Genomic DNA, 1,153,433 nt, shown 5'->3' on the forward strand with positions numbered 1-1,153,433 from the left:
ACTTTTCTACCGCACCTATGGCTTTCATTAATGGGCTGAAACATGACCCAAGGAAGGATCTCAGTTCGTCAGAAACCCCAGTCCAAGTTCAAGTTCCGAGTGGATGCCCCATTGGCACTTGGATAATTTCTCACTAATGACTGGGTAAGCATTCATAAGATGGAAAACACCACATTACAGCTTAAATTCCTCTTGCCTCACTTTCTTCTGCCTCTTGACTGGTGGCCACATTTCTGAAGTTAGATTATGCTTAACTGGCATATTGGATTTATGTCATTACAAGAATTCACCACTGTGAGGTAATGTCAGTACAAGAATTCACCGCAAATCCAGAAGGGCCTACTGGTGACTGATGATGAAGGTGACTAATGGGAACCCTTGGGCCTAAACCGCGTGGGTGGGCTGCTGATGAATAAGCTGTGTCCGATGACAATCGCCTCTCTGCCAGGTCAGTTTCATTGATGATAACCCCTTACAGCTCTGAAAAGAAAAGAATTCAGCATGCTGCTGTGTGTGTCCAAGGACTTGTTAGAGCAGGTACCTTTCTTTTTACCAAAATTAAGTTCAATAGGGCGATGAGTCAGTCCGAGGCAAGACCTCTATTCCAATGAATACTCCCAGACTTAAAAACTTGAAGAGTAAGTTGGGAACTCATTCAAGGAGAATACACACACACTCTCAAAGGCAGCATGGCATGTACCCTAATCTCAAACCAACACACCACAAAGCAAACTTTTAACACAATAGATAAATACATTTGCATCCTGGTGCCTTGAGGGTGGCTCAGCGAGGCCTCAATCATCCAAGGACGGGTGCAGACAGGTCTGCTCTTGGCCTGGATTTGAACCGGCGTGCACCAGGATGCTTGCCACAGTACACTGGGGCTTGCTTTATGCACCAGATGGCACTGAGGCAACAAGCTCTGCCCCCAAAACAACAGAGGCTCCTGGGGCCTGCTCTTTAGCCCTCCAGCTAACAGTCACTAGCGCGTCCTAAAATATGTCTTTAAAATGCATATGGGTTGGCAAATTGGTCTGCTGTGATGTCACCATCATTGTTGGAAATTACAATCTTTGTATAGCACTCCCCTAGAGTTCTGCCTGAGCTGTTTTTACTGGGTTTAGGACTATGCAGACCTTACTCCTGATAACCAGGAGTAAAGTAATGTGCTTTCCTTGAAAATGAGCTGCAATTGGCATATACCTTATTTGCACATTGCATTCACTTAAAAGTCTGTAGTATAGGGCAAAGTTCTCATGGGCTGAAAATGAAATGCAACTAGTGGGCTGCAACACTCATTAGGTCACCCACTACTGTAGCACTGTAAAGCAGATAAACCTGGCACAAAACCTGCCTCCTTCCTTTGTCCCCTTAATCAGCTTGCCTCCAAACATAGTGGAAAGGATTTTCCCCCAGAACTGGTTTAGAGTGACAACAATGGAGGTTTTGGACATTATCAAAGCCAGATCTCTGGGTTTGCCTGTGGAGCTCTTGCTAAAGAATACGGGCCCGATTCACAGAACTAACTTAAGACAAAATCCTAAACTTACTACCATTTTCGTATTCACAGAAGGCACTTACTCATTTTGGTATTCACAGAAGACACTTACTCACTTCGGTATTCACAGAAGTTAGGAGTCCTAACTTTAGGACTCCTAAATGCATTCTGTGAATACCGAAAGCCTTAAAATTAGGATTTTTCTCAGTTTAGGAGTCCTAAAGTTAGGACTCCTAACTTTACTACTACTAAACTGAGAAAAATCCTACTTTTAACCCCTTGAGTGCCCCGCCCTTTCCCCCTCCTGTGCCGGCCCTTTCGTTAGCGGGCGGGGTCCATGACTAGATAGTCTCGTCATGGGCACAGCGCAACTGCGCTCCATGACGAGACTATCTCGTCATGGGCACATGTTGTAATGTCTGTTTGAGCAGTACAGACCAATCATTGAATATGTCATGAAAAGAGGGAATGCGACTGTGAAAGGCATGATCATTGAGATGGACCAATTAAGCAGGTCAAATGCCTGACCTGACAGACAGATGCAGCTTTCTTTTCAGGTATTCACACGGGAAGTCAGCAATAAGGACAGTACCATGGGCCAAGCTATCCCGTTGTTGCCCATGCTACAGGAACGGCTAAAGGAGGTGTCTGTAATGTACACAAGTTTAGAGGGAAAAGAAGATGACTTTGAGTTGGTGAAGAGCCTAATTGTTTGCTTGTCTATTAATACAAGGGTGCAAAGAGACATTGTGTCATCCAAACATTACATCTGTGTCACAATTCTTGATCCACCGTATAAACCATTACTGTCCACTGACATTCCTTTTTTAGATGGGGATGTTCCAAACTACAAAACGAGGATTACAGAGCAAGCCAGTGAGCTTGAAAAAGAACAGCCGGGAATTAGAGACCCCCTTCTCCAGGGCACAAGTTCTGTGGTGCTATTTTCAACTTTAGAGCCTGAGAGCAGTGCTGTTGGTTCAAAGCAGCCAAAACCAATAACAAGAACACTAGAAGCTACAGGAACAGCCGCATCAGCCCCAAAGTCTGCTTATGGTTGGTTTCTACTGCCAGGGCTTATGTCTAGTACATAGGCGAAGGCAAGAAAGGCTGAGCAAGGTGGAGGACTAATGACTACTGAGTGGATGATCCAGGCCTATCTAGATCACACAATGGAGGTATTTCCTGTTCAAAAACCATTTCTGTATTGGTATGGAAAGCAACGCAAATGGCCAATGCTTATCAGGCTAGCAATAAACTATCTGGCTTGCCTGGTGTCCAGTGTCTCCACTGAGCATGTTTTCAGTGCTGCTGGTGCCATTGTTACATTGAGACGGACCAGTCTCTTGCCCCAAAGCATGGAGAGATTAATCATAATCAAAATGAATCAGTACTTTATACCACCGGATTACTCCATACCTGAAGTATGACAGGAGGAAGATGAAGGAAACTCAGGACATGGAAGTAGTGTGTTAGCTGACCTGCTTCTGTTCAAACCATCTGAACCATCTGAGTTTGAGGATGAGCTCTACTTACCTGACTACTAGGCCTGGGCCAACAATCATAGAACTTTCTCTCTCTATCGCTGATCTGCTTTGATGTCCCAAAACAAAAAAATATATATAGCTAGGGGAACATTATTTAATTATATTTCTTGGTGTATTGTTGACTAAATCTGATAGAGACAAACAATGGTCTGATCGGAAAAAGCAAAAAGAGGCATAGGAGAACTGAATATCTCAAAATATCTCCTACCACTATATGGAAAAAAAGGACAATCTCATAGATTCACTCCACAATTACGAGGTTAGGGCAGAAGACAATATTTCAAAAACAGAGGATAAAGAAACATACACATGACTGCATTTCTGATAGTTTAGTTGCATCACTTATAAGTCAGTCTCAATCATTTTTATGTACACATTGCATCAAAAACTCTTTGCTCCACAAATGGATAAAGTGATAAAGATGAGTTCTCAGAGAAGGTGCTCATGTGGATAAGGAGTATAAAAAGGAAAACAAAAAAGGGGGGTCCTTTAGAACTTTTCACAATTATATTATTGTACATGGAAGCCTGTCTGGTGTACAATTTCTATATAACATATATTGCATCTAGAAGTGGTCAAGTTACTATTGCCACTCTGCACAGATATCCAAACTATCCAGGTTTAATGAAAGAGCGTTGATGTTTCAACACAACACCTTGGGAGAGAATGGAGCCACTGAATACCTCAAACGCGGCTCTCCATCAGGATTATGAGGGTGAAGGAGCGACCTGGATGCCATAGTCATCCAACTGAGATAATAGACGTGGATCTGAGTGCCCAAAGGCTCCACTCAGATGGGTGAACAATCTCCACTTTAATATATGGTCGAAAGAGTGACCATACTGGGGAGAACACAAGCCTTCAAATTCAGCTTAGCCACATGGCCCAGACTTGCTTCCACTTTTCCTAGCCATGGCTAGGAAAATAATCCACATTTGGAGTCTGGTGCACACAAAATGTAGTTAATCTTATGTGCCCTGCAGCCACCTGCTGCTACTAATACAACCTCTCTCAAACGAAATCAGAAAGAGACTTGTTGACTAACTCAGCCCCACCATCTTAAACACATATTATTGCCGGATTGGAGTTACACCAGTGTGCATTGCGGAAGCCCCCCCTCAACCCATTTACGTCAAGGACATTAGAGATACAAATGTGTGCCTGCCTCCATCCTTGGGCTGTGACTATCTATCATTTCCTAGTTTATACCCCTAGCCGGTCTGCCCCACATTATTTGATTTATTACAAGACAAGCCAATGAACAGGTGAATGGCATGCATTGCACGCTTAGTGATTGTTGTTTGTGAGTGTGTTGAGATGATTTATTTGGTGGCAGGCAGTGAAACTAGGTGTTTGTTTATCTGTAACTATTATGCTTAAATGGGTTTGTGATGATTTACAATGTTTGTGACCTACCGTCGGCTGATGGTTATTTCCCTGCAGGTGATTTTTTCCTTCCCCTTTGAGAGTTAGCAAGATTTCTTCACTGAGTCCACTCCACACAGCTTTAATTCCTGCTTTATACTCCTCAAAGAGTCAGACCCTACCAGTCCCTTTAAATAACACAAACACAATTCTAGTCTACACAAAAAATGACTCAATGTTTCTCTTGTTGTGCATCAACAGCATTGTATTACAGGTCGTTGAATTGCATTTGAGTCAGGTCACACTTGGTATGGAGTTGGACACCTTACTCAAAGTCAGAATGATCAGGATGTTGGAAACACTCATGGTGCGAGCATTACTACTTCGAGAATTTCCAACAGAAGAAAGAAGTTTTCAATTTAATCCAACCAATTAGTTAATGACTTTAAAGTGGCCTACCCAACTCTGTGGACTGGTGGTGAGTGGTGGCAGTGGTGCGTTGATTTTACTTGTTTTGGAAAATGCAATGTTGCTGATTGTGTGTGCCTCGCTCAAATTAGTAGCTAAGTGGTGGTTGGCTGGGGTGCCTGTTGTTGTAGGTAACTGGATACAGACATGTGGTGATGAATGATCATCACATTATTCATGTGTTTTTTTTAGGATACATTTTATTGTTATGATTTATGGTGATGAATTGATGATCATGACAGTTGTGAGTTTGATCAACCCGATACGGAGAGTTACATGCGACAACTTTTGTGTGAATTTTGGTTGTTGTAAAATTGCTGTCACCTAATTGTTCACACAGCAGCCATAAAATGAAAGAGTGCAAAACGGACTCTTCTTCACTTCTCTCTTGTGCTGCCTCTGAGACTTCTCTGTGCACGCCTTATGAAGTTTATCTTCTTTCTTTCTCCTTGATTCTACAATATAATTTTTGTTTTACAATCCACAGAATCCTCTTATCCGGCGCCAAACTGGGAAAACAATATGACATTCACACTTACCTTACAGGACCACATCGGTCAGGCACCTAAGATTGATAAACAGTCCAACAAGAATGCTGATGCAACTCCCAATTTGGCAATACGGTATCATTTTTTCTTTTAATAATCATTAGAACTGTGTGTGTGGTTCACTTGATTCCTACATAATTTGTAATGTATTTGCTAACTTTCAAAGCTAGGGAACACAGATATACATTCAGTTGTAATTTAATTTGGGTCTATCTGGGGGCCGACGGATAGTTTGGTGTGCATTGCATTAAGTTACCTGTACTCATTCCTTTGATTCCTTTTCCTCCCAAAACATATTTATGATGGTTGGCTTCTCATTGCCCAGATAAATGATGTCCTTATTAAGTGTTTGTCTTTGTGAAACCTTTCCCCAAATCCCCTTTCCCATCCATTAATCAAATCTCCAACCCTCTTACCCTGGGCATTAATTGATCAGACACTTGGGGTGGATGTGGTGAAAGCAACACCAACTCAGTGCAAGATCTGCAGCTCTAAGTATAGCCCACACTGGCCACATTTCCCACCTACGCATAAAACAGTGTTCAATGTAAAAACTTCATTGCTAGCATCATCATTCAGGCACTGTGTTACATCAAAGCTTACCCATGTCCACTTCGGAGTTCGAGTCCACTTCATTTCATACTTTTTACTCGCTCACTGTTGTCCTGAATATTTTAATTTAGCATTGCTTAGTATATTTTCTCTATTGCCTCTCCTTATGTACTAGTAGTCTAGTCTGGTGACTATCGCAATTGTTTGTAAAGCTTTCATATTGTAATATAAAACCCATGAACTCAGTTTTTATTTCAATTTAGATAGTTTCCTGTGAGTTTGAGTTCTCCTAGGAGAGAGTGGGAACTCACTTCTGATGTCTTCACTGTTAGTGTGCTTGCATGCTACTATTACCACCACCGTGTCACCTTAGAAAACCATGCAGCCCTCTCTTCATCTATTCAGGTAAGAGAACTGTTGAGCATTGTTGTACTAAAATATATAAAAAGGACTGTCCCCCCATTCCTTAAGAGTCAATATAATTGCAGACTGGAGAGACTAGGAGGAGAGTAGTAAGACAAGGGTACCACATAACTAATTTGTTATTCACTATCAGCAGATTTTAAAAACATGCTGCAGCAAAGGCAGCAGTGCGAAGAAAAACACCCCCAAAAAGATTTAAATTGTATTGTAAAATTGTGAAATATTTATTCCCCATACAATATAAACTAAACCCACAGCTGGCCCACCAATCTCACCTCCCCAAACAAATCTCCCCTTACCCAACTAATGTCCCAAAAGAAAGTTCTGTCCAAAGTGAAGTAAGTCCCAAAATTCAATTGTCTCTAAAAAAAACCAAATGTCACAACTCCCACATTTCCACCCTCTCCCCACAACAAGTCCCACCCACCATTTAAAAAAAGGCAGAAGAGGGCTAAGAGCTTCTTCAGGTACCTATCCATCTGTTCCTGAGTGGCTTTCATGTGCACCAGCCTCTGCTTGAAATAGTGCTCAAATGCGCGTAAATGAGTGGGGTAGCAGTGATGGAAGGGTAGCAGGTGGCTGCCATTGGACTGCGGCGCCAGTGGACTGGAGACTGGCATCTGGCTGGGACCCTGAGCACCTGCAGCTTCTGCCACCTTCCACTCCTCCTCAACCACCAGCTGCTGGTATTGTGCCCTGATGGCCTCCGGTTTCCTCTGCTGCATCCTGGCTGCTATCTCCTGCATGTTTGGACCAGCTGGATTAGCTATATCAAAAAAGAAATAAGGCAAATTGTAAACAATGCTGTTGGCAAACACATAGGGCCCAATTCACAAAGGCAATCTGAGACAAATATCTAACATTATGACTTTTGGTATTCACAGAGGTCATTCACGAGTCATACCTTTTCATCCATAGTTGGGCCGGAATCTCCAGCTCAAGACGTACTCTCCAGCTCAAGCAATACTCTCTACCTCGGGCCGTACCCTCCAGCTCGGGACAGATGAAGTATAATCAATGGGCTGGAATGCAATTTTCACATAAAAGAACATTAGGAACGTGAGATAAATGGTAAAGCAGGTCATGAAAATCAGTTTGGGCAGGGAAACGGGTGCGGCTAGACACTGCATCACATCCCGTAAATGTTAGCTCCTTTGCATCATGGTACAAGCAGTCTGCATTTTGTAATCCCCTCAGTATTGACTGAGGTGTTACACCACACTCATTTTTGACAGTAGTCTTACACCAAACTTTGATTAGAGTGCAAATATTCTTCTCTCTCTTGTTATGCTAAACTAATGGAGGCATACTAGCTCAGCTGGTGCCAGGCACTATAAAATCAATCATGCAGACATCGTCCTGTCTGCCATAAGTAGACAGTGGGAAAAGCGATGCACTACCATGCAGGGAAAGGATTAAGGAACAGTATTTTGTATTTGCCACATTCATCACAAACTATTCACTCTGCAAAAATCAAGGCACTTACTCTTAGTCCTACTTTACGCGCTGGCCTCTACCTCCATCACCACACTTTTAAATTACTTTTTCCAACAAAATAGATTTGCTTGGCAGTAAGGAAAGGAATTATTTACTTACTCTACTGAGTGTAAGTTAGAGGCATAAGGTCAGGTAGGTAGACGTTTGACTGATCATCATCATGTGCCCTAGCTTTGGCTAGTAGAGAGTCACTGGTTGGCAAATGTTGAAAGGGAAACATTTGAACAGACATAATACGTTATGGTAGCCACAATAAAATATATGACTTGGCAAGAAGAATTTGGCGCATGCAAAGAATGTTTTTTTATTTTTCAGAAGGCTGGGATAGAACTTAGGAAAGGAGTTATGTACAAGGAAGTGACTGAGTGGGTGCTGGGAGGGTAGGGAAGCACACCTTGTTTTTGCATTGCCATGAACTTTATAAATGGCACACTGACTGAAGCAGACGCACATTGTACAGCCAACAATGCAGTGCTGCTGAATTAAACCATGCAGCCGTTAGGTCACCCTGGTGTCACTGGCGAAATGCCATGGGTAGGGAGGGACGTAGGTGATAGATGATAGACAGGTAGAATACATCAGATATGTCATGCTTAAAACTACTGTGAGTTAAGGGAGTATTCCGAAATACCACATCAACCCTTTGAATCAATGCCTTGATAAAACCATTCGAAACTAGTAAAGTTGGTGAGAACATCCCTCCAGAGGTGCTCCCTAGACCCTTGTTTTTTCTTCATTCCAAGCATTTATCCATTCATCATTCCATTGTTTTGCTAGTATTATTATTCTTCACACTTAGCTTTTACATTCTCTCATCCAGTCTGCACACTTGAAAACCATCTATCCATATATCCATCAACCCAAACATGTCTCTCAGTCTCAATGAACCTTTAACCGACATACATTTACCCACCCATGCATCATTTCACCCATCGAACCGACCCAGGCAGGCATCCTTTCACCCATACCCTTTCACCCACCCAGTCAGGTATCCTTTCATCCATATACCCTTTCATCCATTCTTCACCCACTCATGCATCCTATCACCCATCTTTATGCATCCTTTCGCACATGCATCCTTCTCTTTCACTCATATTACATTTCACCCATCCTTTTGCCTTCCATCCTTCTTTCCCTTTTCCATCAGCCCATCATAGTTAAATTTCATTATGAATCTTTGTCTGCTGAGTTGCAGATAGAAAAGGCCATTAAATACTCAACTCCCGCTGTATCTGCTAAAGAGGTGTGTTCACAAGTGAACAATACACCCTTGCAGTGAGCATATTATTAATTGTCAATAATCAATCAATATGACTTACCACCCCCCACCACTGCTGCTGGCTCACCCTCTTGGACTGCTGCCGCATCTGCCTGGCTGGGGCCATCGCTGCTGGCTCCAGCACTGGAGCTTGGTACAGAGAGAAACAACATTTAACATTTTTTAGAAGCCACATTCGCCTACCTGTATTCATTTTTTATAGCAAAATGCAACCCCAATACATCACTACAATTTGGTTACAGTATCTTCTATCAAAAATATCAGTGTGGGTGTTTTGTTGGTGGCAATGTTTGAAATGCCAGGTAGACAAGACAAACAATAACTTTTTTTTAATGGAGTGGCAGAGGTATTGATGGATCTGAGTTTTTGAAATTAAATAAAAGGGAGGACAACTGGACATATGGTCTTTGATGGCAAAAGCATCCTCTCCATACGTCCTTGCAACTATTGTGCACGGTCATTATCAACTGCTGGTATACTATACTAAATAATACATACACAGCATTGAGGTGTCCAACATGACCATGGGTACTCTCTCATTTTACTGATTGAGCATGAGCAAGTAAAAGAAAGCATTCTCATCTCAACAAACATGCAAAGAATAATGTTTCAGGGATTCTGTGGAGTCACAGAACCATGCTTGAGACCATAGAACCTTAGTAGGCAGGGACTGAGTCATCCTACCACCTAAGTGCCCATGTGCCCGGGAAGGACTCGCTATAGTTTTTCACTCGCCCTCCTACTCACTCTCAGAGGAACATGTGATTAGACACCCCAGAACACAACACTCCCAACACTCTCAAGGATTTGCAGTTACAGGACACACCCCCTTACTATCACACTTGTACTAGTCCACAATAAGAATAGACATGAAAAGTTTAAAATGTTTATTTTTAACTATCGTGCTCTAGTATGCAATATATGTGCCACAATAAGTAAGAAAAGGTATAACACAAATGCGACCAGAATAGTAAGTAGCCCATAATTCATAAAAGGATCTGTCATTATTTAAGGCAGGGTAGCCTACCCCCCCTCCCCTTCTACATGAGCAAAATGATTATATATCAGAAGATCTCTGGGTGTTGCCAGCAGGCCCCGTACCTTAGTATGCACAGATGAAAGTTCTACCTCTCAGGCGCCATCGCGATCTCTTCCCTGGAAAGATTCCTCTGTAACAGGCACATGCATGAAAGCCAAAACCGGTCGCAAACGGGCAGATTCTCAGAATCTGCCCCTTTGCGACCGGTATTTTTGCATTTGGGATGCATCATCCCAAATGCAAAAATCGCAATTTAAGGAATCTCAAAATAGCGATTCCTTAAATTGTGATTGCATTTAAGGAATCTCAAATTGAGTTTCCTTAAATGCAATGCATTAAAGTGTAAAAAATTGCGATTTCGCTATTAGCGGGAACAAATTACCATGAAGCTGGACTTCATGGTAATTTGCTAAAACTTAGAAAAAAGCAATTTTTTGTTTTTTTCTAAGTTTCATATTGCACACACACATGCCCTTAGAGCATGTGTGTATGCAACATTTGTGCAGAGTTCACATACATGGGTGCAATAGGGTGTCATTTTGACACCCTTGCACCATAGAAATTGCGGAAGCAATTTGCGAGTACCTACTGGTACTCGCAAATTGCTCCAGCAATCTCCAATTCATTCCTATGGGCCTGGAGGCCCATAGGAATGAATGGGAAGACATTCCTTAATTGCGACTCGCAATTTGCGAGTCGCAATTAAGGAATTTGTGGGAATCGCTATTTCTTTAGCGATTCCTACATGCATAGGGTTTTGCTATTCCTTAATTGCGATTCCTTAATAATCGCAATTAAGGAATCGCAAAATCCTATGTTGATGCATGTGCCAGTAAGTTTGTTAGTACCTATTCTGTGCATAGCTAGATGACAAAACTATGTGTTCCCAAACAACAGTTTCATTTGCCCGTTTAGTCTAGATGCTAGAGCCTGACCAGAACAAAATAACAAGCGGCATTGTTGTCTGACCTTGTCTATGGTGTGCAGACTAAATCCCAGGAAAGAACAGAATGCGAAAACAATAGCAGGTTCTGTTTGAATGTACAGTGTGACACAAACCAAAATTCATTTGTATAGTAATGTGCACAAAGCAGAGGACAATATGCAATGTCCTCATGCTAACATAGGGGTAACGGCTTCAGGCCTGCACAAGACATATGACAATACTTAACTTGGGCATGCAATCTTCATGGCAGAATAATAGTACGTGACCAATGGGTTCTCTGAGTCTTACAGTTCCACCACTAGGCAGTCCACAAGATACATAAGGGGATAGGGAAAGCTGAGTGACAAAGCAGAAGAAAGAAAGCTACATACACACTAGTACAGAGACAGTTTGAAGTGAAGTACAGAAACTTGAAATATAGAAAAAAATTAAATAGGATAATGCAGGGATAACAAGAATTTAGAAATGGATAGATCGGTGAAGATTTGGAAAGAATTAGGAGACGAGCGCAAATAATTCAAACTAAGGAGCAGTAAAAGTTAGTGGAATAAATATTAATGTTAATAACAGGAGGACTTACTAGGGCCAGCAAAGCCATTGGCCGCAGACCTTCAGGAGGCACCTCCGGCTTCCTCACCAGCCTCATCAGCTCTCTTCTTGCCCCTGGATGCTGATATAAGACAATATTATTTGGCAGGAAAAAGGTAATAACATTGAGCTTTTCCAAATCCGATTGACTAGTAGTATCGCGGACCATAATATTCCAAATTTCCTAAACCTACCTCACCCTACTCCAAATTTACAGACCAGATTTTGAAATTACTAATAATTTGCTACAAATTATATGTGCTTCTCATCTTATTTGCAATCTCTCAACCCTCTTTGACGGGCCAATTCACTAAGTCTGCATTTTTCAAAGCATAGATGGATGCATGCTTAGGCATCAGTGGGAAATTGCTTGACACTGTAATAGCTAAAAAACAAATAAAGGCTCTAAGAAGTGAGAGAATGCATTAATTCACTAATACTAACTATGACTACCCTAGTGACAGGACAAAAGACTGGAGTCTCTGCGTTACTTCTTAAATAATCAGCCCAATTTGGGGAAATACATTAGCATCAAACACAAGTAATAATAATAATAATTACTAACCGAGCAACGCGATCCAAACACCTAGCAGGTCATGCAGGTCCTCGTCTTGATCTTTGATGTCGAACCACCGGTGTGTCAACTGTTACAGAGTGTGCCAGACCCCAGAGCAGTGGCGCACAGACCGGCGCACCCTTTCTTAAAACAAGATTCATTCAGTTCAGTTTAGTTTATTTATGATTCGGAACTCCAATACGTTCCACATAAAAATATACAAAAAAGAAGAAAGAAATTTACAATGTATCATATCAATAAATAATCATAATAATAGAATAAAATACAATCCGGGACATAACAATTATAGTAGCACCATGCAAATGAGGGTTAAAAGCAGAATTAACTCCATATAATCACACAACCTAATGTATAAAGGGCAGGTGAGCATATATTGAAACCTTTCCACAACCGATTTTGAAAATGTGCAAAACCTACAAAATACTTTGTCCCTTTTAATATTCAAACATCCACCTTTAGACAATTCAAGTGCCCAAAAAATCAATTTACAATGATAACATTTTTTGCTGCACAGCAGGGACCATCTTTGCCTCTCAGAACTAAACTTATTGTGGAGGTCGGCCAAATAACACTTGATTTTAAATCCTTCCCTAGGTTCCAGTTTATAGTGTGCAAAGTAAGCTACCCATCAAGGATCGTATTTGGCAAACTGAATCTAAACACAGCATTATACACCTCTCTAAAAATGTTTACAAAAAAGCAAAATATTTTAGCATATACTAATTCAGAGGGGGGCTAATAGACAATTCTGAGCTCCCTCTGTGGTAGTGATGTTTTATTTTAAAAATAAAAGTCTTAATAAGCAACGTAGTAGAGGTTGTAATAAGGGACAAACAAATAACACATGATTTAAATCCTGCACTCAATTTCCGCACAGATCACAAAATCTATTCTCTCTAGGTAATCCATCCAAAGCCCCTGTGAAAATTCGCAAAGGGAGTAAATTCATCCTTAACAGCAAAATGGTTCTACGCACTCCATAGGGCAGGTTCCATACAACGTACGGTTGAGATGTTTTATAAATACGACACCCCACTTTTATATCGTTTCTAGAGTCCAGTGAAAACAAAGATACAGCTCTCTTGTAACTGACTTCATAAATGTTTTTTTTATTTAAATTTTCAATACAGATTTTGGTTGAGAACATATACCACTACAACCAATTTCAAATAAATCTAAAGCTTTCCCATAATTTCTAAAAACAACGCTTTTCCCTTTCAAGCTGACAAATTGGGGTCTAAGCGCAGCCTGAATAGAACTTGCATCATTTTCCAGTAAAACATTTCCCCACCTTAAACATGTTGCCATGTTTACCTCAATGCACAACAAAGAGCGTTAAATAAACTGTAGATTCTGCAGAATGCGGCAGTTAGACTGCTCACAGGCTCTTCAAGATTTTCCTCAATCTCTAATGAGAGGAAAGCTCTACATTGGCTTCCAGTCAAAAGCCGAGTACGTTTCAAGGCTCTTTGCCTGACATTTAAGGCTTTACACGGCATGGGCCCAGATTTTCTAAAGCTTAGACTACGATGGTATGTGTGCCACATATAAAGAAAGCCCGATGGGGGGGCAAAAGCTTTATTTACGGTGCAGCAAAAGCATGGAACGAGTTGCCTCTCTTTCTCAGGACCATGACGGATCTTTGGTTATTTCGTAAAGAACTAAAGAAGTGGCTCTTTTCTCAATGAGTAAGCGCCCTTGTCACTCTTCATCGGCCCAGTAGTCTCAGAGGAATTAGATAGCGCCAGGACACCCCCGGGTATTTGTCGCGCTCTATAAATGTCATTACCATAACATAACATAACATAACATAACGTAACATAAGTAGTGAGATGCACTTAGCCGAGAAAATTCATCCCAGATACGGGTACTGCTTCACAACCTCTTGTTTGTTCTTACCTCGAAGCCAATTAATGTTCTTTCTGACCCTGCATCCCTGAGACCTAAAAACCATGATTTTGATTTGTAAAACATTTATTTTTTAAACATTATCATCAGAGTAATTACCTAGCTCATTAAGTCACTATGCAAACCTATTGGAATTAAATCCAATAGGATAGCGTCATCCGCAAAAAGGAGACAGCTCAATTCCATGGGGCCTAATTTTTGCGAGTCACCCAACCCAACCCGGCTTGGCAGATCATTCAATCAATCAATCAATCAATTAATCAAGGGTTTATAAAAGCGTGCTACTCACCTGTGAGGGTCTCAAGTCGCTGGGGGGAGGTGGGTGTAGCTCGGGATCAGTCGAAGAGCCAGGTCTTGAGGCTCTTCCTGAAGGTGTGCAGAGTTGGGGAGTGTCTGATGTTGACTGGAAGCTCGTTCCAGGTCTTTGCTGCGATGTAGGAGAAGGCTCTTCTGCCTGCTCTGGTTCTGCAGATGTGTGGGGTCTCTGCCAGGGTGAGGTCGATGGAGCTGAGGTTCCTTTTGGGTATATGGAAGGAGACTCTTTCATTTAGGTATTTGGGTCCGATGTTGTAGATGGATTTGTAGGCGTGGGTGAGTAGCTTGTGGATGGCTCTCTTCTTGATGGGGAGAAGCCAGTGGAGGTCTCGTAGGTGCTGGGTCATGTGCTTATATTGTGGGGTTCCAAGGACGAGTCTGGCTGAGGTGTTCTGGTTGGTTTGGAGCTTGTGTAGCAGGGTTTTGTTGATTCTGGCATAGAGGGTGTTGCCATAGTCCAGTCTGCTGGTTATGAGTGCATGGGTGTGGAGGGAGTTGAAGCAGGTGGAGGCGACAGAGTTGATCTGGTGGGTCAAGGTGAGAGAGGAGTCTAGAATGATGCTGAGGTTCCAGGCGTGGTACGTCGGGGTGGGTGGATTTCTGAGGGCAGGGGGCCACCAGGAACCTTCCCACACAGTGGGGGAGGGTCTGAGGATGAGGACCTCTGTCTTCTCTGAGTTTAGTTTTAGGCAGCTGTCGCTCATCCAGGCTGTGACGTCTTTCATTCCTTCTTAGAAGCTGAGTCTGGTGTCTTCTGGGTTCTTCGTGAGAGAGAGGATGAGCAGGGTGTCATTGGCATAAGATACTATACTGAGGCCATGTTGTCTGACGATGTCGGCTATGGGGGCCATGTAGATGTTGAAGAGCGTGGAGCTGAGCTAGGATCCTTGAGGTACTCCACAGTTGATTTCTGTACCTTCAGGGAGGAAGGAAGGGAGGGAGTCTGATTCTTTGATATACAAGGAAAAGAGGAGAGGGGCTAATAGGCACCCTAGCTTCAGCCCACTGTGAGTTACCACTTTACTTGACAGGACCTTGTTACCTCACATTAGCACTTGTGTCTATGTAGAGAAATGTAATGCAATGATCAATCTCAGCAAATGCCCTGGGATCCCCATTGTGACAAGTTTCTTCCACAGCATCCCCCAGTCAACCCAGTCGAAGGCCGTGGATAAATCTATAAAGGCAACATATAAGGCCATTCCCCTACCTATTGGACATTTTTCAGTCAAGGTTTGTAAGACAAAGATGTTATCCATAGTGCCACTATGCTCACAGAATTCGACTTGTTCTTCGGGTACAATCCTGAATGTGTAGGAATATGCTTTTTGCAAACAGTTTTCTGGTTGCATCCAGTAAGCAAATCTGCCTCAAGCTGGGAGGAGAAGACTAGGGGCCCTTTTTATATAGTGGAACCACTTTGCTTCCTCTCCAAAAGGTTGGAAAAATTCATTAAGCATAGTAGTAAGAAAACACTGGGTAAAGGAAATGAGCTGATGCCGGGCTATCTTGTTTAATGATAGCTATTGTGAGATTTTCCGGGCCCATCGCACCAGAGTTCCTTGCCCTTTTGATAAAACTCTCTAGAGGGCTTAGGCATTGGCTCCAAATCAAAACTGTTCCTAGTATTTAGTGTGTATAGCTGTGAAATATATTGGGACCAATCTGCATCAGATATGAAAATGGCTTCAGCCTTAGTTCTCCTGTCACAGATTTTTGCAATAAGGGCCCAATATTTCCGTGAGTCACCAGACTGTACAACCGCTCTCAATTTGATCCATATGGAATCCTCCACCCTCCTACGTTCAGAATCTTTAAGTCTGGTTCTTACCTGCCTTAACCTATCAATTACCCTTTGCCTGGACAGTGATACCTGCTTAAATTGGTCCCTTATTAAAGTTATCAATTCCTGATTTAGCTTATTTTACCTTCCACAAAGTAACCACCGGATGGTCAATGCCATTGGGTAGTTTTTTACTTCCACAAAATCTAAATTGATCCATGCACTTCTTATACCAACTAATGGGATTTTCCTGACCGGGACCAGAGCTCGCATTTTTAACATATCTCCCTAAGCATGTCTGATTTTTATTCAACCAAAATGAACGTCCATTTGTTCTATTGTAAGAAATAGTTTCATTTCTCGGATCAACAATCAAGCAACTTAACTTCCAGATTAACATCCACTGATTAAATACTGTGGTCACTCAGTTCCATCCTTAGTGTCTTAAATTGTGTACATGCTTCAAAGAATTGATATGATACCATCATATAGTCAATTAGTCACTGCTTCTGAGCAGCATGGAAAGTAAGGGAGGCAGGGGAGTTTCTGGAAATCTTCCATTTAATATAACTAAGTAATTGATTCTCAAACAGTTCAAAAGACTCAACCCTCTCCTCTCCGGTATGAGCAGACAATATTATTTCAGGAATAAACTATACATGTTCCAATTCTCGGTTACTAAAGACCACGAAGAACAATTTGAGATTTTGACATTAAAACCACCTACCACAATTATCAGTGTGCACCCTTCAGAGTTACTGATTCTATGCACACAAAAAAAGATGGAGTCAACAAGAGAATTGGATGGCCTCCCTGGAGGAATGTATATGTTTACCAATAAAAGCGTTGAGTACTGACGTTGTATCGTATTACCCAAGCTCAGTTTTAAACACATACAAAGTTGAGATGGTTGAATAAAAACCAATGGTTTCCAATTTATACTGTTACTAAGAAGGATAGCTAAACCCCCACTTGTGTGACCTTTTACTGAGGATTTTACTGCACAACCGAAGACAAAGAAATTCCGAAAACTAAAGTCTACACAGCTCTATGTTTCCTGAAGGCAGATCAACCATGGATTATAAGTCATTAGCAAACTCAATTTAAAACTTGGGTTTCCTACACTTGCCATGTTCGAGGACAGGATCTTTCCCCAGGAGCTACCCCTGCAACATAGGGGGGTTTTGTATTTCCTTTAGGAGCATTCAATGATCCAGCTACCCAACTCCACTGTGCCACCAATTCAGCTTCCCTACTAGATTTAGTAGCCTTTTGATCCTCTTGTCCTGCAATATTAATCATTCTTCTCCCTGTGTTAGTACCAACCGAGATTTCAGAAAGTAACTGCAGTAGGCAACTTCTGTTAAGTGACCCAGTTCTCTGTTAAACAGGGAAACAAAGATCAGGGTATTAGCTACTTGTCCTGGCTTACACCTTACTAGTGCATAATCACAGTGCTTTTTTTCTACCCCTAACTCCACTATCTTTCCAGAGTGTGAAAAAGAAGAGGAAAAAGGTAAAAAAGAGGACGAACCCACCCCCCCCTTCATGCAACCTTCCTTGATTATACACTATCCATTCATGGAGGATCTCTGTGCGGGAAAGATTTGAGGGATAACTATCAACCATCCGCCCTGCCTCTAACGGTGTATTATTTGGTTTTTTTCCCATGTTTACTTTAACATCCTGGTCCGACCCTGACTTTTGTATCTCCCTTTCAGCTCCCACTCCTCCCCCTGCATTATAACCTGCTATCCTCAAGTCCTTACACCCCTCTACTGTCCTACCCCCCCCAATAGGGGTGCGTCTCTAATAGTTGAGGAGGAAGGAAGAGGATTTTCTTCCAGACACTCAGATTCCTGACCACCATCGGACCCGACAGCCTGGAACTCTTTAATTTTTTAGGACAGAATAACATTATCAAGTTCTTCCAGGCCCTCAATAACCTCAATTCTTTCAGTTTATGTTTTGTTGTACGCTGATATTTTTTCTTCTTTACCCTCTTTGCTTTTACCCCATTACACTCAGCTTGAGAGGCACCCTTCCCCAGGAGTTTAGGGACAGTTTCAACCTTAGAGTGTTTAATAAAAGAGGGAAAAGTTATACAGACTGCATCCCCCGAAGTACTAGAGTCTTCTTTTTTAAAGTTTGGATAGATAGAAGAGAAATTCTTAGGTGCCGAACCCTTTATATTTTCACTTAGAGCACCGGGTGGGAAATTATCCACAGATGACTTTCTTTGGGGGGCAGTGCAGCACATATTGTTTATTGCTTTAATATCCCCAACATGCCCATTTGAGGTAGCTTCCAAGTCGCTGGAGTCGCCAAAAAATAACACTTGGGCTCCCATTTCCACAAACGACTGACTTTGCGGGGCAGTACACACACATAATGTTTATTGCTTTAGCATCCCCAACTCGCCCATGTTGAGGGAGCTCCCGAGTCACCAGAAAATCCCACTTGGGCTCCTCATTCCCTTACTACTAAATTAGTCTGAATAGCCTGGGTATTCAGATTAATACCCTTTCTGCATGTCCATGGGGGTACCAGCAAAAGTGAGAAGCTGAACACCCACCAAGATTGGGGACAATGCATCTAACATATGATCAGAGTTTACAGTACATTTTTCTAACAAAGTTAAAATTGAGGAGAGAATCCTCTCTAAGCCACTCAATATATCAATATTGTCCCTCCCTACCCTGTTCACATTTACATCCTCATTCTCATGCACACCCTCATTCATTAGTTGCCATATATCATGGGCCCCTTTACTTAAGGACGCCTCAGAATTCAATAGCCCCAATGAGCGAGAGAGAACACACCTGAGGGAGTATTGCTATACAAAGCTGGCATTCAGGGCCAACTAGTAGGACAGTCCATTGATAGTCTCACTGCTGATTCTTGAGTGGTTGGTGATTTTAAGTTGGCCTTCATTACTTGATTTTCCTCATGGGTATAGAAATATCCAGTAGTGTGATGTCTTCTAAATCCCCTGTGTCAGAACTATATTCAACCCCACAGTGTTTGTTCTGGAGCGTCTCATACAACTCTCTGAGGGAAGGCAATCCCGTTTTTGACTGCCACATTTACAGAGTCAGATATAGCCATCGAGCTCAATGACTTCAGTGAGACCGCAGATTCAAATCACAGCTTTTTACCAGCGTCTTTCCTTTAAAAAATAACCTTAGCATCTTCCATGTCCGTTTCCATGTCTTCAACTAATGTGTTTTGACGGGCGTTGTTCATTAGGCTCGATAAGTTGAGTTAAAACAGAGGGATCCACCAGGTTATGCGCAATAAGCTTACTCTGGTATGGAACAAACTATTGTGAGAAGACCGTATCCGTGCCCAACTCATTCACATTAACCTCTTCAGGTGATACTTTCCCTTTGTTAGTCTATAATGTTTTGCTCCTCAAACCCTTGGTGAATATAGCAGATATCGTTGGATAAGATTTCAAAGGAGATGGTTCTTTCGCTTGATGGTTTTAAATAAGTTAGATGAAATAGAATGATCAGATGTATTTCCAATCAAACCAGAGATGGGCTCTGATCCTGGCCCTGCAGACGAAATTAGCTGACCAGATCGTAAGCATGTGGCGGGCATCTTCAGTCAATACAAACTATTCTTAATCCTAGTCTCACTCCACTGAGGCCCGACCAGATTGCAAAGCATCTGGCGAGCATCTTCCATCTATACAAACTATTCTTAATCCTAGTCTCACTCCACTAAGGCTATTGTTGTGATTCTATGAGTGTGGATGTAGGCTGTGGCTGTAACTATAAAAAGGTATTACAAATTACTGGGTCCAGGCCTGACATAATGGAGTACTAAGGTTCTGAGGCAGTGTGACAGTGGACCGAGTGGGAGCAGGCTACCCACAAGCCGCACCGTGCCCTAGCATGGCCAGATCCGTGGGAACCTGACCTTGCACTCTGCGTGCAGTGTCTATCACTGCTGTGCTCGGCCCCTGCCCCCTACCTCACCTCCTCCTGCTAACCCCTGCTAGAACTGAGACTAGACTCGCCTCTGCCAAATCAGGGCAAACCAGGCCAAAACAAAATGAGGCAGGGGTCCCCGACGGAATTGTAAAAAACAGTTTAACCAGTAGCCGATGCTCTAGTACTCCGGTTCCGAGTACTCATGGGTGCTCACAGGTGCCCACAGCACTCTCCTGTTTGTTAACGATAGCTCGCCAATGCCAGTCATATGCCCACTACCATCACTTCAGTTCCAGCCAACAGCCATATAATGAGGACTCCAGACCACTGGATCCTTCTGCCATCTCCGTGGCCTCTGCGGCCTGGTCCTGGCCTGGGCTCAGAATGACAGCAATGATCTCCAGCTGCGCTGGGGCTCCTGGGCTCCTAGGTCATGACGTGACTGCCACACTCACCCCCTCTTGGCAAACGGAGTAGTGTTGCCGTGTTCATCGTTTCCCACACCAAGGCAGGAAGGACAAGGCTTCAGAGTAGGGACAATAATGACTGGAGCAGTGGACTTGAAAAGAATCCCAGCAGTAAAACATAATGAATTGTGATGCATACAGGTCATTAGCAGGACAGAAGAACAAAATCAAAAAGCAAGAAAGGAAAAGACAACAGCCTGCATCACCTTCGTGGTGTCTCTACCTCCGTGTCAGGTTTGGTGCAAGGTGTCCTCTTCTGTCTCCTCTGGCTGCCTGGATAAATGCTGCAAAAAGGAGTTGCTGTGAACATATGCAGCAGAGAGGCTTAAGCAATGCTTAGGTAGTGCTTAGGCAGAGGGCAGCTTGGAGAGGGGGAGACCGTGTGCCTCCAGTAGGTGTGAGCAGGGCACACTAGAAACACCCACAGCCCGCAAAATGCACAAGCTCCAGCCTGAATGCCTCCGCAGGGCCTTCCAGGGCACACGCTCTGCAGTGGCCCCCCTAAGCATTTCAGAGTTGCTGCCCCTTCTCCGACGTAAGCACAATTTCAGTTGCGCCTGCCTTTCTGGTGACCGCGCCAACCTTTCCGGGAATTTGCCTGGGGCTGCAACTGTGGATGCAACTGCGGCAGCTCAGTGAGGCTCCTCCACTGCCCGAAAGCTCAGCGTAGTTCCTCTGTGGTGAGGCACGACATGTTCCTTCACGGCCCCTTCTCTTCTGGGTCTGCTTCCACTGCACCCTCTCTCACCGCTGCTGATGTTCTTAGAGTCCATAACCACTGCCAGGCCTGTCGCCTGCTGCCAGAGTGGAGGGAAGGCAGCTGCTTTTTGCCTTACTTTTGGTAGCTGCTCTGACATGGCACTGGGGGGAGAGAGAAAGGAAGGAAGGAAGGTAAAAAGAGGAAGTAAAGTAACACAAAAAAAAACAAATTTAGAAAAATAAATACATAGACAAAAGGTAAGATAATAAATAAAAATGCAGGGAAAATAAGTTTTAGAAGGGAAGGATTAAACAGATTCAGAAGGAATTGAAAAAGTGGGCCCAAGCACCATAAACAGACTGAAAACAAGATGGTCGTGCCCATGCAAACGTGTTGTACAGTTTACGTAAGATTTCCACCCAAGAACACACTTCGCGTTGACATATAATGCTAATGGGCACAAGAATGGAACTCCACACATACGCAGAACTCCGCATAGCGCAACAGAGTTTTTTTCCCACTTCAATAGTTCCACATGGCACAGCTACACTAACTCCACCCAGGCAAGGGTCAGTTGACTGACCTCCTGTTCGAACTACAGGGCTACAACAACTTTCGGAGGTCTTTATCTGCTTTTCACCTGACTAGTCCCCAGATGGACATGTCCTGAAGGTAACAGGAGGGGTACTTCACCCTGAAGTACCTCAGCATCCAAGGGGACTTCATCACCCAACCAGTAGTGTGCCAGGAGGCATGTTTGCCGAGTGGTGGAGAAAAGAGCTGTGACATCTAAAGACCTCTCAGCAATCCCACTGTCTGGAAATTGCTGGATAACAGGAGGGGTATTTGGCCCCCAAGGACCCTCATCAGTCATGGAGACTTCATCCCCCAACTAGTAGTGCACCACAAAGTGCGTTTGCAGTGCACTGGAGAAAGGGTGTGTGGACTCTGACAACCTCTCAGAAATCCCACTGCATGGGACTTACTGAGTCCCTGCCAGCTCCCTGCCTCCTGCTGGAACCAGTATTGCTTTTATATTCCCTGTGTCTAAAAGCAATTCTTCTCCACTTCCAACAAACAAGAGGATTCAATGCTCTCACTTGTTGGAAGTAGGTCATATGCTGTGGCTTGGTGAGAGCGGTAAAGCTCCCACCAAGCCACAACAAACAGCTATGTCCTGGGGGTGGGCACCCCAGGACATAACAGGAGTTGGCCCAGTCCCCCCTCCTTTCTTGATTTTGGGCTTGCCCTGGGGAGGCGGCGGTCACTGTGTATGAAAACAGCCTCCTTCCCATCTTTACAAAACACAAGTTGGCCCTGGAGAGGTGATGGTCCCCAGGGCCTGGGGGGGTCCCTATGGACCCCCTCTACAAATTGATAAAGGCCCCGGGGAGGTAGTGGTCCCTGGGGCCAATGGGGTCAGAGAATCCCCCCATAACAGGGAATTAGCCCTGGGGACGTGCTGGTCCCTGGGGCATGTGAGGGTCCATGAGTCCCCTCATGTTGTTTTTCATATGTTTACCACATGTGGCCCTGGGGAGGTGGTGGTCACTGTGGCCGGGGGGTCTGGGAGGACCCCCGTTTTTTTTAAAAAGCCCCGGGGAGGTGGTGGCACTTAGGGCATTAATAAGCCCTAGGAGGGAGAGCCTGTGCACCCCCCCATACTATGCAAATGCCCTGGGGACCTACCCCACCCGGGGGGCAATTATTTATGAATCCCAGGCAGCCCACGCTTCATTTCAAAAACAATTTGGCTGGATACTCGGATCCAGCACGCCTCTTGCCGAAAAAAATGTTTAAATGCTTTTTTGAAATCCGAATGAAACTCCTAACTCTTAGAATACCCTGTATTAGTGATGAAATGTATGAAGCATAATATGCTTCAAAGACAAAACCTGTCACGAAGATTTACAAGTATCATCCCAGTTCTATTACACATCCACACATAACAAAAGGAATTTTGAGCATCTAGCCATTATCAAATCAGTCTCTTGATGATCGTAGTCATGACAGAGGGTTGATGGGGAAAGGCTTGCTAAATGCAATCATTATCAAAAGCAGAACACACAAGAGGCAAACCACAAATAAGTCACTCAATATCACTAACATCATCCAGTCTCTAAGAGAGGAAGCCCAGACATGCCATTCTATTGTCCAACGTATCTTCTATTTACCTTTCCCAACTGCTACGTCAGCATTTGGGAGACCTCCTTAAGGAGAAAGAAGAAGTAGGCTTTATCATGACATTGGACACATAGTTAAACAGGTAGACAATTGCTTAGAGGCTATCTAGTACACTTAGGGCCATATTCACAAGGAACTATCGCCGACTTAACAGCACTTTATCGCAGCCAAAGTTGCGATAAAATTATCGTCCCAATCACAAGCTGGTGTTAACAGCCCACAGCACCAGTTTACCCACGATAGCAGCCGCAAAAAACATCGCCACGGATGACCCCCGCAACTATCGCTAATGAGATGCAGAGTAGGCGTTCCTGTGCCAAAAGCAGCGACATCACCATTCCACAACATTCACAACGAACAGCCAGAACTGTGATAAGAACACAAAACAGGGGATAAGGCGCGTTAGCAGCAGGAAAATAGCACCTGCTCTGACCTGGTGCTACGTCAGACCACAGCCTGCACCACAAAAGGGAGACCAGCCCACAGCCACATCGGAAGGGCAAAAGATGCCATGGAGCCACCGGTCATGAGGGCCGGACACCCAAGAGGGCCACAACACCCACCACCCCAGAACCCCAACCCCCACCCGGAACCCCCCCTCCGGACCACCACAGAGACAGTGCAGACAAAGACAGTGGACCCCCAGGAAACATACCAGCCACACAGACGCAACAGCTGACAATGTCATTGTCCACTACAGGCTCAAAAGGACAACCATCCTATGCATCCTGACCAACAACGCCCAACAGGCCAATAGCACTAACACAGCGGACAACCAACATCCCACCCCTCACAAAGCTGCTGGCTATGCTGCACCTGTTGGCCCCTGGTACCTCCTAACCAACACCTGCCACAGTTGGAGGAGTCACACAGCCAGCCACATCCCAGTCCCTCACACCTGTCCTGGGCATCACCATCAGCCTGGTACCCCAGTCCCCATACATCCAACATAATGCGCAGGATCCGCTGGACAACAAGCAAGGACCATACGCCATAGCTGGATGCACGCACATGTCGGGGGCAATCCACAGCACACATGTCATACCTGTGCCCCCTTCCGACACAGCACACAATCACCACAACAGAAAGCACACATCTCACATCAATGTGCAGGCAGCAACCGAACACTGGAACCTCCACCAATCTCGCCTCTAAATACAGAGCCACTGTGCATGATTCCTCCTTCCTCCGACAGTCCATCAGCAAGCAGCGTCCCCAGGATGGCACCAAGAGAAAAGCACAGCCCCTTGGCAAGTTCCAAATGAACACCCCACTCACCTAAACTCCACAACCATGCACCTCACAACTCTGGCCATGCACACATCACAAAATCAAAACCAACATGCCAAACAACATGCCCACCCACCATACACGACAGAAGAACTCACAAGGGTAACCTGGGCAAGCCGTGAACATAAGCCATTAGCGTCATGGCACCTCAGCCACACACTAGCCCAATGTGGGTAGAGGTAGCAACCAGGCATGAGAAGCATGACTGGGAAAGCACACAATGCCAAGAGTTGCAGAGATGTGCTGGACAGACCACAGTATGCAGAACACACCCATATCCATGGCGACATACACCTCTGGTGTATGGAGTGTAGTGGACATTGGACGCAACCATGTCACCCCGGCCAGTGGGGGAGTTCACGCAAATGTTGCCTGTTACGTCCCCTCCGTAAGCGTGAGCGGAGTGGGATGGACCGGCGTAAGCCAGGCCAGCGTAGGGGTGTGAATAAAAAGCATGTAGCGCAGGGCGTGGTCCACTTCCGGAAAGCCCAACGTCTCTGCCAGGGCGGCGCCTCTCACCACGCCACGAGGCCAATGCCATCCTCGTGAGCAGAGTTGCCTGCAATCCTGTGCACCTGACATACCTGGCCTGCTGGACCAGAGCCCGCCAGGCCTGCACCTGTGCAGCCAGGCCACACTGATCACCTGCCGACGCCGGCGTGTGTCAAGGAGGGTCCACCACGTGCCAGAGCAAGCTCCAAGCACCAGTTCAGTGACCTCTGCAGCCTCCGCAGACCAGCACTGGCCCCCTGACGCTAGCCCACATTACTGCTTCCACTTTCGCATACTACACTGGCGTCCTCTTCAGCCCAGTAGGTCCCATATGTGAAACTGTGTCCTGAGTCCTGAATGGCAGTGACCCTAAAGCCGGGGCAGAGGCCACAGCACCAGACCCCCCCGATCAGTGAGGCATAGTTCCATATGGGCAGCTTGTGAAACATGGTGCCATTAACCCTGTTCAACGCCAGCCGGCGCCACGTGGTTCCACTAACCCTGTTCAACGCCAGCCGGCGACACGTGGATGAGGGACCAGGATCACCATGCAGACCAGTAGGTCCCACATCCAGCACCTAGTCACGAATCACGAACGGCAGAGTCCACACCAGTGGTCCCACTGAGAGGAATAAAAGGAAGATGCGGCTTAGTCCGGACGAAAGCCGAGTCACAGTCACGGAGGTGACCAAACACTATCACCAACTGACCTGGTTCCATCAACCCTGTTCATTGCACAAAATAGTAAATAGTAAAAGAAGATTTTTTTTTTTTTTTAATATTATCTTCAAGTATCATTTCAGCTCTACTCCCTTATAACTGTATACCTGTATACCTGGAGCCCTTGAGTCACCTTATATTAAATATAAGAATTTAAACGGCATGTCACTTAAATGTCACCCTATTAGTAGGTTGCTTGCTCTCTTTTTTATTTATTTTTTGTTTTTTTTGTTTTTGGGTTCCCTTTCTCATTGTGCTGGGCTCACAAACTCCCAAACAGGCGACATGATCGCCAAAGTTCATAAGGGGGGGGTTTCTCACGGGGGGGGAGGGGAGGTGAGGGAGAGGGAGAGTAAAAGGGGTAAAAAAGAAAAAATTGTTCCTCATATAATTCTTAAAAAGAGAGAAGGAGACAAAACTTGGGCCGGCCTAGATATGGGGGGAAGAATAGATCATCCAAGGAGGAGATCAGATAGGAAAACTACCTGATGAATATTACACACAATAGGATAAAAATTATCAGCTGGAATGTTAACGGTTTGAGAAATAGCAGGAAAGCGGCTAGAGTTAGTGAATTTTTAAATAGAACAGAGGCACATATCTGTCTGTTACAAGAGACACATCTAGAGTCCCAAGAATGTGAGGCAGTATTCGGTAAGTTAAGGTGGGTCCAAGAGATTTGTTGTTCAAAACAGATTGGAAACACAAGGGGAGTGGCTATAATAATCAGATCTAATAAAGGAATTAGAGTAGACAAGTTCGAGACCGATCAGTCAGGGAGATGGGTGGTTGCATCTCTGCTAATTGAAAGTTCCCCATTAACATGTGCAGTATATTATGGGCCTAACCAGGATATGCCGGGAGCGTTATTAGGTTTAAAAACTAGTCTTTCAGCTCTGACAACACCAGTTTTGCTGGGGGGGGACTTTAATTTGGTCTTAAATGAAAAATTAGATCGTACCTCTAGAGCCAAGTATTCCCCCCCTCGTAAGTCACTAGCAGAGCTGAAGAATATCACTAAGGATTTCAATCTTATAGATATATGGAGGGTGAAAAACGGCAATAGGAGAGATTTTTCGTTCTATAGCCGTAAGTATAGACACCACTCAAGGATAGATTATTTTTTGTTAGATCAAGCCCTTTACCCTAACGTAGATTCTATTGAGTACATCCCAGCTATACTCTCCGATCACTCTATTGTGGAATTAACCATAAATTTGAAGAGTACAAACCAACAGAGGAGGTGGACATTGGATAGATCCATATTGTTACAGGATGAGGTAATCAGCAATTTGAAATTAACTATAGAGGAATATTTTCGATTTAACTCTGGGACAGTAAGTGATCAGAATATTTGGGAGGCATTTAAGGCCTATATTAGAGGGATGTTAAGTATGGTAATGCTTAAAAGAAACAAGATCAGAAGACAGACTGAAAAGGAGAGCCTCGCTAAGATCAAGCAAAAATAGAACAACTACAGAAGGCCTCTGCCGACCTTCAAACTACTAATATAATAAATATCCAAAACGAATTAGACCATTTGCGTGCAGAATTCCAAGCAAATCTTGATAAAATAGTAAAAGACAAGTGGGATTCAAGTAGGCTCCAGAATTTCTCCTATGGGGAAAAATGCGGTCGACTTCTTGCTTGGAAGGTCAGATCAGACAGACTCCGAAATCAGATTAGTCGTATATGCCTCCAGAATACAGGTTCAATTACCCATGACGACACCCTGATTCGGGAGGAGGCAAGGTTGTATATGCAAAATTTATATAAAGACGATCTGTGCCCCTCCACTCAGAACATCGAATATTGGTTAAATCAGATAGAGATTCCACAATTAACTGAAACGGATAGAACTGTCCTGGCCGCAGGCATCAGGGAAGAAGAGGTTCTAGTACAGATAAAAAAGATGGCCAGAGGTAAGGCAGCTGGTCCAGACGGGCTCCCAATTGAAATATACCAGATAGAATCAGGGGAAGCTGTCTCTGCCTTGACGGTCCTATTTAATAAAATTTACTTACATGGGGATATTATACCAGAATCCTGGTCTGAAGCCACTGTAGCTCTGATTTTGAAGCCCAACAAAGACCCCCTTAATATTGAGTCATATAGACCTATTTCATTGTTGAATTCTGACTACAAAATCTTTGCAGGGGTTCTGGCAGCAAGACTGGCTAAAGTAATAAAAACAATTGTACATCAGGACCAAAAGGGTTTTATCCCTGGTAGACAGTTAAACGAGTTAACCTTTAAAGCCATAGTGGCAATAGATGTAGCTATTTCTAAGAAACTCCCGCTGACCCTTACGGCAATTGATGCCGCTAAGGCTTTTGATCAAGTACACTGGCCATATTTATGGTCGGTGCTCTCTAGGTTTGGATTTCCCATGAATTTTGTTGTAGCCGTCCGGTCCCTATATAAGAGTCCACGGGCAAAAGTATTGGTAAATGGTTTACTTTCAGACTGGTTTACAATTACACGTGGAACAAGGCAGGGGTGTCCTATGTCGCCCCTGCTATTTAATCTTTATATTGAACCTTTTGTTTGTTTGCTGAGGGCGGACCCAGTGATTCACCCTTTTAGAATTGCAGATCTCGAGTTAAAATTCGCCTTGTATGCGGATGACCTTTTAATGTTCTCCTCTAATCCTGAGGAGGCTATTCCGAGATTGCTTGAACAAGCAGAATTGTTTGGAGTAATCTCGGGATATAAGGTAAACAGAGAAAAAACAGAGATTATGCATTGGAATCAGGTCGGCGGAACTGTTGTAGCTAAGACGCGTATGAGGTACTTGGGCATAATCTTGTCTCATAATATTCTTGAAATAGCCAAAGTAAATATGACGAGAATTTATAAGGATATTTGTGATCTATTACAAAGATGGTCTGGGCTTTCTCTGAGCATTTATGGTAGAGTAAATTTAGTAAAGATGATTATCCTCCCAAAGATCACATTTTTGTTTAATTCCATCCCGTTGACATTTCCTGTATCTGACATCGCCAAAATGCAGGGGAGAATTGGTTCCTTTATTTGGAACGCTAAGACACCAAGGATCTCCTGGAAAAAATTAAGAAGAAACTTAAAAATGGGAGGTTTAGCTCTCCCGGATATATCTATTTACTGCCATTCATTTCACTTTAAGAACTTTAGAATGTTAGCTGGAAAGACAGATGCTTCTCCTCAGGGTCTCTTGTTTCAAGCTCTACTATATGGCATACCTAAGGGGCAAGAATATTTTTTATTTAAGTACGGCGATCCTAGGTTCTTCAAGAGGGTACGACTAAAGGTATTGGAAACAGCCCTTAAGAACTGGGTATATCTTAGGAAAAGCCTAAAAATCCCGTATTATACACCCCAAGCTCCGATCTGGGACTCCCCGGGTACCCCAGAATGCCTTAATGATCAATTATCTCGCCCTCTTAAAATGGCTGGCTTGTTTTATTGGCAGGATTTAGAGAAAGACTCCCAGTTGTTGAATTGGGAGACGCTCTCTGGCCTGACAGACGGTACCCTATCTAGATATAAGTACTATCAGCTGGCAGGGTGGTGGACAACTAAATCTTGGGATTTTGAGGCACTGAATTCTAAGTTCGATTTTGTATCCAGAAGAGGTGTGTTGAATCAGGAGGTGTCTTTCTGGTATTCGGCTATTCTTGAGCCAGAAGGGATATCAGAATCGGAACTTCATACTCTCTGCGGTAATGTTATTAGTATTGATTTAAATAACTTGATGAAATTATGGGGAGACTCTTACGTTATGTTACATGCTGTGTAAAATCGGCTCTTCTTAAAAGAAACCATTTATACACTACCTATAGAGTATATATATCCCCAAAAAAGTTAACTAAGATTACAGGTTTACATTATCAGTGTCCAAGATGTAAATTACCATCGGCAGATGACTATCATATGTTCATGAGTTGCCCTGAAATAGTAGCTTTTTGGGCAAAGGTGCAAACCTTTCTAGCTGAGGTACTGGATAAACAGATCGAAATTACCACAGGATTGATTATGTTTGGATTACATATTGATTACCATCTTAACGATCCGGGATCTAAATTTATTTTTTATGTTATTATTCTGGCAAGACGTGAGCTATGTAGAGTATGGAAAAATATAAATGCCCCTACTTTTTTAGATTGCTTGAAACATATAATTTATACTTGTGAATCTGATATGGCATGTGACAGTAATAGTTATGGTAATGTTTGGGCACCCTTGGTTGCATGGCGGAACAGATAGGGAATATTCCAATGATTTCTCCTGGGCACTACATGGCTGGTCCCTTCAATCCGATGTTGGTTTATATCACATTGCGAAGAGAAGTGGATTGTAGAAGTAGTGATGGCTTGAGGGATGGAGCCTTTCCTTTTCTCCACACCGGTCTTAAACACCAGGGTCGACCATGGAGGAGAGGTTATGGCCGCCCATCAAGATCGCCCTTATTTCTTGGTATATGAGGAATAAATGAAAAAAAAGAAGAAAAAAAAGAAAAAAACCCTGTTCATTGCAAGTCCGCGTCCCGTGGTGCCACTGAACCTGAACTACGCCAGCCGGTGGGGCCATCTAACCCATGCAGGTGAAACTCAGTGAATGGCCAGTGCTGACCGCTGCCTCAAGCCTACACTGCGGTCCATTAGGTCACACATGTGGAACTGTGTTTTGGGTAAGATGTGGAGGAATCCACACCATTGGACATGCCTTATCGCAGGTGGCATCCCCTAACTGCACTGGTGCCACTAACTCTGTGCTGAATGAGTCATGGGCACCATCTGGTTGTACCCTGGTGGCGTCAGAGCCCATGGCCTGGTGGTTTTCTGCCTCTTCTTGTGGCTGGACTGGACTTGGTGTCCGACATGTGTCTGTTCCATTCATCTCCACCATAGTGACTGTATCAGCGTGGGCCTGCCCTCTGCATCCTGCCCTGGGGGTACACCTTACACTATCCATAGAGACACTCTGCGACAAGGCCCCATGTCATCCCGTGAACCTGCTCTGCACCCGTGACCCTGCCCCAGTGCACCGCAAGTCAGCGGCCTGTGGTGGCAGGCCCGTGCAGGACGATGTGCATCCGGGCCACTAACTCTGTGCAGCACAAATCAAGGGACCTTTATGGTTGTATGGTTGTGTCCTTTACGATGTACACTGTTGTCGATTTCTGACTGCACCAGGCAGCCCTTGCCGGCTGGTGTGCACACACCCCACACACATCCAACACAGGTGTCACTCGGTAAGTGTGCCTGATAATAAATGTGGCTGTGTGCACGTGCCCGTAGCCATTCACACCATCTGAGCAAGTGTGTCCATGTGTTCATTGTGTCAACTTGATGGGCACGGGCCCTGCAGCATCACAGTGTGCTGTCTTCTGCGGATGTTGCCATGTCACCTTAGCATTGGCAGTGACCCTGGACATGTAGCCCAGCACCTGCCCCCCTGCAATCACAGGCTGCGTGTGCTGGTTTGGCAGGGGGGGGTAGGGCATGGTCCGGACCTGCCCCGATGCAGGAAGTGCAGTAAGTGTGTCTCTGTTTTGGGGTGTTGTCGCCACCAGGGCCACAGTACATGATGTCGCAAGTGGCATGTACCAGGAGGGCGGGCCCGTACGTACGGGGACGTGTAGGAGTGCTAGGACGCTCGGGGTCTTGGCACATGCATGCCAGGTGTGATGTGTATCAGTCTTGCGGATGCATGAGTCTGTTGCCTGGCCTCATTCGCAGTGTGATCCTAGCCAGCCATGGGCTAAACACCTGTGTTTGCCCTGTCTGGACCATTGGCCTACACCCAAATGGGCGCACACCTTCGAAGGCCAGTGTCGCGGTGTTGTTGGCATGGCGCTGGACATGCTAGGACAGGCATTAGAATGGTGTCCCGTAGGAGTGCACATGATGCAACCGTGCAGCACACACAAGTGTGGGTGCCCATGGCAGGGAGGAGCAGCTGTGTGGCAATGTGGCACACAGTGAGTCCGCTCGTGCTGGAAGTATCATCCATGATTCCCAGGGTCGCAGACGTCCCACCACACCCACGACCGGCCTCTGTACATCTCCTGTATGCATGCAGCTGGTGAAGTTACTGTAGGGATGAAAGGTCATTTTTCTTTACTGTCAGGCAGTAGCACATCTGCAGCTCCGAGCAGGAACTTGCATGTGCCCAGCACCCCCTGACAGGTACAATAGCATTTGCTTGCGACTCCCACACTACGCACTGCCCGCATGAGATTAACATGTACACATCCCACACACAGTAGTCCTTGGTCATAGTTGACGTGCATGATATGGCCTTCACACGTACTTCCAGCCCACCCAAGACCTTCACCCGTTGCACACAGACACTGCAGTTTTTGCACCGAGCTGTTCCATTTCATCAACAGGACTGTCTCAGGGCAAGCTAGTGCCACTTCAAGCAGAGCCACTGACGCAATGGCAGACCATGCCGGACACATGGTCTACTCCAGTCACGTGGAGCTGTACCGTGCACGTCTGCTGCATGTACTGGGAGCACTGCTGTTGGCAGTGCTGCAGATCAGTTACCGCGTGGGCTTCCGCCTTGAGCACGTCACCTGCATGCATCCTGTGTTGCATTGTTGCTCGTGCATATTCGAGTGGTCCATGGATGTCTGCCTCTCCAACGTAACGGTAGCTGACCTGGATTTCGACGTGTGTGTGCACCCCCTGTTGGACCACGACCAGGAGTGTCACCAGGATAACCGCTTATGGCATGCATGGATGTTTGGCATACAGGCTGGAAACTGGACCTGGGAGATTGCGCGAGTCGTCGTGTGCAGTGAGCACATTGAGCCACTACCCGATTGGGCTATGGTGCACATTGGGTCCACTGGTTGGAGTTAGCACATCTGTCCTGGTCAGCTGATGGATTACATCGACAACATATCAGATGTGGTAGATGATAATCGCTCATTGGAGATGTTGGCCTACGCAGCTGCACTCGCGTTCATGGACGAGTGACAAGGTACCTGCAGCCACAACTGGATGTGAGACATTGCACTTGTCGCGACACATGGTTGCATGTTGTGGATATGGTTACAAGTCCCAAGACAACAGTGGACATGGCTGCATTGGCCAGGACTCATGTTCCAGGCGCGGACAACAAACACGGGTTGGCACTGACTTGTGTTGGTGGGGGACATCCCCGAGGTGGACATGGGCGCTTTCCTACGTTCCTCATTCAGTCATGCTGCTGCATTGCTCTGCATATCGTGGCACTTCTCTTGGCCGTACTAACTTGCACTTGTTGATAATGTTTCCGCAGTTTCACTTGTCTTCAACTGTGTTTTGTCTTGATTTGTATGCCAATGTGTGTCAGAGACTCTCTGGCTCCCTGCCACCCGTGCATTGCTACCCCATCAGGACTGTGAGTTTGTACTTGTGCATTATCATGTCCCTGTTTCGTGCTTTGCCAGATGCGTGTGGCCATTTACCGGCCACAGGCAGGTGCACTTATGTTCTGTGTTTGGTTGTGCACAAGTTGGTGTTTGTACCACATTGTCTTGGATGTTGGGGTGCTCTGCTTCCTATATGTGTGTGCTGCATTGTGTGTGAGATGTCCCTTCAGCTCTGATTTGGCTCACCCTTCTCCCTTTCAGGCGGTGTTGTGTTCACTTCTGTGCCTGTTCAGTGGTGTGACATTTCCAGGTTGTGTGACTTGTGCACCTGGTTGGTGTTGTTACTCTTGGGCATGGTTTGTCTGAAGTTGTGCTATGCTTAGTTGTGCATGTGTGCCATTGTGCCATCTCCCCCATCCTCCAGTCCCTGCTGGTTCCTCTCCCTGTTGCTGTTGTTTGGTGCAGTTTACGGTCCCTGAATCCTGCCACCAACTTCAGACTGATGTGGTGAAGACCATATCCTCCATGTCATCCAGCTCCTGGTGTGGCGCTGGACTCCCACCTCCGGTGTGCAGTGCTGCCTTCTTGTTGTTGGCGTGTTTCTGCTTGTTTGTGCCTTTCGCATCATTGCTGGAGTTCTGATTTTCTGCCATTGTCCTCCTCTGCTCTCAGGCTGTATTCATCTTGTCCAAGTTGTCCTGCCATCTACAATGTTTTGTTGCCAATGGGTTTGATAGGGTTGTGTGCTGGCTCCGGTTGCCTCCATTGTGGTTGGCTGTTGTTTTCTGTTTGGTATTTCTTACTTTTTCAGGTTTTTGTTGTGCTTATTCCCGCCTGCCATGTGTTATGCGTTCCTGGCGGTGCTTATCCCTGCTTTCCTCATCACGGATGGGCTCATTGCAAGTTTTCTGGTGTTGTGGTTTGTGTTTTTATCTCCGTCAGGGTGGTTGTATCGCAGACATTGGCTGTGTTTTCGCCAGACTATTGCATGGTACCGCCGTGTTGTAAACTCCACGTTAACACGGGGTTAATTTCCCGCAATGGGCTGCGATGTCTAAAGTTGCGTTAGCATTTTTTGGTGATGTCTAGCACACGTTCTTGTGAATATACCCCTTAGTTTCTTCGTGAGTCATTAAACATCCTCCAAATGTCCTGCACAGCGACAGTGAAAACTGAGTTAAAGGGTAACATTGTTAATTGATGCTGTATCACACCCTTGACACTAATTAGATGCGGTGCAGCTGTGTGGGCTTGGTAATTAAGCATTCATGCTATTAGCATGGGGACACGTGGGCCTCTGTTGGTTTCTACAGCAAACATGGTGGAGACGTTATTTCTTCCAAACAGGTCACTTAAGAGCGACTCTGGGCATAAATCAGGCTAGCCCATGTCTGTCCTCCTGACTAAACTCACAATCCATGTGTTATTATGGCAGGATCTTGCTTTCAAATCTTAATGGTTGAACCCTTTTTTTCAATCATTTTCTCCATCTTGAGACGTTTTTCAGTAGAGGTCTGCACCTCATCCTCAGTGGATGATATCATCCCTTAGTCATATTCAGGAGTGAACCTTGTTGATTGAGACATTACAACATATGGTTTATTCTCGGTGTCAGTCAATCTTCCCATCAACTTGATTGCATGCTGCTCTCCCACTCTAGCTCTAAAGACTGTGTGTCCTCCTCTGCCATGATCAGTGCAAGGCACACAGCTTTCTCTGGTAAATAGGGAGCTTACTGTCTATTGTATCCATTACTCATGTATGCACCAAGCTATGACCTCTATCAGGGCCTCAAGAATGAGTGTATCGATGTGTAGAGTATGACATCTCACACAGGCCTCAGATCTGTTCCTGAATTAATCAGTGTTACTGGGGCAGGTCCCTGCTGGAGTACTGCATGGTTCATACTCACACACACATTGCCTCAGACGTCCTCTTCCCCTGCCATTTAAGATCACTGGTGTGTCCCACAGGTATTGCACACATCTAGCTCAGATGAGGAGACTAGAACGAACTTTCACCTTGTGTTCTCTATGTCCTTCAGTTGGTAAATTGGTCACTGCCTATGACACAGGGGTATCCTCGTTGGTAGATCTGATGCATGGAATTCGCCAACATGGGACATCAGGTCTCTTTCATTTGCGCCTTCTCCCTACTGGTGTCTGAAAAGGAAATAAAGTCCCCAAAGCACAGAGATTGGGTGCGGCCTCAAGCTCACCAGCGACCCCTGTCCCAGCCAGGCCTTCAAGGCCCGCATCATGAGACACAACTTGCCACCAGACAACAACAATGGCCACATCCAGCTCAGCGTCATCTCCTAGAGCTTCTCCTGCAGCTGTTGCTTAGTCCAGCAGAAGGTGCACAGCTTCATCAGGGGTGCCACGCTAGGCGGCCATCTTGGATGGCTCTGGTAACAGTCCAAGGAGGTAGGCCAGGGTCTCTAACTAGTCAGCCTGACATACATAGGCAGTTGTCATTTGGTAAAAAGTGCTAAGAAACCCTTGGGAGTCGGATGAACTCCATACATATGTAATATAATACATGTAAATGCAATTGATAGAGTAGAACAACTATCTCATTTAATTAGTTGCCAATCAACATCATCCTGGAGCTTAAATTTCGGTTACACTTGAGCAATGTCACATAGTTTTGGTAATTTCCCATCATGCGTTTCACATCAAATTCCTGGTATCACTGCCGTTTTGCATTTCTCGTATTTTTTCCGGGAAAAGCAAATCACGTGAAATGCGCACACCCCTAAATATGTGCTGAAAATTCAAGGAAATGATGAGTTTCAATATTCCAACGTTGCAGTATGTGTGATGCTGTGATGGTGGTTTGGTTGCTGTCCATCTGTTCCTGTACAGTCTGTTCTGCATTTCAATGCAGTGTGTTTGTGTCGCAGAGAGAGCTAACAATCCATCACGGAACATGGGCTCAGACACACATATGGAAAGGTACTCATCATTAGGAGAAGAAAACATTTCGCTTGAGATAGTTCTTTTCTCCTAAATTAAGTGAATGATCTGTGCTTTTTTCCGGGTGTTTAAAACGAGAATTGTTTCATTTAAGGCCTGCATATGCGCGGCATATGTCCTGCTATTTCTCTCTGTTGAATGACTTCGACAGGAGGTGCGATGCAGATGGTGAGCGTTGCTGTGCTGTCGAAGTGTATTTAGACATGCAAGACACCCCCTCCCTCTAAGCCTTTTACAAGAAGCTGATCTCTTAAGCCATTTTTGGTGCCTAGTTTTACAGCTACATATAAGAGTTGATGGCATTGCAGATAGGGGGTCACGTGGTGTCTTTGAGATAAAGGATGTGTTTAAAGATCTGATTACAACAGTTCCTAATCTCTGAACAAGCAGTAAGGAATCAAATTAATAACACTCGACTGGCTGATGTGAAAATAAAGAGAATGTTCAACTTCGAGAATTCAAATAGAAAGTGCCTGAGATCTTTCCCCGTGTTAAAAAACACACAATTTCAGAAAATTTCTATGGGCTCTGCTTAAAAACCAAAAACGGTGCAGAAGGTATTAGAAATCTGACAAAGGTGCATGATGGAGCACTAGATTGTAATCTCGCCGCTCTGGGCCGGGGGCTGCAGCTATTCGGAAGTATGCCTCTCACGTTCAGCAGCAGAGATTGGAAAAACAGCCCCAGATTGTGTCATTTGTTGAGCTGAGCGAGTCCCGGCGCTTCCTGAAAGTCTGCTCAAAAGCTCATGTAATTGATAGTCTCGTCTCCCGAGAGTATTATCAAGGCAGGAATAAAGATGTTAGCAAGATTCTGGTGACCTGAAGAAAGGCTACCGAAGGGGGGAAAGAATTCTAATGAAATCCCAATATGATGCCGACTGCTCTGTCCCTCACAGGATAACTGAGCCAGAGTATGAATGAACACCGTGCTCACCTTTAGTAAGATGCAACCAGGGCACTGATTATGAGTGCGCCGGGAAACCCCTGTAAGCGCGGGGGTCAGAATTGTGGCGTGTGGATTTTATCATGGCCAGTAACTACCTCATCCAATCGAGTCCGAAAGCCTTTTGCATTCTGGGCAGTCAAACATTGCAAATTTAAAAAGGAAACAAGTTCCTAAAACCCCAACTTATGCACATGTTGGTGTGGCAAGCAGCCACTTTGAAGGGTAACTCTTAGAATAGATTATAATTATCACACTCAATTCAATTTAATTCAAACCACTTTATTCCGCTAACCAAAGCCATAAAAGTACACCACAGTGAACAATACATAAAAATAAAAAAACTGGTTAAAAAAACATATTTTTACATTGGAACTCTTTAAAATATACCACGTACAAACAATAAAATAATAACAATAAAAACATATGACTTATAGTTCATTAATCATGCAATAAAAGCAATTATATCTATGTATAAAATCAAACAGCACTTTAAAATATCTAGCCCCCTTTCTTCCTATATCTGACTGCCGCCGCCAAGAACTTCCCAACATTAAAACTCTCCCGTGGGTCGTTTAACATCTGCAGATATAGTAGGGCTGGTCTGACTTGCACAAATCCCTTCCCCTTTAAAATGGGTCTTAAAAACGTTCTCCTCATAGGGCTAAAGTACACACAAAACATTGTAAAGTGCATGGTGTCCTGCAAAGAAAAATTATCACCTGTACAGGGACCTAGGTCTTTTACCCTGCTCCAACCCTGTACATCTGCTAGAAGACAATGGATAAGATTAAAATGGATCTTAATTAGAAGAAATCGATTAAAAGGTTTTGTAACAATTGACAAATATGGTTCAATTCGTGGGACTGTCTTTAATAGCAAATGTGCTCTCACCATGGGTTTAACAATCTCCAATGCCTCTCTCTCGACAGACAACATATTTAAGAATTGGGCTTTAACCCATGCCACATCCCCATGCCACATCCTCTTTCACTATCTTTTCCGGAGTAGCAAAGAGTTCCGGTCGCCCCAATTTTCCAAGCATTGACTTAACGTATTGTAACCATTGGATTTTACCCACTTTGTCCAATGCTAAGCAGTCCCTAAGGATTTCTCTGTTCAGTCCCAGTTCGATATTAACCCATGTCTTTAGGCAACAAATCACAGGACCCATGCCAATTTGATCCTTAACAAAGCCACTGCCCAGCTCTTGGTGAATAGCAAAAGTAGAGGTAGATTTGGGGACCACCAGGAGATATCTCATAAATTTATTTTCAACTTGCTGAAGCACTATTGTGGGTTTATATTAGGCCTGGGTGAAAATTCTGTTCCGCTCGCGGAAATTGCGTTAATTCGACATTTTCGCGTTCCGCGGAGAGCGCGAAAATGTCAAAATTTCCGCAATCCGCATCTTACCGGAATTTTTTTTTGCTCGCGCTGTAAAAAAGTACATTTTCGCGTGCGCACGATCGCCTTACCTGAATCCCCTTGTTCGCCGACAATTTTTCCCGATCCGGTCACGTTCTCCACGAGATGTTGGATTGTTGGTAGCCATTTGCGCTGTCTCACGACAGTTCGCGCCCGCAGTAACGTCATTCATCGCGAGAACACGCCATTCATCGCACGATCACGTCTTTCTTCTCGCGATCATGCACCGCGAGACAAGTGAAAACAAGATGTCCGCACCCGTGAGCAACCGCATGGGTAAGTTGGCGAGCCGCGATCAAGCAGAAAATACCGCGAACGGGAGGGAAAAAAACTTCTGCGTCTTCACGATATTTCCGCGTGTTTGTGGAGATTTTCAACATTTTCGCGATAGTTTGCGAAAGTGAATTTCGCAAATTCCGCCCACCCCTAGTTTATATCCCCAAATTGCAGACCCATATGATGCTAGTGCAATGCTTTTAAAGCCATATATTTTAAGCAAGGCTTCCAAAGGCTTCTCTCCCAATCAGTAAGCAAAACCTTGAAGGGCAGCAATGGACCTTGACATAACATGTTTTTTTGCCCTTAACTGGGGAATCCAGGAGCCTCTTTCATCCAATAAAACTCCCAAATAGGGGAAAGAGGAGACCCTTGACAGCTCGACTCCTTCACAATAAAATGTTTTACATTTTTTTGGCCTCGGCCCCATTGTCATCGTATGTGGTTTGGTTTTATTGACAATAAGGTCCAGGGATTGCATAAAAGATCCAAAGGAATCCATAAATTTCTGCAGACCAACTGCAGTGCGGGCCAAAAGAACTGCATCATTCGCGTACAGGAGAGCAGGAATAACCCTGTCCCTTATACGTAGAATGTCTAAAGTGGCGGTACTAAGGGAGGTATTTAAGTTATTTATATATAATAAAAAAAGCAAAGGGGCTAAAATACAACCCTTATGAACCCCTTTGTCAATTTTAAAGTGCTTTGTGCATTTACCATCTTGCTTGACTCTGACCCAGGCATAAAGATCCTTATGGAGATCTGCTAAAAAATAGACTAGACAGCGGTCCATCCCCATTTCAATCAATACTGACCATAACTTTTTTCTATTTCCTAGGTCAAAAGCCAAAGACAGGTCCATAAAGGCCAGCTGCAGCGTACCTTGTTTCGCCACTGTATATTTCTCTACCAAAAGGTGCAGGTTTAAACATTGATCTGTTGTACTTCTACCTTTTCTAAAACCATATTGACAATCTAATAAAATTCCAGAGTCGTCCAACCAATCAGAAAGTTTATTTAAAATAACTCTACCTAAAATCTTCACCATTGAATCAATCAAGGAGATTGGTCTGTAGCAACCTGGGTCACCTCTCTGCCCCTTTTTAAATACTGAGATAATGGGTGAGAAAGACCAAGAAGGTGGAAATCTGTGCTTACTAGCCGCGCTTAGAAGATTAGTTATAATTTTTGCCCAGAGCTGAGGCCTTATTGCTAATCATTTGCAAAATAGCTGCCTCCACTTCAGCTTCTATAAAAATCAAGGATGTATTGCCCTGGACTAAAACAGGAGTAGCTGGGGAGACCATTTCAGCTTGTGATGCTCCATAAACAGTATTAAAATGGGAGTACCATTGATCCTCAGTAATATTACATTCTAAGGGAGTGTTATTTAGTCCTGTGAAAAGGGTTTATTGACTATTGCCCAAAATCTTGCACTATCCCTATTGACCTCAACCGACAGCAGGTCCTTCCACTCCTCTTCTTTCATTTCCTGCTTGCTGCAATTAATCGTTCATTTATAGGACAGTCTCAATTGGGCTACAAGGGTACAATCTCTAGGGACCTGCTTCAGGGCAGAAATAAGCTTTTGGTGGGCTTTCAAACACTCTTTATCAAACCATTTCTCCCCCAAATTAATATGACTTCTGGTCGGGATTGTTAGGCCCAATGCCACCTGTGCACAGATCCCTTCAAATGCCAATGAAGCCTCTGGGCCCTTATCTCCAGGATTAAGACATATATTAAAACACTCACCCGCTTAGAGCAATAAGTCTTTAAGGAAAAACTCCGGAATTATACTAGTTCATTTTAGCCTCCATCCCTGGGCTGTGGTCCTTACATGTATATTTGTCTCTAATTGTCCCTCTTTCTCTTTAAGACCAATTGACTCACATTACTCAAGTGTAACAGGATTATGGTCACTATAATCAGACCAAATTGCACCATACTTATTAGCTTGGGGTGATAATACCTTAGAAATAAAAATATAATCAATTATAGAATCCTGCCCCCTTGCCTTAAAAGTAGGGATACTCCTCCCCGCAGTGTTTGTGTTTGGCTGGCACAAATCAACTGCCGCCAGGAGATTCTCCAGGCATTCTCCTTGTGGACTATGCTCAAAGTGGCAACTAAGGGGATCCTCTGGGCCTACATAGTCTCCCACGAAACAATCAGAAACGAGTGAACAATAAAATCTCCCAAGATAAAAATAGAGTAAGAAGTGGTTTGTTTGAGTCTATAATCAATTAAAAACCTTTGAGGCTACTTAAATGCTCATTTAAAAATCCAACCTCCGGTGAGTTGTAGAAATTTACTATAATTATCACACTCAAAATAATATGAACCCTCGACACCAGCCTGGGCACAATCAGGGTCAATATGGTGCCCTGTGGGGTGTGTACAGTCCTGCTGTTCTGTCCCATTGTTTATCTTTTCCTTCTTATGGTGCACAGAATACATTAATATATTGTCAAGCTGACTTCTGCTGTCAGAGCTTTGCTTAAGTACAGTTGGGCACAATTATTCTTTCTCTATGAGATAACCAGTAATATTTCTTCTTATGGGTAAGCGTTGAGTGGTGGACATGACCATTAACATGAAATTTGAATAGCCCCACAGTAAGATGATACATAAGCAGCAGCACTTAAAACACTTTCAATAGTTTACCTCCATGATTTATTATTTTCAGCGTGGCCACTCTTCTTTATTATTATCCTATGGAAAGTTGAATAATGAGTTGCCCCCGTGTGGGACCAAGAATTAGGAGGGAAGAAGGCCCAGCATAGGAATAGCACTGGAAGAGGGCAAGGTAAATTGCGGGCTCTTATTCAATGCCAAAGGACCGTTAAGAGACGCGTTTGAGAAAACATAGACATACAGAAAGTATACAACATGCCTAAACTTCAAAAATACATTTGGATTACTCTAGGTATGATGACGAACGAGATGTATACCTATGTTATAATATAATAATTCCAGAAGTAGAGCTCTAGCCCCTGAGGAAAAGAAGGATGCCTCGAACGGCTTTGAGCACATGAAGTTTTTATAAAAAATTGAGGAATGCAAAAGAAAAGTTTAAAGATGACTTACTGAAATTCTAAAATAGTCAGATTGATGGACTGTATTTTTTATTACACACACCAACTGCAACCCGGATTAAAGGCAAGAGGCTGACTGCTAGTCAAATACCTCCCATGATGGGCCATGGCCCCATCTTTCCAGCTCTACCTAGTGGTACCCAGAACCGTAACTCTAACACAATGATGCTGTTCATGTCTAAAGGGCAGTCACGTCTGCTGATGATAGACTATATTTTCCACCTTTTAAATTCAGTTTTCAGAGTTTTTAGAAACTTCACCTCAGAGCAAACAGACTCACAGGCTGCGCCAATGAGATCAGCAGCATATTTTTCAGTGGCTATGACATTAATAATACAGCCTCGGATTCTTCAAGTGTGTCGTTTAAGTGCTCTACAATATATGTTCTATATTCAATTACCGTCCAGACTTGGCACTCATGTTCTCGAGATTGGAAAGATGATAGGCTGAGTAGGGTTCGTTTCTATTAAGGTTGCACCGATTAATCCGCTGTTGCATTATTCAACTAAACTGTTTCCCTGGTCCTAATGAAAGACAACATGTGTGGCCCTCTTCCAGGCTGCAACTACCCTCATGCATAAGCCATCCTATTCAGGAGGACAAATCCTGAGGACAAAAGAAGTCATGGGGACAAAATTAAGGTCTCAATTAACTGGGGTCATAGCACAATTTATGTGCTAAACTGCCTGCTTCTGCTGGTGGGACCTGACAGCTAGCAAGGTCTCTATTTAAGCATTTCATAGAATTCGTCGGTGTTTCATATGCCGTAAGGTCTCTGTAGCACGTAGCTTCACTTATAATAACAACAACTCATGCATGTTCTTATTCTTGTTATCAAATAACTTCGAATGCGAAAAAGTCTCAGGGGCTTGTAACTTTGTTGATTGCATGGTTACTTTTTAGGAAATTATTTCTCTTCGGTATATATTTATTCTTTCAGCTTGGGTTATAAGCACCTTTATTTTAGCGACTACCATTTCCACTGAACTTTTCTAATACATTGTTTTTATAATATTAGCCATGCATGCTTAAGTAAGCTCAGACCAGTATTTTACAATTGAATTTATCTACCCGGCTAGAAAGCTAATTGCATGTATGCGTTTAAGATTCACGTGCAAATAGCATTTGTTAGGACGTGTAAGCCACCATCTGACATTCAAAAAATTTGGTTTTACACCCATATAAAGATTTAATTACTTGAACATTTTCCTATTAGTAAATTTACTCTCAAATCCAGAGAGTGGTCCTTTCACCATTGTTTTTATTTATGAGTATTACAATGTTTTTACTTACTAATTCTCACCCTTGAAACGGTCGATTTACCCTTGCGTCGAAAACAAATGCTGGGGCCCAATTCACAAAGCTATTGGGTGTTGTATTTTTTATAATGGCAAATCCACTTTTGAAATCACAAAAGTGTGATTTTACACTCACAAAAAATGTTCTCATTCAAAGTTTTTTTTTTTTGTGTGAGTAAATTTTCCACTGTAGGAATGTCGTGAAAGTTTGTCTCTTTCACAATTGCCTCTATTTATGAGAATTGCAATGCTTTTACTAACCAATTCACCCCTTGAAACAGTCGTTGTACTTGTGTGTAGAGTGAGAGAAAATGCGTTTCCAAGTTGCAGATGTCCAGGGACCCCAAGTAAATTTGCCGCCACATAGGAAAAAGGGTCCTTTCATGCAGAAAAATATATCCCTAGCGGAGAAAAAAGCAAGTGTTAGGGCCTAATTGACAAAGCACTTTTATGTTGAATTGTTTGCGGCTGTAAATCCATCAGCATCAGAAGTCGAGCATCTGCTCATCTACATATTGCCTCAGAGAAATCTCCCAACATACTCTCAAGGTACTCTGTGCAGCGACGCCCAGTGCAGGTAAGAATGGTGGGGTGGGGCAGGGGCAGGGGAAGGGGAAGAGGGCGTTGACAGACGACGAAGAGGGAAAATACATAAAAAGAAAAACACTTACCTTAACACAGGCCGCATCACCTCCCCACCGTGCTTCCCTGCACTGGCCGCCGCTTACTCTGTGGCATATGAATCCAGAGGTTATGGAATTAGGAAAACAGAGTCTGGATTCCATGTTTTCCTTTGAGACATTGGTGCTATCCCCTCGGTTTAAAGTCTGTTAGAAATTGAGGTTTCTCATTGGCAGAGTATACACCCTATCCAAGCAGGAGCCACAATCATAGTCAGGTTAAGATACTTAGACCTCGTTTAGATACAGGTAGGAGCTGGAAATTGAATCTTCCTTCAGCATTCAATTCCCCAAAGGGTTGAAAAAAGTCTGACTTGATCACAAAGTTTGAGGCTTATTATTCTGGCTTAATTTTGTTCATCTTGAACAGATAATGTTGTCAAGAATCGGTACCTGAATTTAGCGATTCCACAGGAGTTGAATGGCTGAAGTCCAACTATGGTGAAAGCTTCCCAACTCCCCAATGCCTCTGAACCAGAAAACTCTCTGGGGCATATTATCAGGGACGGAGTTAAAAATTATTGCCGGTTTAGAGGCAGAAAACTGCTGCTAAAGCGGCGATAATGGGCTTGATAATATGCCCTTGAGAATCCCAATAGACGTCCATGTTCTGGTGTGAACATGGGCTTCTATTGGAATTCTCCAGGGCATATTATCAAGCCTATTATCGCAGCTTTCGCGGCAGTTTTCTGCCGCTAAACCGGCGATAATTTTAACGTCGTCTTTGATAATATGCCCCTCTGACCTCAGAAATGAGGGGGAAAGGAGAATGGGAAAAACAAGAGAGACTGTCACACCGGTGCCTTCACTGCTATTACTCCAGGAGAAATAACCTGCACCTGCAACAACAAGCAAAGGATTACTAAATTCAGAGATTCTATGGGAACCCAATAGTTATTCTTACGTTTAACATCTCAATTACTTGACTTGTGGAATTTGCCTCTCTCTTATACTGTTGGATTATTTTGACTCTGTACATTCGATCCAAAATTTGAAATAAAGTAAGTTCAATAATTAACATCCAAAGTGTATATTCATGCAGTCTTTCTTCTTCTTTTCAGAGATTCCTGCAGTAGCGGAAAATAGCAGCTATCGTTGGTAAGTATGAATATATATATATATATATATATATATATATATTCAGTGAAAAAACCATAGGTTTCACACATGTTATAGTTAGCTGGACATTTTACTCGTAAAAAACCAATGAAATTGCCCCGTTATAGTTAGTTCAGCTAACTATAACTCGCGCGCCCGCAATGCACTGCTGATGACGTCACATATTACATCACTCATGACATGGTCAGTGACATCACTCATGACATCACTGATGACATCTCAAATGACATCACTGATGACATCACTGATGACATCATCCTTGTGATAGAGTGGCAGACCTCCTCTCACCCTAATATAACCTTTGATACACACATTCAAACATAGAGACTACATTTTTCAAAACAATGGACATACCAATACCAGTTACAACAACCTCTTCAGTAATTCTAAGATCCACATACACATCCACTCATTCACCAACAGTCCTATACAGTCACTCATACATGTACTCACTCATCATATGTACTCATACACCTATACATCCTGTTACACAATGCCACTCATCCATAGAGTTACTCACACACATAGTCACTCATGCTAATAAAGAATCAAACATACATTTACTTACATATACAGTTATACACACACCACCACACTTACTTCTACGGAAACTTACACATACTTAGGTGCCGATCACGATCCGGTAAAAAATTCCCCCGTGCGACTCGTATCGGGTCTTTTTACCGTACGAATCGTACAAGTGCCGTACGAACTGGCAATCACGATTCGCATGGTAAAAAGTCCATACGAACCGCACCGGGAATCATTCCCCACACGTCCTCGGGTCGGAAAATGTGTCCGACACGTCCTCGGACGATTTACCTTACAAACGTAAAAATCCAAGTCCGACCGAGGAATCACGATCCATCCCGTGCGTCCGAGCCTACAACCGTATGGAAAAAACACCGTCCGCACCGAACACCTATAGCAACCATGGAGACATGTGCCCGCATACGCGCCCAACACTCCCCCCAGCCCCCGTACGTCCGACACGTACCCCCGTATATGTATACCCCCACCCGTCTATGTACACCCCAGTACGTTCCAGTCGTACCCCCACCCCAGTACGTGTCGTACCACCGTCAATGTACACCCCCCTACCCCTGTACGTGTCGTACCACCGTCTATGTACACCCCAGTACGTTCCAGTCGCACCCCCACCCCAGTACGTGTCGTACCCCCCGTGTACCTACACCCCAGTACGTTCGAGCCACACCCCCACCCCAGTACGTGTCATAGCCCCGTCTACCTACACCCCAGTACGTTCCAGTCGTACCCCCACCCCAGTACGTGTCGTACCCCCCGTGTACCTACACCCCAGTACGTTCGAGCCACACCCCCACCCCAGTACGTGTCATGGCCCCGTCTACCTACACCCCAGTACGTTCCAGTCGTACCCCCACCCCAGTACGTGTCGTACCCCCCGTGTACCTACACCCCAGTACGTTCGAGCCACACCCCCACCCCAGTACGTGTCATGGCCCCGTCTACCTACACCCCAGTATGTTCCAGTCGTACCCCCACCCCAGTACGTGTCGTACCCCCCGTGTACCTACACCCCAGTACGTTCGAGCCACACCCGCACCCCAGTACGTGTCATGGCCCCGTCTACCTACACCCCAGTACGTTCCAGTCGTACCCCCACCCCAGTACGTGTCGTACCCCCCGTGTACCTACACCCCAGTACGTTCGAGCCACACCCCCACCCCAGTACGTGTCATGGCCCCGTCTACCTACACCCCAGTACGTTCCAGTCGTACCCCCACCCCAGTACGTGTCGTACCCCCCGTGTACCTACACCCCAGTACGTTCGAGCCACACCCCCACCCCAGTACGTGTCATGGCCCCGTCTACCTACACCCCAGTACGTTCCAGTCGTACCCCCACCCCAGTACGTGTCGTACCCCCCGTGTACCTACACCCCAGTACGTTCGAGCCACACCCCCACCCCAGTACGTGTCATGGCCCCGTCTACCTACACCCCAGTACGTTCCAGTCGTACCCCCACCCCAGTACGTGTCGTACCCCCCGTGTACCTACACCCCAGTACGTTCGAGCCACACCCCCACCCCAGTACATGTCATGGCCCCGTCTACCTACACCCCAGTACGTTCCAGTCGTACCCCCACCCCAGTACGTGTCGTACCACCGTCAATGTACACCCCCCCACCCCAGTACGTGTCGTACCACCGTCAATGTACACCCCCCCACCCCTGTACGTGTCGTACCACCGTCAATGTACACCCCCCCACCCCTGTACGTGTCGTACCACCGTCTATGTACACCCCAGTACGTTCCAGTCGTACCCCCACCCCAGTACGTGTCGTACCACCGTCAATGTACACCCCCCCACCCCTGTACGTGTCGTACCACCGTCAATGTACACCCCCCCACCCCTGTACGTGTCGTACCACCGTCAATGTACACCCCCCCACCCCTGTACGTGTCGTACCACCGTCTATGTACACCCCAGTACGTTCCAGTCGTACCCCCACCCCAGTACGTGTCGTACCACCGTCAATGTACACCCCCCCACCCCTGTACGTGTCGTACCACCGTCAATGTACACCCCCCCACCCCTGTACGTGTCGTACCACCGTCAATGTACACCCCCCCACCCCTGTACGTGTCGTACCACCGTCAATGTACACCCCCCCACCCCTGTACGTGTCGTACCACCGTCAATGTACACCCCCCCACCCCTGTACGTGTCGTACCACCATCTATGTACACCCCAGTACGTTCCAGTCGTACCCCCACCCCAGTACGTGTCGTACCACCGTCAATGTACACCCCCCCACCCCTGTACGTGTCGTACCACCGTCAATGTACACCCCCCCACCCCTGTACGTGTCGTACCACCGTCAATGTACACCCCCCCACCCCTGTACGTGTCGTACCACCGTCTATGTACACCCCCCCACCCCTGTACGTGTCGTACCACCGTCTATGTACACCCCAGTACGTTCCAGTCGTACCCCCACCCCAGTACGTTCCTGGCGCACCCCCAACACAACCTCCTAAGTACGGAGCGCACCCCATGCCCCAACATCACAACCACATGTACGAGTCGTACAAAGCCACACACAAGGACCAAATCGTACAACCAAATGGCCCATGTACACACCGTACACACGCTCAAAACGCACGTACACAACAAGGACAAAACAAAACAACCCAACAATACACCATTCGAAAGGCACACAGCCACTAAACATGGCCAACAACCACTAAAATAACACAATCACTGACCTGCAACTGTCAAAAACAAACAGAGGCCCAATACACCACCACTCCTTATAACACACCCACCCAAAATTCAAACACTGCCACACCCACCCATGGACCAATAAAAAGGGCCCACACACACAAACCATGAGCCTTTGCAACAGACCCACTGCTGCCAGACACCACAGAACCAGACTACAAGCGACACCACATCTTACACTTGCACACCTTCACACGACCACCCTCACAAACACCCTCTCATCACATTCACACACACACACAACCATCCACACCCCCCCCAACATCCACACACCCCCCACACCCACACCATCCCCACCCACACCCCTCACCATGCCCACTACCAAGAATCCAAAGTTCAGTCACCGAGAGTTGGAGGTCCTTGTTGATCAAATCCTCAGAGTCGAGCCACAGATCTTTGGAACATTGGTCAGAAGCACCAGCCAGGCAGCCAAAACAGCCATGTGGCAGACCATCGTCGATGCTGTGAATGCTGTTGCGGACACCAGGAGGACCAAGCAGGATTGCCAGAACAGGTGGTACGATCTGCGGAGGAGGGTCAGAGCCAAGAGACAGGAGGAACACGACCAGGCCAACGCCACCGGAGGAGGGCCCTCCCGCAGACCCGTACAGTACCATCCCTGGGAGGAGAGGGTGATGGCCATACTGCCGGTGGAGGCAGTTGAAGGAGTAGAAGGACTCCGAGACCCGGGTGAGTACACAAACAACGCACCTCACATGGGGGGAACTGCAACCACAACCAAAATTAATAACAGGCACGCAACCACCACAAGCCATCGCATTACTCAACCACACTCCATGAGCAGGCACATGCCACTGCTGCCACCATGCCCCATGCACCCAGCTGGACAATGTCAAGTCACAGGCCACAGAAGACAACAACACATGACACGGTAACCCGGATGGCGGGAGGCTGGGCACCAAGAATCACATAGTGCGACTCCAAAGCAGACAACAATGCCCTCTGCCCATATGGCCTAGGTCACAGCCAGACAGACACTGTGTCCCAACACAGGAATGACTTGCCAGCAAATGGCGGATGGCTTGCATCAACACATGGGGGTGAAGGCACTGTTTTGCACATGCCAGCAGCTAATGAACAGCCAACAGTGTGAAAGAGTGGCAGCACACACCACCACAGCAGCAGCGCACAGACACACAGCAGACAAAATGGGTGCCTGGAGATCAGAAACAAACTCACATCAACAGGCCAAGGGCCACTCAAAGATCTGCTAACAGTGTGTGCCCAGGAAGCTGGGCCAAGGTGACAGAGGGTGACACACGGAGGGAGGGAGAGGGGGACACAGAGGGAGGGAGAGGGGGACTGAGAGGGAGGGAGACGGACAGAGGGAGGAGGCTGACACACAGAGGGAGGGAGAGGGGGACAGAGAGGGAGGGAGAGGGGGACACAGAGGGAGGGAGAGGGGGACTGAGAGGGAGGGAGACGGACAGAGGGAGGAGGCTGACACACAGAGGGAGGGAGAGGGGGACAGAGAGGGAGGGAGAGGGGGACACAGAGGGAGGGAGAGGGGGACACAGAGGGAAGGAGAGGGGGACAGAGAGGGAGGGAGAGGGGGACAGAGAAGGAGGGAGACACAGGGAGAGCAAATCAGTCCTGTGGTGTGTGGGAATGTCTGCTCGTCAGCAGGTGGACTGCGTGCATGTAGACAAGGGTGGCCAGTGCCAGAACCCCCCCTCTTCATCATGGCAAAACGCAGGGCCATGTCACAACCTGTACACGAGCACAAGGACAGCCACCTGCATCATATGAGTGTGTGGATCCACTCCATGTGCACATGTACAGTGCTACAAGGAAGGCGCAAATGCATAGCTCGGCACACATGCACACTCCACTGCTGATTGCAGTCACACTTGACGCAGCAAGTAAGACTGTGCCACACATAGTTAAAGGGGCCAAATTGGTGCCCAAGGGACACACACATGCACAAGTGCACTGTGAGTGGAATGCAAGACAGATCCTAATTCCAAGAGGAAATGTGCCAACTTTGTAACGGATGAAACATGGATGTTGCATGGATCAAAATTAACATTTTCTCTCTCACACACAGGTCAACGTCGTGCTGCACCCCCCAACACTGGGGGGGAACACTCACAGGACCCGGATCTGCAGGAGACCGATCCCACCGGCAGCGACCACTCTCACCACTCTGCGGACGACCCCGACCGACCTGGCCCCTCTGGTGTCCAACCACCTGCAGCACCTGCGTCAGGTACAACCGTGCCAACCAACACCCCCACTCCTGCCACATCCCAGGAGACACCCAGGATCCCTGCCCCAACACCACAATGCAGCCAGGCTCGCCAGGAGGGACACGGTGTCCCGGGCACCCAGGAGGAGGCAGGCGACAACGCCAATGCCACCCCTCAGGGGTCCCGGAGACCCGATGTGCCCACAAGTGCAGGCCAGACGCAAGTGGGCAGGGGTGGTGGGAGTGGAGGACGGCGGAGGCGCGAGCCTGACCAGTTGGCTGGGGATCCGGTATTTTCACATGTCCGTAACATCCTGGACTCATACCGGCAGGACACCACGGGCATGGCCCAGCTTGTGTCCGTCCTCGAGGGGATCAAGGTCCAGCAGGCCCAGCAACATGCGGAGCTAATAGCCTGTCTACAGCTACACCAACGGAGGATGGAGGACAGACAGGCTGAGCAAGTGACGGCGTCCCAGGGGATTCAGGCTGAACTCCGTCGGATGGCCGACACCATGGCCGACCCTCCCTGTGCCAGAAGGCGGAGAACATCACCACCCACAGGGAGGGATCATGAGGAGGAGGAGGAAACATCCGACGGAGCATCCCAGACGTCGTCACGGCCTGCTGCTGAGGTTCCCCGCAGGAAGCCGGGTCGTCCACGGAAAGGACCGTGAGGGTGGCTGCTACATCACCATCTCCCAGGACACCTGGCCTGGCACCTGGCCCACTGGAGCAACAGCATCACAGCATCAAGAGACATTCTCTGCCACATGGCCCTGCTGGTCACTGGCTGACCAATGTTGACAAAGACTGTGGCATGGACTCTGAGGATTTCCAATGGCAAGGACACCAACTCCCCTACTGAACTTTGGATTCCCTAATCCCGGAAAGCCCCCCACTTTGTCCCCCCCCCCCCCTAATAAATCACACTATTAAGAGTAGATGCCTGCTGGTAGCATTATTACCTAACATGTGTCTTGTACAGTCTAAACATGCCTGAGTCATCTGTTCACTTCAACCATCCACACCCTGGGGCCTGAGTCTGGCACAGGACACATGGGTCACAGTTTATTAGGCAAGACAGACATGGAGCACCATACACACCCGTGATGGTCAGAACCAGCTGAGGGGGTGGCCGAACAACCGTGCTGACAGACACATTGAGTACAGCAACAGTCATGCGCAGAGGTCAGGGAACCTGGCCCGTGTCCTGGGGGGCACCCAGGTACGTGTAGACAGGTGGCAGAACCATGTCCTGCAAGCTTGAGTCCGGTGGATGCAGAGAATGGGGGCCTGGACAACGTTGGATGCATGGGGATGGCACATGTCACACTACCCACACAGTCATGGACATCATGCCCAATACACAGTCTCAGCACACACACACAGCTTGCATCTTGCCACTCGACACATTGACACATAGCCACAATCTGGGAATACCATGCCAGACATGCAGGATGCACCGTGCCAACACACCAGCATTGACTGAGCAGAGGCACCTTGGAGGCATAGGGACACCTTTAATAGTCATGTTTTTGGGATTGCAGAGGCAACTTGAAGTACACATGAACACATCATGTGGAGTAACATGTGGCTCAAACACTGGCACCCCCCTTCTGCAGCACAAATGCGTGATAGCCATGGTACTGGCACACAAGCGTCGGCTAACAGCTAAATACCCACAGCTGCACACGGAGAGCCTGCCATACACCATAGATCCGCTGATGTGGAAGTCCCACGCCATGTCAAGCCAATGTCAACCATATGTGTCCGAGGGCAGTGTCACACACATTGATGCCATCATCACAATCCACCATCCCATCACTGATGACTGACAACCAGGCAGCCCATCTATTCTGGTGTACCCAGCTGCATGTCGTGTCCCATGGGGATGCCACATGACTGCAGAGGAACCAAACCCCGACCTGGGCAGTGTGCACACATCGTGAACAACTGCCACACCCAATACACCCCAGATGCATCCCTTACCCCATGGAGACTTCCAAACGTGTCCGTGCCTGTAACGCTGAGTCAGCCCACGATGCCATGTCCATGAGGAATAGCAGTGCCACAACAATGCAACCAGCAGATGGCATGCGCAGGTACCTGGGGAAGAGAGACACACAAGAAGTCAGCCACAAAAAGCACAGCCACTTGCATGTGCATTGACTCGACACATGTATGGATGACAACATGCTAGGTCACAATTATGACTGGGGAAATACTACCATCACTGCCACCATCACTCCAGTGACACACCCACACACACCTCTGACTCACGTGCCATACATGCAGGTGGACACACACATCACAACACATGCCACACGGGGACCAAGGCGTGCACACTCAGACACTGGTACTCACCACTAAGCAAAGAAGTCGCGTATGAGCCGAGTCCGGATGTCCTCTTGCGGCTCCACATCCTCCACATCACTAGCCCCATTGCCAAGGCCTTCGTCCTCCACGGGTGGATGGTCCTCGTCATGTTGATTCAGGATGAGTGGCACAGCTCTTTCAACTGCCATGTTGTGCAGCATGCAGCAGACCATGAAGATCTTGCAAACCTTCGCCGGGGCATATGGGAGTGCGTCGCCGGTCTTGTGGAGGCACCGGAATCGGCTCTTCAGCATGCCAAACGTCCTCTCTATCACACGCCTTGTCCGGCCATGGGCGGTGTTGTAGCGGAGCTGGGCCGGCGTGATGGGGTTGCGGAGAGGTGTCAGCAGCCAAGGCATGTTGGGATAGCCAGCGTCCCCTACATGGAAAGCACATGGATATCGTTAGAACTGGCGAAGCGGTCGTGCTGCTCGGCTATACAGAATACAGGACAGACAGACTGTACCCACCAACAACACATGCCCGTTCGTTGCGCAGCTGCATCATCATATCAGGCATCCCGCTACGCCTCATGATGTAGGCATCGTGTGCTGATCCTGGAAAACGAGCACAGACATGTGAAATCACCATGTTGGACAGACACACCACAAGGGCATTGATGGAGTGGTAGTGCTTTCGATTTCGGTACGCCACCTCCCGTGCGTGTGGTGGTACCAAACCTACATGTGTCCCATCTATGGACCCAATGACATGGGGCATCCCTCCCAGGGCATAGAAACCACGCTTGACCTCTGTCATCTGTTCAGGGGTTGGGAACTTGATGAAGTCATCCAGGTGAATCAACATGGCCTCCAAGAAATCATGCAGCACACCGCTGAACATGCTCTGGGACATGCCACCAACATGAGCTATGGTATTTTGGAAGGTACCCGTGGCAAGAAAATGTAGGGCAGCCATTACCTTCAGCTGGGGTGTCAGTGCCGTAGGATACCTGTGCTGCGGTTGCAGGTGTGGTGCCAGTCTCGCCGTCAGCTCCAGAATCAACGGTTGGGTGAAGCGGTAGAGCCGGATCCCGTCATTCTCCTGCATGGCAGCCAAGTCTGGAATTATTCGGGCAACAGGCGGCGCTCTGCAGTAATTTGGAAGTGACAAGGAAGAGTGAGTGCACTACGACAACAACTCATGTCTACTGAGCACATGTAAATCTGGCAATACACACATGCCACATAGGGAGTCAGATACGTGCTACATGCCCAGGACACGTATGGATGCAAGGTGACACTCCTTCCAAGACCCAGCTACACACGGAGATTGAGAACCTCCCCATGCCACGCCATGGGAATAGCTGTGTCCCAGTGCAAGTGAACAGCCAGACGCAACACAGGAGTGACATACACCCACACATCAGCAGAAGTAGGATGCCGATTGCAGAGACTGGTAGCGGAACACCGGAGCCACAGGTCACATGACATTACACTAGGCCTGCCCACACACCTTGCCATGAAGGTGCACATGTCATGACTCACCACACATTCCTTGTGAGGATGCTGACATGGCCTTGTCACGCTACTCCGTGTCCCATGCATACATGTGCACCTCACATCCGATAACACATGTGTCATGGTGTGCGGAACAGTGTGCAATGACAATCTACACACAGACACATGTTGGTTGCTGCAACGGCTGCAGCTTTTGAGGGTGCTACTACATCAACCTGATGTAAATCCCGGACACATAAATGACATGGTCACATTGTGCACTGTGGCTAGTGACAAGTCATGTGTCATGACCCCTGTACCGGGCATCATGGGACACTTCCGTGTGTTGGTGTCCGTGCCATGCCAGTGACGCTCACCCCAAGTGCGCAGTACGACATGCACACATGTCATAGGAGTCAAGGGCATGCCTGGCACACATTGCACCCTCACACAGTACACCTGTACACATCTCATCATACATCTGGTGCCTCCTCCACTCAGGAGGCATGTTCCACATCACAGCCTGTGACACCTGTGCCCCACACATGTAGTAATGCACAGGCGATGCATTGATGTCCATTCCTGGACAAGTATGTCCATCGATGGACATGTATGTCCGCCCTATTCCTACCTGTGTGTTGCCTATCACCACAGTGATGTGTACAAACCGCCGTACTGCTGCTAAGAGGGCCTGTGTATGTTTCCAAATCACTGTGGGAGTGCTGCCGTATGTGTACCCATCGTGATGGCGAACATACAGGCATTTGTACGGTCCGTACCACTACGAGTACGCATACGCGTGCTGAACCATAGTGAGAGGGCCGTACACTCGCATGTACGCTCACTATCACTATGGGTCTGCACGCGTATGCGTACTCGTAGTGGTACGGACCGTACACACGCATGTACGCTCACTATCACTATGGGTCTCCTCGCGTATGCGTACTCGTAGTGGTACGGACCGTACACACGCATGTACGCTCACTATCACTATGGGTCTCCTCGCGTATGCGTACTCGTAGTGGTACGGACCGTACCCACGCATGTACGCTCACTATCAATATGGGTCTCCTCGCGTATGCGTACTCGTAGTGGTACGGACCGTACACACGCATGTACGCTCACTATCACTATGGGTCTCCTCGCGTATGCGTACTCGTAGTGGTACGGACCGTACACACGCATGTACGCTCACTATCACTATGGGTCTCCTCGCGTATGCGTACTCGTAGTGGTACGGACCGTACACACGCATGTACGCTCACTATCACTATGGGTCTCCTCGCGTATGCGTACTCGTAGTGGTACGGACCGTACACACGCATGTACGCTCACTATCACTATGGGTCTGCACGCGTATGCGTACACGTAGTGATATTGAGCGTACATGCATGTGTACGGTCCGTACCACTACGTGTACGCATACGCGTGCAGACCCGTAGTGATAGTGAGCGTACATGCGTGTGTACGGTCCGTACCACTACGTGTACGCATACGCGTGCAGACCCGTAGTGATAGTGAGCGTACATGCGTGTGTACGGTCCGTACCACTACGTGTACGCATACGCGTGCAGACCCGTAGTGATAGTGAGCGTACATGCGTGTGTACGGTCCGTACCACTACGTGTACGCATACGCGTGCAGACCCGTAGTGATAGTGAGCGTAGGATGCATGTACGGGCCGTTGCCATGCATTTGGGGTGCCCTAGGGCCCCGAAACGCACCGTACCTGTGTGTGATTCTCCAAATTACATAGGGGACAAGTATTAAAGCCTACATGCATGCTGGTTGTCATGGAGACAAAGTTCAAATTTCGAAATTATTCTGGAAGGTGCACAGCAGAAGTCAGTTGGAATTGTTCTACTTTGTTGCAATGTGTTTGTGGGGGTTACATCATGCAGGAGAATGAAACTGATAGGGAACCCACAGACTGCTAGGTTTGAAGGGATTGGTGGAAACATAGGATGCAAATGTGAGTGACCAATCACTCTGTACTCCTGTGCATGAGACTGGGCAGAAGGGCACATATAAGGCAGCCAGGTCCCATGAGGGAGTACTTGCCTGCACATATTTGCATTTGTCGACCAAGCTGCTGCTACTGATTCCCTGGAACCATGTCAAGGGCTGTGGAGAGGTCACAGCCATTCACCCTGGAGGAGAACATGGCTCTGCTGGATGTGATCCTCCCACAGTACCCCATGCTGTATGGGCGACCAGGGTATCAGGTGAGTGCATAGGCCACTGCCACAGACTGTCCCTGTGTTCTGACTGTGACTTCCGGCATTGTGTCCTGGTGTGACACACATGCCATGTACTGTCGGGGGGGTACCAGGGGGGGGTGGGTGCGAAGTCCTCCCAGCAGTGCCCTGAGACAGGAGGGGTGGGTACAGAGTGCTCCCAGCAGTGCCCTGAGACAGGAGGGGTGGGTGCAGAGTGCTCCCAGCAGTGCCCTGAGACAGGAGGGGTGGGTACAGAGTGCTCCCAGCAGTGCCCTGAGACAGGAGGGGTGGGTGTGATGCACAGTGTGAGCCTTGATCATTGATTGTGACATTGCCATCATTCCACCTGTGTACCCACTATGGCACGTACTGCCTTTTCCCTCACCAGAGGATGATGTCCCTATGACAGAGGTGCAATGCGTTGGCTGCATGACATGCCTTGTTGTAACCAGCCAATTTGTTCTCATATGTCTCTATGTGACATGTGGCTGGTGTATTGATGTGGTGTCACTTGTTCTTCCTCACAGGTAGGCGCCACTGCCAAGGAGCAGATCTGGCTGACCGCCGTCAGTGCCGTGAGGCGTGTGGATGGTCGGAGGCGGAGCCTGTCCCAGGTGAGGAAACGCTGGCAGGATATCCGGTGCTGGACGCGGAGGATTGCACGGCTCCTGCTGGGGGACTCACCTGAGAGCCACAAGAACCGCGGCCGCCGCCGTCTGAGCCACCTCCACAGGCGTGTGCTGCCGGTGGTCTTTCCAGACCTGGAGAGGCGCTTACAGGCGATGCAGCAGGCGGAAGGGGGTAGGTACATGTGCGTTTGTTGTGTGTCACCGGCATTTGTAAGGGCACTGTAGCATGAATTCACTGGCAGGGTTTAAAGGTGCTGTGCAGATCCTGTTTGCCCCAGTATAGCGCTGCGCCCCTGCCACCCTTCCCCTCCTTGCAATGTGTTCCCTGGTCTGTGTGTAGTCACTCCTTCACAAGGTAATGTAGGCTGGCGCTTTGTCCACGAGAACAATGACTGTAGCATCATGTGTGGTGGTGGTGTGTAACAGGTTGTGGGACCTTGCCTGTGAACTGTCAAGTGCACTGCATGTGGGTTCCATGTCAGTTGGCACTGATGCTGACTCCAGACATGGGAGTTGGTCTCTCATGTGTCATGCCTCATAGCGCATGTCCTATGTTGTGGCCTGTGACATGATGTGCATGAGTGTGCGATACGCATAGTGCAGGGATGGTGACGTGTGTAGCAGTCATGACCATTCTGTAGCATGTAGTTGCGTGCCCACTACTGTCCCCTGGGGCACCTTATCCTCAGTATTGTATGTGTCATCATCAACGTGGACACTCTCACTGTCTACAGCGTAGGTTGTGCTCTGTGCCATTGTCCCCTGTCACCATGTATATAGACGTGCTATTATGTACAGGTGTCCACTGTGCAGCCTGACCTGATTGTCCTTCTTCATACTCACAGTTGCCAGTGCCTGTGTGTCTTGTTATACTCATCTGAGGATGGGCACTGGTGCCTCATTATTTGTACAGGCGCACCTTGGCTGTTTGGCGTCCAATCTTGCTTTTTGCCTGCCCCTGTGTTTATCACCCAGACTATGAGATGTTGGTGCCACCTGTGTCTCAACAATTTGCATCGTGTGGGGGTTGTTTGGGGCGGGCAATGCCTATGTGTCAAATCCTGATTTCTACTTGCTGGGTCTGGCCAGTGTGTGATGTTACTGGACACACACGCAAGGTGCAGTGACCGAGTAATGTTGGGCATGTTTGCAGCATTACCTATGCAGCATGTGTCTCAAGTTCATGGTTATTGTCCCTGGTCATCGGTATTTTCACCAACGCTGTGTGGTGCAGATGCTGGGCAGGATTGTCCCCAGGGCCTGGGTGCTATGTCAGACTCCGTTTCCTGTCTTTAGCTATTGTCTCATACTCTCCATGGTATTTCAGTGGCATGGTGGCTCAACCAACTGTGTGTTTCATGCCCTACATCGGTACCTTGTTTAGCAGATGTTAGGGATCTTCCTCTTCAGGCTATGCAATGTTGACTATGTAGATTGGACTCATGTGACAGATGTGTACAGGTGTCTGATTAATTTCTGTCTCTCCACCCTGCCCACAGCATCGTCGGGGGACACAGAGGGAGACATGGACACAGACCAGGCGGAGGGACCGAGCACCAGTGCCAGCCGTGACATCGGGGCTGGCACATCGAGTGGGACAGAGGCGGAGGATAGTGCGGCCGAGGACCTGTCGACTGGCACATCAGAATACGAGGCTGACAGGTCCGAGGAGGATGTCTCCGAGTTGGCGGAGGCTGCACCAGCAGCTGACAGTGGAACAACACCTGGCACCGCCCCCTCAGTTCCCATCAGCCGCCTCCCACTTGCTCGTGTCCCTTCCCAGCGTGCCCGGTCACCGCATGTCTCCTTCCTGCCAGGCACCGCACCCCCTGCCCCTGTCTCCACAGCTGCCGCCAATGCTGAGTCTATGGACATCCAGCGGCAAATGCAGGTTGGTCAGGCTGCGATCCTTAATGTCCTCCATTCCCACGGGAAAACCCTCACCAACATCGAGGCATTCTTGGAGGGCATTCATTCTTCGCAGGCTGACCAACGCAACTTGCTGAGGTCCATAGACTCCACACTGACTGCAGCAGTGGGTCTCCTGCAGCGCGACCTCCCCCCACCTACCCCTGCCCCATCCACACTTCCCACTTCCATGCCTGTCCCACGTACACCCAGACGTCGGCATGCACCCACCACAACAGACACAGGCACCACACCAGCAGGGAAGGTCCACCTCACTCCTCCTGACACGCACACACAGGGTGAGATAGGCACACCCACTGGGTCGGGGGGCAAACGTGTGACACGCAGCCAGAGTGGGAGTCCGCATTCCACACAATCCACTCCCTCCAAATCCCCTCCCCTCAGCTCTCCTGGCCACATCTCCCCCAAGGACTCCTTCATGGCCGCTCTGTCCCTGAGCCCCACAGTTCCGCCACCACGCAAGCGGTCAAGGAAGTCCTCGGTCAGGGTGGTTGAGTCTCCCCCCCTGTCTCCACCCTCCCCCGGTGGCGCTGCAACCCATCCCTCTGACCCCCCCCCCTCCTTGGGGCCTGAGGTCACTTCGGGTGCAGGGGACTCCCTGGAGGACCTTGCTAAGGTGTGTAGTGCCATCCTGGCCTCCGCCTTTGGCCATGACACACCCCCTGTGGTTGAGTCCTCCATCCCTGCACCCACAACGCCGCCCCTTTGCCCTGATGTCCCTGCGGTGCCTGTTGCTTCCCCCCCCCCTGATGCCCTCACCAGTATGGAAGACGATGGCATTTGACTGTGCAGGCAAGGTAGGGGACACACATCCCACTGTGTCCCCCATCCAGCTGGGAATCATTGACTGCCCTATGGCCTTTGTTGAATTTGAACTGCCTGCGATCCACGGACATTGTGCTCATGCTGAATAAAGCTTATTTTTGTTGTCATTCTCACACTCCTGCTATGGTGGTATTGGTGTTGGTGGGGCTGCTACAATGTTTTGGGTGGTGTTTAACGCTTTGGGTGTGTGGGATTTGTAGTAGTGTTCTGCTCTTTGGGGCGACCCTGGGATCTGTGTGCCATCACAAGGTGTTGGCTAACTTCCTTAGGTCATGTCAGCAGTTACTGCATGGTTCAAATGTCCCAGGGTGTATTCCTTCCTCTGTGTACCCAGTTTCTTCCCTGCAGGGTGTTCACAATGTTTAGCGCAGAACTGTGTCTACATGAGCTGTGTGTGTGACGGAGCCCTTCTACTTTGGCCATGCATGCATGGGCATGTCTCCACCTGCAACAATCGTGGCATCCTTGGTGATCACTGTACTTGTGTGTGGAGTCAGTTGACATGAGTTCATGGGGACATGTTCCCTTGTAGGTAGTATGGATGTGGGTAATTCTGGCATCACACACATGTGTTACACCCCTCCTGTGTCTGGGCACTGCTGGGAGGACTCTGCACACACCCTCCTGTCTCTGGGCACTGCTGGGAGGACTCTGCACACACCCCTCCTGGGTCTGGACACTGCTGGGAGGACTCTGCACACCCCTCCTGGGTCTGGACACTGCTGGGAGGACTCTGCACACACCCTCCTGTCTCTGGGCACTGCTGGGAGGACTCTGCACACACCCCTCCTGGGTCTGGACACTGCTGGGAGGACTCTGCACACACCCCTCCTGGGTCTGGACACTGCTGGGGGGACTCTGCACACACCCCTCCTGGGTCTGGACACTGCTGGGAGGACTCTGCACCCACCCCTCCTGTCTCAGGGCACTGCTGGGAGGACTCTGCACCCACCCCTCCTGTCTCAGGGCACTGCTGGGAGGACTCTGCACCCACCCCTCCTGTCTCAGGGCACTGCTGGGAGGACTCCACACCCACCCCTCCTGTCTCAGGGCACTGCTGGGAGGACTCCACACCCACCCCTCCTGTCTCAGGGCACTGCTGGGAGGACTCTGCACACACCCTCCTGTCTCTGGGCACTGCTGGGAGGACTCTGCACACACACCTCCAATTTCTGGATATGTACGCATGGGACATACACGGTGTGGGTGCGCTCCATGCATTCGAGGTGAGGGTACGGGTCGTACTTACACTGTTGGGGTGGGGGGTACGCTCCATGCATACGCGGGTGAGGGTTCGTGTCGTACTTACACTGTTGGCATGGGGGGTACGCTCCATGCATACGCGGGTGGGGGTACGGGTCGTACTTACACTGGTGGGGGTGGGGGTACGGTCCGTACGTCCGCGGGTGAGGGTTCGAGTCGTACTTACACTGTTGGGGTGGGGGGTACGCTCCTTGCATACGCGGGTGGGGGTACGGCTCGTACTTACACTGGTGGGGGTGGGGGTATGGTCCGTACGTCCGCGGGTGAGGGTTCGAGTCGTACTTACACTGTTGGGGTGGGGGGTACGCTCCTTGCATACGCGGGTGGGGGTACGGCTCGTACTTACACTGGTGGGGGTGGGGGTACGGTCCGTACGTCCGCGGGTGAGGGTTCGAGTCGTACTTACACTGTTGGGGTGGGGGGTACGCTCCTTGCATACGCGGGTGGGGGTACGGCTCGTACTTACACTGGTGGGGGTGGGGGTATGGTCCGTACGTCCGCGGGTGAGGGTTCGAGTCGTACTTACACTGTTGGGGTGGGGGGCACGCTCCATGCATACGCGGGTGGGGGTACGGGTCGTACTTACACTGTTGGCATGGGGGGTACGCTCCATGCATACGCGGGTGGGGGTACGGGTCGTACTTACACTGTTGGCATGGGGGGTACGCTCCATGCATACGCGGGTGGGGGTACGGGTCGTACTTACACTGTTGGCATGGGGGGTACGGTCCGTACGTCCACGGGTGAGGGTTCGAGTCGTACTTACACTGTTGGGGTGGGGGTACGCTCCATGCATACGCGGGTGGGGGTAGGGTCCGTACATATCCGTCCCCACGCTATGTGATGCTTGTGCGGGCCGTACCCAGGCCTTTGCCACGTGGGTACGATCCGTCCCGCCATTGTTGGGGTGACGTGTGTGTGGGCGTGGTACGACTCGTACCCACGCTCTTCAGACGTGGGTACGGGACGTACCTGTCTGGTTGTGTTGCCGGTTCGCGTGGTGACGGACTTCCGTTGTGGCGGTCGCTGGCTTATCAGGACACACCCCCACCCCCTCGTGGTGACCAGGGCATGGGAGTCAGGTATGTCCAGGCCATGTGTGACTTATGTGGTTGTTTTGTGGCCTGCCCTGGTCGTGCCACCCCCACCCCACCCCACTTTCCCCCCTCCCTTAGTTATTCTGACCTTCTGCGGCGTCTGCGTCGGTGCCTGTAGAGCAGGTGGACTGCTATGAGGGCAGGGATGACTCGTAGGTTCGGGTCCATGTCTGTCCGTCGCGTACTGGTACTCCAATCGCGTCGTCCTGTCGCGTACGGGTCCTCCTTGGTGGCGTCGTCCTGTGTGTCCGTCACGTACTGGTCCTCCTTGTTCGCGTCGTCGTCTCTCCGTCGCGTACTGGTGGTCCTTGTTCGCGTCGTCCTGATTTCCCGGCAGTTTTTGGCTGCCGCAAAATATTCACCGTGCGGGGTGACGTCGGTGCGAATCGTGATTCCTGGGTCGTGAATGGCTGGCTGCAAGCGTCCCGACGTCAGGTCGGCACTTTCCCGGATCGCATTGGTAGGTGTTTTTTTGTTCGGTCGGACTTTTTTACGAATCGTACGGTCATGGTGTACCCGTGCGATTCGTAATTCCTTGTTTGTAGAAATTGACGACCGGGTACGCGTCGGACGGAGAATATGCTCCGTCCGACGGTTCGTACCCGGTTTTTACCGGATCGTGATCGGCACCTTAGTCTTTTAAACAATCACTTATAGAAACACATACTTATTCATACAGGAACTCTTTCAATCTCTCACTCTCACATATACTCACTTATATACACCAATAGTCACATATACTAGTTTAAAACATATGTAGTTACTCATAAAGACACCATTGAGACAGTCATTCACTCACTAACACACCCATACACACACTCATCCACCCATACAGTCCTGCACACATGCTGTCTTCAACACATACAAACAGTGAGTCACTCATTCATGCACCTATGCCCTATGTAACACCCCCCACCAAACCATGCAGACACTCAGACTGTTACTCAAAATACCAACTAATAACCTATATAGACACCCATGTAGCTACTCACCAACCTATGCAGCCACTTATACACAAAGTGAGAGACTGATACAGATATTTACATATTTAAACATTACTCACTAAGCCATGTATTCACTATGATACACTTAATCAGTCAGTTACACAATCAATTTTTCAAAAACAAATCATCCATTTAGACACTTATATACCCATTTATTCTTCCATCGACCTTGAGATATACATATATAAAACATATTTAATTTTCAGAAAAACACACATTCACTGGATGATGTCATGAGTGATGTCATCAGTGATGTCATTTGAGATGTCATCAGTGATGTCATGAGTGATGTCACTGACCATGTCATGAGTGATGTAATATGTGACGTCATCAGCAGTGCATTGCGGGCGCGCGAGTTATAGTTAGCTGAACTAACTATAACGGGGCAATTTCATTGGTTTTTTACGAGTAAAATGTCCAGCTAACTATAACATGTGTGAAACCTATGGTTTTTTCACTGAATTTCTAAGGTTTTTTAAATGCTAATTCCTAACTATAACGTGTGTGAAACCTATGGTTTTTTCACTGAATTTCTAAGGTTTTTTAAATGCTAATTCCTAACTATAACGTGTGTGAAACCTATGGTTTTTTCACTGAATTTCTAAGGTTTTTTATATGCTAATTCCTAACTATAACGTGTGTGAAACCTATGGTTTTTTCACTGAATTTCTAAGGTTTTTTAAATGCTAATTCCTAACTATAACGTGTGTGAAACCCATGGTTTTTTCAGTGAATTTGCAAGGTTTTTTAAATGCTAATTTTTTTTTTTCTTCTATTTTTTCTAACATATTTTTATTTTAATTTTCTTACCTTTTATAAAGACTATGATTAAATTTTTAAAATTCTTAAATATGTTTTTTTAATATATTTTTTAAAATAAACATGTAAAATTTATTTGCAGTACTTTTTTTCTATTTTTTTTTAAATTTTTTTAGTACGCGTACCGTAAGCTCACGGTAAGCGTACGGTTTACGCAACGTCCGTAATTTTCCTACGCTGCTTGCGTATAGTTACGCAATTTGCGTAGCCGCGCGTACTCCGCGTGGGACGCGTACGCGTGTACGCTACACGCGCACGTTACGCGGAAGTGCCGGGAGTCACTGTTATGCGCATGCGCGCAAGCGCGTGTCTTTTTTACGCGCATGCGCACTTTTGCCGTAAGCGTACCGTAAGCGTACCGTAAGCGTACGGTAGGTCATGTGATCATGAAACACAACTTTTGATTGGTTGAAACTACTTTCAGTTCTAGAACTCTCCTACACCACACCCATTCCCCTCATTTCTGCTTGTGATCCCTTGGGAGAAGGAGCTGGTTTGTCTTTGGGATACGATGGCAGAACAGCAGAGCTCTTCTGAGAGTGAGGCTAGCACTAGCAGCACTGTCTTGAGGCAGAGATCGAGGAAACAAAAGCCCTCTTATGTATGGGATTATTTTACTTTTCCTGAAGGCCAGCAAAAGGTAAATGCACCCTTAGTGACTTGTAAGCTGTGTAAGAGTGTACTTTCTAGAGGTAATCCTAACAGGAAGTATTCCTTTGGGAATCACACCATGAAGAGACACCTCCAGGATGTACACAGAAGGACACATGGTCATCTTTTTGGAGGTAACTCTTCAGAAAGACAAGCCAGTACATCCACAGCAGCTCAGCCTGAACCATCATCTGCAGGGCTGACTCCTTCTTCTGCAGGTCAGGTGAGCCCTTCATCTGTGGGGGGAGAATCTCCTTTTGCTGGCCCTCTGGAAATCAACCCTCGATTTCGGAAGGTTGATATTCGATGCACATTTTGTCAAGATCTAATTTGCTATAGGGAGACCAGTGTTTCCCTAGTGAACAACAAAATAGATCAACACATTTGTCGCTTTGAATAATTTTCCCATGCTTCCTTTCCTCTGTCCCTGCATGAACACAACGGTTCTTTTAAGAGCCAACCTTATCTTTCATCTTTTTTTTACATATGTTTTTAAAAACTTTTTTTTATTTTTTTTTACCGTACGCGTACGGTGCGCATACTTTTTTTTTTTTTTTTTAAAAAACACTAAAAATCAATAAACACATTACAAGGTCCTTGAGAGACTACAATTATTATTATTGACTTACCATACTCACTGAAAAAATATTTATTCATTTGTTTTTTTTAAAAATAGTTTTAAAAATGTTTGTACTTTTCGAAAATTTGCTATATCTATCTGGAAAAAAAGAAAAAAGTATTAATATTTTTAAAACATTTTATAATACAGTACACATATTTACATGGGTGTGTGCTAAGAGTCTGTTTCTTCCCCCAAAAATTCGCTCCCCCTTTCCATCTAATGCAACTGTGAAATCACCAGAGCAATACGCAATAAATCTCTGCCTATAATTCCTCTCTGCACACAGAGTCATGTTTTCACATTAGTCCCAAAACGAAATTTCTTTGCCAATTTGAAAGCACACTTACTGCTCTTTTTTTTTTCGGGGCAAGTGAAAATCACTTTTACAGACTGACACATTATGAAACCACTTTTTTTGATTTTTTTAAATGCACATGTCCAAACTGTTTTTTCAGACCACCACCATGTGTATTCTCGGTGACTGCCTACACTCCAGCAAGGGCAACCAGCCTTAGTGATGCTGAATGTATTTGCATTACAGACTGAAACCTGAAAACCCCACTCGCTTGTAAATACTGTGCATGACTATACATGGCAAGCACATGGGTGTGTGCTAAGACTCTGCTTCTTCCCCCAAAAATTCGCTCCCCCTTTCCATCTAATGCAACTGTGAAATCACCAGAGCAATACGCAATAAATCTCTGCCTATAATTCCTCTCTGCACACAGAGTCATGTTTTCACATTAGTCCCAAAACGAAATTTCTTTGCCAATTTGAAAGCACACTTACTGCTCTTTTTTTTTTCGGGGCAAGTGAAAATCACTTTTACAGACTGACACATTATGAAACCATTTTTTTTGATTTATTTAAATGCACATGTCCAAACTGTTTTTTCAGACCACCACCATGTGTATTCTCGGTGACTGCCTACACTCCAGCAAGGGCAACCAGCCTTAGTGATGCTGAATGTATTTGCATTACAGACTGAAACCTGAAAACCCCACTCGCTTGTAAATACTGTGCATGACTATACATGGCAAGCACATGGGTGTGTGCTAAGACTCTGCTTCTTCCCCCAAAAATTCGCTCCCCCTTTCCATCTAATGCAACTGTGAAATCACCAGAGCAAGACGCAATAAATCTCTGCCTATAATTCCTCTCTGCACACAGAGTCATGTTTTCACATTAGTCCCAAAACGAAATTTCTTTGCCAATTTGAAAGCACACTTACTGCTCTTTTTTTTTTCGGGGCAAGTGAAAATCACTTTTACAGACTGACACATTATGAAACCATTTTTTTTGATTTATTTAAATGCACATGTCCAAACTGTTTTTTCAGACCACCACCATGTGTATTCTCGGTGACTGCCTACACTCCAGCAAGGGCAACCAGCCTTAGTGATGCTGAATGTATTTGCATTACAGACTGAAACCTGAAAACCCCACTCGCTTGTAAATACTGTGCATGACTATACATGGCAAGCACATGGGTGTGTGCTAAGACTCTGCTTCTTCCCCCAAAAATTCGCTCCCCCTTTCCATCTAATGCAACTGTGAAATCACCAGAGCAAGACGCAATAAATCTCTGCCTATAATTCCTCTCTGCACACAGAGTCATGTTTTCACATTAGTCCCAAAACGAAATTTCTTTGCCAATTTGAAAGCACACTTACTGCTCTTTTTTTTTTCGGGGCAAGTGAAAATCACTTTTACAGACTGACACATTATGAAACCACCATGTGTAACTACAACAAAAACAATTTCCATTTCTATTATTCATTTCTTAAGTTACCACATACATCCCCTCTCAAACTGTAAACTCACCTTTAAAATTAGTTAGTTGTGAAAGAAATGTGACACTCAAACAGCAGATTATCAGAGCCAGGATCTCTGTTGTGTTCACCTCTCTCCTCTCAGCAGAACCAGATAATGGCAAACTTTCCCTCTATTTTTCCACACATATACTTGTAAGTTTCAAATCTCAGTGCTTCCCCCTTTTTTTCAAATGTAATCACACATTTCTATTGGTTGAAAACCAACCCTTTTCCAAAAGTACCCTTCCCCCAACTTGACTTCTGCCTAGTACCCTTCCCCCAACTTGACTTCTGCCTGCTACCATAGCAACAGCTCATGGAACACTGCTGTGTTGAGTTAGGTCAGAAGTTCGCCAAACAATGTTTCAATTCCACAGAGCAAGAGTGCTTGACTTTTCAAACCTAACAGCAAATCCATAGTACTGTTCTTTGGTTACACATTTTTTTTTACCAATACAAAACATGCTTCTATTAATTTACACATACAGCCTAGTTTTTATTCTAGAATGGTATGAAACAGCCAATCAGTTCTTTTTGTTTTGTAAAAAATATGTATGCCTCCATTTCCAAACTGTCTTTCTTTTCATATTGCCATTCTACTGAAAGACACCTCCTGAGTGCATCCAGTTCTCCTTTGAAGATGTTCACAGTGTGGATTGTAGGGCACAGCTATGTCTTCTGGAGTGAAAAGTTTGCAGAGAAAACAGGTATGGTGAGAGACCTTGCTTTGCCAAATGTAGACATTAAATGGATTGGTCAGAGAGGGTTAAAGTGGCACCAATTGATGCCATTGGTGAAATCCTTCATTCAAATCCAACACCCTGACCTCATAATAGTGCACTGTGGTGGCAATGACCTAGGCACTTTGACTGGGGTAGGTCTGGAAATGCTTATGAAGGACACCTTTGCACAACTGTTTACACTTTTCCCTAAAACTGCCTTTGTGTTTTCCAACATATGCCAAAGGCAAAAATGGAACTGGTCCAATCATTTCTGTCCACAGATTGACAAAGCAAGAAAGCACGTCAACAAATCTGTTTCTGCTTTCCTCCGTGACTATGGTATGGGTGCCATTTACCACAACAACTTGCGTTATGACATGCAAGACATTTATAGAGGAGATGGTGTGCACTTCAATGATGAAGGGACAGAGTCTTCCTCTTGAACCTTAGACTCTGCATCGGTACTTACTTGTAGGTACCACTTAAAAAATGACTTCATAAACACAACAGCTCTTTTTAGAGCTCCCTAATATCTAAACTCTTAAATCTGCTTTTCATTTATTTTTTTTTAATTTTTTTTACCGTACGCTTACCGTAAGCTTACCGTACGCGTACCCCGTGATTTTTTTTAAAATCAATAAATGTTTTTTTTGTACTTTTCTGTCCTTCTTTGACCCCCTTACAAATGTTAGGGGGTCTGTAACTCTCCTCATTGCGCCCTTTCCTTGTTTTCACTCTTTTTTTTCAGAGTGAAATACACAAAATGGCGGCCGCCGCTTCCTGGTTTCGACCGATTCGAATGTTTACTAAGATCTAAGAGCCAATCAGAATCGCGCTCGCGCACGCCACCGTACGCTTACCGTAAGCGTACGGTAAGCGTACCGTAAGCGGGCTCAGATATATATATTGATTTAAAGGCTATTTTCTCAGAATCTACTGAACAGATTTACACCAAACCTACAAAAGGCACTTCCTTGACCTAGGGACTACCTCTCTGCCAAATTTTGAGTAATTCTGTTCAGCCGTTCGGGCTGTAGCTCGTTCTAAAGGTCCTATGGAAAAATGCATGGGAAAAACGCGTTTTGGGACCCCCCTTTTATCTCAGCCCCCGCTTGACGGATCCCCCCGAGACTTTCAGGGTAGGAGCGGAGCGTAGCGCCCCACCTATTTTGTGAAATTCGCGAGGATTCGTCAACCGGCGCCAAAGTTATTCAAAATAGAATGTTGAGGTTTTCCTATGGAAACGTGGTCCTAACTATAACTACCTACTGGCGACCGCCAGTAGGTAATATATATATATATATATCAACTTTTTGAGGCTGAGAATAGTTTTGGCAAATAGGAAGAATATCAGTCTCTAGCAACCTTTGTAGTAAGTCTCTGCATAAGTTGCACAATTGGGGACTGCACTGTTTTAAAAGAAAAAATGAGCAACCAAAAGAGTCTTTTATTCTGACTGCAATACCTAGGCTGATACTCCAAAAATGTAGTATTTAGTTTTTTTTTACGTAGAACTCAGGAAGCTGGCATGCTGACTAAAGGACTGTGCCAAATCTTGAAAGGATTATGCACCAAGCGCCTTTTAAATCAGGAGGTAAAAGATAGCGCTTTAAGAAAACAAAGAAAAAATACCTGTCAGTTCCTTCGTCCTAAGGAACGAGAATTAGTAATTTATTCAGCATCCAAAAACGATACCTGATGGATGCCAAACCCAGGAATCAGTTCACCATACTGAATTCACCCAAAAATGCAAGTGAAAACTCTCCTCGCAGACGAAAATCCAGAAGTCTCTGTGGAGCTATGAGAAGAAGCATCTCCTCACCTGAAGAACGACAGTTGAAGTGCACAGAGTCTAAGGAGCGTGCACACAATGCAGCTGTGGCTGCTGACAGGAGAAAAGGAAAAACACTAAAGCACTGACCCACAGTGCATGTCCTCCATGATGGGTGTCCCTTGCCTAGAGAAACTCCTCGCAACCAATTCACACCATTTAATGGGTGAAGGCAACAGCGTGTAACCCTGCCTAAGCTTTAAGACAGGACCCACGTGTCGCAACCTAGAGGAAACCTGATAAGTCCTGACAAATGTAGAAGAAAAGAAAAACCAACACGTGTTTCACCCCCTATGACACACAGGCCTGGGACTTTCTCAAGGCTAATTATGTATTGTCAGAAATGGGAGTCTCTAGTTGGCAGCGGCTTGCACCCTGTCCAAGTTGAACCCTTATTCTAGACAGGGTAAAGATATTACACAGCTAAGATAACCCCTGCTCACCCTCTTCGTAGCTTGGCACAAACAGTCAGGCTTATCTCAGAGGCAATGTGTAAAGCATTAGTACATACACACACATACACACATGAGGTGAAAACTCTACAAAATGACACCACACTAGTTAAAAAGAAATAACCAATATTTATCTGAACAAAACAAGAACAAAACAACAAAAATTCAACGTACACAAATCAAGCTATATCTTTTAAAATGTTTAAAATAGTTCATTTCATAGGAAACTATGGATGTGTAACTTCTATCACAAGGTACCTGGAATGCATCAAAATTAAAGACGAAAGCAGACCCAGGGGAGGTGATGCAACGAAAAAAACCAAAGTGATGCCTTGGTTCCTTCCTCCCAGGGAGGTGATGAGTTGGTTCCCTACTACAGTGCAAGGACACTGATGCATCAGTTCCTTACTGTCAGGGGAGGTGATATGTCAGTTCCTTACTGTGAGAGGAGGTGATGCGTCGGTTTCCGAACATACGATCTCAGTTCCTAACTGCTGGGCAACGTCGATGAAGAATTTGGTGCACATGTGCGATGCTTCAAAAATCTGGGTCTGCTGAATCAATGTCAATTTCTTTAGCCGCACATCAGGGCCTGCATCGTACTCCGAGCGGGTGCCACGGACATCAGTGACACAGTGCTTGGAACCCGAGCTGCGTTGCTCTGTCAACAGCAGAGCAGGCACTGTGTCGATTCTTCGGCTGCACTGCGGTGATGCATTGCTTTTTTAGCAGCAAAGTGGTGCTGCTTCAGGAAAAACAGGTGCTGGAGGTCGATGCATGGAATATCTTCAGTCCTTTGCAGCAAAATCTCTTCCAAGGGCCCAGAACTGGAATTGGCACAACTTGGCAGGTCAGAACATCCCAGCAAAGGAATTCAGTGGCTGCAGATTAAGTGTTTGATGGCGCTGACACTTCTTAACAGGAGGCAAGCACACACAAGCCCTTGGAGAACCTTAGCATGCAGTATGTAGAAAGTAAAATTCTGTCCTTTTACTGCCCAAAACAGAAGCAGCAAGCAGCAGGCCAGCACAGCAAAGTGGAAGTCCATCCCGACAGCTTCTTCAACACTTCTTCTTGGCAAAATGTCCTCTTGGTCCAGAAGTGTTCTGAAGTTATGGTGTCACAGCTCCAGTACTTACATCAATTTCCGTCTTTGAAGTAGAAAACTTCAAAAGAAAGTCTTTGTTTTTCACAAAACCCTTCCTTTCCCTGAACTGGCTCCAGACATACTACAGGGGGCGGAGACAGCTTTGAGTGATGACAGGCATAGTCCTATTCAGGTGTTTGTAACAACTACTCCCACCACTCTATCTCAGGAAGACCCATCAGCCTGGGGATGGTCCATCAGAATATGCGGGGCACACCTCAGCTCCCTTTGCGTGACTGTCTAGAGTGAATGCACAAACAACCCAACTGTCATCCTCCCTCAGATGTGGATTCCGCAGGCAGGCAGCGGCACAGAATGGTAAAGCAATAAAATGCCCACTTTTTAAAAGTGGAACTAACAAGAGTGCCAATGCTGACAGATGATTAAGCTCTTTGACTGTAGAAGAAAAGTGAAACAACTACGTACGTACTAATTAATAGTGTTTTATTCACAAATGATCAATTTTTTTACAAAATGAATTAATTTATCACGAGAATCTGATCTGGACACACAAACATGATGCAAACTAATATACACATGAGAAAAAAGAGGAAAATGTATTAAGGGCAACAATTAGTACATTCAAAACGAGGATAAGAAGAGAATATAAACACTGGGACTCTACTGCCCTAATGGCAGAGATGCAAATCTGACAAACATTCTTACACCACTCCTCATTCACACACACCACTCACACAAACAGTTGAATTTGATAAACCTTTGGTTCTAATTGAAAACACCAAAGGTGTCTCCGTACACATCAACTTTAGAGTAAGTCCCGCTAACTAAGGTGTACACAAAAGTGTATTCAATTTGTTAAATTTATCATCAATTTGAAACTGCAAAGAATCAACACACCAAAAGCAGACTCGAAGTACACATGACTGGAGAACACAAAAAAGAAGAAGGTCTACGCGTTTCGAACCCCGTTGATTTTAGAATGGGGTTCTCATCAGGACCATAGCACTGAAAAGAGAAGAAAGGCAAGAGTAAATTAATATCTAGAGAATGAGAGTGCAAGTAACCCCAAAACGCCTGGTCTATGTGACTGGACTTACCCAACGAGAAGTATTTGGCAAGTGCCCTTTCAGACTTTCAAAAGAAGGATGCACTGAAAGGAAGGAACATCGAAAGTCTTATATTAAAAAAGTGCTTATGGCAAAAGTTGATCAGCTGGGGCAGACATTACCTAGCTGTTCAATGAGACCCAGGAGAAGGAATAGATGAGAAAAGGGTGGAATCAATCCTTCGAGGTGGAATCCACAGGGTGCGGTCCAACCCGCGCTAGAACAAAGGAGAATTAATTGTAAATTAGTGTCGGAATCAGAAAGGACAGGGACGATTTTATCAAAAAGGGCGCAAGGTGTGTTTTACAAAATAATGCAGTCCATATTTGTGGACTAGAGGTGGAGCATACCTGGATCCAAAGTTGGGTGATTAATCACCCACAGTGTGCCAGATGGGCGTGCAGCTATTTCTGTCACGAGTCACAAGCGGCGAAACTGGAATGAAATGGGAGTCCGCATTAGTCAAGATAGTAAAATGCTTTGCTTGGTCTGACTCTACGAGGGGAAGCGCCGAGCAACGTTAGGGGGGAAAGCAATTACCTAATTCGTAGCTGTAAACTGGCGTCTTAGAAGTCCGTCGGGAAAAGGAAGCTTCAGGATGCGCTCTTCCTGTTTGGCGTTAAATCGCCGTTTCGATCTGCTGCTGGAATTCTGGGAAATGTGGTCCCTTGTTTACATACTGGTTTGAGAGCTTAAAAAGCTTGAACAATGTGCGGGGAAAAAACAGCACTGATTGAGACATTCCCTGAGTCATAAAAAAGTCAGTTGCTGAGGTTAATAAGTTCCCAAATAAATGGCTGGAGTTAAGCATTTTTTATTTGGCGCTGGATACTTGGACTTTTTAAAAGTGGCCTTTTCAAACACGCAATTTAAAAACCAACTTTACCAAAAGATGCCTCTTTCCAATTGGAAGTTACACTTGTGAAAGGTTACAAGGCAGCTCAAACGATACCCTATGGGAGAGATAGTCCTTGCAATAGTGAAAAATGAACTTAGCAGTATTTCAACCATCAGGACATATAAAACACATGTCCTACCTTTTAAATTCTCACAAAGAACAAGAGAATCTCCCTTGTATAACAGGAAAAAAGTGAACGATTACCCTTTCTTCTTTTTTTGTATGTATGCAATTATCAATAGTTGGGCACTACAGTTGAAAATGTGTTTAAAAATAAAATGAACATGATCTCAGACATATTCTACGAACAACCAATGATTAAAACGTCCTTCAGTCAGTGTCATAAAACACAAATCTTATATGAATAATTTTTCATTTCATTTTATTTAAAAGAATATTTTCTTTTCCTTTATAATAAATGTGCAATACATTAGATTAAAAATTAAAATCCAGACATATGCAATTGTCAAAGTATATTATAACTAAAATTCTTTAATCTAAAACCAGCATCACATATTACACATGACTACATGATCACCCAATATACATTCATGTCAACAATTACAAATACACAAAAGTTTTTGAAAATCAGTGATTAAAAATATACAGATTTGTCCAAATTAATAAAAAAAATACACAGGTGTTGACGCACCATTTCAGTGAACAGTGAAATGTTATTTTCATCCACCTTCTTCAGGACAAACAATTAAAACGCTTTTCTCTATACAAACAAAGAAGTACACAAAATACATACCAATCACTACATCGCATACTATAGGCATCAATTACATAAATATTCTGAAATGTATTCATGTCTCTGTAGGGAGATTGACCACCTCAACTGTTTGGGATTCTCACCGCTCATCTGCATTACCCATCTGAGGGGCCTGTGGTCTGTCTGAACCCGGAAGTGAGTGCCAAACAGGCATGTCCTTAGATTCGTTAGTGCCCGGATCACAGCAAAGACTTCCCTTTCAATTACACTCTACCTCTTTTCCCTGGGAAGTATCCTCCTATTGATGATGGCTACAGGTTGATCCAGGCCTTCTTCATTTGGCTGTGAGAGCATTCCCCGTATACCGTGCACTGAGGTGTCTGCACAACAAACTCATGTAAGAAAACAGGGGCCTTGAGCAAGGGTGCTGTGAACATGGCGTCCTTCAGGGCATCAAAAGCTTTCTGGAATGTCTTTGTCAAGATAACCTGACGTGGCTGCTTCTAGGAAGTCGACTATGTCAAGGCAGCAATTATGGTGCCATATCCCTTGATGAATGTCCTTTAATATCTAGTGAGGCCTAAGAAGGGTCTCACTTCTGCCCGTGTTTTGGGGGGTTCACAAGCCACAATGGTGTAAATTTTGGGTTACACCTTGCCGCCTCCTACATGGTTTCCTAAGTAGACCACAGAACCCTGCCCTATTTGGCACTTACTGGTCTTGATAGTCAGGCCTGCACTCTGCAGGGCCTGAATCATATTCTGGAGGTCGTTCAAGTGGTCCTCTTAGCGAGAGCTGAAGACCACAATTTCACCTAGGTAGGTGCCACTGAAGGTCTCCAAACCACCCAGAACCCAATTGACCAGTCTCTGGAAGGTGGCAGGGACGTCCGTCAACACAAAAGACATGACCTAGAACTGGAAGGTCCCGTCTGGTGTTGAGAATGCTGACCTATCTTTAGCTCCCTCAGTCAAGGCAATCTGCCAGCACACAGAAGTTAATATAAACTTGCTGAGGAACCTGGCAGCTCCTAGCCCATCAATGAGCTCATCAGCTCTGGACTTGGCATGTGTCACAGTCCGGGTGACTGTACTGAGCCTACAATAGTCAACCCAGAACCAAAGTTCAGGTGTGACACCTGGAGAGGCAGTCTTGGGAACCAACACCACTGGACCTGAACAAGGGCTGTTTGAGGGCACAATAACCCCTAATGCCAGCATATTGTAGACCTCCTCCTTGATCCTAGCCCTCACTTAATCAGACAACCTGCAGATTCTGTTCTTTACAAGTGTACTGTCCTCAGTATAAATATCATGGGTAAACCATGTAGAGCGTACTGGGGTAAGAGAGAACAAAGAGGCAAACTGCCCCAGCAATTGGCGGCAGTCTATCTGTTGATCTAGGGTCAGTCTCGAGGAGAGACTGACACCTTCCACTGACCCATCCTACTCCTTGGAAGATAGGAGGCTGGGGAGAAGTTCACTCTCCTCTTCCACCCCACCATCAGTAAGCAGAAGCATGGTAATCTCAGACCTCTCAAAGTGGGGCTTTAAATGGTTCACATGCAGGACCCTCAAAAGGCTCCTATGAGTCTTGAGGTCCACCAAGTAGATGACATCACTCTTGCACTACTTTACCTCATGAGGCCAAGATCAACGGTCTTGCAGGGCTCGGGCTCCATAATTTTAGACAAGGCTGAAACTCAACCAGAGTGGTATTCTGGTTGTACCATCAATTCATGTTCTCCTGGCTAGCTTTCAGATTCTCTTGTGCGAGCTTCTAGAAGTGGGGTGTCTGGTTACGGAATGCCAGCATGTAGCTAACTATATCCTGGAGTGGCTTCTTGGGTGCTTGCTCCCAGCCTTCCTTAACCAAACTGAGAGGTCCCATCACAGGGTGTTTATACAGAATTTCGTAAAGGGCTGCAGTCAACTCCCTTGTGTGGAACATCTCTTTAAGCGTACAAAAGGCATGGCAAGGACATACCACATCTGCTCGTGGGTTTAGGTAGACCAATAATCATGCTTTTGAGAATATGGTTGAACCTTTCAACCAACCCATTAGTTTGGGAGTGGTAAGGAGTGGTGAACTTATAGATAAAAATACACTGCTTACACATGGCCTTCATGCAATCGGACATTAAGTTGTTACACCAGTTAGATACGACCTCCTTGGGGAAACTCACATGGGTAAAGATCCCTTTCATTGCCCTGGTCATGACATGAACAGTCACTATCCTCAGAGGGATAGCTTCCAGGTACCATATGGCGTGGTCCACCAAGACCAGAATGAATCTGTTACCCGTGGCTGTCTAGGGATCCAGAGACCCCACAATGTCAATACCAACCTGCTTAAAAGGGGTGTTAATGCCAGGAAACAGTTGCAGAGGAGCCTTGCACCTACCCCCTGACTTGCCACTGGCCTGGCAGGTAGGACAGAACCTACAGAATGCATTTGAACCCTTCCTCATTTGAGGTCAACGCAAGTGGGTGACAAGAGTGTCAAAGGTCTTGTTTTGTCCCAAATGACCTGCCAGTGGCACATCATGACACAGACCCAGTAGTAAGTTCCTAAATCAATGGGGTACCACCAACACAGCAGGCTCAGGAACCTCAGGCTCAATATATAGGAGATCATTCTGCCAGTAGATCAGGTGCTGCCCAGAGTCGTCACCAGGTGCCTGTGTTTCACTCTTACCTTGATGGACCTCCTTCTTCCTGCTAGTTAGTCAGCTCAGGCAGGTTCCCCATTTAAGCCACATCTTCACCCATAGGTCACAGGGCATCCCATCAGGTTTGCCTCCTCCTGGACCATGGAAATATCATGAGCCCCTTGTCCTTCCTCTTTTTGGAAGGTACCTTGGCCATTCTTCCAGGCTTCAGTGCCTTCTGGCTACCCTCACGGGCTGCCATTGACCATCTGGTCAGGCACACCCACACAGCCAACCCCATCATCTCTAAGTGTGATCTGAGCTCCACCTCCTTCTAGATGGTGTGCTCCAGGTTGTTGCCCAGCAGACAATCCACAGGCATGGACGGACTCACACTTACCTTCAGCAGACGTGAGACCACCCCCCCACTAAAAGGTAACCAGAGCCACAGGGTAGTGTCTTTCACTGTTGTCAGCAGTAACAGCTTGGTGGAACATGCTGGGGACTACCTGTTCTGAAAACACTAGATGACTCCTGATGGTAGTCATTCTTGTTCATGTGTCTCTCAAAACCTCCACTCTCTGGCCATTGATGGATACTCACTGGCTGTACTTCCTAGTTTTGTCAGGCGTGGTGGGTTTTCTGTACCATCTCTCCATTACCAAGGGTCACTAGTGTTAACTGAATACTCTGCCAAGGACTATCTCGGTCTATCTCCTCCCCAAGTGCTACACTAGCCAACCCCAGTGAATGTCCATCAGTGGGGGCTGTGCCTGCTTGAGACACTTGGCATCCACTTTGCAGGGTCCTTACTGCTGGCACTTGTAGCACTTCCCTGCAGGGTTACTGGCAAAGAATAATTTCTTTTTTTCAGCAGTGGGCTGGGAACCCTGACCCACAGAACTCTTTTGGACGACTTTGGACAACTCCTTGCTGTTTTTGCCCCCCCCCCCTTCTGTTAAGGACCTTGCCCACCCTTGTTGTGGTCCCCCAAGATACTTTCCTGTGGACCCTGGTGCTGACTCCATGGACAACCTCATTTGCAAGCTCTCTGGGGTCAGTGAACTTACTATCAACAAGGTGCTGGTGCGGATCGGGAAAGCAAAGACTGAAAATGTGCTCTGTTGCAAACAAATGATACACCCCTTAGTAATCTTTTACCTCACTTCCCTTCACCCAATGATCCAGTGCCTTGCAAAAAGAATCCCCATAATCCACCCAGGGTTGTTGGGAAATCTTTTGACTATCCTTGAATTTCTGTCTATATTTCCCTGGGGTCAGAACAAACCTTCTGATTAGGGCCTCGTTCTCTGTCGATCCCTTTTAGGGCCAATAGAGTTTCCCTCCCTTCACTAGGGATATGTCTCCAAAGACTAGCCCCAGTGCTTCAAGGACGTTGTGCATTTGGAGTGCAATTTCATAGGTCTCTAATCATCTGTCTATGTCATCTCCCACCACAAACTCCTTGGGTATGTGGACCCTTCTTTAAGAGGGCAAGGAAGAATTGCAGCCACCATCACTGCTGGTACCACCTGACTGGCCTTACTGGCCTTAATGTCCAGCTCTCTCAGGTTCAACTCCCGAGTCCTGACCCAATATCATCTTCTATTCCTCAATGGCCAATTTTCTCTCCTACAACACCTGTTTCTTTTCCTCTAAGGCCTTCTCCTTCTCCAATTTGAGCTTAGCTAGCTCCAATTTTAATTTCCTCTTCTCCTTCCTGCCCACCAGCTCCTCCGGGGACAGACCTTTAGAGGACACACTGCTCCTTGGTCCAAGGGGAACCACTGTGTATGGTATTCTCCACTTAATCCTGGTCCTCCTCCCTGGATTATCATCCTCTTCTCTCCTCATCATCCTACACAGGGATCTAATGTGCTGCATCCCTAGCTTCTATTCAAGCCCTTAGCACCTATTGCAGCTCCACCTTCTTGGTGAAGCCTTTGGTAGACGCCTCAAACTCCTTGCAAAAAACCTTGAGCTTCTGTATGGTGTGCCTCTCCAGCTTGGACACCTCAAAATGCATGTGCAGTTATGGGACCTCCAATCAAAGACATGATGTAGAATAAAAAACAAAATTCCAATCAGAGACAATTGAAAAATTAAAAATGCCAATTAGATAGAGCAGGGAAAAAAATGCCAGTGGGGATCAGAGACAATTAATTCGAATTGGACTAGACGTGGATAGTAGTGTACAACCAATTACTGTAAGGTACACACAAACGGTAAACAGACATCATATTGAATACAAAATATCGACTGGACAGAATATCGAGTTTTTAATAGAATGGACAGAAGATCGAATTGCCAAAATATAGTGGTGAAGAATATCGAAAATCAGGTAAGATATATCGATTTAAATAATATAAGTAAGTAATATCGACAGTCATAATATAGGGGCCGATTCTGATTCTGAAGAAACCGGGTACGAATCGTCGGACGGAGCGTTTTCTCCGTCCGACTCGTACCCGGTAAAAACACCATACAAACGTGCAAGTACGATTCGTACGGAAACACCATTTCCGTACGAATCGTACAAAACACCGACCGACACAAAAATACATCCGAATGTGATCCGGGACAGCGCATAAACGACATGCGGACGGAGTTAGGCAGCCTTTTACGTACCAGCAAGTACGATTCGTACCGACAGCACTCCGGACGGCAATATTTTTACGGCACCCTAAAAGTGCCGGAAAAGCCAAGTACGCCGCGAAGCGTGAGGAAAAGGGGGCCGGTATGCGCCGAACACCCCCCCAGCCCCCCGTATGTACGCGCCGGACCCCCAGCCCCCCCGCGGATGGACACGCCAGACCCCCAGCCCCCCCCCATGGACGGACGCGCCGGACCCCCAGCCCCCCTGCGGATGTACGCGCCGGACCCCAGCCCCCTGCAGACGGGGGGGCTGGGGGATCCGCACCGTACATCCGCGGGGGGGGCTGGGGGTCCGGCGCGCCCGTCCGCGGGGGGCTGGGGGTCCACACCGTACATCCGTGGGGGGGCTGGGGGTCCGGCGCATATGTCCGCGGGTGGCTGGGGGTCCGGCGTGTACATCCGCGGGGGGCTGGGGGGGTGTTCGGCACGTATGCGGGCACATGTTTGGACGTCTACATGGTTGCTATAGAGGTTCACTCCGTACGGTGTTTTTACCATACAGTTGTGCATTCGGACGGACGGGACTGATCGTACTTGCGCGTTCGGACTTCGGTTTCCCGATTCGTCGGTAAAACTGTCCGGGGACGTGTCGGACACTTTTTCCGACCTGGGGACGTGTCGGGGAATTTTCCCAATGCGATTCGTATGGAGTTTCTTACATACGAATCGTACTTGCCAGTTTGTACGGGACTTGTACGATTCGTACGTAAAAAAATCCGGATACGATTCATACGGGCAATATTTTACACGGATCGGAATCGGCCCCATAGTTGTTAAAAATATCGAATTTTTTTATAGTGTTTTAATTGTTAGTATATGTGTTAAAAGTATCTATTAATTTTGGAATGTATGTTTGAATATTTTTAAAGTAATGAATTTTATGTTATATAGTTTTTGTGTAATTTAATTCCGTAGCGGGTTGTGGGTTTATAGGGGATTAGGGTGGGAAGTAATTTAATTATAGTACATTAAATAATAATTTTTAGGAATTATTAATTATTTTTAATTTAATTTTGCGTTTTACTTCTGTAGCGGGTTGTGGGTTTATAGGGGAATTGGGTGGGAAGTAATTTAATTGTTATTAGGTAATTATTAATTGGTATTGAAAATTAATTGGTTGTTGATTAATTATTAATTGGTAAATAATTTGTATTAATTGGTAATTCATTTGTATTAATTGTTTAATTGATAATTATGTTAATTGTATTAATTTATTATTTGTAGCGGGTTGTGGGTTTACAGTGGATTATGGTGGGAACTAATCTAATTGTAAATTATTAATTATTGAAATATTTTTTGTATATTGCTAATTAATTTAGTAATAATTAATTATTAATTGGGATTATTTATTATTTTTTGGTATTGGAAATTAATTGGTTGTTAATTAATTATTAATAGGTGATTAATAAGAAAAATATTGGTATTTATATTTAATTTATTGTTAAATATTGTGTGATTGGTAATTCATTTTAATATTTTTTTTGTATTAATAATTTATGTATTTTGAATAAAATATTAAATTATAATTTTCCCTACAATTGCACTCCCTGGAGTGGGAATAGTAAATTTTACCCTCCCGCTATCCAACGCTTTCCCTACTATTGCACTGACTGGAGTGGGAATAATAATTTTTACCCCTACGCTATCCAACGCTTTCCCTACTGCTTCACTCTTTGGAGTGGGAATAGTAATTTTTACCCCTATGCTATCCAACGCTTTCCCTACAGTTGAACTCACTGGAGTGGGAATAGTAAATTTTACCCTCCCGCTATCCAACGCTTTCCCTACTGTTGCACTCTCTGGAGTGGGAATAGTAATTTTTACCCCTACGCTATCCAACGCTTTCCCTCCTGTTGCACTCTTTGGAGTGGGAATAGTAATTTTTACCCCTACGCCATCTGATGTTTTCCCTACTGTTGCACTCACTGGAGCGGGAATAGTACATTTTGCCCTCCCGCTATCCAAAGCTTTCCCTACTGTTGCACTCTCTGGAGTGGGAATAGTAATTTTTACCCCTACGCTATTCAACGCTTTCCCTACTGTTGCACTCTCTGGAGTGGGAATAGTAATTTTTACTCCTATGCTATCCAACGCTTTCCCTACTGTTGCACTCTCTGGAGTCGGAATAGTAATTTTTAGCCCTACTCTATCCAATGCTTTCCCTACTGTTGCACTCTTTGGAGTGGGAATAGTAATTTTTACCCCTACGCTATCCAACGCTTTCCCTACTGTTGCACTCTCTGGAGTGGGAATAGTCATTTTTACCCCTACGCTATCCAATGCTTTCCCTATTTTTGCACTCTCTGGAGTGGGAATAGTGATTTTTACCCTCCCGCTATCCAACGCTTTCTCTACTGTTGCACTCTCTGGAGTGGGAATAGTAATTTTTACCCTCCCGCTATCCAACGCTTTCCCTACTATTGCACTTACTGGAGAGGTAATAGTAAATTTTACCCGCCCGCTATCCTACGCAAAAAATATTGAATATTTGTAATTAATATTACGTTAATATATATGTATTAATTTTATTTTTTTTACTTACATTAATATTTATTAATTTTAAAGTTATTTAAGTATTTTTAAGTATGTTTCAGTTAATTTGACTAACTATATTTTTTACAACGATATTTTGGATTCTATATTTTTGTACTTACCTGTTTGGAGATAGGGCTTCGATATTTTGGCATTCTATATTTTTTCCTCGATTTTTTTGTAGGTCGATATTCTCCTTCTCGATATTTTGTCAGTGATCCCACACAAACACAAATCCTATCCTCATTGCTAATCATCAGTGTTAAAAATTTAAGATCTCATTTATGAAAAGTGACACATCGCTGCGAGAAAACAGCGGTGCGTCACTTTTCATTGCACTCTCCTTGCGACACCATGAGTCATATTTACAGTATGACGCATCATGTCGCAAGGAGCTACAGATACGTCAGTATATTTCTGACGTATCTGTAGGCGCAAAAATGACGCATTGCTTGAGTGTGTCACAAACGTGACGCAACTCCAGCAATGGGTCATTACACATGGGCAAGTCCCATGTGAAATGTGCCTGCGTCAGTCTTACAACTGCCATGAGGCAAGCGTAAGGTATTGACGCATTTTCAGCCCAGAAGTGGCGCAGTGAATTCGTATAGATTTCACTGCGTCACTTCTACGACCCTTTCTTGCGTCGGAACACCCCCCTGCATACATTATACCTGGCGCAGGTATAATGTGACCCAGGAGTTTACAAAGTGCCGCAGCTATGTAGATGCGTCACTTTGTAAATATGGTGCAACAAGGCTCACCCTCTACGCCACTGGTGCGTCACAAAAAGTGACGCACCAGCGGCGCAAAAGTGACGCAAGGGCTCATAAATAAACCCCTCAGGTTTCTGGTTGTCAGAGTATACATCATGTCCAAGCAAGAGCCACATCCTTGTCAGGGTAAGTCAGATACAGAATCTAAATTAATCCTTTGCTCACCCTCTGGTAGCTTGGCACAGAGCAGTCAGGCTTAACTTAAGAGGCAACGAGTAAAGTATTTGTGCGCACTTCAATTAGAGTAACACAGTGAAAAAACCTCAAAGACTCTACCCAAGTTTAGAAAAATAAAGAACATTTATCCGAGTAACACAAGAGCCAAACAACACAAATCCAATAAGTAGAAGTCAAAATGTGGATTTTTAGAGATTATATCAGAAAACAGTGCTTAGAAGTCAATAGCTCTGAAAGGTTACTTGAGGCCTTGATAATATAAAAAGTGCCGTGGCTCTCCTCAGGTGGCAGCACTAACAGGAGAAATGTGCTGCTGCAAACTGCCTCCTGACTAGAGCCCTGGCACTTATTATTCTGGAGAGGACTTGGCCTGATGACTAGAGCTGCCGATTTCGGAGCTGGGGAACCAGGTTCGAGTCTCGGCGTGGCACAACAATCTGTGATTATGGGGAAAATCACCTACCTTCCAAATGGGGGTGCCCTTAATTAGTGCTATAGACCTAGGTAAATCCAAAGTTCAGACTTACCTCAATGGAGTGCAGGCCGGCTACGGAACCCACGCAGGGCCCGCTAATAAAGTGTCTTATACAGAACAAGCGTTGGCATCCAAGGCTTCACTGCGTTGGTTCTGATCCATGCAGTAGGGTCGATGTATCGGAATCGAGCCTCCCAGTCAGTGTTGAAGAATTGGCGCTGCATCAAGATCAAGCCTCTCAGTCTGTGTCGAAAGGATCAGTGCTGCATTGTTGTTGAATCTTGCAGAAGGGACTCACATCGTTGTCGAATCTGTACTGCGTTGGAGGACACTGTGACGGTTCCTATCGGCGCAAAGGTGTCACTGCATCGATTTTTTGGGGAACATTTTTATTGATTTTATATTTCCATCACAGCGAGGTCAACACCAATACAAAGAGTCCCACACACATTGCATTTCTACATTCAAGCACAAAAAGAAATAAGGGCATCTCAGTACATGACTCTTCAGGCTACTGGTCCACCAATACCTTTCCCAATGTTGAAATGCCTATACAATTCCAGGCTGTAAACCCCTTCAGCGCCACCACTGGCAGAAGTCTAGTGCACCACCATCATGGAGTTTCCAAAGTAATGCAGTCCGCCTATTCCTTCGCCTTCATAGCCACATTCCATACTTCCAACACTACCTGTGTTGTCGGTGGTAGAACTGGGGGCTCTCCCTCCATAAAGCAAGTGGAGGAGGTCTCAGCCTTCCTATAAACAGTCCTCTGCCGCATAAGCAGGACCCTCAAAACTTCTAAACCACCACTCATTTACAACCAATAAATGTGATGCCCAATAATATAACAAAATGTCTGGAGTAGCCAACCCACCATTCACCACCGGTTGGTAGCATTTTGCCAGAGCAATATGTGGGGTGCCCCCCAAAAGCTGTAAATTAATTAGCACATTAACCTTACCAAAGATTGTTTATCGATTGGGAATAGATAGTTTTGCAGATAATAAAGCAAATGTGGGAGGATCACAATTTTGTGGATAGCTGTACTGCACAGGAGTGAAAGCAGCACAGTAGAACAACATTTCATGTCACGGCTGAGCACAGCCAGCTGGGGTGTCAGGTTTTTCTCAAAGGAGTGAGTTGCATCACCAGTGACAAATACTCTCAAGTATTTAAATCAGAGGGGAAGAACCGGTATTCCCTCCACCCATAACATTTGCACTGAACTGGGCAAAGGGATATATTGAAGATTTTAGATCATTCACCCGAAGACCAGAGTAGGATCCAAATAAGTCCAAGTGCCCTAGGGCCTGTGACCTCCGGGTTGTCAAAAAATAAAGCATTATTCTATCGCGCCCCTCTCCAGTCCATTGAAACTCTCTCAAGAGTGCATCCAGTAGCACCCAAGCAGCCAAGGGCTCAATTGCTAATGTGAACAGAAGAGGAGATAAGGGGCAACCCTGTTAAATGCCTCTTTCCACCCGGAACCACGTGAGGTCGCCCCCCCTATTCATACTCTAGTCATCAAATCGGTGTAGACAAGGTGCAGGTAGCTCACAAACCTGGGACCGAATCCCACCTAGACGAGAAGGGCAAACATGTACTCCCTATTCATGAAGTCGAATGCACGATGGAGAGGAGGGATGTATTCCCACAGAAGTCCCCATTCATGGCTATAGCATTGTGAACCCAACACAAATTATACCGGGCAGCCCATTGAAGGATAAACCCCGATTGGTCCGGCCCATCTCCCTGCTCCCGTTCCCGGCGAAGGTCATCAAGAAGACTGTCAACAAACAACTGACCCGCTACCTTGAGGAGAACAGCATTCTGGACCCATCCCAGTCTGGGTTCCGCAGCAACCAGAGCACCGAAACTGCCCTCATTGCCGTCATCGATGACATCAGGGCCCTGCTAGACAACAGAGAAACTACAGCCCTCATCCTCCTGGACTTGTCAGCCGCCTTCAACACGGTCTGCCACCGGACACTACGCACACGCCTCCACGACGCCGGGATGAGAAGGACCACCTCCTTCCTCTCCGGAAGAACACAGAGAGTCCACCTCCCCCCCTTCTGCTCTGAAGCCACCGAGATCATCTGCAGTGTACCCCAGGGCTCATCCCTCAGCCCAACACTGTTTAACATCATCTCTTACACTGATGACACCCAGTTGATCCTCTCCCTCACCGAGGACCCCCACACCGCCAAAACCAACCTCCATGAAGGAATGAAAGCCATCCCTGAGTGGATGAAGATCAGCCGACTGAAGCTCAACTCGGACAAGACGGAAGTCCTCATCCTCGAATCCACTCCCTCGGCCTGGGACGGCTCCTGGTGGGCGACTGCACTGGGAACAGCACCAACACCCACCAACCACGCACGCAACCTAGGGGTCATCCTCGATTCCACCCTCTCCATGACAAAGCAGGTCAACGCCGTCTCCTCTTCCTGCTTCAACACCCTCCGCATGCTCCGCAAGATCTACAAGTGGATCTCCAATGAAACGAGAAGAATCGTCACCCAGGCCCTCGTCAGCAGCAGGTTGGACTACGGAAACGCCCTCTTTTCAGGAGCCACGGCCAAACTCCTGAAATGACTTCAGTGCATTCAGAATGCCTCTGCACGCTGGATCCTCGACATCCCTCGCCCCAGCCACATCACACCCCACCTGAGAGACCTGCACTGGCTCCCCGTCAACAAGAGTATAAACTTCAAGCTCCTCTCCCACGCACACAAGGCACTCCACAACACTGGACCAGCTTACCTCAACAGACGACTCAGCTTCTACACCCCCACCCGTCAGCTTTGCTCCGCCGACCTCACCCTTGCCACAGTCCCCGGCATCCGAAGAGTGACCTCCAGTGGCAGATCATTCTCCCACCTCACCCCCAAGACCTGGAACACCCTCCCCATCCACCTACGGCAGACCCAAGACCTGCTGACCTTCAGAAGACTCCACAAGACCTGGCTTTTTGAGCAGTAGCAGCATCCCCCCCCACCAGTGCCTTGAGACCCTCACGGGTAAGTAGTGCGCTTTACAAATGCTATGATTGATTGATTGATTGATTGATTGATTGATTGATTGATTGATTGATTGATTGATCGTGGTGGCCAAGGCGTGGGATCATTCTCCCCATGTTTTAACTTCTGTATATCCGATAATCTCCGCAATGCGTGCACTCCATGCCCGGCTTTGATATTACCACTATCACCGCCATCATCATGTCCGGTAGCAGCTCACCATCTCTCACTGCCTGTTAGAAGACCTCTAAGAGTAGCCGACCCATTTGCAGCCACTCTAGGTACCAAAAAAAATCCACCAGGAACCCATTGGGGCCCAGTGACTTCCCTGGTTGTTACTTGTCAAGAGCCATTCCCAGCTCGTCGCTCATGATGTCTTCCTCCAACAATATCCACTCCTCCGGGTTAAGCCTCGGCATCGGCATATCCAAGACGAATTGAGGCAGATCCGACTGTGGGATGTGCTCGTCCATGCTATAAGATTGCCCATAGTATGCTGCAAACTTCTTTGCAATAGGTGCACTCCCAGTCACCTGGGAACCATCCCTGGTCTCCAGAAAAGCTATCAAAGCCCCTGCCCTCTCGGGGGTACACAGACAATGCAACCTCCTACTAGTCTTATCGCCCAATTATAACACCATGCTGTGAGTGGCTAACCATGCCAGTTTTGCCTCCTGCGTGATCTACTACCAGACCAGTATTTGGGCATGTAAAGAGTCCTGCAGAAGGAATTCCCAGTGCGTTGACACATACCTGTCCTCCAGATCGAGTATGCGCTTCTTCGAGTGCCTAACCCTCCACCAGTTTCTATCTCTCTGGTACTTCGAGTAACTGATTATCTGCCCCCTCACCATGACATTCTGAGTTTCCCACAGCGTGGCTTGAGGGGTTACTAAACCCTTGTTAACTGTTAAAAGTTGCTGGCATGCATTTTGACTCATCTCCCAAAAGTCCTCTTTTTGAAGACACCAACGGTCTAGGCGCCACCTCTCTCCTCCCCTCCCGGGCCCCACAGCAGATCCACAGCTATTGGCAAATGGTCATAAAGACCCCTGGCCATCAGCCATGCATCAGTAATCCTGTGGCCATCCCGTCCCTTCATTAACACATAGTCAAGGAGGAAGATTGTGCCCCCAAATAAAACGTGTGACCCCACTCGCCGGTGTGATGCACCCTACACAAATCTATCAAATTTCAATTGCTTGCGAAAGCTGTGAGGGGGTGGGGCTATGCCCTGTACCTGCCAAAATCGATGAACGATCAAGACCCATGTCGTATACCCCATTGAAATATCCCCTATTACTCAAGGGGCTTCTGGCAACTCTTGCAGAAGCTTCTCCTGTCTGACCAAGAATTCCAAAGAAAGAGGGGGCGCAGCATAGCAACTGATCAGGGATATTGGGCGACGATGAAGAATTCCCATCACTGCAACATAGTGCTACAGGCCCTTGACACCGCCAAGGGTGTGCACCCTCTAACCAATATAGCAGTGCCCTAGGAACCCCAATAGGACCCAGAATTGAATACTTGAGTGAAACCTTTCAGGCCAAAAATGGGCAGTTATTGCCCATAAGGTGGGTCTCCTGAAACAGCACCACATCTGCATTGGACCACAACGCTGCCCAGACCACAGATCCCCATTCAATCTTATCCAGTAACCCTTTGACATTCCACAACAGGATGGAGAGTATGCACCCGCTCTCTATAACCTCTGTTCTACCCCCCTGAGAACCATATTCTGCTATAGCTCACAAATGTACTGTGCATGCTTTGCTCATCCTTATGCTCACTCTCGGTACCTGTGAAGGAAAACATACAGAAAGAACAACACCGCCTTCCTCTCCCATCTCTTCCCACAACACATCCATCCTTCAAAAACTGGAAGTACCTGTCATGGTGCGACTGAGGACCTAAGTCAACAGGGCTGTATCGTACCAACATCCCAGCTTCCCAAATTCATTCCCCAAAAGGAAAAAATCCAAACTCAAACATGTTTGTGAGTGTCTCAGCCTAAGATGATGTCTTATTGTGGGAGCCGGCCTCGTGGCGTGGTCCTGTTTCCCCGCGCTAAGCCGCACGAGGTCCCATGCACCTCGGGGCTCCTCCATTTTGGACTATATGTCACTCCACGTGACCACCTGCGTGACCCTGCTTCACCCGGCCTCTGTCCCAGCGAGGCCCGACATCGAGGCGCCAACCACTGGCCCGGGGGATACCACGTGAACCCTTCCCACTCCCGGCGGAGGGCAGTATCGATGGGACCCCCAACCGTCCTTCCACACCTAGGTGCCATCGCTCCACAGCTCTCTGGGGCCTGGCGCCTCTCCTGCTGGGCGTCTGGCCGCTCCCTACCCGGCTTCTGGAATGGAATGGAATGGAAATGGTATTTATAAAGCGCGACTGTTGCTCCGGAAGAAGCATCCTGGCGCTGACTGGAAGGGGTATAGAAAGATGGAATAGAGCAGGGTTAGATGGCTTCTCCGCCCCTCCGGGCGCAAGGGTCCGGACATCAAAGGGCTCCAGTCCTATATCTGGGGCGACCCGACAACAGGACAGTAGTTGTATCCTGGAGTCAAGAGCCCTGCTGATCGGATCGCGGCTGACCCTACGGAAGAAGACTCTGCCTGAAATTACCTGCTGAGCCCTGCTGACGACGTCGCGGCTCCATTGTACTTACAAGACCTGCACGAACCTTTGGGGCCCTGCTGACGCCGTCGCGGCCCGACCTTGTGAACTTGCCATCAGAGCCCAGCTGACCTCGTCGCGGCTCGACCGAAGCGGACCTACCACCGGAGCCCTGCTGACTGTGTCGCGGCTCGACCCAAGCGGAACTACCACCCGAGCCCTGCTGACGCCGTCGCAGCTCTCCTCGTCCAAGCCGCTCTGAGACAGCATCCAAGGTCTGGCACAGAGCCCCCTCCCCCGTACCTGGTTGGTACTGAGACTGTCCCGCTACCCTATTCCTTTCGAGACATTGAGACTCTTACTGGATCCCTCGATCCCACTGTAAATATTGAACGTACTACTTTTTTAATAAAGAACCAAGTCAAGCAACCGATATTGAGTCCTGTGTGGTGGTGTTACTGGGCCTAGTACGATCATAGGAGAAGGACCTCCCTGCAGGGGCTTCTCAGCGGCGCTCGGCTATACTTGTGCGGTAGGAAGGTACCCCGGAATAGTCTCCCTGACTCCCCGGTGGTCCTCCCTCCAACACTTATGTTATGTTCTGGTAAGATATTTGTAAAGCTCATAGCTGCCCGGCAACAGGGCACCCCAGCACTAATTTTAAAGAGGAGGACCACACAGAAACAGAGGGCTGGACTTAAAATAGCCAGGTCTTCACGGCCCTTCTAAAGGCCTAATGATTCTGAATACTCCTAATGGAAAGAGGTAGTGCATTCCAAAGGACGGGGGCTTTGGCAGAAAAGGATCGCCCTCCTGCACTCGCTCTCTTGACACTAGGGACACAGGCTAGATAGAGTTTAGCTGAGCGCAAGGCCCACAAAGGGATATAAGGATGGAGCAGATTGGTTAAAATGGTAGTCCTTTGAGAGGTAAGAATTTTGTGAGTAATGAATAGCGCCTTGAAGAGAATTCTCCTATCCACATGGACCTAGTGCAGCCTATTGATAAAGCTGGAAGTAGAGCAGAACTTTGGAAGGGCAGATAAAAGCCATGCTGCAGCATTTTGGGCTATTTGGAGTCTACTTGTTACTGCCATTTTGGATCCCAGATACAACGCATTGCAGTAGTCCAACCTAGATACTATAATGGACTGAACAACTATCTGGTGGGTATGAGGGTCAAAATATCCCAGAATGGGTTTTAAGCCTCAAAGGAGTACAAAACTGACGCCTTCTACCAAATTCGCATGAGTGGCTAAAGTCATGGTGCTGTCGACCCAGACTACTAGGGTTTTAACTGCTGTTTTGGGCTGGGGAGGTGGTCCTAGAGAGGGGGGCCATGGAGATCATCCCATAAGTGGATATCTCTCCCTAAAAGAAGAATTTCAGATTTGCTAGAGTTTAGCTGTGGGCAATCGGCCACCATCCACTCTGCAATGGCCACCATGTCGTCTTGGAATTTAACTAGGTTCTGAGTAGAATTGTTGGAAAAGGAGGTCACAAGCTCAGTGCCATCGGCGTAGGATACCAGTGTGATCCCCCAAGTTTTAGCCATCTGATAATAGCCAAACCAGCACAGTCAGGCAATACAAATAAGAATGCATCACTTCAGAGTCAGAAAGAATGAATTGCCCCCTCCAGAAAGAATCACGGCGGGTCTGTAGACTCCAGACCATCCAGAATGCCACAGCCAGACTGATCCTCTACATCCTCCACCACAGCCACATCACCCACCATCTCCACTATCTCCACTGGCTCCCAGCCGAAACAAGAATAACCTTTAAACTCTTCACCCATGCATACAAGCCCCTTCACAACACCAGACCAACATACCTGAACAACCGCCTCTCCTTCCACTTACCCAGAAGACACCTCTGATCAGCTGACTTCTCTCTGGCCACTTTCCCATGCATCTACAAGGCCAGAATGGGAGGAAAATCCTTTTCCTACCTCTCACCCAAGGCCTGGAACACCCACACTGCACCAGTTCAGGAAGGAGCTCTAGACCTGGCTCTTCGGATGACCCCAGCACTCAATGAAGCCACACCAACAGCACCTTGAGACCCTCACGGGTGAGTAGCTGCACTTTGCCAACCCTGATTGATTGATTGATTGATTGACCCTTACGGGCTGATCAGCAACGGGCTCCAATGAAAGAGTTTCTTCCTTTGCCGGTGAGCCTCCTCCGGGGAACTCTGGCCAAGGACTCAATGACTGAGCCCTACATCCCCTTCTCTTGGATCGTTTCCACAAGGTTGACTTCCATTCTCATATGGAGCCTCCAACTGTACCATTTTTACTCTTCCCTCTCTTTGAAGAGGGATAGACTCCTCAATGTCACGGTGACCTTTCCACCACCCACTACCGCACTGCTTCTAGAGAATCAAAGAAGAGGCTCTTCTCTCGATACAGGACCTTCAGACAGGCTGGGCAAAGCAGCATATATTTGTGACCCATATCTCTCAGTTTCTGCTTAGCATCCTGGAAGGATCGTTGCTACTGCTGTACCTTCATAGTATAGTCTGGAAAAATCATCACTAGTGAAGATCAAAAGGTTAGCTGGCTGGCCTTTCGCACTGCCCGCAGGACTGCATCCCTGTTGGCGTACTCAAGTATTTGCATAATAAATTGCCTGGGGCGGGCGTGACCGGTGTTTTGGTAATTAAAGACGTGTGGGCCCGTTCTGTAATAAATCAGTTTGAAACCACCTCCTTGGGCACCGAGCTGACCAGCCAGTCCCACATGAATTTTGTTGGAATTGAGCTCTCTGCCCCCTCCGGTATGCCCACCACATGAAAGCTACTCCTACAGAACCTTACCTCCGCGTCTTCAGCTCGTGCCTCCAGCTAAGTCACCAGATGATGGAGGGTTGCAAGATTTTCCCCTTGAGCTTTTATGGATTCTTTAGCCGCCAAAACACTTCCCTTTACTTCTGTGTGTGGTGTTTGAGGGATCTTGAACAATTAGAGCCAGGCCTACCTTTAGTTCTCCCATTTTCCCCTCCTAAAACTGAGAATGGAAGAGGTCTGGGGGTCGCCCTCCAGCAGGGCCGGCTATCCTGCTCCAACTCTGTGCACTGGGCCCAGCATCAAAGTATCACTGTGGCAGGAGGGATTGTTCCTTCCAACAATTCCCTCTCATACCACTCGTAGTGTAGCCCCCTCACCATACACCTCTCCAATGCCACCTTATGTGGCCCAATGCACTCACAAGCGAGGCACTGGCTGAACTCTCAGATGCCTCCCCTCAGCTCTGTCTCCTGGCACCAGCCCTGGACTGTAGAGCACCACCACTGCGTCTCGATCCCCTTGAGGTAAATGCTTCTGTGCCCTCCCAAGCCAAGAGGGCAGGTAGTGGGTTCAGCCAGCAGGATTAATTAGGTCAACTGATCCGTGGTGTGGGCTGAGCTTTTGGCGTTCATCTTTCCCAGCCCTGCACAGTAGGCCACCACCACTGTGGCTTGATCCGCTAAAGATGAAGGTTTCTGTGTCATGCTAGGCCCAGCAAGCAAGTAACCAGTGCAGCAAGGGGGCTGAGTATGATCCGTTGTCCCCTTGCATCCTCTCTATGTGAACGGTGGCCCCCTTACCACGCACCTCTCCAACACTAACATGGAGGGCCGCCTGACAGTCACTGCCGCAGAGTGGGCCTGGGCACTTGGTATCTGTCTTTCTTGGTTCTTCCTTCAGGCTCTGGTCATTGGAGCCACTGCCCAGTGGCCCAGCTCAATTTTCTGCAGGAGCCTCTAGCCACTGTTCTTCCTTCATACTGGAGTTTGAGCCGACCGCCACTGATGGCAGAAGGCCCTGCCCCTCACCCCCTCAGGCTGCAGCTGTCCTCCTCGGCCGCTCGGGACCTGCTAAGATCACTGTCCTTTGGGCAATTCCACCTCAATCAGGGGAGTGGGGCCATCTGAGCACCGGTCTTGTCCTTGTGCTTCTCAGTGCCGCACCTCGGCCACTGCCCGACACTATTAATTTCCACAAGATGCCTCCGATACTGCCCCCTCCAGAGGGCTATGTGCGCCGGATTCAGATGGCTGTGATGGCACTACAGGGTACACTGCCTACCTGCTCTACTCAGATCAATTATTCCCGGGGAATGGCGGTATTTTGACAGATATGCTGCTCCTTGCGTGGAGCTCTTCTCAGAGTGACCGCCGTACTTTCACGTTAACCCACGCCTCATCACTGCATCCTTTTTGAAAGACAACAGATGCAGAACCTACTTCTGAGTCTCAGGACTGAAGGGGCATCTCAGGCAAGGGTAGGGCTCACAGATGGCAGAGTCCATCAGCACCAGCAAAGTTGCACAAAGTCTTTTGTGTCCCTTAGACTACAGAAAACAAGAGGCAAGCCAGTAAGCCCTTGGAGAAACTTGGGTTCAAGAATGTAGAGAGCAGGTCCAGTCCCTCTCACTCCCAGGCAAGAAGCAGCAGGCAGCAGGCCAACACAGCAGAAGCAAATAGCAAAGTGGCAGCCCCTCCTACAGTACATCAATCAGCAGGCAGGAGGCCAACACAGCAATGCAGTAAGCAAAGTGGCTGTCCATCCTACAGCACAGCATCTCTTCTTCCAGGCAGAATGTCCTTGTCTCCAGCAATTTGGTGGTGTCAGGGGTCCAGTACCTATAACCAAGTAGACCTTTGAAATGGGGGAAGAGATCAAAGAGGCATTTAAAGACCACAAGGTCCCTGCTTTTCCTGCCTTGGATCCAGATTCACTACAGGGTCCTATGCTCTTTGTGTGGGACCAGGTACAGCTCTATTCATGTGCAAGTGTCAGCTACCTTCTCTCAATCTACCTCAGGAAGTCCCATCAACCTGATGATGAGCCATCAGGATGCAAATGTCACACCCCTTCTCCCTTTTTGAGACTGTATAGAGACAATTCATAAAGCCCAGCTGTCACCCAACACAGGCATGTATTCGAAGACAGGCAGAGGCACAGACTGGTAAAAGTTCAAAGATGTCAACTTCACCATAAGTTGTGATTTTAAATTGTGAGTCCAGTGACAACAAACTATAAATTTCAATCTGCTTTCATTTGGAAATCACAGTTAAAAAGTGTTTAAGGCAATCCCAATGTTAACCTATGGGAGAAATAGGTCTTGCAGTAGTGAAAAAAGGAATTTAGTAGTTTTTCACTACCATGACAAGTAAAACTCAAAGGTGCATGTCCTACCTTTTAAATACACTGCACCCTGCCTATAGGACTGCTTTGGGCCTACCTTAGGGGTGACTTATATGTAATAAAAGGGAAGGTTTGGGCCTGGCAAGTAGGTGAGCTTGCAAGGTCAAAATGGCAGTTTAAAACTGCACACACACTGTTAGATTTGGGGGTCTCTAGTAGGCAGAGGCAGGTACCACTGTCCAAATAGAGACCCTTACTTCTAGTCAGGGTAAGGGGGATACACTCTTTAGATAACCCCTACTCCCCCTTGGTAGCTTGGCACAAGCAGACAGGCTTATCAAAGGCAATGTGTAAAGTATTTGTACCAACACTCACAGTAACACAGTGAAAACACAACAAATGGACTCCACACCAGTGTAGATAAATAAAGTACTTTTATATAAACTACACAAGACCAAAACGACAAAAATCCAACATACACAGTTCAAGAATATGGTTTCAAAAGAGTTCTTAGCTTAGTGACAAAATAGTCAACATTAGCATCGATTTTAGCCAACAGTACCTGGTGATGCGATAAAAGTTCCTAGCAGCGCTCAGGCATCGAAAAACAAGCAACAACGTCAGTCCTGAGACCCTGGGGAGGCGATGCGACCACCCTGCTGCACACAGCGGGCGTGTGCGACGAATCCGGTCTGTATGGGGAGTGAGGTGATACTTGTATGGATTCCAAGGCGTAGCTTCTCCGGTAGAAATTTACTCGCAAAGGCACAATGCGGCGAAATTCGATGTTTCTGCGACGATGTTCGCAGCGATGAAATACGGCCTACTAACGAGCGGTGCGACGATCTTCGATGGCTCTGTGACGATGTTTGCAGCGACGAAATGCGGCCCGCTAACGAGCGGTGCGTCGATCTCACTCAGCGGCGACAGGCTCTGCGACGATACTCGCAGCGAGGGGAATCTTCCCGCTCCGGGGCGATGCGCTCTGAAGATGAACGCGACATTGACGTTGCAGCGGCGAGAGGCGCTGCGACGATCTTCGCGGCGACGGAAATTTTCTCGCTAAGCCGGCGGTGCATGAAAAAGTTGCAGATCTTTTACTTCTTTCCTCTTGGTCAGCTTCCCAACAGCAGGCACCACTTCCAGAGGCCCCACAATTGGATCAAGCACTCTAGGAAGGGCAGAACTCACACAGCAGAGTTCAAGGGGAATCTGGAGGTGAAGTCCTTGTGTTCCTGAGACTTCTTAACAGGAGGCCAGCTCTACTACAGCCCTTGGAGATTCCTTCAAGCCAGGGGACACAGCATACAGCAAAGTCATTCACCTCTCCTTGGCAGCAAAGCAACTGCAGGTCAGCCTTACAGCAGGTCAGTCCTTCTTCTTCAGTCTTCCAGCTTTCTCCTTGGCAGAGGTTCCTTCTTGATTCCAGGATGATCTAATTTCTTGGGATCAGGGTCCCAATATTCATACCCTCAAATCCTTTGTCCTCTGAGGGCAGAGCGGCCTTTGCCCAGTCCAAACCAGTTCTGGAGCACTCTGCCATGACTCCTTCTTTCCTTTCACAGTGCTGGGCAGAAACATCAGACACCCCACAGGAGGTGGAGCCAACATTGTGGAGGTAAATCACAGCCCTGGAGCACTTGACATGATTCCTTCTCTCCTTGCGCAGGGCAGAGACATCAGACGCACTACAGGGGGTGGAGCCTGCACTGTGGGGGGCAGGCACTGTCCTATTCAGGTCCCAGGTGCAACTCCTCCCACCGATCTACATGGAGATCTCTCTATTCAGGCCTGTGCTGACTCACCCTGTCTCCGGGAATTCCCCAGCCCCCTGGAATTCCCCAGCCCCTGTCACTCAAACTCCAGACAAGAAATACACAACCTAGCAGAGGCAGGTTTGAATGGTTAGACAAGAAAATACATACTTTCTAAAAGTGTTTTTTTCAAACACAGAATGTTAAAAAAGCAACTTCACTAAAATATATATTTTATCATTCTGAGTTCAGGCGTACTAAACTTTAATTTTCTATCTTGCTCCTCTGGGAAGATATGCAGGTAAACATTATACTCAGCATTCCCTATTATAGCCTATGGGCAAGATAGCCTTTCAATAGCGAAAAACTAAAATGGCTGTAATTCACTACCAGAGCATGTCACCTACACCAGTACATGCACTACCTTTCACATGCACTGCACCCTGCCCAGGGGGGTACCTAGGGCCTTCCATAGGGGTGTCCAATGTGTACAGAAAGGGAATGGTTAGGCTTGGCCAGTGTGGACACTGGTCAGGTCAGCATGGCAGTTAGCAACTGCACCCAGGCACTGGAGTGGCAGGCCTGTGACACCATTTTAGGGCTACTCCTGTGGGTGGCACAATCAGTGCTGCAGGCCCACTAGTAGCATTTGAATCACCAGCCCTGGCACACTCAGTGCACTTTACTAGGGGCTGACAGGTGAAGCAAATATACCAATCAGGGATAACCAATCAATATAACAATTTACACAGGGAGCACTTGCACTTTGACACAGATCAGCAGTGGCAAAGTGCCCAAAGCATCTAAACCAGCAAAAACGAAATCCAGCACAGCGTCAAAAATACAGGAGGTAGAGGCAAAAAGTCGGGGAAACCACGCCAAAGATGCCAGGTCTAACACACACACTCTGCAATGGCAGGCCTGAGCCATGTTTAAAAGGCTTCTGAAGTGAGTGGCACTCCGATGGATTTCCTTACCAGCACATTCCAGAAGTGTCCCTCATCTCTCCATAGCCCCTGTCTCATATGCATTTCATTTGTTTTATAGTGTTACTCATACCAGTGTAGGGGGTCAGAGCACTTTACATGACACACATCATAGAGATACAATGAATCCTTCATGTTTAAATCACTGTATAGGGAATGCGAAATTAAACAATGAGCATTACAAGGAATAGGAGTCACTTGTCATCAACATTACTAGGCAAAATATCTTAGGAGTGTTTAGTCAGAAGATGTGCAGGCTCAGTATTTAAAACAACACAGTGGTTGGCTTTACCAATAAGAATATATATCTATCCAAATAAACCCTTTTTAGCAATATTAGGATAATTAAAGACAGGGAAAAAATATAACATTCTAACCTACCCTTGCAGTTTGCATGAAGCTCTTTGATGACAGTTTATAAGTCCCTGTGCTTTATTAGGTTTGTAACTTATGAACTTCAAGCAACAAAAACGATTTCGGGGACAGTACCCACTGAGCTATCCACATAATATACAGTTTTGTTATCTGTTTGAAACACATTCTTTGCAGCAGGCATATTAACCCTCTGTGCTGAGTTATGACGTGTCAAAGTTGGCACTAGACAAAACTCCGATCTCTGCCCACCAGGAACGTTAATCACCAGAGTTATCTCGATCATTTTAATGTTTACTAAAAACTGCTGGACACACAAGGAACTCTGCAGCAGGTGCTTTTAAACATATACTTTTTTTCTAAAAACAGTGCCCTCAGAGCTCAGCACCAGGTGTTGCTGCTTTGGTCGCACTACCCTAAAGTCAGTCATGTCGTGATTTCCTCTTGGATATATGATACTTTAAAGTACTTTTTTAAAGTGACAAGTGTATCTAAAATAATTAAATGAAATATACTCCGTGACTTTAGGAATATCATTGCTTCCTACATAGGACGGAAATGGCCACAAATTTGAATTGTGTTTGCAAACTGTTAAATGCTGAATACTGCATGCTGTTTTCTATATAGGTCAGACCCTGGTTTGAAGAAATAAAAGAAGGTTAGGCAGATGACTATCAGCTAGCAAAAACATAGTTTACTTAAATAACTTAATTGAAATGAAAAAACAAAATCAGAAAATTCTCCAGCTAATGCCTTCCATTTACAAGGCATAGTTCTGGGGTGTCACAAGTAGGAGTGGGTGGAAAACTGTCCTCTGGTAGAGTTCATGGAGTCTGCCCACTCCACGCTCCACTTGCACCACAGAGTTTCAGAAAAACTCCATCAACTGCTACGTGGTGGAGTTTAGGCTTGTGCGAATCTCACAAGCATTAGGTTGGTAAAGTGTGAGAGAGAAAATGGAGCGGTAGGCCGCCTCTCGGTGAGATTTCTCAACACAGGTGATCGTGGCAAGTCACTACCCCTCGCGTTGAGAAACCTGATGCTCTCGTTGAGAAACCTGCTGCTCTCGTTGAGAAGCCTGCTGCTTGTATCGAAAATGGACTTGAGCGGCAGAAAGAAGCAGCATCCTCTGGCACGCGGCGTGGTGCCATTCACGCTGTTTCTGCAGTGCAGGACAAGATCCCAGCACAAAACATCGGCACGAGCAGGGCGATGTACCAAACTTCAAGGTTCGCTACACTCCTTGTAATCTCGCAGAGTTTTTAGGTAACTCTGTTGAATTTCGCGGAGTGAAACTCCATGAGGTCTGCCCACCTCTAGTCACATCCTCTATGGAATCTCATTATCCATGTCTTAGCCCACAGGCAGACTCCTGGGGGTAAGTGCAGGTAGTATTCCTGTATATTGCAGATGCTAGTTTGGACAAATAAATCAGGTTAGCCAGCTGAATATGGAACTCACAAGGTACACAAAATGTATGTAAAACAAACGGTTGCCATAACTTTCTGTGGTTTTAACTGATTTTACCAGGATAGTAGAATTGTGTATCATGTATATTCAAAAGACATTCAAGCCTGAAACAGTCCTGAGTCAGACATGGATGAAGCAACGTTTAAAGGCAAAGGGTTACTTGGAATTCATATATTCGCAGGCTCTTCAAATGGAATGTGTCTGCTATGTAAGAAGTGATTACCATCTTGACCCTCGTGCTACATTAGAACCAAACCGCCTGAAATGCACATTCTAATACCCATCACATGTGCAATAGCAAAATGTTATTTTTATTTAAAAGTGAAATTGAAAGCAAATGTTATTACATGGGATACAAATATATATATGTCCTCATTTCCAGTGGCACACGTTTGTATGTCAGAAAAGTAGGGGTGTTTCATAAATTTGCATAATTTCCTTTTGTATATTTATGTGAAATTACTAAACAATTGCAAAAAATTATGCAAAATTAAGTTTAATGCAAGTGGGGCATTTAGAATCACATTTTAGGGCAAAATCAATTATCGTGTCCATTTTGGACGTCAGGACGAATTTCGCTCTAAACAATTATCACCAAAAACAGAACTGCCACAAACATTTGACTCACTCGTGTTCATTTAAGTTGTTACCATGCTCCTGCAATAGGATGTTTAACCGAATAGATTTAAAACTATGCAACATGGCAAACGGTGTAATTTTAAGGATATCACATAAGAAGCATAAAGCATAATGCTGGATATTAATTTACCCCGGGTCCTGTCAGAATTTTATTACCAATATAGGACACAATATTTCTGACAGTGTCAGAAATAAAGGGGCATATGTATGAAAATCGGAGTTTGCGATTCTTAAAATGCAATTTTTTGCGAATCGCATTTTGAGAATCACAAAATGCGATGTAAATAAAAAGTTGCTATTAATATGCGATTTACCAAAAATCACAGAATTTTTCTGCGACCCCACTAATAGCGATTCCTTAATTGTGAATTTGCAATTAAGGAATCTCAAAAATAGAGAATCTGCAATTCCGGTGCAGCTTGATGACATCACACCTAGGAGGTGTGAGTGCCCATGCTGTTCCTGATTGCCTGAGGCTGTGTCAGAGGCTGGGAGGAGAGGCAAGCATCTGTGCACTGCAACTCCAACTTTTCCAAATGGATCCCCAGGAGACAGAGAAGGACAATGAGGAGGCTCGGAGGAAAACAAAGCAAAAGTTCAGTGAGAGGGAGCCGGAGGTGCTCATAGAGGAAATGGTACATAGCCATGAGTTGCTCTTTGCAAAAAATCACTCCGTGTAAAAAATATGGCTGGTCAATGCCATCGGTGTGACCCAGTTCTCTGTGGAAGACCTGCACGAGCGATGGTATGATATGCACTCCAGGTCCAAGGAGAAGGTGGCAACATAGCTGGCAGAGGCAAAGAAGACTGGTGGGGGACTTTTCACAGAAACAGAGCCTACGCCCCTCGAAGAGTTGGTGGAGACCACCCTTCAGCCAGAGAGCCTCAGTGGTGTGGCTGACATCGACAGCTCCGACCCTCCCAATACCAGACAAGGTAAGATGCATGCCAAATAATCCCTCACACATTACTATCTCAATCACACACTCAGGAATGCACCAACTGCAAAGTAAAAATGCTACTCCAGTACACGTTTCCCAGCACACCCAGCAATGCATCATGGGAGATGTAGTCACATGCATCATACAGTGGAGCAATGAGACACAGCAATGTAGAATCAGTATATGTAAATCAGTAAAGGCAAAATACGCTAGACAGTACTTAGCTAATGCAAAATCAGAAAACTTTATTCAGTGAACAATGTGGAGCAGAAGACATAGTTAAAATATGCCTTTTCATTTACAGTACCACTTGAAACAGGGGATGACAGTTCAGGAGCTGAGGAGGAAGCACATACAGAGGAGCAGGCAGGGCAAGAGGACACCGAGGAAATCCCACTGACAATACCTGTCCCACGGAGAAAGCGTAATATTGTGCATCCACTCCCACGGTTAGAGGCAAAACCACAGTCCATAGGGGATGATGACCAGGGCCAGCGTGCATCACCGGTCCAAGAACAGCCCACTCTGCACCGTAGGGAGGAAACATGTGTGAGATGCAGGCCAAGGGCGAGCAACAGGGCTGCTGCTGATGAGGAACACACAGTGTTTGCCAGACTGGAAGGCAGCATGGTCAAGATACAGCATCTGCAAACAAAATTAATGCGGTCAATACACCGGCAGCTGGTCTCTGTCAATCACAACCTGAGTGACATGAGGAAGGGCATCAGGGAAATGACGGGTGCAATCAAAGGACTGTGTGCCACGATGAAGAGAGACTAGGCAGTCAGACGCATGGGGAGACAATGTCTCTACAGCCGTCTGGACACCTACCGCAAGGCGGTCAACCGCCTGTGTACTGCCACGTCCCTGCTGTCACGCCGCTCAGTAAGCATGCAGGTTGAAATGGCCCACTGCAGCCAGTATGTGGCCAAAGGCCTGGTGTCAGTGACGACCGCCGTGGAACAGCTGCAGACAGCTACCACAGGTGGCACAGGTCTCTTGGGCTCAGGGGATAGTGAGGAGCTGTCAAGTAGGAACAGCATCACCCCACCAGTTCCCGAAACCAGACGGCACAATGGGAGGCAGGGTAAAACACCTAATGAGTCAAGGGAGAGCAGTCAGCACCCTGAACATGCGCCAGCAGGCCGTTCCCGTAAAAAATAAACTGCCACCACTGAGGAATGCCAATGGGTGAAGCAATCCATTGGATGTGGACTTGTGTTTGGCCATCATGCATGCACTTTTGCCATAACATGTGAAACATCTTGTGACACACATATAGGTGCCGATTAGGATCCTGGAAAAAATTTCCCCGTACGACTCGTATCCGGTCTTTTTACCGTACGAATCGTACAAGTGCCGTACAAACTGCCAAGTACGATTCGCATGGGAAAAACTCCATACGAATCGCATTGGGAATAATTCCCCACACGTCCTCGGCTCGGAAAATGTGTCCGACACGTCCCCGGACGATTTACCGTACAAATGTGAAAAGTGAAGTCCGACCGCGCAAGTACGATCCATCCCGTGCGTCCGATGTTACAACCGTATGGAAAAAACACCGTCCGCACCGAACTCCCATAGCAACCATGGAGACATGTGCCCACATACGTGCCGAACACCCCCCCCAGCCCCCGTATGTACGCGCCGAACCATCCCCCCAAGCCCCCGTATGTACGCGCCGAGCCCCCTAATCTGGTCGTTTCGCGGCGTACTTCGCTTTTCCGGCATTTTTTGGGTGCCGTAAAAATATTGCCGTCTGGACTGCTGTCGGTTCGATTCGTACTTCCTGGGTCGTGAAACGCTGCCTGAAAGCGTCCTGACGTCACGTCGGAGCATTCCCGGATCACATTCGTATGTATATTTTCGTCGGTCGGTGTTTTGTACTACTCGTACGGAAATGGTGTTTCCGTGCGAATCGTACTTGCATGTTTGTAAAGTTTTACAACGGGGTACGAGTTGGACGGAGAAAAGCCTCCGTCCGACGGTTCATACCCGGTTTCTCCAGGATCCTAATCGGCACCAAAGTGTCTGTCAGGCTGTGTGACTGATATCTTCCTGCTTCTAAAGGAATAATAAAACACAGTCATCATTACTCACCTAGAAATAGTTTTGTGTTATCTCATCACTTCTCTGTCATCCATCAGCTGCCCTAACACCACCTGCTGGTCTGCAACACGGACCTGGGCCCTTATCCTCTGATGCATCTGTATCAGTAAGTTTAACTGGAATGCCTTTTTTCATAGCTATGTTGTGGAGCATGGCACAAGTAGCCACAATCTTGCACCAGGTCTCTGGGCTGTATTCTAGTGCTCATCTGCTTTTGTGTAGGCAGCGGAACCGGCTCTTCAGTATCCCAAATGTCCACTCAATTACAAAGAACATAGATTTGTGTGCGCGCGTATATCTTCGCTCCTTTGCTTTGGCTGGATTGAGGTATGGTGTTAGGATGAAGTCTCGCACAGCGTATGCACTGTCTCTTACAGGATGAAAGACATGAGGTCAATCACTGTCCTCCCACTTCAGACCTTAACTGTATGTTAGCATGTTAGACATGCATTTACCTAGCAGGTAGCCCTCAACAAAATCGCCACCAGTGAGACGTCTGTATATCCCACTGTGTCTAAATATAAGTGAGTCATGTGTACTGCCGGGATATTTTGCAACAATATCATTGATGATACATTTGGCATTGCATATGACCAGTATGCTTAGTGAATGATACGATTTGCGGTTCCGGAATACATACTCATTGTTTGAAGGGGGTGAGAGGGCTACCTGGGTTCCATCTATGCAGCCAATGATGTGTGGAAATTGGGCAATCTGGTAGAAGTCCTGTTTTGTTTGCTGTAATGCCTTTTGTGTGCTGGGGAATTGGATGTGATGATGTTGCAGTTCATTATCATGCCCCATGGTCACACCTGCAGTGTAGTTCATGTAATAGTGGCCCAAACACCACTGTAAACAGGGGTTACAGTGATAAAATGAATTATCACTTTTATTATTAAAAAGGCTGATAGAGGGGTCGAAAGGAAGTCATGACAGCACATTCCAAGCAAACTGTAATGATAACTGTGATATCAGTAATTAGTTAGCACTATAGCTCGGTAGATATTTTTTATGTTCATCATTACATTCTAGATTTGTATGGATCCTTTATGAAAACAATGATGATCCCTCAAGCATGAACATTCTTATTACCTAACTAATTTCCTAACCTTAATCACATTTCTAACATGTGCTACCCAGTTAATATTCCTGAACATTGTACTAGCCATGGAATATTTTTATATTTATAATCTAATTGGGAATTCTGGTATTTTGAAAGATCAGGTTACATGCTCATCATTCTTATTCAAGCCTCCGCTGACATTACAATAGGCATTATTCTGAGATCTGCAAAACTACTAATGTGCTACCTTTGCACCTGAAACTCCCTAGGCTGCAATAATTCTGGGATGCAAAAAAACTACAGTATTCTGAATTTTCACCTAATTAATGGTTTATCACTGAACTCATTTACACAGATAACTCATGATTCCCAGGCCACTTTGCAGGTCTAATTTCTATATATTTTCTTTGGCAAACACGTCCTGTGAAAAATCGGATGCAATTTATAACATGTGAAAATATTACACCTCGTTGGGTTGTGGTGAAAAGGGCAGAAACTCCTATTTCCACAGTATTTGCGATTTCAGTGTAAATCAGGATGAGTAAAACGTGTATTTAAAAACAACCCAGAAGATGCAGAATAAAAATCAACAACATCTAATCTGAACTTGTTTTGGGATTAAACTGTACCTTTAGGAAAATCCTTACTGCAAAAAAGCAACGGCCTATTTTATTGCACCCTGGTTACTTCATTCTGAGAAAGTTTATAGCCTAACAGTCTAAGTTACACATTTAGAGTTCGATGGAAGGGTAGTACTGCTATAAATATGTGCTGCTTTCACACAGCAACACTGTTGGGTATCCTCTTTCGGGAGTCTAAGGACTCACCAAGATGGTTCAGTTTCTATACACCCACTTATAATATCGCCTTGGAAAATCCTTGTGGCTCGGGAACAATCAATGGAAATTTTCCACCGTGGACTGTTCCAATAACTTCAAAATATCATCAACATCATCGACATTAGAAATTAGATGGATAGTAAATAATGAGAGGTTGGGAATGTTTCAAAAGCTTTTATTCAATTTAAAAGGTTGGTAGCTCTAATTATCTTTAATCAGTTTAGGAAGTTTTACAGAAATATAAAAATATTTTGGTTAGAAATTAGCATTAAAAAAATACAAAGTGTTCCATAAAGAAACTCAATACACTAACTAAGGACCCAATCTAAATAGAATCCATAAAGATTTCTTTGGAAAAGAGCAAAAGAAGATGAACTTCTCATAAGAGCAGTTCTGGAAACTCCGCCTAGTTCCCTACAGATGCAATACCAACTGTATGTAATGGAACAATCTCTGAGAAGCATTGATCTCAAAATCCAATAAATCAGAAATAAGTCAGAAATAATCTCCTCTGGAAATAGCTAAGAAAATCAATCCTTCATACATCTTGGGTCAGGAAAATATCCAGCAGCACAACCACCAAAATAAGGTAAGGTGGGGATGGAAAAGGATTGCTAATTAGCTAGGATCACTCATTAATATAGGTTCATACTGTCATAACAATTTTGAAGGCATCTTCACGTAGTGTCCAAGAAGAATCGTCCATTCAGTTGTGTCATCGGTCGTGTGATGGCTCTTCCGATTCCCACAGCCTGCACTCATGTCGTTACATTTGATACAGTTTTGCAACGGCACTTGTGACGTAAGGGAAGGTTCTCAAGAGAACCTTCTCACCTAAGTTGAAAGATGCACCATGAGCTCGATGTGTAGACCAAGGCTAGTCAGTAATACGAAAGCATATATTGATATCATTTGCAAGTAGAATCCATGAAGTCTCTGTATCAACATTTATCATATACAGTTTTTAATAAGCTCATTGTATTCTGGTGAGTGATCTAACATGGGTGAGGAGCTAAATGGACGTGAGCTTGGAGTCAGCACATTTCTAAACAGATCACTAATGCCAAGCAGTTGCTTATGAAGCACTGAGCAAGAGACAAGAGAAAGGCTCTGAGCCTTATTAAAATACACGTTAATGGCATTCTTAAGTCTACATGTGATTACTAATGGGTTATACACAGTTTATTTACTAAGGTTTAACATGTTATTCATGTACATTTTGCCTGTGAGTTATTTCCTAGTGTAAATATTTCTGCAGCATTTAAACTTATTCTAAAGTGCAATTCTAACACAGTTCACATGTAGGATTTGACTTTCGCACTATTTCTCTCAAACTCCCTCCCTTTTAATGATATTAATCATCACAATAATTTGGTTTCACATTCAAATTTGATTCTAAAGAGCTGTTTCATCATGAAATGTATCCTGTCTCTTTCTTTTTACCCCCCAGTGTGTTGCAGTGTTTTCATATAGTCGTAATTTATTATTCCTACAAAACCCTTGTCCTTTTTCAAACGTTTCAGTTGATAGGCATCATGTCTTTTGCGCAAGAGATATTTACAGGTCAGATATAGGACATACAGAAATATTAAACATAGTCCCATTATTAGTATAGGCATTACTATAGCTTTTATTATTCCCTTTCCCGGCTGTTGAGAACCAGTTGCCTATCGTATTTAAACCCTTGTAAAAAAATTCATACAAACTTGGTGTTTCCAATTCATGCAATTCGGGTTTCAAATTTGATGGTTGACCTGCAAACTCTTCTATCTCCTACTCTCATCCGGTATGTTCGAACAGCAGTGAGTTAGATTTAGCAGGTAACATCCTTCTTGCCTTTCTCGGCAAGAAGGATGTCTAAAGAAAGATGGTCTTGTAAAGCAATAGACATTATAGCAACTATTTCAGTGTCAATTAGGAGCAAAGCTTGTGCTTGTCACGATTTTGTCCACTGTGGTAACCAGCTTTCTGATCTGTTCATCATTCAGTATTATCCGCACATGGTGGTATCACTGCTCCAAATATATTTCCCACTAGGGAAACCTCATTTCTTGTATTGCGCTTGTGTCTGCATGATGGTACTAGTGCCAAATCATCAATGAAAGTAACATGATACATTTTCGCAATTAAGTATGCCCAAATTATATATTCCTTTCATTCAGCAGGTAAAAGGAAGTAAGCACTTTGTCTACATAAGTAGTAAACTTCAGGAATCGCATTTTCGCCTCCTTGTAACATTTGCCAAGTTCCCCCAATAATTCAAAACCGTGTTCACAGCTTTTAGTCCCTACATGCCTCATTCTGTTCTGTGTCCTTGTTTTATAGAAACAAACTTTCCCTTTGTGTCGACTGTCTAGCCTGAGATTTGGCAAAATAATTTTCTTTCTCAAAGTGTTCTCCTCTTTTTCCATGCATTCTCTAACATGTCTTCCTTTCGGTCTGTAGTCTTTGTCATGTTCATGCACCTTTTCTCTAGGGCCATAATGTAAGCTTTTTCTTCAGGATGCATTAGACATTAATTATTTTTATGAGCTTCTACACTATTTATAGGTAAATGCTGAAATAATTAATAACAAGCAGTGTCCATCATTTTCCTTTGCGGTGTAGATTCATGCTCACTATCAGAGGCACTTGTGACAGCCCAAAATCATAGTGTGAATAGAAATACTCAAAAATGTTCTTGTCTGTATACTAGTGAAAGCAAAATACTGCAAGAGATCGCATAGGACATAGGAATGTGTTAGGAGGTGACTTCTTCTGAAACTGAAGATGGCAAATGTGCAAAAACATAGCAAGCCTTAACATCTAAAGCATTTGTGTATTTTTGCACTAATCTAGAATATGCATTTATAGAATAATCCTCTTTCCTAAAATGTGTAAAGGTTTTAGTGAAAGTGTTATCCCTAAAATTCTGAGCATATTCGTTTGTGGCATTAGTTCACTGAGATTCTGGATCTGGAGTTAAATAAAATCCTATCAATACTGTGGAGATAAAGATAAGTGGTGTCATAAAAATCACACATATAATACATTTACAATGTCTTCTAATGCAACACATATTTCTGAGTCAGTAATTAGCTTTTGAGGTTTATGTTTCCTTTTTTTTCTCTCTTCCTTGGCAGTTCCCTAATAGACAATCCTTAACCTTACTCCATGTTCGTCTAAAATGTTATCCCTATTAATCTGTAACTTTCTTCTTGGGCCTAAGTTAGTCTTCTGTAAAACAATTAACAATATAACAACCAACGAATAGCTGTAGCTCACAACTGTCCTTCTTTAGTGTTGGAGTGTACTTTTAATTTTCCAATGATTTGATAGACAAATAATGACTTCTTTATTTATTTTTTCAGGGAGGTTTTAACAATTCAGGCTTTGCATTGCACAAATCTTCCAAAGTAAAATTCAGTGCTGTGTTCACTAGAAGGACTATTGAACTGCACTAATGTCCTTCTGGATCTCCTCAGACCTTGTTGATTTGGATTAAGTGAGTTCTCTAACTCTGTCTCACTTTCTTCAAGCACTACTTCTGGGATTCTTTCTATAGATAGAGTCCTTTTTGGCCGTTCCTTGCTGGAACGTTTTCCCACTCAGCTTGTTGACACAGTCTCTTTGTTCTGAAGCTTGTTCCTTCGACAGAGTCTTGTTCGTCTCCTGGTTCTGCTGATTCAGTCTCCTTTTCTTCACCACTGGAGACTTCAATCCCTCTTTGCATTATTTCAGGCACTTGTACTTGTCTTTCATCTTCACCTTTTTCTTCTTCTTGCACTTCTGCTTGCGCTCCTGCTTGCACAACTGCAGATGCTACAAGTTGCACTGGTCTCCCCTCCAGAGGTGGGGCCACTAGTGCTCTTCTCTCTGGATGATAGACCAGTGATGCTTCTTCTGGACTGCTCACTTTTCTGTTGTGTGTGGCATGAATCTTGTTTAGAACTCCAGCACATTTAACAGCAGTGTTTGTTGTCAGCACAGTTTAGTAGGGTTTAAGACAAGTCTTCCAAACGTGCTTCTTGACGATGACCTAATCCATGGAATTGAGGTCATGGCACTGTTCTTTATGAGGGTCTGGTGTTACTCTAGTGCTGGGATGCCCCATTACTGGGGCAGCCATGCATTTTACAAACATTCTAACAAAATATAATAGCTGACATCTGATGAGAAACAGAACAAACCACATCAGTGAGAGCTTCTCAGTAGTCCATAATCATATAATCTGTGATATTCAATAAGGCATAGGGCAGACAGTAGGAAACCTCATGGCTCTCCCCATGAGTATTTCATGTGGGGATAGTCCTGTTTTCCTATCTGGAATGCATAAAACACTCATCAGTACCAATGGTAACACATCTGGCCATTTCAGTGATGTTGAAGTACTTACCTTTGCCAATCTGAATTTTATTGTTTCATTTATCTGTTCACCTATGCCTGATGCTTCTGGTCTTTAACTGCATGGAAACTTCTGTTCAGTCTGTAATGCAGTGCACAACATGTTCATTACTTTGTTATTGAAGCATGTTCCTCTATGTGACGCAAGAAGGACATGCATTCCAAATTTTGGTGGCATTTCACATAATAAGAGTTTGGCTACAGTGAGATTGTCATTTCTCCTCATTGGGTAGGCTTCCACCCATCTACAGAATACACAGATGTTCACATCATCTATATTAGCTCATTATGAACAGGCATCTCAACAAAATCCATCTGTAATCGGTTAAAAGGATCACATAATTGTCCTGGGTGTGTGCATCTAACTGGTGTCTTTTTCCCTATATTTAGTTGTTGAAATGTGACACATCTGCAATTTCCATCAGCAATCATTTGAAATCTAGGATTAAACCATCTTTGTCTAAAAAGTCTCACCATCGCATCTCTCCCCAAATGTATGTATCCATGACAGTGCCTAGTCATCGGAAACAACAAGGTATCTGGCAACACTTGTCGCCCATCTTCTAACATCCAAATGTCATTTTCATTTTTTGTACAGCCTGCTGTGATCCCCCCAATCAGTTCAGCTCTGTCACCATCTCCAGAACTCTCTTTAATTCTTCTCAGGTATCAGTAATTTCCATCATCATTGCAAAAGCACTTTCTTCCTCAGTTCTGCATGTGAAACCATAATTTCCTGTGAATACTCCATTAATTGTACATGCCAATGAAGCACAATACCTAGCTATCGAGTCAGCGTATCTGTTGCTTATGGCAACGTATCCGCTGCCTGTTTGATGCCCTGGCCCTTTCACCGCAGAAATTTCGTTAGGCAGCTACAATGCACTAAGCAAATCCTTCATATTCTATTTATTTCTGGTTGGTGAACTTCAAAAACCGTCTCTGCATTCATAATTGCCCAAAATTATGCACCACACCAAAACCATATTGGCTACCTTTAAAGATGGTGACTCTCAATTGAGCAGTCAGACTGCAAGATCTAGTAAGAGTGATTAATTCAGCAACTTGTGCAGAGAAAACAGATTGGATCCAGGAGGCTTGGATTACATCATTTATGTTGCATTCGGCAAATGTTGTTCTCAGTGTGCCTTCACTAATTCGCATTACAACAAACAAATGATGGACGGAATGCTGACAATGCAGACATTCTCCCCCAGTCAAGAGATCTGGGTTAAATCCATTGTTCTTTTGCTCACTACACCACCCCAGTTTAGACATGGCCATATGCAAATCAGTCTTGACCCTGTGCCTCATGGGAACAGTCCAGCCCGAACTGCCAAGCCATGTCTTCCCTGCACCGGAATCAAGCATCCTAGGACCGGTTTCTGGCTATCAGCCGTCATCAGCCAGGATAGCTTGACTCCAGTGGCGTAGTGAGCACGGGTCCCACGTCTGGGAATACCCATCCCACTTAGGGCGAAAAGCGTTACAACAAACAAATGATGGACGGAATGCTGACAATGCAGACATTCTCCCCCAGTCAAGAGATCTGGGTTAAATCCATCGTTCTTTTGCCCACTACACCACCCCAGTTTAGACATGGCCATATGCAAATCAGTCTTGACCCTGTGCCTCATGGGAACAGTCCAGCCCGAACTGTCAAGCCATGTCTTCCCTGGACCGGAATCAAGCATCCTAGGACTGGTTTCTGGCTATCAGCCGTCATCAGCCAGGATAGCTTGACTCCAGTGGCGTAGTGAGCACGGGTCCCACGTCTGGGAATACCCATCCCACTTAGGGCGAAAAATGTTACAACAAACAAATGATGGACGGAATGCTGACAATGCAGACATTCTCCCCCAGTCAAGAGATCTGGGTTAAATCCATCGTTCTTTTGCCCACTACACCACCCCAGTTTAGACATGGCCATATGCAAATCGGTCTTGACCCTGTGCCTCATGGGAACAGTCCAGCCCGAACTGCCAAGCCATGTCTTCCCTGGACCGGAATCAAGCATCCTAGGACCGGTTTCTGGCTATCAGCCGTCATCAGCCAGGATAGCTTGACTCCAGTGGCGTAGTGAGCACGGGTCCCACGTCTGGGAATACCCATCCCACTTAGGGCGAAAAGCGTTACAACAAACAAATGATGGACGGAATGCTGACAATGCAGACATTCTCCCCCAGTCAAGAGATCTGGGTTAAATCCATCGTTCTTTTGCCCACTACACCACCCCAGTTTAGACATGGCCATATGCAAATCAGTCTTGACCCTGTGCATCATGGGAACAGTCCAGCCCGAACTGCCAAGCCATGTCTTTCCTGGACCGGAATCAAGCATCCTAGGACCGGTTTCTGGCTATCAGCCGTCATCAACCAGGATAGCTTGACTCCAGTCGCGTAGTGAGCACGGGTCCCACGTCTGGGAATACCCATCCCACTTAGGGCGAAAAGCGTTACAACAAACAAATGATGGACGGAATGCTGACAATGCAGACATTCTCCCCCAGTCAAGAGATCTGGGTTAAATCCATCGTTCTTTTGCCCACTACACCACCCCAGTTTAGACATGGCCATATGCAAATCAGTCTTGACCCTGTGCCTCATGGGAACAGTCCAGCCCGAACTGCCAAGCCATGTCTTCCCTGGACCGGAATCAAGCATCCTAGGACCGGTTTCTGGCTATCAGCCGTCATCAGCCAGGATAGCTTGACTCCAGTGGCGTAGTGAGCACGGGTCCCACGTCTGGGAATACCCATCCCACTTAGGGCGAAAAGCGTTACAACAAACAAATGATGGACGGAATGCTGACAATGCAGACATTCTCCCTCAGTCAAGAGATCTGGGTTAAATCCATCGTTCTTTTGCCCACTACACCACCCCAGTTTAGACATGGCCATATGCAAATCAGTCTTGACCCTGTGCCTCATGGGAACAGTCCAGCCCGAACTGCCAAGCCAAGCTGATAGCCAGAAACCGGTCCTAGGATGCTTGATTCCGGTCCAGGGAAGACATGGCTTGGCAGTTCGGGCTGGACTGTTCCCATGAGGCACAGGGTCAAGACTGATTTGCATATGGCCATGTCTGAACTGGGGTGGCGTAGTGGGCAAAAGAACGATGGATTTAACCCAGATCTCTTGACTGGGGGAGAATGTCTGCATTGTCAGCATTCCGTCCATCATTTGTTTGTTGTAACGCTTTTCGCCCTAAGTGGGATGGGTATGCCCAGACGTGGGTCCCGTGCTCATTACGCCACTGGAGTCAAGCTATCCTGGCTGATGACGGCTGATAGCCAGAAACCGGTCCTAGGATGCTTGATTCCGGTCCAGGGAAGACATGGCTTGGCAGTTCGGGCTGGACTATTCCCATGAGGCAAAGGGTGAAGACTGATTTGCATATGGCATGTCTGAACTGGGGTGGCGTAGTGGGCAAAAGAACGATGGATTTAACCCAGATCTCTTGACTGGGGGAGAATGTCTGCATTGTCAGCATTCCGTCCATCATTTGTTTGTTGTAACGCTTTTCGCCCTAAGTGGGATGGGTATGCCCAGACGTGGGTCCCGTGCTCACTACGCCACTGGAGTCAAGCTATCCTGGCTGATGACGGCTGATAGCCAGAAACCGGTCCTAGGATGCTTGATTCCGGTCCAGGGAAGACATGGCTTGGCAGTTCGGGCTGGACTGTTCCCATGAGGCACAGGGTCAAGACTGATTTGCATATGGCCATGTCTGAACTGGGGTGGCGTAGTGGGCAAAAGAACGATGGATTTAACCCAGATCTCTTGACTGGGGGAGAATGTCTGCATTGTCAGTATTCCGTCCATCATTTGTTTGTTGTAACGCTTTTCGCCCTAAGTGGGATGGGTATGCCCAGACGTGGGTCCCGTGCTCACTACGCCACTGGAGTCAAGCTATCCTGGCTGATGACGGCTGATAGCCAGAAACCGGTCCTAGGATGCTTGATTCCGGTCCAGGGAAGACATGGCTTGGCAGTTCGGGCTGGACTATTCCCATGAGGCACAGGGTCAAGACTGATTTGCATATGGCCATGTCTGAACTGGGGTGGCGTAGTGGGCAAAAGAACGATGGATTTAACCCAGATCTCTTGACTGGGGGAGAATGTCTGCATTGTCAGCATTCCGTCCATCATTTGTTTGTTGTAACACTTTTCGCCCTAAGTGGGATGGGTATGCCCAGACGTGGGTCCCGTGCTCACTACGCCACTGGAGTCAAGCTATCCTGACTGATGACTGCTGATAGCCAGAAACCGGTCCTTGGATGCTTGATTCCGGTCCAGGGAAGACATGGCGTGGCAGTTCGGGCTGGACTATTCCCATGAGGCACAGGGTCAAGACTGATTTGTATATGGCCATGTCTGAACTGGGGTGGCGTAGTGGGCAAAAGAACGATGGATTTAACCAAGATCTCTTGACTGGGGGAGAATGTCTGCATTGTCAGCATTCCGTCCATCATTTGTTTGTTGTAACGCTTTTCGCCCTAAGTGGGATGGGTATGCCCAGAAGTGGGTCCCGTGCTCACTATGCCACTGGAGTCAAGCTATCCTGGCTGATGACGGCTGATAGCCAGAAACCGGTCCTAGGATGCTTGATTCCGGTCCAGGGAAGACATGGCTTGGCAGTTCGGGCTGGACTGTTCCCATGAGGCACAGGGTCAAGACTGATTTGCATATGGCCATGTCTGAACTGGGGTGGCGTAGTGGGCAAAAGAACGATAGATTTATCCCAGATCTCTTGACTGGGGGAGAATGTCTGCATTGTCAGCATTCCATCCATCATTTGTTTGTTGTAACGCTTTTCGCCCTAAGTGGGATGGGTATGCCCAGACGTGGGTCCCGTGCTCACTACGCCACTGGAGTCAAGCTATCCTGGCTGATGACGGCTGATAGCCAGAAACCAGTCCTAGGATGCTTGATTCCGGTCCAGGGAAGACATGGCTTGGCAGTTCGGGCTGGACTATTCCCATGAGGCACAGGGTCAAGACTGATTTGCATATGGCCATATCTGAACTGGGGTGGCGTAGTGGGCAAAAGAACGATGGATTTAACCCAGATCTCTTGACTGGGGGAGAATGTCTGCATTGTCAGCATTCCGTCCATCATTTGTTTGTTGTAATGCTTTTCGCCCTAAGTGGGATGGGTATGCCAGACGTGGGTCCCGTGCTCACTACGCCACTGGAGTCAAGCTATCCTGGCTGATGACGGCTGATAGCCAGAAACCAGTCCTAGGATGCTTGATTCCGGTCCAGGGAAGACATGGCTTGGCAGTTCGGGCTGGACTGTTCCCATGAGGCACAGGGTCAAGACTGTTTTGCATATGGCCATGTCTGAACTGGGGTGGCGTAGTGGGCAAAAGAACGATGGATTTAACCCAGATCTCTTGACTGGGGGAGAATGTCTGCATTGTCAGCATTCCGTCCATCATTTGTTTGTTGTAACGCTTTTCGCCCTAAGTGGGATGGATATGCCCAGACGTGGGTCCCGTGCTCACTACGCCACTGGAGTCAAGCTATCCTGGCTGATGACGGCTGATAGCCAGAAACCGGTCCTAGGATGCTTGATTCCGGTCCAGGGAAGACATGGCTTGGCAGTTCGGGCTGGACTGTTCCCATGAGGCACAGGGTCAAGACTGATTTGCATATGGCCATGTCTGAACTGGGGTGGCGTAGTGGGCAAAAGAACGATGGATTTAACCCAGATATCTTGACTGGGGGAGAATGTCTGCATTGTCAGCATTCCGTCCATCATTTGTTTGTTGTAACGCTTTTCGCCCTAAGTGGGATAGGTATGCCCAGACGTGGGTCCTGTGCTCACTACGCCACTGGAGTCAAGCTATCCTGGCTGATGACGGCTGATAGCCAGAAACCGGTCCTAGGATGCTTGATTCCGGTCCAGGGAAGACATAGCTTGGCAGTTCGGGCTGGACTGTTCCCATGAGGCACAGGGTCAAGACTGATTTGCATATGGCCATGTCTGAACTGGGGTGGCGTAGTGGGCAAAAGAACGATGGATTTAACCCAGATCTCTTGACTGGGGGAGAATGTCTGCATTGTCAGCATTCCGTCCATCATTTGTTTGTTGTAACGCTTTTCGCCCTAAGTGGGATGGGTATGCCCAGACGTGGGTCCCGTGCTCACTACGCAACTGGAGTCAAGCTATCCTGGCTGATGACGGCTGATAGCCAGAAACCGGTCCTAGGATGCTTGATTCCGGTCCAGGGAAGACATGGCTTTGCAGTTCGGGCTGGATTGTTCCCATGAGGCACAGGGTCAAGACTGATTTGCATATGGCCATGTCTGAACTGGGGTGGCGTAGTGGTCAAAAGAACGATGGATTTAACCCAGATCTCTTGACTGGGGGAGAATGTCTGCATTGTCAGTATTCCGTCCATCATTTGTTTGTTGTAACACTTTTCGCCCTAAGTGGGATGGGTATGCCCAGACGTGGGTCCCGTGCTCACTACGCCACTGGAGTCAAGCTATCCTGGCTGATGACGGCTGATAGCCAGAAACCGGTCCTAGGATGCTTGATTCCGGTCCAGGGAAGACATGGCTTGGCAGTTCGGGCTGGACTATTCCCATGAGGCACAGGGTCAAGACTGATTTGCATATGGCCATGTCTGAACTGGGGTGGCGTAGTGGGCAAAAGAACGATGGATTTAACCCAGATCTCTTGACTGGGGGAGAATGTCTGCATTGTCAGCATTCCGTCCATCATTTGTTTGTTGTAACGCTTTTCGCCCTAAGTGGGATGGGTATGCCCAGACGTGGGTCCCGTGCTCACTATGCCACTGGAGTCAAGCTATCCTGGCTGATGACGGCTGATAGCCAGAAACCGGTCCTAGGATGCTTGATTCCGGTCCAGGGAAGACATGGCTTGGCAGTTCGGGCTGGACTGTTCCCATAAGGCACAGGGTCAAGACTGATTTGCATATGGCCATGTCTGAACTGGGGTGGCGTAGTGGGCAAAAGAACGATAGATTAATCCCAGATCTCTTGACTGGGGGAGAATGTCTGCATTGTCAGCATTCCGTCCATCATTTGTTTGTTGTAATGCTTTTCGCCCTAAGTAGGATGGGTATGCCAGACGTGGGTCCCGTGCTCACTACGCCACTGGAGTCAAGCTATCCTGGCTGATGACGGCTGATAGCCAGAAACCGGTCCTAGGATGCTTGATTCCGGTCCAGGGAAGACATGGCTTGGCAGTTCGGGCTGGACTGTTCCCATGAGGCACAGGGTCAAGACTGATTTGCATATGGCCATGTCTGAACTGGGGTGGCGTAGTGGGCAAAAGAACGATGGATTTAACCCAGATCTCTTGACTGGGGGAGAATGTCTGCATTGTCAGCATTCCGTCCATCATTTGTTTGTTGTAACGCTTTTCGCCCTAAGTGGGATGGATATGCCCAGACGTGGGTCCCGTGCTCACTACGCCACTGGAGTCAAGCTATCCTGGCTGATGACGGCTGATAGCCAGAAACCGGTCCTAGGATGCTTGATTCCGGTCCAGGGAAGACATGGCTTGGCAGTTCGGGCTGGACTGTTCCCATGAGGCACAGAGTCAAGACTGATTTGCATATGGCCATGTCTGAACTGGGGTGGCGTAGTGGGCAAAAGAACGATGGATTTAACCCAGATCTCTTGACTGGGGGAGAATGTCTGCATTGTCAGCATTCCGTCCATCATTTGTTTGTTGTAACGCTTTTCGCCCTAAGTGGGATAGGTATGCCCAGACGTGGGTCCCGTGCTTACTACGCCACTGGAGTCAAGCTATCCTGGCTGATGACGGCTGATAGCCAGAAACCGGTCCTAGGATGCTTGATTCCGGTCCAGGGAAGACATGGCTTGGCAGTTCGGGCTGGACTGTTCCCATGAGGCACAGGGTCAAGACTGATTTGCATATGGCCATGTCTGAACTGGGGTGGCGTAGTGGGCAAAAGAACGATGGATTTAACCCAGATCTCTTGACTGGGGGAGAATGTCTGCATTGTCAGCATTCCGTCCATCATTTGTTTGTTGTAACGCTTTTCGCCCTAAGTGGGATGGGTATGCCCAGACGTGGGTCCCGTGCTCACTAAGCCACTGGAGTCAAGCTATCCTGGCTGATGACGGCTGATAGCCAGAAACCGGTCCTAGGATGCTTGATTCCGGTCCAGGGAAGACAAGGCTTGGCAGTTCGGGCTGGACTGTTCCCATGAGGCACAGGGTCAAGACTGATTTGCATATGGCCATGTATGAACTGGGGTGGCGTAGTGGGCAAAAGAACGATGGATTTAACCCAGATCTCTTGACTGGGGGAGAATGTCTGCATTGTCAGCATTCCGTCCATCATTTGTTTGTTGTAACGCTTTTCGCCCTAAGTGGGATGGGTATGCCCAGACGTGGGTCCCGTGCTCACTAAGCCACTGGAGTCAAGCTATCCTGGCTGACGACGGCTGATAGCCAGAAACCGGTCCTAGGATGCTTGATTCCGGTCCAGGGAAGACATGGCTTGGCAGTTCGGGCTGGACTGTTCCCATGAGGCACAGGGTCAAGACTGATTTGCATATGGCCATGTCTGAACTGGGGTGGCGTAGTGGGCAAAAGAACGATGGATTTAACCCAGATCTCTTGACTGGGGGAGAATGTCTGCATTGTCAGCATTCCGTCCATCATTTGTTTGTTGTAACGCTTTTCGCCCTAAGTGGGATGGATATGCCCAGACGTGGGTCCCGTGCTCACTACACCACTGGAGTCAAGCTATCCTGGCTGATGACGGCTGATAGCCAGAAACCGGTCCTAGGATGCTTGATTCCGGTCCAGGGAAGACATGGCTTGGCAGTTCGGGCTGGACTGTTCCCATGAGGCACAGAGTCAAGACTGATTTGCATATGGCCATGTCTGAACTGGGGTGGCGTAGTGGGCAAAAGAACGATGGATTTAACCCAGATCTCTTGACTGGGGGAGAATGTCTGCATTGTCAGCATTCCGTCCATCATTTGTTTGTTGTAACGCTTTTCGCCCTAAGTGGGATAGGTATGCCCAGACGTGGGTCCCGTGCTCACTACGCCACTGGAGTCAAGCTATCCTGGCTGATGACGGCTGATAGCCAGAAACCGGTCCGAGGATGCTTGATTCCGGTCCAGGGAAGACATGGCTTGGCAGTTCGGGCTGGACTGTTCCCATGAGGCACAGGGTCAAGACTGATTTGCATATGGCCATGTCTGAACTGGGGTGGCGTAGTGGGCAAAAGAACGATGGATTTAACCCAGATCTCTTGACTGGGGGAGAATGTCTGCATTGTCAGCATTCCGTCCATCATTTGTTTGTTGTAACGCTTTTCGCCCTAAGTGGGATGGGTATGCCCAGACGTGGGTCCCGTGCTCACTAAGCCACTGGAGTCAAGCTATCCTGGCTGATGACGGCTGATAGCCAGAAACCGGTCCTAGGATGCTTGATTCCGGTCCAGGGAAGACAAGGCTTGGCAGTTCGGGCAGGACTGTTCCCATGAGGCACAGGGTCAAGACTGATTTGCATATGGCCATGTCTGAACTGGGGTGGCGTAGTGGGCAAAAGAACGATGGATTTAACCCAGATCTCTTGACTGGGGGAGAATGTCTGCATTGTCAGCATTCCGTCCATCATTTGTTTGTTGTAACGCTTTTCGCCCTAAGTGGGATGGGTATGCCCAGACGTGGGTCCCGTGCTCACTACGCCACTGGAGTCAAGCTATCCTGGCTGATGATGGCTGATAGCCAGAAACCGGTCCTAGGATGCTTGATTCCGGTCCAGGGAAGACATGGCTTTGCAGTTCGGGCTGGATTGTTCCCATGAGGCACAGGGTCAAGACTGATTTGCATATGGCCATGTCTGAACTGGGGTGGCGTAGTGGTCAAAAGAACGATGGATTTAACCCAGATCTCTTGACTGGGGGAGAATGTCTGCATTGTCAGTGTTCCGTCCATCATTTGTTTGTTGTAACACTTTTCGCCCTAAGTGGGATGGGTATGCCCAGACGTGGGTCCCGTGCTCACTACGCCACTGGAGTCAAGCTATCCTGGCTGATGACAGCTGATAGCCAGAAACCGGTCCTAGGATGCTTGATTCCGGTCCAGGGAAGACATGGCTTGGCAGTTCGGGCTGGACTATTCCCATGAGGCACAGGGTCAAGACTGATTTGCATATGGCCATGTCTGAACTGGGGTGGCGTAGTGGGCAAAAGAACGATGGATTTAACCCAGATCTCTTGACTGGGGGAGAATGTCTGCATTGTCAGCATTCCGTCCATCATTTGTTTGTTGTAACGCTTTTCGCCCTAAGTGGGATGGGTATGCCCAGACGTGGGTCCCGTGCTCACTATGCCACTGGAGTCAAGCTATCCTGGCTGATGACCGCTGATAGCCAGAAACCGGTCCTAGGATGCTTGATTCCGGTCCAGGGAAGACATGGCTTGGCAGTTCGGGCTGGACTGTTCCCATAAGGCACAGGGTCAAGACTGATTTGCATATGGCCATGTCTGAACTGGGGTGGCATAGTGGGCAAAAGAACGATAGATTAATCCCAGATCTCTTGACTGGGGGAGAATGTCTGCATTGTCAGCATTCCGTCCATCATTTGTTTGTTGTAACGCTTTTCGCCCTAAGTGGGATGGGTATGCCCAGACGTGGGTCCCGTGCTCACTACGCCACTGGAGTCAAGCTATCCTGGCTGATGACGGCTGATAGCCAGAAACCAGTCCTAGGATGCTTGATTCCGGTCCAGGGAAGACATGGCTTGGCAGTTCGGGCTGGACTATTCCCATGAGGCACAGGGTCAAGACTGATTTGCATATGGCCATATCTGAACTGGGGTGGCGTAGTGGGCAAAAGAACGATGGATTTAACCCAGATCTCTTGACTGGGGGAGAATGTCTGCATTGTCAGCATTCCGTCCATCATTTGTTTGTTGTAATGCTTTTCGCCCTAAGTAGGATGGGTATGCCAGACGTGGGTCCCGTGCTCACTACGCCACTGGAGTCAAGCTATCCTGGCTGATGACGGCTGATAGCCAGAAACCGGTCCTAGGATGCTTGATTCCGGTCCAGGGAAGACATGGCTTGGCAGTTCGGGCTGGACTGTTCCCATGAGGCACAGGGTCAAGACTGATTTGCATATGGCCATGTCTGAACTGGGGTGGCGTAGTGGGCAAAAGAACGATGGATTTAACCCAGATCTCTTGACTGGGGGAGAATGTCTGCATTGTCAGCATTCCGTCCATCATTTGTTTGTTGTAACGCTTTTCGCCCTAAGTGGGATGGATATGCCCAGACGTGGGTCCCGTGCTCACTACGCCACTGGAGTCAAGCTATCCTGGCTGATGACGGCTGATAGCCAGAAACCGGTCCTAGGATGCTTGATTCCGGTCCAGGGAAGACATGGCTTGGCAGTTCGGGCTGGACTGTTCCCATGAGGCACAGAGTCAAGACTGATTTGCATATGGCCATGTCTGAACTGGGGTGGCGTAGTGGGCAAAAGAACGATGGATTTAACCCAGATCTCTTGACTGGGGGAGAATGTCTGCATTGTCAGCATTCCGTCCATCATTTGTTTGTTGTAACGCTTTTTGCCCTAAGTGGGATAGGTATGCCCAGACGTGGGTCCCGTGCTCACTACGCCACTGGAGTCAAGCTATCCTGGCTGATGACGGCTGATAGCCAGAAACCGGTCCTAGGATGCTTGATTCCGGTCCAGGGAAGACATGGCTTGGCAGTTCGGGCTGGACTGTTCCCATGAGGCACAGAGTCAAGACTGATTTGCATATGGCCATGTCTGAACTGGGGTGGCGTAGTGGGCAAAAGAACGATGGATTTAACCCAGATCTCTTGACTGGGGGAGAATGTCTGCATTGTCAGCATTCCGTCCATCATTTGTTTGTTGTAACGCTTTTCGCCCTAAGTGGGATAGGTATGCCCAGACGTGGGTCCCGTGCTCACTACGCCACTGGAGTCAAGCTATCCTGGCTGATGACGGCTGATAGCCAGAAACCGGTCCTAGGATGCTTGATTCCGGTCCAGGGAAGACATGGCTTGGCAGTTCGGGCTGGACTGTTCCCATGAGGCACAGGGTCAAGACTGATTTGCATATGGCCATGTCTGAACTGGGGTGGCGTAGTGGGCAAAAGAACGATGGATTTAACCCAGATCTCTTGACTGGGGGAGAATGTCTGCATTGTCAGCATTCCGTCCATCATTTGTTTGTTGTAACGCTTTTCGCCCTAAGTGGGATGGGTATGCCCAGACGTGGGTCCCGTGCTCACTAAGCCACTGGAGTCAAGCTATCCTGGCTGATGACGGCTGATAGCCAGAAACCGGTCCTAGGATGCTTGATTCCGGTCCAGGGAAGACAAGGCTTGGCAGTTCGGGCTGGACTGTTCCCATGAGGCACAGGGTCAAGACTGATTTGCATATGGCCATGTCTGAACTGGGGTGGCGTAGTGGGCAAAAGAACGATGGATTTAACCCAGATCTCTTGACTGGGGGAGAATGTCTGCATTGTCAGCATTCCGTCCATCATTTGTTTGTTGTAACGCTTTTCGCCCTAAGTGGGATGGGTATGCCCAGACGTGGGTCCCGTGCTCACTAAGCCACTGGAGTCAAGCTATCCTGGCTGACGACGGCTGATAGCCAGAAACCGGTCCTAGGATGCTTGATTCCGGTCCAGGGAAGACATGGCTTGGCAGTTCGGGCTGGACTGTTCCCATGAGGCACAGGGTCAAGACTGATTTGCATATGGCCATGTCTATACTGGGGTGGCGTAGTGGGCAAAAGAACGATGGATTTAACCCAGATCTCTTGACTGGGGGAGAATGTCTGCATTGTCAGCATTCTGTCCATCATTTGTTTGTTGTAACGCTTTTCGCCCTAAGTGGGATGGATATGCCCAGACGTGGGTCCCGTGCTCACTACGCCACTGGAGTCAAGCTATCCTGGCTGATGACGGCTGATAGCCAGAAACCGGTCCTAGGATGCTTGATTCCGGTCCAGGGAAGACATGGCTTGGCAGTTCGGGCTGGACTGTTCCCATGAGGCACAGAGTCAAGACTGATTTGCATATGGCCATGTCTGAACTGGGGTGGCGTAGTGGGCAAAAGAACGATGGATTTAACCCAGATCTCTTGACTGGGGGAGAATGTCTGCATTGTCAGCATTCCGTCCATCATTTGTTTGTTGTAACGCTTTTCGCCCTAAGTGGGATAGGTATGCCCAGACGTGGGTCCCGTGCTCACTACGCCACTGGAGTCAAGCTATCCTGGCTGATGACGGCTGATAGCCAGAAACCGGTCCTAGGATGCTTGATTCCGGTCCAGGGAAGACATGGCTTGGCAGTTCGGGCTGGACTGTTCCCATGAGGCACAGGGTCAAGACTGATTTGCATATGGCCATGTCTGAACTGGGGTGGCGTAGTGGGCAAAAGAACGATGGATTTAACCCAGATCTCTTGACTGGGGGAGAATGTCTGCATTGTCAGCATTCCGTCCATCATTTGTTTGTTGTAACGCTTTTCGCCCTAAGTGGGATGGGTATGCCCAGACGTGGGTCCCGTGCTCACTAAGCCACTGGAGTCAAGCTATCCTGGCTGATGACGGCTGATAGCCAGAAACCGGTCCTAGGATGCTTGATTCCGGTCCAGGGAAGACAAGGCTTGGCAGTTCGGGCTGGACTGTTCCCATGAGGCACAGGGTCAAGACTGATTTGCATATGGCCATGTCTGAACTGGGGTGGCGTAGTGGGCAAAAGAACGATGGATTTAACCCAGATCTCTTGACTGGGGGAGAATGTCTGCATTGTCAGCATTCCGTCCATCATTTGTTTGTTGTAACGCTTTTCGCCCTAAGTGGGATGGGTATGCCCAGACGTGGGTCCCGTGCTCACTAAGCCACTGGAGTCAAGCTATCCTGGCTGATGACGGCTGATAGCCAGAAACCGGTCCTAGGATGCTTGATTCCGGTCCAGGGAAGACAAGGCTTGGCAGTTCGGGCTGGACTGTTCCCATGAGGCACAGAGTCAAGACTGATTTGCATATGGCCATGTCTGAACTGGGGTGGCGTAGTGGGCAAAAGAACGATGGATTTAACCCAGATCTCTTGACTGGGGGAGAATGTCTGCATTGTCAGCATTCAGTCCATCATTTGTTTGTTGTAACGCTTTTCGCCCTAAGTGGGATGGGTATGCCCAGACGTGGGTCCCGTGCTCACTACGCCACTAGAGTCAAGCTATCCTGGCTGATGACAGCTGATAGCCAGAAACCGATCCTAGGATGCTTGATTCCGGTCCAGGGAAGACATGGCTTGGCAGTTCGGGCTGGACTGTTCCCATGAGGCACAGGGTCAAGACTGATTTGCATATGGCCATGTCTGAACTGGGGTGGCGTAGTGGGCAAAAGAACGATGGATTTAACCCAGATCTCTTGACTGGGGGAGAATGTCTGCATTATCAGTATTCCGTCCATCATTTGTTTGTTGTAACACTTTTCGCCCTAAGTGGGATGGGTATGCCCAGACGTGGGTCCCGTGCTCACTACGCCACTGGAGTCAAGCTATCCTGGCTGATGACGGCTGATAGCCAGAAACCGGTCCTAGGATGCTTGATTCCGGTCCAGGGACGACATGGCTTGGCAGTTCGGGCTGGACTGTTCCCATGAGGCACAGGGTCAAGACTGATTTGCATATGGCCATGTCTGAACTGGGGTGGCATAGTGGGCAAAAGAACGATGGATTTAACCCAGATCTCTTGACTGGGGGAGAATGTCTGCATTGTCAGTATTCCGTCCATCATTTGTTTGTTGTAACGCTTTTTGCCCTAAGTGGGATGGGTATGCCCAGACGTGGGTCCCGTGCTCACTACGCCACTGGAGTCAAGCTATCCTGGCTGATGACGGCTGATAGCCAGAAACCGGTCCTAGGATGCTTGATTCCGGTCCAGGGAAGACATGGCTTGGCAGTTCGGGCTGGACTGTTCCCATGAGGCACAGGGTCAAGACTGATTTGCATATGGCCATGTCTGAACTGGGGTGGCGTAGTGGGCAAAAGAACGATGGATTTAACCCAGATCTCTTGACTGGGGGAGAATGTCTGCATTGTCAGCATTCCGTCCATCATTTGTTTGTTGTAACGCTTTTTCGCCCTAAGTGGGATGGGTATGCCCAGACGTGGGTCCCGTGCTCACTAAGCCACTGGAGTCAAGCTATCCTGGCTGATGACGGCTGATAGCCAGAAACTGGTCCTAGGATGCTTGATTCCGGTCCAGGGAAGACAAGGCTTGGCAGTTCGGGCTGGACTGTTCCCATGAGGCACAGGGTCAAGACTGATTTGCATATGGCCATGTCTGAACTGGGGTGGCGTAGTGGGCAAAAGAACGATGGATTTAACCCAGATCTCTTGACTGGGGGAGAATGTCTGCATTGTCAGCATTCCGTCCATCATTTGTTTGTTGTAACGCTTTCCGCCCTAAGTGGGATGGGTATGCCCAGACGTGGGTCCCGTGCTCACTACACCACTGGAGTCAAGCTTTCCTGGCTGATGACGGCTAATAGCCAGAAACCGGTCCTAGGATGCTTGATTCTGGTCCAGGGAAGACATGGCTTGGCAGTTCGGGCTGGACTGTTCCCATGAGGCACAGGGTCAAGACTCATTTGCATATGGCCATGTCTGAACTGGGGTGGTGTAGTGGGCAAAAGAACGATGGATTTAACCCAGATGTCTTGACTGGGGGAGAATGTCTGCATTGTCAGCATTCCGTCCATCATTTGTTTGTTGTAACGCTTTTCGCCCTAAGTGGGATGGGTATGCCCAGACGTGGGTCCCGTGCTCACTACGCCACTGGAGTCAAGCTATCCTGGCTGATGGCGGCTGATAGCCAGAAACCGGTCCTAGGATTCTTGATTCCGGTCCAGGGAAGACATGGCTTGGCAGTTCGGGCTGGACTGTTCCCATGAGGCACAGGGTCAAGACTGATTTGCATATGGCCATGTCTGAACTGGGGTGGCGTAGTGGGCAAAAGAACGATGGATTTAACCCAGATCTCTTGACTGGGGGAGAATGTCTGCATTGTCAGCATTCCGTCCATCATTTGTTTGTTGTAACGCTTTTCGCCCTAAGTGGGATGGGTATGCCCTGACGTGGGTCCCGTGCTCACTATGCCACTGGAGTCAAGCTATCCTGGCTGATGATGGCTGATAGCCAGAAACCGGTCCTAGGATGCTTGATTCCGGTCCAGGGAAGACATGGCTTGGCAGTTCGGGCTGGACTGTTCCCATGAGGCACAGGGTCAAGACTGATTTGCATATGGCCATGTCTGAACTGGGGTGGCGTAGTGGGCAAAAGAACGATGGATTTAACCCAGATCTCTTGACTGGGGGAGAATGTCTGCATTGTCAGCATTCCGTCCATCATTTGTTTGTTGTAACGCTTTTCGCCCTAAGTGGGATGGGTATGCCCAGACGTGGGTCCCGTGCTCACTACGCCACTAGAGTCAAGCTATCCTGGCTGATGACGGCTGATAGCCAGAAACCGATCCTAGGATGCTTGATTCCGGTCCAGGGAAGACATGGCTTGGCAGTTCGGGCTGGACTGTTCCCATGAGGCACAGGGTCAAGACTGATTTGCATATGGCCATGTCTGAACTGGGGTGGCGTAGTGGGCAAAAGAACGATGGATTTAACCCAGATCTCTTGACTGGGGGAGAATGTCTGCATTGTCAGCATTCCGTCCATCATTTGTTTGTTGTAACGCTTTTCGCCCTAAGTGGGATGGGTATGCCCAGACGTGGGTCCCGTGCTCACTACGCCACTGGAGTCAAGCTATCCTGGCTGATGACGGCTGATAGCCAGAAACCGGTCCTAGGATGCTTGATTCCGGTTCAGGGAAGACATGGCTTGGCAGTTCGGGCTGGACTCTTCCCATGAGGCACAGGGTCAAGACTGATTTGCATATGGCCATGTCTGAACTGGGGTGGCGTAGTGGGCAAAAGAACGATGGATTTAACCCAGATCTCTTGACTGGGGGAGAATGTCTGCATTGTCAGCATTCCGTCCATCATTTGTTTGTTGTAACGCTTTTCGCCCTAAGTGGGATGGGTATGCCCAGACGTGGGTCCCGTGCTCACTATGCCACTGGAGTCAAGCTATCCTGGCTGATGACGGCTGATAGCCAGAAACCGGTCCTAGGATGCTTGATTCCGGTCCAGGGAAGACATGGCTTGGCAGTTCGGGCTGGACTGTTCCCATGAGGCACAGGGTCAAGACTGATTTGCATATGGCCATGTCTGAACTGGGGTGGCGTAGTGGGCAAAAGAACGATGGATTTAACCCAGATCTCTTGACTGGGGGAGAATGTCTGCATTGTCAGCATTCAGTCCATCATTTGTTTGTTGTAACGCTTTTCGCCCTAAGTGGGATGGGTATGCCCAGACGTGGGTCCCGTGCTCACTACGCCACTAGAGTCAAGCTATCCTGGCTGATGACGGCTGATAGCCAGAAACCGATCCTAGGATGCTTGATTCCGGTCCAGGGAAGACATGGCTTGGCAGTTCGGGCTGGACTGTTCCCATGAGGCACAGGGTCAAGACTGATTTGCATATGGCCATGTCTGAACTGGGGTGGCGTAGTGGGCAAAAGAACGATGGATTTAACCCAGATCTCTTGACTGGGGGAGAATGTCTGCATTGTCAGCATTCCGTCCATCATTTGTTTGTTGTAACGCTTTTCGCCCTAAGTGGGATGGGTATGCCCAGACGTGGGTCCCGTGCTCACTACGCCACTGGAGTCAAGCTATCCTGGCTGATGACGGCTGATAGCCAGAAACCGGTCCTAGGATGCTTGATTCCGGTCCAGGGAAGACATGGCTTGGCAGTTCGGGCTGGACTGTTTCCATGAGGCACAGGGTCAAGACTGATTTGCATATGGCCATGTCTGAACTGGGGTGGCGTAGTGGGCAAAAGAAAGATGGATTTAACCCAGATCTCTTGACTGGGAGAGAATGTCTGCATTGTCAGTATTCCGTCCATCATTTGTTTGTTGTAACACTTTTCGCCCTAAGTGGGATGGGTATGCCCAGACGTGGGTCCCGTGCTCACTACGCCACTGGAGTCAAGCTATCCTGGCTGATGACGGCTGATAGCCAGAAACCGGTCCTAGGATGCTTGATTCCGGTCCAGGGAAGACATGGCTTGGCAGTTCGGGCTGGACTGTTCCCATGAGGCACAGGGTCAAGACTGATTTGCATATGGCCATGTCTGAACTGGGTTGGCGTAGTGGGCAAAAGAACGATGGATTTAACCCAGATCTCTTGACTGGGGGAGAATGTCTGCATTGTCAGCATTCCGTCCATCATTTGTTTGTTGTAACGCTTTTCGCCCTAAGTGGGATGGGTATGCCCAGACGTGGGTCCCGTGCTCACTAAGCCACTGGAGTCAAGCTATCCTGGCTGATGACGGCTGATAGCCAGAAACCGGTCCTAGGATGCTTGAATCCGGTCCAGAGAAGACAAGGCTTGGCAGTTCGGGCTGGACTGTTCCCATGAGGCACAGGGTCAAGACTGATTTGCATATGGCCATGTCTGAACTGGGGTGGCGTAGTGGGCAAAAGAACGATGGATTTAACCCAGATCTCTTGACTGGGGGAGAATGTCTGCATTGTCAGCATTCCGTCCATCATTTGTTTGTTGTAACGCTTTTCGCCCTAAGTGGGATGGGTATGCCCAGACGTGGGTCCCGTGCTCACTACACCACTGGAGTCAAGCTTTCCTGGCTGATGACGGCTGATAGCCAGAAACCGGTCCTAGGATGCTTGATTCTGGTCCAGGGAAGACATGGCTTGGCAGTTCGGGCTGGACTGTTCCCATGAGGCACAGGGTCAAGACTCATTTGCATATGGCCATGTCTGAACTGGGGTGGTGTAGTGGGCAAAAGAACGATGGACTTAACCCAGATGTCTTGACTGGGGGAGAATGTCTGCATTGTCAGCATTCCGTCCATAATTTGTTTGTTGTAACGCTTTTCGCCCTAAGTGGGATGGGTATGCCCAGACGTGGGTCCCGTGCTCACTACACCACTAGAGTCAAGCTATCCTGGCTGATGACGGCTGATAGCCAGAAACCGATCCTAGGATGCTTGATTCCGGTCCAGGGAAGACATGGCTTGGCAGTTCGGGCTGGACTGTTCCCATGAGGCACAGGGTCAAGACTGATTTGCATATGGCCATGTCTGAACTGGGGTGGCGTAGTGGGCAAAAGAACGATGGATTTAACCCAGATCTCTTGACTGGGGGAGAATGTCTGCATTGTCAGCATTCCGTCCATCATTTGTTTGTTGTAACGCTTTTCGCCCTAAGTGGGATGGGTATGCCCAGACGTGGGTCCCGTGCTCACTACGCCACTGGAGTCAAGCTATCCTGGCTGATGACGGCTGATAGCCAGAAACCGGTCCTAGGATGCTTGATTCTGGTCCAGGGAAGACATGGCTTGGCAGTTCGGGCTGGACTGTTCCCATGAGGCACAGGGTCAAGACTGATTTGCATATGGCCATGTCTGAACTGGGGTGGCGTAGTGGGCAAAAGAACGATGGATTTTCCCAGATCTCTTGACTGGGGGAGAATGTCTGCATTGTCAGTATTCCGTCCATCATTTGTTTGTTGTAACACTTTTCGCCCTAAGTGGGATGGGTATGCCCAGACGTGGGTCCCGTGCTCACTACGCCACTGGAGTCAAGCTATCCTGGCTGATGACGGCTGATAGCCAGAAACCGGTCCTAGGATGCTTGATTCCGGTCCAGGGAAGACATGGCTTGGCAGTTCGGGCTGGACTGTTCCCATGAGGCACAGGGTCAAGACTGATTTGCATATGGCCATGTCTGAACTGGGGTGGCATAGTGGGCAAAAGAACGATGGATTTAACCCAGATCTCTTGACTGGGGGAGAATGTCTGCATTGTCAGTATTCCGTCCATCATTTGTTTGTTGTAACGCTTTTCGCCCTAAGTGGGATGGGTATGCCCAGACGTGGGTCCCGTGCTCACTACGCCACTGGAGTCAAGCTATCCTTGCTGATGACGGCTGATAGCCAGAAACCGGTCCTAGGATGCTTGATTCCGGTCCAGGGAAGACATGGCTTGGCAGTTCGGGCTGGACTGTTCCCATGAGGCACAGGGTCAAGACTGATTTGCATATGGCCATGTCTGAACTGGGGTGGCGTAGTGGGCAAAAGAACGATGGATTTAACCCAGATCTCTTGACTGGGGGAGAATGTCTGCATTGTCAGCATTCCGTCCATCATTTGTTTGTTGTAACGCTTTTCGCCCTAAGTGGGATGGGTATGCCCAGACGTGGGTCCCGTGCTCACTACGCCACTGGAGTCAAGCTATCCTGGCTGATGACGGCTGATAGCCAGAAACCGGTCCTAGGATGCTTGATTCCGGTTCAGGGAAGACATGGCTTGGCAGTTCGGGCTGGACTCTTCCCATGAGGCACAGGGTCAAGACTGATTTGCATATGGCCATGTCTGAACTGGGGTGGCGTAGTGGGCAAAAGAACGATGGATTTAACCCAGATCTCTTGACTGGGGGAGAATGTCTGCATTGTCAGCATTCCGTCCATCATTTGTTTGTTGTAACGCTTTTCGCCCTAAGTGGGATGGGTATGCCCAGACGTGGGTCCCGTGCTCACTATGCCACTGGAGTCAAGCTATCCTGGCTGATGACGGCTGATAGCCAGAAACCGGTCCTAGGATGCTTGATTCCGGTCCAGGGAAGACATGGCTTGGCAGTTCGGGCTGGACTGTTCCCATGAGGCACAGGGTCAAGACTGATTTGCATATGGCCATGTCTGAACTGGGGTGGCGTAGTGGGCAAAAGAACGATGGATTTAACCCAGATCTCTTGACTGGGGGAGAATGTCTGCATTGTCAGCATTCAGTCCATCATTTGTTTGTTGTAACGCTTTTCGCCCTAAGTGGGATGGGTATGCCCAGACGTGGGTCCCGTGCTCACTACGCCACTAGAGTCAAGCTATCCTGGCTGATGACGGCTGATAGCCAGAAACCGATCCTAGGATGCTTGATTCCGGTCCAGGGAAGACATGGCTTGGCAGTTCGGGCTGGACTGTTCCCATGAGGCACAGGGTCAAGACTGATTTGCATATGGCCATGTCTGAACTGGGGTGGCGTAGTGGGCAAAAGAACGATGGATTTAACCCAGATCTCTTGACTGGGGGAGAATGTCTGCATTGTCAGCATTCCGTCCATCATTTGTTTGTTGTAACGCTTTTCGCCCTAAGTGGGATGGGTATGCCCAGACGTGGGTCCCGTGCTCACTACGCCACTGGAGTCAAGCTATCCTGGCTGATGACGGCTGATAGCCAGAAACCGGTCCTAGGATGCTTGATTCCGGTCCAGGGAAGACATGGCTTGGCAGTTCGGGCTGGACTGTTTCCATGAGGCACAGGGTCAAGACTGATTTGCATATGGCCATGTCTGAACTGGGGTGGCGTAGTGGGCAAAAGAAAGATGGATTTAACCCAGATCTCTTGACTGGGAGAGAATGTCTGCATTGTCAGTATTCCGTCCATCATTTGTTTGTTGTAACACTTTTCGCCCTAAGTGGGATGGGTATGCCCAGACGTGGGTCCCGTGCTCACTACGCCACTGGAGTCAAGCTATCCTGGCTGATGACGGCTGATAGCCAGAAACCGGTCCTAGGATGCTTGATTCCGGTCCAGGGAAGACATGGCTTGGCAGTTCGGGCTGGACTGTTCCCATGAGGCACAGGGTCAAGACTGATTTGCATATGGCCATGTCTGAACTGGGTTGGCGTAGTGGGCAAAAGAACGATGGATTTAACCCAGATCTCTTGACTGGGGGAGAATGTCTGCATTGTCAGCATTCCGTCCATCATTTGTTTGTTGTAACGCTTTTCGCCCTAAGTGGGATGGGTATGCCCAGACGTGGGTCCCGTGCTCACTAAGCCACTGGAGTCAAGCTATCCTGGCTGATGACGGCTGATAGCCAGAAACCGGTCCTAGGATGCTTGAATCCGGTCCAGAGAAGACAAGGCTTGGCAGTTCGGGCTGGACTGTTCCCATGAGGCACAGGGTCAAGACTGATTTGCATATGGCCATGTCTGAACTGGGGTGGCGTAGTGGGCAAAAGAACGATGGATTTAACCCAGATCTCTTGACTGGGGGAGAATGTCTGCATTGTCAGCATTCCGTCCATCATTTGTTTGTTGTAACGCTTTTCGCCCTAAGTGGGATGGGTATGCCCAGACGTGGGTCCCGTGCTCACTACACCACTGGAGTCAAGCTTTCCTGGCTGATGACGGCTGATAGCCAGAAACCGGTCCTAGGATGCTTGATTCTGGTCCAGGGAAGACATGGCTTGGCAGTTCGGGCTGGACTGTTCCCATGAGGCACAGGGTCAAGACTCATTTGCATATGGCCATGTCTGAACTGGGGTGGTGTAGTGGGCAAAAGAACGATGGACTTAACCCAGATGTCTTGACTGGGGGAGAATGTCTGCATTGTCAGCATTCCGTCCATAATTTGTTTGTTGTAACGCTTTTCGCCCTAAGTGGGATGGGTATGCCCAGACGTGGGTCCCGTGCTCACTACACCACTAGAGTCAAGCTATCCTGGCTGATGACGGCTGATAGCCAGAAACCGATCCTAGGATGCTTGATTCCGGTCCAGGGAAGACATGGCTTGGCAGTTCGGGCTGGACTGTTCCCATGAGGCACAGGGTCAAGACTGATTTGCATATGGCCATGTCTGAACTGGGGTGGCGTAGTGGGCAAAAGAACGATGGATTTAACCCAGATCTCTTGACTGGGGGAGAATGTCTGCATTGTCAGCATTCCGTCCATCATTTGTTTGTTGTAACGCTTTTCGCCCTAAGTGGGATGGGTATGCCCAGACGTGGGTCCCGTGCTCACTACGCCACTGGAGTCAAGCTATCCTGGCTGATGACGGCTGATAGCCAGAAACCGGTCCTAGGATGCTTGATTCTGGTCCAGGGAAGACATGGCTTGGCAGTTCGGGCTGGACTGTTCCCATGAGGCACAGGGTCAAGACTGATTTGCATATGGCCATGTCTGAACTGGGGTGGCGTAGTGGGCAAAAGAACGATGGATTTTCCCAGATCTCTTGACTGGGGGAGAATGTCTGCATTGTCAGTATTCCGTCCATCATTTGTTTGTTGTAACACTTTTCGCCCTAAGTGGGATGGGTATGCCCAGACGTGGGTCCCGTGCTCACTACGCCACTGGAGTCAAGCTATCCTGGCTGATGACGGCTGATAGCCAGAAACCGGTCCTAGGATGCTTGATTCCGGTCCAGGGAAGACATGGCTTGGCAGTTCGGGCTGGACTGTTCCCATGAGGCACAGGGTCAAGACTGATTTGCATATGGCCATGTCTGAACTGGGGTGGCATAGTGGGCAAAAGAACGATGGATTTAACCCAGATCTCTTGACTGGGGGAGAATGTCTGCATTGTCAGTATTCCGTCCATCATTTGTTTGTTGTAACGCTTTTCGCCCTAAGTGGGATGGGTATGCCCAGACGTGGGTCCCGTGCTCACTACGCCACTGGAGTCAAGCTATCCTTGCTGATGACGGCTGATAGCCAGAAACCGGTCCTAGGATGCTTGATTCCGGTCCAGGGAAGACATGGCTTGGCAGTTCGGGCTGGACTGTTCCCATGAGGCACAGGGTCAAGACTGATTTGCATATGGCCATGTCTGAACTGGGGTGGCGTAGTGGGCAAAAGAACGATGGATTTAACCCAGATCTCTTGACTGGGGGAGAATGTCTGCATTGTCAGCATTCCGTCCATCATTTGTTTGTTGTAACGCTTTTTCGCCCTAAGTGGGATGGGTATGCCCAGACGTGGGTCCCGTGCTCACTACGCCACTGGAGTCAAGCTATCCTGGCTGATGACGGCTGATAGCTAGAAACCGGTCCTAGGATGCTTGATTCCGGTCCAGGGAAGACATGGCTTGGCAGTTCGGGCTGGACTGTTCCCATGAGGCACAGGGTCAAGACTGATTTGCATATGGCCATGTCTGAACTGGGGTGGCGTAGTGGGCAAAAGAACGATGGATTTAACCCAGATCTCTTGACTGGGGGAGAATGTCTGCATTGTCAGCATTCCGTCCATCATTTGTTTGTTGTAACGCTTTTCGCCCTAAGTGGGATGGGTATGCCCAGACGTGGGTCCCGTGCTCACTACGCCACTGGAGTCAAGCTATCCTGGCTGATGACGGCTGATAGCCAGAAACCGGTCCTAGGATGCTTGATCCCGGTCCAGGGAAGACATGGCTTGGCAGTTCGGGCTGGACTGTTCCCATGAGGCACAGGGTCAAGACTGATTTGCATATGGCCATGTCTGAACTGGGGTGGCGTAGTGGGCAAAAGAACGATGGATTTAACCCAGATCTCTTGACTGGGGGAGAATGTCTGCATTGTCAGCATTCCGTCCATCATTTGTTTGTTGTTTCACTAATTCGCAAGCATGAACCATCAACAAACAGGACATAATCAGGCTCAATTAAAGGTTCGTCCTTGATATCAGGCCTTGGTTTTATTCATAGATCAGTGACACTTAGGCAATCATGATCAAAATCATAATTTCTGTCTTCTGGTTCATTTCAGGCAACAGGGTAGAAACATTCAATATATTACAATGCCTGATTGAAACATTATCTGGCACAAGCAGAACTCTGTTCACAATCATATTTACTGAGTGTCAGATACTGTGTTTTTGATCTGGTAAGCAAGAGTACAACCAAATGTGGTACCATGACAATCAAGGGATGTCCCATCACTATGTTTTCCTTCTTTCCAGACTTACACTCACCGCGGTCACTGTCTTCAAGCAGCCAGGGTGTCCTGATGCTATGGGGTCAAGGGTGGTGGAAAAGTATTCTACATGGTCCTCCATGCATTTATGTTAACACCAATCTCTTTCATTTCAAACTGTGTATGCACCCATCTCTTTCACTGCAAAATAAAGTAAATTCATTAGTATAATATGGCATTCCTAGAGCTAGGGTGCAACATAACTTATCTTTCAGCTCTAGGAAAGCTTTGCTGCATTCAATGTCCCAAGGAATCGGATCAGACACATCTTGACGTGTTATTCTCAGAAGGGGATTTGCTGTCAATGAAAAAATTGGTATCCACTGTCTACAGTAACCAATCATTCCCAAAAGGATCCTGAGCTCTTGTTATGTTCATGTTTTTTTTTTCCTACTGCGAAATCGATGTTTACAGATCTGTCCGGTTACCATGCTGTTTTTTAGATATTAGGACAACTGTGGAGTGCTAATTTGAATACATGCTTGAAAATCTACTTTGTCTATCCAGCGTCACACTACGCTGGGCCGATGGTCCAAAGACCAATGCTGATTTCTGCACCGTCTTTCTGTCCTACTCCCAATATAAGAATGGAGTCTTGATCATTTTCTAGTTATCTCACCAAATATCAGGACAAACAGTTTTTACTACTACTGGACATGTGTCTATATTGCCGAGTTATTATCGTGCCCTGAAAAAGTCTCTGTGGGAGACGAAACGCGTTGGCTATGGCTTTGTGGACTTTAATGGAAATGCAATAAAGAACAGTCTAAAACAAGAACAGATCACGCTGAAATCTGGAATTTTCTTTATGTGCACATTGTATAAATACGTGGATATATAAGCAACTACAGGGTGCTGAACCAAGTGTGTTATGTTCTAAAGGGAACTTTGTTCCCTATTTAGGAGTACTGTCAGGTTCTTTGCACACAATGATAATAAATACAAATTGCTTTACTCAAAACTTGAATTGTCAGGTGTGGTTTGCTATAGTCTCTTCCCTTGTTCTGGTGTGTTACAACTTAGCTTTCAGCTCTAGGAAAGCTTTGCTGCATTCAATGTCCCAAGGAATTGGATCAGACACATCTTGATGTGTTAGCCTCAGTAGGGGATTTGCTGTCAACGAAAAAATTGGTATCCACTGTCTACAGTAGCCAATCATTCCCAAAAGCATCCTGAGCTCCTGTTATGTTCATGGTGTACTCATTTGCAAAATGGCTTCCAATCTTTCTGGAGACACCTTCCTAACTCCTTTCATGATAATGTGTCCTAGATAATGAACTTCTTTTTGACAGTACTGCAGTTTACATGGAGACACTTTGGGCCCGATTACATGTTTTGGTGGTGCGGGGACAGGTAGCCTGGTAGTCCCAGGTGCCTATTTTAAAGGATGCAGTGCCTTTGAAAAAGGCACCGCAGTGAGAACGCCTCAAAAGGTTCCTGCATGGCATGGACTTGAAAGTCCATGCCATGCAGGAACTGCTGCGCATGCACACAGAGGGGCACATGTTATGCCCCCCTGTGTGAATCGACAAGGGTAAAAGGCACAGGGCGCCCTGTAGGGCCCCATTTGTTTCCTCTTCTCCATAGTGTACATGTAGGAGCAATCTACATGAAAACGCCGGAGTAGAGGAAACTCATAATATTCTCGGCGGGGAGGCGGAGGTCCCATCAAACATATTGCAGCCTCCTGACCACCATGTCACACCACCTCAGGAAACAGCAGTTCCCTGGTGGCAGCGGTGGTCCCAGGGCTTGTCCAACTGCCCAACTACTAATGAGGCATTCGGACTGCCCATGTGGCAGTGCCTAGACTGCTACGCCTGCTTGAGTCTGGTGGTCCTCGGACTGCCAGACTTGTAATTTTAATTAGGACCTTTGTCTCCATTTTCTGTCAGGTGATTCAATTATGCAATGGCGTCGTTTTTGCAAGATTCTCATGTATCTGAAGCTACCAGCAAGTAATCAATATACTGGATTGAAGCAGAGTCACATGGCATTTCCAGATATCTGAGATTTTCTTTGAGATCTGATTGAATATAGAAGGGCTCTCTGTATACCCTTGAGGGACACAACACCGCATGATTGTCGTCTGCTTTAACATAAATGAAAACAAAAACTGTCTCTCTTTGTGCAGGAACACTGAGAAGCAAGCCTGACATGTCAATGACCGTAGATCATTCAGCAGTGAAGGGAATTTGGAAAAGCACAGTAGCAGGATTTGGCACTGTGGAACAATAAGGCACCACTATTTGTTGATCCATCTCATATACTGCACTGTCCTATATTTTCTGTTTGCCTTTTGGATACCCATAATCAGTGAATGAAATAGACGGCCAATTCATTCTCTCAGTATGCCCCTCTGGAGCATGTCTTCAATTACGGGTTGTATTCCGGGCAATTGTTTCAACAGACAATGGGTAAGGTGGCGTTCTTGGGGAAAATAGAATTTTGTTTTATCTGCACTAAGACTGGTTGTATACCTTTTTTACGTCCAATATCTTTTCCTGTAAAATCCCAAACTTCATTAATTACAGTAGCTCTGACGTCTCCTGGCAATTCAGCAACAGTCAGTAAGGTGAACACTCCTATCTCAGCATTTTGCTTAATCAATCTGGTGCAGTTCACGATCTCAGACGGAGTGGTCGAGCAGTTTTTCTGCTGGAGATGCAGCTGAGAGGCTTTTGGAGTGGATTTTCTTCTCAAACTGACAGTTGGAGTTGTTTTTTTGTTTGTGCTAGAAGTCTTTTTTTAAACTTTTTTTTCAAACTGGACGGAAGTTCCCCAGAGACTCCAACTTCCTGTTCCTGCCCAGCAGGTTCCTCCCAGTCCTTTGTCCCTCTCCTGGTTACTTTTAATTGGGATTTGGAGCTGGAAAGATCACTCTCTTTGTATGCTGCATATAGATATCATTGGATTTAAGGACTTCGTATTTGAGATTTCACAAGTAAGTTAAAACACTGGTGTATAAGGGTGTTGTCAGTTTGATTTGGGGCATGCACCTGTATTTATTTGTACCTTTATTATTTTTTTTAAATGTATTGTGGTTGGTGGCCTGCAGTTTTATTAGGGGGCTCGTTATTTTTTTGCATGTAATTTTTCTTCTTTTTTAAAGGCAAAAATGTTTCACAGTTCACTACATTTGCAAACTTGATTTTGATTTAATTCACTGTGTGGTTAGACTGCCAATCGGCCTTCCAATCAGTATGCCCAGTACTAGTCATGGGTATATGAAACAACTGTTTCTGTGGTGTCTGTTGAATTGAGACATCATTTAGGCCACGGATAGCATTGAATTAAATTGCAAAATGTGTTTTTAGGGGGAATTTCAAGTTTTTTTTCAGCAAACAGTGTATAGGTGGGGTAATTATATTTGATGCCTTTGGAGGATGTGTGTTGTTGTGAAATGTTTTAGTCCAGTTAATTTTTGTTTTTTGGAATTGCTGCATTAATGCTTTTTTTCTGTGTTACCAATCTAAGCCTCATTTGTCTGGCCAGTGAGTGAGTGTGTTTCCCATAGGCCTTAATTTGTCTTTGTTCCCAATGCCATGTATTCAGAGGCCATTTTGTGTAATCAGTGTCCATAGGCCTGCATGTGTTCTTTGTTTTCCAGGCCTGCTGCTTGTTGTTGTGACCATGTGGATGGCAGCCATTTTGTATAGGCAGCCAGTGTGCTTTTGCCATAGGCCTGTATGTCTTCTCTTTTTTCCCCATGCCTTCTTGCTTGTTGCTGTGACCATGTGGCCATCAGCCATTTTGTGTAGGCAGTCAGTGTGCTTTTGCCAGAGGCCTGCATGTCTTCTTTGTTGTGGCCATGCCTCCTTGCTTGCTGTTTGAACATTTGGTCTGTGGTCATTTTGTGTAGGCAGCCCGTGTGCTTTTGCCATAGGCCTGCATGTGTTCTTTGTGGCAATGCCTCAATGCTGGTTATTGATGTTGTTTTTTTGCATGCAATTTTTCCTATTTTGTAAATGAAACGTGTTGAATAGTTTAGTACATTTTCTCCATATTTTTAATACATGCGCAACAGTCTTTAAATTCCCTATGTGGCCTAGTCTGCCAATGTGCCTTCCATCCCTTAGATCCAGTACCAGTCCTGGGCGATAATTCTGTGGTGGCTGTTGAACTGAAACATCATTTAGGCCATGGATGGCATTGGGATAAAATGAAAAAATGTGTTTTTTGTGTGTTATTTAACTTTTTTCCCCCTGCAAACAGTATTTAGGTGGGGTAATGTCTTAGGAGGATGTGTGTTGTAAACATTTGTAGCCCTGTTAATTTAAATTTTTGACATTGCTGAATTAATGCTGTGTTCACTGTGTTACCATACCTCCTTTGTCTAGCCAGTGTGTGAGTGTGTTTGCTATAGGCCACTATCTATCTTTGTTCCCCATTCCATGTGACCAGGGGTCATTTTATATAGTCAGTATCCATAGGCTTGCATGTGTTCTTTGTTTTTCAGGCCTCCTGCTTGTTGTTGTGTCCATGTAGCTGGCGCCCATTTTGTGTAGGCAGCCAGTGTGCTTTTGCCATAGGCCTGCATGTCTTCTCTGTGTTCCCCATGACTTCTAGGTTGTTGTTGTGACCATGTGGCTTGCGATCATTTTGTGTTGGTAGCCAGTGTACTTTTGCTATGGGCCTGCATGTCTTCTCTTTGTTCACCATGACTTCTTGGTTATTGTTGTGGCCACGTGGCTGGCCGACATTTTGTGTAGGCAACCAGTGTGCTTTTGCCATTGGCCTGCATGTCTTCTTTGTTGTGGGTATGCCTCCTTGCTTGCTGTTTGACCATGTGGTTTATGGCCATTTAGTGTAGGCAGGCAGTGTGCTTTTACCGTAGGCCTGCATGTCTTCTTTGTTGTGTCCATGCCTCCTTGCTCAGTGTTGTTGATGACCATATGTCACTGGTTGGCAGCCATTTTATGCATCCAGCCAGTGTGGTCGTTTCACATAATCTTGCGTGGATGATTGAGACAGCAGTTTAATCAATTATATAATTGAGGAGAATTGTATTTATTTATTTTAAATAAATCTCAATGTTATTAATTTTAGTTTTTATAAGTGACATTTTTTAATCTTAATTCTTTTTAATTTTTTTATTTTAAATTATGATTTTTTTTTAATTTACATTAAAAAAATATTTTTACATTCTTTAGTTACTTTTTTTTAAAAATAAAATGTTTTCCCCCAGTTTCCTAACATCTGGCATCAACCCCATGTCTGCTATAGGTGCACAACATCATTCATTTCTTGTTTAAGGAATATTGCATTGTCAGCTTCACCTCCCTGAGTGCCACATCCCAATAATGATTTTATGATTTTACTTCCGCACATATTATTTCCTTACCCTTAATTTACTAGCAGGCACTGATCGTAGGGGAGCCTGCGATGACTGCAGGGGTTGCTGTACCCTAGTTTAAAGTTCCTTTGGTTTCTCCACTTGTTTTTGCCTCGTGCCGACTGGGCCATGCCCCTTACCCAGGAGGGCTATTTAAGGAACATCTCAGTGCATCTGTGCAGCTCCTCCTGAGCACAGACGCTTGCCTGTAACGTTTTGATTTCCTTGTATGAAGTTTGGGAGGTGCCTGGCTCCCGTCACAGGCGCAATATTGTAGGAGTTTGATCCCTCCATTTTTAATGCTTTTACAATTTTACTTCCACACTTATTATTTACTTACCTTCAATTTACCAGTATGCACTGATCATAGGGAAGCTTGCGATCACTGCAGGGGTTGCTGCACCCCAGTTTAAAGTCTCTTTTGGTTTCTCCACTCATTTTTCCCTCGCGGTCTAGCGCTGAATTGGGCCACATCCCCTACCCTGGAGGGCTACTTAAGGAACATCTCAGTGCATCCGAGCCAGTGGCGTGTTGATGGCGTACCAAAGGCAAGTCTGTCTGCGCCCATCCATGTCCGGATCGTGCCCAGCGCCATAACCCCTGCCCTACTTGCCTCAGGTAAAACACCATCACAGGTGACCTTCTCCAGTACTGAGCTGCATGCGCTTAGTAGTTCAGATAAAATGCTGCTGTCTGTTTGCACCTGCTTTGAACTAAGGGAGCTGCATAAATATCCTAAACTTACCTGCACCGCCTGCAGCCTTTCTTTGATAGTTGGTCCTATATCATCACAGGAACTCTCTTTTCCCATTGAGAGAGCTACCCCCAAAGCCAGGAATAATGGCCGTACCATAATTAAGGCTGCCATGATAAACGCACACTCTCTTCCGAAACATAAACATGAAATAGCCAAATTAATATCTAGCCACTATCTCGATCTTTTATTTATTACCGAAACGTGGGCAGAACCCTTGTCAGGCCCAGATTCTTGCACAGCTACCCCTGCAGGTTTCTCTGTTCTAAGACAAGCTAGGACCATTAAAGAGGTGGTGGTCAAGCACTTATTTATCATGATACTATTGTAGCTAAAGTAGGGCTGATGCCCTCCATGGCTCGTGAAGCTTTGAGCTTCAATATCTTAATCCAGAGCACCAATCTTTTAAAGGGCTGCTCCTTTATCTTCCTCCAGGTCCCAGTGGAGACTTTTCAGCGACCCTGGGTAGCCTATTGGAAGCTGTTGCCTTTGAGTCGAGTTTCACTATAATGGTAGACGTTATTTTTCATTTGGAGGCAAATACTGACCAAGTTTTGGAGTTGGGATCCATAGGCCTTTTGCAGAAAGTAGGCCTACCCTCCCTCTCTGTGGACTCACCCTAGACGGCTTCTTTGCGAACAATGATACTATAATTTTCAAGGAAGTTATTCTGTTAGTTTGGTCGGACTACCATGCGGTCCTATTCGACATCTGTCTGCTAAAAATGAACTCCCCCCACTCTAGGCAGCTGCCCCCCAAATGTTTTAGAGGATGGATGAATATAGACCATGGGCTTCTTAGACAAAACTTATTAGATACTAAGCCAGTTTACGCTCATGACCCAGAGCAGGCAGTTCTGAGCTATACAGACTGACATGATGCATATAAAGCAAAGTGTTGTTGTTGTTGCTCTTTCTTATCTTTTCTGAGTGTACATCATGAAAGTTTATGTTGGTGTGGTTTTACGAATGCATAGACTGTATTGTTAATTATTTAAAAAACTTAAGTAACCACAGTAAATTATATTGTTTGTTTGTACTATTAATTGAACTGCGACAATGCCATGTGTGACTGATGTTCTTCTTGCTTGTTTGCTTTTAGGTGCACAGGAGAAGAGACAACACCCACAGTACTGCTAGACAGAAGGCATGTGCACGACGTTCCCCCTGACTGACTATGCAACAAGCAGATCTCTTCAGCTTGCAAAGCTAAGTACCACTTCCAACTGACAGCTTCAAGAAAGGAGCTGCCAAGAAAGTGGCCAGTGGGGAGGAGAAGAAGCAGATTTCCACCACTGGCGTGCCAACCACAACCTTTTTCAGAAAACTTGTGCCTGCCGCACCAGCCTCCGGTGAGCAAACTGAGAACAGCACTCCTGCATCAACGGCACCACCTCTCCAGCATAAGCCCAGGACTATGTTTGTCAGTGAGTCAGCCAGTGCAATCGTGTTGATGCCAATGAGTTGAATTGGATTTGTCCCTTTCACAAAATAGAACACAATTATTTCAGGAAACAGAGCAAGGTGGACAGCAGCCGCAGCCAGTAATAGTACATTTGCCTGATGTTGGAGCAAAACAGGAGGTTGCCCTTCCTTCCGAGCTAGAAATTGAACCTCCTCTTTAAGAATCATTGGCTCACAGATCTCCAGCAAGGAAAAGGAAGGGTACTATTGCACCATCTTTCCGAATACCACTTCTGATGATGATAGGATGAACAGGAGAGGCAAGGGAAAAGAAAAGTTCCCGAAAGACTTAGACTTATGGAAGGAGTCTGACATTGCTATTCAACCTGCTACAAGGGATGTTGCATAGGTAGCACCACCACCAGATACCATATTCGCAAAGCCCAACCTGAGACCTGCATCAACCCCTACCTCATGAGCAGCAGAGAGGCAATTGATGACACGCCCACCTACCTCAAGTACTTCTTCAGGCATTGGCAGTAGCACAGTAAAAAAGTACTTGTTAGTCCTGGCATCATTGGCGTAGGTTTTGGTCTTTAACTCCTGCTGTGTGTTGGACTTCGTTTTGCTGGTCTAGATGCTTTGAGCACTTTGCCACTGCTGCTCAGTGCCAAAGTGCAAGTGCTCCCATTGTCAATTATTGTTGTGGATTGATGTTTCCATGATTGGTTTATTTGGTTTACTGTTAAGTCCCTAGTACAGTGTACTGTGTGTTCCCAGGACCTGTAAACCAAATGCTGCTGGTAGGGTTGCAGTACTGATTGTGCCACCTACACAATCAACCTTGCAACTAGATCTCAGGCCTGCTATTGCAGTGCCTGTGTGCAGTCTAGTACTGCGATGTTGACCTGGCAAGTGCACCCACTTGCCAGGCCCTAACCTTCCATTTTCTTACATATTAGTCATCCCAAAGATAGGTCAAGGTACCCCTGTTCGCAGGGTGCAATGTATACGGAAGGTAAGACATGTCCTGATGTGTGTGGCATGTCCTAATAGTGAAATACTGCCAATTTCGTTTTTCACTAATGTAAGGCTATCTGTCCCCATGGGATAGAATCAGGAGTTTGCTCATAACATCTTATTAGCATTACCGCCCATGGGAGCAAGATAGGGAAAAAAAGTTCGATATGCCTGAACTCAGAATGTTAAGATGCATCTTTTAGTGAGGGTGATTTTTACATTCTGTGTTTGAAAATACCACTTTTACAAAGTAGGTATTTTCTAGCCTAACCATCCAGTGTGCCTCTGCAGGGTGTGTATTGACTACCTGGCTGTGGAGTGACAGGGGATGGAGATGTGCATTCTGTTCAGATAGCCTTTGGGGGAGTTGAGGTGTGTCCTGTCTTTCGAGGGTGAGTCAGGGCTGGGCTGAATAGACCTCGACTGCATTTAGAGTAGGGGAGGAGATTTCTTTCACACCTGATTAAGCTTGGTCTGCCATGGACAATGCTATCTCCAGCTTCTCTGCCACAGAGAACAAAAGATTTTTGGATTATATAAAGAGGGGCCCAGACGCCAGACTTCTATCTCGCTTCTGGGAATCAAGAATAACCTTTGCCAAGGAGAAGAGCTGGAGAAACTGAGGAGGAATACTGCCCCTGTGCTGGTTGCTGTCTGGGGTTGGCCTGCAGTGGCTACTTTCTGCCAAGGAAATGGGAAAGGACTTTGTTGTTTGCTGTGTCCCCTGGTTGAGGAAGGGTTCAAAGAAAAGCTTGCCTCCTGTTCTAAAGTCTCAGAGACACAAAGACTGCACCCCCTGCTCCCCTGAACTTCCTTGCTTAGAGTTCTGACCCACCTAGAGCTGCCTATAGCTGTTCTGGGCCTCTAGAGGTTGTTATGGCTGTGGGAACTTGAAAAACAATGCAACAACGAAAAGCATGATGCATCCCTACTGTTTCCAATGCATTGCGGAAGAAACCAATGTAGCGCCTGCCCGCGGCTTAAGGAATCGCTGCACGTCACATTGGGTGCACTGATCTCCGAAGTCCGAGATCACCGCACCGAATCCGAAGCAAGTCCTGTTGTGCGGCTGGATCGTCATCGAGGCACCAAGTCTGTAGCAACGTTGGGGGATGCAGTAAGAAATCGACGCATCACATCCCCACGCAGTAAGAAACCGATGCATCACCTCCTCTCCAGTAAAGAACTGACGCATCACATCCCATGTGCAGTAGTAACAAAACCATGCATCACCTCCCCCGATGCATGGAACTGACACATCACCTTTCCTGCATGTAAGAAACCAATGCATCACCCTCCCTGCAGAACTTTTTGATTGTGTCCAGGACGCATCCAAGGTACTTTGTGTGAAAAGCGTTGTATTTGCAATTTGCTTTGAACTGAACTATTTCTACCATTTGAAAGTCATATTTTTATTATTGTATACTGGATTTTTTTCGTGTTAGCCTTGTTTTGGTTTAGATAAAGATTACTCATTTTTCTAAACTGGTGTGGTGTCCATTTGTAGTGTTTTCACTGTATTACTGTATGTGTTCACAAATGCTTACACACTGCCTTTGAGATAATCCTGTCTGCTCCTGCCAAGCTACCAAGGGGGTGAGCAGGAGTTATTTTAGAAGTTTATCCTCCTTACCCTGACTAAGAAAAAGGGTCCCTACTTGGACAACGGTGGAAAACATTGCCAACGAGAGACCCCCATTTCTAACAGTACTTCTCCCCAGTTTGGGACTTTTTACGGTTAGCAAAGAGGAGAAGCATAGTGCAGTATGCAGCAATTGCAGCACTAATGTACGTCAAGGTAAGCCTGGTACAAATTATGAAACTAGAGGCCAAATTACCTATATGAAAAAGCACCACACAATCAACTGGGAGGAGCACCTTAAGAAAATAGCTGAATGTGGTAGCGTTGGTGGGGAGAGCTGGTGATCATCAGCTACAAGTCCAATCATGATAGAAGGTGATTATGAGGAAGAAGAGGCTGATCTCTTCAAGCAATCAGCCCTGTTCCTAGCAGTGTGCCAGCAGATTCACCCACCACAGAGACTTCACAATGGCACAAGAAGACTCAGAGTGAAATGGAGACACCACGGTATATAGTGACTTTCCCACTGCTAGGACACACATTGAGTCCACCACTAGCATATACTTCTCAAAAGACACCTGTGTCAGTTCCCCAAGTAAAAAAGAAAATCCAGGCCACTTTTACATGCATGTTTAGGCAGTAGGGGCCCCCACAAGCAAAACCAACCAACCCCATGTTTGTACAGTGGAAGCTGGCAAAAATGTTAGCGCTGGACCTTCTTAGAATTGCCGCGATTCTTAGAATTTGCGGCAACCATCTGCCCCAAATGGAAGGCACCAAGTAAGACCTATTTTGCCACAGTGATGTGCTGCATTTGGCTGGACAAGCTTTGCAGCAAAGTGCTGTTCACACCATCCACCTTACGACAGACATGTAGACCAGTTGTCAGGCGGCTGATTACATGTGCATCACTGCACACTGGATCTCTTTTGCAGGGTAAAGCAAAACATATCTTCAGGTCTTGACCCTGAAAAAAGTTTTAAGAGTGTTTCGGCGGCATGCAACAGAGGCAATGTTCGCAATGGAGAAATTTAATGCAGCTGTAAACATCTTGGATGAATTTAACAGCAAGGTGTATGAATGGCTATGAGCCAGAGGTCTTAGAATCGGATTTGTTGCTAGGGACAATAGCAGTAACATACTCAAGGTTAGGCCTGGGTGGTAAATTCCGTTTCGCTCGCGGAATTTGCGGAATTCAGGTAATTTCGCTTTCCGTGGAGAACGCGGAATTGCCCAAAATTCTGCGTTCCGTGGCTTCGCGGACTTTTTTGCTTGTTCGCGTTCTCAAAATGCATGTTTGCGAGATATTTTCCCCTGAGCATGCAAACAGCATCCGCGAACAGGAAAAAAGCATTGCGTGTTGGCGGAATTTCTGCGTGCTCGCGGAGATTTTTTACCGTTTCGCGGAGCTTTGCGTAGCGCAACTACGCAAATTCCACCAACCCCTACTCAAGGCCATGTCAAACTGAGGCTATTTCAGGGTCCTGAGTATGGCCCATTGCATCAACCTGGGGGTGCAAGACTTCCTCAAAAAGGAAGACATGGTCAGCACCATACCGACCACCTGCAGAAGAATCTGCACTAATTTCAGCCATTCTTTTAAAGCCCAGAAGCAGTTGTTTATTAGTCAGCATAATATTAGAGCACCAGTTAAAGCTCTGATACAGGAGGAGCGAACACGTTGGAACTTCACCTTTTACATGTTGCAATGTCTGTTTGAGCAATACAAACAAATCAATGACTATGTCATTCAAAGAGGAGAAAGCTAAAACCATGTTTGCGGACAAATGGGGCTCAGTCAAATGCCTGACACAGATGGTTCTCCCTTTTGAGGTTTTCATACTGGAATTTAGCATGGAGGACACTATGATGGGCCAAGCTATCCCATTGTTGCATCTCCTACAGGATCAGGTAAAGAAGGTTTCTGAAAGGTTCGCCCCCGCAGGTGTGAATGAAAACACAGAAGTGCAAGCCTTGGTTGAGATCTTACTTCTTCTCTTTGTTTGCAATACAAAGTGACAACATGACATCATCGCATCCAAAGAGTACATTTCTGGCACAACACTTGATCCACGGTACAAAACAATTCTGTCCACTTTCAGTCCTTTTTCTGAAGGGGATGTTTTAAAAGATAACAGGCGGGTTGTAGAGAAAGCAGGAGACTTGGAAGAAGAACAGCTGGAACTTTGAGTCCCACCCTGTAGCTCTGGGGTGATGAATTCAACTTACAGAGAGGACAGTCTTGTCTCACAGCAGCCAACACCATCAACCAGAACACCAGCAACAACAGCAACGAAAGGACCAGATCCAACATCTGAATTGTATTGGTTTTAATTGACAGGGCTCAAGTCTAATGCAGAGGCGATGGCAGAACAGGTTGAGCAACTGGCAGCACCAATAACCATTCACAGAATTTTCCAGTAGTATTTGGTTGATCCAAAAGAGGTCTATGTGGATCAAAAGCCATTGATGTATTGGTATGGGAAGATGCACCAATGGCCAGAGCTCATCATCAGGCTGGCAATATAGTATCTGGCTTGTCCTGTCGCCAATGTGTCTGCTGAACTTGTGAGCAGTGCAATTGGTACCACTGTTACAGTGAGAAGGGCCAGTCTCTTGCCTCAAAACATGGAAAGCTTGACTACGATCAAAATGAACAGAAAATTTAAACTACACACTTATACCATTCCTTATACAGCAGCACAGGAGGAGGGTGATTGTTCCGAAATTGAATCAAATGTGTTAGCTGACCAACTTCTGGATGAACCACCTGGGTTTGAGGTCGAACTCTACTTCCCGGACAATGCATGCCAGTGCTCCTAAAGAACTTTTTAATTATTTCTCGTTGAACTTAGTTCTCTCTTTCCAAAAGAAAAAGCTGGGGGTCATTAATATTTTTGTGTCAGATTTATGCTGCTGCATCTTTTTTTTTGTCACATATATCGCCAGATTGCATTTTGACCAGTGTGCATTGAAGAAGCCTCCACAAAATTCCTTCATGACATTGGGTACAATGCCTGACCCCCTTGCATGCTAATGTCTATCACTTTTTACATCACTTAGGACTAGAATGTCTGCCTCAAAAGATCATTTTTTATCTACAAGACTGCCTGACAATACCAAATTTGAATGTATTCCCTGCATTAATAATGAGTACCTAATACCTAAACTACCGGTGCTAGGATTGGAAGAGGTAACTACAACTATAGCAATGTTGAGTGACTGATTGTGTGAGTAATGATGATGATTCATGATTTATTGGGTGGCAGACAGTGAGGGAGGATGTTGAACTGTAATGTAGGAACTTGACTGAGATGATTGATTTGCAATGTTTGAGGCCTGAGTGATGGGCAATCATTTTTTCCCTAGAGGTGATTTACCTTCACAAACTTCCTTAGTGAAAATGTATTAACTTGTATAGTCCACTCATATGATCCTTCATTTTTTTCATCTAGGATTACTGCCCAGACAATTGCTTGAATTACAAGACGACCAAATTCCAATCTGTTGCTTGCATTAAAGGGGAGATAGTGTACCTACCACCGTGCTTGGATTGAAACAGGGAAGCATTGCACCAATATTTGATCCGATTATCGAGTGACTGTGAGTGATGATTGATGTGGAGGCTGACAGTGAGAGTGTGTATGTTGAACTTTAATACGGGAAAAATGTTCTTGAGATGGTTATGGATTTGCAATGTTTGGGGCCTGAGTCATGAGTGATGATTTATTTACCTGGAGGACATCAGCCATTTCACACTTAGTAAGATTTAATTGCAGGGTCCTCTCCATTTTTCTGGTTTTTCAGAGACCAGAACAGTCACTTTAGTTAACAAAATACTACAATTCTGTTTCTCTACTTGTTCTTCAACAGCAGAGTACTGCACATCTATCTTGCTTTGGTCGTGATGATGACTGGTCTGGGACGGAGAATGGAAGAACTCAGGGCAGGAGCTGCAGGACTACCTCATCAAAAGCTATAAGCAAGACGTTATCAACGTCAGTTCAAAGATAAACCAAGATTCTGAGGCCTAGTAATCAGCTATGTGGAATAGAAAGAGGTGCATTTTTTAATTGCTGCTGTGTGTGTGTGTGTTGGTCATTTGGCACAACTGAAGCTCTGAGTACCCCTCTTGATCTTTTTGCTCTGCCTCTGAGTCTCCTTGATACACTCCTCATGTAGCTTAATTCTTTCTGTCCTTCTCCTTGACTCTAAAATACAGTTTTTCTCTTTTCCAACCAACAGGCCTTCTTCTAGTGTCCGGCACAAACGAAAGGCAAAAGCTAAACTCGACAACACTCCTGCTTACCTACCAAACCAGTCCAGGCAGGCACCAAAGACTGGACATTTCTGAGGAGAATGCAGATGCACCACCAAAGTGTGCAATACAATATCATTTTTCTTTTAACAATCTAATTTAGAGAACTGGGTGGTTGGGTTCACCACAACCTAGAAGACAGAAGATTTAGATGCCTGATAACCTGGGTCTCGGGGCAGAAGGACTGTTTGCAATGCATTTTTATGTGCTCTGTCAAACTCTTACCTTTGTTTCCTTCTACATCAGATTGATGGTGACTTATGTGTTGCTGCTCATTGCCCAGGTGAATGTTGTCCTTGTGTAGTGTTTGTGTTTGTCAAATCTTTCCCCAAATCCCCCTCACCATCCATCAATCAAACCCATAACGCTCTTTCCGCGGGCTGTGTGATTTATTGCGATGTGGCTTAATTCAATGGAGAACACATTTAGTGGAGCGGATGTGGTAAAAGCAATACCAATTTACTGCACCAGCCCCATTTACCCACACGCACATGAAACGTGATCTGTATTTTAGATTTAGAATGAAGAACATCAGTTATCAGCATCATCATTCATGCCTTGTGTTGTGTAACTATAAATGTCTAACTTAAGCGTGTCCACACCATACTTTGAGTCCATTTTTTATAACTCGAGGATTTCATGAATAATACTACAAGCTCCTCATTAGCCAATTAGTATTGCTATTTTTTGTATTTTAGCACTATCAGGCATTCTTTTCGTGTCATAATGTAGTACATAAATGTCAATTCTTTGTAGAGCTTTGATAAAATATAACCCATTAACTCAGTCTTTTTATTTCCATTTACTTGCCTACGATGGATAATCAATCATTCAGATTAATCCTACAGTTAGAGCTCACCTAGGTGGAACCTCGCTTAGGAAGTTGTGATGCCCTCCCCGCTATTGCTTCATCTATATTCAGGTATGACAACTAGTATGAATGAAACTGAATTAGTTAACTTAGTAAGTAAGTAACTAACTTGACTGCTACTATTGTTTATCTAGATTGTTGTAGACAATATAGATCATCATTGCAGTATTTCCCCTAATGGTCAAGATAGTTAGAGAAGTATAATTCTATAACTAAGCACTACATTCTCTCAAGTTACAAGCACATAAACAGGCTGTGTAACACTAGCTGAAGGCAGCAGTGCAAATGTAAACTAAAACAAACTACTTCAGGCATAAATTTAGATTAAATAATATAGCTCCCCCTTTACAAAAAAAACACCCTTTCTATCCAAACATGTCCACCCCTTTCCCCAATCAAAACTCACCAAAGTTCCAAAACTCAAAATGTCCAAGGAAAAAGTCACTCCATTCCCAACTCCCTTCCCACCCTCTCCACCCAGCCCCAACTAACAAGTCCTTCCCACCAAGCCAAAAAATTTAAAAAAGAGCTATAAGAGGGCATTTTGAATGTTGTTCCGGAGCTGGTCAAGGGTCTGCTCCATCGTGGTAAGCAGGCCCTCAACAGTGTCCATCCACTGCAGGGTGTGGCACATCGATGGCCTGTTGTCAGTGTAGCAGTGTACTGCCGTGGCACCAGTGATAGGATGGCCGGGAGGCTAGAGGCTAAGGGGGACCGGCTGCACTGGAACCCTGGCTGAGGTAAGTTTGTTTGGTTCTCCTCCACTTCCAAAACCACCAGCTGCTGGTACTCTTGCTGGATACGCTCCACCCTCTGCCTCCGTTAATGAGCTGCTGTCTCCTGCCTGTTGAGTGAGTTGTTTTAAATTACTGAAAGTCACAGAAGCAGTAAATTGCTGGTTCCCTAGGGCCATTCAAATGTGATGTGATTATGATTAGGAGAATCACAAGGTTAATTTTATGTTTTACTCACACATGCCTTGCAGAAAAAAGCACTTAACTTCTCATTAATGAGTATGGCATTATGCATTATATGTAATAAAAGTTGTGTGTAGTGCTAAAATAATGAAGCCCTGCTCATTGATAGCCAGCACATTGGGTAGTTGGCTACTGTCTGCAGCTGGGGCAGATGTAGTTGACAATTATCTATTTTTAATTTCAATAGCCTAGCTCTTCTCCAAATGCATTTCTCTTTCCACCCTGATTCTAAAGAGGAAGATGAATAATAAATAAGATACTACATCACACACGTCACTTATATATTGTAGATATTATTATTATCCTAACTGTCATAATTAGACATTGGGGAAAATAAATCTGAAGGACTGCACTACAGGGAATGGGACAGGCTATATAGATTGCACTTGCCACATTTGTCACTGTGTATTACATATGCCAAACTTGACATCAAATCATGCAATTACTCCCACTTTAGTCTTTGACCTCACCCACCACCACATATTTCCAACAATTTCATTCACTGGGCAGTAAGCAAGGAAAGGAAAGGAAACAACAGAAGAGTACATATTCGGGACGGAAAATTCGAAAATGAACCGGAACCCATTCTTTAATACAGGAAATTACATACAGGAAGTGGTAGACAGGAAATATATCACAGGAAGTTGTTGACAGCCATTTTGTGTTCATTATGAGTCATCCCCTCTCACAGATCAGATCCTCTGCCATCCTGCTGCTCAGTTCAACCTTATTATCCCAAAATGACTAAGGGTTATGAGGGCACCCCCTTTCACTGAAAAGGAATTAGACATTTTAGCTAAGGGGGTGCATAACAAATATCCTTGGCTATATAGGGTGGCCAGAGGATCAGTTGAGTAATGCAGTGTGGGCCACACTATAGGCCAACATTGGGGAGCGCTGCAGTGCAGTGGGTGTATACACAAGGAAGGCCAAGGCATGCTGCAAGCGCTGGGAGGACCTAAAACATTGGGCCCAGCACAAGGACAAGGAGCTATTTAGCCAATCTTCCCAGCACCATGTGCATTTTCCCCGCCTCTCGCCACTGTACAGGAGGGTCCTCCGTGTAGCTTGGCCGACCCTCCATGCTCAGCTGGAGGACCATGAGCAGCAGAGACCTGGTAAGTGCCATATATGCAATATGTGTCTTAATGTATGATGTGAGTGAAGACAGAGTTGTACAATCATGTATACCATGTATTCATTTACCTATTCTGTGTCTATGCAACAGTCATCATGAACCAAAAGGCTCACTGTAGCACATTGACTGTACGGGGCAGAGGGTATTCTGGGAGTGGTAGTTTTATTATGAAAACTGGGAAATTGAGCCACACACGTGCAATTGTACAGCAATTTGCACTGCCAACACCACTAACATTGAACCAAGGGCATCATAACTGGAGTGAGCATTGGATGAGGAATGGTCCAGACACTGTCCAGTGTGTGTATGAGAGGCCAATGGGTATTGGATGCTGTGGCTTGCATTGTATTCGGTGAGTTTGGGTTCTGATAAAGACAGATCATCATCTGCCATGAAGTCAAGACAGACTTTGAGATCTTTGCCTCACTCTATTGTTTCTAATTTCTCCAAGTGTGTCCACAAACACATGTCTTACCGTCAGTGGCTTGTATGTCATTTTTCAAGTCCAGATAGCTGTAACACCTAGCCACTAGTGTTCACCAATGTCCAGCACTATCTGATCAGTCTTCAAAGCCAATATGTGGCAGTGGATTGTCAGCTTTTGTGAGGGAATATCAAAATGTCAAACTCACAACTTATCAAACCTCATAGCCCAGACCCCATATGGATGTTGGACCCCCAATTGGCATTTGTGTTGTCTTAAACAATGCTACGCAGCAGATAACATTAGTCCAGAAGTAAAAGTGCAGAGACTCCATATCACAGGCCCATTCCAATACCATCTGGACTCTCTCTGATCTCCTTTTGTAGACTGGGTTTGGAAGCTGCCTTTGTAGCAGTGACAGGACACATCACAAGAATGCCAAAGTTGAGTGTTGGTCAGTACGGATGTGTAAGCTACCAAAATTCAAGTGAGATGTCCATGTCCAACTCCAATCAGGAGATGATAGTGAACATACACGTGATTTAAGCTCCTAATCACTGACAAATATATAGTGTGATCAGAGGAGAACAAAGTCTGCCCTTGGCTCATCTAGGCATGTGTCTTGTTCAGACGTGTACAACCACTACATCACCATTTTTCTTACTTTTCAATGTGTCCAGCTGGCCAAAAGGACCAACAGCAGGACACGGTTTGGACCAGGACATCTTTGGTACGCCGGCGGCCATGACCTCTATCCACAAGTGAGGAAGAAGAAGATGAGGTGGACCTTCTACATCAAGAAGCAGGGGGATTGCACCCACCTGGACTGACCAAGAAGACAACTCTGGTGCTATGGAGCAGGTGGAGGCTGAGGACATTGAAGGGGGGAGAACTGAACACCTCTGGCCGGTGGGGAGGAGATCGACTCTCCCCCGAACCATTCACTACTTTTTTTGGCACGGTGTCCCCGGGGCAGGCCACTACAAAACCTGGGCCTGTCGTCAGCCCCTCCTTAACGCTAGAGGCCCCATTCCATCTAGGCCTCCAGCTGCATCCCCTGCAAACAGCCCCCTCCTCGTGGCTGCTAGGTAGACACCAACATCGGCTCCGAACCCGAGACACCACACCCCTCATGTTCCAACCAAACCCCTCCCTGTGTTGTTACTCTTGTGGCTGTACCACCAGACTTGATGTGGGCATGTGAGGGTCACCCAGACATGTCCTCTCTCATCATGCTGCAGTACTGCAGATGTGTACAGAGCTGCGTATGATGCAAGAGGAAAATGCTCGAGCTATGGCCACCCCCAATACCAGTGTCAATTCCCTGACTGCAGCCATGTTATCTGTCCATTTGCAACCTCCCTTCCACACCACCTTCAATGTCTCCCCCTGTCCATTGCCCCACATTGTTTCCCCCGGTATTCCTCATGTGTCCCAACCCCATGTGGTGCCTGGTCCTGCACCGGCCAGCTAGGAGCCCACCTCGGACTCAGATGATCTGGAGATTTTGCAAATCGAGGATGACCAGAATGACACTTGACCTGTTGGACAAAATTGTCTTTTTGGACAATTATTTACTGAGCCCCTTGTATATAGACTGATTCTCCAGACGCTCCCTGCTGTGTGATACTTATGTTGCCGGACCTTTCTCCAAGTTCCCTTCTCCTTCTGCATCAAGAATATAATTTGTTTTTCTTGCTCCCTTCCAAACCGACTGTTGTTGCATTTCTTATCCCAAACTTTTTTTACGTATTTTTTTTAATCATACTTTCTCTATCTTTTTTGACTTCATTGTGAATGTCTTGTACAAAATATGTCTCTGAAAATATCCTGAAGCACACCCATGCTCGATTCAAGATTCCTTTTCCACTGCCATTTTTTCTCAAGTTTGGCGAGCATACACTCTTTGTGCCCCGTCCCGGGCGCACATGTGTGAATACTCAGGAAAGGTGTGACGCGCACTGTGCACATTACCTAAGAGTTGCACAGCCTTTTGTACATTTGTGATCAACATTATACACGTACTCAGAAGTATTCAAAAGTTCAACCAGTTTATTCATTTTTCAATAGTAATCTATCACGTCAAAGGTACGAGGTTCCATAATTTCATGCATTCTTGCTTGCTCTGGAATTGCCCATCCGGGCCTAATCACAGGCACGTTTAAGAAACTCGAATCCTACATTTACATTTCAGTTCACCCACTGCATTTCGATCATAATTGATCTTCGTCAGGGGTATCTGCAATAGTTAATAAATAAATATCAGCCCCACAAAAATAGTTCTTATATGGCAGCAATAAATTAACACACCCTCCTATTAGAACTTCTTGCCTTCAAACAAAACATTTCAGTGTCGCCAAAAATTCCCTACTGTGTATGTGTTTTGTACCAATCACCTTCTACCCTTCATTTATCAACCACCATCCATTCACCAATGCCCCATAGCCAAAAACATAAATATAAATATAAACTGCAACATTACCATCATTTCACTAATACAACAAAATATAAATCATGAATCAGAAATGCTACTTCTAAACATCCTCCCCAATTTACCACTGACCGAATTTACGAAGGTTTTTGTCCCCATTTACCACCTGCAGTGCTCCTGCCAAAATGTAACTTCCTCCTTTCTACATGAACATCGTCAAATCCGAGTTCGTCTCGCCCCACGCAACTGCTTCTAACATCACACGTAACATTCCCCAGCTGTAAACAATCCTTATAACTCCATCCTACGCTCCACCCTCAAACCCTCCCAAGTGCCCAACTACAACACCCACAATCCCTCTACCGTGAGATACGCATTATGGTCCAACCTGTGTCTGATTCAAACATCTATGGTAAAAAACTTAGAATACATTGCCCATTCCCCCTTTTTAGTGTCAATACATCAATCAACCTAAAAATAAAACGTGAAATTAAAAATAAAACGTGTTCTTAAAACACCAACTTGTGAATACTGCCCAATCAAAGGAATCATAAAAAGCAACTTTTTTCACGTCAAAAGCCGTTGAGATCAGTTTCCGTTCGGAACAACATTTAGAATGAGAAGTATTCGCATGTCAGCATATCACTTTGGGCAGTATTCACAAGTTGGTGTTTTGAGAACACGTTTTATTTTTATTTCTACGTTTTAGTTTTAGGTTGATTGATGTATTGACACAAAAAAGGGGGAATGGGCAATGTATTCTAAGTTTTTTATCATAGATGTTTGATTCAGACACAGGTTGGACCATAATGCGTATCTCACGGTAGAGGGATTGTGGGTGTTGTAGTTGGGCAGTTGGGAGGGTTTGAGGGTGGAACGTAGGATGGAGTTAAAAGGATTGTTTACAGCTGGGGAATGTTACGTGTGATGTTAGAAGCAGTTGCGTGGGGCGAGTCGAACTCGGATTTGACGATGTTCGTGTAGAAAGGAGGAAGTTACATTTTCTCAGGAGCACTGCAGGTGGGAACTGGGGACAAAAACCTTCGTAAATTCGGTCAGTTGTAAATTGGGGAGGATGTTTAGAAGTAGCATTTGTGATTCATGATTTATATTTCGTTGTATTAGTGAAATGATGGTAATGTTGCAATTTATATATATTTATATTTATGTTTTTGGCTATGGGGCATTGGTGAATGGGTGGTGGTTGATAAATGAAGGGTAGAAGGTGATTGGTACAAAACACATAAACAGAAGGGAATTTTTGGCGACACTGAAATGTTTTGTTTGAAGGCAAGAAGTTCTAATAGGAGGGTGTGTTAATTTATTGCAGCCATATAAGAACTATTTTTGTGGGGCTGATATTTATTTATTAACTATTGCAGATACCCCTGACGAAGATCAATTATGATCGAAATGCATTGGGTGAACTGAAATGTAAATGGAGGATTCGAGGTTCTTAAACGTGCCTGTGATTAGGCCCGGATGGGCAATTCCAGAGCAAGCAAGAATGCATGAAATTATGGAACCTCGTACCTTTGACGTGATAGATTACTATTGAAAAAGGAATAAACTGGTTGAACTTTTGAATACTTCTGATTACGTGTATAATGTTGATCACAAATGTACAAAAGGTTGTACAAAATATGGACATATATTTTGGGAGTTATCTGCTCTGCACATGAGAGCTTGTTGCAATGATGGGGTTCCACTTGTACATGTGTCACGCACACATATACATCCTCACATCTCTAGGCCACCACAATTGGTAAACATTTGCTTATAAGGACATAATACACAACATAGTCTTGACTTGTGATGAGATTTTCTTTTAATTTACACATATTCACACTGGTCAAAAATGTATGCATGTGATCAATGGGAATCGTGCTTGCGACTTCGCAAATTTTGAGGTGAGGATCACTGTGAGGGATTATGTCTGGGTTATCGCCGAGGTGCAGGTTGGTGTGGGGCATGTGCCTGTACAGGGTGGAAGTTCATGTGCGGGGGTGGATGATGTCTGTACATTTGGTGTTTGTGCGTGGACAGGAGGTGGTTGTGCAGGTGGTGGTAGTGCCTGTTCAAGGGCTGGGGGTGGATGTACATGTGGGGGAGTGCTTGTTCAGGGGGTGGTGGTGCATGTGCAGGTTGGGGGAGTGCCTGTTCAGAGGTGGTGGTAGATATGCAGGTGGGGAGGTGCCTGGATAGGGGGGAAGTAATAGGTGTATACACTTGCTGTGGTCCTGAACAGTTTGTGGTACAGGTGTGTGGGTGTAATGTGCTACAGGTTGATGTGATGGCTCCCCTCCCTGCGTTGACCATGAACAGAGACTATGCATAACTTTCAGCATGCCCTCCATCATCTTCATGGCCAAGGCATGGTGTCTTGCACTCTCTTCCCTTTGAATGGATATCATGTCTCTGACATTATTGGTCATGTCTTGCCAAGATCTATCGTCCCTGTCTAAAACATGGGCCACCACAATTGGTAAACATTTGCTTATAAGGACATAATACACAACATAGTCTTGACTTGTGATGAGATTTTCTTTTATTTTACACATATTCACACTGGTCAAAAATGTCTGAATGTGATCAATGGGGATCGTGCTTGCGACTTCGCACATTTTGAGGTGAGGATCACTGTGAGGGATTATGTCTGGGTTATCGCCGAGGTGCAGGTTGGTGTGGTGCATGTGCCTGTACAGGGTGGAAGTTCATGTGCGGGGTGGATGTTGTCTGTACATTTGGTGTTTGTGCGTGGACAGGAGGTGGTTGTGCAGGTGGTGGTAGTGCCTGTTCAAGGGCTGGGGGTGGATGTACATGTGGGGGAGTGCCTGTTCAGGGGGTGGTGGTGCATGTGCAGGTTGGGGGAGTGCCTGTTCAGAGGTGGTGGTAGATATGCAGGTGGGGAGGTGCCTGGATAGGGGGAAGTAATGGGTGTATACACTTGCTGTGGTCCTGTACAGTTTGTGGTACAGGTGTGTGGGTGTAATGTGCTACAGGTTGATGTGATGGCTCCCCTCCCTGCGTTGACCATGAACAGAGACTATGCATAACTTTCAGCATGCCCTCCATCATCTTCATGGCCAAGGCATGGTGTCTTGCACTCTCTTCCCTTTGAATGGATATCATGTCTCTGACATTATTGGTCATGTCTTGCCAAGATCTATCCTCCCTGTCTAAAACATGGGTCAGTCTGTCCACCACCTGAGGGATTTGGTGCATGTCCTGCAGGGCCTGAGAGATGTCTGACACGGTAGCCCTATGGCACGATTGTCCTGCCTCTCATCTGCCTGCTGTTGGAAGAAGTCTTGCTCCCACTGGCCACCATAGCCAGGTGCAGGCCCTCTCTGCAGGGGTTGGGCATGGATGAGACCGCCAGGTCCAGCACCAGGTGGAGGGTGGCAGGTGGAAGCCTGTGAACCAGAGAATGGTACCCAGGGGATACCTGCATCACAACAGTGTTGGTACTTCCCTCAGATGGTTTCAGCAAATGCCTGGGATGCACTGTATAGGGAGGGTTTTGTAGGGGAAACACCACGTCTGTACTGGATGTGAGGGCTGTGAGGGAGTGATGTATGTGTTAGGGTGCATGTGAGCTGTGGCTGGTTAGCTCAATGCCGAGGATAGACAAGCTTTCTTTGTTGAGGCTGAGGCACTTTGCTGGGCGGAGGGTGTGAGGCCTTGCCAAATTTGGCAGATGTGGGACATTTTCTGGCCATGGAATCTGAATCTTCATCCTCTGAGAGGATGAACAGATAGTCTTCATCATCCTCAAATTCGTTAGCCTCTTCCGTTACTTCATCCTCCTCATCCTGCACAGTACTTGCAGCTGACATTACTACCTGCAGGAGCAGTAGATTTTCCCCTTTGATTGCCCGTTGCCCAACACTGGTTGAAGGCCCATCCTCCTCATGATCATCATCACCTGGAACACAGAAGTTGCAATAGGATAGCTATTGACCTAGTATAAGATGTGGTACAACACAAGGGTTGGTTCTACTGTACTTTGCATCAACAGAAGAAACACATGTGACCTGGTTTGGGTACCCCTACATGTGACAGCTCACACCATGACACTGATGTGTTGAACAGAGTTATACAATGCACCAGCAAACTCACCATCTCCAGCCACAGCTTAGTGGCCCTTTGCGATCCACTTTGATGTTAGCTGCTGAACCTGGCTCCTCATAGGTGTAGTTGATGAAGCGGTCCCCAATCCATCAGCTGGAGAAGGAAGTGACACCATACTCAATGATCTGCATTACTAATTCACAAACAGGCACATGGGACACTTATAAAATTGAAATGGTGCGGGTGTAACTTTGGAAACACTCAATACAGATTCTATGCAAAAGGGGATTTGGATCTTTGTCATTGTTTTGGAATCTATGATAGGAAAACATTTCACGCCACACTTACCTGATGGACAGGAACGAGAGGGTTTCACTGTTGCGGCCACAATGTCTTGCATTCCCCGGGATTGTGTTGTACACTGCACTGGTGCCATCTTTACAGCAGCTGTGATGAGACATACATATCCATATTTTAGTACACCAGATAGTAGCTATGAGCTAACATGTATGTGTCATTCTCAATGACCATGGATATGACATTCCTGGCCAATGTGCAGCATGTTTACCTCATGGACTTTACATGTGGGACCCTGCTCACCTGCAGCAGTTGCGAGCTGTTTTACCTCCACACAGCATTGACATCAATGAGATGACACATCAACATACAAACGTCTAAGAGAAGGTTACTGATATTTGAAGGAAGGGGATAAATAATCAGGACACCTCCGCATTAAATTGATTACACCTTCACTGTTAAGACCATCATACCGTATGATGTTGTCTGTTGACATGTCGAAAGGAGTGTACATCACCAGGCTGACCAGTTTCACATTTGCACATCAGATCAAACATTGCATTACAGGGTTCATATGTGAGATGTGCAATATTCAGGTACATTTTGGGGCTCATTTGTGCTTACCTACACATGAAGTCACAAAGCTCATTTTGGAATAAGAGATCACAAATTTGCTATATCCATCCTTTGAGTGTCCGATGTTCCCATAATCAATTTACAACATCATGGTAGTAATTAGCTGATCAAAACACACAAAGAACAGAGGGGTGAGCAGAAAAACCCTCTTCGACCTCCCGCTGGTTAACTCAATATCACAAAAAGAAGAGGGTTAAAATGAAATTGCATGAAGAACCCTGAGTGTGTGAAAGGAAAGGGAGGGGAAATCCATCAATTTAGTAAAACTGCCCTCATACACAGCAAGCTGTGTCATGCTTCATCATAGGGGTGCTACTACACCTCTGCGCCAGCCAAACGCTGGAGGTGGAGCAATAAGGGAGGGGAAGACAATACAACACACAATATAAGTGGAACCAAGGGTGAGATGAAGGTGCAGAACCAGTGATAGTCAGTGATATAAAACCGATCCCAGGAAATCCTTGTTTCAAATTTAATAATAGGTGCCCAGAACGGATTAAAAACCAAAAAACGTGGGTGGTAGGTTGGAGGGTTATAATGAGGTTCCAACCCCCCCACTCTACATAAATGTCGACATGTTTCAGCCAGCTCTAAATAATCACCCGGCTTTCCTCAGGACTTCTCACCACTAGGTGTAGAACCTTCTTCCTCCCAAATTGGAAAAGAAGAAAACACCTCAAGTGAGGTCTCTCGCCTTTGGAGAGGAACCGAGTTTTTTAAATTAGTAAACTCGAAATGGCAGGGGAGTGAGGACAGCCATCCACATGCACTCTTGCTTTCTAGGCCAGCTGTCCACCACAGAGTCTGTTTCTCCTTTTTCACCGCCACGTAGAAACATTCTACACGTTTTCTGTTTTTTAATCCGTTCTGGGCACCTATTATTAACCAATTATATTGTGTGTTGTATTGTCTTCCCCTCCCTTATTGCTCCATCTCCAGCGTTTGGCTGGCACGGAGGTGTAGTAGCAGCCCTATGATGAAGCATGACACAGCTTGCTGTGTGTGAGGGCAGTTTTACTAAATTGATGGATTTTCCCCTCCCTTCCCTTTCACACACTCATGGTTCTTCACGCAATTTCGTTTTAACCCTCTTCTTTTTGTGATATTGAGTAATTAGCTGATAACAGATGATGTCTTGTACAGCAGACATCTTAACCTCATATGTTATACACTAATTTTTATAGTTGAATACAGTAGAAGAGGAGGCAAGCAGAATGCAACATTTTATTAGGATCCCACATTGTGGGTAAATTGAGAAGCTTTGATGGTTGCCACCTACACTGGATTTGCGCTGTGCTTTTCAGCCAAGCGATTTGACAATTTCTCTTCATCAAGATTCACCTTAGCAGCCCATACATCCATCACAAAAGTACACAACTGGCATCAGTGTGACCCTAATCCACACCAATTTCAATAGGATTTGTCCATTGATATTTTGCAAGTTAGATTTCATATCATTGAATTACAATCCAGTTGTGTCTAGTACACTGCATATGACTCTATATACTATTTTATGTCCATTCTGCACTCTATTGGCATACATTTTCTGGCATCCTTTCACTACCCACCTTGGTGTGATCTGGTATGTGGTTAAATGCCATATGTAGGCATGTTGTGAGATCAGTGATGTAGAACACATACATCATACAGTGGAGATTAAAGGCTCAATTCATGAGCATGAGCATTCAGGTACATTATTCTTGGGTTTACTTACCATGGCCCCGCACCTGCCCAGTGTGTGGTCCCTGACCAGATGTCACAGGCAAGCTTGTTATAGACGTCACTGGGGGTACTGGAATCTGCGACAACATCATTGGTCCTACAATGATAAGTGTGTTTGCAACTTTCAATTTCAGCTGCCACATGTGATGCACACTATTTCAGGCACAAAGGATGAGCACAAGCAGTGTGGGCACTATTGTTGCAGAAGTGTGTGGCAATAAATTTCATAAGTGATCCCACATTCAACTTATAACGGCCCCACTGCCTAGAAACAACATCTATCAAATTGACACCACAACAATTCCTAAAGTGAGGTCCATTATCGGGTTTTGTTTATGGCCAAAAAAAATGCCATCTGATGTTAACAAATATAACGAGCTGGGTTGACTGAACAATTTCATGTATTGAAAAAACATTATAATTAGAACACTGACCACATTCTCAATACTCCTGCCAATTGAATCTCACTTCTTGTTCATCATTGTTATTTTTTCTAGATTTAGTCTACAAAAACAATTACAATCTAGTGGAGACTCCTTTTTGACTTGTTATGTTGTACTCAATTCCAGGACTGAATTCAAAGTTCTGGAACTGTTGATGGAATACATGTTATGTTCCCAAATCACAAAGGTATGATGAGCCTAGATATCTTATTTTTTGTCTTTCGCTATTCATAAATGTCATTTGCTAAAGGTAAATGTCCTTTAAGTAATCCAATAGTTGTAAAGTTAGGTTTTAATTTGCAGTTACCTTTGAGATTCGGAGTAGCTGGAGAAGGAAGTGACACCATACTCAATGATCTGTATTACTAATTTACAAACAGTCACATGTGACACTTATAAAAATGAAATGGTATGTATGTAACTTTGTAAACACTGATTGCTTCTAAGCAAAAGGGGATTTGGATCTTTGTAATGGTTTTGGAATCTATGATAGGGAAACACTTCACACCACACTTACCTGATAGACAGGTGCAAGAGATTTTCACTGCTGCAGCCAGGAGGTCTTGCATTCCCTGGGATGGTGTTGTACGGTGCACTGGTGTCATCCTGTCAGCAGCTGTGTTAAGACATAAATATCCATATTTCAGTACACCAGATGGTAGCTATGAGTTAACATGTATGTGTCATTCACAATGACCATTGATATGATATTCCTGGCTAATGTGCAGCATGTTTACCTCATGGATTTTAGATATGGGCTCCTGCTCACATGCAGCAGTTGTCAGCTGTTACCTCCACACCGGACTGACATCAATGAGATGACACATCAACAGACAAATGAGTATGAGAAGTTTACTGATATTTGAGGAAGGGGATACATAATCAGGACGCCTCTGCATTACATTGATTACACCTTCACCGTTAAGACCATCATTGCTCATGAATATTGTGTTGTCTGTGGACAAGTCGAAAGGAGTGTACATCACCAGGCTGACCAATTTCACAATTGCACATCATATCAAAAATTGTATTGCAGAATTCATATGTGAGATGTTCATACTCATGTGTGCTTCCCTACACATGAAGTCACAAAGCTCATTTTAGACTGAGAGAATTTGTTATGTCCATCCTTTGAGTGTCCTCTGTTCCCATAACCCGTTAACCATATCATGGTAGTACTTAGCTGACAACATATGATGTCTTGTACAGCAGACATCCTAACCTCATATATTATACACTCACTTGTGTAGGTAAATAGTAAATACAGTAGAAGAGGAGGCAAGCAGATTGCAACATTTGAGTAGGATCCCACATTGTGGGTAAGTTGAGAAGCTTTGATGGTTGCCACCTACACTGGATTTGAGTTGAGCTTTTCAGCCAAGAGATTTGAAAATGTCACTTCCTCAAGTTTCACCTTAGCAGCCCATACATCCATTACAAATGTATACAACTGACATCAGTGTGACCTTCATCCAAACCAATTTCAATAGGATTTGTCCATTTATATTTTGCAAGGGAGTTTTCATATCACTGAATTACAATCTAGCTGTGTCTAGTACACTTGCTATATCACAACATACTATTTTATGTCCATTCTGTACTCACATAGCATACATTTTGTGTCATACTTCCACTAGCCACCATGGTGCGATCTGGTATGTGGTTAAATGCCATATGAAGGCATGTTGTGATGCAGGACAACAATGATGTAGAACACATACAACATACAGCAGAGATTAAATGAACATTTTATGAGCATGAGCATTCATTCGCATTATTGTTGTGTTTTCTTACCACAGCCCACCACCTGCCGAGTGTGTGGTCCGTGACCAGATGTCACAGCCAACCTTGTAGCAGAATTCAAAAGGGGTACTGGAATCTGGGACAACATCATTGGACCTACAATGATAAGTGTGTTTGCAACTTTACATTTCAGCTGCCACATGTGATGCACTCAATTTCAGGCACAAAGGATAAGCACAAGCAGTTGGGCACTACCGTTGCAGAAGTGTGTGGCACAAAATATCATGATTGATCCCACATTCAGCTTATAATGGACGAACTGCCTTGAAGCAACTTCTATCAAATTGACGCCACAACATTTCCTAAAGTAAGGTCCATTATCGTGTTTTAATTATGGCCAAAAAACAGGCCATTCGATGTTAACAAATATATCCAGCTGGGTTGACTGGACAATTTCATGTTTTGAAAAACATTATGATTTGGACACTGGACACATTCTCAATACTCCTGACCATTGAATCTCACTTCTTGTTCATCATTGTTATATTTGTTAACATTGGATTTTTAGATTTTGTCTACAAAAACAATTACAATATAGTGGAGACTCCTTTTTGACTTGTTGTGGCACTCAGTTCAGGATTGAATTCACAGTTCTGGAACTGTTGATGGAATACATGTAATGTTCCCAAATCACAAAGGTATGATGAGCATAGATATCTTATTTTTTGTCTTTTGCTCTTCACAAATGTAATTTGCTTTAAGAATTCTAATAGTTAGATTTTCATCTCCGGTCACCTTTGAGATTCTGGCCATTCTGTTGTCTGCTGACAATGTATGCATTTGACCATCTCCTGACCAGTTTGACTTACCAGTTAGTGAGGGTGGTATGCCTTGCTCTGGATGATGTTGTTTCCTCCCAAAAGATGTAAAGACCTCTGCTACTGTGGTTGTCTGTACTCTGGCTCAAAGTGTCAGTAGGTGAGAAGAGAGAAAAGTAACCAAATCGAATATGTGCATGTGTAAATTTTCTGACATTTCCTCATATCTTCTGCATGCTAACAGTATTGTGAAGTACTGCAGTGTCTGGTTCAGGTATGAGCAGTGGGGCCTTGGGGGAGTAATGGCAGGGCAGAATGGGAAATAGACAATGGAATAGTGGAAAGAAATGTCTCAGAATAAGGATTCTCTCACCTTGTGCTGGGTGATGCAGCAAGCACAAGATGAGTTATTTTTGGATGATTGTTTTTTAATTTCCCTATTCCGTTGTCTGTAGATTTTCCTTTGCATCGCACCCCCCACCCCCTCATGTTCTTGACTGATCCGACTGTGTCTGGATAAGTGGAAAGGGCACTTTGTCTATTGCATCCCAACAGTGTTAGGTATATACGTCAACAATACTGGGCCCATGTTTTCAATAGTGGAAATGGGATTTGTCATTTCAAATCCAAAGCATTCTGGGACTTGTGGTGCAACATATACAGGGATAGGGTAGAAAAGGAGAACTCCTGTTTTGGCCTAGGCTGAATTGTTTGTTTTGAAATAAAGCTTTTTTTTACAAGGGTGCTGAGGTACTGTATCCGCTGTCACTGCGGATATACGAACATGAAGAGATAAAGTGGGAGAACCCACTTAGTACCTCGCACTATTCACTAGTTGAGGAAATTCCCCAACCGTAACGTCTCGAAATTAGCAACATATAGAGGGACACACATGACCTTCTGACTGACTATATATATATATATATAATCTTTGGACAACTTCCTTAATCACAATGGGGGTGCAACACCGACAGTCATTTTATATACTTGTTCTAGTTATCACATTTACCCGGTACCACGTTGCGGACATCACTCAGAGGAAGCCCATCTAGTATGTGGGGTGGATTGTAGTGAAGACATCCTCCTCAAGTGTGGTGAGATGGATGTGGGTTCCAGATTGTGGGACAGGGAGAATTCTGGCCAACTCAATCCTGGCGTACTTCTCCTTCACCCGCCTCTTTGCACACATCCTTCCCCAGTGCTGTGACAGCAGTGTCTAAATGCTGCCATAGAGCTACCTTCTCTGTGCCACTGATGCAGTAAGGGGGAGACCATGTAGCCGCTTGTTTTGCCTCACAATGAACTCAATAATCATGGTGGTCTCCTCATCTGTGAATTTTCTTTTCCTCCTCAGTTGGCACATTTTCCAGTAGTGATGCGCAGAGAAGCAAAACAGGAACTCTCTATGGACAAACCTGTTCCCTGAATGTGTGCTGCTTTTATATGGTTTGTGATGCTGGTCTTGCTGCTGGTGTTAATTGATTTCCTCTGATGCAGGTGGGGGATGGTAAGCACCTGGACAGGTATTTAGCATTCAAGTAAATGATCATCCGGCCTGAATGCGGGTATTCTGGCCCAAAGGCATAGAGTCTGCACCGGGCCGGAAATCCCGCACCCTAGTGCGGCCGTAAAGATAGGAGTTGTAAGTGATTTCTGTGAATACCAAAAATCGTAAGTGCTTTCTGTGATTACCAAAAGTCGTAAATTTAGACTTTTGTCTCAGATTACTTTTGTGAATCGGTCCCATTGTGTGTTTTCAGTTTTCAATGCATTGAAAACATTGTAAATGTTGCCTTAACAGAAGCAGACGCACATTGCACAGTCAACACTACAGTCACGAAGTGACCCATACTGCACTTCAGTCATAGGTGGCACAAATGGCATGGGTTGGGAGGGGAATGATGAATGATGGGTGGGATACATCTGGCTCACTTAACAAATACAGCAAATCAATGTAGTAGAAGAAAGACTTAAAAATACCCCCCACTTAGAACCATAGCTTTGAATGATAACCCTACATAAATCAAGTTCGAAAAGTAGGTAAGCAGCATGCTCCTCATGAGAAGAGCTGCCTTACTTATTCATCCAAACAATCCAAATATTCATTCAACCTTTCATTCTAATTCACCCATAGCTTTTCCTCATCTAGTCTTTCACCTAAATTTCCAATTTTTTATCCAGCCATTCAATAGCGACCCTTTCTTCTAACCATCCTTTTGCCCATCCAACCCTATTCAAAATTTTCTTAACAAAAACTACATTTGGAACTAATGCATTGCAGTGAATGATCTTTTATTCTATTCCCATTTATCAACCCCCATCATGGACCAACTCAGTCTACCTTTTTTGCAATGCATAGATGCATACTACACATCGCTGTGAATAAATAACTTGGAACTGCAAGAGCTACATAAACAAAGTCACAGAGAGAATGTGCTACTCACTGATTCACTATAGTGACAGGAGAACAGTCTGCAATGGCTTTTTAATGAATCAGTCAATTCAAGCGCCAATGATGAGTACGATTAATCAATCAATCAATAATAATAAATAATAAATTATTAGGTAGCGCTTAGCACCTGCCTAGCAGAAGCTAGAAACTGGATCACACAATAATATACCAGCGTAATCTAAACTTACCTCTGAGTGTGAGCAGCACGCTATTCGGAAAATAAATGTTAGCATTGTAGAACACAAACACAACACAAAATGAATACTCACCAAGCCCTGGAATCTTGACGACTAGCAGGTCGAGCAGGTCCTATTACTGGTCCAGAATGTCCACCCAGAGGTGTGTCAGCAGCTGGTCAGTATGCCGAACCTGACTGGTGCCCCGCACGCATGGGCGCACCATCCCCCAGCACTGCCAACTCTCACACAGGGGGTATCCACTGCCGGGCATGCCGCCTGCTGCCATCATGGAGGGGAGGCGGTGCTGTACAAAAAAACCAAGTGCTACCCCCTCCTCCTCTGCAAAGATCACCCAGGGCTGCACACCTGGGCAGTGGCACCACCCGTAAGGAAGCCGGCCCTCTGCCATGGCGCTGGGTGGAATAGACAAAACGAAGGAAAAGTAACGGAAAGGAAAGAAGAAATAAGGAAGTAGGAGAAAAAAATAAACAAAATACAAAAAGTCACGACAAATACCAACAAATGTAAAATACACAGACACAAAGAATAAAATGAGGGGTACATAAGTTTAAAGTAGGAGGATTACAGAGATTAATGGGAGAATAAGATTTCAGCCCTGTACCACAACAGAGAGCAGAAAAAGAAGATGGCTGCACCCATGCAGACTGAGTGGTGCAGTCCACAAAAGATTTATATTTAGATTTAGATTTGAGAACCACATGGTGCTGTTCATGCATGATTTAGAGTGCGAGGATGTACACCGCATTCCGATCCCAACATGAACTCTGCGTAGCACAGCAGAGTATTTTTTTGCAACTCTGCAGAGTTCCACGTATTAGAACTTTGCAAACTCCGCCCAGGCATAGACAACGTCTCTTGTAATATCTCCTCTCCCGAATCAGTGTCTGAGTCCTCTCCTTCATGTTTAACGGCATCTCTATCCTTTTCCTTAATTACTGAAATAAGTGGGTACAATCTGGTTCCCCCAATAATTCCTTTCCTCCACCTATGCTGTTCTTCACCACATTCAGCATTTTCATAATGTATCATTGCTCTCCCTGCTCTTCTCTGATACTTCTCCCTTTCCTTTACTCTCTCAACCTTTGTCCAAGTCTGTAAAGCTTCAGATTGCATGGGTCATGGTGGTGGATTAATCTCATGTAATTTTCCCCTGAAATGATCTAGAACCCTTGTGTTAACGGTTCCATACCTAGAAAAATGTATTGCACCCTCATGCTCCTCCTTTATTTTAACCATAAACATGGATTTAACCCATGCTCAGCCCCGGACCCAACGCCTAATATAGAGGATGCCTCTGCTGCCTATCCTGACTGGATTAAATCAGCTTGCTGCCATCTCGCACCGGTCAAATGGCGCATCCCCAAACGTAGAACCCCATCTGCCCCTTGGTTCTCACAGAGTCTTCAAAAGCTGAAAACAGAATGTAAACGTTTGGAGCGATTATGGAGGAACGGTTATAACTCCATCAACAAAGACAGGTACAGATCCCGCCTCCTAGACTATACAAACTCGCTGCTTACTGAGAAAAAGGCCTTCTTTTCCAAGAAAATCATTGAAGCCAAATCTTCTGCTAAAGAACTCTTTAAAACTGTTACTGCCCTTCTTGCTCCCCCCAAACCCACCCCGGACAGTAGTTATGACTTCTGCAATACTCTTGCACAATTTTTCCTGGCTAAGGTTGATGCCATCTTTTCCTCTTTCAACATGCCCTCAGGACCCCCCGCTGATATTAGCACCAACGTGATACTGTCTAATAACCTCCCCACCTTTGATAATTTCACGCCCCTGTCTAATCAGGTGGTGGTCAATCTGTTGCTGGGCTGTAATTCTGGTTCCCCGAAAGACCCTTGCCCTGCCTCTATAATCAAAATGGCCCCAAATACTATCGCCAACACTCTCACTCCACTTCTCAATCAGATTTTGGCTTCTGGGCAATACCCCTTGTCCTGGAAAAACGCCTCGATCCTATCTCTCTTAAAAAAACCAATCTTGATCCGAAAGACCCCAACAGCTACAGACCTATTTCCCGTCTCCCCTTACTGGTCAAAATACTGGAGAAGGCGATGAATTCGCAACTCAGTCTTTTTCTGGACACCAACACTCTGTTGTACCACTCCCAATATGGGTTCCGGGCCGGGCACAGCACGGAATCGGCCCTGTTGAAAGCCACGGAAGAGATTAGGGAAGCCGTCGACCAGGGAGGTTCAGCTATCTTGATCTTACTGGACCTGTCGGCGGCTTTCGATACGGTTCACCATGTTGTCTTAACAGATCGACTCTCCCAGTTCGGCATTCAGGGCACTGCCCTTGCCCTCCTTAAGTCCTTCTTGTCCAACAGAACCCAAAACGTGGACATGGGCACTTTCTCCTCCAAATCCTTTGTTCTTCCCTGTGGAGTGCCTCAGGGGTCCTCGTTGAGCCCGACGCTTTTTAATGTTTAAGTTAAACCTCTTGGATCTCTCATACGATCCTATGGCCTCAGGTTAACCTCTTATGCCGATGACACCCAGATCGTGATCTCCCTTAACAAAGGACGGATGTAACCAAAGCCTCTACCTGTCAAGACTGTATGTCCGCCATCACCAGCTGGATGGCTGCCAACTGTTTAAAGCTTAACGCGGGCAAAACAGAGGTCACCATGTTCGGGAACAATCCCTGCCTCTGGTCCCCAGCTTGGTGGCCCAGTGATCTGGGCCCTCCCCCCCTCCCGCCCTGAAAGTAAAAGATTTGGGGGTGATTGTTGACAATAAACTCTCCTTTGAGAAGCAGGTTAATAAAGTTACATCCACGTGCCTTCTAACCATTAGGACGTTGAGGAAAATAAAGCCTTTTTTGACCACCGACAGCTTTAGATCTGTTGTGTCCACCCTAGCTCTGTCCCATCTCGACTACTGCAACAGCCTTTTTCTTACGGTTCACAATAAACATCTTAACAGACTCCAGATGGCACAGAACGCGGCAGCCAGGCTGCTAACGAATAGTCCTAAATTTGTGTCCGTTAGCAAAGGCCTACGAGATTTGCACTGGCTACCCATGAAACATCGGGTTCTTTTTAAGTCCCTCTGTATAGCTCATAAATCACTTCACGGAACCGGACCTCTGGACCTTAGAAACCGTTTCAAGTGGTACATTCCTGTGAGAACTCTTCGCTCCAGCGATGTCAAACTGGCGGTAGTAACTAGGGCCAAAAAGGCAAACTGGGGCGGGAGGAGCTTTGTTCGCAAAGCCGCCCACGCCTGGAACGAACTCCCTTTATTTCTCAGGTCCACTACTGATCTACTCTCTTTTAGAAAAGGTCTAAAGACCTGGCTGTTCTCATTCTAGACTTTCTCTCAACCTCTGGTTTTAGTTGTTTATTGCCTCTCCAGACTTTCTGCTACAGCGCCAGGACACCTTCGGGTATTAGAGCGCTCTATAAGTTGTTATAACATAACATAACATAACATGCTTGGTTGTCATTATGTAAGCTGGGGTACGCACAGGATGTGATTTCTCACCTTTCTGAAGAGAAATAGTAATATCTCCCCCCACTAATTTCTTAAAATACGTAAAATATTTCATTTTGACAACCCAATATATTGAAACATTTTGCGAAAGCAAGTGTTTGATTTTATTCAGTATTCGTAAGAATTTTAATTGCCACTCAAATACCAGCTTACATTTTCAGCGACACCTTTATCCAATCCACAGGCTTAGCTCAAATCAACAATGTCCAATAAACGGCACGCAACACCAACCAGCCAATAACTGTGCAAAACACACAAACCAACCAATCTCAGCGCAAAACAAACCGACGTTGACTTTTTACACCTCGTAGCATTCACCATCCTTCAAATTTCTTAGCTATTTTTCAAAACAACTTTTCTGACCAATCTTGTTTACTTAATTCTTTTTTCTCTAAAGAAATTTAGATTCTACAGTAACTCAAGAAGCACTACAATCGCAAGCGAATTCTAGACCAGCGAAAATTCCCACCAATTAATGCAGCCTTACCCTTGTGCGCAATAAGATTCCACCGGCACAAACACAGTTAATAAATCACCAACACTTGTCCCAAAAGTTACTGAAGGAAGTGATGGTACCTTACACTCTGCATCAAGCAACCTCTTTGCAAAACAAGATTAATATCCCATAACCTTTTGACTTTTATGAGCCTGAAATTAACTTCTTAACCGCATCAATTTCTTAAAATTGTTCTCATATTATTCAATTCATCTGCAAAGAAAACACACTCAATCTACTCTCACAACCAGGATATGTTCTCCCTATTGATACTCACACCCCCAAACCGCAACTGCCTTGACTGCAATCTCTCATCACTCCACCTGAGTTTGGCCACTGGAAACTGGAATTGGGGATTTTTGTAAAGTGTTTTGAGTACTAATTTAAGCTCTACTTTGGGTGTGAACCATCAGTCTGGTACAAGAAACTATGGGAGCCTAAGGACACACCAAAATGGTTTAATTTCCATACAACCACTTACAATCTCACCATGGAGAATTGTTGTGGCTCCAGAGAGGTCAATGGAACTTTTCCACCATAGGTGAATTAGAGCTGTTCCAATAACTTCAAAATATCATCAGCATTTAGAATTTAGAGGGATAGTTAGTGATGAGAGGTTGGGAAAGTTTAAAAAAACATTATTCATTTTATTAGGTTAGTATCCGTGAGCCTAAGGACTCACCAAGATGGTTCAATTTCTATATACCTGTAAGAAATTGCCCTCTTTTTGCATGGTTGCCCCAACCTTTTGCTAAACTGCTGATGTACTTTGACTGCGGGTGCCCATGGTTCCAGCCAAACAGGTACCCAGAGTCTATGTTCTTTCACTAAACTGCAAAAAAAAACAAAACCCAATTGTCACTCTTTGGCCACAGGTCAGTCCCTTGTAAATGGTACCACAGGTACCAAGGGCACTGTGGCCAGGGAAAGCCGCTAAGGGCTGCAGCACTTATTGTGCCACTCTTAGAGGCCCTGTACCTTTACACACACACACTGCCATTGCAGGCTGCGTGTTTTGGTGAAAAACAAAGTGAAGAGTCAACATGACACACATCCCTGTGTGCCATGCATACAACCCATTTTATTATGTAATTGACAACGATTAAATTTTTTTGTATCTTAGAAACCCCCGAAGAAGGGATTCATTCCCGAAATGCATTGGGTGATTTTAATAAAAGCGTGACATGTGGAAACAGTCATTCTCCTGCGTTTTTATGAACAGCAAGAAAAAGCGAATGGGTACAATGGATTGAAGAAATTGAAAGAGAAAAAAGGATTATTATTAATGGACAAAATAGTTGAAGAAAAATATAGTGGATTATGAATTTAATTCATTGAATTCATTCTAATAGGCTGTGCAGCTTAATGGGAATCGCAATGAGGTTCCCTCGTGTTCTCAATAATTTGCAGCGCAAGTGGGCAGAGCGCGGAGTGAGCGAGCACGCCGACAAAGTAGAAACAGTGGAGTACATTACAATACGAATAAACATTTCAAAGGAACAGAGTACAACGGTGTGCATCTCAACACCATGTCAGTGACACATCCCTGTGTGCCATGCATACAACCCACTGCCCTAGCATAGGTCAGCCACCCCTCTAGATGAGTGCACTATACCAGTGGTGAGGGTCAGGTGCATGAGCCCTATACCCCTACAGTGTCTAAGCCGAGCCTTAGACATTGTAAGTGCAGTAATGCCAATAAGAGTATATGATGCTGGGAGTTTATCATTACGAACTCCCCAGCATCATAATTGCTTTACTGAAAAACTGAACATTAAACCAACAATGATGCCAGTGTGGGATTTAATGAAAAATACACTCAGAGGGCATCTTAGGGATGCCCCCTGAAAAACGACCTAACACTAGTGTCCAGGCTGAGTGGCTGCTCGCCAGCTGCCACCACCAAACATGTTTCTGGCCACCTGGGTCAAGATCCTGCTGCTCTCGGGGGACTGAAACAATGCACATCCTGGGATGAGGTGCCAAGCCTCCTCCCCCAGGAAGGGCAGGGTCCATGAAGGGGACGTTTTAATGGCTTGCCTCCTTTGTTAGCTATCCCAGGCCTTTTTTTGCTTTCAGCAGCTGGCCCCACTGGTTCTGACCCCCACTTGGGGTGGGAGAATCGGCAGGAAAACCAAGTGAGGAAGGGAGATGTGCCCACCTTGGCGAAGCACAACTCTCAGTCCCAGCCATCTTGCAGATGGGGAAGCCAGCCAACCAGAGCGAGGCCTATGCCCTCTCCCACTGGAGGGTGGCATAATAGAGGGTGTATCACACCCCAAGAAAGGGACCCATTAGTCCCAACCTTTACCTACCTATAATTCTTCTAAATCCAGTATTTAGGGCCAACCCTGAACCTGGCCTCCTCAGACAAGAATCGACAAGAAGAGAAAAGAAGGACTGAAGAACCCGTGCTGAAACTAAGAAGAGGAGGAAGTCCACTGACTTGGCCCCAGCCCTACCGGCCTATCCCCACCTCGAACCTGCTCCAACCAAATCCCGGTGTGTCCTGCAGCCAGCAACCTCACGAACCCTGAGGACCTGCCCTGCCACCCAAGACTTTGTTTCCTGTGAGCACCGGATTTGCTCACCCACAGACTCTGGCCAAATCTGCTCCACTCTGCACCCGATGCCTACGGCCCGAGTATGAGCGGCCCAACACCATGAGGAGGTTTCCCCAGCAATCTTGACCTGAGATCAAGTGATCTCTGACCTGCCTCGAATCGTCAAGCGAAGCCTGCAGCCTCTTTGTGGAGTATCCCCTGACAGCGACCGGAGCTGATAAGAAAACCCGATGCCTAAAGACAGGCCTGCCACCGACGTCCCTCGGCCTTGGGGGGCCCAACCAACAGTGGCCCAGCATCCGCAGCATCCAAACTTACCTCTCCAAATGGTGGTCACCTCCAGAAAATCTTCGTACCCGAGCCTGCAGTCTTTGTTGCAACCAGAGAATCCCCACTGAAAACAACTGGGCACCCAACACCAAAACAGCACCCCGCCGCCCCTGCACGTCTGCGGGTGTTCTTTGGGGGCTAATTTGGATCCCCCTTTGCCCTGAGCCTAACACCAGGAGCTTTTTCTCCCACAACCTTGTGGCCTGCTCATTGGCAGCCATAACCGGAGGCCCACTATCCCCATTGGATAATCTGCCGCTGAGGGTGCTTTAAGAGTGTATCCTTGACTCTGGGGGAACCCTGGTTGTTACCCCAGAATGTCAACTCCCACAACCAAGTACTTAACTGTTAACCGATAACCCCTTTTCTCCATAGGATACATTGACTATTTCTCCTTGAAAAAGTGTGGATTTGGTTTTGTATGAGAACTTGAAAAATTGCTAATAATTTAAAACTGCTTTACTTACCTTTTCTTTAGGAAATGTCCCAGTGTGATATCTAGGCATATCACACTGAGTAGAAAAAGTAATCCATAAAGTAATCTGAAAAGTAATCAAAAGTAATCTAACAGTAATTTCCACTGTATTGAAAAGATTTACATACATTTTCATTCAGCTTGTGTATAGTGTTCAACGTGCCTTGAAAAACATTATTTACACTTACCTGTACCAGGATTACTTGGTTCTAGACAATAAATATAACAAAATAATATTTTTGATACAAACAAATTGGTCTGATTCAGTCTTTGAGTTTGTGACAACATTTACTGCCCGAGTGTGTACAACCAATGCTTAACACTACCCTCTGATAAATCCTTACTGCCTGCCCACACTACCACAAATAGAGAGCATGGTACTATCTACTTTTACCTCTGCCTACCTTCAGGGTTCCATTGTACTCTGTGCATACTATACCCCATTTTGGTATAATATATACAGAGCCAGCTTCCAACATTGTTGGATCAGCAGTGGGATATAAAACTTTGCACTTGTTAGACTGACTTGGTCAACACCTGATCACATGACAGAAGTCTTACATTGTCTTAAGACTTCTGATTTTTGAATTTGACAAATTTTACCAAATTACTATGGGCCAGATGTACGACGCACAATATAGGACCTCACAAATTACGAGTTTTTGGCGACTCACAATTTGCGAGGCGCTATTATGGATGTACACACTGTTTGCGATTCCCAATGGGGTCGCAAATTGAGAGGCTCATGAATATTAATGAGCCTATCGCAATTTGTGACCTTATGACCACCATGTCTGGGACTGTTTTTAAATAAAGCAGTTTTTTATTTTTAATACAAAACGGGATGCATTGAAAAAAAAATATTTCCCCTGCAGTTGCAAAGGGGAAGGGGTCCCCTCTGAAGAGGGTGGTAATGTGCGAGTGTTTTGCAACCGCAATTGTGGGTGCAAAACATTCATACATGGACTTGCACTCACTATTATGAAGGGAATAACCCCCCTTCAAATAGCAAGTCGCAAAACCTATTTATTGAGTCACAAATAATTTATGACTCACTAAATAGGCTTTGTACATGGCCCATGCTGTTTTTGCATGCGGGTTCGCAAACGGTCGTACATCTGGCCCTAAAAGCTTTGTTAGGGCCTTGGTCAAGTACCTTTAGAATTTTTAAAACATAAAAGCTCACATTAGTTAGGGGTAAGATGGGTTGGACCCTTTTGTTAGGATGTCTCTTAAGAAGAACCCAGCTGTTAGTGAAGATAACCATGGCATAGAGAACCATTTTGAGTAGCTCGACCTCACCCCTTATCTCCACTTAAAATTTAGTTAGTTAAGTCTCTATGCAAGCTTAAAAATATTACCACGGGGTCCCATCTCTCCAAACAAAAGCTCCAGGAGCTGTTGGCAGGGTATGCTAAGGACCATCCTTCTAAGAATGGTGAAGACCTCTCAGATGAGGAAGTGGAGTTACGGGATGAGGATATCTACCAACTCCCCCCACTTAATAGGGAAAGAAGGGCCCCAGTGCCCCTCAATCCAAGAATGCAACACACAGTACCTAGATCCCACACAGGTGGGTCAGGCACTACTGAGGACATTGAGGAAAGCCTCAATGAGGAGGCTAACCAAGTAAGGTTGACAAAAAGATTGGATTTGGAGACCAGACTCCTGGCTCTAGAGAAAGAAAGAGCAAAGATGGGCTTAGCTCCCATCAATGGTGGCAGCTATTTACTAATTAAGGATAAAGAGCAATCTTATTATCCTAAAATCCCCAAAGGGATTATCCCAAGATATGAAGAGGGTGATATCACAAAATGGTTCACAGCCTTTGAGAGGGCCTGTGAAATGAGAAAAGTGAAGAAGTCACACCAGGGGGCACACCTTTGGGAACTGTTCCCTGGTAACTGCAGGGACAGACTCCTGACCCTTACAAGGGCAGATGCTGGGTCTTATGACCTTATGAAGAATACTCTGATTCAGGTCTTTGGACTCACAACTAGGCCTGGGCATAGTTCGCGGAGTTTTGCTATGCGGAACTCCGCAAAGTTACAAAAAATCTCTGTGAAGTTCCGCGAGTGGTGGAGTGCAGTGCACACTGCAGTTGTGCTGGAATTACAGCTGCTTGGGTAGAAATTATATCTTACCGTTTGCGATCGTGAGTGGGGAAAAAACTTCGCTGTACATTGCGAAGCGGAGTTTTCTGCACTCCGGAAGCTCCGTGGAGTGCAGAAAGCTCGTCAAACGGAACGAAGTTCACCGTCCAGGCCTACTCACAACTGAGGAATATAGAATTCGATTCAGGGGGCTCACAAAACCCAAAATCAGTCCTTGATTGACTTTGTTGACTACTCAGTTAAGACACTAGATGGTTGGTTAAATGGAAATAATGTGCATGATTTCAATGGACTTTACAATTTGTTTGTGAAAGAACATATTTTAAGTAATTGCACTAATGAAAAGTTTCATCAGCATTTGGTAGACCTAGATCTAATTTCTCCCCAAGAATTGGGAAAGAAGGCAGACCACTGGGTCAAGACAAGGGTAACAATAACAGCCACTGGGGTTGACCAACAGAAAGGGGTTACAAAACCTCCCCAGGGGAAAGGAGATGAGAACCCCAAAGATAAAAAGCCTGAGACTTCAAAAGGGCCCCAAAAACCTGTACAGGGGGGTGGGTGCCAAATCTCTTCACAGTGCAATAATAGATACAAAGGGATGAACTTTGATCCCCTAAAGGCCTGGTGTCACAATTGTTGGGACACTTAACTGGAGATGCTACTTGTCCCCTTAGTATCCCTACAGCTACTACTGGTGTAGTCAGTCTCCAGATGGGATCAACAATGTGCCCAGACCAAATCAGAGTTCACACTGAAGCTCTTCTAGTCACTGCGGGTGAAGCTGAGTTTGCCACTTTAGCTGTGTGGCCACCCAACTTAAAGAAGTATTTGCAATACCCCTGGATCAATGGGGCTAGAATAAAAGCCCTGAGGGATACAGGTGCCAGTGTCACTATGGTGAAAGACACACTGGTTTTCCAGACCAATACCTGATTGGGAAAATGTACCCAGTCACCAACGCTGACAGTGTTATTACTAACCATGCAATGGCTATGGCCACATTAGACTTGGGGGTGGGGGTTATTGGCCTGAAACAGGTAGTGGTCTCTCCAAGCTTCCAGCTGCCTGTCTGCTTGGTAATGACCTGGAAACCTCAGCATGGGTGAGATAGAGTTGAAAACCCATGCAGCTATACTGGACATCCCTGAGATTGTGTGTTTCAAGGTTAGAGCACAGAGCAGAAAGCAGGGAGAAAAAGAAATGTTGGAGCCTGAAAGAATGCCCCAACTTCCCAAGAGGAAAAGTAAGAAGGCTGGGAAACCAGCTTCTGAACAGCAAAAGAATCAGGACCCTTCACTTCAGGGAGAGGACTTGGGAGCCCCAGAGGGAACTCCGCCTATGGAACTTGACCCTTATCAGGTTGAGCTCTTAGGCCCAGTGTGACCCACTAGGGAAGAGCTGTGCCTTGGACAGCATTCCTGTCCAACTCTTGAAAGCCTGAGGTAGCAAGGTGCTACACAGGAAAAGGGAGATGTCAGTGGCACCCACGAAGTCCATTAGGAGGAGGGACTACTATACACTGAAGCCAAAGACCCCAACCCTGGAGCCACTAGGAGAATGGTAGTGCCTCAGAAGTAAAGGGAGTTCTTACTAACTTTAGCTCATGACATCCCCTAGCTGGACATCTGGGCCAAACCAAAACCTGGGAAAGTCTAGTTAGCCACTTTTACTGGCCTCAGATGTCTCAGAAGGTAAATGAGTTTGTCAGCTCCTGTGTCATCTGTCAAGCCAGTGTTCAGTGTCCAGGCTGAGTGGTTTCTCACCAGCTGCCACCACCAGACATGTTTCTGGACTCCTGGGTCAAGAGCCTGTTGCTCTTGGGAAGTCTAAAACAATGCAATTCTCTATTATTGTGTGATTGCATTTAAGGAATTGCAAATTGCGATTCCTTAAATGCAATGTATGAAGCACAGAAAAAGTGCGATTTGGCATTAAGGAATCGCAAATACCACCAACTTATAGTTGGTGGTAATGTGCGATTTCTTTGAAAAATGCACTTTTTGGCATTTTTCAAAGTGCCATGTGGCGCACATACATATCCTTAGGGCATGTATGTGTGCCACATGTGCACACATACATATTTCAGGGGTGCAACAGGGTGTCCTTTTGACACCCTGGCACCCTTGAAATTGCATTCTCATTTTGCGATTCTCTAATTGCAAATCACAAATTGAGAATATCTTCCCATTCATTCCTTTGGGCCTCCTAGCTCATAAGAATGCATGGAAAGGTATTCCTTAATTGTGATTCACAATTTGCTAATCGCAATTAAGGAATGTCAAGGAATCGCAAAAAATGTGCAAATGTTTTATTACATCCCGTTTTACGATTCTCAAATAGCGATTCCCCAAAAATCGCCATTTGAGAATGGCGAATAATGGTATTTGACACATATGCCCCTAAGTGATTTGCCCAGAATCACAGGATGTAGAATCGACCAAGTGGCTTGAACCTTGGTTTCCCAGCTCCAAAGTCAGCAGACTAACCGTGGGACCACATCCTCTCCCCTCATCATCTTCTTCTGATTCCTACAGTCTGCACTCACGTCATCACATTTGATACACTTTTGCTATGACACTTGTTTCATCAGGGAAGGTTCTCATGAGAACCCTCTTACCCACGCTAAAAGATGCCCTATGAGCTTGATGTGCAAACAAAGAGTAGTCAGTACTACAAAAGCAACTATCTATATTATTTGGAAGCAGCATCCATGAAGTTTCTAAATCATCATTCATCATAAACAGTTTATAATAAGCTCATTGTATTCTATTGAATGATCTAATATGAGCTGAGGAGCTGAATGTATGTGAGGTTGGAGTCAGCACATTTCTAAACAGATCCCTTATGCTAAGCAGTTGCACAAATTTTTTACTTATAAAGTTGTGAGCAAGATTAGAAAGAAAGCCTTTGGGCCTTATTAAAACACACGTTAAGGAATGGTTGTCTTGTGCAAAAAATTTCAAAAACACACATTTATTAGTAAGTATTCTAGTGCCATTCTTAATTCTACATGTGATTACTAATGCATATACACAGTTTATTTAATAAGGTTTCACACATTATGCATTTACATTTTGCCTGCGAGGTATTTCCAATTGTAAACATTTCTGCAGTATTTAAACGCATTTTAAAGTGCAATTCTAACACAGTTGACAAGTCAGTTTTCTAATTTCGCACTATTTCTCTCACCTTCTTAGAGATTCAAGGAGCTCTGCTGGTAGAAACCATTTACCTGGCAGTCTACTTCCCTACTTAGTGTGGGTCTTTTATCACTCATGGCATGAAGAATCCAGGAAGGAAAATGTAAACATGTCCCAGATGCACCGGGAGAAACCCCTCCAATGTCTCACAGAATATTTTCTATTGTTGTTTAGCAACAAGTCTTTCCACGGCTGTTTGCTGCTGAGAAACAAAAGAAAATGCTAAGTGGTCCAAGTAAATCTGGTGAGTCGCTCAACATTCCCCACACTGAAAGTAATCGGCTGTACAATGCACTTTTGCAGCAACCCCACCAGACAAGCAGTAGTCCAGTAGAGTGCAAGAGCTAGGAGGGTTGATGGGCCACTCACCTAACATTAAATATGCCCCTAAATACAATAAAACAATTTACCACGCTGGTCTTTCACATTTATTCTAGATCAGAAAATAGGGTGTATCTGTAACTTGAGGATATTCATCTAAAAAGTTCACAGCAAGTACAAAGAAGTGTGACTGGGGGTGGCTGGCGTAAGGGATTGCTCATTAATAACAACTGAATTGTAGCCCATTTCATAGTTTGTCTTATCATTGTAAATCATACAATGAAAAATTATATCCGTAATATATGGATAATATTTTTTTTAATAAAGCTAGGATGTAAGAGATAAATGAGTAAGAGATGAAAGGTAAAGCATTATGAATAGGTGCAGTGCTAAAGTGCTATAGGTAAGGTGCTAGGGGTTAAGGGTAAGGTTAATGGACTGAGGTTAAGGGATTAGGGAATAGTGCTAGGGGAAATATAAGAGGTTACCCTTAAGATAAAGGGGTTAAAGGAAAGGGTAAGCGATTAAGTTAAGGACAAGTGTAGGGATCAGAATTTTGGGGTAATGGTAGGTATTTAGGATAAAGGGAAGGTAAGGGGATAAGGGTGGAGGAAGATTAAAGGGTAAGGGGAGTAAGGGCATAAGGGTAAACTGTAGTAGTAGGATTATATGGTTTTAGGGTAAGGGGTGAGGTTGAGGGGCAAAGGGTTAAGAGTAGATGGTAAGGATTGGGGTAAAATTTAATGGAAAAGCGGAAAAGGGGTAGGGCTTAAAGACAAAGGGCTAAAGATAGGAGGTTAAGTGTATAAGGGGGTAACAGATTAAAGGATAAGATTAGTGGTTAAGGATAAGGGGTTATGGGTAGGGGGTAAGGGTAATAGTAATGTTTTAAGTGGCTATGAAGAGAGGGTAAGGGGTAATTGGTAAGGGATTAAGGGTAAGGGGTTAAGACTAATGTAACGAATCAAGGACAAGGGGTTAAGGGTAAGGTAGGGCTATGTGTAGGGGATAAGGATTTAAGGGGTTTAGGGTAGCAGTGTATAGCTATTTGGATATCCCCCAAATACACTTGTCATTAACACTTTAGCCTAACTCCAACGCTTTTTTACATTATTAAAATAATACTAAAGAGGAATTACCAATTATTTATATAGAAAGGGTAATTCAAAAGTCACAAGGTAAATGTACAAACAACTGCAAGTAGATGATAGGCAAACAAACAGCAGACGAAGCAATCTGATACAGTGTGCACGTGATCTTCAGTGTGAAAGAAATAGGAGCCCAGCTACTGTGGAAATTCAAAGAGACAAGAAAAATGTATTCGAAAACATCAAATATACTGTTGGGGAATGAGCGTGCATAAACCAGTTGTATTCTTAAGGATGAATAGACTACGCACATAAATATTTTAAAGGGCACAGCGAACGTCTCCATATTTTAATCCAACAAACTGTATGATGTAGCACGCTTTTTCTAAAATTGTTAGCATAAATGTTTTTGTTTCTTTCAATTTTAGTGTGCTTTCTTCTCTCATCTATTATTTAGACTACTTAATATTTAACTCTCCCTTTGACTTAAGTTGCTTTCCATTTAGATTGTCATTTTCTCTCTTGGGCATTGCATCATCCTGCAACCGAGGGACAGTGACATCATTGATCAAAAGCTGGAACTAATAGCATTAACGAAATTATGTGAGGTTAAATAACAAATCGGAAAAAAGAAACCATAATAAGAACAGAAATTCAAATTAAAGAGAACATAATCGACATTTACAGGAGAGAAGTATGGCACACAAAATCTTAAGAAGAGTGGAAAGAACAGGGTAAAGCAAAAAAAAAAAGGCCTTTAAACAAAGTAAGACTTTCTGCAGCATTAGTCATGGACGACACTACTGCCGCTTAGCCTTGCTCAAAGCACATTAGCTGTTTGTGGGAAATATACACGATAGTTGAAAACCGCTCTGCAGTATAGTTCCTCTTGAAAGCAGGCACTTTATCCTCTGTTAAAAGATTACATCGAAACCAGTGATGGTGACATCAAAGGCTACAGCCCAGACTGCAACTCAATGTTATTGATGCTCTGGTTCAGAATTTAACCATTACTGTCAAGCTGTGTTGAATCAGCAAAAAAGGAATTTACAGTTTCATCAGCTTTTTTTTGTGCTTCTGCAACATCCTTACAGAGAAGAAATTACTTCAGCGAAATGGGATAGCGGCAGCGTTTACAGCCTTAACAGCACGTGTTTTATTGAAATAGGTCTTAAGCAACACGCTAAGATAGTTGTTTGGAGTTAGTATATTGATAATAAACATGCAGCTATTCTTTAAGGAAATGTGTAATTGTAAATGTGTTCAATATAAGAATGAATGCAGTTTACAACATATTCTTCAAGGCAAAGTCGTTTTCTGTTGCAGAACAAAATTTAAGGACTTTTTTGCTTATTCTTGGTATCCCTCTCTCTCGACTGGGTGCTTCTCTCCCCTATTCTCCGTCTGCTTTCCCCTATGTACTTCTCCTTTTGACTAATGATGTGCACTCCCTCTTGTATGCCTCCACCAGCCCTCCTTGTTTCTCCCTTCATCAAATGCTTCTTTTCCCTTACTCTCTCCCACCCGCTTAACCCCCTGTTACCCCCCTCCAACTCACTAGAGTCTGATTTTTTGGGGGGGCACTCATGCAGCAAATTGCTGGCGGCTTTTCTGCTTTAGAAATGAAAGTGCTATTGTGCTACTTCAGTTTCATAATTTTTTTTGTTTATCAATCCATTTTGAATTGGTAAAAAAATAAATGGCACCCACATCATACACATCGATCATGATGCATGGGCACCCCTGTGTCATGATGTAACCGCATGCCTACAAAATGATGCAGCTACACCTACAAAATGCCCCGTCCACCAATTTTAGGTCTCGCCTGGCCCAGTGCATGCGCTGGTCTGGCGAGACTTTTTGTGAGGGCTCAAAAAATGCTACCATGGCCAGCCTAGAGCTACAGTGCAGGTGCGCGGGCGCGCGCTTAGGAGCAGAGGCTGGCAAACCTCGTCATGCTCATTAAGTGCCCGCAATCACTTTCATTTTCGCCTGCGATCACTTTCGCGGCGCCCCTTTTATGTTCTCGCTCAAAGAACATCAAACATCAAAGAACATGTTGTTGTGTTAATGCTTTGCTGCACCCGTTTGACTTACAATGCGCTTCCTCTTGCCACAAACTCGCTGTTTGTGTTCCTTTACTTTGAGATGCTTTTAGTATTACTGTTTTGTGACTTAAAGAACATTAAGGAAATGTTACTGTGAAACAGTGTTTATTTCTGATCGCAGCGGCTGCTTCATGTCCGTTGCACCATATAGAGAGTCCTTTCATTGGCGCTTTCATGAGGACATGATGAGGAAGCTGGAAACTTTTGGCATATTCTCTTTAAAAGCACAGCATGTTTGCGACTGCTTAATCGATTAGACCTATGTAGCGCTTTAGATCTCAAAGCGCTATGGTGGGTGCAGCAGTTACAACTCATGAAATATGGGGTGCAACTCACAATGAGGGGGCAGGTTTGAGTGCACATTGGCTGCAATCGAACTCTTAAGATGATGGGCTGTGTGTATCCATTATCAGCACTCAGTCTTCGCTGAGTGATCTTGTTTGTTTTGTTGTTATGTTAATGCTTTGCGTTTGACTTACAATGTGCTTTCTCTTTCCACAAACTCAATGTTTGTGTTCCTTTATTTTGAGATGCTTTTACTATTACTGTCACACAGACAACCACACACACAACCACACACACAACCACACACACAACCACACACACAACCACACACATGCAACCCCACACAACCACATATTCAACCACACACACATACAGCCACACACATACACACAACCACAACCACACACACAACCACACCCACAACCACACACACACAGCCACAAACAACCACACACACACAACCACACACAACCACACACACAACCACAAAGACACAACCACACACACACAACCACAAACACACACACAAACACTCACCACCCAACCACACACACAACCACAACCACACACACACACAACCACACAACCACACACAACTACACACAACCACACACATAACCACACATACACACACAAAACCACACACACAACAACCACACACACAACCTCACAAACAATCACACACACAACCACACCCACAACCACACCCACAACAACACACAACCACACACATAACCACACATACACACACACAACAACCACACACACACACACAACAACCACACTCACAACCACACACACACAACCACACCCACAACCACACCCACAAACACACAACCACAACCACACTCAACCACACCCACAACCACACACCGAACCACACCCACACACACAACCACAATCCCACACACAACCACACACACAACCACACACACAACACACAACCACACACACAACCACGCACAACCACACACACACACAAAACCACAACCACATGCACAACCACACAACCAAACACACACACACAACCACACACATGCAACCCCACACAACCACACATTCAACCACACACACATACAGCCACACAAATACCCACAACCACACCCACACACCCACACACCCACACCCACAACCACACACACACAACCACACACACACAACCACACACACACAACCACACATACAATCCCACACAGACAACCCCACACAACTATACACACACACAACCACAACCACAACCACACACACAAACACCCAACCACACAACCACACACACAACCACAACCACACACACAACCACACCCACCCACACACATAACCACACATACACACACAAAACCATATACACACATAACCACACACAACCACACAAACAACCACACACACAACCACACCCACAACCACCCCACAACCATACACACACAACCACAACCACAGCCAACCACACCCACAACCACACACATAACCAAACCCACACCCACAAACACAACCACAATCACACACACACAACCACACACACAACCACGCACACAACACACGCAACCACACACACACACAACCACACACACAACCACACACAACCACACACACAACCACACACACAACCACACACACAACCACACACACAACCACACACCCAACCACACACAACCACACACACAACCACACACACACAACCACACACAACCAGACACACAACCACACACACAACCACAACCACACACACACAACCACAACCACACACAACCACACAAAAACACACACAACCACACACACAAGCATACACAACCACAACCACACACACAACCACACACACAACCACAACCACACACACAACCACAACCGCACCCATACCCACACACACGCAACCACACACACAACCACACATACAACCGCACACACCACACATACAACCACACACACACACACACACACAACCACACAACCAGTAGCACACACAACCACACACACACACAACTACACACAACCAGATACACAACCACACACACAACCACACCCACAACCACACACACACAACCACAACGACACACAACTACACAACACCCACAACCACACACACACAACCACAACCACACACAAAAACACACACAACGACACACACAAGCACACACACAGGCACACACAACCACACACAACTACAACCACACACACAACCACAACCACACACACAACCACAACCGCACACACACAACCACACACACCCAACCACACACACAACCACACATACAACCACACACACACACACAACCACACACATAACCACTCACACACACACAACCACACTCACACACCCACAACCACACACACAACGACACACAACCACACCCAACCACACCCACACCAACACACAGCCACACACACAACCACACACACAACCACACACACACAACCACACACACAGCAACACCCAACCACACACAACCACACACAACCATACACACAACCACACACACACAACCACACACAACCACACAACCACACACACAACCACAAACAACCACACACACAACCACACCCAACCACACACACAACCACACACAAAACCACACCCACAGCCACACACACACAACCACAACCACACACAACCACAAAACAACACCCACAACCACACACATACAACCACAACCACACACAAAAACACACACAACCACACACACAAGCATACACACAACCACACACACAACCACACACAAACACAACCATACACACAACCACACATACAACCACACACACACACACAACCACACACACAACCACACACAACCACACACACAACCACACACACACAACCACACATAACCACACACACAACCACTACCACACCCAACCACACACACACACAACCACACACAACCACACTCACAACCACTCACACAACCACACCCACAACCACACGCACACAACCACAACCACACACAACCACACAACAACACCCACAACTACACACACAACCACAACCACACACAAAAACACACGCAACCACACACACAAGCACACACACAACCACACACACAACCACAATCATATACACAACCACACACACAACCACACACAAAACCACAACCGCACACACTACCACACACACACAACCGCACACACAACCACACATACAACCACACACACACACAACCACACACACATCCACAACCACACCCAACCATACACAACCACACCCACACACAACCACAACCACACACACAAAACCACACACACAACACACACAACCACACACAACCACACACACACACACAACCACACACAACACACACACAACCACACACAACCACACACACAACCACACACACAACCACACACACAACCACGCACAACCACACACACAACCTCACCCACAACCACAACCACAACCACATACACAACCACACACACAACCACACACAACCACACACAACCATACACAACCACACCCACACACAACCACAACCACACATACACAACCACACACATGACACACACAACCACACACACACACAACCACACACACAACAACACACACACAACCACACACACAACCACACACACACAACCACACACATACACACAACCATACACACAACAATACACAACCACACACAGCCACACACAACCACACACACAACCACACACAGAAACCCAACCACACACAACCACACAACCACCCACACAACCACAACCACACACAACCACACACACACAACCACACCCAACCACACCCACAACTACACACACAACCACACCCACAACCACACACACATAACCACAATCACACACAACCACACAACAACACCCACAACCGCACACACACAACCATAACCTCACACAAAAACACACATAAGCACACACACAAGCACACACACAATCACAACCATACACACAACCACACACACAACCACACACACAACCACAACCACACACACAACCACAATTGCACACAACCACACACGTACCACCACACACACACACACACAACCACACACATACACACAACCACACACACACCCACAACCACACACACACAACCACACACACAACCCCACACACAACCCCACACACAACCACACACACAACCACACACAACCACACACACAACCACACGCACAACCACACAACTACACCTACAACCACACACACACAACCACACACACATCCACAACCACACCCAACCATACACAACCACACCCACACACAACCACAACCACACACACAAAACCACACACACAACACACACAACCACACACAACCACACACACACACACAACCACACACAACACACACACAACCACACACAACCACACACACAACCACACACACAACCACGCACAACCACACACACAACCTCACCCACAACCACAACCACAACCATACACACAACCACACACACAACCACACACAACCACACACAACCATACACAACCACACCCACACACAACCACAACCACACATACACAACCACACACATGACACACACAACCACACACACACACAACCACACACACAACAACACACACACAACCACACACACAACCACACACACAACCACACACATACACACAACCATACACACAACAATACACAACCACACACAGCCACACACAACCACACACACAACCACACACAGAAACCCAACCACACACAACCACACAACCACCCACACAACCACCCACACAACCACAACCACACACAACCACACACACACAACCACACCCAACCACACCCACAACTACACACACAACCACCCCCACAACCACACACACATAACCACAATCACACAAAACCACACAACAACACCCACAACCACACACACACAACCATAACCTCACACAAAAACACACATAAGCACACACACAAGCACACACACAATCACAACCATACACACAACCACACACACAACCACACACACAACCACAACCACACACACAACCACAATTGCACACAACCACACACGTACAACCACACACACAACCACACACACACACACACACAACCACACACATACACACAACCACACACACACCCACAACCACACCCACACACCCACAACCACACACACACAACCACACACACAACCCCACACACAACCCCACACACAACCACACACACAACCACACACACAACCACACACACAACCACATGCACAACCACACAACTACACCTACAACCACACACACACAACCACACCCAACTACACAACCACACCCAACCACACACACAAACACACACACACAAACACACACAACCACAACCACACACACACAACCACACACACACAACCACACACACAACCACACACACAACCACACACACAACCACACACAACCACACCCACAACCACACACACACACGACACCCCTACACACAACCACAACTACACACACACACAATCACACACACAACCGCAACCACACACACAACCACACACACAACCACAACAACAGACACAATGCACACAACCACACACAGACAACCACACACACAACCACACACACACACACAACCACATACAACCACACACACAACCACACACTCAACCACACACACAACCACAACCACACCCACAACCATAACCACACACACAACCACACACACACACACACAACCACATACAAAACCACACACAACCACACACAACCACACACACACACACACAAAACCACACACAACCACACAACCACACACACAACCACAACCACACACACACAACCACACACACAACCACACACAACCATACACACAACCACACACACAATCACACCCATACCCACAACCACACCCACAACCACACACACACACAACCACACTCAACCACACAACCACACCCACAACCAAACCCAGACAACCACAATCACATACACACAACCACACACACAAGCACACACACAACCACACACACAAGCACACACAAGCACACACACATACACAACCACACCCAACCGCACACACACAACCACACACACAACCACAAACACAACACACACAACCACACACACACTCACACAACCACACACACAACCACACACACAACCACACACAACCACAATCACACCCACAACCACACACACAACCACACACACACACACAACCACATACACAACCACACACAACCACACACAACCATACACACAACCACACACAACCACACACACAACCACACACACACACAACCACACACAACCACATAACCATACACACAACCACACATACAACCACACACAACCACACTCACACAACCACACCCACAACCACAACCATACAACCACACCCACAACCACAACCACACACACAACCACACCCACAACCACAACCACACACACACAACCACACACACAAACAACCACATACACAACCACACAAAATAACACCCAACCACACACACAACTACACACAACCACACACAACCACACATACACACACAACCACACACAATCACACAACCACACACACAACCAAACACACAACCACACACACCAACACACACACAACCACACACACAACCACACACGCAGCCACACCCACACAACCACAGCCACACACACACAACCACACCCACATCCACACACACACACAACCACACATAACCACACAACCACAACCACACACACACAACCACCACACACACACACCACACACACAAGCAAACACACAAGCACACACACAACCACACACACATCCACACACACACATACACAACCACACCCAACCGTACACACACAACCACTCACATAACACACACAACCACACACACACACTCACACAACCAACCACACACACACACAACCACAACCATACACACAACCACACACAACCACATACAACCACACACAACCACACACAACCCCAACCACACACACAACTACACATACAACCACACATACAACCACACATACAACCACACACACAACCAAACAGACAACCACACACACAACCACACATACAACCACATACACAACCACACAGACACAAACACACACACACACAACTGCACACCACCGCACACACACAGCCACACACACAACCACACACACAACCACACACAACACACACAACCACAACCACACACACAACCACGCATACAACCACACATACAACCACGCATACAACCACACACACAACCAAACAGACAACCACACACACAACCACACATACAACCACACACACAACCACACACACACAACCACACACACACACAACTACACACAACTGCACACACACAGCCACATACACAACCACACACACAACCACACACAACACACACAACCACAACACACACACAACCACACACACAACACACACAACCACAACCACACACAACTACACACACACAACCACACACACAGCCACACCCATCCACACATTCGCACCCACACCCACAACTGCACCTGCACCCAAAACCGTACCCACAACCGCACCCACAACCACACACACACAACCACACACAACCACACACACACAACCACACACCCAACAACACACACACACAACCACACACACAACCATACACACACACAAAACCACACACACAACCACACACACAACCACACCAAGCATTGGCAGAGCCAATAGGTCTCGCCTTTGGGACCTTATAAGTGTTTAGCCACGCAACAGTTGATGTGGTTGCACCAAGGATATGGTGCTGCAGAACTAAATACTTAGAAGGTCCCAAAAGCGAGACCTATTGGCTATGCCAATGCTTGTTTCCTTTTGTTCATGATGTACAGTATCTCTATTATTGGCAGTGTTGTACAGCATGAACAAAAGGCATCGGCAAAGTCAATAGGTCTTAAAGGCGAGATCTGTTGGCTTTGCCATTGCTTGCACGTTCACTTGCTTGGACATCATCTTCCATCAGTAGCCTTAACCTTTGCTTCCTGCAGAGTACTGCAATTGATGTCAGTTTGAGAATCCATTAAAAGGTCCTGAAAATCGTTACAATCTGATATTCTGGCCATTATTGATTTTGTTAGAGAAGTTTGTAGTGCGTGTGCATAGTCAGGCACACATGTTTTCTCAAGTGAGAAAACATATATATATATATATATATAATCTACTGGTGGTCGCCAGTAGATAGTTATAGTTACAACCTAGTTTCCATAGGAAATCTCAAAATTCTATTTTGAATAACTTTGGCGCCGGTTGACGAATCCTCGCGAAATTTTCAAAACTAATGGGGCGCTCCATACAGCTCCTACCCTGAAAGTCTCGGGGTGATTCGTCAAGCGGAGGCCGAGAAAAAAGGGGGGTCCCAAAACGCGTTTTCCCCATGCATTTTTCCATAGGACCTTTAGACACAGCTACAGCCAGAACGGCTGAACAGAATTACTTGAAATTTGGCAAAGAGGTAGTCCTCAGGTCAGGCATGTGCCTTTTGCATATATGGTGTAAATCCGTTCAGTAGTTCCTGAGAAAATCAAACGTAAAATCATATACATATCTGGGTGGAGCCTAACCACACATCTCATTGTGAGATCTGATTGGCTGTCAGCACTTCATCCAAGAAGTGTTGGCAGCCATTTTGGGACCAATATACATGAGAGCACCTCATTAAAAAGCATTGCAATTAATAGAAGGTTTTAAGACTTTAGTTACATTATAAATCATTTGTTGATGGTACCATACTCATTTTAGGAATTGTAGTATGTTCTAAGGTGATTTTACCATGTGAAACGCCTTCTGCTGGGATATCATGAATCATGTTTGAGAGAAAACTATTTTCACATGCTTTTCCCACAGAGGTTTGGAAGGTGATCTATAAGCTAAACTGAGAGCATATTTTCTGTAAATTGGCATTATCTTTCTCAGTCATGTGAGAATGAAGTCTGACATTCTCAGTAAAACATGTACATCCAACAAGGGCAGAGACTGTCAGTTGATTCCTTTGTGTTCCCCAGAGTGTTCCAAAGAACAACTAGAGCGCTAACAGTCTTACTTATGACAAAGGTATGGCACACCTGAAGCCATCTTGATTGGAATAAAGTGGTAACATTTAAAACATTTAATTTAAAAAGGAACAAAATGAGAGGGTTCATTTTGCCATAGAATGTATGATTAGTGCTGCAGAAAGAAAAATTAGGGCACATTTTGAGTGACTTCTCAAATCCTCTTCTATTTCATTAAAGAATTCTGACATGCAGACTGAAACATGCACTTTCAATACCAGCAGCAGACTTCCCTGGTGGGCAGTAGCTTTACTACAGTGATCTAATGAGCAACTAGAGTGCTAACATTCTGAATTTATGGCAAATGTGTGACACATCTGAATGCCTTCTTCATTGAATCAAAGTAAAAAAACTGACAGTATGCCTACTGAGGAGACTGCAGTAAATGAGGAAATTAGGAAACTTCATAACAAGTCTCCCAAGATGGCCACCAGAGACAAAAGAGCCCAAATGTAGCACAAATATCACCGAGATGTAGCCCAAGTATCGCCCAATGACAGAAATCCCAGAGTGTTTTAAAGAACAACTAGGGCGCTAACAGTCTTACTTATGACAAAGGTATGGCACACCTGCAGCCATCTTGATTGGAATAAAGTGGTAACATTTAAAACATTTAATTTGCAAAGGAACAAAATGAGGGGGTTCATTTTGCCATAGAAATTATGACTAGTGCTGCAGAAAGAAAACTTAGGGCACATTTTGACTTCTCAAATCCTCTTCTATTTCATTAAAAAGTTCTGACATGCAGACTGAAACATGCACTTTGAATACCAGCAGCAGACTTCCCTGGTGAGCAGTAGCTTTACTACAGTGATCTAGAGGAACTAGAGTGCTACCATTCAGAATTTATGGCAAATGTGTCACATCTGAATGCCTTCTTGATGGAACCAAAGTAAACAAGCATTGAAAATGCAATAGGTTCGCCCTCGTTTAAGTTAAAGCAATTCTGTTTGTAATTAGGTGGCTTTTTAGCTTTGCTTTTATTAGTGTTTTTCAAAATTTCATGTAAATAACATGCATATCTGTATATGTATGCATGCATTTATATTTGTATTTATATAGATATGCAGATTATATATATATGTTTATATATGTATGTATATACATATATATACACATACATATATATAAATGCATATATGTGCATATGTGTGCAGGTAGAGAGAGGTAGAGAGGTAGAGATGTAGAGGTAGAGACATAGAGGTAGAGAGGTAGAGGTAGAGAGGTAGAGGTAGAGAGGTAGAGAGTAGTAGAGAGAGGTAGAGAAAGGTAGAGAGGTAGAGAGTAGAGGATGAGTAATAGAGAGTAGAGAGTAGAGAGAGAGTAGTAGAGAGTAGTAGAGAGAGTAGCAGAGAGTGAGTAGGAGAGAGTAGTAGTGAGTAGTAGAGAGTGAGTAGTAGAGAGTAGTAGCGAGTGAGAAGTAGAGAGTAGTAGAGAGTGAGTAGTAGAGGGTGTAGTAGAGAGTAGTAGAGAGTGAGTAGTAGAGGGAGTAGTAGAGAGTGAGTATTAGTGAGTGAGTAGTAGAGAGTAGTAGAGAGTGAGTAGTGGAGACTGAGTAGCAGAGAGAGAGTAGTAGAGAATGAGTAGTAGAGAATGAGTAGTAGAGTGAGTAGTAGAGAGTAGTAGAGAGTGAGTAGTAGAGAGTAGTAGAGAGTGAGTAGTAGAGAGTAGTAGAGAGTAGTAGAGAGAGTAGTAGAGAGTGAGTAGTAGAGAGTGAGTAGTAGAGAGTGAGTAGTAGAGAGAGAGTAGTAGAGAGAGTGAGTAGTAGAGAGTAGTAGAGAGAGTAGTAGAGAGTAGTACAGAGTGAGTAGTAGAGAGTGATTAGTAGAGAGTAGTGGAGAAGTAGAGAGTGAGTAATAGAGAGTAGTAGAGAGTGAGTAGTAGAGTGAGTAGTAGGGAGTAGTAGGGAGTAGTAGAGAGTGAGTAGTAGAGTGAGTAGTAGAGTGAGTAGTAGAGAGCAAGTAGTAGAGAGTGAGTAGTAGAGAGAGAGTAGCAGAGAGTAGTAGAGGGTGAGTAGTAGAGAGTGAGTAGTAGAGAGAGTAGTAGAGAGTAGTAGAGTAGTAGAGAGTGAGTAGTAGAGAGTGAGTAGTAGAGAGTGAGTAGTAGATAGTAGTAGAAAGTTAGTAGCAGAGAGAGTAGTAGAGAGTAGTGGAGAGTAGTAGAGTGAGTAGTAGAGAGTGAGTAGTAGAGAGAGAGAGTAGTAGAGAGTGAGTGGTAGAGAGTAGTAGAGTGAGTAGTAGAGTGAGTAGTAGAGAGAGTAGTAGAGTGAGTAGTTGAGAGTGAGTAGTAGAGAGTAGTAGAGAGTAGTAGAGAGTAGTAGAGAGTGAGTAGTAGAGAGAGTAGTAGAGAGGGAGTAGTAGAGAGAGAGTAGTAGAGAGAGAGTAGTAGAGAGTAGTAGAGAGTGAGTAGTAGAGTAGTAGAGAGTGAGTGGTAGAGAGTAGTAGAGAGTAGTAGAGAGTGAGTAGTAGAGAGTGAGTAGTAGAGAGTAGTAGAGTAGTAGAGAGTAGTAGAAAGTGAGTAGTAGAGAGTGAGTAGTATAAAGTAGTAGCGAGTGAGTAGTAGAGAGTGAGTAGTTTAATTTAAAAGGAACACAATGAAGAGCTTCATTTTGCCATAGAAATTATGATTAGTGAGGAAAAAAGAAAAATTAGGGCACATTTTGAGTGACTTATCAAATCCTCTTCTATTTCATTAAAAAATTCTGACATGCAGACTGAAACATGCACTTTCAATACCAGCAGCAGACTTTCCTGGTGAGCAGTAGCTTTACTACAGTGATCTAATGAGCAACTAGAGTGCTACCATTCAGAATTTATGGAAAATGTGGGACACATCTGAATGCCTTCTTGATGGAATCAAAGTAAACAAGCATTGAAAATGCAATAGGTCTCGCCCTCGTTTAAGTTAAAGCAATTCTGTTTGTAATTAGGTGGCTTTTTAGCTTTGCTTGTATTAGAGTTTTTCAAACTTTCATGTACATACCATGCATATGTATGCATATATGTATATGTTTGCATGAATTTATATTTATATAGATATGCATATTATATTTATATGTTTATATATTCACTGAAAAAAACATAGGTTTCACACACGTTATAGTTACGAATTAGCATTTAAAAAACCTTGCAAATTCACTTAAAAAACCATAGGTTTCACACCTGTTATAGTTAGCTGGACATTTCACTCGTAAAAAACCAATGAAATTCCCCCGTTATAGTTGGTGCAGGCAACTATAACTCACGCGACCGCAATCCTCTGCTGATGACTTCAGATATTACATCACTGTATTTAGACACTTATTTACCCATGTCTTCTTCCATTAATCTTTAGCTATACATATATTACAAATATTTATTTTTCATAAAGACACATATGTCATCAGTGATGTAATATCTGACGTCATTAGCAGAGGATTGCGGTCGCGTGAGTTATAGTTGCCTGCACTAACTATAACGGGGGAATTTCATTGTTTTTTTACGAGTGAAATGTCCAGCTAATTATAACATGTGTGAAACCTATGGTTTTTTAAGTGAATATATATATATATATAGATATATTACCTACTGGCGGTCGCCATTAGGTAGATATAGTTAGGACCTATTTTCCATAGGAAATCCGCAACATTCTGATCCCAATAAGTCTGGCGCCGGTTGACGAATCTTCGTGACATTTTCCAAACTTTTGGCCAGCTCCGGTCCGCTCCTATCCTGAAAGTTTCGTGGTGATTCGTCAAGCGGGGGCCCAGAAAAAAGGGGGTCCCAAAACGCGTTTTCAACATGCAATTTCCCATAGGACCTGTTGACGCAGCTACAGCCCGAACTGCTGAATGGAATTACACCAAATTTGGCAAAGAGGTAATCCTCAGTTCAGACTCATGCCTTTTGCATAAATGGTGTAAATCCGTTCAGTAGTTCCTGAGAAAATTAGACTAAAAAAGATAGATATATCTATGGCCTCTGAGGATCCGCGCACCCACCCCACACCCTAAGCGCACCCTCTGCGAACTGAGCGCGCACCCTCCCGATCACGCACTGAATGCTAATTGGCTGTCAAGTGTCTGTCTACATTCGAAACCAGGAACTGTTGGCAGCCATTTTGTACCTCGGTAGAAGCGAGGCTGATTAAGTAAGGGAAATAAGTGTGTGAAAGATGTAAAGGGGGCAGGGTAGAAATACTCTGACCCTCTAGTGTTGCTTAGCGGGTCCCAGAAGAACCCCCTGTGGTCCCCTTTAAAAAAAAAGAAAAAATGACGAAATGCGCGCAGGGTGCGCGGATCCGGCTGAAAAAAAAACCCCGAAGCGCGGGCTTCTGCACTTCGTTAAGAATTAGCCCCCGGGTGAGCCAAAATCTTTATATATTAATGGGGGAAGGGGGCTGTGTGGCCCCCCTCCTGGAGCACTCGAGGGCCCTGGGGACCGCCACCCCCCAGGGCCGGCTCCTACAGTGTCCTGGCGTGCCCATCCCAGGACACTGTTGTTTGCTATGAGAGGGCTGGAGTCTCCCGCCCTCCCATAGCAAACTTTCTTAGGATTTTGAAAGAGAGAGCAGGGAAACCTGCTGTCTCTTTCAAAATCCAAACGATATTGCTTTTCCACACGGGGAGCTGCATGTCAGCAGCTCCCCATGTGGAAAAGCAATGCTGGCTCCCGAAGGACACGGGGAGCTGGCTGGGACCGTGGGGGTGTTGGGGCTCCCCCCAAGGTCTCCAACGTTTTTTTATAAGCCCCAGGGGATGGGGTCCCCGGTGTTAATAAAAATTAGTGATAGGGGCTTTTTTCTTTTTACTGTCAAATTAGGAGTGGCGCATCCTAACGCGTTGGGTGCGCGATTCCTAACGCGTTGGGTGCGCAGATCCAAGGGAAAAAAACTTACATTTTTGGGAGATAAACATCAAGCTTAAGTGTTTTGTTCTTGAGTGGCTCTAAAAAGAGACATTGTGTTCATTGAGAGTTTTTGGTACTTATAAGTAAGTACCTATACAGATTCTAAAGTTGTTGAGGAAGACTCTGTTTCGTTCATCAGTAAAGTGTACTCCATCTCTCGTATACATCTCTTGCATATGAAAGCGCGGATTGTTATTGTAAATGGACCCCATTCTATAGTCTCGGAGAAAAGCAGAAACAGATTTATTCACATGTTTCCTAGCCTTCTCAATTTGTGGACAAAAATGATTGGACCAGTTCCAATTCTGCCTTTTCTGCAAAGGTGTCCTTCATAAGCATTTCCAGACCTACCCCAGTCAAAGCGCCTAGGTCATTGCCACCACAGTGCACTATTATGAGGTCAGGATGTTGGATATGCATAAATGATTTTACCAATGGCATCAATTGGTGCCACTTTAACCCTCTTTGTCCAATCCATTGAATGTCTACATTTGGCAAACCTAGGTCTTTGAGAATGCCTTTGTTTTCTGCATACCTTTCGCTCCAGAAAATATAGCTCTGTCCCACAATCCACACTCTAAGCATCTTGAAGGGAGGTCTGGATGCACTCAGATGGTTTCTGTAAATGAAATGGCAGTTTGAAAAGTAAGATTTTTCTAAAATGGTGGCTAAGATGCAGTTTTGAAAAAAGACAAGAAATCATTGGTTGTTTGACAACCTTCTACACTGAAAGGTAGGGTACATGTTTCTGTTTTTTAAACGCATGATTCTTATTGGTTAACAAAAACTGATTGAAAGGAACATTATATATGATAAGATGATATGTTGAAAAGTCAAGCACATTTGCTGTTATGATTAGCAACATTGTGTGCTGAACTTGTGACCTGTGTGCTCAGTTCAGTGTTCCATGACCTGTTTCTATGGTAACAGGCAGAAGGCAGATTGGGGGTAGGGTTCACATTTATGTCATTTGGAAAGTGTTGAAATGTTTAACCAATAGAAATGTGTGTTAGCTTTTGAATTTATGTGGGAAGGAATGTGATTTGATGTTTACATGTATATGTGTGGAAAATGAGAGGGAAACTTTGCCATGCTTTGATTTTGCTGACAAGTGCACATTGCAGAGATTCTGTATAAGAAAATCTGGTGTGTGACTGATATACTTCTTAACCTACAAAACAACTTGAAAGGTGAGTTATTTAATTGTGAGGGGATGTATGTGGTCTATTTTGATTTTAATCAAACTAATGTGTTTCTCCTGCTAAAGTGCAGGGAGTACTTTTTTTTGTCTACTATCTTATTGTCAGTGTGTGTGCATGTAGAAACTATTCTGTGATAAGCATTAGTGTTTTTCATGTGTTTGCAGACAGATAACTGTGGTGTTTTTATATTTTGGTACAATTAAAAAGCAGTAATTGTTTCTGAATTTGCAAAATGAGTCATGTATCTACACTAAAATGTAGTATTTGTAGATTAAGGAATTGGTTTTGGTATAGTGCAAGGGATAGTGTTTGTCTAGAATCACACAGTGAGTCTGTGTGCATTTAGGAATCATTTTAAGAGAAGCATTTTGGTACTAATGTGTAGTAGAAAACTTTCTGTAATGTGTGCAGTCACCTTAGATCTTGTAGACTAGTAAATGTATTTTGTACAAGGGATAGTAAGCTGTCTACAATCACATTGTGAGTCTGTGTGTATTTGGGTAACCATTGTGAGAGAAGCATTTGGTAACATCATGTATTTGCTTGCAGATAACTGTTTTAAACCCCATCAAGTTGTCAAGTTTTAGTAGCATTAAAAGCCAGTCTTTGCTTATGCATTGATAAAATGACTCAGGCTTTGACACTAAAGTGCAGTACTTAAATATGTAGATTGTGTGCAGTACCCTTACCCTTTTCAGACTAGTGAATGAGTTTTGGTAAACTCTTAGGATAGTGTTGCTTGTCTAAATTCACACTGTGAGTCTGTCTGCATTTGGGTAAGGATTGTGATTGAAGTATTTGGTAACATAGTGTATTTGCTGACAGATAACTGTTTTAAAACCGGTCATGTTGTCAAGTTTTAGTAGCATTATAAACCAGTCTTTGCTTATGCATTGATAAAATGAGTCAGGCTTTGACATTAAAGGGCAGTACTGAAATATGTAGATTGTCTGCAGTATCCTTACCATTTTCAGAGTAGTGAATGAGTTTTGGTTAACTCCTAGGATAGTGTTGCTTGTCTAAAATCACACTGTGAGTCTGTGTGTATTTGGGTAAGGATTGTGAGAGAAGTATTTGGTAACATCGTGTATTTGCTGACAGATAACTGTTTTAAAACTGGTCATGATGTCAAGTTTTAGTAGCATTAAAAGACAGTCTTTGCTTATGCATTGATAAAATGAGTTAGGCTTTGACACTAAAGTGCAGTACTTAAATATGTAGCTTGTGTGCAGTCCCCTTACCCCTTCCACAGTAGTGAATCCGTTTTGGTAAACTTCTAGTGATAGTGTTGCTTGTCTAAAATCACACTGTGAGTCTGTGTGCATTTGGGAACCACTGTGAGAGAAGCATTTTGTAACATCATGTATTTGCTGACAGATAACTGTTTTAAAACCTGTCATGTTGTCAAGTTTTAGTAGCATTAAAAGCCAATCTTTGCTTATGCATTGATAAAATGAGTCAGGCTTTGACACTAAAGTGCAGTACTTAAATATGTAGATTGTGTGAGTACGCTTACCCCTTCCAGACTAGTGAATGAGTTTTGGTAAACTCCTAGGATAGTGTTGCTTGTCTAAAATCACACTGTGAGTCTGTGTGCATTTGGGTAAAGATTGTGAGAGAAGCATTTGGTAACATTGTGTATTTGCTGACAGATCATTGTTTTAAAACCGGTCATGTTGTCAAGTTTTAGTAGCATTAGAAGCCAGTCTTTGCTTATGCATTGGTAAAATGAGTCAGGGTTTGACACTAAAGTACAGTACTGAAATATATAGATCGTGTGCAGTCCTCTTACCTCTTCCACAGTAGTGAATAAGTTTTGATGAACTCCTAAGGATAATGTTGCTTGTCTAGAATCACACTGTGAGTCTGTGTGCATTTGGGAACCACTGTGAGAGAAGCATTTGAGTACTTGACATCTTTGCATACGCATAACTGCTTAAAAACCTTTCCTGTTCTCAAGTTTTGTTAGAATTAGAAGGCAGTCATTGCTTATGTATTCACCCAGGAACTGTCCTTGCAATACTGTAAAGATTCAGTTAATATCCAAGTAGTAACGGAGTGAGGCAGGCCTTAGCACATGCATTGATTCAAATGCTTATCCACTATGCATGCAGTCCTCTATTCATCTACACAGTTCTCTTTCACACCTTTAATTCCACAGTCAGTATCCGTACACTTCCAGCAAGCACCCTGTCACTCAACTTGTACTCCTCTAGTGACACATTCAGCACCATGTACTAATCCATTCACTGTGCCAAAACCCGAACACTTATAAATTCACAGAGGCACTCTCCTTGTATTACTCTAATGATTCAGTTAGTACCCAGGTACTTATGTAGTGAACCCGGACTTAGCACATGGAGTACTTGAAACGTCTATCCACTAATCATGCTTGCATCAAATCACCTGTACAATTGTCTTTCACATCTTCAATTGCCCAGTCAGTATTTGTATACTCTAATAAACATCCTGTCACTCCCCTTGCACACCTCCAGTGTTTCATTCAGCACCATGTACTAATCTATTCACTGCGCCAAAATCCAGAAACTTAAAAGATTGATGCAGGCACTCTCCTTGCAGTACTCTAATGATTCAGTCAGTACCTAGGTACTCATGCAATTACCCAAGCCTTAGATAGTGGACTGCTTCAAATGTCTGTCTAGTATGCATGCAGGTCTCTAACTAACCTACACACTTGTCTTTCACACCTTCAATATCCCAGTCAGTATTTATATGGTTTCCGCAAACACCCTGTTACTCCCCTTACACTTCTCCAGTGACCCATTCAGTACCATGTACTAATCCATTTGTTGTGCCAAAACCCAAACACTTATAAATTTGCTGAGGCACTCTCCTTGTACTTCTCTAATGATTCAGTCAGTACCCAGGTACTTATGTAGTGAACCCGGTTTTAGCACATGGACTACTTCAAATGACTATCCATTAACCACCTATAGAATTATCTTTCACACCTTCATTTGCCCAGTCATTATCTATATACTCCAATAAACACCCTGTCACTCCCCTTGCACACCTCCAGTGACTCATTCAGCAGCATGTACTAATCTATTCACTGCGCCAAAACCCCAAAACTTAAAAGATTTATCCAGGCACTCTCCTTGCAGTACTCCAATGATTCAGTCAGTACCTAGGTACTCATGCAGTGGCCCATGCCTTAGCCCATGGACTGCTTCAAATGTCTATCCAGTATGCGTGCAGGCCTCTAGTCACCTACTTATTTGTCTTTCGCTTTTTAAGTTAACTAGTCAGTATCTAGAAACTCCAGTAAACACTCTTTCAGTCCACTTCCACATCTCTACTGACTCATCTGGCACTATGTAATAATCTATTCACTGCACCAAAACACAAAAGCGTAAAAAGATTAACCCAGGCATTCTCCTTGCAGTAGTGTAATGATTCAGTCAGTACCCAGGTAATCATGCAGTGTCTGAGGTCTTAGCTCATGGACTGTTTAAACGTCTGTCCACTTTGCATGCAGGCCTCTAGTGACCTACACACTTGTCTTTGACTTCTTTAATTAACTAGTCTGTATCTATATACTTCAATAAACACCCTGTCACTCATCTTGCACACCTCCAGAGACTGATCCAGTACCATTTACTAATCTATTCACTGCGCCAAAACCGAAAAACTAAAGGTTTCATCCTGGCAGTCTCCTAGCAGTAGTTTAATGATTCAGTCAGTACGTAGGTACTCATGCAGTGAACTGTGCATTACCACATGGACTGCTTCAACGGTCTATCCAGTATGCATGCAGGCTTCTAACCTACTATATACTTGTCTTTAAGAGCTTGAATTCTCCAGTCAGTATACATGCACTTCCAGCAAACACCCTGTCACTCTTCTAGCACTCTTCCAGTGACTTATTCAGCACCATGTAGTAATGCATTCACTGCGCCAAAACTGAAACACTTATAAATTCTCCCAGGCACTCTTCTTGCAATAGTCTAATCATTTAGTCAGTACCTAAGTGTAATGGACTGAGATAGGCCTTAGCACATGGATTGATTCAAACGTCTGTCCAGTATGCATGCAGGCCTGTAGTCACCTACACACTTGTCTTTCACTTGTTCAATTAACTACTCAGTATCTATAAACTCCAGTAAACACTCTTTCAATCCACTTGCACACCTCTAGTGACTCATCTGGCACTATGTAGTAATCTATTCACTGCACCAAAACACAAAAACTTGAAAAGGTTAACCCAGGCACTCTCCTTGCAGTAGTGTAATGATTCAGTCAGTACAGAAGTAATCATGCAGTGTCTGAGGTTTTAGATCATGGACTGTTTAAACGTCTATCCAGTATGCATACAGGCTTCTAGTCACCTACACACTTGTCTTTAACTTCTTTAATTAACTAGTCAGTATCTATATACTTCAATTAACACCCTGTCACTCATCTTGCTCTCATCCAGTGACTGATCCAGTACCATGTACTAATCTCTTCACTGCACCAAAACTGAAAAACTTAAACGTTTTACCCAAGCACTCTCTTAGCAGTAGTCTAATGATTCAGTCAGTTTCCAGGTACTCATGTAGTGAATCAAGCATTACCACATGGACTGCTTCAAATGTCTATGCAGTAGGCATGTAGTCTTCTAACATACTATACACTTGTCTTTAACAGCTTCAATTCCCAGTCAGTATCCATGTACTTCCAGCAAACACCCTGTCACTCCCCTTGTACTGTTCCAGTGACTTATTCAGCACCATGTACTAATCCATTCACTGCGCCAAAACCCAAACACTTATAAATTCACCCAGGCACTCGCCTTGCAGTACTCTAATCATTCAGTCAGTACCCAAGTACTCATCCAGCGAGCCAGGCCTTAGCACATGGACTGCTTCAAACCCCTATCCACTATGCATGCAGTCTTCTAACCACCAACACACTTGTCTTTCACACCTTCAATTCCCCAGTCAGTATACATACACTCCAGTAAACACCCTGTCACTCTCCTTGCACTCCTCCAGTGATCCATTCAGCACCATGTACTAATCCATTCACTGCACCAAAAGCCAACCACTTATAAATTCACCCAGGCACTCGCCTTGCAGTACTCTAATCATTCACTCAGTACCCAAGTATTCATGCAGTGAGCCAGGCCTTAACACATGGACTACTTCAAACCCCTATCCACTATGCATGCAGTCCTCTAACCACCTACACACTTGTCTTTCACACCTTTAAATCCCCAATCAGTATCCATACACTTCCAGCAAACACCCTGTCACTCCCCTTGCACTCCTGTAGTGACCCATTTAGTACCATGTACTAATCCATTCACTGCGCGAAAACCCAAACACTTATAAATTCACCCAGGCACTCTCCTTGCAGTACTCTAATCATTCAGTCAGTACCCAAGTACTTATCTAGTGACCCAGGCCTTAGCACATGGATTGCTTCAAACACCTATCCACTATGCATGCAGTCCTCTAACCACCACCACACTTGTCTTTCACACCTTCAATTCCCCAGTCAGTATCCATACACTCCAACAAACACCCTATCACTCCCCTTGCACTCCTCTACTGATCCATTCAGTACCATGTACTAATCCATTCACTGCACCAAAAACCAAGCACTTATAAATTCACACAGGCACTCTCCTTGCTGTACTCTAATCATTCAGTCAGTACCCAAGTACTCATGCAGTGAGTCATGCCTTAGGACATGGACTGCTTCCAACCCCTATCCACTATGCATGCAGTCCTCTAAACACCTACACACTTGTCTTTCACACCTTCAATTCCCTAGTCAGTATCCATACACTTCCAGAAAACACCCTGTCACTCCCCTTGCACTCCTTCAGTGACCCATTCAGCACCATGTACTAATCCATTCACTGCGCCAAAAGCCAACCACTTATAAGTTCACCCAGGCACTCTCCTTGCAGTACTCTAATCATTCAGTCAGTACCCAAGTACTCATGCAGTGAGCCAGGCCTTAGCACATGGAATGCTTCAAACGCCTATCCACTATGCATGCAGTCCTCTAACCAACTACACACTTGTCTTTCACACCTTCAATTCCCCAGTCAGTATTCATACACATCCAGGTAGTTTTGCAGTGATCCAAGTGTTACTCTATGGACTATTTCAAACGTATATCCAGTATGCATGTAGGTCTCTAGCCACCTACACACCTGTCTTTCACACCTTCAATATCCCAGACCGTATTCATACAGTTCCCGCAAACACTATGTCACTCCCCTTATACTTCTCCAGTGGCTTATTCAGTACCATGTACTAATCCATTTGTTGTGCCAAAACCCAAACACTTATAAATTCATCCTGGCACTCTCCTTGCAATATTCAAAACATTCAGTCAGTATCCAAATAGTATTGGACTGAGACAGGCCTTAACATATGGATGGATTCAAACACGTGTCCACTATGCATGTAGGTCTCTAATCACCTACACACTTGTCTTTCACACCATCAATATCCATGTCAGTATTCATACATTTCTAGCAAACACCCTGTCATTCGCCCAGTGTGTTTCCTTATAGTACTGTTATCATTCAGTCAGTTAGCATGTAGTCTTTTAGTGAGGTAGGCTTTTGGGCATGAACTGCTTCAATGTAGTATGCACTATGCATGTAGTGTTTTAACCATCGTCACACTTGTGCTTCAGGGCTATAGTTTCTTAGTCAGAATTTATATAAAATGTGTTTCTACAGTAATAGAATAGTATAAATTTGAAAGTTATTAATAAACATTTATTTGTGATTCTTTCTTACAGATACTGCTTTTCAACATTAAAATAGAGAAATCATGCCAGAAAAAAAAGAAAAAGAAAAGAACAGAGACAGGCGAATTACTTGAAGAAACATCAACCACAAGTATTGAATGAACAAGATAATGTGGCTAAAAAGAAAACATCTTCTGGTAAGATCACAAAGCAATTTATCAAACATGTTTGTATGACCTAACAGAATGTACAGAATGCTGAAACCTCTGAGAATGCTTCAACTAGAAAAAAATTCAAAATAAGAGTAAAAGCATAAAAGCAAATGGACAGTCAAAGGAGACAAAGTATGGTAAAAGAAGGCAAAATCACTAAAAGGAATTACGCAAAAAATTATTTTACAAGAGAGCAGTACATAATTTGATAAGTTCTATACCAAATGTCGTTTTGGATTTCCATGTCCTGTATTATCCAAAGGAAAAGTGAACAGTTATATGTCAGCTATGTGACATACCATCAAAGGAAAGTCTCCGAAAAATACCTACAACTTAAGAAGAAGCGAAGAATCAAAATACATAAATGACTACAATACAGTTATTTTATCCATGTGGAACGCTATATTCAGTATGTTGCGAACAATTCTATTGCTGTTGCTGTATATGTAACGTCTAGGCCTGGGCAAAAATTTCGGTCCGATCGCGGAAATTGCGATAATTTGACATTTTCGCGTTCCGCGGAGAGCGCGAAAATGTCAAAATTTCCGGTTTCCGCAGCTTGGCGATAATTTGTTTCTTGCTCGCGCTGTAAAATAATACATTCTCGCGCGTGCGCGATCGCCTTACCTGAATCCCTGCGTTCGCCGACAAGTTTTCTTGATCCGGTCGCGTTCTCCATGAGATGTTGTATTGTTTTTAGCCATTTGCGCTGTCTCGCGACAGTTCGCGCCCGCAGTGACGTCATGCGTCGCGCGATCACGTCTTTCTTCTCGCGATCATGCACCGCGAGACAACTCAAAACAAGATGGCCGCGCCCGCAAGCAACCACATGGGTAAGTTGGCGACCCGCAACCATGCAGAAAATCTCACGAACATGCGGGAAAAAAACTTCCGAATCTTCGCGATATTTCCGCTTGTTTGCGATAATTTTAAACATTTTCGCGATAATTTGCTAAAGTTAATTTCACCAATTCCGCCCACCCCTAGTAATGTCCTACATTACTAAATCAGAAAAGACCATATTGAAAGAAATGTGGGAAGAGATTTCTCACGAGAAGACTCTAAGTAAGAAATTATACAGTTTCAGTTTGAAGATGTTATCGCATAGTGAAATTGGATCATATGAATGTTCAGATCAGTTATCATCTGCAAGTCTATATTCCAAAAGTAGAAGAATCATTTGGGTGAGTCTAGGTCTTGTAGGAATGCGAAATCGGGTACTGAAATCTGTTCAAGAAATTGAATATTTAGCAGAAAAAGAACCAGAAAGTACAGATATTTTGAAAACGAATATGTTGGATGCATATTACCCAAACAGAAGTCATCATCTTGAGAACATGTGTCTCTATGAAGTGCTGCAAAACTACACTTTTAAACGGAATACTACAGAGAACATCAATGATGGAAAATATGCAGTGATTGGTTCCGAAGGATGTCTGGTGAAACAAAGGAAATGAAATTTAATTAATCACAAGAAACTGAGTTGCGACACTGCTGACAAAAGGGAATTTTACTATTTAGCCCTTTTGCAAATGTTCAAACCGTGGCGTTCAGAACAGGAATTACTTGGAGATTTTCAGAGCTATGAAGATTCATGTAATGCTTGTAAAGATAGCATACGATGCAGTGCTTTTGCAAATTATGTGAAAATGTTGAATGATGAAATTGATCAAGAAGCTACAATTGCAGCTGAGATTGCTAGAGACAGTTCTCAAGACAGTCAAAGTTCTGCTGCACTGAGTCAAGATCCACTTGGACAACCAATTGTTGAAAATGAAGCAGCAACTGCCATGAATGAGGTGGAAACAGCAATGTATCAAGCTCAAGAAGATGTAATACAGTTAGGAAACTTGGAAGAACAGATAAATGTTGAACAGAAACAAATATATCAACAAGTGAAAGAGCAGATTGACCATGGATTACTTCATGAAAAGAAAGGGTGCTCATGTACATCATTTCAACCTATCCGAATGTGTGTGAGTGGTCAAGCTGGAACAGGAAAAAGTTTCCTAATTAAAGTAATTACAAGTTATCCTCAGAAAACAACTGAGTCGCATTTGTCTTGTGTTGTCACTGCTCCAACTGGGTTGGCAGCACATAACATTAAAGGAATTACTTTACATTGTTTACTAATGCTACCAGTAGAGCATGAGAACAAATTGGAATACCATAAGCTATCTGGAGAAGCTTGTTGTGAAGTTTCAAGAGTCCTGAAGAAAATGAAACTTCTCATTATTGATGAGGTAAGCATGGTCTCAAACTTGATGCTTGCCTTTGTGCATTTAAGAATGCAGCAAATTCTTAAAACAGAGTATGACGTGTTATTTGGAGGAAAACACATCATAGTTTTTGGAGATCTACTGCAACTGACTCCGGTAAAAGGACAACCGGTATTTAAAACACTTGCACATGAAGATACCAGAAAGTCTCTTGGTAGTGTTGGTAATGTGAACATTTGGACTTATTTTGAATACAAAGAACTGGCAACAAATATGCGACAGGCAAATGATGCTGAATATGGAAGTATTCTTCAAGATATAAGAATTGGAATTCTTACAGAACATGGCAAACAAGCATTGGAGAGTCGATTACTTTGCAATGTGTTTCCAAATGAAAATTTAGTTCCTGCAAAAGTGTACATGAAAATTGCAGAAAATAAATCAGTGATCTGCTTAATGCCAACACTGCTCGAGTTTTCTATATTCAATGAAGAACTATTGAAACTGGAAAATGAAGAAATTATAAAAATGGAAGCCATCGATAAAATAGAGCATGAAGGAATCACTATTATTTTGACGGGAATGTTGAAAACAAAACTGGATTCTTTAGAAAAAAAAAAATCTAAAACAGCTGGTTTAGAAAAGACACTATATGCATGTGTAAACTGTCGGGTAATTTTAAGGCGTAATTTGGATGTAGAAAAAGGTTTAGTTAGTGGCGCAGTGGGTAAAGTGGTGGATTTTGTTAATTATCAGAAAAAAGAAGGAATTGAATTTTTAAAAATTAAATTTGATCAGATTGAAGAAGTTAAAGAAATTGGTCATTGTTCAGTTCGTCTTTTGCTTGTTAAAGATTTATATGTCCGTAGGAAACAATTTCCATTTTCTCTGGCATATGCAGTGACTATTCATAAATCTCAAGGATTAAGTGTAGACAGTGCATTGGTGAACATTGGATCTACCGTATTTAAAGAGTGTATGGCATATGTTGCTTTGTCGCGAGTCAGAACATTATCTGGTTTGTTTTTGATTGATTTTGATGAGACAAAGGTTACTGCAGATGCAAACTGTGTAAAAGAATATAATAGGTTAAGAAGGGTGTATGCTCCAAATTTAGGTCAATATCCTGTATTTGAAAAGCATGTGGTTGGTCGAAAAAGAAGGTTTGAGAATATCTGTTCTGAAGGTGTCGAGAAGGGAAAAGAACAAGATAATGTTGTGATTGCAAGTAAAAAGAAATCGGACACTGTTGAAGAGATTGTTGGTTATCAGTTTGAAAATAGTTCAGGTGTCAATTGCTATGCTAATGTAGTGGTCAATGTTGTTTTTTATCTTGAAGGTTTGCAAGAACAAATAATGCAGAATCGTCAAAAAAGATTTTGTTCTCTGTTGCATTCTGTTTATGAAAAATTGACAACAGATACAAGTAAAATACAATCTGTTTCAGATGTTCGTAATCTTTTGGATGTGTGTTCTGGTTCTACACAATTTACACAAAATATCCAACAAGATGCTCAGGAATTTTTAATGTATATGCTTACCATTTTTGAAAATGAAGGTGTAGAAATAGAAAATATTTTTGGCCTTTCTTACAAATGGGAACATCATTGTGAAAATTGCATGTATACATGTACCACTAATGTAGACACTGAAAGATTTCTGTATTTAACAGGTGATGTGTGCAGAAAACGTATATAGCTTTCACCTTATATACCCATCCTTGGATATTCCAAGAGTCCAAGAAAAGAAGAAAGAGAACTAAGTAAAAAAGAAGAAAATAACACTGTCATGCAATGCCACAGGGTGTCTCTGTGTGCATGCTAATAATAAGCTTTTAGTGTCGTGCGAGCTGGTGTCCTCTAGGTCTAAAAAGAACCCACTTAAAGCCTTATGTCTCAGAATGGGCATAGTTTCAATTAGGCCTGGGCTAAATTTCCGTTCCGCTCGTGGAAATTGCGATAATTTGAGATTTCCGCGTTCCGCAGAGAGCGCGAAAATGTCAAAATTTCCGCATTCCGCAGCTTAGCGATAATTTGTTTCTTGCTCGCGCTGTAAAATAATACATTCTCACGCGCGCGCGATCGCCTTACCTGAATCCCCGCGTTCGCCGACAAGTTTTCCCGATCCAGTCGCGTTCTCCATGAGATGTTGGATTGTTTTTAGCAATTTGCGCTGTCTCGCGACAGTTCGCGCCCGCAGTAACGTCATACGTCGCGCGATCACGTCTTTCTTCTCATGATCATGCACCACGAGAAGAGTGAAAACAAGATGGCCGCGCCCGCGAGCAACTGCATGGGTAAGTTGGCGAGCGGCGACCACGCAGAAAATACCGCGAACGGGCGGGAAAAAAACTTCCGCATCTTCGCGATATTTCCGTGTGTTTGCGGAGATTTTTAACATTTTCGCGATAATTTGCGAAAGTCGCTTTCGCAAATTCCGCCCACCCCTAGTTTCAATAGCCTTAGAAGGTAGTCAGGCACAGCTTTCAAACAGGACAAAGCCTGTATCTGGTTTCTGCATCCTAATAGTAAGGGCAGAGACTCACTTAGTTCAATAGGAAGAGGGAGGACTTGAAGACATTAAGGCTGTTCACTGCGCAAGCTTTTGTCCTGATGGGATTTAGACACATACCAAGTGGGTTAGTATTCTGTCATGACCACATCTCATTTAGGGATATATCTAAGTAAGTAAAAACTGAATAATGAATAATTCTTAAATAGAACATTAACCCCATATGGTTGCTGGTCCTATTAGAGCGGCAATACTGTTTCAAGCGAGCCACATAAATATTGAGTGAGAATTAATCTAAATGTCCCCAGGGAGGCGATGGAATCGATTACCATCTAACAAGACAAATACACAAGAATAAACATGATAAGTAAATACAAAAACGAGAAATATGTAGTACTCTGGAACCAGAAACATTCCTGTAGTTCAGCAGAGATCCAAACATAAGGGTCGACTTGGGAAAAAAGATCCCTACCAGAGAATGGACTAGGAGAAGACTAGATCAGAAACTAAAAATAAATATAAAAAGATCAACCGAGTTGTACTCTAAAAGCCATCCGCCCGGGTCGGTGATATCGTATGTTTGTCCACTGGAACCACACGTATGCAGTCAAAGAGACTCGCCGCATTACAACTCACGGCTACGTTTCTTACCTGCTTGTGTGTTTGAAAAAAACAGTGCAAAGATGTGTTCCTGTGGTATAGTATTGTGGCAGCTGCCGCAACCAGATAGAGACTGCTGAACATCATCAGCAGCGGAAATACGCGGTACATATATCCCAGCATTCCGGTGGGAAGATAACAAGCCCACACTCTGACACTCTCCTATATGTAATGGAATGATTAAATGGGGGCTATATAAAGAGGGGAAAACAATCAAGTAGCATGAACATACAGACCAAAAGGCAGGAGAAGATAAAAAGAAAATAGATTAAAAGAAAAAATATAATAGAAAAAAAGTATGAAAAACCCAAATAACAGAAATAAGAAAATGGAAATTAAATAGGATGTCAGATAAGGTGAAAACGATATACTCCAAAGGTGACAGAGTGTCTCGCCTATATTGTCCCACCAGAGTTTGGGACCCAAGAATAGGACAAAAAGGGTGGGGACCATATTAAGAAAAAGTTCAAGTGGTGGGTGTCTTGTGGGATGGGTAAACAGAACCCCTATGCTCAACACCTGGGAACAGCCAAAAGAATAGAAGGGAACCTAGCCAAGAACCCACATTGAGAACATATTAGAATGGGCAAGGCTGGTCCGTATGGCAACCGAGTCTCAAATAGCATTTTTCCCAGCCGCGGTCCATGCAGGAAACAGCGATGGGGCCGGGTGAGGGGGGATTTTAAGGGACGATGCCAAAGGAAAATTAATTATTTATTTAAATTTCTCTCAGCATTGTCCTTTGAAATCCCCTCTTGCCTGACCTCACCACCCCACTGCTGTTTCCTGCACGGACCGCGGCTGATATTCCCATTTCTCAGGGAACTCAATAGTAAAATCCGACCCAGAAGACCATAAAAGAAACACACAAACAAACAAAAAGCATGCCCACTCACTAACCTATCAGACCAGCCCATCGAGCAGTGCCTGTTTGCCCTATAGTAAGGTAAACAGTGGTTCCGTTGGGTGAAAAAATGTCTTCATACATTAGGCATAGTCAAGCGTTATTCAGATGATATGCAATATTCCAACGTAAGCAACACAAAGAACAGTTCGTGTATAAATCAAATTCTTTATATATAAATTACGTCATTCATATATATATATGCATCACTTTTTTCTGAAAGGCCGTCAAGCAATAGTGAAATAATAAACGTGACACAGTGAATAATAATAAGTGCTCAGTGACAATGTGCGTGATATGTACAATATTTAAAATTCTCAAGTATTTGGAAATGGCCAGCAGATTAAATATTTATAGTAACGCTGCGTGATGGGAAAGTTCCTTTTGGCGCAGATTCTATGTACTGGTCCACATAAAAGTCGACGTTTCAACCCTTGTGCTGCGCTAATGTAAGGTCAGTACGGGTCTTCCTCAGGACAAAAAGCAAACAGTGACGGCCTGTGGGTAAGGAGAAGACTTAATCAGGAGTGTTGCTAAAATAATGGGCTAAGGTGGCAGGCAACTCACCTTATTGCGAATGAAATTTGTATTCAAAAGGGGGCCCTTTGTGAAGAAGCCAATCCGGTGAGATCAGGACTGCAAACGGATGATTACGTTGTGGGGGCCTACAAATAATTCACGTGGCAGATTAATTTCTATCTGCGATACTTAAAAATGTAGTTATAATGTAATTATAATGAAGAAGCGACAGAGGTGCTCACCTCAGAGGTATATCCGATGAGACACAATTCGGGTATCAGTCGGTGCTTTGGCAAAAATCTAAAAGTAATACAGTCTTTTAGAATCAATGTGAAATTTGATAGATGCTATGGAATTAAAATTAAATTATCCACTGGGACAAGCTCACTTCTTTCAATGAGAGTTGCCGTCTCTAATCACGGCGCTGTAAATTGGCGCGGCAGGCAATATTTCTAGCTCAGCTGGAGCGACGAAAACTGTTGAGAATTATATGTGAATTAGAAGAGTAGTGCGTTGGGTGCATTAAGTCATAGATCAAGGACGCTGATTAGGTGTTCGGTAGTTACCTCACTAAGATGGCAGGCAAGAAGTCCGAGCTCGTCTGTGGTATGCGGCAGCAGAATTTGGTATGAATCAGCGCGGGTAGATAAGACAGCGTCCGCGTGTACGTAGCACGTTGCTGGTAACCTAGCAACAAATGATCATGACGCCAGGGGGCTCGGGGTGCCGTCACGCGTTGCCCTGGTAACAGTGTGAAACCACGGGGAGTGACGCGGTGCGAGTCACGTACTGCTGTCAAAGTCAATGTTGGGTGAATGTAAGACGTGTCGAATTGGTTCAAGAACGAGTCTTACAGGGAGACTGCTACATTCAAGTGAGGAATTATAGGTTTTCTTGAATAAAGTTTCGCGTGTAATACATAAACATAGTACTGATCGACATACATGTAACAGTCTGAATTACAATGTTAGGTGAATGTAGAACGTGTCGAATTAGTTTAAAAACGAATCTTATAGGGAGACTGCTATATTCAAGTGAGGACTCGTGTAATACATGAGGATAGTACTGATCGGCATACATGTAACAGACTGAATTACAATAAACATTTGTTTTGAAAATAGCATAATCCGTTTTTCAAATATTAACAAAATAAAGTCAAACATTTGAGTCTCAAGAACAGTTAAAATTGCTCCAAATGTGCCACTAAATAGGGCTTACCTTATGAGCATTTACCAAGCATACAATTTGGAAACCTATGTGCGAGAGGTGTGTTGAACTCGTAAGGCAACATGGTGCACGTGTAAGGATTTAAGATGCAAACAGATGCGATTGCTCCAAGCGTGCCAGTACAAAATAAGGCCCAACTTTTGGACATTTTCCAAGAATACATTTTGGAAACAATGTGCGGGAGGTCACAAGGCAACAAAGTGCACATGTAAGGACTTAAGATGCATAAGGAGCAGATTAAAGCAAGCCCATTTGTTTAGAGATCTCCTCCATCTCGTTCAACCCCTGGTGGACAGAATTAAGCAGATGAATCCATCTACACTCTTTATAGTTCAAGTTTTTTGCAATTGAGCCTCCTCTAGTGTTAGGAGTAATCTTTTCTAGAATCCACCAAGTCAGGTTGGTGGGGGAATGTTGGTGTGATATGTAGTGTTCAACCATGGGGGCCCCCTGTACATTGCATCTAATTCTACTCATGTGTTGTAGAATTCTGACCTTTGCTTTTTGTGTCGTTTGTCCAACATATATGAGGCCGCAGGGACATTGGATGGCATATATAACATTCATGCTGTTGCAGTTGGTAAACTGTGAAAGTTTGTATGTTCTACCAGTATACATGAATGTAGTTCCTTCATAGCATAAATCGCATGCCTTACATTGCCCACATTTGTGGTGTCCAGATACAGGTGCAAGCCCCAAGAAACTCCTCAGGTCTGGTTGTTTAGGTGTATCCAAGTATGCATTCACAACCGAATCTTTAATGTTTTTGCCTCTTTTGAAGGCAAATATGGGGTCCTGTGATGTCTGTAGTTCACTAGCGACTAAGTTCCAGTATTTCTTCACCACTTTCTTTATTTGATTACTTTTGGTGTTGAATGTTGTTACACAGACTATTTTATCTGTCTCCAAATGTTTATGGGTAATCTCAAGCAGTTGTTCCCGAGGGCAATACCATGCCCGTTTCTTTGCCCGTTTGAGTAGGCCTGTAGGGTAACCTCTCTCTCTGAGTCTGGTCACTAGTATTTCAGATTCCCTGAAGTAGTCTGTCCTTCTTGTACAGTTCCTCCTCAGTCTGAGGAATTGGCCATACGGGAGATTGTCTCGCAGGCTGCGTGGATGATGGGACTGATATTTAAGTAATGAGTTTCTTTCCATGGGTTTACGATACAGATCACAGTATAGTAAGTTATCTTGTGAATGGAATGTTAAGTCCAAAAAATCAATTGCTTCATTGTTATATGTCATTGTAAACTGGATGTCGATTGATCTCATATTCAGCCAGTTAAAGAAATTGCTGAGTTCGATGTTGTTCCCAGACCAGATCATTATCACGTCATCAATATAACGTTTCCATACTGAAATGGCATTCAAGTATGGGTTGTCCAGACTATACAAATGTTCCTCTTCGAAGTGGTCCATGTATAGATTCGCTAGACTAGGGGCATATGTAGCACCCATGGATACGCCTTTACACTGGAAATAGAATTGTTTTTTGAAAATGAAATAATTCTTTTTCATAGCAATATCCAGTAAGGAGATCAGAAATTCGGTAGGAATCCAATGTGGTCTTGGTCTGGAATCTAATGTGCTTCTGTAAGGCATGCGATTTATGCTATGAAGGAACTACATTCATGTATACTGGTAGAACATACAAACTTTCACAGTTTACCAACTGCAACAGCATGAATGTTATATATGCCATCCAATGTCCCTGCGGCCTCATATATGTTCGACAAACGACACAAAAAGCAAAGGTCAGAATTCTACAACACATGAGTAGAATTAGATGCAATGTACAGGGGGCCCCCATGGTTGAACACTACATATCACACCAACATTCCCCCAACAACCTGACTTGGTGGATTCTAGAAAAGATTACTCCTAACACTAGAGGAGGCTCAATTGCAAAAAACTTGAACTATAAAGAGTGTAGATGGATTCATCTGCTTAATTCTGTCCACCAGGGGTTGAACGAGATGGAGGAGATCTCTAAACAAATGGGCTTGCTTTAATCTGCTCCTTATGCATCTTAAGTCCTTACATGTGCACTTTGTTGCCTTGTGACCTCCCGCACATTGTTTCCAAAATGTATTCTTGGAAAATGTCCAAAAGTTAGGCCTTATTTTGTACTGGCACGTTTGGAGCAATCGCATCTGTTTGCATCTTAAATCCTTACACGTGCACCATGTTGCCTTACGAGTTCAACACACCTCTCGCACATAGGTTTCCAAATTGTATGCTTGGTAAATGCTCATAAGGTAAGCCCTATTTAGTGGCACATTTGGAGCAATTTTAACTGTTCTTGAGACTCAAATGTTTGACTCTATTTTGTTAATATTTGAAAAACGGATTATGCTATTTTCAAAACAAATGTTTATTGTAATTCAGTCTGTTACATGTATGCCGATCAGTACTATCCTCATGTATTACACGATTCCTCACTTGAATATAGAAGTCTCCCTATAAGATTCGTTTTTAAACTAATTCGACACGTTCTACATTCACCTAACATTGTAATTCAGACTGTTACATGTATGTCGATCAGTACTATGTTTATGTATTACACGCGAAACTTTGTTCAAGAAAACCTATAATTCCTCACTTGAATGTAGCAGTCTCCCTGTAAGACTCGTTCTTGAACCAATTCGACACGTCTTACATTCACCCAACATTGACTTTGACAGCAGTACGTGACTCGCACCGCGTCACTCCCCGTGGTTTCACACTGTTACCAGGGCAACGCGTGACGGCACCCCGAGCACCCTGGCGTCATGATCATTTGTTGCTATGTTACCAGCAACGTGCTACGTACACGCGGACGCTGTCTTATCTACCCGCGCTGACTCATACCAAATTCTGCTGCCGCATACCACAGACGAGCTCGGACTTCTTGCCTGCCGTCTTAGTGAGGTAACTACCGAACACCTAATCAGCGTCCTTGATCTATGACTTAATGCACCCGACGCACTACTCTTCTAATTCACATATAATTCTCAACAGTTTTCGCCGCTCCAGCTGAGCTAGAAATATTGCCTGCCGCGCCAATTTACAGCGCCGTGATTAGAGACGGCAACTCTCATTGAAAGAGGTGAGCTTGTCCCAGTGGATAATTTAATTTTAATTCCATAGCATCTATCAAATTTCACATTGATTCTAAAAGACTGTATTACTTTTAGATTTTTGCCAAAGCACCAACTGATACCCGAATTGTGTCTCATCGGATATACCTCTGAGGTGAGCACCTCTGTCGCTTCTTCATTATAATTACATTATAACTACATTTTTAAGTATCGCAGATAGAAATTAATCTGCCATGTGAATTATTTGTAGGCCCCCACAACGTAATCATCCGTTTGCAGTCCTGATCTCACCGGATTGGCTTCTTCACAAAGGGCCCCCTTTTGAATACAAATTTCATTCGCAATAAGGTGAGTTGCCTGCCACCTTAGCCCATAGTTCCAATTTATTTTAGCAACACTCCTGATTAAGTCTTCTCCTTACCCACAGGCCGTCACTGTTTGCTTTTTGTCCTGAGGAAGACCCGTACTGACCTTACATTAGCGCAGCACAAGGGTTGAAACGTCGACTTTTATGTGGACCAGTACATAGAATCTGCGCCAAAAGGAACTTTCCCATCACGCAGCATTACTATAAATATTTAATCTGCTGGCCATTTCCAAATACTTGAGAATTTTAAATATTGTACATATCACGCACATTGTCACTGAGCACTTATTATTATTCACTGTGTCACGTTTATTATTTCACTATTGCTTGACGGCCTTTCAGAAAAAAGTGATGCATATATATATATGAACGATGTAATTTATATATAAAGAATTTGATTTATACACGAACTGTTCTTTGTGTTGCTTACGTTGGAATATTGCATATCATCTGAATAACGCTTGACTATGCCTAATGTATGAAGAAATTTTTTCACCCAACGGAACCACTGTTTACCTTACAATTTACTGCCCAGGTTCTGAGGGATACTGGGTTACCCCATTGTTTGTATAACTGTTTGCCCTATAGGCCAGTCAGACCCAGGCCTTGTTCCACTGAAGGAGAATGACTACCAGAAAAATGACTAAGGACCAGATTATGATCTTGGTGGGTGGATTACTCTGTCAAAAACATGACGGATATTCCATTCGCGTATTACAAGTTCTATAGGATATAATGGAATTGTTATTTGGTGGATGAGATATCCATCACATTTGTAACAGACTAGCCCTATTCGCCAAGATCGTATCAGGACCTAAGTCCCATTGTAAAACTCCCAACCGAGTGGAAGCAGGTTGATATATCCTGTCTGTATTCCATTGTGGTAGGTCTGAAATTGCACCTTGGTCCCAGTCTACCATGACCATTGACTACCATTGACACTATGGTGCCGATTCCGATCCTGTAAAACCCACCATACAAACCAGCAAGTACGATTCGTACAGAAATACCATTTACGTACAAATTGTACAAAACACCGTACGGCTAAAAAATACATACAATTCCGATCCTGGACAGCGCGTACGCGACGTCCGCACGGAATCAGGCAGCGTTTTATGGACCAGCAAGTACGATTCGTACCTACAGCACTCAGCACGGCTATATTTTTACAGGAGCCAAAAAGCGCCGGAAAAGCTAAGTACGCTGCGATGCACTGGGAAAAGGGGGCCCGCTACGCGACGTACATGCCATCACCCACATCGTACATGTCATCATGTACGGTGCGTACCCCAACATTGCATATGTATGGCCCTTACCCCCCACCCCCTGTATGTACGGCACGTACCCCCCACCCCCGTATGTATGGCGCACACCCCCCACTCCCCTGTATGTACGGCGTGTACCCCCCACCCCGTATGTATGGTGCGTACCCCCACCCGCGTATGTTCGCACCGTACCCCCACCCGCGTATGTTCGCACAGTACCCCAGGCGTACCCCAATCGCCGTGTATGTACGGTCCGTACATATGTGGGGATTGGGGTATGCCTGGGGTACGGCGTGAACATACGGGGGTGGGGGTACGCCTGGGGTATGGTGCGAACATACGCGTGTGGGGGTACGCCTGGGGTACGGTGTGAACATACGCGGGTGGGGGGTACGGTGCGGACATACGCGGGTGGGGATACGGTGCGGACATACGCGGGTGGGGGTACGCGCCGTACATTCTGGGGGTGGGGGTACGCGCCGTACATATGTGGGTGGGGGTACGCGCCGTACATACAGGGGGTGGGGGGCACGTGCCGTACATATGCGGGTGGGGGGTACGCACTGTACATACGGGGGTGGGGGGTACACGCCGTACATACGTGGGTGGGGGGTATGCGCCGTACATACGGGTGTGGGGGTATGCGCTGTACATACACAGGTGGGGGGTACGTGCCATACATACGCGGGTGGGGGGTACGTGCCATACATATGGGGTGGGGGGTACACGCCATACATACGGGGTGGGGGGTACGGTGCAGACGTACGCAGGAGGGGTGGGAGGCTGGGGGGGGCCGTACGACTCGTACCCCGGGCACAAGTGTACTCGGGGTAGGGCTCGTACAAAGTTCGCTCCGTACGGAGCCTTTTCGATGCGCTTGTGTTTCCGGACGGGCGCTCGGACTTCAGTTTTACGATTTGTATGTAAAACTGTCCGGGGACGTCTCGTAGACTTTTCCTGAGGCGATTCGTATATATTTTTCACGTACGAATCGTACTTCGCCGTTTGTATGGGACTTGTACGATTCGTACGTAAAAAAATACGGATACGAGTCATACGGGAAAAAAAAAACAGGATCGGAATTGACCCCTTTGTGTTTTTTAGTAATAGTTTTTCTTAAATCTTTAAAAAAATCAAATCTCCGGCTCTACCTATTGTATTTTAGTACCATTTCCTTTTTTTATTTCATTATGCTCTATATTTATAAATTGGAGTTGTGTATTTCTGAAATGTAAACTATTTTGGTATTGCTAAATGTTTTATACATTTTCTTTCATCAAAACCTGTCTGCTCTGTGCCATAGCTACAAGGGGTTGAGCTTCAGTTTAAATTACTGAAACCTTTAACTGAACTTAAAAAGATAGCACTGTTAGTACTAGTGGCCTACATCAATCCACCCAAGTAACCAGCCACGTTCTCACGTTGCGGTCGCCATTAGACAACGTGGTGCACTTAACCAAATAATAGCTAACTGACTCAATGTGTTCATGCCATTTCTACTATTAGCTGAACAATTGGGATTTATCCCAGAATGCACACCCACTAATAATCTCAGAATGGTTTATTGAGCAGTAGCACTGCTTGACCCTGATGTGCAGACTGCAGCAGGTACTGGAAAGGCTTTTGATTTGCTTGAATGTGAAATTATGTTTGCAGTCTTTGAAAACTAGGAGTTGGTGATCAATTTTTTCAATTAATGAAACTTTTATATACATACCCCACCATTCCTATTCGCATAAACCATCCGTTAACAGAGCCCGTAGTAATTAGAAGAGGGGCTGGCAGGGTTGCCCAGTTTCCCCCCTAATACATGCCTTGGTGGCACAGCCCCTGATGTGTGTGATGAGAGAGAGACATGCCCAAAAATGTTTACGTTTTCCAAGATACTGGTTGATCATATGTGTATATGTGAATGGTCTGCTTTCATAAATCAGAGAACTAGCTACAAAACTTTCCTCAGTTCTACAGGAAACCATTCACTATGGCAACCTGTCAGGCTTAAATATAAACTTGGTCACATCCTTACTATTCCTACTAACTGAGCTACCACACCCTGCCAGTTGGAGGGTCCGATGAAATGGACATTGTGTCCACTTTGATACCTTGGGACTCAAAATACTTGGAGATCCAAAGGACTGTCATTACAAGTAACTATGCTATAGCTCTGGCTTGACTGTTTAAGATCATAAATATATAGATGGACAAAGCTCCCTTTATCACTAATGAGACAAACTACCATCATGACAATGGTGATATTGACACAGTTACTATATTACTTGTTAAACATTCCTATATCCCTATTCCCTACTTTTTTCAATAGATTACAATTATTGATGGCCAATCTGGCATTGGAGGATAAACAAACTGAGTTCGCTGGATCACTCTCACACTACCATAAACGGAGGACAGCCAAGCAGCCTCAGACTTTGGGAGATACTGGGCCAGATTTACAACCCTTACAATTTTCGAATCGCAAATTGTGTTGTTTTGCAATTCACAATTTGCTAATCGTAAAATGTAATTTACAACAGTATCTTAGACACTGTTTGCGATTCCAGTGGGGTCGCAAATTGTCTGCCTCATTAATATTCATGCAAACCCATTGGGAATGGCTAGCACTCCCAGAGATGGTGGCCTGCTGGAGTCAGCAGACCACCATGTCTGTGACTGATTTTTTTTTTAATTAAGCAGTTGTTTTAAATAAATGCAGTGTGTTTTCCTTAAAGGAAAATGGGTTGCATTTAAAAAAGAAAAATGAAACATTTCTGTTTCACTTTTTAAGGGCACCACTGCCTGCTCTTAAAAAATATTTTCACATACATTCACAAAGGGGAAGGGGCCACGTGGGGATCCCTTCCCGTTTGTGAATGGCTTACCATATACTTGAAGTAGGTGGTAAACTGCAAGTGTTTTGCGACTGCAATTGCGGTCACAAAACAATTGTACATTGAAGTACGACTAGCTATTAGAAAGGGATGCCCTTGGCATGCCCCTTCCTAATAGCAAGTTGCAAACCCTATTTTGCAAGTCACTGATAGGTTACTGAGTCTTAAAATAAGGTTTATACATGTGGCAGATCTATTTTGCAGTCACAAACTGGCCGATTTCCCATTTGCAACCACAAAAAATGCTCGTACATCTGGCCTACTGTCTGTTAGAAATGGGCGTTTCTAATTGGCAGAGGTATGCACCTTCTAGTCAGAGTAAGGGGATTACACACTTTAGGTGACCTCTGCTCACCCCCTTGGTAGCTTGGCACAAGGAGACAGGCTTGTCTCAAAGGCAATGTGTAAAGAATTTGTACTCCAAACAGCCAGTAACACAGTGAAAACACCACAAATGGACACCACACCAGACCAGTTTAGAAAGATAAAGTATTTTTATCTAAACCACACAGGTCCAAAATGACAAACATTCAACGTACTAGTATCAAGATATCACTTTAAAAACCGTTACTCCAAAAATAGCACTTGTAGAAACAAATAGCTCCACCTGGGGCTATTATGATGTTGTAACTGGCATAAATCCAATATACAGTGTTGAGGTGAGGTCATTGGCATGGGGTAGGCGATGAGTGGAGTCCTATGGAGGCGAGGCATCAAATCCAGGACAGGGGTAGTTAGGCAGCATCAGGGGTGAGGCGTCGGTTCCGGTGAGGCACTGTGACGTCTAAGAGTCCGTGAAGTCACCCTCATCGGTTATTGGTTCCACGATAACGGTATGTAGGCAATGGGAGTGATGGCATCAGTGTGAGCGCTGGCATAGGGAAGGACGATAACTGCAGGCATCAGCAGGCATCGAAGTGGTGCAGGTGGAGCGATGCGTTGGACACTTCACGAGTGGTGCCCCTGAGCTCGGTGCAGGTCGCGGCATTACTGGCAGCGGCGCTGGCAGTTTCAGACTTGTTTTCTTGCTTTGCAGCACAACCACACAATTCTCAGGGCCCAGGAACTGAAATTGGCACCCTTTTGAATACAGGAGTTCACAGAGGAGTCCAGGTGCTGATTAATGGGTGCAGGTGAAGTCTTTGTGGCCATGAGACTTCAGAACAGGAGGCAAGCACACACACACCCTTGGAGATTCTTTTCAAGCATGTTCACAGCAAAATTCCAGCCTTTTTCTCTCTCCTTGGCAGAAGCAGCAACTGTAGGCCAACCCAGCAAAGCACACAGACCAAAGGGGAAATACTCCTCCTTACAGCTCTTCAGCTCTTCTCCTTAGCAGAGGTTACTCTTGAGTCCAGAAGTGATCTAATTCTCTGGGGTTTAAGGTCCAATACTTACCCCTCATTTTCTCTCTATTCTTTTTGCGGCCATGGTCTCTGAGTCCAGTGCAAATCTGTTCTGTCCCCTCTGGTGCAGCATGACCACAGGAGGTGAAGACAGCATTGTGTAAAGGAGACACAGCCTATTCAGGTGCAAGTAAAAATTCCTCCCAACACTCTAAATGCAGCCAAGGTTTATTCAGCCTAGCTATGAGTCACACAGGAAAGTCAGAACACATCTCGACCCCCACTTCTGGTTGTCTACAGTGAATGCCCATCCCCAGCTCCTGTCACTCCAAAACCAGAAAGTCAATTCTCACACAATGAGGGCACACAGGATGGCTAAAGAAAAAAACGCCTATTTTTAAAAACCATCTCCCTACAATTATGTGTTATTAAATTCTGATTTCAGAGAGCCTAAACCCCATTCCTCTATCTTGTCTCAATGGAAAGCTATACTTGTAAGATGTTACAAAGCCACTCCCATGTTAGTTTATGGGACAAATAGGATTTCAATAATAAAAAACAAAATTGGCAGTATTTCACTATCAGGACATGTAAACCACACCAGCACATGTCCCATCTTTCACACACACTGCACGCTGACCATGGGGGTTCCTTGGGCCTATTTGAGTGGTGCCTTACATGTAAGAAAGGGGAAGCTTGGGGGCCTGGCAATTGGGTGCACTTTCCAGGTCAACATGGTAGTTACAAACTGTGTGCACCAACACTACAGTGATAGATAGATTTACAGGTCTGCTCATGTGGGTAGCTCAAGCAGTGCTGCAGGCCCACTAGTAGCACTTGATTTACAGGCCCTGGCATGCTCAGTGCACTTTACTAGAGTTCTTACCAGTAAATAAAATATGACAATTATGGATAGCCAATCATATTCATAATTTAGACAGAGAGCATATGCACTTTAGCACTGATAAGCAGTGGTAAAGTGCCCAGAGTCTTAAAGCCAACAAAAACAGGTCAGGAAACATAGGAGGAAAAAGGAAAATGTTTGGGGATAACCCTGCAAAAATGGGCCATTTCCAACACTGTCATATCTTGCAAAGCTACTTTACCTATAATTGGACATAAACCTCATAAAGACTTCCATATTTATGGTTGGAGAAAGATGCAGCAGAACAAACCACTCTATCATGAAAGTTTTTTCTGCCCAATCAAGAAAGTTCAGTTGCATAGACATAGTTGGCAACACTGTCTATGCTTTGCATTGACTACTGAAATGTGACAGTGCAACAGATTAATATTGGAAGGAGTGCCTATACCAATACACGAAAATGCAATTGAATAAATTCCAACTAAAGAAATAGGAGACTTCTTCCTTGATAACATATCTTTCTATACCATAGAATTTGTGTGACATTTCATACACTGTACCCAATTAACCAGACTCTTTTCGATTGTTAACTTACTTGATACTCTGCATCAACCCCGAAACATAATGTCGCAGCTCTATGCATTGTCCTGGAGTGCCACTTCCCGGCAGCCGACTAGATCCCAACTACACTGGCAGAATGATATATGCATGGAATTCACAGAAGAGCAATAGTCATATTGCTGCTCCACCACCAGACAAATCAACTCAAAACATTGCCTCATACACTTCACTACTTGCAAATACTTTATTGTACCCCACTAAAACTATTCAGGTTTGGACTACATGGCACATCCCTCTGCTTGTGTTGCCGCGAAGAGGACACTAATATTTGTTTCAATAAACAACAGCACCTGAAAGTAGAATGTAAATAAATACCAATACATACTCAAACCGATAAATAATTCTACATTCAGAGTCAACACTTTCAAAGATGTGATATGCAATCTCATCCGTACATTTACAACAATGGTTGTATTAGGGGTGAGGTCATGACCATTGCATATGAAATGTGAATTTCAGTAGTTTTTCTGTTTGCACTTTAGCTGTATTTTTAGGACTCACATAGGCAGCACATGAGCTGCCTCTACGAGGCATCAAGTTATCTCCATGTGTTGGCAAGCAGCCAGTAGTTTCTCCCGCCGCTTGCCATTTGCTGAATGTTGGCATAGCTCCTGTTAGCTGTATTTTTAGTGGCTGTTAATGTCAAACTGACTTCCGTGTAGTCCGGAAGCAGCGGCCTCTAACTACAGTTTTTGTCCGCCAGATCGCACTTTTTTTTTGTCGCGCATCTGTGCCTAACGTAAATATGGCAGCGGCGCATGCGCTTTGAAGTTCTTTCTCGCCCCCACTTTGCATTAAGAGTGCCCCCATTGATATTTCGTTTTCACGCCATGCGTACTCCTTGAAGCTCTTTTTCTTCCTCCCTCCCACTTCACATTAAGAGCCGAACCCCCCCATGCTTGCATTCACTTTTGCAAATGGCAGCTTGCAACAAAGGCAGGAAGGCACGGAACCCTTGCCCCTGGGCACGGTCATCGCAGGTAAACTGTCTCGGAAGTGGTACACATTTCCCTCCCCTGCACATGTGTGGAGGGAAGGGAAATGAACTATTGCAAGGCACGCACCCAGGCTAGAAGGCATTACACATCAGTGTGTGCTTTGCCTGTACGTTTTCAAGACCAACATCTGCAGCTGCGTGTTTTTTCTTTTTGCTGACGGCTCGGCCGCCTGACCTTCCCTGGTGCTGTGTACAGAGTAAACACTGCCCTCTCTCAGCACAACCTCGGACTCCTAGGGGCTAGAGCTTCGCGTCCGACCATTTCTGCTGCCAGTGCTTAATTTGTAAACCTCTTAATGCCAGGGCCAAAGGAATTTCACACAAGGCAGCTGCACGGTGCACCACCCCGAGCTCCAGACAGATCTGCTAAATACCAGTGCCATTGATGCCCGGACACTGACAAATGTCACAATTTCGACTGTGTCATCTTACCCAATAAAATACCAGGTCGCCTAGGCTGCGAGAACAGCCAGTACGACCTGGTATACCTATGTTATTTTTTTAGACAGTGCTACCGTCTGGTGGACTGTCAAAAATAAGTGTGGGTGTTAAGGAATAAATGCCGGTGCCTAGCGCCAGAAAAAACGGCACAAATTAAGCACTGTCTGCTGCTTATCCCAGCCTGCACCAGGCTGGATCTGGCCGTTTGTCTTTCGGCACCAAATGAGAGACAGCTGCTCTCTCCCTGAGCTCAGGTCACAAGGGACACCCTTTGCTGCTTGGTGACTCGTCTCCTACTGCTACATGTTTGCATCCTACTGCCCCACCATACCGGCAACACCGCACTCAGCTCTACCACCCACACTGAACATAGCGTGACCCCACAAACTTGGATTGCAGCGTTATCACATTCCTATCAGCCAACGTGCCATCAGTGTATTTCTCTGATCGTTCCTACGCGAATGTATGTTTCTCATTCAATTAACAGAAACACAGCTACCCATCTATCCCCACTCATCTGAAAACAGACTGACCAGCGCGAACTCGCAGGGACGCCTACATTTAAACACGGACGCACACAATTACACACAGACAGGGACGCGCACACGTATACGTATACACATGCCCCTATTCACAGGCACACAGAATAGCTCCCAACCTCACATACACAAACACATGCATGCATACATATATACAACACACAGACGCACACACTTTAATGTGTACACATGCCCACACTCAATAGGCACACTGAATATCTCCCACTCTCACAAACACATGCATGCATACACATACACACGGACTCGCACACTTTCATGTATACACATGCGTGTTGTCAGTCTACCAGTGCTAAGGTCCCGAGGTGTCAGCGAGGCACCTGCCTTTGAATCTCCTGTGGAATTCTGTGTGAATGTCAGATGCTAAGAGAGCTTCATCGGAGAATCCCTTTACATTTAAATTGCTTTTATTTACACCACCCCATTTATTTCCTACCGGCCTCGGGAACACTGAAGTAAAACCCCAGCACTGCACAACGGGCCCTCAACTAATGTGCCGATGTTTCCAGCAGAAAACCTAGTTTCTCTGGTACAGCCCGTTATTCTGGCTGTAATAAGAGAGAGTTGCACATGCATGCACTATGCTGCCGGCAGCAGGGCTCTTGCAATGCACGCTCCTACAAGAAGTAGAGTGTTATTTCTGTATTGTGCTACATGAAAGTCCAGCAGAGAAGGTGTGTACGCGTGTGAGTGTGAGGCTGTGTGTGGCAGTGGACAATAGCGGAAAGACTCGCAAATGCAAGACCGATTGCATTGCAAATGCTTGTTTTATTTGGATGTCAGAGCTATTGAAACATACTTTGTTGTGTCATAACCTACGTTGACCATAACTTCACTTTAAACATTGTGTAGTTTCGAGAAGATAGATAGATAGATAGATAGATAGATAGATAGATAGATAGATAGATAGATAGATAGATAGATAAATAGATAGATAGATAGATAGATAGATAGATAGATAGATAGATAGATAGATAGATCGATCACGTTGATTAAAGTGCGTGGCTCTTCTTTTTTAAGGGAAATTTGGAAATGCGTACCAAGTATACATTTGGAGCAAGTTTATTATTAATACTAATCATCACCAATTCACTTGTTTATTATAGTGCAAAGTTCAAATTTCATCCTATGACCATTATGCAGTGTAAGTGATTAGAGAAGTCACTACTGGTGTGTCACAAAAAGAATGCTTCTATGTCTTCACAAAGAAAAAAACCTCGGCTATCAGGCAAATCTGCGTAGTTGCAGCTCAATATGTGGAGGTGGCCAAAATGTTTCCTATCAGTCAATCAATCAAATACTTTACTGATTAAGTCCTCTTCGAGAGACAGCAAAAAATATTTATAACACCCATCCGATAAACAAATTATTTGTGTGAATATAATAAAGTGCAACTGTACTGTAAGATCCTAACCTAAAATATCTCTAAGAAATATTTTCAAACTTGTAAATAAGAAACATAATGTTTCACTCGTAGAATATAATATTTCAATTTCTGTGGACACACTGAATAGCCGAAAGTAGGAATCTAAATATGTAGCATGGATCTGCCAAAGATATGTACATATTAAAATAATGGTGCTTATTTACAAGCCCCTAGTGCCGCCGGTGTGTCACTTTTTATGACGCACCAGCGGCGCTTTTGCTGCCCCACATGCACAAGGACAAGAAAAGCCACCCTACGTGGCTTTTCCCGGTAGGGTGGCTTTTCCTGTCCTTGTAAGCAGCGCGGTGCAGCCAAATGGCTTGCGGCACCAAATGAGACCCAATATATTTAACTCATTTATTCCACAATTGCATAGTGGACATATAGGTCGATCTATCTCTAGGAGTGCCGCTGTGGTCTGTCTGCTCTCAGCAAATACATAGGGCCAGATGTGCTAAGATAGGAATAGCGATTTCCTAATTGCGATTTCGTGCAAATAGAAATGAGGAAATCTCTATTTCTAATCTATGAAACTATTTTGAGTTTCATTAGAGATTCCTAGAGGATCTCAAATAGACCTACCTCATGCATGTTAATGAAGTAGGTCGTAATCTGTGACCCATTAGGAATTGCTGTCATCATAAGGATCAGATCACCATGTCTGTGATTGCATTTAAATAAAGCATCTTTTTTCTTTTTTAATGCAGCCCATTTTCTTTAATGGAAACTGTGATGCATTTAAAAAGAATCAAATGAAACTTTGAAATTTCATTTTTTAAGTGTTGGCAGTGAACCGTGGGACCACTACCTCCTCTTAAAAATATTTTTTACAACATACTTAAAGGGGATGGGTTCCCAAAGTGACCCCTTACTATTTGCGAATGGGTTAACACCACTTTTAAAATGGTGGTATGGTATTACTGTTGTGGAACTGGAATTTAGTTGCAAAACAGTAATACATACTATACCGCTCCGACATTTGGAAGGATCGCCCAATACACGCCCTTTTCAAATACCGTATCACAAATGCTAACTGCGATTTGGTAAAAAGTTACTGAATCACATTTTGCATTGTGTACATCTAAAAAAAGCATGTTCCCGGTCACAAATTTGAGACCGAAAAATGCGTTGTACATCTGGCCCATAGATCTTTTAATGCAATTTTCTGAAGATAACAAGTATGGTTGCGTCTTTCCTGATATGGCTGTATTTAAAATAAATCTACAACTTTTAAGACTGGTGCGCTACATATTTTCCATTTTAAAAGGAATCATGAGAATTAATCTTTTTAAAACAGGCTTCAAGTAATTATATTGCCAGGTCTTTTCATATTCAAAGAGAACTTCCAATGTGGCTAGTGCTTCAATGAAATTAACTCAAAAATACTTGTTATTTCTATCCATAGTCAATTTTTCCCTTAAAATCCATCTTAAAGAACCTTCTCTAGAGCGTAAAATATTGAACGCCACCGTACTACAGCAGCACAGAACAAGGCATAAACACTGGGAATCCCAAGTTATAATTGTAGTGCTTGGACTCATATATTGGAACCAACATTAAAAACTGAGCATAGCATTTTCCCCACCATTTTCTAATCTAATTACCAATTTTTGAAGGGGACACATTGCATCTCATAGGACAAAGGATTATCAAATATTTAAGGTGACTTTCAACAACAAATTTGTACAAAGTATTTATAGATCCACTATGTGCAAGGGCGTTTGGAACATTGTGTCCCATATGTAACTTTGTATCCATGTTCTGTGCAAAAATTCTCCCTAATAAGGGTAATCTTGGGGGGCGTGGCTTGGCTGCGAAGCAGAATGGCTGCCTGAAACCGCAGCTCCGCCGATCGAGCAAATTAATCCGATATTTATCGGCCAAACTCGGACCTCTCGACCCCACCACGGCGCAAAGAGAAGGGGCTCTGCCTGAGGGAATCTCTGCTCCCGTGGATGGAGCTGAATCGGAGATCGGCTTGGCGAGCGGTGAGCGGCGTGGCGGCCTGGGGCGCTCACTGACGCCGGGGACTCACGTAGGGCTGGGCCCGAGAGAGTGTTGTGCTTCGCGGCAGCGGAAGATTGGCTGGCTCGGACCTGGGGTCCCGATCTGCACCGGGCCTCACCCCTGCGGGTGGAATCCTAGACCGGGTGGCTTGACCTGCGCCGAGGTCCGCTGCTGGTTGTATCGCAGTGGAGAGAAGAGAGAGCTCTCTGCTCCCCCGAGAACCGAGGGCTTGGAGGACACCCGTGAGGAGTGGAGCGTGGGCCTGCGCTGGGGATCGGAGAGCGCTGCGGGGCCAAGTCGGCTGAGTTTGATGAGCCAGACCTCGAGGAGGGGGGCACTGCATCACACCTGCGGGGCGCCCGAGCTCCTTGTGTAGCGGTGGGATCCGAATCAGGTCTCGGGATACGACGGAGTGCGGCCAATATATCCGGAGCAGAGTCGCTGCCGCAGACTGCAAGACGGAGCCTCACGGAAACGGACTGTGAGAGGATATCGGCTGGTGCGATTGTCCATTGCCTTGTGCCAGAAACGCCGCGCTGGGGCGATTTGGCCCCTTGAGGTACGGTGAGACTGCCCGAGCAGGAGGGGGATGTCCGGCGCTGGCGCCTGAAAAGCGAAGCGCGTGCCGCCATATTGTCTAGCGCCCGGCCTGAGGGGCGAGCGGGTTGGGGCCTGGAGCAAAGCTGTGGCCGAACGGTGGTGCTTCTCGGCCCTGACTTGAGAGACTTCAGTGGAACTGTTGCACAGAGGTTGGCTGGCGGTCTGCTCCACGGTGGACCTGCCCCGGCGCCGAAGAGAGTGCTCCTCCGGGCTGCTGGCGACGACTGCCCGCCTACTGACTGCCGCTAGAGCCCGGTGACCGGTGGCTGGCACCGAGGGGGGCGACTGGGACACGGCTGCTCTGGTCAACGGATTGCGTGGGGTGGCAGAATTGGGTAAACCGGACACCCGACAGCCGCGGCTTACATTCGACAAATCCAAGCAGAAAACGCCGGACCAAGATCCTCGTGACGCTGAAGCTCCGAAGGACGGACAGAGTGGCTCTCACGACGCGGACATCAAATCGATGTTCCAGGAATTAAAGGCGAGCCTGCAGGGCATTGACAACAAAATGGATGCGCTGGCGGAACGCATGGATGGCATCACGACGAGAATGGATAAACAAGAAGGCAGGGTGGAAGTACTAGAAACACGCGTGGCTGAAACAGAGGAGAGCCAGACTGATCTCGTTAAGAAACTGCGGGGCATGGATAAAGTTTTGGCGCTCATACAACAAAAGAACGAGGACTTGGATGCGCGCTCGAGGCGCAACAACATCCGCGTCACGGGGGTGGCAGAAACAACGGACATTGCTAACATGGAACAATATGTCGAACAGATGTTGAAAGATTTATTTGGGTCGGGTCTCTCATCGATGTTCCTCGTCGAAAGGGCACATAGGACATTGGGACCTAAACCTAAGCCGGGAGCACCGGCTAGGCCCATTATTGCACGCGTTTTAAATTACAGGGACCGGGACTCGATATTGCGTATGGCACGCGACATGAAAGATGTGCAATACAAAGGCAACCACATCGCAATATACCCGGACTACGCTATGCAGGTCCAGGCCGCTCGCAGAGAATTCATGCCGGCGAAAAAGATTTTCCAGCAACTGGGCACGAAATATTCTCTGATTTACCCTGCGAAGCTCCGGGTACAGGGCCCGGGGAAACCATCTTTCTTCTTGGATGCGAAAGCGGCCATGCAGTATGCGAAACAACTGGTCAGAGACCAAAAGAACCAACCACTTGCAGAGGGACCGGACCAGCAGGACAGGCTAAGTGATGTGGAGTGAATGAATATGTCAGGTCTATGGCATGCCGGCTTGGTCTACCTGCCTCGGCTTGGATCGGGGCCGGGTGTATGTTGTGTGCATCGGTGGTTATTTTCACGCGCTGGGGAGGCTGTGTCTGTGACTGTGGATTTGGGGGGGGAGGTCCTCGAGCCGACATGCTGGGCCAGCGCTCGATCGCCCTGTCACAAGTACCGGGTTAGTAGATGGCCAACCTGCGCGTCTCAGGGGATGATTCCCACTCACAGGTTAATACCAATGGGCTTAGTTAAAGTTTCTAGGGTAGGGAGGGGGACCTGGGGGGATTTTGCACAACCTAATTGGGGGGTTGGAGCGGGAGGGGACTCTGTTCACTTGAATTTGAGGGTTGATGATGCTGTTTGTTTGTTTCGTGGCGTGGGGTCGGAGGAAGCGAGCAGTTGTGGAGGAATGAATAATGTAACATGTCCACTGCCTTGTTGTCCATCAATTTGTTCAGTGTGCAATGCCCACTCCCGTGCTTGGTGGCCTGCTGGGCCGTTGGGTCTTGACACGCACTTCGGAAGGGGGTGGGAGTGTGGTGAGCTGAATGGATATGGGCTGCTGTTTAAAAACGCTCTTTTCATGTCTCAGTTGCCGTGCAAAACATAAAGTGTCTTACTTGGAATGTGCGAGGCATGAATGACATCCGCAAAGCCAGGTTGGTGCAGGCCTATCTACTGAGAAAAGACATAGACATCTGCCTCCTACAGGAGACCCATTTGACCGATAATGCTGCATGGCTGCTCAAGCGAGATAGATGGGGAGAGATAATACACGCAGCTTACTCTAACTACTCCAGAGGGGTGGCGATACTGATCAGAAGAGGTCTTCATTGGGCCACGCACGAGGAAATCAGGGACGTTGAGGGTAGATACATACTACTTGTGGGGTCGCTGTGCGGCATGAGAATGGTGCTGGTGAATGTGTATGGCCCGAATGATGATAATCCGGATTTCTATGGGGAATTATGGCAGAAGGTGCAGACCTGTGGGCCGGCAGCGTTAATGTGGGGGGGGGGACTACAATGTTGTACTATCGGATACTATGGATCGGCAAGGCATAGCGAGGGAACATCATCCTAGAGCGTCGGAGGCACTCGGCTGTATTATACAGGATGCGGAGCTGGTGGATTCCTGGAGGTTTCTACACCCCGGGGACCGCGTGGGCACATGCATGTCAACACATAGAGCTGCTTGGTCCAGGCTGGACTACTGGTTGCTCTCCAGAGATTTACACACTTCAGTACTAGAGGTGGAACACCAACCGAGGTCACTGTCCGACCATGCCCCGGTGTACTTGTCTATGTCCACCCCATCCCAATACATCCAACCATTTAGCTGGAGGTTTCCCTCCCGGGCGCTGCGTGACCAAGTCTTTCAGCAGGAACTCCGCGAAAAGCTAGAGGAGTACTTTGAGATTAACGAGGGCACGGTAGGCTCGGCGGGCACGTTATGGGAGGCATGTAAGGTGGTGATGAGAGGGTACTGCATGTCGCTAAAAACAGGTGTTCTGAGATCCATACGAGACACGTTGCGCACATTAGAAACTGAACTGGCGCGCCTTGAGTCTATTCTGATAGACGCGCCGTCGGATAGTGTACGTGCAGAATTTCGATCAAAACTTACTAGGTTTCAAGAGGCGGCGGACAGAGAAGTCGCGTATTTGTCTAAAGAATGTCAGGCCAGACGGTATGGCGAGGGGGACCGCGCCAGCCGCACGCTAGCTAGCCTGTTGCGAGCGCCCCGAGGGTCGGACCATATCCTGGAACTACAGAGTGCAGGGGGCGGAGTGATAAGGGAGCCACCGGCTATACTAGCCACCATGACGGACTACTATAGGGATTTGTACACCTCCAGGGTGTCACCGGATGACAAGGTGCTCTACGATTACCTAGACACCATAGCTTTGGCATGGTTCAACAACAGTGCCAGACAATACATGGATCTACCGTTTACGCCAGACGACATACGAGCCACAATAGCTAGCATGCCACCTTGCAAGGCACCGGGCAAGGACGGGCTGACGGCGGCCTTCTATAAAGAATACGCAGACATCCTGGTTCCGAGGTTGCACAAGGTATATGAGGAGGCGGTGGAAACAGGCATCCTCCCCCAATCGTTGCGTGAAGCATTGATTATCACGCTACTTAAACCTGGTAAGGATCCCGTAAGCCCGGATTCCTATCGTCCACTTTCATTAATCAACCTTGATGCCAAAATTTATGCGAAACTGCTCTCTGACCGCCTAAAATTCATGATGCCGCAGATAGCGCTGACTGATCAGTCGGGCTTTGTAATGGGGAGGTCCACCTCACATAACCTAAGGGTGCTATTTGGGCTCCTACACTATCTGGATCCCAAAGTGCAGACCGCGGCGGCGTTGCTGGATGCGACCAAAGCATTTAACTCCCTGGAGTGGAAGTTCTTGCGGACGCTATTCACCCGAATGGGGTTCAGCCCACAATTTGCCAGGCGAATTGGCATACTTTATAATGACCCGACGGCCAGGGTGCGGGTGAATGGTCAGACGTCTGCACCCATATCCATAACTAGAGGTACTCGGCAGGGTTGCCCACTGTCGCCGCTACTTTTTGCTATCGCGACAGAACCACTGGCAGCTCGCATGAGACAACACCATACTCAGCGTAGCATTGGATTCACATCGCGCGGGCTGCTCATATCGATGTATGCGGACGACATCACTATATACATGATGAACCCGTCGGAAAACTTTGATCCGTTGATGAGAGAGGTGGTGCGCTATAGTGGCCTCACCGGCATCGATATAAATTGGTCAAAGTCGGTGATGCTGCCGCTGACGGATGGCACGGCCGTGTGTCACATGGAATTTCCGATTGTTTTGGTCACTGACGAGGTCAAATGTCTCGGTATAAAGATGAGCCGCTCAGTTCAGGACATATGGCTGTCCAATTTTGGGGTGGCCATGGAGTGGCTGGAGAGCAAAGTGAAGAGATGGAAAACGCTGCCGCTGTCTTTGTTGGGCCGCATTGCTATCGCAAAAATGGTCGTTGTGCCTAAATTTCTTTATCTATTCGTAAACGTCCCCTTGCCACTAACAAAGGCATTCTTTCGCCGACTCCGCTCGGCCATGATCGAACTGGTTTGGGCGGGCAAACAGCCTAGAGTAACTTGGAACCTCCTTACACTTCTCTTCCGTCAGGGGGGCCTAGCAGCCCCGGACATTGAACTGTATGCATACAGCGCACAGGCACAGTATTTGCACTACTGGCATCACCCGATTCCTTACCAGCCGCATGTGGCGATAGAGACGGACGTGGCTGCACCCTGCCCATTACGGACAGCGGTGTACCAGAGATACAAGAGGTCTCGGGAAGACATCGACACTGTGGAGATGGTACGTTGGGCTTGGTCGAGCATTGCGAAGCGCGCGGGCGTACCGGAACTATATGCCCCGAGCATGCCGTTGGACGGTAACCCCCTGCTGGGTCCACTGACGGATACGGCGGTGGCGCGACGGGCGCATAATTGCGGCCTGAAGGTGGCGGGTGACTTGTATCCGGATGATACTTTCCTTGAAGGGCAGCAAATGGCTGCAGCGCCTGAACCGACGGCATCGGAGCTGCTACTGTACTATCAACTGCGGTCGGCCTGTAAGCATAGGTACCCAACGTTCCCAGAGGCCCCGCCGACGCTGGCGGCTTTGGAAGACGTGCTGTCGAACTCCTCCTCGCGTAAACTGATAACACGCATCTATAGGGTTACACAGAACGCAACACCTGTTGCGCACGTGGATTCCAGGGCACTGTGGGAGGGTGAAACAGGCATGCGTATCACAGAGAAACAATGGGAATTTTGTTGCGCCCAACTTGAACAACTGTCGCCTAATTATAGACTGCGGCTGATACACTTTAATTACTTGCACAGGACGTACCGTACACCTATACAACTTTTTTAAATGGGACTACAGGCTGACACGCAGTGTTGGAGATGTGGCGAGAGTGAGGCTACGTTCTATCACCTTGTGTGGTTGTGCGGATCAATACATAGATTTTGGGTTGCAGTCTTTAATACCGTAGGAGAGATAATGGGCACAGCTCTTGACCCGGACCCACTGGTGGCCCTTCTGGGATTTGTCAAGAATGTACCTAGTGTATCACGAAAGCTTGTGGCCCTTCTTTTATTGCTCGCCAAGCGACAATTGGCGATACACTGGAAGAGGAAGGCTCCGCCGAAAGTCTCGAGCTGGGTGGAGTCAGCGTTGTACTGCAAGGAGCAACTCACTGCCTACTGGGACCAGATGCCGCAGAGATCGCGGCCGGTAGATATATGGCAGCCGTTAGTGGACTGGCTGGCGGGGGCAGAGGTGACTGGCGATGACTGAGGAAGTGTGCGGGATGACTGGTGTTGTGGCACATTGGGACGGGGGGCTGCGTCGGGGGGCAACCGAGTGGGGAAAGCGATACATTTGTCACAGGTGCTCTGGCGGCCGGACTGAGTTATACCTGGAGGGGATGTTGGGTGTTTACGTGGACATGTTACCACATGGACACAGGGCGGTAACTGCAAAGATGTCTGTCCTTCACGTATGTTGTTACTTCTCGACTCTCGCCTACAGTTGTTGTTGTTGTGACTTACGAAACGCAAAGCTTTGGGTACTTTGATTAGATGTGCAACATTGATCTGCTCTAGCGGTTTACCGCTGCGTAACCAAGCTGCCTGCCTCCGGGTTGTTGGCTGAATAGCAGTGTACATTGTAAAGGAACAATAAAGGTTTTTAAAATTAAAAAAAGGGTAATCTTTCTCATCAGAGGTACAGCTTACTCCCAGTTTCCAACTAAATACTAGTGATGTCTAATACTAGTGATGTCTTTCGTTTGGAGAAAACAAGGACTTTACTTTTCTGCAAATTAATTTCATGTAGAGTTTCTTTGAGTATTGATGAAGTGCATTTAGATTCATCCGAGAAGGGTGAGATCTAATAAAATTAAATCATCAGTGAAAAGGAGTGAGTGGCAGCTAAGATTTCCTAACTCAGGAGGAAAATTGTTAATAGCACAAAAAAGGTTTGGTAAATCATTTAAATACAAAGAAAAAACACAATCAAGCTAATATACAACCATGTTCAAAGCCATTTTCAGTATCAATGGGCTCTGAGAGTTCTCTGTCTCCTCCTTTCCCCCCCAAAATGCTTACACCGCATTGATGACTGTAAGGTGACTACAAATCTTAATAGTGTAGCCTGTAAAACCACCCAAGATAATTTTACCCAGAGAACGGGCTGATAAACTGGTTCAAAGGCCGTGGAGAAATCAATGAAAGCAACATAAATTGGATGATTTCTTAACTTTATGTATTTATCCAGAATGGTTTGGAGAACCAATGTATTGTTTAATGTTGAGCGGTTCTTTCAGAAGCCAGATTGTTCATGAAACAGAAGATTTTCTTTTCAGCCCTATCAGAGATATCTTTTGAAAAGATCTTCCCCATGGCATCTAGAAGAGATCAATCTATAATGTGAGGGTTGTTTTTGGCCTCTTTTTGGTACAATGGGAGGATTATACTTCAAATCCATGATGTGGGGATGATGTCTGATCAACATCAATAGGCAGATAGAGGTTTTAAAAAATGTCACTATGAATATGGGAATTCTATCCGTACTGATTGCACCACAATGCCTTGCAGAGGAAATTTGTATTTTTGCAGCCTGACATTCAAAGGGAGTGTAGTCAGATGGTGGATGTATACTTCATGAAAGATCCTTCATTGACAATGTGTAGTAGGGATTTTATGGTCTGTTGAATTGCCCTTATGTAATTTGCTGAGAAACTGCACCCATTCTTAATGTGGAATGTGTAAAGAAAGCAGTTTATTATATGGTGTGGTTAAGAGACCTCACAATGTGATACACAAACTGCCTTCATTGGGTTCAGTCAGATTTGTTTGAAAAACCTTAGTTCATCCTTGGGTGACTGTGGCTCTGAGCAGTCAGGCTTTATCAAAGGAACCAGTGTAAAGCATTGAGAAGTACCAAAATAGCTGAATAAGGAACAAAGAAGACTCTTGGAGTCACATCTTTTGTTTGAGGCTCCAGGATGACTTTTCCTTGAGCAGGGTGACAGAGGCACGGCCCTCTCTTTGATATCACAAGGAGAAGCACGTGCAGTCCAGTTTTGGTGCAGGCTCTCTTTGCTGGGTCCAGGGAACAGCGGGGCAGTCCTTCGTCTATCCGCTCTTCAATACAGACATGATCTGAGGTATTTGTGCCAGATGTGCCATTTTTGTGACCAGATAATGCCCTCCGGAGGGGTCATGAATAACTAGCTAATGGGCTACCAGGTCCCCTGCTGTCTAGTGATAAATTTTTAGTTCTAAAATCAAAAGAGAGTAAGCCCCTACATACAGAATTGCACCATCGGCACAAAAGCCAAAGGCACATCTTTTACTTAAAAGTATACTCACTCACCAAACATTTGCTTGGTGACATGCTTCATCATAGAGCCTCCCTTATACTCAGGTATCAGGGAGGTGCTTCAAAGCTTAAATATAAGGAAGCATGATTACAGGAGTGAGGGACAGTGAGGGAGGGGATTACCAAGGAAAGGTTACTCATTTTAAAAATGCCTTCACAGTACCCTGGAATTCCCTTTATACTTGGCCCTGTTTTGGGAAGGTTAAAAACTGGCGTGGCATTGAATGGGTTGGGCTGGGTCACTATGATCCCTGAATCCACTTTTTTTCTGTCTGTCTACATGTGTTAGCCAGACCCCACTGGCTTCGCCAGGTCTTTGGATTCCTGATCCTCCCTAGGTACAGTAGTTACCTGTGAAAGATGTATGCACACTCTATTGTATCATTCAGTCAACAGAGAGAAGTCATACTCACTCCCTCCAGTAATTCCTGTAGGCCCTATAGCCTTGAGTGACCCTTCACCCCCTGGACTAGGGAGGAGGGACGAGCCTCCTAATCAAACTATCATCAGTGGTCCCTGCCTCCTTGGGCACCTATTCTCTACTCCACATGCCGGCCCTGTGCGTACCAGGAGTGAGTATGACTCATGTAAACAGACAGAACATTGATACCTTTAAGTATCCTATATTATATTCATTCAGAAGTTACCACGGCTGGGTTGTCAACACGTAACACTGTACTCGCCAATAATGGCTACTGGTCTTTCTACAGTTAAAACGACAATCTTTTATCATTTTCTCTCAGGACATGTTCAACTACATGTTCAACTTAGTAATATAATGCACCCTGCCTTTAAGGTTATGTAGTCCTGCCTTAGGGGTGACGTATAAATATTAAAAAGAAAGATTTGGGATTTGACATTTCTTTAAATAGAAAAGTCAAGTCAGCAGTTGAAAATTGCTTACCCAGCCAGCAGTGGCAGACTTGGAGTCACACTTAGATTTGTCACATTCGTGGAAGTAAAAAAGTGCTGCAGGCCACAAGAAACACACTTTATCTTACAGACCCCGAGTTCCCCTGATACCATATACTAGGGTATTATTAGCTAACTTATGTCAATTGTGGGTGAATCAATCTGACATACAGAGCACTGGCACTGAGGTCTGTTTAGCAGGCCTCAGTGCACCTTTAGAGTTGAAAAACTAGCAGCATCAGTCCAAACAATTGGGGTGATCATGCAGAAAGAGACATTTTTTTTACATGATTCCCCTCCAGGTGAAAGGAAATAAGCAATTAACATTTACCCTGGTAGTTTTCATCATGTAAGAGGAAGAACCTGGAAAGGCCATCTGCATTGGCAAGGTCAGTCCCAGATCTTTGTTCCACTGTAAAGTTCCACTGTAACACCATAAGGTGTTGGGAAATGGGCCACCTCAACAGTTTGGGGTTCTCTCATTTCCTCTGCATAAGCCACCTGTGAGGTCTGTGACAAGTTTGAACTCTGAAGTGAGGTAGGGTCACAGCTTCTTAAGGGACCAAATCACTGCAAAGGCTTCCCTCTCAATGGCATACCAACACTGCTCTCTGGGGAGGAATCTCCTACTAATAAAGACACTGCCTCAATTCTATGTTAAGAAGCATCCTTCTAGACAATAAACTCTTTACAGAAATCAGGTGCCTTTATGAAAGCGCTGAGCACAAAACCTTCTTTAGGGTGTCAACACCCCAGGTGATAATTCTGGGCTGTTTCTATGAAGTGAATTCTGTCAATGGTGCCACAATGGTAGCATACCTCTTCACAAACCTTCTCTTATTACTTGTCAGGCCAAGAAAATATATGACCTAGGTCTGAGTCTGAGTCTTAGGAGCTTCCCAAGCAAGGATGGTGTGGATCCTGGGCTGGAGAACTTGTACATGGCCTCAGTCCACTTGGTGGCCGAGGAACGCCACTGAGCCTTGCCCTGTTTGGCACTTACTTGCCTTGATAGTCAGGCCTGTCTATTGCAGGGCCTGAAGCCTGAAGCACTTTCTTAAGATAGACTAGGTGTTCATCCCAGGTGGAACTGAAAACAGCAATATCATCAAGATAAGTGGCACTGAACCTTTCCATGTTTGACAGCATTATCTTCACAAATATTTGGAAATAACAGGTGCATTTAGCAACCAAAGGTCATCAATTTAAATTGAAAGTGGTCTACAGTAGTGGAAAATACAAGCATCTCCTTAGTTCCTCATCTTAGGGATATCTGTCAGTAGCCTGAAGACAAGTCAAATATACTTACGTACTTGGCAGCCCCAACTTATCTATGAGCACATCAGCTCTAGGTATGCGGTGAACATCAGTCTTGATGGCTACATTTAGACCCCTGTAGTCCACAAAGAACCTCACCCAAGGTTTCCCACATTTTGGTTTTGGTTTAGGTACAGCGCCTCTGGACTCACCCAAGGACTATTAGGGGGCTCAATCACTCCAAGCTCTAGCATCTTCACAACCTCATCTTTGATGCTAGCTTTGACTTGTTCTGACAGACTATAAATATAACTTTTGAGAGGAAAGCTGTCACCTGTTTTCACATCATAAACACATGCTGTCAAACCTGGGGTCAAGGACAACATATATGCAAACTGTTTCAGTAAGTTGTCACAGTCCCTTTGCTATTGTTCTGTCAAAGTGGAAGAGAGGGCTACTCCATCCACTGACACATCTTTGACACTGCTTATTAGTAAGTCACGGAGAGGTTTTCTCTTCTTTCCTTCTATCTGTCACCATGAGCAATGTCATGCCTGCTCTGTCATGGTGTGGTTTTAACCTCTTGACATGAATTTCCTTGTAAGGGTTCCTAGGAGTACATAAGTCTTCTTTGTTTATACAGTACATAAGTCCATCAGGCAGGTGACTTCCCCTTCTTTTCAAAATTGGATAGGGCCCAGTCCACTTGTTTTGAAGGGTCCAAGGAGCCACAGGTTCCAAAACCCACACCAATTGTTCTGAATTTTAATCTACTAAGGAGGACTTCTGGTCATACCAGTGCTTGACAAGCTCCTGGCTGGCCTCCAGATTCCTGTTGGCCCTCTTCATGCGTTCTGCAACCCTGGAGTGAAGGCCTAGTACATATTCCACTATGGTCTCTTTTGACTATTATATGGTCTTCTCCCACCCTGTTTTTTCCAGACTCAGTGGGCCTCTTACAGAGTGACCAAAGTGAAATTCAAAGGGACTGAAGTTCCCTTCTTTTTGGGGTGCCTCCCTGTAGGCAATCAGTAGGCACAGAAGGAGAACCTCTCATCTTCTCCTCAGCTTCTCTGGTCAACCCATTATCATGTCCTTCACTGCCTTGTTGAACGTCTCAACCAGACCATTACCATGGGGTGGTGGGGAGTAGCGAACTTACAGACAACACCAAACTCATCCCACATTGCTTTCAGACAGCCAGACATAAAGCAGGTGTCTCTGTCTTAATTGATTTCTCTATTGAAACCTTCTCTGTGGAAGATGCTAAATAGGGTACTAGACACTTCATGAGCTGTGGTTCTCCAGAGTGGAATTGCAAATGGACTCCTGTTGGCATGGTTCACTACCAATAGATTAAAACCGTTCCCAGATGTAGGTTGAGGGCCAACAATGTCTATGTAGTGGTGTTAGAGAAGCCTTTGGCTTGCCCCTTGTCTTGCCACTGGTCTGACAGGTGGCATCTGGCACAAATAAAAGTGATTGATCTGCCTCACCCAGGTTTTGGTCTACCGTGATGGCCAGCTAAGGGGATGTCATGGGATAGGTTAAAGTGGAATTCCCTGTATTGTTGTTGAACCACCACTCTCCCAGTTGCCCTAATTTTGGGGTCCCTCTGTCTCACTCTACAGAACCCCTTCCTCCCACTACACCTTAATGGTTACCAATGTAATTCCTTTTCTTGCCTTTCAACCCATTGTCTCAGTCCTTCAAGATTAGGACAATTGCTGTGCCCCCTTTACAAGTCCTCTCTGGAGGGACCGCCTTTCCCATGAAGCTATGCCAGCTTCGGCAGGTCTCTCAAAGGGTCAGTATCCTCTTCAGGCACTAGGCCCTTTCACTCAGGGTAATGCTCCCTCTGATCAGAAGACTCTGGGAAGCTGGCTGACCAGACTTCCTGCCCTTTCTCTTGTTTCTAGGGATTTAGATAACTCTCCCTGATTCCATAGTGCCTTCCCTTCCTTGTAAGGCTGCCTGTGCTCTAGTTGTCACACATCTACTCATGGAGGCTCAGCATTACAGTGACCAGAATGGGTTTGTGCCTAAGCGGAGTACGTCCCTGAACCTGCGGAGATTCTTTAGAGTTGCGGCGGAAGGTGTAAAGATTGGCCAAAAGCAGGTTGCCTAATGCTAGACCTAGAAAAGGCCTTCGATTGTCTGGAAAGGAGGTACTTATCGATGCTGCTGTGGCGCTATGATCTGGGGGAGGAATTTTTGCAAATGATAGGCCTCTTATATAGAAACCCCATGGTCCGGGTCAGGCTGGGTCCGTACATATCAGAAGCGGTACCGGTGTGCAGGGGCACCAGGCAGGGGTGTCTGCTGTTGCCATTACTGTTTGCGTTGGCAATTGAGCCTCTGGCGGTGGCACTTCGCACACTGGAGGGGGAGGGTATACCGCTGGGAGACGCAACACATCAGGTGTCACTATATGCAGATGACCTGCTGGTGTACGTGAGGGATATAGAGAATATCCCGGTCCAGCTGGCCCTTATATTGCGAGACTTCGCAGCTGTCTCGGGGCTTCAGGTAAATGCTAGCAAATCCTGCCTGTATGCATTTGAAGGGGGAAGGCACGATCCGGGATACACTCTCAATGGAACACGAGTGGTGTGGAAATAGGATACCTTCAGATACTTAGGTATACAGATATACCGTCAACCGCAGGATATTTTGGACGAGAATGTGGGTCGAGCGGTCACAGCTCTCAAGTCGCAGATGCGCTTCTGGAGAAATGCTGCCGCTGACACTCATGGGCAGGGTGGCATTGGCCAAAATGGTGATCCTTCCCAGGCTACTGTACTACTTTGCCAACCTGCCAATATACATACCAGCGGCCTTTTTTTCTGCGTTCTCTAAGCTGCTCCGCGATTTCATCTGGGGGAGTAGCCGTCACAGGCTGTCACTGGCGAAATTATACCTACCCACGGAACAAGGGGGGCTAGCGGAGCCCTGCTTCGAACATTACCACTTGGCAGCGCAGCTGCAGTGGATAGCCCGCTGGTTTGCAGACAGAGGCCAGAGCGACACGGTGACTGTGCAGCCCCCCTACTCTCAGGAGCAGCTCCTCGCGCTCTTCCACCCAGCGGTCAAGCACGTGACACCGACACCACTCCTCCTAAAGGTGGCATACAAATGTTATCGCAGACGTTTATTTATTACTAGAACCCTGATACCATATGCAACTTCGTTGCCATTAGAGGGCTCCCCCAGCGGGGTGCGGACACTTACTCCTTCGGCCTTGGAGTGTTGGAGGGATGCGGACATACAGACTCTAGGAGATCTGTACCGGGAAGGCTCGTTAGCACCGTATGACTCGTTGGTGGAGGAGGGGGGCTGCCGCCAGGACAATTCCTTGTGCACCGCTCTTTAGTTGCAACGCTGACGGCTATATGGGGGGACATGTCCACAGAACCAAAGCAACATCTCACCATACAGTACCTCCATGTTATGGGACGAGGCAGGCACCTGGTACGTTGGTTTGCAGGGTCTTTGCGCACGCATGCAGTGGTCACATTAGAACCACTCCGACACTAGTGGGAGACAGAACTAGGGAGGCCATTAGAAGATAAGGAGTGGGAAAAGGTATTGAAGGGCCCAGTGCGCATCCCTAGGAATATGAGGCTCCAACAAATCCAGTTGTTCATAATACACAGGGCATACCTTACACCGGAGGCCATCAACAGGTACTTTCACCGTATAGACACAGTGTGCCCCAGATGTATGGAACCCGGGGTGGGGCTGATTCACATGCTATGGAGCTGCCAGAGGATATATACCTATTGGGGCAGGATAAGCAAGCTGCTACATATAAGTACTGGCCGTAGCTTGCCATTTGAATGGGAGGTATACCTACTACATCAATTTCGTAGAACACCGGCCATGAAGGTGACATCCCGGTTCTTAGACCTGGGAATAGCGGTTGTCAAACGGTTGCTCACCAAAAAGTGTAAAGTGTAGGAGCTCCCCCATGTACAGGCGTGGAGACACTCGATCTATGCCTGGGCGAGGGCAGAAGGGACGGCCATCTGAAGGGAGGAAACGCTGGGCCTAAGGAAGGAGCCAATAGCAGCTCGATGGGATGGTCTGCTCCAGGCACTCCAGGGGGTAGAGGAGGAGCATATGCAGGGACAATCTGAGGGGAGAGGCATGGGTCCAGGGTAAGCACTGGAGTTTACAATTGGGTGTGCCTGTGCGGTTTCGTGTGTTTCATATTTTACGTTGCAAGTCCCCTGCATGTATTGATTTGCATCAATAGCAATGGGGGCAGGGGAAGATGTGTATCGCTATAAGGGGATAACAAGCTATCTATTATGCTAGACGAGGTTAATGGAAAAGGCAAAATGAGGGGGGAAGGGGACGCCACCACTAGCGCCGGGCTGAGTTGGGATCGTTGGGAATGTTGGGGATTAACTGTCTTTTTTTACTATGTCTGTTGGGCAGTCCATATGGCACCAACGGGAGGACTACACCACTGAACTTTCGGCACTAAGCAGTTCCTGAACAGGGACATATTCTAGACGCAACCAGAACTAAAAGCTATTTTTATGTTTAATCAGACGCTGCGGCTGTGTCTAGGACGGGCGCAGGATCCAGCATGCACGTGGCAAGAACTTGTGTTTAATGTGTCTAGTCAACGTGTATGGAAAGTGCGCAAGCAATGATGTCTTTCAAGTAAATGTAATTCTTTGAATGTTAAATAAAAATAAAAAGAGATAAAAAAAAATGGAGGCTCAGCATTTCTGTATGAGCCCTCCTTTCAAATCAATTCTCTACAGACACTCCACTGGGACAACAGGAGGCATAATCACCTTCTGCAGGGCAGCAAACCCTCCACACTCAAAGTACAATATAGCTACGGGATGGGACTTTATATCATTGCCAGAGCTCACTCTCTGATGTACCCCATTTAGAATTATTTGCTCTGGGGAAAATAGGTTAGCTATGACCATGGTTAAGTTAGCACCTGTATCCCTTAGAGCCGTGACTTCAACCCAATTGATTCTTGGCCACTGCCTGTACTTTCCCATACTGAAAGCTAGATAGCCAAGGATTCAATTTCTACCTCACCCACTTATACTAGGGTGACCTAAGTATACTTCCTGAAATCCCCAAGGACAACTTCCACCCCCATCCTTACACTGGCAGTGCCCGTGGGAGAGCAACCAATTGGTGGTTTCTTGGTGCACTCAGAATCTCCCCTCTTATGTCTTGGCTGCTGATAGTCATAACTCACCCTAGCTTTTAATGGGTCATAATGTTTTCCCAGGTATCACCCCCACTTGGACTGGGATGGGCCTCAGGACTCCTCCCCCTAATCATTCTTTTGGGGCTTTTAGGGTTGATTTCTTTTTATCTTTGATCACTTCTTTCACCTGAAGGGGTGCCAGTCCACCTTTCTTAAATCACCTCCATGGGACGTCTTGAATAGCCTAGTGCGCACACACTCATCTGCCTTCTTGCCAAGCTGTCTGGAACCAGTTAGCTTTGAGTCTACGAGATGGAGGTGCATTTTCTCTGTTAAGCAACATGTAAGTATATGCTCTTTGACCATCAGAATAGAAAGCCCTTTATAAGTATCCACCTTGTTGCGTTTAATCTAGCCATTCAGTACCTTTACTGAAGCACCCACAAAGTCCACCCATGTCTGTGCTGCCCCTGATGTGTGTTCCTGAATCTTTGTCAATACTGCTCTGGGGTAAAACCAAGTGCTACCTTGTGTGAGTGTAAGGTTCTGCCACCTCATTCTCTAGTGTCAGAAACCTGTCTCTCACGACCACTGGAAGCAGTTACCACAATAAGGACCTATAGTGCTGGACACCCACCCTTCTCATCCTGAGAGCTCTCTCATAAGATGCCAACCTTGCTCACTTTGCCACTGGATTCAAGCTAGCCTGGCTGATGAATGGTGTTACCCAGAAACCAGTCCCAAGATGCTTGTTTCTGTTTCAGGGAAGACCTGGCTTGCCAGTACGGGCTGGACTGTTCCCATGAGGCACAGGGTCAAGACTGATTTGCAAATAGCTGGGTCTGAACTGAGGTGGGGAAGTGAGCTAAAGAATGGTGATGATTCAACCCAGATCTGTGACTGGGGGTGAGTATCTGAAAAGTTTCAACACTCCAACCATCAGCTCCTTGTATAAGCTACTTATCTATGTCACCCCCTCGATGTACATAGGCATAACACCTTTGGGCAACGGGGTATCATAGGCATCCCCTGCAGTTACCACAGATTCTTTGCCACCATTCAATTGGTACTTCCGGCCCAGCTTGACCATTCTCTCCTCAAGGTCCAGTCTCTTTTCCTCCTGGGCCACTCTCCTCGCCTGTTCTAGAAGGCTAACTTGTGCCTTGAGGTCTCTTAGCCCCCTTTCTGACATTGTGCCTCTTTTACTGCCATATATTGCTGTGAACCTGTGGTGGATACTAGGGGTCTGTGTGTCATTATCCCCCTCAGCGTCATAATTGATAACCCTTTTGTCATCATCTTCTTCATGACTGTCTGGAGTTCTGCGTGGGTTCTGCAATTCTCTTCGTAGACCCTGAAGGCTCTCTCAAGATCCCATTGGTATGCTGAAACATCCAAGCTGATCTTCAAGCCCTTTTCTAGGACTCTCAAATGATTGATCCTGAATAAAGACAGGGTGTCACAGTTGATCTCCATGTTTCCTAGCCCTTTTTGTGACTTCCACAAACGTGGAAAAGAAATTGCAAACACTTTCACAAACTTTTCCAAAACGTAAAAAAAAGTTTGCAAGCTCTCTGGTAAAGTGCTTAGGAGACTTCAGAACTTGGAATTCACAATAAATTCCTTCTACGTGTTAGCTTGGCATATTTTTAATGATTCATACTTAACCAAATGCTATTGTAATACACAAGGTCTGGATCCCACTGCTAGCCACCAATGTAACGAAAACAGTTTATTATATGGTATGGTTGTGAGACCTAACTGTGTAATAAACTTACTACCTATACTGGGTCCAGTCAGATTCATTTAAAAACTTTAGCTCAACCCAGAGTAGAAGTGGCTCTGAGAAGTGAGACCTAATCAAAAGAACAAGTGTAACAAGGTAAGCATTACTTACAATAACATCCACACTGCAACACCAGTAACTGCATCTATTTAATCCAATGTCCATGCTACTTAGTCTATGTTGGTATGACCATCAGACAAGTGAAAAACAGGATAAATGAACACTGTAGCACAATCAGATGTAGAAGGACATCAACAAAACTGACAAAGCATTACATTTTGAAACATCATACTCTAAATTTCAACTGGGTCGTCTTAGAGAAATTAAGCAATGGTCCAGACATACAAAACAACTGCTTCAACAAAGAACAGCATTGGATTTCTAAACTCCAAACAGATACTCTCTGGCTTAATTATGAAATACCTTGGAAAACAAATACAAGAAATGTGTTTATGATTACTTGGCTCTATGAGCAAAATAACATTATGTCCTGTTATAATTCTTTCACAAGGAATTTCACAAGATATGTCAGTGGCCACTTTTACCTCATTGAGAACTCTGGTGATAACCATATCAGGCAGCTGACACACAATTGGGATACAAATACAACAAATTCAACAACCTGAGCCACTCCTAAACAACAAAATGTTTTGAAGTGGCACTTGTGTATTCCTTTTTAAGAAAGGAATACAGAATTCCCCTAGAATGTTGCCTTCTGATAGTGTAGAAGTACATCTTGTGTATTGCTTACAGAGTCAGTATATTTTGTCTTTTAGATCTATATAATTTTTTTCTATTTTTAAGAACACAAATATTGTTCTAATTAATTTTTCTTAACATTTTTCATTCAGTATATTTTGGGTCACCAACCTCATTTTGAAACTAAAAATAGTTCAAACGCTTTCTGGGCATTAACAAGATTTTGTAAGTAATAATGTGGTTACGTTCAGGCTGTGCCAATCACACTAGAAATCCCCTCTACCCACCCAACATGGCAGACGCATTTAACTTTCATTCCAGTTCAAAACTTGCGTCACTTGTAAAATGCCAGCTCCAGAAGCCAATCAGTGACATTCTAAGGGGCCCGTTTACGTGTGTTAACCGGTAAGTGTAATATTACCACCATTGCGAGACCACTTTTAGTTTGCAGTGTGCTATGCTCACTTTACCACATGAAAGGGGCATTATGGAGATTTCACAAATCTGCCTTACTATATGTATACATCAGCCATGCTTTTATGTGTTTTTCTATTGTTTAGTTTTAATTTACAGGTCATACAGAGCACATCTCTAATACTAAACCCTCGGGTGCTTTTGGATCACAAAGTCATGTCCATGTTTAGTGATCCACCCATTTTCGAAACCCTTGTTCACAAGAAAGGAAATCTCTTCCCATATTTCGCTTGAAGGATCTCTTGCTAGTTGCTTATAGTGACATGTGTCACACAGCAGTTGATACACTCCTGTCTGTACATCTCTTTTGAGAGAATAACAGTGGCTTCCCCTTTTTCTGCATGTTTTATCACAATTAACCCTTCCTCTGACAGTACTTTTCAGGCCTCCAACTCAGCTCTGCTAGTGTTCCCTGTCTGGTGTTACCCCCCTCTTTCATCCATTCCTAAATAAGCTTCCTTCTCAAGTGCCAACACTTCCGGTGGCATGGTAGAATTGGGAGGAACAAAAATAGATTTATGTTGTAAGCCTATGTTTTTCTCTCGGTTGGACAGAGGTTGATCTTGAAAAAAGAGTTTAAGCCTTATCTTCCATAGAAAGTCATCTCCTTCCTGTTTCAGTCTGATAGGTGTCTTTATTAGGAGTGGGTACATACTCTACCCCATTATTAAGGATAATTTTCTCTGTCTCATTCAGTGTTTGCTTGCTAAGGTTAATGAAGATGTCTTCATTGAGTTCTATAACTTTTGCTTGACATGTCATCTCACGGTGTACATTACAGATATTAAAACCTTTTGTACAGCACTCTCTTTTAACTAAACCAAAAGACAAAATAGTCCTAAGTGTGATCACAATGTGGATTTAGTCGTCCATACTAATCCTTTTGAAATACAAAGATCCCAAGTTAATATTTTCTTTTCTCGTGAACAGAAATAATTCTTTAGGAGTCCAGAAAATGTGTTGGTTCCATTGTTGATTTATTTGTTGTGTAATTCATCAAAAATTAGCCGACAAGTGTTTCGTCTTAATCAAAAGACTTTTTCAAGGCTGAAATAAGAATAATATTCAAAATGTCTAGATGTATGTACCATAATAAACAAATGGTGACAAGTAAAGTACATTTGCAACATTAGCTTATTCACTGACAGAAACACCCGAATATCTCTTAGGATGTAAGAAAAAAGAGAAAAACGGAGTTCTTGAAAGATCACGTACCGTGAATTTATTTAAAACCAAACGTGATGAGCCAAACCAAAAGATTGCATGTGCAAAGAAAATTTCACCCATATTCCAAAGGACTGCTCCAAGAAATGGTGCATCAGTCAAAGAAAGAGCACAGAGATATAATGAAGCCAAGAAAAGAACCATTCTCATATTGGCAGTATTGTGAAAAAGAAACCCAAATCACAGATCTCTAGTTTTGGCACAGAAAGGTGAAAATGTAAACCCACCGATTCAAACATCTTGTGTTCAAAACATCCCTGGCTTTTTGGTACAGCTATCCCGATGCATCAAATTCCATATCGGCATGTCTTTTCAGATATAAAGAACTCCAAGTCTGTACCAAGGAACAGGCGAGATATTAAAGTCTCTATTCAATGTCTATTAAGGTAAAACACAAACTACCTAATTAAAAACCCCATGTATTTGCTAAAAGTCCAAATATCGTCCGCCACAGCGAGTTCTCTCCTCAATTATGGCACAAACTCAATGGCTTAGTGCTGTTTATTCCATCGTAACTATACTTTAGTATTTTAGAATGCATGTCATGCTATTTGTTATATTTTAAATCCACCCTACATTCTTCATTGACTCAACTAGAAGACTGCATTGTTGATAAACTTAATTAGCAAAGAAATCCCAAAACTGTATTATTCACACAGTAAATATCAAAGAATCTTGATTACCGTAGTTCCTAGATAAATAGTAAGTTTATTATTGAGTCCTTCAACGCATTGTGATAAGTCCATACACACACGTGAACTGTAGTTATAGGCACAGAGTAACAAAATGATAAAAGATATTCAGGATTTGCAATTGTTACTGTCATTAGATGAGAGAATGGGACCTGCACCAACCATAAGTGAACTAATGCTGGAGCTAGACATACACACACAACTTAATGTTGACAGTGGACTTAGAGACAAGTCTACATTTATACCTATATTACCAACAGAGAACCTGATAGATTCTTTCTTTAAGGCTGTAACAAATGACTTGTATGCATTTGAGGATACATTTCACCACAAACACACTAGATTCTAAGACAATCTAAGTAAAGAAGAACGTATAGTTCTGCAACAACTATCTAGCTATACAGATTTGGTCATCATAGAGGCTGACAAGGGGGCACATCATTGTCGTAATGGACACTGAGTACTACATAAAAGAGATAGACAATCAGTTAATGGATACAAATGCTTACTGTAGGGTGCCATGTAATCCTCTGAAGGAAGTGACAGATCTGATAGAGAGGAAATTGAGGTTTAACTTAAATTCATCTCTCCTTACAGACTTAGAATACAAGTATCTTTTTAATCCGACACCACGAGCTGCGTGTATCTACTCTTTACCAAAGATACACAAGAATAGCAATTCACCGCCCGGTAGGCCTATCATATCGGGAATAGGGTCACCATCAGAGTTTCTATCAGAGTACATTGACATATACCTTCAACCTATAGTTCAAAATTTAACATCATTTATTTAGATACAAAGGACTTACTAAATAAATTAGAGGACCTAACATGGTTAGAGGAATGTAACCTTTTTTCTTTGGATGTCAATGCATTATACACATGTATACCTTTAGAATGGAGGCTCTCACATATTTTCTATCTAAACGTGATGCAACCTTATACGAACACACACAAATGGTTTTAGATTTGTCACGTGTAACCCTAGAGAAGATCTATTTTCTACATAATGGAATATGGTTTAGACAATCATCTAGGGTTGCTATGAGTTCCAAATTTTCCCCTTCATTTGCAAACATCTACATGGGCTTTTTTGAACAACATCACATATGGGGAAATTGCCAATTGGACATAACAGGATGTATTATGTATTGGAGACGTTTCATAGATGACATCCTTATGATATAGAGTAGTGATGGAGAAACCCTTACAGAATTTCTACTATATCTTAACAACAATAGCTACAATTTGACGTTTACCAATCAAATTAGCAAGAAGGAGATCAACTTCCTGGACATTAGACTTTATGTGGAGAATGATAAGATTGCATCAAAGCTTTATCGTAAAGCCACTGCGTGCAATTCAACTTTGAACACAGAGAGTGCACATCTTAGTGTACAAATTAAGAGGGTTCCCTTTGGGGAGATGACATGACTTAGGAGGAATTGCAGTAACAACGCAACATTTGAGCAAGAACTAGAATGTCTGAAACTCCGCCTTTTAAATAGGGGCTACAATAGAAGTACTTTGGACAGAGCACAAAATAAAATAATAAGGTGTCGCACTAAGCTCTTGGGAACAACCAAGGGAAACAAATCGCAGAGAAAGAACATTGTGTTTATCACACAATACAATTTGTGTAGTCATAATATATTCAAAATACTACACAAGCATTGGCATCTATTAAAACTTGATCCCAGCCTGGATCAGTATCTATCTAGGAAGCCTCAAATGACATATACAAGAGGCAGGACAATCAGGAATAGAGTATGTCCATCATACCTGCCCCCAAGAAAGGCTGAGGGGCCAACGGCATGGTTACCAAAGAAACCCAAATGGTTCTATAAATGTACTACATGCAGCGGGTGTCAATATGCTGCCAATAAACCACTGCATTTTAGATACAACACTGGACAGGTACATACCATCAATCAATTCATTAACTGCAACACAACATTTGTAGTGTATTGCATCATATGTCACTGTGGTCTAATTTATGCGGGAAGCACAACTAGGCCACTAAAGGAACGAATCCAGAAACACATAAGAGCTTTCCGAAATGGTAACACAAACTATCCATTAGCAGTACACTTCAACACGTTGCATGCTGCCTCGGAAATTTTAAAACTTAGCTTCCATGGTATTGCAGTGGTTGAAGTGAATGCACGGGGGGTGACAGGGTCCTAGCATTGCGGAAACTTGAAACAAAATGGCTGATCAAACTTAGATCTGTTGATCTATGACTTAATGATGACAGAGAACTACACGTATTCCTTCGGGATTAAAGTTGGACTTAGAAAATTAGATATTTCAATGTATTTTTTCTATTCTGTGATATTTGTAGTTATGAACTGACAACTAACCCTTAAATGTAAACATAATACACTTGATGGATATATTTGGACTAAGTGCAATTTAACTTGTGGGACCATTATAAGCATATATTTGTTGGGCTTCCTATTCAAATTCATGTACATGTATGAATTATGATCCTATTAAAATAGATCTAGCCATAATGTGACTGTACTTCATGATATGTTCTATGTTTGATTACCTGCTTTTCATCAATTTCTTTAGACTTTATACTCACTTTCTTAGTTATGCTGTCACGTATCCCATCACTCACCTGACCTGATGGTTCTTTTACCACCATACTCGCAGGGTATCTTTTCCCTTGTATTATGATCGAATTGACTAACGATTAATTTGAGGACATATTCTATGGGAGTGCTCAGAGCTAGCGGTTATTCGCTGGATAGTTTACGAAATGTAATCACTCCAAACCAACAATTTGGGGTATAAGACTCGGCACTATTTACCAGATTGGTATATATTTTTTTGCAATTTTAAACATGTGATTTGGATTATTGCTCGTCAAATAGCGACAATTTAAACTGCAATATGCACAGATTTACATATAAGGGGTATAAGACTCAGCACTTTTTGCCAGATTGGTATAAACGCTGCAATTTTAAACATTGGGATATGGATTATCGCTCGTCGAATAGCGACAATATTAACTGCAATGTGCACGGATTTACGAAAATCACTTGGAAAATCAAACACAAATCCACAATGTAAAGACGTTGGCTTTATAAAACAAAGTACACTTGACCACGCTAAGATGGCGCTCCCATTTGGCGTACTATGGGCTCGACGTGCGGGGACTATCCCGGATGGGGAAGTGACATGACTGTATTAGGGCTTCAAAGATGGAGCTCACACAGGGTTGAGCAAGTAGATTTGCATCGTGGCATGATCGTACAAGCTCCGGTCTGGTGAGTCATTGCCATAGTTTTGTTTTCAAAGTACATTACAAATGTTTTATTGGCTAGTAGTGGGCCATTTTCTAATAAAATTGCATGTTATGTTTACTATTTCCTGTGTAGAGAGGAGGCTTATCAAGGACTCTTTTTGGCACTGTGCCTATCACTACATTTCACATGTGTGTATGGACTTATCACAACGCGTTGAAGGACTCAATAATAGACTTACTATTTATCTAGAAAATACGGTAATCAAAATTCTTTAATATTTACTGTGTGAATAATACAGTTTGGGGATTTCTTTGCTAATTAAGTTTATTAGCAACACAGTATGCTAGTTGAGTTAATGAAGAGTGTAGGGTGGATTTAAAATATAACGAATAGCATGACATGCATTCTAAAATACTAAAGTATAGCTACGATGGAATAAACAGCACTAAGCCATTGAGTTTGTGCCTTAATTGAGGAGAGACCTCGCTGTGGCGGCTGATATTTGGACTTTCAATGAATACATGGGGTTTTAAATTAGGGAGATGTGTTTTGCCTTAATAGATATTGGATAGAGACTTTAATATCTCACCTGTTCCTTGGTACAGACTTGGAGTTCTTCATATCTGAAAAGACTTGCCGATATGGAATTTGATGCATCAGGATAGCTGTACCAAAAGGCCAGAGATGCCTTAGAACACAAGATGTTTGAATCGGTGGGTTTACATTTTCACCTTTCTGTGCCAAAACTAGGGATCTGTGAATTGGGGTTCTTTTTCACAATACTTCCAATATAAGAATGGTTCTTTTCTTGGCTTCTTTATATCTCTGTGTGCTTTCTTTGACTGATGCACCATTTCTTGGAGCAGTCCTTTGGAATATGGGTGAAATTTTTTTTGCACATGCAATCTTTTGGTTTCGCTCATCACGTTTGGTTTTAAATAAATTCACGGTACGTGATCTTTCAAGACATCCATTTTTCTCTTTTTCCTTACATCCTAACGCTATGAGATATTCGGCTGTTTCTTTCAGTGAATAAGCTAATGTGACAAATGTAATGTACTTGTGACCACTTGTTTATTATGGTACATACAACTAGACATTTTGTATATTATTCTTATTCCAGCTTTGAAAAAGTCTTTTGATTAAGATGAAACACGTGTCGGCTGATGTCTGCTGAATTACAAAAAAAATAAATCAACAATGGAACCAAGAAATTTTCTGGACTCCTAAATAATTATTTCTGTTCATTAGAAAAGAAAATATCAACTTGGGATCTTTGTATTTCAATAGGAATATTGTGGATAACTAAATCCACATTGTGATCATACTTAGGACTAATTTGTCTTTTGGTTTACTTAAAAGAGAGTGCTGTACAAAAGGTTCTAATATTTGTAATGTTTGTAGCACATTAATCTGTTATTGCGCAAGTAGTACCTTCTGGTAGTAAGGGGCTGAGTCTACATAGCACCTTGCTTGAGCTTCGACTATTTTCACACTGTATTGGCATTAAGAGGGATAAGTCAGTATTTGATGTGCAGTAAATTCCCTTCTGGGAACCACTACTACCAACTCTGTGAAGTTATCATCTCAAGGTGTATTCACTTCTTGGGAGCTGTCTCTGTTTTGCCAGGATACCTCTTTCTTCTTTTCCCATCCTCTCACCCAGCCTCTCTCTAAAACAATATATCAAGTATACAGGTACACATACATTTGCATTTTGATGATATCACGTTATTACCTTTGCATCTTTGGAATCAGAACCAATCACCCCTTTATAAATTTATATTAGATGTTAATAGTGTTAGCAGCACAATAGGCTTCAGGAATATTGATCCTTACAATACTTCACCTATGTTGCTCTACAGCACAGTTTACGCTTTCTTTATAGTTTTGTAAATGAAGGCTGTTAGCAATTTCACAGCTCTCGTAAGTTGAAAATTTCTTCATCCCAAATTGACTCAGTTCTTCATTTGGCACATCGATTTCAAGAATTTCAACTGGAACACAGAGTTCTCTCACGCTGGCTCATGCAAACTCGGATTGTGGTAGCGAAAGTCGCAATATGCTTTTCCGCACTAATTCAGTGCCATTAACATGCAACATATTTTTGACTTGGTGTTCCTGCTCTTTTGGGCCTCTTCCATGTTGCTTTGCACTGATTGATTAGAGGCTGATTGATTAGAGGCTTCCACAATAGTCCATGGCACTATTCCTTCTATTAGAATACATCTTAATCTGTCATGTCTTCTGGACCAACAGTCTCTGGGTGCTACTTGTGTTTCAGGTGCACTGTTTCCTTCAGTGAGATCAAAATTACACCTCTTCCCCTCTTCTTCTTGTGACCCTTCGTTGCCTACAAAAGTCGACTCTCTAAGACCTTCCTCGGAACCAGTGCACAGTGTCCAAGTAGCTGGAGTCCTCTCTACAGTTAGCGATCCTGAGATGGCTGCCTCTCTGTAACCACTGGCATATCCATAACAGGCACTGTATCATCAAGAATACATGGGACTCTGCGAGGATGGGTGGCATGCATCCAATTTTGAAGACCACCACACTTAACAACAGTTGTGGTTACCAGGATCACCTGGAATTTCCCACACCAGCGAGGTTCCGAACACGACTTGCCCATGTTTTCTCTCACCAGGACCCAGTCACTCGGACTAAGATAATGGCACTGCTCCTGTTGAGGTGAAGTAGCAGCTTCCCCAACCTGCTAAGACACAGAACGTATCACGTCAGCTAGACCTTTACAACAATCGAGCACCAAATCATCTGTAATATTAATCTGTGCATGAGCTGGAACTGCAGGCAGTCTCATAGCCCTCCCCATGATCATTTTGTGAGGGGATAGTTCTGTTCTTCTGTCTAGGGTACTTCTCAAACTCATCAACACAAGCGGTAATGCATCAGGCCATCTTAGAGAAGTCAAAACACACTCCTTTGCCAATCTGAATTTCAGTATTCCATTTATTTGCTCAACAATTCCAGAAGCTTCTGGACGATAGGCACAATAGAGCTATTGGTCAATTTATAATGCTACACATAACATCTTTCAGACCTCATTGTTAAACTGACTCCAAAGAAGTTGGAAATCCAAAACACGGTTTCAACTCCCTCAGCAGTAACTTAGCTACAGAGAGACTGTCATTTTGTCTTAGTGGGTAGGGTTCTACCCATCTTGAAAATACACAGACAATTACAAGAATGTAATTTCAAGCCATTACAGACGGCAATTTCAACAAAATCTAGCTGGATTCGATTAAAAGGGCCTCCTGACCTCCCTACGTGACTCATTGTGACTGGTATTCTTTTCTCTACATTTGGCTTCTGCCACTGGTTTGAACCTTTGGTTGAACGATGTCTGAGGAAAGAGATGCATTATAACATCCCTCCAGACATGTGCAGGACCATGATAGTATTGCTCCGTAGGAGGCAGGTAGCTATCTGGTAGTACAGGTCTCCCATCAGTGTACATCCACACCTCATTTTCTTGTCTCCTAGTACAACCTGCTCTGACTCATCCTTGTTTTTCAATTTCTGGCACCTCATCCTGTAATGCCTTCACTTCCTCCCAAGTCTCTACAGTGGATAACAACAGTATGCAACCTATGACATCAGTGTTCCCTCTCAGAGGATTTTCATTGAAGGTATAAGAATTGAGAGCGTAATAGTGCACAGTCTCATCCGTATAGCGGTTTCCGACTCTAACATAGCTATTGCCCTGTCAATGGGCATCATACTGCAACATGGCAATTTGAGCAGGCAATTGTAAAAACAGCAAGATGTTTCTCACACTCTCCTCATTGTGGAGAGGGGATCCTGATGATGTCATGAACCCTTGCTGTGACCACAATTGCCTGAAGTCAGGCACGATGTCAAATCCGCACTGACTGTCAGTGAAGATGGTAACTCGCAGCTTGTCAGAGATGTTACAGGCTTTAGTCAAAGAAACCAACTCAGCCACTTGAGTGGAAAACACACCTTGAAACCACGAAGCTTCAATCACATCCACAACTGTACATACAGCATAAGCCGCCTTCAAATTTCCTTCTGCATCACGCAAACAGGAGCCGTCAAAAACAGCACATGATTTGATTCAGGCAATATCTGGAGGTGGCTTGCACAGCTCAGTCGCATCCAGGCAATCATTATCAGTCACAACCTGATTTCCGGGAAAGATCATTAAGGCTGCAGGATTTAAACTCATGCATCACATCAAAGTCACATGCTCAGGCTCTCTGTATGATCTGCTCATACCTGGTGAGGCGACTGTTTGTAAGGTGTTGTGTTTGAGTATGAGTAAGCAAAACCTTAACTGAATGTGGCATATACACCTAAAGCAGATGTTCCATCACAATGATCTCACTCTGCTCCAAACTCACACATACTGCTAGACAGATTTCAGACACCTAGGCAATGCCGCAGCAACAGGAACAAGAGGTACCCAAAAATATGCTACAGGTCTGCATGCAGTAACATGTATCTGAGCTAGTACTGATAATGTGCATCCCTCGTGCTCAGTGCAAAACTGATTAAAGCGTTTATTATCGTCAGGCATTCCCAAAGCTGGAGCTTGACAAAGACTCTCTCGCAGTTCAGTAAAAGAGTGCATGCAATCCTCATCCCAAGGTACCGGATCTGACAAGTCTTTGTGTGTCAGCATTTGAAGAGGTTTGTCTGTCAAAGAAAAATTAGGAAGCCATTGCCAGAAGCATGCAGACTTCTTTTTCAAAACTTATAAGGGCTCATATTCATGATCACATTGATCCTGTCTTGGCACACTTTCCTTGCTCTTTTCTCAATATGGTGTCCAAGATACAGAACTTCCTGTTTCAAAATTGCAGTTTATACGGTGACACTTTATGTCCATTTATAGCCAAATGAGTCAGTAAAGCAATCATATCACATGTGCAAGCCTCCTGTGTACTCAACGCTACCAATAAGTTATCAATGTGCTGGATGAGGACAGAAAGATTCAGCATCTCAACAGATCCCAAATTCATCTTCAAAATTTGGTTGAATCCATCATCGTTCTTTAGCTCACTTCGCCACCCCAGTTCAGACCCAGCCATATGCAGATCAGTCTTCACCATGTGCCTCATGGGAACAGTTCAGCCCGAACTGCCAAACCAGGTCCTCCCTGGACCGGAAACAAGTATCCTAGAATGGCATATAGCCATCAATTACCAAAGCAACAGAAGAAGAGTTCAGGAAAAGATGTGAGCCATATCAGCTCAAAGGATCTCTCCCAATGAGGAAAATGAGTCTGGGAATAACACACATATTGTATGTGTCAGCCCAAGGCAGCCAGTAGAGTATGCAGGAAATGAAAGCTGTCACTCAGTCCGCAAGGAGCAAGATGAAAAAGTCGACAAGAGAAGACAAGACTCCTACCTCCCCGTCACACACTGTATACTATTTCTCAAGCTCCGGGGTGACACCTCCTAGGTCAACTCATCTGGTCAGACCACTTAGTCCATTGGTCACTTCGTATGGGGTGATTTTCATGCAGCATGAAGAAGGCACATTTTATGGCAAAAAGGTGGTGATCATCACGTAAGCTGTGGAATCATCCAAAATGTAAAGTTTCTGAACAATAGTCTTTTAGCAAAGGCACATGAGTGAGTTCAAGAAAACGGTTTCTCATGGCAGATGTTCCCAAGTAATGAAATAGTAGCAAGTAGCCCTAGTATGTACATGGGAACTCTTTCTATGAAACATAGTTTCCTTTCATATTGCAAATTTACAAAGCCTTTCCATGAGAACAGGATCAAGTAAATGAAATAAAGTGTGGGCCTACATTGAATTTAGTTCACGAAGTAAACAATATAAAATATTGGAAAAATACATTACATTTTAGAGTCCTTACGAACTTATATTCTTTTCCTCAACCTATTTGCACTTGTAAAGCATTCTAGTTTCATGGTAATTAGCATATGTAACTATGACATACTACTGCAATGCCAATATATAAAATCAGTTCAAAATATAAAATATGAATAGTGTGCCTAGTAATTCTTATTAGTACATCTATGAAGATCATTCTCCGAAAGTTTCAGAGCATTTGGAATTACTATAAATGTGCTGCACCATTTTCTCTTTTTCTCTGTTGGTGCACATTTCACATGAGCAAAGATAGAGTTGAAAGCAAAACTCTTCAATAAACATTCATAGTGTCCTCTAATTTACATTTAGTTTGCATAAATTCTTCACATACATCACTATTTGAAGATGAGGGTTTCTCAAATTCTTCAATATATAGTGAGCACAAATTTTGCATGTTTGTCGTACTTCTCTCAAAAGAGTCAAAATCGGTTCTATGTGTTAACTTAGGGATTGAGCAGTTTATCTGCTTCATCAGGTCTTTGCTGTTACTTAAAATGGCAAATACGAGTTAGAGGCTGAAAACTTCTCTGCCAGCCACAAATGTTGAATGTGGAGTCACACTTTGCTTTGTCACACTCATGGTTACATAATAAGTGGTGCAGTTCATAAGAGACACCTTAACTCACGGGTCCAGGGTGCACCTTCAGAGTGAAAAAAACAACAGCATCAGTCCAAACACTTGGTGGTGGTCTTTCAAAAGGAGGAATTCCTTTACAGGATGGCAAGCAATGGTTTTGATCACACTTCGGATTGAGGCGGTATAAGTTACCAGAATTTGCTGGAATTAATATCATCTGCAGCCTTGGATATATTGTGCCAAAGAAGACCTGGCTGTTTAAATCTTGCTTTAAACATACAACTTGTTTACGAATCAAGATATGTAAATACTGAACACTTTTGTGGCTTCCATCGCAATTTTGTTATCTTAAAGTAGAGGTAGCCAGCATTCAAATGTTTCAATAATGATTTTGTCTGTTGATAGAACAATCTCATTACAAAAGGTAGGGAGTCAATGTGCAATCTGAGTGAAGCTGGTGGCATTCCAATGTAACTGAACTTTACATGTGAAAAACATGTTTTGTTTTTGTTAAGATTTATACAATTGCACTGCAAACATACCACCAGTCTCTCCAGACACTGTTGATATGGCCAACAGTGCCCTGAAGGACTTACTCATGTTGCTTTTGGGGAGGCTTCAGCGATACAGAGTACGATCATATTGCCCAGACTGTGGCTGCTTATTAGCTAAATGGCAGAGGAAGTTGTTTAACACAAAATACACTTCTGCTTCTTATGCTCGTGTCTGTTTCTGGGTAGATTGTCTAGTTGTCCTATATAACGTAGAAGAGCAGCATGTTAGAGGATGGTCATGTTGGCACTCTAGGACTCCTAAAATCTCATTGCCCATGTTCCCCATATCTTACATATTCACACAGTGGTATGCATCTTGAAAAGGTAATCTCCTACTATTTTCTGCAATGTGTGGGGGGGATTTCAGTAACACACAGCACTATAAAGAGCTGACACATACAAATTATGGTGTTTCTCAACTTCATGTTAAATTCTAGTATTGATGTTACCTGGTTACTTGTATACTAAATTCTGCTTCGGTGCCAACATGATCTATGGGTTTTTCCTGGCTTATTGTTTGAAAGACTTCATCTGAACGTTCTTTAATTACCACTACAGCATATATAAAAATTCTCTACCAAAGACATTAAATCTGCATTTAGATAACTGTCCCTCTGTCATTGTACACAGGTATGATATTTGCATTTGTGAGGATTTGTTTTGTAGAAGACAATCCTTTCCGAGCCAGGCTTTGCCATATGCATCCAATCCATTGCATGCCTTGCTTTGTTGTTTAGTTCTTAGTTTCTTTCACATCAGTAGTGGAATGTTCCTCTGGTGATCACTGTTGGGGCACTTTGCAGTGAAATTACTTAACAAAATAGGTACCTTTTGCCTACTGTCCTTTTAGATACTCTGATTATCCATAACTCGGCCCAAGGCACAATACCTACTACATACGTATTCAACGGCAGCTCACGGAATCATTCTTTTGTTTCCTTTGTTCAGGACAATAGTGGTAGTTGTGGGGGCAGCAAGTGTTGGTTTGTTTGCTGTCTGTTTTCCAACAAGCCACTCATCTGTTAAAGTTTGTCGAAATAAGTTTGATGTTGTTTATAGACCGCCAATGAAATTTGCAGACGCTTTAATTGTTCAGCTCAAAATCTTCTTTTAAAATTTCATGCAGATTTCTCAGGATTGCAAACAATTTGGGAGTGTTGGTATTTCAATGTGCTGCAAATCCCATTTTAATTAGCTAAGGAACCTTTACCCTCTCCTACCACAAAACTGCCAAGCAGATTTTAAGCTACTTTAGCAAGAAAAAATAACTTTACTGAGACTATGTCCTTATTCTGGTGTGAAGTAATCAAATGTGGTAGTTATGTTATGTATATTAGGAAGGTTGATATGTTAAAATTCCACAGGTCTAGATCTACAATAAATCATTTTAAAGAACATCAATTTTAAGTGTTCTAAAGATGTTTTCTCTCTTATCACCTGTTTACAGATTAGTGGAACATACAACGCTGATTGCCCTCAACAAAAATATATTTTGCTGCCACTGCTGTATTATGTTTACAAACTTAGCTAAAGCTCAATGCTGCGAAATAATGAAATGGATAAACATGGATTACCGGAGTGTGCCTTGGCGTCAAGTGCACATGGGGTGGAAGTGACACTGGGGGCAGATCATGCCCAAATAGCTTTGTTTTAAAGACTGCGTCATATGATCTGAGAATGCAGAAGGGATTAATAGATCCAGAAGAACCTTTTGTTGTCCACAGGTTTTAAATTGCAAGCAAGATCAGAATATGGATTTGCAATTCTTAAGATCCTCAGCTTCTTAAATGGCACACATTAGGCAGTTAAACTCAGCTAGGACCAAATGTGACCTTTAACTAACTGTTCCATAGCACTTAATATTCACCACATTGATAAGACTAAAATGGTGAAAGGATCTCTAGGGTTATTTTTGTTCCCATACAGAGTGTATGATGGCTGACAGATCAGGTTGGACCACCACTTTTGGTTGAAGACTGATATCCATAGATTTTTGTCGCAGAATAGTTAGCAAAAAATGATTGCTTTATCTGTGGTTCAGAGTAATTTGCAGTGGATAAGATAAATTCAAGCATTCTAGCATGAAGCAATGTTCTATGTCCACACTAGGGATAGCACCTGAACCAAAGGGCATAAGGGTCAGAACTGTGGCAACCTTTGTCAAGGCCCTGCTCTCAATCCCCTGACATATAACTGGATACCATGTACAGTAAGTCAACATGGAAAAATAAAAGCTTTGCCCCTGGCTATCAAATGATGCTGCCATGCCCCATTGGACAGGGTTGTCAATATTCTTCAAATGGCTCTGGATGCTAACTCTTAAACTCAGTTCATAATAGCAGCATGTCTCTTCTCAAGAACCACCTTCCATAAACTTCAGCAGTGCCCATTGAGCTATAGGCCCATTCTTTGGTCTAGACGTTTGGGCTCTAAGGCCCTTTACTGTCACCCCTCCTCCTGCCAGCTGGGCTCATACTTTGGCTATTCCATGTAAATCCAGGTCCAGCGATGGGTGGCAATGTTGTGTAAACTGAGTCTTTGGCTCAGCTCTACAGGGTTTGCATTCAGAGCCACCGGTGAAACAAATGTACTTAGTTCAATACACCAATGCTTGAATGTGAAAGACAGGGTTTTGCAGACAAACAGAATCCAAGCCAATACATAATTGAAGTGGCATTAATGCTTTTGGGTTACTAAAAGTCCATAAACAGGGATCCAGGGACATCCTGATGGTTGGAAACAAACCTATTACATTCTTCTCAAAAACAAACACACAAACTGGAATAAGAAAAAAACACTTTAACTAAACATCATGTTTATTTCAACAGGTTCACCCTATATCTTAGTACAACTAAAACAACCACACAGAATATATTTAAATCAGCACAAATGCACGTTGCAAACAATGAGAATAAAATGAACATTTCCACCGTCGCTAAAATGTTATCTAATGAGCCTAACACCCTTAAACCTACTTCTGTGCACTACGCTTGGAGATCATGCAGTGGCATAACTTGCATTTAGAATTTATAAGGAAGAATCTGCACTCTGCATACCTGTTAACAGCAAAGTTCTATATTTTTCAAAATTCGAGAATGCTATTTTCCTCACGAAGGGTAAACACATGCTGCATCAGCTCCTCTCCTCCCAGACTTGGTGTTGCTGCCAGCTCTAAGTAGAAAGTGTAATGCGGCAAGTGTCAGGACTTTTATATCATATCATATCTTATCTAAGATGAGAAATGTCTGCACCACATTAGGAATGTCTAGCACAGCCAATGTGCATCAAGATGCTTGTCTAAGACGCAATCTTATAAAACAAAAAAGGTAAAAATATGATAATTCAGACAACAGTGTTTTGGCTATGGTTCTTGTATGAGAAAAAATGAAAAGAATCAAGAAAAGAATGCACTTGCTGTATCAGGTGTCTTATCAATGTCAATTTCTGAGTGACTTGCACTTTCACTAGTTCTTTGAAAAATAAGGACAGACAACTCCTGCGTCAAAGCAGACAAATTGTTGATTCTACAAAATCTGAGGGAAATTGAGTCTTCACCTGTTCAAAATGGAGTTGGACCTTATGGTCTTTACATCAGAAACAGCGAGTATAACACAAGCTCTTTACATTAGTAATAGTGAGTGTAACCCAAGTTCTCCTAAATCAGCTTGAGTGTTGTCACCTATGTCAATGGGTTGTGATGCTATTGATGATGCACTTTGGATGTGGGAATATATGTATTTATCAGGCACATGCATCAATGTAGGCTTTTGCGATCCCTTAATTGCGATTATTAAGGAATCGCAATTAGGGAATTGCAAAAGACTATGCATGTAGGAATCGCTATAATTTGCGATTCCCAAACATTCCTTAATTGTGACTGCGCATGGGAGATCTCAAGCGCAGTTTGCGAGTACCAATAGGTACTCGCAAATTGCGCATGCAATTCCAAGGGTGTAAGGGTGTCAAAAGGATACCCTGTTGTACCCCTGAAATTGATCTGTGCACACATGTTGCGCAAACACATGCCACAAGGGCATGTGTGTGTGTAACCTACAACTTTGAAAAATGCACTTTAGTGCATTTTCAAAGTTTTTGCAAATTACCATCAAGTTCAACTTCATGGTAATTTGAGCTCCCTAGTAGCTATTTGTGGTTCTTGCATTGCCTTTAGGGAATTGCAAAATGTGATTCCTTAAATGCAATCGCAATTTGAAAAATCTCAATTAATTGCAAATTCTCCAATTGCGAGTGCCTTGAACCTTGATGCATCGCATATGCCCTTTTTGCGGGCTCAAGCGGCCGATTTTTGCGAACTGCACCGTTTGCGCTCGCAAAAAGGGTTGATGCATGTGCCTGTTAGTGTGTATTGGTATTTACGTATCAATATAGCACAAATGTAGCTGTGAAGCAACAGAGCTCTGCACATTACATAAGGGTTTTGGAGCCTATCATAGATTGTGTACTTCAAGTTATGATTACACAAACACATTTTATACATATTTAGGCACAGGGAGATTGAGTGATTTTCACAGAATTACACAATGAATGTGGGTCACCTTTGCAACCATCAATAGTTACGTAAATAAATGTTTTGAGTTTGTGGGCTTACATAATACATGCCAAATGTGTCCACCAAAACAAAGGTAGTAAAAAAAAGTGAACTTTCTGGGGATCGCCTCCATCCCACTCCATTTAAGGAAATCCCTCGTCTGCCTATTAATATGTATGTCTTATCACCAGTTATAGAAAGTGACAAGGGAGCTGATTCAGAGTTTGTCAAGTGGATACTCCATCACAAACGTGGCAGCTATCCTGAATGCCTTATTGCAAGTGCATTTTAAATTAACACACTTGTATTAAGACACGAAGGATATCCGCAGCACCTGTCCTTCACACTAAACCAGGCACTAGGGCTTTCTTTGAGAACCCCTCGGAAACACTCACATCATGCCAGTTCTAACACTAACGATGTGCTTTACCTTATTAATTTCCCTTATAATTAAATCTTTGTTGCATGATTGAAAGAATAGTCAGACAGTTGCCCATGAAACACCATTTAAACTGCTAAATTAACAATAAAATATTGTTTCCTATTTCGAGACATGGTAGCCCATTAGGATGTAGGGCAGATCGCCACCGACCGCATGGCGGTGGCGATCCGCCCTACATCCTTCCCCGCCCACCATCCATTTCCCCCCGCCACCCATTTCCCCCGCCATATTAGTATGGCGGGAGGACCGTGGCGGAAGGGAAGACTGTCTGCCTCTTTTCCACCCGGTCGACTGGAAAAGGGTTTAATATGGTGGCGATGTCTACTCGACACCGCCATCCATATCAGGATGCAGGCGGGGGCAGCCTTTCCGTGGCAGCATTGCCACCATGGAAAGGCATGCAGATCTTGAAGTTGGGGCCTGTTGCGGGCCCCCAGGATGTGCAGGGGGTGAGGGGGCACAGGGGGGGTACCATGTGCATGCAGAACATGGCAGGCAAAGCACGGTGCCTGCCACATAGTGCATGCAAATGCACAACATGCATTTCTGACATTGCGGAGGGTGCTGCTGAAAGCACCGCCCGCCGCAATGTCAGTGTGGCGGGGGCATCCTAATGCCCAATGTGGGACCGCCGCATGAATAGCGGCCAGTCCCATTTCCCGGGCCTATGGCGGGCCGCCCGCCATAATAATGAGCCCTTAATTAGAGTTTAGCAGGTGGGTATTTGGTCCGTCAGGGTGACAGAGTAAAGTCCTCTCTGACACCGTGATCAGGGTGGACACACTCAGTGGCATATTGAGGAAGGTGAACATATAAATCATTGTTACATTAGCCAGTTCACTAGACACCAAACAATCATGATTACGTCTTTATCTTTGAGATCAATGGGTCTTTTGTTTTCACCAATTATATTTTTCCTGGCATCATACCAGTAACTGTCTGTTATCTGCTCTACTACCTCTGTAATTAGCTTGTTGATTTTTGAGGCGTATCGTTGATCTCATGCACCCCTGTCATGTTTACTCTTGTTCACAAACAACTTTATTCATGATTTACATGTGCATCATTTTCTATGTTCCAGCAGTGGCCCTTCAATGGCATCGTCAGTAATTGATGTGATCAGTGCTATTTAAGGAAATGGTTGGTGTGTTGGCTCCATATGAAAGACTGCTTCAGCGTTTCTCAAACTTTTGTGTTGCGAACTGCTGGTGCGTTGCAAGCTGATTTTGATGGGTTGCTAAAGGCCTAGCAATAAGTAAAGATGCCTTTAAATTCTGTATTAATATTAACACATTTTCTAGCTTCAAAGACTGTGGTCAAATATCAGATCTATGTCTTCTGATGAATTGCTTCTTATTTTTTTAACATGGGATGGTGTTTACAACTCCTCTCACTGTGTAGTCAGAGAAATAAAAGTACAGTGAATTATGTGACAATGTTGCTGGTGTACAGGGAGTGTGAAAGGAAAGGCAAATGACAAATATTCACTGAAACCCGATTTTCACACATTATCATTGTGTGCAATGTAGTTTTATCGGTAAAATTGAATGTCTGTGCAAATGTAGATGCCATTTCAATGTAAAATGTGCTGTGTGTAAATGACAGTGCACTACAACTCTATGCTGTAGTTACATTAAAAAAATCTCCTACCTCAGGTCCATCAATGCTAAGTGGGTTGCAAAGGTTTGTAATTCTGAAAATGTGGCCGAGGTTCTAGAAAGTCTGGGAAGCACTGGTCTACACCATTTCTTTACTGCTCCACATGCTCGCTCAACAGTGATAAAGGGAAGTCAACCATGAGGCCTTTAACATGATGTCCATGATACTTTTATCATGCTGCGAATCAGACAAATTATATTAAGACAATAATATTCTTGATTTTCTGCACCACTATCTGAAATCGATTCTTAATGGAAAAAGTAACCTTCTCTTAGGCTTGCTGAATGGCATTATCTATTTTTATGTAGAGCAAGTGCAATTCATTCACAGGAAAGAGGTGGGAACTAATGAAGCATGGCTAGTGTCATCAACATAAAAAAGAAGAGGATAGGTTAATAAGAGTGCAGTGCTTCCAGCTCAAGTTTGACATACTTTACCCTGAAGATTTTGAGTTCCCTTCTTGCGTACCTGGAAGGATTTCTGAACCTCCTGCATGCAATGTCCATAATAAGGTTTTCTTGCCCATCAGCTCATTCTTGTCCTTAGGCCTTGCCTATCATTGGGTGTGCTCTGCTTGGAAAATACTTTTATACTTTCACCTACAACATGAATCCTGCCTCCTCAGAGGGGTTAGTCCTCCTTTCTCCCTCAGCTCCCAGTGCATGCAACACACACCTTTTACCCATGAGACCCCAAGGTATGCAGTTCCTTCAGCAATGTCATCTGGAAATCTTCCTGGGCCTCCTCTATGAGGAAACCATTGGACACTAAAACCAGTCTTTTTCCAAGACGCTCTTGGACTTGTTGATGGTCTTCATGACTCATGTCACTCTTTGAATGTTTGGTATCACACCATACTCCTAGGCCCATGCTAATACAGAACGTGACCACATCATCATTTATTTACTGGTGTTATCTGATCACAGTCCAAAAAGGGTCTGGATAAGAAGCTTAAAGCCTGTCCAGACTGGCATCTTCTTGTGACTGGTTGTAGTTATTGTGAGGCCATTTTCCTTTGATATGTCCGACCTTGATGTGAAAGTTATTAGGGGATGGGTCTAACATTGCCTTTAAGCTATGAAAAAAAGGCCCTCTGAACCGAAGAAAGGAAGGGCTTTTTGATGAATAAATGAACAAATGACTTAATAAATAAATGCCAATTAGAAGAGCATAATAGGGACCTCACAGGGTATCCTGGTTCGTGGGAAACACTCTGAGAGAAGAAAACAAAGGGAAATGACTAACACCATGAGGAGAAGGCTAAGCCATAGAGCCTAAACTAAAGGACATCTGTCATAATATGTATGTATATAGACAATATCTACAGTTGTTTGGTTGGCTTTATTAAAAGAACAATTGTAGTTAGGTTTTTAATGTCTTACTTACTATATAAATTATTGAGTCCCAAGTCTCCCTCTTCATGAGTCTACATTCATTCTTTTAGGTTGCGAACCCATTGAAAAAATGATCTCCCCTTGTGAAAACACAGATAATTAGTAATGGGAAATAAAGATGGAAAAGGAAAGAAATAATCTGTTTTCCGGTTACTCACTATTCTGTTTGTCATTTTCTTTATAATATTTAAACTTTTTCCTTAAATAAAAGCCCAAACTTGTATAAGGCACTGAGTGTTTCTTCCAAAAAATTACAAAAGGGGGAAAAATCTTTCTACATTTTTTCTTGCCCTAGCCATCACTATTTGTGTTGCTCTCTAACTTGTCACTTCCTTCTGCTGGTTCCCCAATAAGGAATTAGATTATCAGAAAGCCTTCCTTCTTTGTCCTTCAATTCTTTCTTTTTCTCCATTTCACGTTTATCTTTTGGGAAAAATATATATTTTAAATTCTAATAAATTGAGTTATAATTTGCGATGGATTTGAGTCCTTCTCAAGTAATACGTCTTCAATTGTCATTTTGATGGGGACCTAGACCCCACTGTAGCACCTGAATGTCTCAGGGTAGTGCAGCAAAGCAGTCCAAGGAGTACTCAGGTGGGGGGCAAGTATTGCCAACCGCTGGCATGCAGCAACAACACTCAATACATTACTGTCTAGCCAGTGCTTTTAAAAAAAAGGAAATAACTTATATTACACTCACACTATTAATACTGCACATTAACTTACAAACATTTATCAGGTAGACTGATAAACCTTTGGTGGCAAACTCATATCACAATTTAATTTAAGTGGGTCCGGAACCCTTTAATCACAACCCCCTCCCCCACACACCTATACTAGAAGCAACACCACACTATAAGGGCATGCCATTTTAAATAAGGCAGGCCTACTGCCTTTTTTTAGGAGGAAACCACATCAATCAAATCAACTACATTTCATATTTAAGCCTTATAGCACCCATTAAATTAATAAATATAGACTTCCTGTCTTTGGCCCAACTTTAGCCCCATTGAACCACTTTTCTTCATCTTGGGCTTGTTTTGCCCTTGGAGGCCAAGTGCAGCCACCAGGAGTATTTGCATCATGCCTCCTGGACTCTAAAGGGGTGCTTTACGGGAGGAGCTGTATTTTTTGGCTCCCTGAACCAGCCTTCCAATCTGCTTGGCTCCTGGTGTTCCTCTCCTGCCTGTGGAGGCATCTTGTGTGACCAGCCAGCAGAACCTCCTCTTGACTGCACTCCTGGCCATCTTGGAGGGCACCTGTGAGAGCAGTAGAGTACATGTCTTTTCCACCAAGATCTTAGGGTAAACTATCATAGTTCACAGATTTTGATTTACCAATCTGCAGGAATGACACAAAGCTAATACTATTCTCTTCCACAGAGAAACTATGACTTCTAATTGTAACAGAACAACCACAGCAGCACATACAGAGGGGAAAACGGGAAGGGGAAGAGAGGGAAAACACTGATGCAAGGCTCTTCACACTTTCTCCTTGTATCATCAGCATAATATACAATCCGTGGTTGAACTCCAGTCCTTCCTGCCTGCACTGCATTCCTGGTCTCCTGTCTGGTATTTCATCTCCTGAAGTCTGGCACCTTTAACCTGTCCTGTCTGTTCCCTAGACTTTTGGGCACCAGTGACTGTGCTTTCATTTTTTCACTGAAAGCGTGAAATCCTCCTCCTGGGACTGGAATAACCCTCTTTGGTCATTGCACTATCTTCCTGTTCCAGTTATCACATTTATCTCCCCCAGTTCCTGTCTTTGACCCACCTTCTCTCTATCCTTCCCCCATTGCCTGCCCATTCTGTTCAGTACCCTCCCTTCAAGTGGCTCTTCCATGTTTAACCTGTTTCTTTCCACTTTCATGTCCTGTGAGAGGGCATCTATGGGCCCTGTAGCATCATATTGTGTCTAATCATCTTCCTAGGTAATTCAATATCACCTTACAACAAAATGATCTACACTGAGAATCACCAAAGACCCATATTTTATAATATTTCCCAAATGTGAAATGTTTCACTTCCTCTTTTAGCTATCACAGTAATTGTTTCTCAGAATTCGGCAGTATGGGAGAAAAAGACTTTGCCCCAGATTAATTTTGGGAATTTCCTAAAGTATTCCACTTGTAAATCTTAATTAGGGATTAGGAGTGTAATGTTCAATTGTTTTGAGTATGTAAATAGTGACAAAGTCACAGAAGGTGCAGTGTGCCAGGCAGCACCATTTGAAGATCATCCATTTAGAGACAAACAACCAGTGTAATTTGGCAAGAGGTTGGCTAACCAATTCTAGTAGTCTCAGAGTTAGTCTCACCACTATATTCTAGACCTTTTGAAGTCTGGCCAGTAAATATCAGATAGTCTCATATACAGAGAATTAACATAATATAGGCGCGACATAATGGTAGCTTCATCTACAGTTTTTCTCCAGATGCACATCAAGGAAAGAAGAATTGTCTTTAGTGATTTTAATTCCTGTAACCAAGCTCTAGTAAGTTTAGTAATCTTGGAAGCTAGTCTGAGTTTACAGGCAAAAATTGCTCACAGGTTTCTCACTGTTTCTGATGGAGTGAGCATTTGCCTCATGTTGTCAAGCAAGTCACCATATTTTGGCCCATATGTTGGAATTACTATCCACCATTAGTAGCTAGCTTTTCTCAGTACTCAGTTGGGGTAAATTCTGTTTCATCAATGTGCCGTAGCAATTATACATACAATCACGTTACTGGTCATTCTCTCCATCCAGCCTATTAGTAGTGAATAATCCATAAAGCCATAGAAAGTGAAACTATATAAACAAAATAGGGATTCAAATAGTCTTGTATTCATATTAAATATTGTTGAGCTGATAGACGAGCCCTGAGCAATGCAGGGCAATTTTTTGGAGGATGCTTTATAACTACCGAGCAGAATAGTGATCTGCCCAGCCAAGAATAGCAGAAACAGCTAGGACAGTGCAACCAAAACCAGCCTTACATATTGTAGTCTGCATAAAAGTTCCAGGTTGGACACAGTGTCAAAAGAAAGTGAGAGCTCCAGCAAAATTAACAGCACCAGATTGATTCATTAGAGTGCTCTGGTATAAAGCCAGATTGTGCAGAGTTGAATAAGTAGTTATTTTCCAAGAAACAAGATAATTGAGTGTTGACCAGATATTTCATAACTTTAATGGCAAAAGACAGTATTATGGTTCTATGGGTTGAGGACTGTTAGATTTGGCATCTTTTGGCATGTTTCCCATGACTTTTTGCTTTCTGACCTCCCGTTTTTGACTCTGTGTTTGCTGGTGTAATGATTCTGCGCACTCTCCTCACTGCTGTCCAGTGGTAAAGTGCAAGTGCTCCTGTATAAACTGTGTTATGGATTGGTGTTTCCATGATTGGCCTATTTGATTTATGTGTCAGTCCCTAGTAAAGTGCACTGCAAGTGCCAGGGCCTATAAATAAATTGCTGTAGGTGGGCTGCAGCACTGGATTGTGCCACCCACGCAAACAGCCCGTAAAGTGTAACTCGGACCTGCCATTGCAGAGCCTGTGCGCAGCCTGGGGCTGCCATATCGACTTGGCAAGTGCACACACTTACAAGTCCCTAAACCTTCCCTTTTCTACATGTGAGTTGCACCTCTGGTAGGCCCAAGGTGCCCCCATGGACAGGGTGCATTGTATGTGAAAGGTAGGATGTGAGGCATGTCCTGATAGTGTATTACAGCCTACTTTGTTATTCACTATTGCAAGGCTATCTATTCCCCATAGGCCAGAATGGGCAGTTCGATTATTGCATCCCACAATCCTAACTGACCAGGGAACATGGTAGAAATTCGAGTTAAGTATGCCTCAACTCAGAATGATAAAATGCATCTTTTAGTGAAGTTGGTTTTAACATTCTGTGTTTGAAAATACCACTTTTAGAAAGTAAGTATTTTCTTGTCTAACCATACAAGCCTGCCTCTGCTAGGTTGTGCATTCCTTGTCTGGAGTTTGAGTGACACGGGCTGGGGGATTCCAGGAGACAGCACAGGGCTGAATAGCTGATCTACATGTAGATGGATGGGAGGAGTTGCATCTGAGATCTGAATAGGGCTGTGCCTTACCTCCACAATGCTGGCTCCACCTCCTGTGGTGCGTCTGATGTGTCTGGCCTACACTGTGAAAGGAAAGAAGGAGTCTTGTCAACAAAGTGCTCCAGGACTGACCAGAACGGGTTTAGACTAGGCAAAGGCCTCTCTGCCTTCAGAGAACAAAGAGAAATTGAGGATAAAAGGGGGACCCAAACTCCAGAACTTTAGAACTCTTTTGGATCAAGAAGACTGCCAAGAAGAAGAGCTGGAGAAGCTGTGAGGAGGAACTACCACGTTGCTGTGTGCTTTGCTGTGTTGGCTGTTTCTGTCTTGGGCAGTGAAAGGACTGGACTGAACTTTCTGCAATCTACTTTTATGAGTTTCTCCAAGGGCTTGAGGTAGGGCTTGCCCCCTGTTCAAGAAGTCTAAGGAACAGCAAAGACTTCAAGCCCCACACAGTCTCCAACGCCGCTGCCGACTCCGTGTCCTGAAGGCACCGCAGAGGGCACCACCACAACACCGTACCGCAACCTTGGTCTCACAGACGATGCCTGTCGCCGCCGCCACCGAGCCGCTGCTTGCACTGTGACCTGTGGGCAACACCACTCCCACCGTCTCACATTACGCCGAAGATTTGGCACCGTAGAAAGAACCACCGCAACGCTGCACCACGACCCTGGTCTCATTGACGATGCGTGCTGATGCCACCACCGAGCCGCTGCTCGCACAGCGACCTGTGGGCACCGCACTCCACAGCGCCTCGCTTCACGACGATGCCTTGATATCCCCGATGACGCCGCTCCATGCCGGATTCAACGCCGCTGCTTGCACCGTGGTTTGAGGGCACCACTTGTAAAGTTACATGACGCACTGCCCTCATCCCGCACCGCAGCCTTGCCTACTGACGCCGGTGCCATCGACTCCAGTTTGTCAGCCGACGACAGTGCTTCAGCAATGACGATGCCACTGCTACACCGTGACCTGCCAGCACCATGACTAGCACCGCCTTCATCTCACACCGCGACCCTGGTCTCACCGTCAACGCCATCTGATGCCGCCACTGAGCCGCTGCCTGCACCGTGACCTGAGGGCACCGCACGCCACACCGCAGCACTTTGCACCGCAGCACCTGACGCCTTCCGACACCAGCGCTCCTGATTCCATCAGAGAGGAGATCAACCTGCAATGCCTGGGACAACGAGAGGTCATTGACGACCTGCATTACTGAAAGGTACTGTTTGCAGGTCTTCCCGACACCGTAGCTGACCCACAACGCCGTGGTCAGCCAGAACTGTTTGGATTTGGTTGTTCACGATGCCGTGATAGCCCCGGACGGAGCTTCCGACATCAAGGAACTGTTTTTCAAGGATACTGTGATAACTGAAGATTTTTAAAGTACTGTACTGTGGATTTGTATCGTATTGGTCTTGTTTTAAGTATATAAAAATATTGGCTATTTTTCTAAACTGGTGTGGTGTCCTTTTGTAGTGCTTACATTGTATTACAGTTGGTTTTGTGCAAATGCTTTACACGCTGCCTCTAAAATAAGCCTGACTGCTCATGCCAAGCTACCAAGGGGGTGAGCAGGGGTTAATTTAGGAGTGTAACTCCCTTACCCTGACTAGGAAGAAGGGTCCCTATTTGGACAAAGGTGCAAGCCCTTGTCAACTAGAGACCCCATTTCTAACAAGGACACTATTGGATCAGTTCCTTTCTTATCCAGTAATGGAATAACTATCACACTCTTCAATTCAGAAGAGTGACTGACTTAATCACGGTATTCATAAGTACTGTTAGTTTCTCCCAAATGATTTCACAGGCAAGATGAATATGCATGGTTCTACAGGTGGTTGCATGCAAATCCAGAGCTAGTCCTTCTAATCTGCTCGATCACCTGCTCTTGCATCATCGCTGCAAAAAAAGCAATTCTTTACAAGCAAGATTTAGGAAGATGGAAATTCCACCAAGGAATTATTTAAAATGGTCAAACTGCTAACAAAACCGCAGCAGGACAATGCATTTAAAGCAGATCAATCAATGTGCAACAAACTGGCCCTGTACTTTCAGAGTAAGGTACAAGTAATCTATAATGACCTCTTGAGCACTCGGGGAACTCAGGATAAGCAATGTCATCTGCCTGACAATGTTCGGTCAAGTCAGTGCAGATTATCCTGCTGTCAGAAAAACACTAATGAGGAGGTGCAAAAACTTCTCCTCTCCATAAAATCTGGATCACCCAATGATCCTTGTCCTCCCGCCATTATGCACCTGGCCGCTACGAAGATCTGTGACAAGCTTACCCCTCTTGTCAACCAAGTTTTGGAATCAGGCAACTATCCTGTAACCTGGAAAAGAGTGACTATCAGGCCACTGCTCAAAAAGCTGACCCTGGACCCCAATGAGCCGAAAAACTATCGCCCAATCGCTGGCCTGCAAATTGCAGCAAAAATCCTGGAGAATTCAGTAAACAAAGTATTGACTGACTATCTAGACGCAAACAACCTGCTGGATTCTACGCAGCATGGTTTTCAGTCTCATCATTCCACCGAATCTGCCCTGATTACTGCAACAGAGGAGATCCGGAAAATTGTAGATGGAGGGGGCAAGGTGATCCTCATACTCCTAGACCAATCGGCAACATTTGACACCGTGAATCACACGGTGTTAGTGCAGCGGCTGAAGGATGTGGGGGTTGAGGACACTGCCCTGGCCCTCCTCTCCTCCTTTTTGGAGGCAAGGGAGCAGAGTTTGTATTGGGATGGCTTGAATCAGATAGTTTCCATCTTCCATGTGGGGTCCCACAGGGATCGGCCCTATCTTCGACGTTGTTCAACATCTACGTCACTCCATTGGCTAGACTTATCAGGAAGCATGGATTTGCATAGGTCTCATATACTAATGATTCGCAGCTTGTTATCTCTATTCTCAAGCAGCCGGAGGCCATTGGCACCAGGTTTCATGCTTGTCTCACTGAGATCAGGACCTGGATGAACCATAGCTTCCTGAAAATTAACACCGACAAAATGGAGGTGATAGAGTTTGGCCATGGCCGGTCCCTGTGGAATAACTCCTGGTGGCCGATCGAGGCCAGGAAGTGCCCGAGCCCTGTCCCTAAGGTCAGAAATCTCGGGGTCATTTTTTATGACCAGTTGAATTTTTCTGCTCAAGTGACTAGTCTCACTTACTCTTGCTTCTTTTTAATAAAAACTTTGAGAAAATGTTTTCCTTTTATCTCACAGGGTTTACAAAAAAGACGGTAATAGCGGGGTTCTTTCTATCCAAATTTGATTATTGCAATGCCCTCTTTTTGGGTATTGATAAGACTCAGATGAGAAAACTTCAGTCTTTACAGAATGCGGCTGCAAAACTACTTTTAAATATCCCTAAAGGACAGCCCACTTCGGCAGGAATTAAATCACTGCATTGGCTTCCCATCCAGCAGCGGGTAGAATTCAAAGCTCTATGCCTGGTGCACAAATCTCTCTTCGGTGGTGGTGCCGAGGAAATTTCAAGAATGTTCCTACCTTACACCCCTTCATATTCTCTCAGATCTGCCAATCTAGGCTTGATTCAGACTACTAAGATTAGACGGGCAAGATGGTGGAAGGACATTATCGAATGGTGCAGCAAAACTATGGAATAAAATGCCAAAGGCCATGAGATTTCAAGCAAACCGGCAGCTCTTTAGGAAGGATCTGAAAACATGGCTGTTTACTTCTATCTAGTCCTTCTGGCAATATAGGCCGTTTTCCTCGCACATACACTAGCGCCAAAAAGCCACGGCAATCAAGCGCTTTATAAACATACAAACAGTACAATACAAATGCTTTACACATTGCCTCTGAGATAAGCCTGACTGCTCGTGACAAGCTACCAAGGGAGTGAGAAGGGTTATCTTGGGTGTGTAACTTCCTTAGGCTGACTAGATGGAAGGGTCCCTACTTGGAAAGGGTATATACCACTGCCAACTAGAGACCCCCATTTCTAACAGCTAAGTATTCCTTGTGATCATCCTGATTATTAATTAGTAAAGAAGCAGTGGAATTGGTGATTAATCATGATTTCAACTCTGTCCCCTCCACTGCTCTCAACTGATTTGGACTGATCTTCTTGACAACTGATAATGTAAATTTTGTAACCAATTTCCAATCTATAACATTTCCAATCAATGACTGCTGTCAGATGTAAAAATTATTATCTGCTTACAGACTGAGGTGTCTCGGCACATGTTGGTATACATTATAGTACTAAATTTGGGAGAGATACAGGGGAGTGGCTGCAAAAAGAGGTATACTTGTGAAGAAAGAGAAGGAGTTAAGCAAAGAGTAAGGAGGAGTTTAGGGAAGGTGAGGGTGGTCCACTGGTAGGAGACTTTAGGTTATGTCCCAGAAATCCACTGTTTGTCTTTGTAGTGTGAGGTTATGTACCAGTGTAGAGTTGGCAGCACCAGCTTGATTCAGGATAAAATAGGAAAGGGTTCTGGAAGGTGATTAAAATTTGATAGCCGTCTAGAAAACTATTTATGCAGCAAAACCATTTTGGAAATAATGATGTTCTTGCATTAATTGATGAATTCCTTTGATGAAACTGTTCAAATGTAGTCATTGAAGCCAAAGGATTGAGATTTTGCATCACTATGCTGGCCCACCTTTAACTGTATCAGTCCTGTTTTGATAAATTGACTTTCCTCAAAGAAGAAGACTTTGCTAGTTGAATGAGTTGACTTCACCAACAGACCCTTATGCTTTTGGCAGCTAAATTCATTTGTCACACTCCAAAGGCCAACAAAACTTGGTTCCAGATTCCTTTGACCAGGTGTCACCCATGCAGGTAAGAGCGGTGGGTGGTGGGGCCGGGTTGGGAGGGATTTTGACAGACGATGACAAGGGAAAATTAATAATTTCTTTAATTTTTCCTCGTCATCGTCCATCGAAATCCCGTCTCATCTGGCCCCACCACCCTACTGCTCTTAGCTCCACAGGCCGCGGCTGCCTGTGACCAAAGTGGAGAAAATTGACAACAGAAGGGGTCATTTTTAGTGTGGCAGAGTGGTAGCACTATTGTAAATTATCATTGCTCCTGCACTACCAAACTTGCAGTTCCTCTGCTCTATTGAAAGTCGGGGAAAACACTTGCGAAGACTCCACTTGCTCCACCTGCATAGTCTTTTGACCTGCATGCCTGTCTGCCACAGGGCTGTCGAGACAAAGTGATGGTTGCCTGTTCTGTTTATGAAAGGGTGACTGTCACTCACTTTTCTCTAAGACTGCCATGTGATGCATGGGAGGTCCGAGTAGGAAACAAGTAAAGGAAAAACCTCTTATCTGACCTATCTTATTTATGCAGTAGTAGTCACTTATATTTTAAGAAGTCCCCAGAGTACAATATCATTTCAAAAACAGCTTACTTTTTCATCTTTCTATTGTTTTCTTTTTTATAACAAAACATTCATATGCTTTCTTTTAGTATGTACTTTATATATAATTTGTACAGTTCCACAAAGTTGTTTCCACATTAAATTGGATTACAACAATTTGTAAAGTTAAGAGACAAAACAGTTTAAAGAGACATTAGAGAGAGACCCCCAAGGAAAACCATCACACTGTCATTCTCACCTGTCATTCTACTCTTACATACCATCAGTCATTCCACAAAAAAGGGTTTGTTTTAATTAAAAATGAGAACCACATCTGGTGTGGGATCCTGCTTGTGTTATGATCCAAAAGTTAGTAGAGTTCTTGAAAAATCATGGAGTGTTTTAGTCAGAACATTGACATATGATTCTTCTATGGATCTCCCAGATGTATGGTTATTGGTCTACGCACGTTTCGGAGACTACATACAGATTTCACGTCTCCTTCATCAGGACCAGTACATTTTTAGAAATGTCTTTATCGTCTGAGCGGCGATAAGCAGGGGTTCTCTCTAAATGTAATAACAAAGAAATTACATATAAAAAGCTGTATATACAAAAAACTGGGGAATATCAAACAAATGTTTTAATTGTAACTTTTATGTGGGTGCTCATACTAAATTAGAGCTCCTGCAGCCAAAAACAAATTTAAATAGCATCATTTTGTCATTTCCAATAGCAGTATTTCAAGCAAAAAGAGGGATAGTGCCCAAGATTTGAATAATCCGAATGTGTTCCAAGAAAAAAGAGGGAGTGCCATGTAAGAATCCAAACTTTTAACGGACTGCTCAAAGAGAGTTACCCGTAAGTTCTTGGAATAAAGCTTGCACAGAATCAAAAGAAAAAAGAGAGTATTAAAATAGAATTTGCCTACATGTGTAATATGTCTTGGGATGCCCTCTAATTTCAAAGGCACCTGATCCGTGTTTCAACTTGCGTCATATAAATAGACACTTCTAGGGATTAACTCTGTTGTTAAAAATAGAGAGATAGTTTAGTATTCTGTATGTAGTTTTTTTTAATATTATTTTTAAACTTACTTCAAAGAGAGGATTAATAATGTCTTACCCTTTATTGGATTAGCAAATACTGAGAGTTATATGTCCTGATCTGTTGGACATTTGATTATTCTTATATTCTTTTTACTATTTCAAAAGAGAAGAAAGAAGGAGGGCCACACTTTCTAGAGCACTATTCTGATTCCATCTGAAAACAAACAAATTAGACAATGTTTTTGTCAAGGGTCAAATAATACGATGATCATTGGACATTGTTTATTTTAGGTTGCCTCTAGGGTCTTACCTAGATGGTTTGAATATATGATCCCACAGAGGGATAGGCTTCGTCTTTTCCTCTACAGGAAAAACCAGTGTGGAGACGTGCAATGCTCAAATTTTCATTCTATAGTGGAGAAAACCAAAACCTAGTCATTCAAACTTGATGGATTATAGGTGGCAACCATATACATATATCAATAGACATTGTGGATGTCAATAGATTTAGTATGCACATTTTGATAATACAAGCAGTGTATTAAGTTGTCATATCTTATCACAGATGTCATAGGGCTAGTATAAAAATAATCTGAAGCATTAGACAGCTATTTCTATTGTGCATCTGTGAACACAAAGGATTTTCACGCCGAGATTGTGAATGCGAGGGGTTTATTTAGTACGTCTATTCAAAGCATTCTTCTCACAGTGTTGGACAAAATTAGTGCCAGAAGGGCTACTACCTTTAGATAGTGAAAGCGTAATTGTTCTATATGCCTTGCTGTGGCATGGGTAGTCATAGAGTCAGGCATAACGATACATGGACAATATGATGGGAGTATTTAGAATGGTTGTCATATTAGGTTGGTGCTGGGCAAAACCGCCCTAATGTTAAATATAGAAATCACTCTGCAATCTCCTTATATATATCTTGGTGCTCAAAGAGAGACCATTGCTTAACAATAATTATAGATAGGTGGATACTCCTATGTTGTCCAAATTAACAGAGGGGAAATATATTCTATGAAAGAAACAGAATTAGGAGTCTGCCTGTACGGCTGAATAAAGTCACTAGGACTGCCGATTTCCTTACCTCATGGTTTGTAAAGTGCTTGCCCCATTTTCGTTGCTGCCAATTCGAAAAGACCCGAAGGTCATGGTGTCATCGTATTTATTTTGTAAAATGGGGTCACATGCCTCTACGTCAAATTTACGGGACGGCAAAGATACGCGGCCCGGACGCCGCAAAGGAAAGAAGATTGTTTCAATGGTCGCCATCTTAGAATAGTACGTGAGATGGTTTATAAGTCTATGTAGTACCCCCAAAGACGCTGTGTATGTGGTTCACAGGTAATTACTTATTTACCAAAGTGATAACAGATAATCCTTGTGAATCGATGGAATTATTAAAGAAATAATTAAAGAAACACATGCATAATCACGCATATTGTGTTCAGGGGCATGTGTCTATATTTTATGTCAGTATCTCGATAACACGAGAAAAAAGCTGAAAAGAGAGAGGGGGATTTGATATTTAATATATATGTACTCAATCATATATATTTTTCTTTATATATACTAGTATTGTTTACTTCTGACGCGTGCAAAGACACGTAAACAGCATACAATAATGGGCTGCTGTGGTCGCCATCTTTGGGTGGTAACACATCGAGGTCAGCTCCAAGTTGTATCAGATGTCATGTCTATAAATTACGACTGTGCAAAAGCAATGGATCCAGATTATATGACAATAGGGTCATAGAAGGACCTCATGTCGATGTTAAACAGAAAAACAATATTTTTTCTTGGTTATAAAAGGTATGTACCAAGACAACAAGGAACGCTATGGTAGGGAATCCTAATGCCTTAAAACGTTCGATCTTGGTATAGATCTACCCATTTATCCAAATGCAGAGTGCCTAAAACGTTCGATCTTAGAATGGAACTACCCATGTCTTACTGAAAGACTACCAGATTTTATATGATGTTTAAATCATTGACTATCCTCTTCTGAGAAGAATTAGGAAAAGAAAAATGAGGGCATACCCTTATAAATCAAGAATAAGAATGACAGCTAAATTACAGGAGTTAGAAAGCTTGTAATCAACCTATGTAGGTCATTCGGTAACTAACCAAATGATTTCCTCATTGAGGCCTTTATGTACAGTATCCAGATTGAAGATCCAAAATGTTTCCCGTTGTTTCCTAGTCTTTGTTGGGTCCTTTCCTGGTATTGCTTTAACCGTTTCTAAGATAAGCCATTTTATTTCTGTTTCCCTATGTTGGTAATCTTGATAGTGACTGACCAGTGGTGCTTGTTGTTTGCCAGTTCATATAGCTGATTTGTGTTCTGAGAATCTCGTCCGAAATTCTCTCGAGGTTTCCCCTATGTAGCCCAGGCCACATGGGCATAAAATCAAATAGATAACATTAGAGCTCCTACAGTTCGCCATTTGTTGTAATTTGCCTGATTTTTCTCCATATGTCCAAGTTTGTGAGACTATAGCATGTTCACACGCATGGCAATTGCCACATCTGTGATTGCCTAGAGGTAAAGGTGTACCATCCAGAGTGGTTTGTCTGATCTTATTTTGTGGGTGAAACCTACTATGCACTAGTTTATCTTTTAGGTTTGGGTTCCTTCTGAATGCTACTATTGGTTTATGTATGGGATTTGTGTCTTCATTAGTATTCAAGATTTTCCAATTTTTATCCAAGATCTGTTTGATTTTATAATTAATATTGGAGTGGTCCACCACACAAACAAGTTTGTCTGTGGTTTCTTTAGGGTCATTACTGATAAGGGCATCTCTGTTATAATATTTGGCCCGTTTGAGTGACTGACGTATCAATCTCCTTGGGTAGCCTCTAAGTAGGAGTCGTTCCTGGAGTTCTTTTGCATGTGTCATGAAGTCTGCGATGTTAGTGCAGTTTCTCCTAATTCTTAAAAATTCTCCGAAGGGAATGGAGTCTTTTTGGCATAGTGGATGATAACTAGTATGTTCCAAGATGGTATTTTTGGCTGTCGGCTTAAGAGTAGAATGACAGGTGAGAATGACAGTGTGATGGTTTTCCTTGGGGGTCTCTCTCTAATGTCTCTTTAAACTGTTTTGTCTCTTAACTTTACAAATAATCCAATTTAATGTGGAAACATCTTTGTGGAACTGTACAAATTATATATAAAGTACATACTAAAAGAAAGCATATGAATGTTTTGTTATAAAAAAGAAAACAATAAAAAGATGAAAAAGTAACCTCTTTTTTTTTTTTTTTTTTTTTTTTTTTTTTTTGAAAACCTTTATTGACAGTTCAATCAAGAACAAGTATGGGCCTACAACCCCCCGGGGCCGGCCGCTAAGCAATCAGAGCAAAAAAAGGCAAGTGTAAACACAGGCAGCACTTCGGGGAGCAGAATCGTAATGCTAATACTGTGAACAAAGTAGGTAGGGCACCAGGAGAAAAAGGTTTTCATTTTATAATGAAACAAGGCAGAAGGATCAGGTGCCAGACAATTTTCAAACAGCAATTACAGGTATGCAGAGTAATAAACGTAAGCGATTTAAAGCAATCCATTAGGTCAATGGCGCAAACACAAGAACATCAGGATGGGGAAAAATGTCATAAGCAGTTGCGCCTGCAGTCCCACGCCAGAACTCCCGGAGAGCACCCCGGAAATTGTGGTACACACGGAGCGACAACGAGTCATAGCAAAGGAGGTGTATCACGCTGATCCCAGAAAAGAAAAACAAAAAGAATCAGAGAAGAAAAAGGAGGCCATGGAAAAAGAGATAAAAGACTAAAGAATCCCCTCCCCCAACCCCCCACCCTGCACCTCTGCAGATGAGTACGGCCCCCCCCCCAGCAGTGTGCCTGTCGCCCTGGAACCAGACCCGAAATATAGGAGAATAGGGAAAAAGAAGTAGGAAAAGAACCCCACCAGACGGGGGGGGTAGAGAAAGTATTAATAAACTGGAGGAGGGCCTTCAAAACATACCCCCGGCTTCTCCCTCCCGCACGGTAAGTTTCCCCCAAAGTGAACAATAAACGGCACAAAATCTATCTTCTCAAAGAAAAATGGGGGGGAGCATTATGCACCTATTATGCTGTTAGCTATGCCAGGAGAGCACGCAACCCCTGAGCCCGCCCGTCCACTAGATGACCACCCCTGAAGGATCAGCCTCATCCCTGACCACTCTTTGGGAGTCTGCCCATGCCCACCCCTCGACCCAGCACCATATCCGATGTTCCAAGGTAGAGGATTGTCCAAAAACGTCCGAGAAGCGACGCACACAGGTGGGGTGGAAGTCTCTGAGCATCAACACAGTCCGCAGCGTGGAGAAACAGGCTTCCCAGTGCTGCACAAGGATATGCACTGCACTCCAGGTCCAGGAAGGCAGAAGCAGCCAAAGCAGACAATAGTTGCTGGAGTTGTCTCTGGGTCGCAGGAGGGCACGTACGGGACGAGGCTACCACATCCCACTCAGGTCTAATGCCTCCGGGGCAGATCAGGTCCTCAGCTGGACGAACACACTGTAGCATACTGGCCGGAGCGTCCAGCCGTGCACTAACCTCAGGGGTGGCCGCCAAAGTGTCCTCCTGTGCGCAGTGTGGGTAGTCCCTGTGTACGTGCGGACAGGCGGGCCGCCACTGCCCCAACGCCGACGCCACACCGTCAAGCTTACTCCCCAAGACCCCGACACCATGAATCAAGGAGGAGTGAAGAGCACCAAGGGCCTCGAGGAGGTCGCCGTACCCCAGCACAGCTCTCTGCGATCGCGCTGCCACACTCCCGAAAGTCGCACTCTCACAATCCCGCTGCGGCCCAGCGGACAGGATGGTAGGCTTCATCGCAACAAGATGGCCGCCAAGTATGCCCGACCCTCACCGGGGCCGGGACCCCGGGACAAGCGTCTCGATGTCCACGTCGCTGGTGACCGGGTTCCGGGGGCAGGCGAAAAGTTATCCGTTGCGTGGTCACGGGCAACAGTCGTCCCCACTACGGACCAGCTCCCGTAAAAATGCGGGGGCGGCCCGCAATGATCAGGGCAGGATACGGGCGGCGGCCGGGCAGCTCACCATCAAAGGCAGGGGCAGCCACCGGAGGGTCTGAGAATTGCACCCCCGGGCATGCACTCGGTCCGCTACGCTTGACAGTAGAGACGACCACGACGAAATGTAGGCCGAGTTTGGCACCGCTCCGGTGGACCGACTCCACCCAGTCACAACAGGCCGCTGTTGTTGAACTGCCGCCCGGCCATGGCGTCCACTCGAGGACCCGGCTCCAGGGCCGCACAGGCCGCAAAGTTCAAATGCACATTTCTCCAGCGATACCGCAGCCAGAAACCTCGGAGTCACACAGTCGGGTGCCTCTCTCCTTCAGAAACACGCCCGCGTAGCACAGGTTAAGGATCTCGTGCAGGATATCCGTGCGGGATGCGGAGGTTCACGGAGCCGGGAGTCTACGCTGCCGTCCTGGTCGCCATCTTGGCTCCTCCCCAAGTAAGCTGTTTTTGAAATGATATTGTACTCTGGGGACTTCTTAAAATATAAGTGACTACTACTGCATAAATAAGATAGGTCAGATAAGAGGTTTTTCCTTTACTTGTTTTTCTCCCCTCCTCTTGGACCTAAAAGCAATTAGGGGAACCCTTTCTCATACACATAGGTCCGAGTAGGAAAAACACCCAATAGTCCGCACAATATCCATGTGTGTCAAGATTATTATTTTATCACTATTTATATATTTGTATTGTTATTATATTATTTTTGGCTCTTTCTTTGGTAGTTTGTTTTGGGCAACAAAGTACTTTGCAAGCAAGCGCATCTAAAATCTACTGCTCTGTAAATGATAAGCACTCCACCTCAGCAGCAGCTTTACTGAAGGCACAGAGATCACCCTAACCACCCCGCCTTCCTCCCATGGGGATATCCAAATAGGAGGGAAGTCCCCCCCTGGGGAGTAGAGGTCACTCACAGCCTCTGCTCTCTTAGGGACTAGGAGGCCACTCACTAAGCTCAAAATGAACCTAAGAGTCTTTTCTAACATGGTTAAATTACAGAAAGTTACTCAACATTGACTCCTCTTGACATTGCCACAGCTGTGTGATGTTGTGTTTGTTAGTTCAATTCCTCATAGTGACCTGAAAATTCTGTGGCCAAGTTAAATATATAAATAACGTAATTTAACAGGTGTGTAGAGAGAATTAAAATGGTATGAGTTGAGAGTGTGGGCCATTGTCTTCACATGTGACTAGTGTGTTCTCATGGGATTTAAGTTTAGAAGTTGTCTCTGCTGGGCACTCCAAGTTTATAACTGGAATGACAATTTCTACACCCATTTCTCTGGTCTCTATCTTTGCAAAAGATGTTGCATTTTGCGGACTACCGGTCGGGGAGGCAGCAGCCAATCAACGGAGAACCAGGAATCCATAGTGGTATTAACAGTAATTAATACTGTGCATGAGAGAATTCATGTAGATGAATATATAGCATAAAAGAGTTTCGCTTGACATCTGCATATTATACATTGGCAGTACTTAATGTTAGCTGGTGGTTGCCGATGGGGGCCACCGGCACTCGTTTATGGGAACCAGCTCTTTCCACATCAGACATTTTGGAGATCATTAGAAGGAAAGCAAACAAAACGGTAAGGCGGACGAAGAGAAAGATGGAAAGCCGTCAGAAAGTCAGAAAGCAGGGGCAAGTATGAGTGAGATATATGGGCAGGGAGCGTCTGAAAGTGGATTAAAAAGGCATGAGGTGCAATTAGCAGTAAGCAGCCTTGGTTTCTGGTACTCCAACATTACTAGCACCTGCAGTGGGCTTCTGAGCAGAGCTTTGGGCATCAGCACTCATTCTTTTACAAGGTAAGCACTGCAAATTGGCCCTATTCCTTTAGTTGTGGAGCTTTGGAAAGTTACGTCGGTGGGATTGATGTGTCTGCAAAAATATTCCAAGGAATATATCAGCTTCAAGACTCTGTTCATCGCTTGAAAGCATGCCTGTGCACAATGTTTTCACTTTTAGAGAGGCTTTGATCTCTTTCCAGGCCCAGTCTTCTCTTATGAATGTGGCAGATACGCATGGGGTTAACCTGCGAGTAGGTTCAAAGGGGATAGCACGTGAAATATTGGAGAGCCCTTTTTTAATATCTCCTTTTTTTATTTCTCTTTGAGTGTAACATTAACTGAAGGGCCAGGAGAATGTGTCTTGCCAGCTTTGACTCCCTTCAGCAGAACTTTCTGAGCCAACAACTAATCCAAAATCTCGGGATTCCAGGTGTTGCCGTCTAACAATAGTTGCGGGTGCCAACCTAGACATGGCATCACTAGGACTTTGTGATGACAAAACATGCATCTGCGCAGGTAGCACGTAAACTAACTCACACAAAGGAAGATATTCTGCTGAAACTGGCAGGTTTCTAGTGGTTATGGGTGTATATCACAATACATTTATATTTTAGGCCGCATTTTCATGCTCTTGACAAAAATCTGAAACTAGCCCTGTTGAAATGTGTCCTTCTATTGAATGCAATAAATATTCAAGATGGCTTTGAATCTCTTGCACTTATCACGAGTACAGCAGGGAGGGTCTCTTTGTGGAACCACTGACCGTATGCAGCATTAGGAATGGAAAAGGAAATTTCTATTCTCCATAATATCTGGCATTAAGCAGTAAGATTGTCTCGAGCGATGTTTAAACATGGTGCGTTTTGAGAGGCCTCAATCCCGCATTTAAATAACAAAAATGCATAATAGTAGTTCGAAAAGGCACTTTGAACGTGACTGAAATGGGGATGGATTAAAATATAATTTTTGGATTTGGTTATCTGGGTATTGTGCCTGATTGTAAATGACAACCGGTAGAAACCTTATTAATTGCGCTGGCATTCACACCATGGTTAACAATAGAAATCCCTTTTCACACAAGTTCCTCTTTCGGTGTCATTAAAGTGAAGAAAAAACATAAAAGACAATTTAAACTGAAGCAGACAAGTGGGGAATGGAGCAGAGGGGTGTTTTTGTTCTTAAACTTGTTTTGTTGAGCATGATAGTAAATTGCCAATTCATCACAACTGCTATTGTTATCTACACATTTCTGAAAATACTAAATAGCAGTTTATAGATTGTAAACCCGAGGAGCCTTCTGTGTAATTTGCAGTGATTATATTGATCCCCGAGCCTTAAATCACAGCAGAACTAATTAGGTTTCATAATGATCACACAGCAGAATATTTCGGTCCTGACTTTGAAGTGAGTCTTTTATAATTACTCGTTAACTACAACGGGGCTTCTATTTGTCTGCAGCTTATCCCTGATATCAGGCCCTTTTTCGAGAACAAGCTTATTAATATTTTATCAGCAGAGGACTCATTATTTTCTCTTTTCTGATATGAACGGCAATTAATGGGACGATAATCCGAGAGGAAGTCAAGGTTTCAATCAGCTGCTCTCTACCAGCTGAGTGCATCCGATGTCTGAGGCTCAGAGAGGGAAAGCTCCACAGTGGAAGACGGGCGATCACTCGGCGCGTGAGCTGCAGCCTCCCGGGGGTCAGGGGTCAGGCTTAGCATGTTTCCTTCGGGATGACGTACCTTAAAGCTTCGAGGACCAGCAATTATAAATAAATGCAAATGATTGTGAATCACATACATTCTCCCCTTCAGTGTTTTTTAACCAATATCGGTTCCTGCTTTTGGCGAGAGTGTGCGCACCTGAGGCTCCTAATCGCAACTGTGGGTGTGTGCAGTGTAAGCTGTAAGCACATATACAAAGAGAGAGCATTTTATTTTGGCCGCACCTGTCATCAAATTGCCAAATTGAAAAGTCCGTGGACACATCATTACGTGCTCTTAGGATACCACAGAGATATCAAATTGTAACACAATTTACCTTCAGAGTAATCTCCGAAAATAGTTCTAACCTAAACATTTAACAAACTAGCTCCTTAGCTTACACCGACACCAACAATCAACAAGTACAACAAGATCCATGTGGAACAGCGTCGATAACACATAAGATAACATAACATAAGGGCACCATTGCTGTCGGTGGCCCCTACACAAACGTTCTTTTCACAGACTGGAATCACCGGTGTAGTTGACACATAAGCACAATGCAGGTGGCTGGACACATGGGTAGCTTCAGCCGGGCACTGGAAGCCCAGATAAGCCTGAAGGGTGTGGGTCCCAGGACACATTCTACACTGGGAAACTGTTGGTGCAGATAACAAAGGACCCGCCAAGTGCCCTCCTCACTTTGGCACTGTTAGACCTGGCATCATTGGCGTGGGTCTCCCTTCCCTTCCCCTCTCCTCTTCCTATTTTAATGTTGGCTGGTGTTAGATGCTCTGTACTCCGTGCCACTGCTAATCAGTGCCACAGCGCGAATGCCCCTGTATATAAATGACTGTATGACATAGGATAACCATAATGCATAGATCTGCGTAGCATGTCCAAAGGTGAGTTACCGTCCATTTCACTGTCGCTACTGTGACACGATCCGTTCTCATAGGCCAGGCTGGGCCAGTTGAGGATTACTTTCTACCATCCTATCTGGCCGCAGGAACCTGATAGGAACTTCAAGTTTGATATGTTTGTGCTCAGGACACTGAGAGATACCTTTTAGTAAGGACTGTTTATATATTCCATGTTTAGAAATGCCTCGTCTGAAAACGCGGTAGTTTCTTGCCTAAGCTTTACTGTAGGATTTGCGAGTATATGTATTGGCCGTCTGGTTTTGGAGCAGCAGGGTCAGCTGGGTCAGACCTGGCTGGATAGAGAGATCAGTATTCAGAGCCTGGGGAGGGGTGACTCTTTGATCCGAGCAGGGCCGTGCCTGGCAAGGTGAATGATGGCTCCACCTCCCACTGGGCGCCTGATAGCAGACTCCCTCATTCTGAAAGGGCAGGATGTCACCTCATAAACCAAGTGCTCCTCAACCCCGCCGAACGGGTTCTGACTGGAGTCAGTGATCTGCAACCTTAGAGAACAAAGACTTTTTAGGAATAAAATGCTGCGCTGGAACTTTGTCCGGGTGTGTACCTTCTGGATGTCAAGACGAAACTCTGTCTATGTGAACAGAGAAAAGGACTTAGAAACTTTCACCAAGCTTGTCGAAGAAACTACCAGAGGGCTTGAATCGAGAGCGCCTCCTGCAGAAGTCTCAGGGACATTAGACTTCACCCCATCAGCCGTCGGAATTCCTGTGCGAGGAATTCTGTTTGCAGGTGAGGCCTCTGTCGAGTAATCCGGAGCCTTTAGTTCTACTGTGAGGACTGCGGACTGGGCAGCTAAGAGAGAGCTGCCGCCGCAGAGAGCCCGCCTGAATCTGAACCTTTGAACCTTTCACTTGATCCGTGTGGGCCGCAGCAGCTAAGAGAGAGCTGCCGCCGCTGAGAGCCCACCTGAATCTGAACCTTTCGCTGGATCCGTGTGGGCCGCTGCAGCTAAGAGAGAGCTGCCGCCACGGAGAGCACGCCTTAATCTGAACCCTCGACCCTTTCGCTGGATCCGTGTGGGCTGCTGCAGCTAAGAGAGAGCTGCCGGTGCTGAGTGCCCACACCCTTGCCAATGTTTGCATCATTGTGGTGCTTCCTGTGGGCTGCCGCAGCTAAAGTTAGAGCTGCTGCCGCTGAGTGCCCGCATCCTTTGCCACTGGGTATCATCATGATTCGTCCTGTGGGCTGCTGCAGCTAAGAGAGAGCTGCTGCCACTGAGTGCCCGCACCCTCTGCCACTTTACCTCATCGTGATTCGTCCTGTGGGCCGACGCATCTAAGAGAGAGCTGCTGCCGCTGAGTGCCTGCACCCTTTGCCTCTTTGCACCATCGTTATATGTACTTTGGGCCGACCCGCAGCTAAGAGTGAGCTGCTGCCGCTGAGTGCCCACACCCTTGTCAACTTTTGCATCATCGTGTTTGTCCTGTGGGCTGCCGCAACTAAGAGAGAGCTGTGGCCGATGAGTGCCCGCACCATTGTCAACTTTGCATCATTGGGATTTGTCCTGTGGGCTGCGGCAGCTAAGAGAGAGCTGCTGTCGCTGTGTGCCCGCGCCTTGTTCACCCTTGTCGAGGATTGTTGCTATCGTTTCGTGGGCGGCCGCAGCTAAGAGAGAGCTGCTGCTGCTGTGTGCCTGCACCTTTTTCACCCTTGTCGAGGATTGTTGCTATCGTCTCCTGGGCTGCCGCAGCTAAGAGAGAGCTGCTGCCGCTGTGAGCCCACCATGGAGCTGCAAGACAAGAGTCATCGCCACCACCAGCCCGGGCCGCCACAGCTGCATGCTGCTGCTGCTGAGAGCCCGCCTGTCCCAGAGTGCCTGAATCATTGTAGGTGCACGCTACGGACCTCTGCAGACCGGACATGTGGTCGCTGGGAGTCCGCCTGTCATCGTCTCTGCTTCTTCGAGAAGCTGCGTGCTGTGTCCCCTTTCACCGACAGGTATCTGGTGTGCAACGGGTCGCGTAGGCCCCGGCCTTGAACTCAGTCAGTGTCACGTTCTGGGGAATACGTTTTGCCTTTTGGAGTACCTACGGGTTGACATGAATTGTAGTTGTTGAAACGCTTTGAGAATTTAGAGTTAAACTGTTAGATAAAGATATTATTTTTCTATACCTACCTGAGTTGTGTCCTTTTGTACGTGGTCATAAATGCTTCAAACACTGCCTCTGAGATAGGCCTAACTGCTCGTGCTACGTTACCACAGGGTTGAGCAGGGGTTGTCAAAGGGGATAGCCCACTTGCTCTGACTTAGGAAGAAGGGTCCCTATTTGGACATTGGCGCCCGCCATTGCCAACTAGAGACCCCCATTTCTAACAGGCACCTTTTGGACAAATACACACTGACTTTGTTGAGAGGTTATGGTGTAGTAACTGTTCTCTGTGGTTATACAACAACGACCTGCTCAATGACTGCCTTCCTTTCCCCACTGATATAATGTCAGCCATACTGGACCTAAGCATCAGGCTCCCTGGGGTTGTTTGGTGCGTCTGAACCGTCCAAAGTGCACCCTTCCAAACATCTGCCAAAGAACATGTTTTATACACACAACTGTAACACTCAGCTTCACGTCATTCACTTGAGACATGCTTTCCGAAAGTAACAGTAGCTCACTTACATGGCCAGCTATGTCCATCGGAGCATTACTTTATCGCAGAATCTAGGTGCAACTCTTATCCTATGGCCCAATTCTATAGAATTGTCTATGCTGCTTTTTTTTGTTACCTAATTTTAGAAGTTTGACAACTTTTCAATGGTGCTGAACTACTCAGTCTACTGCAAAATTAGCTGTCTAACATTATTTTTATAGTGATGTTCTATTTATTTTCTTGGTCGAAAAGATCTAGAGACAACAAGACCATGAAAAACATGCAATGTCTGTGAATGAAATTAGAAGTTCTCTGGGTAAAATATTGAAAAGGCACATGATTCATGTATATCTATTAATCCATTTGTGGAATCTATCCTTTGAACTGAAGAGCAGAGCTGCTACTTCCTGAATAGAGAGGAAAGTGAAGTCTGAGCAGCTTAACCAGTTCCAGACATACAAGGCCGAGAAAATCTATGAGGAGTTACCCAGCACAGCCAAAAGCACAGGTCAGGTTGCAAGCAGCAGTAGATGTTAGGGTATTGAGTGTCAAGCCAAACATGAACTTATAAATTGATACATGGTCGGTACACAGCTACAAAATCATCATAAACTGTACCATGGTAGATGGTTCAACGTCTGACGTCGGCACTCTGTTCCCGTGATGCTCTGTAGACCTACAGCCTTGTTTACGTCCGAGGGTCTTAGAGCTCAAGATGGGCCGCAGCAGAGAAGAAACATCAGGTTGACCACTTGGCATCAGCAATCCAGCCCTGCAATAATATATATAACCACCACCTTGTTTAGATCAGAGGGTCCGGGACCTCGAGATGGGCCACAGCAGAGAAGAGACACCGGGGTGAAAAACATAATCAAAAACCCATCACCTTGGGCTGCCAACAAGGCAGATCTCATCATAGCGGGTATCAAATGTGTCCTAGTGGGCTGGGGTTGCGGGGTCAGTTTTCACCTCCTGCTTCTGCTATCACGGCAGGCCTGAGCAGAACGCATGACTTTCAAGCAGTATAGTTTGTATCTTATATTCTGACTGCGCTGTGACATTGTATGACATGCCTATCACATATCAGCTTTCTGGTCTAAGGTAATCTTTGAACTGAAGTTTCTATGAGAAATGTGTTGTTAGTCCTGACAGCCTTTGTGTGGTCTTCCTCCAAAATCTTTGCCTGCTCCCTGCCTGTTTTTGGAATTCATTTGTGTTGGCAATTGGACTCTCTGCACCTTTCCCACTGCTAACCAGTACTAAATTGCTTGTGCTCTCTCCTTTAAACACAGTAAAATTGGCTTACACCTAATTGAAACATTTCATTTACTTATGAGTTCCTAGTAAAGGGGTGTTGCATGTACCCTGGGCCTATAAATTAATTTCTACTAGTGGGCCTGCAGAACATATTGTGCCATCTACGTAAGTAGCCCTTTAAACATGTCTCAGGTTTGCCTTTGCAGCCTGTATGCAGTTTTAAACTGCCAATACGACCCGGAAAAATAAATATTTTGCCAGACCTAAGCCTCCCTTTTTAATATATATACGTAACACCAATGGGATGTCCTAAACAGCACATAGGGTAGGGTGCATTGTATTTAAAAGGTAGGGCATGTGTTTTTAAGTTTTACATGTCCAAATAGTGAAAAACTCCCAAATTTATTGTTGACTTCTGTGAGGGCTACCTCTCCCACAGAATGCTCTGTGACAATTTTCTTATTAGGGCTGAGGGACCAGCCCCTCGTTCCAATGTCAGTTTGCTGCCTCATTAAATATCTGTGTGCATGACTTGATATATTGTGATATGATAATTGTGTCTCATCGTCTGTCCAAGGAAAGGTAAGGACAGGCAGGCATACACACACTTTCAGCTTGAAGCTGAAAAAGTGCGCATGGAATTTAGAACAACATCAGTATGTAGGGCTTACCTTTTACAAGCCCATCAGTTCCATAGTAATGAGAGGAGTAAAGTTAAACTGTAGCTGTCATGATATAATCCAACCTTGGACATTAAAAGGGTGCAGCCCAGCATGAAAGTCATACGTCACTCACCTACAGTGAACCCACCCTGCCCCACACTGTGACAAATCTAAAAAGCTGATGTCAAATTGTGACGCCGTGTAAAGTAGCCATGCAATGCTCCTGCCAAATTATCATCACACTAATATCGACGACAAAACTATCGACATTCTATATTTATTTAATAAAATACACAAATGTAAAAAAAAATATCGTCAGTAAAACACAGATACATCTAATCTTGAAAACAGAAATATCGTAAACAGAAATATTATAATCATTAAATAAACATAGAAAACAACACAAATATTGAAATTAAAAATATAGACCACAAATATTATTGTAAACACACAAATATTGACACCTTAAAAAAATAACCAAACACATAACATTAAACATTCAGACAATAGTACAAACACAAACAATATAATTAACTAATTATAAATCACTTTAATAGTTAAGTAAAACACCCCTGCACAGTACTTAACATAACTCACATCATCCAATAAATAGTTTCTACAAACTAACTAAACATTTTTTTTTATACATTTACAACAGTATTACCTTAAAAATAAATACTAACATATTACAAAATATACACATAATATAAAAAAACATAATTTAACATTAATTAGCTTTTGCCAAATACGGTACTAATTGACAAAAAAATATAAACTCACGCTTCAAAAACCAATCAAAAATAACTACAAACCAAATAAACCAATAAAAATGGAACTACAATTAAATAATCAGAATACAAACAAACCAAAAATCAACTTAAATCTGTATTAAACCCGCAACGACCAGAAGAAGCAAAATCTCGGCTGGATGTCTTCTACAACATCACACTGCCAAATGCAAAACTTCTAATGCAACTTTATAGAGTAAGTAAAATATAACGCTTATTTCATAATGTAACAAAATAAAAACTAAAGTAATCATAAAAAAACGAAACAAATAAACTAATCTTTTTATAAATTATATCTCCTCTACAGAATATCCAAAGTGCACTCAAGTAACTACAAACAACATCCAAAGAACTCCTCCAAGGAAAGTAAGTATAAATTAAAAAAACACTAATCCAATAACTAAAATTCCCAACCCAAAAATCCTACTAACTACTCACCCCCCAAAATAAAAAAATACAATTAAAATAAACTAATACAAAATATATTTCTCTTCTACAGAAAAAAACCAAGCACTGCATTCAAAAACCAACATAAAACTTCACAAAAGACAACATTTTGTACAAATTCAAACATGTAAGTATATTTAAATGTTTACTATTTTTAATACAATAAAAACATGTATTATATAATTAACATTTTCTAAATAAATTTCTCATCACCGGTCAAATATCAAAATGACTGAAGGGGCAAAATTCATAACTTCACAAAAAGGAAAACATTTACTATGCTATACGGGATATGTCCACACCCAAGAGAAACAAACAGTGACAAGATTAATTAAAAATGTACCAAATACTATTCCAATGTATGTATGTTATGGGAAGGAAACAACAAGGGAAACTATTGTAATAAATGTCAAAGAGCGTAACCACTCCCCCAACATAGCAGAGATAGAAGTAAAAGATGTTTTAGAAACTCTTAAAGAGGCTTGTACTAGCTCTCAGAAACCCACAACAGAAATACTAAAGGATGTCCTACCCCAGTTCCTGAACATGTAACTGGACCATTACTCTCCATCTCAACTTTAAAAAGATGAATTGCTAGAACTAAGAAAACTACTACTGACATCCCTCCTGCCCCCAAAACATTCAGTGAAGTTGAAGTACAACCTGAACTTAGTCTAACTCATAACACAAAACAATTCCTTCTTTATAATAACAAATCTAATGAAAAAAGAATTTGAAACTCCCACAAATCTACAAAAACCTCAAACTTCTGAAACATGGATGATGCATGGTACATTTAAAGTATGTCTCAAACCATTTTTTCAATTATACACAATCATGGCCAGTACCACAATAGCAACATCCCCTTTATGTATGCACTATAACCTAACAAACAAACTACTACCTATGTAGAACTGCTAACAAAAATAAAGCACGGAACTAATAACTACTACCCACAAAAATTACCATTAACTTCGAACAGTCAATGATACAAGCCATCCTAAAAAATTACCCTCACACAGCAATACAAGGACGCTATTACCATTTTAAACAACGCATATGTAGACACCTTAAAAAATCTACCATTAGGGGCTGATTACCATGTCAGCTAGAAAGGCCCTAAATGGGATTTGGATTCTCTGAATCCAATTCAGAATCTGTGTTTCAGACTGAATTGGATACATTTCCAACTGACCGATTATGATGCAAGGAAACTGTTCAGGCTGTCCGATTTGGTTTTGATTGGCATTCGGACAGCCAAAGTCATTCAGAATCGTAAAGCTCTAAGGACACGGTTTCCGACCGAGCGATTACGATGGCTGATTCTGACAGTCTTTCTGAATTGGTTTGCTCGACGCGAAACGGCTGTCGGTATCTGACTTTGAGGGCCCGTAGCAGACCCCCCTTCATCTGTTGGCCTCCGTTCGGGGCCTGTGCGGTGGGGGGCTTCTTTCCAACCATGCATAGTGTGACAGGCACCATTAGATGCCCTCCACAGGGTGCAAGGTTTTCCCCAACCACCCCAATGGTTGCCTGTGTTCTTGTTCGGAACACAGTCTCCCATTAAAGTCAATGTGAGTCCGACCGAACAATGTTAGGAAGCATCGTAATCTGTCGGTCGGACACATAGAACCTGATTCGATGGTAAACCATTCCGAAACCGATTTGGTTGGAAGAGTTTCTGACCACCATTTTAATCGGACCCTTTGTGTAGAATATGCAACTAACAGCAACTTTCCATATGAAATAAAAAAACTTATTGCACTAGCCTACGTTCCAATAACAGAATTTGCTGAACACTACAATGTATTAATGGAAAGCCCCTAATACCAAACCAATGAACAAAAACTAAAGGCCCGATTACGATGGAGGGAGACAACCACCAACAGGCTGTCGGTGGCGGTCTCCCCGCTATCCTAAACAACTTTACCGCCTGCCATATTATGATAGCAGGCAGACTTGTGGAGGTCATAAAGACCGACCACCATGCATCCGATGGGCTGCTTGAGCCTGCCGGTATGGTGGAAGGGCTCATAGTCCCTACAGTGGTTGCAGTGCTTACCGGGCACAGCCATAGGGATAACAGTTAACCCACCTTGAACAGGCAGGCGGAAAGGGACTTCAGGGGCTGGTGGCGGCCCCCCTTATCTCCTGGCCCTCAGACATGGGACCTGGGGGCACCTATGGTTTCCCCCTACATATCTCTGCACCATGTGGCAGGCACAGCATGGTGCCTGCCACGTAGTGCAGGGATATGTAAATTGTCCCCTTTTTGCATTGTGGCAAGTGCTGAAGCCAGCTGCACACGCCACAATGCAAAATATGGGCAATGCAACCGCCTCAGTGGTGGTGGCATCGTAATTCATACTATGGGACTGCTGCCTTGTAGGCAGGCAGTCCCAAATACGAAAAGATGGTAGACAGACTGAAATCCATCTGCTATTGTAATCAGCCCTTGAGTCCCCTAATGTACTATTTCAAGGATACCTGGGTGGGAAGACTACATAGATCTGGACATAGAAGACAACCAACATTACACATTCTATGGTGGAATGTGTATAATAGTACCCTAAACTAGGACGCAAAAACTAAGAATGGAGTGGAAAGATGCATAATGTCTTCCAATCCACAATGGGAAGAGCCCAACCAACCCTACATAAATTACTTGAATCAATTAAAAAAGAACAAAGCTACCAATAACTAAGACTAGAGCAATGTGTAACACAGCTATGTCCTAAATTAACAAAGCAAACTAAAACAATGTATGAGCATTTACAAATCAAAGTAAGACTATACCCAAACACTAAAGGACTAGAATACTTAGAAAGCATAGAAAAACCCATACTCTATAAAATTTCCACACCTAGATAAAAAGTTTTACATTAATTTCCTATTGAAAACTTACCAATATGTTTAAGATATAAAATATAAATATAATGTCAAATAATATATTCATATATAAATAATAATTTTCCATAATAAAAATATATATCTTACAAAATATCAAACACATAGATTTCTTCTAAAAACACGACAAACCACAAAAAAGAAAATAATCCTACCTATATTGAAAACAAATATAAACATCCAATTAAAATAATTAGCATAAACAAATATATAAATAACATTTCCCACCCACTATAAATATTTTAAAATTACTTACTATTTCGTAGCTTAAGAATGTCATCCAAAAGCAAGTAAAAAATCCAGAGTAGTAGTAATTCCAATACATAAATGAAAAATAACCCCCCAAAAATTGAAAAATATAAACATACAATTAAAATAATTAGCAATAACAAATATATAAATAACATTTCCCAGTCACTATAAATAATTTAAAATTACTTACTATTTTGAAGCTGAAGAATGTCATCCACAAATCAAGTAAAAAATCCAGAGTTGTAGTAAATCCAATATTTAAATGTAAAATACCCCCCAAAAATGGATATTTCTAACATCGACATTTAATACAACTTCTAAATTCGATATTCGTAACCTTGATATTACATACCATATTTAAAAAACAATATTTATGTACCACAATATTTTACATTTGATAGTCTGTCTAAACTCAATCGGGAAGAATATTAGTGTGCTTTGCTGCCCTGCTATCTGTATAGGGGTCATACAAAATCCATTTTCTGCCTGTTTGTGATGCAGGAACTTGGATCCACAGTGTTATCAGAGGATGATAGGTACTTACAAAGCTATGGCGAACAGTTTACTAAGGCATTCAGGTTACTGTCCAAATACAAATCCACTGACACAGTCTCCATAGTATAAAACCATAAAAAACCTCCAAAATAGATTTAAAAAAATAAAACTTTGTGAAAACCCGAAAAATAAAGGGAATGTAAAATAATTATTAGTTTACTCAAAACTAATACACATTTCCTTAAAAAGTAAATTAAAACAAAACCTTCTACCAAAGCCAAGTCTAGAATGAACAGAACCTTTAAAAAAAAACACACAACTCACTCCTGCACAAACAGGAATAATACCATAAATAAAACAAAAGCATACTTACAATTCCTCAACACATGCTATTCTACATATAACACTATAAAACATAACACTAAACGTACAACGCTCTAACCGCTCTTCTTATAAAATAACCTACATAGTACACCAAACAACAACAAAAAACACAACATACAAACCCTAAGCAGCATCTAACAACCTTCCCCTACTCCTAACTTACCTTAAAAAAGTAATTAAAATAACCTTACCTTAACCGATGCGATGTAGCTTCCAACAGCGAGCTTCTCCCTTCAAAAACGACAAAAAAAGAACACCGATATATTACAAAATAAATAATAAGACTTTGCTTCTAAGTTAAGATTGACTGCTTTTGCGGTTAAGCACAGAGTTAAGCACAAGTTAATTCAGTGACTTTTGTGGTTCACCTTGACAGGAATTGTGACTGTTGCTTGAGAAGGGCCTTCACTCCCCTCAATCAAAAACTAAATTTTCTACATGTGTGCACAGTTCATTGAGAAGAATCAAAATACCTGCTTCCTGGAGTCAGAAGGAGTGGTTGTGCAGTCATAATATTCTACTGCTGAGGTCAATCAAGCCATATCATTTGGTATCGTTCTTGAAGGTGGTGGTGAATTGTTGGTGAAAATGGTAGTAGTGGGCCACAAATAGTCAGAGAAGCATGGACAGTGAGGTTTCTGATTGTGCGTATGCTGCAATCCTTGCACTTCTGGAAATCACTTCTTACACACTACATACTCCTAACCAGCCACACATGTCTATGTTGCAGACAGGTTGCAGGCGCTTACATAACATATTTCTCTGAAACAATGAGAAGTCTACAGCAGAACCATGCCCAATTGCAACCCCCAGCCTCCAGACCACTTGATATAGGGCAGCACTTTCGATCATACATGTTGCCACAAACATCTATGAGTTCCCAGACGGGACAGGACTCCTCAGCTGGAATATAACTGGCGGAAGTATATTTACCTTCCTAACACTATGCACAATATTGTCTATTATAAGATGGTAAGTTTCTTCTCAACTAGACCAGGACACACTATATTGTCTTAGATATTAGTTACTATGTATGCATATGCACCACAATTGTAATATTTGTTTTGAGCACTACTGACTCGGATTGTATCTACTTTTCATTCTGCGGAAAATGTATAAATAAAGCTTTAAAAACAAAAACTCTACAGCAGAAACCACAAACAGGAAACCCTGATGGTGCTCAGTGCATGTGCCTGCAACCAAATAGGACTTTATTGTAAAAGCGCTCACTGACTTTCTTTCTTGTGTAAATGCAATTTGCATGTGGCTTGCCATGATTTACAGCATTATAATAATAGTGAATATCAAGCATCATTTAATCCTCAAAATAGCAGTCTGTAATCTATTAGTTGTTGATGTGATTGTACATTAATCCTACTATAAAATGTACTGTACAGCAAATGTTTACTTGCATGTATCTCTAAAAAGGTTTTTCCGCAGGAATACATTTTAATTTTCATCATGTATCACAACTAGGCAGTAATGATCCTTCCCTAGCTGTAAAAATACACACTGTCTACCTTCGACAACAGTAACTTCTATTGAAATGCAGTCAATCACTGAATATGCGTATGGTACTAGGTGGCAATGTGCCATAACCCTGTGTATCCCTTTCCGCTACGTGCACTCTTATGCTTTTTTTGCAGTCTGAACACTTTTGACACTATCATAAAAATTACAGCTTTGCATGTTCGTGTGAATTTTAACATTATCACATCAAAGATCTCTACAGCCAGGATCCCTCAGCAAACAAGATTAATAAACATCAATCCGTTGTCAGGAATCCCTTTACGAAGGTCCCAGCCCACTCCATACTTTATTTGGGAGGTACAGTCTGTTGTAAAGGTTCTGTGAACATAGGACAGACAAAAACATTTTTAGAGCATGCACATTAGGGTGAATATGAAACTAACAAGCATTGGCAATGCCAATAGATCTGGCTTTGAAGGAATGGTGTATGTTAATGGGAAGCATTACCAATAAATATCATGAGAATGTAAATGTATTTGTATGGAAACAAAGAACTGTGGAATAATATTGATATAGGTTAAGGTATGGTGACAGTTGCACTGTGAAGCCACTGCAAAGCCATTGCTAAACAACCATTTAGGTTAATGATTGCCCTCCTCCCACCTGTGCATCTCTACATTAGGGACGACTATTTCACATCAGGGAGAAACCCAGGATATAACACTGACACAGATGGCTCAGGCACAGCGTCCAACAGCTCAGATTCAAGTTCAGGCATGACTGGGCACTGTAGGGGTCGGAGGAATTACTGGAGGAACATAGGGCAAGAATATGGCAGAGGCTGGACATCGTATAATGGCCCCCAAATGTACCCTATGCCATACTATTATGGCCCCCACCTCCGCCAATACACCACCAACCACCAGAGTGTCGAGAACCCCTACAGGGCCAGTACCAGAATTACACACATTAATTAGCACAGGCCTTTTTAAGGACAGGGCCTGGGACGCCAAAGGGGCAGAATGAAGAAGGGAACCCAAGTTCAGTGGGCACCCACACTAGAACAGGCAAGAATGACGACCAAGAGCATGAGCACAATTTGAGCAACCAGGCAGGACTGAGTCACCGACCAGCCTAGTGGTAAATCTATCACCTGAGGTTTTCTCAACCACCCAGATGGGGTACTCTAAAAAGGTCTAGGGTTTGTCTCAACAGCAAGTCTGGATACATTCAAACTCAGCTGTGAAGTGAATTAATTCATTAAAGAAAACCAACTGGAAGCCTTTTTCAAAGGAAAACCACAACATGGTTGAACAAACAGGGGACATAGGTCTAAGAGTGAAGGCTTATTTTAAACCACCAACTCCCACTATCCTAATAGAGATCCTTGCGTTCGAGAAGGCGTTCCTAACAGACATGGGGGACATTGACCCAAGAACCATATGAGTGTTTTACAACACCTCGGGAGAACAGACAGCAATATAAGAACTAGTCAAGGACAAGAGCATAGTTATAAAGCCAGCTGACACAGGAGGAGCAACAGTCATCCAATCCATTGATGCCTACAGGAAAGAATGTTTAATATTATTGGGAGACCATGGGAACCATGACCCTGCAGATTTTCTTCAAATCCGAATCGCAAGTATGATTGAAGAAGCCATGGCACATGACTGGATCACGAGGAAGGAAGGAGAATTTCTTAATAAGAAAAATCTGGTAATCCCCTAAACAATCCTGAAAATCTACAAAACTTTGCAGAATCCACTGGGGCGGGTCATTCCTGGAACCCCTCTCAAGATTTGCAGATGCTTTCCTGAGACCTATGGTCCAGAAGACTGATACATATCTGAAGGACACAAAGGAAGTTCTCATCCTTATAAAAGATACACAGTACAACCCGGACACTCACATTCTTTTGGGCTTGGCTATTGAAAGCCAGTACACCAGTCTACCACATGGAGATACCCTCAACATAATCGAAGAAAACCTTTTCGAGGAAGAATGGATTTTCCAGACACCCAGGCATGTGGTAATGTAATGTTGCAAGAGGGCTCTCACCCAGAATTTCTTCACATTCGAAAACACAGCTTATTTACAATGTTACGGGACTGGTATGGGAAGTACCTTTGCCCCAAGTATAGCTGGCCTCCATGTACATCACCTGGAAACATACAGAATACTAGGCCCTCTCAAACCATTTCTGAAACACAATAAAATGTGGAAAAGATACATCGACGATGTATCGGTGATTTGGAAAGGAATCTAGATTACAGCAACAAACTTCCTCACTTGGCTAAATACACAAAATGAATTCCTGAAATCTACCAATACAATTGACAAGAAAAAACTGATTTCCTGGATATAAACATAGTAGCAAACAATGGTACCCTGAGAACTATGACCAATGAAAAACCAACAGCAAAGAACTGCCTTTTACTGTATGACAGTTCCACCCTAGGCATCTGAGGTCAAACTTACCTTTCGGACAGTTTCTGAGAATAAGGAGAAACTGCTCAGAACTAGGGAACTACAAAATACAAGCCAGCTGCCTCGCACATAAGCCGGAGGCCAGAAACTACCCCAAGAAGATGGTGGCCCATGCCAAAATGAGGGCACAGATAAACAACAAGGAAGACCTCTTAGAACCCCAGGCATAGAAGGACAAGAAAGAGAGACCAATATGCATTACCACCTTCAGTATAGTGTTCAATCTAGTGACAAAAATTATCAATAAACACTGGTGCATTTGAATAGTGGATCACTCTCAATGCCACACCCAAGGTTTCTTCACAAGAAGGGGAAACGTTTAAAGTATATGCTGGTTCATACACAACCTTGTGACAACCAGAACACTTCATCAGGGTTACAAGGCACTTTGGCACCAGTTGTGGGCCATTACCTATGCAGGAACTGCAGTGTTTGCCACCTGACAAAACCGACAAAAATGGCGGTCTGTAATAAAGAAACGACTTGGCAACTGAGTAACTTTATGAATTCCAACAAACAAAGAATAGTGTACTTGATAACTTGTCCCTGTAATTTACACTACATAGGGATGACAACAAGAAGGATTAAAACAAGCACCTGCGATCACTGCAGCAACTTAAGATGCATATGCGCTACCACAAAAATGTTAAGACATTAGATAAAGAATAGAAATACAGCCCAGGATTCTCAATGGGTCATTTTAGAACACATTAATGAAATAAACAAGTCTGACTCAAGATTGTTCAAAAAGGAACAGCATTGGGTCTTTAGACTTAAATCTCATTTGGAGGGTTTGAATGACATTATCCCCTAGAACCAATTAATTTGATAAGATCATCATGACCTAGGGGCCATACATTAGGTGATGCGGCATAGGTGCATCTGTCTAGAAACCAAGGAGTAGACTTCTCATAACACAAAAACAATCTGTGAACCAAGACATCTAACACCCAAAATGTTATTGTGGGCACCTCAAACAAAAATTATTTGGGACTACCATTTGATGGGGTAAATATGAAACCACATATCAATGCCAGTTTTTCCAAATTACTCGTTTGTTCCATAAAAAGAAAATCTATCAGTGGATTTGTTGATCAGAACACTCCGCCACATCCTTTTGATAGCACCTGGGTATTAAACAAAGTTTCCCAATAATGTTGTTTTCCAATTACTGGCCTGGGTACTCAATGAAGGTTTTTCAAATTTTTCAAAGGACATCCAATGGAACCGACCGGGTGTTCTATTTCAGTCCGCCATCTTGGTTTCTCTGGAACATCGCGGTCTAGCAGTCAAGCGAGTGAAAGAACACAGTGTGTTTATCACTTTAACTTGGAGTTGTAATTCCTTCTAGAATGTTGCTTGTTACCTAGGGACAAAATAATATATTTTCATGATTTTATGTTGGCAGCAGTTTCTGGTGGAGCAGTTATGTTTGCTGGCTCCACACATATGTGGCCAAGAAATAAAGCATCTCAACCTCCTCTTGTTTCCAGCCTCATCACTACATACAGTCTCTGAGGGATTTAGGAAGTGAATTCCACAGTCTCGGACACAACACTGCAAAAGCATTGCATGTCAGTTAGTGGCACATGTGACTCGTTCCCTTTCCTGTGTACCTTGATGCCAGTTTGGTTCATGCAGTTATAAAGTTTCTTCTTAGCCCAAAGTGCTGGAAAGAAAAGTGGCTGTAAGGCTAGATGATTCCCCATGAATTCAAGTGTCTAATTTCTCAATGGGTCGGTTTCCTCTTACGCTTACGAATGCGTGCAGCCCATTAGTGGGTACACAGAGCAGCCACATTTGTCAGCTTATAATAAATTAATGCACATTTTCTCTAATCATGCGGTGGGAATCTCGCATTGGTCCTTTTAAAATAAAACCCTTTCCCCCTTTTAAAGTTCTGGTTACTGAGCCATCTCATTTTTGTCATAAACATAGACGCCAATATAGATGATATCAAAAACAACTAGAAGGTGACGGACTTAAATGGTAGCACCTCACTTTTTGTAATGCTGCTGCCTTATCTGGCTGTTAGTGCACAATAACTCCAGCACCCTTCACCTAATGGTGCCCCAGAAAGAGATCTGACAATTTATTAACAACAAATAGAGGTGCACTAGACATAAAATAGAGAGTCCAAAATATTTCTCTTTTTCTTTGTTTGACTTTTATTTCATAGCCGATAAATACATGATTCCTCGGTAAATTGGAGTGAGAGCAGGAATCGCTTATCAAGGGGATTGGTCGATATCTTGATGGCAACAAAGTGAGCACTCATCAATGCAAATTAGAAATTCTACCTTAAATCTTTGAAGCTACTTTACAGATTTTTATCACAAATTTGATAGCCATCCTGACAATTGGTCCCTTTTTTTCATCTTTTGAACCATTGATTCTTCATATATATCTAAACCTACTGCTACCGACTAAGATATTGTGGATCTCCTACATATTAAGTGGGACTCGCAGTCTATTTTCTTATTCTTCATTTCATCAATTATAAAGTTTGAACCTGACTTCCTGTCAGTCCAAGCCCTGAAGAAGTTCCGTTAAAGGAACGAAACGCGTTGGCTGTTTTTGTGTATTTATCAGCTATGAAATAAAAGTCAAACAAAGAAAAAGAGAAATATTTTGGACTCTGTATTTTATGTCTAGTGCACCTCTATTGTTGTTAATATACGCCAATATAGGCCACACTCGCTGCCTTGTTTTCCATGGAAGAGTAAACTTCCACAGATCATTGTTTCAAGTAAACAACTCGGCCATTCATGTAGTTACGGCATGAGCACTTCTAGAAGGGTTCAAGGGAAACACGTATCATCTTGATAAACTCATCGTCAGAAATAGCCATCATGACTAAAACTTCCTGCTGGTTAAGCTGCATTGTTTCCCAGTGGTATCCGATTTCCACACCTCTGAGGAATGGAAGGCTGAGTGGATTCGGAACCTTGTGTCTGGCAAAATCAAGAATGTAAGTTATACTTCAGATTACCCTGCATATTTATATTCCATTTTACCTCGAGGACACAGCGCGTTTAGAATGCTATCGCGCTCAATTGTTTAACCTCGGTTAATACTTAGGTCCTGTCCCATCGGTTAATACTTAGGTCCTGTCCCATCTCGGCTGCATTCTACCCCATGATTTAGTCTAACATATTTGTATAAAGCCTGTCTTTAATAATTTAAATCTTGCACATTATAATTTGTACTTTATATGTAGACAGTCGGGGTGCATTAGCTCTAATCGTAAATGCCAGTGCTGTTAGTCCCTGCCTCCATTGTCTATCTTGCTTCCTATCTCTATTGCGGACTAGCGTGTCGCTTTCTACTGCTCGCTCAATTTAGAGCACCTACTCAGTTTAAATTGTATAGGCAGTTTGAGACTATAAAGGTACCTCTCCAATCAGATACACAATAGCATTCCGTAGTTTAACATACGTCTCCCATAGCCTCTTCTAAACATCCCCGTTTTAGTAAAACTTTTCATCTGTTTATATATTACAGAATTGCGCCTGATGTAGCCTTGTGGTTTCCCACTATCCAAAGTGTTTTGGCTCATATCGTACATTCTAGAAACAACAGGTAACTCCATGCCTTACTGTACATCACCCTCCATTACTCCGGTATTTCAGGAGTTGGGATATATTTAATTCCACATGTGTCTTTCAGCCCCAAATGAGACAGTTGTCCGTTTCCTGTTTATTACTAGATCTACTCCAGTTCACCTATTTGCTTCGCAAATTCTCACCTCTAGACGTCTTGAGCTCAAGCGTCTATTCGCCTTGAGCATATATACAATTCATCAGATTCGACCTATGTTCAGGTACATATTTAGGATTTTTTTATTTTATGGTCTTATGTCAGTTATGTTGGCCATTCATTGCATAAGGCTTTAATACATGTACAATATCTTCTAGATTCATACAAGGGACAGCATAATACCCCCTTTTTTTGATCTTTTTGTATATCCTCGATTGGGCCACGTAAGATTTTGAACAGGTAATTTTAAGCCGTCCACTCAGACAATTTATCACTTTTTGTAGAGATGTTATAATGAACATAAAATTAAAAGCCTTTTTATTCCATCTCCTTCTTAGTTTTTTTCATCGTTTCTGTGACCGCGGTTAAAACTCCTGGTGTTCTGTACTTGATTCATAGGTAAGCGCCCTCTGTTAATTAGGCATCCATTAGAGCATGTTTCAAATCTCTTGCTCCTTCACTACCAGACACTTCTGGGTCTTTTTATCTGGGTCAGTAATCTGTCTATTCACCCGGTGGCATATCTTGGTCTCTTTTCTTGTTTTCGCTATTCTTCGGCCTTTCCGACCAGAAATAATTTGTTTCATGGTCGACTCTTGGTTTAATTGCAAATGTGGAAGACCTTAGTATGTATGTACAATGCACAACTTGTTATTTGTTACAGACTCAGTGTACTACATTGTCTTATGTGTTGTGTTATGTTACACAAATTTTTGTTTTTTATGCAGAAATTCAAGTGGCTCCTCCTGAAGAAGGTGTTTGTCACGCCGAAACGCGCGTAGAGATTAACATCTTCATCTACTTAGATTTAGCCACCTTTGAGCTATTTTACCATAAAATGCACTTTTATGTGTTTTATGTGTTTTTCATATATTTTTACATTAGAATGTATGTGAATTAAATAGGCATATATGTATGGTCATATTGATTGTCAGGTTATTGTCATGTTACTGTTTTTGGTGTTGTTACACCTGTTTTAACAAAATGTTATGTATGAACAAAATGAATTGTTCTTAACTGATTTTCGGTAGTACTCTGACTTTCTGTTTATCACTTTGTAGGTACAAAACCTGATTCTTGCCAAGTTTCTTGTTGCCTAGGAATTGTTATTATATTCGTCAGTCTCTACCTTCACATCAGCTCCAATCATTGGCCACCTTGAAGACAGATGCATCAGAAAGATCCACAACCCCCATCTGCAGCAGCCCACACTAGAAGTGCCACGCCGAACCGCTCAGCAGCTGTTCCCTCTCAGGAGCAAGCAGCATATATCTGTCAGACCATATTTCTTACTGCAATCAGGTGTCTCACAAGTCCAGGAGGACCCCACTGTGGAGCTCAGACAACGAGTTTGTTGCTCCAGAATACTAACACATGACCTCCACTATTAACTACTTCAAAGGTCCCACTTCATGGCCTCTGTTAGACCTGGCACCTTGGCGTGAGTTTCCCTTCCACTTTTTGATGGTGTGCCTCGACTGTTTTGCTGGTGTTGTCCGCTCAGGGCACTGCGCCACGGCTAATCCGTGCCGCAGTGCAAGTGCTCCCTATGTAAAGTGTACCTGTAATTGATGTCCATGATTGGTTTATTGGATTCACTGTCAGTCCCCAGTAAAGTGCACCAGGGGTGCCAGGGCTCGTGAATGCCAATGCTGCTGGTGGGCTTGCAGCGCTGGTTGCGCCACCCACGGAAGCGGCCTTGTAAAGTGTGTCTAGGGTCTGCCACCGCAGACCCTGTGCGCGGTCCCGGACCGTCGCGCTGACTGCGCAAGTGCCCCCACTTGCCAGTCCCTAAACCTTCCCTTACCTACATATTAGCCACCCCTCTGGTAGGCCCAAGGGCAGGGTGCATTGTAGGCATAAGGTAAGACATGCCCTGGTGTGTGTGGCATGTCTTAGTAGTGAATTACAGCCCTTGTCATTTTTCACTATTGAAGGCTACCTGCTCTCCATAGGCCAGAGTGGGCTGCCGGGGTCACGCCAACGCTGTGACCCCAGTGGACTCAGAGAGCATGGTAGAAGTGTCAAGTTTAGTATGCCTGAACTCAGGATGATAAAATACTTCTTGTAGTCAAGTTTATTTTAATATCCTGGGTTTGTAAATACTACTTTTAGAAAGTTAGTATTTACTGACCTGACCATCTCAGTCCGCCTCTGCTGTGTGTATGTGTTCTGCCTGGCAACAGTAAGGAGCAGGGTGGGGGGATCCCCAGAGACAGGTTGGCTGCCAGGTGGTGGGTAGAGAGATTACACCTGGATGGGTGGGAGGAGTACACCTTGACTCTTGAATAGACCTGTGCTCTGCCACCACAAAGCCGGCGCCACCCCCTGTGGGGCGGCTGATGTCTCTGCCCTGCTGCTGAAAGGAAAGAGCAGAGTCACCATAACAAAGTGCTCCAGAACTGGACTGAGCCAGGCCTAGGCCCCCTGGCGCTAAAGAACAAAAGAATTGGTGTATAAAAGTAGGAGCCTGGCTCCTAAGAAATCAGAATCCTGTTTACCACAAAGAACCTCTGCCCGACTAGAAGGAGAAGAAGACGCCGGAGGAGCTGGCCTGCTGCTTGCCTTGCTGAGAGAGGAGAGGAAGAGACTTACTGAAAAGACTTTGCTACTTTGTGCTTGAACATTCTCCAAGGGCTTGATCTGAGCTTGCCCCCTGAACTGAACCCCAGGAACAGTGGGTTCTTTGTGCTTCTTGCTCGTCCTCCAATTCGAGCCGTGTGTGCATCCCGCTGGAAAAGAGACTGCGCCCCTCATCGCCCCTCCTAGGGCCGTGACACTCAGAAGCTCGCCTGCCTCAATCCCGTGAGAGCCCCGCTCCGTCCCGAGCCGCTCTCTGTCCCCGGGCCAGGCCGCCTGCATCCCTGTCACCGCCTGCCATTGGAGTGCGCTGAACGCGCTATCACCCCTCCTGCCGGAAGCCGTCCGACGACTGTGATCTACGCCGGGTCATCCAGCTGCACTGACTGTGCCCTGTAACCCCGCTTCGCTATCCCCGGACATCTCAGGCCGCGCCGCCCCCGCTGTGGAGACCCTCCTGCACCGCCGTGCTACAGGGTCGCTGGCCGCGCCTGCCTACGTGCCCACACCTGCTGATTGAGGACCCAAGAACACTCCCAAGCTGAGAGTCGCACCGACCTGTGCCGACTCTCCACATCACGAAAGAAGTTCCAGTATCGGGCTCGGGGCCCGCAACGCCTTATTTCCCCGTTCGCAGGAACCGATCTCTGTGAGTACTGGAACTACAAGTAAAGAGACTACGAACTATCCATTTGAAACTACGAACCAAGAACATTTGCCTGCTGTATAACCTGGTGGCCTAGCGACAACGTTATTGGTCTTGTGATAAGTCTGTTGAGATATATATACCTTATTTTCACATAAAGAAACGTATTTTTATATATATCCAAGTCTGGTGTCCGTTTCTGGGGGGATTAATGTATTTACTGTGTGTACAACTGTAAGTGCTTAACCAACAACGCCTGAGGAATCGCCTTGGCTGCTCACGCCACGCACCTAGAGGGTGAGCAAGGGTCATTCGCGAGGGGTTATCCTGCGCCCTGACGTGGAGGAGAGGGTTCCTGCTTGACACAAGGGCAACCTTGCGCCAACCAGAGATCCCCGACTCTAACATTGGTGGCAGCGGTTGGGATTTCGGATTTGCACTTGTAATTTGCATACAGTGAATTATTAATCACCAGATAGTGAGAGCAGACCAAGTAACGCAGCCACAGGTTTTCATTTTCTGAACTTTGTTGAGACATCTGCCATTACTGCGACCATGCCTGGCTCACACTCCGCTGGGAGAGCACTCTCTGTGATTTCTGGAATCGATGAGGTGGATTGGGAGAGACTGGAAGGCTACACGATGGAGCAATTGAAAGGCTACAGTGTACAATTCAGAGTCCCCCATGCTGGATGCAAGAGGAAGACCCAGTACACCAAGGCGTTGAGAGCCTGGAAGGAGTCACGAGACCTACGGAATGCGGGGGACATCGTTCCACCCGACAACCTTGAGGAGCCCAGCAGAGTCCGGTCGCCAGAGGAGCTGGCAGACAGGGCAGCCGACAGGGCGCATGCAATGGAGATGGCAAAGTTGGCAGGACAAATGGAAATGGAAAAGCAGAAGTTGGCCCTGGAGGCACAACAACGCCAAATGGATCATGATATCAGATTGAAGGAGTTGGAGCTAAAGGCGAAAAGTTTGGACACCGCTCCTTCTGGTGGCAGCACTCCACCAGCGCAGGTAGAGTCCAAGGTGTACATCCCCAAAGATGTAGTAAAGGAGTATTTCAGAAAGGATGACATAGGGCAGTGGTTTAGGGCCTACGAGGTGGCCATGTCCTCACACCGGGTCCCTGAGAAAGACTGGGGAGCGGGGTTGTGGGGAAGGTTCCTTGCTGAAGGGCGGGACACACTGTTAGATCTACCCTTAGAAGTCCAGACCTCATACCCCCATATGAAGGAAGCTTTAATGAGCAGGTATGGGTTAACTCCTGAGCTATATCGACAGAGGTTCAGGGAGACCAAGAAGATCCCTGAGAGTACGTATGTGGAATATGTGACCTTTTTCTGCAGAGCGCTGGATGGTTGGGTGAAGGGTAGCAAAGTGAATGATTATCAAGGGCTGCTTGATTTAATTGCATGGGAGCACTTGTCCAGTCAATGTTTTCCTGAGCTACGCCAGCACCTGATAGATAGCAAGCTGTCCAACCCGAGGAAGCTTGCTGAGGAGGCGGACCGCTGGCTCAGCACCAGGGTCCACAAGGGTCAAGTGGGAGACTCCGCCAAAGGTGGGCAGGGTCCCCAGCAGAAGAGTGGGGGGGACAAGGGTAAACAGAAGGGGTTCCAAAAAGGCCCCCAAAGTAATTCCCAAGGGAACCAGCAGAAGGGTTCTCAGCCTCCCCCAACCCCGCAGCAGAACGGGGCCCCGACAGGTAGACCTGTTCCAAAGGGGCCCTTCAATTGTTATAAGTGTGGCGATCCGGGTCACATTGCCTCTGATCCTAAGTGTCGCCTGTTTGGTAAGACCGCACCCACTGGTGCTCCACCCCGGCAAGTAGCTAGTGTTAACTTTGGGGAGGAAGTAGCAGTCCAGGAGGGTGGGGGTCCCGGGCAGATGACCCTAGTCTCGCTAGGAGACAGTGAGATGGTCCCTGTAACCTACCTGCCCTCTAACACTAAGAAATATGGGCAGGTGGTGACCATCAATGGAAAGAAGGTGGAGGCTCTTAGAGATACAGGAGCCAGCGTGACCTCGGTGAGGCAACACCTGGTGTCTCAAGAGCAGATTGTACCCAATGCCTACTGTAGGGTTGTCAATGCTGACAACGTAGAGAGTCGTTGTCCAATGGCTCAAGTTCCCTTTGAGTGGGGGGAGGTCTCTGGTACTCTACAAGTCGCTGTGAGAACTGACATGCCTGTAGATTGTCTGCTAGGGAACGACCTGGAGAGTTCCCCTTGGGAAAAGGTGGAGAAGACCACGCATCTGAGGATGGTGGGTCTACCCGACTGGGCGTGCGTGACCACCCGGTCCATGGCAGCCAGTAGGGGTGTTGAGAGGGTCCTGGAGCCTGAGGGAGAGGTCCAGGAACCGGCCTTAGGGAGAAGGCGCAGGAGGCGCGGGAAACCGGCCCCCGAAGTTCCCACGGCCCAGGAGGAAGTAGACCCTGAGGGGGATGCTCTGGAGCCTACCGGGGAACAGATTGCCGAACTGGGAGACTTGCCTGAGCTGACCCATTGGCAGCAAGAAGGAGGTCCCTCCAGGGAGGAATTCTGCAGGGAGCAGAAAGAATGCCCTTCTCTCATGGGTATGCGGCAACAGGCTGCAGACCAGGCCAATGGTGTTCAGGCCAAAACACACTACGTGTACTGGGAGAGTGACCTCCTGTATTCCGAGCCTAAGGCTGCTGAACCTGGGTCAGCCCGTGTGCTGGTGGTACCCCAGAAGTTCAGAACCTTCCTACTGGGGCTGGCTCATGATGTGCCGTTAGCAGGACATTTGGGGATGGACAAGACCTATGACAGGCTTGTCACCCACTTTTACTGGCCCCAAATGCATAAGAATTCAGATTCCTACTGCAGAACCTGTCAGACTTGCCAGGCAAGTGGTAAGAGCGGAGGGAAGCACAAGGCTCCTCTGCAACCTTTCCCTGTGGTCGGTACGCCATTCCAACGAGTGGGTATTGACATTGTGGGGCCTCTGGACCCCAAGACAGCCCTGGGCAACAGGTTCATCCTGGTCTTGGTGGACCATGCCACCCGGTACCCTGAAGCCATCCCTCTGAGGACAGTGACGGCCCCCGTGGTGGGACGGGCACTGATGGGAATTTTCTCCCGAGTGGGATTCCCTCTAGAGGTGGTGAGCGACAGGGGGACCAATTTCATATCCACGTATATGAAATCCCTGTGGAAGGAGTGTGGGGTAACTTACAAGTTCACCACTCCTTACCATCCCCAAGGAAATGGGTTGGTTGAGAGATTCAACCGAACCCTCAAAGGCATGATCATGGGCCTGGACGGTCCGATGAGGCGTAAGTGGGACGTCCTCTTGCCATGCCTGCTCTTCGCTTACCGAGAGGTGCCACAGAAGTCTCTAGGATTCAGCCCCTTTGAGCTTCTGTATGGTCACCCGGTAAGAGGACCTCTGAGTTTGGTAAAGGAAGGCTGGGAGCAATCTCCCAGGAAACCTCCCCAGAATGTATATAGTTACATGCTGGCCTTCCGAAACCAGACTCGGCGTTTCAGGCAACTTGCTGAGGCAAATCTGGAAGCCAGCCAGGAGGAGATGAAGCGGTGGTACGACCGGAATGCCACTCTGGTAGAGCTTCAACCTGGACAAAAGGTGTGGGTCTTGGCCCCAGTGGAGCCGTGTGCACTTCAGGATAAGTGGACAGGTCCATTTGAGGTTGTGGAGCGCAAAAGTCCTATCACCTACTTGGTGGACATGCAGACTCCCAGGAACCCTTTAAGGGTCCTACATGTTAACCGCCTTAAGCCCCACTTAGAGAGGACCGAAGTGGGCATGCTGCTGGCCACTGATGATGGAATGGAAGAGGAGACCGAGCCTCTTCCTGACCTCTTAGTGGCCTCTGAGAAAGATGGGTCAGTGGATGGAGTTAACCTCTCACCCACCCTGACGCCCGAACAACAGGAAGACTGCCGCCACTTGCTGGGACAATTTTCCGACCGATTCTCCCTGGTTCCTGGTGTCACAGATTGGTGCGTCCATGATGTGGACACAGGAGACAGCTTACCTGTGAAGCACAAGGCTTACAGGGTAACTGACAGGGTCAGAGCTTGCATTAAGGAGGAGGTCTCCAAAATGCTTGCGCTAGGGGTGATTGAGTCCTCCAGCAGTCCTTGGTCCAGCCCCGTGGTCTTGGTCCCAAAGGCTGCTGCGCCGGGAGCCACACCTGAACTCCGGTTCTGTGTGGACTACAGAGGACTCAATTCAGTCACGAAGACTGACGCGCACCCCATCCCCAGAGCTGATGAGCTCATAGATCGGCTGGGGGCTGCCCGGTTCCTCAGTACGTTTGATTTAACGTCTGGGTACTGGCAGATCGCCTTGACCGATGGGGCCAAAGAGAGGTCAGCATTCTCTACACCAGATGGGCACTTCCAGTTCCGAGTCATGCCATTTGGGATGAAGAATGCCCCTGCCACCTTTCAGAGGTTGGTCAACCAGGTACTGGTTGGGCTGGATGCGTTCAGTGCCGCCTACCTGGATGACATCGCGGTGTTCAGCGCCACCTGGCCCGAACACCTGCGCCACCTCTGGGAAGTGTTGATGGCTCTGCGCCGAGCAGGCCTCACGATCAAGGCAAGCAAGTGCCAGATCGGGCAGGGTTCCGTGGTGTACTTGGGACACCAGGTGGGGAGTGGCAAGGTGGCACCCTTGCAACCCAAAATTGAAACCATCCTGGCTTGGGAACCCCCCAGGACGCAGACCGCAGTGAGGGCCTTCCTGGGGCTCACTGGGTACTACAGGAGGTTTGTCAAGGGCTATGGAACGATCGTTGCCCCCTTGACAGAGCTGACTTCGAAGAAGCAGCCCAGGAACGTGATTTGGACTGACACCTGTCAGAAAGCTTTCGACACCCTGAAGACTGCCATGTGCACGGCGCCCGTGCTCTTGGCCCCTGACTTCTCCAGGGAATTCCTAGTCCAGACAGACGCTTCAGAGCATGGTGTAGGGGCTGTTCTCTCACAGATGACTGAGGAGGGCTGGGACCAACCCGTAGCCTTCATCAGTAGGAGGTTACTTCCACGGGAAAGTAGGTGGAGTGCAATTGAGCGAGAAGCATTTGCTGTGGTCTGGGCGCTGAAGAAGCTAAGACCCTACTTGTTTGGGTCTCACTTCCGGGTTCAGACGGACCACAGGCCCCTCAGATGGTTGATGCAAATGAGGGGTGAAAACCCGAAGCTGTTGAGGTGGTCCATCTCCCTACAGGGTATGGACTTTACGGTGGAACACCGTCCTGGTACAGATCACGCCAACGCTGACGGTCTGTCCAGGTATTTCCGCCTTAGTGACGAGGAACCCCCTGGGCAAGGGTAGTTCTCCCCACATTTCAGCTGGAGGGGACACGTGTTAGACCTGGCACCTTGGCGTGAGTTTCCCTTCCACTTTTTGATGGTGTGCCTCGACTGTTTTGCTGGTGTTGTCCGCTCAGGGCACTGCGCCACGGCTAATCCGTGCCGCAGTGCAAGTGCTCCCTATGTAAAGTGTACCTGTAATTGATGTCCATGATTGGTTTATTGGATTCACTGTCAGTCCCCAGTAAAGTGCACCAGGGGTGCCAGGGCTCGTGAATGCCAATGCTGCTGGTGGGCTTGCAGCGCTGGTTGCGCCACCCACGGAAGCGGCCTTGTAAAGTGTGTCTAGGGTCTGCCACCGCAGACCCTGTGCGCGGTCCCGGACCGTCGCGCTGACTGCGCAAGTGCCCCCACTTGCCAGTCCCTAAACCTTCCCTTACCTACATATTAGCCACCCCTCTGGTAGGCCCAAGGGCAGGGTGCATTGTAGGCATAAGGTAAGACATGCCCTGGTGTGTGTGGCATGTCTTAGTAGTGAATTACAGCCCTTGTCATTTTTCACTATTGAAGGCTACCTGCTCTCCATAGGCCAGAGTGGGCTGCCGGGGTCACGCCAACGCTGTGACCCCAGTGGACTCAGAGAGCATGGTAGAAGTGTCAAGTTTAGTATGCCTGAACTCAGGATGATAAAATACTTCTTGTAGTCAAGTTTATTTTAATATCCTGGGTTTGTAAATACTACTTTTAGAAAGTTAGTATTTACTGACCTGACCATCTCAGTCCGCCTCTGCTGTGTGTATGTGTTCTGCCTGGCAACAGTAAGGAGCAGGGTGGGGGGATCCCCAGAGACAGGTTGGCTGCCAGGTGGTGGGTAGAGAGATTACACCTGGATGGGTGGGAGGAGTACACCTTGACTCTTGAATAGACCTGTGCTCTGCCACCACAAAGCCGGCGCCACCCCCTGTGGGGCGGCTGATGTCTCTGCCCTGCTGCTGAAAGGAAAGAGCAGAGTCACCATAACAAAGTGCTCCAGAACTGGACTGAGCCAGGCCTAGGCCCCCTGGCGCTAAAGAACAAAAGAATTGGTGTATAAAAGTAGGAGCCTGGCTCCTAAGAAATCAGAATCCTGTTTACCACAAAGAACCTCTGCCCGACTAGAAGGAGAAGAAGACGCCGGAGGAGCTGGCCTGCTGCTTGCCTTGCTGAGAGAGGAGAGGAAGAGACTTACTGAAAAGACTTTGCTACTTTGTGCTTGAACATTCTCCAAGGGCTTGATCTGAGCTTGCCCCCTGAACTGAACCCCAGGAACAGTGGGTTCTTTGTGCTTCTTGCTCGTCCTCCAATTCGAGCCGTGTGTGCATCCCGCTGGAAAAGAGACTGCGCCCCTCATCGCCCCTCCTAGGGCCGTGACACTCAGAAGCTCGCCTGCCTCAATCCCGTGAGAGCCCCGCTCCGTCCCGAGCCGCTCTCTGTCCCCGGGCCAGGCCGCCTGCATCCCTGTCACCGCCTGCCATTGGAGTGCGCTGAACGCGCTATCACCCCTCCTGCCGGAAGCCGTCCGACGACTGTGATCTACGCCGGGTCATCCAGCTGCACTGACTGTGCCCTGTAACCCCGCTTCGCTATCCCCGGACATCTCAGGCCGCGCCGCCCCCGCTGTGGAGACCCTCCTGCACCGCCGTGCTACAGGGTCGCTGGCCGCGCCTGCCTACGTGCCCACACCTGCTGATTGAGGACCCAAGAACACTCCCAAGCTGAGAGTCGCACCGACCTGTGCCGACTCTCCACATCACGAAAGAAGTTCCAGTATCGGGCTCGGGGCCCGCAACGCCTTATTTCCCCGTTCGCAGGAACCGATCTCTGTGAGTACTGGAACTACAAGTAAAGAGACTACGAACTATCCATTTGAAACTACGAACCAAGAACATTTGCCTGCTGTATAACCTGGTGGCCTAGCGACAACGTTATTGGTCTTGTGATAAGTCTGTTGAGATATATATACCTTATTTTCACATAAAGAAACGTATTTTTATATATATCCAAGTCTGGTGTCCGTTTCTGGGGGGATTAATGTATTTACTGTGTGTACAACTGTAAGTGCTTAACCAACAACGCCTGAGGAATCGCCTTGGCTGCTCACGCCACGCACCTAGAGGGTGAGCAAGGGTCATTCGCGAGGGGTTATCCTGCGCCCTGACGTGGAGGAGAGGGTTCCTGCTTGACACAAGGGCAACCTTGCGCCAACCAGAGATCCCCGACTCTAACAGCCTCGATTATACCTGTTATGATCGAAAAGTGCTCTTCATGGTAATGGACATGTAGCACTGTTCTAAGTGCCGAACTGAACTGATGTCTGGATCACTAATGTGGATTTTTGTTGTCATAGACAAACATGGATCATGCATGTGCGCTATGACATAGGCCGGTCCCTCGGATTGTGGTCTTGGTGGACAAAGAAGGACGCCTATATCTATATCTTCATACTGGTGGAAGGCTACTGCCTTCACCAGGAGTTAAGCAGCACGAGTGTGATGGTGGCAGCATACCGTGTAGTGATCGAGAGTAGCGAACAAGTCCTTTCTATTCTGTCTCAGTGGAGTGAGGCCTACCAGTTCACTCACCTTTTTAAAGTTCTCCTGCTGTGTGCTTAATTCACCCTTGGCCTACATAAATTAAATGTTAAGTGATATGCAAAGCAGGAGTGACTCTGCGCTGGATGTGTGTGTGCCCGGGTAGGGTACAGTACAGTGATAGGGCAGTGTTGTGCAGTTCATGCATGGTGTGGGCATGCATTGAGTGTATGTATCCCAGACAAGGAGTACATTACAAGAAATATATAGTGCTGTGCACTAAATGCATGTATTGGGTGTATGTGTACCTTGAAGAAGCACAATGCATTAAGGGTGAAGTGTTGTGCAGCACGGTCATGGAGAATGTCTGTGCTAACAGTGTGTGTGCTTGTAATGGGGCACACTATGGCACAATACAGACAGGCTACATTACTGAGCAGTGAGCTCAGAGCGAATATGTGTGCTAAATGCATGGGCGACTGAGTTGGCACAATACTTTGAGGTGACAGTAATGGTAGTGTGTTGTGTGCATACACTGAGTAGTAGTGTGCCTGTAATGCTGCATTACATGGAGGATACTGGGTTCACTTTTGGGACGCCCAGGTCTGTCTGGTGAAGACAGGAGGATTTAGAGGAATCCCCCCAGACTGATTTATCTATTGTTGCTGGGGGGGACATACTAGAGAAGGGAGAGTGAGACTCCTCCTCTACACTTCAAAGGGTGCTCTTTATTTCAGTGAGTGGCCACAGGGAAATGGGCCTACACACATCTCAGGAAGTAGATGGGACTGATAAGGGAATCATAAAGAGTAGGACTGGGAGGCCAGGATTAATCTTTTGATGTGGATAACAATGTGGCTGATATCCAGGTGTGAACTCTACTTCCTGCCATGGCCTGTGTTGTGGGACAATCAGTTTCAGAGTGTCTCCTGCTGTGGCAGACAGCCTTTCATGAGTAAGAGGGAGAGGAGAAGTGTGTACTTCAAAAGAAACAGAACCTGAACATAAAATTTCAAAGATCAAGACCCTAAATCACATTTGTTGTCAGTAAATGGACTATAAAAAGGGGAGTTTAAGAACCCAAAAACTGATCACCTGCCAAGCAGTCAGATAAGCTGTGTGAGGCGCAGAAGCTCTGCAAGATTTCTGACTGTGACCAGGACTGGAGGCCAAGGTCTGCTAACCTCCCTGCTAAGCCAGGGAACATAACCCAGGGAAAACTAGACCCCCTGTTTCAGAGATTGGAGCACCAGCGCTTGCCTGCCTGCCTGCTTGCCAAGGCAAGTGTGCCCTATGAGGAGGAGGAGAGCATTGGATGAGCAAAATTCAGTTGGGAACCCATCTGAGTGGCCTCCTGGTGTAAGGTCAAAGGAGTAGGCTTCTGTACCGCTCTGGGCATTGCCCAAGTGCAAATTCGATTTGGTGACCCCCATATGCCAGGAGAGGGCTGCATTCAAGGTAACTGTGAGCAGAGTGCCATGCAGGGCAAGTAAAGCATGTGCGGCACTGGTTGCTGTGACCCCGCATGCTAGTAGGGGCCGCTGTGGAAGTAATTGTCAGATAGTGAAGTTCAAAGCTTGTGCAGAGCCTAGAGACAACCATGTATGTAAGGAGGGGCCATTGTGGTATGGATTACCATGTAGTGAGGACTGTCTCCCTATCTGGTAGTGTTGCAACAGTCCCATTTGATAAAAGGGGCCACCAAAATCAAGATTGGTGGCACAGAACTGTGAAGTTGCATGACCTGTAGGTCACAAGGAAGTATCAAGGTTTGTGCCTGCATTGACTCCGTGAACTGAGGAGGAAGTCTATGGTTTCATCACCACATCATTGGTACCCCGAAAGGGGCATTAGAATCCAACTCCCTCCTTCCCCGTAGCGCAATGCCTACCATGCAGGAGGAGCACCAAAGCACCACCGATCGTTGCTGGAATTGGACGCGAAAGCTCAGAGGAGAGCCCATGTGCAGGGTGCTGGCGCACCATCCTAGTGCAGCTAACTCTTCAAACAGGAACTAAGCATTGGAGTGCCTGCAGATGGGGTACCACTGAGATGATGCAAGCTTCCTCGCTGGTTACTGGTCTATCGAGCCCTGGGGGACTTAGCTAACGGTGCTGTGGCCCCAATGCACTTTTGACTATTTTTCTAAAGTGTCGAAGTGGATTCTTGAGTTAAGGCCTACTAGTGAGAGTTTTCTAGACTTGACTTTCAGTGAATGGGGAATAACCCCAAACCACATTAAGAAGAGCGGGAGGGACAGGGGTTTTCCAGCTAATTACTAGAGCCCCGACTTCAAGGGGAAATGTATTATTGCTTACGTATGTCGTAACAGTGCTTTTAATGTGTAGAGTTAGAAATAAAATACTTATTATCATTATAAAAATAATAATTTGACTTGACATTGAGTTATTGAAACTATTGTACGCTCTTTAAGGTGAGTCATGATCACTAACCTGTATCTATACTTCCTCCCCAAGAGAGCCTTTGACTGCTCATCCACAGCTAACACTGAGAGTCAAGTTTAGAAGGCCTAGGTACTTGGCACAGTTGTTCAGAATCCAGTAACCCCTGCATGTCCTGTGGCCCTCTAAGAGGGGTTCTGACAGTGCCAAAAAGATCCCCCGTGAGAGTGAGCAACCAGTTACAATATAAGGATGTGATGCCTGGAGAAGGTGCTTTGAAGTTCCATCCTGCCCCTGCATCACAGACCTGACAGCATCCTGTGCTGCTGCCTAACCTTAATGATACCAAAGTACCCCAATACAGCTCGTGTCACAAACTGAAAATACTTTCTGGCCTGATTTTATGGCCTAATACTTTGTGCAACTTCAGGATACAAGTTGTATTTTTTATTCTTTTGGTTAAGGTTAAGAACAGCTGGATGATGCCACACAACAGAGGTACACAATTAAACAGCCATTTTGTTGCACAGCTCATCAGTATCCCAAAATATAAATTATGGTGTAAGCTGAGTAAGAAGTCTCTAATTGCAACTAGACAATGCAAAGTCTAATAATTTGATAAATACATTAGAAGTTATTTGCCAAATCTGGTTAATGCAGAATTGAGATGCAAATTTCGATACATGTGATTGAAGGTGCCCAAAGTGAAGGTGCCCAAAAGGCGGGGGGGGGGGGGCAGAATACAATAATGTAATGATAAACAAATTAAAAAGGAGGTGTACCTCATTGTAACAACATGTGATAGAGACCGTAAAGCATTAGATATCTTAGTGTCGGGTCTAGTGGCTTAGTGGACGAAGGCACCTAATATTTGTTCAACCTCATGGTCAAAGATTCAATTATTATTGGGTTAATTCAGCCATTCATCCTTTAGACATCAATAAATGAGTACCATTACAGTTAGTCACAATGAACGTCTTTTATTCAGTGCCTCAATACCCTGTGGAGTGAACGTACATTTTACAAAAAGTTAGGTTAAGCATACTTTAAGCATATTAGCGCATGCCAAGAGAAAAATTACACACTGTGAAAGTTAATTACAAAGTTTTATACTGAAGTAATGCTTGAGGACCTTTACCTACATGGCCTAAATGGAATGGCTTCTTACAGACTGGAAAGCATTGCACACAAATATGTAGGTCTAAATTAGAACTACCAAGAATGTATGCTAGCACATAACTGTTACATATATACTGTTGGGGAATAACACAGATTGTCTTTTTTTAGCCTCTTTGCAGTCTTCCTATCTCTCTTTTTTCTCTGTGGCCATTTCTATGTTTTTTTTGTCTGCTTTTCCAATAGATATATTCTCAACTTTTTTCTACAGAGGCAAATCATTTTTCTCAAGGGAGAACGTTGCCTATAAACTCAAATCAATGTTGGGTGTGTCGCTTTCCGTTCACATCCTGAAAAGGGTTTTACACCTGCCCTTTTCAAGGTTCATTTCTGACCCGTTTCTATGGAGGGAAGGCATCACAGAAGAGCTTTAAATACAAGCAAGTGTGAACGTTTGTGGGTGTAAAAAACTCAAGGGGCATTTCAGCTCAAGAGAGTCAGCTCCCTCCCTTATGGAGTAGGCTTACTCACATTTATGTGAACCAATCCTCGGACAAGTGCAAAACCAATCTTTGTGAATTCTATAAGCAATTTTGCTATTGTAAAGGCTATTTTTGTCTGTAAGCAAAACTCCCAGATGCAAATGGGAGAGAGCAGAAATGCTCGGTATTTACACCACTGTGTGCAGGGGTAGGATTGTTTTTGTTTTCAAAGGGATATCATCCAGCACAAAAGCAATAGGGAGGCATTTCCTCTTTCTATGCGTGATACAGAATGCATCACGCATAGAAAGAGGAAATAACAAGGAGAAAAAAAGAATGTTCTCCCCATTACGCTATCATCTGTGAGGTTTACCGATTTGGTGCCATCCCAGATTTACACATTTTTTGTAAATCTGGAATTGCATCCGATGCATGGGCGGATGCACGGGAACTCCCATGCCTCGCCCATGGAACATCTCCCAGCTCAAAATGTACTGTAACACAGCGCAAGCAGCTGCGTTGCATTCCAGGTCTTTGCAAAGCCACGCAGGACGGTGCAAATTGCTCCTTGCGTGGGTTTGTAAATCTGAAGGAATTGAGCTGCCTTTCCTAACCTGCGTGACGCAAGAACAACGCAACTGCCTCATACATCTAGCCTTTAGTATTTGTAGCTATGATGAAACGGTAGAAACCAGGGAGGGCAATCCTTTGAAGCCAGTGTGAAAGGAGAACATGAGACTCAGCAATGCAGCTCTGCAGTCAGGGAAGGGTACAATCCAGGGGATACAATACATTAGGTGGATTGGAAGTGTCAGTGGCGGCCTATCATCAAAACCGCTTTAAGTCAAGCAATGATTGTACTTACAGCACATGTATATACAGGTGATGTTACATTACCTGGAGGCCATGCCCAAGCAAACAAACAAAGGAAATATGTCCCCATTATGGGAGTTGTATACATTTGCAACCCAGAATCTTCTGCATCCAGGACATTAGGAGAAGCAAGCAAGCTCCTAATTTCCAGATTGCCAGATTGGAGGTACAACCAAGTACTGCATCCACCAGAGCGGACCCTGACTAGGACAGGGCATCCCTTTCGAAGTTCTTTGCACTGAGCCTCGCACTGGCACTGAGCATGGCACTGTACCACAAAACCACTAACAGTTGCACTGTAGGAAGTCTGATGGCTTTGACAAGAGTGCATGCAGTCAGGGACCACAGCCACCCTTCTACATGCCCTGAAGCCTCCGCCCGTTCCATGAGTTGGCACAGAGTGGACTTGCTATCGCACAGTAGAGGCCACTCTCTGCTCCTAACACTCAGGGGTTCATGCTCAGGCAGTATGCTCTTGCACCCCACTTAGGGGAGCACATCGTATTATGTCCGCTCCTTGGCTAATACATTGTACAGATTGTAGCACACACTGGCCCATAAAGAACAAGACGCATGAATGCATCATGATCACCAGATGCGGTCACAGAAGATATACGACTGGGCCGGGTCATGTTCCAGTAACATTCCGTGACAGCAAGTCTGGGCGAAGCGAGGCCTTGGAGAGTCCGCGACAGCGATAGCGCTCTCAGGATTCCGAAGGCAAACAGGAGTGTCTCCTCCATTCAGGATGTGCTCACTTGCAAGAATTTAAAGAAACAATTTGAAGAAACAGGACTACTAATGCATGGAATCGAGAAACATGAGCGCGTAGCAAAGGTCAGACTGAGAGCCTCTTCGAACAAGAGATGTCTGGAAGAGGTTAATGCATGTGGATAGAGGCGTTGGCCGATTGATGGTGCAGGGAATACTTTCCATGGGGACTTGAACACTGAGCCATAAAGGCATCCTACCTATAACATCGCATTCTGAGATTCTCACCCGTGCTGGTGAGTGGCAGAAGAAGAGCCACGTTCTATTAATATTCAGCAGATTTCATCCATCGTTTTCTATTACAAACATTCCCTCATGAAGACACAGAGCCAGCCCAGATGACAGCAGGTAATATAATTTTACGTGCTCATCAAGGAGCTGGTGCTCTGCCACTTAGATGTCCCGCGCCATTAACTTTAATTATCCTTCACATGGACGGGAGACGGAGTCTTTCATAATGAAATATTATTTCCACTTCCAAAAACTTAAGAGGGACACTGTGCTGGCTATACAACAGTCTTTAAAAAATCTTCCAGTACAGTCACTGACTTGTGCAGCTGCATCACAAATCAGCAGGTGCAAACCAAATGTTCAGAGGTCAGGCTCTGGGTGGAAGGGGAAACAGGTCACCCCATTTCGCCTCATTTGCTATTCTTAATATTGACGTCTGACCCTCTACTGCGCAGCCATCATTAGATACAATTATCCAGACCAGGCTGAATCAAGATGTGTTTGAAAGTCAGTAAAGAGTCATTTGTATTCCTGACAGAGGCGCTGAAACATGTCGATGCTAGCAGGAACTTTACCCCCAGGCGGTGTTCACTGGCTGGAGGAAGAAGGGAGGAAGATCGCAAAGCAATCATCGCATCTGCATTTCTAGAGGAGTGCAAAAGCTACATAGGATAATAGTACAGGCTCTGCCACTCTCTATGCTTCCTTCTCCCTAGCTCTCTTGCTCGACTACCACACTCTAAAACTTTATCTGTTTCTCTACCTCTCTTTCTCTTCCGACATGTTACCCTGTGCAGGGAAAACTTAAAAATTAGTAAATCCTTCACATTTTCTTCTGACTACATCACCTTTCTGTATTTACTTTACTTCTCTCTCTAACTCACATATCTTTCTACATCATCTCTATCTCTACGCCCTTCCCCCTCTACATCGCGTCTCTCACTTTATCGTTCTCTTTCTGTCTCTGTCCGTCTTTTTGATCCTACCTCATTCCATTTCTCTCACTCAATAAGGTAACAGGTAAAAGTCTAGCCAGAGAAGTGTACACACAAAAAGAGGACGAAAGTGACATGTCATGGAAGGGGAGATTAGGTGAAAAGGATTACATTTTAACAAATCAAATGGTGAAAAGGATCAGAGAAGGGCTTTGTTTTTCATTTGTTGCAACAAGCACACTAGTAGTAAAGGGAGTTATATTTTTACTTAAAAATATTCATCAACTAGAGCTCCAATTTCAAGTGCTATGTGCCTATATGTTATTCTAACATCTAACAAGACACACTTAGCATGTTTTCCTACAATGATAACACGCTGGTTAGACACTGAACTCCACATATTAAGTTGCAAGCAAAACAATCTTGATGCAAACTAAAATAAAAATAGTCTTGTCAAGTCTTGTTCAAGCTGACTTTTGGTACTATTTGGCTGGCAGACACCAGACAGCTTGAGTTTTTTGCACTTATGACGTGTACACATTTTTAAAGACAACATCTAATTCAATATTATTTGGCACCACACCGGAATGTATGTGTTGAAACGGGGTAATACATTTAAAGATGTTCCAAACAGGGATCCTCAAAATAAATATTGCCCAGGGCCCCACAAATCATTAAGATATCACTGCAAAAGATAAGTGAAAAGAACACTTGGGAGTATGAGTGTGAAATGAGAATTGTTGACTAATTTTATCAAAATACACTTGAAATGTATGGCTTCTTTCTACCTTTTAATTGTTTAACTCTGTCATCTAAATGTTAATGAAAAACAATATGAGTTTACTTCTGCATATCTTCATTTTTACTTTAAAACCACACCTTAAACATCCACAATTTAGGACTGGATGATAACATTTCTGAACTATTCAGCAAATGTTCTTTTAGTACTCAGCCTGTATTTTCTTTATTTCCTGGATGTTTAGGTACCTGGTTTTTCTGTTGTATGTGAGGCAAGTAACTCTCTCCAAGTTCACCCACGTTTTTAACAATTTGAGTGAGAGTTTAAACTAACAGTATGCTAAAAAAAATAAAAAAAACATTAAAGGAGACGCAAAATGAACGTTTATTCTGAGTATTAATTCACAAATAAGTATCGTACATGTAAAACAAAGCAAGTTGGCCCCTTTATTGCCCATTGCAGCGTACAGCTGCAGATGCTCAAAGATAGACTCACGAGAAATTCCACAGGAAAGACAGGAGTTTAAAGCTTAACAAGCATTGGTAATGCATCGATCTCACCTATGTGATGAATAAAGAGCTGTTTTTCTCAATCATCGTTCAGGAGAAGTGTTGGACTTGGCCCATTTGGCAGGTTCACCCCGAAACTTTTTGCGTTCTCATAGCCTTTTCCTGTAACCTGGTGTTGGTGATTTTAGGCCTCTGAGCACTTTAGCACTGAGGTCCAGTGTAAAGTGTGTGCGCTATCTGTGTATGTGTGGGGAGATGGGCCTGCCCTCCCATAGGAATGCATGGGGGATATGTGTGTCCCTGGTATTTCCTGGTGTGAGAAGGGCAGGGTCGAGTTTGGTATGTGCAAACTTGTGAGAATAAATGCTGCGCAATGGTGTGCACAGATTTATGGTGACTGGTGGAGAAGTGCCACTTCTAGAAATTGGCCTTTCTGTGTACTGTGTGTCTGCCTGCCTGATGTGGAGTGTATGTCTGGCTTGTGATTGACAGGAGTGGAGAGGGCTGGGGAATTCCAGGAGCCAGGGTGAGTCTGCCCAGTGGTGAATGGAGAGATCTGCATGTAGATGGGAGGGAGGAGTTGCACCTTGGACCTGAATAGGGCTGGGCCTTCCCTCCACAATGCTGGCTCCACCTCCTGTGGTGCGTCTGATGTCCCTGGCCTGTCCTGAAAATAGAGAGGGGAGCTGAGCCGGAGGCGCGCCAGAGGCAAGCCCGTCTGCGCCCGTCCGCGCCAGGATGCCGCCAGCCGCCAGACACCCTGATTGTTTGCAGTTATCTACACCTGCGTATAATCCAATGCGGATATACTCATGTGAGCATTTGCTATCTTTAAATGGGGTGTGCTGTAAGGGTCTATGTTACAATCCTTTTGAGGGCCCCTTCTCATGTTTGCTTTGTAAGTTTCAAAGCATGTATTGTCACTGCTCTATCTCACTCACCTCATCCTTACTTGATTGTATTTGCTTACCGAACTCTTTGAGGTCAGAGCCCCTTAGTTATTTGTCTCCTATTGTGCAGCACCAAGTATGGAACTGTATCCTAGCCAATGTTAGATATTTGGTTAGGCACTCTGCAAATGTATGGGATGTTTTAACCGATCAGAAGCCTGCCATAGGTTTTATAACTGAGACCTGGCTTAAACCCTCTTCCACCCCGGCTATTGCTTTAGCTATACCGGAGGGATTCTTAGGCGGGATAGAATAGGCAAAATGGGTGGGGGCATAGCCTTAATTTATAAAGAGGAACTGGTTGTTACCATCCTTGATCAGATGGGGACGGAAGCATTTGAATGCATTGTTTTTAGATTGGACCTCTCTACACGCTGCATTTGGAAAGGCGCATTAGTTTACAGACCGCTTGGGTCAATATTAAACTTCACCAATCAGCTGCTCGAATTTATCTCTCCCCATTTAATTGCTACACGTAAATTTCTCCTGCTTGGGGATTTTAACATCCATAGTGAAGATGCCTCTAATCAAGATCCCACTCTATGCCTACAAGATCTAGCTGCAGGAGGCTTAGAGATTATTAATACCGCTCCTACACACATTGCTGGGCACACCCTGGACCTTATCCTTTCCACCTCCTTGGATATTAAGGGCCTCATGTAGGAAGCCAAATACCGGTCGATAACGGCCGATTTTCGGTAATTATACCGTTACCGACCGGTATTTTGGCCATTGGTATGTAGGGGGACAAACTTTGCTTTCGGAATTTACCGAATCGGTAAAATTACCGATTCGGTAATAATACCGAATCGGTAATGTTACCGAATCGGTAACTTTTCCGAATCGGTAATTTTACCGATTCGGTAAATTCCGAAAGCAAAATCGAGATGTAGGGGGAGTGTGTGTGTGTGTTTAAGAGTCGGTATTTACCACCAACTTATAGTTGGTGGTAAATAATGAATGTATGTGTAAATGCATTTTTACGCGCGTAGCAGTGTGCAATGTGGCATACATACATGCCCTTGGGCATGTATGTGTGCCACATGTGCACACATGGCCGAATCAGGGGTGCAACAGGGTGTCAATGTGACACCCTGCCACCCTTGTATGTGTTCCCCCCATTACCGAATCGGTATTTACCGATTCGGTAATGAGGCATACCTTCCCATCAATGGGAAGGTATGCCTCATTACCGAATCGGTAAATACCGATTCGGTAATTACCGACTAGTAACGATTCGGTAAAAAATACCGACTCATTACCTACATACCAGTTACCACTTCTAAAATACCGATTCGGTATCGTTCGGTATTTTAGAAGTGGTAACTGGTATGCTACCTACATGAGGCCCTAAATGTGGTGAAACTTTACCGCTTACATGGTCCGATCATTCCATGATAAATTTCCAAGTGTTGGGTCATATGGACTCTTTTCCGGTGACAAATAATACCCCTGCCACTCGTCTGTACAGACCTTGGCATAAATTAACCGCCAATCATCTTTCCCTACTATTTGCTGAGTGGGATTGGAACAGTACGCAAGGGGATGTAGATCAACAGCTCGATCTTTTTGATCTGAGAGTTAGTAATCTACTGGATAAAGTAATTCCTCTTAAACCTCTCAGATACTCACCCAAAAGCTCTGCTACTGGCTGGTATACGTCTGACCTGCGTGCTGAGAAAATCGCTTGTAAAAAACTGGAGCGGACTTGGCGTCGCTCACATGATGAGCATGCTAAAACTATGTATAAAGCAGCTATGATAATTTATCATAAAAATTTTAAATTGGCCCGTAAATCCTATATTGCAGCGACTTTGGAGCAGGCAGGTAACAATGCAAGATTACTTTTTCAAATTGTACACGATTTTACGAACCCCAAATCTTGCCAGACTAGGGATAGTTTTTCTCAGTCACTATGTGATAATATCTCCTTCTTTTTCGTGCAAAAGATTGAGAAGATCTATCATAATATCACCTTATCCAATACTTTTGCTTCGATTCCTGCAGAGATCATGTTATAACCCACTACCGATGGACCTCGTCTGACTACATTTCCTGCTATTACCATTACTGAAGTGCAAACACTTTTGGAATGTACCAGATCTGGATCCCCTTTGGATACTATACCTGCTAAAATCTCGTCTAGATTTGCGGCCCAGCTGGCATCACCAGTTTGCTCTATAATCAATGCCTCTTTAAAATCTGCCACTCTCCCTCAAAAATGGAAACACGCTCAAATTATCCCCATTCGCAAAAATTCTAACATCTCCCCTGAGGAAGTGTCAAACTATCGTCCAATTTCATTGCTCCCGCTACAGAGCAAGATCACAGAGAAACATATCAATAAACATCTATCTGTTTTTCTCGAGTCTTCTAAGGCTCTGGATGTTTCTCAGTCAGGCTTTCGTGCTAAACATAGCACTGAAACCGCTTTGGTGGAGGTAGTGGATAATATCAGAATGTCTCTGGATCAAGGTCAAGCAGCACTTTTGGTGCTGCTTGACCTATCAGCAGCGTTTGATACTGTCTCCCATCAAGTTCTCCTACATAGACTTCTGGAGATTGGTGTGGAGGGATCTGCATTAAGCTGGTTGTCAAATTTTTTGTCTAGCCGTACTCAGGCAGTGTCAATGGGGCCTTTATCACCGGCTCCCACACAGGTCACCAGAGGCGTCCCGCAGGGCTCATGTTTGAGCCCTACTCTATTTAACATCTATGTGACGCCTCTGGCTAAACTGATGAGGGATCTGGGGTTTAACCCCATTTCCTACGCAGACGATACCCAGCTCCTCCTCACCTTCGATAAAATGAGATCCGATATACAAATCATGTTTTCTCAGGGTATGATGGCTATTGCCTCCTGGATGAAAACTAACTATCTCCAGTTAAACTCTGAGAAGTCTGAGATCCTGTTGTTCGGAGGTGCAGACATCTGCTGGTCACCAAGATGGTGGCCTGAGGCTCTGGGTAAAGCCCCTGCTCCTAAAGAGGTAGTCAAAAATCTAGGCATTAAGCTTGATAAAAAACTCACGATGCACACCCATGTTAATACCACTGTTGGGTCTTGCTATCACATCCTAAGTTTACTTAGAAGAGTTTTTCCACTGCTTCCACTTTCCACCAAGAAGACTTTAATTCAAGCATTGCTCATGAGCAAGATTGATTATTGTAATGCTCTCCTTCTCTCCGCTCATGCCACCTCATTGGATAAACTGCAGGTTATTCAGAACACGGCCGCTCGCCTGGTAACCGATTCTCCAGCTAGGACCCCCTCGCTGCCTTTACTGCATGAACTACATTGGCTGTCAATTAGGAAAAGAGTACAATTTAAAACAGGCTGCATGATTTTTAAGGCAATAAACGAACTTAGTCCTCACTATCTTACTAGGAAACTGGAAATGTACCATCTCATATCCTCTCTCAGATCAGGATCAAAAAAACTTCTCTCTGTTCCTAGAATAAATAAAGCCCGTTCAGGCGGTAAGGCATTCTCGTACTTAGCTCCTACATTCTGGAACAGTCTTCCCCTCTACCTCCGCATGGAAATGCCCCTTCTCCGTTTCAGAAAGCTCATGAAGACATATCTTTTTTAGTTTAAGACTAGCTTGCTGTTGCTAGCGCAGAGATACCCCCTGGGGTGATTCAGCGCTATATAAAATTATAAAATCAAATCAAATCAAAGTGCTCCTGAACCAGTTGTATCTGGTTCTCCCCTTGCGCTACAGTTGCAGAACAAAGGAAAATGCTGTATAAAAGAAGGGGCTTTGACCCCATGAAAATGTTCTTGTTTTTGGACTTGAAACTACCAGGGGCGTGCTGCTGCTGGGGCCCAGGGGAAGGCTTGCCTCCCTGGGCCCTGCCCCTGGATGCCTGGAGGACTTTCCCTTGCTGGGAGCTGTTTTTCTCCATCCCTGATGCCCAGGACTTCTTGGACCTTTTATTCTACTTTTCCTTTGCCAAGGCTTGATGGAGCCTTCCAGCGTCTGGGGAGCACTTTGCGATCCTGAGGAGGAGCGCTTGATGTTGCTTATAATTTGCCCAGCTGAGAAGGAGCATGAGGACTCCGCGGATCTGCAACCTTTCCCAGGGGAATCCCGACGTAGGCATTCCCCCCTGCTGGAGGGGAGAGAGGCGGGAGCCCACCCCACATGTTGCCGCTTATTTAATAATTTTTATGCGCGGGTGCCCACCCCGCTTTATACTTTGTATACCGAGGGAGCCTACCCCTCATATTGATGCCAGGAAGATATCACCGCTGCGGCCCGATCGCAGCAGGAAGTCAGGCACCCTAGGGCCTGACGGCGGGCGGGACTTCCGGTTTTGAAGGGAAGTCCTGCACACACCCCCACGAGAGGAGAAGAAGCTGCCTGGAGGGAGGAAGATGGCGCATGCCTGTGCGGGACTCCCATGGCTTAGGGAGAGCCCCGCAGGCGCCACCGAGTGAAGATGGAAGGCGGAGGGGGCTAGAGGCACATCGACGGTGCCTGCCCCCACCACGTGTGAAGAGCTGGGCTGACGGGTGAAGAGATGAGCTCTGCATCAGAGTCGGTGAGTAAAGCCGGCTGGGGGAGTGAAGTCAAGGCACCGCGCTGGTGCCTCTCTCCAGAGCAGCCCCGCTTTGCAGAGGGCTGCTCCAACGTTTGGCCTCATGATCCTTAGAGCCCAGAGGGGCCCATGATTTTCCCCTGCAATTGCTCCAACCTCGGGCATATTTCATTTTAAAAAGCGCTAGTGCGCTCCACGTTTTGGGGGCAAGTTTATTTTCTTTATTGTGGCCTAATTATTTCAGGAGCCAGTGTGCCCCATAGGACAAGATTATTGCTAGATCCTAGGTGGCTCCCACGTTGTGCTGATTGTTTTCCAGAGCCCCGTGGCTCCGATGAAGGGGGCACATTTGTTTAAAGGGCCACTGAGAGCCCCTGCCTCATTTCCCCATTTCCAGCTGCCCAGCAAGTAGTGAGCAGCTGCACCGTTTAGGTCTTTTCTTTTAGGAGACATGGTTTGAATTCAGGAGTGAAACGCACTCCCTTGCCCCCATCTTGTCTTCACAGCTGCGCAGCACTTAGTGCCAGCTGCTACGTTTAGGCCTGCGTAAAGTGCGCACCCTTGACTGTCGCTGCCTAGGCAGCAGCCCTGACTTTGTGGACATAGGGCATTTGAGCCCCTTTTTGAGATGGCCAGTTGGCCAGGGGGATTGTTAGGCTTATAGGGAGCCAGGCCCTACTGTGATTCTGGCTGCTAGGAAATGTGATTCCTGTAGAATGATTTACGCACCTGTGTTGATACTTCTCAATGTGTTCCATGATTATGAGTTTGGTTCACATATTATGGTTTATGGTAAACAGTACTGCCTACACCTGTTTCCATACTCTCCGCATCTTGCGTAAGGTCTGTCCCTTTCTCCATATTACCAATCGTTAAACCCTTGTCCAATCATTGATTATCAGCAGACTAGATTACTGCAATGCCTTATTAATTGCAGCCAAAGAAAAATCTTTAAACAAATTGCAGGTGGTCCAGAACAATGCAGCCCGCTTAGTAAACAACGCACTTCCCAGGACCCCCTCAGCCCCACTGCTCCGTGACCTCCATTGGCTCCCTATAAAAAAGAGAGTCAGGTTTAAAATCTGCTGTATGGTTTTCAAATCCTTACATAACTTAGGGCCTGTCTACCTAGCTCGTAAACTTATTAGATACACTCCCACACGACTGTTGAGATCCAGTCAACTTGCATACCTGTGTACCCCTCGCATCAAACTGGCACGGATGGGAGGGAAGGCATTCTCTCATCTGGCACCCCATTACTGGAATCTTCTCCCACTACAACTTCGTCAATGTACCAACCTACTGGTCTTCAGGAAATTATTTAAAAACAGAACTTTTCTAAATTACACCCGCCGTAGTGGTCATTCGGCTGTCCTAAGCGCAGAGATATCCCGTATGGGGTGATTCAGGCGCTATATAAAACCCATAAATAAATAAATAAATAAATATGCAAGTGAGATATATTTCCTAATGCGAGTTATACATAGGAGGTTAGGGTCTAATGCATTTAGACTTCTGAGAGAATTGCATAATGTGTTAATGCTGGTAAGGTTGGCGCAGAATGTAATTTGCGCCTAATGTGATGCTGTGCATAATGTAGTTTATGTCACAGGCTGATGCTAAGTACAGTGATTATCAGTAGTTACTGGTTGTGTTCAATGTTTATGATAAGTTCTACATTTTCTAAGTTCACTTTGTGATGGTACTGACAGTGGTCCAGTTGGCCCTGTCAGGTGTAAATAATCCTGTGTAAATATGATCTAGTGCCAGGTGGCACCATGTATAATATGTGCTTACTATTCTAATGTGTTATGATAATACAAAGGCTATTTTAATATATAACCTTGTGTGGAGTCCCTTTTGTGGTGTGCCTGGGATGTTGTTGATGTGTGCGTGCGCAGATGATTTACACATTGCCTCCGGGATAAGCCTGACTGCTCGTGCCAAGCTACCAAGGGGGTGAGCAGGGGTTATCTTTGGCGTGTAACTCCCTTGCCCTGACTATAGTGGTGGTTTCTGCCTGGCTTTGGCGCAAGCCTTAGCCAACCAGAAATCCCATTTCTAACAAGAAGGAAATCACCCGGGAGTGGAGAGACTATGGCGCAGTGACTCGATAGCTGGGGATCCTGGTTCGAGTCTCAGTGGTGCAACATCCTGTGATTCTATGCAAATCACTTAATCTCTCAGGTGATAAATTATTATGTAAATAGGATGCAAGAGTAAAAAGCTTATGATTACTTAATTCAGATGGATAAGAGCAAACAAACGTCTGAACAATTATCCACCAGTTCTAGCAGTAGCTCTCGGAGCACAATACCAACTAGTGAAAGTGACACGGAAGGAAGGCCCGGGTCACTAGTAAGACAACTACATGCTTTAGGCAACTCTTCCTTCATGCAAGAGGTAAATCGTATAAAACGAGGGAATCGAGATCAGATCAAAAGACCGGACAACACAAGAAAACAAGGCGTGGGAAGAGGGGCGGGTACAGAAGGAAACAGATTGGGGATGAAAACACGATCTTGGGACTAGAAACAATAGTTCCAGACACAGACAGCGAGGTTGAGGTGGTAAATTTGTCAGGCTATACACTTACTGAAGCAATGATATCACTACTTAAGAAAGGTTTCGAATTTTGCCCCGAGTCTACTGGTGATATTTGTTCTGTTAAGATTGATTTGTTTAAGTTCATTAGACACCTGAAATTGAAGAAATATTTCCCTATGAATCCTAGGCAAAATAAAGATATAAACCCAGTATTATTCAATACGGTGTCTAGTGATTTAACTATTGAAGATATACAGGATACTGTTAATTTACTTTCGATTACTGAGTTGGAAGAAGACCCCGTGACAATTGAGAAGGTATTAGAAAACTTGGATATTAGACCGGACCTATCTACATCAAGTGGGCTTAAGACCAAGTCTTGTTGGTCGCCTAATCTTATCAGTGGCAATAATGTGGAAGTTTTACATAAACTGGTTATTGATGACTTGAACAACAGTATGGCGAAAAGGGGACCCAAAACGAGTACCTTAAGAGATAATCTAACTCCACAAGAGAGACAGGCTTTAAAACTACTAATGGCAAATTCAGACTTGACTATTAGAAAAGCAGACAAAGGTAGAACATAGTGGTAATGAATAGTATTGATTATGAGAATGACATTTATTTACAATTGAATAACACTCAGTGTTATGAGAAGGATGCTCATAATCCTTTGTTCTCCTTAGTAGCTACTATCAATGGATATCTTAAAAAATGGCATGATAGCTGTCTGTTAGATGATGATAAATTTCTATACTTAAAGGTGACCCAGCTAAGATTTCCGTGTTTATACACATTGCCGAAAATCCATAAGGACCTCCCTTTTCCATCAGGGAGACCCATTGTATTGGGTATTGGGGGACCAACAGAACGTATATCACAGTTTGTAGATATATTCTTACAAGCAATAGTAGTCAATCTACCTTCGTATATAAAAGACACTACAGATATTCTGAAATTATTAGCAGATATTACATAGGACCCTGATATGATTCTGGTAACTCTTGACGTTGTGTCACTGTATACTAGCATACTGAATGAACTGGGACTTAACGCATTGTATCACTTCTTTTCTAAAAAAACTGCATGTCATTGGGAACATACACAAATGATTTTGGCCATGACAGAACTCATACTTACCAACAACTTTTTTCTTTTCAAAGATCAATGGTTTAGACAAACCCAAGGTGTCGCCATGGGCTCTAAATTTTCACCTGCCTATGCGAATATTTTTATGGGCTGGTTGGAAGAGACAATGATTTGGGGTACAGCAGGTAGTTGCTCGAATGAGCACATCCTGTACTGGGGACGATTCATTGATGATTGTCTCATGATATGGACAGGTTCAGTGCAATTACTCAAAGATTTAATTGAATATTTAAAAACTAACAACATGAATATTAAATTCATCACCCATTCAAGTACTAAGAGTGTGGTATTTCTGGATGTGGAACTGTATATTAAGGATGGATTAATTCAGAGTAAGATGCATCGGAAACCTACTGCTTGTAATTCATTATTGCATGCGAAAAGTGCACACCCCCATCACCAGATCAAGGCCATCCCCTATGGGGAGATGGTCAGAGGCAGACGAAATTGCAGTGATGATGCAAATTTCCTTACATGTATCAAAGATATGGAGAGACGCTTTGTTCAGAGAGGTTACCCTAACTGTGGGGCATATTATCAAGCACAGCGTTAAAATGATCGCCGCCTTATCGGCAGAAAACTGCCTCTAAAGTGGCGATAATGGGCTTGATAATATGCCGCAGAGAATTCCAATAGAAGCCCATGTTGACACCAGAACATGGGCTTCTATGGGAATTCTCAAGGGCATATTATCAAGCCCATTATCGCCGCTTTAGTGGCATAAAACTGCAGCTAAAGCGGCGATAATTTTAACGCCGTTTCTTGATAATATGCCCCCATGATATTATGGCGACAAAGGCAAGAGCCATGAAGATCAAAAGGATTACTACTTTGAGACCTAGACACATTGACAAAAAATCCACTGCGCAGATTAGATTGATAACTGACTATATACATATTAGTACTGCATTGCGAAGAAGTTTGAACAAACATTGGCACATCCTACAGGCAGACAGAATGTTGCAGGAATTCGTAACAGACAAACCCCAGATTACTTTTAGAAGGGGAAGAACATTGGGCACTTTACTGAGTCCTAGTTATCCTGTCAAAATCGTGCAGGAGCTATGGTTAACTCAAATTTCCAACGTTTTTTTAAAATGTGGTCATTATGGGATGTGTAGGTTTGCGGAATACAAGATTAAGCAATTTAAGGACAGTATGGGCAAGTCTTGCGCATTATTGACTAATATCAATTGTGGTACAAAATATGTTGTTTACATTATCACCTGCAAATGTGCCAAAATGTATGTGGGAAGCACGATAAGGGCATTAAAAGATCGTGTTGGAGAGCACATGCGAGCAATAAAACATAACGATTCAAGATATCCCATTGCTGAGCATGTTTATAATTGTGCTGCACAAGGTCCTAATAAAACATTTATGTTGTATGGCATAGAACATATCAAATTAGATCCACATGGAGGCACTAGGGAGCTGAAACTGCGGAGGCATGAGGCGCGGTGGATCATGCGTTTGCGGACCGTGGAAGACGGGCTCAATTATGATCAGGAATTACAGTACTTTCTTGGTGATTAATTGGCTGTAGTGCTCATAACAAGGATTTATGTATCCGTTCGTAGTCTGAGGGTGTCTGGTGCGAAATCCTGCTGACCTGGTGTTGCTCGTGTGAATAGCGCTGTGGAGAGTGAGCAGATCTTTGACCAAGCGGTCAGATAGCGGGAGGCTAACCCGAACGGGACTGCGAGGACCAGCAGCCCCATCACCACGCCCAGCTGTGCCCTCTTCCCACCCTTGTTGACCTCCGACCTCTGAGCCTTCATAATCGACTCACGACCCCCGCTGCGCGGGAGCCGTTCGTAGTCTGAGGGTGTCTGGTGCGAAATCCTGCTGACCTGGTGTTGCTCGTGTGAATAGCGCTGTGGAGAGTGAGCGGATCTTTGACCAAGCAGTCAGACAGCGGGAGGCTAACCCAAACGGGACGGCGAGGACCAGCAGCCCCGTCACCACACCCAGCTGTGCCCTCTTCCCGCCCTTGTTGACCTCCGACCTCTGAGCCTTCATAAACGACTCACGGCCCCCGCTGCGCGGAAGCCCTTCGTAGTCTGAGGGTGTCTGGTGCGAAATCCTGCTGACCTGGTGTTGCTCGAGTGAATAGCGCTGTGGAGAGTGAGCGGATCTTTGACCAAGCGGTCAGACAGCGGGAGGCTAACCCGAACGGGACTGCGAGGACCAGCAGCCCCGTCACCACGCCCAGCTGTGCCCTCTTCCCGCCCTTGTTGTAACCTGCATAAAAGAAACATAGTAGCCCGCTACGCGGTCGCGTGCCGGGAGAAGCCCGGGACAAGGGCGGGACCGTTTGTGGCCGTTCGTGGCCAGTAGTGGCCGGGTCGGGCCACTACACTAACATCAGCTGTCCTGGCATGAAATCCGAGTTTGTACATATATGATATTTTGTTGTGCCTTTTTAACTCATTTGATGATTAGTTGATGGTGCCTTGGTGTTTTAAGTATAGTGACAACGCAAACTGAGTGTTAGTTTCTGTAACACATTGTGTGGTTAAGGGTCTTTGACACTCTTTTGCTGTTATTGCTTTTGCTGTTATTGTTTTAGTACGCACGTCACGATAGAAGATGACATCACTAAGGTCTGGAAGGAAGATTGCCCAGGACTGTATAGGGGGCACCGTTTCAGGGACTCTTGATAATTTTATTACTAGAGCAGTTCGTGTCCTCGAACACGAAATTACCTTAACAGAAAAAAGACTGTCCTTGGATTTATCAGCCAAGAGATCGTCTCTTGGTAAAATAATGTCAGCTCTTTCCCCCGAGTGCCGGTTGCCCCAACTCGAATCTGACCTGGTGCATAGCACCGAGACTGGGGGGTTGGATACGACAAATTTTAGTATTTCGGATACAACCCCCGATAGTATATCCATCTTAGAGCCCAGACCCCCTGCTGTACAATCTAGACTTAATCTTCCATTGCCCCCCAATGTACAACCCTCTAATGCCAATTTGGATAAGGGAAGCATCCCCCAGCCTATTAAAGGGAAAAGAAAACGTGTGGGAGTGCTTTCCAAGGGTAGACGTGCTAAAGTGCCTAAAGTTCCCAAACTAGTTATTCCACCCAAAGTACCCCACCCATCGTTATCCTGTAGTATCCCCCCAATCAATGTCAGCCCCTTGCACAGTAAGACCCTACCTAGCCAGCCTGGTGATAATCCACTACCTATTAGTACTTTAGAGTCTTTTGAACAATTGCTAAAATCTCTCTTATTACCGATATATGAGAGATTTAAGCAACTTTTGGCTTCTATTGGGAAACTGGAAAGTATTGTGCTTGCCAATACGACCCTTTTGGAAAAAACTCTAGTGACCTTGCCAAATCCGAGTACTACTTCATTTTCTGGCTTGGCTGTTAAAGCAAAGACCGTTTTAAATGGCACTAATCTTTCTACCACGGTTAGCAAACCTTCTAATCTCCCCGTACATATAAATCCTGTTAACACATCTGTTTCGGACCTTGCTGGGGAAGCTGTCCATACCTCAACCGGAGCTGGTAGGACGAATCAGTTGGCTATAAATGTTCCTAACAATGAGGTTAATAATATTGTAGGGCAAACTGATTCCCAGTGTGATGGTTTGTTTCTTAAACACCCCTGTATTAACCTTCCTCCTGAGTCACTGCCCTACACTGTTATTTTGGCTGGTGTTCCAGGGATTTCCCAGGGCAAGATAGAACTCCATAGTGAGCTCAAGAATAAGGTGATTCATTGGCTCAATGGTAATAGGCCTCTGCCCCCCAGCCTTCGTGCTGCAATTTTGTTCGTACGAAGGGTGAGTTGGCTAGGTACAAACCCCAAGAATGTAGAGGGCGACTGCATAATCATCAATTTCAGGGACCCTAGAGTCGTGAGGCATATATGCTGTAATTCAAATACTATGAGCTCTAGTGGTATACTTACCTTGGATTTGAGTTATTTCCTTCCCATTGCCCCCCGTGAAACACGCTACGACCTGCCAGTTGGATGGGAAAGGGCCAATAGAGGCCATTGTTATCCATCTAGATTGGATTTCCATCTCCCATTGTTTAATCACTTTGCCCCGTTGAACAGCATGGAAGGGGTAGACTGACTGACTAACAACAACATCAACCATGGCTGTGTGAGTGGAATTGAAAATGGCCCCGGTAGTTTTGTCTGCTCGGGGAATGTAACTAGTAGCTGTTTCATGGAGGGGCCCATGGGTAATGATGGTAAGCATCCTAACACTGTATGCACTCCCCCCCCCTGTGCCCCTCGGTAATCAAGATCCCTCTTTGTTAGTTTCGGATTGCTCTGAAAACTCCCAGGGTATAAACCTTGTAAGCCCCCCGCCCATTCACCTAGAGTTAGTATCACATACCTGCATGCCCAGCAATGACAGATTAAAATCTCTGCGCATAGACCCATGCTCAGGTGAATATGAGCGATTGGCCCCTGGCAAGACTGTAATCCATCCTTTCCCCAAGGTCTCGTCCCAGGTTCAAATATCAGTTGTTAACGACAATCCCCCCCTCCTTACTTTGGTCTCGTGGAACATCGCTGGCCTAAGGAGTAAAACTACAATAGAGGAGTGGTCTACATGGGTAGACAATTATGATATTTTGGTGTTTCAGGAAACGTGGGCAGTGGATCCGGTATATTTCCCTGGTTTCATTAATTTCCACAAAGGGGCCCTAAGCGGGACAAGGGGCCGAGCCTCGTGTGGTCTCTGTACCTGGGTTAGGCAAACCCTTAAGTGTAGTCTAACTGAATTGGCCATCGACAGTCCAGACCTTTTGATAATTTTGCTACACTTTAATGATGATCCAGATATCATGATTATAAATGTTTACAACAGGGGCCAACCAGGCGGGAGAGGTTCCAATACCTTTGTAAAATTAGATGGGTTTTTGAAAACAGTTAACCCTGATATTAATGTTATAATTGTGGGGGACTTGAACTGTTGTTTCGAACCTCTGAACACAGCCTGGGATTCGCTCACTATGGAAGTGGACGCTAATTGGAATATTCCCCCCCTTGACCTTCCACCTATCAAGAAGTGGACTGAATCTGCCATTCAGTGGATGAGTTTGTGTATGGGGCACGGCTTCAGGGCAGCTAACGGACGGACCAACTCCGATAAAAATGGCTGCGACACCTTTGCCGATGGTCGTCGGCGCAGCAGAATTGATTATGCCCTCGTTAAAGTGGAGTTCTGGTCTACCCTAAATGACATGGTGATTTTAGATCGCCCTGAGAGTGACCATAATCCTCTAGTACTGAGCTTCTTGCTTTGTACAGTTAGCAGAAATGAACCTACCAAGCTAGTTACTGCAGACGCCCTCCTAACCAATAATTTACGGAGAGTGCGTTGGGAAAGGGTTGCTATTGATAGCGCTGTACTTACCGAAATTAGCTCGCAAGTCTCAGGTGCGATGGAAGCTTTTCACTCTCTCCAAAACTATGAAGCTGTCATTGGGGAGACCATGTGTATCCATGAAAATCTGTTTTTGGGTCTTAAGGCTCTCTTCTCAAAGCCGGGTAAGGCTAAGAAATCTATCCAACCCAAGCGTAACCACTGGTACAATAAAGTGTGCCGTGAATTCTATGGCAAATTAAAATCCGCAATTAAATCTAAATACCTGGCTAATATTAGATCAGCCAGGAGTAACTATAGTAAGGCCAAAGCTTTGGCTAAACAAGATTGGGACAACGAACACTGGCATGATCTCTTGGCTGCCAGTAAAGAAAAAAATTTGACCAAGTTTTGGCACATTGTGAAGTGGGGCAACTCTATGAGTTCGCAGATCCCCTCAAACCATGTCCTCCCTGAAACCTGGGTGTTGCATTTCGAGTCACAGTTCTCTGACACCAATTTGGCTGAAGAGACTATTCCCCCAACTTTCCGGTATTTGTCTATCCTCCAAAACTTTTCGTTCGATTGTAAAGAAGTCGAGATGGCTTTAAGTAAGATTCCCAGTGGAAAGGCCCCGGGTATCGACTGTGTCCCGGCGGACCTTTTTAAATCGGACCATAGCAACTGGGTGCCATATATTGCTTTCTTGGCCACTGCCCTAGCTAAGGGGGCGGCTATTCCCGAATCATGGAAAGGTGCCGATATATTACCCATCTTTAAGAAGGGTGATCGCTCGTGCCCAGGGAATTATTGCCCGATTAGCTTAATCGACTTGATTCAAAAAATCATTGCCAGGATGATTCTGGCAAGAATCCAGTCTTGGATCGAGCAGGAGGATATCATTTTGCCATTGCAGGCAGGGTTTAGATCATACATTAGTACCATCGATCAGGTTTTCAGGTTTCAACTGATCGTCTGGAAAACGGTCTACCTTTGCGGCGGCACTTTATATGCCGCTTTCGTTGATCTTCGGTCAGCCTTTGACCTAGTTCCCAGGACAAAATTATGGGGGGTGTTAGCCGGGTTAGGAATGCCCATTGACCTTTTGAACATTGTCATCAGGCTGCACGATCAAAACTTTGCTCAAGTCCGCTGGGGGAACCAAGGGCAGGTCACTGACAAATGTAAAGTAAATAGGGGTGTCAGGCAAGGGTGCGTCCTAGCGCCAACTCTCTTTTTGTTATTCATTAATAGAGTTGTGCAGTATTTTTCATCTATTTCAACTGAAGCCCCCGCCTTGGGTGGTACTAAGATCCCACTGCTCATATTTGCCGATGACACCCTATTACTGTCACAGACACGAATGGGGCTACAGGGGGCCCTGAATGAATTCGATAAATTCTGCCTTGACCACGATCTGCAAGTAAACGTTTCCAAAACCAAGTATATGGTTTTCAATAAAAGAAGAAGCTTGGCAGGTCATGTCACAATGAACAACGAAACACTTGAACGCACGAACATCATGACCTATCTGGGGGTTGCTCTTGAGAACAAACTGAGCTGGAAGCCGCAAATTGACATTCTATCTCTTAAATTTGCCCAGCTTTCCGGGTGTTTGGTAAAAGAACAGAAACAGTCCCAGATAAAAAGGATAGGTCCAGCAATTAAGATTTACAACTCCAGGATCAGTTCCGCGATTATTTATGGTGCAGAACTCTGGGGCTTTGCGGATCTATCCTCTTTGGTCAAGGCGCAAAATACATTTCTGAGGAACCTCACGGGCCTTCCTAGTTCAAGCCCAGTGAAACCACTTTTACTGGATCTTGGGTGTCGCTCTTTCGAAGTCATTGCCCGGTTTAAACATCTGGCCTTCTGGAGAAGATTATGGACCACCCCGGAATTAGCTCCATATGCTAAGGCATTTTTGGATGTTCGTTCAATTTTGGGTTCTGGCAATAGAGTTTGGTTTAAGCAAGTTAGTTTGCTACTGGAATCCATGGGATTGGGAAATTTATGGTCCGACCCCATTAATAACCCCTTTCCCCCCAAACAATTATTCAAAGGTCTCTACTGGTCCCAGGTTCACCAGAACATCAGCAGAGTCTTTGACTGGCAGGTTCCTAGAGCAAAAAAATTTCCCATTTTTAGAAGATTATTGGGACATTATTTGTAGGCCCAGTGACAGGAAACTTTATCACCAATTAAGGGTTGGTTCCCTACCCACTAGATCGTTTACCAAAAGTTGGAAGGGAGAGGTGAGTGATTCCTGTCACTGGTGTTCCGACTGTGTTGAATCCGTTGGTCACATATTTTTTGTCTGCCCGGCCTATGCAGCCCCACGGGCAAAATGGCTCAAACCCATATGTCGAAACTTGGGCACCAGAGTGGGGCTTGAGGCGTTAAGAATATTAAGATTTGATACTAGTGATTGCACTGTAATTGCCGTGGCCAAATTTCTGGGTTGGGTCTGGATCATTAGAAATAGGACATAATAGGCACTCAGCATTGTGTTTTATTTAGTTTTCTATCTAGTTTTTATCTTTGAAATGTTTTTCTTTTTTACTGTATGGAATACCCTTTTTATATTGTATTGTCTTTTATGATGAATATAATCGATAATAAAGACTATATATGATATGATATGGTATTTATATGATTCACTAAGCTATAATAGATGTACGTGAGGCATTGAGCGACTCTCTTAATTTTGGTAGACAGATGAACAAGAAGTTGGATTTCAATAGGTACCTGTTGCTGGATAACTGTTAAGTAATAGTTATTGATTGCCAGAAATTATCAGATTATGATTGGAGTAGAGGGTAGCACTCAAGATGGCGATGATAATATCAGCAATGTGGTAATACCACGTATAGGTGCCGAAACTATGAGGACTACAAACATTGTCGGACAGGAAATTTGCCTTATTATAATAAGGTGAAGATTAATGATTGATCATTTGTTCGCACGAATGTTGCGGGCATAACAGTAGCTTTTTCCTTCAATTTGGTAGCGGATAAAACCATCCAATCCCTCTATATTTTTGCTTTTATTTTTCAGCATATGATTCTGTTACTAAGAATATATTACATTGTTTGTATTATTAGTCCGTTGATATTACTGGTCATAATTTCAGCTTGGGGAAATGTAATATGCCTACTTTCTGACAATGTAAAGGCAGATTTACCTTATTTGAAATATTCCAATATGGCGCTGGTGAAATAAGTATTGTAGTCACCTCTTTGATTTCTGAGAAAGTTATTTGAATAGTAAACGGGACGAGGAGTTTGTCCTCACCTTATTGTGGTGCGGCACAAGAATATTATGCTACAGGTATGTGTACCGAGGTCGTTCTTATTGATATAGGAAGCTATGGTTCTTTAAGTTAGTCGGCACTGATTTTAGACCGTTTATTTTTTGTACTCATTTACTCACAGGATGCCCCATACTACAAGGACCTGTCGCAATTTGCGGACATATAATCTCCGTTACTGCTTTTAGCCTAAGAGACTGTAACTTGGATTCGCTTGTACTATATAAGTGGTGAGCAGGACCACTGCAATAATTTGTGTTTAGTAAAACATCATGTCTGAGTGATTAGTAATGTGGGCATTATTTTTGTACCCCATACTCCAGGGATAATTGGCAGATTTTGAGACTACTTCTTTGATGTTGGCAACAGAATTCGGAGATAGCGAATATTTATGACTTAATTTTGGGATACTCCATGGTACCGTTCGGGTAAGCATTATGTTTTGCATTGATAGTTATTGAAAATACACTTATTGGTGAGCATTTTTCTTTGAAGGATTGCATGTAATAGGCCTCAAGAAAACTTTGCGTTCCCTTACAGGTTCGAGTTTGGGTTTTTGTTCCAATAATTTATTGAAGACTGCATGTCATTTCATAAAGATTACATTTACGGAGAATCATGATAATTTAGACAGGTAAGCGTTACCTAGTGGGTTTAATATGATGCATTTGATTGACCGATGCCTCATGCTGTTTGCAGTTAAAGCTAATCTAGGTTTTTCATGTCAATTCAATTCTTGTAGAGACGATTTTGGAATACTATATAAGGTAACATCCATTTTATTCTTGAATGCATTCGTGTTGTAGTTGAGCATGTAATGCACTTGTGGTTTATTAACATAAAATGCACATTGGTTATTTCCTTGGTTCTGTGCAGACTCACTTGCACGAGGGTGTAATCTTGATATTGGTTATTTTGTACAAATGTTTTGTTGTATTTCGAATCTTATTGATGTATAAATATTATGTATGAGTATTTTCATTTTTGGAGCATATAATAGGTACACAACTCTCTCACCTTTTTAGTCCCTTGACGCACAAGAGCATATGTTTGGGCTTACATCTTGTATAAAAAATTATATTGGTATAAAATGTTACAAAAAAGTTTGTCTGTATTACTTCCAGCCCTGAGGAAGTCGTAGGGTTCATGCCCAAAGACGACGAAATGCGTTGGCTTAAGGGATTGGAAGATCGTGCATAATAAATGACCAAACTAGCCCTAAAACATTGAATCATTTGCTCCTTCATATTCAAGAATTTGTTAAGAATGTATTCCACACTACATTCCACAAGTGTACATACAAATTAAAGCAGTATGAAATAATACAATATCACGAGATATACAACACTAACCCCAACAAGATGAGGATGCTACTTCACCTCTCTTCTTATACAAACAAAACCAAGTTTTATAACACTAAAAAATAACTCAGAAAAAAGGGATTAAATTGATATAAATAAATTAACCATGTACAGCAAAAATAAAGTAAGCTAAAGCATAACCTAATCACCTAATTTGGGAGGTAACTTGATCATATGCAAGCTCCATGTGGATACAGGTTCCAGCAAACTCTCAACAGAGCCGAACACAGCCCACCATTCTCTTCTCCAGCTTTCTGGTAGCAATTTCCCTGCCACTAACCTTACCACCTTCGTTTGCTTGGGAATAATATAAAGACGTATTTTTACTGATCTCTGGAGATGGCAAACTGGAAGCCTGGGCACTGCTGGACAGATTATTATCATTAGCAATATCAGCAAACAAAATTCCTAATATTCTTATTCACAAAATCAGTGACCAACATAAAACTTCCAGTTTCTTTATTAGAGTACATACGCCTGAAAACATCCGCTTGTGAATTAGCTATATGAACCACAGTGTCTCTATTCCAACCTCCTTTCCCTTCCACCAAGAAGGAAGCTCTACTGGAACTAATAACTTTCACAGGTAAGGAATGCTTTGACTCTCCTTTGTTAACTGAATCAAAACCCAATCATTCACATCAACTATGACATCCATAACACACTTCCTGTTGTCATTATAACTCTTCTGTGCTACTTGCTTATCTAAAACTCCGTTCCTCTTAAGGGTATCTTCATTGCATGTGGATGCCTTACACCTGTCCATCAAAATTTCCGACATCCATTCTGGTGTTAGTTTAGTTCTGGGATCCCTCCACCTGAGAAGTTTAAAAGGAGTTACTTCGATCGTAGAATGTGGGGTCATAAGGTACGCATAACTTTTATCTTGAAGAAATTTAGAAACATCAGTGTTAGCTGCTAAGGCAGTTTGAATACGTTTTTCCAAAATACCATTAGCCCTCTCTACCAAACCATTGATCGAAGGACTATATAGAGCCACTAGTGAATGCATCCTGTTGTCTGTTACAACAATACTCAAGAAACCCTCCTCCCTGAATATTCTGTCCAGAAAAGAACTCACTGTGTTTGAATTGACAACCTCTACAAAATAGTAATAGACTAATTTTGAAAAATAACCTACTGTCACATTAAGGTACCTTTTGCCCCTACCCAATGAATTGAATAGTACTGAAAAATCAAAAGCTAACTTCTCCCAAGCTTTCTCTGATTGAGGGACAGGAAACAAAGGTTTTATGGAAGTCCTCCAATGTTTGTCAGAAACAATAAACTCCGAGCAGCTATAAATGTAGGTAGATACTTGTTTGTCTAAACCAGGCCAATATGTTAACCTCAATTTCTTGCAAGTGGTAGAAACACCCATGTGTCCTTTATGAGCAATGCCAATAATTCTGTTCCTACGCTCAGTTGTTTGAACAAACACTTCACCTCAAACTTAACTCCAAAATAAACAAAGTCTTCATCCTAGGCTCCACTCTCTGGCCAGCAACACTCAGAACATCCCCCACACCCACCAACTACACATTCAACCTCTGCATCATCCACAACTCCTTGCTGCCTATGAACCGCCAAATCAGCGCTGTATCATTCTCCTGCTTCCACCCACTCCACCAGCTCAGGAAGATCTTCAAGTGAATCCCCACCGAGTCCAGGAGAAAGGGTCACCCAGGCGCTTGTCAGTAGGAAGATCAACTACGGCAAAGCTCTCTATGCCGACACGACCCAAAAACTCTAAAAGAAATTGCAGTACATCCAGAACACCTCCGCCAGACTTATGCTGGACATCCCCCACCAAAGCCACATCAACAAGCACTTGAGAGACCACCACTGGCTCCTGATCAACAAAAGAATCACCTTCAAGCTCCACGCGCACACCTCCAAAGCCCTCCACAAAACCTGACCTGAATATCTCAAACACTGCCTCTCCTTGTACACACAGACCAGACATCTCCGCTCCACCCATTTGGCCCTGGTCATTATCCCATGGATCCACGAGACCTTGGCTGGAGGAAGATCCTTCTCTTACCTTGCTGCGAAGACCTGTAACTTCCTATCCTCTGCACATCAGGGAATCACTGTTACTGCCTCAATTCAGAAAGGACCTCCAAACCTACCTTTTCGAACCCGACTCCCTTCTGCGGTACCTCCCGGTAGGAGAATAACAAGCAGGGGAGGAGGACGTCCCATTTACGCCTCAAGCCCTCTGGCAGGCTCTGGATCATACCCTTCAATGTCTTATTGAAGCGCTCTACAAGTCCGTTAGTCTGGGGGTGGTAAGGAGTGGAGAACCGGTCACCCCACACTCCTTCCACATGGCCTGCATGTAGGCCGACATGAAATTGGTGCCCCTGTCCGACACCATGGCCTTGGGGAATCCCACTCGGGTAAAAATCCCCAATAGTGCCCGCGCCACCACTGGTGCAGTGATGGTCCTCAGAGGAATATCCTCTGGGTACCTTGTGGCGTGGTCCACCAAAACCAGTATGAACCGGTGTCCCGCTGCGGTCGGAGGGTCCAATGGCCCAACAATATCAATACCGACCCTCTCAAAAGGGGTCCCGACCACAGGGAGCGGTTCCAAAGGGAGCTTCAATTTGTTCCCAGTCTTGCCACTTGCCTGACAAGACCTACAGGTCTTGCAAAAGGTGTCTGAGGCAATCCTCATCCTGGGCCAATAAAAATGAGGGACCAACCGTGCAAAGGTTTTGTCCTGGCCCAGGTGTCCGGCTAAGGGAATCTCGTGCGCTAACTCCAGCAGGAAGGCCCGGTAACATTGGGGGACCACTATGGCCCTCGAAGATCCATGTACCGGCACCCTGGGCTCACTGTATAGGAGACCATCCTCCCAATACACATGATATCCTCCCCTCTCCTGACTGGCCACTTGGGCTTCGGCCTGTCGCCGCATGCCTTCAAGCGTGGGGCACGCCCTTTGTGCCTGACAAAATTCCTCCCGGGTAGGGCCTCCTCCCACATGCCAGTCAGCAAGGGTGGGCAAGTCCTCCATGGGAACGACATCCACCTCCACGGACTCCGGGGGCACCTCTGTGGCCTCCCCATCCATCTCACGTGGTGTGTCCTCTACCACCTTCTTCTTTCCTCTTCTGGTGTTGGGTTGGGCCATTATCCCAGGCTCCAACCCAGGGTGAGTTCCATGCTGGGCAGCCATGGACCGCGTGACTACGCAAGTCCACCCTGGTAATCCCAGCATCTCGGTGTGAGCTCGAAACTCGACATCTTTCCACTTGGTGTGCTCCAGGTCGTTTCCTAGCAAGCACCCCACAGGCAAGGCAGGGCTTACAGCGACTCTCAGTAGGCCTTTGACTCCTCCCCACTCAAATGGAACCCGAGCCACTGGATAGTGACTCAGACTGCCGTCAGCCAATACGGCGGGATGGAACTCCTCGGGGACTACTTGGTCTGGGGACACCAGCCGCCGCACGACAGTGGTCATGCAGGCCCCTGTGTCCCTCAGAGCATCCACCTCCTCCCCGTTAACTCTCACCCTCTGCTGATATTTAGCAGTGTTCGGGGGCAGGGACACTACGGGAACCACCTCTCTATCCCCGAGTGAAACCAGCGTCAGGCCTGTCCACTCCCCTTCCCTATCTAAGGGCAGCTCCACCCCAAGCGCTATACTACTCACCCCGGGACTTTTCCCACCCGTTGGGGCTGGGGGTCGCTTGTGACACTTGGGATCTCCCTTGTAGTGTCCAATCTCCCCACATTCGTAGCACCGCACAATCCTTGGCTGCTGATTCCTGTCAGGGTAAGTGGGTCTTGTGGAATTGGACGGGGGTGGGGTTCCTACTCCCTTCCCAAACTTATTTTGGGGGCTTTTAGAGAACTCCACCTTTTTATCTCCCCCCTCTTTCTTCTGGGGGAAACCCTGTCCGCCTTTCGAGCCATCTCCCCCGGGGCCCTTGTGAGACACCCAAATATCTGCCTCCTCCGCAAGCTCACGGGGATCCATCAACTTGCGGTCCACCAGATGTTGGCGCAGCTCCGGAAAGCACTTATCCAAGAGGTGCTCCCGTAAAAAAAGATTGTACACCCCTTGGTAGTCCTGCACCTCACTGCCACGCACCCAACCATCTAGTGCCTTTCTCGCATAATCAAAAAAATCCACCCATGTCTGTGTGGACAGCTTATGGCTGCCACGGAACTTCTGCCTGTACCTCTCGGGGTTAAAACCAAACTTTTTCAGTGAAGCCTCTTTCATGGGGGCATACCTGACCTGATCCGTCTTGGCCAAATATAGCAGGGTGTCCCGGACATTGGGAGATATATACCGATATAAACCACCTCCCCAATTACTCTCAGGTACCCCATGGGCAGTCAAGGCTACCTCGTATGCCTCCAACCATTTAGCAATGTCGTCCCCCACTGTGTAATTGGCAATGACTTCCTTAGGTAGGTAGAATTTTGATGCGTGAGACTCCTTAGGTATGCTGCCACCATTGTCCTTATTGGACGCATTCAATTGGAGGGCGCGCAGCTCCAACTCTTTCAGCTGAAGCTTGTGCGCCAGCTTCTTTTCCTCCATTGCCCATTTCTTGTTCTCTCTCTCTCTTTCTCTTTCATGTTCCAATTTGGCCAGTTCACATTTTCTTTCTTGTTCCAACTTGGCCAGCTCCCACTTTAACTGCCTTTCTTCCCTTCTGTCCTCGTACTCCTCTGGAGACGCGCTCCTCCTAGACCCTGTCCTACTACTGGCCCCAGAACGTCTCCCTGGGGGCACATTTTCAGACATATCCACATTAAGTATGTCTAGTACTTCTTGGGCGCTCTCCTCCTGAGGTGCATCTGGCGCCTCCTGTCCCTCATCCTCTCTCCCTTCCTTGTGGGCCTCTACCCATGCCCTTATGGCGGTACGGAGTTCCGGTCCTTTGGCCTTCCGCACCCCAGGCACCCCCATCCCCTGCCCGAACTCTCTCAGTTGCTTTACAGTGTACCCCTCGAGGTCAGCTAACCGGAAATCCATCGTGACAGGTGGGGACCTAGATACTAAGGAAGAAATTCCTAGGATATGGGTGACAGCAACCAGCTAACCAGGATTCTCTTACACTCTCAGCCTGGACAGTGGAATCAATAAATGCAGCAAATAATGGTTGCAGAGCTTTTTGAAAAAAACAATAGGCGTTTAACTGTGGTGCCCTCCGCTTCACGGAAGGGTGCTGTATGGTCACAGGTCCTAAAATCCCATCGCTGCCACCAATGTAGGAAACCGGGGTCTCCAGTCCCTATGGCGGTAACGTGACACGAGCGGCTGGGCACCCAAAGGCCTGTGTGTAAAGCAACCATACAACACGCACCTCTCATGGAACGGGGAACACACACAATAAGGGACGCCACACTGTATATTTTATGCAAATACTCAAGTTTATCCAACAGTTCAAGATCAATGCAGTTCAGGATTTGTACATGCAGCTCATGGGGTTCAAATGCAGTTTACGAATTGTACATGCAGTTTACGAGACATATGCAGTTTAGGAATTGTACATGCAGCTCATGAGACATCGCGCTACTCGTGGTAAGGGCGTAGGGAACTCCGGTGAGCGGAGCCTATCACCATAGCGGTACTCGTAATAAGGAAGCCTGTAACAATTCCACTCAGCGCCTGCAAGCAAAGCGTTCCTCGTAATCACCCACAGCATATATCGTTCGGAGCAGAACCTGCAATTATGGCCTTACTCGTAATCAGCAAAGCGTATAACATTTAGAGCAGAACCTGCAAGTATGGCATTACTCGTAATCGGCAAAGCATATAACATTCAGAGCAGAACCTGCAAATGCGGCATTACTCGTAATCAGCAACGCTTATAACATTCAGAGCAGAACCTGCAAAGGTGGCATTACTCGTAATCACCAAAGCATATAACATTCAGAGCAGAACCTGCAAATGTGGCATTACTCGTAATCAGCAACGCGTATAACATTCAGAGTAGAACCTGCAAATATGGCATTACTCGTAATTAGCACCGCGTATAACATTCAGAGCAGAACCTGCAAATATGGCATTACTCGTAATTAGCACAGCGTATAACATTCAGAGCAGAACCTGCAAATGCGGCATTACTCGTAATCACCAAAGCATATAACATTCAGAGCAGAGACGGTTTCAGTGCGGTTCGAGGGACCCACGCTACTCGGCGCGAGCAAGCTTCCAGTGTTCCTTCGGTGCAGTTCGTGGCGCACCAAGCTTCCGAACAGTCTGGGGAAAGGGGGCAAATCCCTCGGAGGGGTGTCCATGTCGTGGTGAACGTGGGACTCCCACGGAGAGGGAACCCAGGCCCAGGGTGCGGTGTGGCTCCCAGCCTGCAGGGGGCACACCGGGGTCAATCCCAGCCTCGGGGCTTACCTTGCTCTCGACGTCGGAAGGCGTCCGCTCTGGCGGCGACGGGGGAAATCGTCCACGGCCTCGCGCACCTTCTCCAACAGCTGCGACGGCAGCGACGGGGCCCCGGGCTTCTCCGCGGGCCTCGTGACGCTGAGGGGCACTCTTCCGGCCTCCGTGCCGCAGCGGTGAGCGCGCCGCGCCTCCACGCCACAGGGGGGGCTCAAATTAAGTTGGGGAGCTCCGCGCCGAGGGTTCCAGGCCAGGTCAGGGAGCGCAGGGGTCACAGCGCTAATACCTGGTCGATCCCCAGCGGTTCCCCAATCTGCTTTGCATAGGGTTTCAGGGTTCAGTCTGGACACGCAGTCTCAGCGCTTGGCATATGATTTCAGGGTTCAGTCTGGACACGCAGTCTCAGTGCTTGAAATATGATTTCAGGGTTCAGTCTCTGTACTCAATGGTTCTATGAAGTCTTGATGGCGCAGATGTCTCTGGCGCCCTTAAGGGGTTCTGGTACAGGGGGGTAGGGATTGAGTTGGCGACTAGGTCCTTCCTAGTCAGGCTGGGCAGAGGTTCTCTGGGTCCTCCTACTGCTGGGCAAGATCAGTGGGTTTCACAGGATCCCTCACTCACTTAAGAGGCAGCACCTAAATCCTGTCACTCTCAGAGGCATAAGTCCCTGGCTAGGCCCTACCGCCTATACTCCTGCGTGGATTCTCCAGCTCTGCTTTACCCCACTGGCCACCTAACTAAAACAAGTTCCCTCTCTCACTTAAGTAGCCCTAGGTCAGGTGACCTCTAGCCAAGGCGGCAAAAGTAAAACCACACCTCCCTTCTAGAAGGTTCCAGCACATTCCAGGAGCTTCCCCATTCTACCTATCGGACAAAAAGGCGGGCTGGTGTCGCAACATTGTTGTGGGGTCCCAGCCAGCTCCTGGCAGCTAGGGTGCTACTATGAAAGAACACTCTGCAGTAGCAGGGGTCTGTGGCAGCCATCTTGGGAGAAGGGAACACCTGCACCTTAACACTGATTGGCAATGTAAAGGTGCCCGGAGACCTAGTCCAACATAAAAATGAGGGTGGAAAAAATGAGGCACGATCAAAAATAGATGGGGAGACCACCCTAGGGCTGACAGGTCCAACAGTGGCTAACCAGAGTGTGCTTATGAGACTGCATAATCTGCTTTGTGGTTTTAAACCATGCTTAGAAAGTGTATGCAGCACTTGTTTTTTAACTTGAAAAGTTATTAAATGTGTGAAAAATAGTATTTCAGTGGCTTCAAAATTGTCACTTACCTGAAAAGTAGAATCTGGAAGCTAGGATGTGTCGATCGTGCCTGTATCTATCCAAGGAGATTCAGCATAGAGGAGCACCTCCTTGCCACAGCAGTCTGGGCTCAAGGTCACTTGGCTCTTATATATGTTTTCTATGGGTTGTTGCATCTGTTGCTCTGATGGGTTGAAAGGACCAGTACTTCTATAGGACTGCAGGCCTAGGGTTTGAGATCTGATTGGCTGTTTGGGCTAGGGTTCTGATTGGCTGTTTGGGCTAGAGTTCTAATTGGCTACTTGGGCTAGGGTTGCCTATTGGACTTAGGGATTAGGGCTTCGGCTTTGATTGGCTGTTAGGGCTAGGCCTGTGATTGGATAATAGGGCCAGGACTCTTATTGGCTCTAGGGTTTACGGTTAGGGTTCGGATTGGTTAGGGTTAAGGCTACAGTTCCATTGTTCTGTAGGGTAATTTTAAGCATTGGGCTAAGGGTGTCTCAGCCCAGGTGGCAAGGCAAAGGGCAGAGAGGACAAGAGCAGTTGCCTGTTTGGGCTGGGCAGAGAGGATAGGGGCAGTTGCCTGTCAGGGCTGGGTGGAGAGGGCAAGGGTAGTTTCCTGTTTGGGCTGTGTAGAGAGGACAAGTGCAGTTGCCTGTTTGGGCATGTTTTGGTCAGGCCTAGGGCCAGAAATGCTGCCCAATTTTCACTTATGACCTACCACCTGAAGCCCTCCACATCCGCCAGCATCCAAACACAATATCAAAAAAGTCATTCTACCCATGCACCACAAACACACCTCATACAGAGTTCAATTTGTATTAAACCACTACACAACCCCACAAACCACAATTCTACCCTAACTACAACACTATGGCATCTGCATTCTCACACAAAATACAACTCAGTCCAATACCACTAACACACCCACACATCACCAACACAACAAAAAGCCACATAATACATCCAGACACACACTCCTTGTTCAACGAAAATACCATCTCTATCCTCTACTTGCTTATAACAGATCCCCTTTTATCATGACAAAACCTATACTCAGCCTTTCATAACACCATCAACCAACTCCCTCCTTTTTGTATACCAATTACGCACAACCATACATTCCTTACAATCCACTCCACCGCACACATTACCTTTTCCAGTGATCAAATCTAACACAAACACACATACCTCTTGTCCATTCCCTCTTACACACCACATACTCTTCTCCAAAGCACATCACAACCCCTGTAATATTCAATTACCACTCACCAGCAGTACTGCACGTATAAATCTTTCACAGAAAGCCACTACATCAATATCTCCTCTCACTACTCCACAAAAACAGAATGCACAAATCTCAGTGTATTATGTTTCCTACACACATATTCCCTTATTATGTAATCATGTATCTATATATTTATTATTGTAGTCCTATTATACAAGAAGAACAACTTACTCTCTTGAAAGCTTTACTATGTCCTACCATCACCCTACACGTCTATTAATTGATCATCTAGCTTCACTCTCTCTCATCCCAAGTCTTTTCTTCCACTATGATCTCCAAAATAACCCTTCCTAGACTCCTTCCTCCTCTACACCTCCTGACTCACCCCAAACATCAGTTTACAACTATGATCTCCCAAACAACCCTGCTAAATTCTTTCTCATCCCAAACCTAATTTTTCTACTATTTCCTCCTAATCCCTTTATACAGGCTCTTCCCTCCTCCATTTCTCCTTTACTCATCCCAGACCTCAGCTTACTACTAGGATCTCCCAATCAACACTATGGTTTTCTTCCCTCTTCTATCCCTCCATTAAGCTATTCAATCAAACTAACAGACACATGTCCTCTGTTCAAATGAACTCGTACCTATCTATACTAATACTATACTTATAGTTCCCAATACTAATCCACCACTAATCCTTTTGGGTTCCAGAGTAGTGTGCTACTCGCTGCAAAGCATTTTGTTGCCTATTCAGGGGTAGTAGGCGCTATACAAATACAATTTCAATCTTAGAATGCTCGAACATGGGGCATGTCTCCAATTAGGGCATCCTTAATTTCTTTAAAAACACTCACCGCGGACGCCAGTCCAGAAACCAAGTGTAAATACTTGAATGCCACAAATGGAGTCACAAACATGGTGAGAAACTGAGAATCTTCACTCAAAGGAATTTATTTTTTGGTACGCTGCGTGAAGATCTATTGTTGAGAAACATTTTGTACGCCCCACATTTCAAATCATCTGCTGTATGTGGGGAAGAGGATGACAATCCACCAAAATATTCTGATTAAGGGATCTCAAGTCCACACACAATCTCAGGTCTCCAGCCCTTTTTTTGTACAAAAAACTGAAGAAACCTGTTCCGAGGAATCCATTAGAGCTATAATCCCTTCAGACTCTAATTTCTTCAGCAATTCTTTCACATCTCATCTAACAGCCCGTCGCACTGGCCTAACCTTGTGCACCACTGGTCCTTCACTTTTCTTTAATTTAATACCATGTTCAAACCCTTGTACTGTGCCCACTTTTTCCTTGAAAACATTGGGAACTGACACAGTCATGTGATCCATGATATCACCAGTCACTCCAACAGTCAAAACTGTTTCAGATACGTCCAAATCTGGCAAGTCACCCAAGACCACAGGCACATCATGGCAAGGACACAACGTAATACTCACTTCAGCTAGGTTCCTCCAGCCCACAATATCCCTGCCATTGAATGCAATGCAATCATTAGTAACAGTGGATCTCCCCAAACACTCTAAGTAGACCATAAAAACCCAGGAGAGCTATATCCTGATCCTTGAAAGCTTTAGGACTGATAAAAGGTTAAGACAGCACAAAGGATTTAGGCCACAATTTGTAGTAAGTATGGTCAGCTAATATCATGATTGGTGAGAATCTGCCATCACAATAAGATGTCTATCATCAACAATAGCTTCTCACAATAATGCGCCTCACTAACTTACTGCAAAGAGCTTCAGCATAGCCACAGTCAATAACGCATTCAAAAATCTGTTGACACATTCCATTGTCTCATCACACAAATCACTGATCTAAAAGTTACTAATTCTCACTTTGCTGGTACCACCCTCAACATTCAAAGCACTCCTAACCAGCCCCTGAAAATGCCCCAGTTTGCGACACCGATTACACCTCTTACCAATAGAAAAATAGTTTAGGATATGGTTCCTAGACCCACAACAATTGCATACTTGTTGGCCTTGCCCTCCTTGCCACAGTGTCCCTCTCTTTGCCTTAAAAGATATATTATACACAGCACTCACCACACCTTCCTCAAGCACACAACTAACCGGAGGTTGCCCCCAATGGTTTGAAAAAGCTTTGGAAGTGATGATGGACCTCTCTATACCTTGAGCTACATCAATTGTCTCTGCTAAAGTTGAGTTACAACAGATGTTCTTGAATTTATTTAGAGAAACAATAGAACAAAAATTGGTCACATATTTAAATGTCCACATTATTTCCCAAATCACATTTCGATGTTAACGCACGTAGCAATATACTTTTCCATAGTCTCATCACACATTAGCTTGCACATAGCAAAGCTAAACCTAAGGTGCAGAGATGGGAGGTCAATTATCAAAGGTTCACTGACCAGCAACTCCCAAATGATTGAACACAAATGCAATTTTTCTGACAGGTGGTAGCCATTAGCATCTATTGCCGTAAAATAATTCTCAAAATTACGCAGTCAGTCATACCACTTTATTTATGGCTTCCCAGCTTTTGGTAGAAATGGTCGAGGTTGAAAAACTTCTTGACTAGTAACCGAAACAACTCAAATGGATAATATAGACTGGTAAAGAATTTTCCCACACTCTGGAGAGGATAATCTGGCAAGCTGTATGTATATATATATACAAATATATATACAAATATGTATATTATCTACTGGCGGTCGCCAGTTGATAGTTATAGTTAGGACCGAGTTCCCATAGGAAATCTGAAAATTCAATTTTGAATAACTTTGGCGCCGGTTGACTTATCTTCATGAAATTTTCAAAACTAATGGGGCGCTCCGCTCAGCTCCTACCCTGAAAGTCTCGGGGTGATTCGTCAAGCGGGGGCTGAGAAAAAAATGGGGGTCCCAAAACGCGTTTTCCCCATGCATTTTCCCATAGGACCTTTAGTCGAAGGTACAGCCCGAACGGCTGAACAGAATTACTTGAAATTTGGCAAAGAGGTAGTCCTCAGGTCAGGCATGTGCCTTTTGCTTAAATGGTGTAAATCCGTTCAGTAGTTCCTGAGAAAATCAAAAGTAAAATCAGATATATATCTGGGCGGAGCCTAACCACACATCTCATCGTGAGATCTGATTGGCTGTCAGCACTTCATCCAAGAAGTGTTGGCAGCCATCTTGGGACCAATATACATGATAGCACCTCATTAAAAAGCATTGCAGTTAATAGAAGGTTTTAAGACTTTAGATACATTATAAATCATTTGTTGATGGTACCATACTCATTTTAGGAATTGTGGTGTGTTCTAAGGTGATTTTACCATGTGAAAAAGCCTTCTGCTGTGATATCATGAATCATGTTTGAGAGAAAACTATTTTCTCATGCTTTTCCCACAGAGGTTTGGAAGGTGATCTATAAGCTAACTGAGAGCGTATTTTCTGTAAATTCACATTATCATTCTCAGTCATGTGAGAATGAAGTCTGACATTGTCAGTAAAACATGTACATCCAACAAGGGCAGAGACTGTCAGTTGATTCCTTTGTGTTCTACTGCAGCTTCCCAGAGTGTTCTAAAGAACAACTAGAGCGCTAACAGTCCTACTTATGACAAACGTATTGCACACCTGAAGCCATCTTGATGAGAATAAAGTGGTAACACTTAAAACATTTAATTTACAAAGGAACAAAATGACGGGGTTCATTTTGCCATAGAAATTATGATTAGTGCTGCAGAAAGAAAAATGAGGGCACATTGTGAGTGACTTCTCAAGTCCTCTTCTATTTCATTAAAAAATTCTGACATGCAGACTGAAACATGCACTTTTAATACCAGCAGCAGACTTCCCTGGTGAGCAGCAATAGCTTTACTACAGTGATCTAATAAGCAACTAGAGTGCTAACATTCTGAATTTATGGCAAATTTGTGACACATCTGAATGCCTTCTTGATGGAATCAAAGTAAAAAACTGAAAGTATTTCCTACTGAGGAGACTGTAGTAAATGAGGAAATTAGGACATGTCATAACAAATAAGCCTCCCAAAATGGCCACCAGAGACAAAAGAGCCCAAATGTAGCCCAAATATCACCCAGATGTAGCCCAAGTATAGCCCAATGACAGAATGTCCCAGAGTGTTCTAACGAACAACTAGAGCGCTAACAGTCTTACTTATGACAAAAGTATGACACACCTGAAGCCATCTTGAATGGAATAAAGTGGTAACACTTAAAACATTTAATTTACAAAGGAACACAATGAGGGGATTCATTTTGCCATAGAAATTATGATTAGTGCTGCAGAAAGAAAAATTAGGGCACATTTTGACTTCTCAAATCCTCTTCTATGTCATAAAAAAATTCTGACATGCAGACTGAAACATGCACTTTGAATACCAGCAGCAGACTTCCCTGGTGAGCAGTAGCTTTACTACAGTGATCTAATGAGCAACTAGAGTGCTAACATTCAGAATTTATGGCAAATGTGTGACACATCTGAATGCCTTCTTGATGGAACCAAGAAAAAAACTGAAAGTATTTCCTACTGAGGAGACTGCAGTAAATGAGGAAATTAGGAAAACTTCATAACAAAGAAATCTCCCAAGATGGCCACCAGAGACAAAAGAGCCCAAATGTAGCCCAAATATCACCCAGATGTAGCCCAAGTATAGCCCAATGACAGAATGTCCCAGAGTGTTCTAATGAACAACTAGAGCGCTAACAGTCTTACTTATGACAAAAGTATGGCACACCTGAAGCCATCTTGATTGGAATAAAGTGGTAACACTTAAAACATTTAATTTACAAAGGAACAAAATGAGGGGGTTCATTTTGCCATAGAAATTATGATTAGTTCTGCAGAAAGAAAAATTAGGGCACATTTTGACTTCTCAAATCCTCTTCTATTTCATAAACAAATTCTGACATGCAGACTGAAACATACACTTTGAATACCAGCAGCAGACTTCCCTGGTGAGCAGTAGTTTTACTACAGTGATCTAATAAGCAACTAGAGTGCTAACATTCAGAATTTATGGCAAATGTGTGACTCATCTGAATGCCTTCTTGATGGAACCAAAATAAAAAACTGAAAGCATTCCCACTGAGGAGACTGCAGTAAATGAGGAAATTAGGAAACTTCATAACAAATAAATCTCCCAAGGTGGCCACCAGAGACAAAAGAGCCCAAATGTAGCCCAAATATCACCCAGATGTAGCCCAAGTGTAGCCTAATGACAGAATGTCCCAGAGTGTTCTTAAGAACAACTAGTGTGCTTACTGTCTTACTTATGACAAAAGTATGGCACACCTGAAGCCATCTTGATTGGAATCAACTGGTAACACTTAAAACATTTAATTTGAAAAGGAACACAATGAGGGGGTTCATTTTGCCATAGAAATTATGATTAGTGCTGAAGAAAGAAAAATTAGGGCACATTTTGAGTGACTTCTCAAATCCTCTTCTATTTCATTAAAAAATTCTGATATGCAGACTGAAACATGCACTTTTAATACCAGCAGCAGACTTCCGTGGTGAGCAGTAGCTTTACTACAGTGATCTAATGAGCAACTAGAGTGCTAACATTCAGAATTGATGGCAAATGTGTGACATATCTGAATACCTTCTTGATGGAATCAAAGTACTGAGGAGACTGCAGTAAATGAGGAAATTAGGAAACTTCATAACAAATAAATCTCCCAAGATGGCCACCAGACACAAAAGAGCCTAAATGCAGCACAAATATCACCCAGATGTAGCCCACATGTAGCCTAATGACAGAAGTGTGCAAAACACTTATTTTTTGTGTATTTGCAGTTTTATATAGTGCAGACTTGTCAGGTATTGGAATGCTTTACATGAGCATTGGTTACATCACACAAGATCAAATTCATTTTGGTTGTAGACATGGGGAGATTAAGTGATTTGACCACAATCACAGAATGTTGAGCTGAAGAAGAAACTCCAACTTGGTTCCCCAGTTGCAAAGTCTGCAGCTCTGGAAGTAACACCACATCCTCTCGCCAAGGTGCAACATTTAATCAAGTGGTCAACTGGATAAAAAAACATAAAGATTAAAAATAATTTAAAAGTTCTTTGTCGCTATTTGAAAACTCAGAAAATATGTCCTCATTTTAGTTTTTTAGAGCACTAACCATAATTTGATGCAAATAAGACCCTCTCATATATGTAATTTCTAAAGGAAATACTCTAGGTATTACAGTTTTGCTTACATCAAGATGACGTCAAGCGTTCCACACTTTTGTAATAAATATAGAATGTTAGCAATCTAGTTGTTCATTGGGATACTGTTGAGAGGCAGAAGCCAGGGGCATGGACTCTGAAAATTGAAGGCAGGTAGGAGCGTGCAGAGGCAACAATTTGACCACACTGGGCAGGCAGGAAGGGCAGTGGCAGCACAACAGACTATGGAGGGCAGTGGAAAGGGGGCCATGGGCAACAAACCAACAATACAGGACTGGCAAGAGAGGCTGTGGCAATATAATAGACCTTTGTGGGCAGAAGGAAGAGGCAGTGGTAAAACAACCATACATGCCAACAGACCCGTTTCAGCCAGGAAACGTCCAATGTTTTTAAGCTCAAATGGGCTTTATTTTATCTGTCTCCTGTCTACAATCTCCTCTTTTTCAATGTAACTCAAAGGGGAAAATCAATACCCCATTTTTTTTTCAAAATCTCCCTCTTACCAAGTTCAAAATGTTCGCAAGTATGGTACATTGAATCATGGTAGGCAGGAGGAATTGGGGTAGGGACATGGAGTCGGATATCAGAGGACAGGAGGGACATGGAGAGGTGCACCAAACTGACCCTACAGGGCAGGCATCAGGGTTTGCAGCAGCACAATACACCACACAGTGCATGCGGGACGGGAGTGCAGCACAACAATCCATAGAAAGCAATAGGGAGGGGACAGGACCATGCACATGGACAACAGAGAATAGATGGGAAAGAGGCAATGGTAGCTAGCTGACCATAATGGACAGACAGGAGAGAAAGCTGCAGCATAACAGACCATAAAGGGAAGGAGGGACGGATCAGGGGCATTAAAATGGAACAGACAAGCCAGGAGGGAGGGAATAGGGGGTCTGCACATGGAAACAGAGGGCTGGGGGCAAGGTGGCAGGGCAGGAGCAGCAAGATGACCATGGAGGTCAGGCAGGATGGGCACTAGAAACAAGACACACCATGGAGAGCAACAATGAGACTATGGTGGCATACACACAGACCATGGAGGGAAGGTGGGAGGGGGTCAGGGGCAGCTAGCTGACCACACAGGGAAGGTGGGAGGGGCCATGGCAGCACAGAAGACCATGCATGGCAAGCGGGAGGGTTAGTGGCAGTACAATGGCTTTGATGGACAAGAAGGAGGGTGCAGGGGCATGCACAAAGGACCATGGAGGTCTGTGGCCGTTCTGAGTTGAGAGATTAAGTCCCCTTGAATCCTAAGGGTCCCTAGGGTCAAACTAGCCCACTAGGTACCTCCAGTAAGTGCCACAGAGCTGCGTTGCATGGAGGTGTAAAAAGTGGCGTGGCCTCAGAACACCTGTCTGCAACGCAGCTCCCTGGCGCATACTGGAGATACCTGTTGGGCTAGTTGGCCCTCAGGGACCCTCAGTATTGAAGGGGAATTAATTCCTCAACTTACAACTGGCCAGGGTGCGCGTTTGCAGAGTGCTGCAAGAAGGGGGCATGGCCCCCGGCGCGATGCCGGTCTTTTATTTATTTATTTTTAAGAAGGAGGGCTGTGTGGCCCCCTTTCTTTTTCTAATTTATTAGCCCTGGGGACCCCATCCCCCAGGGCCTGCACCCTAATTTTTTTTGTTGAAAACATTAATTTGGCCCTCCCAAGGCCTTAATCGGCCCCGGGGACCCCAACCCCCGGGTCATGGCCTTTTTATTTTTTATTTTTTTTATATTCTTTAGGAGGGGGGCTGTGTTGCTGGACAAACCGTATGTACCTATCACCATGCCGATTTGCGTGATATTCATTAAAAGGCGACTATGCATACAATGAATCCACGTAGAATGTATTCACACCGCTAGTGAAGCTCTGACATGTCTGACACCCTACCGTGCCTAATCCCGGCTCCCCCGCTGGTGGGTACTCTCCAAGTAGACACCCTTGTCCACTCCTCCTGCCCTCCATTGCTCAATTCTATGGCCCATCATTGACCTCCTGCTTAGCCTCTGTGCTTAGCTTGCTGCCCCTATTCTCCTTCCCCTGCCCTCCGATGTCTTTGTGCATGCCCCTATGTTCCATGGACCTGCCACTCCTATCTACTCTAAGTGTTCTGTTGAGCTGCCACTCCCCTCCCACCTGCCTAGCATTGTCAGATGACTGTAACCTGTCCCTGCCACGTCCACCCTGCCTGTCCACATGCCATGCCCCTATCCCCTTCCTCCTGTCCTTCATGGTCCATTTTACTGCCACACCCTTCTGCCCTCCCTGGTCTGTTGTGCTACAACTGCTCCTCCTGCCTGCCCCACGCAGTCTGTTGTGAGGTCCCTTCCCCTGAACTCTCTTGTCTGTGCCCAGGTCCTGACCCTCCTTTCTATCCTCCATGGTCCTTTGTGCATGCCCCTGCACCCTCCTTCTTGTCCTTCATAGCCATTGTGCTGCCACTAACCCTCCCGCTTGCCATGCATGGTCTTCTGTGCTGCGATGGCCCCTCCCACCTTCCCTGTGTGGTCAGCTAGCTGCTCCTGACCCCCTCCCACCTTCCCTCCATGGTCTGTGTGTATGCCATCAGTCTCACTGTTGCTCTCCATGGTGTGTCTTGTTTCTAGTGCCCATCCTGCCTGACCTCCATGGTCATCTTGCTGCTCCTGCCCTGCCCCCTTGCCCCCAGCCCTCTGTTTCCATGTGCAGACCTCTATTCCCTCCTTCCTGGCTTGTCGGTTCCATTGTAATGCCCCTGATCCGTCCCTCCTGCCCTTTATGGTCTGTTATGCTGCAGCTTTCTCTCCTGTCTGTCCATTATGGTCAGCTAGCTACCATTGCCTCTTTCCCCTCTGTTGTCTGTTGTCCATGTGCATGGTCCTGTCCCCTCCCTATTGCTTTCTATGGATTGTTGTGCTGCATTCCCGTCCCGCATGCCCTGTGTGGTGTATTGTGCTGCTGCAAACCCTGATGCCTGCCCTGCAGGGTCAGTTTGGTGCACCTCTCAATGTCCCTCCTGTCCTCTGTTATCCGAGTCCATGTCCCTACCCCAATTCCTCCTGCCTACCATGATCCAATGTACCATACTTGCGAACATTTTGAACTTGGTAAGAGGGAGATTTTGAAATAAATCTTGGGTATTGATTTTCCCCTTTGAGTTACATTGAAAAAGAGAAGATTGTAGACAGGAACCAGATCAAGTAAAGCCCATTTGAGCTTAAAAACATTGGACGTTTCCTGGCTGAAACGGGTCTGTTGGCATGTATGGTTATATGACCACTGCCTCTTCCTTCTGCCCACAATGGTCTATTACATCACCACAGCCTCTCTTGCCAGTCCTGTATTGTTGATTTGTAGCCCCTGCCCCCCTTTCTACTGCCCTCCATAGTCTGTTGTGCTGCCACTGCCCTTCCTGCCTGCCTAGTGTGGTCAAATTGTTGCCTCTGCACTCTCCTACCTGCCTTCAATTTTCAGAGTCCATGCCCCTGGCCTCTGCCTCTCAACAGTATCCCAATGAACAACTAGATTGCCAACATTCTATATTTATTACAAAAGTGTGGAACGCCTGACGTCATCTTGATGTAATCAAAACTGTAATGCCTAGAGCATTTCCTTTAGAAATTACATATATGAGATGGTCTTATTTGCATAAAAATTTTTGTTAGTGCTCTAAAAAACTAAAATGAGGACATATTTTCTGAGTTTTCAAATAGCGACAAAGAACTTTTAAATTATTTGTAATCTTAGTTTTTTTATCCAGTTGACCACTTGATTAAATGTTGCATCCATGGGGAGAGTGTGTGGTGTTACTTCCAGAGCTGCAGACTTTGCAACTGGGGAACCAGGTTGGAGTTTCTTCTTCAGCTCAACATTCTGTGATTCTGGTCAAATCACTTAATCTCCCCATGTCTACAACCAAAATGAATTTGATCTTGTGTGATGTAACCAATGCTCATGTAAAGCACTCCAATACCTGACAAGTCTGCACTATATAAAACTGCAAATACACATAAAATAAGTGTTTTGCACACTTCTGTCATTGGGCTACATTTGGGCTACATTTGGGTGATATTTGGGCTACATTTGGGCTACATTTGGGCTCTTTTGTCTCTGGTGGCCATTTTAGGAGATTTATTTGTTATGAAGTTTCCTAATTTTCTTTCTTCAGCACTAATCATAATTTCTATGGCAAAATGAACCCCCTCATTGTGTTCCTTTTTAAATTAAATGTTTTAAGTGTTACCAGTTTATTCCAATCAAGATGACTTCAGGTATGCCATACTTTTGTCATAAGTAAGACAGTAAGCGCTCTAGTTGATCTTAAGAACACTCTGGGACGTTCTGTAATTGGGCTACATTTGGGCTACATCTGGGTGATATTTGGGCTACATTTGGGCTACATTTGGGCTCTTTTGTCTCTGGTGGCCATCTTGGGAGATTTATTTGTTATGAAGTTTCCTAATTTCCTCATTGACTGTAGTCTCCTCAGTAGGAAATACTTTCAGTTATTTACTTTGATTCCATCAAGAAGGCATTCAGATGTGTGACACATTTTCCATAAATTCTGAATGTTAGCACTCTAGTTCCTCATTAGATCACTGTAGTAAAGCTACTGCTCACCAGGCAAATCTGCTGCTGGTATTGAAAGTGCATGTTTCAGTCTGCATGTCAGAATTTTTTTATGAAATAAAAGAGGATTTCAGAAGTCAAAATGTGTTTTTCTTTCTGCAGCACTAATCATAATTTCTATGGCAAAATGAACCCCCTCATTGTGTTCCTTTTTAAATTAAATGTTTTAAGAGTTACCACTTTATTCCAATCAAGATGGCGTCAGGTGTGCAATCCGTTTGTCATAAGTAGGACTGTTAGCGCTCTAGTTTTTCTTTAGAACACTCTGGGAAGCTACAGTAGTTCACAAAGGAATCAACTGACAGTCTCTGCCCCTGTTAAATGTACATGTTTTACTGAGAATGTCAGACTTCATTCTCACATGACTGAGAAAGATAATGTGAATTTACAGAAAATACGCTCTCAGTTAGCTTATAGATCACCTTCCAAACCTCTGTGGGAAAAGCATGAGAAAATAGTTTTCTCTCAAACATGATTCATGATATCACAGCAGAAGGCTTTTTCACATGGTAAAATCATCTTAGAACACACCACAATTTCTAAAATGCGTATGGTACCATCAACAAATGATTTATAATGTAACTAAAGTCTTAAAACCTTCTATTAACTGCAATGCTTTTTAATGAGGTGCTATCATGTATATTGGTCCCAAGATGGCTGCCAACGCTTCTTGGATGAAGTACTGACAACCAATCAGATCTCACGATGAGATGTGTGGTTAGGCTCCGCACAGATATATCTATCTTTTGAACTCTAATTTTCTCAGGAACTGTTGAACGGATTTACACCATTTAAGCAAAAGGCACGAGTCTGAATTGAGGACTACCTCTTTGCTGAATATGGTGTCATTCCGTTCAGCAGTTCGGGCTGTAGCTGCGTCAACAGGTCCTATGGGAAAATGCATGGGGAAAATGTGTTTTGGGACCCCCCTTTTTTCTCGGCCCCCGGTTGACGAATCACCGTGAAATTTCAAGGATAGGAGCGGACCGGAGCTGGCCAAAAGTTTAGATAATTTCGCAAAGATTCGTCAATCGGTGCCAACATTATTCCTAATAGAATGTTGAGGATTTCCTATGGAAAATAGGTCCTAACTATAACTACCTACTGGCGACTGCCAGTAGGTAATATATATGTAGGTAATATATATGTATATATATATACATATATATATTCACTGAAAAAACCATAGGTTTCAGGCACATTACAGTTAGGAATTAGCATTTAAAAAACCTTAGAAATTCACTGAAAAAACCATAGGTTTCAGGGGCGTTATAGTTAGCTGGACTTTTGACTCGTACAAAACCATTGAAATTCCCCCGTTATAGTTAGTTCAGCTAACAATAACTCGCGCGCCCGCAATGCACTGCCGATGACGTCACATATTACATCACTCATGACATGGTCAGTGACATCACTCATGACATCACTCATGACATCTCAAATGACATCACTGATTACATCATCCTTGTGATAGAGTGGCAGACCTCCTCTCCCCCTAATATAACCTTTGATACACACATTCAAAAATAGAAACTAAAATTTTCAAACCAATGGACATACCAATACCAGTTACAACAACCTATTCAGTAATTCTAAGATCCACATACACATCCACTCATTCACCAGCAGTCCTATACAGTCACTCATCCATGTACTCACTAGTCATATGTACTCATACACCTATGCATCCTGTTTCACAATGCCACTCATCCATAGGGTCACTCACACACATAGTCACTCATGCTAATAAAGAATCAAACATCCATTTACTTGCATATACAGTTATACACACACCACCACACTTACTTCTACAGAAACTTACACATACTTAGTCTTTTAAACAATCACTTATAGAAACACATACTTATTCATAAAGGAACTCTTCCAATCTCTCACTCTCACATATACTCACTTATATACACCAATAGTCACATATACTAGTTTAAAACATATGTAGTTACTCATAAAGACACTATTGAGACAGTCATTCACTCACTAACACACCCATGCACACACTCATCCACCCATACAGTCGTGCACACATGCTGTCTTCAACACATACAACCAGTGAGTCATTCATGCACCTATGTAATACCCCCACTGAACCATACAGACAATCAGACACTCATACTGATACTCAAAAAACCAACTAATAACCTATATAGACACTCATGCAGCTACTCACCAACCCATGCAGCCACTTATACACAAAGTGAGAGACTGATACAGATATTTACATATTTAAACATTACTCACTAAGCCATGTTTTCACTAAGATACACTTAATCAGTCAGTTATACAATCAATTTTTCAAAAACAAATCATCCATTTAGACACTTATATACCCATTTATTCTTCCATCGACCTTGAGATATACATATATAAAACATATGTAATTTTCAGAAAAACACACATTCACTGGATGATGTCATCAGTGATGTCATCAGTGATGTCATTTGAGATGTCATGAGTGATGTCATGAGTGATGTCACTGACCATGTCATGAGTGATGTAATATGTGACATCATCAGCAGTGCATTGCGGGCGCGCAAGTTATAGTTAGCTGAACTAACTATAACGGGGGAATTTCAATGGTTTTGTACTGGTCAAAAGTCCAGCTAACTATAACGCCCCTGAAACCTATGGTTTTTTCAGTGAATATATATATATATTACCTACTGGCAGTTGTCAGTAGGTAGTTATAGTTAGGACCTATTTTCCATACGAAATCCGCAACATTCTATTTGGAATAACTTTGGCGCCCGTTGACGAATCTTTGCGAAATTTTCAAAACTTTTGGCCAGCTCCAGTTTGCTCCTATCCTGAAAGTCTCGGGATGATTCATGTAGCGGGGGCTGAGAAAAAAAGGGGGTCCCAAAACGTGTTTTCCTTTTGCAATTTCCCATAGGACCTTTAGCCGCAGCTACAGCCCGAACTGCTGAACGGAATTACACCAAATTTGGCAGAAAGGTAGACCTTGGTTCAGAGTTGTGCCTTTTGCTTAAATGGTGTAAATCCGTTCAGTAGTTCTTGAGAAAATCAAAATCAAAATCACATATATATCTGGGCAGAGCCTAACCACACATCTCATAGTGAGATCTGATTGTCTGTCAGTACTTTATCCAAGAAGTGTTGGCAGCCATCTTGGGACCAATATACATGATAGCACCTCATTAAAAAGCATTGCAGTTAATAGAAGGTTTTAAGACTTTAGTTACGGGGCGTGGCTTGTACGCCGTAAGAAATGGCGGACCTGCTGTGAGCTCCGCTACATCGCGGGACTCCAACCTCATTTCTGAGCCTTGCATGCCTCTTTTATCGATGGCGAGTGATGATTTTTTGCCTGTGAAGATGTGGTGAGTTTGGATACCGCTTTCAAGTTACTCCTCATGTAATATTTCACCAACTTCGAGCCGGCGGTTATTCTTGCCTCACAGAGACGCGAGCGCCGCCATTTTAGGCCGCTGAGCTCACGCCTGTTTCTGTGCTGGGAAGTTATTGCTGCTCAACTTTTCAATGATGTAAGTTTTGCCGTTTTTTTTGTCATGATGGCAGTTGATAGTTTAGAACCGTCCACTTCTGAGCCATGTACAATTTTTTTTTGGAGTGGGAATCCTTGGTTTTTAACTATTGATGTCCAGCAAAGCCATTTTTTTTATTAGCCCCCACTGCACTTATCTTTCTACTCACTATCCTCATACTCTACTGAATGGATGAGTGATTAATGTATTTTTGGAAGTCATGATTTGTGCGTAAGCAGAACTGAAAATACAGATATGCTCTACATTTGTGTCTTAGGGCTCCGACCTCCTTTTTGAGTCCTATATCAACAGCTTACAAGTGACAAGTGATTGTTTCAACTTACTTCAGCAAGCGGTAACTCTTTCTTCTCAGAGTCGTATTCGGCTGCCATTTTAGGTCAAGGCGCTCACGTTTTTCTGCATTGATCCGTATATCATACCTCTGTTATTTTTGTTTACTGGTGCCATTTTCATATTCTGTTCACTTTTTGGAAGACCTGCACATACGACTTGGATATCTTTGAATTATCGTAGGTAGCTGGTGGCTCTACCTCACCCTTGCTACAATTTTTTGGCGATTATTACTGCAAAGCACAATGTCTACCGACTTTCACTCTGCCAAATCTTCCACCTCTGGTACAAAACCTAAGTGGCATCAAAATGACCCACCTTCTCCTATCCACTCTTCTCAAAATCCAGTTTTGGACTCTATCCTGGATGAAGTCCGTGGTCTTCAACCTTTCATGTCCACTACTAATGAAAAACTGAAACAGATTGAGGAAAGATGGATCGTAATGGAAAGTAAGGTTTTTGATTTGGTGCAACGTGTTAGTGATCTACAAGATGCCGCTACAAAAATTCCACTGCTTGAACAAGAAATTCATAAACTTAAACTTCATACTGAGGACCTTGAAAATCGTAATCGCAGAAATAACTTACGCCTTTATGGTCTTCCGGAAAATATTGAAGGGTCTGACATGGTATCCTTCCTACAGAAATTCCTTCCAGAGCTCCTTGATCTAACATCTTTAATAGGTCCTCTTAACATACAAAGAGCACATCGCCTAGGTCGTTTAAACCCTGCCGCTAATAAACCACGTGGAATTATTATGCTCTTTCTTGAATTCACTGAACTGATGCATATTCTGAAAGCTGTTAGACTTAAAAGGCGTCTTATTTGGTCAGATCATACTCTATTCATATCGCAAGATATTTCCAATGCTACCAATGCTCGTCGCAAAGAATTTCTTGCTTTACGCCCACAGATGAGACGTCTCAACATCTAATATGGAATTCTTCATCCATGTCTTTGCAAAATTACGCATGAGGGTCGATCACGTTCATTTGATGATCCGGAAAAACTTAAACTCTACCTTCATAGTCTTCCATTACATGGAATGGATACTAATCCTTGAATTCTCTTCTTTTCAGGATTGTTACTTTGAATCCAGTAAATTTGTTTACTAAAAGTTTTTCTGATGGTTTATAGTATTAATATTCATGAGGCTCTTTTTTCTTTACTCCTCTATGTCTATTATTGTGGTCCGTGTCCTCTGGCGTCACTATGCTCCTCTTCTTTAGATTTTTCTTCGCTCTTTACAGATCTGGGTGTTATTCCTTGATCTGTTTACATATCTCTTTATCTCTCTTTTGCTTCTTTTTCCTTTTCCTTTTGTTTCTCTCTTCTACTCTTCTACTCATTCTTCTTCCTTCTTAATCCTGTTTTTCTGTACCTGTTTTATTTTTAGTATTAGGTCTTTGTCTTCACATATTGAACAATGTCTTTCCATCTTTTTTCTTGTTGATTCTGCAGTCCTGTGTTCCTATTTCCTCATGCTCCCCTGCATCCAGAGTTATGGTTAATGTGATTTTGTGGAATGTTTGTGGTCTTGGTCATCCTGTCAAGCATCTAAAGGTATTGTCTCATTTAGCTAAACTTAATACCCAGGTTGCTTTTTTACAGGAAACCCACTGTTATGACAAAGAAGCTCTTAAACTTAAATGCCATTGGGTTGATCAAGTTGTTTTTTCTCCTGCTACTGATCGTCATGGTGGTGTCGCTATATTGTTTCATAAATCTATTAATGCACAGATTATAGCATCAGATTGTGATCCCGATGTTCGATGGGTAATGGCAGAGGTTATCATAAATAAAAGACAAATAACCTTTTTCAATATCTATGGACCTGTTAAATCAGATTCGGAATTCTGGCAATCTATAAAGTTGAAATTATTGTCAGTCTCCAATCCTAATATTGTGGTTGGTGGTGATTTTATTAATTGGTTAGATCCGTTTACTGACAGGCAATCCAAGTGCAAGTTTAAACCTGACAAATCCCACAAATCATTCCAATCAGCCATTTCCTCTCGTCCCCTATTTGATACATGGAAAACGTGTAACCCAGATACCTCAGAATTTACTTTCTTTTCACCCGTACACCATACCAGATCTCGTATTGATTATATTTTAGTTTCCAAATCGTTGTTACCGTGTCTCCAGTCATCTGACATTAGGTCTATCTTTATATCTGACCATGCTCCTGTTTCCACCCTTATTGACCTATCACTCACCACATGTAATGTAAACAAGGCAGATGGCGTTTTAATAATCACCTCTTATCAGATCGTATCTTTATTCTAGAAGCGACCTCCTTTATTAAGGATTTTTTTGCTTTTAATAATTCTTTAGACACCTCCTTACACAATAATTGGGACACTTTTAAAGCATCCTTTAGAGCCTTCACTATTGCCTATTCCTCAAAGAAGAAAAAGTTACTGCACACTAAATATAAAGAGACCCTAACCCTTCTGAAAACATTAGAACATAATTATTACTCTTTTAAATCTTCATCATCACTACAAGAGTTAATCAAAGCTAAATCCACCTTGAATAAAATAGTCACTGCGGATGCCTGTAACATCCTCCTTAAGATTAAATCGAAATACCATGGAGGCCGAAGCAAAGCAGGAAAAATGTTAGCAAATTATTTAAAAATCAAATCAGAACGTAAAGTTATCGGCCCCATTCATTCAGAATCAAACAATACACTCCTTTCATCTGATTCTGATATTATTTCCACATTTCAATCATACTACTATCTCTTATATGCAGAAACTACTAAGCCCTCTGAAGAAGACTTTATTTATTTTTTCCGAGATATTCCCAATCCCAAAACTTCCCAGGATAATTTCAAACCCCTTGAAGAAGACATTTCTCTACAAGAATTAACTGATGCTCTTAAATCGTTGAAAAAAGAGAAGGCTCCTGGCCCTGATGGATTTTCAGTAGAATTATTTTCTGCTTTTTCCTCAATTTTTGCTCCTAAATTGTTAGAACTTTTTAATTATTTTATATCCAATTCCCAAGCCTGCGGTTCTTTTTTGGAAGCCCTTATTATTGTAATCCCCAAACCAGATAAAGACCCCTCCTTTTGCAAAAATGTTCGTCCTATATCACTAATCAATTATGATTGCAAAATTTTTGCAAAAATCTTAGCTTCTCGTTTAGAGAAAATTATCCCTTTTCTCATTCACCCAGATCAAGTTGGCTTTGTTAAAGGTCGTTTGGCGTGTGATAATGCCAGAATGTTTTCCAATATTCTTGCTCTTAGTAAAAAATATCCATCTCCACTAGCTGCACTATCCTTGGATGCAGAAAAAGCCTTTGACCGAGTTAATTGGGATTCCTTGATTCACACACTACAATGGTTCGGTTTTGGCCCAAAGTTTATTTCATATGTTAAATTGTTATATAATAATCCAAAAGCATGTATTTTTGTTAATGGTCATTTTTCCCCTTATTTCTCTCTTCAAAGAGGTACGCGTCAGGGCTGCCCCCTTTCACCATTGTTTTTCTTGTTATGCTTAGAGCCCTTTCTGGAACGTATTAGAAGTAACCCTCTCATTACTGGTTTTAATCTAAAGACCCAACAAATTAAAGTGTCTGCATATGCAGATGATGTTCTTATTTATATGTCCAATCCTGTGTCTTCCTTACCCCCCTTTTTACAGGAAATAGCATCTTTTGCTAAGGTTTCAGGCTACAAATTAAATTTCTCTAAAACTGAGATTTTACCCTTAAATCCTTCATGTTATAGGCATATGTTTGAGATGACCAACTTTACATGGTGTCGACAAAAAATTAAATATCTTGGCACATGGTTCTCCTCCAACATTCGTGACACATTATCCCATAATTTTTCTGCCTTAAAACTTAAAATTACTAATTTGTTAAACCTTTGGTCTCCTTTATTCCTATAGTGGTGGGGCAGACTTGATACAATTAAAATGATGATTTTCCCCCAGATTCTGTTCATATTGTCTATGTTACCAATTAAAATTCCTAAATATTATTTTTCTCAGATTAATTCGTTATGCACTAAATTTCTCTGGTATAACAAACATGCACGTATTGCTCTGTCTAAATTGATTTGTCCTAAAAATTAGGGGGGGAGGGGTAAGATTCCCTGATTTTAATTTATACCATAATGCATTTCTGATTCGTCAGTTTTATGCTCTGTCTAAAGATTATCAGGATTTGCCTAAACCTTCATGGGTCAATGTTGAATGCTCACTGTTAAATGACTTTTCAATACGAGATATTGTTCACATGATTAATTGTACTTTTATTTCCAAAAACTCTATTTTGAAACACACTCAATTTCTGTTACATACACTTTTCTTTAAGAATTTTGATAATTATCAATCTTTTCTAGCCTCATCACTTTGGTTTAATAAATACATTAAGTTTCGTCACAAATCATTTTATTACAAACAATGGAAAGAAAAGGATCTTTTTTATGTACGCCAAATGATTGTCAATAATGTGATTCTTTCTTTCCATCAGCTGCAAGAGATTTTTCACTTACCTGATTCCTGTATTCAGCAGTATGATACTTTAGCTCCAATACTACAGGGATGTGTACAGAATTTCCTTTCTCTACCAATTCCTACTTTCTTCACTCCTGATACTCCACTATATCAAGTTTCTACTGATACTATTCCTAGTGCCTCTTTTATCTATAAATCTTTATCTACCCCTGTTGGCACACGGAATAAATCTAATGTTGAACTAGAGTGGGAACAGGATTTATCTTTGACACTGTCTATATCTCAATGGGATAAGTTTTGGCAGAAACTATTCAAGACTTCCAAAGCTGCTAATATCACACAGTCCCTATACTTTATTTATAATAGAGTTGTCATTACTCCCCTTCTGTTACATAAGTTCAACCACTCTGTCACATCATCTTGTTGGTCGTGTGTTAATGCTGAAGGTTCTCTATTACATTTATTGTTCTATTGTCCTAAGGTATATGCTTTTTGGAATGCTATATGGTCAAAATGTATACTGATTTTTTCTTATAAAATCCAATTTAATATTCATAATGTATTTTTAGGTACTATGTCACCTGATTTCGCTCAAATTACCTCCAAATCAACTTTATTTGATTTATTTCTTGCTGTGGCTTTTAAAGTTATATTAACCTGCTGGAAAGACAACTCTAAATTATCCTTTTTACTTTGGTGGAATTATATATGTGATGAACATAGAATTGCTTCTATTACTCAATCTTCCATCCACCTACAAATTAAATCTGACTTACTATGGCTACCCTTTACGACTTTTCTGTCAACGTCATTCTAATCTCTTTCTACCCTTATTTATTTCTCTTTCTTTTCTTTTCTTTCTTCTCTCTTCCCTGCTCTTTTTCTTTCTTCTTTTTCTGGCTTCCTCTCTCTCTTTTCTTTTTCTCTTTTTTCTAATAAAAATTAACTTCCTTTTTATGTATTTTATTTATTCTCACATTTACACAGGTTCTTTGAATACCACTGTAGTATAATAATTCATATCTATTTTACTTAGGTATTTTTTTTTCTCTTTTTTAGGTGTCTCCATCTTAGATACATCAATATAAGTGTTAAAATATTCTGTAACCTTTTCTATATAATTCACCTATTTTGCAGTTACTATTTAACTATACTTGTATACTTATACTCTGATCGTTTTTGATTAAGTTTATATTTGTATTCCTGTGTTTTTCTTACCTTCAATAAAAAATATTTAACAAAAAAGAAAAAAAAAAGACTTTAGTTACATTATAAGTCATTTGTTGATGGTACCATACTCATTTTAGGAATTGTGGTGTGTTCTAAGGTGATTTTACCATGTGAAAAAGCCTGCTGCTGCTGAGAACTATTTTCTCATGCTTTTCCCACAGAGGTTTGGAAGGTGATCTATAAGCTAAACTGAGGGCATATTTCACGTAAATTCACATTATCTTTCTCAGTCATGTGAGAATGAAGTCTGACATGCTCAGTAAAACATGTACATCCAACAAGGGCAGAGACTGTCAGTTGATGCCTTTGTGTTCTACTGCAGCTTCCCAGAGTGTTCTAAAGAACAACTAGAGCACTAAAAGTCCTACTTATGACAAACGTATTGCACACCTGAAGCCATCTTGATTGGAATAAAGTGGTAACTCTTAAAACATTTAATTTAAAAAAGAACAACATGAGGGGGTTCATTTTGCCATAGAAAGTATGATTAGTGATGCAGAAAGAAAAATCAGGGCACATTTTGAGTGACTTCTCAAATCCTCTTTTCTATTTCATGAAAAAATTCTGACACGCAGACTGAAACATGCACTTTCAATACCAGCAACAGACTTCCCTGGTGAGCAGTAGCTTTACTACAGTGATCTAATGAGCAACTAGAGTGCTAACATTCTGAATATATGACAAATGTGTGACACATCTGAATGCCTTCTTGATGGAACCAAAGTAAAAAACTGAAAGTATTTCCTACTGAGGAGACTGCAGTAAATGAGGTAATTAGGAAACTTCAGAACAAATAAGTCTCCCAAGATGGCCACCAAAGACAAAAGAGCCCAAATGTTGCCCAAATATCACAGAGATGTAGCCCAAGTATAACCCAATGACAGAATGTCCCTGAGTGTTCTTAAGAACAACTAGAGCACTTTCTGTCTTACTTATGACAAAAGTATGGCACACCTGAAGCCATCTTGATTGGAATAAACTGGTAACACTTACAACATTTATTTGAAAAAGGAACACAATGAGGGGGTTCATTTTGCCATAGAAATTATGATTAGTGCTGAAGAATGAACAATTAGGGCACATTTTGAGTGACTTCTCAAATCCTCTTCTATTTCATTAAAAAATTCTGACATGCAGACTGAAACATGCACTTTAAATAACAGCAGCAGACTTCCGTGGTGAGCAGTAGCTTTACTACAGTGATCTAATGAGCAACTAGAGTGCTAACATTCAGAATTTATGGCAAATGTGTGACATATCTGAATACCTTCTTGATGGAATTAAAGTAAAAAACTGAAAGCATTTCCTACTGAGGAGACTGCAGTAAATGAGGAAATTAGGAAACTTCATCACAAATAAATCTCCCAAGATGGCCACCAGAGACAAAAGAGCCCAAATGCAGCACAAATATCACCCAGATGTAGCCCACATGTAGCCCAATGACAGAAGAGTGCAAAACACTTACTTTTTGTGTTTTTGAAGTTTTATATAGTGCAGACTTGTCAGGTATTGGAGTGTTTTACATGAGCATTGGTTACATCACACAAGATCAAATTCCTTTTCGTTGTAGACATGGGGAGATTAATTGATTTGACCCGAATCACAGAATGTTGAGCTGAAGCAGAAACTCCGACCTGGTTCCCTAGTTGCAAAGTCTGCAGCTCTGGAAGTAACACCACATCCACTCCCCTAAGTGCAACATTTAATCAAGTGGTCAACTGGATAAAAGAACATAAAGATTACAAATAATTTAAAAGTGCTTTGTCTATATTTGAAAACTCAGGAAATATGTCCTCATTTTAGTTTTTTAGAGCACTAACCATATTTTTGATGCAAATAAGACCCTCTCATGTATGTAATTTCTAAAGGAAATGCTCTCGGTATTACAGTTTTGATTACATCAAGATGACGTCAGGCGTTCCACACTTTTGTAATAAATATAGAATGTTAGCAATCTAGTTGTTCATTAGGATACTGTTGAGAAGCAGAGGCCAGGGGCACGGACTCTGAAAATTGAAGGCAGGTAGGAGGGTGCAGAGGCAACAATTTGACCACACTGGTCAGCAGGAAGGGCAGTGGCAGCACAACAGACTATGGAGGGCAGTGGAAAGGGGCGCTGGGGCAACAAACCAACAATACAGGACTGGCAAGAGAAGCTGTGGCAATATAATAGACCATTGTGGGCAGTAGGAAGAGGCAGTGGTAGTACAACCATACACGCCAACAGACCCGATTCAGCCAGGAAACGTCCAATGTTTTTACGCTCAAATGGGCTTTATTTGATCTGTCTCCTGTCTACAATCTCCTCTTTTTCAATGTAACTCAAAGGGGAAAATCAATCCTCCAGTTTTTTTTCAAAATCTCCCTCTTACCAAGTTCAAAATGTTCGCAAGTATGGTACATTGGATCATGGAAGGCAGGAGGAATTGGGGTAGGGACATGGACCCGGATAACAGAGTACAGGAGGGACATGGAGAGGTGCACCAAACTGACCCTACAGGGCAGGCCTCAGGGTTTGCAGCAGCATAATTCACTACACAGGGCAGGCGGGACGAGAGTGCAGCACAACAATCCATAGAAAGCAATAGGGAGGGGACAGGACCATGCACATGGACAACAGAGAACAGAGGGGAAAGAGGCAATGGTAGCTAGCTGACCATAATGGACAGACAGGAGAGAAAGCTGCAGCATAACAGACCATAAAGGGCAGGAGGGACGGATCAGGGGCATTACAATGGAACATACAAGCCAGGAGGGAGGGAATAGGGGTCTGAACATGGAAACAGATGGCTGGGGGCAAGGGGGCACGACAGGAGCGGCAAGATGACCATGGAGGTCAGGCAGGACGGGCAACAGAAACAAGACACACCATGGAGAGAAACAGTGAGACTATGATGGCATACACACAGATGATGGAGGGAAGGTGGGAGGGGGTCGGGGGCAGCTAGCTGACCACACAGGGAAGGTGGGAGGGGCTGTGACAGCACAGAAGACCATGCATGGCAAGCGGGAGGGTTAGTGGCAGCAAAATGGCTATGATGGGAAAGAAGGAGGGTGCAGGGGCATGCACAAAGGACCATGGAGGATAGAAGGGAGGGTCAGGACCTGGGCACAGACAAGAGAGTTCAGGGGAAGGGGCCTCACAACAGACTGCGTGGGGCAGGCAGGAGGAGCAGTTACAGCACAACAGACCAGGGAGGGCAGAAGGGTGTGGCAGTAAAATGGACCATGGTGGACAGGAGGAAGGGGATAGGGGGATGGCATGTAGAAAGGCAGGGTGGAGGTGGCAGGGACAGGTTACAGTCATCTGACAATGCTAGGCAGGTGAGAGGGGAGTGGCAGCTCAACAGAACACTCAGAGTAGATAGGAGTGGCAGGTCCATGGAACATGGTGGGCAAAAAGGATGGAGCAAGGGCATGCACAAAGACATCGGAGGGCAGGGGGGAAAAGAATAGGGGCAGCAAGCTAAGCACAGTGGCTAAGCAGGAGGCCAATGATGGGGCATAGAATTGGGCAATGGAGGGCAGGAGGAGTGGACTGGTACATCATGCTAAATGGAGGGCAGTGGCAACACATCAGACCATGCATGGCAAGTGGGAGGAGGCTAGTCCATGGATTCAGACAACGGAGGATAGGGAGGAGGTGGATGGGGCAGCAAGCTAACTGTTCAGAGAAGGTGGGTATTAGGAACTTTATTGTTTTTAAAATGTGTGTCTGTGCAAACTACCTAAAATATGAACAAGTATGCAGCATAATCTCACTTTTATTCAAGAAGAAGAGGACTTTTGTGACTGTGACTCTGGGCTCACTTGGCAGAAACACCCCCTGACCCTCCACCCCCATCGCAAAATGTAATGGCTGTCAAAAGGGTAGGTGAACGCAGTGTTATATAGAACATAGTCATGAGCGCACAATTGAAAATGAAAACTAGATATAGTGTATGGTATAAACTATGCACCAAAAAGTGTGATATAAGATGAACCGGGGGCGTGAAATATAATATGCAATACATTGTGCGCAATGACAGATTCATTGGAGCGTGAGATAGCACAGGCACTAGCGCGTGCTATGCAATATGTGCCTTGGAGTGTAATATGCACAGGGCAGTGTTGTGTAACCTAACTAGTCTCTAAAGTTGTAATATAAAATATATGCTGGGAAGTGTAACGTTGCATATGCACTGTGACAAAGATATGGATCCCAGATTGTAATATGTATGGCATAGCGCTGTTCGTTATAACATAGGCATCAAGGAAGGCACGTTAGAAGGGGCAAAACAACCCGTGCGAAGGCAAGTGTAACATATTCACGGGGTGGTGTTACAGTGCACATGGGCTAGAGAGTGCCATAGCATACGCACTAGCTGGTGGAATACAACACAGAGGTGTGAGGCACTCGGCGGGCACTGGAGGGTGTAACACATCATTGGGCTCAGCCAGGAGCACGCTGTGACTCTCAAGTGAGGTTTGTCTCCTTTCCAGAGAGTAAAATAAAAAGTATTACACATCCGGCGGTGGATTTGTGTTTTATTAACCGTGAGGGGGGTTTCTTGCATAGTTTTGGTCTAATTGTTGTCGAATCCCCTTTGAATGGCTTGGTGTGCATGTGTATTAAATGTGCCCCTCAATAGCTACCCATGTTTGTATAAATAAACGACAAGGGTGTCTACTTGGATAGTACCCACCGACGGGGGCGCTGGGATTAGGAACGGTAGGGCGTCAAACACGTCAGAGCTTCACTAGCGGTGTAAATACTTCCACGTGGATTCATTGTATGCATAGTCACCTTTTAATGAATATCACGCAAATCGTCATGGTGATAGGTACATACGATTTGTCCAGCATGTCCTAGGTGTTTCTATAAATATATTTTTTTAAAAATAATAAAAAACAAAGGCTGGCCCCAGGGAATGGAGTCCCTGGGGCCATAAGTGGCCTGAAGAGGGGGGCAATGCAGCCCCCCTTCTAAAGAATTTTTTTTGTAAAAAGGCCATGCCCCGGGGGTTGGGGTCCCCGGGGCCGATTAAGGCCTTGGGAGGGGAGCCCCCTTCCAATTTTTTTTTTCAACAAAAAAAATTAGGGGGCAGGCCCTGGGGGATGGGGTCCCTAGAACCAATAAATTAGAAAAATAAGGGGGGCCACACAGCCCTCCTTCTTAAAAAAATAAAATATATAAAAGACCGGCCTCACGCCGGAGGCCATGCCCCTTCCTTGCAGCATCTCTGCAAACGCGCCCCCTGTGCAGTTGTAAATTGGGGAATTAAATCCCTTTCAATACTGAGGGTCCCTGAGGGCCAACTAGCCCAACAGGTTTCTCCAGTATGCGCCAGGGATCTGCGTTGCAGATAGGTGTTCTGAGGCCTCGGCCATTTTTACACCTCTCTGCAACGCAGCTCTGTGGCACTTACTGGAGGTACCTAGTGGGCTAGTTTGACCCTAGGGGCGCTTAGGATTCAAGGGGACTTAATCTCTCAACTTAGAACGGCTACAGGGCGCGTTTACACAGTGGTGACGGCGGGGCCTGAGGTGACATGTACAAACACGCCCGGTGGTGCGTTTTAAGTTGGGGAAATAATTCCCTTTCAATCCTGAGGGACCATTGGGGCCAACTAGCCCACCAGGTGCTTCCAGTAAACGCCACTGCTCTGCGTTGCAGAGATGAGGTGCAGGCAGTGCCCCTTTTTACACCTCTCTGCAACGCAGCTCTGTGGCACTTACTGGACGTACCTAGTGGGCTATTTTGCCCCTAGGGACCCTCAGGATTCAAGGAGACTTAATCTTCCAACTTAAAACGGCCACAGGGCGTGTTTACACAGTGGGGAACGGAGGGGACAGGGCCTGAGGTGACGTGTGCAAACACGCCCTATGGAGCGTTTTAAGTTGGCGAAATAATTCCCCTTCAATCCTGAGGGCCCCTGGGGGCTAACTAGCTCACCAGGTGCTTCCAGTAAGCGCCACTGAACTGCGTTGCAGAGAGGTGGTCCAGGCCGTGCCACTTTTTACACCTCTCTGCAACGCAGCTCTATGGTGCTTACTGGAGTTACCTAGTGGGCTAATTGGACCCTAGGGACCCTCAGGATTCAAATGAACTTAATCTCCCAACTAAAAATGGCCACAGAGCGTATTTACACAGTGGTGAAGGGAGGGGACGGGGCCTGAGTTAATGTGTGCAAACACGCCCTGTGTCAAGTTTTAAGTTGGGGAAATAATTCACCTTAAATCCTGAGGGACCCTGGGGGCCAACTAGCCCACCAGGTGCTTCCAGTAAGCACCACTGCGCTGCGTTGCAGAGAGGTGGTCTAGGCCGTGCCCCTTTTTACATCTCTCTGCAACACAGCTCTGTGGCGCTTACTGGAGGTACCTAGTGGTCTAGTTGGACTCTAGGGACCCTCAGAATTTAAGGGGACTTAATCTCCCAACTTAAAACGATCACAGACCGTGTTTACACAGTGGGGAAGGGAGGGGACGGGGCCTGAGGTGATGTGTGCAAACACGCCCTGTGGCGCATTTTAAGAGGTAGTTTTAATCCCTCTGCCCTATTATATACTAGGGGCTTACAGAGGAGGTCATGCTAATCACAGGGGGACCCCAACGCATAGTGTTCCCTAGTGTATGTATGTGTTTTCACTGTATTCTGAGTGTCTTTTAACATAGCACTGGCTCTAGGACTGGTTAGTCAGACTCAGTTACCAGTGCCACCAGTATCAGTCTGAAAAAGTTGATGGTACAGGATGATTTTGCAACAAGGCTCCTTTCTGCTCTTCTGTTTGTTCTTTCTGCACGTTATCTTTCTTCCTGCACTTTTCTTTGTCTTTGAGGACTTCTGTTGCTTCTTTCTGCATTTCTTTTTTTTCTTTCTGTGCGTTTTTTCTTCTTTCTTCACATGTCCCATCTCTGTAGGCATAGTTAGAAATTAGCATTTAAAAAACCTTTGAAATTCACTGGCAAAAACATAGGTTTCAGGCACATTATAGTTAGGAATTAGCATTTAAAATACCTTAGAAATTCACTGAAAAAACCATAGGTTTCAGGGGCGTTATAGTTAGCTGGACTTTTTACTCGTACAAAACCATTGAAATTCCCCCGTTATAGTTAGTTCAGCTAACTATAACTTGTGCGCCCGCAATGCACTGCTGATGACGTCACATATTACATCAGTCATGACATGGTCAGTGACATCACTGATGACATCACTGATGACGTCTCAAATGACAGCACTGATGACATCACTGATGACATCATCCTTGTGATAGAGTGGCAGACCTCCTCTCACGCTAATATAACCTTTGATAAACACATTCAAAAATTGAAACTAAACTTTTCAAAACAATGGACATACCAATACCAGTTACAACAACCTATTCAGTAATTCTAAGATCCACATACACATCCACTCGTTCACCAACAGTCGTATACAGTGATTCATACATGTACTCACTCATCATATGTACTCATACACCTATACATCCTGTTACACAACGCCACTCATCCATAGAGTTACTCACACACATAGTCACTCATGCTTATAAAGAATCAAACATCCATTTGCTTGCATATACAGTTATACACACACCACCACACTTACTTCTACAGAAACTTACACATACTTAGTCTTTTAAACAATCACCTATAGAAACACATACTTATTCATACAGGAAATCTTCCAATCTCTCACTCTCACATATACTCACTTATATACACCAATAGTCACATATACTAGTTTAAAACATATGTAGTTACTCATAAAGACACTATTGAGACAGTCATTCACTCGCTAACACACCCATGCACACACTCATCCACCCATACAGTCCTGCACACATGCTATCTTCAACACATACAAACATTGAGTCACTCATTCATGCACCTATGCACTACGTAATACCCCCCACAAAACCATACAGACACTCTGACATTCATACTGATACTCAAAAAACCAACTAATAACCTATATAGACACTCATGCAGCTACTCACCAACCCATGCAGCCACTTATACACAAAGTGAGAGACTGATACAGATATTTACATATTTAAACATTGCTCACTAAGCCATGTATTCACTTAGATACACTTAATAAGTCAGTTATACAATCAATTTTTCAAAAGCAAATCATCCATTTAGACACTTATATACCCATTTATTCTTCCATCGACCTTGAGATATACATATATAAAACATATTTAATTTTCAGAAAAACACACATTCACTGGATGATGTCATCAGTGATGTAATTTGAGATGTCATCAGTGATGTCATGAGTGATGTCACTGACCATGTCATGAGTGATGTAATATGTGATGTCATCAGCAGTGCATTGCAGGTAACGCGAGTTATAGTTAGCTGGACTAACTATAACGGGGTAATTTCAATGGTTTTGTACGAGTAAAAAGTCCAGCTAACTATAACGCCCCTGAAACCTATGGTTTTTTCAGTGAATATATATATATATCCTTTTTAAAATACAATGCTGTAGAAAGGAGGCCAATATACTCAACCATTTCATAGCTACCTGCACTTTTCTTTTAAATGATTGCCCCAAATTGCTGCTGTATGACAATCCCCTCCAGTAAACACTTACGCTCCCAGATACTGCTGTGTTTCCAGCACTTGGGGCCATATGTATGAGCACATTTTCCCATAGACACAGAATGGGTAAAACCCTTTGATACATCTGGCCCTAAGCTCCGTAATGTCCTATTTAGAGATATGTCCCATGTTCAAGCTTTCCAAGATGATGGTTTGATTTTCCTAGAGACACGAGAGGAACATTTGGAGAGGTATTACAGTGAAGACCAACAAATGTAAACTATTGGTACAGGAGGTGGAATTATAAAGCCACACTATTTCAGAGCATGGCATAAAACCGAAATGTAGTAGTTTAGAGGCTATTAGGAATGCCCCTCCTGCTGCTGATAAGGATGCCACATGCTCATTCTTGGTGCTTTGTGAGTACTACGTCCGGGTTTGTGCCTGGTTATGCATTAATCATACAGTTTTTAAGATCTCTCCTCAAAAGAGGTAATACGTTTGAATGGGATAGTCAAGTTAATGTTGGATTTGAAAATATAAAAAGTGTATTGCTTGCAGCTCTGGCCGTGCAATCATTTGTTCCCACAGGCAAATCATACATTGCTGTTGATGCCAGTCTGAAAAGTCATGGTGCAGTATTTTGACTGTGGGTTATTGGCCATGAAAACACTGTTGTATTTGCATCCAGGACTCTTTTAGATGAAGAGAAAAATTACAGCACTATTGAGTGGGAGGCTTTGGTAGTATATGGGCTGTACAGAAATGTAAGACTTACACTTAAGGGTGCCACTTGTGATGTGTACACAGACCATAAACCCCTAGTGTATCTTTTGAGTTGTAATGGCTTGCCGAAAGTCTCTGCCCCTTACGAAACCGGTCCCAGGATGCTTGTTTCCGGTCACGGGAGGACCTGTCCTGGCAGTTCGGGCTGGACTGTTCCCATAAGGAACAGGGTCAAGACTGATTTGCTTATGGCTGGGTCCAAACTGGGTGGTGTGGTGAGCAAAAGAATGATTGATTAAACCTAGATCCTTGTGACTGGGGGTGAATGTTTGCCTTGTCTAGCATTCCGTCCATCAATTGTTTCTTTTGCATATGTCACCCTAAGTGGGAAGGGTATGTCCAGGGGTGGGTCCCGTGCTCACTAGACCACTGGATTCAAGCTAGCCTCGCTGATGAAGGCTGATGCCCTGAAACTGGTCCTAGGATGCTTGTTTCCGGTCCAGGGAGAACCTGGCTTGGCAGTTCAGGCTGGACTGTTCCCATAAGGAACAGGGTCAAGACTGATTTGCATATGGCTGGCTCCAAACTGGGGTGGTTTGGTGAGCAAAAGAATAGTGGATTAAACCCAGATCCTTGTGACTGGGGGTGAATGTTTGCATTGTCCAGCATTCTGTCCATCAATTGTTTCTTTTGCCTTTGGTTGGGGCAAACATTTTGAGCAGAATGCCAGTCTCGAATACCACTGCTGCATCAAGAAGCAATAAATGTTGATAAGAAAAGTGAGTGCGTAGTAGCTTTAGTGAATGTGCTGGCAGTTTAGAGTGGTCACATTACTAAGAATTACTTGGAATTGAGCTATAGCTAAGGATGTTGTGAAAGTAAAAACACTACCGTTCATTAAAGACAATGTGGGCTTTTGAGAATAATTTTACTGGTGAACTCAGATGCTTTAGCGAAGTAGCCTTGTGGGAACAATCTTTGTATAAGACGTAATGTGTTTTTTCCTTTGACTGAGCTTAGGAGCAGGTTCATGGAGAGAGAGGACTTGAAGATGATGACAAGGTTGCATGCGTGGTCGGTGGGTGTGGAGGGCAGTTTCTGAGTGCTGCTGGCCAGCAGGAGTCGTCCCATGTAGAGGGATTGGAGCCCAGGATGAGGACTTTGGTTTTGTCAGAGTTGAATTTGAGCTGAAGTGTTTGTTCCACCGACTGAGCTTAGGAACAGAATTATTGATATTGCTCATGAAGGAAACATGGGTGTTTCTGCCACTTGCAAGAAATTGAGGATAACGTATTGGTGGCCTTGTTTAGACAAATAAGTATCTAATTAAATTGATAAATGTTCTCAGTGTATTGTTTCTGACAAACACTGGGGGACTTCCACATAACCTTTATTTCCTTTGCCTCATTCAGAGAAAGCTTGGGAGAAATTAGCTTTGGATTTTTTCAATACCATTCAATGTATTGCCTGGGGACAAAATGTACTTTATAGTAGATGTAGACTATTTTTCAAAATGGATCTATTACTATTTTGTAGAGGTTGCCAATAGAAGCACAGTGATTTCTTTTCTGGAGAGAATATTCAGGGTAGAGTGTTCCCCTAATATTATTGTAACAGACAACGGGATGCATTTAGTTTCAAGACTGATGGTTTCTTTTATAAAATCACATGACATAAAACACTCACAAGTAGCCCTACAGAGACCTTCGTCCAATTGTTTGTGCGAGTGGGCTAATCATATTTTAAAAGAAAGTATTCAAGCCACCTTACCAGCTAACACTGATGTTTCTCAATTTCTTCAAGATGAAAGTTGTGTGTACCTTACAACCCCACATTCTATGATGAGAGTAACTCCTTTTAAACTTCTCAGGGGTAGGCATACAAGAACTAAACTAACATTAGAATAGATGTCAGAATGTTGATGTACAGGTTTAAGACATGGAGATTCAATGAAGATACCCTCATGAGGAACACAGTTTCAGATAAGCAAAAAGCACAGAAGGGTTATTATGACAACAGGAAGTGTGTTAAGGATGTCAAAGTCGATGTGAATGATTCAGTTTTGATTAAAAGAAACATTCAGAGTTAACAAAGGACAGTATAAATATTTCTTACCTGGGAAATTAATAAGATCTTGAGGAGCCTTTGTCTTGTTGGAAGCAAAAGGGAATAGAGACAGTATGGTTCCTATATCTAATTCATAAGCAGATATTTTCAGGCGTCTGTACTCTAATAAAGAAACTGGAAGTTCTATGTTGTCCACTAATGTTTTTAATAAGGATATTTGGAATTTTGAGCTGTTTGCTAATGTAGCTTATGAAAATGCTTTGTCCAGCAGTGCTCAGGCTTCCAGTTTGCCATCTTCAGAGATCAGTAAAATACGTCTTCATATTATGCCCAAGCAAACAAAGGTGGTAAGGTTGCTGCCAGAATGGCTGGAGAAGAGAATGGTGGGCCGTTTCTAGCACTGTTGAGATTTTGCTGAAACCTGTATCCACATGTAGCTTGTGCATGATCAAGTTACCTCCCAAACCACATGATTATGTTATGTTTTAGCTTCCTTTTTGTTTGCTGGTATATGGCTGCACAGCAAATTTGTGTATATTATGTTTAATACCTCTTTCTGAGTTATTTGTTTAGTGTTATAAAAACTTGCTTTTGTTTGCTTAAGAAAGGAGGGCGATGTAGCATCCTTATCTTGTTGGGATTTGTGTTCTTTATCTTGTTGTATTGCATTATTTAATACTGCTTTAATTTGTATGTACACTTGTGGAATGTAGTGTGTAATTCATTCTTTATTGGAACTGGAAACCCATTGGGCAGTGTGTGGGTTCTGGAATCTCTGGCATGACTTCACTTGCCAGATGATCCCTTTTGTACGTACATCTGGCCCATACTGATCAGTAAATTTTTAATATAATAATGCCATATCATCCTGACAATTAGCAAAACTAATTAAACAGAAGAATGCATGCCACCAAGAAAGATCTCTCTAATGTCATGGACCCCTACAATAATATTCCCCCTCCCCTGTCTTTGATGATATTTTTTACATTTTCAAGTCGTAGCACATGCTTACCAACTAAATACATAAAAAGAACTAAATCCGTAGGCAATATAGCTCCAAAAGCATTTATAAAATGAAATTCCTGATCAGCCGGATTGATGAAACTGATTTCAGGAAAGATGTTTATTTGATTCTTTTTTTATCTGGAAAAAGGCAAGTGATTTACTTTGCATGATCGCATAGACTGTTCAAATTGATGTGGGTATCGGTGTAAATGCTCTGCCACAGGACCCAGAAAGTTATCGTTCTGCTGCGGGCTTTACTAACGTCAATTTAAAAATAGAATTGCAACCAAGTAGAAAGTAACAAAAATAGTAACAATTCCATGAAATTCTGGGTTAGTCATTCAACAAGCCGTTTCTTTTGTAGTTGTCTTTACAAAAATCAAGTTATCAGAAATATTCTATTAAAACAAAGTTACACCGGACTCGTGTTTCATTATAGATGTTTTTATCTAGTCTTACAAACAATTACAATGTGTTAAAGACAGACACTTATCATTGTTGCAAAGTTTGGGAGCATAAGTGGTTGTCTTTTCTCATTTTTAAATATAGCCTTAAGACAGCAGCCTATTCACAGTACTAATTGTAAATCAATAGTCAGATCCTCCAGATTTTTGCGATTTATGAATAGCAAAATACCAGTGAAATTTGCTGAATTTCAATGATAGCGACAATTTTTGTCTCTCCAGCTGCAAAATACAGTAAAGACAGTCTTGGGGGGGCCATTGTTTTATTTTATCTTCTTGTTCTGTTTGTTTAGCGCCCTTTACATAATACATAAAAGGACAGCACAAATCTCCTCCAGTGTAGGCCCATTGTCTGAGTACACAGCGGTACCATCCCTCACACACAGAGTTGCTTAAATTGAGAATTGCTAGATACACTATGAAATAAAATGTCATTTATTAAGCGAGCTAAACCCAAAAGAATCAAGGCGATGAGTCAAAGGTGGTCCAAGAACCCAGACAGTGTGACCCAGGGAAGCTAAATAAAAAAATAAAAACTAGTGAGATGAAAGAGAAGAGCTGAAACATCTGCTAGCAAGAGTAGTAGATTTGCTGAACTATGATGAAAAAGTTGTAAAAGTTTTTTTGTAAAGCCAAGTTTTTAAATGTTTTCTAAAATAGGAAAAAGACTTGATTTCTGCAAGGTGTGCCGGAAGGGTATTCCATAGCTTATTAGCAGCGATGGAAAAGGACTAACCACTACATCTGGACTTTTGAACTTAGGAACAATGACCTCTCTGCTGCTTGCTGATCTCAGGAGCCAGCTCGGCCTGTGTCTTTGAAAGGATGGTCTAATGGCTAGCGCCCCCCTTTGATGTAGGGCAAAAAATATTGTGCTGGGCGCCTTAACTTTTACCCATTTCCTAACTAGTAACCAATGTAGAATTCAGAGGCACTCTCTGACCGAAGGATATTTCAGGGTGTTCAATATGAGACGCGCAGTTGCATTTTGTACCACCAGAAGTTTATTCAGAGAGGAGTTATTAATTTTGAGGTACAGAGCATTACAGTAGTCTAATCGCAAGGTAATTAACTCAATAGCTGCTGATTTATGGAGTTTTGTAGGAATAAATGGAAAGATTTTCCTTAAGGTTCTGAAAATAAAAAAAGCAAGTGCTAGTGACACAGTTAACCTGCAAGTTGAAATTAAGCGAGTTATCAAACAGAACCCCAAGGTTCTTGACTAACTCCACAGGAGAAGGTAGGGGGCCGCATGATTTGGGCCACCACAGCTCTGACCGAATCGATTTCTGTGCCTGGGAAATGATGACTTCGATCTTATCAGCTTTTAATTTTAGTAAATTATCCTTCATTCAACTACTGACAGCAGTCATGCATTATTTGAATTTTGAGCCCTCAGAGGTAAGTTGTCTGTGAAAGGCACAATGATTTGTGTGTCGACAGCATAGGATAGTACCTGGAACCCAAAAGATCTCACTCAGGCTGTAAGAAGGGGTATATAAAATTCAAGACAGTGGATCTGAGTGAGGAGCCCTGTTGCACACCACACTGTAAGTGGAAAGCCTTGGCCCTGACTTGACTACAGCTAACAATTTGAACCTTATCTTCAATGAAGGAATGCACCAGTTCAAGAGCTGTAGCATCCACTCCTAACTGCTGTATTTGTTGGACGATGCATCTGGGGGAGATTGTGTTGAAAGTAACTGACAAGTCCAGCAAGGGCAGGACAGCAGTCCCGCCCTGGTCAACCTGAGTTCTGATAGAATCAGCTGCTACAATTAGCAGTGATTCTGTACTGTGACCGCTCCTGAAGCCATTCTGAGTGGGGTCCAGGAGGTCATGGTTAGTAATAAATCTGAATAGTTCTTGATTCATGTATTTCTCAAGACGTTTTACTGGGGTGGGTAGTAAGGAGATCAGGCAAACGTTCTTCAGGATGTCAAGATCTGCATTTGGCTTTTTAGGCAAAGGGCTAACAATAGCTTCATTCCAGGGCCTAGAGGATTATTCAGATGCCATGACATGATTAAAAATTTTCTTCAAGAACTCTGCCTCTAGGTCCGAGGCCAGCTGAAAGATTTTAGGAGGACATGGGAGCTCGATTTAATGCTCCGCAAAAACTCTTTAATTTGATGTGCTGTGATAGGTGGAAAAGCGAGTAGCAAGGGGGCCAAGGAAATCGGATGCTGGGCTTTGTTCAGGTCATCTCTGATATTAGATGAGTCAAATTCTGAATAAATATTTAAGTTTTTTACCTTAAGAATTTATCAATCAATCTGTATTTACAAAGTCTGGGGACCATCTGTGATGGTCCCCAGGCACTGGGCAATCATGCTGCTGGATCATGCAGCCTGTACCTATTGGTTGAACATCCAGTTCTTGAGGTTCTTTCTGAACTGCTGGATCAATGGTGAGGCCCTGATGTGCATGGGGAGGGTGTTTAAAGTCTTACCTGCCAGTTGGGAGAAGGAGTGGCCTCTGCTGTTTAATAGGTGGATGCTTTGGGTGGCTGCTAGGGAGAGGGATCTGAAATGAAGCTCCCTTGTGGGTTGATCAAAGTTCAATCGTTTGTTGAGGTACACCGGTCCTTCATTGTGTAGTGCTTTGTAAATGTGGACGAGCAGCTTGAGCCAACATCTCTTTGCGATTGGTAGCCAATGGATTTTCCTGAGGTGACAAGTGATGTGCATCTGTCTTGGGAGGTCAAGGATGAGTCTGGCAGCTGTGTTCTTGATGGTCTGGAATTTCCCAGTGATTTGGGTGGTGATTTCTATGTAGAGAGACAGGCCGTAGTCAAGTCTGCTGTTAATGACAGTTTGCCTGGTGTTGGATGGGAGCCATCTGAAGACCTTCTTGAACATTCGGAGGGTGAGGAAGCAAGCGGTGGAGATGGTGCTTTACTTGCTTAGTCCTGGATAGCTGCCCGTCGAGGATGATACAGTTGTTGCAGACATGTTCAGTGGTTTTGGGGGAAGGGCTCAGATTGGGTGGCCACCTTTCATTGTTTAAAGGGTGTCCTTGCCTTTTCCAAAGATGAGTACTTCTGTCTTGCTGCGTTAAGTTGGAGACAGTTGTTATTCATCCAGACGGCCACATACCTAATGCATCTTTGGAACTTGCCTTTGATGTTGTAGGGTTGTTAGTCTGGGTGAGAAGGAGTTAGATGTCATTGACGCAGGAGATGATGTTGATGTGGCTCCTGATGATATTAGCAAGGGTGTCACGTTTGCGTATGTAGCTAGATCATTAAAAAATGTTTGCGAGACATTGACCTGTTGCTTACTGGTGGGATTCACTAGACCTTTGAACACTTTAAATTTTTCATTGGTCACATTTTTGTCTGACCTATTTTCAGAGTGTAGAAGATAGATTTTGCCTCAAAAAGCAGTTGCCTATATGTAGCTAATAAAGCTTTATGCTTGCTTTCCAAATTCAGATCTAGATTACTGCACCACTTATGTTCCTGTCTGTTCCTGTCTCTGGCATTACTGCCTCAGATCTCTGAGTTTTTTGGAGTACCAGGGAGCCGATACTTTACTCCTTGTGGGGCCTTTAACCTTCATGTGGGCTACAAAGTCTAATGCAGCCTTAAGCCAGCCAGCAAAATCTTCCGCCGGATAGTTAGAAGAGGAATAGGTATCTAATGCAGTGCAGTTTTAGTTTCAGCAGGCATGAGGCATTGTGCCTATTCTGTGCTGATTGTTAGGTGGAGAAAAGACGTCAAAAAGACCCTAATGGTCTGACCAACTAAGGGGAAGTATATCCTGCACACAGATATCCACAGAGTTGGTAGAAATACCATCCAAAGAGTGACCAGTGCTAAGGGTGGCAGAAGTAACTAATTAAGTGAAGCCAGAGTTGACCATGAGCACCAGCAGTGAGGTTGAATCTTTGTTAAAGAGCTCCTCAAGAAAAAAAAGTTAAAATAACCTAAAATGGCGAGTAATAAACGGTTGCAGCACCTGCCCCCAGGATGAAAGAAAGTTAGGGGCATATCTACAAGGAGGCGATAAAAAATTATCGCCGCTTTTGCGGCTGTTTTCGGCCAAAAAGCGGCAATAATTTTATCGCTATATGAGCAAGGTCACGCTATCGCGTGAATCCTTGCCTTAGCGCCTGTTTTCTGAACGCCCCGCTTTGCATCTCTAATGAGATGCACAGTGGGCGTTCCTCCCTGAAATAACTGGAGAAATGTCGCTAACCGACATTTCTCCAATTATCAAGGGAATCGCTAACAAGCATAGCGATAAGAAAAGTAGCGCTAACCATGGTTATCGCTACTTTCCTTACGCCTGCTTTTCAACTGACTTAGCCATGATATCCTATGGAAGGTGAATATCATGGCTAAGTCTGCCTTGCCCTATCAGCAAGCTTTCGCCAAACGTTGTGCAATTATCGCTAGATTTCCAGCGATAATCGCACAGTTGACAGCTTGCGTGTTGAATTTTATTGCTTTGGAGGTAAGCGTTGCTGATAGCACGCTATCTCCGCACTAAAATTCAGTGTTGGCCGGCGATAATTATCCTCGTGCTAAGAGCGCTGAGCGATAATTATCGCCTGACCTTGAAGCTATGCCCCAATATTTGTGATCCCAGTGGGCGGTAAACCAAAAGGCCAGAAAAGGTTGCCTTATCAGGGGGTTTTATTCTGAAATGCAGGACCTAGAAAATCTCATATGGAAGGGTAGTCACCTGCTTGAACGTGCAGTTCAAAGATTCCTTGCATGCTGTGGTTAGCAAGCCTGGGCGGTGAACTACGCTCCGCTCGCGGAGCTTGCGAATTTTAGGTAACTTCGCGATTCGCGTAGAGCACGAAGTTGTAGATTGCTATGCAATCTATCGCGTAGTGTAGTAGTTTTGCTTTCTCGCGTGCTCAATATTCATTCTCGCGTGCGCGGTAACTAGGCCTGGGCGGTAAATTCCGTTCCGCTCGCGGAATTTGCGGAATTTAGGTAATTTCGCGTTCCGCGGAGAACGCGAAATTGCCCAAAATTCTGCTTTCCGCGGCTTCGCGGAATTTTTGCTTGTTCGCGATCTCAAAATGCGTGTTCGCGAGATATTTTCCCCCGAGCACGCAAACAGAGGTCACGAACAGGAAAAAAGCATCGCGAACAAGCAATTCCGCGTGCTCGCGGAATTTCTGCGTGTTCGCGGAGATTTTAAACCATTTCGCGGAGATTTGCGTAACGCGACTTCGCAAATTCCGCCCACCCCTAGCGGTAACGTCTTACCGTGATTCTGCCTTCGCCAATTGCTTTTCTGTCCGTTCACGTGCGCCACGAGATTTGTAATATGGCCGCCCGATCCCGCGAGAGTGTGCGAACGCGAACACGACATTCGGATGTGCAAGCTGACTTCCGGCGGCTGTCTTTGTAACATCGCGATCCCGATCATGCAAAAACTACAATCTGGCAAAGAATATCTCTCGAGCTTCATGAACCCTTCTCGAAAACGATCATTTTGCTCAGAAAAACTCCTCAAATTGTGATTTGGCTGTAGTCTTTTGTGCAAGGGGTCCTTTATTTTTTTTAACTCTTTTTTTCAAGAGGAAGGAAGTGCCCCTGAGTCTCCAACTTCCTGTCCCTGTCCAGCAGGCTCCTCCCAGTGCTTTGTCCATGTGCTGTTCACTTTCATTTGGATTTAGAGCTGGAAGGATCACTTTTTGTGTCTGTCTGCTGCATCATACCATTGGATTAGATTTATTTGAGGACTTTTTGATTTGAGATTTAATTTTACAAGTAAGTTGGAGAATTGGTGCACATGTTTGTTTCATTGGGGCTTGTTTGTACCTACATTTTTCTGGGATTTTCATTGTTTGTAAAAATTATTGTTGTGGGTGGCCTGTACTTTCAACATGGGCCTAGTTGTTTTTCTTTGCAATTTCAGCCAGTAGGGTACCCATGGGTCCATGTTTCTGTAGTGTCTGTTGAATTTAAACATCATGTAGGGCATGGATGGCATAGGATTGAAATGCTAAATGTGGCTATGGTGTATTTCACTGTTTGCGTGTGTGTGTGTGTTAACTACCTTTGTTGGATGTGTGTGCTTCATTTGAAACTTCTTTCCAATCCTTTCGTAGCCCTGTTGATTTTCATTTTTGTATTAAAGCTGTGTTGTTTTTAGGCCTGCTTCAGTTAATTGTTTTCCATGACCTGTTGTGACTGGGAGTGCCCATGTGGCTTGTGGCAATTTTGTGGTGGTAGTTTAGTAGTGTGTGCTTCTTTTTCCATAAAGGCCTGCATTTCTTTTCTTTGTTCCCCTTGGCTTATGCTTGTTGTTGTTGTGTCCTGGCCATGTGTGTGGCGGCCATTTTGTGAAGGCAGGCATTGTGCTTTTGCCATAGGCTTACATTGTCTGTCTTCAATTTCTTGTTGTGGGTGGGTAGCGGCCATTTTGTGGAGCCATTCAAGCAGTGGGCTTGCTTTTGCCATTCTGTTCCAAGCTTGTGGCCTAGTCTGCCAGTAGGCCCAAATCATGGGTGCATAAAAACAGTTTGTGTTGTCTGTTGAATTTTAACACCATGGATGGCTTTGGATTGAATTGCAAAATGTGTTTTTTGGGGTGGAATTCCAGTTTTTGGGTGTGTGTTAAATAAATAGGGCTTTTCAGCCAGTAGGTAACCCTAGGAATTCAGCTCGCGTACTTTTGGCAACTCTGCACAGCGCGACAACGCGGACTTACAGTTTTTGTCATTTTCACGCTCTCAATATGCATGTTCGCGCATGCGAGAACGACTGTTTGTACAGTTCGCAATGCCGAACACGCAGAATTTGCAATCTGGCAAACAATATCTCGCAAGCAACATAAAACCTTCTCGAAAACGCTGATTTTGTGCATTTTGCTAAAAAAACTCCTCAGGTTGTCATTTTGCTGTACTTTTGGAGCACGGAGGCACTTTTATTTTAAAAGAAATATTTTTAGGAGAGGAAGTAAGTTCCACAGAGACTCCAACTTCCTGTTCCTGTCCTTTGTATTCACTTTTTTGTTATTATTGTGGTGAATGGCCTGAGCACGTGGGTGGTGGCCATTTTGTGAAGGCAGGCTTTGTGCTTTTGCCATAGGCTTACATTGTCTGTCTTCCATTTCTTGTTGTTGTGGGTGGGTAGCGGCCATTTTGTGGAGCCATCCAAGCAGTGGGCTTGCTTTTGCCATTCTATGCCCAGCTTGTGGCCTAGTCTGCCTGTAGGCACAGAGGTAGTCATCCTCAAATCATGGGTGCATAAAAACAGTTTGTGTTGTCTGTTGAATTTTTACACCATAGATGGCTTTGGATTGAATTGCAAAAGGTGTTTTTTGGGTTGGAATTGCAGCTTTTGGGTGTTTGTTAAATAAATAGGGCTTTTCAGCCAGTAGGTAACCCTAGGAATTCAGCTCGCGTACTTTTGGAAAACCTGCACAACGCGACAACGCGGACTTACAGTTTTTGACATTTTCGCGCTCTCAATATGCGTGTTCGCGCACGCGAGAACGACTTTTTTTTACAGTTTGCGGTGCCGAACTTGCAGAATTGGCAATCTGGCAAACAATATCTCGCGAGCAACATAAAACCTTCTCGAAAATGCTGTCGTTTTGGAGCACGGACTCACTTTTATTTAAAAAAAAATATTTTTAGGAGAGGAAGTAAGTTCCACAGAGACTCCAACTTCCTGTTCCTGTCCTTTGTATTCACTTTTTGTTATTATTGTGGTGGGTGGCCTGAGCATGTGGGTGGTGGCCATTTTGTGAAGGCAGGCATTGTGCTTTTGCCATAGGCTTACATTGTCTTTCTTTCATTTCTTGTTCTTGTGGGTGGGTAGCGGCCATTTTGTGGAGCCATCCAAGCAGTGGGCTTGCTTTTGCCATTCTGTTCCAAGCTTGTGGCCCAGTCTGCCAGTAGGCCCAGAGGTAGTCATCCTCAAATCATGGGTGCATAAAAACAGTTTGTGTTGTCTGTTGAATTTTTACACCATGGATGGCTTTGGATTGAATTCTAAAAGGTGTTTTTTGGTGTGGAATTGCAGTTTTTGGGTGTGTGTTAAATAAATAGGGCTTTTCAGCCAGTAGGTAACCCTAGGAATTCAGCTCGCGTACTTTTGGCAACTCTGCACAGCGCGACAACGCGGACTTACAGTTTTTTTCATTTTCGCGCTCTCAATATGTGTGTTCTGATGATCTAGATGCCACATGGAAGCCACAAACTGAGTCTGAGAGGGAGACACGTCACAAGAGCAGGCATAGGAAAAGGAAGGTTCCAGAAAGCCTTACACTTATGGAGGTTGATGTAAAAGTGCAGGATGATGATGATGATGAGCCAGTCATCACAAACTTCACTCCCGGCCCAGAGGAGATGGAGACCAACATTTTTACACTATCCAAAATGGCTGCGAGGGATGTAGCACGCCTACCTCCAACACAGGTAACACCAACATGACCTCCAGCTTCCATATTTACATTAGCAAAGGGCCGGCAGTGTCCTACATCCAGCACAAGCACCACCCCTGCAGAAGTAGGTAGTGGTACTGCACAGAGTCAAATTCAACATACACCCTCCAGTTCATCCGGCATGGGAAGTGGCACCTCCAGCAGGAGTCAAAATTTAAGCTCCCAGTGTGGGACTTCTTTACGGTTAGCGGAAAGGAGGAGAACATTGCTATATGCTCCGTTTGTCATACCGCTGTTAGTCGTGGTAAGCTTGGTCCAAACTATGGTACCGGAGGCCAAATGAACCATCTAAAAAAACACCACGCAATCCACCTTCGTCGCATAAAAACTGGAACCATTGCTGTTGGTGGGGATAAACGAGTAGAAAGTCCGGTCACGGTGGAACAGAAAGAAGAAGAAGAGGGAGACATTCTCTGTGGTAGTGGTACACAAAGTAGCCCTGCCCCCAGCACTGCAGTGGTAACGCCCACATCCTGAGCAACATCTCAGTGGCACAAGAGTAAGAGTCAGCCTGAGACACCAAGGAGTACTGCTTTTTTAAAAAGTGCGACGTTGAGCACAGGAAGGAATACCACGCAGCCCACCATTCTTAGCATGTTTACTAGGCCAGAGGGGCAGTACGAACGCAACCACCCAATAGCACGTTTGTACAGTGCAAAGCTGGCTAACATGTTAGCACTGGACCTTCTCCCTTTTTCCTTTGTTGAAGGGTGGGTTTTCTGGAATTTGTGACAACCATCTGCCCAAAATTGAAGGTTCCCAGCTGCTACTATTTTGCAAGAGTTGCTGCTCCAGCACTACATCACGACGTGCTGGAATTGCTTGGAAAAGCCTTAAAACAGAGTGCTGTTCAGAGTATCCACCTGACAACAGACATATGGACCAGTTACCAAGCCACTGATTACATGTGCATCACTGCACACTGGGTCTGTTTTTCGGGTGTTAAAGATAAGATATCTGAAGGTGTTGTTGACACCGCTGAGATTTTTAAAGACACTCGCAAACATGCAACTGTAGCCATGATTGCTATGGAGAAATCTCATACTGCTGCAAACATTTTGGATGAGTTTAACAGCAAGGTGTTTGAGTGGCTGTGACCAAGAGGGCTTAACATTGGTTTTGTTGCCACGGACAATGGCAGTAATGTAGTTCGGGCCATGAAAGATGGTGGCTTTTTCAGGGTCCCATGTTTGGCACACTGCATTAACTGACTTTCTAAAAAATGAAAGCAAAGTCAGCAACTTACTGACCACCTGCAGAAGAATATGCACACATTTCAACCATTCTTTTAAAGCACGGAAGCAGCTGAGGGTCATTCAACATGAGCATAAATTGCCAGTCAAAGCACTCATCCAGGAGGTGCCAACACATTGGAACTCAACTTATTACATGCTTGAGCGTCTGTTTGAGCAGTACATACCACTCAATGCTTATGTCATGAAAAAGTCAGGAGATCCTACTGTGAAAGGCATGACCGTTGAGATGGCCCAATGGGACCTCGTTAAATGCCTGACAGAGATGCTACTTCCTTTTGAGGTCTTCACACATGAAATCAACAGGGAGGACTGTACTAGGGGCCAAGCTATCCCATTGTTGTACATGCTAGAGCAAGAGCTGAAGGAGGTGTCAGAAATGTAACCAGGTGTGGATGACAAAGTAGACCCATTTTATTTGGCAGACACCTTAGCCGTTCGCTTATCTGACAATACAAGGATTCAAAATACCATTGTGTCACATCGACATTACATTACTGCCTCAATTTTGGATCCATGTTACAAATTATTGCTGAGCAGTAATGAAGTAATTTCTTTTTCAGAAGTGGATGTTGTCGAGTACAAAACTTTGATAGCCGAGGAAGCCACTGACTTTGAAAACGAACGGATCTTAATTAGAGGCCCACCACCCCAGGGCAGACAAAGTACTACAGGGCACCCAGAGTCAAGTTCTACTTCAGAGCCCGAGAGCAGTGTATTTGCCTCCTAGCAGTCAACAACACTGCCAGCAATAACATCAACAACAGCACCAACAGGATCATCAGCCACATTTAAAAAAACGGCAGGTGATTGGTCTCTACGGAAAGGGTTTTGTACGTCCATTACTGATGCAAAGGCAAAAGAGGCCAAGCAAATCGGAGCACCCCGAAGCATTGAGCAGATGGTTCAGGCCTATCTAGATGACACAACAGAGGTCTTCATGGAGCAAAGCCCATTGGTGTATTGGTATGGGAAAAGAAGCCAATGGCCAGTGCTCAGCAGGCTGGAGATAAAGTATGTGGCTTGCCCTGTTGCAAGTGTCTCTTCAGAGCGTGTTTTCAGTGCTGCTGGTGCCATTGTTACTGAGAAAAGGACCAGTCTCTCGCCCAAAAGCATGGAGAGGTTAACCATGATCAAAATGAATCAGCACTTTATACCAACGGAGTACAAAATACGTGAATCACAGCAGGAAGAGAGCGGCTTCGATGACATAAGTAGTGGGTTATTACATGACGTACTTCTGTCCGAACCACCAGAGTTTGAGGACGAGCTCCTCTTCCCTGACAACTAGGCTTTCAAATTGTTCTTCCTTCCTTTATTTGTGTGTGTATCTGTTTTTCTGGTTCAAATCTAATCACAACGAATCCATCAACAGTCTCTTCGTTTTATTTCCCTATTCGAGTTGCACGTCTGTGCATAACTGTCCACTCCACTCCTCAGAGTCCTGCTTCATCTTCCTCACTCTCCCTAAATACATTTCAAGCAAGCCAGACACTGGATGGAGATGGAAAATAATACAATACATGTTGCCTCTAACAGTCCCTCCATAAGAAGTGAAACGTGACTACAGCTATATTCCGTTTTGATTCCAAGCTGAAAGAAACTCATCACTGACTGTCAGAAACTGGTCCCAGGATGCTTGTTTCCGGTCCAGGGAAGACATGGCTTGGCAGTTCGGGCTGGACTGTTCCCATGAGACACAGGGTCAGACTGATTTGCATATGGCCATGTCGTAACTGGGGCGGTGGAGTGAGCTAAAGAATGATGATGAATTAACCCAGATCAGTTGACTGGGGATGAGTGTTTGATTTGCTCAAATGCTTCGGCCATTATCCCCTTTGGTTTTGCTTTGTTTGCCCTAAGATGGCAGGGTATGCCCAGACGTGGGTCCCTTGCTCACTTTGCCACTGGATTCGAGATAGCCTGGCTGATGAGGGTTATGAACCCGAAACCAGGCCCAGGATGCTTGTTTCCGGTCCAGGGAATACATGGTTTGGCAGTTCCCATGAGGCACAGGGTCAGACTGATTTGCATATGGCCATGTCTGAACTGGGGTGGTGGAGTGAGCTAAAGAATGATGATGGATTAAACCCAGATCAGTTGACTGGGTGAGTGTTTGATTTGCTCAAATGCTTCGTCCATTATCCCCTTTGGTATCGCTTTGTTTGCCCTAAGATGGCAGGGTATGCCCAGACGTGGGTCCCTTGCTCACTTTGCCACTGGATTCGAGATAGCCTGGCTGATGAGGCTTATGAACCCGAAACCAGGCCCAGGATGCTTGTTTCCGGTCCAGGGAATACATGGTTTGGCAGTTCCCATGAGGCACAGGGTCAGACTGATTTGCATATGGCCATGTCTGAACTGGGGTGGTGGAGTGAGCTAAAGATTGATGATGGATTAAACCCAGATCAGTTGACTGGGTGAGTGTTTGATTTGCTCAAATGCTCTGTCCATCATCCCCTTTGGTATCGCTTTGTTCGCCCTAGGTTGGCAGAGTATGCCCAGACTTGGGTCCCTTGCTCACTTTGCCACTGGATTCGAGAGAGCCTGGCTGACGAGGGTTATGCACCCGAAACCAGTCCCAGGATGCTTGTTTCTGGTCCAGGGAAGACATGGCTTGGCATTTTGGGCTGGACTGTTCCCAAGAGGCACAGGGTCAGACTGATTTGCATATGGCCATGTCTGAACTGGGGTGGTGGAGTGAGCTAAAGAATGATGATGGATTAAACCCGGATCAGTTGACTGGGGGTGAGTGTTTGATTTGCTCAAATGCTCCGTCCATCATCCCCTTTGGTATCGCTTTGTCAGAAGGCTAGGCATCTGATCTGACAGCCAAAGAGAAGAGCAAGACAGGTAATGATTATTTTGAATAATGGCATGCATTGCAGTGGATGCTTGCTGACTACGAGTGAATATGCATGAAGTCGAACTATACTAGTTTATCTACAAAGTAAAAGTGACTCAGGTGACAGTCAATGTTTCCTTGTTGTTTAATAACCACATTGTACTCCTACCACTGCAGGTGCCGGCCAATATCCATTGCAATTTTGTAATATGAAATATATTATAAACTTAATCAGTCACTACAGACTGAGTTGGTGTTGGAGAACACGTACCACACAGTCATGATGCTGACCATACTATCTTTGCACACAGTCAGTCAGTTGGATCGGAGATAATTGATGCAATAACTCCGTTTCATGGACTGTCTTAAAAGGTAAACAGTTTCAACAAGAACCACAGCAGACCTAGGCTACATTTCCGTGTAGTGGTGTGGACTGGAGTAGAGTGTAGTGGTATGAGGGACAGTGGCGCATTGATTTAGTCACTTCATTTGGAAAATGCTAGGTTGCTGCAGTGCATATGCCTTTTGTCTGGCTCTGTCAAAATTTAAGGTAAATGGGGGTAGGGTGCCTGGCCTGTGCCATGCTTGGCCTGTTCTGTGACGGCTCCTGTCCCGTTGTTTTTGTAGCTAATGCCGTAGAGTAGACACTATGTATCCAAGCCGCCTCAGTCTGAAAGTGTTCTCTCAAGAGTCTTGTCTTCTCTTCTTGCACTCCACTGTAATTGAGTTTATTTTTTTTTATTCAGTTATTTTTCAATACCCCTTTTCTTTTTCCATCTACACTTACAGGCCGGCCTAATCCGTGCTATAGTGGGAGAAACAACTCACACTTACCTTACCAATCCGCATCAGGCAGGCAGTGGTACCCAAGATTTGTGTGCGGAGTGTCCATGGAAGGGAGGAACAAAAGGAATGACGAGAATGATGCAACTCCACATTTGGACCAGGATAATACAGTAACTTTAGTATCCTTCATCATTCGTCTTTAAATGTATTTGATTCCTTTTTCCTCTTCAATCATTACGACTGTGTGTTGTGGTTTGTTTGGTAATTGATCCCTACAACTATTTTTTCATTTCCTTTGCTAGCTTGAAAAAGAAAAGTAAGCCCGGTACAGCATGTAATTTGGTTTGCTCTGAGGGAAGACAGGCAAGGCAAATTTCATATTAATAATTTCTGTCCTGTACAGTCTAATTGTGTTGTAGTAGTTAGTAAGTACAACTCATTATCATTAACCATCAAGTTCTCTTCATCATCATGCGTGCATTTCCCTTTTCTCACTTTATAGATTTCTTTGATAATGGGTCATGGTCGTCTTCCAAGATTGTGTTTTACTTTTGATGTGTCCATGCATACTGTCTGTTTTTCTTTGCCAAACCTTTCCCAAAACCCCCCTTCCCATCCATTCATCAATCCCTAACCCTCTTCCCCCGGGCTGTGTGATTTATATTGAGGTGTGATGTGACAACATTAAATGTACACCAACAATTGATCACACGTTTGCTGGGGCAGATATGGTGAAAGCAACACTAATTGAATTTCAACTAAGACAGGGCAAGGATCTTCTTCTGCTTGCCCACCCATGCTGTACTTTACTTTGTTCTACTACTCCTCCCACAGTCTGTCTCAGTCAAGTGACTTTCTCTTTCTTTTTTCAAATGCTATTGCCAGAGTCTACTACTCCGACCACAATAATGGCATCTTCTCCATTCATTTGGGAAACCAACCATGCAGCCATCACTGTGCTGAACTTCATCATCATCAATCACAGGTAAGATACATTTGGTGGGAGGTATAATGGACTAGGAGGAGAGACTGACAGTACTAGTATGACAGTTAAAAATAACTCAGTGAGGGGTACCGCATCTATCTGTTTGTGTGTTACAAAATTGGCAGATCTTTTAAATCAAACACTGGCTGCGGGCATGCAGCAGCAAGGAAACAAAGTAACAAACCATGTGATGTTAATTGAATTCGTAAAACAGTAACCCACCACAAAACATTAACATCGTATGTTTAAGTAAATAATATAAAATGTAATATACCCTAACAAAAATAAACTATCCCACTGTTACCTGACCCACTCCCTCCCTAACCCCAACCAATGTCCAAAACGAAAGTCAAAGTCCAAAATGTCCATAAAAAAGTTAAACCCCAATGCCCAAAACCCACCCACCAACAAAAGGAATTAAAAAAGGGGCAAATGACAGGGTCCTATAGTCGGCGGGCCTTCAGGTGTTTATCCACAAGGATTTTGACATGCTCCTCTAGGTGTTCCTCAAAGCGGGCCATCGGGTGGAGTATCTGGCAGCGAAATGCCCTGCAGTTACATGCAGGGTGGGGGGCAGCAGTGGTAGATATCGAGGCACGGTGGCGGGCGGCTGCCGGACCATGGCGCCGTAAAACTGGAGGGAGAGCCTGACTGGGGCCCGGGCATTGGAGGAGGCAGCAGCTGCAGCTGCCTCCTCCTCCTCCTCCGCCTGAGCCACCAGCCAGCGATATTCATCGCAAATAGCCTACAGTTTACGGCGCCGTGCCCTGGCTGCCAACTCCTTCCTAGTTGGTTTTGGTTGGGAAGGAGTATCTATATCAAGAAAGAAAAAGAACATGTTGTAACCAATACTCTTAGCAAAACAGAAACACTAAATTCCTTCAAAGCATAGTGGCACAGTATCACTAGCAAGCACAGTACATAACATTTGTGATTTGGTGGTAAGTATCTATACTCCTACTTCCTCGTACTCTAACATTTGTGGGAGTTTCCAACATTATACTCTTACTATGTACTCCAGTACACACCAATCATGTTGTTCTTATCTCTAGTTTAGCGCAATTACATAACCTTGTTGTAGCCGGCATGCCAGCTCAGTCAGCTAAGCTTGCACCCAAGAGAAACAGATATGAGTCACATGATGCAGACTCACGTTAATTTTATTTACTGTCTGCAGGTGGGGAAGCTCATATTTTTGTATTACGGCCGGTGGCACTGGCCATACTCTGTCTGTTACATGAGGGCACATGCTCAATTTCACTTTCACCCTGCCCTGGGTACTACAAATAGGCTGATTATTTATCGGATCCACTGATCATTGCTTATATTATAGATGGTAATACGACATGAGGTCAGTAGCGGTCGGTGGTGGGAGTGCTGCCGGGCGGTGACGTGGAAAGGTGCAGGGTGGGGGTAGAAAACTATGGAATACGGTCAATCACAGGTAATTAAACAATACTTATAAATAAATAAAACAAATTTCGTTGCACGCACTGCATCGCATTTGGCGGTGCAGTGCGCACAATGAAAATAATTTTATTTATTTTTATGTTTACTTACCTGTATTTGGTCGTAATACATAGTTTACCTCCCACCCACCCTGCCCCTCCCCATGTCACCACCTGCCAGCACTCCCACCACCAACCTCTACTGCATAGGGTACTTTGCTTTCATTGATTGTGGAACCAACAGATAAGCCACCCTTTGCAGGCTGACTGACACAATCGAAAATACATTAACATAGGTAGGGAGTGGTCCTCAGAGTCGGAGGAAGGCGCTTCGGCTTGATAATATAAATATATAAATAAGACGTGCTTGCAAACTACTGCGAGTCAACTGTATTCTGAAAATACCACTTATATTCCCCTCCGCTTTGCTACTCTGGCGCAGTTTCTTTTACATTTTCTTCAAAGTAAGACTCTCCAGTGACAGTCTCCACCTATGCTGTCTATTGATGATAGTACATCCAGGCATACATCCATTAAAGTAAACGTCTATCCTTCTTTTTTATATATCTCTTAACAAACATTAGTTGGTTTCACCAACAACCACCCATGCGTCCGCTCCTTCCTTGCTTGCCTTGGCTTTGAGTTTGAACCAAACACCGCTGATTCTTGCTATCTAGTACTATCCACCCATACTGTGTCGCCCACCCAGGCAGGCATCCTCTTTCACCTTCCACACATCCATCAACAACCCATGCATCTGATCTGATTACTATCAGCCACTTATGCATGCTTCCAACATATCCTTCTCTGCCAGTCAGCCATATTATTTATCTCGCCCGTCCTTCCACCCTTCTTTCCCTCTCCGTTCAACACATCCATCAAGGTCATCTGATCTGAGTTTGTCTTCTCCATAAAACCTTCACAGCTGAGTTGGAGTCAGATAGAAGAGGCCATTGGTTACTCAACTCACGCTGCTAATGCTAAGTAAAGGGTGTCTTCTTCAACCATTGTATAATGTTCACTACAACTTAATAAGTCGCACAGTACAGTGAGTAAAGTAATAAACACACTTCCATCTAGTAGTAATGTCAAGAAGTAATGAATATAACTTACCACCGCCGGCCAATGCTGCTGGCTCCCCTCCGTCGCTCATGCAGGTGCTGCCAGTTCTCCCGCCCCCTCCGGAATGGCCGCATCGCCATCACCGCTGGCCCCTCCAGCACTGGTGGTTGGTAGTATGCCTAGAAAAAACATTACACATTTTTAGATGCCTGGAAACCGCCACCTATTTTATTAGTGTTCACTTGGAACATTGAAAAAAAAGTTAATACAACATACATCAGCACTATAGTACAGTCAGTAGACAGACACTAGTAGTGATATGGTTCCTAGGGTCATCTAGTCCTACTCTACTCTTTTGAAAGTTAGCCTGAGCCATGTGTAACCCTTTTAGATTCATCATGTCGACTACTACTTTTTGCGCATATTTAATTATACCTCGCAGCTTATTGACATGAGCAGTAGATGCCTTTGAGGCCACATGACGGTTGTGTACAAGTGAAGAAGTCGAAAAACAAGCCACTTTGTTATTGAGTTTGGTTAGTCCGTATTGCTTAGCCATCACATGCATGTTGCACTTTTTGCCATGACCGCGATATGCTTGCATTCAGCAGTATACTATCTAACACGCAGCATTTTCTCATATAATAGGTGGAAGATTCCCTTCTACAAACCAGAGATTTGCAGAGCTTATGATGTATGATGTAACCAGTATTTCTACCTTCTACGGTGAGGGGTCTTCCAGAATTTAACAAATCTTTTGTTTTGTTGTTCTGCACTTGTAAATGTTTACTGTTTTAATCTTATGCTTTTTGCTGGCTTATTGACAATGGCTGTAGTAAAATTTCATATAACGACATACAGAGCTTGTATCAAATAAACCTTTTGAACTTACACATAGACTCTGTGGTATTTGGTGTGGTGGGGTGGACTTACCCAAGTGAGTGAGCAAAAGGATGTTATGTTCTGGGTTGTCTGTCTCAGTCATCATCATTGTGTATCTTCTTCGTGGGGGGGGGTCGGGAGTGGGACCCTAATGTGAGACACTATAGCTAGTCGGTCAGGGGATCGTGGGTTCTTCGGATTGAGGTGTGATGAGTAAGGTCAAACCTCCCATCACCAACATCCTATTTTGTTGTGCATAGTTCTGTATGTGGCTCTGCAGAATCACTACAACAGTAGTAGTATGTACTATCCGATCCAAAATACTAGTCAAATATCTGGTTGGGCATTTTGTTTGTGGGAATTGTCTAAGCGTCAACATTAAGAAGACTAGAAGAGGACAACCCAAAGGACAGGACACAGTGGCTAGAGCTATTGGTCAATCTGAGTTTTATTATTCCAAAGAAAACCTTCAATAAAGAGTGGGCAACTGTGCAAGCTTCGCTACAGACAGAATAATAGTAGTAGTAGCAGTACAGAGAGTCATAGCAGAGGCAGTTAGAAGGAACTTAGTTAGAGCAGGGATAAACAGAATTTGGAAACAGATAGTCAAGGTCAAAGAAGCTTTTGTAAAAAATAAAATAGAATTAGAAAGTGGAACCATAATTTATAGTTCGAAAGAAAAAGATGCAGTAAAAGTTAGGGAAATATAATTGTTAATATAACCACTGGAGGACTTACTGGGGCCAGCAGCAGGAGCCTCGGTAGAGGAGCGGTCCTTTGGTTGTCCCACCAACTTGGACCCCGTCCTCTTGCCCCTGGGTGGTGCTGATGATCATGTAAAGTATAATAAAGAAAGAGACAAACATTAAGGAGTACTGTGAAACAAATAAATCATTTGGAAAAATAAGTACAAAAACATTTTAGGAAACAACAGTTGCAATAAAATTGACCTATCTAATAAGATGACTTCTGGGCTGCTTGCTGGATTCACGGATCGTCTACTTATTTATGAACACTCCAGTGTTCCATAATCATTATGACTACAAATACTAACAAAGCCTAGTAAGTACCAACTGACCTACACCACCTATTCCAGATGGGCCAATTGTTCACTAAGTCTGCATTTCCATTTTTTTTAGCCATCAAATGCATAGATGAGATGGAGGACACATGCATAAATTTGTGCATACATACAACAAATTGTGGGTTGGTTGCATGATTCTGATCTAGTTCTGCTACTGACTGTCCCTGCTAAGCCTACCACTCACTAAACAAACAGCACTCAGTGACAGAGGAGGCGTCACGCAGACCACGTAAAAAAATTATTAACTAATACTAGCTAAACCTAGTATCCAATATCCATCCACCACTATTTCACAGTAGGACAATGGAAGGACTAGAGTCTCCCTAGCAAATCGCATTACCTAACTTCAGTTCTCTAAAATAAACTCTTACATTAATCAGCACAAGCTAGCACAAAATTGCAAACAAGTAAGAGTAGCACCGAGCACCTGGGTCCTACAATCACAGAAGATTTTGATTTTTGGAACGTAATTTACCAGCAATGCGTAGCACGCAGCAGTAATCTTTTTATTCGTCAAAAATTGTATTTATACACAATAAGTTACTCACCAAGCCCAACGACTTCGACACCTAGCAGGTCCAACAGGTCCTGCTCCTGGTCCAGGATGTCAGACCACTGGTGGGCCAGCTGATTATGGGTGCACCAGACCCCTGAGCACCGGAACACTGCCCGGCGCACCTTCACCCACCGACGGTGATGCTCCTGGGTAGCGTACCCGGAGCCAGGCCTGCCGCCTGCTGCCAAGGTCAAGGGGAGGTGGCGCTGAATGAAAAAAACAAGGGCGGCCACCTTCGCCTCACCAAAAAGTTGCCGGGCCTGCACCCCTACAGGATGCATTCTGCCGCAAGGCAGGCGGCTCTTGTCCGCAGGCCCCTTGCCCTTTGCGCTAGATGAAGATGTGCCCTTGGCCATGGTTCTGGGGTGGGTGGGAAACGGGAAAAAAAAGATAGAAGGGGTAAAAATAAGTTAGGGGGAAGAAGTAAGAAAGAAGTAATAAAAGAAAAAAAACAGTAAAAGTAGAAATAAAATGCAAAATATAAACTTAGGGAAAGAGAGAGATAGATGATAACTGAAAAAAGTCAGAAAAAATGTTTTAAATACTAAGGATTACAAAGATTAAGGGAGGATAGAAAAGTAGGCCCAGAACCATAGCATAGAGTGAAAAACAAGATGGCTGCGCCCATTCGCGACCCCGTGGGTAAGTTTGCGTTATATTTCTCGCGAACATGCAATAATCATCGCAAACAAGTAAAATGCGCTCCCGAACACGACATGCGCATCGCGAACACGCTATACGCGACTCGGAACAGGAAATAAGGCATCGCGAGTGGGCGGGACAATTGAAAAACAAGATGGCCACGCCCATTGGCGACCGCATGGGTAAGATCGTGAGATATTATCCCCCGAGCATGCAAACTGCTCCCCGAACACGCTCACCGCGCTCCCGAACAAGAAAAAAAGGCATCGCGAACAGGCGCCCCAAGCAACTACGCACGCTCGCGAAGCTACGCGTAGCTTGCGTAGTGCAAGAACATCTTCGCATAGCTTGGCGAAGCGCGACTACGCCAACTACGCCCGGGCTTAAATTGGTTAGGCCACCACCAGACTGCTGAGGTGGTCCAGTCTTGAGATTCCATACCCTAAAGGGACTGCTTCTGGTAATTCAGGACCTGAGTCTTCTTTCACCCAGGTCTCAGTAATAAAAAGACAGTCTAGGGCCATGGATTGGATTAGGTCTATGACTTTATGCTTGTGCTTGATCACCCAGAGAGCATAAATTAAACTGCCTGCAATGGTCATGTGGTTTTCAGATAGCTTTGTGCTAGACCCTGGAACGCCTAGCCCCAGGGGAGCAGGCTTACAATGACTATCAATCAAGTTGTGCAATTATGGCACATAAATTGAGTCACATTACCAGGTAAAATCGTGGGGTAATCTTAGGACTTACCTTTAGGGCAAAGTTCAATTAGCTGAGCTCAGGAGTATAAAATCGCGGAAGAGGCCCTTTTCTCTGGCCCAGAACTGGCAGCCTCCCTGGCGCTGTTCGGAAATCGATGGACGTAGACGGGCACAGGTGGACTTGCCTTAGATGTGCTTTCGACACAAACGTGCAGGCATGTGGACTATGAAGTGGGCCTTTTTTTCCTTTTGTTAAAGTAGAATATTAATTAAAAGAATATTAAGGTGCCATTAGGACATACCTAAGCTATAGACTTTGACATAGGGGGTTATATCATCAGATGATATTATAAGTGGCACAACAAACAATGAAGTTTTAAATTTGAAGTTGGGAATTAGTTTATATACCTTTAGTGTTGAAAATGTCATTAAAATGGAAAATTATTTTTAAATCTGAATACTCGATCCGGTGACATTACAACCCTGTACCACCATTCTAAGCGGTACTAACATGAAACTTTAAAATGGCCGCCATAAAAAAGCCGAAAAATAGAGAGGTTATATTATAAGCAATTTCGTTAGTGATCGGGACAAAATAAACAGACCCTACATATTGTCATTATTTTGTTAGTATTTATTAGGAATCAAGGCTTAATTTCGTTATTTGGTTCTCATACTAATTACAATGCTAAGCAAGACAATAGAGGTATGACACTCCAAGATGGCTGCTACAGAAATAAACTAAATGGGATCGGGCTTCCTGTAAACCACCCCAGAAGGGGTAGGGTTGCCATGACGAAGTCGCGAGGAGAGGCGGAGTTACGCTAAACCCATGCAGGACGTCAATCCTATAAATATGGTTGCTTCCCGACCACGATATACTCTGGTGCGGTGGACTGTGGACCTGTGGGGACAAATCTGATTGAGTACGGTAAGCGACTCTGCTAAGTGGAATTAGCCTTACCTCTTGAGAAGCCATGGCCCAACTTATTTGATATAACGGGTGACATTATCCATTATTCAGGCTGTGAAACATGGTATAGAGGGAGTCAAGTCATATGAATATTTGCCAGTAGCCTTTATCACAAGGCAGTACGGTCACTATGAGGGGTTATGGGGAATTATTTTTGAGATGCCAGGGCCTACTTATTTGATATAGCGGGTGATATTGTCCGTTATTCAGGATGTGAAACTTAACATAGTGGGAGTCAAGGTATATTAATACTTGTCAGTAGCCAATATCAAAAGACAGGACGGTCACTATGAGTGGGTAGGGGGAATTATTTTTTGATCATAGCAATTCCTCTACGTCTGTCCACAATGCGCTATTAATAACATTGTGGTAGGAATGAACCCATACTGTCACATGAGAGCAAGAAACCCACCATTAAAATAATTGTAATTTTACGAATCTATCAGTAAGGGTTTTGGAGGAAAAGAAAGGAAGCTGTACTCATGTGACAGAAGTATTTTCATATAGATACCAACCACTTTGTAAAGGATAAAAAATTATTTAGAAAAATTACGATAAAGCATAAGTGAGAATTGAAATGTAACATCACAAAGGTCTTCACATGTCCAGGCTTTTAAATAAACATTACCTTTTTGATACCTTGTAGATCACAAGGCCAAGAATTAATAAAAAGTGGCCTAGAAGATTGGAATTATACAAGGGTGAAATAACCAATTAGGTCCACTCTTAATCTTAATTTAAGGAGAAGACCGCAGCCAAATAAAGACTACTAACTAAGGAAAGTTTATAGCTCTCCTGAATTTTAAGGTGAGCACAAGAATATTAATTTTCATCAGAAAAAATTAACACAATAAAAAGGAAATTAGTAATAATAATGTGGTTTATATATAATCTTGCAGAAAAATAAGTGGATTAGAGTGGAAAGCACGCTTGAGTATTAAAACACAACTATAAGGAAGTGAACTACTCCTATGAGATGAACATTAAAACAATTAACAATACAAACTGTAAGTAAGCTATTTCCTAGAAAGAGAGGGGAGTGAATGCTCACTATCTAGGGTGACATGTTTTATTGTTTATAGTTATGAATGCTGCCATAACATCATGGGCACTCACTGAATTAGCTAACATGCTTTTATTGTTTATATCTATAAGAGTATTTAATTAAGATGCGAATCGAGATTAAGCTTTTATTGCTGTGTTTGTTTAGCCTTGTTGTGGATTTAGCATCTGCAAGTGCTACATTATACTATAAATATAAGATAACATTGATGATCAAATACTATAAATACCAAAGTATCTGACCATACGTTAGAGGGAAATTGCGCTCAGACTATCAATACAGAGGTCCCACCAGTGTGCAGTGGCAAACAGACAGAGGTGATTCCAGGGAACAGTCCAGAGACGTGGCTTCAGCCTAGCAGGGTATTTAATTTCCAGGCAAAGCTGTGATAGAGAATAGCTGAGTTGCAACTTTTCTAACGAAAACTGCAATGCTGTGCAATCCATCTTAAGAAACTCTTAAAACGGACTTGCTATTTACTGATTCTGCTAAAATTTTGCACAACACGTAGAAACAACTTTAGGGTGTTAGAAGGCTAAGAACTCGCTAACCATGTTAGAAATGTGATTGCTGGTTTTACTTACCATGGTATACATTGCTGCATTCCTATTAGCATTCTGTGTGGTTACCATTAATATTTTAAGTATTAGACTACGATTTTGAATTTAAGGAACCTCTTGTTTTTCTTAGAGCTATTTTGATTGTGTTATTCATTGACCAAAGAGGGATTTGGTATTCCACTCTGTCCCTGAATTATTCTTGTGGGTATTACCAGAAACACTCACCCCCAGTCAAGAGATCTTGGTTAAATCCATTGTTCTTTTTCTCACTATGCCACCCCACTTTAGACCCAGCGATCTGCAAATCAGTATTGACACCGCTCTGTATGAGATCCTGCATCTTAACATTGCGGCGGTTGCTGCTGACAGCAGCACCAGCCGCAGTGCGAAAGTACCATGTTGTGCATTTCACTGCACTATGTGGCAGGCACCACATAGTGCCTGCCATGTAGTGCTGTGACATGTAGGGAGGTACGATGGCTACCCCCCAAGTGCACCCATACCTACCCCAACACAAGAGGAGCCCGCAACTGGCCCCCAAACCCAATCCCTGCCAGCCTTTATCGTAATTTGGCGGACCGTGCCTGCTAGGCACCGATGCCGTTTTACCGGTGAAGACCTCTCTGCAAGGCAATCCAGAGGATTGCCTGTGGCGGTTCCGCGGCAGACGGTCTTTGCAACCGTCGCAGTGAGATTCCCTCGCCATCTTAATTTGGCGGGTGAAGCTCACGGTCGGCATATGGAAGGACCGCCACTGCATGGCTGGCGGTGGTGGTCCTTCCTCCATCCTAATGAGCCCCTTAGTGCGAGAAAACAAAAGACACACAATTGATTGACAGAATACATAACAAATCAAAACATTCACCCAAAGCCAAGAGAGCTGGGTTAAATCCATCACTGTTTTGCTCACCATGTCCCCCCAGTTTAGACCCAGCCATATGCAAACCAGTCTTTATCCTGACCATTATCGGAACAATCCATCCCCAACTGCCTAGTCATGTCCTCCTTGGACCAAAAACAAGCATCCTGAGACTGGTTTTGGGATTTCACTCCTCATCAGCCAGGCTAGCTTTAATTTGGTGGCACAGTGAGCTTGGAACCCACGTCTGGGCATACCCAGCGCAATTAAAGAGAGAGAAAGCAAAAGACACAAAGTTGATGGATGTAATGCAGAACAAATCAAAACATTCACCCTGAGTCAAGACATCTGGGTTAAATTCATCATTTTTTCGCTCACCATGCCAACCTAGCATTCTCGGCGCAGGCCCCCACATCCCTCATTGACAGCAGCCACAGTGACAGCACCAGACTCCGCATCACAGCCTCACATCTCATCGTACCTGCACATTGCCCTGACTTCTTGATGCATCCTTGACACTAAACTTTGCATCACAAGCTCTCGTAGATGGGATTCTTGTTGACGATGCAGGCTCTCGCACTGCAACCTTGACGTATCTTGGAACCGATGCATTGCTTCAGCTGAGCAACGCATTTCTGTTGTATGTTTAATGGACCTAACTGGGTCTCTGTAGCAGGCCCACACTCCATCCTGGTTGGCCTGAACTTGTGCCTTTGTGCCTTTGTGCCTGTCCAGAGCGACCAGATATCTACGGTTGCCTTGTTGCACTTTTTGGTGCTATTTTCTCGGATTGTATTTTTGGTGTTTTGGTCTTGTTTCATTTATTAAAAATAACTCTGTTTTTCTAACCTGGTGTGGGGTCCTTTTTGTGTGGTGTTTCCACTTTTGTACTGTTTGAAGTGTTATTCAAACACTTAACACATTGCATCTACGTTAGGACCAGACAGGCTGACAAAAAGAGCACACTCTGTATATTACAACTTCACTCTTGGCCTACTAACAATAAGATGCATGGCCAACATTGGCTATGCTTCTGCTTATAGTTCCCCCTCCTCCCTTAAGGCTTCTCACTACATGAGCCCTTCTCCATATACAACAAGTTTAGGACTGATATCTGGCAATCTAATTTTTCTGACTATGGGCCAGATTTACTAATATTTCACACACCAGAATGCAGAATTGGATGGTGTAAAAAGGTGAGAATGGAAACACACCATATCTAAAAAGATATGGGGCCCTTCTGCTTTCTCCTAGGGATGTCCCACTGTGTGCTGTCTAGCATCAACTAAGTCACCGTTGAACCATGCTGCAAAGGTGCCTGCATTACCGGCAGGAATGTTTTGTACAGGAACAAATATCTTGCTGCACAAAAGCAATCCTAAGAGGCAATTTCCACTTTCTATGCGTAAGAAAGAGGAAGTGACTAGGAGAAATAAAGATATTCCTCTTCGTGATGCACCACATTTTGGCATAATGGCAGGTCTAATGCCTTTAGTAAATCTGGAATTGAGTCCTATTCCAAGGGTGGATGCAAGGGACGCCCATACTTCATCCATGGAATGCCTACCACAACTAAATGTAATGCAACGCAGTGGAATCCACAGAATTGTATTACATTTCTTAAAAAAATCATGAAAGGCGCTGCAAATAGCACCTTGCATGGCTTTGCAAATCCCAATAAGCATGTGTTTTACACCAGGACAATGCAAGTCTTTATTAAATCTGCCTCTATAATTTTAAAACAGTAGCATGTATGACTTTCAATTCCTAAGCAAAATTATAGGTATTCTCACATATTCTGAGCACACATTTTAATCCTTTTAACATCTAGGCCAATATTATTTAGGAGCAGGTGGTGGTGTTTATAGGGGAATAGGATGGGAAGTAATTTATTTATAATTAATTCATAATAATTTGTTAATTAATGCTAATTAAGTAATTAAAATTTAAATATGCCAATTGTGTAATTCATTTAAGATGTGAGTTGTGGGGTTTATTGTGGTAAAGAGTGAGAAGCAAATTCTTTAAATTAATTAATAAGTTGTTTTTAATTGATATTCATTTATTAATGTAAACATTAGTTATGGAAATTGTGTAATGATTTTTAGGTGTGGGATGTGGTGTTTATTGGGGAAGAGGTTGGAAAGTAATTCATGTTTAATTAATTAATAATTAGTTGATCATTAATATTAATTCATCAATTCAAAAAATATTGACGGCAATTGTTTATTTTTATTTTGTGTTTGGGTTTTGGTTATATAGGGGTAATGTTTGGGGAGTAAATGAATTTGTATCTGTTTTATTTGTTTTTTAATTAATAATATTTCTTTAATTGATAATTCATTATTTTAATTATGGAGGTACATTTTTGTTAGTTTAGATGTGTGAAGTGAATTGTGTAGTGTTATAGGGTAGGAAATTTAAAAGATTACATTTATGTAATAATGTTTTTGATTACAAATAATTTCTATTAAAAATTGTTATTTGTTTGAAAATTATTTTACAATTTTTAAAACAAAATCTTTCTAGGTATTAGTTAGATCTTTTTAACATTATAATATGTTTCTATCTTTTGTAAATTTTATATACTTTTATATATGTTTTCTTTTTTTGTTTTTTAAAATCTTTTGTGTTGTAGTTGATCTTTTGTTTGTTTTTAATTTTGAACTGATTCCAATGGGAATATTGACTTTTTACCCCTCTGCTATCCAACACTTTCCCTACTGTTGCACTCACTGGAGTAGGAATAGTAATTTTTACCCCTCCGCTATCCAACACTTTGCCTATTGTTGCACTCACTGTCATGGGAATAGTAATTTTGACTCCTCCGCTATCCAACACTTTTCCTACTGTTGCACTCACTGGATTGGGAATAGTAAGTTTTACCCCTCTGCTATCCAACACTTTCCCTACTGTTGCACTCACTGGAGTGGGAATAGTAAGTTTTACCCCTCCGCTATCCAACTCTTTTCCTACTGTTGCACTCACTGGAGTGAGAATAGTAATTTTGATCTCTCCGCTATCCAACACTTTCCCTACTGTTGCACACAGTGGAGTGGGAATAGTAATTTTAACCCCTCCGCTATCCAACACTTTCCTTACTGTTGCACTCAGTGGAGTGGGAATAGTAATTTTTACCCCTCAACTATCCAACACTTTCCCTACTTGTGCACTCAGTGGAGTGGGAATAGTATTTTTTACCCCTGTGCCATCCAACATTTTCCCTACTGTTGCACTCACTGGTGTGGGAATAGTTATTTTTACCCCTTTGCTATCCAACACTTTCCCTACTGTTGCACTCAATGTACTGGAAAATGTAAGTTGAAAGACTATTAAATATTTTAATGTTTTATTTATAATTCAATGTAAATTTTATTAGACTTTATGTTATAGGTGTATGTATATATGTATATCTATTTATATGTACATTTTTATATATTTATACATTTTAAAAATACATTTTAGTTAATAGTTTATTAATTGTTTTTAAATATATATATATATATATATATCTTGCATATTATATATGTATGTTTAACCTTTTTTAAATTAGATTTATTTCTTATATTTGTTAAAATGTAAAATAAATCCACAGAATCTTTTTAAAGTTAATTGTATTATTTAATATATTTAACATTATTTTTTATATATATTAAAAAATCGATATTTTATACATCTATATTTTTAACATCGATATTTATTTTTTGATATTTTGGTACTTACCATTATAAATATAGGATGTTGATATTTTTGACATCGATATTTGTGACTCAATATTTGTGTATGGGGATATTTTGGGTGTCGATATTCTATCAGTGAAACAACACTTCTAAAGCCATGAGAACCAGACCACAAGCAAACTGCTACATGGAAGAGTTCAGGTTCACCAAATGCATTTGCAAGCAACTTGAATGCAGAAGGAATCAAAATCAGTACACCACCAACAAGAGCACCTAAAAATCTGCCCTAAGATGCTACCCTCAGCAAATATGAGCCAACAAACGCTTGCGTTCACCAACTGACTAGAAAGGAGCACCAATAGTGCCAAAGATATCTTTGCCTTGTTGAAAGACTACACTTCTCCTCCAGCAAGCTCCAGCAGCTTAACTCCATCTCCGGACCTTTGCACTCAGCTGATCCTATTATTCAGCAGCAAGATTACCAGCATCAATGACATTTTCAAGCCCCAAACGTATTCTTGCACCCTCGCAGTCCTCTTGCCCATCTCTACCAATACACAGAGAATTACCCTGACTACCTGGTCCACCGTCAACACTCAAGAAACTGCGCTGACCATGCAGTCAATATACTGGGAAGAACTCTTGAACCCCTGCCCCCACCACGTCTTCATCGAAGGAGTGGACCCCATTAGCGCAGCTCTCATACCGATCCTGAATGACTCAATCACTACACCCACCTACCCAGATGGCTGGAAACACTCCACAGTCCCACCTCTTAAAGTAATGCACAACAGACCCAAAGATGCTAGCTAATTACCAAATTATCTTCCTGCAACCCTACCCGGCAGAAGTAATAGAAAAGGTGATAGACAAATGCCTAGCTACCCACCTTACTGGCTTCCACCTCCTCAACACCACTTAATCTAGATTCAGGCGTCGTCATGGACAGAGGTGACACTGCGGCCATCATCCTACTAATTCTTTCTCTGCTGTTCAACACCGTCCCCCTTCCCATCCTTATCCAATACTGCAGAAAGCCAGCACCCAAGGTTCTGCATTTTCCTGGATTTGGTCTTTCCTGGCAGGCTGTACTGAGTCAGTCAGCCTTGCTTCTTCTGGAAGATTCTACAAGGATCCTCACTCAGTACCACTCTGTTCAATGCTTACATGACACCACTCACTCGCATCACCCATGCACACAGAATGAACATCATATGCTTTACTGACAACACCCAGCTCATACTCCCCCGGTCTGACAAAATTAAAAAAAACCTGACCGATTTTTCTGCCTGCATGACCATAGTAACCAAATGAATGAAAACCATCTGCCTCAAGTTCAACACAGAGAGGCCGGATCTAGCAATATTTTGCAAAAACACCTCTCTCTCGGACTCCAACTGGTGGCCTGCTGAACGGAGACCCACACCCCTCCTGGCAACCCAAACAAAGAAAATCGTAATAGTAATTGACAATTACCAGTCAAGTGAATGCAATCACCGTCTCCTGCTTCTACACACTAAAGATGCTCAAGAAGATCTTCAAATGGCTCTCCTCTAACACTCGCAGAACTATCACTCACGCCCTTATCACTAGCAACCTGAAATATGGCAGTGTACTCCAGGTTGAAATTAATGCTCAACTGGCCAGAACACTTCAAACCATACATAACTCAGTGGCCAGGTTCACCCTTAATCTTCCACCCCAACACTCACATTACTCCACATCTCAAAGAGCTCCACTGGCTCCCAATCCATAAATGAGCACTCATCAAACTTCTCATACACACGTACAAAACCTTGCGTAACATTGGCCCCACATACCTCAACAACCACATTAAGATCCACAAACCTACCAGACACCTCTGCTCAGTGGGACTCCTACTCGCACACACTCTGCTTACACAGAACCAGATCTGACAATCGTGCTTTCTCCTGCGACACGACTAAAGCCTAGAATGACCTGCCTCTGAACATCAAGACTCCTCTTCAATTCTTGCATTTCTGCAAAACATTGAAGACCTGCCTCTTCACATAACCCTTGCCTTTTCTTAGCCCATTCAGCCCCTGCTTTTGCTCCAGGACACCCTACCACATGAGTTGTGCTCTATACAAATACACATAACATAATATAATATAACATAATATGCCACTTACACCATAGAGGCTGGAAATGTGAGGCAGTTCAGAAAAATTCCCTTATATGAATACCTCTTTCTGGTAGTAGGTTTTTGTGGTGGAGAGTTGGAGGTACTAAAAAAGTAATTCAAAGGCCAAAAGCAGACTCAACCTTTCCACCACAGGCAGAAATTTGGGGAAGGCAGCAAGAACATTTTTGACTGTTATAGTTTAAGAGAATAGACTTTCATCAGAACAGAGCCCATTTCAATCTAAGGATTTCTAATCAGGCCCTCCATCTCACCAATCTGGTTGTAAAGAGGGTTCAAAAGAGGAATTAATAAGCCAAGTTCTCTATTGATCCTGTGACAAGTCCCCTACTCCAGTTTACATTTGCAAGGAGTGGATCTCTCTCAAATGGGTTCTGCAGTTTGTCAACCAGGGCTATGCTCTAGTTGTTTTTACCAGAGTTTCAGTACCCACAATGTAAACTAACAACTTGGCTTTCGTGGATGATAAAGAGACAACATCTCTTTACTTTAGGATGAAAGACCCATAATCAAAGTCCCACTTTAGTAGAGAGGTTTGGGTTGCTATGTAAAGGCATTCCTTATCAAGAAGATCTCTGTCAAAAACTGGAATATAATAAATATGTTTTCTGAACATGTTCAACTCAACTGTTCACTTCAAGGTGAACACCCTTTAGCAGGTCATTTCACTCATTTCTTCTGGAGATTTTCTGATAATGGTCACCCTGCAGAGGCTACCTAGATATTCCTTTAGCTGCTGTTTCACAACAAAATTTCAGGTTTGCAGTGGAGAACCACCATTGACAGTTCAGGGTGGTCTTATTCTGAATATTTCCCATAGCATCTTCATAAAAGTGCTAGCTCTGGTAGGAGGTCACCTCTATTCTTGAGGAATAATATTCATTTCTTATCTGGATGACCTGGATATTCAGACTTCCTCTCAAGAAAAGGCCATAGAGGACAGAACCTTGATGGTGCAGACTCTACAGGAATTCTGATTTTAGATCAACTAACCAAAATCACTTCTTCTACCATGTCAGAGACTTGAGAATATATGACTGGCATTCAATACAGTCCAGGGATTATTCTTTCTCCCTGGTTCAAGAAGGATCAAGTTGGGGAGTTTGGTACAGGACTTGGCTGGGAAATCAGAAGCTATGGCGAGAGAGTTGCTGTTGATCCAGGGAAATATGGTAGGAGACAGCCCTGGATTATGTCTGAATTAGCTCAAATGTTAGGGAGAAATAACCCTTTCTAATTTTCTTTCTCCCTTTTTTCTCCTTGTCAGAAACATTTAGCATGGTGACATGGTCCATCTAGGTCAACTGGTTTGCCACACTGTGGGATAATGACAACCTGCTCACAAGAATTATGGCCACTCGAATACTATGACTATGTCAGTTCGAGACTGTCTTCTTTGGTGGTTGACAACTCCATTACTTGAGAGTAGAACTCTCATTGCATATCCCAATTTGAGGGTTCTAACTGCAGATGCCAAAAGTCTCGATTGGAGTGGTCGTCGATAACCAGACAGCAGAGGGGCTCCAGAGTGTTTCAGAGCAGACCAAGTCTTCAACTGAAGGGAGTTAATTGTTGTTTGGAGGGCATTGCAGTTCTTTGAGGATCACCTAAGGGGGAGTCAGTTGTGATACCCACAGATTACTGGGTAGCAATGTCATATTTTATCTACCAGTTTGGGACTGGCCCAACTTCTCTAAATCAGTAAGCTCACTGAATTCACTTTTGGGGTGAGAACAATCTGAAGAACATCCAGCCTGTGCACATTGAAAGGGCTTTAAACTCACAAGCAGATTCTCTAAGTCAAGTTTTTCCATCCTCCCAGGACTTTTTTTCTAGCATTTTATGAAATTTGCAAAAGGTGGGGAATCTCAGTGTTAGACCTATTCGTCTCTCACCTGAACTCTGAATTACCTCAGTTTTCCTTGAGTTTCCAGGATCAGGAGGAAGTGGGCATGGAAGCCTTGACAAGCCAGCAACAGGCCGGCCTTCTGTATGCCATTCCCCTGATATCCCTAATGTCAAGGATCCTTGCAAGGCTTCAGAGAGAGCAGGAAAGATGACCATAGCACTTCCATTCTGGTTAAGGAGACTATGGTTCTCCCTGCTCAGGCTTGTAGCAGAGTCGGGAAGATTCTTCCTCTGGTGCTGTCGCCTCTGAGTTATACACTTCTTCCACTGTGTACATTAGCCAGATTCAGAAAGTCAGTTTGGAGCTTCAGAGAGAGGCTCTGTTAAATAAGAGTCACTCTGCAGCAGTCTCTCATTCGCTTTCCGCATCCAGATGGAATTCCACCAATAATTATTATGACCATCTTTAGATTTCATTTGACGCTTGGTCCAGAGCAAGATCTTTACCCTCAATTTCAGCACCCACTACTGAAAATGTTCTATTCCTCCAGAAGGGTTTGAATAACGGATTAGCTGTCTTTGCACTTAGACTTCAATGGTCCTCAATTAGGATTTCACCCTGGTATAAACTTTCTCTATTGCATCAGATGATTTCCAAGCTAATCAGAGAATTTGAACTCCTAAGCACCAGAGTCCATGTCCCATTCCCTTCTTATGACATCCCTCTAGTTCCCTCGCACCTCAAGAAACATTCATATGAGCCTTTGGAGAAGACCTTTCTGGGAAATTCCTGAACTTGAAGGTGATCTTTCTGATTGCTATAACCACTGCAAGGAGATTAGGAGAGCTAAATAGTTTGATCTGTCATCACTCTGCTTTGAAGATCTTTACTGACAAAATAGTCCTTTTTAGGATCTGTGGGGCAGATTTACAAGCCCCTTGTGCCACTTTTGCGTCACTTTTCCCATGTTAAAAGTGACACAAAAGTGGCGCAAGGGACTTTTAAATCTGCCCCTAAGTTTTTTACTAAAGGTAAATGCTAACTTTCACAGGGATCAAAGGATTAACCTCCATGCATTACAAGGTGGGAACACCACCTATCCATTATCATACCTCTTAGATGAAGTAAGAGAAATAAAAATCTTTCTAGCAAGGTCAGCAAGTTTGAAACTGATAGTCTATTCATTAATTTATGGCCCTCTAAAAAGAGAAGAGAAACCCTTGTCATCGACTCTGGTCACATGGATTAAGTAGGTTATTTTCTCAAGTTATCAAGTGGAAGGTAAGGGCAAACTAGATAGTATCAAGGTACATTCGACTAGGAGTAACCTAGTTGAATGTACTTCTACATGGTAGCCTCATGTGGCAAATGTGCAGGAATTTCCATCCGGGGCATCTGTAGAGCTGCCACTCAGTCCTCCTCTTCTGTGTCTCTTTACTGACTGAATGTTGCTCAAGGTTCTGAGGTATCATTTGGTTGTAAGCTAATTATTGGACCAATATTATCTCAGAAATCCTATATTTCCCTTTAGTTCCTGCTGACACATTACTGTATATTTTCTTTTTGTTTGTGTTGACATTCAGTCAAGGAGAGATGATAACACAAGTCTGGTTAAGATGAGTGCAGGGATTAAATGACAGTAAAATTCTTCTTTAAGATAAACAGTTTTGAAGTGGTCTGCTTGAGCTGATGAAGAGCTTATAATTTTAGCATACCTCTCCAATAATAAGGACTGTGATGAGGATGGTGGAAGAGGAGGTAATGCCTGTATTACTTACCGGTGATGTTCATTACTCTGATTCTGATTTACGCATTCCATTTCTTACGACCACACCCCCCCCCCATTCCCTCTGTTCCTTCAACAGCCCTTGTCTAGGGCTTGACATAAACAGAAAGGGATTTGGGTGAGAAGAGGATATATGGAAGGTCCTTCGACCGCTAATAAGTCCTCTGAACTCCAATTGTAAGTAATGGGATGAGTAAGGGAGACTAATCAGAATATTGACAATACTAGTAAGTAATCCGGGAATTTGATGAAGCCCAGCAAGTGTCAGCTGAGTCATGAATGGACACAATGAATACTACTATTTTGATTTGATTGTAGGTAAACATAACCAGCAAATCAATAAGAAATATATTTTGAAAAAGCACAGCAACATAGATACCCTTTTTCCAAAAATGCATTATTGCGGCGGAGTTCATTAAGATACAGGGGATATAAACTACACAGTTATTAGATTACATTATCCCAATAAATATAAAACATCGGCATTAGCCTCAATAATTTGAACTCTGGAGATCAATTGATGCTGGTCTTCACCTCAGCTCCTCCATAATAATCAATGTTCAAACTAGGCAGAGTACCCAAGGATGTGTACATATTTTAAAATAGGTACCATTTCAATTAATTTCCGGCACATTAGTACTTATTTTAAATATCATATTTAGAATGAGACTTTAGAAATGCATGACATTAATTGACAAGAATCACAAAACTCTTACATTTGTAATGAAGAGAATATATAATAGGAGTTGGCGTTATTTTTAAGATTGAATGACTGCAATAGTTTTCTCTTCCATGTTCCAAGTACTCTGCCAAATCACGTATCCAGAATCTGGTGGCTATCATATTATTGTATGCAACGTTAATCAGACTCAATCAGTGTATATTACATAATAATAAAATAGACTCTATTCTGCATCTTCTAAAGGTTTTTCTGGATTTCTAACGATCTTTATAGCTAAGGAAAGACAAATCATCATTAACCTACCAGCATCCTTTGATCTAAAATTGCAATCTTGTAAAAATGTCCATAACTAAAGAGTTCAGATTAGGAGGTTGTTCTGTTACAAATATTGGTTCCTAATGGCCTCCTAGAAATTACTGTGTATTTTACAAATGCAATCATATATATATACGTGAAAGCTTATCTGTAAAAATCCATCAGTCATGACACAATGCCAAGATTCTAACCGTAACAGTGAGAACAGTAATATTTAGGAAATATTAGCCTTCTTAATCCATTCCTGTGCCGCATGTATTTTCTATTCAGGATTTATTGGTATTGAAAATGAGTGTGTTGTAATCTTCTTGTGCAAGGCAGAGCCAGCCAGGAAGATGATGGCCACTCTGTTATCAGCCCTGGGGAACAGAGTGCTTCCTTGGAGTCCCTTATTCCACATCAAGGGGGTGTATACCACAATGTACAGCACTATAAAATGGGAGAAGTGGAGCCTCTCACAAAAGTGTTAAAAGATTAAAATGGGAGGATGACTGTATAGTTCCAGGCTCTGATCCCTCCACCGGCTGCCAATGGAGTGAAAATTCCCAGGGTAACCCTACTTGATTTTTTATCAGTTTCTGTTTGCCCTACTGCAAGCAATCACACATTGCACCTCTCTCTTAAAATCCAAAATGGGGAAACCCTTTCTCCCTAGTGCAGAGCCTGTGTGCCTGCCTAAAGGGTCCAAGAAAATAAGCAGCCCCTGTGGTCACTCCAAACTGATTCAGGGGTAGCCTTCCTCTCACTGGATTTGTGGTGAGCCTAGCAGCGATGAGAAAACTTTGCCTATCCCAGGTCTCGTCTTACATTTACTTGTGATTGGACAGGCCCTTTACAAGTATATGATGTTCCTGTGTCCACCCTAACAGGCCATCCTGCAAGGGCAAGAAAAACACCTCCCCAAACCGAGGCTATTGTTTCTACTCTGGGGTATGTTTTCCCACTTGTCTGGGCAGTTGGTGTCAAACTAATGCAAATTAGCAATCAGAAGCTTCAGGCAGGGAAGATTGACTCCCCAACAGCCCTGACGGAGTTGACAGGAGTGTATGGCAACGAAACATGTTGGCCTTTTGCAGTTCAAAGTGGCCAGTGACATGCCTGCTTTTTAAACTGAGGACGTTCACAACAACTAATAAAGGATGTGCTGCATGTGAGTCGTACCTCAATTTTAATTTGAGAATCGCTTTCTCATTGCACAGTTGGGATTCAGAGAACACTGGGAAAGCTACAGAGTCTAAGCGTTTTCTGTCACACACTTGTTTGTTGTTTGACTTTCCACCTCTAAACAGTTTTTCACACTTTCATTTCTTTGTTTGTTTTCTGTTGTGGCTAGAAAGCTACCAATGATGATAACGTGGGCACACTGGCGAGTACCATCCAGTAGCCCTGTGGGTTTGCGCACATGAGGTGTTTTCTAGCCTTTTCACATATTTTTAACTCTTTTCATATTATGAGTTATGCATACACATTAATTTTAAGTAGGGTGGATGTGTATTGAATGTGGCTATTGATGAATTATTTTAAAGGTTGAGCAGTAATGACTAATCAGTTCATGGATGTTTAACCAGAACTGTACTGGAAAGGGTTTTTGGAAAAACATTAATGACCCCCAGGAGTCTTTGAAATAGTAAGCTTTACTGCCTTTGGGGTCATGGATATACCTCAGCCAACCAGGATTCCCATTTCTTTGTTTTTTCTTTCTTTTTTTTATTTTAGTATGCAATTTACAAAAAAGAACCATCAGAAAATACAGAACATACCATCCACCCATCCCCCCAACCTAAATCTTGAAAAAATTACAGATACAATAAGTAGATGAGAGTAAGGGAAAAGGAAGAAGGAAGTGATTATCCGATTACGCAATTCCAAAGTAAGTTAATTTAAAACACCATCTTGACTACATGTATTTTAGTCCATCCAGGATATAAAGTTCAAGTATAATATTATAAGTCCACCTTTGAGTAGTTCTTGGATAAAGTGACCAGTGCTAAAAGTGCAAAATAATTTAAACAACGCGAATGGCAAGACAGAACATATTACAGAATATTAGGGTGGATACAGTGCTGGCAAGATAGGATTGTATGCAAAAGCAACAGGGCTATACAATTCAGTCCCATCCTTGTAGCTCTAAATCCAGTACGGATTATGAATTGACCTGGGAGAGCCATCTGCTAAGGGTTTCCCAAATTACAATTCCCTTTTTTTTAGCTCGTACCCCCTTTTTAGCATAAATAGCCTTCTCCAGATTCCCTATTGACAATAACCGGGCCAGCCAGTGCGAAAATAAAGGGGGAGTTTGGTCAATCCAGGCAGAGGTTATACAGAGCCTGTAAACAGCCATGGCAACAAAAATTAAGGCCATACCTTCTCTTCTGCTAACAGAGTCACAAATCCCCAGCAGGATGGTCGTGGGGGTTAGCAGAACATCCCTTGCTACTACTTTGCTTAAAAAGGCTTGAATTTGGGTAATCAAGGGCCCCAATTCTATAAACAAAGCGAACATATGCACAGAATCTGCACTATAATCAGCACAACAGGAACAGTACGTGCCTTTACCAGTACCCCACTTGGCAATTCTGCTTGGCGTATAATAAAGGAAGAAGCAGGTTTTATAAAATTGTGCTTTTAAGTTGGCCAATAGAAGGTCGCTCTGTGCGTATTGAAAGGCTAGATGAAAGGAATTACCTGAAATTTCCAGTTTCTGCTGCCATTTGTCAGAAATTGAGATCATATCATCAGGCATACGTCTATTTAAAAAAACGTGGATGGACCCTAGCCGGAGAAAACAGGGTGCAGACAATCTCTCTACCAGTTCATGTTTCTCAAATCCTCAGGGCCCCCTGGCCTTCCGTGAAAGAAAGTCCCTAATTGCATAATACTTATAAACCTCATTCTGGCTCAGATGCTCTTCAAAGGCCAAGACCCCACTGGGCGAGTACAGGGACCCTAGTGTTTTTATCCCTGAGCTATACCATTTTTGGAAGTAAGAACTCTCGAAGATTCCGGGCAAATTGGAGTTGTTGTTGGTGGGGGTATGATAATTAAGTCTACCCAACCCAAGAAGTTTACGCATGGCAGTGAATACCTTGAAAGCTCCGATAAGGGACTTAAATCTCACCCTCTTATAGTACCCAAGCTCTAATTGGTGCCACAGACAGCCTTTAGCCTCGGAACCCAACAGTAATTCAAATGGTGACGGACCATTGTGTGGGAGGTAGAAAATTGATCTTGGAGCAATATGGTGCACCCTTGCAAAGCCGCAGCCCCAATAATATAATTGCAAGTTTTGAAGAGCCCAACCCCCTCTCTCCAGAGGAAGAGAAAGAAATGTATGTGATCTTCCTGGCTGAGAATAAGCCCAAATGAATTGGGAGAACAAGCGGTCATATTTCTATAGAGCTTTATTCATAAACTCAAGAGGGATAGCTCTAAAATAGTAAAGAATTAATTTGATAACGTTACAATGGCCCACGATAGTCAGATGTAAGTTGTTGAGCCTATTCAGTGTCTTTTTGGTATCTGCAGCAAGAGGCTACAAGTTCTCGCTCACTATTGAATCAGTGTCTGCCAGGATAACATATTTACCCCTAGGTATTTGTGCTTTTTTACCACTCTATGATCAGCCCAATTAATCTGCCTGTTCATGACCATCTGGGTTTTTCCCTTATTTAGCGAATACCCTGATATCTTCCCAAAATCCTGTGGTTCATGCTGTATGGCTTTAACAGCCCTCTTGGGGTCGGGAAGGACCAAAGCTAAGTCGTCAGCATAGGCCCATAATATTAGTGGGCGAACCGTGTCTATTTACTCGTATAACTTTTCCTTAGCAGTGACCCATTTCAAGGCAACTTTTCCTGTCAAGATTGAGTCAATTTCTGCCCTATAGATGGCTAATTATAGCTGGGCGGGTTTGATGTCTGTCCCCTTCTGAACTGCGCCAATTAGTTTTTCTTCTGCTAGGCCCAGCTGGAGTTCTAAAATCTGCTCCTTTTTAAGTTTATTCTTTCTTAAGGAAAACTGCAAGGTCTCCCCTCGAATACCTGCCTTAGGGCGTCCCAAACGACCATAATTGGAGCTGAACCAGTATTGATTTCCAAAACGTCCTGGATCCAGCCCTTCATGTGGTTTAAATATTTTACATCGAGCAGTAGTGCTCTCTCGAAGCTCCAAGCTGAAACTGGCTTACGAAACGAAGTGCCCCTTAGACTTAAGATCAAAGGATTGTGATCTGACAAGATTTGTGGTAGGACATCTATCTTACTTTTATGAAGTAGGGAAGTTGATATCAGAAAATAATCCAATCTGGCAAAAGAATGATGTGGGGCTGAATAATAGGCTGGTTCAGGTTAAGGTTGGACAAAACATCCATCAGCCCGTGTGTGTTCATAACATTTTTCAAGGCTTGAAAGACTTTCGATTTCCTACCCATATATTTACAATGGTTGTTTGTTCCCAAATTGCAGGCTAAATTGATATTAAAATCTCCACAGATAATAACTGGGAGAGGTCAATGGACTAGCTCTTCGGAAATATAGTTGATTACCCCAGGATCGTCCGAGGTGCTCCCATAGATTGACCAGAGGGTGAAAGAGGATTCCATATTAAGCCGGCATTCTGCTAAAACCCACCTCCCTTGTGGATCAGATTTAATGTGTGAGGACCGCATTAGACGGTTGCGTTGAGCCAGAATGTCTACCCTTTTTATCCGGGCACCCTACCTTGTATTCAAAAGGTGTAATTGCGAGCCCTCAATGTGAGTTTCCTGGAGGCAAACTGCGTCTGCCCCCATGAGTCTAAGACCTTGGGAGACTTTATGCCTTTTGTGAGCATCGTTCAGGCCACAGACATTTGATCAAACAATTCTAAACTGTGTTGCATTGGTCAATGTGATGCACTATAAAATTTTACGTATGTATAAAGGTTACATCGAAAAAACATGCAGAAAACAAGTAATACATGCTACCCCAAAAGATCAAATTTGCACTATCAATAATCCTAGTAGCCTTGACTTTTCTACTATAAATGGTATCATACACCAAAGTGATAACCAAAATCCAACCCAAAAAAAGAACCCAGCCAAACCTCAAACTAAATGCCCTTCCCGAGAACTTCCCGAAACCCTCCCCCCGCCCGCTCTCCCACCCCCCCACAAAATGAGCAATCAGGTATGACGTGAGCCACAGAAATTCAAAACTTAGAATAGGCTAAACTATGCTGATAGTACTGAAAATAGGGAAGGAAGTACTTTTAGTAGCAAATGATTATACTTGAGATACTTGAGGATCCTCATAATGTAATAAAGAGAACAGCAGAGAGACCTGCCAACCCTACCATTTTGCCTCGATCTCAGCTTAGCAAAAACAATAGGGAGAGATTCGGCAGTGTCAGTAAAGATTAAAATGCTGATAGTAGCCTCTTAGAGTCTTTTAGAGCCTAACTCAGGGGCATATTATCAAGCACGGCGTTAACATTATCGCCGCTTTAGCGGCAGAAAACTGCCGCTAAAGCGGCGATAATGGGCTTGATAATATGCCTCAGAGAATTCCAATAGAAGCCCATGTTGACATCAGAAGATGGGCTTCTATGGGAATTCTCAAGGGCATATTATCAAGCCCATTATCGCCGCTTTAGCAGGAGTTTTCTGCCGCTAAAGCAGTGATAATTCTAACGCCGTTTCTTGATAATATGCCCCTCTGTTCTTTCTTGGAGTTTATTTCGTTAAAGTACTCTTGAGCTTTAACTTCAGAGAAAAACATTCGCGGAGTGCTGTTCAAGATGACTTTAAGTTTGGCAGGGTTCATCAAAAAACTTGGCCCCCTATCTGTTGAAAGGGAGTAATTAATTTACGGAGGCGCCGTCTCCGCTCCACTATTGTATGGCAAAAATCTGGTTTGGCGAAGAATGTCACCCCCTCGAAGCTTTTATGGGAATTTGGTCGAGCCTGGTCATAAACCAGCTGTCGCAGAAAAAGTTTCCAAAAAACACAAGGAAGGCTCTGGGCTTAGCTCTGCTACCTTTTTGTGATTTTTCCAGCGTGAGGGGGAAACGGTGAGCCCGTTGGATCTCGTGATCCCATTTCTAACAATAGAAAGTGGCCCAAAGCAAAACATTCTCAGAGTACATCAGTCATGGCGGAGAAGCACTTGATCTCTCTGTGCATGAGGTCAGCATGTCAATACAGTGAAAAAATGCTTTTTTGTGTGTTAGTTTTATATATGTAATTATTTGTTCATGTTTATATGTTTGTCTTTTCATAGGCTCATGAGACACTACTGGTATTCTCCTAAATAGGGACAATAAGCTCAGGATATATTGTAAATATTTATTACAGCACAACTGTGTCTCTCTTCATGTTCTGACTCCTAATGTAAAGTAGACACACATTTCTGTCCTGATGAATTGCCATTGACCCTTTTGGGAATGGTTTAAGGCATAGGCAATCATAAACATTAGCCGAAGGGCTAGAGCGTATGGTCTGTGGTGTGACCGAGGGCCGCACTGTGGTGGTAAGTGGTCCTGGGTGGGTCAGGGATTGTGTAAGGAGGTCAAAAAAAAAAAACTGGCAAGCATTTATTTGCAGGTTAACTAAAGTTAAGTGGTGCAGGACACCACAGTAGTTACTTTATTCGACCTGCAAATAAATGCTTGCCCATTTATTTTTAAAAAAAATCGGAATATTAGGGCCACAAGCAGTCCCCATCCGTACTTTGATTACCACTGGTGTAAGGCAAGAAAAACATTGACCTGTCCAGACCATTGAGTACATTGGCATTCCCTGTGGTTTTTGTTTGCTATTACTCTTAACAAAGTGTCCCCATAATTAAAGATTATTTTTTAGGGTGTCTTTAGTTAATTAAATCTTTTTCCACCTCCCTATCACATATTTAACCAATCTACTGTATAACAGTACTAAGACCATATTAAGCTGGCCCTTTTGGCTTCAGGGAAAAAGATCCACAGCAAAAAACCCTTTCGAGGGGCCCGTTGGCATTGAAGTGCCCACCCAAGAAGGAAAACTGCTCGATTATGAAGAATGCCACCATTAGGTGGGTGGAAGCTTTAGTCTCTGGCCTGCTCTCTCCCCAACAGCTCCACTCTACCTTCCCTGCAACTGAGACCTCCGGCCCCTCTTGCGAGGTGTTCTCGGCCGTTGTAGGCCTGTGTGTGCTGCCTCCTGCGCATTCTGCCCATTACCTGGTAATTGTGTTGTGGTGTTCCGGCAATTGTACTGTATTGGGGCATTGTATTCTGTTTTTATTTCTCTAGCATTATTGTGCTAATTTTACTGTTTTTGTGGCTCGTGTTTTCATACGCAACCTCCTGCACCGACATCGCCACCGCCATCCCCGATGGATACAAGCTCCAGAGAAGGGACCGCCTCACCCCCCCCAAGAGGAGGACTCGCCATCGCACGCACGACCTTTCTCTGACTCTCCACTTCCAGCACAAGCAACCCCCACTCCAATACAGAACACCTCTACTTCCAGATCCAAGCCAACCCCAGGACCACGCTACGCGGCGCCCTCGCCTACAGACCCCCCCGGACCTCGCACCCAGGCCGCAACCACCATTGCCAACCTCGTCACACCCCACGCCATCTCCTCTATGGACTACATCTCACTCGGAGACCTCAACTTCAATCTCAACAAGCACAGTGACCCCGACTCCATCACCCTCCTTGACAACCTTTCCAACCTCGGACTGAAGCAGCTCATCACCACCCCCACTCACAGAGCAGGACACACCCTCGACCCCGTCTTCGCAGGAGGGACAAACATCGACTTCAGCCACACCCTGCAGCCCCTCTGGATGGACCACCACTGGGTACAATTCACCTTCAACACCACCACTGCACCCAAACCCACCCCGCACCCGCCGCAAAGGAACTGGAGCAAGATCAACTGTTGTTTTTGCATTTGTCGCCCTGAGTGGGAAGGGTATGCCCAGACGTGGGTCCCGTGCTCTCCATGCCACTGGAATCAAGCTATCCTGGCTGAAGAGGGGTAAAACCCCGAAACCGGTCCTAGGATGCTTGTTTCCAGTCCAGGGAGGACCTGGCTTGGCAGTTCGGGCTGGACTGTTTCCATGAGGCACAGGGTCAAGACTGATTTGCATATGGCTGGGCTCAAACTGGAACAGCATTGTGAGCAAAAAAACAATGGATTTAGGCCCAGATCTCTGTACTGGGGAGAATGTATGACATTGTTCTGCATTCTGTCCCTCAACTGTTGTTTTTGCATTTGTCGCCCTGAGTGGGAATGGTATGCCCAGACATGGGCCTCGTGCTCTCTATGGCACTGGAATCAAACTATCCTGGCTGAAGAGGGGTAAAACCCCGAAACCGGTCCTAGGATGCTTGTTTCCAGTCCAGGGAGGACCTGGCTTGGCAGTTCGGTCTGGACTGTTTCCATGAGGCACAGGGTCAAGACTGATTTGCATATGGCTGGGTTCAAACTGGAACAGCATGGTGAGCAAAAAAATGATGGATTTAGGTCCAGATCTCTGTACTGGGGAGAATGTATGACTGTTGGACCCGGCCCTTCTGGCAGGTTCACCCCCGAAACTTTTTGCTTTTTATGGGTGACTTGGTGTAATGATTTTTGGTTTCTGTGCACTTTACTGCTGTGTCCCAGGGTAATGTGCGTGCGTGTGTTGAGGTTGGCCTGCCCTCCCATAGGAATGCATCGGGGAATGTATGTGTCCTGGTAGTTCCTGATGCGTGGGGTGTGCAGGCCCGAGTTTGGTATGTGCGGACTCGTGTGATTGAATGCTGCGCGATGATGTGCACGACGTGCATGTACCTAGTGTGGAAGTGCCACTTCTAGAAGTGGGCACTTCAGTGTGCAGTATGAAATGTGTGGCTTGTCTGGCGATTGGCTGGTGGAGGTCATGTGACGGGCTAGGGAAATCCCCAGAGTCAGGATGAGTCACCCAGTGGTGAATGGGGAGATCAGCAGCTAGATGGGTAGGAGGAGTACACCTGGGTCCTGAATAGGACAGGGCTTTCCCCACACACTGCTGGCTCCGGCCCCTGTGGTGCGTCTGATGACCCTGGCCTGCCAGTGAATACGGAGAGGGGCTGAGCAAAACAAAGTGCTCAGGAACCTGTTGTAACTGGTTCGCCCCTTCCCTGCACCTTCAGACAAAGACTTTCTCTGTATAAAAAGGGGCTGTGTCCCCTTACAATGTGTTCTCTTGCAGGATCATCTGGAGGGGGCCTGCTGCTGCTGGGCGCCAGGAGAGACCGCCACTGGGGACTGCCTCCCTGCTGGAGGGCCCTGTGAGCTGGCTCTGGGCCCAGCCTTTGCCCCCCTGCTCTTTAAGGACTCTCTGCTGGACCTTTTTGACTTGCAGCGCCTGGGAGCGCTTTATGGGCTTTAGAGCGCTGGGAGCGCTGTGTTGCTGTATAGCGCTGTGAGCGCTTTGATCCTGATAGCGGGTGCCCACCCCGCTCATTTAATTATTTAATTGGTGGGTGCCCACCCCGCATTGTGGTGTGCTTGCGGGTGCCCACCCCGCTTATGTGTGGTGGTTGCGAGGGAGCCTACCCCTCTCCTTGCCGAGAAATCACCGCCGCGGCCCCGGGGAAGACAGGAAGTCAGGCGTCCCCTGGGGGTGTGCCGCGGGACGGAAGCCTCGTTTCAAAATCAGGAAGCGGACGGGAGCCCACCCCGCGCTCCTGTGCAGTGCTAAAGAAGTGCCCGGGTGAAGCAAGGACGTCGTGGGAGGAAGCGGGCGGGAGCCTACCCCACGCTTCCCCCAGGAGAGAAGGACGAGACTGCCCCGCCGCGAGAGGAGTGCTGCCGGTCCCGTGGAGCAGACGGCGGGAAGCGGAGACAACGCGGGAGTCCCCCGAGAGCAGCCCGGTAAGTGAGAAGGGCTGGGGGACTCCGTGCGTGTGCTGTGGGTGCCGGTCCCAGACCGGCCTCCTCCTTGAGCGAACCCAGTCTGATAGGCCGGGTCGCTCCAAAACGCCGCATTGCTTACGAGCCCCGTGAGGCTCCAACGACGGGGGTAAATTGAGTTTCGAGGGTCCCAGAGAGGGGGCCCCCACCTATCCCTGCCGGTACTTGAGCGGCCCCGCCTGCCAGAGGGCCGCTCCAGCATTGGGGGCACATTGTTTGTGCAGAGCCGGTTGAGGCTCCAGCGAGGGGGCGCATTCTGGTATTCAGAGCCCCGTGGCTCCAACGACGGGGCAAAATATTTGTTCAGAGCCACGAAGGCTCTAGGGGGCATTTCGTTGTCTAGAGCCCAGGGAGGGCTCCACGAGAGAGACAGATTGCTTCTAAAGGGCACAGTGGTGCCCACGCCCCTTTCCCCAGCTGCCCAGCACTTAGTGGGCAGCTGCCACGTTTAGGTGGGGGACATTTCTCGTTTTGGTCTGCGCAGCTGGCGCAGCTTGACCGGACACAGGGCGTCTTAGCCCTGACAAGGCCAGTGGGCCTAGGGACTGCCACAGGTGGTGGCATATGAGTTCTTGCGCAATTGTTCCTTACCTGCACCTCTGAATGTAGTTTCTGCATCATGTGTTTTCTTTCAGAACACCGCTGAATGTTTTATGCATCATGTGTTTACCTGCCCGGCACCTCTGAATGAGTTTATGCGTCATGTGCCATGTTCTGCACCTCTGAATGTTTTATGCATCATGTGTAATGTGTGTTTTCCCCTACAGGTATTGTGATACTTAGGAGGTTGTTTGTTTTCTCCTAGTACAGGTGGTGCTAGTGAGGTTCTAGTTCCCTGCGTGACATTCTCCTCAGGTGGTTAGGGTTGCGTAGGTGATGCTTACATGTTACCAGTGGTTACTGGTTGTGTTATATGTTATATTCTGTGCTACAGTAATTTTATATTCTAAAAGTGCTGATTCTTTACAGTGGTCCATGTGGCCCTGTCTCCTGTACATGTAATCCCTTGTAAATTCTGCCCGTGCCTGTTGGCATATTGTAAAGTGTGTGTTTTTATCTAATGTGTTGTGTATAATACAAAGGCTATTTTTATAGAATACCTTGTGTGGAGTTTCCTTTGTGGTGGGCCTTGGGTGTTGTTGCTGGGTGCGCGCGCAAACGCTTTACACATCGCCTCAGAGATAAGCCTGACTGCTCGTGCCAAGCTACCAAGGGGGTGAGCAGGGGTTATCTTTGGTGTGTAACTTCCTTGCCCTGATTAGAGTGGTGGTTTCTGCCTGGCTTTGGCGCAAGCCCTAGCCAACCAGAAATCCCAGTTCTAACAATGACATTGTTCTGCATTCTGTCCATCAACTGTTGTTTTTACATACACTCACTCAGGCAGCTCCTACATTTCAGCATGAGTCGTCCTTTGTACTTTAGCCCAAGCAGAGGTTTTAAGGTTTTTTCCTAACAGACACTGGCAGGAACGACAGGGCTCACAGCTACCTTCTCCAGGTCTGTAACCCCTCCACATTCAAAGGAGATGGAATGCCATGGGATGAAACCTCACCAAAATTTCAGAATTGAATACCCTGTGATGAGTATCTGGAAAGCTCTATTCTGGGGAAACCAGCTGGTCCACCACTGTTGCCATGCTGAATCTTGTATCCCTGAGTCCCCCTACCTTGGTCACATTGAGGATTAGCCATTGCCTTTTAATCATCATTCTGGGAGGTAAGGTACACAGGGCTTTTGCATTATCCCCATCAGAGGAGACGGAGGTGGCTTCTGCAAACCCTTAGTTTCCCCTGGGCAAGCTTCCACCCTAATTCCTACACTTGCAATTCCTTGGAAATTCTCAACAGTGGTGGGCTTCTTAGAACTGGCTGAGTTTCCCTTCCTATGTCCTGGCTTGTGACAGTTGAGGCACACCGCTGCCTTTACATGGTCAAAAGGTTTCTTCCCCTTGTCTTGTACCCTCCCCAATTAGATATGGAAAAAGGCACGAGACTCCCCCTCTTGAGTAGACTTTTGGGGCCCTTGTGAGAATTCTTTATTTTTACCATTTTTGTTCCAGTGGGAGGGCTGACACCGCCTTTCTTGATATCACCCACTGAAACATCTTATACACCCTAGTGCATACTTATACATCAGCTTCCTTACTAAGCTCTACGTTCCCCAAGACTTTAAAAAAGGTGTCAAAAAAGCAATAAAAATGTATTTGAAAAAATTCAAAAATAACCCAATCAAAGACCTGACTCAAATTAGAAAATAATTTATGCTTTCTGGTCCATTTAAGGATTTTTATTTTCTAACTCAATGGCTGAGTGGTACTGCTAAACACAAGTTCTGGTTCCCACCACTGTCATCAATGAGGAAAGTGGATTATTAGCTGAGGTGGACAGTAGCCCACCACTGGCAATATTGTCACTATACTTGTTAGATACATAGGCTAAACTTTCAAAATTATATAAAGTATTTAGAAGTATCAAAACTGTTAAAAAGCTGCAAACATAAAACAATAAAAATCCTACTCCAAAAATCCTACTCCAATTTATAAAAATTGTAAATATTCTAAGGACCAAAACAGCAAAAATACAAACTTGGAATCTACTAGCTGCTGGCTGGTGTAACTCTCAATGACAATTACTCAAGATGTGCCCTTTCATGATCAGATTGTATAAACTATCATAAGTAGTAACTGTATTGTCTTTCACCCAGCCCTCTAGTGAGACATCTACTAAATCAACTAAGGAGTGTTTTGTGTCTTTGTGTGTGTCTTGGAAATTTTTGCAGTAGTCATACTGTGTGAGACCAAACTTCAGGGGTGAATTCCTCCCCTGTGTTGTTACTTACTCTCACACTAAGGATCCCAGTGCAGTTGGCCCATCATACACATTTTCAATGAATTTTGCTGGCAGGCAAACCACTTGTCAATGATGTCCCTCACCACAAAGCTAGGCACAATATCCTTTGGTAAGAGACGGTGCGAGGCCCCCTGTAGACACCCCACCATTGCCGCCACCATCTTTTCTTGGCATCAAAGCGAGCCTAGCCTTCCTTTCTTCCAAGACCATTTTCCTCTCCTCTAGTGCCAGTTTCTTTTTTTCCAGGGCTATGGCTGCCAGTTTGGCCGGCAACTCCCTTTCTGATTTCCTCTCACTGAGCCCGAACCGGCAGATGGCCAGTTCAGGGGGGCTAACAGAGCCTGCTTCACTTTCCACCCTAGACAGAGCACCAGAGAATCATGTTGGGAAAGGTTGCTCCACTTCATCCTCTGGAGTTTCCTCTCTTCAGAGGAGATCTGCGTTAGGCAGACTTTGTTCCAGGCCCTTTGGGCTTTCTCAAAAACAGCCTCTTAGCATTGTGCCTTCTGTTTTTTTGGATAGGGGCTTCATCTACATCACTGTGAGATTTTTCAAAGCAGCCAGATCCAGCTCTACATTCCCCAAGACTTTAAAAAAGGTGTCAAAAAAGCAATAAAATGTATTTGAAAAAATTAAAAAATAACCCAATCAGAGACCTGACTCAAATTAGAAAGTAATTTATGCTCTCTGGTCCATTTAAGGATTTTTATTGTTTATTTTTATTTTTATTTTTTAACTCAATGGCTGAGTTGTCCTGCTAAACACAAGTTCTGTTTCCCATCAATGAGGAAAGTGGACTATTAGCTGGGCTGGACAGTAGCCCACCACTGGCAATATTGTCACTATTCTTGTTAGATCCAGTATAGGTGTCAGTAGTTTGAACCAGTGCTCAACCCCTGTAGCTGTGGCGTAGAGCGCATAGGCTAAACTTTCAAAATTATATAAAGTATTTAGAAGTATCAAAACTGTTAAAAAGCTGCAAACATAAAACAATAAAAATCCTACTTCAATTTATAAAAATTTTAAATATTCCAAGGAACAAAACAGGAAAAATACAAAATGAGGATTCACAGATATGAATTTATAAAGTTTGAGTTGAATTTTAGTGCCAAGAAGTACAAAGCTTCAACCGCTGAACAGGATCGTCATAGACTGGGGCTAAACCAAAGTTAAGCCCGACCTCTGTCGTTCACCTGCAGGATACAAGGACAGGGTCATCCCAGTTAACTGTTACCTTCTTTGAAACATCTCTGGATGTCTCAGGTTTGTTTGCATTGAAGACATCATCAGGAGCCTGAAGAAGGGCTTGATGGTGCCAGGTTACAGGAGGACGAACCCCTGATGCGATCATCGACAAAGTTCAGAGTTTCTGCTCCCTGAATGTCTTATGCCTCATTTGAGTTCTAATTGATGGCAGCTTCACGGAAGCAGAGGAAAGGAATTGAAGCCGCATATACAGGTTCTGATGTTGAGAGTGGGACATGGTTGGAGCTAGAGCAAAATCAGGCCCAGGCTGAGGCCGCCTTTCTGACACACTATGGCGAGGTATAGGGTTAGACCATTTCAACTTGGTCTGGCAGAATGGTACTCCCACCATGCTCTCCCTAGTGCATAGGTATTAGTGATAGATAACAGTATTATTAGGTATAATTAACATGGCTGAATTGTTAGTGTTTTTCACCATTCTAATAATGCTTATAACAATGATGTATCTCATCCGCCCAAAAACACAGATTATCTTTTAATTACAAGGATTAGATCTTTTCAATAAACATTTGAAACTGTGTTATCGTCTCTTCTCTTTGAGAAACCTTGGGCATGCAAAAGGGATAAAGGAAACAGTGGGATACGTTTCCATTAATTCCTTGGGTATAAGAGTCTTCATGTTTGAAGTTGCGGACAGCATCTATAACTCTGGAGGTTTGGGAGTTTAGATGCAGTACTGTGATCTAGAAAAATCTACATTTACTGATGATATAAGAAGCCTCAGTCTCTGCATTATGAAGTTTTGTTGATTCAATCCACAATCTTACTAATTTTGCAGGAACTGTGTAACAGCTCGATTCCAACAACTCAAAATCACTGACATATCACTCAACACAATAAGGAAATAAATCTCCATGATCTGATCAAAGATGAATATAATTGACTTTACAATTGCTGGGTTGTCCTCTGAACTCAAATAAACATGATCAGATTTGTAATCATTTGAATAGTTGGCTGGGTAGAAGGGCAACTTTATAGACAATGATACAGAAATATGGCACTTTAAACGTAAAGTCACGGTACTTGATGATTGATTCTGGAGAGATAATATTTATTTCTAAGGCATCCCGAAGAGGGTTTAGTTCAATATCAAATCAATAATATGGGATAGCTCAAAACCAATCGTAAAAGCCAGTAAATTGAACACCTACAAGTGGCCTATATCTGACTGACATGGGGTCTTCTTATCCTGCATATCATGTACCCCAAATGGCCTACCTGGCACTAAAGATACTGCACCCACCTCTCTGTGATGATATTGAGGAAACTGTTTTATCTAGTCCTCACAGAATAAACATCCTATAAAAACATAAATCAATCGACAACATAACCATTATAACCAGCCACATTTCTTAGAAGACAGCTCAAACAAATACCAGAGTTGACCCATGACTTCATGATTCAGTTCAACTATGGAGCAATTGAGTTCTACTATTTTCTGGTAATCCTGGACCTTTGTAAGAAGAGAACGAATGGGACAATCTTTTGAGAAGGGTTAGTCAAAATTCTTTCATGCTCTAAATTTGGGCTCAGCCTATCTAGCATACCAATGGCAAGACATTCATATGGCCCATTGCCTCACAAGAGGAATAGGTAAAGATCTTATACCAATGCTAGTTTACGAGTAATGGGGTTGCGAAAAAAAGACAATATCACATCTGTATGGGGTGATAATTAAGACTTTAAAAATACCTCTGGAGTCTATGGTCATCAGCATTGCACTTCGATTACATGACCGAAAAATCAATGCCATTACTTTTCTCCCATGATAAATACCAGCAAGACTACACTAAACAATTCCTACAGCAAAATCTGGTCTCCCTTTAAACTTCATAGAGCAGGACTTTTGCCACATTGACACTCCAGGGATGTAGGCAAACTAGATGAAACCTTTTCCACACTCTCCAATACTTAACGGCTAGTGAACCACATTTGGCCTTACTCTCATATATTATGAAGAATAGGCCTGGGCAAATTTTTAAATACATTGGGGTAATTGACATCATTTTGGTAATTGTATGCAATTAAATTTATGTGAAATTATAGCATTACATAACATTGCATGATTTCAGGGAGAAATGTTAAATCAAGCTGCACCGTTCAGGAAATTTTTGAATGCAGGGTGTATTTCAGTTAGACATTTTACCTGAACAGACCTTTCAGGCAATTTTTGAGCTAAAAACTACGGGGCAGATTTATGAGCCCCTTGCGCCACTTTTGCGTCACTTTTCCCATGTTAAAAGTGACGCAAAAGTGGCGCAAGGGGCTCATAAATCTGCCCCTAAAACTCTAAATGTGAACAGAAGTGTTCTGAATGTGAGCAGCAGTACCTTTAATGTGGGGTAATTTTTCAACACAAAACTACAAATCAAACACCAGCTGCAGTGTTTTGAATGCTAGTGACCAGAAATCAATTTGAAATCACAGCTTCAAGCTGAATTGTTACCCAAACAGACCCTTTGGGTAATTTTTGGAGTGTCAGATTCATTTTGCGCTATTTTGCTTTGATTTCACATACTTACGCTACAGCAAATTATGCAATTGAAGATCTTTTGCTAATCCGGTCAGCCCGCTTGGCTGTCCTTCATGATATGGGCAATATTATAGTTATATCGAACCATAGGTGAAGGTGTTTTGTGACATCATTAGCTAATGCCAATACCTGAAAACCAGGACATGGAGGAAACACAGGCGACCAATGCTGCACGAATGGTTAACTAAATTAATGAGTCTGACTGCATGTAAACCTATTACATGCAACATAAATGTCCAAGTGCCTATATTTAACCTGATCTGGGGGCACCATTAAAATCTTCACCTAATATATTCAATATGAACCACATATCTGATTAAGTGATAATTGTTCTGTTGTTATGCATAGTTCTGTTCATAGAATAACATAACATCCTGTGACTACTCCCAAACCCTGATGATGAACCGTGATGATGCCTACCAGTCAAGGTTGGTGAAATAATTGCGAGCTTCATGGCTATCTATGAAGTGGGAGCGTTTAAATAGTTGTTAAGAATGAGAATAGCAACTATTCTTAAATTACACATATTGAGTTGCTAAGAAATTAGTGGGGCAAGGAGGGATTCATGTGTTTTTACTCTCATACCTATTGTCATGACACTGCGCAATACTGATTGTTTTGTTCTGAATCATGATGTGATTTGTCTATACCATATTACACAATGCTCATATTATTACAGTATGGATCTTCAATTATGTTCTAATCTGTGAATAATGTTAGAAGATGGAAATCTGTACTTATGTTCTTAACTGAAAAGTTGAAAATAGTGATAAGGCCATCCTTTTTACTTTTTACAGTAAATTGCAAATACAAAATTGCTGCACAAAATATTCTCTTGACTTTCCCTTGTTCCAGGGTCACACAACCACTCTCTCCAGTTAACTGCCAACACCTTGACTCTTTTGAAACTGTGCCCGCATAACCTTACCTGGACTTTGAAGGGGGTCGTTCGACTGTTGGGCGTCCGAGGCATCCCTTTTGCGCTTCCTGTGGTGGCTGCTGCGGTCCTTCGTGGCAGCGCAAGGGGGGCGGAGGTAGGAGACTACAGTCCCCAGAAGCCCCAGCAGTGGCCCCGCCCCAAACAAACACGATTCCGTGCCCGGAGGCGCTCTTAAGCGAGAGGCTCCCCCGGTGGAGCGGGAGCCTTGGCTCTTTTGAAACTGTGCCCGCATAACCTTACCTGGACCTTGAAGGGGGTCGTTCGACTGTTGGGCGTCCGAGGCATCCCTTTTGCGCTTCCTGCTGTGGTGGCTGCTGCGGTCCTTCGTGGCAGCGCAAGGGGAGCGGAGGCAGGAGACTACAGTCCCCAGAGGACCCAGCAGTGGCCCCGCCCCAAACAAACACGATTCCGCACCCGGAGGCGCTCTTAAGCGAGAGGCTCCCCCGGTGGAGCGGGAGCCTTGACTCTTTTGAAACTGTGCCCGCAAAACCTTACCTGGACCTTGAAGGGGGTCGTTCGACTGTTGGGCGTCCGAGGCATCCCTTTTGCGCTTCCTGCTGTGGTGGCTGCTGCGGTACTTTGTGGCAACGCAAGGGGAGTGGAGGCAGGAGACTACAGTCCCCAGAAGCCCCAGCAGTGGCCCCGCCCCAAACAAACACAATTCCGCGCCCGGAGGTGATCTTAAGCGAGAGGCTCTCCCCGCGTCGCGGGACGCGCGCGGGCGGCGCAGGGCTAAGCCCGGGCAAAGGGCGGGCCGTCTGTGGCCGTCCGGGGCGGGCCGTGGCAGGGCAGGGCCACACCACTGGGCTGGACTTTTTGGAACATTTGCGATCACCTTTGGTAGTAAGTGACTCCCGGGCCTGACCTGTATTGGCGTTATCGTTTGTTCCCGTGTGTTAATGATCGCATCGCTGTTATAAATTATGGGCAAGCATAGGTCTGTTCTTGTACATAATGTCCCGCAACCCTTAAACACTGTTAACACCCCCCTTCCCAGTTTGACTGCCATCGACCGGATGTTGCAAAAAACAATTGGGGTGGTTTCATCAGCCATTGAAAGTACTGAGAGGCATCTCTCTCTCCCAGCGGGTACGCTCCCCCCTCTTTCTGCCAACAATGTATCGCTTTTTACCTCTAATTTACAGGAGTCGTTAATAGTTCCATCCTTCATTGGACTTCCCGAAGTTCGTTCTTCGCAAATACCCGGGGATAATTCAATTTCCCTTCCGCTGGCACAATTAGATCATATTCCTGCGGAACCTAGGTTATCCTTGTCCCCTGTTATTTTCCCTAGTGACCATCTTTCTGAACATTCTTTACAGGAGAATCCCACAGTTGAGGTGGGAGTAGCATTACCTGTAAGCCCAATTGTAATCTCTGGATCCGAACAGACCACCAATAATGACCCACTACGTATGACAACTAGGGGGCAAAAGGCGAAGAGGAAACAAAACCATTGCACCAAGGAGGGGACACTCTCGACTAATATAAAGGGAAAGGGACCCCACAAACCACGCACCACTACCAGTAAACCTATTAAAAAAGGGAAAAAGATCATTAACAATACCTTAGTTACTCCCCCTGTTACTAATATAAGTGACCCGCTGACACGGGGGAGTGTTTCTGGGGGAAAATGGAGAAATTACTAATGACCCTTGTGGAACCCATTATGGCGAAATTATCAAATATTGAAGCCAACGTCACCCATATGGAAGGTCTAATTAAGGCGGAACTACATCCCATACGGGTAAACGACCCTGTACCACTCAATCCGTTGCCCATGGCGAAAGGTAACCCTAATACAGTACCTCAACTGGTCGAAATTCCTGTACAGCAGTCATCCGCCAGACTGGAAAATCCCGACATGATGGGGATAGTGATACCAGGGCCTTCTTTAATTCCTCCAAACAATCTTCCACTTGTTATAGGGGCAGCTGCTGATGTTAGGGAGGCTATTTCTACACCTAGGTTACCTACTATAAATTTGCCTCCGGAGGCCTTACCATACACTGTGGTGCTAGCTAATGTCCCTCCCCTTCTTCCTAATGTATGCGAACATTGGTCAACCCTGAGAAATAAATCTTTATATTTCTTATCTGTCAAATTTGGGTCAAACGGTGCTTTGTTCTCTAATTTTAAGATGGCCAGAAGAGTTGCATGGATTGGTTCATCCTCCCAATCATTGAGAGGGGACTGCGTGATACTTTCATTCCGGTCACCTCTTCTGGTTAATGATACTCTTGAGAGATGTTTTTCCGGCCAACTGCTCACAGATCACGTAAACATTGTCCCACTTGCTTATTTTTATTCATCCCCCCGGCAGGAAAGGATGCGAGGTTTTTGTCCTTTACCCCCTACCCGGGGGCAATTAGAGGGAGGGAGATTTGCAGTCCCAATTTCTAATCGATTTGACACCCTTAGTGGATTGGACAATAATGATTGACAGCAAAATAACGCCCCATTTAGCTCCTGGTTACCTGCAATGACCATTATGCTGCCTCCCGACTCACCGGTTACTACCAATGGTGAACCCAGCATGGCTAGTCTGTGTTCTGGAATTGATGGTTTTTTGGGTGGGGATGCGATGTTGGCTGAGTGCATTGAAGATACAAGAGTGAGTGGTTTATTACCATTGAGGATAGATACTTCCCTGGCTCCTATCACTTGCCCCCGACTGATATTCTAACATGTAATATGTGCTCTTGGAATATTGCTGGAATCAAATCCAAAATTGGCAACCCCTTATGGCAAAATTTTATTTACCAGCAAGAACTTCTATGTTTCCAAGAAACATGGACAGGGGACCCAGTCCATATCAACGGGTTTATAACGTTCCATACTTCAGCAGTGAACTCTACACACGGCAGAGCTAAAGGAGGTTTGACAACCTACGTATCCAACAAACTGCTTTTATTAAAGGTCCTGGAGCCAGTCAAAGATCCTTACTTTCAACTCCTGATATTGGTTTTTACCTCAGCTGCCCCGATCGCTTTGATCAATTTCTATAATAACTTTCCCCTGGAGGAGGCCGCTACTATACTTAACAAACTCACTAATTCAGTGTCCCATCAAGAAAAATCTCTCAGACACAACATGATGATCTTTCTCCTGGGAGACTTTAATTGTACCCTGTGTAACATGGTGACTGATAAGAGATGTATCATAGGGCGAGAAGATGGTGTGAGTTCCTCACACTTTAATCACTCCCACTTAGGAGAACACTATAATGAATTTCTGGGTCAATTTGATTTGGGTTTCTTAAATGACATTTGTACTAACCCCTTCCCCCTTCCACCAACTTTTAATGGCTGTGGTTGCTCTTCGACCATAGACTTTGCACTAACTACAATTCGTCATGCGGAAAGGATTGTTAACTTTAACGTCTCTGATATGGCGTTAAGCGATCATTTCCCATTATGCCTAACCATCTCTATTCCTAAGGGATCTGCTTCCAATAGTAGTGACAGGGATATATTGTGGAAAAATCTGACCATTGGTCGTACCAATGGCTACACACTTAAATGGGATAAGGTTGACCAATTTAAAGTATTAACCTCCGTATTAAATAAATGTGCTCCGGAGTTCCTGACTTGTCTCTCAGAGGATGCTATACCAGATAATATCCTTGCTTCTTTTTCCACAATCTGTGACAAAAATAAATCTTCCCTAACGAGGAAATGCAAAAGCAATATTGCACCGAGGGATGGCTGGTTTAACTCTAGTTGCACCAGAGCGTATTCACATTTAAAGAAAATGCTAGCTACCCACCCCAGGTGCACGGAAGATATTCGTAGAGCTAGGAAAGTCTATAAACTAGCATTAAAAGAGAGAAAGGACGAGTTAAGGAAAGAATCCTGGGAAGCGCTCCACCAGGCTTCGGTCACTAATGACTGTGAAAGGTTTTGGAAAATCATTAGAAACCCCTTTCTTAGAGAAGAGGTCCGCCCCTCTATCGAGATAGCCATCCCAGAGGACAAATGGATTGATCACTTCTCTAACGTGTACGAGGGTGATGGCCTGTTTTATTCTCCTTGTAAACCTTTGGATTACCCTCTCCTGGGCAATATGCAGTTTTGCTTAAAAGAGGTAGAAAAGGCCATACTAATGAGTAAGGGTGGGAAGGCCCCTGGCCCTGATGGCGTACCTATAGATGTGTTTAAGACTCTTCCGTCTCTGTGGGCCCCTCTTTTGGTTCAGGTGCTTAACGCCAGCTGCAGGACGGACTTCCTGCCCACTTGGGTGGAGTCGATAATAGTTCCAATTTATAAAAAGGGGGATAGACTCGACCCGGGTTGTTATAGACCCATTTCCCTTTTAGACTCCTATACCAAAATAACTGGACGTGTCATCCTGGACTGTCTATTTTCATGGGTTGAGAATAACTCTATTTTATCCGACCTACAATACGGATTTCGTCCTGGTCTGGGATCTGTGGAACAGGGCCTTAACTTTTTAATGTTGACCGGGAAGTATACCAGGGCTAAGAGGGAGAATCTGTTTGTGGCCTTTGTCGACCTCTCAGCCGCTTTCGACTGTGTGGTTCACTCTAAACTATGGACCCTTCTGGATCAAATTGGGGTTGAAGAAAACATTATTTATTTTCTGAAATGTTTTTATAGTGATGCATCCGCTCGGGTTCGTTATGGACGAAAGGGAGAATGCACAGGCAAAATCCCTATTAGGAGTGGTGTTAGGCAGGGCTGTGTCCTGGCACCACTCCTTTTTAATTTATACATCAATGGATTGGAGAAGGCCCTGTGCAACACAAGTTTTGACTCCCCATACGCAGCCGGTCGTCCAATAATGTCTTGCACCCAAGTGGGTCTACAACGCATGGTGGAGAACTTTGCCCTTTTCATGAAAGATCTGGGCCTACGAGTTAATATAGCAAAAACTTTCATCATGCGCTGTGGTAGAAGTGCAAAAACTAAAAAGACTATATTCATTGAGGGTCAGCAGTTATCTTGTACGAAGCAATTCTCCTACCTGGGCATTTTATTTACCGCGAAGGATGTTTGGGGCGAGGCTATATCAGCTAAAAGATTGGTAATGAATCGTGCAATTGCCGCCCTTAGATCCTTCACGAGGTAATTAGGCACCAGACCACCTACTGAATTAATTAAGATCTATAAAGCTAAATGCGTTTCTGTCGCAATGTATGGTAGTGGGATCTGGGGCCTCGCTGATACTTCTCAGCTCCAGATACTTGAAAATTCTTTCCTAAAATGTATCCTCGCAGTCCCCGGGAGTTCCTCTAATTATATTTGTCACTTGGAATTGGGACTCCCCTTTATATCTGACCTTATCAAGTTGGAACCGGTATTACTTTGGCATAGGGTATGGACAAAAGAAGAACCCAAAGTCAACAGAGTCATACTGGCAGATGTTTTAAAACTAGATGGACATTCGAGGATACCGTGGATGAATTACGTGCAAAAATTCTTAAGTGATATTGGTAAACTGGATTATTTTCTAAGACCACATACCATGCTTGCTATCTCACGGAAAGAGCTTAAAAAAGAGGGTTTGCTCTTTCTAGAATCCTTAAGAATTACTGCTGAGATCACAAAACCCACTGTTTTAAATCATCAATTAATCTTAACTTCTTTTAACATTCAACCCTATCTGATCCATGTCATGGGTAATTACGATAGATTTATATTAACCCGTTTTAGGTTGGGACTGTTTCACAGATTGGTTAGCTTCCCATCAGTTAACAATTGGTCCCATGTATTACCTCCCTGTCCCTGTGATGGAAGTTCCCCCCAAAGCACAATGCATGTTGTTTTATTTTGTAAATTCTATCATCAAATGAGGATTGTCCAATTATTACCTTTTTTAAGAGAGATCGGGCATCGGCAATGCCGCCCGGCTATGTACGAAATTCAACGGTTGGACAATTGCCTCTGTGTCGCAACAATTACATTGTACTTAAAGAAAGTGATTTCTATTAGAAATAGGATTACCGTATAAATGGTATCTTTCTCTATTTTTACCCAGGATAACGTGTTTCCCATATGATGTGACTTCTTTATTAATCCCCTTTTTGATGAACTGTAATGCTTTGTTATTTTATACTTTTATGATTGTTTTTTACTTACAATCGAATAAAGTTATTTGAATTGAATTGAACTGCCAACACTTCTTCTCCAACCTCGCCATTTTTCCTCTTTTTTGCTGTTTTATATTTTTTTAATGGTCTGGCTTGACAGCACAGTTGCTGCCAGGCAACTAAGTGAGATTCACCAAAAAAGGGGCACTGGCAATATGTTGGTGCCAGGAGTACATATTTTGATTGGACAGAAGAAGTGTGTGGTCACAAAAAAGTGCTTGCCCTCCAAACAGCTTTGATAATTTATTTTTATTTATTAAGCTGCCTGAGATGGAACATTCAGGAACCCTCACATGAAATTGAAATGCTATTAAAGTGTCTTAGATACCCAGATAATTTACAGTGTCTATCTTTCTCTGGCAGCAGCATGGATGGGAAGAGGGTGCCATGAGGAATGCACTACATCATAACTTTGAATTTCAGTGTGCAGATTTGTGTTTGAGAGCAGTAAGGGGTAGCTAGGACAACTCTAATTTACATGGATGTTTAGATCTGGCTTGACAGTGCAGCTGTTGTTTTAACTTATGTGATCAACAACAAAAAGAAAAAGAACTTCTGGAGTAATACTGAGAGGGGGGCTTAAGCTCCTGCATCATGTTGTTTTCTTTGAATGCAGAATTCGATTGAGCCAAATTTGAGTGCTTTCGCTAAATTTACTGCTTCTATGGCATTTTTTGGATTATGGTAGAGCTTATACTCAATACAGCTGAACTCAGTAGGTTCTGTTGGCAAGCCACATATCATAGCTATAGGCCTAATCTGTTTTAGTCCTGTTATCATAAAGGAACTAGGCCTGACATATGTATTGTGAAAACCATATGTTAAAGCTAACAGGCATTTAAGTGTCGATTGTTATTACTATATATTATTGCCTACCAATAGGTATGTTGTTTCATAGGATCTCACATATTATTGGCATAGGCAAGGGATTTGGTGTTGGCCTTCCACTCACATAAACCCAGGGGATTTTCACTGTGATAATTCTTGATAGGCTCTGTTGAGTGGGGCTGTATATTATTTTGCAAGCTGTATTTTTCTTCATATTTGTAATTTGATGATTGCATGCATGATTGTTGCCAGTCTATGTGACCTTGAATAGGTCAGAGGTGGGTAAGGTGTAAATCTAACAGTAAAGACTTAAGGCTACATTGGTTGATTGGGAAAAGCCATGCCAAACATGTTTGATCTGTTTATTAAGAAATGTTATAACAAAGCTAGTAGGCCAGACCTACTTATTGTGAAAAGTATGTGTTAAAGACAAAATACTTTTGAGGGTGGATTGTTATTACACTGTGCTAAAGCCTGTAGGCAGGTATTTTGTTACATGGAACATCACAGATTACTATAGTATAATAGGGGTTTGGTGTTGGTGATCCAAACGAACAAACTGGGGATAGACGATATGCACTACAATAATCCTTGCTAGGCTCTCTTTAGAGCAATAGTGTCTTTGTCAACTCTAATTGTGTTTAACATTGTACTTTTATGACTGGATGCTTGATGGTTGCCTTGTAGAATGCTTACCTTCACTACAGTAGGCTTGAGTAGGTTTGAGTGGTTACATGCCCATGATAAAGACTAAAAGCCTGGTTGTTTATTATGAAAAGCTATGATAAAGGCAATAGGACTGACATATCAATTGTGAAAGGCATATACTAAAGTCACTCGGCATTTACAGGAGGATTCTTATTGCTCTGAATTAAAACCTACATATAGGCATTTTATTACATGGGCTATCAGAATATATTAGTAGGTCTTGGCTTTGGTGTTGGTTACCCCTCTCACAAAGCATGGGTAAAGAAGATTTAGACAGTGAGAATCCTTGTTAAAGTGTGCTAGAAAAGATGATATTTTTCCATACAACTGTATTTTGTATAAAACTGCAATTTTGTGACCATATGTCCGATGGTTGCCTTGTGCGCTAAAGCTTGCGCTCAGTACAGTAGGACTGAGTTGTTTATGGTGACAATCCAATGATACCAACTATAGGCTTTATTGGTGTGCAGGGAAATGTTATGCCAGGTGCAAGATGCCGTAGGTCTGGCCTATCTATTATGAAATGTAGGGCTGGCATATTTATTATGAAAAGCATATGGTAAATCCAATAGGTCTCTAACAGTGGATTGTTGTCACATTATGTTACAGGCTACAGAAAGGTGTTTGGTTATATGTAATCTCGGAGATTACCACAGTAGGAAAATGTTTTGGTGTTATGGGTCACCTACACTGACAAACCCTGGGAGCCGAATTTCCCTTTGGTGATTCCTATTACTCCTATTAAGAAGGGTTGTATAATGTTTTGTCAACTGTAAATTTGTAAATATTTCTAAGTTTACAACTGTGTGCATAATGGTTGTCAGTTAAGGAGCTTTTCAACCGACATTCGTTTAAAACAGTGTTAAGTCATTGGTAAAGTCGAGAGGCGTTATCAATACAATGGACAAAGCTATGTCAGATTCCTTAGGTGCAATCTGTTTATAAGGAGATGTTATGACGCCTTCGGCAGTATTGGAATAACAAATGAAGGGGCATATTTACAATGAGGCGATAAAAAATTATCGCCGCTTTAGCGGCCGTTTTCGGCCGAAAAGCGGCGATAATATTATCGCTATATTAGCAAGGTCACGCTAACGCGTGAAACCTTGCTTCAGTGTGGGGATTTCTAACGCCCAGCTTTGCATCTCTAATGAGATGCAAAGTGGGCGTTCCGGGCCTGACATGATAGGAGAAATGTTGCTAAGCGACATTTCTCCTATCATCAAGCCCCACGCTATGAAGCATAGCGTCAGGAATAGTAGCGATAACACCTGTTATCGCTACTTTCCTAACACCTGCTTCAGGACTGACTTAGCCATGATATCCTATGGAAGGTGGATATCATGGCTAAGTTTGTGAGTCCCTATCAACTAGCTAACGAGAGATTATCGCTGGGTTTCCAGCGATAATCTCACGTTAGCCAGTTAGCGCTAGGATTTTTATCGCCGATGAGATAAGCGTTGCAAATAGCACGCTATCTCAGTGATACAAATCGGCGCTAGTCGGCGATAATTATCCGAGCGCTAAGTGCGCTCAGCAATAATGATCGCCAGTTGTTGTTGATATGCCCCGAAGTAGGTCTTACTTATTGTGAAAAGCATATGTAAAAAGCAATAGCTTGGTATTATTACAATATGGAACTTTAATTATGATCTAATCTGTGAATAATGTTAGAAGATGGAAATCTGTACTTATGTTCTTAACAGGAAAGTTGAAAATAGTGATAAGGCCATCCTTTTTACTTTTTACAGAAAATTCCAAATACAAAATTGCTGCAAAAATGTTCTCTTGAATTTCCCTTGTTCCAGGGTCACACAACCACTCTCTCCAGTTAACTGCCAACACTTCTTCTCCAACCTCACAATCTTTCCTCTTTTTTGCTGTCTTATATGTTTTTTAATGGTCTGGCTTAACAGCACAGCTGCCATCAGGCAACTAAGTGAGATTCACCAAAAAAGGGGCACTGGCAATATGTTGGTGCTAGGAGTACATATTTTGATGGGGCAGAAGTTGAGTGTTGTCACAAAAAAGTGCTTGCCCTGCAAACTGCTTTGATCATTGTGTTTATTTATGAAGCTGCCTGAGCTAGAACATTCAGGGCCCCTCACATGAAATTGCAATGCTATTAAAGTGTCTTAGATACCCAGATAATTTACAGTGTTTGTCTTTCTCTGGCAGCAGCATGGATGGGAAGAGGGTGTCTTGAGGAATGCACTACATCATTAACTTTGGATTTCAGGTTGCAGATTTGTGTTTGAGAGCAGTATGGGGTAGCCAGGACAACTCTAATTTACATGGATGTTTAGATCTGGCTTGACAGTGCAGCTGTTGTTTTAACTTATGTGATCAACAAAAAAGAAAAATAACTTCTGGAGTAATACTGAGAGAGGGGGGCTTAGGCTCCTGCATCATGTTGTTTTCTTTGAATAAAGAATTCGATTGAGCCAAATTTGAGTGCTTTCGCTAAATCTACTGCTTGTGTGGCACTTTTTGGATAATGGTAGAGCTTATACTCAATACTGCTGAACTCAGTAGGTTCTGTTGGCAAGCCAAATATCATGGCTATAGGCCTAATCTGTTTATGTTCTGTTATCATAAAGTAACTAGCCCTGACATATGTATTGTGAAAACCATATGTTCAAGCTAATAGGCATTTAATTGTGGATTGTTATTACGATATATTATTGCCTACCAATAGGTACGTTGTTACATAGAATCTCACATAATATTGGCATAGGCAAGGGATTTGGTGTTGGCCTTCCACTCACATAAACCCAGGGGATTTTCACTGTGATGATTTTTGATAGGCTCTGTTGAGTGGGGCTGTATATTATTTTGCAAGCTGTATTTTTCTTCAAATTTTTAATTTTATGAATGTATGCATGTTGGCTGCCAGTCTATGTGACCTTAAATAGCTCAGTGGTGGTTAAGGTGTAAATCTAACAGCAAAGAGTTAAGGCTACATTGTTTCATTGGGAAAAGCCATGCCAAACATGTTTGATCTGTTTATTAAATAATGTTATAAAAAAGCAAGTAGGCCAGACCTACTTATTGTTAAAAATATGTGTTAAAGACAGCATACTTTTAAGGGTGGATTGTTATTACACTGTGCTAAAGCCTGTAGGCAGGTATTTTGTTACATGGAACATCAAAGATTACTATAGAATGAAAGGGATTTGGTTTTGTGATCCACCCGAACAAACGGGGGATAGGAGATATTTACTACAATTATCCCTGTTACGCTCTCATTAGAGCAATAGTGTCTTTGCCAACTCTAATTGTGTTCAACATTTTACTTTTATGACTGGATGCTAGATGGTTGCCTTTTAGAATGATTACCCTCACTACAGTAGGCTTGAGTAGTTTTTGGTTACATGCCTATGATAAAGGCTAAAAGCTTGGTTGTTTATTATGAAAAGCTATAATAAAGGCAATAGGACTGACATATTAATTGTGAAAGGCATATACTAAAGTCACTAGGCATTTACAGGAGGATTCTTATTGCTCTGAATTAAAACCTACATATAGGTATTTTATAACATGGGCTATCACAGAATATATTAGTAGGCATTGGCTTTGGTGTTGTTTACGCCTCTCACAAAGCATGGGTATAGAAGATTTACACAGGGAGAATCTTTGTTAAAGCTTGTTAGAAAAGATGGTACTTTCCCAATCAACTGTATTTTGTATAAAACTGCAACTTTGTGACCATATGTCCGATGGTTGTCTTGCGCTAAAGCTTTCACTCAGTACAGTAGGACTGAGTTGTTTATGGTGACAATCCAATGATACCAACCATAGGCTTGATTGGTGTGCAGGGAAATGTTATGCCAGGTGCAAGATGCTGTCGGTCTGGCCTATCTATTATGAAAAGTAGGGCTGTCATATTTATCGTGAAAAGCATATGGTAAATCCAATAGGCATCTAACAGTGGATTGTTGTCACATTATGTTACAGGCCACAGAATGGTGTTTGGTTATATGTAATCTCAGAGATTACCACGGTAGGAAAATATGTTGGTGTTACAGGTCACCTACACTGATAAACACTGGGAGCCGTATTTCCCTATGATGATTCCTGTTAGTCATATTAACCCCTTCCATGCCCATGACGGAACGGTTCCGTCATGAGCATCGGTTGCGCTGTGCTCATGACGGAACCGTTCCGTCATGGCCCCGCCCGCGCTCGAACCCTTCAGCACCGCGGGGGAATTCCCGCCGCGCTGAAGGGGTTAAGGAAGGTTGTCTAATGTTTTGTCAACTGTAAATTTGTAAATATTTCTAAGTTTTCAACTGTGTGCATAATGGTTGCCAGTTAATGAGCTCTTTAACTGACATTAGTTTAAAAAAGTGTTAAGTCATTGGTAAAAGCTAAAATCGTTATCAATACAATGGGCAAAGCTATATCAGATTCCTTAGGTGTGATCTGTTTATAAGGAAATGCTACGACGCCTTCGGCAGTATTGGTATAACAAACCCAGTAAGTCTTACTTATTGTGAAAAGCATATGTAAAAGGCAATAGCTTGGTATTATTACAGTAGGGATCTTCAATTATGTTCTAATCTGTGAATAATGTTAGAAGATGGAAATCTGTACTCATGTTCTTAACTGTAAAGTTGAAATTAGTGATAAGGCCATCCTTTTTTACTTTTTACAGTAAATTACAAATACAAAATTGCTGCACTAAATATTCTCTTGACTTTCCCTTGCTCCAGGGTCACACAACAACTCTCTCCAGTTAACTGCCAACACTTCTTCTCCAGCCTCGGCATTTTTCCTCTTTTTTGCTGTTTTATATTTTTTTAATGGTCTGGCTTGAGAGCACATCTGCCGTCAGGCAACTAAGTGAGAATCACCAAAAAAGGGGCACTGGCAATATGTTGGTGCCAGGAGTACATATTTTGATTGGGCAGAAGTTGTGTGTTGTCACATAAAAGTGATTGCCCTCCAAACAGCTTTGATCATTGTGTTTATTTATCAAGCTGCCTTAGCTGGAACATTCAGGGACCCTCACATGAAATTGCAATGCTATTGAAGTGTCTTAGATACCCAGATGATTTACAGTGTTTGTCTTTCTCTGGCAGCAGCATGGATGGGAAGAGGGTGTCTTGAGGAATGCACTACATCATTAACTTTGGATTTCAAGGTGCAGATTTGTGTTTGAGAGCAGTATGGGCTAGCCAGGACAACTCTAATTTACATGGATGTTTAGATCTGGCTTTACAGTGCAGCTGTTGTTTTAACTTATGTGGTCAACAAAAAAGAAAAATAACTTCTGAAGTAATACTGAGAGAGGGGATTAAGCTCCTGCATCATGTTGTTTTCTTTGAATACAGAATTCGATTGAGCCAAATTTGAGTGCTTTCGCTAAATCTACTGCTTGTATGGCACTTTTTAGATTATGGTAGAACTTATACTCAATACAGCTGAACTCAGAAGGTTCTGTTGGCAAGCCAAATATCATGGCTATAGGCCTAGTCTGTTTATGTCCTTTTATCATAAAGGAACTAGGCCTGACATATGTATTGTGAAAACCATATGTTAAAGCTAATAGGCATTTAAGTGTGGATTGTTATTACGATATATTATTGCCTACCAATAGGTATGTTGTTACATAGGATCTCACATATTATTGGCATAGGCAAGGGATTTGGTGTTGGCCTTCCACTCACATAAACCCAGGGGATTTTCACTGTGATGATTTTTGATAGGCTCTGTTGAGTGGGGCTGTAAATTATTTTGCAAGCTGTAGTTTTCTTCATATTTGTAATTTCATGAATGTATGCATGATGGTTGCCAGTCTATGTGACCTTGAATAGGTCAGTGGTGGGTAAGGTGTAAATCTAACAGTAAAGAGTTAAGGCTACATTGGTTCATTGGGAAAAGCCATGCCAAATAGGTTAAATCTGTTTATTAAGAAATGTTATAACAAAGCTAGTAGGCCAGACCTACTTATTGTGAAAAGTATGTGTTGAAGACAAAATACTTTTAAGGGTGGATTGTTATTACACTGTGCTAAAGCCTGTAGGCAGGTATTTTGTTACTTGAAACATCACAGATTACTATAGTATGAAAGGGGTTTGGTTTTGTGATCCACCTGAACAAACGGGGATAGAAGATATGCACTACAACAATCCCTGTTAGGCTCTCTTTAGAGCAACTCTAATTGGGTTTAACATTGTACTTTTATGACTGGTTGATTGATGGTTTCCTTGTAGAATGCTTACCCTCACTACAGTAGGCTTGAGTAGGTTTTGGTTACATGCCTATGATAAAGGCTAAAAGCCTGGTTGTTTATTATGAAAAGCTATGATAAAGGCAATAGGACTGACATATCAATTGTGAAAGGCATATACTAAAGTCACTAGGCATTTACATGAGGATTCTAATTGCTCTGAATTAAAACTTACGTATAGGCATTTTATTACATGGGCTATCAGAATATATTAGTAGGTATTGGCTTTGGTGTTGGTTACCCCTCTCACAAAGCATGGGTATAGAAGATTTAGACAGTGAGAATCCTTGTTAAAGCTTGCTAGAAAAGATGGTAATTTTCCATGCAACTGTATTTTGTATAAACTGCAATTTTGTGACATATGTCCGATGGTTGCCTTGTGCGAAAGCTTGCGCTCAGTACAGTAGGACTGAGTAGTTTATGGTGACAATCCAATGATATCAACTATAGGCTTGATTGGTGTGTAGGGAAATATTATACCAGGTGCAAGATGCCGTAGGTCTGGCCCATCTATTATGAAATGTAGGGCTGGCATATTTATTGTGAAAAGCATATGGTAAATCCAATAGGCATCTAACAGTGGATTGTTGTCACATTATGTTACAGGCCACAGAAAGGTGTTTGGTTATATGTAATCTCGGAGATTACCACAGTAGGAAAATGTTTTGGTGTCACGGGTCACCTACACTGACAAACCCTGGGAGCCAAATTTCCCTATGATTATTCCCATTACTCCAATTAAGAAGGGTTGTATAATGTTTTGGCAACTGTAAATTTGTAAATATTTCTAAGATTACAACTGTGTGCATAACGGTTGCCAGTTAAGGAGCTCTTCAACCAACATTCGTTTAAAACAGTGTTAAGTCATTGGGAAAGGAGAGAGGCGTTATCAATGCAATGGAGTAAGCTATGTCAGATTCCTTAGGTGTGATCTGTTTATAAGGAGATGTTATGACGGCTTCGGCAGTATTGGTATAACAAACCAAGTAGGTCTTACTTATTGTGAAAAGCATATGTAAAAGGCAATAGCTTGGTAAGGGTGAACTGTTATTACATAGTGCTAAAACCTATATGCAGGCTTCTTGTTGCATGGAAACACACAGGGTTTTGATGTTGGAGACTCACCCAAACAAACCATGGGTGATAGACAATTAGAACTATTGTAATCCTTATTAGGTTGTGCTAGTAGGGATTTTAAATTGATTTGGCAACGGCATTAGGTACATATTTACATTTTATTATGCTGTACCTGATGGTTGCCTTGTGGGATGGCTTATAGCCAACATTGTAGGTCTGAGCCAATGAGGACAGTTTGAGGGCTGATTGGTTCACTAGGAAAACAGTTTTCCAATGTTATAGATCTGATCTATTTATAATGAATAATTATGGTAAACACAGTACACCTGAGTGTAGAAAACGTATGCAAAAATTATTAGGCATTTAAGGGTACATTGTTTTTCTTTGTGTTAAAGCCTAACAGGTGGGTATTTTGTTACATGAAATATCACAGATTACCTTTGTATGGCGGTATATAGTGTGGGCACCAGGCTCTGACAATCCCTCTGTGGATAAGGCTTGTACTGTAATAATTCTTACTAGAATCTCTTCTTAGCTGTCTGCCAGGATCGTGCACCAAAGAAAATCATTAACTAATACATTCATCCATATATACATAAATAAATATCCTTATAGTTATAAGGACATAGAGGTCCTTTGGTTCAGCTCTGTTCTGCGATTGTTCTGTTTGAGTGTCATCTACACTCTCCTATCCATGACAGCATACTGCATGGAGGAATGGTTAAGTCCACATAAGTCACTGGCCCACTTGGCCTATAAATAATGACATTTTCTGATCACATGTGTACATTCACCACACTTATGTGATAAGGATCCTTAGCCAGTCCTTTAGTTTTCAACTTTCTCCTTTTCAATGAGGTTTCCTATAAATGTGACTGCTCACCTGTAAAAGTTTCCAGGCACTGAGTGGGGAGGATATGAGGTTAAGTTGAAGAGCCAGGTCTTGAGGTCCTTCCTGATTTGCGGCAGCAATGGTGATTTCCCGAGGTGCAGAGGCAAGGAGTTCCAGGTCTCTGCAGTGAGGTAGGAGAAGGATCTTCTTCCAGCCATGGTCTTTTGGATCCATAGGATGGTGGGCAGTGCCAGTTGGACGGAGCAGCGATGTCTGGTGGGAGTATAGAAGGAGAGGCGGTGGTTGTAATATGCAGGCCTGGAGTTGTTGAGGGCTTTTAGGCATATGTGAGGAGCTTGATGGTAATTCTTTTGTTGATAGGTAGTCAGCGAAGGTCTCTCAGGTGGCCAGTGATGTGGCTGCGATGTGGAATGTTCAGGATAAGACTGGCGGAGGCATCCTGGTTGTTCTGCAGTTTCTTTAGGAGTTTCTGGGTGGTGCCGGTGTAGAGTGCATTGCCATAGTCGAGTCTGCTGCTGACGAACGCATAGGTGACCGTTTTCCTGGACTCGAGTTGGAACCACTTGAAGATGGCACATGAAGCAGGCAGAGTGTGTGGAAGCAGGAGGATGAAACAGTGTTGATTTAGTGGTTCATTGAGAGCAAGGAGTCTAGGATGATGCTAAGGTTTTGTGCATGGTCTGGTGGTGCGGCGATTTCCGAGCACTGCGGGCCACCATGAGTCATCCCAGGTGAGAGGGGATGGAGCCTAGGATGAGGACTTCATTTTTGTTTGAGTTAAGCTTGAGGCAGCTGTCCTTTATCCAGCTGGTGACTGCCTTCATCCAATTGTGGAATTTGCTGTTGGTGGCTGTGGGTTTGTCTGTGAAGGAGAGAATCAGCTGAGTGTCGTCGGCGTAGGAGACAATGTTGAGTCCGTGGCTTCTGACAATGGCTTCATGTGGGGCCATGTAGATGTTGAAGGGGGTGGGGCTCAGGGAGAATCCCCAGGGTATTCCGCAGCTGGTCTCTGTGGGTTCCGAGTTGAACGGTGGACGTCTGGCTATCTGTGGTTGGCCAGTGAGGAAGGAATGGATCCATTCTGGAGCTTTTTTGTGGATGTCGGAGTCGTGGAGTCTTGCGCAGCGGATTTTGTGGGAGACTGTGTTGGAGGCGGCTGAGAGGTCCAGGAGAATGAGGGCAGCAGTTTTGCTTTAGTCACGTAGGGTGCGGATGTCATCTGTAGCAGCAAGGAGAGTGGTCTCGGTGCTATGGTTGCTTCTGAAGCTCGATTGGGAAAGGTCCAGGATGTGGGTCATTTTGATGAGCTCAGAGAGTTGGGTATTGATGGCTTTGTCTATGACTTTGGCTGGGAAGGGGAGCAGAGATGGGTCTGTAGTTCGTGAGGTCCATCAGGTCAGCAGACGGTTTCTTCAGCAGGGGTTCATCTCTGTGTGCTTCCAGTCTTCAGGTAAGGTGGCAGACTCAATGGAGCAGTTGATGGTGTGGCAGACTTCGGGTGTTATGGAGGTGCCAGCTCTGTTGAAGATGTGGTGAGGCAGGGATCTGAGTAGGCTCTGGAGAGGATGCTCTTCATGATCCTGAGGATGTTGACAGATGCGAGGGTGGTCTAGTTGGGCATGGTCTGCTGGGGTCTGGAGCCTTTGGGTATGGTGGTTGCGGGTGCAGGTGGGTGGGCCATGGGTCACAAAGCTCTCATGGATCTACTTGACCTTGTGGTAGATGAAGGTAGCAAGGTTGTCACAGAGGCCTTGAGAGAGGGAAATGTCTGCTGTCTCTGTGCTGGGTTTGTTGAATTCTTTGACCATGGTGAAGAGTTCTTTGCTGTTGGGTGCGTTGGCGTTGATGCATTCCTGTATGGCTTTCTTTGTTGAGGTGGTGGTGTGCGGTGACAGTGGTTTTGAAGGCTGCATGGTCTGCTATTATCTTGCTGCTTCTCCATCTTATCTTGACACTAAGGCTGTGCCTGGACTCTTGGACGGCAAGGGAGAACTAGCTAGCTTTCTTGGAGGGCTGCTTGCCTAAAGATTTCATGAGGGGAGCCAGGTGTTGACGCATTCAGAGATCCAAAGGTGGATTTTGTGTCTCGAGGTGTTTAGCATTCGTGGATGTTAGTGGTAGGGTTTTGCTATGGATGGTGGTGAGCTGGTCTTTGGTGACCTTGCTCCAGCTTCTGCGAGGATCGTGATGGGCGTGGTGGAATCTAGTGGGTTTGGTGAAGGAGAAGTGGACGAAGTAGTGGTCGGTTCAGTGTGGCTTGGAGGTGAGGCTGAAGGAGATGTTGTTGCTTGCAGAGAAGATGGGGTAGAGCATGCGTTTTGCTGAGGGGGTTGGAAATGTGACCAGTTTTTTTAAAGTATGAATGTGGCAAGGTTCTTCAGTAGGGATGAGGTGTTGTGGTCATTGAGGTATTTCATGTAGAAATTGAGGTAGCTGAGGGGGATGTAGTCCGTTGAGGCAAGAGTGTGGTGACTAATGAAGTCAGCTATGGCTCTGCTGAAGGGGGTGGGGTCCGGGAGGTTTGTAGACAAGGGTGCTATGGAGGGAGACATTAGGGTGGGTCTGCATATGGAAGTGAATATGCTTCATGTCGAGTGACTGGTCGTCAGAGCTGGTTGTGAGGCAGAGGGTGTTTTTGTGTCCAATGGCGATGCCTCCTCTTGGTTGGTTGACGCCGTCCTTATAGCCAATTTTGTAGCCGTCAGGGATGACAGTTACGATGTCCGGGGCTGAGATGGGGTTCAGACAGGTTTCCATAAAGAAGGCGACGTCGGGGGAGATGGAGTCGATCAGGTACCTGATTTCCACGGCGTGTCTTTTGAGGGAGCGGGTGTTGAGTAGAATGCATTTGAGTTGGTAGGCTCCGGTTCTTGAGGGTTGTGCGGTGGGTGGGTCTGGTATGCGGGTGGAGGAGAAGGCACAGTTGCTGCAGGTGAATGGGCCTTGGGTGTTCTTCGGTAATATGAGGTGGCAGGCAGTGGATCGTTCAAGGTTGAGTGCGTGGAGGGTGCTGCAGTCGTAGCGGTGGATGGTCCAAGGAACAGGCTTGCCATTAAGTAGTGTTTGTGGAGGGCTGGCCAGCTGGGAGGCGAGAAGCAGGAAAACCGCGCTGGAGGGGCGCAGGCCGTGGGGGAGGAGCAGCAGCAAGAGCTCCGAAAGGGAAAAAAGGTGGAAAAAGGAGGAGAAATTAGAGAAAGTGAACAAAGCATTAATAGATAAAAGGAAGGTGAAAAAAGAGCAGAAGAGCAAAGGGGCAGAAAACAGAAAAACAGAGGGCAGATAGCAGTAGCAGGGAGAAGAGATGCTCCCCAGCAGTCCACCAGGGATAAGGCATGATGCGTGCCTGCAGGTAGAGTAGTGCCACGAACTTAGGACCTATAACGGTCGGGGGCAACAGCTACCAGGCAGAACTGTGTGAGGAGGGAAGCAATTTACAGACAAGGTCAGTAAGATGTTTTATAGACCTTTTATAGATCCTCTTTCATTTCTGTTGCTCTTGCAATGCGCAATGAGCAGCGTATGCCATTAAGTAGCATTTAGGGGGGCTGGACAGCTGGGAAGAGGTAAGTGGGAAAACGGCACCAGAAGGGGACGGGCTGCGGGGGCGAGCAGCAGCCAGGGCATGGAAAGGGAAAAAAGGCACAAAAAAGAAGGGAAATTAATAATAGATAGAAGGAAGGTGAAAAAAAGAGTAGAGGTGCAAAAGGCCACTGGACAACCAGGGTTGAGGTGCAGGTGGGTGCCTGCAGGTAGAGGACCTGAAAGGGTCAGGGGGCAACAGCTACTAGTCAGAGCTGTGCGTCGAGGGAAGCAATTTACTGACAAGGTAATTAAGATCTTTTATAAACCTTTTATAGTTCCTGTTTAATTCCTGTTGCTTTCCTCTTTGTATTTTACCATAATGTAGCTGCCGTGTAGCGGTGGTCAATAAATTCTGCTTTGCCAGCAGAGTTCACAGAGTTTTACCCACTCAGATTTCCATTAAAACTCCACCACCGGCCACATGCCAGAGTTTGTTCTCATGCATAGCTCACTAAGGTTACGTTGGCAAATGAGAATTGGTGTCCCCTACTGTGATTTTTGAGTGCTAGGATGGTACTCGGCAAGATTTTCTCAATGCTGGCATTCCCGGGCAGCCGCAATTGTTTGCGATGAGAAAGCTGCCTCTCAAGTAGAGAATCTACTCCAGCAGCTGAAAAGAAGCAGCACCCTCTGACGTGGTGCCGTTCGCGCTGATTTTGTAGTGAAGAACAAGATCCCAGAGCTAAAAGTCAGCAGGACTTGCCGATTCCGTCCGCTCGCCGAACTCCACACAATCTCACGGAGTTTTTTATGTAACTACAGAATTCCGCAGAGTGAAACGCTGCGGATTCTGCCCATCCCATTGCTTGAGGTAATGCTAACGGGTCACTTGCTTGCTTCTCATTTCATCTGCACTGTGCCGCATCCCACTTGGGCACTTCCTTTAAACCTGGAGACCACAATGGAATGCTGTTGTCCATAAGTGTACCATTGTTTTACCATTCCAAGAGGGATCAAATGTTGGTTCTAAATCTGGCAACCAGTCTGGAACTTTGAAACAACTATAGACTATTTACAATGAATCTGCAAGACGGGCACCCAGTGCTATCTTTAGTTTCATTATTGCCAGGTTATGCCCACCATGTTTAGACAGCACCAAGTTATCATTTTTCTACTTGTATTCATTTTAATGTTATGTCAGAGAGTGAATGCAAAAATAAGTCATGAATGCATGCATGAGTGCAAAGATGAGAAACAGAGTACATGTATGATAACTTATTGAGTGCCTCAAGCCATCCTTCACACAAAAGTACTTTCATTCATAAGCCAGACCTTTCGGCATTGCCAAGGCTTGTTTAGTTCAGCATCCACTTTTATTGAACTGGCAGCGCGTATAACTGGTTCATAGTGGCAGGAAGCACTAAAATCCTGAAGGATTATTTATGAAGTTTAAAGCCACAAACCGAAGTGAAACAATGAGACTCAATACTGTAAGAAGGTATTAAGAATCAACTAATTTGCATTCAAAATGAATTAGTTAGTGGGGTCAAAGGGAATAGACAGAATAGAGTAAGTTTAAATATTTTGTGTTCCTACTTCTATTTGTTACCTTAAGGATTTTCACGCATGGACAGTCCTCTGACTGAGCTAGGTAAGAGGTACAGACCAGGTGAATAGTACTGTGGGAAGAAGATGGGGAGCATGGTACAGTATTGGAGGCAGCACTAACTTAGATCCTCAGCATCTTCTCCACAAGACAGCGGGATGAGATAAAAAATGACTCTTGCTCTCTCTCTACTGTTTTTGAAAGTAGATACACGGACTGAAGGAGGATAATATGAAAATTATTGACAGGAGTGAGAAATCCCGAGGCTTCGCTGGGCATGTTAGTATGAGCATGGCTGAGCTGCGGGACGCACCCTGGTACCTGCATAAGAGAGGACTGTGAGGGCAGCAAGACACTGAGGAATGGCAGTTTAAAAAAGATACAGAGTGACAGAGGGCCCTACATACTTGATGGAATATTGACAACACACTGTCATATAATTGCAATAAACAGCAGCAGTCCTATAACAAAACTCTGATTGGCAACAGTAGGTAACCACGACGAGACAGAAGGAGACTTGTCCTGTGTTGGTTGTCGGCAATGGCAAAGACAGCACTGCCACAATACACAAGTATATAGATTATGGTGACCTGAGCACACAGATCTCTGCAGAAGAAGGAATATTGGGCCATATGTATCATTATTACAAGTAGCGATTCCCTAATTGTGATTTTCTTTGAATCGCAATCAGGTAATCACTAATCCTAATGTATGAAACTCTTTTCTGTTTCATTAGCGATTCTTAATGTGTCGCAAATTGACCTACCCCATGCATATGTATGAGGTAGGTCGCAATTTGCGAGCCATTAGGAACCTACGCCTTCGCAGGGATAGTGGCCTGCTGCGTTCAGCAGACCACCATGTCCGTGATTGGATTTAAATAAAGCAGTCTTTTTTGTTTTTACATGCAGCCCATTTTTCTTAAAGGAAAATGGGGTGCATTTCAAAAGGAAAAAATAAACTTTGCAGTTTCATGTTTTTAAGAGTAGGCAGTGGTCTGTGGGACCACTGCCCACTCTTAAAAAAATGTTTCCATTCTCAAAGGGGAAGGGACCCCCTGGGGACTCCTTCCCAATTGCGAATGGGTTACACCCTCCTTCAAGGAGTCGGTAAAATATGAATTTTTTGCGACCGGAATTTGGTTGCAAAACATTCATACATCCCTTTCGGATTCGGTATTTGGAAGGGACGCCCTAAACACGCCCCTTCCAAATGCTGAATTGCAAACACAAATTGTGATTCGGTAACATGTTACCGAATCGCAATTTGTGTTTCATACATATGTAAAAGCATATTTTTACGGTCGGAAACAGACCGATCAGCGGTTTCCAACTGCAAAAATCCTTAATACATGTGGCCCATTGATAGTTGGTAGACAAGACAGATAGCCAAAAAGGGGAATGGCAGAACTAGAAGATCCTCAATTAATAAAGCTGTTACAAGTAAGTTGCACCTTGCAGGGAGTTTGAAGAGAACTGATAACCAGCAAGTCTTAAGGACAGAGATCCGTTTCATACCAGTTCATAAGAATACTTAAAATACCTTCATGGACCCATAATAGGATAAGACACCTCTCAACCATATGTGTGCAATGAGACTGCTCTTCCAGGTGCAGAAGAAACATCAGACCATTCAGAAGGATCTTAGCTCTACAAAAACGATAAAAATGCAATGAAAGGTGTGCTCCAAGACAGGGGGTGAGCTAGCCTCGACAACTGTTGAGGGCATTTAGTAGCATCTTGTATCCAGATGTGGCTAAATATACTGAACAAGCAAGTTGCAAAAATAAACTTGGACAGCTTAGGATGCTTAGGAAGAAATTTGGATTCAGAGAATAACCCAGCTGACTAATCTGTTCAAAATCCAGAGAGTGATGTAATATGTTTAGAAAGGGGCTACAGAGCTAGAAGTTGCACTCACCAGTGGTTTAAAATTACTGGTTGCCCTAAAACAATTTTCTGTTAATAGGCTGGTGGTATCTCTTTCCTGTTACAAGACTGAGATTGAGGTTATGACTAAGCTTTCCATTACAAAACTGAGACTGAAGCTTTGACTGAGCTTTATAATGGTAATGACAACAACTAAACTGTCCTAATTCTGAGACAGGAAATACAACAGACCATAACATTTATTGAAAATACATTTGAACATGAATGACTTGAAAGTGTTATACCTAAGCATGCAAATACATTAGACCCCCTTAGAAACTAGTGATCCAGATTTTCACATTTGCATGATCTTTGTTGTAAATACAAGTGATGGTGTCCTAGTTATATCACTGAATGAGTGCCCACAGATACCAGAGGCTCCAACCAGAAATCCCAGTTGTGAGTTAGAACAATTACAGACCTTGTGTTTTACCTATAGTATAGCACTAACAAATACGACTTCGTGGGAGAAGAGGAAGATGTAGCAGAGAGCAACGAGGAAGCTGACCATTTTCAGATAACTGTACATGAGAATGATGATATATTGCATTTAATATTGAAAAGCACACAAGATACCAAACAGGAACATACTGCGCTAGGAAAAAAAGTCTGTTACATATGTGGTCAATTGGAGGGGAGATGGACAAAAAAAGGTACTTTTTAAAGCCAGATTGGAGAATCTACAAGGAATTGTAAATGAGAAAATATCCACTTTGTCAGTTGTGATGTTATGAGACTATGCTTGCTACAGGAGAACTGAAAACAAAGAAGATCTTGAGGATAGATCTCAATCATCTACTCTTTGGGACGGTGGAGATATCTGAAGGAATTGAAGAAACTAATTAATTAACTGAACTTTTAAATGCATTGATACATAAGGATGTCTTAATGAAAGAGCATAAATAAGAACTGACAAAAAATTAGAGCATATTGGGTAACATTTCAAGTGAATCCTAAGAGCAGGAAACCCTGCATTGTTCTGGCATTTTTTTCATATTATTTGATAAAATAAAATATTCTAAACATCGCTAGGACCCAATGAAGGTTTAAAGCTAAAACAGGTTTTATATTGAGTATTTATCAACATAGGATATATGAGACGGTGCAGCAGGGATGACAAATGCAAACATTTTTTCCAGAAATCAGGACACTGGGTTGACAAGCACAGATTACATAGCTAGAAAACTTAAAACTTTTATGGCAAGGGAACTATACTGTGATTCCTACTCAGATGAAACCCAACTCATCCTCTAACTCACCGACAACCCCACCACCACCAAAACCAGACTCCAAAGATGCATGACAAACATCACTGACTGGATGAAGAACAACTGCCTGCAGCTGAACACTGGTGGCCATCACACCTAGAACCCGCACCCACTCCCTCCAACCATGGCACAAGCCTCAAAATCATCATTAACAACAAGCTCTGCATGAAATCACAGATCAATGCTGTCTCCTTCGCCTGCTTCCTCACTCTGTGCATGCTATATAAGGTCTTCAAGTGGCTATCCCTACAGACAAGACACACCGTAACACAGGCCCTCATCACCAGCCGATTGGACAAAAGCAACGCCCTCTACATAATTATCGCCGCACAAATCCTACAGAGACTTCAGACCATAGAGACCACCACAGCCAGACTCATTCTTGTCCTTCCCCGAGGAACCCATATCTCACCCTATCTCAGGAAACTCCACTGGTTCCCCATACAGAAGAGATGCCAATTCAAGCTGCTGACCCATGCACACAAGTACCCACACAACCCAGGACCAGCATTCATTAACCATTACCTGAACCTCCACCAACCATTGAGAAGATTATGCTTCAATGCTTCACCTCCCTTTCACTTGCCCATACTCCCCTCATCTACTTAAGCAGAAGTGGAGGATGCTCGTTGTCCCACATCACAGCAAAGACCTGGACCAGCGCCTTCACACACCCCTGGACCATCACCACACTTCTAAAGCTCCAAATGCCCTCAAGACCTGGCTGTTTGAATAAGCCTCCGGGACGTGCAATCACCTAGATACCATATTGGGTGATTAGCTGCACTTTATGAACCCTGATTGATTGATTGACTGTGATTCAGTAGTCAGAAGAGGAGCTTGTAGTTCTGTCTGAGATGAGAAGAAGCAGTATTGTTGCAAGTGTTGCAAAGCAAGGAGCGCTATAAGGAAGGGGGTTCTTGCTGAGGATCTGACTATACTAATCTATTCTACTACGCTACACTACTACACTAGCGGAAGCTGGTCACACATCTTTAGGGGTGGGAAACAATTACCCCTCTATAGCCTACAGGGCAGGAGCCATTCTGGACTTAAGCCTCAACGGTATAAGGCCCATAGGTGGGGGTTGATTGGATTGAGGAGAAGGGTGTGGGGCAAAAGATGGGATGGGAGGGAAAAATTGAGAAAACTGAGAAAGCATCTGTTTTTCATAGGAGCGCTGTAAATGGTCAATGGGTGTTGTTCACTCTTCTTTTAAATGGAAACGTTAAAAAGTCTTAGCTTGAATGTCATTTGGTTTTATTCAAAGTATAAGAGAATAATGGTTAAGTGTGAACTGGATAGATATACAACCAATATTGTCTGACTACAAGAGACATGTATTGCTAATTCAGATCAGTCATTATTCAGGCAGCTGGGTTTTAACTTGATGGTGTGCTCTTCTTAAGCAATGCCAGTAAAAAAGACCCCAAAGTTATCTGGGCTATCAAACATTGGACAACAGCCACTTCATATGGGCTATTGGAACATTTGATATCAAGGCTCAATTATACACTGTGTGCACAGTATGTGGTACTAAAGCTGTTTGTAATGTGTGGGGACTTAATTGTTCATTAGATGGGTCATTGGATATAACTAACCCATCGAGACTGGCTTGGTTAGCCAAAGTCAGAGATTCTTTGAAAAACTTGATAAAAATGTTACTACTTTTAGTTGCCTGATTTAATAACCTTATTGCAGAAGATAAAGATGTTTTTTCATATTATGTAAACCCTGATGCCAATTACTTTTTCCCCTCTATAGAAATTAGAGAGAGTAGCAGAGTTGAGACAATTGAACAAAATTAGTTCAGATCACAGTCCGTTATTGATGTCAACAGAAATAAAGTTAATTGTCAAGAATAGGCACTGGACTTTCCCCAGAGAATTCTTACATGATGAAGGGAGAGGAGTTGGCCTAACTGCTAGGGTGGGTGACCTCGAATCTGGCGAGCTGGGTTTGAGTCTCGGCAATGAGGCTGAACATCCTGTGATTCTGGACAAATCACTTAATCTCCCCGTGCCTAACAAATATGAATGTGTGTCCTAATGCAACGTAACTGGTGCTATGTAAAGCACTCTGATACCCATTTCCGGTCAAGTTAGCGCTATATAAAACTCTTCAAAAAACAAAAAAATAAGGATTTAAAAATATATGAATGAGAAGATTGCAGACTTTTCTCTGCTTAATAGATATTCAGCTATGACTAATTTGGTCTGGGGTGCTTTTAAGGCCTCAGTACATGGGACAATAAATAGTTATGATAATGGGAAAAGGGGACGTTATGTTATGCTATGTGTATTTGTAAAGCACCTTATCACCCTTGAGGTTATCCTGACATTGAGCAGGTGTGTGTACCTAGCCGTCCCTATTGTAAGTTTGAAAAGCCTGGTCTACAGTTTCTTGAAGAATTCAAGACAAGAGGAGGAGCCTTTGATCTGGTGTGGGAGGCTGTTACATCTCACAGGAGATGGAAGAGAATGGCTGACCTCTTAATCTGGCTCTGTGTATGTGTGAGATGCATGCAAGTAACAGTCCTGCGGAGTGGAGGTGTCTGGGCTGTTGGTGAAAGAAGATTTAACCGTAGGTGGGGCCTAAGTTGTGTAGTGCCTTGAATATGTGTGGGGGTTTGAAATGAGCACATTTATGTATCAGGAGCCAGGGGAGCTCCATACATGTGGAGTGATGTGAGTTATGTGTAGGTGGTTAAAGAGGAGTCTACCTACTGAGTTCTGGATGGTTTATAGTCTTCTAATGAGTTGCTTTGTAATCCCAGCATAGAGTGTTCCCATACTACAACTTGCCGGTGAGTAGGGCATGAGTGACAGATTTTCTAGTGTTACTTGGGAGCCATTTGAAGATCATCCTCAGAATCTTTAAGGTGTGGAAGCAGTATACAGTGCATTGACTTGTGTGGTCAAGTTCAGTTTTCAGACTCTAATTATTCTGGGGGTCCTGGCATGGGTGCTGGATGTGGGTGTTGGTCCGAGTTTGGTGAGCCACTTGTTGGAGTCCCATGGTGAGGTGTTCCTGATAAAGATCACTACTTCTATCTTGTCTGTGTTGAGCTTTTGACAGCTGGCTTTCATCCGGCTAATGACTGCGGTCATGCAGACAATTAATTTGTTTTTTGTGTTGGGGTTCTTGTCCTATGAGTTGTGTGCTGGAAAATGTAGGAGAGGATAGTGATGTTATGTGTGTGGATGACGTTTGCCAGAGGGTTCATGTATGCACTGAAGAGGGAGGCACTCTGTAGATGAGTTTGTAGGATTCCCAGGAGTAAGGTGGCAGGCTGACATCTTGAATTCTACCTGTTGAGAATGAGAAGATCCAGTGGCAAGTGGGACCTTGGATATCAATTTCATCATGCAGGTGCCTGATGAAGGTGGGGTGTAAGACTGTGTCAAATGCTACGGAGAGGTCCAAAAGAATGAGGGCTGCTGTGTCTCCTCTATCAAGGATCATGTGGAATGACAAATAAACCCAATGTCTAACTCAAAAGAGTGCCTTCTTGGAATAAACACATATGCGAGCTATTTGTAAATGATTACCAGAGAGCCATAGCATATATTTGGATATTCTGAGGTTGTGACTAATGGCCTAATTTATGAGGTTTTGCCCGTTGGGCAGCACCGCAGGCCTTCCTGCTGCACTGCCCTATGACAAAAGAAAAGGGCAGGAATGCTCTGTATCTATCAGATATGGCACATTTCTGTCCTTTTCCCCTGTGCTTGTACACAATGGGCTGCGATGCGCCAACGCAGACACCTTTGTACTGGGGATGATTATTTTTGTACAGGAATGGAAACTGCTCAAAAACAATTACAAGAGGTTTTTTCCTCTTTCTATGTGTGCTGCAGGATGCAGCACACATAGCAAAAGGAAAAACAAGGAGAAATAAATATATTTTTCCTTGTTGTGCCTCCCTTACGTCTCCCCTGGGGAGGCGTATGCTTTTGGCACTGCCTCAGATTCACGATTTCTCGTAAATCTAGGGCAGTGTCAAAAGCCATGGATGTTGCTGAAAACGCCCCCAGCAACACCCATTGCACACGCCTTTAATGCAGAAAACTGCATCAAAGGGAACGATATTTACGAGGCAGCATTTAGCCAAGAAAAAGTGGCTTAGTGCTGCCTCGTAAATATGGAGCCGGCCCCTGCATCAGTGAACATCACAAAAAGTGATGCCTAAAATGAGGCTCTAAATCTTTAGAAAAATACTGACTGTGTGTCTGGGATGCTACCCTTCTGGTTTCCCCATTTTCCAGAGAGGAGTTGATGAATGCCTGTTGGACTTGGCCCTTTCTGCAGGGTTATCTTTAGACTTTTTGCCTTCTCTCATCCATTTTTTTTTCCTCATATGTCCTCCGTAACTTAAGCCACCTCTCGGTCTGATCCACCCCTGCTGCTTGTTACGTGGGGGTCCGATCTCAGCTTTTGTTCTTGCGAGAACCACCCACGCAGCACATCATGATCTGACCAAGAGGTATAATCATTGGACACTATGTAGCAATCTGATCAGAGTCTAAAGGGTCTAACAGATTCCAAAATAACCCAAGTTCAGCTCTTTCTTGGTATAAATTAACCTTCTGATCTAAATCCCTAAAGTATCTCACAGAATTCCACCAAGGTCTCCATGTGGGGGGTAACGCCTGACGCCACAACTGACAGATCTTCCTCCTTGCCAAAAGGATCAAATAAAACACCAATTTATTCTGTATTCCCGAAAGGCCTAACGACCCGTCAGGCATCAATACAGTGCCAAACAAAATAACAGAAGGGCTTACCTCCAACTCAATGCCCAGGACGTCCGACAGAGTCTTACCCACGTTGCCCCAGAACTCCTGAATGAGGGGGCAGGAGGCAAACACACAAATATCATCCGCCTTCTGGGCACCACATCTCATACACTTTGCTTCTCCATTGCCCTTAATATCGGAAAGTTTGAGTGGAGACCAGTATATCCTGTGGAGCGTGGAAAAGTGGTTTCTCTTTAGTGCAGCAGATTTAATCAATGGGTAAAGTGTGTCTAAAGATACTTGCCATAGATTTTCAGCTCCTCGTTTGGCAAGTACTTCTTCCAGACCTAATATGGGTGTTCCAGCTTCCTATCCTCTGCAGCAAAAAGATGATTATACCACTGTGCTACTGCCTTCCTTTTTGGGTTCAGTCCTTGTAACTCGTCTTTCATGGAATTGTCCTCCAGGGAAAGCCAGTGCTGGTTCTTACACTATGACAAAATGTTATAGTACTTAAACCTAGAGAGTGCACCGCTAGTAAGATTCCTCCAAATACCCCAGGGAAAACATTTGTTACCGCCACAATGTCCTTCCAGTGTGTAACACCTGCGTCTTTTAGCGGCTGAACTAAAGCATCTAAAAGGCACTCTGGTGTTCCTGGGGAGTCCCACACTGGTGCCCATCCACTGTAATAGGACAATCCCAGACAGACCCGGCAGTCCGACCACAGCTTGGCCCCCTTGTATAAAATCTTTTTTTAAAGAATTTAGGAGCATCAAACTTATACATAAAACCTTCCTCAGCCAAATCCAGCAGCTTAGCTCTAAACATGCTGCCAATCAGCGAGCTGTCTGGCCTAAGAAGTAACATCCTACAATCTTTAATTGATATGCCCAGCAGTACAGCTGAAGATCCGGTAAGCTCATACCACTGTGTAAAAGTTTATGCCTTAATTTCTTCCAGGACAACCTGGTCCCTTTGCCTGCCCAGATAAAAGAAGAAATCTTGCCCTGTATTTTAAGTAATCCACCTTTATCAAATTCTAAAGGGATGTTATTAAAGAGGTAGGCATACGTAGGAAGAACACACATTTTAATCAAATAGACCCACCCATAATGGGTTAGCGGGATGTTCTGCCACCTTTTCAATAGTACATCCACCTCCTTGGAGACTCTGTCAAAGTTTATCTTGGGAATGTCTCTAAGAATCTGGGTTATTGTTGCTCCAAGGTATTATAACTGCTTGGAGAGCTTCGCCCCTTGAGCTTCAATATTCCACGTCATGCTTTCTGTCTTATCGTTGTTAACCTCGTAGCCAGACAGATTACCAAAAGCCTGAACTTCAATAAGAAGCCCAGATAAAGTGAGATTGGCGTTGAAAGATAATAAAATCGAATTGTCAGCATTCAGGGATTGCTTCCTTGTGAACCCATTTGCAACAAAGGACATGATCTTTTCATTCTGCCTTAAACTCTGGGCCAAAGGCTCAATATACAAATCAAAAAGAATAGGAGACAGCGGGCACCCCTGCCTTGTACAGCACTCCATTGTGACCGCTGCAGTGAGGCTACCATTGACCAAAATCTGGGCCCGGGGGGCTTTACATTTTTATTAAGGACCTTCCTAAAATTTTCGCCAAAGCCAAAAGCCTTTAATAATAATAATAATAATAATAATACTGATGCTTGTATAGCGCGAACAGCTACCTCGCAAGGAGGTGTCCCGGCGCTGAAAGAGTGCTGCAGCAGTAGGCTTGAAACCATAGAGAAATTCTAGGTTTTCTGCATAAAAAGCCAGGTCTTTAGGAGCTTCCTAAAACTAGCTTCTGTCGTAGCAGATTGAATGACAGATGGCAAAGCGTTCCAAAGTTTCGCCGTGCCCACAGAGAAGGACCGGCCCCCAAGTCTGGCTTTTTTAACTCGTGGGATGCTTAGCTGTAGCAGGGAGTTAGAGCGCAGGTGTCGCTCCTGGTGATAGCGGGGAAGTCTAAGTTTTAAGTAGTTGGGGCAGGTCCCTTTCAGTGTTCTGAATGCCAGGGTGAGAACTTTGAATTTTATTCTGTTCGCCACTGGGAGCCAGTGAAGTTCGTGCAGATAAGGAGAGACATGATGTCTAAAGGGAATATGCTTTATCAGTCTCGCAGCCGCATTCTGCACGATCTGCAGTCGTTGCACCAGATATTTAGGCAGACTGAGGTAGAGGCCGTTTGAGTAGTCTAATCTAGATGTGACTGTCGCATGGACTACCGTTTTTCGGCACTCAATAGGAAGAAGAGAAAGAAATTTGCGAAGGTTTCTGAGTTTGCGAAGACAGCAGGTAGTAGTCTGCTGTATATGAGAGGCGAAGGAAAGATTCTCATCCCATCTTACTCCTAAGTTCTTTGCATGGGTGCCGGGAGATGGTGCTGGACCCATTTCAGAAGCCCTGTTCAGGTACTGTCAGTTGACTCGGTCAAAGGCTTTTACTGCGTCAATGGTCATTATTGAAAGAGGGACACCCTGAGCTGTTGCGAGATCCATCGATCCAAAGCCCTTTTGATCTTCATGGATTATCCACCCCTGATCTTACAAAGCCAGGCATTCAGTTACCCTGTAAAGGACTTATAACCCCAGTTTAATAATGATATTTGCCAGTAGGACTGGCACTGGGTTGGGTTTTTCCCGGGATTCAGAATCAGTGAAATGACACTCCACGAGTCAGGTAAAGAAGAGGTACCCCTTAGAATTTCATTAAATAATTTCAACCAGATCGGAATAATTTCATCGATCAGTAGAGCGTAGATCTCAATTGGGATAACATCTGGTCCTGCAGCTTTCCCTTTCTTAGCTTTGTTGAGGACAGCAAGTATTTCATTCCCTGTTATAGCTTGGGTAAGCATTGTTTGACTATCCAAATTCTGCTTTGGGAGCTGTTTCCAACAAGCCAATGGTCTATAACGTCTTCCTCAACCAATAAATCCTCCCGGTATAAATCTTGAAAAAATTAAATAAAAGCCTGCTTAATATCCCCTTTGTCCTCCACAACTTGGCCACCCACTTTGATCTTGCTGATATAATTACACAATCTGTCCACTCTGCTCTTCATGGCAAGGAGTTTACCTCAATTCTCTCCCTGGTCAAAGTCCTTCATTTGGCTTACTTCCCACTTCTGAAGCATGATCTCTTCAGTTTTAAGTCTAAACTTCAACTAGAGATCTTTGACCTTTCCTACTAGACTTTCTTTCTCAGTGCCAGAAGCCTACCCAACCTTTAAAGCTGCCTCAGCCACTGCTATCTGCTCCTCCAAGTCAGCCATCTCGCTTTTTTCAGATCTAGCCCAGCCCGCAGTGGCACCCTTTAAAATCCCTCGCAGCCAAGCCTTTAAGGAACCCCCACTGTATATAGGGGGACCAAATCCAAATTTTGCCGGAAAAAGATAGCGTTTTCCCTTTTTATCATATCTGGGATAGATGGTTGTAGGAGAAGTCTCCTAATCAGGGTCCATCTCCTCACAGTAATCTCTGTGGCGAGTTATTTGTTCAGGGCTATTCCCCCATGATCAGAGAGATGGATAGGTAGATATTTTATTTCCCTTACCTTTCCTAGTTCCGGAAGTTCTATAAAGATGTAATCAATCCTCCAATAATGGCCGTTTTTCTTACTGTAGAAGGAACATTCCCTGGCATCACCCTTTTTCTTCCGCCAGACATCACAAAGGTTAAGACTTTTTAATATTGCAGAAAGATGGGCTTTAACCCGTGGAAACGCGATCTAAGTTATAGGGGAAGATCTATTTAACTTATTATTTAAAAGGACATTGAAGTGTCCACCGAGTATCAAGGGAGCTTCAAAATCTGCCAGAGAAAGACAAAGATTATTTAGAGGGGTGATATCATCTTCGTTAGCGCCATAGTAATTGGCCAACGTGTAGGTGGCACCCTGACTCCTCACCTCTGCTATTACCCAATGTCCTCTCTCATCCACCTCCGTCTTGATAAGCTCTACTCTCGAATTTATTTTGAAAATTATGACCACCCCCTCCGAGCAACATTGTTGATCTGAGGCTGCAATCTTATCAACCCATCTTTGCTTATCAAACAGTGCCTTACAGTCTGAACTTAACAGGTGGGTCTCTTGGCGCATGAGAATCCTGGCTGAACTGTCCTTAAGATATTTCAAGACCAGGGGGCATATGTATGAACATCCCATTTAGCGAATCTCAAATTGCGATATTTTGCGATTTGCAGTTTGAGATTCGCAAATCAGGATGTATTTAAAAAATCGCTAATGTTTAGCGATTACTTAAAATTCGCTAAAAATTCTCAGAAACATGGTTTGCGATTCCTTAATTGCAAGCAGGAATCTGCTATACAGGTGCAGCTTGATGACATCACAACCAGGAAGTGGGAGTGATTTGCTGCACCTGATTGCCTAAGCAACAGTCAGAGGCTGTTTGGAGAGTGTGAGGAGTCATCACAGGAGAAAACAAACCCCAATGGAGTCCCAGAAGCAACATGAGGGCAAGGAGGGTGAAAAGAGGAAGAGAAAACACAAATTCTCTGACAAGGAGCAGGACGTCCTCATAGAGGAGATGGTTTGCAGCCATGAGCTCCTCTTTCGGAAAAAGGCACTGAGAGTCCCAGAATCAAGGAAAATAAAGATTTGGCTGGACATTCGAGAGAAAGTTAATGCTGTGGGTGTTACTCATCGCACTGTCGAAGAATTGCGCAAGCGATGGTATGACATGCGGCAAAGGTCTAAGGAGAGGGTGGCAGGCAGACTCAAGGAGGCAAACAAGACCGGGGGAGGACCATCCACATCAGCAGAGCCAACACCCCATGAGGACCTTGTGGAGTCCACCCTCCTGCCTGAAAGCGTCGGTGGAGTGGCTGACATTGACAGCTCCGACCATGCATCCAGCAGCCAAGGTAAGATGCATGCAAAATATATCTGCCGTGAACCCCATCCCATGCACACTTTCCCAAATGCACTAAATATACACAACACATGTCACTCCGGTCCAATTCTTACAGCACACCCAGCAATGCATCATAGGAGTTGTAGTAAGATGTATGACAGTGTATCCATGACACATAGGAAATCAAATGCAACATGTGGGTCGGTGATAAGGTAATAAGACAGTGTCAGAAGTTAGCCAAGACAAACTGTAGAAACTTTATTGAGTGCAAAATGCAGACAAAGACACAAACTCATGTATTCCCCTTTACATCCACAGCACAATCCAGGGCACTTGATGACAGTGCAGAGGGAGATGACCTTGCAAATCCTGAGGACCAGCATGATGATGGGGACTCAAGTGAGGAGACAGATCACACAACAATCATGCGCAGGAAGCGCATACATGTGCCCCCACTGCCTCCATTGGAGGATGACATACAGCCCACAGGGGAGGAGAGTGATCAAAGAGAGGAAAGGCTGGGTGTGTCACACATGCGGAGGCAGGAAACCCCACGAATGAGTATGCCAGCAATGGAAAGATGCAGGTCAAGGCCCAGGAGCAGCACTGCCACCAATGAGGAGCACGCAGTATTTGCAGGTCTGGAAAACAGCATGCTGCAGGTACAGCGCCTGCAATATAAATCATTGTGCTCCATTAATAGGCAGCTATGCACACTGAACATGAATCAGCGCTACATGGGGGAGGGCATCAAGGCCATGGCAGGTGCCATACATGACCTCTGTGACACCCTTAAGCAAAACCAAGACGCCAGTGACAGGGCTGCCGTATGTGCCAATGCACGGCTGCATAACTACACAAAGGCTGTGAACCACCTCTGCACCACCACCAGCAATCTGACACGTCACAGCATTACCATGCAGTTGGAAATGTCACACTGCTGTCAGGACATTGCAATAGGTCTGGAACAGGTCACCAGTGCAGTTGAGCAAATGCAGACGGCCAACTCTGGTGGCACCGCACTCATGGTCTCTGGGGAGAGTGAGGAGACCTTAAGTAGGAGTAGCATCACACCTACATTGCCTGAAGCAAGAAGGCGCAGTGCCAGACAGGGTGCAGTACCTAGGAACCCCACGGAGCCTGGATCCCAAACAGCACCAATCCGTCACCGGAGGAGGTGAACTGTACAGTGACAAATTTGCGTCAATGGGTGATGCAACCCAGCAATGCATATTGAACACTTTCTTGTGAACTACCTGCACTGTGTGCATAACATGTGCTGGGTACAGCAACAGTGAATGCTTTTGAAGTGTGAATAAACACAGCACATATTACAATAATTTTTTTGGCTCATGTCATCATTACTCACCTAGAAGTAGTTTTGCATGATCTCAGTCCGTCTCTGACGTCTGGCAGCTGCCCCGACTCCCGATGCTTGTCTGTCAGGGGGAGCAGGGTAATCGTCATCCGATATGTCTGTATCGGTCACATCAATTGTGGTGCCTTTCCTCATAGCCATGTTATGGAGCATTGCACAGCTAGCCACGATTTTACAGCAGGTCTCAGGAATGTATTGCAGTGCACCTCCACTTTTATGCAGGCACCGAAACCAGCTCTTTAGGATTCCAAACGTACGCTCAATAACGCAGCGTGTAGATCTGTGTGCCCTGTTGTATCTCCTCTCACTTGCATTGGCTGGATCCAGGTACGGGGTCAGGATGAAGTCCCGCACTGCATAGGCACTGTCACCTGCAGGGATAGACACAATAGGTAAGTCAATGCCCCCCCCCTCAGGAGATGTAGTGGATGTATGGATGTGTGCCATGTATTTACCTAGCATGTATCCCTCACCAAACTCTCCAGCACTCAGACGTCTGTGAATCCCACTGTGTCTAAAGATGAAAGAGTCATGTGTACTGCCAGGGTATTTGGGTACAATGTCATTGATGATATACTGAGCATTGCACACAATCTGTATATTCAGGGAATGGTAGCATTTACGGTTTCTGTAGACATATTCAGTTGCTGATGGGGGTATGGTGGCCACATGGGTCCCATCGATGCAGCCAATGACGTGGGGGAAACGGGCACGGGTAAAAGTCAAGTTTTGTTTGCTGTAATGCTTGTTGGGTGGTGGGGAAGTGTATGTGATGTGATAGCCTCTGTAGCATTGTATTTAGAAAGGCATGGAAAAAGCGCGACAGGGCACTCTGTGACACCCCGCCAACCTCCGCTATGACCCCTTGAAAACTCCCTGAGGTCAGGAGGTGCAGGGAGCACAGGACCTGCACATGGGTGGGAATTGTTTGTGTCCTGCGTGTAGGGTGTTCCAAATAGGGTTTCAGCTCCTCAATCAGGTCCAATATGGTCTGTGGGTGCAGCCTGTACTTGTCATGGATGTCCTCTTCAGTCTGCTGGAACAGAGTGATGCGCAGCCTGAAGATACGTTCCTGTCTCATTCTCCTCTGTGCAAGAGCCCGAATACGCAGCCTCCTGGCTATCACAAACAGTGCTGCCATTGTGGAAGGATCTGTTTCATTGTGGGCTGGTTTAAGTACTTTGCACCTAGTTACCACCTGCATGCACCTGGTGTTAATTGCGATTTCTTAATTTGCGAATTTAACAATTTGCAAATTTTTCATACATGTACTTGCGATTTCTTAGTTTGCGATACCCTGTTTGCGAATTTCGCAAACTGAGAAAATCGCTATTTAGGAATTTGCAAAGAAATTCTCACAATTTTGGTTTTGCAGATTTGGAAATCGCAACATTTGCGATTTCTTAGTTTGCACTGGGAATGTGTCTCATACATATCAAATAGCGATTTTTTATTCGCAAATACAGTTTTTTGCGATTCGCAGCATTTGCAAATAAAAATTAGTTTCATACATATGTCCCCAGGTTCTGTCTTCTTTTGACTTTCAGGCCATTCACATTCCAACATAGAATTTCAAGGTGACCACCTCCCCCAAGACCGGATCTACCCCCCATCATCGTCGTGTTTCCACCCCAGGCTACATCTACAGGCAGTTGTTAAATCACATGAGGTCCCTATTGCATTTTGTTTTCTCCGAAGCTCCCCACCCAGACATGTACCATGCCCCCTCACCTCCCTCCACACCCATGGGAACCCTCCCTGACTACTTATTGGCAATTAACAATTGCCACTTCAAGCCGCATTCCACTAACCCCTAAAGAAAAAGAAAAGAAAACAATGTTATCCTCACCACAAAAGCTGAACTCCCTCCAAAACATTAAATGAAAGCCTCAACTAGCTGAAGGTTTAGTGTGTACCAGAAAACTGTTCACTTCCTCAGGGAATCGAAAATTGTACATCTTGTTACTCCACATCACTTTCAAAAAGGCAGGAAACCTTAACCGCACTTGAGCGCCTAATTCTTTCAGACTATCCATCCGTTTACCCAGCTCCCACCTTCTGTCCTCAGTTACATGAGAGATGTCTGACCTTATTCTAAAAGATGTGTCTTGTACCTGAATACTCTTATGCTTAAGAGCTGCCCCAAGTAATTCTTCCTTGAGAAGAAATGAATGAATGTATACCAGGGTTTTCCTGGGCTTCTTCCGTCCAGGGTTCAGTTTAAATGGGTCCCTATGTACCGGTTGAATTTCAGTTTCCCAAACAGACACAGAAGCAACATGTGGGAAAGCTTTTGTCAGAATCTCTATGACAAAGGATTTAATATTGTCTCCTTCCATTTTTTTGATGATTTTTTTTTTGCCCTTAGAACTCTGTGCAATATACCACTGCTAACCAGCGTGAAGGTGCTTGTGCTCGCTAGTTAAAACATGTTAGATTGGCTTATACCCAATTGGCATATTTAATTTACTTCTAAGTCTCTAGTAAAGTGGCAGTACGATTGCCTAGGGTCTGTAAATTAAATGTAACTGGTTGGTCTGCTGCACTGATTGTGCTGTGCATTTAAGTAGTAATTTAACCCCTTCCCCGCTCATGACGGAACCGTTCCGTCATGAGCCACGGTTGCCGTGTGCTCATGACGGAACGGTTCCGTCATGACACGCCCGTTGGCGGCCGCTCCGCCTACGCGGCGCTGTTTCCCCGCCTGTGCAGGGGGACAACGCAAATGGGCGGAGTCATGACGGAACCGTTCCGTCATGAGCACAGCTCAACTGTGGCTCATGACGGCGCGGCTCCGTCATGAGCACAGGCCCACCGCGCTGCCCCCCTGCCCCCCTCAGCGCTGCAGCGGAATGTCCGCAGCAGCGAAGGGGTTAATCATGTCTCAGACCTGCCATTGCAGCCAGTGTGTGCAGTTTTTAAACTGCCATTTCGACCTGGCAAAGTAAACCTTTTGCAAGGCCTAAACCTACCTTTTTTAATACATATAAGTCAGCCCTCGGGAAGGCCCTCGACAGTCAAAAGGGCAGGGTGCAATGTATCTAAAAAGTAGGACATGTACATTTAAGTTTTACATGTCCTGGTAGTGAAATACTCTTACATTTATTTTTCACTACTGCAAGGCCTTCCTCTCCCATAGGATAACATTAAAGTTACCTTATATAATTTTTATAAGTGTAATTTCCAAATGTGAATAGGTAACATGTTTGGTGTCTCTGGATTTCTTATTTAACTTCTTACTCATTAAATTATAATTCTGAAAATGCAACTTCTAGTAATGTGCATATTCCTCCTAGACAGACACACACAATAAGGAGCTTATTTGTCCCTGGTTGGGCCATCACTGGGAGGATGGGAGGGAGAAACTAGGCACAGCCTCACTTAAACCTGAATAGGCTGTGCCATGTCTCCACACAAAGAACTGTCTACCCATTTTAGTTAGTCTGGAGCCAGGTGAGGGAAGGCAGGATGCCTGGGGATTTCTAAATACTGGACCCCACATACCACAATTTCAGTACACTTCTGGACCTGTGGATACTCTATCATAGAGAAGGACTATTGTGCTGCTAGAAGGACTGCCACTCTGCTGGACTGCTTCTCTAAAAGAACAGCTGCCCTGATGACCTGTTTCCTGCTGCATGCTACCTTCTTGCCTGGGGAAGAAGAATTGGACCTGCAACGTCATCTTGAACCAAGGACCCCAAAGTGACTTCAAGGGCTAGTCTTCTTGCCTCCTGATTTGAGCCTCAGGGACATAAAACATCCTGCACCAGCTCTTGGACACAGCTGCAGTGAGTTCTTGACACCTAAGTGGTGCCTATCAGGTCCTGGACCCTTGGTGTGGTTCAAGGGCTCTGAAAACACACTTTTCTTCGCGACTAAGAATGGGCCCTTTCGCACCAAGACCTCATCGCTTGCACAGCAAATTAGCACTAATCTCCATCAGCCAGACTCTTCACACTGTAGACTCCAATGCTCGCAGGGACAGCCACCATGAAGCTCTAGCAATACACACCCGTGACGCTAGTTGGCTCCTTGTGCTGCACTGACAGCCTCCCACAATGCTCTCCCTCCTCCTTGCAGCCCTCTGCAATGTGAACAGGACTCTAGGCACAAACTTTAGAATGTAAAACTTCAGTAGGTCCAATCTGGTGACTGTATCCTACCTTCTCTCCATTGAGCTTGGCCTGAAAGTGTGACTTTGACCCGGTCCAGTGCGAACAGATATCCCAAGTCGGCACTTTTTGCTTTTTGGCTCTATTTTGGCTAAATCCTTAAAATATTCATATCTCCAGTTCTACTAATTGGATTTTTGTCATTTTTGGTCTTGTTTTATTTATTACATTGTACTCTATTCTTCTAACTTGGTGTGGGATACATGTTGTGTGTGTTTTTTAACTATTTTAAAGTTTCAAATGTTGAACAAATACTTTACACATTGCCTCTAATTTAAGCTTGGCTGACCTATCCCAAGCCAAGCTACCAGGGGGATGAGCACAGGTTAATTTGGGATTTGCTTGTGCCTTACCCTGACAAGGATTGTGGTTGCTGCTTGACCAGGGATCATACCCAACTCGACCAGTAACCCAATTTCTCACATACAAACCTTGGCCAATGGCAATGCAACAGGCAAGATTCTATTTCCTCAGAGTTCTATAAAACCTTCACAGATGCAATATTTCCACTGCTTACAGAAAATGTATGCAGTATATTCAAGGGCAACCCATTTCCCTCTTCTTAGGAATGGACGATGATATCAGTATTCCCAAGGAAAAGTAAACCTGCAGAAGAGAGGATCATACTGACCAATTTCACTAATTAACTCATATGCTAAAATATATTCAAAGATCTTAGCCAAGAGCCAAGCAGGTGTAATACAAGGAATTGTCTCCAGTGATTCACACCTGGACATGATTCCACAACAACTGCTGACATGTCAATAACTGTGCTTGATTTACAAAAATGTTTTCACAGTAGGCCAGTATGATCCTTTTCGATGCTGAAAAGGGATTTGATTGGGTGCCCTGGGATATTTGTGGTTCTTAAACCCCTTAACTGCTGAGCCTCCTCCCTCCAAGTGCTGAGCCCTTTTTTGGCTATTTGAGGTAGTTCATGCTTAGGCCTCCATACCTTTTTGTCCACATAAGGTATCCATGCCAAGTTTGCATCCTTTTTTTCCAGCATCCTGTGGGTGCTATAGGTAACCAGGGTTTGTGAAGTTTCCTGGAGGGGACCGAGACAATTGGCAAAATATAGCTACATTTTAAGTTTTATTGTACAAATAGGCAAAACTGCTCCAGATAAGTGTCTTATTTTTTTTCCCTAAAAATGGTACCAATGAACTATAGGATGTGCTAAAGTCGCCATCTTCCCAGCTTTCAGGAACATGCGAATTAAAAAAAACTATTGTGTTTATCACAGTTTTGTCATTTTTCAAAGAGGTAGCCCACATTTCCTATTTTTTACAGATTTAAAATACTGTTAGTTTGTGGTAGAAACCAGTGTCAAACCAATGGTGAGCCAGGAAAGATTTGTCAAAAGTAGACAATTATCAGCAAACGGCCACATGGGTAGATCCCTCAAGGTTTTTCCAAATATTCTAACTGTTGAAAGAAAGTAATCTTGACAATAAGTAGGAAAAAACATCCATTTATGAAAAAGTTTTCATCTGTAACTTTTTGTCACGATGGCGATATACACAACAATATACCATTATTTCCGCTAGATATTTCTGGTTCTAGGGATATATAGGGTTCTCCAAGAACTGTTCAATTATTTTTCACTGTGTTCCCAGTATAGACCAATCCATATGGTGAAATATGTAGTGTGAAAAATGGGTATAAAGGAAACCTATGTACTTCTGAAATGGACACAAGAAATAGAGTTTTGGAGCAGTAGTTATTTGTGTATCTCTAAATTTGTGGGTACCCATATCAGCATGTGATTTAGAGGGTATTTTTTCAAAATGTCTTCTTTCTTACACACTGGCTTAAATTTAGGAGGCACAAATATAGCAAAATCCAAATGGTTTAATACATTTCTGACATGGGCACTAGGCCCAGCTACACAAGTGGGGCAACATTTTTATTGGTACAAATGGGGTAATGCTGGGTGGCAGAAATTTTATAAATTCCTGCGGATTCCAGAAGTTTCGATCACCAAAATGTAAGGAAAATATGTGATTTCAGGCAATGTTGGAGGTTTGCAGGACTTTGTGGGCAAGAATACCTTAGTAGACCCACACCACAGCACACCACCCTGGAATCCCCTGGAAACTCTATAAATCCTCATGGAGCAGAGAAGATATAATCAGTCCAGCATGTGTCCTCCGTTTATCCATAAAATCAAACAAAAGCATGTACTGTACCCCAAGACTGGACAACAGCCTATATTATGGGTGTGGACTTGTCCTGAGCATGAAAGGTAGCTCCTTTTTAAAGCACAAGCACTCACCGACCAAATCGGGTTCCCCTATAGATGCCCCATATCAATCTACGTGGAAGCAGAGAAATGTTTCCAATTCTCCGGGAACTTCTGACACTTCCAATCTCTACAGGTATAATCCCCAAAGAATAGAAATATGCTATGGCCTAGCCACTGTTAAAAATCTGAATTGTGACCCTGCCTGTCCTGGGAACTACAGACCTATATTTCTGCTTCCAGCCATGGGGAAAGATTTAGAAAAGCACATCAATAAACATTGGTCTGGGCATTTAGAAAATTACTCCCTCCTTGACTCCACCGAGGCCGGTTTCCATCGAAAACATGGTACAGAATCAATTACTCGCAGTAACAGAGGAAGTCAAACAGCTTCTTCGCCTTAGTGCAGCATGTGACATGTTTGATTATGAGATCCTGGTACCAAGGTTGAAGGAAATAGGAATCAGGAATGGGGCATTAGAATAGCTCGCCGCATTTTTAAAAGACATGACTCTTTAGATCTGTAAACCCCCGCTTGCAATTCAGAGGCTGTTCCCTCGAAGTGTGAGGTCTCACAGGGATCTGCTCTTAGCTCCACACTTTTTAACATTTATGCAATGACACACAATTGGTTATCTCCCTTGCCCCAGGAGCAGGATCTCAGCATCGAGTAAGTGGCCTACTGTATAGCGCACTGTTTCCTAAAACTAAATGGTGACAAAACTAAATTGTTGTTAGTGGGGAATAATCTAACTCTACGGACAATGCTAGATTGGCCTGACTGTTTGGGACCCCACACTCCCTTTCCTCTCCAATAAAAGGTCTGGCTATGTGGCTGGACAGTTCACTAAGCATGGAAGCCCAATAACAAAAAGTGACTAAATGATGTTTTACTGTGCTGAGAACGTTACACAAAATCCTAGACTTACTACATGCCCACTCACGGAGAACTGCAGTCCTGGGGCTCATACTTTCCTACCTGAACTATGGTAATTCTTTGTATTTGGGCTCACCTAAAGTCATTGTCAAGAGACTTCAAGTGGTCCAAAATACCAAGGCGAGGACCATTCTTAAGCGGCCCAAGCACTCCTCAGCTAAAATAAACTCTAACACTTATCTTTTGAATGTCTCACATATTCAAAGGACCAGATAGGGTGGAAGGTCCTGCTCTTTTTTATCCCCCAAACTATGGAATTCAATGCCAATTAATCTGAGGACTGTATCTAAGAAGAATAAATTAAGAAAGCTTCTAAAAACTTGGCTATTTTCCAGCCGAGTCAGTCTGGTATAGTTTAGACATCCAAGGTGCACGTCACTTCTCATGCAACTCTGAGATGTCTCAAGGTAGCTATGCACTTTATAAACCATCATAACATAAAATAACAATGGTTGCGTGCTTCATCATTGGGCTGTGCTCTTCATTGGGCTAGTGCTGCAATGCTCAATGGGTCCGTTAGGGGGGCACTTTGGCAAAGATCTTTTGGCAATGTCTCTATGCCAGGAATATAGGTTTTAGTGAGTTATGAGTCTTGAAGTTAGTATAGACTGGTATTTATACTGCTAAAATTAACTATAACTGTCCTTTATCCTAATTTTATTCTTGGAGTCTCTGTCAAAATTTAAAACCACACATTAGATCTCAGGAATAATTATAATTTCCTGATCATTAAAACAAAGGTCAACATGTTTAACAACTGATGTCTCCTAAGCAGATCAATGGCATTTCACCAGGACCTGCTAAGTACCTAAACTACCCCAGTAGGTACTAGAAGATCTGGGAGTGAGATTGTCCCACCTACTAAGTGAACCCTTTAGAATGTACAAACTTAAACCCACAGTATGGATGTCTTTTTTATTACACCATGTTGACCACCATAATCAAGAAGTGAAAGGACCCTATACGAATAGTGAGATTTATGACCATCAGCGGGTCATTTGACCTTCCGATAGACTACTACGTTTTGCATACCCGTTTCCACCAAATGACTACGCTTTATAGGTTTGCATGGGTGGTGCCACCGAATGTCCCCAAATACCGAAGCTACACCATTATTTTCCTCCCACCGTAGAGCTTTAGAGCCTTTTGCGTCATGGTCTCTTGGCCCACCCACACAAGTGTTGTACCATTTTTATCAGCAGATGTGTGGGAACTCAGGGTGGTAGGAAATGTCTGGCTCCCCACAAATTCCAAAACTTTCAAAATGTGAGGAAAAGCTGTGCTTCTTACCAAAGTTTGAGATTTGCAAGGGCTTCTGGGTAAAATTACCCTGTCAGAGCCACACAAGTCATGCACTCCTGGACTCCCTGGGTTGTGTAGTTTTCCAAAATCCATAGCTACCCACATTGCAAATAAAGGTCCATTTTCAGTGCAAACATGTAATTTGTCTATATTTCATTTTTGGCCCTTTCCTGTCGCAGGCACTAGGCCTCACTGAAATTTTTATTGGGAGACTTGGGGGAATGCTGGGATGTGGTTCCCTGCAGATTCCAGAACCTTCTGGCACAGAACTGTGAATAAATGTGTGTTTTAAACAAAGTTTTAGTTAAAAGTGCCTAATGAGAGTCACACAGGTCATGCATCTCTCGGCTCCCCTGGTCATCTAGGTTTCCAAAATGTGTTGATTTGGTTGGTTTCCCTGGATGGCTGCATAGAAAACCTCCAAAATCCACAACTACCCAGACTACAAAACAGGGTGCTTTCAGTGGAAGAATTTGATATGGCCATGTTGCGTTGTTAGCATTTTCCCATTGTGGATACTAGGGCCACTCACAAAAATTGGATTCCATTTTTTTGCAGAAATGTTGGAACGCTGATTGGTTCTCAATTCGTGGATCTCAACAGATTACAGAATTGTCCAAAACAAATTGGAAATAAATAAGTAATCTTAGCCATGTACTCACTTCCAGCTTTTGTAGGGTATTATGGGAAAGTGAGCAGAATGAATGTAAATTACACCACGCTGAACACCTTTGATTGTTTAGTTTGCACAAAAAAGAGAGGAGTTCTTACGAGTGGTCATATTTACATTTTGGTGGATAGAGATGTCTCGGTCGGCCTGACGAAGGACTTAGCGTCCACCATGCTGAGACTACTCCACCAACAAAATTTAGAAATGACCGCCAAGCTGGCAGTCATTTCAAAAACATTGGCAGGAGCCACCATAACAACGGCTCCTGTTGATGATTTTTTCCATTTCAAGCATTACTCCATCAACATGACAGAGCCGTACGTCCATTTATTAAAAAAAAAAATCTCAAAACCAGATTTTCTTTTTCAAAATAAAAAAAATGCCCTTCTAGCCGGTGGAGCTATCTCTCATGATGAGGGGGACATTAGACAGTTTTAACTGCCCCTTACCATCAGTGTTTTCCAGGTGGTGTATGTCTGCCCATAAAAATCAGATGGCTGGACATTGAGGTCAGCCTCAGGAGTCCCTTTATAAATTGGGACATAGGGGGTGCATAAACATGCCAGAGGCGGAGTAATCTTCACCAAGGTTATACCATGGTCCATCCGTGTATATATCTGGTGAGCAGAACATTATCTTGGCAGTAAGGATACTCTTTTGCCATTGTGACAGAATATCCTTACCACCACAGGTATAAATCTGGCATTCATTTTTTTAAGCTGATCCACCACTTACACTGGTTGGTTTTGGCACCCCCAGAAATGCTTGCTTTAAAGAATGAATACTTATCACAGTATCTTATCTGAATACTGAAACCAAAACTACTGAAGGTGAGCCACCAAGCCACATAAAAGCACCAGCTGCTTAAAGGTCCATTCACAGGCCGTTCACGCACCACACACAAGACTTTTATACCACTAGCCCAAGGCTCAATTCTACAGATCAGTACACTCCGATCAACATACCACAGCCATTGAATGGTGCATTCATATACCACAAGATGGAATCCCAATTCAAGACATCTTTCCAACCAGTCATCAACCAGCTCGCATACAAACACACAACAAACACACCTCTTTAAACACATTCACCCAGAGATTTTGACTGTTGGTGGAGTCCTAGTGGTTGAAGAGATAGGGTTACAGTTTGGCCATGTCTAGGGGTATGAACTAAATGATACCAAAGCAAAGGGGTCCTAACAAATTATGAACATATTCATACATACTAGAAATCTTAGCTGGGGGTGAAATATCTGGGAAAAAATAGTAGTGCTAGTTTTAGATATTTGAGTATAACTATAGCCTACTGTTCACAAAATTAATAGCGCAAATGCTGCAATAGGATAACCCATAACATTAATTGGCAGATATAAACTCTATAAACATATACACCCAGACATGTTGACTGTTGGTGCTTTCACAACCTTCACCTATGAATGAAAACTGAATGCATGCTTAGGGAACCTTTACCAACGGCTCCCATGACAGCCACATGAGGCTCAAGAAGACGTGTCTTTCATGCCTCTTCAGTGTTCTCACTGAGCTAACAAAACCTCTTCCAGTTTGTGGATGCAAGTAGGGGTGCCTGAGAATGCCTTCGGAGGCCCATATTCCTCACACTGAGTGAGCATATCTAGCTTTGAAACTAAAGCAAACTTGCTGAGGAAGACTGCCTCAATTCCCTAAAAGGCACATCATAAACTATGAAGATCTTTGGTTTTTGACACACGGTACTTAGTGAGAAAGTGCCATATGTCCAGTACATCATTGTGTGCAGTACTGTGACTGTAATCCACTTATCAAATGGGAAATTGAACATCTTCTAGGTTCTGATGGAGGATGAACTTGGCAAGCAGGACACATGTGTCACCCGTGCATGTAGTGTTGGGTGCAGAGTTCTTTGTAATGTGTTGTGTGTTTGAAAAGCGCTATATCACTAGGGAGGGTAACCTGTGGCCTACAAGTGAGCAGAGACAACGCAGATGTGTAGGGGCAAGTCATTCTGCCCTTTCTGTTGAAATTAGGTTAAGTAACTTCTTCCTACTCTGGTGCTGCATATGCATGGAAAGTGTGCGAGTACCAGTCAGACTGAGCAAAGGTGTCTGGAAGGTTTCTGAAATTGGAGGTGTTTTTGAGGTATGCTGGGCCAGTGCTGTGTAAGGTTTTGAATGTGCCTGTCATGAGTTTGAAAAGAGCTGTGGATTGGGAGCAAGTGAAGTTGTTTGAGGTGCAGGGTGGGTGCGTGGTAAGAGGTTGAAGGAGGAGGTTGCTTGCTGCATTTTGTATGCTTTGGATTCCTCTGCTTAGTTGAGTGAGGGAGCAATTCAGTATCAGGAGCGAGTGTGGCAATTATGGGGCTGAGTCCCTTAGTGAAGATGAAGTGATGGCATGTATGTCTGTACTACTTTGACTATCTGCCTCCTACCAATACAATATCACTTTGAAAGGACACCAAGCCTAATTCCTACCTGTTTATGTCTCTGTCCCCTTAAAAGTCCGGGCTAATCCTATATACTTGGCAAGTGAACCTTAACTAACACCTTTTCTTGCCGGCTACTTGAAGTTCAAGATAACATGTCTTTCAAGCACCTTCGGTGCACTCATTATGCTAAATCCAACTCCTTCCAATTTGTGGATGCAAGTTGGGGGTGTCCTAGACTTCCTTGATAAGCACACAGTCCTCAAACTGAGTGAGTATATCTACCTTTGAAATTAAGGCAGACATGCTGCGGAACACTGTCTAGGTTCTCTGAAGAGCACTTAAAAAACTACATTACGTTTTTGACACAGTATTCAGTGGAAACATGGCTTTTGTTCTGTCCTCTGCAATGTACAGTGTTGTGACTATAATGCACTTGTCATTCGATGAACAGAACACCTATCATATTCTGAAAGTGGATAAAGGTATTGAGCAGGTCCATGATTTCCTCAAGCAGAGAAATCATTTTCCAGGGCTGCTTGCCTAGTGATGTAGTGCACATGTATGTATCCATGCACAGCCATTGAAAAGGTATTTCTTATGGGTACTCCACCTCAGTCGATTTCCCAATACTTCACTTTTGTATGATACAACATAAAGCAAGTAGGAAAACATAGGGCTTGCTGGTATGGGCACTGGGAACAGTAACAATGTCTCTCCTGCTTCTTCAATCTCATCAATGGATATATTCTTTCCAGGAGTATAAACGTCTTGAAAACTGGCAGACAAATATTCCACGACAAGCCAAATTTTGAATACCCTATCATGGTCTGGATGGTCCCAGGGCAATGCAGCAGAATTTAAATTGAAATGCAGCATACGCTGCAGTAGCAAAAAACAATCTCTACTCACGTATGTTGGAAATATGTGTATCACCAAAGTAGTAGTAGACTATTAGGACTGCAAGCTTTGCTTATGCATTAACCCCATTTTGAACTAATTCCTGAAGTCAAGTGGTAATCCACTGGTGTGCCCTAGAATGAGGTCATAGAGTCCCTCCATGCTCCCTCGGAAATTGTTCTGCCTGCAAACTTTTTTGCAGCACAATTTGCTCAAGGCAGTCATCATGCAAAAAGAGATGGATGTTGCAAATAAAATGTGCTGTATTGACTTTATATCCAGCATCACCAGTGAATAGGGAAATTTAGGACTGCACGAAATTGGGTGGCTGCCAGAAGAGCTCTCTGTCTGTGCTTGACTTCGCATGTGTCTGCTCTCTGAGTTGGGCTATGCTGCTATGGTCACTCCAATGCACAAACTATGCTTGCGAAGGGAGATCATGACTGCTATAATCATGTACCTCAGAATCTCTAGAAGATGAGCCGTCAGATCGAATTCCACCGACTGAACAAAATCACTTCCATATTCTACTCCATTTTCCTCTCCCACAGATGCTGTCTCAGTATTTGATCCTGCTTTAGAGCTGGTCCCCATACCTTGATTTAAGGTCTGGGCAACATTAACCACCAAGATGCCATCTCTGCTGGCTGGTTAAAACTAAGGGTGGGCGTAGTTCGCGAAGTAGCACTTCGCGAAGCTACGCAAAGTGAAGTTCGCACTACGCGAGCTACGCGTAGCACTTCGCGAACTGCGTAGTAACATGTTCGCACTGTGCAAGATGTTGTTTTCAATGATTGCACAGTGCGGCCAAGCAACCGGCACTGTGCAATCATTGAAAATGGCATCTTGCACAGTGCGAGCTGTAGTTTTCTGCTGCTCGAGTAGATTTTTACTCGAGCGGCAGCTTTCTCAACGCGAACTGGTAGTTTCTCATCGCGAGCAGTCGCGAGCATACGCGACCCCTCGCAATGAGAAACCTGACCTCCTCGCGTTGGGAATCTCGCCGGGAGGTTTATTTTCCATGCTCGCGATCGCGAACAAGGAAAAAGTCTCGCCGGGATGTCATTTTGCTTGCTCGCGGTCGCCAACTTGACGTTGAGGACCGCGAGCAAGCAAAAAATGACCGCAGCACTACGCAACACTACGCTACGCGTGTTCGCACTGTGCTACGTGCAGTTCGCGTAGTGCGAAGTAGCGCGAACTTCGCAAACTACACGAGCGTAGCGTAGTGCTTCGCCCAGGCCTAGTTAAAACCTCCCTTCTGGGCCATTGTACTACGTAGAATGCAATAGTATTGTTCTAAATCAGTCAGTGGGATGTGTGTCTATGATATGTGCACAACAGTAAATAAACAAAAAAAGACTTATCTTTCTTGCTGAAGGTGCAGGTTCTCCAAATACAATGAAAAATGACAAAAAACACACATTGCCACGTACCCAACACCACAGCATACTTTTGTCATGGGGGAGCTGCTTGGCCATTCATCAATCAATCAATCGTTTGTTATGTACTACCCGTGAGGGTCTCAAGGCGTTGAGGGAGGGGGGTTTTGCACGTTCCAGTCCATCAAGGAGGGGGTCTGTCGAAGAGCCATGTTTTGAAGTTTCTTGTGAAGATGGGGAGAGATGTTGTCTGTCTGAGGTGGAGAGGGAGGGCGTTCCAGGCTCTGGCCGTGAGGAAGGAGAAGGAGAAGGAGCGGCCGCCTGATCTGGTCGTTCTGGTGCAGAGGACCACGGCGTAGGAGAGCTGGGCTGATCGTAGGGTCCTTTGGGGTGCATGGAATTTGAGTATGCTGTTCAAGTATGCTAGTCCGGTGTCATGGAGGGCCTTGTGAGCGTGGGTGAGCATTTTGAAGGTGACTCTAGCTTTGATGGGGAGTAAGTGGAGTGTGCGCAGATGCTGGAAGATGGAGCAGTGTCTAGGCAGGTTGAGGACCAGTCTTGCGGCGGCGTTCTGGATGTTCTGTAGCTTGTGTGTGAGGTTTTAGTTTATTCTGGCATAGAGTGCGTTGCCATAGTCGAGTCTGCTGCTGACCAGGGCGTGAGTGATGGTCTTTCTGTGTTCAAGGGGGATCCATTCGAAGGCCTTGCGTAGGAGGCGGAGGGTGTGGGAGCAGGAGGATGAGACTGCCTTGATCTGGTGGTCCATTTTGAGTTCGAAGTCTAGGATGATTCCCAGGTTGTGTGCATGTTCCGTGGGGGTGGGTGGATTTCCGAGGGCGGGGGGGCCACCAGGTGTCCTTCCAGGCATCAGGGTGTGGGCCCATGATGAGTATTTCTGTTTCGTTGGTGTTTAGTTGAAGGCAGCTGTTTTTCATCCATTTGGCAATGGATTCCATGGCTTCTCGAAAAATTGTGTCTGATGGTGTTGGGCTCATTGGATAGGGAGAAGATGAGTTGGGTGTCGTCTGCGTATGACACAATGTTGAGTCCGTAGGTTCTGACGATGGGGGTGAGCGGAGCCATGTAGACTTTGAAGACCATAGGGCTGAGGGATGACCCCTGGGGGACTCCGCAGGTGGTTGGTATAGGGTCTGAGTGGAAAAGGGTGGCGTCTGACCCGCTGCGTTCTGCCAGAGAGGAAGGAGAGGATCCAGTTGAGGGCCCTGTCTTGAGTCCCTGCGTTGTGGAGTTCATCGTGTTCAGTGTGTCTTCGGTGGTGAGGGCTGTCCAGTTGTCGATCGTTGGCTTCATGGTGTCGGGGTGGTTGGTGAGGGTTCAGTTTGTTGGTTGTCTTCATCTAATTTGACATAGATGCACTTGATTTTGTGGTGGTAAAATATGCTGAGTTTGTTGCAGAGGTCTTGTGAGGGTGGGATGTCGGTGGACTCCCTGGTAGGTTGGGAAAAATCCTTGATGATGTTGAAGAGTTCTTTGCTGTTGTGTGCGTGGGTGGAGATTCTGTCTTTGATCGCTTTTTTCCTTGTTTTTCTGATGAGTTGGTGGTGGACTTTGGTGGCGGCTCTGAAGTTGTTATGGGCTTCTGTGGATTTGGTTTTCCTCCAGTCCTTTTCGAGGCGGCGGCAGGTGCGTCTGGACTCTCGAAGTACAGTGGTAAACCATCGAGCTTTCTTGGCGTGGGTGTTGTTTTTCTTGAGGGGGGCTTAGGTGTCGGCGCTATCGGTGATCCATCTGTGCAGGGTTCAGGCTGCGGCGTTGGGGTCATTGTTTTCCACGACGGTATGGGTGAAGTTGCTGAGTGATGAGGTTAGCTGGTCGTCGGTGATTCTGGTCCAATTTCTTCATGGCAGCAGGTGCTGGTGTCTGTGGATGGTGGGTGTTCTGAATGTGAAGTGGACGCTTCGATGGTCGGTCCATGGGAGTTTGGTGGTGTGGCTGAAGGTGATGGAGTTTCCTGTTGTGAAGAGGGGGTTGAGGGTGTGTCCTGCTGAGTGCGTGGGTTCGGTCACGATCTGGCGGAGTCCAATGTTGTGGAGGTTGTCCAGGAGGGATGTGGTGCTGGGGTCCAGTTAGTTGTCGAGGTGGAAGTTGAGGTTTCCCAGCAGGGTGTAGTTAGTGGATGTGATGGCCTGCGGGGAGATGATATCCATGATGGATTCGGCAAATGGTCCGTGGGTCCAGGGGGTTGGTAGATGAGTGTTCCTCGGAGGGTGGTGGTGGGGCTTGCCATTATCTTGAAGTGAAGGTGTTCCATCAGGTCTGTGGGCTCATCGGGGAGTGTGCCCAGGTGGAGGGTGGATTTGTGGACAATGGCGATTCCTCCTCCCGGGCAGTTGGGGCGGTCCTTCCTGGAGATCTTGTATCCTTGGGGGATTGCGATGATGATGTCCGGTCCTATGGAGGTGTTGGTCCATGTTTCAGTGAGGAACGCTACGTCCGGGGTGGTGCTGTCGAGGAGGTCCCAAATTTCGAGTGAAAAATGGAGCGGACAGTGGAGCGAGACAAAGGAGAACAGAGGTCCAATGGACCACCAGGGAGGCTAAGGGAAATAAGGAAAAGTGGAAGAATGAAAAAAGGCAAAAAAAAGGGCAGAACAGAAAAAGACAGAAGGAGAAGCAAAAACACGAGTGGATAAAAATGGAGAGGAGAACGGAGCAAGGCAGAGGAGAACAGGGGTCCACTGGACCACCAGGGATGAGGCGCATGTGATCCTGAGGGTGGAGGAGGGCCTTGAACACCAGAACACGAGAGTGCAAGCGCAGGGACAGGCCTCACTTAATGGTGGAGCTGCGAGGGAGGGGGAGCAATTTCACTGACAATGAGTCAGTGGTCTTGCACCATTGACAGTATAAAAGTAATTTCCTGTAGCCAAAAGTATACCTTTGATCTCAAGAAGCACACATTCACATAGTAGGCCATGCAACTTTGCCCTCAGGCATGCTCCTTGTGAAAATCCACACTGCTATCAGTAGTATCACTGGAATTATACAGCAGGAGAGCACCACATTATACAGCAGGATCGACTAAAATAAGCAGCAAGAAAAGGCAGATTACGTGCATTATGGCGAACATTTTTTTTAATGTATTACTTCTTTATTTTGTGATTTGAAAACATCCTAATACCACCTTTGCAAAGATTTCAAACCCTACCCAGTGTCGGCCAATAGCGACAAAAGCACCAGGAAGGGGGTGCAGGCGTCGACCAATGGCTGGCACCCACAACAATGGGGTTAATGGCACAGATGCAGTTTCGCACTAAATTTATATATTTGGTGCAAAACTGTATGATCAGCCCGTCGCCAGCATTAGTATGATGGCCAAACGATCTGAAAATATTACAATACAAAGAAGTAATCAACAGGGGTGCTCACTGTCTCCATTATTGTGTGCTTTATATTGAAACACTATTTACTGAAGATAAAAGTAGACCAGCCAATTTCCCTTTCAAATCTTAACCCCTTCATATTGAAGGTTGCTGCTTATGTGGACACTGTACCGTTATTTTCTAAAGATGTTGTTAAAACCATCCCAGTGATTGAAGAGAGTTTGGCAGTGTCTAGGGCTATGAACTACATTGAACCAAAACAGAAATACTCACAAATTATGAACTTATTTATACATAGTAGAAAACTTAGCTGGTGGTGAAAAATCTGGGCAAAAATATTAGTGCTAGTGCATACAAGATATTTGAGGCTAATTATGGTCTACTTTTAACAAAAAATAGCATAAATGCAGTAATGAGATGGACTACCCATTACATTAATTGGTAAATATAATTTGGACAAGATGAATATTTTACTAAAATGTTCTTCTTATTCCAGTCTATTCTTGAATATATACCGATGGCATTTTTAAGTAGCAATATCTGCTTCTATTTGGAGCTATAAAGAATTCACAGGTGTAAGACACTATAGGATCTACAATTATAATTTCGGGCTGGTTTGGATAAGAGATGATCTATACTGATTAACTAACAGTCAAAGGAAACTGTAAGTAGTATGTAAGGGCCATATCTGGAAGCAGAGGGATGTTTGTGTACATCGTGGTAGGCTTTATAAAACTGAGACTGTTCGTTTGTACAAAGAATTTGTGGTGCATTACCAACTGTCCAGAGTAGACTTTTTTTTAAATATCTCCAATTAAGAAATTATTTCAGACAATCAGATATCTAGTTGACTTAAATAGATTTGTTAGAGACTCTTAGTATACCTAAAAAGCACCATTTAAACATGTAATGGAATTTTAGTACCAAGCTGCTAAATTACAACATATAGCTTGCTGAAGCTTGGGCTAAAGTATTGCATACTAAAGTTATGGTTGAGACAGTAGAACACAACTTTGAGTTAAGTAATGAAATCTCCATTCAGCCAGCCTCTTGGCTCAGCATTATGAGACTGTTCATAGGCTATATTATATGCCAAGTGGGTTATACACGTGAAGGTGCTGGGCAAAGTCAAACTGCACTAAATGTTTAATGGAGCATGCGGATGACTATGTATGTTTGCTACTTTTAATATGCTTAAGGAATTTAAGCAGGCTATAGCTCCAAGATTGTCTGAGATGCTAGTTACGGATATCAGCCTCACTGTATCCTTCATATTGTTAGCAAAAGCTAATTCAGTTACATTCTGGCAGTGGAAGGGGCCCAAATAGGTACTATAGTGATGCCAATCTCACGACGAATGTGTGACAATGGAGAAGTTGTCCTCCACACCGTGCCATGGAGCCCGTAGTCTAGTATGACAGGGTTTGACTGATCCACAAGAGAGATCAGTAGGGTAACAATACTTACTCGATTGCATGCTTACAACATACTAGTGTTGTTTATCACATTACCCTGACAAAGACCTTAGACTTTTTTAGGCTCATAGAATGGTCGAAACATGTTGGAAATTAGTATTTTGGTAATTAGGATCTTAAGGTCTAGTGATCCATTTTGAACCACTAAGAGACTTTGTAAATCAGAACTAAGGAATTACAATGTGCAATATGTTATGGTTCATGCCTGTCCTGCATTAAGGATGAGCCTGGTCTTAGAATGTGTGGAATGTGATGAGGTCGTAGAAGAGCCTCAGGGATGATAGTGACAGATGGATTGGAGAGGGCAGAAGACGCTGGGTGGATGAGGTGTTCTGTATTAATAATAAAGCTTATTTTACTATTGTACCAATATGTGAATTGATTCCTTGTTTGGAAGGCACCTTGTTACACAACGACTTATGTCAAATTGTAAAGACAAGCAACTCCTTTTTAAATCTGGCTCATAATTTTTAGCACATTGTTAGGGAAATGGCAATGGAAAAAATCATTGTTTCCCTTTCCGTTGTTTCCCTACTTTCAGCAGAGAGCAGCAGAGTGCCGCAGAAACGGCGAGCGAGCAGCAGAGAGTCGCGGAAGTGGAGAGCGAGCAGCAGTAGCATCTCCGAGCTCGGTTGAGCCGCAGACTTATCGGAGACCAGGAGCCTGACCCCCCCCGGACCCTGCCGGACACCACCAACCCCGAGGCGGCGCAGCGTCTGAACGTGAGCAGCTCCGTACGAGAGCAGCTCAATCCCTACAGAGCCCGCACTAGAAGTTACGTGCCGTAGGGGTGGAGACAGTACACGGGAGCTCAGGTCCCGGTTTAGCCGGTTCAGCCGCATTACCGGAAGGATTTCTGCAGCTACTACAGGCCCGTCCGCCTGCACCCGTACTAAACCCTGAGACTTGCAGGGTTCCGGAGTGCAAAGAAAATAGCGGGAAGGCGGCGAGGGGGAAAAAGCATTAAGGGAGCCTCGGTGGTCTGCGGAGGTGGCCTGCCAGGATCGGGCACAAGCCCACTGTTTAATAAAATGAGAGCCTAGTGAGAGGCACCTGGCCGATTCATTGACCTGTTGACTAGCGATCCGCGCACCTAGTTTTACACTCTCAGCCCTCCAGCATGGACAGCCAGCCCGCCCAGCAGCCACAAAAGCAGCAGTGAGAGGAGAGGAGAGGAGCGGAGCTGACATTCCCTCATTCACTGGTTCTGACCCAGCCATCATTCCCCGGACCTCAGCCCTCCCCGGAAAACTTAGGAGGAGCCAGTGCTGGCCGGAGACGCTGAAGACGCGACGCACGGCAGGCAGGTAATCCAGGAAAACCGGGGAGAAACCACGGAGAGACGCCAGCCGCGACCCAGCGAGCAAGCAGGAATAGCCAGAACTGCCGTGAAAGGGGCAGCAGGACAGCAGGTAAGCTGCAAACTGTGAGCCAGGTGCTGCATGGTGAGGCATCGGGGGAGTGAGGATCAGGACCCGGACCAGGACCGAGGTCCCGGGCGGAGGTTGGGTAATTCAGCCCACAAAGACCCCCACAGCGAACGGCAAGCTTTGAGACGCTAAGCAATAAGAGCGTAGGAAAGCATAAGCGGCGACTGCAGAAGGCAGGTTAACAGTGCAGTAAAAACGCGGACAGTGCACTAGCAGTAAACAATAGTAACAGCAAGCCACAGGAAAGCAAAGCCCAGAATTGAAAAGGAGCCCAACCAGGCATAAAAGCAAGGGTAAAGGACCACAGAAGCACCGATGCAGATCATCAGCCGATAGAATAGGACAACGGACATAAAAAGACAACATGAGGTCAGGAAGAGAAAGAAAACCTCCAACAAAGCAAACGGCGAAGAACAAAAGGAATAACATAACCTCAAGCGCAGGGCCATTAACAAAAAACAAACGATTATCCAACAGCTCCAACGACACAGACTTACATAGAAGTCTTAACACCGAAACTGACTCCAACATAGAAGAATACCAGTTAACAGAGACAGATCAAATCAAGACCTTAACATCTGATCTACCATTAACCAAAAAAACGAGAAAGAGACAGGACTTAATCAACTTTGCAGGTCAGCATCCAACAACTAAACATGATTTCCAACCAAAAATTTATACCAAATTCACCTTTTTAAAGAACCCGGGAAATTAGATTTATTCATCGAATTATACTGCAACAGGTTTGCAAACTCCATTGCAACCCTCCGACGTAAGCAAACCTCTGCCCCAAGCCTCCAATCAAACTGTAGTCGAAATTCATAAGCCTCAAAGTCTAAGGGAGAATAAAGAACAAATCATAGATAAAATTGGGGCCAATGAAGAACTGGAACTAGGCGACAGTGACCTAACGCCGAAAGAAGGCGTAACTAAACCAGGCGACATTAATCCAGCCCCGCTAATGGAAGGTCAAATCCAGGAACCAACTGCATCCTGCACAACGCCAAAAAATGTCAAACCAGGCAAACTCGCTTCATAGCTGGAAGACTCACCAGGACTTCCCGGCAACCACACCCCAACTAGAAAGATCTCCCCAACTCAACTTCCAACTTTAAGCCCCGTGCCTACACAGAAAACGGCTAAGATGTACGGAAAAAAAAACTCAGGAATCAACCCACTTAGTGGTCACGAAGTTTGTTTCGATTCAGAACTAAATTATCCCTACGACAACAAGGGACATACTCTAGAGGAAAAAGCAACAGGCCCAAAAAACTCCTCCCCCATCAAAGCAACAACGGACTAATTTTCCTTGGAAAAAGACATGTCTTTCCTGGTAACACAAGAATGGAACGATCTAGTGACCGCTTACAACGCAAAACAACCTGCGAACCGACCAAGAAATGAGAGCATACACCAGTCCCCAGAAGGGACAAGAGACCCCATTGAAATTTTCTGGACAACCTTACTTAATACAATTCAACTATCATCCACAGCCCTCCAGTATCAATCAGATAAATTAGACCTACAACTGATAGTTTTACATAAGCTGGCAGAGGCTACAACGGGGATTGATAGAAAACTTGCCGATCTTAATGGCCTCATCAAAAGAGGACAAGAGTCAGTAAAACTGACTCAAATTGAAAGAACTAATTGCGTATGCTCACCGATAATTGACAAATTATCTTCATTACCAAAGATGCTAAGAAACCTCTTGGAGGATATAAAATCAACAACAGCAATGCCATTAATAAACAAGGCAAGGTTGGAAAGTCCATCTCGCGATAAAAGTCTAAATGTACAAGAAAACGATATAGTCGGTGCCACACAGCAATGGCTCCAGCAGTCAAACCTAACAAATACAATAGAAGAGACCTCAGAGAACAACTCAGCAAAAGGTCAAGTAGAGCTAGTACAGGATTTAAAGAGCGCGCGCACTCAAAGAAAACAAATAAGGAAGGGCAGGTATAATAAGCCAGCTAGCCAACCGCCCACACAAGAGATTGGCCCGGCAACCCCACCGAAGGTGCAGGAACAGTCGTGAGCTACAATTCAACCTATGGAATACAAAATCCCTTCACCTCAACACATAAATCAACCAGTTAAAGAGACACCATTCAAAACAAGAACAGGAACTTTGACAACTACAAACGACGAAACCAGGGAACAATCAGGGCAGGAGTTACAGCGTCAACCAAGATCCCCAACCCACAAGACCAATAGAGGCTACAGCGTAAGTCAAGCTGAGGAACCACCAGCGGCCTCAGAAGCCGACAAATATACCCAAGAGGGATCTGAAACCTCAAGAACATCGACTACAGTAACCGCCCATCTAACAAAAAGCACACACCCCAAATTACAGACAACAACCAATGAACCGATGGGCAACCTGCAAGCAGACATTACAACGGTAGAAGATAACAGTAAAATTAAGGAATCAAAACATAGCGCAAGAACAATTCATAGTCCAACATCACCCAATACCCAGAGCATACAAGAGAACAATACAACTAATCAACAATCACACCAGGAATCACGGCCCCTAAGGGAATCTGAATCAGATATAATACTTTTCACACCCGAATTTAAATCTAGAGGAAGAGCAGATACCCTAAATAGGGGCAATATACTGAAGTTAATTAATTCAATCGACAAATTAGGAAATATAAACACGCTCGACTTGCTTGCCATCGAATTCCATCCAGCCCAATTGCCCAACGGTAATGAAATAACGAAGACCTTCTGGTCAACTAATAATGTAGCTAACCAAATCATGCAGGAAACAAGTAGATTCTCCCATTGGGGAATTAAACTCCAAGCAGAAAAAAGACCAGCGTATCCTACTCCGCTACTTGAAGAAAAATATCAGGACCGCCATCAAAATGTCAAATCGTTTTTGAAAGGTGCTCTCAGTCGATCGCCAGGAGTGGGAAACCATCAAACTAATCGTCAACGACTAAGCCCTAATCAACTAGCTCTATGCAGAACAACCATAACACGGACCGTAAATTGACATACAGTACCAGCACCAACCACTAATTTAGGAGATACTTCAAGACCAAAACTTAAAATTTGTAGTTGGAACATAAACGGCCTCATGGACAAACTAGAGGACCCCGAAATAATAAATTATTTTAAACCTTCGACTTGATACTCCTTCAGGAAACATGGGAGTCAAATGAAATATCACTACAAGGCTACACAAGTCAATCACATCCGGCAATCAGTAGCTCCCTATATGGACACAGGGCATGTGGATTGACAATATTCGCTTCAATATCAACAATAGGCAAAATAGAAACAATTACAGTAAACCTAACTCCACCAAATGCGATACAGGTACTATCATTAACACTTACATCCAATTCAACCATCAAAAAGCTATACATTGTCAATTTATATATACATCCAAAGCACAGACAGTACTAACAAAACTAATGGAAGATAGGGACATGGAAAAGACGCTTGTAGCAGGCGACTTTAACCTTCACTTCTTTGGTGACAAAACAACTGACGATATGACCAAGGAAATGGACAAAGCTTGGGATATTCCGAGTCAATCTTTCCCGACCCGAAGTAAACCTACAAAAACTGCTTGCCAACTATTGAAAGAGCTAGAGCAGCTAAATTTGAGAGTACTCAACGGTCGCCATGAAGAAGACATCCCACCGGCACCAACATTCTTTTCTTCAATAACCACCTCATACCTAGACTATATGTTGGTGTCTCTTCCACTTTACGAGAAAATAAGCGTGTTTAGGATAGGAGAAGGCTCTCAAAGTGACCATTTACCATTGGAAGCCAATCTGAGCTTGACTTGCGAAAACAAAGCAGAGGAGCAAAAAAGCCAAACTGGCACAGAGTACACAGCAAACTATAGACGAATAAGGTGTAAAACGTCAGATATCGAGAAGTTAGCAGTTAGCGCAAAAGTTATCATACATCAAACACCCAGCCCACACTCTAGTTTAACTAACATCTGGGCAAATTTCACACAGACACTGGGTGCTAAACACGGGACTGAACTAAAAACCCACAAAGGACACACCTCATGGTCTACTTTTGGTAAAATAACAACGCCAGAGATAAAAAAACATAAAACGAGGTATAACAAAGATCCTCAAGCGGCTCCGGAAATACCCCAACATCGAAACCCTACAACAGGAGCTTCGCACTCAAAAAGCTCAATTAAAAAAGAAAACTTGGCCAAGGAAAAGACAACTGAATGAGGATCTTTGGGTAAAAATCGCCTACAGTTCTAAACAAAAGAATAGCACCTATTTCTGGAATATAATTCACAATCTTCAGCACCCGGGCCACAAAGGAATAGACTCTAATATATCAGAATCCGACTGGGCCAACTATCTAGTAGCACATTTCAACACAGTTGCTCTGGAAGAGGAGACCTCCATCGGCGATGATTGGCCTGATGATACGTTTATGAACCTAGAAAAGGTCTGTACATCTAACAAAGTAGAGAACTCACCATACACGAATAAGTCGACTCACCATCAAGCACAAAAGGAGTTCAGAGAACAACTATCACCACCTAATTTAATAGAGCATAAGGAGGAAACCCATTACCAAGAAATAGCGGGCAGAATTATATCTCAAATATCTAAAGGTAAAACAGAGGGAGCCCCCGGTCCAAACGGGATACCGCCAATACTGTACAAAAACGATGCCGCATTTTGGAGCAAAATTCTAGCACCAGTCTCCTGTGAAATTAGAACAACAACTATAATTCCATCATCCTGGAAAGGATCAATCATAAGTCCGATCTACAAAAAGGGGGCCAGGAATGATCCTAGAAGCTATCGCCTCATAGCTTTAATCGACACCGAGGCGAAATACTATGCGGGCCTTATTTTGGAGGATTTAACAGCTTGGGCAACAGAAAGAAATATCATTACAGTAACCCAAACTGGGTTCCGAAGTGGCCATGGAACCACAACAAATATCATGGCGCTAACCCTTTTGATAGAAGCGGCGAAAACCACCAAAACCTCCCTATTTCTAAGCTTCATCGATTACTCCGCCGCTTCGATAATGTGGACCGGCACAAGCTTTGGCAGAAACTGGAAAAATGGGGAATTCCAGGATCACTTTTACAGCAGCTGGTAATGCTCCATACCAACACCTGGGTCAGGATCAAATTAGGATCTGGGAGGTTTCTTTCCAGAAAAATACAGACCAACAAGGGACTGAAACAAGGCTGCGTCTTGGCCCCAATGTTATTTAACCTTTTTCTAGCAGACCTTCCAAGAGAGCTCATAACAATTACATCTCATGCACCACGGCTGGGTGACACTTCATTGTCTAATCTCCTTTACGCCGATGATCTGGTCCTCATCAGCCGGTCCCCTATTGGCCTTCAACATCTTTTAGACAAAACAAACGAATTCTCCAAAGTTAATTCATTAACAATCAACCTAAACAAAACCAAAATAATGACAATAAATTATCATAAAAAAAGGAAATGTCTATAGCGTTTGGATAGTCAGAGGCTAGAGCAGGTACTTACCTACAAATATTTAGGCATTATTTTAGACTACAATGGCTCCTTTAAACAGCAATTAGAAGCCATTCGTCGGAAAGGCACAACTTTTTCCATGTCGATAAAACCACTTCAGAAAGCCCTTCCAGACCGGTCCCTGGGTCCCCTCTTGCAGGTAATAAAAACTCGCTTACAACCTATGCTTACTTATGGCTTTGAATCTATGCAAGGCAAAGACGCAACAACATTGGATAACACCATTAGTCGTGCATATAGAGCAATATTCCACCTTACCAGTTACTCGTCACCAGCTCAAATTCACCTAGAGTTTGGCTTACAAAAACAAACAGTGGAGAGAAGAGGCGCATATATAAAAGCTGGTGGAAAATCAGAAAAGCTGAACAAGGAACACTAAATGCACATCTCTGGATTGAACTGATAAAACGAGACAAATCCCCAGCAAGGACCTATTTAATGGAATCACTGGCCATCTTGGGTCTAACAGAACTGTGGGAATCTCCAACCGATGCCGGTACCTTCAAAAGAGTGGTAACAAAAGTCACCAAGGCGATCTCGTTAAAAGAGGATAAGGCAACTTTCGCCAATAGAGAGCATGGATGGGGAGTTTTGAAAGATTACACAACTCTCAAACCCCAACAGTACCTAACAATGGGCCTCACACACAAAACAAAAAACAAGTTCCTTAACCTCCGCTTAGGAAACATACCCATAATGCCACATTTAGCACCCTGGAAAAGGGATAAAACAATAAATCTTTGTAGACTATGCCTCTCCGGCAAGGAGGATCTAATACACATTATTTGTATTTGTAAAAACCTTCTGGACATAAGGCGCTCCCTGCTCCGGACCCTTTGGAATCATAGGAGGATAACCAGCTGCAGACAGGCCGTGTTGCTCTGTTTTAACCCCACGGAAACTCAACTAAATTGTAGAACAACAAAAAAATGTTATATAGTTGCGGAAAGACTCAAAGAAAAAACGGGACACTAACAGACACAAACTAAGACTTTTAAAAACCTTTTAAAGACTTCAAATAAGCTGATATTTACTTTTTAATAAGTTTGTTTTAAATCCAAATTTTTATCAATGAATTATGCTATTAAATGTTGTGAGTTTTTATTAACTGTGCAATAAACTAAAACTAAACTACTTCCTGTGTAAATTGTGCTGTAAAATTCCCAATTTCTCAGTTTTTTCCAAAACATTTTTAGGACAGCACAGTACACTAGCGGAAATTAGTCTTATGACATTGCAAATTCACTTGGAATGATTTGGAGTAGGTATTTATGTTTACTCCATTTAAAGAATACCAGCTACCACTAGTGCATTGCAAGAGTTCTCTGTAGCTGGGAAGCTCTGTCTTATGCAGGTCAGACTTGATGTACAGTATAAAAGATCTGCAAATCTGTGATGTATCCGTAATGGGATATCAGTGAATGGAGAAAATTAAAATAGAAGAGCGTTGTTAGAGCAGCTGATGTGTCTGGTGAAATACATAATGCAAATAAGTACATAGTCTTTTTTGAAAAGCATCTTTGTGCGAGCAGGCGGGGTTCATCAGATAGGCACTGTTTTTAACGAATGTACAGCGAATCCAGCATTTTTTACTGAGTTGAGAAATGAGTCTTTTGGTGGCCCTCAGGACTGGAACTACTTCAGATACCAGCTGAATGGTGGTAATTATTGGTGCTGTATGTCACACTGGGATTGATCCAGCGTCCCAGCAGATCCTGGGTGGCTTAATGTAAAAGCCTTGAGCACTCTTGTACTTATCCAGTTCCGTAGAGAGGAGTATTTATCCAATGGAGGTCACAATATTCACAGATCTATATTTCAAATTATTAGAAAGGCAGGATTACAGCTAACATGAATTTCGCTCATCAGGTATTGCATCGATATTCTTTAAGGCCTTTAAGTAATTTACAGTCTTATCAGCAATATAATAAGATGTTTTTTGGTTCACTTTGTGTCATCTCATTAGTTCCTTGTGGTCCCTTCTGTAGTCCATCATTTTGTGTAGACAGCACAGTTTTCTTACCAGCAAAAGCAGGGTTTGATGCTAATTATTCAAATGGTGTAGTGGTTCCCCTTCAGAATTTCTTGTAACAGGGTTGGCTGCTTAAAAGTTAAACTAAAACATAATACTGTAAAATGCACAACTTGACCTTAATTTGTCAAAGGTTTTCTTGGGGCTAGGACACCCCAATGCTTCCTGGAGAGCGTCAGGCACCCCCATGTACTTGGTATCCCAATCCACTGTAAAACCTCTTTGAAAACACTTCCCGGGGACACTTTGGGTTCCAAGCCCGCCCTGGCTTATAGAAATGTGGCCAAGTGGAATAACAAATTTGACTCTAGCTTTAGTATAATGCATTCTCCAGGTTTGACATTCATGTGAGCAAAAAAGTTTCATGCGTGACACACATTTTGAGACATGGACATGAGAAAGGGCACAAAAGAATTATTCTTTCAAATGTATTTTATGTAATTTAAAACTTTCATAATGCAAGAGCTTGATATTAATTTATCGCTGTAATAATGCCTATTAAGATGTTTGCATATTATGTGCCCTTTTAAATTACTATCACATACAATGCAACTTCATGGTTCTGTCAGGTTGTTTTCATTTACTAATAATATGCACTTCCGGGGTACAGAAGCACAGGGTCAGTTTCCCGCAGACGGTGGCAGGGTCAAAATGAACAGGAACATTAGTTCACAGGTGACCCTCTGGTGAGCACACCCACTTTAGCAATTGAACTGCCAATTTCATATAAAACACACAATATGGAAGATCCGCTACATCCTAAAACTCCCAAAGTTGGAAATTAAGGGAGCTAATTTTCCCAGAATTACATTTTTTTCATGCAGGAAAAGCCTGGAGAACTCTGCATCTTGGATCAATGTTGTAAAGTCATCCTGTATGCCCTCTGCACCCCTATTTTTTTGCTGACTTGTACTGGTGGTAACAGATTCTGACTCTGCCCTGTCTAACCAGGCCCAGGTTCATTGCTATGTTGAAAACACAATGAAAACATACACATGCATTAGGGTACACTATATATTAGGGTGTATTTACAAAATGGCATAACCTACTCTATAAGTCCCCAGTAGATAATTGGGCAGGGGGATGAAAACTACTGATAAGTCCGTAGTATATAATAGGGCATGGCAGTTTAGAGGCCAGCAGCCTTTACTGCGCTTGCACGTGTGCTCTGCTGAGAGTCTGAGGTCATTTTAAAAGAAGTCCTACTTTGCAGCACTGCTTTTAAAAGTAAATTAACTGCAAAATCGCCTTTGGTGGCAGGGGCACTTTAAAAGAGATAATCTAAATTATTCTTACATGTTAGGTACGTCCGGGGTCTCTCCTAGGTGTCCCAGAGGTATGGGTGTCATGTAGTTATAAGCAGGGCCCTTATAAAAGATGTTTTATATGCCCTGGGGATACAGAAATTAGACATTTCACTTTCCCCATTGTAATAAAGTTCCTCCCAAAAGCGACTTTGGGGCTATGAGCATTGTGGGGTGAGGATCTTAACTATTTTTGCATATTCTGGACCCCCAAGATCTCCCCTAAGTGTTCCAGAGGTGGTGGGGGGGGGGGGTCATAGAACTATAAGCAGGGCCCTTGTTAAAGATGTTTTATATGCCTTGGTGATGTAGTAATTGCACATTTCAGTTTCGGGAGGACCGGGAGCAGACGCATAGGACCCAGGAGGAATCCAGTACCTGTCATAAGCGGACAAACAGGATTTCTCTCCTCCCCCTCCCCCCATGGGGCAAGTAGTCCTTAGAATTAGGGCTTCACCGTTGGAAGCCATCTAGGAAGTGGAGAGTGGACTTTGCCACACCCGCGCAGTGGTAGTAACCTGCCACCAGTTGGTAAGAACGGAGCCCTCTGTTATTTTAGGTCCTGATGAATGCCTTGGACCCAATTGGGCCGACACGGCAGAAACATGTTGACCACTCACAAGACCGTTAGGGGACACTAACTACCCCATTCACCGTCCCATATATTTTTAATATCATATAGTTATCAGTCACATTAAAAAAGCACTTCTGATAACCATAATGATTTTTAAATCCACTCACAATATCACGGGCCCCCACTTAGTCATTTAGAAGTGCATCCTTGTCATCAAGTGTATGCCCGCCCTCTATCAAACGAAGGTTTTAGAGGGTGAGGACTGGTCAATGATGAAGCATGACACCAGGTGGTGTGTGAGACCAGTCCGTAACTTTTTGTGAGATGCCCATACTCACGACGTTCTCGTAACTTATTTGGGTTATCACACTAGGAGCAGCTTTTTGTGGTAAACATTTAGTATTGGAGGCTGCTAGCTCCTAGAACCCCATGCCTCTTGTTCCCTCCTCCACACATGTAGTGGAGCCCTTTTGTGATTACATTTCAGTTTCCCCATTGTAGATGCCTAGCCCCATAGGAAAACATTGCAATAGTGTATGAATGCATAACTATTGCTAGGAATTGAATAAATATCATTCAACGACTTAGGAGAATGGTTTTGAGAATCCAACAATATTTGTTGAATGTATCCTAAATTGTACAAAAAGTAATTTATAAGACTTTCTGGTCTGTGAGCCAAAATTCAGCCTTTGTGAAGTCATCCCTGATTGGTCAGAGTTAACTGGATTAGCCAGGCTGCTTTGATTTTTTTTTTTAAACAGATTTTCATTGAGTTTTAGTAAACATACAGTCAAATCTGTGGTCCTCGGGATGCACAAGAGAGCAAATCAACATACAGTACTATAGCTAATATGACAAGCAGGGCACAAGGTCATGATCAGCCCCTACCAAGTACTCGTGATGCAGCTCAGTCCATCAGCATGTTTGACCCAGTCCAATGAGGCAAAGCTAGAAGAAGAACTCCTGACCCCCACCCTCCCCTCCCATACCCAAAACACCCCCAACATCGCCCTCCATCCCAACCATCCATCCAAGCATGTCGCCAGATACTGCAGCATCCAGAAGGCAAACAAATCTCACACACCACCTATCAGTCTCCCTACCTCGGAAGTCGGGGCAGCACGGGGATCAGAGACACAGGGGGAAGCCTCTTATCATACTCGCAGGGGGCACATTGCACTCCCCAAGGTGGGCAAGGTCGTTCAAGTGGGCCGTTCCACATCCCTCCCATCAAGGGTATCCTCCTCCTCCAAAGCCGGATGCTTGACCAGTTCCAGGAGTGCTACCCTTGCCCAGGCCATTTCCAATGATTTCTCACTCCCATTGCGCTGAGCCATACAGAGCCTATAGTTCTCCTCGCTTTCTGCCCATTTCACTAGCTCTTCATTCCAGCGCACTAGACTAGGCCCCTGCCTCATTTTCCAGTGGGAAGTAAGATCTCTCTTAGCCAAGACCAACCCTAGGTCAATGAACCTGCTGGTAACCTTAGTTTTGGCAGTGTGGGGGAACCAATGTAACAAGTAGACCCCTGGAGTCACAGCTATCTCCCTCTCCGTCACAGCCAGCAGAACAGCCATCACCCCTCTCCAGAAGTCTTCCACCCACGGGCATTCCCAAAACATGTGGAGAAAACTCGCCCCAACCTGGGCGCACCGGGGACAAGTGGTCTCCACCCCAAAGTATTCAGCAATTTTACCAGGTGTGAGGTAGGCCCTATGAAAAACATAGAATTGAATGAGCTGGAAACGCACATTCCGAGAACATTTCCATGGCCGCTACACGATCATCTCCCATGGTTTGTCTGCAATGGGCTCCCCCAGATCCGCCTCCCATTTGAGGCGCAACGCCGTCAGTGGCTGTCTCAGATCGCGGGTGATCCGGCGGTAGAGACAGGTCACTGCCTTAAAGGTACCCGCGGCCATCACCACATATTGGCAAGCGAGAGACGTATCTGGCCCCAAGAGTCACCTTCCCCACTGCCGTCTGATAGCCGCTGTCAAGGCCGCGTGGAAGAGAAAATCCCCTTGAGGGAGATCATGTCACTCTCTAAGGTCATTAAAAGGGAGAAGGTTACCGTCTTCATAGAGGTCACTGATCACCGTAACCCCTGCCTCCTCCCAGGCCAGTAACTGACTCCAATCCCCCCATGGGGCAAGACCTCACACATCCGCCAGAGGATCTCGGGCACATACGGAGTCTTGACATGTGCCCTCCTGGCCAGACGTGCCCTACACTTGCTCACTGTGCGTACAATCCGCTGCAGTAAGGCACCTTGCAACGGGGTCCGTAGCAGCACACAGGACAAGTGACGCCAGCTCGGATCCGAACCATCCTGTTCCTCCAGGCGCCGAATATGGCCCGCCACCCACTTCGTGAACCATTGAATCTGCGCAGCATGATAATAGGCCTCCAAGTCTGGCAACGCGAGGCCTCCATCCTCCCCGGGCCTCTGGAGAGTGGTCAGAGCTACCCTCCGCCTCCCAGCTCCCCAAATAAATCCCATAATCAAAGTGTTAAGCTGAGCAAAAATGTTTTCACGGGATCCAAACAGGAAGCGTCCCAAAATAATAGAGGAACCGGGGCAGTATGACCATCTTCACCAATGCAATCCTGCCCACAACTGAAAGGGGAAGAGTTCCCCAAAAAGCAAAGCAGGCCCCCGCCCGCTCACCGCCCACCCCACGTTACCCTCCAAAAGATCTCCTGGATCATGATAGATTTGAGTCCCCAAGTACAGCAAACATCAGCTTTCCCACGGAACATCGCCTGCCCTCGGACGGTCTACCCTGTCAGGTCTAACAGGAAGCAAGCATGACTTTGGCCAATTCACCCGGAGTCCCGCCACCCTCCCCAAGGTCTCCAGGAGGGCCCTCGCCCCTGGTAAGGCATCTCCAGTGTCCGGCAGGAACATGAGAGATCGTCCGCATATAGTGCTATATGCTGCATTCGCCCCCCCACCAAAATTCCTGGGAAATACTGCCCCTCCCGAGCGTGGGCAGCCATGGACTCCATCGCCAGGGCAAATAATAAAGGGGACAACGGGAACCTGTGCCTCGTCCCCCAAGCAACTTTGCAGGCAGCAGAAATCAGGCTCCCCCATCCTCACTCTGGCAGTGGAAGCGCTGTAGAGCAGCTCCGTCCATTGTACAAAACAGTCACCCAAACCGAATTCCATCAGGACGTTAAAAAGATAGGGCCACTCCAGGCTATCAAAGGCCTTTTCAATATCAACCGCAAAAATGCAGGCCTCTTCCATGCCATCGGAGTCGGACCCCAAAAACGCAGATTCATCGCGGTATTCCTAGAAGGAATAATTGCAGCCTGATTCGTATGGATCAGGGCCTTCATATGGGGCATCAAACGACTAGCCAGAATTCGGCTTACAATCTTGTAGTCAAGGTCATGCATCGCTAAAGGCCTGTACGAGGAGCGATCCCAAGCAGGCTTGCCCGGCTTGAGCATGGGGACGATGAGGGCCTTACGGGTGGAGGTAGGGAGGGCACCCTCCTGCCTCGCTTATTGTAGAGCGTCACCAAACAGGGAGTCAAATTGTCTACGTAGGCCGCATAAAATTTGACGGGCAGCCCGGCATTTTGTTTCTGGCCAAATTCATTATGGCGCTGCGGACTTCAGCCACCTCAATATCCTGACCAAGAGCCTCTGCATCCTCAGCCCCAAGATAAGGCAGCTCAACCTGTGACAGAAACTCCTCGTCACCCGGAAGTCCAGGTCCCAACCCGCGCCAGTATAATTCAGCATACTATTGTAGGAAACAGTCGTTGATAACCTTTTGGGAGTACAGCACCTCATCCCCCTGGTCTCTCAATTCCATTATCATTGTCCCCCTGCGCGCCAGATTGGCCAACCAGGCCAGTAATGCCCCGGCCTTATCACGCTCCACATGCACCTTATCCATATAGACCTTAAAATCAAAGCATCGCAACCTCTCTATTTGCACTACCAGTTCTTCTCGAGCTTCAAGCAACCCCTCCTGGAAGTCCGGACGCTCCGGGCGTTCCCTCTCTGAATTGTGCACCTTCTGTTCTAGCCAGGCTGCTTTAATGAAGTGGTAACTGGCTCACCGGGGGAGAGTCTATCTGCTGGACAGAGCTTTGCTACACAGGATTTGAAGAACCGGGCTCATTAAGCCTGGCGGCACAGGGTACGCCTGAAATCTTCTGAGTTCACCTTCCAAATTACAGAGACACGGAACACTCTGTTTGGCATAGGAACTTCAATTTATTAGCTGCAGCTAGGTACAGTTGTCCTAGAAGTACATCAGTGGTAGGTTCTCAGGAGACTGCCACTTCAATCCGTGGCTCACAGTCTTTTGTAGGGCTTGAATCCCCTAAAGCAACAACCCCCTCAATGTGCAATAAAAATACAAATCATCCCCAAGAAAACATTCTTTGTACAAGTTACAGGATAATGGGTAATAGAAATTCCTTCCATAAGGTCGTGTTCTCTACCCGACCCTATAGGTCAGGTGGCATAGCCATTCCTTGGTTAAATTAATTTACGACAGGACGTGTTTGCGTGTTGAAGATGGTGATTCGTAAAACAACTGGAGAGGCCAAGAACGGTCACCAAGGGTCAATAGATGGTTATCTCGGGGATTAGTTACTTCGAGCCGGGTCTCAGAATGGACTTAGCTCAAGGAAACAGGAAAGGTCGTGTAATATGTGCAACAGTATAGAATGTGAAAGAAACGCTATAGAGGTTGAAGGTGCCTGAGTGAGGGCAACAGCGTAATGGTGTTACTAGGAAAGATGGGGCCGTATTTGAATTTTCTCAGATTGCCAGAGCAGGGGAAGGGGTCGTAAAGAATGAGGCTTCAAAGGTGGAGCAGAGCAGTCAGGGAATTCCAGGTCTGCCTACCCCATCCCCTCTGACTCAGCTCAATAGGTGCTTAAGGAAGGAATCTACAGATGTGAGAGGGTGGAGAGCTATGGAAATGAGTCATACTGAGAGATGGTTTAGTTAGCTCTTTTTGCTCTGCTGAGATTTCAGCCATGATAAATTTTGGAGGAATAGTGCTTTCTGGGAAAAGATTATGCCACACTTTGAAGGGAGTGGTCATGCTCTGGGGTGTCGCTTTTCACCTTATTGGACAGCAGTACTCTCCTGCTTGACCCCAGAGAACACAGAATAAATATGTGAGAGGTGCATAGCCTGAAACTAAGAGAAGAAGAAGAATTACCGTGCTGAAATTTGATTTGCACCACCAGGCCCTGCATTCTGACCGACTGTGCCTGCTGCATTATCTGGAACGACAGCCTTGTGCATGTACCTTGCTTCTAAAGGATTAAAGAGTGGACTCCCTGCAAGCTACAGGTTAACAGAGCTCACCTGCATCATCATCACCAATGGTCCCCTGCCTGGAATGTGTCCAGTGGACTTTTAGGGGTTTTGTCCAGGTGCATTGTAGAAATTGTGGTCCAGAACTTTCAAGGACCACCTTGGAGCTTCCAGACACTTTGATTGTGTTTTGGACCCTTTGGACTCTCAAGAGGAACTTTAGGAAGAAGTTCCAGATGTTTGGAGAACTTTGGAGCAACTCTGGAAAAAAACTCAAAAAGGTGACCGACTCAACCACGAGGACCAAGCCAGCCACCTTCAACTGCAACCCAGCCCAGGTTCATCCTGCTGAAGAACTACAGAGGTCCAACTTCCAGAGTTTGATCAGGTGCTCCCTGAAATTCAAGCTGGCAAACCCTCACTGAATCCAGACTGGTGAAGAGCAGTGAGAGACATCGGCAGAAAATGCTTCAGAAGATTTTCTATGTCCAAAGTGTATCTGAGCCGAGCTCCGTTGTGGTCAGCCTGAAAGTTTGTCCTGGTGAAGCGTAACCGGTTTCCTACCACTCACGTGAGTGAGATATCATTTTTATCAGGAGACCTGGGGGAGCGCTGGGTGGTAGGAAATTTGTGTATTCACGTAGATTACAAAACTTTCCCACACAGAAATTTGAGAAAAAAGTGTTTTTTTCATTAAAATTTGAGGTCTGTAGAGGATTCTGGGTAGAGAAACATTGGGGGATCCACGCAAGCCATACCTTCCTGGACTTCCCCAGGTCTGTAATTTTCAGATAGGTGTGAGTTTGGTAGGTTTCCCTAGATGGCCGCCAAGCCCGGAACCAAAAACTCATCTGACCCTCCTTGCAAAACCAGGTGATTTTCGGATACATATGGGGCATCTGAGTTTTTGGTCCTGGGGTTGGCAGCCATCTAGGAAAAACTACCAAACCCATACATTTCTGAAAACTACACCCCAGGGGAGTCCAGGGAGGTATGGCTTGCGTGGGTCCCCCAACGGTTTCCTTCCTAGAATCCCCTGCAAACATCACATTTTGATGAAAAAATCACTTTTTTCTCAAATTTCTGTGTGGTAAAGTTCTGGAATCCACGTGGTTCCACAAACGTCCTACCACCCAGAGTTCCCCCAGGTCTCCTGCTAAAATTTTTTTACCTCACTCACATGGGTGGGTCAAGTAACCATGACAGGCAAGGGCCCAAAACGTATTGAGGAGACATCAAAATGACCTATCACAAAACAACCTGGTTTTGCAAGGGGAGTCAACTGGATTTTTGGCACCGGGCTCGGCGGCCATCTTGGGAAACCTACCAAACCCACACATTTCGGGAGTCCAGGAAGGTATGGCTTGCGTGGGTTCCTCAACGTTTTCTTACCCAGAATCCCCTGCAAACCTCAAATTTTGATATAAAAAAACACTTTTTTCTCAAATATCTGTGTGGGAAAGTTCAGGAATCCACGTGGATCCACAAATTTCCTATCACCCAACATTCCTCCAGGTCTCCCTATAAAAATGATACCTAACTCGCGTGGGTGGATCAAGTACCCATGACAGGCAAGGGCCCAAAACTTATTGAGGAGACATCAAAATGAACTATCACAAAACAACCTGGTTTTGCAAGGGGAGTCACCTGGGTTTTTGGCCCCGGGCTCGGCGGCCTTCTTGGAAAACCCACCAAACCCACACACTTCTGAAAACTAAACACCCTGGGGAGTCCAGGGAGGTATGGCTTGCATGGGTCCCCCAACATTTTCCTACCAGAATCCCCGCAACCCTCAAATTTAGCTGAAAAAAATCACTTTGTTCTCAGACTTCTGAGTGGGAAAATTCTAGAATCTATGTGGATCCACAAATTTCCTACCACCCAGCGTTCCCTCAGGTCTCCCGATAAAAATGATACCTAACTCGTGTGGATGGGTCAAGAACCCATGACAGGCAAGGGCCGAAAACATATTGAGGAGACATCAAAATTACCTCTCAAAAAACAACCTGGTTTTGCAAGGGGTCTCACCTGGGTTTTTGGCCCCGGGCTCGGCGGCCTTCTTGGGAAACCTACCAAACCCACACATTTCTGAAACCTAAACACCCGGAGGAGTCCAGGAAGGAATTGCTTGCTTGGGTCCCAAAACATGTTCCTACCCAAAATCCCCTGCAAACCTGAAATTTAGCTGAAAAAATCACTTTTTTCTCAAATTTCTGCAAATTTAGCTGAAAAGAATCCCTTTTTTCTCAAATTTCTGTGTGCGAAAGTTCTGGAATCTACGTGGATCCACAAATTTCCTACAACCCAGCGTTCCCCCTGATCTCCCGATAAAAATTATACCTTACTCGTGTGATTGGGTCAAGTACCCGCGACAGGCAAGGGCCCAAAACGCATTGAGGAGACACCAAAATTACCTTTCAAAAAACAACTTGGTTTTGCAAGGGTGGTCACCTGGGTTTTTGGCCCCGGTCTCGGCGGCCATCTTTGAAAACTACCAAACCAACACATTTCTGAAAACTAGACACCCAGGGGAGTCCAGCGAGGTATGGCTTGCATGGATCCCCAAATATTTTCCTACCCAGAATGCCTCAGCAAGGTCAATTTTGGGACTGAGACCTTCGCTTGAAATAGAGTGTCCCAAATAAGATACGTAGCTGACTCTGAATTTACATTTCTCTCTCTCTTGAGAGTGAGCCTACGTTCTTGAAGCCTAGATAACACTTTGAACAATACCTCATCATGTTTGTCTCTATTCTGTCCAAATACCAATATGTCATCTTGGAAGAATAGGACTGAGTCAATCCCTGAAAGAACATCTTTCATTACTCTTTGGAAAAACACAGCAGCGCTCGCTGGCCCAAATGGCATCCTCACAAACCTATAGGCACCCAAAGGTGTTACAAATGAGGTCAGAGCTTTAGAATCCTCATGCAACATGACCTGATGGTAGGCCGACAACGAGTCCATAACGCTGAAGAGGCAGGCACCTCCTAACCTCGTCAGGGCTTCATTGATGTTAGGTATTGGTTGCCTGTCGACCCAAATACAGTTATTTAGGCTTCTCAAGTCCACACACATCCAAATCTTTGTGCCTTTGTCCTTTGGGGCTAAAACGATGGGGGAAAACCACTCCGAGGATTCGATCTCCTCTATGACACCGAGATGAAGCAATCTATTCAATTCCTCTTGGCATAGCTTGAACATGAGGTTTGGGATCTTCCTCACTTTATGTACAACAGGAGTTGCACTGCCCTTTAGGACTATCCTGTGCTTGAAACCCTTAAAGAGCCCTAGATTTCCACAGAAAAATTCTGGGTATTTCTCTGTAATGTTCTGATGATCACCATGGGTAGTTAGTAACATCACCTGGTTGGGAGCATTCGGATTCAAAATGATCCCAAGGTCTCGTTGGTGTCACCGGCCTAAGAGGTTGTCTCCACGCCTAGCAACATAGACCTTGACAACAGTTTCTCTGTCTTTAAATATGATGGTTTGAATGGAAAATCCAACAAGGTCGATGCTCTGTCCACCATAACCCACCGGGTTGATGTCGGGAGGAAAAGGTTTAACTTCCTTGAATGCAGGAGTGGCATCCCAAACTTTGTCAATAAATCAAGTGTATGGCAAACCAGAGTCAGCAAGAACAGGAACTAACACGTTGCCAACAGTTATGTCACATTTTGGCATGGACAGACTACTAGTGTCAACACTTTTAACATCATATACAGACTTTTCAAAACTATCTGTAATACAGTACATAGCTTGCTGTGAAAATTCTTCGTCCTCAATCATGCTTATTTTTGCATTCCTGCACATGTGGGCATAATGTCCTTTTTTCCCGCAGTTTCTGCAATTGGTACTCCTGGCAAAACAGTTTGGAAAGTTGGGGCTGTGGTTGAGACTTCCACATCTTAGACATTTTGTCTTTCCATCCCTGTTCCAAATGGAATTGAACTTTGGTTTGTCAGCTTTGCTGGATCCTTTTTCTGACTTTACAATGGGCTTGGACACAGTGGCAATTGCAACCTCTGACAAAGGATCGTCTGGGTCACTTCTTATGGAGTTGGTGCTGACATCTGTGCTTACATTATTACTACGCATTTTCTTCACCCAGTGAGAAGTGTGTTCTATACTCTCCACGATGGCGATTGCCTCTTTGAGATTGGTATTCTTGGACAGTAGTTTCTCTTGAATTTTTGGGTCATTGGTGCTTCGTACCAATTGATCTCGGATGAGAGTCAGATAGCTGTTCAAATTCGCAAGTCTGTGCCAGGGATTTTAATGTAGTGACATAGTTGCCAACACTCTCGCCCTTAGCTTGTGTGCGCATGAAAGATTTGTGCCGCTCCATTACCAGATTGAGTCGTGGCCCAAAGTGTATTTGTAAAAGTAACACACTCATTTCGTACACATCATTGGGTTCACCAGCTTCCCTGCCTATCGGTATGGGATCGAGGCTATCATAAAAATTTCTGCCTTAAATGCCAAAGTTGTGGAGTAGAACAGCTTGCTTTCTGGCTGCAGAGAATCTTTCTCCACCAATGGCTCGGAGTCGAAAGGAGGCTTCCATTTTTTCCACGGTAGAATTGGCTCCCCACGTTCAGATAAAAACTGAGGTGGCTGACTCATACCGCTGGACATTGACATTCTGAAAAGAAAAGTAACTTAACAAACTAACAAAACAGACTAATATAACAATTTAAAAGAACAGTTTAAAATAACAAGGCAAAAGAACAGGTTAACATAAATGTTTTAAGTGCTTCACTTCTTCTTTGTCAATAGAGTAAAATCGCGTAAATTAAAATAATAACTTACCTCCGTTGAAAGTTTTTCTGTGTAACAGCATAGGACTTAATCGTCTTCTCACGCAATGTGTAGGTGTCAGACGATGCAGGGACTGCTTCATCAATCCACACGATGGTGGAGAAATGCTGAAAACGAACGCTGTCTTAGTCAATTACACACTGTAAAGAAATGCAGAATGCCAATTGTACGACATCACAGGGTGTGTATTCTGACGCTACCACTGTAATCCACACTCTTCAAAAGAATGCGGAAGCGCACATTCTGCTGTTGCTGTTCTAGTCTCTCTTTGACGTCGGCACACCCACGTCAGTGTGTCAACCTTAGCAACTACTGTTCCATCACATTGTCAGCTCGAGATGACACATGCACTTCCCAGCGTGTTGGAAAGATGCTGTTTGCCTCGTGGTAAGTTGAATTCTTTCAAAACAGCCGCTCAAGTGCTCAATGGCAGCTAGGCAAATTTCTGTAGCATTACCACAATTATATCCAAGCATAAGAAAAAATAAAGTCCAATAACACAATTAAGCACAATTATTCTTTCAGTGCTTCACAAATCGCCTTACAAATTCAGTGCTCATCCAGTGGTCATAGACAATAAAGAGGCTAAGTCAGACCAACCTTGACGGGGAAGTCAGAGGGTAGCTAGAAAAGCAGGAAAACTCACGCAGGGTTCTTCGGTGGGTGTATCTTCTTCTGCTGGTCATCGCCAGTAATAAAACGAAGGAACTCCTTGTAACTTCAAGTAGGCTTTATTATGCACCCACCAGTCAGTCCATGTCAGCAGACGGACGCTACAGTTCAGGCTCTCCTACTGAGGTCAATGCGTTCCGATGCTGACATGGCTAGCATTTTTATAAAAGAAAAATGTATTAAAAGGGCAAGTTACCACAAAATCATTGCAAGACGCTGTTCAGTTATTGGCTCTTACTGAGTTCTTGGTGAACCTACAAGTCCTATATATCCTCACAGCCAGAAAGGTTCAGTGGATGCAATGGTAAATTGCTTTCAAACAGCTGTCACAATTAGAAGTTACAGGTGAAAACGTTGGCACAAATGGCTGTTTTTTCAACTAATTTTCACTTTTTCCTATATTCAACTGTTAGTTTCTATAAAGAAACCTTAAAGGATCTACACAAATGACCCCTTGCTGAATTCAGAATGTTGTCTACTTTTCTAACATGTATCGCTTTCCAGGATCCATTATAGCTTTCATACACATTTCTACCATTAGCTGGAAGAAGGTTGAAAGCACACAAAATAGCAAAAATAGGCTGTATCCCAGTGAAATGCCAATACTGTGTAAAGAATGTTGGTTTTCCGACAAAAGTCTGTCAGTACCTAAAAGCTGGGAAAAATGTGATTTTGGACCCAGAACCCCTCTGTTGATACCATTTTTACGGAAAAAAACAGAAGGTTTCATCTGCAGCACTTTTTTCCTAATTTTCCCCCAAAAACCCAAATTTAGCTGTATTTTGGCTAATTTCTGGGTCCGCTGCAGGGGAATCCACAAACCCTGGGTACCTTTAGAATCCGCATGATGTTGGAAGAAAAGGACGCACATTTGACGTGGATACCGTCGGTGGTCAAAAGGTTACAGGGGCCTAAGCGCGACCTACCCCAAATAACCAAAAAAGGCTTATCACAGGGGTGGAAAAGGCCTAGCAGCGAAGGGGTTAAATGCTTTACATACCTGTCTCCTAAATTAAGTCTGCCTGCTCACAGTCAAGCTACCAAGGGTTGAGCATGGAAATCATTTATTGAGACCTATACTGAGCCCTAGACCATGTTAGAGGACTTATTGTCAGTGGTAGATGCATACTTACCACTACTAGTAACCCACTTTCTAACAATCAACAACATAACTCTGTTATTCAAGAGCTCCTCATGGCAGCAAACTCATGGTCACCATATGACCCATGTCCAGTGGCAGTGGCCAAGCTGGCTCTGATCCCTATCGCATTGTGTCTATTACCAATTTTGAATGGCATGTATGCAATTAGGCAGATTCCCACTTGCTGGAAATTAGCCTATATCCTGCGCCCATTAAAAAAAACAGTCTGGATCCTAAGGATCCTAACAATTTCCACCCCATTTCTAGGCTTCCATTCCCAGAGAAACTGATAGAAAAAAAGATGAATACACAACTCAATGTCTTTCTTGCAGAGACACAAGCGTTGGATTCCTCCCAATATGGCTTTAGGGAAGGCCATAGTACCTAGGCTGCCCTTATCAAGGCCACAGGTGAGATCAGGGGAGCTGTGGATCGGGGGGGGGGGGGGCGGGGCAAGGCCGTTCTGGTTTTGCTGGATCTGTCCACTGCCTTTGACACAGTCCATCATGATATCTTGATGGACCGTCTAAAGGCATGCAGGGTCCTTGGGAAAGCTTGGGACCTTTTAAGATCATTTCTATCAGGTAGAAGACAAATGGTTGCTCTTGGAGATCATCAGTCAAAACCTTTTGCACTGCCCTGTGGGGTTCCACAGGGCTCTTCCCTTAGCCCAACGCTTTTGAATGTCTATGTTTCATCTCTGGCGCCTATTGTGAGGGCACTTGGATTTGGCCTAACATCATATGCGGATGACACCCAAATTGTGGTGTCTCTGCTACCTGGTGATGAGGCAGGTTTAGACAATCAATTCCAAGAGTGTGTGTTATCAGTGGGGAGTTGGATGGCAGAGAACTGCCTAAATCTCAACACTGGTAAAACCGAGGTTATGTTGTTTGGTAACAACATTAACTTCTGGGTGCCAAATTGGTGGCAAGATTTGATGGGTTCTCTCCCCTCGCCCAATAATAAGGTTAAAAACCTGGGTGTGATAATGGATGAGGGTCTTACCTTTAGTCAACAGGTCAATTTGGTGGCAACTAAAACTTTTTATGTGATCAAAACAAACAGGAAAATACTGCCATTCCTGCCCCGGAGCAGTCGGCAAACAGTGGTCGCGACTCTCGTAATGTCGAGATTGGACTACTGCAATGGTGTGTACCTTAATGCTCAACAAAGGCTCCTGAATAAACTTCAGACACTGCAGAATGCAGCAGCCAGACTACTCTGGGCACACCTCAGTTTGTGCCCATAACCAAGGAGATGTACAAATTACACTGGCTACCGGTAAGGAACTGAGATCACTTCAAAGCCCTTTTTCTAGTTTTTAAGGTGCTGCATGGCTAAGGACCTGACTATTTAAAACAGTATTTCCACTGGTACACACCGAACAGACCACTTTGTTCATTAGGGGCTAGGCTGCTCTCAGTGACACGCAGAAACAAATCGATGGTGAGGTAGAAGTTTTACCTACAGTACAGCCAAAGCCTGGAACCACCTGCCGTTTCAATTAAGATGCATCACAATCCTCTTAGCCTTAAGGAAGAGCCTGACGACCTGGCTTTTTGCCCAATAAATGTTCTTTCATTTTTGCCACGGGAGATATGACTAGTGCCAGGACACCTTCGGGTAACAGCTGCGCTGTATAAATTTCACTAACATTAACAACTATGTTTGATGACATTTGCTATAAAAGGCACATCCATGCAAGAAGCAACTATAGAGTGGCCTAAAGTGAGGAGAGAACTGGGATGTGTGAGGACAATTACCATTTGTAATCTCAATTAATGTGCACGTTTGTGTTAACATATAGGTTCTCTGCTTGCAGGAGTACTTGTTCTGTTTTCTGTGTCTACAAGTTGCCTGCATCAATGTTATCTGTCCGTGATGGCATAGTGGCGTAATGAATCCACTACATTAATCTGTGCTTTGCCCCATGGTCACTAGTGTGGATCACAGTGCGTTCACTCAACATTTCAAACTCCTGAGACCTTTAAATTGAGTACCTTTGAGTTGTATAATGGTACATATCCCCTATCTGTCCACTACAATAAAGTAGCCCTATTTCTGAATCTGCACTCTCCGAGTACACCTGTTATGCTATGTATGTCCATTTGTCTCACCAGTGTTTGCCCGTATATGCGTTTTCTATGAACATATTTGCATTTCATGTTGCTCGTGTGTGCATGTGAATGTAAGATGTTGCCTGTGGTGTATATCTACCAGTAATCTTTGTTTGGTTGCTCCCCTCTGTGTACAGACTGTCTCCTTGGCATGCATGCTCATGTAGATGTGTCTGTCAGACTGTATACGTGTGTCTGTGAGTCACTCTGTTATGTGTTGCTTTGATATTTAGCACAGCTCTTTCCTCTTATTGCAAGGTTTTGTATCTTTTCCACTCCGCTCATGTAGTATTATTTTCACGAGTACCCCTTGGTGCTAAGTGCCTGTGGGATGACATATGTAGAGAGGGGGTGCTGTGGGTGGAATGAGGGCCACAAGGAGGGTGTGTTCTGTTTTGCATAGTTCCTGAGAGTGAAGAAGGTGTCTGTTGGTTTTGGACCACCGGTATTTAAACTAAGGGGCATCTGAAGGTGCCTGGTGTATCAGTGGGTACAGCAAGTGAGTATCTGTGTTGATAGATGTTGTATTAGAGGTGCAAAATCACAGACCAAGATGTTTACAAGTCCAGGATGAAAAAAGCAGTGGCAGCCCCATATAGACTCTCTCTTGAGGTCTTCCACAAGAAATTAGCATAGAGCTCCTGTTACATGAATGCATAACTCAGATGTGAAAAAAAGCTAAGTTCCCTACAGTCAAAAATGAAAATATGGAGGTAAACAATGAGTACCTGACAGTGTGATACTTTCACTGAGGTGCCAGTCTCTAGAGAGGATGAAGCAAGTAGTCACGTACCGGGCACACACTGGAAGAGTGATTGCGGTGAGGGGAACAATCTTTACCTGTTTAAAGGTATTGCCAGCAGTCTACACAACCTCGTAAGAAGAGACGGGGTGAATGAGGTCATGGATAATGCCCTGGGTGCACAGTCAGCTAAGCTTAGTTAACTCCTGTATGACATGGTTTATTTTCGTGCAAGTAGGTGGAACTCGTAGAGACACTGGTAGACTGCTGGCTAAGCTCCATGAAAGTCTGAAATGAATAAAACAGGGCACGCAGAGGGTAAATGTATCCGTCTCCAGTTATCCTGGATGTCCTTGCCTTCAGGCGGCCTGAAAAAAGTACAAAAGCAAAGAGTCCACATTCTTATATTTAAACCAGCTGAAGATTTTCGGATATTTGGCAGAACACAGCACAGAACACATGCTGCAAGAAGCGTTGCTCCAGCACGATGTCCCCCTCTCCAATTTCCTTGAGACGAATTCAAGTAAAATAAAAACAGAATAATGAAGCACAGATTTGGCATAATAAATTGCGAACAGCGGGCAGGTATATCAGTTCTCAGCTCGCAGTAGATGTCCTTGAACTGTTTTCAGCATAGATCACTGGGTCTATTGCCTGACTGGCAGAAGTCCACCAGGAAAAACCTTGCCGAGGCATTTCCCCGCGGCACTGGGGGCTGCTATGGACACGGCGAGGAGGCAGCCAAGTCCGAGCAAGAGGAATCGTAGGGAAGGAACGGGGGGAAGGCCTTCTCGAGACAAAGACAAACAAAGATGTGCTGGGGTCCGCTGGGATATATGTGGCGGCCGCGGGGCTCTAAATTACACGCTGGCACCTCGATCGCTTAGCATTGTCTGAGAAGTTGAAGAAAAAAAACTGTCTTTAAAGTAGCTGAGTCCCACATCTGAGGGTGATGTATGGCACCAGTGGGAGGATAATTCAGGCGCCCTTTAGCAAAAATGACTAGCGTATTCCTACACGCACAGCTTCAAGGTTAAGGTTTTCCCACCATTCTAAATTTTACATTTTGTAGGCCGCCCTTCTAGAAACGTTGACAGGTAAAAAAAAAAAAAAAAAAAAGAATTACAACTGCGCACGTTGGCTCGTTTGTGTTTCATTTTGAGCACATGATCTTGCAGGGCCACAGCTATGAGATGTGAATGGTATGCTTTGCTTCTGGTCTGTGGTTTGCTGTAACAGGTGTATTACACAACACCTTTGGGGCCTTGACAGAAATAGTCCTTTTGCCGTGTCCACACGGAGACTGCCTGTCCTTAAATTATTGATACCGGCTTCTGTCTAGCAATATCCCCTGAATGTCTCTCATATGGGCAGATGCTTCACCGCAGGTCACAAGCAACAAAAAGTCTTTGAATATTCGCTTTGTACTTGAGTAACCATTCGAGGGCCCTGCGGGCAAATGTGTCTCTTGTCTTTGTCATTTGCAGCCTATTTGTTATGTCCTAAGGCATCATTTACAAAAAACATCTTGCCACAGGCTTCTCTTCCAAAGAGCTAGCTGAATATTGCGCGCATAAAATAGCCATATTTTTTAAATGACTTATAAAAGGAAATTGATATTTCTGCTTCAGCACCCCGGAAATCACCTGACCAAGGTTGCAGCGTCGCCCACCCCGTACTTTCTTTGCATCATCGCCACAGGCATCGTATGCGGGCCAAGACTCTCTCCTGTCTAGCTCTTATTTAATGGTGGATGCCCAGTTATTTGTTTGCCATAAATTGCAGCAGTTTCTCCTTCAGTTTCATATCTTGTCAGCCTGATTGCCTGTAATGTCAGATCCCTTCATGCCACAGTGCTTCGACGCATGCATCAGAGTGACACAGGGACACGGAAATAATGCAACATAGAGGTAACTTCTGATGGGTAAAATTCTGTTTTGTGATGAAATACGATAGAGCAGCGGGAGACACGTTGTCCTAGCTTGCATCGAACTTGAGGGGCACTGCGGTAATTTGCCAAGTATGTGAAATACATCTTTTGCAGTACAAAGTTCCATTTAAACCCAGACTCTAAGTAATTTTATCTTCATTTGCAGCAAATAATTGAAATAAAGGGGAGTTTTGAATTAGAAATATTAATATAAATTCATGAATCTGGCCTTAAGGAAATAAGGTAACATCTGAGGAAGTAAAAAATATATATAATTGCGGTTATCTCTTACAAGTTATTCAAAGCAGGGTTGCCCAGCATTGGTCCGGAAGGGTTGGGTGCATGCTAGATTTTCAAAACCTTCACAGAAGATAAATGTACATAAACAAACCTAAATGGAAATCATTAGCATAGACATCATTTCTACTGTAACCGATGCTTAATTTGAGCCGGTGGTTTCCAGTGCTTTGCACCAGTGCTTAATTTTCAACACCGGCACTATTGACAGTCCATAACATGGTAGTGCTGACTGTCTAATTTTGAGATGAGCACAACAGTGTTTAATACTTCAATATACATTAACATTTAATTATACTTGCCACTCATTCCATTACTTTAGGTCTGGGTGGCCTGGAATAGTCTGAATTGCCACACCTGTAGGTGTGTAATGGTTAGTGGTTGTGTTGGTACCCTTATTGGCAGCGCTGGCAGGGACAGTGGCTGGTGCTAGTAAGTAATTCCCTCCTGTGAAAGGCCCTTGCACTTGCGTTCTTACAAATTAAGCACTGCAGCTGTAACTCTGGCATTAATCCAGTCCCCCACTCTGGACTAAGTTGGACTCCCTAACACAGGGGCTTTCTGGCTCAACATCAATATTATCAAACAGGCAAAATCTTTATTTATTTATTCACATATCATTCATACATAAATAACGTATAAATTATACATAAATTAAGTGTTTTTATTTATATCACACAGTTCATATATTTCTCTAACACAGACTCCCTGCTAACAGTAGAACTACTGCCAAATTAGAAAATTCAAGTCAAAGGACTAGACCTGTTAGGAAGTAATGAAACAGATCACATGACCTCGAGGACAAATACAATGTTTCACATTCATTCAAATCCAGGAACATTGTGTTCTAGTGACAGAATATTTTTGACTACGTTTGTGGGAGTCTTACTGGAGGTGTATCTGCTATTGTTCAAGCCTTACAGACAATCAGCATCTGTGTTAGTAATAAATGCGGAGCCTGTAACAAACAAATGTAACAAACCAAAGTGTGCAGTTCTTACAACCTTGTTTTTGTGCTGTCTGTCAATGTGTGCTATGTCAAACAGGAACTGAATGAGCCGCACATTTGAACCACGCTCTCTGTGCTAATACATATTTACATTGAAAGAGCTTTGTGTCAGCAAACCCTATCCATAAATAATGCAAGAATACGCCATCCACTTTAAGGCACAGCCTTTTCTAAAATGCCATTGTGCACCGACAGTTTTCTAGGCTTCTATCGCAAACACAGTACAGTTAATGGACATATTCGTCAGCAGCTCCTCTGAAGTAGTTGTTCTCATTTGTGTGGTGAGGGAACCGAAAGCATTTGAAGGAACATGTTGTGACTACATCTTGTGCTAATGCAACCAAAGTATTAGTATTTTTCTTCAGTATTTTTGTTCGTGTTGTTTTTTCCGCTTATTTTGTGGCTTGCTCATTTTATTTTCTTGCTTTTATTATAGGTGCCTGGCGTTTAGTTTCTTTTTCTAGTTAGCTTTCGTTTTCCTGGTCGGTGCTGTAATTCAGCCAGAACAGTGACAGACCCACCTCCTGGGTCCAGACGCTCAGTCTGAGAGCATTCGTGCATATGTTTTCAACCTTCCCGGTTTCCTTACTGGTGGTGCGAGTTGACACATTCCCATGAAACAGAAGAATCCTTACAGAATACAGTTGCCACAAGAGAGGTGGTTTCTTTACAAGTCTAGCTTGGAACCAGGAATGCCTCCTGTGCACTTCTGCTATGGTTAAGTTATCCTTAATAAAGGGCAAGCAGGTGAGGAGCTGCTCTCACTTGAACATAGAAAGATTGCACGTGAGCCTGTACAGATGCAGTGCAGACACGTCAGGCCACAGCATTGAACGACTTACTGCAACATTACAGTCTGTCTAATGCACCTTGGCCAATAAGATTGGGTTTAAGAGCAAGGAGGGTATTATTTCCGCTGGAGCCTGGCTTGCCCTCACACCTGTCTTGATGGGCGCAAGGCAGCGAGTTGGTACTTCAATGCAAACTACAAGTCTAGGGACGACGGAAGTGAGCTTTTCCCCATGTAGCACACACTGTAGGACCCAAACAATAACTATTAGCTAAATGGATCAATTTACTAGTCATGTCACTGAACTGTGAACCTTGAACATCAAAGGGATGAGTTCCAGTTGTGACACTTCTGACTGTCATCAGTATCTAGATGCCCATTCATGCTATCTGCAGAAGGCTGTTATGCCTTTACGACACCCTGGAATTGTTCTGTGGTTCGATTCCACGTGGTCTCTGCCTGAGTGAGTATGCCTGAGTGAGCTAGAGCTGTTGTATTTCTATGTGTTGTGTTCATGGCAGTTCTCTTTCGTTCGGACTATTGATGTATATTATTGTTATTCTTAGTGCATTAACTACAATTATTTTAATTATTTCTTGGAAGGAACTTCAGGCCTAAGGCACGAGCAAAGTGCACGATTGCCCAGGGCCCCACCTTTCAAAACCGACCCCCCCCCCCCCCCCCCCTCCCCGGAAAGAAAACTACCTCTCTCTGGCTCATCTCTGTCTATTTCTAAATTGGATCCTTTCTTCTCTCTGCCTCATTCTACCTATGTCTTTTTTGCCCAGTGTTATCTTGGGTCCTCGGAAAGGCATATTTCATCTGTTTTTCTGTGAAACTCATTTCCAAACATTTGTTTGGCAGCAAGCGGCTAGAACTAATAGAAAACTGCAGAATTTGTTTTTAAGTTGTTATAAATAGGGGACACCAAAATATGTCTTGCTCAGGGCCTCAACATTTTTTAAGACAACACTGCTTCAAGGCATCCTGGAATGGCTGTGTGTCAAAGTTCCTTGAGTTCCCTGCCCGAGTGATGGTTCCTTAAGGGCAGCTGGAGAGCTTTTCTTCCCCTGGAAGACCACACTTGGGTTGTTTGCTAATAAGCCTCAAATGTTCTTCTTTACTAAAGACCATTTTATTCCTGTGACTCCTAACTTGAGGGTTAGACCTTCTGTAGGATTGATCACCAGGTGAATATCCACAATCAGATGAGTTGGAACATGGTCATTGGAGGTTTTAAGCAATTGAGCTACCTGCGTTCTAAAATAAACCCAGAGGACTGGTCATGTTGCAAGGCATTTTTAGTGCAGATATTTCTGGTTGCCATAGGACTGAGTTAGGATATTATCTTGAGGATGACTTATTGGGCATTCTTCAAGTAAACTTCCCAGTACCTATGACTTCTAAAGGGGGACATTCATTGGTGCTTTTATCCATTCCCAGGGCTTCAAAGTGCTAAACTGACATATTGAGATGGGTTGTACTGCACGTTATACCATCAGTGTAGGAGAAGTGTATGAGTGGTCTCTAATTGACTACGGTTGTTTACCATTGATTTGTGGTCTAGAGAGACACACAATCTGGAATTTTCTAGAACAGAAAGGAATCACAACCCCTAGTTACCTCCCTGCGAACAGCTGTTCGAAGTAAAAGACAGGGATAGAGGACCCAGGGAATTTAATTGGGATTGCAATAGACTACTAATGATAGAGTAATTAACTGCTTCACTCTGAATATTTCAGAGTTCAAGCCACCATTATTTATTATGATTATCAATCCACTTCAACCTACTCTGAACCCTGAGTCTTCATCATGTATTATGAGGCGAAGATTACAGCTGGATTTGAGCTATAGATAAGATATATTCTGACAACACTTGTAAACAAAGATTATTTAAAATTCATATTAGATTATGAATACTCCCTTTTGCTTCCCTTACTCAAAGATGGTGAAAGGACCAGATTGAGGAATTGGTTCCTATTTGCCAAATATGTCATTTGATAACCAAAACAATAGTTAACATTCTTTTCTTCTACCCAGTAAGAAGCAGAGCCAAATGTTGTTGTCTCGCCCATGTTTTAGAGGAATGGCTGTGACACACAATAATTCAATACCAAAGACCGTTTGCTTGAAAGCGTCTTCCAGGTCCAAGTGCCAGTCAGTACCACGGGAAGCCTAAAGCAAGTATTTCCAAAAAAGGAGAAAATATCACACCACTTTCAATCAGCACATGTGCTGATTGAAAGGTGCGTTTGGCAAAGTTTACCTCAAAGAGGTGAGAAAAAGTGTACATAGAAAATGAAATGAAAGGGGTACACAGATTAGATGGATTTTGGCACAATTCCAGTAGTAGTGCAATCTTTTCTCATAGCATGAGTAGTGCAATCTGAATATAGGCAGGTCAAGAACCATCACAACAATGCCATCATCAGGGCACACAGTGCAGGACATGACCACGACATGATGCAAATGCAACAATGGTGCTACATCTTTCCTCAGAAAGAACAGACCTGCCAGCCTTAGAACACTAAGGGGCATATTCTCAAGATAAAGTGTCGAGTTAACGGAACTTTATCACCACCAAAGTGCGATAAATTCATAGCACTATTCACAAGCTGGTGCAAACAGCCGATATCTCCAGTTTTCCAGGGATAGCAGCTGCAAAAAACATCGCCATAGATGACCCTGGCAACTAATGCTAATGAGCTGCAGAGTAGGCGTTCCCATGCAAAAAGCAATGACAATACCACTTCGCAACATTCTCAATGACCAGCCACATCGGCGATAAGTTCACAAAACACGCAATAAGGCGCGTTAGCAGCAGGGATTTAACACCTGCTCTGACCTGTTGTAAAGTCGGACGACACCCTGCACCATAAAGGGAGCCCAGCTCAGAGCCACACCTGAAGAACGACAGATGCCATGGAGCTACTCATCATGCAGATCGGAGCCCCAAGAGGGCCACAACACCCACCGCCACCCCCCCGAACCCCTAACACCCCCCACCCCCCTGGACCACCACAGAGGCAGTGCAGACAAAGACAGCGGACCTTTAGAAAACACACCAGCCTCACAGACTTAACACCAGAGGATGTCATTGCCCACTACTGGCTCAAAAGGACAACCATTCTATGCATCCTGACCATCATTGCCCACAGGCTGATGGTACCAACACAACGGACAACCAACATCCCTCCACAGACAAAGCTGCTGGCAGTGCTGCACATGTTGGCCTCTGGGACCTTCCAACCAACAACTGCCAGAGTTTGAGGAGTCTCACAGCCAGCCCTATCCAAGTTCCTCACACCTGTCTTGGATGCCATCATCAGCATGGTACCCCAGTACCTTTACTTCCCACACACTGCGCAGGAACAGCTGGAAACCAAGCAAGGCTTCTACGCCTTAGCTGCCTTCCTGCACGTGTTGGGTCCATAGACTGCACACATGTCCTCCTCGTGCCCCTGCCGCCACTGCACACAATTACCACAACAGGAATGATACGCATTCCATCAATGTGCAGGCAATACTGGACCACCGTGGAGTCTTCACCAATGTCATCGCCATCTACCCAGGAAGTGTGCATGATTCCTTCATCTTCCGACAGTCCATCATCAACCAGCGCTTTGTGGCTGGCGCCTATGGAAATACAGTGCTTGTTGGTAAGTACCAAATGAACACACCAAACACCTCAACTCCACAATAATGCAACTCACAACTCTGGGGATGCACACTATCCAAACTTACGCACAACTTGCCAAACAACATGCCCACCTACCAGACACGACAGCACAACTTACTGTGATGACCTGGGCAAGCCATGTACACGAGCCATCAACGGTATGGCACCTCAGCCACACAATAGCAGAGTGTGGGGAGAGGTGGGACTGGGAACCATGCATGTGCAAACGAGGCAAGTGACCCATGAATGAGAATGTACACAAGGCCAAGTGTGGAGTGGGTGCGCTGGCCAGACTGCAGTATGCAGACCACAGACATGCCCATGTCGACAAATACTGCTGGTGTTTGGAGTTTAGTGAACAGTGGACGCAATCATGTTACCCCAGGCAGAGGGGAAGAGCGCGGAAAGTAGCTCATTACATCACGCCCGTAGCTCTGGGCGTGGTTCTCTTCCAGAATGGCCAAAGTGTCTGCCAGGGCGATGCCTCCCAGCATGCCAAGAGGCTAACGCCATGAACGGCGGTGCCTGCGATCATGTGCGCCTGCTGCACCCTAGGCCGCAGGTCCCCAGACCCATCTTGGCCGTCCCTGCGCAACCAGGCCACACCGCTCACCTCCCAACACCGGCATGTGTCAAAGAGGGCCCACCACGTGCCTGTGCCATCTCCAAGCCTGAGCCCCGCGACCTTGGCAGCCTCCTCAGACCATTGCTGTCCTCCCCGAGACAGGCCCGCAGCACTCCTTTCTCGTTGATGTACTCCACCGGTCTACACAGCGGTCAAGTAGATCACTCATTTGGAACTGAGTCTTGATTATGCAATGGCAGAGTACACACTTTTTGGATGAGTACATATCACTGTACTCCCTTCGATGTGGTGCCACCAACTCTGTGTATAGCATCCGAATGACACCTGTCTGTGGTACCTTGCTGACTACTGCCTTCGGCCTATACTGCAGTCGAGTAGGTCATACACTTGGAACTGAGTCTTGATTTCTGTATGGCATAGTTCATATCATTGTACGCAAGTAGAGGAGGAAGAGGAAGACGTGGTTCAGCCCGGAGGAAAAAAGGATTCTCGCTACGGTGGTGATGGAACACTACCAACAACTGCTCTGGTGCCACTAACTCTGTGCATCGCAAGCAAATAACACGTGGCTGTGGACTCATGCTGACGGCTGCCTCCGGTCCACACAGTGGTCCAGTAGGTCAAACATTTGGATCTGAGCCTTGATTTATTTATGGCTGAGTTTATATCATTGTACAGGCCTGAGCACAGACTGCATCCCCTTTCAGCCTTGGTGCCACTGACTCTGTGCCCCGAAATTCATGGACACTCCTTGGTTGAACTTTGGTGGCATCTGAGTCTATGGCCTGGGGGTTGCCTTCCTCATCATGTAGCTGATAATGACTTGGTGGTAAAAAGGAGTCTGTAGCATTCAACTCTTCCATTTGCCTGTTTCGGCTTGCTTCTGCCCTCTGCATTATGCCCTGGAAGGACACCTTCCACTGTCCCTCGAAACATGCTGCGACATTCACCTTGGACATCGACGAGGACCCGCTCAGCTCTCGTGGCCCTATCTCAGTGCACCACAAGTCACCGTCCCATGCGGGTGTGCCTGTGCCTGCTTCACTGTATCCGGGTCCACTAACTCTATGCAGCTCAAATCATGGACCCTGGCTGTTTGAATATTGGATGGCCTCTGGGTCGACGGCCTGGGGGTCCTCAACGCCATGAGTCTGTGGCCCTCTGCTGACAGCTGCCACCGGCTCCAACTGTGGTCCACCAGGGTTCACACATCAAATTGAAACCTGACCTGCCTGGATGACGCATCACCGCAGGAGGCACACACCACCACCGCCAGGACCACCTCCAACCAACAACTGTCAGATTTGAAAGAGATGCCATCAACAGCTTGATACCCTGCTCAGCTCCTCATGTGCCACTGACTCAGTGCACCACAAATCATGGGCCCTTTCTGATTAAGTTTTGTGCTGTGGACTGATTAAGCAGCAATGTCACCTCAGGCAGTGGGGAAGACCTGGGATGATGATGGGGAAGAGGAGTCAGGTGTAACACACCCCACTGCATCTACAGCAGGAACATCCCGAAGGGACACAACCCTAGACAATCACTTAACATGAGCACATTCGGCTCAGGTGCCCCCACATCAATGCACTTCGACTAACGGACCCTTCAGGATGCATATTGGGTGACCTCTGTACTTGCTCCGGCTACCATCATGATGCTTCGCAGTTGTTTGTGTTATGTTGGTGTTTTCGGTTTCCGCCTAAATAGTGATCATTGTTCAGGTTGTTGCCAGCAGCAACCACTCCATGAGGGCTGGCTTACACTCACCCCACACCCATCCAGCACAGGTGTCACTGTACATGTGACCCTGGCAATAAAAGGGGACGGGCGCACGTGCCCGTAGTCAGTTCCGCAAACTATCTAAGTGTGTCCGAGTGGTCATTATGTATGCATGAGGGATACCGGGGCTCTGGGCGTGGGTGAGTTATGGCTTTGCCAAGGCAGTAACTAATGTGTGTGTCTCTGTTGAGGTGTCGGCACCACCCGTCACGCAATAGACAATGTTGCAATGTATCTAGCCCCCGGAGTGCGGGCTTGGCCGAAGGGGTAAATGAGGAGCGCAAGCCCGCTCAGGGTCCGGAATCAAACATGCCTACTGTAGTGTGTGTCGCCATTACCTCAGCATAAGCCAAAGGTCTACCCTCAACCGCATCGCAAATTCAGCCAGCCATGAACTCTACATCTGTTTCCGCCCTGTCCTAACCATAGGCCTACACACACGTGGCCGCCCACCTTCAACACACACCATCACAGTGTCGTAGTCAGGCTTGTGGACATGTGCAGACAGGCATGACAATGGTGTGCCATAGGAGTGCAAGTGATGCAACCGCCCTGTGCACAGTAGTAAATAGGCTCAGGGGGAGGGAGGAGAAGCAGCGAGGCTACGTAATACACATTGATGCCACTCATTTGCTACAAGCAGTACATGTCAAAAAGGAATGACTAAGACACACATATCACACACTAATGAACCAGTGAGGCTGAAAACACATCATGCATAACCAACTATTGACTCATGTCTCTCTGCACTGTCACAGGTGACCAAGGATATGCACTCTGTCCTTGGATGATGACACTCCTACGAGCCCCGAACACACAGGCCCAGAGGCAGAACAATGCAGCCCACAAACGCACCAGGGGCATCGTGGAACGCACATTTGGCGTGTTGAAGTCACGTTTCAGGTGCCTGGACATCACAGGTGGAAGGCACCTATACAGCCCTGACATCGTGTGCAAGATGATTGTTGCATGTTGTGTGTTGCACAACATATGGGTACGCACCAATGCACCATGCCTACAAGTGCCAGATGCACCAGACGATGAGGAGGAGGATGAGGCAGCTGGACCACACACCACCTTAGCTGCAGCCGGAATAGCCCGTAGGAACACCATCATTGACAATTTCTTCACATGAGCACGTCACATTGTCACAGTCCTTAGCAGACATGGGACAGTACAAAATGAGCACAGGCACAGCATGTGCAAATACATTCTTTCATACATGGATTCCCTGAGTGCATTTCACTCCTCTGTACAAGCACATCACTCTGACAAGTGTAAGTGCAATATGTAGTACTAACAATTTCTTAAATTTGGAATAGGTTTTGGGGGTGTCACCTCTGTACAGATAGGCTGTTTGGGGTGTTACGTATTCAAAATGCCATTTCTGTGTGTCACATCAGCGTCTCACATGTGTCCCACTTAATTGCATATAGGCTGTCATTTGTGACCTACAATTGACAACCCTGCTTCTTTTGGGGTCAGATATGTATATCCAGGGCATGATGCAGAGTGCAGAACCAAGCAGTGAGAAGCCATATGGCGGAGATGAATGCTACTGCTTCCTATTTAGCACTTAGGCAGATTCATCCTCATCTTCGGCCTCTGATGTTTCATGTGCCTCATATGTGGATGGTGGTGTTTGGTCTGCAGCACTGTGTGACACTGACACTTCAGGGGCCGGAGATGTGGATGTAGAAGTAGCAGCAGCATTCATCTGTGCAATGTCTTGTGGCATCAATCCCATGATGAGGATCTGCAAGGCATGGAAGATCCCATCTACAGCTTTCTTGAGTGCAGCCGTGGTAGCCATTCTTTGCGCCTGCATTCACTCCATGTCCTCCAAGACCCTCCTCATGTTTCCCAAATCACAGATGGCATCGCTGTAGCCACTCAGACTGGACAGTTGATGTCGTCTCTGAGTCATGACTCCAGCGACCCCAGCCATGGGTTGTTGGAGGGCATGGGGCTGCCTGTGGGTGACCATTAGGGAGTGTAAGTGGTCCCTGATAGAACTTAGACACCCACGTATGGCATCTACTTTGGCTGTCAAAAGTTGGAACCCCAGCCGCACCTGTTCAGCCAGCCTCCTCTGGCTGTCTAACACGTTGGAACGCCATGTGTTCTTCGGTGAGGTGCTGTGAGCCAGACTTGGTGGTGGGTGCTTCCTGCTGTGTGGTCTGTGCAGGGGGTGGGCTCATCTCCATGGTGTTGGGCTGACCTGCTACTGGAAGTAGAGTGCGGAGGGTGTTGATGAACCGTTGAAGTTCATCCATGTCGATGTCCTGGGGGTCGTCTCCATCATCACTAACGTGATGTAGGGTCTGCTCTGCAGAGGGTGTTGATTGTCCCTCTGTAATGTAAAGGGGAGATGCAGTTTCACATTGCGTTATATGTATGTTGACGCATTGGTGAAGTTTACGTACAGATTGCATGACAATGTACATTGTGACTGTGGTGACTTGCCTATTTGATGCGGGACAGTGGACATTTGTATGACATCAGGGATGTGAGGTTGTACTCGTACCTTGTCATCTCACAGTTTCCTGCTATGCCACGAGTGATTGGCCATTTTGTACTCCCATACGGCACCAGTTGTGTCCTGTGTACTGTTGTGAAAGTGTTACAGTCTGTACCACATTGTTGTCAATGTTGAGGTGCTCTTATTCTTATGTGTGTGTGCAGCATTGTGGGTGAGTCACCCACGCAGCTGTGATTTTGTGGCACCTTATCCCTTTCAGGTGGTGTGCCTTTGCCTTCTATTCCTCTACAGTGCTGATATGTACTGTGCTTGGTTGTTTAGGCTGTTGGTCGAGTTGTGACTCTTGGGCATGGTTTGTCCACAGATGTGTTGTTGACGTCAGGGGTTGGTTGTGCACGTAAATGTGTCAGAGTGTGACCTGCTCCATTCCGGATGTGGTCCACACTCAGCCACCTCAGTGTAGTGGTGTGCACAATGTCATGATGATTGGCCTGCAGCCATGCTGAAAGTCATGTAGTGTCACTTGCTTTGTCAGTGTGGCTTACAAATGGGCATCTTTGCTTGGTTTCGCATATGTGCATGTGTTGGTGGTGAGATTGGTGATGTGTGGTGTGGGACCCCTTTAGGGACATGGGGTACGAGGGCCTACTTGGTGTTTGTGTGTGTGGTACGACGGCCACGGGGATCAGGGACATGGTCCAGAGTCATTGTGGGTGTGCAGTGTGCTCTACTTACTTGTGTGAAGTGTGCTCTACTTACTTGTGCATGTGTGGCATTGTGCCCATCTCCCCCATCCCCCCAATCCCTGCTCGGTACTCCCCCTGTTGATGTGGTGTCAGGTCATGTTGAGCAGTGTCCAGATCCCCAACTGCTGGCACCGTATCTCGACTGATGACTGTGGCCACCATTTTCTCCATGTCATCCAGCTCCTGGTGTGCTGCTGGACCCCCACCTCCAATGAGCATTGCTGCTTTCATGTTGGCATCGAGGTTCTTCTTGGTTTAGGCCTTCACATCATTCCAGCTCCTCTTGACCTCTTCCATTGTCCTCCTCAACGCTGCAACTACATTAACATAGTCCAAGATGGTCTGCCATATGTGCGTCTTTGTTGCCATTGACACGTTTGCGGTGCCGAACAGTTGTTGGTAGTGTTCTATCACCTCCGTAACGATGATCCTGTTTTCCTGCGGACTGAACCGCGTCTTCCTCTTCCTCTTCTCCATGGCCTTCCCCGACCCGAGGTTCCTTGCTGGTGGTCTGTGGGGCTTGTGGGGTTCGCGTTGTCCTCTGCACTCGGTCCTGGTGCATCCAAGGTGCTACGCAGTTTATTTTTTGGGGCCTTTCTTTTGCTTTTCTTTTATAGTGTATTTTCCCGCATTACGCGTGGGAATTGCAGGCCTGTCGCTGGTTATCGCTGATTTATGTAACGCAGTTCGTTTTAACGCAGTCATTTGGCGTGTTATCGTGAGACTATCGCATGGTGCCGCCAGGTTGAGAATACAACGTTAACACAGCGTTATTTTCCCGCGATAGACTGCGATGTGCAAAGTTGCGTTAAGCAAATTTTGCGATAGTTATCACACGTTCTTGAGAATATCCCCCACAGAGTCAATAGGGCAGCAGTGCTACCTGGGCAACAACAGCATGATATCCGCTCACATCCTACACAGATATAACACTAGCAGCAGCTCATGATGCTCAGTTTGGTTGTGACTGCTCCACTATGCTCATGCTGGAGGAGGACAGAGGTATATTTTTTCTCAAAGAGAGCAAAGAGTGAGAGGAGAGAGAGAGAAGAGTGTCTATGTAGGGGAAGGAGGAGAACTAAGAGAACTTGCCTAAGCCCTTCTGACTAGAATTCCACCTGTACAACAGATAGAGGTGTGAAAGAAACAATAAAAAAGTAATAGCAACCGAGTATTATGTGCTTCTGCCTGTTTAGAATTATTCAATATTTTTATTTACTTCTTTGACAGTTTTGTATAGCATGGAATTAGTCAAGAGTGGATGGGTCTGGACTGACATCCTGTTATGAGGGAGAACCAAGAACTACCCGAAGAATATGAACAGAGTTTGGATATAACCCCTCATTACCAGTGCAGCGCAGATTCATGTGTAGGTGGCTTGGTCTGGGCTGCTTAGAGAAGTAGCTGAAGCAGTAAGGGACCTGCATGTTTTTGACATCATGCAACACACACTTTTGCGGAGCTACCAATGAACTCTAGCACTGCTTTGAATAGCCAACGATAATAGTACTTCAACTTTGCAATCACACGACCAATATAAACTACTCCAGAAGCTCTATATCATGTTCTAGATCATGGCACATTTAAAACTCAGGGTTTCACCAGGATTGTCAATATCAAAATTACAAAACATTTGAGTAACATCATGCATTGGAAAACATCTGGGAGCACGCTACATTTCTGTACCGTCCCTCATTTAATTTCTAGTGGAAGTATTACAACCTAGAAAAATAAATGTTTGCTATATTTACTACACCGAGTACATCACAAAAAATAGTATCAATTTGCCCACATAAGTAAAACATGAGTGGGCGTAGGCTTAACTAATCCACAGAAATAGGAGGCTAGTCTTCATGACAGGGAGCAATGACACAAAGAGAGAACAAAATATGAATATGGCTGGTGCTTACTATGACACGCTGAAAATCATGGTCAGGGAAGAGTGCCACATGTATACGCGGTGGAAATGTGTGAGACCACTATACACAACCAGCTTCCTATCGATTGTACTAGTATGAAAAGGAAAGACTTGCACAACTAATTTTAAAAAGAACTACTACACAACTATATTGGGTATATTGCCCAATATAGATATGCAAATAATTATTAACGCAAAGTGGCACATTTTCAAAAATGTATTGTAAAAAATTGTGGCTATCGAACATAAAGAAATGACTTCCTTAAACCAAGCAAGATGTGCCTTCTAAAAAAAGTGAAGCAGTGGCGAGATTGAAGACTACATAGCTAGAAAGAGCATTCTCACCAAACTTTGGTCACATGATATACCTAAAAATGATCATAAATATAGATGAAGTTGAGCTGAAGTTGGGCTTCTACACCAATATTTGGAAACCACTACAACTTGGAGTGAAAAGCAAAAAGTCAGTTAAGTTCCTTGAGTCACTTGAGTGCAATTTGCTACGGTCAATGGTGGTAAAGCGTGTGCTTCCTTTTGGGCTGCCTTTTTATTTGTGGCCCTTGATAAGCTTTGATTGGAACACCGCTCATGATGAACCACGTATTGCTGCATATGGATTTCAGCTAGGTTGAGGTCTTTCTCTGTCTAATTTACGGTTGAATTAATTGAGTCTGAAGATAGCTTGGCCATATTTTGGTGAAACAAATATTTTGAGCGGAATATTTCTTCATTGATTTGCTGATCATTTGACATTTAAAAGCAATGCAATCTATGAAATGAATGTGATACAAATAAGAGAAATATAATGCTGATATCATATTTTATAATTTAAACACATATCTGGTTTTGCCATTTGTGGGTGGACATTCACATTTTTATTTCTCAACACACGTCTTAAAACTACGTCCCATAAAGTTTGTCCCCAGTTACCTTTCAGCTTCACCTCATTTTTACCAGTGCATTAATGGGATCATATGAGCCACACTGTCTTAAGGGACTTCCTGCTCTGAACAGCAAGTCCAAATGGGGTCAGTCAAGGGTAGGTTCATGGTTTAGTGTGCATCATGTTGGTATGAACCTAACGTTGTCATTCTTGGTGCAGAGATTTTAGATGAGGCTTATTGCGTTATTATGGGCACTTCAATGTGAAATGTTTGCCACCTTTTCAGGTGCAGACATTTAGGTGGATCGGTAGTACCTCTTTTGTTGTGTGAGTGCAAGCAGTGTTCATTGATGTATCATTGTATTTTTTGACAAAATATTTTGCGATTGCTCATGGATGCACTTGTAGGTGAGGTAGAGAACTTTGCAAGTGATCTGAGAACTGCTGTGGAGCCAGTATTTTTTAGGACAGAAAAGGAAAAGTCTGAGCTAGTTCGTTGAGTCCATTCGGATGAACATGTGATAGATTATTACGAGATACCTGTTAACCTGTTAGCATTGGTTCAGTCTGAGGCTTAGAATGCAAGACTCATCAACAAGTAGATGATTTTGAACAGCTTGAATATGTCATATTTAGAACTATGATTTAAAGGCAATGTGGTTTTTATTTAGAGAGAACATGCATGTGTCACTATAGAGATGATCCTGTATTTTTAAGTTAGATGAATATGAGCACTGTTCAGAGCACTCTGGAATTGCTATTTGAAACTTTTAAAAAGGGAAAGCAGAAAAATGATAGAATTCGTGTATTTAAAGTCCATGCCATTGTTTTAAGCTTCGCTCTGCCATTAGAGGCAGGGACCAATCATATGCAAATCAGCCATCTAGCCGGAAGTGCAGCTTAAGTCCTATTGCACTGATAACGTGACAGGCATGTCTGGACATATCCATTAAACTTAAGGAAACTCACCTAGACAAGATAAAAATCAGGGGTGGCTCCTGCAAAATGTCCGAGGAGCACTGCCCCCTCTACTAAAAGCTGAAAAATAAAATTATAATAAGTGCATTTTATTATAATTTGTTTTTTTTCTGTCTAACAGGTGACGACGCAAGTCTTCAGCGGGGCGGGGACAGGCATGGCAGGTGGAGCAGTGGTGGGCACTTTTAAGTGCACATGTCCGTTTTGCCGGCCATCTTAGGCCAGTCAAACAGACATGTGCACTTAGGTTTCTCCAACCCAGCTGTATTGCACAGCCGGGTCAGAGAAATGTCACAGGTACCCAGGCGCGGTCTGAGAGGCAAACAGGCTACTCAGCCCAATCCGAGCTCTTCTTTCATGCTAGGAATAGTATTCCCAGCATGAGAGAAGCGCATGCATTGGCATCTAGGAGCCTGTGCAGTGTGCAGCCGGAGTTGTGTATCAGGAGAGAGGAGCAAGGCCGTTGGAGCGAGAGCTAAGTTCAATTTTAATAATTTTAATTATGTCTTCTATTTTGATTGTTTTCCTTCTCCCCACTTCACCACTGAACAATGTGAGCAGTCGCCACTGATAAAAATGATGAATGGAATGCTTAAGTCAATATCAGTTACTTGTAATTACTCTCAGTTGCTTTCCATTATATAGTTTTTTAGCTTGTATACAACAACAACATTAGAGGAGGGAATCCAATATGCAAATGCGCCACTTTAAAGGAATTTACCAACCATATACAAATACTTATTGCCCTACCTTAAAACGTATGATCCAGCTCCAACATATTAAGTGATGAATGAAATACATTATTTAACCTCTGCCACTAATAACTACTTTGGTTCCCATTCCATACCACACTTTTTTGTTTGTTTGTGCCATAAAAGGAAGCGATCAGCCATATGAAAATCAGTCCTTGCCCAAGCCCCAAACATACTCGGGCATTTCAGCTTTCTTTGGCCTCACCAGTCAAGTACAGCTTACGTCCTGTGACACAGCAAGCTGATGGCCCACATCTGAATAGCGGTTATAACCACAGGACCATCCAATCTCCCCAGTGGAAATAAGAGCTTACATCATCAATAACCTTACTACTGCTAAAATGATTGCATACACATGACACGGTTATTTTCCTTTTATTCTACATGGTAACAGCATTCTGCAGCTTAGGCAATCACTTTTGCCACAAGCATTTTCTCGGGTGAAGGCAATGGAGGTGTGGATCAGTACGTATGGTGTTTTCAGGTAACAGAAATAAATTAATTTTAATCAATTGTTCAATGATTATATTTCATACTAAATATAAACAATAATTAATAATACACTTCTACCTTACCCACATTCTAGTAATGTGTGCTATGCCAAAATACACTTTAAAATCAAGCATTCACTCTGCTAGTCATTGTCCAAATATTATTAATCTCTTTTTTGAAGAATTCTCATAGAAAGCCTTTATCATTTATTTCAGTTTCTGTACATGATACCTTCGTGCTATGTCATCTCAACACATGAAAACCAAACTGTTTTTTAAGAGTTGTGATGTCATAAAGGCCTTCCACGGCAGGGGACAAGGCTCAGGTTAAGGAAAGCAGGTAATATATTTATTTTTCACATTTGCATCAGGGGGGAGAGGGCATGTTATATACAGCTCCCCCACTGTCCTCAGCACCTGCACAGTAGTTGAAGACAGGGGCAGATGATTTTGAGGGCCATACATAAGATACATTTATAGAGGGGTGAAAAGTTAATTACGGACTGCTTTTTACCCCAGGGTTCTGAATGACATCATAAACACAGTGGCGGCTGCTACCTGGAAGCAGCGGTGTGTGGGGTGGGGGGAAAGGGGCAGGTGGGTTGGGAGGGAAAATAAAAAAATAAAACCTTAACTTCCGGCCAGCTGGCTGGCCGGCTTCCACCTCTCCTACTTCCTTTTCCTGGCTTCTTGGGGGAGACAGGAAGCACCAGGGCTCCCAGGCTTCCTGTAGTCAATCACAACACTGCAATGCAGTGGTATGATTGATCTGAGCGCCGTGACACGGAGCTCAGCCAGGGGCTGGAGGGGTGTGTGTGTTCTCCACGCAGGCTGTAATGCAGCATGCATGGAGTATACGGTATGTGCACATGATTGTTTTGGGCAGTCCGAGAGGGCCGGCCAAGCACTCATGCTCACATAGGGAGTGCAAAACACTCTTACCCCTGCTCTGGGAGCAGCACCGACCCACAAAGATGAAGCAACAGGGAAAACTAAAATGATAATAACCTCAAGTTATTATCATTTTATTTTTTCCTTTTCTTACACTGCAAAGAGCAGTGGTGCGACGCTCCTCCACCTTAGTGGAGTAGCCACCACTGCATAAACAACTCAACCTTTGCCCTTGTTGTCTATTTGACGTCACTCAGAACCCCTCTATGAAAAACATCCCCATAATTCACTGCTACAATTCTAAAATTCTGGATATTTCCATCTGCTCTATCTGACTACCAGATTCAACATGAATTAAGTTCTCATTGTGAGATTATCATTTTCATTGTGTTATTTCTGTGCTACATTTGTGTATTTTTTGTGTCAGCCAAGCCTGAACTAAGAAAGAAAAAAGGGAGTATTACACAGTTGCATTTTGTGACCTGCTTGCTTCTAGGCTGTCGGTGTTAAACACATGGCGCACATTTAGTATTATTTCATGCAACGTGGCATGTGCTGAAATGCATTGCATGAAAGGGATAGAGCAGAAATTCTCCGTATGTACAGAGCTATGGAACATTTCTGCTCTCTCATTGTGATGGTGCACTATGTGCTGCCTAGGGCCAATGCAGGCACCTTTGCGCTATTGCCAAGGGTGCCTCTGTTACTGGTAGAATTATTTTTGTGCACAAAGGCAGATCTTTCTGCACAAAAACAATCCTTTTTTCCATGTGTGCTGCAGAATTATATTTCTTCTCATTAACGCCTCTGACAGTAGGCACACCTTTTTAGTGCAAACCCAGGTTTACAAGTCTTTGTAAATCAAGGGTTTGTATCAAATTCAAGGGTGGAAACATGGGAACGCCCATGCTCCGCCCATGTAACGTGTTCATGGTGCAAAGTAATTCAAGGCAACGCCATGTGCTACTTTAAATTACCTAAACCAAGCAATCCCACACAAAGGGCCTCAATTACAAAAGAATGATGCAGCAAGGTGCCACGAGCCATTTTGCTGCAGCGAGCTGCATCATTTTAAAGTCATTGATGACATTTTCCTCTTTCTATGCATGCTAGAATGCAACATGGATAGAAAGAGGAAAAAAACAGAAGAAAAAAAGTATTTCTCCTCGTTGCACCAGTCCTTCACCTGCCCTGGGAAGGCGTAAGATTCTGATGCATTCCCAGCTTTACAAAAATGTGAAAAACTGGGAGTGTGTCAGGGTCCTTGGATGGTGCATGGGAACACTCACAGCAACACCCATGGAACGCCCCTTTGTGCAGAGTAATGCGTGAGAGGTGCCCATATTTACAAGGCCATGAAAAGTCACGCAGATTGACTTTACGTGCCCTTGTAAATATGGGTAGGTACACTGCGGTGCTGGTACAACAAAAAAAGTGATGCACCGGTGGCGCAATGGCCTTGTAAAGGAGGCCCCTGGTGTCTTTGCTTGGCTTAGTAAATGCCAAAATGATTTTACATCGGGGCTGCGCCACAAAAGTGATGCAACCCTGAGGCAAAATCATAGTAACCTGGGACATAGCTTTTGAGTACCATACACAGGGAACATACTGTTTGTTTTACTTGGACACTTTTTCGTTCTTGAAAAGCTGATACACGGCTCCTTAGAAATGATTTCATTATCAAGAACTGGGACGTTTAAACCTGATAAATAACATTGTTTGTGCCCTGGGAGGGAGGTGTATACAGACTTTAACAGCCGTCTTGTTAAACTAGTGATCACGGTTAAAAGATTGGTTTGTAATATGAAAAAGACAGAAAGACAAAATGCATCATTTCTTTCAGTGCATCAATTACTTCTAGACAGCGTCTATGCACAGCGCATTTATTATGCCGTCTCTTGCCTAATGCAAGCAGGGGAAGGGGATCACTGGGACACAGTAGGATTCATTTCAGGACAGTGAGCACTTCGCTGGGACAGAAAATTGAATGTGGTTAGACCGCTGCACTTGCAAGCGCAGAGAAAAACCCTGCATTTGCGAACAGCACATGAGCTATATTTAATTGATGAGAATGTTGCATTTGTGGAAGTTATTCCGGGGAGACCAAGAAAGTGGGTGGGAAGAACCCGGCTCGAGAAAGGATCGATTCATCAAGGCAGGAAAAGAGAAAGGATCAGGTACTTAGAAATGAACTCTCGGGCACCAGAAATTACATGGAAAAAAGAGAAACTTAACCGAACTGTGACTGAGCAGCATCACGGACAGAAGGATATTAAATCACGGAGAAGAGGAAAGGACGGGAGGAGGCAGGAGGTGGCATTAGCTCGGTCAAACGAGGCAGAGCGGGAAAGATAATTTTAGAAACAATTTGCTGCCTTGGTGACTTCAAAGCCATGCCTTGTGCCACGTAACAAATGGAGAGTCTAAAACTTCTGGCCATCGAGACCAACTGGACTGGGGATCGCGGAAAGGGCAGTAAAGAAAAAGGAGAAATAGGAAAGTTAACTTTGACAACTTTCGTCAAGAGCCTCTGCACAACTGGACCTTGCAACAGTCTCTGTTTGTGGGCGTTGTAGTGTGTCTGCTTAGCTTGGTGTGGACAGAACAAACACCCAGAACAAACACTTAGTCGGGCTCACATAATGTTTAAGTAAATTCAGAATAATTTGAAAGAAGTTTGCAATTTGAGGCTTTTGTGAAAAAGATTGTAAGCATCTTGTACAATGTCCAGCACATAGCGGCGGGGACAGGCATGGCAGGTGGAGGAGTGGTGGGCAATTTTAAATGCACATGTCCGTTTTGCCGGCCATCTTCGGCCGGCCAAACAGACATGTGCACTTAGGTTTCTCCAACCCAGCTGTATTGCACAGCCTGGTCGGAGAAATGCCACAGGTACCCAGGCGCGGTCTGAGAGGCAAACCGGCTACTCAGACCAATCCCAGCTCTTCTTTCATGCTAGGATTGGAATAGTATTCCCAGCATGAGAGAAGCGCATGCATTGGCATCTAGGAGCCTGTGCAGTGTGCAGCCGGAGTTGTGGATCAGGAGAGAGGAGCAAGGTGGCGGCCGTTGGAGCGAGAGCTAAGTTCAATTTTAATAATTTTAATTATGTCTTCTATTTTGATTGTTTTCCTTCTCCCCACTTCACCACTGAACAATGTGAGCAGTCGCCACTGAAAAATGATGAATGGAATGCTTATGTCAATATCAGTTACTTGTAATTACTCTCAGTTGCTTTCCATTATAAAGTTTTTTAGCTTTTATACAACATTAGAGGAGGGAATCCTATATGCAAATGCGTCCCTTTAAAGGAATTTACCAACCATATACAAATACTTATTGCCCTACCTTAAAACATATGGTCCAGCTCCAACATATTAAGTGATGAATGAAATACATTATTTAACCTCAGCCACTAATAACTACTTTGGTTCCCATTCCATACCACACTTTGTTGTTTGTTTGTGCCATAAAAGGAAGCGATCAGACATATGAAAATCAGTGTTTGCCCAAGCCCCAAACTTACTCGGGCATTTCAGCTTTCTTTGGCCTCATGAGTCAAGTACAGCTTACGTCCTGTGACACAGCAAGCTGATGGCCCACATCTGAATATCGGTTATAACCACAGGAACATCCAATCTTCCCAGTGGAAATAGGAGCTTACATCATCAATAACCTTACTACTGCTAAAATGATCACAAAATAAATCACAAAATAATACCTCTCCACTTCTCTGTCAAATTTTCCTCACTCTATAGAATGGAAATGAGAGGATGCGTTTGCATTTGAATGTGTATTTAATGGAAGCATATAAATAATGTATGTCTTATTTTAAAAATGTACCAGAAAAATAAAGTACAAGTATTGTACATTGATTTTTCAATGCATTTTATAGAATTTGCATTTGTTGGCAAATGAAAGAAATGCTATGCAGAAAAGTAAAGTTTTTTTTGGCATTGTTAATTATATTTAAAGATAAAGCAATGGTGGGAGGGTCCTTAAAACTGCATACTAACAATGTAGAAAAACAATAAATGAGACACCAGTTTCTATATATAAATACATGCTTTACAGCTCCTCCAATGATGAATGATTATGACTTGGGGAGTGTATGCATCTCTGTAACTTTGGGCCACATTAGTATGGCAGTGATACCTCCAACGACAGCCCGTTAGTGGCAGTCCCACTACCATTGGACCCATCACATCCGCCCGCCATATTTTAATGATGGGCAGATGTCTAGCGGTCAGAAAGACCGACCTCCACACATCCGACGGGCTCCTTGGGTCTGCTGGTGCAGCACAGGGGCTCGTAGTCACTACAATGGTAGGCACCGCTGTAGGGATTACGATGTCCCTTTCTGCCGCCATGAAGAGGCAGGCCCCCATTGCCCCCTTCATGTAAATATATATTAAATTGATTATCTTTTTGCTGGTCCTGTGTGAAGAGTTACTTTGTGACTTCTGAAAGTTCCCTGTCTTCAGGAGTAGAAGAGGTTGGAAAGGTGGGCAGAGTGTGGGCGCTGCCTAGACCAATTGCATTCTATGGGCCCAGAGGACTCTCACAAGACTTGCCAATGGCACTATTCACTTGGGATGTATGTTCCTTGTGGTTCGTAGCATCCTTTCTAGTTAATTGTGATACATAGCTGCTGGAGCTGAGCTTTACCATTGGAATCTTAAACATCTGTTCTTACATGTAGTTGACAAAAGACATCTTGAAATCAGTGTAGTAGTTCACATCACCCTGACAAAGAAAAGATAAAGCCTTGAACGCATTTTTTTAATGAAGAGTTGTCCATTAGGTTCATCACTTCTAGAGGGATTGTGAATTGCATAATGAGTTATCAATTAGGATTACAATGCATTGCACTTGTTAATTCCACAATGTTATCCACGTGGGTTGTGCACTAATTGTGGTAAACTTCAGTGGCATCACGTTGGCACATAATTATTGTAGCATAGTATGCCAATATAAATAATAGAATCAACATGATTATCAAGGGTATAAATGAAATATACAATAATAATGAATGCTTTTCATGCTACAGTGGCCTTTGAAAGTAAACTAAACAAAAAAAAATGATTTTCTAATATTGAAGGAAGCTCTCTTCAGCAAACAACATATCATCACCCTGAGTGTGACTTGCAGTCATAGATTAACAAGTTTCCCTATAATGAAAGATTGGTCCAGAGATATGGGCAGGTGCCCATGTGATGATGGGTCTCAACAATCAACATTGCATGTTCTTTTATTTTTTAAATTGTATTCCATACAGAGAAAGAGGTGGATTTTACCAATCTTAACCCCTTCCCCGCTCATGACGGAACCACTCCGTCATGAGCCACGGTTGCGCTGTGCTCATGACGGAGTGGTTCCGTCATGATGTGGCCATTGGCGGCCGCTCCGCCCACGCGGCGCTATTTCCCCGCCTGTGCGGGCGATTAGCGCAGTGGGCGGAGACGTGACGGAACCACTCCGTCATGAGCACAGCTCAACCGTGGCTCGTGACGGAGTGGTTCCGTCACGAGCACAGCGCCACCGCGCTGCCCCCAAACCCCCCCTAGCGCCGCGGCGAATTCCTGCCGCGGCGAAGGGGTTAAAGTCACTATGCCTTAGAAAATGTTGCCCTGCATTTTTAGCAATGCAATCTCTAGAGAACAAACATTTTACTAGGTCACTATCCGTATTTTTAAAAAATGTAGTCAAATGTAGGAAATCTATTTTGTTATGAATTTTTATATGTAATTTTTTGATCATGTATATAGGAAGCTACAGTAGGGCATTTTAAAATCACATTTTAGATTGTATTTTTTAAATGTTCTTAAAGCTGCACTGATTATAAACATGTGTGATATTATGTGCTTTTATAACCTTCTAGAAAGAAATCAAATAAAACTTTATTGAATTGAATTGACTCGCAGTCACTTTATCAACCTTAATTGCTATACAGCTCAAAAGAAAGAACCATTTTAATTTCATAAGAGAGAGTGGAAAATACAGGAAGTATCCGTCAGTGAATATATCTTACACAGCATGAGAAGCTGAACTCCAAGGTCTACACAATGGCCATACTGAAGATCTTTGTTTTGGTTCACCTTTGACAGACCAGCAGCCTCCCCCAACGCCTTGAGACCGATACGGGAAAGTAGTCACGCTTTACAAACCACCAAATTGATTGGTTTAGATATCAATGCTCTGAAGTGAATATGAAGCCCAGCTGTGGACCAAGACGATGTGACTAGATCTGGTTCCTCTGCGTCTCTCTCTAGTCCCATTCCCCTTTCTCAGGCCTACTGCGAACAAACACTGTAGTAATGTGAGGTGAGCTGCGAAGTGTGGAAGTTACCATCATCCCTGTGTAATCCGGAATGCAAGGTTAGTGCATCTTGACATGCACCAATGCATAAATATTCGGCCCCGGTAGCTTAAGCCTTCAGGTTCTGCAATTGCATTTAATTGGTTTGTTAAAAAAAGAGTTTCCAATATATATCTAGAAATAACACATTCATTATTGTTGTTTACATGTAAATGTATACTTGGTTAGGTTTGTAAACATAATAATGTGTGCCATATAGCCAAAAATCTTAACAAGGTACATTGTTAAGTTTTAAAAGTTTAGTTTTCCCGTTTTGTGTGTTTTTAATTATTCTATTTTTAGTTTTGTTTTTTTATTTAGTTTACCCTTGTCGTACTACATTTTGTTCCATTTAAACATACATTTATATCTTGTCCAGTGTTGCACTAGTGCATCCCAATATATTATGTTGTTCAGATTTTCTTAGCTGTTTTGACGCAATTGGTTTCACCTTCTTTACCTATTGGTATTTGCTAGTGTATTTTTTTCTCCTCCAGTATTGTGGTACAGCAGCCATTGTTTTGTAATTGCTTTTAATTGCCTTTGTTGGTACATTTGAATTCATTTGTCCAGTGTTTAAGAATCAAGGCCTTTACAAATGGCCTTTTTCCATGCATTTAAATGTACATGTCCAATATTCAAGAACCACAACCAACACAAGATTTAATCGCACAAACCAGGGCCTTTTGAAAACTTAAAGTTTAAGAGATCATAACTAGGTAGAACTGAATGTCGACCACTGTGGTTTGTATGCAGACTGGAGAATCCTTTGTTCTAGTTTGCCTAGGCTGTCCTAAAAGGCCCACTAGACCAAAGGAGGAGGGCCAAACTTCTGAAGCGAACACAGGAATGGCTTGCCTTTGACAGTTTTGGTGGAAACGGATCAGGCAGTGATGTCAGCTAGGTCGGAGCTTAGGCCCTCATAGGAGCTCTTTACAGCGAAGACTTGAATCCATTTTTTGGGGATTGTACCAGAATGCTGTGCTGGAGGGTACTTGAGGGTTGGGACAGGGGTGTAGGGATGATATGCCAGCATAGGATTAGCCAGGGTTGCCTGCCCAACTAGAATCTCCACACCCATTTAAAAATCCTGCAGAGGTGAGCGACATTTGAGAAGAGAACTAGAGCTAGGAGGCAATTACAGCAGGAAGAATGTCCATCAGGAAGGAGAAAACACTTGATACCCTGCAAAGATAGACTAAAGACTTTGTTTCCAGCTGACAACCAGGATCAGGATGTATCGCTACAGGGCCAAATGTACTGGATCCCCTTTGCTACCTTTAGATCAGTTGGGGGAGCTGCTCAAGATGCCCACACTAGCAGCAAAGAGCACCAGGAATCAAGAAATTCCACATCATGTATATTGCATACCTCTATATACTAGGAGGCCTGATGAAAATGCTCTTTTCTGGCTGGGCCATGCCACAAGGATCAAAATAAGCCCAAAGAGATCAAAAAATGGATCAACGAAGTCCGACATATGCATCCTCAAAGATTTGATCTTTAAGAAAGAAAACTTGTGTGTGGTGCTCTACTGTATTTTTAATATTCTCCCCTGTGTGGGCCAAGCATCTGCAGTCACCAAAAGCCTGAACTTTGGCCCCAGGAACTCAATCTCCCAGAGCTCGGTGCAATTGTAAGTGTCCAGGCGACCACATAGCCCTGGAACAAAGGTAGCCATCCTGTGTGCCACTGTATTCCTGTCTTTGCTACCTCCCGCTCCCAGTGCCCATGTCTGAGGGGTGATGGAGAGTCCCAGAACAGGAGCAACCCACCCGCATCCTCATGGATAGGAGAATAAGATCGCAGGCTGCTAGAGGGGCATTGGACAATGTTGACTGAAGAGGGAGATGGATGAGAAAGCTGGGAGTGACCTCCCCACACTACCCCTAGCAAAGCAAAAGGAAGCAAGGCATAAAGGTGTCCCGGCTGAGAGACACGCAGCACAAGGCCTCGATGTATGATGCAGCAGGTGAACCTGCTAATAAAACATTCAGAGCGGAAGTGGAAACTGAGCTTTATTTGCACATCCCTTTTTCTTTTGGTGCGTCGAAAAAACTGGGCATGGATACTACCAACAGATTGGTGAAGGGTGCAGGGAGTGCAGCAACACCAAGAAAGGTTTTATAAACTTACCCTAAGTTTCTGGGAGCATAAGGATAATTATTTCCAATCCTAAAGTTCCTTTTAATTCCTATAAATATAGCACATAAGTGGTTTTTGGTGGGAATTGTATGTAAAATGCTGTTCCTTTTAGCTTTTCCACTTCTAATCATGTGTTGATTACATTATTTGTTATAAATATTTCCAAGTCCAAGACATTTTTAGAGGTTTTTTTATGATACTTGTGGAGTGTGAATTTCGAAAATTTTTTCATCACCCTGTTATAAATGTAATTGCTTTGTTTTCCCCCTCAAATCAGAAACAGAATACCTATGAATTGATAACTGTATATTAAGAGATTTGCGTGTTACTACTTTTCAGCGGTTTATACATTTCATTTTTCCTATCAGCCCATCATAAAGTAGACATAGCTTTGTGCAAACTTTGTGTCCATACCTTCTACTTGCTTGTGGTAGTGATTTTGGAAAATTAAAACGTTATTATTCAACTTTATTATTCATATTCAATCACTGTTATCAACATTTTTGTAATTACTTTCCAAATAGTAGAGTGATCATGTTTTAAAGTGGTATGCACAGGCTCCTATGCGATCTGTGTGAAACATGCATTGAGGTCACATCCATCGTAATCAACCAATAGACTAGTCTCCCGCTAATATCAGCAGTTTCCATCCTTCAATTATTTTTTGCACTTGTCACCCTTAATGGGAAGGATATGCTCAGAAGTGAGCCTGTACTCGCCATGCCACTGGAGTCAAGCTATACTGGCTGATGAGCGGTGATACCCAGAAGCCGGTCCTAGGATGCTTGGTTCTGGTCCAGGAATGACCTAGTCTGGCAGTTCGGGCTGGACTGTGCCCAAGGGGAACAGGGTCAAGACTGATTTGAATATGGCTGAGTCCAAACTGGGATGGCATGGTGAGCAAAATAACGATGGATTAAACCCAGAACTGTGACTGGGGGTGAATGTTTGATTTATTCAGCATTCCATCCATCCTCTGTTCTTAAGGGAACGGTATACTCAGATGGCGAAATGGCAAATACAACGACTGCCGCGCAACACGTTGCCTTTGCAACGCAGGCGGAATAATGAATGCATCTGAACCATGTATTACAATTACAACACAAGACATTACAACAACATGCGTTAGGCCAAGCGGCGTTGGACTTTAAAGTCCAATGCTTTCCTTACTGTTACAGTGAATGGAGTTGGAACAGTAATATATACTATTCCAAAGTCAAGCACCCCTCTAAGGCAAGTCGTTGTAACAACCTGTATTGTAAATGGAATGCGGTTTCAAATATATTCACTGATCCGCCTGAGTTGTTAAGGAACACGTGGAAAATGAATGCGTGGTTGTGTCATACATCCACCCAGACGTGGGCCCCATGCTCACTGTGTCACTGGATTCAAGCTAGCCTGGCTGATGGAGCTTGGTAACCTTAAACCGGCCCCAGGATGCTTGTTTCCGGTCCAGGGAGGACGTGGTCTGGCAGTTTGGGTTGGACTGTTCCCATGGGGAGTAGGGTCACGACTGATTTGCATATGGCTGGGACCAAACAGGAATGGCATGGTTAGCAAAAGAATGAACAATTTAGTATCAAATCTCAGTACTGGGGATGAATGTTTGACATTGTTCAGCATTCTAACCATCAAGTGTTCTTCTTGCATTTGTCACACTAAGTGGGAAGGGTATGCCCAGATGTGGATCCTGTGCTTGCCATGCCACTGGAGTCAAGCTATCCTGGCTGATAAGGAATGATACCCTGAAATTGGTCCTAGGATGCTTGTTTCTGGTTCAGAAAGGACCTGGCCTGGCAGTTCGAGCTGGACTGTTGCCATAGGGAGCAGGGTCAATACTGATTTGCATATGGCTGTGTCCAAACTGGAAAGGCATGGTGAGCAATAAAATTATGGATTTATGTCCGGATCTCAGTACTGGGGTGAATGTTTGACAATGTTCAGCGTTCCGTCCATCAATTGTTGTTTTTGGATTCGATGGTATTTGGCCAGCGGATTTGGCAGATTTTACTCAGAAAGCTGTTGATAAAGGTCTAGACTTTGTTGCTGGTGGTCACTGTAGTCCTCCAAGTTTCTGATACACACAGAAGTGTGGAAATCGCAAATAATCTCTGTTAGCATAAGCTGAAATCATCTTGTTTGTGGCATCCATTTTGTCAGCTATGTATTTCTTCCATCCCCTGCTGCACGTCTTTTTCCCTGCCTGTGCTGTCTATTTTAGTTAACCTCCTGACTCCGCTTAAAGCAATATGCATGCTAAAGAGTTTTTTTTAGCTATCAGAACACCTGGTCTCAGACTCAACTGTCAATCTCTTAGTGCTGCCATTAGCACTCCTGCTCCCCCTCCCACTTTGCTGACTAAGTAATTTCCCATTTGCCCATGTTTGTCGGTAGGTATTCCTGTGTAGGCTTATACCTTCTCTTTGTAACTACATGCTTACCAGTGCAGAAAACTCAGTATAAAAGGCCCATGGTCTGTGTATTCAAGCCACTACCTCCTGGAACACTTGAGGGTGTTGTATGGACGTGGTCTCACTCATGAGTGAATAAACTTGTTATTTGATATTTCAGCTTCCGTGCCAATCTCTATTTTGTTGCTCTAAGGACCCGTGGACAGAGAAGAGTGAACCCCGGTACCGGTGGGCCCCTAAAAAGGCTCATTTCCACAGTTTTGCGCCCGACTCCTGAAGCTCATCGGAGACGCGGCCGTCCGAAGGAGTGGTCTTGATGGACGACAGGAATTTTACTGAGGAGGTACCCTGTAGGAGGAGACCCTTTGTCTTTGCAGACCGAAGTGCTTTTCCGGTTTTCCAGATCTGACCCTCCAGGTGGTGGCTGGTCCCGACTGAGATCTCCTTTGGCGTAAGTAATGCAGTGACCATTAGGTCGACCCAGAGCTTGGCAGGTGGAGGTTGGAGACTTTGGTTTGGTAAGGTCGCTGAAGCGACACTCTTGTTTTGGATTTGCTTGGCCAAGATTCTGGTTTTGTTTGTTTGTTTATTACAATAAATGAAGGCAGATAATGAGGAGATTTTTCTCTACTTTTGATATATTTGGGATAAGTACTATTGTATTATAATATTATATTTTACTATAATATTTTTGGCATGCCTGCTCCTTGCACACTTCATAGAATGTGTTGCTGTCTTGGTCGTACCAATTAGGCGTGGGCGAATTTTGCGAAGTTGCCTTTCGCAAAATTCAGCAAAACGGCAAAAAATCTCAGCGAACACGCGGAATATCGCGTGCTCGCAGAGATTTCAGGGGCGGGGCTTCTTTGCTTTATTTCTGTAAGTGCTTCCTGCTGAGATTTAATTTTTGTGACAGGAGCATCGTGCCAGAATGAATCCTGCCCTGCATATTTATCCAAGCAGATGCCACCGTTTTGTGCAATACCTCTACTCAACTGGAGTACTTTCTATTGGCTAATCAGTAAGTGCTACCTCGTTGGGTAAATGTATAGTGCTTTTCCAACACTACAGCTGCGTAAAGGGCCAGAAGTGTTGTCTCCCGTGACCATGTGTGTCTGTAACCTTGCCACCGCGCCGAAAGTCGCCGGGGTCCCTTGAGTGGGCTGTCCAATATATTGGGGAAAGGGCGGGAAGCCGTTGCATACCGCTAGTGTATGTGGGGCATGGCCAAATGGGTGGGGCTTCTGGTCCAGTTCACATGTCTCTTGTTTATAAAGGGTCAGAGCAGGATCTCAGCGGCAGATGAGGAGAAGGAACCTCCTGGTCACAGTTACTACATGAGGATTGCGCTCGAGAAAATCAAACATGCAAAGACCTCTATCAAGGATTACAGCTAACTTTTCAGGGTGGAATGGAGAAAAGGCACATCTGCTTAGCCACGCTCACGAATTCTACACGAGGATTGCGCTCGAGAAACTCAAGGATGTGAAGACCTCCAGCAAGGATTACAGCTATCTTTTCAGGGTGGAAATGGAGAGAAGGCACATCTGCTTAGCCACGCCCACGAATTCTACACGAGGATTGCGCTCGAGAAACTCAAGGATGCGAAGACCTCCAGCAAGGATTACAGCTATCTTTTCAGGGTGAAAATGGAGAGAAGGCACATCTGCTTAGCCAAAACCTCGCTCACTAATATTTTGGCTGATTAATGCGTTACAGAATTTGAGCTTCAACTTGGGCACCTGCTTTATTTATATCTGTAAGTGCTTCCTGCTGAGGTTTAATTTTTGTGACAGGAGCATCGTGCCAGAATGAATCCTGCCCTGCATATTTATCCGAGAAGATGCCACCGTTTTGTGCAATACCGCTACTCAACTGGAGTAGTTTCTACTGGCTAATTAGTAAGTGCTACGTCATTGGGTAAATGAATGTATAGTGCTTTTCCTACACGACATCTGCGTAAAGGGCCAGAAGAGTTGTCTCCTGTGACCATGTGTGTCTGTAACTTTGCCACCGCTCCGAAAGGCACCGTGGTCCCTTGAGTGAGCTGTCCATCATAGTGGGGAAAGGGCGGGAAGTCGTTGCATACCGCTAGTGTATGTGGGGTGGGGCCAGACAGGCGGGGCTTCTGTGTGAGTTCCCATGCCTCTTAAAATGGTCAGAGACCGATCAGAGCAGCAGATGAGGAGAAAGAAGCTCCTGGTCACAGGAACTAAACGGGGATTGCGCTCGAGAAAGTCATGGATACACAGAGTTCCATCAAGGATCACAGCTAATTTTTGACGGTAGATATGGGGAGAAAAGCATATCTGCCCAGCCTCGACCTAGCTCACAAATCTTTTTGGCTGATTAATGCGTTACTGAATTTGAGCTTCAACTCGGGCACCTGATTTATTTATATCTGTAAGTGCTTCCTGTTGAGGTTTAATTTTTGTGACAGGAGCATCATGCCAGAATGAATCCTGCCCTGCATATTTCCGTTCTGCCACGAATTGCGGAAGTTTCGACATTTTCGTGTTCCGCGCGGAACGCAAAAATGCCGAAATTTCGCAAGCTCCGCGAGCGGAACAGAATTTGCTGCCCACCCTTAGTACCAATATGGATCTTGAAAGTAGTCAGCTGGCTCCCCTAGAGGGATCACCTAATAGGTTTATGTATATTAAATATGGTATTTCTTCCATAATGTATAGTACACTGTGGAAAAAATATACGAAAAAGGATCCTGATCTACGATGGCCAGTAAATGGGTCATTTGATTTAAAAAAGATTCAGTATGTTGAGCAGTGCCTGTTTAAATGAAAGAGTTGACAAGATATGTTTGATTGTGTACGAATGTGGGAGAAAGAAGTGAATGAGAGAGTGAGGAGAGAAGAATCTATAGCAGAAAAAGAACAGCGCTAATCGATTTATGAAAAAGCATTGGAAATGAAAAATAAGGAGATGAAGGAAATAAAATGGAAAGAAGATAGGGAGCGTCATTTAGAGGTAACTAGCCAGTACCCTGTTTGGCGCCCCATTTATCCCATACTTAAAAAACCTCAAAATGATTCTGTTTTGTTAGACAGACATCCACCCATATAAATTCCCTAGTGCCCCTGAGAATGAAGGTTCTAATGAGGAGCATTTTTCTTCAGAAGAGAAAGATATGGATAAACCAGATGGGTGGACAACTCGCTCTACTTTAACTACTGAATGCAAGGCCACTCTCAGAACCGCTGCCCGTAAAGCAGCTCGTGGGAGTGCCTCCACCACAGACCTCATAGCAATGGTCAGATTTAGAGCAGTTATATTTTGTAGAGACGTTTACTTGGGAAGTAATACTCAGTTTTAGAAAACATTCCGGTGCTCTAGAGCTCTCTGATATAAATTTTGATTATAAACAATTAAATGATGGCACCTTTCTTTTTTCACAGGTGTCCGAACTAATTAGGTGAGTGGTTAAATTGCAAGTTGATGCTTCCGTCTACGAGAAGAGAAAAAGGCAGCTGGTAAAGCTATGGCTGAACAAACAGTTCAGACCCCAGCGTGACAAGAAGGAGCTACAGGGACAGATAAAGGTACTGGTGATATTGCAATTACTGTGAAGCCGATGCGTGAAGCTGCGCCTTTGTATATTCCTCCAAAGGGAGAGGAACAAGTGATGATAAAACTTCAGATAATGCGAAGGGATATTTTATTTATAATTGGGTCCATACCCATTGCAGTAGAGCAGACATTAGGGCTCTTAAAGCTGCTTTGCCTGATCCGTGCAAAAAATCCAGCCGCTTTTTATGAAGAAGTAGAAGGAGCTATTAGCTCCTGCACTATGACGTTGCCTTATATTGACATTTTTTGGGCCTTATTTTACTCCCTGATATGTGGAGATCAATTCGAAAGGTAGACTATAATGTAGCTTATGGTGATACTTGGGTGCATTTAGAGGAAATAAATGCTGATAGAGAGCCTGCGCAGAAACTGCAACAGGTAATATTAGATCTTCCCAAAGCCATTGTAACTAAGTTGAAAACTCTTATACCCCCTAAGAAAATAGATTGGACTACATTAGCATCTTGTAAGCAGAAAGTGGATGAGTCAGTTTCTGATTTCTTTACACGATTCGAAGAGACATTCCATGACTTTAGTGGGCAGTCATTGACAGATGACATGGGTAAGCATCTGTTCAATGACAAATTTGTAGCTAACATGTTGCCAGAAATAGCTAGTCATCTAAAGGCAAGCGAGAGTTCATGGACTATGTCTTCCCCTGTCTCTCTTTTGACAATGGCCCAGTATTATAAGCGACAGGAATTGGAAGCAAAAGGCAAGGAGGATAAAAAGGTTAAGGATTTAAAGACGAAAGTTATGTTGGCTCAAGTCTATGGTCCCTCATTTAGAAGTGGTGGTAGAGGTGGACGTGCGATGTATCGCCCTGGTGTGCCCCCTTTCTCTCGAGCAACTTTGTCTTCTGATCAGTATACGTATTGTAAAGAGATTGGACATTGGCCTTCTGAGTGCCCCCATTTTCAAGGTCAGCAGTATCAGAGGGGTAGAGGAAGTATGAGAGGCTGCCCAGGGAGCACAGGAAATAGGGGAGGCATGGATAATCGTACCAGAATTGAGGCAGTTGAACACAATCCTAATTCTTCTAATACCTTTTCTAGGTGAAACCACTACCAAATGTCTGATTATGCAACTGATGGCCCTAATGATTCTGATTATACATAGGAATGCCTAGGATGGGGTAAGGAACTGGTTGAGGTCCCTGTAGATCAGAGGGGTCCCTATGTCGATGCAGACATCTTGGGTTCTAACACGCCGGATAACATCGTGGGTATCGATATGCTTAACATTTTTGTGCCACAATATGTTGTTTCTTAGAAGGTGTGCGTGTCATTTTAGACAATAACTATCCAATGGTTGAGAGGTTTTGTCTTATTAATGAGGATATTGCTTTGGCGTTGCTACCAAGTACCTTGTAGATGTGTGTCGAACGGTTATCCCACCAGTACATATTCAAGTGAAGGAAGGTGCTTTGTTATCCCGATTGCCCCAGTATAAAATCTTTCGAGAAGGTGAAGAAGCATTGATACATATTGTTCAGGATTTGATCAGAGTGGGGGTTGTGGAAGAAGTTCCTTACAATACCTGTAATAGCCCTATTCTTCCCCTTTTGAAAAAAGACACTGATTCTAAAGTTTATAGATTTATCACTGACTTGAGAGTGGTCAACAAGATAATATTGCCCCAATATCCGGTAGTCTCTGACAACACAACACTTCTTACTATGGTTCCTCCTACTGCAACTACATTCAGTGTGATCGATTTGAAAAATGCATTTTTTTCAATACCTATTCATCCTGACAGCCGTTATTTGTTCGGCTTCACTTTGAATAATCGCTCATTCAGATTTTGTAGAGCTCCACAAGGGTATACAGGGAGTCTTAGCATTAATAGCCAGGCATTGAAAAGGCAGCTTGATTCTTTCCCTGTGCCAAAAGGGGTGGCTCTTATTCAATATGTCGATGACATCTCATTGGCTGCTGATACCCCTGGACAGTGTGAAGAAGGAACACTGTTATTGCTATCATTTCTTGCATCTCATCATCACAACGTCTCTCAAAGAAATTGCAATAGTATAACAGCAGGTTACCTTCTTAGGTCACCTCCTGTCTAAGGAGGGACGTGCACTCAAACCAGACCGCATTCAAGCTATTTTAGACACGCCTGTGCCCTGTACTCAGATGGATGTCCGTGCACTGATTGGTCTAACTTCTTTCTGTAGGCAGTGGATCCCCAGCTTTTCTTACATTGTTAAACCCTTGTTAGCCCTTTTGACTAAAGACACTCCGATGTCCCTCCCATGGACTACTGAATGCCAGAATGCTTTTCAACAGTTACGTCAAGCCCTTTGTTCTGTACCAACTCCAGACTACACTAAGGCCTTCACACTCTATGTACACAAGAGGGACGGTTGCGCTCTCTCGGTTTTAACCCAGACACACGATAATAAGCAGCGCCCTTGTGCATATTTCTCAGCTGTCCTTGATCAGTCGCTCGTGCATTGCCCAGGTGTTTTCGAGCGGTAGCGGCGACAGCTGTGTCCATACGTCAAAGTGAGGGAATAGTTTTGTCACATAGATTGCTTGTGCTAGTGCCCCATTCAGTTGACATCCTTTTAAATCAAACGAAAACACAACATTTGACTAGTGCTCGCTTGACAGGATATGAATTGACACATTTGGTTCCTCATATCACACTGAAAAGATGTTTGACTCTGAATCCTGCTACACTATTGCCATTTCCAGCTACTCAGTCCCAGCCACAAGAGTCACATGATTGTATATCCCCTACTGAAGAATAAACAAAGGCTTGTGTTGAACTACAAGATACGCCCCTTTCTAGTGTTGATGGGGAATTGTTGGTCGACGGGTCTTGCTTGAAATTGCCCGATGGCATGACATCTACTGCCTACACAATTACAACACTTCAGACAGTAGTTGAGACAGCTGGTATTCTACAGAAGTCAGCTCAGGCAGCTGAGTTGATAGCGCTAACAAGAGCATGTGAGCTTAGTACTGATCTACTTGTTAACATCTATACTGATAGCCGATATGCTTTTAGAGTGGCTCACGATTTTGGGCAACTCTGGAAGGAAAGAGGCTTTCTTACTTCACATGGGACACAAATAGTACATGGGGAATTAGTACACAATCTCCTTACTGCCTTGACATATCCTAAGAAAGTGGCAAATATCAAGTGTAGCGCACACAAGAAAGTGACTGATAAACTAGGGCAAGGCAATGCCTTTGCGGATCACACAGCTCATGAGACTGCAATGCAGCGAAGTACTACATCTATGCATGTGGTCAAGTCACAAGCTGAACGTTGGCACGATGCCAGGCAAGAAGTACTGGACAGGCAACAATCTGCTTCTGTTGATGAAATAGACCAATGGTCTAAGGAGGGAACAATGGATGATGAGGGCTGTTGGAGGAATAAAGAAATGACAAAATGGAAGCTACCCACAGCCTATTTACATCCTATGATTCAAATGGCACATGGGCCGGCACATGTTGGAGCATCCTCAATGACGAAGCAATTTATGCAAGTTTGGGATCATCCAGATATTGCCGGCACAGCTAAAAAGATGGTCCAGTCTTGTCTGATTTGTCTCCGGTATAATCCTGAGCTTGAACGCTGTAATAATCTGAAATATGTTCTAGTGGTGGTCTGTGCCTTCAGTAAGTGGATAGAGGCATACGCTAAAAAAGATAATACAGCTCTCACTGCAGCAAAGGTGCTCCTAAAAAAGTTTTTCCCTAGATTTGGCATTTGTCGAGTTTTGTTGAATGACAATGGACCCCATTTTATTGGGCAAGTTGTTGATTACCTCATGAAAGGATTGGGAATCAAGCAGAAGTTCCATGCTGCTTTTCACCCACAATCAGCAGGGCTAGTGGAACGACACAACTCTACCCTTAAGCTAAAGTTGGCCAAAATACAGGATTCCACATCTTTAAAATGGCCTGATGCACTGCCCCTAGCTTTGGTATCCATTAGATCGATACATGATCTGGCCTCACACCGTATGAGGTGGTTTTCAGGAGGCCAATGAATATTTGGCGGATTCCTAAGCCACGCCCTATACATGATGTACCCTATGTATTGATGAACGACTATTTGTCTCTGTTGACTGACAGTTTGTCTTCTATTTATCAACAGGTTCGGGAGACGCTTCCAGACAGGTTGCAGGGTGAGGGCCATAATCTACGGCCCAGGGATTTTGTTCTAACGAAGTCCTTCCAGAGAGCCAGCTCCCTAGCCTCGAGGTGGCGTGGCCCTGAGCAGGTGCTCTTGGCTACCAGGACTGCGGTGCGAGTGATCAACCGGAAGAGCTGGGTACATGCCACCCATTGTCGGAGGGTTCGGCATGACCTTGTGAGCCCAGCTGTGTTGGAGGATCATCGCGACATCCTGGACACAGAGAAAGGACAAGTCACGTCACTTGAAGAACCTGCGGAAGTCTTCCCGGACCACACGATCCCTAGTACATCGCAATATCAGCTGCGACTCCAGAAGAGAGATACGTAGTTGCTGAAAAAGACTGTTTGAGCCACTGTCCTGGGTTAGTGAAAGACTGAGTTACATAGGGGGGTATTCTCTTAGAGGCCACTCATCTCAACCTCAGCAAAGAAACCAACGTCTGCCCAGGACCTTAGGGCACCATCTGTTCTGTTGTTCAACGGCAAGATGAACATACCTGCGGAGAAGAAATCGACTGCCGCAAGACTTTGTGATCGAAAGAGTATGTTCATTATTGGACTCACTTCAATTGTTGTTCTGATTGCTGCAATCACACGGGCTGTAGAGGGAGTAACTCCTGTTCGAAATCTATTGACTGCTACTACTCCTGTCCCCATTGAGCACCACTATTTCACTCTTCCATAGCATGAGAAAAAACACAGAATGTCCTACCTGAACAGTACGTTCATTCAAATGTTGCACCACACCCATAATGCTATGAACATTACCAACTATTGGGTGTGTGAAATGATGCCAGCTCATCAGAAAAAGGGAGAAACGCGTTTCATTCCTCTGCCGTTTTCACACAATGGTTCTTGCAAAGCCTGGTCTGCGCTACTTTGGGCATCTGAAGTTGCTAACTTTACGTATGCTGATGTAGGTGGACTGAATGCCCATCTGAATAGAGCCTGTTACCCTGATGAGGAAGGAGATCCTCAAGCTAAAGGAACTGTATGGGAAATGGAGGAGTATCGCCAAGAAAATTCCTCCACAAACTATGTTTTTCAAAACACTTGAACTGTCAAGGGTAATGGACCTCCTGTTATAGCTGTTACTAGAGCTCGAGCAGACCTTTGTGTGAACAGTATTGGTAGCATCCCTGTGGGAAAAAGTGAATGCACCAGAACTCTGAACATTACTGGAATAAACAATAGCAGTTTTCTGTCATCACATAACACCTATTTCATTTGTGGAACTAATGGGTATTACCACCCGCCTATTGGGTGGTCTGGAAGCTGTTATGTGTCCATTTTGCTACCACCTGTGTTTTTGGCACCTGCATCCTACCACAAAGACTATAAACTGTACAATGACATTTCTAAGAACCAATGTAAGAGAACAATAAATCATGATGAGGTGGATCAGACTGATTCTACACTGCAGCAATATGTTGACTTTAGTTTGGGGCTGTTCTTCTTTGTTGGTGCAGCCTTAAACAGTAGGAAGATCAGGTGCTTGACACATGTTATAGAGGCTGTAACCAACCAGACAGCCATGGCATTTAGAAATATCACAGAAGAACTGCAAATTGCGAGAATTGTGGCGCATCAAAACCAGATGGTACTCGACGTAGTCCTTGCGGACCGTGATGGAGCAAGCTGCATCATGGGGAGCAGTTGCTGTGTCTATATCCCTGACCACGCCCCTTCAGTTTTTGAGGCAATTTATAAGCTGCACAAAATAGCCACTGAAATCCATTAGGATTCAGGAACATGGACTTTGACTGGATGGCTATGGACTATGTTTACTGTCTGGGGCTGGAAACTATTATCAGCCCTATGCATTTTTTTGCGATCTTTTTTACCTGCTGCTTATGTAGCTAATGTGGCCCAATGTTCGGTTCCCTTTGTGCTCAACCTGTACCTCATGTATACCAGCTATACGAAATGTTAAGCATGTAAATGCCCGACTAGTAACTGACCAAGAAATAAGAAAGTTGATGTTAATTGATATCAGTGATAACTTTCATGTTCCTTCTACTGCATAGCAATGCCTTCAGCTAATGCTAAAAGGGCCATCTGTGGAAATTGCAAATAATCTCTGTTAGCATAAGCTGAAATCATCTTGTTTGTGGCATCCATTTTGTCAGCTATGTAATTCTTCCATCCTCTGCTGCTCGTCTTTTTCCCTGCCTATGCATGCTAAAGAGGTTGTAGCTGCCAGAACACCTGGTCTCACACTCAGCTGTCAATCTCTTAGTGCTGCCATAAGCACTCCTGCTCCCCCTCCCACTTTGCTGACTAAGTGATTTCCCATTTGCCCATGTTTGTCGGTAGTTATTCCTGTGTAGGCCTGTACCTACTTTTTGTAACTCCATGCTTACCAGTGCAGAAAACTCAGTATAAAAGGTCCATGGTCTGTGTTTTCAAGCCACTACCTCCTGGAACACTTGAGGGTGTTGTGTGGACGTGGTCTCACTCATGAGTGAATAAACCTGGTATTTGATATTTCAGCTTCCGTGCCAATCTCTATTTTGTTGGTCTAAGGACCCGTGGACAGATAAGGGTGAACCCCCGCAGCGGTGGGCCCCTAAAAAGGCTCATTTCCACAGAAGGACCGATTTTTCATTAGTGTTCAAAAGTCTGATCTTGGTTTGCAGTGTTAGGTCCTTGGAACTCTGGATTTCTTTAGTTGAAGGAAAGTGGCTCTTGCTTTGCCAATTCTTGCCTTGATGTCAGTGGCTGTGCTGCCCTGTTTGTCTATGACACTGGCCAGATAGGTGAAGGCCTCAAACTCTTCCAGTGCATCTCTTATAATAGTGACTACAGATTTAGCCTTTAGGATCTTGATTTTTTCCCTATGGATGCTGAGGCCAAGTTGTGCTGATGCGGCTGCCAATTTGTCAGTCTTTTCTTGCATTAGCAAATGGGTATGAGAGACTATGGCTAGGTAATCTGCCAAGCGCAGGTCATCGAGCTGCACCCAACTTGCCCACTGGATCCCATTTCTTCTTCTTGCTGTAGATGTCATCATGATCCAGTCAATGGACAGCAGGAAGAGAAAAAGAAAGAGCAAACAACAATGCTGGACTATGGTGCTCACTTGGAAGGCTTCAGTGAGTTGTCCTCTATGGACTATCTTTCAGGTGGCCCCCTTGTAAGAGTCCCTGATGATTATTATGAGTTATCTGGCACACTGTAGTGGTGGAGGAGTTCCCTAAAGGATCTCTCTGTCCAAGCTATTGAATGCTTTCTCATAGCCGATGAACTTGACTTAGAGCGGTGAGTTCCCTTCCATTGACTGCTCAATGATGATGTGCAGCGTTGCAAGCAGGACTGTGCAGGATCCATCTTTGAGGAAGTCAGCTTTCTGGTCTTGCAACTGAGCGTTGACTTGTTTCTTTATTCTGTTCAGGATCACTCTGTTGAACACTTTGCCTGGAATTGATAGAATAGTTATCCCTCTGTAGTCAACACAGTTACTCAGGTCACCTTTCTTGGGGATCTTGATGAGATATCCCTCCTTCCAGTCTGATGGCATGTTTTCCTCTTCCCAGATCTTTTCAAAGATGGGGTAGAGCATTTCTACTGATGTTTCAATGTCTGCAGGAATGTTTTCAGGTCCTGCTGCCTTCACATTTCTCTGATATTTGATGGCTTGCTGTATTTTGTTCCTTGGTTTGTTTGCTGCAGTCAATTGGTAAGTCCTTTTCATCTGGCTATAGGTCTAGTGGAGACTGTGGCACAAGCAGGGACAGCAGTTATTTCTTTAAAGTGTTTCACCGATCTCCATTGTTGGCATCTGTTACCAATGATTGTCATCCCAGTTTTGTCTTTAACAGGTCTTTCTTGCTTGGTGTATCTGCAGGAGAGTTTCCTTTCAAGTTTCCATCACTAGCTGCTTCCTGGGCTTCTGTGACAGGACCATCAATAAATCTTTGCTTGTCTGCTCTTAGGTTTCCTTGTTGGCTTGTTTAAAAACAGTGGGCCTGGTATATTGATTGTCAAAAGAATATGTTAATGTCAATAGTGATTCAAGGGTGGATTATTATTACTCTGAAATAGAGCCTACAGAAAAGTTTTTGTAAATATTTTTTTTACCGAGTTTTATATAGCGCAAACTTGACCTGAATTGGGTATCAGAGTGCTTTACATAGCACCAGTTGCATTATATGAGGGCACATTTATTTTTGTTGGGCACGGGGAGATTAAGTGATTTACGATGCAGCGCGCGCAATGTAATTCACCATGAAGATTACTGCTGTCCCGATTGGGTCATGGCTTGTGTGTGGAGTAAAGTTGGCAAGCCAATTTGCCAGAGATGGGCTGCCATAGAAATCACTGCTGTGCCTATTGGGCAATAACCCATGTGTGGAGTAAGGGTGGCTACCTTGTATATGCTGGACTGTTGCCTAGTTCAAGCCGTCATCACAAGGAGAGAGTGCTGTGGTGACCCATGCAGGACTGTGCCCTGGCTGAGGATTGGAACAGGAGCAACCTACCCCTCACCCATGTGAAGTATCAGAGGAACTTACCATTTCACCGGAGGAAGGACAGTCCTGCCACTGCCCCTGCAGAGCCATGAGTACTACTCACCATCAGCAGCTAATGCAGCCATTTGCAACATCCAAGAGTGAAACCCTCATGGGTACTCTAGAAGGTACCAGGGCAACTTGTTCTACCAAATAGCACTTCAGAGGTAGATTGGGACTCCTAAGACTTAGAGTACTAATGTGGTCTAACTTGAATGTCGCCTAAAATGAATTGGGGAATAACCTCTGCCACTAATGGGAGGGAAGTGGGACACAGGGACCTGGCTATCGAACAATAGAACCCTACCGCCAGGGGAATGTGTATATTGCTTTTGTATGCTGTATTTCACTTTGGGGGCTTGAATATAAATGCTGCTTTTTTCATAATAGCAAGAATTTAACTGGAAAATCACTTATTGCTGCTAATGAACGTATCTCTGACTGGATTGTAGCAAGGTTTTCTGAGCAGCTGGTGTTTCCTCAGATGCCACCAGGGCCAATTGTCATGAGGTTTATGCTAGGAATATATTTATGATCATGATTATGCCAGGTCTCCAGCCTAGAAGAAGTTTTCATATGGTTGAAAAATAGATCTGCTGACATACAATTCACCATGCCACATAGTCAGGATGAGATCGATTTCCTAGATTGGAGGATCAAGATAATGGATGATACATTGTACGCCACACTCTACAGGAAGCCTATGGAGTGTAACACACTACTCAGGTATTCCAGCCATAACCCCAGGAACCTACAGTTTTTGAGGCTCCTTAGGAATTGTACACACAAGTCTAACTTCTGTAAGGAAACTGACCATTCATGACATGCCTGAGGGAACATGGCTACGCCAGGGTCCTAATGAAAAGAGCTAGAAAAAGGGTTTGATACTGCCACAGGTAAATACTACTAGAGGTAAAAAATTACCACAACGGAACAAACTACAGGGTGGTATGTGTATCCACATTTAGCAACAGAAGCAATGAGATAAAAAGATTATTAATAAACATTCGTCCCTTGTCTCTGATGATATTGATACCACAGAGCCACCTCTCTTTGCCTTTAGGAGAGGAAAAAATTATCTGGACTATGTGGTTAGCTCATACCTTAAGACCACACCAGCTCCTGACCTCAGAGTTCAGTTACTATTACCTCCCCTAGTGGGCCACTTTAAATGTGGCCACTGTAAGGCATGTGACCTGACGGTTGAGCAAAAGGAGTTTTGCCACTCAGGACAGAATTACACACTGAAACATCACACTAAATGCAATTTGAGAAATGTCATTTATGTCATTATTTGCTCATGTAACATGGTATACATAGGCCAGACCAGGTCGAAAGTAAAAACAATGATCCTACAACACTGTTCAAGGATACTTTTCAAGGTCCCGGGCACACCTTTAGTTGAACATTACAGTCACATGCAGCACCCAATGGATATCTTGAAGTGTTGGGTGCTTGAAAGAGTCATACAAAACCCAAGAGGAGGGGATTTGACATCGATAGTAAACCTTAGTAAGTGTAAATGGGTACACCTGCTGGACTCAGTCAACAAGGGGTTGAATGGACCTGAAGAGATATGTAGACAAGTCCCATTATTATGCATGTGTTAAACTCTGTAAGATAGGTTTCATCTAGTGTTATCATGATACGAATGAGTGAAAATGTTTGCCTTTTAGTTTAACGGTAAAATCCTATTTTTGACCAGCTCACCATCTGTCTCCTTGTTTCAAATACACTGTATGATGATTATCTACCAAATGTACAAGGACAATATTTAGTAGGCAGATTCTATATGGGGACCACACTATGTATGTTACATATTTCATTCATATAATCTGAACAAGGTATATGTGTACCAGTGATTTCATAGGAACATTGAAGTACTTGCCTTTAGGATTGGGCATACAGCAATGAAATACACATAACCACTGTGGAATGTATATCTGCCATGGGTAAATGTATTACAAACAGTGCAAGTTTTGTTAATTGACAATATTATATATAAATCCATCCAGGCTTCTTTTTATAGGGATAAGAATATAAAATGCTTTCAGTATTGTTAGTTGGACTGGCGCCTGGTGCATGTATATTTTCAACCATTAAGGCTTTGTTAATTGACTGTATTAGTACATCAAGGCCCCTTAACAGATGTCATTAGGCATAGATGAATGAAACACATGTAACTTTGACAGATTAATCCTTAGATACAATCAGGCCTTTTTACAACATGATTGTTGTCAATTACACTCGACCCAGAGCCCGTGTGCCTTGTATTACTCTATTCCAATTGCCTTGACAATCGTCAGACATGACGTTGACAGCCGTTACTCCATCTAGAGGCATGAGTTGACAGTTCACACAAGCAGTGTTAGATGCCACCTCTGTTGATATCACCCACGGATCAGTGGGGTTCTTTCTGATACAAAGCAATTTTGCGGCATAAGAAACACTTATTGACTGCTTATTTGAACTGGTCTTGGGCAGAATGGTCTCATTCATCCACCAAGGTATGAAATTCCTCAGCCTTAGGGCTTTCTTACTTATAATTCACATACGGGACATAACTCCCATGCCAGGTTGACACTGCTTTTTTACAACACAGGTATCTATTGACTTGAGAAGATAGTGAGTGATCCCAGTTGTCCTTCTATTTACAGAGATGTTTTGAATAACAGGTCAGATAAATACTTGTGACTCCACCTGTCAATATTATCTTCTGAATCACTTCAGGCTCCCTAATACACTGACACTTTTTAACACACAGGCTGTTCACAATTTTGGTTTATAGTCCTGAGGAAGACCCACAGTGATGTCTCTCAACCACACCCGATATTTGGGGGTCGAAACTTTGACGCAAACAGAACAGGCCTTCCATACCAGATTAGGCATTAGGTTATACCGACGCCCAATGAAGCTTTTTTTATATATATATATATATATTTTTTTTTTTTTCCACTACGTTCCTCGTCGATTTCCCGCTCTCAACACAGCGGGTGCTCCAGCCTCGAGGACGACACTCACGTATTCATACAGCCACAGTTCAAAAACGCTGCGCACTCCAGCCAATATTCAAATTTGATTGATTTTTTTATTCAAAACAAACACGATCATCTGACAAACGCGTTTCAGCCTCCTGGCCTTCGTCAATGTCAGTTATTCCCTGCTTACATTTTCTATTTAAACATTTCCTTTCTCATTGGTTAACAGGGAGCAATCACAAACACAAAAAATAATGAAAATAGAAAGCGGACTTATAGAATTCAGTCACTTGTTGGGGAAAGATGTCAGCAATTTTAGCACTATATTATATAGGTAGACAGGGCTATTGTTTTTATACTTTCATATTTTAACCTCAGGGTTCCACATAATATTCGGTAAGAAAATCTCATACAATTTCATCGAAATAAAATTAATCACAATATATAGTTAGTTCATGCCGTATACAAGCTCTCCATAAATTATTAAGCTTTAATAGCCTGCCTTTATCGATCTTAAATTGTATCATATTAATTGCCTCCAATTGGAGTGGGCTTATTCCTACCATTGTCATGTTACCCCTGTCAATATGGGTTTTAAATAAAGCTCTGTATGAGTCTATCTTTGCTATTTCAAAATTATGATTGTTTACTCTGTCTACTTATTTTAGTCTTTCCCCATTTTATTTCTGCTTTCAAGGAACAGTGCATTTTACATCCTGTTAAAATCCATTATCCAATAAAGGACCACAATTCTTCCTCCTGATTAAGTCCCCCCGGAGTCCTAGTGTGCAGATCCACTATGAGTTTAGCCTCTAGTTGCCTAAGTAATTTTACTCTGTCTCCTCCTCTTTCTACTGGCAGGACCTGGTCCATACAGTAGTACATCAATTTGTCACTTCTGGCTTCGTGCATTCCAGCAAAGTACCTCGCCACCGGGTATGTTTTATCCCTGTTGGTTATGGCTCTTTTATGCACTAATATGCGCTTCTTTGCTGGATGTGTTGTGCTTCCAATATACTGCAACCCGCAAGGGCAGGTTAAGCAGTATACTACGAAGTTGGAGTTACAGTTAAGCAATTTGTCAATAGGCCTTCTCACTTTCTTACCCGGTACTGCATAATCTTTAACTTTTTTGCAATTCTTGCACGCCTTACAGGTCGTGCATGGAAAGAAACCTGTAATTGTTGGCTTAGCCCGGGGTTTATCCTCAAAATGACTCCGCACCATGATATCTTTCAGGGAGGCACTTTTTCTGAAGGTGATGTCTGGGCTAGATGGAATTAATTTCCCAATTACACCATCTGTTTGGAGAATATTCCAATTTTTCTTAATAAGACCTCTGATTTTCTTTGCCTCTGCAGTAAAGGTCATTATCAGCCTCACTTTAGATTGTTCATCCTCTGTCTCATTGCTGCCCACTCGTTTTTTAGTTAATAGATCCTGTCTGTTTCTACTGCTGGCCTTTACCACCGCTTCCTGCAATATTTTGTTGTTATAGCCCCTGTTGGTAAATCTCCCTAGGGATTCATTTGCAGCTTTCTGAAAATCATCTGAACAGGAACAATTTCGTTTGAGTCTTAACAGCTCCCCGTACGGTCTGCTGTTTATTAAGTTACGGGGGTGTTGGCTCCAAGAGTGTAAAACACTGTTCCCTGCCGTTGGTTTGCAGTAAAGTTTAGTGCACAATTTGTTATCTACCACAAAGACTAGAAGATCTAAGAAAGCAACCTCCCTCTCACTGATGTTGCTCGTGAATTTCAAATTGAATTCATTTGCATTCAGTGATTTCACACAGCTGCTAATCCTTGTGAGTGTCTGATACTCGTGTATAGACTTGTTATGTCCAATGTTATTAGCAGCAGTTCATTGTTCCAAATGATGTTCTGAATCTGACGAATGAAATCTGTTGTGTCCAGTATAAATGAACTGAGGTCTTTTACCATAGGAAATAGAAAATAGTCTACATAAATGGAGGCCTTTTCTAATAGGCTTCCTAGTGAGGAAACTATTGGACGTCCTGGGGGTTTTTGAAGATCTTTATGAACCTTCGGAAGGTGGTAAAATGTAGGCAACACAGGACACTCAACTTTCATATATTGTAATTCATTAGTCTCCAGGATTCCCTTGAAATTCCAATCTTCTAAGAGACTATGAAAAGCCAACACACTGTTATTGTAGTCCTCTCTTTTGATTCGTGAATAACTGTGCGAATCACCTAGCAGGCACAAGGCTTCCTGTTTGTATTGTTCTTTGGACATTATCACGACATTGCCCCCTTTATCCGATTGTTTAATCACCAATCCAGGATCATCCCTGAGAGATTTGACAGCCTCCCATTGTATTCTCGTGAGATTGCATTTTCTTCTCTCACCGGGGGCAGTGCCTGCCGTTCCAAACTTATCCAAGTCCTTGATTACTGCCTCATGAAAACAGTCAATGGCGTAATGTGGGGTTTGCGGAAGGAATTTTGACCGCGGTTTAAACTTGCTTCTCCCACTACTCTGGTCAATCCTCGTCTCCAATAAAAGTTGAGAGTTGTCTTGCACATCCATAGCACATTCCATTGATTCTGATTTCTGTAAATCACATATCGCTGTCAGGATTCCCAAATCACTTCCTACAAGGTTATCCGTGTTAGGTCTTTTTGTTTTCTGTTGTGATTTCTTTGGGCCAGGATGCATTGCAAATATTTTTCGCAATTTTAGCTTACGAATGTATTGATAGAGATCGATACGCATCGTTGCGTAGTCCCACTTAGTGGTTGGACAGAAAGTCAATCCCTTCTGTAACACCGTTTTCTCTGTTTGTGTTAGTATTCTTTCAAAGAAATTTATGATAGAGAGCTCATTCACTTTTTCTTGCCACCCCGTTTGCTCCTTGTCACCCGGGGTTCGTAGTTTTGATTTGCTGCTCTGCCCTCCTCGCTTTGTTTTCCGCCTCCTTGTTCCGGTGGGCGGTTCCTCTGTGGAAACTTGCGCCACGTTTCTTTGATCAGGTGATATTCCTCGGGAAATGCTGGTCCGCGCTGGATGAGGCTCCCCGTGTATTCCCGGGTGTCTCTGATTCAGAGAATTCAGCTTCTGACTCTGATGTATCTCTCTGTATCGTGGCTGATGCGCCCTTGGACTCTTTCAATTCTTTTCTAGGTGCGTCGTATTTTGTTACATATGTCAGCACTCTACCGCTCTCATAATCTTGTTGATCTCGTGCAAACTTGTTCTGTTTGCGTCTCTTTATATCATTTTCATATGTTACTAGCCGAGTTTACATTTGTGCCCTCAAGGTTTCAATAAGTTCTTTATCAGTATCATTTGCTATATTTGCCTCAATTTCTCTGATTTCATCCAATAATTTCGCCCTGTCACTTTTGGCATATTTAACAAGGATTTCCACCATTCCTTTTGCCGAGGCTCTCGTGTAATCCGCCCATTCTCTTAGGAGATTAGGATCTGGATTTTCATAAGAGGGGACTGTATAAATCCTCAAACCCCTATGAATCCTATCCACATCCAAATAACGTTGCAAGGAAGTGGCCTTCCACCACTTCCTTATCTCCTTTTCGTAGGCTCTTTCCAATTTAATGAACCACCCTCGTAGATTACTCGGTGTTTTGTTAGGTTGCTGCTCCCCTTCTGATCTGGGGCTATGCACTATCCCTTTAAAGACTGTCTCTGCCGCTTCTAGCCATTCAGCATCGCTGAACATGATCGTGCTTGCGTTTTTATCTTCAAAGCTCACATTTATACACTCAATGTCGGGCCATACGCTGTTGCTGCCGCAATTACTATTGATTCATGCCAAGGGCAGAGAAAACTCACCGGGGCGATTTTCACGCAGTCGCTCTGACTCGTCTGCGTGTTCTTCGCGACTCAGCGAGCCTCCCTGCTTGCACTCTCCCCGAGGGCAGCGGCTGCCTCAGAGACGCTCCCACTAGTCTTCAGTCTCCAGTCCGTCCGTACCTCGGCGGGTCTCCTTGGTATCCGTTAGCGCTTCCAAGTGAGACTGCTTTCACAGATCCCCGGGATTTTTTGGCCGCGTATTTAGTAGCAGCGGCGGAGCGGGAAAATTCAATTGTTTTTCACTACGTTCCTCATCAATTTCCCACTCTCAACATAGCGGGTGCTCCAGCCGCGAGGACGACACTCGCATATTCATACAGCCACAGTTCAAAAACGCAGCGCACTCCAGCCAATATTCAAATTTGAGTTATTTTTTGGATTCAAAACAAACACCATCAACTGACAAACGCACTCCAGCCAATATCCATAGCACCTTCCATTGATTCTGATTCCTGTAAATCACATATCGCTGTCAGGATTCCCAAATCACTTCCTACAAGGTTATCCGTGTTAGGTCTTTTTGTTTCCTGTTGGGATTTCTTTAAAACCCATATTGACAGGGGTAACATGACAATGGTAGGAATAAGCCCACTCCAATTGGAGGCATTTAATATGATACAATTTAAGATCAATAAAGGCAGGCTATTAAAGCTTAATAATTTATGGAGAGCTTGTATACGGCATGAACTAACTATATATTGTGATTAATTTTATTTCGATGAAATTGTATGAGATTTCCTTACCGAATATTATGTGGAACCCTGAGGTTAAAATATAAAATTATAAAAACAATAGCCCTGTCTACCTATATAATATAGTGCTAAAATGGCTGACATCTTTCCCCAACAAGTGACTGAATTCTATAAGTCCGCTTTCTGTTTTCATTATTTTTTGTTTGTGATTGCTCCCTGTTAACCAATGAGAAAGGAAATGGTTAAATAGAAAATGTAAGCAGGGAGTAACTGACATTGACGAAGGCCAGGAGGCTGAAACGCGTTTGTCAGTTTATCGTGTTTGTTTAGAATCAAAAAATAAATCAAATTTGAATATTGGCCGGAGTGCGCAGCTTTTTTGAACTGTGGCTATATATATATATATATATATATATATATATATATATATATATATATATATATATGTGTGTGTGTTATTTCTGTCAATTGTCTTTAATGTTCTTGTAATGTATCAGGCACATATTTATGTATTTTTCTATGTTGTAAAGCAGTCCTGTGTTCTTAAATATTGATTTGTGTATTTTTGTGTACAATATATGTTTGAATAATATATCGTTCACACTTTTGCATTCACAGTGTTGGTGGTATTTGTTTTGTCATTTATGGTCATTATCTAATTCCTCTGAATCATTGATTGATAGTCCTAAAATATTGTGTACAAACTTAGTTCAAATGAAATTGTTTCTTTCATGGCAGAACCTCTTTCTATATACTGTCACAATTCCCCAGATTCTGCATGATACTGGGATACCCCATTGGTATTAAAGATCTTCAATTGGGCAGTATGGGATTACCTTTTATTTTTTTTATCTGTTTTTTCACATTTTGAGCATGTGAAGTTGTACAGTACAGATAGCAGAGGAAAAAAAACGAGCTATTAGAACATTGCCCTGAAACAAGCAAATAATCATACAAACAGTTCTGCAGTACTGTAGCACCTCGCCCCACAGGAGATTATCTCATGAGGTATGATCCATAATCTCCTAAATGGAGGAGGAAAAAAGGGCACACTTGGGGGAGGGGAAGTCACAGACAATCAAATTTATGCATGATCTGATGCTCCAATGTCAGACCACCCCTGGAGACACATCTCGAATAGGAGGAACAAGGGTCACTCCTCAGCAGCCCAGCAGGCAACTACCACATTGCAAGACACATCCATTTAAACTCCGGAAGCATCTGACTCACACCAAGGGACACAGGGGCCCCTCCGAATCCTACTCCGCTGGGGTTCAGCTAGGTCCGCAACCAATGCGCAGACAGCCACATCCCCAGATGAACTTGGGGCAGAATTGTCAACTACCACCTCACTATCCGCTCCCAGAAGGTCCAACAATTCACCCCAAATCTTGTTCCACTTTATCGTCCAACCGAACCTTCTGAAGCTGGCACTCTTCTGCCAGTGCCCACTTCAATAAATTGGCCCTACATTTCAAATGCTCCAGCTCCCTGAGAATTGTGGTACAAGGCCTTATACTTTCACATTTCGATTATGGCAACATGCTCTACCTAGGCAGCCCAGCCTACATCACCAGGGGACTGCAGATTATTCAAAATGCCTCAGCCCAAGTACTGCTGTGCCTTCCAAAATGGCAATCTACATGCCTGGCTAGCCTTAACTTTCTGCCGGTAAGAAAAATAATCAAATTTAAAGCTCTGTGCATTGCACACAAGGTAAAACCCACTTAGGGCCCACACATCCTTAGTCATCTCATTCTCCTGCATTCAATGTATGTGAGCTGATGTCGAACAACTGCTCCCTTGTGGCCACCCCCAGAAATAAAAGGGCCAGAAGTGGAGTGGGGTCATTTGCCTACTTGGTGCCCAAGCTTTGGAACTCCATCCCCGTTCACCTATGAGCCAACGGCAACCTGCTCAACTTCAGAAAGCAACTAATGACTCACCGGTTCGTATAATCAGCACATTATTTTGTATTCTTCTCATGATCCTGTTAGCGCTGAAAAGCACGTCTCTGGGTGTCGTACTTTGAAATTTGGGACCGCGTAGGAGGCAGGGCCCTACCCCTGTCTATCCCGGTATTAGCAAACTGCAAATGGTCAATGGGGTATGTACAAGTGCTTTATATAACGTTTCATTGATAAATGCACTATGTATACGATATTATACATCACTACGTGGGTTCCATCTTAGAGTGGTGGCCATCTTATGGTTGCCCTCACATAGGCTACATATTATGAAGCCAATACGGGCCTTTAGAGCACATGTGCCTTCCTTTGACTTCTCTGTGACCTGGGCAGCTTGGCTCCGCTGCCCCAGGTCAGTCCGGTCTCAGGAGCTCCCCGTCCTCTGGCCACCTGTGATTAGCGTCAGGGCTTGACACACCATAAAGCCTTTTCATCCCACACGATCCTCCAGCTAATCTCTTTCACACCTGACCGTTCCTGCTTTATGGCTTGTTTTCCAAATAGGAGATGCCCGTGTTTATTGGGGCCTGTTGATATCTGATGTGGCATCTGAGCCTCGCTGGGTAAATAATTGTGGGCTGGCCTAACTGGAATGTGGGATGGTCATCATGACTCTGCCTTTTCGTTTGTAATGTATACCTGTAAATGACCATACCGTAAAACAAGGAATGTGTGCCTGAAGCATGATATTTTGTATTTAAGGAGAAGCTCGTCTCTGTAATTTTAAGCAGTCTCCTGAGAACATACACGCTGTTGTACTTCTAGGATACCTGTAATTGGTCTGCAGCCAATAAACTGATCTTTGACTTCACCCAGAAGACTCTGTGTTTCTGTAGGTCTGAAACAGGAAGAACCCGAAGTCATAGGGTGTGTTCCCCTGCACCGCTGGGCTTAAAATTCCCAGTAATTCAGTTGGCGCCCAACTCGGGACGATTTCAGCGGTACCGGTCCAAGCCAGAGGTTCGTGAGGAGCTTCGTGTGGAAATTCTGGAGGAAGGCCGCCACTTCATCGACCCCTGCATGTCGACGTGGTCCGAAAGTCTTTTCTGCGAGGTTCTCCGCGTCCCGACGGCTACGAAGGACTGCTGCCCTAATTAATCGCCCTGTTTTGGACCCTTGACGATTTTGGTAGAGCGAAACAATCGAGAGAGTCTTCTGGTGACGCCATTGATCATCGATATTCAGTTAAGTATAAGTGGAGCGTCTCCCAGTTTGAATTTGGTATCCTTCGGGATAATTTTGATTTGGAGATTGCAAACGCCAAAGCCAGAGGACTTGTGTATTCACGAGACTATCGTAATCGATAATCCTTTGAAGTTTGGAACTAGACTAGTGAGCAAAGATGCCTGGTTCTAGTGTATTTGGAGGATTGTTTTGTTTGGGTTGTGGAAGGGATTTCCAGTTGGAGGATTCATGTCCGGTTCCTCCAATTGGAACTCCAACTTATGAGCTTTATGTAAAACATGGCGTGGGCCCCATTGCATATAATGAAGTATGGATCCGATACACCAGAAAGGACGGTGTTTTAAAATGGCCCCAAAATGGTAGTTTCGATACAGATATCTTAGATAATTTGGAAGTTAAATTGTTTAAAAAGAAAGCCCGGCCGGCGATGTTTGATTCTTTCCGCCTATGGCGAAAGGAAGCTAAACAGAAGGAAATTAAGCTAGCGAAAAGGAATAAGAGAGAAAGAGGTATGTCAGTGATGCAAGCAGCTGTGCAATTGAAAGATAATGAGGAGGAACAAATGAATGAACAGTTACATAGACAGCGCAAACTAGGGATCGATAAATGTTACCCTGTTTTGTCACCCCTTGTGCAAGTTGAGACAAAAGAGAAAGAGAAAGATTCCCTAATGTCCCATTTGCTAAGTTCGCCACCCCCGTATGCGCAAAATGCCACAGCACCTCCACAGCTTGTAAATGTGCAGCCTCCAGTGAATATGCCGCAAGCCTTCCCACAGCCGCCAGCTCCTCCTCAGCTGGCTCCTATCCCTGCAGTGCAGCCCTCTCAAGGGCCGCCAGTTTTGTTACCTGTTGCCGCCGCGCTTCCTGCGACTTTGCCTAGCACATCAGCTGCCTCCCCTAACACTCCTTCTTACACTACCCAGGTACCTGTATCTGAATCCGTTTTTCTTCCCTCTGTCTATCCCCCTGTTTTCGCCTCAACTCCTCCTTCAGCATGACAACGACTAGCTAATGTAGTTACTAGTTTAATGTCGCCTCTCTTTGGGTCATCTAGTGCGACTCCTGGTTTACAACGTAAGCAATTGCGTAGTCAGCTGCCTGGTCCTGACGAGAAAGAGGTGTTAGATCATCTGGCGCGTAGGTGGATTGGTTTCCTTTCACTCTATGATGTGGAATCAGTGGTTAACGTTTTTCACCAATGGGATGCCCCGAAACAGAGGTATGTCTTTGACAAAATGTGTGAATTCCTCTGTGAGGAATTGGAGGACCATTGTTCAAACCCCAACCCGCAGGAATTGTGTTGAGTGCGGTTTGATTTTGAAACAGGTACAATTGTGGGTCCCAATGTAGATAAAGCAGTTGCAATTTTACTGTCCTTCAGAAATGATGATTGTCAGCAATCGTTGTTTGAGCAGGGTTTCCCTGTGGGGAAGAAGGTAAAAGCACGCCAATATCCAATGCGTGAGGTTCCTCCAGTTTGGGGACCTGGTGATTTGGCTGCTAACCCACCTGTTCAGCCATATTTTCAGCGTGTTTGGGTGCATGTCCCTTGGAAACGATCTGAAGTGTTAGCACTTAAACAGACATTGCCTGACCCCCGTAAAAACCCTACAGGATATTATAAGGAGTTATCACAAACTGCAGAATCATGTGTAATGAATCTGGCTGACATAGATATGCTGTTTGGGAATGTGGTTCCACAGCCTTTATGGGGATCCATTCGTAATGTAGATCACGCTGCAGAATTGGGTAACACATGGGCTAATATCATTGCTGCAGATGCTGGACAAGTTGGTGGTGCGAAACCTGACCCTTTAGTAGCAGAACTCCCTGGTAGAATTATTACATACATGAAAACTATAATGCCCGCGATGCGCGTAAATTGGGATAAACTGTCCGCATGCAAGCAGAAGAAAGATGAGACAGTGTCCGATTTCTTTACCAGGTTTGAAGAAACGTTTATCGACCACAGTGGTCAGGACATGAGTACTGAAGGTGGCCAGCGGTTAATTGTGGATAAATTTGTGCAGAATCTACTTCCCGAGTTGTGTAAGAAATTAAAAGATTCAGAAAGTTATTGGGCTGTTTCCTCTTCAGCGCAAATACTGGCTACTGCACAGTATTATGAAAATAGAGACAAAGATGAGAAGGATAGAACAGATAAGAAAACGAAAGAACTGAAAACAAAAGTCCTCTTACAGCAGGCTTATCCGCCACGTGGAGGACAGAATAATTATAGGCAAACCTAAGGTATCTATCAGCAGCCCCAACAGTTTCAGAATAATCAGCAAATGAATGGGTATTATCAACCACGCATCCCTGTAGGTCCCAACCAATGTTCATACTGCAAAGAGGAAGGTCATTTTAAATATAGTTGCCCTAAATTAATGCAGCGTAACAGTAATGCATATGGCGCAAGAGGTAGAGGTGGTCAGCAAGCTCCTAGAGGCAGAGGGCGTGGAAATGTTCCTCAGAACGCGCGTCCTCTTCCGCCTCAAAAAACCATAAATAGCTTTGATCAGCAAGCCAACGCGACTGGTAATACAGCTCAGTACTACAATAATGATTATTATGCAGAAGACGACAATGTAGAAGATAATGATTACTAGGACAGCCGTAGACAGAGAGAGGGAGTTGTTTCAGTGCCAGTGGATGAGAGCGGACCTTGTGTTAAAGTAACTACAGCAAATGTAACGGAGCCCTTTCTGCTGGATACTGGTGCTGCAAAGAGTTCAATCATGCATTCAAAACTCCCTGGCGCGCCTTTGTCTGGCAAAATGAATGTTTCAGTAGGTTTTTCTGGCGCCCCAGTTAGGAACCCGATTTCTAGTCCTATGCCACTTTCTGTTGGACCTTGTGAGCTAAAAGCACCCCTCATCCTAACGACAGGTTGTGGTGAAAATTTGCTAGGATTAGATTTGCTAAAAAGATTGCATGCAACATTATATTGTTCTCCCTCAGGAGTACAACTTACATTAGGTAAGAAAGTGATTTCCCCAATGTATTTGTCTAAAAATGCAATGCCACCTGAATTGTCATCCCTTCCGGATGGCCTTTGGGCTACTGGTCCCAATGATGTGGGTCTTCTGGAAATACCGCCATATGTGGTAACTTTAAAAGCCAATGTCAGATTGCCACGCATTCCCCAGTACAAGATCTCCAATGAGGGTCAGAAAGCTTTGTTAGCAATTGTCAGCGATTTGGTTAAAAAGGGTGTAATTGAAGAGACAAGAGGAAACGTTTGCAATAGTCCTGTTTTACCTGTCTTAAAACGAACGGACCCTTCACAGCCACCTGTTTACAGATTTGTGATTGATCTTAGAGAGGTTAATAAGATTGTTGTGCCACAGTTTCCAGTTGTCCCTGATATAACTGCCTTGTTAACCATGATTCCAGCCTCCGCTGCATGGTTCTCAGTGATCGATTTAAAGAATGCTTTCTTTAGCATCCCAATTGCAGAGGAGAGTAGAGACATTTTTGGCTTCAGTTTAGGAGGTCGCAGCTTTCGCTTTAAATGCGCTCCCCAGGGCTACTATGAAAGTCCATCAATATACAGTCAGGCTTTAAAAGCGCAGCTTGATGCACTGGTTCTACCCAGTGGCGCTATCCTTATTCAGTATGTTGACGATTTGCTAATCGCCACGGATACTGAAAGGATTTGTAAAGACGCTACACTGTCTTTGTTGCGTCATTTGTCTGCCTTTCATCACAAGGTGTCTCTCTCAAAGCTGCAATATTGTCGACAAGAAGTGACCTACTTAGGTCATCTCTTATCGAAGGAGGGAAGGAAACTGACCCCAGAAAGAATTCAAGCCATTGCACAGTTGAGTATGCCAAGAACACAGAGAGAAGTGCGTGCTTTCTTGGGCATTACTTCATACTGTAGGCATTGGATTCCCAATTTTTCCTTGCTGGCAAAACCTTTGTTAGCATTAACTTGCAAAGACACACCGAATCCATGGTCTGAAGAGTGTCAGAAAAGTTTTTTGGAATTGCGCAATGCATTATGTTCAGCTCCTGTGTTGGGTACCCCTGACTACAGCAAGCCTTTTACATTGTATGTTCACGAAAAGAACGGTTGCGCATTATCAGTGTTAACACAGCCTTTTGGCGACAGACCACGTCCATGCGCATATTTTTCATCAACCTTGGACCCGGTAGCGAGGGCATTGCCAAGTTGTCTGAGAGCTACAGCCGCCGCAGCTATGTCTATTCGACAATCTGCTGGACTAGTAATGGATAATACATTGATTGTTATGGTTCCACATGCTGTGGACACATTGTTAAACAGGACCAAGACACAGCACTTAACTAGTGCACGATTATCCGGATATGAGTTGACACTGTTAGCAAATCATATACACATAAAGAGATGCAACACGTTGAATCCAGCTACATTATTACCAATCCCAGCAGACCTAGATGAGATTGAGCAACATGATTGTCTGTTCAGAACAGAAGAAGAGACGAAAGGGAGAGTAGATCTTAAAGATACTCCCCTGACTGAGTGTGATGGTACCTTATGGGTGGATGGTTCGTGTTTCAAGCTTCCAAATGGTGATACGACTGCTGCATATGCTATCACTACTTTGCACACGATTGTTGAAACTGCACGTGTGCCACAAAATTCGGCTCAAGCAGCAGAATTGATTGCCCTTACAAGAGCATGCGTGTTGTCTGAAGGGATGAAAGTGAACATATATACGGATAGCCAGTACGCTTTTGGCGTGGCTCATAGTTTTGGGCGATTGTGGAAAGAACGTGGGTTCCTGACTTCGCATGGAGCTAAGATTCAGAATGGCAAGTTGGTGAATGATCTTCTTGAGTCACTGACCCTACCGTTGCAAGTTGCGATTATGAAATGCAGTGCGCACAAGAAAATCACTGATGATGTTGGTCGTGGTAATGCGTTTTCTGATGAAATCGCGAAAGAAACAGCAAAAGATGTGACGACTCGAATGTATGTTGCAGGCCCTGCCAGATGGGTTGGTGATGTTGGAATGTGTGAAAACACGATAGAGAGTGTAAAGTCCCTTCAAGCTGAAGCCACAGAGAAAGAGTTGAGCAAGTGGAGAGAAAGTACGGGTAAATTGGATGAGAATGGTTGTTGGATTGATCTGTCAGAACAGAGGCGATGGTTGTTACCTGATGCATATGTGCTTCCAGTGGTTACTATGGCACATGGAATGGCACATATCAGTATGAAAGGAATCTGTAAGTTGTTGGCTCCAGTATGGCAGAATGCTGGAATTCCCAAGTGTGCAGAGAATGTGGTCAAGAATTGTATGGTATGCTTGAAATACAACCCTGGTAGGGGAACCCCAACTCCAGCTGGTCATTTTGCGCCTCCATCATATCCATTCGAAGTTTTGCAGCTAGATTTTATCCACATGGAAAGGTGCAACAACCTGAAATATGTATTGGTGGTTGTTTGCGCTTTTTCAAAATGGATAGAAGCGTATCCCCTAAAAGACAACACTGCTCTATCCACAGCCAAAGCCCTTGTGAAGGAATTTTTCCCTAGGTTTGGAATGCCAAGAACGGTGTGGAGTGATAATGGGAGTGAATTTGTGGGTCAAGTGATGAAGAATGTGTGTGAGGGATTAGGGATCAAGCAGAAGTTCCACGCTGCAAATCACCCCCAATCAGCTGGATTAGTAGAGCGCTACAATGGCGCTCTAAAACTCAAGCTGGCCAAAATCCAGGCGAGCTCCGGTCTTAAATGGCCTGACGCTCTGCCTCTAGCACTCCTGTCCACCAGAATGACCGTACACTCACGAGTGGGACTTAGCCCATACGAGGTGGTTTTTGGCCGCCCGGCCAATGTATGGGGTGTGCCAAGACCGACGAAATTCAGCGAAATCGAACATCCAGTACTGCTTGATTACTTGTATGAATTGATGACTAAATTGCATGTTTTACACCAACAGGTGCATGATACTCTCTCCCAGGCCTCTGAAGCTCCAGGACACCCTATCGACCCTGGCACATGGGTGCTCATCAAGAATTTCCAGTGCAAAAGCAACGATGAGCCCCGTTGGATTGGCCCTCATCTCGTACTCCTGTCTACAAGATCAGCTGTTCGAGTAAAGGGGAAGAAGAACTGGATCCACGGCGCCCACATCAAGAGGATCCCTTTGCCTCTACCATATGACCAGTGGGTCCAGGAGGGTATCGCTGACTCTGAAACAGACACTGTACCTCGTTTTGTGCCGTTTAGTGATGCACGCATAAGAGGCACAACTACAGCACAACAGAGTGACGATATTTTGCAAGAAGCTGTGCCACCGTCAATTCGATTGGACACTACAGAGCCTGAACTCTTGTTTCAAGATCAGACAGTACCTGGCCGTTTCCGCTATAACTTAAGACCAAGGCCTATGGACAAATAAATATTCTTTTTCCTTACCTTTTTGTTTTTGATACCATAGCTCTCCCATCTGAAGGACTTTCTTTATTTTAGTTTTTCGAACCACCATCCGGGTTCAGCCGCAGGGTCGCGGTGCCAAGACTTTGGGGTACAGGCCAAAGACGTTAGGTCAACGGTTCTGGTTGGTCTAGGGCGTTCCCTGGACCGACAGGCGTACTCCTTAGCAGAAGATACTCACCCGCCGCGAGCGGCACGATTAGAGGATGGAGTTTTTCAAGATGGAGAGACTCACTGAGGAAATGAACTTGAGAATCTGTAAAATAATGAAGAGCAAACGTTTTGTATTTTTATGTCTGTTTATGTTATGTAGTATGATAGTGTTTACTGTAGGATTTGTATTCTTCTCCTCTCAAGAGCCTATTGCACCCACTGTACAGCCTATATCTCCTCCTACTGTCTCCTCACACTCTTTTCACCCTCTGCCTGAACACGAACAAGCCAGACGATCAGAGTTTGTAAACAACTCGTTTATTCAGCTCCTGCACCAGCACCAACTAGTCATGAACACAACCAATTGTTGGGTGTGTGGTTTAATGCCACATACCATTAATAAGGGTATTCCTTATCTAGTGCTGCCGTTTAGTTACAATGGGTCGTCATGGGCATTCCAGACCATGTTTCTCTTTGCACTAGATGCCTACTCCCCGCGACAACCGCGTTCCATCAGACCTAGCACCAATAATAAGGCCTTAATGAAAGGAGTTGCCGATATGAGCAGAGATATCGACGCATACTCATCTATACCCAAGGAAGAATTGAGAGCTTATATCGGGTGGAACGCGACGGGGTATAGTATTAGTCTGGGTGAAAGACAGCGGAAAATCTCATCCCCAATTTGGGTTGTACCCCACATAGGTCGGTTCTGTTTACAAGGTAATGGTCAGAATCCTAGAGCTCAACTGGGGAGAAGTGACTGTACTGAAACGTACACTTTTCCATCGCAGTTTTCCCCTGCGTTTTTGGCTGCCAAGGGTACATATTTTGTCTGCAATGACCGAGCATATGCATGGTTGCCCCCTGATTTATCGGGCACATGTTATATTGCAAATTTGCTACCACCGACATTTACTGCTGCCTCCGACTATCACAAGACCAGAGTTGTGAGAGGCGTGATTAGTAAGGAGGATACTGCCGGTCAGGAAGCGGGAGACTTCTTTTTGGGTTTCCTGCCGTTTTGGGGACCTACGGTCAATAGTAGGAACCTGAGAAAACTGACTCGTGTGGTTGAATCCACTGTTAATGTTACGGCTGGTGCCCTTGGTAATTTGACAGCTGAGCTCCAAGCGGATCGCCTCATGACTTTGCAGAACCGCATCGTTCTAGACGTTATACTTGCAGACCGCGGTGGGGTATGTAAGGTTATCCAATCTAGTTGTTGCATTTTCATACCAGATAATGCTCCAACAGTCTATCAAGCCATCTCCAAACTGCATAGAATATCTGATTCCATACACGTGGATAAAGGAGATTGGTCACTGGTGGGGTGGTTCTGGGAACTGATATCTGCCTGGGGTTGGAAGATTCTGATGGTCATTGGAATGATCTCAGCCATCCTTTTCCTGTTCTGTCTGTGCATCCAGTGTGCTCCTGCGATATGTGGCCTCTGTGCTACATTATGTGTAAGGAAACCTGTATCGAGGGACGAGCTAAGTAATAGGATGATGCTACAGCAACATCTCCATGACTTCATGAATATTGACCTAGACTCGGATTGATGTGAATATAGTTATTGCCTATGTAAGGGCAAAAGGAGGGTCTGTCGTACTTTGAAATTTGGGACCGCGTAGGAGGCAGGGCCCTACCCCTGTCTATCCCGGTATTAGCAAACCGCGAATGGTCAATGCGGTATGTACAAGTGCTTTATATAACGTTTCATTGATAAATGCACTATGTATACGATATTATACATCACTACGTGGGTTCCATCTTAGAGCGGTGGCCATCTTATGGTTGCCCTCACATAGGCTACATATTATGAAGCCAATACGGGCCTTTAGAGCACATGTGCCTTCCTTTGACTTCTCTGTGACCTGGGAAGCTTGCCTCCGCTGCCCCAGGTCAGTCCGGTCTCACGAGCTCCCCGTCCTCTGGCCACCTGTGATTAGCATCAGGGCTTGACACACCATAAAGCCTTTTCATCCCACACGAGCCTCCAGCTAATCTCTTTCACACCTGACCGTTCCTGCTTTATGGCTGGTTTTCCAAACAGGAGATGCCCGTGTTTATTGGGGCCTGTTGATTTCTGATGTGGGATCTGAGCCTCGCTGGGTAAATAATTGTGGGCTGGCCTAACTGGAATGTGGGATGGTCATCATGACTCTGCCTTTTCGTTTGTAATGTATACCTGTAAATGACCATACCGTAAAACAAGGAATGTGTGCCTGAAGCATGATATTTTGTATTTAAGGAGAAGCTCGTCTCTGTAATTTTAAGCATTCTCCTGAGAACATACACACTGTTGTACTTCTAGGATACCTGTAATTGGTCTGCAGCCAATAAACTGATCTTTGACTTCACCCAGAAGACTCTGTATTTCTGTAGGTCTGAAACAGGAAGAACCCGAAGTCATAGGGTGTGTTCCCCTGCACCGCTGGGCTTAAAATTCCCAGTACTTCATGGGTAACTCTGCGCTCTACATGAAACTGTAACATAACATAACATTTAACCTGCGTTGGAGGGGCTGGGCAGCCCAGTCAATGGCGATACACCATCAGGCCAGTGCCAGTCCCAACTGGGCAAATCCATAGTTCATCTTACAACCTTTCTTAGGGACTGGCACCTGTCCCAAAAGTCAATCTCGTATTGTTGACTCAGCTTTCCCTGCCATCACTCTCTGCACCTCCCGCAATATCTCCTTTCAAAATGGCTTCACTATCCAGCAAGTCCACATAACATGTCCAAATGCGGCTGGGGACTCGCCTCACCACACACACCGAGCAGAGCCTGTTGGATAAACCCTATGTAGGTAGTGCAATTGTGCCAACTTAAACCTGGCATTGCTTGTCACTTCCTGCACCTGAACCCAGGGAAAGCTTCACAGATTATATTTAGAACTCATCCTTTGGCTTCACTGTCTGAACTGCCTCAGCTGCTCAGAAAGATCTTACATTAGCAGCGCCTCAGTGCGTGCTTCGTTTCCCAGTAATTAATGCTTCAGTTCAGTCTCCTAGTGGTCAGTGCACAAATGCATGTTCAGTCCGGTTCCCTTAGGTCTTCTTCATTGGTCTCAGCAGGGTCATGGAGCATCGATTAAATTCCAATAATTGAGAGAAAGTCATATGTCTCTCTTATGGGTCGATTAGGCTCAGAATCTAGGAGCCTGATACCGTGATACTGTTGTCTGTCTTGTGTTCCACGGCTCTCCCCTAGGGGTTGAGAGCGTTGATTTGGCTCCTCCAAAACGATGCTGGTACTAAATATTAGATTGTTATGTTTGCTAAAGGTGGACACGTTTCCATATACATCCACCTAACGCACGACTATTCATGTGTATCAGTTAGCATTAGTTTCCCTTGTCCATTCATTTAAAATAAAATTATACTGAGAACATTTCTGGGTTGTTTAAAAAAATCTAATTGGTATTTGTGTTTTTGTACAAGCTTGATCAATGAATGGTTTTGGGCTCTAAATTAATCTATTTGGCACTCAAGACTGGTGCTTTGCTTAAGGTTGGCTGAATAAAAAAATGCACTCTGATCAAAAGTCATTTATTATTTGATCCAGACACATATCTTGTTACATTCATGTAAACATTTCCAGAACACCATGAATAAATGGTTAGAGCCAAACTGTGCTTCATCAATGCTGAAATTGTAAATAAATGTGACATATGGTGAGGTTCAGCACATTTGACGGTGCCCAGAATGCTGTTAATCAATTCAAGACTGTCCCAGGAAATGAATGGCATCTGTTCACGCCAGGTGACACTCAAAAATAAAGAGAATTGAAGAGATCATGCTGAAATGCAATTTATTTCAGGAAGGTACTATATGAATTCGATTGCTAAATTGAATAATTCAAGGAAATGGGCACGGCATGGGCAGTGCAGTGTGTGAAACAGGAGGTGGTAGTTAGACATCAAAAGTATTTTTAGATTTAGAAAATGTATCAAAATCAAACCGGTATTCACAAGGTATGCTATGCCTAAAATACAGGCTGTCTCCATGAAAACTTTTTTAATTTGCTAAGCACTGTTACAAATAAGAGAACTATTTCAAACACAAAAATTAAAGAATAAATGCATTGTTGCATATTTCTTATATGTTCATAAAGAATTAGTTTCTCTATCAATCTTAGCTATTATACATTTTTTTTCTTGCGGAAGCTATATTAGTGGATTGTGTACAGAAATATCACAATAAAAACAAGATAAGTAGATACATAGTCAAAGTAATTCCATACCAGTTAAGGCTGCTTTCATATTATCATACACATGGTCTGGCAGCTCTACTTTCTATCGCAGAGGGCTCTCTGTTGTCACACATTTTATTCTTGTTGGTTGCATTCGGCCTTTCATCGTTCTTAGGCCGATATAATGAGCTATGTAGAGTTGTTCGATAATTAACATCTGTTATTAGCACCAGGAAACCACAACTCTGGCAGGGAACAAGCATCATTCAAAATATGTTTAATCTTATAAAGAAAAGAGGACACAAGTTAGATTGTATGGAAGGTAGGGATGCCTCCTCCTTTCTCACTATTCTTCAAAAAAAAGTAATAATTTAGTCTAACTGCAAATTTTAGTGGGATATTGTTTTCACTAACAAGACTAAGGTGCATCTCAAAATACAATGCAAAAGCAGTAACACAAGAAGAAAACAAGAAAAAATAAAATGATGTAGAACATTTGAATAAAAAGGTCTCAGAGATTGACACTCTGCTAAAATCGAGTTTCAAATTCATATTTGCAAGCCGCAGGTTAGCAGTCATGTGTACCTTGCAATCAACTTAAAAATGTTGCATTTCTACATCAGGCAAAGTAATTCACTTGATCACTGGTGATCAAACAATGCTATCACTGAAAATTAAACAGGTTCCATTAAGAAAAATAATGAATATACTTTATCAATACAACAGGCACGTGGCAACCGATCGGACATATGCGGTCAAGAGGTTCGCAGAAACTTATTATGGGGTTGTCAGATCATTTTTTGAAAATGTTAAGTTTTGTATTTTACTATTACCCGTCCCCGTAACGTCCCCATTTTTTCCCACCACTGTAAATCTGTACACATGACGACTTTAAGCCTTAATCACTCCACCCACAACCCCTGCACAATTCGCTGCTATAACAATAAATCATTGCATTGTGGCATGTTGTGTCTAACCTACACTTCCTGTAGTACATTACCTACCATTTTTGGTCATCAGCCACCCTTAGGAGCACGTTGGACAGTTTTAAAGGGAATGAGAAAAATGTGTTACACGGTTTGTCAGGGCTTGATTCACAAAAGTAAACTTACACTTCGTAGTGAGATTACTACTTTCTCGGCTTTTACAAACAACGGGTAGATTTGTACGACTCTACACTTCCTATACTTATGTGTGCTGAGTTCTGCACACTGGGAGACTCCACAATTGGGGCAGAGAAGTGGGCATCTATAAGTTTAGGTAGTGCAAAGTACAGTTTATGACTCAAGCTCTAAGTGTTACACTTCTGGCAGATGTCCTTTCATTCATTACTGTACATAAGAATTGTCTTTCTAAAGTGTGATGGACAAGAAAGCAGTGGCATAACACAAAATGATGAGGACCCCTGCAGAATGTGACTAGTGGCCACAGAGTCTTCCATGTCATCACATATATTCATTGGCCTTGGGCTATTCAGGGCTCTCCTGAAGTGTTGGGGACCTACTGGAAAGCTGGGGGTCCTCCTGTGCAGCAGGGGCTACAGGGACCTGCATTACGGCCCTGCATGGAAGCCAAACTTAGGAACAGAGGGGGAAACGGAGTTGTTAAAGGATGGGAAGAATTTCCATTAAATCTATGATGCTCCCAGTGGCCCAGCTAAACCTACTCCACGCTGAGGCAGATCCTAAGCTTGCCACCCGGTGTAGGTAAGAGTGGGGGTGGCAACCGACAGACGACTTGTTCCAGGGGGAGCCAACAGACTAGTCTGCAGGGGGATGGTGGTAGTCAACAGACATGACTTGCTCACCTTCACTGCCCCCAAAAAGAGTGCCGGCCGGGGTGGACCGCTCCCCCCATACCACCCCTATTTATGCCACTGGATGGTCCTCATTAGAAATGTGAACCATAATATGCTCTTTGCCAGGTTGGTAGCTGTACTTTGAGCTTGTCTTTCCTCTTGTGTTTCTGAAAAATATATATTTAGCTATTTAATTTTTATGCCATGCATGTTTTCTGCAATAGGAAATACTTTTGAACAGATGAAATATGGGGTTAGATGCATTCATTACTTAGTGAAATGCTGAAATCTGCTTTTAAGTTGTTATTAAATGTGATACAGATTGTTGTAAAATATGTGGGCATAATGTTAACTATCGTTTCTATGAATAAACATTTTATAAAAAAATTAAAGCAGTAGTCTGTGCTATATTACAGATATGGTGATAATGAGTTTCCACTGAAAAGCTATTTTTTTAATAGCTTTGGTGCTCTTCAACATGGCAATTTCACCCCCCCCCCCAAAAAAAATCATCATCATCTTTTGTTTCTCCATGCCAAGTTTCCTGCAGATTGGTTATGTAGAAGCCTAAAAGAGGAGAGCAGGGCCTCAAAAGTGGCACTTCCCATTTTAACTCTCATAGAAATTTTAATACTCAATACAGAAAAATCATTGTATAAAATAACTGCAGACATGGAGTGAAACTAGAACTTTACTCATGGGAGTGCCTGTGCATCATTTGGTGTAAATTCATTCAGTAGTTTTCGAGAAATTAGCATTTAAAAAGTGTTTAAATCTCGGCATGAAAAGATTACATTTTAGAGATACTGGATCATTAATTTGTGGATCCTCCACTGATTTTCAAATCCAGTGTAGAATTGTGAATCACATTATATAAAAAAATAAAGGCGCACTATCGCGCAAGTGAGCTTTTTCTCCAGTCACGCATTGTGGATTCTCTAATCCGCCTGCTGATCTGTGAAACTGCTGCTCTTTGATTTGCTAGTCGTCACAGAACATTTTCTGTTGTGGCTCCCATTACCCAAAAAGGTTTATCAATGTTGTGTTGGAAAAAAGAAATAGGAAAAATGGCACATGGTAGCAGGGTACCTTCACCCCCTGAACCATGCTGAGGAGACCCAAAGAGAAACTCACCAATAACATAATTATCAAAAATGTTTTTATTGTGGAATTCCAAATCCTATGCTGGATCCACTGATGCGGGACCCTCCTCATGGGGCCTCAGGAGATGAAAATTTGAAGCAGGATTCGCAAACCCAGATAAAAATGGAAAAAATAATTCTATGCACTAGAGCAACACCTGGCCAATGGCCACCCGAATGTGACATGTTGGAAGCCATGACATACTGTCATCTAATCCTGGCCAACAAACTGTGTATAGCTGCAGCCTTGTTTAGCTGGGACTGACTGCAAGCTGAGGGTTAGGAACAGGGGTGAGCCACTCGAGGAACACCCCTGATATGAACAGCTGTCCCTATGCATTAGAGGTAGGCCTCTATTGAGGATTATGTGCCAGGTCTTCCCAAAGACCAATTATTGTGGACCACTCCTGCTATGCATAACCAAAGCCTTGCACAGCGGGGTTTGACCTCCTGTGAAGGGCTGGCTACAGGTCAGTCCCTGTGACCAACTCACACTGTCCATGGCCAAAGGCTGAGTGCAGTAGGGGCTGTTATTGTTAAAAATGCAAATCATAACTTGCACAACAAACATGAAAATAATATCTCGCATATCAAATGAAATGCTTATGACCTCACATTATTTATACCAATTATTAACAGCTAAAATATCAACCTAATCAAACAACTATACATACTCAAAACAATAAATAATATTACTTTTTTTTTAAGTTCAAAAGGTAGCTTTATTGAAAAAAATAAAAAAAATAAGACTATATAAAGGTGTCAATACATTATTCACAATGTTAAGGTTGATTCAGTACATTGTAGTATATTACAGTAGCAAAGAACAAATGAATTGGATTGATAATTACAAGCATGGAAAACAGAACAAAATGAATGGAGCATCATAAAGAGAAAACATGTAATATTAAATAAGCTAGGAAAGAATAAGGGAATCAAGGGGGTTTAAGAACTTCTTGCTGAGACGGTTTCAAATGAGAGTGACGCCTGGCACACTCATCTAAATACAATGTAACTGGAGACCACAAGTCCAGACGTTTCGATGCCAAGTGTAAAGGGTAAACAAAGGAGGTGTCCAATCTGTGATTATGGCAAACAGCATACCTCCATGCTTTGTAAGAAATTTTTGTAAAATCTTTCCAGTTAACCGTAATTTGCTGAAAAGCAACCGCAAGCAATAAATCAATAATTTTGACATTAAGGTGCCGATTCTGATCCTGTAAAACCCGGGTACAAATGGTCGTACGGAGCATTTTCTCCGTACGACTCGTACCCGAGAATTCCACCATACAAACCAGCAAGTACGATTCATACAGAAATACAATTTCCGTACGAATCGTAAAAAACACCGTATGGCTAAAAAATACATACAATTCCGATCCTGGACAGCGCGTACGTGACGTCCGCACGGAGTCAGGCAGCATTTTATGGACCAGCAAGTACGATTCGTACCTACAGCACTCCGCATGGCTATATTTTTACGGGAGCCAAAAAGTGCCGGAAAAGCTAAGTACGCTGCGATGCAAGAGGAAAAGGGGGCCCGCTACGCGATGTACATGCCATCACCTCATCGTACATGTCATCATGTATGGTACGTACCCCAAAATTGCATATGTACGGCCCGTACCCACCACCCCCCGTATGTACGGCCCGTACCCCCCACCCCCCATATGTATGGCCCATACCCCCACCCCCTGTATGTACGGCGCGTACCACCAACCCCCCGTATGTACGGCACGTACCCCCCACCCCCGTATGTATGGCACCGTATCCCAGGCGTACCCACCACCGTGTATGTTCTCACCGTACCTCAGGCGTACCCCCCACCCGTGTATGTTCGCACCTTACCCCAGGCGTACCCCCACACGCGTATGTTCGCACCTTACCCCAGGCGTACCCCAATCGTCGTGTATGTGCGGTCCGTACATACGCGAGGATTGGGGCACGCCTGGGGTACGGTGCAAACATACGTGGGTGGGGGTATGCCTGGGGTACGGTGCGAACATACGCGGGTGGGGGTACGCCTGGAGTACGGTGCAGACATACAGGGGGGGTAAGCACTGTACATACAGGGGTGGGGGGTACGTGCCATACATATGGGGGTGGGGGGTATGTGCAATACATACGGGGGTGGGGGGTACGCGCTGTACATACAGGGGTGGGAGGTACGTGCCGTACATACGGGGGGTGGATGGTACGGTGCGGACATACGCGGGAGGGGTGGGAGGCTGGGGGGGCGGTATGACTTGTACCCCGGGCACAAGTGTACTCGGGGTAGGGCTCGTACAAAGTTTGCTCCGTACGGAGCCTTTTCCATACGCTTGTGTTTTCGGACGGGCGGTATGGATCGTACTTGCGAACTCAGACTTCAGCTTTACGATTTGTATCTAAAACTGTCCAGGGACGTCTCGTAGACTTTTCCCGAGGCGATTCATATGTATTTTTCACGTACGAATCGTACTTCGCCGTTTGTACGGGACTTGTACGATTCGTACGCAAAAAAATACGGATACGAGTCGTACGGGAAAAAAAAACAGGATCAGAATCGTCCCCTAAGTGTAACTTTCTCCCAGCAGAATGAAAGACTACCTAAAAAAACATGGATAATGGAAAAAGGAATGTCAGTTCCAAAAAGTAAATTAACTTGGGACCATACCTGCTTCCAAAAATCATATACAATTGGGCAAAAGAATAACATAGGTAATAAATCTGCATTCGAAGAAGAACATGTCCAACAAGCATCCGGTACATTCGCAAATCTTTTGCTTAAGACATTCGGTGTAAATAACAATCTATTATAAACAAAGAATAACGTTTGTACTGTGTTAGCTGCTCTAGAGGATTTACGTATCTTAACCCATATACCGTTCCATAGGGATATTGGCCAGGATGTTGCTAAATCCCTTTCCCATGCCTCCTCTATTTTGGATTTCTGTCTAGGGGTGCCTGTATTCCGTAGGTAACTATAAATAACGGAGGCTTTAGGGATAGTTTTCAACAAAGTGTGAAGATGTGAGGAGGGTCCGGAACTAGTGGAAGCAGTAGGAGTGGTAGATATCTGGGTATAGTTATCCATCACTACTTTTTTAAGTAAATTATATTTATGAATAAATGTGGGCGGTAAGCTAAATGATTGACTGAGTGAAGAGAAGGGCAGGAAATCTGAGTTGGAGAATAACTGATGAATCCATATTAAACCTTTTTGTCACCAACTTTTCCAATAGAATGGCTTATTACGGATAGTCAGAGTTTTGTTATGCCAAATTGTTGAATTGAGAAAGGAATGAACGGTAATAGGTGTAGAATCACGTGTAGTATCCAATAGTTTTGAGGTCAGCTTAATTATGGGAGTTGATACAATCTGTGGTTTACGTGAAAAAGAAAGGTACTCAGAAAAAGAGAAGGGGGATAAGAAAACACGCTCAATCGTAGTCCATAAAGGACAGTCATCTGTAGGACTAAGTAGCCAAAGTGAAGCTTGACGTAAAAGAAATGCTTTGTGATACGCCTGGAAGTTGGGAAAGTTGACCCCCCCTTCTGTTTTAGGTCTTGTCAATTTAAATAGCGACATTCGTACTTCTTTTTATTCCATAGGAAGGAAGAAAGGGTTGAATTAATTTTCTTAAAGAATTTAATGGGGATAGACACCGGGATATTAGAAATAGTATATAATATTATAGGCGACATCCTCATTTTTATAGTGTCCAGGCGACCCCACCAGGATAAATAAAGAGGATGCCATTTAGTAGTTAGATCCGAAATCTTTTGTATGCATTTATTCATATATAAAGCTACTGTATCAGAAATTGAGGGAGTAACATGTAGCCCTAAGTATTTAATGTGATTAGGGCTCCAAGTAAAGTTGGAAGCACTAAAATCCAATTTAAATGTGAACTTATTTAAGGGTAAGATGTCACATTTATCTTCGTTCAATTTGTACCCAGAAATAAGTGAGTAAGCTTGTACTTCCGCCAAAAAGGCAGGAATCAAGTCATTCGGCTTTGATATAAAAAGCAAAATGTCATCGGCATAAGCCGCAAGTTTAATATGGGAATTGGGAGTTAAAAAGCCTTGTAATTTTGGGTTCTGGCGTAATTTAGAAAGAAAAGGTTCCAATGCCAAGTTAAAAAGAAAAGGGGAAAGAGGGCAACCTTGGCGTACACCTCTCCGTAAATCAAAAAATGCGGAGACTAACCCATTAGCGCAGACCGCCGCCCGAGGGTTAGAATAGAGAAGAGAAATCAGGGATATAAATTTAGGGCCAAAGCCAAACCAATGGAGTGTGTGGAACAGATAAGTCCACTCAACTCTATCAAACGCCTTTTCGGCATCTAATGCTATCGCCGCTAAGGAATAATTTAGATGAGAAGATTTAGATAAAACATTAAAAAGGAGCCTTGTATTATCAGTAATGAATCTGCCTTTAACAAATCCAGATTGTTCCTTCCCTAACAGATCAGGTAAGTAGGAGTCTAATCGAATGGCCAGCGCTTTAGCAAAAATGTTATAGTCAATATTGACCAAGGATATGGGTCTATAGTTCTTACAGTATTTAGAGTCTCTGCCAGGCTTGGGGATGAGACAGAGATGTGCTTCTGAAAAGGAGCCTGAGGAACTATCCAACGTGATGAAAGAAGTAAGAAGGGAGTGTAGCCTAGGCATAGAAGTTTAGAAAAGTGTTGGTAAAATTCTACAGTAAAACCATCAGGTCCTGGGGCTTTGTCTTTTTTTAGATGTTGCAAAGCTGTTAGTAATTCTTGATCGGTTAGATCAAGCTCTAAGGAGGAAAAATCAGGTAAATTATGTGGAGATTTCTGGATCGTGGAAAAAAAATGAGAAAGAGAAGTATTAGAAGGTTGTGATTCGGAAGTGTATAATGATTTGTAAAAAAGGGAAAATTCATTCAAAATTTCAGCATCCTTAAAATGTAAAACTGATTGAGCGTCATAAATAGATTCGATATTTAACTTATTGTGTTTAACTTTTAAATAATTGGCTAGTATTTTCCCAGCTTTATTTTTACCCCCATAATATTTCGCACTGGATTTTAATAAAAATAATGAGGCATCTTTCGTTGACTTTTTATTAAATTGTAATTTGGCATTTATAAGGGCTGTAAGACAATCTTTCGAGGGTGAAGTGTAATAGGCATGTTCCAAACGCTTAATGTCCTGAAGGAGATCCTTGTGAACCTACGAGAGATTCTCCATTTCAAAGCAACAAAGCCTATTATGAAGTCCCTTGCCGAGGCCTTGAAGGCATCCCATATCGTGGCATGTGGCATAAAAGGGGTTTGATTTAATTCAAAGAACTCATTAGAAAATGTAATAAAGGAGGCAGTAAATTTCAGATCCAAGAGGAGGGCATTGTTACAACGCCACCTTCTAGGACCAGTGACCGGGGAAAGGATGTTGAGGCCTATTGAAACTGGAGCGTGATCTGACAGTAAAATAGGGCAGATCTCAGCACTTGTAAGAGTTTACGAGATATTGTGTGAAACAAATATATAATCAATTCTTGACTGAGTAGGATGAGAAGAGGAATAAAAAGTATACTCTCTGGTAGTCAGATTAAAAAGACGCCAGGCATCCAGGAGTTTGTGTTGGGACATAACCTGCACAAAGGACTTGTGTGATTTATTAGGAACAAAGGGGATTTTTGAATTCCTGTCAAGAAATGGATCAAAAATTTGATTACAATCACCAGCTAAAATAAAATTATCTTGTATACATTGCGTAATTTGTTTGGCCAAAGTGGGCCAAAAAGAGGGTGTACTACCTGTAGGGGCATAGATATTGAAAAGAGAGACAGGGGTCCCCTTCAAGGATAGTCTGACATTCACACATCTGCCATCCGCATCTGACTCTTGAGATATAAGTGAGAATGGAAGGGATATACGACATAGTATCATTACTCCATTTCGTCTTCCATCCCCTGGGGAAAAGAAAATCTCTCCCACCCATCCTCTTTTTAAATTTAATGACTCTGGGGCTGAGTGATGAGTTTCCTGTAAAAAAACAATGTCAGCGTCCAGTTTAGCCAAATGAGTCAAGACTCTTTGCCTCTTAATGAGAGAGTGTAGACCCTTAACGTTCCATGTAATCAATTTTAATGACATTAGTAATGTTGAATAAAATGAACCAAAGTTGTCAAATGTAAATCCAATTCATGAAAATGATTATAAAAAGTATGAAAAAAGGAGAAGAAATTGAAAAGAATAGATGCGATAGTGGAATAAGATAAGGTAAAGATATCAAGAAACCTGAAAAAAGAGCAAGATAAGAAGATATGAAGGAAGAGAAGGAGAGACCAAATAGGTAAGTAGTAAGAAGATAAGAAGATAAGAGAATTAGCAAGTGTATTGACCACAACATTAACAAGAGTGAAAATACAATAAGGGATGAACAAACCGAAGACACCATCAGAAGAGAAAATACGAAACAATATAGGAAGACAGAAAACAAAAAAAACTACAACCAACAAATCTACAATAAGACATGAAGGTAACATACCTATAGAAGAGGACTCAAACATACACAAGGGGGGGGTGAAACCACTTGGAGAGGGCCACAAATCCGGGGGCAGCCAAACGGAAAATCAAGGAGACATCACGATAAGGGATTATAAAATCTGGGAAGGCGACAAACAAAAGAATTAAAATTAAATAGGAAAGGAGGAAATTTGGACAAGCATTAAATCAAATATTGAACAATAACAGCACCGATGAATAAAAACAAATTTAGGCAGGAAACAGAACTCTGTCTAAACAACAAATATAACGAATGAAAACTCTATGTAGGATCCAAACTCAAAGATCAGGATATCGTAAGAGAAACATCGAATACTAGGTAACCTGTGAAAAGAAAATTGTTATCATGTGATAGAAGAGGTCGAGGGCTCAGAAAAATCCATGGCATTCGTTTTACAAGAATTGATGATGCTTTCTAGCCTTGCCGGGTCTTCATACGTCGTAGTTCTATTGTTATTCGTAACCTTAAAAAGACAAGGATGGAAAAGGCCATAGCGAGCTCCCGTGGAACGCAGATCAGCTCTCATGCCAAGGAAGGCTTTGCGTCTACTTGCAGTAGCTTTAGCATAGTCTGAGCTGAGATGAGCCTGACCATGTAAGTCTTAGGGAAGCTTTGACCGCAGAAAGAACCTTCAGCAAATCAGTATACTCCAAGAAATATAAAATGACTCCTCTTGGTCTTTGCGGAGAGGAAGCATGAGATGGAAGACGTCCCAGCCTGTGAGCTCTTTGGATGTTGAGTAAAGTTCCATCAGGCAAATGAAGAAGCTTAGGAAGAAAAGATTTGAAAAAGGAGATTGGGTCAGATCCTTCAAGACCTTCCCCCAGGCCATAAATGCATAGGTTGTTCCGTCTATTACGGTTTTCAAGATCCTCGACCTGCTTCTGAAGCGTGCATACCTGGGAATTAAGTTGAGAGACTGTAGTGCAGGTTTCTTTTTAGGAAGCAACAGTGTTCTCAACCACGGAGACTGCTGCTTGGAAGAGGGAGGACTAATCACTCTTATTCTGCCCATAAAACTTAACCGAGGAAGAAAAATAAATAAATAAATAAATTTCCTCCAAAAAACTTCCAAAAGATGAAGAAGGGTACTTCCTGAGGAAAGGTGCCGGAGTTCGCAAAATGGCCGCTAGTTTACAAAAACCACAAACTCTTCACCAACAGTGTCAACGACATTAAATTATCCTGAGACATTCAAAAAGCTAAACGATGCCACATTTCTGTGAAACAACCAGTGCTGGGAGTTGATAAAAAAAAAGGAGCCACTTCTCAATCAGCCATATGTGGATTAGACTGGTGAGATTGCTGATAGATTTGAATGAACATCTCAAAATGGCTGCCAAACCCCAGCACCTCACAACATGTAAAAAAAAAGAACGTTGTGCAGCATCGAACTCGGCTCCAAAGATAGAAAGTCAGCATATGACAAGGATGGGAAAGTCTTTGAAGCATCATGAGACAACTGGTGAAACAAATATGCGCATTTTGAAGTAAAACGCGATCGCGTCAAATTTCAAAATGGCGGCCGCGAGATAGTGCGACAGACGTGAAGCAAATTGATGCAAAATAAAGTTACTTGCTGGGGCATGTGAAACGCGCTATAGAGAACATCTTGGTCCGCAGGTCTTCATGAGCGCAGGTCCGCCACCATGTCGCCGCAAAAGGGGTCAGAAGCGTGACGGCTCCGAAATCTGTCGGAGAGCTTCACCCGCGGACCGCCAACTCCATTGGGCGTCAAGCCACGCCCCCCAATAATATTACATTAATAGGTGCCTCGTTCATAGTGTAAAGGGTAATATGATATGTTATCTTGAATGTAAGATTATATAAGAAATGTGTAAATGCATCTGTCACATCAAAGGTAGAGACAAGAGCATTGTATTATGTGTGTGGGTTATGGCTTGCACGTCTGTTGTGAGAGTTACAGATTGCTGAATCTGAAGTGACAGAATGACACCAATAATATGTGAAATCATAATGGCAGTTTATTCTCCACACACTACCCTAGTAACAAGCCTTACCTAGATACTTTGACTACGTCTTGAATGTTACAGAAGAAAATATATCAATGAGCAATATTCCTACGAATGTGGTGAAAGCAAACTTAGCAAAACATCATGGCAATTCAGAACAGTCTCGCAACAGAACAGTAAAGATCAGGACAGTCTTGCAACAGAACAGGACATGTCAGGACACTTTTACAATATGACAGAAATGCTGTTAGCTAACGAACAGAAGGTTCAATTGAATGCAGCAGTCATCGCAAACCAAAAGCACCAGTGGTCAGTAGCTAGAAATCCATGGGTACCAAGAAGGGTGAGGTAGTCACAGAAGACGAGTAGAGAGGAGCTCTCCATTCTTAACCTGTTGATAAGTACTAACTATTATTCTGCGTTTTTATAGGTGGACATGTCAAAGTGGCTTCTCCTCCGGGTGCAAGTAACTTCTCCCAATCATTTATGGCAGTAGGTGTATATAAATGGTTTCTAGAACCCTGTTCTATGATGGGACTCAGTTGGACTTGGTCCTTTCTGCAAGGTCATCCACAAACATTTTGCCTTCACCCTCCTACATGCTGAACCCGTTTTTGTTGGATTTTTGGACTTTGCGACCTTTGTCACTGTCTACCAGTGCTAAAGTGATGTGCTTTCTCCTTTAAACATGGTAATATTGCCTACACCCAATTGACACAATTAATTTACTTGTAAGTCCCTGGTATAGTGGTACTACATGTAACCAGGCCCTGTAAATAAAATGCTAATAATGGGCCACAACAGGATTGCTCTCCGTTATGATATACACAATTAGTTGACCTGCAACACTTGGTGTGCCACCCACTTAAGTAGCCTTTAATACATATCTCAGGCCTGCCATTGCAGAATGTGTGGGCAGTTTTAATCTGCCATTCCGATCTGCAGTGCTTTAAATGGGCCGGTACTCGCCGGTACTGAGTAAGGGCACTTCCGTTTTTTTTTCCCTCAGTACCGGCACTTCTCTGTAGCGAGGAAGAGTACCGGTCCCCTGATCCACAGAACGGCAGGCGCAGGTTAGGTTTCTCCTCCAGGACAGATTCCGCTCTGTTTCAGAGGAGCATGAAATTATGTGTAATGGGTTAATCTGTTTTAGTGCCATAAACGCATTTCTAGTGTGTTTTGACGTGCTGCAACTGCTACAGAAGTCATTAGGTAGGATCATATATTGCTCTTCGCCCCGCCCACTTGTCACGCCTCTATTCTAATGAGTACCTACACTTATTTTTTCCCATTTAAAGCACTGCCGATCTGGATAAATAAACCTTCTGCCAGGCCTAAACCTTCCTTTTGAAATACATATAAGTCACACCTAGGATAGGTCCTAAACAGTCATAGGTCAGGGTGCAGTGTATTTAAAAAGCTGGACAGGTACTTTTAACTTTTACATGCCCTTTTAGTGAAAGATTTTAACTTCGTGTTTCACTATTGGAGGCCTAGCTCTTCCATAGGATAACATTGGCTTACCTTATTACATTTAATAAGCGCTAACATTCAAGTAGGAGCAACTAGTAATGTTAAGTTTGTTGTCTAAAGAACTGTACTTTAAAACCCTCTTTAATGTAAAATTGGATTTTAAGTCACAATTCTGAAAAAGCCACTTTTAGAAGGCTGATATTTTCTTGTCCTAACCATTTTTCTTTTTACGGAGTTCTATATAGCGCGAACTTGACTCGAATAGGATATCAGAATGCTTTACATAGCACCAGTTATGTTACATGAAGACACATTCATTTTTTTTTAGGCACGTGGAGATTAAGTGATTTGCCCAGAATCACAGGATGTTCAGCGTCGTTGCCGAGACTCAAACCCAGTTCCCCAGATTCAAGGACGACTGCCCTAGCCGTTAGGCCAACTCCTCTCCCCATTTGGTGCCTGCCGCCTGTATCCTGTGCCCCATAACTAGGTATAGCTGGCAGTTGGTCTTTGAGTATTGCTCCAAGACAGGGAGACAAAGGGGGAATAGGTGTTGGCAGGATGGGCCGACCCTCACTTGATAGGGGCTGGCGGTGTCACCTACCACACTTGCATATCACAAAGTCCCTGCCAGGGAACACTCACAAAGGGCTTATCTCTAGTCTTTTTTGTCCACAGACAAGCTGGGGCAAGGGCACCGAGACAGGAAATTCCAAACACCACTGGGGTGGAACCTTCAGAAACTTCCCCTACTTCAAGGGTGGCACCAAGAATAAATATTGGACCCTCAGACTCAACTCATTAGTACACCTCTGGACCTGTGGACACTACAGAAGAAGGACTGCTGTGCTGCTTTGCAAGACCCAGAAGCTCCCTGCAACTGCCCAGCTGATCTGCTGCCTGGAACGGCAACAGGCATTGCAACTAGATCTGCCTGAGCACTGCTGGCCTCATCTGGACTTAGGTTCTGACCCCCAAGAGGTGCCACTCAAAAACAGAAACCTGGGTTTGACATCAGTTGAACTCCTTTCCAAAAAAAGGGGGAATTCCTGAAGTTTCTAGATCTTCGTGATGTGAACACTCCTGTATATACCAAGATCTTGTGACGCCAGGCAACCTGAGATTGCACTTCGTGCTACAGCATCAACAGCTCGTAATAACTGCCAATGCAAAGCTCCATCAAGTATCGTCCTACAGGATCTTCATGCTACAACGTCCGGCCAACTCTTCGCGTTACATCGACGTTACATCCTTAGCACTTTCCCTGTCTTCGCACGCCCTTCCACTGTGAACAGACTCTTCGCGCTGGACTTTTGAAGGTAACTCTTTTAGTGGGACTAACCTGGTCTATTTATTCTGCCCGCGCTTCATGACGTTCAGCCTAAACATGTAACTTTCACCCGGTCTCGCACTCCCAGATACCTACTAGTGGTGCTTTGTGCTTTTAGGCCCTTTACTTACATGAAATCTTTGAGATTGCATATCTTCAGTTCTACTTAATGGATTTTTGTTGTTTTTGGTATGAAGGAAGTTGGGGCGGGATTTTACTTCTATAATTTTTTGGTCTCGCCTACGCAGCGTGCATGCGCTGCTTAGGAAAGAGACCTTTAGCAATCGGCACAGCTTTCCCGGCAAAAAAGTGCACACGTTGCATTGCTTCCAATGGCAACACGTGCACGTCTGGTGATTCACTTGCTGGATCGAGCAGCTGGCGTCATATGTTATCAATTATCGCGTCTTGCTGTTTGCTCCCGCAAGGGAATCGCACAGGCCCGCTCCTCTCTCCCCTCCCCCTGCTGCCACGCTAGGCGGGCCCATGCACTTGTTTTCGTTTGCTTGTTCCCGAAAGCCACACTATGGCTCCCAACGCATAGGGAGCGGCTTCAGGATTCTGTGCGGGAAGGCATTAGAGCCATACTATTGGGGCCGCCCGGAGCCAGCAAAGGGACTCAGATAACTGCATAATATTGTGGTGTAAAAGTTGTGGCTCCGCTTAACTGCTAACCTAGTGTGGAGCGGAAATAATTCCTTCAACTGTAACCGTGGCGTTCAGAAAGACTTCAGTGGAAAGCAGAGTCAAGGGTGCCTATGATGACATTGACATGCTGAGTGTCCTTTATTCTGGCAGCGTATTTGCGTTCAATGTTACTTTTTATAGAGGGTAAGGTTGTGTGATTTCTAAACTTGCCCCTTCCCCTACTTCACAGACTGAATGGTTCCTACACCCCAAGACCACTGGATCATGTCATTACCCCCTTCTCCGTCTTCCTCGACCCTGACCTGCTTTCATCCTGCAAGGACTGTGACAAGAAAGACCTGAACTCGTAATAATGATGTTGACTGTTAAGTAACAGAGGCATGTACGCCGTAATTAGCAGTGCTGGAAATGGAGCAACCTTTCCCTTAGAATCCTATAAATGAGGATCAAGGTATGGAAGCAAAAAAATAAAGGTGCTGTGGAGTGGAGAAGGGGGCTTATTAGGAGCAGACATACTTTGTATTTATTTATTTTTTTAAAGCTTCCGATCAAGAGAAATTGACAATACAGTTTGTCATTGAAAACCTGTTATTGCTTACTTATTTGTTCTTTAGCAGAAGAGTGTAACACGCCCCTGTAGGTGCACCGTCCCCCTCCACCCGTCAGCACTTCAAGGGAGCCCCACACTGGGAGACTTCTGGGGGGGGAGCCTTCACATTGTACACGGGACCCCCATCATTTTGCGTTACGCCACTTTCTGACAAGTAGACTGCATTTTAAAATATCTTTCAACTTGAGGCGCCTGCTTCAAAGATCTTTGTATAACTAGCAGTTTCCAGGTTATAATAACGGTAAGGTGCCACGAGTTGCTGGAGAAATCTGTGGCCTGCCTAGTCTTACATTTAACAATTTATCATTGCATAGTTTGTGTGCTTGTTGCACAGCCTGTGCTGTGCGCAAAGCCATTGGAAGTATGTGATTTTTGCGGCTGTGGCTTTTTCTCATAGTTATATATTTGAATCCACGTAAACCATCATCTGCTGTGTAATCTGCAGATTTTAGCAATAAATATTTTGTTTCTAGCTCAAACAGATTAAAAGTTACTAAAAATGCAGTGACGTGTTTTGCCACATGGTTGAAGGCCCTTCAGAAAGGTTGACTGGTCACCTTGATGTTACTTATTTTTAGGTCTCATCTGCGCAGCGCGCATGCGCTGAATAGGAGGACCTTTAGCTGTCTCTCTGGTCATTTTCAAGCACACACTCGTGCTTGTGGCGGCATCCACCTTGCGGGAACGAGCAGGGGCGCGCCACGAGTGCAGTGCTTGAAAATGAGCAGACTGCGCACGGACACAGCACTCCCGGGCTCTCTCTCTCTCGCTCGCTCCCTCTCTCGTTCGCTCTCTCTCTCCTCTCGCTTTCTCTCTCTCCCTCTGTTTCTCTGTCTCTCATGCTCTCTTTCTCTCTCTCCCTCTCTCCCCCTCTCTCACTCTCTCTATCCCCCTCTCTCTCTTTCTCACTCTTTCCCTTTTTCTCTCTCTCTCTCTCTCTCTCTCTCTCTCTCTCTCTCTCTCTCTCTCTCCCTCCCGCCCCCTGCTGGCAACTGTACATTCATGCTGCCGCTGCTGGTTAATCAGACGTCACTGGTTGCCCTCAGAGTTCACATCTCTTGGTGAGTTCAGAGAGACGTATTTCCTTATTTTGTCATTATGAATAGATTTTTATTTTTTGATGGAAAGGTTTAATTACAGAATGTGTTTGAGCTTGGTTAGAATGTGCTTGCTTGTTTTGCGCGTCAGGTCGCTAACAAGGCATTGCAAGTTCACGTCAAATGCGGAGTCTGCATCCTATGGCATAGACCCAGTGGGTACCCGCTTGAATACCACTATCATCGTAGGGTTTACTTTGGTGTCTGTCTCTGTAGTCTGTTTATGTGCGCCATGTCTCCGGCAGGCATGTGTGTGATGGTTGGTTACTATGGCAACGATCGGCCATTTATACCATATGCGCGTGCTCTGGCCAGCCGCTACCAGTTAACAAGCATTGGCATAGCCAATAAGTCTCGCCTTTGGGACCTTATAAGTATTTAGTTATGCAGCACAATATCCTTACAGCAACAACATTAACTGTTGCATGGCTAAACATGTATAAGGTCCCAAAGGCGAGACCTATTGGCTGTGCCAATGCTTGTTTCACTTTATTACTGTTCGAAGTGCTGCATGGATTCTTTACACATAGCTTTCGAATTAAGCATGACTGCTTTTGTGCAAAAGGAACAGAGGGTTAAGCACAGGTTACTTTGGGGTTGCTGGTGACTGCATCCTAACAAACATTGTGGCTGCTGCTTGAGTAGGGTGTCACCCTCCTCAGCCAGTAACCCAATTTCCAACACACATGCATGCACGAGTCACCACATATGCTTCTTGGAACCTTAGGTGCCAATCAACATCACTACTGCTGATGGCCACCTCTCCACTCATTGACTTTGCACATGGAGCCAGAACTATGGAAGGACACAGAGTCGGTAAGGCAGCACCACTGGCCATGGATGCACTTTCCTCATATGGGTGTAATAGTATAGCTTGCAACACATGTTGTGATAGAACACTGCCCCCAATGCACATGCAATTCTGATGGCATGCTCCTGGATTATGAATGCCACAAGATCACACTCCCCAAGCCTGAGTTTCAGAACAAGCATGAGTGCTTTCCATCTCTTTGAGGATCAGAGGATTAAGGCCTCTGACCTCCTGGTCAGGGTAATTGCTCCCCCCTCGCGCAGCTCCACTGTTAGTGTTAAGGCACTGCCGCCAGTGCCTTCTGGTGAACCAGGTAAGGTGTTTGAGGCCCTCTTCCACACACAGGCTCCTGCCTGGTGGTCTAGTGGAAGAGCCTGCTCTGCTATTAATCCGCCCTGTTTGTGCCTTCCTCTTTCTGGTTTTCCTCTCACTTGTTATCTGCCTCTTTGCCTTTGCCTCTATTTCGTTGCCTTTATTATTTTTCTTTTGTTTCCCTGTTTGTTTCCCTGTTTTTGCTGCCTTTTTCCCCCGCTGCTGCTGCCCCCACGGCACCGCCCCCTGTGTATTTCCACTCCCGCTTCCCAGCTGCTGTCCCTCCACCGACCCCTACTCAATGATCGCCGTTGTGCAGCCGTGCAGCGGACACGTGAAGTGGGCATACTGCTGGTGCACCAAAAGCATGCCAAAAGCAAGCCCGTCTGCACCTGTCTGTGATCTGAGCAGTGCCTGGGACCCTGGTCCCCTGACCCCCTGCTGGTATGACCCCAGCACTCTCCACTTACTCAACCCTGGACGCAACAACAAATGCCAACTGTTAATGCCGTTACAACAAACAATTGATGGACGGAATGCTGACAATGCAGACATTCTCCCCCAGTCAAGAGATCTGGGTTAAATCCATCGTTCTTTTGCCCACTACACCACCCTAGTTTAGACATGGCCATATGCAAATCAGTCTTGACCCTGTGCCTCATGGGAACAGTCCAGCCCGAACTGCCAAGCCATGTCTTCCCTGGACCGGAATCAAGCATCCTAGGACCGGTTTCTGGCTATCAGCCGTCATCAGCCAGGATAGCTTGACTCCAGTGGCGTAGTGAGCACGGGTCCCACGTCTGGGAATACCCATCCCACTTAGGGCGAAAAGCGTTACAACAAATAATTGATGGACGGAATGCTGACAATGCAGACATTCTCCCCCAGTCAAGAGATCTGGGTTAAATCCATCGTTCTTTTGCCCACTACACCACCCTAGTTTAGACATGGCCATATGCAAATCAGTCTTGACCCTGTGCCTCATGGGAACAGTCCAGCCCAAACTGCCAAGCCATGTCTTCCCTGGAACGGAATCAAGCATCCTAGGACCGGTTTCTGGCTATCAGCCGTCATCAGCCAGGATAGCTTGACTCCAGTGGCGTAGTGAGCACGGGTCCCACGTCTGGGAATACCCATCCCACTTAGGGCGAAAAGCGTTACAACAAACAATTGATGGACGGAATGCTGACAATGCAGACATTCTCCCCCAGTCAAGAGATCTGGGTTAAATCCATCGTTCTTTTGCCCACTACACCACCCTAGTTTAGACATGGCCATATGCAAATCAGTCTTCACCCTGTGCCTCATGGGAACAGTCCAGCCCGAACTGCCAAGCCATGTCTTCCCTGGACCGGAATCAAGCATCCTAGGACCGGTTTCTGGCTATCAGCCGTCATCAGCCAGGATAGCTTGACTCCAGTGGCGTAGTGAGCACGGGTCCCACGTCTGGGAATACCCATCCCACTTAGGGCGAAAAGCGTTACAACAAACAATTGATGGACGGAATGCTGACAATGCAGACATTCTCCCCCAGTCAAGAGATCTGGGTTAAATCCATCGTTCTTTTGCCCACTACACCACCCTAGTTTAGACATGGCCATATGCAAATCAGTCTTGACCCTGTGCCTCATGGGAACAGTCCAGCCCGAACTGCCAAGCCATGTCTTCCCTGGACCGGAATCAAGCATCCTAGGACCGGTTTCTGGCTATCAGCCGTCATCAGCCAGGATAGCTTGACTCCAGTGGCGTGGTGAGCACGGGTCCCACGTCTGGGAATACCCATCCCACTTAGGGCGAAAAGCGTTACAACAAACAATTGATGGACGGAATGCTGACAATGCAGACAGATCTCTTGACTGGGGGAGAATGTCTGCATTGTCAGCATTCCGTCCATCATTTGTTTGTTGTAACGCTTTTCGCCCTAAGTGGGATGGGTATTCCCAGACGTGGGACCCGTGCTCACTACGCCACTGGAGTCAAGCTATCCTGGCTGATGACGGCTGATAGCCAGAAACCGGTCCTAGGATGCTTGATTCCGGTCCAGGGAAGACATGGCTTGGCAGTTCGGGCTGGACTGTTCCCATGAGGCACAGGGTCAAAACTGATTTGCATATGGCCATGTCTAAACTGGGGTGGTGTAGTGGGCAAAAGAACGATGGATTTAACCCAGATCTCTTGACTGGGGGAGAATGTCTGCATTGTCAGCATTCCGTCCATCATTTGTTTGTTGTAACTGTTAATGCCGAGCAACACCCAAGGCCCATTCTCCTGCCGCCACAGCCCCCTCACCTTCACCTACCTCTGGACCCAGACAGCCACCCTCAACCCACCGAACGCCAACGTATACAAACCCCTGAAGCTGCATCCTCCTCAACGTGCACTCCCTGTACAGACACGCAGTAGAAGTCTGGAGCCTCCTCCAAACCCACTCGCCCGATGTCACCTTCCTCACAGAGACCTGGACAAACACCAGCTCCACACCTGACATCCCAACCTCCATCCCTGACAGATACAAGATCCTGGGGAAAGGCTGACCAAACTGCCCCTGAGGATGCCTCGCCATAGTCCACAAAAGTTCTCTCTGACTAACTATCACCAACTCGGACAAAGCCTCACTCCAACCCATGGAACACATCCACTTCCAGATCCAGCCCAACCTCAGAAAGACGCTCCGCTGAACTCTCGCCTACAGACTGCCCGGACCCCACATCCTATTCACCAATGCCATTGCAGATTACATAGCTCTCCACGACCTCGCCTGGTAGCTCAGAGACCTGAACTTGCACCTAGACAACCTCAGTGACCCCAACACCACTGTCCTCCTAGAGAACCTCACCAACATTTGACTGAAGCAACTCGACTCCAAGCCCACTGAGACCGCAGGACACACTCTCAAACCCATCTTTGCCGGAGGAAACAACATTCTCTTCAGTCACACCACGGAACCGCTCTGGACGGACTACCACTGCATCTATTTCTCCTTCTCAAAACCCACCGCACACAAACGCACGCCACGCCTCCCACAGAGAAACTGGAACAAAATCACCTAAGAACACCTCACCTATGCCCTCAGCTGCACTCCCCCTCTTCGACAGAGGCCAACACAGCAGCTAATAACCTTCACCAGTGGATCGCCAACTGCTGCAACACTCTTGCCCCCCTCCAGAACCCCACCAGATGACACAACACAAAAGCCACGTGGTACACCACGGACCTCTGAGAATACGATCGCTCTTGTCGAAGACTAGAGAAAACTTGGAGAAAGACTGGACTACTGAAACGCTCTCTACATCGGAATCAACAAAACATTGCTCCGCAAACTCCAGACCATCCGGAACGCCACAGCCAGACTCGTCCTCAACATCCCACGACATGACCACATCACCCAACACCTCTGTGACCTCCACTGACTCCCCATCGAACAAAGAATAACCATCAAACTACTCACACACGTCTACAAAGCCCACCACAACACTACACCCCGATACTTCAATGAAAGAATCTCCTTCCAGGTTGCCAACAGAAACCTCTGCTCTGCTGAACTAGCCCTAGCCACGATCCGCCACATCCACAAGACCAGAGCGGGCACTAGATCCTTCTCCTACATCATGGCCAAGACCAGAAACTAACCCACCCCCCAGCAGACAATGCCCGACACTACACCTATTCAGAAAGTATCTCAAGACCTGGCTCTGCTTGAACCTCGCCACACATCTCTCCCCCAGCACTTTGAGACCCTCACGGGTGAGTAGCGCGCTTTAAAATCCCTGATTCATTTATTGAAGAGTGGGACAATTCGCTGCAGTTGATCTCAGGTTCCTGGATGCATGGCGCTGAAAGAGTCTGTTTAAGCAGCCCATAGCTTTGCCAACGAAGGGGAATGGTCTACTGAAAAAGTCCAGTGCTTTGTAATTGAAGGACAAATGCATAAAGCAAAACGTCTTCAAATGCAATCTTTCTAGTACTAGTAGCAAGGGAAGCGATCTGTTGGTCTGTGAGAAGGAATAATGTGATTGTTGTGAATTCTTAGACAAATGAGCCTCGACTATTTTGTAACTATAACAATCAGCTTGTGTTCTGCCCTAGTACATCACTGCAAGATATGTTACTATGTAATCAAGGAGGTTGTAGGGCTGGCCTCCAGGTTCATGCATAAAATCCCACCAGTTAACAGCCTCCCACTCAAGTCATATGGTGAGGGTTAGGATGGTTACTAGGGCATTAATCTTCAGTCTTTATGGGCGACACCACAGATTTTTTTTACTTGACCTCAATTTAGTTTTGGAGGAAGAAATCATTATCTTATTTGGTTAATTTCCCGTGTTATTTTACAAGAACGTTCTCCTCCAAAAACTGGGTTTTGGTGGAGTTGTTTTTAATAAAACTTACCCTTGAGGGATTTTCCTGCTATTGTTTTTGTTAAACATTGCAGCTTCTGTGAACTTTATTAAGTTTGCACATTTTAAGAAAAAAACAGATAGGGCCTTATTCACAATGGTAAACTTACACCTTACCTACATTTACTAGTTTTAGGTATTCACAAACCATGTGTGGAGTTTTATGACTGTGCACTCCCTATACTTATGTGTGCAGAGTTCTCTGGACCTGCAGACTGCAATAAGGAGGGGCAGCTGAATTCTTACCTAGAAACTGGATTGTTGCTACTTCTAGAATTATTTCATTGACTATAAACACTAATGTACGTTGCAATGACTGCACAAGAAAAAGCTACAAAGAACCAGGGCAATCAATAGTAGTCGAACTACCTGGCTTTTCATCAAAAAACAAAAGATTGTTTTCTGTGTATCTGGGGCTCTTTAGTTTGCAGTTTCCTGTTTTCCCCTCAGACCAGAAGTGTACTGGTAATGCCATTATTATATCAGTGACAAATAAAACCGTAATGCATGTAACACACAATTGAGCGTTGAATTTAACACCGTGTTCTGAGCCCACACCCTCGTATCCTTTTTACGTGTTTTCTTTGTTTCATGCAGTATTACTGACTTGGCTCGGGTTCTCTAGACATCTCTTGCTTGCGTTCAATTACCGTTTTCTCCTTTTCCGTAAATGTTTCGACTTTGTTTGAATACTCTCTCTTAATAAAAAAGCTCACAGCTTCCGTTCATGTCTTAATGAAAAACATTCATTGTCACCATGGGTTCATGGGCCCGGTACGGCAAACTAAGAGGCGTTTTTAGGCATGAGCTAAGTGGGCCGTTTCAAAGGGCCCCCGCCTTCCCAGTTCCCAGGGGTCCCTGAGGAAGGGGACTCTTATCTCTTGCGGCTGTCTGTTTCTCTATATCATCCCTTAATTCTATATTTACCGCATCAGGGGACCTCAATTGTCAGAAAACGGCTAAAAAAATATTTTTGTATATGGGCCTCCGATATATTTTTTGCTCAGGGCTCCCAAAATCCTTAGGACGGCAAATAGATCCACGTGAACGGTCCGTGCTGTTATTTTTGGCACCTGGCGGTCACCTCGTCGCTCTCACTGTCGCTGTCACTGGCCACATGATCTGCGCCTAAAGCGGGCTGGGATAGAATTTATAATCTAACTTTCTCCGCTTTCAGATATATACATATGGCTAGGGAACATATGTTTTCTAAGGAAATGGGAGTTTTTTTAGAGAAAGGATGTGGAAGTGTAATTTGCGTACTTGTTATTATTTTCAGCTACACACGAGAAAACATCCGCGTTAATTAACACCGAGAGGGGGTTCAAAGCATGCATTCCCTGAAGCTGCGGGTGTTTCTTTTCTGTGTTCTAAAAATGTACTGCTGAGTCTGTAATGCACCGTGAACTAGCGTTTTATTACCACGCGCTGAATATTGGTGAGGAGAATGTGTCCGTCCTATCAACAGTGTGATTTTCAGCACATATGGTGAACATTACAAATGCGGTACTTTAATATCCCTATTCATAGTCCAAGTCCCTCGGTGAATCCTCACTTGGTCAATAAACTGCCTAACACACTTCATGTGATTGCTTAGACCTATGATGGCTGTGCTCTCTGTGCCTCACGTATTTCACTCAAGTTAATTAGGAACGTCGGCCCACAGTACTCCTCAAGACGTGTTAGCAAACAGGATGTGAGGACATCATCTAATTAAGAAGAGGAAACATCAAGTGGTTTCCAAATATCATTGGTGTGATGTAAGCAGGATGTCAGGGTTACTGTCTCCTGTGTCTAGTTTTCATGGCATAGAATTGCCGACATATGTGCATCCCCTCCTGCAGGAACCAGTCGCAGCCCGAGGCCAGTCCTCCCGTGGGGCCGGGACTGAGGCGGGGAGGGGCATTCAGGAATCACCAGGGAGCGCACACGGTCACCTCGACTTCCAGCCTCGGGACACTTAAACCTGTTGGGATCTCCGTCTTAGAAGTTTTTCTAAGTCGCTTTATTTCAAAAAGGCTAAATTCTGTGTGTTGTCATTTCAGACGGTCTTCTCAGGGTCAACAGTCATGCTTCGTGCAATAGCCACACTCCCGCTGTTTATATGAAGCGTTAAAGGCCATTTATTAGGACAAGGTTGCAACACTTAAACTTTATAAAACATTACATAAATGCAACTACAACTCCTTAACATACCATACCATCTCATTCTCTTTTCGCCATTCTCAAAAACCAATTCCACTGTTTCACTTCTCCCCTTTCACTCTCCAACCTCCTTCCATATCCCAATTCTCTCCTTCACTTGTCCTCGAACATCCTCCCTTGAATTTCTTCAGTTACTTATTGCATCCCGCACACCACCATCAGTCACCTGTGCACCCTTTCCCCCCTGAGGGGTGGATCCACCTGTCTGTGACTCACTGCTCCTCCAAAGTACTACCTATACCCTACAACCTGTCCCGAACTGGCAACGCTGTAGCACTCGAAACCTATCCCCCCTTCTTTAACCTGTAGGGTCGGTGGGCGGACTAACTTTTTCCCTTCCCTACCGGTGGTGCCTGGTGTCAGGAAGAGGCCGGATCCTCCTCTGCCGACACCTTTATAGGCTACCTACACCCACTACTTCCCTTAACCATCCCTGACCCCCAACTTGTCCTTCCGACATTGCCCGAAGTGCCCCGGGAAAACTGGTTTGGGACCCTCATTTTCCCCGGGGGGCAGCAATGTCCCGTCTTCAGAATTAATTTCTAAAACTAAACCTATAATTCATACAAAGTCGCAAATGTGTGTTATTTTCTTTGTTGACCATCATGCACGAACACCCTTTAAATATATTTTTATAATGTTAGTAATTTAAAAGAAAACAGGGTTAAATGCAAAAGAAATTTATCACAATCATTTTTCTTCCTATATTACATTATATTTTCAAAAAACGTGCAAGATGTTTATAAGTGCACATGAAAGTAGAAGATGGCTACAAAGAAGAATCCAGGATGGAGTTAGCTGGAGCATTTCCAACTCGTTTCAAGGGAGTTGACCCGACTTTCATAATGCTACGTTAATAAATTCATTCTGGACGCAGAGACCCAAATGGTTTCTGTAAAGGAATGATAATTCCAATCCTGAAATATTCTGATTTGGACACTTCTATGTTTCTCATTATGAGTGGGGGGACGGTGTTTAAATTCCCATACTGGACAGTCGGTATTCATTAGATGCAATAAAAATCACCCATTACGAATTTCTCCAGAAAATAGGGAATTACAAGCTTACTGCACCAAAATCCACAGTAGGGAGCATTTTTGCCGTATCAAATTTCAGCAGGTGTGTTTGACCCGTCGAAATGTGATTGGGTTTGCGAACTGTAACAACCAGTAATTTACCAAGTGAAAAAACTTTGCCTCCGTTGTAATTCTGAACCCTCCCACATTCAAAATTCACAGGGCCACTTGTAATGAGCGCCCGCATGTGATGTTCAAACTCTCTGCAATAACTTGCAACCCGTGGCACGCATGTGTAGCACACATGGCAGTTTCCGCATACATGAACGCGCATCATAAAACATGTACGAACGCCGTCCGCACATGATAAAGCAGCCATGCTTGGCTAGTTGCTCACTTCCTATTAATCTATTCACCTTAATGCTGCTATCACTGGAGAGGTTGTTAAGCCACTGGTAATCCACTGACAAGACTGCTATATGATGCCTGCACCCGTTATTGGTCCATTTCCTATTATATCATGTGCCAGATCATTCTGTGAGCTTATAATATTTAATGGTGGCTGCTCAACTCCGACAGCATTCTTTCTGCTATCAGTTTACCTTTTCCTACAATTAAAGGGTGGAGAGGTGTGGTGTGGATATGTCAGTTGGTGGAGGGCCCCCTCGAGGAGCAGAGGACGACAATTAAATGGTAGAAAGAGAGATAGAAAAAGGACAACAAATGGGTGGTCATGTCATAAGAGCCATTCTACTGAGGTTATACTTAACAGGGCTCGGCTCAAAGGTTCACATTCTGCTAAGTGCAACACTAGCTGTATAGTACTTCTGATCTCCAGCTGGCACATTCGTAGTACAGATGTCATATAACCCAAAGTAAAGGCAAACTTGGGTTTAGAAAGAAGTGCTACTTTCTGTGTGAGATCCCTGAAGGAGCTTACTCTACTCTGCTCCTCTTTTGAATTGAAACTTTTAACCTATGCCTATGATAACAATTGTTAGATGCCTTAATCTATAGCAGGAACACCTTCAGTAAGGAATTAGCATTGGTTAATCCATCAAACGTGGAGAAGTCCTTGGGGTAGGGGGTAAACTCTGCTCCACCGGCGGAATTCACAGAGTTCTACCCACTCTGCACTCTGCTTGGAGTGTGGGGTTCAGCAAAAACGTTGCCAACGACCGCGTGGCGGAGTTTCCCAGCCACCCCTTGTTATCACATAGGAGCTGGGAAGTGTGGTGCCCATGCAATATCACATGTGAACGCATAACATATACTCAGTCCATTTCCAGTCACATGGTTCTGTCGGAATGCTTGGAGTGTCAGTCGCACCTTGTGCTTCTGTGATGCACGTGCACGTGTTCCTGTTGTTCACGACTGTCTCTCACTCTGCTCCACCCCCAGAACTGCTGAGATGGGGTGCCGCCAGCTTTGAGAGGATTGAAGGGACCTCAGGCAAGTAAGGTCCTGGCTGTGGTGGTGCTCAGCTAGCTGCCGTCACCCAGGGACTGTTACATCTGGTGTGGATGGTGATTACTTGTAGTGGGATATCAGTGTCTGCAAGAGTCACAGCAAATGTTTTGGTGGTGGGGTGCACTGGTGGAGCGTGTTCAGTGGGCTGACATCTGACCCTGGTCTAGTCAAGTGTTGCTGCAGGTACAGTGGATGACTTTCCACCCCTTCATCTTGCAATGCCTGACCCAGGGTCAGTGGATACCCCTCGCAGTCCACTGTGAGAGTGGTTATCTCCCTCTCTCTCTCTCTCTCTCGTTCATTACTGCAGTCCAATGCCTTTGACCCGGTGGACAAGTGTCTTGAGTTCCAGTGGCCTAGTTGTCAGTGTCCCCTCTTTTGTCTACAACTTGTCTTGTACGATTTTACTGTTAAAATGTTTTCCCCCTTTTATAATGCGATCAGAGCTGTTCTAGTGACCGTTTCTATTACAGGCACATTTTATTAATGGAGGTGCTTTTAGACAAATAAATGGGTTCCTAGATTCGGGTATGTATGTCTCCTGCCTTGTTTACAGACAGATCTGAGCAGTTCTAACTCCTCTGTGATGAGTCTGGAGGTGGGGGGCTGCAACAAGAGCCCTCCTTCTTGGGAGAAATCCATGAGGAACGAGGGCTGCGGCACTCACAGCGCCATCCATCATCAACAACCATCCCAAGCAGGCACCAGGCACAGCCAGGAGCCGAACGCAGCACCACTGGGCCGTCTGAGCGATGTAGCACCAGGCAGCACTAGTGCAAGCCAGCTGCGATTTCACTGGCCACTGATGAAGGCCAGGTTGAACCGGAGACCAACAGGTTAGACGCACATTTCTGTTGCAGGTGCACAAACCACAAGAGCTATCCTAGCAGCTTTACTGGCAGTCTGCCAGGTATACCAAAAAGGGACTCTAGGGGACTTCTACTCAGGTGGAGACCATTACCACTGCACCAAACCACTTTCAATGTGTTGGGTAAAGAGCAGACATTGTGAGCGCACATCAAGAGCTGGCACTTGCAAACTCACACAGATCACTGCACTCAGTTGATCTAAGAAGTGTCCTTGGTTCAGTCTGGCCAAGGTACATACGATGGACTCCTTGTGCCCAATCCATGCCTCTGCTTTTATTATCACCACAATAAGATATCAACAGGGCCGCCACCTAAAGCCCATGCTGAGAAACTCCAAATTAATTATTTCCACATTTGTAAAGCGCAAACTTATCACCGCTAAAGGTATCCAGGCGCTGGGGGGCCATCAGGGAGATTAAGTGAGCTATTGCCCAGAGTCACATGATGCTGAGCTAGGTTGGTGCCAGGGATCGAATCGTGAGACCTGCGCTCCTGTGTCAGCCGCTTTGTCCGCTGCGTCACACCTCTCCCGTTAACAAATCACCACAGCCAGATTTCACCCCAACAATAATGCACATGTTGCACGCTAAGGCACTGCCCAGGTAATATAGCAGTGTGCTTCCTACCTCGAGGAAAATGGCCCATAGTTGCACCACTTCTATCCCAAGCAAGGAATGTAGGTCAGTTCATAACTGGTTCCCATAAAACAAATCCAATGAAACCTTTTTTCTTTCTCCAGCATATATTGCTTTAATTCATTCCAACAACTATGAAATTAACTTCATTCCAAACGATTTCATTCACATGTAAATCAACAACTCAATTTCAATCTTTTAATAATCCCAATGCATTTCGGGGGAGATGCCCTTCTTCAGGGGTATCTAGCTCTTGTTAGTATATAGTGTGTCGTAATGTTGCTGTCAATCAGGTTGAGTCCCACAGTGAAGTGCCCTTCCTGCAGATCATAATTTCAGTCTTGCCAGTGTTCACCTTCAGACAGTAGGTCTTCATTCAGTCTGCGATTTTGGTAATGCAGGCAGTGAACTTGGTCCAGATGCTGGGCATCTTGTCTGCAATGGATAGAATAAGTTGAGTGTAATCAGTATAAGAAAGGATGTTGATCTCATGAGAGCAGATGATGCTGGCAAGAGGAATCATTTATGTGTTGAAGAGAGTCAGGCTCAGGGAGGATCCTTGTGGAACTGTTCAGATAAAGTTGCAGGCATCCAATGTGAGGGATGCCAGATGAACTGACGGTTCTTTCAGTCAGGATGTAGCAGATCCAGCAGAGTGCATGTCCTTGGATTCCAAAGTCATGTAGGCTTTGGATTTTGGATTTTTATTAGACCGTATTGAGTGCTGTAGAGAGATCTAGGAGTACAGGGCCACTGTGTCTCCTCCATCCAGTATCATGTCAATCAATCAATCATACAGTACTTGTAAAGCGTGACTTATTGCCCGTGAGGGTATTCGGGTACTGGGTTGCAGGGCTTAGTCAAAAGCCAAGTCTTAAGTCTCATCCTGAATTCCATCAGCGAGGGTGATGTTTTGAGGTGGAGAGGGAGGGCCAGGACTTGCCACCGATGTGGGAAAAGGAGTGGCCTTCACTGTGGCTCCGGTGGATGTGTGGTGTTCATGCAAGGGAGGCCAAGCAAAGGTTTCTGGATTGTTGGTGGAACTTCAGGCGGAAGTTCATGTATGCTGGTCCTTGATCGTGGAGGGCATTGTAGGCGTGTCTCAGTAGTTTGAATTGGCATCTTTTCTGAATGGAGAGTCAGTGGATGTTCCTCAGGTTGAGGATCATTCTGGCTGCTAAATTCTGTATCATCTGGAATCTTCTCATGTGTTTGGTGGTAGTTTCTGCGTACAGCGCGTTGCCGTAGTTGCCGACAGCTGGTGATTAGGATTTGCGTGACTGTTTTTTTTTTTTGTGTGTTTATGGGGAGCAATTTGATTATTCTTTGGAGAATGTGTTAATCCGTTATTTCATGGTGAGTTTACAGTCCAGAATGATGCCGAGGTTGTGGGCATGGGGGTTCTTAGGTGTGGGTGCGAATGTCATTAATGGCAGAGCTGAAGGCAATATCTGTGCTGCGGTTTAGTCTGAAGCCAGACTAAGTAATATCGAGGAGTATGTGGTTAATGAGGTACTAGGTGTGGTGTCTGTTGATGATTTTGGCAGGGAAATGTGGCAGGAGATAGGTCTGTAGTTGGCAAGTGCAGATGGGTCTGTGCAGGGTTTCTTCAGGGGGAGAAGTTTTGCCTATTACCAAGCATTCAGGAAGGTTGGAGAAGAGGTAAAGGAGTTCACGATGGATGAGACCATTGTGATGATGGGTAAGCCTGGGCGTAGCAGGTATAGTGCCTCTACGCGTATTTCCACGTAATTTGAAAAATCTCTGTGGAACATGCTACGCTACCTCCTCCCTACCAAAACATTACATCTTGCACAAGATGCACAATGTAGTTTTTATGTATAGGAGAAGGATGGCGAGGAGCAGGAAGGCGAGCGGCCAGGCAGAGGATGAGGCAGCCATGCAGAAAAGTGCCTTCTTTTTTTAACTTTTAATTAACTTGGGAGGGTGGAGGTGCTGGCTAACTAGCTCCACCATGGAGGGGATTTTTTGCCTAAACTCCATGTTTGGAATGGAGCGCTGAGTAGGCAATAGTCCGCAAACTCTGTTGGTGGAGCGGAGTTACCCACCCGGGGTTAAGGATGGGTTGGAGTCCTCCGTAGTAGGCATGGTGGAGGGACAGGGGTCTAATGGTGCTCCTAAGTGGATGGACTTCATGGTGATATTGGTTTTGTCTGAGGTGATGATGGACAATGTGGTTAACGTTGGGTCTTTGGATGAAATCAAGAGGTATTATACATGGTCTGTCAGGTTTGGCTGTTGGCTGAAGTTGCTATAAATGGTGGTGATTTTGTTTCTGAAGAATTGAAAGAGATATTCGCAGAGGTTCTGCGAGTAGGTGATTGCGTTGGAGGCGGCCGCTAGTGAGGTGAAATGATGGCAAAGATTTTAATGTCAAATATGATTCTTCAGAGATAGTATGAGAGGGGGAGAGAGATAGACCTTAACAAAGGAAAGGCCAAGATTGCAGAAGGACATTAATATAGGTGATTGAAAAACATGTTACACTTGCTGCACGGTTGACTACAGGGAAGTGCTTCCCATACTTTCTTATGGAGCAGCACTCGTGATGACTTCAGGGGCAATGTTTTCTGTTTACGGTACTGCGGAAAGTAGGCCTGCATTTATATACATTGCATTGTTTGATTATAGTGTACCTAACTGACCATAAGAGGATACTGAATTCTAAATAATCACTACACGGTGTATGAGCCGCAGTGTTTGTCCTAAATGAAAACCCCAAATCCTCAGTGACCATTCAAGCAAGGGCAGAAACATTTTGTCATGATATAAGATGGTGTAGGGAAGATATTTTACCCTAACATACCCCAGTAGTGTATGTTCTTAACCATATCTAGGACACCAAGAATAAAGGGAACTCAGGTGTTCATAAAGAATATTTCTATCAATGGACCCTATAGGTACTATCCGAAAATGCACCCTTGAACATGGTTGACCTCATCCGCATTTATAGTGACCAGGATGAAACCCACTGATGAAACATGTCATTAATAGATTGGGTAGGGGTCTTTACAAAAAAAATGTACAAGGATCCTGATAAAGACATCTTACACTCATGCTATTTCAGCAGAGTGTTTGATATTTAGGATTTGTGTATTTATAGTTCTAAATAGGAAGATGTATTTGCTTCTGTTGTTGCTGGCATCTATGTGCATTTGGTGGACTGGATCATTTGGTGGTATCATCGCTTAAACATGCAGTTGTATGTGTCATACTGTCTTATTCTCTATCTGTGCTCCAGTTGTTTTCCGTGGCATTTCATAAGCCTCAGTTCTTCAATGTACTAAAGGGCCTTGGATCTGGATCTCATAGTAATGATATACCTGAGAGAGACCAGGGCATCAGAGCAGGAGGTGATCGAATTATTGAAATTCTTTGATGACTTTGGGAGACTGTTGCTGTTTTTGGGTCGTGGGGTGTTAAGAGCAGTGTTCTAGTCCATATCAGTGATGTTCCAATTTCAGTGGGCTGGTGTGTTAGGGCTGTGTGTATGTTGGAATGGGACAGGGATGCTGAACTTGATGAAGGTATGGTCTGTTCAGGAGACTGGTGAGGCTTGTCGATACAGATGCTGTCGAAGGTGATGAAAGATTGGTCAGACAGGTTTCCAGTGATGTGTGTAGGTCCCTTTACACGTTGGGTGAGATCCAGGTTTCCAAGGCCTTCAATGAGTGCTTTTCAGTTTGGGGCTGCAAGGCCTTCCATGTGGAAGTTCAGGTCTCCGAGTAGGATTCATTTGCTTACCTTTAGGGTAAGTGGTGCAAAAAAGTCCGTGAAGATGTCAGTGAAGATGTACCACGATTCCGGTGATCTTTAGATGAGAATGCTTACTTAGGGTGAAATTGGCTGTAATGTGGAGTTTGAACAACACGTGTTCCATATTGGTGGGTGATGTACCCATGGAAGCTGTGCAGCTGATAGTGTTCTTGTGAGTGTTGGCAATTCCCCTTCCAGTCCTGTGAAGTCTGTCATGCCTGTGGATGTTGTAGCCGGGCTGATGACTGTGACGGTGTCAGTTGCCAGTGTAGGGTTACCCAGGTTTCCATGAGGAACAGTAGATCCAGGGTGCTGTCATGCTGAAGGTTCCAAATATCTGTGGTGTGTTTGGTGAGTGAGTGGGTGTTGAGGAGGAGCAAGCATGTGTGTGCAGAGTCTTGTGTGGGTGGTTGTAGGACTGTGAGAAGGTGAGTGCATTGGGGTCCTGTTGGTGTGGGTGAACTCAGTGTTGGGTGTGAAGCAGTGTATCAAAACCTACAAGAACCACATGGAAATGCTCCCTTTGTGTTGTGTGGTATGGCAAGGAAGCAGAGTGGGGAGCATTAGCCATGGTTGAGGGTGTGCTGGGGAACAGTTGGATAGCTGTGGGAGAGGGGGAGGACCAGACTCCTGGTGCTGGGCGTGCTTCAAGCATGGATGGGCGCAGACAGGCTTGCTTTTGATGCATGGTTGCAATTTGGCCCCCATTAAGTAGGGCCTGGGAGGTGGAAGGGGAGCAAGGAGTGAAAGGGAGCACACATAGCAGAATTTTTAACCCAATTCTAGTTTTCTGAAGAATCCTTAAATAATTAGCAAAACGTTTCTTCAAATTGCTGCAATACTTTGATCTAGACGGAGTCAAGCACAGTGATGGGGTCTAAGAAGGAGGAGAATTCTATGCTTGGTTTAGTCCTACAGGAAGACCAGAGAGGCTCATATGTAGATGGTGAGATGAATAGTCACACAGTAGCATTTTTGATTGATATAGGTGCAACCTATCTATGGTTAACCCAATGGAAATTCCCAAACTACTTCTCTGGAAAAGACGTCTAAGATGTAGATATGTCTAATAAAATGATTACTTATGAGGTGTCAGCAAATGACCCTGTAAAAATGTGCTTAATTGAAAAAGAAAAAACATTGGTTAATAATATATGACATGAGTCCTGTTACGTTTTGGGCGCATAACTTTTGTGAAATAAATGGTATAATTGTACACTGGATGGTGTAGAAATTAAAACACAGGATGGGGATTCTGATTTCAAACTAAAAGTTCATGGATTCAGAAGATCGACACCGATGTTTAAGGAGCTAAAACAAGAACTCCGATGGCAGGTAACACAATTTGTGGAAATCCCGGTGAGGCCCAACCACCCGTCTACGAAAGCATGCCATTTACATGAATGAGTAGCTATGTCATCACCTACAAAAGAGAGATATTTTCAGACTAATTTATAGGAGCTACTTATAAAGTGTAGTACATAGGAAGGCCCGAATTGTGAAGAGAGAAGCCTCCCTGCAATATGAAGCATATGAGCGAGTAGCCACAGCACTAGACAATAGGAACCTTCAAAGGCCCCCACACTCAACTTAAAGGGTAGCAGGAAGTGAGAATCCACTGCTTTAGCTGGCCCAGAGTTGTCGTATGAACTATGAAGCCCTTATGATAGGATCAGATTGAGTTTGGAGAGGAATCCTCGTAAATAGTATAATAAAAGTGAGCACCATAGAAGTTGAGGAAAGGAGGTGTCCCTGACAGAGTTCCTAATCTGTCTGAGATGATGAGTGAGAGAGCGGAGTGCCAGAGGCATTTAAAAGTTGCAGGATGGTCCAATCCTATGTGAAAATAACAGATGATAGACGTAATGCAGAAACAAAACATTCACTCCCAGTCACAGATCTGGGTTTAATCCATCATTTTTTAGATCACCACACCACCCTCAGTTTGGACCCAGCAATATCCAAACCAGTCTTGACCCTGGTCCTCATGGGAACAGTTTCGTCAGAACTGCAAGGCCAGGTCCTCCCTGGACCGCAAACAAGCATCCTTGGACTGGTTTCAGGGTTTCACCTCTCATTACCCAGGCTAGGTTAAATTCAATGCCACAGTGAGCATGGGACCCATGTCTGGGCATACCCTTCCAACTTGACAAAAGCAAAAAGAACAGATAATGGATGGAATGCTGAACAAATCAAACATTCGCCCCCCAGTCACAGATCTGGGATTAATCATAATGTGGCAGGCACCTTTCTCTCTTTTTTGTCTTTTCCCTGTCCAGCTGTCCCTGGAGGAGGCACGCCCAGGTGCTGGTATTAGAGACTGAAAATGTTGATTGGCATTTAAGCACCAATGCAAAGAGCACATGATGGGTCACTGTTTGTTTTAGCCCTGCAACACCACCTGTTATAGATGCTCTCCTTTTGATCCGAGAGTAGTTGATCAGGCAAGAGCAATTTTGTTTCACAGAAATAAATAGTCGCAAAGGAAAAACCACTTCCCCTGAATCAGCAGTCATAGAGCTAGAAAGAGGACTCACTCTCCTCTTTGAAAGGACACACCATAAAAAGTGAAAGAGGACTTGCTCCCCTATTTGAAATTCTCAGGAGAGCTAATCATTCTATAATGTTAGGACATTTGCAACAAGTATTTGTAATCCTAAACCCTTACCCCTGTGTTCAGAGCAAACAATTTATTTTATGGTACAGACCTACACAGAAGCATTTACAAATCGAAAGTTAGACATGTGATCAAGGTTGAAATAGTACCTAGGGCTAAATTTTGAAATATGCATTGAATTGGGAGAGGATGTAGCCTTACGGCTAGAGCGGTCGACCTCGAAGCTGGGGAACCGGGTTCGAGTCTCGGCAACTACGCTCAACATCCTGTGATTCTGGGCAAATCACTTCATCTCCCCGTGTCGAACAAAAATGTATGTGTCCTCATGTAACAAAATTGGTGCTCATGTAAATCGCTCTGATACCTGATGTCTTGGGTCTAGTTTGTGCTACATAAAACTAAAAAAGAAAAAAAAAAAAATGTTATGTGGGGCTTTGTATGTATTCTAAGGATCCACTCAAGGCTCTGCTATCGGACATTCCAGTATAAGCTCTGTGCATGTGTAAACACTACACACATCCACAAACTTCCCCACGAGATGCACCAACTATTTAGTGGATCAACAAATATAAACTAACTTTGAACTCCTGTCATCATTCTATTTGAAAAGCCCCACCTTAGCCTGATGATTTAATCCAATGGCAACCATATAGTGTTAATACACTCCAGACTCATGATGTAAGAGACAGTCAACCTATCAGTGAAATTGCTATGGTTATGTCTTGATCAAATAGACTGGGAGGAAGTGGAGCACAGGGCAGTTTTATAATTTGGATCCTGTCTCTTTCACAGGAGTGGAACTTTCTGATCATCCTATCAGCTCAAGACTCTCCTTAACACCAACCAGAACCAGGAGGGGACAGCTCTCTCCTAACAGTGATAAAGGGCTTTCTAAGTTGGGCTTTAATTCTTTCAAAATATTCTACTCAATGTTGGATTCGCTCGAGCACACAAGCTAAGATGACTGCCCCTCGGTGAGCTCCTCATCACATCTGCCCGTTTTTCAATGATTCCATATGTTTAAGGTGCCATTTTTACCTTAAATTGATGGTAGCAGTTGCTTCAAGCCAGTGCTTGCCAGTAAGGTGCTTGTTTCTTTCATCTGCACGATGGAAGGTGTCTATTTTCTCTCCTGCTTCCCCATTGGTCTTCAGGAGCAGCTATACAGCCTAGTTTTCCAGTCAGGGGGGCAGAGCAACATTCAGGAAAGGGCGAGGCTGTGGCCTAGTCATTCCGACTTAGATTTAGCTGCTGCTCTTCCTTATTCTGCAAGGTTTTCCTTGCTACACTTATATTCCACAAATCTAGTACATTCTACTGCAGAATTTTAATTTATGGAATTATGGAGGGCAAATGCACAAATCTTCAACATAATAAAAGGAAGTAAAATATTTCTCCTTCAGTTAAATCAAAATTGGTGAAATCTAATGAGCCTTCTTTGGCTTCACTACTGGATGAAATTCAAATTATTTGTTCCCTCACACATACTATTGCCCCTGAAATTAAAAATATACAAAAGCACATGGCTAGTCTATCAATGAAAATATCTGACAATGCAATTAAAATTCAAGATAATAAAGCCAAAATCTATAGTTTTTCACCGTTTGTGGCAAAAATACCTACTATGTCTAACCTTCTTCTTGAATTGGAAAACAGTAATAGACAGCATAATTTACGTATCTTTAATTTACCAGAAGATATAGTAAATAACGATTGTAGATTATACTTGGAGAATATGATACCTGGCCTCCTATATTTCCAGAGAAATTTGAAATTGATAAAGCTCACAGGATTCCGTCTCATCGTAATCCACACCAAAATTGACAGCGACAAATGATTTTTAAAGTTTTATGTCATCATCACTTAGTGATGATAAGAAAAGCAGCGCTTGAAATTCCTTCTTTAATGGTTAATGCACCAAAATCTTCATACATCAGGACTTCGCAAAGGAAACTGTTAAAATTTGGAAAGATTTTTCTGATCTTCGACTACGATTGTGAATTCTTGGCTTCAAATATGGTCTTTCTGTCCCTTCAAGTATGGGAATTTGGAAAAAGGGTTTCTCAGAATCCTTTCAGCACCCTGACGACCTTTGTCATTTTTTGGATCAGCAACCATGGATTCCCATGGATACACATGAAACTGCTACCTGAATATTAATTTCATTTTTCTTTTTGGCTAACCAATCTGTTAAATATTTTTGCAGGGCACTAATGGTCTGGTCATGCTTACGAAGCGTGTGTGCATTTCAACATTGTTATTCAAGTTTAAAGGTAGCCTTTTCCATGTTTGTACATATCTTTACGTTCCTTTTTTCCTTATTGATCATTATTAGGGCTACTTTTCATCCATTTATGCTTTAAAAACTATTTCCATCTCTTCTTTCTTCTCTACATTTTCTTTTCTTCAATATGGCTAATTTCAATAATATTAATATTGTATCCTTAAATGTTAAAGGTTTAAGGCATCATGTAAAACATATACAATGTTTAGATTATCTACAAGGATATAAGACGGACATTTGTTTTCTGCAAGAGACTCATATAGACGATACAGTTTTAGATTATATGAAAACAAATGGGTTGGTACTGTTTTAGCTTCTCCTGCTGTTCTTAAGAAAAATGGTGTTGCTATCTTTCTTGCCAAAAAAACAAAATTTTCAAATACAGAGTTAATCTCCGGAGTCCGAAGGACATTATATTATAGTGAAACTCAAAATATTCAAGACACAGTTATGTGTTTAATGAATGTTTCTGGTCCGGCCACTGATTACCCCAATTTTTGGTGTCTCCTTACCACAGAATTGCTCAGGTTAGGCAATATTTCAATTATTGTTGGAGGATAATTTAACCTTATATGTGAGCCTTTATTAGATAGAATATACCAAACTATATATCGACCACCTAGATCTTATTTTATGCTAAAGTCTTTTTTTTTTGCTTGATATTCGGCGGCTGCGTCATCCTACTGAACACTTTTTATTTAGTTTTGATTTATTTATTAATTTTTCTTATTTGAAGAGTTTTATATAGCGCTGGCTAGACCAGGAGGTATCAGAGCGCTTTACATGAGGAACAAAAAACTAGTTATAAAATTACATCAATAAATAGAGCATAGAAAAAAACACAGAACAAGTCCATGGAGAATAGAAGGAAGTGGGGGAGAATCAAGGGTCGGAAAACGATCAGTTCCGGCAGACCGGCAACTGAAGATAGAAATTCAGGGGGAAACATGGAAAGAAGACCGAGCTGAAGAGTCAAATAACCAGTTAGGGGTCAAAAAACACGAACATCAAGTGCTGGGCTCCCTAATTGCGTTGGATCACATAGGATATGAAGTGGATCCGAAGGTGGTTGTAAAAGAGAGCCTTGTGGAGGCTAAACACGAAGAGTGGGGTGTAGGCATGCCGGGGGGGGGGGGGTAGACTTGAGGGCAAAGGTCCGTCAGTTGACACAGGAAGAATACCAGTGGCATGCTTCAGACCGAAGATCAGTCGAAGCCGCCGAAATGGAGGACCCAGGTTACAGACACCGGTCAGTTCAGCACAAGATGGCGGGTGTGGAGATAAGACAAAGAATTTGATCCAAAAAAGCCACAAGGACACCGACTCCACGGAACAGGACTGGAAGGGGGAGGCAGCCACAGGATCGATGAGGGAGGAAAGGCTGGAGATCACCGATCTCATTTGGGTCGTCATGTCGAAGCACTTCGGGCTACAGCAGTGACTTTATTCAGCATGTAGAAATCACGTGGGAAGTCGTCTTTTGTGCCCAGGAAGCACTCCAGAAAGAGGGAGGCAATAGCTGGGTCAGGAGGGCACGCATCCTCAATTCGAAAACAAGCTTTGGGTACAGTGCAGCCGTGTCACAGCTTTCTTGATGGAATATTGTTAGGGGAATACCCAGACTTGTGTGACCAAGCCACCAATTTCGGAGGGCGAGGAAGGAGGACAAAACAACAGTTTTTAGCCAGGAAGGCAGGTGACGGCCGGAGGGTGATCCCCAGCCCATCTCCTCTACAGCTGCCGAGGCAGCTGCACCAGGTGTCATCCGAGTTTAATTTGCTCCTCTGCTCGGTGGATTTTCGGAGATTCGTCGGAAGGCGAGGGAGGTAGGATTCGGAGCAGAGAGACAAGAAACAGAGCCCAAGTCCAGAAGGTAGGTGATGGCCGAGGGGGAGATCCAAAGCCAATCTCCTCTATAGCTACCTGGGCAGCTCCTGGGGGCATCGGCCATGTTGCTGGTGCTCTGCTGTTGGTAGATTTTAATGATCCTCAGATGTTGTTGAAGCCAGCGATTTAAGATTCAATCGAGTGAATTGTAGGATTCAGAGGGCAAAGTCTGTAGATCCCCATGGGTGTGGAAGGTTCGAGGTGGGATGATTCCAGGGGATCAAGCCAAAAAGGCAATCCCTAGCCAGGAAAATGTTTACTTTTTTTCAAACCCTCATAACTCTCACTCACTATTAGATTATTTATTAGTTACTCATCAATTAATTCATTCAGTTACTACACCACATATCCATATTATTGATATTTCTAACTATGCTCTTATTTTTATGGCTTTACAACTGAAGCCAAACTCTCAAGCTCAATCCAGATGGAACACTCATACTGTCCTTTGTGAATATAATAAACCTAAAATGTTATCAGCACTTCAGGATTATTTTGATTTTAGCCTACAAGGCTCAACATCCTTGATAACTAGATGGGATGCTTTTAATGCATATATTAGAGGCACATCCATCTCTCTTATGGCTCATGAAAACAAATCTTTCAATTCTAAAATTAAAGAACTAGACAAACAAATTGCAAAATTTGAAAGTCTTTTCATAACATCTAATGATCCCCAAATTAAATCAAAATTTCAAAAGCTGCGTTATGAACTTAACTCAAGATTAAGCAAAAGTGCTGGTATACAATTTTATAAAGCTAAGTTTTGCTTTAATGCTAACAGATCTGGAAGGCTCTTAGCAAACTATTTGCAAATTAAAAAAAGATAAAACCCAAATTAATTCAATTCATGGTTCCAATGGAAAGATTGCATTATTCAAAATGGATATTGTTAATGATTTTTTTAATTACTACTCAACCCTATATAATAAACTTAGTTTGTCATGGTGGGAAAAAATTGACTCAATAAAAATGGTAACAGCCCCCAAAATCTTTTATTCCTTAGCTATGATTCCTAGTCAAATTCCTATGCAGTTTTATAAGACTATTCATCTGCATTTTTCTAAGTTTCTTTGGAATAATAAAACACCCCATATAGGCTATAAAAAAAAACTACATGCAATGAGAGCTAGGCCTGCCTTATTTTTTTTAATATCATAAAGCGTTTATATTAAAACAAAGTTCTCTTAGCTTTAATGATTCCAATCTTAATAATCCCCGTACGTGGCTTCTTATAGAAAATAATTTGATAAAGCCATTCCCTTTACCTACTTTGCTAACGATGTCTAATAAATCAATATTACTTAAGAACTCTATTATTTTGAAATCTACGAAGTTAATCTTTCAAAATTTAGACGCTCTTTTTCAATCGACTATTTCATATTCTCCTGATATGTCATTAAGATGTAATCATAAATTAAAACTCTCGATCAGTAACATTTTGGAATTCCTGGATTAAAGCTGGTATTTTCTATTTAAAGGATGTATACCATATTAATACTTTCTCATCTTTTGATGAACTCTGTCATAAATTTAGCTTATATCCTTCCGATTTTTTTAAATATGAAATTTTATGTAATTCAGTTCTTGATTCCTTTCCTAATAATCTGCCATTAAATATTAATCCAGATTCCATGACTTATATTCATGCAGTATCTTCTTCATCTCATACGGTTTCATTAATTTATAAAAAATTGAATAATTTTCAAGGAAACAATATTGACTTGATTTCATTATTTTGGTATAATGAACTTTCAATATCTTTCTCACATTATACGTGGAAGAAAATATGTTTAAACAATATTTGCGTATGGTTACCTGTATCACTATATCTTGTGGAGAAGTGTGGCTCACTGGTTAGAGTAGGCAGACCTGGAAGCAGAGGTCAGCCCAGGACCAGGGTTCAATTCCCGGCTCGGCTGGGTCTTGAGTCCATAAATTGTCCATGGACTCGATAATTCTCGCTCCAGTGCATACTCGATTCATGGGTTCACACTCTGCGACTCTGGGCAATAGCTTGCTTAATCTCCACAATGGCCCCTCGCGGCGGGATGCCTGGCTTTCACCTTGTGGATGCCCTGCTGGGTTATCTCACAGGGGAATACCAGGATGGGTTCCCTAAGCAAGCGCTTAGAGACCGGTTGGTGATTTGCGCTATATAAATATCTGTACATTTACATTTTACATTTACATAATACAAATTCCTTTTTTAAAAACTATTTATGGACTCCGTTAAAGTTATTTCAAAAGTTTTTTACATAACGGAAGGTGCACTCAAAAGAACAAAGTCCAGATTGAAATATATATTCCAAAAATTGCTTAGTCTTCCTTTATTTTTAAAGATAGCGGACAGCCAACGCGTTTCGTTCCCTTAGCACAGGAACTTCTTCAGGGCTGTAATCAATTACAGAACAACATGTATAAAAAACAACATATATACTGACAATACACTTAAAAAACGACATATAAATATAACTAATAATGACAACATTAAAAGCAAATCAATGAATAACAAGACCAACCTAACATACATATATATACACATATCATTGTGTTAAAATTTGTGTGCATAGAATATTGCACATCTGAAATATTGTAACAGAGACAAAAAATATATATATTCCATATTACCGTAAACATGGAAGGGTCTTACACTAATCTGATAATGAAAACTATAAGGTATGTATCAGAATAAAAATGCAAAGAGAAAGGGAGAACGAAACATAAGAAACAAGAGTAAATATCTGGAGATCTCAATAAAAACATAACAAGTACTGCTGCTTATATTCTGAGAATTACCACCTGATAAACGAAAAAAGAGACGGGACAATTTCCTACAAGACAAAAAACAGGCAGGAAGGGTTGACAGAAGGGAAAAGAAGAGTGAGGAAAAGCTCATCGTATAGTTAGTTGCATGAATATATACTCATTCCATATTGTACGATTCAAACTATTCACAACTCAGTGTGATGTGTCACACGTTCAATATTCAAAAAAGCGTCTGTAACATAGGGATACAAAAACCCAATGTCATCATAATTGAAAAACTGAGTGTATGGCACAAGTGCACAATTCTAAAATGTACATCAAATGTAAAATAAACTCACCTTCAAATGCGAAGGTCTAGATAATACCCCTTGAGAGAGTTTAAGGATATATTACAGAGAGTAGTCCCTCAGAATAATAAAAAGTCCTTTGTTGGATCAAAAGATCTAAAGGAGAGAGAAAAAGTATTTTCACCAAAACTATTCATCAAAGCCTTGTATTCAGAGATATTAATTCATCAGAAACGAATACATCATACCTAACATATGAATATAAGAGTACTTTCATAAATGTTTATGTACCCCATAGGCAGTTACAAAGTTGATGACAGATTGTCAATCAACGTGTCAATACCGCGTAAGTGTCGTTCGAACAATATTACAAGCTCCTCACATCCTATTCCCAGGCATTTTTATAAACATAAAGTGTCTCAGAGCCAACTATGCAATAACATGATCATTGTAAAATGAAAGCCACTTATCCATTCGAAGCCAACCGAAAAACCCCGTGTCAAGCGCCAAACCGTGCACATATGATAATCACTGCAATGTGTGAAAACGAATTCATCAAAGCAGGCTAAATAATGCACAATTAGAAAAACACCAAAGAGTCCCTATCTCTAACACAGGTGAAAAACCCATAGCATTCTATACAAAAACGTTCCTATGGCCACAGAACAAACCAGACTCGAGAACGCTTACCTCCGAATTCAGCATATAACGGACGGCATGATAACCGACAGCGAAACGACACAGCAAACGAACCACCATTTCCGGGTTGGTTTTAAATATACCGGCCAAACGTAACGCTGCGTAGCCATGGAACAATGTAAAAAGAAAGGACAATTCTAATCTGAAAAAGGAAGCGGCCATCTTGAAATGGGTATGAATACAAAGGGAATTGTATACCAAAACGATCTTTGTCAACAGACAAGTCCAAAATAATAACAGCTTACCTCCAGAATCGAGCACTTAGATTTCAAAAATGTAATCAAAGAAAAACGAGCAACATAAGAACCGCAAAACCGCCATTCCACTTCATTACACTACTATACCATACAGCGCGCGGTCGTTACTTCCAATATTTGCTCACAAATGGCGGTTTTGCGGTTATTATGTTGCTCGTTTTTCTTTGATTACATTTTTGAAATCTAAGTGCTCGATTCTGGAGGTAAGCTGTTATTATTTTGGACTTGTCTGTTGACAAAGATCGTTTTGGTATACAATTCCCTTTGTATTCATACCCATTTCAAGATGGCCGCTTCCTTTTTCAGATTAGAATTGTCCTTCCTTTTTACATTGTTCCATGGCTACGCAGCGTTACGTTTGGCCGGCATATTTAAAACCAACCCGGAAATGGTGGTTCGTTTGCTGTGTCGTTTCGCTGTCGGTTATCATGCCGTCCGTTATATGCTGAATTCGGAGGTAAGCGTTCTCGAGTCTGGTTTGTTCTGTGGCCATAGGAACGTTTTTGTATAGAAAGCTATGGGTTTTTCACCTGTGTTAGAGATAGGGACTCTTTGGTGTTTTTCTAATTGTGCATTATTTAGCCTGCTTTGATGAATTCGTTTTCACACATTGCAGTGATTATCATATGTGCACGGTTTGGCGCTTGACACGGGGTTTTTCGGTTGGCTTCAAATGGATAAGTGGCTTTCATTTTACAATGATCATGTTATTGCATAGTTGGCTCTGAGACACTTTATGTTTATAAAAATGCCTGGGAATAGGATGTGAGGAGCTTGTAATATTGTTCGAACGACACTTACGCGGTATTGTGTATGTGTTTGTGTGTGTGTGTGTATGTGTTTTGTAAAGCGCACTGCTGCCCTGAGGCGTTGTGGTGCTGTAGACCGCTGGGGAACCCGTCCTGGCTATCCCTGTGAGATGGTCCCTCCTGGGTATCTCCAAGGTGAAACCAGGCATCCCCGGCGAATGTGGGGGGCCGTTGTGGAGATGAGGCAAGCTAATGCCCAGAGTTGCCGAGTGTATTCCTGGTTAGAGTAGGTACCGAGGCGAGAATTATCGAGTCCGTTTTGACCCTGGTCCACGACCCTGCCGCGTCGGGAATTGAACCCTGGTCCCTGGCCGATTCTCTGCTTGCGGATCTGCCGCCTCTAACCAGTGAGCCACACCTCTCCACTATTGACACGTTGATTGACAATCTGTCATCAACTTTGTAACTGCCTATGGGGTACATAAACATTTATGAAAGTACTCTTATATTCATATGTTAGGTATGATGTATTCGTTTCTGATGAATTAATATCTCTGAATACAAGGCTTTGATGAATAGTTTTGGTGAAAATACTTTTTCTCTCTCCTTTAGATCTTTTGATCCAACAAAGGACTTTTTATTATTCTGAGGGACTACTCTCTGTAATATATCCTTAAACTCTCTCAATGGGTATTATCTAGACCTTCGCATTTGAAGGTGAGTTTATTTTACATTTGATGTACATTTTAGAATTGTGCACTTGTGCCATACACTCAGTTTTTCAATTATGGTGACATTGGGTTTTTGTATCCCTATGTTACAGACGCTTTTTTGAATATTGAACGTGTGACACATCACACTGAGTTGTGAATAGTTTGAATCATACAATATGGAATGAGTATATATTCATGCAACTAACTATACGGTGAGCTTTTCCTCACTCTTCTTTTCCCTTCTGTCAACCCTTCCTGCCTGTTTTTTGTCTTATACGAAATTGTCCCGTCTCTTTTTTCGTTTATCAGGTGGTAATTCTCGGAATATAAGCAGCAGTACTTGAGTTATGTTTTTATTGAGATCTCCAGATATTTACTCTTGTTTCTTATGTTTCTTTCTCCCTTCCTCTTTGCATTTTTATTCTGATACATACCTTATAGTTTTCATTATCAGATTAGTGTAAGACCCTTCCATGTTTTTGGTAATATTGAATATATATATTTTTTGTCTCTGTTAGAATATTTCAGATGTGCAATATTCTATGCACACAAATTTTAAGACAATGTTATGTGTATATATATGTATGTTAGGTTGGTCTTGTTATTCATTGATTTGTTTTTAATGTTGTCATTATTAGTTATATTTATATGTCGTTTTTTAAGTGTATTGTCAGTATATATGTTGTTCTGTAATTGATTACAGCCCTGAAGAAGTTCCTGTGCTAAGGGAACAAAACGCGTTGGCTGTCCGCTATCTTTAAAAATAAAGGAAGACTAAGCAATTTTTGGAATATATATATCAATCTGGACTTTGTTCTTTTGAGTGCACCTTCCGTTATGTAAAAATCATCTGGACTGGCTTTGCATCTAACAACAACGGATGTTGGAAGTTGTTGCACCACACATATAAACTTAGTGTACATAATTGACAAGAAAAATTCTTGGAATTTAAGTGCTTAACTGTGGTCCGTCGTTGGTGTTGCTTTGTTTATGTAAAGTTATTTCAAGCTAAGCTTTTACCTACTTCGAATTGTTGGCATTGTAAATTATTTCCAGGTGCGTTAAAACATGCTTTTTTAATGTAATTTTGTTTACACATTTTGGATGGAAGTTTGGGATGTAATTAAAAAATATTCAATGTTTCTGAAATGCTTTCATTTAATATTTTGATTTGCAAATCCATTGCTCTTTCTACAAAGCTGGCTGATTTGAACTGTAAACGTTTGAATGTTTTATTATCAGCTGCTTTAAAGTCTATTACTGCGAGTTGGAAAGAAGTGTCCATATTACCGTTTGATGTCTGATGGCCATGGATTATTTTTACTAGAAGAGGTGCTAATTTATCTTCTTTACCTTCTTTACCTTCTTATCATTCTTATCATTTGTTTTGGCAACCGATTGATGATTATATTACTTAATACCTATAATTGTTTATTTTTCTCTCTTAATTATAATTTGTATGTGGTATTCCTATGTAGCTCTGTTAATAAGAAAATTGTGTCATTTAATAATATTATTTTCTGTTTCTTCCCCGTCCTTTTTAATTTGGTATTCTTCATAGTATATTGTATCTCTTATATTTATATTTTTCTTTCTTTTAATTTATTTTACAGAGTTTTATATAGCGCGAAATTGACCCATAGGTATCAGAGCGCTTTACATAGCACCAGCTGCATTACATGAGGACACATTCATTTTTGTTAGGCACGGGGAGATTAAGTGATTTGCCCAGAATCACATGATGTTCAGCGTCATTGTCAAGCCCCGAACCCAGTTGCCAAGATTCGAGGTCGACCGCCCTGGCCGTGAGGCCAACTCCTCTCCCCTAAGAATTTTAAGAATATTTGTTGTTCTTGATAGAAAGATTCCTCAAGGTACCTGTTTCGGTACTCTTTTCTGTATTGTCCTTGTTTATTACAAAGCTAAATACATTATTTTGAACACAAAATAATCTACTCAATGAACTTGTCGAAGAGTGCAGCTAAGAACTACAAACACAAACTACTAAAAGACCTTCTTGAAAATTTCAACTGAGATACCTATTTTTGCATGAGCAAAGGAGCCCTCAAATCTGACCTCATATTTTACATGCAGCGCTCAGCTCAGTGGAGAGTTAAGGCAATTCTAGAAATCTCGTACACCAGCAAAATACCCTATGGTCTCAAACTATCCATCACACCCTCTGCCTTTTTCTGGTCAGAATCAACAATATCAGTAAACAATAATGATAATATTCAAATGCAAGCCTCCGATCCAAATCTAGAAATCTTCGACCGGCAGAACCCTCTCCACATTTTGCACCACCAACGAGCAAAGTCAGTCATACTGTCACCAAACTTCCATTTACTCTAACCTCAGAACAGACCTAGATTTAGCAATGCAACAACCAATGAACATGCACAGAGAAAGCACAGAACAGACCATCTTGCACAAATGAGTCAGTCACCCCACGGAAGAGGACATTCCCCTCATATACCAGAAAGACCATACCACACATGAACAGAACAATACATCTGAGTGAGCATAAGATAAATAAACTGGGTGAGGCTACCACCGAGTCTAGTCCAAATTTAACACTTAACTATAAAAAACTGTGGAGAAACTAAATGGATCAACTTGAACTCATTATGAATACCCTCAGGTAAGTTGAATTAAAGATCACAATGAAGGTTCGTGAATGTAAGGCATATATACTACAGGGTTGATCCCCCAGTCACAGTAAGCATTCTGTCTTACACACTATCTCTAACAAGCATGTATGGAATATCATCTCCTTCTCTGATGCTATCTGCTGAACAAGGAGATCACTGAATCAGCTTTCCAGTGAGTGTATTGAAGCCCTTTTGCAGTCTTACCAGGGTAACTCCAAGGTCCCTACTTCAACAGTTTTAAACATACAGAACGTGACAAGCAACGTAGAACACAATTCAAAGAGCAACATATAAATCTGGAAAACATGATCATGACCCCCCTCATCCAATACAATACAATTAATCCCCAGGAAACAGTGACAACAATGAAGTGCATGATACATCACTGCAGGTCAGCGGTTAAACATGGCACTGAGATAGTCAAGTCGATAAAATATTACAATCTTGACATTCTATTCCTGACAGATACATGGTTCACTGTATTATCTCCCCTATCTTGGATATTCTTACGCCCCCAAACTGTGATACGGTTCCTAATAATTAAGTAGGACCATGTATCCAGACAATGTAACCATCAGAATATGGGGACTGAGTCCACACATATCATTAGAGTATGTTGGCCCAATTCCTAGCTAGCTCACAGTGTCCCATCTGAACCCCTTACCTTCCAGGGTACCAGACGGTGTCTGGTACCTCTGAACAGGACCACTCTGATTCCTCAAGGAAATCTTGGAAACATCTGCCCTTTTGTTGTTTATATTTGAATGCCCATGCTAAGACAGGCATGAATTGACTTTTTAAATATTTATTGAAACAATTGTATTCTTGTATAGAAAGCATGAGGTGCAATTATTTTGAGGATGAAACAAAGCATTGTAACCAGCATTACAAGAATTGTAAAAAAGATAAACAGTTCAACCATTAAAACATGACTCTGTGATTGTGATTATGATTAGATTTATACTCCTTTCTAATACTGCCTAATCTATTGAGAGCATAGTGGGAGGACCCTCTGCCAGATCCCTTGACGCAGCCTAACCCCCATATCTGTGAATGATGTATCAGGAAGCAGATCTGGTATAGAGCAGGCTACATTCCTTTGCAGGATGATGGCTGGAGTCAGCAGACCTTCATCTGCATCACAGTGCACAGCGTTCCTGGAAAAAACCCAGCAGAAGGGCCCCTCTGACAAATTTGGCTCAGGGGCAGTTTATATAAAAAGCACTGTTCTAATTGTGCTGCCTCAAAATTACAGAGCTGATGCGATGGTATTCTGGAGTATTAGAGCTGTCTCCAACCGGGCAACCAAACGCAAGGGCTTCGTGTTCAATGTTCCGTAGCCTTAGACAGAGTGTACCAACAACATGATAATATGCTTACTATGAAATGTGCTCCACGCAGAATAATTTCATCTAATTGCAAAGCATGTAAAAAGTCACCATTAGAAAAATATGTCAAAGAAAATGTACAGCTAAAATGAAGACTCTAGCATGGGCCTTGTTGAAATCTACAACCTTCAACATCATATCAATAGGCCAAACATAACGACAGGGAGAGGGGATAGAGGTCATATTCTGGAACTCACTACATGTTAATCTATTCTAAGTGTATAAACTATCCACACAAGCATACATGGATGTAGAAATCCACACATCAAACAAATCTTCACCTATTCTATCATCCTACCTGGGACAACGAATTTTTCATTGAACAATTAATAGAAACAATCACAATTCACACCCTACTACACCTGAACACAATATTTCTTGACAATTTCAACATACAGTGGAATGGCACGAAGACATATGTCCTCAATCTAAAATACTTATTAATGATCAAAACCTTTTCCAAGCATACACAGAACCAACACATGACGAAGGGGCCACGTTGGATCAAATAATATCATAGATAGGAGCCGTAAGTTTAGACTTCAAAAATCCAACAGAGTGGCCAGACTATTGTTGCAGCGCGGAGTGCAAAATCCCTCCCTACTACCACGGACTAAAAGATCTCACACACGTACACTATCCATACATTCGCTGGTGGGGCCCATAACACCAACACACATTTACCATTAGTCCGTGTAAGAGGCGATTATCCTTCCAAGTGCTGAATAATGAGGGAGGAAGATACCACTTTACCTTAATGAGCAACAAACCTACAAATCCTTCTCATACTCATTAGGCCCTAGACTCCACATTTGGTATTTCCCTCATAACCGGGACGGATCTGTTAGTTGTGGTTTAAGTGAAATACTAATACTCTAATTAACCTTTACATTAACACATTTCAATGAATAAACAACCCAACTCATTTCTGTAGATGTTCAAATCCAAATTTAGATTAATATTGCAGATTAAATCATTAATTTGATCAAGTTGCCATTCATATTTACCTATTCTGGCTAAAGTCGTCCTCTATGTCAAATCTGGTAGTCTCGCAAATCTATGCCCATCAATTTAGCAGGTTAAGTTCATCAGGATTTTGGGCATTAATTCAGTCCGTCAAAGATTCAGGCTAACAGCTGTCCTGCAGTGTCACCGTCCTCTCTGTCAGCATATCATCAGGAAATCGAAGGAGCGACTCCTGACCTCTCTATTCTACCACAATTTATAGTAAATCGTCTGACAGGATTCTCATCAACTAAAGTCTCTGATGTCATTGTTCTTGAATGATCCGGTTTTTAGTAGCATTATTATTGTTCATTCAGAAAAGCTGGCTTGCATGCCAGAGCAACCTTGAAGGGTACATGCTCATCTGGGGTCAGGTCCAGGCCACTGTGTATCTGTTATCAGCGCAGGCGCACTTCACCCAAGCCCTGTTCAGCATTGGCAGTCGGGTTAGGCACCAAAGTCAGCCATCTTTTGATAGGCCAAAATGCACAACTTAAGCAAAGAAACACAAAAACGTAATTAATACATAGAAATGACTAATAAAATGTTATTCCCTCGCTAATACCCATATGTTTATGTATTTATCTAGCCAAAAGCAACACTCAATGCGGTTTATACTTACAAAATAAAGCACGAATCACAATTACATCACTAAAGCAACATATAACATGCAACATTCTATTTATCTATCATTAGTATGCGTACGGAATTTAGTTCACGTAATTAATTAGGTCATGCAGATGCAAATCCCACGTGTATTTCGGTCATTAATAAGGTTGGTTAGTTATTTCCACATCACTCCAAACCATTAGTACGATTATAATTAATTAATTAATATAATTAATAGAATGACATGCAAAATGGGGTGGGTATGCAAAAATTTGCATAACCCGCTCCAGCAATCCCCCCTTTGGTGATTTTATCACCACACCACCCAAAATTGTGTTCTGTCTTTACGGAATCTTTAAAATGTTTTCTTGCTCTTAATCATAATTCAGTTTCACCTTCGTCTTCTCTTTTTACTGATTCATACATACTTTCCTTCCACTCCTCCAATTCTATTTCTTCAATTTCTCTTTCTTGTTTCTTATCTTTTCTTTTTGAATTTTCTCTTTTTATTCTTTTCTTATTTTTCGAATTTCTACAGCACATACAACATAATCTTATCATTAAAACTATGCAGATTACACATGTTAATGGAAACAATATTTTACCTATAAGAGTACTACCTATTTTTACTAAGAAATTCTTAATAGCAGTTATTTTCTTTCCAATTCTATCCCAAACACTTTCAACCTCCAGTTGTGCAAGTTCATCATGCAATTCAGTAATATTCTTAGTATAAGTTTTTAGATCTTTGCTTTCGTCAGGAATGTAAGTACAACAATGTTGAACTTTTAGCATTCCACAGACTCCATCCTCTTTTGCCAATAAAATATCAAGGGCAAGTCGATTTTGCATTACCATAGCACGCATGGCAACTATTTCAGTATTAACCATTAAAAATCCTCCAGCGGTGCTTGTTGACAAGCGATCCACTATTGTTGACAATTTTCTAATTTTGTTTGCATTCAGAGTTATTCCCACTGCTGGTATCAATGCCTGAAAAATATCACCTACAATTTCTGACCAAGATTCTCTCTTGGTCCTAGCTAAATGATTACTTAAGCTATGTACACCATCTTCTCCTCTATCCATATGAAAGATTTTTGGAAAGACCAGGCCTACGTAACATGTGCCATACCAATGGTCTGGCAAACGATAATATGCCCTGTTCCCACAAATAAAATATAATCCAGGAAAGACTGGATCTCTTCCACCTTTGAATCCCCATCCACCCATGATTCAATATGTATCATGGCACTCACTATTACCTAGAAAATAATTATCATACGCCGTTTGATTCTTTTGAATGCAAAATTTCCCTTTCTGATGCCAATCTAAAGCTATAGTTGGACTGGCTTCTCCTTCCAAATGTTATCTTTCTCTATATCCCAGATTGTTTTCTCCACTTTCCCTTCTGCTGCTTTCTTTTGCATTTTAAATCTCCTTTCCTCAACCATGTTCCTCCTTCTTCAAACTGCATGTCAGATTGTTTCTAAAAATATACTCTAATGTTAGTTCCTTAGTTTCTAAGAAAAATTCACCTAATACCTTAGCAGGTTTTACTTTGTTCAATTTATTATAAGAAGGCACTTGCGCAAAAATGTTATCTACATCTGAAAAATAATATTCTAATTTCCCTGTCTCATAAAACAAATTAGCTATTACACTACATGTTATACCATACGTTTCTGGAAGGTGATGATATGTCACTCCCTCAGAAACAGATGCAGGTAACTGCATACATACGTAGCAGTCCCATACGTCCACTGTCTTTACATATTCATACAATAATTTTGAAAACACATTATTAGAAAAATCTGTTATTGACCTGTCTTTATGCAAATATTTTTTATCTATTCTAGTTGGAACTACTTTTGGAATCTTCCCTATATTCGTTTTGTTCTCACTATGTCCTTCTAATGTGTCTATAGTAGCCTTAAAAGAAATGACAAGAGCAAGGATGCTCCATAAAAGCATTAATAATCCTGTACAACAACAACACATTTTACACCATCTTTTCATGAATGTACATCTACCTTTACTACTTTCTATGTTAGCCATCTTGTTAAAACGGACCGTGTCTTTTGACTTAGCCTCTTTTACTTCACAACTAGTTTTTCTAACCTAAGGTTCTAACACCTATTTGGTTCTACCAGTCACTATTTTTAATTCAATATCTTGTTTTCTTCATCAATAGTTTTCTTAACTCATTCAGTTTGGCATCTCATCGTTCTTCACTCTCCTCTCGTCTTCCAAATATGGATTTTCCTGAACTTCCGTTTCTTCTTCTCCAATGTCGGAGAAGAGAACTCTCAGGATTTCCGATTCTATTTCATCCTCAACCACTTTCAGTACAGCCTCCTCTGGATTTCCTTGACTATCTGCCTCTTCTCCCTGTTCAGGCAGAGCCACGTACGTCCATTCTGGTGACTTATACTTCTGGTTAGGTTTCCTTGCTCTTCTACTCTCTTTGTCTTCAGTTAATTCGTCTTCTTTTGACTTGTCACTTCATTCACCTGTTCAGCTCTCGGTGAATTTACTCGTGTCAGTCTGTATCTCAGTTTCCTTATTTTATTGGGCCAAACATCATCTCTTGCAACTCTTTTTACTTTACTTCCTTTGTCATTCTTTTCATTCCTCCAAGCTCTCTTTCTTAGAACTCGACCTTCAGGTATTTCATTTTCACTCTCTTCAGACACTGTCTCAACTTGCTTTATCTTTTCAGCGACTTCTTCTTCCACCACTTGTTTTGGTTTCCCTACTTCTGTCCCACCTCGGGTCCCCGGCACGCAATCTTCCTGCTGTCTACTTGTCCATTCACCTAACTCGTTGTTGCAGTTCCCTACGCCTCCTCGGGGGTCTTCCGCAGAAATCTGTCCCTCTCTCTCTGTACCTGTCCCATGTTCACTTAGATTTGTTACTTCAGGTGGAATTTCTCTCAGTCTCTCATCTGGTACTTCCTTTTCACGAATTTCTTTTGTTGCGTCTTCAGTACTCTTTCCTCTTTTCTTCCTGTGTTCCTTCTTGGAACCCTGCGCTTCTTGCTCGTTTCCTCAATCACTAGATTCGGAAATCTGCAATCTTCTTCTCAGAGCGATACTTCTGGGGACTAAAGCTGATCTTTGTTCTGTTTCCCCCCTTACAGAGTTTCCTTGTGTCTTTGACCCTTCGTCATCTGATTCAGTGCTTGATTCTGATTCATCAAAGTATTCTTTTCCTGTGCTGTCCACTGGATTTGGAATTCTCAAGGTACGACTGGCATGGATCCAGTTTTTCAGTCCAGCACACTTCACAGCTATAGTCGTGGTCAAAATGACTTGTCGTGGTTTTCCCCACCTTGGAACCAGACAATTTCTTCTTCTGTGGACTTTTATCCTTACCCAATCACCTGGGCTCAGATCATGGGCTTGCTTCTTTTCAAGTGTGGTGGCATCTGGTCCAACCTGATGAAACACAGAATGAACTGCGTCAGCCAGGCCTTTACAGTATTCCAACACCATGTCATCAGAAATTGTCATCAGCTTGTTGACTGGTATAAATACATGTCTCATTGCACGTCCCATAATTATTTCATGAGGACTCAATCCCGTAGTTCTGTCTGGAATGACCCTGATTGTCATGAGTACAAGAGGCAAGACATCAGGCCATTTCATACCTGTGGCCAAACACATTTTTCCTATTCTATTTTTGATAGTACCATTCATCTGTTCAACCACACCAGAAGCCTCTGGTCGGTAGGCACAATGTAGTTTTTGTTGTACATTCAATGCTTCACAAATTAATCCTACAATCTCATTATGGAAATGTCCTCCTCGGTCTGACTCAATCGTCACCGGGAACCTGAACCTGGGGATGAATTCTCTCAGTAGTAGCTTGGCTACTGTCAACCCAATATTTCTTCTTGTTGGGAATGCTTCCACCCACCTGGAGAATAGGCAGACCACTACCAAAACATACCTCAATCTGTTACAGAGAGGCATCTCCATGAAATCTACCTGCATTCTGGTGAAAGGCCCTCCTTCTCGACCTATTGTTCCCAGACTCACTACTGTCTTCCTGCCAGGATTGTACTGCTGACATATTAAGCATCTCTGACAAAGACTTTCTGCCACAAGTCTGAATTTTGCATTGTACCAGGTCTGTTTAAATGACCTGATCATAGCATCCCGTCCAATATGTCCCTGGCCATGATACATCCGTGCCATGGTAGACATCATGCTATCAGGCATAACTGGTCTTCCATCTCTATAGACCCACACATGATCCTTTTCCCTTGGGGCACATCCTGCTTTTACCCACTGTCTCATTTCCTCATCTCCTGCCTCATCCTGCAATTGTTTTACCTCTTCCCAAGTTCCCACAATGTCAGTGAACATCAATGAGCAAGAAGACATTTCTCTTTCCTTAGCCCGATTGACCGAATTCTGATTTCGTGCACAATACTGCGCCATGTCATTGGCGTACCTGTTCCCCGTAGCAATATAATCACCACCTTGACTATGTGCAGCACATTTTACAACAGCCAATTGTTTAGGCAGCTGTATCGCCTCAAGCAACTTTCCAACCACTTCTGCATTCTTAATGGGAGTTCCACTCGAGGTCAGGAAACCTCTTTGTAGCCATAGTTGGCCAAAATCGTGGACAACTCCAAAGCCATACTGGCTGTCAGTTATCACAGTCACTCTCACACTCTTCCCAATCTTGCATCCTCTAGTCAAAGCCACAAGTTCAGCTACCTGGGCTGATTTCACTCCTTTCAAATATGAGGCTACAATTACTGCTGCAACTGTGCATACTTCATACGCTGCACTCAGCACTCCTTCATCTGTTCTCAAACATGACCCATCAACGAACATCACAAAATCACTTTCTGGCAAAGGTACATCTTTTATGTCTAGTCGTGGTTTGGTACAGAAATCAAGTACATCCAGACAATCATGATCAACTTCATCTCTTACCTCCACAATCTCATTATCAGGCAACAATGTTGCTGGATTCACATTCACACATCTTGCAAGACTCACATTAGTTGCTCCTAATATGACCTTTTCATACTTAGTCAGCCGACTGTGTGTCATATACTGAGTACGACTCCTTGTCAACAGAATTGCTACATCATGGGGTACAAACACCTTTAAAGGATATCCCATCACAATTCCCTCACTCTGCTCAAAACTTCAACATGTTGCAGCCACTGCTTTCAGACATCCAGGTAAACCTACAGCTACTGGATCTAGCATTGATGAAAAATATGCAATTGGTCTTCTCAATTTCCCATGTTTCTGGGTCAACACAGAAAGTGCACATCCATTTCTCTCACTGCAATACAACTCAAATTCTTTCTCATAGTCAGGCATGCCTAATGCAGGTGCTTCACACAAACCATCTCTCAATTGTCTAAATGCTGCCAATTCTTCTCTGCTTAGTTCAAGGGGATCTTTTACATCACTTCTCGTCAATCGCACCAAAGGCTTTGCAATCAAGGAGAAGTTCCCTATCCACTGACGGCAGTACCCTACCATTCCCAAAAACATTCTTACTTCTCTTTGAGTCATGGGAGCTCTCATTCCTTTTATTATTCTGATTCTGTCTATGGTTATTTTCCTTAGTCCTTTCTCAATGTTGTGTCCCAGATACTGCACTTCCTTTTTACAAAACTGTAGTTTTGCAGGTGACACTTTAAGTCCTCCATCTGCCAAATGATTCAGTAAGGCTATTGTATCTACCTCACGGGCTTCACGTGTTTTTGACGCCACCAAAAGGTCGTCAATATATTGTACCAGTACAGAATTGTCTGGCATTTCTAGACTTTCCAAAGACCTCTTTAACAACTGATTGAATATTGAGGGGCTCTCTGTATATCCCTTTGGGATTCGGCACCATGCCAAAATACGCTCACCAAACCGAAATGCAAAAATTTGCTGACTGTCATGGTGCAATGGGATGGAAAAGAAAGCATGACACATATCAATTACTGTGTACCATTCTGCATCATGGGGAATCTGATACAAAATCACTGATGGATTTGGTACAATTGGACAACATGATACCACAATTTTGTTCACCATTCTCAAATCTTGCACTATCCTAAATTTCCCATTAGGCTTTTTCAGTCCCATTATTGGTGAATTACATGGACTACTCATTATTTCTCTCAAGATTCCTTGTCTGATCATTTTCTCTATTATAGGAGTTACACCTTCAATTATTTCAGGAGTCAATCGGTACTGTGGAACATTTGGATACGTTACTCCTTCTTTTACAGTTATTTTAACTGGATCTACATTTCTCATTAATCCTACATCTTCTCCAGTGAAATCCCAAACCTCTGCTTTTACAGAATTTCTCAGTTCTTTTGGTAATTCATCAGGGTTGAATACAGCATATGTTTCAGTAACTTCACTTTCTCTGTTAGCTAGGGTCATCTTATACAATACATTATCATCTGGCATTTCAAAAGCTATTCCATCCGGAGTACAAAATATAGTGCAATTCATTTTGCACAATAGGTCCCTACCTAATAAATTCACAGGACTGGTGTCACACACCACAAATCGGTGCATTTCTGAAAATTTCCCTATGCTGACTTTCACTGGTTCTTTAAGATAGGTCTTAATTTGCCTTTTGGACACACCAACTACTTGGATCGTTTCATCCGAGAGAGGAAGATTCTTAACATCAGCTGATCTAACAGTTGATCGAGTAGCACCAGTATCCACTAGGAAAGTAATATTTTATCATTAACCCTCCCATCTACAAAAGGTCCTGTCTGGTCTACTTCTAGAGTTGCGCCAAGTACGCACTCTTCTTCCTCCCTTCGGCACCGTCAATAGCTCTCTTCTGCGTCACTCTCATCACGTTGCAGCCAATACTGCGAGACAGCGCTAGCGCGCGGCAGTTTATTTACCTGTTCTTCATTGTAGAATCCCGATTCACTACTATACTTCTGTGTGTTTCTGCTCTGTGGAAAAGGCGGATTTGGCACCTGATTCTGTGGGGGAACAACTTGCTGCTGTTGCTGCAGTTGACCACTCACCTCATGCTGCACCTGTGGGTTCAATGATGGATTTTCATTGTTAGTACTCGGAGGAAACTTACATTCGGATTTCCAATGCCCTATCCTGCCGCAATTATGACACGGAAATTTCTTCTTAGCTTCTTCAATGTTCCCTTTGTACTTCCCATTATTACATTTTGGCTTGGCCCCTGCTTGTTCCACCAATTGTGCTTCCTGTCTCTCCGCTACCTTTACCTGTGCCCACATTGCCTTCTCCTTTAACTTTTGCTGTTTTGCTTCAAGTTTCATCACTGAAGTATTTAGCATGTCTCAATACTTCATCTATTTTCTTGTTTTGCCAATCTACCGTATGCTGTTTAATCATATCACCAATTTCTGGTCGTAAACCATATACAAATCTGTATACAAAATGGCTCAAATGCTTTTCACTCAGATTCTCGTCTCCGCTAAACTGCTTAAAAGCTTGTATTAGCCTCTCATAATATGCATGTACTGACTCGATCAATTTTTACCCAGTCAGTTTCTTTAGGGGGCAATTTATTTTTCAAAAATACCATAACCTGCTCATATTTCTTCATTACCTCGGGGTCTGGTGCTCCTGTTTTAGGATCCCTAGGATATTCCTTGGTTGGCCAATTTATCATCAGTTTACACTCTGACCATAGGTCTGCTGGTACTATTATATCGAACAGACTATTCAAATCAATCCATAGTACTTTAGACAATTTTACAAATCTGTCTACCTGTCTGTACCACTCGACGAGATTTTCGCGTAGTCGAGGGAAGTCATTCGTAAATTACAAAATATCCTGTCTCGTCCATGGGACATGTACATATCCTCCTCCTGGAATCTCTCTCATAGGGCACTCTGTCACTACATTCACTTTTTCTCTTACAGGAAAGGCTGAAAATGTCTTATCTGAGGCATCATCACGTTTTCTATACCACCTGCTTCTCCATTTATCCACGTCTCCCCATTTTCTCAGCAAAATGATTATGTCCTTAATTTGACCTATTCGTCCTGTGGTGTTCATATTCTCTTTTTTTTATTTATTTATTTTTTTAAAATTTTTATTGAGGATTCATGTTACACTATAGCAATACAATATGAATACATTTTGACTAAATAAGAAAGCTGAATGAGGTATAAGCAAATTACAAAAATAGCCAAAAAAAAAAAAGAAAAAAAAAAGAAAAAATAGAAAAAAAAAAAATATGGATAAAGCAAGAACAAGGCATGTAGAAGTCGGTTGACGAATTACATTTCTAGTGTCTAATTGAGATTGGAGGTTGTAAATCATAGAATGATGTGGCGTCAATGTTGATATTGAAGTTAAGATACATATAGTAAAACAAAGAGCCATCTGCCACAATCAGAGGAAGAAAGAGAGCGAGAAGGAACGTATAGCTAATGAAGATATAAATATTAGAAGACAGACGTAGCTATATTCTGAAAATCAGTAAGATTATGACAATCTACTAGTGCGCCAGGCAGCCACTGGTGCCCAAATCTTCAACCCCAATTCTCTTGATTTTTTCCCCTTAAGTTGATACAGAGCCGCCTCCACATTATGTATACCTAGAAATCTGGATAACCACATTTGAAATGTTGGGGCCTGTGTATCTTTCCAAGCTGCTGAGATTAAGATTCTGAGTACAGCAGTAGAGATGAAAATTAGGGCTTCAGTCTCAATATTTAATTTCAATTGACTTTGACATCCAATAATCGTGAGTGTCGAAGACAAGGTTATCTGGGCATCCAGCAGTCCTAACCAGAATGATTCGATCTCTCTTTTAATTGATTCTAGTTTCTCACACTTATAGAACATATGAATGATGTCGGCTGGGCCTTTACAGCATCTGGGACAGTTGCTATTGTCCCTCTTGCCCCAATCATGAAGTTTAGAGGGGGTGTAATAGAGATTGAATAATGTTTTAAAATGTTGAGCTCTTAAATTGGAGGAGCGTAGGATTCTTCTATCCATTTCAAGGGCTCTATCCAGGTCAATATCCGGATCCTCCAACTTTGCAGCCCAGGCTGCCTCGGTTTTACCAATATCGTCCTGGGATTCCTGCAAAAACAGCCTGTATACACCGTTAATTCTAGGATCGCCAACCTTCAAATAATCCAATAACTTACACCTCTCCCTTAAGACGATTCGGGGCCTTATTGATCTGATAGTACTGACCACCTGAGCATATTTATAATCTTGTACACCCAGAAGGGAGTGCCTTAGTCTTAGTTCTTCCAGAGTTCTACACTCATCCCTAAGAATTACTTGCCCCAGTGTCAGGATACCTTTTCCAGCCCAGTATCTCCAGGGCCCATCATTGCTTAGATTGGGAAAAAGGCCAGAATTCCAGAGTGGGGAATGGCGGTTGTATTTGGAGATTGAAAATATTTTCTGAGTTGCTGCCCAGACCCCCCAAATTCCTTCGAGTGTCTTAAGTCTCTTCTTACTATAATATTTCCTGTCGGTTCTCCTTAGTAAAACACCAGTAGCCTCACTGCCAAGTAGTAATTCAAAGATAGATGGTGTTCATATTCTCAATGTACTTTTCAGTGAATTCTACTCAATATGGTTTCTGCAAGGCTTTTTTTTTTTAACAACAAACTTTATTGTTTTGTACAGTGCAAGGGTCAAGCAAGAAAGGCGACTTCGTAATAGTGTGAAACACATAAGCCCCTTCACTGCTATTTCCTCCCACTTCCCTGGTCTGCAAACATAAGACCCCAAACCCCCCCTCCCTTCCCAACTCATGCCCACACCCTCCTCTTCCTCATTGCACAACATGACAATTACCACCATACTGTAGGGTTTAGACACCTCCCTGACACAGCAAGCGAGTCGTGCTACGTGGTTCTCAGCAATCTTTCTATGGGGTCTCCCATATCGGGCTGTTCCAACAACGCCAGGTCTATACCTCTATATGTAGCCCATCTGGACCATATATTCCCATGTTTCGCTGGGCACCCCCGGGCCTAAAAGACCACGATTTCCGCAATCATACAGCGGTCCAACGCCTTCTTCTAAGGAGACAGTCTAGGGGGAGAATCATCCTTCCAGTGCTGGGCCACATCCTGTTTGGCCAAGGTGAGACCTAGAAACAATAAGTGCCGCTTATACCTATTCCCTCCTATGTCCTCAGTACTATGGAGTAAGATCAAACGGGGTTCTAAGGGAAGGGTTCAGGACAGTACCTCACTCAAACAATTCACTACCCCCTGCCAAAAGACCTGTAATGCCCCACATGTCCACACTGTATGCAAGAACGTTCCCTCCTCAGCACGGCAGCGCAAGCAGGCCTGGGACTGGATCACTCCCATACGCCATAGCCGAACTCGTGTATAATAGACCCGGTGCACGTATTTAAATTGGATCAAACGGTATCTGGTGGAAACCGCCGCCCCATGTGGACTCGCCAGCGCCTCAGCCCAATCATCATCGGTAAAAGTCTGGGAGACCAGCCTCCCACCGCTCTTGCGTATTGTGTAGTGTAGTCTTAGCATGTGTCGTTAGGGACTGGTATATCTGACGGATTTTATGCTAGCCGAGGTTTCCCATTAACAGTCTACCCTCCAAGGGATGAAATTCCGGGAGTGTGGTCAATGAACCAATGGCTGGGGATAGCGCGTGGCGCAACTGCAGATAGCGATGGAATTGGGATTTGTGTAGGGCGAAGTCCGTCTGGAGCTGCTGAAAGGATTTGAGTTCCGTGCCTTGCATGACATCCCCTAAGGTGGAGATGCCAATGTCGTCCCAGCGGCGGAAGCCCACCAAGGCCGCCGTCTGCCGCAGGTACGTGCCTTGCCACAAGGGGGTGCTCTCCGCAAGGCGTCCCCACCAGCCCATTAAACGCACCACTCGCCGCCACACCTGGATCACTGTACGGCAAGCCGGGGGATGCGCGTCTAGCGAGGAGGCGCTGTATAGGAGAGAATAGAGCCGCGAGTGGGACATATTCAAGCACTCCACCGCATAAGCCGGATCTCCCGGGGATTGATACCACCAGTCGTTGATTACCTGTAGCTGCGCCGCCCAATAATATGCCCTGACATCGGCCGCCGCTATACCCCCAGAATAGGTCGACTGGGTGCACGTTGCCAAGGCCACCCGCACTGTCCCGCCCTGCCACACAAATCTATTCAACAACGCGTTCAGTTGAGTAAACCAGGACTGCGGAATTGGGTGGGGATAATTCTGGACCCGATACAATAAACGGGGCAGCGACACCATTTTAAAGATGGCCGAGCGTCCGTATAAAGACAGGGGTAGCTGCGACCAGATCGTCGTCTCATCCCGCACCATCGGGAGAAGCGGCGCTATATTTTTCGTCCACGCCGTGGTCTGGTCCCTGGTGACGTACACCCCTAGATACTTGAAGCCTTCCGTGGCCATAACCAATTGGTCCGCCCAGGCCGTACGACCCTGGTCACCGCAGATCGGGTATAGGATAGATTTAGCAGGATTGGCCCGGAGCCCCGACGTCTCGCCGAAGACACGAAGAATTTGAAGGACCCTCGGCCCCGATGCCCAGGGGTCGGTCATATAAAAAAGGGCGTCATCAGCGTATAGTGCAATCTTATCTTTGTAGTCACTGGACCACTCCATTCCCCGCATCACCGCGTCCCAGCGCACCCAGGACGCCAAGGGTTCAATAGCAAGGGCGAAGAGTAGGGGGGAAAGCGGACACCCTTGACGGGTGCCACGGCGGAGCGGAAACGAGGTCGACTGGTATCCCGCGACCCGGACCGACGCCGTCAGGTCCGTGTACAAAAGTCGAACATAGGTTTGGAATCGCGGCCCCTGGTTTATGACGTTTAATAGCTTGAACAGGTACGTCCAGCTAAGTGTATCGAACGCTTTGTCAATGTCCGCCAACATCACCGCCGCCAGGCGTCCAAGTGTCGGAGCCTCAGCGACGCCTGATGTTGTGGCGCGTTGCTCGTTGCGGCATAAACCCGGATTGATATGGGTGGACCAGGTCACCAATGCAGGTGTGTAGGCTGTCCGCCAGGACCTTCCCCAACAATTTCGGCTCAAAGTTTAAGAGAGATATAGGGCGATAAGACCCAGGATCTTAGGGGGTCTACCGGGCTTCAAAAACACAACAATTTCGGCGTGTCTCCAGTCTGGGGGTAGTGCTCGGGAGTCATGGGCCTCCTGTAGCACCTCTAGGAGATGAGGGCCTTGTTCCGTCATGTGGGGTCTCAGGAAGTCCATAGGAAAGCCGTTGATGCCCGGCGCCCGACCCGGTCGCATAGCCACGAGAGCAGCCCAAAGCTCATTGAGCGTGATAGGTTTGTCCAGTTCGGTGCGCACCGCATCCGACAGCCGAGCCGGGGGAATGTCCGAGAAGAACACGTCAATGAGTTCTGGGGCAATGACTTCCCTCTCGGCGTATAATTCTGTATAGAAGGCCGCGAAGGCCTGCGTTACTGCCTCCGGGGAGGAATGCTGCGAACCCTCCGGGAAATGCAACACGGGTACCTGGGTGGGGGACGCACGCGCCTGACACAGTCTGTGCAGCATCCTACTCGACTTATCTCCCCAATGATAGATTCTGTGTTGCGTTGCCAGCCATGCCTCCTTGGCCGCCTCCGTATGGAGGGCCTGGATTTGCTGTTGGACTGCCAACATATTACACCGGACCGCGGGATTTGCTCCTTGGGTAGCCTGTACCTGCAATTGCGACTGACTCTCTTCCAATTCCCGCAGGTGTCGAAGCTGGTTCGCCTTTGACGGTGCCCGATGGCTGATATCCACCCCCCGCAGTGTTGGCTTCATGGCCTCCCATACGCCCCCGGCCGTTCGGACCGAACCCACGTTGCGTGCAAGATAATCCCCGATGGACGAGGCGAGCATTTCCTGGTACGTCGGATCCTTTAGGGACCAGGGGGACAGCCGCCAGCGGAACCGCGGTTTGCTCACCCGGAGGCAGAGGATCACCTGAAGGGGGGAATGATCCGAGATGCCCCGTGGCCAGATCTCCGCGGACCTTATGCGGGACGCATACGAGTTGGGAAGAAAGACATAATCTAATCGGGAGAATGTGGCGTGTACCTGAGATGCAAAGGTGTAACCTCCCACCTCCTTGTGCATTGCCCTCCATGCATCCACCCAGCCTAGTGTATGTGCTAGATTCTGAAGTTTCGTACGGGAGTGAGGCGCATCAGTGGGGTGCTCGCGCCACCTGTCCTGCGAAGCCATCACATCATTCCAATCCCCACCCAGTATTGTCAGGCCTAGAGGGAGCTCTGCCCAGACCGTAGTGAGAGTGTCGATCAGAGTTTGGCCAAAGGCGGGGGGGCGTACACGCTGCCGATTGTGATACGTTCCCCATGCAGTGTCCCCATGACTATCGTGTATCTACCAGACGTATCCTCCCACTTCTTAACAATTTGCAGGAGCACCCGACCATGGACCAGGACCGCCGTACCCCGGGACCCCCTAGTAAAACCAGAATGATACACCATAGAGTATCCGAACCGGGAAAGGCACAGCACTTTGTTACCTAGAAGGTGTGTCTCTTGCAATAAGAGTATATCCACCGCCTGTTGCTTCGCCAAGCGTAGCACGACACTTCATTTAATCTTGTTGAGCATCCTCCGAACATTCCATGTAACTATTTTAAGTTCAGCCAGGGGGGAACCCGCTACGCTAGAGGACGTGTGTGTCATTGAAGTGCTTGTATGGATTAGTTATATCTAAACCCAGGTTGTGGCCGATCTGCTGAGGTGTGTGGCATGTCGCAAAACAACAACAATCCCAAAACTGTAAACAACCCATCCCTACCCTCCCAACCCCCCCTCCCCCCCCATACACTCAGAGCCCCGGAGTACCTGTCGCGGCGGACGTCCTAAGCCTGCCCCAATTACATGACTTACGAACTGCCCACCAATGGATCCCACCAACCCCCACCTCCCCCAACATTCCCAACTTCAGTGGGGAGGAGCTGTAGCTGCCCCACGTTGAACATGATGACATTCGTCACCCCTGACTGGCCCATTTATTATCACAATACAATTATTAGCGCTCCCCATCAGTCCAACAAGGTACACTTAGCTGGGGCCGTTCCGTCCCGCAGCCTCCGGATGGTTCTCGCCACGCCAGTTGGATCTCGATCTGCAGCGTCTGTTCTCTCTTTGCGTGCCCTGCCGACCTCCCCTGGTCGAGTTCTGGGTGGAATCTGAGTCCAGAGGTATTGGGGAATGCGGCCGGAGGGTCCGCCGCTCGTCCGTCCAGGCCACGACCTCCTCCGGGGTTGCAAAGAAAAAGGTTTTGTCCTGGAAAATCACCTTAAGTCTGGCTGGGAAGAGCAGGGCGTAGGAGATGTTCAAGGCCCTGAGTTTCTGCTTTGCCGCAGAAAAGGATTGCCATTGCCGCTGGACTGCATTCGTGTAGTCTGGGAACACCATAATATGATGCGAGTCATAGACCATTTGGTCCCTATTGAGGCGAGCATGTCACAGGATAGCGTCCCAATCAGCGTAATTAAGCATACGGGCTATGACAGCCCTCGGTCTCTCCCCCGGAGGTGTTTTACGGGCCAGGGCGCGGTGTGAACGCTCCGCCACAAAACACGAGGACCGGGCCTCTGCAGGCAGGATTGACGTGAGCCAGGTAGTCAAGAAGGCATCCATTGAGGCCCCCTCGCATCCCTCCGGCAGGCCCACCAGGCGTATGTTGTTGCGGCGGGCCCGACCTTCCGCATCTTCAATCCGCGATGCCATGTCCCTGGTAGTCGCAGTGAGTTTTGCAACTTTAGTTTGAAGGTCCACCACTGTGTCCTCCACGGTCAATACCCTCGTCTCCGCCTCAGTTAAATGGTCGACGGCCTTACGCAGGTCTTGGCGGACAAAGGAGACCTCAGAGCCCACTGCGCCCAGCTGTGTTTCAACCGCTCCAATCTTGGTCTCTAGGGCCATGCTGGATTGTGTTATGGCCTCTAGCAAGGTTGCCATGTCCGCTGACTGGGTGCCCACAGAATCTTTACTGTGACCTGGCATGGTGAATAGGTCAATGGTGGACTGCTGCTTCGACCCTGGATTAGTTTTGCCCATGGCTGGACCCTGGCCGTACCTTCTGCCCTCGCCCGGACGATCCGGATCCCCCCTCTCCCAGGCGGACGTCACACCTCACCAGCACTCCGACAAGCCCTGGGGGTGCCACGCACACCAGGACCACCGCCGAACGGGGGCCCACCGCCCCGTCTCCTCCGGGCACGGGGACACCACACCAAGAACTCCGCCGGGCACCCCAGCAAGGGAGAGAGGGGGAGAGAAGAGAGAAAGGACACCACCGTCCAGCAATATCTACGTCAAACTGACACACCAGCCGCCGGTCCCCAGGGACAGTATCTCCTGGCGTCCCCTTATCGTGTCTTGCAGTGCTGCCTGATCGGGGCTCCAGCCTCGCGCTCCGGGCCGGCTGCCACACTCTTTGCCATGCAGAATCGACCTCCTGCCCCTTACACCGCAGCCCGCGCACCCGGGCTGCCTCCCGACGCCCGACGGGCCTCGCCTCCACACAGACAGCTACGGCGAGCCGGAGCAGGGCCGCCACCACCCCCGGGGCCTCGCAGGAGAGAGAATCCACCACCCGGTAGAAGGGGCGGGTGGGGGGTGGAAAACACCTTGGAGCCAGGCCCCCACCCGGCTCAACAGTAAATCTTCCCGGCTCCGGACAGGGGGAGCCACACCGCTCCCTCATCGAGTCCGCCCGCGGATCTTTTAGGCGGCCGCCATCTTGGGTCCCATCCACCGTGGTCCCGGTATCGGCGTTCCAGTCACACCGGGGGCCGCACCACACTCGGTCATGCTCCTGAGCTTGGCCACGGACCCCCAGGCCACTGTCGCTCCGACGGTCCGATCCCCTCACGGCCCGGGAGGCCACGCCACCCAGCGCACGGTATAGCGCTCGCTGCCGCAGTTCTCAACCGCCTCGGAAGGATAGCAGATTATTCCCCTGACACACGGCCCCGATACCACTCCAGCCGCCTCAGCCACTCTCCGCTGCCTGAGCGCCACTGTTTGGGCCATCAGGGGGGCTAGGAGTCAGGATCTTGGCTCAATGCGGAGGCCGTCCACGGACCCTAGCTACAGTGCTGCCACCATGTCTGGCTGCCAAGCCATACCCCCCTTCTGCAAGGCTTTTACCTTTTCAATATCAATGCCCATTTCATTTGCTACTTCTTCTAACCTTTCATGCAAGTTTTTCGCTCTCCAGGTCACACTTTTGCACAAGAATAATAATTCTTCATCCTGAAAGTTTTTCAATTTTTCTGTGGGGATAGTCCCTACGATTAACTCTTCCAATACCATTTGTAACTTGGCAACATCAATTGATTGGGATTCTTTGTCTTTCTTCTGCAAGCTTCTAAACCATTCACTTAACTCGTCTGTTGATGGTCCCACTGGTTTTTCTACACTTCCGTGTCCAAAATCATTTTGTGTTTCTGACACTGTCTCTATCATTGTCATACGTCTCTCTACACAATTATGATCTACAAATGGATTATTTGTAAAATTCGGTTCCATTACACTCATAGTCTGTCTCCATGGATTCTCATTCTGTCTCACTCTTCGTTGTTTTACAGGGTTACTATTTCTGTAAGGGACTGTCAAACAATGCTCACTGTCTTTCTGTTTTTCAAAAATGGGCATAACTGGACCTATTGTTACTTGAACAGTTACTGCTTCTAGATTCTTGGTCAATTTTCTTATTTTCTCAGTTAATTCCAGAGTTGTTTTTGCTAATTCTACTGAATTTTCTCCATCTGTTCTTCCTTCTGATCTCTTTTCTACTTCCCCGGTACCACTGTTTTTACTCAAACTTTGGGATTCTGGTTCCGATTTTATAATTCACATTGTTTCTCTCATTGGGGCACTTGGAGTTAACATTTCTGGTTCTGATCTATACGGTGGTGGATTTTTATAAAACATATCATCAAGAACATCATCCTCAGACTCATTCGCTCCATACCCTCTCGACTTCAAATTATGCCTCTTTTCCGCACACTTTCGATCTTCATTCTCTCCTACAGTTCTTACAGGGAACACACCCTCAGTCATACTCGCATCTCGCCATCTTTTCATTCGATCACTGTGCGTTTCGTGTCCGTATGGCCTTCCAAACCAATACCTATATCCTCTACCACTTCTTTGTCTTTCGCATTCATGCATTTTGTCTTCCCATTCCGTCAAAGCCTCAAACTGTGTCAGTCTAGGTCTTGGTTCCAAATTCATCATTCTTTCCCTTAAGTTTCTTAAAACAGCCAAATTAAATGAACCATGCTCTGGAAAAGCTAATACTCTGTCGTCCTTGGTGTATCTCACCCAGTTATCTAACCAAATACAAGTATGATACCCATATTTCGGAATCATAAAGGATGCAGGGGTTTTCGGTGGAGGAAGTAACTGTCCTTCCCTAGTCTTAACTGGTTTGTCTTTCTTAAACCACTTCTTAATTCTCCCTAACCAGATCTTCTTCTCCTTCTCTGGAGGGTCGTAATACATTTTCTTGTCTTTCGCGCAACGCTAGTCCCTCTTTACAACTGTACCTCTAATCTATCCAAACACAGCGCGACTTCACACTCACGCACCTATTCAGAGCGTCCACGTCACTGTCACAGTCCTCGAATCCTAGCGCGACTCACACTAACACACCAATAAGGAGCGTCTACGTCACCCTGTTTCTTCTCCAATCCTTGCGCGGCGTACACTAACGCACCAATCCTGGGCGTTTCACAATTCTCACCGACTGCCCAATCCCAGCGCGGTCGTTCTGAAGTCAGCAGCCGCTGCGGCAGCTCCTGCTCCTGCTTCTGTCTACCCCTCCTTCACAAAACCGCTCAGTAAGTTTTTGTTTCAATTTCTACACTTCTGTTAGTAACAACATAGAAACAGCTCCATTGTCTGCTTTGCTAACCAAAGAACAGCAAAGGACCTTTCTCACGAGAATTCTGTCTTTCCCGAGAGCAGCGCTTACCTCTGCCCTACTACGGAATCATTACTTCCGTTGATAAAGTAGCACATCCCTCTACTTCACCCTTCTAACAAGCATTGGCTAATTATTTCTCTAGTATTTAAGACACATCGTTGGAGACCTAATACTCCTGAGAAATAAACCTAGAGTTTCACAATCAACCCAAATGCCTTTACATTCACACTCCTTCACACAGAAAATGTAGTACATTCACACAGAATCCTGTCTTTCCCGAGAACAGCGAACAGTCTGTCCTACTACAGAATTATGGCATACATTAACAAAGCAGCGCTTTCCTCTCCTTTGTCCTTCTAACAAGCTCAGAGAGTACATATTACCTTTCCAGTGATAAGCGTTATCGGAATGCCAGTTGGATCCCTGGTACCTAAGACCAGAACTTCACAGGTAACCTTCGCTATCATACACACTTCTCTCACACAGAAAACGTCTCTAAGGGCAACACACGACTATGTCACCGAATCAAACCCAGACAATGCGCCGTGCAACTTCAATTGTCACACGTTTCCCCTGTGTACCTACAGGGTAATAACAATTCCGTCTTTCCCGAGAGCAGCACTTACCTCTGCTCTACTACAGAACCGTTACAAACTTCCGACTTCCTACATCCCAGAAGCCGTGCAAACAACATATAACTCAACGTAACTCAACATAGAGTGTTAGTACATAATCAATACCAATCAATAACCAAAATCAATAAGCAATGTACAAGCAATAATCACTAAACCAAACAATAACAAACTATCATTCTGATACCAGAAAAACTGTTGCAGCGCGGAGTGCAAAATCCCTCCCTACTACCACAGACTAAAAGATCTCACACACGTACACTATCCATACATTCGCTGGTGGGGCCCATAACACCAACACACATTTACCATTAGTCCGTGTAAGAGGCGATTATCCTTCCAAGCGCTGAATAATGAGGGAGGAAGATACCACTTTACCTTAATGAGCAACAAACCTACAAATCCTTCTCATACTCATTAGGCCCTAGACTCCACATTTGGTATTTCCCTCATAACCGGGACGGATCTGTTAGTTGTAGTTTAAGTGAAATACTAATAATCTAATTAACCTTTACATTAACACATTTCAATGAATAAACAACCCAACTCATTTCTGTAGATGTTCAAATCCAAATGTATATTAATATTGCAGATTAAATCATTCATTTGATCAAGTTGCCATTCATATTTACCTATTCTGGCTAAAGTCGTCCTCTATGTCAAATCTGGTAGTCTCGCAAATCTATGCCAATCAATTTAGCAGGTTAAGTTCATCAGGATTTTGGGCATTAATTCAGTCCGTCAAAGATTCAGGCTAACAGCTGTCCTGCAGTGTCAATGTCCTCTCCGTCAGCATATCATCAGGAAATCGAAGGAGCGACTCCCGACCTCTCTATTCTACCATAATTAATAGTAAAAATCATTGACAATGAAGTACTGGGTATTTTAGTCCCAGCGGTGCAGGGGCACACACCCTATGACTTCTGGGTTCACCCTGTTCCAGACCTACAGAAACACAGAGTCTTCTAGGTGAAGTCAAAGATTCATTTATTGGCTGCAGACCAATTACAGGTATCCTAGAAGTACAACAGCGTGTATGTTCTCAGGAGACTGCTGAAAATCATAGAAACGGACTTCATCTTAAATACAGTTTTCCCTGCCTCAGGCATACATTCCTAGGTTTATGATACGGCAATAAACAAGTGTACATTTCAAACGAAAGAGCAGAGTCATGATGACCATCCCACATTCCAGTTAAGCCAGCCCACCATTATTTACACAGCAAGGTTCAGATCCCACATTAGATAATCGATAGGCCCCAATAAACATGAGCATCTCCTGTTTTGGGAAACAAGCCATAAAGCAGGAACAAGCAGGTGCGAAAGTGATTAGCCGGAGGCTTGTGTGTGATGAAAGGACTTTATGGTGCACTGAGCCCTGATGCTAATCACAGGTGGCCGGAGGAAGGGGAGCTCGTAAAACCGGTTTGACCTGGGGCAGCAGAGCCAAGCTGCCCAGGTCACAGAAGAGTCAAGGAAAGGCACATGCATTGCAAGGCCCGTAGTTGCTTCATTATAGCCTATGTGAGGGCAATCACAAGATGGCCACTGCTTCCAAAATGGAACCCGCGTAGTGAAGCAGAATAACGTGTACACAGTGCATTCATAGCTAGAACGATATATAAAGCACTCGTACATACCGTATTAACCATTTGCGGTTCACTAATACCAGGATAGACAGGGGTGGGGCCCTCTCCCCTACGCGGTCACAGAGATTAAAGTACGACAGACCCTCCTTTTGCCCTTACATAGGCAATCACTATACTCATCTTAATCCGAGTCTAGGTCAATGTTCACAAAGTCATGGAGATGTTGCTGTAGCATCATCCTATTACTTAGCTCGTCCCTCGATACAGGTTTCCTTACACATAAGGTAGCACAGAGGCCACATATCGCAGGAGCACACTGTATGCACAGACAGAACAGGAAAAGAATGGCTAAGATCATTCCAATGACCATTAGAACTTTCCAACCCCAGGCAGATATCAGTTCCCAGAACCACCCCACCAGTGACCAGTCTCCCTTATCCACGTGTATGGATTCAGATATTTTATGGAGTTTGGAGATGGCTTGATAGACTGTTGGAGCGTTATCTGGTATGAAAATGCAACAACTGGATTGGATAACCTTACATACCCCACCGCGGTCTGCAAGAATAACGTCTAGAACCATGCGGTTCTGCAAAGTCATAAGGCGATCCGCTTGGAGCTCAGCGGTCAGATTACCAAGGGCACCAGCCGTTACATTGACAGTGGATTCAACCACACAAGTCAGTTGTCTCAGGTTCCTACTATTTACCATAGGTCCCCAAAACGGCAGGAAACCCAAGAAGAAGTCTCCTGCTTCCTGACCGGCAGTATCCTCCTTACTAATCACGCCCCTCACAACTCTGGTCTTGTGATAGTCAGCGGCAGCAGTAAATGTTGGCGGTAGCAAGTTCGCAATATAACATGTGCCCGAGAAATCAGGGGGCAACCATGTGTATGCTCGGTCATTGCAGATGAAATATGTACCCTTGGCAGCCAAAAACGCAGGGGAAAACTGTGACGGGAAAGTGTACGTTTCAGTACAGTCACTTCTTCCCAGTTGGGCTCTAGGATTCTGACCATTACCCTGTAAGCAGAACCGACCTATGTGGGGTACGACCCAGATTGGAGATGAGATTTTTCGCTGTCTTTCACCCAGACTAATACTATACCCCGTCGCGTTCCACCCTACATAAGCTATCAGCTCTTCTTTGGGAATGGATGAGTATGCATCAATATCCCTACTCATATCGGCAATTCCTCTCACTAAGGCTTTATTATTTGTACCAGGTCTGATGGAACGCGGTTGTCGCGGGGAGTAGGCATCTAGAGCGTAAAGGAACATGGTCTGGAATGCCCATGACAATCCATTGTAACTAAAGGGCAGCACCAAATAAGGAATACCCTTATTAATGGTATGTGGCATTAACCCACACACCCAGCAATTGGTTGTATTCATTACTAGTTGGTGTTGGTGCAAGAGCTGAATAAACGAGTTATTTACAAACTCTGATCGTCTGGTTTGTTCATGTTCAGGCAGAGGGTGAAAAGAGTGTGAGGAAGCAGTAGAAAGAGGTATAGGCTGTACAGTGGGTGCAATGGGCTCCTGGGAGAAGAAAAACACAAATCCCACAGTAAACATTATCATACTACACAGTATAAATAGGCACAGAAATACAAAACATTTACTTTTTACAATTCTACACATCCTTGCTTTAAAGTTCATTTCCTCAACGGGTCTCTCCATCTTAAAAAACTCCATCCTCTAATCGGGCCGCTCGCGGCGGATGAGTTTCTTCTGCTGAGGAGTACGCCTGTCAGTCCAGGGAAATGCCCTAGACCAACCAGAACCGTTGACCTAACGTCTTCGGCCTGTACCCCAAAGTCTTGGCACCGCGACCCTGTGGCTGAACCCGGATGGTGGTCCGAAAAACAAAAATCAAGAAAGTCCTTCAGATGGGAGAGCTAAAATGTCAAAAAGGAAATAGTAAGGAAATCTTTATTTGTCCATAGGCCTTGGTCTCAAATTATAGCGGAGACGGCCAGGTGCTGTTTGGTCTTGGAACAAAAGTTCAGGCTCTGTGGTGTCCAATCGATTTGACAGTGGCACAGCTTCTTGCAGAATATTGTCACTCTCTTGGTCTGAAACTGTGCCTTTTATGCGTGCATCACTGAATGATACAAAACGAGGTACAGTGTCTGTCTCAGAGTCGGCGATACCCTCCTGGACCCACCGGTCATATGGCAGGGGCAAGGGAACTACCTTGCAGTGGGTGCCGTGGATCCAGTGTTTCTTCCCCTTCACTCGCACAGCTGATCTTGTTGATAAAAGTACAAGGTGAGGGCCGATCCAGCGAGGCTCGTCGTTGCTCTTGCGCTGGAAGTTTCTAATCAGCACCCATGTGCCAGGGTCGATAGGGTGTCCAGGAGTTTCAGAAGCTTGAGGAAGAGTATCATGCACCTGTTGATGTAAAACACGCAGTTTAACAGTCAAATCATACAAGTAATCGAGTAGTACTGGATGCTCGATCTCACTGAATTTCGCCGGTCTTGGCACGCCCCATACATTAGCCGGGCGGCCAAAGACGACCTCATAGGGACTAAGTCCCACTTGTGAGTGTATGGTCATTCTGGTGGACAGGAGTGCTAAAGGCAGAGCATCAGTCCAATTAAGACCGGTGCTCGCCTGGATTTTGGCCAGCTTAAGTTTTAGAGCACCGTTGTAGCGCTCTACTAATCCAGCTGATTGGGGGTGATTTGCGGCGTGGAACTTTTGCTTTATACCTAGCCCTTCACACACATTCTTCATCACTTTACCCACAAACTCACTTCCATTATCACACCACACCATTCTTGGCATTCCAAACCTGGGAAAAAACTCCTTCACAAGAGCTTTGGCTGTGGACAGGGCAGTGTTATCTTTCAGAGGATAAGCCTCTACCCATTTGGAGAAAGCACAAACAACCACCAACACATATTTCAGGTTGTTGCACCTTTCCATGTGAATAAAGTCCAGCTGCAAAACTTCAAATGGGTATGATGGGGGTGCAAAATGACCAGCTGGAGTTGGGGTTCCCCTACCAGGGTTGTATTTCAAGCATACCATGCAATTCTTGACCACATTCTCTGCACACCTGGGAATCCCAGCATTCTGCCATACTGGAGCCAACAACTTACAAATTCCTTTCGTACTGATATGTGCCGTCCCATGTGCCATTGTAACTACTGGAAGCACATATGCATCGGGCAACAACCATCGCCTATGTTCTGTCAGATCAATCCAACAACCATTCTCATCTAACCCACACTTTCTCTCCACTTGCTTAATTCTTTCTCTGTAGCTTCAGCTTGAAGCGACTTCACACTCTCTATTGTGTTTTCACACATCCCAACACCATCAACCCATCTTGCGGGGCCTGCAATATACATTCTAGTCTTTACATTCTGTGCTGTTTCTTTCGCGATCTCATCAGCAAACGCATTCCCACGTCCAACATCATCTGTGATTTTCCTGTGCGCACTGCATTTCATAATCGCAACTTGTAATGATAGGGTCAGTGATTCAAGGAGATCATTCACTAACTTGCCATTCTGAATTTTAGCTCCATGCGACGTCAGGAACCCACGTTCTTTCCACAGTCGTCCAAAATTATGAGCCACGCCAAAGGCGTACTGGCTATCTGTGTATATATTCACTCTCATTCCTCTCGTGAGGCCGATTAATTCTGCTGCTTGGGCCGAATTATGTGGCACTCGTGCAGGTTCCACGACCGTGTGTAACGTCGTGATAGCATATGCAGCAGTCGTATCACCATTAGGGAGCTTGAAACACGAACCATCCACACATAAAGTACGATCACACTCAGTCAGGGGAGTATCTTTTAGATCTACTCTCCCTTTCGTCTCTTCTTCTGTTCTGAACAGACAGTCATGTTGCTCATTCTCATCTAGGTCTGCTGGATTTGGCAATAACGTAGCTGGGTTCAGCGTGTTGCATCTCTTTATGTGTATGTGATTTGCTAACAGTGTGAGCTCATAGCCTGATAATCGCGCACTAGTCAAGTGTTGTGTCTTGGTTCTGTTTAATAATGTGTCTACAGCATGTGGAACCATAACGATCAATGTGTTGTCCATTACCAAACCAGCAGATTGTCGGATAGACATAGCTGCAGCAGCTGTCGCTCTCAGACAGCTTGGCAATGCCCTCGCTACAGGGTCCAAGGTTGATGAAAAATATGCGCATGGGCGCGGTCTGTCACCAAAAGGCTGTGTTAACACTGATAATGCGCAACCATCTTTCTCGTGAACATACAATGTAAAAGGCTTGCTGTAGTCAGGAGTACCCAACACAGGTGCTGAACACAATGCATTGCGCAATTCCACAAAACTTTTCCGACCATGGGATAGGATTCGGTGTGTCTTTGCATGTTAAGGCTAACAAAGGTTTTGCCAACAAGGAAAAATTTGGGATCCAGTGCCTGCAGTATGAGGTAATGCCCAAGAAAGCACACACTTCTCTCTGTGTTCTTGGCACACTCAACTGTGCAATGGCTTGAATTCTTTCTGGGGTCAGTTTCCTTCCCTCCTTCGATAAGAGATGACCTAAGTAGGTCACTTCTTGTCGACAATATTGCAGCTTGGAGAGAGACACTTTATGATGGAAAGCAGATAAATGGCGCAACAATGACAATGTGGCTTCTTTGCAGATCTTTTCAGTATCCGCGGCGATTAGTAAATCGTCCACGTACTGAATCAGAATAGCGCCACTAGGTAAAACAAGTGCATCAAGCTGCGCTTTCAAAGCTTGACTGTATATGGATGGACTCTCACAGTAGCCCTGGGGAGCGCGTTTGAAGCGGAAGCTTCGGCCTCCCAGACTAAAGCCAAAAATGTCTCTGCTCTCTTCTGCAATTGGGATGCTAAAGAAAGCATTCTTTAAATCGATCACTGAAAACCATGCAGCAGAGGTTGGAATCATCGTTAACAAGGCAGTTATATCAGGGACAACTGGAAACTGTGGCACAACAATCTTATTAACCTCTCTAAGATCAATCACAAATCTGTAAACAGGTGGCTGTGAAGGGTCCGTTCGTTTTAAAACAGGTAAAATCGGGCTGTTGCAAACGTTGCCTCTTGTCTCTTCAATTACACCCTTATTAATCAAATCGCTGACAATGTCTAACAATGCTTTCTGGCCTTCATTAGAGATCTTGTACTGGGGAATACGTGGCAGCCTGACATTAGCCTTTAAAGTTACCACGTATGGCGGTATCTCCAAGAGGCCCACATCATTGGGACCAGTAGCCCAAAGGACATCCGGAAGGGATGACAATTCAGGCGGCATTGTATTTTTAGACAAGTACATCGGGGAAATCACTTTCCTGCCTAATGTAAGTTGTACCCCTGACGGTGAACAATACAGTGTAGCATGTAATCTTTTTAACAAATCTAACCCTAGCAAATTCTCACCACAACCTGTTGTTAGAATCAGGGGTGCTTTCAGCTCGCAAGGTCCAATAGAAAGTGACATGGGACTAGAAATCGGGTTTCTAACTGGGGCGCCAGAAAAACCTACTGAAACATTTATATCGCCAGACAAAGGTGCGCCAGAGAGTTTTGAATGCATGATTGAACTCTTTGCAGCACCAGTGTCTAGCAGAAAGGGCTCCGTTACATTTGCTGTAGTCACCTCAACATTCGGTCCGCTCTGATCCACTGGCACTGAAACAACTCCCTCTCTCTGTCTGCGGCTATCCTAGTAATCATTATTTTCTGCATCGCCGTCCTCTGCATAATAATCATTATTGTAGTACTGAGCTGTATTACTAGTCGCGTTAGCTTGCTGGTCAAAACTATTGATGGTATTTTGAGGCGGCAGAGGACGCGCGTTCTGGGGAGCATTTCCACGCCCTCTGCCTCTAGGAGCTTGCTGACCACCCCTACCTCTTGCGCCATAAGCATTACCGTTCCGCTGCATTAATTTAGGGCAACTATATTTAAAATGACCTTCCTCTTTGCAGTATGAACATTGGTTGGGACCTACAGGGACACGTGGTTGATAATACCCATTCATTTGCTGATTGTTCTGAAATTGTTGGGGTTGGTGATAGACACCTTGGGGTTGCCTATAATTATTCTGACCTCCACGTGGCGGATAGGCCTGCTGCAAAAGGACCTTTGTCTTTAGTTCCTTCGTTTTCTTATCTGTTCTATCTTTTTCATCTTTATCTCTGTTCTCGTAATACTGTGCAGTTGCCAGTATTTGCGCTGAAGAGGAAACAGCCCAATAACTTTCTGAATCTTTTAACTTTTTACACAGGTCAGGAAGTAAATTCTGCACAAATTTATCCACAAATAACCGTTGGCCACCCTCAGTACTCATATCTTGCCCACTGTGATCAATAAACGTTTCTTCAAACCTGGTAAAGAAGTCTGACACTATTTCATCTTTCTTCTGCTTGCATGCAGATAGCTTGTCCCAATTTACGCGCATCGCGGGCATTATTGTCTTCATATACGTGATGATTCTACCAGGGAGTTCTGCTATTAAAGGCTCTGGTTTCGCGCCACCAATCTGTCTAGTGTCAGCAGCGATGATGTTAGCCCATGTGTCCCCTAGTTCTGCAGCATGATCCATATTACGAATGGATCCCCACAAAGGCTGTGGAACCACATTCCCAAACAGCATATCTATATCAGCCAGATTCATTACACAGGATTCTGCAGTTTTGGACAACTCCTTATAATAACCGGTAGGGTTTTTACGGGGATCAGGCAATGTCTGCTTAAGTGCTAACACCTCAGATCTTTTCCATGGAACATGTACCCAAATACGCTGAAAATGTGCTAAGACAGGTGGATTAGCATTTGGTTCAGCAGGTCTCCAAACTGGGGGAACCTCACGCATCGGATATTGGCGTGCTTTTACCCTTTTTCCCACAGGGACATCTGGTTCAAACAACGACTGTTGACAATCATCATTCCTGAAGGATAATACAACCGCAACTGCTTTATCTACCTCGCGATCCACAATTGTACCAGTTCCAAAATCGAACCTCACTCTACACAACTCCTGCGGGCTCGGGTCTTTACCACTATCCTCCAATTCTTCACAGAGAATTTCGCACATTTTCTCAAACACATATCTCTGTTTTGGGGCATCCCATTGATGGAAAACGTTGACAACTGATTCCACATCATACAGTGAAGGGAAAACAATCCATCTACGCGCCATGCGATCTATTACCTTTTTCTCATCGGGGTTAGGCAATTGACTGCGCAATTGCTTACGCTGTAAACCAGGAGTCGCACCAGATGACTCAAAGAGAGGAGACATTAATGTAGTAACCACATTAGCTAAGCGCTGTCGCGCTGAAGGAGAAGCTGAGGCGAAAACAGGGGGATAAACAGAGGGGAGAAAAGAGGATGCAGAAACAGGTACTGGAGTGGTGCAAGGAAGAGTATCAGGGGAGGCAGTCAATATGCTAGGCAAAGTCGCAGGAAGCGCGGGGGCAGTTGGAAACACAACTGGCGGCCCTTGAGAAGGCTGCGCTATAGGGATAGGAGCCGGCTGCAAAGCAACTGGCGGTAGCGGCAAGGCTTGCAGTATATTGACTGGAGGTGGCATATTCACAAGCTGGGGAGGCGCCGTGGCATTTTGAGCATACGGGGGTGGCGAACTCAACAAATGCGACATCAGGGGATCTTTCTCCTTTTCTTCTAACTCATTCTGTTTAGAGTGCGGTAAAGCTGGGTAACATTTGTCGATCCCTAACTTACGCTGCCTGTGCAATTGCTCATTCATCTGCTCCTCCTCATTGTCTTTGAATTGTACAGCTGCTTGCATTACTGTCATACCTCTCTCCCTTTTATTCTTTTTCGCTAGCTTAATTTCCTTCTGTTTGGCTTCCTTTCGCCACAAGCGGAAAGAATCAAACATCGCCGGCCGGGCTTTCTTTTTAAACAATTTAATTTCCAAATTATCTAAAATATCGGTATCGAAACTACCATTTTGGGGCCATTTTAAAACACCGTCTTTTCTGGTGTAGTGGATCCACACTTCGTTATGTGCAATAGGGCCTACGCCATGTTTTACATAGAGCTCATAAGTTGGAGTTCCAACCGGAGGAACCGGACATGATTCCTCCAGCTGGAAATCTCTTACACAACCCAAACAAAATATTCTACCAAATATTCTAGAACCAGGCATCTTCGCTCACTAGTCTAGATCTAAACGTCAGAGGATTATCGATTACGATAGTCTCGTGAATACACGAGTCCTCTGGCTTTGGCGTTTGCAAACTCCAAATTTCCAAATCAAAACGATCCCGAGGGATACCAAACAAATGGGAGACGCTCCACTTGTACTTAACTGAATATTGCTGATCGATGGCGTCACCAGAAGACTCTCTCGATTGTTTCGCTCTCTCAAAACTCGTCAAGGGTCCAAAACAGGTCGATTAATCAGGGCAGCAGTCCTTCGTAGCCGTCGGGACGCGGAGAACCTCGCAGAAAAGACTTTCGGACCACGTCGACATGCAGGGGTCGATGAAGTGGCGGCCTTCCTCCAGAATTTCCACACGAAGCTCCTCACGAACCTCTGGCTTGGACCGGTACCGCTGAAATCGTCCCGAGTTGGGCGCCAAACTGAAGTACTGGGTATTTTAGACCCAGCGGTGCAGGGGCACACACCCTATGACTTCTGGGTTCACCCTGTTCCAGACCTACAGAAACACAGAGTCTACTAGGTGAAGTCAAAGATTCATTTATTGGCTGCAGACCAATTACAGGTATCCTAGAAGTACAACAGCGTGTATGTTCTCAGGAGACTGCTGAAAATCATAGAAACGGACTTCATCTTAAATACAGTTTTCCCTGCCTCAGGCATACATTCCTAGGTTTATGATACGGCAATAAACAAGTGTACATTTCAAACGAAAGAGCAGAGTCATAATGACCATCCCACATTCCAGTTAGGCCAGCCCACCATTATTTACACAGCAAGGTTCAGATCCCACATTAGATAATCGATAGGCCCCAATAAACATGAGCATCTCCTGTTTTGGGAAACAAGCCATAAAGCAGGAACAAGCAGGTGCGAAAGTGATTAGCCGGAGGCTTGTGTGTGATGAAAGGACTTTATGGTGCACTGAGCCCTGATGCTAATCACAGGTGGCCGGAGGAAGGGGAGCTCGTAAAACCGGTTTGACCTGGGGCAGCAGAGCCAAGCTGCCCAGGTCACAGAAGAGTCAAGGAAAGGCACATGCATTGCAAGGCCCGTAGTTGCTTCATTATAGCCTATGTGAGGGCAATCACAAGATGGCCACTGCTTCCAAAATGGAACCCGCGTAGTGAAGCAGAATAACGTGTACACAGTGCATTCATAGCTAGAACGATATATAAAGCACTCGTACATACCGCATTAACCATTTGCGGTTCGCTAATAGCAGGATAGACAGGGGTGGGGCCCTCTCCCCTACGCGGTCACAGAGATTAAAGTACGACAACAATTTGTATCAAAAACGGGTCTTCAAATGTTCTGATTGGTCCATTGGAATCGTCTGACAGGATTCTCATCAACTAAAGTCTCTGATGTCATTGTTCTTGAATGATCTGGTTTTTAGTAGCATTATTATTGTTCATTCAGAAAAGCTGGCTTGCATCCCAGAGCAACCTTGAAGGGTACATGTTCATCTGGGGTCAGGTCCAGGACACTGTGTATCTGTTATCAGCGCAGGCGCACTTCACCCAAGCCCTGTTCAGCGTTGGCAGTCGGGTTAGGCACCAAAGTCAGCCATCTTTTGATAGGCCAAAATGGACAACTTAAGCAAAGAAATACAAAAACGTAATTAATACATAGAAATGACTAATAAAATGTTATTCCCTCGCTAATACCCATATGTGTATGTATTTATCTAGCCAAAAGCAACACTCAATGCGGTTTATACTTACAAAATAAAGCACTAATCACAATTACATCACTAAAGCAACATATAACATGCAACATTCTATTTATCTATCATTAGTATGCGTACGGAATTTAGTTCACGTAATTAATTAGGCCATGCAGATGCAAATCCCACGTGTATTTCGGTCATTAATAAGGTTGGCTAGTTATTTCCACATCACTCCAAACCATTAGTACGATTATAATTAATTAATTAATCTAATTAATAGAATGAGATGCAAAATGGTGTGGGTATACAAAAATTTGCATAACCCGCTCCAGCACTATCACCAAATATTATTCCACATCACGAAAGCAACTGAGAAAGCAAGAGGCCAAGTGATCAAGCCATAAAACTGGCTAGAGACACCAGAAACAATAACAAAGATGAACTTGCTTCCCTTTCTCACCTGTCACTCTCTAGAGATATCCAGAGCATGCAAAACTTAGCTGACAACTATAACTACAACATGACTAACATAATGGAGGCAGTAGCCCCAATCCACCTTATGTGTACTCAAAAACAAAGATGCCCACCCCTGGTTCACTCAGTACCTAAACAAGGAGAGAAGAGGACGTAGTCTCACTGAGAGACTATGGAGCCACAAACCTTCCACCAGATGCCTAAAACAGTTACTGGAAATGAGAAACACATAGAAAAAAGCCATATGAAATTCCAAAGCATCTTTCATCATATTTCAGCTGGACACAGCCAAAAACTGATCAGGTAAACTCTTTGAGATTGTCACTCACTCACTCATGCATGTCACATTGGTGGAAAAGAAAAGATCTCTGGCAAAGAGCCCCCTCGTGGGGCCCATTGAGCATTGCAGCACCGGCCCAACAAGGAGCTCCCCGATTATGAAGCATCCTAAAAGGAACACTCCCCTCTCCTCCCCTCGCTAACCCTTCTCCTGACCTACATACTCACATAGGAACAGTATACTCCTTGTTCGCACAACTGTAAGGGACCTGTGTGCTGCTTCTTCAAAAAGCCCTAGTCCCTCCTCTCTTGCTTTGATTTTCAACCAACACATTCAATGATCCAATCCCCTCAACAATCATAAAGCAGATCAGTCAACCTATCTCCCCACCTTAGACTAAAATCATGAGCATATCGTTAAGACAATGCACTATCGTTGACTGTCTGAAAAACATGCAAGTGACAACTTTCTCGAAAAAACATGACGCCGACCCAGCTAATCTCAATAATTTCTGCCTGGTGTCTAACATACCCTTGTTTTTGAAACTACTAGAAAAATTTGTTCACAATCAATTATGACAACATTTAGAGTAATTCAACCTACTTGATATGTTCCAGTCAGGTTTCCAGCCTGGTCACAGCAAGAGGTGACTATCCTACACATCATGTATTACGCACTCAAAATATTGGGACACAACAGATCATACCTTCTCTTCCCACTAGACCTATCTGGTGCATTCAACACTGTAAATCATGATTCCCTCCTAGAGCTATTTGAATGCAGAATGGAATATTCAGGCAAAGTTATCAGATGGTTCATCTCTTTCCTACACAATTGTTCCCAACAAATCAAAATGGGAGGCTTACTATCAAGTGTGCAACCAATGAGTATGAGAGTTCTGCAGGTCTCATCATATCCCCATACTTTTCAACCCATCCATAGAATGGTTGATGGAAATGCTCAATCAGTCGAACACAGAGTCACACCTAAAGATCTCCTCCCAGGATTACATTAAATGTGTCAAAATAGATTCTGGTGAATAACCAAGTGTGGCTGTCATGTAACCACCTATTGGACCTTGCCCTTTTTGCATAGTTATGCCTAAACATTTTGCCTTCCTCCTGTATTTTTTTCTGACCTGTATTGTTGGCTTTAGGACTCTGGGCACTGCTAATGAGTGCTAAAGTGCATATGCTTTCTTGTCTAAATTGTATTGGTAATTGGTTTATCCATGACTGGCATATTTGAGTAATAGCTTTGCCTCTGGGCGATTTCAACGGATAGGTGAGTGGGTGTGGTAGTCCCAGTAATATGTAGCTAGGACATTTGCATATGTCTGTGTTAAACATTGTATTAATAGCTTTTAAGACCCCTGCCCAATATGATTCTATCCTGGGGCACTGCCATAAGAGGTGTGTGCCCTGCTGTCCACATTGTCACCAACTCAGCCCCCCCCAGGGTCCCATGTAGAGACTCTGGCCGGTGTGATTGAACCCATCCTGATCCGGGCTGACCAGTCCTAGCTCATAGGGTGCCAGTCTAAGGGCTAACACGCTAGTAAAGGTCTTCGCATCTAAATTCAACATGGAGATCGGACAGTAGGAAGTGCAGTTTTTGGGATCCTTGCCTGGCTTGGGAATCACTGTGATGATGGCATTGTGCATTGATTCTGGTTTCTGGTAGTGCTCCCTGGTTATCAATGGAATTGAATAGACGTGTGAGTATCAGAACCATGTGGGAGGGGAAGGTTTTGTAAAATTACCCACCATAGCCATCGGTCCCGGTGCTTTCTGAGGTTGCAGCCTATGTATAGCAGTGATGACCCCCTGTAACGTGATGTCCTTTTCTAAGGCAGTGTGAACTGGCACCTCCACGTTGGGTGGGTAGACCCAGGACAGGTAAGTCTCCATGTCTATATCCTGTAGGGATGCACCGGTGTATAGAATGCCCCAAAGGAGTTCGCAATGCCACCCGCCCCTTGGATTTCGGATAACCGCCACTCTGTAACTTGTGCCCGGAAGCGATGTGCTAAAATGTGCCCTGCCTGGTCGCCTCCAGCGTAATATTTCTGGTGCAGTAGCCCCATATCTATGGCTAATAGCTGTTTCCGTGCAGCCGCCAGCTGTCAATGAACCGTCACAGCCCCTAATTGGGCATGTGCTATCTCCACCTCCTTAATCTGGGCTTCTAGTTGGCAACGCTTATCCCGCCGCTCCCTATTATAGCCCGTAGCAATGCCAATAAAGTGGCCCGAAACCACCTTTAGTGTCTCCCACATAGTGGCAATATTCGTCTTAGCATTATCATTATGCTCCAGAAAGTAAATCAGTGTTCCTAGGATGGCTGCACATACTTTATCGTATGTGAGGAGTTTTGTGTTAAAGCGGCAGTGGTGAGGTGTTGTCGTTGCGTTTTGGGGTGGATGTGTAAACTCATGGGGGAATGATCAGAGAGGGTGGCCTCCCTAATGTCCGCAGCCGTTGTGTCCCTTGTTATCCCTGGTGTTGTAAGGAAATAGTCGATCCCTGTGTATGTTTGGTGCACCACTGAGTAGAATGTATAGTCTACTTCCGTTGGGTGTGCGTGTCGCCACTTGTCAGCTCTAGGGTGAGACCTCTATCTTGGCCTGTCCGCAGGAGGGATCTGTCCCTCTGTATGTCCATTATGACATTGAAGTCACCTCCCACCACCATCTCCCTGTCAGGGGTAGAGATCAAGCATCCCAGGGTTTTCCTGCTTATCATTGGCTGCATAGACCATGGCTATCGTGTACCGGGTACCCTGTATCTGTACATGTAGTGCCAACAAACAACCTGTGATGTCTGGGAAAACCCCCTCCTCTTTCCCTGCAAAGTGTGTGGTGAACAGGATGTCTAATCCAGCTTTCTTGGCAGGCCCAGACAAGACATACTGATGGTTAAACCAGCAAGACCATAGCCATTGCCAGTCTTGTTGGAGTAGATGGGTTTCTTGCAGCATACCAATGTCGCTTCGTGTCTTTAAGAAATGAGAGTATCTCTAGCTGTTTTGTTGGAAAATTAAGGCCTCTAGCGTTGAGAATAAGTATAGACACCATGATCTATGCCGGCGCACAGCTTCATCCACACATTCAGGTGCCCGCTGCCCCCCCCTAAGTTGGAGGATTGGGATGAGCAACATAGAAAGGAGTGAGAGAGGGAAAATGGCATTTAGAACATAGGGGATAATACAACAGGAACAATAAGTCTGACAATATCTCCTAACAGGGAGTCATTTCAGCCTCAAGTTTGGCGTCCATGTCTCTGCTGGATCTATGAGCTGGAATTGAGGTGATTGTCTTGATGAAGCGCTGCCAAGATACCCCTGTTGCTTGGGTATTGCGGCCCAGATTAAACTGGTGCCAACGGCCCCCGTCCGGGAGACCGACACGAGACCCGCAATGCCGGTGGGAACCAGTTACTCCTAGGCATTCAATGACCACCAGGGGAGGGCCCAGAGTTACCCTTGTGCTGTAGGTGTTGGAGCAGTCACTGGCGCTACTCACAGCTATCAGCTTCTGTAGGTTTGTTCAGTGTTTTCTGTCCCTGCCTAGAAGAGTGCCTTATTCTCCGTCCCTCGTCTGAGGGCCCTCGGGTCTGTGACCCCAGCGAGTAGACTGCCGCAAATCTAGTACTTCTGGCAGTTCACGAGCGTCGTCCAAGGTGCGGACTATCCTGACCTCCTCCTTCCATACAAACTGTAGGCGAAAAGGGTGTCCCCATTAGTACCGAATAACCCGGGCATGGAGAAAGTCAGTTAGTGGCTTGAGGGCCCTGCGGCGCTGAAGTGTGGTCGGGGAAAGTCCAGATAAAACCAAACATTGAAGCCCTCAAATTCAATGTTTCTCATATCTCTTTCTGCAGACATTATAACTTCCTTCTGCTATAATAATGAAGGAATGTGAGTATGTCTTGGGGCTGGCCAGGCGCTCCCGCTAGTATCATGGCCCAATGCATGCGGTCCAAAACGACCTCCTGGTTCTGCAGAGAGGCTGTCACATGCTTGAAGATTTGGATCCCAAGCCCCTCCAGGTTGTTCAGGATGGCTCTAGCCCGTACACCTTTGATACATATGTTGGAGCGCCGAGACCGATTTTCCAGATCTTCAGCCTGGTACCGCAGGTCTGAGTTCTGGTCCCACTGCGTCAGTAGCTCCCGGCGATGGCTCTCCAGCTCTTCCTCCTGGGCATCTTGTTTTTGCTCCACCGACTCCAATCTGTGGTTGATGGTGATGAAGTCTTCTCTGATTCCTTTTAATACCTGATGCAATGTCGCATTTGAGCTCTGCGAAGTCATTGTGGAGGATACTAAACAGCCGCTCCATAAATGCTTGTGTAATTGGGGCCTCTTCCCCAAGCTTTATCCAGGGGCACCCCATGGACCTCGGCCACCCATATCACGTCCGCCCTTTTCGTGTTTGATTGACGGTGAGTAGACATTCCTGTTGGAGAGTGGCTCCCCTGCTGTGTATCAGTTGGCGCACCCCCCCTGTGAGCCACTCCTCGTGTATGTCGCCTGACAGGTCAGCATGGATCGATAAGGCCCCAAAGTTTCAGTCCCTAGTAAGGAAGTGAGGTGATGCTTAAGATCGAGGTTCAGCCAGAACGAGGCAGGCCGGCCCATCAGCAGTGGGCCACAGAAGGCCGCAGTCCAGTGCCCTCACCTCCAACTTTAGTGTTATGGGCCAAGGGGGGTCGGTGCAGGCCTCAGCTGGCGCCTGTAGACAAGGGGATAAGGGAGGAGGCCCAAATGCTCCACCAAGGCACATGACCACCCACCACGTCACAACAGGCCGGTTCACTAGGCGCAGACCTCAATAGGTCAGCAATGACGACCCCACTCCCTCTCCCCCTGTGAAGGCAGAGCTCAAATACTGAAGGGACCACAGCTACTTTGCTGTGTTTTTATCGGCAGGTAGCCCAGCACGGGTCGGTGCGCCTCACAAGTTCGCAGGCCCCAGCGAGGAAGGGTGGTGATGTTATACTCAGCATTTGGTCAGTGTGAGGCAGGCCAGCCTGCCACCAGCGAGCCTCAGAAGGCCGCAGTCCAGTGCCCTTGCCTCTAATCCTGTTCTCTCGTGGGGGGAGCCGGTGCAGGCCCCTGGGACTGCTAGTAAATGAAGGGAGGCAGCACACAGACGCCAAAGGAGCAGCAACGTCGCAGTCCCCTGTGCGCCTCGAGCCTGGGACAAAAGTATCCCAATCACGGGCCGGAGGGGGAAAGCAGCAGCGCAAGCAGGTGCACTCCTGCACTGGGGCGGTCGGCGAGCCACTCCCCTGCCCCCCAGCCCCACTATCTCCACTCACTGTGATCGGTGCAGTCCTGTGGGAGTCGCCGGTCCACCACTTCGTGGCCAGAGCTTGATTGTCTGGAGAACGGGCTAAGCACGTCTCGCCCCACTCCAGACAGTCCCAAGCCGGAGGTTGCTACACACCGACAGTCAGCCCCGCTCCAGACAACCTGGATTTGCCCATCCCTGCTCCTTTGCTGCTGCCGGACCCTTTAATGTGATCCCGCCTGGGTCCCGGGGGTGAGCGGCCGCTTATGCCGGTTCTGGGCTCCCGTATCCCCTGCTATTTCGCAGCTGGGCCTAGAAGTCCGGCTGAACTCCGAAGTTTATGTCTTACACCACCGCCATCTTGTACATGCCCCCCTTAAACTGCCATTTGGACCTGCATGTGCACCCACTTGTCTGGCCTAAACCTTCCCTTTTAGTACATGTAGGCCACCCCTAGGTAGACCAAAGGCAGCCCCATGGGCAGGGTGCCGTGTAATTAAAAGGTAGGACGTGTACTGTTGTGTTTTACATGACCTAATAGTGAAATAATACTAATTTCAGTTTTCACTATTGCAAGGGCTATGTTTTCCATAGAATAACATGGGGATTGCCTTGGGATATCTTTTAAGTGCAATTCCCCATTGGGAGAATATAAAGATTTGCAGTTTGTGGTATCTGAACTCACATTTAAAAAATACATCTTTTGGTGAAGTTGGTTTTTAAATTGCCTGTTGGAAAATGCCACTTTTAGAAAGTGGGCATTTTCTTGCTTAACCATTCTGTGCCTCTGCCTGTTTGCAGAATACACATCTGAGTTGGCTGACAGTTGGGCTCTTGTGCATTCAAGCTAGATAGTCACACAAAGGATTGATGGGCCTTCCTGAGCTAAAGTGGTGGGAGAAGTTGTCACTGATACCTGAATAGGGCCTTGCCTGTCCTCACACAAAGCTGTCTCCAGGTCAGGGAGAGGCAGGGTCTTGTGCACTACAAAGACTTTCCTTTCAAGTTTGCCTACTTCTAAGGTAGAAAGGGGAATAAGTATTGGACCTATGACACCCCAAAATCAGAAAACTTCTGGACTGAGAACATTCTACCAGGAAGAAGAGCTGTATGCTGTAGGAGGGATTAGCCCCTCTGCATGTTGCTTTGTTGTTCTGGCATACTGCTTGATTCTTCACTCTTGGGAGTGAAAGCACTGGACTTGGCTTTCTACATCCTACTTCCAAGGTTCTTTAAGAGCTTGTGTGTGTTTGCCTTCTATTAAGAAGTCTCAGGACCATCCAAGACGTCACCTACCAGTGCATTGGCTTTTTTGCTGACAGCCCTAACTTACCAAGTGGTGCTAAATCCAGTTAAGGGCCCTTGAATAAATCAATCAACCAATCAATCAATCAGGGGTTTATAAAGTGCAGCTAATCACTGTTGAAGAGCCAGATCTTGAGGTCCTTCAAGAACTTGGGGAGTGATGGCATCTGTTGGAGGTGAAGTGGGAGGGGGCAAGGAGGGTAAGGAGAGAGAAGGAGGGAGAAGGAGCGTCCTCCTGCTCCGGTTTTCTTGATGCAAGGTACTGTCACAAGGGAGAGATGGGCTGAGCAGAGGGATCATTGGGGTGCGTGGAATGTGAGGCAGTGGTTCATGTTGGTGGGTCCAGTATTGTGAAAGGCCTTGTGAGCGTGGGTGAGAAGCCTCTTCTCGAAGGGGAGCCAGTGTAGAGTCCGTAGGTGTTGGCTGATGTGACAGTATCACAGTAGATTGAGGACTAGTCTGGCGGCGGCATTCTGGACGTTCTGGAGTTTGTGGGTGAGGTTCTAGTTGATCCCGGCATAGAGTGCGTTGCTGGGTTTTTTTTTTGGGAAGCTTTATATAGCGCAAACTCGACCCGATAATCGAGTATCAGAGCGCTTTACATAGGACCAGTTTTGTTACACAAGGACACATTCATTTTTTTATAGGCACGGGGAGTTTAAGTGACTCTCCCAGAATCACAGGATGTTGAGCGTCGTAGCCGAGACTCGAACCAGGTTCCCCAGCTTCGACATCGACCGCTCTAGCCACAAGGCTACATCCTCATGGCCAGGTCTAACCTGGGGTGGCATGGTGAGCAAAAGAATGATGGATTTAACACAGGTCTCTTGACTGGGGGTGAATGTTTTGATTCGTTCTCCATTCCTTCCAACAATTGTGTGTCTTTTGCTGCCTCGCCAGGTATGCCCAGATGTGGGTGCTGGGCACACTGTGCCACTGGAATCAAGCTATCCTAGCTGAACATGGGTGAAACCCCAAAACCGGTACTAGGATACTTGTTTCCGGTCCCGGGTGGACCTGGCTTGGGAGTTCAGGCTGGACTGTTTCCATGAGGCATAGGGTCAAGACTGATCTGCATATGGCCAGGTCTAAACTGGGGTGACAGGGTGAGCAAAAGAATGATGGATTTAACCCAGATCTCTTGATTGGTGGTGAATGTTTTGATTTGTTCTACATTCCATCCATCAATTGTGTGTCTTTTGATTTCTCGCCCTAAGTGTGCCAGGTATGCCCCGACGTGGGTCCTGGACTCACTGTGCCACTGGAATCAAGCTATCGTGGCTAAAGAGGGGTGAAACCCCGAAACTGGTCCTAGGATGCTTGTTTCCGGTCGAGGGAGGACCTGGCTTGGCAAGTTGGGCTGGACTGTTCCCATAAGGCACAGGGTCAAGACCGATTTGCACATGGACAGGTCTAAACTGGGGTGGCATGGTGAGCAAAAGAATGATGGATTTAACACAGATCTTTTGACTGGTGGTGAATGTTTTGATTTGTTCTGTCTTCCATCCATCAATTGTGTGTCTTTTGCTTTCTTGCCCTAAGTGCCCCAAGTATGCCAAGACGTGGGTCCTGGGCTCCCTGTGCCACTGGAATCAAGCTATCCTGGCTGAAGAAGGGTGAAACCCCAAAACCGGTCATAGGATGCTTGTGTCTGGTCCAGGGAGGGCCTGGCTTGGCAGTTCGGGCCGGACTGTTCCCTTGAGGCACAGGGTCAAGACTGATTTGCATATGGCTAGTTCTAAACTTGGGTGGCATGGTGAGCAAAATAATGATCGATTTAACCCAGATCTCCTGCCTGGGTGTGAATGTTTTGATTTGTTCTGCATTCCGTCCAGCAATTGTGTGTCTTTTGCTTCCTCGCCCTAAGTGCACCAGGTATACCCAGACGTGGGTCCTGGGCTCACTGTGCAACTGGAATCAAGCTATCCTGGCTAAAGACGGGTGAAACCCCAAAACTGGCCCTAGGATGCTTGTTTCCGGTCCAGGGAGGACCTGGCTTGGCAGTTCGGGCTGAACTGTTCCCTTGAGGCATAGGGTCCAGACTGATTTGCATATGGCCAGGTCTAAACTGGGGTGGCATGGTGAGTAACAGAATGATGGATTTAACACAGATCTCTTGACTGGGGGTGAATTTTTTATTTTGTTCTGCATTTCATCCATCAATTGTGTGTCTTTTGCTTTCTCGCCCTAAGTGTGCCAGGTGTGCCCAGACATGGGTTATGGGCTCACTGTGCCACTGGAATCAAGCTATCCTGGCTGAAGAGGGGTGAAACCCTGAAACCGGTCCTAGAATGCTTGTTTTCGGTCAAGGGAGGACCTGGCTCTGCAGTTCGGGCTGGCCTGTTCCCATGAGGCACAGGGTCAAGACTGATTTGCATATGGCAAGGTCTAAACTGGGGTGGCATGGTGAGTAACAGAATGATGGATTGAACACAGATCTCTTGACTGGGGATGAATGTTTTGATTTGTTCTGCATTCCGTCCAACAATTGTGTGTCTTTTGCTGCCTCGCCCTATGTGCGCCAGGTATGCCCAGACGTGGATCCTGGGCTCACTGTGCCACTGGAATCAAGCTATCCTGGCTGAAGAGGGGTGAAACCCCGAAACCGGTCCTAGGATGCTTGTTTCCGGTACAGGGAGGACCTGGCTTGGCAGTTCGGGCAGGACTGTTCCCATGAGGATCTGGGAGAAAAATGATTTGCATATGGCCAGGTCTAAACTGGGGTGGCATGGTGAGCAAAATAATGATGGATTTAACCCAGATCTCTTGACTGGCGGTGAATGTTTTTGTTTGTTCTGCATTCCGTCCATCAATTATGTGTCTTTTAGTTTCTCGCGCTAAGTGCACCAGGTATGCCCTGACGTGGATACTGGGCTCACTGTGCCACTGGAATCAAGCTATCCTGGCTGAAGAGGGGTGAAATCCCGAAACCGGTCTTAGGATGCTTGTTTCCGATCCAGGGAGGACTTGACTTAGTGGTTCAGGCTGGACAGTTCCCTTGAGGCACAGGGTTAAGACTGATTTGCATATGGCCAGCTCTAAACTGGGGTGGCATGGTGAGCAAAAGAATAATGGATTTAACCCAGATCTCTTGCCTGGGTGTGACTGTTTTGATTTGTTCTGCATTCTGAACATCAATTGTGTGTCTCTTCCTTTCTTGCCCTAAGTGTGCCAGGTGTGCCCAGACATGGGTCTTGGCCTCATTGTGCCACTGGAATCAAGCTATCCTGGCTGAAGAGGGGTGAGTCCCCGAAACCGGTCCTAGAATGCTTGTTTCTGGTCCAGGGAGGACCTGGCTTGGCAGTTTGGGCTGGACTGTTCCCATAAGGCATAGGGTCAAGACTGACTTGCATATGGACAGGTCTAAACTGGGGTTGCATGGTGAGCAAAAGAATGATGGATTTAACACAAATATCTTGACTTGTGGTGAATGTTTTGATTTGTTGTGCCTTCCCCTCCATCAATCGTGTGTCTTTTGCTTTCTTGCCCTAAGTGCGCCAGGTATGCCCAGACTTGGGCCCTGGGCTCACTGTGCCACTGAAATCAAGCTATCCTGGCTGAAGAGGGATTAAACCCCAAAACTGATCATAGGATGCTTGTTTCCGGTCCAGGGAGGACCTGGCTTGGCAGTTCGGGCTGGACTTTTCCCATGAGGCACAGAATCAAGACTTATTTGCATATGGACAGGTCTAAACTGGGGTGGCATGGTGAGCAAAAGAATGATGGATTTAGCCCAGATCTCTAGACAGGGGGTGAACCTTTTGATTTGTTCTGCATTCCGTCCATCAATTGTGTGTCTTTTGGTTTCTCGCCCTAAGTTCGCCAGGTATGCCCAGACGTGGGTGCTGGGCTCACTGTGCCACTGGAATCAAGCTATCCTTGCTGAAGAGGGGTGAAACCCTGAATCTGGTCCTAGGATGCTTGTTTCTGGTCCAGGGAGGACCTGGTTTGGCAGTTCGGGCTGGACTGTTCCCATGAGGCACAGGGTCAACACTGATTTGCGTATGGCCAGCTCTAAACTGGGGTGGCATGGTGAGCAAAAGAATTAAGGATTTAACCCAGACCTCTTGACTGAGGGTGAATTTTTTTATTTGTTCTGCATTCCGTCCATGAATTGTGTGTCTTTTGCTTTCTCGCCCTAAGTGTGCCAGGTATGCCCAGACGTGGGTGCTGGGCTCACTGTGCCACTGGAATCAAGCTATCCTGGCTGAAGAGGGGTGAAACCCTGAAACTGGTCCTAGGATGCTTGTTTCTGGTTCAGGGAGGGCCTGGTTTGGCAGTTTGGGCTGGACTGTTCCCATGAGGCTCAGGGTTAAGCCGGATTTGCATATGGCCAGATCTAAACTAGGGTGGCATGGTGAGCAAAAGAATTATGGATTTAACCCAGATCTGTTGACTGGGGGTGAATTATATGACTTGTTCTACATTCCATCCATCAATTGTGTGTCTTTTGCTTTCTCGCCCTAAGTGTGCCAGGTGTGCCAGACATGGTGTGAGAAGGTGGCCTGATATATGCTGTCCACTAATTCTAGTGGGCACCTTGTATCAGTCCAAACAACCCCTTATGGTGATAGGTTAAAGACAACCTTATGTGAAAGCTATCCTAGTGGTAGCTATGGAGAGCAGCCTTCAGGATAAGTCTTGAAGGAATGTAAAGCAGCTTGTTTTACCAGTCTATAATCTCTTGAATGTTCAAATGAAAAGACAACCACACCAGGTATATATTCAAAATATATGTATTTAAGATAAATCACACCCCTCTAGTCTCTTTATGAGACTGGAGTTCGAAGTACTTCAGTTACAAGTGTTTAAGCATCAGTAAAAGCACAAATACATGTTTGGGCCCTAGGGGTATACCAAACTATATACTAAAATAGTGGTATAAGAACCATGACTGAAATAGGCCAGGTGCCTATCACCTCTAGAATCACTGGGACCCCAAGGAACCACCCAAGGTAGGGACGTCGGGGACCCACGGGAGCCATATGCAGTGTGGAAACACAACCGCGGGTTCCTATTACTCTCTATGGGGAATGTCGCGGTTGGAATTTTAAAGATTAGGGACACTTCAAATCAACTTAGGACCAAACCCTTCTGGACTTAGACAGTTCTAGGGCTAGCACCCTCGAGAGTACCGGAGTACTTGAGTTACCTCACCCAGGGAAGCAGGGTGCATAGGTGTCTTTTGGTGTCGGGTCGCGTCGTCAATTCCAATGGAAGCCTGCAAAGAACTGCTGCTGCCGAGAAGAGAAGTGTCCGGAGAGATCCAAGCCTGGATCTGGGATGTAAGGAACCTGAAATCAGAGGGGACAGAGTCTGGGTCACTTGCCAGTGACTTAGGGCAGGATGGACCAATACCCACAGATGTCGGGGTGCTTCAGGTGAGTTGTTGAGTGTCTTGACTCTACAGCCACGAGGTCCAGGAGGCGTCGACAAAGTCCACAAGCCGGATTCGAGCTGTCCCATGAAGTCTGTCGAGTGCTGCGGTATCGGCGACCAGGAAGGGCCCAACAAGCCTTGGCAACGGCAAGTCTCAGGAAATCAGAGAAAGGACTGTGGTGCAGACCAGCAAGGTCTGATGGACTCACCCAGCAAGGGTAATTAAGCACAAGTTTGGCACAACAGGAAAAGCACAAGTAGAAGTGGAGTTGCCTTCGTGGGGAACTGCTAGCCAATGGGCTAGTGATCGCGAAGGAGACTCAAGTGGTCGCACTTGGAGATGGCCCACGGGTCACTCGTGGAGTGGAGGCCAACAATCTTCGGTGCAGGAGGTGCTCAAGGCTGGGGCTACTCGAAGCCCAAAGCACAACTTCGAGGATGACCAGGAAGGTGTTGTAGCTGCAAAAGTTCACGATGTCAAGGGGTCATGGTTCCATGTTACCCACAATAGCCACGGGCCTCAGTTTTGCTGTGGACTCAGGATAGTCTCGAGGAAGTCTGGAAATCCACCTCTGGTGATGCAGAGACTTTGTCGTCTGGCGGGAGCTTCAGCAATGCAGACTGGTCAGTTGCTTCTTTGGTGCCTGCCAAGCAGGGGAGTCACTACTTGACCCCAAGAGAGATTTCTTCCGTCTTCTAGTCGTGATAGAAAGTTGAAGGTCCAGGATATATGGTTCAGAGGTTCGTCCAGGGTAATCAAAAGTCCTAGGGACTGGGTTCCTATTCTTATACTAAGTTTAGGGGATGGACTACCTCCAAGGCTCCACCTATGGGTGGGCCTGGGGTGGGGGTGGTTACACCCCTTCCCCTTTGTCGGTTTCGTGCCAGAGCAGGGGCTGAGTGCCCCTGCAACCAGTTTCAACCAGGCTATGCACAGGGACACGTTGTGTGCCCCAGGCAGTGTCTCAAAAGCATTCTGTGAATGCAACCACCCTGCCCCAATACACATCAGCCTGTCTGGGGAGGTGGTTACACCTCCCTGTGACAGGAAACCTATTGTCCAGGCCTCTCAGGCTGGAGTTTCCTCCAGCAACAGGAGGCCAGACTTGTGTCTGTGGCATCCATTTTGTGATCATCAAAAATTCTCAAAAACTACAACAGTTCAAAGGAGGGGGGTTCAAGGGACAAATTTTAAAGACCACTACGAATTAAATCCCCTAACAAACTTGATCCATACCAAAAAATTCTAGGGTCTAATCACATGTCAATCGTATATGTGAAACAATTGTACTCCTTAATTAAGGATATACCAGTGAACAACAATGGAGGTGTGCTCATGGGGTCACCTAAGGGCAGATCCCTTTTAAGGACGTAATCCCTCACTCACCAAAGGTGACATGCTTCATCATGGGGACTCTCCTCCCAAAGGAAACACCTAGTTCCTTTGAGGGCTACAAGTCCCTCACTGTGAGGGAGGAGCTCAGGGATGTTTTAATGGAGTCTGTGGGTGTCCTAAACCCACTTATGACGAGTCTAATGTGTGAGTGAGAACGCAGCGCAAAGGAAAATCTACAAAGTGTAAGAAAGTGAATAAATCTTAAAACTGGCTATTAGGCTATAAAGAACAATTTTAATCAGGATATGCCTAATGTCAGGATTAAAATGGCAGTGCACCAACGGTATGGATTTAAACCGTTGTGTTATGATGACAAGTGGTCGACATGTTTCAGCCGTAATGATCCGTGGTTGGATCAGGCTTTCATCAGGACCTAAACATATGCTGCTGCTGTAAGAAAGCGTGCGAAACAACTAATTATTGTAAACAATAAAAGGATATTGTACACAGAAACCAGTCTTTGGTATTTCAGTGAATAGATTTCACCAAACCTATAAGGATGACAGAAAAACATTGCAAATGTCAACCAAGGCTAAATTGTTAGGTATGTAGAAATCTAAAAGTCAGCGGACCTGTCAAGGTGAACCCACAATGTATAAAAAAACTCTCACCCGCAATAGCTGGGTGTGAGACCTCACCTTTGCCTGGCAACCGCTCAGGAAGGGAGCACAGCTCTATAATAGGAGAAAAAAGAGCAGACTATGTTGTGTGTCCATAAGTGTGCCAACTACCAGAATGCAGAAATCCCTGTGTGTGGTAGGATGTCTGCATATGAACAAACAACACGTATAAGCTTAGAGAACAATGACCCATTAAAAACAACTCGAGATAACATAACTCCGGCAACACTGAAGTGTGACTGAAAAGGTAAATGAGAAAGGGCATGAAAGCTGCAGAGCCCCGCAGGACATCGCCTCTCTCTGTAATTACATTGGGAAGAATCTAACCCCCAATAGGTAATGGAAGGGCCGTGTAACGGTTGTTTTCATTTCATTGCCCTCACTATAATGAATCCATCACAAAGCATAATTTTAAGCTCGAAATGCACGTGAAAAAGGAAGCGCTCTCAATGACCATCATAACGGTCTTACCTATCCGTCGGTACTTCTTGGCAGAGTGAGCCTGCTGCCGGAGGTAACCGAACCGCGGGAAAGGCAGCCTTTAAATCACATGTATCCCTCGTAGTTAACAAGTCCCATCGGATAGCAATTACACGGACGGAAGTCGCTACGCGGAGACAGGTGCGCATGCTGAGATTCATGAGCCACTAGCAAAGTCTACTGCGCAAGACCAGTGATCAGAAACCGTACTCCGCGCATGCCTATGCCAAATAATGAAGCTTCCATCCCGCACATGCCCCGTTCGGCAGATCGTTATGGGGAATGGCCACGACAATGTTTTCAAAGGAAACACAGTGCAAGGAGTGTGCTCCATATAAAATCGGGCGGACATGTGACCTGTGCGTGGGGCTATGAATAGACACTTGTCATGCACAGCGAAACCCAGCAACTGTGCAATTCTATAAACACGAGCAACAAAGAAGATTGAATGCACCAGGTCGAGGATAAACGGAGCCAGTTGAGTTAAAGCAGATGAATAAAATAAATACTCAACCTCCGTGTAGTCTATCTGATAGTTGTAAAACACAACAAACTACATAACCAAGAGTCTGAAAAGAACACCAAATCGGTGGGGCCAACGTAGTCAAGAGTGAAATAATTGAACTGTCAGGGTCAAGGACATGGCACAATCCCACCAGTCCACCGCTAAAAAAATCACTCATGTGTGTATTTATATCATACAGGATGCATTCTACAGGGAAACCCACGGAATCTCATCGTTAAGCCCTGACTCAGAGCTATTGAGCTTATAAACCCAACGCTGCTCTTTCTTGAAAAGAAAAGTCGCAATATCGACAATATGTGAAGGGACAAAAGGTTGTTCAATTACCGTCCATTGTAACTCTTGCGGTGAGTGTTGTGCTGTGACAAAATGTTGAGTGAGTCGTGTAGATGTTTTTTTGCAACGAATGGTGCTTGGTAATTGAACAACCTTTTGTCCCTTCACATATTGTCGATATTGCGACTTTTCTTTTCAAGAAAGAGCAGCGTTGGGTCTATAAGCTCAATAGCTCTGAGTCAGGGCTTAACGATGAGATTCCATGGGTTTCCCTGTAGAATGCATCCTGTATGATATAAATACACACATGAGTGATTTTTTTAGCTGTGGTTTTTTCAACAGTGGACTGGTGGGATTGTGCCATGTCCTTGACCCTGACAGTTCAATTATTACACTCTTGACTACGTTGGCCCCACCGATTTGGTGTTCTTTTCAGACTCTTGGTTATGTAGTTTGTTGTGTTTTACAACTATCAGATAGACTACACGGAGGTTGAGTATTTATTTTATTCATCTGCTTTAACTCATCTGGCTCCGTTTATCCTCGACCTGGTGCATTCAATCTTCTTTGTTGCTCGTGTTTATAGAATTGCACAGTTGCTGGGTTTCGCTGTGCATGACAAGTGTCTATTCATAGCCCCACGCACAGGTCACATGTGCGCCCGATTTTATATGGAGCACACTCCTTGCACTGTGTTTCCTTTGAAAACATTGTCATGGCCATTCCCCATAACGATCTGCTGAACGGGGCATGTGCGGGATGGAAGCTTCATTATTTGGCATAGGCATGCGCGGAGTACGGTTTCTGATCACTGGTCTTGCGCAGTAGACTTTGCTAGTGGCTCATGAATCTCAGCATGCGCACCTGTCTCCGCGTAGCGACTTCCGTCCGTGTAATTGCTATCCGATGGGACTTGTTAACTACGAGGGATACATGTGATTTAAAGGCTGCCTTTCCCGCGGTTCGGTTACCTCCGGCAGCAGGCTCACTCTGCCAAGAAGTACCGACGGATAGGTAAGACCGTTATGATGGTCATTGAGAGCGCTTCCTTTTTCACGTGCATTTCGAGCTTAAAATTATGCTTTGTGATGGATTCATTATAGTGAGGGCAATGAAATGAAAACAACCGTTACACGGCCCTTCCATTACCTATTGGGGGTTAGATTCTTCCCAATGTAATTACAGAGAAAGGCGATGTCCTGCGGGGCTCTGCAGCTTTCATGCCCTTTCTCATTTACCTTTTCAGTCACGCTTCAGTGTTGCCGGAGTTATGTTATCTCGAGTTGTTTTTAATGGGTCATTGTTCTCTAAGCTTATACGTGTTGTTTGTTCACATGCAGACATCCTTGCACACACAGGGATTTTTGCATTCCGGTAGTTGGCAAACTTATGGACACACAACATAGTCTGCTCTTTTTTCTCCTATTATAGAGCGGTGCTCCCTTCCTGAGCGGTTGCAAAGGTGAGGTCTCACACCCAGCTATTGCGGGTAAGAGTTTTTTTATACATTGTGGGTTCATCTTGACAGGTCCGCTGACTTTTAGATTTCTACATACCTAACAATTTAGCCTTGGTTGACATTTACAATGTTTTTCTGTCATCCTTATAGGTTTGGTGAAATCTATTCACTGAAATACCAAAGACTGGTTTCTGTGTACAATATCCTTTTATTGTTTACAATTAATTAGTTGTTTTGCATGCTTTCTTACAGCAGCAGCATATGTTTAGGTCCTGATGAAAGCCTGATCCAACCACGGATCATTACGGCTGAAACATGTCGACCACTTGTCATCATACCACAACGGTTTAAATCCATACCGTTGGTGCACTGCCATTTTAATCCTGACATTAGGCATATCCTGATTAAAATTGTTCTTTATAGCCTAATAGCCAGTTTTAAGATTTATTCACTTTCTTACACTTTGTAGATTTTCCTTTGCGCTGCGTTCTCACTCACACATTAGACTCGTCATAAGTGGGTTTAGGACACCCGCAGACTCCATTAAAACATCCCTGAGCTCCTCCCTCACAGTGAGGGAGTTGTAGCCCTCAAAGGAACTAGGTGTTTCCTTTGGGAGGAGAGTCCCCATGATGAAGCATGTCACCTTTGGTGAGTGAGGGATTACGTCCTTAAAAGGGATCTGCCCTTAGGTGACCCCGTTAGCACACCTCCATTGTTGTTCACTGGTATATCCTTAATTAAGGAGTACAATTGTTTCACATATACGATTGACATGTGATTAGACCCTAGAATGTTTTGGTATGTATCCATTTTGTGATGCCAGGGCTTTGAAGGGATTTAACCGGGTTTAGCCAGTGTGAACATTTCTTTCCCTCTAGAAGGGTGGAATGCTACCCCCGCCGCCAGGACTGGCGGGGGGCTAGTATTTCAAAGCGTTTGACACCAAACACGACATGTTTTGATGCAGCCATCCCACAGTTGGCATTTACTGCGAGGTTATAATGCACTTAAGAGTATATGGTATGGATGTATCACAGAACAGGCATAAGGAAGTATTTTTGAATGTGGCAGAGGGGCTCAGCTCATGCTTGGGCACCCTCTCACATAAAACCAAGCACTCTGCATTCAGGACTGTCAAGGCCTGCCATAGGAGTGGCTTATAGGTTTATATGTGTCTGTATAAGGTAGTGATATAGGTAGCCTATACCACAGTAAGGGGTGCAAGTGATGAATACAGGCCCCAGCTAGGCCCGCAGGACACAAGGGTTCGCTCTCCTGTAACGGAATCTATAAGGAAGTTGGCACGGAAACTGCAGAGTACAAAGACAGCATTTATTAACCCTTAAGGGTGGTCCTACAATCCACACAACACTCTTCAGTATTGCATAGAGTAGCACAAAGAACTTGCGTACACAGTCCCCTTTTATACACAACAGAGGGGCTCATAAGTGGGTGGATACAACATGAAGCCGAAGAACATTACCATTTATGGTCATTTTCAATACTGAATCAATATGTGGGCGGAGCTAACACACTCCTTGAGCCCGCGAAAACATGGTCAAGCAAGGCTAACTGATAACAGATGTGGTCAAGTCTGGGCATGTGCCAGATGGACAAAGGAGCTATTTATAGACTGTTACTAGGCAGATTACAAGAGCAACTAACACAGAGGTTGGACTCTTCTCGTGGGGAACACGTGGAAGCATGACAATACAAAATGGAGTCCAAACTTCGGTCAACATTACAGAGAAAACATGCTCTATAAAAGGGGAATTAATGTCTTTAGTAAATGCTTAATCACATCGTTGTTTCAATTTACAACAGACGACCCTTTCAGCATTTACTGAAGACATCCGGTTTGTTAAGATAATCATCATATATGTCAATCGTCATCATTTCTTCAACTTCTTTAGCTAAACGTTTCTGGTGAGCAACATCGGCAATAGCTTTCTTATTGGGGATACAAAATGATACACATAATGAGCAGAGCAAGGGACCACATTGAACGCAGATACAGCATGAAAACAGAACCGCCACAATAATGCAGAGACCAGTTAGAACCTTCCATCCCCAGGCAGTAATTAACGCCCAAAACCATCCAGAAAAGGACCAAGTGCCGTTTTCTGTATGGATCTCAGCTGCAATTTTATGCAGTTTATTGATGGCATTATAAACTGATGGCGTATGATCAGGGATAAACACACAACAGCTACTTCCAATAATTTTACATGCTCCTCCTCTATCAGCTAGCATAACGTCTAATACCATACGATTCTGCAATGCAACAATTCTAGTAATCTGTAATTCCTCCGTAAGATTCCCAAGAGCAGCAGCAGTCTGATTTGTCACAGCTTCTACCACTCTTGTTAACCTTCGGATCTTCCTACTGTTCAGGGCAGCTCCAACAAAGAAAAACAGTCCTAAGTTAAAATCAATATACTGTTGCAGACTGGTATCGGTCTGATCTACATCATCAATTGATAAAGTACGTTTATACCTATTTACAGTCACATTATTCAATAATTTCAGATCCTTATGATAAGATGCGGGTGCTAGGAATACAGGAGGTAATAGAAATGATACATAGCATACCCCAGACCACCCAGCTGGCAGACGGTAATAACCTTTATTTCCACACACAAAATACGTATTATGGGAGGCCAAGAAGGTACTATTGTTCAACCCATCAATATTCAAAACAGTAATACAATCACTGACACCAACAGGGATAAAACCCACACTCTGGACACACAGGTCCGCTTGAGCTTGTGCTACTTGGATCACAAATTTGTCTTTTCCCACAGTGTCTCTTGTGTTCGTGAAGATGTAGGGAATGGATTCATTGTCTGGTCGGTACTCTTCCCACTCCCAAATTGTCCCATTCGCTTGCGGATACCCATTCTTATCTTGATGGCATTCTTTATTGAGTCTGTAAAGCAATCGTCCCACTGTCGGTTTCCGAGTGGCAAAAAGCAAAGTATACCATGCTCTACAAGAGCCATTATGAGAGAAAGCAAGTGGTATAAATGGCGTTCCTCCTTTCTTCTGATGAGCTGGCATCATCCCACATATCCAACAGTTCGTAGCATTCGTAGCAACGTGGGTATGATGCAGCATCTGGATGAAAGTGTTATTCAAATAAGACTGTCGATGCTTCAACTCTTGATACGGTAATGTATAAAAGTAGTGCTCCTCAGGCACCGGAGTTGTCAACACAAGAATCTTCCGAGCAGGAGTTACATCCTCCACGAACCATGTGGTTATCCCAACAATGGCTACTGTCAACATGAACCCTAATGCACAAAGGATTTTCTTTTTCTCCATGTCAAGGTAAAAATAAAACCCAATATCTTCCTGAAACTAAAAGTCTGTCAGAACTCTTCCCCTTGGGCAGCGGTTGATTTCTTCACCAGCGGGCCAAGACGGGTGTCGCTACACTAATGCAGGGCTGATCCCCCCCCCTTGCCTCATCGGCTCTCCGTTTCACTAACCCAAGGGCCGTTCTGACAGTATGTCCCGGTACTGGAGAACTCACTTCCTTGGTCGAAGATGATATCGCCTTCCTCCAGGAGTCGCGTGGTCCGGAAAGAGCTCCTCAGTGGCGTTTGGCTCCGCAGCACGGCCTGTCTCTGCAGCCAAGATTTCTCGTTGATCGGTCAGCACGGCAGGTTCCACCAATCCGGGCGGCACCTTCCTACAGTGCAGAGAGTGGATCCAATTCTTTCGGTTGGAGACTCGCACAGCCGTCCTCGTTGCAAGGAGGACCTGCTCAGGGCCCACCCATCTCGGTTCCAAGCTGTTCGTCCTGTCGAAAACTTTCACCATGACATGGTCACCAGGCCGGAGACCATGTCCTTCACCGGTAGACCGATCAGGGAGCGCCTCTCGGACCTGTTGATGAATAGAAACCAAGTTATCCGTTAACTGTGCCAGATAATCGCTCATCATTACACAAGGTACATCATACACAGCCTTAGGTCTTGGTGGACCCCAAATATTCATTGGGCGTCCGAAAACGATTTCATAAGGTGTAAGGCCAGTTCGAGAGTGTGGTACCGATCTAATTGACAATAACGTCAGTGGCAGAGCGTCTGGCCAAGTCAAAGACGTCGAAGCTTGAATCTTAGCGATCTTAAGCTTCAGTGTACCATTATACTTCTCGACTAGGCCTGCAGACTGAGGGTGAAACACGGCGTGGAACTTCTGAGTGATGCCTAGGCCCTTCAAGACATACTTTATAACATCCGCTACAAAGTGAGGGCCATTATCACTCCACAGAAGTCTACAGACGCCATATCGAGGGAAGAACTCTTTCAGCAGCAACTTCGCAGTAGTCATTGCAGTATTGTCTTTCGTAGGGTACGCTTCAACCCATTTGCTGAAAGCGCAGACCACTACTAGAACATACTTCAGATTATTACAGCGCTCAAGCTGGATGTAATCCATCTGCAAAACCTCGAAAGGCGCAGTAGGTGTCACAAATCCTCCTGCTGGAGTTCGAGTACCCTTTCCTGGGTTATACCTCAGGCAGATCATACAGGTCTGCACCACCCTCTTCGCTGTGCTAGCAATCTCTGGATGCTCCCAGACTTGGGTAAGCAATTTCACAATTGCGGAAGCTCCAACATGTGCTAGCCCATGTGCCATCTGAACCATAGGCTGTACAAAAGCCGTGGGTAATTTCCATCTATCCATCTGCTTATTTCTCCAGCAACCCTCATCATCCAATTCTCCCTCACTAGCCCATTGTTCCCGCTCTTTGTCAGAAGCGGTCCTTTGCATTTCTCGCACTTCCTCCTTCGCATCATGCCATCTTTCCACCTGTGACTTTACTACATACACGGCAGTGGTACCGGGCTGCATCGCAGTTTCCCGTGCTACTCGATCTGCCAACGCATTCCCTTCTCCAACTTTGTCAACTACTTTCCTATGGGCGCTACACTTAACGATAGCAATTTTCTTTGGGTATGTCAATGCGGTTAAAAGATTGTGAACTAACTCTCCATGCATTATCTGTACTCCATGTGACGTTAAAAACCCTCTCTCCTTCCAGAGTAGGCCGAAGTCATGCACTACTCCGAAGGCATAGCGGCTATCTGTATAAACATTCACACATAGTCCTGTACTGAGCTCACATGCTCGTGTTAATGCTATCAGTTCCGCTGCTTGAGCTGATTTCTGTGGTATGCGTGCTGTCTCCACTATCGTTTGCAATGTGGTAATCGCATACGCTGCTGAAGTCGTACCATCTGGTAGCTTCAGGCATGATCCATCCACCCACAGTTCTCCATCTACATCTGGAAAGGGCGTATCCTGGAGATCAATACGACCCTTTGTTTGTTCCTCAGTCACGAGAATACAATCATGCGCTTTCCGCGCCTCAGGCTGGGTCTCGGGGTATGGCAACAATGTTGCCGGGTTTAACGTTACACACCTTTTTAACGTAATATGAGGAGCCAAAAGCGTCAACTCATATCCCGTTAAACGGGCACTGGTCAAATGCTGCGTCTTTGTTTGATTAAGCAGGGCATCGACAGCATGGGGGACTAATACCAACAGCTTATGGGATAACACGATTCCCTCACTTTGGCGTATTGACACAGCTGTCGCCGCAACCGAGCGAAAACACCCCGGTAATGCTCGGGCGACAGGATCAAGTACAGCCGAAAAATATGCACAAGGGCGCTGCTTATCGCCGTGCATCTGCACTAAAACTGACAATGCACATCCATCTTTCTCATGCACATACAACGAAAAGGGTTTTGCATAATCAGGGGTCCCTAACACTGGTGCTGAACAAAGGGCCTGCCGTAGTTGCTGAAAAGCAGTATCACACTCATCTGACCAAGGGATTGGGGTAGGCGTGTCCTTTGTCAAAAGGGCTAACAATGGCTTAGCTATGTGTGAAAACCCCAATATCCACTGTCTACAAAAAGAAACAAGACCCAGAAATGCACGCACATCCTTCTGTGTGGACGGTGTGAGTGCACGCCCCTCCTTAGACAAAAGGTGACCCAAATAAGTCACCTTTGGTCTACAGAATTGCAATTTCTTCCTAGATACCTTATGATTGTGGGATGCTAAAAAGGAAAGTAAGGATAACGTACTTTTTTCACACAACTCCAGGGTGTCAGCCGCCAGCAAGATGTCATCGACATATTGAATAAGGGCGACCCCCTCGAGCAGTACAAAGGAATCCAATTGTCGTTTCAGAGCCTGACTGTAAATGCTAGGGCTTTCTGTATAGCCCTGGGGAATCCTACAGAAACGATAAGATCTATTATTCAATGTAAACCCAAAAAGATATCGGCTATCAGGGTGAATGGGAATGGAAAAGAAGGCATTCTTCAAATCAATCACTGAGAACATGGTCGCCGTAGGCGGGACCAAAGTAAGCAACGTCGTGATATCGGAAACCACTGGGTACTGAGGTACCACGATCTTGTTCACCTCTCTCAAATCAATTATAAACCGATAAACTTTGGCATCCGTATCCTTTTTCAGTATGGGAAGGATCGGACTGTTACAAATGTTGTAGGGGACTTCCTCCACTACCCCTACCGCCATCAAATCCTGCACTATCTGTATGAGAGCCTCCTCGCCCTCCTGGGAAATACGGTACTGTGGGAGGCGTGGTAACACCGCCCCCTCCTGGACGCTAATGTGGACCGGTGGAATCACCATTTGTCCCACATCAGTATCCGAAGTTGCCCACAAAGCACGAGGGAGGGTAGCTAACAGCGCATCCTCAGACATCGTACACATCCGTTCTGATCGGGGGTAATTGTCATTCAATATTACCCGTACACCAGCAGGGGAGCAACGGATCGTAGCCCTAAAATGCTTTAACATATCAAGGCCCATAATGTTGTCCGGTGTGTACGGGGCAAGCAGAAACGGACAGGGTGCAGAAAAAGAATCAACCTTAAACATGAGGGGCTGTGAAAGAGGGCTTCGGGAGAGCGTTCCGTCAAACCCTACCGATGTGACCATTAAGCCGGATGGGGGAGCCCCCGGAACCAATTGCTTAGACAGTGCACTACGTGTCGCTCCTGTATCCACTAGGAACTGATCAGTAGAGCCCAAAACCTCAGCCGATACATAAGGGCCCTTCTGATCGACCGGCACCTCAACTGATTCTAACCCCCATCCAACGCATTCCTATGCATGCTGAGAGTCATGGTACCCCGACCGGTCAATCCCCGACGCTTGGTACTGATGCTGGCGATCAAAAACGTTTGATCTATCGCGGTGCTGTCCGGCAGAGTCAAAACGAGCCTGTTCATTAGAATTCCCTCGAAAGTTCGAGAAACCCCCTCTACCTCGCGGGCCACCATAGGTGTGCCCCTGACGCGATGCATGCAACACCGGGCAGTCCCTAGCCCAATGACCCGATTGCTTACAATACGCACATTGGTTCCTATTTAAATCAGATCGGCCCGAGGGAGGACCATAAGATCCTCCCCTACCTCTATTACTACCCCGCCGGGGCGGGCCATAGACTTGTGCCAACATCACCTTTGTTTTCAAATCTTTCGATTTCTTTTCCTCCTGGCCCTTTGCTTCTTGCTCCTGACGCTCATAATACTGGGCGATAGTCAGGAGGGCCGTCGGTGTAGCGGAGGACCAAGAACTCTCACTCGCTTTTAAACAGGCCGCAACTGCCGGCAGCAGATTAGCCACATATTTATCCGCAAAAAGGTGGCGGCCCGTATCGTCAGTAAGCGACTGGCCACTAAAATCATGAAACGTCTCCTCAAAGCGCGTAAAGAAGTCCGCAACTGACTCGTCAGCTTTCTGTTTACATGCAGCTAACATATTCCAATCAATCTTTTTGGGGGGGATAATTGTCTTCAGCTTAGCCACAATAGCAGCGGGGAGATCTAAAATACTCTGGGGCGGTTTCTGCGCGGGCTTCCGTTCCCTATCCTCATCCTCAAGGTCAGACCACCGAGCCTTAAAGGCAACTACATCATCTACCTTTCGTACAGATCGCCACATATCCGGTGGTAGAATAAGGCCAAAGAACAAATCGATATCTGCTAAAGTCATAACGCAAGAATTCAAGGCCCCCTCGACTTCTTCGTAGAAGGCCGCTGGATTCTTGCGGGGGTCAGGCAGCGCATTCTTTAATGCCATCACATCAGCTCTATGCCACGGAGTATAAACCCAATTATACACAAAATATCCCTTAGCATCGGCGGAGGTAATGTCCGAGCTAGTCCCCGCTCCTTTAGGAGGAACATACAAAGGCGCCGCCTCGCGCATTGGCTTAGCATGCACTAGATCGCTCTTATCTGATTGAGAGGTGGATGAGTGGCCTTCTGCGGTACACGAATCCGACTGCGTATCCTCCCCTGCTCGTTGGCGCGCTTTTTCTCTATGGGCCAGCACCGCGTCCCGCAAGGCGAATAACCGCCGAGCCGTATCAGGAGCCTTAGAGGGAGAAAAAACACCATCATGCAATGCTTTAGCATCCGATGTCACTTCTTCAGGCTCAAAGACACTAGAATATTTCCGAAAAGCAGCAATCACTTCCTCAGCGAAATGACTCAAAAAATACAATCTCTCTCTATCCTGCCACGACCCCCAAGTATGAAACAATTCGTCCACGGACACCTTACCCTTAAGTGCACGGAAGGAAATTTGCCGAAGCTCAGCCATATGCTCAGCCGATAACATGGACCGCGTATCTACCTTACCCGGACCCGGGACAGAATCTTGCGGCCTCGGAGCAGATGCGCCAACATAAGGGGGCGGAGAGCGATCTAGTAAATAAAAATCATCATCAAAATTATTAAGGACAGGATAGAGTGGCTGCCGAACAGCATATTGACCCGAAACTTGTAGCCTACGCTCCTTTTCTTGCCTGTCCGTCTGCTCTCTGTCCTCCCGACGCTTCGCTTCCTGTGCTCGCACATGATCATTCTTCCGTTGTTCTTTATCAAACAGCGCTTTCTCACGCTTCTCTCGCTCACGCACCTCCTTCACCCACAACCGCACACACTCAAACATATCCTGACGAGCACGCCGCTTACACATACACTGTTCCACATACTCAATCTTACGTATATCAAACGATCCATACAAAGGCCATCGTAACTCAGGATCTTTTTTTGTATATTTCCTCCATAATGTGCTGTACATTATGGAAGAAAGACCATGCTTCCCATACATATCCCTATTAGGAGTCCCCTCTGGGGGAGCAGGAGCAGATTCCTCGAGGTTCAACCGGTTTCCGAAACAGCAACACCACTTACGGAGTGCGCTGAAAGCAGGCATGCTCAGAAATAATGCAAAATATGCAATATTATAGAAAAATGGCACTTAATCGTTGCGCCGTTCAAAGTTACACAGCTCCGGAGAAATCTCTCCACATTACCTGCCTATATGTGTTGCAACGCATATATTTTCACAAAGACAAATACAAAATATGACTAGTCATCACAAATCAAACTCAAATAGCCAGATCAGGCTTCAAAAACTCGGAGCAAGTACCGTACACCGGTTCTTACCAATCAAGAGTCCAGATTCCAACTGCCAAGCTCCACAATCGCCCAAACGGCTTTCACGGCAAGACCGACAGAAGAGGTCTCAGTCGAGGACCGGCGCCACCCAGACGGTCAGCTCGGAAGGGAAGGAAGAAAAACCTCGGGATGCCAGGGCTAAGACGCCGCTGGCAGTGATCACGTCCCCGGTCAAATTCCTCACCTACGTCGCGACCAGTCCTTCGAGCATCCGAGTCGCCGATGAGCCCCACGTGACGGGCGCCAATTGATGAATACAGGCCCCAGCTAGGCCCGCAGGACACAAGGGTTCGCTCTCCTGTAACGGAATCTATAAGGAAGTTGGCACGGAAACTGCAGAGTACAAAGACAGCATTTATTAACCCTTAAGGGTGGTCCTACAATCCACACAACACTCTTCAGTATTGCATAGAGTAGCACAAAGAACTTGCGTACACAGTCCCCTTTTATACACAACAGAGGGGCTCATAAGTGGGTGGATACAACATGAAGCCGAAGAACATTACCATTTATGGTCATTTTCGATACTGAATCAATATGTGGGCGGAGCTAACACACTCCTTGAGCCCGCGAAAACATGGTCAAGCAAGGCTAACTGATAACAGATGTGGTCAAGTCTGGGCATGTGCCAGATGGACAAAGGAGCTATTTATAGACTGTTACTAGGCAGATTACAAGAGCAACTAACACAGAGGTTGGACTCTTCTCGTGGGGAACACGTGGAAGCATGACAATACAAAATGGAGTCCAAACTTCGGTCAATATTACAGAGAAAACATGCTCTATAAAAGGGGAATTAATGTCTTTAGTAAATGCTTAATCACATCGTTGTTTCAATTTACAACACAAGCACACCCTTACCCAGGTTACAGTAGCAGACCTGTAGTGTCATTTTGGAGTGCTTCCCAGGTGTGGCATAATACATGCTGCAGCCCCATGTAGGCCTCTGAGGTACCTATGCCCTAGGTACATTGTATACCATATACTAGGGGCTTATAAGGTACTCCAGAATCCAATTAGATATGTACCTAATGTACATGGAAACCATTTCAGAGAGGAAGCAGCTAGGCTGTGGTCCTGATTAGCAGGGCCACAGCCAGGCTAAAGTCGAAAAACAGTGAAACACCAGCAAAAAGTGGGGGTACCCATGTGAAGCAGATCCTACTCTCCTACACAACACTCCCCCAAGCGCAGGGACATTAAACTAACCTTGACCAGTTGAGTCTTCATGATCTAAGTGGAAATACCTAGAGAGTCCATCTGCATTGGCATGGTTACTCCCAGGTCTATGTTCCACTGTAAAGTCCATCCCCTGTAGGGAAATGGACCACCTAAGCAGTTTGGGATTTTCACCCTTCATCTGTATTAGCCATAAGAGGGGCTTATGGTCTGTCTGAACAAGGAAGTGAGTACCAAACAAGTATGGCCTCAACTTCTTCAGAGCCCAAACCACAGCAAAGGCCTCCCTCTCAATGGCTGACCAACGTTTCTCTCTAGGGGTCAGCCTTCTGCTTATGAAAGCTACTGGCTGATCCTGACCTTCTTCATTCAATTGTGACAGTAAAGCCCCAACCCCCAATTCAGATGCATCAGTTTGAACAATTAACTTTTTGGAGTAGTCAGGACTCTGCAGAATGGGAGCAGTTTACATGGCCTGCTTCAGGTCATCAAATGCCTTTTGACAGCTAGCTGTCCAATGAACCTTTTTGGGCATTTTCTTAGAAGTTAAGTCATTCAAGGGTGTCACTATTGATCCATACCCTTTGACAAATCTCCTATAGTACCCAGTCAGGCCTAAAAAGGCTCTCACCTGAGTCTGGGCAGTTGGAGCAGTCCATTCCATTATGGTCTGGATCTTGCTCTGCAATGGTTGAACCTGGTCTCCACCTACAAGGTGGCCCAGGTACACAACCTGACTCTGCCCTATCTGGCACTTAGTAGCCTTGATAGTTAGGCCTGCTTTTTGCAGGGCCTCCAAAACATTCCTTAGGTGGACCAGGTGATCCTCCCAGGTGGAGCTAAAGACAGCAATATCATCTAGATATGCTGCACTAAAGCCTTCCAGGCCTGTGAGAACTGTATTCACCAACCTTTGGAAAGTGACAGGTGCATTCTTCAAACTAAAGGGCATTACCACAAATTGATAATGCCCACTAGGGGTAGAAAATGCAGTTTTTGGCTTTGCATCATCAGTTAGTCTGATCTGCCAGTAGCCAGCTGTCAAGTCAAATGTACTAAGGTACTTGGCTGAGGCCAAAGTATCTATTAGCTCATCTGCCCTTGGTATTGGATGGGCATCAGTCCTAGTGACTGCATTGATACCTCTGTAGTCCACACAAAACCTCATCTCTCTTTTCCACCACTGGTGTGAGGTTTTGGCACAAGGACCACTGGACTAGCCCAAGGGCTATCTGAGGGCTCAATCACACCCAGATCCATCATTATCTGGACTTCTGTCCTGATACTGTCCCTGACATGGTCAGGTTGCCTATAAATCTTATTTTTAATAGGGAGACTGTCCCCAGTGTCCACTTCATGAGTGCACCAGGTACTCTGACTTGGAGTCAGTGAAAACATATGTCTGTACTGATTGAGAACATGTCTGCAATCAGTTTGCTGCTGTGCAGTGAGGCTGCCTGCCAAGGCTACACCATCAACTGACCCATCATCAGGGTTCTGTGAGAGGAGGTCAGGGAGTGGGTCACTCTCTTTCTCCTGTCCCTCATCAGTTGCTATGAGCAAGCCCATGTCAGCCCTGTCCACATATGGCTTCAGCCTGTTGACATGGAGAACCCTATGGGGACTCCTAGGGGTTCCAAGGTCTACCAAGTAGGTAACCTCCCCTTTCTGTTCAACAATAGTGTGGGGTCCACTCCACTTGTCCTGGAGAGCTGCTGGGGCCACAGGCTCCAACACCCACACTTTCTGTCCTGCCTGATAAACAGTCAGTACAGCCTTTTGGTCATGCCAGGCTTTTTGCAGTTCCTGGCTAGCCTCAAGGTTTTTGTTTGCCTTTTTCATGTACTCATCCATCCTGGAGCGGAGACCAAGTACATAGTCCACTATGTCTTGCTTTGGGGGCTTGAGAGGTAAACCCCATCCTTTCTTCACCAAACACAATGAACCCCTGACAGGGTGACCAAACAGAAGTTCAAAAGGGCTGTAGCCAACCCCCTTCTGAGGCACCTCCCTGTATGCAAATGAAAGGCAGGGCAAGAGAAGATCCCATTTTCAGCTAAGCTTCTCTGGAAGTCTTTTAATCATGCCCTTTAAGGTTTTGTTGAACCTTTCAACTAAACCATCATCATCATCATAATCTTTATTTCGGTCACTTTAGACCATAAAAGAATGCAGCAGTATTACAATTTATAAATTACACAATAGAAATATTACACCTAGATGAATAAAAGAGGATCATAAAACAATCTGATTAAAATCATCAAAAAATTCATGTAACCATTTTAGACTTAATACGACAATTTCAGATAAACCACATTGCTGTTAGGAATTTGGCGACTGCAAATACAATTAGGGCGGATAAATCTGTCTTTAATATTCTATAAGCGGGAAGGTAATGCCTAAATCCCAAATTTTTAAGAAGAGGAACAAGCCAATAATTCCGAGGTCTTTGGTAAGCAGGACAGAAAAATATAATATGCAGATCATTCTCATGCGGGTATGCACATGCAGGGCATTGCACTGTGGGCGGGGATTCAGTCCAACGGTCAGTGTATGCCCTATGGGGAAGAGTACCGTATCGCCACTGCATGTATAACTTCCTTGTTTTTGGAGGACCTACGTCATCAAAAACCGACTCTAGGCGATGTGAATCTTTAAAACCAAGGAAGTAGTTTGATAAGGACCCCTCACGTGTGCTCTCAATTGAGACCCGCAACTTGTGCTCGTAGTAAACCTTTGAAATGGATTTGCATGAGATCCTGCAACATAGATTTCCTGGATTAAGCCACAAATCTGATCTTCCTAATATTTCAAATGTTTACTTAATGTACTTTAACCATGGGATTTGTGCCGCTTTAGGTAGGCGCAAGATCTCTGCGAGCTCAGCCCTATAATTTGATAATTCCGGCGTGCTCCAGATTTTGCGCCAAAAAATTAGAGGTTTAAGTCCCAGCTCCTCCGTGATAGGTCTGAGGCTCAGGTCTAGTCTCAGTGGGAGAAGTGGGGTACTAGGCGGTAATGCTGCCAGTTGCCTTATAAAATTGTTCTCAGTGATCTGCAATTTCTGGTCAGCTGTGTGCCCCCATATTTCACCCCCATAGATTACTGCCCCTCTAGCCTGTATTTTATAAATTTGGAGGGGGGGACCAAATGGTTTATAAGTCGACCTACTTGTCATCCTGCATATGCCGCCCGTTAACTGTACCAGTTTCATATTTGCCTTGGTTCGGTGCGAGTCCCATGTCATAGTTTGATTAAGTGTGACCCCCAAATAATCAAACGTTGTGACCCTCTCTAGTCTAACGGACCCTATCATAGGATTTGGGCGAGTTGAGGAAGGCGGGTTGAAAATCATATACTTAGTTTTGGAAGCGTTGATTTCCAATCCACGCTTCACACAAAAGTTCGAAAACCCATCCAACACCCGTTGTATGCCCATGGGGGAATTAGAGAGCAGCAGGGTGTCATCTGCAAACATTATTGCAGGCACCCTGCTGCCGTTTAGCTTAGGGGCATCAGTGTTGTTCAACCCGATAAGATGGTTGATGACCCCGTTCACAAAGAGGCAAAACAGGGTTGGTGCAAGCACACAACCCTGTCTAACCCCCGCGTCAACGGGGAAACCTTCCGACAGAACTCCCCCTCTACCGCACCTAACCTTAGCAAAGTTTCCCTGGTGTAATCTCATCAGGATTGATGAAATATCGACAGGAACCCCTAGGTCCATTAAAACAGTCCATAATTTATCCCTTGACACTAAGTCAAATGCCGCTCGTAAATCCACGAAGACCGTGTACAAGGTGCCACCCTCAATTAGCACGGTCTTCCAGTATAAAAGGTTCAGACGGAAAATCTGTTCTGTAGTTGAGACACCCTCTCTGAACCCTGCTTGGTACGGGCTCATAATATCATTTTCTTCAATCCAATTCTGGAGGCGGTTTAGTATCAGTCTACCGAAAAGCTTTTGGGAAACATCGATAAGACTGATAGGTCTATAGTTGGCTGGGAGCAAAGGCGAACCCTTTTTAAATATTGGGACGATCTCCGCGCCCTGCCAAGTATTTGGCACCTCCATACCTCCCAGAACGGAGTTAAACAGTGACAATAGATAGGGTGCCCAGACAACAGGTTCCTGTTTGAATAGATCACCCGGTAGGCCATCTAAACCGGGTGCCTTGCCTGATGCCAACCGTCCGATGGCCTCTCGGACCTCCGCTAATGTGAATGGGACCCCTTTCAAAGCGTCACTGTCAAGGTGGGTAGGATTGGATCGTGCACCATCCGCTACACTATATAGGGACTGGAAGTGATTTTGCCAGGCCTTGGCTGAGAAGTTAGGCTCTATAGCAGAGGTCAGCTCCTCAGACCCGGTGTTCACATAGCACCAAAATAAACGTGAATCTCCACATGCCAGGGAGAGGGTAAGTTTTTCCCATTTATCATACTCCCATTCACTTTTTGCATGGGTGATCAGGCGCTTATAGGCCATTCTCCTGGCCCTGATCTCCACAGTCCCCTTCCCCTCCTTTATCGCGGCCAGGATATCAGTTTTTGCCTTACGGCATGTGGTGTTGTACCAGAGGGGACAGGTGGTGCGTCCATTAGTCCTTTTTGCGGTGGAGAAAAGGATTTCAGACACTGATTTAATGAGGTCCTCATGCAGCTATCCCCGCAGTGTATATGTGTCCTGGGTGCTGACTTGCTCCATTAATACAAGGGCCTTTTCGAGTGTGGGGATGACCCGGGCATAAAGCCTGGATATCTTCACTGGATTGGAAGCTAGTTTCTCCCACTTCACTCTTCGTCTGTTGTTCGTAAGACCTAATCCCACCTCAGGTGACACCCTCTGTTCCCTCCTAGCCTCATGACCCGGGTGGTCATATTCCAATTCCAGTGCGTTGTGGTCACTGTCTACCCTTGGGATTACCCGAAAGTCTCTGATAAGTGACCACGCAGCCAATGGGACAAGAATATAATCAAGTCTTGATTCCCTACCCCCTCTATTATAGGTATATTTTGGAGGGATGTCGGATTTTATCCGACCATTACAGGCCCGGACACCATATTTCAAGGTTAGGGATGTAATTTGTACAGCCAAGGGCGTCCAAGCTCTTGGGCCCGGCGCCTCCAATGGGGGTACGGACCACACCGCATCCTCCTCTTGGGCTAGACCATCCAGTGAGCCGAAAAGCGGCTCAAAATGGCAATTTAGGTCACCTCCTATTAATAAAGGGGTACCCTCAGGGATTTCACTAAGGACATCCGCAAGCTCCTCTATGGTACGCGACTCTTGTGTGATATTTACTGGTCTGGAATAGACGTTTATCAACAAAAGACTGTGTGAATTTGGCCATTCCAACAGTACAGCAAGAATATCCTCCTTGCTCAGTGGGAGAACAACTGCCCTACATACCAAATCACTAGCCACCCAGATTGCGAGTCCTCCCGAGGGACGCCCCCTACCCCCCTATTTTGCATTTATAGAAAATGCGGCAAAACCGGTACGATTTACTTCTTCACGCGCCCACGTTTCCTGAAAGAGGCATATGTCTTTGCCCTCAATGAATGAGTTCCAGTCCGGGCAATTCAATTTATTGGCCAGGCCCACCACATTCCAGGACACTATCTTCAACGGAGAGCTGGTGATACTCTCGGTTAGTGGGTTTGGGGGCGTACCCCCGAGTAGAATGCAGCCCCAATGGTGTATTGGTGTCTATACTACTGTCTTGGGGCACTGTTACCTCCCTTGCAATGTGTGAGGAGAAGACTGGCCTAGTAGCTACCTCTCCATTGGTGTATTTCTCCTCGAGATTGTCCTTCTCTCTGGGGGTAGCTAAGCATGTTTTAGTAACATAAACGCCATAATAACCTCTATCCTCCCCTCTCCCCATCTCACTCAGTCAGTCTACCATATCTAGGTTGCTGAACCTATTATGGGTAGGGAAGTAGTCATAGCGCTGTGTTCTGGGAGGGTGGGGGCTCCTTCTATCTCTAGTACCCCTTCTAGCCCCTCTTCTCTGTACTAATTCCCAGCCATCCTCTTCCTGCCCATGTCTTGTGGGTGGATAGAAAAATGATAGAGGTAACGCTTGAATGGAAGTCCCCTTGTCACAATATGGCCAGCTACATATATATGAGACAGTCCTGGGGTCCCTAAAGTTGACTAGGACACAGTCTCCGTCGATAGATTTCCTGGTACCACCCAACCATGGGACTCTTCTCACCATAAGGACCTCACCCAGTATTCCGTCAGGGAGGGGCCTATTAATGGAGAGCCAATTAATTACCTTGTTTTTTAAGGCTTCAACAGGTTCCCGAGAAGATGGTTTTAATTCGGGAATACCTGTTAGAATGATTGTATACGGGCTTGCCTCCGGTGGCAAATTGACTAGCCTAAGTTTATTAACGATGCCATTCCCCGGTTCCCCATTTTCAGGCACAGCTGACTTCTCCTGGGGGCTTACCTTTGCTAAGTGATTTGGAGCTGATGGGTTAGGCTGTAAAGTGGGATGTTGAATTTGTATAGGGTTTGGTACAGGGCCCATTTCCTTGACTGGAGGCACTATTTTGATCTTCTTGCCACTATGGCCCGGGCCACTGCCTAATAATTGGCTGTCTCTGTTAGGGGCGTCTAGTAAATGTGCAATTTCCTTTTCAATATTCACTATGCAGGTTTCCATCTTTGCTAATCGCACTTCCAATGGATTGAGCATGATCCTCATAAGTGTGCGAATGTCGGAGAGAGTAATATCCTCCTCCCCAGAGTTTACATTTGTACTAGGGGATATCTGCCTCGGTGTGTGAGAGGGTGGTGCCCTTTTTTTCAGTGACGAGATTGGCCCCTTACTAGATATGCCGTTTTTCTTACCCTCACACATGGTGGTATTCTTTGCAATTTTAGACTTTCTCCCCCCACAATTTTCTGCGCTTCTTTTCCTTTTTGGGATGGCTCCCTCCCTCTCCCCCTGCCCTAACTGCCCTAACTGCGTAGACTCGTGGACCCTGGCAATAGTTCGGTCCATATTAGACAGGGTCACGTTAGGTACAGTTAGGGGTGGGGGGGGCTTGGGTAATGGTAAAGGTAATATACTAAAATCTACTGGGGCAGAAAGATCACAATGAGTGTTGGGAACAAAGGAACCACTCAAATCGACTGTGTCAAGCTTGTCATTTGTTCCCCTGAGCCCAGCATCTGGTAATGTACATTCCAATGTTTGTTCAGGGGTAGTTGCGTGTGCAAGGGGTCCCAGAGACGATCTCCTTACCCACTCAATTTCTTGCGAAATGCGTCTTCCTAAGGTGGTAATTTCGTCAATAAGGAGTGAGCCAGCTTTAGCAAAATAAGTGTCCAAAGTACCCAGCAGCCAGTGTGGTCTTGCTCCTCGTCTCTCTTGTGGCCATGCTCCAACAATGAATGTGGGGTGTGTGTAGAGGGAAAGACGTGGGCCAAGAGAGAGGGCCCAATCCCAATCTCGTCCGTACTCGAACGGCCTCAAACGACCCATTCTTTGCCCAGTCTTCGCCCCACGCTTCGACCCGCGCGCATCCCCGCTAGCGCGGATGCTCCGAGGACTTAAGTAGAGGGGTTGGAGCAGGCGGGAGTGGGCGGGAAGAGGCCCCAGCTGCACCTGTGGTGATGGCGCTGTGCAGGCTGGTCATCGCAGTCCCACCAACGATGTTCAGCAAACAGAAAAGGCTCCCCTGAGTAGAATGCACGCCTGAATGTCCGGGATTAAGTGTTCCAAGTTCCTGCAGTGTCCGTGATTATTTAAATCTGCGAGCGGCTCCCGCGAAGCGGGGGCCGCGAGAAGTATTCACGGTAATGAAGGAGTAGGAGGGCGGGAGCGAAGAGGCCCCAGCTGTACCTGTGGTGATGGTGCTGTGCAGGCTGCTCCTCGCAGTCCCACCAACGATGTTCAGCAAACAGAAAAGGCTCCCCTGAGTAGAATGCACGCCTGAATGTCCGGGATTAAGTGTTCAACTACACCATTGCATTGTGGGTGATAGGGTGTGGTGAATTTGTAATTCACTCCACACTCCTTCCACATTGCAGTTAAGTAACTTGACATAACGTTTGTATCTCTGTCAGATACTACCTCCTTAGGAAAGCCTACTCTTGAGAACACACTCAAGAGAGCTCTTGCCACTACAGGAGCTGTAGTGGTCCTTAGAGGAATTGCTTCTGGATACCTGGTGGCATGATCCAAAACCACCAGTATAAACCTGTGCCCAGATGTTGTTTGAGGATCCATGGGACCAACAATGTCAATCCCAACCCTCTCAAAGGGAACCCCCACCACAGGTAGTGGTATCAGGGAGGCCTTTGTAGTGCCACCTGCTTTGCCACTGGCTTGGCAGGTTACACAGGAGCAACAAAACTCCTTGGTGTCTTCAGACATGTGTGGCCAGTGAAAGTGAGGAACAATTCTGTCCTAAGTCTTGTTCTGGCCTAAGTGTCCTGCTAGGGAAATATCATGGGCTAGTGTCAATAGGAAACCCCTAAACTTCAGAGGTATAACCAACCTCCTAGATGCACCAGGCTTGGGGTCTCTACTCTCTGAGTAAAGGAGTTCATCATCCCAATAAACTTTATTGGTGCCACTAGCATTCCCAGCAGCCTCATCAGCAGCTTGCTGTCTGAGGGTTTCAAGAGAGGGGCAGTTTTTCTGCTCCTAGCTCAGATCAGACCTGGAAGGGCCCCCTGTCCCAAAGAACTCAACCTGATCAGGTTCAAGCTCCTCTGGGACAGTTACTTCTTCAGGCTCCAGATCATCTCCCTGAGGAGACTGGTCAGTTTCCTGAGACAGGTGGGAAGGCTCTGCCTTAACCCTAATGCTCCTCCTCTTGTGAGGCACCTGGTCCATTATTCCAGAATCCAGGGCCTGTCCATCTTTTGACATTTTTGCCTGTGACCTAGTCACAGCAAAGACATGTGCAGGGATCCCTAACATTTCTGCATGAGTCCTGAGTTCCACTTCAGCCCAAGATGAAGTTTCCAGATCATTGCCAAGCAAGCATTGTACTGGTAGGTCTGCACTTACCACAACCTTCTTAAGGCCAGTTACCCCTCCACAGGAGAAGTTAACAACTGCCAGAGAATGGTCTTTTCTGACATTGCTAGCATTGGTCACTTGGTACATTTCACCAAGTATAATCTGCCCAGGATCCACAAGATCTTTTGTCACCATAGTGACACTTGCTCCTGTGTCCCTGAATGCCCAAGCTTGTACTCCATTAATTAAGGGCTGCTGTCTGTAATGGCCCAGGTTACTGGGGCTCACATGGGGGGACATATCCATGCCCCCATCACTGACAAGCACAGCCTGAGTTGGTACTCTGACTATGCCAGAGTCCATCTCAGAAACCAGGGTCAACCCCCCTACACCCTTATTCTGTGTATTCCCACCACCAATTGTAACTGTACTAGGGGGAACAGGTACCGTAGGGGCATTGGTGGTGGTTGGGGTATTTTCTTTAGCCTTGGTGCAGTCACTAGTCCAGTGAGTGTTCTGCTTACAGATTTTGCACCAGGGCTTCTTTTGGCCTTTTCCCTTTCCTGACTGGGAATCTCCCCCTGAAGAAGATTTTTGGGGCCCTTGTGAAGACTTCTGGTCTTTACCCTTGTCCCCACCCTTATCAGAGTTTTTAGAATCTTGCTTCTTAGGGTCACCACCTTGGTTCTGTACTTTCTGCCTCACCCTGGTTCTGACCCATTGGTCTGCCTTCTTTCCCAATTCTTGGGGAGAATACACCCACCCTGCCCCAATACACATCAGCCTGTCTGGGGAGGTGGTTACACCTCCCTGTGACAGGAAACCTATTGTCCAGGCCTCCCCTGCCGGAGGTTACCCCAGCAGCAGGAGGCCAGACCCGTGTCTGTGGCAGTTGCATCCAATTTGTGAAGACAGGGCTTTGAAAGGATTTAACCGGGTTTAGCCAGTGTGAACATGTCTCTCCCTCTAGAAGGGTGGAATGCTACCCTCGCCGCCAGAACTAGCGGGGGGGTGGTAGTATTCCAAAGCATTAGAAACCGAACACGACGGGGCCGATTCACAGAATTAACTTAAGACAAAATCCTAAACTTACTACTTTTGGTATTCACAGAATGCACTTACTACTTTTGGTATTCACAGAATGCACTTACTACTTTTGGTATTCACAGAATGGATTTACGACTACTAACTTTACGTCCCCACTCGGGCCGGAAATTCCGGCCCGGAGGCGGAGCTTCCGGCCCGGAGGCGGGGCTTCTGGCCCGGAGGCGGGGCTTCTGGCCCGGAGTCGGAGCTTCCGGCCCGGAGGTGGGGATTCGGCCAGTGGTGGAGATTTAGCCATGGCCAAAACCTCCACCTCTGGGCCGGAAGCTCCGCCTCTGACCCGGAAGCCCCGCCTCTGGGCTGGAAGCTCCGCCTCCGGGCCGGAATTTCCGGCCCGAGTGAGGACGTTAAGTTAGTAGTCGTAAATCCATTCTGTGAATACCAAAAGTAGTAAGTGCATTCTGTGAATACCAAAAGCAGTAAGTGCATTCTGTGAATACCAAAATGGTAGTAAGTTTAGGATTTTGTCTTAAGTTAGTTCTGTGAATCGGGCCCTATATGTTTTGATGCAGCCATTTCAAAGTTGGCATTTACCGCGAGGTTATAATGCACTTAAGAGTATATGGTATGGCTGTATCACAGAACAGTCATAAGGAAGTATTTCCGAATGCTGCTCAGCTCATGCTTGGGCACCCACTCACATAAAACCAAGCACTCTGCCTTCAGGATTGTCAAGGCCTGCCATAGGAGTGGCTTCTAGGTTTATATGTGTCTGTATAAGGTAGTGATATAGGTAGCCTATACCACAGTAAGGGGTGCAAGCACATCCTTACCCAGGTTGCAGTAGCAGACCTGTGGTGTCATTTTGGAGTGCTTCCCAGGGGTGGCATAATACATGCTGCAGCCCCATGTAGGCCTCTGAGGTACCTATGCCTTAGGTACATAGTATACCATATACTAGGGGCTTATAAGGTTCTCCATAATCCAATTAGATATGTACCTAATGTACATGGAAACCATTTCAGAGAGGAAGCAGCTAGGCTGTGGTCCTGATTAGCAGGGCCACAGCCAGACTAAAGTTGAAAAACAGTGAAACACCAGCAAAAAGTGGGGGTACCCATGTAAAGCAGATCCTACTCTCCTACACATGGGTCCTGGGCTCACTGTGCCACTGGAATCAAGCTATCCTGGTTGAAGAGGGGTGAAACCACGAAACTGGTCCTAGGATTCTTGTTTCTGGTCCAGGGAGGACCTGGATCGCAGTTCGTGCTGGACTGTTCCCATGAGGCACAGGGTCAAGACTGATTTGCATATGGACAGGTCCACACTGGGGTGGCATGGTGAGCAAAAGAATGATAGCTTTAACACAGATCTCTTGACTGGGGGTAAATGTTTTGATTTGTTCTGCATTCCGTCCATCAAGTGTGTGTCTTTTGCTTTTTCGCCTAAGTGCGCCAGGCATGCCCAGACGTGGATGCTGGGCTCACTGTACCACTGCAATCAAGCTATCCTGGCTGAAGAGGGGTGAAACCCCGAAACTGGTACTAGGATGCTTGTTTCCGGTCAAGGGAGGACCTGGCTTGGCAGTTCTGGCTGGACTGTTCACATGAGTCACAGAGTCAAGACTGATTTGCATATGGACAGGTCTAAACTGGGGTGGCATGGTGAGCAAAAGAATGATGGATTTAACCCAGATCTTTTGCTTAGGTGTGAATGTTTTGATTTGTTCTGCATTACGATCATCAATTGTGTGTCTTTTGCTTTCCCGCCCTAAGTGTGCCAGGTATGCCCAGACGTGGGTCCAGGGCTCACTGTGCCACTAGAATCAAGCTATCCTGGCTGAAGAGGGGTGAAACCCCAAAACCGGTCCTAGGATGCTTGTTTACGGTCCAGGGAGGACCTGTCTTGGGAGTTCGGGCTGGACTGACCCCATGAAGCACAGGGTGAAGACTGATTTGCATATGGCCAGGTCTAAACTGGTGTGGCATGGTGAGCAAAGTAATGATGGAATTACCTCAGATCTCTTGAATGAGGGTGAATTTTTTGATTTGTTCTGCATTCCGTCCATCAATTGTGTGTCTTTTGCTTTATCGCCCTAAGTGTGCCAGGTGTGTTCAGACATGGCTCCTGGGCTCACTGTGCCATTGGAATCAAGCTATCCTGGCTGAAGAGGGGTAAAACCGCAAAACCGGTCCTTGAATGCTTGTTTCCGGTCCAGGGAGGACCTACCTCGGCAGTTCGGGCAGGACTGTTCTCATGAGGAACAGGGTTAAGCCTGATTTGCATATGGCAAGGTCTAAAGTGGGGTGGCATGGTGAGCAAAAGAATGATGGATTTAACCCAGACCTCTTAACTGGGGATGAATGTTTTGATTTGTTCTGCATTCTGTCCATCAATTGTGTGTCTTTTGCCTTCTCGCTATAAGTGCGCCAGGTATGCCCAGAGGTGGGTCCTGGGCTCACTCTCCGACTGGAATAAAGCTATCCTGGCTGAAGAGGAGCGAAACCCTGAAACCGGTCCTAGGATGCTTGTTTCCGGTCCAGGGCGGACCTGGCTTGGCAGTTCGGGATGGACTGTTCCCATGAGGCACAGGGTCAAGACTGATTTGCATATGGCCAGGTATAAACTGGGGTGGCATGGTGAGCAAAGTAATGATGGATTTAACCCAGATCTCTTGACTGGGGGTGAATTTTTTTATTTGTTCTGCATTCCGTCCATCAATTGTGTGTCTTTTGCTTTTTCGCCCTAAATGTGCCAGGTGTGCCTATTCATGGGTCCTGGGCTCACTGTGCCACTGGAATCAAGCTATACTGGCTGAAGAGAGGTGAAACCCTGAAACCATTCCTAGGATGCTTTTTTCCAGTAGAGGGAGAACCTGGCATAGCAGTTCGGGCTGGACTGTTCCCATAAGGCACATGGTCAAGACTGATTTGCATATAGACATGTCTAAACTGGGGTGGCATGGTAAGCAAAAGAATGATGGACTTAAGACAGATCTCAAGACTGGTGGTGAATATTTTGATTTGTTCTGCATTCCGTCCATCAATTGTGTGTCTTTTGCTTTCACACCCTAAGTGCGCCAGGTATGCCCAGACGTGGGTCCTGGACTCTCTCTGCCACTGGAATCAAGCTATCCTGGCTGAAGAGGGATGAAACCCCGAAACCGGTCCTAGGATGCTTGTTCCGGTCCAGGGAGGACCTGGCTTGGCAGTTCGGGCTGGACTGTTCCCATAAGGCACAGGGTCAAGACTGATTTGCATATTGCCAACTCTAAATTGGGGTGTCATGGTGAGCAAAGGAATGATGGATTTAACCCAGATCTCTTGCCTGGGTGTGAATGTTTTGATTTGTTCTGCATTTCGTCCATCAATAGTGTGTCTTTTGCTTTCTCGCCCTAAGTGCGTCAGGTATTCCCAGACTTGGGTCCTGGGCTCAATGTACCACGAGCATTAAGATATCCTGGCTGAAGAGGGGTGAATCCCCAAAACCGGTCCTAGGATGCTTGTTTCTAGTCCAGGGAGGACCTGTCTTGGGAGTTCGGGCTGGACAGTTCCCATGAGGCACAGGGTCAAGACAGATTTGCATATGGCCATGTCTAAACTGGGGTGGCATGGTGAGCAAAAGAATGATAGATTTAACCCATATCTCTTGACTGGTGGTGAATGTTTTGATCTGTTCTGCATTCCGTCCATCAAGTGTGTGTCTTTTTCTTTTTCGCCTAAGTGCGCCAGGCATGCCCAGACGTGGATGCTGGGCTCACTGTACCACTGCAATCAAGCTATCCTGGCTGAAGAGGGGTGAAACCCCGAAACTGGTACTAGGATGCTTGTTTCCGGTCAAGGGAGGACCTGGCTTGGCAGTTCTGGCTGGACTGTTCACATGAGTCACAGAGTCAAGACTGATTTGCATATGGACAGGTCTAAACTGGGGTGGCATGGTGAGCAAAAGAATGATGGATTTAACCCAGATCTTTTGCTTAGGTGTGAATGTTTTGATTTGTTCTGCATTACGATCATCAATTGTGTGTCTTTTGCTTTCCCGCCCTAAGTGTGCCAGGTATGCCCAGACGTGGGTCCAGGGCTCACTGTGCCACTAGAATCAAGCTATCCTGGCTGAAGAGGGGTGAAACCCCAAAACCGGTCCTAGGATGCTTGTTTACGGTCCAGGGAGGACCTGTCTTGGGAGTTCGGGCTGGACTGACCCCATGAAGCACAGGGTGAAGACTGATTTGCATATGGCCAGGTCTAAACTGGTGTGGCATGGTGAGCAAAGTAATAATGGAATTACCTCAGATCTCTTGAATGAGGGTGAATTTTTTGATTTGTTCTGCATTCCGTCCATCAATTGTGTGTCTTTTGCTTTATCGCCCTAAGTGTGCCAGGTGTGTTCAGACATGGCTCCTGGGCTCACTGTGCCATTGGAATCAAGCTATCCTGGCTGAAGAGGGGTAAAACCGCAAAACCGGTCCTTGAATGCTTGTTTCCGGTCCAGGGAGGACCTACCTCGGCAGTTCGGGCAGGACTGTTCTCATGAGGAACAGGGTTAAGCCTGATTTGCATATGGCAAGGTCTAAAGTGGGGTGGCATGGTGAGCAAAAGAATGATGGATTTAACCCAGACCTCTTAACTGGGGATGAATGTTTTGATTTGTTCTGCATTCTGTCCATCAATTGTGTGTCTTTTGCCTTCTCGCTATAAATGCGCCAGGTATGCCCAGAGGTGGGTCCTGGGCTCACTCTCCGACTGGAATAAAGCTATCCTGGCTGAAGAGGAGCGAAACCCTGAAACCGGTCCTAGGATGCTTGTTTCCGGTCCAGGGAGGACCTGGCTTGGCAGTTCGGGATGGACTGTTCCCATGAGGCACAGGGTCAAGACTGATTTGCATATGGCCAGGTATAAACTGGGGTGGCATGGTGAGCAAAGTAATGATGGATTTAACCCAGATATCTTGACTGGGGGTGAATTTTTTTATTTGTTCTGCATTCCGTCCATCAATTGTGTGTCTTTTGCTTTTTCGCCCTAAATGTGCCAGGTGTGCCTATTCATGGGTCCTGGGCTCACTGTGCCACTGGAATCAAGCTATACTGGCTGAAGAGAGGTGAAACCCTGAAACCATTCCTAGGATGCTTTTTTCCAGTAGAGGGAGAACCTGGCATAGCAGTTCGGGCTGGACTGTTCCCATAAGGCACATGGTCAAGACTGATTTGCATATAGACATGTCTAAACTGGGGTGGCATGGTAAGCAAAAGAATGATGGACTTAAGACAGATCTCAAGACTGGTGGTGAATATTTTGATTTGTTCTGCATTCCGTCCATCAATTGTGTGTCTTTTGCTTTCACACCCTAAGTGCGCCAGGTATGCCCAGACGTGGGTCCTGGACTCTCTCTGCCACTGGAATCAAGCTATCCTGGCTGAAGAGGGATGAAACCCCGAAACCGGTCCTAGGATGCTTGTTCCGGTCCAGGGAGGACCTGGCTTGGCAGTTCGGGCTGGACTGTTCCCATAAGGCACAGGGTCAAGACTGATTTGCATATTGCCAACTCTAAATTGGGGTGTCATGGTGAGCAAAGGAATGATGGATTTAACCCAGATCTCTTGCCTGGGTGTGAATGTTTTGATTTGTTCTGCATTTCGTCCATCAATAGTGTGTCTTTTGCTTTCTCGCCCTAAGTGCGTCAGGTATTCCCAGACTTGGGTCCTGGGCTCAATGTACCACGAGCATTAAGATATCCTGGCTGAAGAGGGGTGAATCCCCAAAACCGGTCCTAGGATGCTTGTTTCTAGTCCAGGGAGGACCTGTCTTGGGAGTTCGGGCTGGACAGTTCCCATGAGGCACAGGGTCAAGACAGATTTGCATATGGCCATGTCTAAACTGGGGTGGCATGGTGAGCAAAAGAATGATAGATTTAACCCATATCTCTTGACTGGTGGTGAATGTTTTGATCTGTTCTGCATTCCGTCCATCAATGGTGTGTCTTTTGCTTTCTCGCCCTACTTGCACCAGTTATGCCTAGACGTGGATGATGGGCTCACTGTGCCACTGGAATCAAGCTATCCTGGCTGAAGAGTCGTGAAACCCCAAAACCAGTTCTAGGATGCTTGTTTCCGGTCCAGGGAGGACCTGGCTTGGCAGTTCAGGCTAGACTGTTCCCATGACGCACATGGTCAGGGACTGATTTGCATATGGCCAGGTCTGAACTGGAATGACATGGTGAACAAAGGAATGATGGATTTAACCCAGATCTCTTGACTGGGGGTGAATTTTTTGATTTATTCTTCATTTCGTCCCTCAATTGTGTGTCTTTTGCTTTCTCACCCTAAGTGATCCAGGTATGCCCAGACATGGGTCCTGGGTTCCCTGTGCCACTGGAATCAAGCTATCCTGGCTGAAGAAGAGTGAAACCCCGAAACCGGTCCTAGGATGCTTGTGTCTGGTCCAGGGAGGACCTGGCTTGGCAGTTCGGGCTGGACTGTTACCATGAGGCACAGGATCAAGACTGAGTTGCATATGGCCAGGTCTAAACTGGGGTTTTATGGCGAGCAAAGGAATGATGGATTTAACCCAGATCTCTTGACTAGGGGTGAATTTTTTGATTTGTTCTGCATTCCGTCCATCAATTGTGTGTCTTTTGCTTTCTCGCCCTAAGTGTGCCAGGTGTGCCCAGACATGTGTCCTGGGCTCACTGTACCACTGGAATCAAGCTATCTTAGCTGAAGAGGGATGAAACCCTGAAACTGGTCCTAGGATGCTTGTTTCCAGTCCAGGTAGGACCTGGATTGGCAGTTCGGGCTGGACTGTTTCCATAAGGGACAGAGTCAAGACTGATTTGCATATGGACAGGGCTAAACTGGGGTGGCATGGTGAGCAAAAGAATGATGGATTTAACCCAGATCTCTTGACTGGGGGTGAATTTTTTGATTTGTTCTGCATTCCGTCCATCAATTCTGTGTCTTTTGCTTTCTTGGCCTACGTGCACCAGTTATGCCTAGACGTGGATGCTGGGCTCACTGTGCCACTGGAATCAAGCTATCCTGGCTGAAGAGGGGTGAAACCCCGAAACCGGTCCTAGGATGCTTGTTTCCGGTCCAGGGAGGACCTGGCTTGGCAGTTCAGGCTAGACTGTTCCCATGACTCACAGGGTCAAGACTGATTTGCATATGGCCAGGTCTGAACTGGAATGACATGGTGAACAAAGGAATGATGGATTTAACCCAGATCTCTTGACTGGGGGTGAATTTCTTGAATTTTTCTGCATTTCGTCCATCAATTGTGTGTCTTTTGCTTTCACGCCCTAAGTGAACCAGGTGTGCCCAGACATGTGTACAGGGCAACCTGTGCCACTGGAATCAAGCTATCCTGGCTGAAGAAGGGTGAAACCCTGAAACCGGTCCTAGGATGCTTGTGTCTGGTCCAGGGAGGAACTGGCTTCGCAGTTTGGGCTGGACTGTTCCCTTGAGGTACAGGGTCAAGACTGATTTGCCTACGGCCAGCTCTAAATTGGGGTGGCATGGTGAGCAAAAGAATGATGGATTTAACCCAGACATCTTGCCTGGGTTCTGCATTCCATCCATCTATTGTGTGTCTTTTGCTTTCTCGCCCTAAGTGCGCCAGGTGAGCCCAGACATGGGTCCTGGGCTCACTGTGCCACTGGAATCAAGCTATCCTGGCTGAAGAGGGGTGAAACCCAGAAACTGGTCCTAGGATGCTTGTTCCCGGTCCAGAGAGAACCTGGCTTTGCAGTTCGGGCTGGACTGTTACCATGAGGCTCAGGGTAAAGACTGAGTTGCATATGGCCAGATCTAAACTGGGGTGGTATGGTGAGCACAGGAATGATGGATTTAACCCAGATCTCTTGACTAGGGGTGAATTTTTTGATTTGTTCATCATTCCGTCCATCAATTGTGTGTCTTTTGCTTTCTCGCCCTAAGTGTGCCAGGTGTGCCCAGACATGGGTCCTGGGCTCACTGTGCCACTGGAATCAAGCTATCTTAGCTGAAGAGGGGTGAAACCCCGAAACTGGTCCTAGGATGCTTGTTTCTGGTCCAGGGAGGACCTGGCACGGCAGTTTGGGCTGGACTGTCCCCATGAGGCACAGGGTCAATACTGATTTGCATATGGCCAGGTCTAAACTGGGGTGGCTTGGTGAGCAAAAGAATGATGGATTTAACAGAGATCTTTTGACTGGGGGTGAATGTTTTGATTTGTTCTGCATTCCGTCCAACAATTGTGTGTCTTTTGCTGCCTCGCCCTAAGTTCGCCAGGTGTGCCCAGACGTGGGTCCTGGGCTCACTGTGCCACTGGAATCAAGCTATCCTTGCTGAAGAGGGGTGGAACCCTGATACCCGTCCTACTATGCTTGTTTCCGGTCCAGGTAGGACCTGGCTTGGCAGTTCGGGCTGGACTGTTCCCATGAGGCACAGAGTCAAGACTGATTTGCATATGGACAGGTCTAAACTGGGGTGGCATGGTGAGCAAAGTAATGATGGATTTAACCCAGATCTCTTGACTAGGGGTGAATTTTTTGATTTGTTCTGCATTCCGTTCATCAATTGTGTGTCTTTTGCTTTTTCGCCCTTAGTATGCCAGGTGTGCCCAGACATGGGTCCTGGGCTCACTGTGCCACTGGAATCAAGCTATCCTGGCTGAAGAGGGGTGAATCCCCAAATCTGGTCCTAGAATGCTTGTTTCCGGTCCAAGAAGGACCTGGCTTGACAATTTGGGCTGGACTGTTCCCATAAGGCACAGAGTCAAGACTGATTTGCATATGGACAGGTCTACACTGGGGTGGCATGGTGAGCAAAAGAATGATACATTTAACACCGATCTCTTGACTGATGGTGAATTTTTTGATTAGTTCTGCCTTCCGTCTATCTATCGTGTGTCTTTTGCTTTCTCGCCCTAAGTGCTCCAGGTATGGCCAGACGTGAGTCCTGGGCTCACTGTGTCACTGGAATCAAGCTCTTCTTGCTGAAGAGGGGTTAAACCCCAAAACTGGTCCTAGGATGCTTGTTTCCAGTCCAGGTAGGACCTGGATTGGCAGTTCAGGCTGGACTGTTTCCATAAGGCACAGAGTCAAGACTGAGTTGCATATGGACAGGGCTAAACTGGGGTGGCATGGTGAGAAAAAGAATGATGGATTTAACCCAGATCTCTTGACTGGGGGTGATTGTTTTTATTTGTCCAGCATTCCGTCCATCAATTGTGTGTCTTTTGCTTTTTTGCCCTAAGTGAACCAGCTATGCCCAGACGTGGGTGCTGGCCTCACTGTGTCACTGGAATCAAGCTATCCTGGCAGAAGAGGGGTGAAACCATGAAACCGGTCCTAGGATGCTTGTTTCTGATCCAGGGAGGACCTGGCTTGACAGTTCGGGCTGGACTGTTCCCATGAGGCACAGGGTCAAGACTGATTTGCATATGGCCAGGTCTAAACTGGGGTGTCATGGTGAGCAAAGTAATGATGGATTTAACCCAGATCTCTTGACTGGGGGTGAATTTTTTGATTTGTTCTGCATTCCGTTCATCAATTCTGTGTCTTTTGCTTTCTCGCCCTACGTGCACCAGTTATGCCTAGACGTGGATGCTGGGCTCACTGTGCTACTGGAATCAAGCTACCCTGGCTGAAGAGGGGTGAAACCCCGAAACCGGTCCTAGGATGCTTGTTTCCGGTCCAGGGAGGACCTGGCTTGGCAGTTCAGGGTAGACTGTTCCCATGTCTCACAGGGTCAAGACTGATTTGCATATGGCCTGGTCTGAACTGGGTTGACATGGTGAACAAAGGAATGATGGATTTAACCCAGATCTCATGACTGGAGGTGAATTTTTTGATTTTTTTTGCATTTCGTCCATCAATTGTGTGTCTTTTGCTTTCTCGCCCTAAGTGTGCCAGGTGTGCCCAGACATGGGTCCTGGGCTCACTGTGCCACTGGAATCAAGCTATCTTAGCTGAAGAGGGGTGAAACCCCGAAACTGGTCCTAGGATGCTTGTTTCTGGTCCAGGGAGGACCTGGCACGGCAGTTTGGGCTGGACTGTCCCCATGAGGCACAGGGTCAATACTGATTTGCATATGGCCAGGTCTAAACTGGGGTGGCTTGGTGAGCAAAAGAATGATGGATTTAACAGAGATCTCTTGACTGGGGGTGAATGTTTTGATTTGTTCTGCATTCCGTCCAACAATTGTGTGTCTTTTGCTGCCTCGCCCTAAGTTCGCCAGGTGTGCCCAGACGTGGGTCCTGGGCTCACTGTGCCACTGGAATCAAGCTATCCTTGCTGAAGAGGGGTGGAACCCTGATACCCGTCCTACTATGCTTGTTTCCGGTCCAGGTAGGACCTGGCTTGGTAGTTCGGGCTGGACTGTTCCCATGAGGCACAGAGTCAAGACTGATTTGCATATGGACAGGTCTAAACTGGGGTGGCATGGTGAGCAAAGTAATGATGGATTTAACCCAGATCTCTTGACTAGGGGTGAATTTTTTGATTTGTTCTGCATTCCGTTCATCAATTGTGTGTCTTTTGCTTTTTCGCCCTTAGTATGCCAGGTGTGCCCAGACATGGGTCCTGGGCTCACTGTGCCACTGGAATCAAGCTATCCTGGCTGAAGAGGGGTGAATCCCCAAATCCGGTCCTAGAATGCTTGTTTCCGGTCCAGGAAGGACCTGGCTTGACAATTTGGGCTGGACTGTTCCCATAAGGCACAGAGTCAAGACTGATTTGCATATGGACAGGTCTACACTGGGGTGACATGGTGAGCAAAAGAATGATACATTTAACACCGATCTCTTGACTGATGGTGAATTTTTTGATTAGTTCTGCCTTCCGTCTATCTATCGTGTGTCTTTTGCTTTCTCGCCCTAAGTGCTCCAGGTATGGCCAGACGTGAGTCCTGGGCTCACTGTGTCACTGGAATCAAGCTCTTCTTGCTGAAGAGGGGTTAAACCCCAAAACTGGTCCTAGGATGCTTGTTTCCAGTCCAGGTAGGACCTGGATTGGCAGTTCAGGCTGGACTGTTTCCATAAGGCACAGAGTCAAGACTGAGTTGCATATGGACAGGGCTAAACTGGGGTGGCATGGTGAGAAAAAGAATGATGGATTTAACCCAGATCTCTTGACTGGGGGTGATTGTTTTTATTTGTCCAGCATTCCGTCCATCAATTGTGTGTCTTTTGCTTTTTTGTCCTAAGTGAACCAGCTATGCCCAGACGTGGGTGCTGGCCTCACTGTGTCACTGGAATCAAGCTATCCTGGCAGAAGAGGGGTGAAACCATGAAACCGGTCCTAGGATGCTTGTTTCTGGTCCAGGGAGGACCTGGCTTGACAGTTCGGGCTGGACTGTTCCCATGAGGCACAGGGTCAAGACTGATTTGCATATGGCCAGGTCTAAACTGGGGTGTCATGGTGAGCAAAGTAATGATGGATTTAACCCAGATCTCTTGACTGGGGGTGAATTTTTTGATTTGTTCTGCATTCCGTTCATCAATTCTGTGTCTTTTGCTTTCTCCCCCTACGTGCACCAGTTATGCCTAGACGTGGATGCTGGGCTCACTGTGCCACTGGAATCAAGCTACCCTGGCTGAAGAGGGGTGAAACCCCGAAACCGGTCCTAGGCTGCTTGTTTCCGGTCCAGGGAGGACCTGGCTTGGCAGTTCAGGGTAGACTGTTCCCATGACTCACAGGGTCAAGACTGATTTGCATATGGCCAGGTCTGAACTGGGTTGACATGGTGAACAAAGGAATGATGGATTTAACCCAGATCTCATGACTGGAGGTGAATTTTTTTATTTTTTTTGCATTTCGTCCATCAATTGTGTGTCTTTTGCTTTCACGCCCTAAGTGAACCAGGTGTGAACAGACATGTGTCCAGGGCTACCTGTGCCACTGGAATCAAGCTATCCTGGCTGAAGAAGGGTGAAACCCTGAAACCGGTCCTAGGATGCTTGTGTCTGGTCCAGGGAGGACCTGGCTTGGCAGTTTGGGCAGGACTGTTCCCTTGAGGTACAGAGTCAAGACTGATTTGCATATGGCCAGCTCTAAACTGGGGTGGCATGGTGAGCAAAAGAATGATGGATTCAACCCAGACATCTTGCCTGGGTTCAGCATTCCGTCCATCTATTGTGTGTCTTTTGCTTTCTCGCCCTAAGTGCGCCAGGTGTGCCCAGACATGATTCCTGGGCTCACTGTGCCACTGGAATCAAGCTATCTTAGCAGAAGAGGGGTGAAACCCCGAAACTGGTCCTAGGATGCTTGTTTCCGGTCCAGGGAGAACCTGGCTTGGCAGTTCGGGCTGGACTGTTACCATGAGGCACAGGATCAAGACTGAGTTGCATATGGCCAGGTCTAAACTGGGGTGTCATGGTGAGCAAAGTAATGATGGATTTAACCCAGATCTCTTGACTGGGGGTGAATTTTTTGATTTGTTCTGCATTCCGTTCATCAATTCTGTGTCTTTTGCTTTCTCCCCCTACGTGCACCAGTTATGCCTAGACGTGGATGCTGGGCTCACTGTGCCACTGGAATCAAGCTACCCTGGCTGAAGAGGGGTGAAACCCCGAAACCGGTCCTAGGATGCTTGTTTCCGGTCCAGGGAGGACCTGGCTTGGCAGTTCAGGGTAGACTGTTCCCATGACTCACAGGGTCAAGACTGATTTGCATATGGCCAGGTCTGAACTGGGTTGACATGGTGAACAAAGGAATGATGGATTTAACCCAGATCTCATGACTGGAGGTGAATTTTTTGATTTTGTTTGCATTTCTTCCATCAATTGTGTGTCTTTTGCTTTCACGCCCTAAGTGAACCAGGTGTGAACAGACATGTGTCCAGGGCTACCTGTGCCACTGGAATCAAGCTATCCTGGCTGAAGAAGGGTGAAACCCTGAAACCGGTCCTAGGATGCTTGTGTCTGGTCCAGGGAGGACCTGGCTTGGCAGTTTGGGCAGGACTGTTCCCTTGAGGTACAGAGTCAAGACTGATTTGCATATGGCCAGCTCTAAACTGGGGTGGCATGGTGAGCAAAAGAATGATGGATTCAACCCAGACATCTTGCCTGGGTTCAGCATTCCGTCCATCTATTGTGTGTCTTTTGCTTTCTCGCCCTAAGTGCGCCAGGTGTGCCCAGACATGGATCCTGGGCTCACTGTGCCACTGGAATCAAGCTATCTTAGCAGAAGAGGGGTGAAACCCAGAAACTGGTCCTAGGATGCTTGTTTCCGGTCCAGGGAGAACCTGGCTTGGCAGTTCGGGCTGGACTGTTACCATGAGGCACAGGATCAAGACTGAGTTGCATATGGCCAGGTCTAAACTGGGGTTTTATGGCGAGCAAAGGAATGATGGATTTAACCGAGATCTCTTGACTAGGGGTGAATTTTTTGATTTGTTCTGCATTCTGTCCATCAATTGTGTGTCTTTTGCTTTCTCGCCCTAAGTGTGCCAGGTGTGCCCAGACATGTGTCCTGGGCTCACTGTGCCACTGGAATCAAGCTATCTTAGCTGAAGAGGGATGAAACCCTGAAACTGGTCCTAGGATGCTTGTTTCCAGTCCAGGTAGGACCTGGATTGGCAGTTCGGGCTGGACTGTTTCCATAAGGGACAGAGTCAAGACTGATTTGCATATGGACAGGGCTAAACTGGGGTGGCATGGTGAGCAAAAGAATGATGGATTTAACCCAGATCTCTTGACTGGGGGTGAATTTTTTGATTTGTTCTGCATTCCGTCCATCTATTCTGTGTCTTTTGCTTTCTTGCCCTACGTGCACCAGTTATGCCTAGACGTGTATGCTGGGCTCACTGTGCCACTGGAATCAAGCTATCCTGGCTGAAGAGGGGTGAAACCCCGAAACCGGTCCTAGGATGCTTGTTTCCGGTCCAGGGAGGACCTGGCTTGGCAGTTCAGGCTAGACTGTTCCCATGACTCACAGGGTCAAGACTGATTTGCATATGGCCAGGTCTGAACTGGAATGACATGGTGAACAAAGGAATGATGGATTTAACCCAGATCTCTTGACTGGGGGTGAAGTTCTTGAATTTTTCTGCATTTCGTCCATCAATTGTGTGTCTTTTGCTTTCACGCCCTAAGTGAACCAGGTGTGCCCAGACATGTGTACAGGGCAACCTGTGCCACTGGAATCAAGCTATCCTGGCTGAAGAAGGGTGAAACCCTGAAACCGGTCCTAGGATGCTTGTGTCTGGTCCAGGGAGGACCTGGCTTCGCAGTTTGGGCTGGACTGTTCCCTTGAGGTACAGGGTCAAGACTGATTTGCCTACGGCCAGCTCTAAATTGGGGTGGCATGGTGAGCAAAAGAATGATGGATTTAACCCAGACATCTTGCCTGGGTTCTGCATTCCATCCATCTATTGTGTGTCTTTTGCTTTCTCGCCCTAAGTGCGCCAGGTGTGCCCAGACATGGGTCCTGGGCTCACTGTGCCACTGAAATCAAGCTATCCTGGCTGAAGAGGGGTGAAACACAGAAACTGGTCCTAGGATGCTTGTTCCCGGTCCAGAGAGAACCTGGCTTGGCAGTTCGGGCTGGACTGTTACCATGAGGCTCAGGGTAAAGACTGAGTCGCATATGGCCAGATCTAAACTGGGGTGGTATGGTGAGCAAAGGAATGATGATTTAACCCAGATCTCTTGACTGGGGGTGAATTTTTTGATTTGTTCTGCATTCCGTTCATCAATTCTGTGTCTTTTGCTTTCTCACCCTACGTGCACCAGTTATGCCTAGACGTGGATGCTGGGCTCACTGTGCCACTGGAATAAAGCTACCCTGGCCGAAGAGGGGTGAAACCCCGAAACCGGTCCTAGGATGCTTGTTTCCGGTCCAGGGAGGACCTGGCTTGGCAGTTCAGGGTAGACTGTTCCCATGACTCACAGGGTCAAGACTGATTTGCATATGGCCAGGTCTGAACTGGGTTGACATGGTGAACAAAGGAATGATGGATTTAACCCAGATCTCATGACTGGAGGTGAATTTTTTGATTTTGTTTGCATTTCGTCCATCAATTGTGTGTCTTTTGCTTTCACGGCCTAAGTGAACCAGGTGTGAACAGACATGTGTCCAGGGCTACCTGTGCCACTGGAATCAAGCTATCCTGGCTGAAGAAGGGTGAAACCCCGAAACCGGTCCTAGGATGCTTGTGTCTGGTCCAGGGAGGACCTGGCTTGGCAGTTTGGGCAGGACTGTTCCCCTGAGGTACAGGGTCAAGACTGATTTGCATATGGCCAGCTCTAAACTGGGGTGGCATGGTGAGCAAAAGAATGATGGATTCAACCCAGACATCTTGCCTGGGTTCAGCATTCCGTCCATCTATTGTGTGTCTTTTGCTTTCTCGCCCTAAGTGCGCCAGGTGTGCCCAGACATGGGTCCTGGGCTCACTGTGCCACTGGAATCAAGCTATCTTAGCTGAAGAGGGGTGAAACCCCGAAACTGGTCCTAGGATGCTTGTTTCCGGTCCAGGGAGAACCTGGCTTGGCAGTTCGGGCTGGACTGTTACCATGAGGCACAGGATCAAGACTGAGTTGCATATGGCCAGGTCTAAACTGGGGTTTTATGGCGAGCAAAGGAATGATGGATTTAACCGAGATCTCTTGACTAGGGGTGAATTTTTTGATTTGTTCTGCATTCCGTCCATCAATTGTGTGTCTTTTGCTTTCTCGCCCTAAGTGTGCCAGGTGTGCCCAGACATGTGTCCTGGGCTCACTGTGCCACTGGAATCAAGCTATCTTAGCTGAAGAGGGATGAAACCCTGAAACTGGTCCTAGGATGCTTGTTTCCAGTCCAGGTAGGACCTGGATTGGCAGTTCGGGCTGGACTGTTTCCATAAGGGACAGAGTCAAGACTGATTTGCATATGGACAGGGCTAAACTGGGGTGGCATGGTGAGCAAAAGAATGATGGATTTAACCCAGATCTCTTGACTGGGGGTGAATTTTTTGATTTGTTCTGCATTCCGTCCATCTATTCTGTGTCTTTTGCTTTCTTGCCCTACGTGCACCAGTTATGCCTAGACGTGGATGCTGGGCTCACTGTGCCACTGGAAGCAAGCTATCCTGGCTGAAGAGGGGTGAAACCCCGAAACCAGTCCTAGGATGCTTGTTTCCGGTCCAGGGAGGACCTGGCTTGGCAGTTCAGGCTAGACTGTTCCCATGACTCACAGGGTCAAGACTGATTTGCATATGGCCAGGGCTGAACTGGAATGACATGGTGAACAAAGGAATGATGGATTTAACCCAGATCTCTTGACTGGGGGTGAATTTCTTGAATTTTTCTGCATTTCGTCCATCAATTGTGTGTCTTTTGCTTTCTCGCCCTAAGTGTGCCAGGTGTGCCGAGACATGGGTCCTGGGCTCACTGTGCCACTGGAATCAAGCTATCTTAGCTGAAGAGGGGTGAAACCCCGAAACTGGTCCTAGGATGCTTGTTTCCGGTCCAGGGAGAACCTGGCTTGGCAGTTCGGGCTGGACTGTTACCATGAGGCACAGGATCAAGACTGAGTTGCATATGGCCAGGTCTAAACTGGGGTTTTATGGCGAGCAAAGGAATGATGGATTTAACCGAGATCTCTTGACTAGGGGTGAATTTTTTGATTTGTTCTGCATTCCGTCCATCAATTGTGTGTCTTTTGCTTTCTCGCCCTAAGTGTGCCAGGTGTGCCCAGACATGTGTCCTGGGCTCACTGTGCCACTGGAATCAAGCTATCTTAGCTGAAGAGGGATGAAACCCTGAAACTGGTCCTAGGATGCTTGTTTCCAGTCCAGGTAGGACCTGGATTGGCAGTTCGGGCTGGACTGTTTCCATAAGGGACAGAGTCAAGACTGATTTGCATATGGACAGGGCTAAACTGGGGTGGCATGGTGAGCAAAAGAATGATGGATTTAACCCAGATCTCGTGACTGGGGGTGAATTTTTTGATTTGTTCTGCATTCCGTCCATCTATTCTGTGTCTTTTGCTTTCTTGCCCTACGTGCACCAGTTATGCCTAGACGTGGATGCTGGGCTCACTGTGCCACTGGAAGCAAGCTATCCTGGCTGAAGAGGGGTGAAACCCCGAAACCGGTCCTAGGATGCTTGTTTCCGGTCCAGGGAGGACCTGGCTTGGCAGTTCAGGCTAGACTGTTCCCATGACTCACAGGGTCAAGACTGATTTGCATATGGCCAGGGCTGAACTGGAATGACATGGTGAACAAAGGAATGATGGATTTAACCCAGATCTCTTGACTGGGGGTGAATTTCTTGAATTTTTCTGCATTTCGTCCATCAATTGTGTGTCTTTTGCTTTCACGCCCTAAGTGAACCAGGTGTGCCCAGACATGTGTACAGGGCAACCTGTGCCACTGGAATCAAGCTATCCTGGCTGAAGAAGGGTGAAACCCTGAAACCGGTCCTAGGATGCTTGTGTCTGGTCTAGGGAGGACCTGGCTTCGCAGTTTAGGCTGGACTGTTCCCTTGAGGTACAGGGTCAAGACTGATTTGCCTACGGCCAGCTCTAAATTGGGGTGGCATGGTGAGCAAAAGAATGATGGATTTAACCCAGACATCTTGCCTGGGTTCTGCATTCCATCCATCTATTGTGTGTCTTTTGCTTTCTCGCCCTAAGTGCGCCAGGTGTGCCCAGACATGGGTCCTGGGCTCACTGTGCCACTGAAATCAAGCTATCCTGGCTGAAGAGGGGTGAAACACAGAAACTGGTCCTAGGATGCTTGTTCCCGGTCCAGAGAGAACCTGGCTTGGCAGTTCGGGCTGGACTGTTACCATGAGGCTCAGGGTAAAGACTGAGTCGCATATGGCCAGATCTAAACTGGGGTGGTATGGTGAGCAAAGGAATGATGATTTAACCCAGATCTCTTGACTGGGGGTGAATTTTTTGATTTGTTCTGCATTCCGTTCATCAATTCTGTGTCTTTTGCTTTCTCGCCCTACGTGCACCAGTTATGCCTAGACGTGGATGCTGGGCTCACTGTGCCACTGGAATAAAGCTACCCTGGCTGAAGAGGGGTGAAACCCCGAAACCGGACCTAGGATGCTTGTTTCCGGTCCAGGGAGGACCTGGCTTGGCAGTTCAGGGTAGACTGTTCCCATGACTCACAGGGTCAAGACTGATTTGCATATGGCCAGGTCTGAACTGGGTTGACATGGTGAACAAAGGAATGATGGATTTAACCCAGATCTCATGACTGGAGGTGAATTTTTTGATTTTGTTTGCATTTCGTCCATCAATTGTGTGTCTTTTGCTTTCACGCCCTAAGTGAACCAGGTGTGAACAGACATGTGTCCAGGGCTACCTGTGCCACTGGAATCAAGCTATCCTGGCTGAAGAAGGGTGAAACCCCGAAACCGGTCCTAGGATGCTTGTGTCTGGTCCAGGGAGGACCTGGCTTGGCAGTTTGGGCAGGACTGTTCCCTTGAGGTACAGGGTCAAGACTGATTTGCATATGGCCAGCTCTAAACTGGGGTGGCATGGTGAGCAAAAGAATGATGGATTCAACCCAGACATCTTGCCTGGGTTCAGCATTCCGTCCATCTATTGTGTGTCTTTTGCTTTCTCGCCCTAAGTGCGCCAGGTGTGCCCAGACATGGGTCCTGGGCTCACTGTGCCACTGGAATCAAGCTATCTTAGCTGAAGAGGGGTGAAACCCCGAAACTGGTCCTAGGATGCTTGTTTCCGGTCCAGGGAGAACCTGGCTTGGCAGTTCGGGCTGGACTGTTACCATGAGGCACAGGATCAAGACTGAGTTGCATATGGCCAGGTCTAAACTGGGGTTTTATGGCGAGCAAAGGAATGATGGATTTAACCCAGATCTCTTGACTAGGGGTGAATTTTTTGATTTGTTCTGCATTCCGTCCATCAATTGTGTGTCTTTTGCTTTCTCGCCCTAAGTGTGCCAGGTGTGCCCAGACATGTGTCCTGGGCTCACTGTGCCACTGGAATCAAGCTATCTTAGCTGAAGAGGGATGAAACCCTGAAACTGGTCCTAGGATGTTTGTTTCCAGTCCAGGTAGGACCTGGATTGGCAGTTCGGGCTGGACTGTTTCCATAAGGGACAGAGTCAAGACTGATTTGCATATGGACAGGGCTAAACTGGGGTGGCATGGTGAGCAAAAGAATGATGGATTTAACCCAGATCTCTTGACTGGGGGTGAATTTTTTGATTTGTTCTGCATTCCGTCCATCAATTCTGTGTCTTTTGCTTTCTTGCCCTACGTGCACCAGTTATGCCTAGACGTGGATGCTGGGCTCACTGTGCCACTGGAATCAAGCTATCCTGGCTGAAGAGGGGTGAAACCCCGATACCGGTCCTAGGATGCTTGTTTCCGGTCCAGGGAGGACCTGGCTTGGCAGTTCAGGCTAGACTGTTCCCATGACTCACAGGGTCAAGACTGATTTGCATATGGCCAGGGCTGAACTGGAATGACATGGTGAACAAAGGAATGATGGATTTAACCCAGATCTCTTGACTGGGGGTGAATTTCTTGAATTTTTCTGCATTTCATCCATCAATTGGGTGTCTTTTGCTTTCACGCCCTAAGTGAACCAGGTGTGCCCAGACATGTGTACAGGGCAACCTGTGCCACTGGAATCAAGCTATCCTGGCTGAAGCAGGGTGAAACCCTGAAACCGGTCCTAGGATGCTTGTGTCTGGTCCAGGGAGGACCTGGCTTCGCAGTTTGGGCTGGACTGTTCCCTTGAGGTACAGAGTCAAGACTGATTTGCCTACGGCCAGCTCTAAATTGGGGTGGCATGGTGAGCAAAAGAATGATGGATATAACCCAGACATCTTGCCTGGGTTCTGCATTCCATCCATCTATTGTGTGTCTTTTGCTTTCTCGCCCTAAGTGCGCCAGGTGTGCCCAGACATGGGTCCTGGGCTCACTGTGCCACTGGAATCAAGCTATCCTGGCTGAAGAGGGGTGAAACCCAGAAACTGGTCCTAGGATGCTTGTTCCCGGTCCAGAGAGAACCTGGCTTGGCAGTTCGGGCTGGACTGTTACCATGAGGCTCAGGGTAAAGACTGAGTTGCATATGGCCAGATCTAAACTGGGGTGGTATGGTGAGCAAAGGAATGATGGATTTAACCCAGATCTCTTGACTGTGGGTGAATTTTTTGATTTGTTCAGCATTCTGTCCATCAATTGTGTGTCTTTTGCTTTCTCGCCCTAAGTGTGCCAGATGTGCCCAGACATGGGTCCTGGGCTCACTGTGCCTCTGGAATCAAGCTATCTTATCTGAAGAGGGGTGAAACCCCGAAACTGGTCCTAGGATGCTTGTTTTTGGTCCTGGAAGGACCTGGCACGGCAGTTCGGGCTGGACTGTTCCCATCAGACACAGGATCAATACTGATTTGCATATGGCCAGGTCTAAACTGGGATGGCTTGGTGAGCAAAATAATGATGGATTTAACAGAGATCTCTTGACTGGGGGTGAATGTTTTGATTTGTTCTGCATTCCGTCCAACAATTGTGTGTCTTTTGCTGCCTCGCCCTAAGTGCGCCAGGTATGCCCAGACGTGGGTCCTGGGCTCAATGTGCCACTGCAATCATGCTATCCTTGCTGAAGAGGGGTGAGACCCTGAAACCGGTCCTACTATGCTTGTTTCCGATCCAGGTAGGACCTGGCTTGGCAGTTCGGGCTGGACTGTTCCCATGAGGCACAGGGTCAAGACTGATTTGCATATGGCCAAGTCTAAACTGGGGTGGCATGGTGAGCAAAAGAATGATGGATTTAACCCAGATCTCTTGACTGGGGGTGAATATTTTTATTTGTTCTACATTCTGTCCATCAATTGTGTGTCTTTTGCTTTCTCGCCATAAGTGTGCCAGGTATGCCCAGACGTGGGTCCTGGGCTCACTGTGCCACTGGAATCAAGCTGTCCTGGCTGAAGAGGGGTGAATCCCCCAAACTGGTCCTAGAATGCTTGTTTCCGGTCCAGGGGGGACCTGGCCTGGCAGTTTGGGCTGGACTGTTCCCATAAGGCACAGAATCAAGACTGATTTGCATATGGACAGGGCTAAACTGGGGTGGCATGGTGAGCAAAAGAATGATGGATTTAACCCAGATCTCTTGACTGGGGGTGAATGTTTGTATTTGTTCTGCATTCCGTCCATCAATTGTGTGTCTTTTGCTTTTTCGCCCTAAGTGAACCAGGTATGCCCAGACGTGGGTGCTGGCCTCACTGTGCCACTGGAATCAAGCTATCCTGGCTGAAGAGGGGTGAAACCATGAAACTGGTCCTAGGATACTTGTTTCCGGTCCAGGGAGGACCAGGCTTGGCAGTTTGGGCTGGACTGTTCACATGAGGCACAGGATCAAGACTGATTTGCATATGGCCAGGTCTAAACTGTGGTGGCATGGTGAGCAAAAGAATGATGGATTTAACCCAGATCTCTTGACTGGGCGTGAATGTCTTGATTTGTTCTGCATTCCGTCCATCAATTGTGTGTCTTTTACTATTTTATCTACAGCACTGGTTGTGCCACCTAAACAAGCAGCCTTTTACAGGTGTATCAGACCTGCCACTGCAGTGTCTGCGTGCAGTTTTTCCTGCCAGGTCGACCTGGCACGTGCACATACTTAATAAACAACAAAGAAAATCCGAGGTCTATACTTTAGCAACTAAAGATACAATTAAAAAAAGTTTCCACTTAGCATTTGCTCTAAGAATGAGAAATAAGTGAAACATACAAAAGGTGGAGGACAAAAGGTATAGAGTAAAGAGGTAGATGAGAGAAAGATCTCAATAGGGATTGTTAGCAACCCATCATTACACTCTCAAAGTGCCCAGTGTCATCATCTGGGATACCAACCAACTCTTCTCAAATCCTCTATTATCACAGAGGAAATATGAATGAGTTGTATCCTCTTATCAAGTACTAGTCAAGGAAAAGAGGAAAAAATCTTGCTGCCAAAGTACAGTACAAGATAAAAAATTTCAAAGTGATTTTTAAAATAGGATAAGCCAAAGACAGACAGAAAGTTATGTACTTCTTGCTTGTATAACTAAATCGCATTCCTACATAAAAGCAGTGCATGAAAAATAGGGAGGGAGAAGCAGTTGTAACTAATCACTGCTCCTGTTTCTGGTCGACATGTTTCAGCCTTCGGGATAGATCTCCCTGGCTTTCTTCAGGACCTCATTACCAAAGCTTCAATTCTCAGGCTTCGCAAAGAATGTTGGGTTATTACTATACCCTCAATAGCTGTCTTCAATTCCTCAATATGAGCTTGATGTATTCAAACATCTAAAAACAACAAAAAGATGTATTTAGAAATAATTCTGCAGATTGTATATATCATTTTATACTTTCACCTTTAGGCCCCACCAATTGCGGTATCTTATAGTAAACTTTGAAGAATGCTTACCAATGCATTACGAGGAAAATGCCTCACCTCGCTCGGCACCAGCTCAAGTCTAGAAAAAGGCCCCACTCTGAAAATAAACGTGAGCCAACCAAGGAAAAATGAATAACTATTCTTTATAAAATTGTTTCCTCCAAATTGCAGAGACTATAGTGCAAATGATGTCCATATTCCCATAAACTATCTGGACATAGAGACTATCGGGAACAGACAGATTGCATTTAAGGTCAAAAGACCGCGGCGAGCACGATCTTTAGGGGGCGTCATACATATCACAGAGGATCTATTTAAAACAAAAGCCAAAAATTCTTGTGTATGAACGCCAAATGTCATAGAGACAGATCGTTTGAGAAATTCAAAGACGTGCAGGAAACTGTCGTATCAAGCGAAAGGGTACCCGTACATGTCCGTCGGTACCTCCGACTGGAACCTGTGCTGGGATGGAGGTACTGGACGTGAAAGCCTGGCGTCCATTTACATTACGGACTGTAACCAGCTGTTAATAATCTGTAATTAATGTCCTGTAACCTTCCGGCACTTGATGATTGCGTGTTCCAAAACTACAAAATGACGTCATTAAAGCCGGTGTTTGTAGTTTTTTGTCTAAACACGATATTTTCGTCTAAACAAGATATCTTCTCAACAAGGTTATTGTCATGATGTACCGATATGTTCATCGTACAAAAAAACGAGGTCTATTTAGTTGTGGAACTATAGAACTAAACCAGTATAAAAAGTACTGGAAGTTCTATGAATGCCGTATATAGGGGGATGTCTCTAGTATATATCAAAGATGTGTTTTTTTTATCCCAAATTATTTATCAAGCTTACGTTTAATCAAGACTTAAGTGAAAGATTGGTATGGCATAAAGTAGTCGCCCGCTTATCTCTTTGTAGTATGTTAGCAATAAATTATTTACATACTACAAGATGGCGTCGCTATTTCAACTGTAAATTCAGGAGTGTATCCTTTTGCATGTATAGGAAACAAACCCAAACAAACGCATAAGTACAAACGAGTCACAATATTGAAAAAAGGGTGGTTAAGCTAAAGACATCAGTAGCTAGATGTCATGAAATGATATTAGAACATTCAAGGTTCAATTTTATTATGACAAATACTCTCGAAGATTCACATCAAGTGTCTTCAAATTCTTTGTATGGGGCTTTGTCGTGTGTGAGTACATATAATCAAATGTGGCTGCGTTTGTCATTAGTAATTTCATGCATGATTCAGATATTGAATGTTAGTATCATATGGCAATACGTGCAATAGTTGTAACCATATTCATCTAAACGTACTTTTGTGTTCCTGTATACGTAGCTTAACTTTCCTAGTTGTCATGCCAACATATTGAAGTAGGCACGGACACGTAATAAGATATATCAGGGATTTCACTGTTGCAATTCGTGAAATTCTTCTGTACCCACGGTTTTGCAGTGCCGATATCAACAGTTTTAGATTAGCACTTCTTTTCAAAGAAAACAATGGTAGTGGTATCTTATCTGTGTAGCTATTTAGAATGCGCCAGTGTTTCCAGACACTTTTCTGAATAACATTCGTCAAGGTGCAGAAAGTAGTTACAAAAGTCAAACGCCCCAATGGAGGTTTTTTTACTGGAGGTTCTAGTAAAGCCTTGCGATTATTGTTAGAGGCTCTTTTGTACGCTCGTTTGATCAATTTATTCGGGTACTCTTTCTCTCTTAGTTGTTCTTTGAGATTAATAGAGTGTGCCTCATAATTGTCCCGAGTGGAACAATTCCTTTGAATATGAAGGAACTGTCCATAAGGTAAATTTGACTTTGATTCAGAACAAGATTATCTATGTCCTTTGACGTTGAGTCATTATATACGTCAATACCACAAGATGAGACCTTAGACACTATTTTCAAAATCTTGACAAATGCTACTTTGGATTCTATAACACCAGTCCCATTTATAATGTCATTGGCACAATTGGCTATGAAGGATAACTTTTTCAAATACGATGATACCATCTACCTGCAGATCTCTGGGACCAGTATGGGCAGTATTTTTGCGCCAAGTTTGGCAAATCTACACTCCTGAATTAACAGTTGAAATAGCGACGCCATCTTGTAGTATGTAAATAATGTATTGCTAACATACTACAAAGAGATAAGCGGGCGACTACCGGTCCTAGGAATCTTGTTTCCGGTCCAGGGAAGACATGGCTTGGCAGTTCGGGCTGGACTGTTCGCATGAGGCACAGGGTCAGACTGATTTGCATATGGCCATGTCTGAACTGGGGTGGCAGAGTGGGCTAAAGAACGATGATGGATTAAACCCAGATCAGTTGACTGGGGGTGAGTGCTTGCAATGTTCAACGCTCCGTCCATCATTTCCTTTGGTTTCTGCTTTGTTCGCCATAAGTTGGCAGGGTATGCTCAGACGTGAGGCCCTTGCTCACTTTGCCACTGGATTCAAGCAAGCCTGGCTGAAGACGGCTGAAATGCCAGAAACCGGTCCTAGGAAGCTTGTTTCCAGTCCAGGGAAGACATGGCTTGGCAGTTCGGGCTGGACTGTTCGCATGAGGCACAGGGTCAGACTGATTTGCATACGGCCATGTCTGAACTGGGGTGGCAGAGTGGGCTAAAGAACGATGATGGTTTAAACCCAGATCAGTTGACTGGGGGTGAGTGCTTGCAATGTTCAACACTCCATCCATCATTTCCTTTGGTTTCTGCTTTGTTCGCCATAAGTTGGCAGGGTATGCTCAGACGTGAGTCCCTTGCTCACTTTGCCACTGGATTCAAGCAAGCCTGGCTGAAGACGGCTGAAATACCAGAAACCGGTCCTAGGAAGCTTGTTTCCGGTCCAGGGAAGACATGGCTTGGCAGTTCGGGCTGGACTGTTCGCATGAGGCACAGGGTCAGACTGATTTGCATATGGCCATGTCTGAACTGGGGTGGCAGAGTGGGCTAAAGAACGATGATGGATTAAACCCAGATCAGTTGACTGGGGGTGAGTGCTTGCAATGTTCAACACTCCGTCCATCATTTCCTTTGGTTTCGGTGACTACTTTATGCCATACCAAACTTTCACTTAAGTCTTGATTAAACGTGAGCTTGATAAATAATTTGGGATAAAAAAGCACATCTTCGATATATACTAGAGACATCCCCCTATATACGGCATTCATAGAACTTCCAGTACTTTTTATACTGGTTTAGTTCTATAGTTCCACAACTAAATAAACCTCGTTTTTTTGTACGATGAACATATCAGTACATCGTGATAATAACCTTGTTGAGAAGATATCTTGTTTAGACGAAAATATCGTGTTTAGACAAAAAACTACAAATACCGGCTTTAATGACGTCATTTTGTAGTTTTGGTACATGCAATCATCAAGTGCCGGAAGGTTACAGGCCAATAATTACAGATTATTAACAGCTGGTTACAGTCCGTAATATAAATGGATGCCAGGCTTTCACGTCCAGTACCTCCATCCCAGCACAGGTTCCAGTCGGAGGTACTGACGGACAGGTATGGGTACCCTTTCGCTTGATACGGCAGTTTCCTGCACGTCTTTGTATTTCTCAAACGATCTGTCTCTATGACATTTGGCGTTCATACACAAGAATTTTTGGCTTTTGTTTTAAATAGATCCTCTGTGATATGTATGACGCCCCCTAAAGATCGTGCTCGACACATTTGCTCTCCCACTATTCCGTTTTGGAATAGTGCCTGCTGAACGAGCAACAAACAATTGTTGCCTCATGATGCTACCTAGCAAGTGATACTGCTATTTAAACGTAGTCAATATCTTTATTTGTCATTCAAAATAATAGCTACATGATAGTTTATTGTCATTTGTATGTTTTTGTAAAGAAGAAGGTACCAAACAGTGAACGTTACAGATCGTGCTCGATACATTTGCTCTCCCACTACTCCGCTTTTGAATAGTTCCTGCTGAATGAGCAACAAACAATTGTTGCTTCATACTGCCACATAGGGAGTGATACTGCTATTCGAATGTGGTTAATATTCTTATTTGTCATTCCAAATAATAGCGATATGATAGTTTACCGTTATTTGAATGGTTTTTGTAAAGAGGAAGGTGCCAAGCAGTGAACGCTTCTTGTGAGATTAAGCCCTTCTTCTCTTTTCATCCCTCTGCGTCCAATTGGATTTGATGGAATTCCGTGCTGTTTCATGCGCCTCGCCGCGGTCTTTTGACCTTAAATGCAATCTGTCTGTTCCCGATAGTCTCTATGTCCAGATAGTTTATGGGAATATGGACATAATTTGCACTATAGTCTCAATTTGGAGGAAACTATTTTATAAAGAATAGTTATTCATTTTTCCTTGGTTGGCTCTCGTTTATTTTCAGAGCATGGCCTTTTTCTTGACTTGAGCTGGTGCGAGCGAGGTGAGGCCTTTTCCTCGTAATGCATTGGTAAGCATTCTTCAAAGTTTACTATAAGATACCGCAATTGGTGGGGCCTAAAGGTGAAAGTATAAAATGATATATACAATCTGTAGAATTATTTCTAAATACTCTTTTTTGTTGTTTTTAGATGTTTGAATACATCAAGCTCATATTGAGGAATTGAACACAGCTATTGAGGGTATAGTAATAACCCATCATTCTTTGCGAAGCCTGAGAATAGAAGCTTTGGTAATGAGGTCCTGAATAAAGCCAGGGAGATCTATCCCGAAGGCTGAAACATGTTGACCATAAACAGGAGCAGTGATTAGTTACAACTGCTTCTCCCTCCCTATTTTTCATGCACTGCTTTTAGGGAGGAATGCGATTTACTTATATAAGCAAGAAGTACATCACTTTCTGTCTGTCTTTGGCTTATCCTATTTTAAAAATCACTTTGAATTTTTTTATCTTGTACTGTACTTTGGCAGCAAGATTTTTTCCTCTTTTCCTTAACTAGTACTTGATAAGAGGATACAACTCATTCATATTTCCTCTGTGATAAAAGAGGATTTGAGAAGAGTTGGTTGGTATCCCAGATGATGACACTGGGCACTTTGAGAGTGTAATGATGGGATGCTAACAATCCCTATTGAAAACTTTCTCTCATCTACCTCTTTACTCTATACCTTTTGTCCTCCACCTTTTGTATTTTTCACTTATTTCTCATTCTTAGAGCAAATGCTAAGTGGCAACTTTTTTGAATTGTATCTTTAGTTGCTAAAGTATAGACCTCAGATTTTCTTTGTTGTTTATTGTCAAGAATGGGGGATTAAAATCCGTTTAGGTCTTTAAAGAATTTTCCCTCAGACCCTATTTATAGTTTATCTACACGTGCACATACTTGCCAGGTCGGGCCCTAACCTTTCCTTTTCTTCCATGTAAGACACCCCTAAGGCAGGCCCACGGTAGCCCTGTGAGCAGGGTGCAGTGAATGTGAATGGTAGAACTTCTAGTAGTGTGTTTTACATGTGCTGATTGTGAAATACTGTGCATTTCGTTATTCACTTTTGAAAAGCTGTCTGTCCCTTAGGTTAACATGGGAGCTGCCTTGTAACATCTTACACATGTAACTTTCCATTGGGACAAGACATGGGTCCTGGTAAATCGGTAAAACGGTGCTGCAATGATTTTTCAGCTGCAAAGCAAGTATTGTGTTGATTCTTTAGCTGCATGGCAGGTGTTGCATCAGGGAAATGGGCTGTTAGAAATGGTGGTCTCTAGTTGGCATAGGTATGCACCTTGTCCAAGTAGGGACCCTTCCTTCTAATCAGGGTAAGGGGATTACACTTCTAAAATAACCCCTGCTCACCACTTTGGTAGTTTGGCACGAGCTGTCAGGATTATTTCAGAGGCAATGTGTGAAGCATTTGCACATAACTCATAGTAATACAGTGAAAACACTACAAAAGGAATCCACACAAGTTTTAGAAAAATATCTAATATGTATCTGTGTAAAAGAAGACCAAAATGCTAAAAATCCAAAATACAGGAATCAAAATACACATTTTGCAAAAATATACTTAAAATACAGTTCCCTGAAGTCGATAACTCCACCCGGGTCTATCACGGCATTGTAAACTAACAAATCCAACGGTTCAGGTTGACAGCAGACTCGCCGGCCAGATACGGTGTCTGGAAGACCCGCAAACATTACCTTGGAAATACAGGGCATCATGTACCTTGTGATTTGAGATCCGAAGATGCTGCGCCAGAAGGCGTTGGCTTCGGAGCTTGGTGCAGATTTCGTTGGACCCTTGAAGTCACATGTATTCCAGATCGAACTACATGAGGTTGAAGTCAGGAGCGCCGTAGTCGGCAGGAGTTGGGGTTGTGGTGCGGAGTGTTGTGCTTTCAGGTCACTGTGCAGGCAGTGGCTCGGTGATGGAGTCCAGTGGCATTGGTGAGACCAGGGATGCGGTGCAAAGTGACGCAGTGCTCATCACGATACTGGCAGGTCATGGTGCAAGCAGCAGTTTCATCTTTGCTGAAGCGATGTCATTGGTAGACGATCTAGAGTCGATGGTGCTGGTTTCGATGGACCATGGCTGTGATGTGGGATGAGGTGGTGCATTGACTTACAAGAGGTGCCCCCAGGCCATGTTTCAGGCAGCGGAGTTTATGTTGGCGTGGGGCAACGCCATCGGGGTTACTAGGGAGGTGATGTGAAGTGAGGCAATTCAAAGTGTGGTACTCTCAGGTCACGATGCAAGCAGCGTATCGGTGGCTGCATCGGTCGGTGTCATCGTTGAAACCAGGGTTGCGGTGCGAAGTAGGCCAGTGCTCTCTGCAGTGCCACAGGTCACGGAGCTGGCAGCAGCATCATTGATGGCGTCGGGTTGCTTTTTCTTCTGTTGCAGCACAGAAAACACAGTTTCCAGTGCTGGTAGCAGATTAACTTGTGACTGTCTAGTGTGAATGCACATCCCCAGCTTCATAGTGACAGGAGCTGGGGATGTGCCTAAACATTATTTCTCTATCTTGTCCCAATGGGAAGTGATACTTGTAAGATGTTACAAAGTATCTCCCACTCCCATTCTATTCTATTGGGCAGTTAGCCTTTCAATAGTGAAAATCAAAATTTCACTACCAGGACATGTCACACACACCAGTACATGTCCTGCCTTTCACATACACTGCACCTTGACCATGGGGCTACCTTGGGCCTACCATAGGGGTGCCTTACATGTAAAAAAAGGGAAGGTTAAGGTTTGCCAAGTGGGTTCACTTGGCAGGTCGACATGGCAGTTTAAAACTGTGCACAGACACTGCAGTGGCAGATCTGAAATACATTTTCAGATCTACTCCTGTGGGTGGCACAATCAGTGCTGCAGGCCCACTAGTAACATTTGATTTAGAGAGCCTGGGCACACTGAGTGCACTGTATTAGGGATTTACCAGTAAATCAAATATGCCAATCATGGATAACCAATCATGATAACAATTTACACAGAGAGCATATGGTCATTAGCACTGATCAGCAGTGGTAAAGTGTCCAGAGTCCTATAGCCATCAAACACAGGTCAGAAAAAAATCGGAGGAAGAAGCAAAAAGTTTGGGGATAACCCTGCAAAAAGGGCCAAGTCCAACAGATTCCGACGCAGCCCCTGCTTGGCTGCTGAAGAATCAACACATCGCCTGCTTCGCTGCTGTGAAATCAGCAAAGCACCTGCATAGCCTCTGTCACATCGTCACAGCACATCTGGAATTTTGACACATCGCCTCTTGACGCCGTCTCTTCATCGCCGTCGGCCCGCAGTAAGGTACCAAAGCCATGTGTCTGCAGATCGATGCATCACCTCCTCTTCCAGTAAGGAACGGATGCATCACCTCCCCTGACATTAAGGAACCAACGTTTCACCTCCCCTGCCTAGCAGTAAAGAACCAAAGCATCACCTCCCATGGCAGTAAGGAACTGACACATCACCTCCCTTGGGAGGAAGACACTGATGTATTGTTTACTTTACTGGTGACTCACTTCCCCTGTGACTGTTTCATCTTTGAATTTTGACTCATCCAAGGCACTTTGTGCTACAAGAAATGCAACCATTAATTTCTATGGCCTAACTTATTTAATCTTTGAAAACTGATATCTTGACTTGCGTATGTTGAATGTTTGTCTTTTTGGTCTTATTTTATTCAGATAAATATTGCCTATTTTCTAAACTGGTCCAGACTTATTTTGGGTGTTTTTACTGTATTACTATGTGTGTGTGTTTGTGTGTGTTTGTGTACAAATACTTTACACATTGCCTCTGAGATAAGCCTGACTGCTCATGCCAAGCTACCAAGGGGGTGAGCAGGGGTTATCTTATCTGTGTGACTCCCTTACCCTGAGTAGAGTGAGGGTCCCTACATGGACTTGCAAGCCACTGCCAACTAGAGACCTAATTTCTAACACACTTTAAACTGAATCCCTTGAAAACAGAATTTCTACTATTCGCCCCTCCCAGGTGTCTCCTTCCAATAAAAACATGGCTGAACCAACTAGACACTCTCAATTACAAAGCCACCACTGTTAGATCTACAAACAATTTTCGTGGGCTAACACTCAATAAGCACCTTAACATGCAAGCACACATCAGCGCATCCACATGAAGCATGGTCCATCAACTCAACATCCTCAAGATTGCAGTTCAAACCCTGGCATTGTCCAAACTAGATTATGAGTTTGCACCCAAATAGGTCTGCCAAAATCACACAAGGCACCACTAAAGACAACCCTAAATGATATAGCAAGATTAATAGCTGACAAAGTTCTTTGACAACACCTTACTCCTTCTAACGTTCCTACATTGCCTCGCAATAGAAGCCATGATCCAACTGAGGAGAGAGTGTCTTACACAGAAAGCCCTGCACCATGAAGCACCCAGGTAACTAAAAAAAAAAGCTGAAGTTCTCAGAAATCTGTCCCTGCCTTTGGAGTGTAAAATCTCTGCTGGAACCTCCCATATTCAGGAAAATGAAAACGTACTCACACACCTTCTCTGGATCTGCCCAGAGAATATGGAAGTCCCTCTCATCGGAGATTAAGGCAAACCCATTGGCATCCATTTTCAAGAAAGAATTCAAAATAATTTTACAAGACAGATTCCTTATAAAAGGCTCTAGACTATGCTCTATTTACCCACAGAGAATCTTCTCAGAGAACTTCAGTCATTACGAGGAGGAGCACTTTAATATTACAACAGTAACAGAGAGGGGGATATGCTGTCCCTATGCTAATAGATTGCCTTTTTATGTGGCGTTATTTTAAAGTCATGTTACTGGTTTATGTGTGTTATTGATAAAGAATGTCTTGAAATGGAATGGTGTTCATGAAGAATGCTCTGATGCCCCTGGGTCATGTTTGTGCTTTATAAACCTCTCTAAATATAATTACAAGAGACAAAAATGTATTTGTTCCTGGTTCGCAAAAAAAGGACTTTTCTTGTGATTCAAGAAATGAAGTGAAAGAGGAGGTTTGGGATTTATGAGTTGGTGCACATCACAGTTAAACCAAATGCGATGCATCCATGTAGTACAAGCCTACTTATGAAGCAGAGGAGGTAATCACATCTGTCATAGAAAAAAATTATTGAGCAAGGCATTTTAAAAGAAGCACTAGGAATTCTGTGTAACTCCCCAATTATGGAATTTACAAATCTGAATGGAAAAGGGCGCAATTAATAATATTGAAGTTTCATGTTGTCCAATGGTACCAAACCTCTCTGTCATTTTGTTCTAAATCCCTGTTGTTGCAAGATGGTTTACAATCATGGATTTGTGTCAAGAATCTTTCTCCATACCTCTTCACAGGGATAGCCAGTATCTCTTTCTCTTTGCGTTCAATTCTTTATTATTTAATCGTTGTGTTGTGAATTTATGCAGTAAGTATACAAATACAACAACATCAAGAAACAGTGCCACATATAAAAAATATAGGGGCATATTATCAAGCACAGCGTTAAAATTATCGCCGGTTTAGCGGCAGAAAACTGCCGCTAAAGCGGCGATAATGGGCTTGATAATATGCCCTTGAGAATTCCAATAGAAGCCCATGTTGACACCAGAACATGGGCTTCTATTGGAATTCTCAAGAGCATATTATCAAGTCCATTATCGCCGCTTTAGCGGCAGTTTTCTGCCGCTAAAGCGGTGATAATTTTAACGCCGTTTCTTGATAATATGCCCCAGAATGATACAGCCACATATACACTCATCTACATGACAGTGTTAGAAGTCACAATGACCAGTGCAAGAGAATCAAGGGGCATATTAGAAATGGAGTGTGATAATAATCGCGCTTAGCGCGTTTTCCTGTATCGCCGTGTATCGCTGGTTGACATCGCCGTGTTATCGGCATATTAGTAATGCATTGCTCAGAGGTGATGTCAAAACCAGCGATATACGGCGATAAGCAGCAATAGCGTGAGAAATCATGCAATGATTTCTCAGCGCTAATGAAATGCTTGCTAATATGCAAGTGTGAACCTAACCAGACAATCCACCTCCCATGCAAAAGGTGGTTAAGTCACCTTTCAAACAGGTGTTAGATTCCTGCGATAACCGCGGTTAACGCGGCTTTTCATATTGCTTCGCGTGTCCGGGGCAGGATTGTCAATGGTGCGATGTTTGGTTTGCGACTGTTTCCCTTTACTTTTAGTGAGGAATGCTTACTTTGCATGTCATTAGCGATAAATATCACTGACATGCAAAGCGTCGAAAAAACGGGCGCTATTGCTAGTAAACTGTCGCTAACAGCTGTTAGCGACAGCTTGCTAATAGGGTGATAAAAATATTGCCGCTTTAGCGGCAAAAAGAGCCGCTAAAGCGGCGATACAGCCCTTGATAATATGCCCCCATATGCTCATTCTTCCTTAAGATCCTAGGGGCATATTAGCAAGACCGGCGATAAAATTATCGCCGTTTTAGCGGCAGGAAACTGCCGCTAAAATGGCGATAATGGGCTTGCTAATATGCATTAGAGAATTCCAATAGAAGCTCAGGTTAGATATGCAGGACATCTAACCTGGGCTTGTATTGGAATTCTATAACGCATATTAGCAAGCCCATTATTGCAGTTTTAGCGGCAGTTTCCTGCCGTTAAAACTGCGATTATTTTATCGTCGGTCTTGCTAATATGCCCCCAAGAGCATCAACAGATAAGCGGTGAGGGGGCCCCAGAAGTTCTTTGGTCGAGAGGGTGCCTGCAGTTCTTAAGCATAAAGTTCCAATTGTTCTATACAGTAAGAAATACCAGACAACCACTGATACATAGTGGGTGTTGCCCTCTTATCCCAGTTCACTGCAACTAGCCTTTTGGCTAAAAACAAGGCCACTGCCACCAGCCTACGTAGTCCTTAACCAAGCCAAGTTGACTCATGTGTAGCCAGCACACTGCAGGATCCAGCCCCATCTCAGTGCCATGACCTGCATCCAGAATCGTGGATAGTGGCGCACAGCCATGCCAAGTGTAAGAAATCGACGTCAAGTGCACTGCACTGCAAACAATTTGCATCCACATGTAGGCCAATTTTATACAGCTTATCAGGAGAGTGATACATTTGATGGAGACACTTGAAATGTATTATACATAAGTTACAGTTAGGCATAAGTATACTAGTCTGCAAACACAGAATGTCCATTCAGTCAGCTCCTGTGGGTGGTCCAATACTTCATTCCACTTTGCCAGCGCTGTGTCTGTCTCCCTGCACTGAGACATATAGTTTAGCAATAAGACCCCTAATTGTGGTATTGGATACCAATGTATGTAGTGCCTGTGGGGTAGGAGGCTGGTAGGAGGATCAAACAGGATGACTGGGAAACAGTACACACAGCTCTACTCAAAAGTAGAAATATATGAACGTCAGCTAAGGGCAGTGGCACTGCGTGTAAGTGACATCCTCCAGAATAATGAATGCCCCCCCAGCGTAAATGTCTCCCATCGTTTTCAGACCAGCGCTTCTAAGGAGCTCAAGATCGCGAGGTTCCTGTGTGACTGATATGGTCGGGTGAAACAACAAAGGAAGTACTGCCATGTGCATGGGAAATTTGTTGCTGCGCAACCCAAGCAGGTGCCAGGCACTCATGATGCTGTAGATGGTATTGAATTCTGATCTATCAACACAGGCAGGTGTATGTGGTAGGAGAGCAGACAGTGGAAATGGCGAGCATTGTCACGTTCAATCGCTACATGTGGGATACAATTGTGGTGCGTGAAATGAACCAACGCACAAAGGTAGTAAAGCTCCATGTCTGGTGCTCTGAACCCATCCCATACATATAGTAGAGAAAGCAACAACCACTAGATTCTAGGTTGCTTTCTCACCCATGCTAGCATTGTCAAGTGTCTTTTAAATGCATTAAAGAAGTATTGCATCACCACAATTAATATGTTTATAAATAAATAAAGAAATGGGGGTAGTATCACCAACAATGGGTTACCTTATTAGATTTAATAATGCTAAATTTGGATTGGAAGCAGATAGAGATATGCTGTTTAGACGTGAATGAATTGTAATTTAAAATCCTCTTTACTCGTAAAGTTGTATTTTTAATGTACAATTCTGAAATTACTCCTTTTAGAAAGTTGGCATTTTAATGTTCTAACCATTTGTGTCTTCTGCCAGTGTCCTAGGTTACATGCCTGCGAGTGGCTCTGCTTCTGGGGTTTGTTTAAAACTTTATTCATCCCAGGCACTGACACAAAAGGAACTAGGTGTGGATAGGATGACCCATGCCTCACTTGCACTTCAAAGGGCTTTGCCTCCTGCACACAGAAAGGAACCTAAAATCAGCCTTTTCTCACCCCAGCCAGTTTGGATACTTGACAGCGGAAGGAAAGAAATTTCCAGAATCAGATGTGTGAGAAGGACAGGGAGTCCCCCCCACACACAATGGATGGCACCCTGGCATCAGGTATAAATATTGAACCCCCAGAATCAATCTTTAGATCACTTCTGGACCATGTGGAATGCTCAGAAGAAGGACTGCCCAGCTTCCCTGCTGCTGGAAGGAATTCTCTACTCTTTGAACCCTGGGCCACCAGAGTAACCCCAAGGGCTAGCTGGCTTACTTCCTGTGTGAGCAGCTGGACCTTCCTGTGATGGTATCCAGACAAGTCTAGCCCGTAACCTCATCCCACTGGAGGAATCCAAGCTCCAAAATAACTTCAAATTCTGAAGGTACAAATCTTCACCAGGCTAGACTGTGCACCCCACCGAAGATGATGACCTCCTCAGCATGAGAATTCAGTTTCTCCCATTCTGAGCTTTTCCCACCCTTATCAACAGCTTCACAAAGACCTCGTCCAGTGGCTCCCTGTCATCAACAACTCAGCCTCGGATACAGTCTAGTGCCCTGCCTATTCTTTCTCAGGAACTTTTTCTGATATTTCTTCCAAATTTAAGGGTACGTTGAGACCAGGCCCAATCCACCACTTGTATTCAACTCACACACCATCGCGGTCGACCTTTACTTTTGACTTTGATCCATTTTGCGTGACCAAATAATCGCTGTTGGCATTTTGATCTTTTAGGTTCTATTTTTCACTAAAAACCTTACAAATACGTAATCCCAGTTTTACTGATTGGAATTAATTTATTTTGTTGCAACTTTAGCTATTAAAATTTACAATCTTTTTTTATTGATTTTTTCATTTTTCTTGTGTTGTTTTTTCACTTTATTACTCTTTGTGTGCTGCATAAATACTTAGCACATTTCCCCTGAGTTAAGTTTGACTTTTGTGTCACGCTACCAGATGGTTATGCAGAGATTTTTTTATTTTTTATGAATTTATTTGAGTTTTATATAGCGCTAGCTAAACCCAGAGGTATCAGAGCGCTTTACATAAGGTTCCACAAAATTACAAAGTTACATCAGTTACAAGTTACATCAGTTACTAGGAAAACATTTCAAGAGCGTAGAAGAATAAATAAATGGAGTTTAGAAGAGTAAAAGGGTAGGAGGTAGATAGGATGGAGAGACAAAGGAGAGGCTGCCCAAAGTCCGGCTGGGTAGGTGACGGCCGAGGGGGAAGTCCACAGCCCATCTCCACTATAGCTATCAGGTAGCGCCACAGGGCATCAGCCAAACAGCTAGGTCTTAATGGGAAAACAATTAAAGAGTAAAGAGGAGGGATAAATGGAGCGTAAAGTGGGTGGAGTAAAGGGGTAGGAGGGAGAATACAACGGAGAAACAGAGTAAGGTCTGTCCAAAGTACGGCTGGGTAGGTGATGGCCAGGGGGGTAGTCCACCACCATCTCCTCTTTAGCTATCAAGTAGCTCCACCGGACATTGGCCAAAAAGCTAGGTCTCCTCGGTCTCAGGTAGGCTCACAGATTCAGTATCCTGATGGATAGGCCAGAAGGGGGATGTGTTCGAGGTCTGGTTGATGTCCACTGTCGCGGTCGAGGTAGGGACCACTGTGGCAGCCATCTTGAGGTCAGGCAAGGGATTCTGACCTTGGAGTTAAAATCAGCTGGTTCCCATTTTAGTTTTTTGCTTAGGGGGGGTGTTTGCTGTGCAATGCAGATGCGAGGAGCTCTCTGGCCCTACTGATTGCTGGGGCATTCTGGCCAGGTATCTATGACTAATGGCGCTTCCTCGCCGGGTTCTTTGCTGTGCACAATCGAGCTTCACTTCATCTTATCTTGCACTCCTGTCCTCAAGGCATGTATTGTGACCCTTTGGAGGCCGCTTCCGCTCCCCAGTATTAATCTGTGCTAATCACCAGGGGGAGTCTTTCCGTGACCGTTTTGTTATCACGCCGGTTTTCATGCCATGTGTCGCACTGCCGTCCTCTCCGCTCTGGAGGAGGGGGGGAGGGAGGGAGCCAGCGTGCCTGCTTCTTGAGGGCCTCACCCTCACATCGCGCCCCCACTTCATCTGGCCTTTACTCAAAGCCAGGGGGGCCGAGGCACTGCTATTGGGGTACCTCTCGCTCAATGTTGAGGCACCAGTTGAGCTCTGGAATCATTTCACTTTGAGGATGGCCGCCATCTTGAATCCAGGCATGGCTGTCCTCTATCAGTTCCTGGGAGCTCTGGCTTACTTTAAACACTTTATCTGACCCCTCGCTAGGAGCTGGCGGGGTCGAAATGCTGCTATTGGGACCCCCACTCACCCAATGCTGTGGCACTCGCTGCTCTCGGAACTTGTGTGAGGTCAAGGGCAGCCGCCATCTTAACTCCAGGCGTACCTGACATTTAAACTTTTCTGGACGCTCCGGTTTCTCTTCCCGCTTATCTTATTTACCGGGGCAGCAGCTGGAATTCTTCAATACCGCTACTCTTCTTGCTGGGCGGATATGCGCTCCGATTCTCGTGCACCTCCTGCTTCATGTGACTTCCGCGGGCCACAAGCGGTTCTGCCTGCACCTTATCTTCCAGCTCTGCCCAACTCGAGACCGGCATGGAACCCCAATCTTGTCCGCCGAACTCGCCTGGTCGGGCATCAGCCTCTGGTTCCGACGGCCGCCATCTTGCCATCAGGGCCAGATTCATTTAGGCCCGTTTTCTTCAGGAGATCACTGTGGAATTATGTTGGGGAACCCAGCAATGGGCTCCCATGACATTCCGCCAGCTACAAGCTCGTTTGCGTGAGCTAGGTGCGGTGGGACTGGCGAGATTTGTGCCTGAGATGGGACCCTCAGTTCAACACGTCCGCCATTGCAGCCTAATTGCATTAATTTAGATTAATTTAGTGACTTTTTGGGGTTTACCTTGACAAGTATTCTGTGTATTAATTGAGTGAGTCTTCCATCATTCTCAACTAATATCCCAATTTCTGACAGTCGTGAGTGAGAAGGGTGCACGCTTTCAATGCTCACTCAGCAACACTATGAGGCAAAGAGTTCAGTAGCCTACTTTTCTGCTACATTATCCTGTACCATATTCTGTGGAGCATTACTACAATCTCTCTTGCTATTCAGCAGACTGAGCGGATTGTGATAGGTTATACACTTATTTTGCTAGCCGCTCATTCAGAGATTTAAGTGACTCATACTCAAATTCAACATTTGACAATCAGTTGCCTTTCAAGGTATGAAAAGATTTTTCAAGAAGAATTTAAGTAGGAATGCATGGGTACCTGATTGCTATATAGAATTAGCATAGGAGTATATATCACTTTTAAGATGCATGTAAATACATGATAATACAGAATCATATGGGGTGTTGCTTATAAGAAATGGTTTGCACTAAAACTAAGTTGAGCTTGTTGATTAAATTGCTTTGGAACAAGAAACCACTAGTAAGCAAACATCCATTGTTCTTACGATGCAAATAAAAAAAGTGTGACAATACAGAACCATGTGGGAAGTTGATTTATAGTTTATTGGTATGCTTTAAGACCCAGTTGATCCTGTTGTAAGAATGTTTATTGATTAATGTAGGACAAGTATTTGCTGCATATAGATTGATAATTATTTGGATTTCTCAGTCTCCTAGAAATTGTGTACAAATTGTTAATTAGACCTGAAGAAGGTGATGTGAACCATTTCGAATACCACTGAAACACTGTGTCAACATAATTGTTCTTGAGTTGTTTTTAAATTGCTTAGTGAATTATTTTTAACAGTGTTTTAAAATAAAATGTCTGCATATATTTTTAGGATTGAAATATGTATTAGAAATAATCAGAACGTGGAAAGCATGTTTTTAATATATGTGTATGTTTTTATACATCAAATGAAATTGAATATTATATTATATATAATGACATATTCCTACACACACAGTGAGAAAGAGTTGAATCATGGCATGATTTTTCTATAGAATGTATAAATTACTAGAAAATGAAAAATGGGGGTGCCGTCGCATCTAGAACTCTGTCCAGGCTATTGCCGAAACTTGAAGTACTTGACTTCGTGGAAACTATAAGACTTGTCTTTTCACATGAAATCACATACTGATTCAAGCCCTGATGAAGTTCCCCTTGAGGGAATGAAATGCGTTGGCTGACCATTCTTTTTACCTACAAAATTTAAATGTAAATTAAAGAGGACATTTAGTTAAAAGAATTTTCTGACTCATTGGACTATCTTATTCGTGCACCCCCATTTTTCATTTTCTATTGACGTTTGATCTGGAGCACAGTAGCGCCATTCAGCGGCTGGCGTTTGGGGTGGATTGCACGACAATCATCACATTTATCTCAAGAACTGGTGTGAGGTGCGGCAAGAAGGGCCCGCCGTTGTTGCAGTTGAAATAATGTATAAATTACTGTTTAGTGCATTCTCAATGTTTCTTGGTAAGCAAACCCAAATACCACTTAGCACGGTTCCACAAAAGGAAATTCTTTTTTCTATACTGAAAGGATCTTGTCCGGTGGTTTCACAATGGCAGCTCACTCTAAAACACACATCAAAATGTTCTTCTGAGCCTATCTTTTCCCACACTAACCTTCCTGTTCCCTCCCAATCCCATCAGAGAAACCCACTGCTGGGAATCATAGGCAGAGGTCTGAGCTTTCTCCAACAGAGTTCTGTACTCACCCTATGATTGATGCAATTTAAAACTCTTTTCTAAGGTTTAGAAGCTACCAAGTGCCAGAAAACATGACTTTATATGGTTTATTCATTGGTGTCCATCAGATTTAAACATGTTGCTATCGTAGTAGGTCCAACCAAAGGTTGAAATAATTGAAACCTGAGCTCAACCCCTGGAAGCTATGGCAGTGAAGTCAGTTGGCTTAAATTAACAAAAGTGTAAAAAGCATCTAGAAGTACCCAAAGAGTTAAACAGCCAAAAACAAAACATATTAAAAATCCCACTCTAATTTATAAAAATAGAAAACAATTTAATAGGCAAAATACCAGCAACATTACAAAAATCCAATTAGGGGAACCAAAGATATGAATTTTGAAAATCGAAGTGAAAAAAGTGCCAAAAAGTACAAATTGCACTGGTAGTCAATGGTCTCAATAGACTGGGACCTAGGTACAATTTGAGGCTGATTTACATGGGGGCAAGTCAGATACACCAAGTAGATTGGCCTCATCAGGGCCGGGAAGGTGGGAAAGTTCGGAAACCTTTTCAATGTGGCCATTTGAAAAAGGGAAACTGCTGTTTTTCTAAGGAAACATCTTCTCTATGTGGAACAAACCTGAAAATCAATCTGACGCTGTAGAATTGTTTATCAGATATTTTTTGCGGCCGGTTCACTTGAATGTCTGGTGCTTAGTTTAAAAAAAGTTCCCAAACTTCTTGTGTCCAAACAGCTACAGGAGTACACTTTCTTGGCACCCAGGACTCTCAGTGTATCAGTCAGAATGCAATAGCAAAGTCCAGTCCAGATCCAGCTGCCACTGGTCAGCTGGGATTCTTTACAGTAAGGCCTTCTTCAGCCTTTAATGTTCCTGAAACCGTCCAGGAGATCATCTTTCTCTCCTTGGATTTAAAGCGGAAGGGGGTGCAACCTCTTTAGGACCTTCCCACAGGTTAGAGATGCCAAGTGCAGCAAGTTCAGTCCGCCTGGTATCCTTTGACAAATCCAGGAGTGCTCTGAGGAAGGCTGGGTACGTGTCCATATTGGTATGGTTCACCAGCCTGTGGGTGGGGGAAACCCTAAGACACTTCTGGTCCCTCTCTGAATAATGCAGTATTTGTTCCCAGGCTTGCCTACCTTTTTGCTTAACTGCAAATAGGCCAAAAATGCAACATGCCAGGGCAAATCCGAGATGTCTTCACCACACTAAACCTGCGCTTTGAACTCTGGGGATGTGAGGGGGGAGTGCACTATGGGAATCCTAGTGTCCTAACAAATCTAGCACTAATATCCAGTTTGAAGCAGGCCCTGTACCCACAACACACCTAGAGACAGAACTCTGGTAGTAGAGAAGCTGAGTTCTTCAGCAACGGAACAGGGGATACATGTCCATTTTACCGGCACCCTGTTTGCTCCCTTTGAAGGGCGCAAACCCTTTATATGCTCTTCCCAAAAACCTGTCTTGCAGGATTTCATACTGTGGTGTCAACAGAATGCCTAAAACTCCCACTCACCATATTCTAATTAGTTCAGAGAAGTCATCTCTGCCCACTCAGGTCAACCTATTGTGTGATCCTGGGATGAATTTCCTACCTTTTTCACACCTCTACCTGGGCTGATTTAGAGACAGTGGAGAGTTAATACAAATTAGCTTCCTTGAGTGTCAAGCAGGGAAACAATCACTGTTTAAAAGTTACCTTTCCTTAATATTTATTGACAATCTGACTTCACCATTGGATTAGAAATAGCTGTTAAATTATTTTTCTAGCTGGTCCCATTCCTGAGATGCATGATTAGTATTTTTGGCCAGATGTATGAAAGCATTTTGCATTCGCAAACGGGGCCAAAATTCGGCCTTTTGCTACTGCACAATGTTCTTTCCTTATGTGTGAAAAGCTTTCGGATTTGCAAATTAGGTAATCACAATTTTTGGTGATTACCTAAATTGTGAATACAAATAGGGAACTCCAATTTGCTAATCCCTAATACACATGAAAGAAACTTTTCCTAAATGTGAACTGTGCATTTAGGAAATGCAAATTACCATTAACTTCAAGTTTATGGTAACCATGTGCAAATTTTGGAAAATGCACAAAAGTGCCATGTTGCGCACACATGCCCTAAGGGCATCTGTGTGCTTGACTGGTGCACAATTTATATTTTGGGGGTGATTCAGGGGGGCCTTAGGCCCCCAGTCTCCCTTGGCTTTGCATTTGCTAATTTGCGATTACCAATTAGGTAATCAAACATGAGCTAATGCAAAACCATTCGCACATATGGGCCTTTTGGCCCATAGGTACGAATGGAGTCATATTACCTAATAGCGATTCGCTAATTACAGAATCGCTCTTAGGTAATATTGAGGAATCACAAAACTCTTTACAATTACTACATCCATAGCATTTTGAGAGTCCCAAATAGCAATTCGGTAAAAATCGCCATTTGGGAATCAAAAAATGCTCTGTTGATACCTCTGGCCCTTTAAATCTGTATTCATATTTTCTTCACAGGACAGCAAGCCCTGCCACTGTGAAAATAGCTTTTAGGGCCATGTCATTGTATGGACAAGTTAATATTAATTTTCTACATATCCCACTTTTAAATAACATGCACCTTACCTTTAAAGGGATGGCTTACTAATATTTAAAAGGGAAGTTCCTTTTAGGATACTTTTAGGATTGTTTTAACAGGTTGCACTACAGGTTCAAACTGCAGCAGTCAGGCTTCAATAAAAAGCCAGAAGCCATGTTTTAAGCTGTCACATTAGTGGGTGGCAGAATGAGTGCTACAGATCATAGGTGGCATTGTACCTTACAATGCTACAGGTGTATTTTCTGCACCATATCATATGACCTTAGATGAAAGCTAAAAATGCCTGTAAGTTATTAGCTAATTTCTACATGTTTTATGGGTCAGACCATATGTGCTGGGCAATGGACTTCAGAGCCCAATTGTGCAAAGTATAAAAATCATCAACAAAATTAAGCAGAAAATGGGGGTGACCTTGCAAAAAGTGGGCCTTTTCTCACAATGAAAAAGTACCTTTTTGGCAAGCCATGTTTTTGGTATATATTCCATACTGTATCATCAAAGAAAAGGGTATCAGTGGCGCTTATAGGTCTAGCATACAAGCCCCCAATAAATCTTAATTAAATCAACCAGGTATGCAGTTTCTTCAGTAACAGTCATATGGAGAGAATATGTGACTGGTCGGTCTGATATTCACAGGAAGGGACAGGAGTCAACTCCTTTAGGAACTAGGACCCTCACCCTCACACACCCGATTGGGTGTCATGTTTCATCATTGAGCTTGAACCTCATCGAGCCGGCATTGCAATGTGCGACGGTCACTCATAAAAGGGCTCTTCATTGGAGATCTTTTATTCCAAAGCCTTTGTGTGAAGTGGGGTTGTAGGTCCGTGAGGTGTAGATGAATGTGATGAAGTGCAAAGTACTTAAGAAAGTGATATCAATATAGTAGTACTCTAAAGCAAGTTTTAATAAGTAAGTGAGTCTACTTGTCTAGTTAAAATTTGATATGGCTAATCTGTGAGACATTTTTCTCGGGTAGCTTTATGAAGTCAAACGTCAACATGTTTCTTGCCTACTCTGTCAAAGATTGATCAATTGGAAATTTGTCAGGACCAAAAAAGGAATTTTTATCATCCACACAGTGGTTGGAATATTGGTAAGTAGCAAGGGCAATCCAATCACTAGTAAAAACCTAAATGTGGTGTACCTTCTGGAATGCTGACCTGTAATAAAAGCATCAGTATCCATTGGTCAACTGCTCAGTTTTGTCCAGAATGCAACAGATTCCTCAACATGCTGCTAACAGTATTGTGCACTTGGCGCAGTGAGAGAGAAGGTCATTGTTACAGACGGGTAACATATTTAAGGGTAGAGTCAAGCAGGTACATTTCATACACTGTGGTCGTAGGGAGATGGTAACTCACCCAAGTAGGGTGGCTCTCAGGCCTACTCAGGTAATAGCAGAGAGAGTGCTAATTTATAAAGAGAAAATACAGCATGGCATAAGATGCCCAAATGTCAGGAAACAATGATGTAACCTGTGGAAGTATATAATTATCATGTACTTATTGCGTCATCGCTATGGTTGCACTGAATGACCTGCCCTCTCTCTGCCACCTCAGAAGAATGTGAACAGGGGAATGGTGAGCTTTAACAGTTAATGCATGCTCCCTTCGCAGGTGTTTTAAATCCCCATTTCGTAAATGGTGTTAATGCTTATGAATACGGAGCCCCATATCTACGTTCCTTTTCAGTGAAATAGCCTAGGTGTGCTCCCTATCTCTGTGGACACTGTTCCATGGATGCAGTTTCCCCGGGGCCCGGCAATGTTGAATAAACATGTATTTTGAAGTCAGAAATCCAAAGTCCCGCACAGATAGGGTGACCAACCGTCCGTAAATTTCACGGACAGTCCGTAATTTCAGCCGTCTGTCCGTTGTCCGTGAAGGATTCTTTAACGGACGCCATTTGTCCGTAATTTTAACCGGGCACCGGTCGCACCACCCTAAAGCCGGCACAGCTTCCACCCACCTCCCTTCTTGACTCCGATGCAGTACTGAAGCTCAGATCCCCAGCAGCATTGGAGAGGCACAGCGGGATGGCAACCCTCACACCTTCCGCCCGTGATGAGCTGTTAACAGGTGCTTGAAAGGTGACTGAGAGGGGGGGCTGCAGCTGCAGGAGCAGGGGCATCTATTCAGATGCAAACAGCCCTGAATGCATCATGTCTTTGCAATTTACAGGGGCCTCACACATTCCCTTCCTGCCCAGGGCCCCAAACATCCTAGAACCGGCCCTGATTACCCCCAGGCAGCACGTGGTTCTCTTCACAGAGCTTAATTACTGTCACTAAATTGTAAGCAAACCTCGGTTCTTCAAACATGCAGTCTATAATGTAATAAAATTAAGAAATGGCACAATCGCACCCACACTGATTAACAAAGTCTAGAGGACAATCAGTTAAATCAGTTCTCTTGGAGTATCGCCTTTAAGTACTGTACATCACAGTGGGGGATGGCAAAACTAACATTTTGGAAAGAGAGCCTGTCTTCTCGTTGTCTTGTCCAGGAGGGGGTGAGGAGCCCTACCCCACCCTGGAGGGGCCAAGATCATACTTTAATACTGCATGCCCACCCCTGTGCCCACCCTGGTGGATCCTGTCCCCCCTCCTGTGATGGCTCCTGGCCCCCCCAGTGATGGCTTCTGTCCCTCCATGTGGTGGCTCCTGTCCCCCCCTCCGCATGTGATGGCTCCTGTCCCCCCCTGTGGTGGCTCCTGTCCCCCCTCCGCCTGTGATGGCTCCTGTCCCCCCTGTGGTGGATCCTGTCCACCCCGTCTGTGATGGCTCCTGTCCCCCCCTGTGGTGGATCCTGTCTCCGCCCTGGGTGGCTTCTGTCCCAGTCCTGGAATGGCTCCTGCAGCGAGGGTGAAGTTCTTGATGGGCCTCTTCTCAAAAAGGCTCAGCTCAAAATTAATATGAAAAGGTGAGCGAGTGAGTAAGTGAAGAGATGGGTGGATGGCTGGATGAATTAGTGAAAGGGTGAATGGACAAATGAAAGATTGAATAGATGGATAATGAGAGAGGATGGATGGATTGATGAGTGAGTGGAAGGATGGATGAGAGAAAGGTAAATAGATGGATGTATGGGTGGAAGGGAAGCTGGATGGGTAAAAGGGTGGATTGATGAGTGAAAGGATGGATGAGTGAAGAGGTGGATGAGTGAGTGGGTGGGTGGATGGATGAGTGAAATGATGGATGGATTGATGAATTAGTGAAAGGGTGAATGGACGAATGAAAGATTGAATAGATGGATAATGAGAGAGGATGGATGGATTGATGAGTGAGTGGAAGGATGGATGAGGGAAAAGGTAAATAGTTGGATGTATGGGTGGAAGGGTAGCTGGATGGGTAAAAGGGTGGATTGATGAGTGAAAGAATGGATGAGTGAAAAGGTGGATGATGAGTGAGTTAGTGGGTGGATGGATGAGTGAAATGATGGATGGATTGAAAAGTGCAAGGGTGAATGGATGGACAGATGAGTGAAAGGGTGGATGTAAGGATGGATGAGTGAGTGAAAGGGAGGGTAGATGGACTAAAGGATGAATAGATGAGTGAAGGAGTGAAAGGATAAATGGATGAGAGAAAGGATGGATGAGTGATAGGGTCAATGGATGGATTCATGAGTGGATGAGTAGATGGATGGGTGGGTGGATGGAAGGAAGGATGGCTAAGTGAAAGGGTCGATGGAGAAAGAAAGGGAGGATGGATGGATGACTGAAAGGGTGGATGGGTGGAAGGAGGAGTGACTGGGAGGATGGATGGATGAGTAAGTGAATGATGGCTGGATGGGTAAAAGGGTAAATGGCTGGATGGATAAGTGAATGTATGGATGGTAGAAGAGTGGATGGATGAGTGTACAGATGGATAGGGTGAAAGGATGGATGGATAGATGAGTGAAAGGATGGATGAAGGGATGGATGAGTGAAATGATAGATGGAAGGATACATGATGGATAGGTTTGGCAAATGGTTGAATATGTTTGGATATGGCTGGGCTTACATATATACTATTGCGCGACCTCCTCTGATGTGTCTGTAAAACGTACCTATTGTCCTGAACTTTGTCCTGAATTTTGACCTCCTGTCCTGAATTTGTGTCCTGAATTTTGACCCTTTGTCCTGAATTTTTACACTCACCGTCCTGAATTTGCACCAATGCCAGTTGGTCACCCTACGCACAGACGGGGGGCACTGTATCGATATATAAAAAATATATACCAGCCGATGTGGGAGTCTGCCACTCGGACACGCACAGCCGGCACCATATTATTGCCACGTGATGCAGGAAAAATGGGCCAATAATATACGGCTGGATCCTCCCGGCATCTGCCGTGCTTGGTAGTGTTCGAGCGGGGCCCCGGTCGAATGTGAGACCGGGCTGCCGGATGGGCCATGGGAAATGAAACCACCAAATTCCCAGTGAATCGTGGGAACTGTGGTTTCTTATCATGGGGGAGATAGAACTAGTAATTCCAGGGAATCTAGGGAATTGCAGATGCTGATGGTGCCATTCCAGAGTGAGACTGATAGCAAGAGCAATGGTGCAGCAATGAAGAGACATAAAGGGGGGGTTGGGGGGTGTCACTGACCTGGCCCCAATTTCAAGGATTGGTGAAAAGTGGTTGATTCCGAAGGTAGTTATTCTTTGTATGGCAGATGGTTTCTTGGGTGAGTGGAATATACTTATGTATCTGTTGAGTTTATTCCATGGAATGTCCTAATTGAACCCTGCTATGTGTGTAGAAAGGCGAAAAATCAAGTTTTGTTCTCTTCTAAAGAGCGTATTCTTACTCGTGTGTGAATGTGCCTCAAGAATGGGCCACCATATGCCATTGGGAGAGTGCCCCTGGTTTGTAAAGTGTATGCACATTTTGGTCTTTATTTTATGGCACCAAAGAGTATTATGGTGTTCCATGATGTGTGTCTTTACCGGCCTGGTGGTCAGTGCAATTTAACTTTTGTTGCAAGGACATGTCAATGTGTCTGTGCAGTTACTGGTATTAAGTAAGCTCACCTGTTTGCGATATACCCCAGTGCTTTTTGATAATCGTTCAAATTCTGTTGGAGTCAGAGTGTATGTTGTTACACAAGTCAGAGTGTCTTCTAGCTGTGTTATGTTCCAAGAGTGCCTCACTATAGCTGTTTATGGCCCGTTTTTTTACTATTCTGATGCTGTGTGTGGGGTACTCTGATTTTTCCAGATAGTCTGATAGTTGTTGGGCCTGTATATTGTTGTCTTGCATGGTCCTACAATTCCGGCGTGGCCGTAAAAACTGTCTGTATGGTAAGTTGTCCCTACGCTCTTTAGGGTGGGGACTATTGTATAGAAGCAGACTGTTGCAGTCAGTTGTTTTTCTATATATTGTAGTCGTCAACCTCCCTTCCTTCAAGGTGGCCATCAGATCCAGAAAAAAGACCTTATCATTAGAGATATTGCTGGAGAAGTGAAGGTAAGGGTTCAGGGTGTAGATCCACTTGCAAAACACCTCACATGTGGCCCTTTCACCTTTCCAAAAAATCAAGATATCATCAATGTATCTGTGCCATAATGATATGTTGGACTCCTGAAAGATCATGCATCTTTCAAAGGCTGCTATATAGAGGCATGCCAAGCTAGGGGCAAATATACTTCCCATTCATGTCCCCTGGGTCTTGTGGTAACGCTGTTTCTCAAACTGGAAGAAGTTCTCAGGGAGGGCTATGGTTGCACACTCCATGATGAAGCTGCCTGGAACTGGTGAAGTCAAGTCTTCAGCTTGAAGGGCACTCTCCACCACTTCGAGTGTAGCTGTTTGGTGTACGTTTGTGTAGAGTGCCTCTACTTCCAATGTGATCAGCAAGTCAATCTAATGTGTGCCATTAGTGTTCTCAATCAATTGAAGGGCATCTCTAGTGTCCTGTAAGAATGAGGGAGTATTTCGTACCACTGGTGGTAGAAAGTGGTCACCAAAGCAGGATATGCGCAACAATGAGGAGTTGAGACCTGATCCAATGGGTCCTCATGGTGTTGGGTGTTGTCCCTTGGTATTTAGGCAGGACATAAAAGTAGAAACTCCTAGGTTGTTTGTTAATCAAGAAATAAGCATAATTCCTGCTCATCTAGGCATGATTCTCAGCAGCAGATACCGATGTGGTCATATGTATAGTCAAACGCTCAGTGGGGTCAGTTGAAATTGGGGTGTAGTAGGTTCTATTGGCCAACTGTCGGATACATTCCACATTGTAATCTGTGATCGACATGATCACTGTTGATCCCCCTTGTCTGCTTGTTTTATCATGATCTCAGTGTCATTGGTCAATGATTTCACGGCTGCTAATTCAGAGTTAGTAAGATTATGTTTAGTCCTTCGTGTTTTTAACTGTCAAATGAGCATGTATGTTTTATGTATGTATTAGATCGCTACAAGCGGAGGTGAACATTTATTTATTTAATAAGGTCATTCAAAAGATTATGTTCTACATACCTCTAGGAGCAAGAGTTTTGTGGAAATAGGAGTGGAATTAGAATGTTACTGAAATTCAGTTGGGACAAATTAACAAAACCTGGATGTTATGTTCCAGGACATTCAATTCAGTATGACCTATAACAAACTAAGAAACCATTTTCAGAATTTTGCTGATAAGCTTGAGGGTGGTAAACTGTTAACTTCATTCTAGAAAATCACATGGAAGAAACACTGTGCTTATTTACTCCAGCAACCCTCCCCCTAGTCTGTGGGACAATTTTCCCCCTGGAGAATTCATGAGACTAAGATGCGATTGCGCACATAAGAATACTTTAGAGAGGAAGACTACTTTGCCAGATATGTAAGTGCTCATAGTTTTGTCACTATAAAACTCTCCTTACACCTAAACAGAGTAGTAAAACACAAGCAGAATAACATGTTTGACACAATACAATACTGCATTGACTCAAAAAGATCAACAGGCATTACACACTATTGAACTGCTTAGATGCCTCACTTGAAAAGTTTATTTTTCCAGCAAAAAGGGGCAACACAAATTGTGATCATTTGGTTACAGGAAAAGGCCCATCCCATCCATCCAAGCATGCATTCACTCATTATGGGACCGAGGATAAATTACTGGTCACTTTGTTCGTGACACCTGTACTACCTGCCATTACACCGTCAACATAAAATTCTGCAATCACAATATTAGCTGACATTAAACTAGAGAATCATACCAACAGTGACTCAGCTAAAAAGTCAAACAATATTTGTGGAACAGATTACTCAAAAAAACGAAAATGTGCTTTCTCCAATATACATATCCGATGCTACACCCTTGTTGCACCATCTGTTACCTACTTTGTAAAGATGCAACAAGACAATGAAGAGATTCGCAGTCAAGGTAATGAGCAAGTCACTCCTAAACCTGGAGGTAGAGATATATCAATTCACCTTTGACGGAAGGAGAGCCACTGGACAGACTTGATGCTGTTAGTGACAGAGTTAATGTGCGGGAGAAATTAGCCACATTAGGAACATTTATATACCTACAATAATGTTCATATCTAGGCAGTTTTCTCTACATTCTAACATTCTACCTCTGCATGGATGAATACAGTATTGTTTGACAATTTATGTGTATACAAATGTTTAATAGGCATATCAGTTATTATGCACAGTTTATTCTCTCAGAATCAGAATTCTCTTTATTCGGCTCCAAACAGCCACAAAAGTATGCAAAATGTGCAAAAAAGCAAATAATGCATACAAATTACTTGAAATTCCTTAATGTAGTAATAAAATAAATGAAATCTTAAGATTTAGGATATAAATTAGGCATGGGCTAAAATTTCGTTCCGTTTGCGGAAATTGCGATAATGTGACATTTTCGCGTTCCGCGGAAAGCGCGAAAATGTCAAAATTTCCGCATTCCGCAGCTTGGCGATAATTTGTTTCTTACTCGCGCTGTAAAATAATACATTCTCGCGCGCGCGCGATCGCCTTACCTGAATCCCTGCGTTCGCCGACAAGTTTTCTTGATCCGGTCACGTTCTCCATGAGATGTTGTATTGTTTTTAGCCATTTGCGCTGTTTCGCGACAGTTCGCGCCCACAGTGACGTCATGCGTCGCGTGATCACGTCTTTCTTCTCGCGATCATGCACATCGAGACAACTGAAAACAAGATGGCCGCGCCCGCGAGCAACCACATGGGTAAGTTGGCGAGTCACAACCATGCAGAAAATCTCGCGAACATGCGGGAAAAAAACTTCTGCATCTTCGCGATATTTCCGCGTGTTTGCGATAATTTTTAACATTTTCGCGATAATTTGCGAAAGTGGATTACGCAAATTCCACCCACCCCTAATATAAATGACCAATGGTCTAAACACAAACAGGGTGGAATAAACAAAGCCAGGATTAAAGCAGAATCTTGCACTTATTCATCAATCTACTAAAATTAATCTAAGAACTGCAGCTTTAAGAAATAGACTCACATGTCCACACGTTTCATCATAATGTAATGCCATTAGAAAAATATATACTTACATGCAAAGCCGGAGATATCTAAGCCTCAAAAATGGTATGAGTAATTTTTTAGTAATATTCACAATTGAAGAGAACATGTAACACAGTTTATTGTACAAATTATTACATGTGCATTCTCTGGAGTCGAGCTGGGGTTGGTGACCAGCCAGAAAATTAGCTACATTTTTCACTATACCAGCCGAAGCTGAACAATAGGAGCCTTACCCAACTCTTATTGGTATTCTGCAGATAGTTGAAATGGCCCCTGGGTTAAATATATAAATAATGCTTAACACTTGATTTATGACTTTCAGCCTTCATCCTCTCTTCTTTGACTTTCTCTAGCAACAACGCTTGCACTTGCTTTCGGAGGGTGGCTGCACACAGCGTTCTATCTAAAAACATATCAGCCAAAGCAATAGCCTCCAGAGATTTTTTGACATACGCTATTCAGGGTATCAAGAGACCCGTATCACATGCCAAACAGTCTAAAACTATCTCTCGCTTATACTGCTTCTTCTGAGCTCCAGAGAGCCACATGAGAATAGGCTGGCTACAAATACAATCGCTCAGAAAGTCTAATCCAAATTTATTGTAGCAAATAAAACTAGAAGTTGACACAGTACTCTCTCGACAGAATCGATTTTGCTCCCTCTGGAGGGTGATCGAACCACCCAGGCCCCACAAACCTGCCCCTTACGTTTCTGTAGGGACACATTGTGCAGAATATATTTGCAAGAGGTGTGCAAGAACCATCTCTCCCTTGGATGATGGAAGCTTTAGCAAAGGGCCAACAGCCCTGGAGAACGTGGTCCACGTGGTCCTCCTTTGTGCGATGTGAACAGCCCAAGTCCCAGACAAGCTGCAAATGACCCCCAGGTAAGATAAGGAACTCGTGCTTAGCAACACATCCTTACCCACCATAAGAGTTATGGGGCGCATGCGCTTGGTGCCTCAGGTCATTAATATAAATGACTTAGTAAAATTAGTTAATAAATCCAGGCTGGCCATAAAAATAACAAAGGGATGTTTTAGATCATGCAAGGCTTTGGCGGTGCGAAAGAATAACACAACGTCACCTGGGTACAATAATGCCGGAACAGGGTCACCATTCACCTTAGGTACATCTGGGGTGGACTTACTAAGATCATTGATGTATAAAATACAAAGAAGTGGGACTAAACTGCACCCCTGGTGAACCCTCAACCAATACTAAATTCATCAGTAACATTTCCTTTCTTCCCAAACCTGACGCAAGCCATAGTGTCTATGTGCAAGGAAACCAACAGGTCAACTAGGGATGGATTCATTTGCAAAATAATGAGGGCTTGCCCCAATTTAGCCCTGGTAAAACAGTTGTAGACCGTTGTCAAGTCCATAAAAGCTAACTACAGTACAGACTGCTTGGCCACTGTGATATGATCTATGCCACTTGGAAATACATATTGGCATTTATTTAGCACATTATTCTCAGTGACCTTAACTAATACTCTATCATACACCAGTCTGGGATCAGAGTAAATTTTTCCAAAGTGTGCCACCCAGTCCTCCCCATTTATGTGGCAACAAACCGCTGATCTAGCTTGATCTACAGAGCGCATACAAGAAACAGCCCTCCAAAATGACTGTCCTTAGTGCAAACAGTATCACATACAAGGGAGCACTGTCGAGTGATAACATCTTACCTCATATTTATAGTTAATTTAGTGGCTTTACACTGAAATGCCACTAAGCTGCGATCACAGGGATGAGTATTTAAAGCCTTTCAAAGGAGTCAGTTTGCCCGTGAACAATCTTGATTAAACCATCGAGGGCATCCAGACTGTGGTCTGATGGGCTTAAAGAGAGAGAATCTTATCCTCTCACAGAGGGCAACAAAGGATGTACCAATTGCTCCACCAGCATTATTCTCTCGTAAGCACTCCAGAACCATCTGCAAGTTTATGGCTACCATCTAATTAAGGAACTTGGGGGCATATTAACAATGCGGCGATAGAAAATTATCGCCGCTTTTGCGGCTGTTTTCGGCCGAAAAGCGGCGATAATTTTATCGCCTTATCACCAAAGACACACAATCGCGTGTTTCGCTGATTTTGCTCCCGTTTCCAGCACGCCTAACTTCTCATCGCTAATGGGATGCAAAGTAGACGTGTCTGTGGAAACAACATGGGTAAATATCGCGAAGGCAGCTTCGCAATATTTACAATGCGGGCAAACGATTATTTTAATTGCTCTAAGTATGCCTTAACGCAGGAATTAAACGTCTGGTAAATTCCTGAGTAAGGCATACCTAACATGGGAGGTGGATTCATGTGATACGACCACAGGGTCGTATCATCAAGCATATCACCGTTTTACATGGAACATCGCTGGAAAACCAGCGATGTTCCATGGAAAAGGGCGGCGCTATCGCTGGAATATACATCGCCATGGCGCTAAGCGTTGTTAATACAACGCTAGCCTGGCGAAATATTCCAGCTATAGAAAAAAATGCGGTATACAAGGTCAGCGATAATTATCGCTGCCTGTTACAAATATGCTCCTTGGATGGATCGGGCAGCTTCCAGCATAACCTAAGGTTGTTAGTAGATGCCATTAAGTTTTCCAGAGCTAGCATCTCCTGTGAAATGTCTCGATATGGCGCATTCAAGGTTATTTCAATTGGATTATGATCTCCATAATCACTCAGTTGGCACAATTGCTCCATCCAACAACTTTGAGAGATAAAAATATAATCTATAATTGACTGACTATTCCCTTCTCTAAAGGTGGACAGACCGTGTTTATCCTTGCCAACCTCCTCCTTACCATTGTACTAATGGCTGCTAAAACTTCCCAAGCCCCTTTAAACAGAGATATAGCTGCTGACCCTGGTGAGATTTGGCCTCCACTAATATAGAGATGCATGAGAATAAATCAATACATTTTTGATTGGGCACATTCTCAAAATCATTGTTGTAGAAATTAATCAAAAATAGCGTCAGAGCACCTTTATAAACACCAGCTTGAAAGTCAGAGCCCGGAGTGCTTACAGACTTATCAGAAGATTAATCCAAATGGACAGACCGCCAGAGGCTCTGTCGGAGCGGGACAGGATAGAAGGAAGGCTAAAAGACATAAAACCATGTAAATCCGTTTCCCAGGTGTCCCACAAGAGAACAATATCATAGGTTTTAACAAACCTTAGTAAATCTGGCATTAATAACTTAGTACGTAGATCTACGATGTTCTAAATTATAATGTTTAGCCTACACATATAAGGAGACATTTAAAACAGTATATTTGTGAGGCAAAGCATTTGTGGACTGAGCAGGAGGTAGTGGGTGAGACATTGGCTGGGCAATGGGTTTCATTCTGGGTACCAACACTGTCAAAATCGTCATCAATGCCGGATAATCTTTCCCCTTCAACGCTGGGGAGGAGGGGCGGTACCACGATCTGCAATTGATAGACCCTTCCTCCAAGACAGGGCAGAGTTCATGGAGGGTAGTCAGTTCACCTCATTACAGACTGATAGAGGACCATATCTATGTTGATAGTGCAGGCTCCATCCCACCTGCTGAATGTGCAATGTTGATAAACGAATTTTAATGGTTTTCACTAAAGTAAGAATTAGAAAGAATAAAATGACAAATCAGTAAAAAAGAATCACATAGTAGAAATCTTTAATCTGTTTTATTATTTTGGCAGGTCGACAACTGAACACGTCATCACGTCCAGTATACGGCCCTCCTCCCGGATTATTAACTTTTATCTTGTAATATGTACAAAAAATTACAAGTTTTAAATTAGTAATTAGGGAAGTTGGTCCCTTGCGTCCCTGCGAAATTCACTACGTCTCTGAAAACACCTTAAAGGTAAGAGACGACGTAGTAACTTGACAGAAGGCAAAGCCCACAAAGAAATATTTCGCCTGGACGCAATGGACCTCACCTCACAAATTTCGCTACAAGACATAGCTGCCATGTTAAGTGATATAAAGTCAGAAAATGCTGCTTTACGCAGAGATTTATCTGTTCTTCAAGGTGCGATGCAGCAGAAACCTGTTCTTAAGCCTGCAACGATTCAAAAATCATTTACAGACTCTGCCTCCTCTTCCACAAGTACCCCAACTCATATTCAAGTTGTCACCCCGGTTCCTTTACCTCTTGCGCAACCCGAGAGATTTTATGGTGACAGTAATAAATTCTCTATCTTTATGAATCAATGCCATTTGCATTTTTTTGCCAAAACAACCGCATTTCCTGATGACTCTTCAAAAGTAGCTTTTATTTTATCATATTTAGGTGGTGATGCTGCTCTTTGGTCAGTTCCTCTGGTTGAAAGAGACGATCCTGTTTTATATAATTTTAAACATTTTGAACATGCTATGAAAAAGTTTTTTGCAAAGCATGTTTTTGTTCAATCTGCTGATAATGAACTCTTGAATTTAAGACAGGGTTCTTCTGATTTACTCCATTATATTTCTGTATTCAATCGGCTTGTGCTTGAAGCAAAGTGGCAGGAAGATAAAAGAGTCTCTCTCTTTTATAGAGGGTTGAAGGAAGAACTAAAGGACATGGTAATGCAAATTCTTGAACCCCCAGTGTATATTAACGAATTCATAGATCTGGTAGTAAAATTAAACCATAGATTGTCCGAAAGAAGAGGAGAACGAGGGAAATCAGATCATAAGTTAATACTATTTAAAGACAAAACAGCAGCAATTAGAGAAGTCCCTACCAAAGTAGATCCTGTAGAACCTATGCAGATAGACTCCATTCGAGGACCCCTTTCTAGAGAAGAAAAAGAAAAAAGGCAGAAATTGGATCAATGCCTCTATTGTGGCAAACCAGGGCATTTCGTTAAAGAGTGCCCTACTCATCCGAATAAACCTAAACAAAAGGCTTCAGACTTAGCACTAACTCAAATACAGCCGGAAAACTAGAACACTCGATAAAAGACGAGGTCGATTTGTCGAGTGCTTACTCTAGATTGGCCTCTACTGTGCCACCATTTGGGTGCCGTCATTTGTGCATTAAGGTGAAATTAACAGCCTTATCCAATCCTGGGTATTCATGGGACATTGATGCACTTATTGATTCTGGAGCCACTGGGAATTTTATTGATACCCACTTTTTGACAAAATTAGGATTTAAAACTGAGCTCAAGAGTCACCCAGAAATTTTGAGAGCTGTTGACGGAAAAGAACTCACGTCAGGACCTATTTGAAAACAAACAGAACTTTTGGACATGGTTTGTTCTCCCCTACACAGAGAAACCATCACATTTGACATAATCGACGCACCTCAGTTTCGGTTAATTTTAGGAATTTCATGGCTGACATTACATAACCCTGTCATAGATTGGGTGTCAAAAACTATCACCTTTAAATCTACTCAGTGTCTTAACCATTGTTTTATGGAAAATAGTAAAGAAGATGTTGTGCAAGGATTCGATTTATTTTTCAAATGAATCATCTAGCATTTTACTTCTTGAAGGAGTTCCATCTGAATATTCTGATCTCACTGATGTCTTTGACAAAGGAAAAGCAAATACTCCCCCTCCTCATAGGGATTTTGATTGTAGGATAGATCTAATTCCGGGAGCCACCTTACCATGCAGTAGAATATATGCTCTTACGGAAAAAGAGAATGAACATTTACGAACTTATTTAGATGAATATTTAGCTAATGGCTTCATTCGACATTCTAAATCCCCAGTCTCCTCATATCTTTTTTTTATACCAAAGAAGGGGGAGAGTTACGCGCGTGCATAGACTAGAGAGCACTGAATAACATCGCAATCAAGAATAGGTATCCATTACCTCTTATCCCTACTTTATTGGACCAAGTAAAACAGGCAACGATTTATACTAAATTGGACTTGTGCGGAGCTTACCATCTTGTGAGAGTTCGAAAGGGCGATGAGTGGAAAACTGCGTTTCGCACAAAATTTGGCCTTTTTGAATATCAAGTTATGCCTCTGTACTGCCAAAAGAAAAACAACCTACCCTACGAGATTTTGTAGGACTTCCACCAGTACGAGGCCATCATAAATGTGGAACTTGCATTTGTTGCAAATCTACAGAAGAGGGTACACTATTTGAACACAATTCTACTTTTTGGAAACATGAATATTTTACCAACTGTAAAAGTAAGTTTGTTATCTATGGGATACACTGCCCCTGTAACTTATTGTATATAGGGAAAACGAGCCAAGAAATCCAAATAAGAGTGTCTCAACACAAATCACGGATCAGTAAAAATTTCCAAACTGCCCCATTAGTCAACCACTGGAAAACCAATAACCATCTAATTAAAGACCTAAAATGGACAGTGATCTCAAAAGTTGAACAAGACGAAAGAGGTGGTGACCTTGAACTCAAACTATCAAGAAGAGAAGCTATGCTAATATACTGAAGTTTAATACAGCTATTAATGGACTAAATGAGCTCTCTGAGCTGTATAAATTGAGCTAAATCTTCGCTTCACAATACTGTGCTAAAGCGGGCCCTTTGCCCTTATTAGGAACATGAACAGTCTTAAATAGTATCTATAAAGTTTCACCTCTCTCAATAATATTTTGCACTCTTTGCTTATCCAAGATCAAGTATAAAATACCCCAGAACGTCATCGCAATCTTTCATTTATGCAGAATCAAAAATTGTTTCCGCATTTATCTCCTTTTTTTATAAAAAAACCGGTCTTGCCACTTAGGCCGGCACAGATACTCATTTACATGAAGATTATTTCATTAAAAGTCTGTCTTCTATGTTTCTCAATGTAAATACGAACAGCTACGCCGCGTACCGACACGTGACTAGTGACGGCAAGAACCAACTACTGGAAGTAACGAAAACTACACCTACCGACGAGGGAAAGATTCAGGTATGCTCCCGCTTTAGGATTCTTCAACAAAATAATAATCATAAGTAATAGCGAAAGATTGAACTACAATGCTACTTTCAACTCTTTACAGTTTACAACAAAGAATCCGAAGACCGGTCCATTAACCGGACTCCGTCTAAAGAATAAATTGTCGTCCATACAACTAAGGTAACTCGCCTTAGAATAATTTTCTTTTAAAGTATGCTTGACAAAATCGCAATAAAAATACTTAAAGGAGTGTCCTCACTTTTTACAGCTGGTGAATCCTTCCTCTGATACATTGGAGCTACGGCTCTCCAAGTTGCAAACAATTCACTAAAACAATGTAAGTAAATGAGTGGATGAGATAGAATGTGAGACTTTGATTTTCACATGGCTCTTGACTTTTGCCACAATTTTCGTATTATTTATTTATTTTTCAACTTTAGATTCTACCTTCGCTAGATCGGCTGATCTATCCTTCATTCTACCGAGGTAAATTAAGTTGTAATTGAGACATTTAGTTGTTTCGATGATGTGTTGGGCGTCCAGTTTACTGAAAAGGTTCTTGTTGTTTTAACCTACAGGTCCTGATGAGAACCCCAGGAATGAAGGGGTATCGAAACGCGTAGACCTTGTTTTGTGGCCATAAGAATTACAAATGCACCAAAAAGAATTGAATATAGAGATTACTTTGTATAGCATATTTTCTGTGGTCTAGATGAAAAGAATCTTACATTTTCCTTAAACTAAAATCCAGATAATTTAGTTCATGTATGTTTTAGGATGGTTGAATGTGAATAGTGAATGGTGTGTATGATCAGAATGCATGGAGTGAATAAATGAATGGCGTGATGAATTTCGTTCAAAGTATGACTCATTCAGAAATGGTCGAATCTTTGATTTCTTCTGAAAAATGGAAGGCAAAAAAATGAAAATAAAAATAAATTAATTAATTGATTAATTCGACGAAAACAAAGGTCTAAAGCGCATTTTGTTGTTCTTCAAGATGTGCACTCACAAGTGAATTTGAGGTTTAAGATTAGTTGCAGTACTAGCGGTTATGTTGTTTTTTATTATATATAGGCCTAGCTTTACTGCCGTTGGCCTACCTCCAGTGTTGGTATTGGTATATATCGATGACATACTCATTTATTCAAACTCAAAAGAAGAGCATGTAAAACAAGTTCGTGCCATTCTTCACAAATTGCTTACCAATTCCTTATATGTAAAACTGGAAAAAAGTTTGTTTCATGTCTCAAAGGTGGACTTTTTAGGTTATATAATTAGTCCTTCTGGCATAGAAATGGATAAAAAAAAAAGCGAGGCAGTAAGTTCCTGGCCCAGTCCAACTTCAGTTAAATAGGTGCAAAGTTTCCTAGGATTTACACATTTTTATCGTCGATTCATTCAGAACTTCTCTCAAATTATTACTCCCATAACTAAACTCTTATGAAAAGGAGTAAAATTTGAATGGTCAGAATTGGCTGAAAGGGCTTTCCAAGAATTAAAGACTAAATTTACCACAGCACCAATTTTATGTCACCCAGATTCTACACAACCTTTTATAGTTGAAGCAGATGCTTCTCAGTTCGCTCTAGGAGGTGTGTTATCTCAACGTGATAAAGAGTCTGGACAAATGCACCCTAAAGCCTATTATTCCAAAAAGTTATCATCAGCCGAACAAAATTATGCCATAGCAGACAAGGAATTGTTAGCAATCAAAGCAGTTTTTGAGGAATGGCGCCATTACTTGTTAGGTGCACGTCATCCAGTTACCATATATACTGACCATCGAAATTTACAAGCTTTACGATCAGTTAAAGCGTTTTCTGCCAGACAATTACGATGGTCCTTGTTTTTCAATGATTATAATTTCATAATCACATATCGACCAGGGAGAGAGAATCAGAAGGCTGACGCTTTATCCCGAATTGGAGAAAACGAATCTGACAACAATATTATTGTAAAACCAGTACTGCCTGCAACATGTTTTCAAGCTAGTTTGTTTGTATGTGATATAATCACAGATGTAAAAAAGGCTTTAGAATTAAAAGATGTGGAAGAATGGAAAAAAGAATATCCATTTGCACAAGAAAGAGATAAGCTTCTGTTCGTACATGATCAGCTTATGGTACCTTCCTTTGACATTCGACAATCTGTTATGCGCCAACATCACGAAACCCTTTTGTCTGCTCATCCTGGGGTTACTAAGACTTATGAACTCATTAAGAGAACATTTTGGTGGCCTTCCATGTTCAAAGATATACAAACTTTTGTTGAAACTTGTAGTGTCTGTTGTCAAAATAAGGGGGATCTACTCGTCTGCACCCATACCTTGTTTACTGAAAGTACACAGATTGAACACGAGTGCGCTTCCTCTCTTTTCATCAATCTGTTGTCAAAATAAATCATCTCATCAAGCACCAAGCGGCCTTTTAAGACCTTTACCCGTTCCACCTCAACCGTGGCATACTATTTCCTTAGATTTTGTGGTTGAGCTTCCTCCAACAAAAAAGGGTTTTTCCACCATTCTGACGGCTGTAGACCAATTTTCTCGTATGGCTCATTTTATTCCATTAAAGAAATTACCGACTGCCATGGAATTAGCCCAAGTTCTTATGTCTAATGTAATACGACTGCATGGAATCCCGTCAGTAGTCATTTCCGATAGGGGTTCCCAGTTTATCTCCCACATTTGGCAAAAGTTGAGTACATTATTGAACATGGAAGTGCGATTATCCTCATGTTATCATCCACAAACTGATGGATTAACTGAACGCACAAATCAAACCATAGAGCAACTTCTTCGATGTACCTTAACCACTTGTGATGAAGACTGGTCTAATTTGTTAAGTGCTCTAGAATTTGCATACAATAATGCAGAACTTTCTTCTCTTAAAATGTCTCCATTTTTTTGTAATTATGGATTTCACCCCAAAAATATTCCTGATGACATAACAGTCTCAGAGAATGTACCATCAATACATGACTATATCTCAAAAATAATCTCCATTCATTTGGAAGTGCAGTACCATTTGGCAAAAGCAAAAGAAAACCAAAAGGATTCTGCTGATAAACATCGAACCGTTCAACCTTCCTATTCAGAAGGAGATAAAGTATGGTTAAATACAAGAAACTTAAGAATAAAAGGAAACAAGAAGTTCAATCCAAGGTTTATAGGACCCTTTCCAGTAGAAAAGGTAATTAACCCAGTTTGTGTAAAGTTAACTCTTCCTTCTACATACCGATGTCATCCAGTCTTTCATGTGTCATTAATAAAACCATACCATCCAGAGACTCGCATTATTCGACCCCCTCCTCCGATTATCATTGAAGGACATCCAGAATTTGAAGTCAAAGCAATCTTAGACTCCAAAAGAGTTTGTGGAAAACTTTTCTATTTGATCGACTGGAAGGGGTATGGCCCAGAAGAACGAACCTGGGAGCCATTAACGCATCTAAAAAATGCACCCAGATTAATCAAAGCTTTCCATACTCAATGTCCCCAAAAACCCAAACCGATTGCAAGAATTTTAGGGGGGATCTTGAGATGGGAGTACTGTCAAGAAAAGACAACTGGGGTTGTAGGGCTGGTACCACAACCACATGCGTAGATTAATTGCGATTCTCCTATTAACATGACCAGAGAATCTGGATTTCATTAAAGACACGGAGGCTATCATTATGCATTAATCCTTTAATGCAGTCACAAGCAGCCGCACTACATCACAAAGAAAGAAACAGTTCTAAAATGTAGTGAGCAAGGTACAAATGGCATGAGGCACGAACAGACTGCCTCTTTTAAATGCAATGAAGTAAATAAAGTTCAGAGATGAGGTCCAACTTGATCTTGAAACTGAAGGTAGTGAGAAGTCCGAAGAGAGGTAAAGGTGAAAAAGGTGATCATGCAGGATTATCTGAAAGAAAGAGGAGATCGATAATAGAATCAAAATGTAATAGGATAATAAAGACACAAGTTAATAATCAATGCAAAATACACACTAGAAAATATATAGTTCAAGAATTACACCAACTAAGGGGGGGGGAAGGGTGGGATAATGATAGCCTCCGTGTCTTTAATGAAATCCAGATTCTCTGGTCATGTTAATAAGTTTAAGTTTAAGTTAAAAAATGTGTATAGCGCACTACTCACCCGGAGGGTCTCATGGCGCTTGAGGGGGGGGGGGGTCGTTATTTATCAAATAGCCAAGTTTTGAGTTGTTTTCTGAAGGAGAGGTGGTTTTGTGTGAGGCGGAGGTGGGTGGGGAGTGAGTTCCAGGTTTTGGCCGCTATGTAGGAGAAAGATCTTCCTCCCATGGTTGTTTTTCAGATGCGTGGAATTGCGGCGAGGGCTTGATTGGACGATCGTAGTTGGCGGGTGGGGGTGTAAAAAGTCAGGCGCGTGTTGAGGTATTTGGGTCCTAGGTCGTAGAGGGCTTTGTGCGCGTGGGTGAGGAGGCGGAACGTAATTCTCTTGTTGACGGGGAGCCAATGAAGGTCTTTCAGGTGACTGGATATGTGATTGTGGCGGGGTAAGTCGAGGATGAGTCTTGCGGAGGCGTTCTGAATGCGTTGGAGTTTTTTCTGTAGTTTGGCTGTGGTTCCGGCGTAGAGGGTGTTTCCGTAGTCCAGTCCGCTTGTGACCAGTGCATGGATGACCGTCTTCCTTGTTTCGGTGGGGATCCATCAAAAGATCTTTCGGAGCATGTGTAGGATGTTAAAGCATGATGGTGAGATGGCGTTGACTTGTCTGGTCATCGAGAGGGAGGAGTCTAGGATGAATCCCAGGTTGCGAGCATGGTCCGTTGGTTTAGGTGCACTGCCTAGGGCCAGTGGCCACCATGAGTCGTCCCAAGTGGAGGGTGGTGATCCTAGGATGAGGACTTCCATCTTGTCTGAGTTCAGTTTTAAACGGCTGTTCTTCATCCATTCGGCTACGTCTTTTATCCCTTCGTGTAGGTTGTTTTTGGCGGTGTTTGGGTCTTTGGTGAGGGAGAGGATTAGTTGGGTGTCGTCAGCGTAGGAGATGATGTTGAGGTTGTGCTGGCGTGCGATGGATGTGAGGGGACTCATATAGACGTTGAAGAGGGTAGGGCTGAGCGATGAACCTTGTGGTACGCCGCAGATGACTTCGGTGGCCTCTGATCTGAAAGGGGGGAGGCGGACTCTCTGGGTTCTTCTGGTTAGGAATGATATGATCCAATCCAATGCTTTTCCTTGTATCCCAACGTTGCTGAGGCGTTGTATCAAGGTGCTGTGACAGACTGTGTCGAACGTCGCGGAGAGGTCCAGGAGGATAAGGGCAGCTGTTTCCCCATTGTCGAGTAGTGTTCGGATGTTCTCTGTGGCTGCGATGAGGGCAGTCTCGGTGCTGTGTTTGGCTCGGAAGCCGGACTGTGAGGGGTCGAGAGAGTTGTTGGACTCGAGGAAGGCGGCGAGCTGAGTGTTGACGGCCTTTTCTATGACTTTGGCAGGGAAAGGGAGGAGCGAGATGGGGCAGTAGTCCTTGAGTTCAGTGGGGTCTGCCGTAGGTTTCTTCAGGAGGGCACTGAGTTCGGCATGTTTCCAGCTTTCCGGGAAGGTAGCGGTGTCGAGGGAGCAAATAATGATATCCCGGAGTTGGGGTGCGATGATTGAGTCGGCCTTGTTGAAGATGTGGTGAGGGCATGGGTCGGTTGGGGATCCGGAGTGAATGCAGTTCATCAAGCGGGTGGTGTCCTCGGTGTTGATCGGGTTCCAGGCGCAAAGGGTGGTGGTGGGGCATTTCAGTTCGGTAGTGAGGGGAGTGGGCTGGTCGCCGAAGCTGTTATGTATGTCAGCGATCTTGCTGTGGAAGAATGAGGCTAGAGAGTCGCAGAGGTCTTGGGAGGGTGTGATGTCGTTGGTGTCAGCGCTGGGATTGGTAAGTTCTTTGACAATGCTGAAGAGTTCCTTGCTGTTGTGGGCGTTGTTGTCGAGTTGATCCTTGAATGCTGATTTCTTGGTGGATCGGATCAGTTGGTGGTATTTGCGGGAGGCGTCCTTGAGGGCGGTCATGTTGTCTGTGGTTGGGTTTTTTCGCCAGGCTTTCTCGAGGGTGCGGCAGTTCTTTTTGGAGTTCCTGATGTCGTCGTTGAACCAGGAGGCTTTTTTGTTATTTGGCTTGTTGTGTTGCTTTTTCAAGGGTGCTAATTCGTCAGCGCAGTGGGTGATCCATAGTGCGAGATTGGTGGCTGCTTGATTTGGGTCCGATGATTTGGCGGGGAGGTTTTGGCTTAGCGATGTGGTGAGCTGGTCGGTATAAGTTTGTTCCAGTTTCTGCGGGGGACTTGTTGTGGGTGGTGGTGGGTGGTGGTCTTACTGAAGCTGAAGTGAACACAGTTGTGGTCTGTCCAGTGGAGTTCTGTGACATGATTGAAGGAGACGTGCTTGCTGGAGGAGAAGATTGGGTCGAGTGTGTGACCGGCATAGTGGGTGGGGGTTTTTACCAGTTGTTTGAGTCCGAGATTGGCGAGGTTGTCCAGAAGGGTGGTGGTGTTGTTGTCGTTGTTGTTCTCCAGGTGGAAGTTGAGGTCCCCTAGTAGAATGTAGTCTTCGGAGGGGAGGGCGTGTGGGCTGATGAAGTCAGTGATGTCTTCGCTGAATTGTGTGCGGGGTCCTGGTGGTCTGTAGATGAGGGTGCCTCTAAGTGTGGTTTTGGGGTCGGTGTGTATCTGGAAGTGGAGGTGTTCGGCGGCTGTGAGGGTGTCGTTTGAGCTGGTTGAGATGCAGATGGTGTTCTTGTGGACGATGGCGATGCCTCCTCCTGTCTGGTTGATGCGGTCTTTTCGGATGATTTTGTAGCCGTCCGGGATGGCTATGGCGATGTCGGGCGCAGATGAGGCGTTCATCCAGGTTTCTGTAAAGAAGGCGACGTCCGGCCTGGTGTTGTCTAGTAGGTTCCATAGTTCAATGGCGTGTTTGTGGACCGAGCAGGTATTGAGCAGGATGCACTTTAGGTGGTTGTTGTTGGAGCTCTGTTTGGCGTGTGTGGATGTAGTGTGGGTCTTGATGCAGTCGAACTTGCAGGATTGGCAGGTGAAAGGTCCATGAGTGCGTCCTGGGGCGGCTTGGTAACAGTCGGGGAGACGGCCGGTGTTGAGTGCGGAGAGGGTTGCTGCGTCGTAAGTTAGGCGGGTGGAGTGTGTTACGCGGGGGCCAGGGGGTCTGGCGCAGGGCGCGGTCCAGGTGCGGACGGGCGTAGACGGGCTTACCTTTGGCGCGCCTTCGGCGCATCTGTCATAAATGGATAGTGGAGGGGGCGGAGCGAGGGACGCTCAGCTGGGAGGCGGGAGCGGGGTGGAGAGACTGGCACAACAACAAAATGGCAGCACAAACAAAAGCGAAACAGGACGAGATTGGGGCACAATCGGAATAACGCTGTGATATGGGCAGTGGTAAATCGGGCAAATCAGGCACAAATAATGTTACAGGCAATGCGAGCAGTGCACAATTAATAATTAACCAATGAGCAGTGAGCAGTATAGCGCTACGATACCAAGCAGCAATGAGCAGTATAGCGCTACGATACCAAGCAGCAATGAGCAGAGAGCAGTATAGCGCTACGATACCAAGCAGCAAAGAGCAGTGAGCAGTATAGCGCTACGATCTCAGGATGGTCAGGGAGCGTGAGGAGCGTGAGGAGCGTCCGCTTCTGAGGAAGTCAGGACGGTCACTCCTAATAGGAGAATCGCTATTTCATTTCAAGACAGGAGGCTACATTATGCATGTTGGTAGCCTTGAAGAACAACATCAGACATATGTTCAATAGGTTTACAGTAATGGTGAGCGAAGGTAGAAGCATTGGACCAATCGGCCGCTTTAAGAATATCATTTAACTTACCTCCAGACCAAAAGGATTTGCTTGCCATAGCACCTCTGAGAGAATGAGCTTGGAATTTAGAAAGTCAATACCAGCTAGATTCATTACTGACTTGACCCATCTAGCAATGGAGGAGGAAGCAATTGGTTTAAAGGGTTTAACAAATGAGATAAGGAGTTGTTTGGCATCTAAAGGACGAAGGTCCTTCATTCTCAAGTCATATTCTCTCATACAGTCAAGACATGGTTTTAGTTCTTCTAAATATATTGAATTTAACTACAAACATATCATAAGATCTATAAGAAATATCCAGACATTTCACATCTGAAACTCTACGACAAGAGATTAGACATAAAAGAGTAGCAACTTAAAGCGAGAGGCATTTTCTGTTAAGGTAAGCATTATCTGGCCAAGAAGAGAAAAGGTCTAAAATAGCTTTAACATCCCACATGGACTGGTATTTGGGTCTGGGAGGTCTTTTTAGTCTAATACTTTTCATAACTCTACAAATAACATTGTTCTTACCTACCATCTTACCATTGGCGAGAGAATGTCCAGCGGAGATTGCTGATCTGTAGCAATTGATAGATCTGTAAGATAATCCCCTGTCAAATTGTTTGACAAGGAAATTAATTATATTGACGATAGGAGCTTCCAAGGGATCCAAGTTCCTCTCCATGAACCAACAAAACCATTTTTTCCAAATGTTATTGTATCTATAGTGCGTTCCATGTGCCCATGATTCTCCGAGGAGAGAGAGAGCTGATGACGAAAGGCCAGACAGTTCGTTGGATTGCCTGACACTTTCCAAGCAAGAAGGTTCAAATTCCCTGAAGTGATTAGGTGGTGATCTTCTCCATCTGCGTTTATGACCAGACCCTTGCTCGCTGGGATGAGGAAGGAGATGTCAAAGGAAAGTTCCAGAGTGGTCGGGAACCATGCCTGAGAGGGCCAGAATGGGGTTATCAGGACCAAGGAGCACTGTTCTATTCTGACCTTCTGTAGGACCCTGTGTATCACAGCAAAGGGAGGGAAGGCGTAACCCCGAAGGTTTGACCAGGGTTGGAGAAAGGCATTCACCGCTAGAGCTCCCGGGTCTGGCATCCAGCTGAAATATTTTGGGAGTTGGAATGACAGTCTGCTGGCAAACAAATCCACATCCAGTGGACCCCAAGAAAGAGAGAGAGCATTGAAAATGTTCACGTTGAGTTTCCAATCGGTACGGTCTGAGAGGAATCTTGAGTTCCAATCTGCAGAGAGGTTTGACTTCCCGGGAAGTTATTCCGCTTTCAGACAAATCTTGTGTTCTAGACAGAACATCCAGAGTTTCTGCGCTAAAGCGGATAGGTCTGCTGATTTGGTACCGCCAAGGAGGTTGATATATGATACTGCAGAGATGTTGTCCATCTTGAGAAGAACAGATCTCCCTTGAAGAGAGTGTCTGAAGCTCATTAGGGCGTATAAACCCGCTGTAAGTTCTAAGAAATTTATGTGATGGGAAGATTCCGCAAGCGACCATGCGCCACCAGTGTTTTGTTCGAGGAAGCGAATTGGCAGGGTATGCTCAGACGTGAGTCCCTTGCTCACTTTGCCACTGGATTCAAGCAAGCCTGGCTGAAGACGGCTGAAATGCCAGAAACCGGTCCTAGGAAGCTTGCTTCCGGTCCAGGGAAGGCATGGCTTGGCAGTTCGGGCTGGACTGTTCCCATGAGGCACAGGGTCAGACTGATTTGCATATGGCCATGTCTGAACTGGGGTGGCAGAGTGGGCTAAAGAACGGTGATGGATCAAACCCAGATCTGTTGACTGGGTGTGAGTGTTTGATTAGTTCTGATGCTCCGTCTATCACCACCCCCTTTAGTACCGCTTTGTTCGCCATAAGTTGGCAGGGTATGCTCAGACATGAGTCCCTTGCTCACTTTGCCACTGGATTCAAGCAAGCCTGGCTAAAGACGGCTAAAATGCCAGAAACCGGTCCTAGGAAGCTTGTTTCCGGTCCAGGGAAGGCATGGCTTGGCAGTTCGGGCTGGACTGTTCCCATGAGGCACAGGGTCAGACTGATTTGCATATGGCCATGTCTGAACTGGGGTGGCAGAGTGGGCTAAAGAACGGTGATGGATCAAACCCAGATCTGTTGACTGGGTGTGAGTGTTTGATTAGTTCTGATGCTCCGTCTATCACCACCCCCTTTTGTACCGCTTTGTTCGCCATAGTTGGCAGGGTATGCTCAGAAGTGAGTCCCTTGCTCACTTTGCCACTGGATTCAAGCAAGCCTGGCTGAAGACGGCTGAAATGCCAGAAACCGGTCCTAGGAAGCTTGTTTCCGGTCCAGGGAAGGCATGGCTTGGCAGTTCGGGCTGGACTGTTCCCATGAGGCACAGGGTCAGACTGATTTGCATATGGCCATGTCTGAACTGGGGTGGCAGAGTGGGCTAAAGAACGGTGATGGATCAAACCCAGATCTGTTGACTGGGTGTGAGTGTTTGATTAGTTCTGATGCTCCGTCTATCACCACCCCCTTTTGTACCGAGGAAGTGAGAGCCCCAACCATGGAGGCTGGCGTCTGATTCCAGAACGAATTCCGTGACAGAGCCAAAAATTGCTTTGCCATTCCAGGCATCCGGGTTCTCCAGCCACCAGGAAAGTTCCAATCTGCCCTCCTGATCCAGGGTCATGGAATCTCCTTACCAGAGACCAGACTTTCCCTTTAAATCTCTGAAGTGGGCCCGGGAAGATAGCTTGGATGCTGGAGGAAAGGAGGCCTATAAGTCGGGCTAATTCTTGTAGGGTTATAGAATCTTGTTTTAGAACGTACCTGATCTCTTTCCGAATTTTTGCGATTTTCTTGGTAGGGAGAAGGAGAAGACAGCTCGAGCTATCTACAGTGAATCCAAGGAATTCTAGAGATTTGGAGGGTGTAAGGATAGATTTCTCTCTGTTTATAATGAAGCCGAGACTTTCGATAAGGTGGATGGTGGTATTGAGGTCTTTCTGGATTTGGGAGTAGAGATGAGACTTGATGAAAATGTCGTCTAGGTAAATAATGAGGCGAATACCCCTCTCTCTCAGGATAGAGACAATGGTCCTCATGATCTTGGTAAAGCACCAGGGGACGGTGGAAAGGCCAAAGGGAAGAGCTTGGAATTGGTACAGACGTTTTTTCCAGGTGAATTGGAGAAAACACTGGTGTTCTTGTGCCATAGGAATGGTAAAGTAGGCGTCCTTTAGGTCTAGTTTTACTAACCAGTCTCCTTTCAAAAGAAGGTCCCTCAGAAGGTGAATACCTTCCATTTTGAAATGTCTGTAAACTAAGTATTTGTTCACTTCTTGAAGGTTTATCACTGGTCTCCAACCTTTGTCCTTTTTTTGAACTAAGAAAAGAGTGCTGATAAATGTTTTTAAAGACCAAGGTACTTGTATGATAGCTCCCTTTTTGAGCATTGAAGAGATTTCCTCTTCAACGATCTTCTGATGTTCTACTGAAAGAGTTAAAGGATTTGGGGGGTGAGTTTGAAAGGGAATGTCTATAAAGTCTATTTTGAAACCCTGAACGATCTCTAGAACCCAAGGGTCTTAAGTTAGCGATTCCCATATATGGTAGCAGAGTTTTAGTCTGCCCCCTACTTGGGAAGAAGAGGAAAGAGGAGGAAGACTTACTTGGAAGGTTGGAGATGTTTGGATTTCCGCGGGATCTGTAGCCTCTGTTACGTGGTCCTCTGGCTCGATAAGGGTAGAATTGTTGATTTGAGGGGTAGAAGCCTCTACCAGAATCTCTGAAGGATGAGAAGGGCCCTGGTTACTTCGGCCGGAAGAACGGCCCTTTCTTCCAGCCTGTCCAAAAAGGTTGGTGTTGAAAACACGCTTCATATTGGCTTGGGCCCTAACAAGGGCGGTAAAGGTGGCAACGTATTTACCGATTGATTTGATCATGTCTTGTCCGAAGAGAAGACCCTTAGGTTTGTCAGAAGGTTCTTTTTCTGCTAGGTCACTGAGTTTGGGGTTGATCTTTGTAAGGATAGTTCTCCTGCTTTCGATGTTTAGACTCGAATTCGCATTTCCGAGGAGGACAATTGCTCTTTGGCTCCATCAGCGAATGAGGTTGATATCGAGAGGGGTATTTGAAATATGTGATTCCTCAGCTAGGTCTAGGATCCTAGTGAGGGGGCCGAGGACGTCAAGAAGGCGGTCCTGGCAGCCCTTGAGCGCTCTCTCCAGACCTCTTCTAGGGTCTTTCCCTAGTTTAAATAAGAATTTTATCAGGTCGGGGTCGAGATTAGGGGTTTGAGAGACCTTATCATGAATGGAGGGTCTAGGGCACTCTGATTTGAGAGTATTCCTTGTTTCTCTTTCGAGAGAGTTTCTTAGCCATCTCTTAATGCATTTAGAAACATGTTCCTGAGGGAACCATTTTGAGCTATTTGGGTGGGAGATACTTAGGGGGGAGAACATTTCTTCTCCTAAGGGGTTGAGTACAATATTATCAGAAGAGGAGGGGGATTCTCCTTCGCCAGGATTATTAAGGTCTAGGTCTTGGTTTGGGTCGTCTAATCCAAAACGAATTCGTCATAAGGATTGTGAACATTTTCTTCCTCTGAATCAGAGTCTGCGTCATCCTTAGCACCATAACGGATTGTACCACGAGGGGCATTAGTCATATTTGTGCCACTAGGGACACCCATCAAATTTGTGCCGCGAGGGACACCGTTCCCATTTGAGGCGTGAGGGCCTCCCAACATAGATGAGGTGCTAGGGCCTCCAAAATCAACTGAGGTGCTACGACTTCCCATAATGCAATCAAAAGGATGTTCGCAGTTTTTTGATTTTTTATTCTTTTTCCCAGGAATTGTGAGATCATAGATAGGATCATCTTGATCAGAGGGATGAGATCTTTTAGTAGACATGACTTCTTTTAGTGTAGATAACATGCAAGATCGCATTTCTTTCTGCAAAAATTGTTTCAAGGAGTCATTGTTGTGAAGGGGAGAACTGGCAGTGGCATCATCAGAGTCAAGGTCTGACATTTTGCCGGTAATTGTGTAAGAAAAATAAGCTCAGAATGAGTTATATTAATTTATGGTAATATTAATTATTATTTTAGTAATATTAAAATCTTTTTTTCTTTCTTTTTTTTTATGCTTAAATAAATAGAGAGATGGCAAATGTAATATATAAAGCAACCTCTAAGATAAGGAGGCTTTAGTAACAGGGTAGCAGAGAGAGGGCTTAAAAGTCTATTTTTAGGGCGAATATGAGTATTTCCTTGTTCTGTAGAATCAAACAAAGTTTCTTCCGTTAAAACTATTCGTGCGCGATCTCCTGCAGCAGCTGATCGGAGTGCAGTAACTGAAGCTCTCGCTCAGCTGCTGTCGGAGAAGGCGTCTACATTGGAAGAAAGCACCTGGGAGACAGCCTTACGCCGGAGCACCGTTGCTGGGGTGCATTTTTCTAATATGCGTGACGCGCTTGCTCCGTCTTGGCGAGCGCATCGAAAGAAACCCCAAAAAGACGAAGAGTGTGCGAATGGGGCCAGGAGTGAAGTCTCTCGTGTGAGAAGGAGTGCGGGCTTAAGGGGATTGGAAAGAGAGTCATGGGCAAGGTAAATTAAACGATAAAGGATACATTTATATAAACGGGAGAGAAAGAAAGATCGACAACCTAAATAGGAAGTCGATGGGGAGGGGGTGAGGAGGGGGGAAAGGTCCGTAGTCACCCACGTGAAGGAAAGCAGAAAGCTGTAGAAATAGAGCGTCTTAAACAAGGAATAAAACTAGGCATAACAAGCAGAAAATCGTTAGGAAAAGAGTAGCATGTTATTAATTAGATCGACTTTAATAGAACAAATAAGAAGGTTGTTACAAAGCAATTTCTAAGGAGAAAAGGAATTGTTACTTATCTGCCTGTGAGCCGCATTTAAAAGAGGCAGTCTGTTTGTGCCTCATGCCATTTGTACCTTGCTCACTACATTCTAGAACTGTTTCTTTCTTTGTGATGTAGTGCGGCTGCTTGTGACTGCATTAAAGGATTAATGCATAATGTAGCCTCCGGTCTTGTAATTAAATCTACGTAATTTTCTGATTATTAAAAGACCCACCCCTTTCCCGTGCTCCAGCACTTCCATAGTGTATAATGTATGGTGTGTTATGTAAACATATTTGAGAATTATGCACTTTGACAAATGTTACTGGTAAAACTATGATTGTGCGAATGTTTTTACTTTGCGAGTATTTGGTCGTCAGATATTTTATGTCACAAGCATTTAAGGATTTAATACATTGTGCTTTGATTTGTCATCGTATTATAAGCATACTTTGTTGTGAGGTATTTATCGCGTTTCTGATTGAAGAAACTATAAGCATTTGATGCCTGAAGTCCGCTCGCACCGCCCGTACTACGTGACGGAGCGTATGAGCGTTTCTGCTGACAGAGCGTGTGAGCGCTTGGGTGCGGTTGCCTATTTAAACCGCACCCAATATTCTGGAAGGCGCTTTGCCTTCCGTTTGTCTCACGTGAAGAATCGCGTCTGAGATCCTCCTGCAAGGAAATCTGCAACACTTACCTGGACATCTTCAAAGGGCAGATTTCAACAGCTCCGGTCTTCCGCTTTTGATGTCTTCTTTTCCCACGACGGCAGGACCTTCAAAGGAAACAAAAAGAAGGAGATAAGTACATTTTAGTATTTAAGGCGCCCTACGCAAGAAAAGCACTTTTAAAGAAAAACAAAACAATTTTTGGAAACTTTCGGATTTGAAAGGAACAGTTTGCTCAAGGAAGAATTCCGCTACTACATTAAGGACAATATAATTTTGCCGATTATTATTTAAGCATACCATTTTATTTTTTGTTTACTGTAAAATCTACAAGAGTTTTAGGACCGTTTTAGATATTGTGGTATATGTGTTATTATCTTTGTGATTTATACAACAGGGATACCAACAGGCTCAGAAGTAACAGAGTGACTTTGTATGCAACACCAGATAAAAGTCGAGTAAGTAGAAAAGGGGGCTAAATACAAAAGTTTCCAGGAATATATATTATGGTTTAGATCTAATGTTGTGCTTGTCTTTTTAGCTCCAGCAGTACACGGACAAAGACAGTATTGCAAGACACTGCCTAACTTCTCCACAACATCTAAAACTGCCCTGATTAACATCTAACCTTATCATCAACGCGAAAACAAGAAAATACTAGGACGTAGGCCCGACAGGTGTTGTTCGCAGGTAGGCAATGTTGATACATGAATTTTAATGGTTTTCACTAAAGAAAGAATTAGAAAAAATAAAATGACAAATCAGTAAAAAAGAATCACATAGTAGAAATCTATCTGTTTTATTATTTTGGCAGGTCGACAACTGAGCACGTCATCACGTCCAGTATCCGGCCCTCCTCCCGGATTTCTAACTTTTATCTTGTAATATTTACAAAAAATTAAAAGTTTTAAATTAGTAATTAGGGAAGTTGGTGCCTTGCGTCCCTGCGAAATTCACTACGTCTCCGAAAACACCTTAAAGGTAAGAGACGATATAGTAACTTGACAACCTGTTGGCCCCTGGCACCCCCCAAACAACTCCCGCTGAGTCAGAGGAGTCTCACAGCCAGCCACACCAAGTCCCCCACACCTGTACTGGACATCACCATCACCCTGGTACCCCAGTCCCCATACGTCCAACACAATGCGCAGGATACACTGGAGACCAAGCAAGGACCATACACCATAGCAGGATAAATGCATGTGTTGGGGGCAATCCACAGCACACATATCCCACCTGTGCCCCCTGGTGATACAGCACACAATCACCACAACAGGTAGCACACGTCTCACATCAATGTGCAAGAAACATCGGAACCTCCAACAATGTTGCTTCCTAAAACACAGCCAGTGTGCATGATTCCTTCACCCTCCAAAAGTCCATCATCAACCACCCTACCCAGAATGGCAACAATGGAAATGCACAGCCCCATGGCAAGTTTCAAATGGACACCCTACTCACCTCAACTCCACAACCATGCAACTCACAACTCTGGCAATGCACACATCACAAAATCACTACCAACATGCACAACAATATGACCACCCACCAGACACGACAGAACAACTCACAATGGTTACCTGGCCAATCCCAAGTGGCGGAGATGTGCTGGACAGACCGCAGTATGCAGAACACACCCATATCCATGGCGACACACCCCTCGTAGGGGTGTGAATAAAGAGCACGTAGCCCTGGGCGTGGTCCTCTTCCCGAAAGCACAAAGTCTCTGCCAGGGTGGTGCCTCTCACCCTGCCGCGAGGCCAAGGCCATCCTCGTGGGCATAGTTGCCTGCAATGCCATGCACCTGCCGGACCACGAACCCGTCAGGCTCCCCCTGCGCAGCCAGGCCACACTGATCACCTGCCGACACCAGCACGTGTCAAGGAGGGCCCACCATGTGGTAGCGCAAGCTCTAAGCCCGAGGGCCGGGACCTTGGCAGCCTCCTCAGTCCATCACGGCCTTCACGACACAGGCCCGCTTTAGTCCTTTCGCGTTGACGTACTCTACTGCTGCCTTAGGACTACTCTTCGGCCCAGTTGGTCACTTGTGCGAAAATGTGTCCAGATTCATGAATGGCAGTGACCCCAGCGGCCACAGCACCAGACCCATCCCGATCAGTGATGCATAGTTCCATATGGGCTATTTGTGACATGTGGTGCCACTTACCCTGTTTAACGCCAGCCTGCGACACGTGGTGCCACTAACCCTGTTCAACACCAGCCTGCGACACGTGGTGCAACTAACCCTGTTCAACGCCAGCCTGCGACACGTGGATGAGGGACCAGGACTACCCTGCGGACCAGTAGGTCCCACATCCAGCATCTTGGCGCAAATCACGAATGGCAGAGTCCACACCAGTGGTCGCACGGAGAGGAGTAAGAGGAAGATGCGGCTCAGTCCGGACGAAAGCCGGGTCACAGTCACGGAGGTTCGCGAACACGTGGTGCCACTGAACCTGAACTACGCATGCTGGTGGGGCCATCCAACCTATGCCATCAACACTCAGTGAATGGCCTGTGGTGACCGCTGAATCCGGCCTACACTGCAGTCCAGTAGGTCACAGACTCTTCATTTTGCATTGGCTGAGTTCATATCAGCGTACCGGCCTCATCACAGACTGCATCCCCTCTCAGCCCCGATGCCACCAAGTCTGTTCCCCGACAATCATGGACACTCTCTGGTCTAACTTTGGTGGCGTCTGATTCTGTGGATCAGGGGCCGTTTTCATCCTCATGTAGCTGATACCAAATTGGTGGTGGCAACGAGGCTGTTGCATTCCACTCCTCCATTTGCTGGTCCCGGATAAAATCAAACCTTTTGGTGTCATGCCCTGGAGGTCACCTTCCACTGTCCCCCGATACCCTCTTCAACATACACCTCGGACATTGATGGTGACCCGCTCAGGTCGCATGGACCATCTGACTGCACTGCAAGTCACTGTCCCGTAGCTGGGTGCCTGTGCCGGCCACTGTGCATCCGGGGCAACTAACTCTGTACTAGTCAGGTCCCGGACCCCTTCTTCTGAGAAACTGGATGGCCCCTGAAGCGTTGGCCTTGGGGTCATCAATGCCATTTGTCTGTGGCCCTGCGCTGTACGCAGCATCCGGGCCCAAGAGCGTCCCAGCAGGGCTCACACACCAAATCGAGTCCTGACCAGCCAGGACGTGGCATCACCGCAGGAGGCACACGCCACCACCGCAAGGACTACCTCCAACAGCCATCTGCCACAGGTGACAAGGTGGTCCTTACAGACTTACGGAGTGCTCAGACCTGTCGTGGAGGCCATCATTAGCCTGATACCCTGCTCAGCACTCCAGGATGCCAGTGACTCAGTGCACCGCAAGCCATTGTCTGCTACTGATTGACATTTGTGCTGTGGAGATGTTGCGCAGCAATGTCACCTCATGCAGTGGGGAAGAGCTGGGACTATGATGAGGAAGATGTGTCAAGTGTGCGGACGGGAGATGGCACAGACAATGGGAGGGCAGGAGGCAACTTCCCCAAGGCAGGAATGCAGACTGGCGGTGGTAGTCGAGCCACACACCCGGAACCATTACTGGGTATTGAGCTGTGGACTGCGCATGCAACTGTCACCTCAGACAGTGTGGGAGACCTGGGATGTTGATGAGAAAGTTGATGCAGGTGTAACACACCCCACTGCATCTCCATCAGGTCTAACACGAAGGGACACAATCCTAGCATTATCTTCCCATGAGCGCACTCATCTCTAGTGCCCCTACCTCTGTGCACTGCAACTCACGGAACCTGCTCACTGAATTTTGGGTGAACTCTGTCCTTACTCCGGCTTCCTCCATGTTGCTGTGCAGTTGAGACTGTTATGCATGTGTTTTCTGTTTCCGTTGCACTGGTGTCCAATGTTCAAGTTGTTGCCAGCACCAAGCATTCCATGCGGGCTGGCTTACACTCACCCCACACACATCCAGCACAGGCGTCACTGTACATGTGGCCCTGCAAATAAAGGGGCCGGGCGCATGTGCCCGTAGCCAGTTCAACATGATATCAGCATGTGTCCCTGTGGTCTTGTTGTATGCATGAGGGCCTTGGGCCCTACGACATTACATTGTGCTGTGTACATCGGATGCAGATGTGTCACCGCAGGCAGCGGGTTGTAGCTTGGACATGTAGCTTTGACGTCACCCACTCAATTCATAAGGGGAGTGTCCAGGGCGATCGTACACAGAGCCAACATAGGTGTGTGACTTCTATTTGAGTGCCCCTGCCTGTGGTTATGTACTGTGAATGTGCATCTGCATGTGTCTCTATGGCAGTGTGGGTCTCCTTGGTGGGGTGTCAGTGGCCCCTGAAGGGTGATGGACACCTATGTATGTGTCCTGGTTCGCATTCCCGGGGGTCGGCCCCCACCCACACCTGTTGGGCCATTGGGGTGTGATGTGTGGGTGGGTGAAGTGTCGTGAGCCAGCTTGGCAGTCCGGGTCCCGGTGGGAGGTTGCGTGGGATATCCATGTGCTCTTGTAGGGCATCAGTGTCGACGGTGTGGTGGTCCTCTCCGGCATCACTGATGTGTTGTATTCAGTGCTCTGCTGAATGTGTTGTGTGCACCTCTGCGATGTGAAGGGGAGGTGCGTATTGACTTTGTGTTGACATATATGTTGGCGCATTGTGGAGGTGTGCATGCAGACTGTATGGCAATGTACATTGTGACTGTTTGGGGGTGCAGGATTCTTCTGCGGGACAGTGTACATTTGTTCTTCATGATGGATGTGAGGTCGTACGTGTACATTTCCATTTCACAGTTTCCGGCTCCATCAGCTGTAGTAGGCATGTTTCTGTGCAGGTGCGGAGCCAGTTGTGTCCTCTTTTCTGCAGTGTCGGCTATGTGCGTTGTTCCTCGTTGTCGTCAACGTGGGTGTGCTGTTCGTGCTATGTTTGTGTTCTGCAGTGTGCCAAGGGGATCTGGGACATGGACCTGGGTGATTGTGGGTGTGCAGTGTGGTACACCTCGTTGGGCATGTATACCATTGTGCCCACTCCCCCTGTCCCCCAGTCCCTGTTTGTTGCACTCCCTGTAGATGACTGTGGCCTGGGTTTCCGTCACCCACTCCGCTGGCGCTGGACTGCCACCTCCTGTCACCGTTGCTGCCTTCCTGTTGGCAGCGGGTTTGTGCCTGGTTTAGGTAGTCACTTAATGCCGGTGCCTATTGGCCTCTTGGATCGGCCTCCTCGGCACTCCGCCTGCAGTCCAGGTGGTCTACTTGTGGGTCAGTTGCTGGTAGTGCTCTGTCACCTCCGGGATGCTGGTCATGTTTTCCTGTGATCTGCACCCCGTCTTCCTTTCCCTTTCCTCCTTGGCCTTCCCCGGCCCAGTTGTTCCTTGCTGGTAGTCTGTGGCGGTTGTGGGGTTCGGGTTGCACCTGGTGCTGTGTCAGGGTGCATCCATGTTGCTACGTGCTTTCGATTGTTTTTGGTGTATTTTTTCTGTGATTTTTATAGTGCATTGTTCCACCAGACGCGTGGGATTTGCAGGCCTGTGGCTGGTTTTCGCTACTTTTCGCATTCGTGTATTGCATTTATACGGCGTGGCATTGATTTTGACGCGGACATTTGGCGCGTTATCTGGTGACTGTCGCATGCTACCGCCTTGTTATGAATCCCACGTTGTCACAGGGTTATTTTCCCGTGATAGGCTGCAATATTGAAAGTTGCGTTACGCTACTCTTGCGGAAGTTATCACACGTTCTTGTGAATATACCCCTGTGTGTTTAAAAAAAGGTAACAGACAAACACAGCTAAAATATATCTTGCCGAGACCCCAAAATCTTCAAGATGCCAGTGGAGAGGGAGAGAGGCTGAGAAAGAGTAATAGACAGATGTGACATAGCGGAAAAGTCCCTTTAAAGGTGGGGGCCCAGGGCGATTGCCCTAACCACTGTCTTTAGGTCTTATTCCTATTAATTTCATTTGCCGACAAATTAGGTATGCCTGCTATCAGAATATTCACTACAGCATCTCTGCCTGGGTGTATTCATTAGAGGATTTTTTAATATTTTTCCAGGATCACTTCAGGTATTTTCACAGAATTCTTTGTGGGATTGTCAAAAAGGTAGGCAGGCAGGCTACCCAAGGCTTCGGTAGTTCTCTGACTTGCAGGATGAGTCACTCTATCATGACTGTCTAGAGAGGGCAGAGGATGGGCACAGTTTCATGCCGAAGTCCACAGGTCTGCAGGATTTCTCTCCAGGCAGTGACTCTTCTTTGTCCTTCTTCTTTTGATCTGTCAAATCTGAGGTCTTGGGTTCAGGGGTGCCACCTAAATATTCGATTTAGGGGCGTTAAAGGGGAGTGACAGGTAGTAGTCAATGGGCTACCTTCCTTTAGGGTTTCAACACACTATATATGACCACTTCCTTTGGGAAGTGGCCATAACCCTGATCCTAGAATGCTAATTCCACCCAAACAAGATGGAGGAATCTGAAAAGTGGGGTCCACATCAGCTGGCCCACCCTAGGATCGGTGCTGGCTGAATGTGAGCACACCTCCTTATCTTTCTAGTTTTCCAGTCTGTCTTGCCACCAAAAATTGGGGCATCTCCACTATCTGAAGAGGCCGGGGTCGCATAACAAAGGAGTCAGGCAGGACCTTTTAATCTTTCCGTACTGGAATACACATTCTGCGTGGAGGAGGTGTGAATACATCTGTCCAGACCAGGCTTTGTTCCTGGCCTCCAAGAGCCAAGGTTCTCACCACAGAGATCAGAAACCTGGTTGAGAACAGTCAGACATCTGGTACCAAACAACTTGGGGTACAGTGAAGCCATCATGTAGCTGGGGAACTCGTAATGACGAGTGTCCAGCCCATGAACACATTATGGCTTCCTTGTTTACTTGTGAAATATAAAGCTCTTCTTAGATACCACATGGACACATCTGCTCATGCAGATATGCCCACACATGGGGTATAGTGCACTCTGCCATAGGGTTGTGAGGCCTACTGAAGGGATGACTTACCTATCCACATGCAGTGTTTTGCCGGCATGGCACACAGGGGTGCGTGCCATGTTGACTCTTCATTTTTCTCTGCACCAAGACAAGCAGGCTGCGATGGCAGTCTGCATGAGTTTGGTGGGGGGGCCCTTAGGGTGGCCCAATTTTTGATGCAGGTCTTAAGGAACTTCTCTTGGTCCAAGGCCCTAGGTACCAGGGGTACCACTTACTAGTTACTTACAAGGATCCTAAAGATGTGCCAATTGTACAACAATGTTACAATTTAGAGATAGAACACTGGTACTGGGGATCTGGTTAGCAGGAACCCAGTACGCTTTCAGTCAAAATTGCACCAGATAGCAGGTGGGGCGTAAATATGTCAAAAGGGGCACTTTCCTACAGGATATATAGGGATTCCACTTACCTTATGTATTCTTACCTTGCTTTGTAAAGGCATGCATGGTAAAGGCTTGCTTTGAAAAGTCAATGCATGGGGAAGGCATTTATGTTAATGGATGCCTGGTAAAAATGTGTCGTAGATGCATGTATTGTTAAGTCAATGTTTTTAGGTAGGTGGGATGGTTGGAAAGGTATAGCAAGCTATTTGAGAGAGGGTGAATCAAGAGATAATTACAATTAGTTGTCAAAGATAAGAGTGAAGGTTGTACAGGAGCAAACGGAGAGAACTCAAGACAGCCGGTATGACCATGCAGGGAATGAGAGAGGTTGAATTTGGAGGGATAATGGGGAATTGTAGGTAAACGTGAAATATGGAGAGAAATCTGAGCAAATTAGAGTGATGAAGTCAGACGTAAGAGGCAAATTCTAAATCCAAACTAGGGCAAAAAGTGTGCAGAGAAAGAAGAAGGATGAGAGAAAACCCGTCTGATAAGAGGTGTTAGAGTAAGAGAGAGATAGCTTGGAAATGTGTGAACAATAGTAATGAGAATTGATAGTGGGAGGAAACAGGTAATAGAACTGTGAGAATAAGAGACAGAGGGGCATATTCACAAGGAGTTAACTCCGATTTATCTTCACCTTCACGCAGCAAAAGTGGAGATAGATTTAACACCCCATTCACAAGCTGGTGCAAACAGCAGACAACACCAGTATTCCCGCGATAACTGCCCCCTAATTTGTCTCCACTGTGGACACCACCAACTAACACTAATGAGATGCAGAGTAGGCGTTCCCATGCAATAACCAACGAGAAAACCACAACACCACATTCACAACGAACTGCCAGATATGCGAAGCAAAGCAAAAACAGGGGATAAACCGCGGTAGCACCAAGGATATTACACCTGCCTTTTGCTGGTGCTAAGCAGGACGGTTACCCACAGCATGGAAGGGAGCCCAGCCAAGAGCCACACCTGAAGACCCACAGATGCCATGGAGGCAAGGATCATGCAGCTCCTATACCCACGAGGATCACAACACCCACCGCCACCAACACCAGACCACCCGCCATATTTTTTTAATTACCTGCCAACCCCTCAGCATTCACCCATGAATGCATTTCCATCTATCACGTGTAGGTGCTGGCTGACAGGGTCTTTCAATAGAGTGGGGGTACAGAGGTCGGAGAAAGGGCCTCTGTTGATACAGCAGTCTTTCAAGCTGCATGCCAAAAGTTAAAAGAACCAGACAATGTCTCCTGCATTTGGTATTCACTTGACATCCTGACCCTCAGATCCTAATATTTGTAGGACCATGTTCGCAATGCGATATCGGCTGGGTTGAGAAAGGTGAGTTATCTGGCGGTGATGTGCCGATCCACAGCTATCGCCTGCTAACGCAGGAATAACTATCGCCATTGCGATGTTGTTGTCGCCTGTTTTCTTTGCTGTTCACTGTAATTATCTCCATGTAGCGCGGGCTTGTGAATACCACACTGTGACGGCAAAAAGAATCGGGGTTAGGCAGTGCTAACGTTTTGCCGATAATTTACTTTGGCGATAGTTATCGCACATTCTTGTGAATATGGCCAACAGAGAGAGAGAGAGAGAGAGAGCAAGAGAGGGGTATATTATCAAGGACGGTGTTACAATTATTGCCGGTTTAGCTGCAGAAAACTGACGCTAACGCGGCGATAAAGGGCTTGATAATATGCCCTGGAGAATTCCAATAGAAGCCCAAGTTCACACCAGAACATGGACTTCTATTGGAATTCTCAAGGGCATATTATCAAGCCCATTATCGCCGCTTTAACTGGCGCTAAACTGGCGATAATTTTTAACGCCATCCTTGATAATATGCCCCAGAGTTATTTATAAAAGTGTGATTATGAGGTGAAACTGGGAAAGGAGAACACATCACAGGGTGATATTAAAAAATGTTAAAGTGATGAGTATGGCATAATAAATTGAGGGTTAGAGGAAGATGAGAAAGGAATGCGACAATATAGCAGAAATGGAGGTGTGATGGATCCTAAGGCAGAGCTGTGAGAGGTAGAGATGGTTAAAGGAAGAGACATGAGATCTCTTTAAATGTGGCCCAGATGATTAATTCGTTTGTTTCCTTTGCTTGATTCCAGCACAATCCCCTTTACATGTTTAAATTGCTGTTTTTGTGATTTCCCATTCTACAAAATTAGGCTGCTATATAAGTGAAGAACTTAGTCGGCAGTGAAACAAAATATACTCTCTGACTGGTTTCCTACAGTTGAATAATAAAATGCATCATTACTGAATTCATACAGTGTAAGCTGGAATTGTCTTGTATTAGAGTTTGTCAAATCAGCTGTAAATATTTAAACTTAACGTGCACACCTTTATTCAGCGAGTTTGCCAAATCCATATTGCCCCGTATTATTTCCCTAACCTGAATGCAACTATTCCCCACTCATTCCAATGTAGATTTATAGATGTCTGTGCAATGCAGACCTCCAGTTCAGGGCGATTGTCCTCCCAAGACGTCCTTTTTGTACTTAGACTGTCCCCCTCCAAATATTGTATTCACCACTTTTGTGTATAATCGTATAAATCTCATGCATTCTGTATATTTTCTGCAGGCATTACTCTATGTAAATGCTCCAAAGATGACACAGTTACTTGTAATGAAACTCACTTTAAAATGAGATAAATGTGGTTAGCCTTTCCAGGTTGCTGCATTCGAGACCTGTGCCTTTGTGATAACAGCTGAAAATACAAGCCTTGGCTTCTTAGTTTAACAGGATCCTTATATCCTTACCGATATAAAAAGTGCAACTTGGGAATACTGAAGCCAGACTCTCAGACAAACAGTGGATGGCAGGAGCCATGATGCTTGTCTCACAGATGGATGCTGACACTCTGGTTGAGGGCGCTTTCGTGATGGCAAGTTGAGAGGCTCTGACCTTCAATTGGAAGGCTTCTTCCTCACAAAGGAAAATACTGAACCCTAAGACATACTCACAGAGGCAGAACTAGATCTGACACAACTCCAGTTTCCAACATCAGGTTTGGTGCATGTTTCAGAATCACCTCATTAATGAAGGTGGACTTCTTTTGCCCCTTATCAACATATACTGTGCAGCCTTGAACCAGAACTTACCTCCTGCTAGGTGGAGCAAACAATAATATACAACGTACGTGTTATTTCAGTGCACCCCTAAATAAGTAGGTAAAGTGAACTTGAATATACATTTATTTTAATCTCATGCCTACTGTAAACTACTTTATGACTTCAAATGCATGTAAGTGTAGAAGTAGTGTATCAATTTGTCATTTGTTATTGAGCACAATTTTGCTTCCCTTTTTATGCAGATAGTTGAATTTTTTATACATGACGGCACTTTAGAAACTTAATAGTCTCAAGCTTCACTTTTGCAGAGGAATGATACAGTGTAAATAACAGCTATTAGGTGTTCGATGACCCAGACATTGTCTCTTACCCTACCTGATGCGACTCACATTCTCATTTACCTGGTTTGTGCTCGATTATACCACACATTAGTAGCCAGGTATACTATATAAACATATGATTATCACACATACCCAATGACCTTTAAATGTTATGGCTGTATTTGTAAATAGCATGTTGTTTTTCTTTCATTCATGGTCTAAGTGTATAGCCACCTTGTATGTGTTAGTCTGGAAATGGGTGAAGTGGCGAATGCTTTCCCTTTAGAGTTGTGAAAAGTGGCACATACATTCCAGTTTATATATATCCATAGGTGAGTCTCTAGGCTTTGTGCCACATTGTTTAAAGCTACATATAGGGGTTGACTCCAGGGTCATAGGCCTGCTCCATATGTGCTCCATGCTGGGTACCGAGAGACTCTGGACCATATTTATCAAGATGTAACTCAGGGCAGCAAGTCACCTTGCTGCACTGCGTTTCAGGGAAAGGACGGGAATGCACCATATTTATCACAATACGGCACATTAGTGCCTGTTCCCCAGCACTAGTGCACAATGTGCTGCCTGGCGCCAACGCAGACACTCTTGTACCGTGGTGAAACGGTGTCTGCAGTGTAAGTAGGATTGTTTTTGTGCAAGAAGGAGGACCTTCCTGCACACAAACAATCCCCTAAGGCATTTTCCACTTTGTATGTGTGATGCAGAATGCAGCACATGTAGAAAGAGGAAAATGTATTTCTCCTCATTCCACATCCCCCGAAAAGGCGTAGCATTTTGGAGCATTCCCAGGGTCTACCAGTAATGCTAAATCTGGGAATGCATCAAAATTCATGGGTTTTGCGTCGGAACAACCATGCAACACCCATGAAAAGCCTCCCTGGGGCAGATTGACACAACGCAGTGATTTGCGTAGTGTTGCGTTACTCTGAATTTATGAGGCCGCTCATGGCCAAACAAGGTGGCTTTGCTTGGCATGATAAATTGCATTTCAGTGTTGCATCTTACATGCATCAGTTTGGGGCAGAGTGACACAATGCAGTGATTTGCGCAGTGTTGCGTTACTCTGAATTTATGAAGCCACTCATGGTCAAACAATGTGTCTTTGCTTGGCTTGATGAATTATATTTTACTGTTGCATCGTGAATGCACCACGTTGCATGGTGGAAAAGTGATGCAACCCATCCATAAATATGCTCCTCGATTCATAACAGGCATATGTTCAAAAATCAATCCAATCACAATGTTATCCTCTGAAAGTACGGGAGGAAATTTAGTAGTGGCATTCCATGGTCATTGAAAGTCATGGGACATAAATTCCAGCTCAAAATTTGACCTCAGTAACCAAGTCTAGCTTCTACTAATAGGCATCAGGGGATAAAGAATTTTGAAAAAGAATCCATGCCAAATGGTAAATTTTACATAACAATGTACACAAATTGCCTTCAAAACCTGAGGGTCTGATAGGGCAGTAAATGAATATTCCAATAACTTGACAGTGTGGCAGACAAACCATACCAGGGGCATTGAATATCTCTGTGCCCAAAACTGTTTGTAACATTTCTGTTCCTGTTTTTAAATTGTATATAGCAACTTTTTCAATTTGTTTCATCCTGTCTCATACTATTAGATTCTCAGTTCAATGTTAGAACAGATAATCTAGTTGTAAGAGGCAGAGTGGAAAAATCAAGTTATATATAAATATCACACTTACAGATTGTAAGACCACAAGGCAAACAGGCTAATAATTCACAACGTACCCCCAGATTTTTCCCTGATATCTGATGCAACTTGACTGAAAGTTTACTGGGTTCCTGCTAACCAGGTCCGTAGTACCAGTGTTCTTTCCCTAGACTGTACCATTGCTTCCTCAATTGGCATCACTTTAGCTCACATATAATTCCCTAGTAAAAGGTAGCCCAGGTATCAAGGACCTTGTGACTCGAGAGGGTCCTTAAGAGCTGCAACCTGCGTGCAGAAAAAAGTGAAGAGTCAACATGGCACACATACCTGTATGCCATACCTTCACCACAGGGTATGAGGCATAGGTAAGTCACCCCCTCAGCAGGCCTTACAGCCCTAAGGCAGGGTGTACTATACCTCATGTGATGGCAGGACTGTATGAGAAGATATGTCCCCATATTATCTAAGTTCATTCTTAGATATTATAAGTGCCCAGGGAGGACATATGGAGTACATGGGCTAGACACATGTCACAAGTTTCCTAGATCCATGATGGTTTCCCTGTACCCACAGATGTCTGGCACCAAACATCTCATCTTGATAAACCCACACTGATGCAAGTGGTGGATATATTAATCATTCATCAGGCACCTCAGAGGTGCTCCCTGAAACCCTACTTCCCAATAGTCTGCACCAGCTTGACACCTCTAGGCATGTTTCTGACCCCCTGAGGACGAGAGCCTTTTGCTTTTGTGGGTCAGAAACAAAGCCTGCTCTGGGGGAGGAGCTTCACACCTCCCTGCTGCAGGAACAGCATAGCCGGGCAGCGAGCCTCAAAGGCTTCCTGTCCTTTGTTCCGTGGCAACTGGCTACTCCAGCTAGTGGAGTTGCCCGCCCCTGCCCCACTTTTTGGTGGCAGGACAAGTGGAAAAACTAGTGAGAATAGGAGGTGTGTCCACTCTCAGCAAGTGTCACCCCTAAGGTGCCCTAAGCTGAAGTAAACCCCTAGGTTCAAATTCCTCCATCTTGTTTTGAGAGGAAGTAGTATTCTAGGGTCAGGGTATCCCCACTTTCCGAAGGAAGTGGCCATATAGAGGGTGTAGACATCCTAATGATGGGTAGCCCATTGACTACTACCGGTCACTCTCCTATAACAACCCTACATTCAGTATTCATTCTGATGATCTAAGAAGAAACAGACACAGAAGATCTGCAAAAGCAGAGAAGACTGAAGAGATCACCTGACTTGGTCCCAGGCCCTCCAGCCTGTCTGCAGCCCTTGTCAAAAACTGTGCTAAAGTTGATTTATCCTGCCGTCAAGCAACCTCCAAAACCCTGGGAGGACTTCTTGCCTTTGATAAAGACCAAGAATTCCCAAGAACAGTAAACCTGTTCAAAAGCAACAACCTTCAAGCAAGGACTCTGTGACTTGAAGAACCATGAAACCCAACACTTGGTTCCACCTCTGCAGCCAACGCCTCCGGGCCTGGTTGAAGTGGCCCACCAATACTAACAACGTTCCCCAGCGCTCCAGAGCCTGTGCCCATCGCTGGCAGGCCCCTCCTTGACGTTTTGACATCACCTTCAGCCTCTGCAAGAAGACCCCCTCAACCGCGACCTGCTCCAGTAAGCTGTTTCCGAAACCAAAGACACGCCTGCATCCGTGGGACTTGAACCTTGATGGAGTGAACCAAAGGTGTCTCTACATCCTGAGCAGAGCAGGTCACCAGCTCAACTTTTGGTTTCCTCCGACTGCCCTCCTGTTCTGAGCCTGCAGCCCTACTTCACCTTTCTCCTTTGATTTGTATTGGGCGCCCAAAGCCGTGTTTGCACCCTGCACCCCGGATGTGCCTGTGCCTCTAGTGGTGCACTGTTGGTGTTGTTTTAGACCTTGTCCACTGCTTGCCTCAACTCCCGTAGACTGGTCTCCCAAGCTGCTGTTACTTACTTGAAAGCAGCCTCTGTCCAAAATGACCATTCTCCATTCAATTTTATTTGGCTGGTGGTGCACTGTTGGTGCAGTTTTGAACCTTGCCCAGTACTCCTTACCTTATCCGAAGACAGGATCTGTAAGTCAATGTTACCTGCCTGTATGCTGAATGTTTTCATCCTCCCATAGGCTAAAATTGCAGAACTCAAGAATGTTTTTTATTGAGAAACATTTCTATTGGAAAACCTATTTACCTTAAACGAAGTTCTTTAGTTCTAAGAAATAAATACAACCAAGTGTGATTTTTATAAATTGGTCTTAGATTTATTCATTGAGTGTGTGTTTCATTTATTGCCTTTGTGAGTAAAACAAATGCACAGGACTTCCCTCTGATAAGCCTAACTGCTCATCTACACTACCACAAAAGATAGCGTTAGTATTATACACTTTAGCCTCTGTAAAGCCCATGGGGATCCACTGGACTCGTTGCACACTAAGGGGCATATTATCAAGAACGGCGTTAAAATTATCACCGCTTTAGCCATGAAGCCCAGGTTCACACCAGAACATGGGCTTCTATTGGAATACTCAAGGGCATATTATCAAGCCCATTATCGCCGGTTTAGCGGCGATAATTTTAACGCCGTTCTTGATAATATGCCCCTATATCTCTTTCTGGTATAGTATATAAAGAGCCAGCTTCCTACTCCAGCTTGCCATTTTCTGATTATATACACACTATGAAATCGAGAGTTTCACATTGCACTCCACAAAACAGAAGCTTGTCATTTTCCTGTCCACAAACTGAGCAGACCTCCTAATGTTGATGTAAGACCTGTCAGCCTTAGGGTTTGCCTTTGTCATGTCCCTAAGGTTATTTTCATCATGTTTATACTGATTATACAAATTTCGTCCCATCCACACGACATAACGGTCTTACAAAGGTGACCTTTTACCCAGTAGCTGACTTCTGTCTCTCCGACATCAGGCTCTTGGTACCATAGCTTAATCCCTGTACCTGGCATACACAAAACATGTCCCCAGGCACAGTAGATTTATTCTGTACAAGGGTCACCACTTTTTTCATTCATGGCTAACAGCCAGCTGCATATGCTCATGTTTGTTTAGAAAAGGATTAGCACAGGATTAGCGAATGTTTTCAAAACATATTGCTTCTAGAAAAACCCCGGAGTGACCACTTTAGTATAAAAGACTCTCACTCCCCCTTACCAGGCAGAGGAAGAATTCCTTTCAGGCTGGACTTAGACTCTGCAGGCTGATCCTTCGACAGGCAGAGACCTGACATCCCTTGTGGGATGCCCTCCTCGACGCAGGGACGGGGACCTTCATTCAGAACCATCAGGTGCGAGGTTAGCACTTCTCCGGGACATTCTTGGCTCCATTAGGTACCATTAAGTTCCATTAGAACATATCCTAGCACTTACACATACATGCTTCACCTCCAACTCTATGCTAGGCACGGTAGGAGTACGCCAATGCTATTTTTTTATAAAATATAATTTTATTCATCTTATTTGCACTATGGTAGAAATGTATTTACTTTTCACAATATTGGTACTAGCGGTTACATTCGTCTGCTTCTGTCTTTTGATTGTCGCAGCTAACACGTTTCATACTAGACTGATGCTTGACCAATAAATACTTATTGAAACCATTCCAATCGTCATTCTATGTATTCTGAGAAAAGCAAGCATGAGTGACTAAACAAAAGATACCATATTGTTTCCAGGATACCTGAGGTACAGGGGTTATCATGTTCAGTGGTTGCCAGAAACTACCTACCACACTGTCTAGTACAGAGGGGTGATAGTGGCACTGAAGAGCTAGCAGGTCTAATGGCTGACTCATCCTGTGGGGGTGTCTAAAGTCTGTCTACACACCAAGCCCTCAGTTTAGGTCATCCAAAATGTGCAGGTCCTGGGGAGTCCTAGGAACTACACAACACCTTTATCCTCCTATTTTTCAGAATGTTTTTATACTGGTAATCGGCTTCTGTACAGTCTACCACTGCTAGCCAGTGCTAAAGTTCTTGTGCTCATTGCCTAAATATTGGCTTACACCTGACTGGCATATTTAATTTACTAATATGTCCCTAGTAAAGTGGTATACATATACCAAAGGCCTGTAAATGAAATGCTGTTAGTGGGCCTGCAACACTTATTGACCCACCCACTTAACTAGGCACTTAAAACATATCCCAGGTCTGCCATTGCAGCCTGAATGCGGTTTTAAACTGCCAATTCAGCTAGGCAAAATAAACCACATGCCAAGCCGTGAACTCTAATTTTATTACATATGTCACCTCTAAGGTAAGCCCTAGGTAGCACATAGGGCAAGGTGCATTTTAATTAAAAGTTTGGATATGTCCTGGTAGTGAAAACTCCTAAATCTGTTTTTCACTACTGTGTGGCCTCCCTCTCACATAAAATAACATTTGTTTGCCTTGTTAAACTTAACAAGTGCTAATGTATGATTAGAAACAGGTAGTTATTTCATGTTTGGTGTTTTAGAAATTGTAATTTAAAATCTGTTTTAATGGTAGAGTCTGATTTTAAGTTACAATTTTGAAAATGCCACTTTTAGAAAGTTGGAATTTTCCTGCCTGAGCCTTTTTGTGCCTGCAGCCTGTTCATTGGTCCCATGACTAGCTTAAGTTGGCAGTTGGTCTTTTTTTAATTAATTCCAGACAGCCATACAATAGAGGGATTAAGTATGTGTGGATGGGCCATCACTGGCAGGATGGGGGGAGGTAAACCAAGAGGCTGTGTCCTTCCTACACACACCGGACTTGACACCACCTCATTGTTTAGGCAGTCAGGCTTAAGCATGGGAAGGGAAGGCAGAAAACCCCAAGCCCTTGAAGGCAAATTATCCAGAAACTTCTCCTACTTCAAAGACGGCACCAGCTAAAAAAATAGGACCCTCAGACCCACTCTCCAGTTCAATCTCTCGACTAGGGGAAGTACTCTCAAAGGACTGCCTGCTGCTGTTCCCTGCTGTGTACTTCAGAAACCTGATTTGCTGCACCTAGAAAGACTGCTTCGCTGGCTGAAGTCTGCCTTGAACTCTCAGGTTCCTGCCCTGCTGCTTGAGCCCTGTTACATTTCTTGGACCAAGAACAGCCAGAGTGACTCCAAGGGCCAGTTGGATGGCCTCCTGATGAGAGCCTAAGGGACAGAAAAGGCTTCAACCTTCTTGAACATGTACCTAGACCCAGACTGAGTGTGGTCTAACCAGCCCAAGTGATACCTCTCCAGTCCTGGACCCTAGGCGGTGGTGTCAAAGGTGCCTATATAGCCAAAATTGAAACCCTGGGACTTTTGGACATTTTTGGCTTAAAACTGCTCTGAGAACCGAGAGAAGACCAGGACCAACCTGTTTATCTGTCCACCCAAAGAGCATCACTGGTTAGCTTGACTTAGCAGCAGCTCCTCCTACGTTCTCACCCGCAGCAGCAAATTCTATCCACCAGTTCTTCGCCAAAGGGTTATCTGGTCTTGTGGAGTCCTCGTCAGCTACTGACTTGTTCCACTAGAGATTTTCAACTTCCCCAAAAAAACTAACTCCGAACGTCGAAATCTTCACTGTGACTTCACCCCCGATGAAAATGCTGCTTCCTCCTTGGACTCCGCCTGTAACCTTGCGCCATTGAATGTCTACATTCTCAGACCTTTTTCTAGAAATGTCTTCAAAGTTCAAAGGTAAGCGCCGATCGAGCCCCATCCTCTCTTTGCATCCGACTCACTCCACTGTAGTCTACTTTGACAGGTCTCACTCTACTAGATGCCCGCAGTTTGCGCATTGATCTTTGAGATACTAGTTTTTACTAAACACTTGAAACAAATCCATAACTCTGGTTCACTGATTAGATTTGTTTTGTTTTGGTTTTAAATAATTCATTAACTTTTACTCTGTGTTACTAAATTGGTATGGGATTCTTTCATTTGTGTTTTCACTTTATTACTGTTTGCGTGCTGCATGAATACTTTGCACATTGGCTCGAAGTTAAGCCTGTTTCATGTCGAACTACCAGATGGTTAATCACAGAGTAACTCAGTGACTTTTGTGGTTTATCCTTACATGGATTGTGGCTGTTTCTTGAGCAGTGTTAACACCCCACTCAACTAACATCCTAATTTCTCACAGGTGACAAAATACTTTGATGGACTGGTGTGAAAGCATTGTAGAAATAAGCAAGATCTTCTTTGGACAAACCCTTGTGATTTGTTGAGTGGTAACCTGTAGCTGCCTGCACCCATAAACTAAACTTTTTTTAACTCAACTTTTTTTACTGAGTTCTGAGTGCCGTGCTGGGACCTCGCTGACTTCCCATTTCTCCTGTAGCACTTGAGGGCCTGCGCCGGCCCGTCCTGCCTGCTGGGGCGTCACACTGCTGCTTTCGGAGGGGCTGGCTGTCTGGTGAGCATTCCTGCCCGGAATTGTGCTGGGATCCCCTGGGGTTGATCTGTGTCCGGGGCAGGAGTGCCTTGCTTCAGTTGCTGTGGACTCCCTGCTCGCGGCCTGGAGGCTGAGTGGGTGAAGTCACCGGATTGGTGCCCGCTGCCATCCACAGGCCCTATTGTTCCGACCTGCTGCCCCTTGACCCGTCCCACGTGCAGGCCCACCATTCTACACTGCGGCCGCATCAGGACCTCCAGCGATCACCCTCAAGTAGGGCTGTTGTATCCATTTGGGCATGACCTGCCGGTTTGGCTGCCTCCTTCCCGGCATTGCAGCAGCGAGGGCCCGGGTGCTTGCGGTGCCCCCCCTGGACTTGGAGGCCTGATCCTCCTGGACACGCCCTGACACCCCCTCCGGCCTGCCGTGCACTGGAGCTGGGTTGACACACACACTGACCTTCCACTAACTGCTGTTTCAGCCTGGCTCGGCGGGGGGGCCTGTGGCCTGGGGCACCATTCCTGCTTACGGCCTGCCACACATCCTGTTTGCGCCCATGCTGGAGGCGGGATATCCTGCAGCTCTTCCTTGATTCCCTTGTGTGGCCCTCCTGGAAATGTAGCTGTTACCAGCTGGGCCCTGGAGTTGTGTGCACCCCGCTGCTCCATTTTATCCCCCCGTTGCCCCACCTGGCCAGATCAGTCTCTGGGCTTATGACCTCGCCCTACTTCTGTGAGGTTCCCAGTGCTTCTCGCTGTCTTCTTTACTGCGTTCCCTCTGTGGGCAGCCATGGGGAAGATGGACAGCAGGCAGCCCAAGCTCACCTTCTCGGGTCACAGTGCGGGCAAGGGTGGCGAGCCCCCCGATGCTGATGAGCAGTCTACTCAGACCGACCTCCACGGCAAGCAAGATGACAGTTTCAAAACCTTCCTCTTAGAAGTCAAATCCAGTCTAAAATCCATAGGCGCCAAAATAGACCACCTAACCTCCCGCCTCGATCAGGTGAAGCAGAGGGTGGACTCCCACGACACATGACTTGTCCAGCTCAAGGCGAAGGTTTCAGATGCCGAGGACGTCGGAGCATCTGGGGCGCACAAACTCTTTCAAATGGATAAATCCTTGAAGTCATATGCACCAAGAACGAGGACTTAGAGGTGCATTTCTGAAGGAACATCATTCAGGTTGTGGGCTTGGCAGAGTCCACCGCCACCAGGAAAATGGAGGACTACCTCAAGTCCCTGCTCCGTGAACTCTTCGGTCCAGTCCTGTCCACCCATTTCATCGTCGAGCAGGCGCACAGATCACTTGGCACCTGCCTCCCCCAGGGCCCCGGCGCAGCCCATCATCGCCCTCCTGCTGAACTACGGGGACCGTGATTCCATTCTCCGCAGGGCCCGGGAGCTGAGCGAGATCAATCATCAGGGAGGCATACTGTTATTTTATCCTGACTTTACTCTGTCCGTCCAGGCAGCCCGCTGGCACTTTCTTCCCACCAAGTGTATCCTGCAACAGCTCCACATCATGTATGTGATGCTTTACCCCTTCAAGCTCCACATTGACTTTGAGGAGAAGTCCAAATACTTCACTGACCCAAAGTCTGCCCTCACTTTCGCCAAGCAACTTCAGAAGTCCTTACCACGAAACCGCCACACCAATTCCGAAGATCGCCACACTAGTGACAATGACTGAGACCTCCATGCCTGGCCCCGTGATACTGCTATGCTTGTTATAGGTTGGTTTTTCTAGTACGCAATGTTTGCTGCAACGTATCACGTTTTTCTTACACTGTGCATACTCACCCACAGTCTCTACACACTTTGGCGACCAGCAGTAGGTGGTCACGAGCTGCCTCTTGGGGATTGTGGTCCCTGGATGAGTTGACATATCATGTCCACTCTGTTAGCAATCAAGAGCGCTCCCACGAGCGAAACATCTCTCCTTTAGCCACCTCCCTCTGAGTAATACCACGCTTGGCCACCCTGCCTCTATGGCATGGGGGAAAGGCTGTGCCCACGCACCCCGCTGGGATGATTCCCATTTATGTACCTAATTCTCCAAGTTTGGGTTCCCTGGGTGGGGTGGGTTTAGATGCTCAACCTAATTGGGGGTGGGAGTGGGAGGACGGTGGGTTGGGTTATTTTCTTGCAGGGCTCCAACACTGGCGCCTCCTGCAAAAGGCTTGCACCATTTTTTGTTCTGTTTTGATATTGGCATGTTGTTGTGGAATGCACTCTGCAATGTACCATTCACTACTGCACGTATCGCTGACACTCCTGCCTTAGACCGCAGGCTCTACGCTACCCACCCACTCTATGCTGCTACATGACTGACACTACATTTTGGACCTGGAACATTAGGGGTCTGAACGATCACCGAAAGGCATGCCCTATGCATGCACAGCTTATCAGACACCAAGTGGATGTTTGTTTCATCCAGGACACGCACCTTCTTCCTGCTACTTCATCTAGGCTACAATCTCGTCACTGGGGTGAATCGTATACTTCCTTCTATTCTAACTACTCATGTGGCGTCTCCATCCTTTTCAGGAGAGGCCTTCCTTTGCATAACACTCACTCTTTCATTGACTCGGAGGGCCGCTACGTGATTCTTGCTGGCACACTTTACAATCAACCGCTGATACTAGCCCTAACTCTGATGACCCTGACTTCCTCACACACATCTGGCAGCTAATATCCTTCCTGGGGCCCCACTTTCTGATTTGAGGAGGCGACTTTAACAGAGCTCTCTAGCAGGCGCTAGACTACTCTGGAGACCGCACCCAACACCCGCAGGCCACTTCCCTCCTCCACTCAATTATGGTTGATAACTCTGTTGGACGCCTGGCGACATGCACACCCTGGCATGCGAGAGGGAACCTGTGCTAGGGGCTCATGTGGAACCTGGTCCCGCCTCAACCTCTGGATCACTACCTGTAAAATCCCCTCTTGGACCACCTCCATGGACCACATGGGCCGCACTCTGTCCGTTCATGCCCCTGTGCACTTATGCCTGAGGCTCCCACTCACAATTTGCTGCATGTTTGCTTGGCGCTTACTTCCCAGTGCCCTCCATGATGCCGCCTTTTGAGAGGATATTCATGGCGCCATCATCGCCTACTTTGAACACAACGTTGGCTCTGTTGTGTCACCCTCCACCCTCTGGGAGGCCTTTAAGGTCGTGATCCGGGGGGAGTGCATCGCCAGACAATCTGGGGTGCTGAAGTGTATCAGGGGTACCCTCGAGCAGCTGGAGAAAAATATTAAAGCTTTAGACCTTAAACAATCTCAAGACCTCAGCCCTGTCACACTTGCGTCGATCAGAGCCAAATTTACTGAATTCCACGAGGAGGCAGATAGGGAGGTCACATTTCTAAGTAGAGAGGCCCGCGCTCGACGTTACGGTGAGGGCGACCACCCAGGGAGACCTCTTGCGAACCTCCTCAGGCAGCCGGACGCCTCTTCTTATATTACGGCACTGAGAGATGATGCGGCTGGCAGGACTACCTCTCTTACAGAGATCCTTGCTAGGATTTCTGCCTTTTCTTCCCAACTATACACTGCTGGAACGGTAGCATCTCGAGAGATCATGGACCAATACTTTGATTCCATTGAACTGCTGTGGCCTGGTAATAGTCACCGGGACTACCTTGACAAGCCATTTATCCAGAAGGAAATCTCTACTGTCATTGCAGGACAAACCTCCAGAGTGCTTCAATTCATACCGCTCTCTGTCACTGATCGTTACTGGCAATAAAATGTATGCTAAACTGCTGGCCAACCGTCTCTTTCTGTTCATGTCATTAATCGCTCACCCTGACCAGTCAGCTTTCATCCCGGGGCGCGCCACCTTGCACAATCTGCGCGCCATCTTCTCTGTCCTTCACCAGATCTATCCCACTCTACCGGCTGTGGCCTCCCTATTGGATGGCAATAAAACCTTTGGCCCTTTCTTTTTCTACCTTCTCCCTCGATTGGGTTTCAGTCCAAATTTCGGACACAAGATACAATTGTAATACACACTCCCTATGGGTAAACGGACAGGTCACAGACCCCATCACCATTTCGAAAGGCACCAGGCAGGGCTGCCACCTCTCCCCCATGCTCTTCACCAGAGAGCCCCTGGGGGTGCAGCTGCATCAACATCACACACACTGGGGTATTGGATTATCGGCTCGTGCTCTTGTCAGCGCAATGTGCGCGGACGATGTCACGATATTTATCTGTGAGCCTTGGGAGAATCTTGCGGCCATGACCAGGGAGGTTGTGCGCTATGGCTGCCTGTCTGGAGTTGAGGTTAACTGGAGAAAATCTGTCCTTTTTCCACTCACCGATGCGACCAAGCACTTCACTCCCAATTACCCTTTCATTTGGTTGTCTGGCCCAACCAGATACCTCGGCATCTGGTTAAGTAGGGATGTGGACAAACTTTGGAGGTCAAATTTTGGCAGGACAATGGAACCAAGATTCAAGAGTGGCAAAAACTTCCCCTGTCACTGGCTGGGTGCATCGCCATCGCTAAAATGGTTGTACTCACAAAAAATTCGTTTACCTCTTTTTAAATATCCCCATTCCTCTTACGTTACATTCTTTCAAAAACGATGCTCCAACATTCTCACTTTGATCTGGGCCGGATGCCAGACCAGAATCGCCTATGACATTCTAACACTGCCCTTGGTCTGGGGTGGTATGGGGGCCCCTCATTTCAAACTCTATGCACTGTGCGCCCAAGCCAGCTTTCTCCATTTCTGGATTCATCCAACAGCTTTCCAGGTTCATGTGGTGGTTGAGGTGGACCTTGCCTCTCCATGGCCGCTGCAGACTGCACTATTTCTGCTGCACAAAGTCCCCCTTGGCGAGATTGACATGGTTGAATGTTTGCGCTGGGCCTAGGACGGTCTGTGTAAATATACCGGTGCCGGCGCACTCTGTGCGCCATCCATGCAACTTGCCAGCAATCCGCCATTTCCCCCATTGCAGACAGCAGCTATGGCCCACCGCGCAGCTAACCTGGGTATTAACACCATAGCCGACATCTACCCTAACAATAATTTCTTCACTCTTCACGAAAATGCTGCTCCACTTGATAAGCTACTCTACTACCAGATCAGAGCAACATGCAGAGGTGACAACCCCACTTTCCCACAAGCTCCCCAGCCCAACGCCGTGCTAGAGTTTGTCCACCCCTCTAACTCTCAGTAGAAAATGGTCACAAGACTAAATGCTCTTACACTAGCTGCTTCCACCACCAACACTGAACGAGCCCACAACACGTGGGGTGCAGACTTAGAGAGAGACCTCTCCCCGAACACTGGCAATACTGCTGCATCCAAATCAAGCGCCTCTCCCCCAAATATCACCTGCGGCTCATTCATTTCAAATATCTGCACAGACTTTACCGCACCCCTGCATCATTACCCAAGATGACCCTGATTGACAGCGACAGATTTTCGTGCTGCTCAGCAACTGGCGCGGATTTCGCGAACATGGCCTGGTTGCGTCCCAGGGTTTCCTTGTTCTGGCGAGAGATGTGCACCGTCATTAGCGAAATCACACTTGAGCCCATCGCCCCTGATCCCCTATTGTACCTCCTAGGCTATGTCAAACACGTGTCAGATGCTAACTGCAAACTGATTGCGATGCTCCTGGTGCTTGCTATGCGTCGGGTGGCCATCCACTGGGGGCCCAAACCGGCACCCCTGGTCAAACGCTGGTTGGATGATGCAGCCCGCTGTCAGACACTCCTTGGCAAATTCTGGGATTTGATGCCAGTGGCAAGTAGACCCCCTGACCCTTTCATTTCCTACCTCTACTGACTGGCCGCTCCTGACGAGCCCGCAATTGATTCCCCCATCACTGATAATCAGACTGCCTGCGATGAATTTGTGGACGTCAGTCTTACCCCCAGCCCGACTGCTCGTACCACCTCTACAGTGCTACAATCATAGCTCATATATAGATGTACTGCGCCATGTGAACTTTTAATTATCAACTGCCATGTAATGTTGATTTTATCTGTAATTACAACCATTATTGTACTAACTGATGGAGTGACCGCATGTAAGATGCCTTATTTGTCTTTCTCAATAAAGGTTTTGAAAATCAAATTATATATATATATATATATTCACTTAAAAAACCATAGGTTTCACACATGTTATAGTTAGCTGGACAGTTCACTCGTAAAAAACCAATGAAATTCCCCCGTTATAGTTACTGCAGGTAACTATAACTCACGCGACCGCAATCCTCTGCTGATGACGTCAGATATTACATCACTGTATTTAGACACTTATTTACCCATGTCTTCTTCCATTAATCTTTAGCTATACATATATTACAAATATTTATTTTTCATAAAGACACATATGTCATCAGTGATGTAATATCTGACGTCATCAGCAGAGGATTGCGGTAGCGTGAGTTATAGTTGCCTGCAGTAACTATAACGGGGGAATTTCATTGGTTTTTTACGAGTGAAATGTCCAGCTAACTATAACATGTGTGAAACCTATGGTTTTTAAGTGAATTTGCAAGGTTTTTTAAATGCCAATTCGTAACTATAACGTGTGTGAAACCTATGGTTTTTTCAGTGAATTTGTCTGGTTTTTTAAATGCTAAGTTATGTATTTATGAATATTTTTTTTTTCAGGTTTTTCACCGTGCGCGCACCGTGAAATTTTATTTTTTTGTAAAAATCGCGAGATGCGTGCACCCAGCGCGCACGGTGCGCTTCACGCACCGTGCGCGCGCTGTGGGTGCTCGATGCGCTTTGCGCACCGAGCACCCACGGTTCGCAGTACGTGCCGTGCGCGCACCTCGCGATTTTTTTTTTTTTTTTTAAATTGTTTTTTTCTCCCTTGGGGGTCCTTCTGTGACCCCCTGACCAAGGCTAGGGTGTAAGGAACTGTCCACTCTGCCCCCTTGTCACGTTCTCCACCTTTTTTTTTCACCCCCTCAGACTGCGAGAGACAAAATGGCGGTTGACACTTCCTGGTTTCGACCGATTCGAATGTTTACCGACATCTAACAACCAATTAGAATTGCGCTCGCGCACGGCAGGGTGCGCGCACAGTGCGCGCACGGTGCGATCGTATAGATATTGATATGATTTTAAATGCTATTTTCTCAGGAAATACTGAACAGATTTACACCAGACCTGCAAAAGGCACTTCCTTGACCTTATGGCTACCTCTCTGCCAAATTTCACGTAATTCTGTTCAGCAGTTCGGGCTGTAGCTTTGTCTAAAGGTCCTATGGAAAAATGCATGGGGAAAACGCGTTTTGGGACCCCCCCTTTTTCTCGGCACCCGCTTGACGAATCACCCCGAGACTTTCAGGGTAGGAGCTAAGCGGAGCGCCCCATTAGTTTTGAAAATTTTGCGAGGATTTGTCAACCGGCGCCAAAGTTATTCAAAATAGAATTTTGAGATTTCCTATGGAAACTAGGTTGTAACTATAACTATCTACTGGCGACCGCCAGTAGATAATATATATATAGATATATATATATATAATATCTCAAATAAATAAAAATCTCCTTTTACACACAGAAAGTATTTTATTTTAATTTTGAATATCTCTCTCTACAAATAAATATTTATCCTACAATGCCTTTGTAAATTAGAAGCCCTCAAACTAGATTAAAATCATAAGCAAAGATTTTATCATAGCACATTAAACAATAGTCTCGACAGGAGCAGCATTTAAAAGAGAGGAGTATTCTGTGTAGGGACTTATTACACCCTAATATGTTCTGGTTCAATATTGGTGTTAGATTGTTTTGCAAGTTCTTAAAGGTGCTGCAGGAGTGGCAATTAAAAGGTTTAATGCATAATGTCAGTGTTAGAACTGGGGGTCACTAGTTGGCTGAGGTAGGGACCTTAGGCCAAATAGGGACCCTTGCTTCCACGTCAGGGAAAGGAAGGACACCTTCTCAGAAAGCCCCTGCTCCCCCCCTCGGAAGCATGGCATGAGCAGCCAGGCTTTTCTTCAAGGCAAGAGTGTAAAGTATTTGCAACAACGCTCTCAGTAACCCAATGATGACACCACAAAGGGATTCCACACGAGTTTCATAAAAACAAGTATATATTTATATAAAAAAGATATACGACGAGACCACACAATATATATCCAACATATGCGTATTTGTAATATTCCTCCTGGCCGGTTATTAGGTCAGCCAGCACTTGTTGGTTCTGGCGATATTAATGAGCAATTCTAGATGATCCACTGCAGTCCTAATGCAATGATATTCAGTTCGTAATGCAAGAATCAGGCACTTCGCTATGTAAAAATAATGCAGTTCATTATGCACCATTCAAGCGGTTCGTAATGGCAAAATAATGTTATTCGTAATGCAACAATCAGGCAGTTTGCTATGCAAACTAATGCAATGCGTAATGCAACAACCAGGTAGTTCGTAATGCAGAACTAATGCAATACGTAATGCAACAATCAGGTAGTTTGTATGCAGAAATAATGCAATGCGTAATGCAACAATCAGGTAGTTCGTAATGCAGAACTAATGCAATGTGTAATGCAACAATCAGGTAGTTCGTAAAGCAGAAATAATGCAATGTATAATACAACAATCAGGTAGTTCGTAATGCAGAAATAATGCAATGCGTAATACACTCCAGCACCGATCACAGTGCTTTAGACGATCTCTCCGCCACTCGTATTGACACGCGGTCAGCTTCCGCAAACAGATGCCCCCAACACGGGTATGGTGTAAACCAAAGTGCAGCTCCGCACTACGGCCCGGTACTGCCACTCCCTGGCAAGTACAGGCCATGATACGAGCTGAAGCAGAGGCTCACACTGCAAGAATGGGAGAGGCCGAGAGCATCTTTCTCCGAGCCCGCACCCCGCCCCAGGCGGCGACACATATTACCTAGGGGGTGCGACCTCGCTCTCCTTTCCTCTTCTCGTGAATTGGGCCTCCGATGAGACTTTGTGGATTCCGGGCAGTGGGACTTGGGCCCTCCCCCGACGGGCTTGGTTCATGGTCCAGCTCTGGAAACAGCGGGCTTGGGCCAGCGGCACAGCTCCTCTGGGGATGACGGTCCGGGCCGCTGGCAATAACGAAGATCTCAGGCTGCAACAGGGCACACGCACACAGCGTAACTGAGACTCACTTGAACTTTGGGTGTGCACGATCACAGGGTAATCCTCACGAAGGTCTCAGGCTGCAAGAAGCACATGCCCACAGCGTCGCTGAGACTCACTTGGACTCCGGGTGTGCACGATAACAGGGCAATCTTCACGAAGGTCTCAGGCTGCACAAAGCACACAAAATGTAGCTGAGACTCGCTTGGACTCCAGGTGCACACGATCACAGGACAATCCTCACGAAGGTCTCAGGCTGCACAAAGCACTCGCATATAGCGTCGCTGAGACTCGCTTGGAATCCAGGTGCACACGATCACAGGACTATCCTCATGAAGGGCTCAGGCTGCACGAAGCACACGCACACAGCGTCGCTGAGACTTGCTTGGACTCCAGGTGCACACGATCACAGGTCAATTCTTACGAGGGTCTCAGGCTGCAAAAAGCACACGCACACAGCATCGCTGAGACACTCCTGGAAATGTTGGTGTTCCTGAGTTTCCACAACAGGGAGTCAGCTCTCCTCAGGCCCTTGGGGACAAGTTACTTCAGGACACGGCACACATAAAAGTCCTTTCAAGCAGGGGGACACAGCACACATCAAAGTCCCTTAGCCTCTCCTGGGTTAAAGCAGCAAACTGCAGGCCAGCCCCAGGAAACACAGCAAGGGTCAGTCCTTTCCTTCAGTCTCTCCAGCTGTTTCTTCCTTGGCAGATGTTCCTCTTGACCACGAAGTAGTTTCAATCCTTTTCAGTCTTGATCACTCCATTCCAACCCAATCCAATCCAATGTTCAGGGGCTTCAGCTCTCATAGTTATACCCCTAAATGTCTTTGAAGTCTTTGTGTTCAGGGGGGCACTGACCCCTGTCCAAACTAGTTTTGGGTGTCTCCCTGCCAGTGACACCGTCTTCCTTTGATAGTGGGGTTCTGGATCCTGAATCACTCAGCAGGAGATGGAGCCAATGTTTTATGGCGGCAGTCCAGGCCTCTTCACCTCCAGAGGCTACTCCTCCCCCCTGCACTCCAGATGCAAGTCAGCCTGTTGCTGTCTCACCTCCTCCCCTGGGTCAAGACATTCCCCAGATCCTATCACTTTCAAATCCAGACAGTCAATCCACAACCAGGCAGAGACACACAGAAACGTTAGAGCACAAAAATACAGCCACTTCTAAAAGAGTGGTTTCTAAACACGTAATGCAAAAACCACCTTCACAAAAAGATGTGTTATTGAATTGTGAGTTCAGGCACACTTAACCTCTCCATCTTAAGCCTTTGGGAAGATAGGCCTATTCTGTCCTATGGGCAAGATGGACTTCCAACAGTGAAAAATGAAATGGAGAGTATTTCACTGTCAGGACATGGTACACACCTCAGTACATGTCCTACCTTTCACATACACAGCACCCTTCCCAGGGGGTACCTTGGACCTATCATAGGTGTGCATAGAAAGGGAAGGGTAAGGCCTGGCAAGTGGGTGCACTTGTCAGGATAACATGGCAGTTTAACAAACTGCGCACAGGCACTGCAGTGGTAGGCCTGAGTTCTCTCTTTAAGGCTACTTGTGTGGGTGGCACATTTAGTGCTGCAGGCCCACTAGTGGCAATTGCATTACCAGCCCTGGCACACATAGTGCACTTTACTAGGGACTTTACTAGTAAGGCAAACATACTAATCATGGACAACCAATTACCATTACACTTTACACAGGGAGCACTTGCACTTTCACACTGATCAGCAGTGACAAAGTGCCCAAAGCATCTACGTTGGCAAAACCATGTAAGACAAAAGGTCTAGGGGGAAAGCAAAAAGTTTAGGGAGCTTTAGCCAAAAAGGGCCAAGTCCAACAGTTAGCCTTTTGGTCTTGGAATGAAATCTTTTGTACTTTTCTGGTTCCATTACCTTGAATCATTCCAGTCGTTATAAACACTAAGGGCCCAATTCACAGAACTAACTTAAGACAAAATCCTAAACTTACTACCATTTTGGTATTCACAGAAGGCACTTACTCATTTTGATATTCACAGAAGACACTTACTCACTTCGGTATTCACAGAAGTTAGGAGTCCTAACTTTAGGACTCCTAAATGCCTTCTGTGAATACCGAAAGTCTTAAAATTAGGATTTTTCTCAGTTTAGGAGTCCTAAAATTAGGACGCCCAACTTTACTACTACCAAACTGAGAAAAATCCTAATTTTAAGGCTTTCGGTATTCACAGAAGGCATTTAGGAGTCCTAAAGTTAGGAGTCCTAACTTTACTACTACTAAATTGAGAAAAATCCTAATTTTAAGACTTTTGGTATTCACAGAAGGCATTTAGGAGTCATAAAGTTAGGAGTCCTAACTTTACTACTACTAAATTGAGAAAAATCCTAATTTTAAGACTTTTGGTATTCACAGAAGGCATTTAGGAGTCCTAAAGTTAGGACTCCTAACTTTTGTGAATACCAAAATGAGTAAGTGCCTTCTGTGAATACCAAAATGAGTAAGTGCCTTCTGTGAATACCAAAATGGTAGTAAGTTTAGGATTTTGTCTTAAGTTAGTTTTGTGAATCGGGCCCTAAGCCACTTCAACTCACACTGATATCAGCTTAATTTGGTGTATGATCTTTGAGACTTATCTGTCAGATAATTTTAAGCAAAATTAAAACTAGTGTAGAATTGCACTGCCACATTCGCTAGGAATTAGATTATTTATCGACTTCTGCTTCCTGACTGTTACTACATTGTCTAGTTGCAATTCTCCTGACTCTGTTAGGAAGTAATCTTCCTTTTACTTCGACGAATTGGAGGAACCACACAGAACCAGACACAACGTTTTACTCACAAAGTACAAGAACCTATTTAGTACCTCCTTTAGAGAATGCATGATAATACGAACTAATATCAATAGTCACCTGCATGGTGATGGAGATACTGACCCTTGATCTACACGGTAACAACCCTCAAAGCTTCCCCAGTTTTCAACTTGATCTCAGCAGACCCCAGCACCATGGCCAGGATAAAATGCTGTGTGAAAAGAGGATGCAAGGTACCACAATCAGTAAGTCAAGTCCTTTCATGCACAAGACCTCCCACACCCTATTCATACAACAATAATTTTTTTTAAATGTATTTCATTGGCATAGTTACTAAAAACCATTGCAATACAAAAGCTTCAATTAAAATCATAAGAACACGATACAATAATAAAAGTGTGAATTTGTAGTTTCCCAAAGCATTAAAAAACTTTAAGTAATTTGGATAACTAACAACAAAAAAGACACGTTGGTGCTAGTGCAGTTTATTGCCAGTGTAGGCAATGCAGTCAGTGCAGAGTACAATTCCGAGTCAACTAATGCAATCGATACCAGAAGGTGCTGCACGGAGTTTCTATGCTGCTAACCACAATGAGGGCTTCCTCGCTCTACCTTAGTTAGAATGGCCTCTGTTCTTTGGTTGGATGGACTATGCTAGGGTCACCAGTGTGTGAAGCTGCCGGCAGTTCTTGAAGGCTAGGCCTGCACATTTATAAAACAAAACATTCTCATGAGGGGAGACTTCCATAATACAGAGATAGTGTCAGATGATGACCACCTGGACTTCAATTGAAACATTCTGTGAAGTGGTGGAATGGAAAATAGTCATAGCTGTAACACTAGCAAGGGATAATATGCATAAATGACTATTTCTGACATTGTGGTACAAGAATATTGTAGTCAGAATTTAGTCTGAAATAATCTTTATGTCCTAGATATCATTTACAAAAATATCACCACATTGGAGTCAACAATAGAAAAATATGTTTTCTCTAAATTAAGCTCTATTTTTCTATTGTGTTGTGAGATCTTTTTGTGTGGTGTTTTCACTGTTTTACTGTTTGAAATTTTGCACAAATACTTTACACATTGCCTCTAAGTTAAGCCTGACTGCTATGTGCCAAGCTACCAGGGGGTTGAGCACAGGTTAATTTGGGGTTTGCTTCTTCCTTACTCTTACTAGGATTGTAGTTGCTGCTTGACCAGGGCTCACACCTCGGTCAACCAGTAACCCGATTTCTAAAACAGTGTGTCTTATTTTAATGTGTTAGCTCCCTGCTCATTATGCCTGCAGGAGCAGCACTGATGAAAGTACATGTGCTCCGTAGTAAAAGCCAATTTAACATGTTAGGGGTGACTAATGAATATATAAAATTTGGCTTTTACTACGGAGCAAATGTACTTTCATCAGTGCTGCTCCTGCAGACCTATATTTTTGTCATGTATGTGAATAATGTAAATAATATACACTACAGACCACATATGACATTTACCTTACTTGCATTAAATACATATTCTGCACCATCTAGAATGGTCTTACTGGAAATTTAAATAGACTAATTGGGTGAAACAAATGTTACCAATGCCATTTAAATGTTAGAGCATGCATACTGTGGCACTGATTAGCAGAGTCACAGGATTTAGATTGTTAATACCAGCAGAAATAGGGTCCAGGAAAAGATAAAATATCTGGGGTGATCATGCAGCAAAGGCACATTTTCTACAGAAGCAGACTGATTATTAATCAATTTGAGTTCTCCCTTTTTTCTAATGTTCATTTATGCAAAATTATGTTCTACCGGTATGTGGTCCCAATGATTGATGCCATATTTTCTGCTGATACATTGATGCGCCAGTCTCCACACCGCCAACAGCCCCCACAACTATTCTCTTTTAAAATTCACAATGGTTTCTTTTGCAGATTGTATTTTATTTGCTTTTATGAGCTTACATTTCAAACTGTTTTTTAAATTTATTTTTCTTTCCCAGTGGAATCTCTGAAAATCAAGCTTTCCAGTTGCACCAAGTATCAGGTGGGCTCCAGTCTATTGCTTTTCTTATATCCTTTCTCCTTAAGTGTCATGCACAGGTCAGTGCTCCAGAAGTTGGGCTTCCTAGATTTGGCCCACCCTTCCTCTATGACAAACTCTTTTTACAGAAACCCTGCATGTCCATGAGGCATGACTGTCTGTACACCAGAACTGCACCTAGTGATACTATCCCTAGCACTTTTACTCCCTCTCCCCCTACCTCTCTTACGCTGCTGACCCTCTGAAAGCACTTAACAATGCACACAAAGTAAGCCCCTACTCTTTGGTCTCACCTTCTTCTATAGCGTGAAATTTCACCTTTGACATCTCCTTTTTATGAATTGTAGATATTTCTGCCTTTTTGGTACCTTCCCCGACTACTGGTTACCACATTATTAACTGTATCTCATTCAATGTAAGATCAATTCCTCAACAGCAACTGCAAATTGTCCTGTGATTCTGGGCAAATCACTTAATCTCCCCGTGCCTAACAAACTGAATGTGTCCGTCTGTAACACAACTGGTGCCCATTTAAAGTGCTCTGATACCTTTTGGTCAAGTTTGCACTATTTAAAACTCCAAAGAAAAAAAACAGATAATGCATTGTGCCCCGAAACCTCCCCTTCAGTGGGCAGCATCACTAACTCTCCCTTTCTCCATGCACTGGTTATACCCTTTCATATTATATGACTTATAGCACATAAAATCATAGCAGTGATAATAAAACATCATATTTTAAATGACATAATCTCTGAGAACAAAGTGAATGGTAGAATGGTGAGTTACAGTTAATGAAGTGTGCCAAGTGATGTGACAAGACTGTGTACTCAGGTGCGTGACATAGAGTTACTTGAAAGTGGTGCGTAAATTATAAATGTAAGTTATAACTGATAATGTGTAAATAAGAAAATTTAAGGTATAACTATAACTTTAGAATTTCTTATGTTTGTATAGTTTAAGTTGGGCTTGTATAAAAAGAATTAACACAGCTTTCCAAACTAAAATGTAGCTTTAACCTTTAGTTTTTCCATTAAATATAAATGGTTTTTATTTTTTAATACAAATGTGTTTCAAATCATAGTGTCGAGTGTCATTCAGTTGAGTGTTGTTAAGTGGAGTGTGGAAGAGTATAGCGGAGGAGCGTGTCATAGAGTGTAGTGTTGTAGAGTTTGGTGTTATGTGGTGGGATAGAGTGGAGTAGCGTACAGGGAAGTAAAGTGTGGCGTAGTGTATTGCGTCGTATAGTGGAGTGGGGTATTGTATAGTGGAGGGGCGTGTCATACAGTACAGTTGAGTGTCTTACATTGGAGTATAGTCAACTGTAGTGTTATGGAGTGAAGTGCCACGGAGGCATAGAGTGTAATAGAGTGTTGTAAAATGTAGTGGCATAGAGTGGAGTTCAGTGGCTTATAGTGTCGTATAATTCACTGTTGTCGAGTGGACCGTCATACAGTAAAATGGCGGAAAGTTGTGTACACTACAGTGTTGTATAGTGGAGAGCGGTAGAGTGGTATGTCATACAGTGGACTGTGGTACAATGTTGTATAGTGGAGCAGAGTGTCGTACAGTGGAGTGGTGTGTTATATAGTGGAATGGCATGTCATAGAGAGGAGTGGAGTGGAGTGGCATGTCCTATAGTGTCCCGCAGTGTAGTACAGTGGCATAGAGTGGATGGGCATAGAGTGGAGTAGAGCGTAAAACAGTAACATACAGTGTAGTGAAGTATTGTCGAGTGGAATTGCATTGAGCAGAGTAGGGTGTAGTACAGTGAAGGGGCATAGAGTGGGTACTCATATAGTGGCGTAGGGTGATGTACAGTGTTGTGCAGTGGGGTAGACTGGAGTGGGTCCAGTGGAGTGGCATAACGTAGTGTAGAGTGAAGTATAATACAGTGAATTTGTGGAGAGTAGAGTGGAGAGAGGTAGAGTGGAGTGATGAAGCATAGAGTCAGGTAATGTGTCATAAATTGGAGTACCATCTCATATGGTAGAGTAGAGTGCTGTGTAATTCATTGGCATACATGTAGTAGAGTGTTGTAGAGTGCAGTGCCATGGAGTGGAGTTGAGATGGAGTGGTGTAGAATACACTGTAGTAAGGTGTCATAGAGTGGAGTGGTATGGCATGTTATAGAGTGTGCAAAATTGTTGTAGAGTGGAGTAAAGTGGAGTGGCACAGAGTGGATAGAGTGTTGCAGAGTGGAGTGAGTTAAAGTACAGTTGAGTGTGGTTCAGTGTAGTCGCATAGAGTGTTGTAGAGTCAAATGGCATACAGTGCTATGGGGTGGAGTGGCATAGAGTGGAGTAGTACAGTACAGTACAGAGGAGTAGAGTAGAGTGATGTGTTATAGAGTAGAGTGAGTAAATTGTGGTGGAGTGTCATAGGGGGAGTTGCGTAGAGTGGAGTAGAGTGTGGTAGAGTGGCTTAGAGTGGACTACAGTTTTGTACAGCGACATAGACTTGTACAGTGTAGTGGAATAGAATGCAGTTGAGTTTGGTAGAGTGGAGGTGCACAGAGTGTCGACAGCAGCGCAGAGAGCCATAGTGTGGAGTACACCCAAGTGGCATAAACTGTAGTGAGGTAGACTGCAGCATCATACATGTCATACAGTGTCATACAGTGTTGAATTGCAAGTATTGTGGCACAGAGTGGAGTAGCATAGAGTGGACTTGCGTGCATTAGAATAGTGTAGAGTGAACTGTCGTAGAGTGAAGTAGCATAGAGTGAAGTGGTATACAGTGGAGCAGCATACTGTGTAATAGCATACAGTGGAGTGGCATAGTGTGCAATAGCATAGAATAAGGTTGCGTAGAGTTGAGTGGCATAGAGCAGAATAGTGTAGAGTGAAATGGCATACAGTGGAGTGGCATAGACTTGAGTGGTGTACAGTGGAGTGGCGTAGTCTGGAGTGGTGTACAGTGGAGTGGCAAAGAGTGGAGTGGCGTGAAGTGGAGTGGAATACAGTGGAGTAGCGTACAGTGGAATGACTTAGAGTGAAATGGGGTACATTGGAGTGGTATACAGTGGAGTAGCATTGAGTTCATCCATGTACAGTGTCATAGCATACAATGGAGTGTAATAGGGTGAAGTGACGTATAGTTGCATGCCGTACAGTGGAGTGGCATAAAGTGGTAGAGTGGAGATGCATACAGTGGAATAGCGTACCATGGAGTGGCATAGACTGGAGTGCCATAGAGTGGAGTGGTATAGAGTGGAATAGAATAAGGTGTAGTTTCGTACAGTGGTGTTGCATAAAGTGGAGTAGCGTAGACTGGAGTGGCATATAGGGGTGTACAGTGGACTGGCGTACAGTGCAATAGCATATAGTGGAATAGCGTAGAGTGGAGTAGCATACAGTGCAGAGGTATACAGTGGAGTGGCGGAGAGTGGAGTGGAATAGCATACAATGTAGGAGCACAGAGTGGAGCAGTATGCAGTGGAGTGGCATACAGTGAAATAGCTTAGAGTGTAATGCCATAGAGTTGAATAGCATAGATTGGAATAACATAGAGTGGAGTGGTGTACAGTGGAGTGGCAAACAGTAGAATAGTGTAGAGTGGACTGTCATAGAGTTAAGTAGTGTAGAGTGGAGTGGCATACAGTGGAATAGCATACCATAACTAGAATAGAGTGCAGTGGTATGGAGTGCATCGGCATACAGTGCATTGTCATAGAGTGTAGTAGCATATAGTGGAGTGGCATACAGTGGAATAGCATAGAGTAAGGTGGCATGGAGTGGCTTGGCATACAGCAGAACAGCTCATAGTGGAATGGTATACATTGGAGTAGTGTAGAGTGGAATTGCGTTGAGTGAAGTAGCATAGAGTGGAGTGGTGTACAGTGGAGTGGTGCAGACTGGAGTAGTGTACAGTGGAGTGGTAAAGTTTGGAGTGGCATAGAGTAGAGTAACATTTAGTAGAGTAACATCGAGTGGAACACCCTAGAGTGGAGGGGGGTACATTGGAGTGGCGCACAGTGGAGTAGCATAGAGTTCAGTGGTGTACCGTTATAACGCACTAATGAGTGTAATAGCATGAAGTGGCATAATGTTGAATGTCATACAGTGGAGTGGCATACAGTGGAATAGCATAGAGCAGAGTGGCGTAGACTGTAGTGGCATAGAGAGAAGTGGCTTAGAGTGGAATAGAATAAAATGTAGTTTTGTACAGTGGAGTTACGTAAAGTGGAATGGCATAGAAGGGCGTACAGTGGAGTGGCGTAGACTGGAATGTTGTCGGATGGAGTGGTGTCTAGTGTAATAGCATAGAGTGGAGTGGTGTAGAGTGGAGTTGCATAGAGTGAAGTGGCATAGAGTGGAATGATTTAGGGGCCGATTCACAGAACCAATCTGAGATAAAATCCTAAACTTACTACTTTTGGTATTCACAGAAGGCATTTAGTAGTAGCAAAGTTAGGACTCCTAACTTTACTACTACTAAACCGAGATAAAATCCTAAACTTACTACTTTTGGTATTAACAAAAGGCATTTAGTAGTAGTAAAGTTAGGACTCCTAACTTTACTACTGCTAAAGGCCTTTTGGGAATACCATGCTTGTTTTTATATTTTTAATTCATGGCGATATTTGCAAATATTTTGTGAAAATCACTGTAAATGAGAAAGAAAATGCTTTTGTCATGGCTGGGTCCCTCTGGGATGCCAAGACCAAGACTTGGGGGTCAGGATGTTCGTACCCTACCTCCTTTTTCGTTTTTTTTCACTTGAGTTTTTTGGGGACTCTACTAAAGCTGAGTCCCAAGATGGCTGCCAACACTTCCTGGTTGAAGTTCTTTACACAAGCTCATTATTATTTGTGAATTAGCTGTGATCGTAGATAAAGAAATCTGAATTTCCTTACATTTCTCAACAACTGCTAAACAGATTGACACCAAACAACTGAAATTGTGATCTGTGTAACCAAATCTACCTTTCTGCCAAATTCAGTGTAATTCCGTCCAGTGGTTCAGACTGTAGTCATGTTCAAAGCTTCTATGGAAATTAACATGGGAAGCACACTTTTTTTAGCCCTCCCTTTTTCCCAGCCCCCCGTATGATGGATTGCCACAAATCTTTCCACACACAACAAGATTTACGGGGCACTTTAAAAAAAAAATTGTGAAGATTCGTCAAACAACAACAAAGATAAAGGCAAGCCAAAAAATGCTTTTCCTATGGAAACACGGTCCTAACTATAACTACCTACTAGCCACTGCCAGTAGGTAGCATGTATATACATATATATATATGTGTATATATATGCTGGAAAGTCAGCGGGAGATATGGAGAGACAGTTAAATGTTTTCATAGAAAAAATATTTATATGGAAAAGTATTACTAACAACAATGCACTTTTAATAATTCTAATAACATTTATTTTTGAAACATTTTACATTCAATGTTCTAACTGGGGTTCAATATGGGGTAGGTTTCATTTTCTCTTTTTTAACATATATTTGATTGTAGATTTATTGTACTCTCTAATATCTAGGTACAATAAAAAAAATAGTGTTTGTCCTGTTTTTTATTTTATTGAAATTTTTGATTTCATTGTGTTTCATTTATATTGTCTTCCCTTAAAACTGACTTTCAGTATTTGGTTTAATCCAAATGTGATTTCTCAGTGTTCGTTTTTCTACTAATTCACATACTTCAAAGTATTCTTGTTCCATCTTTCTGTTCTGACTCCTTTCCATTTCAACCAAGTACTCGGTGAAATTGGGGGCTTGCCTTTTGTTTCACTGTTTTAAAAAAAAGAAAAATCTTTGTGCTCTAAGCTTCCATAACTTTGATCACTTAAAATATCTTGTGCAATTTTGCATGAAGCAGGTTCCTCCATTCAATATTAAGCACTGATATTTTCATACTTTCTGAAATGCTTTAAAATATTTGTCAAGATTTGTTCTATTGGGCGTCATTTATGAAAACAGTTGCATCGCTGCGACAAAACAGCGATGCAACAGTTTTCACTGCGCCCTCCTTGAGACGCGATGGATGCGCGTATTTAATGTACAGCACTCCATGTCACTAGGAAAGACAGATACGTCAGGAATCCTGACGTATCTGTTGATGCAAAAGTCATGCATTTCTGGAGTTGTGTCGCAAGCATGATGCAACTCCAGCAACGCATGGGGTAGGCCTGTGTCTATGACACTGTGCCACCTTTATGCCTGCCACGAGGCAGGCATAAGGTTTTGAGGCATTGGCATCTTAGTAGTGTAGCAGTGAAATCTCATAGATTTCAATGCAACACTTCTATGAGGCTTTCTTGCGGCGGAACCCTCACCCTGAAAACATTATACCTGACGCAGGCATAATGAGAGCAGGGCTTAACAAGGTAAAGCATCCCTTTGTAAATACGGCGCAACGAGGTGCATTGTTTGCGCTACCACTGCATCATGAAAAGTGACGCAACGGTAATAAAAAAGTGTCGCAAGACCTTCATAAATAAAGTCCGACGTATTTTTCAGCCATTGCAACTGGACTATCCATATTTCATGTTCAATTCACTAATTTAAGCATATAATGATCATGTTTTAAAATCACAAATGTTTTTAATTTTGGTTAGGGATTTCTTCTTTGTTCTTAAGTTGCATTTTCTTTCTGCATTTTAGTATTTGTATGTTTTTACATTAAATTGTACCTTTGATTACTATTACATACTTATTGGTCATACTTTAAATTCTCAAGTCGAGTTTTTTAAATTTTATTATGTTTTTAATTTAACGCTGAAAAGAAATGTTTCATGTTATTTTACAATACATTGGAATCCTCTGGGCTTATTTACAAACCACTTGTGCCACTGGTGCGTCACTTTAAATATGGGAAAATATGACGTAGCGATGGTGCAAGGGGCTTGTAAATAAGACCCTTAATTTGCAATGAATTGGCATAGGGCAGCGCTGCAAGTATTTTGCTGCGCTGCCCCACACAAATGCGAAAGGGCAGGAGTGCACTGTGTTTACAATATACAGTGCATTCCTGTCCTTTCTGCCTGCGCCGGTGCACAGGTTGGTATCTGGTGCCAACGCAGGCACCCTTGCACTATGGTGCAAGGGTGTTTGCATTGTTGGCAGGATTGTTTTTGTCCAGGAAGGAACACCTTCCAGCACAAAAAAATACATGGAGGATTGTTCCTCTTTCTATGTGTGCTGCAGAATGCAGCACACATAGAAAGAGGAAAAAAGAGGCAAAATAAATATATTTCTTCACGTTACCCCTCCGCTGGGGAGGCATACAGTTTTGGCACATTCCCAGGTTTACAGACCCCTTGTAAATCTGGGAATGTGTCAAAACTCATGAGAATTGCAAGGGAAAATCCACACAATGCCCATAGAGTCCCCCCCCCCGATATAGTGTTGTGATGCCATCGTGGAGGAGCAACTTGCATAATGGGATGAAGGTAGTCGTCACCTGGATGAAGGACAGCTGACTCAAGCTTATCTCAGTCAAGACCGAAGTTCTTATCCTGAGTTCCTCCCCCTCCACCTGGGACAATTCTTGGTGGCACGCAGTGCTCGGAGTCCACACAAACCCACGGACCACGCACAAAACTTCGGCATCATCCTGGACTCCTCGCTCTCAATGAACCGCCAAATCAATGCCATCATGTCTGCCTGTTCCACATGCTCCACCTCCTTCATAATATCTTCAAGTGGATCCCCACGAGTCCAGGAAAATGGTCTCCCATGCGCTCTTCAGCAGCAGACTGGACTACGGCAACACATTCTATGATGGCACCACCCAGAAACTCCAAAAGAAACTGTAGACCATCTAGAACGCCTCCACCAGACTCATCCTGAACATCCAATACCGAAATCACATCACCGGTCATCTAGGAGACCTTCATTGGCTACCTGTTAACAAGAGAAACACTTTCAAGCTTCTAACACACGCCTACAAAACTCTCCACAATACCAAACCTGTATACGTCAACCACCACCTCTCCTTCTACACCCCACTAGACATCTCTGCTCTTCTGAACTGGCCCTGGCCACCATCCCACAGATCCGCAAGACCAATGCTGCGAAGACATGAAACTCCCTGCCTCTGCACCTCAGGCAATCACCATCGCTGACGCAATTCAGTAAGGACCCTAAGACCAGGTTCATCGACTAAATCACAGACCCAGACCCTCCCCCCAGCACCATGAGAACCTCACAGATGAGTAGTCACACTTTATAAGTCCTTGGCTGATTGATTGATTGAGTGTAAGGCAATGCAGTGACTTGCACTGCGTTGCCTTACACCATATCTGCAAGGCCGTGAAAATCCATGCAAAACGGCTTTGCATGGCCTCGTAGATTTGGGTCTGCACTCTGCACCACCAGAGAGTCATAAATAGTGATGCACTGGCGGCACAGGGGGCTTGTAAATAAGCCCCTGGGTTTTGAATAGAAATTGAGATTATTTAATCAAATTCATGTAACTGAGTTGAAAAGTTTCATATTTTTTTAAGTTGTAAGTCATTTTGACTAGATGTTTATTGCATTTTCTTTTTGTAGAAAAGTCCAGAAACAGTATACCACCCCTCAAGCATGCAACTTGTCAAAAATATAATTAATTCCTATTTGCTCTTGGTATCTGCAGTAGACTAGGCCAGCAGGTGTGATGCATGCTGACAGAAGAGTAATGCTTTGCTCCCGATAGAATGCAGCTATGGAGGATATGAACAACACAAAGCTAACATGCAAGTAGGAGCCTGAGAGCACATAAGGCCTTCACTGACACAGCAGAATCTAATTCCTGCATGGAATGTGCACATAAGTCTAAAGTGATGCCCCTTGCCACTAAGAGTATGATTGCTGTAACATCGAATCATGAAATAATATGTCAATGAATTGTAGTCTGTACAGCACTAAAACTACACTATGAGGAAGTGATACTCCTGCCTTCTGACAGATTAGAATTATTTATTTGAAAGCTATAAAGCGTGGTGCTGTCCCATTACATTATCAGTTTCAAGAAAGACAAGACATCAACATGCATATACAAATTCAAAAACTCTTTGTGAGATTCAGTGAGATACCTGATGTTCATTGTCCCTGTATATATTTAATGTGCTGTTTGTAGTTCTTGCATTGATAATGATGAACCCGCTGGAACTTGTATTTGTCACACAGAGCAACGATGAAACTGCGGCAGAAGTAGCTATGGGGGTTCATGTGGATTTCAACTTTGCCCTCCGCAACGTAATTTTCTTTAACTCTGGCAAAGGCACTTGCATGCTTACGTATAATAGTGAGGGGTTTGGAAATACAGGCTCTATCCACAAAACAGGCTTGTTGTGAAGAATTCCTTAGGTCCTTCCTGGAGGTGAATGGTTTCTATCTGTACATTTCAAGGATCTTCTGCATGGCTGGTAGCTGAAAATAAAGATTGCTGCATCACCTCTCAGAGGCTCACAAAATGAAACCAGGAATAGCATCTGACCCATGCACTCATCTGGGGCATTGTGGTATGGTGCTGGCAAACCATTCCGCATGCCTGATGAATGTTTTAATCCAGATTGCACATCAGCACCTCTCCCCCATCCAAGTTTAACTGAAGATAGTGGTGGTCAATGGTCAGAGCATATTAATTTTAATGATACTTATCCAGAGTCAGAAACCAGTAATCCAAGAATTGTATGTTTATCTTGAAGAGCATCAAATGACCTTTACGGACAATTCAGGCCCTAATTAGGAAGTGGGTTGGAGTCATCCCTGCGGTTTCGGAACCGACAGTCCTGCATGGTACGGCAATCTAACCCAGGATAATAATGTATATCTGGCTAACCCCTCAATAATAAAGATTCCTGAGAAGAAGATTTGTATTTACTATAAAGCTTTAAATTCTGCTGTCATGGCCTGGGATAGCTGACAATCTGCCTCAGGTGGTTGCTGTTTATAAGGACTCATACTTTAAGTATAAGGCCTTACGTCACCCTTGCATCACTTTTTTGGGACGCTGCGGAGGCGTAAACAATGCGCCACACTTCACCATGTTTACAAAGTGTCACATATAGGCAGATGCGTCAATTTGTAAAACCCTGCGCTACATTATACCTGCGTCAGGTAAGCAGGGTGGGCGTTCCCCCATAAAAAAGGCTCATATAATTGGCGTAGTGTAATCTAGGGAGATTTCACAGCACCATTTCTACGAGTTCTCTGTATCTAATCCTTACGCCTGCTCCACAGTTGGTGTAAGGACTGACTCAGGCCCTTTCACATGGGACTCGCCCATGTGTAATGAGACATTGCTGGAGTTGCATGTTTTCCGACACACTCCAGCAATGCGTCATTACTGCGCCACCAGATATGTCAGGATTACTGACGTATCTGGTCAATCATTGCAACACGGAACATCGTACTGTAAATACGGCGCTTCCAAAGTGTCGCAAGGAGGGCACAAGGAAAAGTGTTGCATCGCTGTTTTCAACCAGCGATTTGACACTTTGCATACATGAGGCCATTTATGTCAAATACCACTTCTACATACTGCACTTATAAAATTGCTTTAATAGCTAGGTGTCTCTCACTCACAAGGCTCTTCATACATGCATTAGTGTGTTTGAGTTACAAACAGCACATTGGACTAGATGCTCTAGTTTGTACAAAACTGCCACAACGGAGACCTTAGCAGAAATCAAAAAATAATTCCTTTGTTAGTTAGCACAAAGCAGAATAATCTGACAGGTCACTATTTCATGCTAGAAGCTATGATAAACTGATAGATTTTTAATAAAATAAAGTGTCGTAAAATGATAAAAAAAACTATGCCCGGTGTTAAACAAAATAAAACCTTCGAGTTTGGTGCTGCAAAATGTGCTAATCCATGCGACAGTATCCTGCAGGGCCCTGTATTGGTCAAAGGACATTCATATGCATCATGCAGTTGTAAAGACTCAGAAACAGTGGTTGCATTTTCTATACAAAACCAAAGCAAAGCATTGATTAGGTATTTATGATTAGAATTCAAAGCACACATACTGCTGCATTCATTAAGTGCTTCCAGGGTAAGCACAGCAGTGCATGATTGAAGTGGGGCACAATGCCAAATGTGGTCTGGATTCTTTTTTCAGATAGATGACCCTCTGGTTTCATGTCGCCCTCATCAAGCCAAACTATATCGTCATTAAGATTTAGTAACCATACACTTCATATATTAAAACTTATATTGCATATTATGTTTCACTAATCAGGAAGGGGTCTCGTGTTCCATTTTACACAGCAATTCTTGCAGAGCTCTGAACAAAGAAGCTTTGATAATTGGCACAAGATGCTGCTTTATTTAACATAATCCATCCAATAAAACTTCAGTGACCTTCTTGCAGATGGCTGTTGTAAAATAGGCTGATAGAAAACGCAGGAACATCACTGTCCTCAAGACACCAGGGCCCTCATTACGCAAAGTGCTGCAGTGGCACAACGGGCATGTGCACCCACTTTCAGCACCCCCCTACATCCCACACCACCACTCCTGCGGTACTTTGGTATGACAGAAAGGGCCGGAGATGCTTGCTCAGCCCCTTCTGCATACAGATAGTGCTGACAAGAGGGTTGCAACAAGGCTATCCTAGAAGAGCAGCGCTCATTGGCATTGTGGGAAACTATTTTTGAGTAAGGGCCTTTCCATTGTAAACCACAGCTTACTTTTGCACATAACATGTAGTCAAAGGAAAAAGTGGCCAAATATGTTTACAGTTCAACTCGAACCGAAGAATCATGAGTGACAGCTCACAAATGACGGGATGTGTGATTTCTATGAAAAATCAAAGAGGTAAGGCACCAGCCCTGCACCTGCCACTGCTCTGAGAACTGGAAGAAGCCATCTAGCACACACTGCAGGCTCATTTCAATAGACAGGCCAATTGACAGCCGACACAGGACTGACATTTACAGAGACATGGAGGATGGAGTCAGAAGATTTAACCATGGCAGCAAGAAACTAGTGGTTCCAAAATAATGATAGTCAAAGTCCAGAGCCCACATATTGAAGAGCTTCTGAATAAACAAGATCTATAGGCAAAACGTATTTTTGTCTATCACTTGTTCATGCATGAAGAATACCAAGAGGCTTTGAGTGCAATCAATATTTGCTACTGAGACCACTTTGAAATACACTGAACTACCAGGTACTACACACCGCAGTACATATCATCCAGCACCTGAATAAATATGATCGCATCACCCCACACTAATTTAATTTAATTGCCTTCCCTTCTTGTAAACCAGCTGCATCCTTCACAATCAGCACCCCTAGCCTTCCCTCCGTATCTTGCAGACAAGCTCACCATCCTTGGTGGTTCTTGGCACACCGACTTCAAGGACACCATTACCCTGGGGAGTTGCCTCATCTGATCCATGATGTCCTCAGCCACTTACAAGCCTTGAGCTCCTATACAAATGAGAGAGTGTACAACTGCCAGCACCATAGCTCTAAACAACCCCAACTCAGTGTTCAGTATTGGGCTCTGCAACTAAATCCAGCTATTATGGACTTTATGCTCACCTAGTAGGCAGAGTTTTCAGAACACACTAACAAGGGGACAAAATCTACACTGCGTTCACAGAGCTAGAGAAATTCTGATTAAATGTAACACTAAGGGCCTCATTACGACCAACTCGGTGTCAGAATGGTGTTCAACCGAATCGGAATCAGTGAGTCCAACCGACCGATTAGATGTTTCTGATCTCCATTCGGTCGGACTCCCATTTACTTCAATGGGAGCCTGAGTTCCGACCGACAACACAGGCTTCCATTGCAAAACGGGGCGGTTGCGGAAAACCTTGCACCCTGTGGTGGGCACCCCATGGTGCCTGCCACACTGTGCAAGGTTGGAAAGAGGGGGAAATGCATCTAAAATGCAGCATGGGAACAGTAGTACTGAAAAAGCAATTGGGAACACTTGAGACTACACCAGGACCACATGTCATGACCTGGCAAATGGTGGCCTAGCCAGATATAATTTCAAAAGGTGCCTTAATAGAGGCACATATACAACTCAACACCCCAAGGGATGATTGAGAATATCATCAAAAGACACTGCAGAGCATATCCCAGGTCACTAATGCAGATTTCCAAAGTGATGTGCCTCAAAATCTGATAGCTCTAAGGCTGAAAGGAAGGATACAAACAGCATTAACAACCACTTATTAAACCTCAACAATGGGGGCAAAAAATGCAGTCCAGACAGACACCAACACTTTCACTTACATGTTAGATTACTGGTGTAAACAGACAGATATGGGTTGAGGTAGACAGTTTCAAACATAACGCCCTGTGGAAGCCCCTCTATTTTGGGTCATTCCAATATCAATCACCTATCATCAAAGACAACTAGGAAATGGGGTGTGTTGTGCTATACAAAAATTAAGTTAGCAGATATCATCATATAAATCTTCACTTCTGTTGGATTTTCTAAAGATTTTATTTCTGAATAAGTGTTGAAAGTAAGGTTATGTTATTTGTAAAACATACTATCACCCCATGGGTATCCTGCCACGGAGTAGTGTGTGTGCCTGGCCCTGCATATATTTGGTTGGTTAATTTAAAAAACTTCTTCTTCTTGAATTCAAGAAAAGAGGAGAAGGCCATTCCATGCTTTAGGAGCATTGTAAGTGAACACCTGTTCTCCTGATCTAGTTCTGTGTATGAATGGCATGTGTGCAAAATGGGAAGTGTGCGAGTAGGAGTCCTGCAGAACAGAATTTTCTGGGTGAATGGTGGAAGGAGATGCAACTGTTCAGGTAGGTGGGGCCGAAGCTGTGTTGTGACTTGAATGTGTGTGTGAGGAGTTTCAAATGAGCGAGTTTGTGTATCAGTAGCTTGTAGAGTTCAATGGGGACCAAGTACAATATTTACCGCATAGACAATTGTGAGACCCAACTCTTAATTAGCTACAACCTCTTGAAAATAATGCTTCTCCTGATCCAGTAATAATTTCTCTGACGCTTCCTTGGAAGGTGGTGCTGCTCCCTACCAGAAAACCACCTAATAAAGAAGGAGGGTCCAGATGAGTTAACTATTCATTTTGAGCATAGCTGCATAGAATACATCACACTTCCTGTGGTGCAGGAGTCAAGAGTGTAGAACTGTTCAGTGTAATAGAAGAATGGCATATACATTTGGACCCTTTATACTTGCTAGTACATTAGAATGAAAGACCCGGAGGTTTAGACTATTTGCAAGCATTACTTCCATCACCTTTTTGTGTTTGATATAACACCCTAAGTGGTCAATGTTATGCCCAGAAGAAGGTCCCTTGCTCACTGTGCCACAGGAGTCAAGCGATACATTGCTGATGATGCCTCTCAAAGTTGAAATCAATCTGAAGTTGCTTGTTTCCCCTTCTGGAGGTCCTTGCCTGGCAGTTTGCAATGGACAGTGCCCATTAGGAGCAGGATCAGAAATGATTTGCATAATGCAGGCCGCTGTGTAGTGTCTGAAAAACGAAATGCTGCTGAGAGGGATTGCCAGTGTTTTAGACCATTTGCAAGCATTCCTCCCATCGCCTTTTCTGTGCTTTACCTAATTTACACTATAAGCTTGTTATCCAGATGGCCCCGATTGTCAAAGGGATTAGAAATATAAATATTTTGACAAAGATACCTAATGGAAATAACAAATAATGTACGATGTGTACGAAAAAAAAAGATGCTGTGGTTTGAATAGAAAATGTGCGGTGAGAAGATTTCAGAGGTGGCACGGTGTAAAATCACAGCTGAGATAATCCCAGAAGATTGCACAACTAATTGTTTTTGTTGGTGTGTTTTGGAATGATTACATTTTAAAAGTCTGCTCCATTGAGTTATAGAGAAAATAGATATTTAGGTCAGCAAGCTTATTGATTTAATTATTAGAGCATTAAAATCGGCAAAAGAGAACTGTCCATTCAGTGTACATAGCCTGGCAACATGATTCCGTTTTTATTTCTGTAATTAATTGTCCAATAAATGTAACCTGTGTTGTGGTGGTTTTCTAGTTTGCGAGAAATTAGTTTTAAGCAGCAATTTTCCTATCACTGTAAGGCCCACATATTTCACCATGAGTATACATTTACATTTTTAAACCTAAAACACCCACTATTACAAACTGGATCACTTATATTGTATTTCCCGGCTCCCTGTGCTTGTATGCTGAAATACGACCAGATCATTTGGCAGACTGAACCATGTCTGTCAATATTGAGAAATTAGCTGGTTTAATGCCAAACCGCTGGCAATTTCATGTTAGTATGGCAGTGTACAGCAGCCATCAATAGCATCTTTGGTGTCATAAACGATTATGTTTCAGATTTCGGAATTGGATTTCGATACCGCCTAGCACTCATACTGAGAGACGATGAAGACAGAGATTTCAATCACAGTATTACTCAAATCATTGGGAAGGACTCACAAACCAAAGCAATGTATATATTCCGGATATAAATAATGAACCTTCACATCTGAAAGCTCAGAAGAAGCCATGTGTACTGTGCATTTTAGGTTTAAGTATGTAAATGTATACTCAAGGTTAAATAAGTGTGTCTTACAGAGATAGCAAAATTGTCAGCCTGGGCCAGAGAAGATTCTGGTCCTGATCTGGTGGACGCCATCCTATCAGGTTAAAATATCTCCAGACTCAACCACCAGGGCCGTAGAAAAGGCGGTCTGGCAATTATAGCACGTGACATGTTTTGCAGTACCTTAAAGCCTGCGGCTATGAGCACAGAGGACTCCACGCAGGTAGCCCATTTTAGGCTCTAACTCTTTGTAATAACACCTTCTTGGGTCTTCTAGTAGACTGTCCACTGGGTACATGGGTTACTTTTCCTGAGCTCTGGAGGCCCTGGAGACATCCATGGTGCACATTCACTAACATTTTGGGATTTTTTTATTTTAATGACTCCTCATGTAACCACACTGCTTCCCTTTTTGAATTGATGTCCAACTTTGGTTCTACCCAGCGGGTACTCTTCCCCACCCATTCTGCCGGACATACCCCTGATGGCATATTTACCAATTACAATGACCTATCTATTGACCGTGGCCTTAGTTGGGATGACCATCAAGAAATCAAATTTTCAATCCATCTACTGAGTCCCACACCTGGGACAACCAGGGATACCCCTAAACTAATAAATGGTAGAAATTTGAGCAATATCACTTCTGAGAGCCTAGGACAAGCGCTTAACCTTACTAGAGCCAGACCTGACAACTCCTCTGTATATTCTACAGACGATTACCAAGCATGGGTAAACACTGATCTGGATACTATCTCCCCGTTAAGGATAAAAAAGTGACCAGATGTCTGCATCCTGGTTCTCTGAAAAACTCAAGGACATTTCGACAAGATTGCCGTATAGAAGAGAGGAAATAGAAGGCTAATTTTATCCAAGGGGGAAAAGAGAAACATAAAGCCCTCCTACTGGACCACAAACAAGCCATCAGACTGACCAAATTGTCATTTTTCTCAGAGAAAATTAGGGCCACCAACAATTCCTCTAAGCAAATTTACGAAGTAGTGAAAGAATTGTGCAGTTCCTCATCCCAAGGTGGTCTGAAGTCATCCCAAGGCTTCTGTGACAGGATAGCACCATTCTTCCTGGACAAAATTCTGAATATCTATTCATGCTCCAATCTACCTTAGGAAAGTGAGTCTGAAACTGCTTCCTGGAACTCTAAGGCCAATCAGCTCTCGGACCCCCCCCCCCCCCCCACCTATTTTCCTGCAGCAAACAAAAGACTTGCTGCTGAACATAAAATCAGGTGCTCCATCAGATCCATATCAACAACTCTTTAGCTTGCTCCAGATCTGGATGCCAACTTCTTGCAGAATGTTTTCACTCTCACCCTGCAATCTGGAATATTTCCGGCACCCTGAAAGGAAGCAATTGTAACCCTGCTTCTAAAAAACCCTAATGCGGATCCTGAAGATCTGAAGAACCTCCAACCATATCCCTGCAATCAGCTCCAGCCAAGATAATTGAAAAATTAATTAACCTTAAATTGGTCAAATTTATTGACACACATAACATTCTGGACCCTTAAAAGAATGGCTTCAGAAGTGGCACAGTATTGAATCTTCCCTCATTGTGGCTGCAGATTGTATCCGTCGCCAGGTGCATCAGGTGGAGTGGCCAGCTTGTTTATGCTTGACTTGTCTAAAGCATTATGTACCACCTCACCTGGATGGATGGTCCAACGTCTGCCGAAAGTCGGGGTATGTGGTACCCCCCGGGGTGGAACATTTCAATCTTGCATGTGGGGTACCCCAGCACTCATCCCATTCAGAATACGGCTGCTTGCCTTGTCCTCAACATCCCCAGATGTCTCTCAGTTAGAGACGGGATCTGCTCTCTCTTCTGTTTTCCGGTCAGAAAGAGGATCACTTTCAAGGCTCTCTGCATGGTCTTCCTAGCCGTGCATCAGAAGGGACCCAGACAACTTTCTACTCTCTTTCGCTGGTACAAGCCTAGCAGGCCTCTCTGATCTTCCTCCCGTAAGAATGTGATAATTCCCAGATTTCTAAAGGCCAGATGGAGAGGCCCTACATTTCAGTGGCTGCGGCCAAACTATGGAACACCTTGCCTGCTCGCATTGCCTGAACAGTTTTGCCGACCATTTGAAAAAAATGTTTGAAAACATGGCTTTTCTCCACTTAATCTTACTAGTATCTCTCGGTCATTTTTAGAATGGGTCAGGTTGTTGTCCCTCAACACTTTGACACCTCTGGTTATAGTGCTCTAAATAGACTCTTTTCATTTTATTTAATTTATTTCCATTTTGTTCAATTTTGTTTGTAATATTTAATGGTTCGTTGAAGAGTTGCAGTCTTCTTTAGAAGGTTTGCAATCTGGCAAAGTGACACTGACCTGCTGTAATTCTTTTGTAGGAAGCATTTTGTTCCATGTATTCATGACCTTTTAATATTATTTGTTAATTGGAAAAATGTTTATATTTCTATTAACTATTTGAAGTTTAATTTAATAGGATGTTAAGAGACTAGTTTGATTTTTTCTTTTGCAGCATTTATGGTAAACACTAATTAGTGTTTGTGGTTTTTATTTAATGAATATGAATTTGATTCTGATAGATTTTTCTATTTTCATATCTATTTAATATAATATTGTGTGCTTTAATTTGAAATATGTAAATCTTCAAGCGGATGATAGTTTGATTTTCCTGAAATTTTACAAAGATTTTCCTGGGTTGAACAAGCAGATTCTACTCTTAATGACAAAACAGTTTTTTGTACAACCTTAAAATACCAATCACAGTATTAAACATGGTCAAAATTCTTAATTAGTGTCTGTGAATTATCTTAAATGTTGACAGGTTTTGTTGTGAGTATTATTGCCAGGGATTTCTTTGTTGAAGCACTTCAATTGTAATGGCCAATGATCTGGGAGCACACAATATCCATACAATTAGGCTGTTTTAAGATGTGTCATTCTGTAGGCACACGAATGAGTCCCAATGCATGTAGGTGCTTACAGAATAATGCAGCTGCCATATTCTTTTTTTTTATTGCCCAATCTAGAATGGTTAATGCTAATTATATGTGAAAATAAAAAATGCTAAGTGGGTGAAATTGATTTTTTATTCAGAAGAGCATCTGGCTGCAAATAGCTTCTTGGCACTCAGTAAAAGGGAAAAATGTAAATATCCATGGGGTTGGGGATATGTTGGAGCAATCAAGGTGTGGGTGAGGGTAAACAATGAGGATGGGGAGAAAAGAAAAACAGGTGGTGAAAAAAATCACATGGAGGGAGGACCAACATGGAGCAGAGGGGCCGGGGGAGAAACACATGGGAGAAAGAGAATAGCACATGAGGGAGAGAATAACAAAGAGAACATGGGGAAGGGGGAAGCATACAACACAGAGAGCAGCACACAAGAGACAGAAAAACATGGAGCATGCTGGGGGTCAGGTGTTGGGTAGAGAAGCAACGCACATGGGAAAGAGCTAGAAAACACATGCATACTCAAGGAGTGCTGAAGGAAAAACAAGTAGTTTCCTAAATGTGAGCAGTGGAAGAATGCAAGTCACCAATCAAATAGGTGGTAAAGAGGGCGTGCTCCTAGGGATATACAAATGCATGATAGGCAAGGCAAACCATTGCATAAAAAGCAAGCAAATTAAATTGACAATAACGCCAACCAAGAGTAAAAAGTAATGGTCGAATTATCTTAGAATGACTACAGGACTGGGAAGAGGATAACAAGGTTATATCTGATATCCAGTACGGTTTTTGTGAGGGACTAGGGGACGTCGAACAGAGCTTAAATTTACTACTATTATAGGGAAGTATACTCGGCTCAAGAAGGGTAGGTTGCTTTTAGCTTTTGTTGATCTCACTGCAGCTTTTGACTGTGTTAGGCACAGCAAGCTCTGGGAGATCCTTGAGGGCCTGGAAGTAGAAAAGTAAATTATCCATTTTCTTAGAGGGTTATACAGTGATGCCTAGGCTAGTGTGCGGTTCGGTCTTAACGGTGAGTGCTCTGCCCCGTTTCCAATAAGGAGGGGGGTAAGGCAAGGCTGCGCGCTAGCACCCTTTCTTTTTAATATTTACATCAATGGCCTGGGCGAAGCACTGGTCAAGGACTGCCAAGACCTCCCACAAATAGGCGGAAGTCTGTCTGCGCCCGTCCGCGCCAGGCACGCGCTCAGTGCCAGCTGTGAGGCCGGTTTCGGCTCAGGAATGGTAACTACGTACTCTTATACCAGAGGTGAGCTCCTGGAAGTGTTTCATTGGAGTGGGGGAACAACCTTTACAACGCAACTGTTACAACGCACTACACTTACAACGCATTTTTTACAACTCATAATCCATTACAACGCACTACACTTACAACGCATGACACTACAACGCATTTTTAAAAAATACCTTTACAACGCATACCATTACAACGCCTACCATTACAACGCATAATATTACACTACACTATCCAACACTTACCCTACTGTTGCACCCCCTGGAGTTAGAATAGTAATTTTTACCCCTATACTATCCAACACTTACCCTACTGTTGCACCCCCTGGAGTTAGAATAGTAATTTTTACCCCTAGACTATCCAACACTTACCCTACTGTTGCACCCCCTGGAGTTAGAATAGTAATTATTACCCCTATACTATCCAACACTTACCCTACTGTTGCACCCCCTGGAGTTAGAATAGTAATTTTTACCCCTATACTATCCAACACTTACCCTACTGTTGCACCCCCTGGAGTTATAATAGTAATTTTTACCCCTATACTATCCAACACTTACCCTACTGTTGCACCCCCTGGAGTTAGAATAGTAATTTTTACCCCTATACTATCCAACACTTACCCTACTGTTGCACCCCCTGGAGTTAGAATAGTAATTTTTACCCCTATACTATCCAACACTTATCCTACTGTTGCACCCCCTGGAGTTAGAATAGTAATTTTTACCCCTATACTATCCAACACTTACCCTACTGTTGCACCCCCTGGAGTTAGAATAGCAATTTTTACCCCTATACTATCCAACACTTACCCTACTGTTGCACCCCCTGGAGTTAGAATAGCAATTTTTACCCCTATACTATCCAACACTTACCCTACTGTTGCACCCCCTGGAGTTAGAATAGCAATTTTTACCCCTATACTATCCAACACTTACCCTACTGTTGCACCCCCTGGAGTTAGAATAGCAATTTTTACCCCTATTCTATCCAACACTTACCCTACTGTTGCACCCCCTGGAGTTAGAATAGTAATTTTTACCCCTATACTATCCAACACTTACCCTACTGTTGCACCCCCTGGAGTTAGAATAGTAATTTTTACCCCTATACTATCCAACACTTACCCTACTGTTGCACCCCCTGGAGTTAGAAAAGTAATTTTTACCCCTATACTTTCTAATACTTACCTTAAATGCAATTAAATATTATGCGTTGTAATGGTATGCGTTGTAATGGTAGTTTTTAAAAATGCGTTGTAGTGTCATGCGTTGTAAGTGTAGTGCGTTGTAATGGATTATGCGTTGTAAAAAATGCGTTGTAAGTGCATGCGTTGTAAAAGTGTGCGTTGTAACGTCATACATCCATTGGAGAGAGAAATATTCTGGGCCACTTCTGGGAGGCTATCAGAGCACCGGGGATCAGACATGTCCGAACTGTAAATTGAAACTAACTGACATAAAAATCAAACGTCTTTCAGTCGAGGCTGCTATGGATAGTCAGAACGGCCCTCAGACGGGAACAAGGAGAGATCTTAATAACTCTAAGACTAAAAAACACCTCTAGGACTATCATGCTCACTGCAAAATGCCCGCTCAATGATTAAATATAAGTACGAATATGGCCTTTTTGTTAAATTTAATGACTTAGACCTTATTTTTGTCACGGAAACCTGGGTGGATGAATCCTCAGGCCCAGACCTGGCGATAGCAATCCCACCGGGGTTTGCATTAGCTAGGAAGGATCGTGTTGGCAGAAAAGGAGGGGGGCTGGCGGTATTCTATAGGGGTTATTTAAAAGCATCGTTTAAAACTATCCCCGCAGACTTACATGCTGAGGTGCTCTCTTTTAAGATAGCAGCCTGTCCTGTTTTCTTGTTCAACGGGCTACTAGTTTACAGGCCGCCGGGGTCCAGAAATAATTTTCTGCAAACCATCGGCGACCTCTTGGAATATAAAGTAAATTCTCAAAACGTCACCATTTTAGGGGATTTTAATTTTCATTTAGATATTGTGTCTGACACAGGTCTTGATGGACTTAGTGACAGGTGCAGGTCTGGAACAGATGGTAGTAGGAAATACTCATACTGCAGGCCATCTCTTGGGTGCTGTTTTTTCCGACTGTCCTCAGCTTAATTTCAACAGTAACTTGCAACTGCCGTGGTCAGACCATTCGGCAGTTATGCTAACCCTCGATTTGCTACCTTCAACATGCTCTAAACATGGGCAAGCAAGCAGCTTTAAAAGCTACTCGTGGCAGCGGTTCGATAAAAATGCTTTTACTGATCAACTGAATCAAAGCAAACCATGCCTTTCCACAGATTCAGAAGCAGAATCTTTACAATATCATAACTGGATTTCAGCAGCAGCTCATATAGCTATCCCACAGAGAACTAGTAAAGCTAGCAGGACTGCACCCACGGAACCGTGGTTCTCCGAAGAATTAAGATCACTAAGGAGACTCTGCCGCAGCCAAAAAAGATGCTGCCACAAACATTATGATCCTAAGGAAAAAGTAAAATACAAATCAAGATTGACACAATATAAAGAACTGATTAAAAACACTAAAATCAGATATTACTCAGAAAAATAGAAGGGGCAAAAAACAATTCTAAGGAGCTATTTGCTACAGTTTTGAAACTTAGTCATCTGCAGGAGACCAGTCAAAACACAACAGATCAAGTGTTCTGTGACAATTTGGCCTCATACTTTTGTGATAAAGTCTCTGCTATTTATAATACATTTACGGCCCAATAGGTCAACACACTTAGGGGCCGATTCCGATCCTGGAAAAATATTCCCCGTACGAATCGTATCTGGATTGTTTACCGTACGAATCGTACAAGTCCCGTACAAACTGGCAAGTACGATTCGTATGTGAAAAAGTCCATACAAATCGAATTGGGTAAATTCCCTGACACGTCCTCGGATCGGAAAAGGTGTCCGACACGTCCCCGGACATTTTAACGTCCGAATCTGAAAACTGAAGTCCGAGCGCGCAAGTACGATTCCTACCGTCCGTCCGATTGTCCCACCGTATGGTAAAAAGACCGTCCGGAGCGAACTCCTATAGCAACCATGGTGACTTCCAAACAGGTGCCCGGTACGCACCGAACAACCCCCCCAGCCCCCGTATGTATGTGCCGTACCCCCCCAGTCCCCTGTATGTACGACATGTACCCCCAGGCCCGTAGGGACGGCACGTACCCCCACCCGTGTATGTACAGCACGTACCCCCACCCGTGTATGTACGGCACGTACCCCCACCCCCGTAGGTACGGTGCAGACCCCCACCAGTGTATGTACGGCACGTACCCCCACCCCCGTAGGTATGGTGCGGACCCCCACCCGTGTATGTACGGCACGTACCCCCACCCCCGTAGGTACGGTGCGGACCCCCACCCGTGTATGTACGGCACGTACCCCCACCCGTGTATGTACGGCACGTACCCCCACCCGTGTATGTACGGCACGTACACCCACCCGTGTATGTACGGCACGCGCTGGGGGTCTGCACCGTACCTAAGGAGGTGGGGGTACGTGCCGTACATAAACGGGTGGGGGTGCATGCCGTACATACACGGGTGGGGGTACGTGCCGTACATACATGGGTGGGGGTACGTGCTGTACATACGCGGGTGGGGGTACGTGCGGTACATACACGGGTGGGGGTACGTGTCGTACATACACGGGTGGGGGTACGTGCCATACCTACGGGGCTGGGGGTACGCCGCGTACATCCGCGGGGGGCTGGGGGTACGGCGCGTCCATCCGCAGGGCTGGGGGACGACGGCGCGGCCATCCTCTGGGCTGGGGGGGACGGCACGTACATACGGGGGGCTGGGGGGGAGACGGTGCGTACATACGGGGGCTGGGGGGACAGCGCGTACATACGGGGGCTGGGGGGGACAGCGCGGCCATCCGCGGGGCTGGGGGGGACGGCGCGTACATACGGGGGGGCTGGGGGTATGGCGCGTCCATCCGCGGGGCTGAGGGGGGACAGCGCGGCCATCCGCGGGGCTGGGGGGGGGACGGCGCGTACATACAGGGGGCTGGGGGGAGATGGCGCGTACATACGGGGGACTGGGGGGGGACGGCGCGTACATACGGGGGGCTAGGGGGGACGGCGCGTACATACGGGGGGCCGGGGGGGACGGCGCATACATACGGGGGCTGGGGGGGAGACGGCGTGTCCCGGGCCCCCTATTCCGCTCGCATCGCTGCGTCCTTCGCTTTTCCAGCACTTTTTGGGTGCCGTAAAAATATTGCGGTCCGGACTGCTGTCGGTGCGAATCGTACTTGCTGGGACGTAAAAACATGCCTAACTCCGTCCAGACGTCACGTCCGCGGTGTTCCGGATCACATTCGTATGGATTTTGCTGTCGGTCGGTGTTTTTTCCGACTCGTACGGAAATGGTGTTTCCGTAAGAATCGTACCTGCAAGTTTGTATGGTGTTTTTACCGGGTACGAGTCGGACGGAGAAAACGGACGGAGAAAACGCTCCGACCGACGGTTCGTACCCGGTTTTTCCAGGTTCGGAATCGGCCCCTAACTGTTCAGGCCCCATGAACTGATATTGAAAATTCATTTTCAGACGTACCCACCTTGGCCCTTGATCGTACTCTACCCTGTCTTTTGAACTTTACACTAATGTCTCATGAACTAACCGCCAAGAACCTGGTAGCACCAAGGGCAGGATCCCCACTGGACCCCTGTCCTCCGAAAATAAGCCACATGTTAGTTGAGACACTCGCCTGCCCTCTCATGGAGGTTCTAATACCGCCATTAAAACTGCAACTTTCCCCTTACTCTGGAAAAAGACATCCATTCTACCTTTATTAAAAAAGCCCAATCTAGACAAAACTGATGTAGGAAACTATCTTCCCATCTCTGCGGTTTACTAGAATTTGTTTCTTACCTGTGATGCCAGCCGGGCACCAGTAATTGGTTGCGTTATCTCGTCCTGATGAAGACTCGCAGCTGAGGTCTCTACTTGCATTAGTCGAGTCGAAATGTCAACGCTCTTCACCTTAGACCTGTACCGGTTACCCCATCCTTTCCTTCCATGAACATGCATGGCTGCATGAATTAAAATCAAAGCAATTATATATAAAATGTTTGTATTACGGACAGGTCTGTAAATGCTGGTCTTTGTTACCAGTGCACTGTTACAAATAATTTCAACTGTTCATCCTTGAATCCATGATCTTTTTCTTCACTACCCCGCACATGCACGTCATGAACCCTTTTCCTTCTTTCTATGCAACCTATTACCTCATGTAAAAAGTTCATTCTTGATAAAAATAAATGCATTACAAATGATATATGTTTCCTGGCGCTTTGATAACAGAATATATGTATTCATAATATATTTTCAATATCGTAGTGGTTTACTATTTGGATTCAACACCAGTGTTGTAGCCTTTGACACAACACCGATTTAATATAGATGAATTGATTTCATATACTTAAGACAGACTCGGACCATTCTTTATATTCCCAAAATAGGTTTGTAAGCAGTGGCCCCAGAAGGTTACATTATGTTTAAAAACATCCACCAGGACCCTGTTCGGCCCCAGAAATTTGCCAGCAACTCTCTCGTTAATAGCATTTACGACTTCAGCAAATTCAATAGAATAACTTAGCTTTTTAACCTTTTCTTTAGTAATCTTAGGTTGAATGTTCGCTTTTTTGTATTTTTTTAATTGTTTTTATTAACATTTTTATATAGTGTATACAATCAACATAGTCTGTTGCAGGCAGCACCAAGGTCGGCCCTTAAACGTTAGTACATTGCTATGGCCGTGCTTACCCCCACTTGGTGGTATGGTTTGATAGAAGAAGGCGATGAAAGGCGTAAATGGACAGCAAAGTAGGAAAGGAGAGGAGAAAGGGATAGGATAGCCCATTAGAGAGGTATACAATCAAGGCAAGATCCTTAGCAATCGATAGGTCAAACTGCATATCAATTGTCCATGGCTCGGGGTTCTTGAGGTCCTTTCCTAGGCACCCCCGGCGCAGAAAACTTAGGTTCACTCGTTTATGGGGGCTTGTATGGGTCAAGGGACCTGTCCAGAGCTTCCCCCAGTCCCCTGGGCGACGCCTTCCATGGGGAGTACTGCAGCGCCAAACTGTCCGCTCCTCTGAGGTGAGTAATCCAGTTTAGCCATCCTTGGTAGCTAGCTTCGCTAGTGTCTTTCCAGTTGTTTAGAACCAGTTTAACAGTCGCAGTCAGTAATAAGTCCATTAGCTCCTTACTTATTTATGAGGTCTGATCTCTCCTATTTCTGGGGCGAATACTTTGTCAAAGTTTTCTAACCATGAAACTACCATAATGTGGCATTCAACCCTCCGGATATTATTTTCACAAAGCATTTCTACACAGGTAATGAAAACAAAAGTGACATTGTTCAGATTGCTCTTTTGAAATCATCCAAGAACTTAGATGGCCCATCTTTATCACTGATTTTAAAGGTCATAAAAGGCAAGTATATACCAACATTAACTTACGGCTTTCAAATTTTTTCAAATAAAATGAATTCATGGTTAAACCTGGAACAAAGCAAATTATTTAGAACCCACTTTAACCCCCCACAATCATCAACTGAAGCACATACAAGACTAGAAGTTGGCTTAACTGACCAGCAATTACTAACAAATGATGTTCTATTAGGGTAGTGGTTTAAAATAAGAAGAGCTGATCAAAATTCCCTTAACAGAAAACTTTAACATGAATTTGAAAACCAGATTCTTCAAGCCACCACTCTCCAGCATACAACAATTTCAATAACCTCACAAGAGCTAGGAAAGTCAGAACAATGTAATCATGTTACCTAGGATTTTCATATACTAAATTCAAATATCTTTTTAAGAAACATTTTTTCACCAGTTTGTTTTCTGTTCCCTTTCCAGTTTAATCAAGATATCAATTCCATACATATCATGCAGTAGCAATATTAATCAATTAAATACTGTTGATCACATTTTGGGCTTTTTAACTTAGTAGACGTAAAATAACCATGCAAACAGAAAATAAACATCCTAGCTGCCAGGTTCTGTGATTATTACAAAGAAAGGTTAGCTCACATAATAATACAGCGGGATCTAGTTTCTCAATTATATCCACTCTTGCCTTTTCTACCGGTACAGACAGAGTAAGTTAACTTGTCAGCAACCACTTCTAGGTTCACAACCCACCCCCTTCACTTCTCAAACCCGCCACTGAGTTTGCGTCTAAAAAACGGACTGATTGTGTTTCAATTGGCGCCCCTGGGACACTATATAAATGAACTTCATAGCAATACAAATTGACTTCATAGGGGCACTGCTGTTTTGCCCCGGGGGTACCTTTGAAAGCTATAATATGGACACTAATTTCATTGTTTCTTAACGCCCACCGCTTTCCTCGTTTAAGGCACGCCCTCACCCCAAGTTCTCAATAAAGCTTCTTTGATAGTTCTACCAGCTAAGCTCTCAATTTATTTGTAGTTTCATATAGCGCGATGGGACCCGGGGGGACCGCGGCGCGAGCCGGGTGTCCCCCTGGGAAGGTTCGCGCGATGGTACAGACCACGCAGCGAATCACGTGTTAGGTAAGGGGCGGGGCTTAGGTTTTTCACCGTTGGGAAGGCGTTTAGGCGGGAAACGATCGCTGAGGCAGGGAGACGGTCGTTTTTTGTGCCGTTTTTTGCCTCATTATTTATTTAATTGGTATTTAAATAAAGAAGCTGGTCATGGCTGACGACCCAGCTGTTCAGAATGCGCTCCGTGTTCTGTATGAGGCAGGCCGGGTGGACTTACTGGCCCCTGGTGTTCCTGACTTAATGTCTTCAGCTGTGAGGCGCCCGAAGAGATTGGCGGCGAAAGGTGTGAGCGACGCAGTGGCAGCTTGTCTTCCTGTCAAAGGACGTGTGCAGGAGATGGCCAACAGAGGTGAACTCGCCCCTTTTTCAGCTAAGGATCCACGCGGCAGGCCTGCTCGTTTGAGCTCCCATTCCCGGCTCCTGACAGCGCGCTGTGCCTCTGCACCAGCAGTCACGGTGAGGGAGTCTGGGGAGGTCTCTGTGACTCGGGTGGGACGAGCCCGTCGTCGAGTCAGCGCCAGGGGAGGCGCGGTTTCTAGAAGCCTGCCTGCATCATCACGCAGAGGTATAGGTGGGAAGGGGAGGGGAATGTCTAGTGAGGGTGCTGACATTATGTTTATTGAGTCCCCTTCTCCTGCAAAACGGGCGTCTTTGAGGGGCGCAGAGTATTTTTTGAACAGACCCGGTTACTTTTCTGGGCATAATATTGACATTGCTCCTCCTGTTTTGTCATTGGGACGCTCTGCAGCTTTGGTGGACTATCCTAGCGATAGTGGTGGGGAGGAGGAGGTTTGTCTAGACAGGTCATCTTTTTCTATCCCTTCTGAGGCTTGTGGGGGAGGCCTAGAGAAGGGAACTTATTGCGGTAAGCGTTTTTCAGTTTCTGGGGTGTCCCCTTTACCTAGGGGCCCCCCTGGGTCCAAAGGTGTGTATGCTCTCACATCAGCAGTTGGCTTGGAGCAAGTTACTCCTTCTTGTCTCCCTTTGGGTGAAGATGTGTCAGAGAATGTGGCTACGGTGTTACAGAGGTCATCGGAAGATGCTGGGCCTTTACAGGAAGATACTGTTATTAACTCTTCAGACATTGTCTCCATTTTCCCGGCTTCTCGCCCCCCTCCTTGTCACCCGCAGGTGGATTTTGATTCTCCTTTTGGTCCTCAACGTGGTCAATGGATTTGGGTTGAGCATGCTGTTCCTGACTCTTCGGAGGCGGATGCTTATAATCATGTCTCTGGTCATGGTAAGTTATCGCATTCTGGCACGAGCGGCGAGGAGGCGGTAGGTTATTCAGTCCAGCAGGCAGCTCAAGTTTTTCCTCGAAAAGCAATTCAGAAACAGGTTTCGCCTTTTGGTAACGTGCCATTTTCGTCAAGCGGATCAGGTGCGGATCTTAATATAGCGGCCGGGCTCTCTAATCGGAGGCCTGTGACCAATTGGGAGTTTTACGATGGTGGGGTGGGAGATGGCGAAATGCCAAGTACAAGCAAGGATGTTTGTGAATCTTCAGAGGTGCAGGGTATTCAAGGTCTGGGTTATTTTGATGGTACTGAAGATGTTTTTTCAGAAAAGGATCGTGGGGGTAATGATTGTTGTTCTGAACATGTTCCTTTCGTGCCTTCAACGGGTGCGGGGGCAACCAATTCTGCTAGTGTCTTACAGAAGTCAAGTGCGGATTTCACGGCGGACCAAGAGCGGCATCGCGATTATCAGCGTCGTGATGATCCTCGGGAATTTCAGAAGCGTGCTGCACAACTAACGTCAGGTAAGCCTCATTGGTGGGCTGCTTGGTCACAACCTTGGGTAGGCAAAATTTTGCCGGGCTCGGTGGGGGTGGACGAGTCAAATACATCTAAGGTGTTGGGGGTTGGTTTTGTTGGGGATACAAGGGACAAGGCTTTTCGAACATCTATTTCAGGTAATGCGGATAGATCCAGCAAAAGGTCTTCGTTGGGTAGTGGGGTTGCTGAGGTTGGTCCTGCTGGTTCAAGTCAGGTGAAGGCTACTGCTGGGACTCGGCAGAAGCTTCCTTATATGGGTCTTGCCATGCCATTAGGCATACATCTGTCAGTTAACACCAAGAATAAGATTTTGCTTCATGAATTTGTCGATATTTTTAAACTCCTTCATAGGGATATTCAAGCCAGAGAGGGGTCCAAGGAGGAGGAGTGGGAACTTTCTAGGCGGCCCAGGGTCCCAAAGTCGATAGAAAATTGGACTGCAGCTTTTTTGATATATGCTAGCGTGTATTGTGAGAGGTATCCGGACAGGGCTATTTCATTGTTTAAATACATGGACACCATTCGTAAGGCACATTTGCAGTTTGGGGGCTATGCATGGCTTAATTATGATGAAGAATTTAGGGCGAGGATCAGTATGTTTAAAGATAAACCGTGGGGTGAAGTAGATCAAGAGCTTTGGCTGCAGTGGATGTCCTCTGCTCAGCCGGTTGCGTCAACGCACACTGCAAGTGGTCTGCCGATTATATATCGGCCCTTTCTGCCTCGCCCCGCTCCAGTTGGGGCGGGGTTACAGGAAGGGGTCACTTGCCGATGCCAGGGGCCTGCTGGAATTTTAACCGGGGCTCATGCACTAGGCAATTCTGTAGGTTCAAACACAAGTGCTCCCAATGTGGCGGTAGACATGCCATCACCCAATGCTTCGCTAAACAGCCTCAAGGGGGTTCAGGGAGTTTTCCAAGGGGTGGAGGGGGATTCCCTCAACTTATGTCAAAGGGCTCATACCCCAATTAATCTGATGCGTTTGCTGCCCTGGTTGGAAGTGTATCCTGATTATGAAGCTGCGTCCAAACTGTTTTGGGGTTTTAAAGAAGGTTTTCGCATTGGCTACCAAGGGCCTCGTGATCACCGTTGGGCTGACAATCTAAAATCTGCTAAGGAACTGCCTCAAGTGGTGCAACGGAAATTGGAGGCTGAAATTCAAGCTGGTCGTGTAGCTGGGCCTTTTATTCAATGCCCCTTGGAGAATTTGATAATATCTCCGTTGGGGGTAGTCCCTAAAAAACGGGTGGGTGAGTTCAGAATGATTTTACACCTGTCATGGCCGGAAGGCCAATCTATTAACGATTTCATTTCCCCTGAGGATTCCAATGTCTCTTATGCGTCCGTGGATGACGCTTTGAGATTGGTACGGGAGGTAGGGGTTGGTGCAGAATTAGCAAAATGTGATATTCAATCGGCCTTCTGTTTACTTCCTATCCATCCATCGGATTTTGAATTGCTAGGTATGTTTTTTAATGGAGCTTTTTACGTTGACAAAGTACTTCCTATGGGGTGCTCAGTGTCTTGTGCCTTGTTTGAAACGTTTAGCACGTTCCTACAATGGTGTTTTTCGGTGAGGAGTGGCCACACACATGTCTGTCATTACTTGGACGATTTTATGTTCATTGGCGATGCACAACTAAAACAATGTCTTAAAGGTCTCGAATTCTTTCAGGACTTGGCTGAGGAGTTTGGTGTTCCGCTGGCTCCTGAAAAAACGGAAGGTCCTTGCACTAAGCTCGTATTTTTGGGCATAGAGATAGACACGGTAACTATGATGGCTAGTTTGCCAACTGCAAAGGTAGAAGAGATCAGGTCTTTTCTTTTGGAGGTTCTTGGTAAGGATAAGATTGAGCTTCGGCAAGTCCAACGGCTTTTGGGCTATCTGAATTTTGCTTGTCGGGTTGTTAGGGAAGGCAGGACTTTTTGCAGAAGTTTGGGTTTTGCGATGTCTGGAGCCTATCTTCCTCACCACAGAATTCGTCTTACCAAAGCCATCAAGGAAGATCTTCGGGTGTGGTTAACCTTTTTGTCAGATTTCAATGGAGTTTCTTTATATTTTCTTGGTGACAATACTATTTGGCAGATACAGATTTTTTCGGATGCCTCTGGAGCACACGGTTTTGGTCTTTTTTGGGAGGGTCGTTGGTGTGCGGAGGCATGGCCACGCCATTGGTTATCACAAGGGCGCAGTATTGCTTTCCTTGAGTTGTTTCCATTAATTGTGGCCCTGATGGTTTGGGGTGTGGAATTCAGTAACAGATGTGTAATGTTCCACATTGATAACATGGCTGTGGTTCAGCTCATAAATAATCAGAAGGCCAAAGATCTAAGGGTGTTGAGGCTTTTGCGTTTTTTCATGTTACTCAGCTTAAAATGCAATATTGTTTTTCGTGCAAAGCACATTCCAGGTGTCAATAATTCAATTGCAGACGCCTTGTCTCGTTCTAATTGGCAGAAATTCCGCAACTTGGCGCCTGGTGCAGACACCTACAAAACTCCAATCCCGCAAGACATCTGGGTGCTGGGGGAATGAGAATCATCGATTTGGTCGAGAAATCGATAGCCCCTGCTACTAGACGCACTTATCTGCAGGCTTGGTCTGAATTTTTAACTTTTATGAGATCACACTGTTTTGAAGGTCCTTTATTGGATTCCAAGTTTTGTATGTTACAGTTTGTTTTATCTTTAGTCAATAAAGGTTTATCACACACAACCATTTCTGGCAAATTGGCTGGGATTTCTTTTTATGGTCAGCTATGGTGGGGTCAAGATTTAGTTGGGGATGTTTTGTTGCGGCGGATGCTCAAAGGTTTGAGCAGGGAGCGGACACAGTCCGGGCCTTTACGAGAACCTATTACTTTTGGATTGTTACAGCAGTTACTAGTTCAATTGCCTTTTTGTTGTTATGACCATTGGGAAGTGTCGCGCTTTCGTCTATGTATGATTTGGTTGTTTTTTGGTGCCTTTCGGGTTTCAGAATTATTGGGGCTGCGAGGACAAATGGGGATTCGGTCCAGTGAAATTGATTTTCAACGTGGGGTGTCAATCAAGTTATTTTTGAAAAAGTCTAAAACTGACCAGTTGGGTAAAGGTGTTTGGGTTAAGTTGAGTGGGAGTGGGGTTCAAGGATGTTGTCCTATTTGGGAATGGGATTCATTTGTAGGTTCCCCTGATTTCATACATGGGCCCATATTTTTGCATCAAGATGGGTCAAAAATTACTGATGCTCATTTATTGGCTGTTTTACGCAAATCCTTGAAGAGGATTGGGAGGGACCCCTTACTTTTTGGGACTCACTCATTTAGGATCGGGGCAGCTACGGAAGCGGCTAAATTGGGCTGGGACTGGGAGGACATTAAGAGGATTGGTAGGTGGAAGTCTGCATGTTGTTCTCGTTATGTCAGACTATGATGGCTTATCCGTTTGCTTTGATACAGGCTAATTTTTACTTTTTCTACCTAGGTCGTGCCATCAATTCTTTTTCCTCAAAAATGCGTACTTGGATCATAGGTCATTCCTTCGTCAAGTGGTCTGCTGTTTTTGCAGAACGTCAGATCTACGGCAGGTCGCTCGGACTTCCTAGCAAAGGCCACGAAGTTCTATGGAAGGGTAACGGTGGGATGAGGTGGAGCAAGTTGTTTTCTACGCTATCTGAATTATCAACTGATAGAGGTTTTCCAGACTTGTTAATCATACATTTAGGTGAGAATGATCTTGTACCTTTATCTGGGTTATCGCTCTTGAAACAAATGCAATTGGATCTAGCAGTCATCAAGAACAATTGGGTGGGTACGTCTCTGGTGTGGACCGAATTTATTTATAGACAACAGTGGAGGGGGGCCCGCAATCATTCAGCCATGGAAAAAGCTCGCAAAAAATTAAACCGTGCGATGAAGATTTTTTGCAATGCAATGGGTATTCAGGTTTTGTCTCATGATAACATTACCAGTGTCGAGTATCATCTTTTTCAGGAGGATGGGGTTCATTTATCCCAGTTAGGTCAAGCCTACTATATGATGGAATTACGGGACTTGCTGGCGGGTTTTTGGAATGAGAATCTTTGGTGTGATCATCTTTTAAAGTAGAGTATGTTGTTTTTTTTTTCTTTTTTTTTTTCGTTTTTTTTTGAGCAATTTTGTTTTTGGGGGTGGGCCAGGAAAACTCTTTGGGTTTTCCTGGGTGGCGGTTTTTTGAGGGTTTGGATAGTCTGGAGCGGGCTTATCCTTCCCTCTGGGGCGGGGGGAGGGTGGAGGAAAAGCTGGACAGGTAAACCAAAATGGTCAAAAAGGAAATGATGCCATTGGGGCAGTACATGGGGTAATTTATGGTAAATTTTGGTTGGGGTATTTTTGGAATTGTTTGTGGCAAAAATGTTTGGGAAGCAATTTGATAATATTTACATTGTCTCAATAAGTGGTTCTTAGTTACCTGTCCTAATAAAGTGACCTTTTTTGCTAAGTCAAAATTTGGTGTGGTCTGTCTTATTGCGCGATGGGACCCGGGGGGACCGCGGCGCGAGCCGGGTGTCCCCCTGGGAAGGTTCGCGCGATGGTACAGACCACGCAGCGAATCACGTGTTAGGTAGGGGGCGGGGCTTAGGTTTTTCACCGTTGGGAAGGCGTTTAGGCGGGAAACGATCGCTGAGGCAGGGAGACGGTCGTTTTTTGTGACCCTCCCTCCCACCCTCTTTTTCTGTATAAAAAAAAAAAAAATATATATATATATATATATATATATATATATATATTAAAAAAAAAAATGTATATATATTAATAAAAAAAAAAATAAAAAAAAAATAAAAAAAAAATATATATATATATAATATATTGATGAATTTTTTGATCTTAAGTCACGTTTAGGACAGGTGACATTTTGTTTCATTTCATGTGTTTTTCTTTCATGCGGTTTTTTGAGGGTTTGGATAGTCTGGAGCGGGCTTATCCTTCCCTCTGGGGCGGGGGGAGGGTGGAGGAAAAGCTGGACAGGTAAACCAAAATGGTCAAAAAGGAAATGATGCCATTGGGGCAGTACATGGGGTAATTTATGGTAAATTTTGGTTGGGGTATTTTTGGAATTGTTTGTGGCAAAAATGTTTGGGAAGCAATTTGATAATATTTAGATTGTCTCAATAAGTGGTTCTTAGTTACCTGTCCTAATAAAGTGACCTTTTTTGCTAAGTCAAAATTTGGTGTGGTCTGTCTTATTGCGCGATCTCGACCCGTATTGGATCGCTTTACATGAGCACCAACTAAGTTACGCAAGTACACATTCATTTTGTACTAGGCATGAGGAGATTACGTGATTTGCCAAAGATTCACAGGATTCTGTTGTTGAGTCGACGCCGAGGCTCGAACCTAGTTTCCCCACCTCCAAAGTCGGTAGCTTTGTCCACAGCCTGTGTTATTTTAGGCAGTTCTTTGTGAGTGACAACATCCTTGCTGTAAGAAATGTCTAGAGTAACACCGTGAACATGCTAATTTCTGGCTCCATGCTTAGAATCAGTAGTTTTGCAGATATAATTGCCCAATATCTTTTCAGAACCTGAGGCTCTGATTACGCTGGATTTTCTTTTCTGTTTGCTCACCAGCCAATAAAAACACGAACAGCAATACCTAGTAGGAATGTGTAACAAACAACAAAACACGCAATGCAAAATGCAAGGTTTCGCCCTCTCCCAGCCCCCATCTCTGGACCTTAGTTGGTGCAGCCTACCACACGGCGCCAGCTTTCTGGACTTTGTACACCACACACAAGCACACAGGTGGACCACCCCTCCCCATTCTTTCGCAATCGCTCTCACTCCCAATGAAAGAGGGTGCCAGGGATCTTCGGACCTGCCAAGCAGCAGCCACCGTCCTGCTACGGCACACTAAAAACAAGCACTGGCATAGCCAATAGGTCTCGCCTTTGGGACCTAATAAGTGCTTAGCCATGCAACAGTTTATGCTATTGCACCAAGGATATTGTGCTGCATACCTAAGTACTTATAAGGTCCCAAAAGCGAGACCTATTGGTTATGCCAATGCTTGTTATATTTACAATAGCATTCGGCTTCCAGCACGTGAGTGTTTTCGGTGAAACCTAAAAATCACATTGCAAAGTTTGAGGAGGTTTTGAATTCAGCAACAGAAAGTTTAAGGATGCTATACTAGACACAAAAAACAAGGCTATACTAACCTGCGCCAGCATCTGGAGGCATATTAACAAGCCAGGCGATAAAATTATCGCCCCTTTAGCGGCAGAAAACTGCAGCTAAAACGGCGATAATGGGCTTGATAATATGTTCTATGGAATTCCAATTGAAGCCCATGTTAGATGCCCTTCACATCTAACATGGGTTTCAATTGGAATTCCATAGAGCATATTATCAAGTCCATTATCGCCGTTTTAGCGGCAGTTTTCTGCCGCTAACGCGGCGATAATTTTAGCGCCTGGCTTGTTAATATGCCCCATAGTTCCTAGGAGACCTCAACTCTATAAAATGGATTCCCTGCCCTTGGCACTTCAACTCGACCCACACGACCAATTCGCCCAATTGAAAACGCTATGGACGTGGACGTCACGTCCATAGCATTCCAGTGGTTAAATTATGAAAATGTGATTATCGGCATGTGTGTTTATGCCTGTACTGCATAACAGCAATTGTGGGCCACATGTGAGTTATATGAATTAAAAAGCTTGTATGACTGCTCAATATCACACATTACATTTTTTCACAAGAAAGCACACTTAAGAAATGATCTTGCCAGATACTGGGAGGAGACTGACTGGAACAGAAAATTATATTTCCTGTGAAAAAAGTACACTAAATTGCAGTTTTGCAAATGTCTGTAACACGAAGAATGACAGTTACAGAAATGCTGGCAGCCTAATTAAATTTCGGACAGGCTAGTTTGGCTCTGTCTTGGTCCACTCACAATATCATTCTTCTGAGGACAGTAAAATTGTTGTCGATGAATGCGATATTGATAACAATTGTCATTTTCACACAATGGTATGAGCCACTGTGGCAGAATGCACTATACAAGCACGGCTTTAATTCTTATTTAAAATGAGGAAATGATGACAGTAGTTAACCTGACTGATGCTAAGAAAGTACTAGTGCATGCATTAATTTATTGTTATTATGTATTTTCTTGACAGGTCTGTTTTTAGGAGCATGATTTCAGAAACAGAATGGCTGACACGTTTGACATTGCACCAAATCACAGTACTGTATGAAAAACGGATAATAAATTATGCTTTTAGAAGGCAATTAACTTTGTTGCTGTGTTTTGATTTGCATTTGAGAGAAAGATATGAGCTTTTTTCAGCTTGCTAGGGTTGCATGTAACTCTTCGCCCTGTTCAGACATTTTCAAGGTCTCATTTTGTGGAATACCTCATGAAAATATTACATGGCAAAGTCTACAAATTACAGACCTTAATGCTATATTTAGAGTTCACGAGGTATGCTGATGAGTTGGTAAGATATTTGTAATTATAAAGGGTACATTGTATGAATGCAGAAATTCACAAAGGGAATATGGATGTGCGCCAGAAGAGAGAGATGCTTGTGTATGAACTCCAAAGATAACAAAAAATGGTGGCTGGATTGCTTGAATTAATCTCAGCCACTGGAAATTACAATGGGGTGCAATCCAGTCTGTTATATTTTGCCCATCATACCACCTCAGACAGGAACCAGCCACATGCGAATCAGCCATGGCCCGCACCTACAGGGACTGTCCAGACTGAACTGTCAGGTCTAGTCCACTCTGAACAGGAACACAAGCATCCCAGGCTGCTTTGGCCTATTTGGGCTTTCTCAATAGGATGCAGCTTCCCTCCTACTGCACAGTTGACATAGGCCCCACATATGAGCATAACTGTCACACTTAGCTCGTACTGAAAACAAAAAAGTGATAGGCGGAGTGCTTGAATTAATCTTCTTCACTGGCAATTGCTCTGGATCACAATCCAGTGCATCATTCTTTGCCCCCTATTCAACAGAAAGAAAACAGCAATATCGAAATCCACAGTGGACCTGCTCCAACAGGAAACAATCTAGCCCAAACTGCCAGGCCAGTTCTCCTCTAAGTGAGAACAAAAGTAACCGCAGACCTGGTTTGACAGAAGGATGCAGCTTGAAACCTTTGGCAATGTGAGCACGTATCCACCTCTTGACATACCCATCATACTATCAATCAATCAATCAATCAATCAATCAATCAATCAATCATGGAATTGTGAAGTGCGCTTATCACCGTAAGGGCCTTAGGGCGCTAGTGGGGGGTGCAGCTGCGGGTAGGCGAAGAGCCAGGTCTTGAGGGTCTTCCTGAAGATGTGCAGAGTGGGGGCGCATCTGATGTTGATTGAGAGCTCATTCCAGGTCTTTGCCGTGATGTAGGAGAAGGGTCTTACACCAGGTCTGGCTCTGCGAATGCGCAGTGTTTCGGAAAGGTCAGCAGATCGGAGGTTTCTTTTGGGTACGTGGAAGGAGATGAGTGAAGTTTACTCTCTTCCCTACGGGGAACCAGTGCAAGTCTCGCAGCTGTTCAGTGGTGTGTTCATGTCGAGAGATGCCAAGGACGAGTTTGGCTGCGGTGGGCTGTATGGTCTGGAGCTTGTGGAACAGAGATTTGTTGATCCCGGCATAGAGGGCGTTTCCGTTGTCCAGTCTGCTTGTTAAGAGTGCGTGGGTGATGGTCTTTCTTGATTTGGGGGGATCCATTTGAAGTTTTTGCGAAGGATGCAGAGGGTATTGATGCAGGTGAAGGTGACGGTGTTGATCTGTCGGGTCATGGAGTGGGAGGAGTCGAGTATGATGCAGAGGATCCGAGCGTGGTCTTTGGGGGTGGGGGTCGGCCAAGGGTGGTGGGCTACCAGGTGTTGTCCTATTCAGAGCGGGAGGGTCCGAGGACTTCTGTCTTTGCCGAGTTGCGCCTCAGGCAGCTGCTGCTCATCCAGAATGCAACCTCCTTCATTCCTTCTTTGAAGCTGAGTCTGGTGGTGAGGGGGTCCTTAGTGAGGGAGAGGATGAGCTGGGTGTCAACGGCGTGGGATACTATGCTGAGTCCATGCTGTCTGACTATGGCGGCGAGGGGGGACATGTAGATGTTGAAGATCGTGGGGCTGAGTGACAATCCTTGGGGTACTCTGCAGTTGGTCTCTGTGGGTTCGGAGAGGAAGAGTGGAAGTCTGATTCTTTGGGTTCTGCCGGTGAGGAAGGAGCGGAGCCAGTCGAGGGCGGTTCCCTGTATGCTGGAGTCATGCAGAGTGCAGTGGGAGACGGTGTTGAAAGCTGCAGAGAGGTCGTGTAGGATCAGGGCCGCGGTGTAGTCTTGGACGAGGAGAGTGTGGATGTTGTCTGCAACGGTGAGTAGAGCGGTCTCGGTGCTGTGGCTGCCGAGGAATCCAAATTGAGAGGGGTCGAGGATGGAGTTCCCTTCGATGAATTTTGTTGGTTGGACGTTGACAATCTTATCAGTGATTTTGGCCGCATAAGGGAGGAGAGAGATGGGTCGGTAGTTCTTGACGTCCGTCAGATCCGGGGAAAGTGCCGGCTTCAAAAGGTGGCATTAACGGTGTATTGTAGCTCCGGTGCGATGGCGGTTGCGGCTCTGCAGAAGATGTGCAGGGGGCAGGGGTCCGTGGGGGCTCCTAAGTAAATGTTATTCATGGTTGATGCAGTGTCTTCGGTGGTGACTGGGGTCCAGGACACTATGCGTGTTATACAGAAGAATACATAAATTCCATTGTATATTTGCTCACCATCCTACCTCAGACAGGAACCAGCCATATGAAAATCATCCTTAGTATCACAACAACTGGAACAATCCAGCCAAAATAGACTAGGAACAAATACCAACATGCCCCTCATACACTGACTTGACCTATCACAAGGCGGAAGCAGATAGAGGTGCAATGGACACAGTGGAGAGAAACAAACACTGCATTGAAGTTTGTGTGCTCCACTGCTCATGTGATCATTGAATGTTGGAGTACTGATTTACATTCCCACCAACAACTTATGGGGTGGGACCTTAGTCACACTGGTAGGCTCTCATCGCCATGCAGTTAATGGGCATCAAAGTGTAACAGAACAGCAGGAAGGCACCTGCTACTTTGTTATGCCTTGATGACCAGAAAGGAAATATGTGCACAACATCCACAAATGCTAACCACCTCTCCCACTAACCCCAGGTCCAATCTGTCAACCTGTAGCAATAAACAATGCAGCTGCACGTTAGCATCGGGCATTTTGATAATCAGAAATATGTGGCCTACTTTCTTGGAATTTGACCGAAAATATTAGCAATTTTTGAATAGCTCTGCTGACTTTGAATACACAAAATGGAACTATTTTTTAGTTGAAGTGAGCCATTTTTGCTAACTATGTCAAACAGGCAAAACTTTGATATGTAAAGGCACTAATGTAGCACTAGCTGCAGCTATTTAAAAGCTTGTCACAGTTTACTTATATTCTGTGAATTGGTGTGGTATGATCCCATTCATGTGATCCAGTTTAGGACCTGAATTCCCTAGAAGACTGTTAGACCTGGCATCCTTGGTGTGGTATCACCCCAGACATGTTGCCTTCACTCCCTGATGTTGCTGAATTTGTGTTGGCATGAGAATTCTGGCCACTTTCCCCCTGCTAAACAGTTGCAAAGTGCTTTTGCTCTTGCCTTTAAATTTGGTAAAATTAGCATACACCCAAATGCACATTTGATTAACTTATACGTTCTTAGTAAATGGTATTACTTGTACTCAACACCTGTAATTTAAATGCTAAGTAGGATGGAGCACCCATTGTGCCACCCACTAAAGCAGTACTTTAAAACATGTCTCAGGCCTGCCACTGCAGTCTGTAGTGCAGTTTTAACCAGGTCATTTTGACCTTGCAAAATAGACCTTTTGACAGACCTGAACCTTCCGTTTTAATATTTATAAGTCACCCATAAGGTAGCCCTTAAAGGTTCATAGAGCAGGGTGCTTGACATTTTAAAAATTAGGTAATGTGGGTTTAATGTTTACATACCCTTGGCAGTGAAAAACTCCTAATATTGTTATTCATTGCTGTAGGGCTATCTCTCACACAGACTAAAACAGGGCTAATTTGTTATGTTTAATAAGTGATAACTTCAGGTTGGGGCCTGATAGAGAAATGCTGTTTATACTCAAAATACATGCAACTTAAAAAACCCTCTTAAGTGGCAAAGCTGAGTTTTATTATACAGTTTTATAAATGCCACATTTGGATAGTTGGTATTTTAGTGTCCAAACCAACTGAGCCGTTCTGCCAGTGCCCTGGGTTACATGACTGTGAATGGCTCTCCTGTTGAGGGTTGTGTATTTCTTCCAGATATTGAGACAAAAGAGGCCTAGGTGTGGGGGGAGAAGTTGTACCCTACTCTGATTGGATTTCACAGAGCGCTCCCTGAAGTCCACAAAAAGGAACCTGACACCAGGCCTACCCTTGCCTTTATCACCTTAGACAGTTTGGAGGCAGGACCAGGGGAAGAACTGACAAGAGCCACTTTGGTGAAGGCCAGGGAATTCCCCCACACAAAGGTGAATACCAGGTGTAAAAATGCTACCTTCAGAAACTCTTATTAGAACACTCCTTGACCTGTAGAAGGACTGCCCTGCTGGCTGAAGAAGGATTAGACCCGCTTGCCTCTCCCCAAAAGTGATTATACGGGTCAAACGTCTGAGCTCCTGTTTGACCTACAGGGATACAGCAAGCTTCCTGGGGCCTCCCTGTAACTACACGGCTGACCAGAACCAACAAGAATTGCCTGGACCTGTCTGAGCCCTTCTGCTGACCTTTGCTGGAGTGAGTACTATAACTATTAGAGGTGCCTCCCAGGTCCTGGATACTTATGTACTTCTCTTGAGAAAAAGGTGAAGATGCAGACATTTGGGGCCACTGTAACCTCCAAGTGACCTTTTTGTGTTAAGAAACAACTGCCTGTGACAACCATCAACGCAAAATTGCCAAAGGACCTGCACTTTGCCCAATTGGTGCTTGGAAAAATGGCCCAGGTACCTGCCAAAAAGGAAAAGGGCAGGGAGTGTGGGATACCACCCACCTCCCTGTGATATACCCACAGTCTGGAAGGAGGTTGATTCTGAGAGTGACTCCCCAAATCCTAGAGGGGAAGACATTGCTGTTCTGGGGAACCTTCCCTGTGTCTGCCTTATAGCAAATGGAATGGTGGCCTTCCCAGGTAGAGTTCTGTTTAGCGCAGAAGGAGTACCCTACTCTTGAGGCCGTATGGCTGCAGGCTGAAACCCAGAAGGTTGGTGATACCTCTGATGATCACCTGATCTATTGGGAGAATGGTCTTTGGTAAAGTGAGCCGAAGGTCCCAGAGGCTGGAGCAACCCATGTATTGTAGTTCCTGAGTGCTACATGGCCTTCCTGCTGGTGCTGGCCCATGAAATACCGCTGGCAGGACATCTGGGGCAGACCAAAACCTTTGCAAGGTTAGTTACCCACATTAACTGGCCCCAGATGACAATGACCCTAGATGCATTCTGCAGGTCCTGTCTTGAGGAACTTCGATTTTCGATCATGATCGAATCGACCCGCCATTTTGTGGTTCGCCGCCATTTTGTGTTGCCATCACTCAGGCAGCACGGCGAACAAAGTCTATTCTGCTTTTTCTGCAAACCGGTGTCGAAATACGTTTTCTGCCTCTATTTAAAAAGCTGGTGTTAGAACTAGCCGAGTACACTAATCCCTGTCTGGTTTTTCTAATCCCCGTCTCAATTATCTGTTGGTTGCCACTATTCTCCCCTGACCTTATCTTATCGTCTGGCCTTCACTGTCTCCTGCTAGCATTCTCTTGTTTCATGACTGTCCTCCAACACACACAAACGTATCTCGCCACCTGCAAGTTAGTTATGAGTCTGTTAATGAATTAGATTGAAGGTGGGGTGACAAACATAGTTGGAGGAGAGGTCTCCTCGAGTCATCCGACACTTCTGTTTTCAAACCTTTCCTATTAGTTCTGTCTTGTTTTCCAACTTTCCTTATTGGCTCTTTCTTGTATGCTCTTGGAGTGCATTTGATTAATGAATATGAACATTGTATGGTATTTAACCCTGTGCGCCACAGAGTGAAGTGGCAGTCTCCTGAGAACCTACTTTGTGTACTTCTAGGATAACTGTACTAGCTGCAGCTAAAATAAATGTGATCTACTAACGCCGACAGAGTGTCCCGTGTCTCTGTGCAGCTAAGCAGGTGAACTCCGGAGACTTGGGCGTACCCTGCGCCGCCAGGCCCATAAGGTTCAGGTTCTTCAACTGGCGCCCAACGTGGGGCGGCTTCAGTGGTACCGGTTCTGCCCGAAGGTCGTGAGGAACCCCGCAAGAAAATTCCAGAGGGTTCGCGAGCCACATTAAGTGACCCCTGTATGTCGAAAGTGGTCTGAAGGTCTTTTACAGCACGGTTACTCCTTCCTGACGGCTACTGACGACCGCTGCCCTGACTGCCGCCCTGCTTTGGCCCTTCCTTTGATGATGTATGGTAAGGCGAGACGATAGACGGGCCTCTGTTGGTGGGAGAAGACGTCCTTAGTTAAGTATCTTCGTGGGTCGCGCCCACAATTTAGGTTCTTAGTATTTCTTTGGTACTTATATTTGTCTATTGCAGTAGACAAAGCCGAGGGTAAGTGCATTTGTGCTGCGTAAACTGAGTTTTACTCCCTTGAAGTTTGTGAACTGAGAGGAAAAATTGTGAGATGCCTGGTCTGACTAAGTTTGGAAGAATTTGTTGTCTTGGTTGTAATAGGGATTCCCGACTTGAGGACTCTTGTCTGATTCCTTCGGTTGGAACTCCCACAAATGAGCTCTATTTAAAACATGGTATCGGCCCCATTGCCTTTAACGAGACATGGACCCGATACACGAAGAAAGATGGTGTTCTAAAATGGCCAGAGAATGGTAGTTTTGATCCTGATGTGCTAGACAATTTGGAAGCAGTTTTATTCAAAAGAAAAGCCCGGCCGGCAATGTTTGACTCTTTCCGCCTTGGACGTAAGGAAGCCAAACAGAAAGAAATTAAACAAGCAAAACGAGATAGGAAAGCACAGGGTATGACAATTATACAGGCTGCCCAACAGTTTAAAGATGATGAAATTGACAATGCGACTGAAATTTCAGAAAGACAACATCGTATGGCAATAGATAAATGCTATCCGGTGTTGCCTTTTTCTCCTTCTGATAATAAGAAAGATATAGAAGAAGATCCCCTAATGTCCCACTTATTAAGGTTGCCTCCGCCCTATGCGCAAAGTGCTAATGTGCCTCAGCCGTTACAGCCTGTTCAGCCGCCAGTGGTACCTCCGCCTGTTCCGGCTCTTTCGCATTTGCTTCCTCTAGTAATACCGCCCTTGCCGGTTTTACCGTTAGTCTCAACTTCTTTGCCCTCATCTCCTGATCTTAGATCTCCTTTGCCTTCTGCTCCTCCTGCAGTTATCAGTTCTTCTCCTGTCAGTTCTCCTAATACTCTGTCTCCAATTCTGATGTCTAATTCTCCGTCTGTGCGTAAGCGTCTCACAGATACTGTCACTGATATTCTATCTCCTTTCTTTGAAGCTTTAAAAGTGTCTCCGGCTTTTGCTCGAAGACAATCCCGTAGTCAGTTCCCAGATTTTGAGGAACGAGAGAGGTTGGACTCTCTTGCACGTAAATGGATCAAGAAGGGTCCACAATATAGTGTGCTTGATATTATGCCTACCTTTTAACAATGGAATGCGCCTACGCAAAGATATGTTTTTAATATCATGTGCAACACTCTCATTAAAGAATGGGAGGATGTGAGTTCGAGTCCGATCCCACAAAATCTGTTAAATGTTCAGACTGATTTTGATAAAGGACTTATTGTGGTTTCTAAGGTTGAGGAAGCTGTAAGGACACTTATTTCTTATAGATCTTTATTGTTCTCTCAGGTTTTCCTTGATTCTGATCCGTTGGTTAAACTGACGTTGAAAAATTATCCTATGAGAGAGGTTCCACCAGTATGGAAAGAGGAGGTAGCGGGAGTAGGTGGTAATGCACCCATCCCTGCTCACTTCCAACGTATATGGGTACATGTCCCTTGGAAGAGATCAGAAGTTTTGGCCCTTAAGCAGACTCTACCAGATCCTCGTAAAAACCCTGCAGGTTATTATAAAGAATTATCACAGACAGTTGACGCCTGCATTATGAACCTAGCAGATATCGACATGTTAATGGGAAATGTAGTCCCACAGACAATATGGGCTAAGATTTGTAGAGAGGATCACGCGCGGGAACTAGGTGCTACTTGGGATGTTATAACTACCACAGATAGAGATCAAGTGGGTGGCGCAAAGCCTGACGCTTTGATCTCGGAACTCCCTGGTAGGATCATTACCTTAATGAAAACTATGATGCCTGCATTGAGAGTTAATTGGGATAAATTAGCAGCATGCAAACAAAAGAAAGATGAAAGTGTCTCTGACTTCTTCACTTGTTTCGAAGAGACCTTTATCGACCACAGTGGTCAAGACATGGCTACAGAGGGTGGACAGCGATTGCTTGTGGACAAATTTGTACTCAATTTGCTTCCCGAGCTGTCACACAAATTAAAAGATTCAGAAAGTTCATGGGCTGTTTCTTCTTCTGCCCAAATATTGGCAACTGCGCAGTATTATGAGAATAGGGACAAAGAAGAAAAAGAAAAGCAAGAGAAAAAGACAAAAGAATTAAAAACGAAGGTTCTCTTGCAACAAGCCTATCCACCACGTTATGCTCAGCCTCAATTTCAACAGCCTCTGCAGTTTCAGAGGTTGTATCAAAAACCTGAGCCATACATTCCGCGACCTTTGTTAGGACCTAATCAATGTGCCTATTGTAGAGAGGAAGGTCATTTTAAGAATAGTTGTCCGGTTTTATTGCAGCGCAATGGAGCATTATCTACTCCACGAGGTCGTGCTGGCCTCCAGTCAGCAAACAGAGGTAGAGGTCGAGGTGTGTTGACTCAAGAACAGCGTGCCCTTCCTTCTCCCAATCCCATGAACTACTTTGATCAGCAAAATGTGAGGTCTACTCAGTATTACAATGAAGACCATTATGTTGAAGGCGAGAATGAGAGTCTTCATGCCAACTAGGAAAGCCATGAACAAAGTAAGGGAGTTGTGCCAATCCCAGTAGATCAAAATGGACCTTATGTTAACGTCACTACAATGGGTGTTTCAGAGCCATTTCTTCTAGATACTGGGGCAATGAGAAGTTCAATCATTCATTCTAAACTCCCTGGGGCACCTTTGTCTGGCTTAACGAATGTTTCTGTAGGATTTTCTGGCGCCCCTGTTCGCAACCCAGTTTCTTGCCCCTTGCCTATTTCAGTTGGTCCTTATGAATTAGAAGCTCCACTTTTGGTGACGAAGGGTTGCGGTGAGAATCTGTTGGGTTTAGACCTATTGAAAAGAATGCATGCTACGATATATTGTTCTCCTTCTGGCGTACATCTCACTTTAGGACAGAAATTGGCCTCCCCAATGTATTTGTCCAAAGATCAGTTTACACCTGAATTACTTTCTCTTCCAGCAGCACTTTGGGCCACAGGTGCGAACGATGTGGGTTGTCTTGAGATTCCACCTTATGTTGTCACCCTCAAGCCTAATGTTGAATTACCGCGCATCCCACAATATAGAATTTCTGCTGAAGGTGAGAAAGCGCTTTTGGGAATCATTTATGACTTGATCCAGAAGGGTGTGGTTGAAGAAACAAGAGGTAACACATGCAATAGTCCTATTCTTCCTGTTCTCAAACGCACTGATCCTTCTCAGCCTCCTGTGTACCGTTTTGTTATTGATTTGCGGGAGGTAAACAAAATTGTGATCCCACAATTTCCTGTCGTTCCAGATATCACTGCTTTATTGACAATGATACCTTCCACAGCGACTTGGTTCTCTGTTATCGATCTAAAGAATGCCTTCTTTTGTATTCCCATTGCAGAAGAGAGTAGGGACATTTTTGGCTTCTCTCTTGGAGGCCGAAGCTTCCGGTTTAAGCGCGCACCTCAAGGCTATTGTGAAAGTCCCTCCATTTACAGTCAAGCTTTAAAATGTCATCTCAATACTTTTCATTTGTCGTCTGGTGCTGCTCTTAACCAGTATATGGATGACTTGTTAGTAGCCGCTGATTCAGAAGAGATTTGTAGAGATGTCACTGTTGCATTATTACGCCATTTGTTTAAACTGAATCACAAGGTTTCACCTTACAAACTACAATATGTTTGTCGAGAGGTTACCTACTTGGGTCATCTCCTATCAAAGGAGGGACGACGACTAACACCAGAACGAATACAGGCGATTGTACGAATGTCTGTACCATCCACATAAAGGGAAGTACGTGCCTTTATGGGAATCACTTCTTACTGTTGACAGTGGATCCCTAACTTCTCTCTAATAGCCAAACCTTTGTTGGCACTCACTTTAAAGGATACGCCTCAGCCTCTTCCTTGGACCGATGAGTGCCAAAAGAGTTTCACTGACTTACATACCGCTCTGTGTTCTGTTCCTGTACTAGGCACCCCCGATAACACTAAGCTTTTTACGCTCTATGTTCATGAGAGAGAAGGTTGTACATTGTCAGTTTTAACACAGCAATTTGGAGACAAACAGCGGCCATGTGCCTATTTTTCGGCTACGTTAGGTCCCGTAGCTAAAGCATTGCCCAGTTGTCTCAAAGCGACAGCAGCAGCAGCAATCTCTATTCGACAGTCTGCTGGAGTGGTGTTGGATAACCCTCTCATTGTCATGGTACCACATGCAGTGGATACTTTACTAAACAGAACGAAAACGCAGCATCTTACGAGTGCTCGTCTAACTGGATATGAGCTGAGGCTTTTGTCTAGTCACATACACATCAAACGATGCAATACTCTGAATCCAGCTACTTTGTTGCCCCTTCCACATGAGGAAAGTGTTGAAGATCAGCATGATTGTTTCTTCCGTACTGAGGAAGAGACAAAAGGAAGAATTGACTTGAGAGACACACCGCTAGAGAATCCGGATGGAACTCTATGGGTAGATGGTTCTTGTTTCAAAATGCCTAATGGAGATACAGTTTCAGCCTATGCTGTAACTACTTTACATACCATTGTGGAAACTGCACGCATTAGACATAATTCAGCGCAAGCAGCAGAATTGATAGCATTAACAAGAGCTTGTGTATTGTCAAAAGAGAAAAGAGTGAACGTATACACTGACAGCCAATACGCTTTTGGTGTAGCGTTCAACTTTGGGCGTCTCTGGAGGGAAAGGGGTTTTCTCACTTCACAGGGCACCAAAATACAACATGGTCAGTTAGTGACTGATCTTCTCGAATCACTTGGCTTACCCACCCAAATAGCAATCGTGAAGTGTAGTGCACACAAAAAGATTACGGATGACGTTGGTCGAGGAAATGCGTTTGCAGACGAAATAGCGAAGAAAACAGCGAGAGATTCAACAAGTCGAATGTATGTGGCAGGTCCTGCGAATTAGGTCAGAGAAAGAGGAATGTATGAGAATACAGTGGAAAGTGTAAAAGCGATTCGGAAAGAGGCTTCAGAGAGGGAGATAAGCAAGTGGAAAGAAAGTACAGGAGTGTTAGAGGAGATGGGTTGTTGGGTGGAATTATCTAAACATCAACGTTGGCTGTTACCAGACACCTATGTTCTCCCAGGGGTTACTATGGCACATGGTCCAGCCCACATAAGTGCAAAAGGTATTTGCAAACTTCTGGCTCCAGTGTGGCAGAATGAAAGTATCCCAAAATGTGCAGACAATGTAGTGAAGCACTGCATTGTTTGTTTAATGTACAACCCGGGAAAGGGAACACCAACTCCAGCTGGTCACTTTGCTCCTCCGACATATCCAATTGAGGTGTTGCAAATCGATTATATTCATATGGAGCAATGCAACAACCTCAAATATGTTCTGGTGGTAGTATGCGCCTTCTCAAGATGGATAGAAGCATATCCTCTAAAAGATAACACAGCCTTATCCACAGCTAAAATTCTACTAAAAGAATTCTTCCCCAGGTTCGGTTTGCCGCGCATTGTCTAGAGTGACAATGGGAGCGAATTTGTTGGCCAAGTCATGCAAAAAGTTTGTGCAGGTCTTGGTATCAAGCAAAAGTTCCATGCGGCAAATCATCCATAGTCAGCGGGTTTAGTGGAATGTTACAACGGAACCTTGAAGTTAAAATTAGCAAAGGTTCAAGCGAGTACAGGACTCAATTGACCCGATGCTTTGCCGTTAGCCTTGCTATCCACCAGAACTGCAGTACACTCTCGTTTGGGACTCAGCCCTTACGAAGGGGTTTTTGGTCGTCCGGCTAACGTATGGGGAATCCCTCGCCCTAAGAAATACTCAGACTTGCCATATCCAATGTTGATTGACTATCTGCATGATCTTACGACTAAATTGCGCGTTCTCCATCAACAGGTTCAGAGTGCTCTGCCGGAGGCCTCCACAGACCCAGGTCATTCCATCCGACCAGGTGACTGGGTCTGCATCAAAAATTTCCAGAAGTCAAGAAATTTGGAGCCCAGATGGCGGGAGCCTCGGATGGTCTTGCTGACCACGAGAACAGCAGTTAAAGTCGAAGGAAAGAAAAATTGGATTCACGGTGTGCATTGTAAGAAAGTGCCTTTGCCATTGCCCTATGATCAATGGGTACGCAGAGGTATTGGTGACTGTGAAAGTGAAAGAGTTCCACGATTCGTACGCTTCAGCGATGCACACCTAAATGGGACACTGTCTGAACAAGAGGACGACGACATTTTACAGGAAGCAATTCCATCACATCGTCGCTTGAATACGACTAATCCACAAACATTGTTCCAAGACCAAAACATTCCTGGGAAGGAACGATATAATTTAAGACCTAGACCAAAGAACATTTAAGACTCTTCTCTCTTGTGTAGTATTCTGTCCCGGTTGCAGGGTCACGGTAGGAGTCTGAGTCACGACCTGAGTAGTGGCAATATTCCTGCAGGATCTTCAGTGTCATAGGACGGTAGACCATCGTGACTTAGCAATTGACGAAGATTGCCGTGAGCATCCATTAGAAAGATGGAAACTACACTAGGTAATAGAGAGAGAAAAGATGAAATGAAAAAATCATCCTGTAAAATAATGTACAGTCGTTTCAGCATAACTTTATGTGTCATTATATCATTGTGTATTACTTTGGCGTTTATTAGTTGGATAATTTATGCTTTGCAGCCAAAAGTTGCCTCCCCTTCTTCCTCTTTGCCTTCTTCTACTGTCTCTCCACATCTCTTTCATACTCTTCCTTCACATGAACTCGTTAGAAGAACTGAATATTATAACAATGCCTTTATCCAGCTATTACATCAGCACCAATTAGTGGTCAATACAACTGACTGTTGGGTGTGTGGTCTTATGCCACATACCACAGAGAAAGGAATGCCATATCTAGTTCTCCCTTTTTCTTATGAGGGTTCTGCTTGGGCTTACTTTGTCATTTTCTCCAATGCTTATCAAAGCAAATTCAGACGATCTGTTAGTTCACATGTTAGTGATCCGGATTTTAGTCATAGTTCTTTGATTAAGGGTATGGTAGCTATGGCTAAAATCATGGAAAATAGTAAAATCTCCATTGATGAAAGAAAGGCATACACTAACTGGAACGTTACTCAATATATGTCTAGTCTTAATGACAAAGTTAAGAAAGGAAAATCCTCACCGATTTGGACTATACCACATCAGGGCAACTTCTGCTTACAGATAAATGATCGCTCCTCTGACACCATACAAAAGAATAACTGCTCCTATACGTACGTTTATTCCTCTCAGAACTCTCCTCCTCTAGTGCCGTCTCAAGGCACCTATTTCATTTGCTATAATAGAGCTTATACATGGTTACCAACGGGTTTCTCTGGTACTTGTTATATAGCTTTTCTTCTTCCCCCTACTTACACTGCTTCCACAAACCATCATCGAACCAGATATGGCAGAGGGATTATTGATTCGAAAGACACAGCAGGACAAGAGGGAGGAGATTTCCTCAAAGGATTTCTCCCCTTCTGGGGTCCAATGGCCAACAGTAGAAATATAAGGCAACTGGTCCGTGTCGTAGAGACTACAATAGATATCACTGTAGGAGCCTTAAGTAACATCACGGCAGAATTACAGGCGGACCGTCTTATGACATTACAAAATCGAATTGCCTTAGACTTTGTTCTTGCCGATCATGGTGGAGTGTGCAAATTGATGAGATCAAGTTGCTGTATTTTCATACCTAATGACGCTCCGACAGTATACCAGGCTATCTCCAAGTTGCACATAATCTCTGAGTCTATTCATCAGGATGAAGGAGATTGGTCTTTTACGGAGTGGTTTTGGGGACTACTGTCTAAATGGGGTTGGAAAGCACTAACGTTTCTTGGTATAATTCTGACCATTATTTTCTCCTGTTACCTTTGTATGCACTGTGGTCCCGCTATCTGTGACCTTTGTGCTACTATGTGCATCCCAAAACCCAAACCGCAAGTAACAGAAAACATAAGAATGATGTTACAGCAACAACTCGATGACCTCATGGCTATCGACATTGACTCAGATTAGCATGAGTCTATCTTGCCTGAGTTCTGGCAAAAGGAGGCTCTGAGGAACTTCGATTTTCGATCACGATCGAATCGACCCGCCATTTTGTGGCTCGCCGCCATTTTGTGTTGCCATCACTCAGGCAGCACGGCGAACAAAGTCTATTCTGCTTTTTCTGCAAACCGGTGTTGAAATACGTTTTCTATTTTCAAAGCTGGTGTTAGAACTAGCCGAGTACACTAATCCCTGTCTGGTTTTTCTAATCCCCGTCTCAACTATCTGTTGGTTCACACTATTCTTCCCTGACCTTATCTTATGGTCTGGCCTTCACTGTCTCCTGCTAGCATTCTCTTGTTTCACGACTGCCCTCTAACGCACACAAACGTATCTCGCCACCTGCAAGTTAGTTATGAGTCTGTTAATGAATTAGATTGAGGGTGGGGTGACAAACATAGTTGGAGGAGAGGTCTCTTCGAGTCATCCGACACTTCTGTTTTCAATCCTTTCCTATTGGTTCTGTCTTGTTTTCCAACTTTCCTTATTGGCTCTTTCTTGTATGCTCTGGGAGTGCATTTGATTAATGAATATGAACATTGTATGGTATTTAACCCTGTGCGCCACAGAGTGAAGTGGCAGTCTCCTGAGAACCTACTGTGTGTACATATAGGTTAACTGTACTAGCTGCAGCTAAAATAAATGTGATCTACTAACGCCGACAGAGTGTCCCGTGTCTCTGTGCAGCTAAGCAGGTGAACTCCGGAGACTTGGGCGTACCCTGCGCCGCCAGGCCCATAAGGTTCTGGTTCTTCAGTCTGATCTGCCAGCCAGTGGGAGCATTCCTTGAGAGGGTAGGCAAAAACATTGTTGGGCCCCTGGACCTCAAGACCACCCTAGACAAGTTCACCTTGATCTTGGCAGACCATGTCACACGGTACCCGGAGGCAATTCCTCTGAGGAAGGTCACTGCCTCCACAGTAGCCAGGGCACTGATGAGTATATTTAACTCATTGGGTTTCCTCAAGGATGTTTTGATTGTCCAGGGCACCCAATTCATGTCTGGCTGCATGATGTCCATTGGAAATGAATGAGGGATAACCTACAAGCTCTCCACACCATCCCATCCCCAGATAAATGAACTTGTTGAAAGATTTAACAAGACCCTGGAGTTCAGGATTATGGGTCTACCAGAACCCATGACATGTAAAAGGGACATCTACTTACCACATGTTCTTTTTGCATACAGGGAGATGCCTTAGGTGGGAGTGAGGTTCACTACCTTCAAACTTCTGTTTGGTCACCCTGTGCGTGGACCTCTCAGTCTTGTCAATGAGGGGAGGTCTGATGTTCTTAAGAAACCTCCTCAGGATGTAGTGAGCTGTCTGTTATCTCTCCAGTTTCAGACGAAGCACTTCTGGAAAGAAATCACTGAGAACCTGGAAGCCAGCCAAGAAGTACTGAAGCACTGGTATGACCAGAAGGCCACTCTGGTAAAGTAACAAACTGGCCAAAATGAGTGGGTCATTGAGCCTGCGGAGCCCAGGGCTTTAAAGTAAAGGTGGACTGGGCCCTTTGAGGTGAAAGAGCAGATGGGAGAGTTCACCTACCTGGTGGCCCTCACTACATTCAACAAACTTTTAAGGGTGCTACATGCCGACTGCCGGAACGCTGATTCAATATTGTAGTAAACAATATTTTTGGCATAAATATTGTGTCAAAAATATTGTTTACCACAGCATCATCATCCTACACTTCTAATGGAAATTGCAGAAATATCGGAAAATAATATAGTTGTCACTGATATTGTCCAAAAATATAATTGTTTTAATATAAATAGATGTTAAGTAGTAAATGTTAAATATTTTAATATATACATTTAATATAATGTGAAATAAGTAAATTCCGGCAGTTACTCTGCAGGTATAGTTAGGAGTACTTCAGGTTTTTTCCCCTAATAACTTTGCCCCCTTTTGATGAATCTCCGCAAACCTTTCCAGACCTATTGCCTCCATTAAATTGGCTGTGGATGGGAAAGTTTTGCACCGTTTAGTCAAGGGGGTGCAAATAAAAAAGGGATGTCCCATACAAGGTTATGACCCCAATGCATTTTTGATAGGCTTTTTGTATTGGACATAGCGGCAAAACAGCACAATAGATTGTAATGAAATTTCACAACAATGTACTTTAGGCTATGCAGAAGATCCATTTTGCTATTGCAAGTGATGTTATGAAGAGGTTATGAAGTTATAAGGGCCAAAAATGTACTGATATCTTTGTAGAACAATACGACTAAAAGTAGCATGGAAGCACAAAAAATAAAATAGGATGCATATGCAATGTTTCAGATTTACTACATGAACAATTGAAAGACCAATTTATAGTCACATGCTAATGGAAACCAATAAATAAATGCATAACAAATAAAATACATCTTAATCTACATACGTTTTCTTTGCATGCTCTCTGAATTACAAATAAAACTGTGCCCAACAGCCAAACAAAAACTATTTTCCTCATGCACCCCTGTGCAACAAAATGGAAAAATTACCTAGCAGTGAGCTACACAAACTACTACATGGAGAATATGATCATTGGCCACTAAGAAAACAAAGAGTAATCTCAATTTTTGCAACATTAATGACTGGCTAAAATACACTTTGGGCTTCATATGTAACACAATCCTTTTAAAAGAAGCAAGAAAGTCCAAAAAATAAACTAGGCTGCATATGAAAAGTTTCAGAATTACTACATGAACAACTAAAAGACACATTCATAGTCTTATGTTTAGTTAAACCTATGAACACATACATAACAAATACAATAAATAAAAAGTAAGAAATTGCATCAACGGCCTTATTACAATGGTGGTCGGACTGCAACAGACGGCTCGTCGGTTGCGGTCTGACCGCCATCTACTGCTGCAGTCTGACCGACGCATAATGATGCGTGCACTTGGAGGCAGCAGTTGGAGGGATCAACCAATGCTTTCCGATGGCATCAAGGAGCCTATCGTTAGTCGTAAACTCACCATAATCCCTTAAGGGTGGCATTTGCGCCGTCAGGATCATGATGTCAGTATCCAACAGCCATTCCATGTCGACCATTCCACTCTACGCTATTCTATGTATACCACTCTACTGTACTCTACTCCACCCTATGCCACTACAGTGTACTCTCCTCCACTCTATAGAACTCCAGTCTACAAAAATCTACTACGATCTATGCCAGTTTACTAGACTGTACTCAACTCTATCCTTGTGCCCACCTCTATTCAAATTTCTACTCTATTCCATACCCGTACACTTTATTGTACAACACTGTGCTCCACTCAATGACAGTTTCCAACACTATACGACACAGCACTCCACTGTACTATGTGAGATGCTACTCCAATTTCCAACAGTTTCCTTGACTCTATGCTGTGCCATATCAATGTACCCCACTCCACTTTATGCTAATCAATTATACCCTACTCCACTCTACGCCACTCCACTGTACACCACTCCACTCTATGCTATTCCAATCTATGCCTCTATACCACTCAACTCTTCAATACTCAACTGTAAATTATTCCCCGGTATGCTAATGCACGGTTTATTACACCATTTTATGGTAATCCACTCTATGCCACTACAGTGTATGCCACTCAAGTCTACTCCGCTCCACTGTATGACACTCTGCTCCACTCTACATAAATCCACTCTATAATTGTCTACTACACTTTATTTCACTCTATGGCACTCTACTCCATTCTATCACTATACACTCTACTGTCCAACACTCTATTCCACTATACCATGCTTTTCTATAGTCTAAGACAGAGCACTCCACTCTACTGTACAAGATCCCACTCCAATTCATAACTGTTTACTACCTACTCTACGCAACTCTATTCCACTACATGCCATGCTACTCTACAACATGCCAATAAACTCTATTATTCTTTACTCAACAATATATTATGCCTCTCCACTTGACTCTACTCTACTGTCTGAGAGTTTGCCTCACTCAGCCCTACTATACAGCTATCCCCTCTATGCAGCTCCACTGTTTGACACACTACTGCACTCTATGCTACTCTACTCTATGCCATTTAAGGCCTTTGTACTCTATAACACTGTATGCCAATCTACTTTTCCACAGTGTACAACACTGTATTGTACTGTACATCACTCTACAAAACTCTACTAGACTGTATGTCACTCTTCTCTACTGTAGCCTACAACACTTTTCAATACAGTGCAACACATCACTACACTCTAATGTACAGCATAGTACTCCACTTTATGAAACTTTATTCCACTGAATGCTACGCCACTCCACTCTACTGCACTCCACGCCACTCCACTCAATGACACTTTACTCAATTCCACCCTACCCCATTCCAATGTACTCCACTATCCTCTACTCTACTACTCTTTCTCCAACTCTATGCCACTGTACCATACTCCGTTCTAAACCACTCCACTGTCTGACACTCTACTCCACTTTATGCAACTTTACTCTACAACACAGTACTACACTCTATACCACTCTACTCCACTCTATGACCATTCACTCTACAAAACTGTTCGACTCTGTATGACACTCAACGACAATCTACTCCACTCCTCTCTATGCTATGTCACCCCCTATATGATACAGCACCTACTCTCTGACACTCTCCTCTACTACACTCTATGACTCTTCACTCAATGGTACTCCACTCCACGACACACTACTTCACCCTACTTCACTCTATAAGACATGCCAGTCAACTGTACTAATCGCCGCTCCAGTCTACAATACTTGACTCCACTATACGAGACACAATTGCACTACACAATATAGCACTTTAGTAAACTGTACAATATACCACTCCACTCTCCTCTACTCCACTCTATTCCACTCTATTCCACTCTGCAATACACCAGTCTATAACAATAAACTTTAAAACACTCTCCTCTACTGTATTGTACGACACTCCATATAATACTATTCCACTCCACAACACTGGACTATAGGATGTGAAACACATTTTTATTAAGTGCTTCCATGCTTATGATGAGCCCAGCTTGTCATGAGGCATAGTGGAGCTGTGCTCATGACGAGGTGAGCTCGTCATACTGGTCGCGGCACTCCCACGTGCAATTGATTCCCCGCCTGTGCGGGAGAATCAATCAGTGGGCGGAGTCGTGACGAGTCCAGCTCGTCATGAGCACAGCTCCACTGTGCCTCATGACGAGCTGAGCTCGTCACGAGCACAGCGCCGCCACCGCCGCCCCTCAACCCCCAAGCCGCGGGGGAAACACCCCCGTGGCGAAGGGGTTAAACATAAAAAACACTGAAATGTAATGAAAAAAACAAAGGTTAAAGCTTACTTATAGTTAGGATAACGTTTTTTTCCTTATACAAACCAAACCTAAACCACACAAACGTAAACAATTCTAAAGTTATTGCTTTTTCATTTCCAATGTATCCACCTCCTTCAAATTTTTATAAGTAGTGCACCTCATTTCAGACTGTTTTCAGCTCACTAACCATACAACAGTAAATATAACGGGTAATCCCTTTTTGATAAAAGACGAAAACATGAATAAGGATGATGAATTTCCACCCGAAGGCTCACCAGCTATGGAAATGGTATCAAGGAATGGGTTACACACGTGTATGTTGCTTAGACAGTGGCATGAATATACATCCAAGAATGGGGATTCTCATTGAGCATCACTTTCCATATTCCCAGAATCGAAAATATGAGATGGAGAATTTGCTAAAATCCAGTGGGGTGGTCAGGGGATGGTCACAGCGGATTTCCCTGTTGAACGAGGTGTTCGACAAGGGTGCTCAATGGCACCAACCTTGTTTACTTTGTATATTAATGGTGTGGTCGCCCGTATGCTATCAGCGCAGGTGGACGCTCCCTCGCTTTCTGGTACAAAAATTCCCATTCTAATGTTTGCGGACGACACGCTCATTCTATCCAAGACCCCAAGTGGTCTGCAGCGTGCTCTGTCCATTTTTGATCAATTCTGTGGAGAACACGGTCTTGAGGTCAACGTGACCAAAACAAAACTCATGATTTTTAATCCCCATCCTAGTTTTAAATCAAAGATTATCATGAGTGGTCGTCCTCTTGAGGTGGTGAACTCCTTTACGTATCTGGGTATTCTCATTGCTGACAATAGTAGGTGGTGCCAGCATATAGATATTGCTACCTTGAGGTATAAGCAATTATCAGGTGCTATTAGCTCGGAGCACAGAAAATCTTTGACGAAACCCGTTAAGCCTGCCTTGCAGGTTTACGAAGCGAAGGCGCTTGGGTCAGCTCTTTACGGGGCGGAGCTGTGGGGGTTCGAGAAGTTGAATACCCTACAAGCTTCGGAAAACAAGTTCTTCCGGGCAATCACAGGCACCCCGAAAAGTACTCCGCTGTCGCCTTTAAGGTACGATCTAGGTAGGAAACAAGTTTCCGATCTAGCTAGACTACGCCCAATTTTATACTGGAGAAGGCTCTGGACGACTCCCGAGCTTTCCCATTATGCTGATGGTTTTGAAGACGTTATCAAAGCGGATTCATTCCATAAAATAGGGTGGCTCAAATCGCTGAAGGTAACATTGATTGAATTAGGTTTGAGCTTGCTTTGGCTAGATCCAGCAGGAGCTATATTTCCTACCAAGAGTGTCTTGAAAAATATCTATTGGGACTATGTTGCCATTAGGAGTATGAGTAGCATTAGCACAGGGTCCATGACAGTGGGATTCCTTGAGGCGAAATTGTATCCTGCCCTGGAACCCTACTGGGATATTATAACCAAACCAGGTGATAGAAAACTTCTCTTCCAGTTGAGAGCCGGTGCCCTCCCCCTAAGAAGTCTTGTACGGAAATGGGGAGGTGGGGTGTGTGATATATGCCCAGCCTGTGGTTTGGGGAAAGAAACTCTTGGACATTTTTTATTTTCTTGTAAGGCCTATTGTGTGCCTAGACGTGGATGGTTATCTCCAATGTGTAGGAACCTGGGGACTAATTGTAGTACTGTTGCCCTGCGAATTATATGTTCGAGTACTCTGTCTTGGATTTTAATTGCCACTGCTAAGTACATCGAATGGGCCTGGTCGATCAGGCAGAGACTGCTAGTCAACTGACTATTCTCTGCCTGGATAATTTCTCTGCACGTTTAGAGTGATGGCTTTTAGTTATTTGTGTTTTTTAACCAAGTACATTTTATTCTTGTATAAACTTTTATCTTACCTGCCAACCTTGTAATAGGTGAAATTATTGTAATTAATTTTATTACTTGAGACATCTGTGAATTGTTTGCTTTATTCCGACTGTCTAGTTTAATTGGTGTATGTTCTGCTTTTATGATTGCTAACTCGAATAAAGCATTATTTGACTTGATAAAACAATTTGTGATACATCTGATCAAGGAAGGACTTCAGGTTAAATGTACAAAGGAAGAACTCTTAGAACTCTTAGAAAAAAAGAGATGGATAATGCAGGATGTGAAACCTGAGCCCAGACCAACATAGTTGGAGGCTCTAAATCTTTGGGAGCAGGTGACAAACATAAAGAAAAAGAGGTTTCCATTAAAACTCCGCAATAGGGCTTATTCATGGATAAAGGTACACAGGAAGGCAAGAAGCAGATAAAATAGAAGGAATAAGTAATTGAGACCATTGGAGCTTATTCTTTGATAGAGTAAGGGGATGTATGACACTGTTCTGCATTCTGTCCATCAACTGTTGTTTTTGCATTTGTCACCCCGAGTGGGACGGGTATGCTCAGACGTGAGTCCCGTGCCCTCCATGCCACTGGAATCAAGCTATCCTGGCTGGAGAGGGGTGAAACCCCGAAACCAGTCCTAGGATGCTTGTTTGCAGTCCAGGGAGGACCTGGCTTGGCAGTTCGGGCTGGACTGTTCCCATGAGGCACAGGGTCAAGACTGATTTGCATATGGCTGGGTTCAAACTGGAATGGCATGGTGAGCAAAAAAACGATGGATTTAGCCCCAGATCTCTGTACTGGGGTGAATGTATGACATTGTTCTGCATTCTGTCCATCAACTGTTGTTTTTGCAGAGAGTAAGGGGACTGCAAAGGAGAAATCTGGGAAGAAAGGGAAATCAGAAGGAGAAACTGAACAGGGGGAAGATGCCTTTGTAGATGAGCTCCTCAACATAAGACCACCCCCATATAACACCGCTGCTGCACAGACCACTACAGCTCTGATAGCACTGAAACCCCTACAAATGCTTGCATGCCCCCAAGTTACGCACAAACTACTATTTTGTCCCCTGCTCAGCCATTGACAAACACACAGCTATAGTCGGGTGTTTCAAATCCCTGCCCCAACCGTAGCAGGTGCTATTATTCCTATAAGTGAGACCCTTCCCTTCCAAGTGTCCAACAAGACCCCACACCATTACCCGGCATATTAGCATTAGGCCTTCCTCCAGGAGAGGTTTTGAGAGGTTTCATGGAGAAAGATCAAACGATTAAAGTGACCATACCAGTTAACCCTTCAACTATAGGACATACCCCACAAAGACTTGGGGGCATATTTACAAGAGGCTATCACCACCAGAAAGTATCTTTTTTGGATGTTCTGGTGGGGATAACCCCTTCACCTTATTTGCAAGGCGGCGTTAAGCCACTTAACATGGCTTAACGAACTCTGCCTTGGGAATAATACCCCTATTCAAGCAGCACTTAGTTGTGAAAGGGGCGGGCAATGGGTGTTGCAGTGGTTGTTCCACCGCAACATCCATTGCTTTTTGATGCTGACCCCCTATTTACAAGGCTGGCGTAAATATGGGACACCTTCCTGCACATGAAAAATCCTTCCCTGCAACACAGGCAACCTTGCACTATGGTGCAAGGGTGCCAGCATTGGCGCTAGGCAGCTAATATTTAGAACCAGCGCTAGGGGAAATGCTGGTGTGCTCCATTATTATCATAAATACGGCACAAATCCTGCATTTTAAGAATGTTGGAGCATAGCGTTACCCAATTGTGGTAAGACACCAAGCTCCGCCATTCTATTGTAAATCTGCCCCTTAATGTTGTTCAGCTGAAAGCTGAGTTTGATGAAATTGTTAAGGGAAACACAGGGATGGACTTCTTGAGACAGTACAGCAAGAGCAGATTGCTCTATATGAGCAAGGAAGGTGCAAGAGTAGCACAAAAGGCGCATGTGAGAAGGGAGAAGGTGGCAGATAAACAATGGGTTGATTTCACAAAAACAAAGAAACTGCGGAAGAATGTAATAATGATGATGGACGAGAAGGAGTTGAAATGAGTGAGGTTGAAATGGTTGAAAACCTGTGAGTGAGTTGATCGAGAACGTCAGGTATTGGAGCGAGACTGAGAGGTTTAGGGAACTGTGGTCCCTGAAGAAAAGTGTTCAAAGAAGGAAGTTGCCAAGGTAGGTGAGAGAATCAATAAGAGAATACCCTCTGAGGAAAGTACAGAGCGGAACATATGTACACAAACCATGCAGTGTGAGACTGCCCATAGCAAGCATCAGGTGTTTCCCCGGCAGGCTGGAATGGTGGGGTCCAGTTTAGCAGTAGCGCAGGCCGGTTTTGTTACTGGGGACTGGACTGCAGAGCTACTGCAATATCGTCTCCAGGAACAAAAGTTGCAGTGCTTCCACTTCTACATTTCCCCCACCTCCAGGGGGCTAGTCCAATAAAACTGTTAGGGATGCTTTGGGTTCCCAGTATGGCACTGGTCCCATAGTCTCGGACAGATCTCTTCTATTTTATAAATGATCTTCCTAAATTAAGGGGAAATCCCGATAAGTGGTGTGCACACACATGAACTAACTTGTGACTATTTCAAAGGTCTTGTGGGAAGATTTAAATATGTTGTTTGAAGTTGCGAGTGCACCTTCACACTTGGAGAAGACCCAATACAAGGAAGTCATAAAACTCGTAAAAACTACAGTCCCCCCCCAAAGGGGAAAATAATGGCCCAAGATTTTTCCAATCTCTCAAAAACCCAAAGAGTCAGTGCATGCATACTTTGAGAGGTTGACCCAGGTGTGCAGGCAGAATAGTGGGCTAAATAATCCACATGGAGATAACATGGAAATATTTTTGCCTCCTTTCTGTACAAGAAATCAGCAACCATATCATCCAAAGTGTTCTTTGCTGGCAGAGTAAACCCCTGGATGAGTTTCTGAAGTATGCAAAATATTACAATGACACGTTAGAATTCAAGCGAAAGGGGCTCAAGGAAAGGTTCATGATTGCAAAGACCTAATTAGCACAAAATGGAGGTATGAAGGGTCTTAATGTACTCCCACCAAGGACCTGTGATTGACCTCAGAATTGGAATAAATATGCAGGGAGTTACCATGGCATATGCAAGAGGTGCCCAAGGTGCGAGAAGAGGTCTCAGCAATACACTACAAACTAGCATAAGTGCCCTTAAGAAGTTTACCTCCTGCCACATTTGTAACAAGGCTGGGCATTAGAAGCGGGAATGTCGCTACAATAAGATTGAGCTATGATTGATGTCCAGGCTGTGAATTTTGTGGTGCAGGCAGAGATCCCTCTGATGCCCAGACCCCCAGGCCAGCTCCAAAGATCCTAAAACCTGGCCTGGTGCATCTGCAGGGAGGAAATTCCCATTTTGCACCAAGTAATAGTGTTCCTAAAAACCCATTTCTGTCTCAGAATGGCTCAGTTCTAATAATGTTGAAGAGTTGCACAGATTTTGACCAGGCTCAATGGTGGCACCTGGGGGGAGGAGGAGTGTGTGGTTGGTGCAGTCCTAGAAGTGGACCAAAGTGGACCATATGTAGAACGAGAGGTCAATGGTCATTCCATATATTTCTTGATAGACACAGGAGCCGCTCGCCTGACTGTTAGAACAGTTGAGGTCTCAAAACTACCCCTCTTGAGAAAAGAAGTCCAAGTTGTACACATTACAAATCAGCAGCATACCAATCAGATCACAGCCCATGTCCCAGGAAAAATAGAAGATATGAAAGAACACCATCAGTTTGTGGTGTGGTATTCAAGCCCTGTAAACTTGCTTGGACAGGATCTCCTTTGCAAACTAAACAGAGTAATTTAGTGAATGCAGCATGGAGTCAGAATCAAGACCCAAGCAGCAGATGCAGAGTTCAAGTTACAAATGTCAGAACCTGTCATCAGGTTGTGTCCGGTGATTACCAAAGAAGATCTACCAATAGACTTGAAAGAGACAGTCAGAGAGGACGTTTGGGATTTTACAGGAAGAGAAATCGGATCGATTAAAGGTGCAAAACCAATAAAGATATTGGCCAGCCCAACACAGATTTTCCTCAAATGTGGCCTTACAAATGACCTTAGAGACCATTGCAGATATCATCACTATCATTAGGAGCATAAAAAAGCATGATATTTTGAAGGAAGTCATCGTGAGTCCATGTAACTCTCCAAGTATTGCTTTGCAAAAGGAAAACAAAAAATGGAGGACGGTCCAGGATATCCAAAAGATTAATCAAATTGTCATTCCATGCTATCCTGTGGGGTAGTATGATGGAACCATGTATGCAATTACCATGCATACCTTTACCACACCGCCTACACTACTTATGCATCATTACCACGCATGCCTTTACAATGAATATTTTGACAATGCATATGCCTTTACTATGCATGCCTTTACCATGAAAATTTTATTGTAAAAGCATGCTTGGTAAAGGCATGTGCGTTGTTAAACTTTTGTAGGTAAGTTTTATATGAAATTGCCCGATTCCCAGTAGATGTGTAAATCAGTGGGGAGATTAAAAAAAATGAACTACTGTGAAAGCTGATGGTTGTCCTGTCATCAAGTGCTCATACACTCGCTGACTTTGATTTTCCCAACAATAACCAATGGTCATCTTGCAGCACACGGGAGTAAATCTCCAACAACCAGGAAATGGCAGAAAATGCAAAGCTTTGTAAAATGTTCCAAAGCTGATCCACAGACCTCTTTATCACAGAGAGCGAAGTTTGAGAACTGGGGGAAGCGGAGTGACGCTGCCCCGGTCTGCCGTCATGACTGGTGTCCGCTGCCTCTCACTGCTCTGCTGCTTTCGGCACTGTGGGCGAGGTCCCAGGAACCCCTCGGTAAGTGGCAGGGAACTTACACCCGCCCACGGGTGGGGAAGACAGCCTCCCATGTGCACTCCTCATGAGACAAGACTCTAATATAGCACTGCCCAGCACCGCTCAGCTTGTGAAGTGCTCTGAGGGTGGCTTCAGTGAGGTGCCTTACTTCAGCCCATTCCAGAGGAGGGGGGACATCTGCACCGCTGCTTCAACAACACCTAAACCCGACAGATTGACAGCTTTAAGTGAAATCTAAAAAGTGGGCGGTCTCTATTAGGGGGTAGCTGATCAAGTTCCACTTCTCCCACGTGTGCATGAAAATAGACCACCCTAAAAACTAACTCCAAGCACTAACCCTAAACCCTTAAAATGAACAGTCAGTTCTTTGCGCTAGCATTTAGAAAGTATAGAAAATATGGCATTATTTGAAGGAGACACGAGCATGTCAATTAATACTTTACCACGCATATGCCTTTATCATTCATTCCTTTATCACGAAATTCATGATAAAGGTATGCATGCTAAAAGCATGCATGATAAAGGCATATGTGTGATCATGAAAGCTTGGTAACAGTCACACGTGGTTATGACCATGTTGTAATGGCAGTTTACCTCCTCTGGTACTGAACCAAGCTGTGATTTCATTCCAAATTTCCCCAGAAGTTGAATGGTTCACAGTCACTGACTTTTGTCAAGCGTTGTTCTCAGTTCCCCTATACAAGAAAACCGGTTTCTGTTTGTGTTTTGATTCCAAGAGAAGACTCTTGTGTGGTGTCCCACTCCTCAAGGGTACAGAGATAGTTCATACTATATCAATTAAATACATGTAGCTCAATCCTGATATTGTACACCGATCATCTTCTGATTGCAATGATGACCAAGGAAGCTTGTAGATAAGACACTTTTGATCTGCTTAATCAGTTGCCTGAGAATGGGCACAAGGTTTCCCGAAAAACCTATGTTGTTGTCAAAAGGAAATCATACTTTGGGCATCAAATTGAGAAGGGAGTTGTTAGATGAGTGTCCCAGGAATGCACCGAAACAGGCCTTAAGATAAAATTCCTGACCACACAGAGTGAAATATGAATGTTCTTGAACATCGTTGGCTTTTGCCGATGATATATCCCTACACTTTTCCTTTGTGGCAAAGTCTTTACTGAGGCTAATGCACAGTGATGTCAATGGCTAGTACCAAAGGATGATAACAGCATGGAAACCTTCCAGGAGCTCAAATATTTACTCTGCAAAACACCCGCTCTTGGAATGTCAGACCATACAAAATAAGTTGCCCTCTTCTACCATGGGAGCGATGGGTGTGCGTTATCCATGCTAACACCTGTCCAAAGGGAAATTAAACCCCCCCTTGGGTATTTTTAAGCAACTCTTGATCCAGTAGTTGCAGCATTGCCTGCTTGTCTCAAAGCGATTGCAGCAATACGCCTTGGCATTCAAAAAACAGAAAGGCTAGTGATGGGCTACCCACTAATTGTGATGGTCCACCACTGAACTGAAGCCCTCATGACTCACACAAGCACCTAGCAAGTCACAAACACCTACTTAACCCACTATGAGAGAATCATTTTGGCTGCTGAGAATGTTTTATCAGAAGACGTAACACTCTAAATCCTGCTTCTTTAATACGAACCCCAGACGGAGACAAGGAGGGAGACTTTGACCATGATTGCTTAAGTGCAACTGATTTGTGAACAAAACCAAGATCCATCAATCTGGATATACCCTTCCTGAATCTGACCATACTCTTTCTTGTATGAGAGACTGACACAACATCCTAAGAGTAGCTATGCAGTGTGCACCCTAAGCGGGATTGTGCAAGCATCTTACTTCAGCCATGTAACATCTACCCAAGTGGCAGAATTGATTGTTCTTACTAGAGCTTGTTGTACATCAAAGGGCTTGCGAGTTACCATTTATACTGACAGAGAGTATGGGTTCAGGGCTGTGCATGACTTCGGCCAGTCATAGAGGGGATTCATGACAGCTGCTGGGTCCCCCATCAGAAATGGGATATATGTCTCCAATTTATTGGAATCCCTACAATTGCCCAAGGAAATTGCAGCGGTGAAGTGTGGTGCAAACAAGAGCGGCAATGATTTTGTCACCAGTGCCAGCTGCTACTTGGATGAAATCACCCGATATTGTGCTCTTGAGTGCAGCAGCTTTCACATGGATTAACCAATGCAATGTAGAAGGAGAAACAGTGACAAATACGCTATTAAACACTGCACATACTTTTAATGAGCTGAGATAACTGCAACACGCTGCCCCAGAAGTAGAAAAAGCCAAATGGAAAAAGATGGGATGCATAAGTGTTGCCAGTGCCTTTTGAGTGTCCAGTGATGGACAGCCAGTACTCCTAGATACGATGTTACCTGTCATGGTATGACACATGCATGGTCCAACACACATAGGCAGAGATGGGATGATGTCTGCTTTCAAACGATACTGGTACAATCCCCATTGATAGAAGAAAGTTTGTGTCAGCATTGTGCCACTTGTCAGAAGCAAAACATGGGAAAAAATGCTGTAGAGATCATGAGCCACATAGAAAAGCCTGATGGTCCTTTTAACCATCTCCAGATCCATTTCTTGGAGATTCTCCAATGCAATCAATTAAGGTACATACTCGTGATTGTGAGTTTATTTTCCTGCTGGGTCAGAGCATACCCCACCAAGAGATGTGACAGTCTAGTGGTTCTCAAATTATTGTTGATTGATTTGTGATGTCAGTTCACATCGAGGAAGCGGTGTTCAGGAAAAATATTGAGTACAAAATATCAACTAACCAAAATATCTAGGTAACATCGCAGAAAGAATATTGTTGTTAAGAATATCAAATTTAAGGCAAGTAATATATATTTTTTTTTAAATCGAAGTCATCAATTTTTTTTACAAAAAATGTTTTGGTTATAATTCAAATGTTTTATTATTGTTATGTATTTTGGTATATATTTTAAATGTATATGATGAAAATGTTTTGTATATATATATTGTTTCTGTTCTTTAATATAGTTGTTACATTTTTAGTAGTTATTAAATTTAATTTAATTATGTTTTGTGATTTTTTTTTACTCTAGCGGACTGTGGTTTTATAGGGGTATAGTGTGGGAAGTAATTTAATTATAATAAATTAATGATTATTTTACAATTATTATTAATTATTTGATTGATAATTAATTATATTAATTGTGCAACACATTTTTTAAATTTGATTTTTATGTGTGGTTTGTGGGGTTCATAGGGGTACAAGATGGGAAGCCATTTACTTTTGATTAATTCATATTTTGCTGTGAATTAATATTAATTATTTAATTGATAATTAATTATGTTTATTGTGTAAGTATATTTTATTTTAGGTGTGGGCTGTGGGGTTTATAGTGGTAAAGGGTGGAAAGAAAATTCATTCTAAGCCATTAAATTTAGATTTTTAATTAAAAATAGTTATTTAATTGAAAATTAAGTTTGTTAATTCTGCAATTACAGTTTTCTTATTTAAATTTTAGGTGTGGGTTGTGGTTTTGTAGGGGTATTTGGTGGGAGGAAAATTAATTTTGAGTAGGTAACAATGAATTTTATTTGTTTTAATTATTACATTTCCTAATTGTGTAATTATTTTTTTGTAAATTTTAGGAGTGCGGTGTGTGTTCTGTGGGGGTATATCATGGAAAGTCAATTATTTACATTTAATTATTAGTTAATTTTGTATTAATGATCTTTAGCTTGTTGATAAATATTTATGTTGATAGTGTAAATAATTTGCTTTTTAAAGTAAAATTTAATGTGAGTTTTACAAGGGTATATGGTTGGAAGTAACTACATTAAGATTTTGTAAGAAATATATTTTGTTAATAAATAATTTATGAATAAAAATATTTATTTACATGAACAATATTTTAGTATTTTAATCATAATAAAATGTATAGTTATTTATAATATGTATTTAACATTATTCCATTTATTTTTTAATATAAAATATATTTGTATTTTTTAACATATTTATATTTTTATTTGCCTACTATGGTCTTGAAATTATTTTATTGTGTTGAAGATAATTTTTTGTTTCCAATGTTGCATTGACTGCAGTCAGTGGGAATCGTAAATGTTACCCCTCCACAATTCAAAATGTTCCCTACTGTTGAACTGAGTGGCGTGGGAATAATACACTTTACCTCTTCAAAATCCAACACTTTCCCTACTGTTGAACTTACTGTAGTGGGAATAGTAATGATTTCCCCTCGGCAGGCCAACACTTTCCCTTCTTTTGCACTGACTGGATAGGGAATAGTACATTTTACCCCTCTGCAATCCAAGATTTTCCTTACAGTGAAACTTGATTGAGTGGGAATAGTTCATTTTACCTCTCCGCAATCCAACACTTTCTCTACTGTTGTATTGAGTGTAGTGGGACTTGTAAATTTTACACCTCCTGCGTACGACACTTTGGGACCAATTACGATACGGCCCGTAATGGCTCAGACCTCCGGTCGGAGTCTTTAGGGCCGCATCGTAATGGCCCGGTCGAATTTTTTTACTACTGCCTCATTTTGATGAAGGTGGTGGGAAAGGGATCCGACGGGTCATTCCGGCTAGCTTCCGATGGGCTCGGAGAGCGCGTTCGCCAGTCATAATGCAGCCTGTAATCTCAAGGGTGGCTCTTTCTGCCCTTGAGATTACCATGCACGGTTTCTAACATGGTTTCCATGCCAGTCTGTCCAACATGGAAACCATGTCGGAAAGGGTATTAGGGCTCCTTTGGTGCACGGCCTCCTGTTGGAGGCCCCCTGTTGATCCCTGCACCTTGTGGCAGGCACCTTGAGGTGTCTGCCAAGGGGTGCAGGGATGAATCTCATCTCCTATTTCAGTATGGGAGCATGTATTCCGGCTGGTTTATGTGAAATATAGGAATGTGACTGAACAGTGTTCGGTCGCATCATAATTGGGATCATTATAATAATATGAAATCTGGTATATGTAAATAAATATATATAATATATATATATGTTTCTTTTAATGTGTGAAAATATTAATAATTGTTATATTGTTCCAAATAATTATTACATATATTTTATTTTTATTATATTAGTATTATTACTTAATTTAATTAATGTTTAACATTCAAATTTATAAAAAAATTAAATATTGATAATTTAGACAACTATATTAGTGACAGCAATATTTTTTCTTCAATATTTTTGTAATTTCAATTCTAAGTATAGGAATTCAATATTTTTGACATCGATATTTTTGACTCAATATATTTGTCTGTAGATATTTTGTTAGTCGATATTTTGTCAGTGAAATTCCAGAAGCTACTTTAAGAACGAAGTAATGCAGTTACTATGCACAGCTCTAGGGATATACCAAAGGTTCCATTGTACCATTCAGTCTGAATGGGACAATCAAAGCTAAATTGAACAAGGCATGTGACTCCTCATCTCTTAAATAGCCCGATGCCCTTCCTTTGGTATTGATGAACATATGAAGCACGACCTGTAGGTGAACAGGGTTGTCTCCTCATGAGGTGTTCATGGGAAGAGCCATGTGAATTCCTTCTGTTCCAGTTGTTGCCCTTGTGAATATCACAGATGATCTGGCTCTCAATTACTGAAGAGGATTGGCTGATGTGGTGCGTTCTATCCCCCATCAGGTTGATGCTGCTACTCCAGTTGTCTGAGAGTCTCTAGGACATAATATGAACCCTGGTGATTGGGTTAACATAAAGAAACATCCACAAGTCTTGCAAGGAGGAACATAGGAGAGGCCTGTACCAGGTGATCCTGGCCACCAACACTGCTGTGAAGTGTTCTGGGTTGCCAAACGGAATCCATGCCTCACAAACCAAACGGATAAGACAAGAATGGTAAGAAGCAGAGCCAACATCCACCAATTTCATGAGTCGCAATAGGTTCCAAATTTCTGTGGCCTCCAAAGAAGAGGAATACCAGTCTGAGAGCTTACAATCTTCCACAACTAGACACCAACAGAAGCAAGAGCTTGATGATGGTTTTGTCGTTCCAGTGGCAGCTGAAGCCATGAAAAGAGGCAAAGTTTGCACATTCAAATAGACAGCAAAAATTCTTCGAGATCTGAATCAAATCCACCCATGGAGAATGTATTGGAATCTAAGAGTGGGATGGCCAGAGAAGATTCCACCTCTGAGAGCGAATCGGACCTTTCAGAACCAGAGATCAGAAGCACCTCTCAGGATTGTGGCTCAACTGAGGAAGGCTGGCCAAAGATTACGGCAAGCTGAAAGTACTATGGACAACTAGAATACGACCACAGACAATAATGGAACTTAGCGAGTAAGAAAAACTAGAACATGCTGATTTTACAAACAAAAGCATGGATCTGACAACTTCTATGCCAACTAAAAGAGAGAGAAAGGTCAATTGAAAGTACTCAGATCTAGATTGGACCTATCTTGCAATAATTGATGTTGAATCTGATGACAGACTGATTGACGAGCCTCCTTGAGGTCAGAACATTCACAAAGGGAACTCACGCAAATCACTGACCAATGTTTAAAGGAGAACTAGAGAGTTAGGATAATGGTTGGAGGACATTAGAGCCTTTGTCCTCCAGATGATGCAGAATACAAACCACTGTAGTTTTGGAGATTGGATAGTGACAATAGGGTATAGATTAGAGACTAACTGCTACATTTTCAAATCTCAATTTATTTTCTTGATTTGGTTTAAGCTAACATGGTGTAACAATGCTGCAAATTCTTACTCATAGATTTAGCAGTTGCCATTTCTGTTTTTATGATTGGACGGCTAATAGGCACCTACTTGTTGGTTCGAGAGATCCCACATACTCCAGTGAACAGAAAAATTAGGTTGATTGCCAGTAATCCCAGAAAAGAAAGACAAAGATTTGTACCTCCCTGCATCATGAGAGTGTTTATATTTATAATGTGTACTTTCAAATGCTAGCTGAGTATGTGAAAGTTATGCGGGTAGAAAACTGTTTAATCCATTCGTATTTTATAGCCTCTGCAGCTGAAGGGGCAGCATATTTTGATTTGTCTCTGTCCTTTTCTTGCTCCATCTTTCTGAAACTATATTATCACAATTATTGTATCAAGTTGTTCTATTCTGATTATGATAGGCCTATAGAAAATACTCCAATTGGGACTGATGTGAATATGTATTTGTGGGCTGCTAAACATGTTTAATGTTCTTCCAAGGCTTTTAGATGAAGGGATGACTATAAATATATAATTAAATTCTTTACTCCCATGACTAACTTGAGGGGTAGTGATCAAGGCATGCATGATGTACTCTGCAGGATTAACAAGATTGAAAGAGGTTTTGTAGATAAATTGAACAAGAAGATAAGATCAGACAAAGAGAAAGGGGAAAGAACTGCTAGTCCTGAACACATTATTAGGAAGGGACCGGATATTGTAGGGGAACCACTCTCAAAATTGAGATGTAAAATTGCTAAAAATTTAACATTATGTATGATAAGAAAGCAGGAGGGGAAAGAAACGTTTAAGATATTCGGATAGAGTGAATGAGAGCATACGTATTCGGTCAAGGGCATGACTTTTTCTGATTTAGTGGTGAGTATCAAAGGCATCTATTATGTATGTGGTAAGTCGACTTATTTCCAGTTACCACATTACTGCATAGCTAGTTATTATGCAGCTTCAGTGTTCCACAGGATCTATCATACTGATGGGTTAAGCCCCCGGTAATCGCTGTAATAAACTAAGTAACCGGAGTGTTACGCATATTCTTAGTGATATTTTTAAAGCACTTATACCATCTATAAGAGTTGCATTGAACATATTAAGATTAGAAAGCTATCAACCTTAATAGACCGACTTGCTACCAGGAGTGCTAACTGTAATAACTAAAGAATTGCTTGCTATGAGATCTATGATCATGCAGAACCAGCTTTTCAGCTCGTGAGGGAAGGAGGAGTTTACAAGGTCATTCATGCAAAGGTATGTTGTGCATCCATCCCAAAAATAGATAATCAGCTTAATAGTTATGGCTCTAACATTGCGAATATCAAGCATTAATTAACAGAATCAGAAGATACAGGTGTCCGGGAAGGAATAGGTTCAGTATTTAGATCTTTTGGCAGAGCATTTGCTAAGATAGGTGAATGGTTAGGAAGTATAGGTGGAGGAATACTGACATTGCTTTTAAATTCTCTCTTGATTATGCCAGTTGACTTTGCATGTGTGTTTTTTTCTCTAAGCTTCTGCAAAGAAATGTCATCAGGAAATTAGTTTGGTTGTGAGTATACGAATCTGTGAGCAATGAGAGGAAGAAAAAGAAAGAGATTTGTTGTAAAGTTGATGAGATGCAAAGTGAACTCTTGGGCACTATGAAAGATTTGGGCGTCTCTAAGGAGAACGACCCCAAGCTGATAAAATCTACTTTGTAATAAAGATGTAGATGTGATGATTTAGAAATCTTTGAGGGGGAGTTGGAAACGTTGTTTTATCTTTTATGCTTTTAAAATGCTTGAAATCAAACTTGCGCTAATATAACCAAGAAATGTACTATCTTCCACCTTGAACTGCCAAGCACTACACCACGTAATAGTCATTATTATTTCACGGCTAAATAAAGACTTGCAAGCTTCTCACAGAAGATGGCGAGCATTCCCAGAGGCTTCTCACCATGCTGGACCTAGCCAAGGGCATCCCAATTGTCTCAGATTATTGTTTATACAAAGTGTTGACTATGGTACTTGAGTAAACTGCGAGTGCAACTGAATTCATTGCAATAGTATTAGGAGAGAATCCTCAAATATATTCTTTATTGAAATGTTTCTTCTTGCTTGCTCGTCATTGGTCATCACTGGTGCATATCCTGAGAATCATGCACTTGCTTAGCAATGTATGGAACCCTTTGTTTGAAGTCGTATAAAAGAATGTACTTTCCCCACTTTTGTAAGGCGTATCTGTGCAGCATTTTGCATTGAACTTTACTGAGTTACTTGTACTTACGATCTGTATTCTTTATTGCTTACCCTGCTTATGCTATTTCATGTATGTTGCTTAATAATCCCTATATAAACTCCTTCAATCTTGACTCATGTCTGCCATTCTTAGAGAGACTGTCCCAATTACCATTAATGTTTTGAGCCCTACGGGTTCAGTCGGGGAGCACCAAAGCCCATAAAAGAAATACATAGCTCCTGGCTCGAGCCGTCGGCGTGTTCTTGGTAAGGTTATGAGAACACAATATTATTTATACACAAAGGTACACAGTCACATACTTGTGTAGAGGTATGGACGTCCACAGGTATACATAAGCAGGTACTCAAACATAAAAGTGCACACATTTGTACTGAAGCATGCACACATACACAAACACTTATTTAGTCCAACAAAAACAGACACACAAGCACATCTACACCCACTCACAGAGCAGGGCTCATGTAAAGCTCTCTAATACCTTCGGGGCAACTTCGTGCTATATAAATAAACTGCAAAATAATAAAGACGGGAGAGGAATCCGTAGACAGTTCAGAGTGACCTTTCCTTTCAATGAGCCGAATTTAATAAACTAAAGTGTTCCAGAGAGTTTGTCCAAGGACCGCTGACTAATGAGCACTGACAGCTGGGTGGTTTCTGTATTTCACCACATATACTGGTTTTAATTTTTGGATCAGTTTCTGTTTATTGCCCCTTCTTTTTACCTTTAATCGATCCTTATTCACAGGGGAAGGAAATCAGTTGTCTGCAACAACACATTATGAGCCTTATACTGCTTTTTAACCGGTAACATTAACATTAGGAAATATAAATATAGTACATTTTATAAACTCAACGGTTTATTTTGGAAAACAATCATTGCAAATTGTAGTTCAAAATATTCCATAATTATTCCTCTCTCGGCAGCTCCTCCGTTGCTCCCCCTGTAGCTCTCCTTTTGCTCCTCAACCCTCTCTGACTGTCCCATCCATTGCTGCACTACTGAGTTAAGCGGTTTATATATGTATTTGTTTATTTTTTTTATGAAGTCCCAGCAGCTGCAAAATTCTTATGGACCCTCGCTCCCTTTCTTGCACTTCGACCGTACTTCTTTCATTTTTTCTCCAGTTTATTTAATATTCTAACTTAGGCTCTGACATGCTAGAAGAGTAAATTGAACATGTCTAAACGCATCATGATGCAAGTGTGTGCAAGTGTCACAAAGCACGCATCTCAACACGCACATCATGATGCACATAAGTGGCTCCATCATTATGTGTGTGTGTGCATCAGCTGGCAACTTGGAATGGGTTTTCTTTACTAGGAAACCCATTCCATGATTGCCAACTATGCATGCACGTACGTCTTGATGCATGGGTATGCAACTGTGTAAAAGAGTGACAAAGCCGATAGCTCAGCCTTTTACAGCCAAGATCCATTACCATTGTCAATGCTTCTTAAACTTTGTGTAGAATCGCCCTATTTCTCCTATTTTGAGCCTGGTTGTCCAAGTTAAGAACTCAGCTTTGAATCATATAGAATAACTAATGCAGAAAATGGTCACGAATTTGTACTTCACATATATTCAGAAAGAGTGATCTGGCCTTATTAGTTTCAAAGGTACTGCAAGTCATCATGTGAGAGGCTCACATGCAGACCACACATGGTAAGTTAGTACTAGGGTAGACCTGCTTCTGGACCTGCTTATTGACCCACTCTGTGATAGTATCATTTTATAAGTTATGCCTCAATTGGGAAAGGTAGTATTCAATTATCTATTCTACAACCTAATCAAATAAAGGGATATCCAAGAACCCAGCACACTCGGATTATGAAGCAAAAAGGTTTTGACTATTTTAACTTGCTTACTTAAAAGATTATCTTTATAGAGCAACGTTTATGCCTTTAATAACAAACTAGTTTCAGAAGGGACACGTGTATCTTAGACAATACCTTGGCATGTTTTCCTGAAGATGCTGTACACTCTGAAGTAGTTTCCTAGTTGACTTAATACCTGCACCTGCCACTTTTGACAAGATTAATCGTATTAACCTGATTCAGCGTAAAGAAGTATAAATATTTCAACTTTTACTTCCATGTTAGAAATGGGATTGCTGGCAGGCTAAGGCGTGCGCCAAAGCCAGGCAGAAACCACCACTCTAGTCAGGGCAAGGAAGTTACACGCCAAAGATAACCCCTGCTCACCCCCTTGGTAGCTTGGCACGAGCAGTCAGGCTTATCCCGGAGGCAATGTGTAAAGCGTTTGCGCGCGCACCCAGCGACAACACCCTAGATCCACCACAAAAGAAACTCCACACAAGGTTATAAATAAAAAATAGCCTTTGTATTATAATAAACACGTTAGATGATATCACATAATTTACACTGTGCCAACTGGCACTGGGCAGAATTTTACAGGGGACTATTTACACAAGACAGGGCCACATGGACCACTGTCAGAATTAGCACAAATCACCAATTGTAAATGTAGAACATATATCAACTGTAACACAAATTATAACTGGAGAGCACAACCAGTATCTACTGGAGCAATAATGACCTCAGCATGACCACAATAGAATCAGGTATAAAACCTATCCTGTATACATCACAGGGGCCTAAACCCATTATGCAATCTCTCACAAGTCTAACGCATTAGACCCTACTTCCTGAGTATAATTACACCAGGGGCGTACACCACACAGGGAAGTATAATCTCCCTAACATAAACCTAAACAGGTTACCAACCTCCTATGCAGAAATCATATCTAGAGGTATAAAACACAGGGTGCGCAAAACATACAACACACAGTACATTTCCTAACACCCAAAGCATTAAACCACCTCCTATGCAGAAGTCATATTTTTAGAAATGGAAATAAGCATAAAGGCAGTGGACATTACGCAAACGTACACATGTAGAAATAACAATGTACCCTAGGTGAGGGCACAACACAGAAAACTGTCCCCAGGCCAACTTGGCCTCTCAGGGGCTCAAACTCCCTTCGTCCAAAATGTCAGGGCTGGGCTGCTCAGGCAGCCAAGGAAGAATGCGCAAAGGCACCGCCTAAACGTGGCAGCTGCCCACTACTTGCTGGGCAGCTATGGATAGAAATACAGGCTGGGCACTCAGTGGCCCGTTAAACAAATGTGTCCCCTTCGTGGGAGCCATGGGGCTCTAGAAAACAATTAGCCACACGTTGGAGTCATCTGGCTCTGGAGATAAACATGCCGTAGGGAGCACACGGGCTCCTGAAATAACTATGCGCAAAACTGGGGGTATGAACTTCTTATGCCCTCACTGGAGGCATAAACACATTAGGCAGGAAATCATAGCAGTCGCATAGAATAGCCTATTAGGCAGACATTATAATTAGCAGCGTCGCACCCTAATAAACACTGCACACCAGGGCACAAAGCATAACATGTGATGCCTAAACCTCACCAGCAGTGATGCGCATCCTTACTTCACCTAGGACAGCCTATATGGCAAAACTTGTCCAGTATAACGGGCTAGGTGTCCCATCAGCAACTGTTCACCATGGCACACCTGCCACGCGGTTCCTGTCCCCCACGTCGGTGTCTCTAAGCGGGGGCTCTATCCTGGGCTCGACCCGCAATGCCAACAGAGCACCAGGCGGTTCCGGGCTCTGAACTTGAATGCCCCTGATCAGATATGCAAGCAGCTGCCCGCGACTCTGCGGTGCAGCTTTGCAAATGCAGGGAATACTGTGTGGACACCCCTGTCCTTAGGGCAACCGCATGGGGGCGCGGGCACCGCCAATGGGCCCCGTCGCACCCCCCAAACCCAGAAGTTCAACTCCGAGCTCCGCTCACCGGGCTCTCTGGACTCCTTCCTTGGGGAGGCTTCGTCCGGTCCAGGTGGTAGGCAACATGCAACGAGGGACCTCCCACTGCTCGGGGAACTCCTCTCACCTTCTCTTCACCCAGGACTTCTCAATGCACTGGGCTTCCCTTTCACCACCAGAGGCCCCGCCTGGAAGGCTGCTTCAGTAAAACTCTGCCGTGTGGGGCTCTCCTCTTCACACGGGAGCCCCTGGCACGGCAACCTCACTTTCTCAGGTCACGATGCGCCATGCGGGGCTCTCCCTCTCCTCACGGGAGCCCCGCTCCAGCCGGCGCTGACTTCCGGGACCAACTCAGGCCCCGCCCACGTCTCTACTGAGGTTGCCTGACTTCCTGTTGGCCGTTCCGACGTGGCAGGCGATTTGGATCTCGGGCTGCGGCGGTGATTTTTTAGAAAGCGATGCGGGGTAGGCACCCGTTCTGAGGATGCCGATATTTGCGGGTGGGCACCCGCCAATACTAAAACAAAGGTGCAGCAAAGCGGGGTAGGCACCCGCTATGAAGGACGCACAAATGCGGGGTGGTCACCCGCCAATAATAAAAAAAAGGTGCAGCAAAGCGAGGTAGGCACCCGCTATGAATTTAGCAAAAAGTGGGGAAATTCCTACGTCGGGATTCCCTCGGAAATGATCTTAGTCCAGCGCTGTTTCCAAAAAATGGAGGTGCTCCTCGGGACCATCAAGCGCTCTTCAGTCAATACAAATACAGTGCTTCTTGGTCATGGGAGACAAAGCGCTCCTCCAAATAAGGGGGCACAAGGCTGGGCTCAGATAGGCCAGCACACAGGGCCCTCCAGCAGGGAGGCAGTCCCATGTGGTGGTTCCTCCTAGAGCCCAGCAGCAGCAGCCCCCAGCGTCAGGACCAGCACAGCAGAACGCTTTACATGGGGTCACAGCCCCTTTTTTTATATACACATTTCCTTTGTTACCAAGGTGCAGGGAAGGGGCGAACCAGATGCAACTGGTTCCTGAGCACTTTGTTTTGCTCCACCCCTCTCCCTATTCAAAGGACAGTCTAGGGACATCAGTCGCACCACAGGGGGTGGAGACAGCATTATGTAGGGAAGGCCCAGCCCTATTCAGTTTCCAGGTGCACTCCTCCCACCCATCTGGATTTAAATCTCCCTATTCACCACTGGGGCAGACCCATCCTGACTCCTGGAGCCAGGCACACCAGCCAATCACAAGCCAGACAGTCACTTCACATTTATTACACAGACATGCCAGCTTCTAGAAGTGGTACTTCTACACTAGACACAGTAACGCCGCACACATCATCGCGCAGCATTCAATCTCACGAGTTCGCACATACCAAACTTGACCCTGCACTCCCCACGCATCAGGAACTACCATGGACACACACATTCCCCATGCATTCCTATGGGAGGGCAGGTCAGTCTCACTCAATGTAACACGGAGCGCACGCACTCTACACGGGGACACAGTGCTAAAGTACCTAGAGGCCTAAAACTACTAACACTACATAGGGACCAAGGCTGAGATAAATGCAAAAACCTGCTAAAAGTGCCAGGTCCAACATTCCACTTCTGTACTTACTCATTGTTAGACCTGGCACCATTGGCGTGGGTCACCCTTCCATTTTTGTCTGTGCCTCAATGTATTTTTGTGCTGGTGTTAGCTGCTCAGGGCCCTGTGACACTGCCATCCAGTGCCACAGGGCAAGTGCTCCCTATGGGAAAATGTATTATGTGAATTGACTTCCATGTTTGGCTTATTTGGTTTACTATCAGTCCCTAGTAGAGTGCACCAGGGGTGCCAAGGGCTTGTATATCCAAATGCTGCTAGTGGGCTTGCAGCACTGGTTGTGCCACCCACAGAAGCAGCCTTATAAAATGTGTCTAAGGTCTGCCATTGCAGAACCTGCATGCAGTCTGGTACTGTCATGCTGACTAGGCAAGTGTCCCCACTTGCCAGTCCCTAAACCTTCCCTTACCTTCATGTTAGTCACCCCTATGGTAGGCCCTAGGGCAGGGTGCATTGTAAGGATAAGGTAGGACATGCCCTGAGGTGTGTGGCATGTCCTAATAGTGAATTACAGCAATTTTCGTTTTTCACTATTGTAAGGCTACCTGCTCTCCATAGGCCAGAATGGGCTGCTAGATTATAACACTCTATAATCCTAGCAGGCTCAGGAAGCCTGAACTCAGAATAATAAAATACATCTTTTAGTAAAGGTTATTTTAATATCCTGGGTTTGCAAATGCTACTTTTAGAAAGTTAGCCTTTGCGTGCCTACCCATTTCAGTCCACCTCTGGAGGGGAGGGCTAGCTTCTTTGTGTGTAGCTTGAGTGACAGGGCTGGGAAGTTCCAGGAGACAGGCTGGGGCTGCCAGGTGGTGAATAGAGAGATTACACCAGGATGGGTGGGAGGAGTGCACCTTGACTCTGAATAGGGCAGTGCTCTGCCTCCACAATGCTGGCTCCACCCCTGGGGAGCGTCTGATGTCTCTGCCCTGCCTGCTGAAAGAAGAAGCCAGAGTCCCTACAACAAAGTGCTCCTCACTGAAAAGAACTGGACTGGGATTATGCAAAGGCCCCCCTGGCCTGTAAAGACAAAAGAAACTTGGTATAAATGTAAGAGCCCTGCTCCTAAGAAATCAGATCCCGATTGAACCATGACGAAACTCTGCCTGACCAGAAGGACCTGGAAGAAGCTGAAGGAGGAGTAACTTTCCCTAACCTGGGGGATTGGCCTGCAGTTGGTGCCTTGCTGAGAAAGAAGAGGAAAAGGCTGAAAGAGACTTTGCACATTGTTTCAACAATCTCCAAGGGCTTGGAAGAAGAGCTTGCCCCCGGAACTGAGTCCCAGGACCATTGGACTCATCTGCCTTCCAAAACTGAGTTGCCTGGACAATTTTTGCTTGTTTCCCACTGGATTTGGCCCAGTACGACTCGTACTCCATCCGCCGCGAAGCCGTGTTGTTGCCGCCCGGCACTGTGTGTCTACGCTGATCCAAAGCGTTAGTACGCACCGTATCCCTCCCGGCCGCATCGCACCTAACCTTCCCCGCAGGTATGGTCCGTACGCTGCTAACGTACTGCACCGTGCCGTACTCAGAGCCGAGAAGCCACATCACGCTAATGCTCCCCGTACGCTGTACGGCGCCGAGAAGTGTCGCCGCCTATCCGCACTGAAGGTACGGCTCGAACGCCGAACGCCACGGACTCTGCGAGCTGATCCGGGACATCCGCACGTATCCCTGAAGATCCCGTACCAACGCCGCGTCCCGAAGCCGCGACCCGACCAGCATCCGAATTCGCTGCCGAACTACGACCCGGACCCATCAACTTGTCCCGCACTGTCCGTCGCGGACCCCACAAAACCAAGGTACTTTGTTCTGTTCGCACCGCTGCGTGCACGTCACGGACCCTGGAGTCCGCAACGATTGTTTGACTCGTACTTTCCTTGTTTTTAATGCCTACGAGTCGCACATCCAGGTACGCACCGTACAGAGCCTGAAAAGAAGCAGAATTGACTAAAAGAAGCCTATTTTTGTATTTTAAGCCTTTTTACAAGAACATTGAACTTTAAAATAATACTGTGGTAATTTTATTCGTTATTCTGGTCTTGTGCTAAGCCTTATATAAAGAAAACTATTTTTGATACAACCTTGACTGGTGTCCATTTGTGGTGTGTCATTGTATTACTGTACGTGTTCACAAATGCTTAACCTATGACGCCCTGAGAATAGTCTTGACTGCTTGCGCCACACTACCTAAAGGGTGAGCAGGGGTTATTTGAAAGGGTGATCCCCTTACTCTGACTTAGAAGTAAGAGTCCCTGCTTGTCACAAGTGCATACCTGTGCCAACCAGAGATTCCCAATTCTAACATTGGTGGCAGCGGTGGGATTTGAATTTGCATTTGTGATTTATGTACAGTGATTGAGTGAACGCCACATAGTGAGTTCAGACTGATAACGCAGCCACACAGTATTGATTTTTGTTTTTGCTGAAGAATCTCCACTTTAAGAAACCATGCCTAGCTCAGTCAATGGAGGCAGGGCGTCCCGTATATTCTCTGGGGTTGATGACATAGATTGGGAGGAGAGCGCACTGCTGAGGTGCACAAGTGAAGTCTTGAAAGGATACCTCTCCAAGTACAGAATTAACCAAACTGGATTGAAAAACAAGGAGCAGTACACAAAGGCACTGAGGGCCTGGTATGAATCCAAGTTCCCAGAGAATGTGCTGGAGGTGATACCCCCAGAAGGTGCATCTGAGCCTGGCAGAGGCCTGTCGCCAGAGGAAATGGCCGACAGGATTGCTGCAAGAGCACATGAAGTGGAGATGGCAAAACTTCAAATGGAAATGGAAAGACAAAGGCTGGCCATAGAGCATGAAGTAAAAATGAGGGAGTTGGATCTCAAGGCCAAGAGTTTAGACCACTCTCCCTCTGGTGGCAGCAATTTAACAGAGTCAAGGGTGCACATTCCTAAAGATGTAGTGAAAGAATATTACAAGCAGGATGATATTGGGCAGTGGTTCAGGGCCTATGAAGTAGCCATGTCCTCCCACCGGGTCCCTGAGAGAGATTGGGGAGCGGGGTTGTGGGGAAGGTTCCTGAGTGAGGGGCGGGACACACTGCTGGATCTCCCCTCTGATGTCACCACATCCTATCCACACATGAAGGAAGCTCTGATGACAAGGTATGGGTTAACTCCTGAATTGTACAGGCAGAGGTTTAGGGATTGCACCAAGAAACCTGGTACCACTTATGTAGAATATGTGACTTTTTTTTCCAGAGCGCTAGATGGTTGGTTTAAGGGTATCAAAGTGAATGATTACCAAGGGCTGTTTGATCTAATTGCATGGGAGCACTTGTCTGATAATTGTTTTCCTGAGCTACGCCAGCACCTGATCGATAGCAAGCTGACTAACCCTAGGAAGCGTGCTGAGGAGGCGGACCGCTGGATCAGCACCAGGGTCCACAAGGGTCCCGTTGGAGGCCCTGCCAAAGGTGGTCAGGGTCCCCAGCAGAAGAGTGGGGGGGACAAGGGGAAACAGAGGGAGTTCTACAGAGGGCCCCAAAGTAATTCCCAAGGAAACCAAGGGAAGGGTTCTCAGCCACCCCCACCCCCGAAGCAGACCGGGGCCCAGACAGGTAACCCTGTTCAAAGAGGGCCCCCCAGATGTTACAAGTGTAACAACCTGGGGCACTATTCCATGAATCCCAAGTCCCCCATGTTTGGTAAACCAGCACCCTCTGGTGCTCCACCCCCCAAGCAGGTGGCTAGTGTAGCCTTTGGGAGGGAGGGAGATGTCCAAGGGGAGGGGGATCCCGTACAGATGACCCTAGTCTCATTAGGAGACAGTGAGATGGTCGCTGAGGCCCAACTGCCCCCCAATACTCAAAAGTATGGGCAGTGGGTGACCATAAATTGCAAGAGGGTGGGGGCTCTTAGAGATACAGGAGCCAGTGTGACTGCTGTCAAGCAACACCTGGTGTCTCAAGAGCAGGTGGTCCCACACGCATTCTGCCGTGTTGTCAACGCTGACAACACAGAGAGTCAATGTCCAATGGCTCAAGTTCCCTTTGAGTGGGGGGGGGGTCTCTGGTACTCTGCAAGTCGCTGTGAGAACTGCCATGCCTGTTGATTGTTTCCTAGGAAATGATTTGGAGAGCTCCCCTTGGGAAAAGGTGGAGAAGACAACTCACCTGCGGATGGTGGGTTTACCTGATTGGGCGTGCGTGACCACCCGGTCGATGGGAGCCAGTAGGGGAGTTGAAGGGACCCTGAAGCCTGAAGGAGAGGCCCAGGAACCGGCCTTAGGGAGAGGGTGCAGGAGGCACGGGAAACCGGCTCCTACAGTTCCCACGGCCCAAGAGGAAGCAGACCCTGAGGGGGATGCCCTGGAGCCTACCGGGGAACAGATAGCCGAACTGGGGGACCTGCCTGAGCTGACCCATTGGCAGCAAGAAGGAGGCCCCACCAGGGAGGAATTCTGCAGGGAGCAGAAAGAGTGCCCCTCTCTAGTGGGTATGCGGCAGTAGGCTGCAGCCCAGGCCAATGGTGATCAGTCCGGTACTCACTTAATCTACTAGGAGAACGACCTCCTGTACTCAGAGCCTAAGGTTGCTGAACCTGGGTCAGCCCGTGCGCTGGTGGTACCCCAGATGTTCAGAGCCTTCCTACTGGGGCTGGCTCACGACGTTCCGTTAGCAGGGCATTTGGGGCAGGACAAGACCTTTGAAAGGCTTGTCACCCACTTTTATTGGCCTCAAATGCACAGGAGTTCTGACACTCACTGCAGGACATGCCAGACTTGCCAGGCAAGTGGTAAGAGTGGAAGGAAGCTGAGAGCTCCACTCCAACCTTTCCCTGTGGTCAGTACCCCATTCCAGCGAGTGGGGATTGACATTGTGGGGCCACTGGACCCCAAGACAGCCATGGGCAACAGGTTTATCCTGGTCTTGGTGGACCATGCCACCCGGTACCCTGAAGCCATCCCTCTGAGGACAGTGTCGGCCCCCGTGGTGCGACGGGCACTGATGGGAATTTTCTCACGAGTAGGATTCCCTCTAGAGGTGGTGACTGACAGGGGGACCAATTTCATATCGAAATATATGAAATCCCTTTGGCAAGAGTGTGGTGTGACATACAAGTTCACCACCCCTTACCATCCCCAAGGAAACGGGTTGGTTGAGAGATTCAACCGAACCCTGAAGGGCATGATTATGGGCCTTGAGGAGCCCATGAGGCGTAAGTGGGACGTCCTCTTACCATGCCTTCTCTTTGCGTACCGTGAGGTGCCACAGAAGTCTCTGGGGTTCAGTCCCTTTGAGCTTCTGTATGGCCACTAGGCCTGGGCAAAAATTTCGTTCCGTTCGCGGAAATTGCGATAATTTGACATTTTTGCGTTCCGCGGAGAGCGCGAAAATGTCAAAAATTCCGGTTTCCGCAGCTTGGCGATAATTTGTTTCTTGCTTGCGCTGTAAAATGATACATTCTCGCGCGCGCGCGATCGCCTTACCTGAATCCCTGCGTTCGCCGACAAGTTTTCTTGATCCGGTCGCGTTCTCCATGAGATGTTGTATTGTTTTTAGCCATTTGCGCTGTCTCGCGACAGTTCGCGCCCGCAGTGACGTCATGCGTCGCGCGATCACGTCTTTCTTCTCGCGATCATGCACCGCGAGAACAACTCAAAACAAGATGGCCGCGCCCGCAAGCAACCACATGGGTAAGTTGGCGACCCGCAACCATGCAGAAAATCTCGCGAACATGCCGGAAAAAAACTTCCGCATCGTCGCGATATTTCTGCTTGTTTGCGATAATTTTAAACATTCTCGCGATAATTTGCGAAGGTTAATTCCGCAAATTCCGCCCACCCCTAATGGCCACCCAGTACGAGGACCTCTTAGTCTGGTCAAGGAAGGCTGGGAGCAATCTCCCAGGAAACCTCCCCAGAATGTATATAGTTACATGCTGGCCTTTCGGAACCAGACTAGGCGTTTCAGGCAACTTGCTGAGGCAAATCTGGAAGCCAGCCAGGAGGAAATGAAGCGGTGGCACGATCAGAGTGCCATTCTGGTTGAGCTTCAACCTGGTCAAAAGGTATGGGTCCTGGCCCCTGTGGAGCCTTGTGCACTCCAGGACAAGTGGACAAGACCCTTTGAGATTGTGGAGCGCAAGAGTTCTGTCACCTACTTGGTGGACTTGCAGTCTCCTAGGAACCCCTACATGTCAATCGACTGAAGCCCCACTTGGAGAGGTCCGAAGTGGGCATACTCTTGGCCACAGATGATGGGACGGAGGAGGAGTCTGAGCCTCTTCTTGACCTCCTGGTAGCCTCAGAGCAAGACAGTTCAGTGGATGGAGTTAACCTCTCACCCACCCTGACCCCTGAGCAACAGGATGACTGCCGCCAGCTGCTGGGGCAGTTTCCTGACCTGTTCTCCCTGGTTCCTGGTATCACAGATTGGTGCGTCCATGATGTGGATACAGGAGACAGCTTACCTGTGAAGCACAAAACTTACAGGGTAACTGCCAGAGTCTGAGCCTGCATCAAAGAGGAGGTCTCAAAGATGCTTGCTCTAGGGGTGGTTGAGCCCTACAGCAGTCATTGGGCCAGCCCAGTGGTCTTGGTCCCAAAGGCTGCCGCGCCGGGTGCCACACCCAAACTCCGGTTCTGTGTGGACTACAGAGGACTCAACTCAGTCACGAAGACTGACGCGCACCCCATCCCCAGAGCTGACGAGCTCATCGATCGGTTAGGGGCTGCACGGTACCTCAGCACGTTTGATTTAACGTCTGGGTACTGGCAGATCGCCTTGACTGATGGGGCCAAAGAGAGGTCCGCATTCTCCACAACAGATAGGCATTTCCAGTTCCGGGTTATGCCATTTGGGATGAAGAATGCCCCTGCCACCTTCCAGAGGTTGGTCCACCAGGTGTTGGCTGGGCTGACCGAGTTCAGCTCCGCATACCTGGATGACATCGCAGTTTTCAGTGGCACATGGAAAGAACACCTGCAACATCTCTGGGAAGTGTTGATGGCACTGCGCAAGGCAGGCCTCACGATCAAGGCAAGCAAGTGTCAGATCGGGCAGGGATCAGTGGTGTACTTCGGACACCAAGTGGGGAGCGGCCAGGTGGCGCCCTTCCAACCCAAGATTGAAACCATTCTGGCTTGGGAGCCGCCAAAGACCCAGACAGAGGTGAGGGCCTTTTTAGGACTCACAGGGTACTACAGGAGGTTTGTCAAGACAACTTAGGATTCTCACCCCTCATCTGCCTCAACCATCTGGGGGACCTGTGGACTGTTTGAACCCGGAAGTGAGACCTAAACAAGTAGGGTCTTAGCTTCTTCAATGCCCAGACCACAGCAAATGCTTCTCGCTCAATCGCACTACACTTTTGTTCCCGGGGAAGTAACCTCCTACTTATGAAGGCTACAGGTTGGTCCCAGCCCTCCTCAGTCATCTGTGAGAGAAAAGCCTCTACACCATGCTCTGATGCATCTGTCTGCACAAGGAATTCTTTGGAGAAGTCAGGAGCCAAGAGCACGGGCGCCGTGCACAGGGCAGTCTTCAGGGTGTCAAAAGCCTTCTGACAGGCGTCAGTCCATATCACTTTTCTGGGCTGCTTCTTCGAAGTCAGCTCCGTCAAGGGGGCAACGTGGTCCATTTCCCTACAGGGGATGGATTTCACGGTGGAACATCGCCCCGGTACAGACCACGCCAAAGCTGATGGTCTTTCCAGATTTTTCCGCCTTAGTGATGAGAACTCCCTGGGGTAGGGTAGTTCTCCCCACATTTCAGCTGGAGGGAACACGTGTTAGACCTGGCACCATTGGCGTGGGTCACCCTTCCACTTTTGTCTGTGCCTCAATGTATTTTTGTGCTGGTGTTAGCTGCTCAGGGCCCTGTGACACTGCCATCCAGTGCCACAGGGCAAGTGCTCCCTATGGGAAAATGTATTATGTGAATTGACTTCCATGTTTGGCTTATTTAGTTTACTATCAGTCCCTAGTAGAGTGCACCAGGGGTGCCAAGGGCTTGTATATCCAAATGCTGCTAGTGGGCTTGCAGCACTGGTTGTGCCACCCACAGAAGCAGCCTGGTAAAATGTGGCTAAGGTCTGCCATTGCAGAACCTGCATGCAGTCTGGTACTGTCATGCTGACTGGGAAAGTGTCCCCACTTGCCAGTCCCTAAACCTTCCCTTACCTTCATGTTAGTCACCCCTATGGTAGGCCCTAGGGCAGGGTGCATTGTAAGGATAAGGTAGGACATGCCCTGAGGTATGTGGCATGTCCTAATAGTGAATTACAGCCATTTTCGTTTTTCACTATTGTAAGGCTACCTGCTCTCCATAGGCCAGAATGGGCTGCTAGATTATAACACTCTATAATCCTAGCAGGCTCAGGAAGCACGGTAGAAATTCATGTTTAGTATGCCTGAACTCAGAATAATAAAATACATCTTTTAGTAAAGGTTATTTTAATATCCTGGGTTTGCAAATGCTACTTTTAGAAAGTTAGCCTTTGCGTGCCTAACCATTTCAGTCCGCCTTTGGAGGGGAGGGCTATCTTCTTTGTGTGTAGCTTGAGTGACAGGGCTGGGAAGTTCCAGGAGACAGGCTGGGGCTGCCAGGTGGTGAATAGAGAGATTACACCAGGATGGGTGGGAGGAGTGCACCTTGACTCTGAATAGGGCAGTGCTCTGCCTCCACAATGCTGGCTCCACCCCCTGGGGAGCGTCTGATGTCTCTGCCCTGCCTGCTGAAAGAAGAAGCCAGAGTCCCAACAACAAAGTGCTCCTCACTGAAAAGAACTGGACTGGGATTATGCAAAGGCCCCCCTGGCCTGTAAAGACAAAAGAAACTTGGTATAAATGCAGGAGCCCTGCTCCTAAGAACTCAGATCCTGATTGAACCACGACGAAACTCTGCCTGACCAGAAGGACCTGGAAGAAGCTGAAGGAGGAGTAACTTTCCCTAACCTGGGGGATTGGCCTGCAGTTGGTGCCTTGCTGAGAAAGGAGAAGAAAAGACTGAAAGAGACTTTGCACTTTGTTTCAACAATCTCCAAGGGCTTGGAAGAAGAGCTTGCCCCCTGAACTGAGTCCCAGGACCATTGGACTCATCTGCCTTCCAAAACTGAGTTGCCTGGACAATTTTTGCTTGTTTCCCGCTGGATTTGGCCCCAGTACGACTCGTACTCCATCCGCCGCGAAGCCGTGTCTTTGCCGCCCGGCACCGTGTGTCTACGCTTATCCAAAAGCGTTAGTACGCACCGTATCCCTCCCAGCCGCATCGCACCTAACCTTCCCCGCCGATTCGAGGCGTACAGCCCTGGCTGCCGAACCCTGTACGCCGGACCCAAGCTTCATTGTCCCGCAGGTACGGTCCGTATGCTGCTAACGTACTGCACCGTGCCGTACTCAGTGCCGAGAAGCCGCATCACGCTGATCCTCCCCGTACGCTGTACGCCGCCGAGAAGTGTCAGCGGCTATCCGCACCGTAGGTACGGCTCGAACGCCAAACGCCACGGACTCTGCAAGCTGATCCGGGCCATCCGCACGTATCCCTGAAGGTCCCGTACCAACGCCGCGTCCCGACGCCGCGACCCGACCAGCATCCGAATACGCTGCCGAACTACGAACCGGACCCATCAACTTGTCCCGCACTGTCCGTCGGGGACCCCACAAAACCAAGGTACTTTGTTCTGTTCGCACCGCAGCGTGCACGTCACGGACCCCGGAGTCCGCAACGATTGTTTGACTCGTACTTTCCTTGTTTTTAATGCCTACGAGTCGCACATCCAGGTACGAACCATACAGAGCCTGAAAAGAAGCAGAATTGACTAAAAGAAGCCTATTTTTGTATTTTAAGCCTTTTTACAAGAACATTGAACTTTAAAATAATACTGTGGTCATTTTATTCGTTATTCTGGTCTTGTGATAAGCCTTATATAAAGAAAACTATTTTTGATACAACCTTGACTGGTGTCCATTTGTAGTCTGTCATTGTATTACTGTACGTGTTCACAAATGCTTAACCTATGACGCCCTGAGAATAGTCTTGACTGCTTGCGCCACACTACCTAAAGGGTGAGCAGGGGTTATTTGAAAGGGTGATCCCCTTACTCTGACTTAGAAGTAAGAGTCCCTGCTTGTCACAAGTGCATACCTGTGCCAACCTGAGATTCCCAATTCTAACACTCATCTATCCTTCTAACTGCACTGGGCCCCTTACAGTAAGATGGATTACAGCATTACCTTCACCAGAGAGCCCAATGGTCCTCTGATAGATCTTTCTCCGCAGATAAGAGGGGTGGGAATTAGGGTGTCCAAAACAACAACATTAGCCACCCAATAAGGACCATTAATTAGGGACTAACTCACAAGTTTAAATACACTACTCTCAGGACCATAGTGTAAAAATAAAGTATCACAATGCGGAGACCCAATCTCCTAAAGAAATTAAGTCTAACCAAAATGATACACACTAGAAGCTCTGCTACTGCAACACAAAATAAAATAAACCACACTTGATATTTTGAAAAGATTTGCTAATATTTCCTACAATGCATTTAGATTTAAGAAAGTAATTAAGTACAGTTTCAAATAAAGAATATCAGGGCACATTAATGGAATCAGGCAATTTAGATAGTTATTGTATTAATGTTCCAAAATGTATACAAATAAACAGCTTCTTAAGCATCTCAGTCAAGAATATTAAAGTATGTAGTATGATACCACATATTTAGGGGCTTATTATGATGTCGGTCGGAGTTGGCTCTGACCGACACCGTCTCAGGATGACCAACCTAAGGTCAGCGGTTCCGACCACTTGATTACGATGTCACCCATTATAGTTCGGTCGGATTCCCACTGTTCTTTATGGGAGCTTGTGTTAAGTGTGTAAACCTAACATAATACAGACTCCTATAGAGAATTGGCGGGGGTGTAAAACCCTGCAATGGTGCCTGTCATGCAGTTCAGGGTTTTACAGGGGGGTACCAAAGGTACCTCCTCAACCACCGAACGGTGGTCAAGAAGGCAAGGGGGCCCTGCTACAACCCCCCAAAGTTGCTTTCCGACAGCTTTCCATGTCGGCAAGGCCGCACGGAAAGGCTGTTGGAAAGCAACATCGTAATCCTGATGGCGGAAACGCCATCCATAGGGGATTGCTGTGCTATTCCAACCGACAGGAATACTCCGAGAGCCACTCAGAACCAAGTCGGAATGACTGGCTGGATTATGTTCCAATCTCCGACTTCGCAATTGGGCGGTCTGAACGCAAGCGGGATCAGTCGAAAGTCTCCGACCGCAGTCGGGAAGCTTCTGACTAGCGGTCAAAGGCTTTCCAACCCACATTGTAATCAGTCCATTAGTCAGAAGTTCACATCTAAAAGGATGACTTTAAACAAACATCAGATAAATTAGGCACTGCGATAAAAGGATAAAATCCAAAACACAATGAGTGGTGTCCCATAGAAAAAATATGATGCCTTGTCAGAAGGGATAAAGGTGTGGCTTTGTATTGCACCAGATAAAAGAAAATATGGTGTTTTGTTACCAAAGGTAAAAATTGTATGTTGATTCCTCTCCTTTGGGGTTTCTTGTTTTATAGTCCTTATGGCACCTTAATGATGTGGTATCACTCCACTAGTCATTCCATAGTTTGATTAGTTTATGTATGTAGTCACAAAATACATTTATTTACTCCTGCATTCTTTCCCAAGCATTTTATGAGAACATCTTATCTTTCCGGGCCTCACAGGATTACCAATGGTTGGAAAATATACAATGTAACGAACTATGGCATTGGGTGAGAGCTATATATTAAACAAAAAGAGGGGGGACCTAGGAGCTATTAAAGGTCCAGTGTCCATGCTCCTGATACATATATTTTTAACCCAACGAAGGACACTGTTCCTACAGTAGGATGCAATAAGTCACCCATACTTAAGGGTGCAAAAAGTCACCCGTGCATTTTACAAGAAAAATGTGAGCGAGAAAACAAAAACAAAACAAAAGAACCTTAGGTGTGAAGGACCCACAAGTGAGGGAAAAAAAAACTTTTTGTCCTCTGATGCCCTCACACACCCCAAGGGGTGTCATGCTTCATCATCGGGCAGTTGCTCCTCGTAGGGCCGGCGCTGCAATTCCATACGGGTCCCCCGAAGGGTCGCTTTGTCGGAGATCTTTTAGGACTGCCGGATGATGCATGAGGGTGTGTGGGTTCAAAAGAGGGTAAATCAAAGGAGAATTGTGCGTGCAAAATAATCAATGAATTAAAAAGGGTCAACATGCAGCAACAGTGTAACTGTTGTACCCTTTGCAGTCCGAAAACCGCTCAATAAAAAACATTGCCCCAAAGGCTCACTATGCCTGGGTGTCATAGGTCATAGGTCAACATGTTTCGCGCTACCCTTGCCCAACCAGTGTCATTTGCGCTTCTTCAGGACCATAAAACAATTCAGTGAAGTGCACGTGAACAGTGTCAATAAGATAAAAATACCCTCTATCTCAATCAGGGCGGAACAGCACCTTGTATACCCTCAGTATGGCAACAGCTGTTTGATGGATGCCGCTCATGATTAATGCCTAGGAAAGAAAAACAAAAATAAACCGAACATATGGACTTCAGTACAACTTGATGCCTCATAATGTGCCACAGCTGTGTGCACATAAGTTCTAGTAGAATAAAAAGAGAATAGCAGACACACGAGACACCCATCACCGAAACAGAGTCCCATCTCTATGTGGCGTCCAAGGTAGTTACATGTTGCCTAATAAAGGTCCCACCAGGAAAAAGGCTGGTGACACACATGATTAATAGTGCCCATTGTTAGCTTACCTGGCCCTGCTGAGACAGTCCCTCTAAAGGCAAAAGCAATGGGCCCCCACACAAAGCCGGGCTGAAAAAATAGCCAAATAAATAAATGGTAAAGTTCCCGGGTACTAGAGCAGCTGAGCTCATAGGTTCAGGAAGGTCAATAAATGAGTACATCCACTTACGCGTTAAAGCGCGGGCTACTTCCTCCACACCTACCCCTCCATTGCGTTCACCGGTAATGAGGTGCCGGGACTGGTTGTTAATGTAATGGAGAAAGGTCTGGGTGGTTTTTCTTTTCCGGCAACGCCTCCGGAATTCTGACTCTAAGCGCATGCGCTATAGCAGAAACAGATCTAGTGTAAGTAAAATGCGGGAATCTCGGAGACCTTCATGGCCGGATTGGCCCTCGGAAAAATGACACACAGCGCATGCGTTGCGGCAGAGACAGGTGCGCATGTGCACAGCACGGGGGGACTACTCCCCAGTTCATGCGCGCAAAATGTCATATCGCTGCTAAAGGCATTGTTCCTCAAACACCTCCCCTTACATCGCATGTACCGATATACTATTAAAGGGGCTGGTGAGAAGGAGGTGTAAGCTCCAAATTATAATGAAGAGGAACAAGCATTAGGGCAATGGTAATTACCGTAATTGCAAAAAACACAGGAGAGCTGCATATGAATAGGAAGTACCTAAGACCCAATAATAATGATAATATTCAATGAACCTGAGACAGACCTGGGTGGCAACCTCTGAAATACCTACGGGACCTTAGACTCAATGAAGGGGGTGAAATCTTGGTCGTTACAGTTGAGTCAAAAAGGAGTGTACAACCTACTCCCAGTGTCAAAGTAATGGGTACATCAATACGATCCGGCCATGAAGGTCTCCGAGATTCCCGCATTTTACTTACACTAGATCTGTTTCTGCTATAGCGCATGCGCTTAGAGTCAGAATTCCGGAGGCGTAGCCGGAAAAGAAAAACCACCCAGACCTTTCTCCATTACATTAACAACCAGTCCCGGCACCTCATTACCGGTGAACGCAATGGAGGGGTAGGTGTGGAGGAAGTAGCCCGCGCTTTAACGCGTAAGTGGATGTACTCATTTATTGACCTTCCTGAACCTATGAGCTCAGCTGCTCTAGTACCCGGGAACTTTACCATTGATTTATTTGGCTATTTTTTCAGCCCGGCTTTGTGTGGGGGCCCATTGCTTTTGCCTTTAGAGGGACTGTCTCAGCAGGGCCAGGTAAGCTAACAATGGGCACTATTAATCATGTGTGTCACCAGCCTTTTTCCTGGTGGGACCTTTATTAGGCAACATGTAACTACCTTGGACGCCACATAGAGTGGGACTCTGTTTCGGTGATGGGTGTCTCGTGTGTCTGCTATTCTCTTTTTATTTTACTAGAACTTATGTGCACACAGCTGTGGCACATTATGAGGCATCAAGTTGTACTGAAGTCCATATGTTCGGTTTATTTTTGTTTTTCTTTCCTAGGCATTAATCATGAGCGGCATCCATCAGACAGCTGTTGCCATACTGAGGGTATACAAGGTGCTGTTCCGCCCTGATTGAGATAGAGGGTATTTTTATCTTATTGACACTGTTCACGTGCACTTCACTGAATTGTTTTATGGTCCTGAAGAAGCGCAAATGACCCTGGTTGGGCAAGAGTAGCGCGAAACATGTTGACCTATGACCTATGACACCCAGGCATAGTGAGCCTTTGAGGCAATGTTTTTTATTGAGCGGTTTTCGGACTGCAAAGGGTACAACAGTTACACTGTCGCTGCATGTTGACCCTTTTTAATTCATTGATTATTTTGCACGCACAATTCTCCTTTGATTTACCCTCTTTTGAACCCACACACCCTCATGCACCATCCGGCAGTCCTAAAAGATCTCCGACAAAGCGACCCTTCGGAGGACCCGTAGGGAATTGCAGCGCCGGCCCTACGAGGAGCAACTGCCCGATGATGAAGCATGACACCCCTTGGGGTGTGTGAGGGCATCAGAGGACAAAAAGTTTTTTTTCCCCTCACTTGTGGGTCCTTCACACCTAAGGTTCTTTTGTTTTGTTTTTGTTTTCTTGCTCACATTTTTCTTGTAAAATGCACGGGTGACTTTTTGCACCCTTAAGTATGGGTGACTTATTGCATCCTACTGTAGGAACAGTGTCCTTCGTTGGGTTAAAAATATTGGGTGAGAGCTGACTTTCCCACAAAACCATTCCACCATCAACTTTGAAAGAATGTCCTTTGAATGTATGATGAAACATGCTTAGAACAAAGAAAGCAACATTTGCAAAATATCAATGAATCATTATGCTTGCTAAGGGAAAATTGCAGCTCAAGAGAAAATGGCAGGGAAGCCTATCTGGGCTAGATACGGAGTCAAGTTAATTGAACCCCAGCCAGACCAGAGAACTTACGGCTTCTGAGGATTTCAAGTGTTTTCCCAAGGCTCTGATCTTTTTAACGTTTACCGGCTATAACCCCTGGTCAGCTCAGCAACTGTGATCACTGCCTGACCTTAAGATGGTGGCTCTCCTCTCCGTATGTGTGCTGAACATCCTGCATTTAGAGCAATAATCAAAGTAATTAGCAGCTAGCTATTTATTATATGTACTTTGCACAACGGCTATCTGCTTAACCACCTACGGACATCATAGTACCCCTCGGCCTCCCCAGTCTCACTCTTAAGCACTGCCTGACAAGATGGCGACATTACGTGCTTCCCAGGAGCCCTCCTCCCTAAAATCCATGCTCTAATCTTTAATCAGGTAGCTGCAGGTGCCGTGAGCATTGGAGGGCCCGGCGGCCATGAATAAAATTGTTACTGGAGGGGCGAGTTGGCTTCTGGGGCCCCCTGAATCTCACCAGCACAGGCCATATTCATCTGGGGTACAGAGGATACTACAACACGGTCAAAGTAAAGGAGGAACACAATTATCTCGACCTGCCTGACCCCAAAATGGTGGGCAACATCCCTCACACAGGAGGAGTGCAGGAGGCTTCCCTGCAGTCCAATGAGGGTTTATATGACTGAAGCAAGGCTCCCTGTTATGTCGTAGGCAGATGGGAAGGAAGGCTCAGGATCAGTGATACACGCGAGAACATAGCCACTGCCTGACCTTAAGATGGCCGCCCTGTAACATTATTTCCTCAATTGGGGTCCACTATTTCTGGCACTAATCACACCGGATAGACACTCTTTGTTAATCCCATCCCTTTCCAGCCATATAGCCTTGAGCTGACACTGGGGGGATGGAGCCATGCGGGGGGCCCGATGTACTGGAGCTGCTGCAAGACTCTGAAGTTGCTGTACTCTACCCCCAATTCTTCCTAAAGTATGTTGCCTGGCCTCCTCATCTTAAAGACTTCCCCCTAGGACCCATTTTCAAGCAATTTCTAATAAGACTCTGAGATAACCCAGCACGGTGACTGAATTTTGGCACTGGACTTAGTGACTCTTTGATCCCACGTGGTTTATGGACCCGCTTACTCAAACTTTTTCAGCCCCCATGAGGTACTTTTCTGCAACTGCCGTTTCACCAGAACCGATCAGCCTCCCATCCCCCTGTTCCTACTCCCCATTCCCTCTATCCTCTATTGATGACTTACTCTTCTATGTCTGATTATGCAACTGTAACTGATGTAACTATGCAAACTGTTGCTCTTGTTGTTTATCCCTCACCGTGGTAACTTGAGCAACTTGGCTGATGGCCGGTGGAGCTGTTAGACAGCTATAGAGGAGATCAGCCCTGCTTCTCCCCCTCAGCCGTCACCTACCCAGCCGGACATTGGGCACAGTGCTCCTCGTCTCCCTGCTATTGTGTCCTTCCTCCTCCTCCCTCTGATGAATTTTCCGTAACATTGTTTTGTTGTCCTATGTTTTGACTATGCTCTTGTAACAGATGTAACTTGTAACTTGTAATTTCACATATCCTCATGTAAAGCGCTCTGATACCTCCGGGTCTAGCCATCGCTATATAAACCTCAAATAGATAAAAAAATTAAATATACAAATAAAGCTGAAAATGCATACATCAGCTCTAAATGAATTAGACTTAATTGGAATCAAAAATACATTTATCAACATCCCAATATGTAAATTAATTCTTAAAAACATTTTACAAAAATTGTTTCTACATTTTTAAATCATTGCGGTCTCTATTATAATGTCTGAAAGTTTCAACTTCCTAGCTAATTTTTTCACAAGCAGAATCCAATTATATTGTGTTTGCAATGAAAGGCACCAGAACTGTTAGACCTCATCATTAAATCCATTAGTTTTCATCAGTACGTAAATAATAAAACATCATTTCATGACTAATCTTGTTATGAAAATCTATTAATAAGTATTATAGCTATTTAGCAATGTATTTTCTCCTTTCCTAACACTTTCAAGCATGCTTTTACAGTCTTGTTACTTCGCTTGTCTCAAGGTGCACATTCAGGGTTTTGTGTCTAAATCAGTTGAGTGTCATGTAATGTGATTTTGAAATATTTGCACTATGATGAACACTAAGGGGCCGATTACAATGGCATGTGGAAAGCCTCAAACCGACAGTCGGATTCTCGTAGACCGTGTCGGAACCCTGCCGACCGACTCGGTTGGAAAAAATTCCGACGAACCGATTAGGATGCACGCGGTCAGAAAGGAAACCGTTCAGTCATTCCGAATCAGTTCCGACTGGCATTTGGAGCCGATTCGTACAGTTCTACAGACAGCATTTCCGACCAACCGATTATGATGTCGGATTCTGACAGCCTTTCTGACTTGGTCTGCCCTACATGAAAAGGCTGTTGGACACTGACTTTTGGGGCCCATAGCAGGACCCGCTTCATCCTGAAGCCTCCGGTTGGTGGCCATGGGTTTACCCAAAGGAACCCCCGTAAAACCATGCACTGTGTAGCAGGCACCATGGGGTGCCTGCGACAGGGTGCAAGGTTTCCCACAGACACCCATTGTCCCCATAGGAACCTGTGTTGTCGGTCGGAACATAGGCACCCATTGAAGTCGATGGGAGTCCTTCCGAATAGTGTTCGGAAGCATCATAATCGGTCATGCGGAACCGCCAAACGTGAGTCGGTCGGAACCGAATCCAACACGGAGTCAAGTGGAAAGTTTCTGCGCGACATCGTAATCGCCCCTTAATGAATGTCCATATTGATAGCAAGGCTGTATCTTACCTTTTCTAGTATACCCAGTCTACGAAATAAACATTTAAAAAAAACATGTCCTGCCTTTTAAGTTAAAGAGACAATGCATCATTGCTCTGTTGTGAGCATAAGAAGTTGTCTTCTGTGATGGAACACATGTAGAATTGCAGAACGCATTGCCACTAGTGAGAGGATTCATGATGAGAATTGTCTTGAAGCAAAATGTGAAGAGCAAGAAATGTTGTACTTAGGAGCAACTCTAAGTTTGTCTGTAAAATACATGGCTAATAAGAACTCCAGTGACACTGCAAAGATTTCCAAATGTTGTCCACTCTCGGGATCAAACACCACATATGGCAGACTTCAGACAAAAATTAAGATTAGAAAAGAGTGGCTGAATAATGTAATTTAATGCACACAAGTATATCTAATTCAACCAGGGTAATAAGGGCAATAGTATAGGTTCTCAAAGTTTCGATTACCGTTATCTAGAGAAGTACAAGATTACTTGGTATAAAAGGTCGTCATGCCTTACTACATTTTTGGATTAGCATTACTCTACTTTGCCATGACCACAGTTGAGTCTAGCAAAAAAGTATTTGTTTGCAATAAGCAATTAGTCTTTCGGGAAATACCTTCATCTTTCAGGAGGATCCTATATGTCATGACCACTTCATGCACCCTCTGTGAAGTGGGCCTGGCGTCCAGTGCTCATGTTATGCTATTGCTGTGACCCCCTACGGTGTGCTATGATTCCATGCCCGGATTACCCAATCCCCCTGATTTAATTATGCCTGAGCTTGCAAGCATTCCTTGAACATGTGAACCTTTGGCTTGCCTTGTTCCTACTGTTACTAGGGTCTTGGAGTGTTTTCCTTTATGCACGTTTAGACAAAATGAAGAATCAATTTCCTGTTAATTGATTCTATCCGATAGTATGCACCTGCTCCTCCTGCAAGGTTAAGGCCAGTGTACAGCACATGTTGCGTTGAGGAGTCTTGGAAAACCTTTCAGATTGCCACGTCCACATGTGATCTTGTTGTATCTATTGGACCCTGAACATATTATATAAACCAAACCTGATTCCATGGCTTGGCCTATGTGCCCTGTGGAGCAAGCTTCCTGCCCACTCACCAGAAGAATCGACCAAACATGAGTAGCGCACTTCTCGGTGGCGGTTCAGGCTCCTCCAGTGATTTCCTTGGCTCCATCTCCCTAGACGCACCATTCCTCTCCACCTCCTGCTCAGCTACTTTAGTTCCTCTGTGACTTCCTGAGTCAAGACCTCGAGACCTTTGTCGCACTTATGATAGGTTAAAGTACTAGGCTAAGTACTTGATATCAGGTTAGTGTGCACTAGCCTTTAATAGTAGTAAACAGGCTGGAGTATTGGCGTCTTCAAGAATATAGACTTGTCTTCAAGTTTCATTCCAGTGACTTCCCTCCAGTTCACCTTGATAGTACTTGACTTGGACACTTCCTACAACTTTGGCTTTTGATTTAGTGTTTATAAAAGGACTATATGATTGAGGGTAAATCCCTAGGCAGTCATAGGGATCAACAGACAATCAACGAGCCATATCAAAAACACTCATGATAGATTGAACTCAGTGTAGGCTAACAATTGATCATTTTAAAATGTCATTTCTTTAATGGAAAAAAGTTTAAACGCAGTTCTGAGCAATAATCATGTCTGTAACTAATGTTGGATCCATCACACAGCCACTACAGTTTTTTGACAGTGTTTGTGTCCTCATTGTACTAAATACTGTATTTTTGTGACGGTTTATTTCTGTTAATCACGTCAATCTAACTGTGTTTATTTGTTTGTTGATTTATATATGTGTTGATTTTGAACAGATTATTGTGTATATACCTATGTATATATACCTCTGGGTTAAATCCATCATTCTTTTGCTCACCACACCACCCCAGTTTAGACACAGCCATACGCAAATCAGTCTTGACCCTGTTCCTAATAGGAACAGTCCAGCCCGAACTGCCAAGCCAGGTCCTCCCTGGACCGGAAACAAGCATTCTGGGATTGGTTGCTGGGCATCACCCTTCATCAGCCAGGCTAGCATGAATCCAGTGGTGTAGTGAGCACAGGACCCACGTCTGGGCATACCCCCTTCCCACTTAGGGTGACATATGCAAAATAAATGGCATGGTGAGCAAAAAAACGATGGATTTAAGCCCAGATCTCTGTACTGGGGTGAATGTATGACATTGTTCTCCATTCTGCCCATCAATTATTCTTTTTGCATTTATAAAAGCATGAAGGCAGAGGGTATTAGGGACACAATAACCATTATTTTGGACTCGGAAAATATGGGAAATACCAAGGTGTAACCAAGCAGACACCACTGTAGTAGAAAGAATATTTTGACTTAAGGGGTTGGCATTGTGTTGTGTTACAAAAGCATACTGCTAAGCTTCTTGGTGGGATGAACACATAAGCTCACAGTGCAGTGCACAGATGAGGCAGTTCACAAGGCTGAGGCCACATGAAGGGATCACACTCGACACAATCCCTGCAAGTTTATTTGCACAGCTGAACATACAATTTAAAGTACTTCTGAGGTAGGCCTATGGGATACCATGTTGCATGCAGAAGGTGTTTGTGCTGCTTTACATGAACTTGAACAAGGGGAGGAATGATGCGTGACCTGAAATGCTCTTAGGATCTGCTTGCAGATACGTTTGTGACTGATGTGTATCATAGACCATGAGCTCGTCATCTGACAACACTGGAGCTTTAAAAAGACAAGGTATGTTCTTGTGGGCCAGACAACCATACTATTGTTGCTACTTTATATTCCAGGTGCATCCTGAAGATCCCCATGACAGCTTCAGTGGATGATGGTGCACAAACATCACCTTCATGATCATGGTACAATCCAGAAATGGCATGAGGGAGGGCAGCACCACAATCTCTGTGTCACAGTCCCATATGTACCAGTCCACGACAACCAGACGGATTGATTTCAGACATGGTGCCACATTGTATAGATAAGCCATGCTCTTTTATTCTCAATAGCATCACATGTGGTCACGCCTGTGATGCCTAATCCTCCATCCATCCAGAAGTGTGGCTTAAACATGTCCATCAGTGTTCCTAAGCATGGACCTTTAGTGACATCACTCATCTCCAACATTACCAGTTGGAATGCAGAAGGCTTGCAGAATCTGCAAGAACATTACAGGAAGTTGAGAGGTAAGCGACTTCCAAACAGGGCAACCTACTTTTGCTGGTACACTGCCAAAGGGAGTCAGAAGGATAAGGGAGGACATGTTGTCTGATGGTCTGCCATATATGATAAGAATGGTGGTAATGGGGTGGGATGTACCACAGGAACCTGCCAAATTCCATTGATGATCTCATATGGGATGATGAGGACACAGGCAACACTGAAAGTTCTGCAGGAGAGAGCATGCCAAAGGCAGTTGCAGAAAACTCAAACCAAATAGGAGGTGGACATGATAAGGAAAGAAACATAAATACTACAAGTGAGCAGGCAAGTAGGGGAAGAAGAGAACGTCTACATGTACCTCTGATTGTTAAGGTCATGAGATTGTGATCAGAGGAATGCCACACCATTTACATGCCAATTGTGACTAAGCAATGCACAGAATTTAGAGTGTGTGGGCACCACTGCACATATCCCAATGTTCCCTCCGTAACAGATAAGCAGTGCTAGGGATTCAATGGAACAGGTCAACACTGTGGAAGAAGATATATGATGCTGTTCATCTACAGTATAGTGGTGAATTGACAGAAAGCAGCCCAGCAACTAAAGGCATATTTCCGAGTTGTCAAATATGTGCCTAGGACAGCGATGACATTGTTTAACCCCTTGCATGCTCATGACGAGCTGGACTCGTCATGGCACACAGTGCTCGTGTGCTCATGACGAGTCCAGCTCGCCATGAAACATCGCAATGGAAATCCCTCTGGTGCGGGCACCAGAGGGATTGCCTTTTTGCCAAAAGAGCCTCAGGAGCTGGGGAAAAGCTTCCCCAGCTCCCGAGGCCCCCCCCCCCCCCTGGTTTCACTGAAATGACGCTCGGAGCGCACGTCGCGCTGACGTCATTTCAGTGAAACCAAAACTGAAATGAGCCAAGAGGCTCATTTCAGTTTCCCTTTCTACGTGCTCAGGGGGCTATCTCAGCCCCATGAGCACGTAGAAAGATGGGAGGGGTACCATTGGAAAGGGGAGATTGAGGTGACATCATTTTGATGTCACCTCACTACGTTTTGGGCCCTTGCCTGTCGCGGGTACTTGTGCCTCCCACACGTGTGAGGCACCATTTTTATCGGGAGACCCGGGGAATGCTGGGTGGTAGTAAATTAGTGTCAGCCCTGTGATGCCACAACTTTCCCACACAAAAATGTGTGAAAAAAGTGATTTTATCAGCTAAAATTGAGGTTTGCAGGGGATTCTTGGTAAGGAAACGTTGGGGGATCCACGCAAGCCATACCTCCCTGGAATCCCCTGGGAGTCTAGTTTTCAGAAATGTGTGGGTTTGGTACGTTTCCCTAGGTGGCCGCCGAGCACCGGGCGAAAAACCCAGGGTACCCCCTTTGCAAAACCAGGTAGTTTTGTGATAGGCAATTTTGATGTCGCCTCACTACGTTTTGGGCCCTTGCTTGTCATGGGTACTTGTTACTCCCACACGTGTGAGGCACCGTTTTTATCGGGAGACCCGGGGGAACACTGGGTGGTAGGAAATTTGTGTCAGCCCAGTGATGGCACAACTTTACCACACAAAAATGTGTGAAAAAAGTGATTTTATCAGCTAAAATTGAGGTTTGCAGGGGATTCTGGGGGATCCACGCAAGCCATACCTCTCTGGATTCCCCGGGGTATCTAGTTTTCAGAAATGTGTGGGTTTGGTAGGTTTCCCTAGGTGGCTGCCGAGCACCGGGCCAAAAATCGAGGGTACCCCCTTTGCAAAACCAGGTCATTTTGTGACAGGCAATTTTGATGTCGCCTCACTACATTTTGGGCCCTTGCCTGTCGCGGGTACTTGTTCCTCCCACACGTGTGAGGCACGGTTTTTATCGGGAGACCCGGGGGAATACTGGGTGGTAGGAAATTTGTGTCAGCCCGGTGATGGCACAACTTTCCCACACAAAAATGTTTGAAAAAAGTGATTTTATCAGCTAAAATTGAGGTTTGTAGGGGATTCTGGGGGATCCATGCAAGCCATACCTCTCTGGATTCCCCGGGGTATCTAGTGTTCAGAAATGTGTGGGTTTGGTAGGTTTCCCTAGGTGGCCGCCGAGCACCGGGCCAAAAATCGAGGGTACCCCCTTTGCAAAACCAGGTCATTTTGTGACAGGCAATTTTGATGTTGCCTCACTACATTTTGTGCCCTTGCCTGTCGCGGGTACTTGGGCCTCCCACACGAGTGAGGCACCGTTTGTATCGGGAGACCTTAGTGAACGCTGGGTGGTATGAAATTTGTGTCAGCCCGGTGATGCCACAACTTTCCCACACAAAAATGTGTGAAAAAAGTGATTTTTTCAGCTAAAATTGAAGTTTGCAGGGGATTTTGGGTAAGGAAACGTTGGGGGATCCAAGCAAGCTATACCTCCCTGGAATCCCCCGGGTGTCTAGTTTTCAGAAATGTGTGGGTTTAGTAGGTTTACATAGGTGGCCGCCGAGCACCGGGCCAAAAACCCAGGGTACCCCCTTTGCAAAACCAGGTCGTTTTGTGATAGGCAATTTTGATGTCGCCTCACTACGTTTTGGGCCCTTGCCTGTCGCGGGTACTTGTGCCTCCCACACGTGAGAGGCACCGTTTCTATTGGGAGACCCGGGGGAACGCTGGGTGGTAGGAAATTTGTGCCAGCCCAGTGATGCCACAACTTTCCCACACAAAATGATTTTATCAGCTAAAATTGAGGTTTGCAGGGGATTCTGGGTAAGGAAACGTTGGGAGATCCACGCAAGCCATACCTCCCTGGAATCCCCTGGTGTCTAGTTTTCATAAATGTATAGGTTTGCTAGGTTTCCCTAGGTGCCAGCAGAGCTATGGTTCAAAAACTACAGCTGGGCATTTTGCCAAAAAGGGTCATTTTTCACTGCGAAATTGAGGTGTGTCCATGTTGAGTTTTGCTCCATTTCCTGTCGCAGACACTAGGCCAAGTGAGGTACCATTTTTATCGGGAGACTTAGGTAAATTCAGATTTGTAAAGCAACTGTTATTACCTATTGACTTTCGATGCATTTCTGCCTTCCAAATGAAAGACATTGTGTAAAAAAGAAGTCATTTTGAAAAATGACTGATAATCCCCATGCTAGTATGAGTATTCCCAATTTCGAAAATGTGCAAATATCTACTGTTTCTAAACTCTATTATTTGTTCCCATTTCAGAAATACATAGGTGTCTTTCATACCGATTTTTCCATGTATATATTTTCCCACAATAATTGATATATACCCGGTACATAATAAAAAGCCATTGCAAATTGCTGCTTAGTTTTTGACTCTGGGTTCATCGGGTTCTTGGTGAACCTACAAGTCCTATATATCCCACCATCCAGAAAGGTCCAGCAGATGTAACGGTATATTGCTTTCAAAGAGTTATCATAATTAGAAGAAGTTACAAGTTGACACAAAAAGCTGTTTTTTTCCACAAATTTTCAATTTTTCCTATATTTAACTGTTAGTTTCTATAAAGAAACACTGATGGATCTACACAAATGACCCCTTGCTGAATTCAGAATTGTGTCTACTTTTCTAAAATGTATAGGTTTCCAGGATCCATTATTGCTTTCATACCCATTTCTCCCATTAACTGGAAGGAGGTTGAAAGCACAAAAAATAGCAAAAATAGGCTATGTCCCAGGAGAATGCCAAAACTGTGTAAAAACATGTTGGTTTTCTGACAAAAGTCTGTCATTCCCTAAAAGCTGGGAAAATGTTGATTTCAGCCCCACAAACCCTTTTTTGATACCATTTGCAGAGAAAAACCCAGACGCTTTCATTTGCAGCCCTTTTTCCCATTCCCCCCCCCAAAAAAAAATGTAACAGTATTTTGGCTAATTTCTGGGACCCCTCAAGGGGAATCTACAAACCCTGGGTACCTTTACAATCGCCATGATGTTGGAAGAAAAGGACGCAAATTTGGCGTTGAAACCTTATGCGGTCAAAATGTTACAGGGGCCTAAGCGCGCACTACCTCAAGTAGCCAAAAAAGTCTTAGCACAGGGGGGGGGGGGGAGGCCTAGCAGCGAAGGGGTTAACACTCTCGAGTGTTGGTGTTCGAGGCCCTCCTCCACCCGCAGGTTTCAACTGTGCCTCATCTCTGCTGTTCCAGTGGACCTCTGTCCCCATTCTCTTGCTCCGCTTTTCTCTCCTTTTTCACTTGTTTTTTTCCCTCACTTCTATCTCCCCCATCACTCTCCTTCTGGGTCTTTCCTCCGTTCTGAAGTGACTCTGCCAGTCATGCAGTGAACATTTCTGTTTGTGTCCAGTACGCATCTGCCCCTGAGGTTAGTCGTATTTCTGTGCTGTGGAGTGTTTTGTCTTGCCATATTGTTGTGACCCAAGTTCCTTGTGAAAGTTAATGGGCATGGCTGTGTAAAGGAAGGCAAAAAGCAGGTTTCATCTGATGGGTTCACTGCTGCCGATATTCCTGTAAACAGTCTTGGACAAAAGTGCACACATTATGTGTCTGTGAGTCAGAAATGGACAGGCTCCTGGTACTTACAAAATGTAGAATTTGTGGTGATTAGAGGACCACCCATAGCTTCAGTAGACGCGGTGTTGAGGTTAACAAGGGTCAACTGTGGTCATAATTGATTGGGAGTTATTTTTTACAGTGATAGAATTAACCTGTTGTATAGAAAAAAATGATAGATGTGGACTGTCTTCTGTAACATTACACTACCCGGAGGATCAATAATGATAACAATTTAGCACTGGATTCCCAAAATTGTTTTTTCTTGTTCGTGACTACCATGAGAGGAACAGTAGCCACACACAGAAAAAAATAACAGTGGCTCCCACATGCTCGGCTAACATTCCCAGTGCATCAGGCCCTTTACTATTTTGTTTTGCAGAAAGATCCCCCTACTTTTGGGGTGAGAGAGTTGTTTCTGTAAATCAAAAAAATGATGTAATTTTTGTTCATGGTCAAATTACCCAGTAGCATTATATTTTTGACCATAGTGCTACTGCCCTGTTGATGGCAGCACCTTTGAGACAAAAACAATCCCCAAAGAGGTTTAGAGCTCTTCGTTTGTGCTTGGCATCCTCTAGGCCAGCAGAAGCAAGGCATCTAGTAAGCCTGCAGTTGGCCCACTAATGTCCAAATAAACCTTGTAAGTAAAATTCTAGGAATTAATGCTATGAGATCCTGCATTACTATAAAGGGAAGAGTAGGGTATGAATTGCATTGAAATCATAGTTCAGGGCCTTGTATAGTGAAGTTTTAATCCTGGGCTTACTCCTGGTAGTTTTGACCAAACGAACATGCCTTCATCAGAGAAAAGTGTTTGTTTGATACAACAGAACCAAACAACATTAAAGTCAGGAAACCAAACACGAAACTTTCCAAAAAGCTTAAGTAAAAATGGGGAAAATTTAATACAAAAAAACAAATCTCAAATTGGTAAAAACTGGAGAAGAGAAAAAGTCAGAAGTCAGTGAAAGCCTAAAATGACTCAGTACAGGAATATGTGGTTAGTAGAACACTTGAGTATTTGTCTAGACAAGGTCCATCTAGGGAAGTCGACTGTGTGTGTCTCTGTGGTGGGGTGTCGTGAATATGCCAGTAAAGTGCTGCCCAGTGGGATTGGGTAAATGAGTTGTGCATCTATATTTAAGTGTAGGGGGTGGCCTGCTGGGTGTAACCCATGGTGTGCATACTAGTCCTGCATTGTCAAATAGTATAGTTCAAAGTATTGTGCAGAAATCCCAGCCATGACATACGAAAATTCGAAGTTGTACCAGTCTATCCTAGGCTGCATGTCTGCCTAGGCCAACCAAACCATTAATGACCTCCTATGACTGAAGATTTCTTATTTGCGTGGATTTAGGATGTTCTGGAAGAGGTAGAGTAATTTGAGAAGGGCACCCATTATCATTAATGCTTTCCACCACCCCAATGACAGTGGTAGTTTAATCTAGCCCTCTACCAGTCCAGTATGGCTCAAAATGCATTTACCATAGTTCTCCTTCATGAGGGCTTCTCACTCATACTAGTACTGGATACCTAAGCAGTGGATAGGACCATTTCAGGGGGTATTGAAGTGCCGGAGCCTGTGTGGCCCTGGTCAGCAGCACCAGCACATATTGGGCCAATTTATGCAGAGGCCAGAACAACTGCAGACTTCTATTATTTAGTTAATGCCTGGTTGGTGGTGAGATTTTTTATTATGAGGAGAATATCGTCGAAATACATTGATAGAACAATCTTGTGTGACCCAAACTGTATTTCCCTATGATGGTGAAATTGCCACAATATACTGCCCAACGGTTCCACTGCCAGGACGAATAATATACCTGATAGCCGGCACCTCTGTCTGGTGCCTCTCTGTATCGGTTTTGGATTGAAGAGTGAATAATTGACTTTAATTCTTGTGAATAGGAGAGTTACCCATTTTAATAAGGATGTCATCCCTTTTTTGCATCACTTCCTTTATTCTACAGTAAAACAATCAAAGAAAACCCCATTCCTGGCATTTTAAATGTGGAGGTACCTCAGGGCCACCACACAGAGCTCTGTCAGCCCCCCAGGAGCTTCCCCATTAAAATGAGAAGCCCACAAGCAAGATACCTACTCAGAGTATTTCTAGGTCTATAACACATTCTTGCCACTATGTGTAAGCCAGGCTTTTAAATACAAGCTCACCCAGAGCTCTACTTTCATTGTTTTCCTACCTTTTTATAGCTCACCCTTTCCCTCACATTCCTTGATTCCATTGGGCGAATATCCCAGTAATTATTCTCCTCCTGCCTTCGTGACAGAGAACTGCCAGCAGGAAAACTGCTCATAAATGTTTGTTTTTTATGGAACTGGAGAAATCAAATGCTACTTCTGCCAGAGAGACCAGTTTGGGAACTGTCCAGGCTTCAGGCTTTGGTGATCAACTTTGATACAAATCTTCTTTGAGGCTTTATTTACTAAAGTTTCATATTCACCAATTAGTTCGATTAATGATAATGATCACAATGCAAAAAAGATAATTTATCTAGCACTTTCAAGGAAAGACAAAACCGTACTGTATATGTGATTAAATCGCCACAGCAGAACAGAAACGTTTTTGAAACCAAAGACAAGAGTTTGGGTATCTGTAGTCCCTGTTCGTTATGCTTGCCAGCAGGTTCTGCTGTAAAATAAGAAGAGGAAGAGCACAAGTATGGAAATTAGATGAAAGGATCAGCTAATAGGAAAATGGCATATAGTAAAAATTCAAATTTATGATAAATCTAATGCAATGACAGCGAGTACATAAAATACAAAAACATCAATAAAACCTTACAAAATTATAAAAAAGATATATATGCTTAACATCACAGAGCTTAAAAAAATCAAAAAACAGGTACAAAACCACTAACATTCAAAAGCATTTAACAAATTGAATTATCGTTCTCTGGTCCTCCATATTTCAGATAATTACCTCCATTTCGGAAAGAAATTTAGAAGCATATCAGCAACGACCGGCGATAACTATCGCTAAGCGCGCTTAGCGCAAGGATATTTATCGCAGGCTATCGCTGGATTATATCGCAGAGATAGCGTGCTATCAGCAATGCTTATCTCCAATGCGAAAAGTAATCCAGCGATAGTTGCAAAAAGTGCGATTATTGCAGGAAATCCAGCGTTAATCGCACATCAATAGGCGATATGTTGATGATAGGGCAGGGTGGATTCATCCACACAATCCACCTCATATAGGCTATCATTGCAAAGTCTGAAGGAAAGCAGGCGTAAGGAAAGGAGCGATAAGCGCGGTTAGCGCTATTTTTCTTATCGCTGTGCAGGTTAGTGTGCAGATTGATGATAGGAGAAATGTCTGTTAGCGATATTTCCCACGTTATTTTGGTGAGGAACGCCCACTTTGCATATCATTAGAGATGCATAGCTGGGCGTTATGGGAAAGACGTAGAGGCATGGGAACACGTGCTAGCGTGTCTTTGGTGATAGTGCAATGAAATTATTGCCGCTTTTTGCCCGAAAACGGACGATAAAGCTGCGATAATTTATTTGCCGGGCCTTGATGATATGCCCCTTAAAACCTAGTTGTTCTTGGTAAAATACCCCGCAGCAGTATAAGATGGCCTTTTGTGGAGTTTTCTGTAGCTAAGATGAGTGGGAAAGTTACAGCGCCATGATATCCCCTATGGGATGAGTGATGTACTTTACAAATACCCTAAATAAATAAAATAAATAGCAACCCTCAATTAATTTTGAGGGGTAAATAGGTAAATAAGCTGCTTATACTAAGTCAGGGAACTGGATTAAAAACAGAAAGATTTGGAGATGACTCATGAAAGAGTAGATGTTAAGGGGAAGAGTTTTTGGATTTTTAGCCACTCAATGTTAGCCAAATCTTCCCCAGTTGAGCTAAGGGAGTAATAGTTATATTAGCAAAAAAAAGGATTTAGGTCCTTAGGAGTTCCTGGAGATCCAGTGGTCCACTTCTGTAATAAAAGTTATGAAAGGTCCACAGCACTTTTTAAATGATCCGTTTGGCCAAAGGGCAAGTGCAATTATTTGAGATGAGAAGACCAGGCACGAGACCAAGAAGAAAGGCAGCTGAGTAGTGTACTAATTACAAGCACTGGAGCAAGAAGGCCAAAAGAGATAGATAAAAGGCATCACATTAAACCAAGCAAGAAAGAATAATAGCCTGGATCAGTGGTCGTCTACAGAAGAATGAAAGAAAATAGGCAACTTTGCACAGCATTCACAATAAGACAAAGCATGTACTGGTGACTTTGGAAATATGCTTTAAAAAAAACCAGAGACAAAGATGAAGCCTGAAAAGAAGCAGCAGGAATAGGAGTGCGAGAGAGGTCCTGCGTCCACCAACCAGTGTTCATTATATTAGGGTTACTGCTAAAGAGGAGGATTTCATCTGTGTTGCTACTAAGCATCCATCTCACACCAGCACCCTGTGGGATATATTCTCAAGAACCTACCGCCGAGTTATTGGCACTTTATCGCAGCCAAAGTCACGATACATTTATCGCCCCATTCACAATCTGGTGCTAACAGCCCATATGACCAGTTTTTTGGCAATAGCATCCGCAAAAAACATCGCCACGGATGACCCCGACAACTAGCGCAAATGAGATGCAGAGTAGGCGTTCCCGAGCAAAAAGCTGCAACAACACCACACCTCAACATTCTCAACGACCAGCCAGATCGTGATAAGATCACAAAACATGTGATAAAGCATGTTAGCAGCAGGAAATTAACACCTGCTCTGACCTGGTGCAAAGTCGGACGACAACCTGCACCATCAAAGGGAGCCCAGACCACAGCCACACATGAAGAACAACAGATGCCATGGCACCACTGATCATGCATTCTGGAGCCCCAATAGGGCAACAACACCCACTGCCAACACCCCCAGGTCCTCCACCCCCCGGACCCTCCCAGCCCTCTCCCCCAGACCACAACGGAGGTAGCGCAGACAAAGACAGCGGACCTCCTGGAAATGCACCAGCATCACAGACCCAACACCAGACAATGTCAATCCCCACAACAGGCTCAAAAGGACAACCATCCTCCCCATCCGGACCGTCATTGTCCACAGGCTGACGGTACCAACACAGCGGACAACCAACATCCCACCTCAGACAAAGCTGCTGGCTGTGCTGCACCAGTTGGCCTCTGGTACCTCCCAACCAACCTCCGCCAGAGTCGGAGGAGTCCCACAGCCAGCCCCATCCAAGTTCCTCACACCTGCCCTGGATGCCATCATCAGCTTGGTACCCCAGTACCTATACGTCCCCCACAAAGCGCAGGAACAGCTGGAGACCAAGCATGGACCATACACCATAGCTGGATTCCCGCGCATGTTGTGGCCAATCGACTGCACACATGTCCTACTTGTTCCCCCTGCCGACACTGCACACAATTACCGCAACAGAAGCAGACGCATACCATCAATGTGCAGGCAATAGTGAACCATCGGTGATCCTTCACCAATGTCATATCTAACTACCCAGGCGGTGTGCATGATTCCCTCTTCTTCCGACAGTCCAACATCAGCCAGCGCTTCAAGGATGGCACCTATGGGAATGCACTGCTCGTTGGCAAGTACCAAATGAACAAACCACACACCTCAAATACACAATCATACAACTCACAACTCTGGCAATGAACACATCACAAAATAACATACAACATGCAAAACAACATGTCCACCCACCAGACACAACAGCACAACTCACTGTGTTAACCTTGGTTAGCCATGTACATGAGCCATCAACAGCATGGCACCTCAAACCCACAATAGCTGAATGTGTGAAGAGGTGGGAACCAGGCATGTGCGAAGGAGACAAGTGACCCATGAATGAGAATGTACACAATGCCAAGTGTTGCTGAGACGTGCTGGACAAACTGCAGTATGCAGACCACAGACATATCTATGTCTACATGCACTGCTGGTGTATGGGGTGTAGTGGACAGTGGATGCAACCATGTCACCCCAGCCAGTGGGGAAGATCACGGAAATGGAGCTTGTGACGTCCCCCCTGTAAGCATGTGCAGAGTGGGCTGGCCCGGCGTACGCCAGGCACGTGTAGGGGTGTGAATAAAAAGCACGTAGCACTGGGCATGGTTCTCTTCCAGAATACCCAATGTGTCTGCCAGAGCGGCGCCTCCCACCCAGCCACGAGGCCGATGCCGTCGCCGTGAGCGGTGTGGCCTGCGATCCTGTGCGCCTGCTGTACCCTGGGCCGCTGGTCCCCGAACCCATCATGCCCCCTCTGCGCAGCCAGGCCCCACTGCTCACATGCCGACACCGGCGTGTGTCAAAGAGGGCCCACCACGTGCCGGTGCCAGTTCCAAGCCCGAGGGCCGCGACCTTGGCAGTCTCCTCAGACCATCACGGCCTCCGCGACACAGGCCCGCTTTACTCCTCTCTCTTTGACGTACTCTTCTGCTGCCTCCGGCCTACACTACAGTCAAGTAGGTCACACATTTGAAACTGAATCTTGATTATGCAACGGCAGAGTACTCACTTCATGGCTGATTTTATGTCACTATACGCCCTTCGATGTGGTGACACCAAGTATGTGCATGGCATCCCAACCACACGTGTCTGTGTGCCCTTGATGACCACGCCTTCGGCCTACACTGCGGTCCAGCAGGCCTCAGACAAATCGAATCCAGTCCGTTCCAGGAAGGACCCAGCATCGTCGCTGGCTAAACACCCACTGAGCTCTGTTGCTTCTACCTCCGTCAACCCCAAGTCATCCCCACATGCCATTTTAATGTTGTGTGGCAGAGTTCAAGGAGGAGCTTGCCAAACAGCAGTTGGCTCGCGCTGACCACTGCCTCCGGCCTACACAGCGGTCAAGTAAGTCACTGAGTCTTGATCTGTGTATGGCAGAGTTCATATCATTGTATGCAAGGAGAGGAGTAAGAGGAAGACGTGGTGCAGTCCGAAGGAAAAAAGTATTCTCGTCACGGGGTGATTGAACACTGCCAACAACTGCTCTGGTGTCACTAACAACAACACGTGGCTGTGTGCCCCTGCTGACCGCTGCCTAGGGCCTACACTGAGGTCGAGTAGGTTACACATTGGGAACTCAGTCTTGATTTATTTATGGCAGACTTCATCTCGTTGTACTGTCCTCATCGCAGACTGCATCCCCTTTCATGCCAGTGCCACTAAGACTGTTCCCCGACATCCATGGACACTCTCTGATTGAACTTTGGTGGCGACTGAGTCTATGGACTGGGGGTTGACTTCATCATCATGTTGGTGATACTGACTTGGTGGCAAAAATGAGGCTATAGCATTCCACTTCTCTATTTGCAGCTTCCGACCGGATACTGCCCTCTGCATCATGCCCTGGAGAACACCTTCCACTGTCCCCCGCAAACCTCTGCCACATTCACCTTGGACATCGATGAGGACTCGCTATGCTCGCATGGCCCTGTCTCACTGCACCGCATGTCATCGTCCCGTGGAAGTCTGCCTGTGCCGGCCGCATTGCATCCGGTGCCACTAACTCTGTGCAGTTCAAGTCATGAACCCTTTCTAAATGAATATTGGATGGCCTCTGTGTTGATGGCCTTGGGCACATCAAGGCCATGTGTCTGTGGCCCTGCGCTGTCCGCTGCCTCTGGCCTCAACTGCGGTCCACCTGGGCTCACACATTAAATCGAGTCCTGACCTGCCTGGACGTAGCTCACTGCAGGATGCACATGTCACCACCTCCAGGACCAAGTCCAAACAACAGGTGCCAGAGTCGGAGGTGTCTTACTGCCAGACTATCAGAGTTGCTCACACCTGCCATCATCAGCTTGATACCCTTCTCAGCTCTTCAGGTGCCACTGACTCAGTGCACCACACCTCATGGACCATTGTGGTCGCATATTGGGTGAACACTGTACTTTCTCTGGCTACCATCATGATGCTTTACAGTTGTTTCTGTTATGCTTGTGTTTTCTGTTTTCGCTTTAATTGTGATCACTGTTCAAGTTGTTGCCAGCACCATCGACTCCATGAGGGCTGGCTTACACTCACCCCACACACATCCAGCACAGGCGTCACTGTACATGTGACCCTGGCAATAAAAGGTGTAGGGCGCACATGCCTGTAGCCAGTTCAGCAAACTATCTGAGTGTGTACGTGTGTTCATGATGTATGCATTAGGGCCCCGGGCCCTACAACATTACATTTTGCCGTGTACAGCAGACGCAGCCATGTCACCGCTGGCAGTGGTTGAGACCTTGCACATGTGGCTTTGTCGTACCCCACTCAATATGTGAGATGAGTGAACTGGGCTGGTGTTCGCCAGTCCAGCGTGGGGTGTGGATGATCATCCTGTGGCTCTGGGTATGGTTCAGTCGGTTTCTGAAGTGTGGAGGTCCTCTTGAGCATCACTGTTGAGTTGTCTGGTCTGCTCTGCTGGAGGTTTTGTTTGTCCCTCTGCAATGTGAAGGGGAGACCCTTGTTGACATTGTGTTGGCATGTATTTTGACGCGTTGTTCAAGTTTACATACACACTGCATGGCAATGTACAATGTGACTGTTTTGGAGGAGTGAAAATTTTGATGAGGGACAGAGGACATTTGGACTACATGATGTAGGTGAGGTTGTACACGTACAATTTCATCATACAGTTTCCTGCTATGTAAGATGTGATTGAGCCTTTTCTACGCACAAGCAGACCCAGTTGTGTCCTCTGTTCTGCAGAATAAGTGTTGCACTGTGTACCACATTGTCGTCCATATGGATGTGCTGTTACTGCTATCTGTGTGTGCTGCATTGTGGGAGAGTCGCCCCTGCAGCTGTGATTTTGCTGCCCCTTATCCCCTGGAGGCGGTGTGCCTTTGACTTTTGTGCTTTTAAGGTGCTGTGATGTGTCATTTGTGCTCTTGGATGGTTTTTGCACTCTTGTGCATTGTTTGTCTGCATATGTGTTTTCGACGACATGGGTTCTAGGTGCACGAGGAAGTGTCAGAGTGTGACCTGCTCCTTTCCAGATGTGGTCCACGCTCAGCCACCTCAGTGTCATGACATGCTCAATTTCATGGTGTTTGTGCTCCAGCCATGCTGCTCGTCATGTAGTGTCACTTGCATTGTCGGTGTGGCTCACAAATACGCATCTTTGCTGTGTTTAGCACGGCTGCATGTGTGTGTTGTGAAATTGGTGATGTGGGGGGGACCCCTTTGGGCACAGGGTGGAAGGGGGGCCTATTTATTGTTTGTATGTGTGCTGCAGTGTAACATGGGGATCAGGGACATGACCCAGGGTCATTGTGGGTGTGCGGTGTGCTACACGCCATTGTGCACGTGTGCCATTGAGCCTGTCCCCCCGTGCCCCCAGTCCCTATTCGATACTCACCCTGTTGATGTTGTGTCAGGTCATGTCGAGCTGTATCCGGACTCCCGACTCCTTGCACCGTCTCCACACTGATGACTGTGGCCGCCATTTGCTCCAGTTCCTCCTATGGCGCAGGACTCCAGCCTCCATTTGCCGTAGCTGCCTTCCTGTTGGCATCGGGTTTCTGCTTGGTTTGGCTTTTCACATCATGCCAACGCATCTTGGCCTCCTCGATACTCCGACTACATTCACGATGGGATGCCATTTTTCCGTCTGTGTTGCCAATGACACGGCAGAGGTGACAGACAGTTGTCGATAGTGTTCTGTCACCTCCGTGATGACGATCCGGTTGTCATGCGGACTGTACCCCGTCTTCTTCTTCCTCTTCTCCTTGGCCTTCCCCGAGCCCGAGGTTCCTTGCTGGTAGTCTGTGGGGCTTGTGGGGTTTGCGTTGACCTGGGCACTCGGTCCGGGTGCATCCATGTTGCTACGCAGTTTATATTGTTTTCGGTGTGTTTTTCTTGATCTACTTTTATAGTGCATTTTCCCGCATGACGCGTGGGAATTACAGGCCTGTCAATGATTTTTGCTGGTTTTTGTATCACGATTAGCCTCATCGCAGCTTTTTTTGCATTCGTGTTTCGCATTTTTGTGTCTTTGCGTTGACTTTATCGTGGACATTTGACGCCTTATCGTGAGCCTATCACATAGTACCGCCGGCTTGAGAATACCATGTTACCACGGTATTATTTTCCCGTGAAGGACTGCGATGTGCAAAGTTGCATTAAGCAAATTTTGCGATGATTATCACATATTCTTGAGAATATCCCCCTTAGATTCTTGAAAGTTAGTGGCATGGATATTGTCACCAAAGGTAGCTGTAATCTGGATGTCATCAGTATAGGGCACGAGAGAAAAAAAGAAGTGATCTTCTTAGAATGAATGGGGGGGTAATTAAAGAGAGTGGGGCTGAAAGAGGAGCCCTAAGGCATTCACAATGAAAAGATCGATCAGTGGAGTGGAATGTGGTGTTGTGGATGGGCTGGCAATGCTGGGTAAGGAACATTTTCAACAGAAATTATGTTTCAATAAATGGTGATAAAGGCCTTAATCAAATCAAGAAGAATAAGGGCTGCTTTACCACTGGAATCCAAACAGCTTCTTATATAATCAGGGATAGCAAACAGGGCAGACTTGGTCCTCTATAAATGAAAACATTCAGTTTGTGTAGGATCGAGAATATTATGGCTTTCTACAAAGCGGGAGAGCCATGGATTAATGAGATGGGCAGACGTTGCGGGGAACTGAAGGGTCTACAGCACATTTCTCCAGCAGTGGGCTCATCATTTCTTTTTTTCACTTGTCATGAAAAATACCTGAGGCTAGAGAAGAATTACATAGACCAAAAAGTAAAAAACAAACGGAGTATAAAAAGAAGAGGTGCCAAATAACCAAAGCTGCTGCACAGCTGGCTGAAGAGAAATGTGTAAATTACCCATCCAACGAAAGCACCTTAACTCTACCTCAAGTAAGTACAATGTTAAAAATGACTCCTACTTTAAAAGCTAATAACAAATAAAGCACTTCATTATATGTATTAATAAAACATTTAGCTCATTATATTCCCAATACAGATACTTTAAGAGTAAACCTCAAAGCTATGTAGTGAAAGAAATAAAATGATCCCTAAATACCAATCAAGATTTAACGTTTCAAAGGACAAGAAGCCAACAATATGTACATTTAAATTTTATTTTCAACACACAAAAGAAACTAAATCTAAAATTTTCAACTATATCTCTAAAAATATTTGCAGTTAATTTATATCATACACAGATCTCAAAATTTCAAACTAACCAAGCTACACAAATTCACAAAAAGGAAATCACTCTTAAACTATCTTGGATATACATACTTGTTAGAAATTGGGTTTCTGGTTGGCAGAGGTATTCACCCTGTCCAAGCAGGAACCACAATCCTAGTTAGGGTAAGTCAGGGCGCACCCTGAATTAACCTGTGCTCACTCCTGGTCGCTTGGCGCAGCGCAGTCAGACTTAACTTAAGAGGCAATGTGTAAAATATTTGTGCAACTCTTCAAACAGTAAAACAGTGAAAACACCACACAAAAAGATCCCACACCAGGTTAGAAACATAGAGCTTCATTTAATGAACAAACCAAGACCACAATGAGAAACATCCAATATATAGAACCAAAGTTATGATTTTTTAAAGAATAAACTGCAATATTGTGCTTAGAAGCATAAAGCATCAACTAGTGCTATTTGGTTGTGCTAGACCGGATCAAACCAAATGTTTAGGCTGACCACAATGGATCATGGGTCCGGTACAGTCCCAAATAAGTTCAGCTGAAGTTTTACCTTCTCAAGCATTGTGCTGCGAGTCCTGTTCATGGGAGAGAAGTTCACCTGGAACAAGGAGAGCGTTGCTAGAGGTGGTTAGCAGAGCATGAAGAACTGCCAGGCATCGTGGATGGGCAAACTGGAGCCTCATGGTCACGAGTGGTGATACTTGCTGTGCACAGAGACAAACTTGTAGCCACTCATGCTGGATTTCCAGGCTTGCAACAAGGTTCCAGAGAGAACGGTCCCATTCGCAAAAGCCCAAAAGCTTGACTTAAAGAGCAGGAAGACCACTTCCAAAGGCCGAGGACTTGAGAGGTGTCTATTGGGGGCCAGGAACCCGCTAAAGACGGGTTCAGGACCTATGGTGAGTCTGTTATGTCCCTGAGGCTCAGATCAGGAGGCCAGCAGACTAGCCCTTTGAGTCACTCTGGGGTCCGGGGTTCAAGGTCTGTCGCAGGTCTAGTTTTCCTTCCCAAGGCAAGAGGTCAGCAAGCAGCAGGTCAGCACAGCAAGACAGCAGCTCCTTTAGAGTAGCAGTCCGGCAGAGTGACAGTCCTTTCAGCAACACCACAGCCAATTTTCCTGACAGAGTATCCACAGGTCCAGAAGTGTACTGAGCTGGTGGTGTCAGAGGTAGGTCCAGTACTTATACCCAGTTGGGACTTTAAAGTGAAGGGGACTTCAAAGAGATGCCTTTGAAGTGCACAGTGTTCCTGCCCTTCCTATCCTGGCCCCAGACTTACTACAGGGGGTTATGCAGCCCTTTGTGTGGGTGAAGGACACAGCGTATTCAGGTGTAAGTGTGAGGCTGGGTGCCGCTCCTCCTTCCAATCCGGCCCAACATGGCCCAACAGGACACAGATGGTCCATCAAGTCACACCTAAACTCCCTTTGTGTGTGGCTGTCTAGAGGAATACACAAGGCCCAGCTGTCACCCAACACAGACAAGCGATCCGAGAAAGAAAGTAGGCACCAAATGGCTAAAGTAAAAATATGTCAACTTTCTAAAAGTGCCATTTTCAGAATTGCTATTAAAATCAATCTTCACCATAAGTTATGATTTTTAATTGTAATTCCAGAGATACAAACCTGGGGTCAAATCTATTCCCAATTGAAAATTAAACTTGTAAAATGTAATAAGCCAATCCCAATGTTATCCAATTGGAGAGATAGGCCTTGCAGTAGTGAAAAATGACTTTAAGAGTGTTTCACTACTAGGACATGTAAAACCTAAAAGTACAAGTCCTACTTCTTAAATATGTTGCACCCTGCCCATGGGCTCTCCAGGGAATACCTTACGGATGACTTTTATGTATTTAAAAGGATGTTTTGGTGCCTGGCAAGAAGGTTAACTTTCTAGGTGGATATATCAATTCTAACTGCACACACTTGATTTGTAATGGCAGGCCTCAAACTTGTGCAAAGGGCTACTTTAGTGGTTAGCACAATACGTGCTGCAGACCCACTAGTAGCATTTAATTTAAAGGCCCTGTACACATGTAGTGCACTTTACTAGAGACTTACAAGCAAGTTAAATTTGACAATTGTGGGTAAGCCAATTTAGCCATGTTTTAGGGAAAGAGCACAAGCACTTTAGCACTGGTCAGCCTGGGTAAATTGTGCAGAATCCTAAGGCCAGTAAAAACAAAGTCAACAAAAACAGGCAGGCCTGAAGGCAAAAAGTCAGGCGAAACCACGTAAAGGATGCCAGGTCTAACAATACTCAATTTATTTTACTCTTTAATAATAGTTGCATTGACTTTCTAATCAATTGTGGAAATGTCTCATCGAAAATGGCAGAGTAGAAGCTACCCATGTTACTATTCACTGATGATAACTTGTTGATTATAAATACCCAGAGTAAGAAATTGGGTTGTTGGTTGCCCGGGGTCAGTGGCATAACGAAACTTGAGGGGGCCCCCCTGCAAAGCACATGAAGGGGGCCCCTTTCCCCGGTGGCTCGGCCCACCACCTACCACTGTGCCCTACCATCCAAAAATCTAGGCAAGGAGGCAGGAGCTAAAGGACAGAGCCAAGAAGACATGGGATGGAGCGGTCTTGAATGTATTTTATTGTTATATTTATAGCGGCTCTACTACCCCCTATGTGGAGCAAGCTACAATATGTGTAGGGTGTGTGGTTGAAAGGGCATTGTATTTGTGTTGATGCTATGTTGGAAGTGTTCCCATTCCATGTTGTGCATGAGGACCGCGGACTGGGGTGCATGCAGCTTATTGTGCAATAGGATGCAGCGCTTAGCAATGGCTTAAGAGGTGAGAGATATGCACACTATTTTGTTTTTCATTTCTCTGCAGGTCCCTTTATGGTATTTATTTTGTTCAAATCCCACTTTGGTCTTTACTGCACAGAGTCATCCATTCTGAAAATATTGGGCCTAATGTTTAAAGTTAATGGGTCCGAGTAGACATAGATTGAAGAGTGCACAGTGAGTGATGCAACCGTGTGAGAGTAGGGTAAGAGGAGCGACTGGAGGGTGAGTGAGGTGACCATATGTAAGAGCAGAGTTGGACAAACAAATTCATTGTTAGTGATGGGCTTATTTGAGTGAGATTGCAGATTGAGCAGTGAGGGGGACAGGTGAGTGAAGTGTGACATGAGTGCAGGGTGAGTAGTGTGCTTGTATGACTGCAGGGTGAGGTACAGGGTGAACAGCACAAGTCACAAGTGCACTGCGAGTGCAGAGTGATGACTGAGTGCAGGGTGATCAGGTGAATGGTGTGAGTGCATGGTGGTCAGTGTGAGTGCATTGTGATTGCTGTGAGTGCAGGGTGAGCATAAAAGTGAAGGGCCAGAATGAGGAGTGAGTTGTCTGAACGCAGGGTACATTCCCGGACACTTGAAGTAACTCAGCATGTTATTGATGGCGGCGTAGGGTTTCAGGTATAAGTTAAACTATTGTTATTCTGACATTAATAGGGATAGAGGGTGTAGGAAATAATGTGCTGATCGTGCAACAAACTTCCAGTCTTATGATTAGGGTTGCCAGCTCAATATTTTGATGCCCCTACGGGACAAAAATAAGCATTACCTGAAGCCGTATTTTCAGCACTTATCTGTGCATACTTCGAACAGCACATATAAATAGAAAACACTTTTAATTGTGTTCTAGGGCTGCCTGAATGATCCATGACTGATAATTAAAAGGAACAAAGACAGAAAAGTCACATTACAAATGAATATATACATTTTTATTTGTAACCCTATTAAGTGTCAAGACGAGGTCTTTCAGTGTCTTTAAACAACACATGGCTGACATTTTTGTTTTGGCAACCCTACTTTATATTCCTTTTCATGAAATGCATTCTCACAACACAGCAGTAAATGTAAATTTCAAATGTAAGGAATAGGCAGAGTGGGGGCCCAGCGGGTGCTGGAACCAGAAAAAGAAATACGGCTAGTTAACCACTTTACAAAGGTATGTAAATATGCAAATGTTCTCTGGCCTCTAGGCAGTTGCCTCCAGGCGGTGGTTAACCTCTCCAAATAGGAAGAAGTACGGGGCAGGACCCTTGATGGCGGTCTGACTGCTGGGCTACCCCAATGTAAGGTGAGGTCCCACGTGGAGTACAACCTCTCCCAAAATGGGATGGAGTGATCAACCAAGCCGCAAAAGTCTAAATGTAACTAAGGAGCAGCTTTCTGCCCTTAAAAAAAAAATAGTATAGAGGAAATTCTCTTACTACTGCTTGTTCCAGGGGGCAGCCATTCCCGCCCTGAAGAAAGTCCAGCACCCTTTATGGGGCATTAGCGGACTGAAACATGTTGGCTATAGGGTCTTAGGACCATAATATCCCTGTTGACCCACATTTTTCGTTTTTATTATCCCTGCCAGATCCAAGAATAAAGGAAAACTGGCATCTGGTAGTTGATTTTTAAATCTTTATCCCCCTGGCCAAAGAACATCTCACTAAGTGCTCCCTGAAAGATGGTCGAACCCACCCTGACTTATAGGCGTCAGGGTGTCCCGATGATGAAGCATGACACCACTAGGGTGTGTGAGGGAATATAAAACAAAAGGACGTGCCTCCTTTCCCACTTCGTGGTGGTGTAATATTCTTAGCTTCACTTAGGAATCTCCACCAGTGTTTCCTAAATAAATTGAGCCAGTACTAACGGTCAAAATAATTAGGGGAGAACTTTGTGTGAAATAGTTGCCTTCAACCCCCTTGCTTCTGGGCCTGGTACCTTTACACTAATCAACAGCCCTTGATACTGTCTATCATCAGACACTACTACTGTGACTTGAGAAGCTGGACCTATAAATAAATGATCACCTCCCACTTCAGTGACAGATAAAGCTTTGTATCTAAATCAATATTTACCTCAGCTGCTCACATCCTGCTCTGCGGCATCTCACAAGCGTCACTCGTTTCACCAGTCTTGTTCATCCTCTACCTTACCTGATCAGATCAATCAACCTCACTTGCTACAACTATGCAGATGACATGTAGATTATTTTAAAACTAGGAGACCCTACAAGCATCAATAGTCAGATGTTCTGTCTTTAAGGCACTTTACAGTTCCATAGAGGCCTTCAAGGGGAAGTCACACAGTAGCTACAAGTGAAATTCCAATGATACAGAAAAGGACACTACTGTCGAAACTAGCACCTCAACTCATCCAATCTGCTAATTAAAAACAGACTACTGGTGGAGCGACTTTCTCAGTACAGGTGGAAAACACTCGACCTCCTTGCGAGCAAAGATACGAAATCTACAAGTCCACCGTAATTTCAGGAAGGAAGTCAAAACCTGTTTCTTCCAAAGACGAAAACCACAATAAATGGGTCCCCTGACTTCAAAACTAATTAACAGAACAGAAAAGAACACTTCAATCAAGCATTCTGAAAGTCACAGAAACACCACCATTAGATTGCACGAGGGGTGGCTGCACACCACGCAGGGTAGATGAGAATAGTGCTCAGGTAGCAATGGAGTCAACACAATTTGATTCTATCACTGCTGAGTGTAATAATTACAGGCTGGATGCTAATTATACCCTCTCAGTGGTGCCAAAATGTCACAGGACTACAACCATTGCACTGCCAGTTGCAGGCTGAATGGCAAGTATACAGATTGCACATGGTAATAAATCACTTGTAGTCCAGCTAAGTATTACCATAACAGATCGGAACTGCAATTGGACACTGTCTGGAAACCACCACCAATCCACCGGAACCAAACCACTCAATACCAAAGAGGACATGCGCCTAATGCGTGAAAAGATCTGCCATGTGGCTGCCATTACAGCCTTTACAGCTGCCACATTGACCCTCTGTGCTATTTTATAATGAGGCAAAACTGTGATGAGAAAAAACAAATCTCTTTTCGGCCAAATTCTTAACCACAACAATTATCTTACTGTTTCTTTTTCCACACATGGGCTCTCAGGATACCAGCAGGAATCACATCTTGCCAGCCAACAGAGACCAAACACCTTATCCATTTACCGAAGCAAACACCCATCTCCAGTAACATACCCGTCAAGCCACACTTAATTCAATGAGAAGTACACTCTCCTTCACTGACAGAAACATCACCCAGTAGCGGTGTCAACATAACCAATCTCCTTAACAAACAAAACACACCACTTGAATAACACTGTCCCACTCCTTCAATTTCAGGACCACCAGCTTCTTTGTTAATAGTGCCTCTCCTTCCTTCACATTCAGTGACAGAAATTAATTCTTTTAGTAGCGAAAAACCACTTTCACAAGCGAGAGCCAGATTTTTAGTGAGAGAAACCTCCATCGACATCCAGTTAACAGACTTCAGATCCTGTTTCCCAGCCTAGTGTGAGATACAAGGACTACACCCATCCTCCAGTGAAACACCCAAGCACCTTCTTTACCTATCCAATAAGAGCATTGTACCCAGGGCTTGAAATGGAAAAATAGAAGTGCAGGTACCCTGTACCAGAGTACCTGTTTGTTTCAGAGAAGTGCCAGTAGACTCCAATTAAAGCTATTGCCCATCTCTTGAAAAGTGCAGGAACTCTCCCTCTCAAAATATAAAAGTGCCAGTATTCAGTACTGGAACATTTAAAGCACTGATCGTACCCAAAACAGTCCCTACCTTACGTAAAGTAGGTACTGATGAGAGGCCTGACATCTGCTCTGTGGTATTGTATTGTATTGTAATTGCATTTATACAGCGCTTACTACACCTGATGAGGCGTCAAAACGATTTATCGGCGAGTACCACGCTACTCTGGAACTTATAATGAATTAGTGGTGAATTAGTATAGTGAAATATGAGAGTAATTTGAGTGGTGAATATGTTAGTCAGTTATTTGACTAGAGAAAGATAGTGGAGGGTTAGAAGAGGGAAAAGGTTTATATAGTGCTTGCTGCCTCTCATGAGGTGTTGAAGTGCTTTTCGGTGAGTAGCACGCTACCCCGAAACCCAAACAGAGTGGAGACAGACAGACAGACACACAGACACACACACACACTCTCACACACTCACACACACTCATGGACATGCCATCAAAGTGTGTGTCAGGCCCGTCACAGACGTTATATCAGGCTTTCAGACCCTCATCCACATACAACACCTGACATTGTGTGTCAGGCCTTCATCATTCACACACAACCTCATGCAATTGGCCATTTGGTGTATTATTCTGCCTTACAGGAACTCCTTCCATTGGAATGTATGAGGGACAATTTTACATCTGAAAAGTACACTTCAATATATCACTATTTGTCACATTTAATTATCGATCTTCTATATGTGTTCTGTACAGAAAGCAACTATTTTCCCCCACCATTGGTAAACACACTAGGTCAACAGTATTTGTGCATGCAAGCATACAGGAGCGTGCATGCTTATATTTGCTTTGATTAGCTCAGGTAAGCCTTAACTAATGGCTTTTGTGGGTGTGTTTTTCTTTCTCTCCTTTGTCAAAAATCACTACTCAGAAGGAAGGCTTGAGGTTGTACTGCAAGACTTTTTTTTTACGAAGATGACCCGAGCCTATGTGTCCTGCCTCTCACAGACATGAAACCAGGCTGTGCATTAGGCCTCTCACAGACATGAAACCAGGCTGTGCATTAAGTTTCTCACAGACATGACTGGGGGCTGTGTTAGGACTTTCAAAGGGTTGTATGTCTAAATTTCGAGTTTTAAATATTGTGTTACCAAAATATTGTAGCAAATGCATAAGTGTAAGTGCAAATAGGTAAGTACAGAATTACTCTTCTTAACTCCACTTCTAAGTACCATAAACTCACTTGCCTTACACCCACCCGCTCCATCTGTACGATTACCCCTCTCTAGATGCACAGCCATCCATCTCCAGCTATGCACTCACTGCCCTTTAGATACAGTCACCCCTCTAGCTGCACAGTCACTCCACACATAGCTCAATCACCCTCTCTTGCTGTACTTCGCCACACAGCCGAAGCGATGTGGCGAGGCTGCAGTGTGAGGTCCTGTTGTGTCAACCTGAAGGATCTAGTTGACGAAGACTTTCAATGCAAAGTCCAGAGTAGGGGATGCACCGGGCAGTCAGAGCGATGAGCAGGCTCTGAGTAGCTGTGAGGCTGTGATGCACAGTTTGGGTCATCGTCGAGGCTGCTGTCAAAGAGAGATGCAATGGCCTGTGCTGAGAATGCATCGCGCAGTGGCTGTTCCAAAGGTGATGTGGACTGCGGTGGCAATGCGAGTCTTTGCGACTGGTCAAATCTACGCAGCAGTGAAAATGCATCGGTGCAGATGAAAAGTTGCTAGAAGCCTGTTATGTCCCTGAAGCTTCAGATTAGGAGGCCAGCAAACTAGCCCTTGGAGTCACTCTGGGTTCTGGGTTCCAGAGATGCAGGTCCAGTACTACTCACCCAGGCATAATAACTACATCCCCAGTATTTAATGAAAAAGACATTATGCCAGATAATCTGCTAATAAATAATTACACCCCAAAATTAAATACAATCTATCTAGCAATACTATGTACACAGGACTCTAACTTCTGTATGTACCACATTAAAACTTGCAACAGGACACTTTGAAACAAACATAATACATTAAATACATTTCAAATATGGAGTAGATTATACCATGAATATACATTATATTACACTACACATATACACTACACATAGAAGTATGCATTTCAGCATTAAATATGCAGTACATATATTATAAATAAAGTCCTTTTATTAAACCAACTAAAGTTGTTGCCAAATAAAATGATTGAAAAAGATACTCGTCTTTCTGAAGCTGCAGTAGCTCCTTATGACAAAGTAACTCTAGTTTATATAATTTTAACCCCTATACATTTTTTTTAAAAGACTACTGCCCAAAGATAAAATTAATCCAAGTAGAAATACAAGTAGAAAGTACCATATCAAATCCATTAAATCCTTTATACAACTGAAAAATAAGTTTAAGTTCATTGAACCAAAATAAAATTAAAAACATTATAAAATTAGTTGGAAGCCAGAAAATTAAACTTAGAATTGTGCACAAACATGCTGTGTGTGACTGATAAATAAAAACGTATTATATTCCCACTCCACCCAAAGTACTCAAAATATCCCTGCTTGCATAAAATAAACTAGCTGTGCATTACAAAACATATCCATTAATACAGCCTTACTAATTAGATACAAATTAGACTTCCCTATATCAGGTTAACCACACAGTAACACCATACTGACATATTGTATAGCTATTGCTGTAGTTCTAAATTATATACTGTTGCATGTCCTTGAAAATTGGCCCCAGAACCCCTTAGATTCGAATAACATGGGCATATTCAGGTAATTTTAACATACACAATTAGCAAAAGATTGTGCCCTCTTTGCACTTTTAATAATGGAAGATGCTAATCCACAAAAGCATTTAAGAGCACAGGAAGCGGTACTACAGGCATACCCTTCTGTTCTTTTTTATGTCTTAATCGACCCAAAAAACTTCAACTGCTTATTATTTATGACAAGAAAAAGCATTATGCTTGACTCTGATATTATCCCTAATGATCGTTTGCTTGTGTCACAATATTTTAACCACGATACTATTGTCAAGCAATATTTTGGAGTTGTTATTCAGGTATTATACTAATTTCTCCCACTTAGCTCAAAAGCCAATAGAGGGGCAAGTGGCAGCACAACTTTCACTGCATCAGTAATGTGCAGCAAAGCCAGAACCATGTCCCTTTGAGATCTGAGTATTTGGGCATTCTGGCTCAGATTAGGCCTAGTCAGCACATGTGTTGTACATGACATACACCTGTTCTTCTTGTCTCTAGGTTCCTACTGAAGTCGGTGGAGAGGTGAGCAAATGCTTTTTTCACATCATCTGGCATTTTCCACACCAGCTAATATTTCCTATATGGTCTTCCAAATGGCGTTTAGAGCTGGATCTTCCTTGGTGACCATCAAGGTATTTTACATACTAACTATGAAAGATTTGTGGTATTTGCCTGCTCTGCAATTATAGCTAGTAGCTCCAAGTTATTTTTGATGGTTTCTAATTTAGTATGGATGTCTGCTAGGTCATCTTTGGCAATGGCAGTGTTTGTCTGGCATTCAATGACCTTATTATACTGTGGTCTTTTGTTTCCATGGACATCCTGACATGTGTCATCTTTCCCTCTGGCATATATATATTTTTTCTGTAAGGCACTGATCTCATGGAGCTTTTGTTTATTTGTTGTGATTTATTGTTGTACTCCAGCTACAACATCATTTTATCATCTTCATCGCATATTTTTGTAATTGACTATGACATGGCAATATCTTCACATGACGACACTTTTTGCTGTGCTAGATTCACCTAGACGAAAGGGAAACTCTGGCTAATTTGAAGTATTGTATCATGATGGGCACCAAGATTAGTGGATTATATTTAGAGAGGTCTTCAGACGTTGACAAGTACGGACATGGTCACCTTTCACGTAAGCAGTGGACATGCAACATTATACTGTGTGACAGGTTCTTACATCCTTTACTAAGTATTATGCCTGCATTAATGTTTTGATAATGGCAATGACATTTGCAAACTTTGTGAATTTTGCGGCACTTGAACCTCATAAATCTCATGAATTAACTGTTTTTTCTAATTCCTGCATCACTGCCTTTAGCTTCCTGGCATCCAAGGTGCCCCTGATTCTCCTAGATCTTAGATTGTATAATTTTGGGTGTTGTTCATGTGAGAAGACAGACTTCCCAATGTCATCTGTGCTGTTATATCGGCTTTAAAGTTTGCACCTTACTGCTTGTGTTATATTAAACCTACAGTCTGGTGGATGTATGGCTTATGTATGGCTTATGTAATCAATATCATGCAATGCTACCAAAGTATGATGCTTTACATAGTTTCTGTATTGGAGGCAAGCAATGCAGCAAGTTTTTCTTTTGCATTGCATTGCACAGTACCAATTCTAGCAAATCATCCCAGCAATTTACCGGTCGAAAAACGGAGACAGTAATTCATGAAGCTTTTTCAATGAGTTGTTGTGTCTTATTTCAAGTGACTCGCTCCCAAATTACCAGGAGCCACACATACTTACTGGTGGAGGAAATGTTATACAATGTTGTGCAACAGGCTTTGAGATTCTACCACTCTTCAACACACCACTGCCGGACTTCAGTTTCTTGCACCAATTCACTGGGCACCAATTCTATCTAAATTTCTAAGGTGTAATGTTCACTAGATATCAATACCATCTATATTTCAAAGGTGTTAGCTTCTGTAAGGCCATGGGGGCAACTAACAAAGGCCTTAATGAGTATCTGTTGTAGCCCTCCTGTGGTACCATTTCATACAACTTCATGTACTCAGAAAAACTAATTTGCTAGGCTGCAGGTGTGAATCTACTCCTATGCTGGTCCTATACATTAAGTGCAGAGACCTCAGTCCAAGAGTGCCGACAACTATGCACACATAGATCCATGTTTTTTAGGTTTAATTGTGGGCATGGAACTGGGGAGCAGTTGGAAATTGAGAAATTGTGGAGTAGCTGTTAGATCTGATGACACAGTCACTTATCTTCTCAGAGACTCCTTTAATCCTAACCTCTCTTACTTGTGAAGTGGAATACAGTAAGCAGACGGATTACAGCTAGCAAACAGAATCTTTCTTTAGAAAGAGTGGTGTGTAACCCTGGAACACCTATCTACCTTCAGCACAAGTGATTCTTACAAGTGTGACTTTTAAACTTAAATCTTTCTAAAATTGGTCTATGTTACTTGATTTGGAAATCCACCTGTGATTCAGCTCAGCTCAGGTGCCTTTGGGGCTTCACGTAATCACTAATCATGGATCTTCGTTGAAGAGACTCATGTGTGGGCTGTGGTACTCAATGTGACTGTCTTCTTCTAAAGCGAAATGTTCTGAACATCTAGAAAACACACATATATTATTAAACAATCATGTTACATGGAGGTTTACAATCACACTATATATATTACATATAAAATATTTTTTTTAGAGTTCTTTCAACACCAGTTTTTTACTGGCATTTTTTCACATTGGTTGGGAGAAAAGTGGCATCATTCCTTGTAACATTAGATTCAGTCTTCTAGAGGGGTCTGTCAACTTTTACACAACTGTTCAAATGACTGTTTGTTTTCCTGTGAACCATCCATAGGATCAGTCTTTCAATTAGTTTGCTGCCTTGAAATAAAGTGTTGCGCAGCCAAAATTTTAAAATTGTAAAGACTTATCTTTCTTTTTATTTTAAAGATCTTTTTATTTAAACAAAAGGTATAGATTAACACACCACATTGTGTTCTTTCTGTAAAGAGATACATCGCCGATAATTGCAGTACATATTGGATAAGTTCCCACCCTTTATCTACCTACCCCCAACAGTAAAGGATTGGGGTACATGCTCAGTGGAAGGGCCTAGTTCCATTTTCTAATCATTCTATTTAGCCCATATTTTCTCCCATTTATTAGCACAGCCTCTATTCTTACAAACCACTTTCTCTGCCATCATGCTCTAGTCCATGTCGTTCTTCCAGTCTCTAGGCATGGTGCAGTTTCCGTTCCCCAATGGCGGGCAATGTTGCGCTTGGCTATTGCTCAGAGTCATCTAGGTCTGGTCCATATGGACAAGATCCGATTCATGCCAAATAGTAAGCAAGCACCATTGAGCTGTGAGAGGTACAGGAGCTCTACACAGGGTGTTCATACCATTGACAACTGTTTCCCAATAGCGATGTATAACAGGACATTCCCATATGATATTAAAAAAGTGCCTTGATGTCCACACCACCTGAAAAGGTCTCATCTGCTGCTCTACCCATTTTTACTAATGTGGTACAGGCAAAATAGGCTCTATGCAGTATTTTGAGCTGCACCAAGTGGAATCTGGCATTAATCGCTATTTTCCTCGGGGAGGCCAGGGCCTCAGGGCATTCATCATCATCCACTCCACCCAAATCCAAAGCCCATTTCACACACAGTTGTGTGAGGGTGTCTGGGGTGTTACTAATCAGCCTTACGTGCCATATGATCATCAAGTAGTCTATCCTTCAGTGAGGAGGACTCAGGCAGCTCCTTGCCTCTGGGCTTTGAGAGTGTGCCCAACCTGTAGGAAAGTACGTTTCAGAGGGAGCACGTTAATAGTCCCGTTTCAAGTCAGCAAATTGTATTGTTTTGTAATTGTATTTATATAGTGCTTACTACCCCTGACGAGGCATCAAAGTGCTTTTTCAGCAACTCCGGCACCCAAAAAGGATGAGTGATAAATTAGTATAGTGAAATATGCAATTAATTTGGGTGGTGGATATGTTACTGAGTTATTTGGGTTGAGTAGGATATTGGAGGGATAGAAGAGGAAAAAGGTTTGCATTTATAGATTGCTTGCTACCCCTGATGAGGTGTTGAAGCGCTTTTTTGGCGAGTAGCATGATACTTCAGAACCCATATTGGATTAGTGTTGAATTAGTATAGTGAAATAGGAAAGTAATTTGAGTGGTGAATATGTTAGTCCGTTATGTGGATTGAGCAAGCTAGTGGAGGAAAAAGGTTTGCATTTTTAAAGTGCTTGCTACCCTTGATGAGATGTTGAAGCACATTTTTGGCAAGTAGCATGCTACTCCGGAGCCCATAAAGAATTAGGGGTGAATTAGTATAGTGAAATGTAAAGTAAGTTGAGCAGTAGATATTTCATTCAGTTATTTGGTTTGAGATGAATAGAAAAGGGAAAAGGTTTGCATTTATATTGCGCTTGCTGCCCCTGATGAGGTGTTGAAGCGCTTTTTCTGCAAGTAGTATGCCACTCCAGAACCCATAAATGATTAGTGTTAAATTAGTATAGTGAAATATGAAGTGAGCAGTGGATATATTAGTCTGAAATTTGTATTGAAAAGAATAGTGGAGGGATAGAAGAGGGAAAATTGTTTGTATTTACATAGCACTTGCTACCCCTGATGAGGTGTTGAAGCGCTTTTCAGTGAATAGCACACAACTCCGGAACCCAAACAGGATAAGTGGGAAGTAGTATAGGGAAATGTGCAATCAATTTGAGTGGTGGACATGGTAATCAGCTATTTGGATTGAAAAGGAGTAGTGGAGGGATAAAGAGGGAAGGGTCTAGAGTTTTTTGGGAGGAGTTTATAGCTATAGGAGGGGGTTTGGAATGAGTTAAGGGGAGGATGAGGGGATTTGGTATAGGGAAATATGAAATAATGTGAGTGGTGGAAATTTTAGTCTGTTATTTGGATTGATAAGGAATAGTGGAGGGATACAATAGGGAAGGAGGGATGGAAGAGGGAAGGGTCTAGAATGTTTTGGGGGAGTTCATAGCAGTATGAGGGGGTTTGGAATGAGTAAAGGGGAGGTGGAGGGGGAAGAGTCAGAGGGAAGGGTTTAGAAAGGCTTGTTTTGGAGGCAGAGGGTAGAGGAGGGAAGAGTCTAAAATGGGTTATTTTTGGGATCCTAGTAGTGGTATGGGGTTTGGGATGAATGAGAGAGTGGAGGTAGAGGATATATTGATAGAGGTATAGGGTGAGAAGTAGGCCACTGGGACGGGGTATGGAGTATTGTAGAGTTTGTGTATAAAGCAGGACAGTGCCATCATCTTGAATAGCTCTGCTGTCCTGAGTAGGGACTGGGGTAGGGATCTCCAGTGTTGTGTGTTATTTTTTAACCTTTCTAGGGGTGGCAGTAGGTTTTTCATTTAGAAGAGGTCTTGGACAGCAGTAACAAAAATTCTAAAGTATATGAAGCCCTCCGTGACGACTCAGACCTCACAGTCTCGGGGTAGCATGGGCACCGGACCATGTAGTACATAAATTAGCAATTTTGTCGAATTTATCAGGTATCCAGAATATCAGCTAAATAGGGTGAGTATATGCATTATTCTATTTGGGGAGAATTTGGGGTTTGCCATGTACAGCAGGACATCATTGGCATAAAGAGAAATTCTATCCTCCCACCGATCATTCCAGCAGAGCCCTAAGAGCAGGAGATCCATTTGGATACAAGCCACCAGTAACTCCAGCACTAGGACAAATAGGAGGAGGAAATCAGGCAACCCCGCCGGGTACCATGCTGTAATTGAAAGACTTGAGAGATGCACCCATTTACCACAACCTGAGCCAGGTGTTCGGGTGTTTAAGAGCCAGACCCTTCGGAAGAACTTGGGGCCAAATCCCATATTGGCCAATACTTGGAAGAGGTATGGCCACTCAACAGTATTGAAGGCCATCCGGGCATCTAAGGAGAGGAGAAAGGCATCTTCTCGAATATGGCATGCTCTGCTCAGTACCCCATGTAATCTCCTCAGATTGAGTGCAGTACTGAACCCAGGCATAAAGCCAGATTGATCCAGGAGAACCAGTCTACCAATAACCTGTGTTAATTGGGAAGTCAGGAGTTTGGCTAGAATTTTGACCTCAGCGTTGAGGAGTGAGATGGGCCTGTATGAAGAACATTCATCTGGTGGTTTGCCCTCTTTGTGTATGACTACAATGGTAGACACACATTGGTTTCTGGGGAGAATCCCCCGTTCCCTACTTTTCTTGAACATCCTTAGCATGTGTGGGGCAAGTTTCTGAGCCATAAGTTTGTAAAGTTTGATTGGCATCACAGGACCACCAAGACCATCAACTGCCCAGAGTGGGAAATGATCAGAGATGCCCCTGGCCAGGTTTTGAATCTCGCAGAAGTGGGGGAGGCGATGAGCCAAGGCCAGCACAAAGTACATTTTGAAAAGGATACTTTATGCCCCTGAGTGGAAGGTGAAGTGCTGTATCAAGGGGTTAAGAGTGTGCCACACATCCAGAATTCCGCCAATGGACTATGGTTTGATGGCACTCATCGAGGGGCCAGCGATCACTAGAATCATTAGGAGTCAGATGGAAGTCCCCTCCCATAAATAGCTCTTCATTCGGGAGACTAAGTAACAATTAGATTAAGTCACGCAGTGCAGTTTTGTAAAGTCTAGGTTGAATATAGACACTAAGAATATTAAGAATTGCCCTCTCCCATGTACCAGTGAGGGCCACATATCGACCACTCCTGTCTGCCCAGGTGCTGTGGATCATTTGAGCTAATGATCTTTTAACTAGTATGCCCACATACCTTTAGTCTGTTCTGTAATCCGCATGAGCTCACATTATATAGCCATCTATCCATGGCCTTTGACATGGTGCCAACCAGATTTGTCTGCTGGAGGAGGACCACGTCAGGGTATTGAAGTCCCCTCCCATAAATAGCTCTCCATTCAGGAGACTAAGTAACAATGAGATTAAGTTAGGCAGTGCAGTGTTGTGAAGTCTAGGTTGAATATAGACACTAAGAATATTAAGAATTGCCCTCTCTCATGTACCAGTGAGGGCCACATATCGACCACTCCTGTGTGCCCATGTGCTGTGGATCATTTGGGCCAATGATCTTTAACTAGTATGCCCACACCCCTTTAGCCTGTTCTGTATTCTGCATGAGCTCACATTATATAGCCATCTATCCATGGCCTTTGATATGGTGCCAAACCGTTTTGTCTGCTGGAGGAGGACCACGTCAGGGAATGTCTCTTAGTATATTGTATTACCACTCCCCTCTTGATCTTGTCACGTAAGCAGTTGATATTCTAGGCCATTAGGCGTAGGCACGCCATATGTATATCAGCTGTCACATGCGCTATCCCGGCGTGTCTCTAGGGTGGTATTTCTCCAGCATGATGAAACAATCTGGCTAGGAGCACCTCTCCAATGTTTTGCGTGAGTGTGTAAATGTAGTAGGCGGGACGGAGATGTAACCCAACCTTGCATATTGTGGTGTAAACAGAACAGTGGTATATTCCCAACTGCCTACCTGCAAAGCAGACCCAAAACTGTCTGTCCCCTAACACTGCAGAGTACCTGTCACCCCCCAAAAAATCTAAACAGTAGGTGTCGAGGGGCAAGGCCTTGGCCCCTGCAGTCTGTCCCATAGGTATATCATCTTACTGTTCCCAGCGATAAATGCAAGGGAGGTATCTTTCAGCGTGCACTTTTAATTAGTAAGAAACATAAGTCGACTGCTGGTGGGGCTTATGTCATCAGCCATACAAATCTATTTAGCCATAGCAGTGTTGGCTGCCCTCTATGGAGCAGAGATTTGGGGGTATACAGATGCATCTATATTAACCATTGAGGAGAATAAATGTATCAAAGGCCTCCTTAATCTCCCAAAAAGTGCACTATTAGGCTTGCAAAGATTCTCAATCCTATTAATCTGGTATCCTTCTTAAACCACTGCTATATTTGATTAGGATATGGACCACCCCGGAACTAAATATGTATAGAAAGGTACCCAGGGATCTAATGACCTGTGGCATGACCACCCGTACCACTTGGCTAAAATATGTAAAAAAACAGCTTGAATCCCTCAAATTAGAAAAACTGTGGGATATACCGGACGAAGCTACCAAAGGTGATAAGCTGTTACTGAACAAAAATTATTGGGAACATGATCTGACCATAGCTCACTATTTTATTATTTATTTATTAAGGAGTTTTATATAGCTCTAGCCTGACCCGCAGGTATAGGAGTGCTTCACAACAGTTTTTGAGCAAGATTCATACAATAAAGCAGTATTCTACATATAGGTTTGGAAGTCCTAGAGTGCTGAGCAGCATTGAGGTAGTACGTGAGTCCTGAGATAACCTCATAGAGGGCACGTTGTCTTGGGGTTGATACTATAAAGCAGTATTTCACATATAGGTTCGGAAGTCCAAGTGTGCTGAGCAGCAGTGAGGTAGTCCGTGAGTCCTGAGATAACCTCATAGAGTGCACGTTGTCTTGGGGTTGAACCACTTGGAGGGTCAAATAGCAGGGAGCAGCAACAATGTCTGGGAGAGACGACGAGCAGGGATTAGTGTTTAGATGGCGGCTATCCATTCGGGAGGGAGCGGTTGAGGGAAAGGACTTTTAGGTGTTTTTTGAATTTTGTGAAGGACGAGATAGTCCTGATACCGACTGAGATGGCGTTCCAGATTTTTGGTGAGTTTCCGACGAAGGACCGTGCGGCAGTTTTTTGTTTGCGTGTTTTCATAGGAATGAGTAGTAGGGTGCTGGAGCTCCTGAGGTTCCTTGTCTGACCAGCCCTTTTGAGATTAGCAGCCAAATACTCAGGTTTTCCTGTGTGCAGGGCTTTGTGTGTGAGGCCGGCAGTTCTGAAACTGGCTCGCAGTTCAATTGGGAGCCATTTTAGTTCTCTGAGGGCTGGTGGGATGTGGTCGTATTTCCTGATTCCAGTGACCAGTCTAGCTTCTGCGTTGAGAGTAGTTTTGAGGGGAGCTAGGTGAGATTTTGTTGTACGAGTGAGGGTGGCATTCCCATAGTCGAGTCTGGATAGCACCAGTGATTGGGTGGCTTGTTTGAGGTCGTTGGTTGGGATGAATGGTTTTATTTTGTTAAGTAGGTTCAGGTTGACAAAGGCACTCTTTGCGGAGTTCTTGATGTGTTTTGCCATGTCGAGTTTTGAGTCTAGGGTGATTCCTAATGATTTAACGGAGTGGGTCAAAGTGTGATTGCCGTGAAGAGCATCCAAAGCTTTTTAGCAATTCTGAAATGTGAGGGTTCTCTTCTTTGTTGGAGATGAGGAGTATTTTGGTTTTGTCTTGGTTGAATTTTAAGTGGTTAAGTGACATCCAATGTTGGATTTCGTTTAGAGTGACATTTATTCTGTGAATGCCATCAATGGAGGAGGTTTCTAGATAGACCTGGGTGTCATCTGCATAGAGGTGGAAAGGGATGTTATCATTTTTGAGTAGGGTGGTGAGGGGTTCCATATATATGTTGAACAGTTGAGGTGAGAGTCCTGAACTTTGGGGGACGCCCCTGTTGACGGGGTGTAGGTCGAAGATAAAGTTCTTTATTTCTATCCTTTGTGAGCAGCTGTGTAAGAAGGAGGAGAACCAGCGTAGGACCACCTCATCAGCTCCTACACTTTCTTGGAAAGCCTTGATGAGAAGTTGGTGATCAATCATGTCAAAGGCTGCCGATAGGTCTAGGAGAATGAGGAGGCAACATTGGTCAGTATCAAGGGATTTATGGATGTAGTCTGTGATGTTAAGGATCGCGGTCTCGGTGCTATAGACTTTTCTGAAACCTGATTGGTGGGGGTCAAGAAGGTTGATGCTATCCATGTCAGTTGTTGGAGGAAGCATTTTTCAAGGATTTTTGATAGGAGGGGGAGATTGGAGACCGGTCTGAAGTTATTCAGTTCCGTGGAGTCAAGGCCTGTTTTTTTCAGTCGTGGCGTGACTTGGCCAACTTTGAGGCATTCAGGTATGATTCTGGTTCTCAGGGAGCTGTTTATGATCTTGCAGCAGAACGGGGCTATGGAGAGTTTCATTTTTTTGGTCAGTTCGGTGGGTATCGGGTCAAGGACATGAGAGGCTGGTTTGGAGGTGGAGATCCGTTTGAGGATCTCGGTTTCCGGGATGGGGTTGAAGGACTTCCAGGTGTTTGTGGGGTGCTTGGGCGTGCTATCTACTGTCACTGGGGGCAGGCTATTGCAGACTGGGTTGACGTTGATGTCCAGTGAGAGCTCAATCTTGGTGATTTTTTCTTCGAAGAAGTTGGCGAAGTTTTCACACAAGTCCTTGGAGGCCTGTAGGGAGGATTAGGGGGGTTTGGAGGTTTGTTGCCTGTTGATTTTGAACAGTGCGTTGGGCCCTTTTTTTTGCGTTGTCTAGGGAGGTGCAGAAGATGGTGGATTTTTCGCTGCTGATGTGTTTTTTGTATTTCATTTGGGCTGCTTTGAGTTGTTCGAGTAGGTTTGAGGAGGGGTTGCTCCTCCATCGTCTTATTGTAGCTCTTAGTTGTCTTCTTTCGTTGTTAATGTCCATGTTGAACCAAGATCTGGATGGGATGTTCCTGTTTTTTTTTGTTTCAAGGGAGCTAATTGGTCTAGAATGGATGTCATGTTTGTGTTGTAGTGGGAGGTGAATTCTGTTGTGGATAGATCATCCGTGGAGGCAGTGAGGAGAGAGTTAACCCTTCCCCCTAGGTCAGTCATGTTAATCTGAGTGAAGTTTCTGGTCCATTTCGGAGGGTCTTAGGTGGGGGGTTTAAGTATGATTGGCTGAGTGAGGTGAAAAAGGATTAAGTGACCAGTCCACGGGCAGGGTGCGGTCTATCGTGACAGTGTCGTGCTGAGCGATAATGGCGTCTAGGATTGCTCATTTGTTGTGGGTTTCCTTTAAGCAGTGTTGGATAAGGTTGTTGCTGTGAAGCAGCTCCTTCAGGTTCTGGATTAGCAGGTTGTTTTCTTCATTCCAGTGTAGATTGAGGTCACCCAGAATAAGGTTGTCCATGTCTCGGATAGAGCAGTGTGCAATCAGGTCGGTCAGGTGTTCAGTGAATGTGGCGTTGTTGCCTGGGGGGTGGTAAATAAGGTGGCAGATAAGTGTTTTGGTGTTGCTAGTCTTGATGTTGGCGGTTAGGCACTCAAAGGTGTTGTAGTTGAAGGAGTCTATTTCCATTACGGAAATATTGTTTTTGTGGATGTTTGCTACGCCTCCATCTCTTTGATCTTTTCTATCTTTGTTGGTGATTACAAAGCCAGGGGGGACAAGAGTATCCATGAGTGGAAATGAGGAGTCATGTAGCCATGTCTCGGTGATGAATGCTATGTATATGTTGTGGGTGAGGATGGATTCCGCTAGCTCTGTGGCATGCTTGGTGGCTGATCTGAAGTTTATGAGCATGCAGTTTGCGGGGGACGTCTCTGTTGTGGGTTTTATTGTCCGGGGGACCGTGGGGATGATAGTGCATTTGGCCGGGGGTCTAGGAGATTTCGGAGGGGCCTGTTCTCTTCCCAGTCCAGTGATCACCTGTATTTTGGATTAGAGGGTGGAAGTAATAGGATTGTCGTTGTAGGAAGCGAGAGGAGCCGCCTCACACGCAGACGTTTCATCTCCAGTTCTTTTCGGTTTCTGTGTCTGATTAGAGAGGGGGATAGAGATCCCTTTCGGGTGGGGAGCCTTGGAAAGCCTCAGTCGAGAGAGAGAGGGGAAGGAAGGGAAATGGTGTGGCTTTAGGGGTGCAGCGAGGTTGGTAAGGATTTCACTAAGACCCTGGATTGTGGTTGCTATCTGGCTTTCAAGCAGGGTGAGCTGCTGCCCAGTCTCTATGTCGGTGTGGGTGTTCTGGGAGGGAGAGTTAAACCTGGAGTGGGAGAGCCTAACGTTCTTAAGTGGCCCTTTTGTGAGTGAGCTGTCCGTGTGGGATCTAGGTGGGGTCAGGGGTGTGGGGAGGCGGGGGCCATGTTGGGGTGTCGGTGTTAAATTGTATGAGGGACTGGGGAGGGGGATGGGAGTCACATACTTTGTGTTGAGGTCGTTCAAAGTGGGTTGGGAGGGATGGAGAGCGGGAGTCGGTGAGGGTGGTTGCCAAATGGGGTAGAGGGGTCTTGTTCTCTCTGGTAGTGTTGGGGGTGGTGTCTCGCGGCGGGAGGCGGTGTAATTACTAGGGCGCACCGGAATGATGGGTGAATTCTGTTAGCGGGTCGGGTTCTTCAGGATAGGCAGGCAGGGGAGGAGTGCGTGGGAGGGTGAAGTCCGGAGCGGTGGGAAGAGAGCATCAAAGGTTTCTAGATTGTCATTGTTGGTTTGTATCAGGACTGTGCCATTGGAGTAGATGGTCGCAGTGGTGTTCCCATTTCGCCCAATGTGGTTAGGGGCTTAGAAAGTCAGTTTGCAGCTATGGGGATTGTTAGTCATTTCGGAGATATTGAGTTGCGATCTGAAATGGAGTTCCATATTTCGGGTCTTTCAGTGTGGAAGATGAGATCCATTTTATCTTGTCCTTTGGAAGCGCAGTGGTAGATGTCCGTAAATAGTGATCCTGGATGTTGTCTGATCAGTTTTTGTTTAATGATTTTTTTTGCTTTGGGAGAAAGGTTGGGGGGGAAACTGATCGAGAAGGAGTTCGGGCCGTAAGGTTTTAAGTGGTTCACAGAGGCGGGGTTGGAGTAGGCTGACGTGGTGGATGGCATATTGACTAGGTGTATAAGGAAGGGTGGACTAGAGTTTCCAGAGCCATCTTTAGAGGAGAAAGTGCGAGAAGTAGAGAGATTTTGTGCTGTTGCTCTAGGGCTGTTGGTTGACTCTCCGGAGCATAAGGCTGAGGGTGACTCCTTGGAGGTCCCTTATGGGTCTAGTTAGTGTCCGCTGTTATTAGCTATGCCTCTGTGCTGCGGGGAAGCCCCAAAATCTTTCAACCATGGTGTTTGTTGGTTTGTGGAGGGGACTCAGATTGTATATTATGCTCGTTGATTGTGGGGGGGTCTTCATTGATAGCCGGATGTGTTTTCTGGGGAAGCTACCACGGCGGTCCCAGCCTCCATTGTAGTTCCTCACTGACCTTTTATTAGGGACTGTGTGGTGCTGTGATTGATCATTGGGGCACTTCTAGAAGCTTCTTTATTTGCATGCCATAATTGCTTTGGGTCATCACTCACTGTCTATTAAGATTCAACCTGGCTGTATTCAAATAGATCTAGCCTCTCTAGTTGCATTTGCTGGGTCCTGTATATGCTCACTCCAGGGCCAGGGGCAGACACTGCGGGCGAGCACACAAGTCTGATGTAGGGACTTTCAGTGGAGGACAATGTTCTGGAGACTTTCAGGCGGGTGCTGCTGGTTTTTGTATTCATGGAGCGTCTCCGCCGGGCGCCATTTTAAAGTCAGGCACCCAGCTTTAACAGCTTATTTCCGCCCCAGTGCTCCTCGTTGGTTGGCCCCCACTGTCCCCCAGGCCCACCGCTGTCCTTGCCGTGGTCGCGGCAGCACCAGGATCTCAGGCGCGCGTAACACTGGCAGCAATACAGCAAAATTGGGGGCCGGTGTCTTTTTCTTTTTTTCTTCATACCTCACTGTTCATATTTCACTCTCAGCGGCTCACAAGGAGGGTTCCCTATGCCTCAGTAGCATGCAGTGCCGCTGTGGGGGGCTGCGGGGGAACGTCAGGCCGCACGGGCCTCGCGGTAGACCCCTAAGCCGTCTGGGTGCCAATGCCAAAATGGCGGCCGCAACACTCATCCCGAACAGGCACTGTGGAGAAACTCAACCAGCTGCTGGCCACGGGGCGCCAATCGCTCGCCACAACAGCCTCCCGCCTCAAACAATGCAAGGAGGACTCAAGGCAAGTGCGGGATGGCCCAAAGGAGACGCCAGTTCACTCATCATCCCGGGTCCGTGCGGCAAGATGGCGGCCACGGTGAAGCCTCCAGTCTTTGTTGCCGGGACGATAGCTATAGAACTCAAAGATGCCCAGAAGATCGATCAGGCTGGTTAGTGATAATATCTGGCCCCGTGCCAAGAAATATGTTGAGAAAAGGTAGCCGCAGGCCGGAGCTCCATGGGCGCACATCTCACCCCTCCTCCTCCTCCTCCGGATCACTAACAGGGCAATTTCTACTTCACAAATGCTTGCCTAGCTTTGAGCCCTATATGGGCAGGATATACCCAGCAGGGGTGAGATGGGTTTTTATACAGTTCCAATACGGCATCATACCCCTAAGAGGTATTATTTCTAGATGATCTAAAAGGGATGGTGACCTGGAGAGCTGCCCCTTTTGTCTGCATCTAAAAGAAACAGAGGCTCATTTCTTGCTTTTTTGTCCCAGATATTCCATTTTGTGGAAAAAATTGATTTTAAGATGGTGCAAACTTAAGGGTGTAAGGTACTATTGACAGGCAATCCGAATACTGCAAAGTGACACAAATGAGCCTCTAGTATTCGCAGTTGCTTACTTTTTAAGGGGGACCTGGACAATATGAATGAAAAGTCTAATGCCTTTAAAATTGGAACTATCATTGCTGCTATGTAAATACAAGTCACGCTTTTAGGAACACAGTATTATCAGCTAAAATTATCTTATGAATTGCTCTTAAGCTATTTTTGCTGTATACTTTTTAAATTTTTTATTGCAGACTGGGATGCTTATTGTTGACGATTAATACGAATGGGAGAATACCTTTGTAATTTGTTGTAGATAGGGTACCTTGGGCCATCTAACAAGGTGGACCACATATTGGCATGAAAGTAGGCAATTATGCTGTTATTGGTAATTGTTTCTCCTAAGGGCCCCCATGATGCCCATCATATGGATTACATGTTACTAAAATGTTTTACGTATTTATTCTTCCTCTTTCTGCGATTACTTTCGTTATGTTTTTTTATCACTATGATGTATTTACTGTAATTGCACTTTAATGGTCTCTGAACCGAAATAAAGTATTGCTACTACTACTACTGTTCCCAGCTATTCAGTTCTGGTGAGTTAGTAAGTGGTTGCTGCGAGCTAGCAGTAGCTCTGGGTCTATGGGACTCGGAGAACCTGCACTTCGTTGTAGGTCACCAGTCGCGTAGTCGTCGATCCTTACTTTCAATTGTTTCTCAGTCCATGTCCTTCGGCTAGTGAAGGCCATATCTCTGAACGTTGAGTAGCATTACTCTGGTCTCCCTGGCTATCTACCACTCGCTGTGGTTCTGGAGCATCTGTGTCTCATCTCTGCCTCCCAGGGCATCCTCATGGTTTGGTTCCAGGAGTGGGTCTCCAGTCTTCTAGCCAGTCTCAATCCTCCTCTGCAGAAGAGAAATACCAAGTCTTGCCTTCTGCTGCGACCCTCAAGCGAGCTGGGAATATCATGGAGTATTTGGGTTCCCTGTCGCACAACGCCTTTTTGACCTGCAGAAACTGTGGCACATCTTTTGTATCTTTAAGGTGAAGTCAGGGAAGAATTAAATAGTTGCATTTTCATAGGTGAGCAGTGGGGTGCTGTGGGCAGTTTGAAGGATTGCATCACGGTCACGATAATTGAACAACAGTGCTATGATGGGTCGCGGGGGCGCCTCCAGTTGTGGCTGGACACCCGGGTTTGCTACACTGAATACAATTTGGAAAGGACACGAGGCTGGGGGTGTTTTAATATTAGCAGATCTGTTGCTGTGCCTTCAGCTGTCTTGGGGACCCCTAGTAAGCGGACATTATTTCAACTTGAGCGGCCTTCAGAATCTTCAAGGCGAGCTCCAGGTCTGTCGCCACAGTTTGTAACTCGGTGAATTGTGATTGTACGGTAGCCGTATCTGCCTTGAGGGCAGCTGTTGTATTCCTTTACCCGAGTGCCGACATTATGTAGATCTCTCTCACCAGCATAAGTTCTTAGTTAATTGAGTCTATTTTTGGCCTCAAGTGACATGCATACTACCTGCATTGCCACTATTACGTTCCGCAGCATGAGCGCTTCATTCTTGGGGGGTTCTTATGCAATCCGGGACAGTGCTTCTGAATTGCCTCCCACCATTGTCGACTCACTTCAGATGGTCTATTTGTCAAGTTGTGTTTTGTGTCCCCCCCAGGGTCCATTTCCTCCTGTTATTGTATGAGGTGAAACAGGATTCACCACTATGGATCAGTTCACAGTCACAATGGTTTCTGGGAGGTAGGGGGAAAGGGGTAAGACCACCAAACTCACTGCTGCCTGCTGTGGTGAAGTATGTACACCGCGGAGTCCGTCGGGTATCTGGTCACTCACCTCCAGCCCCACACAGTCGACATAGTTATGGACGGGCCCTGGGACAAGGCCGACGAAGGTCTAAGGATCTTTATCTGTGGTCTGAGTTCATGTGTGCAGCTTCCGATTACTCCTCAATAGATAGTAAAACGCTGGAGGGCCTTCTTTCCTCACAATGTGACTCAGACAGTTCTAGGCCCAGAAGGTCAGGTTTTTAGATGTTTCAATGTCTCTGTTTAGGCCCACTTAGGTTCTCAGTACATCAATGGGCTCACCATTTAGTTACACTCAGTTTACCCGCAATGGTAGCAGGGCCCGTATTTTGGGGCAGATGGCTGATCGATAGCCCTCAGATTGTCTCTAGCCCTCTAGACTTTGGGCACTAGAACGGGTTCTCAAAAGTCCTTGTATTGCCAGCAATGGTACACGCATCATGCCAAGGGACCCTCATGATGCAGGCCAGGGTCCAAGGAGCTCTCTGGAGGTCACATACCTTTTGTGCCTTTACCGTGGGCATGCCAATCAAGGCCCCTCTCAGTGCATGAGTCCCTGCATCTGTGCATCACTATCTTGCCGCTTGGGTGGGCCACACCTGGCCGTGGGGTTACATTGACACTGCAGCGGCACTAAGCTCTCCCTTGGCACTAGCCAGGTGTCTCTGTCGTGCCTCTCGAGCACCTCAGCAATATTTTTTTTAAGACGGTCTGCGGTGTTCAGGCCATCGCACCATGGTTGATTCTCCCCAGGCCTCTGCTCCTCCAAAGCACTGCGCCACAACCAAGGGCTTCTGTCGGGCGGGCGCTGGTGTATGGATGGACCACCTCGTTGGTCTGCAAGGCCCTCACAGGTTGACTCACTAAGGAGATTGGTGCTTCATCACTTCCCTTAAGCCTCTGACATACTTGGCCTTTACTTGTTGCAGCTGACAAATAGTTGGTTTGCTGCAATCCCCCGTTGCAGACAATCCGGAATATAAAATCAGATCGTGGCAGGTGACGGATCAGTGAGGGGATGTTCAGGGATTTTATCAGACGGGACAAGGAGCCACTCTAGGAAGCGGCCATCTTGATTGGCGGTCACCCACATCCCCCAAAATGAACCTTTCTTGTGGTTTTCTCATTTGACTAATGAGTCTTTTCTTTTCAGGAAATAGGTAGATGGGATTCTGGAGCTGAGGAGAGAAGATTAGAGAGTCTGACGCAGGTTCTAGAAAGTAAGCACTGATTCCTGAGATGATCTTCAGGTGATTGTCATGTGGTAAAGCATTGTGTAAGGCTTGGGAGCAGTTTAAGATAGCTGCTGAGATTTGCCAAGATCTCGTGAGATTTCAGCAAACCTTAATGAAGGCAGTGTTAAAAGGTTTATGCAACCCCAGCAACATCAAACCTAGTAATAAAAGCACAAAACAGTGAAAACTGGAAAGCCTTGGGGGGTCTGGGATACAGGCAGGTTTCAGGGGGTTCAGATCCTAGCTTGATGTAAGAGTGGCTCGGGTTGGGTCTGAGAAGTGGCACAAAGGAGCTTGCCATATAATACTGTGAGAGTGCCAAATAATATCCTAGGATCTCAATGATACTCAGCGACATCAAGGAGTAATGGGCAGTGACAGTGTTGCGTCCTGACAGCCATGATAGTAGGAGGGGTATTGGAAAATAAATGAGTGGTAAAGTGAAAATCAAAGAGGGGCAAATGGGAGGGACACGCAAGTACAAAAACACTACAGGGCACATTTATCAAGAAAGCGTTTTGCGAGTCCTTAATAGCGAATTTTAGCAATTCGCTATTAAGGACTGAGGTTCTGGACTTTTAAGAGTCCAGAGGTGTCAGGGAAACAACACCCGAAGACCCCTGAGTTCCTTCCTGTCTCGGTGCACAAATAAACAGAGACGCGGGTTTCTCGATGGTGGCGTCAGAGACCAAGATTTATTCACTGCAGGGACACAGAAGTCATAAGAACCACACAGAGGCAGAATCTACGAGACTGTTCAAATTGCATTAAGTGGGTTGTTCCTTAAATACACGAAAAATGTCTTTAGGCAACATTACACGAATATTTCTCATGCCCAACCCGGTATCCCGAACAAACAGTAAATAGACATCAAACAATAATTAGTCGTAGGTTTTCGGTATTCGATCAGGTCCCCTTGACAGTTTTCCATTCTTTGCCCGATCCTCCCCATCATAAAAATCGTAACCTCCCCATTGTAAAAGCCCAGAAGGAGAGGAGCAGAGCCAGGTGCAAAGGATTGAAAAGTAGGATAAGAGGTGTTTATGGATCATAAACGGGCATGGCTACCGTCTTCGGCCTTTCAGTCAGGACAACGGACACGAGAACCAGTATAGCAGGACTGGCCTCAGGCAAGGGAGGCAGCTTGATTCTGCCTAGTCATGCAGCGTCAGCCTTTCTCGGGGCTCGAGCTTACGTGTCCTTAACAAGGTGACTCTGCCGGGGTCATCGCCCGTTCATTGACTATGTGAGGGCAAGAAACAAAATGGATGCCGTAACTAAAATGGATGCCATGACTTTACAACAGAATGCCCTATTTCTCAGTGAATTCATGCTAGTTGCGTAGCGAAAACACTGTCATGCATATAATGGATCATTTACGGTTCATTGGTACCAAAATCGTGTCAGTACTACAATACCGAATTCACGGGTTCGGATCGCTACAGAACCTCAGACCGTCCTTTTGCCCTTACATAGGCAATAACTTACTCTATGTCAGAGTCCATTTCTATGTTCATCAGGTCACTGATATGTTGTTGAAGCATTACTCTATCCCGTGGCGTATTTCTAAAAACAGGTGGTCTTCTTACGCATGTTGAAACGCAGAGATTACATAAGGCAGGACCACACTGAACAATGAGACAGCACGAAAATAAAAATACCAACGCAACACCAGTGACTATCAGAACCTTCCATCCCCACGCAGATAACAGGCTCCAGAACCATCCCATTAATGACCAGTCACCTTCCTCTACATGAATAGAGTCATAGATTTTGTGTAACTTAGAGATGGCCTTGTATACCGTTGGCGCATTATTTGGGATAAAAACACAGCAACTCGATTGGATCATCTTACATACTCCACCTCGATCTGCAAGTAACACATCAAGGACCATACGGTTCTGTAACGTCATGAGGCGATCCGCTTGAAGCTCAGCTGTCAGGTTACTAAGGGCACCCGCAGTTTCGGTGATAGTGGATTCAACTACCCGTGTTAGTTGACGTAAGTTTCTACTGCTGGCCATAGGCCCCCAGAATGGAAGGAAACCTTTGAAGAAGTCTCCTGCTTCTTGGCCAGCAGTATCTTCTTTACTGAAAACACCTCTCACAACTCTAGTTTTGTGATAGTCCGGTGCAGCAGTGGATGTCGGAGGTAACAGTTGAGCGATATAACATGAGCCTGAGAAGTCAGCAGGCAGCCATGTGTATGCTCTGTCTTGGCAAACAAAATAGGTACCCTTAGCAGCTAAGAATGCAGGGGAAGACTGTGACGGGAAAACATATGTTTCGATACAGTCACTCTTCCCTAGTCGAGCTTTCGGATTCCTCCCATTTCCTTGCAAACAGACCTGACCTTGGTGGGGTATGACCCAGATCGGAGTCGAGCTTTTACGTTTGTTCTCACCCAGAGTAATGCCATATTCCGTAACTTTCCAACCCATGTAAACTCGCAATTCATCCTTGGGAATGAACGGAGTGTTATTGACATCTCTAACCATGTCAGTGAATCCTTTTACCAAGGCTCTATTAGCAGAGTTATACCTAGTGGAACGCGGAGGTCGTGGAGGATAGGTCTCTAGAGCATAAGCGAACATGGTCTGAAATGCCCAGAATGATCCATTATAACTAAAGGGCAGAACCAGATAAGGGATGCCCTTGTCCATGGTATGTGGTATCAAGCCACACACCCAGCAGTTTGTTGTGTTAACCACTAGTTGATGTTGGTGCAAGAGCTGAATGAAAGTGTTATTTATAAACTCAGAGCGTCGAGCTTGCTCGTGGGCAGGAAAAGGATGGAAAGAATGAAGAGAAACAACAGTCGGAGAAACAGGAACATGGGGAGATACTGTAGATGTAACAGGTGTAAAGATCAACTGAATACCAAAAATAATTCCGCCTACCAAAGTTATTAAAACAATTAGAAGTGTCAGAGCACATTGCATTAGAAAACATTTGCTATACAATATGTCATATAGTTTTGTCTTGTGCACATTTATGACGTTAACCAGTCGCAGTTTAGGAAGCTCCATCTTCTACAACCGTTCGCAACGGATGGTTTGTACCTGTTAAAAACTTGCCTCTGTTTACCCTGGGAGTTCCCAAAATAAACAGAAGAAACCGACCTTGTGTCTGGTTCCCTGCAAATTAAAACAAGGCACACGTTACGACCCTACGGTAACCCAGACGGCAAGGTGAGAGAAACAACAAAAACAAAAAGATAAAAATTTAGAGCAAACTTCCTGACTGAATGGAATGCAATAAGATCAAAACAGTTTTCAAACAGAAAGGTAATTATGCAATGTCATTAGTTCATAACATGAGAACGTAGATTATATCTGTACTTTCCGGGTCTTGTCTGATCTTGAAATAGCTGGTCTACAGGTGCGGAAATGTTCGACTCCACAGGTGACAAATGTTCACTTTGTACAACACTCGGTCCAGGATTCAAAAGAGCGGTTCCTGCTGAGGTGTCAAAGTTCTGTGTTTCAGTTCGTGGGTCCGTTATGTACTCTGCATCACTGAAAGGGATGTGCCTAGGAACAGGTTCTGTCTCGGATACACCAAATCCCTGTCTAACCCAGTTGTCATAGGGGAGTGGGAGAGGGACACGCTTCGTATGGCTAGCGTGCACCCAATTCTTCCTTCCAGCTAGGCGTACAGCAGTTCTCGTTGTTAGGAGTACCTGGAACGGACCCACGAATCTTGGCTGGAGGTTCCGAGTTCGCTCAAAATTCCGCACCACTACTCGGTCGCCTGGTTTCAACGTGTGGCCTGGACTCTCTGGCAGTTTAGGATTCGAATACCTGTTGATGAATAGGGCTTAGTTTAGCAGTCAGGTCATAAAGATAATCAATCAACATTGGGTATTCGATCTGTTTGAATTCCTTTGGCCTAGGGACTCCCCAAACATTAGCAGGACGACCGAACACAATCTCATATGGGCTAAGCCCTACTCGAGAGTGTACAGTCGCTCTGGTGGACAATAGAGCTAAAGGCAGTGCATCTGGCCAAGATAGACCAGTGGAAGCTTGAATTTTATCAAGTTTCAGCTTCAGGGTGCCATTGTACCCTTCAACCAAACCCGCTGACTGTGGGTGATTCGCACTGTGGAATTTCTGGGTAATACCCAGAACCCGTACACACACTCTTCTTGACTTTCCCTACAAACTCACTTCCATTGTCCGACCACACAATCCGTGGCATACCATACCTGGGGAAGTATTCTTTGAGGAGGATTTTGGCAGTGGACATAGCAGTGTTATCCTTTAATGGATATGCCTCAATCCATCTTGAAAAGGCACAGACTACCACTAGGACATATTTAAGATTGTTACACCTGTCCATGTGGATAAAATCCAACTGCATCACTTCAAAGGGACAAGAAGGGGGAGCAAAATGACCAGTTGGGGTTGGGGTTCCCTTGCCAGGATTATGCATCAGGCATATCATGCAGTTTTTCACCACTCTTTCCGCACACTTAGTAATTCCATCATTCTTCCATACTGGAGCTAACATTTTACAGATCCCTTTCGAACTGATGTGCGCCGCTCCATGCGCCATCGTGACTACTGCTAGCACATACGCGTCAGGTAAAATCCAACGCTGCTGCTCAGACAAATCAACCCAACATCCACTTGAATCCATTCTACCCGTTTTCTCCTTCCATTCATTCTTCTCATTTTCAGTTGCTTCATTCTGGATTGCTTTCACACTTTCAATCGTATTCTCACACATCCCTGACTCAGCAATCCATCTCGCAGACGTTGCAACGTACATTCGGCTCGTCATGTTCTTGGCCGTTTCTTTAGCGACCTCATCAGCAAACGCATTCCCACGGCCAACATCATCCGTAATCTTTCGATGTGCACTGCACTTCACAATCGCAACTTCATTCGGTAGGGTCAGGGATTCCAATAGATCGCTAACTAACTGTCCATGTTGGATCTTAGTCCCATGGGACGTGAGGAAACCTCTTTCTTTCCAGAGACGTCCAAAGCTATGTGCTACGCCGAAGGCGTATTGGCTATCAGTAAACACATTCACTCTCTTTCCCTCAGCTAAAACACACGCTCTTGTTAATGCAATTAATTCTGCAGCTTGGGCAGAATTCTGACTTACTCTTGCAGTCTCAACAATCGTACTCAAAGTCGTAACTGCATACGCGGCCGTCACATCACCATTCTGTAGTTTGAAACACGACCCATCGACATATAAAGTGCCGTCTGGATCTAGTAACGGAGTATCTTTTAAATCAATCCTACCTTTTGTCTCTTCCTCAGTTTTGAAACAACAATCATGGGGCCATGAATCACTCGACTCTTGAGTAGTCGGCAACAGCGTTGCTGGATTCAATATGTTGCATCGCTTGATCTGAATGTGACTTGCCAAAAGCGTCAGCTCATAGCCTGATAGTCTAGCACTGGTGAGGTGCTGAGTTTTCGTTCGATTCATGAGTGTATCCACAGCATGTGGAACCATGACTACTAACATGTTGTTCATGACTAGTCCAGCAGACTGTCGGATAGACACTGCAGCTGCTGCTGTAGCTCTCAAACAACTTGGCAATGCTCTGGCTACCGGATCTAATGTGGATGAGAAATATGCACAAGGCCGCTGTTTGTCACCAAATTGTTGCGTTAATACACTCAACGCACAACCTTCTCTTTCATGGACATATAAAGTAAACGGCTTACTGTAGTCAGGAGTACCCAACACAGGAGCTGAACACAGCGCATCACGTAAGTCGGAGAAACTCTGTTGACATTCCTCAGACCATGGCAAAGGGCTCGGAACACCTTTTCAAGTCAGGGCTACCAATGGTTTCGCCATGAGAGAAAAATTTGGGATCCATTGCCTGCAGTATGACGTAATACCCAAAAACGCACGCACTTCTCTCTGTGTGCTTGGTACAGTCATCTGCTTTGATTCTCTCTGGGGTCAACCTTCTTCCCTCCTTTGACAAAAGATGACCTAAGTAGGTCACTTCTTGGCAATAATATTGCAGTTTAGAAGGTGAAACCTTGTGATGCAAGTCAGACAAATGACGTAATAAAGAAATTGTAGCTATTTTGCAGGTTTCCTTGTCATCAGCAGCCAGTAAAAGATCGTCTATGTATTGGATCAGAGCAACACCAGGAGGAAGTACAAGAGCATCAAATTGACTCTTCAATGCTTGGCTGTAAATTGAAGGGCTCTCACAATAACCTTGTGGAGCTCGTTTGAATCTGAAACTACGACCTCCTAAGGAGAAACCAAAAATGTCTCTACTTTCCTCGGCTATCGGAATGCTGAAAAAGGCATTCTTCAAATCGATCACTGTAAACCATGAAGCTGAGGCAGGAATCAACGTCAATAATGCAGTGATATCTGGTACCACAGGAAACTGCGGAATCACTATTTTATTAACCTCTCTGAGGTCAATCACAAATCTGTAGATTGGAGGTTTGGACGGGTCAGTGCGTTTCAAAATCGGCAGAACAGGACTATTGCAGACATTTCCTCTAGTTTCCTCTATCACATCTTTCTGTATTAAGTCTTTCACAATCAGCAAGAGTGCACGTTCACCTTCATTCGAAATCCGATACTGTGGGATTCGTGGGAATTTAACATTCGCTTTCAGACTTACCACATAAGGGGGAATTTCCAAGAGGCCTACATCGTTAGGACCAGTCGCCCAAAGAGTATCAGGGAGAGAACTCAGCTCCGGTGGGAGCTTATCCATCGACATATACATTGGAGAGATGACTCTTTTGCCTAATGTGAGCTGTACTCCTGAAGGAGAACAGTACAGTGTCGCATGCAGGCGTTTCAACAGATCTAAACCAAGCAGATTCTCATTACAACCGGTTGTTAGAATAAGGGGTGCTTCTAGTTCGCATGGCCCAACAGATATTGATAAAGGACTAGAAACAGGATTGTGAACAGGGGCGCCTGAGAAACCTACTGAAGTGTTCGTTAAGCCAGACAAAGGTGCGCCAGGGAGTTTCGCATGCATAATTGAACTTTTTGCCGCACCAGTATCCAACAGAAACGGTTCGACCACGCCTGATGTAACTACTGCGACATAAGGTCCTCTCTGATCAACTGGAACTGATACTACTCCCTCTCTTTGCCTGTGGCTGTCCTAGTACTCGCTTCTCTGAATCTCTTCATTATGATCATAATAATCTTCAACATGATACTGTGGAGATCTACCTGGTTGCGCAGGTTGTACATTTCGCTGATCGAAATATGTTGATGGGCGATCAGCCTGTGGTGTCATTGTACCACGTCCTCTACCTCTAGGAGTTTGCATAAACCCAACATTACCTCTCTGAGCTGGGACACCACTAGTCTGTGCGTGCAGTACCGGACACTCATTCTTATAATGACCCTCCTTTTTACAATAGGCACACTGATTCCATGCTAACTGTTGTCGGGAAAAACCATAATTAAATCTTTGGGACGTCCCTTGCTGGAATTGTGGCTGTTGCTGAAACTGGGGTCGCTGCTGTGAATCTGACTGATTCGAGCGAGGCGGATACGCCTGTTGCAATAGAACTTTAGTCTTTAAATCTTTCTTTTTCTTTTCTGACTTTTCCTTCTCTTCTCTATTCTCGTAATACTGAGCAGTTGCAAGTATCTGTGCTGTCGTCGACACTGCCCATGCACTTTCAGAATCCTTTAACTTGTTACTAAGCTCAGGTAGTAACTTAAACACAAACTTGTCGACAAACAACCTCTGGCCTCCCTCAGTACTAATATCTTGCCCACTATGGTCTACGAAGGTCTCTTCAAATCTAGTGAAAAAGTCAGAAACGCTTTCGTCCTTCTTTTGCTTGCATGCCGATAGTTTATCCCAATTAACTCGTAACGCTGGCATCAGCGTTTTCATCAGATTAATTATTCTGCCAGATAAGGCAGCAATCAGAGGTTCAGGTTTAGCACCGCCAACTTGTTGCCCATCTGCTGCTACAATAGCTGGCCAATCACCTCCTAAGGCGACTGGGTGGTTCTCTTGCCGAATCTTGGCCCATATAGGCTGTGGCACTACATTGCCAAATAGCATTTCAATGTCTGCCAAATTCATGACACACGCTTGAACTGTCTGCGTTAACTCTTTGTAATAACCAGCAGGATTTTTACGCGGGTCCGGCAACGCCTGTTTTACTGCTAATACTTCGGCCCGCTTCCAAGGGATGTGTTTCCACACTCTCTGGAATTGTGCCGGAGCAGCTGCAATACCATGAGCCGCATCAGCTTGAACTGCATCATGCCATATCGGTGGAACTTCCCTCATCGGATATTGACCTCGTCTTTTCCTAGTAATCGGTGAACCATCAGGGTCCCTTGGCGTTCGAAGAGGGGAATCATCCCTATAAGCTAAAATCAGTTCTATCGCTCCCCTTACTTCTGAACCTATCACCATTCCTGCGGCAAATTTCTGCTGAACATTTATCAGATCAGAGGGGACGGAATCTAAGTCATCATCTTCCCATTCTTCACGCACAAGAGAACACATCACGTCAAAAACATAACGTTGAGTTGGTTCATTCCATTGCATAAAGGTATCTAACACTCTTCGTGCATCATACTTCACAGCTTTCAACATCCACCTAAGAGCTGTCGAATCTAACATTTCTCATTCCTGAGGACCAGGAAGCTGGCTACGTCTCTGTATAGAGTCAGAAACGGGGGTCTCAATTAAAGACCTGTAGAGAGGAGTTAAGATATTAGTTACAGAGTCGGTTATTTTCCGACGAACGGAAAGCGGAGTCAGAATGTTCACAGGGTTCGGGAGCAGGGCAGCTGGAGCAGATGAAATAGTAAGGGTGGGAGTAGCAGGTAAAGCAGTTTGCGAAACGACAGGCAAAGGCGGAACAGGCGACCCAGGAAGAGGGGGTGCCGAAGGAACATTAACCACGGGAAGGACAGGAGCTGGAATCAAAGGAAGTGGAGCACCTATTCCAGGCTGACCAGCAGCTGGCTGTACAACAGGTAGTAACTGTGGTGCTGTAATACCCTGTGCATACGGTGGAGGTGAATTCAACAGGTAAGACAACAGAGGATCCTTTTCATGATCCTCCATCGGCTTAGTAGGACAAGATGGCAATACAGGGTAACATTTATCAATTGCCAAATTATATTTTCTATTCGCCATCTCCATTGCTTTCTCAGTCTCGTTGACATGCAGCTGCCTAGCAGACTCCATTAAAGTCAACCCTTTCTCTTTCTGTTCTTTCTTCGTCTTCCTAATTTCTCTCTGTTTGGCTTCTTTGCGCCATACGCGAAAAGAATCAAACATTGCCGGCCGGGCTTTTCTCTTAAACAACTTCATTTCTAGATTATCTAGTATTTCGGTTTCGAAGCTACCATGCGGTGGCCAACTAAGGACACCATCTTTCCTGGTATAACGGACCCATACTTCATTATACGTAATAGGACCCACACCATGTTTACAATAGAGCTCATATGTAGGAGTTCCAATCGGAGGAACCGAACACGAATCCTCCAACCGGGAATCCCCGTTGCAACGTAACCAGGACAGGAAACAATTACTACTGGTAGTCATGACAAACAAAGACAAATTCCAACCAAAATGCGCAGAGAACTTAGGCCTATCAAAATGAACTAATACCAAAACAAAGATTATCTAAACAAGAGCAACCAATGATAATCTACGAATTAAACCAGAGCAACAAAGAACAACCAAACTGAGCGTAACCCACTTAATACTTAACTGAAATGTGGAAGACGTCACCAAGGAGAACCCGTCTACGTCTCGCCGTACTAAGGTCTGCACCTCGGGTCCAAGACAGGGCGACAGTCAGGGCAGCGGTCCTCTGTAGCCGTCTGGGAACGGGAACCCTCGTGGAAGAGATCGTCGGGCCACTTTTACGACATGCAGGGATCGATGAAGCGGGGTACCTCCCTCCGGAATCTTCACACAAAACCTCTCAAACTTTTCAGGCTTTGGACCAGTACCGGATGACGTCGCCCCAAGTTGGGCGCCAATTTGAGGTTCTGGACTTTTAAGAGTCCAGAGGTGTCAGGGAAACAACACCCGAAGACCCCTGAGTTCCTTCCTGTCTCGGTGCACAAATAAACAGAGACGCGGGTTTCTCGATGGTGGCGTCAGAGACCAAGATTTATTCACTGCAGGGACACAGAAGTCATAGGAACCACACAGAGGCAGAATCTACGAGACTGTTCAAATTGCATTAAGTGGGTTGTTCCTTAAATACACGAAAAATGTCTTTAGGCAACATTACACGAATATTTCTCATGCCCAACCCGGTATCCCGAACAAACAGTAAATAGACATCAAACAATAATTAGTCGTAGGTTTTCGGTATTCGATCAGGTCCCCTTGACAGTTTTCCATTCTTTGCCCGATCCTCCCCATCATAAAAATCGTAACCTCCCCATTGTAAAAGCCCAGAAGGAGAGGAGCAGAGCCAGGTGCAAAGGATTGAAAAGTAGGATAAGAGGTGTTTATGGATCATAAACGGGCATGGCTACCGTCTTCGGCCTTTCAGTCAGGACAACGGACACGAGAACCAGTATAGCAGGACTGGCCTCAGGCAAGGGAGGCAGCTTGATTCTGCCTAGTCATGCAGCGTCAGCCTTTCTCGGGGCTCGAGCTTACGTGTCCTTAACAAGGTGACTCTGCCGGGGTCATCGCCCGTTCATTGACTATGTGAGGGCAAGAAACAAAATGGATGCCGTAACTAAAATGGATGCCATGACTTTACAACAGAATGCCCTATTTCTCAGTGAATTCATGCTAGTTGCGTAGCGAAAACACTGTCATGCATATAATGGATCATTTGCGGTTCATTGGTACCGAAATCGTGTCAGTACTACGATACCGAATTCACGGGTTCGGATCGCTACAGAACCTCAGGACTCCAAAAAGGCAATGTATGTAGGATTCGTAATATTAATTGCGATTCCTACGTATTCCTTAATTGCACATCGCAAATTCACAATTAAGGAATACCTTCTCATTCATTCCTATGGGTATTGGAAGACATTCGCAATTTGCGAGTACCCATTAGGTACTCGCAAATTGAGAATGCAATTTCAAGGGTGCAAGGGTGTCAAAAGGACACCCTGTTGCACCCCTGAAATAGGCATGTGTGCACATGTGACGCACATACATGCCCTAATGGCATGTATGTGCACCACATGGCACTTTGAAAAATGCAAAAAAAGTGCATTTTTCAAAGTAATCTCAATTTACCACCAACTTGAAGTTAGTGGTAATTTGCGATTTCTAAAGGCAAAATCGCACAACTTGGGTGCTTTCAGAATTGCATTTAAGAAATCGCAAATTGCGATTCCTTAAATGTATTCGCAGAATAGGGAATCGCAAATTTTGTGATTCCCTATTGTGAGAGGGCCTTTTGGGATGGTACATCCCAAAAGGCTTTTTCCCGCTCTCAAACGGGCCGATTCTGAGAATCGACCTATTTGCGAACAGGAAAAAGACTTCATACATATGCCCCTACATCTACAAAATGTCAACTCAATTGCAATTCACAATTGTTAAACTCACATCTTTAAGTAGTACTGCAGCCCACATAGATTTAGATCATCTACAGGGATACTTTGGGGGTAAGTCACACACCTATATGTCCACTCTCAGAAGCTGCAATTAAATCACATAGAACTCAATAGAGATAGGAAATACCTCTACCAACACAAAGGAAACTGAAAAAAAGTAAAAACAAATAAAACTTGTATTTTTCAAATTCCTTCACATTTTGCAGACACCCACACAAAGCATGCAACATAAATATCACACCCTTTCTCCCAAACCTATAGGAAAAATAACTAAATCCACAATAATCACATTACAAACATTTTTCATCACATACACAAATTTAACCTCAAAGAGAATTACACTGTGCATGTATAAATCTATACCTACGAGCCTACTCCTTTGTTGTACAATGTAAAAGCATTTCGCCACAGTCATGATGAAGATCTCCGCACATCAAAATATAGGACAAGCCTATGTTTAATTGTGCGAATATGTTAATTCAGATCAAGTCCCCACAGCCTGGCAGCCTGTTTGTCAGTCTTACTTACTCTCGCGGAGTGGTGCTACACAGTACATGGATGCCCCTCGGCAGCCCAGTTGTGTCCAGATGATGGGAAGCTGGGGTTGAAGAGGCCACCATCCTCAGTGCTCCTCTGATGTGGTAAGTCTCTCTTGAAATACAGAGGCCGGTCTCTGGTGCTCCCTGACAGAGGAGTTAAAGTATTGCTCTAACTCTCCATGGGTCACAGCTAGGGGTGGGCGGAATTTGCGAAAGTGACTTTCGCAAATTATCGCGAAAATGTTAAGAATCTCCGCAAACACGCGGAAATATTGCGAAGATGCGGAAGTTTTTTTCCCGCCTGTTCGCGGTATTTTCTGCGTGGTCGCGGCTCGCCAACTTACCCATGCGGTTGCTCGCGGGCGCGGCCATCTTGTTTTCACTCTTCTCGCGGTGCATGATCGCGAGAAGAAAGACGTGATCGCGCGACCAATGACATTACTGCGGGCGCGAACTGTCGCGAGACAGCGCAAATGGCTACCAAAAATCCAACATCTCATGGAGAAAACTTGTCGGCGAACACGGGGATTCAGGTAAGGCGATCGCGCGCACGCGAGAATGTATTATTTTACAGCGCGAGCAAGAAACAAATTATCGTTAAGCTGCGGAATGCGGAAATTTTGACATTTCCGCGCTCTCCGCGGAACGCGAAAATGTCAAATTTTCGCAATTTCCGAGAGCGGAACGGAAATTTAGCCCAGGCCTAGTCACGGCCCGCAATGCCTTTTCAGGTGCATTCGGGTTCATTGTGACACCATTCTTCCTTCTTGATGGTCCCTTCCTTCTGGCACAAAGGTTGGGCCACACCAGCACATAAAAGGTGACGGCCCACTCCGGGTCATAGCACTGTATCTGGCAATAGCACTCCATCTCTCATAGAATGGCATCAAGACTGGTAATCCTTATTCTTTACAGTGACCCAACTGGCAAGGGGGTCATAAACGTTTGGCACCCAGGTCGAAGTTCAAATCAGTGCAGCAGTACTGATGGACCAGAATATCATACTCCACTCCCGGGATCCATGCAACCTCGCTCCCTCCTAGTGATTTCCTTCACCTCACTGAGCCTACTGATCTTGGATTAGGCAGAAGCTGATGCTACAGGCTCCAGAGTGTTCTTTGTCCTCCTGGGTGAAGTTCCCTCAACCCAGCATGGGAGACTGGCTGATTCTTAGTCCATAGTTCTGGTTACAATCAGCAGAGCTCATCGTGATCTTATCCACACCAATGTACAGCTTTGGTATGACAGTTTGGGAGTCTCAAGCTCCCCATTTTATAATTCATTTTCATGACACACATGTGATATAGAGTCTCTGTATTTGAAGTTTGCGTTCTGTTGGTTCCTTGCTATGAAGTACCCATTCCTTTGTTGTGCTTCCTCCAGAGAGTGGTCTATCACAGCAGGACAGTCTCCAGTCTTGATAGCCCCACTGTTATTGATTCTCTCATCAACACCACCTCCTTCCTCAGATGCGCCAGGACCCTTTGACTAGTGGCCTACTTGCAAAATCAAAGAGCTCCAATTGAAATGCACTGAAGAGTCTGGCTCTTCCTTCATCTAATGTGTGTTCCATTCAGCTGTCAGGAATACAGCAATCCAGAAATCTGTCTGGGGGAACCTCCTCCTCTCTCTGCTCCTCCAGCAAGTCGTCCTGGGTCTCCCAAAATGGTACCCAGATTCTTCTGTGTATTGTGTTCTTCACATCTGCATGCATAACCCAGTGCATACACTCATTCACATTCATGCAGTGTGAAATATACTGTAACTCTTCCTCTGCGCCATAGTCCGCTCATGCAACCTCATGTGCTGTCTCCTATGCATTGTACCATCATGCAGGCAGACGTACATTCTAGTGCACATGCAGCTGCTCACACTATTTCTCCCACACAGTACCATCCCTCAGGCAGACGTACATCCTTGCACCCAAAGGCAACTGTTTACACTATTTCTCCTGCACTGTACCAACTGTCATGCACACTTACAGCTTCTCCATGCACACAAACAAATGTAGGCCAAAGGTGGAGTTCATCACGCAGCAGCAGAACCCCACTCTAAATAGACCTGTTCACTCCCCTGCCCGTAAAAACATGCTATACTGCCACCACAGCACATGTGCTACTTAACTCTAGTTGGAGGTAGTAGCCTTACACCTTCTAAGGGTAATGCTTTGGATGCCCTTCCAAGTCTAACCAGATCGCAGTCCAAGAGACACGCATAGGTCATGGCATGCACAAGTGATCAGTCTTTGCTTATGACCAAAAATCATTACCAAGGACCCAGATATCTTTGCAGCTGGGGAACTCTGGTCAGGGGTACACATCCATCACCATGTGAGGACTTCTGTGTCCCAATAAGTTTACAAATGTTCAATTTTGAATTGTTTTACTGTACGATAATGAAAGTCCTTAAACTATCATGCCTGCTCTGCACATGTCGATATTTCTTACCACATATCACCCATCCACACTTTCGAAAAACCTATTTGCTAAAACTATAAAAGTTTTTCTTGTTCTTCTCATTCTTGTAACTCCTCTAACAATATTTTAATATTATTTGCTTCACATTCAAGATGTGTGATTGGTATTTGTGAGGATTTTTTGAGTCACCTTTTTTAAATATAGAATAAAGTACTGATCCTCACCACGAGTCTGGAATTACTTTTAACTAAAATGATGGTGTAACAACTATCGTTACTGATGGCACCCAATAGTCACAATTGGTTGTAATTACATTGATCAAAAGGCCATTTGGGCTGGGAGCACCCGATATCCAGAGGATAAAACTCTAGAGCAAATTATCGCCTTAGTTGGGACTACTGTGCTAGGATGAGTGGTGACTGTTTCCAATTTGTAATAAAATATACGCTTAGTCCACCGTTAACTCATTCATCTACTTGTAAATTCTTACTAGCGCTGTTTACAATGCCACGCTCCATCATGTTACCAAAACCCAAAATGTCTTAGTAACTATCTGGATGCCCAGTACAGAATACTTGCCAATCTCTTGGCAAAAAATCTTATTTCTCTTTTCACAGCATTGTTTCATAGAACATCCTCAATGCCTTGATCTTTACATCTAAGTGGGCCCGAATTTTACTTATGCTCTGTCCTTTATCTTTCTGATATATTAATTTTTTTCTTTCAATGTATGCATGTACCATCCTTTATTGTATCCAGGTTCATCCCATTTCAAAAAATGTTTTGCCTTTTTATTTGGAGTTTATTGTTCCCCTTAACATGCTTCAAGGCATAGTGTGGCATTTCAGACAGTAGTTCCACTAATGCATCTCTAGTGATTTCTGCAGATCTAATTAATTTAGTGAAGCTATACCTATTTGCATTTCCATTCAGCAATCCTAGTTTGATTCTCTAATGTCCATTTACATTTCCTCAAACCGATTATCCACCACCAACAACCCAGGGGTTCAATGGCTACAATTTGTATGGATTACAGATTAAGACTAATAATCTGTAAGTAGTGATCACACTATTTTCGCAGTATTATTGTAAAGGATTTGATTATCAAGCTTGAATCAGAGGGTTACATTCTATTGAGAGTCCAAACACTACAGCTCCCTTTATGTTAAAAGAGAAATGAACATGCACAACAATAAGAGATAACAGGAAGAAAATTAAGAGAGACACACACACACAGAGGTGCCACTCACTTGCTCTTTCATATTGTTGAGAGGGTAGACAGCCTAAGTGGGGCCTTGATGATGAAAGTACACATAACAGTGAGGACAGTATATTGCATGAAGTAAAATACATTAACTATCATTGCTTACTAAACTCCTCGGAGGGCTCAGCTGTTAGGATTAGGAGCCCTAAACTGAGCTGGACACAGGTGGGAAAACCCTGATCGCCAAAGAGTCCCAGCTTCAGGGGGAGATGGTATCACTTAATCCAACATACAAGGAGAATAAAATTTTACTAATCCCACTAACATGAAGGATTCTAGTAAAGAAGAACATATTAAAGGAGAGTGAAACAAGAATGTGATGCTTACCTACCAGGTCTGAAAGCCATACAATAAATAGAATATTTCCAGGTAGTTACTGTACACTTTCCTCAAGCGTACATTACCCCACAGCTTATGCTGCCTCAGCATGGACTTCTTGACCAAGAAGTGAATAAAGATGTGTATAAATTGGTCCCAGAAATATGGGGGCCTCTGCTTACTAATATTTTTAATGCAGCTGTCAGAAATGAGATGCCCCCGACTTGGGAAGAATCCATCTTAATTCCAATATTTAAGAAAGGCAATCGTGGGAAAGCCAAGAATTATCGACCAATCTCCCTGTTGGACTCTTCTGTTAAAGTTATGAGTCGAGTGCTCTTGGTGAGATTGGAGGAATGGGCTGAAGAAAATGGTATTTTAGCCGAGAGCCAATTTGGCTTTAGGAAGGGTCGTGGAACGATAGAGCAATGTTTAAATTTAGAACTGCTCGTTGGTAAATATACCTTGGCCAAGACTGGCACTATTTACCTCTGCTTTGCTGATCTAAGTAGTGCCTTTGATCTGGTGGACCACGGCATTCTCTGGGAAAAGTTGTTAGAAATGGGGGCCCCAGAGGGCATCGTCTTCTTTTTAGCCCGCCTATACACTAAATTAAGAGCTTGTGTCCGTTTTGGGTCACAAGGTGAATGTACACCCATGTTTAAGATTGGGCGTGGAATACGTCAGGGTTGTGTGCTAGCCCCATTGCTTTTTATACTTTTTATTAACGAGATTGAATTCTTTCTTAAATCTTTGGCAGTGGATGCTCCCAAAATCAATAATGAATACGTCCCCGTGTTACTTTACGCGGATGACGCGGTTTTAATCTCACGTACACCATACGGTCTTCAACAGCTGCTGGATGGTTTTATGCAATTCATCAAAAGCAGAAAGCTAGTTTTAAATAAATCCAAAACCTATGTTATGGAATGCGGCCGAAGGATTGGAAAGAAACAGCCCTCCTTTTTTATAGAGGGTCAAAAGGTTCAGGTTGTTGATAACTTTTCATATTTGGGGGTTACTTTTTCAAACAAAAACACCTGGGCAAATGAACTTAAGAATGTACGGTCTACAATGGCCAGGAGTGCATTTGGTATTTTCACTATGGCTACCAAATTGGGAGACAGGCGGATAAACGACATGCTGAAAATGTATCAGTCACGGTGTGTCTCAATTGCTTTGTACGGAGCTGGTATATGGGGCTACGCCCCGGCAGGTCCTCTTCAGGTTGAGGAGAACGTATTTTTGAAAAAACTTTTGTGCCTGCCAAGCTCTGTTTCCAATACCTTAGTGCACAATGAATTGGGTATTTACCATCTCTCCGATTTCATTCTGTTTAGACCCTTGCTCCTATGGCGCTCCATTTGGATTAAAGAAGAGACCTCTTTGTGTAGAGCTATCATTTCTGACTGTCTTACTATGGACCACTTTACAAGGATTCCATGGTTGAAGTACGTTATCGACAACTTTCGGGTGATCTTTAACATCGACATCCTAGTGGATCATCATGGGGCAGATATGTTGTCTAAATCTGATCTTAAGCAGGGTTTTTTACAACAGGCTGCTATTGAGAGACATAAGAACAGCTCCAATCTTTCATCTTATACCTTTTATCATGATTTAAATGAAGTTGTGGGCTTTCAACCATATCTGTCTCAAGTAACCTGGAAGGCACATCGGTTTGTGTTGACCAGATTTAGAATGGGAGTTGTCCACAACCTTGTTGCCTTCCCCTCTTTGAATTTACATCCTGTTGGTCCATGTCCATGTGATAACTCTACTTCCCAAAGCACTGTGCACTTTCTTCTGCTTTGTCAATTGTATAAACATCTCCGGATAGCTTATCTGAAACCCCTGTTTTTAAAATTTGAAGTCAGAACAATACGTGACTGTATGTGTTTACTTTTTAATTTACATCATCCGGTAGTTTGTTTTTATACGGCTACTTTTCTTCTTAAATCTATTAATGCTAGGAAAAGTATGCTTTTTTAAATGTTTTATCTTGATGAATTTTTCTGCCTCTGTATTATAACAAATTTTGTTTTAATGTGTGCTTTTATGAACTTGTTTAATGTTCGAATAAAGCCTTATGAAATGAAATGAAATTAAATGAATACACAGATTAATTATTTATATAATTATTGATCTCATTTTCCACAACTTGGTCTTTTTCAGTTTCTAATATACCTTCTTTCCAGATCTCCTATTATGGGCTAAGAAATATTGGAGGGGGGGGGTGCAGTTTGCCCTGTCTTCTCACCCATGCATTTAGTGACCTTCTTCCCAGTGTTTCACACTGCACATCCATTCTGTTGGCTTGATTTACCCTTCAATTCCTGACACTGACTAGTCTGAGCAGAGGGACAGTCACTAGGGTTTAATCTAATTATTTACAGTTCCTTTTAGAGAAGAATGAGGGGTGGCTTAGTTGGTGCATCCTCCGCCATGTAAACACTTAATGGATAGTGAAGTAAATTCCCTCCTCAATGACATATTGCCAGTGAGTCTGCTGAGGAATCGCAAACACATCTTGAGTGTTTACCAAATAGCATCTAGTGGCGGCTGGCACAGGTAAGAGCAGTGGGTGGTGGTCCAGTGGGGCATGGTGGGGGCAGACGGAGGTGTTGTGGGGAAGTCAAAAGACGACGGGGTAGGTAAAATAGAGAAAGAAAGAAATAAAACCACTTGCCTTGTGCTCGCCCCATCTCTGACTCTTACCTGTGCTGTCCTCCACTGATAGCATTTTCTCTCCTAGTTTCTTCTAAACCAGTGTTTCCCAAACTGCAGGTCACGACCCACTGGTGGGTCTTAAGTCAATATTTGGTGAGGCGTGAAAGTCCAAGCAAGATGCCTTTAAATGTGACTATATTTTTCCTGCCACATTTTCTGTGCGCCAAAGACGTGAGTCAAATGTGAGGCTGTGTTTTCTGACAAATTGCTGCTTATGTTTTTAACATGGAGATTAGTGTTTATAAACTGCTCTCACTTTGTAGTCAGAGAAAGAAAATGAAAGGGTCATATTATCAAGAAACGGTGATAACATTATTGCCGCTTTAGCGGCAGGAAACTGCCGCTAAAGCAGCGATAATGGGCTTGATAATATGTCTTTGTGAACTCCTATAGAAGCCCAGGTTCTGGTGTGAACCTGGGCTTCTATGGGAATTCACAAGGGCATATTATGAAGCCCATTATCGGCGCTTTAGCGGCAGTTTCCTGCCGCTAAAGCGGCGATAATGTTATCGCCCTTCCTTGATAATATGGCCCAAAAGTGAGTTATGAGACCATCTTACTGGAGTACAGGGAGTGTGAGCGGAAAGGCTGTAAGATGTCATTTTTTGTAACATACAACAGAATGTAAATGCTTGTAAAGAAACTGTACACATTCAGTACTTAAGACAGCAAAAAGAAAGCACTTGTTTTGTAATTCTGAAGTGTGATGGAAAGAAAAATGTTAAGCCCATCTAAACAAATCAAGATACTTTACTTGGATGATGCACAAATGATAGATATTCAATGAGGCCAGATTTCACAACAGTATTTGTTTGCAATATAGTTTTATTATTAGTAAAACTGTATGTCTGTGCAAATTTAGTGGGTTTTTCAATGGAATATGCGTTGTCTGTGAATTACATTGCGCTACCACATCATACTTTAGTTACATTAAAATATTGCTCGCCTCATGTCCTTCAATAGTAGGTAGGTCGTGAAAGTTGTGAAAGTTTGTTGTTTTAAAAAAGTTTGGGTCTAACTGCTCCAAAACAATTGATGGTATTTATTATGCCTCAAATAAACCACCTGTAGCAAATAAACTTGTTTTTAGACAGTTTTGTAATTAAAGTTGAATGCTTTCTGCTTGTTTTTTGTGCTTTGTATTTGAATCGAGTTGGGGAATTACATACACTGTAAAATAGCACGTTCTAGCTTTGTAGGTCTCTGTGATGTTTTGTAAATCTGAACTTGTAGTTTTAGAGATGTAACATTCACCTCCCATTTTTTAAAACAACCAATGCCATTAGTCCTAATATACTCCCCATGGCCCGTAATCTTATTCCTGGTAATTTCCATGACATGAATGTGCAAAAGGGTATTTTTTCTTTTGACCACGTTTCCTGTCGGTAAACAATATCATAGCCTGCCAGAAACGCCACTATTTCTGCTTTCTTGCATATACTATCTTTGCCTGCAATATTTTTAGATAAAAGCTTCAGTGTTTGATATGTGGCATGTTATTCAGTGTTCATAACCATGTCCTTATACCCCTTACCTTCCACTGCAAGGATAAACTGTTGTCCTTTGTCATTCATACCAAAGCTAACCATGACCAGTCACCCTCATGAGGTGTTACTTTACTCAAGAGTGTTTTATCAACTGAACAGTATCTGTTTTTACCTGATTCAATTTAAGGTTGGATCGTCATCTCCAGTGAATGGCAGTGGCAGAAATCATGGAAATTCAGCTGTTTGAATTATTTCAAGTAGCTATAACTCGTGCCCTAAGGTAACTATAACTCGCGCCTTCGCCGTGCAGAGTATTCTCATTATTCATCATTCATTTTCAGAGAATTTCTAAGGGCTTTCTTAACTTTAAGTAAGATGCCCATTGCAATGCACGATGGGGGGGCTGGATGCAGGGCCTGTCCTGACATTGTTCTTCCCCCACCCAAGCTCCTGCCACCCCCCTTCTTGCCATCCATTGTGCAAGATTATGCCCTTGCTCTCTCATTAAAGCCCTTTGTGTCCCTTGCTCTGACATTGCCCTGCCCGCCTGCCCTAAACAGTTCGTTTGCTGCACCTTCCCTTCTCACTGTTTCCCTCCATGGTGCGTTGTGCTTCCAATGCCCATCCCACCCTCCCTGCATGGCCAACTTGATGTTTCTCCTCTCCCCCTATCCCCTCCCTCCTGCCTTGCCTGGTCTGGTGTTATGCCTCTGGCCCCTAACTCCTGCCCTTCATTGTCCAATATACTGCAGCTGTCCCTCCTGTCTGTCTGGTATGATCAGCTTGCTGCCCCTGCCTCTTTCCCCTGTGGTCCCTGTTGTCCATGTACATGGCCCTGTCCCCTCCCTGGAGGCGAGTCCCAAAATGACTGCCAACACTTTCTGGTTGAAGTGTTGCCAGCTAATCAGATCTCTGCACAAGATCGGGAGGATTTAGGGAATATATATATATATATATATATATATATATATATATATATATATATATATATATATATATATATATATATATATATATATATTACCTACTGGCAGTCGCCAGTAGGTAGTTATAGTTAGGACCTATTTTCCATAGGAAATCCCCAACATTCTATTTGGAATAACGTTGGCGCCGATTGAGAAATCGTCTCGAAATATTCCAAACTTTTGGCCAGCTCCGGTCTGCTCCTATCTTGAAAATTTCACGGTGATTCGTCAAGCGTGTGCCAAGAAAAAAGGGGGGTCCCAAAACACGTTTTCTCCATGCATTTTCCCATAGGACCTGTTGATGCAGCTACAGCCCGAACTGCTGAACGGAATTACACCAAATTTGGCAAAGAGGTAGTCCTCAGTTCAGACTCGTGCCTTTTGCTTAAATGGTGCAAATCCATTCAGCAGTTCCTGAGAAAATTAGAGTTTAAAAGATAGATATATCTGGGCGGAGCCTAATCACACATTTCATCGTTAGATCTGATTGGCTGTCAGTACTTGATCCAAGAAGTGTTGGCAGCCATCTTGGGACCAATATACATGATAGCACCTCATTAAAAAGCATTGAAGTTAATAGAAGGTTTTAAGACTTTAGTTACATTATAAATCATTTGTTGATGGTACCATACTCATTTTAGGAATTGTGGTGTTTTCTAAGGTAATTTTACCATGTGAAAAAGCCTTCTGCTGTGATATCATGAATCATGTTTGAGAGAAAACTATGTTCTCATGCTTTTCCCACAGAGGTTTGGAAGGTGATCTATAAGCTAAACTGAGAGCATATTTTCTGTAAATTCACATTATCTTTCTCAGTCATGTGAGAATGAAGTCTGAAATTCTCAGTAAAACATGTACATCCAACAAGGGCAGAGACTGTCAGTTGATTCCTTTGTGTTCTACTGCAGCTTCCCAGAGTATTCTAAAGAACAACTAGAGCGCTAACAGTCCTACTTATGACAAACGTAGTGCACACCTGAAGCCATCTTGATTGGAATAAAGTAGTAACTCTTAAAACATTTAATTCAAAAAGGAACAAAATGAGGGGGTCATTTTGCCATAGAAAGTATGATTAGTGCTGCAGAAAGAAAAATTAGGGCACATTTTGAGTGACTTCTCAAATCCTCTTCTATTTAATTAAAAAATTCTGACATGCAGACTGAAACATGCACTTTCAATACCAGCCGCAGACTTCCCTGGTGAGCAGTAGCTTTACTACAGTGATCTAATAAGCAACTAGAGTGCTAACATTCTGAATTTATGGCAAATGTGTGACACATCTGAATGCCTTCTTGATGGAATCAAAGTAAATAACTGAAAGTATTTCCTACTGAGCAGACTGTAGTAAATGAGGAAATTAGGAAACTTCATAACAAATAAGTCTCCCAAAATGGCCACCAGAGACAAAAGAGCCCAAATGTAGCCCAAATATCACCCAGATGTAGCCCAAGTATAGCCCAATGACAGAATGTCCAAGAGTGTTCTAACGAACAACTAGAGTGCTAACAGTCTTACTTATGACAAAAGTATGGCACACCTGAAGCCATCTTGAATGGAAGAAAGTGGTAACACTTAAAACATTTAATTTACAAAGGAACACAATGAGGGGATTCATTTTGCCATAGAAATTATGATTAGTGCTGCAGAAAGAAAAATTAGGGCACATTTTGACTTCTCAAATCCTCTTCTATGTCATAAAAAAATTCTGACATGCAGACTGAAACATGCACTTTGAATACCAGCAGCAGACTTCCATGGTGAGCAGTAGCTTTACTACAGTGATCTAATGAGCAACTTGAGTGCTAACATTCAGAATTCATGGCAAATGTGTGACACATCTGAATGCCTTCTTGATGGAACCAAAATAAAAAACTGAAAGTATTCCCACTGAGGAGACTGCAGTAAATGAGGAAATTAGGAAACTTCATAACAAATAAATCTCCCAAGATGGCCACCAGACACAAAAGAGCCCAAATGTAGCCCAAATATCACCCAGATGTAGCCCAAGTATAGCCCAATGACAGAATGTCCCAGAGTGTACTTAAGGACAACTAGAGCGCTTACTGTCTAACTTATGACAAAAGTATGGCACACCTGAAGCCATCTTGATTGGAATAAACTGGTAACACTTAAAACATTTAATATAAAAAGGAACACAATGAGGGGGTTCATTTTGCCATAGAAATTATGATTAGTGCTGAAGAAAGAAAAATTAGGGCACATTTTGAGTGATTTCTCAAATCCTCTTCTATTTCATTAAAAAATTCTGATATGCAGACTGAAACATGCACTTTTAATACCAGCAGAAGACTTCCGTGGTGAGCAGTAGCTTTACTACAGTGATCTAATGAGCAACTAGAGTGCTAACATTCTGAATTTATGGCAAATGTGTGACACATCTGAATGCCTTCTTGATGGAATCAAAGTAAAAAACTGAAAGTATTTCCTACTGAGCAGACTGTAGTAAATGAGGAAATTAGGAAACTTCATAACAAATAAGTCTCCCAAAATGGCCACCAGAGACAAAAGAGCCCAAATGTAGCCCAAATATCACCCAGATGTAGCCCAAGTATAGCCCAATGACAGAATGTCCCAGAGTGTTGTAACGAACAACTAGAGTGCTAACAGTCTTACTTATGACAAAAGTATGGCACACCTGAAGCCATCTTGAATGGAATAAAGTGGTAACACTTAAAACATTTAATTAACAAAGGAACACAATGAGGGGATTCATTTTGCCATAGAAATTATGATTAGTGCTGCAGAAAGAAAAATTAGGGCACATTTTGACTTCTCAAATCCTCTTCTATGTCATAAAAAAATTCTGACATGCCGACTGAAACATGCACTTTGAATACCAGCAGCAGACTTCCATGGTGAGCAGTAGTTTTACTACAGTGATCTAATGAGCAACTAGAGTGCTAACATTCAGAACTTATGGCAAATGTGTGACACAGCTGAATGCCTTCTTGATGGAACCAAAGTAAAAAACTGAAAATATTTCCTACTGAGGATACTGCAGGAAATTAGGAAACTTCATAACAAATAAATCTCCCAAGATGGCCACCAGAGACAAAAGAGCCCAAATGTAGCCCAAATATCACCCAGATGTAGCCCAAGTGTAGCCTAATGACAGAATGTCCCAGAGTGTTCTTAAGAACAACTAGAGCGCTTACTGTCTTACTTATGACAAAAGTATGGCACACCTGAAGCCATCTTGATTGGAATAAAGTGGTAACACTTAAAACATTTAATTTACAAAGGAACACAATGAGGGGATTCATTTTGCCATAGAAATTATGATTAGTGCTGCAGAAAGAAAAATTAGGGCACATTTTGACTTCTCAAATCCTCTTCTATGTCATAAAAAAATTCTGACATGCAGACTGAAACATGCACTTTGAATACCAGCAGCAGACTTCCATGGTGAGCAGTAGCTTTACTACAGTGATCTAATGAGCAACTTGAGTGCTAACATTCAGAGTTCATGGCAAATGTGTGACACATCTGAATGCCTTCTTGATGGAACCAAAATAAAAAACTGAAAGTATTCCCACTGAGGAGACTGCAGTAAATGAGGAAATTAGGAAACTTCATAACAAATAAATCTCCCAAGATGGCCACCAGACACAAAAGAGCCCAAATGTAGCCCAAATATCACCCAGATGTAGCCCAAGTATAGCCCAATGACAGAATGTCCCAGAGTGTACTTAAGGACAACTAGAGCGCTTACTGTCTAACTTATGACAAAAGTATGGCACACCTGAAGCCATCTTGATTGGAATAAACTGGTAACACTTAAAACATTTAATATAAAAAGGAACACAATGAGGGGGTTCATTTTGCCATAGAAATTATGATTAGTGCTGAAGAAAGAAAAATTAGGGCACATTTTGAGTGATTTCTCAAATCCTCTTCTATTTCATTAAAAAATTCTGATATGCAGACTGAAACATGCACTTTTAATACCAGCAGAAGACTTCCGTGGTGAGCAGTAGCTTTACTACAGTGATCTAATGAGCAACTAGAGTGCTAACATTCTGAATTTATGGCAAATGTGTGACACATCTGAATGCCTTCTTGATGGAATCAAAGTAAAAAACTGAAAGTATTTCCTACTGAGCAGACTGTAGTAAATGAGGAAATTAGGAAACTTCATAACAAATAAGTCTCCCAAAATGACCACCAGAGACAAAAGAGCCCAAATGTAGCCCAAATATCACCCAGATGTAGCCCAAGTATAGCCCAATGACAGAATGTCCCAGAGTGTTGTAACGAACAACTAGAGTGCTAACAGTCTTACTTATGACAAAAGTATGGCACACCTGAAGCCATCTTGAATGGAATAAAGTGGTAACACTTAAAACATTTAATTTACAAAGGAACACAATGAGGGGATTCATTTTGCCATAGAACTTATGATTAGTGCTGCAGAAAGAAAAATTAGGGCACATTTTGACTTCTCAAATCCTCTTCTATGTCATAAAAAAATTCTGACATGCCGACTGAAACATGCACTTTGAATACCAGCAGCAGACTTCCATGGTGAGCAGTAGCTTTACTACAGTGTTCTAATGAGCAACTAGAGTGCTAACATTCAGAATTTATGGCAAATGAGTGACACATCTGAATGCCTTCTTGATGGAACCAAGTAAAAAACTGAAATAATTTCCTACTGAGGAGACTGCAGTAAATGAGGAAATTAGGAAACTTCATAACAAATAAATCTCCCAAGATGGCCACCAGAGACAAAAGAGCCCAAATGTAGCCCAAATATCACCCAGATGTAGCCCAAGTATAGCCCAATGACAGAATGTCCCAGAGTGTTCTAACAAACAACTAGAGCGCTAACAGTCTTACTTATGACAAAAGTATGGCACACCTGAAGCCATCTTGATTGGAATAAAGTGGTAACACTTAAAACATTTAATCTACAAAGGAACAAAATGAGGGGGTTCATTTTGCCATAGAAATTATGATTAGTTCTGCAGAAAGATAAATTAGGGCACATTTTGACTTCTCAAATCCTCTTCTATTTCATAAACAAATTCTGACATGCAGACTGAAACATGCACTTTGAATACCAGCAGCAGACTTCCCTGGTGAGCAGTAGTTTTACTACAGTGATCTAATGAGCAACTAGAGTGCTAACATTCAGAACTTATGGCAAATGTGTGACACATCTGAATGCCTTCTTGATGGAACCAAATTAAAAAACTGAAAATATTTCCTACTGAGGACACTGCAGGAAATTAGGAAACTTCATAACAAATAAATCTCCCAAGACGGCCATCAGAGACAAAAGAGCCCAAATGTAGCCCAAATATCACCCAGATGTAGCCCAAGTGTAGCCTAATGACAGAATGTCCCAGAGTGTTCTTAAGAACAACTAGAGCGCTTACTGTCTTACTTATGACAAAAGTATGGCACACCTGAAGCCATCTTGATTGGAATAAAGTGGTAACACTTAAAACATTTAATTTACAAAGGAACACAATGAGGGGATTCATTTTGCCATAGAAATTATGATTAGTTCTGCAGAAAGATAAATTAGGGCACATTTTGACTTCTCAAATCCTCTTCTATTTTATAAACAAATTCTGACATGCAGACTGAAACATGCACTTTGAATACCAGCAGCAGACTTCCCTGGTGAGCAGTAGTTTTACTACAGTGATCTAATGAGCAACTAGAGTGCTAACATTCAGAATTTATGGCAAATGTGTGACACATCTGAATGCCTTCTTGATGGAACCAAAGTAAAAAACTGAAAATATTTCCTACTGAGGATACTGCAGGAAATTAGGAAACTTCATAACAAATAAATCTCCCAAGATGGCCACCAGAGACAAAAGAGCCCAAATGTAGCCCAAATATCACCCAGATGTAACCCAAGTATAGCCCAATGACAGAATGTCCCAGAGTGTTCTAACGAACAACTAGAGAACAACTAGAGCACTAACAGTCTGACTTATGACAAAAGTATGGTACACCTGAAGCCGTCTTGATTGGAATAAAGTGGTAACACGTAAAACATTTAATTTACATAGGAACAAAATGAGGGGGTTCATTTTGACATAGAAATTATGATTAGTTCTGCAGAAAGAAAAATTAGGTCACATTTTGACTTCTCAAATCCTCTTCTGTTTCATAAAAAAATTCTGACATGCAGACTGAAACATGCACTTTGAATACCAGCAGCAGACTTCCCTGGTGAGCAGTAGTTTTACTACAGTGATCTAATGAGCAACTAGAGTGCTAACATTCAGAATTCATGGCAAATGTGTGACACATCTGAATGCCTTCTTGATGGAACCAAAATAAAAAACTGAAAGTATTCCCACTGAGGAGACTGCAGTAAATGAGGAAATTAGGAAACTTCATAACAAATAAATCTCCCAAGATGGCCACCAGATACAAAAGAGCCCAAATGTAGCCCAAATATCACCCAGATGTAGCCCAAGTATAGCCCAATGACAGAATGTCCCAGAGTGTTCTTAAGGACAACTAGAGCGCTTACTGTCTAACTTATGACAAAAGTATGGCACACCTGAAGCCATCTTGATTGAAATAAACTGGTAACACTTAAAACATTTAATATAAAAAGGAACACAATGAGGGGGTTCATGTTGCCATAGAAATTATGATTAGTGCTGAAGAAAGAAAAATTAGGGCACATTTTGAGTGATTTCTCAAATCCTTTTCTATTTCATTAAAAAATTCTGATATGCAGACTGAAACATGCACTTTTAATACCAGCTGCAGACTTCCGTGGTGAGCAGTAGCTTTACTACAGTGATCTAATGAGCAACTAGAGTGCTAAGATTCAGAATTTATGGCAAATGTGTGACATATCTGAATACCTTCTTGATGGAATCAAAGTAAAAAACTGAAAGCATTTCCTACTGAGGAGACTGCAGTAAATGAGGAAATTAGGAAACTTCATAACAAATAAATCTCCCAAGATGGCCACCAGAGACAAAAAAGCCCAAATGCAGAACAAATATTACCCAGATGTACCCCACATGTAGCCCAATGACAGAAATGTGCAAAACACTTTTTTTTGTGTATTTGCAGTTTTATATAGTGCAGACTTGTCAGGTATTGGAGTGCTTTACATGAGCATTGGTTACATCACACAAGATCAAATTCATTTTGGTTGTAGACATGGGGAGATTAAGTGATTTGACCAGAATCACGGAATGTTGAGCTGAAGCAGAAACTCCAACCTGGTTCCCCAGTTGCAAAGTCTGCAGCTCTGGAAGTAACACCAAATCCTCTCCCCTAGGTGCAACATTTAATTAAGTGGTCAACTGGATAAAAAAAACATAAAGATTACAAATAATTTTGAAAGTTCTTTGTCGCTATTTGAAAACTCAGAAAATATGTCCTCATTTTAGTTTTTTAGAGCACTAACCATAATTTTGATGCAAATAAGACCCTCTCATATATGTAATTTCTAAAGGAAATACTCTAGGTATTACAGTTTTGATTACATCAAGATGACGTCAGGCGTTCCACACTTTTGTAATAAAAATAGAATGTTAGCAATCTAGTTGTTCATTGGGATACTGTTGAGAGGCAGAGACCAGGGGCACGGACTCTGAAAATTGAAGGCAGGTAGGAGAGTGCAGATGCAACAATTTTACCACACTGGGCAGGCAGGAAGGGCAGTGGCAGCACAACAGACTATGGAGGGCAGTGGAAAGGGGGACAGGGGCAACAAAACAACAATACAGGACTGGCAAGAGAGGCTGTGGCGATATAATAGACCATTGTGGGCAGAAGGAAGAGGCAGTGGTAGTACAACCATACATGCCAACAGACCTGTTTCAGCCAGGAAACGTCCAATGTTTTTAAGCTTAAATGGTCTTTATTTGATCTGTCTCCTGTCTACAATCTCCTCTTTTTCAATGTAACTCAAAGGAGAAAATCAATACCCTAGTTTTTTTTCAAAATCTCCCTCTTACCAAGTTCAAAATGTTCGCACGTATGGTACATTGGATCATGGTAGGCAGGAGGAATTGGGGTAGGGACATGGACTCGGATAACAGAGGACAGGAGGGACATGGAGAGGTGCACCAAACTGACCCTACAGGGCAGGCATCAGGGTTTGCAGCAGCACAATACACCACACAGAGCATGCGGGACGGGAGTGCAGCACAACAATCCATAGAAAGCAATAGGGAGGGGACAGGACCATGCACATGGACAACAGAGAGCAGAGGGGAAAGAGGCAATGGTAGCTAGCTGACCATAATGGACAGACAGGAGAGAAAGCTGCAGCATAACAGACCATAAAGAGCAGGAGGGACGGATCAGGGGCATTACAATGGAATAGACAAGCCAGGAGGGAGGGAATAGGGGACTGCACATGGAAACAGAGGGCTGGGGGCAAGGGGGCAGGGCAGGAGCAGCAAGATGACCATGGAGGTCAGGCAGGTTGGGCACTAGAAAAAAGACACACCATGGAGAGCAACAATGAGACTATGATGGCATACACACAGACCATGGAGGGAAGGTGGGAGGGGGTCAGGGGCAGCTAGCTGACCACACAGGGAAGGTGGGAAGGGCCATGGCAGCACAGAAGACCATGCATGGCAAGCAGGAGGGTTAGTGGCAGCACAATGGCTAATATGGGGAAGAAGGAAGGTGCAGGGGCATGCACAAAGGACCGTGGAGGATAAAAGGGAGGGTCAGGACCTGGGCACAGACAAGAGAGTTCAGGGGAAGGGGCCTCACAACAGACCACGCGGAGCAGGCAAGAGGAGCAGTTGCAGCACAACAGACCAGGGAGGGCAGAAGGGTGTGGCAGTAAAATGGACCATGGAGGACAGGAGGAAGGGGATAGGGGCATGGCATGTGGACAGGCAGGGTGGAGGTGGCAGGGACAGGTTAAAGTCATCTGACAATGCTAGGCAGGTGGGAGGGGAATGGCAGCTCAACAGAACACTCAGAGTAGATAGGATTGGCAGGTCCATGGAACATGGTGGGCAAAAAGGATGGAGCAGGGGCATGCACAAAGACAATGGAGGGCAGGGGGGAGGAGAATAGGGGCAGCAAGCTAAGCACAGAAGCTAAGCAGGAGGTCAATGATGGGCCATAGAATTGGGCAATGGAGGGCAGGAGGAGTGGACTGGTACATCTTGCTAAATGGAGGGCAGTGGCAGCACATGAGACCATGCATGGCAGGAGGGAGGAGGCTATTCCATGGATTCAGACAACAGAGGATAGGGAGGAGGTGGATGGGGCAGCAAGCTAACTGTTCAGAGAAGGTGGGTATTAGGAACTTTATTGTTTTTAAAATGTGTGTCTGTGCGAACTACTTAGAATATGAACAAGTATGCAGCATATTCTCACTTTTATTCAGGAAGAAGAGGACGTTTGTGACAGTGACTCCGGGCTCACTTGGCCGAAACACCCCCTGACCCTCCACCCCTCATCGCAAAATGTAATGCCCGTGAAAAGGGTAGGTGGACGCAGTGTTATATAGAACATAGTCCTGAGAGCACGATTGAAAATGAAAACTAGATATAGTATATGGTATAAACTATGCACCAAAAAGTGTGATATAAGATGAACCGGGGCGTGAAATATAATATGCAATACATTGTGCGCAATGACAGATTCATTGGAGAGAGCGAGATAGCACAGGCACTAGCGCGTGCTATGCGATATGCGCCTTGGAGTGTAATATGCACAGGGCAGTGTTGTGTAACCTAACTAGTCTCTAAAGTTGTAATATAAAATATGTGCTGGGGAGTGTAACGTTGCATATGCACTGTGACAAAGATATGGATCCCAGATTGTATTATGTATGGCATAGCGCTGTACGTTATATCATAGGCATCGAGGAAGGCATGTGAGATGGGGCAATATAACCCGTGCGAAGGCAAGTGTGGCATGACATAATCACGGGGTGGTGTTACAGTGCACATGGGCTAGAGAGTGTCATAGCATACGCACTAGCTGGTGGAATACAACACAGAGGTGTGAGGCACTCGGCGGGCACTGGTGGGTGTAGCACAGCATTGGGCTCAGCCAGGAGCACGCTGTGACTCTCAAGTGAGGTTTGTCTCCTTTCCAGAGAGTAAAATAAAAAGTATTATGCATCGGGCGGTGGATGTGTGTTTTATTAACCCTGAGGGGGTTTCTTGCATAGTTTGGTCGAATTTTTGTCGAATCCCCTTTGAATGGCTTGGTGTACGCCGGGATTAGGCACGGTAGGGCGTCAGACACGTCAGACCTTCACTAGCGGTGTAAATACATTCCATGTGGATTCATTCTATGCATAGTCGCTTTTTAATGAATATCACGCAAATCGTCATGGTGATAGGTAAATACGGTTTGTCCAGCATGTCCTAGGTGTTTCTATAAATATATATATTTTTTAAATAACAAAAAACAAAGGCCGGCCCTGGGGGATAGGGTCCCCGAGGCCATAAGTGGCCTGAGGAGGGGGGCAACGCAGCTCCCCTCCTAAAGAATAAAAAAAAAAAAGCCCATGACCTGGGGGTTGGGATCCCCGGGGCCGATTAAGGCCTTGGGAGGGCCAAATTAATTTTTTTCAACAAAAAAGATTAGGGTGCAGGCCCTGGGGTATGGGGTCCCCAGAGCCAGTAAATTAGAAAAAGAAGGGGGGGCCACACAGCCCTCCTTCTTAAAAAAATAAAATAAATAAAAGACCGGCATCGCGCCGGAGTCCATGCCCCCTCCTTGCAACACTCTGCAAACGCGCCCCCTGGCCAGTTGTGAGTTGGGGAATTAATTCCCCTTCAATACTGAGGGTCCCTGAGGGCCAACTAGCCCAACAGGTATCTCCAGTATGCGCCAGGGAGCTGCGTTGCAGACAGGTGTTCTGAGGCCACGCCCCTTTTTACACCTCTATGCAACGCAGCTCTGTGGCGCTTACTGGAGGTACCTAGTGGGCTAGTTTGACCCTAGGGACCCTTAGGATTCAAGGGGACTTAATCTCTCAACTTAGAACGGCCACAGGGTGCGTTTACACAGTGGTGAAGGGAGGGGACGGGGCCTGAGGTGATGTGTGCAAACTCGCCCTGTGGCACGTTTTAAGTTGGGGAAATAATTCCCTTTCAATCCTGAGGGACCCTGGGGGCCAACTAGCCCACCAGGTGCTTCCAGTAAGCGCCACTGCTCTGCGTTGCAAAGAGGTGGTGCAGGCCGTGCCTCTTTTTACACCTGTCTGCAATGACGCTTACTGGACGTACCTAGTGGGCTTTTTTGCCCCTAGGGATCCTCAGGATTCAAGGGGACTTAATCTCCCAACTTAAAAAACGGCCACAGGGCGTGTTTACACAGTGGGGAAGGGAGGGGATAGGGCCTGAGGTGACGTGTGCAAACACGCCCTATGGCGCGTTTTAAGTTGGGGAAATAATTCCCCTTCAATCCTGAGGGCCCCTGGAGGGCTAACTAGCCCACCAGGTGCTTCCAGTAAGCGCCACTGAGCTGCGTTGCAGAGAGGTGGTCCAGGCCGTGCCATTTTACACCTCTCTGCAACGCAGCTCTGTGGCGCTTACTGGAAGTACCTAGTGGGCTAGAGGGACCCTAGGGACCCTCAGGATTCAAATGAACTTAATCTCCCAACTAAAAACGGCCACAGGGCGTGTTTACACAGTGGTGAAGGGAGGGGACAGGTCCTGAGTTAACGTGTGCAAACAAGCCCTGTGGTGCGTTTTAAGTTGGGGAAATAATTCCCCTTTAATCCTGAGGGACCCTGGGGGCCAACTAGCCCACCAGGTGCTTCCAGTAAGCGTCACTGCACTGCGTTGTAGAGAGGTGGTCTAGGCCGTGCTTCTTTTTACATCTCTCTGCAACGCAGCTCTGTGGCGCTTACTGGAGGTATCTAGTGGTCTAGTTGGACCCTATGGACCTTCAGGATTCAAGGGGACTTAATCTCCCAACTTAAAATGGCCACAGGGCGTGTTCATACGATGCATTTATTATTGAATCCCCAGGGAGGTGGCTGTCCCCAGGGCTGCGGGAGGCTGCGCGCCACCCCGCACAGCCCGCACACTATTAACTAAGCTGCAGGGAGGTGGTGATCCCCAGGGCTTCGGGGGCCCCAGCGGGCCCCCGCAAAATAATTAAGATAATTAAAATAAATAAGAGGCCACGCTTCGTTTTTTTGTATTTTCTCGGCCGGATTCACGAACCCATCGCAAATTCGCCCGTTTTTTGTTGTTGAAAAAATGCTTTTTTTGAACCCCTGAGCAGGCCTAGGGGGTGAGGGTGTTTCTACCCTGCCCCCTTTTCTTGTTTTTCTTTTTTTTTCTACTGATTTCTTGTGACTCGGTTACTCGGTTACCGAGTCACAAGTTGGCTGCCAACACTTCCTGGTTTGGAGTGTTGGCAGCCAATCAGAAGTCAGCTCGTGCTCGAGAGGAGTCGCAACTCCTCCTCGGTGCTCAGATATCGACTGTTTTTTTTTTAAAATTCTCAGGAACTACTGAACGGATTTACACCATTTAAAAAAAAGGTTGTTTCCTCAACCAAGAGCTACCGTTCTGCCAAATTTGGTGTCATTCCGTTCAGCAGTTCGGGCTGTAGCCTGTTCCAATTTTTCCTATGGAAATTAACATGGGGAAAACGCGTTTTGGGACCCCCCTTATTTCTCGACCCCCACTTAACAAATCACCCCGAAACTTTTAGGACGGGAGCCGACTGGATCACTTCATTCGTTTTGAAAATTTCGTGAAGATTTGTCAAACGACACAAAAGTTATTGGCTAAACAAAAAACGCTTTTCCTATGGAAAATAGGTTCTAAATATAACTACCTACTGGCGACCGTCAGTAGGTAATATATATATATATATTGTTAGACCTGGAACCTTGGCGTGAGTCTCCCTTCCACTTTTTGTCGCTGTGCCTCATGTGTTTTGCTGGTGTTAGCTGCTCAAAGCCCTGTGCCACTGCCAACCAGTGCCACAGTGCAAGTGCGCCCTATTTAAAATGTATATGTTGGTTGGATTCCATGATTGGCTTATTTGGTTTACTGTCAGACCCCAGTAAAGTGCACCAGGAGTGCCCAGGGCTTGTAAATACAAACGCTGCTGGTGTGCTTGCAGCGCTGGTTGTGCCACCCACAGAAGCGGCCTAGTAAAATGTGTCTAAGGTCTGCCATTGCAGAACCTGCATGCAGTCTGGTACTGTCATGCTGACAGGGCAAGTGCACCCACTTGCCAGTCCCTAAACCTTCCCTTAACTTCATATTAGTCACCCCTACGGTAGGCCAAAGGGCAGGGTGTTTTGTAAGCATAAGGCAGGACAAGCCCTGATGTGTGTGGCATGTCCTAATAGTGAATTACAGCCATTTTCGTTTTTCACTATTGCAAGGCTACCTGTTCTCATAGGCCAGAATGGGCTGTTAGAATTGTTACATTCTATGATCCTAACAGACCCAGGGAACATGGTAGAAATCGAGTTTACTCAGAATAATAAAATACATCTTTTAGTAAAGTTTATTTTAATATTCTGTGTTTGCAAATACCACTTTTACAAAGCTGGTAGTTGCTTGCCTAACCATTTCAGCCCGCCTCTGCTAGGATGTGTATTTGCTGTCTGGTTTCTGTGAGTGACAGGGCTGGGGAATTCCAGGAGACAGGCTGGGGCAGCCCGGTGGTGAATAGAGAGATCTACATCCAGATGGGTGGGAGGAGTACACCTGGACTCTGAATAGGGCTGTGCTCTGCCTCCACAATGCTGGCTCCACCTCCTGTGGAGCGGCTGATGTCTCTGCCCTGCACCCTTAATAGGAAGTCAGAGTCATGTCAACAAAGTGCTCAGGAACTGGTTTGGACTGGGCAAAGGCCCCTCTACCCCAGCGGAACAAAGGATTTAGGGGTATAAGTATTGGGACCCTGCTCCCAAGAAATTAGATCCTGCTTGACAAGAAGAACCTCTGCCTGAGGAGAAGGAACTGGGAAAGCTGTAAGGAGGAGTACTGTCCCTGACCAGGGGTATTGGCCTGCAGTGGTTGCCTTGCTGCTGAAGGAGAGGAGAAAGACCACAAAAGACTTTATTTCAACTTGTGCTTAAAAAGATCTCCAAGGGCTTGGAATAGAGCTTGCCTCCTGCTGAAGTCTCAGGAACAACAGACTTCACCCCCCAGCTCCCCAGAGTTCTTTGGAAGTGCCTGCTGCTGTTGTTGGGCCTTCTGAGGGACTGCGTGTCGCAAGGAGCTGGAAGCGCGACTCAAGGAGGAGAAGTGTGCCGCCGTCGGAGTTGTTGTCGTCGCATCTCGTAAAGTGTGTCGCCGCTGCAGCATCACATCGAGCGGAAGCGTCTCGCATCATCCCAGAAGTGTATCGCAACGCCGAACAAGCGCGTCGCCATCGCAGCCATCGTAGCTGATGCATTGCAGCGCATCAAGAGAAGAGTCTCGCATCGAGGAAGGAGCGTGTCGCCATCTCAGCCATCGTAGTTGTCGCATTGCCCCGCATCAAGAAAAGCGCCTCACATCCACGGAGAAGCGCGCCGCCGTCGGAGCTGCTGTCGTTGCATCGCGTAAAGGGGTGTCGCCGCTGCAGCATCGCATCGAGCGGAAGCGTCTCGCAAACGTCGGAGAAGAGTGTCGCTGCCAAGGCCGCTGTCGTCGCATCACGTAAAGGGTGTCGCTGCTGCAGCTGACGCATCGAGTCGAGTCTTCTCCCAACATCGGAGAAGCGTGTCGCATATGGAAGATCTTCACGTCTTTATTTCTTTGCACCAAAAACTTCATCGCATCAACATCGTTGCAACACTTTCGTTGCCCTGCGTGTCGCATCTAAAAGGTACATTGACTTAAAGTGTCGCATTTAAGAACTTAAGAGAACTAAGAAAAATTCTACCATCTAAAGTAACCGTATTGTATATTTTTTGTCATTTAATGGTCTTGTGGTAACTCCATATAAAGAATCCTTATTTTTAATATAAAACCTGTGTGGTGTCCATTTGTAGTGTTGTCACTTGGTTACTGTATGTATTCACAAATGCTTTACACACTGCCTCTGAGATAAGCCTGTCTGCTCGTGCCAAGCTACCAAGGGGGTGAGCAGGGGTTATTTTGGGAGTGTACCCCCTTACCCTGACTGGAGGAAAGGTTCCCTGCTTGACACAAGTACCTACCTGTGCCAACCAGAGAACCCGGATTCTAACATATAGATAGATATATATATATATAGAGATAGATAGATAGATAGATAGATAGATAGATAGATAGATAGATAGATAGATAGATAGATAGATAGATAGATAGATAGATAGATAGATAGATAGATAGATAGATAGATAGATAGATAGATAGATAGATAGATAGATAGATAGATAGATAGATAGATAGATAGATAGATAGATAGATAGAACTATGATCCAGCACACCGCATAACCATTATATGTAATACAATATTGTATTTTGGATAGTTTGAAGTTTACAAGAGCGGTCCTTCCGTCACGCAGTCCATATGTATGTCTTGTAATATATATATATATATATAGAGATAGATAGATAGATAGATAGATAGATAGATAGATAGATAGATAGATAGATAGATAGATAGATAGATAGATAGATAGATAGATAGATAGATAGATAGATAGATAGATAGATAGATAGATAGATAGATAGATAGATAGATAGATAGATAGATAGATAGATAGATAGATAGATAGATAGCACTATGATCCAGCACACCGCATAATCATTATATGTAATACAATATTGCATTTTGGATAGTTTGAAGTTTACAAGAGCGGTCCTTCCGTCACGCAGTCCATACGTATGTCTTGTAAACTTCAAACTATCCAAAATTCTGTTTCTTCAAAAAGGGGGAAAACTTGCCATACACTTCATCACTAAAGGAGTACAAGATTGAGCCCCTCTTTTTTCTATTTTTGGCTGTATATAAATCTGTCTCTAAAGGAGCGCTCACCATTAACTTCAGTAGTGAGGGAATACACAGAAAAGACCCTCTTATTACGTTTTGCCCTGGAGAAGTCCGTAAGGACGGAACATGTTGGCTATGCAGATTTTAAAGAAGAAACTAATAAAAGGAATTTGAAACTAGACTTCCTGAATGGACTGATATTCATCGATATGCAATATTGTATTACATATAATGGTTATGCGATGTGCTGAATCATAGTGCTTTGTTTATGATTTTTTAGGAGGTTTAGGGGTATTGAACCTCTGATCCTTAGCACCCCAAAATACTAGTGTAGACTTTGATCCCACTAAATGATAGTTGCAGTCACTATTGCCTCATACCTCGTCTTTTTGTGCCTGGCCAAACATAGTTATATATATAAAATGTGCGCACAATCACATGATTGCCAGTTGTATATGGCTCCACCACTTTCATCTGTTGCCCCTTGTGTGCCCTCCTAAAAAGCACTTCTAGAGATGGCACTGTGAATATTTGCCATTTACTTGTAATTGGGGTCTTAGCACATTTATATAATGTATTATTAACATGAATTGGCAGAGTTTGATCCGACCTGTAAAATATTGTTTCAGGGTGATTACCAAAACAGTGGAAATGTAAGGGGGGAAAGCTCTAGCATCTTGGAAATTGATCCTAATTTACTATATTCAATGCTTTAAATGGACCGGTACACACCGGTACTGAGTACTGGCACTTCTTTTTATCGCTCTGTGTACCGGCACTTCTCTGCTGCCAAGGACAGTACCGGTACTCCTCAAAGGTAGGCACATTGTTGAAAGTGCTCACGAGCATGAACGAGGTTGTCTGACAGCCAAAGCGCCTCTAGCCCAAGTTGAGCCCCCTCTGAACAATTCAGCAGGGCTCATTTGCATAATTTCAGGTGTTCACCACCACGCTGTGTTTGACAGAGCAGGGTCCATTCAGACACTGTGCTGTCAATCACATTCACACCATCGTGTGTATTTGTGCACACACTCGAATCCAGGCATCACGCTGACAGCAGCAATTAAGAAGGCTGCCGGAGATAAGGAGTGTAAAATGGCCGTTATCCCACCTGAGTCTTTTGTGTGAGTGTCTGCTTGTGTCTAGGTGTTTGCCTGCATGTGTGTGCATGTTTGTGTGTGTGAGAAATGCGAGTGAAAGAGGGAGAGAATTCAGTCACTCGGGAGGTATTTTAAAGGACATTCTTGGAATGCTTTGAGTGAGCATTGCCGCTTGTTTTTGTGAGTGCGCACTCAAGAATATATAAGTATTTGGCCACATCCAAGCATATAAGAGTATGGCATTAAGAAACTGCAGATATTACAAAAGCAGGAAATATTAACATATGATTGTGATTGGCCTTCATATTGTATAACGAGGTAACCTATTTTATTAATAGTACATTTCTCATGTGTTTTGGTACATGCAACTAATATTGACGTCAATAATGCTGTTATTCCAGTCCGTTTACAGGAGCACACTGATAATTAACCCCGTGGGGCTGAAGGCTTAGGTGCATTAATAGTGATTTAGGGCTTATTCCCAGCAGATGTTGACACCACTGTTTGTTAACATAGGAAGTTAAAAGTCTTGCCATTTCACCTGGTAAAGAAAGGCTGGCCCCATGAAAGCATCCCTATCACACCTTATTTACAGTGTGCAGCTACATCCCGTATGGGCCTCTTCAGGCATTTTCAAATGCAGCAACAAGAGAAGAGGACTAGGGGCACTTTGAGTTAATTTAATGAACCAACTCAGTATTATGCCAGTTGCACAGCAACTTCATAAGAATCATTAATACAATCACTACATCTGGCAAACTGTGGAAAGCCTTTCTGTCTTGTGTTGAAGATACACATGCCTCTACATTAGGTGCAATCCAATATACTTCTCCGTGAAGCTGGTAAACATTTAATAATATGTATAGTCAGTTCCCTGTACATAATGTTGGTGCATTAGTAGCACTTATCTCAATATACAGTGTTGGCCCAATCCACCTATATAGAAAGTGGTAGGCAAGAATTCTTAACGTTGTGACAGTATCACAAAAATTAGGCCAGGTATCACAAAGTGCATACAAATTACACAGCTCTTGTCCAGTATATCGCAATGGCATCCATTCACATACTGTGCTATCAGTAATCATTATACCACAGTTGTCGGATCACATAACACTGGCCTGATCTAATATCACACACAGTGATGGCAGTGTGCACCTTGCAAAATCTATCAAATTCGTTCTAAGGATCCTTTGGCAGGGCTGGTGTGGCCAGTCCATATAAATACAATGGGCCTCATGAATATGCCCCTTTCGTGCAAGAGGAAATTAGAATAAGCACTTAAAATGAGAGCAGCTTGAAAACTGTCGGGCTGAAGGGAGTGGGTGCCCAGGACTTCACAGGTATGAATTGGTGTTGCCTGCTTAAACAGAAAAAGTTGAGAAAGCAGTGATGGGTGAGTGTGAGCGTTGAAACGGCTCTCCTGCAGCTGCACCCTCAATCTCTTTCTGCGGAAGGGGAAGATAGGTGGAAGGACCAGGACCACTCACAATACACATCCTACTCTATACAAGACAACATATTGGAAATACCTAATAGTTTTAGAGACATATATTGCAAAAACTGTATTTTCTTCTTAGCTTTCATCAGAATGAAGACAGCATGGAGAAGATGAAATATAATTTTAACTACCCCGCTTGAGGTTTTGCATGCATGCAATTAGGAAATGAATGGTGCTCTTCATGCGCTCACCCCGATCTTTTCATTATGTCCTCTGTGCAAAACAAAGCATTGAGAAAAGATCTAAAATGACTGAGCCAAGATCAGACAGGGCTGAGCTAAGACCCCACGTCACTGGCACAAGATAGTACATAGATGGTTCAATATTATTGCTGACCTAAATCACAGCAATGGCTCAGGATCAGATAAGGGTGGCTTAAAAACAAGGGGGCAGATTTACAAGCCCCGTGCGCCACTTTTGCGCCGCCGTTGCGTCACTTTTGTGACACAGCGGCGGCACAAAGCTAGCGCCATGCTGCAACAGATTTACAACGTGACGCATCTAGGGAGATGCGTCACGTTGTAAAGCCCTGCCCCACATTAAACCTGCATCAGGTTTAATGTATGCAGGGTGGGCGTTACGTCAGAAAAAGCCTCGAAAAAGTGACGCAGTGAAATCTACAAGATTTCACAAAGTCACTTTTCCGACGCTGGTGCGTCAAATCGTTACGCCTGCTTCAAGCAGGAGTAAGGCGTGACGCACCATGTTAGGGATAGGGCAGGTTGGAACAGTGCTGGAGTTGCGTCGCGCTTGCGATACAACTTCAGCACTGCGCCAACCTTACGCCAACAGATGCGTCACACATCTGCTTGTCCTTGCGCCACGATGCACCGCATTGTAAATTTGGCACATCTGCGGTGGCACAAGGGCAAACTTGCGTGACGCATCTTCCCTGGCGCATCCCTGCTGATTTACAGGGATGCGCCAGGGAACATAAATCTGCCCCAAATTGTTTTGAGCCATATCCACTGATTACTACCCTAGGACAACACATCATGGGTCAAGATCATACAGTACTGAGCCAACTTCACAGACTGTGGGGCCCGAAATCAACCACTTGCTGGCCCCAGATCATACACTACTGGACCACATAACACAGAGCGAAGCCAAGTTCACATACTAGTGGACAGAAATCATCATCAAGATTCTGCTGATTATTATGTGCAGTTCTAAACCTGGCAAATTGGCACAAAGATGATTATCCGGTCTAACCTTTCCCTTCCAAGGGAGGGACTGAATACATTTTTCTGAAGGTCATGACGTCATACTCGCGGTTAATTACTATATATGTCTTGTGCCACATGTGCATAGGGAATCTGCACATACAGGGAATTAAGGACTACTATCAAGGGCAATATGAATATTCCATTGTAGAAGTGTCTTATATGTCTTGTCCTTAGCCCACTTGCCACACTCATAGCTCCTTTTAATGAGTACCTGCACTTATTTTTTCCCATTTAAAGCACTAACTATATTGAAACCCGTCATCGAGAGGAGAGAGGCGTTTACTGCAGCCTGCTTGAGAATCGGAGCTAGCCGAAAGCAAGGGAAGCGGAATAAATTGGACCAAACGGCCGCCGTGCTCCCGGCCTTCGTCCTTCCGTGCTTTTGCACCAGTAACTAACCACTCCTCCGCTGCAGACACGCTTAGAGCGCGGACGCGCTCCGGAGCATTTCACGGCAGTGTTACGGGGCCTCCAGGAGCGCATGTCACTTCTCACCGCACCTTCCAGCCAGACATGTAATGCTACATGATGGCTTCCGTGTTTTGCATCTGCTTATGTCAGGATTCCTTACTTTCCACCTTGCAAAATGCACTCTGAAGGGGCTCAAATCAAAACGAGGCGCGTGCCACCTTCTAGCGCACCTTCGAAGATGTCTGGGATGTGCTGGGTCTGCTCATTTTCTTTCATCAAACATGACAGTTTCTGTCGGCCCCGGTGCTCTGCGGATCTTTAGAAAGAGCTTTCAGGTGCCTCTGTGCAGCCAATATTCTCAGTGAATGAAATAAGACGTTTCAAACATAATATTTATGCGCTGGGAAGAGTCACTGAATTTGTAAACTGAAGGGAGACAGGCCTGGCTCTGCTGACAGTGTGCCTTAGAATCACATATCCTTTTTTGGCAGCAGTTACCGAAAAAAGGCTTTCTTTTGAGTAAACATTTCTGACTTCTCAGGTGGTACAATACAGGCGGCTAATCCTGGCTCCTGCCTGGATCACGGGCAGGTCTTTCAGCGCAGGACATCAAAGGGACGGCTCAGGCCGAGAGTGGTAAGGCTGGCGCTTTGATCCCCAGCCTTGCACAGAGCACCGGCCATCTCATCCCCAGGCTTATAAAACTCATCATTATCGAACTGCCTCGCCACTAGGAAGGGGGGCGGAGGGCTGGACCGCTCTCCTGACAGTTTGTTCCCAGGCACGTGCAGTTCGCAGTAGTAGCGCCCTGCATTTTATAATAGTTCTCAGAAAAGCTGACACTTCTCTCAGTGATATAAATGGAAGCGGTAATTCATGCTCTGTAACATCTAAATTGGACCGATGTGGAGCTCGGTGTCTGAGTCACTTTTCCTTCTAGATTTAACATTTGCGTGCATCCCCTCGCAGGTTCATATCACATTTGGGGCCAATAAAAGAGTCTGTAGGACAATCATTTTCCGGATTCGCCTTCTTATCCCGTCTATGTGTCAGTGTGAATGAAGAGTAGGCTGGTATGGCAGAGCTTGTGAGCTGCAGCCCCATCAACGGGCACCCTCTTCTGCTGAATGGTTCTTCAAAGTATCTGTGTGCATAAGTATGTAGAGGGTTTGCTCTCAGAGCCTGGCGCTAAAGTTGAAGTTCACCTTTGCTAAATTCTGTGTTAGGGCAGCGAGATCCTGACGAGGGTCTTCCTTCTGCGGAGAATGCATTTAAAAGTGCAGAGAAGCTAAAGTAAGATTCCCTCTCCTCGTACTGCAGATGGGGATTCTCTCTAAGGTACAGGGCTATCACTAGCCCACAGCATAGTTAACTATATTACATAATAGTTAAATAATCAGAATACTTGAGAATGACAGGAGCATCGTGTGCTTTCAAGATGGGCACAGATCAGAACCCAGTACATAGGGTGTTGGAGGTACTGAAAGAGTACACGAGGCTTCCCTGGGCAATCATTTTTATTTGTACATTCCAGATGATGTTCATCTCCCTTCATGAGGGGCCACTGTGCCCCCAGGTTGGATCCACCATGCCTGCCACGGTGTACCCGGTTAGGGTAAATATTAATTGGTAAAGAGGCTTCCTGCACTGGTAGGACACCAGTGCAGGAAAGGAAGCAGTCCTGGGGCAGATGGGCTGTCGCCTTTCAATGATTGCCGACGCTGGCCAGCCAGCTGTCAATCAGTGGCTCCTCCACTTGGAAATAAGATGGGGAAACCGTGAGTTTAGCAGGTGAAATAACTGCTAATTTACAATGTTCTCTCATCTCGCCAAACTCTACATGCCCCTAAGACCCTCACTTTGCATATTCATAAATAGGTAGATTATATGTTCTTACTGTGCACAATCGCAAAGGAATCATTGCGGAAAAATAAGTTCAATGATCTACTGTCCATACTATTCTTTGGTGTAAAAACTCTATTTTGTTTATTAAGAGCTTAACAGACAACTGACCACATGGGCCACGGTCTCTGCTGAACTAAGAATTGTTGGACCTGGTCATTTCTGCAGGGTCATCCCATATTTTTTGACTTCCTTCTCCTATTTTTGCTGAATTCGTTTTTGCTGGCCTTAGGACTCTCTGCACCTTACCACTGCTAACCAGTGATAAAGTGCTTGTGCTCTCTGCTTAAAACATGGTAACATTGAATTATACCCAATTGTCATATTAAATATGCTTCGAGGTCACTAGTAAAGTGGCACTACACGTGCCTAGGCCCTGTAAATTAAATCCTAATAGTGGGACTGCAGTACTGATTGTACCACCCACTTAAGTAGCCTTTAAACATATCTCAGATCTGCCATTGCAGAGCTTGAGTGTGCAGTTTAGACTTCTATGTTGACTTGGCAAAATAAACCTTTTGTCAGTCCCACACCTTTCTTTTTAATACATATAAGTAGGGATGGGCGGAATTTGCGAAGTTGCCTTTCGCAAAATTCCGCGAAACGGCAAAACATCTCCGCGAACACGTGGAATTTCGTGTGCTCGCGGAGATTTCGGGGGCGGGGCTTCTTTGCTTTATTTATATCTGTAAGTGCTTCCTGCTGATTTTTTATTTTTGTGACAGGAGCATCGTGCCAGAATGAATCCTGCCCTGTATATTTATCCAAGCAGATGCCACCGTTTTGTGCAATACCTCTACTCAACTGGAGTACTTTCTACTGGCTAATCAGTAAGTGCTACCTCGTTCGGTAAATGTATAGTGCCTTTCCTACACTACAGCTGCGTAATGGGCCCGAAGAATTGTCTCCATTGACCTTCTGTGTCTGTAACTTTGCCACGGCGCCGGGTCCCTTGAGTGAGCTGTCCAACATATTGGGGAAAGGGCGGGAAGCCGTTGCATACCGCTAGTGTATGTGGGGCGGGGCCAAACAGGCAGGGCTTTTTGTCCAGTTCACATGCCTCTTGCTTATAAAGGGTCAGAGCAGAATCTCAGCAGCAGACGAGGAGAAAGGAACCTCCTGGTCACAGTTACTTCACGAGCATTGCGCTCAAGAAAATCAAAGATGCAAAGACCTCTATCAAGGATTACAGCTAACTTTTCAGTATGGAATGGAGAGAAGGCACATCTGCTTAGCCACGCTCACGAATTCTACACGAGGATTGCGCTCGAGAAACTCAAGGATGCGAAGTCCTCCTGCAAGGATTACAGCTATCTTTTCAGGGTGGAAATGGAGAGAAGGCACATCTGCTTAGCCACACTCACGAATTCTACACGAGCATTGTGCTCGAGAAACTCAAGAACGCGAAGACCTCCAGCAAGGATTACAGCTATCTTTTTAGGGTGGAAATGGAGAGAAGGCACATCTGCTTAGCCAAAACCTCGCTGCCGAATTTTTGGGCTGATTAATGCGTTACAGAATTTGAACTTCAACTCGGGCACCTGCTTTATTTATATCTGTAAGTGCCTTCTGCTGAGGTTTAATTTTTGTGACAGGAGCATCGTGCCAGAATGAATCCTGCCCTGCATATTTATCCAGGAAGATGCCACCGTTTTGTGCAATACCTCTACCCTCATGCCCCAGAATTTCGTTCCGCCACGGATAGCGGAAGTTTCGACATTTTCACGTTCCGCGCAGAACGTGAAAATGTCAAAATTTTGCAAGTTCTGTGATCAGAACGGAATTTGCCGCCCACCCTTACATATAAGTCAACTCTAGGGTAAGCCCTGGACATTCCAATGGCAGGGAGCAGTATATTTAAAAAGTTGGACATATACTTTTCAGTTTTATATCTCTCGATAGTGAATACCCTTGAATTTGTTTTTCACTTCTGCAAGGCTTGTTTCTCCCATAGGATAACATTGGAGCTACTTTATTGGAAGAGAGGACCAGATCATTTTTGGTGTCTGGAACTGCAATTTAAGATTCTCACTTATGGTGAAGTGAGATTTTAAGTTACGATTCTGAAAATAACACTGAAATTTGGCATTTTTATATCTTAGCCATTTGGTGCCTGCAGCTTGTCCTTGATCACATGACTGGGTGTAGTTGGCAGTTGGGCTTGGTACATTCCCTCTAGACGGCCACACAATGGGAGCTTCGGTGTGACTGGAAGGGCCATCACTGGATGGGTGGGAGGGAGGAGCCGGGGTCAGCCTCAAGCACTCCTGAATAGCCTGTGTTTCGCCTCCACACAAAGAGCCGCATATCCCCTGTAGTTAGTCTGGGGCCAGGGCCAGAAAGGCTGGACATATGTGCACTTCAAAGGCATGCTTCTAGAAGCTTCTCCCCACTTCAAATGCACAACTGTGTATGAAAGAAGGTCCTCTACACCACCACTTCAGTCCACTTCTGGACCTGTGGTAGCCACAGTGGCGCTTTATAATAATATGAATAAATAGTTTCATTCTATTAGTCACTAATTGAACCAACAATTAATAGTTTTTGTAGAACAAAATATGGAACAAAGTTGGACTAGAAAGGTCGCGCCTCAATCATAATTTGTATAGTGTATAATGTTCTGTGCACAATTCTTCCAACACCAGCCGCTGTTTAGCGCCACTGTCCATCAAATCCAAGATTACAGCACATAGTAAGGTGACCAGGAAATAGCTGACAAAGCCCTACTCCAGTAGAGGCCCATGATTACATTCTACATGTGAGAATGATACCCACTGCTTCTGAAACAATTACGATATGGAGCTACGCTTCCAAGAATTATCATCGGCCTTCTGACGTCTGACTTCTTCACAATCATTCACATTTTCCTTGTGCTGCATCTCTCATCTAACCTGATTTGCAACTCATCATTGTGGTGTTTAGCATACCTCAAGTTAGAAACAAAACATCCCTGAGCTCCTCCCTCTCAGTGAGGTGGTCATGTCCTGTGCAGGGACAAGGTATCCCGGTACAAGAAGAATCCAAATGATGAAGCATACCACCTTTGGTGGGCGAGGGATATCATCCTAATGAAGGGACACCCTGGGTGTCACTGAGACATTTTCTCAGATACTCACTCTTACTCTTGTTAAACATCTAGACCAGAGGGTTCCATTTTCTGTGATAAGTATTAAATTGGGGCGTCAACCCTGGCAGGTCTATGAAATTCTCCTTGGAACCCCTCCTTTTGTAAACCACAATCAATATTGTGTCCCACTTAGACTTCAGTACTCATGTTAAGCTGTTCAACTTCAGTGTAATCATCCTCTCTGAAGATTGCATCATGGTCAAAAGGTGGTCAATTGGACATTATAATATTAAGAAACAGAATGATAATAGTAAATAAATAGGTTCACTGGCAAAATGTTTGTAAAACAGTCTACAAACAATGTACAGTGGTAGTAAATACTTCAGTTTGAATTGCCTTTATTGAAACAAAGGTTTTGCTTTAGCCACCCAGCACATTTAAAAAAATCAAAGTTTTAAAGTGATGGTTTTAATAAAATCAAAATACTGAATGCAGGCTTTGTAACTAGGTGATACCTCCTTCATTTGATTCATTTGCAAGGAAGACAATTGCAGACCAATGTATGTTGTCAGCACTAAGCTTCATTTCTCTACATTTGCTAAACTGTGATAAAGAACTCAGGAATGAGTCTGTGTGTCATTTGGGGTGTGTGTGGATGTTTTGCTCAGAGGTTTGTGATGAGAAGGTATCTATTGTGGCCCATCTATGCAATAACATGAGCATTTGTTTCACAGTTTTGATCACCCTTGGGATACTTGGACTTATTGTGGGCATTTATGGTGACATTTTGACTATCCCTGTTATAGTGGTGCTTAGCTTTGACATGTTTCTAACATACTTGTGGGTATTGATATAGAAATGTTGAATAATTAATGCTGGATCTAGTTCAATGGTACTCATCTTGACCTGTTGTGGCCTTTTTTGACTCCCCTTCCCTAATGGGGTTGTACTTTTTGCTATGTAATGAATCTTCCTATTATTTGATGAAATTGCGGCTGAAAGGCTTACACTGAACCTTGTGTGGTAGTGTGAGCAGTTGATGAAAATGGCATAGTTTTATTTGTGGAATTAAATCTATCTATGTAAAATTAAAAACATGAATTTAACATGGAATGTTAGCATTTTCAGAAACAGGGAAGCTGATGTTTCAGATAATAAGGCTGCCTTTCAGGAAAAATATTTTGAAGCTGGTATTTGAGCAAAAGTTCAAGCACAGTGTTTAGGGAAATATATGCCTTTGGTTACTCATGAGTCCCAGTTATGGGCATAACCTTCATATGTGATGTTCAGGTTGTGCCAGAGAAAAGCTAGATTGGATAACTTCATTTGCAAGGGTAATTTCTTATTAATGGTTAATAGCGCATTTCTGGAGTTATTAAATAGATATCTGGAAGTGGTGATATGTTTGCAGTTGATAGTGAGGAGGGTTGCAGGGTGCTAAGGTGTTCAAGATTGCTTTTTCAAACTTCCAGCCAAGTGGGTGTAGAATTTTCAGGTGTGGAGAACCAATGTGTGTCATGTTTGTCCAAATAGGCTGTTTCAGGATCCCTAAAATGGGTGAGATTGCGGCCTCCTGGGTTAGTGGGAAGATAGAGTTTTTTTCAGTGCAATTCTAGCTTTCTTACTTTACCAAATAAAATGTGTGATCAAATTATCTAATTTATGGCCGAAGTAGTCAGAAAGTAATAGAGGTAGCATACTACTTAGGTAGTGAATTATTGGTGTTATCATAATTTTTATAGTTTGGATGCGGCCCCACCAGGTAAAACATTTGAGTGTCCATCTTTCTAATAGTTATGTTGTTTAATGGATGGCGAGTTTTAAATTGTGCTTAATAGTATCACTTAAGTCAGAGAAAAATTAGATGCTAAAGTATCTGGGGTATTGGGGCAAATCAGGCCTGATTCTTCTAATACGTCATAGGGAATTAAGAGATTTAACTTCTGATTTGTCTCTTTTTAGTTTGTATCCAGAGACTTCTGAATACCTTTCAATTGTTTTCATGAGGGCATGTATGGATGAGTTGGGATTATCGTAACAATTAAGTTGTCACCGGCGTAAGTAGACAATTTCACCACATTTCCATGAAAGTTGACTCCTGTTATGTTAGGATTATTTTTTATCTAGGAGGAGAAGCTCGAGAACAATCAGAAAAAGGGAGGGGAAAAGTGGAAAACCCTGCCTAGTGACTTTTCCTAATTTGAGTGGTTGGGATAAGAAGCCACTAGTGGAGATATGGACATTCAGATTACTATATAAGGCCATGGTCATTTTTATAAACCCTTCTCCCAAATTTAAAGTTTTAAGGGATTCTTCAGGAACTGTCTGTGATACCCTATCCAATGCTCCTCAGTGTCAAGCTCTATCCCTACAGAAGCCAACATGGATGATTTTGCTCTTTCTTAAACATGGTATAGGAAATGGGTATTGCCGTTGGACATACAATTTTTGAAGAAGCTGACCTGTGTAATGATTATTAATTGTGCTAAGAAAAGGTTTAGGTGATTGGCTAGTATTTTCACATATAATTTGCAGTCCAGATTTATTAGCAAAATGGGCCTATAGTTTTTTGTGAACAATAGGTCTTTCCCTTCTTTGGGGATCACCACATTGTTGGATACTGCTGTAGTGCCTACGATAACACAGGAGGTTGCAAAATAGTTAAATAGATCTAACATGGTCAGCTGAAGTGAGTGGGTGAATGCTTTATAAAATTTGGCTGAGAAGCTGCCATGGCCAGGTGATGGGTTTTCGTTAAGAGTACCAATTGCATTAGTAATCTTGACCAAAGAGATTGGTTTGGATAAGGATGCTTTGTTTTCTCTTCATAAATGAGGTCATTTTGACTTACTTAGGTAGTTTGAGCATTGTACCAGGGTAATCTGATTATCATCAGAGTACAAGTTTTCACAAACCTTTCTAAAAGTTACAAATTCTGGTGGGATTGGTATGGGTTTAGTTCTTGTTGTCTTTAATCACAGTTATGTTTTTTTGGTTCTGTATACGTTTAAGATATGAGGCCCACATTTTGCCAGCTTTGCTGACTTTGCAAAGGTTACGGCCATTGAATTTGTTAAAAAAAATATCAAATTCAGTTTGAAATAATTTCTTCAAGATTTTTTATATTGTTCGGGTTGTCAAGAACATCTTTGTTGAAACACCATATCTTGAGAGGAGGCTTGGCATTGGTGCCAGTGAGGGGCGTACTAATACCAGAATATTCAGAAAGATGTCTTGGCAATATGTTTGTTTGATCTATTATTTGTGTATAAACTCCAGAGATGAGAATATAATCGATCCTTGTGTAGGAGATATGTGGTGCAGAGAAAAAGGTGTAATCTCAAGGGTGTTGTGTAATTTCCAGGTATCTTTGAGGTTGTATTAAAAGCAAATTCATGCATTCATTAATTTCTTTATTTCAGCTGAAAGGAAATAAAAGTAGCACATGCAATCAATATTAAAACACATACATAGAATATATACAATCATAGATTAAAATCATCACTAAATATACATGAAGGATATATTGAAAAAGAATACACATGAATTTTGTGCAAAGCTATGCTCAAAGTTTCCTGTAAAGTGCAATGTATCAACATAAAATCTTTTAAAAAATGGCAACTAAAAATGTCCTATATGTTATATTAGCAACCTCAACTGGGAGCATTAAGTAACATTTAGAGCAGATTTTTTGTCAAACTTTGTGAGCTTTAGGTGAGTGATATTTACAGGTGTATTGACAGCCGAGGGGCATGTCAAGTGGAATGTTGAAATCCCCACCTAAGATAATAAGATCATTGGAAGGTAGGTGTCCAATATTGTCTACTATTTTCTTCCAAATGGAAGTGTCATTGCAGTTAGGGCTATATATATTAACTACTTGGATACATGCTCTGTAGGCTCCCCTTTATCCTTCTTGAACCAATACCAACCAGAGGACTGAAAATTCTATAGCTTCCTCAAAATTAAGACATCCATTATCAAGTCCAAATATTACTGCAGAGAACTCTTCCTTCCATTATTCATTTGTAAACTGAACAAATTGGTCCAAAGGTTTCCAAATACTATCAATTATTACAGCCTAAAACTTTAAGGGCAGAGAAGAAAGTAATGGAGAACTGGGGCACCCACTCTTGTCACCCCACGTCTGAGTCCCAATGGAACACCATATGAAATCAGTAACCTCACAAAAAATATCACCAGGAGTGTCCCAAGATAAATATTAGCTAATTCACAAAGCCTACGTGACTCCTTCCCATCTACACACTTTGAAAATCTTGGATAGCCGCATATGTGAAACTGCAAGGATGAAAAACGGTGAACTTGCCTACCTAATCTTTTTCCACAAATCAGTAAAAACTTTTTGGGACAACGTTTTTTTTATTTCCACACTTTTTGACATATGGCCCAAAATGGAATTTTCATTCCTTACCAAGAGCTTCCTTGACCCTAATATCAGAAGCCCTGCTGACCACCTCTTAATCGATCTTTTGTTGTCATCTGCAGTTAAAACGCTCACCTCTTACTGGAATGTCATATACAAAACTTTGTTAACAGCATGGGAAAACTGAGTATCACATCAGAGATTCAGATAGTGTTAACCCTGGAAATCCCAAGACAAACCTACATGGAAATCCTTGAATGACTACTTCGCAGCCACTACACTCACCTGAGCTTGTGGATTGTGGTTTATACTTCAAACCTCCATATGGATGGCTGTCCATCTGCATTATTATACTGGATACATATGCTTCGAGCAAGGTAATTAATATTCCTGCTCTCATATGTATTTTTTATTCTTCTCCTTTTCTAATATTTGTTTTGAGTACCCTTTCTAATGTTTCTTTAATACAGATGTTATGTATGCAATGAACTTGATACTTGTTTTACTAACATAGGGGCATATTTACAAGCAGACGATAAAAAATTATCGCCGCTTTTGCGGCTGTTTTCGGCTGAAAAGCGGCAATAATTTTATCGCCTAATTAGCAAGGCAACGCTAATGCGTGAAACCTTGCTTTAGCATGGGGATTCTTTACGGCCAGCTTTGCATCTCTAATGAGATGCAAAGTGGGCGTTCCTGACCTAACATGACAGGAGAAATGTCGCTAAGTGACATTTCTCCTATCATCAAGCCCCACGCTATGAAGCATAGCGTCAGGAAAAGTAGCGATAACCCCTGTTATCGCTACTTTCCTTACGCCTGCTTCAGGACTGACTTAGGCATGATATCCTATGGAAGGGTGGATATCAAGGCTATGTTTGTGAATCCCTCTCAGCAAGCTAACGCCACATTGCGTGAAATTATCGCTGGGTTTCCAGCGATAATCTCACGTTAGGCAGTTAGCGTGAGGATTTTTATCGCTGAGGAGATAAGCGTTGTTAATAGCACACTATCTCAGCGATAAAAATCCACGTTACCCGGCGATAATTATCCTCACGCTAAGAGCGATGAACGCTAATTATCGCCGGGTGTTGCTGATATGCCCTATATTTTCTCCAACCAGTATAGTGATCCATGAAAAATTATTATGTACACTCAACTTTATCTGTATTCTCCTAATTATTATAAGAATCACATCTTATATGTTCCTTTCCCTGCGTTTTAGTATTGTTCTCTCTTTGTGTTGTACCGGAAAGTAATAAAACTATTTCAAAATTTAAAATAAAAGTTCAACCACTTTTCTGAAAGCTTATTGGTGTTTTTAGTTGTTTGGACCCAGCCTGGATTTTTGCTTAGCTGCTATTTCACGATTTGTGCAGAGGCATTGTGTTATCTACATTTATAAAGCGCTCTACGTGAGCCAGTAACTTCTGTGCAATGGAACAGAGCCATTACTGTATGAGCCTATAGGTTTAGTATAGGGTAGGTATCTTTCACCTGTGATTTTGAGTTTGTTTTTATTTAGATTCTTCCACCTTGTCCCTTCCATTAGAAACAGAGTCATAACATACCATATGATTGGAAATACCAGGCAGTATAGAGTGAAGAAGAATGCTATGTGAAAAGATGACAGGAGTGGAAGTAATGCACAAAATAGGTACAATTTCTTAAGCATCTAATTACTTGACTGGCAGCACAGACAGGAAACTTCAACTGTATAACCATTCAAGTATATACATTCCACACACACTTACTAAATTCAAATTCCAATTAAGGAGGTATGCAAAACAATACAATCCAACACATCTCCCCGTAGAACACTCTATAAATGTAGCGAATAACCACCTATAAATAGCCAACCTTACTTCAACGAGCTAAACAATATATATATAAAAAGGAAAAACAGGTTTTATATATAGACATGCACCGAGTTTATTCCGAAAGATATATTTCAATACAAAACATAATCCTGAAACTTTGGTGGAAGATTGGTACTCGTGCATGATTTCCTGAAAGTAACATTAGGAACTGCATTGAGTTTTTGCTCTAAAGTTACAGGATTATGCTTCTCTGGAACAACAGATAACTTGCTCTCATCCCAACATTTTCCGTCCTCCAATATTACTGAAGATTTAGTCACACGAACCAATTTCTTCAGTAGGGAGAGTTGGGAATTTGTTTTCCCTCCCATAAACTGAACTTTCACCCTCATATATAATCTCCTTCCTTAACATTAAGTGATCTGCTCTCAGTTGTTTTGAGCTTCTCTTCGTTTCTCATTCAACTTTTGTAAAACTTCATCAGAGATCGTTTTTCTTTTCATCCATAGTCCATTCATTTTTAATCTAGGTAATCTCTCTTTTAGCAGTACAAAGGGAGAAACTGTGGTCTTCGCATTGAGTGTGGTGCGGAGAGCCTAGATTCAATTTTTTATTTCTTGCATCCAATCAAACACAATTCGCAATAGATAATTGTATGTTCTTGTTAATTTTCCTATTGCAACATTCAACTAACCCATTGCTTCTTGGATGATATAATGACGTAGTAATTGGCTTAACACCTAAATTAGATAGAAAAACCTTAAACTCCTAAGAAGTGAATTGAGGTACATTATCGTTGACAATCTCCTCTGGAACTTCTTCACTGAAGAACTTACTCATAACATCCGTCACGACAAAAGAGGTAATATTATTCACAAAGGCCACTTCCAACAACCTAGAGTAATAATAATCTATTACAATACCATACTTAACATGACCATTCCTTACCTCCACTGAGCCGATAATGCCCTTGGCCAGCTTAGACCATGCAGTCTCTGGAACAAGGACTGCAACATAAGAACTTGGCACCGTCACCTGTGTTTTACCACTTACAGAACATGATTTGCTCTCGCACATATTGCTCTTCCTCCCTGTCCACTCCTGGCCACAAAACAACTCTCTCACCCTTTGTTTCATTGTTCTCATGCTGATTTGTCCTTAGTGGTCCAACACCACAACCTTTTCCCTTAAGGTGATAGATACGACCAACAGATCAGGCCTACGCAGTAATCCTCCCACTACAGACAATTCAGATTACATTCTCCTAAAAACATCAATGAGATCATCTTTAAGTTTGCTTTTAGACCAACCTTCATTCACATATTTTGTAACTTTTGTCATAGTGGCATCCTGACTCAAAGGAACTAACCATTCTGACTCTGAAATGGTATTGTTAGTGATGCATGTTAACTAGGCCTGGGCTAAAATTTCGTTCCGTCCACGGAAATTGCGATAATTTGACATTTTCGCGTTCCGCGGAAAGCGCGAAAATGTCAAAATTTCCGCATTCCGCAGCTTGGCGATAATTTGTTTCTTGCTCGCGCTGTAAAATAATACATTCTCGCGCGCGCGCGATCGTCTTACCTGAATCCCTGCGTTCGCCGACAAGTTTTCTTGATCCGGTCGCGTTCTCCATGAGATGTTGTATTGTTTTTAGCCATTTGCGCTGTCTCGCGACAGTTCGTGCCCGCAGTAACGTCATGCGTCGCGCGATCACGTCTTTCTTCTCGTGATCATGCACCGCGAGACAACTGAAAACAAGATGGCCGCGCCCGCGAGCAACCACATGAGTAAGTTGGCGAGCCGCAACCATGCAGAAAATCTCGCGAACATGCAGGAAAAAAACTTCCGCATCTTCGTGATATTTCCGCGTGTTTGCGATAATTTTTAATATTTTCGCAATAATTTGCGAAAGTGGATTTTGCAAATTCCGCCCACCCCTAATGTTAACCAAGTCTTTTTCTTCCATCGTTCTCATTCTCTGATCCTTATCATTGGAAATCACTGGCAATTTCGACAAACAATCTGATATCATGTTCTTTATACCAGGAATGTACTCTATCTTATAGCAGAACATTTGCATTTTATGTTTTCACTGGCCATGTCTAGGAGTTGCCTTACCAGCCCCTTTTGTGGTAAACATGTCAATTAAGAGATTGTGATCAACGCTCACTACAAGCTTCATGCCCCACAAATACTGCTGGAAGTGGTTTACACCCTACCAGCAAGCCAGGGCCTCAAGTTCCACCTCTGACTATGATGCCTCTGCACCCTTGAGACTATGTCTGGACAATTCTACCACCTCCTCTCTCCCATTTCATTTTTGTAATAATACTACTCCCAAACCATATTGACTAGCGTCAGTGATAACAATACTAGGATCTGTACTGTCAAAATGTTTGAGGGGAATAGAATTGGCTATTTTTCTTTTTACATCCACGATTGAAATCATTCCATACAAATTGTTCATTTAAAAAAAAATAACAAATGCATTGCATAAGTTCTTTCTGCACAACATGCAATGAAACCGAAATAAAATACCATAAGTCCATTGAATGATCTTAATTGGTCCTTCCCTTGGGTTACTGGTGCTTCAACAATTACCTTGAATAAACTTCCCTTGGGTTCTACTCCAACATCTGACAATTTATGGCCCAAAAAGTTAACTTCAGATACACCAACTTTACATTTGTCTGCTTTAAGAGTGACTCCTTTCTGTTACAGAACATCCAGAACTAGTGCTAACCTTCTGTTATGGTTAACTTTTTCATTGCCAAATACCAGCACATCATCCTGAAAACATAGGATACCCTCTATGTTGTAAATTGAAACAACGATGTGATTAAGCATTTACTAAAGACATTAATTCCCCTCTTATAGAGCATGTTTTCTCCGTTATGTTGACCGAAGTTCGGACTCCATTTTGTATTGTCATGCTTCCACGTGTTCCCCATGAGAAGAGTCCAACCTCTGTGTTAGTTGCTCCTGTAATCTGCCTAGTAACAGTCTATAAATAGCTCCTTTGTCCATCTGGCACATGCCCAGACTTGACCACATCTGTTATCAGTTAGCCTTGCTTGACCATGTTTTCGCGGGCTCAAGGAGTGTGTTAGCTCCGCCCACATATTGATTCAGTATCGAAAATGACCATAAATGGTAATGTTCTTCGGTCTCATGTTGTATCCACCCACTTATGAGCCCCTCTGTTGTGTATAAAAGGGGACCGTGTACGCAAGTTCTTTGTGCTACTCTATGCAATACTGAAGAGTGTTGTGTGGATTGTAGGACCACCCTTAAGGGTTAATAAATGCTGTCTTTGTACTTTGCAGTTTCCGTGCCAACTTCCTTATAGATTCCATTACAGGAGAGCGAACCCTTGTGTCCTGCGGGCCTAGCTGGGGCCTGTATTCATCAATTGGCGCCCGTCACGTGGGGCTCATCGGCGACTCGGATGCTCGAAGGACTGGTCGCGACGAAGGTGAGGAACTTGGCCGGGGACGTGATCACTGCCAGCGGCGTCTTAGCCCTGGCATCCCGAGGTTTTTCTTCCTTCCCTTCCGAGCTGACCGTCTGGGTGGCGCCGGTCCCCGACTGAGGCCTCTTCTGTCGGTACTGCCGTGAAAGCCGTTTGGGCGATTGTGGAGCTTGGCAGTTGGAATCTGGACTCTTGATTGGTAAGAACCGGTGTACGGTACTTGCTCCGAGTTTTTGAAGCCTGGTCCGGCTATTTGAGTTTGATTTGTGATGACTAGTCATATTTTGTATTTGTCTTTGTGAAAATATATGCGTTGCAACACATATAGGCAGGTAATGTGGAGAGATTTCTCCGGAGCTGTGTAACTTTGAACGGCGCAACGATTAAGTGCCATTTTTCTATAATATTGCATATTTTGCATTATTCCTGAGCATGCCTGCTTTTAGCGCACTCCGTAAGTGGTGTTGCTGTTTTAGAAACCGGTTGAACCTCGAGGAATCTGCTCCAGCTCCCCCAGAGGGGACTCCTAATAGGGATATGTACGTGAAGCATGGTCTTTCTTCCATAATGTACAGCACAGTATGGAGGAAATATACAAAAAAAGATCCTGAGCTGCGATGGCCTTTGTATGGATCGTTTGATATACGTAAGATTGAGTATGTGGAACAGTGTATGTGTAAGCGGCGTGCTCGTCAGGATATGTTTGAGTGTGTACGGTTGTGGGTGAAGGAGGTGCGTGAGCGAGAGAAGCGCGAGAAAGCACTGTTTGATAAGGAACAATGGAAGAATGATCATGTGCGAGCCCAGGAAGCGAAACGTCGGGAAGACAGAGAACAGACAGAAAGACAAGAGAAAGAGCGTAGGCTGCAAGTTTCGGGTCAATATGCTGTTCGGCAGCCACTCTATCCTGTCCTTAATAATCTTGATGATGATTTTTATTTACTAGATCGCTCTCCGCCCCCTTATGTTGGCGCATCTGCTCCGAGGCCGCAAGATTCTGTCCCGGGTCCGGGTAAGGTAGATACGCGGTCCATGTTATCGGCTGAGCATATGGCTGAGCTTCGGCAAATCTCTTTCCGTGCACTTAAGGGTAAGGTGTCCGTGGATGAATTGTTCCATACTTGGGGGTCGTGGCAGGATAGAGAGAGATTGTATTTTTTGAGTCATTTCGCTGAGGAAGTGATTGCTGCTTTTTGGAAATATTCTAGTGTCTTTGAGCCTGAAGAAGTGACATCGGATGCTAAAGCATTACATGATGGTGTTTTTTCTCCCTCTAAGGCTTCAGATACGGCTCGGCGGCTATTCGCCTTGCGGGACGCGGTGCTGGCCTATAAAAAAAAAGCGCGCCAACGAGCAGGGGAGGAGACGCAGGCGGATTCGTGTACTACAGAAGGCCACTCATCCACCTCTCAATCAGATAAGAGCGATCTAGTGCATGCTAAGCCAATGCGCGAGGCGGCGTCTTTGTATGTCCCTCCTAAAGGAGCGGGGACTAGCTCGGACATTACCTCCTCCGATGCTAAGGGATATTTTGTGTATAATTGGGTTTATACTCCGTGGCATAGAGCTGATGTGATGGCATTAAAGAATGCGCTGCCTGACCCCCGCAAGAATCCAGCGGCCTTCTACGAAGAAGTCGAGGGGGCCTTGAATTCTTGCGTTATGACTTTAGCGGATATAGACCTGTTCTTTGGCCTTATTCTACCACCGGATATGTGGCGATCTGTCCGAAAAGTAGATGATGCAGTTGCCTTTAAGGCCCGGTGGTCTGACCTTGAGGATGAGGATAGGGAACGGAAGCCCGCGCAGAAACCGCCCCAGATTATTTTAGATCTTCCTGCTGCTATTGTGGCTAAGTTGAAGACAATTATTCCCCCTAAAAAGATTGACTGGAATATGTTAGCTGCATGTAAACAGAAAGCTGACGAGTCAGTTGCGGACTTCTTTACGCGCTTTGAGGAGACGTTTCATGATTTTAGTGGCCAGTCGCTTACTGACGATACGGGCCGCCACCTTTTTGCGGATAAATATGTGGCTAATCTGCTGCCGGCAGTTGCGGCCCGTCTAAAAGCGAGTGAAAGTTCTTGGTCTACCGCTACACCGACGGCCCTCCTGACTATCGCCCAGTATTATGAGCGTCAGGAGCAGGAAGCAAAGGGCCAGGAGGAAAGGAAATCGAAAGATTTGAAGACAAAGGTGATGTTGGCACAAGTCTATGGCCCGCCCCGGCGGGGTAGTAATAGAGGTAGGGGAGGATCTTATGGTCCTCCCTCGGGCCGATCTGATTTAAATAGGAACCAATGTGCGTATTGTAAGCAATCGGGTCATTGGGCTAGGGACTGCCCGGTGTTGCATGCATCGCGTCAGGGACATACCTACGGTGGCCCGCGAGGTAGAGGGGGTTTCTCGAACTTTCGAGGGAAGTCTAACGAACAGGCTCGGTTTGACTCTGCTGGGCAGCACCGCGATAGATCAAACGTTTTTGATCGCCAGCATCAGTACCAAGCGTCGGGGATTGACCGGTCAGGGTACTATGACTCTCAGCATGCATAGGAATGCGTTGGATGGGGGTTAGAATCAGTTGAGGTGCCGGTCGATCAGAAGGGCCCTTATGTATCGGCTGAGGTTTTGGGCTCTACTGATCAGTTCCTAGTGGATACAGGAGCGACACGTAGTGCACTGTCTAAGCAATTGGTTCCGGGGGCTCCCCCATCCGGCTTAATGGTCACATCGGTAGGGTTTGACGGAACACTCTCCCGAAGCCCTCTTTCGCAGCCCCTCATGTTTAAAGTTGACTCTTTTTCTGCACCCTGTCCGTTTCTGCTTGCCCCGTACACACCGGACAACATTATGGGTCTTGATATGTTAAAGCATTTTAGGGCTACGATCCGTTGCTCCCCTGCTGGTGTACGGGTAATATTGAATGACAATTACCCCCGATCAGAACGGATGTGTATGATGTCTGAGGATGCGCTGTTAGCTACCCTCCCTCGTGCTTTGTGGGCAACTTCGGATACTGATGTGGGACAAATGGTGATTCCACCGGTCCACATTAGCGTCAAGGAGGGGGCGGTGTTACCACGCCTCCCACAGTACCGTATTTCCCAGGAGGGTGAGGAGGCTCTTATACAGATAGTGCAGGATTTGATGGCGGTAGGGGTAGTGGAGCAAGTCCCCTACAACATTTGTAACAGTCCGATTCTTCCCATACTGAAAAAGGATACGGATGCCAGAGTTTATCGGTTTATAATTGATTTGAGAGAAGTGAACAAGATCGTGATACCTCAGTACCCAGTGGTTTCCGATATCACGACGTTGCTTACTTTGGTCCCGCCTACGGCAACCATGTTCTCAGTGATTGACTTGAAGAATGCCTTCTTTTCCATTCCTATTCACCCTGATAGCCGATATCTTTTTGGGTTTACATTAAATAATAGATCTTATCGTTTTTGTAGGATTCCCCAGGGCTACACAGAAAGCCCTAGCATTTACAGTCAGGCTTTGAAACGAGAATTGGATTCCTTTGCTCTGCTTGAGGGTGTCGCCCTCATTCAATATGTCGATGACATCTTGCTGACGGCTGACACCCTGGAGTTGTGTGAAAAAAGTACGTTATCCTTACTTTCCTGTTTAGCATCCCACAATCATAAGTTATCTAGGAAGAAATTGCAATTTTATAGACCTAAGGTGACTTATTTGGGTCACCTTTTGTCTAAGGAGGGACGTGCACTCACACCGGATCGTATCCAAGTAATTCTGGATACACCGAGACCGTCCACACAGAAGGATGTGCGTGCATTTCTGGGTCTTGTTTCTTTTTGTAGACAGTGGATATTGGGGTTTTCGCACATAGCTAAGCCATTATTAGCCCTCTTGACAAAGGACACGCCTATCCCAATCCCTTGGTCAGATGAGTGTGATACTGCTTTCCAGCAACTACGACAGGCCCTTTGTTCAGCACCAGTGTTAGGGACCCCTGATTATGCAAAACCCTTTTCGTTGTATGTGCATGAGAAAGATGGATGTGCATTGTCAGTTTTAGTGCAGATGCACGGCGATAAGCAGCGCCCTTGTGCATATTTTTCGGCTGTACTTGATCCTGTCGCCCGAGCATTACCGGGGTGTTTTCGCTCGGTTGCGGCGACAGCTGTGTCAATACGCCAAAGCGAGGGAATTGTGTTATCCCATAAGCTGTTGGTATTAGTCCCCCATGCTGTCGATGCCCTGCTCAATCAAACGAAGACGCAGCATTTGACCAGCGCCCGTTTAACGGGATATGAGTTGACGCTTTTGGCTCCTCATATTACGATAAAAAGGTGCGTAACGTTAAACCCGGCAACATTGTTGCCATACCCCGAAACCCAGCCTGAGGCGCGGAAAGCGCATGATTGTATTCTCGTGACTGAGGAACAAACAAAGGGTCGTATTGATCTCCAGGATACGCCCTTTCCAGATGTAGATGGAGAACTGTGGGTGGATGGATCATGCCTGAAGCTACCAGATGGTACGACTTCAGCAGCGTATGCGATTACCACATTGCAAACGATAGTGGAGACAGCACGCATACCACAGAAATCAGCTCAAGCAGCGGAACTGATAGCATTAACACGAGCATGTGAGCTCAGTACAGGACTATGTGTGAATGTTTATACAGATAGCCGCTATGCCTTCGGAGTAGCGCATGACTTCGGCCTACTCTGGAAGGAGAGAGGGTTTTTAACGTCACATGGAGTACAGATAATGCATGGAGAGTTAGTTCATAATCTTTTAACCGCATTGACATACCCAAAGAAAATTGCCATTGTTAAGTGTAGCGCCCATAGGAAAGTAGTTGATAAAGTTGGAGAAGGGAATGCGTTGGCAGATCGAGTAGCACGGGAGACTGCGATGCAGCCCGGTGCTACTGCCGTGTATGTAGTAAAGTCACAGGTGGAAAGATGGCATGATGCGAAGGAGGAAGTGCGGGAAATGCAAAGGACCGCTTCTGACAAAGAGCGGGAACAATGGGCTAGTGAGGGAGAACTGGATGACGAGGGCTGCTGGAGAAATAAGCAGATGGATAGATGGAAATTACCCACGGCTTTTGTACAGCCTATGGTTCAGATGGCACATGGGCTAGCACATGTTGGAGCTTCCGCAATTGTAAAATTGCTTACCCAAGTTTGGGAGCATCCAGAGATTGCTAGCACGGCAAAGAGGGTGGTGCAGACCTGTATGATCTGCCTGAGGTATAACCCAGGAAAGGGTACTCGAACTCCAGCAGGAGGATTCGTGACACCCACTGCACCCTTCGAGGTTTTGCAGATGGATTACATCCAGCTTGAGCGCTGTAACAATCTGAAGTATGTTCTAGTAGTGGTCTGCGCTTTCAGCAAATGGGTTGAAGCGTACCCTACGAAAGACAATACTGCAATGACTACTGCGAAGTTGCTGCTGAAAGAGTTCTTCCCTCGATATGGCGTCTGTAGACTTCTGTGGAGTGATAACGGCTCTCACTTTGTAGCGGATGTTATAAAGTACGTCTTGAAGGGCCTGGGCATCACCCAGAAGTTCCACGCCGTGTTTCACCCTCAGTCTGCAGGCCTAGTTGAGAAGTATAATGGTACACTGAAGCTTAAGATCGCTAAGATTCAAGCTTCGACGTCTTTGACTTGGCCAGACGCTCTGCCACTGGCGTTATTGTCAATTAGATCGGTACCACACTCTCGAACTGGCCTTACACCTTATGAAATTGTTTTCGGACGCCCAATGAATATTTGGGGTCCACCAAGACCTAAGGCTGTGTATGATGTACCTTGTGTAATGATGAACGATTATCTGGCACAGTTAACGGATAACTTGGTTTCTATCCATCAACAGGTCCGGGAGGCGCTCCCTGATCGGTCTACCGGTGAAGGACATGGTCTCCGGCCTGGAGACCACGTGATGGTGAAAGTTTTCGACAGGACGAACAGCTTGGAACCGAGATGGGTGGGTCCTGAGCAGGTCCTCCTCGCAACGAGGACGGCTGTGCGAGTCTCCAACAGAAAGAATTGGATCCATTCCCTGCACTGTAGGAAGGTGCCGCCCGGATTGGTGGAACCTGCCGTGCTGACCGATCAACGAGAAATCTTGGCTGCAGAGACAGGCCGTGCTGCGGAGCCAAACGTCACTGAGGAGCTCTTTCCGGACCACGCGACTCCTGGAGGAAGGCGATATCATCTTCGACCAAGGAAGTGAGTTTTCCAGTACCGGGACATACTGTCAGAACGGCCCTTGGGTTAGTGAAACGGAGAGCCGATGAGGCAAGGGGGGGGGATCAGCCCTGCATTAGTGTAGCGACACCCGTCTTGGCCCGCTGGTGAAGAAATCAACCGCTGCCCAAGGGGAAGAGTTCTGACAGACTTTTAGTTTCAGGAAGATATTGGGTTTCATTTTTACCTTGACATGGAGAAAAAGAAAATCCTTTGTGCATTAGGGTTCATGTTGACAGTAGCCATTGTTGGGATAACCACATGGTTCGTGGAGGATGTAACTCCTGCTCGGAAGATTCTTGTGTTGACAACTCCGGTGCCTGAGGAGCACTACTTTTATACATTACCGTATCAAGAGTTGAAGCATCGACAGTCTTACTTGAATAACACTTTCATCCAGATGCTGCATCATACCGACGTTGCTACGAATGCTACGAACTGTTGGATATGTGGGATGATGCCAGCTCATCAGAAGAAAGGAGGAACGCCATTTATACCACTTCCTTTCTCTCATAATGGCTCTTGTAGAGCATGGTATACTTTGCTTTTTGCTACTCGGAAACCGACAGTGGGACGATTGCTCTTCAGACTCAATAAAGAATGCCATCAAGACAAAAATGGGTGTCCACAAGCGAATGGGACAATTTGGGAGTGGGAAGAGTACCGACCAGACAATGAATCCATTCCCTACATCTTCACGAACACAAGAGACACTGTGGGAAAGGATAAATTTGTGATTCAAGTAGCACAAGCTCAAGCGGACCTGTGTGTCCAGAGTGTGGGTTTTATCCCTGTTGGTGTTAGTGATTGTATTACTGTTCTGAATATTGATGGGTTGAACAATAGTACCTTTTTAGCCTCCCATAATACGTACTTTGTGTGTGGAAATAAAGGTTATTACCGTCTGCCAGCTGGGTGGTCTGGGGTATGCTATGTATCATTTCTATTACCTCCTGTATTCCTAGCACCCGCATCTTATCATAAGGATCTGAAATTATTGAATAATGTGACTGTAAATAGGTATAAACGTACTTTATCAATTGATGATGTAGATCAGACTGATACCAGTCTGCAGCAGTATATTGATTTTAACTTAGGATTGTTTTTCTTTGTTGGAGCTGCCCTGAACAGTAGAAAGATCCGAAGATTAACAAGAGTGGTAGAAGCGGTGACAAATCAGACCGCTGCTGCACTTGGGAATCTTACGGAGGAATTGCAAATTACTCGAATTGTTGCATTGCAGAATCGTATGGTATTAGACGTTATGCTAGCTGACAGAGGAGGAGCATGTAAAATTATTGGAAGTAGCTGTTGTGTGTTTATCCCTGATCATACGCCATCAGTTTATAATGCCATCAATAAACTGCATAAAATTGCAGCTGAGATCCATACAGAAAACGGCACTTGGTCCTTTTCTGGATGGTTTTGGGCGTTAATCACTGCCTGGGGATGGAAGGTTCTAACTGGTCTCTGCATTATTGTAGCGGTTCTGTTTTTGTGCTGTATCTGCGTTCAATGTGGTCCCTCACTCTGCTCATTATGTGTATCACTTTGTATCCCCGATAAGAAATCTATTGCCAATGTTGCTCACCAGAAACGTTTAGCTAAAGAAGTTGAGGAAATGATGACAATTGACATACATGATGATTATCCTAGCAAGCCGGATGTCTTCAGTAAATGCTGAAAGGGTCGTCTGTTGTAAATTGAAACAACGATGTGATTAAGCATTTACTAAAGACATTAATTCCCCTCTTATAGAGCATGTTTTCTCCGTTATGTTGACCGAAGTTCGGACTCCATTTTGTATTGTCATGCTTCCACGTGTTCCCCATGAGAAGAGTCCAACCTCTGTGTTAGTTGCTCCTGTAATCTGCCTAGTAACAGTCTATAAATAGCTCCTTTGTCCATCTGGCACATGCCCAGACTTGACCACATCTGTTATCAGTTAGCCTTGCTTGACCATGTTTTCGCGGGCTCAAGGAGTGTGTTAGCTCCGCCCACATATTGATTCAGTATCGAAAATGACCATAAATGGTAATGTTCTTCGGTCTCATGTTGTATCCACCCACTTATGAGCCCCTCTGTTGTGTATAAAAGGGGACCGTGTACGCAAGTTCTTTGTGCTACTCTATGCAATACTGAAGAGTGTTGTGTGGATTGTAGGACCACCCTTAAGGGTTAATAAATGCTGTCTTTGTACTTTGCAGTTTCCGTGCCAACTTCCTTATAGATTCCATTACAGGAGAGCGAACCCTTGTGTCCTGCGGGCCTAGCTGGGGCCTGTATTCATCATCTACATCTTTGAACAATACCTCCATGAGACGGTGAAAAACAGCTGATGCAGATGCAAGTCCAAAGAGATTAATCTGAAAATGGAAAGCTTTCTCTGGGGTGAAAAAAGAAGTCAGGTGACAGGAATATTCATGCAAAACTATTTGGTGGTACGCAGAGGCCATGTCGAGAGCAGAAAACAACTTTGTTCCCTTCATTAACAATAACATCTCTGTTATGTTAGGAAAAGGGTGTCAGTCCAACAAGATCCAGCCGGAGACATGGCTAACTAAAGATACTTTAGCCATTCCGTCTCTGTCCCTCCCATCAGGATATCTAATACAAATTTAGAACAGATCTGTAAAGAGAGGGGGCGGTCTAGCAGTGATTTTTAAATCTTCTTTCACCTGCTCACTCTCCCCGGCTAATATTGCGGATTGTGAGAGTTCTCTTTTTAAGATCAAGATTCTGGATACCTTCACTCTCACTGGGCTTCTGATATATCGCCCTCCTGGCCCTACAAGCTCCTTTCGGGAATCCCTGGTGGCCACTGTCTCCACGATGATTCTAAATTCCGCTAATTTTAGCCTACTGGGAGACTTCAACCTTCACTTGGAATGCAGCGAGACCCCCATGGTGAGAGGTCTCTTAGATGATTTAGGCGCATGCCAACTCACACAACTTGTTAAAGGGCCCTCCCATGTAGCAGGCCACTTACTGGATCCAGTCTTTTCAAACATTCCGGCCATTACCGCTTTTCTTCCAAATCCTCTTAGCTGGACGGACCATTATTTGGTTCATATTTCCATTCAGGTAGCTGATAACTCCAAAAGACACCCCCCCCTCCTATTCCAAGGCGCCCATGGCACAAACTTGACAGCAGTCTGCTTATAGACAACCTGAAAGCCACGTGCCCTGTCTGGCCGAGGAATTTGGAGGAAGCTGACGCTGCGTATAGAGAGTGGATTAATAAGTCGTTAGACCAGCTGATTCCCGTAACATTGTCTAAGTCCAAACGTGCGCAACCTCATCTTTGGTACTCAAAGACACTGGCTGATCAAAAAAAGCAATGTAAGTTGCTCGAACGCGCATGGAGAAAATCCTATGACCCCCAAGCCAAAAGTACATTTAGGTCCGCGACAAAAACGTATCATAAATTAATCAAAAAAGCTAAAGCCAGATACTATACTGACACGATTCTGTCAAGTGCAAATCAATCCAAAACAATTTTTTCTATGGTGAAAGATATGACTAAGCTTCCAGAAGGACCTAACAATATGATTACTTCGAATGCTCATTGCAACGAAATTGCCACCTTCTTTATAAATAAAGTACAGGGCATCTATAAGTCCTTCCCCCCGAATGTCGCTAGCCCGGACTTCACCATATAGAGACACCTAATGATCTTCCATACTCTCTCGGCTCCCTTCCATCTATCTCTGCGGTCCAGATGGACAGGCTGATTGTTAAAATTAAATCCGGTTCCCCGGAGGACCCTGTTAAACCCGAAATGGCGCGACTTCACAAGGACCCCATTCTGACAGAAGGCCTGAAATTGATCAATAAAACCCTGGAATCCACCATAATACCTAAATCCTGGACGCATGCTAAGGTCGTCCCTCTATTAAAAAAACCCACCTTGGATCCCTCCAAGCCGGAAAATTTCCGACCAATATCCCTGCTACCCTACTTATCCAAGATAGCGGAATCTCATGTAAATTCCATTTTGATCAACTATTTAGAGGCCAATGGAATTTTGGATGACTCCCAAAATGGTTTTCGGACAAATCATAGTACCGAGTCGGCCTTATTAGCCGTCACAGAACAACTAAGGGAGGTACAGGACCGAGGTGGTACAGCTGCACTGGTCCTGTTGGACTTGAGTGCAGCATTCGACACGGTCTCCCATGAGATCCTCTTGAGAAGACTATGGGAGATCGGAGTCAGAGAGGGAGCCCTAGAGTGGTTTGTGTCATTTTTGACGGACCGCTCTTTCCAGGTCCATGCGCCACCGCATAAATCAGGAAGGTTTCCGCTGTGCTGTGGCGTCCCCCAGGGGTCTGCACTTAGTCCCACGCTATTTAATGTGTACGTCCGCCCCCTAGCCGCACTGGCTAGAACTCGTAACATCAAATTAACATCGTATGCGGACGACACACAGTTTATCTTCTACTTCTCCAGTGATACCAACGCCGACAAAATTAAATTTCAAGAAGATCTATCGGCCATTGCAAACTGGTTGACTGAAAACCGTCTCCAACTCAATTCATCTAAGACTGAGGTATTACTGGTTGGGAAGGAGACTCAAAAATGGGACGATCAGTGGTGGCCATCTGCATTGGGACCTGCACCCACTCCTAAGAAGGAGGTCAAAAACTTGGGTATCATGGTCGATAACCGACTAGACCTTGACTCCCACGCCAAAAAGGTGGCAGGCATGTGCTATGGCCGTCTTCGGTCTCTGAGACCCATTCTGGGTTTTTTCGAACCCCCAGTTCGTCAGATGATCATTCAGGCCATGGTGCTGTCAAACATTGATTACTGCAATGTCCTCATGCTGGGCTCTAATCAGTCTACGATTAACAGACTTCAAAGAGCTCAGAATGCGGCCGCACGCAGTCTGTTTGGTTTGCCAAAAAACTTTCATATCTCTCCTATCCTCCAACATCTGCACTGGTTGCCGGTAAAGCAGCGCATCCAATTTAAGGCACTTTGCCTTATCCACAAAATTTTCCACTCCTCGGGCCCTAAAATTCTGAAAAATCTAAGCTCTCTATATGTCCCCACTCGGGCTCTCCGTTCTGCAGATCTGTTTCTGGCCCACATTCCTAAGATTCAGAGGAGCAGAGCAGGAGGCCGATCCTTCAGATACTTGGCTCCGAAATTGTGGAATACAATCCCGCTTGAAGCTCGTGCTATTACGAATCATTTGTCTTTCAGGAAAAGAATTAAGACCTGGCTATTTAACACTCCTTAGGCCTAGTTTTCTGTAGTTCTTCCCACTCCTGGCTCGGTTCCTGTGTATCTGGCTCGTCTGCAAGCGCTGGGACGCCCTGTTGTTGGGGTAGCCATGCGCTATATAAGCTGCCCTAACATAACATAACATAACAATTTAAACCCAAGAGATCAACACACACCCTCAAACTCCTGCTCAGTTTCATTGCTAGAACAACAGGTGACAACCATTCAGAGCTCTCTTTGTGCTCTATGATTGCTTGGCTTTATAGCTTGTCCAGCTCTTTTCGCAATTCTGCTCTATTAGCAAGAGCTACCCTCCTCACTTTTTGGACTATGGGATCAACTCCTGATTTAAGATGAATCCTGTTTTTAAATCCCTCAAATGTTCCAAAAGTCTCAGTAAAAACGTCAAGGAATTTCACCTCCCACTCGGAAAGTTGGAGCTCACGTACCCCTGAATACTCTCTTTTGAGCATAACTTGTTCAGAGCTGGTAAGATCTAAGATGGTTTCTGAATTCTGCTGTTCTAACCACCCCAACAATGATGAGCCATGTTTTGCTACATGCACAACAGCAGGTGTAGAATCGCCTTTAAAGAGGAGGTTGGTAATACTTTGTTCAAATACTTCAATTGGTTTCCCACTTTAAGCTAGTAGTCTAATGACAGATGTCTTTAGTTCCACTTCATTGAAGTTTTTTCTGTCATCCACATCAATTAAATAAAATGGAGATTGTTGGAAGGTGTTCCCCGGGGAGGCTGCGGAATGCGTTCCTGACCACCCGGAGGCCCACCTTTCCCAGAGTTAGGCCGAGCAAGAGCGGGGAGGCCCTTCCTGGAAGGGTCTCGTACCTAGGATCGCACACGCTGTGCTTACTCTCTTCGGATAGAGGGACACCACACCGTCATTCTTTGTAAGGCAATAGATTTTATCGTTAGTTGTCAGGGATCGTTATGATCCGTAAGGCAGGTGCAGAATTGGTGCCACAAGCGGCAGCGATCTCGTGATGAGGGGTAAGGGATAGCGGGACAGTCTTTGAATCAGTGTTTCTGCGGAGTATCCGGCATACAGCTCTCGATCCTCGAGCTGAGGGGATGTTGCTTCTCTCGGCAATCTCTGCCGATTCTCGTGGAGGAGCGGGCCGCGAGTCACTCAGCAGGCACCGGAGGTTCGTAGTTCGGGGAGCCGCGACGGCGTCAGCAGGGCTCAGATGGTTCAGAGTTCGGGGAGCCGCGACGGCGTCAGCAGGGCTCAGGTGGTTCAGAGTTCGGGAGCCGCGACAGCGTCAGCAGGGCTCAGATGGTTCAGAGTTCGGGGAGCCGCGACAGCGTCAGCAGGGCTCAGATGGTTCAGGGTTCTTCGGTTCGTGGGGCGATCGAGCCGCGACCAGGTCGGCAGGCTCTCGTCAGTCCAGGTCTTCTCTGCCTCCCGTCCCTTCCGCATCCCTTGTCATACTTCCCCTCCCCTTTGAAGTCCGGAGTCCTTGCGGAAGGGGTCTGGGAGCCTGGGCGGGGTGTCGGGGCTTCCTGTCGCTCGGCACTTTGATCTGTTCAGGGGGGTCCGGGAGGGACTCCAGCCGCCCAGCAGGCGAGGCGGCCGCTCACCGGGGGCCTGGTGGTCAATCGAAACCTCCCTCGGGGAAGAAGCCAGAGGTGTGACAGGGTTGGCGCCTCTCGGTCTGGTTTGGGGGGGTTTCGCTCTCCCTCCGCCGGGCATGCGTGTTGGGGATCTGGCCGGCCCTCGGGATGTTGGCCCATGGGGGCCAGAAGTCTGTGACATCGCGGATCGGTGCAGTTGCAGGGTAGCTTGCTGGTCGGGAGGGCCCACGCCACGAGTCCGGTCTCACACGTGCCCCCCCCAGCTGAAAGGCGGGGAGAATTACCCATCCACTTGGGGGTTCTCCTTGCTGAAGCGGAAGAATCGGAACAGGCCGTCCACGTTGGCGTGGTCCGCCCCCGGGCGATGTTCCACAGTGAAATCCATCCCCTGGAGGGAGATGGACCAGCATAGCAGCTTGGGATTTTCCCCTCGCATCTGCATCAACCACCGCAAGGGTCGGTGATCTGTTTGTACTCGGAAGTGTGTTCCGAATAGGTAGGGCCGTAGCTTTTTGAGGGCCCAGACTACTCCGAAGGTCTCTCTTTCAATTGTGCTCCACCGCTGTTCTCGGGGCAGCAACCTTCGGCTGATGAAGGCTATGGGCTGATCTATGCCTTTGTCATCGAACTGTGAGAGGACTGCCCCGATGCCGTGTTCCGAGGCGTCCATCTGGACCACAAACTCCTGGGCGTAGTCGGGGGCTTTAAGCACCGGAGCCGTACACATAGCGGCTTTTAGGGAGTCGAACGCTTTCTGGCAGGGGGGAGTCCATTGTACTTTCTTGGGGTGTTTTTTGGAGGTTAGCTCTGTGAGGGGGCCTGTGATGCTGCCATAGTTCTTAATAAACCTCCGGTAGTATCCGGTGAGGCCCAGGAAGGACCGTACTTCCGTTTGGGTCGTGGGGGGTTCCCAGGACAAGATGGCGTCGATCTTTGGCTGGAGGGGGGCGACCTGTCTGCTGCCCACCTGGTGCCCCTGATAGGTTACGGAGCCGTGCCCAATTTGACATTTGCTGGCTTTGATGGTGAGGCCGGCCCGGCGCAGAGCCAGCAGGACTTGTCGGAGGTGCCGGAGGTGCTCGGTCCATTGGGAGCTGAATACCGCTATATCGTCGAGATATGCTGCGCTGAACCCCTCTAGTCCGGACAGGACCCTGTTCACCAGCCGCTGGAAGGTGGCCGGGGCATTCTTCATTCCAAACGGCATCACCCTAAAGCGGTAGTGCCCATCCGGGGTGGAGAAGGCGGAGCGCTCCTTGGCTCCCTCGGTGAGGGCAATCTGCCAGTATCCACAAATTAGGTCGAAGGTGCTGAGGTAGCGAGCGGCTCCGAGGCGGTCAATGAGCTCGTCTGCACGGGGATAGGGTGAGCGTCCGCTCGGGTGACCGCATTGAGTCCTCGGTAGTCCACGCAAAACCTCAGCTCGGGGGCGACACCCGGGGTAGCCGCTTTCGGAACCAGGACTACCGGGCTGGCCCAGGGGCTGTCGGAGGGTTCAATCACCCCGAGGGCCAGCATCTTCGCTACCTCGGTCTGGATGCAAGTTCGGACCCGATCAGGGACCCGGTAGGCCCGGTGTCTTACTGGCGGGCTGTCGCCGGTGTTCACGTCGTAGACACACCAGTTGGTGACCCCAGGGGTTAGGGAGAAGAGGTCCGCGAACTGCCTTAATAGCTGGCGGCAGTCGTCGGACTGTTGGGCTGTGAGGGCGGTTGATAGTCTCACCCCCTCCACGGAACCATCGGTCTCTCTCGCCCCCAGGGGGTCTGGAAGGGGCTCGGTGTCTTCTTCGGTCCCATCGTCGGTGGCCAGGAGTAAACTCAACTCCGTCCTCACAAAGTGGGGTTTGAGGCGGTTCACGTGGAGAACACGGAGGGGGTTCCGCGGGGACTGCACATCGACGAGATAGGTGACTTGGCTCTTCCGCTCGACCACCTTGAAGGGTCCAGTCCATTTATCTTGGAGGGCACAGGGTTTCACCGGGGCCATGACCCAGACTTGTTGGCCCGGCTGAAACTCGACCAGCGTAGCATTCTGGTCATACCAGCACTTCATCTCTTCCTGGCTAGCCTCGAGGTTTGCCTCTGCGAGTTCTCGGAATTTCCGGGTCTGGTTGCGGAGCGCCAGGATGTATCGGAACACATCCGGAGGGGTCCCCCGGAGAGTCGTTTCCCAACCCTCCTTGACCAGGCTCAGGGGTCCCCGGACGGGGTGTCCATATAGCAGTTCGAATGGGCTGAACCCCAGGGATTTTTGTGGAACCTCCCGGTAGGCGAACAGGAGGCATGGGAGGAGGACGTCCCATCTCCGGCGTAGAGGTTCTTCGAGGCCCATGATCATTCCTTTCAGTGTCCTGTTAAAGCGCTCGACTAGGCCATTCCCTTGGGGGTGGTACGGTGTGGTGAATTTGTACGATACTCAGCACTGCTGCCATAGGGACCTCATGTATCTGGAGATAAAGTTCGCACCCCGATCACTCACGACTTCGCGGGGGAACCCCACGCGGGAGAAGATCCCCATCAAGGCCCGGCCTACCACGGGGGCCGTCACGGTGTGGAGGGGGATGTCTTCGGGGTAGTGGGTGGCATGGTCCACCAGGACGAGGATGAACCGTTGGCCCTGGGCGGTCTTGGGGTCCAGCGGTCCCACGATGTCGATTCCTACCCGCTCAAAAGGGGTACTGACGACGGGAAAGGGTTGTAGCGGAGCCTTGCACTTCCCCCCACTCTTTCCGCTGGCCTGGCACGTGAGGCAGGACTTGCAGTGGGCCTCCACATTCGCTCGCATCTTGGGCCAATAGAAGTGGGTGACGAGTCGCTGGTAGGTTTTATCTTGGCCTAAGTGTCCGGCCAGGGGTACATCATGAGCCAGGCCCAGGAGGAGACTTCGGAAGCGCAGGGGTACCACCAGCACTCGGGCCGATCCCAACTCGGCCGACTTCTGTTCGCTGTACAGGAGGCCGTTTTCCCAGTATACCCAGTGGGTGCCGGTCCGGTCGCCTGCTGCTTGGGCCTTGGCCTGTTGTGGGGGTCCAATGAGGGAAAGGCAGGTGGATTGTTCTTGGCAGAATTCTTCTCGGGAGGGGCCACCTTCGCAGTGCCACTGGGCCATTTCCGGCAGGTCCCCGAGCTCGGTCAGGGGTTCGGGGTCGGGACGCACGGACCCCTCGTCGGGAACGGTCGCTTCGTCCGGAAGGGGGTCGTTGGCCTGGGGTGGCGCATCCTGGACCTCAGGGATGGTGGCGGTGCTTAGCGGCATGGTCTCCCCCCCCTCGGAGGAAGGCACTCTGCGAGTCATCGAGCGCGTGGTGGCGCATACCCATTCGGGTAGGCCCATCATCTCGAGATGGGCTCTTCGTTCCACTTGTCCCCACGGGGAATTCTCAAGGTCGTTGCCCAGGCGGCAGTCCACGGGCTGGGAGGTTCGGACCGCCACTTTTAATTTGCCGGTGACTCCCCCCCATTCGAAGGGAACTAGGGCCATCCGGCAGAGGCTCTCGGAATTGTCTGATGATATGATGGGACAAAAGGCGCCGGGCAGGATCTGATCTTCGGAGACCAGGTGACAATGAGCCGCCGTGACACTCGCCCCTGTGTCCCCGAGGCCCTCGACGCGGTGACCGTTGACCGTCACCTGCTGTCGGTACTTCTTCGTGTTGGCGGGCAGGGATGTTCCGGGGACCATCTCCCGGTCCCCTAGGCAGACCAAGGCCATGGCGGCTGGTTCCCATTCTTCGGAGTCTTCCATCTCTTCCCCCAGGGCTACGGAGGCCATTTGTCGAGCCGGCGGGGTTGTTGTGGCGGTTCGCTGGTACATGGGACATTGAGGGTTGCTGGCATAGTGTCCGGTCTGTTGGCAGCGGAAACAGGTGATCCTCACTCGGGGCCCCGGCCTCCCCGGTGGCCCGGTGCTGGCCGGAGGTGGAGCTGGAAAGGGCGGAGGTTGCCCTCTGGGGGGGCTGAGCGCGGATCCCCCCGGGAGTTCCCTTGGCCGGCCTTGATTCCCTCCGCCCCTATGGCGGGGGGGCCCCTGACCGTGGCGACCGTAGTCTCCCACGGGACCCCGGGAGGCCCGGGTGTTTACCCACCGGTCAGCCTCGACGGCCAGTTTTCGAGGGTCTATGAGTTTGCTGTCCAGGAGGTGCTGGCGTAACTCCACAAAGCAATTGGCGGACAAGTGTTCCCATGCGATTAGGTCGAACAGCTCCTCAAAGGTGGAGACCTTGCTGCCCTTGATCCACCCGTCCAAGGCCCGGCTGTAAAAGTTCACGTACTCCACCCAGGTGGTACCGGATATCTTCTTGCAGTCTCTAAACCGTTGCCGGTACATTTCAGGGGTGAGTCCATATCTGGCTACTAGGGCCTCTTTCATGTGACTGTAGGAGTTCATCACCGTGGAGGGCAGGTCCAGCAGGGTATCTCTCCCCTCGCTCAGGAACCGGCCCCACAGCCCAGCCCCCCAGTCTTTCTGCGGGACTCGGTGGGAGGTCATGGCAACTTTGTAGGCTTTGAACCATTGCTGGATGTCATCGTTCTTATAGTACTCCTTCACCACATCTTTGGGGATGTGGACCTTTGGTTCCACGGTGGAGGAGAGGGGTTGGGTTTCCGAGGGTCTGGCCTCCGCATTCTTAGCCTTGAGCTCGATCTCTTTCAGGCTACGTTCGTGCTCCAGTTGGAGTTTTCTTTCTTCGTGTTCTCTTTGTCGTTTCTTTTCCTCGAGTTCTCCTTGTAGGCGTAACTGTTCCACCGCCAGCTTCTTTTCGGCCAGTTTTAGCTCTCCTTCGATTTTTAATTTTGCTAGTTCTAGTTCGTGGTTGCGACCTCTTTCTCGGTCCGCTAGTTCCTCTGGGAATAGGCCCCCCTCGGGGGCGCCGTTCCTCCCCGGGGTGCTTCGTCGTTCGTTAGGAGGCTCTCTTTCTGTTTGTGTCCGGGGAGTTCCCGCCTCGACCCAGGTTTTTAATGCTCCCTGGAAGTCCTCTTTCGTGCTTAGTCCGGTGGTAGCGATTCCAAGGTCTTTGCAAAATTGTTTCAGTTCTCGGTGCGTATAAGATTCTAACTGGTCCTCTCGGAATGTCGTGCTCGGGTTGGTGCCTGCGGCACCTAGGGAAGTTTCTCCTTCCATTTCTTCTTGGTAGTGCGTCAGCCGTCTACTGCACGACCTCTAGGTGTTGGCTCGGATCCCACCGCTGCCACCAAATGTTGGAAGGCGTTCCCCGGGGAGGCTGCGGAATGCGTTCCTGACCACCCGGAGGCCCACCTTTCCCAGAGTTAGGCCGAGCAAGAGCGGGGAGGCCCTTCCTGGAAGGGTCTCGTACCTATGATCGCACACGCTGCGCTTACTCTCTTCGGATAGAGGGACACCACACCGTCATTCTTTGTAAGGCAATAGATTTTATCGTTAGTTGTCAGGGATCTTTATGATCTGTAAGGCAGGTGCAGAATTGGTGCCACAAGCGGCAGCGATCTCGTGATGAGGGGTAAGGGGTAGCGGGACAGTCTTTGAATCAGTGTCTCTGCGGAGTATCCGGCATACAGCTCTCGATCCTCGAGCTGAGGGGATGTTGCTTCTCTCAGCAATCTCTGCCGATTCTCGTGGAGGAGCGGGCTGCGAGTCACTCAGCAGGCACCGGAGGTTCGTAGTTCGGGGAGCCGGGACGGCATCAGCAGGGCTCAGATGGTTCAGAGTTCGGGGAGCCGCGACAGCGTCAGCAGGGCTCAGGTGGTTTAGAGTTCGGGGAGCCCCGACAGCGTCAGCAGGGCTCAGATGGTTCAGAGTTCGGGGAGCCACGACAGCGTCAGCAGGGCTCAGATGGTTCAGGGTTCTTCGGTTCGCGGGGCGATCGAGCCGCCACCAGGTCGGCAGGCTCTCGTCAGTCCAGGTCTTCTCTGCCTCCCGTCCTTTCCGCACCCCTTGTTATACTTCCCCTCCCCTTTGAAGTCCGGAGTCCTCGCCAAGAGGTGTCTGGGTGCCTGGGCGGGGTGTCGGGGCTTCCTGTCGCTCGGCACTTTGATCTGTTCAGGGGGGTCCGGGAGGGACTCCAGCCGCCCAGCAGGCGAGGCGGCCGCTCACCGGGGGCCTGGTGGTCGATCGAAACCTCCCTCGGGGAAGAAGCCAGAGGTGTGACAGGGTCGGCGCCTCTCGGTCTGGTTTGGGGGGGTTTCGCTCTCCCTCGGCCGGGCATGCGTGTTGGCGATCTGGCCGGCCCTCGGGATGTTGGGCCATGGGGGCCGGAAGTCTGTGACATCGAGGATCGGTGCAGTTGCAGGGTAGCTTGCTGGTCGGGAGGGCCCACGCCACGAGGCCGGTCTCACAGAGATCCAGAATGCTCCATCATATTAACATCAAAGTCTTTTGATAGCATTAACCTCCACATGCATTAGTTCAGGTTTGTTCCTGTGTTGACCATGCGAAGCTTCAACACACACTTTTATCACTCAATTCTGAAGATTTGCATTCCACATCATGTTCACTCACGCTACTCACTACCTTGGATTTACCACTTTTCTTCCTAGATTTTCACACTTTTACAAAATGTCCCATCTTCTTACAACTAAGGGTGGGCGTAGTTCGCGAAGTAGCACTTCGCGAAGCTACGCAAAGTGAAGTTCGCACTACGCGAGCTACGCGTAGCACTTCGCGAACTGCGTAGTAACATGTTCGCACTGTGCAAGATGTTGTTTTCAATGATTGCACAGTGCGGACAAGCAACCGGCACTGTGCAATCATTGAAAATGGCATCTTGCACAGTGCGAGCTGTAGTTTTCTGCTGCTCGAGTAGATTTTTACTCGAGCGGCAGCTTTCTCAACGCGAACTGGTAGTTTCTCATCGCGACCGGTCGCGAGCATACGCGACCCCTCGCAATGAGAAACCTGACCTCCTCGCGTTGGGAATCTCGCCGGGAGGTTTATTTTCCATGCTCGCGATCGCGAACAAGGAAAAAGTCTCGCCAGGATGTCATTTTGCTTGCTCGCGGTCGCCAACTTGACGTTGAGGACCGCGAGCAAGCAAAAAATGACCGCAGCACTACGCAACACTACGCTACGCGTGTTTGCACTGTGCTACGTGCAGTTCGCGTAGTGCGAAGTAGCGCGAACTTCGCAAACTACGCGAGCGTAGCGTAGTGCTTCGCCCAGGCCTACTTACAACCATTGCATACTTTATCGTGGACAGGACACAATGATGAGTTTTGTAACTGATTAGAACCTGCACACCTATAACATAGTAACACCTTTGTTTTCCCTTTTCTTTCAATCTTTTTCTTTTCATCCATAGTCTCCTTTTCCTTTTCATCCCAGGTGCGTACATCAGGCACTAGTTCTTTGGTTGATTCAGATTCACCCCTAAGAGACATTTGAGACATAAATGGTGCAGTGCTTTCAATACCTTCTGCTAAATCCACTGACGTATTCAATGTAAGATTAGGTGTGGTTAATAAAACCTCCTGAATCTTTCTGTTGTTGGTATGTTCCACAAATGGTCCCTTATTAGCTTATTTTCGAATTCTTTATACTCACACATAGATGCTAATAGTCCTAAAGCACCCACATAACTATCAATAGGCTCTCCAGAAAGTTGATGCTGTCTTTAAAATGTATACCTTTCCAGTATAACCATTTATGTGGTTTAAATCTTGTGTCTAACATTTTTAACATGGAAGCGTATTCATCCACCACATCAACCTCTCCTAATATAGATTGTTGAGGTAGATGTTTTAAGATTTTTCTGCCTTCAACGCCTAAACAATGTTTTAACACAGCACAATTTGTTTTATGAGTAAAAACTTTATTTCCACTGTTCCCAATCAATACTAAAATTAGTTGGGCTTGGCACAAATTACGGTGGAAGTACTATACTCTGATCCAGGGTGCTTAACTTCACTCTATTGTACACAAGGCAGATGTAATTAGAAAATGTAGAAATATTATCCTTGGTATACAATACAGTCAGGTGTATGTGTCACAGATTAAAACATACTAATGAAGTTGGTTCAGGCATGAAGTAATGAAGTTACAGGCAAATTCCTACACATGATAGAATTGTGAAGAATTGTAATAAATATGGTTGCAGTCAAATGGTGTGCTAATGGCCACAACCCACAACTAAAAGAAAGTAACTAAGGGGGTCATTACGATGGCGGATGGCGTTCAATCCGTCCGCCATCGTCGCTGGGAGTAGGACCATCTGACTAGAAGGTGATGGTCCCACAGTGGGTATTAGGATGTAACCACCACCTGGCAGTTGCACTTGCCATACTTTGCATTGCTGTGGGTGCTGCTAGCTGCAGCACCTGCCGCAATGTAAACAAGAATTGGCATAGCCAATAGGTCTCGCTTTTGGGACCTTCTAAGTATTTAGTTATGCAGCACAATATCCTTGGTGCAACCACATGTGGTTGTGTGTGTGGTTGTGTGTGGTTGTGTGTGTGTGGTTGTGTGTGTGTGTGTGGTTGTGTGTGTGTGGTTGTGTGTGTGTGTGATTTTGTGTGTGTGTGTGTGGTTGTGTGTGTGTTGTTGTTGTGTGTGTGTGGTTGTGTGTGTGTGTGGTTGTGTGTGTGTGTGGTTGTGTGTGTGTGGTTGTGTGTGTGGTTGTGTGTGTGTGGTTATGTGTGTGTGTGGTTGTGTGTGTGGTTGTGTGTGTGTGGTTGTGGATGTGGGTGCAGTTGTGGGTATGGGTATGGTTGAGTGTGCGGGTGCGGTTGTGGGTATGTTTGTGGATGTGTGGTTGTGTGTGGTTGTGTGTGTGTGGTTGTGGTTGTGTGTGTTGTGTGTGTGGTTGTGGTTGTGTGTGTTGTGTGCGTGGTTGTGTGTGGTTGTGTGTATGGTTGTGGTTGTGTGTGGTTGTGTGTGTGTGTGGTTGTGTGCATGGTTGTGGTTGTGTGTGGTTGTGTGTGTGTGTGGTTGTGTGTGTGCTTGTGTGTGTGATTGTGTGTGTGCTTGTGTGTGTGGTTGAGTGTGTGGTTGTGGTTGTGTGTGTGTGGTTGTGGTTGTGTGTGGGTGCAGTTGTGGGTGTGGGTGTGTGTGGATGTGTGGTTGGGTGTGGTTGTGTGTGTTTGTGTGTGTGGTTGTGTGTGGTTTTGGTTGTGTGTGGTTGTGTGTGTGTGGTTGTGTGTGTGTGTGGTTGTGTGTGTAGTTGTGTGTGTGGTTGTGTGTGTGTGATTGTGGTTGTGTGTGTGGTTGTGTGTGTGTGGTTGTGTGTGTGTGGTTGTTTGTGTGGTTGTGTGTGTGTGGTTATATGTGTAGTTGTGTGTGTGGTTGTGTGTGTGATTGTGGTTGTGAGTGTGGTTGTGTGTGTGTGGTTGTGTGTGTGTGGTTGAGTGTGGTTGTATGTGCAGTTGTGTGTGTGGTTGTGTGTGTGGTTGTGTGTGTGGTTGTGGTTGTGTACGGTTGTGTGTGTGTGGTTGTGTGTGTGGTTGTGTGTGTGGCTGTGTGTGTGGTTGTGTAGTTGTGTGCATGTGGTTGTGTGTGTGTGGGGGTGTGATTGTGGTCATGTTTGTGTATGTGGTTGTGTGTGTGGTTGTATGTGTGTGGTTGTGTGTGTGGTTGTGTGTGGTTGTGGTTGTGTGTCTGTGTGGTGTGTGTGGTTGTGTGTGTTGTGTGTGTGGATGTGGTTGGGTGTGTGGTTGTGTGTGTGGTTGTGTGTTTGTGGTTGTGGTTGTGTGTGCGCGGTTATGTGTATGTGTGTGTGTGTGTGGGGGTGTGGTTGCATGTGTGTGCTTGTGTGTGTGCTTGTGTGTGTGGTTGTCTGTGGTTGTGTGTGTGGTTGTGTGTGGTTGTGTGTGGTTGTGTGTGTGGGGTTGTAAGTGTGCTTGTGTGGTTGGGTGTGGTTGTGGTTGTGTGTGTGTGGTTGTGAGTGTGGTTGGGTGGGTGTGGTTGTGTGTGTGGTGTATGTGGTTGTGTGTGTGGTTGTAGTTGTGTGTGGTTGTGTGGTTGTGTGTGTGTGTGGTTTTGTGTGTGGTTGTGTGTGGTTGTGTGTGTATGGTTGTGTTTGTGGTTGTGTGTGTGTGGTTGTGTGTGGTTGTGGTTGTGTGTGTGGTTGTGTGTGGTTGTGGTTGTGTGTGTTGTGTGTGTGGTTGTGTGTGGTTGTGTGTATGGTTGTGGTTGTGTGTGGTTGTGTGTGTGTGTGTGTGGTTGTGTGTATGGTTGTGGTTGTGTGTGGTTGTGTGTGTGTGTGTGTGGTTGTGTGTGTGCTTGTGTGTGTGCTTGTGTGTGTGCTTGTGTGTGTGGTTGAGTGTGTGGTTGTGGTTGTGTGTGTGGTTGTGTGTGTGGTTGTGGTTGTGTGTGGGTGCAGTTGTGGGTGTGGGTGGGTGTGGATGTGTGGTTGGGTGTGTTTGTGTGTTTGTATGTGTGGTTGTGTGTGGTTTTGGTTGTGTGTGGTTGTGTGTGTGTGGTTGTGTGTGTGTGTGTGTGGTTGTGTGTGTGTAGTTGTGTGTGTGGTTGTGTGTGTGTGATTGTGGTTGTGTGTGTGGTTGTGTGTGTGTGGTTGTGTGTGTGTGGTTGTGTGTGGTTGTATGTGTGGTTGTGTGTGTGTGGCTGCATGTGTAGTTGTGTGTGTGGTTGTGTGTGTGATTGTGGTTGTGAGTGTGGTTGTGTGTGTGTGGTTGTGTGTGTGGTTGCGTGTGGTTGTATGTGCAGTTGTGAGTGTGGTTGTGTGTGTGGTCGTGTGTGTGGTTGTGGTTGTGTACGGTTGTGTGTGTGTGGTTGTGTGTGTGGTTGTGTTTGTGACTGTGTGTGTGGTTGTGTAGTTGTGTGCATGTGGCTGTGTGTGTGTGGGGGTGTGTGTGGTTGTGGTCATGTTTGTGTATGTGGTTGTGTGTGTGGTTGTGTGTGTGTGGTTGTGTGTGTGGTTGTGTGTGTTTGTGTGTCTGTGTGGTGTGTGTGGTTGTGTGTGTTGTGTGTGTGGATGTGGTTGGGTGTGTGGTTGTGTGTGTGGTTGTGTGTTTGTGGTTGTAGTTGTGTGTGCGCGGTTATGTGTATGTGTGTGTGTGTGTGTGGATGTGGTTGCGTGTGTGTGCTTGTGTGTGTGCTTGTGTGTGTGGTTGTGTGTGGTTGTGTGTGTGGTTGTGTGTGGTTGTGTGTGGTTGTGTGTGTGGGGTTGTAGGTGTGCTTGTGTGGTTGGGTGTGGTTGTGGTTGTGTGTGTGTGGTTGTGAGTGTGGTTGTGTGGGTGTGGTTGTGTGTGTGGTGTATGTGGTTGTGTGTGTGGTTGTGTGTGTGGTTATAGTTGTGTGTGGTTGTGTGGTTGTGTGTGTGTGTGTGTGTGTGTGTGGTTTTGTGTGTGGTTGTGTGTGGTTGTGTGTGTGTGGTTGTGTTTATGGTTGTGTGTGTGTGGTTGTGTGTGGTTGTGTGTGTGGTTGTGTGCTGTTGTGGTTGTGTGTGTTGTGTGTGTGGTTGTGTGTGGTTGTGTGTATGGTTGTGGTTGTGTGTGGTTGTGAGTGTGTGTGTGGTTGTGTGTATGGTTGTGGTTGTGTGTGGTTGTGTGTGTGTGTGTGGTTGTGTGTGTGCTTGTGTGTGTGCTTGTGTGTGTGCTTGTGTGTGTGCTTGTGGTTGTGTGTGGGTGCAGTTGTGGGTGTGGGTGTGTGTGGATGTGTGGTTGTGTGTGGTTGTGTGTGTTTGTGTGTGTGTGGTTTTGGTTGTGTGTGGTTGTGTGTGTGTGGTTGTGTGTGTGTGTGTGGTTGTGTGTGTGTGGTTGTATGTGTAGTTGTGTGTGTGGTTGTGTGTGTGATTGTGGTTGTGTGTGTGGTTGTGTGTGTGTGGTTGTGTGTGTGTGTGTGTGGTTGTGTGTGGTTGTATGTGCGGTTGTGTGTGTGGTTGTGTGTGTGGTTGTGTGTGTGGTTGTGGTTGTGTACGGTTGTGTGTGTGTGGTTGTGTGTGTGTGGTTGTGGTCGTGTTTGTGTATGTGGTTGTGTGTGTGGTTGTGTTTGTGTGGTTGTGTGTGTGGTTGTGTGTGGTTGTGGTTGTGTGTCTGTGTGGTGTGTATGGTTGTGTGTGTTGTGTGTGTGGATGTGGTTGGGTGTGTGGTTGTGTGTGTGGTTGTGTGTTTGTGGTTGTGGTTGTGTGTGCGCGGTTGTGTGTATGTGTGTGTGTGTGTGTGTGTGGGTTTGGTTGCATGTGTGTGCTTGTGTGTGTGCTCGTGTGTGTGGTTGTGTGTGGTTGTGTGTGTGGTTGCGTGTGGTTGTGTGTGTGGGGTTGTAGGTGTGCTTGTGTGGGTGGGTGTGTTTGTGGTTGTGTGTGTGTGTGGTTGTGAGTGTGGTTGTGTGGGTGTGGTTGTGTGTGTGGTGTATGTGGTTGTGTGTGTGGTTGTGTGTGTGGTTGTGTGTGTTTGTGTGGTTGTGTGTGTGGTTGTGTGTATGGTATTGTGTGGTTGTGTGTGTGTTTGTGTGTGTGTTTGTGTGTGGTTGTGTGTGGTTGTGTGTGGTTGTGTGTGTGGTTGTGTGTGTGTGGTTGTGTGTGTGTGTGGTTGTGTGTGTGGTTGTGTGGTTGGGTGTGGTTGTGTGGTTGTGTGTTGTTGTGTGTGGTTGTGTGTGTGGTTGGGTGTGTGGTTGTGGTTTTGTGTGTGACAGTAATACTAAAAGCATCTCAAAATAAAGGAACACAGACATCGAGTTTGTGGAAAGAGAAAGCACATTGTAAGTCAAACGGGCACAGCAAAGCATTAACACAACAACAAAAAAAACAAGATCACTTAGCGATGACTGAGTGCTGAGAATGGATACACACAGCCCATCATCTTAAGAGTTCGATTGCAGCCAATGTGCACTCAAACATGCCCCCTCCTTGTGACTTGCACCCCATATTTCATGAGTTGTAACTGCTACACCCAGCATAGCGCTTTGAGATCTAAAGCGCTACATAGGTCTAATCGATTAACCAGTCGCCAACATGCTGTGCTTTTAAAGAGAATGTGCCAAAAGTTTCCAGTTTCCTCATCATGTCCTCTTGAAAGCGCCAACAAAAGGACTCCCTGAATGGTGCCATTGACATGAAGCAGCCGCTATGATCAGAAATAATCACTGTGAACGTTGTCCAGTTTCACAGTTACATTTCCTTAATGCTCTTTAAGTCACTAAAAGCATCTCAAAATAAAGGAACACAAACATCGAGTTTGTGGAAAGAGAAAGCACATTGTAAGTCAAACGGGCACAGCAAAGCATTAACACAACAACATGTTCTTTGATGTTTGATGTTCTTTGAACATGAACATCAAAGGGGTGCAGCGAAAGTGATCGCGGGCGAAAGTGAAAGTGATCGCGGGCGCTTAATGAGCATGACGAGATTTGCCAGCCTCTGCTCCTAAGCGCGCGCCGGCGCACATGCACTGTAGCTCTAGGCTGGCCATGGTAGAATTTTTTGAGCCCTCACAAAAAGTCTTGCCAGACCAGCGCATGCACTGGGTCAGGCGAGACCTAAAAAGGCACTGCTTACATTTCCCGGCACTACGTGGCAGGCACTATGCGGTGCCTGCCACATAGTGCAGGGAAATGTATGGGTCAACATAAGTGCCCCCAAACCCACAAATGAAAGTGTGGGATGAATGGGGGCCCGCTACGGGCCCCTAAATTCCATCCCCGCCAGCCTTTCCATTGCAGGTGAACCGCCATGGAAAGACTGGCCAGGAGGCACATCCTAATCCCTACGGCAGTGCCTGGTATGCACCGCCACCATTTTGGGGCTAGGAAGGCCTCCGCTACACCGGCGGGCTCAGGGAACCCGTCGGATGTGTGGCGGTTGGAGTTTCCAACCGCCACGGTACCACCCACCATTATAATGACCCCCTAGGCTCTTTTGCAAAACGTGGTGTGCGGATCACCGTAATCTACTATACAAAGTTACTTTTTTCTCTTTTTGCAGCTTATAGACACCTATAAGGGTGTGTGAAATAGCACAGTAAAGTTGAGGAATTAAACAACACAAATGTACGGATCACCACAATCCGCTATAGATCAGAACTGTCACGCTGTGCCTGTACGTCTTCTGTGTGCCGCGGTACAGGAAATGGATCCGCAAGCTGTGATGCATCACTGCAATGCCAGGAAACAAAGGGCAGAGTAAGGTGTGTCATGGTTGGCCTGGAAACATTGACCTTAAAACGTTGATACAGACATACAAAAATCACGCACATACATGCACCCTCACGCACTGCTCTCCAAAGCATGAGCAGTTCAAATTTTTATTAAGCCTGGGCAAAGCACTACGCTACGCTCGCGTAGTTTGCGAAGTTCGCGCTACTTCGCACTACGCAAATTGCATGTAGCACAGTGCGAACACGCGTAGCGTAGTGTTGCGTAGTGCTGCGGTAATTTTTTGCTTGCTCGCGGTCCTCAACGTCAGGTTGGCGACCGCGAGCAAGCAAAATGACATCCCGGCGAGACTTTTTCCTTGTTCGCGATCAGCAACATCAAGTTGGCGATCGCGAGCATGGAAAATAAACCTCCTGGCGAGATTCCCAACGCGAGGAGGTCAGGTTTTTCATTGCGAGTGGTCGCATATGCTTGCGACCGCTCGCGATGAGAATCTACCAGTTCGCGTTGAGAAAGCTGCCGCTCGAGTAAGAATCTACTCGAGCAGCAGAAAACTACAGCTCGCACTGTGCAAGATGCCATTTTCAATGATTGCACAGTGCCGGTTGCTTGTCCACACTGTGCAATCATTGAAAACGACATCTGGCACAGTGCGAACAAGGTACTACGCAGTTCGCGAAGTGCTACGCATAGCTCGTGTAGTGCGAACTGCACTTTGCGTAGCTTCGCGAAGTGCTACTTCGCGAACTACGCCCAGGGTTAATTTTTATCAGGCTCCCCACAGATGAGGCAAAAGCCAAAACAAAATGTAAATGGCAGCTTTCACAATGTTCTCAGCCTGTTTGCTTTACATCACAAATGTGGTTCACTGATATGCACATATAATGAAGTGTTGCAGTTCACCCAGATGCATGTATAAAAAGCTTTGTTTAGTGGCAGCTACAATTTGTTAAGCATCTACAAACAACTTCCAATTTTCTCTCCTCCTCGGTCGGGGAAATAGTTTGCACCACAGTCACTGGTAGTTTACTTTCTTTAATTTTTCACCAACAGTGCATAGGAAAAAGGACGGTCAACACATTTCTGCATGTGCCTTCAATAGGACAATAAAGTCCAAACACCTAGATAGTCCATTTAAAGTGCCCATTCAACAACAGTCCAACATCACCTTTATCAACAAAAGAACATACGTGTAACTTGAATAGTGCTGTCAAATATATCCGCAATTTTGAATCTCCATCTTTCAACATTACTGTAAAGTTTATTAATATTACAATTGCCTTTTTGTTGAAGAAATCAATTTGAAAGCAATTAACATACGGACAGACAGTTTCATTATAAATATGATAATTCTTAGCATTTTTTAATGTCATGTACCATATGAGCATGGTGTTCAAGTTTAAAGAGAGTCGAAATCTTAGTCTGTAGAAAGTTTTCGTATGAGTGTAGGGAAGCAAAATGAACTGAACTCTTTAATATTGGGCAGATTAAAGTCAATTTGCTGTTCCTCCTTTATCATTGTGTCATGTTCTAATTTAGATATTTGTTAGCAAGGAAAGTGCAAATAGTACTGTTTGTAAACATTTGTTTGTGCAAAAATGTTCATAAAGTGCTAATGCTTGAGATGTTTAGCCTGAGTTGGAAAACAAATGGGGGATATGTTACGAGGAAAGTGCAAATAATGCTGTTTGTAAACATTTGATTGTGCAAAGCTGTTCATAAAGTGCTCATGCCTGAAATATTATAAGGATATAAGAGTATTTATCCAGGTGGGAGTACAAATAATGCTCCTTTTTACTACTTGAATGTGCAAAAATCATTGGAAAGTGCCAGTGCATAGGATACAAGAACATGCAGTTTCCAACTTAAATGAAGTTCCTATGTTTAACATTCTTGAGTCCTTCTTATAGTAGCAAGGGCTAAATAATGTGTGTATAAGGGAACAGAAGCATTACTTTTACTTTCTTTCTCCTGTTGTTTTGAGTTTGTATTGCGTTTGATTTTTCCATGCAGCCCCTTACGTAAGAAACAGAATAAACACATGACATATGATTGGGAATACCAGGCAGTATAGAAAACTAAGTGAAGAATGATGCTATGTGAAAAGAATCAGGGTTGTGAGTAATGTACAAAGCAGATACAATTTATTAAGCATCTATTTACATGACCGGCAGCACAAGCAGGAACCTTCATCTGTATAATCATTCAAGACTATAAATTCCACATAATTTTACCACATTCTAATTCCAATTAAGAAGTTATGCAAAACAAGTGAACCCAACACTATGCACATTCTGAAAATAAATACTTTTGTTTAACTGTCTTAAACCGATTTATATAGACGTTTCTCAAAAACATTATTTGCCCACATTGTTTCAACATTTTCTCAGAGAGGGTGATCCTCAACTCCCCTGATGAGTGTGCGACTTACCACAAGAGTTTTGGGTAAGTTAATTCTCTCTACAAGTAAGTCAGGCATGCTCCGTTCATTTACCCACTTGATCTTGTTATAGTTAATTATTTAATACCCCATAACTTTCAAAGTTCACCAGCCATCACTGCAACAAACACAACAGTTTCAAGGTGCAAAATTGATGAGATCAAGAGGGAAAGGAAGATGTAGCATGCAACAGCTCACATGAGAGACATTCCTTAATCATGCTGCATGGATAAAGGGGAGGTAAGTAAAAGGAGAGTAAATAAAACCTATTGCTTACAGATAACTCAGAGGTAAGAAGTCAGATATGACAAAGGACTTCCATTGACATTGACATTATTAACATCACCATGGTAATAGTGTCATTTATATGGATATGCATTGTTTTTAATGATGTTTGTAGGAAATCCACATGTTTTGCAACCCTTTGCTGACTCCTATCTTTGCTGGCCTTAGAAGTATGTTTTAAAAAACAAGGGAACCCAGGAAGTCAAAAAGGGGCCTTGGGAGCAAACGCTTTATAAAGGAAAATGGACCCTTTCAAACAAAGTCATACAAAACAACAATACACAGAGATACTATGATATCTAAGTTTTTGAATTCCAAATGGAATCTATGAGTTTTTAAATCAAAAGTTAAGTTAAAAACGCGATAGAAGTGGGACTATGTACAATGAGAAAAGTCAATTGAACTTCGGAACTCAGGTATTGCACATCATGTGGCTAAAGTAGAAACAATAGGTAAGCTAGAAATACATTGTACCTTTGCTCATATCTAAATTAGTTAAGTAAACAGGCAGTGGCGGTTTTCTTTAAAGGGCGGCAGGGCTCCGCCCTCCCTATTTGCCCCGCAGGCATCCGCACTGCACATTGGATTTAAAATGCTAAGTAACATCAATGTTACTTACCATTTTAAATGCAATGTAGAAACCAGCCGAGCCCCAGCTGCCGAGTCCTGCTGCCTGCCTGCTTGTGATGCACTCGAGAGGCAGGTCAGGCAGGCCAGGCAAGATTGAAAGCAATCTGTGGGATGATTTGTGACACATGCGCTTTGCGCATGTGTCACAACACAACAAAAACAAACCAGGCTGACATTGTGCCACCCCGGTAGTCCTTGTTTAGGCCCCTTTGGGGGCCGCCCAGTAATGACACCAGGCAGCATCATAATTCTACAGCAGCCTCGGGCAAGTAGAGTATAAGCCCGAGGCTGCATTACAGGCTATGATGAATCTGGTCACCACAATTGGAATGTACTGTCAGATACCATTGGGCTGCACTGCCACACCATAAGTTTTGGGTCCAATGAATCAATTTAAAATATTACTTAACTTTACTCTCAATATTTTTTTCTTCGTATATTTCCTTTAGCCTTTTACTCTAACTCTTATATTCAATTCATTTTACTCAATGCTTAATCCGTTGATGTTTCACAGAAGCTCAAGAGTCAAAAGTGGGTTCCACAAACCATGACTTTATTATAATATCCCGATGCATTTCGGGAAATTCATTCCCTTCTTCAGGGGCATCTATAATATACAAAAATGAAATTGTTTAGCTTTCATGACCAAATCGTTCATTTACGTTTTGCAGAACAGGTCTAATTAGTTACAAACCTAAACCATAGATTCGAGCCATTTACACAATGTTTTACAATTATTTAAAGCTTGCTGAACGTATTAATTTCATGTTACGTAACCACACAATTCTCCCCCTCTATATGTTGTGCTGTATATCAATTTATATCATGGGCATGTATATAATATACTGTATTGACGCTTACCCTGGTTTGATAGTCACCCCGTTTTGTGTAAAACTGAAAGAAACGGAGCGCGAAGCGGGTTATTGCACGCCGTTAAAAGCACTATTGCAAAAGAAATGGTAAAAGAAAGGATTACAAACATGGATAATGAGGAGTGCATCTCTTTCCCTGAACTGTATCAGTATGATGAATCTGGGCCAGGAATGATGACATGTTAACAAAAGGAGGGATAGATGGGTAGGTTTAGCGAGGTCCAGTGTACATACCCAAGCGACTAGTAAGACAAAAAGGGTACAAAGTTCCTCAAGTCAGTTAGTAAAAAGTAGTGATTTCAGCAAAAAGTGTCGTCTGCCATGAAAAAAGGGGGGGGAAACCCTTTAGTTGGAACTAGGGCCCTCACACACCCAGCAAGCTAGGTGTCATGCTTCATCATTTGAGCCTGCCCCTCGTCAGGTCGGCGCTGCAATTCCTGACGGGCTCCCAATACTGGGGCTCTTTGGCGGGGATCTTCTGTTCCTGCCGAAGGGTGCTGTGGGGGTAAGGGGCCCTAGGATGTGTAGATGTGGTGTACGGATAAAATAGGTACTGTTAGTCCACCAAAAATTGTGTTTAATAGAGTGGTAAACAGCCTAGTTAAAAGGAAAGTGAGGTGGGGATAGCTACTAGTGATTATGATGCTAGTTGTGTATGCCCTACTCTCAGGAGGATCAACATGTTTCTTGCCCTTTAAGCCAGTAATTGGTCACGGCAATTCATCAGGATCAGGAAATCATAAACTATCTACAACAAGATATGTGTGTTCTACATACCCGAAAGGTGCTCAGGAGTCACCTATGGAAAGATTGGAAACAAAAAACACATGACAAAACTGTAAGGATAAACAATACATACAAAACAACTTCAGCTGAAATCATCGAGAGTCTTATGAGGTGAAGCTCTCAGGGTGAATATAGGAGGGTCTATAAGGACAAATTAAATAAAAACCTATAAAAAGACAGGACTACGGGGCTGAGACAGAGCGGAGGTTAGTAAACTCACCTCTTGCGTGAGCAAGGCAATCTTGCAGCAGTCTCCGGCGGGTAAAAAGGACTCCTAACGTGGGTCCTGGAGTAAAAACCGGGAGGAGCAAATAAGAAACCAGGTGGGGACGAAATTAAAATGTAAAGTGAGACGGTCCGCTCGGCAATCCTTGTGGTGAGGGCAGTGTTTGGAGGGTAGTGACAGCCTTGAGTGTCAAAAGATGCTGACATGAGCGATTAAGTGTGCAGCCATGGTGACCATCATGCTCAGGGGCCAGGGCGTATCGCCGCCCAAAAGTGGTCAGTGAGGTCAGCAACGGGTTGCCACAGGAGACTCAAGAGCAAAAGTCGGGGGCGAACGCCACCGCCCCTGGTAGCGGATGGATCAGAGCAGGACGTACTCGCTCAAGCTGCTAATGAAGTCATGGAGGCGTCACGAATCCCCCTTTAGAAATACCCAAACTCACCTGTTGGAAGACGGCGTGGATGAGCCCTGATGCACTCACCTGCGTCAGGCGACGCGTGGGATGGAAGACCTACCCCTACCGCCGGACCTGGGATGGGTTCCGAACAGAGTCGGTGTTCGCCAGATAAGGATATCGGGAGGTCTGGGATGTATCACATGACTAGGGTAGTCACAAGCCCATTGGTCGAGGAGTGAATTACGGGTCGGCCATGTTGGAGCAGGTGAAGAGAGCAACCAACCATGTCCGGTATGACTCGGGAAGTAAAAATCCCTGGGATGGTGTGATCACGGGGATAGTACGCCAGAGCGGTTGTATCGATCCCATTGGTTAGGGATAGAGGGGCAGCCATGTTGGTGCAGGTGGTGTGGGGAACCTATCCGAAACCGGTCTGAATCAGGAAATGATTCTTCGTGAGTGGAATTACTCACAGAGTTGGTTGCCATGGTGATAATATTAAAAACAGACAACGGATAGGTGGCCAGATACAATACCACGGGTAAAACATGAGAATGTGAGAAAATAATAATCTAACCGGTGGTGATGGGGTACGCGGGGGCCGTGATAAAGTATCAAAGTCCCACACATTTTTTCAGGGATGTAACCCGTACATGGGGGTCTAAAAACAGGGCGGCAGCCAACCGCATCGGGGACCGACACATAAAGACACACAGAGGGACGCACATAAAAAGAAATAGGATACCAGTAAAGTGTATCTATTTCTAAAGCAGTGGAACAAGATCAAGATGGTTCGTGATCTGTTAAAGAGGTGTATTTACAGGGAATATCACTGCTAAGGGTTCAGTGTCCGCATCCAAGTCAACAGGTATGGCCAGGGTGGTCGTAGGCGTGACCAGGACACTTAAAAAATTCCGGAAGGGTCACAGGTCCTACCAGGGGACATGCTTATCTAATGAGTGTGGACCAAGGGATGTCGTCGTTAAGACCAGTCAGGTGTGAAGATATTCTAAGGACCCATCTTTGCTCAAGTTTAAACAATGCGCACAGAAACAGGTCCACTGGCAAGAAAATACAAAGTCAAAAGCAAGCCTCTTATGACGTGATAAGCTTTGAGCCTTTCTTTCTCCTCCATTGCATTAAATCAATCAGTATTTAAAGCGAGACTACTCACCTGTAAGGGGCTCAAGGCGCTGAGTGTGTCTGGCTGGGGATCTGCGATTGAGTCGAAGAGCCAGGTCTTGAGGTCCTTCCTGAATTGCGGCTGTGATGATGATTGCCTGAGGTGCAGAGGCAGGGAGTTCCAGAAGTTAGGAGAAGGATATTTCTCTAGCAGTGGTCTTGCGGATACGTGGGATGGTGGCCTGGGCTAGTTGGGTGGAGTGGCGATGTCAGGGGAGTGTGTAGAAGGAGAAGTGGTGGTTGAGGTATGTAGGTCTGGCGTTGGGGAGGGATTTTATAGGCATGCGTGAGGAGCTTGAAGGTAATTCTTTTGTTGATAGATAGCAAGTGAAGGTCTCTCAGGGAATATATGACGTTATATCGCATGCCAACACAAAGCATGCCAACGCAAGTGCTGTTACAACGCGTTACCATTACAACCCACACTTTTACCACGCATATGCCTTTACCAAGCATGCCATTACAACGCAAAGGCATGCGTGGTAAAGGCATATACTTGGTAAAAGTGGTTAAGGTAAGTAATTGTGTGTGTGTCTGTTTGTATATATATATATATATATATATATAAATATATATATATATATATATTTTAATACCCCCTGGAAACCCCAATATTACCCTTTGTACGGTAATAACCATACCCCCTTAAAAGTCTAAAATTACCCTTACCACCCCAATTCCCATACCCCCTAAACCCTAAAATTACCCTTAGCACCCCAAAACCCAAACCAACCCTGAACCCTAAAATTACCCTTGCTATCCCAAAACCTATACCCACCCTAAAACTTAAAATTACCCTTGGCACAACAAAACCCAAATCCACTCTGAACCCTACATTTACCCTGGGCACCCCAAAACCCAAACCCACCCTGAATCCTAAAATTAATCTTGGCACTCCAAACCTATACCCCTACACCCCAAAACCCAAAGCCACCCTAAACCCTATATTTACCTTATAATTACATGTAAAACACATATGCCTTTACCATTCATTCCTTTACAATGAAATTCGTTGTAAAGGCATGCGTTGTAAAGGTATTTGCATTGAAATGCCATGCGTTGAAATGGCATTGCGATGTAATGGCACTTGCATTGTGTTGGCATGCATTGTAATGGCATGCGTTGAATTGAATTCTTTGTAATGACTATTTCCCCTCTCAGGTGGCTGGTGATGTGGCCGCAGCGTGGGATGTTTAGGGTGAGTTTGGCGGAGGTGTTCTTGAAGTTGTGAAGTTTCTGGGGACCTTGGGTTGTCCCGCTTGAGTGGAGGGAGTATCTGGCTAAGACTTCACTTTCCCTCACTTCCGGGCGAGAGACCGGAGGGGGCGGAACCTCACTGGGATAGTTATTTCACATGCCAGTCTCTTCGCGCAGCGGACGCGCGCTGACAGAAAGGCAAGTGTATAGGGTGGAGAATCATTCTAGAGGTTTTTAAGTGTTTTTACCTGCTTTTCTAATCAAAGAAAAACAGATCTTTTTTCAAACTTGTACTCACCCACTGTTCCTGCTCAGGCAACAAGCCACACTGCTCGTCGGTCCACCTCGGGTTGTCCCGCTTGAGTGGAGGGAGTATCCGGCTAAGACTTCACTTTCCCTCACTTCCGGGCAAGAGAGCAGAGGGCGCGGAGCCTCACTGGGATATTAATTTAACATGCCAGACTCTTTGCACAGTAGACGCGAGCAGCAGGTGTGCCACCGGCCTGCCGAAGTCGCACCTAAGGCAAGCCCGTCTGCGCCGATCCGCAGCTGGACGGGGCCAGGAGCCACAACCCCTGCCAGTTTTCAGCCGCATCATAGGTCCTATAACCCAAACTCCCTCCAACGACACATGATAGTTGCCAACACTTCTGGAATGTGGCAGTTGAGCACATTACTTGCTCACACTGTGGGTTTCACTTTCAACCGAACATTATTACACGCAGCCCATACCATATGAGCATGGTGTTCAAGTTTAAAGAGAGTCGAAATCTTAGTCTGTAGAAAGTTTTCGTATGAGTGTAGGGAAGCAAAATGAACTGAACTCTTTAATATTGGGCAGATTAAAGTCAATTTGCTGTTCCTCCTTTATCATTGTGTCATGTTCTAATTTAGATATTTGTTAGCAAGGAAAGTGCAAATAGTACTGTTTGTAAACATTTGTTTGTGCAAAAATGTTCATAAAGTGCTAATGCTTGAGATGTTTAGCCTGAGTTGGAAAACAAATGGGGGATATGTTACGAGGAAAGTGCAAATAATGCTGTTTGTAAACATTTGATTGTGCAAAGCTGTTCATAAAGTGCTCATGCCTGAAATATTATAAGGATATAAGAGTATTTATCCAGGTGGGAGTACAAATAATGCTCCTTTTTACTACTTGAATGTGCAAAAATCATTGGAAAGTGCCAGTGCATAGGATACAAGAACATGCAGTTTCCAACTTAAATGAAGTTCCTATGTTTAACATTCTTGAGTCCTTCTTATAGTAGCAAGGGCTAAATAATGTGTGTATAAGGGAACAGAAGCATTACTTTTACTTTCTTTCTCCTGTTGTTTTGAGTTTGTATTGCGTTTGATTTTTCCATGCAGCCCCTTACGTAAGAAACAGAATAAACACATGACATATGATTGGGAATACCAGGCAGTATAGAAAACTAAGTGAAGAATGATGCTATGTGAAAAGAATCAGGGTTGTGAGTAATGTACAAAGCAGATACAATTTATTAAGCATCTATTTACATGACCGGCAGCACAAGCAGGAACCTTCATCTGTATAATCATTCAAGACTATAAATTCCACATAATTTTACCACATTCTAATTCCAATTAAGAAGTTATGCAAAACAAGTGAACCCAACACTATGCACATTCTGAAAATAAATACTTTTGTTTAACTGTCTTAAACCGATTTATATAGACGTTTCTCAAAAACATTATTTGCCCACATTGTTTCAACATTTTCTCAGAGAGGGTGATCCTCAACTCCCCTGATGAGTGTGCGACTTACCACAAGAGTTTTGGGTAAGTTAATTCTCTCTACAAGTAAGTCAGGCATGCTCCGTTCATTTACCCACTTGATCTTGTTATAGTTAATTATTTAATACCCCATAACTTTCAAAGTTCACCAGCCATCACTGCAACAAACACAACAGTTTCAAGGTGCAAAATTGATGAGATCAAGAGGGAAAGGAAGATGTAGCATGCAACAGCTCACATGAGAGACATTCCTTAATCATGCTGCATGGATAAAGGGGAGGTAAGTAAAAGGAGAGTAAATAAAACCTATTGCTTACAGATAACTCAGAGGTAAGAAGTCAGATATGACAAAGGACTTCCATTGACATTGACATTATTAACATCACCATGGTAATAGTGTCATTTATATGGATATGCATTGTTTTTAATGATGTTTGTAGGAAACCCACATGTTTTGCAACCCTTTGCTGACTCCTATCTTTGCTGGCCTTAGAAGTATGTTTTAAAAAACAAGGGAACCCAGGAAGTCAAAAAGGGGCCTTGGGAGCAAACTCTTTATAAAGGAAAATGGACCCTTTCAAACAAAGTCATACAAAACAACAATACACAGAGATACTATGATATCTAAGTTTTTGAATTCCAAATGGAATCTATGAGTTTTTAAATCAAAAGTTAAGTTAAAAACGCGATAGAAGTGGGACTATGTACAATGAGAAAAGTCAATTGAACTTCGGAACTCAGGTATTGCACATCATGTGGCTAAAGTAGAAACAATAGGTAAGCTAGAAATACATTGTACCTTTGCTCATATCTAAATTAGTTAAGTAAACAGGCAGTGGCGGTTTTCTTTAAAGGGCGGCAGGGCTCCGCCCTCCCTATTTGCCCCGCAGGCATCCGCACTGCACATTGGATTTAAAATGCTAAGTAACATCAATGTTACTTACCATTTTAAATGCAATGTAGAAACCAGCCGAGCCCCAGCTGCCGAGTCCTGCTGCCTGCCTGCTTGTGATGCACTCGAGAGGCAGGTCAGGCAGGCCAGGCAAGATTGAAAGCAATCTGTGGGATGATTTGTGACACATGCGCTTTGCGCATGTGTCACAACACAACAAAAACAAACCAGGCTGACATTGTGCCACCCCGGTAGTCCTTGTTTAGGCCCCTTTGGGGGCCGCCCAGTAATGACACCAGGCAGCATCATAATTCTACAGCAGCCTCGGGCAGGTAGAGTATAAGCCCGAGGCTGCATTACAGGCTATGATGAATCTGGTCACCACAATTGGAATGTACTGTCAGATACCATCGGGCTGCACTGCCACACCATAAGTTTTGGGTCCAATGAATCAATTTAAAATATTACTTAACTTTACTCTCAATATTTTTTTCTTCGTATATTTCCTTTAGCCTTTTACTCTAACTCTTATATTCAATTCATTTTACTCAATGCTTAATCCGTTGATGTTTCACAGAAGCTCAAGAGTCAAAAGTGGGTTCCACAAACCATGACTTTATTATAATATCCCGATGCATTTCGGGAAATTCATTCCCTTCTTCAGGGGCATCTATAATATACAAAAATGAAATTGTTTAGCTTTCATGACCAAATCGTTCATTTACGTTTTGCAGAACAGGTCTAATTAGTTACAAACCTAAACCATAGATTCGAGCCATTTACACAATGTTTTACAATTATTTAAAGCTTGCTGAACGTATTAATTTCATGTTACGTAACCACACAATTCTCCCCCTCTATATGTTGTGCTGTATATCAATTTATATCATGGGCATGTATATAATATACTGTATTGACGCTTACCCTGGTTTGATAGTCACCCCGTTTTGTGTAAAACTGAAAGAAACGGAGCGCGAAGCGGGTTATTGCACGCCGTTAAAAGCACTATTGCAAAAGAAATGGTAAAAGAAAGGATTACAAACATGGATAATGAGGAGTGCATCTCCTTCCCTGAACTGTATCAGTATGATGAATCTGGGCCAGGAATGATGACATGTTAACAAAAGGAGGGAGATGGGTAGGTTTAGCGAGGTCCAGTGTACATACCCAAGCGACTAGTAAGACAAAAAGGGTACAAAGTTCCTCAAGTCAGTTAGGAAAAAGTAGTGATTTCAGCAAAAAGTGTCGTCTGCCATGAAAAAAGGGGGGGGGAAACCCTTTAGTTGGAACTAGGGCCCTCACACACCCAGCAAGCTAGGTGTCATGCTTCATCATTTGAGCCTGCCCCTCGTCAGGTCGGCGCTGCAATTCCTGACGGGCTCCCAATACTGGGGCTCTTTGGCGGGGATCTTCTGTTCCTGCCGAAGGGTGCTGTGGGGGTAAGGGGCCCTAGGATGTGTAGATGTGGTGTACGGATAAAATAGGTACTGTTAGTCCACCAAAAATTGTGTTTAATAGAGTGGTAAACAGCCTAGTTAAAAGGAAAGTGAGGTGGGGATAGCTACTAGTGATTATGATGCTAGTTGTGTATGCCCTACTCTCAGGAGGATCAACATGTTTCTTGCCCTTTAAGCCAGTAATTGGTCACGGCAATTCATCAGGATCAGGAAATCATAAACTATCTACAACAAGATATGTGTGTTCTACATACCCGAAAGGTGCTCAGGAGTCACCTATGGAAAGATTGGAAACAAAAAACACATGACAAAACTGTAAGGATAAACAATACATACAAAACAACTTCAGCTGAAATCATCGAGAGTCTTATGAGGTGAAGCTCTCAGGGTGAATATAGGAGGGTCTATAAGGACAAATTAAATAAAAACCTATAAAAAGACAGGACTACGGGGCTGAGACAGAGCGGAGGTTAGTAAACTCACCTCTTGCGTGAGCAAGGCAATCTTGCAGCAGTCTCCGGCGGGTAAAAAGGACTCCTAACGTGGGTCCTGGAGTAAAAACCGGGAGGAGCAAATAAGAAACCAGGTGGGGACGAAATTAAAATGTAAAGTGAGACGGTCAGCTCGGCAATCCTTGTGGTGAGGGCAGTGTTTGGAGGGTAGTGACAGCCTTGAGTGTCAAAAGATGCTGACATGAGCGATTAAGTGTGCAGCCATGGTGACCATCATGCTCAGGGGCCAGGGCGTATCGCCGCCCAAAAGTGGTCAGTGAGGTCAGCAACGGGTTGCCACAGGAGACTCAAGAGCAAAAGTCGGGGGCGAACGCCACCGCCCCTGGTAGCGGATGGATCAGAGCAGGACGTACTCGCTCAAGCTGCTAATGAAGTCATGGAGGCGTCACGAATCCCCCTTTAGAAATACCCAAACTCACCTGTTGGAAGACGGCGTGGATGAGCCCTGATGCACTCACCTGCGTCAGGCGACGCGTGGGATGGAAGACCTACCCCTACCGCCGGACCTGGGATGGGTTCCGAACAGAGTTGGTGTTCGCCAGATAAGGATATCGGGAGGTCTGGGATGTATCACATGACTAGGGTAGTCACAAGCCCATTGGTCGAGGAGTGAATTACGGGTCGGCCATGTTGGAGCAGGTGAAGAGAGCAACCAACCATGTCCGGTATGACTCGGGAAGTAAAAATCCCTGGGATGGTGTGATCACGGGGATAGTACGCCAGAGCGGTTGTATCGATCCCATTGGTTAGGGATAGAGGGGCAGCCATGTTGGTGCAGGTGGTGTGGGGAACCTATCCGAAACCGGTCTGAATCAGGAAATGATTCTTCGTGAGTGGAATTACTCACAGAGTTGGTTGCCATGGTGATAATATTAAAAACAGACAACGGATAGGTGGCCAGATACAATACCACGGGTAAAACATGAGAATGTGAGAAAATAATAATCTAACCGGTGGTGATGGGGTACGCGGGGCCGTGATAAAGTATCAAAGTCCCACACATTTTTTCAGGGATGTAACCCGTACATGGGGGTCTAAAAACAGGGCGGCAGCCAACCGCATCGGGGACCGACACATAAAGACACACAGAGGGACGCACATAAAAAGAAATAGGATACCAGTAAAGTGTATCTATTTCTAAAGCAGTGGAACAAGATCAAGATGGTTCGTGATCTGTTAAAGAGGTGTATTTACAGGGAATATCACTGCTAAGGGTTCAGTGTCCGCATCCAAGTCAACAGGTATGGCCAGGGTGGTCGTAGGCGTGACCAGGACACTTAAAAAATTCCGGAAGGGTCACAGGTCCTACCAGGGGACATGCTTATCTAATGAGTGTGGACCAAGGGATGTCGTCGTTAAGACCAGTCAGGTGTGAAGATATTCTAAGGACCCATCTTTGCTCAAGTTTAAACAATGCGCACAGAAACAGGTCCACTGGCAAGAAAATACAAAGTCAAAAGCAAGCCTCTTATGACGTGATAAGCTTTGAGCCTTTCTTTCTCCTCCATTGCATTCAATCAATCAGTATTTAAAGCGAGACTACTCACCTGTAAGGGGCTCAAGGCGCTGAGTGTGTCTGGCTGGGGATCTGCGATTGAGTCGAAGAGCCAGGTCTTGAGGTCCTTCCTGAATTGCGGCTGTGATGATGATTGCCTGAGGTGCAGAGGCAGGGAGTTCCAGAAGTTAGGAGAAGGATATTTCTCTAGCAGTGGTCTTGCGGATACGTGGGATGGTGGCCTGGGCTAGTTGGGTGGAGTGGCGATGTCAGGGGAGTGTGTAGAAGGAGAAGTAGTGGTTGAGGTATGTAGGTCTGGCGTTGGGGAGGGATTTTATAGGCATGCGTGAGGAGCTTGAAGGTAATTCTTTTGTTGATAGATAGCAAGTGAAGGTCTCTCAGGGAATATATGACGTTATATCGCATGCCAACACAAAGCATGCCAACGCAAGTGCTGTTACAACGCGTTACCATTACAACCCACACTTTTACCACGCATATGCCTTTACCAAGCATGCCATTACAACGCAAAGGCATGCGTGGTAAAGGCATATACTTGGTAAAAGTGGTTAAGGTAAGTAATTGTGTGTGTGTCTGTTTGTATATATATATATATATATAAATATATATATATATATATATTTTAATACCCCCTGGAAACCCCAATATTACCCTTTGTACGGTAATAACCATACCCCCTTAAAAGTCTAAAATTACCCTTACCACCCCAATTCCCATACCCCCTAAACCCTAAAATTACCCTTAGCACCCCAAAACCCAAACCAACCCTGAACCCTAAAATTACCCTTGCTATCCCAAAACCTATACCCACCCTAAAACTTAAAATTACCCTTGGCACAACAAAACCCAAATCCACTCTGAACCCTACATTTACCCTGGGCACCCCAAAACCCAAACCCACCCTGAATCCTAAAATTAATCTTGGCACTCCAAACCTATACCCCTACACCCCAAAACCCAAAGCCACCCTAAACCCTATATTTACCTTATAATTACATGTAAAACACATATGCCTTTACCATTCATTCCTTTACAATGAAATTCGTTGTAAAGGCATGCGTTGTAAAGGTATTTGCATTGAAATGCCATGCGTTGAAATGGCATTGCGATGTAATGGCACTTGCATTGTGTTGGCATGCATTGTAATGGCATGCGTTGAATTGAATTCTTTGTAATGACTATTTCCCCTCTCAGGTGGCTGGTGATGTGGCCGCAGCGTGGGATGTTTAGGGTGAGTTTGGCGGAGGTGTTCTTGAAGTTGTGAAGTTTCTGGGGACCTTGGGTTGTCCCGCTTGAGTGGAGGGAGTATCTGGCTAAGACTTCACTTTCCCTCACTTCCGGGCGAGAGACCGGAGGGGGCGGAACCTCACTGGGATAGTTATTTCACATGCCAGTCTCTTCGCGCAGCGGACGCGCGCTGACAGAAAGGCAAGTGTATAGGGTGGAGAATCATTCTAGAGGTTTTTAAGTGTTTTTACCTGCTTTTCTAATCAAAGAAAAACAGATCTTCTTTCAAACTTGTACTCACCCACTGTTCCTGCTCAGGCAACAAGCCACACTGCTCGTCGGTCCACCTCGGGTTGTCCCGCTTGAGTGGAGGGAGTATCCGGCTAAGACTTCACTTTCCCTCACTTCCGGGCAAGAGAGCAGAGGGCGCGGAGCCTCACTGGGATATTAATTTAACATGCCAGACTCTTTGCACAGTAGACGCGAGCAGCAGGTGCGCCACCGGCCTGCCGAAGTCGCACCTAAGGCAAGCCCGTCTGCGCCGATCCACAGCTGGACGGGGCCAGGAGCCACAACCCCTGCCAGTTTTCAGCCGCATCATAGGTCCTATAACCCAAACTCCCTCCAACGACACATGATAGTTGCCAACACTTCTGGAATGTGGCAGTTGAGCACATTACTTGCTCACACTGTGGGTTTCACTTTCAACCGAACATTATTACACGCAGCCCCCCCCACCAATCATGTCAGCCTAAGCATGTTCCTGCTGAATTGCAGATCACTCCCTAAGCATGCCACCGAAATTGCCCTGTTACTAGAAAAGTTAAACCCAATACTCTCTTCCTGTCAGAGACATGGCTCAATTCAGAGTCAGAGCAAGACTTCATTCAAGCTCTCCCCAACGGCTATCGCATGCAATGAGCAGACCGCAAAAAGGGCAGAGTAGGAGGCTTAGCGATCATTTTCAAGGACCACAATAACTGTCGCAATCTCCCACACCAGGTACCAGACTGAGAGAGTCTTTTTTTTGCCATTGATTTCTCCCCAACGAGTACCTTCTCTGGGCTACTTATCTACCGCCCACCCAGGGCCTTTGGTCAATTTCTTAGTACCCTCCCCCCAACCATAGCGATTCTAGCATGCTCGCTATCCAATTTCACAGCATTAGGGGATCTCAATATTCACCTAGATGATACCTCTGACCACATCATTAGGGATCTGATCCTTTCTACACTCCAGCTAAAGCAGAAACTATTTGAACCCACTCACACTAAAGGCCACCTACTCGACCATGTTTTTAGTAACTGCACCGAACTTATAACCGGAGTGCCATCCCAGGTCCCCCAGTCTGACCACTTCCTGATCCCCCTTTCCTAGGATATCTCCGATCCCACCCTGCCAACTAACACGGTCTCATGTAGGGAACGTAACTCGTCCAAGCTTCCCATGGAACAATGGATCTCTGCCCTCAAAGCCACCAGACCTGCCAGTAACCCCAACCCTATCTCAGCCAATGAGAAATGTGATCATTGGATCCAGAGCTCCCTAGATGTTGTGCTCCCCATAAAGTGCTCTAAAAAAAGATGTATAGCTAAAACGTCCCCATGGTATTCCCCTAAACTATGGGAACTCAAACGACATTGTAAAAATCTAGAGAGGAAATGGAGGCTCGACTATTCTGTGCCCAGTAAATCAGTTTATAGGGAGGCAATAAAAACCTATAAAGGAGAAATCAAAGCCGCGCAAGCGGCCTTCTATGAAGACAAAATCAATGCAGCCTCTAACTCCCCCAAGGAAATTTATCGGATTGCCAAAACCCTCCTAAAACTGCCTCAGAAACAACCTAACCAGATTGATGCCCAATCCCGCTGCAATAATCTGGCAAAATTCTTCCACCAGAAAATACAAAACACACTCCACCTTTTCCCCAACGCAATCTGGACCAGCCTCAGTTGCCACTACTAGCCCCGGATCCGGATCTTCAGTCACCCCTCCCCACTCTAGACCTCACTACCTTAGACCCCCTCATGCACCGGGTGAAATCTGGTTCCCCCTTAGACCCTGCACCCCAACGAGCCCTGGCACTGGTCATAGGAAACATCCTGTCTACCACCCTCGACCTACTGAACGCCTCCATCTCCTCGGCCTTGTTCCCCCCGTGGAAACGCACCATGGTCAAGGCTCTCTCAAAGAAACACAACCTAGACCAAGACAACCTGAGCAACTACCGTCTGATTTCCCTCCTTCCGTGGCAGAGTAAGATTGTAGAAAAACATGTCAACTCAGTGCTGGTAGAGTTTCTAGAATCTAACAACCTACTTGATCTCTCTCAGACTGGTTTCCGTCCCCAACATAGAACCAAAACCACCCTCCTCACAGTAACCGAGGAGGCCAGGAAAATTTTCGACCAAGGGGGCTCTGTGGCAATTATTTGAAACCGTAAACCATGACATGCTGATTCACAGAATTATGAACTTAGGAGTATCAGGTGGTACCGTCACCTAGTTAAGATCATTTTTAGCTGACCGCTCTTTCCAGGTCTTTGAAGGAGACGTTGTTTCCACTAGCATGCCCCTCAGTGGTTGTGTGCCTCCTCCCTGAGCCCACACTGTTCAACATTTATATGAGCTCCCTAGCTGAGATTGTCCGCCCTTTCGGCATAAAAATCATCACCTATGCCGACGATACTCAGCTTTTGGTGTCCCTAGACCACCCAGAGAAGACACCAAGCAACAACTGGATGGCACTCTCCTGCTTAAAGCTCAATGGGGAGAAAACTGAGCTTATCCTCCTAGGAAACACCCCCCTCCTTCAACTCGGAATCACTCTGGCCAAGTTACCTTGGCCCTGCTCCAGTACCCAAAAACCAAATTAAAAGCCTTGGCATCTGGCTGGACCACTCCCTTAATTTTAATCATCAAGCAGCACAACTCATGGCCTCTTGCTATGGAATACTGAAGTTGTTACGTAAAATACTCCTCCTCCTCCCGTTTCAGGCAAGAAAAATTATGGCCCAAGGCCTTATTCTATCGTGCCTAGACTACAGGAATGCCCTATATCTAGGGGCCCCTCAATCCACCACCCGCAAGCTCCAGATAATTCAAAACTGTGCAGCCCGCACACTCCTCCAGACCCCTCATAAAAATTCTGCAAACCCGGCACTGAGGAACCTCCACTGGCTGCCGGTAAGGGAGAGAATCCAATTCAAAGCCTTGTGCATTGCCCACAAGGCCTTCTGGAAGAGTGGTCCGTCAGTCAGCCAATCGCTGATTACCCCCTATCAACCTAACAGACAGCTTCGATCAGGGTCCTCCTCTCTCGCCTTACTGCCCAAAATAAAGAGACTGAGGTGCGTCAGACGTTCCTTTTCCTATAACTTCACCAAGCTATGGAACGCCCTCCCCCTATGCATGCGGTCGGAGCCCAATCTCCTACCCTTCCGTAAACTTTTAAAAACCCTGCTATTCAACAACCGCCCCCAAACCACTGTACCCTCCTCTCTTGTCCACGTTCATCTGCATTGCTTGGATGCCTCAGGGTAGCTATGCGCTATATAAATGTTTTTTCCATTTCATTTCATTTCATTTGTTTTGGAGTTTCTGGGTAGTGCCGGCTAGAGTGCTGACGAGTGCATGTGTGACAGGTTTCTTGTACTCACTGGGAACACACTGGAAGATCTTATGAAGTAGATGGAGCATGTGGAAATAGGAGGATGAAACAGAGTTGATTTGGTGGTTTATTGAGAGCGACTAGTCCAGGAAGATGCCAAGGGTTTGCACCTGGTCAGTGGGTGTGCGGAGTTCCAAGTGCTGCGGGCCCCCTCTGCCTGGGCCACCAGGAGACTTAGGTCTTGTTTGAGTTAAGCTTGAGGCAGCTGTCCTTAATCCTGGTGGCGACTGCATTTATCCTGTTGTGGAAGTTGCTCTTGGTGGATGTGGGTTCTTCTGTGAGGGAGAGAATCAGCTGGGTGTTGTCGGTATAGGAGATGATGTTGAGTCTGTGGTTTCTGATGATAGCTGCAAGTGAGGCCATGTAGATGTTGAACAGGGCTCAGGGAAGAGCCCTGAGGTCATTTGCAGCTGATCTCTGTGGGCTTTTATTTGAATGGTGAAAGTCTGACTCTGTTCGGCAGGTGAGGAAGGAGCAGCTCCTTCCAGGGCTTTGTCCCAAATGCCGACATTGTGGAGTCTTGCGCAGAGGGTGTAGTGGGAAATGTGTTGAAGGCAGCTGAGAGGTCCAGGAGGAAGAGGGCAGCTGTTTCCCCTTGGTCGAGGCATTTGCATTTAGGTTTGAGGCTCCAGAGAGCTCCCTGGAACAAAAGGAGGCCTGATGGCCCTTTAACTTTGGCCATTGTTATGGTCCCAGCTGAAATCTGATAAGCTGCTGCCCCCCTATGCACATGGCTGCTCTGAATGAAAGCAGGCAACGTGCAGCAGCAGGCGCTGCTGAATGTGTCCCTGTTACAAATGGTGATTTTGGTTGGCTACGGTATATACCTAAGCCAGGCAGTACCCACCACCACTCAGGTTAATTCAGATACACATGCACGATTACCTGTGTTCATCTTCTGGTAGCTTGGCGCAGAGCACACTTATCAAAGAAGCAGTGTGTAAAGTATTTGTGCAACACATAGTAAAGTAACACACTGAAAGACACCACACAAAAAACTCCACACCAGTTGTAGAAAAATAGGCCATCTTTATGTAATTAAAACCAGGCCTAAAGGACAAGAATCTAATCAGTCCATCAAGAGTTATGCCAGTAGTAACATTAATAGCTCATTCGCCTGGGGCATCACAGGGCTCAGGAAACATTAAGAGAGTTACAGTAAACCTCAAATGAACCCACCGGCCGCCTCCGCCTCAGAAATGTCTTCAATGCAGTGGGGGTTGAAGTCAGTCGGGACAGTACCTAGGGCTTGGAGTCGCTGCTCTGGTTGCCGGCCGTCTTGTACACAGGGTGTACGTGGTAGAAAGATGAGTTGGGCTCCGGCATGGCTGCAGGAGCTCAGGCAGGTCTATGGCCCCATACTGCTGTGTTGGTGGGCCTCACACATGGAGCTCGTGTTGGTAAGAGGCACAGAGGCAGGTAGGGCTGGGGTTCAGCCACAGTAGAGGCAGTCTTGTGAATCTTCGGCCCAAAGAGCCTGGAGAGAGCGCGCTCAGATCGTTGTGTTGCTAGGCAACCAGAATGCACTCACGCTGCTCGGTGCTCCCGGCACTCACTAAGGGGAAGGGGCTACACTGCGGCACTGCAGTATCTTCAAGAACAGTACTCTTGAGTACCACTAGGAGCAAAAGGTGACCGCGTGCCAACACAGCAGGCGCTAGACTGTGTGATTGTGTCTGGTGTCCCAATAACATACAAATAGCCATGATTCTTCCATAGCAGGAGGAAAGCCAACAAGTTCTTGGGAACTTGTAGGATATAGAGGACAGTTGTCCCTCATTGCAGAGGTAGCAGGGAGCAGGCCAACAAAGCAGAGCACAGTGCAAAGAGGTAGTCGCTCCTGGCAGTACAGCAATCAGCAGGTGTGAGAAGGTGGCCTGATATATGCTGTCCACTAGTTCTAGTGGGCACCTTGTATCAGTCCAAACAACCTCTTATGGTGATAGGTTAAAGACAATCTTTATTGAAAGCTATCCTAGTGGTAGCTATGGAGAGCAGCCTTCAGGCTCAATCTTGAAGGAATGTAAAGCAGCTTGTTTTACCAGTCTACAATCTCTTGAATGATCAAATGAAAGGACAATCACACCAGGTATATATTTAAAATATATGTATTTAAGATATAACACACCCCTCTAGTCTCTTTATGAGACTGGAGTTCGAAGTACTTAAGTTACAAGGTAGCAATCATCAGTATTAGCACAAATACACGTTTGGGCCCTAGGGGCGTACCAAACCATATACCAAAAAAGTGGTATAAGAACCACAACTGGAATAGACACTAGGCCTATAGCCTGTAGAATCACTGGGACCCCAAGGAACCACCCAAGGTAGTGACACAAGGGACCCACGGGGACTGTATGCAGTGTGAGAACACAACCGTGGGTTCCCGTTATCTTCTATGGGCAATGTCGCGGTTAGAAATTTAAAGATTAGGGACACTTCTAGTCAAGTCAGGACCAAACCCCTTTGGACTTAGGAAGTTCTAGGGCTGGCACCCATGAGAGTACCAGAGTACTCGAGTTGCCTCACCCAGGGAAGCCGGGTGCACAGGTGTCTTTTGGTGTCGGGTTGCGTAGTCGATTTCAATGGCAGCCTGCAATGAACTGCCGCTGCCGTGAAAAGGAGAAGTGTCCGGAGAGATCCAAGCCTGGATCTGGGATGTAAGGAACCTGAAAGCAGAGGGGACAGAGTCTGGGTCACTTGCCAGTGACTGAGGCCAGGCTGGACCAATGCCCACAGGTGTTGAGTGCTTCAGGTGAGTTGATGGGTGTCTTGACTCTTCAGCCACGAGGTCCAGGAGGCATTGATGAAGTCCATGAGCCGGATTCGAGCTGTCCCACAAAGTCTGTCGAGTGCTGCAGTATTGGCGACCAGAATGGACCCAACAAGCCTTGGCAACGGCAAGTCACTGGAATTCAGAGAAAGGACTGCAGTGCAGACAGGCAAGGTCTGAGGGACTCACCCAGCAAGGGTAAGTAAGGGCACATCTGGAGTAACCAGGAAAGCCCAAGCAGAAAAGGAGTTACCTTCGTGGGGACCTGCTAGCCAATGGGCTAGTGATCACGAAGGAGCCTCAAGTGGTCGCACTTGAAGCTGGCCCATGGGTCACTCGTGGAGTTGAGGCCAACAATCTTTGGTGCAGGAGGTGCTCAAGGCAGGGGCTACTCAGAGCCCAAAGCACAACTTCAAGGAGGACCAAGAAGATAGTGTTGCTGCAAAATTTCACGGTGTCCAGGGGTCACAGTTCCACGTCACCCACGATAACCATGGGCCTCAGCTTTGCTGTGGATTCAGGGTAGCCCTGGGGAAGTCTGGAAATCCACCTCTGGGGATGCAAAGACTTCAGCGCCTGGCGGGAGCTTCAGCGATGCAGACATGTCAGTTGCTTCTTTGGTGCCTCCCAAGCAGGGGAGTCATTCCTTGACCCCAAGGGAGATTTCTTCAGACTTCTAGTCAGGATAGAACATCGAAGGTCCAGGATATATGTTGCAGAGTTTCATCCAGGGTAATCTAATGTCCTAGAAACTGGATCCCTTTACTTATAGTAAGTTTAGGGGATGCACTAACTCTAAGGCCCCGTCTATGGGTGGGCTTGGAAAGAGGGGTGGTTACACCCATTTCCTTTGTCCAGTTTTGCGCTAGTTCAGGGGCAGGTAGCCCCTGCAACCGGTTTGTACTGGGCTATGCACAGGGACTGCAAACGTGCCTCCAGTGCAGGACTTCAAAGCACCAGAGAGTGCTCCCGCTCAGCACCAATACACATCTGCCTGTCTGGGGAGGTGGTGACACCTCCCCTTGACAGGAAACCTATTGTCCAGGCCTCCGCTGCCGGAGTTTCGGTCAGCAGCAGGAGACCAGACCCGTGTCTGTGGCAGAGGCATCCATTTTGTGATGCTAGGGCTCAGGAAAGTCCTACCGGGTTTAGCCAGTGTGAACATGTCTATCCCTCTAGAAGGGTGGAATGCTACCCCCGCCGCCAGAATTGACGGGGGGTAGTATTCCAAAGCGTTTGACACCAAACATGACATGTTTTGATGCAGCCATTCCAAAGTTAGCATTTACTGCGAGGTTATAATGCACTTAAGAGTATATGGTATGGCTGTATCACCATCCGGGACCCGGGAGACCCCAGTAGGTGCCAGGCGGGTGCAGCTCTATGATCAAATATTGTGACTCGAGAAGCGCACTCCTCCCGCATCCTGAGCAGCGATCTCACTCAGCCATAGTGTCTTTTTTCGCTGTGGTGTCCGCAAATTCGCAGACACCTGGTCCACACACCTTAGCGAGTGTGTAGGTAATCAACCTTTTTAATTTTTTCACCCATTACGTGGCACCTTTCACTTTGCCACTCACTGCACTCACTGGTCCTGACGAAAGCCCCTTACATCTCGATGAGGGCTGAAACATGTAGACCTACAACACTAACAACTATTTGAAAATAATTTCTTTCGTAGTTGCATCACATACTTTTATTTTAGCATATCCTGAGCCGCAATAATAAACTTCCCACGGCAAGGACTCTCAGAGATATTTTTAAATCTTCACTACATCACACTCTTGCACCACACCAGCTCCGCTGTAGTCAGGCGTTGTAGCACAACCGGGGGGCATTCGGCCACCCGGTTGGGACCCCAATGATGAAGCATGACACCAACTAGGTTGGTGTGTGAGGGGTCTTTTAACTTACCTAGTGGGTTCCCTAGCACTGTCTGACAGTGATCGTACCAACATCTTTGGGTTCGTCCAACTTTGATAAAACTGTATCACAGAACAGCCATAAGGAAGAATTTCCAAAAGCTGCATAGGGGCTCAGCTCATGCTTGAGCACCCTCTCACACAAAACCAAGCACTCTGCCTTTAGGATTGTCAAGGCCTGCCATAGGAGTGGCTTATGGGTGTATATGTGTCTGTATATATGTGTGGATATAGGTAGCGTATATCACAGTAAGGGGTGCATGCACACTCAGGCTGCAGTATCAGACCTGTGGTGTCTTTTTGGAGTGCTTCCCAGGTGTGCATAATACATGCTGCAGCCCCTGGTAGGCCTCTGAGGTACCTATGCCTTAGGTACATAGTATACCATATACTAGGGGCTTATAAGGCACTCCAGAATCCAATTAGATATGTACCTAATGTACATGGAAACCATTTTAGAGCGGAAGCAGCTAGGTTGTGGTCCTGATTAATAGGGTCACAGCCAGACTAAGGTCAAAAAACAGTGAAACACCAGCAAAAAGAGGGGGTACCCATGTGAAGCAGATCCTACTCTCCTACAGCAGGCATAAGGCCAGTACAGCAAAGCAAGTGACAAAGGGGCAGTCCCTCCTAGCAGCGTAGTATCTCATAGTTGCAGAGTCTCCTCCAGACCCCAAAATGAACTAATTTGGGGTGTCACGGTGCAAGTACTAATACCACAATATTACTTTGAAGTGGGGGAGGCAACAAAAGACGGCTGTCTTTGATCCTCAAAAGGCCCCTGCCCTTCCTTCTTTGGCTCCAGGCACACTACAGGTGGTTATGTAGCTATTAGTGTTGGAAAAGGCATAGCCCTTTTCAGGTGTAGGTGTCAGCCCCTTCCTCCTATCATGTTTAATGAAGTCTTCTCAGTGCGGTGCTATAATTTGACTTGATAATGTCAAAGCTTTCAAATGTTAAAAAGATACACACTTTTTAAAATTTTGAAGAGCGTTCACATTTCACATTTTCAGTCCTGTCCGCATCACCACACTAGAATGCTTTATTCATTCAAGCTACAGCACACCTGGGCTCTAACCACCTTGCAAGCTGTATGAGTAACAGGCCTGGGCAGTAAATTCCATTCCGCTCACGCAATTTGCAGAATTTGTGTAATTTTGCATTCCGCAGAGAAGGCTGAATTGCCCAAAATTCTGCGTTCTGCGGCTTCGCAGAATTTTTTGATTGTTCGCGTTCTCAAAATGTGTGTTCGCGAGATATTTCACCCCGAGCACGCAAACAGCATTACCGAACAGGAAAAAAGCATCTCGAAAAAGCAATTCCTCGTGTTCGTGGGATTTCTGCGTGCTAGCGGAGATTTTTTACTGTTTTGCGGAGCTTTGCGTAGCGCAACTACGCAAATTCCGCCCACCCCTAATAAGTAGCTGCATTTAAGCAGCAAGTACACTGGCAGTAAGTGCATCATGGAAGCATGCAGTCTGTCCCACTTATTTTATTGGCACATTCAAATTTCGGCACTGCCTGGAAAAATATAATCACCAACCTCTTGACAAACTGGCTGCTTTTCCCAGAGTATAAAACACTTTCTTCAGTTAGTGCAAGTCATAAACAAAAATAATTCCAGACCCGGCTGGCAGACAGTCCGCCACGTAGAACCAAGGGGTCGCACTATGTCAACTGTTGTTGTCCAGAAAGGCGATGGACTATAGCCTGCTTCTAGGGGGCAGTGGCCTTGGTGCTGAAAGTTTTCAACCTTGGGGGCCGGTTGCTGGAAATGATCACTGGCTTACCTGTCCCCTAACTCTCTAGCCCCCTGAATGTAGCCGTTGTAAAACATTAACTCACCATCCCTCCTCTAGTCACATGAGGTGTTCCCATACCCTCGCTCACTACATCAACAGGATTCTAGAGTTCGGGCCAGCAGCATAGGTGCTCACTGCAATGCACACATACTCAAACATACACACACATTTGTTCACATAGATTCATGTTTATACATGGACATGCACTTTGTTGCAGAAACATGCAACTCTACACGAAATTGCACACATCACCATGCTTGCAGAGACCCAGGAGCTTACTTGCACTCACGCACATTCCATTTAAAACTACCTGAATTTATTATTTTAAATGTTTTTTTTGTTTTGTGGAAAACAGTATTGTACAGTAAGCACATTTGCTAGAAACATTACATTCTTGTTTTAATTCTTTTAGCACATGAAAAATTGGATTTAAGACTGGTCGTGATATAATCACATTCAAGATCAGTACTGAGAGATATCGAAAGAGGACACATGGTGGCTCCGACTCTGCTGCAACAGGACATTGATCGAAACTCAGCTTCCTGGTCCTTAATCTCAGGCCACAAGGTAGGACATGGTTCTCTATTTACGGCAAAGGTCAACATTCAGCTGTATATGGCTGCCAACTGTGTGGTCTTTAGGTGTGGAGGCCTGTTGGTTTATCCTAGCAGAACAGTGCAGAGAGTATGAGGTTGTGGAGAGTTAAAAGTTCAAGGGAATAATTTTTTGTTTTTCATTATAAACTATGAAAATTCCAAAAATGTTGATTTCTAAATCTTTTATTATTGTATACACTCTTTCATGTATGTAACTGTAGCCTAATAATCCCTTACTATCCCTTAATGCTTCCCATCCCTAAGGCCTTTAAACCCCAAACTGCCCATAAATTCTATCCTTTCTTGATGCTTAAAAAAGAACTACTCTAATTCATAATAGCCCTCTACTGCTCCTTAGTGCTATCCTAAAATCCCCTAACTATCCATTAACTTTACCTGAATTATTAAAGTGCTTTGCTTGTCTCCCGCCCCTTCACCCACCTCATTTTAAATGCTCATGTCTACTCTAGGAGGATGTCCCTTACCTCTGCTCCCAGTACACTTACGTTTGCTCTATAATGCATGATATTTTACCATGTTTTAAGCCACTGTTTATTTTCATTCTATTTTTCAGTCAACAATATTTTTGGACACCAAAGTCTACTTTTTTGCACACAATATTTTTACTGCACACAGAGTATGTACAATGAGTAGGATATATAAAATCTATCTAATGTGTTGTTGCAGTTGTGACCGCTATCCATTTAGTAATAGGATCACTGATAGGACTAGCACTGTCTATAGGCTGTAATTTTAGTCTGTCTTGTCTGTAAAACAGCTCAGTTTGTAAATTTGTTGAATTTCGAAATGGCCTAACTGCAATGTTAAACTCTTTAATTGGGAAAATATACATTCATTTTTCTGTGTTGAATACAGATGAGTACTGGATATAGCAGAGATCTGCCTAGAACTCTTTTAAAGGGTATTGTTCAATGAGAGTCTCATGCTTTTAAGAAATATTTCAATACGTTTTGTATATTTTGCCATCGAAAGTCAAGTCAAAATTTATAAGTACTTTGTTTTAGGTTTACTCCTAACATGTAGGTATTTTATCCTTATAATAGTAATGCAAGGACCCCATAATTTGAATACACCCTTTAAATTCTAGGCAGATCACTGAATTGACATGCTCAAGCTTTTCAATCACCACTGGTGTTGTGCATGCAATGGCAACTAGCCTCAAAGCTTACACCATATTTTAATTATTAACAAGATCCCAGGAGGAATCCTGCAAATAGTTACAAGGCTATACCGCTTGGGGAACAGCTGTACATGCTGCTGCAGTTGCATTCCTGTCAGAATGAGGATGGATGAATAATTGCTGTTACTTGTGTGTGCATGACAATTCATATTAGTGTTTATTTAGTATTTTGTGTAATATCGTTTTTGTGTCTTCAACTGAGGCAATATTTAAAAACAGGCTAGTTTTTCTATTTCCTGTCCGATATATTGCTGGCACAATGAACACAGTTGACAGTTTACTCATAAACCCATTTTTAGGCTTGACACATGGAGATAAACTGCAAGTGAAAACATTAGGAGCTGATAAACCTCAAATGAAAATTGAGCAGTCTACAAAAGATAGGCGAAAGGGTTACACACGTCGGTTTACCAGTACTTGGTATGATAGGATGGAATGGCTTACTGGTAGTGCTTCTAAAAATGTTTTATTCTGTTTCCCTTGTTTACTCTTTGGAGGTGAAGTTACCTTGACAAAAACAGGAGTTACTGACCTAAAGCATCTGGCTGAAAAAATAAAAAAACATGATTCCTGTAAGTCCCATTTGACAAATATTTTGAAATTATATCTTTTTGGAAAATCAGACATTGAACAGCAATTGAACGAAGCATACCATGTGGGAGTAAGAAAACATAGTGCAGAAGTGGATAAAAACAGATACATTTTATCAAAGTTAACTGACTGTATTCATTTATTGTGATGACTTTGAATTGGCATTAAGAGACCATGATGAAACTGAAGAGTCTCTAAATCCTGGCGTGTTCAGGGGCCTTGTTGATTTTGTCTCCAGCATTGACAGTGCTATGGAAACACATTTAAAAACAGTCACAGTGTAAAGGCACTTCTAAAACTTTTCAGAATGAATTGCTTGACTGTATGCTGGAAGTATTAAGAGAATATATTACACAGCAGTTGAGAAGCACTGGTTATGTAGCTATCCAAGCTGATGATACAACTGATGTCTCTACTAAGACACAGTCAGTTATATTCATTGCTATGCCCACCAACTTAACCTAATTATGGAACAGGCTTACTCCAAAATATCTAGAGTTAAAATTTTCTTTTCAGAGGTCGGTGGTATAAAAGCATTTCTTGCACGTTCCCCGAAAAGGACTGATATTCTTGACCAAATAGTTTCAAGAAGACTTCAAAGAGGGCCTGCAACTCACTGGAACTTCAATATTCGAGCACTAAACATAATTTATGAATACAGAGACGATCTTCTTGAATGCATGACAACCATTGCAAACAGTGGTGATTTCGAGTCCAATACTATATGTGAAGCTAAGGGATTTACTAGAACATTAGAAGAAAGGGAGTTTATATTCTTTCTGTTTCTTTTTCACAGTATAATGCCCCAAGTAGATATTTTATATAATCAATTGCAAAAGCGAGATATTGACACTGTGTCTGTCCAGAAAGCTACTACAGACTTTGTGACAAGCATCACCAAAGTACGGGAATCCATTGACAGTTTCGATTCTTCACTGCCTCAAGAATGTAAATTTGTAAAACGGAGACTGATAATAAATACTTTGACCCAAGAAGCAAAATAAGTCTGTGACATTATTGTGGTCCATGCCAGAGAGCGCTTTGCATTCACAAAGCATCTTGTAAGTACAACACTATTGCAAAGTGACCTCTTTGAAAGACAAGACAAATCTTTCCCAGCTGAGGCACTGGCAGAAATAATAGAAGCCTATCCTATGTTAGACAAAGCCAGATTGCGTACAGAACTTTCAGTCCTGTATGGAAGACTTGACTTCCATCAGGCTACTAGTGGTGCTATGGTTTTATTTGGCTCTCTGTGTGAAAACAACTAAGACTTTTTCTGAGACCATAAAGCTTTTAAGAGTTGTCATTACTACACTTATGACAACAGCAGAGTCTGAGCGATGTTTTTCCACACTAAAGAGGGCAAAAACATTTTTGTGAAACACAATGACTCAAGCTAGACTTAATGCATTGGCTATGCTATCAATGGAAAAAGGAAATACCAGAATTCAACAAAAGAGCAAAAGAACCTGAGATTGACATGCAAAGTATTTTTTATTTTCTTTTTTTAAATTGGGTTTAAAAATAACATATCGGTTTTGAAATTTCTTAAAATGTACATTTATTTATTTCCATAATTTCTTTTTATTCAAGTGTTTTTTGCTGTGCTGGCTGATGGACACAAGGACATGAGAGTGGCATGCACATGATTTACATAGTATTATTTAAAATAATGTTGTTTGTGTTTACAAGTATCATATTAGTTTTGAAGGGATATTTCTTAAAATGTACATTTATTTATTTTCATAATTTATTTTTATGTAACCATTTTCTACTGTACTGACAGGCACAAGGACCTGAGAGTGGCATGCAAAGTATTTACAAATAAAGTAAAAAGTTTTATTTTTGAACAATTTTACCTAGCCTTCTTATACAAATAAAGTTTTTGTTGTTTCTTTCTAAATAAATGAAAGATGTTTAGTGGATATTTCTCATATTTTAAGGAATGCATACTAGACTCATTTCATAACTTATTTTTATTTAATGGTTTTCTAAGATACTGATGGACCCAGGGGCTTCGGAGCGCTATATGAACTATTTTAAGTACAATAATTACTTCTTTTTTTTTTTTGCAAAATTGCCTTGCTCAAAATTGCAAAGCTTTTGCTGACTTCCTAAAATCAAATGTTTGTTTTAAATGGATATTTCATATACTTGTAGCTATTTAATATGTCATGAAGATTACTGGGCAATCAACATTGAATAGCTGATGCAGAAAAGGAAGTGGCCAGCCTGCATTTCGGTAGGAACAAAATTACAAGTGTGTTTCTTTGAAGACCTTTATGCACCTATGTTATGTGTTCTATATTGGCAAGGACAGAGCCCAGTAGTCTTGCCTAGTAACTGCCCTAGCCCCCTCTCTAGTCAAACTTGCTTGTCAACCCAGAAAATCTATTATATATGTTATGGGTTTTTCTTTATGAATGTCTATAAGAAATCTATTTTTAGTCCATTTATCACAGAGATAGTGCTGAAAAGTGCACCAAAATACTCCAATTTTACAAAACAATTCTTGGGGGAACATCCTCTGAATCCTCCTAATCCCCCTTATTTCGTTTCACTCGCTCGCTAGCATTCATTGATTCACTATGCTTATGCCATCCCAGTTTTCAAATCCCACCAGCCGTCCCCGGATGTATAAACTATTTTAAGTACAATATTTACTATATTTCCATTTGAGCAAAATTGCCATGCTCATAAATACAAAGCTTTTGCTGACTTCCTAAAAATGTAATATTTTTTTCAAATGGATATTTCTTATACTTTTATCTATTTAATGTGGCATAAAGATTACTGGGCAATCAACATTGAATAGCTGGTGAAGAAAAGGAAGTGGCCAGCCTGCATTATTGGTAGGAACAACATTACAAGTGTGTTTCTTTGTGGACGTTTATACACCTATGTTATGTGTTTTCTATTGGAAAGGATAGAGCCAAAGCAGTCTTAGTACCCTAGCCCTCTTCAGAAGTCAGACTTGTTTGGCAACACAGAAATTCTCTTAAATAATGTATGAGTTTTCTTTTATGAATGCCTAGAAGAACTTAATTTTTAGTCCATTTATCACAGAAAACTACTGAAAATTGCACTAAAAGATACCAATTTTTTAAAATAAATTCTTCACCCCCTCTGAATCCATCTTATTACCGTCGGCCTCGCTCGCTGCGCTCGCATGTGATGATTCGTTCTGCATACGCCTCACCAGGTTAAAATTCCATCAGCCACCACTGTAAACAGGTGGAGTCAAGGTGCTCAAGTCGAAGATTTTTCAATCCCTTAACAGTGATCGGGGGATTATCATCAGGACATAACTGGTTTTGCCTAAGAAAATGCCTGCATGTCACAGAGGAAATACATTATGCCAAGAATTTTCAAAGGAGACCTGATCTAAATACAAATAGAATGTTCACAATAGTATGGCGGGGTCACCAATTTCCAGATTGCCAAAATGTGATAGCTAGTGATATTGGTAACACAATCAAAGGCCTGAAGATTGTGGCAAAATAAATCCAGAAAAGAGATTGCAGAAACTCACAAGTTCTCACTTGTTGCACCAACGCTGAGCAGGAGACTTCTGTATCAGTGAAACCAATTATTTATTGCTATAAAAACTGTAAGACCATGAATAGTCCAATTAGGGAGAAAGACATGGCACTTTGCAATGCCAAGCTAGCTCTCTAGCAAGCTGTGCTAACCGACGATGTCAAAGATATTGTGATATGCAATTTAACAAGCGATGTCATTATTTTTGTTGTCATTCATGACATAATGTATTTATTTATTTATTCAGTGTTTTATATAGCGCAGACATGACCTTAAAAGGGTATCTGAGCGCTTCATATTTACATAGCCTTAAACTTAGGACAGCATGTTTGACATGTACTTAAGTAAACATAACAAGCCTACAGCAATTTGTGAGAGACAATTGTGCTACAAGATCACATGTATATATGCATCGATTTGAGAGAGAATTTATTTTTTTCACACTCATATATACAATTCCAAATGACTACTAGAGGTCAATTTGTATTAACAGGGTGTGTGACAAGAAAGTAACCTAACAGTGTCTAGTCTACTGGTATTATGGGAGCAATTTGCTCATAAAAAAAGGACTTGGCTTCTTTTTTGAAGGCAGAAATGAAAGATATTCTTCTAATGTTAGAGGGGGAGAGTGTTCCAGAGAAAGCTCGGTCATAAGTTCTTATCTTTCGGAAAAGGTCAGGTTTCAGTAATAGATCTCCATATCTCCAAGAAACCTTGCAGCCTCCTGATAATGTGATTTTCTGGGTTAGGTACATTGGTGTATTGTAGTGTATTGCTTTGTTTGTGATACATGCCATATTTAGTTGGAATCTTGCTTAGTAAGGTAACCAGTTGAGCACTTTCAGGTGAGGGGTGATGTGGTTGAATTATCTCGAGCCTGTTATAATTCTTGTGGCTGCATTGAGACAAGCTTTTAGTGGGGCTGTTGAAATCTTGAGTAGTCCTGCTAGAGTTGTGCATCCGTACATGATCCTCTATATGACTAATGCCTGGACTGCTGTTTAAGGTCTGAGTTAGCTATGAAAGGTTTCAGTTTTCTGAGGTAGCTTAAATGGAAGCTGGCATTTTTTGCCATTGTGTTAATGTGTGTTAGCATGTTCAGGTTTTTGTCTAGCATAATTCCAAGGGATTTGGTTGAATCTACTAGACTCGGAGTACAGTTTAGCGCAGTTATCAGCTTGGTCCATTCCATTATACTCGTATCGCTTGTCTGTGGGGAAATCAGAAGGAATTCTGTTTTATGCGGGTTCAGCTTGAGATTATTACTATTTAGCCAATGAACGGATCTCTTTAATGCCTGGTTCATGATACCGATCTCTTCCATCGATGTAATCTTGATATAAAGCTGTTTGTCATCTGCACACATGTGGAAGGAGATGTTTGCCTGCTGTAAAATTTCTGTTAGTGGTTCTACATAAAGATTCAATAAAGCAGGGGATAGTTTTGAACCCTCTGGTGCTCCAATAAGATTTGGGGATGAGGCAGATAGAGTTTGGTTCACTATGAAACTTTGCGATCTGTACAGAAGGATCTGAACCACTCTAGGACTGTACCCTCTAAACCCATCCTTTCTTTCAGACGTTTTAGCATTTTGGCATGGTTTCAGTGTTCATTGCCGTCAAAAAGTCAAGCAGAATTAGGAGACAGGTTTCGTTGCAGTCTAGGGCAAGTAGAGTATTGTCCACTATGTGAAGAATTGCTGTTCCAGTACTGTGATTTGGTCTGAACCCTGATTGGTAGTCATTCAGCAGTTTCAATTCAGAAATGCGTTTGCTCAGTTGTTGTTGAACACATTTTTCCATAACTTTGGCTAGCATGTGGATGTTTGTTACTGGTCTAATGTTGTTAAGGTCTGAGGTGTTCTCTGTAGGATTTTTTAAGATTGGAATAACTTGCCCTGTTTGTAGGCAGTCTGGGAATGAGCCTTGCGATAGCGAAGCATTAATAATCTTTGTCCAAGAGGGAATAAGCAAATGGTGTTGACCAGCATTTTGCAGATAAGAGGACCATTAAATGAGTCTTTGGATTTATGATCGAACTAATTTTGGCAATATCTTTGTCGTCATATGACTTGAATTCTGACTATAAAGCATTATTTTTAGGCATTTCCAGAGCTGGTTAAGACTGAAGCTTAGCTGGAGTGCTCTTTTGGATCAAAGGGATCTCTGCAGCATGTTTGAGTTCCACGTCCATGTATTTTTCTTTGGCTGTAAAGAAGGAGGAGAATTCTTCGCTCCTCATTTTTGATTTTGGAGCTATTGGGACGGATTTGGCCATTTTGTTGAATTGATGTTTTAGCAGTTCAAATAGTTTCCTCGGTCTGTTTTTTGCAATGTATGTGATCCTGAGCAGTCCACGGGGGAGTTATGGTTGTTCAGTACACAATAGCTTACACATTTCTGTGTCTTATACTTTTTTGATTGTTACTCTAATAGGCCACCAACTAATGCATTTTAGGGCAATTTAAATGTTTTGTGACTTATTTCAATTTGTTATGATACACTTTTGCCTAACTCAATGTATCCACTTAGCACAGCTGCAACTAGGCCCAATGTGATAATGTATCCTCACAGCATTAATCCTTTTTCTGACTTCCTGGCATGCTTCACATTTTTCCAATCCTATTAATTGAGCCCTAACTTCTCAGAACTCCAACTTCTCGCCATTGAAGAACTGGTCTGGGGCAATATATCTTCAAGAAACTTAGATGTGTTCTTGTGGTACCTCAAGGTGAGCGAGCAGACGCATAACTTTGTACACTGCTGACCGAGGTCTCTGAGGTCTTTGAGTCTCGGTTTCACAGAGCAGCATTTTTCTTGTTATAGATAACTTCATACAGATGAATAAAAATTGTGTACTAGCCCAGGGATTCATTGACACAGGGTAATGGTGTGAAGTGTCACGATAGGTCCCTATGTTGTTTGAAAGATGTTTAATGTCTCCATTTTTATAAATTCTCCTTACCGCCTAGCTTTCAAACTGGATAGATTAGAATATTATATGGCAATCAGGCTCAAACTGAACAGGTATCCCATTACTATACATCCACTAAATGAAGATTGTATGGCTTTTATAGAAGTTTGGAGTACAGTTCCTATCACACAATTTTAATATCTATGCATTATTTAAACACAATTCTCTCTGGCCATTGGGTGCTTGCAGTCGATGGATAACTTTCATATATATAGCAACCACGCACAAAGCATGCAGTTGGTTGGTGGCCGGTATTGGTAGGTTTGGACCTTTTTACATTTGATTATATGCAGGGCACCCTATGGTCTGTTCAATAGATCTGATACTTGATGATTTTAACTACTGTGTTTTTGGTTGTTAAACAACATGACTTATTTCTTTCTGCCTGCATGTTTTGAGATGTACATTGCTATAAGATAGTTGAGCACATGAGGCACAGCATAATATATGCCATGCTTTGCTCTGTAGCAATGTGCAACCATGTCTTTCTTTGGTCCTGAGGAAGCCGAAATGTAATATGACCAAAAAGCTTCAACCTTTATAACACGAAGGAGTATTTTTGGTTAAAAAACACCATGGACTGATTCATTTTGAGTGTAAGGAGCATATAAAGGAATGCAGGAGGCCTGGCCAAGATGGCGGGCCAGTGAGACGTGTTTTAGAGTCTCTCCGGCGCCACCTCCAATAGCCTCAACTAGTCACCCGGGGGAAAATGCACCGGAGGTTCCAGGCACCCCGCTGGCCCTTCTTCTCGGCCCCTCTGACCCGCAAGGACAAGAACCATCAACGCACGGTGGAAGAGTAGTGTGGGGCCAGGCTGCGTGGCATCGGAGTTCGCGGCTCCTGGCTGGGAGCCGCCTGGGAAAAGGCACTGCGCAGTCCCATCCAGAGGCCCTAGAAGAGGGAGGGGCCTAGCTGGGGATCGGGCCTTCCTAGCCCCGCAGCCCACACACTGCAACCGGCAGCTGGGGCGGAGGAGTCTGGCCTAGACAGAGGTCCTATCAACAAAAGGCAGTTAAACCCAGAGATCGGGGCGAGATAGCAAGAGACCAAAAGCCATGAGTGCAGCAACCCCCGGTCCGTGGTGGTATCAGACTCGTCCCGGCACTTTCGTTACATGGCTGGGGCGAGGGTGCGACACTCAGGCAGCTGACATAGGCGGACTCGGCCCAGAGCACTGGTAAGCTTGGGAGCGTTGTTTCTCTTTGGGACTGTTCCTTGAGAATGCCTGGGGGGGCCCGAGTGAGACCCCAATGACAAAAGAGCAGGTGGAGGGCTCAGAACGAAAGAAAAAGAGGCACATCAGGGTCCCTGGGAGCTGTGAAGATGCCCCCAGACCATCATCATACGTTCACCAGGTGGGGAAATGGGCCCTCTGGCTGGAATATGGATTAGAGCCCCACATGGGAGCACCTTAGTCCCAATCGAGGGCTATATAGCCTAGAGCCCATAGACGTACTGGCTCCTCGAACAGAAACAAGGTCGAGGAGCGGGGAAAAAGAGGATAAGCGGAGTCCCCTTTCAGTGCCGCAGCGCTCTGGATCTTTGGGAGAGAAACGTTAGCTTGGAGGACCCCTAAGTAGCACAGCTGCTTGCGCACTTATCACAGGTGAACTGGAGGGCACAGTGGAGGATAACCTTTCAGACTTTACGAAGCCTGTAAGACCAGAAAAACGCCCGACCGAATACCAGACAGACATGCTGAACAGGAGGTGGTAACAGTGTACATAGGAGGAAGAGGGAGAAGGACTTACTTGCGGATCGCTTCCCACTGCCCCCGGGCTCACAGTGACAAGACAGCCTAGTTGCGTAACCCCAATGGCAATGGCTAGAGTCAAGAACGATTGCTCGGTGAAGGAAATGCTCACAAAGCAATCATTGATGGGTGCCCCCACATGCTGCTTTTGTCGGGAGAGGAATACCACAAAGACTGGGCGGACACAGCCGATGCTCCAGAAACCAAGGCCTTTATGCTTTTCCCCTCTCTGCACGAGGATCTCATGGCAATGCAAGCTAAGCTGTCAGCGGACCTAAAAGAAGTACAAAAAGACCTCAACAACGTTGGAGACCGCGTCGCGATATTCGAAGAAAAAGAAAATAGCAGGGATGAAGAGATGGAGATGATGCAGCAGGAGATACTGCGATTAAGGGAGCAACACATTGATCTGCAGGCTGCCACTGACGATCTGGAAAACCACTCGAGTAGAAGCAACGTGCGCATCCAGGGAGCACCATCACAGTCCGAAGGAGACGATATTCGAGCGTATGTCCTCACTCTCTTCAAACACATGCTGGGAGATGAAAGCCCCCCGGACATACAGATTGACAAAGTGCACTGAGTGGGTTTTTCCAGAGGCAACAAAGCACCCCCGACAGACATTCTAGGGTGCATGCACAATTTTCAGGTCAAAGAGACTATCATTCGAGAAGCAAGGAAAGCGCACTCAGTGCAATTTCGGGGTCATACACTGCTCTTTTTCCAAGATCTCTCCTTAACCACACTGTTCAAGTGTAGAGAATTCTGACCAGTCACCACACATCTTAGAGGAAAAGGGATCTCATACTCTTAGGTCCATCCTTTTTGCATCATATTCAAGCTAGACGACAAACTATGGTAAATCAAATCTGTAAAAGAAGCATGTGGGGTCCTGGAAATTAGCACAGAGTCCATCCAAGAGGAGCACGGCAGACATGCTCGGAGGGACAGTACAAAGGTCTCCCACTGGCGCAGAGTCAGGGGATTCCCCGCCAATCACAAGCCTGATCTTGAGACAATAGCAGGTGAAAGGAAAGCAGTAATCGAAGCTCTGGCCAGCTCGCCAGCTCGATTGATTCCATGATGGCCCCGGGAGATGTTGGGTAGGGTGGTGCCGAAGGACACCTCACAGATGAGGCAATTCCTCTCCTCTGTTCGGAGTCAACCAGGGGACTTGAGACACCAACCCATCGTGCAGGCATCAGAGAAGAAACCGGCGCACGACCCCTGCAATCAGTTATCTTTTGACGAACTGTTGTTGCTTGTTGTGATAAGAATGTTTCTTAGTTTAATTTGGGTTTTGCTTTATTGGAGATTGTGGGATATGGGATTTTCTTTGGGGTTACATCCTCCTCTGCACCTAATTCCAGACATAGGCCATAAAGAGCTCAATAACCACAGCGATATCCCAACCAGAGTGAACAATGCACAGGCTTCTGAGGTGCCCATTACTTGTCCCCCTGCACATGATTAATGGTTAGGACCCTGAAGATCGTAAGCCTCAACGTCCGAGGCCCAAATCATCCGGTAAAGCACTCAGTGATCCTGTCTCTGTTAGATAATTCAGGCGGAGACATCTGCCTCCTACAAGAAACACACCTCCTGCAACGATATACATACCGCATGTGCTCCCGACGAGCCCCCCTCCAATTATGGTCCTCTAACACATTCCAAAAGACCAACAGAGTGGCCATCTTCTTCAGTGCAAGGTATAATGGTAAAGTATTCGCTACTCTTGCAGAAATTAGGGGAGATCTGTTGGTTGTCAGAATACGTTGGGACTCTATGCATGTCACACTCGCTACCATTTACACACCGAACACCCAGCAGAAGTCATTTACACGTAAAGCCTTAGGAGAGGTTATAACATCCCCTGATGACACTATTCTAATAGGGGGGAGCCTCAACCTGGTTATGGATAACACTCTAGATCGGTGCAGCATCACGTACAGACAGGATCCTTTTTGGCAGATGGTCGGCGTTGGCTAGTAGACCACAGTCTGCATGATATATGGCGGGCTCACCACCCGGCATCTCATAAAACTTATAACTGCATAGATCATTTTTAAGCCACACCGGCCTTAACTTCGAGCCTTTCTGACCCTACCATTGAACTGCGCTCACTCTTGGATCATGCCATGATCACGGTATCACTGCATCAGAATACGCACCCCCCCTAACCCTGCAGGATGTCAACTGAGGGGCAGTCTCTTACAATCTAAAGAAGTAGTTGAAAAGGTTTGTGCACAAATCCTGGAATATTTGAGTACTAATGATGTAGGTACAGCATCCTTAGCATCCATCTGGGAAGCACTCAAGTTAGTGATTAAAGGGGAATGCATCGCGGTCGCAGCGGGTAAAACAGACTACGCCGTGAAAATGCTAGAGCATAGAGGAAGAAGTGGTAGAGCTGGAAATTATACATAAAAGGACAGGCACTCCCAGAGTGTGGAGGGCGCTGGAAAATAAGAGAATACTCCTGAGGCATCTCGACTTGGAGCAGGGTATGCTCTCCTAAGATTGCGTCATAAATTTTTCTTAGGCAGTGATAAATGTGGAAAGATGCTAGCACAGAGGCTGAGGGCAAGACATTAGCAACGTCAATAAGCTCAATAAAGAATGCCACCGATAGCACAGTGACTGCTGACCAAGATTAAGCAAGAGTGTTCCAGAAATTGTACCAAACACTGTACTCTGAATCGAGTGCAGATCAGACCTCACCTGAGAGATACCTTTGACATATACCAGTAACCAAAATCCCAGAGTCGCTCGCAGAACAATTAGATCAGGAAATTCGAATAGAAGAGGTAATAACGGCAATCACACACCTTCAACGGCATAAATCACCAGGTCCTGACGGGTTTACAGCACAATTTTATAAAACATTCTTGTCAGAGTTCATGCCCTTACTGACCCATTTATTTAATTCCTTTTTAAACACAGGGTCGTTAACTGGTTCCATGCTGGAGGCATCGATATCAGTCATCCTGCTAGGTCGCTCCCCAGCCACTGCGCTGCCCCCCTGAGTGCCGCTCTGGTTCGCCCGCTACCTGATCCTGACTCCCACTCCCTGCTCGACCGATCGCCGATTCCCGCCGTTTTTAATTTTTTTTTTTAATTTTCCCCGCCCCCCTCCCCTCGCTGCCTGGTTCCCGCCACTGCTCCCCTGCGGCCCCGCCCCCCGAGCATCCCCTTCGCCACCCCGCTCCCGCCTCCCAGCTGCCCCTCCCTCCCTCAGCCCCTCTTATGGAGGCTGCGCAGCGGTGAGGAGAGCGTACCTTACCCTGCTAGGTCGCTCCCCAGCCACTGCGCTGCCCCTCTGAGTGCCGCTCTGGTTCGCCCGCTACCTGATCCTGACTCCCACTCCCTGCTTGCCCGATCGCTGATTCCCGCCGATTACCGCCATTTTTTTTTTCCCCCGCCCCCCCTCCCCTTGCTGCCTGGTTCCTGCCGCTGCTCCCCTGCGGCCCCGCCCCGAGCATCCCATTTGCCACCCTGCACCCGCCTCCCAGCTGCCCCTCCCTCCCTCAGCCCCTCTTATGGAAGCTGCGCAGCGGGCGCGCAGCGGCCACGCGCAGTGGACACGCCACCGGCGCGCCGAAAGCGTGCCAAAGGCAAGCCCGTCTGCGCCCGTCTGCGCCCGTCTGCGCCCATCCGCACCTGGACCACGCCCAGCGCCAGAAACCCTGGACCCCACGCTCGCAACGATGCCAGACTCAGATACAACGCCGACTCCCTCTACTCAACGCCGGCCGACACAACCCCTGCTTCCAGGCCGCCTCGAAACGGACCCATGGACCCTTCTCCTGCCGCACCTGCAGCTTCACCTACGACAGACCCACCAAACCTCCAAGAACTGGACCCAACCACCTCCGCTGCATTCTACTCAACACCCGTCGTCGTCGAGCTCTGGGACCTGCTCAACACCTTCACCCCAGACGTGGCCTTCCTCACCGAGACGTGGTGGAACGACTCCTCTGCACCCGACATCGCCATAGCCATCCCGGACGGCTACAAGATCACCCGCAGGGACCGCGCCAATGGAATCGGAGGAGGAATAGCCATCGTCTACAAGTCAACCCACAAGGTCACCACCTACGCAGACGACACCCTCAACACCGCCGAGCACCTGCCCTTCCGGATCCACACCGACCCCGACACCACCCTCAGAGTAACCCTCATCTACAGACCCCCCGTACCATGAGCACAGTTCAGCGACTTCATCGCCGACCTCGCCAGCACCCACGCACTCGCCTCCACAGACTACATCTTCCTCGGGGACCTGAATTTCCACCTCGAGAACAACAATGACGCCAACTCCGCCACTCTGAACAAAATCCTCGCCAACCTCGGCCTCAGACAACTCGTCACCGCACCCACCCACGCCGCAGGCACCATGCTGGACGCCGTCTTCTCCACAAGCACCCACGTCGCCTTCGACCACACCTCTGAACCCCACTGGACCGACCACCACTGCATCCACTTCACCTTCAAAAAACCAACCACGCACCATTGCAAACAACAGCTGCGGCTCCGCTGCTGGAACAAAGTCACCGAAGACCAACTGACCACCACCCTCGCCCAGAACCCACCTATCAACCCCACCTGCCACGATGCCGCAGCCCGCAACCTCAGACAGTGGCTCGACGACTGCGCCAACACCCTCACACCACTCAAGAGACCATCCAACAGCCATGCCAGCAGGAGAGCCACCTGGTTCACCGACGAGCTCCTGACCTCCAAACGCGCCTGCCGTAAGCTGGAGAAGAACTGGCTCCACAAACGAATGCCAGAAAATGACGCAGCCCACAAGGACGCCACCCGCAGACATCACTACCTCATCAGACTTGCCAAGAGATCCTCCTTCAAAGTCCGCCTGGATAACAACGCACACAACAGCAAAGAGCTCTTCCGCATCGCGAAAGAACTCTCCACTCCCGACGCCAGCGCCAATGACAACCCGCCCTCACAAGAACTGTGCGACTCACTGGCCATCTTCTTCCACCGCAAGATCGCTGACATCCACGACAGCTTCAACCCAGACGTGGCCTTCCTCACCGAGACGTGGTGGAACGACTCCTCTGCACCCGACATCGCCATCGCCATCCCGGACGGCTACAAGATCACCCGCAGGGACCGCGCCAATGGAATCGGAGGAGGAATAGCCATCGTCTACAAGTCAACCCACAAGGTCACCACCTACGCAGACGACACCCTCAACACCGCCGAGCACCTGCCCTTCCGGATCCACACCGACCCCGACACCACCCTCAGAGTAACCCTCATCTACAGACCCCCCGTACCATGAGCACAGTTCAGCGACTTCATCGCCGACCTCGCCAGCACCCACGCACTCGCCTCCACAGACTACATCTTCCTCGGGGACCTGAATTTCCACCTCGAGAACAACAATGACGCCAACTCCGCCACTCTGAACGAAATCCTCGCCAACCTCGGCCTCAGAAAACTCGTCACCGCACCCACCCACGCCGCAGGCACCATGCTGGATGCCGTCTTCTCCACAAGCACCCACGTCGCCTTCTACCACACCTCTGAACCCCACTGGACCGACCACCACTGCATCCACTTCACCTTCAAAAAACCAACCACGCACCATCGCAAACAACAGCTGCGGCTCCGCTGCTGGAACAAAGTCACCGAAGACCAACTGACCACCACCCTCGCCCAGAACCCACCTATCAACCCCACCTGCCACGATGCCGCAGCCCGCAACCTCAGACAGTGGCTCGACGACTGCGCCAACACCCTCACACCACTCAAGAGACCATCCAACAGCCATGCCAGCAGGAGAGCCACCTGGTTCACCGACGAGCTCCTGACCTCCAAACGCGCCTGCCGTAAGCTGGAGAAGAACTGGCTCCACAAACGAATGCCAGAAAACGACGCAGCCCACAAGGACGCCACCCGCAGACATCACTACCTCATCAGACTTGCCAAGAGATCCTCCTTCAAAGTCCGCCTGGATAACAACGCACACACCAGCAAAGAGCTCTTCCGCATCGCGAAAGAACTCTCCACTCCCGACGCCAGCGCCAACGACAACCCGCCCTCACAAGAACTGTGCGACTCACTGGCCATTTTCTTCCACCGCAAGATCGCTGACATCCACGACAGCTTCAACTCCACGACCGCACCAACGATGCACGACTCAACGATGCACAACTCCTCACGCCCCGCAATCACCAACAGCGCCAACCGCCTGACCTCCTAGGCCAACACCAACGACAATGAGACATGCAAGATCATGAACTCCATCCACTCAGGATCTCCATCAGACCCATACCCACACCACTTATTCAACAAAGCAGACGCGGCCATCGCACCCCAACTACGGAGGGTCATCAACATCTCCTTCGAAAAAGCGACATTTCCGGAAAGCTGGAAGCATGCTGAAATCAACGCCCTCCTCAAAAAGCCCAAGGCGGACCCCACGGACCTCAAGAACTTCCGACCCATCTCCCTGCTCCCATTCCCGGCAAAGGTCATCGAGAAAATCGTCAACATTCAACTGACCCACCACCTCGAAGACAACAACATCCTGGACCCGTCCCAATCTGGATTCAGACGTAACCACAGCACCGAGACAGCCCTCATCACCGCCACAGACGACATCAGATGCCAACTGGACAACGGCGAAACATCAGCCCTCATCCTCCTGGACCTGTCAGCCGCATTCGACATGATCTGCCACCGCACCCTACAGACACTCCTCCAAGAAGCCGGAATCCAAGAGAAGGCTCTTGACTGGACCACGTCCTTCCTCTCCGGCAGAACACAGAGCGTCCGCCTCCCACCTTTCCCGTCAGAAGCCACCGACATCATCTGCGGCATCCCCCAGGGTTCATCCCTCAGCCCGACGCTGTTCAACATCTACATGGCCCCCCTCGCACAAGTGGCGTGCCACCACAACCTCAACATCATCTCCTACGCCGAATACACCCAGCTCATCCTCTCCCTCACCAAGGACCCTCACACCGCCAAAACCAACATTCACGAGGGCATGAAGGCCATCGCCGACTGGATGAGGAGCAGCCATCTGAAACTGAACTCGGACAAGACGGAGGTCCTCATCCTCGGACCCACCCCCTCAGCCTGGGATGACTCCTGGTGGCCGACCGCCCTGGGGACAGCACCGATACCAACCGACCACGCACGCAACCTTGGATTCATCCTCGACTCCTCCCTCTCCATGTCCAAACAAGTCAACGCCGTCTCCTCCTCCTGCTACAACACTCTACACATGCTCCGCCAGATCTACAAATGGATCCCGACCGAAACAAGAAGAACAGTGACACAGGCCCTCGTCAGCAGCAGACTGGACTATGGCAACGCACTCTACGCAGAAATCCCAGCCAAACACCAACGGCGGCTACACCGCTTCCAGAACGCCTCCGCCCGACTGATCGTCAACACCCCCCGCCGCAGCCACATCACCCCCGTCCTGAGAGACCTGCACTGGCTCCCCATCGACAAGTGGATCACCTTCAAGCTCCTCACCCACGCACACAAAGCACTCCACAACGCCGGAACAGCCTACCTGAACAGCAGACTCAGCTTCTACACCCCCACCCGCCAGCTCTGCTCCGCCAACCTCACCCTCGCAGATGTCCCCCGCATCCAACGTACGACCGCCGGCGGCAGATCCTTCTCTTACCTTGCCGCCAAAACCTGGAACACCCTCCCAACCCACCTACGACAGACCCAAGACCTACTCGCCTTCAGAAGACTCCTCAAGACCTGGCTCTTCGAGCAGTAACGGCACCCACGCCCCCCCACCCCTCACCGCCTTGGGACCCTCACGGGTAAGTAGCATGCTTTACAAGTACCCTGATTGATTGATTGATTGATTGATCCTTAAACCAACAAAGGATCCCACCGACTGTGGCTTGTATCGCCCTATCTCCTTATTAAATATCGGCGCCAAGTTAATTGCAGGAATATTGGCAGCCCGTCTAAATTCATTGTTGATTGGGCTGATCGACCCAGATCAGTCCGAATTGATTTCCACCCGGCAAGGAGGAGACAACACAAAACAGCTACTTCACCTCATGGATGTCATAAACCGATTGCAAAGAGAGGCGTTATTCCTTTCTATCGATGCAGAAAAAGCGTTTGATTGAGTCCGATGGTCCTACTTTTTTGCCAGGCTTTGTCATTTTGGCTTTGACAAGGGCTTTATTAAATAGATTAGCTACATATACAAGGCTCCTAGAGCCTTTGTACGTGTCAATGGAGTATCCTCAAACAGATTCCCCACAGCAAAAGGCACCCGGCAGGGTTACCCACTATCTCCACTCCTCTTTGCACTGTATCTAGAGCACTTCACCCAAAACCTTTGAGACAATCCACAAATTAACGGCATCAAATTTGGAGAGACTCATACTATCAGTCTCTTTGTGGACACCGTGATCCTCTCTCTCACGTGCCCACAGTCTTCGCTCCCGGCCCTCCTGATAGCATTGGAAAGTTTTGGAAGATTATCGGGATTTATAGTAAATCTAAATAAATCACAGATTTTAAACCTTTTGATCGCGCCTCCCCAGACAGACCTGCTGAAAGGAACATTCCTATTGTCTTGAGCTGAGCAGTTTATACCCTATCTGGGCATTGTCTTGACCCTCACTGTGTCTAAAACAATAGCCCTAAACTACACTGCTCTCGTGGACCAGACAGTACAGGCCTTTAGCAATTGGCGCGGGAGTCAACATTTAGAGGGAGATCTGGCTGCCGCGCAGACCCAGGGCCTGGGGATTGCATTCCTCGCTGATAACGGAACCTACAATGAGAGCATGGGACGAAGTGGCTTACACTAAGAAATGGATGACATTTCCATCCCCGATGACTCCGATCACCGGGAATCCTGATTTCCCCTCCAGGACGTAATTCAACAATATTTGACCGGTGGCACAAGCAGGTGTGTAAATGCATTGGATTTATTTGACCCAGAGGGCCTGATCCCATTTGGTCAATTATTACAGGATTATGACCTCCCTCGAACAGATGAGTTTTAATACAGGCAACTTGGCCATTGGGCCAAGGGGCCAACAAACTGGGAGGCAGCCTCGAGAAAACTAACTGGGTTAGAGAAATGACTGATACAAAAACATGACGATAAACACCTTATATCGTAACTTTTTTTTGAGTTCGAAATGTTTTATTAGATTTTCCATAAGAATGAACAAATACAGACAATACAGAAAAAATTTATCACAAGCGAAAATACCTATATAAAATAAAACATTTCTAAAAGCAGTTCTAAATACAATAGTTAAAGATGTATATATAATCAATTAGAAGGAGGGGAGATAAACTAAAAAGAAGGGCAGGGAGGGAGCCATGAAAAATTGCATTGTCAACTTATTAGAAAAAGGAGCTACATTCATCATATAAGGCGTTAAATAGAATGACTGTAAAACGGTGAATCAAGTATACATATACAATTATAAAGATAAGTATACATCTATGGGTAACCAAAACGAGTGAAACAAATTAGAATTGTGATTGATCCCTTTCAGGGATAATTGAGCACCTCTTCTTGTAAAAATGACCCATGACCACCAAGCATGAACCGATAAAGACGAAATATCCTTCCAGCAAAATGTAATGGACTTTAAAGCAGCTGATATTAGGAAGTTAAACAGTTTACCTTCTAATTCAGTTAAGTTATGCGTAAGATCAACAGCTTTACATATTAATATTTTGTAAGAAATAACATCATGAATATGAAATATTTGTTGAATAATATCCCAAACATCAGACCAAAATTTAAAAATTAATGGACATTCAAAAAGCATATGTCGTAGTGAACCAGGGAGTAATTTACAATGCCAACAAATGTCGTCTTGCATCAGCTTAGCACGAAATAAACGCACTGGGGTCCATAAACAATTAAATAAAATATAAGAATTGGTTTGGTAAAGTGAAACAGGCAGCCATCCTGAAATACTATTAAGCCAAACAGTCGTCCATGTATCGTTGGACAAAGAAAGGGAAAGCTCATCATTCCAAAATGTTGAAATAATATTTAGATTGTTTCCTATAGAATTAGATAATTTTTTATATAAAATAGAGACAGTATGTGATGACGTAGAGATAGTTCGAATATATAGTGCTAAATCTGCTTTAACATTAAATGGAATACCATGAGGGAAGGAGTCTAAAATTGAATTACATAACGATTCATATTTAATAAAATCAGATTAAGGTCAATTAAATTTCATTTGTAAAGCTTCAAAAGAAATAAAAACATTGTCAAAATAGATATCTTTAAGATAAAAGATACCAGCTTTAATCCAAGCATTCCAAAAAGTAACATTTCTATTCAATTTAATCACATTACTATGCCACAAAGACATATCTTCAGTATGAGTCATAGGGATCAAAAAGATTGAATCCAGGTCATTAAAAATGAGTTTAGTGGATTTAATAATAACCGATTTATGCACATATATTGACCTATTGGACATTGTTAGCAAGGTGGTCATTATATCGTAACTTTATGTGTGGTTGACGGGGTAGAGAAGAGTGCACAGAGCAAAGGGCAGAAGCGATGGAAGAAGAGTTAGGGCGCGCCATGTCCGACAAAGAATGGGAGGACATTCACTATAGAGCATGACACACAGCACATAATACGGCAGGCGCAGAGTCAGCATACAAAGTGCTATCCTTTTGGTACCTTACCCCGGCTCGCATTCACTCCTGGGACAAGAATCGATCCGAGAGGTGCTGGCGGGGATGCAGTCAGACAGGTTCCCTGGTTCACTTACTTTGGCACTGCCCAACACTAGAATGCTTCTGGGAGGCAGTCCTTGACAACATAGATAAAGCATTTGATACATCAATCCTGCACTTCCCTGCGTACACACTACTGGTCCTACCAAACTGTATGACATTCCCATAACGCTCCCTGACGGGCTGACAAATGGCTCTTGCATTACTCGCCGCGCGACAAGCAATTCAGGCTAGATGGGGCACATCAGAGGCCCCGGATCTGGTGGCATGGTTACAAAATTTTTGGCTAATTTTAGCCATGGAGTGAATGTTCATGGTGGCAGACTATAAAGAAGAGAAATATGTGGGACTATGGTCTCCGTTCATACAGATTTTATCGTCTGAATTTCAAGAAGTCACCTGCCCATAATACTGCAAATCCTGCGCCTTCTCACTCCTTGAGAGAGTTGCTACAATCCACCCTTTCCGCATATCTATTCATAACCCTTGCACTCAATTGGGACATACTAACCTAAGTAACATGCCGGAATCGACATAGGCCCAGTGCGGAAGAGATGAGGGAGGGATGGGAGGGGGGTGGTAAACGTTTTTGATATATTTCTTTTTGTTGTTCTTTGCTATTTTCTTTGTTCATAAAATTATCTTTCAACGTTGCTGGCCCCTGGGTTGTAGGCATACAGCTATGTTTACAACCACTACTGACCGCCACTGCTGGCCCCAGGGTTGTAGACACACAGCTGTGTAGGAGGTATGGATCGATAAATAAAGAGAAGGGTTCCATAAAGGAACACAGATATTCATCCCACTCCTGACTTTGTTGGACTACCTTTGGGTGGATTATGATCTAAATAAGTAAACAAACATCCTCACCCATAAAATATGCATTGACGAACAAGGATTAAACACATTTTTGTGTACTTTTTTATGTGTATATTGTTTTTATATGTATATGTGGAATTGATGTATGCCAAATGCATAGAAAATGTATTATGTACTTAAAAGGTGGCCATTCTGATGCATTTGGGTAGACAATGATAAATGTAAATTTACTTGGTATGGAATACCAGAGCTTTTGACCTATCCTCATAATCACCATTTTTTCTTTACACTGCAAGGCACTGATGAGCAAGAAGTACAGGCCCTATATCATGTATATTCTGATTGATACTTTACATTTCACTCTTGCAAATATACTGCTCAATACTAATAACTAGTTTGTTCCCATATTGTAGCAACCTTTTGAGCAAGCCTGGCTGAAGCAGTCATTTGAACAGACTTCATTAAATGGATTCTGGCACTATTTATAAAAACATCCACTGTACTTGGCATTCATGAGTACATCTAAGAACAATTGCAGAAACAGCTTGCTATCAGATAGGGCTGTTCTTTCTTGTGCTGATTGTAGTCATTGCCTCTATAACCATTCCTAGCTTTAATACTGTCCCACACAGATAGATACGGCCCAAATGATATGGTAATATAGTAAAAAGCAATATAGGTCCCTACATGAGTTCACATATTATGCCACCTATTAGCTACACACAGATAAAGCATGGTGTTGTAACTTGTACCTCCACCAGAATGTTTTTGCAGTGGTTCAAACTGTTCTCCTAGGTGACATTAGAATGTACTCTAACTGCTATGCACACAATGCCAATTGTAAGAATTGTTGCAGAAGAAGTCATTTTGCTCAAATATGCAAAAATCCCAAGGCTAATGTGGTGAATGAGGTGTCTGATGAGAACGTGAAGGAAGATTTACAAATTTCTCCAGGTGTAAGACCGGTGGATGAAGTGGTGGATAGGGGAAGTATTGTCGTGCCTAAGTGTGCTGTTTAGATTGGTGGGAAACCTGTGGTGTCCTAGCAGATTTGGATCTCCTTTCACATTAGGGGGTGACAATTTGGTGAGGACAAAATAACACTGTTACCTCCAGACAATAATCCTGAGGGTGATATTGTTGTGAAGATTAAACAACCCTGCCACGTCTCGGCGGAGGTAATTCTTGCTCTCCTCAACACCTACAAACCCACCCCTGGCACGATCAATCCCTCTAAACTCATGGAGCAAGAAATGAATGACCTCAGTAGTTATGACTCTGCCTTGACAACCCCACGCCCATTAGTCCTGAGGGAAGAACATCCTATTAGCATGGTTGCAACCGACCCTAACAGATCTGCTACCCTCCGCATCAGAGGGGTGGTCAACAGCAACCTAGCTAAAGTTCCCACCGCTGCTGCTACCCTCAACAATCACTCTTACCCCTCCCTACCCGGCCTCCTAATAAATTGTCGGTCAGCTGTAAAGCATACATCCGATATCGCCGATCTCATCCTGAGCCATAAGTCGGACCTAGCGATCTTGACTGAATCCTGGCTCAAGGAATCCTCATCGCCCTACCTAGACCTCTTAGTCCCACCCAACTATAACATCGTAAGGATGGATAGGCACCCAAAGAAAAAAGGGGGTTGGCATTGCTTGTATCCACCGCTCCAACCTCCTTGTTACGGAACTGCCAGTGGACGCTACAGACTCCTGCGAATACCTTGCGCTCACCATCTCCAACAACACGTCTCAGCTGTGCAAACTTCACATCTTTTACCACCCCCCCAGGCAAGAACGACTCCTTTACGGACCGCCTCATGGAAATCATCACAGCCAAGGTTTCTCCAACCTCTAATTACATTTTCCTTGGCGACTTTAACTTGCATTGGAACGATCCTAAGGACCCTCAGGTCAATGCAATCAGAGACTTCTTGGCCGATCAAGCCCTTATCCAAGCCTGCTCCCTCCCTACTCATTTGAAGGCGCCACTCCAGACTGAATCTTCGCCAAGGAATCAGTGGTCAAACTTATCTCTATTGACTCCTGCAATTGGTCTGACCACCACGCCATCACCTTCCTCCTGCCCAGCACCCACAAAACATGGACACCTCAACCCGTGATTCCCAAACGATGGGTTAGCGACACTAAGAACCTTGATCACGAGAAACTGGCAGCGCGTTGTGTGTCTGACCTCCTCCCCCCCTCAGTGTACCTCGGTCGACAACCTAGTGAATCATTACTCCTCAACCATATCCGACATTCTCGATGACCTGGCACCACTAAAATGAAAAAGAACCCAGATCAAAGACTGAAATCCCTGGTTCAGTGGATCCCTCAACAAGGAGAGGAGATCCCTTCGACAGAGTGAACGAAACTGGAAACAACACCCTTCAGCAGCACATCTAAAACTTCTCCACCAGGCCAGAAATGCCTACAATAAGAAAACCCTCAACACTAAAAAATAATTCTTTAGATCTGAACTGGAGAACACCAAATATCGACCACGCAAGCTGTTCGACTTGGTCAAACACCAATCCAACAAACTAGCGAAAACCACCAAAGAAACACCTAAACCCCTAATATCAAGCAAGGAATTCTCTTCCTTCTTCTGCGACAAAATCTCTGCCCTTGGAAATGAACTTAAATCCGCTACTCACCACCAAAATCAAAATCTGCCTGCTCCACCTCCTCTCTCTGCGTTGTCCTCCCAAACCTCACCCAAAAACCTAGCGCACTGGTACAAGTTTAAAACCTATGACGAACATTCTATCTCGAGAATTCTTGCGGCCTTAAAACCGAACAATTACTTTAATGATCCTCTCCTCTCTAACTGCCTAGCTGCCGCCTATCAGGCTATCATCCCTTCCTGGACCTCAATAGTCAATGCCTATCTCCTACAGGGCTCAATTCCTGACTCATTCAAGGCTGGCCAAGTTATTCCGATCCTAAAAAAAACAACGCTGGACCCTGCCTCCGCTGAGAAGTATAGACCCATATCCAACATCCCTCTCCTTGCCAAAGTTCTGGAAAATGTGTTCAACAGCAGCTAAGCCTACACATCAACAACTTTCACCTGCTAGATAACTTCCAATCAGGGGTCAGATCTGGACACAGCACGGAAACCACCCTCCTCCACATAGTGGATGATGCCCTCCAAGCCCTCGGCCTAGGCAAAACCTGTCTCCTAATCCTCCTAGACCTGTCCTCTGCCTTTGATATGGTTAACCACGAAATTCTCCTAGAACGCCTCAAACTCAGGATGGGGTTGGATGGCACCGTCTTTGAATGGTTTAGATCCTTCCTCCATAACTGCTCACAGAGAGTCCTCAATCTGCCCCCTCTCCGTTTATGGTTGGAGTCAACCCTCTCCCCTACCCTCTTCAACCTTTACCTTGAACCTCTCACCAAGGTGCTATGTGCCGCCAACATCACCTACCTTATGTGCGCCGATGATACAGAGATCTACATAAAAATCTCTTCCCCGGAGGACATTCTCTCCCTGAACGAGGCCCTGAAGCTGATAGTCCACTGGCTCACCACCAACCAGCTAAAACTCAATGCAAATAAAACCGAATTTCTCCTGATCTCCCCACCCAAACCCAATCCAGACATCCAGGAATGGATCAAGACCATCACAGCACTAAACTGCCCTCCTACCAATATTGACTCGCCGTAATCCCTTGGAGTAACCCTTGACGGCAGCCTGATCATGCGTGGCTATATAAACTCAATGGCCAAAATGGCTAGATTCCACATGAGTTACCTAAGAAACCTAAAACCCTTCCTCGATGTGGCCGACCTTAAAACGGCAACCCAGGCACTAGTCATTTCCAGACTAGAATATGGATGTTCTACTCTCGCAGGGCTACCCAAGAACTCCCTGGCCCCATTGAAAGCCTGCCTCAACACCGCCGCCAGACTCCTAACTGGCCCAAAGAAATTTGACCACATCTCCCCCCACCTCAAAGCTCTGCACTGGCTTCCCCTAGAGCCCAGAATCCAATTTAAACTGGCCAGGGTGAAAGAGCATTACTGGTGACAAGGGTTGGATAAAAAGGTTAAAAGGGTAGTTAAGGATTGTTTGTAGTGTGCATGCAGTGACAAATCCAGAGTTGTGAGAAATGCTCCTCTTTCTCCTGATGAAATTCAAAATGAGCCTTGGAGCAAATTGTGATTAGACATTGTTGGACCACTGGACTTGTTACTACCTTCTGAAAAGTTTGTCTTGATGATGGTGGGTTACACATCAAAATGGTTCATTGTTGTGTGAATTTGAACATTGTGAGAAGTGTGTGGAAATTTCTGCTTGACGTTTTTGCATGTAAGGGCAATCCCAACACCATAATTATAGACCATGGGGTCCAGTTTGCCACCCTAGAGATGAATGGCCCAATTCACAAAAGTAATCTGAGACAAAATCCTAAATACGATTTTCGGTTTTCACAAAAGGCATTTAGGAGCAGTACAGCTTCGGAATCCTACATTTACTTCTCATAAAATGAGAAAAATTCTAACTTCACGACTTTCGGTATTGACAAAAGGCATTTAGGAGTAGTAAAGTTGAGATTCCTAACTTACAACTCCTAAATGCCTTTTGTGAATACCAAAAGTCCTAAAGTTAGGATTTTTCTCAGTTTAGGAGTAGTAAAGTTAGGAGTCCTAACTTTACTACTCCTAAATGCCTTTTGTGAATACTGAAAGTCGTAAAGTCGTAAAGTTAGGATTTTGACTCAGATTACTTTTGTGAATTGAGCCCAAAGACATTTGTAAGTGATCTATCTATTCCACACTTTTGGGCTCTTTATTTGCCACAAGCGAATGGTCTGGTGGAGCGAATAAATGATTTGATGAAGGGATTTGCCAAAAATATGTTGGAAAGAGAAGCATCTCTTAAGAAGGTGTCAGGAGGAAAGCTCTGGGCGCATCAACAATGTAAAAGTTTTTTTAATGTCTTAAGGCAAGACAAGTAGGAACTAAACTTAATCCTGTCTGAGGGATGAGAAAGTGGGCATACATAGAAGGGGTGTTGGTAGAGGCATTTGCAGGCATGAGCAAAGTTGGTTCCTTCCCAGGGTCCCTGCATTTCAAAGGGCCCCTGATAGATCCAGCTCTCTTCTACAGAAAGCCTTGCCCTGATGACCTTGAATCATTCCTTTTTTTAATAACAAATGTTATTGAGTTCCGGGCAATCAAACTGGCCTAGGTGAACACACAGCACTCACAAAGTACATGGCAGAATATGGTATACTCACCACACAGTGTGGAGACATCTTGTGAATACATCATTATACACAAAAAGAAGGAACACAGCCACAATTCCATAAGTAATTAAGCAAGTTGACACCACTCGTTCCTGCTGCGTGCACCAGTCGATTCCCCTCCTCCACTTCAATGGAGTAGGGGGCATTGGAGACAACCAATGTGTCACAATGTTCCTTTTTGCTACCAGGAGAGCGATGCCTAAAAATGCCCTTTCCACCCTCGTTCCTCTAGAGCCCTCGAACACCCCAAGAGAATCAATATTGGAGAAAGGGAGACTTGGTACTTAAAAAGAGGAGGAACAGGGGCTGTTTATGACAGGTCCAGCATACATAGCCCAGATGTATTCGAATAAGTAAGAAAGTATGCTGTTCCTAAAGAGAATTACTGGTGAAAAAAGAGATAAATGAGTCCCTGAGGTCAGGAGGAAAATCCTCCTTTAGGAAAAAGACCCTCACACACCCGGCAGACTAGCTGTCATATGTCGTCAGCATGTGGCCCAGATGTAAAGTGTCATCATCGGGTCTGCTCCGAATCGGGGCGGCGCTGCAATCCCCGATCGGCGACCCCAATGGCGCCTTTTAATGGAGATCTTTATTCCATAGTTGCCGGTGGGTGAATGCAGGTAAGGGCCTTCAAGTGAGAAGTGTGTGGTGAGGGGAGTGTATTAAAAATAAGTAGTGGGGAACCTGAATGGTGTTTATTAAATGACTGTGGTCCCACTCTTACAATAAAAACAATAGAGTGCGTAATATTACAGTTAGATTGACTGTATTACGCTGTGATTATAGATGGTCAACATGTTTCTTGCTTAAGTAAAGTAACCGCTATTCTTCAGGACCAGGTGATTCACACACTCATTGGTAGTGGTAGTGGCTAAATTTTGACACTTACCACACATACAGCACCCTAATAAGTGGTGACTAGTGCAGGTTAGGAAAAAATGCCCTTCACTGCAGGGCTGTAAAATCCAACGAGCTGGCGCTGGAGGCAGACACCGGATAGTACAGTGTCAGAAGTCCGTAGTACAGGACGCCTATCCACCTACCCTTGATCCACGCCGACTCGGGGGACTTCCCATCTCAGCACCTCCGAGAGTTCACAGGTCACCTTGGTCCAGTAGTGGGATATTTCCATGGGTCCCACCCAATTCTCCCAGCAGGTTCTGAGGTGGTCTAGTGAGCCAGGGGAGTTTATAACAAGTGGATGGTAAATCTAGTATATTCCGCCGCAGCCTAGACTGCCGATAAGTAGCTTGGCTTCCAGAGGGCTAAACTCCAGGAGTGTGTCAGTGAGCAGTTGATGTGCTTAATGAGTGTATCTGAGTTGAAGATATTTGTAAAACTGGCTATGGTCGAGGCTGTGGCTGTACTGGAGGTCTTGGAAGAAGTGCATGTGTGTTCCTGACCAGACATTCCCAAGTTTTGAAATGCCAATGAGATCCCAGGAGTGGAAACTGTGGAGTGAAGCCACCTCCTTTAATTAGGCACTGTGCCAGAGTGTTGTCTATTGCATGAGTCTGGCCTCCCGTTGTATGTGCCGAAGAAATGTAAGTCACTCAAGAAAAACCAGCCGGGTTACCGTGGGCATAAAAAGGTGAACCGGGGATCCAAAAGGCATAGCCTGTATATGGGGGAAATCCATCAGTGAAAGCTCCAGGAGATAGGCATGGTGTGACCATCCCCTGTTGAACCAATCATAAAGGACGAGGACATGGGAAGCCAGATAGTAGAGGTAGAGATTGGTCATCCCCAAGCCGCCGTCATACGTCCCCCGCTGGCAATGTGCTTGTGAGCCCCGCCACAGGAATGTCTTGATGACATCGTCCAGAATAGAGAACCAAGTTCTGGTTAAGCGGATCAGCAAGTTTTGAAAGACATAGAGAAAGCACAGGAGGATCATCATTTTGAAGAGGGTGATGCACCTCTGGACGTTAAAGGGGAGAGTCCGCCACCTGGCAAGGTCTGATTTCGCTTTTTGGACCAAAGGTTGAAGGTTGAGGGTCCAGGTGAGTTTGAAGTGCAGGGCGACCCATATGCCAAGGTATTTGAAACTGAGGCGCCAGAGTGGGATGCCCATCTGCCAGTCTAAACGGTCTCTGGATGGTGCCAAGGAAACCAACACCGACTTAGAAGGGTTAATTCACAGTCTGGATGCTTTTCCGAAGTGTTCCAGCAGCTGGAGACATCTGGGGCCACTCACCGCTGGACGTGCAAGGTATGGATTCATTCTTAAACATATTGTTTTAAATACCACTTTCCTTTCATTAATTTTGATGTGGGTGATGTATGAGAGTCTATTACAGACATTTTGCAAAATTGTTATGTTTATGTTTCATGCAACATTCTTCTTTGTTTTGTGTTATATTTATAGTAGGAGTTTTATTTTCCTTATTCTACATTTTAATGTGCATTACATAGTTTTCCATTGTTCATTTACATTTTGCATATTGCTAATTTTGGTCATGTTTTTTCTGTTCTTCTCATTTTATAAAAACCTTTTTTTTAACAGTTGTGTTTTTGTTGTGTGAAGAGGAGATGTGTTGGAACTTGTACCTTCCTCCGAATACTTATGTAGTGGTTCCAACTGTTCTCTTTATCTTAGTTACATTAGAATGTACTCTTGAGGTTTAGTTGGGGCTGTTACTGCACTGGATGGTTGTACCCCAATTTGTTGACAAGAAAGCAGGAAATCACTGCACATAAGAAGCCTGTGAACTGTGTTTACATCAACATAGTACATGGGTTTTACTTTCAAATGTCTTGAAGTGATTGAGGGATTATTTAGAGTGCAACCTATCCAGAGGTCATGCTTGTCTAGAGGTGCACTCTGGTATTTAATGTCAACTAAAACAGTACTATTCCCATACATATTATATTCAGTAGTAGCTCCCCTGTAGAGGTGTGGGTGTAACATACTATTATCCCTAGATTTGTATTGGCAAGGTTCTGTGTGGAGACACTTTCTACAAACTATAAAGGGTAGTAACATGCAGTCCCAGTCCCTCTGACTGACAACAGTTGCCACCAGAGAGGTCTACTCTCTAACAGAACACTGCACACCACCACATCCAGCCAATCATACTAATTCGTAAGGCGAGGCAGGCATGCATTTTGGTTATTATTTCCAAAGGCATACCACATAAGATGTTCACACTTCTCTGGACTTCCTATGTACCCACCTCTTTTGGTTACTAATGCATATATAATATATGCATAACTTGGTCACACATCCCTAGTACGTCTCCCTGGTGTTTTTCTCTTCACTACTGTTACTCCCTTTATAAGATGGTCCATAATTATATGTTTGCCAACCTCCTTTACTGATACAAAAGATGTATCTCATAAGGCTGCCCCACCCCGCAACTGCTAAGACACTACCCAGGGTCATATCATTTATTTATATGACATGTATCTGACACAATTTAAACAAAAACTGATATCAATGTGCTTCAAATAAACTAGCAAGAAACTGTGTAACGTTTTCCATCAAACTCAGAGCAATAAATGTTCACATGTGGAGTGGCAAGTGGAGCAATTTTCAAGCACATGAACTTAATGGATTAAATAAATGTTTTCAGGATTATTGATAATACAGAAGAGTTGATAAAAAGAGTGGGCTGACAGAAAAAGGGGAAGCAGAAGAGAACACAAGATACTGTAGGAGAGGGTATCAGGGAAAGCAAGGATGGATGGAGGTGACATGAACAAAAATAAGTTAAATGAGTAGATGTACGTTAGGATTAGGCAACTGTGATGAAATAGTGGTTACAGTCCGACCTGATCTGGACTTTCCATCTGTCATCTGAAAAGTAAGGTGGGATGAAGAAATATATGGATGCTGCTTTCAGAAAGGGTTCCTGGCCAAGATTTGAAGTATGTGTGTGTTGAGAAGATAATTAGCTTTAGAGGTGGCATGAATCTTTTAGATTTCACACCAGAAGTGGGCAGCGAATAGTTACTCTTGAGCAGTCATGCTTTAAATCTCTGTGATGATCTTGACTAATGCCAGGTTCGGATAAGATGGTTAACAATCCATAAAAGCTATCTGCTGTACGACTTTTGTGCACCCATTTCCCATGTTCCTACTCTTTATATCACCACACACAATGAGCAGCACATTTCATTCTGAGACTTAGAACCTCATAGACTATAGCCCTTCTGAAACAAGACTGCTTAACTTTTAAGGTGAGAATAATGTTTAAGCCCTTTGTGTTTCACACATGGTGATACGTCCCATAAAGTCCTCACTCACCCAGAAATGAATCAAGAAAATCTGAAACTAGTCAGGACTTTCGTGGCTCAGGGGTCCATACTTTAGAATATCTCTGGGGATGGAATTAGAAAATGTACTCCACAATGTGTAAAGGCAATATGTAAAGGTGCCCCACAAACAAATCAACTGCCATCCCCTTCCATGTTTATCATTTTTTATTTTCACTGTAGTTTGTATTTCTATTCTGATTGAAAGTTCTGCAACAAAAAGTTCATACATCATGTATCTCTTGCTGAGCAATATCTCAAGCAAAGGTTTTGCTGATACTGGAAATGACGCCAGGTCAATTGCCAGCTATCCTTTCTCAAACCACAATCAGTTTGCAAATTAACTCACCTTCCGCAACCTAAAGCCGTACATGTGACAAACCCACAGAATGTGCTAAAACACATATTCCTGAGTGAATGGAGAACAACAGCAGAAATATCTCGTGAGCATGGAAGGATAAAACAGATACAATTATGAAACTATCAGAATAAACTCCTACAGCTTTTTTCAGATTTGTTATATTTATTAATATGTTTGCAATTTCTGCTCTGATAGCCTGGAAACAGAAATTGGCTTATAAGCAGGCTGGGGAGTTCTAGGTGTTGTTGTTAGACCTGGCATCTGTTGGCATGGTTTCCCCCCTTCTTTTTGGCTCATACCTCCTGTTTTACTACTGTGTGCTGAATTTCGTTTTTGCTGTCTTTATGACTCTGGGTTCCTTACCACTGCTGACCAGTGATAAAGTGCAAGTGCTCCCTAACTAAAATGTAGTGGTATTTGGTTTCTCCATGATTGATATTTTTGATTTACTTAAGTCCCTAGTACAGTGCACCAGGGGTGCCCAGGACCTGTAAATCAAATGCTACAAGTGGGCCTGCAACACTGATTGTGCCATCCACTTAAGTAGCCCTTCAAACATGACTCAGACCTGCCAGTCTATGTGTGCAGTTTTAAACTGCCATTATGACCTGACAAGTGCACCCACTTGCCAGGCCCAAACCTTACCTTTTATTACAAGTAAGGCACCCTTAAAGTAGTCCCAAGGTAGCTCTATGGACAGAGTGTGGTGTATTTAAAAAGAAGGACATGTACTGTTGTATTTTGCATGGCCAGATAGTGAAATACTGCTAATTTCTTTTTCACTACAGCAAGGCCTATCTCTCCCCTGGGTTATCATTAAAGTTGCCTTTTAACATCTTACAAGTGTATCTTCCACTTGGGAGCTGATAGAAAAATTGAGTTTGGTGTCTCTGGACTCACAATCTAAAAATACATATTTTAGTAAAGTTGTTTTTTAAATTGCAGGTCTGAAAATGCCACTTTTAGGAAGTTGTCATTTTCTTCCTTTAATCATGCTGTGCCTCTGCCTGCCTCTAAATAGACGTCTGGGTCAGGGTGACAGTTAGGCTCTTGTGCATTCACTCTAGACAGTCACACAATGGGGGCTGAGCTGTGCCCTTCATATCCTGGTGACCCATCACCAGGATGGCTGATGAGCCTTCCCGGGCTAGAGGCGGGGCAGGAGTTGATGCATACTCTTGACTAGGGTTGTCCTCATACAAACCAGTCTCTACCCCCTGTAGGATGTCTGGGGCCACGGCCAGTAAAGGCAGGGTCTTGTGCACTACAAATACCTTCCTTTAAAGATTTCCTACATCAAAGGCTGAATTGGGTATAAGTACTGGACCTCTGTGACCTAAAGCTGAGAACACTTCTGGACTGAGGACATTCTGCCAGGAAGAAGAGTTGTGTAATTTCAGGAAGGACTTCCACTTTGCTGTTTGTTTTGCTGGCCTGCTGCTTACACTGCTTCTGTCCTGAGAGTGAAAGGACTGGACTATGCTTTCATCATCCTGCTTCCTGAGGTTCCCCAAGGGCTTGATCTGAGCTTGCCTCCTGTTAAGAAGTCTCAGGGCCTTCAAGGACTTCACCTACCAGCACATGGGCTTCTCTGCTGAGAGCCCTGCCTTGCTAAGTGGTGCCAAATCCAGTTCCTGGGCCCTGGGAAGTGAATTCTGGTGCAACAAGAAGAGAAATCAATACATCAACTCCCAGCATCATTCGGAACCAGCCCATCATCACCAAACTCACTTTTTTGCCATGCTAGCACCGAAACATGTCTCCCCCTCGACACCTCTTTCAATGCATGTCTTGACTTTTCTGTGCCTGCTTCACCACTGCAGAATCAACACTGCATGACTTGACTTTCTACACTTATTTTTAAGAAACAAGGTCCCATTCAATTTAAAGATAGGTATAATCTCACAATTTTCCAATCAAAAATTGGATTATATGTTTTATTCAAAAAATGATTCAGATATAGTACAGTTGCTACGAACCTAAATACATGTGGTGAAATAAGTGAGCAGCCCGTGCTGCTCACTTATTTCACCACATGTATTTAGGTTCGTAGCAACTGTACTATATCTGAATCATTTTTTGAATAAAACATATAATCCAATTTTTGATTGGAAAATTGTGAGATTATACCTATCTTTAAATTGAATGGGACCTTGTTTCTTAAAAATAACTTCCTACCCTTGGTCCCTTCTGATCAATAGGGTTTCCTTGTTTCTATTTTTGACTTTCTACACATCACTGATGTATCATCTCTGGGCACAGATTTCATCAGCAAAACAGCACCACAGTAAGGAACCTAGGTATCGTGCTCACAAACAACTCATAACCTCCCCTGCGCCATGCATCGTCTCTGAGCATTAGTTGCTCAATGACTCTGCACCACCTTAAGGAACCAACGCATCACAGACTATGTTGATGTATCATCTCCTCTGTGCAACGCACTGTCCCTGTGCTCCAAAATATGCCACCGTCTTGCATAGCATTAAGAAACCAGAACATTCCCTGACTTTTTGACACCTCACCTCCCCTGTGTCATGCAGTGTCTTTGATTTTTAACACATCTAAGGTACTTTGTAATGGTCAAGCACAACCATTGAGTTCTAAAGAACTATAACTTTATTTAACTTTGAAAACTTGAGCTGTGCATGTTGGAATCCTTTCCATTTTGGTCCTGTTTTAATCAGATTAATAGTGTCTATTTTTCTAAACTGTTGTGGATTCCTTTTGTGGTGTTGTCACAGTGTTACTCTGTGTAAGTCTACAAATACTTTACACATTGCTTCTGAGATAAACCTGACTGCTCTGGCCAAGCTACCAACAGGGTGAGCATGGGTTATTCTGAGGGTAAAACTTACTTACCCTGACTAGGATTGTGGGTCCCTACTTGGACAGGGTACAAACCACTGCCAACTATAGACCCCATTTTTAACACTGGTGCCAGTGGTGGGACAGTGATTGGTGTACACTACTTTCACATCGCAGACCATTACACACCAGCGTACTATTTTGTGTTTTTCTGTTTTTACAACTCTTGAGCTTGTATCACAATCATGTCTCAGTCAGGTGAATCTTCAATTACACCTGCAGATTTGGTGTTTGAGCAGGAGAAGTTGGAAACCTACAAAACACACAAGATGATGGACGGAATGTTACACATTGGCAAAACATTCACCCCCAGTCAAACCGGTCCCAGGATGCTTGTTTCCAGTCCAGGGAGGACCTGGCTTGGCAGTTCGGGCTGGACTGTTCCCATGAGGCACAGGGTCAAGACTGATTTGCATATGGCTGGGTTCAAGCTGGAATGGCATGGTGAGCAAAAAAACGATGGATTTAGACCCAGATCTATGTACTGGGGTGAATGTATGACATTGTTCTGCATTCTGTCCATCAACTGTTGTTTTTGCATTTGTCACCCCGAGTGGGATGGGTATGGTCAGACGTGAGTTCCGTGCTCTCCATGCTAAAGGAATCAAGCTATCCTGGCTGAAGAGAGGTGAAACCCCAAAACCGGTCCTAGGATGCTTGTTTCCAGTCCAGGGAGGACCTGGCTTGTCAGTTTGGGCTGGACTGTTCCCAGGAGGCACAGGGTCAAGACTGATTTGCATATGACTGGGTTGAAGCTGGAATGGCATGGTGAGCAAAAAAACGATGGATTTAGGCCCAGATCTCTGTACTGGGGTGAATGTATGACATTGTTCTGCATTCTGTCCATCAAACGTTGTTTTTGCATGTGTCACCCCGAGTGGGACGGGTATGCTCAGACGTGTGTTCCGTGCTCTCCATGCCACTGGAATCAAGCTATCCTGGCTGAAGAGGGGTGAAACTCCAAAACCGGTCCTAGGATGCTTGATTCCAGTCCAGGGAGGACCTGGCTTGGCAGTTCGGGCTGGACTGTTCCTATGAGGCACAGGGTCAAGACTAATTTGCATATGGCTGGGTTCAAGCTGGAATGGCATGGTGAGCAAAAAAATGATGGATTTAGGCCCAGATCTCTGTACTGGGGTGAATGTATGACATTGTTCTGCATTCTGTCCATCAACTGTTGTTTTTGCATTTGTCACCCTGAGTGGGACGGGTATGCTCAGACGTGAGTTGCGTGCTCTCCATGCCACTGGAATCAAGCTATCCTGGCTGAGGAGGGGTGAAACCCCGAAACCGGTCCTAGGATGCTTGTTTCCAGTCCAGGGAGGACCTGGTTTGGCAGTTCACGCTGGACTATTCCCATGAGGCACAGGGTCAAGACTGATTTGCATATTGCTGGGTTCAAGCTGGAATGGCATGATGAGCAAAAAACGATGGATTTAGGCCCAGATCTCTTTACTGGGGTGAATGTATAACATTGTTCTGCATTCTGTCCATCAACTGTTGTTTTTGCTTTTGGAAGTTGGAAACCTATACGGTGCCTCAGCTCAAAAAGGTTTTTGGGGAATTTAAATGTCCTTTTAATGGCCTCACTAAAAAGAAGAACCTGCAAAAGGCGCTGAGTACCTGTTTGGCAGCCAGGGAGAGTGTGGAGCAACCAGCGGTTGAGAATGATACTGTGGATATGGAGGTATAGAACCTGCAAGAGATTTTATGGTACAACAGTTGTCCTTCACATGTAGATAAAACTGTTGTTTGTACACAGAGGGAAGGGCTTTACCACTTGCAATACTGTCGGTAACACTTCTATTTAACCTCTGGAACCTCAGTGAGTGTTTGTATTCATTTCGGAAGCTGCAGTTATCTGCAAATTATCGTGAGGCACTGACTTACGGTCCACTGAGACCTTTGCGACAGCTGAACTGACTTCTCACTCAAACGGCTGGATTCATATTTTGAGCATATCTCACACGGATAATCCAGACAAAGTCTCATAAGAGACCAGGATTGATAATCCTTCACCCATCCTTTATCACACTGTGAATAAACTTAGGCTCAGTCCTCACTTGAATGGGATACCACCAACTTCCCTTTCATCCTTTGTACGTTTTGTTAACCTGTGTTGTGATTTGCCTGTTTTTCTTTTTCCATCTCAGTTGCAGAGTAGTCCAATTTGTATGAACAAAATTCCCGAATCTGTCAGAGTATATTATGTGATGCTCGTTAAATCTCAGTAGCAGAACATAGCATACAGCAAAATTGAAAATAACACACCAAACGTAATTTCAGTATTGAGAATTATTTCAGTAGAGCTTAGGTGGTTCTCAAGGAAGATGATTGGAACTGAAGAGGAAGGTTCATTAGGAGGATGATTGCATCTGAAGAGGGACTGGTCATATGCTAGGAAAGTATTGAACAATAACCAGGGGGATTGGTAGAGCAGAGATGAGCATTGGGGGTTAAATTACGTATTGCAAGGTACATATAGTGAACCCAACCGTTTTTTTTTATTCCACCTCCATAGCGAAAATTGTTTTCTAAAACCTGCCAAAATTGGTCACCGACCAGACTAGAGAAATGGATGGATATTGCACCCAATAAGGAACAAGCTACCCACGCGGATAGGGCTGATTGCCAGCACTCAGTCAGAATGGTTCAACCATGGTGAACCTAACGCGAATTAGATGTGACTAAGAAACATTTATTTCTGAAACAAACAATTCCTACAGCAATCAGAAAGACCATCCTTTCAGTCAAGCAGTAGGCCCCTGCCAATGCTTGCACTCAGAATAAATGTGGCACAGACTGCCCATGATTTATGTGACGGTTGTCAAGGCCGTTTGGTGTGGGGTAATTCAAATTCTGCAGATTGTTTCCTTTTTGGGTGGTATGGGGAAGCGCTACTCAGAAAATGTTAGTTTGCCATGGAGATTCTTATCCACTTGTTTCGATGTGAAATAAATACTTGTCCAGCGCCACTGTTCATGTCAAGCACCTTTAACTATGGGCATAGCACCGACTGGCACCCGGGAAGCCAGAATGAAGGCTGGCTTCACAATGCACCACTAAAGCAATGGACGGCCGCCCCTCACTCCTTCGCCACTGCATTTGCTGCCGCATAGAAAGCTCTATTCTACCCAGTGAGTATTATTTAGGCGTGTAGGTGTCCCCTGCTGCACAGGTCCACTTTGCCTTGGGCCCTATCAGTACACAGCAAGCAGGGCAAAGAACTGCTTTTCCCCCAGCACTGTACAATGCAGTTTGCTAAGCGCTACACAAAGGCCAGTTGACATATATGGAATGCAATTTGGATTTGAAAATCAAGCAAATTATTCATGTCCTATATTAAAGATGTATCTTTCTGCTTCTATTTGATCAATTTTGAAACTTTACATTTCAAATTGCATGCATTAAAACCTTTGTCCTCTCAGCTCTCTTGACTTTTAGGTCAAATCTTTGTCAAAATGTAGATTTCAGAGCAGTAAATCTACTTAACTGATAACCCTTCAAATGACCCTGAACCTTTTAAACGCTGTTTTCTAAGGACCACACTTGTGCATGTAGAATTCTTTATTTGTGTGCCACATTGATTCAATCACCTGTCCCGGTCAATTACACATTGTCTGCATAGTAATGGAACGAGAAAGAAATCGCTGATCTTTCTGTGTGGTTCACAAAAAGACGGCGTCTTCTCTTGCAGGTTGCTGTGTGATTGTGCCGCAGTCAGAAGGACACATCAACCTTTGCATGATCTCTAAGGTGCTGAGTCCTGTGTTTAATTATTCATTACATCGGCATGCCCTAGCTTTACATTAGTCTGCATCCTGGCAACCTGTCACACATCTGTAAATGCATAGTATTACTACAACAGCAAGTGCCTGTTAAATTGAATCAGGACTTGTGTAATGCACCCTTATTTAATTATAGATTGCAACGATTCTAAATATATGTGTGTCCTGCAATGTATTTCTAATCCTCAACCCCTTCCTCTTCATTAGTTCATCTAAGAGGTGTTGTGTTATTCTGTGTTGTGGCATAGGATATTCCTAATGACAAAATACATGATGTCACAAATACATCATTAGTAACATTACTGGTGACATCCCGTTTCATGTGACAAATAAAATCATTATTTTCAGGGTTATTACATAATCTTAAACTCGTTCCATTCGAAATAAATGTTTTATGACCATAACAGAGAGTAAATGGTTGCTGAGAAGCTGTCAATTAATAGCTGGTGCTGCACACAAATTGTCAATGACAACCAACAGATGCTTTCAGAACGATTTTATGTACAGATGAAAAATTGCATAAACACTGATCATTATTAACTTTCCCTACATATTTGTGAAATGGAGCTTACGGGACTCATTTACAAGGCCTTTGCGCCATCGGTGTGTCACTTTTTTTGACACACCGGCGGCGCAGTGTGCCTGTCCATATTTGCAAGGCCACGTAAAGTCACCCTGCGTGACTTTTCATGACCTTGTAAATATGGCCCCTTTCATGCATTAGGCTGCAAGAAAAGGCATTCCATGGGTGGTGTTGTTGGTGTTCCGAAGCAATATCCATGGAACCTGACACATTCAGGTATTTACAAAGTTTTGCAAAGCTAGGAATGCGTCAGAATCCTATGCCTCCCCAGAGGAGGTGTTGGAGTGGCGCAACAAGGAGAAATACTTTTATTTCTGCTTGTTTTTTCCTCTTTCTAAGCGTGCTGCATTCTGCAGCACACATAGAAATATCAAAAGGTGTACCTTCCTGCACAAAAACAATCATACCTGCAACGCAACATGACACAAGGGTGTCTGCACTGGCGCACGGCAGCCAATTGCATGTCAGCGCAGGGGAAAGCACACAGATGTGTCGTATTGTTCTTAATATGATGCATCCCTGTGCTTTTAAAATGACACAGCTTGGTGCAGCAAAACGGCTTGTGGTGCCACGCTGTGTCATTTGTTTGTAAATGAGAAAATGTTTGCCCTGTAGGATAACCAAACAATCTATAAATTCAGACTGGCTATGCTTGACTCTTCACATTATTTATAGAGCTTAGGCAGAAGTATCTAGCAGAATGAAGTGTTTGTTTCCGGAGCTAGCCTGCAGTTTTTTTGTTGTTTTTTTTTTGCAGATTTATATGGCACGAACTTGGCCCAAAGCTATTGGAGTGCTTCACATGAGCACCAGTTACGTTACACAAGGACACATTCATTCTTTTTTTTTTTGTTGGAAGGCATGGGGAGATTAAGTGATTTGCCCAGATTCACAGGATGTGGAGTCGACCCCAAGGCTCGAAACTTTGTTTCCCAGCTCCAAAGTCGTCAGTCTAGCCATGAGACCACGTCATATTCCGTTGGAACCAAACCCAAAATGTTAAACTTGATTCCGTTCAGTTATCAGATAGGAGTATAGACTTTATGATTCAGCGGGTGTTACCACTACCCTGCTACAATCAAATATGCTCTCCAAGCTTCTTTTAACTATCCTTGCACCAAAGGTGTGAAAAAGTATACCTCCACTCATGAAACACAAATGTATCTTCACATCAATCATAGGGTCAGACAGACTATCAACTCCCTTTGGTACCTGTTAAACATTGGCAACGATGGAAGCAGTATTCCCAAACCTCTTTTTGCGTTCAAGCGCAATAAGAATCTAAAAAATTGCTTGATCAGAGGCAAAATCACGGCTAATACAGCACCCATCCAAACAGCCATTGTTGGATTGAAACCAGTGGAGGGCAACCATCGTTGTGGCACTTGCCAAGCATGTTCACATGCCATGGTTGGCAACACCATTCTGGCCAACAATCGGACGATCACGCTTCATGGAATGACTAACTGTAGGTCCTCCAATGTGATATATATCATCTTTTGCCCTTGTGACCTTCCTTACATCGGTGAAACGAGTCGGGAAATTAGATTGCGAATCTGTGAACACAGGTCAAATATTCGCATCAAAAAAACATCTGCCCCTCTAGTTAATCACTGGTTAAATATGAATCACAAGGACTCCGACTTGAAATGGACGATTTTGGAAAAAATACACTCCCCCCCTGGAAGAAATCCCACCTCCATCAGGAAGAAAAGGGAAACATTCTGGATTTTTTATCTGGACTCTGTGCAGCATGGCCTTAATGAAATTATCTTATGGGAGAATGCCATCTTATAACTACTCTAAGTAATGGCACCTATTCTCCATTGGGATGTTTAGATAGGGTTCATTCATTCAGCAGCCTGACGATCTGGGCTTCAATTTGTTCCAGTTCTGTACTGGCTTTTCTAATCCTTATCCTAGTTGTATCATCTTTCTATTTCTATATTTTTATTCTTTATTTTTTATTTTTCCCTTATTTTTCTCATCTTGGGTCCTTATGGATGTTGGGGTAAGTGTACTCTACAGTTTCCATGGCTGGTCTACCCCCAACCTGATTTCCCTCCTAATAAGGTTGCTTCTTGGCTCTGTTGCACCGTCTTGTATTACGGGGTTCACATTTATCACCCTGACAGAACACGGATACCTTTTTTCTTCACTTCCTTTTTTGATCATTTGTTATTTAGTGGCCTCTGCGGAAACTCTCACCAATACTTACGGCCTAGCGCTGCCTATCCTGCATCTGTGATTTAAAGATGGCGCCACTATCCCTAACTATGCACTGATAGCTTTTACTCGAAGTCCTCTGTCGATATCTAATTTGCTCCCTCCCTCCTTTGTTCCCATTGGTGGGCGGTTCATGGGCGAGAGGTATTTGATGAGGGCGGACTTTGTTCTAAACTCACCGTGAAGGAGACAGAGACGCCGTCCCTTCCCCGATCCTGTGACTTGGACGATTTTGGGGATTCCTACCGCTTTTGAACCAGTAAGTGTCTGATACGAATTTTATGCTTAGTGGATATGCGACTTCTCTGGTACCCTGAGCCCGTTTCCTTGGGGATTGTTTCCGTATGTTTATTTACCTGTTTAATGCCTCACAGCAGCGCTCCACAGGTTCTCATTCTTTTACCTTAGCTAACCTGGTGTGGCCATCCACTCTTGTCGCTCCCCCCTAGGTATCATTTAGGTGGGCAATGTTCTGACCTTGGTGCCTCCCTCGTTTAAGCCCCGATACGATCCGGTCACTGCCTTATCAGTTCCACCTTCCCTCGGTACTAAAATGTTTGACAGGGATATTTATTGTTCGGGAGTGTTTTCAGCCTAGTCTCAGACACCCTTTTTTTGTTTTACAGAAACTTTATTGATGTATGTCAACATCGTTCTGGATATGGACCACTAGTTATTTATTTGTCACCGTTCAAACTTTGCATTCCGACATGTTTTATCTTTCAAGACCTTTACTGGAGTATCCCGGGCTCGCGCTTAGATTGGATTCCCTTTGAATGCAAGTAGGTTGGTTACGAAGCATATTCTGATTTATTCTCCTTCATGCAGCCTCCTTGTTCGAACAGTTTGCTGTAAGAGATATCGGTACAGACTCAGTGCATTATTCTTTGCTCATTTATTCCTTTTGTAGATTTCTGGCGCACAAGATTTAAGCGCCTTCACTATGCCTGTTCCCCATTAGAAACAAAGAAAACTCTTGCTAACAGTGAGCCTTACCTGACGTTTCTAAAGGACACTGGTTCGTGTTGCTATTGTGGCTTGGAGGCGAATTATCCATGATCCTCCAAAGACGTTTGTTTTAGTATGTATCACTTTTTCTGGGGTTCATGGTATAGATATCTATGTCTGTCTAGGGCCCCATTACCTCTATGGATGGGTACCTCCTTCCCTTAATTATCCTTTCCTTTATTATTTCTGTTTTCACTTGATATTCGTTTTTAATTGCCTCATTTTCCTTTCGGCACTGATCTAATTTGATTCTTATTCTCACTACCTTGGTGGTTGGATTCACATTTTCTTACTATGTCACACTATTTACTAGTGGTGATTTGTTCTTCTACGCTACTGTCGGACCCATTGGGCCATATATATTAAGCGGTTTATTTGCAAGCTACCTGTGACATAACTGGACATGTTTTTTGGACATAAAAGACTTTAGAATTGTTATTTAAATTTCAATCTTGTTAATAGATGATTGCATTAGTTTTTGTTACCTTATTACATTTATTTGTTTGAATTTTTAGATCGTGTGTTTGCCCCCCATTATCCTTGGTCTACGCCCTGATGAAGGTGGGGCTCCCCTGTGGGCCCTATACCGAAACGTGCGTTGGCGCTTGATTCGATGACCTTCTCTTTTCTGAAGTACCATCTGGCTTCCTCTGGATGAGACACAATCAATTCATCCATTTGAACACCCAAGGATAACTTGTGTTCACCCACAATGTGTTTTGATGTTATGAATGTGGTTTTGACTGAATGCATGTATGGTTGAGTTGAGTTTCCAAGTGGGGCACTCACTTTGTTTTTGATTAATGTATATTTATTGATGTATTGTGATTGTTTGTATTATATGCATATATGTTTTTCTTATGATGATATATACTTGTATAAATTGAAAAATGAATTTTTCAAAAAAAAAGTAAAATAAACATGATAGGTTTATCTTTATACCTACAATTCTTTGAGTATTCTTGATCTTTTTCGTGTCTAACTCTGTTCCAGTTTTGTCTTGTGTTCTATCAAGGACCTATTTATTAGGCCACAGTACATATCTATTGAACCGGTCTTGTTCACTTTTTGAAGTATTTTGCCTTTTACCCCTTGTTTACCGGTTCTTTATCCCGCCATTGGGGGTCCCCCTTTCTTATTGGTTTTCTCGTCACAGCCTTGTTGCTGTGGGGGTTGAGATTTTCTAGTACAGTAGCTTATTTTCTTTACCTCTTCTTTTCTATTATAGGTTCCTTATCACAGGTGTTGAACCTATTGATCTTGAGAGATATATTGATATATTTCTATTGTTTGGTAGACTACAGGATCTCGGACTATCTGCTGTTCCCTTTCTGGTCTATACTTGATATCCGACAGCTCTGTTTCCTCACTGACAGCATGGAAAGCATTAAAACCTTCGGGTTTTCTGATGAGGATTTTGCCCGCATGATAGGTCTGGCGGCGGGCAGTGATGGCCAGTTCTCACTATCTAAGGGCCTGGAAGGTGAATGGACGAAATTACTGAACCTTAAGAAAAAATCTAAACGCACTGAAGCTCATGCCAACTTTATGCTTGAGTACCTTAAGGCTGGAACCATACCCTTCGGGCTACGTGTTCGTAATGTCCCCGGTCTATTTGTGGAAATAAGACTATTTTTGGAGAAATGGGCACTTATTTCCAACAGATGCTCTCGCGACTGGATGATGTTAATCATCGAAACAGCGAGAGAGGTATTGACCATCCTGTCCAAAGAAATAGAAGCCCTTGAGGATAAACTGAAGAAAGACAATTCTATTGAGCTGGCAACCAAAAAACTTGATGAAATTGCCCAAGAGCTTGATTCTTTCTCTACTTATCTCCTTAAAAGAAAAACAGATAAATTAAAGAAAGACATTAGACTATTCTCGCAGGAACGCACTTACCCCTATCTCACGTCTAACTTTTACACCATGGTTGAAGGCAGCGGCCCGGGTTCTAGCAATATGAGATGGGGTAACAATAAGAAAGTGGTCACTTTTTCGGATACTACGGACTCGGAAGGGGAAGGGTCTGTTGACTATGAGTCAAATTACAACACCAAGTATCAACCCCGTCAAGAACAATTCGATAGACCAATGACCCCGGATCATTTTTTAGGCAATCGCAGGGGGAATTTCCGCCCCAGAACTCGAGCATCCCGGATGAGGAATTACCATCAAGCTCGAGGTCAACCCCAGATGTATATACAAACCAGGCACAACCAGTACTGGAAAACACAGTAGACATCCCTGTGTTTAACCTGTCAACTTCTGAGGTCGACCAAGAATCTCTGAGCCTTCTATCCCGGGGTCTTACTTTTGTACCTACCACCTCCTTTAATAAATTTGAATTTTTAAAGGACCTACATGCCTTTTTCAGGAAAATTAGATTAAAAAAATTCTTTTCTAATAGACCATCACCTGATACTGAGAATAACTTGTCGGGATTAAAACCCCCCTCTGATTTCACTCCTGGACTTGATCTAGTGGGTCCAGAAGTGGGGATCTTCGAGAAAGCAGTCACTTCCAAGATTTTGAAAATCATCAAATATGTGCCAAAACCAGCCAACAATCTACCTCCTGCTGAACAAAAGGCTCTCACATCGCTTCAAAATAACAAATCTCTTACAATCAAGCCATGTGATAAGGGCGGTGGTATTGTTTTATTCAATACCACTAATTACATTGAGAAAATGAATGTTCTACTATCGTCTACCACACACTACAAAAGGATTAGAAGTAATCCTGAGACCAACCTCAAAGCTCGTATTTTGTCCTTGGTCAATAATGCCATAGATCAGGAACTTATCTGTACCAAAGAGGCAGAATATTTAACACCCAGCTACACCCGAATACCCATTATTTATGGGGTACCCAAGACACACAAAAACATTCTGGACCCGCCATTACGACCCATTGTGTCCACGATTGGTTCAGCCCTTGAACCCCTAGCTAAATATGTGGATTGTTTTTTTAAACCCTTGGTGGGTGAACTGGAATCGTATGTGAGAGATACGGGCCACTTTATCTCCAAGATCGAAAACATCCCCTTTGACCCTGATAGGGAACTGTTGGTCACATTAGACCTTGAAGCCCTATACACAAACATACCGCAGGAGGGGGCATTAGCGGTTGTTCAAGAAATCCTCAACAATGATAATCGAATTACCAACTCTTCCTTTATCATTCAGTGTCTTGAGATTGTCTTAAATGACAATTATTTTGAATTCAATGGCGACTTTTTCCATCAAATACAGGGCGTCAGTATGGGGGCGTCCTGTGCGCCCAGCATAGCGTGCCTCTATATGGGCAAATTTGAGCAGGTTAACATTTACAACAACATGGCTCCATTCTATGAGAATGTGCGAGCTTGGTCACGATTCATAGACGATACATTCTTCGTCTGGAGTGGCGACGACAGATCCCTGGAAGAATTTGTAGCCTGGCTAAATGCTGCCGACATGAACCTTAAGTTTACGGTTCACTCGAGCAACTTGAAGGTTGAATTCCTAGATGTGTGGGTTGAACATCAGGATAATAAAATCAGTGTGTCTCTATACACTAAGCCGACTGCCCGGAACACTCTCCTTTTATACGGCAGCTATCATCCTAGGAGCCAGTGGGACAGCATCCCATTCAGCCAATTTCTACGGCTCCGTAGAAACTGTTCACATTTGAAAGACTTCCTTACTGAAGCTGACATTCTAAAAACCAAATTCCTGAAACAGGGTTACCCTCACAAACTCATCAAAGACTCTTTTAAAAGAGCTCGATACTTTAACAGGGAAGCCATGTTTGAAAGAAGGGAACCTGACCCGGCGGATAAGTTGGTATATGTCACCAAGCAATCCAACATCAATCATAGGGTCAGACAGACTATCAACTCCCTTTGGTACCTGTTAAACATTGGCAACGATGGAAGCAGTATTCCCAAACCTCTTTTTGCGTTCAAGCGCAATAAGAATCTAAAAAATTGCTTGATCAGAGGCAAAATCACGGCTAATACAGCACCCATCCAAACAGCCATTGTTGGATTGAAACCAGTGGAGGGCAACCATCGTTGTGGCACTTGCCAAGCATGTTCACATGCCATGGTTGGCAACACCATTCTGGCCAACAATCGGACGATCACGCTTCATGGAATGACTAACTGTAGGTCCTCCAATGTGATATATATCATCTTTTGCCCTTGTGACCTTCCTTACATCGGTGAAACGAGTCGGGAAATTAGATTGCGAATCTGTGAACACAGGTCAAATATTCGCATCAAAAAAACATCTGCCCCTCTAGTTAATCACTGGTTAAATATGAATCACAAGGACTCCGACTTGAAATGGACGATTTTGGAAAAAATACACTCCCCCCCTGGAAGAAATCCCACCTCCATCAGGAAGAAAAGGGAAACATTCTGGATTTTTTATCTGGACTCTGTGCAGCATGGCCTTAATGAAATTATCTTATGGGAGAATGCCATCTTATAACTACTCTAAGTAATGGCACCTATTCTCCATTGGGATGTTTAGATAGGGTTCATTCATTCAGCAGCCTGACGATCTGGGCTTCAATTTGTTCCAGTTCTGTACTGGCTTTTCTAATCCTTATCCTAGTTGTATCATCTTTCTATTTCTATATTTTTATTCTTTATTTTTTATTTTTCCCTTATTTTTCTCATCTTGGGTCTTTATGGATGTTGGGGTAAGTGTACTCTACAGTTTCCATGGCTGGTCTACCCCCAACCTGATTTCCCTCCTAATAAGGTTGCTTCTTGGCTCTGTTGCACCGTCTTGTATTACGGGGTTCACATTTATCACCCTGACAGAACACGGATACCTTTTTTCTTCACTTCCTTTTTTGATCATTTGTTATTTAGTGGCCTCTGCGGAAACTCTCACCAATACTTACGGCCTAGCGCTGCCTATCCTGCATCTGTGATTTAAAGATGGCGCCACTATCCCTAACTATGCACTGATAGCTTTTACTCGAAGTCCTCTGTCGATATCTAATTTGCTCCCTCCCTCCTTTGTTCCCATTGGTGGGCGGTTCATGGGCGAGAGGTATTTGATGAGGGCGGACTTTGTTCTAAACTCACCGTGAAGGAGACAGAGACGCCGTCCCTTCCCCGATCCTGTGACTTGGACGATTTTGGGGATTCCTACCGTTTTTGAACCAGTAAGTGTCTGATACGAATTTTATGCTTAGTGGATATGCGACTTCTCTGGTACCCTGAGCCCGTTTCCTTGGGGATTGTTTCCGTATGTTTATTTACCTGTTTAATGCCGCACAGCAGCGCTCCACAGGTTCTCATTCTTTTACCTTAGCTAACCTGGTGTGGCCATCCACTCTTGTCGCTCCCCCCTAGGTATCATTTAGGTGGGCAATGTTCTGACCTTGGTGCCTCCCTCGTTTAAGCCCCGATACGATCCGGTCACTGCCTTATCAGTTCCACCTTCCCTCGGTACTAAAATGTTTGACAGGGATATTTATTGTTCGGGAGTGTTTTCAGCCTAGTCTCAGACACCCTTTTTTTGTTTTACAGAAACTTTATTGATGTATGTCAACATCGTTCTGGATATGGACCACTAGTTATTTATTTGTCACCGTTCAAACTTTGCATTCCGACATGTTTTATCTTTCAAGACCTTTACTGGAGTATCCCGGGCTCGCGCTTAGATTGGATTCCCTTTGAATGCAAGTAGGTTGGTTACGAAGCATATTCTGATTTATTCTCCTTCATGCAGCCTCCTTGTTCGAACAGTTTGCTGTAAGAGATATCGGTACAGACTCAGTGCTTATTATTCTTTGCTCATTTATTCCTTTTGTAGATTTCTGGCGCACAAGATTTAAGCGCCTTCACTATGCCTGTTCCCCATTAGAAACAAAGAAAACTCTTGCTAACAGTGAGCCTTACCTGACGTTTCTAAAGGACACTGGTTCGTGTTGCTATTGTGGCTTGGAGGCAAATTATCCATGATCCTCCAAAGACGTTTGTTTTAGTATGTATCACTTTTTCTGGGGTTCATGGTATAGATATCTATGTCTGTCTAGGGCCCCATTACCTCTATGGATGGGTACCTCCTTCCCTTAATTATCCTTTCCTTTATTATTTCTGTTTTCACTTGATATTCGTTTTTAATTGCCTCATTTTCCTTTCGGCACTGATCTAATTTGATTCTTATTCTCACTACCTTGGTGGTTGGATTCACATTTTCTTACTATGTCACACTATTTACTAGTGGTGATTTGTTCTTCTACGCTACTGTCGGACCCATTGGGCCATATATATTAAGCGGTTTATTTGCAAGCTACCTGTGACATAACTGGACATGTTTTTTGGACATAAAAGACTTTAGAATTGTTATTTAAATTTCAATCTTGTTAATAGATGATTGCATTAGTTTTTGTTACCTTATTACATTTATTTGTTTGAATTTTTAGATCGTGTGTTTGCCCCCCATTATCCTTGGTCTACGCCCTGATGAAGGTGGGGCTCCCCTGCGGGCCCTATACCGAAACGCGCGTTGGCGCTTGATTCGATGACCTTCTCTTTTCTGAAGTACCATCTGGCTTCCCCTGGATGAGACACAATCAATTCATCCATTTGAACACCCAAGGATAACTTGTGTTCACCCACAATGTGTTTTGATGTTATGAATGTGGTTTTGACTGAATGCATGTATGGTTGAGTTGAGTTTCCAAGTGGGGCACTCACTTTGTTTTTGATTAATGTATATTTATTGATGTATTGTGATTGTTTGCATTATATGCATATATGTTTTTCTTATGATGATATATACTTGTATAAATTGAAAAATGAATTTTTCTAAAAAAAAGTAAAATAAACATGATAGGTTTATCTTTATACCTACAATTCTTTGAGTATTCTTGATCTTTTTCGTGTCTAACTCTGTTCCAGTTTTGTCTTGTGTTCTATCAAGGACCTATTTATTAGGCCACAGTACATATCTATTGAACCGGTCTTGTTCACTTTTTGAAGTATTTTGCCTTTTACCCCTTGTTTACCGGTTCTTTATCCCGCCATTGGGGGTCCCCCTTTCTTATTGGTTTTCATGTCCAGGGACCACATAACGGGTTAACAAACCTCAAGAAAGGACTAGGGAAGGTGAAAAAAACAGTGCGCAATGGAGGAGGGCGAACGTTGACACAGCACGCGGAGATAGAAAGGAACAGCGACGAAGCACCATAAACTGCCGCCATTAGACCTAGTTGGTCACGTGGACTGGAGACTGCGATACTACTATTCATAACAGGTTCTATAGCTGGGGTTAATCAGTAGTATGTGTTGAAATTGGAGGGTTGGGTACAACATATGACACCTCCGGGAGCCTCTGGCCCCTCTGGGTTCTGGCTGCTTGTCGGAGGAGCCTGGTGGGGCGAGAGGAATCTGTGTGGCCATCTAACAAGGCCCCCAGCGGGAATTACCCCAGATCAAGCACCCACGCGCATAGTAGGGGTGCTGTAGTACCATTGGTTCAGTTGTGGGAATTGGGCGGGAAAGGGAGGGAACACATCGCTGACAAGTTGGGGATGCTTCAGTGGGAGGGGGAGAGGGCAATCAAAGGGGTTGTTGTTCTATATATGTTTTACTCCCTCCTAGATAAGGAAGGGCAGGGAGCGGTAGCCCGCAGAGAGAACTCAGAAGTGAAACATCTCAAAGTATTCACGATGCGAAGCTGTAGGAGGGAGCCTAGACTGGTCCGCAGAGGTTGGCAGAAACACCTAGACCCATGTACCACTCAGGGTTATGGCTGAGGGAGGAACTAGCAATTTGAATATCCTTACATGGAATGTTAGAGGCCTGGGAGATGTGCAAAAGAGGCGACAAGCGTTAGCTTATTTAGACAAACACCACACACACATCGCAATGCTGCAGGAAACACACTTCTCTTCCCTGGGACACGACCGATTTGCAAGAACTTGGGCAGACCACAGGGCCTTCTCCTCATATTCTTCGTATGCGCGGGGCATGGCCATACTGGTAAAAAAACAGGTGCCTTTTTAGCTTGGAGGGAAGATGGTGGACCCACAGGGCCATTTTTGTCTAATGTGGGGACGATTGGGTTCAATATCAGTGACTCTAGCATGCTGCTACGGGCCTAATGTAGATGACCTCGTTTTTTTCTCCTCATTATGGGCCAAGATCTTTGAAGTGGGCTCCCAGCACATTATTTGGGGGGGGTGACTTTAATGTTACACATAACCTGAGCTGTGACAGATCTCACCCTGCCCCGCACCACTACACTAAGGCGGCGGGACTGATTGGGGACACCATTGAGACGTATCAGCTCTTGCCTGGAGACACATGGACCCTACCTCACAAGAGGGTACGCACTTCACGGCATGTGCAAATTCCTGGGCACAAATTGATTATTGGCTAGTGTCAAGGGGCCTGGGGCCGGCGATAGCCCAAGTACAACACCTAGCGAGAACGTATTCGGACCATGCTCCGGTGAAACTCGCATTATCATCGCCGGACCTACAGGTACCGCGTTGTGGCTGGAGGATGCAGGCCACCATGCTCCAGGTGTTCCAGGAGGAATTGAGGGAGGAGGTGCGAGACTTCTTTATCCGCAATAAAGGTTCGGTGGATAGAGTGGAAATTATATGGGAGGCCTTCAAGGTAACAATTCGTGGTTTCTGCATATCCAAGGGGTTTGGTGTGCTTAGGGACATACTTAGGTCGCTGCAAAAACTGGAAGGGGAATTGAAACAGATAGAAGCTGAGATGGCACTAACTGTGTCCGTCGCGGCGCAGGTGAGATTTTGGGACACGCTTACGGAGTATATAGCCACAGCGGAAAGGGAAATGCACTTTCGAGGGAAATACTGGAAAGCCCGAAGTTATGGGGAGGGAGAGAGACCTGGGAGGGTGCTGGCGAGTCTAATTAGAAAACCCAGAAATGCAAACTACATTTTGGAAGTGGAAGACGATGAGGGAGAAACCTCCCGAGACACAGCTAATATACTCAAAGTGTTTACAAAACACTACAAGCAGTTATACTCCACCCATAGAAGAGACGAGCTGGACTTGGAGGAATTTTTGGGAGAGGTAACGTTAGGTTGGCTCAGCGATAGACAACGAGAATTCTTGTGCGCGTCCTTCGAATTAGTGAGAGACTCAATTATGAGTATGCAGTCAGGTAAAGCCGCGGGGACGGACGGCATCCCAATAGAATTCTACAAAACATATTTCGACATAATGGCCCCGGTACTGCGGGAAGTTTTTGAAGAATCACTAGAAGTTGGCTGTCTCCCAGCATCAATGAGAGAGGCGATTATGATCTCCCTGCTAAAGCCGGGAAAACAGCAGCGTTCGTGCGATTCCTATAGGCCGCTCTCCCTTCTGAATTGTGATGCAAAAATACTAGCCAAGCTGATCGCCAATCGCCTAAGTCTGCTGCTTGATAAATTGATACTCCCGGACCAGTCGGGTTTGTACCTGGTAGAGCCACATCCCATAACTTACGAACGCTATTCGCGGTCCTTAACAATGTCTCGCCTGATTTGCCGCTTGCGGCAGTTTTTCTGGATGCCACTAAGGCGTTTGACTCGGTAGAGTGGGACTACGTCTTTGGAGTAATGAGGAGAATGGGATTCCCGCCCCTATTTTTATCATGGATCCGGTTATTGTATACTCTGCCGGTGGCCAAAATAGTGATCAATGGACACACATCAACTCCAATATCCATTACAAGGGGAACTCGGCAGGGGTGCCTGCTCTCTCCGCTGCTCTTTGCAATAGCTATGGAGCCACTGGCGGCGAAGTTGAGGCAACACCACCAAGATAGAGCGTTGAGGTGCAATCTGCGGCAGATCCTGATTTCGCTGTAGGCAGATGATATCACACTGTATATTCGGAATCCGCAGGAAAACCTGAATCCAATTCAGGTTTTCTATTTAAAATTTGGGAAGATATCCGGAATTGGCATCAATTTGGGTAAATCGTGTGTATTTCCACTGACATTGGCGACCCATAAATTTTCACTCGACTATCCCCTAGAGTGGTGCGAAGAGGAACTTCGCTACCTCGGGGTGCGAGTGACTAGAGACAGAGACGAACTAATGCGATTGAATTACGGCACTGCGATAGTGCGTATAGCGGATTGTGTGACCCGATGGATCACCTTGCCACTGTCGATGGCGGGGCGGGTGTCACTGATTAAAATGGTGATCCTGCCCCAAATACTATACCTGTTCCTCAATATTCCCTTTTACCCGGGGAAACACTTCTTTGTGACACTCAGGTCAGAGTTGATGCGATTTGTTTGGGGTGGCCGACAACCAAGGCTGCACTGGGACGTTCTAACGAGACCAAATTCGCGAGGGGGGTTTGGGGTACCTGATTTTGAGCTGTACTACCTTAGTGCGCAGGCTCATTATGCTTGGTACTGGGTGAAGCAGCCCAGGTACATGCCGCAGGTAGCGGCGGAGCATTGGTTGGCACACCCGATACCCTTAGATGGTGCGCTTTTTACACCGGTGACACCTAGAGAAAAGAGCCCAACAACAGTTACATGTACGATTAGTGCCTGGCGTAAGATCGGGCTCCTCATGGGAACCCCCATGCAATATGCGACCATTCTGCCTCTTACGTATCATCCAAATATGCCTCTGTTACAAGAGACGCTGTTTCATCGGTTCAGAGACCGAGCTCATATAGTGACGTGGGGGGATTTATATCAGGAGGGGAAGTTCCGCTCAGCTGAGCAGATGCTACAAAGCCTACAGCAGACCCCAATGGATAGATTTCTGTATGTCAGACTGAGAGAAGGTATATGTACACTCACACCAAATTTCCCAGAGGAGCCACAGACGCTAGCCCCACTGCAAGTGATGCTTAAATGTACATCGGCCACAGGACTTGTCTCTCTAATCTATAGAACAGTCCACACACAGAGGGAATACGCAGACCCAATCTCCAGAGCGAGGTGGGAACAAGAATTGGGCACGACATTCTCAGACGACCAGTGGGAATTTTGCTGCCAGCAAACCGAAAGAGTAGTAGCCAGCAGTAGACTCCGAATGATTCACTATAAATATTTACACAGATTATACTACACGCCGGCTAAAATGCATCGATTCCGCTTGCGAGATACAGATTGCTGTGACAGGTGTAGAGCGCCTGTGGCGGATTTTATGCATCTAGCCTGGGAGTGCCCTGGGGTAAATAAATTCTGGAACCAGGTCTTTGAAGCGTTGTCCCATATGACGCATACACCTATGGATCCCACGCCCCTGACAGCACTGCTTGGGTATGTCGAACCGATACAGACAGCACACCGGAAATATGTCACAGTCGGGCTCTTCATGGCAAAGAGGAGGGTGGCCTGTCATTGGGGAAGAGGGAGAGCCCCTAAGTTCAAGGAATGGATTGCTGATCTCGTGACTTGCCAGGAGCAGGCTATGCTGTATTCAGAGCTCTTGCCTAGGGCTTCTAGGCCTCGGATTATATGTGCACCGTTAACATGCTACTTACTCGAACACCCACTAGAAGGCATGGTTCCATGCCTTCTCGTGGGTGTTCGAGTAAGTAGCACGCTAACTGCCTAACGTGAGATTATTGCTGGAAACCCAGCGATAATCTCACGCAATGTGGCGTTAGCTTGATGATAGGGACCCACAAACTTAGTCATGATATCCACCTTCCATAGAATATCATGCCTAAGTCAGTCCTGAAGCAGGCGTAAGGAATGTAGCGATAACAGGGGCTACTTTTCCTGCCACTATGATTCATAGAGTGGGGCTTGATGATAGGAGAAATGTCGCTTAGAGACATTTCTCCTGTCATGTCAGGTCAGGATCACCCACTTTGCATCTCATTAGAGCTGCAAAGCTGGGTGTTAGGTATTCCTACGCTAACGCAAGTTTTCACACGTTAGCGTGAGCTTGCTAATTAGGCGATAAAATAATCGCCGCTTTTCGGCCTAAAACGGCCGCAAAAGCGGCGATAATTTTATCGCCTCGCCTTGCTGATATGCCCCTATGATCGTTTTTCAAATGTGACGTTACATTTTAAGCATACCGTGGCCCTGAATAAATTGCAACATGTTTTCTTTTTTTTAGTTTTATTACATGGCATATGCTGCTTGCAATAAAAAAAATATATATATATGTATATGTGTATATTATCTACTGGCGGTCGCCAGTAGATAGTTATAGTTACAACCTAGTTTCCATAGGAAATCTCAAAATTCTATTTTGAATAACTTTGGCGCCGGTTGACAAATACTCGCGAAATTTTCAAAACTAATGGGGTGCTCTGTTCAGCTCCTACCCTGAAAGTCTCGGGGTGATTCGTCAAGTGGGGTCCGAGAAAAAAGGGGGGTCCCAAAACACGTTTTCCCCATGCATTTTTCCATAGGACCTTTAGACGCAGCTACAGCCCGAACGGCTGAACAGAATTACTTGAAATTTGGCAGAGAGGTAGCCATAAGGTCAAGGAAGGGCCTTTTGCAGGTCTGGTGTAAATCTGTTCAGTATTTCCTGAAAAAATAGCATTTAAAAGCATATCAATATCTATACGCGCGCAACGTGCGCGCACCCTGCCGTGCGCGAGCGCAATTCTGATTGGTTGTTAGATGTCGGTAAACATTCGAATCGGTGGAAACCAGGAAGTGTTGGCCGCCATTTTGTCTCTCGCAGTCTGAGGGGGTGAAAAACAAAAGTGGAGAACGTGAAAAGGGGGCAGAGTGGACAGTTCCTGACCCCCTAGCCTTGGTCAGGGGGTCACACAAGGACCCCCGAGGGAGAAAAAAACAATTTTTTTATTTTTTAAAAATCACGAGGTGCGCGCACCCTGTGCGCACTGCGAACCGTGGGCGCTCGGTGCGCGAAGCGCACCGAGTGCCCACAGAGAGCGCACGGTGCGCGCACGGTGTAAAACCTGAAAAAAAAAAATAACTTAGCATTCAAAAAAACGTACGTATTCACTGAAAAAACCATAGGTTTCACACACGTTATAGTTACGAATTAGCATTTAAAAAACCTTGCAAATTCACTTAAAAAACCATAGGTTTCACACATGTTATAGTTAGCTGGACATTTCACTCGTAAAAAACCAATGAAATTCCCCCGTTATAGTTCCTGCAGGCAACTATTACTCACGCGACCGCAATCCTCTGCTGATGACGTCAGATATTACATCACTGATGACATATGTGTCTTTCTGAAAAATAAATATTTGTAATATATGTATAGCTAAAGATTAATGGAAGAAGACATGGGTAAATAAGTGTCTAAATACAGTGATGTAATATCTGACGTCATCAGCAGAGGATTGCGGTCGCGTGAGTTATAGTTGCCTGCAGTAACTATAACGGGGGAATTTCATTGGTTTTTTACGAGTGAAATGTCCAGCTAACTATAACATGTGTGAAACCTATGGTTTTTTAAGTGAATTTGCAAGTTTTTTTAAATGCTAATTCGTAACTATAACGTGTGTGAAACCTATGGTTTTTTCAGTGAATATATATATATGTATATATATACATATATACATATATATATATGTATATATTATCTACTGGCGGTCGCCAGTAGATAGTTATAGTTAGGACCTATTTCTCATTGGAAATCTGCAACATTCTATTCCCAATAAGTCTGGCGCCGGTTGATGAATCCTCGCGAAATTGTCCAAACTTTTGGCCAGCTCCGCTCCGCTCCAACCCTGAAAGTTTCGTGGTGATTCGTCAAGCGGGGGCTGAGAAAAAAGGGGGGTCCCAAAACGCATTTTCCCCAAGCAATTTCCCAACGCTGAACGGAAAGACACCAAATTTGGGAAAGAGGTAGTCCTCAGTTCAGACGCGTGCCTTTTGCTTAAATGGTGTGAATCCGTTCAGTAGTTCCTGAGAAAATTAGAGTTAAAAGTACATATATATCTATGGCCGGGGAGGATCCGCGGACCGCACCCGCACCGTGAGCGCACCCTCCCCGAACCAAGTGCGCACCCTCCCGATCGTGCGCTGAATGCTAATTGGCTGTCGAGTGTCTGTCTACATTCGAAACCAGGAACTGTTGGCGTCCATTTTCTGTCTCGGTAGAAGCGAGGCTGAAGAAGCAAGGGGAATAAGTGTGTAAAACATATAAAGGGGGCAGAGTGGAAATAATCTGACCCTCTAGAGGTGCTTAGGGGATCCCAGAAGGGCCCCCTGGGGCCCCCTTTTTTTTGTTTTTTTTTTAAACGGTGAATGCGCGCAGGGTGCGCGCATCCTATCGCATTGGGTGCACGGATTCTCTCGCGTTGGGTGCGCGGATCCACGGAAAAAAATTTTGAAAAAAGACAAGAAATCATTGGTTGTATGACTACTTTCTACACTGAAAGGTAGGGTGTATATTTCTGTTTTTAAAATGTATGAGTCTTATTGGTTAACAAAAACAGATTGTAAGGAACATTATATATGATAAGCTGATATGTTGAAAAGTCAAGCACACTTGCTGTCTTGTTTAGCAACTTTGTGTGCTGAACTTGTGACCTGTGTGCTCATTGCAGTGTTCCATGACCTGTTTCTATGGTAACAGGCAGAAGGCAGATTGGGGGAAGGGTCGAAATGTATTTCAGTTGGAAAGGGTTGAAATGTTTAACCAATAGAAATGTGTGTTTGCTTTTGAATTTATGTACGAAGGATTATGATTTGATGTTTACATGTATATGTGTGGAAAATGAAAGGGAAACTTTGCCATTCTTTGTTTTTGGTGAGAGGTGCACAGTGCAGAGATTCTGTAAAAGAAAATCTGGTGTGTGACTGATATACTTCTTTTTTTTTTAACACTTTTTATTGGTTTTCAAGGTCTCATAATACAAATAACACCAAAGTAATCATTTGCAGCAGCGTTATTCCTTACATACCTTACAGTAATTTATACATGATACAATCACAACGTCACATTGAAACATTATTTCTTACTCTGGGATAAGTGTTCCAAAAACAGAGACCTGTCGGGGTATCAGTGTCAGGTACCCCACAATGCTTACCTCTGCTTGTGGAGTGATTCCGCAGAGACGACAAGAGCGCCCGCCCCTGTACCCACCTACTCCTTGTGGACAGCAGAACCCAGCGGGGATGAGATGGACGCAGGGAAGGGAGCCAGAAAAAAGGTAGTAGGCGGTGTGTTGGGTCTTTTGATGGTGACAGTGCTGTACAGACTACGGGTTTCAGGCCACTTGCAGCTCTGGTTGAATAGCGTCTAGGCGAGGTGCTGTAACGCTTGGCTCCTCTGGAAGGCGCACGACCTGAAGTATGCTGTGGTCCTCTGTCCCACCTCAGCGTGAATGCGCGATGGGGCACGGCGTCACTTCCAAATAACCCCCGACTGTGACTCGCTCCTGAAGGCGCGCTTCACCGCTAGGGAAGCAAGCAGGGACAGACACCTCCCCTTATGTTGTGGTGAAGCTAGAGGATCCCTCAGCGCTCCTGCGCGGTGGAATCTAAAGGTCTTCAGAAAGCGTAGCAAAACAACTGTAAAGCGCTTCCAGCGCAAAGCTAAAAAAAATAACTATAAAGCGCTCCTGCGCGGTACTAACAAAATAACTATAAAGCGCTCCTGCGTGGTGATAAACAAAACAACGGTAAAGCGCTCCTGCGTGGTGTAAACAAAGACAAGCCCCGCAACACTCCTGTGTATACAAGGCTCCAGGTGCGATGTAGAAATAATACCTCGGCTTGGTGTTCAGCGTCGAGATGACAAAAAAACCTTTCCAACGTTTCTGCAGCAGGGAGAGTCTGCTCGTAATCGACGCGGCTGGCGCTCCGGAAACAATCTTCGCGACTCGGGAAACATCCAAGAATTCGAAGCAGTGAGTCGGCGGGAAAACGCGAAGATATGCGTTTTTCCCCGGAAGTGTTTCCCATGACCTTACGTCCTTGGTGAAGACTAGACCGGGACTCAACCTCCACCCGGAAGCGAGTTTCCCGATCGTTTCTGTGTGTGTGTATGCGGGAGCACCGGCAAGCGCCGTGAACATGACAGTACCCCCCCCGAAACAGGTCCCCCACCCGTGCCCCCAGAAACCCAGAAAGAGAAGGCAGGACGGGGGCTCAAGTGGTGACTCAGATGGAAAGCATGGACTAGAACGGGAGCATGACGAACATGAGACAAAGGCTCCCAAGACCGCTCGTCCGGGCCATAACTCTTCCAGTCCACCAGGTAGTACAGCTTACCCCTTGTACGACGGGACCCCAGTATGGCCCTGACCTCGTACTCAACATGATCCTCCACTACCACCGGACAAGGAGGAGAGAGAACAGTGCCACCAGAGTGGACCGGCTGAAGAAGGGATACATGGAAGACTGGGTGGATCCTCATGTGCGGAGGCAGAGAGAGCCTCATAGCCACGGGGTTAATCACCTTTTCAATGGCAAAGGGACCCACGAAACGGGACAACAGTTTCTTGGGACCATGCACGTTGAGATGCCGAACAGATAGCCACACCTGATCTCCCACGCCATACACGGGCTCTTTTTGTCGATGAGCGTCAGCATGGGTCTTGTAGGTGTCTTTCGCCTTGGCCAACTCAAACCGTGCTTGCTGCCAAAGGCTGCGCAGGGAATCGTGGTAGGCACGCACTGTCGGCAACAGGCTGGCCAGGGGTACTTCCCACGAGGAGGTGCGAGGGTGATGGCCTTGGAGATAAAAGAAGGAAGACATGCCGATGGCCGAATGTTTGCAGTTGTTGTAGGCGTATTCTGCCATCCAGAGTACCTCGGGCCATTCCTTCTTGACCATTATTAACAAACAACGGAGGTACTGCTCCATGGTGTGATTCGTTCTTTCGGCCTGACTGTCGGTCTGGGGGTGGTACGCTGAGGACAAGCGCACCTCCATTTCAAGGATCCTGCACACCTCCCTCAAAAGCGGGACACAAATTGCGATCCCCGGTCCGTTATAACGATCAAAGGGATACCATGGAGGCGCACCACCTCGTGCACGAAGATCAAAGCCAGTTCCGCAGCCGTGGGTACCTTTGCCAAGGGCACGAAATGCGCCATCTTCGAGAGGTGATCGACAATGGTGAGAACTGTGGTATGTCCCGTCTTGGTGAGAGGCAGGTCCACCACGAAGTCCATGGAGACCGTGTGCCACGTGTATGGCGGCACAGGGATGGAACGCAGAAGACCAACCGGGGGTTCCGATCTATTTTTACTCAAAAGACAAATGGTACAGTTCTTTACATGGTTCTTCGTGTTGGACACCATAGACGGCCACCAAAACTGTCTTCGTACGAGCTCAAGCGTCTTATGGAAACCGGGGTGGCCTGATAAGACATGATCGTGGCACAGACTGACTGCCTTCTGCTGGCTGGGAAACCCAGGAAGGTATAACCTTTCTCCTCGATACAGCAATCCGTCCACGCAAGTTATCCCATTGTTCTCTTCCGCCAGAGCCTCCCGGTTTGACTGCTTCGTGTCCTTTTCCACCTGAGCCATAAACTCCGAGGATGTTACAATGCCCTGGAAGTGTTTCTCCGAGAGTATGGGACCTGGCTCGGTGTGTTCAGCTTCTTCGTCGGACTCCCCTAGGCGTGATAGGGCATCGGCTTTGGGGTTTTCTTTCCCGGGGCGAAACGTGATGACGAAGTCGTATTCATTGAAGAATAGGGTCCACCAAAGCTGTCGGGCAGTGAGGGCACGTGCTGATCGTAGAAACTGGAGGTTCCTGTGGTCAGTGTAAATGGTTACCGTGTGTTTTGTGTCTTTCAAGAAGTGGCGCCATTCCTCGAACGCGGTCTTGATAGCCAGAAGTTCCTTGTCGGACACTGTGTAGTTGCGTTCCGCGGGTTGGAGTTTCTTGGAATAAAAAGCCACCGGATGCAATAGTCCTGTGCTGGTGTTCCGTTGGGAGAGTATGCCCCCTAAGGCGTCGTTAGAGGCGTCTGCTTCCACCACGAAGGGCTGTTCGGTGTCAGGGTGCATCAGAACAGGGGCTATGGTAAAACGTCTCTTCAGTTCTCGGAAAGCGTTGTCAGCTTCCTGATCCCAACCAAATGGCACTCCTTTGCGCAACAAGCGTGTACTCGGAGCTGCCATCTCCGAGAAACCTGTGATAAACCTCCGGTAGTAGTTGGAAAAACCGAGGAACCGTTGAACCCCCTTTACGGATTCTGGAGGAGGCCAAGATAGGATGGCTTCCACCTTCTTGTCGTCCATGTGGATGCCCGCCGGAGTGATGATGTGCCCCAGGAACTCAACAGAGGTGACGTGAAAAGCGCTCTTTTCCAGTTTTACGTACAAACGGTGTCTTCCCAGTTGTTCAAGGACGGAACGGACATGCTGAATGTGTTCTGCTGTGGACTGGGAAAAAATCAGGATATCGTCTATGTAGACAACACAGAAGATGTCTATGAAGTCCCTCAACACCACGTCTATAAAGTACTGGAATGCCGCGGGGGCATTACAGAGTCCGAAAGGCATGACCTGGTATTCGAACAGACCGAACTTCGTCCGAAAGGCGGTCTTCCGTTCGTCACCCTTTCGGACTCTGACAAGATGGTAAGCACCCCGCAGGTCAAGCTTCGTATATATGGAGGCGTTTTTCACCTGTTCCAGCAGGTTGGTAATCAATGGTAGCGGATAACGGTTTTTTACAGTAATGGCATTCATTGCTCGAAAGTCAATGCAGGTCCTCAAGTCACCCTCCTTCTTCGACACGAAGAAAAGAGGAGAGGAAACCGGAGACCTGGAATGGCGAATGAACCCGTTGTCCAGATACTCGTCCAAGTATGACCGTAGGTGGAGATTCTCTTTCTCTGTAAGGGAGTATATTCTGCTGCATGGCAGCGTAGAGCCGGGGATCAGGTCTATTCGGCAATCGAACGACCGATGCGGTGGCAGAGTGTTGGCCCCCTTTTTGTCGAACACCTCGGCTAGGTCCAGGTATTCTTCTGGTATAGCTGCTTGGGAAACCACCCCCATACCTTGTAACGGCAGTGAGCGTGCTTGTATGGAGCGATCCCCCAGGATGTTGTCCGTAGCATAACAGGTTCCACAACAATGTTCTGAGTCCAAACGTATCACTCTGGTCACCCAATCAATGCGGGGGTTGTGTTTCACCAACCATGGTAAACCCAATATCACCTTGAATTGAGGAGCGTCAATGATGTCAAAGCTGATGGACTCGGCGTGGTGATTTGCAAAGGACATAGTCATGAGCTCGGTTTGATGTCTGATAGGGCCGGAGGTTAGGTCCGTTCCATCAACAGCCTTGACGTTTTCAGGTTGGGCCTTCGACACTTTGTTCATGCCCAAAGCCCTCGAGTAAACGGTATCAATAAAACAGCCTGTAGCACCGGAATCCACCATAGCAGTTACCTGCCAGGTTCTGCCTGCCTGATTCTGTAATGAAACTTCCACCCCCACGTGGTGACTGCCGTTGAAAATGGCAGGGATCGCTATGGTGCAATACGGAGAACTCAGAGGACGGATCCCTTTGTCTACTGGGTTACCTCGTTTCCCTTCTGGTCGACCTTGGTGATGGGCAGAGCAAAGGGTCTTCGACCCCGAGGTTTCGATGGCTTCACTGGACATTCCCTGACGAAATGTCCGCTTTTGCCGCAGTACAGGCATTGGTTCTGCTTCCTCCTCCGTTCTCGTTCTTGACTAGTCAAGGGCCCTCTTACGCCCCTGATTTGCATGGGTTCCGTCACCTCTCCCTGGGGAACGGGTTCCTCCCTGGTTTTGTCCATTCCTCTGTCCCCAAGGGCCAAGAACCGGTTGTCACTGCCTTTTCCCTTCTCTGTTCTTCGTTCCTGGAGTCGGAAATTCATTTTCACTACAAGATCGATGAAGGGGCCAATTTCGTCCGGTGGGTTGGGTAATTGCGAGATGAGATCCTTCAGGTCATCGCGCAATCCCCAATAGAACACCGATACCTTCTTATCCTCAGGCCAGCGGGACTAAATCACCAGTCTGCTGAGCATGGTGATGTAATGAAGCAGATCCTGGTTGCCTTGTTTTATGTTCAGCAACTCATTGTCCGCTGCTTGCACAAAGGTGTGATGAGCGAACATACGTCGCATGGCTTCTTTGAACGTTGGCAGGTGGTGTAGCATGGGATCATCATGTTCAACCAGCGCTATGGACCATTGAGCAGCGTCTCCGCCCATGTATGACAGGATGTAGGCTACTTTTGATGTGTCATCAGGAAAGGCTGCATTTCTGGCCATAAAATGCAGGTGGCATTGATGGATGAAGATACCATACTTGGTGCTGTCACCGCAGAAGCGTTCGGGTGGTGCCAGCTGTACGGGATGAGGGGCGATGACTTGAATGGCATTGTTCGGGTTGGTGGTAGTGGAGGACCCCCCAAAGGTGAAAGGGGGCTGTCTCAAAAGGCCTTCCTGCACGACCCTTGGACTAGGGGTGGTTCCCCACGGGCTGGTGAACCCAGCTGCCACCTGGCCCTGTAGGGCGGTCATGTCTTGACGTAATTTGAGGTTTTCTGCCTGGATGGCAGCCAGCATAACGGCTATGTCGTTTAACGTAACCTCCGGGTCACCCATGTCGTCCAGGCGGAATGGTAAACGTGGGCTTCGAATTCTGTCAGGTATCCCACAATGCTTACCTCTGCTTGTGGAGTGATTCTGCAGAGACGACAAGAGCGCCCGCCCCTGTACCCACCTACCCCTTGTGGACAGTAGAACCCAGCGGGGATGAGATGGACGCAGGGAAGGGAGCCAGAAAGAAGGTAGTAGGCGGTGTGTTGGGTCTTTTGACGGTGACAGTGCTGTACAGACTACGGGTTTCAGGCCACTTGCAGCTCTGGTTGAATAGCGTCTAAGCGAGGTGATGTAACGCTTGGCTCCTCTGGAAGGCGCACGACCTGAAGTATGCTGTGGTCCTCTGTCCCACCTCAACGCGAATGCGCGATGGGGCACGGCGTCACTTCCAAATAACCCCAGACTGTGACTCGCTCCTGAAGGCGCGCTTCAGCGCTAGGGAAGCAAGCAGGGACAGACACCTCCCCTTATGTTGTGGTGAAGCTAGAGGATCCCTCAGCGCTCCTGCGCGGTGGAATCTAAAGGTCTTCAGAAAGCATAGCAAAACAACTGTAAAGCGCTTCCAGCGCAAAGCTAAAAAAATAACTACAAAGCGCTCCTGCGCGGTACTAACAAAATAACTATAAAGCGCTCCTGCGCGGTGATAAACAAAACAACGGTAAAGCGCTCCTGCGCGGTGTAAACAAAGACAAGCCCCACAACACTCCTGTGTATACAAGGCTCCAGGTGCGATGTAGAAATAATACCTCGGCTTGGTGTTCAGCGTTGAGATGACAAAAAAACCTTTCCAACGTTTCTGCAGCAGGGAGAGTCTGCTCGTAATCGATGCGGCTGGGCTCCGTAAACAATCCTCGCGACTCGGGAAACATCCAAGAAGTGAGTCGGCGGGAAAATGCGAAGATATGCGTTTTTCCCCGGAAGTGTTTCCCATGACCTTATGTCCTTGGTGAAGACTAGACCGGGACTCAACCTCCACCCGGAAGCGAGTTTCCTGATCGTTTCTGCGTGTGTGTATGCGGGAGCACCGGCAAGCGCCATGAACACGACAATCAGCCCCTATTGTTGATAATATCTGCATCATATTTATACATTTAAACAAACCCCAACTCCCCCCCCATTCCACCCCGTCTCACATTTACGTCTGTATCCTGTGCATTTTGCATCTTCCACTATACATCCCTCCCAATCTGTGTATACTCATTATACGACATCCTTCTCGTGTATTATCAGCAAAAACCAGGCGCCCTTCTGTACGGACAGTGATGCACTCTGAGTAGGGTCTTAGACTTCGTCTACCGATTTTATCTTTTCCATCATTATATCCCATTCCAGCGCTATTTTGCAGCCCCTTGAGTTCTTCTGTATGTAGTGCAGCGCTTTCTGCAGCGCCCCATTTCATCATTTCCGTATGCCATGTCTGTATGTCTGGGGGTCTCCGCGATTTCCATCGCATAGTTATATTGCGTTTAGCTAGAATGAGCGCAAAATTTATAAGGCGGTATTGTACTTTATGTCTTGAGGCTTGTTTGTGGAGCCCTAAGATGCATTCCTCCAGTGTATTCTGTATTTCCCGGTTCGTCACTTCCCCTATCCTCTGTCTGACAGTGTCCCAGTATCCCCGTACTTTAGGGCAAGTCCACAGCATATGCAGTATGCACGCTCCCTCTAGTAGGCATCGTGGGCAGTAGTGTGGGGTATGTGGGAACATTCGATTTAATTTATGTGGGGTAAGATAAGCACGGTGCAGTACCATTGTCTGTATGAATTTGAACTTTGAGTTCCTTGAAGTCTTCCTTGGGTATTCCAGTATCCGTGCCCATTCTTTAACTGTGATGACCCTGCCTACGTCCCCCACTCATGCTGCCCTCAGTGCAGTAAGGTCGGCTCCCGTATGTGAGCTAATGCCTGTGTAGATCCATCTAAAAAGGTGTCTACCTCTCCCCATATAATATATCATCCTAACAAGCTCGTTGTTAGTGGGTTCCTGTCTTTGCGGGGCCCAGTGCATCCTGATGTATCTCAGCAGTGCAGCATGTATTATATATAAATGTGCCGAGACCCCCGTTTCATTTACAAAGGTGTCATGATCTAATAATGTTCCATCGCCAAAGAGATCTGCCATCGTGCTAACTCCTGCTTCCAACCAGGGCTTCAAACTGCGCTTCGTAAGTGTGCCCCCTGGTAGGGGATTCCCCAATAAGGGAATGATGCCTGCATATGCTGGGGGTGCCCGTGTGTATTGTAGCGCCGCACTCCAGCAGCAGAGCGCCTTGGCCAACAATGGGGGAAGATCATTCCGCGGTCTACTACCCGGTAATAATAGCGTATGTAGGACGCCTTTGTCTATGTCTGTCATTGTAAGTCCTATTTCCTGCAGGTTACGTCCCGCCATCCAATATGATAGCCATTGTAATTGGCTTGCATAATAGTATGCTCTCAGGTCCGGAACGCCCAGGCCTCCCATTCGTGTGCTTACTTGTAGTTTCTTTAGACCTATCCGTCGCCGGCCGTTCCCCCAAATAAGTTCAGTGAGCATTGTGTTCAGTAATTGGAATGTGGCCTGCGGCACTTTTAGCGGTAAGTTCGTAAAGTAGTACAAAAGCCTCGGCAGCACCACCATTTTTGCTATGGCTACCCTCCCCTTTACAGAGAGTGGCAGTGTCGTCCAGAACCCTATGCTGGACCGCAGAGCCCGGATTGCTTTGTGCAAGTTTCCATCTAACATGTCTCCATGTGCCCTGTATATTTGTATGCCAAGGTACTTAAATGTATTCCAGGCCACCTCCAGCTGAGCATCCCCAAAGGCCATATTGTCTATTTCCACATGGTCTGTGAAGAAGAAAGCATATGATTTCTCAACATTGATGGCCAGCCCAGATATCTGTTCAAATTGTCAGAACATGTTGTGTATTGAGCCCATTGGCACAGTAAGGTCCCACAGATACAATAGGATGTCGCATATGCCGAGAAAAGATGTGTCACATTCCCCAACACTATGCCTCGGTCCATGAAGTGTTTACGCAGTGCTATTGCTAGTGGTTCTAATGCTAGTATGAAAATTAGAGGGGATAGGGGGCAACCCTGTCTGGTCCCTTTATGTATGAAATATTCCTCCGAAATATGATTGCCGGTTCTTGCTCGTGCCGTAGGAGCCTTATAGAGTAAGCGCAACCAGGCTATATACCCCTCTGGAACTCCAAACTTCGCCAGGGCCTGGAACATGTACTCCCAGCTAATAGAATCAAAGGCTTGTATCAGATCAAAGGAGAGACAACCCGCATGCGGGTAGAGGGTCGGGGCTTCTGTCATTAAATGATGAAACTTTCTAATATTTAATGACGTGCTTCGTGACGGAAGGAACCCTGTCTGGTCTATATGGATTAGTCAAGGCAAAGATGGTAACAGCCTATTAGCTAGCACCTTACTTAGTATTTTATATTCCGTGCTGAGCAGAGACAACGGCCGGTAATTGGCCATATTCGTGTGGTCTCTTCCAGGCTTCGGAAGGGATATTACTAATGCTTGCGCCATTGTATTCGGCAAAGATCCCTTGTCCCATGCTGTTTTGTATAGCATTTCCAATTGCGGTACCAGGGCTTCTGAGTATGTGCTATAAAATTCTGCGGGGAGTCCGTCTATACCAGGGGTTTTATTACGCGGAAGGCCCTTTAAGGCTATTCGAATCTTGGATTGGGTAATGGGTCCTGTACGAGCTTTCTGGGCTGTCTCTGTGAGTCGTGGATACGTTAGGTCAGAAAGGAAGGCTTCTGCATGTGGTGCAGGGCTTGGGCCTGCCATGCTGTATAATGCAGTGTAATAGTGTCTAAAGGCTGTGTTGATATCTGCCTGCGTAGTGACCTTCGTCCCATCTGCCAGCTGAATTTCGGGTATAACCACCGCTGAAGGGGGGTCCCGGAGTATCTTGGTCAATAGCGCCCCAGATCTGTCTGCCTCAGCGTGCGCTCTTTTCATGTATGCTTGATAATCCATGACCCGCAACGACTCTAAGAGCTCAGCATGCCTTATTCTCGCTTCTTGTAGCGGGCCCTTGGAGCCGGCGTTTGTTATGACCTCCTGTTCTAGTTTCCCCATTCTGCCTTCCACCTCTATCAATGTTCTATGTATTTCCTGTCTAGCGCCCACTATTGTGCCTATCGCTTTTCCCCGGATCACAGCTTTGAAGGCGTCCCATTCTATTAGTCTGCTCGTCGCCGTGTCGCTGTTTTCTGCAAAGTACTGCTCGATGGTCAACGCTATGTCGTTACGGAATACAGAGTCCTCCAGTAGCTGTGGCCATAGTCTCCATGTGGGCACCGGGGTAGGAACCCTCCGCCACGCTAAGGTCACTTCCATCGGATTAGGATCTGAGAAAGTTTTTGGCAAATATGTAACCTCTAGCGTTTGCATTGCTATCCTATTGGAGCAGTAGATTCTGTCTATTCGCGTATGTAGGTCGTGTACTGTAGAGTAGTAGGAGTATTCCCTGTGCGTTGGGTGTTTCTTCCTCCAGACATCAAATAAGTCCCACCCATTTGCCCATCTGCCCAATGCTTCCGCTTGTCTCTGGACGCCTGCTCCGTGCAGTGGTGGATGTGATCTATCTAGCGCTACATCCATTATAGCATTACAGTCTCCCCCCAGTATCCATGGTTGCGAGTCCCAACCTACCAGTGCTCCACTCACTATATCCCAGTATTTTTCTTGTTCAAAATTCGGGGCATATACCGTTCCCAGGACTATTGGCTGTCCATCTAGCGTCCCTCTTACAAATATGTATCTCCCTAGTTTATCCACCCTCCTTTCCAATGCTGTAAATGGGACTCCATGTCGTACCCAGATGGTGGTTCCCCTTGCATAGCTAGAGTACGAGGTTGAGAAGATTTGCCCCCTCCATTTTTTTCGCAATTTTGCCACCTCGCTGTCGATCATGTGAGACTCCTGCAGGTATACTATTTGTGCCTTACGACGTTGTAACTGCGCATGTATTCTATGCCGTTTCTGCGCGGTACCCATACCCCTGATATTCCATGTTATAATAGTGTATTTACCCTGTGTTGTCATGTCTTTTTCCTTGTGTTCTGTGGGAGACGCGTGTTTTGAGTAAATAAAGCAATCTTGTGTCCCAGCGCCAGACTGTGAGACTTCCCACCCCCTCAAACATCCCAATACTCGGTCTGGTCTTCCAACTATACCAGACTATACAACTTAACTGAAACAATAAAGACTCAATGGTCGTGTATAGCGCCTTCGCCATGTGGGGGACATCGCTAGCGCCCGTCATGCGGTGTATTCTGTTAAACAATAAGACGGTGAAACTTCTACGGACCCTAGGCCAAATCATTAAACCACATTGAACGTGAGCCAGTAGAACTGCTTATCGTATATCAAAGCCCTTTAATTTGTTACATTACAGATATGCATTCTTATACTTGCGGGTACAGTCAGCCATATAGATCTTTAATAACTTGCGGGGTCGCGGATGGAAACAGAGCCAGGCTGCCCTCTGAGTCCGACTCAAGCATTGCTTCTTCGTCCGAAGAGGTGTTGGCCGTTTTGCTCGAATCTTGCATGAACGTGGCGGCCACCACAAGTGCCTGAGATTTGTCGTGTTGCATCTGCTTCATTATGAGGTATTGCCGTGCAGGGGTCTGGCGTGTCTTTGTCGAGTTTCGCCTTGGGGATCTCCCCGGGCCTGCCGTAGTCTTCACAGCGGGTCAAGAGGCCAGCGGCGTAGCGTGTGTCAGGTCCATCACCTCTATCCAATCTTCTGTGTCACCGGGGCTTTTGAAGAAATAGGATTTTTGTTCATGTATGACTTTCAAGCGGGCCGGGAAAAGCAGTGCATATTTCAAATTTAACTCACGGAGTTTCTTTTTGACTACTAGAAAAGAAGAGCGTTGTTTTGGACCACCATTGTATAGTTTGGGTAGAGGGAGATTTTTGTATTCTCGAAATTTATAGGGGATGTCTCCCGGGCTTTCTGTAGGAGGATGTCTCCGTCGCGGAAGTTCAGTAGTTTCACAATTAAAGGTCTAGGCGGGGCACCCTGCTTAGGGCGGCCCGTAGGTATCCTGTGCGCTCTCTCAATACAATATTGCGTGGAGAGTCCTTCATTAGTGACATGGTCCCGGAACCATTTCTCCATATACCTGGTCGCATCGTTACCTTCACTTTTCTCCGGTAGCCCGATGACGCGGATGTTGTTCCATCTGGCCTGCCCTTCTGCATCCTCCACCCTGTCCAGCAATGTGGCCACTTGTTCCTGTAGTTGTGCAATCTTGGAGTCCGCCTGCGACTGCCGTGGAATTACTTCTTCAAGTGCGACAGCATTATCTTTCACTTTGTCCGCAAGTTTTGCGTGGTCCGCTTGAAGTAAGTTAAGGCCAGTGGTGAGGGTCCCGATTTGGAGTTCAATCGCTTTCCGAGAATCGCGCACTTCCTGCAGGATGAGATCCAGCTGGTCCACGTGTACTGGTGCAGCCAGTGTTGTGGCGTCCCCGGGATTGCAGTGTGCCGTCGCCATCGTCTCTGGGACCGTGCTGTGTTCTCCTTGTTCCTGAGGCTTCACCCCTTTGTGTCCCATTTTGCCCCTCGTTCTGGCTACAGGCAGTATCAGCACAGCTGTCACCAGGTCCTGGCCCGGGGCTCCTGTCAGTCAATCACGTGCCCCCTCCTTCTTTATCTCGAAGCACACCAAGCTGTGATACTGATTACTTCAGTCACAGGCCTCATGCCGCTGCCCTATCTATGGACACTCGCTGCGTTATGCCTGTTGACAGATCTTCACCGCCTCGCGCCGGCGCTGTGCATGCCGTGCTGGTCGCACAATGCTCTAGGCCGCTCCAGCATGTATCGAGTACGCCTTCCTCGGCATGCACCAGGGGTATAAGGGCCGTGGTAGTGCAGGGCAGCACCGCAAACAGCCCCGCCGGGGTTCCTCTCTGGTCACACACGGGTCGTCCCGCCCCGGGGGTCCGTCAGGTTCATTACCGTCGCATCAGTCCAATTATGGAGTGTACCTCCATGCAAACTTCTGCCACCAGTAGCATCAGGGGGGCTTGCTCACCATGCACTATTGGCCAGACCCGCCAGACTCCACACGCAGGTCCTCCAGCAAATATTTACGCTCCTCGTGTCTTATCTCACCCTGCTACGACCATGAGCAGGCCTCACCGCATCCACGGACTCGCGTGGCTGCCCTGTCCGCTGCTCCTCACCCGTTGCGGCACTTCATGTGGGGGGGTGTACCCGTCGCCCTACTCGTTTCCTTTCCCCCACAAAGTAACAGTCCGATCAGAGTCGCGGCCGCACCGGTCCGGGCGCGGACCCACCGCCTCTCGAGCTCGACGGAGCCCTGCATCCAGCACCACCGCGGGTCCTTGCCTTCAATGGGCCGCCTGTGTCACGGGGCCGCTGAGGCCCCAGCTTGCGCTGCGGGTGTCCCTCCGACTTCCCGATTTCACCGGACCGTCACCGCCGGTCCCCGCTACTGTCCTCCACGTTTTGAGGGGCTTAGTAGATCATTACAGCCCACGCACGGTAGGATCGTGGTGGTCTGGGTCCGGAGCTCCTCTATGAAGCAGCCGCCATGCTTGGCTGCTAGCCACGCCCCCTTGACTGATATACTTCTTAATCTACAAAACAACTTGAAAGGTGAGTTATTTAATTTTGAGGGGATGTATCTAGACTAATTTGATTTTAATCAGACTAATGTATTTCTCCTGCTAAAGTGTAGGGAGTACTTTTTTTCTCTACAATCTTATTGACAGTGTGTGTGCATGTAGAAACCATTCTGTGATAAGCATTTGTGTTTTTCATGTGTTTGCAGACAGATAACTGTGTTGTTTTTATATTTTGGTAGAATTAGAAACCAGTCAGTGTTTATGAAGTTGTGAAATGAGTTATGTTTCTATATTAAAATGTAGTACTCCTTCTAGATGAAGAAATGTGTTTTGGTATAGTGCAAGGGATAGTGTTGTTTGTTTAGAATCACACAGTGAGTATGTGTGCATTTGGGAACCACTGTGAGAGAAGCATTTGGTAACATTGTGTATTTGCTGACAGATAACTCTTTTAAAACCTGTCATGTTTTCAAGTTTTAGTAGCATTAGAAGCCAGTCTTTGGTTATGCATTGATAAAATGATTCATGCTTTGACAGTAAAGTGCAGTACTGAAATATGTAGATTGTGTGCAGTCCCCTTACACCTTCCACAGTAGTGAATGAGTTTTGGTAAGCTGCTAGGGATAGTGTTGCTTGTCTAGAATCACACTGTGAGTCTGTGTGCATTTGGAAACCACTGTGAGAGAAGCATTTGGTAACGTTGTGTATTTGCTGACAGATTATTGTTTTAAAACCTGTCAATTTGTCAAGTTTTAGTAGAATTAGAAGCCAGTTTTTGCTTATGCTTTGATTAAATGAGTCAGGCTTTGACACAATAGTGCAGTCCTGAAATATGTGGATTGTGTGCAGTTCCCTTTTTGGTAAACTCCTAGGTATAGTGGTTGTTGTCTAGAATCACACTGTGAGTCTGTGTGCATTTGGGAATCACTGTGAGAGAAGCATTTGGTAACATCGTGTATTTTTTGGCAGATAACTCTTTTAAAACCTGTCATGTTGTCAAGTTTTAGTAGCATTAGAAGCAAGTCTTTGCTTATGCGTTGATTAAATGAGTCATGCTTTGACACTAATGTGCTGTACTTAAATATGTAGATTGTGTGCAGTACAATTACCTCTTCTAGACTAGTGAATGAGTTTTGGTAAACTGCTAGGGATAGTGTTGCTTGTCTAAAATCACACTGTGAGTCTGTGTACATTTGGGTAAGGATTGTGAGAGAAGCATTTGGTAACATAGTGTATTTGCTGACAGATAACTGTTTTAAAATCGGTCATGTTGTCAAGTTTTAGTAGCTTTAGAAGCTATTCTTTGCTTATGCATTGATAAAATGAGTCAGGGTTTGACACTAAACTGCAGTACCATGTACTATTCTCTTCACTGTGCCAGAACTGAAAATTTAAAAGTTTTACCCAGGCACTAACCTAGCAGTAGTCTGATGATTTAGTCAGTTTCCAAGTACTCATGTTGTGAACCATACATTACCACATAGATTGTTTCAAGTGTCTATTCAGTATGCATGCAGTCTTTTAACTAGGGGTGGGCGGAATTTGCGTAATTGCGTTACGCAAATCTCCGCGAAACGTTAAAAAATCTCCGCGAACACGCAGAAATTCCGCAAACACGCGGAATTGCTTGTTCGCGATGTTTTTTCCCTGTTCACAATTGCTGTTTGCGTGCTCGGGGAGAAATATCTCGCGAACACGCATATTGAGAACGCGAACAAGCAAAAATTTCGCGAAATCGCAGAAAGCAGCCTTTTGAGCAATTTCGCGTTCTCCGCGGAACGCGAAATTACGCAAATTCCGTAAATTCCGCGAGCGGAACGGAATTTACCGCCCAGGCCTACTTTTAACCACCTACACACTTGTCTTTCACTCCTTCAATACCCCAGTCAGTATTCATACAGATCCCACAAACACCCTGTCACTCCACTTACACTCCTCTAGTGACCCATTCAGCACCATGTACTAATCCATTCACTGCGCCAAAACCCAAACACTTATAAATTCACCCAGGCACTCTCCTTGCTGTACTCTAATCATTCAGTCAATACCCAAGTTTTCATGCAGTGAGTCAGGCCTTTTGAATTAGACTGCTTCAAACGCCTATCCACTATGCATGCAGGCCTCTAACCACCTACACAGTTGTCTCTCACACCTTCAATTCCCCAGTTAGTATTCATACACTTCTAGCAAACACCCTGTCTCTCACCCGGTGTGTCTCCTTATAGTACTGTAATCATTCAGTCAGTTAGCATGTAGTCTTTTAGTGAGGTAGGCTTTAGGGCATGAACTGCTTCAAAGTAGTATGCACTATGCATGTAGTGTTTTAACGATCGTCACACTTGTGGTTCAGGGCTATAGTTTCTTAGTCAGTTTTTATATAAAATGTGTTTGTACAGTAATGAAATAGTATAAATTTGAAAGTTATTAATATACATTTATTTGTGATTCTTTTTTACTGATACAGAACAGGAGTGTTTCTCATCTGTTTGCACTCTTCTCGTGCAAGATTGTTTGGATGAAGGGTCCTTCGGTGTTTCATCATACTTGCCGTGCCATACGAGTATTTCTTGTTAGGATCCCCTTGTAACAGAACTCTTTTGAAAATCTTGCACATGACAAGGTGGCATTGGTCTTTGTTTGCCCCTCGGAAACAGTAAAAAATTTCCACACCACTGAAGGAAAACGTTGTGGGCGTGGTGCATCCTCCAAAAATTCATCCTTAGATTCGGTGAATATTTTAAAGCGACAACATTTACAGTTATTGTAAGTTAAACTTATAAAATTTTGTTAGCTGTAAGCATTTTATATATCTATGATTTGTATCTTGTGGTATTTTGTTGAGAATAGCATATTGGTTTTTTTTAACAATTTTTTTTTTTTTTTTTTTTGCCCGCTGTTAAGTGATGAGTACGATTGAAATCACTATATTTAGTGAAATTTAATATATTCTGAGAACAGCAAAAAAGGCAAACAAATTACTTTGTGGAAATTATGTTGTGTTGTAAAAAATGTATTATTACATGTTATAATTTTTTTTTCCTTTTCTTTCACAGATCCAAATTTTAAAATAAGCAATTTATATGAATTTAGATTGGAATGAAAATCTGAAAAAAATGTATACCATTTTTTATTCCTATTACTGTGAAGGTAAGTTTAACTAAGTCTCAATATGCAGAATGAGGAGGTCTGCAAGAAGCTACAAAGTTGAAACACGTTTCTAAAAACACTCTGTTTATACCTATGTAGTTTTGAAATCTGACCATAATCAGATATCATGTGACCTACAAAAAAAGAGATTTGAGGGGTTCATAATATTTCCCATTGTACCTATTGAAGGACCGCAATCATTTCAATCATTCTTCTTTGAACATCTTTGCAGAAAAAACTCTGTGCTTACCTTCTATCATTTGCAAGGACTTTTTAAAACAGAAATATGTCACTTTTTGTAACATAGTTATTGTGCAAGATACTCTTTCATATTTACAAAGAGAGGAAAAGGCACTTTTTATACTCCATGTAAATACAACCTCATCATGCACACCACTTTGCGTTGAAAGGATGTTCTATAAGTGCTGTTGTGCATGCTTGCACTTAATACTTATAGAACTAGACACATGTCTAGATTTATCATAAATCATAAATCTCGATATGTGTGTGAATGCTGCACCACTCTAAAATTGGTGTAGGAAAGCACAACAAGGATAATTATTTTCATTTCTCCACATTTTTACATCTGCAATGCATGCTAAGATGCTCAGCATACATTGAAGAAGAAAAATGCCTTTACTGATTGTTTTTGTGCAGGAAGGTGTGTTTTCCTGCACAAAAACAAACAGCACATGACACAGATATCCTTGCACTATGGTGCAAGGGTGCCTGTGTCACTACATGGCTGCAGTTTAAGCAGCCGTGCAGAGAGAAGCAAAGATTTGCAACATATTTATGTACATATGTTGCATCCCTGTGCTTCGGAAGTACTACAGCTCACTGTAGTTAAAGAGGTTACTGTGTGATGCTGCAGCACTTCCTCATAGTTCTGCACTCATACATTCACCATACACTACTAATGCATTTGTTCAGTCAATTACGTACTACACATACATTCATCTAAACTTTCACAGAAAAACAAACAAATATAGCTCTTTTTTTAAACCAGGAAAGTTAGTTCTTAGAAGAAGTTTTACTTCCTTCTTTTTTGTTTTTTAATTTTTTTGTACTTTTTGGAACAATTTTGTTATTTTTTTGTTTTTTTCAAAAGGAAAAAAAGACAACAGGAGGAACAAAACAGTCAACTTCTGCAAAAAAAAAAATAAACACAAGTTTAGCACTTGTGGTTTTGCTGCACTCGGCAGATTAGTTCAATTGACTGCTCGCCGTAACATAGCAGTTTGTTGCATTTAATGCAACTAATTTTTAGTTTTCCAAATTCTGGACATATGTCCGGGTGAGTGCTCGATGGTGATGCTGCAGAAGTGCTTGCCACTGCTGGCTGAGGCTGCTGTCGGAGTCTTCTGCATTCCTGCTTGGCCAGGTTCACGGGATGCAGAGTCTTCAGGTGTTTTAACATACTCGCAGTCCCACAAGAGTACTTTTTTGATGGATCTCCTCTGGAAAGCACTCTTTGACATATTTTACATGTCACTTTAGTTGAATTAGTTGTATTTTGTCCTTCTGGGAAGGAAAAAAGTTTCCACACCACAGAGATGTATCTTTCTGTGCTTGGAGGTTCCACAACAAATTCCTCATCGGACGAATGGTATGATTCTGATGGTGGCTGCTGTGCAGAAGCTATTGTCTTCAGAAAAATTGTAGCTGTGGAAATCTTCCCCAAAAAGTTTCTTCTAGTTCTAAGGTGTGAGATGTTCCTCCAAAGAAGCTCAAAGAAGAATGATTGAAATGGGTGGGGTCTTTCAATAGTTAGAATAGGAAGTGTAGTGAACCAATCAAATCTCTTTTTTTGCAGGTCACATGGGATCCGCGCACCCTGCGCATACGCAGCACGCACCCAGCGCGCATACGCAGCACGCACCCAGCGCGCATCCGCGAAATTGAATTAAAAAAAATTATAGGATTAGATGTAAAAATATATTAGTTTTAAGTCTAGTTTAGAGTTTATCTTCAATTAATATTCACATGAAATACATATATATATGTTTTTTTAAATGTTAAATATTTAGCGGGATCCTCCCACCTACCGCATCATAGATGCAGATGACGCATCGCGGAAGCGCATAAACGTCGCGTTACGTACATCGAACGTGTCGCGTATAGGCTGGGAGTCGTGTACCTGTCGCATTGCGATCGCGCGCTAAACACGTACCCAATGCATACCATGAGCCGATGCTAACGCGTAGCGATCGAGAACGGTGCACATAGGGTGCGCAGATCCAAAAACATGGAAAAAAATATATAAAATAAAGTTTTGAACATATAGTTAAAGAAATATTTTTTAAAATATGTTTGAAAAACCCAATAAAAACAAATCATATTTTTTAATTTTTAAAAGAATTAATTGAAAAAATAAGTTAAAAAAATGGTGATAAAATAGTATTTAAAAAAAACATAATTAATGAAATTGACACACTGAAATTGAAAAATATAGAAATCCAATGCAAATCATTAAACATGATATCTTTAGAGATAAGTTATAGATAGGAATTAGCATTTACAAAACCTTTGAAATTCACTGAAAAAACCAAAGGTTTCAGGGGCGTTATAGTTAGGAATTGGCATTTAAAAAACCTTAGAAATTCACTGAAAAAACCATAGGTTTCAGGGGCGTTATAGTTTGCTGGATATTTCCCTCGTACAAAACCCTAGAAATTCCCCCGTTATAGTTAGTTCAGCTAACTATAACTCGCGCCCCCGCAATGCACTGCTGATGACGTCACATATTACATCACTCATGACATCACTGATGACATCACTGATGACATCTGAAATGACATCACTGATGACATCACTGATTTCCGGGATGACACAATCCACCCAGAACCCCTCTATGATCAAGAGGGCAAACAGGAGGTTGGTTGGAAACCCAAATGATGATAATGATCACTTTGGTGTGTGATGGGAATCCAATTATCAAGAAGGATCATTCCATCTGTTAATTCTTTATAATTTTCAGCACTTCTTTGTTGACACCTACTTTTTGACATCTCTAGCTCACTTACAGTATACCTTGAGGTACATGATTAAGTTAGCATAGTAGACCCCGGATTATATGTGTTTTTTGTCACACAAGTGGCCAAGCATCTATATGGAAGGAAATGTTGAGTATTCATATTGCAGTTTCCAAACAATTAGGTTTACATTTCCTTTTTTTCTCTATCAAATCTATGTTGTGTTACTTTTGCCCCAAAGGGTTAAGAACGTTCATTGGTTCATTCCTCAAAGATCTTCAACATTCTTCAGTTGTATCCTTTGTTTATGTATGGGTCAGGGGACTGGAGCTACATTTACATAGTATTATAGGTAATCAGCCCTTTTGCAAATGACTATTCAAGGTAAAAATGAACCTTTGAAGCCTTCTAACCTATCTTGTGCATGTGCACTCTAACCTCAGAGTTAGCTGTTGTATTTTAGCTAGGAACACATTAAAGGCGATGGGAGGAATGTCTAACTCGCTATGGGCACCTTTCCAACCCATCGTTCTTCGTCCACTGTGCTACTGTAGATCATTATTCTTCAGAAGTTTTGACAATGTTGTGAATGCAATAAGGATATAAGGACTTAAGTAACAAGGTAGTGTCATAAATAATGTCGAGGCAACAGATCAGCTTCGCAAGTTTGACAGAAACTATTTCCTCTTGAGAATATAAAGAAACAAACATAGTAATCCAGAGTTCCCTTCAACCGCACAAGAGTGACAACTGCATATGCATATTTACTTCTACGAACTTCTCACAGTGATACTCTGGACAGAGGCCTACCTTATGCAAATCAGTACTGACTCCTCTTGAGGGAATAATGTATTTGTTGTATTTTAGCACTGGACTATCACATTCTTATCACTGTAATTATCTCCTATTGGAAAATAAAAGACTGTTTTGCTAGTTTTGTCTTAGTCAATCACTATTTCTTGCAATGCTGGATGCTCGGAGAAATAATGCAATGAGTAATTTCAACTTCTGGCTTTGTTCCAAGGGCACTGTAATACAGAATATGTGTTTTCTATTTGCCCTGTACTAAAAATGATTGGGGGTCACTTCTTTATCTCTAATACCATGTGAAATTAACTTTAAAACAAGCACAGAGGCAATTTATTAATTAATGATCTGAAAGAAAATACAATATCAGAATATCTGTATTTTATGAGACTATTTACTTGTTTAGCATAAGTCTGAAGAATGCTTCACTTCACTCCATGTCTATGACTTTTAATGTAAATCAATAAACATTATTAACATATTTGTCATGGCTGTCAATCAGATTAAAGACACCCAAACAAAGATTCTCAAGTCATACAAAGAGCTAGAAAACGCTAACTATCTGTAAGACAGGTGTTAGCCATCTTCTGTCAGGGGATGCCCACATCCACTAAAACACTCATTTTCAGTGCATTCGTTTTCATTCAGGATTAGGAGAAGGCACATGTTGGTTGCCACCTTCGCTGTATTCTGGAAGTGTGTGCACTAAACACATTTTTGGAAATAGCACATTCATAGCACTGTTACAAATTGAGGCTGCCCGTCCCGCAGACTGAACCTGTAGATGCCGCAGAGCCAGCAATTGATGAATACAGAATTATCACACTCATCTTAATTTCATCATTGCAAACGTAGTCATCCAATGTTCAAGTGCCATTTTTTACTATAAAGGACAACATAGATACCAAGACAGTATCAACAGGTACAACATTTTGCCAGAGATAAATTGACACTAAACTAGAATTACCAATACATTAGATCCAAAATGACAGATTTTGATTGAGTGATGCCCAAGTCTTTATATTTTTAGCCGTCTCTATATTCCTACCTAGTCTTGTCACAAAAAATCCTAGATTCTTTTTGAGGGAAGTTATACAAATCTGAAGATTGTCATCATCAATGTGCGACATGGCCGGGCGTGGACTCAAAAAGTTTCCCTTACTCTTCCTGAGAGGTGGGAATAACAAAAGACCAGTGAAAACATGTATACGATATGAAATGGAGCTGGTGCCTAGGCTCAGCCCCCAATTACCTTTGACCAGTCCTCCGACCAGTTAATGACCTTTAAGACCCGTCTCTTTCACCTCGAGGTTCCTGGCTCGTTCCTGTGGTTCTCTCGCACCTCTCACCTCTCTCTCACTGTCGTTCTCTCTCCTTCTGATCACCCGTTTCTCCCTCACACCTCTTTTTTGCACACTTTTCACTTTCTGGGTTTAGCTCCAGTGGTTTTACTCTTGCTTGAGCCTGCTATCTCTCTTTGCCTCCCCTGTAGCTCCTTTGCTTCGACTGAAGGTCTTTTGCTCTCTGTCTTTCCGCTTTTTGCTTCCACTAAAGCTCTTTGTCTCTGTTTTCAACCTGCTTTTTGCTTCCACTGAAGCTCTTTGTCTCTGTTTACATCCCACTCTTTGACTGTGTCAAAGCTGTCTCTGTTTCACCCTGCTTTTTGCATCCATTGTAGCTCTTTTGTTCTTCTTTCACCCCACTTTTTGCTTCCACTATAACTTGTTTGATTTTCTTTCATCTCGCTTTTTGCCTCCACTATAGCTCTTTCTGCTTATCCCTGTTTCACACATTTAGCTCTCTTCTCGCCTCTGTGTGGTACCATCAGTCCCCCACCACCCTTCCACGCTTTTCCTGCCTCTCGCCTCACCTGCTTCCAACCTGCTTCTTCCTCCTGAGTCTTCTTCTGCTGTCTTCTTTCCTGATCTCCCATTGCCCCGCCTACCACTCCTACCCACTCCAGGACCTACTTAATGGTGTCCAGTGCATACCAAAGACAAGGGGCTTGGGCCATGCGCAGTACCACAAACCCTTATCCAATCACCCCCCAGCGATTCACCGCGGCGCTCCTCCGGTCACTTGCCCTGTGACACCTCTCCTTCTGCTGCTGCCGCACCACACCACAAAACACCGAAGAACCTGCACCAACTGCTTCTTTGCCTGCAGCAACCTACCCACACATCCCATGCAAGCACCAGGAAACACCCCCACACAAGACTACAAGATACAGCTAATTCACACCCCGCATTCACTCATATGAATGCTACTCAATACTTGATCGTTCAGCACACATGCAACCAAAATCTTCTAACCAGTGATGCAACAGACTTCTTCTTCCCACCGGAAACCTGGCTCAACCAAATATTGGCAAACAACATCGCCACAGCAATTTCAGCAGGCTACAAGATTAGACAACAGGACCGCCTTCACAAGCCAGGATGGAGTCTACAAAGACTCCATCAAGTGCTCAATGACCATGGGAAACACCGCCCCATTAATGGAGCACCTGCACTTCAGACTGAAAATCTCTGAAATTTTTATCCTAAATGGATCCTTTGCTTACCGACAGCGAGGACAGGCAGCTACCTTTACCAGCCTCATAACAGACTTCATCGCCCCCCTCACCAGCGACTCCAAATTATTCATACTCCTTGGTAACTTCAACGTCCAGCTAGAAGACAGAACCAACCCTGCTCCACAGCCCTCCTCAAAACCCTGAACAACATTGGACTAACCCACTCATCACAGAACTCACACAAATCAACGTACACACGCTAGACCCCCATCTGCACACATGTGACAGCATCAAGTACAACTCAACCTCACCCCTCACCGAAACCAACCACCTCCCAAATCCACTTCCAAATCAACACATTGCTAACCTAACAACCACCAAGTCAGCCTACCCACCCACAGCTGGTGCAAAATCTCAGAACCACTCTGACTAAACACCCTCAGCACAGATCAAACCAAACCCACAGACAACCTCACCGATGGCATTGTCAACATCAACGACTGGAGTAAAAATAGTGCAGACTCCCTCCCACCATCAAACTCCACAAAGAAGTTCCAGCAAGTAAGTCAGTTAGAGGACCTTCAGGACTCCAAATAACATTGCAAACAGTTGGAAAGAAAAGGAAGAGGCAGCTGAGAATTTATCGACAGAACCACCTACAAAGCTGCACTCAGATGCTACCACTAGCAACTAAGAAACACCCAAAAAAATGCTAGGTGAACACATCGAAGGGAGCTCCAACAGCTATAAGGAAATCTTCTCAGTTATCAAGGAGTTCAACACACCCATGGCCTCTGTCAATAACATCACCCCTCCCAAAAACTCTGCAGTGATCCATCCATCTCTTTCCACAGTAAAATCACAAACATCTACAGCACCTTGCCACACCAGCCAGACCCTAGTGGACTCATCGACAACCTGTCCATCACCAATCATGACTACCACCTGACCGCAGCATAGACACTCACCAGGCAAGAAACAGAAGCAATCATGAAGACCATCAACTCAGGCTCCCCAACAAATCCATGCCACCACAACATCTGCAACCTCGGTGCATTACCAATCATCGCAGTCCTAACCAACATCATCAACACCTCCATCACCTCTGCCACTTTCTCAGAAGACTGGAAGCATGCATCAGTTAACGCACTCCTCAAGAAACCTTCAGCAGACCCAACCCACTGGGCCAATTTTTATCCTATCTCCTTACTTCCCTACCCAGATATAGTGATCGAGAAAGCCATCAACAAGCAACTTGCAAACGACCTCGAGCTTCACCATTTACTGGGCAACACTCAATCAGGAGATGACATAAGGACTATTCTGAACCAAGGAGAAACAGTGGCCCTCACACTGCTCGACTTCTCTGTGACATTCAACATAGTTTCCCAAAACACTCATCAGAATTAGGGGTAGGTAGAACTCACAGAGTTTCACTCTGTGGAATTCCATGGAGTTACATAAAAACTCTGTTAGACTCTGCAGAGGTCTGTAACCGGTTAGAATCCGGCGCGGCGCGATGCTCGCGCTGTAATTGCATGAAAAGCACTAAGCGGGACGCTGCAGGTGATTCTTCTTTCTTACGCTCAAGTAGATTTTCTACTCGAGCTACAGCATTATCGACACAAATGGTCATGACCTGCCATGACTGCCAGCTTGAAGAAATCTTGCAGGGTGGTGTTACAGCACCAACAAATTGGACAAGAGTGCCAAATTCTCCCTCAAACTCACCAACCTAATGTTGGCAATCCATGTGTGAGAAAAACTCCACCACGCGGTGGTTGGCCAAGTGTTGCTGGAACTCCATGCTTCAACTGAAATGCAGAGTGTACAAAACTCTGTGAACTCTGCCGGCAGAGTTAAATTATTCGCCCACCCCCAATCAGAAGATTCCACAAGATCGGCAACCAAGGACCAGCAGTCATCTGGATCTGCTCCTTCCTCACGGGAAGAACCCAAAGAGTCAGACTGCCATCCCTCAGGTCAAAATCCATGAACCTACTTTACGGAGTCCCTCCATCCCTGTTCAACGTCTACCTGACACCACTCGTCAAAACCATCTGATCGCAGCATAGAGACAGCGGGCCCGATTCACAGAACTAACTTAAGACAAAATCCTAAACTTACTACCATTTTGGTATTCACAGAAGGCACTTACTCATTTTGGTATTCACAGAAGGCACTTACTCATTTCGGTATTCACAGAAGTTAGGAGTCCTAACTTTAGGACTCCTAAATGACTTCTGTGAATACCGAAAGTCTAAAAATTAGGATTTTTCGCAGTTTAGTAGTAGTATAGTTAGGACTCCTAACTTTAGGACTCCTAAATGCCTTCTGTGAATACCGAAAGTCTTAAAATTAGGATTTTTCGCAGTTTAGTAGTAGTATAGTTAGGACTCCTAACTTTAGGACTCCTAAATGCCTTCTGTGAATACCGAAATTCTTAAAATTAGGATTTTTCTCAATTTAGTAGTCCTAAAATTAGGACTCCTAACTTTAGGACTCCTAAATGCCTTCTGTGACTACCGAAAGTCTTAAAATTAGGGTTTTCTCGCAGTTTAGTAGTAGTATAGTTAGGACTCCTAACTTTAGGACTCCTAAATGCCTTCTGTGAATACCGAAATTCTTAAAATTAGGATTTTTCTCAATTTAGTAGTCCTAAGTCTAAACTTAGGACTACTAAATTGAGAAAAATCATAATTTTAAGACTTTCGGTATTCACAGAAGGCATTTAGGAGTCCTAAAGTTAGGAGTCCTAACTATACTACTACTAAACTGCGAAAAATCCTAATTTTAAGACTTTCGGTATTCACAGAAGGCATTTAGGAGTCCTAAACTTAGGACTACTAACTTCTGTGAATACCGAAATGAGTAAGTGCCTTCTGTGAATACCAAAATGAGTAAGTGCCTTCTGTGAATACCAAAATGGTAGTAAGTTTAGGATTTTGTCTTAAATTAGTTCTGTGAATCGGGCCCAGCACCTTTACAGACAGCACCCAACTCATCCTCTCCCTGATCGGTAAGGCAACCACTACCAGGACCAACTTCAGCAACTACATGACCATGTGGTACAATGGATGAAAACCAACTGTTTGAAGATGAACTCTAACAAGACAGAGGTACTAGTGTGTTGAAACATGAACTTCCCATGGAATGCCACTGGTGGCTGACAGAACTAGTACCAACATCCACTGATCACCCCAGAATCCTAGGAATCATCCTGGATGACAAGATCAATGCGACGGCACAAGTCAATGCATTGAGTTCTGCCTGCTTCCACATTCTGTGAATGCTGCAGAAAATTTTCAAGTGGTTGCCACAGAACACCAGATGTACCATCTAGCAAGCTCTCATCAAAAGGAGACTCGACAATGGCAAAGCACTCTATGCCAGAATCCCCAGGCACCTCCTGCACTGACTTCAGACCATTTAGAATGCTACCGCAAGATTCATCCTTAACCTCTCATGCCACACACACATCTCACCTTATCTCGGAGATCTCTGCTGTCACCCCATTCACAAATGCAGCCAATTCAAACTCCTCATGCACACCTAAAAAGCCCTGAACAACACTGGACCAGCATACCTGAAAAGCCACATCCACTTTCACGATCCTTCCAAACACCTATTCTCAGCCTCACTCTCACTTGCACACCTCCCGCATCCACAAAAGCAGAGCAGGAGGTCACTTGCTCTACCACATCGCATTCAAAACATGGAACAACCTCCCACAACACACCAGGGCCTCCTCTTCACTTCTTGAGTTCCACAAGAAGCTGAAGACCTGTCACTTTGAATACATAAGTAGGGACTACATGCCAACACACTTGATCAAGCCCCTGGATACTCTCAAGTGTGATTAGTATGTTTCACAAATCCACATAACATACCCTATTAAATAACAGCACACTAGATGTCGCTCTACCACTAACCAAGCTGCAGATAAAAATGATGTTCCTGGAACCACCTGTAACCCACCGGTCTGTTCTTGACACAGAAGGCAAAGAGGGAGAAGGGTGAATAGAAATATGAAAGAAAGCACACAAGAAATGTCATTGGGTATAGTCACAAAGCTAATTTAATCAAGAGGAGGCTCACTTGGGTTTTGTACAGTCTCACAAGGGATGGCTCTTTTATACTAAACAGAACACAAGAACTCTGTGGTCTGACATCCCCTTCAATTGCATGCTGTTTTTTTGTTTTACATAGATTTTACATGATTGCAACAGTGTACAGAAACTGAAAAAGCCCAAGAATTAAAATAGCAAGAGTTGTTTGAGAAAGTGGATTATTAGGTTATATGAATGGTAGTCTACCTCAAGTAATGAAGTCACTATGCTTCTTAGGACCAGCAAAGGGTTTGCTAAATTAATCTTGAGCTCAACTGCTGTTAGTGATGACACATAGCAGACAGGTTTAATTTAAGAAAATGTGTAAAGCATATAGAAGTACCAAAACAGTTAAAAAGTAGGCTTGAGTGTAGTTTGTGAAGTTTTGCTACGTGGAACTTTGCGAAGTTACAAACAATTCCGCGAAGTTCCTTGAGTTGCGGAGTGCAGTGCGAACTGCAGTTTGTGCTGGTATTCCTGCAGCTCGGGTAGAAGTTCTACCCGAGCTGCAGCTCACGCTCGCGCTCGCAAACTTACCATTCACGATCGCGAACTTACCATTCGCGATCGCGAGCGGGGAAAAAACTGCTACACATCGCGAAGCAGAGTTTTCTCTGCAAACTCCACAAAAGGTGCAAAGTTCACAGCCCAGGCCTATTAAAAAGTCAAAAATGCAACACAAAAATAAAGGATAATTTATTGAAAGAAAAGGACACCAAAATGACAAAAATCCAAAAAGAGGAACCAGAGATATGAATTTTTAGTTTTCAATAAATATAGTGTCAAAAGGTGTTAAGCACCAACAATGGTCATCTGGTTGATGAGTACCCAGGCATGATGTAAAGTCGGCAGTGATGGAACGCAGGACGGATACAGGAACCAGAGTAAAACTGTTCAGAAGTTTAATCTTCTGACTTAGTCAATGAAATGGAAGTGAAAAATTGATTTACTGCTGCGGAAAAGCAAATGGGAGGAAGCTGAATCTTTGGCCAAGCTGCACCACAACTTTGGCAGATTGACTTGGCAGGTTTGGAACGGTTCTTCTGAGGTCTTTGAAACCAGAACATTTCTAAATCCTAGGTTTCTTAGGATGGTAGGAAGAGTACACTTTGACATATATGTAAGCTAGCATGCAGTTTGCACTAAGAAATAGCTCTAAATGCAGCAGAACATGAATAGTGAGCATGAGCTGGCACCGGCTAAATGTGCTCTTTTCCACCAAATTACTCTTAATTATGAAAGCAAGTGAAATCACATTATTATTGATAATTCCCCATCAAAGAGTAAAGCAGATTTACCAAAATTACTCTGGTTACTACAGCATGATTGGAATTCCGCCCAGTCCTAGTCAAGACTCACTCTAGCAGAAATCACTAGCAGGGTCCAGGCCAAATCCAGTTGGAACTTCTCAGATGTACTCTTCAGGAATAAGGCTTCTAGTAGCTTGTTTTGTCCCTGTAGCCTGACAAGAGGTCAGCCAACTGACCCTTGGAGTCCAATTCCTTTTCCTGGGCACAAATGGGAGCAGGTCCAGACTTTCAGATCTCATCACAGGTCTCAAAAACTGGTGAAATCCTTCTTCTGTCTTCCACATCTCCAATAGTATTCTGATGATGGTACCCAGAGGTGCCATATTTATGCTTGGTACTAGCCTGTGGGTAGGAGTGTGCCCTGACTCCTTCCTACTCAATAGGGAAAAGGTTCCCTAGGGTAATATTACCCACATTTGCAGCAGTTCCTGTGTGCCTTACTGCAAATTATCCCACAGTGGCCCTCTCTGCGAAAGAAACAAGATGGCAGTACCTTTCTTCCACTGTGCAGACCTCTTCTGCCCACCCCTGATGTGTGGCCAGGATAACAAACAACCCCCCTTTGTGGTCACTTCAAAGCAATTTTGTGGGCAGCTCCTCTCCCCTTGGGATTGGTGTCTGTCTGCCTAGAAGGACATACGAGTACCCTGCCAAAGTGTCTGCTGACATTTTCCTATGGCCGGAGAGCCCTCCTTGAAGTTTATTAGGCTACTAGGCACAGCCCAGATGGTAATCCTGCCAAAGGAAAACTACATCTCCCCTCACCCATGGCTTTTGTTTCATCTCTGGAAGAACGTTTACTCTTCACCAAGGCGCTATTCAGATCTTGGGTGGTGAAAGTTGGAAGCTCATGCAAATAGATTTCTAGAGGTTTTAGACAGGGAAAAGGTTACTTTCTAAAAATATATTTTCTTAAATATTTATTACAAACTCAAATTTACCACTGAATTGGGCCTGTAATATATATTTTATAAAGTCAAACATTGAACATTATAGCTGCATCAAAAGGGGTTATTTTGGCACACTGAATTTTCAGTTTAAAAGGTGCACAACCAGGCTGTAATGGGAGACCTGCAGTCATGATTGCACTCTCACTTTAGTGGATGGCACAATGGGTGATGCAGTTCACTAGTAACATTAAACTTAAAGGTTCTGGGTAGACATTGTACCATATACTAGAGACTTATAGGTAAGTTAAATATGCCAATTAGGAATGCAACCAATTTTGACATGTTTTATGGGTCAGAGCACATGCATTGGAGACCGATTAGCAAAGTCCCCAGTGCAAAGAATCGAAAAAACAGTAGCTTCAGTCCAAAAACAATAGAGGTGATAATGCATAAAAAAGGTATTTTTCTACAAGATTCATTACAATACACACTTGACATATCAATGGCACAGAACATTTATCTTGCTAGAGCGAAGGGCATTCCCATGAGACTGATCTTGTCCTGATGTCCTGTACACAGTTGCTGAAGCTTCAAAACCTGAAGCATGGAACAGAAACAAAGGTTCACTCAGGATTTGTAAATAACTCAGTGAAGGCTCAAGTGACATTTGTTTTAGCACAACTTACAAGGTGAGGTAGACTTCCAAAATGTAGGTGCAATAGCCACAACAAAAACGCAAGAGCAGTTTCAGAATCCAAATACATCTAACTTTCCCTACCTAATCACTAACCTGAGGCATCTGCAGATAGTTCTGGAAGGGGTTGGAATGTCCCAATGATGCTCCTAAATTATTTCAAGAGTTTTGAGCATGTGAGAAAATTCTTTGAAGTGATGCTCAGTGGCTGCCACTGACATGGAAAATGGTGAAGAAGTGCAGGGGACAAAAACATGAAAATAAAACTTACATGCAGCCTGCCGCCCTCCGCCTCTTCAGCTTCTGATGAATACACAGGCTCCCAGACTCCCCTGTACCAATCCAGATGCTGCTCTCATGCTAGTATTACCCAGCATGAGAGGAGCGCAAGGATTGGGTGGAGTGGGCTGGTTTCATGCTCCAGCAGGGACTGGAAGCCTGTGCTCCTGAGCCCTACTGATATCTCCAAGCACAGCCTGGAGATATCCAGATGGGCATGTTAGTTTGACCATCCTAAAATGGGCGGCCAAACTAGCAGGAGCACTTGCAGTGCTGCGTGCCTACCACTCCTCCTGCTGCTGTCCCTCAGTGGATGGCCCTGCCTTCAAAACTTGGCTGCGGCTCCGTTTTAAAATAAAATTATAATAAAGCATTTTTATTAATCACTTTATTATCATTTTATTTTATATGTGTCTGCTGGTTTCAGCAGTGGGGCGACGCTCCTCCACCATAACGGAGGAGCCGCCCCCGGTGATGCTGCCTAAGAATTCCAAATGTGTGCAAGCAGAAAACATCTAAAATGATGGGTTTGGTGTCTCGCTTGAAGATGATCGCAGCTGGATAACCAGGAACTCAGGTGGTACTCTACAGGAGGAACACCGGAGCTCAAGCAGAGGCTTCTTCTCACCAACAGGGAGGGAAGCCAAGCACATGGCCTCCGATGAAATGCATTGAGGTATAAAGGCATTACAATATGTATATTGGAACCCTTAATAGATATATTTTCAAAAAATAAAGTGGAGAAAAATTAAAAACAGAACAAAAGGGTTTCTATTGCTACGCTTTTTGTTTCAGAAATGTTAAAGTTCCAAGAATTGCAACAAACACTGGTGCGCATATTAAGTAACTGTGCATTGGGAACAAGTCAAAAAATGTTATGTATAGTAGGATCAAATACAGTCCCAGGCTGAAGGATCTCTCACTATGGAAGTTGAAAAACACATTGTGGAAATATGGATTTTTCTGATCAGTTATGTCCCCTATCTTGGACCCCAACGGTTCCATGTATGAATCACAAGTACATGTATGCTCCCTCCAGTTCCAGTTATGAAGACGCAAATACATGTGCGTCCACCGTCAACATGTCCTCTGTCAGATCCGCCATGAATAGGCCGGATATTCCATTCCTAAGTATGAAAGGCCACCGGCTTTATATGGTTCACTTATGCCATTTTACAGTCCAGGCAAGTAGGCCCTGATTCTGTCATCAAACTCTTCTTGCCTTCTGCCTCTGAAAGCTCCAGTCTGAGCCTGCATCTGCGACCATGAACTTTGTCTCATTCTCTGCGCGGCTCATGAAGCCTGACATCAGCCTGCTGCCTGCCAAAAACTGTATTTCACCTTCGAAATTATCTGCTCCGTTCCCTGCCCGATGCATTCCTGTCTAGCAGTTTAAGTAAACATTCTTCCAGCTACCGAGCAAAGGCTCGGCTTCTCTGTCTTTACGCAAGTAATTCATAGCCCTATTACTATGGAAGATTTCCGCCCTCGCATCTAGTGTAGACACTTAGACGCTTGTACACGCACTAACAGTCAGTATAGTCAGTATAGAATAAGATTCTACTCGAAGAGACCTCTCTCTTGGATAACTTAGTTCTTTAAACATAGGATGTTAGATATGATTTGGGATTAGGTTGACTTGACCCTCCAGACTTCTGTCGCCACATGTAGAGCTAAATGTCAAGTCCCCTTCACCCCCTAGTCGCACGTCAATCACACGTCATACTGCTGCGCGCGCATCTCTGCCAAGTATTTCTGCTGACATTGCGAAATTATTTCATAGGTCCACCCATATGTGACATCATAACCAATGACGTTTTCCTTGTTACTCCCAGTTACGCCTATTTTTGCTACGCACGAATATATTATCACCACTATCAATTGTTACGCCTCTTGTATTTGCTTCATTGTAATGCCTATTGTATAAAAGTAATTGATTGTCAATAACGTATGTACTTCACTTCCTGAACCTTCGTGGTGATGGAACTTGGAGCAACCGATTATAATCGACCACTGGAATAAAGCCCATTCCGAACCTCTAATACCACGGATTCTGCCTCTTATTTACTGAGCTATTTTATTATGTTTCTGTATCAAATTAAGTCCCGGTAATCAAATTATTTACCACATGAATGGCGCCCGAACAGGGACACTTTCTCATCTCACGCGCCGGCGGTGCGTTGCAGGCCCGGTCTCCTGCCACAGCTGGACGGACAACAACGCGTACCAGCAGGATTTCCTGTATCTCCCTCCGGTCAAGCGGGGGCGACTGAGGCTGCGATCAACACCCAGACGAGGCGGTGAGAAGTGCGAAGTATCCCGACCAGAGCCTAGCTGAGAGAGCAAGATCCGAGGTATACAGAGGCCCACCAGTTTCCGAAGTCCTGAGTCGAGTCCAGTTTCCGAAGTGTTCGAGTCGAGTCCAGTCCGGTTCAAGTTCAGTTCAGTTTCCGAGGCCTTCCGTTTCCGAGCTACCCGGTGAGTACCATTACTGGGGAGGCGTTCTGACGTGCACATAGGTTGTGCCGGTCAAGACGGGTTTGGGTACACAAATCCGGTCTGCACTGTTTCAGCAGTGTATCTGTACTGTTTAGCAGTATATCTAGTATATCAAGTATATAAATTCAGAATAATCCAGTTAAAGTCGAGTATTATGTTTAGTGATTAAGTTTTCCTTAGATCGTCATTATCATCGTTGCTCAGTTAAATGTTAAATGTTAAATGTTTTAATAACGTTCTGCATAATGTGGTGTGAATGACTGTTCATTATTGTGTTTAATGTATTAAGTTTGTTCAAAATCAAGTATCAGATCAGTTTTCAATATGCCGCTCTTTTCGAAATTAAGACAGATCACAACAAGAAAAGGGGTACTCGAAGAAGCCGTTCCTATTCCTCCTAGGGACACTCCAGGGTACTTCATGTATCATAAACATGGCTTAGACGCTATATTATTTCTTGATTTATGGGTAGACTACACTAAGGAATTACCAGAAAGTCAGAGGTGGCCCGCGGCTGGGACCTGGGATGCAGAGTGCATCGTGAAAGTAGAGGAAGAATTATGGAAAAAGAAAGCTAGACAATCACAGAAAGACGCCATTGAATTATGGCGTAAAGAATCGTATAGACGTACAGAAAAAGCACGTAGACAGGAAGAGAAGAGTAAAGAGAATTCAAATGAAGTCCGAGAAAATCTACTAATTGAAGAAGGTGCACGAGTGAAATCAGAACAAGTAGACAGACAAAGACATGCTCTTATGAAGGGTATGTATCCCCTTCTGGCCGAAGGATTACCTAAGGCTACTCCGGGGATACCAAAAGACTTGCCACCCCCATTATTTCCAATAAAGATACATCCAAAGGGGCATCCTAGAACCGCAGAAGATGTTTTTCTTTCCTCTTATTTAGATGACGCAGCTCCCGAGTATGCTAACCCCGCCCCACATAGACCGTTGGCCGGGGAGGTTCAACGCCAAGATCCTGTATCTGTATCTCTACAGCACCAAATCCTGACACAAGTTCCGGCAAGCACATCTGTTTCTGCATCTGTTCCTACAGCTACTTCTATAGCTGTATCCACACCTATAGTTGCTGTATCGCGTTCAACGAATCCTTTCACGCCAGATACCCCAGATGGGGCTACGGGAGGTGCTACCAACATTTTTTCTACGCCACCCAGAATAAATAAACTTACTTTTCAAGAGTCAGCACATTCACGTACCCCCAAACTCATAAATGCCCGTACGCTTAAGGAACTTCTTATAGATTGTAGATATGACCCTGTGCCCGGAAAAGAGGACGAAATGACCCTGGCATCATTACGTATCAGACGAGCCGCGGTGTATTTAGGGAAGTTACCAGGAATGACTATGCATCTAGATAATATATACCATTTTGTCCAAACAGGGCGAGATTCTGAATGTATTAACAGAGCTATGGAATACCAGAAAGTGGAGATACAGGGGGAACTGTTACGTTTCCTCATAAATTGTGTGATCAGAAATCAAGACCGACCGGGGGTAGACCCGGAAGCAATGCAAATTCTTACCAGATGGAGCCAGAATATATCAGAAGGGAGACATGATAAGCAAAACTGTATAATAGCCATGTGCCGAAAGATCCGTAAAGAAATAGAACGCCTACACGAAGAAAGATTAGCGGTAGACCAGTTTGAACAAAATGAGGAGGAGGAAGGATCAGGACTGCCCACAGGACAGTCAGCAACTATAGCCTATGTAGGTAGAGGAAGATCTTGTAATAGTACTAGATGTCTTACTGACCCGATACGTCCGATATGTCTAGAAAATAACAGGAATTCTCATACACCTATAATAAATATAAGGTCCTCCGAGCATTCGTTCCAAACCGCTGACAAATCACTCCGAGAACGAAGGGGTTATCATTTCCTCGATTCTATGGATGAACAAGAATTAGCCAGGTCAGCCGTTCAATGGGTTGATAGTCCCGGAATGTATAGTGATGATACAGTAGCACACACATTTTTGAATCTTACCCCAGATGAACAGCGTTTAGCTGGGATTTATATGATTCAACAACTTCTTATACTATATAAAAGCCAACATTCAGATCCTGGTCCCTTACCTGATATATTGACTGAATTACTCACGAATAGATGGAGAGGTTCAGGTACTAAATTAATTAAAGAAATACTAGAATTAAGAAAGCAGTACATTCTTTTTGTATGCTCAGAACATGTCTCATTGCCCATCAAAGAAAGAACCACGTATTACATGGACAGACAGAATCCCTTACGAGAAGTGCACCCAATAAAAGGCGAGGACAATGAGTTTAAACGCGTATTTGTATATACGCCCATATCAAAAATAGAATTATTGGAAATGAAGAAAGTGGTACCCAGTCATGACAAAGACCCAGCGGGTTTCCACCGAGAAATTAAAGACATGTTACTCATGGGAGAGTATACCTATCCCGACATTATGACCATATTAAAGGTATTGATGCCTGCTGGCATTTATGAAAAACTCAAGGAAAAAGAGTGGGAGGTAGGCGACCAAAAGATAGAATGGTCAGCATTAGAAGCAGAAGAAAAGGCCCGAGGTCCAGGTTCGGGGCTTGGGGACAAAACTAAAGCACTACCAGGTTTACTAGTACAGGTACTGCCACGTTTATTGACTACGAAAAAGGAAGATTGGGGTACAATTTCAGCCTGTAAACAGAAGCAAGATGAAGACACTAGTGATTTCTATGCCCGATTTGAAAAATGTTTTGGTATAAACAGTGGCATAAAAGCAAGTAGTGAATCATACCCACATCTGTTTGTGACAAAATTAGTAGAAAATGCCTTGCCTCAAGTAAAGAACAGAGTATTAAAATTCGAGAGTACCTGGCAAGGTAACACTCCATCACAAATGTTACAAATGTTACAGTACCATCACAATAGAATTAGAGAGGAACAAGATCATGAACAAAGACGCATGAAAGACACGAAAATGAAAATGCTAGTCTCCCAGACAGTTCCAGCTGAAGGACATAAAAAGGGTACGACACATTCCGGTGATTCAGCAGGACCTGTAAAAGGGATATGCAACTATTGTAAAAAGCCAGGTCATTACGTACACGATTGTCCAGTTTTGAAACATAATATCGCCATAGGTAATACAAAAGAAAGACCACGGCCACCTAGACAGGATCAGAATGAACAAGGAGCCCCACAGCATGCGCAGTCCATGCCAGCTCCACCACAGTCTATACAGTTTGTGCCTGCTGCACCAGCGCTGCCTGTTGCTGCCACACAAACGACGACAAGACAACTGTACCAGACCGCACAGTATGACTATCCTGATTATCAACGATACGCATGAACAAGCCTAGAGAGGGAAGTTGACTTACCCCTTATCGAGATCCCTGTAGATCAAGAAGGACCTTATGTACATAGTGAATTATTAGGCCAAGACAGAAAATTTTTACTCGATACAGGGGCAAGTCGAACAACCATAAAACGTAGTGAAGTTCCAGGGGTACCCCTCTCAGGCTCACAGAATATTTCCCTTGGTTTTTCAGGAAAACCTATTGTTAATGAAGTGTCACAACCTCTTCCACTTACGATAGGACCTTTGACCCGAACTACAGATTTATTGCTTACTAAATCATGTCCAGAAAACCTGTTAGGAATAAAAACACTGAAAGCTCTAGGAGCTATAATATGTTGTTCTCCGGAAGGAGTAAGATTGTTTTTACGTGATTTTAAAGGTCATTATGTGTCTAGAGACATGGATCCCCGATTGCAGACTTTACCTACACATCTATGGGCACAAGGCCCTACTGATGTTGGTTGCATGAATATTACACCATATCGAGTCACACTAAAGGCAGGAGTGGTACTACCACGAATGCGACAATACAAGTTACCACCAGATGCTGTAGTGGCTTTACTGCAAATCATTGACGAACTCATTGCCCAAGGAGTGGTTGTGGAAACAGACTCCAATGTATGTAATTCACCGATAATTCCGATTCTTAAACGAACAGATCCGAAGGCCCCGCCAGTATATCGATTGGTTATTGATTTGCGCGAATTAAACAAATGCATAGTGCCACAATTCCCTGTGGTCCCCGATATCTCGTCATTACTGACAGCTATTGATTCCGAAGCAACATTCTTTACTGTAATTGATCTCAAAAATGCCTTTTTCAGCGTCCCAATAGATCCGGAAAGCCAATATTTGTTCGGATTTAGTTTAAATGGACGTAGCTTTAAATTCTCCCGCGCACCTCAAGGATTTACAGAAAGCCCCAGCATCTATAGCCAAGCACTAAAACGAGAACTCGACAGTATCCGCATGCCAGTTAACACTGCTCTGCTTCAATATGTCGATGATCTGCTGATCACCGCTAGAAGCGAACCCGAATGTGAGAAAGCATCACTGACAGTTTTACAATTTCTAGCCGAAAAGGGGCACAAGGTGTCCCCTTCTAAGCTGCAATTCTGTGTCCAGCGAGTTGTTTATCTTGGACACTCGCTGTCCAAGGAGGGAAGGCAGCTTACACCCGACCGCATTCAGTTAATAGCTACCATGCCAATACCCAAGACACAAAAGGAGGTGCGGGCTTTTATAGGCCTCACTTCATATTGTAGGCAGTGGATCCCTCAGTATGCATTTCTAGCAAAACCACTCATTCAGTTGACAACACAGGAGGCAGCCACATCGACTGTTCTCCCTTGGACTCAGGAACATACACAAGCTTTTGAAAGCTTAAAGAAAGCTCTATGCCAAGCACCTGTTTTAGCAACACCATGTTACAGAAAACATTTTACACTCTTTGTTACAGAACGAGAAGGTACTGCCTTGTCAGTACTCACACAGGAACAAGCAGGAGCACACAAACCATGTGCTTATTTTTCTAGTACATTAGATCCCGTAGCTCAGGCTCTGCCTGCGTGTCTGAAATCAGTGGCAGCGACAGCTTTAGCAATCAGACAAAGCGATGCCATAGTGTTAGGACATCCATTGACAGTTCAAGTACCACATGCAGTAGAGGTTCTTGTGAATAGAACGCAAACACAACACTTGACTATAGCGCGACTTACAGGGTACGAGTTAACCTTGTTTCAGCCACATATAGAAATAAGACGCTGTAACACATTGAATCCTGCCACACTTTTACCTGTAATCGGAACAGACCCACTAGCCCATGACTGTATTGAAGTTACTACAATCACAACGAAACCCAGACAAGACTTAACCGATGTCCCGTTGTCAGACCCAGACCTGACGTTGTATGTAGATGGTTCATGTATGAGAACAAGTACAGGGGAATTAGTGGCCGCTTACGCAGTCACAACAGATACTGAAATCATTGAAACAAATTGCATAAATACCTTGTCAGCTCAAGCCGCAGAGCTCATCGCTCTGACACAAGCCTGTATTCAAGCCGCAAACACAACACTTGACTATAGCGCGACTTACAGGGTACGAGTTAACCTTGTTTCAGCCACATATAGAAATAAGACGCTGTAACACATTGAATCCTGCCACACTTTTACCTGTAATCGGAACAGACCCACTAGCCCATGACTGTATTGAAGTTACTACAATCACAACGAAACCCAGACAAGACTTAACCGATGTCCCGTTGTCAGACCCAGACCTGACGTTGTATGTAGATGGTTCATGTATGAGAACAAGTACAGGGGAATTAGTGGCTGCTTACGCAGTCACAACAGATACTGAAATCATTGAAACAAATTGCATAAATACCTTGTCAGCTCAAGCCGCAGAGCTCATCGCTCTGACACAAGCCTGTATTCAAGCCACAAATAAAAAAGTCAACATATACACTGATTCACGTTATGCATTCGGAGTCGTACATGACTTCGGCGTGCTGTGGCGAGAGAGAGGTTATTTAACTTCTCACGGTGCCCACATTCAGCACGGACCCCTCATTCATGCCTTATTAGATGCAATACATCTACCAACTGCAATATCAATTATGAAATGTAAAGCTCATACGAAAGTTACTGATATCATTTCTCAAGGCAATGATCTAGCTGACAGAACAGCTAAACAGACTGCTCAAACTCAGACATCCGACATGACAAAGACAATAGTCCCGACGCCAACACATTGTATGACGGTTAAAGATCCTACTCTTGACGTAATTGACATACAGACACATGCTACACCAGACGAAATAAAGAAATGGACTGAATTAGGAGGGATCCAAACCGATCAAGGATGGATGATGAAGGAAAAGTCTGTGTGGTTCCTTCCTGATTCAATGGTCCAAGTTATAATTAACACTGTACATAGTCCAGCACATCTAGGAGAAAAAGCTATGCTAGATAGCATTCAACACATTTGGTTCAATAAACATTTACGAGCAGTAGCCAAACAAAAAGTTCGTACCTGTATGATCTGTTGCCAGTTCAACCCAGGAAAAAGCGTTCCCGTAGAACAGGGTGGATTTCAGCCTCCTGATCACCCTTTTGAAGTCCTCCAGATGGATTATATCCAGATGGAACGATGTCGAGGATTCAAATATGTTCTCGTAGTTGTGTGTGCTCTTTCCCGTTGGACGGAGGCATACCCGGTTTCAGATTACACTGCCCCGACTACTGCCAAACAGTTGGTTCGAGAATTCTTCCCACGATACGGTTTACCACGTGTTGTTCACTCAGATAACGGCCAGCCGTTCTCATCCGAATTAATGAAACACGTTTCACTTTTGTTAGGCTATCAGTGGAAATTCCACTGTGTCCGACACCCCGAAGCAGCAGGTCTCGTAGAAAGACATAATCAGACTCTGAAAATTAGATTGTCCAAAATATGCAGAGAGAAAGGTGTCGACTGGGTAGTAGCATTACCAGTTGCACTCTTTTACACAAGAATGGTAGCACACTCTCGAACAGGGCTATCCCCGTATGAAGTGATCTTCGGCAGACCACCAAATATGTGGGGGACGCCTATACCACGCAAAATAACTGATATTGACTGTAATATGCTGACAGATTACTTGGCTTCCTTGATGTCTGCACTACAATCTTGTCGTTCACAGGTAGCTGCAGCTTTTCCTGACAACACTGAGGTGAAACCCCATGACGTAGTTCCGGGAGACTTGGTCCTCGTGAGGAACTTTGATCGAAAGACTCAGCTGGAACCTAGGTGGAAGTTGCCTCAGCTGGTGTTGCTCACCACAAGGACAGCCGTGAAGATCGAGGGCAGAAAAGGCTGGATTCATTCAAGTCATATCAAGAAATTTCATGGACTACCAGCAGATGTGAATACCACACCTCGTGTGTCTTCACCCATTGACTCAAAACTCCCTCTTGTTGAAAAAAGTAATTCTGAACATTATAAACTGAAACTCAGGTCCAATCAGTCGAGCAATTTGATTGTTTAAGTCCTCTCCAAGGTGAAGCGGTTGAATTGTCTCTGACATGTATCCCTTGGACCTGAATAGAGAAAACACCCGAAAAATGTTGAAACGACAGGCGTACTGTAAATCACTGCGTAGTCATTGCATAGTGACATTAATAATTTTGTTTTTCTTAAGTCTTTTAATAATTACTGCAAGTATATTGTTGCACATATATTATCCTATTTCTAGACATGTTTACAATGTTACTGCCGAACATTCTTTTAGTGAATTACCTCCGCTTGAGTTGTCTTATAGATTTGCGCTGCGCAATAACACGTTTATTAGTATGTTACATCATTCCCATCAGGTTAGCAATGCTACAAATTGTTGGATATGTGGCCGACTCCCTCCCTATCAGAATTATAAAGGAATTCTACCTCTCTTTCCATACCCGTTCACACACAACGGCTCCTGTGGAGCATGGTTTAGCTTAATCAATTCCCTAGATTCGAATTCTGCAGTTTATCAAGATAACTGGGTATGGGGAAATTTGAACTTAGTTTTGCTTAAAGTCTGCCACCCTAACAAGGAGGGACTTCCCCAGAGAACAGGAACTGATCTAGAAAATGAAGTGTATGGATTAGGTAATTTTACGCTTAATCTTATGATCCTAAATGTCGAATCCGAAGTTACTCCAATTTTGCTCGCTATGTCAATATTTCCAGTAAAGGGTGAACTATGTGTAAGAAAAAATGGTTCCATACATATGGGCCATAGTAGATGCACCACTGTAGTAGAATTTAGTGATCAAGGCAAGTCTACATTTAGAGCTTCTCGCCATTCCTATTTCATATGTGGTCAGACGGCATATGTACGTTTGCCTCTAGATTGGGATGGTACTTGCTATATTGGATTCCTTTTGCCACCTGTTTTTCTAGCTCCTCCTGATTATCACAGAAATACTCATTTAGTATATAATAGAGTAAGGAGAGATCTCCCGATAGTCGATTACACTGAAACAGCATGGGAAAAATACACAGATTTCAATAAAGGTCTCTTTCCCTATATAGGTACAGTTACTAATAGTAAGCTGATACGTAGATTAACCAGAACCCTTGAAGCAGTAGTGAACGAAACTATTTCCGCCTTAGGCAATTTAACAGAAGAGCAGTCTGCTATGCGGATTGTTGTGCTTCAAAATCGTCTCGTCCTTGACGTCATCCTGGCCGATAGGGGCGGAGCTTGTAGGGTCATCGGATCAAGCTGTTGCATTTTCATACCAGAAAATTCGCCATCTGTATATAAAGCCATAACTCGCCTTCATAAGATTGTAAGCCAGATACACCAGAATCCAGGCACCTGGACTTGGTCCGGTTGGTTTTGGAATGTATTATCTACCTTTGGATGGAAGGTCCTATCCTTCCTAGGTATTGGCTTTCTCATACTATTCAGTTGCTGTCTATGCCTACAATGTGGACCAGCGATTTGTGGTCTGTGTGCCACATCGTGTGTCCCATCACCAAGATTTCACTCGTCCCAGAAGAAAAAAGAAGAACAAATGATGCTATATGAACAGATCAACGGATTGATGAAGATTGATATCTCTTGACGGGCAAGTAGGGGACAAGGAGGGAATGTGGAAATATGGATTTTTCTGATCAGTTATGTCCCCTATCTTGGACCCCAACGGTTCCATGTATGAATCACAAGTACATGTATGCTCCCTCCAGTTCCAGTTATGAAGACGCAAATACATGTGCGTCCACCGTCAACATGTCCTCTGTCAGATCCGCCATGAATAGGCCGGATATTCCATTCCTAAGTATGAAAGGCCACCGGCTTTATATGGTTCACTTATGCCATTTTACAGTCCAGGCAAGTAGGCCCTGATTCTGTCATCAAACTCTTCTTGCCTTCTGCCTCTGAAAGCTCCAGTCTGAGCCTGCATCTGCGACCATGAACTTTGTCTCATTCTCTGCGCGGCTCATGAAGCCTGACATCAGCCTGCTGCCTGCCAAAAACTGTATTTCACCTTCGAAATTATCTGCTCCGTTCCCTGCCCGATGCATTCCTGTCTAGCAGTTTAAGTAAACATTCTTCCAGCTACCGAGCAAAGGCTCGGCTTCTCTGTCTTTACGCAAGTAATTCATAGCCCTATTACTATGGAAGATTTCCGCCCTCGCATCTAGTGTAGACACTTAGACGCTTGTACACGCACTAACAGTCAGTATAGTCAGTATAGAATAAGATTCTACTCGAAGAGACCTCTCTCTTGGATAACTTAGTTCTTTAAACATAGGATGTTAGATATGATTTGGGATTAGGTTGACTTGACCCTCCAGACTTCTGTCGCCACATGTAGAGCTAAATGTCAAGTCCCCTTCACCCCCTAGTCGCACGTCAATCACACGTCATACTGCTGCGCGCGCATCTCTGCCAAGTATTTCTGCTGACATTGCGAAATTATTTCATAGGTCCACCCATATGTGACATCATAACCAATGACGTTTTCCTTGTTACTCCCAGTTACGCCTATTTTTGCTACGCACGAATATATTATCACCACTATCAATTGTTACGCCTCTTGTATTTGCTTCATTGTAATGCCTATTGTATAAAAGTAATTGATTGTCAATAACGTATGTACTTCACTTCCTGAACCTTCGTGGTGATGGAACTTGGAGCAACCGATTATAATCGACCACTGGAATAAAGCCCATTCCGAACCTCTAATACCACGGATTCTGCCTCTTATTTACTGAGCTATTTTATTATGTTTCTGTATCAAATTAAGTCCCGGTAA

Source organism: Triturus cristatus, chromosome 3_1 (assembly GCF_964204655.1).
Source record: "Triturus cristatus chromosome 3_1, aTriCri1.1, whole genome shotgun sequence".
Classification (NCBI taxonomy): Eukaryota; Metazoa; Chordata; class Amphibia; order Caudata; family Salamandridae; genus Triturus; species Triturus cristatus.